At 39.8% G+C, this 987,580-nt stretch overlaps 8 protein-coding genes, 2 long non-coding RNA genes, 1 other non-coding gene and 2 pseudogenes across 24 annotated transcripts; 6 read left to right on the top strand and 7 right to left on the bottom strand.

The window, feature by feature from the left end:
- Nucleotides 1-67,592: 67,592 nt before the first annotated feature.
- Nucleotides 67,593-489,751, bottom strand: DOCK4 (dedicator of cytokinesis 4). Of its 7 annotated transcripts, none has more exons than XM_064575038.1 (53): nt 489,377-489,751; nt 304,529-304,612; nt 302,020-302,060; nt 299,962-300,017; nt 295,904-296,000; nt 290,858-291,006; nt 285,858-285,942; nt 278,613-278,764; nt 260,115-260,196; nt 258,784-258,844; nt 254,501-254,633; nt 250,193-250,281; nt 242,045-242,119; nt 234,194-234,319; nt 225,064-225,188; nt 224,068-224,230; nt 218,327-218,433; nt 207,087-207,243; nt 202,392-202,489; nt 202,200-202,283; nt 201,925-202,025; nt 199,568-199,649; nt 198,346-198,516; nt 193,839-194,031; nt 182,445-182,572; nt 180,143-180,277; nt 167,462-167,560; nt 157,026-157,120; nt 146,105-146,180; nt 144,035-144,135; nt 143,534-143,592; nt 135,159-135,307; nt 133,365-133,450; nt 128,426-128,521; nt 127,498-127,558; nt 123,231-123,324; nt 114,472-114,620; nt 112,692-112,778; nt 110,799-110,903; nt 105,308-105,449; nt 103,690-103,856; nt 100,881-100,967; nt 86,676-86,852; nt 85,655-85,738; nt 82,562-82,681; nt 82,109-82,230; nt 81,663-81,783; nt 80,535-80,616; nt 80,297-80,406; nt 77,923-77,995; nt 76,044-76,157; nt 72,835-72,896; nt 67,593-69,493 (listed from the first exon to the last, which is right to left on the bottom strand). In XM_064575038.1, the coding sequence occupies exons 1-53, from the start codon at nt 489,411-489,413 to the stop codon at nt 69,053-69,055; spliced, it is 5,970 nt and encodes a 1,989-aa protein (XP_064431108.1). In that variant the 5' UTR covers nt 489,414-489,751; the 3' UTR covers nt 67,593-69,052. The 7 variants fall into 7 exon arrangements, with proteins under 7 accessions (XP_064431108.1, XP_064431109.1, XP_064431110.1 ...); XM_064575039.1 differs by having other exon boundaries at nt 67,593-69,490; XM_064575040.1 differs by having other exon boundaries at nt 81,717-81,783.
- On the bottom strand, nt 421,730-438,144 carry LOC129045472 (uncharacterized). The gene is made up of 2 exons (XR_008505240.2): nt 427,505-438,144; nt 421,730-422,690 (listed from the first exon to the last, which is right to left on the bottom strand). It is a non-coding gene; the product is annotated as an uncharacterized LOC129045472 (long non-coding RNA).
- Nucleotides 489,752-489,935: 184 nt separating the features above from the next.
- ZNF277 (zinc finger protein 277) lies at nt 489,936-611,711 on the top strand. 2 transcript variants are annotated; one of them, XM_045864388.3, is made up of 12 exons: nt 489,936-490,095; nt 547,467-547,668; nt 552,884-552,972; nt 553,245-553,327; nt 573,925-574,016; nt 577,230-577,340; nt 579,531-579,663; nt 586,514-586,581; nt 588,182-588,278; nt 590,475-590,517; nt 592,113-592,287; nt 594,193-611,711. In XM_045864388.3, the coding sequence occupies exons 1-12, from the start codon at nt 490,005-490,007 to the stop codon at nt 594,377-594,379; spliced, it is 1,371 nt and encodes a 456-aa protein (XP_045720344.1). In that variant the 5' UTR covers nt 489,936-490,004; the 3' UTR covers nt 594,380-611,711. The 2 variants fall into 2 exon arrangements, with proteins under 2 accessions (XP_045720344.1, XP_064431112.1); XM_064575042.1 differs by having other exon boundaries at nt 489,941-490,095; nt 547,471-547,668.
- LOC123835385 (ferritin light chain-like) lies at nt 611,006-611,711 on the top strand. Its single transcript, XM_045864390.3, has one exon. It carries the CDS (start codon nt 611,006-611,008, stop codon nt 611,531-611,533), a length of 528 nt encoding a protein of 175 aa, XP_045720346.3. The 3' UTR covers nt 611,534-611,711.
- A 72,810-nt stretch (nt 611,712-684,521) lies between these two features.
- On the top strand, nt 684,522-690,337 carry LOC135362083 (uncharacterized). Its single transcript, XM_064575037.1, has 3 exons — nt 684,522-684,814; nt 688,986-689,090; nt 690,229-690,337. The coding sequence occupies exon 1, from the start codon at nt 684,522-684,524 to the stop codon at nt 684,678-684,680; it is 159 nt and encodes a 52-aa protein (XP_064431107.1). The 3' UTR covers nt 684,681-684,814; nt 688,986-689,090; nt 690,229-690,337.
- IFRD1 (interferon related developmental regulator 1) lies at nt 684,675-706,822 on the top strand. Of its 2 annotated transcripts, none has more exons than XM_045864386.3 (12): nt 684,675-684,814; nt 688,986-689,090; nt 689,236-689,320; nt 690,229-690,353; nt 692,097-692,254; nt 694,923-694,973; nt 695,062-695,240; nt 695,326-695,434; nt 698,459-698,593; nt 703,149-703,277; nt 703,694-703,789; nt 706,067-706,822. In XM_045864386.3, the coding sequence occupies exons 1-12, from the start codon at nt 684,724-684,726 to the stop codon at nt 706,154-706,156; spliced, it is 1,353 nt and encodes a 450-aa protein (XP_045720342.1). In that variant the 5' UTR covers nt 684,675-684,723; the 3' UTR covers nt 706,157-706,822. The 2 variants fall into 2 exon arrangements, with proteins under 2 accessions (XP_045720342.1, XP_064431102.1); XM_064575032.1 differs by lacking the exon at nt 684,675-684,814 and adding an exon at nt 685,040-685,685.
- A 181-nt stretch (nt 706,823-707,003) lies between these two features.
- On the top strand, nt 707,004-722,383 carry LSMEM1 (leucine rich single-pass membrane protein 1). Of its 5 annotated transcripts, none has more exons than XM_064575035.1 (5): nt 707,004-708,072; nt 714,617-714,775; nt 715,477-715,636; nt 717,374-717,502; nt 721,065-722,383. In XM_064575035.1, the coding sequence occupies exons 3-5, from the start codon at nt 715,513-715,515 to the stop codon at nt 721,193-721,195; spliced, it is 384 nt and encodes a 127-aa protein (XP_064431105.1). In that variant the 5' UTR covers nt 707,004-708,072; nt 714,617-714,775; nt 715,477-715,512; the 3' UTR covers nt 721,196-722,383. The 5 variants fall into 5 exon arrangements, with proteins under 5 accessions (XP_064431105.1, XP_064431104.1, XP_064431103.1 ...); XM_064575034.1 differs by having other exon boundaries at nt 715,508-715,636; nt 721,065-722,382; XM_064575033.1 differs by lacking the exon at nt 714,617-714,775 and having other exon boundaries at nt 715,508-715,636; nt 721,065-722,382.
- On the bottom strand, nt 707,143-711,978 carry LOC135362084 (uncharacterized). The gene is made up of 2 exons (XR_010406422.1): nt 711,792-711,978; nt 707,143-707,331 (listed from the first exon to the last, which is right to left on the bottom strand). It is a non-coding gene; the product is annotated as an uncharacterized LOC135362084 (long non-coding RNA).
- A 141,885-nt stretch (nt 722,384-864,268) lies between the features above and the next one.
- On the bottom strand, nt 864,269-865,156 carry LOC135362214 (melanoma-associated antigen B16-like; annotated as a pseudogene).
- A 4,000-nt stretch (nt 865,157-869,156) lies between these two features.
- LOC123835942 (small ribosomal subunit protein eS12-like) lies at nt 869,157-869,532 on the bottom strand (annotated as a pseudogene).
- Nucleotides 869,533-928,717: 59,185 nt separating this feature from the next.
- Nucleotides 928,718-929,185, bottom strand: LOC123835941 (serine/threonine/tyrosine-interacting protein-like). Its single transcript, XM_045865114.3, has one exon. It carries the CDS (start codon nt 929,183-929,185, stop codon nt 928,718-928,720), a length of 468 nt encoding a protein of 155 aa, XP_045721070.1.
- A 2,375-nt stretch (nt 929,186-931,560) lies between these two features.
- Nucleotides 931,561-931,667, top strand: LOC123836238 (U6 spliceosomal RNA). The gene has a single exon (XR_006788915.1). It is a non-coding gene; the product is annotated as a U6 spliceosomal RNA (small nuclear RNA).
- A 13,336-nt stretch (nt 931,668-945,003) lies between these two features.
- TMEM168 (transmembrane protein 168) lies at nt 945,004-977,108 on the bottom strand. Of its 2 annotated transcripts, none has more exons than XM_064575031.1 (5): nt 976,846-977,108; nt 970,611-971,867; nt 956,774-956,916; nt 954,444-954,481; nt 945,004-950,518 (listed from the first exon to the last, which is right to left on the bottom strand). In XM_064575031.1, exons 2-5 carry the CDS (start codon nt 971,736-971,738, stop codon nt 949,971-949,973), a joined length of 1,857 nt encoding a protein of 618 aa, XP_064431101.1. In that variant the 5' UTR covers nt 971,739-971,867; nt 976,846-977,108; the 3' UTR covers nt 945,004-949,970. The 2 variants fall into 2 exon arrangements, with proteins under 2 accessions (XP_064431101.1, XP_045720340.1); XM_045864384.3 differs by having other exon boundaries at nt 954,444-954,718; nt 976,846-977,107.
- Between the last annotated feature and the right edge of the window lie 10,472 nt (nt 977,109-987,580).

Here is a 987,580-nt window from a genome sequence, read left to right as displayed (position 1 = left end):
AACAAGTTGCCAGGTTCAAAAGACAGTTGAGTTCAGCTCAAGTTTGCTGGTAAGAAGCCAGTAGATTGTTCTCTTTTGAGAGGGTATGATCTTTTTCCAGGACAATTTAGTAGGGTATATTAAATTACCTTATTAAAAAGAGTAGAACTCCTCAGCAAAATTTCCTTTGAGTAACTTTTTTTTTATTATGTTATGTTAATCACCATGCATTACATCATTAGTTTTTGATGACTAACATTTTAACAGAATGCTTTGTATCAGATAGTATTCTTAGTAAAAAGAGTATATAAATATAATATCCCAAAGTTTCAAGGTTATTGGGATTGGGGTGAAGGGTAAGCCCAGGACATGCCAATAGTTTCCATTTACAGTAACCAGGCTGGGCCTGGTGAGTCAGCTGAAGAACTGCCTTTTATATATTTTCAGGGGCCAGAGATTAGAAGAGAAGACAGAGAAATATCAGTGGACACGCCCAGCCACCTAGCTCAACACACAGACTAATTAGAGTAGTGAAATGTTGCTAACCTCTTCAATTCATGTGCTCTTTGAAAATCATTAAAGACTTCCACCCACCCTGATGAAAACTATTTGTCATCGCGGGAGGCTTCCACCTCCCTCAATGAGAATCTTAAATGAAGAACATGAAGTTTTTTCTTTGAATCCTTTCTGAGAGGAGGACTTTATTTTCTATAGTTTACATTTTTAAAAAAAGACGGAGTTTTTTGTTTTTTAAATATAAAATTATAATGTTAAAGATAAAATATGTTTTTTTCAAAGTCCCAGCACCACATAAAACAAAAGACAAGCATTTCTCTGCTCACTGAATTTAGAGCCCCAAATTTCCACATTAGTTCAATCTTTGGATTTAGGTAGCACAGGGATCCTGTTACCATATAATCTGTCTATGGCTACTTTTATAGATATAGTTTACCAGATTGGTTCAAATCCTTAGTAGGGTTAACATTTGATGAGGAAGCCAAGATATGTCCCAGGTAAAGCGCTTGTGGAGGGCAGCTTCAGATAAAACTGCCACTAACTGGGATCCCAGGTGGCCATGGAAAGATCCCTGAAATGGGGAGCCCTGAAAAAGGCTATGGCTGGACCCCTTTTTCCTGTAAAGGAAAGATCCCATGTGCAATGTCTTGAAGGATTAAATGAGTTATATGTGACAGACTTCTCTGCTTGTCCCTGGAACTTCAAAAGATGTCATCAGAGACAGAGTAAGTGGAGCTAGTTGATCGAGATTTACAACTGGCTACAAATCCACTGGCTCGTTTTTGTGGTCTTGGCTGTGTTTCACTGTCCATTTTCTGGTGGATACGTAGCATGAGAGGTTGACTACGATGTTTGCCAGGATATTTGCTATCTTTCTTTTGACCACAGGACTTACAAACAAATACCCTTTAGCCCAGGATAGAGGAGGAAACATTTTTCCTCTATCTTTCTAGATTCTTTTGGCTGGTCTACTAACTAAATGGACCTAAGATAGATTTACAGGAGAAAAACAAATTTAATCACATATGTTCAGGAGCCCCATTAAAAATATGAGACCCAAGGATGAGTCGGGCAGTTGAGGCTTATATGCCATCTTGAGCTAAGGAATAGGTTAGGGACCTGGGACTTCAAAGGGGAAGAGGGTGATTCACAAGATGATAAGAAGAGCAGATGTTTGATAATTAGATGTTTGTCCTGCCATGCAGAGACAATTGGTTACTGAGAGGAATCTGAACAAACCTGCCCCAACAAACTCCACTTTCACCACCACTACCCCTAGCCCATATTCTTTATAGTATCCCTGGTGATAGCTCTCTTCCTAGACCAGGCTCTCTATCTAAATTCTTTTAGTTAGTTAAGGAGGATACAAAAAGCTCTTCCTGAGTCTTTGGGGCTTGATTGTCTTCAGCTCAAAATAATTCATAAGCCAAAGGGAGGGGTGGCTCGTTCTGAACCTCTTCACCAGAGAAATGGCAAATAGAGTATGAATCATAATGCATAGAATCAATTGCAGGTCTCCCTATATTTTTGTGTCTCTCAGCTTATAATAATAATACATTTTGAAAAGTTTGAAGAAGACCACACTCTTGTAAATCAAATAATATTCTGCCACTGACCTTTTTTTGACGTTTTGTTTTTTAAGATATATATCTCCACACAAGATAAATCTTGACTCTGAAGCATCATGAAAATTCATATATGTGATGGAAAAATAAAACTTTACAATAAAATAATAGCATCAAATAGTTAAATATGATTTTATATGTAACTGCCTTTCCAAATGAAAAAGTGCCTATTTTCAGTGAAGAATAGGAAAGAACACTAAATATTTTTTTAAAGGTTCTCAAAGAACAATTTTTCTCAATGTAAAATTTCTTGTCTCAGTTTATTTAATAATTGGTATCCTTTCAGGGACCTTTAAACTAGAAGTAGAAATGGCCAACATCAATGACAAAAATACCAAACTAAACCAAACAACAGAGAGCCCCCACTCCCCCAGTAGCATTTGCTCTGCACAAAGCACTGTGCTAAGTGATCTACATGGGTTATCTAATTTTATTCTCACAACAACTTACTATTATTATTATTGCTGGTGAAAGTGTCCTAAACATACAGAAGTATGAATTAGAAGTATCAGTTAGTTGCTCTGCAGTATTTCTCAAGGCATATTGCTCATATCACCTGTGCCAGAATGACCTGAGATCCTTGTTAAATTCATCTTCTTAGGCCCCTAACACAGAGATTCTAACACAGAGGTTTGAGGTAGGAATCTGGAATTTGCTTTTTAAAAAGCACTTCAGGTAATTCTGGCACACAATAAAGTTTGAGAATCACTTGTGAATATTCATTTTTAATATAAATTTTATATATTTTTTTAATACAGGAAAGTATAAGAAAGTTAAATGGTCCGTAATTCTACTCTTGTCATAAAAATAAAAATGTGTACTCAAGTAAAACAGAAAGTTAGTGGTAAAACCTCCCTCACCATACTCATCACCAACACACACAAATACATGCACACAAACTTCCTCTCCCCTAAATAACCACTATAAATTTCTTGTTATCCCTCAGAAAAATGTTAGCATGTATAAGCATAAACTTTGTATTATGCACAGAAAGTGAATTATACTATGTTTACTGTTCTTCATCTTTTTAACTTAATGTAACCCAGCATCTCTATAGAACTTATAGAGCTCTACCTCTTCTTTTAAACTGCTGCAAAGTACTTCATTAAGTATATTCAATTAATTCATTTCTTCTCTATCCAGTTGTTTACTATGATAAACAATATTGCCACAAATGTTATATATGTAATATATATATATTATATATTGACTGTGCTGTCTTTTTCAAATTGTAAATCTGGTATTAAAATTACCCAGGTAGAGATTTCTATTTTCTAAAAGCCTGAGACCCTCTTTTAAACTTATTTCTGCTAAAATGGAAGGAAAGATTTTTAGCATGGGTGGTTCATATAAAAGCAGGTTTTAGTGTTTTATATGAGTTAAACTTTTTATCATTTTTTTAATTAACATATAATGTATTATTTGCTTCAGAGGTACAGGTCTGTGATTCATCAGTCTTACACAATTCACACCGCTCACCAGAGCACATACCCTCCCCAATGTCCATCAACTTAACTGTAGAAACATAAAACCCAGTCATTTATTAACTTAACAAGACCACACATGCAAAAGGGAAAATAACATAAATGGGAAGATGGCAAAATGGAAGAAAACAGGACAAACTTAGTGAAACTGTAAGAAGAGCAGGATTAGAAAAAACCCAGAAGGTTAAGATCTAACTGGGTAGCAGGGTTACTAGAATAAAGATTATTCAGAAAACAGTGATTATTTCAAACATACATAATAAGATATGCCAGTGAAAGTAAAAATGTGTTCATTTGTTCATTTGTTCAATAAACATTTATGGTTAGGCATTGTGCTAAATTTGAGGTCACATGGAAGGCAAGATACTCCTACCCTTAATGAGCTTCCTGTCTATGGAAGTACAGGTACAAAAAAGTCTATTGCATTTAAAAAAAAACAAAGATATAAAGAAGAGTGTTCCTTAGGAAGTCAGGGATGTTTTTAGAGGAGAGTTTTCCAGGTGACATCTAAAATAGAGGAAGTAGCATGTGCAAAGTCATTGAGGGTTATAAGAGCAAGGTAGGTTAGAAATTAAAGTGTAGTTTATGTTGCTGGAGTGGAAAGTGCAAAGTGAGAACTGTTAAGAGTGAGAGGATGTTAGACTAGACAGGAGGTGACGCTAGATAGGCATGTGGGGCCAGATCATAAAAGGTCTTATTTGTCATGTTAAGAAGCTATTTATTCTGTATGCAATAGGGAGTAGACAACAATTTTGAATGCAAATAATAGCATGACTAGATTTACATGTTTTCTACCCAGACAACTGGGTGGAGTTGAAATAATTGAAATAATGAAATAATAAAGTAGATTATAAGACTCTGATGAGCCATAGCAGTTGTGGTTGTAGGCCTGGAAATGACAGGACTCTTCATAGGTAGAACCAACAAGTCTTAGTAATTATTTAGATGAGGGAGGAGGTGGAAGGAAGAATTTATGATGTTGCTAAAATTTCTGGCTTTGGCAAATGGTTCTTTGGTAGTATCCTTCTCTGAAATAGAAATTAATGAAAGAGGAACAGATCTTTCCATAATCTCTTTCAAATATTCTCAACCCTATCAAATATAACACGTTCTTTTTACATAAAAAATTTGTAACGTCCTCTGACTATACTGAAAATTCACGGACAATTTAACCTACATATATACATATTTTTTAAACTTTAACACAATGGCCCAACAGTAAGATAAAGAATAAAGAAAAGAAAAGTAATTGAGGAGAAAATATCTACATCAATTTGTCATTGTTCAGACATGATTACATAAAAGCATAATGAAGTAGTCAGATTTTTGGGACCTATATGTGAAGTCCCTGTCAGTGACTCAGCCACACAAGTAGTCCAACGTACCAACGTACCACATACTGTCATGTCCCAGAATGTCGGAAGAGAGTTCATCTTGGTTGCAGTATTGGAGAAGTCTTCACAGTGCTAGTGATGTTTCAGTTTGGCTTTTAAAGGAGGAATCGGATTTTGAGAGCTAGAACTAGAGGAAGAAGACAAGGGCATTCCCAAGAGAGGACAGTGCGTGTAGGGCATAAAAAAGAGAAAACACAGGGTGATCTTCACCTTTGGCTATGTCAGTAGCTACATGGAGTTGGGGCATGAAGCTGGAGAAGTATGTTCTGGCTAGTTCAGAGAGGGCCTTGAGAGCCTACTGACGAGTATAGACTTTAATAATCTCAGTTGAACTTCTAGCTTGCTTTGGTAGGTTATTTGCATTAATCATCAGCATGAATAATTTTATTTTCCCATAAATATTGAACAGATCATCTTCAGGCTAGCCCTGCCCAAATTATCTCAAATTCCAAAGTGATGGAGTATAAATTAATGAGATTTTATTGTCCAAATTGATAAAGCTGCATTAAAAGAGTTTGAGGGTAATGAGTAGATATAAAAATAGATTTCTTGTCTTTTCACATGATTTGAAAGGATCAAATGAAGTATTTTGTGCTTTTTCTTCTGGATAATGATCTGAGAAGAGGACATTTATGATCTCTGCTGGAAGCAGTGGCAGGAGAAGAATAAAATGCACATAGATGCTAAGCGCCAGCCTGAGAGAAGAGAATGAGTTCCATTAAACAACTTGCTAAGAGAGGGCCCATGTTAACATCCTATCATTTAAATCATAGAAGTTTTCTTTTTAAAATATAAAGGTATATTATGTAATAATATTTGACAGGTCTAAGAGGTTTGTTAACTATCCTTGTTAAAAGACAGTAAGAGACATTTCATTCAAGCAATACTCTTCTGAGAAAAATTAGTCTCTCTCATTTTATTTTATTTTTATATTTATTTATTTATTTATTTATTTTTTAAAGATCTTATTTATTTGACAGAGAAAAGTAGCAGAGGAAGAGGGAGAATCAGACTCCCTGCTGAGCAGGGAGCCCAACGAGGGACTCAGTCCCAGGACCGCAGGATCATGACCTGAGCTGAAGGCAGATGTTTAAACAACTGAGCTACCCAGACACCCATATTTTATTTTATTTTTTGCCTAAAATGCCCCTTTAGGTTTTCAAAGCTCTATCTATCTACCTTCACTTCAGTGGTCCATTTGGCTAAAGAGCCCACAAGAATCAGGAATAGGATAGTTTAATCTACTCCTGTGCATTTTAAATCTCATAAATAATTGAGATAAATTTGTGGTTGCTAGGTTGCTGTTGAATTCCATTAAAATGTAATTTAGATTTCTTTGGTTGTTATTTTGCTTCTTTTTAATCCAATGGGGTTGGGGGGGGACTTTTGGTGATCAAAGTGCTATACATAATAGTACCCATTCTAAGGCAATAACGGAGGTATTTCATGTCAATTTTTTTTTGCATGTTTTGAAAATGAATGTATAGAATTTCCATGCTAGCCCAACCACTGACAAAGTCGAAGAGAATGAAAATGGGTGTGGTTGAAACTTGTTTTCCTTGGTCCCAGAGTGACTTTTCCCTTCAAGACACCCAGAGCAGAGGGTCCAAAACTCAGTTACATCAGTTCCTTGGGTGGAAGTCACCAGGTTAACAGAGTCAACACTGAAGCCTTGTAGCATCTGGTATTTCAGCCCAAGAAGGTTCCAACTTCAGATGGCAACTTTGGTTGGTGGTAGAGCAAAGACCTGCAAACTATAGCTGGCAAACTATAGACAACAGTCCATGGGCTAAAGCAAGCTAGCCCCCTCCTTTGGTAAATAACATTTTGTTGAAACACAGCCATGCTCATTCATTCTGAAGCAGGAGAGCTAGGTTCTTGTCTCACGGAATCAAAGAATCAATCTCGCGGACAAAAGAGAGTGAGTAAAGCCATAGAAGTTTATTAAGCAAGGATAAAGAAAAAGCTCTCAGGAGTGAGAGGGGTCCCAACAGAGTTGCCACTGAGGACTTTTAAGGTTGGTCTTTTATAGAAAGCTAACCAGGGAACTTAATCTCTTTTACTTTTCTACTGGCAGCACCATTGAGAACATCTTTAATGGCTTACTTCTTTTTAGGGTCTGGTTATTTTCTGTTAACCAAAGGAGACTGTCATCAATAAGACTCTCCCCTCAGACACCTAGTGCAGGGTGGTCTGGAGTGTTCCCTTATTTCTAGTTTCCTTACACCTCCACATTTTTTGGGATTTCTGGGAGCCTGATCACAGAACCCCCTATCTATCTCTCCCTACCTAGCCCTGCCTGTCCCTTTCTCAATTCCATATTATCTGTGTCTGTTTTCACCCTACAATGGCAGAGTTGAGTGGTTGCAACAAAGACTGTATGGCCCACAAAACCTAAACTATTTATTGTCTGGTCTTTTTCAGAAATGTTTGCTGATCCCTGGTCTAGGGTATTATGTTGGGAAGACTCCTGAGCTAGTCTCAGGAAGAAAGAATGCCGTGACTGATTTTTTTTTTAATGTCTGCTATATTCATGGAGGAGGAGCACAATATATTTATCAGCCATGCTCTATCCCCTTCCCAGAAGTAAGAACAGCATGATGAGAAATATGAGCTATGAAAGGATAGGTTCAGTATCAAACCCAAAGCCTAATCATCTCCACCAGGAATGGGAGGACATTGATTAGTGCACGTCTGATTATCAAAAGAGTTGGTGGCAAGGACGTGGGAAGTGATGTCAGGGAAAAGAGGTGATTTGTCACTGGGAATAACAGGAAACTATAAAACTAAATCTATCATTCAAAATGTAAGTACATTAAGTTTAGTTTTCTATTCTATGGATTGAAATGCACTCATTAGCAATGTAGAAAATTTGGAGGAAAATTCTCTATGAGTTTATTTAAGGGAAGGAAAGAAGGCAGAGTAGTAGGAAAGAATTCACTTTTCCTTGAAAGAGCCTGGCTCCTTCTCCCTCTGCATCATCCTTCACAGGCATTCACATACACTTGCACCTCCCTCCTCCCCATCTCATAGAGTTGGCTGATTGCTGGCAAAAAATAACACCTCTTTATTGCAGTCAGAACTGGGATATAAAGACAACCCTATCCAGTGGCTAGTAGTTATTTGTTTGAAGTGAGCTTAAATAGAGCACCTGTGAATGGACAAAGGGAATATTTTCACCATTCCCTGGATCCTAAAAAGCTTATTCCTATGCCTTACAGAGTCAGAATAGAATCTAAGGAAAGACAGTCTAAAAGTATCTGAAGGTTTTTAGAATGTGGTGTTAAGAATGCTTGTTCTTTGAAATGCAAAAACCTCAACTTGGGCAAGACACAAAGAATCCATTGATGGGCAAATTTGCAAAATAAGAGTGGTCAGGTAGTCACCAACATATCTTTAGAAAGAAACCAGCAAGTAAGTTTAATTTCTTTGACACACCGACAAAGGAGAAGTGATAGATGATATATATCCAGACTTCAGTCAGGCTTTGATACCATTTCACATGACATTTTTTTTTCCAACAAGTTGGTAATACATAGCTTGGATCACAGTGCTGTCAAGTGGCTGAAAAGTCGCAATCAAAGAATAGCTATCAATGCCTTCTTCTCATCCTGAGGACATTTGTCAAGTGGTGTCCATCCGTAAGGGCTAGTTTGTGGGCCAGAGTTATCCACAGAGTGATGGAAGTGAGCCTAAGTTCAATAAATTTGCTGATAACATCAATATGGAGCAGCTTCTTATACTGGCAAGACAGGAACAGTTTTCAATGACCTTGATTAAGTCGGGCTAGTAGAGGGGGACTATCTCAAAGCCAGGATGCCAGGCCAAGACACAGTGGGCAGATTTTCTATGCAAGAGAGCTTATGGCATATTGCAGCAAAATTCAGCAGTATTGTATTTCCAAAATGTTCTGAGGCACTATAATTAAGTAAAAACTCTCTACGATGCCAAGTGGTTTGGAGCTACTTTTATTATACTCGTTTCCTAATTTGCAAAATGGAGACTCAGAGATCTGCTTTGTGATATTCTTTTAAAATTTAAATAACCCCTGGAAAGTACAGGGCAGATAGTGAATGCTGAGTGTTAGTTTTCTTCTTCCTCCCTCTTTTCTCACTCTTGTTGTAGTAGGGCTAGCACTGAGAAGGAAAAGCCCTGAATTCAATACAGAAATTCAAAAGGAAAAAAGAATCTTCTAAGAAACAAAAATAGTAGCCTTGAACCTTAAAGCATCCTCTGTCAGATCAAAACATTATCCCTTAACAATATTTTAATCATCAAGTGGAATATTTTTGCAAGGATGTTTTAAAATTAATTAGCTAATGGAAGGTTATAAAAATTTTAAGAAAATGACCTTCAGCCATTGTGAGAGTCAGAGAATTACTGCTTCTTTTACTTCATGAATCTTAGAAAAGATTAGTCCCATGCTGAACCCTCGTGCACTGTTGGTGGGAATGTAAATTGGCACAAGCATTGTATGTTGGAAAACAGTATGGAAGATACCTCAAAATATTAAAAATAGAAATACCATATGATCCATTAATTCCACTACTGGGAACTTAGCCAAAGAAAACAAAAGCCCTAATTCAAATAGATATTTGATGCACCCCCATGTTTATCACAGCATTATGTACATTAGCCAAGATATGGAAACAACACAAGAGTCCACCCAGAGATGAGTGGATAAAGATGTGGTATATATACATAATGGAATATTACTCCATCATAAAAAAGAATGAGATCTTGCCATTTTCGACAGCATGGATGGACCTCGAAGGTATTATGCCAAGCAAAATAAGTGAGAAAGACAAATACCATATGATTTCACTTATGTGTGGAATCTAAAAAACAAAACAAATGAACAAACAAAGAAACAAGCAGCCTCAAATACAAAGAACAAACTGGTGGTTGCCAGAGGACAGGGAGTGGGAGGGGGATGGATGAAATAGGTGAAAGGGATTAAGGTATACAAAGTTGCAGTTATAAAATAAATAAATCACAGAGATGACAAGTACAGTATATTGTCAATATTATTGTCAATAATACTGTAATAACATTATATGGTGACAGATGGTGACTACACTTATTGTGGTGAGCACTGCATAATGTATAGAATAGCTGAATCACTATGTTGTACATCTGAAACTAATGTAACATTGTACGTCAACTATAATTAAAAAAAAAAGGATTAGTCCCAGGCACATGGTGGGTACTTAGTAGAAGCTTGTTGTATTTGCCTTGTAAGTTGTCAGAAGAAATGAATTTTTTATTGTAGTGTAATTGATATACAATGTTCTATTATTTTCATATGTACAACATAGTGATTTGACATTTGTATCCATTGCAAACTGATCACCACAGTAAGTCCAGTTATCATCTGCCACAATACACAATTAATACAATATGATTGACTGCATTTCCCCTTCTGTACATTACAGCCCCCATGACTTATTTATTTTATAACTGGAAGTTTGTATTTCTTGGTCCCCTTTCCCCATTTCACCCACCCCCATTCCCAGGAATGAGTGTTTTTTTTTTTTTTTTAAGATTTTATTTATTTATTTGACAGAGAGACACAGCGAGAGAGGGAACACAAGCAGGGAGAGTGGGGGAGGGAGAAGCAGGCCTCCCGTCGAGCAGGGAGCCCGATGTGGGGCTCGATCCCAGGACCCCGGGATCATGACCTGAGCCGAAGGCAGACCTTAACCAACTGATCCACCTAGGTGTCCCCCAGGAATGAGTTTTTAATAATAATTCTGAAGCAGGTGTTCTTAACTCCCTTAGGATTAGATCCTCCTCTGAGAACAAGGAAGGAGTAATAAGAGCCAGTACAATATCTAAAACACAGTTTTATTTATAAGTTCTTATCTAAGCCTATGTAGAAGAAGTCAAGATCAGTTTTAAGTGTTATTCCCATTAGTAGCATCACTGAACGGTCCCTGGCACCTGGAGCAGTGGAGTTGCAGGTTGAGCAATGAGGTACCTGGCAGGTGTTCTTGGTCAATCGCTTTCAAAAACGCGAAGATGTCCTCAGTTTTAAATATCCTCTGCTCGCAGAAGATAAGATCGAAAGTCTCCCACTTGTAATTCCTTAAACTCAACTGAGGAAAATAGAGAACCACTGTCAGGAAAGAAAGTTTCTGGCATTTAACATCTCTTTCCCTATCTTCACTCCTGGCTTTTATTTCATAGTAATAAATTGGCCAGTCAAAAGAGAGCTTCTCCACATTCCCATCACTAAATCTACAAACCTATTTGCATCCTATATCCCAGACTTTGCCCTTTTTCCTATGGCATCCAACTCTGTGCACTGATTCTGTTCCCTCCCACCCTGCCTTATCAATTAACATCTCTCCTCCCCCTTCCAAGGGTCCTTCCCATTAGGGTATGTGCATGTCAGGAAATCTCTAACCTAATGCAAATTAAAAACCCCCCAAATATTTTTAAAACCCCTCCCTCTGTCCCTTTCTAGCAAGCACTGCCAGAACTTCATTCTTGTCCCCTTTTGCCTCAAACTATGAAAAGAATTGCCAATATTTTTGTCTACACTTCCTCTCCTATAAGTCATTCTTGAATAGACTCTAATTAGGCTTTCATTTCCTCTATTGTACTCAAATTCCTATTAGCAAGATCATAATAAACCTCCACATCGGATAGATCCAATGATTAATGCCCAGTCTTCATTTTACTTGACCTGTCTTGACCGCTCCTCCTTATCTAAAACACTTCCTTTAAGACCCCACTTTCTCTGGGTTTTTCTTCTACCTCTCTGGCTCCTCCTCAGTCTCCTTGACTCCATGCAACTCCTTTCCTGACCTCTAAACACTGGAGTGTCCCAAGACTACGTCCTCAGACTTCTTTTCAATTTTTGTTGGGGGTCTATACAGTCAAGTCTTGGAAACTTCTCTGGCTTCATCTCCTACTCTTCTCTAGACATACTGCCCTCCTGTGTTTCTCTAGTACCCTGAACTCATTTCTGCCCCACAGCTTTTGCCCTTGTTGTTCTCAGTGCCTGGAACCCTTCCTACTCATAAATCTGCATGACTCTCTCTTTCATTACATTTTGGTCTTTGCTGAAATGTCACTTACTCCAAACACCCTATATGAAATCACAGGAACACAATGACCTCATCACTCTCCACCTTAAAGCAAGGTTACTATTTTAGTTTCTTTGCACTCATCACCATCTGACTAATATAAATTTATTTGTTTTCTATCCCCTTCCACTAGGATACAAACTCTATGAAAACAGGGATGTTTGTTTCTATAATTCACTGCTTTATCCTCAGCACTTAGAATAGTGTTTTGCATAAAATAGCTACCCCCTCTCCCCCCAGTATTTGTTGCATAAGTATTGCCTGGTGCAATTGCTCAAAACTGCAACCTTTGCTTCAGGAGATTGAGCTGAAACTAGGATTACCAGGAATACTGTAAAAATCAATCTACAACATCACATTTTTCTCTAGAATAATCCTGCAAGTGTGAATACTTGGCCAAGACTTTTTGTTGTGGGTGTTACTTCTACTAAATTATAAAAAATGGCTTTGGTTGTATATTAGTTAGGGTTCTCTGAAGAACCAGAACCAACAGGATATATATATAGAGAGAGAGACAGACAGACAGACAGAGAGAGACAGAGACAGAGACAGAGAGATAATTTATTTTAAAGAATTGGCTCATGTGATTGTAAGGGCTTGGCAAGACCAAAATCTGCTCTGTAAAGTATGTAGGCTGAAGAATCAGGGAAAAGTTGTAGTTTGAGTCCAAAGGCAGAATTCCTTCTTGCTAGGGTGAGAGGTCAGTCTTTGTTCTATTAAGGTTTTCATCTGATTGCATGAGGCTCTCCCACAGCATGGAGGGTAATGTGCTTTACTCAAAGTCTACAAGTTTAAATGTTAGTATCATCCAAAAGACACCTTCACAGAAACATGCAGAATAATGTTTAACCAAAATGTAGGGACTGTGGCCTAGTAAAGCTGACACATAAAATTAGACATCACTAGTAGGTTATTCCAAATATATATTTTTTTAATTTGCTTGCTTTTTCTCTGTACTTGTCTATAAACTCCCTGGGCCTGCTGGTTTCCAAGAAAGTAGGTGATTGATAAATATTTTGTTGCTGTTGTTATGTTGTTATTTGTTTGTTTGTTTTTAAGTAGGCTCCATGCCCAGTGTGGAGCCCAATGCGGGGCCTGAGCTCACGACCCTGAGATCAAGACCCGAGCCAAGATCGAGAGTGAGATGCTTAACCCACTGAGCCACCCAGGTGCCATGTGATCGATCAATATGAGGTGACTATCATATAGTGAAGTGAGGGAACATAGTGAATGAAAATCAAGAATTCACTTTCACCATTAAAGGTTTCCATTATTTGGAGGACTGTCCTGTTAAATTGCTCAGTCCCTTACTTTTCTGAAAAAGGTCATATTCGGTTTTTTATGTCCTTTACACAAGCTAAGAGATAAGTATGGAAAGTCTTCCAAACAGCCACTTCCACTGGAGGTGGCCTAACAGAATCTGGGTTCTTTGATGGACAATTACCTAGAATATCAATGTTACATAATGCTTTTCTTGGCTTGGAGAAACGTGGGAAGCCATAAGCCCTGGGCAAAAGTCTTAAGCCCCCCAAGAAGTCTGCAAAGAGACTATAATCATTACAAATTGTAAAAGTTTAGCAACCGTTGTGGTCAGTGCAAACTACGTGGGTTTAGAGATCATTCTAAAACCTGTAGATTCCCAAAATAAGAGGGTATGTGTGGGTCTGTGTGTGTGTATGGTGGGCACACGCCTTTCTATTTTTTTGAAAACAGTGCTCTTGAGTAGTGATATCATCTATTATTTTGTAGTTAACCCCTAAATGGTGAGATAGCACAGGATAAGAATGGTTTGTAGTCATTTAATGTGCCAGCATAGATTTGGAACTCAATAAATGCTTGACCGTAAATGACTAACTAACCAAATAAGACATTTTAAAGTCTTTGTGTGGTTTTAAGTCCAAGGCCGTGAACCGCATTTTCTTAGCAGTTGATACAGTGTTTTAGCAATGACTGTCTTTTATCAAGGAAAAAAATTTGACTAACCTTTTAATGGACTTGAAGCTCTTATTCTGTTTTTTGTACAGATTCAGCAAGAACTACTGATATATGGGGTCAAGAAAATACTAGCAGTAAAAATATAGCTATCCTAACAGATTGACACCAGTAGCTCTAATTTCATATTTCTATTCTTTTCACTCGGATCCCTGACAAATTGTAATTCAGATATCGGCTGAGGTCATCCTGCCTTTTCAGATTTAAATAAAGTGGGTTTAAATTCTTCGTTCTCTGTCCTATGGTAAGTCTAATGCTCTTCCTGATACTCTCACAAAGGTCTTAGCGCTCACGTTTCTATAGATATATCTGCTCTGAGTTCCTACTTCTGCGGACATTGTAGTGTCTTTGTCTGACCTCCCCACCCCCACTCCTATTTTCTCTGACGTGTACTGACCCAGATGTGGACTAGAGCCCCATTTCCTTCTTGAGAAAATCACACAGATGAGGCATTTGTGTGTGTAGTGGGCTCCACCAAAGATATTGGGAAACAGAGTAGTTAAGTCACAGCAAGGCAAACAACTTAAATTTTATATACCTCTAGTCCCCCATTGTGGATTTTCCTCTTGTATCTCCCACCCACACCTTTGCTCCCTTCTATTCTCTTGCTTTCTCTCACCACCAAATTTCTGTTACTTTTTATTCAGAGCAGTTCATATAGATCATACCTTCAGGGCCTCATTTTCCCTCTGTAAGTGACCTTTCTGAAGATCTAGTCTGAAACCAACAACAGCAACACTGCCTAAAGAGTCCAATGCCAGGGGTGCCTGGGGGGCTCAGTCAGTGAAGCGTCTGCCTTCAGCTCAGGTCATGCTCCTGGAGTCTGCTTCTCCTTCTCGTGCTCTCTTTCTCTCACTGTCTCTCAAATAAATAAAATCTTAAAAAGAAAAAAAGAGCCTGATGCTACCTGTTAAAAGTTTTTTCATCCATATCTGGAAAGGTGACATGGGAAGTTCCAATTCTAGATCTCTCTCTGTCTCTTTCAACTTGGATCTGCATGTACCAAAATACTGAAAGACTTCTTGTAGTTTTTTGCTGTTTCATCCTTTTCCTGATTCCATGATAAGCATCACCTTTTAAAAGTTGAAAGTCCTCTTAAAAATTCTATATTTATATTCTTATAGCTCTAAGTAGATTATGGTGTAAACTTTTTGTAAGACGAGAAGCAGTGAGTCTGAACTGATTTATAGACAGACTTTTATTTCCTAAATATTATCTATTCTACTATAACAGTTCTCTGCTTACATTATTTAAATTGTTCCATATCCAGAAAACTAGAAAGCAGAGACTTGGTGTCTGGAAAATTCCAGAAACATCAAATTATAAAATAAATATACTTGAATTTGTACATCCGTCAGTACGTGAGGACTGTTTGAGTGATACGTTGAGCAGCATCATTAACAGTTAGTTATTGGTAAATCCAAAGACCTTAGTTTAATAGTTGCTCAAAATAATACTTTTTCATTGGAGCCGAAAGTACATTTTAAGAAATGATGTGGTGGAACATTTGGATCCAGATGGAGCTTTCAGTTCCTCAGAGAATTCATTTCCTTTATTTTGACAAAAATACACTTAAATGTTCACTGTGTGCCAAACACTGTGTTAAGTTAAGCTGCACATGAATTAAATAATTTAGTTGTCGCCACCATCACAGGGGTAGCTATTTTTATCTCCATCTTACATAGGAGAATAACGAGGTTCGAGAAGGTTGAGTAACTTGGCCAAGATCACAAGATGCTGACACATCCAGGTGTATCAGACAGGGCATTGGCAAGAGATGGTTGGCACATAAACAAGATAATTGAGGAGAGTTTAATAAAGGAAGTGTTTGTTACGGTGTGGGGAAGAATAAGCAGGATCAGCAAGGAATGGTGAAGCACACACGGGCCAGCAACAGTGGGTCCATTACAACCTCTGGACCTTCAGGACAAAGGGGAAGGAGGGCTCCCAGAAACCCAGAAAGACCTGTAGCCAAGGGAGAGGTGATACGCAATAGAAGCTCTAATCTCAGGTACAGGAAAACAGGTACTGCCAAACTGGGGCCTAAAGGGATGGGGGTTGGCAACAAATTCCTCAAGTTCTCATCATACCCCTCTGATCTGCTGGGGCAGACCTTTGACCAAAGTCAACTTTTAGGCAGAGGGCAAAGGCACCTGTGTAATGCCATTCATAAAGATGAGTCTTCTTGAAGAGTAGAAACTTAATAAATGTCAGCTCTTGTTCCCCTCAGATGGTACGTCATGAGCTTCTCATCACATGATCTAAAACTTCCCAGGTTGTAATGAGAGAACAGCCACAGCCTTGTCATCAAAGCAACAGGGCTGTGCATGATTTGAAATATAAATCTCTGAGTAGTAACAGCTGATGAGAGTCGACTTCAGTAACCTCCTAAGCTCTCCATTATCTGTGTTTTGGTAAAACAGGAGCACCAGGAGATGGTACTATGGTGATATGGACTGGATGTTTGTGTCCCCCCAAATTCATACATTGAAATCCTAACCCCCAGTGTGATGGTATTAAGAGGTGGGCCTTTGGGAGGAATTAGGTCATGAGAGTGGAGGCTTCAGGAATGGGTTGGGTGCCCTTATTAAAAAAACATGAGAGGGCGCCTGGGTGGCTCAGTTGGTTAAGCGACTGCCTTCGGCTCAGGTCATGATCCCGGAGTCCCAGGATCGAGTCCCGCATCGGGCTCCCTGCTCGGCAGGGAGTCTGCTTCTCCCTCTGACCCTCCTCCCTCTCATGCTCTCTGTATCTCATTCTCTCTGTCTCAAATAAATAAATAAAATCTTTAAAAAAAAAACAAAACATGAGAGCACTTGCTTCCTCTCATTCTGCTCTTCATCAGGTGAGGGTTCAGTAAGAAATTGACAGTCTGAACAAAAAAAAAAAAAGAAAGAAAAAGAAAGAAATTGACAGCCTACACCTTGGAAGAAGGCCTTCACTAGAACCTGATCAGGCTGCCAACGTTCTCTTAGACTTCCAGCTTCCAGAACTGTGAGAAATCAATTTCTGCTATTTGTAAGCCGCTCAGTCTCTGGTACTCTGTTACAGTAGCCCAAACCAACTGAGACATACTGTGTACACCATGAGCCTGGCACACTTCTGTGTAGAGGCCTGTGGTGGCAAAATAACAGCCCATATGCTAATCCCCAGAACTTGTGAATGTATATTGCATGGCAGTAGGGACTTTGCAGATGTGATTCAAAGTCAGGACCTTGAGATGGGGAGATTGGTCTGGATTATCTGGGTGAATCCAATCTATTCACAGGAGTGCTTGAAAGCAGAGAAGCATCCTCGGCTGCAGAAAAGCAGCGACATGGTGGCATTAAAGGAACTAGAATTCCTCTTGCTGGCTTTGAAAATGGAGGAAGGAGGCCACAAGCTGAGGGACATGAACAATCTCTAAGAACCGGAAAAGGTAAAGAAACAGATTCTACCCTGGAGCCTCCAAAAAGAAATGCAGCCCTGCCAACACCTTGACTCCAGCCCAGTAACTCTATCGGATTTCTGACCAGCAGAACTGTAAGAGAGTAAGTTTGGATTGTTTTAAGTTGCTGACTTACTTGTTAGATCAGAAAGGCCATGATCTTTTTAGTTCAGGATAGAAAGAGTACCTCTCAGTATATGCGTTTTTGGATGTTTGATGACTGATATCAAGTGTTCAAAGGCTGCAAACATCCCTCCGTAAAGCACCGCATCTCTTCCGGTTCTGGGCTCAAAGCCGTTTTCAGTTGCATGGTAGTGTTACTTGAGAGGAGGCTGATGCTTCACACTGTTGTTGTTTTTTCACACTGTTATTTTATTTTTGGGGGGTAGAGGGAGAGGGGGAGACAGAATCTTAAGCAGTTTCTGGGCATGGGGCTCAATCCCACAACTCCGAGATCATGACCTGAGCCGAAATCAAGAGTCGGAAGCTTAACCGACTGAACTACACGGGCGCCCCTTCACATTGTTGTTTTAAAGGATCTCTCTGCCTCATCATTAGAAAAAGCTTTGTTTTGGATAGTTGTGAAACAGGGCAGTGTAGCCTTTGAAAAATGGTCCTAGAGCTAGTAGCCTAACTCTCGGCCATGTGTACGTGGAAGAAGGAAAACTTTTTAAAAATCCACCAAATCCACCCCAGGGCCTTCAGTACACCAGACACCATTTCTGCAGCCAAGTCCTTGCTTTTGTTGCATGCACAGATGTTTGTGAAGTTCGCGATTTGTATTCACCAGGGAAGTAATAAACCGCTCATGCTCCTCGAGTACCAGATGACTCGAATGACTTTATGTAGCCTTCCCTGAGTGCAAACTGAGTTGTGTGAATCCAAGCCACCTGTCCCCAACGGGTCACAATAACAAGAGAGGGGGTTTAGGGAAGACCTGAGCTGTCCAGGTATTCACCTGAATTCTCTGTGAATGTAGCCCTCGGGCCCTCAAGTGTGCTGAGCGGTAACAGCCACAAGAAAGACATTCTGGTGCTTTGGCAACTGCAGAACCTTCAAAGCCTGATTCGCTTCACAGAACAAAGCTGATTTTCCAGATCCTTCCATGATTTTGTAAGTGGCACCACCTAAGGAGCATGAGAATCTGCCTTTATACGAAGTTTCCTTTGTTATTTTTGCTTCAGACATGATTTCTGAGTTTGAAGTCCCAGGATTTTTAGATGAAAAGAATTTTAGAGTTAGTTAAGAGAGGTCACTATGTGAGAATGTCTGTTTGGAATCTCACCGAGGGCCCACATGCCAAGTGGCTGATTAGACAAAGGCCACGGAAAGAAAACAAGAAAATGAGCTGCACCAGGATGGGGGATTTGAGTTTCACCACCATTGACATCTATTTATTTTTTGTGATGACTTTCCCAAGAGAGAGGAAATGTGTCTCTCCCCTCGCCCCCAGCACTGTAGCACCCCGAGCAGGTCAAAGTGGGGGAGTAGCCCACAGACGAGCCTAGCAGGGAAACCTAGCAGCTACTGCTGATTTTCTCTGTGAACGAGGCTATGCTGATATTTCATCTCTTCATCCTTTCAAAAAGTTTTGGCCATAAGTATCCTTTTTTTACAATTTGGGCAGGTAAACTGGAGACCAGCTAGTGCTTATGGCAAATATTTCTGTTCTAGCTCTAAAGAATGGATTTTGTTAACATCTCTGAGAAAGTTTATTTACACAGGTTCACACCTGTGTAAATCACATATGTCATGTCTCTGGTCTTAAAAATAATCAGTGTTTCTGGAAGTGTACTTTAAAAAAAAAAACTACTTCGAAATAGTTTCAGAAGACTCAAAGGAAGTTATAAAAATGGTAGAATCTTGTAGATCCTTTCACCAGTGATGACTTCTTACATAGCTGTACTGTAATACCAAAACTGGGAACGAACATTGGTGGAATACTGTTAACTAGACTATAACTGTTACTCAGTTTCATTCTGTGAACTAAGAAAAAAACGTGTCGGTCTCTGTCCCCAGATCTCCTAAAACCCTTGTCATTTCCTGATAACAAGAAAGTAAAAGAGGTGCTAGCAACATCCTTTGTTCCAATATTTGGTGTTTGATCCTATTTCCTGGCACAGAGCTCCTAAATCCTTGGCATGCCCTGGGTAATAGGAGCATCTTTTGTTTTAATGAGGTGACTCCCAGTGGGCTCCTGGATGAGGGCTGGCCAACAGAAAGACCAAGCCATGCTTTGAAGCTTGGAACTTTCAACCCCACTCCTCATCCTCTGGAGAAAGGAGGGGAACCAGAGATTGAGATGAGAAACAGGACTACATTACGAAGTCTCCATATACTTGGGAGTAGGAGAGTTTCTGGATTGGTGAACATAACCACGAGCTGGGAAGGTAGCACAGAATACCCTAGGCACAGAAGCTTCTGAACCCCAGACCCTTCTTTGTTCTACTCTGTGTACCTCTTCATCTGGCTATTCAACTGTGTCTGTTGTCATATCTTTTGGAATAAACCAGCGAATGTAAGTATTTCCTGGAGTTCTGTGAGTCATTACAGCAAATTATTGAACCTGAGGAGGGGGTCATGGGAACCACCAATGAGTAGCCAAGTTGGACAGACGTATAGGAATCTGGGGACTGACTACTGGCTTTTGGCACCTGAAGTGGGAGGCAGTTTTGGGGAACTGAGCCTTTAACCTGTGGGTTCTGTGCTAACTCCAGGTAGTTAGTGTCAGAATTGAATTGTAGGACACCTACTTGGTATCCAGAGAGTTGGAATCGGTTGGGGTGGGGAAAACCCCCATATATGTTGTTGCAAATGACAGAATTTCCTTCTTTTTACAGCTGAATAATATATATATATATAATTAATACATGTATATTGGAGAATATATATGCCACATTCTCTTTAACCATTTGTTCATGGACACCCAGGTGGTTTTCATACCTTGGCGATAGTGGATGATAACGCTGCTATGCACACAGAGGTACAGATAGCTTTCCAAGATAATGATTTAATTTCCTTTGGATATATAACCAGAAGTGGAATTGCTGGATCATATGGTAGTTCTATATATAAGTTCTTGAGGAAACGCCATACTGGTTTCCATACTGGCTGTACCAGTTTACATTCCCACCCACAGCGAACAGGTTCCCTTTTCTCCACATCCTTACCTTATTACTTCTTGTCATTTTTGATAATTGAAAACCTAACAGTGTGAGGCGATATCTTGTGGTTTTAATCTGCATTTCTCTGATGATGAGTGATGTTAAGCACCTTCTCATGTACCTGTTGGCCATTTGTATGTCTTTTTTGGACAAATGTCTATTTAGATTCTCTGCCCATTTTAAAATTGAGTTGGCTTTTATTTTGCTACTGAGTTATATAAATTCTTTATTTTGAATGTTAATTCATTATCAGATACATGGTTTGCAAATATTTTCTCCCATTCCTTGGTTGCCTTTTCATTTTGTTGATGGTTTCCTTTGCTGTATAGAAGCTTTTTAGTTTGATGTGGTCCCACTTGGTTATTTTACTTTTATTTCCTTTGCTTTTGATGTCAGTCCCCCAAAAAATCATTGCCAAGGCCAATGTCAAGGAGTTTACTCTTTGTTTTTTTTCTAGGAGTTTTAGGGTTTCAAGCCTTATCTTCAAGTGTTTAATCCATTTGAGTTGATTTTTTTTTAAGATTTTATTTATTTATTTATTTATTTTTAAGATTTCATTTATTTATTAATTTATTTGAGAGAGAGGAGAGAGAGAGAGTACAAGAGGGGAGGAAGAGTACAGAGGGAGAAGCCAACTCGCTGCTGAGCAGGGAGCCCGATGCAGGACTTGATCCCATGACTCCAGGGTCATGACCTGAGCCGAAGGCAGTCGCTTAACCAAATGAGCCACCCAGGCACCCTGAGTTGACTTTTTTTTCTTTTTTTGTATTGTCCATTTTTATTCTTTGGCATGTGGCTGTCCAGTTTTCCCAACTCAATTTATATGTATATTGTATGTATATTTTCGCCTCCTTTATTGTAAATTAGTTGACCATATAGGTGTGGATTTATCTCTGGGCTTTCTATTCTGTTCCACTTGTTTATGTGTCTGTTTTTATGGCAGTACCATACTGTTTTGATTACTATAACTTTGTAATGTAGTTTGAAATCAGGAAGTGTGTTTCCTCAGCTTTGTTTTCCTTCTCAGGATTGCTTTGGCTATTCAGGGTCTTTTGTGGTTCCATAGAAATGTTAGGATTGTTTTATTTCTGTGACAAATTACGTCGGAATTTTGGCAGGGGTTGTATCGACTCTGTAGATGGCTTTGAGTCTATGGATATTTTAGCAATATTCTTCTAATCCATCAACACAGAATATCTTTTCATTTATGTGTGTCTTCAGTTTCTTTCATCAATATTTTAGTTTTCAGTGCGCAGATATTTTACCTCGTTGGTTAAATTTATTCCTATGTTTTTTCTTGTTTTTGATGCCATTGTAAATGGTATTATTTTAATTTCTCTTTCTGCTAGTTGGCAAATAGAAATGCAAATGATTGTTTATATTAATTTTGTATCCTGCATCTTTACTGAATTCATTAATTCTAGCAGTTTTTTGTTATTGTCTCCAGGGTTTCCGATATTAAATATCATGTCATCTACATTTAGAGACAACTTTACTTCTTCCTTTCTGATTTGGGTACCTTTCATTTCCTCACCTAATTGCTCTGGCTAGGATGTCCAGTAAGGACTATGTTGAATAAAAGTAGTGAGAGTGGTCACCCTTGTCTTGTTACTGATCTTAGAGGAAAAGCTTTCAGTGTTTCACAGTTGAGTATATTAGCCGGGGGTCTGTCATATAGAGCCTTTACTGTGTTGTGGTACATTTCCTCTATACCCAGTGTGTTGAGTTTTTTATCATGAGCATGAATGGGTGTTGAATTTTGTCAAAGGTTTTCTGCATCTGTTGAGAAGATCAAAAAACTTCTATCCTTAATTTTGTTAATGAGGTACATCTCATTTATTTGTGGATGTTGAATCATTCTTGTATTGCTGGAATAAATACCTCCTGATCATGGTGTATGAACCTTTTAATATATTGTTGAATTTGGTTTGCCAACATTCTGGTGAGGATTTTTGCATCTGTGTTCATCATTGAACTGAATAGCTGTTTACCTTTAGAAAACATATTTTGAGGCTTTCAAAAGCAGTTCCAGTGTGGGTACTAAAAACAAGTTGAAATTATGGATAATAACCCAAGTGGTTAAATATGACACTATTAAGGGCTTCCCCTTGAAAACTAAGTTAGGGATAGTTGTGCATGATCTATCTGAGGTGCATTTAAATTTAAAGTATTAATTACTTCATTTAAAAAAATGAGGCATTGTTTTGCCTTCTGAGCAAGTTGGCAATGAGATTGGTTTTAAAAACACATTCACCTCCGGGGCGCCTGGGTGGCTCAGTCAGTTAAGCGGCTGCCTTCGGCTCAGGTCATGATCCTGGGGTCCTGGGATTGAGCCCCACATCTGGCTCCCCGCTCAGCAGAGAGCCTGCTTCTCCCTCTCCCTCTGCCTGCCACTCTGCCTATTTGTGCTCTCTCTCTCTCTGTCAAATAAATAAAATCTTTAAAAACAAAACAAAACAAAACACGTTCACCTCCAAGAAAGGGGTGGTAGAATAATTTTCAAGTAAACTAATGGATCCCCTTCACAATTTTTGCTATGTATGTGCACCACCTGGTTATTATCTCTTTAAATCAACTCCTATTTCTTTAATTGTGATTTATAAAGAAGCTCTAAATCACTATCCCAAACTGAAAAACATTATTGCTTGTAATGAATAAAAGGTAACCCATAAATACAAATGAAAACTGTTCTAAATTCCAGCTGGTTACCATTTTTCCCTAAATTCTTTGTGAAAAAGATATTATCAGTACCAGAAAGATGTTAAAAACTTACGCCAAACTGAGACTATTACCTTGGTATAATCAGAAGGTAGAATTTAAAAATAATTTTACATCTTTCTTAAACTTTGAATAGAACAAAAATCGTTTTCTCACTGTGATGCAACATATACATACCTGATGAAGTTTCTGAGGCACCACCTAAAACCATGAGAAGTATCAAACACTGCTGTGATGCATAACTTCCCCCTCTTTCCCAAATAATTAATACTGCAGATCTTCCTCCATTAAGATCCATGTAGAAAATGTCTTACCACAGATTTAACTAGACGATAATGTCTGACTTGATTAAATGATAACCTAGGTAATGTCTTTGGTATCATTCCAGCTGATCTGTTTTGCAATACTTCCTCTGCAAACTTTCTAGCATGTATTCCTTGATGCTTTGGCCTATATGTTGCCATGGTACCTGCCGTCTGTTCTTTAAAGCTATCCCCCTCTGTAATACTTTGGCACCCAAGCCTAGAACTGTCATCATGGGAGTAGCCAGAAAAGCCCAAGATGGACAGTAGGCAATATACCAAGGATAACACCCCAGCAGACACCCACTGACCTTGTTAACCTTAAGCATAAAACCATCAGTTATTGGGGTGCCTGGGTGGCTCAGATGGTTAAGCATCTGCCTTTGGCTTGGGTCATGATTCCAGGGTCCTAGGATCGAGCCTCACATCTGGCTCCTGGCTCAGTGGGGAGCCTGCTTCTCCCTCTGCCTCTCCCCCTGCTCGTGCTCTCTCTCTCTCTCTCTCTGTATCTCTGTGTCTCGAATGAATAAATAAAATCTTAAAAAAAAAGTTATTTTACCAGCAAAAATGGGTTTATTTGGGAATAGCAGAGAATTGCAATTCGGTACACACAAGCTATTGCAAAACCACAGGCAAGTGTGGTTGAGAGAGAACAAAGAGAGAACAAAGTGGAGGAATGCTCTTTTACAGAGAAAAGGGCAGGGGAAGGGTGGTCGGGAGAGGTTCTTACAAACAAAAAGTCCATTGGAATAAACTGGGAGTTCAAAGGGCAGTGGTTTTTCATTGACGGAATTGTGATGGTCTCTCATTGGCTGGGCTTTTTCCAGACAAAGAGAAAACCTTTCTTCCTCCTGTTGGGGTAAAAGTAGTATCAATTTACAAAGTACCACTCCTCTCGTTGGTTTTACAATTGACTGAAGTGATAGGGCATGAGAGCTTCCCTTTGTGGCCTCTGGACTACATTAGTAAGATTTCCCTTTATTAATTTTCACAACCTCATGGGCGAGAACAGATTCAGCACAGGCAGTCCCTCTCTATTGCTGGACAATGTTTCAAGCCAGCAACCAGGTACTTAGGAGAAAACTGGAAATCATAAAAAGCCATGTGACAAGTTCAAAAAACTTAGAAGATTTTTGTAAAGGACATTTCTTAGAACTGGAGGTCACACAGCCTGCAGGAAAGGCTTAGGCGCTTCACCTGACTCCCCAAAGCTCTGCAGCTGCTCCTCAAGAGGTATTAACCAGGGCTGCTGGTGTAGCAATAACTGGGGGAAATGCCTGGGTTATTGCTACACCAGAAATCCTAGAAAATGCCTCACCCAGCCTCTTCCCCAGAGACTGTTTTAATTGCTGTGAGGTAGCTTCAGAAGTATTTTTAAATAGCTCCCCACATGGTTATGAGGTGCAGTCAGGACTGAGAGCCAAGGAGGCATCATACTCCTCAGACCGTGTCTCCCACCATGACAGCACTTAGGGCAGTCGAGGAGCTGAGGTTCCATATGCAGGTTTAGCAGGTGGGATGAGATCCACGTGTGTCTAGAAGTGGACTCTTCTCCAGCTAGGTTCTGTGTGCTCGTTTCCCACCTTCCAGTGGTTTGCTATATCAAGTTTAAAGCTATGCTAGTAAATCGAGGGTTATAAATAGAACAGGATAGCTAGAACATTGACTTTAAGCCGATTTCAAAACATTAAAAAATTGGATCAGTTATTCAGAAGGATGGATAAAAATAAGTATCTTCACATACTGGATGAGTGCAGTTACTTGATAGGAGAAGTCACCCCATCTTTCTTTGTTAGAGCAAGCAGAGCGTCATGGTGTCACTTGTGATTCTGGCATAATCAGCACATCTCCTCCCACAGGTTAGAACTCCACATGCTGATTGTGAGTGATAGGAACAAATGTCATTCCAACCACTGTCTCAGCACGGGGAGGACTCCCGGGTAGAATGCTGGTCTTGGCTCTTGCTGGGGTATCACAAAGCTTAATTAATGTTGGTAAAACACTTGGAGGACCTTAGATAGAAATTGGTGTGCACCTGCAGAAGGTGACTGTGAGGGGAAATGCTAGTAGAATTTACTGGGAGAGAAGGATTTAATTGGTAAACCTTATGCTTTACTTTGAAAATTGTATCAGGCAGAAGCAAATGGACTTGATAAGTACACAAGAATAAAGGGAGCTATCTTAAGAATAGTGATCTATAGGGGCGCCTGGGTGGCTCAGTTGGTTAAGCGTCTGCCTTTGGCTAAGGTCATGATCCCAGGGTCCAGCCCTGCACTGGGCTCCCTGTGGGGAGCCTGCTTCTCCTGCTCCCCCTGCTTATGTGCTCTCTCTGTCAAATAAACAAAACCTTTAAAAAATATTTAAAAAACAGTGATCTATATATCAAAGTTATTAAGTTCCATGGCTCAATTTAATTTTGCTTAAATTCATAATAGCACAAACTTAACCACTTATATTAAAACCATTTGTTATAGAAATATAAATCTGTTTATATGATAGCTATCTTCAAAAAAAAAAGAAGAAGAAGAAGAAACCTTAGTGAATAAGCATTCTTTGTTTTCTGTGAAGTTCAACCAGGAAACATACTCCAGCCACCAAGGTGGTAATTGGGTTTACTTAGAGGTCTTTCCATTTCTAGAAAGCTTTTGGGATGCCTGTCAAAGCTGTGTATTATATTTGTTGGATTACATCTTGTGAAACTTGAGTAAACATCAATAATGTCTTGCAGTTTATTAGTTTTCATTTTTTGTTTGTCCTGAAGCAGAACATTGGAGCTGGACTTATCAGATGACACAATTTACACCCATGTGACTTGTAGTGTTCCTCCTCCCCCCCCCCCACCCTTTTCCCCAGTTCATCTTGTGGTACAATGTTAATCTTATCTGTGGTGTTCACTTATGGGCTAACAGATTAAGTAGAATCATTATTCTAGGGAATTCATAGGAGCCCAGGTTTGCAAACCAATTATTGCTTGGCTCAGGGCTTGAATGGCTGGGAGTTGAGCAGCTCAACTCAGGACTGAGCTTGCTCACGCATCCAAAGCCGCAGCTGCCTATACCCCCAAGCTGTAGGAAGTGGAGTCTAGATCACCAGGGCCAGCCCTTGTCCAGCTTGTGGAACAACAGCCTGACTACAGTAGGGAGAATAGCTAGGTTGGTGCAGCAATCCAGGATTTGCCAATAATTTTCTTTACCCAGGAAGTGCTATTTAACCAAGATATTCCCAGGCTGGTTTAGGAACTGTGGGCTGGTGTGATCAAAGGAGTCAGTTGGAGGGGAGGAAAGAGATAAGGTTCTCTAAGAAAATGAGTTAAAATCTGGTGTAAGCCTTGTGAGGAATTGTGATCTTGGGTATGTGCAAGCTTTAGGGCAAGAGGTAGGAACTAGAGACCCCTGGTCATGATGTTTGAACTGAGATCCGGGGAGCCTGGGGTTGGTGTCAAAAACAAAAGTAAGGAACAGGACAGGGGCATATGAGAGGCAGGCCAGAGGCATGTGAAAGGGGAAATGAAAACGGGGTTACTTATGTCAAGGAGTTTTTAAATGGAGCTGGGAAGCCATTAAGGAGATGGGTCTTACACATGTCCTCACTGGTAGAACCATGAAATTTTGAACATACCACAAGTAATGCAAGGACTCAGCCCCAAAACCTACAACTTGCTACATACAACAACAGGCTTTCTAGACACAGCCTTAGCAGCCAATTATATTCAGTCTAGATTAGATTTCCTACTGCCAACACCAGTAAAAAAAATTCTTTGTAAATAATGTGTACCAGCCTTCCCTTTCTGCTCAAAAAAACCCCCCTGACTTTTGCTCCTTCGTGGGGCACTATTTGCATTGCTACCGAATCTTGTACCCTGAATTGCAATTCTTGGATCCCCAATTTTAGGTTGGCAGGCAAGGGGTGGCTGCTGGGGGGGGGGGGGGGCTGTGCTGGGGGGGGGGCTCTAGAGCACTCATCGGATCAGGTTTCACTCCTGCTTCCAAACCTTGAGTGCCTTGACTATCTTTGGGACGACCAGGACGAAGTCTGTAAACTTTGAACTGAATCTGGGTCTTGTACTACAGGAGGCAGCAGCGGCGGAGAAACCACCCCAGCCCCCTTGTGATCCCTCTGTGTTCTGAGCAAATGAGTGCACAGAAGGATCAGCCTGCCCTTGCATGTTCCAGATAAAACCCACTGACTTGCTTGTTTTATAAAATCTCCAATCTCCTCCCTCTCTGCAACTCTCCTCACTGACCAAAGCTCTCCCTATTACAACAGCCCGAATAAAATCTTCTCCTTAATTGTCTGATGCATTTTGTCTTTCACAAATCCAGACTCATTAGCATTTCACAGAAGGCCCTTCAGGGGTCTGACTCCTTCGTGGTCTAACTCCACACTCCCTTCCCTCTTGCCACTCAAACAAATCTTGCACTCCAGCCTCACAGGCTACTTGAATGTTGCCATTAGCACCACATTTCCCTGGGTCTCTCTGTCTCTGCACATGCTATCCCGACTGGACAGAACGTCTTGCCCACTTTCTCTTGCCACCTAGTCCCGACTCATCCTTTAAGATGAAACTGAGCTTTCCCCTTTCTGTGGAAGCCGTTCTCAACCCCCTCCATAATGCATGGTATTTTATTGACCTGTGTCAGGGTGTTCACCATGCTAGTTTGGGCATACTGTATCCTAACTCTCCCATTTACTTGCCCTGAACAGATAAAACCCTATTAGACTCTGAGCTACACAGGGCCTGGGGAGAAGTCACTTAAATGCTGGAAAAAAATTTGTTTGATGAATGCTCATTGGTTCAGAGTGGACCGTCTAGGATGATAACCACCTCTGTGCTGTTGATGTGCAAACAAGCGTTACTGCTCTTCTGATTTGATTGACAGCACTCCTCCTTGCAGACTGGAAGCCCTAATTAAACGTCGAAAGGGACTAAATTGCCAAGCATGAATTGTTTCTTAATTAAAGAGAGAGCAATTGAATTAAATGATCTGGTAATTTTTTTAAATGACCATGCTGAATCCTTAGAATTATCCTCAGGTTCTTTCTTATCTAGGTTACAAATGAGAGCTGAGGGGTGGGCATTATACTGGCAAAAGCAGAGCCTGGAGAAGGAAACATTGGCACTGCCTAAATGAGCGAATCCCTCTCTGCATTTTTGGCCCTTACAGCCTTTCTCTTTCACACTTCAGTTTACTCCTTCCAACTTTGAGTTATTACTACACAAGATATTCTTCTTTTTAATAATTCCTGCCATATCGATGTCCCATAATATCTTCATGTGGTTCATGTTTTGTTAATGCACAATAATGGCAAAGCGGATAGGACTTCCTTAACCAGTAATCAGTCTAAATTGTCATGAGCCAAGGATCACCTTGAAAATATATAACAAATTCTAGGGGCATCTGGCAGGCTGAGTTGGAGGAGCGTGATATTCTTGATCGCGGCATCGTGAGTCCGAGCCCCACATTGGGTGTAGAGATTACTTAAATAAACAGAAACTTAAAATATTCTAGCCTGCCGAGAAACCAGATCCACGCTGAAGGAGCAGAAGAACTCAGAAAGGGCTCTTCTTTTGGATGCTAAAAATGGTCTTCCCCCTTGATTATCTGCTATGTCTGAGCTGAAAAGCTTTATTTGAAATGACAGTTCAGGTCCTATCTAAAGCCAAGCAACTAGTCAGTTGCCAGTGGTGAACAGCGTGCCCGGTACTGGACTTCGGTGACGTTGCGGGAGTTTCCAGTCTCAAGAGATGAAGAGCTTGTGACTATCCTGATCGTTTCTGTGTTGAGTAGGAATTCCTGATTTTTCCCCCATATGTGCCTTAAACACTTCTGATTACTTGAATATCTTCCCTATTTTACTCTCCAACCATGTTACCTACTTCAGATGCACTGCTCTCGGGTCCTCCTTACGTCCCTTTACAAATAATGCAGCTAGAATTTGGAACTGATGTTTAGCAAGCACCTATTTTAAGGTAATTTATATGGCCTATCTCCATTAATCTTCATATCAACCTTGAGAGTGGGTATCATGATCTCTATTTCACAGACGTGAAAACTTTGCTGAACGTTATAGAGCTAGAGATTTCAACAGCCTGTTTGTTCACCCCTGCCCCATGGGGTCTCCGTAAATGTGCTGGAGTTTTTTTTAGCAGTCCCATCACGGCTGAGTATCATGGCAGCTTTGTCTCGAGATCCCTATTGCTATATTCCTAGGGATAAAATCAGCTCAGCTATGCCCATGACTTCTTTTCAGTTTGGAATCACTATGACCATTGCATCCAGAGATGGCAAATTGGGTTCATCTGAATGTCAGTGCCAGACACAAGACAGAAGCTGCCCGAAACTCTGCATTGGGAGACAGTGGGAGGGCTTGGCAGGAAAGGATGGTTAATTAGAAAGGTCTCCCCTGGGCTCTGGAGCAGGGAGTAGCGTGATGAGTGCCATAAGTTTGCCATGCTTGTTGTAATCTTTTCCGGAAGTACTTAGGTGCTCATCATTTCCCAGTGAGCATTTACATGCTCTCTATTTTTTCCTTTTATTCATAACATAGCAGCATTGGGTTTGATATTACTACTTTGGTGACCCAAGTTTTAAATTTAAGTCCAATGTTGTGAAGGTGGTGGGGAAACTTTGTTATTTCTCTTCTTTACATAACCCAATCTTATCTACCTACTTAAGGTGATAGCAGATAAACCAATACAGGTACTTCACAGAAACAGCCCCTAGGACTAGTGCCTCCCTGACATTTTATAATCTGTTAAAAAATAAATAAAATTCACAAAATATACAATAAGGCTTTGCCAATTTTTATACTTGTGATTGCTAAATCCAAAATTGTTTGTCTCTATCTCAACAAATCTGATGTTAGATGGATCACATAATCCATTTGCAGTTTTAGAGATAAAATTTTTCTGAGTTTGAAGACCAGCTTAAGGGTTTAAAAACAATCTGGTTTGTCTTAAGAATTTCACTGTTTAACTTGTTGTCTAGATCTCAGTAAAAGTGATTTTAAAAATTTACCTATGTTTTTTAAAGCACCAAATAATCCTTTTTCTTCCTTCTCAAACTTATGTAGGTCCCAGATACCAGTTTGCATATAGACTTCTAACCAATATTTAGGGTCATATTTTCTAATATCCATAAAAAGAAAATGAAATCCTTTGCCCTGAAATGATTTTGTGTGTGTGTGTGTGAGTATGTGTGTAAGTATAGAATATGTTTGGCAGGAAGGAAGTGAAAACATATGTATGAGGTTACAATTAAAATTCTTGTGTTTCTAGAGTGGAAAGCAAAGTAATTTCTTTCCTACAAAAACTCTTACACGTAAGAGGATGAACTTCTATTTCATTTTCAGTGGTCATTCATAATTACAATATGCTCTGCTTAGTATTTGCATACTGATTCTTGGTTTAAAAAAAAAGGTGGTTCTAAAAACTAAAATTATCTGCTCCAAATTATGGTATTTTCTTTGAAAGTTTTGTCTTTTCTCAAGTACCCCAAGCAAAGGCAAATGAAATGAGAGCACAAGTCCTATGGCTGCCTCAAGAGAAAATTCATTTTAATTGCATTGATCTTCCTTCCTAAGGTTAAATACAATTGTTCCCCAAGTTATATATCATTTTTATTGAGGTTAATGTTGAGTCAAGATCTAATTTCAGCAGCTTCTTAAAGTTATTTGAACTGTTTCTGCCAGCTACATGATGATACTTATTGTTCATTTGAAATTTCAATTCACAATGTCTTATTCTACTCATAAATAGTTCAATGTGCTTTTAATAAATTATGGTTCAAAATAGGAGTATGTGCTAGTTATGTAAAGAAACATCAAAAGACTTCCATTTCTGAACTTGGCAAAATTGATAGCATTACAACAAAACAAAACAAAAACTTGTAGCCCTGTAAGTTTTGAAAACATGGCCTCACATTCTTTAACCCGTTGAGAGGTGAAGTCAGTACCCCTCCCATTGGATTTGGGCAGGTTTGGAAAGCTGCAACCATAGAGCTCAGCAGAAATGACATGAGATGATCTATGATGCTGGAACACAAAAGACCATGAAGATTTTTTGCAGGAAAACTTGACCTGGGTGCCCTAAGCCACACGTAAGGAGCTCAGCTACTTGGAGGGCACCGTGTTGGAGAGGCCCCATGTAAGTTTTCTAGCTGATAGCTCCAGTTGAGTCCAGCCTTGCTGCCCTCCTCATAGAGGTGTCAGATCTGAGTAAAGAAGCCTCCAGATGATTCTGGCTCCCAGTCCTTTAAGTTACCTCCAGCTATTCAAGCCTCCTCAACTGAGGACCCTGACCTCCTGGAACAGACACTCCATCCTCCCCGTGTCCTGACGTCCTCACTATCAGAACCCATCAGCACAATAAAACTGTGGCTATTTTATGCCCCTAAGTTTTGGAGTGTTTATTCAGCAATAGGTAAGTGAAGCATAACTTGGTACCCGAAAAAGGGATGCAATCATAATAAAATCAAAAACGTGGTATTTGGGGGCCAGGTAGCAGATGGAAGCCTCATGGACTTGGAGGACATGGGGTGAAATATGGAGGGAGATTGAGATGCTTTAGGGGAAGTTGGAGGAAAAGAGGGTCCTTATTAGTGGGAAGTTGGGTAACATTGTCACCTGTGATAACAGGGAAATGGAAGATACACTTAATGAACTCAGTGATCTAGCTGAAGCGGTTTCTGTGCAGAATATCAAAGGTCTCTCCTGGCTTCATTTCTGCCCATAATGAAATGTGAGAGAAGAAACATGCATTAAAGAGTTTGGAAAAAGTGAAAAAGGCACAAGTGAGTTTTCCCAGCTAGTAAGGGGTTCTCAAACTAAGAAAAAAATCTCAGAGAATGGACCACATGCTAATTGGTGTCAGGATAATGTGGTCTCAAGGAAAAGATGAAGCTTGGAGGTAGGACTTTTAAACTTGTGTTTAGGCCTCACAGACCTTTTTCAAACAAACAAAAATTTTCTAGGGTTCTTAAGTGTGTGACTGACAGACACTCCCATTAAATGGAGACTTTCTGAGAGAGACAGATGAACGTAACTTGGTGTAACAGACAAAGAACCTCAAGGTCATTGTTCCTTTGCAGCCTCAGAGGAGGCCCATAATAAAGACTTCCCAGGAGAGATTTCTGTGTATGTCTAATGAAATATATTATGAATGAATCAACAAGAAACATACTTTTTAAAGAAATTGTATCAACTTCGAACAAAAGGGAGAGAAATAGTATAAAATGAAATGAGGTCTTTGGACCCCTGGACTTCTAGGGGCAAGAAGCAAACTGCGAATACTTTTCAGATGCAGAAATGAGTTACCTATTTTGGGAAAGGAAGGATGATGCATAGGGTAAACCCAAGAACCCAGCGTGCGGAGTCTAGAGTCATGGTGAGCCATTTCCAGGAAGGCCCTGATCCAGAACGCAAAACCTCGGGCTGACTCATTTTAGAATTCCTAAGGACTGGTGACTGCTGTGTGCCTTCATGTTACCCCAACCCCTTTTTAAAAGATTTTTTATTTATTTAGAGGTGTGCATGTGTGCTTGGGGAGAGAGAGGGGCGGGGAGGGGGGAGGGACAAGCCAGCTCCAGGTTGAGCACAGAGCCTGACACAGGGCAGCTCATCTCACGACCCTGAGATCATGATCTGAGCAGAAATCAAGAGTTGGCCAACTGAGCCACCCAGGCGCCCTATTCTCTTTTTGATCTTGAGTATCTATTGCAGTAATTCTATGCCTGTCCTGGCCCTGAACGTTGATATAGAGGGGTACATTACTGGTCTCTTTAGTTCACTGGTCTTTCAATCCACTGAAATCCTATCTGAGCAACTTTACCCCAGGAGTGTCATCCACATCTGGACCTGATTTGGTTAACAAGATCCCAGTCCTCAAACCTGAACTTGATATTGTAGAAGGATGGGACTTTTGTTGATTTTTTTTTTTTCCCCACAAAGTGAGTATATTTTTTGTGTGTGAGAAACGTAAATACTTGGGACCATTGAACCAATTGTGGTAGTTTTAAAACTGGACCATAAATTCTTTGACACTCCTAATCAAGAGGTGAGGTTCTATAGATTTCTATTCCATGAACATAGATACTACCCACTTATTTGTGTCTTCTTCAGTTTCTTTCATCTATATCCTCTAGTTTCCAGTGCACAGATCTTTTACCTTATTGGTTAAAAAATTTATTCTAAGTATTTTATTGTTTTTGATGCTATTATAAATGGGATGGTTTTCTTTTTTCTTTTTCTGTTAATCTGTCAAGGTAAAAAAGACTGATTTTTGTATATGGATTTTGTATCATGTAACTTTTAAAAAACATTTTCATTTAAATTCAATTAATTAACATATAATGTATTATTAGTTTCAGAAGTAGAGTTCAATGATTCATCAGTCTTATATAATACCCAGTGCTTATTACAATATATACCCTCCCCAATGTCCATCACCCAGCCACCCCATTCCCCCACCCCCACCCCCTCCAGCAACTCTCAGTCTGTTTCCTATGATTAAGAGTCTCTTATGGTTTATCTCCCTCTCTGGTTTCATCTTGTTTGATTTTTTTTCCTCTCTTCCCCTATGATCCTCTGCCTTGTTTCTTAAGTTCCACATATCAGTGAGATCAAATGATAATTGTCTTTCTCTGACTGACATTTCACTTAGCATAATACCCTCTAGTTCCAACCACATCACTGCAAATGGCAAGATTTCATTTTTGATCGTTGTGTAATATTCCATTGTGTATATATACCACGTCGTCTTTGTCCATATTTATTGTGAGAGCGTGTGCATGCAAGCATAAGCATGTGCACAGGAAGGAGGTGCAGAGGGAGAGGGAGATAGAGAATCTTAAGAAGACCCCATGCTGAGCAAGCAGACCCTGTGCTGAGTGAGAAGCCCGAAATGGGGCTTGATCTCACAACCCCAAGATCACAACCCTGAGATCACAAACTGAGCCAAATGGAAGAATTGGATGCTTTAACTGACTGGGCAACTAGGTGCTCCATGGATCATGTAACTCTACTGAATTTGTTTATTCTAAGAGTTTTTTTGGTGGTCTTTAGGATTTTTTATTTATAAAATTATGTCATATGCAAATACAGATAATTTTAGTTCTTCCTTTCTGATTTGGATGCCTGTTATTTTTTCTTGCTTGATTGGTCTAGCTAGGGCTTCCACTACTATGTTGAATGTGAGTGGTAGGAGTGAGCATCCTTTGTCTTGTTCTGATCTTAGAGGAAAAGCTTTTAACCTTTCACTGTTGCTATGTATGCTACTATGATGCTAGCTGTGAGCTGGTCATGTATGGATGGAATCTCACTTAGGTTCACAGCTAGCATGGAATGAACCATGCAAGGTTCATTCCTTGCATACCCAATATGTTGAGAATTTTTATCATGAGTAGATGTTCAATATTGTCAAATGATTTTTCTGTATCTATTGAGATGATTGTGATTTTTATCTTTAATTCTATTAATGTGATGTATCACATTTATTGATTTGTGCATGTTGAACCATCTTTGTATCCCAGGGATGAATCCCACCTGATCATGGGGTATGATCCTTAATGTGCTATTAAATTTCATTTGCTAGTCTTCAGTTGAGACTTTCTACAGCAATATTCATCAGATATACCTGTAATGTTTTCTTCTTGTAGTGTCCTTATCTCGTTTTGGCAGGAAAATGCAGGCCTCAGAGGAGTGCTCCCTTTCTTTGATTTTTTGGTAAGACTTTGGGAAATACTGGAGTTAATTCTATAAATATTTGGTAGAGTTCACCAGTGAAACAATCCGCTCCTGGGTATCCTTCAATGATTGGCTTATTTCACTTAACGTCCTCGAGGTCACCTATATGATATGACAGGACTTCCTTCTTTTTTTATAGCTGAGTAATATCCCATTGTGTGTAGATACCACACGATTCCACTTAGGAGTCTTCTAAAATAGTCAAACTCAGAGAGACAAAGTAGAATGGTGGTTGCCAGGGGCCAGGAGGAGGAAGAAATGCGGATTTGCTGTTCAGTGGGTGTGGAGTTGGAGCCCACATAAGATTAAAAGTTCTAGAGCTCTGCTATACAACATTAGGTTTATACATTGTCCTGTACACTTAAAAATTTGTTAAGAGGGTAGATCTCCTGTTACGTGTATTTTACCACAATAAAAATAAACATGTAACTAAATAAAATCACTACCTTAAAAAAAAAAAATACAGGGCATCTGGGTGGTGCAGTCAGGTAAGCATCCGACTCTTGGTTTTGGCTCAGGTCCTGATCTCAGGGTCGGTGATCTCAGGGTCTTGAGATTGAGCCCCACGTTGGGCTTTGTGCTCAGTGCCCAGTCTGCTTAAGATGGTCTCTCCTTCTGCGCCTCCACTCTGTGTGTGCACTCTCTCTAATAAATAAATAAATAAATCTTTAAAACAAAGCATGGTTAAGGCACTCTAAGCTGCATATATGTCTGGAATTGAGATCATTGTAAGTAGTAGTATCTCCTTTAAAATGTGCTTAATTGTCGAGGATACTCTGATCTGCTCAGAGCACACTGGAATCTCGCTTAGGTTCTGAGCACACTGCAGAGGAGAACGCTATGGCTAGCCTCGGAGTAGTAAGGGATCCTGAAGGCATGAGTCACAGAAGGTTGGGAGGAATGTGTAGTCTGGTACAAAACAGATTAAGCTGTATTCAAACACACGAAACGTCCTTGAGCAGGGAGACTTGTTTTCCAAGGACTTAGGCTTCAGAGGGCTAATGTTGCAGTAAGAAAGTATTTGGCTTTGCCAAGGGGCCCCAGAGCTCCTCAGCAAGACCATACAGTGTCTCCTAAGGGGTGAGGCAAGTCAGGTAGCTGTTGGGCGGCCATCTGCTTGGGGAAGTCAGAGGACAGCCCCTTCCAGCTCTGAAACTCATTGACTCAATGACAGTACTTATCAGTTAAATTAACAAATGCTTCTGGTAGGCACTGAAGTTTCAACAAGGACTCCCTCTATTTATTTTCTGCTACATGATAAATATTAGCTATGACTCAGAACTTGGGAGAAACGTTTAAACCTTCTTCAGAGACCTCTGTGTGAGCACTGACATGGTGTCCTAACCCTCTGGCTTTCTGGCCTCGGCGGCAGGGGCCATGTCACCTCCTGCTTGGAGAACCAGGTTCTTGTGTCTGTGAATCACAGAAATCCTCTTCAAACCAGCATAAGAAAAATGTGCAATTTATCTTAAGTTTCAACAGAGCTATTCCATAACATCCAAGGGCAAGAAGTACAGTCGAGTGTGAAGGAATTCATCCTGGGAAAGCCATCAGGCAGCCACTGTTTCTCCCTATGTCTTTGTCTCTCTCAGTCTCCATGGCCATGTGGTCTTTTTACGCTCTTAGTCCATTAGCTTCATTTTCCTCTCTGTAGATGAGCGTTCTCAGCTTTTCCCCCATGCAAAGCTGTCTCACAGGTCTACCTGCAGGCTTAGAGGCCTTTTCAAATTCCTGGCACAGTCTTGGTCTTGATTGGCTGGTTTGGATCAGGTGGTTGTCGGTCAGCGACAGGTGCTAGAAATGGGAGGTTTCTCTCTCTTTAGAGAGGGCAAATCCCAGAGAGAGGGAGCAATTACCTCAAGGCATTACTGAGGTGACCAAGTGATAGAAAGTTTTATCACAGTACTTGGTACAGAGGAATTTATAAATAAATATTGGATTTAGCTGAACTATAAATACAGAGAACAAAAAAGTTGAGATAGAATTTTGCATGGGAGTGAATTATAGGTTCATATACTTGCTCACAGTGTTCAAATTTGTCTCAACAGAGTTGCAATTCATAATATCACAAACCTCCAAGATCACTATTAATAAGCCAAGATAGTTATTTCTAAACTCAGTAGTGTCAGAGATCTATTATAATTATATGTCTCTTTGAAACATCCCACTACTAAAAACTGCAAAGAAAAACAAAAAGGCCAAGAGTTCAGTATTTAATTCCTAAGATATAATATTGCTCGTGGCCAAATAAAGACAGACTATGCCACTTGGACATTTCAAATTTGTTTCCACATAATGACCAAACTAATAATTTAAAAGCGGCAGGAAGAATTGTTGAATACATTACATCTTTGAAGTGCTTTTTGGAAAGTATTAGGTAAACTTTGATATTTTACTTAAAATCATCCATCACTTCTAGTGAAACTTTCATTGGGAATATCAAAACTATCCCAATGGGGTTAAAATAGGCTCAAAGACTGAGAAAATTGCTTTACGAGAAAATATAATCTATGGAGCTGTAAGCTCTGAGTTGGTGTGATTTTATATGATAAAGCCAATTATAGGCATATCCACTCTCTACTTACTGAGAGCTAATTTAAGCTAACATTATTTCATATAATATTCCTTGGGAACTAAATCCTTCGCTTCTTAGATACGTAAAACTCTTTCTGACTTCAAAGGTAGTTTTGCCTACCTTAGAAACTAGATCATGTTTCTAGACATATTACCCTTATATGATCTCCCTTTTGTCTTGACTTCTTTTTAGTACCTTGATGCCTGGAAATTTTGATGGACTATATATTCATGGATGGGTGCAGCTCCCATGTTAGTCTGCATTAATGTCTCTCCCATTTGCCTCAATGGCCTAAATAGCATTTAAGAAAAGTTCTGTTGGCATACTCCTGAGAAATGGCACATTTTTAATAGACATAATTTAAAAAATATATCCACATGTACTTAAAACACTAAAGGATGTGCTGTATAAGAAAATAAATAGTCCACAGCAGTGGCAGGATGAACAGACATGTGTTCTGTTTTCGCTCTATTGCACCAGTAAAGCTCTTTGAAATGCATGTATGGGTCAGGTAAGGGGGCAGAGATACTATAGTAAGGGATTGAATCTCATCAATTATTTGATACTTTAAAAAAATGAATGAAATACAGCCCATTGGCTCTTGAAATTCTTTTCAAATGGAAATGTATCATTAGTCTTCCCTACTTCCATGAAGTAAAAAAAAAAAACTGGCTATGTCAAGTCAAGGCTTTCATTCATTCAACAGATATATTCAAATTGATATTTTAGATGAAGATGTCTCAACTAAAGGTCAAGACAATGTCCCAAACTAAAATTTGTTTCAAAGGGCAAAGAGGAACTCCAGACTCATTTGTTTTTATCAATATTTTGCTGCCCCCGCAGTGCACACGTCCTAATCAGATTCAGTCCGAGCAGAGAAGCCTGACAACAGCTCCCTGATGTGTAATGGTCCCCAGCTCTAGAGTCAAGATAGATTCATGTGACAAACATGGTCTGTTTCCCTCCTCGCTGTCAGTCATCATTTTATTCCAGTTTGGGAAAGTAATGCCAAGCTCAGTTATTTGTTTCCTTAATTAATTGAGATTATGTGATCATAACTAAGATTTTGGCAGCAGTGGCTAGAACAGACTTAATTAATGATGATCAATTATGACCAGGTGGACTTTTTGACAGCTGATTTTTACCTGACAATATGTGTAAAGCCTTTAATTAGATAAATATAGCTAACAAGCTGACCTCACCATCTGCTGTCATTTCTCTTCCTGGGTAGAACATTTCATTCATTGCATATGAAATATTCACCCTGCACAGAACCACAGCCCGCCCTGCACAGAACCTACAGTCCATCCATCAGTATAGGCAGTGGTTGAGTGCCTCTCAACCTATTTGTAGCCTCATGACCAGGAAACAATTTTCCAAAGCTTGTTGGTGAGGATGTAAACGATTCTATTCTTGCTCCAAACCCAAGTAGGTAAGTTAGGCTCCTTTCCCTTTTGTGCAGTTAATAGACAGCTTCACATCCAAGAGTCCTCAGGCTGGAAGGCTGGCTTTGCTGGGACGGCTGGTGGCAGGCAGCAGTGGTGACATGGTCTAATAATGGCAGAAGTACGAGTGCACACAGCAGAGCTGCCATACCCGACTCCGGTCCTCTTCTGGCCTGAGGTGTTCCTTTCCCCAGCAGTGGGGTGTATGGGTGGGAATGGCTCACAGGTGAGCTCTTCTCCCCTCTGCCCCAGAGTCGCCTACTCTCCCGTACGTGAGCTTGCTCAGAGCTCCTGCAGGATCAGCTGAGGCTCTTTGGCAAGACATGGAAGTTCCCCTTCTCCCTCTGCCTCATCTTGCTTCCCTCCCTCCTCACGGTGTTGTTCCTGTGCTCCCCGAGAAAAGCCCTGCACCCAGATCTCTTTCCCACAGTGTGCTCCCAGACACCAGGCTGTACCATACAGTTATGTCACAAGAGCTTGCTTGCAGACAAATATCGGACTTGGTCCAGGCTGAATTTTTGCCTTAAAACTTCACATATCTTTGTGTCTTCCCCAGACATGTGGCTTTATCATGCACTTTATTATGGAAGACCATATACTGCTGGCTGTACCTTATCTGGGTTATTCGCCTATATTCTCTCAACGCATACTGTCATATCAGATACAATTAAAACACTCATGCATTCAGTCAAGGATTCTATAAGCTTAAATTGACCTTGGAATGCCTTCTGTCCACATCTTGTCCATTCCTATGGAGTATCCCACTGTTTTCCCTCTCCTATGATCACCTACTCTAACTCCTAGAAATGCCACTAAGCTATAGTTTTGTTCCTAATATAGTTTGTGTACATATAGTTTGTACAAATAGTGTGCTTTAAGAATTTGGTTTTGGACAAGCTAAATCTGAGATATTTAATAAATAATCAGAGATAATAAGTAGTCTATTTGACAGAGCAATCTTGGGATGCCTGGGTGGCTCAGTTGGTTAAGTGTCCTACTCTTGATTTCAGCTCAAGTCATGATCTCAGGGTTGTGAGATTGAGCCCTGCGTCGGGCTCCATACTGGGTGTGGAGCTGCCTTAAGATTTTCTCTCTCCCTCTCTCTCTGCCCCTTGCCCCCCCAGCCCCCACCACAGCTCGTGCTCTCTCTCTCCCCCCCCTTAAAAAAAATGATAGAACAATCTTGAACTCAGGAGAAATGTAGGGGTTAGCATAAAACTCCCATATAAAACCATGGGAAAGGAGTGAGGTTGTGAGGACTGAGGGAGAATGGGAAGAGAGAGAAGAGGGTTTAGGATGAGCTTGGAAATTCATTCTAGAGGCGTGGCAGAGGATGCAAGGTCTGCAAAGGAGACTAAGAAAGAGCGGCCAGCATGAGAACAAACAAGGAGAGTGTTATATTCTGGGTGCCAAAGTGCATCAAGAGGGGCAGAGTGGTCAATTATGGCTTTTTTAAAAATAATAGCTTTTTTGAGATATAAGTCACATACCATAAACTTTGCCCTTTTAAAATAAACAGTTCAGAGACTTGAGCATCCATTACTACTATCTCATTCCAGAATATTTTTATCTTCCCAAAATAGAAACCCCATGTCCACTATCAGTCACTCTTTATTTTTCCTTCCCCCAGCCTCTGACAACCACTGATCTCACTTTATCTCTATGAATTTGTGTATTCTGGATATTTCACATAAATAGAATCCTATAATATGTGGTCCTTTGTGAATGACTTCTTTCATTTATGCTTTCAAAATTTATCATATTGTAGCATTATAATTACTTTATTCCTAAATAATAATCTATCACATAGATATACTACATTGTTTCTGTTACTCATCAGTTGATGAACACTTGGGCTGCTTTGCTTTTTGGATATTATGAATAATGCTGCTATGAACGTTGATATATAAGTTTCTGTGTGGATGTATGTTTTCAGTTCTCTTGGGTATATACCTGGGAGTAGAATTGTTGGGTCATCATGTAATTGTATTAACTGTTTGAGGAGCTATCAGACTATTTTCAAGGTGGTTTCACTATTTCACATTCCCACTAGCAGCAATGAGTGAGGGTTCCAGTTTCTCCACATCTTCACCAACATTTGATATTATCCATCTTTTTTGATTATGGTTATCCTAGGTGGTATCCAGTGGTATTCCATTGTGGTTTGATTTGCATTTCTCTGAAAACTAATGATATTGGGTATCTTTTCCTGTGCTTATTGGCCATTTTTAAATTTTCTTTGGAGAACTGTCTGTTGAAATCCTTTGCCAGTTCAACTGGATTATTTGTCTTTTATTATTGAGTTGTAGGAGTTCTTTATATGTTCTGGTTATAGGTCTCTTACCAGATGATTTGCAAATATTTTCTCTCATTCTGTGTCTTTCTGCTTTCTTAGTTGTGCCCTTGGAAGCACAAAAGTGTTAAATTTTAGTGAAGGCCATGTAACCTATGTTTAGTTTTGTTGCTTGTTCTTTTGTTATCACGGTCAACTGTGCTTTGAGTGCTGGGAGAGATGGGGTAAAGTGAAGACAGAGAAATACCCACAGGCTTGGCAACAAGGAAGTCATCTGTGACCTTGGAAGAAGGTTTATAAAACGTTGGGGTTGGACTCCTGCTGCTGGAGTAAATTGTGAGGGACTAAGAAGACCACCTAAGCCACCTCCTGGTCCTGAGGCACATGGGGTATATGAGAAAGAAAACATCCTCTAGTTGAGAGGGCAGCAACATGTAGGGGAGGGGTCCTCAGAGGTGTCAGATTTTAGTTAAGGGAGTCAAGGGGCTGTTCAGGAAAGAGGTTAAAGTCATAGAATTGTTGTTGATCAGTATTTGAAAGTTAGAGAACGCACAGAGGAGGGTTAGGAGGCTGACGTATGATTAGTATATTGGACCACTTTGGGGGGAATTCCGGAGTGAATTCTAATTGATCCTTTCTCTTCACACCACTAGAACAAGACTCAAAATCCTGAGGTGATGTATCCAGCTAGAGACCTCTGGCTGCCAGGCAGCAGAGAAAGATGCTAGTGCTCTTGGCCTCTACAGTGGGAGACGGAGTCCTGCCTCCCACCAAAACTACCCACAGTGGAGGCTTCCCCTAACTGAAAATGGGGATTAAATTCTTGGTTTTTATTCCTCTCAAAAGACAAAAGTCTGCTACATAGACTATTTGTTAAATTTTTGTGTCTTTTTAAAAGAATGTTTTAGATAAAATCCTCTGGGCTAGGTGACAGAGATTCAATATCAAGTCAAATTCACATATAAATATCTGATTTGCTGTCACTTTTAACTGTATGTTTGGTCTAGATGGTTTGAGGTATGAATTCTATCAGCCTAGATTTTTTTTTTTTAAAGTATAATCTTCAGAACTATTTTTAAGGCATCCTATATTCCTAGAGCTAAAGTATTCTCAACACATGCACATCCACACACACAAAGAAGACTCATTGAAAATAATCTTTCCGGTATATGTAAAAATATGCTAAGTGTCTGCTTTGATTTATCCTATTCACTTATGGCTGCTTAGTGCAGTACAAATATCCAACAAGGAGCCCCTGGCAAACATGGCTTAATTTTACTTGCATCAATCTCTAAATTCCACATGTGTTGGTTGGGGTTCAGTTTAAGTTGCTTAAGTACCATGGATGAAATTTAATAGAAGTTTTATTTATTCTCCCCACATAATAATCCACGTTCCAGGATGGGTCAATGGCTCGGATCCATAGTAATCTTTGCTCGGAATGTGTGGATTCCATTCCTAGACCCAAGGCCACTGCTATGGTGCTTCCCGTCTCCAACTGGCAGTGAAGGGAAAAGGCTGTGGTCCAGGGTAAGCAGCTTGTCTTTTTATTAGAGCTGCCTCAGATTTTGCATACGTCACTTAGGATCACATCCCATTGGCCTGACTATAGTCACATGGCCACTCTTAGCTACAAGGGGAGTCAAGGAAATGTCTTTGCTCTGAGCCCAGCTAAAATAAATGAGTTCTAGTACTAAAGGAAGGAAATAATGGATCCTAGGTGTGAAGCACTGTCCACCAAATCAGGGAACAGCTAATGTGTGAAAGTCTTAGAATTTTTCCATGATGACTTCTGTTCTTGTTGCAATGCAGTTTGAAGAGGGATGTCCTATTTAACAAGGACTCTCTTCCTGTTATGCAGCACATGGGAGGAAAGAGTGTGGGAACTATGTGAGCTGGTAACTCAAGCCTAGCCATGCCCCGGTCTGTGACTTTGAGTAAATGACTTGACTTTTCTGTGCTTTCATTTCTCCATAAAGATGAGAGGGATGAAAAGTGTCTGTGTTACAGCAAGCACTCACTTATGTTAGTTTGTATTCTAGCAGCCATGGAGGGTAATTAACAGCTTTTGGCCAGTATTTTTTTTTTAAGATTTTATTTATTCATCTTTCAGAGAGAGAGCACAAGCAGGGGGAGCGGCAGGCAGAGGGAGAAGCAGGCTCCCTGCTGAGCAGGGAGCCTGATGTGGGACTCGATCCCAGGACCCTGGGATCATGACCCAAGCTGAAGGCAGAAGCTTAATTGACTGAGCCACCCAGGTGTCCCTTGACCAATATTTTTAATAGTGAAAATATCCTGAAATTGTTTGTATTGTTCTAATATGGATTGTACTTTTTTTTTCAAAGAGCAACCATGACCCAGCTTGATTGGCTTCATCTTCTGTCATGTTTCCAACGTCATCCCTTACTCCTCCCCAAAGTTCCCTTCTGTTCCCAACTCTTTGCTGTTTCCTGTTTTGGCTCATTCTGCTTCTTCCTTCCAAAGCCCTAACACACAATTCATGTTCAGAATTTCCTTAAACATTTATCCCAAATCCTGCACCCCCCCCCGCCCCCAGGCAACTCTTGTCCACTCCTACTGCTCCCATGCTTTGAGCCTCCTGTATTTCTGGATGCTCGTTCTGTCAGCCAGTTGAGGGGACACTCTAGTCTCTCTGGCAGACACTTAATTGCCTCTTGACCAACCATTGCCCTTTTTGCTTGCTGTTAGAAATCCAGTTGTATTCAAGGCAGCAATATGCTTAGCCCCAGGTAAATATGTTTCCTTTTCCTGCCTACATTGCAGCTAGGAAGAGCTATGTGATATGGCTCTGGCTAGTAGAGATGTACTGGTGTCTCTGTAGGACTTCAGGAAAGCTTTTTCTTGTACTAATAAAAGAGGAAGAAATGTTCATGCCCCCCCTTTTTTTTTCTTCCTTTTTTACCATGTCTGTATGTGATGTTTGAAGCTATAGCAGTCATCTTGTGCCCATGAGGCAACACTCAGGAAAAAGAAACCAACTCTACTAAGGAGGATGGTATAATAGAAATATAGAAAGAGCCCAAGTCCCAATCAGTATCATCAGAAAGCTGAACCCTTATCCCCAATCACCTTACTCTACTTTTCTTATTTTTGCTTTCTCCCCCTACATTTGATAAATCCACCAATGCTACATATATTTCCCATGCTCCCTTCCTATCTCGGGTAAAACTCTGTCCTCTTCAGTTCCACAGTTAATAATATTGGAAGCAGAAAATTATTATTATAATTTACATCTGCTCTACCTCTCCCCTCCAGACATCAGACTTTACCAATTAACCTGGCCTGGTCTGGGGCAGCCCAGAACTCTGCATGGGGCTCTGGAATTGTGTCCTCAATGTACCAGCTTCTTGCTCATCTGAGATGTGGTATCCCATAGATGACATGGGCTTCGGAATTGCTCTCCGACACAGATCACTTCTCCTCTTACCTGTTCTAGTCTATTAAAGGGCTCCTGAGTCTTTGGTTAAGCCCAAGTCCTCCATGTAAATGTCAGTTGACAGAATTAAGCTTCTCTCTGCTCGCTACCTTAACTCAACGGTCGGATTCTGCTGGGCATTTGGTGCCCCGACCTTAGTCTAGAGGCTGGCATTCTGCTCTTCTTGAGAAGACTTCGGAGACACCAGCGGAACTGCCTGCTAGGCTCCTGGGCCTTCCTTACCCTCTGGTTGCCCCTTAGAGTTCCCTTGCCCTCCTGTGATGACCCTTTTCTGCTCACCCTGAGCTTGCTGCATGGATATATCATGCCTAAGCCATGACTGGAGATGCCTAGAAGATTTGGGCCTGGTGTTCTTCTTGGTCCAGATTATGCTCAGCTGTTAGTCCCTACTGGCAATCAGCAACTCCAGCTGCAGGTCTGACCTGGTAGGTGGGTCCAGCACCATGCCAGTCCTGCTTGCCTGGTCTCCTTACCAGAAAGCTGTCACATCTCAGCCATAAACCCTTCGGTAACTTGATAACAGTTCTAGTTACTTGGGGTTTGGAATTTGTCCTTTTCACAATACAATTGAAGCCCTGAGGGTTAGCGAGTTCTCCTTTTAAAATTAAAAAAAAAAAAAAAACAACAACTCTGAAAGGGTATTTATGAACATATAATAGGTGCATAATAATGGTGAATGAATGGATAATGAGTCACTGAGGCCAGGGAAACCCATAGGTCAGAGTAACAATAGTGCTTTCTTTTCATAGTCTGTCTTCTGAGCAGCTTCAGGGAGTTTGGCCTGGTTGTAATTGATAAGGAAAATAGGAGTCTTTAATTCTTTCCAGTGCTGTCTTTTCTAATTAACACTACAATTTATAGCCAGTGGTTACATGAAAAAAAAAAAGTTATCTTGGCATTTATGCTAGTAATTCCAAATGTGACACAAATGACCCAGACACTGCTCATGGTAGAAAGTACGAAAAAGGCTTAATGTAAAACCCAACCTTTCAGGTCTTTGGTGACTACCTCTGCCCCTCAGGATCCACTCACACCTGACCGGCACCACAACCTACTTTTAACCCATGGGTCTGGTTCACCAGCTGTTGCTTGGATCATTATATTTGATGGGGTTCCCAAGGCCATGGAACTAAGCTTCTCTGGACTTTTTTTTTTTTTAAACTAGGGAGAGGCAACATTTCCATCTTCTCATTGATGTTTTTAATGGGATGCCAACATTTTGGGGGGTCATATTTGAAGTGATGACTAGTCAATGAAAAAATGCTATAGCATGAAGAAAAGCATTAGAAAAGGTACAAAAAAATGACAAACGGCCATGTTTATAGTGTGGGTCAGTGAGTGAGCCATAGTAATTACATATATGTTAGTCTACAAATAATGTAACAGCTTAAATAATAAAATGTATGTGTGTGTGTGTGTGTATACGTACATGTGCATTTCTGTCTCTCTCCCTCTCTCTCACACACACACACACACACACACATTCCAGGGAAGACTGCGTCGAGGGTCAGTACAACTATCTACCTGACAATGAACATATGATTATATACAGCCCTCTGTTTTGATTTCTGACTTTCACTTCCCCTCGACACAAACCACCCACTTCCACTGCAGCCTCTAAACTGCTTATCCCTTAAAACTCCTCAGAAATGATAATCACTAATACCCAACTCTTGGCCCACCATCCTCTCTTTCCAGTTCTCATGCTTCCCACATCCCCTTTGGCTTTGTCCAAACCTCCAGTCACCTTCTAAGTCTATCAGAAACCCACAAGTTTTGACTTGCCTTCCTGCCTGACCTAGCCCAGTGGCCTGTCACTTTCCATGTGTCTTTGGGCCCTGGTCCTTCATGCCCTGCTAGTCCTCAACTCGAATGAACCAGGATGAAGGCAACTTTCCCCTGCCTTCCTGGGAGCTCACGCTTGGCCCCTGAATGCTCTTGGAGAAAGTCATAAAGCTGCACCAATTGATGTCATCACAAATTTGTGATCTCCACACTGCCCACTAATACTTAAATGTGTTGAGACATCACCAGCTCCAACAAATTTGGCCAAAACTTGAGAACTATCCTCAGGCCTACTTTACCAGCTCACTGTTCTTACTCTCAGAAAATAATTCTTCCATTACATGAGTAAAACGGCACTGGGAGTGAACTCCTTAAAATCCCACTACATCCCTAAAAATGCTGGTTTATATTCAACCCCAGGAACCCTGGAGGCATAGGCATCCTTCTTCCTGTTCAAGGAAAAATCCCTTTTCTGTCCACTGGATCCTGTTCCCATGCTCAGGAACATCTTCCTCTACCCCATAGACCAACTCTTTTTCTCACAGATGCATTCTATTATTTCTAGTGCAGATAGATCTCTTATATTTGTCCTTCCTCTTTCTCTGTATCTCTGCCTTTCTTCAGGTTGCCTTTAGTGCAAACCCATAGGAACGCCTGGCTGATTCCTCTAGTCCATCCTCCTCACCACTGTCAGTAATCTTATAGCAATCTTTCTAAAATGTAAGTCTTGAACATGCCTTCCTTCCACTTTAAATCTTTTAGAGGCTTCTTACCACGACTAGGAAAAAAGTTCCAACTCCCTGGCATGGTAAATTGTGCACTTCATAACCTGCCTGCCTCCTCAGCAATGTGTCTCTACTCTCTGCCATCTAATGCTCCTGCAGTCAGAACCCTCTTACCACCCCCTAAACATCCCTGGCTCCTGGGTCCTGCCTGTGCAGGTCTCTCTGCCTGGAATGTCTTGTCCCTGTCATTCTTGGTTCTTCCTCAAGTCTTTGATCAAGGGCTACCACTTCTGTGGACCTTCTCTACCCACTTCACCCCATTACCCCTCATCCGAGGTTAAATGCCTTAGCACCACCATAGTATGCTCCTCATGATTCTTTTATACTCCTTATCATGCCTTATTATTTATTTGGCTATTTATCTCTTTATTTACAGAAATAAATTAATCATAAGAAAAATTGAAAATAACACATAAGCAACCCCCCCCAAACCAAACCTATAATCCCCCAGATTCAATCAATACGAACCTTCTGGCATATATTCTAGAATATCTTTCTAAGTATATATATATATGAGTATATAATTATTTGATAATGAGTTTATACTATACATGCTATTTTATATCATAAAATGTTTTAGCACTGTTGTAAATATCTTTCCATGTCAATAAATAGGCACATACATCAAACCTTTTAAAAGCCATTGAGGGTTACAATGTATGGATATTTTATTCCATTCCCTGCTCGTGGCCATTCAGAATATTTTAAACTTTGCATTATTAGAAACAATGTTAAAATGATTATGCATAAATGTACATATTTCTATTAGGGATAGTTTTTGGAATACGTTTTTATTTTTCTTAAGATTTTATTATTTGAGAGTGCATGAGTTGGGGAAGGGGCAGAGGGAGAAGCAGACTCCCTGCTGAGCAGGGAGCCCAACAAAGGGCTTGATCCCTGGACCCTGAGATCTTGACCTGAGCCAAAGATAGACACTTAACCAACTGAGCCACCCACGTGCCCCTTTATTTTTATTTTTTAAAGATTTATTTATTTGAGAGAGAGAGAGCTGGGGAAGTGGCAGAGGGAGAGAACCTTTCAAGCAGACTCCCCACTGAGCAAGGAGCCCAACACAGGGCTTGATCCCACAACCCATGAGATGATGACCTGAGAAGAAACCAAGTCAGACGCTTAACTGACTAAGCCACCCAGGTACCCCTGGAATAAGTTTTTAGAAGTACAACTTCTAGGTCAAGAGGATTGTTGACACATACTTTGCCCAATAGCAGAATCACCTGTTTAAATGCTTGTCTATTTCTCTTCCTTCCCATATTAGTCTGGAGCCTCTTTCAAGGTAGAAACATTGTCCTGTTAGTTTCTATGTCCCCAGGACCACATTTGGAGTATTATCCCCTCATATCATAGTCAAGCATGTCATAGATTTCATGCCATTTACCTGATTGCTATTTTCCAAAAATAAGGAAACCCAAAACAGGGCTCCAGGATCATCAGTCCCAGACAAACTTAGTTCCAGTGTTTTCAGGAAAATCAACCTAACAGCATGATAAGCACAGTGTTTGAACCTATGTGTTGAATGGGATATATACCATAGGAAGTCAGCATTTATGGGCTATGCCACTAATTTCGTGATGAATCACTTATTCATAATGATTTGGCATTTCTTGTGATGTTATTCACCAGCTAATATACATATCTTCATTTTTCTCAATTAAGAACAAATTCCTGGAACATAGAGACAATTATGTTTCTTTACCTATAAATTTGTGTTCTAAGTAGGCCCTAAATAAATGTTTTTTAATGACCCAAATAAATGTAGTCTTGATAAACTACGAAAGGGAGGGACAGGGATTTGTTCTGCTAATGTTATCAGCCCCTGATAAAGGGCCAGATAAGAGAATTAGCCACCTCCGCACACTGCTTACAGACAGTTGAAGGTGATGGCTCCATGTCCTGTGTCACTCACGGGTGACGGACAGGGGATAGTCTTGGCTGAGGCAGCCAGTGGGCGTAGCTAACCGGTAAGAGGCCAACTAGTCAGCACCTCAACTAAATGCACTTTTGCTGTTGCCACCCAGCCCCCACCCTTCACCCGCACATTCCTTTCCTCACTGTGTTTCTAATATTTTATGTATCTAACTTGAACAAAATGTCTGAATAACATGCAGCCTTCTACCTGGTTAAAGAATGTAGGAATATTCTTTAAAAGCCAGTAACAGGAATATGGAAGAAAAGAAAATGAGTCTCTGGGAGCCATTACCCACTCCTCAGCTTGTTCAGGTTCTGTCGACTTGAATTCTACAGCAATCAAACACTCAAGGCTCAAGGTTCAAAATGAACTCCAGGGCTTTAGCCTTAAAAAGTTTGTGAAATCACAGCTAAGCATGGTGGAGGTAGAGAAGGAGGAGTAAAACAGGTTGAAATGTACTAAATTACAAAAAATGATTAAGTAATTGCATCCTACTAAATACTGGAGGCCAAGGTGGTAACTGCTCCACTCATTCCTCTAAAATGGTTTGACTCTTGCATCGAAGAGTATCATTCTAGTTTCTGTAATTGTCCCATCTCATTTCCTCAAGTACTGGACGGCCCTGGGCCCCAGTCCCCCACCCACACCATGCACCAGCCAGAGGTGGGTCTGCTGCCTCTACTTCTTTTCTTCTGCTTCTCAGACTTGGGGGTTTCATGAAACAGGACAAGGGTGGGGGGGGGGAAGGGGAGGCGGGAGAGAGGTGTAAGGTTGTTTTACTTGTGCAAGTAAAGATCCTAGAGATGGGGATGCTTGGGTGGCTCAGCTGTTAAACGTCTGCCTTTAGCTCAGGTCATGATCCCAGGTTCCTGGGATCGAGTCCCGCTTCAGGCTTCCTACTCTGTGGGGAGTCTGCTTCTCTTTCTCCCTGCTCATGTTCTCTCTCTCTCTAATAAATAAATAAAATATTTTTAAAAAATTTTTAAAAAAAGATACTTGGGATGACTTTGGCATTCACTATCCCTAACTGTACAAAAACACAGAACATGGCAACACTCTCAAAGAGAGTAAATTTCTCCCCAAGTTCGGACAGTGGGAAATCTAAGCCAACGTAGATAACTATATCTTCTTGTTCTTGTTTCTCTTTTCGCAAAAAATGTGCAAGAAAACTTTCTAACAGAGCAATGTTGGCATTCAGGAAAAGCCCTCCGTCTATGCCTGCACATTTTCCACTTTTCCCAAGCACACACCTCGAAGCATTGTCCTTCTGTTTCTAGTCTGTTTTTCTGGGTCTCCGGCTCCTCTCCCCAAGCATTTGGCCTCCTCTGCTTACACTCATCCTTCTCTTTCTCTGATTCTTCCTCCTGTTATCCTTTTTCTTTGACCCCATGGAGCTGTGTCATTCCATTGTGAACCAACCCCCTTTTCTTACCTCTTAGCTCTATTTCTCCCCACTCCATCATATCCCATCCGCACCAGTCCTAGTTATAGTCCATTCCCAGGGACCCCAGAGCTACTAAGGGGAGGAAGCCTCTACTCCTTGGGGTGGGAGGATCAGTCCACCCCATTCAGTTCTGAGAAGATTAGCAAAGTTTACCAGGTCCATGCCTTCTTGCCCAGGATTTTCCCACTTTTAGAAAATACTCTGAGTTGGCTGTTCCTTGGCTTTCTTATCTCTCTCTCTTTTTTTAAAATTATGAATAATAATGTTATAAATTGAAAAACTAAAAATAAAGACAAATTGTCATCCATAACTTCACTACTTAAAACAACTTTTATCAGTTTGATATATTGCTAAAAAGTATGCACTTAAAAAAATGTTCCGTTGGTGGGAATGTGAATTGGTGCAGCCACTGTGGAAAACAGTACAGAGGTTCCTCAAAAAACTTAAAAATAGGAATGCCGTACAATCTGGTAACTCCGCTACTGGGTATTTACCCAAAGAAAGCAAAAACAATAATTTGAAAAGATACATGCACCCCTATGTTCATTGCAGCATTATTTATAATAGCCAAGATATGGAAGCAGCCTAGGTGTCAATCCAAAGATGAATGGTTAAAGCTGATGTGTTATCTATACACAATGTAGTATTATTCAGCCATAAAAAAAAGAGAGATCTTACCATTTACGACAATATGGATGGACCCAGAGGGTGTATTGCTAAGTGAAATAAGTCAGACAGAGATAAATACCATCTGATTTCACTTATATGTGGAAACTAAAAAACAAAGCAAAAAAAGAAACAGACCCTTAAATACATAGAACAAACTAATGGTTGCCAGAGGGGAGGGGCATGGGGCAGATGGGCACAAAGGAGTGAAGAGAAGAGGGAGACATAGGCATCCAGTTATGGAATGAATAAGTTATGGGAATAAAAGGTACAGCATAGGAGATACAGTCCGCCGTATTGCAATAGGTTGTATTGTACCAGATGGTGGCTATTCTTCTGAACACAGCATAACAGAGAGAGAGAGTGAATCACTGGGTTGCACACCTGAAACTAATGTAACATTGTCAACTATATTCCAATTTATTTGTAACTATATTTCAATTTTAAAAAATTAAAAAAGTGAGCTCCTGTAATCAGAGTGTGCCTATATTTTAAATTTTTTTTTCCCATTTCGTGCACTCTTAGGGTTTTTTCTTTGTCACCAGTCTTCAAAAATATTTTAAAAAGTAGTGCGTACCGGGGGCGGAGCAAGATGGCGGAGGAGTAGGAGACCTGGATTTCGTCTCCTCTCAGGAATTCAGCTGGATAGGGATCAAACCATTCTGAACACCTACAAACTCAACAGGAGATCGAAGAAAAGAAGAGCAACAACTCTCTGAACAGAAAAGCGACCACTTTCTGGAAGGTAGGACGCGCGGAGAAGTGAATCCGAGGCGATATTCGGGAGGATAGACGGCGGGGGAGGGGCCTCCGTCGGCCGCTTCTGGCAACTGATAGAGCCGCGGAGCACAAAATCGGAACTTTTAAAAGTCTGCTCCCTGAGGGACGTCACTCTGGTGGCTGAGCGGGGGGTGGAACCCTCCGGGACAGTGTGGTCTCAGGACCCTCGGGGTCACAGAAGGACCGGGGGTGCCTGAGTGTGGCAGAGCTCCCAGGTATCGGAGCAGGGAAGCCGGCTGCAGAGGCGGAGCCCAGGCGCGGGCTCTCAGCTCGGGGTGGCCATAAACCGTGATCCGCGGCACAGCCGGGCCACTGCTCCTCCAGCAGGGACCCAACAAGCGGCAGATCCGGGGAGACTCACCTTCCTCCCCCGGGAGGAGCCGCGCGGGAGTGCACCGCAGGGATCTGCTGGGTTTGGAGACTCCACCCGGGGTCGGGTGCCAGAGATAGAAAAGCCGGGCGAGCACGGAGTGCGGCTGCAGACCGGGGAGACGGGAGTGACTGACGGCTTTTCTCCAGGGGCTCACTGAGGAGCGGGGCCCCGAGTTCTCGGCTCCCCCGGGGCGGAGATTGGGAGGCCGCCATTTTCACTCTCTTCCTCCAAAGCTGTACGGAAAGCTCGCAGGGAACAAAAGCCCCGGAGAGCAAACCCGAGCAGATTACTTAGCCGGGAGGGGGCAAGGGCGGGGCAAGTCCGCCTCCGGCAGAGACATTTGGAAACCACGGCAACAGGCCCCTCCCCAGAAGATCAGCGAGAACAGCCAGCCAAGACCAAGGTTACCGATCAATGAGAACGGCAGAACTCCAGAGCTAGGGGACTACTGCACATAGAATTCACGGCTTTTTTACCATGATTCTTTAGTCTTTTAAAGTTAATTTTTTTTAACTGTCTTTTTGTCTTTTTATTTCTTTTTGAATTTTTCTTTTTCCCTTTTTCAACCAACATCTTATCAATCCCTTTTTTAAAAAAAAACATTTTTATTTTTCATTTTTAGACTCATATTCTATCCCTTCATAGTAGTTACCCGTATTTTTGGCTTATATATATAAGTTGTTCTCTCTTTAAAATTTTGAGATAGTTTCTTCTAACAGATTAAAATATGCCCTAAATCTCTAGTATATGGTGTTTTCTATTCCCCTGCCTGATCACATCCTCTCCCTTTTTTTTCTTTTTCTTTTTTCTTTTTTTAAATCCTCTTCTTTCTTTTTTCAAAAAACTTCTTATCAATTCCTTTCATAAAATTTTTTATAATTTCCATTTTTACAGTCATATTCCATCCCTTCATCATATCAACCCTTATTTTTGTACATATATAAGTTTTTCTTTCTTTAAAATTTTGGGAGGCACTTTCTTCTAAAAGACCAAAATACACCCCAAATCTAGTGTGTGGCACTGATCTATATACCAGCCTGATCATATTTGATCACATTCTGTTTTTTTTTGTTGTTGTTGTTTTGTTTTGTTTGTTTTTGTTTTTATCTTTATCTTTTTCTTTTTCTTTTTTCTCTCTTTCCCTTTCTTATCCCACTGCTTCAGGTCTTTTCTGATTTGTTTAGAGTATATTTTCTGGGGACGTAGTTACTCTGCTAGCATTTTGTTCTCTCATTAATCTATTCTCCTCTGGGCAAAATGACAAGACGGAAAAAATCACCTCAACAAAAAGAACAAGAGGTAGTACCGACTGCCAGGGACCTACTCAATACGGACATTAGTATGATGTCAGATCTAGAGTTCAGAATCATCACTTTAAAGATACTAGCTGGGCTTGAAAAAAATATGGAAGTTATTAGAGAAACCCTTTCTGGAGAAGTAAAAGAGCTAAAATCCAACCAAGTAGAAATCAAAAAGGCTATTAATAAGGTGCAATCAAAAATGGGGGCGCTAAGTGCTAGAATGAGGCAGAAGAGAGAATCAGTAATATAGAAGATGAAATGATGGAAAATAAAGAAGCTGAGAAAAAGAGAGATAAACAACTACTGGATCACGAGGGCAGAATTCGAGAGATAAGCGATACCATAAGACGAAACAACATTAGAATAATTGGGATCCCAGAAGAAGAAGAAAGAGAGAGAGGGGCAGAAGGTATAATGGAGCAAATTATAGCAGAGAACTTCCCTAATTTGGGGAAAGAAACAGGCATGAAAATCCAGGAAGCACAGAGAACCCCTCTCAAAATCAATAAAAATAGGTCAACACCCCGACATCTAATAGTAAAACTTACGAGTCTCAGAGACAAAGAGAAAATCCTGAAAGCAGCTCGGGAGAAGAGATCTGTAACCTACAAGGGTAGAAACATTAGATTGGCAACAGACCTATCCACAGAGACCTGGCAGGCCAGAAAGGACTGGCATGATATATTCAGAGCACTAAATGAGAAAAATATGCAGCCAAGAATACTCTATCCAGCTAGGCTGTCATTGAAAATTGAAGGAGAGATAAAAAGTCCAGGACAAACAAAAACTAAAGGAATTTGCAAACACAAAACCAGCCCTACAGGAAATCTTGAAAGGGGTCCTCTAAGCAAAGAGACAGCCTAAAAGCAACATAGACCAGAAAGGAACACAGACAATATACGGTAACAGTCACCTTACAGGCAATACAATGGCACTAAATTCCTATCTTTCAATAGTTACCCTGAATGTAAATGGGCTAAATGCCCCAATCAAAAGACACAGGCTAACAGACTGGATTAAAAAACAAGACCCATCGATATGCTGTCTGCAAGAGACTCATTTTAGAACCAAAGACACCCCCAGATTGAAAGTGAGGGGGTGGAAAACCATTTACCATGCTAATGGACACCAAAAGAAAGCTGGGGTGGCAATCCTTATATCAGACAAATTAGATTTTAAACCAAAGACTGTAATAAGAGATGAGGAAGGACACTATATCATACTTAAAGGATCTATCCAACAAGAAGATCTAACAATTGTAAATATCTACGCCCCTAACATGGGAGCAGCCAATTATATAAGGCAATTAATAACAAAAGCAAAGAAACACATCGACAACAATACAATAATAGCGGGGGACTTTAACATCCCCCTCACTGAAATGGACAGATTGTCTAAGCAAAAGATCAACAAGGAAATAAAGACTTTAAATGACACACTGGACCAAATGGACTTCACAGACATATTCAGAACATTCCACCCCAAAGCAACAGAATACACATTCTTCTCTAGTGCCCATGGAACATTCTCCAGAATAGATCACATCCTAGGTCATAAATCAGGTCTCAACCGGTACCAAAGGACTGGGATCATTCCCTGCCTATTTTCAGACCACAATGCTTTGAAACTAGAACTCAATCACAAGAGGAAAGTCGGAAAGAACTCAAACACATGGAGGCTAAAGAGCATCCTACTGAAGAATGAATGGGTCAACCAGGAAATTAAAGAAGAATTAAAAAAATACATGGAAACCAATGAAAATGAAAACACAACTGTTCAAAATCTTTGGGATGCAGCAAAGGCAGTCCTAAGAGGAAAGTATATAGCAATACAAGCCTTTCTGAAGAAACAAGAAAGGTCTCAAGTACACAACCTAACCCTACACCTAAAGGAGCTGGAGAAAGAACAGCAAATAAAGCCTAAACCCAGCAGGAGAAGAGAAATCATAAAGATCAGAGCAGAAATCAATGAAATAGAAACTAAAAGAACAGTAGAACAGATCAACGAAACTAGGAGCTGGTTCTTTGAAAGAATTAACAAGATTGATAAACCCCTGGCCAGACTTATCAAAAAGAAAAGAGAAATGACCCAAATCAACAAAATCATGAATGAAAGAGGAGAGATCACAACCAACACCAAAGAAATACAAACAATTATAAGAACATATTATGAGCAACTCTATGCCAGCAAATTAGATAACCTGGAAGAGATGGATGCATTCCTAGAGATGTATCAACTACCAAAACTGAACCAGGATGACATAGAAAACCTGAACAGACCTATAACCACTAAGGAAATTGAAGCAGTCATCAAAAATCTCCCAAAAAACAAAAGCCCAGGGCCAGATGGCTTCCCAGGGGAATTCTATCAAACATTTCAAGAAGAATTAATACCTATTCTTCTGAAACTGTTCCAAAGAATAGAAATGGAAGGAAAACTTCCAAACTCATTTTATGAGGCCAGCATTACCTTGATCCCAAAACCAGACAAAGATCCCATCAAAAAGGAGAATTACAGACCAATATCCCTGATGAACATGGATGCAAAAATTCTCACCAAAATACTAGCCAATAGGATCCAACAGTACATTAAAAGGATTATTCACCATGACCAAGTGGGATTTATCCCTGGGCTGCAAGGTTGGTTCAACATCCGCAAATCAATCAATGTGATACAATACATTAACAAAAGAAAGAACAAGAATCATATGATCCTCTCAATAGATGCAGAAAAAGCTTTTGACAAAGTACAGCATCCTTTCTTGATCAAAACTCTTCAGAGTATAGGCATAGAGGGTACATACCTCAATATCATAAAAGCCATCTATGAAAAACCTATAGCGAATATCATTCTCCATGGGGAAAAACTGAGAGCTTTCCCCCTAAGGTCAGGAACGCGGCAGGGATGTCCACTATCACCACTGCTATTCAACATAGTATTGGAAGTCCTAGCCACAGCAGTCAGACAACAAAAAGAAATCAAAGGCATCCAAATTGGCAAAGAAGAAGTCAAACTCTCACTCTTTGCAGATGATATGATACGTTATGTGGAAAACCAAGACTCCACCCCAAAACTGCTAGAACTCATACAGGAATTCAGTAAAGTGGCAGGATATAAAATCAATGCACAGAAGTCAGTGGCATTCCTATACACCAACAACAAGACAGAAGAAAGAGAAATTAAGGACTTGATCCCATTTACAATTGCACCCAAAACCATAAGATGCCTAGGAATAAATCTAACCAAAGAGACAAAAGATCTGTACTCAGAAAACTATAAAATACTCATGAAAGAAACTGAGGAAGACACAAAGAAATGGAAAAACGTTCCATGCTCATGGATTGGAAGAACAAATATTGTGAAGATGTCAATGCTACCTAGAGCAATATACACATTCAATGCAATCCCCATCAAAATACCATCCACTTTTTTCAAAGAAATGGAACAAATCATCCTAAAATTTGTATGGAACCAGAAAAGACCCCGCATAGCCAGAGGAATGTTGAAAAAGAAAAGCAAAGCCGGCGGCATCACAATTCCGGATTTCAAGCTCTATTACAAAGCTGTCATCATCAAGACAGCATGGTACTGGCACAAAAACAGACACATAGATCAATGGAACAGAATAGAGAGCCCAGAAATGGACCCTCAACTCTATGGTCAACTAATCTTTGACAAAGCAGGAAAAATGTCCAATGGAACAAAGACAGTCTCTTCAACAAATGGTGTTGGGAAAATTGGATAGCCACATACAGAAGAATGAAACTGGACCATTTCCTTACACCACACACAAAAATAGACTCCAAATGGTTGAAAGACCTCAATGTGAGACAGGAGTCCATCAACATCCTAAAGGAGAACACAGGCAGCAACCTCTTTGACCTAAGCCGAAGCAACTTCTTCCTAGAAACATCGCCAAAGGCAAGGGAAGCAAGGGCAAAAATGAACTATTGGGACTTCATCAAGATAAAAAGCTTTTGCAAAGCAAAGGAAACAGTCAACAAAACCAAAAGACAACCAACAGAATGGGAGAAGATATTTGCAAATGGCATATCAGATAAAGGGCTAGTATCCAAAATCTATAAAGAACTCATCAAACTCAACACCAAAGAACAAAGAATCCAATCAAGAAATGGGCAGAAGACATGAACAGACATTTTTCCAAAGAAGACATCCAAATGGCCAACAGACTCATGAAAAAGTGCTCAACATCGCTCGGCATCAGGGAAATCCAAATCAAAACCTCAATGAGATACCACCTCACACCAGTCAGAATGGCTAAAATTAACAAGTCAGGAAACGACAGATGTTGGCGGGGATGCGGAGAAAGGGGAACCCTCCTACACTGTTGGTGGGAATGCAAGCTGGTGCAGCCACTCTGGAAAACTGTATGGAGGTTCCTCAAAAAGTTGAAAATAGAGCTACCATATGATCCAGCAATTGCACTACTGGGTATTTACCCCAAAGATAGAAAAGTAGGGATCCGAAGGGGTACGTGCACCCCGATGTTTATAGCAGCAATGTCCACAATAGCCAAACTGTGGAAAGAGCCAAGATGTCCATCGACAGATGAATGGATAAAGAAGAGGTGGTATATATATACAATGGAATATTATGCAGCCATCAAAAGGAATGAGATCTTGCCATTTGCAATGACATGGATGGAACTGGAGGGTATTATGTTGAGTGAAATAAGTCAAACAGAGAAAGACATGTATCATATGATCTCACTGATATGAGGAAGTCTTAATCGCAGGAAACAAACTGAGTGTTGTTGGAGTGGGGGGTGGGGTGGGAGGGATGGGGTGACTGGATGATAGACACTGGGGAGGGTATGTGCTCTGGTAAGCGCTGTGAATTGTGCAAGACTGTTGAATCTCGGATCTGTACCTCTGAAACAAATAATGCAATATATGTTAAGAAAAAAAAAAAAGAAGAAGAAGGTAGCGGGAGGGGAAGAATGAAGCAGGGGAAATCGGAGGGGTAGACGAACCATGAGAGACGATGGACTCTGAAAAACAAACAGGGTTCTAGAGGGGAGGGGGGTGGGAGGATGGGTTAGCCTGGTGTTGGGTATTGAGGAGGGCACATTCTGCATGGAGCACTGGGTGTTATGCACAAACAATGAATCATGGAACACTTCATCTAAATCTCATGATGTAATGTATGGGGATTAACATAAGAATAAAAAAAAACTTAAAAAAAAAAAAGTAGTGCGTACCATTGCATTGATTGGATGTGTTCTATTTTATGTAACCGTCTCTGTACTAGTATTTCTATGACTTGATATTTTTGCCTGCTGTTTCTCCATATTTGCATGTCCCATTTTGAAATATTTTTTTAGCATAGATTTCCAGTAATGAAGTTATGGCTCAAAGGACATGACCATTTTTTAGACTCTGGATCCATATTAACAAATTGTATTTGAAAAGTTTATCCTAATTTAGTGCCCCCAGCTGTATTAATGGACACAACTTTGACCATATCCTTCCCAGAATTGAGTGCTATCATTTTATACACGTAGCTAATTCCATAAGGAGCAAATGTTACTTTATTGTTTTATTTTTCTTCGATTAGTTGTTTTGATAATTTCCCATGCTCGTTTACCCCTCAACTTTTATAAATTACCTATTTATTTGCCTGTTAATATATTTTCTCCTTTCCTTTCCGATACTTGTGCTTCTTAACAGTGTGTTTATTATTTTTTTTAAAATCAGTATGTATGAATTCTTTATCATAACATTGTCAGACTTAGTGCAGATTTTTTTTTTAAGATTTTATCTTTTTTTATTTGACAGAGAGAGAGACACAGCGAGAGAGGGAACACAAGCAGGGGAAGTGGGAGAGGGAGAAGCAGGCTTCATGCTGAGCAGGGAGCCCGATGCGAGGCTCGATCCCAGGACCCTGGGATCATGACCTGAGCCGAAGGCAGACGTTTAATGACTGAGTCACCCAGGCGCCCCTTTTAAAAAGATTTTATTTATTTATTTGACAGAGAGAGAGCACAAGCAGGCAGAAAGGCAGGCAGAGGGAGAGGGAGAAGCAGGCTCCCTGCTGAGCAGGGAGCCCAATGCGGGGCTCGATCCCAAGACCCTGGGATCATGACCTGAGCCGAAGGCAGACGCTTAACAACTGAGCCACCCAGGTGCCCCCGCAAATGTTTTTTCATCTGTTCTTCTGTCTTGACTATATTTTTCTTTGACTTACTTACCTAAGTTTTGAAATTTACTACTGTGAAGTCAGTCCACTTTTTGTATATTCTTGGGCTTAGAAAGTTGCCTTACCAAAAGGAATAAAAAGGTGAGAAAGACAGAAAAGGAAAGTTCTCCAGCTGTCTGGGGTTAGTGTTTAGTTCTATTTGTTTTTGCTTTCAGGCCCAGGCATCAGATCACTGTGATAAATGGGGTCAAAGGTCACCACCAGATTCCCTCTCACTTCCTCATGGGTAAGGAAGGGTTTGGAGGAGGAGGATAAGTCGGGATCAGCTCTTGGGTGGGGAGCTTGATCCTGATGAGAACTTCTCTTCCCCTGGGCTGGGAATAAGGATTCAGGTAGGTTGTGGGTGGTCAGGCAAGACTTTGAACTACCATGAGGGGAAGGACAAAGGGTGTAACAGGAGATCCCCCCACCCAAACTTCTTCGCTATCCACCTGAAGCCCACTTAACACTGTGTATTTACTGGTTTCTTTCCCCTCTTGGAGGGAAATAACCTGGGACTGTTGACTGTTGTTCTCAAGTAAGTTACACCCAGACCTATGTGTGCTTTTAACAGAATGAACAAACCCACATAACAGACACAACAGGAACCTGTAAAGTGGTAAGAGTTGCAGAGACTTTTCAGGATCCTGTCTAAAAATTGTTGCCGTTGGCTGCTTGGTGTTGCCCCGGAAGAACAAAGAGGAGCTGGGGCTCGAAACCTATTGCAAATGACTTAATGAACGTGCTTAAAATGCGTTTGTGTTCCTGCCAATCACTTCTGCTCCAGGAAGAGTTTCAGATGGGTCCAGAAACTCTTCCCCTTCACTTCCTGCTACCTGCCGCCGTATCCCTTTAAGTAAACGTCTACCTGGTTGCAAACTCCATATGGACTTCTCAAAGAGTTCTAGATCCTCATCAGCAATGTCCTAGAAAGGAGAGGAAAAAATCAGCCAGGGAACATGAAACCAGTGTGGTGGTATCTGAATGTTTTAGATTACGTTTTTTTCAGTCTCTTAAAAATGTATCACAGTCATATATGTATATAATTCTACAAAGCCACTGTGAAAGGAGATGGTATTTCTGTTTCCAGCCATAGTCACTCCCCAGAGACAATTGTTTCAATTTTAAAAGTTATTTCTTAATGTTTGCCCTGACACCTCTAAATAAGAAAGTATCTTAAATTGCTATCTTTTGACGGTCTTTTTTATTTTTTTTGCCTTTCTTCAAAATTTTTCTTATATATATATAATTTTTTAAATTATGTTATGTTAATCACCATACATTACATCATTAGTTTTTGATGTAGTGTTCCATGATTCATTGTTTGTGCATAACACCCAGTGCTCCATGCAGAACATGCCCTCTTTAATACCCATCACCAGGCTAACCCATCCCCCCACCCCCTCCCCTCTAGAACCCTCAGTTTGTTTCTCAGAGTCCATAGTCTCTCATGGTTCGTCTCCCCCTCCAATTTCCCCCCCTTCATTTTTCCCTTCCTGCTATCTTCTTTTTTTTTTTTTTTTTTTTTTTAACATATAATGTATTCTTTGTTTCAGGGGTACAGGTCTGTGATTCAACAGTCTTGCACAATTCACAGCACTCACCATAGCACACACCCTCCCCAACGTCTACCACCCAGCCAACCCATCCCTCCTATTTTTTTGACTGTCTTTAAAATTTAAGCATATTCTATTACAGGGATCAAGGGCAGGCTGCCCAAAATGTGCTACTTTGGCATATTGAGTTCCTTAAATAAAATTTATTTAAGAGACAGTGAGAAGGACATTCAGACCCTCCTCTGTTCCCCTGAAAGCCGCAAATAAATCTCCCATGTGAAAGGTACCCTTCCTGTACCAGGAGTTAAAGAGACATCCTTATCACCAAAGATAGGAAATTTAGAGCCAAGAAGGCTGTATAAACCACCCTTGTTCCTTTTTACTAATTTACTACCGCAGCCCAAATTCCATTTAGAATTCCTTACTAATTGAAGGTTCCAAAGTTAAGTTTTCTTTGTCCTGTCAATTCCTTATGGATTTATGGTCTCTGTCTAAAACGTATAAAGGCTGCCTGCATTGGACATTCTTTAGGTCTCAATTGCATAATTGGGCTTCCATGCTCATGTAATAAAACTGGTTTATTTTCTCCTGTTAATCTATCTCATGTAAATTTAATTCTTAGCCCAGCTAGAAGAACTCTGGAGCAGGAAAAATTTCTTCCTCCCCTTCACCTGACACAGCAGAATAAACTTCTACTGGACATTGGCTCTGAAGATTCAGCAGCTTTGAGATCTTGGGACCTATGACATAAAACCAGAAGGTAAGACTTCTGATGTCAGCCTCCTGAAATCTCTGTCTGTGGGGTCAGATGGAGTGAGAAGGGTGAGATTTTTATTCTCTCTAAACTTATCAGATAAAGTATTGGAACTAGTTCCTAGGGCTTAGGGACTCTTGGTAAAAATTTGGTAGAGTACCCTTGGGTTACTGATCCATTTCCTCCCAGAGATGGTCTTTGTTTTTCTTTGCTTATCTTTTATGCCATTTGTCATTAAAACAAAAACAAAACCAAACCCACCATAGGGCAGAATGCAGGCATGGACCCTATAAGCCAACTGTTGAGACTGGCTTCACAGACAAGTGGATTCAATGATTCTCATCAGACCAGTGTCTATTTAGACAAACTTTGTTGTGGGCTAATGTGCATATGAGGTAAAGGCTATTGCTATGGAATGTGTTGGAAGCTAAAGCTACAGAGTTGGTGGGCATGAGTGGAGCACTTAAAAGCTGTTAGAGCATTCACCACCTGACCCAAAGGCTCCCGTGTTAGGATAAGTTGGTCACGGAATGGATTAGATTGACACTAGGTCACCCGGAAACCTCAAAAAAAAAGTCCTGTGCGATGAAATACACTATAAAACACACAATCTCTAACCCTGTGGCACATCCCTCCTAGGTATTAGCATGGCTCCAGAAGATCCAAGGCTGAGCTAAAGTTGTTAATGTGTACATAAGAGAAATAGGATGAGGTTTTTCCTTTTTGTCTTGTTCTGTGTCAAAGAGCTTGACTTTGTGATTAGTGAGAGTATTCCCTGTGGTCTTCACCATTGGGGAGGGTGCCCTTACCGGGATGCACCTTGGTGGCCAGTCAACTAGAATGGGGATCTGAGACATATATTATTAAGCAGCACTCTCTTTGTCCAGCCCTGCCAGCGCTCAGGAATCTGTTATAAGAGGTCCCAGCCCACAAGGGACCTTTGTTGTCTCAACCTTTGTTGCTTATTAGTGCTGCAAGTCCCATTCCAGTACTGCCTGCCTAGTGTCACAGATTAGCTAGTCTGTGCCTGGAGGGGTCTCCCATTTGTGGGAGACTGGAGATTCCATATATTCTCACCACTTGTGCACGGTGGTCTTTGCTCTCTTACACTATTTTTGGGAGTAAACTTTTGGATCATAGAGGAAATGACATTTCACGTCTCATGTAGACGTAATTCTTAGCCCAGCTAGAACAGAACAGAACCTTGGACTAAGGAAAATTTCTTCCTCCCCTTCACTATTCACATTCCGTTATAGAAGATGAATATTTATTTTATTCTCTGTGCATACAAATTCCTTCCTCACCCTTGTCCTTCCAGTCTAATTATATTATAATTTGGAATTAGATCAATATATGTTTTACGTTTCCATGACTATGTAAATATTATAGGTAGTTGACCAACACAGTGTACTATATAATTACATTTACTTTTACAAAATTTTTTTGTACTCTGGAATTAACTTCATGTTTTTTTTTTTTTTTCACTTGCATAGCTTTCTAGAAACCCATGTCGTCCATCTCTCAACACTAAGGACTTATTCTTCATTAAAGTTCAAACACACCAGACTTTTTATTAGCCTCATCTTCTTGGGAACAGTTCACTCAGGAGACTATGGTGTTGACTACAGTTCTTCAGGTCATTGTCCTCACTTCTAGGTTTTGGATTCCTTCACTGTGAATGACAGGGGTAAACTCTGGATAAGTGAGGTTGTACTTGTGTAGAGAATGCTAAGGTTTTCTAACGTTTGATACAGAGGATATTCCTAGCAATCTCTTCTCTGGGATGAAGAATTTTCAGTAGGTGCCGTGTTGAGTATCAGCATTAGCTTGTTAACTTTTCTGTCTTCTCATCTCTCTTTTTCATTTCCTTTGTAAGGATATCAATTTCCTTAGCACAAGATTCTGTAAAAGACTTATTAACATTTTCTCAAATTTTGGGTAAGGCAGCAATATTTTCTTCCCACATAGCACAAAATACTGCATCAATAGCCAGTTTTGGAAAGATATTGCTGGTGGCATTAAGATTGGCACAACACTTTTGGGAATAGATTTGCCAATATACAAAAGAATGATAAAAATCATCATTCCTCTGCCTTTGCAATTTCAGTGTAGGAATACACTGTAAGGCAATAATCCGAACATGGGCAAAGTTGCATGTAAGAAGAGTCAAAGTGGTGTTATTTGTAGGAGCAAGACCTTGGAAACAATATAATGTCAATTAACAGGGGAATGGCTCAATGAATTAGGGAATATATACTTTGCCTTTATATATATGTTATATGCAAATACATACTACAAATAAAGATAAAATAAGGATAATTTGTCCAGGTTTACTGTGATTATAACTATATAAAATATACACATTGAGAACTGAAACTACCCCATACAGCTGTTGTTTGCATGAATAGGACTCCATATTCCAGTGTTCATAAGCGTAAGTTTACTCTACAACCCATCTCTTGGAGAGGCAAATAACTTTATTGTTCATAATAGGAACTTCTCAACAGATCTTATCAAATTATCAGAAAGCATCAACTGACAGTTATAGCCTAAGACTTTTTGAAACCCTCAACCCAAAATTCTTGCCTTGCTATTTCCATCAAATCCGAACAATTATATCATGACGTTTACCCAGTCTTAATGCCTGCTCATTGAAAGTAAGTCCCACCTTAAACAAAACTCCAAAATTTCCATAAAATCGGATCTTGCCCTTCCCTCCCTGAGACATGACCAAAGCTCTATAGAGGTGTGGCACTCTCACTAATGGCAATGAGTCAGCCCTGTATTATACTTAGGGAACCACACTCAGCAATGTAGAAAAACTGTGCAATAAATATATGTAGAAACAAACTGAAAGGGATGTGTAAAAATAATAGCTATGTTAGGGGGTTGGAATTTGGTCAATTTTTCAAGTCTTTTTTATGATATTCTTATGTAATGAGGGCAAGGCTTATTTCAATCAATAAGAATTCATTCTGGTACGGCCACATTTTAATATGTAAAGATCAAATAAAGGCAAAGCTGTGCAACTTGTTATTCTCTTCGTTGTGTTTTGTAGAACAATCAATAACAATTTAGAGAGAAGACTACTTAGGTAGGAAGCAGAGCTATTCATATTGTAATTACGCTTGTAGAATCGAAATACTTACGGGCTCTGTTGTAATGAAAATGATCCAAATGCTCTAAAATCACTTAGTTAATGTTGAGAAACAATCAGGAGGACATTGACTATGGCCTTTAAATGGGTTTTGGTAGTTAATGGGATGGAGGCTTCAGACAATGGCTTGCTTAGCATTGAGTTACATAAAATGTTGTAAATCTAACACAGCATAGACACATCTCACAAAATTAAACGCCAGCTTCTGTTAACAGAAATCTTGTAGTCGATGGGTTTTCCAGTGTTTGTTTCCCATCTTTTTATGAAAATCAGGGAGAAAAGCTGGCCTGCGTGCGGGTAGAGTTTGTCAGAGCTGACAAAGGCAGTTTCCTTTGTATGCCTGGCAGTTATCTGTCTTGTGTCAAGTTTTCCAATGTAAACAAACCTGGATGGTTTTAGTATTTTTTTGAGAGAGCGTGCGCACACGCACACCAACATGTGGTGGGGGGGGGAGGGGCAGAGAGTAAGGGAGAGAGAGAATCTCAAGCAGGTTCCATGCCCAGCACGGAGCCCAACGGGGATGGGGGGGTGGGGAGGGCTGGATCTCAGGATGCCAAGACCAAGACCTGAGCCGAAACCAACAGTTGGACGCTCAACTGACTGAGCCACCCAGGCGCCCCAATGGCTTGACTTTTTAAAACAGCTCTGGTTAGGTTAATTAACAATCCACCGCCCAAGTAAATCTTACTTCTCTACTGGTAGTAACCAACAGCATTACCTTTTCAACTTTTTTTCTCTAAGGCATAGATAAGCTTTGTCGGGAGAAGTGCCATCAACCAAGGCAAGACAACACCAAAACAGGATCTATCAACAAAGGAGTCTAACAACTTCACTAAGATATGACCAAGAGATTTATGCAGCTTCTGTTCCAGGTAAAGACACACTGATAACAGGAATAAAGACAGTTATATTAAGATTAATCAGGTAATTTTATTAAATATTTACCATTCAGCAGCAACCAACATGAACATCTGAGCTAAAACAGAATCTTTTGAAATGTTCTATATAGCTGCTTCAGAAATACACACACATGATAAATTGAACTCTTCATTGCCAAAAAACTTTTTAAAAAAAATGGCGTCAAGAGCAAATAACACTGATTTATACAGTGCCCAAGCACTAGTCAACAATCTATTAAATTACAAAGGAAAAGGAAATCAAAGAAGCTTTGTTACCTTATGCATGTCAACTTATTTAAATGGAAGGCTTTACTTCTTTAAAGCAACAGGAATATGGAGCTTCCTATGTGTGTGTGTGTATATTTTTAAGAATGTGATTACAAACACAAAGTGTTATCATCAAAAGCAGAAGCTAGTTCCAGAAATTTCCGGCTGCAAAACTTGTAAGATACAAAGCTAAAATTCATATGTTCCTTTTCTCAATAATGAATACTTCCACTAAACATAAATATTTTAACATATATTAATTTTTCTGACATTCAAAATTGTAAAGTCAATATGGCAGAATTATTGTTAAAAGCACATATGTACAAATATTCTTTTTCCATACATAAAGTATTTGGCATAATTATAACAATCATACTGCATCCACAACTGTTTGCTTTTATTCTTACTTTTTTTTTTTTTACACATAATGGTATCTCTTATTAAAATTAACCAGTTATGTACAAAAATACTTGAACATTTATTATAGAAAACCTCTGTAACCAGCCTCAACAGCGTATACCTGCTGAATGGTTTCATTAAGAGAATATAAAAAGTGGTCACTGCCTTCCAGGTAAGCTATCAACAAAAACAAACACTTAAGGTTAAACTAAAATGAGCTTCCCAACAAAAGAGGGAAAATATTTAACAGTATGATTTAAAATACAGTTCATAGTTATTGTCAATTGAGTGTTATAAACAGTCAGTAAAAGAAAAAAACAAAGATACAAAATACATTACTACATACAAGGTGCTTTTTTCCCCCTCTTCCGCAACTGGGGCATTAGCATCCCTCTCTAGATCTGAGATGCTGCGTAGCAATACTCAAGCCAGAGGGGTCTACGGCCATCTTACCCTTCAAAAAACAGGATCAGCTAAGAAGCCAAGCTCCGGTAGGAGCTTGGAGAGTTGTGACGAATTTTCTATTTGGTGCAGGATTGAAAGTTAATGCCCTTACCTTTTGAAAGTCCTTTTGCCATTTAATCATGCTAATATATTTTCTCTAAGGTTTTTTTTTCTTCATTTACGCTATTGATTTAATACTGTCCTGTATTGATTCCTGAATTCTTGTTAATGGGACACATTAATTTGTGCCTATTTAACACGTGAACATCTGCTCTTCTTCAATGACAAATGCTGCAGAGGAAACTATCAAGTACGGAAGCACAAGATTCAAGTAAACATTTCTCCCCGGGGTCTTTTGCTTAGTCTAGCCGACTGGAACTCTGAAAGTAAATTGCACCTTGAAAAGAAATACAGTAGATACCATGACGTCAGGGTACTAAAGGATTTACCAACCGATTCACAAAGTAGAGTTTTAAGAAAGTAGACAGTGGTCAAATGTCAAAAGCAACCTTAAAGAATTATTTTGTTTCAAGAACAAAATAACTTGCAGTCCTACTCCTTGCAACCCCTTAAGTATATTGTCTAAGTAGCCTGCTTTAACCTGTAATTCTGCTGATGTGCACTGATCAGTCTGTTCACGGAAAGAGCCAGAAATCTCCCCTTATTTACAGAAGTCTTCTAAAGTAAGGACCATTGTGTTAGGCTGTGCATTGACTTAGTAAGCTTTCTCGGAGTATCAAGTATTCAGTAAAAAGTATACAACAACATCACGCGCCATATTGTTCGACAATATCCTATTGGTTTTAAGAGGAAACTATATAAAAAAGGTGAACGTAAAAAGATACAAAAGAAGTCTTTAACACTATTTACCACTTTCAAACGAAGAGACATTGTAAGGAAAGTCAGCCATACTTCATGTGACGTCTGGCGCTTGCGATCAGTAACTTAATATTGTGCAACATATTAATAAGCAAGTTTTAATTCCATTCATTGAAAGACAAATCTGAGTAAGTTATTAAAGTGCCTACACTAAACGTCTCCTCGTCGTACTGCCTGCCTATCCTCTTGTAAACGGCCGGGACTCGTCGTCGCCGGGGACCTGCAAAGGGCTCATAACTGCGAGACCTTGCGGGGCAGGGGCCTGGGCCGCGGGCCGGGCTCGGTCCTCCGGGTCCCGTTCTCCAGGTGGCCGGGCCGCGCCGCCAGCGGCTTGGGGGGCAGCGCGGGCGGCTCGGCCGCGACCGGGATGGAGAGGCTGTGAGGTAGCGGGACGGGCCGCCGCAGAGTCCGCTCGTACACGCTGTAGGGCGGCGGCGTTTTGCTCTCCTTGCGCCCCGGCTCGTCCGGCCCGCCGTAGCTCGGCCCCGGCCCCGGCCCCGGCGCCGACTGTTCGTTCACCTGATTTTCGAAGCCTGAGGTTTCCGAGGTGCTACACCGGCTGAGAGAAGAAATCCCACTGCTGTAGCTGCCTGACAGGACGGGCGAGTTGGAGGTCAGTCCTGGGGAGTGGTACTCCACCGGAGAGGGGGTGAAAGACTGCACGGAGCCCTGCTGGAAGGGAAGGGGGCGGGGGGAGAAAAGCCGGAGGGGAAGGAGACACGGCGGAGTCATCAACGCTGCCCCGGGCTGCACGTGAGCCTCCCAGATCCATGAACTCAAGCCCTCAGCCCTGCTGCCTGGAATGGGACTGTAACTGCACGGAGCCCTGCTGGAAGGGAAGGGGGCGTGCTGGAAGGGAAGGGGGCGGGGGGAGAAAAGCCGGAGGGGAAGGAGACACGGCGGAGTCATCAACGCTGCCCCGGGCTGCACGTGAGCCTCCCAGATCCATGAACTCAAGCCCGCATCCCTGCTGCCTGGAATGGGACTGTATCTGGAGCCAGGGCCTTGAAAGAGGGGGGTACCTTAAAGGGAGGCTTTTCGGGTGGGCCCTCATCTGATCTGACCTTATAGGAAGAAATTTGGGTACAGAGGCACCAAAGGTGGGCAAAGACCCTGTTAAGGCAGAGGGAGAAGGCGGCCATCTGCAAGGCAAGGAGAGGGGCCGCGGGAGAAACCCAGTCTCCCGACACCTTGTTTTTGGATCCTGTAGCCTCCAGAACTGTGCGAAAATCCATTTCTGTTGTGGAAGCCACCCAAACTGTGGTGCTGGCTGGGCTAATGCAAACACCCAGCGTCAGACTGGAGGCCGTGTCATTCTCTGCAGCAAGACGGACCTCAGGCATTCACCTGCCTTTCACTCCGTTTACCTCGCTGCCCATTTTACTTATTTTCAGGACAAAACGAGGCTAGCAGTAATCAGGGAGAAAATTCAGAGGTATATAATTAGTCCCATCATTTGAGAGGGAACCGGCAGAAACAACAACAGACAGCCTTGGGAGTGCCATTTCCCCCTTCTAGTTCAGCAGGGATGGGCTCAGAACTGGAGGACAGGAGCCAGGGCAGTCTAACAGGGGTGTGTGTGGGGGGGTGTCTCCTACCAAAGACCTCAGGAGGAGGAGTGAGGCACCCTAGGCTTGCACGAAAGTTCTCTCCCATTCCAGACCAGTGAGCAGAAGAAGCGGCACATGGGCAGCTCTCAGGCTCTAGATTGAAATGGGACCTGTTTCATCTGGCATGTTTTTTAAAAACCTGACTTGGTTACTAAGTTTTTAAAATAGGAAGATTTCTCATAAAGCCCCAGATTTTTGGCATTTGATAAAAAAACAAGAAGTTCTATCAACAAGGGCTTGCTTTCTCTTAATGGAGATAATCTTTTGAAACTGAGCAGGGCCTTTCCCCTGGAGATGGGGCATGGATTCTCCAGCTTCCTTCGCTCATGCACATTAGCTGTCTATTCAGTTGGCATCTGAGTTTGCTACTTCCCTGACTGGCATCCTATGGAAAAGGAGCCCTAAGTGATGCTCCATGTGAGGAGGGTTCTACTGGGAAATGTCGCATCCTATGTACTCCTTGAGTGCATTCAAAGCAGAGTAGCATGTTACAGTCTTAATGATCAAGAAAATGAAAGGACGTTGCAGCCCAGGGTTTTCTAAACTTACCTGAGTACAGACCATTTTTTCATTTATCATGATGACCTATAAAACTACGTTCTATGGCACACATTTTGTGAAAGGTTATCCTAGACTAACTCTACCTTGGTCTCTCTTTTTAAACAAAATAATGCTGGGAAACACAAATAAATTCATTTAGCAGGAGCCTAAAATTCAGCGTCGCCAATTAAGAGAGCCAAATTCACTGCTGTTCACTGTGAACAGTTAGACCGCAAGCTTAAAATAAGGCAGGTAAGCTCAGTCTTCTCCACAGGATTAACTCCATCATTTAACTGCTGAAAAAACAAAGTTAAGGCAATAAACTTCATCCTAGGCCTAGCAAAGCTCGTAACTTGGTAGCAGTGTGCCCTCTAATGTAATGCAGGAGTCATAACAGAAATATTCCATTCATTTTCTCTCCAAGCCCCATTTGTATAGATATGCCTACAGGGCTACACCTGGCCAGTTAGAACATCACCAGCTCTGCAGAGAGAGAAAGTATATACCACCTTGCTAAATGGGACTGTTTGGTAGCTACTTGAATATTTTTATCCCTTCAGTTCTTTTTACAGAATCAATCTCTAAGACTTACTACTCTGCAAAATCAAGCTGAAAAATGCAGATGGTAATTGCATAGCAATATGTGGGAGCTCCTTGCGAGTAAGGCTAAATGTAAGATGTGGAAACATCATGTTGCTTCCTTTCCCATCACATCAACGTGACAGTCTATGGCTTCTAGAACGAATGCAGTCACGTGTACGTTATGATTAACAGCTGCATTGCAGAATGACAGAAAAACTAGCAAATAATTTGCACTCTCCAGCAAATTTCTGCATCAGAAATGTTGGCAATGCATATGAAATCACACTTCTTTGCAATTTTCTCCATTTTGGGGCTTTTGTTTTCCAGATTCTCAGTTTCTATCAGCAACTATCCTTAGCAACACAGATGCATCGGATCACGACCTGCCCCTATGTGTTTTTAGAAGCTAATTTGTCTTTTTCACATTAGCTAGAAATACCTCCTCAACAAAAAGGACACGGAGCATGTAAATCCTCACTCAGATACAAAATCATTCTTTTAACACTCACTTGAACCCCATATTTGCCTCTGGTACAGCAGCTCTGAACACCAATGCCTATAGGTACTGACAATCCTTGCAGCCAGTCTGATTCAATTTGGATAGAGACTAAATATTATTCTTTACCTTCATGAGGGATTTTGTATGTTTAGAGATGTTAAATAGCTTATGTCTACCTATCAATTTAAACGTCTCACCTTTAAAGCTTTTCAATTTGTTTCCTAGAAAATTTTTAATTCATTTTACTGTCGTATTTTTCATGATCAAGTATATATCTCTAATGTAAATGAAAATGTTGGTATAAAACATTAAAGGAGGAAAAAGTTGGGTTTGACTTTATCAAATGGTTGGGGCTGACAGAAGCAAAAAGGCACAGGAGACCATTTACTAGGCTTGTTGATGGAGTTTTTCAATTTGTTTTTTTCTTTTTCTTTTTTTGATGTCCCTGAAACCAAAAGACCAGACTGAAAACATCCTAGGAAATACAGTGAGACCATATTTCTTTCCTAATTCAGTGTATATGCAGATTCTAGTCCGGACATTTTCACTGCCACTATTTGGGGAATGAAGCTAATAATCTGAACACAAATGGCTCCGATGGAGGACGCTCCCTGAAAGGAAAGCCTAGTGTTTTCTTACTAATCTTCCTTCACCCCTTCTTTAGATGTTCTTTGCCTGGTATGTACCTATGAAAGCAGCTCAGTGATGTACCAGGGATGAATCGTAAGGAAAGAACGAATGTGGGGACAGTCTCTCGCCTGAGTCTAAATATGAGTCAGTACCTTCAACGGAGATCTCCCAGCAGGTGAGGGGGACACGGACGTTGTATGTCTGGCTGGTGAAGCTGTGAACAGAGAGAGGAATGCTTTGAATTGAGAAAAACCAGAAGGTTCACTATCTGCACATGCCCTCTGTGTACAACCCCATACAGATGGTCCAGTGCCTAAAGACCTCCTAGACAAGGGGGGTAGAGGAGAAACTAAATGATGCCTGTCCAAAACAGACTCCTCATCAAGACATGGGAGAATTAGTGAAAAGTCACCAGCGCATACATGATGCTATACAGAAGTGACAGGAGCTCGAACTGGTCCAATATCCCATTTCCTAGAAGTCCAGATGCTCTTCCACTGCCTGATCTGTTTCAAAAGGTGCTTTTAGGTGTGAGGTGCCAGGGAGAAGGCTTTGGAAAATAGCTGCTGACTTTGGTCTGAGCAACAAGGAGACCCACACCATCTAGGCTGGTTAGAAGGGGTCCATGAGCATAAATTGACACCAGCCTCCCCTTTCACTTCCCAGCACTCCCGAAATAGAAAACCCTTGGCCACATCCAAACAAGAAGTGAGAAGTTTTCCATTTCCCTCCCTCATGCTTGTACTCAGGTCTTCCTTTTGTCCCTGGGGGATGAGGGGGGGTTGGTGGTGGTGGTAGTGCTCTATGGATTTCATCGTTATGGCAAAGAAGTGCTGTCTCTCTGTTTCTCCCCCTGGGTTTTCAAGCCCGACAGCTGGGAGGCGGCATGTGATGGCACTGCTCCGTGTGCTCGGGGGTCAGGGGTCCAGCCCCCTGAAACACAACCATGCACACAGAAAGTTGCTGTGACACAGTCAACACGGTGAGGATAAGCCAGATTTCCCAATTCCACCTACAGAGGTTTCACTGAGTTCAGGGTTTGTTGCTCTGTGATCAGCTGCCCTTCTCCCAGCTGCCAAAGTGAGGTTTGCAACTCTTAAGAAAACCAGAGAGAGGCTGAAGGAAATACAGACAGACAGTTACGGATCTCCCGACAGTGACCATGGATGATGATGTGAGGACAGACCAGGAGAGCAATCAGTGCAGAAGGGAGGGCAGACCTGCCAGGTGAAAGTGGGAGAGGAGAGGTCACCTGCGTGCTCTGGGTGCTAGCTAGCGCACCAGGGGGAGTGGCCCTCTGCGGCCACGTGGGGGTGTGCAGCCCCTGCCACTTTCAAACACCAGGGTTCCTTCTAGCCTGTCCGTTGCGGGGGCGGATGACAGAAGAAAGTCCTATGTGAGTGGAGAGACAGACGCTGACTGGGAACCGTATTCCTGCCACGGCTGTGTGTGGCGGAAGCCGAAGTTTACTGCCGCTTAGGCTCCTCGTCCTCCGGACGAAGGCATTCCATGACCCCACCACCGTGGACTCCACAGCAGCCCTTGCAGCCACAGCCTGTCCACAGAGATGTTTCTCTAGAAAGGCATTCTCCCCCATAGACCTAAAAGAGTGCCATCAGTATCCTTGCCTCCAAGTTTGACTGGGCCTAGGATCTTAACTACCATCGATATTACTGTTCCTCTGAAAATGCCATTCAACCAGTTTAAGCTGGAGACTCCTTGAATATCTGCACAGCCTGAATAGATACAAACTACTTGGCTGATCGGGCCACAGTAGTATTCTGATGTGGGTTATCGAGGAAGCCTGGTTATTTCTTGTTCTGTTGAAAAATCTCACACGCTTTTCAAAACCTATTGGTGACTTTTAGCTTTGACCAGTATAGAACAAACTGGGTAGCACACTGTCTTTTTTTGTTTTTTAAAAGAGAAAGTCAGTAAAAATAGAAAACAAAGAGGAGATGCTAAAATACAACAAATGAAACCTGAATAAGCAACCCAGAAAAATCCGTGAAGAAATGATGTCATGTTTTCTCTTGCTTTTAGGGCAGCTGTACTGGTAAAGCTCCAAAACCACTCTAGATGTGTGCCGATGTTGAAAAGACTCTCCCCATCACCAAGATAGGCAGAGTCAGCAGGGTAGGTTGTAAAGACTATACCATATCAAAGTTACCAAGGTCACCAAGCAAATGGCTTATTCAGTTGGAAAGGGGGTCTGTTATTGCTATAAACTCATAAAGTTTCTTAAGTATTTTCAGTGGTTCTCAAAATCTAGAAAGGTTTGGTAAAATATCAACTCTAGGGCCTTATCCGGGAAATGGTGATCTTCTGATTCAGTAGGTCTAAGATTAGGCCTGAGAATTTGCTTCTTATGGGCTCCTGGGTGGCTCAGTTATTAGGCACCTGCCTTCGGCTCAGGTCATGATCCCAGGGTCCTAGGATCGAGCCCCACATCGGGCCCCCTGCTCAGTGGGAAGCCTGCTTCTCCCTCTCCCACTCCCCCTGTTTGGGTTCTTGCTCTCCCTATCTCTCTGTCAAATAAATAAATAAAATCTTAAAAAAAAAAAAAAAAAAAAAAGAATTTGCTTCTTAAACCACCACCTGAGGGGATGCAGTCCCCTGAATCAACCCCTTGGGAAATCTCACTTTTTTTTTTTTTTATGATTTATTTATTTATTTAGAGAGTGCCCGTGTGCAAATCAGAGGGCGTGTGGTGGGGGAGGGGCATAGGGATAGGGAAACAATCTCAAGCAGACTCCTCACTGAGCGCAGAGCCATATGCAACGTGATGTGGGGCTCGATCCCACAACCCTGAGATCATGACCTGAGCTGCAATCAATAGTCGAACCCTTAACTGACTGAGCCACCAGGCGCCCTGAGAAACTTCACTCACTCTTGAATGCAGACCTCTCTATGCAAGGAATAACAATGGACGTCCCCACAAGCCTATCAAAAGTTAGTCAGTCAATTCCTATGTCGGGGCCATGTGAAACCCTGACATCAGTCCTGAGTAAGAGTGAAGTGGCTGAGTTAGCAGAGGTTGAAGAATGAGGTGGTTCAAGCAAAGGACAGAGAAAATATTAATGGCTTGGCAAAGGTTAGGGTACCTCCCCAAAGGTATGGTGCCTAGCAGGAGAACAGTCTACAGAATCTGTCTATGGAGTTTATAAGGAACAGAGTACTGTCTGACTTACAGTAGCTAGAAAGTTCAGGAAAGAGGGAAAACACTGTAAATGAATTAAGCTACTAAGGTTTTTACCTCAGACCCCAAATGCCTACCTTTCTCTGAGGAATTCACGACAAGCTGGAGTAGTCATAAAAGTTATTTTATAAAAGTGATTGTTCAAATGCTTCAAATACCCACCAGTTTGTGTGGGTCTTGGAGGGACAGGGGGAGAGATAATTTTCCCACTATCCGACATGTTCTTGGCTTCTTTCCCACTGTCCAGGCTCCAGCTGCTAGGGGTGGGATTCACAGCTGGAAGGGAATAACACAGCTAAAAACACATGGTCCACTTTGCCCTTCGAACGCTTGAGATCTTAGAAGAAAGTCAAAATTATCCAGAATGAAAAAATCACTGGATTTAAAACATAACAAAACAAAAAACCCCCCCAAGAGACCTCCTATATACTAAACCTTTATTTAATTTTCTACCTCACAGTTATAGTTGACATTTAATTGGGTGCTAGCATGTCTCTTTATTTCCCCTCAAGCAGTCAAACAGAACTACAGATCTCTACCCTAGAACCGTAGAATCCTGTTGAGAATTACAAATGTGTTTTAGATGCTGGATAACAGATGGAGGATGTAGTCACTAAAATATTTTCAAACTTGGTTTTTAGTGGAAACTTCTGGACAAGTGGCACCCCAAAAGGGGGAAGGCAGTGACAGGCTAATATTTCAACTACCTCGCACGATGACCATGCCCCACCATCCTGTTGACCAACTCTTTGGGAAAAGGACCCTTGTTCCTGAAATCAATGGATTATACTGAAGTATGTCCTAAAAAAAAAAAGTAATTTGGAATACCGACAGTATCATTCCTTTTTTTGTAATTTGTCTGTTCCATGCTTCAGTAAGATGCAGAAATATGGAACAACCCTGTTAGGAGCAAGGGCAAGAGACGGACGATTATAAATAGCTGCTAGGAAATCAGGTTTCCAAAAGCAAGTCTTAGAATTTCTAGTGGTTTGCTCCCTGTACAGACACTGCCATCTGATGGACACGGCTAGGATTTCAACATTTTACTCGAAATTACCACATTACTTTCAGGGGATGTAATCACCACGCTTAAAATAATTTTTCTCAGTTCGTTTTAAATTGGCTTTGTGGTTTTCTTTAGTAGAAGGGCTGAGAAAAATACTAAGTTCTCCAGGCAAAGATTAAGATTCGACGTGTAACATTCAAGCAAGATTTGGGCTTTAAAATCATTTCGGCTACCGTCTTACTAATTTCAATCTCCCAAGGAAAGTTTTAATGTTAATCTATCCATGTAGTCCAATGACAATACAGTTTAGTTCTTAATGAGGGCAATTAAAGTGCACTTTATGGGAACATTTCATTAGTGGCTTGATTCATTGGCTTATGCGACCGCTTGGATTTTTGAGGCTTGACCCTGAGCGAGGCATATAGGTGACTTGCTGCAGGCCCCCACCCGCACGGTGGAGAGAGTCACATTGAATCTGCTCTTCATCGCCTGCCATGTTGCACAGACCGATGCTAATTGGCTATTAACTGCCTTGCGTGCGTTTCTCATTTTTTGTGTGACCTTGAGGCAGGGCACACTCCATTATGCACTGGATTGCAATTCTTAAATAGTATCTGAGTCACCACAAACAAGAGATGAACTGGCAGAATGAGCTTTGTAAGGGAAACAAAGAGTGGGACCAGGGAATCCATCTGGGAAGGTGCTATTTTTCACTGTGCTGAATAAGTAGCCTCTTCAGCAGCTTTGTTTCAGGGAGCACAGGCACTGCCTTGGTGCCCGGACCCCAAAAGCCATGTAACTGAGGAGTTCCTAATTTGCTCAGATTCTGCTGTTCAATCCTACAAGAAAACAGTTTTGAAAGAATGCATCATGAAGGACTGTCTCTCATGAATCCCCTAAAGGGCAAATTAGTCCCGATTATTAAAGATCCGGAGATCTGCCTTCCACATAGACACACGATAGACTGGAGAAAATGAGGACAAAACAAACCCTGACGCCTGCCGGGACCGATGAGGGGGCTGGCTTCATACCCACCTTTCTCAGGTGCAGAAAGATTTGGGTCGCTGCGTGGCAAGGCTCCTTCTCCAATATGATTAAACAGCAGCCTCTGCAAAGGTACGAGAGTCCATTTTTATGGTGCAATATGCTGTCATGTGAGACCTTCTAGAAAATGAGATGATTGTCTCATAACTAAAACTTTTGGTTCAAAATAATTTTTATATGGTACATGATGAGCCTGGGAACCAAGAATTCAATTATATTTAAGGAAAAAAGGGGAGAAGAGTCTTAAGTTTAATAAGTTTGTATTAGATTTTAAATGTAAATGGTAAATGAGTTTTCATAATAAAATGGAGGGAAAAACAGTAAGCAGCAGTTAAGCTATGGTGCTCTTTATAAATAAGAATGCTTAGACTGGCAATATGAAACGCAGATAAGAATTAAGAAATATTAGCTCAAAAAATCTCTAGTGAATGGACATGTTTTCGATCGTAGGTTAAAAACATGAAATGGACAATATTCTACGATTTTTAACCCATGAGAATGCCAGTTTTACATGGTTCTACCTAATACATTAGGAGAAAAAGTGCAAGTCCTTAAAAGTAGATGCACCATATCAATGTGTATTATTGAGGTTTTGGCAACTACACACTGCTTCACGTTTTACCAAAAGCGGAAAAGTCGGAGGAGGCTAATCAAGGAAGGCTTTCAGAGTCCCCCATGGGGGCAACATGAGCTCCTGGAGCGGATGGGACCAAGTGTGAAACTCCCTTGCAACATCAAGTGGCAAAGGGAAGGAAAACTGGTGAGCTGGTTCAGCCAAACGCACTCAGAGAGAGTTTCTGCGAGACATCAGTGTTGTGCAGAGGAGGTATCCTGGGGCTTTCGGGAAGATTACACAATCAGCAAAGATAAACCAATCAAGCCACATCCCACTCGCTCTCATCCATTTCCAGATGCAGCTACAGACTTCTGCCAGGGTGGTGTAGAAAAACAGAAAAATTAGCTGGAACATAAGTAAGTATTGTTCTCTGCTCCTAAATTATTCCCAAATCATTGGTAAAACGCAGGGCTACCCAAGAATCTTCACGTTGGAAACCACCCTTCACAGCCCCTGAAGTGCCCAGAGAGCCAAGCCCTTGGCCCTGCCCTCACCTGGACTAAGAGAATGCATGTGGGAAACAAAGGCAGAAGAAAAATTATTCAATTTCCTTACTACCTACAGCCCATTGACCAAGTCCTTGAAACAGGCAGAGGGATATTACTCTAGGGACTCACCTGCCTTGATGTTGATACTTCGCTAAGGATCAAAAGGCAATCCTAGGCTGACCATACCCCCCCCCCCCCAAAGGATCCTGTAAGCCTACTTTAACATATAAAAATTCTTTTGGAAACTTCCTTTATCTCTAAACCCCCTCACCCCCCAGATACATGTTGGCAATCATCCCCCAAGCATATGGCCCATCGATACACATCTGAAGGGTCTCATGAGTCAGGTTTTATTAGACAGTAATATATGACACTTTTCCAGCAACAGCTAGCCCCTCAAGGTCCTGGGAACCTTGCTTCCAAATTCCTTAGAGACTTACGCTATCCCTAACCCCCTCCCAACTTGAAAGTATATACGGGTCACTCTTCATAACCCCGGTGCAGCTGTTTCTATCCACTGGTCCTATCCCTGTGCTTTAATAAAATCACCTTTTTGCACCAAAGACGTCTCAAGAATTCTTTCTTGGCCATCGGCTTCGAACCCTAACATCTTTCCTACATCAGGATCACTTCAAAATCAAGTCCAGGCAGGAGCTGAGGACCATGGTCCTTTACACCCGGGGGTGGAGGGACCGTGAAAGCCTGGGCACTCAACTGCTCCTCCCCCAGTGCATTAAAGAATGGCAAAGGTGAACAGAAATTGTCCTTGCGCTCCTGGGTCCCTCAGAAAGGAATCAACTGAAGCTCTCTCAAACTAGGTACAGGCCAAAAGAAAGGCTGCTGGACAGATCATGTTTCTCCTCAAGGGTCTCTTGCTAATGGAGAAAGTTGCTTGAAATTCCTGCTACACACACATGCAAACACACACAGACACTCCAACTCATTCACCTAATTACCCTTGTACTGTTTAAATAGCAGCAATGAACTAGAGAGTCAGGTCAAGGAGGGAAAAATCATTTCCCACTTTCCACTCCACTTTACTGCTCAGGCAGCAACCCATGTATCAGTATCAGAAATATGGATCCAACAGAAACTTCAAACAACAGGCATGGAGCAGAGGTTCACTCTTCACTCAGATCGACTTGTCTAACACAGCCCATCTGGTTGCCTCTGGCAGGTACAGGCTTTTTCTGCAGAGATATGTAAGCAATTTCAGACACTGGCTTGTTTTCTAGTATCTCCATGCCCCCCAAGGGACTACCTGAGAAGGTTCCACAGGTGTTGGGTAGATGGCACTGCATGGTCTCTCTCTCGGGGACAGGCAAGAGTTTTCTCTGGAATGTTTGTGTTTGTCAGACAACAAAGGGGAAGCTGAGAAGAGAAGGAAAGGAAGGATCGTCAGGGCGTGTGCTGGACCTGCCTGGAGGACATGTTGGGCTGGGGTGCCAGGGCCACAGCTCCTGGGGCACCCTCAGTCAGCCCCATACCCTGGCACTGACCTCTGGCACTTGATGGGGCAGAACTTGTCACATTAGGTGAAGCAGAGTGAGTCGAACTCAAGCTTGAGGTAGATGGACTTGGCTGCAAATACAAGGGAGCTGTTATCATCCACTGCTGAGAGGCTCCAGACAACAGTGACATATTGAAAACAAGATCCCTGCCCTTTTCTTTCAAAGTAGCCAAAAAACAAACAAGAACAAAACAAAAACGAAAAGAAAAAGGCCATATAGAAATAGAGAAAAATCTCAGGCTGATAAGGAAGCCTGTCTGAATTCATCAAGAATCCAAGATTTAAAATCAAAATACTCTAAAAAAACAAAAACAAAAACTGAGGCTTTGACTCCAGCCAAAGGAACGCATTTGAATTAGTTATTAGTTTCCCGGATCTACTGGGATGGAGGAGCAGGTAGCCCTCACTGACTAATGGACAAGCAGAAGGACCCCCAGCCTCGGGCACAGAGACAGGGGAGTGCTTCTAAAAAGCAGAAAATGCACCTTCTTGTTTTCTCCAAAAATGTGCTCAAGGCATGAATTTGGCAATATGTACTATGCCCCTTTTCTAAAGACAGTGGTGAGGAAAATTTTAACTTCTTCTTACTAAATTATTATAAATGCTGTATAAGCAGGGTCTAAATAAAATTCTGTGTTGCAGAGTTACACTGACTAATGTCCTTTAAAACTATTTTGTTTCTTCAGTAAAAATCTTTTTATTATGAACATTTTCTGACATGAGCAGAAGTAGAGAAATTGTATAATGGCCCTCTCAACTGTGTATTGTGAAGCAACGAGGCCACTTAGCAATGCTAAGAGGCAGCCAGGATGTGGTGACAGGCTCCAAGGGTCCCGAATGGAAGAAGCAAATCAGAGGCAGGTTTCAAAGCTAACCCTGCGCAGTTTGCCAGGCTTTCCCATTCTCGCTTCTGAGAGTGGAGGGGGCAGTTTTGGGGGAAACCTCTTTGTAGACTCCAGAGACCAAGAGAGCAGTGAGAGTGTTTAACGGTTTGTCCTTAACTCAACGTTCTTGCTCGCAGATCTGTTCAATAGCCCAGCAGAGTGGACAGAAACTCTCATGATTGAGACAGAAAAGGAATACACACGACCAGACGATTAAAAAGCCAATCAAGTACCTGCATGTTAAAGACTTCATCAGAGCTTTCTGATTGCCCTGTAATATTGCTTACTTCAGCAGAAGCTTGTGAGGACAGTGAGGAGGAAGAATATCGGTTGACAGCTGGGTAACTTAATGGGCTGTTTTGGGGGGAAAAAAATGGTCATTAACTCAGTCTCTGAATTGCACTTTATCACATGCTGGTGTCGTATAAAACCAAATGAAAAAAAATATATACATCCCATTTTGTTGTCTCCTGTTTGCCTCAATATAATCAAATGTTTGAGTTTATTTATTTCTCATGCTGTTGCTATTTTACCAGTGGCAGATGTCTGCAGCTGCCTCGCGGGTTAATTATTTCATTAAGAAATAGCGTATTTGACAAATCGTGCCATAAAGAATGAGAGAATCATTCCAGATCTTGGGTGGATGCCAAATTGTCAGATAATTCAGAATATGACTTACCTGCGTCTAGGAATTACCCTGGTACCATCTGGGCTCATAGAAGCAGGTGCTGAGTTTCTACACACGCGGGGGCTTCCATTAGGAAAATGGACTGGACTGGCTTGTATACAAGCAGAGAACTCCTAGAGAGGGAGTCAAGGAAATATTTTAGACGAGTAAGTATAGGGGCAAAAGAACTCGTGAGGTATTTTAGCATATTGTTATGAAATCTTTACGTAAGGTTATAAAGGTAAGTTTCGGTATTAAGCTTTCTTGCCCTTTTTTGTTTTCATAAAAGTTGAACAAGGCAAATAGAAGATGATGCAAAATTTTAATACTGGAGGACTCCCTGGTAAGATGGTGCAGTTTGGTAGGAAAACCAAAAGATGTCACTATTGGATACTTCATCGTCCCGCTAACAAAAAGCAACCGGCAGTGGTCAGACTGCCCCCTATGGACACTTTGGGTACGTACCTGTATCCCTAAACTTGACTTCATCACAAAGAACTGGTCGACCAGCTTTTTGTGTAGGGGTCTCATATCTTGAGGCACAAACTTCTCGTGCACAGCCAAACCAAATTCCAAAATCTGTGCCTTGATAACAAGAAAAGGAAAAAAAAAAACACATCAGTGAATAACTCCACCAAGTGCCTGCTAGAGGGTCAAGCACTGTACCATGCATTCTGCATGTGTTATGGCTAATCCTCTCAACCTCACAAGATAGGAACAATCCTTCATTTACAGGTGAGGACACTGAGGATCAGAACGATCCTGCATGGGGATTCAAACTTAGGTCTTTCTGATTTACCTCCTACCCGAAGTTTCTTTCCCATGTATTTTAGATCTGTAATAACAACCCTTTTAAGCAGTTATGTGTTGCTTGGCTCCCCTCTGTACTTCAGAGGATTGGGCAGGAGCTTCTCCCCAAGGGATCTCTTCTCTGGATGGTATGCCCTTTTTCACGATACTCTTTCTCTTCCACCAGGTTCTGCTGTGCCCATCTCTCCTCCCCCCACCTCCCTTTTCAGAATTTGGTTGAGGAAGACATGGAGGTAGGATAGGAACAGGAGTTCTATAATAGTTGCCATTCTTTTTGTTTTTGTTAAAAATGATTATTCTGGTTCACTTATTATAATGCAATAAGGAGCAGCTCGTACTTAAAAAAAAAAAGAGGTTTTCTGTGGTGAGGACCCAAAAGAGATGTACACAAACAATTCAAGTTTCTTTTGTTCTTCAACTATGAATAGTGCTTAATTCCTCTGAGTATCAGCTATCTTTTACATTTAAAAAAAATGCCCCCATGCTAACGTGGTCAAAAGAACAAATTTCACCGACTGTGAGGAAAGTGAATCACACCGTCACCACAGTGGTTTTTATCTTGACATCTTGTGAAGATTCAAGATTGAAAGCTCAAGTCAAACAGGACTGAGCCTGGTGGGTTAGAGTGTCCAGCACCTTCTGTATGTGGGCAGGACTGTGGCAGCCCCTACCCACCGCCAGCATATCTGCATAAGAATAAAAATACGTTAAACCTCAAGGACACCTTTAAAGGGAGTAGTGAGAGTGGAGTGGATGTCTGAGGTGTAAAGGAAGAGTCTGATGAAGGGAGAAGGGCATGGAAGAGTTGACCTCAAGGGCAGGAATCCAGTTTCCATTTTAAACACTCGCTGTAAGACTCTGTTTTGTCAAAATCACGTTGCAGGTTGGGTTCTCCCAGAAGTAGACTCTGGCATGGAGATGAGGATGTTTACTGGGGAGTCACCTGGCATCACTGTCTGTGTGAGGGAGCGGCAGAAGCAGGACTAACTAAAAAGAAGCCGAGACACACAGCAGTCATGTCAGCCTCTGCCGACACCAGGGGAGCTCTGGGCCTCAAACAGGCTGTCAGAGTTGTGCTGTGTTGGGCCCAGATGGCCGGGCCTTATATCTCCTCCTCAGTCACTGGATGCGGGCCACCCAGGAAGGTGGTGATCGTGGGCCAGGCAGCATTCTGCAGCTGAGGCAATAGCTGAAGGACCTTAGCACCAACAGTGTCTGTCGACGGCCACCACTCCCCTCAGCTGGGCCAAGTCCTTTCTGGAAGAGCCACCGGGGTAGGGCATCTCCGAGGCCCCCAGGTAGTTTATCTGAACCACCTCACAGAGGTCCAGCTGAGGGTAGTGCCCTTGCCAGCCCAATCCCCTACTACTATGGTCTCACAAAGATGGTGTGACCTGCCCAAGGTCACATGGCAGTCACTTGTACTGCTTATCCTATGACAGAGATATAAAGTCTCCTATGTCACAGCACTTTCCACAAGGCCCTGTGAACACAGGCAGGATGTGGAGGAAACAAAGGTTCCCGATTTTATTTTTCTTGAGAGTCTTCTTGGTCCTTTTAATTTTAACTCTGGGGAAAAAATTCAGTCAGACTGAATACACCAAGTAAGAGTCCTGCAGTGAGGCAAACCACTCACAAGAGACTGTGCTCAGGTTAAATACTGATCATTGAATATCAACAAAGGCCACAGTCATTCCAAAATCCTAAGAACTGGATAACCTAACTTGCTCACTTCTAATATCTACATCACCCCTAGGGCCACATCGAGAACTTAACTTATTCTCGATTTCCTTGCAGGTCACCTTAAAGTAACTCCTTTTTCTTTTCTAGAAGCTGCATAACTGACCCTCTTCCAGCCATGGTACCTGTCCATGGCCACTTCTGTCTCCCCAGTATTAAGGTCTGTGGATTAAGCCTGCAGAGCATAAAATATGGATGAAAATCAGATACAACCTCATCATTTTCTTACCCAAAAGGGCTTGCCTTATTTGTTGATTAATTTGGTATTATCAAGTAGAAGGAGATGCTTTGGTCACATTTTTTCATACGTATTCCATTTTTTATGGCTATTAAATGTCCTTATTTCCTATTTAACTCAGCCTCTTGACCATCATGTCTCCTACCTCAGAGGTTTTCAAACCATTTTCAGGCCAAGAGCTAGCTCCAGGAACATAGCAGGCAAAGAGATTACTCTAGTTCTTTGTACTTGCTGGAACTAAATAAATAAACTATGCTTCTTTGGAGTAGAAAATGATGAGCCTGTATCTCATTTTGTCCATATCCTATCATCTATAGGCTTAGTCTTTGTTTTAAAGCAAAGTCTATTGATTGCCCCTTACTATAACATTTAAGTAAGAATCTCATTCCTTCCCTCATTCATTTATCTATTCCTTTATTTTGAGTTGGTCTGAACTTACGTGAGCCCCAAATTTTGAGTGAAAAGTTGGCATCAAGCCTACAGCAAGTCTTTAGGGAGAGACATTCAAACACTAGTCCAAGAGACTACATGAAGTTGTCCATTTTAAGGGGCTGTCATAGTTTACTCATTGTTAAATTTATTTTTGCATCGAAGTGGGAAGTAAAAGTAAAAATTAGCAAGTTGGAATACATTATAGATGAATCTATAATGCTTAGCTGACCTCTTCTGTTAGAACACTGACATAGAAAACCAAGGAGATGGGTCTCTGGGTAACTATGCAAATCTAGGCAGGAAAGAGAGCAGGTGATTGGCTTCTGCCCCCACCTTACCTGCTCAAGCATTAGCTCTCTTAACCGTGCAATTTTCTCTCCATCTTCAGGGTGACTTAAGATATATTCTTTGACAAAAAATGCCTAGAAAGAGAATGGAGAGTCAGTTTACTTCAGGAAAGTTAAAAAGAAAGTGAAAGACACAGCTGCTTCTAAAGACTTGGCATCTTTAAAGAAACACCACTGAAAACCACATTTGTGGGGCAGAAGGAATGACTCCTACTGTGGGCAGCTGGTCAGAAAGGGAATATAAGGAAAGGATTGGTTAAAGAGCCGCGATTGTGTAAATAAGTGTCTCTGGTAAAGCAAGCAAATAGCAAATCCAAATCAATAAGCTTTGTATCCTAAAATAAAGTGCTTTAATATTCAGTATGACTAAAATGGTAGCCTCCTCACCTTTCAAGCTGTTTTGCCTTTCTGTTTAAAACCACAAGGGCAGATGAAAAGTCCATTTAAAGTATCTTCTAAACAAGATCAGATGTTTCTATGCCCGTGAGCCTCCTTGGTCAAGGAAGCGGTTTTAGGTAGACATTTATTTATTTATTTATTTATTTATTTATTTATTTATTTATTTAAGAATTTATTTATTTATTCATGAGAGACAGAGAGAGAGAGAGAGAGGAGAGGGAGAAGCAGGCTCCCAAGGAGCAGAGAGCCCGATGCGGGACTCGATCCCAGGACTCTGGGATCATGACCTGAGCCGAAGGCAGACGCTTAACCATCTGAGCCACCCAGGCGCCCTTAGGTAGACATTTATTAAACAATCTTGATAACTTCACTTTATTCATCCAAGCACACACACACACATGCACACACTTTTATCCCCAAAATACCACATAATGGCAAATGGAATAAGTGTGCATCACAAATGACTATCTGTTTGCTCTATTTAACAAAGAACTCTGTGTCAATTGTAACCCGATATTAGCATGCAGATGTGTGTGCATATTTTGAAAAAAGACTTCTGAAGCCCTAAGAAATCAAATTTAAAAACTTTCAGACAACAATACCTAATCCTCACCTCTTGATACCTGGAAACTCCACCATTAACCGCAGCATCTATAACTCCATTCAGGCACATAGTCAAGGGATTAATATTCTGCATCTGTCTTGTCTGACACTGACTTATCAGAGTCTTCAGCTGCTGATTCTTATTTTCCAACACTTCAATTGCATTTTCCAGAGGACTCATTTCTACCTGAGAAGCAAATGCACATAAACATATTTTGGATTTTGTGACATTCAAGAAGAAAGTAGATTATCCATGTTCTGAATTATCTGTACTCCCCCTTGGCTCCCATCAATATCTCTAACAGGGGCTATACAGTAGAATAGACAAGGATGTGGATGACAAATTAGCTGTTCATTGAAAGGTCTGGAAAGTGAAGGTGATTATACTGATTGGTCGAAATGTGGTTGGGATAATCAGCAATCATCAATCATATATTAGAACTGCAACAAGCCATGTAATCCTTAAAAGAAAATCTGAGGATCTCACGTCTGTTAAAACTCATTTTTCTTTTCTTTTGAAGGGCTAAATAAATATTCAGGGGCCCTGCATATTATTATCACCTTTCTAGTTGCTTACTTAATGCAGAGCACCACGGGAGATACAAAGATGCATTTACAAATCCTCTGATGTCAAGGAGATTTCAGCCCAGTTGGAAAGATGGGACATATGCCCATATGGACCCCCATATCCATATATAACAGCACCATAAGGTGGCACAGGATGGTACTCGGTTAGGAGTTATAGAAAATAAGATAATCATATATGCTGCAGGATCTATTTGTTGAAAGAGAGCCAAACAGAATTATAATGATTTAAAAATTCTAGGTTATATGGGGAACCTAAATGTGAAAATGATGAAAGTGTTCTTCAAATGTTTAACATTGTGGCCATTATTGTCATTGACATTCTCTTTGAGGAGAAGGTCTGCCAAGCTCTTAGCTGTAAAGAATTCAAGCTTACAATAAGCACATTTAAATATTGGTTTTTTTAGTTAAGGAAACAAATTAGATTTTTAAAGGTCACTTACATCATCTTAAAACAACACTGAAAAGTACTAGAATAATTTGGCTATGTCAAAATTAAGATGATACATTCATCAAGAGACACTATGAAGAGAAGGAAAGATAAGCCAGAAAGGAGAAGATGTTTATAAAATATAAAACCATCAAAGAGCCTATGTCCAGAATATATAAAGAACTGCTAAAAACAAATAAGAAAAAGGCAAACGACCCAGTAAAAAATGGGCAAAACACTTATACAGGCACTTTACAAAGGAAGAAATCCAAATGGCCAATAAATATATGAAAAGGTGTTGAACCTCACTTGTGATCAACAACATGAAAAACAACACCACAGTAATATACTACTAAGCACTCACTATATGGCAAAAATAAATAGGACAACAGCAAATGATGGTGAGAATGTGTGTACTAGACTTTCTCAATTTCGGCTGTTGGAAGTTCAAATGGTTTCAATCACTTTGGAAAACAGTCTGGCACTATCTACTAAAGGTAAAGATCTCTCTATTATATTTTATGGTCCTGCATGCAGTTCTATGTAGGCATACACCTGAAAAAAAAGTGGAGTAGGAGATATGTATAGATGTGTGTGAGGAAACGTATAAAAATGGTCATAAATGTCTTGAAAATCCCTGTCCATTGATAAAAGAATGCATAAACATATTGTGGCATGTCCACACAATGGAATAGTATGTAGCAATGCAAATAAACTTCAAAGGTAATAACATGGACTAATACTACAAATAATACCGAGTGACAGAACCAAATTATAATAGAATATACACACTATGATACTGTTACATAAAGTTCAAAATCAGGCAAAACTAAATTGACTTGTTTTAGAGAAACAAACTTTGGTCATCAACCAAGCAAGGGAATGGATACCATATAAAGTGAGGATAGTGGTGACCTTTAAGAGAAAGGGAGCGAGTTGCCACTAGAAAGGGGTACATGAAAAGCTTCTGGGGTGCTGCTGGCAATGTTCTGTTTCCTGAGTGCTGGCAAGTGGGTATTTACTGTCTATTTAGGACAATAAACATTTGTTTTATAATCACAAAAGCTAAACCATAAAGTAAAAGTCTGAGGACTCTAAAGGACTGAAAGTTAAAAAGACATCTTAGAAAGTAGGACAGCAGTTGCCAGCATTTTGGGGGGGGGGGAAGGGGAAATGTCCAATGGATACAGAGTTTTAGTTTTGTGAGATGAATCTGTTGCATAACAGGGCACACATAGTTAACAATGTACTGTACACTTAAAAATAGTTAAGATGGAAAATTTTATACATGTTTTGGCCAATGGTAAAAAAAATCATGCTCATCTTTATAAATTCAAATGCTATTAATATGAAAAAAAATTTAAAAAGCAAACAAAATGCGAGAATAGTCCAAGATGGGGGAGGGGTAGGAGACCTTAGTTTCATCTGGTCCCAGGCATTCAGCTAGTTATCTATCAAATCATTCTGAACACCTGCAAACTCAACCGGAGATCTAAGAAAAGAATTGCTGCAATTCTACAAATAGAAAAGCGACCACTTTCTGCAAGGTAGGAGGTGTGGAGAAGCAAATCCGAGGGGATATATGGGAAGATAAACCGTGAGGGGAGGGAGCCTCTGTAAACCCGCTACCAGAAAGTGATATAGCAGCAGAGCACAAAATCGGAACTTTAAGAAGTCTGCTTGGGTGAAGGACGTCCCTGCCTGAAAACAGGGCACAATCCTAGGAGGAATAGTGTGGCCTCAGGGTCCTCAGGGTCACAGGAATACCGGGGTGCCGAGTGCGGCAGAGTTTCCAGGCACTGGAGCGGGTTGCAATAAGTGAGCCCAGGAGTGGACTTTCAGCCCAGAGTTGCCATATACCACAAACAGCAGTATAGTCGGGAGACTGCTCTCTGAGCAGGGGCCCAGCGAGGGGCAGAACCCCGGTGAGACCCCCATTTCCTCTGCCAGGAGGAGCGGTGCAAGTACGTGTCACAGGAGTCTGCAGGGTTTGGAGACTCAGGACAGGGTTGTGTGCCTGACACAGAAATGCTCAGTCACAGGCTGGGTGAGCATGGAGTGTGGATGGAGACCAGGGAGACAGGAGTGACTGCTTTTCCCTGAAGGTGCCCTGAGGAGTGGGGCCCTGAGCTCTTGGCTCCTCTGGGGCGAGAGATTGGGAGGCTGCCATTTTCATTCTCCTCCTCTAAAGCTGTGTGGAAAACCTTCAGGGAACAAAAGCCACATAGAGCAATCCAGAGCCACTTACTTCGTCTGGCCCCCTGGCAAGGGCTGTACAATTACGCCCAGGGAAAAAGACACCTGAGAATCAGCACAACAGGCCCCTCCCCCAGAAGGTCAGTAAGAACAACTGGCCAAGACGAAGTTTATCAATCACAGAAAACTGCAAAACTCCAGTGCTAGGGGAAAATAGTATATAGAATTCATGTATTTTTTTCCTCCATGATTCTTTAGTCTTTCAATTTTAATTTTTTTTCTCTTTCCTTTTTCAATCAATTTCTTACTTTATCAACTCTTTTTTAAAAATCATTTTAAATTTTCATTTTTAGAGTTAACATTCTATACTTTCATTGTATTTAATTTTATTTTTGTATATATATAAGTTTTTCTTTCTTTACAATTTTGGGATGCAGTTTCTTCTAACAAACAGACCAAAATACTCTCAGGATATAGTGTATTGCTCTGTTCTGTTCACTTGTCTGATTATATTCTCTCTCTCTCTCTTTTTAAAATTTTTATTATTTTATTCTTTTTTGGTTTCAGCTCTCTTATGATTTGTTTAGTGTATATTTCTCTATATATTTTGTTGTTGCCATTTTAGTATTTTGTTCTTTCATCTATACTTCTCTGGATAGAATGACAAGATGGAAAAACTCACCTCAAAAAAGAGAACAAGAGGCAGTGCTGACTGCCAGGGACCTAATCAGTACGGATATAAGTAAGATGTCAGAACTAGAGTTCAGAATAATGATTATAAAGATACTAGCTGGGCTTGAAAAAAGCACAGAAGACACTGGAGAATCCCTTTCTAGAGAAATAAAATAGCTAAAATCTAACCAAGTCAAAATCAAAAAGGCTATTAATGAATGGCAATCAAAAATGGAGACACTAATTACTAGGATAAATGAGGCAGAAGAGAGAATTAGTGATATAGAAGACAAAATGATGGAGAATAAAGAAGCTGAGAAAAAGATAACTACTGGATCATGAGGGGAGAGTTCAAGACGTAAGTGATACAATACAGTGAAACAATATTAGAATAATTGGGATCCCAGAAGAAAAGGAAAGGGGGGGGGGGGCAGAAGGTATACTGGAGCAAATTATAGTGGAGGACTTCCCTAATCTGGGGAAGGAAACAGGCATTCAAGTGCAGAAGGCACAGAGAACCCCCTTCAAAATCAATAAAAATAGGTCAACACCCCAACATATAATAGTGAAACTTGCAAATCTTAGACACAAAAGAAAAATTCTGAAAGCAGCTCGGGGCGGGGGGCGGGGGGGGAGAGGTCTGTAACCTACAAGGGTAGAAACATTAGACTGGCAGCAGACCTGTCCACAGAGACCTGGAGGCCAGAAAGGACTGGCATGATATATTCAGGGTGCTATATGAGGAAAATATGCAGCCAAGAATACTTTATTAAGCTAGGCTGTCATTCAAAAGAGGAGAGATAAAAAGCTTCCAGGACAAATAGAAACTAAAAGAATTTGTAATCACCAAACCAGCCCTGCAAGAAACATTAAAAGGGATCCTTTAAGTGAAGAGACAGCCCTAAAGTAACATAGACCAGAAAGCAACACAGACAATATACAGTAACAGTCACCTTACAGGCAATACAATGGCACTAAATTCATATCTTTCAATAGTTACCCTGAATGTGAATGAGCTAAATGCCCCAATCAAAAGACACAGGGTATCAGATTGGATAAAAAAACAAGACCAATCAATATGCTGTCTGCAAGAGACTCATTTTAGACCCAAAGACACCTCCAGATTGAAAGTGAGGGAGTGGAAAACCATTTACCATGCTAATGGACACCAAAAGAAAGCTGGGGTGGCAATCCTTATATCAGACAAATTAGATTTTAAACCAAAGACTGTAATAAGAGATGAAGAAGGACACTACATCATACTTAAAGGGTCTATCCAACAAGAAGATCTAACACTTGTAAATATTTATGTTCCTAACAGGGGAGCAGCCAATTATATAAATCAATTAACAACAAAATTAAAGAAACACATTGATAATAATACAATAATAGTAGGGGACTTTAACATCCCCCTCACTGCAATGGACAGATCATCTAAGCAGAAAATCAACAGGGCAATAAGAGCTTTGAATGACACACTGGACCAGATGGACTTCACGGATATATTCAGAGCATTCCATTCTAAAACAACAGAATATACATTCTTCTCAAGTGCACCTGGAATACTCTCCAGAAGAGATCACATATTGGGTCAGAAATCAGGTCCCAAATGGTACCAAAAGATTGGGATCATTCCCTGAATATTTTCAAACCACAGTGCTTTGAAACTTGAACTCAATCACAAGAGGAAATTTGGAAAGAACTCAAATACATAGAGGCTAAAGAGCATCCTACTAAAGAAAATGAAATTGAAATTGAAAATGAAAATGTAAACACAACTGTTTCAGGTGGTCCAGGAGGGAAGTATATAGCAATAAAAGCTTTCTCAAGAAACAAGAAAGGTCTCAAAAACACAACCTAACCTTGTACCTAAAGGAGTTGGGGAAAGAACAGCAAATACAACCTAAAACCAGGAGGAGAAAAGAAATAATAAAGATTGAGCAGAAATCAATGAAATAGAAACCAAAAGAAGGGTAGAACAGATCAATGAAACTAGGAGCTGGTCCTCTGAAAGAATTAATATTGATAAACCCCTGGCCAGACTAATCAAAAAGAAAAGAGAAATGACCCAAATAAATAAAATCATGATTGAAAGAGGAGAGATCACAACCACCACCGAAGAAATAGACAATTATAAAAACATATTATGAGCAACTACATGCCAACAAATTAGGCAATCTGGAAGAAATGGATGCATTCCTTGAGACATATAAACTACGAAAACTGAAACAGGAAGAAAGAAAACCTGAACAGACCCATAACCAGCAAGGAAATTGAAGTAGTAATAAAAAATCTCCCAACAAACAAGAGTCCAGGGCTGGATGGCTTCCCAGGGTAATTCTACCAAACATTTAAAGAATTAATACTGATTCTTCTGAAGCTGTTTCAAAAAATAGAAATGGAAGGAAAACTTCCAAACTCTTTTTATGAGCCAGTATTACCCTGATCCCAAAACCAGGCCAAAGACCCCACCAAAAAGGAGAATTACAGACCAATATCCCTGATGAACATGAATGCAAGGTTCTCACCAAGATACAAGCCAATAGGATCCAATAGTACATTAATAGGATTATCCACCATAACCAAGTGGGATTTATTCCTGGACTGCAAGGTTGGTTCAACATCCACAAATCAATCAATGTGATACACTACACTAATAAAAGTAAGGACAAGAACCATATGATCCTCTCAACAGATGCAGAAAAAGCATTTCATTTGACAAAGTACAGCATTCTTTCTTGATTAAAGCTCTCCAGTGTAGGGATAGAGGGAACATACCTCAATATCATAAAAGCCATATATGAAAAGCTCACAGTGAATATCATTCTCAATGGGGAAAAACTGAGAGCTTTTCCCCTAAGGTCAGGAACATGGCAGGGATGTCCACTATCACCACTGCTATTCAACATAGTATTAGAAGTCCTAGCCTCAGCAATCAGACAACAAAAAGAAATAAAAGGCATCTGAATCGACATAGAAGAAGTCAAACTCACTCTTCTCAGGTGACATGATACTCTATGTGGAAAATCCAAAAGACTCCACCCCCAAATTGCTAGAACTCATACAGGAATTCACTAAAGTGGCAGGATATAAAATCAATGCACAGAAATCAGTTGCATTTCTATACATTAACAATGAGACAGAAGAAAGAGAAATTAAGGAATTGATCCCATATACAACTGCACCAAAACCCATAAGATACCTAGGAATATACCTAACCAAAGAGGCAAAGGATCTGTACTCAGAATAACTATAGAACACTCATGAAAGAAATCGAGGAAGACACAAAGAAGTGGCAAAACGTTCCATGCTCATGGATTGGAAGAAGAGATATTGTTAAAATGTCTATGCTACCTAGAGCAATCTACACATTCAATGCAATCCTTATCAAAATACCATCAACGTTTTTCACAGAGCTGGAATAATCCTAAAATTTTTATGGAAACAGAAAAGACCCCAAATAGCCAAAGAAATGTTGAAAAAGAAAACCAAAGCTGGTGGCATCACAATTCTGGACTTCAAGCTCTATTACAAAGCTGTAATCATCAAGACAGTATGGTACTGGCACAAAAACAGACACATAGATCAATGGAACACAATAGAGAGCCCAGAAATGGACCCTCAACTCTATGGTCAACTAATCTTTGACAAAGCAGGAAAGAATATCCAATGGAAAAAAGACAGTCTCTTCAACAAATGATGTTGGGAAAATTGGACAGCCACATGCAGAATGAAACTGGACCACTTTCTTACACCATCCACAAAAATATACTCCAAATGGATGATAGACCTAAATGTGAGACAGGAATCCATCAAAATCCTAGAGGAAAACACAGCAGCAACCTCCGTGACCTCAGCCACAGCAACTACTTGCTAGACACGTCCCAAAGGCAAGGGAACTAAAGGCAAAAAATGAACTACTGGGACTTCAAGATAAAAAGCTTTTGCATAGCAAAGAAACAACTGACAAAACCAAAAGACAATTGACAGAATGGGAGAAGATATTTGCAAATGTCTAAGCAGGTAAAGGGCTAGTATCCAAAATCTATAAAGAACTTACCAAAGGCAACACCCAAAGAACAAATAACCCATTCAAGAAATGGGCAGAAGACATGAACAGACATTTTTCCAAAGAAGACATCCAAATGGCCAACAGACACATGAAAAAGTGTTCAACATCACTCGGCATCAGGGAAATCCAAATCAAAACCTCAATGAGATACCACCTCACACCAGTCAGAATGGCTAAAATAAACCAGGAAACGACAGATGTTAGCGAGGATGCGGAGAAAGGGGAACCCTCCTCCACTGTTGGTGGGAATGCAAGCTGGTGCAGCCACTCTGGAAAACAGCATGGAGGTTCTTCAAAAAGTTGAAAATAGAACTACTGTATGACCCAACAATTGCACTACTAGGTATCTACTCCAAAGAATCAAAGGTAGTGATCCAAAAAATACAAATATAGCGATCCGAAGGGGCACCGGCAACCCAATGTTTAAAGCCGTAATGTCCACAGTAGCCAAACTATGGAAAGAGCCCGGATGTCCATCGACAGATGAATGGATAAAGAAGATGTGGTGTATATATACATTGGAATACTACTCAGCCATGAAAAAATGAAATCTTGCCATTTGCAACAATGTAGATGGAACTAAAGGATATTATGCTAAGTGAAATAAGTCAATCAGGGAAAGACAATTATCATGTGATCTCATTCATATGTGGAATTTAAGAAACAAAACAGAGGATCATAGGGGAAGAGAGGAAAAAATAAAGGAAGAGGAGATCAGAGAGGAAGACAAACCAGAGACTCTTAATCATAGGAAACAAACTGAGGGTTGCTGGAGGGGAGTGGGGTGGGGATGGGAGATGGGGTAACTGGGTGGTGGGCAGTAAGGAGCGCACATGATGTAATGAGCACTGGGTGTTATATAAGGCTGATGAATCACTGACCTCTACCTCTGAAACCAGTAATGTATCATATGTTACTTTTTAAAAAAAGTAAACAAAATGCAGTAAACACAGGCCAGAGACAAATAATAACTTGGGGAAATACTTCCACATATATTCCTGACTAATTATCGATATTTCTCAAATACTGAAGAAAACCAGAGGGAATAATCAGTACATTCACAAAATAAATACAAACTGTAAATAAATATATGAAAATATATCTTTTTTTAAAAGATTTTACTTATTTATTTGAGAGAGAGAGAGGCAGAGGGAGAGGGAGAAGCAGATTCCCCCCCATCAATCCTGATGTGGTGCTCGATCCCAGGACCTGGGGATCATGACCTGAGCCAAAGGCAGATGCCTAACCAACTAAGCTACCCAGATGCACCGAAAATATATCTTCTTATCTAGCATTCAACAAATGCCAAAAAGAAAAAAATCAACCCTAGTATGATCATTTTCGTCTGTTATTTGGAAAGATTAAAATAACACCCAGCGTTGGAGAGGTTGTTGGGAAAATGGGTATCCCCAAGAATAGTTATCCCTGCCAGACAGGAAATAAATTGGTACATGCCATTGTTGGCCCATGAAGCAAAGGTTAAATTGTCAACTCTTTGATAGATCAATTCACTTTTAGGGAAATTATTCTAAGGAGATGGTCAAAGATTGCAACATTGTGTAAAAAATGTTCATCAAGGAATTATTTTCATCTAGCCCCCAGATTGTGATCTGTAAATCCTCTTACCACTAAAAAGAAGGAGTCATTGGAGAAATGGTTGCTTTAAGGTCTGGGGCAAGGGGTGTGTAAGTGAGCATGGGGTACCTAGTCATCCCGGTAAGCCAGGAAGGCAGCTGGGAGGAAGACATTAAAGCAGTTGGCCTGTGATCCATGCACTCCCTTTAATGGAGGAATAAATATGCTTGGGGAATAGAAAAGAAGGCAGGTGATTGGGTCTTATCCCCTCGTCAATTGCACCTTCAAGGAAACAGACAAATTGCCAGGAAGAAGAGATGGTATCTGTGTCCTCAGCTAAAGAGTTGCTTATACTAGTAACACCCAGAAGCCAGGAGACATGATTTCCTACAGAATGTCCCAGAAACGTTTTCTAACTCTCTGCAATATAAAATGGAATATTTCATAATGTGAATTTACTCCCTGGGTGAGGAATCCTGTGAATCTTACTTAGAGACTCCCATCTATTCCACATTATTATTAATGTGGGAAAGAAAGACCTGGAGGACAAGGCTTGAGGTCTCAGGTGTCTCTCTGCTTCATCTGAGGCTCTTGATTGCCTTAAGTTATTAGGAAAGCTTGCTGCTGATTTGACCATCCAGTCCTTTGTTTTAGCTCTGTAGCAACTATTGAGATGCTATCAGAAAGACTCAGAAGTCAATTTGAAGAGGCTCCCAATGGGCAAAATGGAACAACTTGAAAAATTAATAAGAATAATAACTGCAATGGATTAAAAAAAACAAGTGTGCTTAAGTCCATGAATTACTAATGATACTAAAACCAAAACCAAACAAAAACTTCTCTGGTCACTTTTGTAGGGTATTATTCTTCCTTTGCTATACCTCAGGGTAATCATATAGTGGATGAGGAAACGTTTCTCATTATAGAAGTGTTCCGATGAATAAACAAAGAAGGAGTGATAAAATATCACCATTTTGTGATACCTAATAGATTATAGAAGTGTTCCGATGAATAAACAAAGAAGGAGTGATAAAATATCACCATTTTGTGATACCTAATAGATTAGGGCCGTCATCATCACGGCTGCCAACACAGCTACAAGAAAGACACAACCAGAAGTTTGTAACACCACCTATGAAGTACTCTTGCAAAAAAAAAAAAAAAAATCCCAAATAACAACATCGTATCAAGCCTCTAAATCTAACTGCCAATTACAAAAAAATAGAGGGACCAAGAAACACGTTAAACTACCCCAATGGTTCAGTCTGCAAATTGTAAGGCAAAAAAGCAATTCAGGGAGAACCTATAGATCAACAGAGACTTTAGGAGACCTCTCAACCCGCTGCGGTGTATGGCCCTCATTTGGATCTGAAATCAAACAACAAATGACAAAAAAACAAAACTCATAAAATAAACAGACCCTTGGTGAAGTGTGAATGCTGCCTTGATTTTTATGTCAAGGAGTTACTGTTAATTTTTTAGATGGGATAATATATGATATCGTGGTTGTTTTTTAGTTAATATACATATTTATAGATGAAATGAGATGATGTCTGAGATTTACTTTAAAATAATCCAGTATAAAACAGGAAGATGCTGGTAAAACAAAATTGGCCTTTTTGATAGTTGTTTAAGTAAAATGATGGGTAAATCAGGTTCATTATATATATATATATTTTTTAAAATATATTTTTAAATTACTATGACTATACTGTTTTCCTTTTTTTTTTTTTTTAAGATTTATTTATTTATTTATTTGAGAGAGAGAATGAGATAGAGAGAGAGAGCATGAGAGGGGGCAGGGTCAGAGGGAGAAGCAGACCCCCCGCTGAGCAGGGAGCCCGATGCGGGACTCGATCCCGGGACTCCAGGATCACGACCCGAGCCGAAGGCAGTCGCTTAACCAACTGAGCCACCCAGTTTATATTTTCTTTACTTTTGTATGATACAACTTAAATTTAAAAGGGACACTGGATGTTGTGCACAGAGGTGACTGCAGGGGGTTAGGGTAGAAACACATGACCACTTAGGAGACTACTGCAGAAATCAGACACTAGATGGCGCTATTAGTGGGGGCTGGTGAAGAGTGGTTGGATTCTGCCTGTATTCTGAAAGTAGAGCCACATGATTTTCTGATGGATATTATGTGACATGTGAAACTATTCTCATTATCTATAGTTGGAGCTTAAAAAGTCGTCATACATTTCTTTTGTAGTTTTATCTTGTTTAAAATTTTTTAAATGAGCTTACTTATTAACCAGAAGAAGTACAGATTTTTTTGTTTGTTCTCAAGACAATAAAAACAATTACTGAGAAAACAGTAGTTCAAAGGCATTGTCATCTTCGAAAGAATGGGATAATATATTCTGGGGCCATGTTTAGAGAATAAAGGTCCACAATCTCATCTAAAACCTTTGGTGCCAGAAGTTTCACAATTCAGGAAATTTCAGATTTTAGAAACATAATATACAGCACATGGAGTCTATTATGTAATCCTCAAACAGGGTCCGGGGAAATACTCTCTAACCAAATGCATTAATATTTCTGCAGTAACACATAAGAATATTCATACTAAATGACATAAAGATCATAAATGGTCTTACATCAGATCAGGTTAGGCTTATTACCAATTGAGTTTGGAGCTGAACTTAGGAAAACATCTTTTGGTTTACAGAATCTTTTAGATTTTGGCATTGTACATAAGGAATTTCAATTCAGGTTGGCATACATTTATTTAGTACCTACTATGTGTCCCTGATCTTGAGGACCTTATATGCCATGCATCGAAGCAGTAAACCAGCAACTTTAATAGAAGGTGGGGACATTCCAGGCAGTGGGAACAAGAGAAAGACATAAGGCTGTTATGAGTGGGCTGTGTTCAGAGAACAAAGTAGCCCAATTTAATTTGTTCTGTTTGAAAGAACGTAAGATTATATATTCTAATAAAGTAGGCAGCTGATGTTTGAAAGGTTATGTTTTGTCATGTTTTTTTAATCATTATCAGCATGGTACTTTTTGTGAGTATTGTGTGTGTGTGTGTGTGTGTGTGTGTGAGACAAGGGTGTGGGGGGTAATATTTCAAAGGTTAGGATCATTGGTGAGGCCTCAGAGAATTTAATGCTCTGGGTAGTAAGTAGCTGAAAAGGCTCTCTGAATCATTAATGCAGGGATAGATGACTAAGAACATTTCTGTGGGTTGGGCCCATTCAGCATGAAGCTTAAGACTTTCTGAGACTGTTTAGCAGCCTCTACTCTTCCATGGAAGGCACCAGGGTATACCATGTAAGCAACCAGCTTTGGGGACCCTTGACTCAGACCCTACAAGAATAGGACTACACTGAGGCAGTCTACTGAACTGAGTTCCATTTCTTTATTTTATATTTTTTAAAGATTTTATTTATTTATTTGAGAGAGAGAATGAGAGACAGAGAGCATGAGAGGGAGGAGGGTCAGAGGGAGAAGCAAACCCCCCGCTGAGTGGGGAGCCCGCTACGGGACTCGATCCCGGGACTCCAGGATCATAACCTGAGCTGAAGGCAGTCGCTTAAACAACTGAGCCACCCAGGCGCCCAGTTCCATTTCTTTAGGAAGCGATGTGAATTTTTTAGCACTGTAAAAGGAAAACACCATTAAATCCTTATCATAATCAAACATGATAAGCTGAGTGATTTCAACGCTTAGTGAGATTTCAGGTAGGACAGGCCATTCTTGGAAGACCATTTGGGCAGGAGCTGCTCTTATGTATTCAGTGAGAGTGGCTTATTACCTAAATAGGAAAGGAGTTAAATGATATTTTCACAATCGTCACTTTTTCGATCAGCTAGAGGACTAGGGCAATCAAAGGGCTGGCTTCAGTCCTGATGGATGTAGCAAGGGAGGGAGAAGGATGCTGCTTGGATGCAGGGCTGCCATCAAGGTGCTGCCAGCCCGAGGAGTGACACAGGCAGCAGGCCAGGTCTCTCCCCGATACAACTGCTGTCAGCACCCAGACCTCGGGCCTGGAGCTGGGGCCTGTTTTACAACCTGAAGGGTTCTTTCGTGCTGTGGTTTCCATAGAATGACACCCAACGGTCTCCAGCTGGTGTTCATCCAGGACGGCTCAGTGAGACTCACACAGCCGCCTCCCTTCTACTGCCACCAGGATCAGCACGGAGCTACTGGAGCTCTGCGCTAGCCTCAGGCTACGTTTAAGGAAACTGAGCTCGAAGAGCTGGCTGGGACTGGCTGTTGAGGCAGGAAAATCTGGGTTTGAGTCTAGCCTTTTTCAACGTCTTGATGTGAGACCTCTGGCAAAGGCTTTTAACTTCTGGTTAAAACTTGTAAAAAGAGGGAGAGGGATACATACCTCATAGTTTTGGTATGATGATTAAATAAGACAAGGTAGAGAACCTCTTCCCACTGGCCTACAGTCATTCGAATTCCAGCTCTTTTACTCAAGGGCCTGCAGGGTTTCCATGCTGTAGTCATAGTTCTTTTTGAGGAATGCCTCTTGCTGGCCGGACTAGGAGAACAGTCACGTTCCCCTCCAAGCCTTGGTCACAGGGGTCAATACAATAAACATTTACTACCTTACTCTGTGTGCTTCCGGACACTTGGAGTCAACAGCAGAAGCAATTAATATATGGCATGACTCCCAGTGAGCAACTGTGATGAGAAAGTACTTGAGAATAAGCTCTGATGCTTACCACTTCACGCTTTTCCACTTCAAACCAGCGGGAAATTCCAGGTAAACTCTGCACCAAGTATAATGATGTTCTCTCCACCCAGAGACTCTACGGAATACAAAACAAATTAAGTCCCCAAGTGTCCCTTCTTCCTAGTTACTGAGCTATGACTAACGTTAGCCATGCGATTTGGTCAGGTTTGCTTATTTCTGTAGGCTTTTCTTTAGTATCCCTTCTAGCATGTGGGTAATCCCTTCACACTCGTGAAGCCTTCACGGTAAGATACCACTGATGCCGTGTTAATCATTCCCATTCTGTGTTGTCGGACACTTTTTCCTGTGTGGAATACATCATCTACTGCAGACAGCAAGCTTAAAATAGAGTAACACCACAGTTATTTCCTTTGCTAGTTCTTTCACATTCCAATTTAAACCCCCTCACTCCTTAAGGTCTTGCCATTTTTATCTGGAAGGGGTAACAGTATCAGCTAGTCAACACAGGTTTAGAATAATAACATCCTCACAGAGGAAAGGTCCATGAAGAATCACGTAGCTCCACCTTTCTATTTTAAAAAGGGAGATGCTAAGCATCCAGGAGGCAATGTGACCTGCCCGGGGGTACATTCTAGTTCCCAGACTCTACCTACTAGAACTTCTGACTTCCTCACTGCGCCACATTTTCTCACACCCATTTGAACTGCCATCATCCAGGAGGATCCGTATTTCAAGAGCTGAGGCTTCCCCTGGCCAGGAGAGCACCCCCGTGACACGGGAAGCCACAGCTGCCTTGATAAGAGCCGCTGTGGGCGACAGATTTCTCTTGTGTCAACCATGTCTCTCTGTCTATGCCTCATTTTTCTCAAGAGGATAACAAACTTCACAAAATCCCTGAAATAGTGCCACTTATTCCAGAACAACAGAAACTGGGAGGATTTCTTCGTGTCAGCCAAGATATACTGAAATGAATATGGCAGAGTCCCTGTGCCGGCGGCTGGAAGCATCGCGGCGGTGACAGGGAGGTGAGCGCATGGTAGGGGTGACAGGGAGGTGAGCACGGAGGGAAGGGCTCAGGGCAAAGAGAAAGGAACGCTGGGCTCGCGGTGCTGGGGGAGAGCAGAAGGAAGCAGGCAGGCAGAGCAGCCTGTGGGAGGAGGACGGCACTTCTCAGAGGAGGTGACACGTGAGCTGAATGCTGAAGAGTGAGTAGGAGTTTGCCAGGCGGAGGGAGGGGGAGCGCTGCAGGCAGCAGGAAGCAGCCCACGCAGAGACCCTAGCGAGCGAACCAGCGAGTGAGCCAGGGGCTGGAGAAAGGGAAAGGGCACGCGGAGATGGGGAAGAGAAGTTCGGTCTCGCTGGAGCCCCAGAGGGAGGGTGGGCGAGTGGGATGCGGTGCAGATGAGGCTTCTGAGGGGCAGTTTGGTGCCAGATGCTGAGGGCTGGAAGCACAGGAATGAGGAGCCAGACTTATCGTATTTTCTAGGGGGACTGCTATAGCACTGATAAATATGCTGGAAATGAGCTGGAAATGCGCTGCAGCAGGAAGTGCAAAGGAGTAGGTACTGGAAGGTGTGGGTTGTAGTGTAGGGTTTCCGGGTAGTTAGAATGTGACTTTGAGCAAGTCACCTGCCTGACTCCAGCAGATCTCAGACTTTGTATTCAGTGTCCCCAACCGCAACGAAAGCTGTATTATAAACTAATGATCATTAATTGGTTTTGTGGGACACAAAGAAAAATGTAAGTATCCAAAAGGACTAGAAATGATCATGGATCTTTTCAATGACGTCCCCGTACTGTCTTCCAATAGTTTCTTTGCCTTGATAGGTAACCCATCGGATCTCCTTGCACAGAGGACTGCCCTATGTGGAGGCCCATCGTGACACTGCAGAGCGACCCCAGCTTCCCCTTCTGATTGCCCGGCTGTGCCCCATTCCTGGAGCTACTGCTGTGGGCGCTGGGAACTGACACTTAGGCAGAGGAGACAAGGACAGTTAACATCAGAGATCACTGCTAATAGTGTTAGGAGGACGTTTCCCAGCTTAAGTAGAGACTCTGTGATAAAAGAAGCTAAACCAATTAACCCACAGTAATAGGTCAGTTTTGTAGGGGGGGGAATACTGACTAACCAGGGATCTATCTGGTCCCACTTTGTCACTGTTATCAAGGAAAGAAGAGATTATAACGTATCTGTGGCACAATCCCCCAGTAGGGCTGTTAGACAGTCCAAGAGAGCTCGGGATGGCAAGGCTTATTACAACTACTGAGAATGGACGACTCAGCACATGCAAGGAGTCTATGGTTGGCTTTTACTCGGTGTCTTCTCAGAAGTCCTAATGACACACCATTCTAACAAGAAAGAGCAGAAGATCACACAGAAATCTTTCACTGTACCAGCAGTCTACCTAACTGTTCCCTGTCTCAGATTCTTCATTTCCCCTGTCGGTTAAGCATTCTTTACTCACTGCACACTATCTGAGAACAAATATCCTGTGGTCCCCACCGTTGGTTCAATATGAGTGAATAAGAAGGCTGAGCTCAACCGTGACATCTCAAAGACTGGTCTAAGGACCACCAGCACTGTCACAAAGAAGCTGATTATTCCAGGCCTTCCTCTCAGACCTACTGAGTCAGGATTCCTGAGCTAAGAAGTCTGCTTGGTTAGAAAAGCACCCCCACGGCACTCTGATATACAGTTGAGTTTGAGATCAACAAGACTCAATGGTTTCTAGTCCCTTCTGCTTCTATCACTTGACTCTATTCTAAATAAATACTTATCGAGGGGCTTGTTCCAAAGAGCTCATGGGAAATCGTATGTAATAAGAACTGCACGGTACCTTGAATTCATTTTCTTTATCTTTAGTGCCTTTGTGAAATGGTCTGTCATAGCGGAATTTCCAGATATGATTCACTTTATAGAAACTTTTGATGTTGTCCGGAACACCCTCTCTCTGCAGGACCTCCTGGCTCTCCGGGATGGGAGTCACGGCATAGATCTGCAAATCTAGGATTAAAAAGTCAAGGAGGAAACCTGACTTGGCAAACGCCATGGAAATCTGGCTTGAGCTGAGCTGTGGCAGAGAGCAGAGAATGGGTAAACAATCTGGTGTTTCCACTGGGTCGAAGTCATTTAAAAAATGTCAAGAAGGGGCCAAGAACTCAGTTCATGACAAATCATTTCTCAAACTACAGGCCTTGAACTAGTTTTAGGGAGGTGATTCTGACAAAGTATCTGTTTAAAATGTCTATAACGTGTGAATTTATCACTGATTTTTTTTTTCTTCTTTCTTTTCTTGGTAGGGGGTGGGTGGGAATGGCTTGGATCTTAGGTACTCAGAATTGTATTATTCTAATCCTTAAGAGACATTCCAAGCATGGCCCCTCTTAACTAATGTTTGTTTGTAAAATAATGTATAAATACCCATGCAACCATGACCAAAGACAATAACCAGTTCTGACAGTGATTTATATTTACTTGTGTGATGCTCTGTGTCTCCAGCCCTCCCACACTTGTGGTATCACTCTCCCAAATCTTATACTGATAAGCAGAGTGTTGTTGTAGTTGATATTTAAAAAATTACATTAAAGGGGTATCATATGAATCACTGAACACTACATCTAAAACTAATGATGTACTATATGTTGGCTAATTGAATTTAAATTTAAAAAAATAAAGGGGTATCATATTTACTTGTATATTTACCTTCTTCTCTTCTCATTCAAAGAAGGATAGCAAAATCTTTTCCCTTATGTAATTTCTTGCTTCTGTTGCATTTTATTTTCTACTTTGAAATGGGATCCATGATTATCAATGGGAGTTTCTTGTCTTCTTCAAGATCTTAAGTTTTGGGAGGAGACAGAAGCATTCACAAAGGAGTGCTGGGGTGAATTCCTTTTGTTTCTAATGCCTGGATAATTTCAGTTGAGTTGTTTGTATTTAGATAATGAAAGTGTCAATTACATAGCAATCATCAAAGGCTGTCCAAAATGCCATGGCTAAGAATCCTCCAGAGATACTAAGGTACCTCCTTCTCTGCACTTCCTTCCAGAATAAAAATATCAAGGGAAAAGGGGGTGAATGATATGTGCCAGGAAATATAATGCTATTATTTCCTCCAACTGAAGCAGTTTCCACAGGGTATGTTGGAGGAAAATTATTCTAAGGGAAATCACTAAAAGGAGCTTTAAAAACAGGGTGGAGATATAGAAAAGTTTTAATTAAAAGGAAAAAAAAATTCTTTACCAGAATTTAAGGGATTTCCTTTCAACTGACATTGTGATAGTAACTAGAACATTTCTGTTCAGAAGGAGCTAAGCTAAAATCAAGATGAGTGAGAAAGAGGGAGAGTAAGAACATGGCAAAGAGGCCAGAGGCTGAACAACCTTGCAGGAAAACACTCTGCAGCAAACGGCCAATGGCCCTAACTGCAATGCAGCCCGTCTAGGTGTGGATACACTGAGCTTCCGCCTGGAAGATGGTCTCGTCGGGCTGGTTGGCGTGCTGCATAGCGATGGCTTGGGGGAACTCATTCAGCATTCTCTGTTGGAAGGCCTCCAGCCTTTCATAGTCATGCCCTCGACACACAAACTCCTTATTCTGGAGGTGAAATAAACAAAGAAAAGAGAGCCATGTAATTGAGTGCGTTCCTTACAGAAAGAAGCCAAAAAAGAGGACCGTGGCAGGAAGTGAGCACATGCCTCACATCCATACACTGTAACAAAACCCCCCCAAAAACAGTCTGAAAAATTTGCCCAGATGTGAAAAATGCGAGGCAAGGATCCCGAGCTTCCCTCCCTATTGCTTTTGGTCAGAGGCCCCAGCACGTGCCCCTCCTCCCGGATCGTGTGCTAAGGTGCAAAGAGGCATCGGATTCTCAGAGCACCAAAACATGAAACAAAGCAATCATGTTCCCTCTAAATGCTGATGAGCACATGTGTTAAAGATTTTTTTTTTTAATATAAGCTGGGTATCAGAGTTTAGTGGATAAAGTCTCAATAGGGAGGAAAAGAAAGTAAATTCGATCTCCAAAAATGCATTTTATTGCATTCTTTATCAAGGCCACAGAGATGGGCCTCCACACTGGATCCCGGCATGGAATAAAGGAAGACTGAGCCTGTTCGTATTCCTGCTCTCAGCAAGGCTGGCCCAGGAAACTTCTCTACCATCACCATTACTGGCCTAATCTGAGATTTAGGGTTTGTAGGGACTTGCCGAATGTTGGATACATTTTTTTCCTGTTTTTTTTTTTTTTTGTTGTTGTTGTTCGTTTGTTTTGTTTTATAAGATGTATAAGTACTCTGTGGGCCAGGACTGTATCTCGTTCAGGTAAAAATGGTGAAGGTTATCCTTGAGGTAGGCTAGAGAGCTGGAAAGGTGGGCAGGTTTCTTTAAAGCACCTTACTGGGGACGCCTGGGTGGCTCAGTCGGTTAAGCGGCTGCCTTCGGCCTAGGTCATGATCCCAGGGCCCTGGGATCGAGTCCCACATTGGGCTCCTTGCTCAGCAGGGAGCCTGCTTCTCCCGCTCTCTCCCTCTGCTTGTGCTCTCTCTGTCAAATACATAAAATCTTAAAAAAATAAAATAAAATAAAGCAGCTTACTGGTCAGGTTAGGTAAGAGGGAACTCTGCCAGCTTAATGGTTATGAAGTTCCAACTGCTTAAAACAGCCAATGACAAGGCACTCTGTACATATCTTACTTAACCCACTAAACTTGAGAGGTAGTCACTCCCACATCCCACCCCATTTTAGAACTGGGAACTGAGGATCAAGATCCTTCTGTACTTTGTTCATGTGTACTGTATTTAAGCTCAGGTGTGGGACCAAGGCCTGAACTCTGTACAGCCAGAAAAAACTCCTAGTTGCTACTGGGACCATAAAAGGTTGTGGGTGACATGCCCTGAAGATCTTTAAGAGAAAGAGGGAGTGGTTCGTGGTCTGGGGGAGCTAGCTAAGGCCCAAGGTTCTCAGCATTTCTCAGCCTGATGAGGTTCCTATGCTTGCACAAAATGCCCTAAGGAAGAAATCTGAGCCAGGGGCAGGGGGCTGAGGGTTGCAGCCGAGAAAAAGCAGCTGCAGAGGAAACAGCAGAGAGTGGGCTCTGAAAGCCTGTCACAATTCCTCATAAACCCCCAAATCATGATCCTTTGGTAACACAGGCTAAGACAGACTACCTAGAAATCAGGACCCCCACACAATCCCATGTTTAAAACTGTCTAGATAAAAGAAGGTATGCCTTCTGATGCTATGTATTTTTTATTCTACTCAAAAGATAATAAATTTGCTTGATAAAGTAAGACTACATATGTATATATATGTATGTATATAAATATACATACATATATGGTGCATATTATAGAAGTCCCCAAATAAATATCCGAATACTCTAATAACTGCAGCCTTTTTAAGGCACTGCTTACATATTACAGCAGTTTATAAAATCAGGGGTTACTCTAAGCATATAATCATTCAACGGTGTTAAGAAGTCATTCTGAAATAAAAATAAATTTGGGGACTGATATTGGAGTTGTCAAGAAATTAAAAGGAATTAAAAGCATTTCCCCCATCAATACATTTTTTAAAAAATCACAGCTTTGAAATATAGTTCACATACCATAAAAGACACCCTTTTGAAGGTTTTTAGTATATTCACAGACCAACTATCACCACTGTTGAATGTGAGAACATTTTCATTACCTCAAAGAGAAACTCGTACCCATCAGCAATCACTCCGTTTCCTCCAACATCCCCCCAGCCTCTGAAACCACTAATCTACTTTGTTTCTATGGATTGCCGATTCTGGACATTTCAAATAAATGGAATCATACAACATGTAGTCTTTTGTTACTGACTTCTTTCACTTAACATGATATGCTTAAGGTTCATATATCAGTACTTCATTCCTTTCTTACTGCTAAATATTCCATTGCATGGATATACCATATGTTGTTTATCCATTCATCGGTTGATTGTTATTTGGGCTGCTTCCACTTTTTGGCAATAGTGATTAGTGCTACTATGAACATTTGTGTACAGGTCTTCGTGGGAACATATGTTTTCAATTCTCTTGAGTATATACCTAGGAGTGGAATTACTGGGTCACATTTGTTAATGCTTAAATTTTTTTTATTGTCTTTTCCTTTTGAAAAGGAAATACAGATATATGGTAAAAAAAAAAAAAAAATCCCAAACAGTACAGAGCATACAATGAAAAGTAAATCTCTCTCATCTTTGACCTTGGTCATTCTCCTCAGACAAACCTCTATTCAGAGATATTCTGTGCATAAAGAGATTGTCAGTTTTTCATGAGGGTAAAAAAACTACTCAGATCATATACTTGCGTAAATGTATTAATTTACTGCAGCTTGAAAAATTATCTTGGAATTGATCAACAAGTAAATTTTTAATGTTGATATTTGCTTTTTTTTTTAATTGAAGGACAGACTAGAATATGATTTCCTAAAAAGAGGCCCAGCCTCATGATTCCGAAGGGTGTGGTGCCCTTTAGAAACCAATAGAGGGTGACCCTTCTCTTCATTTTGAAGAAAATGCCATTTATATCTAGAAAAGCTGTTTTGAAAAGACTAATAACATAGGTTGATTTTTTTCTAATTGACTTTCTAACAAAATTTATTTTATTAGCCAATATAGTTTTCTAATTTGCTAAATTCCCTTTAAAATTGTGGCTCCTAAACTTCTTCTTTTTTTTTTTTTAAAGATTTTATTTATTTATTTGACAGAGAGATAGAAGAGCACAAGCAGAGGGAGTGGCAGAGGGAGAGAGAGAAGCAGGCTCTGCACTGAGCAGGGAACCCGATGCGGGACTCGATCCCAGGACCCTGAGATCATGACCTGAGCTGAAGGCAGACGCTTAACCATCTGAGCCACCCAGGCGCCCCAGCTTCTTCTGATTTTTAAAAAACTTTACACTTTTAATTATCACAGTTTCATTTACAAGATGAACATCTAGGACACTTTACAGTGCACTTGCTAGCTGAACTCAGAATTTGATCAGGGCTACAGTATGACTTTTGTGGGCCCCTTCCTCTATAAAAACTTATTAAAAATCATACTGAGAGGGGCGCCTGGGTGGCTCAGTCAGTTAAGAGGTTGCCTTCGGCTCGGGTCATGATCTCAGGGTCCTGGGATCGAGCCCCATGTTGGGCTCCCTGCTCGGTGGAGAGTCTGCTTCTCCCTCTCCCTCTGCCTGCCTCTCTGCCTACTTGTGCTCTCTCTCTATATCTCTGTCAAATAAATAAATAAAATCTTAAAACAAAATCATACTGACTGATTTGGTATAGGGACAAATAAATACATAATAATGTAAGGTCTAATATACAACTTAATAGACATTATAACAATTTCTTCAACCAAAAAAATTCATTTTTCTTCTGATCTTTAAAAGAAATTAAAATACTTTTGTAGGCAATATTAGGACTCGTAAACACTGTACCCACTGTATGTAACAGATCGATCAGCCCTGAGTATGATGTGGGAAAAAAAAAGTAATCTTTTACTTTGCCTGATTTTGAGCCGAGAAAGGAAGGGGGTCTGCTGCACCAGAGTCACGTCTGGACCCTCCTGTGGAGTCTCCAGCCCTCTGCGCCAGACTGTCCCCCTTCTACTCACCACCTGGATCCTGGCCATGTACACTGGGCAGGGGGTTGCTGATGACAGCCCGGGCCTAGAATGTCCACTTTCAAAACTCAGTCTTTCAGAGAGTGTTCTAAACCTGTCTCTGTTTTTGATCCAGAATCAAGCTTTCCTTTGTCCTTAGATCCATCTGCAGAGTCAGCCTTGTGACCACGTACACCACCATGCAGATTCCCTTTTAACCCAACAAGGAGATTTTTACTTATTTTTTTACTTATGTCTGCATGGCAGAAATACATGGTCATTTTAATCAACCTGTCATTTGAGTGTGTGCTCGATGTAATACTAAAATGAATTTTTGCCTACGGTGTTTGGATATTTTGGACTCCAGATCTATATTTAGTGTATATGTATATATATACATATATATATAAACTTTATATGTAAATATATGAATAAACAAATACATATAAAACTTTCATTCTAAAAGGGAGATAAGTTAATGATTATTAAACAAATAATGCAGTCCAATCTTTCTCCTCTCTCTCCTCCTCCAAGTACCCCAATCCTATATTTATTTATATGTGCTGGCAGTTAAAGCAGGATGCAGGGCAACACAAATACGAAAGTATTTGTATGCTGAGATCTAAAGTTTGTAATGAATTCACTCAATTATTCCAGATACTTCTCCTTAATTACTTGGGGAGGTACATTTCCTCTCCCAACCAGTGTTTTCATATAAGTAAGTGTAAGTAAGATGTTATACCCTAAAGGGTTAAGGTAAGTCTTCAAGCGTGTAACATATGACTTGGCACAATGTAAAAAATGGTAAGAACAGAGTCAAATGTTTTATGATCCACTAGGTACTTTCGAATGTCTGGAAGATTTTCCTTGGCAGAAATAGTTTATACTAGCAATAAATGGGATCTCTTAGCTGGGTGACATTTACCTTTTCACAAAACCACTAACTGGGCTCTTCATGTGATTCTGGAGGGAGTTGCTACGTGACATCACCTGCCATTTTTCTCTAGTGCTAACTCTATGGAAATCACAGACTGAACAGAAGAGTAAATATCAATCACACAGGGGAGCAGCTATAATTACCAAAGACAGCTCATAAGATAGTGAATTTAGAAATTTAGCAAGAAAAATCAAATCATTATTTGATAGCTTGGGAAATTATTCAAAACAAGGTATTCTAGATTTAGTATGGTGTCTGCACACTAAAAAGTTAAAGGAAAAATCTCATGATGTTATTGTACTAAAAGGACAAAATGCCATTAAGCATCTTAGTTTCCTTGACTGGGATATCTATTTTGGAAGTATAACAGCAAATTAAATAGTGTTTTAACTTACTCTTAAGAAAAATGGAAATTTTTTCCCATAAAAGCCAACTCTGAAGAACTCTGGTTCAAGACGTTGCTGGTCCATAATTTTGTCATACAAAGAGGCTTCCATCATCTAGGAAAGCAAAGGAGAAGTTCTAAGAATTTCATCTCATCCTTCAGCTCTCCCTATTTATAGAAGAGTATGTTTCTTCTATACAAAGGAGAACTTCACTGTAGTTTTCAGTTTGCAGAAAAGAAGGTTTCACTCCCTTTCTGTGCCTTAAGGGAGGGAACAGCAAACTTATTCTGTAAATGGCCGGAGAATAAAGAGTTCAGGCTTTTCAGGCCATATGGTCCCTGTCACAACTACTCAGTCCTGCCAGGTCCACAGGATACAGGTTGCTGACCCTGCTTTTAAAGGATCAAATATTATTCCATGTTCTCACCAGAGAAAATAATTTCTACACACAAAGCCTATCAAGAAAGTATTTTCTTCACAATGAATATGAACATGAATTTAAAAAAATGAACGAACTATTAGAGGCCAAATCTTTCTGGAGAATTCTAGTGCCAGATGTACTCACCTGTGGATTTGGTTCTCCTTGGTCATGGTAATTCAGGACATGTGGAAGGTGCAAGCTTGCACAGGTTGGACAGGGATAAACCAAACCCAAGGAGACCCATCGCGCAAAGTGCTGTCTGGGCTGAAAGCTCTTAAGTGTGTCCCTCACAATGTTGGCACTATGAAGCACATAAAGCTTATGGTTTTCCATTCATGGTATTATCATCCCCAGGGTTTATGCAGAAAGACTAATACTGCTCTTGAAAACTTCTCCCCCCACCCGCCCCCAGTAACAGCACCCCAAAGAGCAGTTGGCATGAAATGTAATGCTTTGGGTTTATAAAAATCGGAGTGACTATGGTACCCAAGGGCTCTCCCAGGTAAACACTGTAACCTCGCTTCTGTTACAGGGGGTGTATGCCAAGAGAAGCACAGAAACGTTGTCATATAAAACTGCAGTGCCTGCCAGAGCCAGCATGATGGACTGAAGTTAAAACAAGGTGTTTTTTTTTTCTCTTTGGTTTTCATGCTGGGAGAAACATTGTTGAACCACTGGCATGAAATACTACACCGGCAGCACAGGACCAGTTCCTACAGGCTGAATGAATTACGTGTGGGGTAAGGGATTTTATGAGCTGTTAAGGGTTGACAATATCATCTCATAAACCACTACCTCAGAATTAAAAGGCAACATCATAATCTTCTTCCTATTTTAGAAACCCTGCAGAGCTTAAGTATGATAAGAGGACACAAAATGCTCATGGCTCTTAAGAGTAAGGGCTCAGAGTGCAAGAGCAACCCATTTGAACCTGAAAAGAAAAGAAGGGACAAAACGTTTGGCTCAGGGACACGGAATATTGAACTCCCGGAGCTCCTGGGTACTAAGACCTTGGTTCACGTTCAACGTAAAACACATTGCTGAAGCTAAGGAGAGATGACACCTATAGAATTTAGCCCTGAAACAGAAATGGGTCAGCTAGCCATGCCTACTGTTTTGCTGTGCAGATTATGGGACTAAGAATAGTCTTTTGTGGTACAGATCTGCATACAAGTGAGAAGCTCTTTGAACAGTGTGGAGATTTCTCCTCAATAAACTAAAAGAATTAATCATGGATTAGATTTTACATTTCAGATGTGATGTTTAGAAGAGATCAAAGGCTCACTTCTGTTTACTAATCAGAAGCACTTGCTATTTCTCTGTATAAATAGCTGAGTATGCTGCAGAGGAAAGACTTCTCTTAAAAAAGCTTTCTGCAAGACAGGTCGAGATGATCACAGAGTTAATTTTATAGAACGATACTGGAAAGTTAATGAAAAAAGGATGCCATTGCCTGATTAGCATGCATCCAGGTTCCTTACCCTCATCTTGCTCAGGTTTCTGTAGTCATAATAACTCTCATACTGCTCTGCAATCTTCCGGCACAAGATGATGCCGTTCTCCCAACACTGTGGACAAACGAATGATATAAATGCTGATGCCCACGACATTTACTTATTTTCACCCAGAGGTCAGGGTGGGACTGCTTTCAGATCATCAAGCCTTACTTCTTAATCTTTATAATCTACCTTTAATAGTATCACTACCACTTTAAGCTTGACAACAGCATGCAATGAACATGTAAATTATTAAAAATCCTTAGGAAGTGAGAAAATATAATCCACCACAACAGGCATTAACATATGGTGTGGAAACATTTTCCGGTGTCATTTCAGAATCATCATCTTGAAATAACTACAGTTCCACCATGGCCAAGTAGATGAATAAATGGGCCCTCGGTGCTAAGGAGGGAATTACCACTGACCCCTAAGGCCCAATTATCCACAGCTGGATTCCTTGCTTGGCTCAATTGCACTTGTAAATTGTGAGGATCTAACCCAGCTGGTTACTCTCAGCAGAAATGCAAAAATTCTTTCGTCTAGCCCAAGTGTCAGCAAACTTTTCTGCACAAGGCCACACAGTAAATAATTCAGGCTTTGTCACAACTACCCAACTCCACCATTAAAGCACAAAAGCAGCCAAAATGGATAAGCTTGTCTGTGTTGCAATAAAACTATCATCTAGGGACACTGAAATGTGAATTTCATGTAATTTTCATCTGTCAGATATTCTTTTCCTTGTGGTATCATTCAAACACTTAAAAATGTAAAAGCAATTCTTAGAATGTGGGCAGTACAAAAATGGTGGGTGGTGAGCCATTTGACCCAGGGGCCATAGTTTGTAACTCCCGATCTAAGCAAAAACCCCTTAGAAGGGCCAAGATAAGCAGAACCGGGATTTTATAACAACTTATCCTATAGATGGAAACTTCACCGGAGGAGGATGCAAAGGCATTTCCTTGCTATTAATGTAACAAATGATATGTCAGGGTATTTAGGGACATAATAAAGGAGGATAGGAAAGAGGCAATTTCCTTGCATCAAATTATGCAATTATATTTTGTAAAAGAATGACAGCAACTGTTTGTATTTTAGTCTCCTGTTTAACCTTGGCATTTTGAGAGATATATTTAAATCGAAGACACCAAAAGCATCCAAATGTTCAAATCAAATAAACAACTGTTGTCAGATTCTTAAGTCTTCCTAAAGGGTATTGCAAGACCTTGAAGAGGGAGATGGGGTGGAGTGAGGTAATGGGCTGAATGGCATCATCAAGTCAGTGAGGTTTTTTGATACCCCGTGGCATCTCTTAAAACTATGACGGGATGCCATAACATTCTTTAAACAAAGTTAGTTTCATTTATTTTGCCTTACCAAAAAAGTGGAATGGGGTGGAATGGGGCAGAATACATGCTAACCTGGGGAGGTAGGTGAGGGGTGATAATGGTTTTTCAGAGAATAGGATACCTGGGTGTCAAAACCTACGGACCAGTGTTTTTCAGAGTATAGCCCCCAATTTGTACACATTGCAATCTCAAGTCCTTGTTCAAGTCACAAAATCCCCTGCCCCATGCCAGACATGCCCAATGAGAATGTCCAGAGGTGGGACCTGGGAATTTCAGCAAACTCCTGGGTGTTTTTAATGCACATTAAAATCTGAGGGTGCCTGGCTTGAGGTGGGCATGAAAAAACTATAAATGAAAGGTAACATGACACCAGCAGACCACCTTGAGAGAGGCCGTGGGTGGGTAGGGCTACTTACTTTGCCTCGGTCAAAATTTTGGATGATAGCCAGGTGCAGGTGCTCCTTGCGCTGCCATTCTGTCTGCATAGGGTAGGTCAGGAACTCCCGGAGGGGCCGATCGGACCATTCCAACAGCTCATCGTATAACAGGAGAGTATATGCAGCCTCTGAAAGTTGAGTGGGAAGGCAATGATCAAGACAGGACCCCTGAACAGCCTCCCCTCCAATGTGGCTGGTTTGGGGCAAATTGGAAAAAATATTTTTTGAATTTCATGATAATGAAGAAAAATGTTCAGGATATATGCAAGAGCCAGTTAGTGAGTGATGACTTCCCCCTGGAAGATGGAATTATCAGAGATTTGTATTTCATCTTTTGGCTCCCTATGTTCATTCTTCCCCTCACTTCTCTCTTTCTCTTTCTTGCCTTCTCTTCCCATCCCTCTTCCTTGTTTCTACAATGCCTGTACGCTGCTGGCATAATAAAAATGTTTAAGGATATATTGTTGGAGCTTGTTCAAAGAAATAGGGAGACATGCCTTTGACTGTTGGGGAAGTTCACTGGTAAATCCCTTGGGGTGAGACTATGGGCATCTTCCAAAGGATGTGATTAGGAAACAAAAAATGGTAATTAAATTCTTTTTGATAATAAAAGCCTGAAAAATTTGAAAATAGTGTTTGGTGGCAGGGCTAGGGTATAGGCAGAATTTGGGAGGGACAAAGAAGCCAGAGAGGAGCTAAATACAGAGAAGAAAAAGAAAAAAAAAATCTAGTAACAGAGGAGGGATTAGAAAGGGCAGAAGTGTTGGTAAGAAGTGTGTGTGTGTGTGTGTGTGTGTGTGTGAGAGAGAGAGACAGACAGACAGAGACACAGAGAGAGACGACTATTGTGTGTTGTGTGGTATGACCCTCAATTGGCCCCACAAATCTTCAGTAAAAGTTACTTAAGTCATTACATGTTTGGTGCAGTTGGGATTTCTTGGGAGAACATGTAAAGAGGTAATATTCTAAAATATTTTTTTAAAAGATTTTTTATTTTTTTGACGGAGAGATAGAGAGAGAGCACAAGTAGGCAGAGTGGCAGGCAGAGAGAGAGGGAGAAGCAGGCTTCCCATAGAGCAGGGAGCCCGATTTGGGGCTCTATCCCAGGACTCCGGGCTCATGACCTGAGCCGAAGGCAGATGCTTAACTGACTGAGCCACCCAGGCACCCAAGAGGTGATATTCTGTATACACACATGGAAATAGTAATCCATAGGCTTAAGCACAGTTGACAGGTAGTGCATTTCATAGAGTACTTGCCATTCTGCAGGTCTCTTCCTGAATCTTAAATATGGCCAAACAAATCAATAGGAACCACGGTTCCATTGTCACTGATGAAGGACTCCAATAATTATTTTTTCCTTTAATATTAGAATAGCCAACTCATTTATTAAATGGAATAAAGTAGACAAACCCTTATGTTATTAATCCATTTAATTACCATCCCTGTATGTCTCTTAAAAGATGTAATAGTTGGCACCTGGGTAGCGCAGTCAGTTGGGTGTCCAACTACTGATTTCAGCTTGGGTCATGATCTCAGGGTCATGAGCTCCAGCCCCACGTGGGGCTCCATACTCAGCGCAGAGTCTGCTTGAAATTCTCTCTCCTTCTCCCTCTGCCCCTCCCGCTCGTGCTCTCTCCCTCTAAAATAAATAAATAAATCTTAAAAAAAAAAAAGATGTAATAGTAGCTTTTCACAAAATATCAATAAATAGTCATTCTTAATCTTCATTTATTTGCCTTAAGAGTAACTACACGTAAAGCTCTAAAGTGGCAGGTTAAGTCCTATTACTATGATTTGGCCATCTCAGTGTGTAAAATGTAGTTGTAGGAAGAAAGGCCTGGGTCCCTATCACTTTTCTCTTGCCTCTAACTTGTGGAAGTCCTGTGAGGCACAGGCTCTGGCCTTTTTTCTTCTTAATTACCCCTGGTGAGCTTAGTCTCCTGGCTTCAATAACTGCAAAAGCTTTCATACCCCACCAGCAGTCTCTTATTCCCCTCTGTTCAGTTTGCACATGGTTACCAGTATGATCTTTCAACTGCAAAGGATCATATTGCTCCCCTGATTCAAAGTAGCCGGTGACTCGCAGTAGCTAACAGTAAACGTAGGCTTCCTAAAGGGACAGAGAAGGCTGGCCATGATCTGGTCCCTACCAACCTCTGCTCACATTCCCCATTGTCCCTCCTCATAGTACACGTAAGAAGGAGCTCACCGATGTTTCTCCTAAGAAGCCTCCAGCCTCCCTGGTTGGAGCCCCTTGACCCCATCATCAGCTTTTGCTGAATGAAACAAGATGCATCCTGATCCGGAGGCAGCTGTACCAGAAAGCTGCCCAAACGGGGACAGAGGTACCTTCTGTTTTCATGGGCACTAATCAAATTCTATCTTGTCGCAGTTGTATGTGACACGGACAGAGGAGAGTATCGGCTAAAGGGTATTGGTTAATTGGCGGATGCAGAAACAGAGCTGAATTGCCACAATGCAGGTTGCCAAGGAAGACGGCTTTTGACGGGACAAGAATGATAATAATGACGGTCAAATCTGTGCTGTATCTGAACAGCTTTCTAGTTTTCTGAGACCTCCTGAGATGACTTCCTGATCTTTAACTCCCCACATATCCTTACAATAAATGCCAAGCATCTAAGAAAGCCCTCTGTGTGTCCTTGTTCCTCTGTCTGTGTGAATAATCCATGGTTCCCTTCATTTACCACATGGGTGACTCCTGCAGCATCTTACCGACCGCTCCTTCAAGCTTTGGCCCTGCACTGCTGAATAACTCCCTCTTCTCTTAATACACAGCTCTAGAATGATCACTTTTGTCTCTCAGATTTCTTTTGTGTCTCCCCCAGTACCCGACAACTCAAAAAATACCCTTGCGAGTAATCATCTCCTAGTGAAAAGGATGAAAAGGACCAAGCGAACCCCTTCCCCCGGCTGAAGCCTTCAGCTGCCCACAGGGAGTGACTGAAAGGGCCATGAAGGTCAAATTCACGGAGCCAGAAAGTAGAATGGTGGATACCAGGGACTGGGGGGAGGAGAAAATGGGAGGTTACTGTTTCATGGGTACACAGTTTCTGGAGATGAAAAAGTTCTGGAGACCGAGAGCGGGGATGGTTGCTCAACCATGGGAATCGTACTTCGGGCCACTGGGCTGTACACGTAAAAACGGTTAAGACGGTAAATTCTATGTTGTGTATATTTCACCATAATAAAAGAAACTACAAGGGTTGGGGGCAGTGAAGGGTTTTTAGTCCATCTCAACTGCTTTCCAAATCATGCTTGCCCTGGGGTGGTTCAGGGGTGAGACAGAAGATGAGGGGTGGGTGTGCCCCTGTGGAGTCTGGAAGGACAAGCAGGGATTGGCAAGCCATCAGAAGAAGCTGACCAATGACTGAATGGTGACATGGAAAGGTGTGGAATAAATGACAGCTGTCTCAGAATCTGATTCCGGAAAAGGATGATGTCTCTCAGGGGTCAATGGTGTGTGTGAAGGAAGCTGTAGAAACTTTACGTGAAAGCACATAGATATACCTTGGAGGCGTGACCGACACAGGAGACTACTGAGGCTGATTTTAAACACATTAGCAAACTGTAGATGTTTTATTGCAATACATCGGGTATTTATTCTTCTGCATCTTAAGAAGACAATAGTATGTATTGAAGAGGGAAGAATGAATCACATCCCAAATTTCCAGCCATCTTTTTAAAAAGTATTTAGAATTTTGGACAAAAGGCATCGCCGCATAATTAAACATGGGCCATCTCGCTCCATCATCTTGACAAGTGTACAGGGAGGACATCCACATGAGACAAGAAAAAACCATAGGAGAAGACTAGAGATGAATTAGGAATGGAGAGTACTGTCACAAAAGGCTGCAAAGGGTTAAAGCCATTTAAACAGAATCCTATAAAGATAGAAAAGTTTCCCCGTTAATTTCACTTTCTTCAAGGACACATAAAAATGAGGACAGAGGAGTGATGAGTAAAATGTTGCAGGGGAGGAGGACTTATTTCTTATGACTTTGGGGAACATAAATACCGCAAGTTCAGTAAACAAATTAAAGAAAAACTATTTGCCCATTTCTAAAATATAATCAGACAGATTTGGACTCTGTTTCAGAGAACAGTTATGTAGCTGGAAGAGCTTGTCCTTAGTTCCCTCCCTCATTTCTTCTTTAATGGACTTTAAAATAAGTCCACTAGGTAGTTTTCATAGCTATAAAAACTAGGCTCACCATTTCTCTCAAAATTTGGCTACTAACTACTATAAAAATAGTCATTTAAACTCTCAGACAACATACCTCCAAAATTTTAGTCTAACCAAAACCATCAACACATCTGTGTGAAGAGATACTGGGACTTCCTTAGTGACTCAGGAATATCAATATTGAAGGAGAAAAATCTCTGCAGGTCTTAAAATTTAACTGAGTAAACTTATTGGTGATGCATTTATTTAAATCTCATGTTGCAGGGGCACCTGGGTGGCTCAGTCAGTTAAGCATCAGACTCTAGGTTTCGGTGCAGGTCATGATCTCAGGGTCGTGAGATCCAGCCCAGTGTCAGGCTCTGCGCTGGGTGTCAGGCCTTGAGATTCTCTCTCTCCCTCTCCCTCTGCCCTATCCCCACTTGCGCACGTGTGCTCGCTCTCTCTCTCTAAAGAAAAAAAACTCACATTGCTGGGCACTGAAATGAGAAAACTAAGAAGAAAACATCATCTCTGTCTTCAAGGAATTCACCTTTTAGCTATCTACCTACATATACATACAAACACACACACACACACAAACACACCTCTTATATAACTGTTAAAAACAACGTGGTATTTTTTTTTTTTAAGATTTTATTTATTTGCGAGAGAGAGAATGAGAGACAGAGAGCATGAGAGGGAGGAGGGTCAGAGGGAGAAGCAGACTCCCTGCTGAGCAGGGAGCCTGATGTGGGACTCGATCCCGGGACTCCAGGATCATGACCTGAGCCGAAGGCAGTCGCTTAACCAACTGAGCCACCCAGGTGCCCCAATGTGGTAGGTACTTTAATGAAGCCTGAAAAAGGTGCAATGGAAAAAGAGTTGGAATCATGAACTCAGCCCATGGGAGAGGGGTGATGGGGGGGCATGGAGTTGCCGTGGGAAAGAAGAGGAAAAGAATTCCGGGAAAAGATGGTAAAAGCACACTCCCTGAAGGATGGAGACAAGGAATGTAGTCCAAGTGGTAAGATGAGGCTGCAGAGATAGGTGTTGGTTTTATTATGATGGACCTTGAATAAAGAGTTTGAACTTTTTTTTTTTTTTTTTGTAGAAGATACCAACTGAAAACAGTTATATCTAGAGAACGGGCTGGTGAAATTGTCTTAAAGGGCCAGACAGTAAAAACTTTATAATTATAATAACTTATAACGATTTATAATCTAGCTTGCAGGCCACATGGTCACTGCAACTACTCAGTTCTGCCTTTTGTAGGTACAGAAGAAGCCACAGACCATGGCCGCTTAAGTGGGTGTGGCTGAGTTCTAATAAAACTTTCTTCACAAAATCAGGTGGTTGGTCTGCAGGCTATAGTTTCTGTCCCCTGCTCTGGTGCTAATTAAGAAACAGCCCAGGTGTGAGATGATGAGGGCCTAATGGAGGCAGCTTGAGTGGGAACAATGAAAAGGACGTGGTTTTGAGAGATTGTTAGGAAGGGAAATCAACAGAACATGGTGACTGATTATTTGAGGGAGGCTCAGAAATACCAAAGAGAACATCAAGATCTCCACACTGAGAAAAGAGTGATGCTGTTAATCGATACAGTGAAACTAGCTGGAAGCATTATTTAAAATCTGGCCACACAAGGACCATCTCAGAAAGGATTGCTTTCTTTTAAAGCTGGAGGAAGGACCACAATTCAGGAGTTCCTGGGAAGAACGGTGAGGCAAAAGACTCAGATTTATAGTTCCTACATCCAGTTAAAGGGTTCTTTTCTGGTTACGATGTAGTGAGCACCTTGTATCGTATCTTCCCCAACTAAAAACCCTAGGCATGATATACAAGGTAACTCTTGGAGGATTCTGAAGAGTAAATAAGAGAAGGTGGGCAGAGTAAGAAAATCAATACTCAAAGAATGATCATAAAATAGTGAGTTCGCAGTTTTTATTTTTTTGCCTTTCATATCTCCTGGCTTTGCCGTCCTGGTCTCCTGGAACCACAAAGGGAAACGGAAAGAAAAGCTCCCAGGAAATTTCCTCTGGTCAGAGGGTTGAGAAGAGGACCCTTCTGCGGGATGGAGTCCTTTTGACCTTCTAGCCTCCCCCCAAGTCCTGGGAACATGGCACAAAGCTGCAGTGCACACAGGGAAGGCTTCACAGTGGAAGCAGAGGCATCTCCGGCTTTTTTATGTTCAGTGCTTGGCCCCCAGGAAGACCAGCTATAGGGAATGCATCACGGTGTGGGGAGGATCAAGTCTTGGATTTGACTAATTTGGCTCCGATTAAGTGAGAGTGCTAGGAAAAGGAGCCCTTGGGAGATAGGAAAAGTGAGGAAGATCATAGAGAGGAGGCACATAGAGAAAGGGATTTTTAAATGTTGTGTATGATGTCCTGGGCTCACTTGCAAGTTGCACGTACATTGAACAGACCAGAATCAACATAACAAAGCTTTTGAGAAATGAACTATGGTACAGACTCCTGGTTAGGTCCCAGGCTCTCCCTGGGTGACATATATGCGGGACAGACCAGAACAGTACGGCGAAGGCTTTGAAAATTAAGTGGACATTGGAATCACAACCTTCAGAAGGTGGTTTAGGACTTGAGGTTTGAATCTAACCGGACTGTCTGCTGAAATTAAAACAAAACAAAACAAAACCAAACCCCTCAACATTCTCCAGAAGGTTTTAACAGAACCCAGAGTCTCATAATATTCAAAATGTTCATGAAACAACCCCAAATGACTTCAAAGAAACAGGATAACTGAAAAGTTTCAAAGGGAAAAGTCAATTAACAGATGCCAATCCCAAGATTCAGTTGTTGGATTTACAGATAAATACTATGAAGCAGCTATTATAACCATGCTCCTTAAAGTAAAAGGGAACACTCTTGAACAGAAAGATACAATTTCCCTCCAAAGAAATGGAAGCTAAAAAAAAGAAAAGAAAAAAAGCAAAAATGGGAAAGGAAATTTTAGAAACAGGTGATACAGTAACAAAAATTAAAATTTCACTGGAAGGGCTCAGTAGCTGAATGGAAATGGCACAGAAGAATCTGGACTTGCAAATGGACCAGTAGAAATTACCTAATTTGAACAAGAAAGAAGAAAAATTGGGACAAAAAATGAACAGATCCCCAAGAACTTACAGAACAATACCAAAAGGCCTAACATTCATGTCCCTTCTAGTTCCAAAAGAGAAGGACCAGTGCAGAAAATACATTTGAGGAAATAATGCCTGAAAATTCCCAAATCTGGTGAAGGAAATAAGTCTGTAAATTCAAGAAACACCATGGACCCAAACAGGATAATCTTAAAGAAAGCCATGCCCATATACATCATAATCAAACTGCTGGAAACCAAAGATAAAGTCTTGAAAGCAAGCAGAGAAACTTATACATTACACACAGGGACACAATTTAGATGACTGTGGAGGCCAGAAGACAGCACAGCAACATTTTTCAAATACTGAAACAAAAGAACTATCGAACTAGAATTCAATATCCAGCAAACGTATCCTTCAGGGATGAAGGCAAAATGAAGACACTCTCCGATGAAGGAACACAATGAGAAATTCTTCACTGCTAGATCTACTTTTTTGTTGTTGTTTTGTTTTTAAAGATTTTATTTATTTATTTAAGAAAGAGAAAGAGAGACAAGGAGAGGGAGAGAGAATCCGCAGCAGACTCCACACTGAGCACAGAGCCCAGAGCCCTACTTGGGGCTTAATCCCACAACTGTGAGATCATGACCTGAGCAGAAATCAAGAATCAGCCGCCCAACTGGCTGAGCCACGCTGGTGCCCCTCACCACTGGATCTTTTTTTTTTTTTTTTAAAGATTTTTATTTATTTGACAGAGAGAGACAGCGAGAGAGGGAACACAAGCAGGGGAAGTGGGAGAGGGAGAAGCAGGCTCTCCGCGGAGCAGGGAGCCCGATGCGGGGCTCGATCCCAGGACCCTGGGATCATGACCTGAGCTGAAGGCAGACGCTTAACAACTGAGCCACCCAGGCGCCCCACCACTGGATCTACTTTAAAAGAAATATGAAGACAAGTTCTTTAGGTTGAATAAATACAGTAACAAAGAGGAACTGAGAACTTCCATGAAGGAAGAAAGAGCAACACAAACAGTAAATATATGAACAAATTTGACAGACTATTTAATCCTCTTAAATTCTTTAAAATAGGTATAACTGTTAAAGTAAAAATTACTTTATCCGGTGGGGTTTTCAATGTATGCACACATAATACGTAGGACAACTACAACATAATGTTATTTAACTTGAAGTGGTAAAATACCAACTGTAAGTATGATGAGCAGTGAGATATGTATTTTGTACTCCCAAAAGCAACCTCTAAAAAACAATGCCAAGAGATATAGTAAAAAAGCCAATAAATTAAAATGAAGTACCTAGAAACATAGATCCAACTAAAAATTTCAATTTCAAAGTACAAATGCTTGAGTCCTCAGCTCTAATTATCCAAAGCAAAGGAGTGACCATGTATAATACACCAGTGTCCAGCCCACTCTCCTCAGCCTGAGCCAAAAGACAGAATTACCTGTGAAGTTTTGCGCTTTGAGATGCAGATCATAGAGTTTGTGGATGTAGCGTATATACATCTCTTCCTTGTTTAGTTCAGTCTTATAGAAGTTCTGTAAAGAAGAATACAAGTACGGATCATTCCTCAACAGTTAGACCTGCAAACAGCTGCTTTTTACTCTGTGAAGTTCCGTGTCTGGAACTATAAGAATGGATGTATTTTTCCATATAAATGTCTTTTTAAAAATTAAGGAAGGAGGCCCAGTGATATACTTTTAATGCAACACTGTGTTAAACATTACTTAGCAATTATTGGATAAGCTCGTAATACTTGGGGAGTGTTACTGCCAGTGACTCACATTTCTTTGGTACTCTATTATTTTTTTGTTAGTGTTACTGCCTATTCAACTAAAAAAATACTAAAAATAACATAACAGATGAATCTGCTTACTAAACCTGAGCACCGATATTCAAAGGATAGCTTAATTTCAAATTGTAAACATATTTGCTCTGAAGAAAAAAAAAGTTTCTAAGATCTATAGGTAAGGATGAATAAAAATAATGTAAAAGCATTTTTTCTTCCCCTGAAGAATCACATAAAAGAGGGTAAATGAAAATGCTCTTTATTGGTAAGGTATTATTCTGAGTTTCTTACTTGTGTTGGAGTTTCAAAATCTCCAGTAAAGGGATTATTAACAAGAGATTTCAAACTATTATTAGAGGGGCATGCTTATCGAAGATATTTTATTTTTAAAAAAGTATCTGGATCTTACTAACCTTCTCTAAAATGTTTTAACATTAGTTATGAAAGATTCAACTTTGACATACCTGGACACATTATGTTGGCTCTTTAAAGCTGTAAGCTATAAACACCCACACGTACTCCTTCACCACATCCTACAAAGTACCTTAGCCCTCACTGAACTTAGTAAACATAGGAACAAAAACGTACATGACATTAAGTTCCAGCAAAAGCAGGATGTCGTGAGGTTCTAAATGGGGCACTTATTGTTAGCAGATCATTGTGCATTATGAAATCGCTGCACAAGCCCTCTGAACTGTTGTCACTGTTGTTGACTGATCCTCGCTGGTATGGGGAAGAAGGGAAAATGAGCAGTGATAGGGGGATAAATCCAGTTGACCTGAAGGAGTGACAGGTTTTCCTTAAGGGGGAAAGACCAGGAATTCTAAAAATCTTTGAAACTGATTAGCTAGACAGGGCTCTGGTGATGAACCAAAGAGCCAATGTGGTTGCTTAACTTGCACTTGGCTTCAAGCCTGCGGACCTTCTGTCAAATGTACCTTCTGTCCACTACCTAATAGTGTCTGTTCTTCAATATGAGAACTCTTATAACCTTGAGACACTGACATTTAGTTGAATGCCTCATAGATTTTTTTCTTCCAATTTATACCATTATCCTCCCCCTTTTCCTCTTGTCTCCTATAGATCTTGGCATTCCTTAAAAATCTAAGTAAATAATGTTATTCACATCTCTCTTACTATGAACAAAATCATTTTAATTAGCAAGATTTGTTGTACTATAAACACAAGTCTAACAACCCCACAGCAGACTTTTTACTTTGCTTTAATAGCTTTCTGGTAAGAAGCAGCATTTTTGGGGAACAAAATAAGCGATCACTCTGTAAGTGAATAATTCTCCTTAAAAAAAAAAGAAGAAACATCTCTCCAGTCAGCAGATGAGAATTTTTCACATATGTCTGGCAAAACTTGTGACACAAAGAACAAAACAATAATTGCATTTCCTAGTATGAGTCATGTCAAACATTATGCATTTTGACCAATTTAACACTACAGTTTAACTTCAATCTTGTGAAGGAAGCCAGAGCTCTCCTGAAGACAACCTTGAATTAATCTTTCCAAAGAGTTAAGGAAAATCTCTAAGAGGAAGTGAGTAGCTGAAGACAACCATATTACTACTGGAAAACATCAAGAACTTTCCATATGGACTAGAAGCTAAAAAGATTAGCTTCAAAGTTACATATTTGGCACTTTGATAATAAGCATTCTTGTGCTAGTTTGAAATTAGAACAGCTTTCAAAATGTTAACATTTTCGGGGCACAGGGGTGGCTCAGTCCGTTAAGCACCTGCCTTTGCTCTGGTCATGATCCCAGCGTCTTGGGATCGAGCCCCGTGTCGGGCTCTCTGCTCACTGGGGAGCCCGCTTCTCCCTCTCTACCTGCCTCTCCCCCAGGTCATGCTCTGTCTCACTCTCTCTCAAATAAATAAATAAATAAATAAATAAATAAATAAATAAATAAAATCTTCTAAAACAATGTTAACATTTTCTATAAAGACTGTTCTTGGTCAATGCAAAGCCAAAAGGATAAATTCTTTGTGTCAAGTGAATCCTGCTGGGGCCACTGATTTTATTAGGTCTCTGGCTGATTCCTATGGGGGACTACACATATTTCGGGCAGAGCATTCATTCTGTCATCCAGGGAAATGATCTCTTCTGTTACGCCAACTGAGGAAATGAACCCAGAGTCTGCATGTACCTGTTTACCTCCACACAGAAGGCACTGTGGCAGAAGATGGAGACAAGGGAAGAAGGTTCTTCTGGAAAAAGGTCAAGGTTATCCTTTGAGGTTATTTATGCAACTCTGTGGCCAGCGTTGGGGAAAAGCTGGGGTTAAGCAGATGGACTAAGAAGACTGAAAGCTCACAGAGCACTTGGTTCTTCTGCCCAAACACTGATGCACAGGTAGGGACACAGAGGCAGCTCAGGCTGAGGATCTCGAACGTGGTAAAGGGCTGGCAGTAGCAGACAAGACAGTGGGGAAGACTTAATAATGACGACGTTTGAGGTTAGAAATGAGGGCTCAGAGGGGAGGTGAGTGGGCTGACCTTGTGAGTCTGGCCTGGGGGCCTGAGGTCACTGCTGGGTCTGATGACAAAAATTATGTCAGAAAGCGCACCACAAGATGGGGCTGGATAGAGGACTCTCGAGTCTCACTATTTTTAGTGACCGAGTTTGGAGGTGGGGATGTGGGACAAGAGTTCAAAATGTGGAACAAAAAAATTTAAAAAAATAAAGAAAAGAAAAGAAAAAAAAATGTGGAACAATCAGTGGGTGTGGTAAAGAAGGACACAGGCATCTACTCGGAGGTGAAGCAGAGTGCAGTGAGGACACAAATTAGGGAAACTGATAACAAGAGAGAAGAAGTCCTGAGCTTTGACAAGGGGCTGTGAGGGGAAGAGACAGAACAGACTGGAAAGACTGCAGCCGGTGAGCTAGGACAAGACAGATGAGGGTGGGGGCAAAAGACACTTCCACGGTGACAGCAAAGAGAGACCAGCAGGGCATGTGAGCGATTCCAACAATTAGAGTCAGGAGAAGAACGTCTGTACCAGTACTTAGAATAGCTGATGAAGTTTCATCTATTCTGCAATATGAGAAAAAGAAACCATGGCACTCACAAATTTAGACCTGGAAGCAGTCACATATTCCTGTATTTCATATCTGACTAAGGGAAACTTTCAAAGGCATCAATATACCCTATATATTTACATATATAGGGTATATATATATATATATATATATATATATATATATATATATATATGAATGTCTCTATGTATGGTCATTCTTTAGTTCTGTGGTGAGAATACCATCCTTTTTATCAGTTAGTGATGAGACATTTTCATACAATTTACTTTTCCAGGACAATTGTGGTTTAGCCTGTCTTCCTTATGTAATATTTAATTTTACTCCTAAAAAATGTCCTCTTTGGGTGATCAATTATATGGTCATCGCAGTTATAATGCAAAACTTCACAATAATGGTATTAGACAATTTGCAAACAAGCTAGAGAGTGAAAATTAGTATGTTAAACAGAAACTGTCATTTGTTCACAGAAGAAGAGATGACTAATATTCATTAAAATGTAGAATGAATATAAGAAGGACAGAAAGAAACTGTCTATACAGAAGTAAAAAGACCTCTATCTGGGGACATGGTGCCTTCTTCTAGGAAAGCCACAGAAGACTCCCCGATGGTAAAGCTCCACAGGAGAGGAGGGGGCATTGCTCTCTGATCTCACAAAGCCTCAGGGGATGCAGTGCGTGCATTCTGCAATGTTCGCAGCTGAGAATTTTCTGGGACTTAATTCAACCTGAAGCTTGCTATGCTTCTTTTGAAAACACTTCCAAGCTCTTCTAAGAAACAGCCAGATAAAAAACACATTGTAAACTAAAAACAAACAGTATTTCTGTGAAAAATCAAACGTTAGGATAGAAGGAGGAAAAGGGGAATAGTTTACTAACCAGAAGGCTAACTGTGCAGCCAATCTTTTTGCCATCTACCTCTCCCATTTTCATGCAGTCCCTAAAAACAAAAAGCAAGAGTCAGAACTCAGAACTTCCTTATTAGGGACAAACACAGTTTCGTCTGGGGGAGGGGGGGTGGGGAGTACTGTCAGAGACCCGAGGCAAATCGCAAGTTGCTGTTGAGAAGGAGGCTCTGGGGACTAGGGGAGTGGCCCTAGGCTGTAGGATCTCAGGTGAGACCCTCCTGAGCACCAGTTTCTGCGGCGCATTTCCCTTGCCTGTGGGCTCTGCTCCCTCTCAGTAGCGTGGGGCGGGGGTGGGGGGGGGAGGTGGGGGGGTGTGGGTGGGAGAAGGTGGAGTGAAGATGTGTTCTTATACACCTTCTTCCAGAGAGGTGGGAAATAGCTGGAAGCCTGGCCATCAACAACAAGAATGAGGGTTTCATTCTTAAAAGAAAAACACCATGCATTTAAGTGGGATGAACTGCTTTAACAGTTGAGCTAATTTAAAAAATCAAAAAATTAGGTCTATGAAAGGTAACAGTGTGCGCTTCGCACCCCACCCCCCCTTTCATAAGAAAGCAGCCTGACCGTACAATTCTCCGTAACACCGTCTTCACCCTAAAACGGAAGGATCTACTGGTTCTAATGGCTGAGTCTAAACACCAAAAAAGATCCCTTTACTCATGGGACTCTGAGAACCTTCTCAATTCACTCAGACTTTGAAAGAATGGTCCACCGAACAAAAGAGAGAAAAAGGGGCAAAAATCAACTAAAAACTCAGAGCCAGCAAGTTAGAAGTCCATTATCTTACTGCATAAGGTTCTGTGGGCTGATGATTAACTCCAGCGGGAAGTTGACTGGATCCTAACTCTGATTTCCCAGCTGGAGCGCAGCACTCCTGGGAAGCAGGGGACTCCGCTTACCTGTAATCTAACAACCTCTCCATCAGACGAGTTACAGTGGCAATTAATGAAACGCCACTTTCCCTCCATGTTTCCCGCTCAATTTTCTTTAGTAGACTGGAAAAGAAAGAACCCAGGGCATTTTCAACATTTATTTTTATCAGTCACCATGACAACCATCTTACTTTCATCAGTACCTTAAATGCCTTAGCAACCACTGCAACATCTCACAAGTAGCACGATTTACACACAATGTCTTACCTAGGATAGGGACCAAATAGTGGAATTCTAATCCAGGAAGCATTGACAAAGCAAATTGATTTCAGATTATCCAAGTCATAAAACACGAACACATGCATATGATCATATTTTCAAAATATACAAGCACCCCACAGCTCAAAGGCATTCTCCCCTAGCTTCTCTCTTACACTAACAGAGGCTTGAACCTTACCACAGCAAATAACACCGCGAAAAGCGAAAACAGGAGTACCTCTAAGTTTACTTTGAAATAAGATCTTCCTGTTATTCACATAAAAATGTTTTCCTACCTCTCGGTAGAATGCATCTTCATCCAGGCAATTTTACTGCAATGCAACTGCTAGAGGAAAATCCTTGTACAGACGGTATGACGTTTTGCGTTTTTTCCTTTCCCTTCACATTTGCCCACTCAATACATATTGTACTATCTGTGCACTCACTCAACAGTTTCATTCATTTTGTCATTAATCACAGGGGATTGTCTATGTGGTTGTTAGAGCAGATTGATGACAAGTACCGAACCACATCTCTCCTCCTATATTTTCCCTAATCTTAAGCACCTTGGAGCAGAAGAACTATGTAAACACAAAATCACAACAATCAGAATAATTAGGATCTGTTTGACTTTCACTCCTGCCTCTTGGCAAATTAAGCATACACTTGGCAAAGCCTTTATCACTGAACTTTCCCCAAAAGATAAAAGTAAGAACACAGGCATGGCAATGTGAGGATCCTTCCCCACCCCTCTGCATTTAATGATCTTTTCTGTCTAAAATCTTGTTTCCCTTTCATCTTGGTTTCGGGAATAACAGAGAAAACATTTCTCACAAGTACAATCTAAGCCAATCATATATTGTGCTTAAAGGAAAAATAAATATTAAAGGAAAAAGCTGTTCTGCCAAAGCTAGCTAGCTTGCTTCCTTCCTTCCTTGCTTCCTTCCTTTCTTCCTTTCTGTGGCTAGGTTCTCTCCCAATTTCCCTCCCCATTTCTTCTCGGTGTTGCCATTCCAGCACCCAGCCTTCTGTCTTGTCTCCTCATCTGTTGCCTATGCATCCCTGAGCATTTGTTTCCTGGTTTATTCTGAACTGCTTCCTAGATTAAGTGGGGGGAGGGAGGGAGAGAAGCTGTACACCATGGGATGGAGCCCACCCTGACTAATCTCCTGGGGAAGGTCCCCTAGTTTGTTTAAAATGTGTTTTCTTTTAAGAACCCTCTGAACAGCACCTGTTTTGAGCTTAAATGCCAAACTGGTATTGAACCAAGTACTCAAATGCAAATCTGCCTGCCAAAGCAATGCAGGATGATGTAGAAATTTCCCCAAGTGACAGCCCACACCTCATATACTTTACAGGCTGAAAAACAAAGAACTCAAGTTAAGTAATAATTCTAAAAATATATGGAGACTTCTTTTGTGGGCATGAATTTCATTAATTTGCACAGCCTCCTGATGCAGTAAGAAATCAGAGCTACATAAACCCTCTTGTAAGAAGAGGCACAATTCTGCAGAGTCCGCTTAACCTTGACTAATCCCAGACCCAAATGTTAGGACCAAGTCTAGAACCCAATTCATCCGCTTTCACAGCCAGGCTTGTTCTTTCAGTCGGGAAGCTTGTTCTCCCAGTTTAACTGAGAAGGGGAGCCTGTCAGAAAGAAGAGAAGAGTCTAGATAACTTCGGTGAGACTGGGTGTTTTTATTTGGTCTATAATCATGCCCACGTGCCCATGCTGAGTACACAGTGAACTCATCCAGTAACAGTAAAGGGTGATTTCTTATTGCTAGTTGATAGGCAATGGGCCTCCATAACACTGGAGAGCAGGATAAACCAGAATCCTATAGGATGGCATAATGCTCAGCAGGCTCTTACTCTGTGAAAAAATATTAACAGGGGGAGGTAGGATCTGACCCTAAATCTGCTTCTGTCTACATCCTCATGCAATGTTGTTGAGGCCATCACTCCTACACGAAACACCTGTGTCTGCCCATGCTCTTCTTAATCCAAAGAGTCGGACACCTGAGATCTGTGTCGCATATCCACTCTAAAATTAAATGTGTGATCGTCAAATAAAGACCTTTGAAATGACTTGGAGTCTTATTTAATTATTTAGAGCAACACATGAGAAAGAAGTGCGAGGGATGGTGGCTCTTCTGGAAAGTGCCCTACTGTGTGCTCCCACCGCACAGTCACTGCAGGGTCCCCAGCCCTAGGAGAGTACCTGACCCAGGGAGGTGCTCGGTAAATAAAACCAAACGAGTGAACCCGAGCAGAGCCAGGGGAAGCAGAATTTAGTTCTGACACTCTATGCTGGAGATTTCACACTGGTGTCTATGATCTACAATTGCAGCATTATCAAAAATAATAAATCCTGACTCGTACTTATTCAAAAAGATGGAGTATGGGTCCGTGAAGATAATGTTGGGGGTGGGGGTGGGGAAAGGTGAGCAAGCTCTTAGGAAGGAAACCATTGCAACTCCTACATGTTCAGGAAGCAGGAAGCTACTTTCAGCTTCTGGACAATTTGAAGAAGTTTTCGATATGAACGACAGAGAACAAATGAGAATCTGTACCATAACGGCATGTGTTCCTAATTCATAACGTGTGCAGTGACTCACTGTGCTTATACTAATTCACGGTGACTTCTATAGCCAAAGAAACATTTCATTGTTTCCTGAAATATAGTTAGCTTTTCACTTTCTTTTCTGAGCCCAGGTAGTAATGGTATTTAATTATCACTTTAGGTTTTATTTAATCCCAGTATGCTGATGAGAAAAGCATGAAAGAAAAATATTTATAGTAACCTTTCTAATAATATGCTAAAAATCACAAAAGAAAAATAATCTCCATTGAACGAATCAGGCACCTTAAAACAGTCTTAACTACAGAGGCTTAATATATTAATTACTGGTTTGATTCTAATGTCAAGGTACATCTTCTGTTTCAAAGCCCCATTTATACACAAGCAATCCAAATTGCAAGCTATAGGCCTTTATTAAAGTAGATAAGAGGCACTATAAAATGATATATTTATTAATCTTGTGAATTTATTATAAATAATTAATCACAAATCTCAAGAGATTCATTTCACTGAGTGCTTTCTCATTTTAGTTCTTTGTTCAAACCAAGGACTAATAACTGAAATGAGAGGAGTTTTCAAAGGCAATTTATTACACTAGATGAGGTTTTAATCAGAGTTCTTGCTAAACTCTAGCTGTCATGAAACACAGACGCTTTGTATACTAGACTGAACGAGGGCTTGGTGAATAATTACTAAAAGTTCCAGTTTAATTACAGTATCAGAAGAAAATGGTTTTGTTCAGGAGTCAGTACAAAGAATGTATTTTATCATCACCCACCATCATTCCAAGAAATCTGTATACCCCTTCTTGGCTTTTCCTTTGAATGTAATTTTCTTAAAAGGTTCAGGGATGATTTTGAATCAGGCAATTTGAAACCTGTCAGTCACTAATAATACTTTCTAAACCTGGATACTAATATATCTACTTTTCTAATTTAATGATCATAAAACCAAGTATACAACTTGGCATTTGGCTATCAGTTCTGAAGCATTCATAGTTTGAAGTGACGCTTGGGCACACATACGAGGCAGAGCATACTCTGTGACAGAAAAATGTATCGCTGAATGATTCCTATACTTCCGAAAGAATTGCAAACATTTTCCAGGCACAATGAGCTAGTCCTGCCTTCAAAAAGAAGCACTTTATCAATATACTAGGACTGAAAGTGGCTAAGATCCATAGAAAACTGTAGAGAAAACAAGTGTTGGAATTCAAACCCTAACGTTCTAGAACACTCTTACATGAACTCTCTGACCATCTCACACCGTGATGAAAACTTGGGATAAGCCATTCACCCTGGACTGCGATCACATTCTATTAGGAAGGACAACCTCAAACTCCCCTTAAGTCTGTTGTTGTTCTAGCTTCCATCCAAATCCAAATCACAGAATTTACTAAAAACAACTTGCTTCTGTGATATTCTAATAAGAACATTTAGAAAGCAATTACTAACGCTGAGTGAGCAATCAATATCCATGAATCAAATCAAGTGCTGAAAAACAGATGCCAGGTAGGTTAATTTCCCCATCAACAAATCAGCCAAGGATATCCTGCTTTGGAAAGCATTGCACACGAACACCATAATCACACCATTGTACCCCCCCACACCCCGCCCCCTTTTCCCACTCTTAACCCCTACTTAAAATCATTATCTTGCAGGGCGCCTGGGTGGCTCAGTTGGTTAAGCGACTGCCTTCGGCTCAGGTCATGATCCTGGAGTCCCTGCATCGGGCTCCCTGCTCGGCAGGGAGCCTGCTTCTGCCTCTGACCCTGCCCCCTCTCATGTGCTCTCTCTCTCTCATTCTCTCTGTCTCAAATAAATAAAATCTTAAAAAAAAAAAAATCATTATCTTGCAGCCCCAGCTTTAATACTTAGGCTTGAAAAGAGTGAGATTTGTTACAGAACACAAGTGACCTGAGCTAATCAGAGATTAAAATAAGGAGACGGGTCTAATCATCAACATAATAAGATCCATTCACCAGAGTTAGGCAATTATCCTTTATTTCACACTCCACAAAGACAAAGCACTCCTGTGAGACCCAAGCTATCTTTGCAGCTCTCAGCTGCCCAGGACTGACACCAAATCCTCTGAATGGAATCGACTGGAGATACACGTATTACTCACATACTGTTGAAGAGCTCGCGGTATGTTTCATCACCTTTGCCTTCGGACATCAGGCTATCCAGCTTGTCAATTAGCTTGGCTTCCACCTGAAACATACCCAAATATTACTCCCTTTCCTCCCCTTCACAAGTGGGATCTCTAGGCAAACCGAAACGTATTTATATCTGCAAGGGAAAAAAACCACAGTAAATTTTGTGAAAGCAACATTATCATAAGCTGTGGTTAATAGCAGACACCCCCTTGGAATTCTAGGGGGCTAACTGAGATGGAGCAACGTGACTTCAAACTCCCAGAGGGGTATCATTTGCCGCCACCAAAGACATCTATTTGTTGACTCAAACACAAATGCTTGCAGCCCAGCTTAAACATTTGAATTTTTTTAAGAGCTATAAAAACTGGCAAGTCTACTTATTTATTTATTTTTTTAAAAATCACTAGATGTGTAAGAACAGTAGCAAAGTAACATACCCACTGACATTAATTTAAATCTTTGATGTGTTTTGTATCTATTTTCTTTCTCAAAACAGTTCGAGGTTGCACTAAATCTTTGCTCAAGTTGAGAACTTGCCTTATCCATGTACAGATGGTAGATCCATAGAAATAGTCTAAGTCAGCAATAAGCTACATGAGAGAGAAGGGACATATTTCCCAAAAAACTGCAGTCAAAACATTTGTATCTTCAAGAATGTAAACTCCTTGGGCCTTGACTATCAGGCAAGCAGAAATATCCCTTCATCTATCTGAGGCAGAAAGACAAAAAATCAAACACCCCTGCATGGTCAGAGAGAGGTAAGCTACTACAGATTGGGAGGGATATTTGACTTTGTCAAAGGACTAAGCTCAGTTATTCCTTTGAACCAAATTCTAATAAGGCTATGAAGACCAAAGGGAAGGAGAGCGGGTCCCCCCCATGCACGTACAATTTTAAAATAGCCTTCCATTCAGTTATTAGCTTTCTTGAAATGAGATATCAATACAGGTAAAATGCCATGCTTCTGCAGGAGGAGGGTTCTGTGTATGCACTCAGCTCGCTCATAGAGTTGATAATCATTCCTAAAATTTGAGAAAGCCCTTCATTTGGAGAAGCATGAAGTGGGGGGGGAAGCAGATCCTTCACACAGATGACTGAGTACAGGTCAGTGAGGTGACAATGCGAACAGAAAGAAAGCGACTATCTCCAACTTGAGTGACCTGGCGTGGCAAAAGCAGCTGATTTCTTATGTAATCTGGTTTTGCAATAAAAACATCTATTCTTTCCAAAACTGGAGCAGAGCAATCAGAACCTATGTCAATGAGAAATAATAGGCTCATCCAGGAATCTAGATGCAAGAATTTCCACTGCTCTCTGGTTTAAATTAATTATCAACACTTCAAGCAAAAAGCAATAAAACATACTGTGCATCAAACGCTCAAAACCTAGCCATTCGCCAGGAGCAATGTGCAGACCACAGAGAGGTCAATGATTTTAAGAATCATTAAGCTTCTGATTCCTCCGTGTTGTGTCTGACTGGGAACAGAACAAGTCCCTGCCAGCTCTTCAGCAGAGACCCCGGAAATCACAGAATTTTTCAGCAGAAAGGGATTTTAGAGCTCCCCCAGAGGCTCAGGGGAACATAGGACTGGAGAGGTGACCAAGGCCACGGGAATGGGAGAAGGCAGGCGAGGCTAGAATCTAAGTCCCTTGACAGCTGGCTCGGTGCTCATTTCCCAACTCGGAGTTGAATCTGGTAGCTCAGAGATGCTCAAGGAGAAATGAAATTCTCCCCAACTGCTCTGAGAAGCTCATCCGCCTACCTGTTTAAAATTGCCACTCCGCCTCTGCTCCCAGTCCATCATATCATGAAAAATAGGAATCATGACATTCCGGAGATCTGGCTGGGGTATCAAGGTCACTTCTAGGAAAGGGCCAATCAAGGCAGGAATAAAATGAAGCTTGTGCTCTCCTAAATTGAATAAAACATTTGAGTTTCAGTATATTTAATCTTAGTAGGATTTCAGAAAATTAATATTATTAAATTTATTATAAATGATTGCCACAAGTATATTCAATTATAGTTGTCTCTCCAGGCAAGAAAGTATTTCCCTAAGCAGATACATAAACAATGAATTTCCATATGTTAATATTTCTCCATCATTTTTTATGAAAAAACTGTGGATTTACTTTTTCACAATTTAACAAAAAGCTCTAAGATACCATGAAAAATTACACCACAAATTAAAAATGACAAATTAAAATTATACCAAAAGTTAAATCATCGGGAATTGGTTATGTATACTCTTATACAGTCACAAATCAAAATTTTTCTGCAGTCACTAAAACTGAGGCTTAGGAAGGATAATAGGCAAAGCTTTTCGATAGAATTGAAAAAGCAAGGTACAATACAGTATGGACAGGTACCTCTTATGTTAAAAAAAAAAAAAATCTATATATAATAGTCAAGAAGCTTATATCCCCTAACGTTAACCACGAAGGTTATCTCTGGGTGGTAAGAGTCGAGTCGATTTTTTTTTTTTAAAGATTTATTTATTTATTTGAGAGAGCGAGAATGAGAGAGAGAGAGAGAGAGAGAGAGAGCACATGAGAGGGGGGAGGGTTAGAGGGAGAAGCAGGCTCCCCGCCGAGCAGGGAGCCCGACGCGGGACTCGATCCAGGGACTCCAGGATCATGACCTGAGCCGAAGGCAGTCGCTTAACCAACTGAGCCACCCAGGCACCCCGAGTCGATTTTTATATATGAAAAAAAGTGGTCCCTGCATTGTACAAATTTTCTTATGTTTTTAAACATAATAAACACACAGCCTAAATAAAAAACTAAATGGTAATCCAAAAAAAGGGAATGTGACAATTTTCTAAAAAGATTACACTTTAACAACAGTGAACTCGAAATGGTGTATTACCAAAGTACACAAAGTATGGTGCTGATGCTTCATTGAAAAGGAAGGTAGAAGGTAGGATGGGCACTGATGATTTCATCTAGTAGATGAGTGTCGCGTTCCATCCATTACACTAATGGTCTATGTTAAATATCAGAGTTTTACTTTGATAATAAGAATACTGCATGCAATGGAAAACACATTACTTTTCAAGTGCTAACCTTGAGCATTGTGGCTGAAAGCATACGACACTTAAAGCATCCATTTAAAACCCATAGAACAGGTTGGGAAGCTGGGCAGAAGAGAGCTGGCTTCATGATTAAGATAGTTTCCCCCCTTATTATTCTTTTCTACCTCTGATCTTTTAGTAGGAAGGGTCAAATACACACAAAATCATATCGTTCAGAGTTACTGGCACATTTTGGAGTTACATACCTTCACATTAATTATCAATTTCTCTACTTTGTTTTCTGTACTAGGAGGCATTAGGGTGGCCAAAGAGCTCAGACGTATACAAATCCAGGGTACAAATATACTGTTTATGTTTATATTGACTTTAGAGGGGATTTAATTTTTTTATTTAATTTTTTATTTTATTTTATTTTTTAAGATTTCATTTATTTATTTGAGACAGAGAGAGAGAGAGAGCACGCACAAGGAGGGGCAGAGGGAGAAGCAGACTCTCCGCTGAGCCAAGAGCCCAAGACCCTGAGATCATGACCTGAGCCGAAGGCAGACGCTTAACTGACTGAGCCACCCAGGCGCCCCTTATTTTTTATTTTTTGACACAGCAAGTGGTGGGGGGCAGAGAGCAGAGGGAGAGGGAGAGCATCTTAAGCAGACTCCATGCTGAGTGCCCAGTTACAGGGCTTAATCTCATGACCCTGAGATCGTGACCTGAGTGGAAATCAAGAGTCAGATGCTTAACCGACTGAGCCACCCAGGCGCCCCTAGAGGGGCTTTTAAAAGAAAGAATAGGAAAGGAAAAATTTGGAAATTGGAAAAAAATGATGAGTGAGATTAGAGACAGACAAACCCAAGTGGATGTTTGTGAAGTCACTGTGTTTTGTGACTGAAAGTGCCTAGAGACAGTTCAGCCATGTTCAGGATGTGGCCCCCATCCCTTTTCCTCAGTGCTATGGGACCTAAGCAGGACACAAGTCATAGGCCCTGGCCTATCAGAAAGTCCCTTTCCTTCCTAACACTGAGGCCACATCCTTTTTTCCTTTCTCTTTGAGGGTTTTCATTAAAAGTAACTTGTTTGCTCACCATCTTACTTACCCATACCCATTATGTGTGAGGAATAAATTTGGCTTGGAATTCTTTTTGCTTTCCTACCTTTCTCTGTGACCCAGGTACAATCGTATCTCTCCCAAGGGACTCCTTAGTTTTCCTCATCTGACCAAGAACACCTCCTTCTTACTCATCAGAAGAAACTTCCTTATTAATCTAACTTGGTGTATTTTCCTCCAAAAGAATGAATCCTTTCAAGATGGACAAACTCACTGTGGCAGAATATAGAGAACTTCACCCCACAGTTCTCCCTGTATCTCCTCCATCTTCCCAACATACACGTTTCAAGCAGGGAGCGAGCAGCCACCTTTTGCGACTGCTTTCCTCGGTTACGTCTGTCAGGGCAGAAAGGAGCAGCAACCTGAGCTCCATCACTCTTACTGTCATTTGCAAAAGCCTAACCCACTCAGTGCTTACTCAAGACATCCTGACAAGAGAGGGGAAGAGAGAGAAATGGGAGATAGAGACTTCTGGCCCAGCCTGAGATGGGCAGGCCTTACATCCGGTCCCTGAGCCTGCCCCGAGGGGATGGCTGCCGGGGTTCCAGGTCCACCACAGACATTGTGCCCGGCAGAGCCACACGCTGAGGGGACCAGGAACGCAGGACCAAGGTCACCTTGACATACGACCAATAACCAGGACGGCCTCCCCACAGGTTTGAGACTATGTAAGACACCAAATCTGGGCATAGCTTTTGGGTGTGTGTGGGGGGAGGGGAGATAGAAGTGGCAAGAAAGACAAAATAAAATGGAATTTCCTGCCAGCCCAAATAGTCCTCCCTTGCCTGTTGAAATGAGACTCAGAGCTGCTACATTATGATCTTCATTTTTAATCTTTCCTGAGCCTGGCATCCTTTGGCCTCTCTAAAGAACATCATTAGCATGCACTTATTTATCACTGTTTCCCTGAGTATTTTTGAATTACTTTGTAAAAAAAAAAATCTCTATTTATAGACATTTTACAACCTGATTTTCTTCCTTTCAAAAAGGTTTTTACTATGTATTGTTCGGTGACGGATAAGGACTACATTTATCCTGGTGAGCACTGAGTAATGTACAGAATTATTGAATTATTATGTTGTACACTTGAAGCTAATATAACATTGCATGTTAATTATATGTCAACAAAACATTTTTTTACTATGAAAAATCTTACAGGTACACAAAATTATAAAGAATACTAAAACAAATCCCCACATACCCATCATCTAGCTTCAAGAATTATCAACATTTTTGCCAATCTTGTTTCACCTATCACCCCAATGATTTTTCTCCCCTCTTGGGTACTTTAATGCAAGTCTGAGACATCATATCATCTTTAACAGGTGGGAATATATATATATATATATATATATATAATCACAATGCCTTTATTACCTCTAACAAAGGCACACAATAATTCCTTAATCTAAAACTCAGCCTAACGTACACCCCAATGGTTATAGCAGAAATGTCCACAATAGCCAAACTATGGAAAGAGCCTCGATGTCCATCAACAGATGAATGGATAAAGAAGATGTGGTATATATATATACAATGGAATATTATGCAGCCATTAAAAAACCCGAAATCTTGCTATTTGCAATGACGTGGATGGAACTAGAGGGTATTATGCTAAGTGAAATAAGTCAGTCAGAGAAAGACAAGTATATGATCTCACTGATATGAGGAATTTGAGAAACAAGACAGAGGATCATAGGGGAAGGGAGGGAAAAAGGAAACAAGACGAAACCAGAGGGGGAGATAAACCATGAGACACTCTTAATCTCAGGAAACAAACTGAGGGTTGCTGGAGTGGAGGGGGGTGGGAGGGATGAGGTGGCTGGGTGAGGGACATTGGGGAGGGTATGTGCTATGGTGAGCACTGTGAACTGTGTAAGACTGATAAATCACACACCTGTACCCCTGAAACAAATAATACATTGTTAATTAAAAAATAAAATAAAATAATAAAACTCAGCCTGTATTAAAATTTTCCTGATTGTCCTAAAACATGTCATTTACAAGTGGTTTCCTTCAATCATAATCCAAACAAAGTCCTTACACTACATTTTATGCCTTATTTGTTATTGACAGCAGACAGGCCACACCTATTTTTAAATCACTATACAGGAAAGCACGAAGATAGCCTTATTCACTGAAAACACAGTTTGGGAACACAGAACCTGCATAAACCTGAGCAGACTCTCACCAGAGAAAACTTAATTCCTCCCCGATTAGCAAAGCAAAATTTTGAGCTATGTATGACAACAGCAAAATAAACTTTACTTAAATGGTTTCTTTTCAAACTGAAGATTTAGTATACTTTCCCCATCTCTAATTGTCAGCCACATGGTATTGTTTTGAAGTATTTAGGGCATCTGCTACTTGGGCTGCTGAAGTTTTATATTTATGGGCACAAAACAGCCTGTTAGGGAAGTATTGATTTTTCTATGGCAGTTACAAGACGCTATGTTTGCAAATGTGGAAAAAAAAAGCCCACTTTATATTTAGTAAGAATGTTAGTTCAACCAAAAATAGCAAGAAAAAACTTAATCTTGAAGTACAATGGATGCCAAAGGTGGGACACAGTAGTCAAGCCTAGCCTCTTTCTTTGCAGCCTATTCCTCTAAGCATAGTACTAATGTGTAAAATTTGGGGGGAAATTTATGCCTTCCCCCTTCTCTTGACAGGGCATTTCTAGTCCTTCCACTTGGAAATGAAAATACTGTAGAAAAACACATTTAAGAGAAGGTATTCACTTTTCACTACTTGGTCTCTACTCTTCAAAAGTACATTATTTTATCAAAACCACAAGGAAATGTCACCTCACACCTGTTAGGATGGCTATTATCAAAAAATAAAAAAATGCAAAAAAGAGGGGTGCCTGGGTGGCTCAGTCAGTTAAGCATCTGACCCTTGATTTCAGTTCAGGTCATGATCTCAGGGTTGTGGGATCCCACAGCAGGGTCCATGCTGGGTGTGGAGCCTGCTTAAGATTCTCTCTCTCTCCCTCTCCTTCTGTTCCATGCCCTGCCCACAAACCCCACCCCCACCCCGAGCTCACACCCACATGCGCATGCTCTCTCTCTCTCTCTTTTTAGAGAGAGAGAGAAAAGAACAAGTGTAGGCAAGGATGTGGAGACACTGGAACCCTTGTGTACCGTTAATGGGAATGTAAAATGGTGTAGTTACTGTGGAATACAGTATGGCAGTTCCTCAAAAAATTAAACCTATAATTACTATATGATCCATTGCTCAAAGGTAAATCTAGGGGATATAATGATCAGATTTGAAAATCATACAGCTCTGTGAAGCAGACTCAATTACATGCACCCTTTATTCCTTGTTCTCCACAGAATGGAAAAACCAACCTGTTTCTAGCATATGCAAGAGTTTCCACACTTTTAGGTAAGTACTGATGACCAAAATCTGATTTAAAAATACTGTTCAGTAAAATTTGTGTTTGTGTATTAGACTAACTGGGTAGTTTCAAGTGGCAAAAAATGTATTCAGTACTCTGAGTATTATTTCCTCCGTATTCAGTACTCTGAGTATTATTTCCTCTGTATTCAGTACTCTGAGTATTATTTCCTCCGTATTCAGTACTCTGAGTATTATTTCCTCTTTGCAATTTGTTTTCTAAAAGTTAGTGTTTTTTATATCTACTAAAAACTATTGAAGTCTTGATTTCTGAAGTCATAAAGTTTACTAAAACATGATGATTCGTTTTTATCAAGATTTTTTTGTTCTACAGAAATCAGACAAAAAATATGAGATTTAAAAACTAAGCTCTGGGGGCGCCTGGGTGGCTCAGTCGTTAAGCGTCTGCCATCGGCTCAGGTCATGATCCCAGGGTGCTGGGATCAAGTCCTGCATCGGGCTCCCTGCTCCGCAGGAAGCCTGTTTCTCCCTCTCCCACTCCCCCTGCTTGTGTTCCCTCTCTTGCTCGCTCTCTCTCTGTCAAATAAATAAATAAATAAAATCTTTAAAAAATAAAAAAAACTAAGGTCTGTACAAAAAAAAAAACTAAGCTCTGTACAGGTATGGACCATTTTTTCTTATGTCTCCAAATAACATGCACAGAGCCAGTGCCTCATGAACTATGTTAAATTGAATTTTACTGGTCTGTTCCATTAAGAAATGCGCTCTGTAATTATCTGAATAAATTCTTCTTTAGCATTCAAAATACTCTACGTGACATACTTATAGGTAAACCAAATTATAACAAATATATTTTCATATTCCTAAGTAACAAGCTGACTTAAGGTCAATAAGGGGTGTTAAAACAGTACTCTGAACACTTAATTTTTCTTATAATTTTGTAAAAATATATGTTGGAAGAGAGGTTTCAACAGTTCTGAACACTTTCCCATTCTAGTTGTACAATAGCAGTGACCTTTAGCATTCACCTTCTGTTTTGGAAGTCTCAGAAAAGTCATGACACAACTCTAGGGAAATAATGCAAAAACCAAGGAATGAAGTAAAAATTCACACTCACCCTGCATTTGAACTATGTCATGCTGGGAATTGGTCGTTGAGTATAAGGAGCCTTTTCTAACAGACTGCCAGAACTGAGCTAGAGCTAGCCTCTAGGGCTGGGAAAACAGAGAAAGGGGAGAGTATCTAAAGCAGTGCTTTTCAATCTTTAGTCAAGAACCACCTGGAGAACCTGTGAAAACTCAGCTGTGTCCCACTCTCTCTTGGTGATTCCATTTCAGTAGGTCTGGGGTGCAGCCAGATAATTTACATTTCTCACAAGCTCCCAGGTGCTACCACTGGCCTATTTGAGAACCAATGTTCTAAAGAGTACTGACATAACAACATCTTGTTAAAGTAATGCCAAATGTAATATGGACACTACAGGGCTTTGAAAAACAAAGAATGAACAAAACATAAAGACTGAAAGGAGTACTCTTCAAATAAGACAAACTAATGTTATTTTCGAGCTGAATCTAAAGACACGTCATGGACTTCTTCTGGCTGGCCTGACAGCTGGAGGTTGCTTTCAAGATGTTAACTCACTTTTGTTTTTTTCCTGAAATTACCAGCAAGCACTGAACACTGGGCTTAATTATATATAACAAGGCTCTTCCTCAAATTGCTATGAATATTGCTATGTATATATACAGATCCTGGCCAAAAATCACTCTGTAAATAAACTGAAGTAAAATGATAATGGTTCGATTTTCATTTACAGAAAACAAATCCTGCCATTTACAAGTTGTGCTTGGATGAAGCCCATGAGAAAAGATACTTTTAAGTCATTACATATTCAATTCAAATAGGCCCATCACTTTAATGAATCACAAGAAGTTTACAATGCAGTAATAGTAAATGAATACTATAAACTTGCGTAGTTAGCATACAAAATTAAATAAGTTGGAATCTCTAGAAAGAAACCCTATGCCAGCGAGATTGTAAAACAATTTATTTTCCAAATATTATTCTTTTCCATGCAACCAGGTCTAGGTCATCAATTTGCTGGAGTAGTATTCTCTATGTGCTGTGTCAGATTAACAAAATTGAATCTAATAGTTTCTTAGCAACTGCAGACATTTTAAAATCCTTTGTGTATACTCTTTATGATATAGGTCCATGGTGTTAAGTTTTTAAGAGTACTGGTGCACAGGTCAATGTTTCATGAAGGTAATTCTAAATCTGTTATGATTCATAGACTCAATTCAGAGTTCTAGAAATTTTGAGTTGTTACAATCCCAAATTCTGAAAGGTTAGCTCATTGCTAACAACGTGTGTATTATTGGAGCAATGCTAGATTATAAAACTCATTATTCATTAATAATGAAATACACAAAGGTAAGGTGATTTTTCAGACAGATACCAATTTAAAAATTAGTTATAACTATATTCAGTGCCAAAATATCAATTACTTTCTATGGATGACTTTACCGGTTTAAACATTTGGTTTCAGACACTGTCACTGGTAAGTTGCCTGCCTTCATTTATACACTTAAAAGTACAGTGATAAACTACAATGGGGGTGGCTTCTCTTTCCATTACTTACCTAGGTTTTGCCACATGCTGAAAATTTCACAACCCATTGTGACGCGCATGTCACCATACCTGAAATAAAACAAAAAGCAAACCTGATACAAAACCTTCAAAACAAAGAAGTATTTGTGTCTTTTTGGAATAGAAAAGTATTTATGTCTCTTCTGAATTAAAAGACACTGTTTGTAATTAAAGATGTTTAATGTAGATGTCTTGATGCTTCTAATGCAAATCCTTGTATAAATCCTTTAATAAAACAGACTTGTCCTCTATTTTATTTGCTTCTAAAATATATTGATTCCTGAAAGATGGAGTTCCGCCCCCCCCAAATAAAAGTATAAGTAAGTTCAAAATTTCCAGAAAAGAGTGCTTCTTGTCCTCTTGCTCATTGCTTCTCCATTGTCATTTCCAGTTATGGACATCTGATTTATGAATCATTTGAACTAAACACCCTCTTAAAAGCACAACATTTGATCTGCCTCATATCCCCACCGAATTATATACCGATACTTACTTTTCTAACACCTTTTTCTTTTTGGAAGGTGTGAACATCTCTAACTGCAGACACAACTGGTTTATAAAAATGACCGCAAGGTAAAAGTAGGAATCCCAGATCTAAAACAAGATTATAGTGTTACAAAAATATTTACAGATTAAGTGACATGATATCTTGGATTTGTTTCAAAAGTGATAAGTGGGCGGGGGTACAGGTGAAATAAGATTGGCCCTGTGTGAATAATAGTCGAATCTGGATATGGGTACATGGGGGTTCATCACACTATTCTCTCTGCTTTTATATATGCTTGAAATTTGCTGTAACAAAGTAAAGCAAAGAAATATTATCTATTTCTATACTGTTTCAGTGCCTTATCACAGGTTTCTTAAGCTCCCTGGTATATGTTAAATGTTTTGTTTCTCTTATAATATGTCTGAGTATCTCCATGGAAGCTGAGGTATAAGCTGGGTTATTTTATTCCTGTGAGAATTCATTTTTGGAACTCCTTTTAATGGAGAATTAAAAAAAAAAAAAAAGGCATACACTTCTCTGGATATGCTAATTGCTTTAAATTCAGACAGCATAAAAAAATTCCCTGCCCAGACATATCTTTTGAGTTTAAGGTTTCTTATATCAAAAACAGCACCAGAAAGAGATCAGAATAAAATTCCCAGAAATAAACTTAACCAAAAATATATGACATAATGGAAGGAAACTACTTCTTCACGGACACCAAGTAAAATTAGAAATAATAAGGAGAAACGTTGTAAAGAATTAATATCTTTTATATATAAAGAGCTCTTACAAACAAAAAATGTAAGACCAAGCAAAATAATGAACAAAAGTCAAGAGCAGATATTTCACAAAATATGAATTTTAGTCAGTAATTTCAGGTTGGGTGTATATATAGGAAATCAAATATAATTGGTATAACCCTTAACTCAATAATTCTACTTACAAATATTTATCCAAAAAATAATTAAGGATATGTGCCAAGTTTTATTTTGTAAGAAGGCACATAGAGTGATTTATAAGAATACAATAGCAGAAACAACTTAATATTAAAAAGTAAAGTTGATTATGAAATTTTCATATATTTATTATTATATGGTATGATATACAGACATAGTGTGCAACCTTTAAATTCCATTGGTTTTTACTGATTTGTGCTTTTTTATGTTTTCTAGTTATCCAATAGGGACAATTTACTCAATGTTGAATATGAAAAATGTTATTTAAAAAGAATAGGAAACACAGATGCCAAAACCCAAAAACATCGTTAAGAAGGGAAGCCAAGATAAGCGTTGCCCATCTTTGTTTACCAATTATCATTTTCTGTTTAAAAAATAGTATATCAAGGGGTGCCTGGGTGGCTTAGTCATTAAGCGTCTGCCTTCAGCTCATGTCATGATCCCAGGGTCCTGGGATCGAGCCCCACATCGGGCTCCCTGCTCAGCGGGAAGCCTGCTTTTCCCTCTCCCACTCCCTCTGCTTGTGTTCCCTCTCTCGCTGTCTCCCTCTGTCAAATAAATAAATAAAATCTTAAAAAAAAATAGTATATCAAGAATTCTTAGGCATATCAAATTATATTATAGATGTAGAGAAAGTTCTGCCTTAAAGAATTTTACCAATCTTTCATTTTGTTTCTTTTCATTAATTCATTCTAAAAAAAATGTGATGATGGAGAAGTAAAGGAACTGAAGTGTTTACTTTGTAAACATTTTCTTCATATAAACTCTATTTTAAAAAATGTCTTAAAAACCTATGTTCTAAGTTCCCTTTGTCACACATGAGGACCATACAAGAAAGAAGAATGAAAATTTAGAGTAACAACAAGGAACTACCTCCTCTTACGCACCATGATTTCCACTAGGTTGATAAGCATGATTGTAGCCCTAACTTGTTCAGAAATGACAACTTCTAATATTATTCATCATGAAAGCTGATATAGCCCAAGATTAATTTAGGGTAGGTGGAGTAAATATGTTTTCCTATTATTAAAAGAAAGAAAATATGGTAGGTAATTTCCTCAAGTATAAGGTAAAAGATTTCAGCTCAGGTAGGAGAGTCATCTGGATGGATACTTACCTTATAATCAAAGTTTTCATTTAAGAAGTTCTTACGAAGTGCATCAGACAGGTATAGAACTGTTGTAATAATAACGCTAGTGAAAAAAAAAAAGAACATTTTAAGTTGGAAACTTTGCATTAGTGAAAATCATTTATTACATAAGAATAAAAAACAATTAAGGTAAAAGAAAACCTACAGGGGGCACCTGGATAGCTCAGTTGGTTAAGTGTCCAACTCTCGGTTTCAGCCCTGAGATCAAGCCCCATGTCAGGCTCTGTGCTCAGCTTGGAGTCAGCTTGGGATGCTTTTTTTCTCCTTCTTCCTCCCCTTCCGCTCACCCCCCCCCACCCCACTGTCCCCAAATAAATACATAAATAAATAAATTTTTTAAAAAGGAAAAGAAAACCTTCAGGAAGCGTGTGGAATAATATTATTTGAATACCATGTGCTAACTTTCTGAAAATTTTCTTTAATCTCTACACCCCCCAAAAAAAAATCAATCACTGAAGTTGGGTTCTTTGTAAAATGATACCCAGATCTATGAATTCATATGACTCAGGCAGAAATATATTAATCTCTAGCAGAAATTAATGCTTTTATTAATTTCTGAACAAAGCAAAATGATTAATCCAAATATAATATTCCATATTTGATTAACATGGAAGAAAGCCACACTTCAAAAAAAAAACAGAAAAAGAAATGGAGCCCAAAGATGAAATCAATAAAATGACAGAATATATTGAGTATTTATTAGAAGTCTTCTCTCTGTTCTCCCCCTTTTAAGGTATTAAGGGTCAGGCAAGAGCTACGGAAGGCAGACTCCCTCTCTCCTGGTGACAGAATGCCACTAAAGAAACAATTACAGACTGTGAAATTGTCTATAACCCAGCACTAAGCTGAGGGAAACTGCCAGTGGGTGTTAAGGCAATTCAGAAAATGGGGCATCTCAGGGCTGGAGAAATTAGGGGAAGCCTGACAAGGGGACATATTACAGCCACGTGTCGCTTGCTAGGGAGATTAAAAGAGGATTTGGTGAGCATTCTTGGTTAATTCTAGAGTTAGGCAATTCGTTCAAAACCTGCTCCTTTTTGTAGCTCTGTGAATTGACATTCAAAACTGAATGCATATCCAGTTGGTTCATTTAATATTACATACAGCATTACACTGAAACAACACAGGCCATTCCCCAAAATACTATAAACTAATGGTATACATATATATATATATGGCTGATACTCAAAACCTCCTCGACCTTTGCTGAGATGCATGCCCAATGGAGTGTCTGATGTGATGAGACTCCAGTTCTCACCACAGGATTTGCAATCAAGGGGTAGAGTTCTATGACCGCAAATAAAACAAAAGGAAACAAAACACCCCACCAACTTCACACCTTGATTATCCTACTGGTAAAACGTAGACTAGAGGGATATTTACTAATTAGAAGAATATTTAGAGCCTTTGAAGGACATAAAGGTTCATTATTGTCATCTGCTGGAAAACTCACTATGATAGCCTTCTCCTGGGATAAGAAAATATTAATAAGACTAAGGGGTCAGATGGTTGAATGAGAATAGCCCAAGGTAAAGAAAGGGAAAGAGAAGAAAACCACCATTTCTCGGGCACCTGCTCCACCGTGAGTAGGCATGTACATTTTATATATGTCAATTACATCTTTCAACAACTCTTACTGTGAACGTTAGGTATAAGCAGAGCCTATGAAAATGAAAAGTCCCGTGGTGTCTCCAGCTCCCCAAACAGCAGATACCATCAGTGAATTTCCTACTAAAGAGATAAATCACCTGCAAATAACAGTATGAAGTGGCAATTTTCCATAGCCACTAGCAGAATTGGTGATAACTGAAGAAATCATTAAAATTCCCTAAGTAGTTTATCTAAAACTTACATTATGAAACTAATGCTTAATTATCAGAAAATGGAATGCTATCAAGCAAGGAAGCAGTTCATTCTTAACATGTGGTTCTAAGCACAAACGTTCTGCTATGGTATTCAATGGAGAAATACACACAGTCCCACTACACCTGAGTTTCACATAAAAAAACCACCTTCTGGCCCACGACTGTAGCATGAATTGTTGTTCAGAAACAAGAGCATCCAGTGCTAGTGAAACATGACATATCTGGGATTTAGACTATTGGGCCTAAGGTCCTGGCAAGCAGCCAAAACATTCAACTTTCCAAAGTAAGAAGGTATTCCACAGCAAAGATGACCCATTTATTATTTATATGCTGGGTCCCAAACACAAACAAAATCCACAGTTCCCTGAACTGTGCTCGCTGGTAAACAACATGGAGCCTCTGTGACCTTATTGTCAACCAGTGAGTCTTAACCTGGTTGCTCCCTGGAATCACCCAGGAGCCTTTAAAATACAGATAGATACCCCCAGAGATTCTAATGAATGGACTTGGGTACAACCTGGACATCAGGAGTGTTAGGACTCCCAAGTGATTCTCCTGTGCACCCAGAACTGAGAACCACTGCTCCAGACAAAGCAGTGCTTCTCAAACTTTAGTGGGTACCTGGTGATCTAGTTAAAAATGCAGATTATGACTCAGTAGGCCTGGGGTGGGGCCTGAGATTCTGCCATTTCTCACAAGCTCCAGGGGATGCTCACGCTGTTCATCCTTGGTCCACCCTTTGAAGAGCAAAGCTCTCCAGAGGCCTAAGCCAGATAAACATTCCAACAAACTCTATTTCACATTCTCTTGGCTTCTAGCATTTTAGGCCAGTCATTATACCTGGTCATTCTTTAAGGGAGCATGTAGTCCTTGTTCTAGATTCAATACCTCGTCCTGTCACCAAGGCCGGTTTATTATTAGGCACAAGAGGCAGAGGACATAGGACCTACGATCTTTTTAGGAGCTTTGGAAAATATTGAGACCTGAAAAGATGTTATGGGACCAAAATTAAAACTGCAAAATAGGGAACCTGGGTGGCTCAGTCGTTAAGCGTCTGCCTTCGGCTCAGGTCATGATCCCAGGGTCCTGGGATCGAGTCCCACATCGGGCTCCTTGCTCGCCGGGGAGCCTGCTTCTCCCTCTACTGCTCTGCCTGCCGCTCCCCCTCCTTGTGCTCTCTCTCTCTGACAAATAAATAAACAAAATCTTTAAAAAAAAAACAAAACTGCAAAATAAAAACTAAAAAAAGGTTTAATTATATGTCTGTAGAATGCAACATTACTTATATCATTTATTGTCCAATTTCATATTTAGGCAACTTCTATTGTATTAAAAAAAAGTATAGGTTACTTTTTACAACTTTACAAGAATTCCTAAATATACAGAAATGCTGAGAAATCCCAAGCAGTTGGAGTTAAATGACTCACTCATAGGCCAATAATTTAAAAAGCAAAATGTAAAAATTGCTTTTTACTTCTTTTCTTCAGTAAAATGTGGCATGTGGGTCTATTTAATATGTTTGATAGGCTGAGAGGTAAGACCTCCAAAAACAAGACTTCCCAAAACTAGAAGGACCTAAAGTGAGTCTACTTCAAATGCTTTGCATTTATGCTTAAAACATTCAGCTCAAGTCACAGAGGCAGCTCCCAGAGCTTTTCATGGTAACTCAGCACTGAGTGAGGATCCTGGCACACAGGTCTCCAAGCCATAAAGGCAGTTATACATTATTGCTCCTTCATTGTAGTCGATATCTGTGGTGTTTAGAGATCTTGCTCTACTTGTTCCAATTTTTCCAAAACAATGTGGCTCCTTTGGTTTTATTCTTTTACTCATGACTCAGTTTTTGAATATAAGGACATTTCAAATCTCAGCACACCACTTCAATAGCCAAGAAAGGTTTGCAATCTGTTACTACAAATGGTCAAATGACTGATATTTGCCAAAGAAGTACAGGCACAAGGATGACTTCAGACAACCTTCATCTATGGGCACAGCACGGTATAATTTACATAGAAAAGAGGAACTAGTGCACAGGAAATCAAAGTTATTGCTTCAAGATTTTCAGTTGCCACCTCATTCTGGCATTTAGAAAGTATTTTTGAAGAAATACTACCTCCCTGCTCTAGAAATCTCATCTATTCTAATTTGTTGTAAACTACTCCAACTTGTTAACGTGCTGAAGCAAAAGCCCATCTCCACAAATTATACCTGGACTGGGAGAAGCAACTTTGTGGATAAACTGGGTATCAGAAGACTAATGTTTACACAATGAAAATCTAGAGAACTCTAATCATGGAGAAAAACAACTTCCCTACAACCTGGTGGGTTAATAGGGGCAGAAGAAATCAGCACAAAGACTCTTGGGGCAGATGAAAATCCTGGAAGGCCATCGAAGGGAACTGATCTAAGCTAGTGGTCCTCAAACTTTAGAGCCATGACAAAATCACCTGGAGGATTCATCAGACTTCAGGGCCTTACCACCACCGATGGCCTGGTGAGTTCCAGATGGGGCCCAACCAGACGATTCTAACGCACGTGATCGTCCTGTCTCGTTTTGGGGACTGTGTTACAGATGGAGGAGAAGACAGCCAAGGGTTGGAACTTGGACAGCAGTGATGCTGGGGGATCTGGCCTTGTTAATCACTGCTTCACCAAGGGCCTAGCCCACAGTAAGTTTTATTGAATGACTGTAGCCTCACAACTATATGTAAACCTATGCTTTGTTATACTTATTTGCTGTACTAGGTAATTCTAAAATGAGAAGCTTGTAAAACATTTTATGCCTTTTTAAAAGCTATTTTGAAGAACAGACTGAAGGCACTCCAAGTGGAGGGCACAGCATAAGCCAAAATGGAAGCAGGAAATGGAGTGATTGGGCTTTTAGTCAAGTGTGCTGTATGGGTGAGGAAGAACAAACCAAGATTGAAATGGAGGGATTTAGGGATTTTAAAAACTCCCTTGACCTTCTCCACTGAGTGGTACTGGCAGAAAGTCACTCATGTGTCAACAGGCTCAGGTTTAGCCTATCAGGCTCAGATCGTAAGGAAGCCTTTAGTTCATGGATCCATTCTTCCTACCAGCTCCTCACAACTCACCAGAACATGGAGTATGCGGGAGGTTCTTGCATAAATATTTGCTGTCACTATTTAAGTTTGGCACATTCATCTGAGTAATAGATAGTTTTGGTAAAAATCAGTATCTTATCTCTCCCTTGGACTGTAAAATTGTTCAAGGATTATTACCCTAATAGAAAAACACCACCACCACCAACAAAATACAGTAGTAGCCGTGTTGGTGGGTGCTCAACAGATTAGCTGCTCGACCACCCAACTTTTCATCGTCTCTATCACATACTCTGTCTTCCCTCCTGTTACAGTGCCAAGGCTCCTAGCTAAGGCCAAGCTTTTTGTGTGTGCACAATTTCAGAGCTACTCTAAGTGTGGCAAGCTTCTTTCACTGAGAAAGTCTTATCACAAAAAGCATTGTCAGCTAACCTAAACTGCATGCCTACGTGGTTAGTTTAATTTCCAGTGCAAGCTGATTGTGCACAGGTAACAGGCAGTTCTCAAAGGGCACACCGCAATTCTGCACTTAGCCCAACCCCACTTCCCAACCCCCAGCTTGTTCCTTCACTTATTCCTGTTTTCTTTAGTAGCACCAGTATTTCTGTCTTTGCTAACCCATTCCTATTTGTAAACTAAAATACTGTATTATTCCATATTTTAAAAAGAGTCCTCGTCCCTTAACTCCTTCCAGATGTAGCCCCATTCCTCTGCTTCCTTTCACAGCAAAACTTCTAATGAACTGTTTTCACTTTCTCAATTCCTAGCTGTTCTTGAATTCACTCTAATAAGGCTTTCTCCTCCATCGCTGCGCTGAAAGAGCACATGCCATGGTCATCAATATCTACACAACACTGCCAAATCTGGGGGCAACTGTCAGTCTTCATCATCTCCAATCTCCCAACAGCTCTTGATACTTCTACCTTCATGGAATAACCTCTTCACAGGACAGTATACTCTGCTGATTCTCATCTTAAATCATGGGCTGCTCCTTTTCAGTCTCTTTTGCTGGATGCTTCTCCATGTTCTGGGCTTTAAAATGGCAGCATGCTCTATAGCCCGGTGCTGAGTACTTTTTTCTTTTTAATCTACTCTCTTCCAGGTGCTCTCATTCAGTGCTTCAAATATCATCCATATCATCCAATGACCCTCAAATGCACACCTCCAGCCCTAACCTCTTCCCTCAGCTCCACAGAAGCAGGGGTAGCTTCCTCTTCTGTGTTTCCACTAAGATATCGAAGAGTATTTCAAATTTCTGTTTCACATAAGATTCTTCACCTTCCCCACCCCCAAAGCTGCTCCTCTCAGTATTTCCCCACCAAAGTGAATGGCACCACCATTCATCCTTCTGTTCAGGCCAAAATTCTAAAGGCCATCTTCCATTTTTTCTCTGCCACCCACATCCAGTCATCTGCAAGTTATGTTATCTCAATCTTCAAAATCGATCTTCTTACTACCTTCACTGCCATCTACTTGTTCGAGCCATTAGCTGGATTGCTGTATTAAGCTTCTAACTGGTCCTTCTTGGTTTCTCTCTTTTTTTAAAAAATATTTATTTATTTGAGAGAGAGAGAGAGAGCGTGTGCACAAGTGGAGGGGGAGAAGGGGCAGAGGGAGAAGCAGACTCCCAACTGAGCAGGGAGCCCACGTGATGCTCGATACCAGGACCCTGAGATCATGACCTGAGCTGAAGGCAGACACTTAACCAACTGAGCCACACAGGTGCCCCCTTCTTGGTTTCTCTTAATGTTTCTCTACGCCCTAATATTTGGGCCCTGTCTTCCTCTTCTAACCTCATTGTTACTGGCTCCTTCTCTCCTCATGTTCCAGCCACACTAATAGTCTTTCAGTTTCTTGAATGTGCCATATTCACTCTGACCACAGGGCCTTTGTATAAGCTATTTCTGCTGATAAGAACATTCTTCTTCCTTTGCTGTCTGCCTGTTAACTCCTGCTTTGGCTTTCAGCTCAAGTTTCACCTCCTAATGAAAGAGCCTTCCAATCCCAGTTCAGAACAAAGTTCCTTTCATAAACATTTTCAAAGAACTATCTTTGCTCTATCTTTATGGCATTTATTTTATACTTTAGGTATTGAAAAAGATTTGCTGAGTGGATGGGTCAGTAAATGAATGAATGACCTTCCCTAAGAATCTTTGGTTCCATAAATCACCTATTTGCTACACTGATCTCATTTGAAAACTAAATTACTTGAAGGTACTAGTCAACTAAATAATTCAGTGTTTGGTGAGAAAAAGCACACATAAAAAAATGTATGCTATGTTTGAAGCCAACATGCACACAAGATAAACAAAATAAGGGCCTGAAATGTCAACTGTAAGGCCAGAAGGTTTTACTTCCCTCAGTAAGCAAGTCTGTTACAAGATTTATCTCTTTGAAAATGTATAAAGCTGTGACTTTATTTTTGTACTATATTTTGCAATGTGTATGGGAAGGGGGTGGAGAGAAGCTTGTCTCAAAGTGTCCTGTATTTTTGGTACTTAATTTTCATCTCCCTTATGTTCCTTCTTTCTCAAATTGAGCAGTTGTTCTCATCAGAAACATCTACCAAGAACTTAACAGTGGGGACAATACAACTTTGCACACAAGCAAGAGACACATGTCTCATCCTTGCGCAAGTTAAGCTGGATGCCCTTACCGTGTCACCCGATATTAGACATTCAGGTGGAAATAAACACAAGACCATACTAATCACCAAGTGTCTGGTCACAGCTTTTAGTAGGACTTCATATAAAGCAAGGAAGCTACAGGATTTGGGACAACATAATTTATAGATGAAAGTTAAAGGCATTTAACTCACTTGAAAACACAGGAAGAAAGGACCAACACATCAAAGAATACATATTTTGAGGGATGAGCTGAATACAGCTGAGCTCAAAGGTAGGGCAGTGGTGACTTCTCAGCTAGTTACTATCAAGTTGACATGTATTAGGCACATAGTAGGTAGTAAAAGTGGGAGTCTGGGTAAAAATGCCTCTTTGAGGGGCCCTGATCAAATATTTGTCTAAGAAAGCTGGCAACATGGAAGAAAGGTGGTCAACTTCAGAGACGTGGATCTAGCTCCTGCAACTTGCATCTACATAGTTTAGCAAAGTGGTCATGTTTTCTTCCCAATGTATGCTAACATTTTTTAAAAAGATTTTATTTATTTATTTATTTGAGAGAGAGCACGCGAGAGCACACACAAGTACGAGCAGGGGGAGGGGCAAAGGGGGAGGGAGAGAGGGAAGCAGACTCCCTGCTGAGCACGGAGCGGAGCGAGGCAGGGCTTGAACCCACGAACCCAAGACCACAACCTAAGCCAAAGTCAAGACTTGAATGCTCAACCGACGGAGCTACCTGGGCGCCCCTGCCCTTTAACATATTTCAAATGTGTTTAACATCTTTCAGAAATGGACTTTTCTACCAATATTATAGTGGCTAATCTTTTTTATGGATAGAGAAGAAATAGTTGAAGGCTTATTTCTGGAATATATTGCATTCATAAGGCAAGAAAAATCTCATTTGGTTTCATAATTTGAATGGGAAATGGCTACGGTGGTTGCATGGGGAGAAGAGCGGGAAGCAGAAGAGCAGAGGGCAGTGTCTGTTCCAACTTGGGGTGTTCTCTACCAGACCCTGGAGTCCTCTCTCCAAATTGGGACGGACTTGCAATTGCCAGTGGAAAAACAGTGCCCATTTCTTATCAGCACTGACTTGAGTGGCAAGAGCGTGATGGTACTGCATTTAGCAAAGGCTGATGGCCTTTTTCTTGGATTTGCTTTGGGAGTATCTTCTGTTTAAATGTATTACACAGAACTCATCTTAAACTAACCCATGCTCCTGTTTGGTTAACACTGTAGATGAAAATCTTGAACATCATGTGTTTACTCAAAAGCAGAATCTATACTTCTAAGTCTGTTACCCATTTGTGTGACCATGAGTCTTCATAAATGGAGTGGAGATTTTTACGTAGAGAGATGGTGTTTAATTTTAAAAAGCCACATTGTGGTCACGGTTTTCAAGAAGCTCAAGCAGAGCCTGTGTGCATAAGGAACAAAATGTCAAACTTATTTTTGGTTTGAATTTTTGCCATTGAATATTCTAATTCAAGTCAAAATATCCCTCCGCACACAGGGCAGGCATAATGACCACATGATGACGTTGTGTGATGCAGATGTCAGCAGCCTGGACCTCTTCCCGGCTGGCTCCCTGGACCACTTCATAGTCCTCTGCAGAATGTTAGATCTTTGGTAATAACGCCAGATTCATGACCAATTGCTCCCTTTAAATCTATAGCATCCGGACATCCAGATGAAAAGATATTTGATTCTACTCACAGATATCAAACTAAATATGCTAAATTCTAAAGAGAGCTATTTCAGGAGTTTCAATTAGTCTTGAACATGGAAAAGCTGCTTCTGTACTTATGTAAAATATAATATGCCATATTATACTATTTGTTACTTCACAAGTTTTAACACATCGTTTTAACACCTCCACATCTATAAATGTATACTGCAGCAGAAGCCATATTAGGCATATCTTATCAAAATCCAACCCTATATTCCTGGGGCTCTTACCACCACCATACCTGGCATCTGGGGAGGACATATGGTGTCTTTGGTCTATGGATAGATACCTGGAGAATTCAACCTTTATCCTGAATATGAGGGTGTTTGGGGCTGGACAAAAGGAGGAAGGAGAAGCAGGCAAATGTAGACTTGAAGGAAAGAATGTTTATGAGACAGGGTAAATTATGAGTGTGGAAGTAAACATCAGCCAGTTTCCTCAAGAACTTCACCTGCATTCTGTATCCTGAGATGACAGAGACAGGAAGCATGAGAGCAGACACTGCCATGATACTTACTCTCTGGGACGGCTCCTGCCATTCTGGCAGCTGCCTAATCTCCTTTCCTGGCTCCTACTCCTTCAAGTACTGGCTAAGATCTTTTATTTTTTTTTCCTGGATATGCCTAATACAAGCTAGTTTTGCCAACTTCCAGAGATTCAACTTTATGTCAATATCTCTCCAAATGTCTTCTCTAGTTCCAAATTTTGCTGAGAGCATTATTTTCAGCTCTCTACTGGCCATATCCCTTGGCTGTATAAAAGGAACTTCAATCTTCATGTATCCAACTCAGGGGTCATATCTTATCCCCAGTGCTGAGCACATGGTAGATGCTTAATGTATCCTGCTGAGTTAAAATGAATTAAGAAAGATTAGAAATGACTTAAGTGTCTAGCAACAGGGCTGGTTAAATAAATGATGGTACACCAATTCAATAGAACATTATATGCCCATAAAAGAGCAAAAGAAACATAAATGAATGAGGGGCTTTCTATGTATTAATGTGGAAAGACTGCCAGGATTTTTTTTTTTTTTTTTTTGAGACAGAGAGAATGAGAGACAGAGAGCATGAGAGAGAGGAGGGTCAGAGGGAGAAGCAGACTCCCTGCCGAGCAGGGAGCCCGATGCGGGACTCGATCCCGGGACTCCAGGATCATGACCTGAGCCGAAGGCAGTCGCTTAACCAACTGAGCCACCCAGGCGCCCAAGACTGCCAGGATTTTTAACTGAAAGAGCAAAGTGCAAAATAGTGTATATATTATGCTACCTGCCAGGCTCTGTGTAAAAGAACACTGGAAGGTCACGCAAGATGCTAATAAAAGTGGTAACTACAGGCTGGGGGGTAAGGGATAAATACAGTAGATGGGAAGGGGTTTTTTCAATGTACACTCTTCTTATATTATTTGATTTTTGAACTATGTTAAATGTATCACCTGTTTAAAACAAATAGTAATATGTATTTTTTTTTAAATGAGAGAAGTTAATTCAGAGACAAAGAAAAAGAATCCCAGGATTTGAAGATTTCAAACTTGAGATCAAACTAGAAAAATCATTTTTGTATCTCCTCTCATCCATATACTAAGCTGCAATCATTGTCAACTTAAATGTCTTACTTGTTAGCCACCAAGCGCATAACAGTCCAGTCCTTCGGAAACATCTCTGGGCGTATCAATATTCGGAACACAGTAAATATCTGTAGCAGGAAATCCTTGGATAGGGAGGAAACAGATCATTTTACTGAGTTATTTTAACTGTCAATACACACACACACAGAGCACGGTTGTTGCCATTTCCAAAGCAACTACAGAAAAGGAAGCCATGCTTCCATAGTTCACCAGGAGAAGGAATCATCACTGTTCTATTCTCAGCCCCCACTGGCTTGCTACCCTTCCCAAATGTTCTCTTTTCCTTTTCTTTCTCATACACAGTGGAGATGACCTTTCATTCCTCTTCACAAACTCTAAACATTTAGATTTTATAAATAAAGGGGAAGACTGACAGTTGAAGATTAGCAGGCAAATATATTCTTTCTTTTATTATAGTGTCCTCAACATCAGAACTTTCCATAGCGAGAGAACGATCAACAGATCTTCCTTCTATGTAGGTGTCAAAATTTAGAAAGTTATGTTCATTAAAAAGCATTTTAAGCAAACACCCAGGTTTCTTCGAGGGCATTCTGAGGATGCAGCATTAATGGTATGCATGCAGGTTTACAGAATCTGAATGGGCTATGTAGAATACACTCAAATAAGGATGTGTGCTAAGCTGAGCCCAGTGGTGAGTGCTTAGTAGCTATGAGAGTGTCAAGGAATTATTCACAGAGTTGCCATGCCAGAGGGCAGCAGTGCTTACCGAGATGTTAACTTTAAACTGATCACCTAGAAACATTTTTGACAAAAAGCTACTGCCAGACACAGAAATACCTCTTCTTTTTTTTTTTTTTTAAAGATTTTATTTATTTATTTGACAGAGAGAGACACAGCGAGAGAGGGAACACAAGCAGGGGAAGTGGGAGAGGAGAAGCAGGCTTCCCGCTGAGCAGGGAGCCCGATGCGGGGCTCGATCCCAGGACCCTGGAATCATGACCCGAGCTGAAGGCAGTCGCTTAACCAACTGAGCCACCCAGGTGCCCCCAGAAATACCTCTTCTTAAAACATTTCAAGTGTTAGAGCCCCAATCGCTGCAGCATATTACACTTAAAGGGGACTCAAGGAGACAATATACATGTACTGAATGACATAAAGCATGCCCGATCAGAAAGAGATTGGCTCAGTCTAGTTTAGATTTGTTAACTAGCAAACTTACAGATTGGTTGATAACCTCAAGCAATGCTAGGAAGATATAGCTACCAATCTGACTGAAAGCAACAGTATGGTGTCGCTTAATTAAAAAAAAAAACCACACATGAATTTTATTTATGAAACCCAGCAACACATTATGTGAAACATGTAAACTGCTTGAATAGAAGATGATGGTTGTCATTCATATCATCAGAAGATAGATAGAATCTGAAAATATAAGAAACATGTGGTAGCTGTGTGTGTGTGTGGTTTTTTAACATACTCTAACAGCTTTGATCAAGCCCATAAATATTTTGACACGAAATTATTTTAGCTTCTTTGGCATCAACACACATACGTTGATATGTGTAGTATGTGCCATGTGGAAATAAATCCGCTAGGTCATTTGCCTTTAAATGGCCAGACAGACCCTTCTCATGTAGGCAGAATCACCAGACACAGTTTCCCAAATGAATTCTACTGCAGGTCAGACAATTTGGGGAAACCCCTCACATTCCAGACCTCTCTTGGGAAAGTAGGTCATTAGCATACTAATATGGTGAGAAACCCTTCTTAATGCATTTCTAAAACTTCAAAAAAGTTTTTCAGTTCATTCTTTTGGGTTTTCCAGACATGAATATATATAATCCCTGCAAAAATGGATGTCTGCATTTACCTTTCAAAGAATTATATCCTACTTCAGTTTCCTATCTGGTGGCACTTGCTTAGATGGATGTTTAAAAAAAAAAATCATGAAGGTGGGGAATCACTTCTCATAGTCTACAATGACTTAGGAATAGTTTCATTTCTAAAATATTGAAATTTCATCTTTTCCCCTCTCGACTTTTAGGGAATCGGAAATTGGAGGTAGCACCCTTAGCAATGGGTGTGTGTATGGGGGTAGGGGGGTAGGAGAGATTGATGGAAGCTGCACAGGGAAAGAATTGTCTGAAAAACTGGTTATAGCAGGCAGGACGTCTACCTTCCGGGCTGGCAACTTTGGTTGCTCTTCTTTTGTAGGGCTGGGGTCAAAGGGAAAGTTATTCCAGGTGTAGGAGCTGGGGACAGACCATCTGTTTCTGTGCCATCTTATTTTCTTATTCCCACTTATCTCACAAAATAAAAGGTGTGGCAGCATGCAACACTGAGCCAATGCCCGCATAGTGACATAGATCTTTGCTTCCCCTAAGAAAACTTTTTAGTGTCTCAAATAGCTTTCTACAGTACCCATGCAAGCTTCATCTACCTTTATAGAATCCAACGCATTGTGGCAATCTTACAATGACAATGAAAAGCCATTTCAGTGAAAATCAGAAAATCGAGATTTTAATCCTGACTCAGCAATGAACAAGCCCAACGACCTTGGCAGTTTATTTAACCTCTCTGGAACTGAGCTCTCATATTTGGAAAATGTGGAGGCTTTAAGGTCCCTTGTAGTGAGCCGTGATTTTGAAAAGTCAGTATGATCACTTATCTGTTATTATACTAGACAAATGTTTTTTTCTTATTTCTCAGCTGTAGGCTAATGTTTCATCAGAGGGTAACATAAACACCTTCTACTGTGGCACTCCCATCATATGACTGAGCTCTGCAAGGATTTACTATCAGCTGCCATGCAACTGGTTTCATTCAAACTCCGTTCCAGTATTTTAAAGCACTAATACCTGAATTCTGGATTCTTCAACAGCCCCCTGCCTGTCCTCCCCAAATCCACCGCTGTTCCCCGTCTGCCCTAAGTACTTTTCAGCTCTCATCGTTTCACTGAATGTGTGCTTCTGCATATATATACGAAATTATTTTGCACACATAACAATAACTAACACATCTTCCCCATAATTTAAAAAAAGAACATTGCTATAATAATATTCCTGTTTGGATAGCAAGAAATAAGTGTTTCATATGCCACTATTTTAAAATTGGTAGCCTGGGAGCAGTTTCTTCTTTGTTTGTTTACTTCAAATAGCACAACATGGTAACTTAACTGCATTACTGGTTTTATTCAAATCAGGGTTCAAAATAGAAAAAGGAACAGTGAGGTGGTACTTTACAGAAGCACTTTTTTTCTGCAGTGCAAGAGGTTCAAGTAAGGAAGTTCATGTGAAAACCACAACAGTAAAAAGGGCCATACTCAAATAGAAAAGAAAGCAAGAGCCATTTTTTATGATTTTAGAAATCATCACTAACATTTACTCATTCATAAATATTGAGTGCTTTATTACGTACCAGGCACTGTGTTAGATGCTGGGGACACCTAGTGGGGTAAGATACGTTCTTTTTATTTATTCATGCAAGAGTATTTATGGAGTGTCTGTGACATGTCATTCCACAGTAAGTTGAATGTAATGCTTGCCCTAAACGGAGTGTACAGTTTGGCAGGAGAGCTGAAGGCTAACCTAAAAACCACACGGATCTATGCATGCACTGCAAGTGAGGATAAGTCTGAGGACCAGGTATTCCACGGAGAGGGAAGAGCACCGGCATGCCTTAAAGGCAAGAGACAACACGGGGCTGCCTGGACTGCAATGGGGAGTGGCAAGAAATGGGGAAATTTATCCTGAGGGCAATGTAAGGCAGTGAGGGGCTTTAGGCAGATGGGTGAGAGGATTAAATTTGTTTTTCACTCATTTCCTGACTATACTGTACAAAAAATCGCTTTGTGTTTACACAGGATACCGTGGTATCAGCATAGCACGAGACAGAATGAAGTTTATGCAACAGAATTAGTGAGACACGGGAGGAGGTATTCCAAGATCATGAAACATGAGTTAAGAACTCAAGAAAAGAAAGCATCATGGCGTAAGCAGATAGACCAAGACACAGTCTCCTTATGTCAAAAGCAATGCCAGGGACAGAGCCTTCTAGGAACACATTTCCTTCACTTATGATTTAAAGTATAGTCAAATATTATCTTAAAAATTTTCTACAAATTTCAAATGTGTAACATCCTTGGTATGGGGTTTGAATTCAATTAAAGGGTGTTAATAATTATTATCACATTGAAATTCATAACCTTAAAGTTGAATATCGAAGCACATTATGCAAAAATAACTCCCAAGTGGTCTTCAGTCTTTGAGAGCTAGAGAACTATTTTTTATGATAAAATAAAGGCTATAAGTTGAAATAACTGTACAGAAAAAGATGGTTTGTGAGGTATGCAGACATTTATTAAGAGGGTTGTTTCATTCAACTGAGATATATTATTCTAGGCTCTGTGCTTGAGACACAAAGACATGGTCCCTACTCTCAAAGAGCACAGTTATCAAGGATCCAAGGAAACAACATTTAGAAGGCATTGTTGGGTGCTATCACAGAAGGTGGGGAAGAGTGGGGGTGGGGGGGCACCATATTCTGTGAACACTTTGTAAAGAAAGTGATTCCTGAGCTGGATTTTATAGCACGAGCTGAAATCAGGGAAGGATTAATAGGGGGTAAAATTAAGCAATTCAAGTGAGTGAGTAATGGTAGAATAGACATTTCAGGGAGACACAAAAAAATGATTCAGAGGAATTAAAAACTGTATGGTTGGTTTGGAATACGCAAGTAATTTTAACTGGCTGTCATGAAAGGGGTTTGGAAGAGGATGGAGGACAATGAGGATGGAAGGTCGACGGAGGATAGGGATTACTTGGCAGAGACTGGAACTTGTCCTGCAGGTAACGTGAAGTCCTCAGGGTTTTAAAGTTGGATTGTGACTTGATCAGATATGATTTTTCAAGGCTAGGGGGCCAGTACATGGGAGACAATGAAAGGCTGTAATAGTGCCGTACTTAACTTCCAGAACAGGTATAACCTCCTGCTTAAAGCAGGGTTCTCACAGTTCTATATGAAAAGTCATAATCCAAAGAACAGGAGACTCAGTGCTTTCCATGTACAAGAAATACCATGGATGTGGACAAAACTTTAGCCCTCAGCAGAAGGTGGGTGTATAATAAAACATTATTGACTACAGAAGGAGAAAAAAGAAAAGAAACAACTCGAATCACTTCCTGGTCTTTGCTTTTGTTCATTTCTAAAATACTGCCACGTTCCAAGGAAGGAAAGGGCTACACAATGCAGAGTACCAGCCCTCGGGTCCTTGCTCGTACACAGTCCTGTTGACTTTGTGACTCACACCACTCACACAGAGCACCTGAGGACCTAGGAGAAGAAATGGCATACTGTTCAAAATGCCAGGAGCCACTCCAACAGTAACCCTGGAGACGTCCTGATTCTGCAAGCAAGAACGGAGTTAAAACACCAATAATCTGGGAACTCCGTACTTTCAAAATCTGTTTTCATTTTCATTTCATTTAGAGAACCACTGTGAAATGCTTGGCCATATCTTTCTTTGAACTGATAAGAAGAAAGAAAAAAGCAGTGCTTTTTTAGCAGTGCCAGGGATAAAGAACAACAAAAATATTAATTGGAACATCTCAACATATAATTCATCAGTATCAAGGAAGATTTAAAATCCATATATCCCATGATCTAATAGTTCGACTTCCAGGAATTCATTCTACAGCAATAAGGGCACAAGTCCATAGAGACATGTGTGTCATGATGTTCCCTGAAGTATCCTTTCTCTTGGCAAAAGTCAGAAACATCCTGAATGCCCAGCAAAAGGGGAATGATTAAATTATTAGCATCCATATAGTGCAATTTGGAGGAAGAAATGATACAGTGATCTCTACAATATTCATGACATATTGTTGTGTGAAAAAGTGCAACTAATAAGAATAGTAGGATTCCATTAAAAATGTGTATGTATATATCATAAAAAATAGTCTGTGAGGACAACCTTATGTGTCACCAGTAGCTACCTCTGGGGATAGAATACATGTGTGTGGAGGGGAGGGGGACATACTTTATGACTTTTAACCAGTAGGTAAAATGGGAGTTTTAAGGTCTAATCCCAGTATCAGTTATAATTTTCCATTAAATACCACTTTACTCAGCTATACCTTTCCTTGTATGCAGTTCCCTTATATATTCCATTTCTAACCTAAAGGTAGATACAAAAAAAAAACAAACAAACCCAAATAACTCTCCTTCCATTAATTTGGCCTTTTATCCCCACTTCATGACTGGAACCGCCTTATTACTTTTTAAAGAGTTGACAAATGAAATTTTACGCGATTTGATGGCAAAGATTTTGGTTGAACAAACTTCATTAAAGTGTAAGAAAAAGCTGAGTTTAGCTGCCTGAGCAAAGAGCTCAGATGTTAATAGAATTCCAGGCCCTCTCAATTACTTCCTTGTGGGGGTGGAAAGAGTTTGGGGGAGGTTAGCGGGGAGTAAAATGAGGCACTGCAGGAAAACTGTTGAGCACTGCATGGCCCATGACAGTGGGGGTGGGGGTGAGGAGGTAATCTATAACTGTCAGCCGCCATCACTGTTGTTTATATACGTCACACTCATTTATAACAATGATTTAGATGCTCTTAATAACATTAAAGCATTAAGAGAGATTGTTTTATTAGTCTTGATATCCCCAATGCCTAGCCAAGGTGCTCAATAGATGTCTGTTGAATCAAATAATTGACATTTGTAATAAAATCATAATAGTGCCTACCTCAGGGGGTTGAGGATTAAATGAGTTATATGAATCAGTCTTTTAGAACAGTACCTTGCATGTACGAAGTTTTATATAAGTGTTTGCTGTTAGAGGTCCTCAGTTTCTTGTTACTAAAGTAGAATCTCAAAGTAGTCTAAAAATTCTGGTTTTATAATCCATTTGGCAGCAAAACCTGACCTGAGCTATTCAGTTTTTATTTAATCCCACTTAGAGTGAATATTTTTTTGACTGCAGAAATATTAAGATATTTAATTAGAGTGGCTATCCCAAATCCTACTGGAGGCCCTATATCATACACAGTATGTGCACCACATTATCTTCCTGAAATGTCAAAAGCTTCTAATTTCTAAAATACACGTGCTAGTAAGGACTTTGCATAAGGGACTGTGGACCAGTGTTACTACCTTTGAAAGATCTTGTAATGTAGGTTTCAGTAGCATAAACAGGGGTATTTGGCTTTGAAGAAAAATGAGAACAAGAAAAATGGATCTGTTAAAAGGTGACCTCTGAACTTTCAAAATACAGATTAAAACCAGCTGACTAATTAGCTTTTAATAAAATAAGTGACCTTTAGCTTGCCTTCCCCCAGTTACTCCCCTTCCATTCTTACACTGGGAAAATGATCTTCCTCCAGTCAAGGCTACTTCTGTCCCCTCCTGCTGCCACCTCAGGGAACCTTACTACCCTCTGCACTTCTTCCTTACACCTTCAGCTTCTCCTCTACCAGCTCGAATCGTTACCATTTGAACATGCTTAAGTCTCCTCCATTATAAATATTCCCATGATGTCCAAAGTTCTCCGTCAGTAGACACCTTATCCTCCTTTTCTTGGAACATGTTATACATCTATTGTATCTTTTTCTTTGTTTCATTCCTCAATTCATGACAGCGTGGCTTCTGCTCTCACCACTGCACTGAAATTGCTCATCGAGTTCATCAACAATATTAAAGGACCCTTTGAGGATCTTACTTCACCTCCTTGCAGTAGCAAGCAGTGTTCAACACTCCTTGATGCTTCATCTATCCTTTAAGCAATATCGATTGCTCCTTGATGCTTGGCTTCTATTCAGATCCCTTCAATTACATACTCTACACTCTCCTTGGATGTTCCCATTTACTCCCATTGATGTAAATGACAATTTCCAAATCTACATCTGCAGCCCAGCTTTCTCTCCTCAACTTCAGACACTGTCTATAAGACATCTCCATTTTGATGTCCCTCGGGTGACCAAACTCTAGCTGAAACTGGATTTATGTTTACTCCCAAACCTGTACACCCACACCTCCTGGGTTCCCCATGCAGTGAATGGCACCAACATCTGGCCAGTTGTCAAAGAGCCTGGGAGTCAACTTCAACTCTTCTTTCTACTTCACCTCTTTTATAAATTCAGTCACCAGGACCTGCCAATTCAACTTCCTTAAATGTCCCTAGAATCTACCATCATGATCATCTCACTTTCAGGCCATAGTCATTTCTAGCACAGACTACTGCGTCAGATCCTTTATAGGGTTCTGCCTCCTGTTTGACCTCGGCTAATTCATTTTCAGTAGTGCAACCAGACAGGTTTTTCTTAACTCAAATGGGATCATGGCTCTCCCCTCTTTCCTAAAACCCTCCACAGAATCCAAGTGTCATCAAAATAAAATCCATACACATTCGGAGAGCCTTGTGTCTTACAACTCTCTTCCTCATATTCTATCAAACAATCAACAAATGTTTCTTGAGTGCCTACAATGTGGTGAGCATGTTCTGGGATCTGAGGATACAGCAGTGAACCAGCCAAAGCTTCACACACCAAGGAGCTTATAATCTAGTAGTTAGGGGTTGGGGACTCACAAAAACAAATAAAGTAAAACATTCCAGGTTTGAATAACTGTTATAAAGGTGGTGTAGAGAGTGCTTTGTCAGTTAGCATATTCTGGTATCATTTTAGCTGAGAGATCTGAATGTCCTAGCCAAAGGTAAGCCCAGCACACTCCTACTCATCTTAGTTCTCAGCTGAGACCCCTTTGGGGACTTTCTCTCATGTCATGAGTTTGGGTTGGCAGCAATTCCCAGATGCTCCAAAGCACCATGTGCTTACCCTGGGAGTTCACTACCTGTGGGGTCAATGCCTATTACTTGACTGACTTCTCCCCCTACAGGGACTGGACAATTTGTACCTGGCCACATAACAAAAACCAGTAGTTGCCTGAATTTCTCAATCGATACTGCTTAAAGGATAGATGAAGTAATTAATAGCATTCAATAATTTTCCTGGCCCAAAGGCCCAGTTAATTTTGAAGTGGGAAATTGTGAAAAGGTGTGTGGCTGACTGAAATGAGGAAAGGCCACATAAAACACTTTATTCATGACTTCCACTTGCTTTATTATTATTAATGTGAATAATAAGGCATAAAACTCAATACCTAGATTAAATTAATCATGATTTTCAATGTGTGCTTCTCTGCTATTTTTTATTCCCAGGCTCTGTAAAAATAAGTAGCCTTTCCTATGGGGAAATTTTGAAACATGAAGTCAAAGACCTCTTATATAAAACCTAGTTCCTTAACTGTTTTACATATTCAACTTCTGAAGAAAGTTAATGACTGCACAATTATCTTCCTTTTTAGCCACATGGATTTCTGTGTGTAGAGTGGGCATTTTCCAAGGCCTTTTATCTGTTTTTAATTCTAAACTCAGGATTGAAAGTAAACATGAAAAACATATTTTTAGGCATGGATATATGCCAACTAATTTTCTGCTAGAGAGATTATATCTGCCCAAACTATTCTTTGTTTCATGATTCAGCTTGTCAGCCACTCCAAAGTAACTGAAAGATGCTTCTGAGGTCATGCAACATCTTCCAGATCAAAGATAAGTGATCCCTGTCCATGATCTGTATTAAAAAAAATCTACAAGTCTTCCCCTGAGGTGCTGTGAAGGCTTCTGGTCACACAAACGTTGCAGCGTGACCATGCCTACTGTCCTGTAATTCTCCACCACTGGCATGTAAGTCCCCTTCCATTATGATGGTTTACATATGAATGTGTCTGGAAAACTCAAGAGATGAAAGAGAAGTAAAAGTAAATAAGAAGAGATGACAGGTCATTCCTCCAACTGAGGACAATCAACTTCTAAGGTTTTAGTGAACACCATGAAGGAAGCACTGAAGCTTCCTAAATCTCAGCAAAGATTGAATTTTTATAAACCTGGCATCAATATTTTCTATTTAATGTCAGCCTGTCACACTAGCACAGCATATTGATTAGACTGTAGCTGATAGAGAATATCAAATTCAACTCTGCTTCTCTGGGGTCAGAACGTTGTAGCCAGAACTCCTCATTTTGGTTTTAGAGGGATGAAGTCAGCTAATATATTTATATATTCACCCTTACCTTCTATAAAGGCAATATTTCTAAGTCCACCTAACTAGAGTTAGTCTATTTGCTTTTGTCTCATTAGGTCTGTGATTCTATTTTAGTTTATTGGATTTTGCTGACAGGTATTTCAAATCCTATGTCTTTGTACAAAATAAAAGTTAATTGCTTTGCTTGAGTAGTTGAAATCTTAATGAGCCAAGACAGAGAGTCAGACATGTGGATGAAGGTGAGAAAAAACAGCTTAGAATTTAACATAGACAGGTAAAACAACTGTCAAGGAACTATCTTAACAATGATGATGAGAACAAGGAAAGCTAGAAAGACGTAGGAAATTTAAAAAAAAAGTCACTTACCCTTAATTCTTCCTTTGTATTGAAACTATCAAGAAGTTGTTGATAATGTCTATCTGTCATTTGTCGTAATAAGGACAGGAGACAAGCAACAAACTCCCCCTAATTTAAAAAAAAAAAAAGGCATATTTTTTTAATTAAGAGTAAAAATGAACATCAGTAACTTACTTTGAACTGCCCTCAAATAGAACACTTAAAAAAACCCACTAGGATCTAAAGTCACTCTGTGAAGTCTTTTAAATCTAAAGTAACAATATTATAGTCCAAATTTCTCCCTGTGATGGCCATTTACTTGGTATATATGCATTTCCAAATTAGGAGATTTTTTCGTTTGTCTGTTTGACTTGTGTGGAAGCTTTTCACTAGGAAACTAACTTCACACACTTAAAGGAGGTAAGGCAATTTACTGAGCATTTACTCTACCTTAATTCATTATGTCATTTGAACCTCATTATCAGTGCTATGAGGTAGGGGGTATAATATTTACTTAAAGACGATAAATTGTACGTTCAGTGGGCTAAAAAACTTGCCCGAAGTTACATCACTAAAAAGTAGAAGAGCTGAAGTTATCTATATGTCTGACTCCAAAGCTCTTCCTGTACCTCTTGCTCCATTTGAATTTACACAATCTCCTCCAACTCATCTGAGTTCTGGTCTGCTGATGGGCAGGGTATAGAGAAAGCCATATATTACAATGTTGGTTTCAAACTCCTTTTAAAAATAGCTTAATTGTGATCCTTTTCTGTTTGGGTGCCAAGTGATTGACTCCTAAAAAATCCATTCTTAAAAATTAATAATGAAAAAAAAGAGCATCCATAGATTTGAAGACCTATGAAATCACTGTCACTTGCTTGCATTTCCCAAAGTACATCTAATTTAAAATAGTTATGCTCTAATGCAACATTTTTTGCTCAGCAAAAATATTTATCTACTTTTAATGGGAACAATAACATTTAAAACAATATGAACACAACAGGAGAAGCAATCAGTGGTAACTGATGGTAAATTTACAAAAATGTACTTTAATTGGGAATTGGTGTGGGTTGTTTTTTTTTGTTTGTTTTGTTTTGTTTTTTTTGCACTTATGTGTAAAGAGGCTACAGACTCACGTGTAAAATCAGGAATTGAAAGCTTTCATAATTGGGATTTTCTAACAGAGGCAGCTAAGTCAGGAAAGTCAAATGTATCCCTTCCAGCTGCCCAGGAAGGTCTGGAGATGCTACCTAATCACCAGATCAGGGTAACCAAAGATGCAGGTTGGCTTCTTGCATAAGGATAAACATTTGAAACACACAAGTATGGCAAATAATTATTTCCGCACACTTAATGGGACAAATATTTAAGAAACTAACAAGTAAGGGCTAGCAGAAATCTATCTTCTAAGCTCAACATAATACTTTGTTAACGAACAAAGAAACTCTTGGTACTTAACACTAGCTATGGAAAATTTAAGGGCACAATGATTCATATTTTAGTGCATGTGTGTGAGGAAACAATCCAAGGCTAGGAAAATAATAAGCCAAAAGGAATGAGAGAATACCACCTGGTGCTCACACAAGACTGGGTATAATATCTTTTTTCCACCAGCAAGACTGGAAAAACCTTGCCATATCAGGGGATCAGAATACTAAAAAAGACCTTTTCTCAGTAACAGGGAAAAATTACACCTAGAATAAATGCTGCTCTGATCCTACCTAAGGAAGTTCATAAGCAAGATATGAAACAATTAAGTAGTTCCTAAGAAATTTAACCTCATTCCAAAGCAAAGTTCAAAAATATTTCTAGGAATTTAAAAAATTTATTTTCAACAGCATAATATCCACGATGTCTGGCATTCAATAAAAAATTACCAGGCATACGAAGAAGCTGGAAAAAATAATGATGCAAATGAGGAGAAAAAAAATCAATAAAAACAGACCCAGAAATGACATAAATAAACAGAATTAGCAGTAAAAGACATTAAAATAGCTATTATTACCATAGTCTATATATTCAGGAAGCTGTAAGAAAGTTTGAACATGTTAATTTCAGACATGAAAGAAAGCAAAAGACCTAAATTGAGATGAAGACTATTATGTGTGAGATGAAAATTTACTTAATAGAACTAATGGCAGATTAGACATCTGCGGAAGACAAGATTACTGAACTTGGAGACAGTAGAAACTCTCCAAAATTAAATTAAAAAAAAAAGGAAATAAAAGAAAAAGCATCAGTGAACTATAGAACAACTACAAGTAGCAGAATATATATGTAATTGGAGATCTCAAAGAGGAGGAGGGCATAGAAAAAGTAATTGAAAAAATAAGGGGAAAAATTTCAGATTCTCTGAAAACTATAAACTTAGGTATTAAAAAATTTCAACAATTCCTAAGCACAAGAAACATGAAAAAAATACACAAAGGTGCATTATAATAACATAGCCAGAGATAAAGAGAAAATATTAACAACAGTCAGTGAAAAAAAGACACATTACATACAGAGGAACAAAGGTAAGGATGAGATATATCTCATTAGAAATAATATAAGCTAGGGGCACCTGGGTGGCTCAGTCATTAAGCGTCTGCCTTCAGCTCAGGTCATGATCCCAGGGTCCTGGGATCGAGCCCCGCATCAGGCTCCCTGCTCCACGGGAAGCCTACTTCTTGCTCTCCCACCCCCCCTGCTTGTTTTCCCTCTCTCACTGTGTCTCTCTCTGTCAAATAAATAAATAAAATCTTTAAAAAAAAAAAAAAAGAAATATTATAGGCTAGAAAACCATGGAGCAACACCTTTAGACTACTGAAAGAGCAAAAACAACTATCAATCAAGACTGTGTTACCCAGCAAAAATCTTTCAAAAAGAAAGACAAAATACTTTTCAGACATTCCAAAGCTTAAACAGTACACCACTTCTATTCAACATTATACTGAAGGTTCTTGCCAGTGCAATAAAACAAGAAAAAATAATAAAGGAATATACATTGGAAAGGAATAAAAAAACTCTTTATTCACAGACAATATATTTGTGTATATAGAAAATGCTATCAAATCTATGAGCTACTAGAACTACTTAAGTGAATTAATCAATGTCTCAGAATATAAGATCAATGTACCAAAATCAATTTTACTTCTACAGATGAGAAATAGTCATCGGAAACTGAAATTTACAATAACATAATTTATAATACCACTGAAACATGGAAGTACTTAGTGATATATAGGACAAAAGATCTGCACACTGAAAATCATAAAACACTGATGAGAATAATTAAAGAAGACCTAAATAAACAGAATACTATGTTCACAGATTAGGAGATTTAATATTGTTAAGATGTCAATTCTCCTCAAATTGATATACAGATTCAGGGTAATCCCAATCAATATCACATCAGGCCTTTTGTGGGGTAGAAAGTGACAAGCTGATTTTAAAAATTCATATGGAAATGTAAAGGACTTAAAATAGTGAAAACAGGGGCGCCTGGGTGGCTCAGTCGTTAAGCATCTGCCTTCGTTCAGGTCATGATCCCGGGGTCCTGGGATCGAGCCCCGCATCGGGCTCCCTGTTCAGTGGAAAGCCTGCTTCTCCCTCTCCCACTCCTCCTGCTTCTTTTCCCTCTCTCGCTGTGTCTCTCTCTGTCAAATAAATAAAATCTTTAAAAAAAAAAAAAAAAGAAATAGTCAAAACACTGTTCAAAAAGAATAAAGTTGAAGGACTTATACTATGGGACTTCAAGACTTATTATAAAGTTCTGGTAGTCAAGATATTGTGTTATTGGTGTCAAAACAGAAAAAAATAGATAAATAGAACAGAAAAGCCCAAACCAAAAACAACCCAAATGTCCACCAAAGGGTGAACGAATAAAGAAACCATAGTATATCCATATAATGTAACACTATTCAGCATTAAGAAAGAATGAACTATTGATACACACAACAACAATGAAGAAACTCAAATAATTATACTGAGGGAAAGAAGTCAAAATGTCACCACCCCCCATCAAAAAAAAAACCTAATAGTAACTATGTACTGTATGATTCCATTCCTATAAAATTCTAGAAATGCAAACTTACCTGTAGTAACAGAAAGCAGGTCAGTGGTTGCCTGGGGATGAGGTAGTATGGGGGGGCAGGAGGGAGAAAAGAGAGTGGGGCACAAGCAAACTTTTGAGAGTGATGGACATGTTATTTATCTTGATTGCGATGATGGTTCACAGATACACACAGATGTCAAAACTTACCAGCTGTATACTTTAAATATGCACAATTTTTTGAATGTCAACTACATCTTAATAAAGCTTAAAAAAGGCATTATGACAACATTTATGGAATGGAACTATGTGTAAGTTATAGTATTTTTGATTATACTATCAAATTCATTCCTTGTTGGGTGGACACTATTAACTTCATTTTACAGTAAGATCTGTTAAGGTTGTTATTTATCCCAGGTTTCACAGTTAGAAAATGGTGAAGCTGGGATGTGAAGCCAGGTATCTCTGGTTCTTCTACCTACTGCTCAGACTGATTTGATTTTATAGAGGAAATATACCTGAGTTTGAGGTCATAATTCAAATATAAATAGGCATATAAAAATCTATGAGTTGATAACCAATGTCTGACTTTTTAACCTCTCTATTAAGTCTCAACTTAAAAACGCAAATCTACTTAGTAGAAACCCATTTCATTTCTCATCTCTTAGTTCTTCTACATCCTAGCTACACTATCTCTAATATAGCTACTATCTTAGTATTCTTAAAATGTTTATTCCTAAAACATACCATCCTGTGAATAGTGACATACCTTGAAGTAAGAAGAATTACATATTATTGCAATAATTTTAGTAATGAGAAGAAAAGTTATTAAAAAATAGACTTTCGTTACATATTTATAGTCAGTGTACATAGGAACACTTCTTTGAATCCAGGTTACTATCTATATTTGTCACATCTGGTGTAGACTGCAAACAACTTATCCTGCTATCTAATCTTTGGCACATTTATGATGTGTTGTTAATCCGAACATCTACTCTGCAATGTCATTTTATGTATTCACTTAATCTATTTAGGAACTCTAAGCACATTTAACCTGTTAAGAAGCCTAGATATCCACTGGCCATAGCAACATTTTTCTAGGTATATCTCCTAAGGCAAGGGAAACAAAAGCAAAAATAAACCAGTAGGACTATATCAAAATAAAAAGCTTTTGCACAGCAAAGGAAACCATTAACAAAACAAAAAGACGACCTACTGAATGGAAGAAAATATTTGCAAATGATATATCCAATAAAGCATTAATATCCAAAATATATAAATAACAACACAACTCAACACCAAAAAACCCAAACAATATGATTTAAAAACAGGCAGAGAACACGAATAAACATTTTTCCAAAGAAGACATATAGATGGCCAACAGGCACACAAAAAGAGGCTCAATATTACTCATCCTTAGGAAAATGTAAATCAAAACCACAATGAAGTATCACCTCACACTTGTCTGAAAGGCTAAAATAAAAAAGAGAAGAAACAACAAGTGTTGGAGAGGATGTGGGAAAAAAAAGGAATCCTCAATGCATTGTTGGTGGAAATGTAAATTGGTACAGCCACTGTGGAAAAGAGTATGGAGGTTCCTCAAAAAAACTAAAAATAGAAATACCATATGATCCAATAATTCCACTATTGGGTATTTACCCAAAGAAAACAAAAATACTAACTCAAAAGGATATATATACCCCTGTGTTTATTGCAGCATTATCTACAATTTAAAATAGTTAAGACACAGAAGCAACCTGCATGTCTATCAATTGACAAATGGATAAGGAAAATGTGGTATATATACATAATGGAATATTATGCAGTCATAAGAAAGGATGGGATCGTGCTATTTGAGACAACATGGATGGACCTCGAGGGTATTATGCTAAGTGAAAAAAGTCAGACTAAGAAAGAGAAGTATCATATAATTCCAATCACAAATAGAATCTTAAAAAAAATGAATAAACACACAAAAAGCAGAATCAGACCTATAAGTACGGAACTGATGGTTGCCAGAGGGGAGGGGAGTGAAATGTTGGGCAAAATGGGTGAAGGAGAGAGGGAAATACAGGCCTCTGCTTATGGTACGAGTAAATCACAGGAATAAAAGCAGAGCATAAGGAGTAGAGTCAGTGATACTTTAATAGCAATGCAATAAGGTAAGTACACCTGGGGTGAACACAGCATAAGGTATAAACTTGTCTAATCACTAAGTTGTACACCTCAAACTAATATAACATTGTGTGTCAACCATATTCCAAAAAAAAAAGAGGCTTAGATGTCCAATATTTTACTAAAATATTTTTCATCTATAATGTAATTTTTGTTTGTTTTTAAAATATTTTAAGTGTCCAAGGGTGCCTGGGTGGCTCAGCTGGTCAGGCGCCTATCTTTTGGCTCAGGTCATGATCTCAGGGTCCTGGGATTGAGCCCCACCTCTGGCTCCCTGCTCAGCGGGCAGTCAGCTTCTTCCTCTCCCTCTGCCCTTCCCCAGCTTGTGCTAAACACAATCTTAAAAAAAACTTTAAGAAACCCCAAGACTCAACAATTTGTTGAAAAGAATAAATGAAAACCATTATTGGCCAAGATTAGCTTTGTTTCAGTGTGGGAGTTATCTACATATACATTGCCTTTAAAACATTATGTGTTTCGGGTGCCTGGGTGGCTCAGTTGGTTAAGCGACTGCCTTCGGCTCAGGTCATGATCCTGGAGTCCCGGGATCGAGTCCCGCATGGGGCTCCCCGCTCGGCGGGGAGTATGCTTCTCCCTCTGACCCTCTTCCCTCTCATGCTCTGTTTCTCATTCTCTCTGTCTCAAATAAATAAATAAAATCTTTAAAAAAAACACAACAAAACAAAACAAAAAAAACATTATGTGTTTCCGTGGCTTGCATCCATTTTATGTATACATTGAGTACAGTGGGCATTTCTAACAATAATTGTGAATAAGAAGAGTATTACATGGCTACAACAACGGCCCTCACGAAACCTTCTGTTATACACATGCACTATTTTTTCCAGAAATTTCTTACAGAATTCTGTATCCCTTCTCCCCCTCAACCAGAAGCCCCCAGTGCATGAAAAGTTTAGACAAGTGTATCTTTCTTAGACATGGCCTATGTTGAGTTGAGTCACCTGCACCATAAATGGTGCTAAACCAAATTATGGTCAAAGAAAGAAGCATTTATAAATTGTAAGGAACTCTGTAGTCCGATTAGTTGAGGGTGTGAGCAAACAGCCATATATGCTGCTGTATTAACTCTGCTTCTGCATACAATTAGGTTTTTGAAAGGAACCGATAACAATGGTGTTTTTTCTTCTTTCTAGTAAGAGAGAGCATTTTAAAGTTTAAAGAACAGTTGGTAAAGGAACAAAAAGTACAATCCCTTTAAATAGTAAAAATAAGGCTACTGTTATTTAGAATTATGATGCAGCGGCAGCCAGTCCTCCTGTTAGCATTATGGGGAGGCACGGTGACAGCCATGGGACCCGCAAGAGAACTGAACACTTCGCCATGACGCACTGTGGGAACCGCTTTCACCCACAGGACGTCCACTTATTGTGGGCACTTTTTCTGCAAAGACTGCAAAGTGTTCGGGCGCCTGGGTGGCTCAGTTGGCTAAGCGACTGCCTTCGACTCAGGTCATGATCCTGGAGTCCCGGGATCGAGTCCCGCATCGGGCTCCCTGCTCAGCAGGGAGTCTGCTTCTCCCTCTGACCCTCCACCCTCTCATGCTCTCGCTCACTCTCTCTCTCTCAAATAAATAAAAATCTTTAAAAAAAAAAAAAAGACTGCAAAGTGTTCAATGTTGTAATGTTCAATGCAAAGTAAAGACCTCCTATTATTCAGAGAGCCTGTTCTCCATGAGAAAATGGTAAAGAAATTAAGTCTTCAGTGCCCACAGAGGACGGACTCTGTGAATGACCAGCTCATGCTCCTCACCATAGAATTAGTTATAACAACAGTATAAGTATTCAGCAATCATGTGACCATTACACTACTACTGTGTAATAAACACCACTGTGACTATTGCTGCTACTATAATAATTACTAAAGTAAACTGATACTGTTTAAACCCTTACAGATGTGATGAAATCCTCACAGTAACTTTGAGAGAGGTCCAATTATTTTCTGTCTTATTTTTTTATTTTTATTTTTTAAAGATTTTATTTATTTATTTGAGAGATCGAGAGAGCGCACAGAGGGAGAGGAAGAGGGAGAAGCAGGTTCCCTGCTCAGCAGAGAGCCCGCTGCCTGGATCCCAGGACTCTGGGATCATGACCTGAGCCGAAGGCAGATGCTCAACCAACTGAGCCACCCAGGTGCCCCTATTTTCTGTTTTAAAGACAAAGGAACAGAAGCTTAGAGATATTCGTAAATTGCCCAAGAGCATGCAGATAATGAAGTGGCAAAGTAGGATTCAAAGCAGATCTGCTTGAGTACCCTGAAAAAAATGTCTTACAGCATAAAACCAAAGGAGCCAAGTAATTCAAGTGCATGTGTGCCAGCAAATTTCAATCCAAATACCTTGTGAGAGTTTGGTTTTTCGCAAAACGGGGGGAGGTACAACACGGCTATGCTGGGGAAAGTTCCTCTTTACGTGATTTTCCTAAAATTTAGAACAACGGATGAACACCCTGCCTGCCTTACCCCCAACTTCATCTGCAAACCCGATTCAATGCCTTCGAGTCTCTTCCTTTGCACTGATTATTGTATTGTGAAGGCCTAAAGGCCGTGCAGACCCCAGAGAGATTTGTCATTGACTCTGCCTCTGGATACAAAGCAGTCTGAAAAAGTGTTTTAGCTTCTGACCTCAAGCAGTCTTTATCCAGAGTCAGCATTTGTTCTGAGGTTTGCTGGGCTATTATAATTTTAAAACTGTGTTAGAACTCTTTTGCCAGGAAACAGTTAAAATGTCACCATCAAAACCATAATGAAGGAGAACTTTCTTCTGCCTTGGAGAAGATGGAGTAGATACACTTTTACGTATTCCTCCTGAGAAGTACTACTTTACAAACCTCGCTGTTACATAGAGAACAAACAGAAGAAGAGTCTGAAGGTGGAGAAAAGAGAGCAGTCTGACCAGGGACCTTGGGACCTGAGGAAGGACATGGTACTGCGTGCTCTGGGTTTTCTTTCTGCTTCGGGTATCTCACACCTGGAGCTGAAGAAGCTGGCCAATTACACCAACAATTACAAACAACAAAAGTTTACTCTCTTTGGCCAAAGGATCAGATAAAGCAGTTTAGCAAGACAAAACTTTTAGTAATAACTGCTCTACTCCAGTTGAAGATCACAAAAAACTTTGGCCTCACCCACACCAAGTGGGGAGCTTAGACTTCCATGCTCACAAAGCTGTGCGGAGATGCCCTAATAACTTCCTTAGAGAAAGCCAAATCGGGAGCTGGTGATTTCATTGCCAAAGGTCAGTGTTAGTGAAGATAATATGGGGAACACGAACTTCGACCTCTGGCCATCATGAGTTAGCACCCTCCCTGCTTCCCCTGCCAAGTAGTATCACATAAAGCCAGCTAAAACAGAAGGTTTAAGTAAGATCCAGAGTCTTATAATAGAAAAATGTCCAGATTTCAATTACAAATCACTCATCATACCAAGAACCAGGAAGATCTCAAATTGAAAGAAAAAAGACAATTAATATATGTCAACATTGAGATAATAAAATGTTAGAATTCTCTGGCACAGCTTATGCAAAAATTAACTCAAAATGGTTCATGGACTTAAATGTTAAATATAAAACTCTAAAACTTTTAGGAAAAAAAACCTAGGAGATAAACTTTAGGATACAAGGCTAGACAAAAGAGTTCTTAGATTTGACATCAAAAGCATGATCCATAAAAGGAAAAACTGATAGAGTGGACTTCATCAATATTAAAAACTTTTGCAAAAGACCTTGTTAAGAGGATGAGGAAACAAGCTATGGAAAGGGAGAAAGTATTTATAAACCACATACTTATAAAGGACTACTATCTAGAATATATAAAGAACCATGAAAATTCAACAGTAAATAGCAATTCAGGTAGAAAATCAGAAAAACATGAAGAGACATTCCACCGAAGAGGATATATTGGTGACAAACAAGTATATGAAAAGATGTTCAGCATCATTAGCCATTAGGAAAATGCCAACTAAAATCACAATAAGATATCACTACCTATGTAACAGAATAGACCCCCCCCAACAACAAAAAAATGACAACACCAAATGCTGAAGAGGGTAGTGAGAAATTGGATCATTCATACATTGTGTACATGAGAATGTAAAGTTATATACCCACTATGGAAAACAGTTTGCCAGTTTCTTTAAAAATTAAACATGCAGTGACTCCTGGGTGGCTCAGTCAGGTAAGCATCTGCCTTTGGCTCAGGTCATGATCTCAGGGTCCTGGGATCGAGCATCATGGGGCTCCCTGCTCAGCGGGGAGTCTGCTTCTCCCTCTGCGCCTCTCCCCGCTGACGTGTGCTCTCTCTCTCTCTCTCTCAAATAAATAAAATCTTAAAAAAAAAAAACATGCAACTACCATACAATCCAACAACCACACTCCTAGGAATTTATCCTAGAGAAGTGAAGACTTAGGCTTACATAAAAACTGGCACAGAAACATTTATAGCAGCTTTGTTCATAATAGCCAAAATCTGGATACAACCGAGGTGGCCTTCAATGGATGATGGTTAAACACATTGTGGTACATCCACAACATGGAAACTACTGAGCAATAAAAAAGAATAAGATCTATAAATATATGTAATAACTTGGATGAATCTCCAGAGAATTATTCTGAGTTAAAGAAGAAAAGCTTATTACAAAAGGTTATCTACTGTATGATTTCATTTCTATAACATGCTTGAAATGACAAAATTATAAAAATGGAGAAGAGATTTGTGATTATCAGGGTTAAGGAGGAGGTGGAGATGGAAAGGAAATGGGTTTGACTATAAACACAGCATGGGGGATCCTTGGGGCGATGGAAATATTCTGTCTTGACTGTATTAATGTCAGTATCCTAGCTGTGATATTGTCCTATAGTTCTTAAGATCTTACCATTGTGGAAACTGGGTAAAAGCTGTTCTTACAACTCTGTAATAATTCTTACAACTGCATGTGACTCTATAATTATCACAAAATAAAAAGTTTAATTAAAAAAACATGAGAAAAAACAAAATAAAAAAAATTCAACATAAAAAACCCCAAACCTTCAAATCCATAATGAACCCCAACAATGTTGTTGCATTAAGCAACAACATGTTTTGAGCATTTACTTTGGACCAAGTAGTGCACTAAATACAAGAAGCCAACCCCAAGATGGAGGTACCACTTTTCACATGAAATTGAGAAATCTATCGTTTGCTCCTCTTTTCTTTAAATGAGGCAGTATGGCTATTCCATGTATTAGGAAGTTTTTTATACTATCTTTAACTTAGTTTGTTAAAAGAAAGAGTTTAACTTTATTTCCTCAGGTGAATCTCAGCTCTGAAAGCAGAGAAAATAAAATTCAACACAATTGTTTCTCCTGGAACAGTCAGGAGAACTTGGTAGGAGAGTCAGGGCAGACTCTTTATTTTTTTTAAGTAAAAGTAAAAATTATTTTCCTCAGGGGCTAGGCAAACATTCTTCTTTTTTTTTTTTTTTAAGATTTTATTTATTTATTTGAGAGAGAGAGACACAACGAGAGGGAACACAAGCAGGGGGAGTGGGAGAGGGAGAAGCAGACTCCCCACTGAGCAGGAAGCCTGATGTGGGGCTCAATCCCAGGACCCCGGGATCATGACCTGAGCTGAAGACAGACGCTTAACAACTGAGCACCCAGGCGCCCCATAGGCAAACATTCTTAAGACAAAGGTTCTATTGTGGATTATTTATAATGAGAATGGCAGAAGCTGACATTTTTGTAAATATATGAAAAGTACAGCATCTACTGCCATTTCTGATATTTGGAAGAATATGCTTAATCAGATCTAAAAAAACAAATTCTCGGTCAACTGAATGTGAGTTTTAAATAGAATCCATCCATCCATCCATCCATCCATCCATCCATCCATCTCTCTCTATAGACAAATACACACACATAAAAATATATACACATACATAAACTATCAGATACATTATTTCTTAATTTTTTATAAATCATGTTATATTACGCTCATAAAATAGTGGAGCTTGAAGGTTACTTAGAAACCACCATGTCAAACTTTCTCATTTCATAGCTAAGGAAACTGAAGCCTCCCCAGATTAAGATCCTTGCCATTCACAGTGAGAAATCCAGAATTAGAACTCAGAACACCTGACTCCTGTTTCTCTATTTCATTATCCTTATTTCCTCAAGCAATCTGATGGATAAAAAGAGAATGAAAAGTTATCATGAGGACTAGGGACACAGAATCATGGGCTAATTTAAACTGGGCAAAGTGAGAGCTAATAACAAATTTGGCTTTCTGAAATTAAACGTATCTTAAACCAAGATCTTTTAACAAACAGTGTTTTTTATCTTCATTCCCTAGTAAAATGTAAGTAACTCCATGTGTATTTGAAATACATATGGGTCACTCTCCCAAGGCCAGATTTCCCAGCTTCCTACAGCAACCCACTCTCAAAGTGACCGAAGCTTTCACAAGCACAACTATGCTCTGTTCCATGTGCCATTTGCTTTATGATCTTACAGTGACATCCTGGAATTGGAGCCTCATGGCAGAGCCGGACGGCTGAGGTCGACTGGTGATCTCCAATATGGTTCTCAGCAGGATGTCCAGCAGGCTGGCCACTATCACATCTATTTCCTCCAACACAGATTTCTCCTTAAGAGAAAAAAAATAAGGAGTTCAGGAAATGGTGGCTTAATATAGGTATTAATCTCTCTTTAATGGAAAAGGGGGAAAAAAACCTCACATTTCCAAATACAGAATCAAAAAGTCAGAGGATTCAAGAACTTGACAGAACTGGACCTCACCTACGTCACCTAAGTAAATGACCTTCTTTTACAGAAAACAAAGGCACAGAGAAGTTCACAGCTTACCCAAGAGTACCCAGCGAGGCTGTGCTGTGGCTACTGGACATACAAATGAAAAGGTGGGGTGACATCCTGGAAAGCACAGCAGATGAATTCAGAGCATCAGCTATGCACAGACCCGGTGTGTGATGGGGCCCAGGCAGTTGGCCTCTCTGAGTCGGATTCCTCACTGAAAGCCCTTCCTGGTTCCCAAAGTCCTTAGTTCTTCTGATTTCAGCTTGTGCTTACATATACTCTTCCCATCACTTGAGTTGCAAAGGTCATTTTCCAAAACTCTCTTTTAAGTGCAAACGACTATTCCTATAAAAATGATTTTTAGGAAATCCTCCATGTAAGATGAGCAAACAGCATTCAGTGTAGATGAACACCATGAGCTCCAGACTGGATCTAAGGTCAGTGGCCGTGGTGCTTCCCTAAAGCAAAATTAATACTTGTAGCCAAGTCCCCAGGACTTGAGAGAGAAACCCAAATTGCTCTGCACAGACTGAATGTAGTAGAGTTGGATTCTTATTATGCCTGCACAAGACAAAACTCTGTGTCCAAAGGCTCCTTACCAAGGAGATGGTCATTCCAAAAAAGAACCAGCCAAACAAACAAAAACTTTTACAAAGTGTGAGTTTGAAACTGCTTTTTGGCCAGGGTTTCATGATAAACTTTCTTACACTTGCAAGAAAACTACCATGGTTTCCCCCGCAGAGCAGAGTTTCTGTTTTGAGTTCATTATCAGGTAAGTCCAAAAGCTGACTGTAACTTCCAAACTGAAATAGACAGGAGAAATTTTTAAAAAGTCTTTTTCACTACTGTTGACAGTCGTTTTAAGTTTTCTGCAGTGAACCATCTCACTTAGCAGAATTACACAGGAAAGTTTTAAAGCAAAACTAACATTTCCCCCCTGTCATCACTCTTCTCCCCAGTCCCAGCCCAACTCTGAGGCCTGGCATCCTCGGGATGTGTTAAAATCAGTCGTCCTTCCCTGGGCAGGTCTCTCTTATTACATTTCTACACACAGAGCTTCTGACCTTTTCCTCTCAAGTACCAACTCTGTTTCCAGTGCTGGGGCCCTCTCTCCATTCCTTCCACTGGGGTTCACGCCAGCTCAACGCTGAGCCCTTCAGAAGGCGATCATAAGTAAGAGTGACAAACATGGGGAAACTGTAGCCGAGTAGTAGCAGGGAGGCAGAGAAACAAGAGTCCCAGCACTGCACTGGACCAGCTGTCAAAGACGAGTATAATGCCAACTCACAGCTGCAAACTGACAGAACGAGAACAGGATGTCCTTTACGTGTGAATTTCACATGAGTCCCGAGAGCCGTGGACATGAATACTCAAAGAGTTGTCCCCATTTCTAAGTAAGCATGTGATTTTTCTCTATTTGCCCTGCATCCTCTAATGCAACTGCGCTGTAGCAAGAGTCAGGTATACCCACAGGAATTCCCGAATCCTTAACAATTTAGTGATTACTGTTGTGGCTGAGTAATGACTATAGTGCAAGATACGCTCCTTGTCTCCTGGGGCTTTCCTCTGCTTCCACAACTTCTGCAGGGCAGGGCCCAAGGGCCATGGCCAAGTTCTGAGCATCACCACGCAGTCTTCCACAGAATGGGTCCAAAAAGACTTCACTTTGCAGGCAGTAATTTATTCTTGCCACAGAGTATTCATCATATCAAGATTAAAGACACATGTGGGAGGCTTTGAGATTTCTAATTTTTCTCACTGGGTATTCAGTTCTTTCTCGAAATACAAGTTTAGGAAACCCAGGTTATTTGGGGTTATAGCAGTCTTACAAGGTTAAAAAAAGGGATTTCAGAGGAAAAGCAAAATGTCCAACCCAGCTGGAAGTAAAAAGGAGAGTCTCAGAGGGTTACTCTTCAGTGTGGTTTCTCTGAAGACTTTAACATTTTTATTTCCAGAAGCCATTTGATGGGAACTACATACTATGACCTGTATTTACTTACTGAGCTATTTTTCTTGATGAGACAAAATACGTTGCTAAGGATACGTGCGCACATGATCAGGTCCTTCTGTTCTTGCAGGTGCATGTGGAGGTGATGTAACACGACAGGCAAGAGAATGTACCTGGAATCTGGAGAGAGAAGAAGCGTTAGTGTCACATCTGGGCAGTTCAAGCCAACCTCGTCCAAATCCTTACCTATTCTTTAATTGTAATTGTTAAATGACTAACACAGAGAGATAAAAGGTACATGACTGATGTTGAAAAACAGTGGTTCCTTTCCTCAATCCATGATTCCTGCACTCAAGAGGCCTTTGATTCTTGTGCTGAAATAGGTTATTTTTTTAATTGTTGTTTTACCTCCAAATATCTACATGGCATGCTTATCTGACCATTTTCTGATTTTTCATTGAGATTGACCATCTACTGACTTCTTATTATAGTAGATGAGAATTTAGTTTTTTTACCCTCTTTTCTTCTCCCCAGTCTCAAAAAAAAAAAAAATCTATCCATCTATCCTCTCACAAATTCAGGCTAAATTAACATTTTCTATTTGCTACGATTCTGATTTCCACTGCTTTGCACATGACCCCCCCCCCCACACACACACCGTTTTTGCTTCACTTTGGTTTATCTGTCTTTGAAAGCTTTCAGGAAATTATTCCTGGTAATTCAAAATTGCCTGATTGTGTACCTTGCCTTGGCCCTTGAAACCTATAAAATCATGTCCTTCAGCTCTGGGAACTTGCCTTGAAATACCTGTAGGATTATTTCCTTGTCTCTAGTTTTTCTGTCCTCTGTCTGGAACTCTGACTATATTTACATCATGAATGTCTTAAGCTATCTTCTTTTCTTGAGTGTTTTTTCATCCTTTTGTCCAACCTCCTTATCTTCCAGCTCTTCAACTTTCTTATTTCTGCTATTGCATGTTTAAGCTCCAAGAGTTCTTTCCTATTTCCAAGGCTGGTGTCACAGGTCTGTGCCCCCTGCGCCATCACACAAGTGCCTGTGCTCAGAAGGGCTCTACCCCTGGTTTCATGCTCTGTGCTCCCAGATGAAATCCCCAAAACTTTTCAAAGAAGAGGTATTGTATTTTCATTATGCAGCCACTCCTGTTTATTTCTTGAGTGATATTCTTTTATACCACGCTTCATGGATTTTTTTCTCTCTGGGTTAGTCAGAGACAGTTTTGTGATTTTTTTTTTCTCCTTGAATTACCTTTTTCTTTTTTAAAAGATTTTATTTATTTATTTGACAGAGAGAAAGAGAGAGAGAACAAGCAGGGGAAGTGGTAGGCAGACACAGAGGGAGAAGCAGGCTCCCTGCTGAGCAGGGAGCCTGATGTGGGGCTCGATCCCAGGACCCTGGGATCATGACCTGAGCTGAAGGCAGACGCTTAACTGACTGAGCCACCCAGGCACCCCTTGAATTATCTTTTTCTTTCAAGTTCTTCTTTCAAGTGTTTCTTCATTTTGGCCTCTGCTTTCACATTAAAGGTATTTCTACAAGTATCTGGTGATTGTTGGTTGTCTGTCTTTACAAGCAAGGTACTAAAATGCTAACTGGGGAAAAAAACCACAACTGTGCTCCTCAGAAAGCTTATGTACTAGTGAAGCTTCACAGCAGGGAGGGAAGGCATCCAGATGATCCAGATGTTTCATCAGGGGACCCCAAAAATTCAGAATCTGAGATCTTTTTTTTTTTTTTTTTTAATGTTATGACCCAGATGTCTTTTTTTTGGACTGGTCACTTTCTCTACAGATTGGAATGTGGCAATCTCCTCTCTGGAAACCATCATCTTTTAGTCATTTGAAATCAAGAAAGGAAGGGGCAGGTAGGGGTCTCTCTGTTTAACTGTGAGGCCCCATTTATGGTGTGGATCCCGTTCTCAAATTTAGCAGTGTCTGATCTCCTGAATCTATTCATATCTCATTTACTTTCTTTAGAGAGTGAACTTCCCATTTTTGGATTAATTAGAGAAGGAGGCAGGGGCAGGGTACTAACTATTCCTTCTAAGGACTTTTTTTTATCCAATTTTCATATTTCCAGCACCTTTAATCTTCAGATATCTGGTATTTTCTTTTTATTTTCATAATTTTTCTAAAGCTTATCTATCTTTTTTAGTAATCTCTATACCCAACGTGGGGCTTGAACTCATGACCCTAAGATCAAGAGTTGCATGCTCTTCCAACTGAGCCAGCCGTGCCCCTGGATAACTGGCATCTTCCATTCCTGATCCTTTCTGAAACCACCCTGAGCCGTCTGCAGTTCCGTGGAGTAAACGAGTTTGTTCCTTGGCTCTACTCTAACTCCACACACCTGTGTGTGTCAGCCTTCTCTTGTCTGCTGTCACCTGCCACTCAACTTGGTAAAAACTGTTGGTATTTATGTGTTATCTCCTCTCCCATGCTCCTAAACTTGTGAGATTACACATTTCTTTTTTTTTTAAAAAATTCCTTTACCAACCATAGATACAAAAATGCTTTTTACAACTTCAGCAAATCAATTCTAGCAACATGTAAAATACATAGTACTTTATGATCAGAGACGCTTATCTTAAAAGCAAGGTTTGTTAAACATCTGCAAATCATACTTGCATACTTTCATCAGGTAAGAAAGCTAAATATAGTCCATTCTTGTTATTCATGCTAGGTAAGGTCTAACAAGACACTGGGAACAATGAAACAGCAAATAATGTATCATTTCTCCTAGAAGCAATATACATATAGATACAATACACATTCCACATTGATGACAGTATTAAATCCTAAGAACAACTCATCCGGTCAGATTCTACTTTCTTTATATTACAGAAGAGAAAGAGATGTTCAGAAGCGTTAAGTGACTTGCCTGAGGCCACCCCACTAAGAGGGGCCACAGGTGGGATTCAAACTATGCAGTGGCCCCAGAGCTTGAGCTTCTTGCACTGAGCTGCACTGCCCCCTGCTGCTCCATCCTGTAGTTAACCCTGCGTGAGGGTGGGAAGGAAGGCAGAGCGTTGCCTTGTCTGATCTCAGGTGGGAGTGTGTGCACTGGGCTGCTCAAAGTTTTCACTGCTCTGTGCATGGCTGCAAATGAACGTGAGAGCGTCACAAGTATGATTCTGAGGTTACAAATACATTTTAGTACCTGAATCCATAAATAGTGAATTTTGACTGTACAAGTATCATTCCTCCATTACTGGAAGTCTTATATTGATCCCTACTTTGTCATTAAATAGGTATTTGAAATAGAAAGGTAACTGACTCATGCAGTATTTATTTCAATCGTTTGGAAAAGTAACAAGTAATTATGATTATCGTCCTGAGTGTTTGCTTTTCAACAGGATATCATAAGCACAAAATTACTGTCTATTGTGTGCCCATAATGGTCATGTTATTTGTGGATGTGCCCACTTGCAAATGCCCTAGCCCCTTTCCCTGATCTGCTTGGTTTTTTAAAAGATGTCAATTTAGATGGATTATTCTTGATTTATTAAAACCCATGTGTCTTATAAATAGTTGCATAAATTATAATTCAACTAGACTCACTCAAGAAAAAATGTACAGCTTAAATAACACTATACCTAATAAAGAAACCGAACTTGTAGTTAAGAACCTTTCCACAAGAAAAATGCCAGGCACAGATGACGTCTATGAATTCTACAAAGTATTTATGGAAGAAATCACATCAAGTCTACAAAAATTCTCCCAGAAAATAGAACAGAGAACACAACTAACTCTTTTTATGAGGCCAGCATTATTGATGCCAAAATTAGTCAGAGGTATTACAAGACAAGAAAACTATAGATTGCCATCTCTCATGAACACAGATGCAAAAATCCTTATAAAATTTTAGCAAAATAAATCTAGTTTTATATATATATATATAAACATATATATATATAAACATAATAAACAGGGTTAATCATGAAGGCAGGTTTGGTATAACATTTTAAAGTCAATCAATCAATATTAATTCACCATATTAACAGATGTAGGAAAAAAAAAACATGCAAAATTCAGCATCCATCCCTGATAAAAACTGTCAGAAAGCTAATAATAGAAGGTGATTTTCCCAAATTGATAACAAGCCTTAATGAAATGCCTACTTTTATTTTATTTTTATTTATTTATTATTTTTTTAAAGATTTTATTTATTTGAGAGAGGAAGAGCATGAGTGGGGGGTGGGATGGGGAGGGCAGAGGGAGAGGGAGAAACAGACTCCCTGCTGAGCAATGCCAAGGAAAGGCTCAATCCCGGGACCCTGGGATCATGACCTGAGCCGAAGGCAGACGCTTCACTGACTGAGCCACCCAGGTGCCCCTGAAATGCCTACCGTTAGCTAACATAATACTTAATAGTGGAAGATTGAATGCTTTCTCTTTAAGATCAAAATGAAGGCAAGGATGGCCAACCTCACCAACTCAATTCAACACTGTAGTAGATTCCTAGCCAGTATAAGATACTTCCATAGGTAAAAGAATATATGATTCTGTATCCTAATAAAAATCATAGGGAATGCAAAATATTTGCAATTGGAAAAGTGCCATTATCAGTGTTCACATGACTTCTCTTATTGGTTTATCAACACGAGGGGGTTTGGCCTTAGGTTTAGCATTAAAACAAATCACAAAAGGCACTGCCTTCTTCACTTCCGCCAACATAGATCATTAAAATCCGAACTTGTGAAATAATTCACGGCAGGCTTCCTTTAAACAGGAAGCCTGACCGGAAAACTTAAATACTCATTTATAAATCAATTACTTGACAAAAAGAACCAAGGAAAAGAATCTAAAAAATTACATGACAGGAGTCACTGCCTGGTGATGATTCATTAGGAAAGAAGATAAAGCTTATCTGATATGTTCCTGCAGCCAACTGATTTTGATTTCTAAAAATTCAATTTGCAACCAACTGTTAAGAGAATATCTCCTGCACAAAATGTAAGGTAGACAAATAATTCGTGTGTGGTGTGCATAAAAAGAAATGTATGACTACCTAAACAGATTTGCTTTTTCTCCATTATTAGGGCAATGTCAGCCAATGCAAATGATACAATCGGTGGGTAAATGCCAAACAAGCTGACTGGTTAAAATGCTAATTCTTACCTTTAAAAGGAAACACCTGGACTCATCAAGCAAGACCAAAGAAAAAAAAGAAAACCCACAGTTGGACAGGCACTAACTTTCCATACATTTAACAACAGAATCTGTTACACAGTTTGTCCTTGAAAGGGTCAACACGCTCATATTCCACATCTCAGAGGAAGCTCACTGTATTATGTATCTCATTGAGTGTATAAAGGAGTGACTCTCATTTCCTTTTTATTTTGTCCATACACACTTGAGTAGGTAAAGCCTGCTCCCATCAGTAATTCTCAGTGGGTGTGGGGCGAGGAAGGAGGAGAAGCAGCTGTGAAAAGCTGGCCGATTTCCTGCTTGAGGTTCATTGAAGGAAGTCACAGACTGGTCTTTACCTCCTCTACCAACAAAGACTTAGACAAGGATCCTGGAAGTCAGCATTGCTCCACAGAGGAGCAGGGTCAAGGAGTCCTGCGGTGCCATGCATGGGTGCCGGTCGCTGTCCACACCGCGGCGCAGCATGGGCTGGACACTAGCAGGCCAACCACTGCCCCTGCTCCCAGACAGCCCAGGAGGGGGACATTATAAAGGCGGTGGGCAGCGACCAGCCGGAGGCAGAGCTGCTGGCTGCGAGAAGTAGCGACATGACAGAACACCTGAATTCAGAGCTAGGTTGGGTCCTGGTGATCAAAGCCACAAGTAACCGAAACGCCAATGTCACAGACAGCAACAAAATGAGTCTTTCACACACTGGAGGACAGACAACCCTCAGAATGGAAAGGACAGCACACAGTGCAGGGGCTACGTTCTCCTGCAGACAATGTCAGGACCACAGAGTTATGACAGGAGAGGCCGAAGGATATCTCTCACCCGGATTTCATCCCACCCTGGATGCCTCCACCATGGGGAGCCCTTCCTAAAGCAAACTAGATGCTATGAACACTTGTTACCTTTATCCATTGCGCTCAGCTTCTGGTCTGGGCCTCCCACTGCCCAAGCTGTTCTGTTGTCATATTCATGCTCATCCTTTTCCAGTAAGATTTTTTTTTATACACATTTATTTAATACCTGTTGCTGCTCAATCCTGATCCCGAATGCATGACCCACCAGGTAGTATTCAGTCATGAAACTTCTACTGAACACCTACCATGCACCAGGCACAGTTCTGGAAGCTGGAGAGATCCCTGTGATCAGAACAGATAAAGTCCCTGGCCTTGGAAGTCTTCCTTCTGGAGCAAGGGATGAAGACAGACTTTAAATGACTAAAACCCAATTCTTTATTCAGTTCCAGCCATGTTAGGTGTTCCAAGAAGCAAAAAACAAAACAAGCATGAGAGAGAGAGCTGAGTAATCAGGACAGAGAGGAGATGCCTGAGAAAATGAGAGTTAAACTGAGCCCAGCAGGGTGAAGGGGGATCACCTGGGATTGGAGAGGAGCAGGAGAGCGTGGGTTCAAGCAGAGAGTGAAGCATTAAGAGACGGGATCAGGGAGATGGGCAGGGTGAGGTCACGGGGCCTGAAAGATCAATTCTCTTCTGTGTCCTCAAAACAGAGCACAACCAGGGGATGTGAGCAAGGGAGCTGGGAGGGACATCATCTGGTGTGAGTTTCCAGAAGGGAACTCTGGCTGCACAGATGGATGGGAGAAGGGAAAGGGAAGCAAGGATGGACAAGCCTGAGGGAGTGCGGGCAAGGCGGCAGTGTGGAATGGACCTGTGGCAGGCTGGGGGATAAGCGGGTCTGCCAGATATGAGACGCTGTGGAGGCCCAAGAGTAGTCTCAGGAGAAGAGATGAAGGGCAGAAGGGAGAAGAGGGTTTCCAGGACAGCTCTGAGCTTTCTCAGGCTTGGTGCTGCCATAGACTGAGACAGGAGGAGCTTGCTTGGAGGGATCAGAGGTTTGAGGGGCCAAGGACAGACGGCTACTCAGGTTTGGAGCCTTAGAGGAGAGATCTGGCCTAGAAATACAAATGTGAAAGTCGTGTCAGCACATGGGACACAAACCCAGGTGAAGGAGGTGGGATGAACCCCAATTCTCATTCAGGCCTCCCTGCTACGCAGCACCTCCTTCCCTTCCCAAATCACAACTGCTGCACCTTATGCATCCTAATTCCTTTCTCGAAGTCAGCTTTCATGGTAGACCATCAGCAGACTGAGGGCAAGAACTAGATGTTTCCCTTGCTACAAACATCTCTAACATCATACCTGGCGTGGGTTCTGCCCACAGTACACATTTGCTGAATGAGTGAACAACACCACGAGTCTACTGGATATGAGGGGCAGCTGAAACAGAGATCCCTGTGTCTTCATGCTTCCACACGGCTAAAACGGGAGGAGAGTAGGATGCACATTCTCAGGGTCTGGCTTACAATGACTCCCTCTGCTGGTCCTTGCCCTGAGCCGCCAGGGGAATGCAGCTACTCCCAATCCTTCACCATAAAGAGTGCAACTGTTCATGGAAATGAAACCAAGACACACATCCCGGCCCTGATTTCCCCTGAAAATCAGTGTCGGTGTGGATGAGTGACATGTAAGGAATGAGAAGATATAGCTTTCAACCGTTCCCCAGTAATGTGCTTGCTCATGCCAATCAGTATTGAAAAGTTCAGAAAAAAAGATAAGAAAACAGTTTAAATTGGGCCTTGACGTTTACATTTATTTTCACACAGATAAAACTTAGGGTCGACTATGATTTTGGTGATGCTTCCTCCCCAAACTCTATACTTCAGAACGACTCTTTCTGCCATTGCCAAAGCGGTCTTCTCCAAAATTTAGACCCTTTCCTGGCCCTCAGGAAACAGAAAGAATAGAATTGTGAGGAGAAAGTGAAAATGAGTTGTTCAATTTTTACACTTTAAATATGTCTGCCTGGACCCCAGACGACTTAGACATCAAATATCAATCTACATAGATTCTAAATCTTAGCACTGGCCTTCAGGTTTGACCAGATGTCCTAAACTCTGACCCTGGGGCGTGACTAGGTTGGGGGTGGGGGGGCGCATGATTCTGCCTGGCTGTGGAATGGCTCCAGCCCTGAAGTTGCCCACGGACCCTCAACTCAACCTGGCTTCAATCTTCTTATGACTTTTGTCATTCCCTTCTTGTGGTGTTGACTATGTGTCTCTCTGTCTTTTCTCTATATTAATTTCTAATCTAAGCTCAACCAGGAGTATTCTATAGTCATGCTGGTGCCTAAGCATGCTTCCTCTGCCTTTTTTTTTCTCCTTGGAATTTTTGCCGATTTTTATGCATCAACCTGACTGTGCCACGGGGTACCCGGATATTTGGTTAAACATTATCCTGGGTGTGTCTGTGAGAGCATTTCTGGATGAGATTAATATTGGAACTGGCAGCCTGAGTAAAGCAGATTGCCCCCCTCAAAGTGGGTGGATCTCATCCAATGCACTCAAGGCCTGAATAGAACCAAAGGAGATAAAATGGAGAATTTGCTCTCTCTGCCTCTCTTTGAGCAGACATCAGTCTTCTGCCTTCTCAGACCTGGACTAGAACTTTCACCACTGACTCTCTCAGGTCTCCAGCTGACCAACTGCAGATGTTAGGAATTCTCAGCCTCCATCATCACTTGAGCTCATTCCTCATAAGAAATCTTGTACATACACACACACACACACACACACACACACACACCCATCGGGTCTGTTTCTCTGGAGAACTCTAACACAGGATTCGAGCACAAAGACAACTGTTAGAACTATTTGTCTTTCCTAGGGAGCTTATAACATCAAGTCTTTTTTTCTAAAATGTTCTAAAATTTGTTTTCTTAAAAGTGTGGGTCAACTGTACTCTGTACTCCTCTCCCTGGATAATATCAACTCTCAGAAAATAAGGTCACTTTCTCAGATTCTTCTCACTTCTATCTCACTAACCATTTCCTTGCTGATCAGAATTAAGCTCAAAGTAGCAACTGTCTTCACCATAGTCTATGTTCTGAGAAATAGGAACTGTCAAAAACTATGTATTTGATCTTTGATGATGTATCCAGTTGATACCCTGTAATGTCCTTATCTCTACTTTATCTTGTCCTAGTTTAGATTTATAATTTTAAGTCAGGAAAGTGTCATTTGTAACATCCTTCTAGCTAAGATGTATACGCTCACAAGCGCAGTGCTCTGAGTCTCATTTTTAAAACTTTTAATCCATAGATAAAACTCATAGATTTCTAAGTGTCTTTTTTTCCCTTCATATATGCAGGTGAGCTATCACAAGCTTTAGACCCTGTCTGTTTCACCCATATGGGACAGACAGAATAATGATCTCCCGAAGATGTCCATGCCTTAATTCCCAGAACATGGGAATACGTAAGGGCAATACAGACTCTGCAGAAGTACTTAAATTAAGGGTCTTGAGATGATGAGATTATCCTGGATTATATGGATGGGCCCAATAGAATCACAGGGGTCCCTGAAGATGGAAGAGTCAGAGTCAGAGAGAGATCTGGCGATGCTCCACTACAGGGTTTAAAGATGAAGGAAGGGGCCACGAGCCAAGGAGTGCAGGTGGCCCCTACAAACTGTAAAAGGCAAGAAAAGAGATCCTCTCCTAGACCACAAAGGAATGCAGCCCTGAGGACACCTTAATCACCTTAATTTTAGCCCAGGGAAAAGCATTTTGGACTTCTGCCCTCCGGAATTGTAAGATACAAAGTTTATGTTGTTTTAAACCATTACATTTGTAGTAATTCTTACAGTACCAATAGAAAACTAACACCAGGTACCTGGTCTGGACCTCTACCCCCTACACTTCGCACCTCTGTTCCTAACCCTGGGGGAGGCCCTGACCACTGCAGAAGAACCTCTACGCCTCTGAGGAGCAGAGTTCGCAAACCACTGCAAGAAACATCCTTTCTTCAGGATGAGATGTTTTCCTGGGGAGAAATTAGAAGGTTTGAAATTTCTTTTATTTCCTGAAGTATCACTTCAGGGGGAAAAAAAAAAAACAAAAACAGAAACAAATGATCCATCAACAGGAGAAAAAATAAATTAACCAAGATAAATTCATTCAGAGTGGAATACCATCCAATAAAAAATAAACTAAAAAAATGAACTAGAGGTGTACCTAGTAGCTTGGATAAATATAAAAGTATATTAGTCAAAAAGAAGCACTCTATGGAATGACGTACAACATAATGTCATCATACAAAGACTAAAAGATGAAAGATATCTGAAAAGATGAAAAAAAGTTGTATTTTTATAGATACGTAATAAAGGCAGAGAAAATAGAAACAGGAATCTCTGATAGTGGGAATTTCTCTGAAGTAAGTAAATACACGCAAGAGGGCTTAAATATATCTGTAGTGACCAATTTCTTAATAAAAGACCCAAAGCAAATACCTGATACTGTTGAGATTTATTAATGATTTACTATCTTACACTCTGTTCTTGTATGTTTTAAAATGTTTTACAATAAAATAATGTAAAAAAAGCTTTTTTTACTATATTTGAAACCCTATTTCAAAAGTATTAATACGCACATATTGATTCATGTGGAAAGAGAATTCTCAGTAGAGTCCATTTTTAAAAGCTTATTTAGTGATAGTGATAGAAACTTCTTAAACTTTAAAATGAGACTGGTATTTTATTTCAGGAAAAACTAGAAGAAAACAAAGGCAGTGGAATTTAATAACAGATACTATGACAAAATGAATTTAGTAACTGGTCACTTGCTATTAGGATAAAATAAAAAATGACAATACATCAAAACTTTCACTCAGTTTCAGAACACAAATTGATGGAAACATTTTAAGAACAAAAGAGACAAACACGTAAGGATCATATCAGGTCCCTATAAGCATCTCTGAAAGAAAATGTTAAATTTTGTTGAACAAAAAAAATAAAATCTAGGGCACCTGGGTGGCTCAGTCAGTTAAGTGTCTGCCTTTGGCTCATCATGATCCTGGGGTCCTGGGATCGAGCCATGCATCAGACTCCCTGCTCAGAGGTTAGCCTGTTTCTCCCTCTCCCTCTGCCTCTCTTCCTGGCTCGTGCTCTCTCTCTCTCAAATAAATAAATAAAATCTTAAAAAAAATAAAACCTATAACAAAAAAGTAAGCATGCCTGACATCAAAACTAGTTTGTGATTACAATCAATAATTTAATCATTAGGATTTTCATTCTTTCTAGAAATAAAGCTTTGATAGTCATGCTGCTGTATTTGGCTACTTAATAAATTTATTCTACTATCCAAACATACGAGGCTTTCTCAAAGAAAGGCATTTTCTGCTTCCTCTTCCTAACTGCTTCTGCTGACCTAGGACTACCCGGGGTAAGTAATGGCTTTCTGGAAACAATGTTTCATTCACAAGACTCACCACCCTACCTGGATTGGTATAAAGCTGGCTTTCCACGGTTTTGCCGATGCACTGCAGCTTCACGGCCTGCAGGGAGTCATCCACATGCACGATGGTCGGCAGACTGCCCAGGGTGTCCTGCACCAAGTTGGCCACTTCCCTGATATCAAAGAGCTTCAGGAGCTCTGAGTACACAGCTGGGAAGGAGCTCAGAAACACAGCCTTAAAAGGAAGAGATTTAAATCAACTCCCAAGATATAACCCGAGAAATTTGCTCTAAAATGTCAATGAGTTTAAGACTGTGATAAATAATTCTGAATGATAACAAAAATGAATGTAAAATCGTTCCCATACCTAAAGCTAAAAGGCTGCAGTTAAAAAAAAAAAAAAAAAAGTGTAGCAAAATAGAACCATGTTTTAAAATGTGCAATATAATAAAACTGAGAAATTCTGGAAAATCATTGACATTAGCAAAATGATTGGCAAAAAATTGCACAGAATCAGCAAAATGCAGCATGATCAAATGGAAAGAATGCTCAACCAAGACCTGGAATGCAGTCACTTATATTTCCTTTCTTTTTGGAGAAGGTTTCTGAAGTGCTCATCTAAATCTCATTTACCTTGAAGAAACCGAACCCATTGATTCCCGAAAGCACTGAAGTTGTGGTTAAAGAAAAAAACAAGACAAGGAACAAGAAGATCTAGATTATATGAACTACTAGCTTGGCCTCTAATCAACTCTGTGACCTTGGACAAGTCACTTTAGCCCCCTGGGTTTCAGTTTTATCACCTGTAAAATCAAAAGATCATTATAACAAACCTTTAGGTTGCTTTGAGGTTTATTGTAACCCAGAACTGCGTGTACTAAGAACAACATTCTTTATGTAAGTGAAGAAGCCTGATAACCATTTTTTAAGGGAAAAAAAAGATGTAGTATCAAATCCTAAGGGGCACACACTGGACTAGGACTGTACATCAAAACAAACCCGGTCTTCTAAATTCCACCAAAAGGAGGGCAACGGAAGGAAGCGTCGACCAGCCTCAAGTCTACCAAGTGGGGGAAGGAGGCACATGTTTCTGATATGCTAATATTCAAGTGCTAGCTGGCTTACCAATGAGATCTGACACCAGCAGAAAGTAGGTCGAGTCTACACGTGCTGATGATTCAAACACAGACTCAAATTCAAATTCATGGGTTTTGGCATTTATCTGTACAGCAGCAGCAGAAGTATCTAGAAGAGCCAAGACTCGTTTTTGATGCCAGAACCACCAAAATGCTTCAGGGGCTAAAGTCAACAGCTATGTTCTCCTTGACTCTTAAACATTATAGATTTACTTGGATGCATTTAAAATTAATAACTTGGTATTCCCTGTTAAAGACTATATTTATATAACCTTCATTTCACTCTGCAAAGAGCTGAGTCATACAGATGAAGTTAAAAAAATAAAATACAGTAAGATGAGCCCAGCTTTCTGATTACTGGAAAGTCAACTACGTTGATATTCCTCGGGAATCTTTTCATTAATCTGTCAATTCTTTAGTTATAGCTCTTTACTTCAAAAACGTATTTGAATGTGCCTGCAGTGAAGATACATGTATTAAAAAGGATAAAGCACCTTGTGATAAGAGCAGAATGATAGCTGGACCAAGATATCTAAACTAAGATTTTTATCGCAAATAACAAGAAAAGCCTATGTTTACTTTGACCTTCCTGATAGCCAAGACAAATAGAGAAAGAATTATTAGGAATTTGGGACAAGGTTTTGGACCTCAACTCCTTCCGACATCTCTCTTCTGCTCTTGGGGATGCAGGGTGGGGATCTGTCTATGGAGGGGGAAACCGAAAGGCACAGCTCCAACGGCTGAGTGAGCAGTCCTGTTGGGGCTGGGCTCCCAAAGACAGAGTCATTAGTGAGCTGGGGTTAGGGCAGGAGGACTAAATGAGCATCCCGATAGAACGAGGATGGCCTGATCTGTGGGGCACTATAAACTGATCCAACATGAAGGTTTTCTGGGATGGCTGCTCTGCCTCCAGAAGATAGAATTTGCCTTGAGTTGTAGCCCACAGTGAAAAAATGCAAAAGAGAGCAAGGAAATTGGGTTTTTGAATTTAAGGCAACCCCCACAGTAAGACTTGGACCAGTGGATATTCTTGGCTCTGGATGTGATTGGCAGAATTCTAAGATGACCCCCTAGACCTTTTTTCCCCAGTGTTGTTCCTGTGCCTAAGTTATGTTACATGGCAAAAGGGATTTTGCAGGTATAATGAAGGTTACTAATGAGCTGACCTTAAAATACGGAGATTATCCATATGGGCCTGACCTAATGACATGACCCTTTAAAGCAGAAGTTTTCTCTAGCTCATGGTGGGAGAACTCAGAGAGATTTGAAGCATGAGAAGGATCTGACATACCGTTGCTGGCTTTGAGGATGGAGAGACCACATACCAAGGAATGTGAATGGGCTCTAGGAGCTGAGAACACCCCTCTTCTCCTCCAATCCCTTGCTGATAACCAGCAAGGGAATGAGAATCTCAGTCTTATGAACACTTGGGAGATTCTGAAAGTGAATTCTTCCCCAGAACCTCCAAATAAGCCATCAAGGCCAACACCTTGATTTTGGCTGTAGGAGACCTTAAGCAAAAAATCCAGTCAACCTTTCTTATCTACAGAACTGTGAACTAATAAATGGATGTTACTGAAAGCCATTAAGCACATGGTTATTTGTTACACAGCAACAGAAAGGTCATATGCAGGGTCAATCAGATTAGTAACGCCTTCCTTCTTAGAAAAGAGAACTATGAGGGTGTGGGGTCAAAAGGGAACTTGGAATAAAAAAAGGTCTAGAGTATTCCCTTTTCTCCCAAAACACAGAGGGACAAAGTCCTCTTTGCTTAGTAAAGAAAACTAACCACTTCGTCATCTTCTATGAATTCTCATAGCACCAACCTAAAAGAAAATGATCACATCACGTGGGCCCATGTCATCTCAGGGCAACTACTAAGATGCAGTGGAAACATAACTAAGGAAAAAGAATATTTCTCTAACTTTATAGAAGGGAAAAAAATCTCTTGAGTCCCTAGGAAGGCATGTCATTGAGAAACCATGACTTAAATTTACCCTTAAAAGTAAGAGAATATTTTTCAGATGTGATAGGTAAGTTTTGTCCCTATAACCGGTAAAGGTTTATGATAAAAAAAAAATCTCAATTAAATAGCTTTTATAAAAGTAGTGAGTTTCTGAGAACTTTGATCTAAAGGAATACATGATTAGCTTGTTGGATTATCCTTTTCAAGTATCAACTGCTGAAAGTAGGGTTTGGCTAGTGGGCAATTTGACTTTGAGGTATCTGGCAAGTTCCTCAAGCACAGGGATTGTGCCATTAGCAATAGAGGACAAAATGCCGTTAAAAGAGCCTGAATTGTATCCTTGCCCACATGTAAAATTGGCCCACTTATGTAAAGAAGAGATTAATAAGCCTGGTGATGGGTATTAAAGAGGGCACGTTCTGCATGGAGCACTGGGTGTTATATGCAAACAATGAATCATGGAACACTACATCAAAAACTAATGATGTAATGTATGGTGATTAACATAACATAATAAAATTAAATTTAAAAAAAAAAGAAAGAATAGCCCCCAAAAGTCAGAAAAAGCACAGTACTATTATTGGAGGGTTGGTACATTTCTGGTGTTTTACCATTATATGTAATACCTTCCAAATGTCAAATGGCACCAAATTATAATGTTACTCTAAAGGGATCTAGTTAGTTTTGTCTTCTAATCTCCCATTTTTCTCCCTCTAATTCTCAGTGATTATAAATCTCTAGTCTCCAGGGGATGGCAGCAAAGAGGCTGCTTCTCCATCTGATAGGTTTTTAACCAAGTCATTCGAACTAAAAGTGTATCAGAAGGATTAAGAAAATGTAAAGTAAGGTATTGAGAATGACTGCTCAGAACACATTCAAGGCCGTGCTACTTGGAAAGGGGATAAACCCCGCTCTTAAACAGAACCCGTGGAGCCACTCCAGGTAATAGCATTTGGCAACAGCTGCTCAGCATTGGTCATGTAAGATCAGTCCCAGGACTATTAGGGTCAAGTTAAATAAAACAAAACAACATGCAGTTTAGCCAAATCCAATACAATGAGTCTCAAGCTGACAGATTAAAATGCAGTGCAAGGCTTGGGGTAAACAACAGAAACAAGTCAGCTCCAGTGAACTTCCTTCCCCGAGGCTGATGCTGACGGCGTGTCTACTCATCAGCGTGTGTTTTGGGAACCGAAATCCAGGCTGCTGCAGACCAACAGCCTCCGCACGAAGAGTGAGAACAGTCGGAGGAAAGGCAACCAAACTTCTGCTCTGCTGGTGCTCAGAAGCTAGGGGACCTTTTAAAAGTCTGCCAAGTTGCTTACGCTCCATGTATCAACTGGAGCAATGGATTTCTCGTGGAGAAAACATTCGGTTCCGCTGCTATGTAAACACAAATAAACTGGACTCATTTTTGCTCTACCGAGCAGAGATGAGAAAACATTACCTGTGATTGAGATAACGCTCCTGACCCTTTGCTCTCTTGAGAAAGGAAGAAACGGACCGACATAAGGAGCTCCTGAATGCAGCAGCGAAATTCCTCTTCATTTTGCCCCCCAGTGGCGAGGGAAAAGAGCCTTCGAGATTGCACTATATACTTAAAAATATATTCTTGTGCCTTAAAACGAAATGTTTTAAAAGTTAGTCTCAAAGGAAACCGAGAGTATTTAACAATGACATGGCATAAAAACCACGGGACAACATTAGAATTTTAAATTATTGATTAAACGCTAAGACCCCCAATGAGATTTTCGAACAGTATTTACTTGTGGGGGAAGAGCCATTTTTCTCTGATGCTAATGAGAGAAAATGTATAGCTAATTTGAAAATTCTTTGTAATTCTCAAGAAGTATGAACCTGAAATGCTTTTGATCCTCAGGTGGTTTTTAAAATTTAGTTAACAGAGAGATACTGGTCTGTTTCTCAAAAATTATTGTGCTTTGCTGGCAGGTACTCTTTCCACTTAGCATTTTACCTTCCATCAGACCAACGTGATAAATTTATAATTAGGAAACCACTTGCTTTTAAAAGTGCATACCTGTCTACTTTTACCTACTGACATCAAATAGAGTGGCACTCAATGAGAGGACATGAGAGGACTCTCAGAGCAACTACTGGACAATTCCTTTAAGGACCTGTGTTCTTCATGAACATGTTTGCAAGTAAAGCGTTAGCATCTCCACCGAGCACCGAGGGTCCAGACACGTGGGCAGCTTTAAACCACAAGGCCCAGTAAAACCTCAGGTCTCCTCACTGTGACCCCTGCCGAGCCACCCTATACTCTCTCAAAATTTCAGACAAGTTGTTCTCAAACGGCCTCTGTCAGGGTGTTGGAAGCAAGAGCCAGGAACTTCCAGGCTTAACTGCTTCTCTGTGGTCTTCTGTCCTAAGACCTCCCTCCTGCCAACCCTAGACTTCACTCCAAGGGTTCTGGAGCTCAGAGGTATAAGGATTCAATCCCAAGCAGTTCCAGTGGGTGAGCCTGGCAAAGTTTCTTTCACATTTCATCAGCTCTGGAGGAGCATAAACTGATTAAGATCCTTGAATTGGAATGCCAGTAATATATCATCACCAATTATTGTCCATGTAGAGGAAAGCAGTTAGTTTAGGCATCATCACACAACAGTTCTGTTAGACGACGTTATCTGCTATCGCCAGTGTGTCATTACCTTCAACACCTCCTGGATGTGTTCTTGCCGTTCCGCTTCCGTTATCCTGTCCACATACCACTTGAGAACTTTGATGAGATCTCTGAAACACAGGGGAAAATATACAGAAGGTGGACTTGGTCGAGTTCTCAGTTAAAAGCCAACAAATCCAACATTTTTATCACGAGGAGCCTTCTTTCCCCATCAGTCCTCACCGTTTTCTGTCAGACGGCTTAATCTGATGATATTAGGAATGTGCACAGCAACATCACTACCTCTCTTTGACGCTTCCTCCCATTGAGATTCTCCTCAATACGGACACATCCCATTGACCCTGCTGTTTCTGGCAAAGCTTCCCAATGGGCAAACACAAATACCAGAGAAAAGGACTCTGGCCAAGAAAGGGCCTGGAAGTCTGACCGCATGGTCCATCTTGGACAACTGATAATTGGGATTTCTTCCCCAGTGACCATGTAAACAAGCTGGATGAAATATTCAGTTGGAGGCCATAGGAGGGTGTGGGGAAGGATAAGGCAACAACACCCTACTTCAAATCACACGCCCATGGATTGATCTAGCCAATTCTCTGACCTATGAGAAGAACAAGGCTTATCATCAGAGTGCCTTAGTGAGGGAATTTCCAAAACAGCCAAGTTTGTTTTTTTTCTTTTTTAAGGAACAAAATTTGAATTAAAAAAAAACAACAATAATTCTCAAGATTGCAGTCTTGCTACCTTTACCTTTGTTTTGTTCTTGGTTTCTGGGAAACAGAGCAATTTTTAAAAAATGCTCCTCTTTTCTCTCAGTCAGGGAAGAACACATGGATGTGGTACAAGGCAGGTGCTGCCTGGAGTGTTATTTTGAAGATAAAGGTCAGTGAGTTTCTGACCACCCATAGCCCAATAAGATTCCATAGGCCTTATCTGTCTTGTTAGGAATGATTATCCTGCTCTCCTGGCCAACATAAACTGTTAGAAATTACACCCTTCCTCTCCAGCTTCCACTGATAATTTCAGTCACAAGCGGTGATATGTTACCAGGGCCCCAAATGTTAGGCCGAGTGGCAGAGTCGGGCCAATGTTTCATACTATCCCCGATATTACATTTCACCCTCTGTAAAAATCATGTTGACACACCATTCATTGAAATGTTGGAGTATTAAATCTTCACATGCCTTGAGAAGGAATACCCAAGGTAATAGGATCAAATGCTTATTTGATTACTTATCTTTTATATATCACATGATGGGGAAAAAGGGGCAAAAACACAATTCCATCTTTTTTTTTTTTTAAAGACCAATATTCTTTTTTTTTTTTTTTAAGATTTTATTTATTTATTTGAGACAGAGAGAATGAGAGAGAGAGAGAGCACATGAGAGGGGGGAGAGTCAGAGGGAGAAGCAGACTCCCTGCTGAGCAGGGAGCCCAATGTGGGACTCGATTCCGGGACTCCAGGATCATGACCTGAGCCAAAGGCAGTCGCTTAACCAACTGAGCCACCCAGGTGCCCCAATTCCATCTCTTTTTAACACTCTTCTGGGAATGATTGTGCGTGTACATGGCCTTCGTGCTTAAGGTATCAGGTAAAAACATGGTCAGAATAGCAACGGCAGTGTTAGAATGGGGAGAAAGAACTTTGGGGAACATTCCAGGGCTGTATTTAAGTCAGGGCCAAAGACCGGGAAGATGTTATACATAGCACAGAAAGAGAGAAGCTGTTGCCTTCTGGGAAGTATCAACTAGGCCGCAGGGAGGCAGGTAAGAGCTACAGCTTGTCATTATTCATTCACTTTAGCCTTGCCTGCAGAATCTGAGCTAATAGGAAGGGATGAGCAGTGAAAATGGCAGCTCCTATCAAAGGGTCGAGTCCATGGCTGACCTGCTTAATGTCTTCACATGAATCAGCATGCATTAGGCAGGCAGTAGGGACTCAGTAAATATTAACAGATAAATGAATGAAGGAATTTAAAAAGATAGGATGACAAAGGCTGTTTTCCCTTCACATCTCTTTCTTAAAGACTTCTAGAATCAGCGAGGAATGTGGTGGTTAAATGGGGTTTTTGGCAGGCAGACTGAAATAACCAGGCATTTCAGACGAAAGAATATCACATGAAGTAGAGACAAGAAGAAAACACTTTATATTTTAGGTTTTAGGAATAGAATTCAGAAAGGTTTTTTTTTTTGGTCCTTTTAATCACAGTAAGTTGCAGCCATTAAAAAAAGATGTGTGAGAAAGGAAGAGACTGACTCAAGAGACACTTCAGATGTTGTGGTTCATTTCTTCCTACACTCCCTTTTAAATTTTCCTATATTGCTGGTTCTGCGTGGAAAAGCTCAAAAGGAATTGCTTCTAAACCAATTATAAGATAAAGGCCTTACCTGTATGCAAGTGCCCCAGCAAAGTGACTCTCAATATAAGTGTCCATTACAGGTTTAAAATGATGGAATTTGCTATCTTGCAGCAAATTTATTATGTGAACCTAAAACGAAAATTGAGCTTTATAAAAACCGAATGCAAATTAAGATTTTTTTTTTTTTTGGTTCTTTTTAAGTGATTCTTATGCTATTAAGTGCACATCTCAGAAAGGGCCTTATGAAAGTCATGACCAAGAGACAAAATTGTTAGGATACAATTAAAGTGAATTTAAACTCACCAAAGAATCAAATACTTTAGATCCATATTTTTGGGAATTTTCATCTAAAATTCCAAATAAAGTATCCAGCGTATCTTGCAGAAACTGTTAGATAAAGAAGTAAATTAATAAAAACAGTATCATCTGTCCTTCCTCTCCAAATACTCTTTATTCCATGAATTTCCAAGAGAGGGATAACAAAATAGCATATACCTTTACTATCTCTGAGCCATCGATTTCTTTTATTTTAGAAAGACAGCCTGTGATCTTGTCTGGGTGGGTTCTCCATTTCAAGAGATCAAGCATATCACCTTTCCAAACAGAAAAGGAAGATTAATTGCCTTAGCAGAGAATAATCCCTCACATGAAAGTGTTCCACCGATAAAAGCTAGATTCTTACACATGTTGCCTACCCTCCTGGTCATCCAAGTTTCAGGCTCCCCCAGACTATGACTAGCTCTCTAAGATGGCATTTATTACCATGTATTCTAATTATTTCTCCCTTCCCAATGCTCTTGATTTACAAACTCCTACTTATCCTTCAGTTCCCAGATTAGCTGTTGCTTTATCCAGGAAGTCTTTCCCGAAATGTCCATACTGAGCTCACTGTCTCTGCTTTGTGCTCTCACCTCACAGTGGCGTTGACCTCACGATTTCAGTTGTTTATTTGTCTTTGCCCTTACTAGGTTGTAAACTCCAAGAAAAAAAAAGCCACCATGCCGAATTTGGCCCTATGGTATCCCAGCAAGGGTACAGAGCATGCACACAGCAGGCAGCTGATAAATAGTTGTTGAATCCTCTTCTGCCAAAGTGGGAGTTTCTTGAGGGTCAGAAACCTGCTTTATTCACATCTGTGCCCCCAACACACAGCACTCTGCCTAGCAACCAATTCTATCTGGCAATGAAGGTCTTCTTGACAACGTGACCCAAAGCTGGCAGGACTAGAAGGTCCCTGCACAAGGATGACAAGTCTGGTCAACTGCTGGATCATCTAGTGAGCCCGTGGACCTGAGAGGGCCAGTTCCTGGACGCCATGGTCATCATCCATCATAACAGATTCTGGGCAGGTGCAGGGCCCAGGTCTTCAATTTCCTCCCCTTCCAAAATTGACAAGACATGGGCCTGAGTCTAACAGGGTCCTCTGAGAACCTCTTCACCTGGCGAGGGAGAAAATCCTTCCCTCAGCTTTCCTGGGCAGAAGTTAGAAAGGCTCCTGAACATGGTGGCCAGCTTCACTAGGCGCCAGAGGGAGCAGGAGGACAAGCGTGTCTGGAAGGCAATGAAAGCAGGTAAGAACTGACAAGGCTTGTGTATTCAGGAAGCACACAGGGCAAGGGAACCTGGCAGGGCTGGCTTCCCAGGGCTCGGTGGGGTTGAAAGACTAGAACAGCCAAGAAAGAAGCCAGGAAGGATTTTTCAGGCTTAACAGTGTGAAGTCCACTTGAAGGCACTCGTTTCAGGAGAAACCCAAACAGGACTTGCTGAGAGACAGAAAGACCAGCATGGAATCAAAACCCAGGAGAAAACAAAAACAAGAAATCAAGGAAGAAGTAGTTGTGATGAAAAAGAAAGATGATGCAGTGAAGAGAGATGAGAAAAAGTGTATCTTCAGAGGAAAGAGAAGCAACCTTCACCAAAGCCAGATTCAAGAGAAAAGCATCACAAAGGACTTAAAAGTGAGAAATTTAGTATTAAATAGAAATACTTATCTACATCAAACAGGGATAAGAGGACGGTTTAGAATTAGAAAAATGAAGGAATTTTAAAAATAATGACTGTGAAAAAGAAATTTATGGTATTTTCATAGAGGAAAAACCTGAAAATGTTTAATATTCATGTCTAACTCAGACATCCTAGATGTACGATTGGGACCTTTTTAAAAAGTATTGATTCTATTTAGAATAGGAGGTATTTCCAGAGGGAGACGTCGCCAGAGGGAGCACCGCATTCTTCTCCCGTCTGTTTGCTGCCTCCCTCCCACCGACTTCCTAACTTCCTGCATCCAACTGCAGGATGCCTTTCTGCCCAGGCATCTTCTCTTACAGTTCCGCAACGCATGACCCCTGTCACTCACTCTTCACTGCCCACTCCACCTCCGTTCCAGCTCCCCCTCCATCTCCCTCCTCTCTTGCCTGCCCCTCAGAACAAGGCGGTTGCAGGGGCACCCAGGGCACAGCCCAGCGTGAGGAGTGTGTGCGGAGGAAGGAGGGGGCTATGACCTATTGCTGAAAATGCGAATATACTGTATGTTTGAACATACCAAGAGCTAGGAAATAGGTGGATGACATAATCCCTACTCCTTTTTTTTTTCATTTTAAATCACACTCTCAGGAAGAGACTGAATGAACGAACCACTCATTATTTTGGGGGGGAAGGGGATGCGGGGAAGTCGGCAACTTTACAATTAACTGTTAGGCTAAATTTAAGCACTGTTTTTATTTTTAAACTTTTTAAAAAGTTGTGTTTAACAGCCCAAGGAAGAAAACAAATAAGTAAAATAATTTCCTCCCTGACCCCTACTTTTAAGAAGCTTAAAATATCTCCTTGGTCTGGCAGTCACAGATGTCAGCAGGATGCTCTGGCCTTGGTACGCTAGCCCTGAACAACACTGGAGTACAGAATATGTGCAGAGAGACACACTTTAGGGATCGTGAAATGCAAATCTGCTATAAGAAACTATTCCTAGAGACCGTATCACTTGCTAAATGCCCAATTGTAATGGAAATGGGATCTGCATATTTTCCAATTTGAGTAAAATGAATACAAAGCAATTTAATTCCAATTTGGAACTGGATTACTTCTACACAGAAATGTGTGTCTAGCATGTAAATTTCAGAAAGATCAACTAACTTCCTTCCTCCTTCCCATCTCTTTGAAACACAGGATTTCCTGGTTCATTTTGAGCTGTGTTACACTGACAAGGTTAATCAAAGTCAAATGATAATTAAGAACTTATCAGTGTCCAAAAATGAGCCAAGCATTGCCCTCCATATAGTGAGATGTTTAATATAATGATTTCTGAATAGGTTTATTTACCCATATCTACCTGAAAATGTCCTCTGCTTTTACAAAGTAGCAACTTTTAATTTTTAGGATTTGGTTCTGTTTTACATTCACAATTCTGTTTAATGTCCTAAACCTGAGAACAAGAACAAGTTAAGTCTGCAGGGCCCAATACTTTGATGGCAGATAAGCTATTGCTAGGATTATCTGTGTGGTTGGCAGAATAGTGGCCCCACAGAGGTCGATGTCCTAATCTCTGGTACCTGTGAATATGTTTACCTTTTATGACAAGAGATTTCACAGATGTGATTAAGTGAAAGGTCTTAAAATAGGGGCGACTATCATGGCATATCTAGTGGACCCAATGTAATCACAAGGATCCTTAAGAGATAGAAGATGGTCAGAGTCATGACCATGTCCAGATGCTATGCTGCAGGCTCTGAAGACGGAGAAGGGGCCATGAGAAATGCAGGTGGCCCCTGGAAGCTAAAAAAGGTAAGCAAAAGGATTCTTCCCTAGAGGTTCCAGGAGAAATGCAGTTCTGCTGACACCTTGATTTTAGTCCAATGAAAAGGATCTCAGGTTTCTGACCTCCCGAATTGTTCAATGATAAATGTTTGCTGTTTTAAGCCAGTAAGTTTACAGTAATTATTCCTACAGTGAGAGGTAACTAATACAACCTGAAATTATTCTACCAGAGGCTATTAGTTAAATGTGAACCCTAGGCTCTATGACATACATACAACTAATCCACATAGGATAAATACAATTTCTGTCTAAGGGAGTCAACAGCAGGTTGATTTTCTTATCTTCATAATCTCTATAGGGTAGACTGGCACCATAAAAAACACCAGAGGTTTGGTAAAAGCTTTATGAACCTTATAGAGTTCTGTCATTGAAGTTTTTATCTAAGTAAAATCATTCATCACTGAATACGGATAAACTCTTGATGTTTCTTAACTTGGTGATGGCTACCTTCAAACAAATTTACTAAAAATATGCAGTTGATTTTGAAAAATATTTCTCCAAAAATACTTTTGGAAGGGAAAAACAAACCTAATACAAATGTGAAAGGATCATTTGCCAAAGTCCTACATAGATACGGCAGCACGGCAAGAGGAACTGAAAGGTATCTTAAAAGAGGTCAATACTGTAGTGTGACATTTTACATCTTTTCTGAGGCCATGTTCTAAGAGAAGAAATACTTTTCCTACTACAAATGCTGTTCTGTGACAGAGAAGAAAGAACTAATAGCGCTTACCGATGTTCAGGCACAGGAACACTTTATGAGATTCAATACCTTAGATTCTCCTCAACATAATGAATCTGACTTATTAATATGGCATTCAGAATACTAGCCAGAAGCCTTATATGGCAACCATGAAGAACTCAAAAATGTTTCATTTCCTTCCTTCATTACAGATCATGTTTTCATGACAATTTTCCAAGGAGAAGAACTTGTTTTATTAATCATAACTTGCTAAACAATCACTGACATAAAAAGTATGGTAGAATAGAAAAGGAATATCCATCTAATTAAACAAAAAAACAGCCTTTATTCCAAAGCCTGCAATTAGCACTGTTTATGGGCTATAAAACAAGAGAGATTAAGGTGGTGGTGTTCTTTGTCTCTTCCTCTCTTCTTTTTAAAAAGCAGCTGGTTTTGCAGCATTGTGTACTGGGTTTCAATACTGGGATAATTCTGAAGTCTTTAAATTACATGCATTAATAGGCCATTGGGTCGCAAAGGTTTCCATTTTACTGGAGATCACAGATGGAAGCATCAGCAGTTTTTCTAGTGCAAAGTTCTTAAATAGAACACTGGTGTTTATTAAACATGTCTACCAAAATTCACAGGAGTGCGTAAATACAAGAGCTTTCAAATAAAACAGCATTATACATTACCATTCTGTGTGAGTTTTGTGGAACAGAGAAAAGATGTTATCCAAAAAGACTCCTTTGTGGCCTTGATAGCTTGATGATTATTTCCAAGGAGAATGCCCTTGGAAAAAGGAAGTTTGAGGTAGCGGGTAGTATCCTGAAGATTTGTGTTTTCTTCACACTGTTAAAAATATTAAAAACAACATAAAAAAGGGAGGGATAAGAGACCTCATGGAAATTATTAAGCACAATTTCCATTTCTACTGTTTATGAACTGGGAAACATTCCACACGGAATTACAAATAGAATTGGCTTTTAAATAAGATACAGCAAAAAGAGAGAGAAGGAATTAAGCACGGATTTTGGGCTCAGACCAATTTGGGTTCAAATCCCAGTTCTGCTCCTTCTCCCAGGAGTAACTCTATCACGTTATCTCGCCACTCCAGATCACCATTTCTATCTTTAAAACCTTGGTGTGTTGTCATAAGAATTAGGTTCCATAAAGCCTTTTGCACAGTGCATGATACACAGGAAGTACTCAGAAAAATCATATTTGTAGTGACCACAGCATTTAAAAAAAATGCTTCAATTCTTCCAACATCTCATCTGAGGCTGCTATTGAACAGCTCCTTGCTTTGAAAATTGGTAATTAAAGGAAACTGTTTTTCAGGGTCCTCTAAGAGTCCTACCATGTGAGAAAAATCCTACTTCACATAAGACACCAGGTAAGAAATGTAAAAGGAATTACGGATTTAGAAAATATAGTTTCATATCCCTAAAGTAATTCTTTAGTCAAAGGTTGTCACTTAATGCTAAAATCGGCAGGAAAACTGTTGGATAAAGAATTGGACATTTGGGGTGGCTGGCTGGCTTAGTTGGTAGAGCATGTGACACTTGATCTCAGGGTCATGAGTTCAAGCTCCACGTTGGGCGTAAAGCTTACTTGGAAAAAAAAAAAAGAATTGGACATTCCTACAACGCCAATGTACCAACACACAGATTACTTCCCAGTGGCAGGAGGACAAATATAACCACACGCATGGTGGGGGTGGGGGGATCAGGTTGTCACTACATTGATACAGGACCATGCAAAGATACATATTATCATCTATAGTGCATTCTTACTACAGATGTTGAACCTGAATCTACCACAACTACAGCTTTCACTTCCACTTCATAGTCAATACAATGAACAGAACAACATGCTGAACAATACTATAGGGAAGTGACCAGAAAAACTCCGAAGGCAGCACTTTCTGCAGGATGCCTGGCTTTGTCTCTTCAAGTCCAATGTTGTAAGAAAAAAGGATTGTTCTAGATTAACCAACACTTAAGCCAAACGCGACATGTGGTCCCAGATTCGGATCAACCTGATGAAAAGGATTTTTTTTTAATTTATATATTGACTTTAGTTCTAGATGAAATTAAAAAAAAATAGTGATTAGAAAATCATTAACTGAAAAGGTAGGTTACAAAACATAAATATTATGAAGCAACTAAGATGTCCTTCAGTAGGTAATGTAATACACCCAGACAATGGAATACTATTCAGCACTAAAAAGAAATGAGCTATGGAGTCATGAAAAGACATACAGAAACCTTAAATGCATACTACTAAGTGAAAGAAGTCAATCTGAGAAGGCTGCATGCTGTATGATTCCAACTATATGACATTCTGGAAAAGGCAAAACTATGGAGACAGTAAAAAGATGAATGGTTGCTAGAGGCCAGTGGGGCAGGGATGAATAGGCAGAGCACAGAGGATTTTTAGGGCAGTATGATATTATAATGGCTATATGTCATTATTCATTTGTCCGAACCCACAGGATGTACTATACCAAGAGTGATTCTTAACGTAAAAACTACGGACTGTGGGTGATTATGGTATGTCAATGTAGGTTCATCCTTGGTTTAAAAAAAAAAAAAAGTACCATTCTGGTGAGTGAGGTTGATAATGGGAGAGGCTATTCATGTGAGCAGGGGGGCAAATGAGAAATCTATATCCTCCTCTCAATTTATTAGGTTTATTATAAACCTAAAACTGCTCTATAATATCATTTGGGTAAAAAACCCACGCAAAAAAATATCTAGAAGGATATACGTTAGAGGATTAATAGTTAAAATCACCCAGGTAATGAGAGTATTATGTTTTTATTATGAATTATCTCTATACTTCTTTGTAATGATAAAAGTGATTTTAAATTACAATTCTGAAAAAAAATATTTTAACAGATACAGAACTGGTATAACTTAGGTTATTTTGAGTGTAAGTTTTAAAACTCACATGAACTTTATTTCCTTAAACATCTTCAAGGCTAGTGTCTTGGTAACAGGCAGGAGTTTAAGCACAGAATCCCTTTGGCATTCTAGAGTACTATGTGTGATTCATAAAATACTTTTTAATTTTAAATAATAAATCTTTAGGAAAGACCTAACAAGTTTAAAGAAACAGAATCAGACTACGGCAAGATGTTCTTACTAGCACACCTGCCCAGTAACAGGAGTACCTATAAACACAATAAACAGCCTCTATAATTCTCTTCTAGCGTTACAACTCCAAATGCTTTCTTTTATTATTGGGAGATATTTCATGGAGACAGCAGAGTGCATGAAACACACATATAGGGTTTAGAGAATCATTACAAAGTGAACACTTCAAATGCCTTCTTCAGAAAAAGTGCTTAGGCAAAGTAATATTCAGGAACCCTTGACTGCCATCCCCTCCCGTCTTGTTCTTGGTGTCAGGGCTAGGACCACAACGAGTCACAGCACCCCGCGCTGCCCCCATTTCCTACCTGGATCTGGTCTGTGGGGTCAGGAACACGCTCTGGTCCGCCGGCCCTTGCCTGTCTTGTGCTCCATCTGTCTAACCACCACTTACTGTGACTGAGGTCTTGTGCAAACACAATGGACATGCCGTCCAGCTATTTCTAAGCCTTCTCCTCAGGAGCTGGAGCTGGCCCTAGCATGCTGTGCTCCATCTGTTCACAGAAATTCTGCTCCTATAGATAGAGCTCTTATTCCCTCACCCATCAAATAATGGCCTAGTTCATGAGCCCTTTTGGCACCTTCCTTAGCATTTCTGCTTGCTATGCTCATGTAGCTCCCCTGGTAGTCAGGGACTGACCACTTCTGTGATTGAAGATATGGTGGCCGTGTCACGTCCTTAGGGAGCGCTGTGATTAGAAGACCTGGCTGCCTTCTCCTGGGCCGATCACTGTGGCCAGATGAGCACCACCAGCCCTGGTTCACCTCACCTCTCCTCCAGCCTGGGAGCGTCAACACCTCAGCATCTGAGTGTGTGAGAGGTGTGACACCTTGACAATTCTTTTTTTTTTTTTTTTACATTTTAAAAAATTTTATTATGTTATGTTAATCACCATACATCATTAGTTTTTGACATAGTGTTCCATGATTCATTGGACACCTTGACAATTCTTACAGCTCTAGTCTATCCCTCTCAGTCAAGTATAAATATAACCATTAACATAAATATTAGGACACAAAAGTTATTTCAAGATCTTCTGCCAAGAATACTGGGTGTGTATGCGTGTGTGGGTGTGTGCGTGTGTTTGCGTGTATTCGTAGAGGAAGAGCAGGTGAAGAGAATTCTCCCCATCAATTCAGAAAAGAAAAGCACATAATGACTCTTGGGTCTCTATGAAACTTTTGATGATATAACATTTGCCAGGAGTTCAACACTGATTTTTTTTTTGTCCAGTAGCAGTCAAAGGAGATAATGCTAGGTATGGGGTCAGAGTTGGAGGTTTTAATCTATTTCTGAAGAGCTGAAGTGGCCTCCAGAAATTGTACAGAGCAATCTCACAGCATATCTTTTGTTGTCCCCTGAGGTTGTTAGCGTGCATCCTTTGACACATCATACAAACACTGGAGACTTGAAAAGCAATCCAAGCAATTACCATTTATGATGGTTTACTACATGCCAGGCACTGCAAACCACTTTATGTGCATTTTCTTATTCTCATAACAACCCCATGAAGCAGGACACTGTAAGCTGAGGAGCCATGTGACATGTTCGACGTCACATTATCGGTAAGTGTCAGAGTCGGGATTTGAACCCAAGTTTGTGTTCAAAACTACTAGGGAACAGTGCCTCCTTCAAATGTTGTTTTCACCAAGTTTTGAGTTTTGCTATAATGAAGTAAACATTTATTGCTTTACAGGTAACATACTGAATGGTGGGTAAGGCTAAGAAAGACCAAAAAGTTCAGTTTTCAAAAAAAGGGTGTGTTTGTGGGAGACACCCTGGGAGGCAGCTCAGAGTGGTCTGTGGAGCTGAAATGGCTATGTCAAATACACCTATGAGCCCTACAGCGAGATGGGTAGGTTCTATTCTGAAACCACACACGGAGCGAGGAGGATCATGTGACATGGAGGCAATGGGGAGCAAGACCAGGTAGGAACAGATAAGGCATGACACAGGAGCTTGGGGACACAACAGGTGAGTTAGGGATCATCTGCCAATTCATCTGATGAAAGAGAATCAACTGTAGAGAAACTGGGTTGGGGAGCAGTGAAGAAGAGAAATGGCGTTCCAGAAGGGAGCCCTCTAGGGCAGGGGCAGGTATCAGCAAGAGCTGAAGCCAAGAAGGTTCTCCAGCCTTTTATGAGGAAATGCACGGTTGATTAGCAAACGCCAGGCAGTGAGGAAGAAAGAGTCACCAGTAAATTCCTCAAGCGTTCTTCAGCCAGGTGGGAGAAGGGACTGTGCTGGGAGTACAATTCCGAGCCAGGGTATGGAGTGGAGAAACCAAACAGAAGGGAACAAACCCGCTCCCCCACTCTGAGGCTAAGAGTCCATTAAGTCCTTTCACAGAAAGGAAGCTGGAAAAGGATGGTGCGGCACTGCCCATGCGTTAACCAGAAATCCTGGTACAAAAGAGCCGTGGCTGAGTGTCTGCAAGCCTGGAAGTCTGAGACTGACCACCGTGACCCTACAGCCTTCCATGAAGCTCTAGTGCATACAGGTGAGAAGGCGTCTTGTCACCACAGTCAGATCCAGTTACACCCCTCAACGAGAGGAGTGGTTAAATACGAATCACTTGCTTTCCGGGGATACTCGCACAACTGTTTTGGTTTGGGTATAAGGACAACTTTTTTCATCACATCCGGTGCAGACATGGAACAAGGCAGTGAGGACATGAGAATAATAAGACACTGTCCTCCCCGTTCCCTCGTGACAGACACTGCTAATGTATTACGGGGTGATGGATATATGATGAGAGACAGATGATGGAACAATGAACTGAGCCACTCCTTCTGGGAGAAACAAGGCAACATGACCACCACCTCTTGAGGCTGCTACCGGATTAGAGGAACAAAACAATGTCATTGTCACAGTAAAGGACAATTCTCTGTGTTTCGTCTGATAGGCTGGGATCTGTGCAAGTCATCTCAAAATGGCGTGAAGTTAATTTATTACAAATTAGAGAGGAAGAATTGAGAACCAGCCCTCTGCTTTACTACACTGGAGACTGAAATCAGACCTGACAGGAGAAATGTGCTCAGACTCTCACAGAAGAACTAAATGCAGGCTTTGGGAAACAGTGGTGGTCTCAATGAGCTTTTAAGATGACACTGCTTGACTCACAGTCTATTCCTCTGCCCAGGGTTAAAACCAGTTGGCAAAGCAATGGATGGTGCGTCATTCCCCAGGCCATTTTTTTTTCCCACCATTTTAGACATGTGAAAGAGAGCTGCAATGGTCAGTCATGAGCAGTGTTCCAGAAACATCATATCTGCAGTAATACAAACTATGTGACCGAGCAATGAGCATCTATATTTTATGCAGAAATAAACTGGTATGGAAATTCATAGTACATTAATCAATTTAAGGGGTCTATAATTTCTGTACTGCAGAAAGTACTGAATTAAATTTTAAAAATACAGTAAGTTAGACAATCCACTTGGAACTGTATTTTACCAGTTAATCACAACCAGATTTAAACAGTTGTGGTGGCAAAATACCTTCTTTTAGGGACTCTTTCAGTATGATTAGCCATGCTGGATGATATTATTAAAAGTTTATTAAATTCCTATTTGTCGGTCCTTTAACTTGGTATTAAGAATGTACCAAGGAGGGGTGCCTGGGTGGCTCAGTCGTTAAGCGTCTGTCTGCCTTCAGCTCAGGTCATGATCCCAGGGTCCTGAGATCGAGCTCCGCATCGGGCTCCCTGCTCCGCGGGAAGCCTGCTTCTCCCTCTCCCACTCTCCCTGCTTGTGTTCCCTCTCTCACTTTGTCTCTGTCAAATAAATAAATAAAATCTTAAAAAAAAAAATAAACACAGTCCCTGTCCCCGAGGGCATGATACCTCTGACCTCTGCACTTAGTACCCATGACAAAGTTGTGATAAGGGCCACTGGATTCCAGCCCTGCTGGGGAAGGGGCTGCCTGCCTTCAGTCACAGAGAAGAAGAGGCTCACCAAGCAGGCAAGAGAGGAAAAGGCCTTTTATGTGGAAGAAATGGTAGCTATCAAGGCACTGGGAGAAGAAAAGCACATAAAGGAGACTCCAGGGCCATGGCAATTAAGTGCAATGTGGGATGCTGGATTGGACTCCCAAACAGAAAAATGACATTAGTGGAAAACCTCGTGAAATTCAAGTACCGCATAAAGGTTAGTTTCAATAAATATGCTAAGGTTATGTAAGATGTTAACATAAGGAGAAGCTAGGTGAAGGGTATATGGGAATTTTCTGTACTATTTTTTGCAACTCTTCTGTAAGTCTAAAATATCTTAAAAACACCTTTTTGTTGTTGTTGTTGTTAAAGTTCAGGTATATTCAGACAATATGTACCTTAGTAAAGGCTGGAGCATGGGATTTTTCAACATAAAAAAGCCTTGGAACTGCCTGAGACCTCTCAATTAGGAAAAACCCAAGAGAAAAGCTCCGTTTGGGACCTGCTAAGTTTGAGGTGTCCCTGGCAAAGCCAGCTGTGGATGGTCAGTAGGCTGGTAAAAGCTCTGGGCTGGAAAGCCAGTGTGGCCATCAGCAACAGAGATGTGATGGTGAGCAAACCCATGGAAGTAGCTGAGATGGTTTTAGACCGGAGGAGTCACAGACGATGGCCAAGGATGAAATCCATAGCAACACCCACGTGTACGGTGTGGATAAAGACAGCAGGGTCCTCAAAGGAGAAGAAGGATATAACTCAGGAGAACACTGTTGGAACAGACCAAAGAATGTGGGATTTTCAGGAAGGGTCACCAATGGTGTTACATGCTGAAAGGAAGTAAGAAAAGATTCTGAAAAGTGGCCAGTGGCTTTAGCCATTTTGGGAAGACTGACGATGTCCTGGTATAATTTGTAAGAAAGAAGGGGCTTTTGGATGTCCCATTAATAGCCTCAGTGCTAAGACCAAGTCCACCTATTAAGTTATCTTAGCCTTTTTTTCTTTTTTCTGTTCAGCATGGCACATTTCTATGCTAAGTATATCAGCTTACTTCTAATTTTTAAAAGGTTATAGGCGTTTCATTTTTAATTTCTCTCACGCTGAGTAATGTAACAGGGGTTACGGGACCCAGGTTGGGCACTAGTGACTACGAGGGAGAAAGTTCATTTGAGCTGTGGGGATAGAAGCAGCCTGAAGAGCAAATGGAATGCAAGGAAGTAGAGACGGTGAGGGAAGACCAGCTTTTCATGGAGACTGACGGTGATGGCAGGGGAAGGAGTGTATGGTCATTTAAAAAGGTTTTTGTTGTTTTTGTTTTTAAGACAAAGGCTTGAGCAGGTTTATGATCTGAGAGAATCCTGCCAGAAGAAAGGAAACAGATATAGTCACAGGAGGAAGAGTGGGGTCTCTTGGGAGTCAGGAAGGAGGGGGATCCTGAAGGAAGCAGGTGGAAGAATTAGGCTTGGAGAGGAGTCTTATCCCATCATCTGAGATAGGAAGCAGGAAGGAAGGGAAGGATGCCTATAAGTTTGCAGGTGGCAAAGGAGAGAACACAGGAAGTTAAGAAAGTTCCTGTCTGATGGCTTCTGTTTTCTCTGCTAAGTAGAGGGGAAGTGGTTGGGTAGGTAGAATGGTAAAATCTTGTAAACAGCTCTCTTCAGGGCTAATCTGTAATAACTCATGGCCAACCTGGAACAGACACCCTTTGTAAGCTGCATTGCAACTGTTTGAGTTGGTCATGTGTCTCTCTCAGCCTTGATTATGATAGTTTTGTCGATAAGAGGTTTGAAATTTTATGTAGTCAAACTTACAAGGTTTTTTTTTTTTGTACCTGATTTCTAACATTGAGCCATTCTTAGAAAGGCCCTCCTTATCTCAATGTTATAAAAATGTTCAGTCATATTTTTAAGGCTCATACAAGTTTGTTTTTTTTTTTAAACCTTTAATCTGGAACTTGTTTTGGTCTAAGGAGCAAGGTAGGAAATCCAGTTCTTTCTTTTCCCCCAACACCTATCATGGTCATCTCAACACTACTTATTACATGGGCTATTTTTTTTACTCAATGATTTGAAACCAGTCCTCCTCCTTTTTTTTTTTTTTTTCTCTTTTCTACTTTTTTTTTTTTATAGTAAATTCAAGGCTGCAACTATCAGCAGGCTGCATGCCTTCTCCCATGACAGAAGAAGGATAAGCATTATGCTCATAATATGGTTTTATAATCATTACACTACAAGAGGCCTTAGGCTGAAACTGAACTTGCTGGCTCAGTACTATGAAAAAGAAAATCATGGCATCAACTAGACTAAAAACAAAAGTTGTTATACTTGGCGAGAATCCCACACCTCTTTAAATAAGCAACATTGAATAACCCTAATCATAAGACGACACAGCTACTTACGGTTCTTCTGTGGAGCTAATGCTTCCTGACGGGCCCCCTCAAAGTAGGTCTGCCCAAAATTAGACAATCTACAGACATCATCCTGAGCCTCCTTTGTGGTTCAGAAAGATCATCGGGAACACTTGCCTTTTAAATTGCTCAAGCTCAAATAAATAAATTTTCCTATGCATTATGGATCAGAATTCTGAATACTCCATGAAAATTTGTACAAGGGCATGAGCAGATTCAAAGCTCTGCTTCTGAGAAAAGTTTGCCCTTGCCAACCGGCACCCGACAGGACTCCGATATCAGAGTAGAATGGTTCTCTGTCTGGGAATCGATACCAGTTGAACTCCTAAATACTTCGGTAGAGAAGCAAGGCCTGCTACCTGTCCTCCTGGCATCTTAAGAATATGGATGTCTTTAAAAACCAACTGTGAATCTTGGCATTATTTGTATTCATTTAGAGGAGTCAATCTGGACTTGACTGGACACTTAGCACCTGCCCCAAAACACTGTCTAACCCAGAGGTGAGAAAGTCCACACTTGATGTGCCATATAAGAGTGATTCATTCTTCTATATATTAGTGGGAAAACTGGAGCTCACTTTTAATTAACTTAACCCTGCCTTTTCTGAGTCAAGATTTAATGTTACACAGAGGCAAAATCACAAACACTCATACAAAGCACCATATGTCTTTTGGAAAACTGTAGCTGAAGACATTGCCTGTCATGTATCTCACAAAAGGCACCTCCCACCTAACAGAGAGATAAACTGATCATCTCAGGTACCTAGTACATTGAGATCCTCTGTTTGCTTTACTGATTAAGATACTTTTCCTTTGTATTTTAACATTGTAAGCATCTTGAAGTCCATTTTTGAAGTAGAGAGAACGTAAATGCCAGAAACAGGAGGGACTTGAACTGTTTTGTTCACCACTACATTTCCAGAACCTAGGATAGTGCCTGACTTGTCATTTGTGGTTGATAAATGTGTTGAACAAATAACTAGAAAATAAATGATTCAAGAAACATGCACATACATAACCATGTGCATACCAGCAGAAGTGACCAGGTGTGTCATGCATTGACACTCATTTTATTAGCAATAATCCAAAGGTAAGGGAAGTTTTTGTTTGTATCTCCTTCATTCATTCAGTAAATCTTTGCTGCACACCTACGGTGTGCCAGAACCCCTGACAAAGTTCTCACTCTTAAGGGACTCCTAAATCTATTGGAGTAAGCTGAGGGAGCATCAGATAGTTAGGGGACAGTGTTATGAGTACAATGGTAAGAGATGTGTGCAGGTATCTACAGAACTCAGGGGAGGGCAGTTGGCCAGCTAGGAACACAGGGAGTGGGGGCCGGGGAGTGAGGACCATTCTTCTGATGAAGGTTGTGGACAAGGTGAGCCTCCAAGGATGAGCAGAGTTAGCCACGAAGAGAGGCAGGGGAAGCATGACTCTAGGGGTGCCAAGGGCAAAGTCATAGCAGGGAGAACCAGCAGCCAGTGGGGGAAGGAACTAGAAAGAGCTGGATGTGGCCATGGTATCAAGAACAGAAGCACTCAGAGGTGAGGCAGTTGGGAGTCAGAAGCCTTGAACATCCTGAGAAGTCTGAGATTTATTTTCTCAGCAATTGGGAGTTTTTTTACGGGGTTTAAATTGAGAAGAGGCCCCGTTAGACCTGTACCTTAGATGGGTCACCCCAACGGCTGCTGAAATCTGGACCAGAGGGAGACAAGAGCCAGGTGGGCAGGACCACTTAGCTCAGGGGCAAGCTGGTAAGAGCCTGGAATGTCATGTGATTACAGAAACAGAGAAATGCAACAGAGAAGTATTTTGGAGAAAATTGTGTATTTTAATTCTGTATTTTACAGTGACTAGTATACTTCATTATTACTAGTATTCCCTGATAACTTCTAAGGAGCTCTGGTTTTGTGAACTTTCTTTTTATTGCGTACTACAGTATACTTCGTTCCCAATGTTTTTACGACGATTCCTGATGCACAAAATAGAAAGTAACAACTGCTGATGTTGTCCAGACAGAGGACCACCATATCTCTGCCTGCTTAGTGAGAGCAGCAAACCAGAAACATGCAATGATGACCCTGCTAAATTTATTCCTGGGGCGGTACCAAAAGCACGTATGTACTGGAAATATTTAAAAACCTATTTGTAAGGTTATTTAACCCTCTCACAGCAATGGAAAGAACTTTAAGGTCAACATAGAGACTTTCCCAAACATCTACACCTAAGTTAAGATAAAGATATTAATCATCTTTAAAACACGTTTCAGAATGACACAGAACACAGAGACCATCCTTTCAAAAAGACACACTCCTTGCCAACAATCTTCCAAAAGAGTATTTTTTTCAGTCATTTTTTTCTCTTTTCCAGAGTGATAACAAGATAATGAGTTAATAATTCAGCCCTGTTTATCACAGCCCGTCGCCAACATCTGACTGATGTTACCTTATGCACGATGAGCTCATGAGTGCCATCTGGAAGAGTCCTACCATCTTCCTGCATCAGAGGGACGAAGGAGAAACCAAACAGTTTCTTCTCTCCTTTCTCCTTTGCTGTGAGAAAAGAGAGAAAGAATTATTTCCTTTTTAAAATGCCTGCTTACACACTTGTGTTCTGACTCACAGATTGCCAACAAGCCTGATCATCAAGAAATACAACCCACACTCACCAGTTCCCTCTACACAATTGAGAGCAGCTTTGCGATGAGACCTCTATCTATAGGAGCCACCCTCCAACCCATATTCCTGCCCTGTAGCCTGCAAAGGACACTGCCTGATGAATTTTCATCATGGGACTCACTATCTGAAATTATGTTTTTTAAAAAAATTTCTGGATTGCCTGTTTTTTCTCTTCATGTCCTACCCTCCACTCCCAGCCGTAAGCATCACTGAGGGCAGGATTCTACGTTATTTTATTCAAGCTTGGTCCTCAAAGAGTGCCAAGAACATAGCAGGTTCTCACTAAGTATATGTTAAATCCACGAACAAGTGAATGAATGGACGTGAAATTCAAAGTTTTGTTTACGACTCGTGCAAAGGTAGTTTCTAAGCTCTGCCTTGGCCTATAATAGAACTTTCCCTATGTCCACATGTGTGAAGACAGAGAGCCCTGTGGAAGCTACTTCCCTGGGATCTTAGACATGTGGATAAAAAACATGAACTGCTATCTATAGCTTAAGAAGAGCTTATTACAGTAGTATTCTGGAAGCTGGAAATGGGGCAATGAGGTTTTCAGATGCCTAATGAAGAATTACAATGGCTAGAAAGGTCAGAGATCATTGGCAATTATTCACAGAGAAGGAAACTGAGATCGCATGATATCAGGTAATTTGCTCTAGATCTCGAGTACCATTCCAGTTCTTTCCACCAACTTTCCTTTTCTCCAAAAATGGAGAAAGCTTTAAAAGAAACTGGTTGGTTCTACTGGACTGTCTCCTTGTATTGAGATGGGCAGGGAGGAATTCCAGGGTCTGCAGCCTATCCTGGGCTGGATGGTTATTCTTTCCCACACAGGTGTGGAAGTGGAGCATTATACTTGATAGAAGAGTTCAGCTCTGGGATGCAGTAAGGCCTGAGCTAGCAGGAGTTAGATATGGTGACCTTGAAGATCAAACAGGAGACTTTAGCAACACATCATTCCCTCATGATTGCTTCTGGCATTTAACCACAGGAAAGTGGGACACCACATAGAGAACAGTAATTTTGGCTTGCTGGTTTTGGCCCCTAGCATTAGGACATCCCTGAAAATGTGCTTCTAGGAAACGATTTTCTTCTAAAGTCATTAATTTCAACCCCAGAGAGAAACTGGGAAAATATCACTGTTAAGTGAAAATCACAGTGAAGATCTCTAGGATGAGATTTCTACATCAGTGAGAGTGCTGGCTATGGAACTTATGATTTAGGGGAGGAGACTTACTTAGAAATACTTTCCTAAGTTTATGTGACCACATTTTTGGTGTCATTTTTGGTATTTAATTTGGGAGGGTAACAAGATTTCGTGAATGAATAAATTAGCAAAGGTAAGAAACAAAGCAATAGTTTCCCCAAATTTGTCTTTTGTTATAAAAGAAAAATAAATACCAAAGTTTAAAGTACATGGCCTTTTGTCCTGAGCCACTAGATCAGCCAATAAGTTGAATGGACTATGACGCCTTCTTTTACTAATGAAGACCCTACATTTATGGATTCCACCTCCTAACTTTCCAATCCATTCTTTCTAATACCCTAACTCCAACAACTGTGTCCTGGGACCTCCAATTTACTGACCCCCTCTCCATGCCCCTCTGCTCTCACTTCCCATTTCTACGCTTCATCCTCCTAATCACTTCGAACCCTCTCTACCCGCTACCCCTCCATGTTTCTCATTATTGTAATGTTAACATTGTACTGGGCTGATACCCAACTTGCACCTTAGTCTACACCTGCACCATATACTAACCTCACTTTAATGAATGCACATTAACCAGAGATGGGCCCTGAGCTGGGCAAATCTGCCACATTTTTCTAAGCTCACCTTTTCACTTTTCCAGATAGGGATTTCATCCATCCTCTTCCCTTCTCAAGCTGCCAATACCTCAGCATGTCCCTCACTCTCAGCAGATGCACAGAGGGCTCCCACACGCTCTGCCCATTACCCCACCTGCGTGGGCCCTCCTGCACTATGCCTGAACTGTCCGCTTAACCCAGAGCACTGGACCCCATGCTTCCCATCCTCAAGGGCACTGCTCCTACACTTGACCCCTCTTTCTTCTACATCATCAGCTTGTCCTCTCTACCAAATCATTTGCACCAAACATGTTTTAGAACTCCATCTTAAAAAAGAAAAAAAACCCTCCCATGACCCACCGTTCCATTAGAGTTACTATCCCATTTCTCTGCTCTCTTGTATTCTTTAGAGCAAAGTTTCTGGAAAGATCTGTCTGTACTTACTGCCTGCCCTTCCTTTCCTCCACCTCACTCCTGGACTCACTCGCGCCAGGCTTCCATCACCACAAATCCACTAAGACCACTTGTTAGGTTCAATGACTTCCATGATGCCAAACTAGGTGATAATCCCTCTGTCTTCCACTTATTTGATTTATCACTGGCACCTGGCAGAGCAGATCAATCCTCTCTTGAAAATCTTTCTTCTATTAACTTCCTGGGTTCTATTCCTGGATTCTCCTTCTACCTCACGGGCTATTCCTTCTTAATTTCCTTAGTGGCTTCTTCTCATTCTCCCATGATCTCAATGTGAAAGTACACCAGAGAGCCGTTCTTGGACATCCCTTTCCTATCTAAACTTACTGTTTAGAAATCGCGTCCAGTGTCATGGCTCTGAAAATCATGGGCATCGGTGATATGCTGGAGCTGGCTGGTAGTGGCCTGCAAGAGTTGACACTGTGCATCTTTTCCCAACTCCAAGTTCAGTGATGGTCATGTTAGTAGCTTGAATTTGGCCATGGTGGGAATATTTACTTGATGGAAATCAGCAAATCCTATAATTCAGGGGTCCCTTCTCCCCCAGCTCAAGTTGTGGTTATTATATATTTACGGCACAGCACTGAACCGTATGTCCTCCTTCTCAAGCTTAAGTCTCCAGCTTGGATTGCTTTCAATTGTCTATTTGACATCTTGAATATCTAAGAGACTTCTCAGATTTCACACGCAATGTTTGGTTTTTGCTCTCCAAAAGTTTGATTTTTCATGTTGCCCTCTCTCAGGCCAAAATCTTGGGGGTCATCCTTGACTTTTCTCCTTCCTTCATATCTAGTCTATCAATAAATCTGTGAAAAAGAATTGACCTACTACCATTCTAATGCAAACCTTTTTAACCTCTTACTTGGAGGACTGCTAAAGCCTCTTGAATGGTCTTTCTGTTCCCACCTACAACCTATCATACAAAAGCAGCTAGGCTCTTCTTTAAATCTAAATCCTCTAAGGGTGCTCCTTGCTCCAAACAAAGTCTGAAGTCTTCCCCATGACTTACAAGACAATATGGGATATCTGGTTCCCTTGCTACATCTCTGGCCTCATCTCCAAACTCTCTCAGCTGCTCATTCTGGCCTCCTGGATATCCCTCAAAACTGCCAAGCATGTTTCAAGCTTAAGTGTTTTATATTTACTGTTTTCTCTGCCTGTAATAGTCTTTCCCCAGATACCCAAAGGCTCATGCCTTTCTTTCAGCTTGTTGCTGATACATCTCATTAACAGAGAGCTTCTTTGTAAAATAGCAACACAGCACCATCACTTTCCAGCACCTAATCCCAATTTAATCTTCTTTACAGCACTTATCACGGCCTGATATAGTATGTATTTATTTGCTCAGATATTGTCTGTCTTCCCTTTCTAGCACGAAAGCTCTATGAGAGGAGATACTCAGTTGTGTTCACTCCTGTATCTCCAATGCCCAGTAAAGTGCTTGACACATAGTAAGTGTTCAGTAAACATGTGTTTCATGAATAAAAGATACTTCTTGAATAAACATATGTACACAGGGGAGCCTGGGTGGCTCAGTCGGTTAAGCATCTGCCTTTGGCTCACATCATGATCTCAGAGTCCTGGGATTGAGCCCTGTGTCATTGGGCTCCCTGCTCAGTGGGGAGTCTGCTTCTCCTTCTCCCACTGCACCACCCACCCCCACCACCGCTTATGCTCAGTCTCTCGCTTTCTCGCTCTCAAATAAATAAAATCTTTAAATATATATAATATATATACATATACACAGAGAAATACTTGGGAGCTCATGTGATAAAGTAACTGCTCTGATTATTCAGTTTATGGGATTATGGGGATTTCTTTTCTTCATGCTTGTGCTGTTTCTTCTGAAGTTTAACAACGAAATTCAAAAAACAAACTAACACTGTGAACAATGTTTGAAATACAAGGACAAGAGGACAGAGATCTAATAGGTTTTACTGAAAATAGCCTTTTTTCCATTTTCCAAGTTCTGAGTTAAAATAAATTTCTCCAAATGTTCTTTCTCCCTTTTCTCTCATTTCATCTTTACTTTTCTCTTTTTTGTACCTTAAAGTTCAAAGCTCGTGTGAGCTCGACTGAGAATTCATAACAAAGATTGGGGAAGGAATGCAATAGCACCATTCCAAGTGCTTTATGTTTTGTCACTCTCAGTCTTTTCCATGACACTCCTCTGGGAATTTGGAAGAACGGTAAGACCTTGCTAGTCATCTCCCTACATTCTGAAACATCCACCAAAGCATCATTACTGGAGCTCCCTGAGCCAATTCCAAAACATGCCATCATCCCTGCAACAGACAGTCCTCTCTCTGAATCCTGGGTGAATTACACAGCACTCGGGCGAGGGCACCTCCTGTCTATTGGCAATGCCCCCATTCTTTCCAGACTAGAGAGAAGTCTGCTGTTTCTCCAGTAATGTGATTCCTCTGTGCCTCTTGTTTGTTCCCGAAGCAAGCACTTCTGGTAGTGTCTAAGATACGCGTCAGGGACACAGGGATACCAGAAGATGGGAGTGGGGGCTTGAGAAGGTGGTCAAGAGTGCAAAAGAATTAAAATAGAGATGTCAAGAAGTGACAATTTTAGGGACAGTGATGTTTATATGGGCAAATCCTTTATCATCTCTACATCTTGGGATTTTTTTAGTTCTGTAAAATGAAGCAATTATTTCACATCATCTCTAAGGCCTATTCGACTGACATTACTTGTCATCTGAATATCAAGACGGCATGGTGATGCAGACATATGCAAATCAGATATAAATCTGAGCCAATCAGAGGCTTTCCTAGGGACTTCACAGGCCCAGGAAAGTCCTCGTGGTTTCCCCTGAGCTGTCTGAGAGCTGGGTGAGCTCTTGGCTGGAGAGCAGCAGATGGGTCAGGACTGCCTAAGCCCGCTGAGCCAGACGAGTTTTTAATGCTGTGTCTCCCCTTTCTGTCTAATCTTTCTGGACTACGAAAGTGATAAACTCATTTTTTATGAAAATGATCAATTTAAGGAGAACCCTGTAGACTTCCATATGTATTGTTTCCCTCCTTCTCCTTCCTGTATGTTTCCACAGAGATTATTGGTTCTTTGAGAAGAAGTGAGCCCACTCACCTCTCAGGACCCCACTGACCCTCATTCCTCCCTCTTGAAGGTCTCTGCTTTGTCACCCTTTCTGCCCATACTGTCACCACAGCTCAGCAAGCACCTTACCCCAGCACAACAAAGCCAACCCCAAGAAACACTTACTGGAACAATGCCGAAATTCAAAGCGGATGTGTGCGCCCCTGAATTTATCCACAGGAATAGGAAGTTTGAGCAGTTCGGACCACCTGGGACTGTTGTTATGATAAAGCACAAAGGAGTGGTACTCACTAGCTGGCGGCTCTCCAGAGCCGAAGGAGATAAAATCCTAAACAAAGGAAACATGCAGATTAAAGAAAGCTTCATTTAGAGATTATCTGAAAAACAGCAGAGCAATTGCTTTGTTCTATCTGCCTGCTCTCCAAACGGCACTTCATGGAGAACGGCCTCCCCTGTCCTTCGCAGTGCTGTTTTGTACCTGCTTCTGCCAGTGACCGCGTCTGTTTAATGCCCACGCACATCTCCCAGGGCCTCCTGTGCCGAGGGAGGACCTTGGGGACAAGCACGAGATGGGCAACTGCATGCCCAATTTGGAGTTCACCTACGCGGCGAAGTCCTCAGCCTGCCCCTGTCACAAGCCTGTTCTGTGCCTCCCTGGGAAATGCAGGAAGCTGTGAGGCTCGCACGAACAACTTCTCGCATAAAGGAACCTGAAAGGAACCTGCTATTACCGTCCCAATCAGTAATAGCCCACTCCGCATGCCCTATTTTGATCAAAATGAAAATACATGGGACTAAATGTGGCAGTTTTTATTTTATTTTTTTTAACCAGTCGCCAAAGTGTTCACCTCCAAAACTACGACAGATGAAAGTGGGAGAATGGAATGACAATAAAAATGCTACATTTAAGGAAGAGCTGCCAGGAGGAAATTCCTGCCACAATTCATGAGACAAGCCAACTGTATAACCTTCTTGTTTCTCTACTTTCTTTTCTGGAAGGTATATCAATGATTAAAAAAAGGAAAGAAAACTATACAGGGGTGGAGGAGAAAAATAAGATCGAAAAGACTGCAAGTACAGAAATTAACTGATCACATTAAAGGTGAACCCAAAATGATGACACGGGATCATTTTACCAGAAAGTACCCAGTATTCACATACCTTTAAGATCTGGCCACTATTCTCCACAATGAACATGGTCACTTCCACGTTTCTGGCCACGCTCTTCCCTCCTTTCTCAAATTCGCCCCTTTCTATAGTGATGTATAAATCATTTCTCATTTCACCTAGTAGGAAAATTAAAACCATGTTTATATATGTGTGTGTGTGTATAAAACTAGGAAGTGTAATACAGTACACTACCAAGAAAAACCTTAGTTCATAAAATGTACTATTATAGCATACATATAAAAGTAAAAATACTCTATTTACACTTTTATATAAGGGTTCCCACCCTCAACTGCCAATATCCAAGAGAAGTGAAGACCAGCCTCTGCTGGTCTGAATTTGCAATACTGAAAATGTGCAGTTAGGAGGTGAATACGGGGATTGAGTAGGAAGGTGTTTTCACGTTTCACCATTTTTCAGTATTTCCCTCATCTCATTTATGAGGTGTGATTACAAAATGACAGCCTAGCAGGGTGGCTCAAAGAAGCCAGTCTTAATACTCTATAAACACAACACTTAGAGTAGAAGAAATACCCAAATGGAATAAAATGACAGGACTGCAAAGAGTAGAGTTACAATTTAAATCTTTTTCCAAAATTCATGGACAAAATGATCTCACTGCTGGAAGAATCCAGGTTAGTGCTTTATGAACACAGATGTAGAATAATTCAGTTATGCAGACAAGCTTGGCTGCAAATTCCTTACCATCAAGCTATAAAACAAGATTCAAACTGACATATTCTATGAACACATATGCCATTTATTTTTTTCTCCATTGGTGATTTATAAAACTTACTGCCCCAAGAAAAAAGAGGAATTTGATGCCAATGAGCAAACTTAGGCAAACAGGCTGAAAGCATGCTTTTACCTCTCCTATAAGAATTAAGGGTAAGTGGTGAGTGAATAGGGAAGTGAGAAAGAAGTAAACAAACTGTTACCAGAAAGTTTTTGAAGATAAATACTGGTAACGTTGGCAGAGTTGAATTCACTTTTACTTAACAGAGCTTTCAAACATTAGAAGAATCACCATCAGTACTCTTTTTTTTTTCTCTAATAAAAAAACCTCTCCACAAAAAAAGCGCAGATCACTAGAAGGAACAATAACCATACAAATAAGACCACAACTGGGAGATTTAGAAAACTTCCTGACCAAAGTGTGTGCAAGAAAGTACCCCAGGTTTCAAAACCATGGGGGAATACCAGTGTGACTGGTCACCTTCCTCCACGAAGACCAACTTTTGATGATGGCATCATTTACGAATGACCTGAGCTGACCAGGAAACAGATGGGCCATAAAAGAGAGAAAATGAGTAAGTTCCAAAAAGGATGAAATTGAAACCACCCTTTACAAAGAGTATATAAAAAAAATACATTGGAATTAACAGATACAGTGGTCTCTGGTGTACGCATTTCTAATGCTCTCATCCAAATCGATTTGGAGAGGCAACGATCTTGGAGTTCTGGGAGAAAACCAATGTATTTCATCATATTTAAAATTAGATCTGTATGCTTTATAAGTGTTTTGTTTGAATCATCTCTTTTGCTTTAAATTTATAGAGAATGGCCCAGTAAATTTTTGATTTTGTTACTATATGTATTCATTACTATACACATACACATCTTTAATATAAGTGCATTTTAACAATTTAACAATCCCATTACAGAATGAATAGTACATTCACAGACTCTGTCCTCTGAAACAACCAATTTCAACCAAATCAAAATAGGTCTGGTATTGCTAATGGTCCGCACACATGCTATTTCAACAATATGTCTGGGAGGAAATTCTTGACAATAGTTTCCCCACTAACAGATTTGGCAGATAAAAAAGCAACACTCAAATCAAGGTAGTTGAGAGCAAAAGAGGTCTGTTAACAATAGTAAAATTCCTTTGCTTCTTGGGAGTAGATGACACATAATGAGTAGTTCTGCTTACAAATAGACCACAACATACACTGATTAATGGGAAGTGTAGCTACAGGGGTTTCTACCTTAGGAAGTTCTCATAATGAGTCATTAGCTAGTCCAAACCACATGGGGATTAATTGTCCTGCAGAATGAGGAGTGTTTCTTGGGGAGGGGCTTTCCACTCTCATCTGCCGGAAGGAATGGCAACTCTGACTTTAGCAAAGGCAAGAGGGGATGAGGGAGGCTTGCAAGCTGACCAGTTTTGCCCAGGCTGTAGGCCAGGCCTGAAGGAGGAAGAGGGGCAGTGGGGAGAAATGTGCTGGGAAATTCTGTCTCCATGTGGTCATGCCACAAATATATTTTGAGCACCCACTATGTGCCAGATACTATTCTAGGCCAGGTAGACCATGTAGACCCCGCTGTGAACAAAGCAAAGCAAAAATCCTTTTCCCACAGAGCTGAGATTCTAGGAACGGGGAGGTCTTTAATAAAAAAGTCAAATATATAGCATGTTGAATAATAATAGGAAGTGCTGGGATAAAAGTAAGACTGAGAACGGGCAGAGAGATTGCCGGATGGGGGCCGAGGGGGTGTTATATGAGAAAAGACCTCACGGAGGAGATGAGAGATCTGAGGAAGGTAGAATATATTTTGATCAAGGAGCAAGGCTGAAAATGGCATTAGCTTCCCGAATCAATCCACAAAGCCTGTTTCGCTCACACCATAGCTGGACTCTCCTATCTCTTCTGAATTCAGAAGAGATTGTGAGTTCAAATAAGCCTAAAGGATATAGAGTTACAGCACGACTGGAATAAAAGATCTGGATTCAAGTCTCTCTCTCTCTCTACTGTCTGCACTGTGTGATAAGAGTCTAGACAGGGTAATATAAACCTCCAGGCCTCACGTTTCTGTGTTATTAAAATGGAGGTGGGGTAAAGACAGAGGCAGGGGTAAGAGAGATGGTAGGAGGGACAAGACTACTTTGTCATGTTACGCTGTGTCTGTGACTTAGAGAAGAACTTCTGAAATATACATATTCATAATAAGAGTCCCTTATGCACACGCTTTCCTTTTCTGGTCTTTAACGGACACTATCCCTGCAACCCCTTTCTCTCTTGCAAACCTTTTAGACTCAAGTAAGATTTCTCTGAAAAGAGAATACACGACAAGGAGAACATTTCTCCTGGGTGATATTCTACATATGTCTCCCTAGGAATTTTGCAGCTTGCTATGTTCCAATACCACAAGGTATCGCATCTTGCCAAAATATGCAGCAGGATAAAGTTGAAATATGTGCTAATTAAAATCAATACACTTGAGGTCAGCTCTGGAGAAAACTAATAAGCCCAAATGGTGTTAAGAAAGCATCTTGGGTAATTAAGAGAGAAACCATAAAGTGGGTATGAAATGGAGTCATAGCGCTAGTGTGAAAAGCTATTTTCCTGACAAGGTTTATTAACACCTTGCACCTCTCAGATTTAATACTCTGTAAATTTGATGTGCATAACACTTTCTTCTGTTCAGCAGGCCCACTGGCTTTGCACATGTGAAGGCTTCTGAAAATATCACTGTAGACAGAAAAAAACGTAAGTCACAACAATGGGAACAAATTCAAAAGAGTTCAGCGACTGCAGTCAAATGGGGTCAATTTATGGCTTGACCTCAGTAGCCAAGAGGTTTCCATCAGTAGCTGAAAACCATGATCTTTGATTCTGTGCTATGAACTCCTTGGATAAAGCCATAGAGAGCAAGCTCAGCACATCAAGCAAACCACTGCACTCAGCCATGGGCTAATCAAGTGTCTTAATCTGTGCTGGGTATTTGTTAATATTTATGGAATTGGAAAAAAAAAGAGTTTCTGTCCCTTAGTCAAAAACAAATCAACATATGTCTAAGACTAAGAACTTAAATTATGCTAATGATGATGACAGTAGTAGCAGATAGATGGTAGTTAGGGACTTTGCCTGGCACTATAAAGACAACAGCTCATTAAATTCTCACGTCGAAGTTTGAAGAAGGCCCTAGTATTTTCACTTTATTGATAATAAAACAGATTTGTAGAGATTAAGAAATGTGTCCAACATATTATCAGCTTATATTAAAATAAAATCACATTTTTTTAGTATGAAAAAATGTAATTCAACAGGGTGAGAATGGCCATCAAATAAGCTAGTGCAATTCGGCTTTCTTCACATCAGTGCCTTGAGCAAGGAAGGTATGAGTCCTTCTCTCTTCTGTACTGGTTGGCCCAGGCTTGAAGTACTGATTTTAGTTCTAGAGACCATCTTTACTGGACCAGGACACACATGAGCAGTATCATCCAGATCGTAAATAATACGGGGAAAGGACTCAGAACTCATCAGAGGAGGAATGAGAGTGGCAAGAGAGTTAACTGAATTTAAAAACGCTGAGCTTTCAAGCAGAAAAGCTCAACCCAATGGATAGAAGGTGGAGAGAAACTTGGCAGAGGTCATTCTGAGATGTGATGTGTTCTTGGTCATTACCAATATTCAAGTAGGTGCCAGAAAACCATCACCAGGAGCCTGAGGAAGAAATTCATGCACTGGCCAGAGAGGCTGGGCTGCATGGCCCTTCATGTGCGCGGCAGGCAGAAGAAGGACACCCCCTGTACTCCCAAAAGATGTCCAGGTCCGAATCCTGGGAACCTGTGAACATGTTACCTTACACAGCAAAAGGGACTTTGTGGCTATGATTAATTAAGTAAGGATCTTGAGATGGGGAGATTTTCTTGGATTATCAGGATCGGTTCAATATAATTACAAGGCGGGAGAGGGAGGCAGGAGGGCCAGAATCAGAGAAAAGGATGTGATGAGGAAAGCAGACATTGGAATGATGTGGGGCCGTGAGCCAATGAGTGCGGGCAGTCTCTAGAAGCTGGATAAGGCAAGGAACTGAATTTTCTCTTAGAGTCATCAGAAAAAATGCAGCCCCGTTGATAGGGCTTGCTTTTAGCCCAGTAAGACCTGTATACGTTTTTGATCTCCAGAACTGGAAGATAGTATTCTTGTGGTGTTTTCAGCCATCCCATCTGTAGTGATCTGTAACAGCAGCTTTAAGAAGCTAATACAATATGCCATCCATACCCAAGATTCTATCACTTCATGATACGTTCATGAGTGGGGGGAGGGACAGGGACAGACCACAGGTAACTGGAAATCAAAGCAGACCACAGAAAGGAAACATTTATGGGTGGGCTGAAACTGAACTTTGGAGTTCTCACATAGAGTGCACTTCTGTGAAATGTTTTCTCTGCTTTTTTTTCTGTTATTCTCATTTTTGTTTTGCTTTATTTTAGGAGAGTATTATGAGATATTGAACTTTTTGGGGGCATAGCTTTTTAATTTTTGCTTATGCTTCTTAAGCAAACAATGGCAAACGCTACAATGGCACCCATGATAGGCTGGCCAGAACAGTGTTGTGTCAAGACAGGAGTAGGGATGGGCATTGGCTCTCTGATGTCCATCACACTCCAGGATGAGGCACAGACTTCTGGGGAAAGTCCTACACCCTTGAGTAATGGGGCCTGTAACTTCAACATTTTGGAGGCACGAGCCCCTCCCCCATTCTGATTTTGGGCTGAAATCCCACCTCATCATAACATGGAAGATCTTTAGCCTCCACCTCTCTCGGATCACTGCGGTATTCATTGGTTGAAAGACCATGACCCCCTCCCCTAGCATGACCGTGGGGTTCAGGTCTCAGCCAAGTGGTTGCACGTATATGACGTGGAGGCCCAGTGACTTGGACTTGAGGGGTGGTGAGATTTGATTTAGGATGTATTTTTAAGGAAGATCAAATCATATCATACTGGCTCCCACCTGCTTTCACCCACAGGCGGCTTATCTCAGGCAATTCCATCTGCTGATATGCATGTCTCTGTCAGTGACTGATAAAGAATAATAATATACTTAAAAGAAAAAAACTGCATATCTTCTTAAACATGAGACAAACATATGTACATTTCTCTTACCCTAGCCTGTAAATCATTATCTAGTCAACTTTGACCACAGAGAAATTTGACTTATGTGAACCATCACCTAACAACCAAAGAAAAAAGAGGCTTGCTCTGAATGACGCTTGAAGAATAAACTTAAGTAAATCTTGAGAACACTGTCAAAGCTACTTCCACGGGCAGCCACATGAAACATGGGCTCTGCTGACTGTTTTCAGCGTGAGCCTCTAGACTCCAAATCTCAACCCCTCCCTCCTCCAACACTCCACAACTTTTACTTCATTCCTTTCAGGGTTAGGAGCTTCACAGGCCTCCTAGGAAAGACTGACTGAATGTACCGGAAGGAATTAATTAGGGGTTTCCTAAGAAAGAATGACAGTTTGACCAGTTGATACATGGGAACAAGCCTCCAAGGGAACAGGGGACAAATGGAGAAGATAAAGTAGGGAGGCAATGATTAAAGCAAAGAGCATTTTGCCTAGAAAGAACCCTAAAGTCAGAATAAGAATGGACCTTCAAGGTGGGAGAGGGCTCAGCCTGACCTCCCATGACATTCCGGACATATCAGCCAGCTTTGCTCCAAAATGTCTGGTGGATGGAAACTTCGTGCTTCCCGATATTTAGTACGGTCTGTTAAGACATTTAGAGGCAGGCTGTCCAATACCGTAACCACATGTGGCAAGGGAGTACCTGAAATGGGACTTGGCTGAAAAGAGACGTGCTGTAAATGGACAACACTCCCCATCCTTCAAGGATGGAGGTGAAAAAAGAGCGTGTACAATAACTCATTAAGAATTTTTTACATGAATTATCTACTGAAATGATACCATTTTGGATGTAGTGGGTTAAATAAAATACATTATTAAAATTAATCTCAACTCTTTCTTCTCACTCTTTTGAAAGTGGCCACTAGAAAAGTTAAAATTACATTTGTGCTCTCATTACATTTCTACCGGAGAGTATGGATTGAAATATTTTTGTTGCCCTCCCCATCATGGGTTCAGAGAGCAGACGATGGAACTTTTGGCAGAGTTATGTGGTTTGTAGGTAGCAGTGATGGAGCTTCACACAAAGTGACTTATCCTCTTTGAAAATTAGGCACTCTAAGAAACAAAGTGCTGGATGACTGACCCTTAACAACAGGGAAGGGTCATGGTAGCTGGAAAGCATGTGGCCAGATCACCTCCTCACACTAGGTGACATCTCAGACACGTGCCCCTACAGCTGCCAGACCAAGGGGAGAGTTTCTGTTTCTGTGTTTTTCCCATTCCAAAAAGAGTCTGGCACAGATTACATGCTATGATGCTCAACAGGAGTTTTGTGTGTGGTCCTGTCAGTGTCAAGACCACCGATAACTCCTTCTACAGGGACGTGGCAGCTGTGTTGATGAACCTGTCCCCTTGGTCCAAGCACGACCCTCACCTGTCCCGACCCCTATCAGAACACAAATCAACTCTGAAGGATGAGTCTAGAAAGTGAAAAGAAAATAAAAAACCATGCCAGCAGACGGTCAGGGCAACACTGGCCTCAGAAATGTTGTGCCCATACATTTTCTCATTGAAGAATTCCGCTCAAGTTTTCATTAGAGCCACCAGTGAGAATTAACTGACAAGTCAACATTCTGAAAATAAAGGGAAACAGAACAATGAAAGTATGTTTGCCAACGGAAAAAAATTCCACTGAGTTTTAAAGTTGCTTTCAGCTGTTTATGTAAATACACATGTCTTTCCCTTCTTCCTCTAATTTGGAAGATTAAGAAGCCACACAAGAAAAAGGAGAAGAGAAAAAGAAGCAAGAGCTTTAAAATAATCTCTTGGCATCCCCGGCACTGCGGACTTGTGTCCGGGAGGACTGATTTCCTGGGCAGGGCGAACCTCGCCACTATAATGTGGTGCAGCGGGGTGGGGAGGGGGGGGATGACAGATGCAAGCCTTCTTCCACACAAAGTTCATTTCCATCATTAAAGCCAGACAGAAGTGGCATGAGAACAGCACATCCCAGACAATTATTCAGCTGGTGAAGTGTCATGTGGCTTTATGTTTTTCCACTTCTCAATGATACTGCCCTGAGACCAAGCTGAGGAATTCTTCCAGCAGCTGTCTGCATTCTGTTTGGAAATATGTTTTTTATATTAGATTTGCCCATCAGTTTGCTTCCCAGTGGCATGAAATTTTTTCTTTTTTTGTTACAAAGGAAATACCAGTTATTTATAGCAACTGAAGGAAATAATGAAGGGGTGCGAGAGTCGCTGAGTAACAGGCCACCAAGTAAACAGTTCTATAAACAGTCATTTTCAACAACAGTAGCATTAGATGCTCAGGCAGAGCGGGCACCCAAGTCAGGTCAGGTCATCTCAGGAAATTTCTAGGCTCTCCCTGAGCCCTCCCTGCACAAACAGATTTGCATAAAAAGATCCCGAGATGCTGCAACAGGGCAATGCTGGTCACTTTCTGCATCCCATTAGGTCTTTATCCGCAGCGGTCTTACCATCCCTCCCACACCTGTGCGGGGAGCCTTGTCAGATGCAACTTCCCGCGCTTGCTTTCACACACGGGATTTAAACAGAGATTTACATGATCTCGTTTCTAAAAATACTGTTCACAATTTCAGAGTATTTCAGTTGGTCTACTTTTCTCTTGGTTGTAGAGGGAGGGATGTGGGGCACTGAGAAATGCTACTACCTGGCATTTACTTGAACAGTGTGATTCTCATGAACTGCCACCTTCCCCACTTAGAAACAGTCACTTTTTTTGAGTCCTTTTAGGTTGCGAAAAGAGATGTGAATAGATCTCAAACAGAACTAGGAAGGGTGTAGAAATACATATGGTATTTGCATATGGCTGCTTATTTACATATACATATCTTGGATAGAAAAATCCTCCAAGAAGGGTGAACTGCTGCTCAATAATTATTCTTATCAAAACCTGTAAGGATTTCCCCTAAGTGACTTCACCAACATTTTCCATCAAAGGGTAAAATATTTTCTGGATCCTACCCCAGTTTCCCTTCTTATCATGGTCATAAAGAAAGCAGCATGGCCCTCCAAGTTACCCACCTATTATAATCAAAATGTAAAGATATTTTTAAGACACTTTTGCTTATTTATTATCATATACTCATTTCCTTCTTTAGCATGGTCCATTTGAACTCTTCAAACCTGACAATTTGGAAAATTTCTCAAGTGTCAAAAATAGACATAATACCCATATGTCATCAACCTTTGGTTCATCCCAAGTCACTTACCAGGCATAATAATATTAGAAAAACCCAACTTCCTCGTTATAGACACTCCGTGAGAAAATACTGATGAGTATTCTCTTCTGATTTGTTCAATATCTCCATGTAATAGCTGTAGGGAAACTGCTAAACCTAAAATAAATGAGAGATACCAGAGTAAAAAATAGAAGGACAGAAATAGCATGAATGGAAATCTGAACTTGCTTCAACAAGCCAACAACTATAATAGCATTGTTTTAAATGAAAGGTTACTATGCAGACAAAAATCCAAACAATCTATAGGAATAGTTTCTAGAAAACATTTTTCCAACTTGACTGAGTGTTCCCGTGTTTAAGGAGGTTCATAGCAAGTGAACAAAACTTGAGCAGAACACTAAAAAGAGGAAGTCTGGTTTCTAGCCCCTACACCCTCTTCTCCAGCCCCTCCCCCGCCAGACGGAGATGTCCCTGCACAGACATTCATGCCAGCAACGGTCGATGGCTACCTGGCCCTAGAGTTCCTTGAACTCTATTAGACCTATGAATACTTACTAAACACCATAAAGGTAGACAGAAATATAAAGTCATATAATAATTCAAGGATTTTAGGGATATTCTTAGACATTTTCTTAAGACTTATGCAAAAGGGGCACCTGGCTGGGTTAAGTGTCCATTCTTGGTTTTGGCTCAGGTCGTGATCTCAGGGTTGTGGCATTGAGCCCTGTGTAGGGCTCCATGCTCGGCTTGGGATTTTCTCGCTCTCTCTCTCTCTCTCTCTCTCTCTGCCCTTCCTCCTGCTCATGCACGCCCTCTCTTGTCTCTCAGATAAATAAATAAATAAATCAAAACTTAAGTAACAAAGGTGATTATAACAAAACCAAGATTCTATTAATACTATGTGCATTAGAAACTCCTAATGGCATTATTTTCTACTGAGAAGAATTTAGCAGGATACAGGCCATTTTGACAAATAGGAGGGTATTTAGTAAAATTATCTTTTTTTTAACCCCAATTATAGTGACATTACTAGAGTGTACATTTTTCCTATCTTTCCCCCCCAAATCTCAGGCAAGAACTGCAGAAAGGAAATTAATGCCATCTTGTGACTATGCTTGTATATTTCTGAGATGCTACTTCTCTTTCTGCTTTTTAATTCCCTCTTGTTTTTCTTCTATTATTTAAACAAGAAAGAACAACAACAACAAAAAGGAACGGAAAAAAGTCCATTACTTACATTAGCGATAGAAAATGAAGCCGATCAAAGCGGACTTATTTTTAAAACTTCCAGTCATCATTAAACTGAACTCAATTTTTTTTCTTATTTATTTTATTTGTTTTTAATTTAAATTTTAGGTGGTTAACATACAGTGCAATATTGGTTTCTGGAGTAGAATTCAGGGGTTCATCACTTACATATAACACCCAGGGCTCATCACAACTGCCCTACTTAATCCCCATCACTCATCTAGCCCATCCCCCACCCCCCCACCCCCCCCACCTCCATCAACCTTCAGTTTGTTCTCTATCATTAAGAGTCTTTTCTGGCTTGTTTCCCTCTCTCCTTTTTTTCTTTTTCCCCTTCCCATATGTTCATCTGTTTTCTTTCTTAAACTCCACACATGAGCAAGATCACGGTATTTGTCTTTCTCTGACTTATTTCACTCAGCATAATACGCTCTAGCTCCATCCATGTCATTGCAAATGGCAAGATTTCATTCTCTTTGATGGCTGAGGAATATTCATTGTGTATCAATATACAACATCTTCTTTACCCATTTATCAGTCAATGGACATTTGGGGTCTTTCCATAGTTTGGGTATTATTGATAATGCTGCTATAAACATCGGGTGCATGCATTCCTTCGAATCTGTATTTCTGTACCCTTTGAGTAAATACCTAGTATGAACTCAATTTTAAAATGTATTTGGATGGTGGACTCAAGAGGATGATAAATCTTTGCTCCAAAGATTCTCAATCTATATCATTACTTACCATATGAAAGTTATCATTCCCCATTCATAATTTATTGTACTACAATGCTATCTCAAACATGAACCATAAGAATGACAACAATCATGCTTGAATAAAAAAGAAATGCAAAGATTATTTAACACACATCTACATAAGGATCTTCCTTTCATTCTCCCTCAACAGTATGAACAAACAACAACAAAAACAGTGTCTTGTTTGTTTGCTTGGTTTTCAATGAAGTGGTTAAAACATCAGGAAAATTTGTTTGAAAAAAAAAAAAAGAAGCAATAGGCTCAGAGAGAAGGTGGAGCCTTTCCTGGGGCTCAAATCTGACCTAGATGGGGCATACCCAAAGGTCAAAGACTAAAGAAGTGAAGGACAGGACAGGACTGCATCATTATGTCCTCATACTTTTTGGTGTGTGGGTCCAAGAGAATTTAGGTTAGGTTAAATCTGGCAAGTACTCAGGAACTTTAATTAAATGTTCAGTCCATTTTTACCTACCTATCCTTCATCCCCCTCCCTGCCGCCACTCCATTTGAGTTGGGTGACTGAAGGCAACAGAATGGAGGTGCATCTGTCCCCCGATACCCACAAGGAATGACAGAGGGGAGTATGGGTGGTCTGGATGGTTTGACGGTGAAACAGTCAATGCAGCTTTGGGATACTTTTATGCGGTGCTATTGGTTCCTTTTAAAACCCAGAAGCAGGAGGATGAAGACAAACTAACATGTGTTATAATCCATCTGTCCCAGCAGCTATTTCTTCCTGACTCACGCTCTCCCACTACCCCCACCTCATTACTGGTGTTTCTGTTCTCTTCCCACTTCTGTCCTTTTGCCTTCAAAATACTCACCCACACCATCACCATCACCATTAACATCATCAGGAGCTGATATTTGTAGAATAGCTTCGTGTGCCAGACACGCTACATAAGAACAGTCCCTCCTGCTGGGAAGAACACTGTTCAAATCTGGGGTACCAGAAACAATGCTTTCAAATAGAGAATCAGATGGATTTAACAAAATTCATGAGGTCCTGTAAATTCTTTTGCAAGTGAAGATCAATTTACTAGGACTTCTCGTCAAAGGATCTGATCAGAGACACTGGCAACATTATGTAGCATGTGTAAAGGAAGAAAAGAACTGAAAAGTAAATGAAAAGCAAAGACATCATGCTATTAGGGGTAGGAGCTGGAAGAAGGTAAAGTGACTAGTATTCTGGTTTTGCCCTATCGGAGCCAGAATTCATTTACCCATTAGTGATTTTTTTTTTTTTTTAAACGTAAGCTGAATACCTAACGAAGGATAAGATAATGAAAAAAGAAAAGCATTCAGTCAGAGACAGTGCTTAAGAAAATCCAAGATAGAAAAATAATATGTTAGGGAAGGATATATGTAAACACGAAAAGAGAAATACATCAATGTACTCTAAACAGTAAGTGCCATAGAGATTAGAGAATGCAAAACGATAGAGAGGACCCAATTAGGGGAAAACAGGGAGGAGCCAGCTAGTAGATAAGTGAAGGAAATGAGGAAATGACAGGGGGATATCAGACAACATACTATTGAGGGGGGGAACATTGCATTTAAGAGTTGAATGTATCCTAAAATTTGGTTAGCAGGTTCGGCAGTTTTCATTCTGGAGGTTTTGAAGATATAGATTAAAGCCCTAGGTGTAATGATTTCATTTGTCTTGCTGAGTGATACCAATTTGGAGGAGAGGAAAAGGTACTGCCATTTTGAGGTAACTCAATTTCTTCAAACTAAAGAGCTCACAGATAGTCAAGAATTGGAAAGGCCAACTGAACTGAGGGCTTCACCACAGTTTACTTGGCTCTTCCTAAATTATCAACTCAGTTTCCATTTAAAAAAAAATAGAAAAAGAAAGAAAGAAAAAGAAAAACCTCCCACAACTCTCAACATGCAACATTCAAGAGTGGTGTACTTTTTCTTTTCTTTTTTTTTTGAAGATTTTATTTATTTATTTGACAGAGAGAGACAAAGCGAGAGAGGGAACATAAGCAGGGGAGTGGGAGAGGGAGAAGCAGGCTTCCCGCAGAGCAGGGAGCCCGATGCGGGACTCGATCCCAGGACCCTGGGATCATGACCTGAGCCGAAGGCAGATGCTTAAAGACTGAGCCACCCAGGCGCCCCAAGAGTGGTGTACTTTCAAATAAAACAAAGAAAAAACATGATATAGTGTGAGTCCACAGGCACTAACCCACAAAGAGCCATTGTAATACTACTTATTTTTCAATCAAGGAAACTCCTGATCCTATTTTTATTGTGGCCCTTAATTACCATGACAAAAACCAACACGTTGAGTAAAACAGTCACCAGAACAAGAAATAATGCATTAAGATGGGGAAACTACTCATCACTACAAAGGAGAGACTCATCAAACACTTACCCATTCCAATTAACTGAGGATTAGCCCTATCCTTTCAGGAATGGTCATTTATGACACAGGGTATGTTCACAGAGCAGTATTTTTGTTTCTATTCCTTTCCTTGTCAGCCGACTTCTCTGTCCTCACCTTACCTGCTATCTCTGGGGCTGGGACTTCTAACTAAAATTTTATGTGTTGTACACCTGAAACTAATATAATGTGGTATATCAACTATACTCAAAAAGTGTTTAATTTAAAAAAATAAAATTTTATTTTTACACTGAGGGAATTTGAAAGTTCAGGGAAGATTTTTTTTGGAAAAAAACAGGAATTTATGACAACCAATAAGCTGAAGAATTAGGTTAGATTTTTAATTTCACAAAATATATCAATCATGTTTTACAATCACTTTTTCTCAGTCCTTAATCTAAGGACCAAAAATGAAACTGCTAAGGGAGAACTGTTCCTCTTTTTAAAAGAAGCAATCATTAAACTGAACATTTTTATCTGCCTAGATGTTTAAGAGCCAATTACAATGATTTCATATCTAGCTTTAAACAAAGCATAGACATTAATTAATCTAGAGACTGTCACAAAGTAATGTATTTTTCACGATGAAGCTCCACCTACAGAGCAATAGTATAGGAAAGAAAGGCTTCGTATCTGTTAAATCAAATATGGTTGATTATTTGGTAGTTTCAATTTCATAGGAACTGAAGTTAACTCACTCCATAAGATGGCTCCTCTTAAATTCATGAAATTCTGCACTTTTATATAAAAAATACCAAGCACAGCATGATTTATAAGTAGCAGGAAAAATTAATTTTAGACTAGATCAGCCATTTTGCCACCAATGAACCAAATAAGATGTAGCTGTGAATGTACAGCAATGCAGAAATAAAAAATAACAAAAATATTTGATAAATACATGTTGTGATGAAGTGTGCACGTTAAGTGCACGTTAAGAAGTATAACATACAGCTTCACGACCCTATCAAATGTTAACTTCTCTGTGTGCCCTGGTTTCCACATCTGTAAAATCAAGATAATAATGATACCAACTCCATAAAACACTTTGGGTGGGTGACATCTAGCACAAAGGAAGGGTTCAACGGTGTTGACTGCTATTACTACAACTACCACTGCCCCTACTATTATTATATAATATCATTGTTCCTGTTCTTATTCCTCCCTACCATGAATATCAACAAATTACCTTCCATCAAAAAAATGTTCAACAATATTCCTTTCAATAGGCACGCCCACTTACCACCAGATTAAGCCAAGTATTGCAAATCTCCTGGATATTTGAACGATAAAGTTCTAGGAGGCTGTGGAGGCAAATCTGTCTATCATGAGCAATACTCAATTACTGGAGATTTGACAAAGATATAAGTGATAAATATAAGTAGGCAATGTGCACAAACAGACATATGTGAAGATGGGAAAATTCCTAATTGCACAGGGGAAGCCAGAAAAATAAACAGGACTCATGGAGGCCATAATTAATTACTCTTATTCTAAACAAAACAATAAGTCACTGGAGAATTTTAAATAAAGGAAACACAATCCAATTTGTGTTTTATGAAAGTTTTCTTAGTGTTACCTGGCAAATGGGACTGGCTAGATAAAGAGTGGAACTGATGAGCACAATTAAAGGATACGAGAGATATGAAGGCAGGAAATAATGGAGGCCATGTTGATACGGTTACAACAGAGATGGGAAAAAGTGGTAAAAAAGCTACATATAGGCATACAAGAAGTCATGTCTTTACGGAATATTAGATGTGGGGGAATGAAGGAAAACAAGGAATCATGGAAGTCTCGTGAGTGTCTGACCTGAGAAACTGCAGAAAATGTGGCTGTGTACTGAGTTTAGTTAAGAAAACAAAGAAGAAACAGCCATCTATACTGCCTTTTATAGATGCATAATTGACCTTTAGTGGTGTTATTTTAGTTTTTTGTAAGATTTTATTTATTCATCAGAGGGAGGGAGAGAGAGAGCATAAGAAGGGGGAGTGACAGGCAGAGGGAGAAGCAGGCTCCCTGCTGAGCAGACAGCCCGCTGTGGGACTCAATCTCAGGACCCTGGGATCATGACCTGAACCGAAGGCAGACGCTTAACCAACTGAGCAACCCAGGCGTCCCTAGTTGTGTTATTTTTCATAAGGATTTAAATTATGGTCTGGGTCACCTGCTTTCAGCCTAAAGAACTTTAGTACTTCTTGCAAAGCAGATTTGTTAGCAAAAAATTCTTTGTTTTTTGCTTGTCTTTATTTTGCCTAGAATTTTGAAAGATAGTTTTTTTTTTTTTTTTTTTTTTTTTGCTGGATAGAAGATTCTTGATTGACACTTTGGTGGGGTTTTTTTTTGTTTTTTGTTTTTTAAAACGTTCAGCACCTTGATTATGTCATCACAGCCTTCTGACCTCCACTCTATTTTATGAGAAGTCAGGTAGTTATTTCCTGGGGGTTCCCCTGTGTATGATGAGTAATTTTTCTCTTGCTGCTTTAAAAATTCTTTGACTTTCAGCATTTTTACTATGATGTGTTTGGGTATGGATCTCTTCCTGCTTACCATACTTGAAGTCACTGGGCTCCTTGGATGTACAGATTAATGTTTTCCATCAAATTTGGGAAGTTTTCTGCCAGTATGTCTCCAAATATTTTTCCTACTCTTTTCTTTCTCTCCTCTCCTTCTGGTACTCCCGTTTTGTATATGTTGGTTCACTTGATGGTACATTTTTCTGAGGTTCTGTTCATTTTTCCTCATTCTTTAAAAAAAAAAAAAAAAAAAAACAGGGGCGCCTGGGTGGTGCAGTCGTTAAGCGTCTGCCTTCGGCTCAGGTCATGATCCCAGGGTCCTGGGATCGAGCCCCGCATCGGTCTCCCTGCTCGGCGGGAAGCCTGCTTCTCCCTCTCCCACTCCCCCTGCTTGTGTTCTCTCCTCGCTATGTCTCTCTTTGTCAAATAAATAAATAAAATCTTTAAAAAACAAAACAAAACAAACAAACAAACAAACAAAACCACTTTTCCAAAGTCTCCACTTTCAACAATTCCCACAGGCTTAAATTTCCCCATACTCTGTTTTGAATAAAGTCATTTCCTTTCAGGACAGCTTTTGAATTTTCTCTCCTTATGAACTGCCTCTCCTCCCCCCCACCCCCACCCCCGGGACATATCTTTGATCCACTGCTCCAGAGCTGGAGGTGGATACAGTGGTCCATTCTTTAGAGTGACACATCTGCCTCATGGGCAAGGTACTAGGCTGGGGCAGTAATCTCTGGTTTTTTCAATTGCCTCTCTTTGTGTGGCACCTCCATCCAATGAGCAAGCTGGGGCAAGGGCAATCGATGCTCCAATATTCCTGGCCTGCTGCATCTCAGGGAGAGCCACTGTCCTATGAGTGTGGGTAGGGTAGAAGAAGGGAGACCCCCTACCTCTCAGCCACTATTGCCAGAAATGTAGCCTCTGCAACTCAGAGCTAAGGGAGATGAAAAATGCTGGGAGTCTTTACCTCTTAAATCAGACATGGTATCCCATGACTGAGAGCTCAGGGAAGAAGGAGTCCCACCTTCTTGGTCACATGTGCCTGCAAAAGAATATCCATCATACGGAGCAGGGGCAGGTGGGAAGGAGCAAGTGGGCTGCGGCACAGGAGTCACCAGCTCTCTCTACTCTTATCAAGATTTAGTCTGACTCTTGAATAAGTATCTCTTTATATGCTGTATGCTCTTAGAAAAATGTTCAGATCTTATTTAAGTATACGATCTTTACCAGTTATAGCTCTTTCAGTTTGGAGTGTATCTATGCAGCTTCTCAGGCTGCTCTTCTGCAGTAAAACTCTAAAAACACTATTTCCTTCTCTTTTTTTTAAAGATTTATTTATTTTAGAGAGAGAGCAGGTGGGGGAAGGGCAGAGGGACAGAATCTTCAAGCAGAATCTCTGCTGAGTACGGAGACTGACGTGGGGCTCAATCTCATGAGCCATGAGATCATGACCTGAGCCAAAACCAAGAGTTGGACACTTAACTGACCGAGCCACCCAGGTACCCCTAAAAACACTATTTCCTGAGAGTATTTGCATACTTTGTGTTTGGGAGGTAGGGGCTAAGCGTAAAACATAATTGCTAGGACTTCTAAACTTGAAGTACAAAATCACTAACATCATGAGGTAGCAGCAAAACTTGCAAAAGATGGTATTATTAGATTCTTTCATAAAATCATCTTCAGTAAAATGTGCTTTTAAAATAAATACACTAGAAGCATTTATCTAATATGGGTCCAACTCAAAGCCAGAGAGAACTTTCAGGAGTAGATCCTGGCTGCATCAAGTAGTAAAACCCTGGTGGGATTAAGGGAGGTATATATGAAGAGATGTCAGAGACAGGATCTCATAGAGGAGGAAAGAAAGGAAGCCAAATGTCTAGCAGGAGCACTGTCAAGTGAGATAGCACTGTTGGAAAATGAGTCAATGAAGCAAAAGTCAGAAGTACTAGGAAGACACTAGAGCGTCAAAATGAGCCAGATTAGATAAAGAACTAAAATGGAAGCTGTGACACCACTAGAAACCTACTGAATGGTTAATTACATGATGGAGAGGCCTAGTTGCTTAAATCCTCTGTCCAACAGGACCAGATGACCCAAACGACAACTGTCCTTTAACACTGTCTCCATCTTGAAAGAAAATCTAGACACTATATTATTAATGTTGCCAATGCTCAAATTTGGGGATGTATCTCTTCTTTCAGATGTACTTTCAAAGCCAACTTATAGAAAGAAAAAAAGAAAAGAAAAAGAAAAAAAGATAAAGTAAAAGAAAGTCACTCTCCTTTCTTAATAGTCACACCTCTATTTCTGACTTTCAAACAGTATTATTCACTTTGTGAATGTGCCTATTGCTGACTGTTTCTTTAAATCACCTTAACTAGTAGGGGAAATGTGATTTTGACACCACTGAGGATAATCAAAGGGTCTGACTCTAGGTTTACCTTCTGAAGATCATTTTCCTGAGATTTCTGAATAGGTAACCCTATCGACTGGGATGCCTATGGCCTATCATGTAGAAGGTATGATAAGTATGTGCAAATACTCTTGTAATTATAACTTCTAGTCCACAGATCTGCTATTTCAAAGTTCTGGGAAGACTTTAATGCTTTCTTTAAAGAAGTGGTTAGCCGATGGCTAAGAGTTACAGCAAAAATAAGATTGAAGGAATACATAAGTTATGGAACATCAAGCTAAAAGAAGAGACATCTGAAACTGTTTACTTTCAGTGAGTCGTAACCAGAAAAGAAATTTACTGACCAGAAATGAGGGATGGAGTGGGGCCCACTGGCATCTAGCGGAAGCTGTAATTGTAGGAGTAGATGAGACCATTCAGAGGAAATTCACATTTCCTCCTTAACAGAGGAGAATTTTCACCTTAAAATGTCCCTATTATGATTTTGGATATCAGCATTCCAATGGTTTACATAAGGATTCTGTCAAGGTTAGAAAGGTGTTTGTTTTTTACTGGTATATAATAATAGTCATTATTATTGATTTGTAATTTTTTCAAAACACAAAGCACATAGTAAGCCACTGGCTGAAAACTATTTTTTAAAAATGTACAGAGAACATACCGTATGTGAGTATAACTTAACATCTAATTATTTTAATTAATTCAAATACTTGCTTTTATAACCTGCAAATTTTTTCTATATGCCAAATCTTCCAAACAGTACTGCTAATAATTAGCTAAATTAGCAAAATATAAGTAATTTGGAGGAAAAAATCAAGCTCTAATCACTACTTCCATTAGTTTATAATTTGTTTTTTTTAAATACTGCATGAAGCTTTAAAAATACCTTAAAGCATAGTTTAATACTATATTTGAAACTCTTTTTTCCTCACTGTCATTAAAAGAGAATGGTTTAGATTAAAGGAAAATTAAAAGATATTACAACTGCATGTGATAGAGCCTGGGTTTCTTTTGTTATAAAGCACATTGAGAAACCTGTCGAAATATGAGTAAGATCTATAGATATGAGCATTTCATCAATGTTAATGTCCTGATTTTGATCATTGTACTTTGGTTATGTTGCCATGTTCTGAAATAAGCAGAGGTAGAGAGGAATCATGCCTGCAATTTGTTCTCAAACAGTTCAGGGGGAAAAATGTATGTGCTGTGTGTGTGATATATGTATATATATTTGTGTGTGTGTGTGTGTATTGTATGTATATTGTATATATATACATACACATATATATAAACATTAGAAGCACTGAAGCAACCTTAAGAATTACACCAATTCAGTAATGCTATAAATGATTATAGAGAGAGAAAGAGCACAAGTGAGTATGGAGAGAAGGATAAAGCAAACGTAGTAAAATGTTAACCTTTGAGAAATTAGGAATTCTGTGTACTACCCATGCAACTGTTCTGGACGTAAATTTAGTTGAAAACAAAAAGCTTTAAAAGAATAAAAAAGATAGCATGGTTTAATAGTTAGGGAATTTCAAAAGTAAGCAAAAAGGTCACATCCCACCTTTCTAGCCAAGAGATGGTGCCAGTAAGTACCAGCTTCTTTTAACAATATTAGAAAGCAAAGTTTCTAAATGCAATGTTTAAAAATCAGGAGCATTGATACAATCCTCAAGAATTCTAGCAGTCCAATAGTACGGAATTAAATGACTGCACTGCACTGTAAGGGCAGGATGTTCAACCCCAAAATGCAATCTAACCATCAAAAGCCTCCTTTCACCTCAGCCAAAGAAAGAACACTGTTCACTTCCTGTATGGAGTTAAACTGTTCTCCCTGCATCCATGGGCTCCTCATCTAGGTAATTCCTTTGAATTTTCTGCGGGGGTTAAAACGTACGGTTGGTAGGAATGCAACCGTGTATGCTCATCTTGCGAAGGCAAGGAAAGATTGCAGAAATTGACCTGATTAGTCAATATGATTTCTTCTAGCTGTAAACTACATGTGCAAACTGCAAGAAATAGGATTTCATAAATACACAGATAATATGAAAAGATTTTGATGCTTCTCTCAGGACATACTGAACCAGAGCCAATGATTTTTACACAATTTACTTTAAGTCATAGAAGTGAATTTGCTTCAGTAAATCACACTGGCTCAGTCTTAGTTCACATTCCTAGCATTCAACTGTTAATGTCTATTGGAGGTGACGTTTATAATAACCATTTGCTCAACAAACCTAAGCCAGGCTCATGTCATGAATATTTTTAGAATTTCAAATTCTTACAATATTACTTTTAGATTTTAAAATTCCCACAGAGCACAACTGTGGAAATCTCGAATTACTCAACCTAGCTAAATCTAACCGGAGAGATATGTTAATTCAATTATTATTTTTTTAATCTTTAAAAGTTAAATGGATCACTTGCAATTTTCTCCCAGTTTCTAAACTCAAAGGTAGTGGTTAATGTACCTTTGCAACATAAGTTTTAGGTTAGAGGCGGGAAAAAATCCAGTTAACTAGACAAATCCCTCATCTATTAAACAGACAAAATTACAACTCCAAGAGATAGGAAGACATCAATGAAGCATAAAGGACCTGGAAATTAGCTGGTAGAATTTGTTCCCAAAACTAATTCAAATTTATTCTTTTTTTTTTCATTTTTTAAGTATCAGTGACCAAGGAATAGTGGGAGGAAAGCAGGAAAAAACAGTACTTTGTTGAATGAACTCAATTCTCTTGAAAACATCCAACTGCACTGCTTCCATTTAATCAACAATCCCATGGTTCAAGGAGAAAACAATGGAAGTCAACAGATCTAACTACTGTGATAGTTTGAACATTAGGCACCCCAATTTCCAACTTCCATTTTGTGTACCCTTGCTTTCCCCACTGTTTTGTTTTTAAGGATTTTAAGTAACCTCTATACCCAAAGTGGGGCTCCACCTCATGAGCCCGAGATCAAGAGTTACACGCTCTTCTAAGCCAGCTAGGCACCCCACTTCCCCCACTATTTTTAAGTAAGGCATTAGAGGGCCTCCCTCCCAATAATAAAGCCAAATAGCTCCTGACTATCTCTCTTCTGTTCTTACAAGTGCCTTTCTACAAGAAGGAGAATAGATCAAGGTGACATAGAACAATGATCCACCAAGACTGACGGGTAGAAACGTCAGTGGAAAAACCAGAATGGAAAGCAGACAGATGCTGGCAGCGGGCAGCTGGCTGAGGCTCAGGCTGAAACGGAGAAGTATGGAGAGGGGTGGTCATAAGAACAGGAAAACAGGCAGGGCTCTGCAGCAGAAGCCAAATATAAAGAACATATAAGCTGGCTGCCTAGGAATCAAAGTATCGCAGTAGGCAGCAAAATGGAGGATGGATTCTGCCAAAAGTGAAATCTTTCATGCAGGGCTCTACAGTACGATGGCTCCTTTCACTCTTTCCAAAGAGGCAGCAAGTAGTTTTTCATTTCAGTATGATGGCGGTAAACAGACCAGGGAGCACTCAGGGAATAAGGTGGTTTAGATGTCACTTACTGGTAGTCTCACTCAGAGTTCTAGCAAGGATAAGCAGTCCATAGGTCAATAAAACTGACAAAGCACATGGAATATGGGGAGCATGTCTATAAGCACCGAGAACTTCCTAAGGAAATAGAATGTGCTGCCCTTCCTTCCTGGAGTTAATCTATGTAATCACAATGACAACAATTAAATCAAAAAGATCTAGGAAGGGATATTAGCAATCAAATCAGGAAAGACAAGATGGAAGACACGAAGTAGGAAGGCCCGGTTCAATGATCTAACCTATCAATAATCCAACGGTGTCATTCTCAAAGTCTTCATTAAGGATGTCAAGTCAGGATCCACTATCAGAAAATGAAACTGACTTAAGAAAGGGGTAGAATATTCTAGATGATGGCTCCAAAGAGAGTAAACAATAATAGCTAACAGTGAATAGATACTTATATGTATCAAGTGCTGTACTACACACTTTGCATATGCTCCACTCCCCCCGCCCCGATAACACTTAGAAGATTGTATTACTATTATCCCAGTAAAACTGATTCAAACCTAGGACATCCTATTTCCACAGGCAAAGCTCTTAGAGGCTATAATCTCTATAAGATGACTCTCATCTATAAGCAGAAAGAAATGTGTACTTTGGCTTTACTGGAACCTTGACCTCATAGGATATAGAATCTGTTATGTTAGGAATCTGTCTGGAGGTATACATCACAGCCTATCACTGAGACCTTCACTGTGATTCAAGAGGCAACTGGGAATCACATCAGAGTCTGGACAATGATACATTCAAACAATCCAAGAACAGAGGAATTTTGTTCTGCAAGAGGAATAATGGAAAGAGGACTTCGGAGGCAATAAGGAGTTGGGGAAAAAAATCGATTGGAGCAGGCAAACACATGCTGCTTAGTCAAGACTGCATCTGTGATGATAAGGAGAGAAGGCAATGCATGAGAAAAATCACAAGGTCAGGGTTAGTTTTACATTTGTTTATTCACATAGGAGCCAAATTAGGAATAGTGGGACTCCTGGGGAGAGGCATGAAAAAAACTTTTTTTTTTTTCTTAAAGATTATTTATGAGAGAGAGAGAGCACTCGTGCATGAGTGAGCACGTGAGGGAGGGAGGTGCAGGGGGAGAGAGAATCTCAAGCAGACTCTCCGCACTGAGCAAGGAGCCCAACATGCGGTTTGATCTCATGATCCTACGATCATGACCTAAGATGAAATCAAGAGTTGGATGCTTAACTGACTGAGCCACCTAGGCGCCCTTGAAAAAAACCTTTAAATCAAGTCGAGGGCAGCACTATCTAATAGAAATACAATTGGAGCTACCAAGGAAATTAAAAATTTTCTAGTAGCCATGCTAAAAAAGTAAAAAGAAACAAAATTAATTTTAGTAACATATTTTATTTGACCCATTATCTCCACAATGTTGTCTTTCAACATGTAATCAATACAAAATTAATGGGATATTTTACATTTTCTTTAAAGTACCAAGTTTTTGAAATCCAGTATACATTTTATAATTATAGCACACCTCGATTCCAGTGCTGTAAGCCTCCTAGCTGGTGCTCAAGTGGCTAGTGCCCGACGAACTGGACAGCAAGAGTTAGAGGGTAATTAATGATAAAAAATAGTCCATGATATCATGAATTCCTGAAAGGTTTTGAACAAAACTAACCAGGATTTAGCTAGAAGTCTACCAACGAATATGGCAAGATTAGTGTTAAAAAAGTGGTATCTCTGCCATCTTACCGAGGGCACATTTAAATTAAATCCTTTGGTCCATACACTAGTGCTATTTTCATTCTTCCACAGAAAAAGTGAAGACAAGTCTACATCCCAGTTTCTAAAGTATCTTATCACTTCTGGGACGCCTGGGTGGCTCAGCGGGGAGTCTGCTTCTCTCTCTGCCTCTGCCTGATGCTCCCCCTGCTTGCGCTCTCTCTCAAATAAATAAAATCTTTTTAAGAAAATAAAGTATTTTATCCCTTCACGTTGTATTCTACTACTACCATCTCTTCCCGATCCTTTAGGGATTCTGCCCTCAACTGCTCCAAGTCTCTTGTTTATTTAGTGGCAGCTGGAGGACTTCGTGTGGATTATTTAAAACCCAAGTTCCCTCCCCAACTCTTGGGAAAGGGAGGAGAAACTGACCTCACCACTCATTACAACCTGAATGCTGCCACATGTGTGACTTGTGGATGCTTAGGGCTCTCAGTGAACCACAAAAGTTTCTGTCTGCAGTTACTTTTTCTTTGTGGGTCAGTTTGGCCTAGTAAGATGGGCACAGGTCTGAAAAGAAGGTGGTTTGAGTTTACACTCTTGTTCTGCTGGATTACCAGGCAGGTTGGACTAGAACATAAATATCTACACTCAGGTGACTTTAAAAATTACTCTTAAAAAACAACGCATTCAGTTCAAATAGATTAAAATTTGAAGTTTTTTTTTGTGTGTGTGTGTCAATGAAACCACACAGCTACATAGTTTATTTTGCTTCAATATGGGTTTGGAGGGGGGACGGGGAGCAAAGAATAGTCACCCAGTTTCGTCCGCTGATCAAACTCAAAGATGTCACTATACATGCTATATAATGCAATATCTATGAAGTTACCAGGTTAAGAATATGTACCACATATCATATGATGCTATATATTTCAGTTCCCTTAACAAGTGTGCCTACATTTTTCTGTATGCGACTCTGCAGTCAACATCATTCATCTTCCTAGTCAGTTTCAACACATGAACCTCTATGTATGTTCCCAGTATATAGCACTGCTCCCAGCTACAGGCAGTGAAGCATGTTTTTCTTGGACCTCACTGATGGATTTCTGTCCATCAAACCTACTCCACACAACAGTCAGGAACCCAAACATATTTGTCATTTGGGTTTTAGTAACTGGAAACAATTTAGAGGCCTCACAACTTGGTATTATTGAACAAATTCAGATACTCTGCCTTGTTTCAAACTGGAACAGAAGACATTTTTTAAAAAGAGTTATAGCTACAAGCCTGTCGTAACACAGGGAGACGTACCAGATTGTTCGCTGCACATACTTAAAGTTACGAAGCAAATGCAGAGAAAAACAAAGGGCAGTTCATCTCCTTCTTACACAGATATGTAAAATAAAAGGACTGAAATGAAAAGTAGAGGGAGAGTCAGCCAGCCCCACACACTCACCTGCGTTGGAGCCCGTCAAATTGTAACGTGCATTCAGTTTCTTGATGATGTTCTCATGGATTTGGTACCACTCACTCTCTGTGTTACACCTATGAAAACATCAACACTCTGTTAAGCTTTGATAATGGATGAGATCAAACAATGACCTTAATAGCACACCTGCCCTTTCTGGAATAACCACCATACTGTACTTCCTTAAATCTCCTTGGGAACTCCCCCAAACTGGTCAGTTTGGGCATAACTGCCCCCATGATGAGTAGGATGCCCATATCTCGTAAATGCATGACCACCTACGTCATGCCAGAAGTGGCTATGATGAACCCACAATTTCTGAGAGTTCCCCTCACCTCCAAATCTCAGAGAACAATGCACACAGCAGAAGGCAGTGCAGACGAAAACCCTATTAACTGAGTTACGTTCTTTGGGCAAGTTATTCACGCTCCCTGTGCCTTGATTTATTCATCTGTGAAAAGGGGAGTAATATACTACAATTAAATAATAAGCTTGGGCCTAGGATAATGCCTGGCATATACTCAATGCTCCGTGAATTTAGTTCTCATTCATGGGTCTCTACCTACTATAACATGACTGAGTTTGGTTACCATCGAAATGCAGCAAAACAAGCAAAATGTAACTGAGGTTAACACAACTTGCAAGGGGGGTCATTAAAAATTACCCTTGCACTGAAGGGTAATCGAAGTTCCCCAGCTTTTCCTCTTCTGGTCTAAGAGGTATCTTTCCATTTTCTTACTCTCATAGTCATCTGTACCTTGCTTCTTTAGCTCTTGTCACTTGCTAGCTCATGTCATCTTTGTTCACATGCTGTAGTTCACTTAGGAAACTTTTAAGGTTCTTGAGGAATGGATCTAGGACCTAGTGATATGTGTCCCCCTTGGGATTTTGAACACTGTGGGTGCTTAAAAGCATGCAATGCATAATGAATGGATGGATGTCTCTTTGTCTGGCAACTCCTGATGGCTCCTAAATACTGAGGTTGGTCATCCTTCCTTACTGCCATGACTGCCCTGGTTAGGCAGGGGGGGTGGGGTGGGGAGGGTGGAGGGGGCTGCCTCCCTCATCTGAGTATATTTGTAAATCACTACTAACTTTTATTAGCCCCAAATGCTCCCTCCCAAGGATCCTGAATATCAAGATTCTATACACTATCAATCAAAATGTTCCACAGTAGATTCCTTTTCCTTGTGATCTCATCTGTAGCTGATGGTTCACAATTTGATTACATGTTTATTTCATCACCATATGCTTTTCCAGGATGAACATGATGGAGGACATTTTCGAGCCACTTAACAGTAGGGTACCAGACAGAGCACTGAATCTTAGAAGGCGGGGAAATTAAGATGAAATGAAACCATCCCACCTGTCCAGCTGCAGGACATTAAATTGCAATTTAGTATATTCTGCCTCTAGTTTTCTTATTTCAGCTCAGTGGGGAAGGAAGAGAGATGGCTTGCTTCCTATTAGTGAAGTGACTCCAGAATTCATGCTTTCAACCTACAAAACTCCACGTAAAATCAAAGCTTCAAGTATGTGACTGAAATAGCTTCCAGGCTCAGATGAGGTATTTGTTACTGTTCCATATTTGAGTTCCAGATGGGTTAGGGATTCGGTCACGCTAACAAATAGAAATTTCTTCCAAATTGTTTCTAACAGGCACTTCCTTAAAATGTTCTACTAAAATCGCACTTTCTTCTTAATCTACAGTGACTGTTTTGATTGGCTAGCATGTTTCCTGAAACAGATTCATAATTTGCTGAACTGGCATTTTTAAGGGCATCTCTTTTCCAGCAAGAATAATCTGAAACCCTATTTGATGCTTATAAAAACCAGACAATAACAACCACAAAGAGCAATATGATTTATTTTTATGAGAGCGAGCATCTCCCATAGGCAGAGCTAGAATTCCTAGGTCTTCTTCAGTAGGCCACCTAATCAAGGGTGACGCATACGACCATTGGTCCTGTTTTCCCAATGGCGAGATAAATACAGGGCTTGTTACCCACACCTGGAAAGACTACTCTAAGAAACGATGAGACTGTTTATAAGGAATTCTAGCTTTCTTAAAAAGCAAGGCTACACAACAGCATCGTTATCACATTACTACACAGCAGGTGTCAAAATAACACCCGAAAGCATAGGACCCGAGACAGCTCAAGTTCAGGAGTCAGGGAGTCCTGACTTCAAATCTGGTTCCCATTCCAATTAGTCAGGCAAATGGGGGCATCATCTAGCCTCTCTGTCCCCTTACGTGGAAATCAGAGCCAACAGCATCTGCTTCATGGGTATGTCATGAGGATAAAGTCACAAGATACATGGAAAATGCTTAACACAGTTCCGCGCACGTAGGAAGCACAGTGCAAATGGTGGCCATTCTCCCCAGAATTACTTCAAATACATTATATTTTATGATCACCAGTAGAGTTTGGAAAGAGGATTATCATGGAAACTGAGGGCTGCCACATGATAAAAAGAGTAGTGAGTTGTACCACCCACTAGTTTCACCCCAAGTTTTCAAGTTTAAAATCAAGGTCACTGATCATATCCCTCTTAAAAGAGAATAGACAGGATTGCTGGTCCTAAACCACAGGCTATAGACAAATCTTTGTCAACTAATTAGCAAATGTGGGGCACAGGTCCCGGGGGCACTGGGTGGAGGATGGATAAATCCATGAAACCCTCCAGGAGTGGTCAAAAAACAATTTGAAGTCTATGTCCTACAGGCAGTGGGCCATTTGTATTAGCCTAACATATGAAAACTATTGGCATACGGTGGGTATATCAACTCCACAGATAGAAATGAAACGAAAGCAAGCTCACTCATGGAGGTGGCCAGCAGTATGGTCCTCAAACCAGGAATGAGGAAACCCCACCCTATCCCCCTACCCACTCCTCCTCTCCCCAGGGTGAGGATATCACTGTGTGTCAACTCTCCATTTCCAAATCTGTGGGGAGATGCTCAGGGTGGGGTGATCTGAAACCATGTGCATTTATTTTTTTTTTTAAAGATTTTATTTATTTATTTGAGAGAGAGAGCATATGAGAGGGGGGAGGGTCGGGAGGGTCAGAGGGAGAAGCAGACTCCCTGCCGAGCAGGGAGTCCGATGCGGGACTCGATCCTAGGACTCCAGGATCATGACCTGAGCCGAAGGCAGTCGCTTAACCAACTGAGCCACCCAGGCGCCCAACCATGTGCATTTAAATAGTCAACTAACTTGGGATTTTTCTTTTTTAAGATTTTATTTATTTATACAGAGAGCACAATTGGAGTGGGGGGGCGGGAGGCAGAGGGAGAGAGAGAAGCAGGCTCCCTGCTTAGCAGGGAGCCCAGTGTGGGGCTTGATCCCCAGACCCTGGGATCATGACCTGAGCCAAAGGCAGATGCTTAACCACCTGAGCCACTCACAGGTGTCCCCTAACTTAGGATCTGGAATACATTAAGTGATTTTCTTAGAAGAATGCTATGAGCTGAACTGTTTCTCCCCCTAAAAAGAGAATATTGAAATCCTAAGACCTAGTACCTCAGAATGTAACCTTATTTGGACACGGGGCCTTTACAGAGGTAAACAAGTTAAATTTAGGTCACTGGGGTGGGGCCCCAACCCAATCTAACTATGCCCTTATAACAGGGGGAAATGTGGACACAGAGATGAAGGCAGTGACTGGGCAATGCATCTCTGGGTCACAGAGCACCAAAATTTGCCAGCAACCACCAGAAACTAGGAGAGAAAGGCATGGGACAGACTGTCCCTCCCAGCCCTCAGAAGCTATCAGCTGAGCCACCACCCTGACCTAGGACTTGCAGCCTCCAGAACTGAGACCATCCCAACTCCTGAGGCTTAAGCCTCTCTCCTCTTCCTGGTACTCTGTTGGGCAGAGCTAGCCAACTCCTAATACAGGAAATGGAAGGGAAATCACCTACCTGCGCTTTCTCTTCCTAATTCTAATCAGTTTATGTTAAAAACTATGTCCGTTTTCCAAGAACAAATTAACTCTCTGAGGGTAAGGACAGGTTCAGTTTTTAAATTCAGAGGAGGTACTCTGTGAAGGAGACGGCCCACCCCACGCTAATCTGTTTGTATCCTTGGGTTCTTGATTTCGCAGTTCCTCTAACTGCTGAATGGTGACTTGTGGGCTTGCTTGCTGTGAGTTTTCAGATTGAGCTTCTTAGGGTGGCTCATAAACTCAACCCTCCCCCTGCTTTCCCATGACCCCCCTGGAGCTGCCTTCACCACGTGGGATCCACGTGTGCCTCGGCACCCACCCCAGCCCTTCCGTGGGCGTGCTTCTTACATGTACACCTTCAGGATGAGGTCATCTTTTGTCTCTCCTGTCAGCAGGTCGGCAATGCTAAGAACTGCACAGCCAAAGGGGCGCCGGTACTGGACGCTACAGGCATTCTTCTTCTCTCCTGCTCCCATTCGACCTGTTCAAGTGAAAAGCAAACATGGTCCATGCAGCCATTTGACCGGTGCACCTTAAACAGATACAGAGGCCCTATCAAATGTAACTGGGCAATTAAAAGGGCCCAATTAAAAGACACTGCTTCAGTTCTTGACTCTCCTTTCCAAGCACCTCACTGTGTGACCTCGGGCTCATCGATGAAACTCTGGGCACCAGCTGTCACCAACGAAACATGGAGACTGGAGCAGATCCCATGTTTGGGAACCCTCCCCCAAGGACTCATGAAGGTAACCCAGGAGGTTCAGGTCAATAAATTCAATAATGGTGCCCGTTTCATTTTTCTATTTTTAAAAAATTTCCAAACGTAAAGAACTATTTCAAATATTTCACCTTTGAAAGGAAGCAGTGTGAGATCCCCTGAAGGTAAAACAAGTAAGCAAAGATGAACAAATGAGCAGGCAGGCCCTTTTCCTGACCCAGGGCTCAGGCTGATTACAATTCAGCCAATGGCTGAAATCTCCTGGGATGGTTTTCACTCTGACACAGTTTTAACTTGTTTCAATTGTTATATATTTTTAAGTATGTTATTGAGGTACTGTTTTAACTTATTATTATATTTGCCAATGGATTATTTGGAGACAGAAAGCAAAAATTATACTGAACCTGAAATATAATAAGTTAATGTGAGGAAAAATAACGAAAAAAATATGCAAATCTGTTTCCAGGTGCTTGGCAACAGATATAGAAGTTGTTTTCCGTCTGAGCAAAATTCTCCCATAGCACATCTAGAGGACTCCAGCACTTCCCAAATCCAATGTTAAAGAGGTTAAAAAAAGGGGGGGGGGGATGGCAATATTCAGTTTGGCTTTCATTCATCAGTAATAAAGTAAAACTATCACGACCATGCATCATTTTTAGGGAAATGCTTACAAATAGCCTGAAAACTTCTTATTTTATCAGACTCAAAACTAAAAAAACATGCCAGTTGCCTTTTAGATGTGCAAAATTCAAAAAATCATGTTTTCATGACATGATGCTGTAATATGTGGCTAAATTTCAACCCATGTTTTAATATAAATTACACTGGCAAATCAAACACTTTATCATGTCATACTTGAATTTATCAACCAATTATACTTTTACTCACAAAACTGACAAATTTAAAACTCTGACCAATTGTGAAATGGGAAAAAAAAAAAAGTCTAGGTTATCTCTATTTTGAATATTATTACAGATTGGATTAGGATGAAATATATCCTCCAATCCTTACCAATATCACGATTTATGTTTCTTGCTTAATCATTCCCTTGTAAATGCAAGACGACAAAGTGACTAGAAGATCTCTGAGTTAAGTATTTCAAAGTCATTTGACATCAAGCAAGAAGTTTAGTAGTTAAAAACCACCACAAAAACCCTGAAACTAATCACCATTATTTCCACGGACTCCTCTAGCTCTAAATTCCTAGAAGTTTAGGCAGGGTAGGACTAGCACCCTGATTTTTTGACCCCCTTCAGCTAGAACTGCAGGAAAGGAAAAACTGTAGGTGACTGGGGAGGACAGCCCCGTACGGGGGATGCAGGAAGTGCTCCCTCACAACTTGAAGACGGCAGGGAGGTTTCGGTCCCTCTCTGACCACTGGGCACCATCGCTCCTGGGCCTCCACACCGCTCATGTCCTCAGACCCTCATTTCTACTTTTCTTTCCCGGCTCTGCAGGCACCACAACTTAGACCAAAACTTTGGTCTAAGCCCTGTGCTGAAAAGACTACTTGATGCCAACCCTGGCGTTCCCAACTCTAGAATTAATAAAAGTTCACAGTTCTGGTCAGATTTCTAGGAAATTTCTCTAAGCAGAAAGGAAGGTAGGCATAGGGAAGTAGAAACAGAGAGGTGGGAAAACCTTTAGCAGGGTGGCCAGGAGGATACAGAACTATTTATTTCTCTTTTTTTCCCCTCCTTTTCTAACCAAAGATCCGGGCTCAGATTCTGAGCCAAGATGCCATCGCTCTCGTTCTCTGCAGCCGGTGAGGGTCAGCGTGCCCTTTTCTTACTAAAGCAGGTACAAGGGACATTCTAGAAAAAGTAAGAAGTATCTGTCCCTGATAGACAAGAATCCTCTGCTCCTTAATTTCATTGCAGCAGATGAAGCCTTGCCCTTTCTTAGAGTTTCTTACCTTCAATCTAATTTCTTCTCAGTCTCAAAATGTCAAACCAGTAAATGGGACCGGACTATCAGGCAGCTTTTGCAGTAATCTCAGTGAAGGATTAATTTGACCAAAGCTCAGGGGGGGAAGGGGGTAACAGATAATTTCTGATTCAACATTCATTCTGATGGCTTAACGATCATAATAATCTTAGGGAAAAAAATGCAATCACTAATGCAACACCACTTATTCAAAAGATAGCCACGTGACCGGTAACACACACGCGGCTTCCTCAGCATTAGGGCCCCCCAGGCCGCAGGCGTACAGGGCCTGGAGCCCCCTTGCCGCATGTGTTTCTACCACCCAAAGCCTGCAGATACCTTCTAAAAATCTCTGAAAGCAAAAGGAGTTTTTCTCTAGATATTGTAGAAGATTATATTCAAATGCAATGTTTACATGAAGGTATCCAAAACCACATTTTACATGAACAAATGGTGAAATTATGAATTTGAATGAAAAGAACACACAAAGAATTATCTAACAAACTGCACCCCTGCCAGCTTTCTCTCGTAAATACTCAGCAGCATGCATTCCAACTTTTCCAACATTTTTAAAGATTCTTTTCAATTTTTTCCCATATATACTCACTTATAAAAAGAAAATTAAAATGAAAAAGTTGACTTTTTTTTATTCCAACTGCCCCTCAAATCAAAAAATAGCATACAGTGAAAATGGGTTTTCAGAACTGATTTTTACGAGAAAAAATAGAAAATCTATGTTAGAATGGCAACATGTTTTATAGTCTCTCCCGATGCACAATGTGGTTATCAGATGCATAAAAGACTATAAAAATAAAGATCATGATGCAGCATTGCATGGCAATATATGACTATCCTGCAGAAGTATTCCCAAGCAAATAATGGAGCACAGTCAGTGAAGAAGTGAAGAATCAGTTCCCAGTATCAGCTGGTTAGCTTTAATAGAAAAACTGTGTAGGCTATGCCATTCCTCATTATACCTAGCTCCTCTGCCATAAAATACCTGCTTTTAGAGGCATTTTATGAGTAAAAACAAGTGCACCTATTCTTTTTATTTATTTATTTATTTATTTATTTATTTATTTATTTATTTATTTATTTATTTTTTAAAGATTTTATTTATTTGACAGAGAGAGACACAGTGAGAGAGGGAACACAAGCAGGGGGAGTGGGAGAGGGAGAAGCAGGCTTCCCTGAGGAGCAGGGAGCCTGATGCGGGGCTCGATCCCAGGACCCTGGGATTGTGACCTGAGCCGGAGGCAGACGCTTAACGACTGAGCCACCCAGGCACCCCCAAGTGCACCTATTCTGGCTCTGTGGTGCCAGTTTGGTGTAGAACACCCAAAGCATGCTCTGCAAGATATTAATAAATGTTACATTATATAAATGTTTCCATGGTCAAATCAAATTTGGAGAAAGCTAGGGCCAACAAAGTTAGAGGCATTTTAATATTTCCCTGGAGGACTCCTGAGACCCTTTAATGAGCTGATGATATTATAAAAGTGGAAAAAGTATATAGCATTCAGGGTTTCATAACACTTTACTTGTAGCACTTTTTGCAGTAATGCTCTGTAGCATTCTGCACTTTGGAAAATGCCAATTAGTACAAAATTTTCATAAACTTGTAGGAAATCCAGATCCTAGAAGAAGTTTAATTAATGCTGTTAACAGAAATTAGAATTCATAAAGACAAATACCAAATTTTGAATCAAATATGCTATGGGAGTCCAATAAAACAAAACAAAGCACAACAAACTACCTAATGACCTAAATGGAAAGAAAACAAGGTCTATTTATGATGCATGAGGAGGCTCTCTGTGAGTTTGGGGAGGCAAGGGAATAATTCCCCAATGCGGTGATTCTTAAACTCCAAACTGGCTTTCCCTTCCTTCCGATCCAGACAGCAAAGAAATCACGCCAACACAGTGACCTTTCAGCACCTCTTCCCCCTGCTGTGCACCTATATCACACTGCCAAGTGTTGGACTTACCAATTCGGATAATGTGCACAGTGATATAGATGTCCCTTCTTAGCTCACTGCTACCCAAATCCTACCAAAAGAAAAAAAAAAGGATTATTTAAAACTCATAATTTATATAGAAGTATGAAAGGTCACAGCACATCATTCCCACAAATAACATTAGAAAGGCAAAGATAATGTAGACATTCTTAATGGAATTTTGTAGCAGAAGCACATAATTCAAATCCTGTTCTAAAAATACCACCACAATCAACTTAATACTTAGTCTATGGATATCAAATGATGCTTAAAAAAAACAAAACAGCCCATTCTACAATAGCCAAATTATAGAAACAGCCCAAGTGTCCATCAACTGATGAGTGGATAAAGAAGATGTGATACACACACATGCATGTGCGTGCACACAATGGAATATTACTCAGCCATAAAAAAAATGAAATCTTGCCATTTGCAACAACAGGGATGGCGCTACAGAGTATTATGCTAAGCAAAATAAGTCAGTCCGAGAAAGACAAATGCCACATATTTCACTCATATGTGGAATTTAAGAAACAAAACAAATGAGCAAAGGGAAAAAGAGAGAGGGAGAGACCAAGAAACAGACTCTTAACTACAGAGAACAAACAGGGTTACCAGAGGGGAGGGGGGGGGGGGATGAGTTAAAACAGGTGATGAGGATTAAGGAGGCACTTGCAGTGATGAGCACCAGGTGTTGTATGGAAGTGCTGAATCACTATATTGTACACCTGAAACTAATCTTACACTGTGTTAACTAACTGGAATTTAAATAAAAACATAAAAGAAAAATACCACTACAAGTTTACAGTGTAAGTCTACTGATGTCAAACAATACTTAAAATAAAAACCCATTCTTATTTTAATCTCTCACTCACTCATTCTTTAAACATTTATTAAGTACATTCTAATTGCCATATGTCATGCGGACTATAACAGGCTCTAACATACACCAAAGGAACAGAGGTGTGTCTAGGATTCTGGGCACTACTGTACTTTGGTGTTTTTGTTTTGTTTTGTTTTGTTTTTGTCAAGCACTTTTACTTTATTTTATGCTTTTTATTATGTTCAATTAGCCAACAGATAGTACATCATTAGTTTCTGATGTGTTCAACGATTCATTAGTTGCGTATAACACCCAGTGCTCATCACAACATGTGTCCTCCTCAATACCCAGGCCCACAGCCCCGCCCTACTGTACTTTGTGTATTATTTACAAAGTTTAAGCAAAGTCACTATGTTCTCTCACAATAATTTATTTCCCTTAAGTAACATAAAGTACGATTAGAAGAATCCGCCTCCTAGAGGAAACAAGATCCACTTACCACAAAGAGAGAGCAATGTCGTTCTGGTTTATCTGGGGCTTTGGGAAGTCCGTTTCTATTCAGCCTCAAAAAAAATCTTTCACTACAAGAGAAAAAAAGTTTAATATTCTAAAAATTATTTAATATCTAAGGACTTCTCAGTCTTCTAGTTACTCTTCATCTTAAGAGGTAAACTCAGAACATATTAGGTCCTTCATTTGATGTTAAAATTGCTGATGTAAATTAGGAGCACGCCCAAGACAATAAACATTTGCTTCACTTTTGACAATACTGGCAAATCAGCAACTGCAAAAGCAGAAAACATAAATATATATGCAAAAAAAATTAACTTTTAAAAGAATAGGCTTCCATATCAGTGATATCATTCTTAGTACTCCAAAAAGTAGAAACAAATGCACTATGGGAAAAAAGAACATGACCTAACATGTTTTGTGTGTTTGTACCTAAGAGTATTGTTTTTCATGTTGTGTCGTAGTATTTAATTAACATCATATAAGGACATCATCCTGCGTGGTAACCATCTAGTAGAAGGCTTAATTTTTTGTGCTCTTATAAATCTATCATCCAAAACACCAAAAGAAGACCCAAGAAATGAAACTTGAATTTGCACTGGTCCACAAAGGAAAAGGAGACCTCAAACTCCCCACAGAACTTTCATTTATAAATACAGGGTCCCCAAATTCAATACAAACACAAATGCTATTGATCAGCCACTAATTCAAATCAATATATACTTGTGGACATCATTTAGATCCAAGGTAATGTTACCCCATTTATATTCAAATAAATAAAAAAATAAATAAGTAAAACAGAGGGGCGCCTGGGTGGCTCAGTCATTGAGCGTCCGCCTTCAGCTCAGGTCATGGTCCCAGGGTCCTGTGATCAAGCCCTGCATCGGGCTCCCTGCTCAGCAAGGAGTCTGCTTCTCCCTCTCCCACTCCCCCTGCTTGTGTTCCCTCTCTCACTGTGTCTCTCTCTGTCAAATAAATAAATAAAATCTAAAAAAAAAAAAAAAAAAGTAAAATAGAAAGAATATCAGCCCGAGAAAAATTAATGTACCAGCAACCATGAGCTTCTGAATTTCAATATCCTGGTGCCTATGACAGAATCAAATGGCTGCCTGCCTCAGGCAAAGAACACACAGCCAACATCCACAGAATGCAATACTAGGGGTATTAGCACACGGTGTAGCCTTGGTCAGAGTAGCTTCAGCCTGGGGACCAAGCAGGGAAGAGAGTGTAGGGCATTAGTGAGGCTCAGAACTACCAACTCTCTCTCCATGCTTATTCACCACTCGATCCTTGCCTTAAATAATGGCTCTGTCGACCCAAATCTCCCTTCTCTCATACAGGGGAAGAAATGAGAGCCATAACCACATCTCTAAGGAAGCATATGGATATGAATTTATGACTGTTTTGCAACATTTTTATTCTCTTTTTGATTTAAATCTAGATAGATACATGTAACAGATTCAACTACCTGGCTTACCTTGTTTTTTTTTTTTTTTTTTTTTTATTCTTACGTTATACCCATTCCTGCCCTCGCATATGAGAAAGGGCAACCAATGCACATTTCTGTGGGGTCATTTCCACACCTATTATCTGTGGGTTTTTTGGGTATTTTTCCAGAGTGGTGACTGATGAGGTCTGAACGAAGAGAATATAAATCGCTGCAAGGATTCTCAAATGAAGCTGAAGTTCCCACATGATATAATTCTGAAGGCGGGGCTGGGAATGACAGATCCAACCGAGGATGCAGAGTTAAATTAATATTACCCAATTGTCATCTACTATAATTCAAGGAGAAGGGCTGTAAGCTTTCTTCACAATGGAAGAAAATTCACTATTATTTCAAATTTAAGATATGCTTAAAGGAAATGTGTAAAAATTCACCTTCAGATAAATGAATTATACTTTTATCATACCAGGTAATACTATTTTTGCAAGAATTCACCATTCGATGGCCACTTTGCTAAGGACTTTACAGGAATTGATCCTCACTATACCCTTATAAAGACAGAACTACTATTATGCCCATTTTATAGATGGGAAAACTGAGAAATAGTAAATAGTTTCGTCCAAGATCACAGACTTGGGGCATGGCTGAGTACTGATTCTATCCCATGTGTTAATTCAAAACCTTTGCACTTCATATGAATACTATAAGGTAAATCTTTTCTCTGTTTTATAGAAATGAAGAGCAAATATTTCCAGAATGTTGAGATAAGAGAGGTCATTCATCTGCTCGGGACACCCACTGATTCAGTCAAGCCTGGTCCTAAGAATACAGGGTCACTCTCTCTCCACACCCTTCCTGGCCTCATGGGAATGAAAGAAGTGGAAATCTGGTGTAGCAAGTTTCACAGCAGTCCCTGGCTTAAAATAGTTCCTTGGTAGTTTGCTCAAGGAAACATACCTAGAGAAATAAATTGGGAAATAAATTATTTTATTAAACAAATGCAGAGCTCCAAAATGATTTAAGAACTTGGCTTTAGTTAATCAAAACTCCTGAGATTTAAGATTGGTATTTGGTTTTGCTTCTTACGCATCAAAAACGTTTATTGATGATATTTTAGCCCCAAACACAAGCAGTGTGACCATTTTCCTGTCTTCTGTATCACGGACAGTATGCGCTACTTTATATTTTTACATTTTTTTGAGAAGCGCTTATGTTTGAGGCTCCTTTTTATCCCTACTGGAATGTTTAAAACAAATTTCACTTTATCTTCTGACAGGCCAGTCTAAAATAATGAATACCAATAAGATGAATATCCAAAAGTCAACAAAGCGTTCCAGATATTAAAACCTTAACTTTAATACGGATATAAAATACCCCTCCATATTTGCAAGTTTCATCAATATTCTGGTAAAGCAATGTTTCCTATTCTATTTCAGAAAGAGATTCTTTTTGCTCTGTCACTATTTTAATTTCACCAGTCTAGACAGAATCCTGTTATCCAAGTATTATACTATATCATATCCTGTTTCAGAAAGAATATCAATATGTACTAAGCCAATGACATATCCCTTCGCTTAAGCATGCCTTAAGGGGGAGATAAAAATAGACTGACGATGGGTACTATGGAAAAATAACTCATGGGCAATTTTTTTAAAAACCAGACTTCTATTAAAAGGAAAAAGAAAACCTTTGTGGCCAACGAAAAAAGAAATCTTTTTTATTCACTTAGTGACAAGTTATTATACAAACTCAAATCAGGTTCTCTCCAGCTTTGGTGACGCAGCAACTCTAAGCAGAAGGCTAACCTACAGCAACACATTTCAGACTCTTCGAATTACAAATAAATATCCCCCCACCCCAAGTTTGGAGAATACCAAAATGTATGCCTTCAAAGCTGGGGGAGAAAAACCAAACAAATCACTGATATTTCACTCTGGTATATCTTCTACAATTCTCTCACAAACTTTCGTGGCCATGCACAAAGGCATTTTCGAGACTCTACTGTAAGGAAAAGGGTGATGTCTATGACTAGAAAACAAAAATAGTTTTTGTGAGCTTTTTAAAAAGCGTCTTATGATAAGATGTGAAAACCTCAATTATGTCGTTTACATTTTTTTCCTAATCATAACATGTGTGTGTGTTTCTTGCTAATACATTGTGAGTAACTAGAGTACAGGGTGATCATCATTAACCTTTACATCCCCAGCGGCTAGCCAATGACGTGGTACTGCCTCAGTGTTTAATTAAAGACTGAACAAATAACAATCTTTTAGGAAAAAAAATACAACACAATCCAAGTAACTGGGGAGCTTTATTTGCCTCCCTAAGTTCCCCTCTCTTCCCCATAATGTCCTTTACTTTATGGTGAGAAATGCATGAAATTCTCCAAAGAGACATTTCAATCAATGGTGCCTCCCCACCAGATGTGAGAGTCACCTAATTAACTTCATGGCACCCCCAGATTCTAGATCATGCTTTTAACCTTGTCCCCATGCACATTTTGTATCTTTATTATATTAAACATATAGTAATGGAAAAACCTACAGTGACATCATATATTTCCAAATGAGAATACGGCGTCCTTCTTTATCATCAAAGAATGAATAAGCAAATAGAAACAATTCCAGAAACACTGAGAAATGTGAGTTGATATTACCAGCAAAGGGGGGGGGAAAAGTCCTCATTTGACTTTTCCATATACTGCCATGTTCTCCCAGAGGAAATTTCTCCCAGAGAAATTTAGTGTCCACCTGAATTCCGTGTGTGAGCCATTATAAATCATTCTATATCATAAATCAACAAAGACAGATTCTTTCTTTGGAAAGAAAGAATAAAAAACCATAATTATTTATTATCTATGACTTGCCTTCCTCTAACAAGGATTTAAGGAAACCAAGATGATGAAATAAGAGTGTAAATAAGCATCCCCAGGATGGCACCAGGGGAAAATTAGTATAGGTAAATATTACCCTGTTCTAGGCACCACGATTTACACTTCACATGGATTTTCTCACTTACTTCTCACAACCGCCCTACATGGTAGGAACCACCTCTATCCCTACTTTGCATATGAGAAATCTGGGGCTTGGAGACATTAGGTAAATTGGCCAAACTTACATGATCAGCAAGGGTGGAGCCAGGAAATCAATTATTCAGGGCCTGACTCCAGAGTCTCAGCTCTTAACCACCATGCTAAGCTGTACTTAAAAGAACAGATTACCTTGAACTAAGGAGAGCAAGACTAACTATGTCATGTGAATGGAGGGTTTTTATTATGAATATTTTCAATAAAATAACAAATAATAATGAAAACGCATGAAATTGAAACTGAATGAATGAATGAATGAATGAAGCAAGCCACAAACACATCTGTGTTTAGGGAGTTTACGTCTGTGCACCTGCTCAGCTGTGCTACCGCATTCCAATATACTCAAAAAGATCTCTGATAATAAAGAGTGTATTTCCATAGCAGAGTCTGATAGAAAAGTTCTTACCAGTGATCAGATAATGTGGGGTGTACAATAGGGATGTGAAGCCCTCTGATGTCTTCTGTTCCCATTCTCGGCAGGACAGGATGCTCTGGTCTTCTTGCCCCCTGCCTGTCATAGCCACTGAGAAGCAGTCACCCTTCCGTAGGAAAGGCCTTGCCTTGGGTCTTGGAGGCCTGCAGGCCAGATGTGGGAGGGTGCTCCCAGCCTTCTGAGTCATCCTATCAAATGGCTCTCCCATAGGGTGTTCCTAGGATAAGCAGTTGGCTTCAAAGAGCAATGCACCTAAAATTAGGAATGGCCAACGCCAAGGAGACTTTTCTATTTCTCTGTATGGATTCATGTTTACCTCTCTGTAGTTCCCATCTTGTAAGAAGCAAAACTGCCTGGTGATTTCAGGCTACGTGAAAATTACACAACCTGTACTTCATCCAAAAATATATGAGTGGGGCGTATCTTGGGTTGAAACACGTGATGTGAAAGATTAGTAGCCTAGACTGATCCATCTACAAAAAATTACAAAGAATATTTCCAAAATCATTTGAACAGTTAAATCACTGAAACAAATGTAGGATCCCCAGAGTAACAGTAACAGAAGAGAGAAAACACTTAGATGCTTATGTTCTGGTAAACTAATCAGAACTGTCTGGTTCTTTTACACTCATACTTTATGAAACCATTTGACCAAAAACTACTCCATGTAGTAGTGCCTTTGAAAATGCAAAGTCACTTGTTTTAAAGTTAACTTTGCTGTGTGTAAGAATAACAATTGATATCTACTCGATGACGAGCAGAAGCGAAGGGAGATGCGCCAGGAGCCAAGGCAGAAACAGTGGGAGTGAGAGGACAAAGGCAAGAGTGAGAAGACGTAAGGGCATGGCTTAGCTGTGCTCATTCCAGAGCCTCTATCCACAAGGCAAGAGAATGCAAACATATGGTGATTTCATGCTTCTATTTCACTACTTCTTCATTTTCTCAAATGCTTTCTGACTGATGAACAGTGTAAGATATTGCCAACAGTCTGAGGGGGACCGTTACCATGTTCTTTCCTAGAACAAGTGGCAAAGGACAACTCAAAACAGGAAGGCTCAAGCAACTTTCTAAACGTGGACTAACACCCCCCGTGAGCTGGTGCTATCGCCATTCAGGCAAGACTCTGGGGAGGTGGGTGGAGGCTGGGCTGGCCACTGGACCAAGGGCTTCAGTGCTCACTGTGGCACAGAGGAAAGATGAAAGGAATGCTCAGTGGGAAACAGAGATACTTGCCCGCCTTCTCATCCAGGGGCTCCTAAGCCAGGTGTGCGTAACATGCTCTTGGGAGCTGTATAAAACCCAGGCCCTACCCTGGACATCCTGACTTACTAGGTCAGGATGGACCTAAAAGCTCCCTGCATGTATAAAAGCCCAGTCATGTTTAAGGACCACTGTTTTGACCCAAATACCCGACAAGTTAGAATTGCTGGCTGTCTTTTACAAGAGTCATATATACCAGAAAACAGGCAATGTATGCCTGGTACCTTCAGGCCAAAGACTTTTTGCTTTTCTTCTCCCAACCACATGACCAGACAAGGGACAGTTTCTCCTTGGCAATAAATGAAAGCAACTCCTCAAGCAAGACTTCCTAAATAAAGCTATTAATGTGCTTTCTAATTTTAAAACTGAAGCAACATTAGGGTCATGAGCTTTTTACTGATTATAGGGAAATGGAAAGAGAGTGATTGTTGCTACCAAGGTTTCTGGAGTTCACCTAAAGAGTAGACAGATTCTGAGTTTTCTGTTTTTAATATTAATATCCATGCCCAGATTTACCCTAAAAATATTTGAGGGTGAGGGACTAAGCAACCAACTAATGTGATGGCTTTGTCAGGACAGCAAAGGATTTTTCAGTTGAATGATACAAGGGGAGATAATTTTTTAAACTATAGTCAACTCTATTGCCAATTCTGAACATCATGCTGATTCTTTCTTACTACTTAAGATGACTGAAAAGCACTTCATGCTATTTTTCTTTTCAGAGAATAAAGCTATCTAAATCAAAACTCTTTCTAGAAAAGTGTAACTCAATGAAAAAATGAATTCCATGCTTTTTAAAGTTATAAATAAGTGATATACATATCACCTGCCATTTCACATTGCCTGTGCCATCCATCATTGACTGATGAATTTTAAAAAATTATCGACGTTGACTTGATGTTGACGTTGATCTGAGAAAAACAGTAATGCTATAAGTTCAAAAGAATTGAGACCCCAGAAATCCCAATGTGGAATTCAAGTAATATCCTTAGAAATAGCTATACCATTTGGGAAACTCAGGGAAATACTTGCTTGTACCATCTCTAGAGAACTCATTAAAAATTTCACTAGAAACAAGTTTCTCAGAGAAATAACAAAAAGTAGGCAATGATAGGACCTGGTCAATAGAAACAGGAACCATGAAATAAGAAGGCCTATATAGGCAGAATATCTTATGCTTATTCTTCTGGGAATTTACATAATTTGATCATTATAAATACTGTATCTTTGACACACCGTGAGGGAGGAAACACTCTGGTCTATGCACGGTAATTATTCTGACCTTTCTAACAATGCCTCTTTGTTAGGGAAAGCACCTGTAATAAGAAATCTTGAAAATAGTGCAGCCTGGAGCTTAAATATACTCTGGATTGAAGCATGCAGTTCCTTGCAAGGAAATCTTAAATAAAAACAGAATAAATAATAAAACTGGAAGTAAGTCAAGCCCTATAAAACCACTAAGTGCAACACATCTTTCATGCATTTATTATCTCAAAAAGATGTTCTATTTTTTAAGAGAAAATAACAAAAAATCAAATTTCCTTTCAACAATTTACTGACAGATTCTTTGTATTCATTACAAGTTTAAAAACTGAAAACTATCTAAATCATTATGAAATAGTATTTATTAGCTAGATGACACTTGCAATTGGGTGTTTTAAAGGTGAAATGATTTAAAAAAAAAAAAAAACAAGACAGCTACAAAGTGTCTAACCTGATATACAAATGTTAATGTGTATAAGAACAGGTACATTACCTTCCATAGAGGTTATAGTTTCCATAAGTTTGAAAAGGAGCCAAAGGCACCAAAAAAGTTAAAATGCATTGCTTTAGACACTGCAAATATTTTTGTGAAATGGAAACACTATATTGGTTAAAATACAAAGAGATGGTATAGAAACTGTCTTTAAAAATACTTGACTTAAAGCTTAAGAGTATTTTCAGTAGCATTAGAATCCAAGTTCTGGAAGGACAGGGATTTTTTTTTTCCTGTATTATTCATTGACGTGTCCCCACTTGCCCAGATCAGTGCCTGGCTCTGAGGAGGACAGCAGTAATTGTTTGCTCAATGAATGAACATCAATGACTCAACAGCAACAGTGTGAAGTCATGCTCAATGGAAATAAAAAGAAGACCTAGTCTCTGTTTAAGTTGCAGTCAAAAATCTCTAAATAGAAATACTGAGGAAAAGGCACTGCATATGTGTCTGCCAATTTTTATTCACATTTTTTAGCATGACAGATTTTGCAAATGATGCTCCCATAGGGACAGGTCCGACAGTGTGCTTCTGATGCACATAGAGTCCCACGAAATAACTCTATCAACACTCCGGAAGCCCTCAACACCTCGAGTTCTCCCTCTCCCTGATAAGCACATCCCTACCAGAGTAGAAGGATGACAACAAAAATGAAGACAATAATGGCATGATCTTACAATGTGTTGCCTCAACAACAACAAAAGACTTATAAGCTTCTTTTAACCGCATCAATGCCCACCCAGTGGACACAAAAAGATGATGAGGGGATAAAGTCTTATCTTCAGAATAGGAGCCAACGAGGGCCCTATCATTCATTATTCCTCTGTCAGTGCTCAACCGTCTTACAACAGAAATGGCACCGAATACCAAAGAAGTCCTTGGGAGATGGGTTGCTCAGTGTGACTGTAACTTCTTCAGTGGGGAACTTAGGAAAATGAAATCAGAATTCCCTACAAGCAGCAAACACAGCGCAGAGCAAGAAAGAGATGACCAGCTTCTTGGTAAAAAGAACACCAACCCAGTCGTCTTTCAAAACACAGGAAGAGGGCGCCTGGGTGGCTCAGTTGGTTAAGCGACTGCCTTCGGCTCAGGTCATGATCCTCGAGTCCCGGAATCGAGTCCCGCATCGGGCTCCCTGCTCGGCAGGGAGTCTGCTTCTCCCTCTGACCCTCCTCCCTCTCATGCTCTCTGTCTCTCATTCTCTCTGTCTCAAATAAATAAATAAAATCTTTAAAAAAAAAAAAGGCTACTCAAAAACACAGGAAGAGGGGTAAAAGGACCTTCTGGTCACATTCTCCAAGACTACACTGTCTAAGTAAGAGGAGGCAAGGAGCCAGAATGAGTGGGGAGAGCTAAGAATGAGAAAGCCAGTTCTGAATCCACGGACTCTGAGTTTTCAGTTTTCTGCCACCTTGAATTTCCAGCCACTTATCGTTACAATCACGTTTTAATTTGCAATTTGAAAAATAAATGGAATTGTAAGGCTCTTAAAATGCTACGGATAAAAAGAGTGGATGGCTTCTGCCCTGTGTGTTCTCAGCACGGATGAAGTTATTTCTCTGCTTCTTTTGTTTTAACTTAGATCTGCCTCCTGGTCCATTTCTTAAAATGTCCCCGATGAAAGACATCACCACATCTCCAAAGCGATTATTTGTTGTTATTTTTTTTAATACGTGACACAGAAGTGTGACCAAAGGGGAAGCAAACCATAAAATCCGATTAACTCCAAAGTGACGACGGTCACAATTTTCAAGCACCTGCTGGAAGAATTAAGTGATGGAAAAGAAGAGAGAGAGTGGGAAGCGGTAGCACCTTTAAACAGGAGGCCCCAGGGGAAGGTCACTGTGGGTCACTAGTGGACAGACGCCCACAGTTAAGATGTGTGCCAGCACGTCTAGACACAGCAGGAAACGCTCCGGGCCGTACGACATAGCCCATGTTGCCACAATCCAAGGAGGAGTTCTGAACGCCTTCTTCATCTATTTTTGTTCTCCAGCAGAGTTGTGCTCCCTGCATGTATGGCCAGACTTTGTCTCTACACTGTTGCCGTGCTTTGGAGAGGTCACAATTTTGAGTTAGCTTCGTAACCCAAAACTCTAAGAAGAGTTCTGCCAGCTACCTTTCAGCATTCACAAACCGTAAATGCTCTTCATTTATGATAAAAATATCAATGCTGAACTCATGTGATCACACTCTAATCAGTTGCAAATGATGTATGAAATGAGAAATTCTAGCACAGTGCTCAGAGAATTAAAATTTCTGATCCGCTCTCTTAACTGTGTTATGTACAATACGTACAATGTACTATGATGCATACAACACAGACACATTTTTCCTAGGCTAGGCTGAGCAACCATTCTCTCTGACAGCTGCCTCCTATAAGCTCTTGAAAAATGTTCCCAGTACCTGCAAAAACAAAACAAAATGCCACTTCTTTAATTTCCTTTAAAAAATGAAAAGACTATTATTAGATCACATCTGCCTTGGAAGAGACCTATCAGAAGCTACGGCTGTCATTTCTTTGCTTCTCCTCATCATGATGCTAGATTCCCAATCTTCTTGCTCTTTTCCAACTCTGATGCTTCAATCTCCATCTCGCCAGCACCTGCTTCGGACCCTGACTTCCTGAGCACCCCTGGAATTAGCTGTGTAACTTGGGAGCCAGGATTCACTACCCCTTTCAGACGTCTCTCTTCCGAGGGGCCTCACCACACACAGCAACTCTATTACTCCTCACTAACTCACTTCCTACCACACTTCTGCTCAGCGTCCGCTCACCATGTTCCTGTAAATCACTTTCAGCCCCCACTTCACTCTCTCTTTTGCTCTCCAGTGACAGCAGATCTTGCTTCCCAGCCTTACCTATACAAGATCAAGGTCACAAACCCAGTCTCTCCATCTCAACATTTTCTGTACATTTCACTGCCCTCACCTCCCTTCCTCCCACGTTAGAAGCGGCGCCCTTCCTCTCAAAGTAGATTCCTTCCCCTGCATCCTGGATCCCTTCTGCCATTTGCTCCAGGATTCGCCTTTGAATCTCCAGTAAGGTCTCATTCTGCTAGCACACAACAGATGCTCCCATGTAGCCTGTGTCATGAGGGAATGAATGAACAACTGAATGGGTAGAGGTAATCTGTCATTCACAGAACTGTTGCAATTCTTCACTTTTGAGAGGACACACCTGTACCAATTCAGAGTTTCTGGGAAGCTGGTGCTAATGAAGACACAGGATTTTGCTTGAGCATGTAAGGTATTTCCTCTCACAGAATCTTTATTCACCTGCTAACAGCTGCTCCTTTGCTTTATATATAAGTCAGAGCTTATGCTTTAAAGGTAGTGTTATAACGCACATATTATAAAATACTGAATGTCCTAGACCTTTGGAAAACATTCCTCTCAAGCTGTGCCAAATTCATTATCAGGGATATTATTGTCAGTTTATATAAACCCAGGAATATTACTGTAGGCAGAATGGAACCAAGACCATCCATGCAACTAGTGACTAGACCCCAGATTAATAAACCAGTCTTCTTCTTCATTGCTTGTTTGCCTACGTGCAGAAATCATTTCAAGCAGGTAACTCATTAACCATACACACTATATATATATATATATTTTTTAAGATTTTATTTATTTATTTGACAGAGACAGAGACAGCGAGAGCAGGAACACAAGCAGGGGGAGTGGGAGAGGGAGAAGCAGGCCCCCCGCCAAGCAGGGAGCCCAATGCAGGACTCGATCCCAGGACCCTGGGATCATGACCTGAGCCGAAGGCAGTAGCTTAACCAACTGAGCCACCCAGGCGCCCACCATACACACTATATTGATAAAAGTTAAACCAAGAACCCATATACCTACCACAGGGAACCCATAATCAATAAATTAGCTCCACTATATGGCTCCACCTATCCTTTTCTTCTGACTTTGTTTCTCATTTTTTTCCTTCTTCTTCTCCTTGTTGAAGTATTTTAAAACAAATCATAACCCTGATGCCATTCTGTTTACTAGTAAGTCTCTCTGAATCTTACCTAAACTAAAATAACTTGTACCTAAAAAAATCAACAATAATTCCTTATAAAATATAAGAATTCAAGACCAAATACTATTTATCATTTCTGGTTATGTTAAAGTATATTTCCTATTTGGGTTTTTGAAAATCGTAATCTTTAGAGCTACCATTTACTGACCAATTACCAGGTGTCAAGCATTACACTATGAAGTGTATCTGTTCTCCCATTTAATCCTCAAATAATCCTGAGAGGAAAGTGCTATTATCATCTTCATTTAGCAGATAATTAACAGCCATAAGAAAAATGAATTAACTCACCCAGGCTGATTCAGCTACTGAATTAAAAAAAACCAAAAAACAAAAAAACCCCAGGCTCTCTGACACCAGAGCTGGGCCATTTATAAACTATACAGTGGTGCCTCTACCAGATATGGGAAGATACGTGTCTTGAGGACGGAGATACATTCAGACGTACTTCATAGTTTTGTATAAATTCACATTTTAAAAAACCTGTGCCCCACCAATAATATTCACTACTTATTTTTTTCATAAATGACAGAATTACAATGATATACTAAAAAAGAATGTGATTGTGGGCAACATAAAATTTACATGGAAATGGGGCATTTCAAAGAAAATGAAGACTTTGTATGTATTTCCTACCATGTATGATGGTAGGAAAAATACATAACTTCAGGAAAGAATGCAAATAAGGTACCGACAGAAAATAAATTTTATCTGAATTTAACTACTATGAAAAGACTTTTGGAATTGAATCACCAGAATAAGACTTTCCAGGAGTACTACCCTGCTGCTATTTTCTCAAATAAAAGCCCAAGCCAGCAGCATGCATGCATGAGCAGCCCTGTACTAAGCTAAGTACCCATTTGTGGCACTTAGGTCCTATTAAATAAATTCTCTGATGAGAATGAAATACAGTAATAGATTAGTCGTGAAACAAATTTACAGCTTTAATTAATGAAGCCTTAGGATACATCAGTAAACAAAGTAATGAAAGTTATAAGGGAAGTAGTCAGCCAGTGAACGATGTCATTTTCATTGGCCCATATAATTTATAGTCTGTTGTAGATTAATTGACACATACCCACACAGGGAAGATATGAATGAGTACACACATGCAGAGCTATACAGCCTGTGGAAAACGGAAACACTGGGAGTACTCCTGTCACCAAACTGTTCAACAACCAATTTTAAAGGCAAGCCAAAGGAGACACTGTAGCATATAATGTTAACTAGTTTGATTTCTTTATATATATATAGACATATATATAAATATATATATATATTTTAAAAAAAACCTCCTGATATTCCCAATCCTATAGCTCAGTTTATGCACATCCACATCCTTCCGCAACCCTGTCCCTTTCTCTGGCCCCTGGCTCATCTCCCCGCCTGCAGTCTCAAGCCCATTTCCTCATGCCTCCGAAGGGACACTGATCCACCAAAGACTTCCCCTGTCCTCGGAGTGCAGCCTCTCCTTTGTTACTAGATCCTTCCTGTCAACAAGCTCATTTTCTCTCCCATTCCGGTTTCTTAAAAAAACAAATCCTCAACAAACCCCTTACCACACACTGGTGAATAAAACTTGGTTGAGGAAGAAAACAGGATATGATAAGTACGAAAGATGAAGAGAATGGGTGTAGAAAAGTGATTCAGAGTACTGACACCTGATGAGGCTGCAAGTTAAAATACCACACGACATACCAGCTGTGTCACCTATTAAATCACTCTGTGCCTCTGTTTCCCCATCTATAAAAAGTGGGGAGAGTAATAGTACCTACCTCATAGGGTTGTTACAAGGGATAAATAAGTAAATATTTTTAAAAGAGCTTAGAACAGTGCCTGGCACATCATATGCATTATATAAGTGCTTTGTTAAATAAATAGAATAGAAAAGAAGAAAATAAAACAAAATAAAATTACGGATGGTATCTAGGGAAATGACTGCCTGACTTTTCCAGCTATACCCTTGTAGACTGAGGAAATTACAAACTTTCAACCAGACAGATGTTCTCGAAAACCACTTTACCCACATAAAACTTAATTTATCAAACTCATTTTTCTACTGATTATGTAAATGTCAAGACCGTACAAAACTCAGATAAACTAAAGTATGTTGTATTTCCTGACAGTTGAGTCCAATGTAGCTTTATCTGCAGGGGACTCTGGGCTGGTGCTGTTACACAAACAACTGAGGAAGGTGCTGGAAAAGAAGGACAGGGTAGGTGTATGTGAGCAAGATGGTGTCAGAGGTTGACTAAGTCTTTGCGATTATTTAGAGCAAAAGTTGTCTTGCATCAGAGGCCTAACATTCAGGGGCACCTTCGGATAGAAATTGTTTTGAGATAAAATTAATGGGCTTTCTAAGTACGGCCCAGCTTCAGTGACAATTTAAGTTTGTTGTTGGAAAACATACCCTTCCTGGTATTGAGGAGACACATGCGGGTCATGGTTCCATTGAGTGAACCAGGAGGTGACAATTTTCATATGTTATCTCCTTTTGCATTTGCTATCTCCAAGTACTGCTAAGCTACTTATCACTGGTGCAAAGTAAGAGTCAATGATACTTTGCTTTCCTTAAAGTACTTGAGAAGGACTCAATTCAGAAAACCAATTTCTGTAGCACAGAGTACTTCTGTGGCCCTGTGTTAGGTTTAGTATTATCATTACCAATAATTTATAACAGCTTATTATTAAGACTACCAGTCTCTGAAGGTCTAACTCTGGCCAGTAAAATCCTGCTTGACTATGCAAACTTTCTGTGCCTTGGTTTTCTCACCAATAATATTAGTGCTGATGATATTTTTAAAGCACTTAGAATGAAGTCTGGAAAATGGTTAGTGCTCAGTAAATATTGGCTGTTTGGGGGCACCTGGGTGGCTTAGTCGTTAAGCGTCTGCCTTCGGCTCAGGTCATGATCCCAGGGTCCTGGGATCGAGCCCCGCATAGGGCTCCCTGCTCCACGGGGGCCTGCTTCTCCCTCTCCCACTCCCCCTGCTTGTGTTCCCTCTCTCACGGTGTCTCTCTCTGTCAAATAAATAAATAAAATCTTAAAAACAAAAAATACTGGCTGTTTGCTTCTTAGAAGAGGAAAGTTAAAAAAAAAAAAAAATGTCCCAACCAGTTGTCTGCCTTGTGGGAGGAACAAACATCTACCTCTCCTCATCGTACCTCCACCCACTGTGCACATGTTGGCCCTTCTACCTATACCCGGACAAGGTAACTTCTTGTGATTAATGGTCAGGATCAATGCTATAAATATTACACTTAGAATGTGTTTTATTTTTTGTATATTACAGCACTCATGATCTTTAACAACAAAAGCATTCACTTAAATATACCATCTTTTGTCTACAGATTTACATTGTTTGGACTGGACTTGGAACTCAGGAAAAAAAAATCAAATGATCAGATTCCTCAACAAAGTAATTACGAGAAAATTTAAGAGGGAGAGAGGGAGGGAAACTAGCTGAAAAGTGACTTGCAAAACTTATCAACCAGCTGTAATACATCTTATAATTCACAAATTCCTTATCTGGGACTCCAGATAAGGAATTTGTAAGGATTGCAAATAAGGAATTTGGGATTCCAGATAAGGGTTCCAGATAAGTGCTAACTCCAGATAAGGATTCCAGATAAGGAATTTGTAAAGTTATATGAGTCAATATGGGAAAACTGAAGACTGGCAGGAGATGGATATTTGATCAGAAGGGAATATTAATTTCTTAGGCAGTAATTTCTTTGGAATTCCCCTTTTTAGGGATATACCCCAAAATATTTACATTTGAAAATAGGATGTCTGGTATTTGCCTCCAAATAACTTGGGGGCAAGGAGGAGGACCGGAAAGGGGTATGGTTAAAACAAGACCAGGTCTGAGCTGATCACTGTTGAAGCTGGAGGCTGGTACAGTGAGCTTTATGATACTATTCTACCTTTTCACACATCTGAAATTTTCTAAAAAAAAAAAAAAAGTTTAAAAGAGAAATGCAAGTTGATTTTAAAATACCCATACATCCCACACTGTTGGGCCTAAGAAGAAACACAATTTCTCAAAATCATATTTTACCTTTATAATACCTTTTTCTGAAAAGATGCAAATACTTTACACTCATGTGGTAAGCTGGGAGCAATGAGGGAAGCCAGATTTGTCACCAGTTTCAGGATGAATGAAAAGACAGAGGCAAGTGAAGGGGTCAGGGACGGCAAAGGTCAACTGCAAAGACCAGAATCAAGCCTGGTCTCCAGATCTGCACATCCTAAGGCCTCTTTAAAAGGTAATGGTGATATTGCCCTGTGCCCTCAATGGAACCAAAGCTACTCACAGCAAGGTTTTGAAAACTCCCTAAAAGAATCATCACTGTGTTGCCCAAGGTCTCAGAAAATCAAGAAAATAAATCTGACACGGTTCCATCACCTCGTAAGCATATATATTCATTCTTAGTTATTCTTTTGCTGATCATCTTTACGGTGATTACGGGTGCAGAAGTAGTGAAGAGGGATTTAGGCTTAATTTCTTCTAGGGTCACTACTTATCAGGTGGATTATCAGAGGAGTGCGTGTGACAGAGGCAAGCGGGAGGGGAAGACAAAGAAAACGGGGAGGGAGAAGAGAGAGGCAGGAACCTATAGGAGCCCAACCACGTCACAGAGCAGGAAAAAGGTCCAGCTCCCGGTCTGAACTTGGGGACCACAAAAACATATTTTGGGGATCATGCACCCAGGTTATTTTCCTACTTTCATCAAGTACATAGGAATAAAAGAAAGGGAACTCTGTTGCTTAAAACCTAAAAGGATGTTTCAGGAAATTTCAAAATGTTTATAACAAGACAAAACTAAGAGAGCGGCTAATATTAATCCTAAATTAACACACTCCTGTGGTGATACAATGTGAACATTAGTGGCAAAGGGGAATTTATATAGTCTTCAAAACCTTAGCTTAACAGGAATGAGTAGAAGAGTGACCTCATTTCTCCCTTTTACTTTTCCTATAGTTTGTTAAATATTTTAGAGACAACATATTATATAGACAATGGTATGAGGAATTTTTGTTAAACTACCTGGAAACCAAGCTCTCTAAGACACATTTCAATATGTTAGCAAGTGTTATCTCTAAATAATCTTTCACATTTCTAAAGCAAGTGCTAAGCTGCAATTTGGATCTATTTTTCAAGCCTTTATTTTCTTCCCTTTTTAGCACTGCTGGTTTGTGTTTCTAACTTACTGATTCATTTCCTTTAAAAGTGTATAAAGCAGATTTTGAAACTATTATCATTGTTATTTACACATCTTATAAATTCTGTCCTTGCTATCCAAAAATACTATCTTTAAATTCTATGGATTCAGTCCACTTGTCAAGAATAGAAGGTACCCTTACTAGTAGGTTATGATTAACATAGAAATTAATTCACCAAAGATTTTATGGCTATAAATGCTTTAAAAATAAATTTCACACATATTTCTTAGAGAAAACAAGTATTTTTATTTTTTAACCAGGAGAGAAATACTCCAGAATTATTTTGTGTTTATTTTTAAAAATTTTTTTAAATTAACATAATAATGTATTATTTGCTTCAGGGATACAGGTCTGTGATTCATCAGTCTTACACAATTCACAGCACTCACCATAGCACATACCCTCCCCACTGTCCATCACCCAGCCAGAACTTTTTGTGTTTATGAAACAATATATGTGGCTCAGAGTTGCTTAAAATTGTCAGCATTTTAATAAGCATCATTTTGTAAAACACAGTGAAGTTGGGTCATGTGAGAGTTGTGTGATACAATTTTAAATCTAAATTTAAATCTTTTAATGTAAAAGGTGGTATGCATTGTGTTCAACCTTAAAACAAATACAAAAAAAAATTTGAAACATAAAGAGTGGAGGCTTTTGAATAACAACCAAAACATTCACTACAGGTTTTTCCTAAATATTAAAAACCTGCCCTAAGAGAAGACTCTGAGAACTGAGAAAGAAAAAAAAATATGTGAAACAGTTTACCATTTCACAGCTCTGAAACTCTAATGGGAAGGTTTCCAAGTACTTACCCCTCTCTTGATATTATCTGATGCATAGAGGACAAAAATAATGTAATTGTTTACCACAAATGTGAAAAACACAACATGTTGACCTTGATAAGCAAACCAACTTGGGGCTTTAGAAATAATGTCTTCCTTGCATTATCAATACAAAGTAACTCAAATAACAGACCTGATATCAATTCCATACTTTCATTTAGTAATCATTATCATGGTTCTACACCCCTTTTGAGTTTTTCAAAGAACTTCTGTATGCATCACCCCATTTAACTTTCATGGGAACCTCCAGAGGGTAGGCAGTTTAGAAATTCACATAGTTCTACAAATGAGCTCATAAAGGAAAAGTATACAAGGTCATATATCCTAAAGCTTGTCAATTACAAATGCTCACCATTCCAACATTAAGAAATTCCAGTCATGTTTCCATATGCAGTTACCTGATTGGTCGATTCTCTTTACTGTCAAAGAGTGAGAAGATGACCTCAAGCTCCTCCCCCAGGTTGGAACACATGAGGCTCTTCATCTGCACAAAGAGGTGGTGATTGCTGGCCTGAACTGGGGTATCTTTCTTCCGATGTCGGTGCTCCATCTGAATAACAACCCCCAACAAAAACATGATCAGCATGGACTGAAGAAAACAATGGGATCCAACAAACTAGTTAGCTATGGTATGATTATGATGTCCTGTGGTATCTTCTTTTTTTTTTTCCTGTGGATTTGGCATCTGGTTGGATGTTACATTCCAAATTTTCTTCCAACTTCTAAAATAAGAAACCATGAAGTTTGCAGATTATCAAGGAATCTTGCTTTAAGAATTTGGTTTGTTTTATCTATCTATCTATCTATCTAATCTATTTATTGGGGGAGAGGTGGGGGAGGGGGAGAGAGAGAGAATCTTAAGCAGGCTCCACGCCCAGCGTGGAGCCCAATGTGGGGCTCTATCTCACAACCCTGAGATCATGACCTGAGCTGAAATCAAGAGTCAGATGCTTAACTGACTGAGCCACCCAGGCGCCCCAAGATTTTGGTTTTAAATCATTAATGTTAAAATGATACCACTTGCTGAGTAGATTCAGGCAGCATGATGTTCAAAAGATTCTACTGTTCCCTTATCAACTTCCAGGGTGAGAATAAATTATTAGTTACCTTTAAAAAACCCGACTAAATTGTATCTGGTCATTTCACTGATGGTAGCTTAACAATGCAGCAATGATTTCACATTTTTCATAATTAAACATCCTGTTAAAGCATATTAAATTGCAGAACTGTGGTAGTTTTCTGAGACACACTATGGCAAATGATATTCAATCATGAGAGCAATAAAATGTTTCTAACTTGCCGTGGAGCTACAGGGCAGCAGACTGGGGAAGCCAGTGAGATGGCTACGCTGAGGAACAGCATCCATGTCCATCTTACTTCTGCCTAGCGCAGGCTACACTTGGGAGGCAGGATCAGAAGTGAGCACTAACACAAGCTGAAGGAGGAAAGGAACCACCGATAGTTCCAGGGTTAAGAGAACATGGGGGTGATCAGTCAGGCAACACACACTTGTTAAGTGTCTCTTATGTGCCAAGCAGTGGAAATGCACTGATGAGCAAAAAGAGAAATAGCCCCTACCTTCACGGATCTTATCTACCAGGGGGAGCAGACATCAACAAAATCATTCTACATACAGACGGGAAACTGCAACTGTGACAAATGGAGGGGAAGAACCAGATTATCACGAGGATCTGGAAGGATGTGATCTGACTTGTGTCTGGACAGTCAGAGCAGGTGTCCTGAGAAAGGGACACTTTGGCCAAGAGCCAAAGAGGGAGCAGGACCAATGAACCATCTAGAACAGTGCTTTTTCAACTAGGTGCAGGAAAAAACCAAGTTGTTCTTCCCCCTAATCTACTATAGGCAGATATTTCCATAACAGACAATAAAAATGTCATGGTAATGTTAGAATGTTATGAAGGTTTCTAAACCTTTACTCACCACTTTTGTACTTGGACCAGTTACAAACAGTGCACGGTCCAGCTAGTTCTTGGACCACTTTCAAGAAGTGATTCAGGGTAAGAGCACCAGGAAAACATACACAAGGACTGTGTATTCACAGAACAGGTGCTAAGAATGAGGAGTATTTTTGCTTTCCTAATACAGATTACTAATGGCCACCTCTTTTGGTTCACTAGACAATTAAAAAAAAAATAGCTCAGGAATTAATCCCACAGTAATGGGGTAATATCCTTGGCTTAGGGGTAAGGCACATAACCCTGTTTCTACATTAACCATCTTTTTTATGTTTCTTAGTTCAACAATTCCTGACTGACCAAGATTTGAAAGGAAAAAAACACCATCTAAATTTACGGTTTTAATGCAGCAGGATGAGATTACCAGAACTTTTCATGCTTTTATCTTTTAATTTAAACTACTCAAAAGGTAAACAGTTAAAAATGCAATTAAGCAAATGCATCTGTAATCACTGTAAACTCAACAGGTACAATGGACATCTCTCTCCGAAAGTGAAGAGTACACTTTCTTGTAAAGTGCACCTCAGCATTGTGTTATGTGTTAGTGATAATTGCTAGAAAAGCTTCCTGCAGAGAAATATTCTAACTATAGGGGGCAAAAAAAGAGTGTAATTCTGCCTTGTTTTCTGAGAAGGTCGCTCTATTTTGTGCTTTTAAAATTTCTTTTTTACCAAAGCAAAAGAAGCAGCATACGTTCATAAAACTACATCTCTTTAACTCACAAAGAAGCTTTTTATTTTCTGAAAATGCTAACTTATTTACGGATATACTTAAAAGTTTAGGGTAACACAGCATAAAGTACTATGAAGAAATGAATGACTACTAAGGACTAGAGTGGGAAAAACAGGTATAAAAATCTTATTTAAATAAAGGACCTCAAAGAGGCATCTGGTCTTTATTTCAAACAGTGCAAAGTTCCTAGTATCAGTCATGACATCTACTAAAAATGGAGCAAAAAAAAAAAAGTCCTTTACTCATGCAAGGAATTCAATATATCTAGATCAGTGGTTCTCAACCTTGACTGCACTTTAGAATCACCAGGAGAGCTTTTAAAAAATACTTATGCCCAGGACCTATCCCAGAACAATTAAATTAGAATTTCTAGGGGATGGGGGTCCAGAGAGTGATAGTTTTAAAAGCTCCCCAGGTGATTCTAATGTGCAATGAGGGTTGAGAACTATTGATTGAGATCCTATGCAGGGACATGCAAATCAAAGCCGACTGAAAAATGCATTGTTGCATATTCTGTACAATTACTGCCTTGGAACCTTGAATCTTTGCATGCATGCCTGTCCTAAGCCTGTCTGCTTCTACACTGATTATGCACATGGGACATGAGTCATCACAAATGGCACCAAAATCTCCCCTTCCCTCACCCACCATTCTTCCAGGTCTGGAAAAGATGTGGACGTAAGTAGGTTATGATGACTTGTTTATCTCTTGTTAACTCACTACGATGGAGAACTGCTAAAAATATCTCTGTGAGGGATGCCTGGGTGGCTCAGTCGGTTCAGCGTCTGCCTTCGGCCCAGGTCATGATGCCAGGGTCCTGGGATCGAGTCCCGCATCGGGCTCCCTGCTCTGCGGGGAGCCTGCTTCTCCCTCTGCCTCTGTCTCTCTCTCTCATGAATAAATAAATAAAATCTTTAAAATAAATAAATAAATAAATAAATAAATAAATAAATAAATAAATAAATAAATAAAAATATCTCTGTGAAAATATTATTACAAAAACAAAATCAAAAAGGCATGTTCACACTTCAAGGGCTATAATTTGGTAGTTATAATAAACAGACAAAAATCCATCTGTGAAATAAATTATGGTTACAAAGGCACCTACCAGCCACTCTAAATGCGCTTATAATCTAACTAGACCTTTGATGAGGAAAAGAAACAGATTCATTCTACAGATTTATTGAAGGGATGCAAATTTTTAATCCTCATATAATGTATAAATTACTGTGTGGATTGCCTATACCACAGCTTTTCCACTTCAGCACTACTGATCATTTGGGCTAGATACTTCTTTGTTGTGGGGGCTTTCCTGGGTTTTGTAGGATGTTCAGCAGCTTTCTCTGGCTTCTATACACCAGACCCAGTAGCACCTCTCTCCACCCCCATCCACCCCACCCCCAAGTGTGACAACCAAAAATGTCTCCAGACATTGCCAAATGTCCCCTGCTCTCTGTTTGAGAACCCCTGGTCCACCCACTGCGGATCACAAAGCAAGAAGTTAACATGATCTTATAAAACCAAGAAAGGCTTATAAAAAGATATTCTGTATGCACAGATAACCAGAGAATCTAGCTAAGTCTCTCTTTATTTATAGGAGGATTGGGATCTGGCCTTTGGCAGAAAACCAAACGTTCCAAGTGGACATATGTTAACACTGCGAGGTTTAGCACGTTTTACTGCTTAGATGAACATAATTAGGTGAGAAAGATCTGCTAACAGGGCTATCCAAAATCTAAAGCAAGACTTTTTTTCTTCTTCTAATGATGCAGTATGGATTTAGCAATGTACAAACATCTGTTTCAAATAGGACATGGAGAAGACACAATAAAAACAAACAAACAAACAAGTGGTAACAATCAATCAAACATCCTCTATTGGGGCATGCATGCCATGGCCCTTGATCCGTAAGTGATGATAAACACCAAAACAACAACAACAACGACGACAGCAAGGGATTGAAGGTGGTGCCTACAAACTCTCCCTGGTGAAGTCAATATAGTCAGTCACTTTTATTTGCCCAGAGAAAAGGACCAGAGCAATGGACAATCTGATTATTGCTAGGCCAGGGTATAAACAGAAACCTGCCTTGAAGATAGCAGGTCCTTTTGAAGCTTATAATAATTTGGGTTTTTCTTGGGCTACTGTCTTTGCTTTACAAACAGTAAAATACAACCACTACAGGGAGAAATTAAATTTTCATGGAAAATCAGAAATGAAGACTCTGGGCTAGGATTTGAGCTACAAAAATGGAAAACACCCTGGCCTGGCAGTCACTACTCATCAGTGGTAGTCCCCTGCACCAGTGACAGCCACTGCTCATCAATCATAGCCCAGATGAGACCCCAGAATTGTATCAACATGGCGCTCCAGGAGGCCATCACAAACAAATCAGAATGTTGAAAAAGATGAAATCAATTTGGCATCCCATATAGGACATTAGGTGAAAAGAACAAAGATAAAATTGCACACATACAAAATCAAACTAGAAAAACTAAAATATATTTGTGTCAGACACTGTTAGTTGCTTATCAAGTATATGCCATCCCTAGCTAAATACAGGGATGTGACTATGTTCTGGCCAATGAAATATAACTGCAAATGTTGTGTGGAATTTCTAGCAAAGCTCTTAAAGTCTTTGAACTAAGAACCTTTCTTCTTCCTACTGCTGGAGAGCAGATGTAATGGCTAGAGCCCTTGCAGCTGTATCAAACTTGGAAGTATCCTCGATGATGGAAACCATGTACCACTGGGCAGAAAAATAAGAGCCTTATCACTTTCGACACCATGAAACCACACACAAGCCCAGAACTTCCTGCCTCCTGGCTTGCATATTGTGAGAAAGAAATAACTTTCTATCATGTCTAAGCTTCTACTATTTATTTCATTGAACACAGCCAGATCTAATCTTAAGATTGAGCATATAAGGTATCAATCACTCTTGCCGCTTGCCTCTCTGATAACGATGAAGCAAAGGGGAGCAAGGAATGAAAATCAACTGAATGCTTAAGTGCTCTGCAAACACTAACTGCCAAGGAAAGGTCATTTACATGCATTTCTTATTTAATCTTCCTAACAAACATGGTAAGAATTATTTCCTTACTTAACAGAGGAAGAATGTGAAGCTCTGAAAGACTAAGTGATAAGCTCAAGACTACAGACCTGAGAAAAGGGAATTCAAATCTAGTTTTTTGGATCTATAACCATGGTCTTTCCATAATAACATGATGGGACCTCAAAAACACTGAGTGATTGCTTATTAAGTATAAAGCACTGTACAAGATTACCTTGGGCATGATAGAGGAAGCGTAAGACAGTGCCTACCCTGAAGAAACTTCCAACCAAGTGAGATTAAAGAAGTGAGAGACACATTTGATGCTCAATGAGTTAAATAAAGTAACTGCAATAAAGATGCTCCACTAGAGGATGTGACTCGCAAATAAGTTATACAGATTTTACTTGTTATGCGAGCGAAGAATTAGGGATAACTTGAACTTGAAATACTCTTTATTTTGTTTCCTTCCTCCTTCTCTGCCTCCATCCAACTGACATTTAACTGTGGTTTTGCTATGTGCCAAATATCTACTTAGCAATGATGCCACAAAGGTGTGCCACATGAAACATCACTCTCAAGAAGCTCAATGTGAAGGAAATTCTCTACAAAAAGCAGAATTAATTCCAACTGACAAAATAAGGTGTAGAGAGATAATCTGAACAGATCAGCGACTAAGGAAAAAAACCCAAAGTGGTAGAACTGCTTTCTAAAAATCAGACATAAGCTCTGATGGGCCTAGTGATGATTTTTTTCCCCCACATTTCTCAGATCCAGATCATCTCAGGTCAAGAATTTCCCACTATTCTATGAAGACTATTGTACGCTTTGGAAGAAGCAGCATCTTCCAAAAAGGAGTCTTCTCTTTACCAAAGGAGCTGTTCCTTTGAACATTATAGTAAGACACATGGGAAACCATATCAAAGTAAAATTACACTGGCGTAATGGCCTTTGAAAGCCCTTCCCGGCCACAGTCTTCTTTAATTTGGGGTTTTAAAAGAGCTTAGTTAATATCAAGAAATTAGGTAATTTTTATACAAGTATTAAGATAAAGGCTAGGAGCACCTGGGTGGCTCAGTTGGTTAAGCATCTGCTTTTGGCTCAAGTCATAATCCCAGGGTCCTGGGATCGAGCCCCATGTTGGGCTCCATGCTCAGCGGGGAGTCTGCTTCTCCCTCTCCCTCTCCCTCTGCCTGACGCTCTGCTTACTTGTGCTCGCTCTCTGTCAAATAAATAAATAAAATCTTAAAAAAAAAAAAAGAATACAAGGCTAAATACAAGGCAGATTGGACCAGATTTAACTTACCATGTAACTTGGAAAAAACTCAAGTCGTAGGTGATGGGCAATACGATCAAATATCTTAGAATTATTAACAGACTTCAGCACTGAGGATGGATTAGGGTCTAGAAGGGGTGGGGTAAGATCAGCAGTTGGAAACAGTGGAGGAGACACTTTCAATGGATTCTGCGGATAGTGGTAATGGGGGCAGGGAGTGGGGGTAAAACATGTTGGGGAAGAATGACTGGATATCATTAGCTCCAACACTGTCCTGGAACACAACAGATAAATATGTATGATTTGTAGGCATTTCACTAAACTAACAAAATGTGCAAAGATGTGCAAAAGAACTTAAAACTTCTTTGGATTTACTTCCTAGTATCTAAGACTTAAGAGCACAGTAGAGCACATCATATAATTCTGGAACAGGTAAAGTACCTCAGTTTTTTACTTGGGGCATGGTCACCTCAGCTCTCAATTCTCTTTACTTGCTCCAAATTAAACTTGGAACATCCTGTTCTTACAAAATCAATCAAGTATGAAGAGCACCATAGAAACCACAAAATTAGCAGTGAGGCTGTGAACCAAGATTTCTTGTACCTACCAGTCGGTAGAGCTCCGTAATGCTGATGTCCTCTGGATCTACCATTGCATACTCTTTCCTAGGCACCAGGTCCAGTCCCAGTTGTCTAGAAAACACATGGCAAAAGTTTGGGGAACAAGCCATCTCTATAGAATATATTAAAGATCACTATTTTTACTGTGTCACCTCGAAACTAGATATGTCGCCCACCATCCTTCTATTTTCTGCCTATAGTAACTGGTTACCACATTTGGAGTAGCCAACATAACTAGGCTGGACACCGGGCCTAACTTGAGAAAAGTGACAAAGGCAGGTAAATCGAGGGGATAGGGAGGCACTGGGGGTGGCATGCCCCTGCCACAGGAGGCCCCAAGAACTATCACCACAGAAACCCTTCCATCGTGGACTCGGGTAGAAACAAGAGCGAGACATACTTTTGTTCTAGAAATCAGAGTTGAGAAGAGGGAGGTTTGGCCTGCAGGCTTTGACGTAGCACTAAAATGCCTAGTTATATCCAGAGCGACCACATTTCTAATGTGAATCTCTGGCAACGTGTGTGTAATCCTCAGTCTTAGAGAGTTCTGGGGTCAGTCATTAGGAGAAACTCAGGAGAGGCAGGGGACAGAAATTAAGGTAGCACAGTTTTAGGCCTGGCGGGCGAAACGGTTTAAACTCTTATGTCGGATTGACACGACATGTGGCTTACTGTGCTGAGAAGTGTTCTAAGGTTATACATCCAGCCTCAGTGGGAGCAAGTATGGTGACTGATTTGTGATGTCCTACCACAGACGGAGGAAAATCAGTGTAACTACCATGTCGTCTCTAGTGACCTTGGTGACATCCTCCTCTCCAGGGTGTCCACTTGACTACAATGATAGCAACGTTGTATCATTCTCTTCATCTCCTGAACCTTCCATGGCCATCCCAAAGGTGTCATGATGTCTTTGTGACACCCTGTAGATCAATGCCAAGATACTGTTTCTCGCCCAGACTCCCCTCAGTTACCCCATTCCAGGTCTCACTGTAATTCTCTGATGATAATTTTTCTGTGTCCCTTTCACATCCTTTTCTAATATGGAAGCCTTCTGCCATGGCATTTCCAGTTATAAAACCACAGCTTTCTCACTTGTGTATTAAAAAAAAATCCTGAAATTCTGTACCCTCCCCCAAACTTCATTAGAGGTTTCATAAGTAGAACTTATTGATTCAGCACTGACTTCAAGCCAGGCACTGACCAAGCCAGGCTGAGGGACAGCTGTTCTTAAGAAGATTACATGTCTGTGACGTTCTTAATGGCAGTAGTTGTCCTTGACATGAGAAAAGCTTAATTTTCTTCAATTATGTTTCGCTTTGAGAAACTTAAAAATCACACTTCCATTCTCTAATTTTTGTTGAACTTTCAAATCACAAAGAGTGCTGTGATTTGTTCCCCTCCGAATGTGCCCTCCGAATGTGCCCTCCGAAAACCCAATATGGCCAACCCCATCATGACTATATTTGAGGATAGGGACTATAATAAGGTAATACAGGTTACATGAGGTCAAAAGGGTGGAGCCCTAATCCAATAGAACTGGTGTTCTTATAAGAAGAAGAAGAGACCCCAGAGATTTCTCTATCTCCATGCAAGCACAGAGGAAAGGTCATGTGAGGACACAGCAAGAAGGCAGCTGTCTGCAAGCCGGCAAGAGAGCCCTCGGCTGGTACCTTGATCATGGACTTCCAGCCTCCAGAACTGTGAGAAAATAAATGTGTTGTTTAAGCCACCCACTCTATGGTATTTTGTTATGGCAGCCCTAGCAGACTTTTACATCCCCTTGGTCCACCTCACCAGGGATTCCAATAGGGTCTGTTCCCCATTCTTCGCCCCCTCCCCCAAGAGAGAACCACTGCCCTACATTATAAGACATTTGACACCAGGTCAGTATTGCTGAGGAAATATTATCAAGCAAAGTAAAGAGGATATATAACCACACATGAATCATGGCATCAACCTTACCCACAGCTCCTTCTATGAGAAGCTGTCCTACCCTGGGAGGCATGAGGAATTACTGAGGCAGTCTAGTCATCTGACCATCTCCCCTTCCCGAGCCACACTTGACTGGCCCACAGATAGACACACCTGACCTAAGGACATATAATCCATGGACTGGCCAATAGCTTATGAGTGGCTGATAGAAAATGCTCAGTCTTAACAGGATTAGTAGATTTTGGCTTTCAATGGGATTCCTTCTTTGAGAACTTGGACACAGAAAGTCAGAGCATCAGCCATATGCCATGAGGAAGAAAAGATACATGAAGGGCAACTGGTCTCTATCTGTAGAATGAGTAAAGACCAACTCTAGCTGCACAGGTTCTGGGGCAGATGTGAAGTCCAGAAACCTCCCGGGCTTGGGGCCCCAGGAGCCTTTAACTTGCAGGTCTCTCTCTCTCTCTCCTAAAGCTTTAATTGTTCAACTTCTGCTGGCTTCCTGGGTCCTAGGTGTATGAAGAGAGTTTCCTCCGTTTCGATTTTGTTTTGTTAACTCCTAGGTATATCCTTAGGATAACTCTCCCAGTGTTTGAGATTTTCCTAGCTCACAGAACAGGATCGGGGCTGTGCTTTAATATCAGGAAGAAGAAATGAGGTAAAATGAGAAAGGAGAAAATGCTCAGGATACAGGAAACCAGAGCAGGGAGGGGAGGGGCACGTTCTTTATCATTTCAGTCACTGCACTGCTCTGGGACATCAGGAAAGAAGGATGAACAGATTCTCCCTTCTGTATGATCTTAGCAGGAAAAGTCAAAGGACAGCACAGGACTCCATGGGGAACAGAAACAGGTACCATTATTTTAACTCTGTGTGACACCTCCAGGTGAGAATACTTCTTTTCACGGCTCTGTTAAGGAACAAAAAGAATAGCTCCTCCTCCTCTTCCTCCCAAAGCTTCCCACACGCAGACAGCTTCTCTTTACTACTCTTTAGCAGTGTGATACACAACTTGAAAGTGAACGTTCTTAATTCATGGCCATCCAGAGATCTACATGCTGACAGATAATTTTGCAGGACAATCTGATCTAGTTTAATACGCAAGAGAATTATCTGAATTTGCTTTCCATTTAGCACTATTCAATAAGAAAACTGATTTATACTTACAAGAATCCAGTAAATGCACAATCTGTGTGCTGTAAGTTGTTTTTAAGTTAAGGGGTCAAAGAAAACCAAATGAGACCTCAGAAAATTCATGAATTTGAGGATGAGCTATATAAATTATATTGTTCATTTTCACGCATCAGTGTTTTACCAATTTACCATAAATTAGCCACAGAACTGCCCAAAGTACAAGCTAGAACTTACATGAGTCATGATTCAGTCATAATTAATGTTTTTCTCTCTGTCATCATCTTCCTTCCTAAAACTGAAAAAGTATCTTTCTGCCTGCTCTATATTTCTAAGCTATTTTTGATAAGCTACTTCATCCAACTTTCTTCCTATTTACAAACTAGTCTTTAAACAAGGACCAGCATAATGACTAAGAGCCAATATAAATCAGTGAAAACTCAAAGTTTTTATCAAAATGAAAAAGAAACACATGATAGATAGCATGGGTCCCTTTCAAACAGCCTTGAGATCCACCCTGCCTGGCCTGCCTCATCTCACACAGCAAGACTGGAGGCTCAGTGCAAATGGCTGCCACGTTTTCTTCCTCAGGAAATGCTACTGGACTCATACTGCCCTGGAGCCCAAAGGGCCCGTGGACCTCCTCTAGTTCAATGTACTCCTTCCACAGGTGAAGAAAGTGAAGTCAAGAAGGGCTCAGGAATTCGCCTCATGTCTTAAAAAAGCAGCATTCCTAGTCCAATGTCCTGTTGCCATTCCACACCTATGGTTGTTTTTTTTTTCCCCCCCACAGGAATCAGTCTCGTAGAGGTAAACAATTTAGGGCTACCATACTGCTCATCTGTAAAAGGATGAATGGCGCATCTTACTCAACAAAATAGCAGAAGTACTCAGGGTGAGCATGAGGCTTCAGATGTGTCAGTAGGTCCATGTGCTCCTATCTGAAGATGTTATGTCTCAGCAGAATCAAAAGTGGCTTCTGAGAGAGCAACTTCCTGCGGTCAGAGGAAGCAGCGCTCTAGCTTCAAATTGGTTTTTCCAGATTCAATAAGAGGCGAATTTATCTGTGGTGTACGTCCTGCCACTTTCTCCTTTTCTGCCAGCTTTTCTTTTATTCTGTAGCCCTAAGATCCTCTGAAGGTCCAAATAGCCAATGGGGATTTGGAAGAGGAAAGGAAGGGAGGACATGACCGTGACACTGAGGGACCTTTTAACTTCCTGCAACAAGCCTAGGATCATAGTCAAAGCGTATTCTAATTTCTCACCCACATATTAACATTCCTACTTAGCACAATATCAGCCTTGATCAGAGCTATAAGTGATGAGATTTACTAAAGTGCTTGGCGGTTATTTTAGATTAGTCAGTTTTATTTAAGAGTAAATCTTGGTCTGCTTTTTACGAGTTCTCCCAAGCAGCTCCTCAAAGGGGCCAATACATACACACAGGTGGAATCGGGGCAATAATGAATGCCCCACCGGTGCACCTGTTTTAAGACTTTTAATAGGCAGTGTTAGCATCAGTGTCTCCCTCCAGATTACTCTGGTGACATACTACCATGATACGGAAGGGATATATATCAAAAGCAAATACACATGCCAAACCTAAAGCTTATTTTTAAATAAGACCTATTGAGCAAAAGCCATATCCGGTTGATCCCTGTAAACATTTCATATTCTGTGAGCATGTGCACGCTACCTGACCTCACAGGGCACTAGAGAACAAACAACATCCTGGTGCCCTCACCAACCCTAGAGGATACGGTTCTCAGCTCCATCAATGATAGTCTTCCCCTAAGCCGCCACAAGGATAAAACTGAAAAAGCCCCATCTGGTGTGTTCTGGAGATATTACCGTGCACTGGCTCACACCTATGCGGCATCTGTCACCAGGGACCCCCCCCACGACTGCGGAGGACGGTACTCACTCATTGCCCCAGTCCAGGCGGGCAGTAATGTGACGCTTCACATCCTTCATCCGGTCGTGGGTCAGATGGCCCACCAGCACCTGCCGCCGCAGATCCAGGATTTCATTCATGATGTGCCACAGTCGGTGGAAGAGATCGCCTTCATTTCTCTGGGAAGTACACAAATGTGGAAGCGGTGGTCAGTCCCCAGAGTGAGTGGTGAGGGAACCACACAGGAGAGGGAAGGACAAGTCCAGCTTCCCTCCATGCGCTTGCCACTCTGTGGGCAGAATCTCTGTTAACGGCTCCCTCTCCCCTCGCGCTCTCACATACACCCTCTGCTCTATATGCTTTCATCCAGGCTCACAACACTGCTCTCCAAGGATCTAACTTCACTTCTCAGACTCCCCAGCAGAGAGTCCTCACCACGCCTCCACACCTGCAGCTTACATACTCGGCCTCCTCTTGCACCTCAAATCCTCCTCTCTTTAGCTCCGTCCCAATTCTGTCTTCAAGGCTCCACCTGAATCCACCTCTGTCAGGAATCTTCCCTGACAACTCTCACCCACATTCTTTTTTCTCTTCTCTCAACAGTGGCTGCACATAATTCAGGCCAATTCAACGATAATACTGTTTTCTCATTATTTCTTGCACGTTAGTCTTAATGCTTTACTGTATTTCCCATCATAAGCTGGGTACACAGAGGGCTCTCAAACTCATTCACTATTGCTATTATCTGGTCACTATTCAGACTTCTATGAACAAACACTGTTTTCTTTCTTACTTGTTAAATATGTGTGTAGATTCAATACTCTCCTGTGAAATTCATCAAGCAAGGCGACTTAATGTAAGGAAGATGTGTTAAACTCCCAGCTTCAAATCCTGCTTTTGCTACTGACTCGTTTTACAGGCTTGGCAAGTGAGTTCTGTCATCTGTGAAACAGACAGTACCTTCTGAAAGGTTGTTTTGTGGATTGGAGATAATGTTTGTGAAGAGAGCAGGACAGCGCAGTGATGAAGAACACAGACTTGGGAGCCTGACCAAGCGATCTGCATTCCAAGTTTGCCATTTACTGGCTAAAAAACCTTCAGCAATTTATTAACCTCTTGGTGCGTATTTTCTTATCTGTAGCATGGATATTATAATAACTACCTGATAGGGTCACTGTCAAGATTGATGAGTTAATATACCAAAACTGTGAAAGTAATGCCTGACCTAGAATAAATATCACCTAAGTGTAGGCTGTTACTAATACTGTTACTGCTATGTGCTTGGCCCAGAACAAGCCTTCTACTAATGTTGTGTCTTTACCAAAAGCTAGCCTGTATCTCTTACCCAGAGACACTGAGGGCAAAACCATTTCTAAGTATCTACCCTTCATCTTTCTTAACCAGAAGCTATGTTTTTACTTTCTACTAAAGTATTAGTAGAGGACATGAACAGTGATATGCAAGGATTGAGATTATCATACATCTGGAGCCCTCTGCTGTGATAAACTGCCAGAAATAGCAAAAGTTCTGTGTGATGGGGAAAGATGCTCGGTCAGAACACTTTTTTTTTTTTTTTAATTTAAAAAGTCATGATATGTCTTCTACTTTATCAAGACTTGGTGACTTGGGAGTGTTTTAATGTTCTGTGTAGATGAGACAAACGTGCTGGCTGAACAGCAAAGCATTCTCCCTGGTCCTCTGAGATATAAATAATTGTGCTCGTGACATTTAAAGCACTTTACTGAGCTTGTTCTTCTATCACCTCTCACTCTTTACTCATGTTATACGCTCCCATACAAGTCACTACAGACACACTGTAATGCAATACTCTGGTAATTCACTGCTCAGTGTCTGTGTTCTCCACTGGGTGTAAGCCCCTGACCACAGATGCTGTGTCTCCCTTGGGTAGCCCCAGCACCTGGAGAAGGAGTGGAAACCCTGATTTATAGGAGGTCATTTTGTGGATCTTGAGAGGTAGATTCTATTTAAGTCATAGGAAACAATAAGGAAAGATCAAGAAAAACTTGAGGTCAGTGGTCAGTGGAAAGGTCCACAAGAGTTAAAGAAATTACATAAGGAAGATATAAAGTAAGTCAAATCTTATGCAGCAAAATGGAAAGTCAGCTCTGTTTAACTGACTATCCTAGTGTGAAAGTCATCTGCCCTGCTCTTGGGCAGTTGTGTTTTTCTCATGATGTCACCTCTAGTACTTAAGTTGAAGAGAATGCTAAGATGAGAAGGAAGCTGGATGCTTCACAAAAATGAAAATCAGCTGGTCAGCTTTCCTTTTAGGGAAGGGGACGCAGGAACCCTGACATACGGTAGCCCTAACCAGCAAACCTGCCCTCCTGATGGGAAAGTAATACATATCGGGTCTGGGCTGAGAGCTGGTCATAAAATGATGAGTCTTGAAAAAGCGGACTGTAAACACTGGACAGTTATGAAGACTATTTAGAAATATGAAAAATGCTTTTGGTTTAACATTAAATGAAAAGGGTAGGGGTTTGATATTCAACCCCTGGAATAAAACAGCAATATATGGGAAACATAGCAAAAAACTAATTGTATTAGTGTTTTGGAGGATGGGTAAGTTTTCATTTGCCTCAAAACAAAAACAGCATAGGTTCTGAAGCAGCAGATCTACCTTTAGACTCAGGCTTTACCATTTAGTGTGAGACCCTGAATAGGTTATCTCTGCTAAAGATTTGAGAATAAAAACAATTTGGCAGAGCCCCAGGGAAGAAAGTTATAAAGTAGCCAGCCAAAGGCCTGCAGAGAAGTACTTAGTAAAAGATGGCTGCTGTATTTCTCCTAAGCTTTTTGTGGTTATATTACTGGTATTTTATTAAGTGATACTTTAAAGAACATTATTTAGGCTCTTACCAATGATATGAAAAAGAGCAACTAGCATTTCTCAAGTATTTACCATGAGCTTCTAAGCTAAATGTTCTACTTATACTAAGTATATCTCATAAACTGCTTACAATTTACAAGATAGTACTATCCTTATCAAACATCTGCCAGTGGAGAAGCCAGGCACCTTAAAACCACTGGAAAAGAACAAGGATGAACGTGAATCAAAACACCGGGCTCGAAACACCTGTATGAGGAAAAGAGAACCCAGAAGGCCCAATACAGCCAAGGCAGCCTCATTCTCAAGGTCGAAAATCTGTTATCTCCAGGTTCAACTTCATATTTGTCCCTAACATAACTGACTACCATGTCAGTATCCAGGGGAACTTTTAAATAATTCTCTCTCTGTGTCCATTATTCAGGACATCAGGAGGTGGAAAAGTTACTCCTAGAGCTTACAACACATAGATTTTCAAGCCAATCAAGTATGTCCCCAGAAGAGATGTTCACAACCTGAAAAGCAGGTAAAAATAGCTAGGTAAGGCAGAATCAAGAGGAAATTCAACTTTGTTCCCCACAAGCTGCCACATAAAAGGCAAAGTGCTGGTGCTCTAGCTCAACTAATGGATGACACTTACACTGCCATTATTTTCATAACTCTTCTGTTGGGTATTTAAGATGCAATGATGTGAACATTTCCAATAGTTTCATTTCCACGTCAATATTATGCACAATGTTATTTTAAGTGAAATAAGACTCGGATTTTATATTCTTCCTAATTTTTTTTTTTCAAAAATCTGAAAAGGAGATCTGCATTTGCTTTGTAGCCTCTCAGCACAGACCCCTTGAGTTCAGTTATCTTGACTTTGCATTTATCTCATTCCAGCAAAGCTCAGCCTGGCATTTCATCTAAGACTGTCTTGTGGATTTTAGTAGTGAGTCCTAAAGCCACCAGCTCCAGGAGGGCATGGTCAGAGAAATCCAACATCAAAAGGGTTTTATTTTTAAGATTTTTCTTGCCTCAGTGAAATATCCTATTGCATTTCATATGTAACAGACAACGAAAACTGTCATTCTGTGCCAATGTCCTTCACTAGTTTGGATTTTCTCTTTGACAAGCTGTTTCAAATCGTTTTGTCAGGCTAAGTACACCTTTGTATCTTGAACGCATCCTTTCAAATGATTAAGCTGTTCTACAAATGTCTTCGAAAATAAAAGGAGAAATACCATTCATCTTCCTCCAAACTTCCCCACCCCCAGATTTGTGCATATTCAGAGATCCAAAGTGAGGCCACTAGATTCACACCAGAATCCCAGCCCAGCCATTTTCCAACTGCGTGGGCGACAGCAAGTCCCTCACTCTGCCCCGTGTTCCTCATTTGTAAGCTGGGGATGTTCGTGGTCATCATTTCCTTGAGTGGTTGTATGGAGTCGATGAAACACTGCATATGGAGTACTTCCCCCGGGTTTGCGACATAGTAAGCTCTCAATAAGTATAATTTGTTATAATAGGTAAATAAGTACATAAAAACATACTCCCCAAACATTAACCTGACCCCCCCCTTTTTTTTTTTTAAGAAACATTCCTTTCTCTTGTATATTTAAAATATTCTTGTTCATTTGGTCTAAGGAGTCTATCATTTTCAGTATATTTGAATCATTTACAGAAAATTAGAATAAAATACCACCAATACTCCAATTGCACTGAAAATAAATTTCTTTCTCCTTGAAAATTAAAAATACTCAGAAAGGGGCGCCTGGGTGGCTCAGATGGTTAAGTGTCTGCCTTCGGCTCAGGTCATGATCCCAGGGTCCTGGGATCGAGTCCCGCATCAGGCTCCCTGCTCCTTGGGAGCCTGCTTCTCCCTCTGCTTCTCTCTCTCTCTCTGTCTCTCATGAATAAATAAATAAAATCTTAAAAAAAAAAAATACTCAGAAAGCCTGACACTAACTAGTTCCATGTAAATCATTCTAACTGATGAGATGCCAGAAAAATCATCTTTTACATTCCTGCAGCTCAAAAAAGAACTCACAAACCCCATGCTTAGTGGACATACCGATTACAACGAGACTATGTCTTATTAGGCTCTGTATCTCTGAATTCTGGAGGACTGCTAGTGCCTTAAAGCAGGTGCTCAATTATTAGTCGATGCTGACTCCTGTTCAAGTATTTCTTAAAACAATTCTCTATCCAAAAAATTACGCCATTAAAAAGTTACTTACCACATAGAGCTGTTTCCACATGGTTCCCCAGTCTCTTAATGTTGATGTCATTTCTGTTATAACAGAGTCTTCAGTGGGAATAACCATTTCAAATTGTCTGTGAAATTAAAAGAGAAAAACAAAGTCCACATGCAATTATCATAGATAACATTTTTCTCTGAAAGACAAAACTGGGAAAGGAAACTGCCTGTTATTTTGGGTTCTGCAGACAGTAACGAGGATCTGATTAAAGACCCGTGTGAGGAATGTAATGTGGGCCATGGCAGTACAATACCAAGAGGACCAGACACTTCATCCACATCAAGTTTGAGAAGTGTGATGAGAAGCAGCAATATCAGAAGACTTCTGCTCCAGCCACAATGTGACCACTAAAGAACAACTCATTTAACCTCCCAAGCCCAAAAGCCTTTATGCAACATGAGGTCACCGAGCCTGCCTAAACTATGAGATAGCTTTTGCTTTTCAAGCACTACGACCATAGGACTCAAAGGGAGTAACAGACTTGATCCATGATCAGGATATTATGGCTGCAAACATCCAAACTAACTTCGTGTTAGAAGTATCTAGACACCAAGGTACAGATTAAACACTCACTTGATCTTATTAACACTTCATTTTTATTATTTGTAAATGGCAACAAGAAAAACAATTAGTCTATTAGTAATGTTAGCATGCATCATTGAACTTAAAAGCTTTTGCGATCACAGATGTTCGAATATCCATTGTGCAATATTCCTCTCTCCGATTCGGCTCATATATCCTTCCTGTTTCTTCTCTAAAAATGAAACATTATACTTGGAGAACATTCATACCAACACCTCCTAGGGTATGTAAGTGGTCCTGATATTGAGGAGATACATGAAGCTATGGACAAAAAGAAAACCCAGATTTCCTTTATCCTCCATGTCTATCTTTGACATACAACAACCTTTTTCCTCATCTCGGATTTCTTTTTTCAAATTCTTTTCAGTTAGTGTGCAGGTTAAAATGCTTAAGTGGCTATTATTACTACAACTTCTCAAAAGAATGCTACCAGCTATTTAATGGGAATTATTTTCTTAACATTTGAGTATGTATTTTTCAAGGACAATATCTAATATGTACAAGGTAATAGCATTTTAGACACTGAACCAGGTTGTCTAGATGATCAAGGGAAAATTACTTCTAAGCATGAGGCTAATAACTGCTCTGTAGTTCTTCTGTGATGCTATATCCAAAGGGTGTATAATTGTCTTTTGTAAAGTCTTCTTGACAGCAAGTAAGAGAACTAAAATCTTCACCAAGAGAGCATGATTTCCTCATTTCATAGTGCTAAAATACTTGCTCTGTGAATATTTCCCTTCTTTCTAGAGCTTAAACACAGCTGAAAATGTGTAAGTAGGATTTAAAACTAGAAATAAGAGTAAACAGTAGTATATGAACTGCGACACACACAGAACCTTTTATTAAGTCTACGTGTGACATTTTCAAATGGTAGTGCCTTTATTTTGCTTTTGAAGAAGCTGTTGCAATTTAAATGATGAATATTTGGAGACAGACATTATAAAATGATCAGATGTAAGGTCAAGAAGGGAACAATGAATTTCCAGGACAACTCAACAACCTACTTAACATTTAAAAAGTGGCATGACCTCAAGCAGCAATTAAACACTATAGAAGTGGCCTCGTTGTTCATAAACCATAATTCAATTTAAGGACCCCCATTAGCGCGACAATGCTCTGAAGACCAAGGAACGAACAAAAAGGCAATCCAATCTGTGAGAAGTTGATTTGGGGTTTGTTCAGCCAAAATGTAAATTTTCAAGAAGCTTTATAAAATCGCCGATTTTGGCGAGGCAGTTGTTTCCTCTTAATTATATCAAAAGCAAAGTCAACGTTCAAACAGTTGTAAGTAGTGGCCCCTGAAATTACATTTTGTTCAGTTATTCTTAGATATACTTTATTAGAGTATAAGTATATAAGATATACTTATTCTGAGCTATACTTCATCCTGGTGGGCCATCAGGCTGCTGATCTTAAAATAAGAGAGGTTAACATCAAAATCCCAAAGAAGTTTCTCTTTGGGAAAGCAATCATCTGGTAATATGTGTTCTCAAATGTTCTCAGGGTCAAGTTTTTCTTCCAGTTAATGGTCCTAGAATCTAGAGTCTCAATCAATTCCAATAAATTTTTTTTCTTTTTAAGAAAATAAATTTGGGTTCTACCCTCAACGTTCTCCTGTTACTTAATGTTCATGATGCCCTGTGTCACATGGGGAACCACCAACCAAGTCTTAAACTTACACAACCTAATTTTGAGACATCTTTAGCCTTATTTAAACTTCCTCAGGCTCAAGGAGGGGACCAGATATGCACCAGTTACTGCCTAGGACAAAAATAAATAAATAAAAGAAGGTACTTATTTTGATAATGACCCACCCCAATCTGCTGTGAGAGGGAGGACTTCCACTGGGTGGAATGACGCTTGACCTCATCTTTGCTAGCATCCTCTATTTCCCTTGCTCGGGGTGTACGGTGGGGGCTGAGTGGCCCTTTGCTCTGCAGAGTTAATGGGGTAGGGCTGGGCTTGGGACAACGGCAGCAAAGAGAACTGGTTGCACAGGTCTACCCAGGTGGACACTGTAAGGGTTAGGGTAGAGGCCCTGGGGTTTCCACACTGTCCAGCCCAGATCACTAGAGCAGAAAGGTCAGAACAAAGAGTGAGCCTATGGCCTAAGTATTTTCTAGAGTTTCCTCCGGTTTACTTGAGGGGAGTTGGACAGTGTCAGAGTAAGCCTGGTAGGAGAAACACCAAAAGGACTGATAACTCTACTTAATTAATTTTGGTGGGGTGCAGCTGCACGACCTTCCCAAAGGACACACATTTACTAATAACAGTAGTAGCAGTGGTAATTATTCATATCAGTATGTTTTTAATCTACTATTTTAAATAATTAGTACTGTACTGCTAGTGATAGTAATATTGCTTAAAGTAGCACGTGTGTGTGTGTGTGTGTGTGTATACAGTATAAGGATCTCCTACAGTTTTATCTATATAGGTAACTCTCAGGGTATTTATTCCATAGACTCTCACCCACCTGCAGAAGTTATTTCAATGAACTAAAATTAATACTTTGCCTTTATAGACAAGGGATATAAAAATCATCCATTTAAATAGCATCCTTGGAACTTTTTTGGTAAAACTCAAGTTTGATGATCTCATTTACTATGATTTAAAATGTGCTTTAGTCATTCAAATAAACTGCTATTTTTTTTCTGTTTGAAGTAAAATGTAATTTTTATGGCTGAATCTGCATTGTTTCTTCGGTCATAAAATGACAATCGTTCAATGGTCCAGAGCGTATTCCTTGTGACACTGGCAGCGAACGTTTGGGTCCAAATCCATGACCCACTTATAATGAATGATCTGCTCATGATAACCACTTAAATAAGCAAGTTCTACTGTTTTATACTATGATATTTTATTTGAATGATCTGTTATCCTGACAGCTACTTCAAGTCCTTTTGGAAATAGACTGGAAAAACTTCTAAAATGTATGAGAAATCTTAGGTGATCAATGAGCTCAATCAAAGAACAGAAAAGCCATTCCCTAAAATAGAAGAGTGGCTTTGTGAAGTGGTCACACAAGGATACGGTACGATCCCCAATTAGGAAAAAACAGTCCGATTTGGCTGCTTATAATCAGTGGTAAATCTCGGAAATTCCTGGGGTTTGAGACATGACTCAGCACTCCATGGCTTGGCTGCCATGCTTCTCTATATAGCAGGAAACCAAAAAGAACCAACTCCCTCCTGCTTAAGATTAGCCTGATTCCATGATCTGTGGACCATGAGAGACCTCTGATGCCCTAGGTTCTCCTCTAGTCCAGCACATGCAGACGTAGGGTATTACATTTTCTCCACCAACTGTCTTAGTGAAATCCACCTTTATCAAACCACACAGACAATGGCAGGATCTCCTGTAGTTCATTTGTCAAGACGATTACTAAGCCTTTCAAATTCTCAAAAAAGCAATGGTTCTGTGAAAATCCTCTCACATTAATAAAACTCATTTCTTACCCTTTGTTCTTCACACAGGCATTTTTCAAGTGAACGTAGCTGGAAGGAAAGATACCCTGCGGGAGAAAACAGGAGGTTTTGGTGCCAGATGACTGGTAAGGCAGGGGTGCTTTCACAAGTCATACATGTAACATACAGTCATACAACCATGACAGTTCCAGGAACAGGGAAAAACAACATCTCTACCGCACTGGATCCATTCCTTTTATTTCCTACCATTCACTAGTTTACAAATTCAGGGATTCTCGAAAATAAATATAATCAAAAAAACTAAATCTCACCCAAAAGCATATTCTTTATAAAACAGAAAAATTTTAAATTTTCAGGAATTCTGCATAGAATAGAAAGCATGTTACACTGAAGAAGAATTTTTTAAAATATTGCATAGTTTTTTAATATTGCATTAATTTTTGTTTGTTTTGGTAGTTGTTCCTTTCCTTCTCCCTAAAACACTCGTGTCTATTTTAAAATATACACTAAAAAAAAAAAATACCACTATGAATTGGGAGACAATACATATATTATGTGTTATGGAAAATCTTTGATGAAAACACAGCAGCAATTAATCACCAGGCTGCATTCTGATGGAACAAAAATTAAACAAAAGACAGCATGCTAGCTTGAAGCTTTTTATTGTAGAGAAAAGATAGGACAAGGAAATTGTTCCTTTGTTCTAAATGGGAAGTTGAAAGAAACAATATAAAAAAAAATTAGCATCAATTTTATTGTCCATTAAATGACAATATCCTCTGAATGATTTTTGATGTATCATCAAATGACAAATTCAATTAAATATTTAGGAAAGCAAATGTCATTTGGATACATTATTACCATTGTGGATCCAAGGATAACATAAAATTTAATAAGCAAATTCTGTACATACAACAACAGTAAATAGACACACGTTTAAAAATATACTTTTTCTTCAAAATTTAACTCAATATGGTAGGATTAACAAACAGGGTAATTATAATTCATAAGAAAAAGTCAGAACTTGAGGTTAGAAGAGTGGCAGAAATAAGCCATAATATATTTTTTCAAAATTATTCCAAATGAATAATTAAGTACTGAAGCTACATTTGCATGTGCCTTGCAGATGTCCAAAAATAACTTTAAGCAAGGGCTAAAGTATTTTAAAAAATTAAATTTCTACATTCTTTTGTTCCTCAGGCTCTCTTTAGAATGACCAAAAATAAATGAAATACAGGTATTAAACATAGCTGGATGATCCAGAAAAAGGTATATTTAAGCAGAAAGGCAGGCAGAAGAATTTAGACTACTTACATTACATTCTGAGAATAAGCAATGATACAGTTTCTTATCTATAATCCTAATAAAGCCAGAATTAAACCAAGTAATGAACATGACATGCAAGAGAATATTACAGAATGTGGGAGGTATGGATGAAAGTTGGAGAGATTAGAATACAGTAGACAAACACAGATAATAAATAGTAAGGATGAGTGTCAAAGTCATAAAATATACAAATGAAAGGTAAAACAAAAATCATACTACTTCCTACTGTAATTCCTGAGGATGTATATGAACATTTAAAGGATAATGAGTCTTAATTTCTGTCCGGAATAGTAAGAACAGGGAGATCTTTATAATATGGCTTCCCCATGTTTCACCTGCCCAAACCCCAAAGGGAATCTTACTAAGCTGCTGAAATCCACGTGTTTCTCTACACCACTCTTTTACAAATGACACCACAGAAAACTCCAAGATTAAATACCTCTATTCAATTTTTCTTTTGGAATATCTATTTCCCCTGCTTGAATTTTAATTTCACTCTCTGCTAAACTAACACTTCAAAAAGATTTTGTTTATATATAATGAGCTTATTAAGGTCTTCTCAGTACAAACTGCAAGAGCTACGTAAGATTATCATTTGAGTAGCATGTCTTAACGATAATCCAAGTTCAAAGGAATTTCCAAAATTATGAAAATCTGTATTGCCATTTGGCATTTCAACTAAGAGTCCCAACTGTAATTTCAATTATAAAATAACTTTAAAAATATCCTATAATTATGATTATGAGTAATATTTTTTATTACCTTGACATTCGGGTTTTTTAAGGCAAATCCTCTGTACCAGCCTGTGGAGAAAAAAATCATGGTCATTATTTTGATAAACCACTGTAGTATTTTAAAGAAAAATGATTATAAATAAATCTGTCCTTTACTGATGGAATTTTACCCTATAAATAAATATTCTGTGTATGAACAAGATGGAAGTTGGATTGGGCTAGACTATAGCTCAAGTGACTACTAGTTTGTGTTCTATTAATAAACTGTTTAAAAAATTGTAATGGAAATTTATATGAAAAATAGAAACACGCATAATGGAAGTACAGGGCTTGGAATCAGAGTATTGGGCTTAAATTCTGGCTTTTCTACTTATCAGATTATTTTATTTTGGGCAAGTTAATTTATGTGAGCATAGTTTCTCCACATTTTATAAAAGGCTACATTATGTCTTAGGGAAATTCAAGAATCTACACAAGATTTAATATGTTTCCAATTTCTCTTTGCCTGACTACAAGGCCCAGACCCTATCACCAAAGCATAGGTAGGGCTCAGCCAACAGTCACAGAGTAAATTTGCACATCCTTAAGCCCATCATCTAGGGTTAGGATCAGTCTGATAGCATAAGAGGGAAATCAGGTATCATCCATCAAGAAAAGTGATGGGTACTCTTATCAGCAAAATGTCCTACCACCTGAGCTCACCCTAACTTTCATTCTGTAGAATGCCTATGAATCAACCTCCAAGCAACTCTGAATCAAAATTTTACAACACTATCCTGAAAGAAGACTGTATCTTTTTATAGTTTAAAACAAGTATAAGGTATATATATGAAAATGTATAGCAAATAAATACCCCCTATAAATGTATTATTTTCAACTTACAGTTTCTTCAAGCATAGAACCATTTTGTTTATTGGTAAGAAATTACCATGTAACAAATATTTTGTTGAATTGGACTTTTTTGATTAATTGAATTTTTAAAAAGAAATATTTGAACATTGTATTTAAATATTAAATATTTATATAAAATATTATATTTATACAAAAATCTATATAAATATTAAATATATTTAAATTTTTTTGTTCCTTATAAGATATATTGTAAAATGCCATACCTACCAGCTTTAAAATCAGTCTGAAGAAAGCAAAATGAATTGAGCAGAAACTATCTCAGGATTAATAAGATCCCTTAAAGACATATCCAAGAAATATATCCATTCTTAAATAATTATTTTAACAGAAACCAAAACTTTTTGAGAACTGCAAAAGTCTCATAGAGAGGTCTCTATCAAAGGTTTTTAGGTTACAGAACAGCTTCCATTAGTTATGGAGCCCATTTTCATGCACCAATTCAAAACAGATTTTATATTTATCTGTATACAAAGTAAAAATAGACAAAATGCATCTGACAATAATATGGAAGACCTCATTATATCTTTAAAGATATCATTTACAGTACACAGAATAAATGTCCATGTATCACCACCATTTAATGCGAGGTTCTAAGTAAATATAACAGTTCTGTTTGGAGGAACACAGTTTAATGAATCTTGACACGACAGAATGTTATCATATTATAAGTTCTTATTAAGAACAACATTTCAGGAGGAAAATGGGTGGTTTTGGGGCTTTAAAATATGGTCACCTTGTCAACGAGGAAAAAAATAGTCATTTCAACTGGGATCTTTTTTTTTTTTTTTTAAAGATTTTATTTATTTACTTGAGACAGAGAGAATCAGAGACAGAGAGCATGAGAGGGAGGAGGGTCAGAGGGAGAAGCAGACTCCCTGCCGAGCAGGGAGCCCAATGCGGGATTCGATCCAGGGACTCCAGGATCATGACCTGAGCCGAAGGCAGTCGCTTAACCAACTGAGCCACCCAGGCGCCCTCAACTGGGATCTTTTTAAATACGAGAGCTTAAGGGTGTTTCGTGGAACAGGAATGGAAACGTTTGACAACATATTAAGTATTTGATTTAATGAGTTACATGCTGCATAAATTAATAAAGTTCTTACAATATATTCCACTAACATTTTACATGCATTGAATAACTTTAGTTCAAGTCTGGGGGTGGCAGGGAAGAAGACTGCCGACTAGAGCAGAGTTGGCCTTGGCAGGAGTCCTCCCCAAGGCATCTGGTTACCTAACTTTGGAGAAGCCATTTCTGCCCTGGACCTCTGTTTCTTCCTGTCCTGGGGGACCTACTAGACCCTTGAGATTCTGAGAAAGACCTTCTAGTTTGGCACGGAGTTATGAATTCCCACAAATACAGTAGCCTCAACTGCTTTCTATGGTGGCATCCAGTGAATATAAGGAAATAATATTAGGAAAAATATATCAGCTTAAAAACAGCAAATGATGCCTTTCCATAAGCCGAACACTGAATACGCAAGAAGCGAGCTTTGTCAAAAATGGTTCACTGTGAACACTGGAAAAATCCCAGAAATCAACAGGACAGAAGGTGTAAACATCATGAACCATCCAGTGGTGAGGAGGTTGGTTACACAACCTCAAACAATCATCATCAGCCCACTTACCATCACACTTTTCCAGGATCTGAACTGTATCTCCAATTTCCAATGACAGGCCATACGGGACAGTTCCTCGAAAACTGGCAATAACTGTAAGACATGTTACAGAATATATGAAGATAATTGTATCAGTTACAGCCAGTTATACTGCTTACTATTATATGTTACTGACCAGGAAAAACAAATGTGAAGAAGAAGTACACTTTGAGAGCTAAAACCTGCTGTCATATTTAAATTTTACAGATTTTTGAAGAGAGTCAATCTTTAAGTTTATATACTTTGCCAACTTCTAGGTCAAATAAGTGTTATAAATATGAATTCTAAAGATATGGAATTTGCTAAAATAATACAAAATATCAAGAGTATTACTCAATAACCTATGTGACAAGGTTACTTCCTGATGAGCCTTTGTCACTTACTGCTATATTCACTCTTCATCCAGATTCCTTGCCCACAGTGGTTACTCAATAAATATGTGTTCACTAACAAATGATGAATACATAGCCTACTTGCTGTTCAGCTTGGTATACTTTTCTATTATGTTGCTTGAAGGAGATTTCTTTTTCCTAGACTGTAAGCTCCTCAAGAGAAGAGACTGCATCTATTTACTTGCTAATATGTCCCCAGGGCTTAGCCAAGTATGTGGCATAAAAGCAGTCTTCTTGAGTAGTAATCAATAGTAACATTTTATTTAGTCATGACTAGACTCCTCCCCTAGGATTAAACACACAGCCACCATGACAATTCCCATATGCCTTAACTCTCGGAATAGGGTGTGTATGTCCAGGGGTGTGGGTAGGGTGTCACCATTTAGCCTTACCTAGTGGTTATAGACTGACTGGTTTCTGAAACATTTCACAGGGCTGGGCAGGACTAGGATGTTAATACCAGGGAAAGTGTGTATAGGTTAGTCATCTCTGGGTACCTCAAGGAGTTACAGAGAGAATGAAGCACAATGATTCTCCCCAGGAGAGTAATGCCTGAGGCAAAAAGGAGACAAGGATGGAGAAATAACAAAAATGCACCTCAATACATGAAAAAAGAAGAGACATCTCCGGCTCAATACAGTGCACTGTAATCAACTTGCAATTCACATTAAAAGAAAAATGATAGTAAACGCTTCGAGCGATTTTTAAAAGACCAAAACTTTGGAAGTGAATTTTATAATCCTGTCTCAGATCGTGAGGTTTAGATACAACCCCAATCCCCAAAATAAATTATTGCTACTGTTGTGAATGTATTTTAAAAGCTTGAAGAAACACATGAATCTGTCAAAAATCAGGACATGCCAATAAATAATGGGCTTTTAGAGAGGTCTAAAGCCCTTTGATAATCTCAAAACAAAATTAACAGTAAGGATCAAAACACAGGACAGAAAACATAACCCACAGTACATGAGATGGATGAAAATAACTGTACAGTAACCAAGTTAGAACATTTTAGACAAGCACTAATTCATGATGTCATTCTCTAACTATAACCATAAATACCAAATGACCTCATATTGATGTGCTAGAAGATGTTCGCCCAAAAAATAATCCAAGGTCTGTGTATCTTGACAGATTATCTCAAATAACTTTCAGAGACCTCTTCTTCTAAGAGATCACAACTGAACAGACACTAGACTGATTACAGAGCAAGCTTGCACCCAGAATTGCCTTTCTACATTCATGAAGTTACCTTGACCGCTCACAAGCCTAGTGGTTCCACACTGCTCCTCTTCGAGATCTAAGTGCATGGACTCCCCAACACAGCTCTCTATATAGCTCTGACCACTCATAAATGCCCTGGTAACTCCCAAGGCTGCATGTTCTCTCCTAGCCCTCATCACCTCCTTGAATACAGTAGTACCATTCATCGACTTCATTTCCTCTTCCTCCCTTCATTCTTCAGCCCACCCAATCCAGCCTTCATTGTGCTCTGAAATCACTCTCGTGAAGTCACCATCCCCCTCACTGTGACCACATGCATATCACTTTCAGGAGTCTATCTTCTCTTGAACCGTGTCTCTCATACTCCCCAGCCTTCTTCTGCAGACCTTCTTTTCTTAGCCCTGTTCTTAAATGTTGGTGTCATCCAGCATTCTATGCCCAAGATGCTGAAGGGTCAAGGCTGGGGAGCAGGACAATAGCATCAAACTTGGCATCATGAGACATGAGTTTGAGCCAAGGTCTTACCAGTTATTAGCTGTGTGACTTTAGTCAGGATACCTCTCAAAATCTGCATCACCTCATCAGGCAAATGGGGGTAACAATAAAAGAACCGCAAAAAGGTACTAGAGGATTAAATAAGGTGCCTTTTGGAAATAACTCTCTACACTCTCTGGGACATTCTAGTCATTTAATAAATACCTCAGTTATTTAAAGTGTACTTTTTCCTTTCTATCCATATACATTCCTCCTCTTTGGAGAGAGTTCCAAGACTTCTAGAATCACCTGTTGACAAGTGGTTTGCCAAGTCTCTCTCCAGTTCTGATCTGTGCCCTAAGAATCTGACACAAACTTGCAACTTGTGTATCTCTGTTCAGATGTCTAAGCACCTAAAACTTAGCATAACTCCAGCTGAACCTGTTATCTCAACTCATGCTCTAACCAAATCAAGCTATTTTCTCTCTCCCAATCACGTATTCTGAAATGTTAGTCTAAAGTATTATTCTATTGACAGTCCTGCTTTATCCTGCTATTACTAAGTGGATTTCTCTGTATCCCTCCACAGGGCCACTGTGAGGCCTTCTAGGTGTCTCCCTGGTCGTCCTTCCTCAACACAATGTCCATGATGCCCCTAGTTACCTTTGATTCTGTCATCTTTAGGCTTAAGGTTTTGTGGGGTTTTTTTGTTGTTTTTGTACGTGTTTTTCTGTTTCTGTATGTAGCATCAGGATAATTTTTATATTTCTTCCATTAGATTTCTATTTCTTTTGTACTAAAAGGTGATTAAATATATTGTGCAGTATTGGACAAGAGCTTGATCAGGCTAATTGTTTTCCTCTTATTTCATGCTGCCATTTGGCTCATACAATCCTTAGGTGTCTCCAAACCAGATCCTCCTCCACTGTTCCCAATTCTATCGAATGCTAGCACTGTCTATTAACTGGAAAGGCCAGGAACCCAGGGGTCATCAGATCCTCCTCCACTGTTCCCAATCTATCGAATGCTAGCACTGTCCATCGACTGGAAAGGCCAGGAACTCAGGGGTCATGCATTGGCCCCCTCATCCACATATCCAATCCCTCACCACATCACAATCTTAACTCAGAAGTATCCCCCGAAGGCACCTTTTCTCAACAATTCTGCTCCCACCACTCTCCAAGCCTTGCTTGGCCTTCTCCCATGGTCTCCTAAGAGGTCCATGTTCAGATACTCAGTATCCTCCCCAATCCCTTTCTCACATGACAGTTAAAAAGGCCATTTCAAAATGCACATGTGATGATGTCATCCTCCTTCTAAATATCTCAGAGCTCTGAGAATGATATCGAAATCAGTACCACAGCCTAGAAGGTCCTGCCCTTCTTAACCCTGACTTTCTGTACTCCAGCTACAAAGACCTTCTGTCAATACTTTGGTTACCATACTCCATCATACACTGGACTCTGCCCATGGCTGACTTCCTGCAAAGACTCTTCCTTTCACTCCTCACCAAGTGAGGCCATATTCCTCCTACAGATATGAGCTGAGTGGTCAGTCACTTCTAGGGCAGCCTTCCTTGATGCACATCCCCTCATCACAACTACATGCACTCGTAACAACATGGACTACCCAACCACACTCATTTGTGCACATTTTTGAATGATGTCTCCTGCAATAAACCGTTAAGTTCCACAAATTTAAGGACTGTGTTGGTTTTAGCTCCTCATTGTATACCCAATTCAGTACAGAGCTTGGTACTCAATATGAGCTCAGTAAATCATCACTGAGGGAATGAATGAGGGGTGTGGTCATTATTGCTAAATACTCTAATCTTAAAGAGGCAGGTTCCTTATTATTGCCAATACTGTTTTTAGAGGGTACTCAAAATTTTAAGATCCAAACTGTATTACCTATGAAAACTCATGCTTTCATAGGAGTTGCTGAAACTGGAATGACAGTTTGTCTGGGTTATAACTGTGTATCATCTCATTTCTTATCCTAGCAGTCTATATGGGTGAATGCTGATTTTACTCATCAGCTATATAATATTTGAAAACAAATAAAAGCATGCTAGTAAGTTCTCAATCTCACTGGGCTTCAGATGCCTCCTCTATAAAACGAGGTAGACAAGATAGCCTCTGCTCAGTCATACCCCAAATAACAGCAAGCTCTCTCTTGCAGCCCTCAGTGCCTTTATACATATTATTCCCTTTCGGGGAGTTGCCTACCCACCACTTATACACTGGGAACTACAAGTAGTCTTAGTTTGAGTTCTAGCTCCAAGGTTAACTCTTTTGATTTCCTGATGCTATCCTTTTCCTTTCCTCATCCTTGCTTCAAGTGGAATCAATTATTCTTTCATCTGTGCTCCCAGGGTACTCTGACCACATCTTAAATAGGGTAAGGCACCACATAATATTATACCACTTTATTCATCTGTGTCTACTTGAGAATATGAACTATTTCTAATTCACCTTCAAGACCCAGTATATGAGTGTCTGAGTACAGGAATGGACAATGAACACACACATGGAATAAATAAAGCCACTTAAAAATGGCATCCAGGTTTTAGAGATTCACAGAACGTTAGGGTCACCTCTTATAGCCGAGGACACCTAAAAGTTAGGTATTAAACTGCAGATCACATTAGAGAGTTGCACTTTTTCAAGATATGGTTCAGACATGACTTTGAACTTTACCCTCTAAAATGGCAAGCCATTTTCAATCTTTGAGTTACACAAGTAACTCCACCTTGCAGGGTACTAAACTTGTCAGTGGATGGATGAATGCTATATTATTTATGCTTCGGGTTATGAAAGAGAAAGTTGAAAGGGAAAGGCAGTTCCAGGCAAAAGAGCAAAAGATTTGAAAAAAGGAATGGCTCATGTTTATTAGTGGGAGCATGCGATGTATCATAAACTAAGCAAACTGGTTTAGCAAAGCCAAGATTCACAAGATAACATAGGCTTTCACAAAACCTCAATTTGCATTTCCATCAAATATACTTGAAAAAAGGAATGGCTCATGTTTATTAGTGGGAGCGTGTAATGTATCAAAAACTAAGCAAACTGGTTTAGCAAAGCCAAGATTCACAAGATAACATAGGCTTTCACAAAACCTCAATTTGCATTTCCATCAAATATACTTTATGCTATTTTTAGATTCCATTGTGGATACAACTTTCCAACTAAATCTCTTTAAGTTCCTTCTGGCATTTTTGCATGAAACAAGTCTTTTTAACAAATAGTTGAAAATCCACTTTGTCCCCAGTTATTCTAAAGAAGCTATGGCTTTATACAAAAGTCTTCAGTGTATACTTTCCAGGGGCATTTTTTCCCCCAGTAATGCTGGGGTCTCCTGAACATGACCACACACTGTCTTGATCCCTTGATTCCCTTTTGTTTTCTTATAAACAACTTTAGTAGCTACAGAAAAGATCACAGAGAATGAACTCTTCACAGAACTGAAAATGTAAAGGTCCAATACTATTGTTTCAGTCACAAGCCTTGAGAGTATAATTTTAAACAGCACATATAAACTCCTGTACGGTATTGTGTTCATCTCTGCCCACTTGTTATTACATAAAGAAAATTATTTGGATTAAAAAACATGCATATAAACTGAAGTTATATTCAGGTCTTTTAAAAATACACACGTAAGATCAAAGTGTTAAATGTAAAGCATAATCATCTTGAAAATCATACCATAAATAGCTGCCTGTTATCACTCCTCTTATTCCTTTATATAATAATAATCAGTTTAGTACCTATTGACAATTTATTTGAAATTAAATGGCTGTGAGAAACATCCTCATACAGACTTGGAAGTATTTTCTATGAAGAAGATAAAAAGAAAGCAAAATCTTTCTGTGAAGTAGGGACTCATACTTTAGTTTCAGTGATACTGTTTGTTCATGCAAGCAACAAATTCACATTTTAAAACTTTTAAGCACTACAGAGAAATTCAATCACAGAGTTCTATGACTTTTAAAAGCAAAAATAGAAAAAAATGATTTAAAAAACCACTCTAAGTCAATCACGTAGCTCTACATCACAGACAATAACAAGTTCATCATCATTGTCAAAGTAATATTTACGTGATTCTGCTCACCACAATTCAAGCCTGGCAAAGGCTGCCCCTTGCCCTTTATGGGCTGACAATCGAAGATGAATGGAACATAATGTAAAAAAAAATAATGAAAATGCTTTGTCCCTTGTGACACAAAGGAAGGAAAATCATCTCTCAAAGTCAGAGTTTGGGCTTCATCTTTCTAATAATAGGATCTCCGACTCATGAACAGGTTGTGGTCTGAAAGGTCACTTGTGAGCTGACTATTTACAACACAGAACATGGTGCTATTGTCCTCAAATCCTGAGACTAGTCCACAGAATCCTATTTAATACAAAAATGAAACTGCTGTTTTTCGCCATAAAAAATATGCTATGACTGCACCAGAAACCAAATAAACATGTTGATGTGAGCAGTTGTAAAATCTTGACGCACAGCAGTGACAGAAGACAATGATGAAGCAGGTGTTGACCATGGAGGCATGCTAAAGAAACGCTTCCTCAGAGCACATTTAAAAGTGGTTCTTGCCTGTGTCTACATTCATTTCACATTGTACGTTCAGCTCTGGCTTATCACGGATGTATCTACATTGAGGTTTATCAGTTTTGAGTGTCATTGGTGGTAGGGGGAGCACAGATGGAAAAGGGGAGTAAGTAGGATTTCTGAAGGACCTGGATAAGAGCTGGAGGAGACATAAAACGGGAAAGGAGATTAATGAGAAATTCTTTCCAGGGACTTTATTTCATGAAATGGTCAACTGTGGAAAGAGACAAGGGGTCACCTCTCCTGCACATGTACAAAATCCTCCTGCAGGCACAGATACAATATGGTGGGGAAAACCAAGATACTAGTCTAATCAAAGACTCTTCTTTCTTTATAGCTGTCTAGAATAGGGCTTGAGGGCAGACAGAAGTCACTTGGAGATTTCTATTGGTACCATCACTAGGACAGGACAGAACTGTCTTTCCCCAGGTCCTCTCTCTTTCCCTTCCACAGGTTAGGAGCAAAGCTGTCATTCCTAACCTCAAGGGACTCCAGACTGGCTATCCGTATGACAGCAGGACTGTGGAAGCAGATGGCCCAGAAAGACTGAAGGAAAAAATCAGATGAAATCAGCATCTGCCTTCGGCTCAGGTCATGATCCCAGAGTCCTGGGATGGAGCCTGGAGTCAGGCTCCCTGCTTGGCGGGGAGTCGGCTTCTCCCTCTCTCTCTGTGCCTTCCCCCCGACCCACTCCGCTCGTGCTCTCTCTCTCTCTCCTCTCTCTCAAATAAGTAAATAAAAAGAAAAGGGGAGGGGGGAGAAGGGAGAGGAAAGAGAGAGAAAAGAAAAGAGAAATGTGAAGGCAGAGATGGAATGGGAGCTCCTGAATATTGCTTTGATGCTGAAAATGAACTAAGGAAATGAAAGAACTGCTGTGCTCCTTCTTCTCATCCTCAGACTTGCCATGAGCTTGGGATGTGGCTCCGTTCTGGAATAGCCCGTGCTCGCAGGCCTCGTACACCTTGCAGGCACACCTGAGAGGCGCAAGTGTAGACACGTTGCAAGCAGGATTCCATTCCTACACCACAGTTACTACAGTCAGGCTTGAGACATGTCCCATGACTCCTTCTGGCCTGAGTGACTAGGAATCAGAAGCACACTGAATAAAATATATTCGTTTCTGACATTTCACACGGATCACCTGAAAATGTATTGCTGTCCTTGACTGGTAAGAGGACAGTGCTCAGGCGCCTGGGTGGCTCAGTCATTAAGCCTCTGCCTTTGGCTCAGGTCAAGATCCCAGGGTCCTGGGATCGAGCCCCGCATCGGGCTCCCTGCTCCGCGGGAAGCCTGCTTCTCCCTCTCCTTCTACTGCTTCCCTTGCTTATGCTCTCTCACTCTGTCAAATAAATCAATAAAATCTTAAAAAAAAAAAAAAAAAAAAAAAAGGAGGACAGTTCTCTCAGGGCCTGCAGACCTGCAGACCTGCATTGTGCTTGAACCACTGCCATTTGGACCCAAGGTAAACATCACGTCTGGGGGAGGTTGCTGCAACACCAAGGCCCCTCTTCAGAAACACATGCCCTATTCTCCCAGCTGCAGGGAGCGTTAGGGCAGGCGGCCCTTGGCTGCCAGCCCCCTTCTGGAATGGTCTCCGCTGAAGACAGCTGCTTGGCCCAAGGTCATGCCCTCCTCCCAGGGTAGCCTGCATCTGGTGACAGACCGCATGGGAGTAAGAGGGCCACATCCTCCTGCTACCGCTCGGTACAACTCTGAAGGGTCACTCTAGCTCAAGGGACCAACGCTGTCACTGGGCCTGCCTCACAGGTCAACTTCTCCCTCTGCCCTGTCCTGCTTCTTTCCCCTCCCCTCCATAGGTGTGAACCCCAAGAGCACTCCCTGATAAACACCCCACAAGCTAATCTCCAGCTCAGAGTCGGCTTTCTAGAGAGCCCAACCTGCTACCAGCTTTACAGCTTTACCCATTCAGAATTTCTTCCTTGCAAAAGTTATTTTCAAGGGAGAAGGAGAGTAACCTTATTGCATTACTACGTCGTGTTAAGGGTTTTGCTAAATTCTTTAGGTATTATTTCTAATCTCCTTGATGTAGGTGTTTCCATTCCCATTTTAGAGATAGAGAAAATGAAGAGGAGAGAGGCAAACAAAGAAACAAGCGAATGGTATCAGGAGGGAATTATTCCACCTTAAGATTCATTCAAAGACACTGTTGCTGTGGCAATAAACGAACTGGTTTTATTCTCCAGAGTTACAAACATATTCTTCACCTTCGTTTTAATGCTACAAATGCAAAGGCATTTGCCTAAGTGGCTACAAGAATAACTGAAGGTCAAACAATAAAACTCTGAACTAATTACTGCATCAGCCTATCAGTACTTTTAAAAACAACTTAAGATGATAGAAAAGGTTATGGTTTTGGCCAAGTGCCAGCCAAGAGGAGGGAAGAGACAGAGTTTAAACAATTATTTCAAAAGCATCCCAGCACTTAGGAAAAGGAGACAAAGTTAAAGAGAGAGCTGGAGGCCTGGGGCTTAGCTCCCCTGCTTATGAGCCACATGGTCTTGGGTCCTTCCATTTGCTATCCTGGGATGACATCACCTACCTGGCCTTGCTACGGAGATGTTACGAGGATCACACAAATGTATGAAAATGGGATTTGTAAGCCTACAAAATGTAAGGAAATATGGGATATTATATTTTCATCATCATTGCTAACCAGAAACTTGGAGGCTGGACCTGAGTCTGTCCTAGGCAAAAATACATCTACAACAGTAAGTCAAAAACTCATTGTTATTACAGCTTCTTGGAAATCATTATTAACAAGTTAAACTTAGAAAGATTCAGGCTTAGCCACCTGAGGGGGATAAAAAAGCTGATAAAACAGGAAATCTTTAGCAAATGAGACCGATAAGGAAAGTAATGGAGCAAAGCGGGATTTTCCTAAAATGCAGAGATAGGACAGGAAGGAGATTCCACTCCAAACATCGCTTTGCCTCAACAGTACTTGTCTGAGGGGTAACAGCATCAGGAGGGAAAAATGGGCTTCGTGTCACAAAGTGGAATGAAGTAACAAGAAACAATCAATGTTTTCTTTCCCCATGATCCAAATGAAGAATTTTCACTACGAAGCAAAGTACCATTTTCCAAGGAAACATATTAAACCTACCACCAAATATTTGGTGTATATGTATATATATATAAATAGATGATATATATAGGATGTATATATACATATATATGCATATATATGTGTGTATATATATCACATATTACATATACATATATATAGTGTGCTCTTTTCCCAGTGTGAGGTGGTTAGTATGAAAATTATGCTATTTAGGAGAATTTCTGAAACACAGGATTAAATTTCCTGACATTTAGGGGCGGCTGGGTGGCTCAGTCGTTAAGCGTCTGCCTTCGACTCAGGTCATGGTCCCAGGGTCCTGGGATCGAGCCCCGCATCGGGCTCCCTGCTCCGCGGGAAGCCTGCTTCTCCCTCTCCCACTCCCCCTGCTTCTCCCTCTCCCACCCCCCCTGCTTGTGTTCCCTCTCTCACTGTGTCTCTCTGTCAAATAAATAAATAAAATCTTAAAAAAAAAGTTTCCTGACATTTTTTTAAAGTTTTTTTTGCTATAAGGGAAGGGAAAAAAATAATCTGTTGTCTTCCTGTGCCTTTTCTTCCCTCTCATTTCTCTCTCCAAGAACTAAATACTCAGAGTCACAAAACAGGGCGGGAGAACTGAAGGGTACACCTGGGCCTCAGCATCTATGCTGTCTGTACCACAGCGGAATGACCCCTAGGCCACCCCAAATTGGGGAGAGCCCAGCTTCTTGTCGCAGCCTCTTCTAACATTCTGTCCAAACTAATACTCAGTCCTGTCTTATCTCTGGTCATTCATCTCCCCACACACAGTGAAGCATGCATATTTCTAATTTTTCCTCCACAGGCTTTTCTTTTTTCAATTTGAAGTTTGACTTCCATCCCCAATGCTGACTTCTCAAAAAGTCTGCTCGTCTGTCACATGCAACTTGCATAACTCCCATCTGAAGAGAATCAAACCTTACATTCCTATTTATTACCCCCTTCTGCTCTGATAATTAAGCCAGTTTCCAATTTTGAACAAACACTAGCTCTGACTGGTTTGGGCCATTGAAAACCAGTCACAAACAATTTCTTTAGAAAATGGGGAGCCAGGGAACAGTTCAACGGAGAAATAAAACAAAGTCCAAAGTCTTTTCAAAAACCAGCTCTTATACACTTATCCAGCCTTGTCCTTTATGAACTGTATTTAACAGTCACAATGAACCTCTTATCTGCCTGAGCAAATGCTTTTCCCTCTACCCGGGATTCTGGCTTCCTGTTGCCTTTCCCCACCAGGTGTTCTTCAAAAAAACTCAAGCATCTTCTTCAAGAAAGGATTACTCCATGTACCCCTCCCATGTACATCTCTCTGGTACACTCATCACCTCTAGTTTTGCAGCTCCTTTATGTTTTCAATGCCTAGCACAATGTATGACACCCAGTGAGGATTCAAAAAATATTTATTGAATATACAGCGTAATGAAATCACCAAGGTGTGCAATTTCCTCATTTATTCAGCCAGCGGCCACCTTCTTCTGTGTGCCAGCTCCATGGTAGGCACTGGAAATACAATGGTGAAGACAACACTTGGCACCTGCTTCACTGAGTTCATAAATCATGAGAAAGAATGCTTCTTACATCTTTTGGTTCCTACAAAATGCATTTATTTTGCAGTCCCAGTAACTTATATTTTTTTTAAGATTTTTATCTTTAAGTAATCTCCACTCCTAATGTGGGGCCCAAGCTCACAACACCAAGAGTCACATGCTCCACCAACTAGTCAGCCAGGCACCCTTCCCCAGTGACTTTTAAATGTACACAAAACTGACACACTTATAGTTCTATTTATTCTTATGTGAAAAAAAAATTGAATCCATGCCTAATTTGTTAATGTTTAATTTTGAAATAATTTCAGATTTATAAGAAACTTATAAATTGATACATCCTTAACTTCCCTTCATCAAATATTAAGATCTTAAATAAATAGAGCACACTTACCAAAACCAGGACGTTAATGTTGATAGAGTACTATCAACGATCTGACAGATCATATGCAAATTTCACCAACTGTCCAAATGATGTCCTTTTTTCTGGTTAAGGATCCAATCCAGGATTCCACATTACATTTCATTGTTATATTCCATTAGTCTCCTCCAATATGATGGTATCTCAGTCTTTGTATTTCATGACCTTGATGCTTTTAAGAATACTGCCCAGTTATTTTGCACAATGTCTCTAAATTTAGGTTTGTCTGATATTTCCTCATGATTAAATGTAGGATAGGCAAATTTGGCAAGAATACCAGGAAGTGATGATGAGCCCTACTCAGTATACCTTATCAGGAGAACTACATTGGCAATGTGTATCATTACTGGTAATGCTAATCTTGATCACTTGGTTAAGGCGGTTTTCCCACTATAGAGTTACTAGCTTTTCTTCTGTAATTAACAAGTATCTTTGAGACTGTGCAAATGTACTGTTTTTCATCATACTTTATAGCATCCATTGAGGATTCTTGCCTGCAACCTTAGCCATTTAACTCTGATGTTTTTTCATAGGGTTATTCAGACACAGATGAATTATCTTAATTGCAGTCAAAACCTACAATGGATCCTTTTTGAAGTGGGCACAATATCCTGAGTTTAGTCTTGATTTTTTTAAGCATAAGGCATAAAATTAACACTACTGCTACAGAGGCATCCTTGAGATGACCTACTCATATCAAACAAAATAAAACCTTAACCTTCACTTGTTTTAGAAAGTGAAAAAAATTAATATTTTTGCTCAATTTTCAGTACACCACATGACTTCTTCAGGTACTATTTCCTTAACCAATGAAAATGTGTGTGTGTGTGTGTATTTGGTCAAAGACAGCTTTTGAACTGTTTCAACCCAACATTTTTAAGGAAAATTGGATGGATGCTGTCATTAACTAAAGCCATCTGCAGGTCTGAATTAAACTTTTGGGTCTTTACTGTACTTATTAGTGCCTAATAAGGGAATCATGGTAAAATTTGCTACTTCTTTTATTTCATGGGAGGAATCTAGCCTTCTATGATGGCTAATTGGTCAACTTGACTGGGACTCCGGGCATCCAGATTAAACATTATTTCTGGGTGTGTCTGTGAGGATATTTCTGGAAGAAATTGGCATTTGAATTGGTGGGTTCAGTAAAACATATTGCCCTCCTCAATGTGGAGGGGGCATCATCCAACCCACTGAGGGTCTGAAAAGAACAAAGGTAGAAGGAAGAATTCTATCTCTCTGCCTGACTGCCAAGCTGGAACACCAGTCTTCTCCTGCCCTCAGCTAGGACCTCCAGTTCTCAGAACTTTATCACCAGCTTGCATTGTGGGACTTCTCTGCCTCCATAATCACATGGAACACTACAACAAAAACTAATGATGTAATGTATGGTGATTAACATAATAAAATAAAATTTTTAAAAAAATCAATAAGTAGATTCTCAAGTGACCACATAATAGCCCACTTAATCGATTAAGCAGCTTAAATAATAATTTCACATGCAATGAAAACTAGGGGATGGGAGAGATTTTTATAGAAGAGGTACACTTTGGGGAGGTGGTAAGGTACTGGCCAATGTGGAGAGACAATGGGCATAAGCTAACTCCTTCCTAATAGCATGTTTCTCATCCTGGTCTCCTAGAAAACCTCCATCCCAGAGAGGACCACTAAACCTCACCTTGCCACGACCTGGTGATCCAGCCACACTGCTCAGTGCCCCCAATACAAACTGCCTAATTATGAATACAACTTGCTCTTCTTCCTTTCTTCACTTCCCTTTTCCCCAGAGGAACATACATTACAAACACATCTCTCTTTCAACTCCACTCCCACCCCAATATCCAGTGCAGACCCAACAGCTACCTGACCCATGGGAGCTGAGAGAATGCATGCGGGAGTTGGTTAGGATCTGATAGGTGCCCAGCCCAGCCACTCTTTAGATTTGCAAAGTGGTATGACCAGAAGAGCCTTATAGAAATAATCACAGCGTTATATTATAGGCTACTTGTAAACCTGGTATTTGTGTGGCTCATTTTATCCAAGAAATTCATCTAACCCTATTATTTCCACTTTATAAATTCTCTATGAAGCCTTTCTGTTCCCCCTCAATTACTATTTTTAAAATTAAAAGATATTAAAAAGAAATGCTGCCAGTTTATCTTTGAGATTTTAATGACAAGTTAAGGCAAAACTCATGAAACTATAATGGCCAAATCAGGGAACCAGGATAAAAATGAACATTACCAATTCAGCACTTATCAATTATAAATGAACTTTTAAATCCTTCCTCGGGGTTTTTAGAGGGCACCAAGTTTCTCTGGGGATAGTGCCTCTTCCAATTTTATCAACTAATGCAGGAACTGCTTCCCAAGCCTTTCTTCTCACTATGAATGTCAGCTACTGACCCCAGATGTTATCTATAATAATTGAAATCTGGATTCTTTGTTAGCAAATTGCTGCACTATTCAAAAGAAACTTTTTAAAACTAAAACATTCCCTCCCCCATCCACATTCCTCCCACAAAAATACATCTCATTTTTTTAAAATAAAGATTAGAAATCACTGTGCATGGCTGGGGTTAAAAATCTTTGTAAATATTTATTCTTTCCCCTTATACAATGAAACCCGCCAAATAAACTAGCTAAGTTTTCCAAAATATGTTCAAAAACAGACAACAGGTCTGGTGTTAGAGCCAAAACCAGTCATTTATTTCACAATATGTTAATTAGGAACAATCCATCTATTGCAATTCCTTGGTCTGAATGATAATTTTGCATTTGTTTTTGTTTTTCTGAGTATCACTGGAGGTGACTCAGTCTGGTCATGAACTAAATCTGACAATGTGAATGCCCTTGGGGCTTACGTACAAAGTGACTGCCTTTAATATTCTAGCCAGTGCAGAGTGAAATAACAAGTCCCCAAATACAATAAGATTAGAGAAAAAAATTTCAAGCAACACAGAAAATTTATTTTTTGGAAGATAATCTCAAACTGCCCAAAATAACCTCAACATATAAAATTAAAATGTCCATGGAATGTGTTCTTCCCTTGGTGTGTGGGAATTTAAAGAGAATTCTATTTAACAAAATCAGAAGAATTAGGACCTCATATTCCTAAGCAGCACTAGAATCAGTTACACGTCCATGAAAAGTACATGCCAGAAGGTATGACTGTTTCTTCTTTTATTAGTGACTATAATTAAAAGTAGCTTGTTTTAGCCTCTGGTGACAGTCGTATGTTAGTTATTCCTTATAAAGCACTGACAATTTACTAAAAGTTAGTAAACATAGGTAAATAGAGTGAATTCTTAAAGTTAAAAAGCAACCCGTACAAATGAGTAATGTAGTTATTTCTAAATATAAATGAATGGATCAAAAAGTAACTGTAGGCTATCAAGACTCCAAAATAATAAGCTCAAAAACTCTGAACTTATCAACTTGTAAAATTCAAATACAAAAATGTAAACAAGTAAATATAAATAAACATCCCTGTCATCTCCCCTAACTCTAGCTCTTACAGCTGAATGAAGTTTCAGTAAAAGATTAAGATACTTCTTGAAAGTTTTTTTCAGTTACTAAGTTTCAAGGTCTTTTTGTGTACTACATATTTGTGTCTTTTTTAACCCTCGCAATGAATCTGGAGTAGCAGATCTGTCTACTAGAAAATGCAGTTTAAAAAAAATTCTGCATTTTTCCTCTGAGTTCTTAAAGACATGGGTGTCCAAGAAGGTCATTTGTTTGTTTACCTAATAAATGTAGAACTAATCTATACTATGCCAGGAAATTCCAATTTACAATTGGAGCTATAGTTAAAAATACCAAACATTACAGGGAAAAACTAGGAGACACTGGGTCTAAAGCTGGGTGACAGAAAAAAGTCCTAAGTGCTTCTCAATCATCTCCTCCCCACCAGCTGCCCCAGTTCTGACAAACACAACAGGCAAAGAGGACATATTAACCAAGATTTCACCAAAACAGAGAAGTTAAAATGTACCCACCCTTCTCTCCATCAAGCTATTATTTCCCTTTGCCTTAAGACTGAACCTTTTTCAGTTCATGATACATACGTAGAAATAATAGATCATTCTGTCAGTTTCCCAAAGACTAGTGGGGTCCTGCTAGATGTAAGATACGTCAAGTGACTTAATGTGCATCAATCTCAAACCTCCAAGATGAAAAAGTTCAGCTTCATACAATTCGCTAGCCATGATAGTCCTTCTGTTTGTTTTTAACAACAACAAAAAAAACAAAGACCTTCTCAGTTTGAATCCCTGATGCCCTTCATTCAGTCTGCAGCTTGCTCCTGGTGGCCTTGAGAAAACAAATTTCTGAATTTACATTTGTTTATGAAAAGGAGTTGTCAATCATTTATTGAAGTCTTTGGCTTAAATGATCAAACTTTTAGTATCCCAAACCCAAGGGCTGTCCATGTAAGATCATAGGGTTCAGAAAATAGGCTGAAATGGATTTTGCCTTCTATGCCAAAGAGCCACTTACACCCCACAAGTAAAATTTTTAAATGAAATGTAATAAATGAACAAAAGCTGGGTAACAGAGCCAGGGAGCTAGCGCATAAGGAAAAGGGGCGGTAGCTGCTAATCACAAGGGCCTGGCTTTAGACAAGTATTATCTCCAGATTTAGGTCCTAAAGACTTGAGGGTCTATAAAATAGTGTAGTTTTAAGGAATTAGATTCGGCTCCTATAATCAAAAAGCATACTGCTCTCTCTATAGCCCCACTTTCTTCTTCCACACATTCGAATACTGTCATGAGTAAGTTTTAACATCAGGAAATTTGGGGCAGGGGAAGTGGAGGTCTCTCGGATTTACAGATTCACATTTGATTCTATGCTGAACAGTATGTTTACATATTATCATCTGTATTTCTCATTCCCAGTAATTTCCTATGCTCCTAAGCCTTCCTCCCACTGGGGCAGCTACATGACTTCCAAGGGACAACAAAACAAAGGAGACATGCTCAGTCTTCTATTTCCCAAACAGGCTTGCTCATTTGCCAGGCAAGAGCTGTGAAAATCAAGGCTTTCATTAGCCAGAGCCTGGCTTTGCTGGGTGGGATAAGTGTCTTCCAAACTCCTAAAGCTGTCCTTTAAATATCAAGAATTAGAACCTGGAGGACTCAGAGTCACTGCTCTTAAGATACAGTACATGAAGATGCAGAAGGGGAAGAGCTCTTCCAGGAGCAAGAAAGAGGCAAGCCAGAGGGTGCATACACACCTCGGGCCTGTCTGGGATCCTACTGGGGTCAAGACCCATGAATGGAGAGAGAGGCTGAACAGAGAGTCCCTGATGGGAGTTTGGAAATTTCAAAGCAAAGAGGTCTGTGCTCACCGCTCCATGGAACTCTGGGAGGGTAGCAACAATAACAAAGTAGAGTAGAAATGGCAGGCTGGTATAGTTAATAAGTTGGGTCTGAATTAGCTAGCCTTCACACCTTCCCTCAGGCAGCCCCCCCCCCCTTGAAAGGGCAGTAGAAGGCAGTTGAGAATACAGAATCACACTCCTACCGGGTCTGCAGAGGGTGTGGAGTGGACAGCCCAGAGCCGGGGCTGGATGGACTATGAGCTGAATCTCAAAGGCTCAACACCACCAACTAGATCTAAGGTGGAGGCCAAGTGAGGCAGGGAGATGGGCCCATTACCATGTCCTGCCCATATCGGGAGACAAACACCAGTGTGTACGTGGAAGACAAAAGGTGATGCCCAAAGCCTTCATGCTATTTCTCAGTTGTTTTGGTCCAGAAATCAGCCCTTTAGATTTGGGCATAAAAAAGAATCAATAAACTGCTAGAATGAGTATCATGAGCTTTAAAGCATGGACTTCAGCAAATCCATGTTGCTTGTTCAGAAAATTTCTTGTTCATTATTGGCCATGTTGTATATAGGTGGGGTGAGTCCCGGCAATATAAAATGTCATAAATATATCTGCTCTCAAAGGGCCTATACCTACATGAAGAAAAGGGCAGATACAAATGAAAAAATAAGTGAGAACATCCATCCTTTTTATCCTTTGAGTATCCCGGAGTAGCTCAAAAAAAAGAAATAGTGCATGAATTCCATACACAGTTCTCGCATGTAAGCTTAATAAAAACTCCCTTGTAGTACAGGAGGAAGTCTAATATCTTCCAACAGGCAAGTTAAGCTAATCCACTCTGTGAGTCTGTCAGCTTAAGCATTTCGTATCATCCACAAAGGATCCCATCATTTCCATAAATGCACCCAAATCTACTCAGTCAGCTAATTTTCCCCCATCTGTTATCAGTTTCCTTAAAATCTATGCCTTTTCATTTACTTCTGCACAGGGAGTAAGACTCTCAAACCATTCCTATTTGTCAGATAGGACTATACAAAAAAACGGACCAAGACTTTTTCTTTTTTTCATTTTTTTTAGATCTTTAGAATATCAACTAATGCGTGTTTGCTAAAAATATATATTAAAACAACACTAAACCATCTAAAGTAAAAAAGGAATGTCTACTCCGTCTCCAGCTGCCTTCTTTCAATCCCACTCCCTGCAATTAACAGTTCGTTCTCTTTCTCTTTCCCGTCCTCTCTCTCCTTCCCCCTCTCACATAGTGTTTTTATTCATTACTGTTAAACTTTGATTTGTTTTGTTTCCGCAAATTCGGGCTCACCTTATACATATTCCTCCCTGACTTGCTTTTTCATTCAACAACACAAAACTAGGGAAATTCCTTAGAACAATGTAATGCCTGAGATTCACAGTGGAAGTACCGTAATTCATGGAAGCAACCTGTTATCAATGGGCATTCAGGCTGTCTCTAATTTTTTTTTTTTTTTTTTTTTTGCAAATTCGGACCAAAGCTCTTTCTTACAGGTGTCCTGCAGAGCACCTTCTCCCCGCTTCCCTGGCTGATACAGGCCAGGTAGGTTACTGACCCAACGGAACGTCCAACAGACCACAGAGCCGGCTAATGCAAGCCCAGAAAGCCCAACGGCATGTTAAGGGCACACCAAATGCTATGTCTATAAAGTATGCATCTGATTATTTATGCTCCTAAGTAATGTCAAAATTGTAAGCTGAGAAAGCCCTGCAGCCATCAGCAGGGACACGCTTTACTTATTAGCACTATTCTGTATCACGACAGCATGAGGAACACTTAGAATTCAAAATGTTACCTTTCCCTCCTCACATGCATCTCTGCTCTGTCCCCACCCAGGTTTCTCCCAGGGGAGGCTACAGTATGTGCTTAGCAAATTATAATCACCCACTCAGTACAAGTTTATTAAGCATCTACCACAGACTGGGTACCACTCTCCGGACTGAGCCACGAATGTGTGACAGTGATTCCTCTCAGCATCTCCCCACAGGTCGTCCTATTATCTGTACTCTCTAGAGGAGGAAGGCTGGGCCCAGACAAGTGACGAAGCTTGAGAGCCGTTCCTGGGAGGGTTCAAACCCCTGTCGGCTGATGGGTGTCCCCGCGGTCATTAGCGCTCCTCAAGAGGGGAACAGCAACAGAGCTGTGGCGAAGAGAATCACGCGCACTCTGCGCAGGTGGGCTCCAATCCCATGTCCGCTACCTATGAACCGCGGGCCCTCAAGCAAGCTATGACCCTTGCTTCGGCAAGTTTCCTCCAACTGTAAAATCAGGATAAGGACAGTATGTGCTCCGGCGGGTTAGGTGAGGACAGAATCGCTGACCCCCACAGCGACGGGCATGGCTGGTGGCCCGTATGCGTGCGGCCACCACTGCCACGCTCACGGGCAGGTAGGTCACGTCACAGAATGGGCCCTGACCAAATGCTTATTTCCTCAATTTCTAGCCTCTGTGATCTGTTGGATGCAAATTCCCTAAGCACTGGAAACCGAAAGTCTGCCCAATGCTTCTATCCAACAGAAGGCTTCTCTAAGCAGCCTTCATGACAGGATGTCCAGAGTTGCTACGGAAAGCCGAGGCAAGCGTGTGTGAGTGGCAGCACTTAGGCTGTGAGACGCACTTGGAGCAGAGTCCATGCAGAGAGCTTCGGCAAGGGCCTCTGGATTCCCCTCCGTTAAGATGCGGCATTTACTCCCATTCAAGTTCTAAAGAGCATCCGATAAAACCAGGCCAAGCAATGGGGCCAAGTTACACTCCCGCTCATAGAGATACGGCATCTACATATCTACGTACATAAGAAAGTACAGTAAAGTACTGTACTGTACTGAAAGTACAATATCAGACAGCATCATGCCTTCTGAATCAGAAAGGAGACGTTTTACGGTATTGTGCTTTCTACAATGTTTAACATCGGTAATGGTGAGGGATTTTTTTTTTCCTTCCCTAAACTTCGTTCTTGGAATCCACCCACTAGATACACCATCTACGGTGTATGTGGAATGGTGGTAGTGCAGAACTTAGACCACATCATCTCTGCAACTCCAACATCTGCAAAGAAAATCCTCAACTTAACAATTCATACTATGTCTCTGAGGAACTAACAAAAATAATTCTGAAAGACTTCCCCTTTAATCTACAGTCGAGCTCTCTTCGTGTCATTAAAAAATAAAACTTTGGGGCACCTGGGTGGCTCAGTTGGTTGGGCGACTGCCTTCGGCTCAGGTCATGATCCTAGAGTCCCAGGATCGAGTCCTGCATTGGGCTCCCTGCTCGGCAGGGAGTCTGCTTCTCCCTCTGACCTCCCCTCTCTCATGCTCTCTCTCTCTCTCAAATAAATAAATAAAATCTTTAAAAAATAAATAAATAAAAATAAAACTTTGATATTTAATGTTGCTAATTGCTAGCCAGGAGACCAAGTGATACCAGTACCACAAAGGGTCTCTTTCTCTTGCTTTGTCAGTCATTTGCTGGCCAACAGCTTTTCTTCCCAAACTGCTTTGTTTATGCTCTTCAGAGGCAAGACAATATTTATTATGGACATGCTGGTTAACCTTGACTTGGTTTTCAAGAAAGACTATGTACCTTTGAAAAGACATGATCAAGGATACAACACTCAATTTTCTAATAAAATGACTTCATAAAGATAATCAATTTGCCCTAAAATTTAATGAGTATATAATTCAGGTGTCACAAGAGGCCTCTCTCAGCCTGCTGGCCTTCAATATCATCTAAATGCTGACGATTCCCAAATGGATCTATCTAGTTGAGACTCCTCCCATGAACTGCAGATTAGTACACTCAACTTTCTGCTTGTTACTGCCATTAAACTGAACTCCTAATCTCCTTTTCCCACCCAACCCTAGTCACCAGTCTCAACCCCATTCTACTCCCAGACCTGTGTCTCAGGAAAGTGCACTTCCCCTTCTCGATATTCAGGTCTAAAACCCAGGAGACACCCTTGCTTCTTTTCTCTTACATCCTTGAACCAACCAACCCAACAAATCCTGCCGCCTCCTTGTATGTCTCGAGTCCGGTTACCTCTTCCCTCTCCACTAATAGCAGCCCAGTCAAACCACTCTTGTTGCTAACCTGGGATATTGCAACTGCCTCCCAAAGCTCATCCTGCTTCCAAAACCTTGGCTTTCCAATCAATCCTCCACCAAGCAGCCAGAGTGATTCTTCTAAAACTTAGACCAAATCATGTCGCTGCTTAAAATAACACAATTTCTCCTCGACTGTTCCTTGACAGACATTGGTTTTTTTCATAGGCTGGGCTCTCACGAAGCGTGTTGCTATCAAGACCTGTTACTTAGCCACGTATAATGTAAAATGAGCAAAGTGATACAAAATCTTTCACAAAATTAGCCAAGTGATACAACTCCTTCCTCGTTATTTCATGCTACTAAATACATTTACAAAATAACCAAATCTCCAAGTTTAGTAACTTGGGTCTGCATAACACAGCTGGTCATTGCGAAAGCAGTAATCAAGAGAAATGTTCAAGACCCACCTAAAGTACTTAGTGACAGTAATGATAGTACAGATGTCTTCCAAGTGCTGATATAAGCCAAATCCTCAACGTTCACTCAGCACCTCCCATTCGCTGGCACCATGCTGGGTGCTAGGGATCAGGTGATGGATAAAAAACGCCATTTCTACCTTCTCTTCACTGAGTTCCCTTAACTCTCACTGAGCTTCCCGGTCCGCTCTATTCTATGCATGTGAAATCACTGACAACTCAGAGACCCCCTGGATGAGGACAGGCAATAAACACAGACCCAGCTTCCGACCGATCTACATGGTGGATGGTAGCAACACACTGTTTATTTGAGCTATCTGGGGTATTTCCTGGTGTTTTCGTCTTAGTTCAAAGTGCTTAGTTATTGGAGCAGCCAAGGGGACGATAACCTACTCCACCACTATGACAAACTCCTCTCTCAGCCACCCTCATGCTCCTTCGGGTCTCAGCCCCTCTGATCCTCCCTCCAAGCAGGTGCCAGCAGAGCTGGGTCTCTTCCAGGTAAAACCCTTCGGTGCCCACGCCCGCGACTGCTGAGACAGAGTTCACATCCTCTGTGGTGTAGCCCATACCTGCCTTATTTGGGGACCTCCTCCCTCATCATCTTTTAATTGTATTAGCAACACCAGATCCTGTAGTTCCTCCCACTCATGAGGCTGTTTCTTAATTCCTACTGTCTCATTGTGAGTCCTTCTGATGGGAGCAGCCTGCACAGCTTCATTCCCTGCTTGGTTTATTCTAAGTCATTTTAAATTCAAATAGAGGGTATCACCTCCACCAGGCAGCCTTTCCTGCCTAGTCCTATGCACACAGCTGTCTCCCCACCCATAAGGCTCAGTTAAGTGCCCTGACTTGGTATCCCCAGTATACCCAGAGCAAACCCCTCTCACTATACCCTAACCCCTGATGTGTACAAGCATCAGTCTTCCCCACAAAAACTTTAAGTTCCCAGAACTTTGTCTAACACAGAGTACATTATCTAACACACGGAGGGTGTTTCCTAAAGGCCCCATTAGCACCTTCACAACTGTCCCCTCGAACAAGGGTCAGCAAATGATGCACCACCAGCCACATACAGCCTGCCACTTGTTTCTGTAAGGCCTATGAGTTAAGGATGGTTTTTACATTTGTCAACGCTTAGAATAAAACCTAAAAAAGAGCATTAATTTGTGACATGTGAAAATGTTACGAAGTTCAAATTTCAGCATCTGTCAACTTTGACTGGATCACAACCACGCTCACTGATGCTCACATTGTCTACGTCTGCTTGGCACTGCATGCTACAGCAGAGCTGACTTCCAGCAGCCGAGACTATAGGGCACCCAGAGCCTCCAGTATTTACCATCTGGCCACTTACACAACAGGCTTCCCCACTCTGCTCTAGAACCCAACTCCTTTGCCGATAACTCTCCTAGTCATCACAATTCAAGAGCACTTTGAATTGATACGAGGAATGCAACAAAAGTTCAAATTAAAGAGAGTCCAAAAGATCCCAAGTGGCTGAAGAAGGGAGATGGGCTCAAGTTGGAAAACAGTGTTGCTCAGGAGAGAGTTTTATGGCAGAAGCAGCTCAGCTGCACCAGCTGAGGACAGGATGAGTTCGGATGAACTCACGTGCTACTCACCAGCACTTTATAATTTGGGGGCAACTGTAGAAAATAATGAGATAATTCAACCCACAAATATGCTGGAAAAACCTGATGCTTTCACAGAGTTCAGAGGGACCGATCTTTAAATACAAAGTAACTTTGTACACAGGCAGGCTACCTTTTCTTACTCATGTCTTTATGGATTCTGTTAACTAAAGAGAAAATAATTTGTACAAAATTGATAGGCAAATAATAAACTAAGTCAGCTCGTTTGGCTTTTGCTATTTTGGTCAAAGCAGAAAACTAAATGCACTTTAAAAAACAGGACACTCGTGTTGGGAACCTGTGCTGGACCAAAGAGCCTTGAGTTTAGGGGGCCACAGACACATAAGCTCAGGAAGGGAGGGAAAAGGAAAATAAATAAATAAATAAACAAATAAATAAAATAAAAATAACCTCCATTTTTTTTTAAAGGTTAATTTGACTTCCTTCACCAAACCCAAATGCCCTTCAACAGTCATTTCTTAAACGACTGGGTGTCAGGCAGAGAGGCTGAGACACAGGTGAGTAAATCACAGTACTTTCTCCAAACTCAGAGTCTAGGGAAGACTGCCGCCCAACAGTGACGAGGCAGTCTGAGGAGGATGCCATTAAAGGTGTATACCGAGCGGTACAGAGAAGAGGCTTATTGACAAATCCGGGAGATGGAGGATAAAGCCACTAAAGAAACACAACACCTGACTTGAGTTTTAACTGATGAAAAGGATTATAGAGAGAAAGGGGAAGAAAGGGCAAGCCACTTAGGAACCCACAAGTAGGTAAGTCTCCCTAGAGCATAACGTACAGTTCCGAGAGGGGAAAAAAAGGCAGTGGAATTACTGAATCCACTTTTTTAAAGATTAACTTGAAGAAGGCCCCAACATAGGAGTATGTTCCAAGGCCAAGCTCTGCAAGGGCTGAGACTCCTAGGCTAAGAAGTTGGCAGCAAAAATAAGAAATGGGCTCCAACATCTTCACAGACCTCTATGGAAACATACAACTTCCCCAAGAGCAAAGCATTTTGTTGGCAGAGCGGAGGCTGAGTGCTTGCCTCAAAAGAACCCATCTGTACTTGCTTGAAAACTCCCACCCCTCAGCTCCCAGCACACAACTACCTCCCCTCACTGGTCTGATCTCAGCAGAAGTCACTGGCTGGATTGTAATTGCCCAATAATACCTTAAAAAGATTGACTTAACCTTCATTTAAAGAATCATCACATGGCTGAAATCAGTGGGAGCAATTTCGACCCAGAAGGAAAGCTTTCTGAAAGAACCTAGATGAAGTGAAATGGAAACTCCGGAAAGAATGAACGTCTCCGATCATCGTCTGCTCACGTCCCAGCAGTGCTCCGCTGTCTGGCACAAAAAGGCTCTAACCGCCTCACTACCTCCCCTTAGTCCCTTCCTCTCTCAGCACAGAGGACACACCTCCCACACCGAATCATACCTCAATTCTGTCCTGTGTGCTTGTGATTTTTTTTTTCAAACTTCTAATTGTTTAAAAATAATAATGCTGGAGCTAAGATGTTTCAACCGAACACCTAAAATGTACATCAGATAGCCAGCAGGGCTGATCCTTCACTGTTACGATACAAGCAAGGTACATTCTGAGCTTCCCCTCCTTTGTCTTTTGGCATCTAGAGCTCCTTCCAACTGCCCTTGAAGACTCTGTCGCTGAACTTGTGGCACCCAGCTGGGAAATGTGCCTGCTCATTCCCTAGTTCTGTCTCCCATCACCGGGGCCCATGAGAACTGAAGCAAATCTGATAAGCTAATCGTTATGAATGTGCCGGCACAGAAAGGCTAAATGGCCAGTCTCAGGGAGCATAATCATTTCAGCTACAGGCTTTTGCGGGAAGCTTATACATCTACCCTCCCAACTTCCCATCCCAGCACATCTGATTCACCAGGTGACCACAGGAGGATGAACAGCATTTCAGACCCCTCAGATTATGCAACACAAAACCACTTCTTTCACAGGTAGGTCCTGGATATGAATCTGTTTTGTAAAAATGAAAATCCTAAGCAGCCTCCAGGGGTAAAAATAAATAGGGAAAAATAATTCATAAAATGTCATCATTCATTTTCAGCACAGGACCAGCACTTGGTGTCTGCAACATCTTGTGCGAAGTCAAATCGACATTGGAGGAGAACTGTTATTAACCCTTGAACTTCCGTGCTAACATGAAGGACAGGACTTGTCACTTACATTTGGATAATCTCAATTGTCAGCCAGCAGTCACTCTTGAACTTAAAGTGGAAATTTATTAATTCCAACAGACAGCAGTGCTAATGAATACAGTAACTGCACTCACTGGGTGGTTTGTTTGCTTGTGTTGACAGGAGACACTATTATGAACCAATCTGATCCCATTTAATCCTTGGAAGTACAAGGGTAAACTACTGATGCATCACAGAAATTATTTTTTTAAGAAATATGGCCAAAATTAAAGTGTCATGATTCACTGTTTTTCTAAACATTCATGATAATTAAATAGCTATAATCTTTCAAATAAGATCTGAATGTCTAAAATTTAACGTTCTAGTTCAAAATGACTTGAAGAATTTGCTTTCATAACATAAGCAAAGCAGTTAAGGGGGAGACCACTGCCTCTGCAGGAAAAACTTTACTGGTGTCAAGAACTTTTGCTACTGTCATGTGTCTACTTCAAGTGCTGGCTTCAGATTCATACAGACCAACAGAGAGGACTAAGACTTTGGTTTTGCAGAAAGCAGAAGAGATGAACTTTTAAGCCCAAATTAGCATTTGGTCATGAAACAGCAAGCTCCAGGTATCTCTTTCCTAAAGAGAACACACAACACCAACATTAAGCGGGAGCAATGGGATGCGAGCTCAGAATAGGTCTGAACAGTGAATGATCAAATCTGAGACACATGAAATCAACTCTACAAATACAATTCCTGCCCAAAGGCAACCATACAGAATCCACTAGGCTGTGTTAATGCTGCCTCAATTAATGCAGCTAAAGAATGGATTCATAGTTTCCAAGTGTTTCTAAAATCACACCGAAACCACAAAAATCATCAAACACTAACAAGGTGAACTGACATTGTGCAGTTCTTTTCTGTGCAATCTTTTCTAACCATTTCACTCAGTCCCTGTACCTTGGAGGGGAAAGGCCCCTCACATTTTACAACCCCTCTAGCCAGGCACTGAGCAAGGTCTAGCAGATTCTTCCCTCCAACTTCAGCCAGAGAGGATGAGAAAGAAGAGCTTTCATCTTTTGGGACTTTGAGCTCTAAGAGATGCAAAAGGCTGGAGCCACACAGACAGAACTTGCTAGAAAAGAAACCTTGCCAGAGGGATGACGAGAGCTCTGTGAATACAATCAACTCCTGGAACCAGCAGTTGCTCCAGCAACAGTCGGCACCTCAGGTTTCCCAAGTTAATGAATATTTTTAGCTAGTTTGAATTTGGGGGAACTGCCACCTGTCACTAAGAATAGCGGCCACATACTATGCAAATACTCAGAAAGGGATGCAATGTAAGGAAAGGGTTGGAGCACTTTAAGGGAGAGGTTACTGGCTCCTATTCTCTTGTGACTTGCAGTTCATCATGGTGAACCCATGCCTGTCTGTCCCCTTCAGTTAGTGTAACCAAACCAGAGTAGAGCAGAGAGAGAAAGGGCAGGAACATTGTACAAACAGCACAGCCATTACACAACCATGGCCATGACCTACCAACAATCATGCCATAAAATAAGAGATGCCAACAGCGATGAAAGCCAAGCAAGGATGACCCTGGATCCAAGGCTGCTGAAAAGAGGGGCTGGTCCAGCTCCAGTCGCAGTTCAGGCTGCTAGAGACTGAGTGGCTTGAGACAACAACATTTTACTTCTCAGAGTTCTGGAGGCTGGAAGTCTGAGATCAGGGTGCCAGCACGGCTAGGTTCTGGTGAGAGCTCTCTTCCAGGCTGCACACGGACTTCTCACTGTACCGTCCTCACATGGCGGAAAGAGCACGCTGGCTCTCTGGTCTCTTCTGATGAGGGCTCCAGCCTCGTGACCTCATTACCTCCAAAGTCCCCACCACCAAACACCATCCCAATGGGGTTAGATTTCAATATACGAATTTGGGGAGAACACAAATATTCTGTCCATAACAGATCCCTAGCAAGCCAGTGTGGCCTTCACCTAATTCCCTGCTGACCCAACTAAGGGGTCATCCTGCAATGCAGTCAATTGACTCCCTTTCTTGTCTGCTGATCTTCAGCAGAGCTGCAGTATCACTCTCTCACCTATTTAAAGTAGGATGGGGGCTCCTGGGCAGCTCAGTCGGTTAAATGTCTGCCTTCAGCTCAGGTCATGATCTCAGGGTCCCGGGATTGGGCCCTGCATCAGGCTCCCTGCTCAGAGGCGAGTCTGCTTCTCCCTCTCCCTCTGTGATCTCTCTTGCTCTCACTCCCTCTCAAATAAATAAATAAAATCTTAAAAGAAAAAAAAAAGTAGGATGCCAAAGGGTTTCTCTTTAGGAAACCTTAATTCCACTCTCACTCTTCATGGTTTCCTCCCTCCCTCCATCCCTCCTTTCCTCCCTACCATCTTCCATCCCACCTTTCCTCTCTCTCTCTCTGTCCTTTGGCCTTCTCATGTAAGCTTTATATTGTTAAAGATGGATGACATCTTCCTACAAACTTTTCAAAAAGCACACCCAACCCAGTATACATAACCTCCCATTGTGTGCACTGCTTGCTAACCCATCATCAAGTCAGAACCTCTTCCTCACACCCCATCCTCCCCCTCTCCTTGTCTTGAGCTGTAACTCATGGGTGGACTCAAGGAGGAGAATTTGTTTTGTTTAGTTCATCATTTCAAGCTTCTTCAAATTAATCTCGTTGCTACAGGGCAATTTCTTACTTGCCATTTGTGAAACTATTAGATTAACCCTTGAAAAATACAGACTTAGAAGGGAGATACTGACAAATCAGAATTAAGGTGAAGCAAACATCTCATTAAAATGTCTCCTGCCGAAATGCCAAGAGATACATACAGTGTCCATTAGAAACTCAAGTCAACCAAATCAAATGGCATTCCTTCCTGAGATTCACAACAAAAAGCATGTCTACCAAAAAAAGAAGGCAGTGGATTTGCATGACAAGGCTGGCCATTATCTCCATAGGAACAAGACTAGAAAACACAAGCGTAAATGCTGAATTCACTGCAGTCTGCAGCACGGAATTCACCAGAATTTTTAATGTTGTCATAAGACCCTTAAGTAGGTCATAGCAAGCTTAAAAAAAAATTGACAGCAAGACAAGTGTGATGGGTGACAATGTGTACATCATCTCAGGAGGAAAAATCAGTATTTTGCTATTCTGACCAAATCTTGACTGCATTGAAATTATGAAATATTTAGGAAGACAGTGTACAAAATATCTTCTCCAACAGAGAAACTAGAAGTACTATACCATCTTCAGCCAAAATATTTGATAACTGATTAGGCTTAAAGTGCTGCTTGCCTTAAATTGGAAAATGGCTATAAACACCAAATAAAAGTAAGATGTTATTTATGCACCTAAGCTAATTTCTGAAAATAAATCTTTCACATATTATTAAAGTGAGGTCTCACATGAAGGCTGTTCTTGGCTTCCATTTGGGGGGCTGCTTCCTTTACTTTAAAAAGAGTCTTTTGGTATTTTGGCATTCATTGCAAGGCATCAAAGTACTCTGGAAGGATCTGTCTTATTCTGAATTCCTCACTACACGATACTGTGTTGCAGTCAGATTCCTGTGTATTATGTGAACACCATATAAGACAGCAAGTCCGGAAGTGGCTGGAAGGTAGACTAGATTGTATTTCCAGCCATACCTTTGTGAGCCTACATTAGTTACTTTTATTGTCTCATTCCCACCCCCAATGCCCCACTCTCACCTAAAAAGGGGGAGGTGATAGAGAGGGGGTGAAAATAAATGTAAAATAAATGTAGTGCCTTTTATTCACAGTTTCAAATGAACACTTAAGTATCAACTGAATAATTTTCCCCAGTATACTTTGCTTTCTATGAGGAGAAAACATTCTAATCTCCAAGAGAAAAAAATCTTTTCTTGTAATATCCCCCAAAGGAAAGGAGAAGGGAAGTGTTATAGCACTCATTTATTCAGCTAACCAATGTAAATAAAATAAAACTCATTGGAATTGTTTCTTTCTTTTTTTTTTTAAAGATTTTATTTATCTGACAGAGAGATAGAGAGATATCACAAGTAGGCAGAGCAGCAGGCAGAGGGAGAAGCAGGCTGAGCAAGGAGCGTGACGTGGGACTCGATCCCAGGACCCCAGGATCTTGACCTGAGCCGAAGGCAGCCGCTTAACCGACTGAGCCACCCAGGTGCCCCAAAACTCATCAGAATTGTTTCTAACTTCAGTTACTAAATGCATCTGTTTATTTCAGCAGTCATAAATCTGAGCAAACATCCAGTAAGACATAGAGGTATATTTTAAATTTTTTTTCCCAATTTTTATATTGCATGTATTCCTGGAAAGCTCAATAAAAGGCAAATAATTCCAGAAGAAAAACAATACACAGACAAATACAACAGATTCCAAAAATAGGCCAAACCTCTTTATCTTTCTAGACTAGAAAAAATGGGCTAACAGAAGCAAATATAAAAACTATCATTTCTCTTGTTATCTATGGTTTGAGGCTTAAAGAAAACGAAAAAGCACAAAACTTCGAGTTTATAAATGGATTTCTGAATAACCTCAATCCCATTCCTTACAACAAAAGAAAGCCAAACAAACAAAAAAACACCTATGGGAGGGTAGAGATAAATGCCCTTTATTCTGATAGCACATGCTGCATCCTGGTATTGAATTCAGCAGTACTTCTCAAGGTGTGCCTTAAATTGCTTTTTGAAATTTACATGAAATGCTTTCTCAACTTCATTCAAAACTTCAAAACTGCTCTTCTTGTAAGATGTATCAATCACAGTGTAGCACTGTTTTTCTGACGATATCGGTTAAGACGGGGTTTCCTTTTTCTTGACTTTATGGGTTATGACTGCTTGATCAGCTTGTGTAGACACAGGATTATTAAAGCAGCTCTGGGGAGGACAGGGACAGATAGCTGCCACTGTTCCCAACGTTCACTGCCTCAAATAACACAGTCCTGGGAAATCTGAGCAACTACTGCACTGTTGGGGGATCATAATCTTCTTTATACTTTAAAAAAAAAATTAAATCTTTTTTTTTTTTTTAATTATTATTTATTTATTTATTTGAGAGAGACACAGCGCGAGAGAGAACACAGTCAGGGGGAGTGGGAGAGGGAGAAGCAGGCTTCCCGCGGAGCAGGGAGCCCGATGCGGGGCTCGATCCCAGGACCCTGAGATCATGACCTGAGCCAAAGGCAGACGCGTAACGACTGAGCCACCCAGGCGCCCAAAAAAATTAAATCTTTAAAGAGAATGAGTAAGCTCAACATAAAACCCACATCAGCATTAATGTTTCAGTGTTAAATAAAGTGCTCAGTGTGAAGCAATCCCTAGAAATAGAAGTTTCAATGATAGCATCTAAATTTATAAATCCTGCAATAAAGGAGCACATTTTCAATTCATGGGCTAATCTATTGTGCTTTTGATTGGGTTTGGGTTCTGAGCTCCCTCTTGAACTTTTATTTTTTATTTAAAAGGCCTAATATTTTCCCTTGCATATATGTCAGGGGGTAGGGGAAAGAGAGAGGGAGGGAGAGAAGTTGATTCATATGTGTATCTGGGGGCAGGAAGGGGAAGGAGAAAGAAGATATGAGGATAAATCATGCGGCCAACTGAGAGAACCAAAGTTTTACAATGGACTGGGTAACAATAATCAAACAAGATTACTAAAAGTACTTCCTCAAATGGCTAATGGGAAATTTTAAATATCTTTTTAAAATGAATAAACAAGGGAAGGAAACTGGTGTGTGCCATCTTTTGATACGTGGCCACTGCAAGAAACAAGACTGCAGCATACCTCTGAGTCCTACCCTGTGTTATCCTGCCAAGAAGTGGTAATGAGGAAAAACAATGAGCTGACGAAACCCCAAGCAGCTCACTTAAATGCTCTCAAGCGGAGAGAAGCTGAATTGGAAGTCTTTAAGAAAAAACAACAACAACAACAAAAAAAACCACTTGACACGAGAATCCTGCACTTCCCCAGGTGCCCCAGGTTGGCCACATTCCAGGGTACAAAGCCGAGTGAGGGTTGATCTAAACCAGCCGTGGCTACCCAGAGCAGGCACAGGCCTGTGTCCTTTAAAAATACATAGAAAAGAGAATATCCCAATAGGGTGACCAACCATCCCAGCATGCCTGGAACTAGGGAGCGTTTCCTGGGATGTGGGATTTTGAATGCTAACTCTAGGAAAGTCCCAGACACACCAGGATGGTTATTCACTCCAGGTCCAGATCCTCCAACAAAGACCGTACTCTGCTCCAGCTGACTTCTCCCCACTCTCACACCCTTGGATTAGGAGTACTACAGTGACGTTGCCAGCCAGCCCTCAAAGTGTACGTAGGGATTTGATAGACAACTTAGTCCTAGATAAAGGAGAAACAGGATCAGGTGAATTCACATCTACTTGATCTGAACAAACAGATGCTGTGGAGAGTGACCTCAATTATGCATGAGTGAGATGAAACAAGGACACTTTAAAAACTATACTAAAACAAAAAATACAAGAAAAGGATCTCACGTGCAAACGTCAGATGTGGAACTAAGATTGTAAGGAACATCACCTTAGAAACAGGACTTTCAGTGAGGGTTTCACATTCTATGAAAACTTCATACAACTATGAAGTCTATAAAACAAGGACTCAAAGACTAGATGATAGAACAAAAGGCCAAGATGAAAGGAAGACGGTAGAAATAAGGAGATTCATAGAAAATAAAACAACATTAGGTAGCTAGTAAACAAGTTAGAAATAGCAACGGGTAGAAGAGACGAAAATCTAATGGCACAGAGTAAAGGTTAGAGGTAATCATGCTGAATGTGGCAGGAAAAGATAAAAAAAAATTAAAGGAAGTAGAGAGAAGGTGACACATGGAGAATCAAGATAATCAAATGTAAGGATGACTGTTGTTCCTGAAGTAACACGTACATACACACACACACACACACACACAGGAAAGAGAAAAGCAGCATTCATATTTAAAAAACTGGACTACAGGGGCACCCGTGTGGCTCAGATGGTTCCGCGTCAGCTCAGGTCATGATCTCCAGGTCCTGGGATCGAGCCCCACGTCCAGCTCTCTGATCAGCGGGCAGTATCCTTCTCCCTCTTCCTCTCCCTCTGCCTCTCCCCCCGTCTTGTGCCTGTCTCTGTCTCTCTCTCAAATGAACAAATTAAAACAACAAAAAAACTGGACTACAAAGAAAAAGGAACCATCATGCATTGTTGGTGGGAATGCAAACTGGTGCAGCCACTGTAAAAAAACAATAAGGAGTTTCCTCAAAAAATTAAAAATAGAATTATCATATAATCTAGTAATTCCACTACTGGGTATTTACCCAAAGAATATGAAAACACCAATTTAAAAAGATATATGGGGCGCCTGGGTGGCTCAGTTGGTTAAGCGACTGCCTTTGGCTCAGGTCATGATCCTGGAGTCCCGTGATCGAGTCCCGCATCGGGCTCCCTGCTCGGCAGGGAGTCTGCTTCTCCCTCTGACCCTCCTCCCTCTCATGCTCTCTGTCTCTCATTCTCTCTCTCACAAATAAATAAAATCTCAAAAAAAAAAAATTTAGAAAGATATATGAACCCCTATGTTTACTGCAGCATTGCTTATAAACAGCCAAATTTTGGAAGCAACCCAAGGGTCCATCTATAGATGAACAGATAAAGAAGATGGGATATATATATATATATATATATATATATATATATATATATACACACACACACACATATATACATATAGATACATATATACACACACACACAATGGAATATTACTCAGTTCTAAAAAAAATGAAATCTTGCCATGTGCAAGAGCATGGATGGAACTAGAGGGTATTATGCTACGTAAAATAAAGTCTGAGAAAGACAAATACCATATGATTTCACTCACATATGGAATTTAAGAAACAAAACAAAGAGAAAAAGAGACAAAAAAAAAAAAAAAACAGACTCTTAGATACAGAGAACAAACCAATGGTTACCAGAGGGAAGGGGGGTGGGGAATGGGTGAAATAGGTGATGGGGATTAAAGAGTGCACTTATTGTGATGAGCACTGAGTGATGTAGAGAATTGCTGAATCACTATATTGTACACCTGAAATTAATACAATACTGTATTTATACTGGCATTAAAAATTTTAAAACAAAACAAAACAAAACTGGAGTACAAAGAATTATAACACACTCACCAAAAACTCTCCAAATAAAGGAAGAACCAAAACTGCAGATCAAAAGGGCATTCTCATGCCAGGAACAATTTATATATAATACAAAAGAATTGAAGCAATGGCTTAAGTTGTTGAACAGAAGAATAAAAAACCTTCCAGACATCAAGTGTAAAAAGCAAGCCATCTACTAGAGGGAGAAAGACCACAAAACTAGGGTGACTATAGACATCTTCATAATAATGTTCAATGGCAGGAGATAGTGGGGCCATGTGTTTAAAAAAAAGGAACATAGGACCTAAGAATATTATATTATTAAATACAGTTAATTTGTGGTTCAAGTATAAAAGCAAAACACAGGCATTTGCAAACATTTAAAAACTCAGGAAATAGATAATCCACGAGTATTCCTTTAGAATAAACAAACCAAAAAAACTACTTGACCATGAAATCTGGATAAACAAGAGATACATCAAAATAAAAAATTCAGAAATGGAAAAATTGTGGCAAAGGACCGGGGTGAGCACAGAATCTATTTAAATATAGAACTAAGACTAAACAACTAGGGGATTATGACTGCAGATCGGAGTATGAATGCTGTAAAACCTGAAAAAAGAAAAATGAATTCAAGCAACATAAGGGGCGGTGGGAGGAAGCACCAGTTTGTTCATTCTTCTTTTTTTTTTTTTCTCCACAGGAAGACAATCCATATATGTAAGATGCTTAAATTTAGTTTGTTTAAACAATTTTCAAGTTGAGGTATACTTATACATAATAAAGTACACAGATCTTAAGTGTACAGTTTGATGGGTTTTGACAAATACATACATTCGTTTAACCAATACCCCAATGAAAATACGGAACACAGACATCATTGTAGAAAGTTCCCTTTCCAGCCTATCCTCCAATCATCTCATAGGCAACCACTGTTCTGATTTCCATCACCAAGGACAAATTTTACCTGCTCTTAAACGTAGTATAAATGGACTCATAAAATATATGTGCTTTTGAGTCTGCCTTCTTTGCTCCTACCATGTTGTGTATCTTTACAGTCCTTTCCTTTCTTATTGATGGATACAATTCTATTGTATGTATGTACCACATTTTGTTTGTGGGCATTGTTTCTAAGTACTTATGAAATAAACTTTTTTTTTTTTTTTAAGATTTTTTACTTATTTATTCATGAGACACAGAGAGAGAGGCAGAGGGAGAAGCAGGCTCCCTCAACGTGGGACTCGATCCCAGGACCCCAGGATCATGACCTGAGTTGAAGGCAGACACTTAATCGACTGAGCCACTCAGGCGCCCTAAAATGAACATTCCTGCACAATCTTTTTGTAGACACAAGGTTTCAATCCTAGGGAGTAAAAATCAGTGGATTACTGGGTCCTAAGATCTTATTTTTATATGAAACAATTTCCTGTAGGGCCTCTATCACTTTACATTCCCACCCAGAGTGTATGAGACTTCCAGTTGTTCCATATCTTCATACAAACTTTCATTCCAGCCATTCTGATGGTTGCACAGTGGTAGTACCATGATGACCCCAACCTCCTAATGGTCCTTAAGTCTTTTCCTTACCTTGGAGGCATTATTCTAGATATTAATGTTTTTATGATGAAGAAACTTAGAAATTCAAAAATCCCTCCAGTTTCATTCCATTAAATATGCTTTAAATTCTAAAACAGCATGTACAACATGAACACACTATTATAAAATTATTCATACCAACCTACCTATCCACTCATTCATTCTTCGAGTCATAAATTTGCATAATACTCCATAAATGATGATATTTTATTTCTGGCATGTATGATGATTTGGAAATGATCTGTAACTGTCTTTTTGTGTTTTTCTACATTCTTTGAATTTTATAAAATGAGTATGTCTCATAGTTTAGAAATGCTGTGAAGTCATTCTTTGTTGCTTAGTGAAGATCACAAACCATGTAAATGCAAATAGAGAAAAATATGGAGGTGAGATCAAAGTCCTCTTGAAAAATAGCCATCTCTATTTTGCGGACTTTCAACTCCTCATAAACTTTGCAGGGAGGAGCAACAGAAGAGGCTTAGTGGTGATAAACACTAATGTCATCATGCCACACAACTGGATGAGGACTGCAGATCATTATGTCAAGCGAGGCCAAGAACAAACAGCTTGAAGGTGGCGGTATTGTCACTCCAGTGCCACCATTGCCTGTGGAACTTCAAGGGCACTCTGGACAGGCTACATACACCCTATACTGTCCTGAAAACCAACACCAGTGGGACCATGGATCTCTTCCAGGTGACAAAGTAACAATAATGCGAAATCCAAGTTGAATCTGGATAATCCTCAATCATGAAAGTAAGTCAAACCTGTTTGGTTCTATGGAAAGGACAAAACTTTTGTACCAGCTAGAGCCAACTTCAAACCCTGCTCCTTAGTTACCATCTCCAATGTTGTGTTACAATAAAAAGGATCATGTCTACTTCCGTCAGTGGGAACTTTTTAAAAAAGCCACATATTAGACCAACTGGACCAATTAGACTACCTTCTGGGCTTAAGAAATGGTGCCTACCAACAAGTTCACCCACAAAGAGGTGTTCATGTCCACTTTAGGCTGGTACTTCTCCTCTGAGAGGTGATTTAGTCTCTGCACAACAAAGACTAAATAACAGGAAAGGGATTTAAACAGGGAAGCAGACAGAGAAGCCTGGAGTATTAACATTCATATACTGTGACATATTATATTGCTTCGGGCTCAGTGAATCTCCAAGATCCCCCAGAATCATCAGCCATATTGAAACAAGCACTTCAAATGCATTCCACACTTAAGTATAAGTGATATCAGAACTGTCTCCAACTCTTACATTATTATGTCAGTGGAAAGATATTTACTTATTACGTACAGTATGAGGAACCCTGCCACAATTCCTGCTGATAAGGTTGAATTATCAAGCACTTACTGTGCTATGTAGAAAATTGAAGATTTTAAAGAGAATTTCATTTGGGGGCCTCAGAAATGTATAAATCTAGTTTTAAACTGTTACTCATTCTTCTTCTTAAGTAATTTCCTACTTGAAATCTTCTGGTTTTTATATATCATACCTACCCTTAGAGTAACCCTGGAAAAATGAGCATAGAAAGCAAAACATTCTCTTTCCAAAGGATGTCCAGATTCCCAAAGAGCTGAAGACTTGCCCCGCAGGCTACCTCTATATCTAGACCTGTGGACTTCATTAGATCCACAGATGTCTCCTGTTTCCTTAGCACTGTGTTTTAAAACAATTATAATTACCACCAACATTCATGAATGAGGAGTCTTTCATAAATAAATTTAATGTCCAGCTTTTCTTGAAAAATCAGAAAAATCCTGTTACTCTGGATCCTTATTTCCCATGTTAACAACACAAACAGTGTGATTTACATAACAAATGACCCCTCTGGATGAAAAACATAACCAACTACACCTATTACTTTTTATTATTTATTACCTGGTCCTGCCCACTCATGCCTGGCACCAATCAGCATTTGAATTTTCAGCCCCCACCACACAGGAGATGTCTTCTACTATAACTACCTTATTCATACTGCTGCATCCATTAATAAAGTAAGAGTGAATTAGGCAAGGTTTTAAACCATCTTACACCGAGCCCAGTAGCTGAGAAAATCCTCTCCCTATATGTATGCGAAACCAATTTAAAGTGAGGTCAGAATGTTTTACAGAGAAAATTGAATGAGATCAATATGAAATAACAATGAGTGATTAGATGGAAATCCTTCAACAGGATTCTCAAGTGATAGCAACTAAATCTCCAGTTTCTGTGCTATCAAATCTTATGATTAGAATTCTAGGTAAAAGGTCGTCATATTTAAGTGACGCAAATAAAGGAAGTTACGCACAGGTAAACTCTGTGCTTTTGTTTTAGAATGTTCAATAATAAGGGTCTGATTAAATAAATCATGGTGCTCCATACAAAGGAATACTAGCATTAAGAATGATGTTATACAAGGAAATACAACCACATGAGAAACTGATCAAGAAGTAACATTCAGTGAAAGGAGCATGATGTAAAACAGAAGGTCCAGTTATTACACACATATGCATTAAATATGTATAATTATATAGATGAGATTCTATAAACACACATTTTAAAAGACAAAGTATATACAATGCTTAAAGCAGTTCTCTCCGGGTAGTGGATTTATAATCATTATTTTCTTTCTTTTCTTTTTTTTTTTTTTTACATTTTAACAATAACCAAGTATTTTTTAGTAAGACAGTGATAACAACCAGTTCAGCCTGAGATGCAGCCTAAAGTTGAAACCAGTAGTCGAGACATCTTATGAACTATTTTCCTTAGGTTTATCAGGGAAACACTGACGAACACTGCCGATAAAAATCCTTCCAGAGTCTCCAGTACCCATCTATTGTGACAGGAAGGTCACAGAATGCCCAATTATTATAATTCTTTTCAGGAGAGGTGAGATCCTGAGGTGTAGCTGTCAAAGCAGATAAGAATATACAATTATAGGAGTTAAAAAATGTATTTCCTCTGACCTCAAGGAAATGGGAGAAGAGAAGAAAATGGGGTCATAGTATATTTCCATATTAGTCAATAGTTTTCATCAAATTACAACCTTGAACAAATTTTAAGTACCAAATATGGCACAACTCAATGTATATGAACAGAAAAACAAATTTTAGGTAAAAGGAGGGTCACTGACAAATCAACTGTTCAACGCATAATGAATAATTTCAAGAACAATAAAAATTAATTACTCCAAATCACAACTACTATGATGTAACAATAGATCTGGACATAAAAATCTGGTCTTCAAATTGCAAACCCAATACTGTTTCTACTCTATCACTCTGCTTCTTGTTCCATTTCACCATGGATGTAATACAAGACTCAAAAGACATTTTAGTTATGGCTCCTGTATTCCTATGAGCTTTCCTGTTAGCAAAGACATTTCCCATTTATGAGTTTCCTTTCCTTATCAATAAAATGAAGATCTAGACCTCCATGATTTCAATGACCCTCTCAGCCCTAAAATTCTATGACTTGATGGCAAAGAAAAGACATTCATTCGGGCCCTAGACTTCCCCTCTTTGCACCACGTAACCTACTTCTAGCCTATTGGGTCAAGAGTGCCCGCCCTCATAGGGCAGCACACTGCCAATGTAAAGATTCTCCAGTCCCTAATGGAATACAAGCAACCAGTTGAAAGGTGATAAAGAGTAATATTCTCTGAGGATCTTTATCTATCATTTTAGTGCAACTCTACTCACTGGAACAGACATCACTGTAGTCCAGAGAAATCAGTGACCAGGAAATGAACACACCAGGCCCCAAACTCAGTTCTTACTTGCCTTAGGACAGGGGGATCATGTCAAAAAGTGTGAAAGAGAGGGGTGAAAGAGAAAGCTCAGTTAAGTATCTGACTCTTGATTTCAGATCAGGTCATGATCTCAAGGTCCTGAGATTAAGCCCTCTCAAATAAATAAATAAATATTTTTTAAAACAAAAATGTGAAAGATACTGGACCACAGACAATGAGACAGGATCAAGAAGTCATCAAACACTATTGGTAAAACTCACATCTAAGACAGCAAAGATTAATAAAACTTGTTACATGGGGAAAGGGTAGAAGATGAATATGTGCTAAGTAAAAAGTCCATAAACACCACATGACAAAAATTAGAGCAAACACACCAGGGGAAAAAAGGTATTCAGTTGATAATGCACAATCTATACAAAATAAAATTGTTGCAGTTCTGCTTGCAACACTGCTTGCTATGTGAATGATCAATCATCTATGGACAATAACAGATCTGTTAACTTACTTTAATTGACACTTACCATGTCAGGCACCAGAAGGAAATAAGCAGACATTATAATCTACCCAATGAAGTAGAGTGTGACCTTGTACAGGTCTTGACCAAAACTAGGTCATCAAATCTTCTTTATAATCAAAAAATCCTAATCAATAATCTCATTATCTCTCTGAAAAATTTAACAGTTTTACTAATAAATCATATTAAATTCTTCTACCCTCAAGAAACTGCCACAAATCAACTCTTAACCACAAAGGACAGGGTCTTAAAAACAGGAGCTTACTTGTTTGGATCTGCACACAATGATGCAATGATAATGTAACAACACACCAATGAGAGGTTACAGTGTAGATAATCAAGACATTGCCTAAAATGTTAAAGGCAAGATGAAGATGTCTATTAAAAAGGCATTCATAAAAGCCATCAATGGAGAAAATGAGGTGTCACAAAATCACGAATGAGTAGTAAAAAGGCAGATAAGCCATTCTGATAGAACATAATCAATTTAAAGAACAAAATAATGTTCCGGATTTTTATGTCCAGATCTATTGTTACATATTAGTTGTGATTCGGAATATCATATGAGAGTTTGTTACCAACCAAACACAAGCACCAGTAGATCCAAATGTCAGGGAGAGAAGAGACAACTCTGGATTGAAGGGATATGAGAATATTTGACTTCACCAGGGCTTATACATAATATTTGAATACCCCCCGGTATCAAGCTAATTCTGGGTCCCCCAGAGGTTCTAAGAAAAGTTCTTAGCTTCCATTATGAATTAAGAATCTTAGACAACATTTAGCAGGGTACACTATTTTGCATCTGAGCCAGGACACTCAGGTTAAAACACAGACTTTGTGAAGATCTTGCAACTAGTAAATTAGAAAAATAATAAAAATAAATATTATTATTAATACTATTATTAGAGCTGCAGCTTCATTTGGATTGCACTATTTAACAGGTTTTGTTTGAAGTGCGTGACATACAACCTGTCTATTAATCTTCTCACTCACTCTATGGGGTAATTATTTTTATCTACCCCCATTTACAGATAAGGAAACTGAAGCCCAGAGAAACTAGGTTATTTATCCAAGGTCACAAGGTGATTAGAACCTAGAAGGTGTGTTCCAGAATTTATGCTCTTTAACAGTGCCCACCACCACTGTTTATTATCTCTGGTTTGTATGTTAGTGGGACTTCCCCATTCTATTACTGTAACTTCATGGATTGTAGACTGCGTGCTGGTTTAGAAATAACAGATGAAGAGCTGAGTGATATGGGTTTCACCAACAACCTATATGCTCCTGGGTACTTCATTCTACTCTCCTAGGCTTCAGATTCATCATTTGCATAAAGTATGTTCTGTTTTAGATGATCTTAAATATTATTTTTGTCTAATGCTCAAAGTACATGAGTTTGTTCCTCCTACTTTCATCATGATATGCCATAACAACAATTTTGTTCTCTAGCCCAATCTTCTCCTCTCACTCCACACTCATGCATCCAAGACATCTCTACCTGTGTCTAATATGTACCTCAAACATACCAGATCCAAAAGCAAATTCTTTCATCCCATGCATGCCCTCCAAGTCCCCTGATCCCCATTCCTAATCACCCTATTAAAAATAACTTTCTCCTACCAGTTCAAGACCAAACACATTACAGTCATCCGTGATCCTGATTCTCCTCTTTTTTCACACTGTACATCCAATCCTTCAGCAAACCCAAGGATGGGTGCTTCAAAATACAACCTGAACTGACCACTTTTACCACACAAGTACCCCCATCCCAGCTCGAGCTCTTCAGATTCTCACGTGGACTACTTCAACAGCTTCTAACTAACCCCACATCACCCCCAAAGTTTCTTCCTCTGCTTCACAGGGCAGCAACCAGAAGGATACTTCCAACACCAGAGTTACTCAAGTCTCACCTCTTCCGCAGAATCCTCCTGGGCCCTTCCCCTCTGGCTCACATAGAAAGCTCACAGCCTTCACACCATGCTAATAAAGGCCAAGTGGTTCCTCACCCCACCCCAATCTCCTCCCCACCTTGGGGAACTTACCTCCTGCCATTCTCCCCTTGCTCATTCCAAAGGCCACTTTAGCCTCTTTGCGGTTCTTCAGATACACCCAAGCACCCCTCCTTTGCTAGTTTTTATACCTGCCTCTGCAGAACACTCTTTCCTCAGACAGCTGCATGATCTGTCTTACTTCTTTAAGGTCTCTGCTCAAACGTCACCTTACAAATAAAGGTGTTTCTGACTACAAGAGAAAAGTAGTCCCTACCCACTATCAAGGTCTATACCATTACACTAATTTACCTTTATCGTATTTCCTATACCCCCACCTCCTCATCGCCTCATTAAAATATTACCTCCGTAAGAGTAGGTAACTATTCACTGCAATGAATACACAGACGTATAGTATCTGATGTACCGCAGATTCTCAGTAAACACTTACTAAACAAAGAAACCAGCAAATAATTATCACAATGTGTTATAATATCAATTGATACTGAATGCTTGTCAATGGAGAACAGGGATCAAGTCATCTTTTCATCCATACACACTCAAAACTTAGCCCTTACCTAAAAGATAATAATTGATCAATAATATTTACCAAGCAAGAGCATTTTTTTTTTAGTCTTGAAACACTACTTTGATAACAGGATAAGAACTAGTAGATTCAAAAGTCATGTCTCTAAATCTGATAGGCTGGTGAAAGCATGCCATTTTGTTCAAGAGAGCACAGTTAACCAAAAAAGCCCTAACAGACTTCAGAAGCACTGCCCTAGCAAATGTTACCATTTAAAAGATGAGGGAATATGGGTCAACTGCCATTTGCCAGAAGTTAAAAAAAACAAAAACAAAAACGTATATTAAAATTCATGCCTTATAATGTGAAGTTAACAAAGCAACAGCACTTTTTCCATAGAGTAAAAAGCAAGTTCCCTTTAAGCTACCATTTTTAAGTTTACATTCATGACATATGGAACAACTGTTTAAGGAAATCAATGTTCAACACCCTGTCCCTTGAATAACAACTGTACTTAAAATAAACAGAAGAACTTGCCAACTGAAAACCTACATCTCATTTGAGCATGTTTTTTGTGCTGGATATACTTGTTATTTGCTAGATTCTGGGACGTTTAACGAGCAGTTGTTTAAAAAAAAAAAAAAGGCAATCCTAGGCCATTATACTTTAAAATGTATACAAGACAACATAAAAGGTAATCATCACCCACATCCATGCAAATAATCATCATTCATACAACTTTGGAATCAACAAAACAGCATCCATCAGGGATCTTTGGAGACCAGTTAGCTTGTGTCCAAGTCTGGGGCTAGTATCCAGAACCAAAGGTCTCATTCATCATGCTTCAAACATTTAAGAAAATTCAGAGAGTTGAGAAAAAGATTTAGGGAAATTATATTCCTTCATAAAAAAATAAAAGCCAGTAATGAAAAAGCAAACACCAAGATAAAGGGAAATAGTCTCCCATCAAACTGCCAAACTGAAAAAGAAGAAAAAAAATCCTTCAGTGTAAATTTACACCTAACATTTCTGCTTCCAACCAAGATGGAGTAATAGGAACAAGATTTAATCTGCTGCCTGAAGCAACCAAAACACTGGATAAAATCTATGTAACAGTGGTTTTCAAGACACTGGACATGGGGCATTGATTGACAGTGATACTTGAGAGAGGGATACACATGAGGTGAGCTCTGTGATTGCCCCAGCTTAATGACAGGCCAAGGAGTACTGAGGAAGAGCCCAAATGGAGCCCAGCAGACTCTTTGAGTTGAGAAAATAAGAGTTGGGAGTCTGGGGGAACCAAGGAAGCTTAGAGTAGAAAAGAGGCTAGAGTTACCCAGAGAAATAATTGCAAAGATCTGCAGAAGTTCTGCCTTGAGTATTCAGAATACTGATTAGTGCATGCATATGAGGAAGCTACATGAGTCTGGGGAAAGAATCACCCTGAAGATTTAGAAGGAACAATGTCTGGAACTCACAGAAGGACTGTTCCCAGAAGCCAAACTGGAAAACCACATAATTCATGGGGCATTTGGTAGAGAAGGGTTTTGCCCCAGTAGTGGGGTGAAAGTACCCCTAGACTAACCATTAGTCTGTCCTAAAAAAATCTTAAAAGACCCAAAAGGATTAAATTAACTGTATCCCAGAATAAAGGTTAAGAATATTTACAGGAATTTATTTATTTTTATTTTTTAAAAAAGATTTTATTTATTTATTTGACAGAGCAAGATACAGTGGGAGAGAGAGCACAAGCAGGGGGAGCAGGAGAGGGAGGAGAAGCAGACTCCCCGCTGAGCAGGGAGCCCGATGCGGGGCTCGATCCCAGGACCCTGGGATCATGACCTGAGCCGAAGGCAGACGCTTAACGACTGAGCCACCCAGGTGCCCTATTTATCGGAATTTAAAATATCCACCCAAAATGGTAAAAGCTATTAGAATACGCAATTAAAAAAAAAAAAACTCAGAAATGCAAATATTCAGGAAAAATGGTCCTTTGTGTGAACAAAAATCAGCCAATGAAAACGGACTCAGAACTAATACAGATGTTACTATTATAAGCAAAGACACTGGAATAGTAGTATAACTGCATTCTATACATTCAAAAGTTAAGTAGAGACATTGAAAAGATATTAGAAAGACCTAAATAAAATTTTTAGAGATGAAAACTACCATGCGTAAGGTGGGGGGCGGGGGGGGGGGGGGAAGGAACCACTAATGGGATTAACAGAAAAAAGGACTAGTCAATTTGAAGACAAAAATAGTAACTACCCAAATGAAATAAACAGAAAAAAATTTTAATTAACACAATATCAGTGATCTATGCAACATCAAGTGGCCCATTACATGTGTAACTGGAGTCTCCAAAGGAGGGGCAGGGACAAAACATGCATTAAATAAATAATGACAGAAATTTTTCCAAATATGATGAGAACACAAATCACAGATCCAATAAACTTAACAAGGCCAAGCCTAAGAAACATGGAGAAAACTACACCACACCCAGCAGAGATTGCTTAAAACTGGTGATAGGACAAATTAAGAGCATAACGAGAAAAATACACATTATGCATAGAGGAACAAAGATAAGAATGATAGCAGACTTTGTGTCAGAAACAGTACAAGTAAGAGGAAGGTAGAGAAATATCTTTAAGGCACGTAAAGAAAAAAATATCTATCAACCTTAAATTCTACAAAATATAAAAATATTTCTCAAAGACAGAAGTTAAATACAGACTTTCAGACACTCAAAAGCTGAAAGAATTTATCACCAGCACACCAGCACTCCAAGAAATGTTAAAGGAAATCCTTCGGCATATGAAATATATGGAGGAAGAAAAGGAATAAAGAACACCAGAAATGCTAATTACATGGGTGGGGTTTTTTTAATTTGCTATTATTTAAGTCACTTTACCAGTAAGTTGACTGTTTCAACAAAAACAATAGTAATCTACTCCACAGCTTAAAATGTATTTACGAATAAAATGTATGACAACAGCACAAACGTCTGAAGGAAAGAAACAGAAGTACACTATTTTCAGTTTTATTTTCCATGTGAAATGGTATTATCACTTGAAGGTGAACTGTAAGTTAAAGATGTGTGCTAAAAACTCAAAGTAACCATTAAATAACCAATAGAAGCCAACAGAGATTTACTTATTTATTTATTTGTTAGAGAGAGAGAGAGAGTGAGAGCATGAGCAGGGGGAGCAGCAGAGGGAGAGGGAGAAGCAGGCTCCCTGCTAAGCAAGGGAGCCTGATGCGGGACTCGATCCCAGGACCCTGAGATCATGACCTGAGCTGAAGGCAGACACTTAACCAACTGAGCCACCCAGGCATCCCAAGAGAAACTAATAGAAGTTGATAAGCCTATAGAAGAGATAAAATACAATCATAAAAAAATAATCCAAAAGAAGGCAGGAAAAGAGGAAACAAGTAAATAACAAATGGGACAAATAGAACATATACACCAAGATGGTAGATAAAAATCTAAACATGTCAATAATTACATTAAATGAAAATGGTCTAAATACCACAATTAAAAGGTAGGGGTTGTCAGGTAAAAAAAAATCAAGACCCAGTTATATACTGCTACAAGAAAAGCAATTCACATATAAAGGCACCAGTTAACTTTAACATGGCAACAATAACCAAAAGAAAGCTGGAGTAGCTATATTAATATCAGACAAAGTAGATTTCAGAGCACAAAATATTAGCATGGATAAAGTCATTTCATAAAGGTAAAACAGTCAATTCAGTAAGAGGATATAACAATCCTAAACATTTACATACCTAAAAACAGAGCTTCAAAATTAATTACAGTGAGATCAAGCCAGATGTGCTGGAAAGAATGTGATATTTAGAGGCCTACAGACCTAAAACTCAATATTAGCCTAACCACTACTAATTTTGTAATACAGGGCCTTCATATCTTGATCTATGTTATGAGTAGTCTCAAACCTATCTATTTGAAGGATGTAAGAGAACTTGTCTCGGGGAGCCTGGCTGGCTCAGCTGGTGACATGACTCTTCTTAACCTTGGGGTTGTGAGCTCAAGCCCAATATTGGGCATAGCTTACTTAAAAAAGGACTTGCCTCAACAATTAGCATAATGTCCGATACACAGGAAAAACTCAAAATTGATTATTATCCTCTCCTTTTACTTGTCACCGTGCCTGTTTCAGCATTCCTTCTAAAATGAGAGATCTGCCATCATAAATAAAATCTGGCATTTTCCCGCACAATTTAAAGAGGCTTCTCCTAAAAGTCTTCAGAATATTGGTCATCTTTGGACCAGCCTTGTTTTTGTTTAAATTTTTAAGGGAGGCCTCCAACTGAGATAAAAGGAAAGTGCACTATGGTGGTAGTTCTGTTACCATCCAATGGTAAGGTCAATGGGTCTATTCCCTGACTTTAAATTAACTGTACACAAGTCAGAACAATTCCAAACATGGTGTTTACTTTCCCAAAAGCCTTTATTGTATTCTGCTTAATCCACACGTTATACAGTTGACCCTTGAATAACAGTTTGAACTGCGTGAGTCCATTTACACGTGGATTTTTTGCATAAATACAGTAAAGCATAGTAAATGTATTTTCTCTTCTTTATGATATTCTTAACATCTTTCCTCTAGCTTACTTTATTGTAAGAGGAAAGTATATAATACACATATAAAATATGTATTTATTGGCTATTTATGTTATCGGTGAGGCCAAAAGTAGGCTCTTAGTTAAGTTTTGGGGGATTCAAAAATGTTATATGCAGATTTTAATGGCACCTGATTAAAAGAAGCCTTGAAGTTTCTGCATACACATTACACTTTTAAGATGGAAAAATATCAATGACACTGAATTAGACTCTTTTTAATGACATCTTTTATTGAGGAGAAGAGGAGCCAGGAACTTTGAAGGAGGAGTTAGGAGAAGAATATGTAGGCTTGATACTTTTTGATGTTAATTTCTGAAACAAGATATCTGAAGATGACTGCAATCATTTTTTAGAGAAGCCATTAATAGGTCAGAAAAAGATCAGACAAAAGCATGGCATTTTCTAATAATAAAAAAAAACTTAATTTGCACCTGGCTGCAAATATTTATTTCAATAAAAACTTGAGAGCATGAAGGAAAGGAACCTCAGGGGCTGTTCAAATGGTACATTATTATATGAGATGATTTGATATCACTATGAAAAATATTCAAGCATTTTTTTAAAAGGCCAAAAACAATACTCTTATACCTTCCCAAGACTATTCTATTTCTCAGAAGACTTACTTTTAATTAAAACCTAAAAAAAGGGGCGCCTGGGTGGCTCAGTTGGTTAAGCGACTGCCTTCGGCTCAGGTCATGATCCTGGAGTCCCGGGATCGAGTCCCACATCGGGCTCCCTGCTCGGCGGGGAGTCTGCTTCCCCCTCTGACTCTCCTCCCTCTCATGCTCTCTGTCTCTCATTCTCTCTCTTGCAAAAAAAAAAAAAAAGACTTCTTAAAAAAAAAAAACAACCTAAAAAAAGGTCTAGCTAGGGAGATCTCTATATATCTAATGTATATTTATAGATCTATATTCATAAGTATTTTCTTATGAAATATAGACATATTTAATACAAAAGTATATATATATACATATATATATATATACATTTTAAGCTATACTTTAATATCCAAAACCTAATTTTCCTCTTAAAGCAAGTTCTATAAATACAAGTTGTGTTCAGAAGAATTTTGAAGTTTCATACAACGTTCTTCATTATTTTCTATCCCTTCCCCCTTCTGGGGCATAGAATATATTACAGATTCCCATGCTAGATTTCTTTGAAATCCATTGTAAGGCTATCTTATTTCAGTGATGGATCACCAGACCTGTTTCCAACATACCAATTTACCATCTGTATCTCCACATTCTGTCTTGATGCCCTAGACCCAGCCCCGGACTGTTACACAAAAAGCTTCACTGCTTCCCACTCACCCACTAGCAGTAATGGTTGCTGCTTCCTCATAGAAGCAGCTGGGCTCCTACACCCACCCCTTCCCACCGTTCTCCTTTGATATGTCCCTGCATTGATTTCATACTCCTCTCCAATATTATTATTAAGCTCTTAATTCTTCCCCTCGACAGTCTCATTTTATAGTTTTACAAACTAAGGCCCACTATAATTTGCATAATTTATACAACATATACAGTCTGTCCATTTTAGAATCAATTGACAGAACACACCCATGATTCCAATTTCTTGTTCTGCTTCCTATATTGCCAAACTTAAAGGAGTTAAAAAACCAAGTGAAAGCCCAGTTAAATGCTACAGTTCCCCCTACCTTGTGTTTATTTATTTCAATTATTGTTATTTCAAAGGACTCATATATAATGAGACTCAATGCTCTTACCCATTCAAAGCCTAGAGCTAATAAAATCACTGATTCTTACTGACCAGCCATCATTCTGGAGAGGCGATGGCAGGCCACAAACCTTACTAATTATAGTACAATATTTGGCCACATGCAAGACCCCAGGGTGCTATTTATATCCTATTTCTCAGATCAAGTTCAAGGGTTTGAAGTTCAAGGGAAGGCAAGGTGCCACAGTCAGACTTCACTGCTGCAGACCATACCACAAGATGAAACACAGGCAAGTAAAAACACCCTCGCTCATCTCATTTTTATAAGTTACTCCATGTGTTTATCTTTTTTTTTTTTTAAAGATTTTTTATTTATTTATTTGAGAGAGAGAGAATGAGAGACAGAGAGCACAAGAGGGAAGAGGGCAGAGGGAGAAGCAGACCCCCCGCCGAGCAGGGAGCCCGATGTGGGACTCGATCCCGGGACTCCAGGATCATGACCTGAGCTGAAGGCAGTCACTTAACCAACTGAACCACCCAGGCACCCTCCATGTGTTTATCTTTAAACAGATTTTTCTTTAAGAAAAGTGGAGAAATCATTCTACTCATTTCATCCCCACTCCAATCCCGTTTCTCAAAAATTCAAGAATGTAACCCTGACCCTTCTCAGGGAAGAAAGCACCATTAACTAGTACAACCCAAGGCATCATCCAGCTTAATTACAGTGTCACCAACATGATAATAATAAAGTGGTCTTTGCAAACACTCGCCTATACTCAACTTAGGCTACACAATATGAACATCTGTTTTGACATTTTTTTAGAATTTCCCTTGCTTTCCCACTCAATGGTATGCATGCAATTACTAAATCTTGCAAAACCAGAAATGTCTATCAGAACCTGTGGGAGAAAGGTCCAATGTAAAGGCACTGTCAGCCATACTGTAATCCTCACAAGGAGAGTCAATCATTCGGGCTGGAACCTGACCCAGGCACCTAGGGGGAGGGGTAGAGAAGTACAAGTTGCAAATGAAAATGGGAGCTGGCCCAGCCTGCTGGACAGGCAAACAACAAAAGTTCAGGAGGTCACCCTCTGAGCTTCTCTAGCATCCTCGGTGTGAAGTGTCAAGGCTCTTCGCAGAAAGCACTCCTCTGAAGAAATTGGGGACTAATGAACAAATAAACATATTCAGAAGAGTGAGGTTCAGAAAATGAGTACCCTGATTTCTGAACTGGGTCACAAAATAATGACTCCCTCAGCATTTAGGTCTGGGACTGCAAAACCTTAAATTCCTTGGATAGAAGTTAATTAATACTACTTTCCAATTCCAAAATGATGAGATCTATCATTATATACCTTGATAATGTGTCCCCATGACAACTGACTCCAATTTCCAGAGAAAAGAACCCCTGTTCTCTGATAATCCTAGCATTAAAATACTGACCTTATTGTCAGAAACAACACAGAAGTCATAAATTTATTAACTTCCAAGTTAAAACCAGAGAGCCCAGGTGTTCCTCTTTTGTAAACTAGCCTCTGAACTGGGAATCACTGGCCAAAAAAATTTTACAAAGTAATAAGATACACTATGTATTTTTCAGTTCCTGTGGATAGAAAAAAGATTTTCATACAACATTGGATTTACCTGCCTCTGCTCCCAAAACCTTTTAAATAAGCCATTCACTACATTTTTGAATTCACTTATTTTAAATTTATTTAGAACTTTTCTTCTGAAAATATTACAGTTAATTTTTGAACCATAATAAGATAGGTGATATTTTCAAAGTCCTTGCACTTATTCCAAAAGAGACTAAAGTAATTTAAGCTATATATATATATTATGGGAAGTTAAAAGAAATTTAACTTGCTTAATATAAAAAGAAAATATGAATCAAAGAAATGTGAAGCAAAAGAGTATAAAAGGACAAAAGTACGAGAAAGCCAGGAGTGGGCCTGATGCCCCAAATGTATTCCCTGCATTTCCATATATTGCAAAAGATGGAACAGATGGAACTCAACACCGTATGTTTAGTACAGAACATGGAAGTGGCCCTAAGTTCTTCCTAAAGAAAGGCAAAGAGGGATATGATCACTGACAAGAACGTCAAGGTCCGTAAGCTAAAGACCAAGAGACAGCAAAGGAGAAGCACAGTGAGATCCGACAGTAAGATCTGAGGAAATGTTTTCCTTCCTGTCTTGAATCCAAGCATCCTCTGCTAGCTTGGGCTGGGGAGGCAGGAGGGCAGCAGGTGGGAAAGGGGTAAGGCAAAGGCGATCCCAGCTCTTCCATACCGCTTCAACAACAGCAGCGCTGCTTATTTTTTACATAATTGGCCCTCTGTAATAGGTTGTTTTTAAAAAGGGTTATGTGGCTTTACAACAACCATTGATAGAGTTAGGTCTACAAGATGAGCCACTGAGGCACAGAAGAACAGAGAATTTGTGTGTGTGTGTACAAAATACATATATGTAAATTTTCTACCTTAAAAATAAATTAAGGGGCCCCTGGGTGGCTCAGTCGTTAAGAGTCTGCCTTCGGCTCGGGTCATAATCCCAGGGTCCTGGGATCGAGTCCCGCATCGGGCTCCCTGCTCCGCGGGAAGCCTGCTTCTCCCTCTCCCACTCCCCCTGATTGTGTTCCCTCTCTTGCCGTCTCTCTCTCAAATAAATAAATAAATAATCTAAAAAAAAATGTTTTTAATTAAATAAATAAAATTAAGCTCTCCTAATGGGTACTGTCTGAACTCTCCCTGGTGCATTCTCTAAGTCACATGGTACCGGAACTGTAGGGCATCCAGAGAGCAGAGGGGAAACTCCACCCCCACCCCTGCCAGGGGGAAGGGCACATGCAGTTCTTTACTTTTAGCATGTTGTGAAAGACAGCAATGCACCTGGGCCAGGCTAAGTGGATTTACAAACAAGATTATATCAGTGTAAGTGAATTTGCTTACAAAATGGGCAAATGCTTAAAAAGATTCCTGAAATCAAAACACAAATTAAGGATAACTCTGATAACAAACACATGCACACACACAAAAAATGGTAAAAGTAACACTTTCATGGATTTACCTTAATCAACCATATGTTACAGATAAAAATCAAAGATCTAATCAGATCTGGAAATAAAAGGGCTAAACAAATCATGCAACTCAAGGCTGATATAATCAAGAAAACTATTTGAAATATTTTATACCCATTATTTCCTTTTAAAGATTTTATTTATTTATTTGAGAGAGAGAGAGCATGAGCAAGGGTGGGAGGGCCAGAGGGAGAGGGAGAAGCAGACTCCCTGCTGAGCAGGGAACCAGATACAGGGCTCAATCCCTGAGATCATGACCTGAGCCAAAGGCAGACACTTAACCGACTGAGCCACCCAGGCACCCCTTATACCCATTATTTTTAATAACAAATTATGACCAAACTCTATTTTGTACATTAGATATCAGCTATTAAAATCAAATATCCAAAAAAAAAACTTAGTCCAAAATTTATCAAAGTACATACTTTAAAAATGGGTGCAATATTGTATATAAATTATAATAAAAACAATGAGGCCAAAGATAATAAAGTATCTAGAAACCAACCTTCAAATGGCTATACCACAATGAAGCTAAGATTAAAAATAATGAACCATTACTTAAACATACTGCTCTCATGAAAATGATATCATTATGTTCTCTGACTAAAAGGGTTTTATAGTATTAATAAATATTAAATGATAAAGTTTATTTTGCTTTCATCTCTTCCTATAAGAATGTTTTTGTAAGTGCTTTATATTATGCTTAAAAAGTATGTACTACGTGTACACAACTTGCAGGTAAAAATACGTATTTTGGGAGTGCAGACTCATTCTTTTACCAGTGGAGTTTTACCAACAGAGAAGATCCTGTATGAACTATATAAAGTAGAAATGTCTGGATTGGATAGGTACTTGCAGTGAAAGAATCCCAGTAGCAGTAACAGTATCTTATCTTTTTTTTTTTTTTTTAAAGATTTCACTTATTTTTTTACAGAGAGAGACACAGCGAGAGAGGGAACACAAGCAGGGGGAGTGGGAGAGGGAGAAGCAGGCTTCCCGCAGAGCACAGAGCCCGATGCGGGGCTTGATCCCAGGACCCCGGGATCATGACCCGAGCCGAAGGCAGACTCTTAACGACTGAGCCACCCAGGCGCCCCAACAGCATCTTATCTTTGCCCCCACACCTCTGTCTATATTTCTCTATCTTCATCCCTACCATGGTAAATGTATTTTTATAATATGCAGTCTAGGTAATTCTTTTTAAAAAAAAAAAAAACCTCTGTTATAAGGAATAGCTAGTACTGTCTCCTCTATCCCATGAAGGCTCCAAAGCAATAAGAAGTGATGACACAATATAATATGCCTGAATTATTTTCGTAATACAAATTACCCTAGCATAATTCACATTACATTTCATTGGTGACCTTTCATCTAAGCCACCCTACTTGATTAGAATCTCTGCTATGTCTTTTCCGCCCTTTCAAATGCCTACTATCACGCACAGGGCTTCCATAAACTAAATTTGTCACCTGCTCCCTGTTTCATTAACCCAATCATGAACACATTAAATACTGAGTCCCTTGAGTCAAGGCTTCATGTAACCAATTCTCAGAGCTTCAGTCAGGCAAGAGCCTTGATTACAGTTTTGTTTGCTGTCTTACAGAGAACATGGCCAGATGATAAGCAAGAAGACAATGAAATAAGCTGGACAGAAGAAAGGGAGAGAAAAGGAAAGAAAATGAAGCCAAATCTAGGAGCAGGTGGTATGGGTGTACATTGACAAAGGTCGAAGCCGACTTCCGCCTCATCTTACCGCATCTACGAGGGTCACATTGTCCTCTGGAAAAGTAAAGACAGGGAGCTACCGTTCAGAGAGGAGAAAAACAGCTCTTCTTAAGTCACAGATCAAAACTGAGGGAAACGCTGAGCTGGGTGAAAGGTTAAGCTCCACTGTAAGGAGATCAGGGCTTTCTGAATCTGATTTGGCCTATGTTTCAGAAGACTCAGGAGGATGACCTTGCTTCAACCACTCAGGACATTCAGAGGCAGAAGTCACAATAGTGTTCTTACACACATGTAGCACATGTAGTAATTTCTCATTCATAACCTTACGCTGCAGCATTTCAGAATTTTTTCAATTCAGTGAATATAAAATCATCATGGCAGAACTTAGGAACCTACTCCCTTTCACTTATGAAACCAAACTATGGTGATGATCCTCTATTTTTCTTCATTTTCATTTAACAGCAAAAGCGACACATGATTATTCTCCCAACTCAGGAGGGAATATAATCAAAGAGAATTCTAGATATACAACCCTGACTAACCAACCCCGTCTCCTCAAAGAAGTCTCTCCTCTAGGTTTAATAGGGATGGTTGACGAAAGCAGTAATTTTTTGATTAATATAAAAATTAACATAAACATGGACACATCAAAAGAAAAACAAGATGAAAGCCATGGGACAGGGAGATTGATAAGGAGCTCTAGAAATGGGGCTATGGACACTTTCCAATGGCTGCGTCTAAAACTTTGAGAAATCTTTCTTTTCAGATACTGGCATCTACGGACCTTCCTCGCAGTGCTCCATACAGATACAACCACTCACTACTACTGCTGTCAGTGTCTACACCAGCTCCAAGTTAGAAGAGAATACATTTAAAAACCAACAAAAGGGCGCCTGGGTGGCTCAGTTGGTTAAGTGACTGCCTTCGGCTCAGGTCATGATCCTGGAGTCCCGGGATCGAGTCCCGCATCAGGCTCCCTGCTCGGCGGGGGGTCTGCTTCTCCCTCTGACCCTCCTCCCTCTCATGCTCTCTGTCTCTCATTCCCTCTCTCTCAAATAAATAAATAAAATCTTTAAAAAAATTAAAAAATTAAAAAAAAAAACCAACAAAAAAGTTTTAAGGAAATTCTTCAGAGAAACCTTAGAAAATTTCCTCGGCATAATGGAAAGGATTAAGCTCATATCCAAGGTGGTGGCTAAAAGGGTTGCCAGCTCCAACAGGGAGCTGCTTTTATTTCTAACTCCTTCCAGGAGGAACTACAGAGAAGACAAATGGATGAGTGTTCATCCTTGATTTTTTTTTATTGTATTATATTAATCACCATACATTACATCATTGTTTTTGATGTAGTGTTCCATGGTTCATTGTTTGTGCATAACACCCAGTGCTCCATTCAGTATGTGCCCTCTTTAATACCCATCACCAGGCTAACCCATCCCCCCACCCCCTCCCCTCTAGAACCCTCAGTTTGTTTCTCAGAGTCCATAGTCTCTCATGGTTCGTCTCCCCCTCTGATTTCCCCCCCTTCATTCTTCCCTTCCTGCTATCTTCTTCTTCTTCTTCTTTTTTTTAACATATAATGTATTATTTGCTTCAGAGGTACAGATCTGTGATACAGCAGTCTTGCACAATTCACAGCGCTCTCCATAGCACATACCCTCCCCAACCCAGCCACCCCATTCCTCCCACCCCCCTTGATTTTTTTTTTTAAGATTTTATTTATTTATTTGAGAGAGAGAATGAGAGAGAGAGCATGAGAGGGGTGAGGGTCAGAGGGAGAAGGAGACCCCCCACTGAGCAGGGAGCCCGATGCGGGACTCGATCCCGGGACTCCAGGATCATGACCTGAGCCGAAGGCAGTCGCTTAACCAACTGAGCCACCCAGACGCTCCCCCCCTCCTTGATTTTTAAGCCATCTAAAGATCAAAAGCAAAATCTAACAGGAAAACAACGGCCTGAGTTCATCAGGTTAAGATGTATAGAGGTAACTGTGAATAATCCCTCATGTCCTACTTTACCACACTCTCTCCTTCTGCATTCCTTTATTTCACACAAATGAACACTTTCCAATATAAAAGGGAAAGGACAGAGTTGAAAACTACTCACCTTTCCCTCCCTGTAACTCCCCGCTTCACATTAGGGTGTCTTTCCCACAAAGGGATGATGATCACACATGTGTAAATGAGCATTTCCAGTAATGACCCCTTGGGATGGATTCGAGGCCACAGCCTTGCAGACAAGGACTGCTGCGCACCCTTTGGAGAACAACAGCATCCTGTCCGGGCTAGCTTGCTCAATACCCTCGAGGACTGCGGAGGTGGTCACACGACCAGGCAGTTGCAGAATTAAACCACAGACGTTGATAGTGATGAAGAGGCGAGCCACACTGGGAAAGACTGTCATGGAGTGCCAGGCTTTGGGGTTCATGAGGTAACTCAAGGCAGATGCCCAGGAGTAAAAATCCAACAAGGCCTTGCTTCAGGGGAGCTGAGCCCTGGGCCTGCTACACACCAGCCTTCCCGTCACCTGCTAGCTACTACCCTATCTTTCCATCTGATAGCAAACAAGGATCAGCGCCCAGCAAATTGTTGATAAGCGCTCTGTGGCCACTTGCCACAGTCTTAAAAATAAATACACCAAAGTTTTCCTTTAAGAAAGAATTAGGAATGTAACTTTGATTCGTAGTAGTAGCCTTTCCCAAATTTTATTATGTGGAATAATACTCTAGGAACATGTTAATAATGTTCCACCCACACAAAAAATGGTGTACATAATTTTCAAAATGTCAACAGGTTCTTCTGTTGGAGAACTTCCCAGTGTCTTTGTTATGTTAATCTTCACTGGGAATCTCCCAGAGAGGAATAAAGTCATGAGAGAAATGTTGACTGAGGCCAGACCGGCATCATCTCATATTTTTTACATAGATTATTTTACTTAATCCTTAAAACAGGCATATGCAGTAACTAAAATTATACAGTATAAAAATGAGGAAATTGAGGATTAGAGAGATCATGATAAGACAGCTAGTGACTAGCAGAGCGGGAACTTGAACCCAGATCTGGCTCCGAGGTCTGTTTGTTCTTTTTATTCAATCACTCACGCACTCACTCACTGGCCTAATAAATATTTACTGTAAGACCCTCCTAATATGTATTTTGCCCTAATAATATTGGTAATTATGACCACCATCTCTCCTCCCACTAACTTTATATTTTTTAAAATTTCAAAACTACCCAAGTTGAAAGGAAAGCACAATGAATATCCTCCCGCCCTTGAAATTCACTTTGGGTAAAGGAAAGTTTCAAAAGAAGAGAAGCACATAAAGGAAGTCATGCAAGTGGGAAAAAGCACTATAAACATTCATAAGACATTCTTTTTTTTTTTTAAGATTTTATTTATTTATTTGAGAGAGAGAGAATGAGAGAGAGCACATGAGAGAGGGGAGGGTCAGAGGGAGAAGCAGACTCCCTGCCGAGCAGGAAGCCTGATGCGGGACTCGATCCAGGGACTCCAGGATCATGACCTGAGCCAAAGGCAGTCGCTTAACCAACTGAGCCACCCAGGCGCCCCTCATAAGACATTCTGAAGGAACTCTCTTGCCTCCAGTAAAAACAAGGCTAATTCTTAAATCTTGTATTTTATTCCAAAGCGAGGACAGGTGTCAACATGTGTATATTTAGATAGTGCTTCATACAGCACTTCTGAAGGAAAATAGTGTAATGACCACCAAGATGCGCTAATACATCCTTACCTCTTCTGTATCTTCAGCGCCAAAAACAATGATACCGTGAGTGATGCCTGAGGGTCAGCTTTACACAATTCTATTCGTAAATGCATGCATATAGGGAAGTGTACATTCTCTGATTTTAGCTGTGTCCTTCCTGATAGTACAACAGCTCTCCTGCCTTTCCGTCATGTGTTACACGCAGGCGAGGCTGTGCCCTCTGCACACGGCTGACCTCCCACCCCCACCCAAAGATGGGGCAGTCACGTGTGGGAAAACTATCAGAGTCCACCTAAGGAGAAAGAGCACATGGAATTCCCCACTTTAAAATAAACCACATGCGTGAGACATCTAGAATACCTTCCACTGTGACCAAACCAGAAAGGACCATCCTGAAGATCACAGCTATGGCTCAAGACGAGCCCCAAGTCAGAAGCCCAGGGGATCCCGAATGCTGGGTCTTCTTTGGCTATGTGCCAGCCTCTCTTTCGCAGCCTTCTGCCATCCCTCTACCTCACATAATGCAATTGTGAAAAGGAAGGGCGGTTACTGATGGGACTCCTAAGATTCCTCCATGCTTCATCTCCTACTTTATGTTCTGTGTATCTCACTCGCACCCTCTCCAAGATGTAACAGACAGTGAGCACAGTCCCGGCTCATGTGTTATAATTCTGCCAGGGTACGACTGGGAGATGTCAAGGGTGAGCATACCTTGGAAAAGTGGATTGTAGAGAACACGTGTCATAATTTCATTTGTGAGCTCCCAAATTTCGTTCGTTCTTGTCTTTTTTTAAGAGGAAGGGGCCATCTTCGACAGCTCCCCATTCTGTGAAACCTCCCCTGCAGTTTCGGTGCAGCCATGAGACCAGGTCCCACCACCCAGATGTGAGCTTTGATTTGGGAATGAACTATGTGAGGAAACAAGACAGGCCCAGGACATCCATCTTGCTGGCCCAGGTGATGCAGAGGAGTGGCAGACAGCAGAGGCAGTCTGGCTCTGGAGGTGGTGCCTGCAGCATTCTCTCGTCAGACTAGTCCCGTGGGGCAGTTCTAGAAAATGGTCATGGAAATGTCACCTACAGCACGTTTCTACATCCTTTCAAGGAGTATATACAACAGCTAATATCCCATTATAAATCTCACTTAAACCAGCTAGGGTAGATTCTCTATCATCTGCATCAAAACACCCTGGCAGATACAGAATTCTCTGGAAAGGAAAGGTTCTGAAACTGCAAAAAGTCCCAGCCAATGGAGCAAAAATTTCATAAGCCAGTTCCCACTTCCTACCCCTCCAACTGTAACAGAGATTGTAGGGACACTAAGCCAGTCTCTCTTTTGTTCAGGGTATATCAATTTAAAAAACTGAACTCATTATTTTATTTACTGTAATGGCACAGACTCCGTCTTGGCCCTAATAGCAGGTGACGAACAGGTGCTCTGCTTTGTTAGACTGACTCCTATGACAAATGGGAGCATCTGTCAGCTACGTGATGGCAGCTCCTACCGGCTGAACTATGGCCTGCCCCAAACTTCTATGCCGAATCCCTCATCTCTAGGACCTCAGGGTGTGACTGCATTTCAAGACGGTGCTTTTAAAGAGGGGATTAGGTTAAAATGAGATAATTAGGGTATCCTAAGAAAAGGAAATCTGGATATATACAGAGACACCAAGGATGTCCAAGTACATTTAAGACTGTGTGAGGACACAGCAAGAACGTGGCCATTTGCAAGGAGAAACCTCAGGCCCCAGGAGAAACCAACCCTGCTGAAACTTTGACCTTGGACTTTCAGCCTTCAGAAATGTGAGACAATACATTTGTTAAAGCCCCCTGGTCTATAGTACTGTGCTATGGCAACCTAAGCAGACTAAGCCAGAGGCAATGAAGACACTGATTGATGGGACATGAAATCCACAGAGTAGTTTCCAGCCTTCATTCCACCAGTTACTAGCAGGGGTACTTGGGTAACTAGTTAAAACAACCTTGAACCCATCTCTGCACTCTTTCTTCTCTCACTGCATTGCAGACATACTGTTCTTCAATTCCGGAAACATCCCAGCATTTGCTCACCTCAGGGTCTGTGTGTGGCATGCCTCCGCCTAGGGACTCTTTCCCACACTCTTTGTGCAAGTGGTTCTTTCTTAGTCTGCAACCCCTGAGACTTTGTGCCTTTCTCTGAGAGGATACCCCTGACCATTGCATCTAAAATTATTATCTCTCCGTGCCTTACTTTTAAACTACTTACCATAATATAATGATTATGTTTGCTTGCTTGGTATTTCATTGTCTTCCCTAGTCAAACACACACCATAAGGGAGGATATCATGTCTACCCATGTATTCCCAAAACCTAGCAGGGTGGGTGCGGAGCTCCCAGGAAGCCCTCAACAGATAGTTGATGAATAAATCAGTGAATTGGCTCCCAAATTCTAGTCCACTGAATGGTGCTGGGCTGCCTGTAGAAACTTCCTAGGGAACTTACAAATCCCAGGCTCTAGCCCTAAGACTATTTCAACTGGCACAGGATGGTAGCAGTTTAACAAGTTCCCCAGATATTCTCATGCACAGTTAGGTTTGGAGTCCCTGGACGAGATAATCTCCAAGGTGCACTGCAAAACTAATTTTGTCTCCAGACCTTCGGGTCATGATACTGTTTTCCCTTCAGGTTATCATGTAAGCTGTTCCAAGTAAAAACAAACCCTGTTTGCTGTCACCATGTGATAGGACACCAGGCATCCAAAATGGGGCTTCTGACCAAGAACAAAAATAATTTAAGGGAGTGCCGTGGCACTACCAGAAGATAAAACATCAGACGTCCACAATGACAAAACATCAGATGCCCAAGGACAGAACACACACACACTGCCTCTCACACCTGAGAGTTGAAAGCAAATGGCCCAAGCAGGGGGCCAAGCTATGAACTCTGGTGATCTACAGCGGGGAATTCATGGGTGAGTTTACATATTTTGTTTTTATCTCTTTTAAAAATGTTACAAATGAACATCATTAAATTTATAACCAGGAAAAAATAAACATGCAATTACAAAAAAAAAAAAAAAAAAAGAAGAACAAGAAGATTCCTATTCCTGGAATCAAACCGGATACTGCCATGATACCAAACAAAACACACCAACATCCTACTGTGGAGAACCTGGCACCAAAAGGCCACGGAGGGGGGGGGGGGCTCTTCCTGTGTGGTTGGCCAGAGTAACAGAGCCATTCCGAATAGGCAGGAGAGAGGGTATGGGAATGAGTCAGCCACGGAGGTATTCCCACAGGAGGTACTTCAGCTAAGTCTTAAAGAATGGAAAATAGACTGAGAGAGAAAATTCGGTGATAACCAGAGGTCTGCAAAGGAAAAAAAAAAAAAAGTGTAAATGACATGGTAAAGTCCTGGGGCCCTTCCCTGCTTCGAAGCAGTATTACTTTCAGGAAGCAGGCAGGGACAGGTTTCCTGACAGCTCTTCTAGAACAGACAGCTCTCACTCGCCTCCAGGACCTCTGGGGAAGAGCAAAGCTCCCCAGAGAAGGACAGATGTACAAAACATGCCTTCAAAGGCCACCACTTGAAATCCTTGGAAATTCTTAAACCCATGCCACCTGAATGCCGTGGGAAACTACAGCAGACACCTATCACAACTCTGGCTTCTTTGTCGCCACAGCAGTTTAATTATTAGCATTTTTGGTGAAAGATATGGAAGGACTTAGGCGACAGCACAAAGGTACCCAGGCTCAGCCCATGAATCACTGCACTTAGATTTCATCTCAAAGCAGATATGCAAGTACGTATATACAGAGCCAAGAAAATCATCCCTATCCCACACAATAAGGGGGAAAAAATGAAGGAAAATACAATAAACTCTAGATCTCAGTTCCAGCATGATATGTTGTTCTTGTTTAACTGCTACTGGGGAGTCGGACAAGGAGATCTGGACTGTCTTACTCACAACGCAGTACTACTGCCAGTTAGTAAGAAGAGTATGACTTTAGTCTTGCAACCCCTCACGGTCAGTTTCTTCAACAGTAAAATGGGAAGGGTGTCTTGTATCCCTCCCTGGATCCTTGAAATGATCAAATGATGTTAGATGACCTTGTAATGACCCTGGCAGTTCTATTTTCCCAGGTTGCTTGGGTTAGATAGAAAGGCAGGATAGCAGAGTAGTTAATTAAGTGCACTGGCTTTGGGTATGAATTCCAGCTGCATCCCTTGCAGGTATATGAATGTGGGCAAGTTATTAACCTCTCTAGGCCTCAGTTTCCTCATCTATATGATAAAGGCAATAATATCTATCCTGTGAGTTTAACATGAAACATTTCAAAAATAATTCACATGAAGTGCCTGGCACCGTTCCAGACGCGTTACAAATACATACAAATTATTATTTAATTATTACCTCCATCTTAGGCAAGGAGAAGCCTATAAGGGAACCTAAAGAAAACCACACCTTCCCTGACAGAAACTTTCAGGCAACCCCACAATGGCGAGAGGGAGACTCATGTTCCTAGAGAGTCCTTTTCATCCCTGCATCCCCAAGCACCTCCCATAGTACCCTGCGCCCTGTGGGTAATCACACTCTGGTTAAATTAATGGTCCCAAGATGCTTCTTGGGATTCAGAGAGCCCTCTGACAGATGCAGGATCTCTATCTCTGGGTTACCCTCCAAGTGGTACACCAGAGAATCCCTTCTTTAATGACCTAACATGAGAGTACCCAAGTGAAGCAGTTAAAAACAAAAAAGAGGACTGTTAATAAATGATAACATCAGGATGGTTTCTCAACTTCTATCTCTGATTCCGCACTTAACACAAAATGTTTCTCCTTTAGAGCAGTGATTGTGCCTGCCATTTAAAATGCATTCTCGAGGGGCGCCTGGGTGGCTCAGTCGTTAAGCGTCTGCCTTCGGCTCGGGTCATGGTCCCAGGGTCCTGGGATCGAGCCCCACATCGGGCTCCCTGCTCAGCGGGAAGCCTGCTTCTCCCTCTCCCACTCCCCCTGCTTGTGTTCCCTCTCTCGCTGTGTCTCTCTGTCACATAAATAAATAAAAAAAATCTTAAAAAAAAAAAATGCATTCTCGAAAAAAATAAAATAAAATGCACTCTCAAGTACCTAGCTCCTAATGATCATCTGTTGCCTGACAGGAGTACTGTCAGCCAATGAATAAAACAATAAGCTTTTGTCATCAGGTGCATGATGGCTCAATGCTTTTCTTCTGACAAGAACGTGTTATCTTTGGCTATGTAGGCTAAACACTTTTATAATGTTCACACCTTTGCTCATCTTCTCCTTCAAGCATTCACTTGACCAATTATTAACGAAAGACACAATTCCTGCTTTCAAGGGATTCTCGGTCTAATGAGGAAAGCAACACGGTGTCATTGGTAAAAGGTAGGGCTCCGCAGTAAAAAGAACTTATTTAAATATCAATTCTATCTCTTGTTGGAAGACTTGGAGAAAACAGCTCAACTTCTCCAATCCCCTTATCTATAAAATGGGGAACAGAGTACCTAGCAGTCTCCAGACTAGGATTAGTGCCCTTGTACGCAGAAGCCAGAGAGCCAGCTAGCTCTCTTTCCACCATATGCAGACAGCCCCCTGCAAACCAGGAAGAGGGCTCTCCCCAGACCATGCTGGCACCCTGATCTCAGATCTCCAGCCTCTGGAAATAAATGTTTGTTGAGAATTCAATGTTGTTTGAGCCATCCGGTCTATGGTAATTGGCTACAGCAGCCTGGACTGAGACATTATTATTAGTGGTGCCAGATGTGTAATAACAGAATCATGTGTGGGCTCATGTCAGAGCACAGGGTAAGGGTAGCCCACTTAGTGGGAGGAAACAGAAACTCCCAGGGGAAGAAACTACTTACTAGAAACAGACAGACAAAAGAACGAACAGGAAAGATAGCAAAGCCAAAATGGCATTTGCCTGCAGGCTTTTTTTTTTTTTTTAACTATGAAGGTACAAAGAGGATGTAGCTAGATGGCCCACAGTTCTTTGAATTTTTCTTTGAGTAAATATTACTGTTTACTTCATGTAGACAAATATTTAAAGTAAAGCACTGGGCAGAAGATGGTTCACTACACTGGATTTCTTTCAACCAAACCAACAGCGCTTTGGGTTATATGACAAAAGGAAAAAACAGTTTGTTCTACAAAGCCATTTTGTTTTTGAAATGGTAACATTGGTTACGATGCGACTTTACCACAGTCCACAATGGGACCCTCCTCTTTAAATATCTGGGAATTTTGTTGATATCTGATACTGGCAATAAATGTGATTGCTCTTACAAAATTTTTTCTACTGTCCTCAGCCAGTATTATTTACTTCATCAGTATTACTTAGTTCCCACTCATTTTTATTTTCTTCCCCCGAAAGCAGTTCTTAGTATCTTCAGGTCAGGAACCTCTCATATCTCTATCTTTGGCAGCCCCTGCCTGGTGGAGCATACTTAAATATGTCAGAAAAATCAATACATGTTGAGTGAAGGGAAAAAAATTTTTTTAAATAATTCCTTAGCCATTATTATTAAGGATAGTTTGAAATTTAACCGACCCTACAAGATTTAAATTGTAAATCTTTATTATTCTAGCACCTGAAAACAAAAACATTTTTTAAAAAATGGTTATAGTTCTATTTTTTCTTTTTTAAAGATTTATTTATTTGAGACAGTGAGTGAGTGAGTGCATGTGTACGAGTGGGAGGAGGGGCAGAGGGAGAGAATCCCAAGCAGACTCCCCACTGAGTGCAGAGCCCATGACCCATTAGATCATGACCTGATCATGACCAAGAGTCGGCTGCTTAACCCACTGAGCCACCCAGGAGCCCCAGTTCTATTATTTCTTTAACCGGAATCAACTCAGGAATGATTCTATCTCCAAAGGAATGTTATACAAATTGTAAAAGTATTACATTCTCAGAGCAGGTTCAGTCTTCTCAAAGGAATTCAAGTAATTCAAGTTCTCTTAAATATTTTCTACACTTTGAATGTATTTTTATTCACAATTACCTGCCAAGTTCTTATATTCATATTGGCGTGTCCCTGCCCACAGCATAGAAAACTAAAAGTATACCAACTTGAGGAAAATGCTCCAGGAACAGTATGTAATACTGACAGAAATAAAGCTGGCAGGGAGTTACCATCTGAATCCTGTCAAAGGAAGTGTAGAGCCTTACCTCCCAGTTTTTAGTTAGAAGGATTAGACTAGTGAAACCCCAAATTACTCCTCTTTCTACGTTTCAGTAGAAAGCCCAAATTATTCCTTTTTCTATAGCTTTAGTGGAATTTGTCTCTCAGAAGTTGAATGAAATACATACCCTTCATCCTGATCAACTCCCTTTACTATAAACCAACATGAAAATTAATTCCTGAGTCATAACCTGCTACATCGCCATAGCTACTGGGAATTGGAAATATCTTCTGTTTTCTTTTTCAAAGGCTCTAACAAAAGGGCTTCCATTTTCATTTGCAAAACTCTAATAAACCAGAATATCTCTATGCACTCAGGAACTACAAAGAGCTCCTAAATTTATTACCTCTTTAGAAATTCTCACATGTAAAAAAAAAACTAGCCGTGACCAGATTATCAGCTTGAAAAATAATATAACAATAGCAAGTCAGTCAACGATCTGCTTTGATTTCATTGAATTTTTACTAACACCTACAAAAGACATTATATACAATATATAGGCCATTATATATGCCCTTGTGATCCAGATCCCTTATCTGAAACTGTGGGGCCAGATGCCTTGTGTAATAAAGCATTTTTCCAGGTTTTAAAAAGGCAGTTGGGGGGCGCCTGGGTGGCTCAGTCGTTGAGCATCTGCCGTCGGCTCAGGTCATGATCCCAGAGTCCAGGATCGAGCTCTGCATCGGGCTCCCTGCTCTGCAGGAAGCCTGCTTCTCCCTCTCCCACTCCTCCTGCTTGTGTTCCCTCTCTCACTGTGTTTCTCTGTCAAATAAATAAATGAAATCTTAAAAAAAAAAAGGCACTTTCCCAGACAGATGCCTATTCAGGATCAATATTTGTGCAGCAACATGGATGAATATTATAACAAGAGGTTAGATTAGGTATCACTATCAAATGAGATATGAAAATATTTAGATTTAGACACTTGGGGATTTGGGGGTAGCAGATAAACAAGATACAATTCCAACATCAAAAAGCTCATAGTAAACTCAAGGAAGATAATTCGCTATCCGACTCAGCCAGTTAATAAGCCATTATCATCTCAGTACCAGCTGGCTGGCCGCTGGGTCCTAGGCGCACGGGGACCCTGTTCTGAACTCAGCAAGAGCAGCACCCTCTCCTCAGTCCGTTTCAGTTCTGTCGTTTCTAAGTTTTAATAACCTAAACTCTTCCTTACAGCTGCAACCTTCCTGACACGGCATGGTTCTCTTCTCGCCTTGTCGGTTTCCTTGGTAACACCTTTATACCTAGTTAACAATTCTTTATATTAAAGTATCACTGTTCAAATAACTAGTGTAGTTACTGTCCCTGGTCGGATTCTGGCTGATAAACTATCTACAACATGCTATAATAAGTATGGAATCATGGAATAAAATACTCTAACAGTGGGGCCAAGGAAAGACACTGAAGAGTTAATAGCTGAATCAGAACCCTACATGACAAGAAGGAATTCCCCGTTAGAAAAAGGGGGAAGGAACATTCTGGTAGAAAATACAACAGCAGCAACCACACAGAAAATGCAGAGCCTCCTCATGAAAAGAATTTTTACAGGGGAAAGAAAGGAGGCCAGGCTGGAAGACAGGCTTTTTGCTGTTACTAAGTAATGTTTTTTGTCAACAAAAGAGAGCTACTGAAGACTCCCATGCAGTTCCCTGCATTGGATGGAACCGCACTGATGGTGGCACAGTGGACAGCTTCTAGGGGAAGTACAGCATAGAGGAGAACTTGGAGATCAGGAAGAAAGCTTAATGCTAAGACAAAGTCTTTCCTCTAAAGATTTATATAATTTAACAGGAAATTCAGACACAACTCACTAAATACTGTATAATTAAATTTAACTAGTTCCCAAATTTGGCAGCAAACAGTGGAATTTTAGACCAGTCCAAAAAGTGGGATGACAACTTTAATTTCTGACCTAAGATTTTTATTACAAAGTACTTCTACATGGATTCAACCACCCTCCCACATACACACATAGAACAACAATGAAACTTGTGAGCATGTAAATGTCAGTGGGGCTACACTTTGCCTTTATGGGGGGGGGGGGGGCGCGGAGAAGGAAAGTTCCCTGGAGAAATGAAGAGTATATCAGGAATAAACTCTTCCAGTACAAAGGAAATACCCAAATAAATGCAGTGACTACTGATTTCTTAACTTGATTTTCTTTGAACTCCAGGATAATACAATTATCACTTACTCATATCCTTGCATTATCTGTTATTTTATCTTCTCTTAAGCTAGATCATAAAATTACTTTAACAAAGGGAAGTATCACATGTGACACCTTTCCTATACTCTTCTAGAGTCTGTCACAGTGAATAAAAATTCCTAAAATATTTCTTGATTTATATGCTAGAAATACAGTATTCTCAGATATTCATCTAGAAAACTCTGTAACACATACCACATGAAACCATTTTGTTAGAACAGTTCCCAGTAATTTGAGGTGAATAGTGTGATTTCTGTACTTTTATATCCCTTGGAAACAAGCGTAACACCTTGTTCACAGTAGGTACATAATACATATTTGCCGAGTTGAGCTGACCAGGGAAGAGAACTGAGGGTCTTTAAAATATTTTGAAATCAGGGGCGCCTGGGTGGCTCAGTTGGTTAAGCGTCTGCCTTCGGCTCAGGTCATGATCGCAGGGTCCTGGGATCGAGCCCCGCATCGGGCTCCCTGCTCAGAGGGAAGCCTGCTTCTCCCTCTCCCACTCCCCCTGCTTGTGTTCCCTCTCTCACTGTCTCTCTCTCTCTCTGTTAAATGAATAAATAAAATCTTAAAATAAAATATTCTGAAATCAAATTCTTCATTATTTTAGGATCTGGACAATCAGAGTTAATAAAGACAAACTGGATTTGGCAAAAATAGTTTAAATTTTTGGAACTCATTTTCATATTAAATAGGTTATTTAAAAAAAAAAAACAGATGAGGAAAGCTTAGGACACCTTGGCACACTTCCACAGATTATTTCAATGATCAAAGACATCTGGCTTTTCTGACTATTTACGGAATTCCACCCTAAGGCCCACTTGATATTTTCAAAATATGTTTTGCAATATTTGGACATTCTCCAGGTGGCTGGTTTAATTCACATTTCCTCAAACACTCATCTTATTGGAAAGTTTGATTATTATTCCTTTATGGTTATAAATAGGCCCTAAATTCTAGGTAAAGTGTGTTCAGGGTTTTATGAAACAATATGAGTTTCTTTTAAAAATTCATTTTTCATTCAAAATTGAAATGAAGCTTAGAACCAACTGCTCGAGTGGTCATAAGTCTCATTTTTCTGCATAATAATATAAGTAAAAACTAAGCATTATACAGGGTTTATTTTTCAGGAAAAAATACTATATTTCATTGTGAGATAACTAAATATACTATTTCTTTTTTTTTTTTTTAAGATTTTATTTATTTATTTGACAGAGAGAGACACAGCGAGAGAGGGAACACAAGCAGGGGGAGTGGGGGAGGGAGAAGCAGGCTTCCCGCGGAGCAGGGAGCCCGATGCGGGGCTCGATCCCAGGACCCTGGGATCACGACCTGAGCCGAAGGCAGACGCTTAACGACTGAGCCACCCAGGTGCCCCTAAATATACTATTTCCTAAAGGCTGACAGGCACAAGTGTTGTTTTCATAGCCTCCAACAAAGACAGTCTTATTTAGAGATTCTTTTCTCGAAGAGATCTGTTAAACATAAATGTCAAGGTGTGTATGGTAAGTAAAACAGTCAGACATGTTTGATTTTATTCACTGTGAAGCCAAAATGGGAAAAAAGGGAGAGACAAGTCAATGAGACAGGGGAAGAGCAACTGAATGCCAACCAATATCCAACAAATAAGATTAATGTCGGTCAGTAGTCAGAAGTTCAAAACCCAAAAGCAATATGCTTTTCTGATTTAAATAACTTGAGATAAATCTTTCCTCCATCCCCAACAAGGCCAATTACATGGTCAATTAAGTTATCCAAAAAGGAAAAATGGTACAGAAGTTGCTAAATATCGGAGCGCCTGGGTGACTCAGATGGTTTAGCATCTGCCTTCAGCTCAGGTCATGATACCAGGGTCCTGGGATCAAGCATCAGGCTCCTTGCTGGGCAGGGAGCCTGCTTCTCCCTCTCCCTGCTGCTCCCCGGCCCCCGGCTTGTGCTCTCTCTCACGATCTCTCTCTCCCTGTCAAAATCAATAAATAAAATCTTAAAAAAAAAAAAAAAAAGTTGCTAAATATCTTACTAGCAAAAAAAAAAAAAGCAATGTATTTGGGATACTTCAAAACATTAAAAATAAAAATGGAGTAGTATTCACATTGGCATGATGGGAAAAACAACTCCTATGAAAGGAAACCACATTAGAACTGTTTTCATCTTGTACTTCTGATACTATGACAATATTTTAAATATTTCTAGAAACTAACATGACTTTTAAAAATATATGTTGTTTGTAAAACAGAATTATGAGCCAGTTCTGCTCTGTGCTGAAGAATAATGAAGTTTTTGGAAAAAATCTTTCACCAATAAATCACTTATAAGTGCTCCATAATGAATTGTGGGTATCACATATCATACTATCATGTTTTAAACCATGGTGTGTAACAGACTGCCTTCAAAGAGCACCTACAATTTATTTATTTATGTGTGTATATGTGTATGTTCTAACATGCCAGTTCTGTCTGCCGTATCACAGCAATATTTAGGCTGAATGTTGATACTAGAAAGCAGTGAGTAATACTTATAATTTTCTCCATAATGCTCTCAAATTTTTATCCAATATGATTCATTGTAATACCTTTGGGAAATGAGAACTATAATCAGTAAACTTAATGGATTAAAGAAAGGTAGCTAAAAAATGTCAAAGCAGTCTCAGAAAGAGAATAATCATAAACGTTAATCACTTTGTGGTAGTTATGCATTAAAAGTACAAGCCAAAGTGAGTGAAATTATGACTACTGAACACACCTGCACAGATATGATGCTAATTACATGATATGATCATGTTGACAAATATAGAAAATTGTTCTCTACTAAATGGTATACTGATAGATGATCAACTCCAGATACATAAATGCAACTCCAGATACATAAATGTATTGGATTCTTCTTGAAATTTTAGGGCTAACAGGTATATAAATATAATTTTACCTTTCATCTGGTTTTAGAGATGGTAGAAGATTCTTTCTTTGTTGGTATATCTAAATCTGGGCTTTCCTTAAACCAACAAGAAGTGCCTTTTGTCTCACATTCTGCCCCCAGGTATATTTACTACCATTAGACTTGTGTATTTTCTAACATGAAATAAAAATGGTCTACAATTCCCCAGGTAAATGTTTCTTTCTCTTATTAACTCTCTGCTACTTTCATTACTAAGAGCAAATATTAGGAGTCTCACTATTTTGGGAGGAACTTTACAGATGCAAGCAGGGCACAGAATGACATGGTGATTTAGGGATAATGTATCTGACTAGGCAGGATCATTGTGGATCATCAAAGGAAGGTGATTTAAGAGTCTGTCAGGTTCCAACAAAGAATGCTGTAATGTAGCTCCAACCTTCTTCCTTAAGACGAGATGGTCAAAGAGTACATAACACATTGATAACAGCCCATCGTCCCCTTAAGCCAAATAAAAAGACAGGCAGAGGCTAGGAATGTCCAAGTAAAGACACACAGAGGAGAAACTCACGTACCCATGCATGCATGCAGTCTGGATCTCTGTTCTAAATACGTATCATTACTACCATTATGATTTATTAGATGCCATGATACCAGCCAGGAAGAGTGAGGTAAAATGAAATAATTTATAAAAATCAAATACAAGTGAATTCCTATGCATTTGTTTAAAAAAAAAATTTGCACAGAAACTGGAAAAGACTTGGCTTGCTTGCATTTTGTGTAGATAAGGAACCTAGAAGTCTTACTTGAAGAAAAACTCAGTCTGAGTTAACTGTGTTATATGAAAATACGTTCACCACCAAAAAATAAAATTACTAAAATAAAAATTCATATAATCCTTGGACCACCATTAGAACCACAGCATCCAGTAAAAAGGCCATTAAAACATCCCAAGGTACTCTGCTTTTAAATTATATTACACATAAAATGTACTTTTAAATTTTGACCGTAATACATCCAAGGGCACTGACAAACCATAGCTAACCCAGAGGTAAATGAGGATAGAAAGGAGTCTAGACACTTTGTCTTACAAGGAATCAAAGAGGTGGAAATTCCTCTCTACAAAAGAGAAAAATGCTTCAAGGGTTGACGAAGAGATGTGTCCTTGGTTAAGCTAATTAGCTTCTCTGTGCTTTAGTTTCCTAATTGATAACAAGCAGAAATCATAAAAGTACCTGTCTCAAAAGGTTACTGTGATGATTAAATAAACTAAAACAAACCCTGCAAGAGTGCCTGGCACAGAACTGATCTCAAGAGGGGCTGGCTCTCATTAGCAACACCATTATTTTCTAGAGCCTCCAGGAGGCACAATTAGGAGCAATGGGGACATGAAGGTAAAGAAAAACAGATACTGACTGAATATGAGCTATAAATCCTACTTTCCTGTTTCTAGGATTCTTTACCTTCATTTTTAATCAAATCTAGTTGCATTGACTTCAGACAGGTCAGTTTTTAAACTCCTATGCTTCCTTAGCTAATTAAAATTGTATCAAAAGAGCTAAAGTTAGACCAACTGGCTTTTATACACATTATTTACACTTAAAAAAAACCAACATTCTTAACTGACCTAAATGGGGATCAATACACTTTCTTAAAAGCAGGATTTCCAGATAAAATACAGAATGCCCAGGGAAATGGAGATTTCAGAAAAAATAACAGAGAAGTTTCAAGTGTAAGTACGTCTCCAATATTGTACGGAGCGGACTTGCATATAAGCTTTTTTTCATTGTTTACCTGAAATTAAAACTTAACAGGGTGTCCTATACTTTCATTTGCCAAATCTGGCAACTCTACTTAAAAGGGTAAATGTTAACAAACCTCAAAGGAACCGAGAATATTTTGTGTTGTTTTTTTTTTTAAACAAATTTTTTGAGGATCCCTTTTCACTTAGGATGTTTTCTAACATCGATAGGGAAATGTTGCCTCTCCGCCACTTTGTTGTTTAATCGACATTTCAGGAAACTTCTCTTCCGGACGCACCCTTAGTCACAGCATCTCAGAAGATTTCTGGTGCCAGTTTTTTTCTTTTTTTTTTTTTTTAAAGATTTTTTTATTTATTTTATTTTATTTTTTTATTTATTTGAGACAGAGAGAATGAGAGACAGAGAGCATGAGAGGGAGGAGGGTCAGAGGGAGAAGCAGACTCCCCGCTGAGCAGGGAGCCTGACGTGGGACTCGATCCCGGGACTCCAGGATCATGACCTGAGCCGAAGGCAGTCGCTTAACCAACTGAGCCACCCAGGCGCCCTCTGGTGCCAGTTTCAATTGCTCAAGAAGAGGTTACGATCAGCCACGCACTTGAGGTGACCTGCAAGAACATCACTTCCCATTTGGCGAAAAGGAAGACAGACCTGATGGCAGACTTTGGTTTTCACCTCTGTCAGGCACAGATAACACGGTTCCTCGGTGCCAGGAATATTCACACAACTAACCTATCCAACAGTTTGAGATGACCACTGTCCGAAAACACACCTTCTATCATTTTCCTCAGGCCCCACAAGTACACGATCACCTGAATACTATAAACCAGCCGCTGAACGCAGATCGCAAGGTATTGTGAGGCTTCAGCATTCATATTTATGTCATTAAAACCTAACACTGTATGATGTATGGGGTGTAAGAGATGAGAAGGCAAACTTAAGTAACTGTCCTAGCTGGTGTTCAACAACGTGAAAGAATTTTTAAAAGGGCACAAGTGACCGCTGAGGGGTGTTTCTGGAGGGTCTCCTGCTAACAAAAATGCCGAGACGTGAAGAGGCATGGCGGTGCCAGAACTGCCCCTTCGAGAACTGAAACAGGAAGAACTGCACAGAAGAGGGGAATGAAGTCCAGGGGAAAAATTCAAGGGAGCAGTGAGGTTTGGAGGAGCTTCACAGAATGTGGGCAAGCTGTACTACGTGACTCAGTTTCCACATGACCACTACTTGTCAGGGTTGTCAGGAACAAACAAGACAACCCATGTGAAAATATTCTGCACACTACGCAATCTTTAGGAGATGCTGGTCATTGTGGTCATGAATCAGGATGGCCCGCATCCAGGGCTCAGGGTGAGGGCAGAGTCCTCTGGGGGAGTCTGAGATGGAAAGTGGCCACAGGAGTATTCACTATGTCCTACAGAACAGACCAGGTAGACAAAGAAAGGACATGGAAGCAGGACCCTCAAGTGGGACTCTTCCAGACAGCCCCTGTGAGGGAGGTCGTTTTATCCTGATGTTCTCTTTGAGATTTATTTTTAACCTTCTCTTATTGTATGCATTTCATCAGCTATGTCAAATGCTCTGTAGACTGTAATAGCAACAAACCAGTGTTTAGAGCTCCGTTTCCTAACATAGTAGGCACTCCTCGCACAGCTGATGTTTAGTATATGTGTATTAAATAAGCAACGAATGGCTGCTTTCTTTAAGGGACCAAAAAGAAACGGTAATTGGACTTGGGATGTGAGGATGAAAGGAGGGAAAGCTATCTAAGGTACCTTAGTCCAAAATGTCAAGGCCGAAGGAGGTGGATTACGGAGGAGTACAGGCTCTACGGGGAGCATACTTGGCTTGGAGCCCCGCGCCCTCTCTCACCAGCCATGTGACAAACTGGGTAAACTGTTGATCCTCTCTGGGCTTCAGAATCCTCATGTGTCAAATGGGTATCAAAGCCACACTTACTGCAGAGAGAGTCATGCTAACTACATGAGATTATATATGGAGAGTTTGCCACAGGTCTCCGGCATGAAATAAACAATAAATGGTAGCAGGAATAGCAATAATAGCAGTAGTAATGAAATACTGAAACATGAAAAAGTTCTTTGAAAAAACGTATTTCATGACCGGAGTGAGAGGACATCCGGGCTAAGGACACCATGCTTTGTAAGATCTCCAATACATAATGTTTGGGGCACCTGGGTGACTCAGTTGGTTAAATGTCCAACTCTTTTTTTTTTTTTTAAGATTTTATTTATTTATTTGAGACAGAGAGAATGAGAGACAGAGAGCATGAGAGGGAGGAGGGTCAGAGGGAGAAGCAGACTCCCCGCCGAGCAGGGAGCCCGATGCGGGACTCGATCCCGGGACTCCAGGATCATGACCTGAGCCGAAGGCAGTCGCTTAACCAACTGAGCCACCCAGGCGCCCTAAATGTCCAACTCTTAATTTCAGCTGAGGTCTCAATCTCAGGATCTCAGAGTCATGAGTTCAAGCCCCACACTGGGACCCACACTGGGTGTGGAGCCTACTTAAGGAAAAAATACATAATGTTTGACCCTGAAATTCTCATAAATTACAGTAGTATCAGTAGTAGAAATAAGAGTCACCACTACACCCTCATCTGTGGTCTGGAAGATCAAAGAACACTCCAGGTAGGGAGTTGATAATTCCACAGGAAAGTCAAAGGGAATGGAAGAATGGGTAGAAAGAAATAGCGGTGGTGGGCTCTCTGGTATGAAATCTACTTTTTTCTCCCCCTAGACTGGGAAATGATAGAACTGGAAATCCCTCAATGGGCTGGCATTTCTCATCAAATCAAACATCGTGATTATAGTTTATTGCAAAATTTGTTCCTCTTCCTGTAAGAAACTGGAAAATCCTACATCGAATGTATGGTTAAATGAAACACTTAACTAATGGAGATGGAGGGGCACTTAGGGATAGTGGCAACTCCACTTCTCTCTCCTACTTAGATTACATTTTTACTACATTTAAGGTTCTATATTAAAAAAAAAAGAAGGGAGAGAAAAATACTAACCACCATATCACTTGCTGAGACACTTCATATTAAAAGCTACTATCTGAGATCAGCAGTGCCTTTCATGCATCTGGAAAATATGTAATTTTGTAAACATGGTAAAAATCCTACTCATGTGATTTAGTAAGAAATAAATTTGAATTAAGGAAATATCATTTATTGTAAAACATACTTAAACAAAAACCACTTTATTACTTTCAGTTCATTATGGAAATTGTCAATTCAAAGTCCACTGGGTGTACTTTGTGAATAGAGTAAGCACACTTCATATTAGCTCTAATTATAATTAGCATTGATTATATCCCCCAAAATAAATGTTCTAATTTTTATAGTGTACTATTTTTTAGTAGGTTCATAACACTGATCTTTTTAATAAACCCTTTCTCCATCAACTGCACTAAGGTAAATTTCAGTGCAGCTTAGGTAGAATGATTATGGATTAGGAATTAGAATTTTATATTAATAAAATTTTAAAGTATTTGAAAATAATTTTATTTGGTTTGTGAATACCACCACAATTGCCTCAGGCTTTCACATCTATCATCTCCACTGGCTTCATTTACAAGCACCCAGAGTTTAGGCAACTTGACACTCGAAGTTCTGTGAGTTTGTTGAAGATAAAAGATTAGAATCTGAAAATTCTAGAGTTACTAGTGTAGTACATGACCCAGTTGCTATAACAAATTGAATCAACCTCTGTTTCCTAGAGTTTTACCTTTACATGCTGAGTTAACCCCTTACTCCCAGAAGTCAAATGCCTAGTAATACTGGGGATCCTTTCTGAGACAAACTGTGCAGAGAAAAGTAAAGAAAAAAGGTTACCAAGTATCCAAAATAGCCATAAAAATGCCTCACTTCCCAGAAGAAGGCCTTAAATCCTCATGTAAAATTTATTTCTCCTTACCTAAACATGATTCTTAAAAAACTTGGTTATCTGTGTACAGAACAAGCAGGATGAAAGGCAGGGTTAATGGCAGGGTTTTCAAAGGTAAAACAATATCTGTATGTAACATCAAACCATGTTAGATAATCATACCAATGACCCTGGTTATTAGGATAAATTAGATTACTATTGGGCAAACTTTTTCCCTCTCCACCTTCATGAAAGAGGTATACTTCCCAGATCCACAGATGTCAGGCTCAGTCACTGACTTATTTTAACCAATGGAATCAAGTCAGATGTGATACAAGTACCCTTGGGCTAGCCCTCCTGTATCTCAGCAGTCAGTAAAGCTTCCCTTGGTTTGCTGCCCCTTCAGACTGGGCTCCAGAAGAAATATTTGTGGAACAGACCTAAATCTACTCCACAGTGAGGACCCAAGCCCAGACCAGACAGGCAGGCAACATTGCCTAGGACACTCACTCCCAGCCTATCAGCATCCCGGAGAATGAAAATGAATAAAAATTATTTTAAGCCATTGAGTTATGGGATTGTTTGTTATATAGCAATAGCTGACTGATGCAGTCATGAAGAAAAAGTTAGAGATGTTTAAATTGTCTCTGCTTAAGGCTCTTATACTTTTAGTAAAATTTGTATCAGAAGCTATGAAAATATTTTAAAGTTTAGCATTTGGAGAGATTAACTTTCAACTGGCTGGAAAATTCATTTAAATGGAAAACATCCCAAAGCCACTACTTAACAGTGTGATGCACGGTTCTCAGGAGTTGTATGTCCAGAAAAAGAGAACAAGCACTTTCTTTAAATAAAGTCTGCTTAGCTTTGCTGAACAGTTGTACTAGACCCTGAGTTAACACACTTTCCTCAGGTTTCACACTGCTGACAAGCAATAAGAAACAGTCACATGATGCTGTGGGCTAAGAAAATGTTTTCTTCATGTCCCACAAATAAACCAGTGCAGGAAATTTTAAGACCTGAATAATGAAAATGAAAGAAAACCCTCGCTTTCTTAGAGAACCCCCCCTTTCTATCTGCACAGAGTGAAGTAACAGATTCAGATTGAATGCCAAATTCCAGGGACATGATTTGCTACCATATTATTCTATCACTTACTCAAAATTTCCCATGTGTGGCAGGCTTTGCGCTGGGCATTTCACCACTATCACTTCAAGTGATAACCTAAGAAATATGTATTATTACCATCTGCACTTTAGAAAATGAAAAAGCTAAACTGTAAAGGGCATGAGTAACTTGATAAAGCTGTAGAACTAGGAAGTGGTCAGACAGCGATCTAAAGCCAGGCTGCCTTACTCCAAACCAGTGCTCTTACTCATATCCTATACCATGAAAAAAATACTTCTCAATCTCCATTTTGAAATTTCCATTCAGAAATGACCATGTAGATATTACCACAAAGCTTTCTTCCAATCTTTTCTCCACAAATGGAAGAGATCTAATATGGTAACATTTAAAGAAATACTTCATGGCTCCCTCTTAACCCCCAAATGCTTACATGTAATCAAGCCATCAGGATGCTCACAGAGCAATTTCAAAAACCCTTCAGAAATCAATAAACAAGCTTAGAGATTAAAATTCCATACCTGATCAAAGACTGATGGGGTGTGCGAAAAAGACACAGGGATCAAAGTGGCTGAGAGTGTTCTGGGTACTGTTGCCTGTCTGGTCTGGGCTTGGGTCCTCACTGTGGAGTAGATTTAGGTCTGTTCCACAGATTATTTCTTCTGGGGCCCAATCTGAAGGGGCAGCAAAACAAGGGAAGCTTTTCTGATGGTGACTGCAGAGATACAAGAGGGCTAGCCCAAGGGTACTTGTATCACATCTGATTTGATTCCATTGGTCAGTGACTGAGCCTAATATCAGTGCAGCAGGAAACCTCCTGACCTACGTATCTTGAGTAGATCTGCTGAAAGAGCGACCTCCAGACATCAGGTCCTTGTCGAAGGAAGGTAAAAGTCAACAGTGCCACCAATGAGTTATTTTTGCCAAAGGAGTAAAGAAACAAAACAAGCCTGAATCTAATCACATCTCTGGATGGAAGATCCAATTTACAGGTTCTAGAGGAGCAAGTAATAGTGTCCACCAAGCGAAAACCAAGCAGTATGGCACATCTGAGCATACAAATGAGCTCATCATGTCAACAAGTCAATGGCATGAGTGGGGGGAAAAAACAGCAGCAGGGGAGGGAAGGACAATAATAAGTAAAAAACTTAAGAGACCCAATAATCACTGCAAAATGTGAACTCTGTTTAGATCTTAAACTGGAACAGAAGCACATCCTTGAGATTGCCAGAAATATGGACTGGCTGTTAATATTAACTTTTGAAAATACTGTCCATTATGTTAGGTGTAATGATTAAATGATAATTACTTTTTAAAAACTAGTCCTTCTCAGTTAGAAATGCATACTGAAGAATTTTGAGGCAATATAACATCCTATCTAGGATTTAACTTACAATTCTTCAGAAAGAGGGGGGAAAAAGGATAATTAAGATTGACAAAATGTGTAGAATTCCTCAAGTTCAGAAAATACATGCAGGTATTTTATACTACCTTCGTATATATAGATGTTCAAGTTTCTATAATAAATTTGGGCAGAAAGTGAACTCAAGAAAAACTAACACACCATAGCTAATGCCCTTTTAGATATGGGGACTATTAGTAATGCTTCAGTTAATGTTTCTCTTGCCTATCTCTCTCTTTCCTTTTTCTTTATTTTGAAAATTACAGTTTTGTGTTGGAAGTTTGAGAGAAGTTGTGTTCTCTACAACATGAGAGTCAATAAAACAGAACTAAAAAAAAAAAAATAGAACTTAAAGCACCAAAATTCATTCATTCAATAGTTGTTGAATCGTTACTTCTCCTCACCAGGCAAAAACTCAAGGCTGTGGGGACAGAGCAGTTTCAAAGACAGAGGTGCCTCTTGTTAAAACAGTGGTTGCTAAAACTCTGGCAAATGTCAGCTTCCCCATTAGAATCAGAAATAAGGATGTGGTTAACAGATGCAATTTCCCAAATCAACTTTGGCATGTAAAATGTCAATAAAACCCAGATCCAAAGTCACATCTAACTGATCTTGACACGGTTTATGCTGAGCCCAGGCCATCCTGCCCAAGCTCATTAAATGTTAACTGTGAAGCACATGCAGGGGAATTAAATAGTATTCAAAGATTATAATGGGGTTTTGTCACAGTTTACATGGTCAATAGCACCAGGAAAAGAAAAGCAAAAGCACTCAGGAGGATTGGAATACTCCACCCCGACCCCCACCACCCCTGGAGGAAAAAAAAAAAAAAAAATCAGGAAAGGACACAATTTCAGTGAGTTAACAATGCATGCTAAACCCTTTGCAAGAAGGAAGAAAAGTCAGAAAAGTAAAGAGGAAACCCTCAGGATTCTCAGTTCTACATTTTGTGAAGGCAGTTCACCACACCAGGACTGTGATAAGCTATTTCGTCTTTTGGGTTCCAAGATGCCAATTTAGATGATGTCAGTTTCCAGTGCTGATCCCTCTTTTCAATGGCAAATTTCCACCCATTCATTTTCCTACCTCAAGGGATGATGTGTTTTTTTTTTTCTTTTTTTTTTTTAAAAGATTTTGTTTATTTATTTGACAGAGAGAACACAAGCAGGGGGAGTGGGAGAGGGAGAAGCAGGCTTTCCGCAGAGCAGGGAGCCCGATGCGGGGCTCGATCCCAGGACCCCAGGATCATGACCTGAGCCGAAGGCAGACGCTTAACGACTGAGCCACCCAGGCGCCACCTCAAGGGATGATGTTAATACAGGCAGGATACCCTAATGGTTAACATCACCCATTCTGGAGCTGGATGGCCTGAGACTCCCCTAGCTCTGCCAGTGAGTTGCTCTGTCATCTTAGGAAGATTCCTTAACCTCTCTGTCCCAGTTTCCTCATCTATAAAATGGGAATAATAGTAGTATCTACCACTTAGGGTAACTGAATGGATTAAACAAAGTAATCCATTTAAAGAGCTTAACATAAGAGGCTCTTAACTACAGAGAAGGGCTGCTGGAGGGGAGGTGGATGGGGGGATGGGCTAGATGGGTGATGGGGATTAAGGAGGGCACTTGCTGGGATGAGCACTGGGTGTTATATGGAAGTGATGAATCACTAAATTCTACTCCTGAAACCAATACTACACTATATGTTAACTTGAATTTAAATAAAATAAAATAATAATAAAGACCTTACAGTGATACTTGGTAAGTACTCAATAGTGCTTGTTATATATGTTGTCAATGTAAAAGACACATTGGATTCTGAATTTTCTTCTAAAAACAAGAATATATAACATCTCAATTTTTATGCTGTTACATATTCAAAGGATCTATTTTGAGGAAATATTGAGTTAAATAAAATATTACCAGAATTAATTTCACCTTTTTTACTTTTATTACTTTTGTAAGTTTTTAGTGTGCCTACTGGTAAATTTAAAATAATATGTGGGACTGACATATTGGACAGGGCTACTCTAGAAGGTTGATCTTTGGACTACAGACCCATCACTTTTCTTCCTTTCCAGAGCCACAGATTAGATTTGTTGAATTTAAGAACACCTGTGCTACAGATGATCAATAAGACAATCAATCTCCACTCCCGCCAACCCTCCAGCCCTGAAGAAAGCAGAAGAGATTCACAAGGGTATTTCTCAGGTCTTTCTTTACCTGGAGAAGAAGACTGTACCCATTTAAGCCCCCCCAGTTAACAACGCACGTGCTACTGAGGTCTGAAATGAATGGTATAGTCCATACATGACACCCAGAATCTTCCCTGTGCCTTCTGAAGGCATCAAGAACTGAAAAGCAACAAACTTGTGTAGCCCATTTTATAAACTCGTTTTCTCTTCTGGAGTATCATTGGAGCAATCGAATCAGTCTGTCTCCCCTTTTGACCACATCAGCAAGCCACACTGCATTCTGTCCTAGGTGTGATGTTCTCACTGACTCACAAAACCACCACACATTCAGGTGAGCACTCCACAAGCAAACTATTAAAGGTTTTCCTGTGTCATGAATAGAGTCAAGGCCCACTCTCAGCTCTGCTAACACCACACCCTCACCAAGGCTGGTTGTGCAGGAACAGTGATAAATGAAGATGCTAGGGACTGCATGAACTATTTCTTGCCTAACACACTATAAATATTCACTCTGTGCCTCACCTTCATCCACCAACGGAGTATACATACCACACTGGTCTGTCTTCTGTGAGGAAATAAATGAACATTTATTGCCTACCATGTATGAAGCATTATTTTAGGGGGTTCACATTTTATTTCTTCATCCCTACAACAACCCTCTGAGGTATTTTACACTTTCCAACAGATAAAGATGTTGAAATCCAATTACGTGCCTACAAAACAGCCCTCTGCAGATCTGACATGTGCGCTCTTTTGATGTCAAAGTTCAGAGAACTCAAGCCAAAGAAGTGACGGCCTCTGTCTACCTCAACGGGAAGAACTGCACTCCCACGTGTCCTTGCACCTGCCTAAGGACTTTGGGCCCCAAGCATCAAGTCTCTTCAAAACAACATCTGCAAGCACTCCAAGTGAAAAAAAAAAAAAAAAAACAGTTTCTCCAAAGGTTATTGCACTGTGAAACAGCTCAAGATGACCCTGCCTCAAAGAGACCATGATTTGCATTAAACTTCCCTGCCTTTCTTTTTTAACATGTCCGACAGGCAACGCTGGATCCGAAAGCCATAATCACTATTCCAGTTTTGAAATTGCACTGGCCTCCTTCGGAATAAAATGCACAGACAGCAGGCTCTGGGTACCAATAAATTACACACACACACACACACCCTGCAAACCTCAGGATGTCAGAGAGGTGCTGTGCTCTCCTCAATGGGCATTTGGGAGAAGGTGGAACAGAATGCTGAAATCCCTACCAGCCTAGAAACTCAAGGTGTCCTGAGGAATCAAACTCCAGGTTAATGACAAAGGATTTACCGTTCCTATCTTTCCCATATAGGCATTATTATGGAAGATTTGGGCACTTGTGGAGATAATTACAACGGGAAGACAGAAAAGAAAGTAACCTGAATGTGGTGAAAGTATGTTCCTGCATTCTTAAATAGGCAGATAGTTACACTGTTGCTTCAAAGGACATAAGTGGGTACAGTATTATCCAGGAGTTGCTTACTGGTCACAGATCTTAATAAACATTAAGTGGTTCTTATCATCTGTGCTTTCTCCCAATGCCCCCTCCACCTCCTACTCCCCACAAACCACTGTTCTTACTAACACCGTAATGAATTCTCTCAGGGCAACTAACTTGTTAAAAGTATCACTTAAGCTGGTCTACAACTGTCATTAATCTTCAGAGAAATAACCTACTACTTAATATTGCTGGTTAAATTAAAAGTCATCGTACATTTCAAAAGAGGAGAAAAACATATTAATATTACCACTCTGGACTGTGGTGGTGACTGCCCTCCTGGCTGATTCATGTGCACCAATAATTCTAAGAAGCAAATCTGTTTAACCTGTTTTAAACATCACTGCAGTAGAGCTGATAGTCTGCAAAGATGTTGTTTCTTTTAAATGAGAAACATGGTATAAGCAAAACTACCATTCTGTAAGGAAACTCTTATTACTGTAATACATCACCTCAAAGACTAGTGCAAAAAAAACAGTGATTTTGATCCTAATTTTTAAAGAACAGAATGTCCAATGGCCACCTAGTATGAAATTAGCTTTATAAAGCTTGCCTTAACAAAAAAAAATTAACAGCTTCCAGAAATATAAGGGAAAATCAAAGAAAAAACACAAAACTGTCTAAAATGGTTATTGTTTAAAAATTTTTAAAGATTTTATTTCTATTCATTAGAGAGAGAATATGTGCAGGGGAGGGGCAGGGGGAAGAGCAGAGGGGAGCGAGAGAAGGAGACTCCCTGCTGAGCATCCCAGGACCCTGAGATCATGACCTGAGCCGAAGGCAGATGGCAGATGCTTAACCAAATGAACCACCCAGGCGCCCTGGTTATTGCTGAAATTTAAAAATTGTAAATTTAGTTTCTATCTCAGAAAAACATACTGAGCCTAGATATTATAAGACTATTTCATTTACGTGAAGTAAGTAGAAAAACATACTGAAATACTGGCAACTGACTGGAAAATATTTATATAAAAATACACATCAACAGTTTCTTTCAAAAGCATATTCATGCCATCTTTCTATTTTAAAAAACTATAATTCATTTACTTCCACTAAAATAATCTGCTCCTTACTTCAGTAACACTGGTCTGTTGTAGGTTAAATTAATGGTCATCACAAGGAGAAAAAAAAAAAGCAATATTATCAGGTCAAAGCTCAGGAATGAGCCACAGGGAATTTTCTTTTGTGACACAGTGACAAGCTATATAGATGAAGGGAAATATGAGAAAACTGCATTTCAGCAAGGCCCATTCCTCCTCACCTGAAAACCTTATCAAATGCAGATAATTTTAAGTCAAAACAACTTCCAAAGATTTTGAGTTTACACCTGGAGAATCTCTAATCTTTATCAGTACTACAACTTAGAAAAGGACACTTTGCAAATTACACCAGCTTAGTTGTAGCTAACTTGAAAGACAGAAACATGACAATTGTCTATTAAAATAAAACATATATAGGGATTTAAAAATGTATATGATACTCTGAAATGAATAATACATTATGTGTTAATTAACTGAATTAAAATTAAAATAAAAAATGTATATGATAGAAAATGGTAGAATCAGCAACAAAGAAAGTTCTATAACTGAAAAAGAACCAACTCTTAACAGTGTATTTCAGTGATCTTAACAGGAACTGTATTATGAACTTTTCACAGCAAAAGAATGATTTGCAGTCCTGAAAAAAAAAAAAATCCCTCTACTTACTATTGATCAGCCTTCCGATCGTATATGGCAGAAGTTAGGCTTATTTTATACAGAACAAGGACAAGTTGGAGTCAAAGAAGGCAATACAATAAGGTAAGAAAATAATGCTGAATTACTAGAAATGGACAAAGACTTTGCAGTTCCTAAAGGAATATAAAAGGTTTACAAGGAAAGAAATGTGGGAAGGTAAGGGATTTCAACTGCTTTAAGAAATATTTAGTTTAGATTCACTTTAAAATCAAAGGAGATACAGTGAATAGGAGACAAAAGGGAGTCAAACCCCAACATTCATTAATTAATTAATTCATTTACTTATTTTAGAGAGGGAGGCGGGGAGGGACACGGGGAGAGGGAGAGAGAGAATCTTAGGCAGGCTCCACACCCAGTGGATCAACTCCCAACCCTGAGATCATGACCTGAGTCAAAATCAAAGAGTCAGATGCTTAACCAACTGAACCACCCAGGTGTCCCAAAACCCAACATTTTAATCTCTTAAGAGACAGAATATATTATTAAGCGACCCAAGACATTTCTTGAAATTATTTGGCTCCATGAATCCTATGAATAAAGAATTCAGCAAATATTTCACAGAAGTCTTTTTTCTCCTAATTGTTCCGGTGATAACCCCACCAACAAACAGCTTCATTCTTTCTAAAACATGCATAATAACTTGAAATACTTTTATTAAGTTCACTGAAGGAGAGAGGGACAAAATAAATGCAAGAAATTTTAAGAAACAAACCATGAAACAAAAATATTTCACCAAATTCCCTGAAGAAGACTGAATAATCAAGTTTCACGAATTTAGGTGTATCCAGAAGTGAAAAGGCATGGGTATAATTAGGTCTCTCTGAGCAAGTTCTACAATTAAATAAAATTATGTCTGTGTGTGTGTAACTGGGGGAGGGGGGCATCCTTTAACACATTATGTATCGTGTACTAATTTTGTTCTCTCAACTGATTACGTGGCTCTAGAAATTGAGATCAGGTCTCACTTGCCTCTTTGTCACAACACAAAGCATTGCCTTTATACAGTTGGTGCTCAATAAATGTTTATTCAGACACAAGGAGTTCTAATGCTTTTGAATTCTACTTAGTAGCCAAGACAATATTAAATGTCAATGAGGTACTCCAGAGTGAGTGAGATTTGGTGTTGGCCAAACCCAAAGACTAAGATGTAGCTGATTAGTAAAGTTCCCAGTGAGAAGATCAAGAAAGACATAAGCCAAGACAGCACAGAGGCGAGCAACTGGGCATTCCAGCAATGGATCACAGGGCACAGCACTGGGAATGTAAGAACAGAAAGTCAACTGGTGTCACAACAGATAAGCAAGTAGTCTGTGTAAAGGAGGCAGAGTAGCAGGGTCTCAAGGGCAGGATTCAGTCCTGGGGTGTGGGGGTGAGTGTCTATAGAAAGCAGGGCACCAATACAGAATAAATGAAATACCGATCAGATGGAGTGCACCGAGGCAGGGCATGGGAATGGAACCCAGGACCTGGTGACCACAACTGGAGCAAATTCTTGTCCAAAGGAAAAGAGAAAAGGCTGAGTGAATAGAACCTGAGTAATCAATCACAAAAGAACATGTAGTAGAAGACTTCTGGTATTAAGTCATCAAACCATCAAATTAAGGATTCTTAAACTTCCTTGGCTGGGAAAAGGATTGGTTCTACAAACTGGGAAAGGTCTAAACATACTAGAAGGTTTGAAAAGCTCTAGGTAAAGGGATGAGGATTCAGGTTGTTCTGTGAGCCTTCTGTAGACTGTATGTTTTGAACATTATTTTTATAGCGAAAGCTTAGTCACACATACCTTTGCAATTCTCAGTTGGTAGTACTGTTTGTAGTCATCACACAAGCAAAAGCACAGACAGAACTTTTTCAAAACTTCTGGTCCTATTAATTCAAGGCCAGTTGGTACCACCTAAGCTGAGAACAGCTTATTCACAACTTCCTGCATCGGGCTGAGATGCAGGAGGCAACACAGAATGTCAGAATGCCAGCCAGAGTAAGCCCCAGTCCGAACACAGAGTTTAGGACACCAGAAGGCTGCCCACAGCAAAGCAGAAATGCCTCAGTGAAGTTCAAGGGATTCCACTGCAGCCTTCAGCACTGAAATTTTGTTATGTAACAGGGCTTTAAATACTCCATACAAATAGTATGCTCTCTCAGGAAATATTTTCTCTTCTTCCACCCTGCATCTCAAATGTTTCCATACTGCACAATTATTAGAAATGACTTGAATGTGAGGAAATGCCAAAATTAAAAGGCATAAGCACTAAAAAACAGAAAGATAACCTACATCCCTCTGCTCAAATTCTCTGAAAATATTCAACTGTTAAAGGAAATTGTACATTTTTATTCTATAAATTACATATATATTATAATTAAATTATATATATAATCCTATGTAATTTCCTTTAGTGATGAATGAGTTTAATATACACATATGTATGCATATATCACACAATTTGAAATAAGAAAAATACTAGATCCAAATTAACACAGACTGAACTTTAAATAGACCAAGAAACACTTCATAACACCTAAAAAAAAAAAAAAAGTGCATATTTAAATTTCTAAAACTTACTATCACCATTTACAGCCTAGAAGGGCAAATAAATAACAGTCCACAGAAATAGCAGACACTGGCCCTGATAACCAGATCTATAGTAGGACCCACCACACACATGCCTCTCGTCCACAGTAGCCCCTTATTCTCTTTAACGAGAAAAAAATAGTTTATTGTATTCCTAAACACAATTGATAACTATGTACTGACTTGTTTGTTGACTCATTCAATGCCTGCCTGCAATACTTCACTCTAAGTTCCATGAGGTCAAGAAAGGGGATAGTTCTGTTCACCACTAAGCAACTATCATAGCTCATGGTGGGCATTCATTAAAACTGATAGATGGATTGACTGAATTCATGAACAAACACTACTTTCTTTTAGGTTCATAGACCTTACATCAATCAGAAAAACTTGCCTTTCAAATCAACCAAGTATGAATTGGCCCAGAAACCCCATAACATGTGGGTCAAAGGAAAGTCATAGATACAACTGAACAGACAACTGGCTAGATAGACACAGCAGAAGACAAAACCACCCCTTCACTCAAACTTAGAAATATAGTTGGTGGTATTGAAGCCGATTAATACATTACCACTGACATGACTATAGGCAAGATATAAAATCAAGAATCAATGAAAAAATAATAAACAGGTTTTATTTTTGTGGAATTACTGCACAAATTAAACACTGATAAATATTTGCAAAACAAGGACTCACAAATAGTACTTTATCCTTTTAATTCTAGGCTATTATAATTTTACAACCATATCTTTATTTTTAGACTCCACGAAATAGTTTAACAAAAATAAATTCTGGCAATGAAAATGAGCTGTGTTTCAAGCCTACATATGCCAAATATCATACCTCCTTCCAACTGTGAATAAGGAACATTATGCATGAAGCATTTCAAATGTTTTCGTATAGTTACAATTCAGGTATTAGTAACTATGTAAAGCAATTGTTAAAATTACATATCTCCAAGGAAAAAATTACACATAATTCTACCCAAAGATAAGTTAGTTATCTAACTAGAGAGTGCTCTTTGCTCTACCTATCTACAGCAAGCTCTTTTAAGATCTTGGGCACTCCTGGGCGCCTGGGTGGCTCAGTTGGTTAAGCGACTGCCTTCGGCTCAGGTCATGATCCTGGAGTCCCGGGATCGAGTCCCGCATCGGGCTCCCTGCTCCGCAGGGAGCCTGTGCTCTCTGTCTCTCTCATTCTCTCTGTCTCAGACAAATAAATAAAATCTTAAAAAAAAAAAAAAAAAAAAGATTTAAAAAAAAAAAAAAAGATCTTGGGCACTCCTGTAAGATTCAATGTAGGATTGAAATGCATATGGACCCTGGGTTAACACAGTATACCAGGCTATCCATTCCCTTTGGGGTTTTTTTGTTTAAGATTTATTTATTTTAGAGAGAGAGAGAGAGAGAGAGCATGAACTGGGGGAGGAGCAGAGGTGGAGGGAGAGGGACAAGCAGACTCCCTGCTGAGCCGGGAGCCCAGATGGGGCTCAATCTCAGGACCCTGAGATCATGACCTGAGCTAAAACCAAGAGTCAGACTCTCAACTAACTGAACCACCCAAACACCCCTACCCATTCCTTTTGAGAAGAAGATACACAGCAACTATTCAAAGTCAATTTGTCATCCAACAGAGGCAAGTGGGCATGAATGCTCCAATATTTTACATAAGCCTCAGAACACCTCCATCTTCCCCTACCAAGCCCGCCTGAAGAACTGCTTCTTTCTTAGGATTCAGACCAAGGGCCCCATCTTTGCCCCCATCCACTGGGAAAGCCTTGCCACAAAAAAGAGATAGCTATTCCCTCCTCTGGACTCCCACTCTACATCCAGGATTGCATATATAAAAGTGCAATGGAATTACTTGTTCACATCTCTCTCTCCTCATTACAATCAGAGCTCAGTAAATTCAAGAACCCCACCACCTTCACTCCCATATCACCAGGCCCAGCACATAGTAGACATTCAAATGTTTACCCAAGGCAAAGAGGAGGTCAGAAATTGTGATTAGTGAAAGCTAGTGATTTCTTCCTCCCTCCCTCCTTCTCTCTTCCTCTCTCTGTCTCTGTCTCTCTCTTCCACATGTGATCAGGGCTAAGGGAAGCATTTAAAATAAATTCCACCCTTAAAGAATGGTTTATATACCGAACTCTGATGTTTGAATTCAGACTTAAATAACCAAGTGAACAAAGCAATACTAACGGGTTTCTATGGAACAGCCATTCATCTATTTGTAAGAGTCTCCTGGGAACCAGTCTGGGTGTGTTACGAAAGGACAGGGCGGGTGACCCACACAGTGAGATCTCCAGTTTTGGCACCACTTCTAAAGATGAGAATTATAGTCAACAACCCACCAGAAAATGTCATCTACTCAGAATTAACAAGCAATTCTATCACAGGCAGACGGTCCTTCAGTATAAATTCAACTCCACTCTCCCAGTTGAAGGTTTACTATATATTTCACATGCTAGTTAAGAAATTCATCCGTAATATCACCCTCAAAATGTCTTCTGAATCAAGATGATGGTGACCCTGCCTACGCCACAGCTCTGGTCCCCAGAGGGGTGAAATATCTGCTATAAAGAAGAGAGGCTTGATTTTTACACACGGTTGCTTAGCATCAAGTACTTTTATGTCAAAAGACAAATGGCACCAATAAAATAGCTTATTACAAAGGCTACCAATCAGCCCTAGAAAAGTCATGACCCAGTGCCAACTTTCCAAAGCAATTCTCTCAGTTGAATTTGATATTTATTGTTGTTATGATTTTCCACACAATGAAATCCCTCAGAACCCCTCTCCCTTGGTATTTTTTTAACTCAAATACCTCACTATCCAACCATAACTTTTTTGCCTTTCCCACACTGGCAGCTATAATCATTTTTCCTTTTGCCCTCAAATAGATCTGTAGTTCATTCCCTACCCTTCTACCCTGCTTATCCTTCATCCTTCCTTTAAATGCTGATGTTCTGAGGCCTTTCCTGAGATTCACACACACCCACATCCACATCCACACCCACACCCCCCACACACACACACACAGAGTGGATCTGTCCCTTCTACTCCCAAACTCCTTACTCTGTGGTTTATATATCTATCTCCCGCCAGGCTGAGGTTTTTAAGGACAGGAAATATCCTTGACAACAACACCTAATTGATAGCAGGTCTCACTAAATGTGAGACTAGTGACCAAGCAAATGAGAAACTGTTATGTGGGTGAGGAAGAAAAAGAAAACTAGAAACACTGTGATTTCACAGCATAGTGGTTAAGAGAAAAGACTCCAGGGGCTCCTGGGTGGCTCAGTCGTTAAGCGCCTGCCTTCGGCTCAAGTCATGATCCCAGGGTCCTGGGATCCAGCCCCGCATCGGGCTCCCTGCTCTGCGGGAAGCCTGCTTCTCCCTCTCCCACTCCCCCTGCTTGTGTTCCCTCTCTCACTGTGTCTCTCTCTATCAAATAAATAAATAAAATCCTTAAAAAAAGAGAGAGAGAGAAAAGACTCCAGAGCAAACTGCCAGGGTTCAAATCCCAGCCCTGCCATTCTGCAGTTGTGCGGCCTTCAGGAAGGGACCTACCTTATGAAATGTTCTGAGGAACAATGGAGTTAATGTACGTCAAACACTTGGAAAAGTGCCTTTAAACATTCCAGACACTTTGAGTATTGGAAATTAACGTTTACACAGTGAACTGGCCTCTGAGAATTCTGGTTACTCTAATAAAAACTTTTAAGTTAATAAAATAATTTTTTTTTTGAGTTTTCTTACTGAAAGGAAGCAAACTCATAGATGCCTTGACCTCCCCATATCAAGTAATGCTGACTTGTATACATGTCTGCCTTTACTTGATATAACAAAGAATTCATTTCAAGTATCTACAAATTCAAATCAACTTAAATGGAACACTTCCATTTATAAAACTTATAAATTATACCCATTTTTCCCCACACAGTGTTTTAGGAAAATAAACGATTAGTTTTTTAAACTGTCAGATCAAAATCTCCAAACTTGGAGAACAGATGGGAAAAATAAAGCATAATTTTTCTAACAAGACTGTAGGTGCAGAGGTACTGAAAGATGAATGGGAACTTGAGGCTAGAGAAGTCATACCCACAAATTCACAGCCCCAGGCTCCTGGGAGCCATGTGGGAAAGCCCAAAGGACCACCCCCTGGCCTCAGCAGGAAGCCTACTTACCCAGGGGAATCAGACCTACAGAATATTTGGTCATGGCCCTTAAAACCAAAGGTTGAGTCTTAGGGTAGGATAGACTGGTAAAAGATGACCTATATGGGACTTAAAAAATGAAAAACCCATGACTGCTCTGGCCCTAAGAAAAGTTCCCAACAATCTTTCCCTTTTTCTGAGACCCAGGACCCAGTCCTACCTATCCACAGTGCCAACTCTCCAAGGACCGCCTGACCAGCCTGAGCTTTATGCTCAGTCTACTGCAGCCCATGCTCTATTCTCCCCTCCCTACTGAGGCCAGTGTTGCAGGGAAGGCTCTCCAGGAAAATTCAATCTGAATTTTTTCCTAGAATTGCGGTCATTAGAGAACAGGGGTTAGGTAGGTTAATGCTCTCTCCATCTTATAATGATACTTCCACAACAGATGTGTTATTGCTACTGTGTGCTCTGGAATATGAATCATACCATGCAGCAATTATTACTGAATTACTTTTAAGTACACCATTGAAACAGAATGCCTCATTAACCAAGCCATGCTCTCTCCATTTGTGAACTAATCATTAGAGTAGGGCACTCTAAGAAGAAGTGGGGGAAAAATTCCCACCTCAGAACCTTTACAGCTTTTTTTGCACATAATTGCGGGCTGTGGCTGGTGAAGTGTGGCTCACTGATTGTAAGGGAAGCACCCAAACTCAATATTAACCTTGACTTTTTACCAAACTCTGAGAATCAGTCATCAGAAGAAATCTGCTTCCTCCCCCTATACTGGACAGTGTAATTTAGAATGGACAAGTGTAAAATACCACTTCTTAGGAGAAAAATATCCAAATGACCTCCTATGTTTTAAATTTCTGCTAAGGAATGTATAAAGAATAAAAAAACTAGAAGGCAGAAGTTTCAAAATGCTTATAATGTGGTGGGGAGAACAGAGTAAAAGGTAAGTTTGGAACAAAATAAGGTAGCAGATAATTAACTCAAGGTATGATATCAATAATCAGCCGTAAATGGGCTTATTTACTAAACAAGGGTGAGATCAGTAATGTTGGAGGTGTTAGGTGCAAGACTAACCATTAGGAATCAAGAAAGGGATTAAAGCATCATTTAAATTATCCCTTAGAGGTGAGCTTAATAATCTTCTGGGATCATTAAAAAATGGGAGAACACTTGCCATTATCAGAAACATGTCGGAGATCATATGGGGGACATTATTCTGATTTTATATCCAAGGAGAAAAACTCCTAGTCCCTATCACCTTGGATGGTGATCTGAAACATGTTTAGGTTAACTCAAAGGTGACAGAATCCTGTTATTTTTCCTTAATTACTAGCTTTGATTTATTTTCAATCTTTCTCTAAATAAGTTATAGGAAATCCCAATAAAGAACATAGCATTAAGTTTAGAAAAACAAATTGAAAACTTAATGTGAAAATCTAAAACTCTGCTAATATAAAACAGATATTAAAAAAAAAGTAGACACCAACCATAATGGTATATAGGGCCTCTTTGTATTATTTTTACAACTTCTTATTAATGTATAATTATCTAAAAATATTTTTTAAAGTCATCATGAGAGCAAAATCAAAATGCAAACATTATAACTGCATGAGTTAACTTGAATAACTATGGCAAAGTTTAAAATTTGGTAGTAAGCTTCCTTGAAGCAAAGGCATAAAGCCACCAAATTCTAAAAGAAATTTCTTCTAAGCTTTATGGTTATATGAAGGATAGGAAAACCTGTAACGAACACTGGACTCCACAGCAGATTCTGTTTGGCAGTTCCCAGACGCTATGGTCTGAATGTTTGTGTCTCTGCAGAATTCAAATATTGAATCCTAATCCCCAAGATGATGGTATTAGGAGGTTATTAAGTCGAGAGCAGAGCCCTAATGAATGAGATCAGCGCCCTTATAAGAGAGACCACAGAAAATCCTCTTGCTCCTTCTACCATGTGAGGGAACAGCGAGAAGATAATTGTCTATGAATCAGAAAGTGGGCATCACCAGACATGGATTCTGCTAGCACCTTGGTCTTGGACTTCCCAGCCTCCAGAACTGTGAGCAATTAATGTCTGTTGTTTATAAACCACCCAGTTTCTGGTATTACTTTACAGCAGTCTGGTCAGCTAAGACATGTATGCAGTCTTTGGCAAGAGGAGATCCTAACATTCAGGTACAGCACTGGGGGGTGGCCATGAAACCCAAAAAGAACCTGGTACCTCGAGGTGCAAATGGATACAAGTCCTTCAGGCACAGTGAATGCCCCTTTCTTTTAGGCAGGTTTCTGATCAAAGCTGTTTGCCAGAAAGGCTGAGGATACACTCTAATCTGCTCCCCGGGACTGATGTTCCCAACTGCTGATGAGGACACTCTAAACACAAAAGATCAGACCAGCAGACAGCAGAGCAGGACCTGGAGAGTCAACCTGAGATATTTAACCAGATCTTTCCAAGCCAAGCACAGACACAGAGGGGGTTGCCGAGGAGGCTGTGGGCCAAACAAGACATCCTCCTGGACATCAGCAAAGATTTTCCCCTGACATTAAGATGTGTGTTTGACAGAGTTTCTACATATCAGCACATTGGAGGATGGCAGAAATGCTCTGAATCTCTTAAGTTTTCAAAATGGGAATAACCAGTTTCTCAGTCTAACCAGTGATAATTTTTAAAGTATTTCCAAGGAATATCTAATTCCCAGGAGCATGGCTTCCTGATAAGGCCTTTGATGTCACTAACCCCAGAAAACTGAATGAACTGGTGAGTTACACCCAAGCATTATTCAACATTCGCCAACTGAATGCAGAGAATGACTGCCCAAGGTAGTTAAGATTCATGTGTGGATTTAAAAGGTAGATATATTAAGTTCTATCTTGACTCCTGTTTTCACCTTGAGTTTATAAGAATGAGAAAGGATGTATGCAAAATGAGCATTACTTAAGTCTGAAGGAAAAAGAAGAGTAACATATTATTCTGGCAATGTTTTGTTTTTTTAAATTACTTGGCAGCATTTCACCAAATCCATAAAGAAATCTTAAGTATCGTATTTTGGCCATAGATCATTTCCATAAGAGCCTAATAACTACACTAAATTTTTGAACAGTTGATTTAATTAAAATTAAATTCAACAGATATTTACTGACCATTTATTATGTATGAGACATTAAACTAAGACCTGATAAGCCCACTGATACAAGGCTCTATCTTCAAATACCTCACAATCAAATCAGGGAAAGGAAAAAGAAGGCACATAATATGTATAACTAGCCACCGTTTTGGACTGAATTGGTTCCCTCCTCTCCCCCGCAAAAAATTAATATATTTAAGTCCTAACCCCCAGTACCTTAGAATATAACTGTATTTGGAGACAGCCTTCAAAGAGTTTACTACAGTTAAATGAGGCCATATGGATGGGCCCTTATCCAGTCTGGCTGGTGACGTTCTAAGAAGAGGAAGAGATACCAGGGAGGTATGTGAGGCCATATGAGGACATGAAGAGAAGTCACTAGTCAAAGAGAGAGGCCTCAGGAGAAACCAAACCCGGTGACATCTTGATCGTGGACTTACAGCCTCCAGAACTGTGAAAAAAACAAATTTCTGTTGTTTAAGTGACTTCGGTCTATGGTATTTTGTTATAGTAGCCCTAGCAGACTAACACAGCTACTCTCTGGGGGAAGTAATGATACATACCATAAAAGGAAAGTTGTATTTTATTTAATCAAAGGAATCAAGAACGACTTCATGGAAGTAGCCTAGGATGGATGCATGGAGTTCTGAAAAAATGAAGGTAAAGGAAGAGTGGGGAAAGAAATCATTGCAGGAATGAGCCAAGATCACAGGGTGGGCAAGGAGTAGAATACTTGGCAAGCAGCCAGTTGCCCAGTTGGGTGACGTCCTCATTTCCCGTAACCAAGGAAGTAAGACCCTATTAAAGTCATATAGCAAGGGCTTTGAATGTCAGCATGAGGAATTTATCCTGAATTTGGTAGAGGCAGGATTGCAAATAAAAGAGAAATCATCAATTATACGGCCTTTAAGTGCAAGAGGGAGGGCTATTTCAGAATATGGAGAAGTGTCTTATATAGGGCAATAAAGTTAATAAAGTTTCTTAGCTTTTCTTTAAAAAAAAAAAAAACAACAAATGTGGGGCGCCTGGGTGCCTCAGTCAGTTAAGCGTCTGCCTTGGGCTCAGGTCATGATCCCAGGGTCCTGGTATTGAGCCCCACGTCAGGCTCCCTGCTCAGCGGAGAGCCTGCTTCTCCCTCTGCCTTTGCCCCATTCCCCTGCTTGTGCGTGCACGTTCACTCTCTCTCCATCAGATAAATAAAATCTTAAACAAAACAAAATACATGTACACCAAAGGTCTAAGTACAATTTATTGTAAAATTCTAAGATTATTATAATACAAACATTTCTGAGATTACATGCTCAGATATACAGTGATATTATTTCACTGCAAGCGAGTCCAAATTCTGAAGAGCTTGCCAAAATAAATGCCACTCTTTAAAAAAAGAAACTACCCCGAATTCTAAATTCATATCCATTCCATAATATGTTAGGTGTCACACCCAACACTGAAGTGATGCATATCCTTCCAGGAAACTGAACAGAAAGTGACGGAAATAAACAAATCCCTCATTAGAAGCCTCCTATGCCTCTAAATTTGATAGTACAAGTCAGGGAGACCCGTACTCTCCATCTGAATTGAAATTTCTACCTTAGTTCATAAATGAGAATATTTTACACCATTAATTGCACTACTTATTATTAGACCATTGAGGACACTGTTAGATCACTCTCTTGCAACAAGGCATTTATTTATACTCCCTTAATTTGCAGACCCCAGTGAAACTTGGATAATTAAAAGGGCATTTAAAACTTAAGTCAGTAAAAGAACACTGGCCAAACCCATAAGTTTCCACAGATATCAAAATAAACTAAAAACCCATTTCAGGAGCTGACCTTTAATTACATTCTTTCTATTTATTGCAGACAAATGTCAAAATGCCCACATGAATGCATTTCAATGCCAACAGAAATCCAACAATTGCTGAAGAAACCATAAAAATGGATGCTGTAATCCTGCCTCTTAGGGATGGAATCTAGTAGAATGTAGGGGATTTTAATTTGCAGTAAATAAAGCCAGACTCCTTATTTCTAAATGTTGCTAAGGACCAGGGAGGTAAAAGTGACCAATCACTTTCAGTGTTTGGCCCCATTTTATTTATTGAAAGAGGAGAAAAGGAAAGAAAAAATATTCCAGTTCGAATCCCATTTCAAAAGATGGATATGAGAAGAAAGCGCTTTGCCTCTCTTGAAGGATTTCTCTCCATAGGAGACGTTTCTTTCCTTTAGGCCACATGGCGACATCCCAGTGGCATGGCTGGGAGGCCAAGGATTCCCCTGGGCAGCAGAATGGGCAGGCTGGTGCCCATGAGCACCCAGCGGGGTCTCCAAACAGCCTTCCCCCCACTACCATTTCCCCAAGGAAATGAAACAAAGTAACACAAAAACAGGAGTGGGCAACAGGGAACCCTTTCTCAATTGCTGTACAGACAAGATGAAAGATCTCTGCTCATCAGATGTCTTCCCCCCAGTTAGGATTACAGAGGAGGCAGCACTGAGGGTTAGACCCCTGGCCAACTGAATTTCTCTGCAGGCCCAAATGAGACACAGAGAAGGAAAAAAATATCTGGTAAACTTAAAATATAAAAAACAAGACTTCTTTCGAAGAAAATGCTATATAAAGTCAAGCAATCCAACTCTCACATAAATGGTACCAGTTCTCATGATAAAAACTCCTGGGCCACCTACTCTCTCAAGGTAAAACTAGTGAATTAAAAATATGAATGTATTGATCTTTAGGGATATTGTGTCTCAGCCGAAAAGCAAGGTCCTCAGGTTTTAAGAAAGTTTAGGGAGGCTGGTTATTGAACACATGCTACAATATTTGTGAGCAACTAGGGTGTGCTTCTATATATAGCATTATTTTTTCTGTTAAGCTGCAGTAAAATCATCTTTAAACACAGCATTGTATCCAAAAGCAAAGTCATTTGTGGATGCCCTCCCAGAGAAGCCAAAGGACTGCCAAACATGAATACGAGCCTCCAAGTCTCCTGATGCTGGTTTGTTTCATTAAAATGTGTATTTAAAAAAAAAAAAGTAATATATTCACAGATAATTCCAATAAAGGTAAAAAAGACTTCAAATACTAAAGAATCTTGTCTTAAAACATTGTTAACACCTGCAGAACTCAATTATGATTAGCATAGAAGTCCAAGGAAATGAGTATCCCGTACGACTACGTGCAGTGGCCTGCATCTCATACGTTTATCTACGCACATTCCTCATTCTATGCAAAGTTTTACCCATCCATCTCAGAGCCTTAGTCTCCAAAGACATGACTCAATTATTATATGCCAAGATATTAAATTAAATAGGACAGGGAACATTTCTGTGTTATTACCCCTGTACTGGGGCTCTGACATTGGGCCTGTCCAGAAAAGAGCATGTGGCAAACAGGATCTTTGGGCCACCCTTGTCAGCAGATGAGGCAGGGAAAAGGTCAAATCTCACAACCATTACACACGGGGAGGGGACGGGGGGGGTCATCCAGAAATCTCTCAGCCAAGAAGGTGGAGGCCCTGCTTTCCAGGGCTGACTTCATCTGTGCCTGGAGTGACACCCGATTGCAGCCTTTCAGATCAGGTACTCCCCACTGCCATTTCTCAGTGTCCACCCAGTGGGACACTACGGACTCCCAATACGGACCCAGTGTCCACCCCTCAGGGAAATCAGACAGGTGGTCAGCTGGAGGCTGCGAATAGCTCACATCCCACAGGGTCAGTGCAACCTACCTCCCCATGGCGACGCATCTGTCAGCATCTTCGCCATTCAGAATGCACCCAAACCTAAACAGAGAATTCCTGCCTATGTTCCATCTATTCACCTTCTGCAAGCCCCCCTCACCCTTTTGACATCCCCCCTCGGGTCTTTACATAGCAGAGTACAGAATGTTCAGGGGAGCCGCATCGGAAAAGGCGGTGTGGTCATTTTTGAGAAGCACCTACTGCGGGTGATGTCATCAAGGTACAGGAAGAGTTGGCCCTTTCAGCGCATCATTTCTGGGGCACCTGGTCCTGCTACAGCTCAACAGAGGATTCTTGACAGCATCGAAGCAGAAAAGATGACACTAAGGAGGGGTTGTGAGAACACTGGGGAAGGATGGAGCCACCTCAGCCCAGGCAGTAACGGCTTGAGGTGTGAGCAATGGACAGGAAGACACTGCCTTCTGTGTGGAGGGGATAAAGGACTGCCTCAGTTCTGGTTACTTCGGTCTGCATGTCTTTAGGACATCTCTGAGAGTTCTGGTCTCAGTGGTGTCTGTATCAGGCTGAGAAAAACACTTTAATTTTACAAATTGGTTGAAAATCACCAGTTTACATTTAGATCATTTACCATATATTAAATTTGCATCTATGTGGGGCATTTATGCTCATCATTTGTTATCACTTTATCTTAATTCCAGTCAGTAATTTCCATTTTTACATATCTAGCCATCTTTTGCAATTTTTCATTGAATACTTTTAGTGTTTATAAAGCCTTTACTCAGAAAACTTATCACTGCACAACACTTGAGTTTTTGTGCTCAGAACTCGTGATAGTGTCCTGAACTGGACAGGCCCTGGTTCCACATATGAAGAGTCAGGGAGGGGTAAGGATTCTGTTCCAGACAGACTATGACCTGCCTGTCTCACCTGGGATCACTAGATATTTTCATTAAGTCCAATAGTTTCCCCTCCCCCACGGTTTTGCTTTCTACAGTTTCAGTTTCCCATGGTCAACCACTGCCCAGAGGCAGATGACCCTCCTTCTGACGTATGGTCACGAGGTCAACAGTCACCTAACACTACATCACAGTGCCTACATCACTCACCTCACTTCACTCATCTCCTCGGGTAGCCATTTTCTCATCTCATAAGGGTAAGTACAGAACAACAACATATTTAGAGAGAGAAAGACCACAGTCACATACTTTGATTGCAGTGTATTTTTATCACTGTCCCCTTTTATTATCAGTTACTGTTGTTAATCTCTTACTGTGCATAGTTTATAAATTAAACTTTACCATAGGTACGTATAGGAAAAAACATAGTATGAGGGTTCAGTACTACCCACTGTTTCAATCATCCACTGGGGGGGTCTTGGAAGTACCCCCAAAGGACAATGGGAAACTGATGTACAGGCATCTTCATTCATGGAAAGGAGAGATGAAGAGTCTACGTAACACTCATAATACTTTCCCAAGGCCATTGTATTTCTCCTCAGCTCCAACCTGGGTGAAGACTTTTTTCCACATTCATCAAGAAGATTCCTCTCAGAGTAAACTGTGAGTGAGCAATATGGATTTCACTAGGGTTCATGGGAAGAACCACCGGGGCATTCCCACCCACAGGATTGCACCAAGACCTATAGGCCTATCTCTTTTCTCAAATCTTTCTCTTCAGCTCCAGCTACCAGCCCACCTTTCCTTCACCTTTGCATGACAATTCTCTGAACCTCATTGGCTTTTGTGTCCCCTCACCTGGCACTTACCATGGTCTTAAGGACCCAATGGGCTATCTGTGAGAGAGCTGATTCTAAATTCAGCAAACCATAGATTTCTCACAAGGAAGATCCCTGGGAGGCAGTAGGGGATTACTAATGGGGGGGGGGGAATTATACGATTGCATATTCAATAAAAACGAGCTTGCAAATAAACAACAACAACAAATTAGGTCAGAGGCTACCGTGAAAGGAGCCATTATTAGCGAATTCCCCAGGCAAAAGTGGGGTGTTGGCCAGTTCTAGCAGTTTCAAAACCAAAGCGATTTGTTCCTGAGTTCTCAAATACAAAGCCCAGTATCTGAGACCGGGAAGGGAAGTCTTGAGTGACCCCAGTAAGCGCCGGGCTGAGGAGGAGAGGGCGGCTGTGAGAAGTCCAGGGCTTCTGACAATGAGGTCAGCAGCCCGGAGGGGGCTAATTTCTGGCGCCATAAATGATTTTAAAAAGGAGACAAAAAAGGAAATCCTGACTATTAAGGTAAGTAAGAAAGGGGAAAAAAACCTTTGAAAATTGATTTCTCTATATCTAACTCAATAAAAGTCTTCCCCAAACAGAAAAGCTACAATAAGCTTAGCTTATTTTGGATACATTTAAAGGAGTAAGAAAACTGCCTATCAGGACTCAGCCAAAAGCAAAACATCATTTTTTTTTTTTACCCTCCCCACAACCAGTACCCTTACTTGACTTCCCTATATCATTAAAAGTACTATTGCTGGGGAGGTGAGAGGGGGTGAGGGAAATAGGTGAAGGGGATCAAGAGCACACTTATCACGATGAGCGCTGAGCAATGATCACTCTATTGAACACCTGAAACTAACACAACACTGTATGTTAACCACACAGGAATTAAAATTTAAAAATCCTGGGTGACTGGGTGGCTCAGTTGGTTAAGTGACTGCCTTCGGCTCAGGTCATGATCCTAGAGTCCCTGGATCGAGTCCCGCATCGGGCTCTCTGCTCAGCCGGGAGCCTGCTTCTCCCTCTGACCCTCCCCCCTCTCATGTGCTCTCTCTCTCATTCTCTCTGTCTCAAATAAATAAAATCTTTAAAAGAATAAATAAATAAATAAATAAATAAAATTTAAAAATCCTTTGCAGACATACATACACTTCTGCACACTTGCTAGAAAAAAACGTGGTATAATCTATACAATGGAATATTATTCGGCCATAGAAAGGAAAGATGCACTGATTCATGCTGCAACATGGATGAACCTTGAATGTATCATATCACCTAAATTAAGTGGTACACAAAAGACAACACAGTGTAACTTTGAACACATTATACTAAGTAAATGAAGCCAAACACAAAACACAACATAGTGTATTCCACTTATATGAAATGCCCAGAATAGGCAAATCTAGAGAAAAAGAAAATAAATTACTAGTTGTCCAGAGCTGGGGGTTTGGGAGGAAATGGGAATGACTGCTAATGGATATGAAGTTGCCTTTTGGGGGGGGGGAGGCAGTGATGAAAATGTTCTGAAATTGCGTTGATGGTTGCACAACTCTGTCAATATACTAAAACAACCAAAATGTACATTTTAATCGTATGGCATATGAATTTTATCTTAATAAAGCTGTTCATTTAAAATAACATAAAGAGGGGCACCTGGGTGGCTCAGTCGTTAAGCGTCTGCCTTCGGCTCAGGTCATGATCCCAGGGTCCTGGGATTGAGCCCCGCATTGGGCTCCCTGCTCCACGGGAAGCCTGCTTCTCCCTCTCCCACTCCCCCTGCTTGTGTTCCTGCTCTTGCTCTCTCTCCCTCTGTCAAATAAATAAAATCTTTAAAAAAAATAATAAATAAAATAAAATAACATAAAGAAAAATAAAAGTTTTACTGCTTTCTAAGTTCACTGGGCTCAAAACATCTGTGTGTTTTGGGAGTTTTCATCTGACCATCCCCCAAACAGGTGCCAAATGCTGAAAATCTGACCTACCGCACTGTGTTCCCTAAATGAGGGCGTGAACACACCAGCCATCCTGGTCAAATGCTCATGGCACAGTCACTCCCCATGACTAATATTGGAAAATACTGGCTCACTTAGTAATGCTGATCTTCCACATGTTGATGCACTTCATTACACCCTATCAAAATATCACAAAATCACATCAGAAAAGTTTTAAAGTATCGGTACACTAGTAAGTTCACGGTGACAGACACAAATTTTTCAAAATTCTCATTTTTCCTTGAAAGGACAAATTTTATCATTGGCAATAACTGCTGTCAAATGCCTTGAAGTGACAGGCTCATGTTGTTCATTTCCAAGAAAATGTCTGCCAAATATCCAAGTCTGAATGATGATAATATGTCAGTTAGTCTCCCATGAAAACATGGTGCTCCCTGAAAAACGAAGCCAGTTCATTGTGCAACCCAAACATTTGTGGAAGGGCTTTCCCTCCAGACAATCAACATTCTCTCGTATGCAGAAGTGCTTTATGAGTGCTTTCCATTTTGCCACGGAGAATATTAAAGAGATGTGAACCCGAGGGTTGAGATTTTTACTGCTTCATCAAGGGCATTCTTAAGTGAAACTGGTATTTTTTCCTGCAAGTCCAACAAGGTGAAAAATAGGACTGCAGCTTGTGCCATGGCCTTGATTTCTGCTAAGGCACCAAAAGTTTTCCAAGCATTGGTTTTGCACCATTAATACAAACACCAAACCCAGTGAAAAAAACGCTAGTAGTAACATCTTAGTATTATTATGAAAATAGCTTCGTCTTTGCAGACCTTCCCCCAAAAGAATCTAGGGAGACACCTAGGAGCCTGCAGACTCCACTCTGTGAACCTGTTTTAGATCATTAAAATTCCTTCCTAATAGCCCTCCCTATCTCCAGCAATCTACACAGCAGATCATTTTTATCTCAAAATGCTGCCAGATGCACTTATCTAAAGAACAAGTACAGATATCTATCCCTCCTGCCCCCATCAAAATCCTGTGAGTGCTCCCCACTGAAGACAAAATGAACTGCAGATTCTCACAGTGACATTAAAGATACTCTGTGAGATTACCTAAACTGCTTATTCTGCTGGGTTCCTCCATCTCCTGCACTCAAACCCTCTGTCTAGTCAAAAAGAACGTAGGGGGGCCGCCTGGGCGGCTCAGTTGGTTAAGCGACTGCCTTCGGCTCAGGTCATGATCCTGGAGTCCCGAGATCGAGTCCCGCATCGGGCTCCCTGCTCAGCAGGGAGTCTGCTTCTCCCTCTCCCGCTCCCCCCTCTTGTGCTCTCTCTCTCTCACAAATAAATAAAATCTTTAAAAAAAAAAAAAAAAAAAGAACGTAGGGTCTCCCAGCTTGACATGTGCTTCTATAATTTCCTCTGCCCAGAACACACCTGTCAATATTCAATGGTTCCTTAAACCTGTGGTTTTCACCCCTGGCTGCTAGTGAGAATCATCTGGGGACTTTTCTTTTTTTTTTTTAAATACTTATTTTTAAGCCCCTCCTTCCAAAGATTTTGATTTAATGTGAACAGGGTCAGGCCTGAGAACAGGTATTTTTAGAGCTCCCTAGGTGACACTTTGTTCTGCCCCAGTGAGACCATCTTATGTGCTACTGCCTGGAGGAAAGCCTCTTGGATTTTTCCAGAAGGGCACACTTCCTCTCTGGACACTTGGAGCCTCCTGTTCTCACCTCCTCCACAGCACATTTCAGTTCTGCCTTATAACCTAACTATTGTTCCATTTACCTCATCTCCCAACTGAGCTGCAATCTTATTTAAAGATTTTATTTATTTATTTGAGAGAGACAGAGCATGAGAGAAAAAGAGAGAGTGAGCACAAGAAAGAGCACAAGCAGGGGGAGGAGCAGAGGGAGAAGGACAAGTAGACTCCATGCCGAGCAGGGAATCTGATGGGGGGGCTCAATCCCAAGACCCTGGGATCATGACCTGAGCTGAAGGCAGACGCTTCACTGACTAAGCCACCCAGGCGCCCCCATTTTAACTATTTAATTTAATTTTTTTTTTTAAGATTTTATTTATTTATTTGACAGAGACAGAGACAGCGAGAGCAGGAACACAGCAGGGAGAGTGGGAGGGCGAGAAGCAGGCTTCCTGCTGAGCAGAGAGCCCGATGCGGGGCTCGATCCCAAGACCCTGGGATCATGACCTGAGCTGAAGGCAGACGCTTCACTGACTAAGCCACCCAGGCGTCCCCATTTTAACTATTTTAAAGTGTACAATTCGGTAGCACAAAGTAGATTCACAATGTTCCTGCAACTGTCACCACTATCCAGTTCCAGAACTTTCTCGGCACCCCAAGTGGGACCCCATCCCTGTTAGCAGTCATTCCCTATACCCTGCTTCCCCCTAGACCCTGCCAACTCCTAACCTGCTGTCTCTATGGATTATAGGACATATAAGCTTATCAAAAGAGACAGGTAAGCCCCACGTGTTGCTGGCTTCCCTCTGATGGGCTTCCCACCACCCACCATTCACAGGAACTCACAAGTTGCAGCGCCTCTGAAACCCACCTTCACAAGCAACTTCAGACCGTTTTCAAGCAAAAGTGCCCTATTTATTGTACTATTTATGTATTTCTTAACCATTTAACATGTGTAGAACCAAAGCTACCATTTTTACTTGGTTCCTATCTTTTTCATTAATGTGTCCCTGAATACATTTTTGAATGCTGGGTCCCTAACCCTATTTTCTCTCTCAGTGCTGTGGTTTTCATTGTGCAATTTTGGGCAGCATGGTGATTTTTAGGAACACAGAAGTTGCATGATTGCAGAACTGACTATATATATGGCTTTTACTTCAAAATAGAAGCTTAGGTCCAAGACCAGGCTTTCATGACCTGCTTCTTCTTTTGCTCTGACTCAATCCTGGACATCCAAACAAAGACATCACTGCACTTGTGAAAAGCCTCTCTCCATCTAACTACTGTTAGAATTTATTCTCACACCGTATTAAGTAGGTAGAGCCTCCTCCTCCGCAGTCAGAAAAATCCATGTAAGATTTCCTGCACAAGATACAGAGCTATTATATAAAGAAACTCTCGTTGCCCTCATCAAATCACCCATTTTCCACACAAATCTCTGATCTGCTTGCAGATCTCTTGTTTACAAAAGAATGACAACAGAACCACAGAACCAAGATTGAAGGAATCGTTTCTCTCAAAATCCCTGGAGCTTACTTACACCATACTCAATTTTCCCCTTCTTAAATTTATGGGAATTATCGAGCAGTTTATTGCCACACTTAACCAGACTTAATCGGACTGTTTCAAGTGAAAATCATTCGGAGAGAGAGGGGCAGGGGCAAGATGTTGGTTAGAATAAACAAGCGAGCTCTCAGAGTAATTTGAGAAGAACATCTTGGCCCCTCAGTGTTCCCAAATATACCATCAAAATAAAATCGCACTTCATGTAAAAATAGAGTAACAATTATTCAATGGCTCTACATTATATAGAGAAATAATTGCAAAAAAAAAGCCTACCTCTTAAGTCTCACAGTTGGGTAGCCAGTAGGACTTCTCTGCTTGCTTATAATACCCCTTTCCCACCTTCCTCCCCTCTGTAATGCAGACTGAGACGCAAGACCATCTCCTCTTCTAATTCCTAGAATCCCCGGCCAGGGCCTGTCCTCAACCCATGAACCAAACAGGCCTGTGTGGCCCAAGAGGCAGTGACAAGAAGGGACCACCACTGGGGTAGCTGTTAGGTCACTCCACCTCTATCGCTGCTTCCCAAACGTCACATTTCGGCTGTGCGCACGGATTTGCAGCCCGACTTCTTCAACGACTAACCCAGAAGGTGCACCAAACCTTCACTTCCCCTAAATGCAGATGTATCTTTCCCTGGAAGTCTAAATGCTCGGTGTCCACCAACAGCCCTTCTGCATCTCCGCCTTTTCCTAATGAGACTGTATGTGAAAAAGAAACAGCGATGGGGCCAGAGTTAGTCACCCCAGCTAGGTCCCTGTCTCCAACAACTGTTGGCAGTAAAAAGGTCCGGGGAGGGACGCCTGGGTAGCTCAGTCGGTTAAGCGGCTGCCTTCGGCCCAGGTCATGATGCCAGGGTCCTGGGATTGAGTCCCACATCAGGTTCCTTGCTCAGCAGGGAGCCTGCTTCTCCCTCTCTCTCCCTCTGCTTGTGCTCTCTCTGTCAAATAAATAAAATCTTAAAAAAAAAAAAAAAAAGTCCAGGGAGTTATGTCATTCCATCAAGGACCCCGGGCAGGAGAGGAGATGGGAATTCCACCCCATGACAAGAAACAGAAACAGAAACAGCCTGAGTGGCTCAGTCAGTTAAGCGACTGCCTTCGGCTCAGGTTATGATCCCAGGGTCCCAGGATCGAGTCCCGCATCGGGCTCCCTGCTCCACGGGGAGCCTGCTTCTCCCTCTCTCTCTGCCTGCCACTCCCCCTGCTTGTGCTCTCTCTCTCTCTCTGACAAATAAATAAATAAAGTCTTTAAAAAGAAAAAACAGAAACCAGAGCAGAAAAAAACAAAGGGGGAAAAATGGCAGAGGAAGATAGGAATTGAATGAACTGCAGAATCCCAGAGGCTTTGCTAGAATCCTCTACCTGCCCCCTACTGAAGCCCAGAGCCTTAGCCTCTGTCCCCCTCCCTATGCTGCAGGAGATTACTACCAGCTCAAGCACTAGGTGCAGGGGTGCAGGGGAGGGGACGAATGCCTGAGGATGGGACAAAATTGAGGACAGAGTAATTCCCAACCTTCCCAAGTTAAAAAACCAACATTGTCTCAAGATCTCAGAATGGCTTTATGATCTACAGTGCTGTTGGCACTGAGACACCTCAGACACGTTAAGGCTGGCATCAGAATCTACTACTTATTGGAACAGCATCTATGGCAACACGCATGCCAAATCCAAGCAATTGCATCCTACGCAAGAAACACAGCCCTTTGATGAAGACGCAGTGCAGGGCAGTGACAAAGCATAGGTTCTGAAGTCAGATAACCTGGCTTCAGATTCCAGCACCATTCGGCTCTGGCCTTGGTTTCAGGCAATCACCTTAGAGAGGATGCATTTATGAACTAGCAGCTCTCACTTATTAAGCACCTACTATATGCTAGACACCTTGCTATATACCTCGTATATGTTATATCCTCATAAGCAAACTGCAAGATTAAATAACTTGTCCATCACAGAATGCAGAAATGCTGGGATTTGAATCGAGGTCTGCCTGACTCCCAATCTCATGCCTCCTTCCTGTCTCAAACAGTATTTCTCTACATTAAATATGCTATCTTCTGGATCTCTCAATAAAGAATCTCTGAATTCCAAGCAGTCTTCTCCCTGCTTCATGGAGAGCAGGACTTCACGCTGTGACTAGATTCGATGAATTCTCTCGTGTGTTCTGCAGAGCACAGGTTCCTAGTGCTTCTTAAGAAGGCCCATACCCATTTTCCATCAACAAAGTGTTGAGTGTAGTCTCCTACAAATCCACAGAGAGAAAGTTTTGTCTCCTTTTTGTCCACAGTCACTAACCTCTTGGCATGAGGTTCTTTCTATCCCTTGAATTTTCAGAAGCTTCCCTTCCAAGCTTCCCACCTCTATAATTTCATCATCCTTGTCTAGGAACTCTTCATCCACTTGAACATGAGAGAACAGAAAATATTGTTTGAAGACTTTTGTCTTTCACAAGTTAGATTCCATTTGCAAACACTCAGCAGAGAAAATAACTCAAGGCAGAAAGACTCACAGACCAACATATAGATATTGTAGGGTCTGTAGGCCTCCTTCTTCTGGTTCCCCATTATTCTTCTACATGAGGAATGTGGTTCTGACCATACGCATCCACAGAAACTGCTCCCACAAAAGTCACTGATGACATTCCAGATGCCAAATGATAATTGATTTCTTATTTAATATAGATGAAGTTCCCTTCCTTTTGAATATAGAGTAGGAAAGTTTTCCACCACAATACTTTGTCAATTTCTCCATCCAGTTCTATTAGTATTTGATTTGCATTTATTCCTGAGTGCAAAAAAAATTCTTAATTGAATTGCTTTATCTGATATTAATAATGCCATACTTGATTCTCACTTGCCATTGTTAACAGATCTTAGCCTGTCTTTTTATTTTTAGTTTTGGTGGGTCATTATGTTTTTTAATTGTGGCAAAAACCAAAACATAAAATGTGCCATCTTAACCATTTTTAAGTTTCCAGTCAGTAGTGTGAAATATATTCACGCTGTTGTGAAATAGATTTCTGGGACTTTTACATCTTGCAATTCTGAAACTCAATACCCATTAAACAGCGGCTCTCCCTCCCCTCTTCCCCCCCAACTCCTGGAAACCACCATTCTACCTTCTGTTTCTATGAATTTATCTACTTTAGGGGTGGGTCATTATGTTGCAAGACCATCCCTTATAAACAGCCTTTAGTTGGATTTTTTAAAACCCAATCTCAGTTTGAACCCTGCAGCGTTTAGCCCAAATGCATTTATTGAGATGACAGAGATTTGTGCATTTATTTTTTACATTTTGTTTAATCATTTTTGTTATTTGCTATGTACTTTATCTTCCATTTCATTATAAAGAATAGAATATGTCTTGAAGTTATCTTTGTTTTTATCAAAAACAAAGTAAACCCTATATTTCTCTAATGATAAAGTCCAAAGCAAGGTCACTTGCAATTCTGTCATATGCAGCAATAAAAAATTCAGCATCACAAAAGAATGATCCAAAGGGATGGTTGTCTTTTTAAAAAGTACCATGAACAAACCTTTGACTTACAGTCAAAATAAAGGCCTAGTTAACTAAACCCAGTCTCCATCAATCATTTCTTTAATTCAAGCAAGTCACATCTGGATTTTAACTGCTATCAAGGTAGGTAATCTTTTACCCCTGGAATACTCATGGTAAATTTTACATTCTGGATCCAGTACAAACTTGAACTAACTTCTTACTACGTCTATCTGTTAGAATTCAAGACAGGCAAACTAAACTTCCATTCACTCCTAAATCAGCTGTAATGAGGAAGGAAATCTGCTTTAAAAACAAAAAATATGTTCCAAACCATAATAAGGAATGTATCTAGATAGAAGGAATCTTTCTAGAATAATAGAAGGGCTATCCACAGGGAGGTGGCACCCTCACTACTCTGTCCTTATACTAATTATAATCAGGACTTTATCATAAAAATAAGGTATTAGTTTTCCAGATCATGGAGAAAACACTTTAAGTGACATCATAAACCAACAATTCCTATGGCTTATTCTTACACGTAACACATCAGGTGAGTGGGAAATGGTTAACATGGACAAACTCTGTCATTTACACTTAAATAAGAAATCAACTGACAAGTATTCTACCTAGACCTCACAGCCACACTAAAGGATACTTGACCAGCAATAATCCCTTTTCCAGCCAAGGAACAAATCCAGCCCTATTTTTCCTGCCCCCAGTATCAGAGGGAAGATCAGGGCCTGGAAACAGAACAATAACTGAAGAGAGGTCTAGCCACTCACTGGCCATGTGACTCGGGAAATCTCATTTTCTTATTTATAAGATGGGGATAATATCATCAACTACTTCATAAGACCATTTTAAGGATAAAATAATGGATTATCAACTACCTAGCACAATGCCTGGCCCATAGGAGCTACTCATTAAATACTGTTAAAAACAACAACAACAAGAAAATATTTGTTCCATTACCTTGTTTTTAATTCAAGGAACAAACCCACATTCATTAAAGTGATACATTTACTGATACGTCTCACGTATAATTTAGTTTCCCTTTTTTCATCATTTTCCTAACTATAACCTGCTTAAGCTTCTAAAACGTAGGCTGTATTTGAATCTATTCCTGTGCTGAAAAGTGATAAGAAAGAAACAGACTGAAATGAGATATTCATACCAAAAATGAGGCTGGTTCCCAAACATCACAACATCTTTTCACAGGGAAGCTTCATGTGTAAGCATGGCCCTAAAGCACGGAGTTAAACCGGGGCCCCACTGGGAAAACAACAAATCTGAAAATCCATAGATGCACCAAATTTGAAATTATAAACAATACTAATTCTACGTTGTACAAGTTATGTCCCTGATAAAGAGATGGGTGAGTTCACTCTCAGGTAATTGTAATATCTATTACTTTCTATAATATCTTTTTGATTTAAATTACAGTGTGTGAGGAAAATCATATGTTCCAGAGACAATGCTTTCCCCCACCCCCACAGGGTCACCCCAAGGCTTCTCTCTGATGTCATTTAGAGTAATCATCTTGCCTCTCAAAAATCCAAGCCAGCTATTTAAAACATACTAAGGTTAGTCAGATTCTTTCTTTCTGAAACAGGAGGTGATTTTGTATGTGTGGTTACTTACACTGACTTCTAGACAAAGCTCAAAAGTTCTTCTCAGTAGGTTGGCTCCCGATGAAGGCAACAACCAAAGCGCTCCAGGTACCATCTGTACCTTGTAGGGAGCTGCACTTAAAAAAAGTAACTGATACTAAAGAACAGGTATAGAACAATGACTAGAGCACTAGAGGCAAGCCAGTTCCGATAAAATTCCATCTTCCCAAGATATATTGATCTTCAAGTTAATTAGCCTAAGACTTGGTTTCCCTCATCTAAAAAAATGGGTATTATAAGTGTACCTAGTCATGGATCTGCTACAAAGTTCAAATGAGACATGCTTATCAAGTATGGCATTACACTTATGTTATCAATAAATGGGACGTTCATCATCACTACTCTTCTTATTAAAGAACCAGCAATGGATTTTTCTCTCTTTCATAAAACTAGAGCTAATGAAAACATTAGCAATTTTAATCAACATAAAAATTCATCAAAAAGGCATAATATTGAGGGGTGCCTGGGTGGCTCAGTCGTTAAGCGCCTGCCTTCGGCTCCGGTCACGATCCCAGGGTCCTGGGATCGAGCCCCGCATCGGGCTCCCTGCTCGGCGGGAAGCCTGCTTCTCCCTCTGCCACTCTCCCTGCTTGTGTTCCCTCTCTCTGTCTCTCTCTCTGTCAAATAAATAAAAAATCTTAAAAAAATAAAAGGCATAATATTGAAATCCTCAAAGACCGGATCTCCGAGTATCTACCATAATCCAAGAAGTCATGCTATTATCCTACTCAGTGCCCTTGACAGCCCAGCAAATTAGGTATTATCATCTCCAAATTAAAGATGAAGCGAAAGCTCGGATAAATACCCACAGCTAAAATGGGGAAGAGCTGTATGTTCAACACCAGCTTCATCATCCCCAAGTCTCTATCTGCACATTAGATCAGGGTGTCCCCTGGGGTGACTGATACTAGCAGGGTCCCACTAAATGTTTGCCAGTGAAAACACTGAAAAGCAACAACAAAATAAACCAATATTACATAACCAAAAGCATGTGCGAAAGTGCCTTTGCAAAGAACATCTACTATGGTTATGACTTGCTTACTTACTTAAAAACATTCAGTTAAACAAATAGCACCATGAACACATAATTTAGACAGCCCCTTAATATCTACTGGCAAGGAAAGGCCATCCAATGCTCGAAGATTCTGAATCTTGTACCTCACATGATTTTGCGAGGGTTAAATTACTATCACCTTAAAAACTGAGCCCTCTCATACACTGCTGGTGAAAATGTAAAATGTATAGTCACTCTGGAAAGCAGTTTGGCAGTTTCTTGTAAAACTAAACTTGCACTTACCATACGACCGAATAACTGTATTCTTAGGCATTTATCCCAGAGAAACGAAAATAGCCCCAAACTGGAAATAACCCAAATGTTCTTCAATGGAATGAATGGTTAAACAAACTGGTTTATATACTATGGAACAGGACTCGGCAATAAAAGCAATCAACTACTGATATAAGCAACAACTTGAACACATCTCAAGGCATTATGCTTAGGAAAAAAAAGCTCATCTCAAATGATTATATACAATATGATTCCACTTATATGATATTCTCAAAATGACAGGATTATAGACATGGAGAACAGACAAGTAGTTAGTAGGAGCCAGAGAGAGTGCAGAGATGGGTGCACTTACAAAGGAATAGTTAAGGGGGGTCCTTCGTGGTGACTCAACCGTCTGTATTCTGATTATGGTGGTGGTTACACAAACCCATACATGGGATTAAACTGCATCAAACTATACACACACACACTAGGACACCTGTAAACTGAGCAGAGCATGTAGTCAAGGTAACAGTAATGTAGCAATATCAGTGTTGTGGTTTGATGCTGTATCACTGCTAAATAAGGTATTGTCTTTGGGGGAGCTAGGTGAAGGGTACATGGAACTCTTCATGTGTAAGTAACCTTCTGTGAGTCTATAATTTTAATTATTTCAAGATTAAAATAAAAGTTTAAAAAACAAAAGGCGCCTGGGTGGCTCAGTCGGTTAAACGTCTGCCTTCGGCTCAGGTCATGATCCCAGAGTCCTGGGATCAAGCCCCACATCGGGCTCCCTGCTCCGCGGGAAGCCTGCTTCTCCCTCTCCCGCTCCCCCTCTTGTGTTCCCTCTCTCACTGTCTCTCTCTCTCTGTCAAATAAATAAATAAAATCTTAAAAAAAAAAAAGTCCCTAGCAGCTTTTTAGCCCATCTGTATGTAGATACCTGTAAACAGCCTGGGCAACATTCCTCTTTTCTGAGGTTGTGATTTCCCCAAAGCTCCTCAAACTAGCAGCAGACTGGAGACTCCTGTCACTTAACTCATAGAACAGTTCTCTATCACACCTTTTCTAATGGAAGAAAATGCAAATGCAAATGTATGAATATATCCACAGTTTTGGCTTTCAGTGAAGCCATTCCCTCAGTGTTTTGAGTCCTTGGGGATCCTAATCCAATGCATAGGGCCTTCATTACATCTAGACTTGGAAGCACCTTACTCTGCCTGGAAAGGTCATGGGAGGCTTCCTCCAAGAAGTGAAATCTGAGCAGAGTCTGAAGGTTGAGGAGGACGTCACCTGGCAGAACTAGAAGGAAAGAGCATTCCAGGAAGCTGCAGGCCTGGGACAGCACCCCAGGTTTAGAGAGCTGCCAGGAAGGGGGAAGGGGCTGTGATGACAATACAACAACCCGTGGGAAAGAAGCGGTCTTAAAGGTCCACAGTGCCACATCCTAAAGCTCAGGGACACACACCTGCCACACTCCACCACAGACAGGCAGTCTCAACACCTCTCTCTACATTTTAAGAGACCTACATTAGATTTTGCCTCCTCACATGCACACCTTTTGCTAGTTAATATAAATAAGGTATCACGGTTCTAACAATTTCCCCAATAATTATGATAATACAATGCTTTGTTGGTTTTCTAAGCAAGGCAAGTGGATTTCTCTGGGGCAGTAAAATTAAGCCAATGAGGAATGGTATCAAAATCACTAGCCCAAATTATACACAAAAGCTAAAGGAATCTCATGTAACATACTCCGAGTCTGTTCTTATTCAATCTTGCCCTTTCTCAAAGCTGGTCTATACTCTCAAAATAAACTTAAGCCATGTTTTATGTTAGTAATTGTGGGGAAAAGTAAAATGGACAGGAGGTAAGTAAAAATACAGAGGTGTCCTACCAAAAGGAGCCAGTAATTCTTGATTTAAATTTAACAGTTTTTTTCACTGTGGCAGTAAAATATTAATGGCCCTGCAAAGTTGAATTCACATGGGTAGTAATTCACAATCTCTGGAACAGAGTCTTTATTTTATGTCAAGTCATTACCTCAGTAAAAGTTACCAAAAATAAATCCATTTGACTTCCAGTATTTTAGACAATAAATAGAGCCATTTCTCCCAATGTCAAGTTAGCTTTGAAATACACAGGCTTATAATAGTGAAAACCCCCATGTTATCAAAGAAATGGCATGCCATAACCCATAAATATGTCTTAAAACTAACAAATGTGAGGGGCGCCTGGGTGGTTCAGTCGTTAAGCATCTGCCTTCGGCTCAGGTCATGATCCCAGGGTCCTGGGATCGAGCCCCACATTAGGCTCCTTGCTCAGTGGGGAGTCTGCTTCTTCCTTTCCCTCTGCCTGCCGCTCTGCCTACCTGTGCTCTCTCTCTCTGTCAAATAAATAAATAAAATCTTAAAAAAAAAAAAAAAAACCTAACAAATGTGATTCTGCTTCTTGTAGTTTTGAGCTGTCTTCTGTTCTCTGAATTAATCTAAAACTCTGAGTATGAATTATATGCTGTGTACTGGATGGGATCAGCTCTCCCTACGGCTCCTGAGATTGTTTTCAAATGTGCTGGACCCATGATTGATCGATGAGTCTACAATGACCAGAGCATCAAGTATATGCAGTAATGCGATCTCCTGTCTACCTGGGGAAGCAAACAACTCTTGTAGGATACAGGGATGCCAATTTAATGGACAAACATCAGGGTGAGTCATTCACCTCATGAGGTACTTAATTGTCCACAGTTTTCACAAGACAAAGAAGAATCCAAGAACCTTTACATCTGATAAACCTTGGGCTTTTTGACGGTAATAACTGTCTTTACCTCTCTATAGTCCCAGTCCCTGATACAGTGCCTCTCAATAAATGTTTTTTGACTGAATGAATAAATGACAGAATGAATGCATGCCTGGTGTAATTCAAGAAACAGTTAAAATATGATATATGCATTATTTATTCATTCACTTATTTTTTGTTACGAACATTTATCAGGTGCTCATAATGAACCAAGTACCATGCTAGCTAATGAGGAAGACAAAAAAAATCGTATGTCACAGGGGACGCAATCAGAGATGTGATAGGAGAGAAAGACATGACCCAAGTGACCCAAGAGAAGAGAAAGGGAAAAAAACCTAAGTACGGTCATAACAAACTGCATGGTTTCGAACTGATACCCTGGTATGGGGGATGGAGGAGATGCTTTTAAATTCCATCCCTGGAAAGAAAGCCAATGTTCTGCTGCGAGGCAGAAGACTAACTCAGACACAAGGGGCCTTCATATGCTTATCATCTGTGGGTCTGAAAGCTGTAAAACTCTCATTTCAGAAGCACTTAATAATATCTGGATCGAAGGCAAAGATGAAAGGGTTGTGGGACCACAGGTTGGCAATTCCTCAGACTATTAGGAAAACAGTGGACTGTCATGGTGTTTAGTTTAGGAGTTTCACTTTGATAGGATCCCTTAACCCCATGTAAATTGGCCCCCTACTTCAGAACCCGAGGTCATTTTCTCTGTGGTTGTTTTGTCTTAACTACAGGGATTCCTGAGGAGGTTTAAGCCACACAGTTTCAAAGGCACAGTGTTACTTGAAATTTGGTTCAACACAGTTAAAGAACAGATTGCCATCCCAAAAGGATTTCTAGCTATCACGAACAAAAGAATGGAACTTAACCAGGAAAAAACTGGGGGGAAAACAGGACATGTGGTCATCCCAGCCTGGTGGCAGCTCCTACAAAGGATGCAATGTTAAAAATAGAATCAACAAACATTCACACGGAGATGGTATCTAGAAACAGCACAAAGATTGATGGCATCCCTCCCCTAAAAGGACCTTAAAGGGGGAAGCTACAGACCACAGGCATGCATACACACAGCAAGGCATGCGGATTAATGCTTTAAAGGAAAAAAAAATTTTTTAAAGGACTTCAGTCTTGCTATTTCACCTACATTCAATGTCCTTGGTTAACAAGTAGGAGGTAGCATGGAATACACAAAGAACAGAGAATGGTTAGTGAAAGATGAGCAGAATATTCTCTGGCCTTAGGGAAACTGACTCCTGGTTTAGGCTTCCCCTGAGGCACTTGGCCCCTGGCTTTACAGACCCACTGTCCTTGCAGAATTCAATAAGCAGGAGGCCCACATTAACCAGTCCTGACGGTCAGAGGTCCCGGGTTTCACTCCCACTGACAACGTTAAGTGAAATGGATGAATCCATTTAGGATTCAGGTACCTTAGAATTTAGAATCCCAAATTCCAGAATCACCACACACCCCTAAACTCCAGAATTATCTACTTTCTGAGACTTCCAGCTCTTCATCCAACCTAATTCCCAGAATGGGGCTACAGGTCCTAACTCCCCTTTCAGGAGCTGGAGGGAGGGGAGGTGCCAGGCGAGGGTGAGGTGATCATGTGTGTACCTGCCGGGGTCACTGAGTCTCTGAAAGGCAGAGGTATGTCCAGGTAGAGTTCTTTTTAGCTAGACCAAAACAAAAAGGGAATCCAGGGCTGGCTGAGGCAGAATTTATCTTGTTCTTGGCATGAGCCTTCTTAAACTTCCTCAAGTACATAAACCATGCTTTCTTATTTAATTTTATAATTAGATCTTTCAATTCTGCACCTCCTTGCCTCAATGAAAAAGAATATGGTTTAAAAGGCTGCTTGGGGGCACCTGGGCGGCACAGTCAGTTAGGCGGCCAACTCTTGGATTCGGGTCTGGTCGTGATCTCAGGGTCGTGAGATCAAGCCCTGAGTCAGGCTCCATGCTCAGTGTGGAGTCTGCTTGAGATTCTCTCTCTCTCACCTCCCCCCTAGGCCCCATGCTTGTGCATGCTCTCTCTCTCTCTCAAAAAAGTAAATCTTTAAAAAAAATAAATGGATGTGTGCTTATAAAGGACAAAGACTGCTTTCTTTGGTGAATCATCATATACAGTCAGGTGTTTATCACTTTGGATTGGAGTTTCTCAAACTGTGAGTTAGGTCTCATTAATGGTTCCTAAAATGGCTTAAGAAATCAATTTTTTTAATGGAATGGAGTGGAGTGCAATGGAATGGAACAGAATGGAAAAGAAAATATCAGAATATATCACATGTTGTCAGGTTTTTATTTGTTGAAACTTGTACCATAGGGGAGGCTAGGATTTGGCTTTCAAAGGTAAAAAACAAAAAACAAACAAAAACACCCTATTCTGAATAATGTCAACTTGACATTTAGAAAAATATGAATGCATTATTCATACAACTCATATTACTTGGAATTCTTCACTCCATTACAATGATTCAGAACCATTTTAATTTTAATTAGACAAAATCCCATACCCTTTACAATTTAGTCTCAAGAAAAAGGATATTAATAGAATGGGTTGAGCCCTTACTACAATAACAACATTCCTCCTCCCTCAGGCACAGAAAGCTTGCAGTGACACCAACAGCTTGAGAGAGGGGTAAATCCACCATGGAAAACCACAGAATTCCTAAATGCCTAAAGAAATCTCTTCTGAAGACAAGGCAGACTGAACCAATAAATCGCAGAAACTGACCCGATAAACTGTACGAGTGTTTGTACTAATATTTCAAAATAACTTTTAAAAGTTACAGTAGAAAATATATCTATGACCAAAAAACCCAGATTTTAAAATAATAAGTATATCAAGGTAGGTTTCAAAAAACCTTCACGTGTGCTATCATATTTAATAAGAAAATGCCTGGCCTTTGATTCAATGAGGCAAACTCCATTTCTCAGAGTGGCAGTAATATGTCATGATAAAAAAACAAAACAAAACAAAAAACCCTTTACTTCAGTAATTTTCTTTATCAGTATTCATCCTCGATTGCTGTAAAATTTATTTCACCCTTAAAAAATATCATGCAAATAAATTTTAAATACAAATCCAATCTTTACTTAATCAATAAAGTCCTTTCTGTATAATTTACTCTTTCTAAATCCTTGGTCAATCAATTTTGCTTTAAGACATAATTTGCTTTTGACTAAGACATAACTATTCTGAGGGGGCCCTTTAAATTGATTCTGTTACTCTGCTAAATTAAAAGTCAGTATATTTTTCAAGTAAATATGATCCAAGCTTATTGATAAAGATGGAGTAAACTTTAATCGTTTAAAAATAGCTAAAACCATGAAAGTAAATGGCTTTTTAGTATCTATTTAAGCTTTACCTTTCTCTCCTTCTTTATGCTTTTGTCAAAACTACGGCATTAAAATCTTAATATCTCTCTCTCCCTCTCCTTCCCTGAACAGTACCATATATATAATACGTACCTGAGAAAAAAATTATTTTCTGAATGGAAAAATTACACAGGACACATTAAACTTATTCTAATAGCCAATTACAGCCAAACTTATTTATTAAATTTTATTCCCTAATGTAAGCTCTTATTAGCTATATAATTTATCTCCTTCAATCAACAGAAAGCCATCAATCCAAACCTTCAGTACTACATCCACTCAACTGGCAGCTTGCTGTCTTGGTTAAGCTGCATGTGGACTATTACACAAGGAATAACAGAACATTTAAAACTAGAAATTCAACCATTAAAATCTTAAAAATAAATAAAATAGACCCAACAGCTTTTTCTAACTCTTTTCCAAGGGTTACATACGATTCTAAACATTCCTCCCACCAAAAAATTAAACCACTCCCAATTACCCCCAAAATATAATGATGAAAAATTTAATTTTGTTGCTTTCCCAGGAATATCTGACAAGGCTAACGGGTATAGAAAATAATAAGAAACACCCACCATCCCACCATCCTCATCAATTCCCCTCCACATTCATCCTAATCCCAGGCCACTTGCTCCCAAATAATTATCTAAATCTTCAGCCAAAAGGAGAAGACCAAGTGTTAAGCAACAAACAAGAATTAATCAGATTTCTCTCTCCTGTAATAGACCACTGCCACAGGTTGAAAGGAGAATTCTCTGGCCAATTTACAAAGATGTCACTATAAATTAAACATACTCTCATAACTTTTTACCTCACTGTGGTTTAGAACCCAAATCAATAGCTCGCAAAATTTCAAAGACACTGAGAGGGGGGGAAAAAAAAAACTTGTTTCATTTTAGGTCCACTCTAAGTGTTGGTTTTTTTTTTTTTTTTTTTTAAGATTTTATTTATTTATTTGACATAGAGAGACACAGTGAGAGAAGGAACACAAGCAGGGAGAGTGGGAGAAGGAGAAGCCGGCTTCCCGCCGAGCAGGGAGCCCGATGCGGGGCTTGATCCCAGGACCCTGGGATCATGACCTGAGCCGAAGGCAGGCGCTTAACGACTGAGCCACCCAGGCGCCCCCACTCAGAGTGTTTAAAAATTTCTTAAAGTATAGAGACTACTGAAGAACTAGCAACACACAAAAAGCCATTATCTGCTTGTAGATTTTTCTTTCTGTGGTTCATTTCTCATCTGCAGTCCTAGGGATGGCTTGTAAATCACTCGGTCTAAAATCATGCCAAAATTCCCACACCCACATACGAGTACAATGCACTCAGGGAACAGAGAATAATTTTTATTAGCTTAATCCAGACATATATGAAAAGATAAGCCTGCTACAAAATTCAGTAATTCATTCACTTACTCGCATATGTATGTATGTAGCACCTGCTGTATGTCAAACCCTCTGTGGGAGGATTATGTGGCAAAGATTTGTCTCTGCCCTCAGAGCTTGTAATCAGGTGGAGGACAAAAGAGCAGATAGAAATAATTAGAGTTCAAGGTCAAATGTTGTCAATGCCATCAGAATGACATAAACAAAATACTCTAGGATTCAAGAAGAGGCAAATTATCACTAGTTTATGTGGTCATGCAAGGCTTTTTGGAGATCCAATTTAAATGGGGTCTTGAAGGAAGAATAGCATTTTGAAAAGCAGAGATGAATGGGTAATTTGAGAAATGAGAAGACAGAGAGCACCGACATTTCCCAGAAGGCTAGTGTGTATGTGGACACTGTGCTGAGTTTTCATTTATAATAGCTTGTAATTCCTTTTCAAAGGGGAAACACAATGGGATTCAGCTGTAAGATCTGGAGGGGAAACAAAACAGTAGGGAAGATGGGGTGGGAGCAAATGTAGCATGCCTCCAATTCTGAGCCAGAAAATCTGGACTCTACCAGAGAGAAAAAGTAAAATAGAATATTACCAGCTATGCTTCTGAAGGACCAAAAAAAAGAAAGAAAGAAAGAAAAGGAGGAAAGAAGGGTGGGTCACATACTGCTATGGATGACTGGCACAGAGAATTGCTAAGCACATTTTCTATTTTTTGTGACTGTTATGTGGTACCCCTTATATTTATATTACATAAAAAATGTCAGGATTTGGGGATGCCTGGGTGGCTCAGTCGGTTAGGTGGCTGCCTTCGGCCCGGAACATGATCCCAGGGTGCTGGGATCGAGTCCCACATCCGGCTTCTTGCTCAGCAGGGAGCCTGCTTCTCCCTCTCTCTCCCTCTGCTTGTGCTCTGTCAAATACAAAAAAAAAAAGTCAGGATTTGAAAGGGTCCTACAAGATCATTTATTTCACCTTCTACCCAACTGCATAAATCCCTTTACATCATCCAGGGAAAATCCTCTGGCCAGTCTCAGTGCTTACATGATGGGCAACTTTACACTGAGCTGCTGCTATGTGTCAAGCTCTCTGACATAGGAGGTTACATTTCTCAGCGGCTTTGAGAGGGTAGGAACCATTTCCTTAAACTAAAGTCTTCCTACAGCTTGGTCCTTCCGTCCCCAATCTAGAAGAACACAGGACATTTTTCCATCTAAGACACGCTTTCTTCACGTTGTAACAACTATAAAATCAGAAGGAGCCTTGCCATTAATTGTGTCATCATATTAATTGGCAGCAATTTTTCTTAGTGGTGAACAAAATAATGATGTATCTTATAATCTCTGGTCTCTGCAATGCAATAAAACAAATCAGATAATGTCTTATACAGGTTTGGCCTAACCCCTCTTCATGGGCTAATCTCTTCTGTGACAAATGTCCTCAAAAGCAGAGGTGACAAGTATAGGCCCTGGACACTGGGGGTCCCACAGCAGTCCCCCATGTACTAGGTGGTTGACCTTGACCCAAGTGACCCTCCTTTGTACTTCAGTTCTTTCATTTGCAAAATGGGACTAAGAAAAAGACCTGCCTCCCAGACTTTTTAGGTGTGCATTATATGGAATCACACATGTAAAAATACTCTGCATGGGGTCTGGCACACAATCAACATTCAGTAAATTGTTAGCCATTATCATCAACTACCTCTAGACTAAATCATTCCCTCCCTACAATCACCCTCCATAAGACATGGTTTCTAAAACTTGCCCACTTCTGGATCTGCTCCAGTTTGTCAACATCCTCCTAAAAAATCTTTGGTCCAGAAAGGAACATGTTATGTTCTCACTGGTTCAGAAACACAGGAGGACAATTATTGCCCTTACTCTTGACATTGAATATAGAGCAAGGGCTACTGCCTGTTTAGTAGAGCTGAAGTAGAATGACCAAGAAAGCATTTGTCGAAGAGTTTTACAATTTACATATTCGGGGAACACATGTGGAAACCGAGTCAGAACACCAGAATGGCAGAATATGGGAACACCTGGGGTGGCTCAGCCGTTGAGCAAGTGACTCCTGGTTTCGGCTCAGGTCATGATCTCAGGGTCCTGGGACTGAACCCTGTGGCAGGCTCCGTGCTCAGCACGAAGTCTGCTTGAGATTCTCTCCCTCTCTCTCTCTCCCCCTGCTCTCACTCTTTCACTCACTCGCTCTCAAATAAATCAATAAATAAAATCTTTAAAGAGAGAGAGCAAATGGCAGAATACTGTACCAGAAGAGGACCTGACTGGTTCCTGACTTCAAACAGATTAGAAAAGCTCATCACATGCCCGGATTCTGAGAGGAGACACCACAGCACCCGTGTCCCTACCCAACTCCACCACAGCTGCCTGCTCTGGTGGTGCCAGCAGCAGCTCCTGCAAGGGCCACTCTGCACATCCCAAACCAGGGCCTCTGGGATTTGGGAAACAATCAGTCATGGCACACACTCTGGTGACCTCTCAAATGGCAAAAGAAGCTACCTCCTACCTGTTAAGTAGGAAGCACAAAATTACACCCCAAAAGGAGTGATCCCTTTGAACAAAAACATTATTAATCCCCAAAGCAAGGCAGGCTGCCACAAAAAAAAAAAAAAAAAAAAAAAGGTTTCTGGTTCCAAGAACCAGTAATCCCAATGGCAGGCACTCCCACTGGTTCTTTGCAGAGAGGTTTCATCAAGACTACCATTTTTGAAATATAAAGAACAATCTGTGGAAAAGAAAGAGCATAGGAAAAGAGCAATATCTAAGTCTACCCTTAGAATGTTTGAGAATGGAATTTCTCTTATTTAACCAAAACTGAGAGGGAGCTGGGAAAAGTATCACATTAAGGAATTCAGCAGTAGGCCAGTACTTTTGGTAGCCAGGTGTGACAAAATAGTGTTTTACGTACTAACAGTGATAATTCAAAGTTTCCCTGAAAAATATATTAATAAAATCAAGGCCACACAACTAAGAGGACCAATAAAGATGTAGTGAAAGGACAGTGAGGTCCCTGACTGAGGAACAAAGAGATGGCGGAGCCTGGGGAGCGAAGAGAGCAAGACAGCCGAGATACTGACAAGAGTGACTGATGTGATAGGCCATGGGCAGCACTGAATCGAGAGAGGATGTTAGCTGGGGAAAGAGCAGAGGCATAAAGGGACCATGAGAGGCCCCAACCAAGCTACAAGTTTTGCTAAGACACAGTTTAGAGACAAAGTAAAATATTGTATCCCTACAATTTTAGTTACCATCCTACTCAAGCACCTTGTGGTTAAGATGGGGGAAAACAGGCCCAAGTGACTTGCCTTCAGGCTCTGAAGCTAAAGCACCAACTAAGCCAAGATTGGACACCACAGCCCCCAAGTCCAAATTCACTGCTCTTCCCTCTCAAAAGCTGTGATGGAATCCAAGAATAAACACTAACATAGCTGGAATTCTCTAAAGAAAAATCAAGGGCTAACACGCATGGTTCCAATGAAGGATAAAAGGAGAAGGTCAGTTAGAATAACCAACCAATACAAGGCTCTGTACTCTCCTCTAGTACAAGAAACTCTGAAATGTAGACACATTGGTGCCACCCCCCCCCACCTCCCTCACTGGACACTGTCGCCCACTCTGATGCAGCAATGTGCAGACCACGCCAGAGCCCATGGACCCGGCTCCTACATGTTTGCTCTACAGTGTTGCAGTATGTTCCATAGAGAACATACCTTTTGAGATGAAATTCTGAGGGTGCATTTCTGGGGTTTTGTGTCCTTCCTTAAGATTAATTTCAGATTGGGGCACCTGGGTGGCTCAGTCAGTTAAGTGTCTGGCTTTAGCTCAGGTCATGATCCCAGGGTCCTGGGATGGAGCCTGGGGTTGGGCTCCCTGCTCAGCGGGGAGCCTGCTTCTCCCTCTCCCTCTGCCTCTGCCCCTCCCCACTGCTGGTGCACTTTCTCAAATAAATAAATAAAGATTAATTTCGGATTTTCTAGTCAGTTTATTTTTTCATAGAAATAAAACACAAATATTAAGTATTTTAAGTTGTGAGTTCTGAAAAAACATGTAGAAATGGAATACTGAGGTTTTATTCAATGTCCCTACTCCCCCACCAACAAAAATAAAAAACTAAGCTCAAAATCATCTTACCTGATGCATTATAAAACAAAACAAAACAAGGCAGAGACAAACACACATGGAAGGATTGTTTTTGTCTTGCCTTTCAGTCTCTCTACAGCAGCTCTGCACAAATCTCGGAGAAACAAAGAAGGTTTTGGGAGAATTCCTTTTAAGTCCTGTTGGCATCCTCCCAAGGCACAAAGCCACGTGAGGCAAATGGTAGGGATATGTATTCAGAACCTGTATTAATACCTGACCTTGAGCAGGAAGAGCACATGCTTATATGCCTGGTTTGCAGGAGGCTCTACAGCTGGTGAAGAAATCTAGTCCTTCCTAAATGCCCTGTCTTCCTCCAAACTCCCCTAAGAGTCTCCTCATGACTACTCCCAACCCTGAATGGCCTCGCCAGAACGAATAAACCAGCTTCCCTGGCACCCCCCACCCCGCGTGGAAGCACCTGCATCATCAATCACCAAGGTACGGCATCACAGATCCCAGCTCAGATACAGCAGCTTTATTTGCAAAGCTCAGAGGTTCTCCGAGTTTTCTATATTCACCTCCTTCAAAAATCCTAAATGCCACCACAATCCTCTACTATTAAGGACAGAAAAAAGTCTATAGACTCTACAAGATACAATCTGTGATGGTCAGTTTCCTCTGTCAGCATGGCTAGGATCTAGTACCCAGTTATTCCACCAAACACTACCCTAGATACTGCTATGAAGGAGTATTGTAGGTGTGGTTAGCATCTAACAAGCGGGTGACTTTAGGTTAAGACAAATCATTCTTGCTAATGTGGGGAGGGCCTCATCCAATCAGTTGAAAGGCCTTCAAAGCAAACACAGAGGTTTCCCTGAAGAAGAAATTCTGCCTCCAGATTGTGCCATCAACTGCTGCCCAAAGGTTTCCTTTATATATATATATATATATATGGGATATAATATGAATAGAATATATATATATAAAATCTCCTACCAGTTCTGTTTCTCTGGAGAGCCCCAATTACTGATACATAATCCAGTTCCCTATGTGCATCACTACAGACCTTTTAAAATGAAGGTGGCAAATGCAAATGCCAATGGGGGCTGGGCAGGTGACATCACTGGGCAGAGTGGCTGTGAGACAACAGAGGGCCCTGACCGGGTTGCCTCAGTGTCCAGGAGACATAAGGGGGTGCTAGGAACTACATTCCAGTGGGTACATTTCTACCGAGAGGGGACAGCAGTGTTGCCAATGGAGGACCAGGGTCACTGTATTTTCTGCTTCTTCAAGAGAAGCCAGTAATACATGCTTTTAAATGTAACCCTCACCCAATTCTTAAGTACAGGTAACTAATTCAAATTTAAGACTTCTAGTCATCTGAGCCTATGGAAATCAAATAAAAGGGGTCTGTGAGCCAGAATGTAGAGAAGAGAACAGGCTCTGCATGCATAACTCACTTAGTCCTGCAAACAACCCCACAGGCAGGTACTATTCTTACGCCCCTCGTGCAGATGACCGAACTGCAGCACAGGAGATTAAATAAGTCCCACAAGGCCACATGGCTAGTAAATGGGCTGCCAGGACCCCGGCCCTGGCAGAGGACAGAACTGCAGCCAACCCTGCTTACCTGTGTCTAGTGTCCTCATACTGAAAAGCTTGAGGCTCTTTGTTTTCCTTTCTGTACGTTGTATGAAGCTTGTAAAGGCAATCATGGAAACTAAGTAGAGAAAATGTGACACAGAAAACGAGGCATGGGGAAGGTCTCACCCACGGAGAAGAGCCAACTAGTCAACTGCTGCCTCCCTCCTTTACCTTTCAACTCTGAAGGTGCACTACCTGGCCAGGAAAACGAATCACTAGTGTATCTCCAGTGAAGGGCCTGGCAGGGCTTTGGCATGATCCTTCTTTTCTTTTTTTTTTTTTTAAGATTTTTTTTTTTTTAAAGATTTTATTTATTTATTTGAGAGAGAGAATGAGATAGAGCATGAGAGGGGGAGGGTCAGAGGGAGAAGCAGACCCCCTGCCGAGCAGGGAGCCCAATGCGGGACTCGATCCCGGGACTCCAGGATCATGACCTGAGCCGAAGGCAGTCGCTTAACCAACTGAGCCACCCAGGCGCCCGGCATGATCCTTATTTTCTAAGTGTTAAGTTCAACACTTTAGTCATTGAAGAAGTTTAGAAAATGATACAGTGAGCCACTGAGTGCCTACCATTCAGTTTAAAAAATTAAATGTCCCAAGTACAACAGACAGCTCACACACAGTCCTGACCACTCAGAGAAGCAGCCAGGAGCCTGAATTTTCTGAGTGATCGTTCGCACGTACGTGCCAGTGTTTACACTGTTATTGCACATGCACATACAGCATCTAGTACTGCGCTGAATGCTCTCACCCCGAGTGTATACACCCTTCCTCAACTTCGTTTTACTTCCTCAACATGGTGCATTTGACGTTTATTTCTACTATTACATAACATTCCCTCACATAAAAATTACACAGGGTATTTATCTATTTGCTTGTTATTATTTACTTTGCATTATGCACCACACAACCAAGCAAATTCTTACACAGCTCTTCCTGTGGACAAAGGTAAGGCTTTCTCTGAGGGCAGATAAGCAGGGGTTCTATAAGATGTTAACATTTGGGAAAGTGGAATGAATGAGAGATGGGGGGAGATTCTGTACAATTTTTGAAAACTTTCTGTAATTCTAAAATTAGTTCAAAATAAAGTTTTAAAGAAAGAAAAAGGACACCTCCTTGGGGCCACTCAAAGCAATTCCCAGGGCGCCCAGGTGGCTCAGTTGGTTAAGCATCTGACTCTTGATTTCGGCTCAGGTCATGATCTCATGGGTTGTGAGATCGAACCCAGCATCAGGCTTCATGCTAGGCATGGAGCCTGCTTGGGATTCTCTCTCTCCCTCTGCCCCTCCTCCCTCCCTCCCTTTAAAAAAAAAAAAAAAAAAAAGTACTTCCCCCTGGGACTGCAAAGCTTTGGGCTAAATCCCAGGCACAGAAGAAGCATCCACAGCCAGTGGCAACAGAAAGAGGCTTACTCCTGAGCACCCAATCCCAGAAATGTCACAACACTGCCAGGAGAACACGGCTGTTTAGAGCGATTCAAATAGCGGAGCTTACATATGGTCAAGTATGGATAAGTAAAATCAAAGCAATTTTTTTGAAAATTTATAAATCAAGACAGGAAGGAGTTTTTTGGGTTTTTTTTTTAAGATTTTATTTATTTGTCAGAGAGAAAGTGCGCGCACAAACAGGGGGAGAGGCAGGCAGTGGGTGAAGCAGGCTACCAGCTGAGATAGGAGCCAGACTCAGGACTCACTCATAGGACCCTGGGATCATGATCCGAGTCGAAGGCAGATGCTTAACAGACTGAGCCACCCAGGCATCCCAGGAAGGAGTTATTCAAATTGAAGAGACAGTAAAGATTCATTAGAGTCAAAAAGTCTATAGCACCTCTATCCAGTACATGAAATGACTTGTCTTTTTCATTAGGTCTAAACTGAATGTGATATATTGTTCCATTCTGTGCATCTGGCGACACATCTAAAAGATTGAGACCCCGTAAACTATCAGGGGCAAAAACTCTCTGAGTACAAACATCTCTTCTTTCCAACCAGTCAGATATCCTGTGCTATGAGAAAATCGTGTTTCCGTAAAGGCCCAGCGACTGGGACTGAGGAGAGCTACACGGGCCAAACCCAAGCCCAGCCATCTCTTGGAAGCCTGCCAGGACTAACCTCACCTGAACCACATCACTCATCTCCTCCTCTCTCCCTCTGGACTTCCACATTCCCTTTGGCCTCAATCACTTAGCACCTGTACATGTTTTGATTGGGATCATCTGTAAGTCCCTATTGTGTTTTCTCTTCCTACACCGATTGTAAACATCTCAAGGCATTATGTCAATCCATCAACAAGGGCAATTGCCAGAATACAGCACCAAGAAGCTGCAGTGGAAAAGGGGATAAGGCATAGTTTCTAGTAAGATCTCTGCAAACACAACCTAAGGATGTTACAATCTTTGGGGGGACTTAGTTTCTTCATCTTTCCTCAGTTTCTAAGATAGTTTCCTCCCATTAAATTCTATGTGTAAATCACTCATACATTTCACCTCCCTCTACTGACAGTTTATTAAGTGCAATTTACATGAACCATGGGAGATACAACCTTTGCCAGTAAGAAACATCTGATTATTTTATTGCATATTTTGGTATCTCCCACAACGTAAGTAGCCCACTATCAACCAAACACTACCTAATAAATGTTGGTTAAAGTAAGAAAAAGCCAGTAGCTGGGGACTAAAAGCCTCAGTGGATCCATTATCTAAAGTGTGTTTTCTCTATCTAGCTCTTCAATCATGGCCCACTCAGGAACAGTTTGACATTTTAGCACCATATGGCTCAGCGAGGATCGAAAGGCCAGAGTAGAACTTGCCAGGCCATTTGGCATTTCCTACATTTGCCCATGAGGATGGTACCAGGCCCCCAGCTCAAAGCTGCAGCCTGAGTCAGGTCTAGGAGGACCAGGGTCTCTCCAGGATGCCAGGTCAGCAAGTAGCCAGGGCAGCATCCCGTCACCAAAACTAATCATCTAATGCTCATTTTACGCAGATTTCTGACATGGCTGAGAAAATACACTGGTGGTTTTGTTTACCTTCTATCAGAGGTATCCCGTAATCACATCCTACACCAACACGCCATACCTCTGAAGCATGTTGCAATAGGCTCGCTCTCCTTGGGATGCCTGAAAACATGAAGGAACCTAGCAGGACAGGGAGAGCACAAAGGTGTGACAATAAGGTTCCCATCCCTTTTCCATAGGCCTGGATTTCATCGTTAGAGATCTTTTTCCTACTGGGTTATGAAACACCTCTTGCTTGTTAAAACTTTTTAAAGTGGTACGCTTTATAAGCTATAAACTCAGAACTTCTCTTGCGCCTCTGTAAGGGCAGCTCCCTATATGATGGAACAAGATTTACATGGAGAAAAGGAGGGAAGCAGAAGGTACCAGGGTCGGGACTGCGCACCATGAGAAGGGATAAAGGTAGCAGCACCAGAGAGAGGAGGGAACACGCAGCAGTAAAGCCCTGCAGAAAGGCACGGCAAGGGTGCATCGAAGACATTGGACTACTCAAGGTCTGTAATGAGGGCATTTGATAAACTTAAGTATTTGGAGTTAGGCTGTGATCACTGAACCACATCCTTAAGCAACACATGGCTTTAACTGGCCATGTCTCATTACTCCAGGCCCTAAAATCTCTCTTAAACAACACACACACACACGCACTAATAAACTCCCATACGAGACCTAAGATTGGTTTGGCTCACATAAAACAGAGCCACACACAAGCATATGTTGTTCAGGAAAAGGGCCTTGGGGCTTGCAATAACGCAATGCTATCTATGCGGAGACACAATAGAAGTCTTCCCAGTTTATAGTGCCAAAACTGACTATTCAGGGGATGAGATATTCCAGACGGGCTTACCATTCCTCATTTAATAAAATTCATCTATATAAAAACCTAAGAGGGTCATTAAACAGGATTTTTATACTTCCTTCAGGCTCACCTAATTCCATCCTTTCTCTAGTAAGCTTTGCATTCCACTAGGCATACACACACTCTAGGGATGATTTTAGAAACATGATTTGCATGGAAATGCTTATACTTATCTGACTTCTCCTCTAAAATCAGAAGTCCAGATCACAACTTAAACAAGTCACAGAACTTGTTAACTGGAAGAAAAAAAAAAAAATGGTGCAGGGAGGCTACGAGATCAAATATGTAAAAATTAATTTATGATAATTATTCCATGCCATCTAACTTCTCTTAAACTGCATACTTTGTTAGAATGTGCACGAATGTTTATTTCCAATATAGAAAATGAGAGAAATAGACTAGAAGTTATAACATTCTAATAGGATAAAATGTGCCTCCCACAGCCAGAAGCCCACAGAGCAAACCCAAAGATCTAACATACAAAATCACAATGGGGCACAGCTTATCAAATACCTATAACATAGACCAGTCTTGGTAGCAGAAACCCAAGGTGACTTTATACATGGATTCAGCTTTGGGAAGTGGCTGGACTTTAAATGCTTTGCCAGACTTTGTGAAATAAGGCTTTTTTTTAAGGCTAGCATGGGAAGGAGTATCAAAATCTCCAGCTCAAGGCTACAGAGGTCCCGAGAGCTCATCCTATAAAGGGTTAGCCCGGGCTTTCCTTAATAAACTGGTAAAACCTGATCACCCCTGCTTCTTGGTCACCCTGACTTCGGGAGTCCCAAATAAAAGGGAGGAATTACAGCACCTCCTAAGTTGTTTTATTGTCCGTGTGACAAAAAACTTTGATACAGAAAGAATATTTGACAAAACAATGTTCTCAACAGGCTTACGTATTCCTTCATCCCATCTGATTTTTGTTATGGATTTATGGTTAAGGCTTTGTGATAATTTAGCTAAGTTTAACATTATCCAAAATTTTAACATATTCTCTAAAGAAAGGATACAATAGGGAAACCAATAATGCAAATAAAAATGATTTTCCAAATATTTAAGAGACTTTCTTAAAAGCCCCAAAGCGTTTTATAAACACATCTACCTACAATGGCATGTGACTAAGATATACTATTTATTTATTAAAGCAGAATCCTTAGTAACATACAAGAGTTTGTTATATTAGATCTAGTTATTAAAAGTATTTGAAGGTTATATATATATATATACACACACACACTATCTTGTCCCTAATTCAGATTACCCTCAATCTGAATTGTGTTTTCATTAGAAACATACACATGTAAGCAGTAAGTTGTTGGTTTTTTAGAGACTATAATCCACATAAATCCAGCCATTCATTAAAACTGTCTTTCCTAAGTGGTAAGTAAAACATGTTTTGGGGGTCTCAAGGCAATCCAAACCCAGGTTCTCCTATTACCAGAATAAATAATTTTTTAAATTCCCTAGACCTAGTATTTCAGCATAGCTATATACAGATATAGCAGTGTATGCTTATCACTTTAAATTCTTTTCTGCATCCACTTTCCCTGTAATATTTCCCTTGTGGCTTAACAAAGACGAAACATTCTGTTACTGGATATTTTACCTAAAAATATTTTCTCTTGCACTGGTTTTTACCCTTTGCCTAACACCTCCAAATCCTCAAAGATAGGCAATATTTCCTACAAGCCCAGAGTCTGCCTACTTCCCTCTATTCAATATAAAATGTGGACACACCACATCATAACATTCTGGCAACAACCTGAACTAAAATAAGGGAGTTATCTGGGAGGTAAGGGAGCCTTCACAGAAAGCCCTGAGTCATGAAAGCTCCATAGTGAATTCAAGTAATTGAAGACACGGGTAAAGAATCCATCCTTAACTACATAGGAACAGTTCTCAGGAGCAAAAGTAGATTTTGATAAGGAGAAGCTTCCATCAGAAGGAGACTGGAAAGCCTCAATTTAATTACTTCTCCATCTCCTTATTATTCCACCCGATGTACTATTTCCCCAACTCATTTCACAGCCTCTACCGGCTCTCCCCTCAGGACCTCATATTACCATTTTGCATAAGCACACCCTCTCCCCCATCTCCTCCCCACTCCCAGGGCTACAAGTCCTCTGCTCTCTGTGTCTTGCTTTCACAGCAGCCAACTCTCCAATAAACAATCACTGGATCAACACCTTTCACTGGAAGTCTATGTAGACAGCATTGTACTGGAGAGGCAGAAAAGCTAAAGAGAGTCTCCTCCTCTAAGATGTATAAATCACAGATAATACAGCCGAAAAATTTCCGTTGCCAGAGTCAAAAATATAGAAAAGATGCCAGCGACGCAATAGATACGGAACCTTTCGAAGTCCACGTCTCAGCTGTGCAGAGCACAGGCAAAGGGACATGGCGGGGAAGAAACAGAAGAATGGCTGAGAACTGGAACGACCATAGAGGCAAAGGACCAGAAAACAGGGTTCTTAACTTTTAGTACTCTGGACCCCAGCTGGCAATCTGGGGAAGCCTACTGACTTCATCTCAGAATAATGTTTTTGTTTTTTTTTTTAATTTTTTTTTTTGAAGATTTTATTTATTTATTTGACAGAGACAGAGACAGCGAGAGCAGGAACACAAGCAGGGGGAGTGGGAGAGGGAGAAGCAGGCTTCCTGCTGAGCCGGGAGCCCGATGTGGGACTTGATCCCAGGACCCTGGGATCATGACCTGAGCCGAAGGCAGTCGCTTAACCAACTGAGCCACCCAGGCGCCCTCAGAATAATGTTTTTAAAAGCATAAAAGACATAGGATTACAAAGGAACAAAGTATATTGAAATACAGTTATCGAAATGTTAAAAAACAAATTATTTTTTTTAAAGATTTTATTTATTTATTTGACAGAGACACAGTGAGAGAGGGAGAGGGAACACAAGCAGGGAGAGTGGGAGTGGGAGAAACAGGCTCTCTGCTGAGCAGGGAGCCCGATGTGGGGCTCGATCCCAGAATCCTGGGATCATGACCCGAGCTGAAGGCAGACGCTTAATGACTGAGCCACCCAGGCGCCCCCAAAAAACAAATTCTGATCTAGTTGTATTTGTGCTTATTAACACACTGAATAACAGGATCTAGTGGCATATTTCATGGGTGTTACAATTTCAAATGTTAAATACTAACCTGATTTGGTGTCTATATTCATAACCAAAGGAAATGCCAAATTTCAGCTAGGGATTCGTGAAAATGAGGGCCCCCCCCCCCATTCAAGTGCAGAGACCTTGGATTCTGTTCATAGGCTCCCTGGTTACAAATCCTTGCCACAGTTATTTTTCCTGGATTCTAAAACGGTTGAGGCTTCTTACAGGAATTACCTCTAAGTTCATGTCAATGCAAATCCAATGCCAAATTCAATTCAGTGATGATGGGACACACAGCTACTGGACCCAAAGGGTAACTAATTCCTGTGTTTTGGGGATGCAAGGAAGCCCCTGTGGCCCTGAAGTCCAATTCCCTGGGGTCAAGGGGAAGGCTCTGGACACCGCACATGGGGCTCTCGCTTTCAATGGATAGGTGAAGCATCACCTCATTCCCGGACACTGATTTTATACTTCTCAGAGTACAGATTCAGCACACTTCTGTGGACCCATGAATCATGCTTCCTTTTTCAAAGACAACCAAGTTTTTTTTTTTTCATTGCAACATTAGTCAAATAAAGCCTTATTGGGGGAGGGATGACAACATTCAACAGATCCACTGATTTTAAGACATGTATAATCTTCAGACATTAAAGTGTGTACAGAGAGGTAGAATGCCTCATAATTGGATAAAAAAAATATAAGTGACTTCATGTTATTATAAGGGTCTGAAGTATCATGCTTAGTTTGAAATGAAGACATTCATTTCATCAATGAAATATATCCAGTTTCAAAATATTTGCCCTCAGATTTCATGCATTCATGGAATCTATCAGATAATTGATTTAACCAATGTTGGCTTGTATTCGGTCTTCTGCAGAAACATACCAATCAGCTCAGCAGATACCCATGACTAATCAATTTTCAGTATTTAATTATTTAACAAACATTTATATAATGCCAGGCATTATTCTGCATACTTTATAAATGTGAACTCGGTTAATTTTGAAGACAAGCCTAGGAGGTAGTAGCTAATATTCTCATTTTACAATGAGTCAACTGAGGCACACAAAGGTGGAATGGCTAGCTTGAGATTGCACAACCACTAGGTTGCAGAGCATGCTTCCACCCAAACAGTTTGGCTGCTGGGGCCAGGTTCTCGACTGAGCTCTACTGCTTTGTCTTGCTCTGTTCCCGATTATTGGAACACCACTTATTTAATCAATTTTTTTCAAAGTCTTAGTAAGTGCTAATTGCTAACACATCTCTTTTTGGCATGTGGATACAGAGACTCTCCATGGAAATTTTTCATGCCAATCAGCAGGGACTTAGGACTCCTTAACATATATGGAATAAGATATGATGCGGATGTAAGACCATTACCAGGCTCTGCAAGAGAGTGTCAATGCCATCCCTTTGTCACGATAGATTCTTAGCTTCCCACTTGAATACACTACTATCTCTATGTTCAAGCATTAAGCCCATTGGCTCTTTTTGGCAATTGGAGCTTTCAGAGTACAAATTCAAAGCATGTATGATAACTTTTCTGTTACCATTCCAATGTGGGTCCTAATAACCCCTCTGTATGTGAGAATCTAGGTCTTCTTAAAGACTCTGTAGAAGAAAAAAAAAAGAAATTTAGAAGAAAGAGAGAGAACATTATAAAAAAATATACAATGTGGGGCGCCTGCGTGGCTCAGATGGTTAAGCGTCTGCCTTCGGCTCAGGTCATGATCTCAGGGTCTGGGATTGAGCCCTGCATCGGGCTCCCTGCTTGGCAGGGAGCCTGCTTCTCCCTCTGCCTCTGCTGTTCCCCCGCTCGTGCTCTCTCACTCACTCTGTCAAATAAATAAATAAAATCTTTAAAAAACTAAAAATATACAATGTATCCTCATTTTACAGAAGATAAAAGAAGCCTATCTAAGAGAAAATCAACTATTCTATCCTGGACAGAACAGAAGTTCACATAAGCTGTGAGAAGAAACCTAGCCCTCGTTAGGAGATATTATTTTTGATATGTCTACTTTCTGGCCTCGGTACTTCTGGAAGAAGGATGAAAGCTATTGGTAAAGAAAACAGAATGAGCTTCCAGGCCAAGCCACCCGATCTTCTGCACTCATCAATAGGCAAGTACTCAAAGGCTTCTGAAACACGCCCTAAGGGCAGCCCCCAGGCTAGGCTTCTGCGCCAGGTTCAACTGCCGCATGCTCAGCTGATGGGGAGGTTGGAGGACAGAGGACAGCTGCTGACATTTACTCAACATTTACCCTGGACCAAAACAAGGTGTGAAGTGCTTCACAGGCACATCTCTCATGCTCACAAAAGCACTTTGTGTGTTATTATTGTCCAACATTTTAGAAAAGAAAATGTGGACTTAGAGAAGTTGAGTAATTTCCCTAAAATAACAAAACGAGTAGGAGTCTAAGTCTGGATTTGAACATAGGTCATACTCCAAAGCTTTGAAACACTTCCCTGCCTGAGGAATTCCTCCTCCTAAGACCCTAACATTACCTTTATAACCAAGCATTTTCCCCAAATGTCTATCACATGTTACAATTGCAGTGGTAAATGCATATTGTTTTATTATAGTTGGCAGAAATATCAGGGGACAAATTACCCAGTGACTTCAGGGTAATTTATGGGTAAAGAGTCTCAACTGATTCAATTATTTTTACTTCACGAATGAGTCCTTCTCCACGGGCACCCAGTTCCAGACTCTTTGAGTCAGGTGGCTCTCAGCCTGCACCCCTCACTTGAGAGCGAGAACCTTGCCTCATCTTGCTTTACCCCCCTTATGTAGCACTGTGAATTATTTCCTTCAACGACAGAAACAAAGCCCACCATTTCAACAGCAAGCCATCCCTGCTCCCCGTGCAAACCAACCTCCAGATGTTGGACTGTGAAGCAGCTTAGTTGTCACTCCCTGCTCTTCCCTGAGGTGCTTTTCCAACATCTGCTCAGCTCACCTCTCTCAGCGCTTGCTCCCAGTTTCTGATACAGCTCCAAGTCCTCTGCTCTCAGCCCCAGTGCGACTTACCCAGGAAGTCCCCAAGTGTGACTACAGCCCCTCCTCTGGGCTTCCAAACATTCAGACACCATCTCCTAGCCACTTCCTTCTAAAACATTAGCAAGACCGGTGGCCATCTCCACGACTTAATTACAGGCGGGCTGGGAATGCTGACAGACTCAGCAAGGTTCATTTGTTTCAGTCGCACATACCCCCTCAAGATTGATCGTTCAGAGCTAGTGGTGGGGGGAGGGTGGGAGCACTGCTTCCTTACCTCCACGAAGCACAGCACATCTCAAGGAAGTGGCATTCAACTCTGCAGAGAGTAACTTCATTCTGCATACTTTTATTTACACCTGGGGCCAGTTCCTAGGACAGGTGACGCAACACCCTTCTTTGGAGCAGTTTTACAACAGGAAAGATGTGTACCCACTGCTAGGACAGTACAGTGGCTAAAGCCGGGGGCTGCAGCACCTGACCCTGAGTTGGCAGCCGAGACGCAGTAGCTACATTAGCCTCTCGCCACCGCAGCTTCCTCATGTGTATGACCATCACGATATCTACCTTAGAAGACTGTAGGGGGCGAATAAAATAATGTAAGGCACTTACTCGAAATCCAGCAGCTGTTATTTAGCAGTAAAAAGGGGAATGACTCAACAGCGTACCTACTATACTGCAACTGTCACCCAGCTCCGGTGGGAAAGACAGCTGCATAAGGATCCACTTGATTTTCAGTTCCACGGGAAGGCAGGCACATTCGAGATTCAGATGGACACCCCTCTGTCTGGAGCTCATCATCAGTATGCATCTCTGAGTCATACACTGTACTGGAGCATCCTTTCCCGAATCCCATATTCATGCTGAGGTTAAATCCAGCTAACATGAAGTTGTGTTACTGAGTCACTGAATGCTTTTCTTACAAAGAGCTTGGCTGCTTTTGTTTTTATCCGATGAATGTCTTTTTCCAATAATGAGGGAAGTTCAGCAAGAAGTAGAGAGATAGAGGACAAAAAGGTATAATTTAACATAAAGGTTTCTGTGACCCAACAACCTACACAAATCTATTATTGAAAAGGTACCTGTGTCTGGCTAGAGATTCAGCATGATGGGCAGAAACAGCAATCACACACAAATAGAGAATGAAGAACCACCTATCTTTAACTAGAACACCAAACTGCTGCTAATTTTTTAGAAAATGAACTCCAGCTGATTCAAGCTAAAATGCAATTACTAGATGCCTAGTTGCATCTGAGACAGAAAAACTAAAATCCATAAAAGGCATACAAAGGAATAATAAATGCTATTTTCTCAAATGCTCTATTTATATAAAGGCACATGTTCAACTTTAATTTAAAAAAAAAGCTCAAGAAAAAATAACTCTTCCATTTACTATGTAAGTAACAAGCTCAGAAAATGGACAATAAGACCATTCCATGACAGAGGATTAGCATTTAACAAACTTGTATAAATATAAGCAACAAACAGTTTCGGCACAGCTGGCTTCTAAAGACTTCAATATTAACAAACAGACTTAATATTCTTGATTTACTACAGATTTTCCCATCAAATGAAATAGTCATGGTGATGATAATTGGTCCCACATGCCACACAGCATGTCTCCTAAAGACACAGCTCAGTAGTGTGATGGGGGTACAAATCACAGATTCCAAAAGGAAGGCAACATGTGCAGCATTCCTTAGCTTGCAGTAACGAGAAGGTTCTGTTTCCTCCATTCAACGAAAAATAAAGAAAAGGGATATATGCCCTCCTAATGACCCTGTCACAGATTTTAAATTACACAAAAAATCCTCCTCCCTCACTCAAAACATACCAAAGACTAGACTCTTAGGGACTACTTTCACAGTTTACAGCCACCAAGCTAAAGGACATGTCTCAAGTCCTTGAGTAAAATAGGAAAACATCCACATTTATTCAAATGAAGACCCTGTGAGGGTAAATGTCTATGATGTAATAAGATTTTAAACATATTTTTGTGTTTAACCATTTCAAAAACGTGACACAACTAGGATCAGTGATCACACAAGATACCAGCATCAGTTTCAATAGTAATTTAAAGACTACAGAGTTTGGACTGACAGATGGGAAATATTTATCTTATAGTCTTTATATTCCAACAGTATTTTACAATGAACTGTATTTACCTTTGCACGATGTAGCACAATAAATTCTTAGACTTAGGCCTTTGTTACCACAACCATGTACTAACTTACTGAGTTTTTAAATAATTCTCCTTACAACAAAGGAAAACCAGTGTGAATCAATAAAATGAGACCATTTTAAAACTGCATTTAATCAAAACAAAAGAAATCTAAAAGCCACAGTGCTTTTAGCAAAACTTTGGCAAATAAAGCAGACATTAAATTTAGCTCAGCTTCCACCAGTTGCTAAATTTTGATTTGTTTTAGCTTTCAGGTTAAAGTTTCTATGAAGGGAGGACGTTCCTACACTGAGAAGTCAGAAATAAAGTTTAGCAGATATGTTATTTGGAATTTATATTTAAAAAACGAGTAAGCAGTTCCCAGCTTACCAACTTAAGTTATTAGCTGTGTAAAATTTAGCTCTAGGTCAGTTTTTGAGAGCATCTTCAGATCCTAGCACATATGTTTCTCTATCAGCCGAGCCATTTTATGGGTTAATTTAGTCTGGTGGACCATTCCGGGAACCAACCCATTATTTATACATTATTCCGACTGCAAAGTCAATTGCCAGTTCCAAGATAGCATGTGGGATGTGTGTGAAGGACACATTGTCCTAGCAAAACAAAGAGATCACCCTCCAATTTCTACCAACCCCAGTTATTGCACCACCAAGCAATGTGTACAAGGCAGCAGACTAGGTCCTTCACAGGACTGAAAGCAAGAGCATGCATTTCAGTGCTATCAGCATCTAGGCTAAAAACCAGCAATGATAAAAATGAACCACTGTCACGTTCTGCATGGAGCACTGGGTGTTATGCACAAACAATTAATCATGGAACACTACATCTAAAACTAATGATATAATGTATGGGGATTAACATAACAATAAAAAAATTTTTAAAAAAATTTTAAAAAAATGAACCACTGTGATACAGATGACAAATCTAATTACGTGGCATATTTTTAATATACATGTATATTTTTCTTTAGGCAAAAAGAATAAGGAACCTCCTTTACTTAGGTCAGGTAAGTGACAGCACACCTGAAGAAAGTACACGTTTGAGAATGACAGTAACCACCAATCAAGAGTCTGCTGCTTCCCCAGCTAAGGGCGACATCTCCATACTGCTTGGGTATTGTTTGAACGACTCTTTTGTCTTCGCACTTGCTTTCTGAAATGCAGATTAACATGAAATCCTACAATAATGGTCTACATTTGTCACAACGTCCTTCTAGACCCAACTAGTAAAAGTGTTAGATAACTTCCCCTTTCATGAATAAAGATAGCAGCTGATACATAGAGTATTGTCTACTACATATCAAGACAACTGTTCTCTGCTAAAGAAGTGCTAAGACGGAGACTGGTATTTATTCCTCCATGAGATAAAGACTCTCTCATCTCCCAGGAATATTGGCTCAGGGTGAACGAGTTCATAAAAGAAAGACAGCTCATGGCACCAGGATTCCTCCTCCTCAAACAAAGTATTTTTCATCATGTCAATCATATCACTACTGACCGTTTATTAAGAACAAGATCCTTCACTGTCAGCCCAAGTCAGAGATGCAGAACAGCAGACAGCACGCTGGGAGAGCTAGGCCTCGGGCAATACCTTTCTGTTGCTCCGATTTCAAAAAAGGTTCAGACAAGAGGGGACCCAGGAAAGGATGCCATGCTAACATGTGCACAGAACTGGTGGTCTCCCAGGCACTACCATATCCGTGAGTTCACTCAAGTCGCCAATGTCGCTGACAAGCAAGGCAGATGGCATTATTCCAATTTATTGACGGAGAAATGGATAAGGAGATTGACAAAGCTCAGAAAGGTCACACAGCTTTTTTAGAGATCCACAGGAAAGTACTTTTTCCTTTTACAACGCTGCCTCACTGTGCAAAATGACCTCTTTTGTCCTACTACTTCTAAATGCCATGATAATAAAATATGCAGACAGTAAGTTACAACTCCTTTTATGTATCCCCCCAAAAAGTCCTTTAAAAAGTCTATTCCCTGTGTCAAAAAAATTTTCCTGAAGACAGCTTACTGAGGATTTTAATGTTAATATGTTCAAAATTCACCAAAGTACATCCTGAATTTCAATTTTCACTAATTTCTCCCCATTTTGGTCCCTTCCCAAACTAATTTAAGACTCTCTGCTGAGTAAATATTAATTGAATTTAAAATAATAATTTGTACCTGGCAGATCAACAGTTTGGAACTTATCATGCAAACAAACAGAAATCATTACCCTTCTCATGGTCTAACCTATTTTTAAAAAAATGTTTTTGAGGTAATATTCCATATCAACTAGTATGGTTAAGATGCAATCCCCAACCAGTGGATTATGCAAGCCTTCTTTGTCTTTCAGTCAGGAGGCCCCAGACTGACAGTGTAGATTCCAGAGTTCAGAAAGATATGAGGGTGTGAGTCGCTAAGAGTGAGTGTTAAGTCAAAGTCCCAACGAAGTATTTATACGTTTATTAGTGATTCTGTTAAGACAGCGGAGAGGAGCCTGTAAGGACTTTCCCAGAGGCGGCCTCCAGACCAGTACGGTCCAACAGAACTTTACGTGATGGAAATGCTCTATCTGTACTATCACAACGTGATACAACGTTACACGTGTAACTATCAAGTGCTTGAAATGTGGTAGTGTGGCCAAGAAACTGAATCCTAACTTTTATTTAAATTTATTTAGATTTAAATGTAAAAAGCCACAGGTGGACAGCCCAGCTCTAGAGTAATGACATCACTCCACACAAAAATCATAGCCTAGTTTTTTGTTCACAGGGTTCATGGACCCTGAGGCACCTAGATGTAACAAAAAGAACACAGGCTTTGGAGGCTAACAGACCAAGGTCTCTTACAAACTGCACAACCTTGAAACAAGGTAACTTCATTGAGCCTCAGCATCTTCATCTCTATAATGGGGATCTCGACGCCATCTTCTTGGGATGGCTGGGAAGAAAGGGGTTCCCTCTCACACTGTCTAGCACATAAGCTAGAAAACATTAGTCTATCTCCCTTCCATCCTCCCCCATCCTCTCAATCCAAAAGAACTGTACCAGGCAATTACGAGATACTTCATCAACAACCCATAAAAATGTCTGAGTTTCTTCAAAGTGAGGTAATGAAGAAAAAAGAAAATTACATCTGAGCTTACATTTTAACTTGGCAAAAATTTCATGCAAAGAATTGTAAGTACTCATTTTTTAATATTTGGTTAATTACAACCACACTTTATTAATGAGCCAGAAAGCTAAAGCATGTTCTTCTCTTATCTCACAAAGCATGACATTCTATAATAGAGACTATAAAAACCATATAAAATTGTTTAAATGTTACTTTATATGATGTCGTTTGCACAAATAGCAGATATGGAGACTATATTACTGTGTAGGGGGAGAACCATTCAGCATTGTTCTACTTCTTAATAAATGTTTGACAGTAAAATAGAGCTCATTAATTATAGAGAACAAACTGATGGTTAGCAGAGAGGAGGTGGGAGGAGGGGTTTGTTCAATAGGTGATGAGGATTAAGGAGTACACTTGTCGGGATGAGCACCAAGTAATATAAAAAGTGTGAACCACTGTATTATACACCTGAAACTAATATTATATTGTATGTTAAGTAATTGTAATTAAAATAAAAAGTCAGGGCCCCTGGGTGGCTCAGTCAGTTAAGCATCTGACTCCTAGGGCTCAAGTTATGATCTCAGGGTCGTGAAATCGAGGCCCACAATGGGCTCGCACTCAGCACAGAGTCTGCCTGAGATTCTCTCCTTTTCCCTTTCCCTCTCCCTTCCCCTCTGCCCCTCTCCTTGCTTACGTTCTTTCAAAAATAAATCTTTAAGATAAAACTTAAAAAAATAAAGAGTTCAAGAATAATTACTGACATCCTTAATTATATATTTGACTAGAGAGATTATTTAAAGACTATTCACACACACACGCAATTCAAGAGAGTCAATGCAGTTTTATTTATAAAGAAAGAAAATGGACAACAATCTTACCATTCCATTACAGTGGAGTTATGTAAGCAAAGACACATTCATTCAATGGAATTTCACATTACCATTAAAACATGTATTAAGAACTTATAGTGAGGGGGGCCTGGGTGGCTCAGTCGGTTGAGCGTCTGACTCCTGATTTTGGCTCACGTTGTGAACTCAGGGTCCTGAGATCCAGCGCTCTGTCAGGCTCCAAGCTCAGTGGGAGTCTGCTTGAGATTTTCTCTCTCCCTCTCCCTCTCCCCTGCCCCTCCCCCCACTCACATGCTCGTGCACTCCCTCTCTCAAATAAATCTTAAAAAAAAAAAATTGGGGGCGCCTGGGTGGCTCAGTCATTAAGCGTCTGCCTTCGGCTCAGGTCATGATCCCAGGGTCCTGGGATCGAGCCCCACATCGGGCTCCCTGCTCAGTGGGGAGCCTGCTTCTCCCTCTCCCACTCCCCCTGCTTGTGTTCCCTCTCTCGCTGTCTCTCTGTCAAATAAATAAATAAAATCTTTTAAAAAAAAATTTATAGTGAGCCATTTTCACTAGGAGATAGAGCAACATATACATTCTTTCTCCTCACACTTTTCTCCTATCTCCCTAGATTTCAATAGTGGCTGTGTTTGACTTTTATATTGGGAGGTTGGGCACAAATGTTTTTAAAGTTATTCACTGTGGTTGAGCCCCAGTCATCTTTATTTCCCATCATTTGAGACAAGAGCTCAAACCACAATACCTCAAATGTGTTTTGTCCCCCAGCAGCCTGGCAACCAGACAATGAGAGTAACTACAGACTGCCCATCCACCCCCTCCTTGTGGCAGCCACTGGAGACATCATCTTCTCTTCCCTGCCCCGAATGATGGCATACGAGGTTCTGGACCAGTGGCCGGCTTACTCTCCAGAGGTAAGAACATTTTAAGGCTGAACAAGCACCCTCTGGCAGCAACTACACACCTAAGTAACCTGCTTGATTTTTAAACTATGAAGTCTGCGGTCAAATAATTTTCGGAATGCTTATTTGAAGGAAAAACACTACAACAGCGCAGAGAACAGAGCCACTAACACAGCCTGGGTTGCTAAGGAACACCTGGCTATAGAACTTAAGTGTGAATGGAAGTTCTCTAGGGAAGGAAGGGAGGGAGGGATATTCCAGGTGGAGGAACAGTCAGCACGAAGATGAAGATGTCATGGTACAAAGAACTGTGGGATAATTTCTGCTCGGGTTCAAGTACAGTGAGGAGATCTTGAAAATGCAGACAAGGTCTAGACCATGAAAATGTCTTACAAGCCATTCTAAAGAAGTTGGACTTGATCCCATGTGACCAATGACAACATGATTCATAACCAAGAATGATTCCTTTGGCTACAGTGGGGAGGATGAGCTGGGGGGCTGGTAAGCCTGTTGAGGCAGGACACTTAGGTTGTGATTTCAATAGCTGAAGAAGGAAATGAGTCTTAAGCTAAATTAATAACATTGGCGATACAGAAGAAAGGGAAGATTTGAGAGGTACCTCAACAAGAGCATCCACAGCATTTGATGAACTGATGGATTACAGAGAAAAGGAAGGGGGAGAAAGAGAGGCATGCAGGCCAACAGGATTCCTAACTAATCTTTTCTGTGTCATAGACCATTTTTGCAGCTGTTGATGCCCAGAAATGTGTCTCAAAATGTTAAGTGCATAAAATAAAATGCATAGTTAAAAGGGAACTATTAACACTGACACACAGTTCTCCCGATGGAAGCCCTAAGAGCCTATGGCTCTCAGCCGTTAGTCTTTATCAGAATCACTAGGGAGGGCTTGTTAAAACTGATTGCTGGGTCCCACCTCCACGTTCCCAGATGATGCTGATGATGCTGGTCTCAGGAACGCACTTAGAACTGGACCAGGGTCATGCCCAAGTTTCTAGCTAGAAACCTGTGTGGACTTGGTTCTACTGACAGGTTTGCTTACCTCTGTACCCCAGTGCCTATAGCTTAAGACATAGTATGAATTCAATAAATACTTTGTGGACAAATGAAGTAGGAATACAGACACAATGGTGAATTTAGTACTTAATATGCTTGGGTAAGTTATACCTTTGTTTTTGTTATGTTTTGGTAATCTTTGGGACTCCCAAAGACAATGGATTACACTCTTTTGATCTAATTTACAAGTTTCTGTAAGATCTTCAGGTGACCAGTTATATTCCTCTATATGAATAAATATGTACAGCATGCATTTACGTTTCAAAATAACACCTGGCCAATCTCTTAAAATACTGAATCCTATTTATTCATATATAAAAAATCTCTCTATTAAGGCTAATAGTGTCAAATCCTGAAAATTTCTAAGAAACTATCACTTTTCATAAAGTCGGTGAAGTCCAAAGGTTTGCCCAATAAAAGTCTGTAAGGAATCTTTTGTAATAAATGGCTGAAAATGATCTTTAATTAGCATCTCAATAGTTTAGTTATAAAAGGATGTTTCTCTAACTCTTGACAGTGCTTTAAAAATCGTATGTTTCCATAACTATTTTATTTATTATTTTTTTAAAGATTTTATTGATTTATTTGACACAAAGAGAGAGACAGCTAGAGAGGGAACACAAGCAGGGGGAGTGGGAGAGGGAGAAGCAGACTCCCCGCTGAGCAGAGGCCTGACATGGGGCTCAATCCCAGGACCCTGGGATCATGACCTGAGCCGAAGGCAGACGCTTAAAGACTGAGCCACCCAGGCGCCCCTCCATAACTATTTTAAATAGTCCTGGTTTGTTCTCCTTCACTATAACCCTGGTGCAAGGTTTGACTTAAGGTAAGATTCAGCCCAGCTTCATTTAAGTTACTATAAACCCACTAAAAGAATCTCATTACTGATTTCAATACGTACTGGTAAAGTAACCTGATCTGTGCTAGATGCTATGGAGGATGTTGCAGAAGCCAAAGACACAGTCAGCCACAATTTAACTCTGTGAGTATAACCAAGGCCCTTTGATATTCTACCTATCAGTATATCACTACAAACGTGCCCTTCTCAGAAGCATGTTATCTTCTCTTGGAATGAAGCTCCAGTATCCTTCCAAGTTTATACCATTCTACAGATTATATAACCCACCATGACTGGAGCTATCCTTTTTTCCTTCCCTCTCTCTTTCATATTAACATTTCTTCCCATCACCCCTGTCCAAGGACTTACCAGGTAGACCTCTGCAATAGCCTCTTAACCCTTTTCCCCATCCCCAGTAGCTCCCAGCTGTATGCCCACCACCCAGCCTCTATCACTTTGGTCCCTCCCTCCAACATGTTCTTGGCCCAACCAAGATCCTTGGTCTAGTACCAAGGTCCTCCATCATTTGATCCCAACCAGAGTTTCTGACCTATTTCCTTGCTGCTTCTCTAAACAAACTTCTCACTCCAGTCAAATTATCCTACTTTCTCTTCTTAAAACACGGCTTGTACTTCCTTATTTCTTTTGCTCTGTTATCTCCCTGACAATGATGTCCTGTATCTGTCAAAGTCCCACCCATATGTTGAAATCCAGCATGTGTATGACACCCTTCTCCCCTAGAAGCCTTCCTTATCCCACTAAACAATCCTCCCTTCCCACTTACCACAAAATAAACGGTCACGTATTTTATTTAACAGTGCCCAACTTCTCTTCTTGGCCTGACTGAAAGCTTCTACATAACAAGAGCTGCTCCTCACCTTTGCTAGCATCCATCTGTCCATCACAGGGCACTGGCACTCAGAGCAAATGCTCCATAAATAGGTGAGTCCAGGAGCCACATCCCCTGAGCCTCAGTTCATCTGCAAATGTAGGCTCCTGCTGCACCTCTCCCAAAGGGCTTTCATGAATATCAAACGAGATAATAAAATATTTCCTTTGAAGACACTCCACAGATTGAATTGGTGGGATAATATTGAATTGGGGAGGCAAATGTATATCCACACAGTATCAGAGAAGGAAACAAGAGAGAGTGATCTCTAGCCCTAACACTGTTAGAACGTCACGGGAATTCGGACAGCAGACAGCCCTGCAGGCTCCTCGAGAAGGCTGGGAAAAGTTTTCTCTGGGGAAAAGAATTCGCGGCAAGCCTGGAGGGAGGTGTAGGATCTCTACCAGTCAACTGAAAAGAAGCAGCAAACACAAAGGAGGCCTACCAGCCTGTCCGATTTCTCCAAAAACTACCTTTATCTCCTAGTAAACCATCAAGAATCCGAACATGGTAGTCAGAGGTTACTGAGAAATCTTCTAACCAGCACTGGGTGGTCTCCCTCAACAGGCACGGTCATGGCTCCAGCCCCAGGTCAGTGGCCAAGGCAGAAAAGAAAACAGAATGCTTCTTTAGTGAGGAACAACAATAAACTTGTTAAACTTTAGCTTTCTGTATATTTATCTTTCTAAACAAATTGCTTGTACTTGGCTATAGCCTCTCTTAAAGAACCTATCACTGCACTCATCAGCTTATATGTCACCACTTTTTCCTGAGAATGCAGGCTTGGCAAGTATTTTCACGCACTACCACGGACTCTGCATCCTGTAAGGCCAGACCCAAGGCCCCCCATCAGGGTCACGACGGGGACCCTCCACTTCCTGTACTCTGATACACACACGTCACTCATCTGTGCACGTACACAGAAAGAATTAACAACGAAAGGGAGTCTTACCATTTTAATAATTAAAAACTGGCCCTGAAAGCCGACACATACAGAAAAGGCCGATCAGTGGCACATTTCCCATTGTTTCCTTTCCTGTTATGGTATCTACCCTGGCGACGGACAGTTACTCTTCAAATATACCCCATACACACATATCTCTAGAATACTGAATGCATTTATTACGACCCATATAAATCCAATATATGAGAAAAAGCTGAGAAGAGACTTCTGTGAACTAGTGAATTTGCTGGGCTTGTTTAGAAAACTGAATGGGACATGAGCCTGCTGTAGAATCCAATTCTTCCACCATGCCATCTAATCTGATACGTAACAGCACAGAACAATGTGGCTAGGCATGCAGGAACGGAAAAGAAAGCTAAATAAATATAAATTCTAATTAGACTAGAAAGGGTTATCAGAGGATTGTGCCTTGATCCCAGGACCTGTCTTTATCATAGTATCAACCTGTGAAGCACAAAAGAGCTTATTAATTCTACATTCGAATTTCACGCAGCAAAGCCTTTTAGGGTAAAACAAAATGCAGTCCATGCTGACTGTCTAGAGAGATTGGGCTAATTTACGTGATACAAGCGATGATTTATTTATGGAAGAAAGTAGGTTTAGCTGTCCTGGGCATAACAACTTCAGCTCTGGAACAATCTCTCTGGACCACTTAAGCAATATCAATAGTTCACTTACGACATTTACACATCTTGGTTAATGTGGCATAACAAAACTAGAGGGCCTTTATGCCAAGAATTTCTTTCCACTGTGACTGTAGGTAAACAATGACAAAAAGCCTTCATCCTGAGCATCCTAACTAAAGAGTATTCTGAACTCACAGTTGCTATCCCCCATCCAGACTGGTTTCAACTTTCCTCTTAAGATTTGGAGGACAGAAATGGAGTACATCATTACTATTATGGTGGCTAAAAAGCTAGTGAAAAAAAGGTCCCATTTCCATTACAGAATAGGTAATAAAAATTTTGATTAAAAAAATGATAGTGTAAGTAGTTTGTTTTTTTTTTTTTAATGCACAATTTTTATTCTGCATGTTTCCAAAGAGAGCAAGTAACTCCAAAGAGTGTGAAACCTCATTTATCTGGCATGGAGAGAGCAGAGCTCTGGAGGAGTGGTTTCCTGAATAACAAACACTCTGCCATTCATTTCCCTGGAGTGGAAGTCTCTCTCCTGCCAACATTCCTCCCCTAGAAAACTCCCCCTCCTCCCCTCTGCGTACTCTGGTGGGACTGTCACTCAGGAGAACACAGCCCCCTTGCCTCAGAGGAAGCATGTGACCCAGACTGGACCAATCACAGCCAACATCCTCCCAGATACAGTGGTGAGGCTATAAGCAAGCATGGGACCCAAGCAAGACCTGCAGCCTTTCACTTCAGGTTGTGGACAGTCGCTGGGAGGCAGAGGGTCTCTTCTCTTCTTTGTCCAAAAGACCCAACCACACAGACATGGAGCAAAAGCAACAGAGTCCTAAGAAATTCCATTTAACCTCCTGAGTACTGCTTGGCCCCAAGCCAGCCATACCTTTGAACTAGTGGTTGCATGAGTCAACATTTTCCACATGAGTTTTTATCACTTGCAACGAAAAGAATTCTGATTCAGACAATGCCCAAATTTCATCTGATTTAAAATTTACCCAATGTTACAGGAAACCTTCCCAAAACAAACTGAATGCTTCTCTACCTTAGTTTAGTTTAGTTTTTTTTTAAGCCATAGTAAACACAATTTAACCTTTTCTTATTGATCTAGTCACTTACATGGTAACAGATGATGTTCTCAAGCACTACTAAATTATCCCGGGATACTTAACTCTTCACTAAAGAGGTCAACACTGCTTTGTAACAGATTTCTGTGTCTATTACACTGTAAACAACTGAACACTGTCTGAGTGTGTTGGGGCCACATGTGAATCTGTCCTCCCTTGTGGCTGGGGCTACCTCTACTGCCACAGCCTAGAACAGGTGGGGTTTTTTCTAAACAAAAAACCCATTACCAAAGGGAAACAAATTAAGACATGCCAAGCAAGTTGATGTGCATAGCTCATCACCCCAGCTCCTTTGTCTCACAAGAAACAGCTTCACTCAAGTTACAATAGGAACAAAAAGATGAGGGGTGGGGGAAACAGGAAGCACATGCTACATCTATGCAGCCCCCCTAACATGGCCTCCCCCCAACCTCTCCACTTCCTCCATTTCTCTGTACAACATGCTCCACTCTCATGGCTGCCCTGGCCCATGCCACCCCCTATGGCATGCATCCTCTAAGGGCCACCCTCCCCTCTGGATTGTAAACCGCCTTTCTCACAACTACGTGGCTTAATTTCTCAACTTCCCAAGCATACCTTCCTGGAAGAGGGATCTGACCTAGCTCTTCTTCTTGGACTGGCCAACATCATGTCAATGTCAGCCAAGGTCAGTCTCTGGGTTGGATGTCCACTCCTGGCACAATTAGTGGTAGTGAAAGAGAAGTCCCTTTTATTTACTTATTCAGTATTTAATCATTTAATATTTAATCATTTAATCATTTAACATTTACATAGAGCTTAACAGAGGCAAGGCACTCCTCTAAGTGTTTTACAAATATTCATTAATACTAATAAACAAATGAGGTAGTACAATTACACCCCATTATACAAATGAGGAAACTGAGGCATACATAAGTAAGTAATTGCCCCAAGGTCCTAAGCCAGTAAGTGGATATGAGCTGAAGTTGTCTAGGCCCAGAATTTATACTCTCAACCACTATGCTATGGAAAAATTCATAATCAGTTAGGACTGCAAGGGACTGGGCAAGCCACCTTCTGAAATGAGTTTAGTACACATTTATCCATTCATTCCAATTTTTTGAGCATCTGTTATATGTCAGACACTTTCTACTCTCTGAGGAGACAGCAACAAACACACAAAGATCCAACCTTGAAGAAATCTATATTATTTTTTTTTAAGATTTATTTATTGGAGAAAGAGAGAGCTCAGGCAGCAGGGAGAGGGAGAGAGAGTCTTAAGCAGACTCCACACAGAGTGTGGAGCCCAATAAGGGGCTCAGTCTCATGACCCTTGAGATCACAACCTGAGCTGAAACCAAGAGTCAGAGGCTTAACCGACTGTGCCACCCGGGCGCCCCAGAAGCAGTTTATATTCTGATCACAGTAATATTACCCTGCATATTTTCACTTAGTGTTTTTGTAAATATATACGTTTTTTCTTTTTATAGTCTAAATATGGCCATATTAATAATACTTTTATTATTGTTTTACAGTCTATATATAGCCATATTAATAAGGTATGCATTTGGTAGACTTCTTGAAAATGGAATAAATAACAATAATCACAGTTGTTCTCTAACCTGTCTGGATTACTAATTCACCCTGTGCCAGGAACTCTACTAAATGTGCATTACTTCATTCACACAAATATACTCCAAGTCTATGCGCTCTATCTAAAATCAAACAGACGAATATCCATCTCACCTAACCAGACTTAGAATTGTCCAGAGAGCCTGACTCATGCTCAGTATTTACAATTAATTTAAAAAACCTTTCCAGAGCATCAAGTATGCCAGGCATTGCACTAAATGCATTACATGTTTTATTTCATTTAATTCTCGTAGCCATCCTGAGGGGGGTACTATTAGTCCTTCATACAGATAAGGGAGCTAAGGCTCAAACACCCACTAAGTGGCAAAGCCAGAATATAAACTAGGTTCTGCCTGAGCTCCACTATAGACTATTGGGGAAAGTGTCACTTACTGATGATAGACGTGTTCTTAAAACCTCATGAGACACAGAACTATCCATTAAGGAGTACAAAATCTTTAAAGTACTAACATCAGGAGAAACTCTAATTAATACTAATATTAAGCAGAGTATCAACTTGGCTTTCCATCTACAACTACAAACAAAAACTGCCCACTACATGTCTCTAAAGTGGATTTCTTTCCCAGGGTTACAATAAACTCCAATATGAGAACTATTACCCTATTCTCTTATCTGGATATTTAAATATCAAGTGCATTTCTTAACATGACATGAGGAAAAATCAAAAAGTTTGTATCTTTCTCTGAGAAACTGAATTAAGCATAAGATAAAATTCTTTTTTTTTAAAGATTTTATTTATTTATTCATGAGAGACAGACAGAGAGAGAGGCAGAGACAGAAGGTGAAGCAGGCTCCCCGCTGAGCAGGGAGCCCGATGCAGGACTCGATCCCAGGACGCTGGGATCATGACCCGAGCTGAAGGCAGACGCTTAATCGGCTGAGCCACTCAAGTGCCCCAAGGTTAAATTCTGTTAGAAGTATACCAAGGTAAATGAGAGCATCTGGAAATCATTCAAAAACACAAAGATGACCAAACAAACCTAATCCTTAAACATCCTCTTCACCTTCTTCACCCTATTCTAAGCACTGGAATGCCTTGTGACCCCTCCCCTTGAAGTAACTGCCACCTTCACTCTGTGGCAGAGTCACAACCCACGGTATCACCGCTGCTATTGGGGAGTAAGTCATCAGGCCACCCTTCCCTACCATTTCTGTCCTATCTTTTCTCTCCTTCCAAGAGGAAAATCACATGCTAGGCGGCTGCTGCTTGTTAGTATCATGTCTATAAGTAGCAAAGAAAGGGAGAGCCCTTTAAACACCACTGTCCACTACCCAACGTGAACCAGGTATCTTGGGAAATGAAAAGGCATATGAAAAGCATAAGATGATCTGGCCTATAGAACTATGCCATTAGGGGCTCCTGGGTGGCTCAGTCGTTAAGCGTCTGCCTTCGGCTCATGTCATGATCCCAGGGTCCTGGGATCGAGTCCCACATCGGGCTCCCTGCTCAGCGGGAAGCCTGCTTCTCCCTCTCCCACTCCCCCCGCTTGTGTTCTTTCTCTTCTCTAGATGTCTCTCTCTCTGTGTCAAATAAATAAATAAAATCTTAAAAAAAAAAAAAAAAGAACTATGCCATTAAAGAGACAAAACAAACACTGCCAAGAATAAGTGTTTCGTTCTCCTAAGCAACCGCTCTGGAAGACTTTCATAATTTACTTTGGCCATACCTTGTCACTGAGATGCCTTCAGAGCCTACAGTTTATTTCAAATCAAAACCCTTAAGAGTGGATTTGACTTTAAGTTCAAATCACAATCCCCTCAAGATAATGGGGTATAGCAACCCAGCTGCAACCCTTAAAGTTAAAAAAAAAAAGTGTGACCTCATAAGGCTGTAATAAATTCCTGTTTTCAGTAACGGCAGTATTACTGAAAAACAGATTAAATATTTAAAGTAACTTCTCTTAGGTCCTAAGAGTTACTTGGAAGAATAAATTCTGATAATTATATCTGTTATAAAATCTAATAGGTGAAATGGTTTAAATTTTTGAAGGTTCCCATCATACACACCTCCAATAGTTCTCCACTACAGAAGAACTCATTCGTGGACAAAATTTCAGTCAGCCTAATAGCCTAGAGCTGGACCAAAGTCCCAGGATCGCAGTTAAGAGCTGTTATTTTTCAGGGAAATAAACCAGGAACCCCAATCATTCATCAGCCTCCCCTTTCCAAGGTCTTCCAAGGAATTTTTTTGAAGCTGATATTGATGCCAGAAGAACCACCTCCATTTGCAAGTGAAACAGAGAAACAGATGCAGGTGGTCAAGGAGCTAAATTGGCCAAGCTTCCGGCCAGTGGCCACATGGCCTGAATTCAGTCTCAGGCAAGGTTGCCAGTAACTTCCCAGTGCACAGCTGTCCAGTGGCCAGTCCCACCTTTACAAGAAAAGTACAGTCTTGTGAAAGACAACAAAAGGCATGGCCAAATAAATACTCACTTGATTATAGAATCTGCTAATGCTGTAACAAACATTAGAAAACCAGCCTATTCATTTAAAACGCTCATGGCCACATAAAGAACAGCAAAGACAGCTAGCTAACTCCGGGGAGATGGGGCATATATACTCAAGGAATTTACTTTAAGATACCAATCATCAAAACTGTCCTACGTCACTCTTATGGTGCATTTTAATGCCTCTGGGTGTTTTTACTATTTCCTCAATTGCTGGTTCAAATGCAACTTGAGTCAACTTAAATTCAATTAACTATGCTGGGCCTTGATTGTTTCTTCAGGGAAAAAAAAAGAAGTATTATACTAAATAATCTCTAAGATCTTTTTAAGCTTCTTAATTTCATCACTATAAAATTAAAACTTCTTGTAGGACAGTAAGTATCTCACCAGGCTTTCCTCACCCTCCATACCTCACAACTGTCCTGCACCTTAAAACCTATTGACTTGGATGCATAATACAGTCATGATCATGATTCACCTAAATCAAAAGTAGAAAACTGTATGACTTTTGAATCATTGACTCCACCACACATCACATTTTCTGGCAGAAAAATACTATTATTCATGAGTACTTAAAAATACTCTCTCAGTTTGGAAATAAAAGTTATCTGGTATTTATTAGTAAAATATCAGGCACTGATCAAGTTTAAAATGTCTTTATACATCAGATCCATCATACTCCTGGTATCTGTGCTTTCACCTGGATATACTGTTTGGAGCTGTATAAGTCAAAGTCTCTGCAGAAAGTGACTCTTGATTTGGGGCAAAATGCCAGCATACATACAAAAACTTCCTTTATAAACATAGTTAAGCAATACAAGGAATTAGGCAAGGTAAGTGCTGACCATAGCTGATGTTGTAAATCACCGAGGGGGAAAATCAGGTACATCTGTTGTCCCAGGTTAAGTCAGGAGTCCATGAAAAATTGCAAGCTAAGTATGGCAATCCTAAGGAAAAAAAAATCAGCACCCTGGGTGGTCCTTTCAAGAAGATACACATCCATCTGTTTTATCACTATTGCTCCAGCGCTATAGTTTTCCAAGCAAAATCAGTAGTTAACAAAGCTAAAAGGATGAAATTCTATAAATCAAAAATAAAATGCCACTTAGAACAAGATCATTGAAGACTGAAGGATTAAGTGGAGAATTCTACAAACCAGGTATTTTCTCTTTTAATGAAGCACTTTTGCAGGGCGAGGGGGGTGAGGGGGTTATAAATTATTCTGTGGTTGACTCCATGACGAAATTTTTGAAATACATCGTGCTGATAGCTAATGTATGTAGAATTAGTCACAGGAGCCTCAATTATGCATTTGTGGACTAGCCACGCCTTTCTCTTGTGGCCTTTGATAAGAATTATGGCCTCTATTGGAAGGTACAAATCAAGACTGAGAGAAACAAAAACTTTTATTTTTCAGCTGCAGAAATGGTCAGAGCTGACAAGAGAGGAGGGAGACAAATCACTTCTGTGATTCGCCAGCCAGAATTCAGGGCACTGACCAGTGCCAGCACTGGGTAGAACTCACCTACAACAGGCACCCCGTAGAAGTATATTAATCTTTTTTTTTTTTTTAAGATTTTATGTATTTATTTGACAGAGAGAGACACAGAGAGAGAGAGAACACAAGCAGGGGGAGTGGGAGAGGGAGAAGCAGGCTCTCCACGGAGCAGGAAGCCCGATGCGGGGCTCGATCCCAGGACCCCGGGATCATGACCTGAGCCTAAGGCAGACGCTTAACGACTGAGCCACCCAGGCACCCCGAAGTATATTAATCTTAATAGGTAAACAACTCAAGAAGGTTTCACAGACTCCATTTGTACTTTTTTCTGAAGCAGAGCTTCTTAGAGTTTTCAAGCAGCTGATTTATACACAACCACTGTAAGTTCAATTATTATAATCTCCATTCCCACAAGCAAAGCAGACGTAGCAAATTACAAGGAGACAAAGGGGCTACAAAGCAGCAAAGAAAATTATAAGTGACGATGTGACAACAAAATAGAGGAAGAAAGTATAAAAGGCAAGTAAAACATTCAAAAATCATATATATTTAGGGTTTATTGTAGGAGTAAACTATACTTAACTCAATAGCTCCAAAGACATCATTACATTCCAGAACAAGAACTGCTTTCATAATGATGACCTTGATTATTTACACAAAAGGTCAAGCTATATTCAGAATACTCTAAGAGGGAAAGGATATTTAACACCTTTTACAAATATTTTCTTAAGGAATATTCTTAACTAGGTACTAAAAGGGAAATCTCAGGCATCCAGAAAACCTAATAAAGTGCTTAAGAAATCTAAGAAATTTTAAAACCAGATTTTTAAAGCCAAGTGCTCCCTATGAATAATTACCAAGATACTGAGATACACAGAAATATTGTCAGCTACGACCTCAGAGGATAGTATACACTCAGAAGCAGGACCATATGCGCTTAAAGGAGTGTTTTTCTAGCACAATGATCTAATCAGACACTACCTTGCAACTACTGCCATGCATTTAAAATGTGATTCATCAATATGAAAAAGCCCTACAGTCAAAGCACACAGATGCACACACACAGATAAAGGTTAAAGGGACATGAACAACCACTTGCACTAAACACCCACAACTTACTCTCCAGAGCACGGTAAATACCCTCAATTCTAAATATTAGAAAAACTTTCACAAGCAGTGCCCGACCCTCCTCTCCAGCACAGATATTTCAGGATGATCGCACCTTTCAGGATGATCGCGCCTCAACAGCGTAGCCTCTGCATTTTCTTATCACATTGGCAAGGCCGAATAGCTCACTTCTGATATTAATTTTCCCCTTAAATGGAAAAATAATTAACCTATTTCCCATGAAGAAATAACTAATGAATACAATTACAATCTGCTTCCCAGAACAAACTAGCTTTTGAAAAGAAAAACTATCTAAATGATAGTAATAAGAAAAAAATTCTGACAATGTCTTCTTTTATTTCACTAAATACCATCCATGTAAATAAGGTGGGCTTTTTCCTTTTTTTACATCTAATGCTTTTTCCTTTATCTTTAACATAATATTTGATCCATGGAAAATCACATAATGTTAAATAACGTAAGGTAGAAAGCATAATGATGTAAGGGAACACAATGAATCAACCACACGACCCAGTAGCCCGAGCTTTCCCAAAAATCTGCATCCAACTAGGTACTCCCCTCCCTTTATCCTACGCCCCGATCCTCCAAAGGTGATTTCTTCACACCCCCATGGAAATGTTCTCCATATTATTATAGCTGGAGAACATATCCCCAAATATGTCAAATGACTCTTCTGCTACCTTATTCGTTTGCTGGGGCTGCCAAAACAAAATACCACAGAGTGGGTGGTTCAAACAAAAGAAATTGATTTTCTCACAGTTCTGAAGGCTAGAAGCCCAAGCTCAAGGTGTTTGAGCATTATTTCTTCTGAGGTCTCTCCTTAGCTTGCAGACAGCTGCCTTCTTGCTGTGTCTTACACATGGTTGTCCCTCTTTGCACTCATACCCCTGGTGTCTCTTTGTGTGTCTGAATTTCTTCTTGTTATGAGGACACCAGTCAGATAGGATTAGGGCCTACCTTTAAGGCCTCATTTTTTTTTTTTAATTTAAATTTTAGTTAGTTTACATACAGTGCAATATTGGTTTCGGGAGTAGAAGTCAGTGATTCATCACTTACATCCAACACCCAGGGCTCATCACAAGTGCCCTCCTTAGGGGCGCCTGGGTGGCTCAGTTGTTAAGCGTCTGCCTTCAGCTCAGGTCATGGTCCCAGGGTCCTGGGATCGAGCCCCACATCGGGCTCCCTGCTCGGCAGGAAGCCTGCTTCTCCCTCTCCCACTCCCCCTGCTTGTGTTCCCTTTCTCTCTGTGTCTCTCTGTCAAATAAATAAAATCTTTGGGGGGGAAAAAAAAAAGTGCTCCTTAATCCCCATCACTCATCTAGCCCATCCCCCACCCACCTCCCTCTATCAACCTTCAGTTTGTTCTCTATCATTAAGAATCTCTTATAGCTTGTTTCCCTCCCTCCTCAAGGCCTCATTTTAACTTAACCACCTCTTTAAAGGCTGTGTCCAAATACAGTCCCATTCTATGGAACTGAGGATTAGGACTTCAACATCTAAATTTCGAGGGAACACAATTCAACCCGTAACATTGTCCAAATGAAATTTAAAGTAAATATTCCAGTAAGTTTCCAGTGATGTGAATTTTGGGATTCTTTACAGCAACTTAAAGAAAATGTCCTCCATCTAGAAGGCTAATATTCACTTGGCCAAACAGGAAATGTCCACAAAAAAAGAGAGAAACACTCCAAGAAAAAGAAAAGCCAGAGGCTTTATCTCTTTGTGGGCTCACATTAATGTGCCAGACTCTCTCTTAGGTCCTGCACTGTCTTTGGAAGAAGTTTTCCCAAATTTCTGGGATGGCCTGTCCTCTATCTCTAGTGAAAAGTGAACCATTAGAAGCACCTGATCTCAGATGAAGGTCAGGTATTCTTCATTTCCATTGTATGAAAAAAACAAGTGACTTTTAGATACTCACTGCCAGCATTAGAAACCGAGGTAGAAATCAGGGCAATTGCTCCTCTAAAGCCTAGACTACACTAATTGCCTAAAATTACAGTAATTCACATTTTCAAGTGTTTATCTTGTGTAACAGAGATAAATTCATTAGCTTGCAATCTATCATTAAGTGGAAAACCATAATACCAAATGGTAAATATTATATGATCCTGTTATTAAAAAGAATGCATCAAATACATTTTAAAAATGTAAAGACACAAAGGAAACACCATGAAGAATAATAGTAGGTTACTTCTGGTAATGGCATTAAAGATGGATTTTGGTCCTTTTCCTTTATATCTTTTCCCACATTTTCAACCATGAAGAGTTAAATCTTATTTTCCGCTATACAGATGCGTAGGTAAAAATGATGTCCTGTTGTCCCAAAGGACCCCTATAGGTAGACCTTAGCCCAAAAGACATAGTCTCAGATATGAACAAAACCTGGGAACCAGAAAGAAGCTTAATTACCTCCTGTGAGCCCTTCATGTCAACCAGTCTGATCCAATGGACATTTATCTTTCCCTGAAACCAAAGACATCTGGCATGTCAACTGCTCAAAGGCCAACCGATGATTACCCAGAATCCAAGGTAATCCCTCCGACATTCTGTACATTTGCCTGATTAATTTAGTGTCAGGTTTTACAGGCATTCTGTCCAAACAACGGGGAGGGAACAAACCACTAAAATGCATGATCTCCCTTGTGCATTGTGTGAGAAAGAAACTGCACAAGGGATGGTGCCTCCCCAGCCCCCAATTCATAATTACTTTTCCATGTTTCAGCACAACTGTTTCAACTCAAGGGAAGGAGGGAAATGTCACTTCCGGACAATAGACCTTGTTGGATTAGATTATCTTCCATTGTCTCTTTCTAAAGACTTAGAGGCCAGGCAGCTGTTTTGTAGGCAGCAGGTCCTCTTATCCCAGTTCCCAAAGGAATCATTTCCTAAAGAGATTAATAAAGGAGCAAAACAGAAGTGGCTTTGAAGCCTGCACCGCTCTTTTCAAGGCAGTCGGCACTTAGTTCCAAAGGGTTCCACTGGGATCTCGTGTGGCTTTCCAAATAGTTATTAGCTGGGCAATATTTAGGAATCACCTGCTCCCGAAGGCTCCCGCACACTCTGAACACACTACAAAGACCTGCTGGACACCCCAGTCATGGCTGTGCCGGCTGAGGCAAAGCTTGGAAATGCCCAAGGGCCGGCGCTGGCCCAGCAAAACCCCACGGCAAGACATTTCTAGTGGCAATTCCAAGTGGAAAATGGTCCCCAAGAAAGCCTACATGAGCCATAGTATGTTGGACAATGCAGTGACCAAAATAAGTCAAGAGAGCAAATAGGGTATCTGTGCAGACTGACCACAAGGGGACTGGGCCCCAGCAGGTGTCCCACGTGCATGCCTCCCAAAAGGGCCACTCTGGCCCTTCTAGTGCAGGCTTTTCTCCTTCCTCCTTACCTTTCCTCACCCTCCCCACCACACACGGATTCCCTCTTGATTCTCCACCTGCGATCTGCCCAGCCTGGGCTTGCCAGGTGTGGTCTGAACCATGGCCAGGACCATGCCATCTGCCAACTCCCACCCTGACCAGCTGAAGACCTTCAACTTTTCGGTTGGCTCTGAGAATCTGTGGTGTCCCATCAGACATTAGTACACAATCGGACCTGGCTCCTACTATCTAAACAAATTGTTCACACAAGCACACATAATCTGGAAAAGACTGCTGTGATCCTTGAAACACAACGTCTTCTGGCTTGATCTTTTCTCTCCCAATGGCTTTAACGAGTCAGAAGCTTATCCAACTCACTGCTCAATTTAATGATGAGCTGCCGACCTTCCATCACAGAAATGCACATGAGTGCCACCTTGCACAGAAGCCCAGGCTCACTGATGTTCACCTTTGTGTAGCAAAAGGACGCAAAACCTTCTCTTCACTATCATATCAGATCACTCACACACACACACACACACACACACACACCCCACATATACATACCTCCATATATTTGAAAGAAATCATGATTATAGGGAATAAAGGCAGACATTTAAATAATAAATTTTTATTACTATAATTGAAAATTCTCACCACCACCTTAGGATAGAAGATGCTTCTCCAAACACCTTTCTTCATGTGGCCCCCAAAGGCTCCAGAGCCCTCCTGATTTTAGGGCTCTCTGTCCCTTCCATATTGTATTCCCACATTAGTGGTACCTGGTTCTCACTAGATGATCCTTTTTCTCCATGTTTTCCCCACTGTTTTTGCTTGCATGCCTACTAAAAGAATTACAACAATGCTTCCCTTCACACACGTTTAAGTTGACATCTAAAGTTTTTCATCTCAAATTTAAATAGTTACAGAGGATCTAATTGCCAAGGTATCATATAATGACATTTGAAAACTGAATTGTAACATGATTCTCTGAAGTGAATTCAACTAAATCAAAACACCAGAACTATTTGCTATCATTATTCATTAAAAAAAAAAAAACTGAAACAGCTCTTGAGAAACAGAAATTTCTGTTTGATTTTATAGTTCCATTCCAGTTCCCCCAGAGAATTTGGTCTTAGCTTTTATGTTTGAACTTTTTTTTTGTTTGAAAGATTTTTATGGTTTTTTTTTATTTTTATGTTTGAATATTTTTTTGTTTGAATTTTTTGAAATTTTTATTGTTTGAAAGTTTTATTAACCATTCTAATGTATATCTCTGCAAATTAAGTATAAATACATATACATAATTCACAGAAAAATGTTATATGTGTGTAAATATCTTATGGTCACAGGAAACTTGAAAAATTTACATATATTTCATGGTCAAAGGGTCTTTGTAGATTTACACATATTAAAACAAAAATGTGAATTTTTTAGTTTTCTTTGACCATAGGACTTTCATAATTTTTTTCATCTGGGTTTATATTATTAGCTGTATACAAATGATAAAACACAAATAGTACGTATCTTATAAATGATTATTAAAAATAAAAATTAGCTGCTTCAGAAATGCACCACTTAAGGATTGACAAACGAAATACTTTTTCTAGTTAAATCATGCATCTGTGGAAGAATATTGCTAAAATGAGACAGAATTCATCAATTTTATTTGTATCTGCCCCTCCCTTTATTAATCTAAGGGCTGAGAAAACTTGTTCACATAAATAACTACATGGAAATTTAAATGTGTTGTAATAATGTTCCTCAATAGTTTGAATTCCTTCTGGAACATATGCCAGAAACAATCTCAGGGTGATCTATCATCAACATTATTTTTAATGATCAACTGACAACTCAATTAAGTCCTCTTTCAATTTGTGGAAAATAAAGAATTGGATGCCACCTGAATTGCAAAAGTATTTGTTATCCTGTCATCAGAGTCATTAATTTTCATCAACACTAACACCACTATTTCAATCATCCCTTTGTTTGCGGTCCAGGAGTTTTTCTAACTCAGGGTCTGAAGCGCACCCTAGTATGATTAGGGATGCATGGGGACTGGCCTTCCTATCAGTGGGAGAAGACCTACCCAGGAAAGCAAAGGTGGGAAAGGAGACTATAGGTAGTAAAGAAAAAATACATATGGAAGTCGAGATCTGGAAATTGATTCCCTGAAATCCACCCAGACCCCTCACCTGCTCATTAGTAGTCCATGGGTCTGTGAACCCCTGTCTAAAGATCTCCTTTTGACCCCACGGTGTTCTACTTGGCCCTGACTCCAAAGATAGCATGAGGCTGGCTTTGTTCTTCCCTCCTGCAGTCGTAATGCTGATCTATTTGTGTAACCTCTCTTTTTACCTTTCCATTACGAATAATGATACAAAATTCTTTTTAAAGATTTATTTATTTTTATTTTAGAGAAAGCACAAGCACAAGAGGTGGGGAGGGGGGAGGGAGAGAGAGAATCCTCAAGCAGACTCCCCTCTAAGCAGGGAGCCCAATGTGGGGCTCGATCCCAGGACCCTGAGATAATGACCTGAGCTGAACTCAAGAGTCTTAACCAACCACACCACCCAGGCGCCCCCAATACAAAATTCTTAATGACTCAATTTGTTGGCACTGAAAAAATATATTGGAAAAAAATTTTTCATACATAGAACACCCTTATTTGGCTTTTCCAGAATCAAAACAGAAAAACCTGTATTTTGCGCAAACATGCCAATTACTGTATTTTACTTACAGCAATTTTTATCCCCCAGAGTCTTCTAACCACGAAGTCCTGCTCAGTAACAATGTGGAAACTGACTCATTATAGTAAGCTGTCTCCTGAGCACCTACTTCTTTTAACCAAGTGCATTTGCTCTGAGAGTACTGTATGCAGCAATGAGTTTGCACATAAAATAAAAACAAGTTCACTGGTTATTGTTTGTATTTGTCTTCAATGAAAGCACTGCACAGATATTGATCATCCAGGTGTGAGCAGCCTTATAATAAGACCTTCTGTAAGGTTGTCCTTTTGCAACCTAAGTTGCCCTAGGTTACAGGGATAGTGAAGGAGGATGAGGGTAGAAGGAAAAATAATTCTCCTGCCAACCAACTTCCAATTCCAGTCATCCCTGTCCGACAATTCAGCTCCAGGGCATGCAGTTACAGCCAGACCAAGTCGTTAGGCAGAGACACTGGGAAGCTATGTTACCCCTGCAAAGTGGTGCCTGTTCTGTTGTTATAGACATCGGGACACAGTCAGCATTGCCTGAGGAATTTCAGAGTTGATGTTCAGGAATCAAGACAGCCCTGGGCACAAAGTCTGATATCACCCCTTACTAGAGCTGTGTGACCTTGGGCAGGTAATCTTGCCAAACCTCACACAGTTCTTCTAAAATATAGGGATGATAATAACAGCATCTACCTCACAAGGTTATTGTGAGAAGCAGACAAGCTAATAATGCATTTAAAAGCACTTACCCTGGTGCCTGACAAATAGAACTATTCATTTAATAGTAGCTATGGTTGTTAAATAAAATATCCTCTCATACATTTGTAAACCAATTTCTTTGGAAGTCAATTCATAGATGATATGTCAACACAATAGGGGAATATTGATTTTTTTTTCACAGAAATTTGAAATAAGCCCTTTTATAAGGTGGGGAAAAAAAGTCACCTTTTGGGGGGAACCTCAATCTTTATCACCATGGCGTTTGGCTTGCTTTACAGAAATGCTGTGCTTCCTGCTATCCAGATACCACGGCCACCAGTGGTCACCTGCTTAGCATAAGCTGTGTGTGTGCATATGCATGCATGCACACAACACACCCTATGACACTCGTCCCCTGGGACTTTCCTGGATACAGCAGAATGGCTGCAGAGCCAGGGTCAATCCAATAAACAAACTGTGTTAAATATCCAGCATCAAGATTAGAAAAATCCCCAAACGCGTAATGACATGAGAAGCACGCTCTCATTCCCCAAGACCTTTCTGAAGGCTGCTTCTGGCCTCATTTCCCTTCATCACAGGTGTGGATGCCATGCACCGATGTGTTATAGCGGCGCACGCACTGAAAGGTGTCGCGTTCCCGCTGCAGGACGTAGGGAGTCTGGCCCTCTCACTCACCTATGCACTTACAAAGGGAGGCCTTTTGTCCTGTTTAATTTTTAATGGTCCTAAGTCATTCCATAATTTAAATGAGTCAAGAGCTTTCTTAGAAGAGAATCAAGGAGGGAAGATGAGTGCCAGCCAGGGGAGGCAAGGGGAGGAGGGAGTGGAGAGAGAAAATGAGCAGCAGTAGCACCTCTATGTCCCTTTGTATTCAAAAGACTCACTTTGTGTGCACCTGGGTGGCTCAGGTCATGGTCCCAGCGTCCTGGGATCGAGCCCCGCATCGGGCTCCCTGCTCTGCGGGAAGCCTGCTTCTCCCTCTCCCACTCCCCCTGCTTGTGTTCCCTCTCTCGCTATGTCTCTCTCTGTCAAATAAATACATAAAATCTTAAAAAAAAAAAAAAAAGACTCACTTTGTAAAACTCTACAACTTCCAGCTGAGCCAGGAACAGAAACACCCAGCAGAAGGAAGCCACAGAGAGACATGACAAGAGGTGAACTGAGAATATATGGTTTCCTCACATCCCTCCTCAAGGGCCACCTGACCCTTCCCATACACCGAGTCCCAGCCTTACAAAGAAGCTGCCATAACTCCAATGACAAGGACATCACTTGGTTGCTGGTAGCAGCTAATCACGCGGAAAGGATTGGTTTTGTGTGCTTTTAAGAAAAGTGATCCGAAAAATACAAATAATTTTTCTATCCGTCATCCATCACACTTCCCTTGAATCGACCTTTTCATCCTCAGCTGAGAGCCACAGCAGAAAAGCTGAACACACTGAACATAAGTGCACATGCTGCAGGCTGCCAGATCAGCTTTTGTGAAGATCTCACTACACTAACCAACCCTCAGGAAATCAGGACAGTATCCATTATAAAGGCTACCTGAAAGATGCAGCAACTTCAGACATCAAATGAACCAATGATGATAAAAAGAATCAACATTTTTAAAAACTGTGTTTGAGTTTAGCCAAGTCCTCAAGAGTTATAAGAAATGCTCAAAAAGTTAGGACCCTTACTTAGGAAGAGAAATAGACATCAAAGTGACTACAGGAGAAACACTTCTAAGTGAAGTCCCTGGGAACCCTCTTATAGGTGTCAAGTAACACAGTGGTAATGCAACATTACCTGTTAGGGAGCTGCAGGAAAATGCTGCACACAAGGAGCCGGTTTTTTTAAACCAAGATACATACACAAACCCAGAGGTGAATTAAAGATACTTGGCGCGCAAAATACCCCTTCAAGGAACATGCGACTGCCTCAAAAGGAAGTTTTTCCAGAATCACAACATGATTTTTAACTGACACGCAAAATCACCTCAAAACCCTTTCTTCAACACTCTACAAAAACCTAACTTAATTAGAAATATGGAGATAAAACTGGCAGTTCTACTGTCAAGATTTAGGAGATTAGAATAGCTTTGTAGAAAGCCTTCACAATTAGACATGTGCCAGGGAAAAGGTATCTGAACTGTGTGATGAATACTGAATGGACACTTGCATCACTTTAGTATAAGCATCAACACTTTCCATTTAGACTCTCCCTATTGTACGAACTTCTGGCTTGTTGTCAGTAAGCTGACAAGTTGTCAATTCAGTTTGAAAAGGGGTGGGAGGGGGGACAACATCAGCTCCTTGTTCTGTAGTAACAGTTAAGTCCAAAAGGCTAAAATAGAACGTGGCTAGAAAACAAAATTCCAAAGTAAAAACTCAAAACGTGGTAGCTTCAGAGTCAACCACTGAGCAGTTGTAAGTAACGTGCACCCAGATTTCATCATGCGTACAACTAACGGTATAGAAGAAAGGGAGTCCCCTGAGCCCAAGGTGCAGCAGCAGACAGCCAGGACCTCAGCCCGGACCTCCAGGAGGCTGCAAAACCTCCGGGGGAACCTTGCCCTGCGAAAACCGCCCAACAAGCATTCAAAGGCCCAGGGGCGTCAGGGAAATGGAGGCATAGCACTACCCCCCCGCCCCGCCCTGGCAGATACACCAAATCCTCCCTTCCTTTTGCAAACAGCCTTTTAGTCCACACAACACTATCTGAGATCTGCCAGGCAGATCAGACAGAAATTCTGCTCTTTCAGGCTTGAAAGTAAGCATAAGTTGATCCTGTGGAGCCCAAGCACTCTGAAATGCAATCCGTGTGCATGGAGTTCAAAGCACTGGCTAGCACTGGCTTTTCCTCCGAAAACCCTCAAAGCACAGCACCGTCGATAAAAGCACAAGCTCGTGGAGCGGTCTCAATTCCACGATGACAGCGTGAGCTGACTGTCAGCTTCTAAGAGGCACTGTCCCAATGACGGCACCCTTCTCTGGAGCAGCTGGGGTCCCCACAGGGCCCCCCAGGACTTTGTGGCTATGCACCGCTAACACCTGGGGAGGAGGGACCAGCACAGGGGGCTGGTTTGCGTATTAGAGGACACTAAGTCCAGACTCCCAAACCAGTCACTGCTTGCCCCTTGAGGAAGCTTCCCGGGGTTGATGACAGGATGCAGGTGGTTTTCCTGAAGTTGATAAAAAAAAAAAAAAAAATGCTTCATAGTAAATGCATTATTAAAGGAAAAGAATGGCAGACATTTCTTAGGAAAACGGGGAGTATCTGCCTAACTTACACATCACTCTTCTTCTTGAGCAAATGAATCCTATCGAGACTGGATAAGCTGATGATAAATAACTTTAAATGCTGTCGATTTCCCTCATTTGGTGTACTGACATCACTTAACAAACTAATACAATATTCGAGATAATATCCAATGCTGGCAAGGGACTGAGGAAACAAAGACACTGGGAGGAGCACACAATGGTACAGACTTGTGGGAAGATCGTTTGTCAAGATCTATAAAAAGCTTACACGTGCACCCCTTCTGACCCAGCAATTGTACTTCAAGGAATATACTGTACAGAGATATTCCCATGTGTCATTACATGATTGCACATATTTGCATATAATAAACAGAAACATCTTTGAGGTGGCACTGTTTAGAATAGCATGATACTGGAAACCACAAAGAGAGGTGTTTAATAAATTATGATACATTCCTACAGTATAATAACATGCAACTATTAAAAAGAAAAAAGTAATTATTCACAGCAGCCAAGATACGGAAACAACCCGAACACCCATCAAGGGATGAATGGATAGTGAAAATGTGGTATGGAATATTATCCAGCCTTAATAAAGAAGCACATCCTGCCATTTGTGACAACATGAATGGACTTAGATGATACAATGCTGAGTAAAATAAGCCAGACACAGAAACACAAATACTGCAAGATTTTACTTACATGTAAAATCTAAAACGGTCAAACACATAGAGCAAAGAGTAGAATTGTGATTGCCAGGGGCTAAATAAAGGGCGATTGGAAGCAGAATCACAGGGCTGACATGGATGGACAACAGATGTATTTATATCTCACTGGTATAAAGAAAAAAACTTGGGACGCCTGGGTGGCTCAGTTGGTTAAGCGTCTGCCTTCAGCTCAGGTCATGATCCCAGGGTCCTGGGATGGAGTCCCGCATCGGGCTCCCTGCTCCGTGGGGAGCCTGCTTCTCCCTCTGCCTCTGCCTCTCTCTCTCTCTCTCTCTCTCTCTCATGAATAAATAAATAAAATCTAAAAAAAAAAAAAAAAGGAAGAAAATAAAGAAAAAAACTTTTTCTGTCCATGCACTGCCTTCTGTGTTAACAGGTCTACAGTGGAGCATGGGCATGTGTACCCAACTGGCTCACAATGAGCTGACAGAGGGCTGCCCCAGGGATGAGAATTTCAGGATAAGGGCCAGGAACCTCAGTCATCATCAGATCACTGCCTTTTTGCATCTTTTGAATTTTATACCATATGCTATCAAGTAGATGTAAGAATATCCATTCTGAAGCCATGACACCTAGCTTCAAATACCAAAGTTACATCCTTGCCCTGCATGGAAAAATATAATGTTAAAAGTTGCAAAACTTAAATAATGTGATCACATTTTTATTTTTTTAATATTTATTTATTTTAGAGAAAGAGAGAGTGTGGATGCACAAGCATGAGCAGGGGAGGGGCAGAGGGAGAGGGAGAGAAGCTGACTCCCCGCTGACTGCAGAGCCCGATGGCGGGACTCAATCCCACAACCCTGACATCACGACCTGAGCCAAAATCAAGAGTCAGATGCTTAACCAACTGAGCCAACCAGGCACCCCAATGATCACATTTTTAAAAAGACACACAGCAACAGAATGTTAAAAAATCTAAAAGGCTCTACCCCATCAGTAATGATAACATAAAAAGGAAAGTGGGGGAAGGTGAAGAGAAATTTCAGCTTCATACTTTCTACTCTTCTATGTTGTGAAGTTTTAATCATAATCCCTCCTGGGGCTTGTAGCAGGTCTTGATCGAAGGAGTTATGGATGGTATCACGGCCAATTATTCCAACTAGAGCTGATTTCCATCTTGAACTTAAGGTCATCCATAGTAATTCCTTATGCTTGTAAAGCCCTTTATAATTTCCATGGCTTCACAAGAATGATCTCACCTAATCATGATAATTACATTGTGAATAAGCGAGGTAGGTATTATGATCCCTGTTTACAGAGCAAGAAACTAAAGCTTAGCATCCTTCCCATACTTGGAACGTTTTTAAATAAAACTGACATGGGCTATAAAAATGATAATCCACAGAAAACTAGTAATACTGAACTACAGAGTAACCAGGACACACAACACTGACAATGTGGAGGCTGAGTGCGGTCTGGGGAACACAGCAACAAAGTACAGGCTGGCACACTGATATTCTCGTCTACACATGGTGGCCACCCATTGGGACCTCGTTCAGTCCACTACTCAGACATGTCCATGTACAAAGCATGTGGTAAATGGTGGAAGCCCTGCAGACAGGGAAAATACGTATACAAAAGAACAAACTGAGATAGTCCTTCAAACAAACAGCAGAGCTGGGCTGTTTTCACCTGTCACATTTTATTTGTGCTCTGCTGGTGACTTCATTCCCTGGACCTTAACTGTGTCATCATGAAAATGGGAAACTATCTCCTCCTATCTACTTCTAAGACACTAAAAGAAATCAAACAGGACAAGAGTGAGAAAGCACTGCAATTTTTAAAAATCCCCATATTAATGGAACAGGGTATTATTATTCTACACACAGGAAAGGTGTAATTTAAACATTCAAGTCATTTTCTATCAGACCTCATGACTTCACAAGGGAGTGGGAACATGGGTCATCCTCAGTGAGCTATCTGGGGCAAAAGTCACTTGAAATAAAAGACACCCTCAGTCTGACCACAATAGTTAACTTACAAGATGGTGTTATCATTACGTCTCCCTGGTACTGCCACAGAGCCCTCCCTCTGCCCTATCCAAAGACCTGGCAGGTCTCTACCATTGTGCATTCTGTTTTCATTACCTGCCTTTCCCACATTATGAGTGCACTGTCCTACGCTGCCTTTCCTAAGTGGAATCCAGCCTTTTCTACATGACCTGACAGATGATGATGACCACAAGGTGGGAAGGTACCTGCCATCACTGGCTGCAGCTGAGGGAAGGGGTAGATGTGTCCATCCCAGCTGCACTTGGGGCTGTTGCAACACCAGGCTCCTAGAAGCCGCCCCTGTTCAGCTGAGTCTCAGCCCAAACTCCCTTCTGATGAGCCCTGGGGCAGTGATGGGCTGGCCTAGAGAACCTCACTGGGACATCATGCACACTCTCAATAAGGAACAGATGATCAAGGGCCCAGCCCAATGTAAAGGTCTCAAAATCACAGGCTGTCTAACCATTAACTTTGGCTCTGGGTCAGTAAACACCTTACACTCATTCATCCTAGTGGAGTTGCTGGTTTCAAAAGAAGTAACATGTGCTGCAATTATAACTATGGATTTTGTCAACAGCTTATCTTTAGGGTAACTGATACCCCCCAGGTCCCATACTACCACCAACAACCCAGACCGAAACAAATGGGCAACAAAGACCTGACTGGGGAGACACCATAACATAGTGGTGAAGGCACTGGTCTTTGGAATGTGACAGAAAATCAGAGCTCCACAATTCATTAGCCTTGAAATCTTTTGCAGGTTCTATAACACTTTTGTGCCTCAGTTTCTCATTTGTAAAACTGGGATGAAATAATATCATGCAGTTGTCATGAGCAGAGAACGAAATGTCTACACAACTCTGGCATGGTGCCTGACACATAAATGAGTTTCAGTACACGTTTACTATTATTCTATAAATGAGTGCTGCCTGGAATAGTCTGTATCATCACAAAATATGGTTGCATTAACAATTTGACATCAAATTAACATTAGTACTGAGGTAGAAATATAAATGTAAGAATTTTCCCATTGTGCTTAATGAGACACCCACAGAAAAACTGCAGAATTTGGACCTAATGTTCACCAATTATGTCATAACAGTTTTTCCCTTTGGAAATACTAAAAACACAAAAAAAAGTCACTACCCCCTTTAGAGTACTGCAAGAACTCTGGAGGGTGATAGAATTTCAGAGGCCTACAGAAGATATGGCTTATTAGAAAAACAAAGGTCCCCCAGCAAAAATGCCATGGCTATCAAAAAAAAAAAAAAAAAAAAGAATCAGAAGGGGGTCCCTAATTATATATTTTTGTACACATTCATGTATTTCTTTTTTATTTTTATTTGAGAGAAAGAGAGAAAGAGAGAGAGAGAGCAAGCATGCAGACACGCACAAGCAGGGGGGAGGGGAGAGGGGGAGAGAGAATCCTAAGCAGACTCTGTGGAACCCAACACAGGGTTTGATCCCATGACCCCGAGATCACGACCTGAGCCGAAACCAAGAGTCAGACCCCTAACTGACAGAGCCACCCAGGAGCCTCTGTTTCTCTTTAAAAAAAAAAAAAAAAAAAAAAAAGGTAGTTAATAATGATGACTAGAGGGAGAAAAAAAAACCCAAATGTTTTTAAAAGCTAACCATGAGATAGACTAGCATTTGTCAGTTAGTTGCCTTTTTCTTTTAAATCCTGCTTAAAATGTATAATTGCCCAAGTAAGTTTAAGTATGCCAAAATACTAAGAAATTACAAAACTCAATACCAAAATAATTCATGTGTTACAACCATAATTACTTCTATAGTTAGAAAATTATTATCCTCCTGAGAAAATCCTGGCAAACTGCTTAAACCATTTCCCTCTGAGTGAATCTAGGAGGAACAAAATGAAAATTCAGAGTTTAAATACTTTGATGTCCCTATGCCTGAAAAGACTTTATCTCCATCAATTACCTACATGCAAATAATTTCAAATGCCTATGCAACGATATAATTCCCTAGCTTATGAGGTCTTCCTTCTACCTCCACCCCATTTTCATTGTCACACTTGTTTCTGTGGAATAAAAACGAAGGAAAGCTTTCTTCCTGTTTCTGAGCCCTCCGCTTTTTGCAACTCTTTATCTGATCTACTCCAGACAACCACAGCCAGAAAGGAAATGGGAAGGAGAGTAAGGTTTGGTTTTGCTCTCAAAAGCCACCATTTCTCAGGTGGAAAATAAGGATGTCAATGCCATGATGACATTTTGCCTTGTGCCACAATGATTAATAGTCCTAATTTTTTCCAATTAGGGAAGTAATCTCAACCAGTCAGTGGAATCTGACCAGTCTTACACAGTGTGGCCTCTGAGTGGTGTAATTTGGATGTGAAATGAGATCTAGGATGATTCTTTTTTTTTTGACAGTTAAATGTACTATATTTCCATCCCTGAGCTCTTTTTTCACAACTAAAAAAGAAAAAAATTCTTTTCAGAAATAAATTATTTCCAAATCTGACCCCTTCAACCAATTTGTTTTCTTTGAATTGGTACAATGTGACTCGAAAATAGGCAACGGGATTTAGTTTATTCATTTGAATAAGTTAATAACCCTGGCAAATGCCTATTAGGGACAGAAAGACAGGGGAATAGAGTGGCTTAATGTGATATTTATCAAACACTTACCAAAATTCACAGAATCAAATTCCATAGGGAATTGCCCAAAAGGTTTGAGATAACACATAAAGCTGCAAATGCAGTAAATGGTCTGGCACAAGTGACCACCACAAAGAGTAAGGGTCTCATACACTTCACCTTCGGCTACCTAAACACAAACTGAAACATTTCAGATGCAGACTATTTCAAACAGTTCCACTGACATCTAGTCAGAGTGCCCAAGGAAATCTCTAACTTACAATGGAATTCTAGAATTTCAAAGAATATTGGAAATCCCTTCATCCAACTCTCATTTTACAGAGAGGCTTTAAGAAGTTCCTAAGAGATACACGCCTTCATATAGTTCATACAGTTATTATGGAAGAACCAAAATTAGAACCCTAGGCTCTTGCTCTCATAAACTCCCATTAGCCCTTTGAATTAGGTTCTTTATACTATGATGGTATCAAACAAATGGTTTTTTCAGACACGAAAGCTTTACTGCATCAATATAAATGGGGCAAACTGTCTCCCATGGCAAATGCAATAACTCCATGACAATCCGTACCCCCCAAACCAGAAGACTTCTCCACCACCAATGAAAGCAGGAAGATGTCAGCTCATCCAACAGAATTCGGACAGTAATTTCAAAGCCTGCTGTAAGACAAATTTAGCTGCAATACTCTAGTCTCGTTCCAATGCATTCTGCCACATCAGTGATTTTCAAACTTGGGTTTTCAGTCAAGTTTTCTTTTTTTTTTTTTTTAATGAATTCTTGGATAGAACCCCAACATATAAAGCCAATAAACACAGCATTTTATCCTAATAAATTTGTTTAATATTTTCAAAATTTTATCTGCTCAATATCAATTAAGAACAATGATCAGAGTCCCTGTTAGCTCTTATCACCCTACTATGCAAATTAGAAAGAGAGTATCCCTTCTTGTCAGAGGCAACATTCCCAAACCCAGCCACCTTGTGCAGAGCACAACCTGCAGTCCCACACACAGGCCACGACAGATGGCTTCTAATAAAATGTTCTCATGAATAAGGCTGTTCTCATGAAAACAACAACAACAACAACAAAAATGAGAAGCTGGGGCGCCTAGGTGACCAACTCTTGATTTTAGCTCAGGTCCTGATCTCAGGGTTGTGAGATCAAACCAAACCCTGCATAGGCTCTGAGTTCAGTGGGGAGTCTGCTTCTCTCCTCCTTCTCCCTCTGCCCCTCCCACTGTGTGTGCTGTCTCTCTCTCTAAAAATAAATAAATTTTTAGGGACCCCTGGGTGGCTCAGTTGGTTAAGCGCCTGCCTTCGGCCCAGGTCATGATCCCAGGGTCCTGGGATTGAGTCCCACATCGGGCTCCTTGCTCAGCAGGGAGCCTGCTTCTCCCTCTCTCTCCCTCTGCTTGTGCTCTCTCTCTCAAATAAATAAAATCTTTAAAAAAATAAATAAAATAAAAATAAAAATAAATAAATTTTTAAAAAATGAGAAACTACGAATGATAAGTGTAGTGTATCTCTTCAGCAGGTCATAGATGTCTGTATTTTTTGGTGACAGTGCTGTTTCTCACCAAAGGCTAAGTGCATACTTGGTAGCAGTTTTGGGTTTTTTTTTGTCTGTTGATAACAGCCTTGCAATCTTAGGATACTCTTATTCTGAAAAAGCAGCAGTATGAAACTTCTGTTGCAAAGCTGAATCACTGACAAGTTGGAAAAGAACCCCAAATGAGCAGGAAGCACTAAAAATGTCTAAGATACAAACAGACCCTTACCTATAGAAAACAAACTGGTCCATGCCAGAGGGGAGGTGGGTGGGGGATGGGGGAAACAGGTGATGGGGATTAAGGAGTGCCCTTGCCTTGATGACCACAGGGTGATGCATAGAAGTGTTGAATCACTATATGGCACACCTAAACTCATATTACGCTGTATGTTAACTAACTGGGATTAAAATAAAAACTTGAAAAAAAATGTCTGAGATACAAGGTTAGCTAGAAGACTTTCTACAATTACTTACTACATGGTGGCCAGACCATGTGACAAACAGATGTGCCTGAGCATCTTCCGGCATGTGAATGGAGTCCAGCAGCCGCATGCCGTCGTGGAGACTTCACTTGTGAACAGTCCATTAAAAATTTAGACCTACCCACACTGACTCAAATAAAATTTATTTTATTTTTCATAGTATAAATCATATTATAAAGTATGTAGTAAACATACTAAGTGCAGAAAAAACACAGTCCTGTCTTCACAGAGTTTAGTGGTTAGCAGATCTCGTCATGAAATAGCACTCACACCTTTTTCGATTTTTATTCTCTATGTGGATTTTTTAATGCCAATTTTATATGGTCACAAAACAAACAAAAACCCTGATGTATGTTTCAGAATTTATGTAGGTAGTTTCATAGACTCTCGACAAATTCTGTCACTTCTCTGACAAATATTTGTCTTCCTCTGGACTAACACGTTAGGATGTTGGGGACATTCCCCAGCTGGTCTAGTTGCTTCATCTTCTCAGAGGCTGATTTATGCATTCTGGAGAACCTGGTACAGAAACCTAACAAATAACGACAACACACTAAGCTTAGAGATTTCCCCTTCTTCCAAGGAACCCATTCACTCTGATCTGAATGTTCATGCCTCCTCCCCAATTTGTATATTGAAATCCTAATGCCCAATGTGATGGTATTAGGAAGTGGGGCATTTGGGAGATGCTTAGGTCATAGGGGTAAAGCCTCATGAATGGGTTTACTGCTCTTATAAAAGAGACCCCAAAGAGCTCCACAGGTCCTTGTGCCATGTGAGGACAGAGCCAGAAGTCCGCAATCCAGAAGAGTGTCTCACCAGAACCTAACCATGCTGGCACCCTGTTCTTGAGCTCCCAGTGTCCACAACTATAAGACATAAATCTCTGTTGATTATAAAGCTACCTAATCTGTGGTATTTTGTTATAGCAGCCTGAATGGACTGACTCCATTCATTCACTGACTCACCACTTACTGGGCCTACTAAAAGTTAGCTCTGTATTTATCATCCAGGGAAATCAAAGCTGAAGAGCACAGCATCTCTGGCTTCAAAGACTTCAGAAGCCTGTAGCAATGGTAGACAGGTTCAAACGGCAGTAGGAAGGGTCCTGAAAGAGGCAGCTACAGGCACAGATGTGGAATGGGGGACAAGAGTTTTCATTTCCGTGAGGAGTCAGAAATGGAAGCTCTTAGAGACAAGACACCACAGGTTTTCCAAGTAAAGAAGGGGAAGGAGGGTGGCCAAGCAAGGCAGAGTTCCAGCAAGCAAAGAGACCTAGAGTCTGAGAAACTGTAAGGGGTTCCCTAGGATGGAGCCCAGGGTATGGGACAAAGAACCACCTGGCACTGGACTGGATTGCAGAAAGGAGCCAATTTAAAAAGGGCCTCGTGAGCCACAAAATGACTGTGGACTCTACCCTAAATGCAAAGGAAACACTACAGGTATTGTTTCTCCAGACGAACCACACCAAACAAAAATTAGCTTTACAAAACACAGCACTTGCAGTTTAATGCAGAGCATGTTCTAGAGAAAGAAGAGACTAGGTAGGAGACAAATGAAGAGGCTACTGCAGTAATTTAAAGAAGGGGCACCTATCCAGCACACCAAGGTTGCTCAAGGCACCAGCTCATTGGCTCTGCACAATGAGGCTTCCCCGAGCACAGATGGGGCAGAGTGAGATGCCCGGGCCCATGCAAACCTAGAGTTTCCAGCATCAGAACCACAGGCCTCACAGATTAGGGTTTCAGTGGTTCTTATCATCAACCACCATCTCCCTTCTAGTCTCCCAGACACACACCCCCGGTCACTGAGAACTTGGGGTTTTACTCCAGGGTTCCTCCTTGTTCCTGGCCAGGCTTGGCTAGGGTCCATCCTCATTCATGGACGCACACTTGTATTCCCTTCTGGTCACACAGCCCGGTCTCGTCCTTGCCTCTCAACCCCCTCTTCCCCACACCCTCTGGCACCATCAACTCCTGACCCATACGGTGGCCCCTCCAGCACCACTGTGCTCTATCACATCCCCCACCTACAGGCAGGCAACAAACGCTGTGGGGCCGACCACCACCACCAGAGACTAATGCTGAAACAAAAAGACGATGTGGGTACAAGGTTTCCCCTGCTATCCGAAAGTAGAGCATTCCTCTGAAAACTTTCATAAGAAAGTTCATAAGAAAAGGTGTAAGACAAAGAGGCAATTACCATTAATTTACATGGAAAAATTTATGAGCATTCCCAGACTCAAAAAATAACTTCTCTTAGGCCTTTTCTGATAGGCGGCTTGATGCTGAGAGGCTGAATATGGTTCCCGGGGAAGTGCTTGGTGGTGCCACTCTCTAACAGCTCTCTGCAAAACAGATGCTGAACGCTATTTTCACTTTTTGCCTTTTTTTGTAAAAGCAACAATCCTCTTTGGATTTCTTTCAGTCTGCAACAACAGGTACTACTAGAAGTCTGTCATAAAAGGGAAGTGGTATAGGGCGAACTTTTGCAAAGCAGGGGATACCCGTACTTACTGCACATACTTATGGTATTAATAACAGCATCTCATTTAAAAAGTAAAGAATGGTGACCAATGTCTTCATCACTGTCCATGGAACCCCAAAGCCTGGGGCCAGGCCTCCAGACTCTGGCTGTAGGCCTGCCTGTGTGCACAGAGGAAGGTGGTACCACAACAGGGCTACAGGCTTTGGACTTGGACAGTGTGTCCAAATCTCAGCTTTGCGACTTACCAGCTGGGTCATCTTGAACACGTCACTCGCCCTCTCCAGATTTGCACTAAGGCTTCAGTGCGTTTGCATGGGACCAATCACACAGGCATAGACACATAAGCATTCATCTTTAAGTTTCTTCCCTGCTCACCCACTCTTAGTTTTCTGTAACTTAAACATTTACTATGGTTTTCATTTATCGCTCCAAAACTCTCTTGAAAAATAAGAAATACTGAATCTATCTTTCTTCCTCTGCCCAATCTTAGAAGGAAACTACAAGAAAAGGCAAACCATTTTCTAAGGTCCTTAACATGGTGAGGTGATAGGAATGTGCTGGGGGGACGGGGCAAGGGGACATGGGGGGTGGGACATGGAAAATGCCCAGTAGGAAGAGGAAAAAGGTTTTCCAGCTATTTAAAGTACAACACGGCTCAAGTGTTTATATTGGACAATCCTGACAGCTGTTGACTCACTTCTATGCAGAGTATCTTAAAATGAAACTTCTATTCCTTTGTTGTACAAGTTCTGAGTTTTCCAGGATATGAGACACTCCCTCCGCAGGGCTGTTTCCTTAGGCTTACAAGTGAATAATACCACCATCCCAAGTCCTTATCTTCATTTTAAAGCTTGAGGGGAAATAACTGTCTTAACCTTCACACTGATTTCTCTGTTTATGCACTGCCTTACTGAATTTTTTAAAAATAGGTAACACCAACCTTGAATAAATGTATAAATTAAATGAGATAAAAATATGATACATGTCTCGCTTTATCACTTGTTCAAGGATCCAGATCTATGTCTCCTTATATGCCCCATCAAGCTAGCATACTGCCTTATACATTGTAGGCATACTCAATAAATAATCATCCAGTGTAAGTTTTTCCATCAGTGTGTCACAGGATATGCCTTTATAGTTACCACTAAGGGAAACAAAAGTAGATAGCAAGTAAATTCTTAGAGGGATGTACTACCAGCTATCAGGAAAAACATAATTAAGGACAGAAAATGGGAAAATTTCCCCAAATGTTGCCTTATTCTCCTCAGGGACCTGGCATTCAACACCCAGGCCTTTCAAAAACAAAGGATACTAAAGTGATGTCTCCAACCAAATTTCCATATAATAAAACTGCATCTCCCTGCTTAAATGCTAGCCTTAATGGTCAAACCTATCACCTTGGGTTCTTTATAAATAATTATGGCAGGAAGACATGAAGCATCTCAAGACCCTACTTCTCTGGATGCCTTCTAGTTGGATGCTTTGAAGGCATCCAAAGTGATTTGATGCCTTACGACAATGTAAGTATCTTTGCAAACAAGCCGTTATTCAAATAAACATATGCCTGCAGCAGATAATCATCATCAAACAGTCCGACTCGGCTAAGTCTGTGCGTCCGAGGGTGGGCCAGGGGAGTCCGACCTCAGCCATGGCAAGGATCTACGCTGATTACATCTATTACACTGAGGTCCAGGATTCAGCTTCTATTTACTTTGTCCCTCTTCCTAGTACCCAAAACTATTCAAATCCATTGTGTTAGCTTGGGCTACCATAACAAAACACTATAGACTAGGTGGTTTAAATGACAGGAATTTATTCTCACACTGTTCTGGAGGCTGTGAGTCCAAGAACAAGGGCCGGCAGGATCGGTTTCTAGCCAGAGACCTCTTCCTGGCTTGTGGATGGCTAGGTCTCACTGTGTCCTCACATGGCCCTTCTTGGGTACCCATGTGTACAGAAAGCAAGCAAACTCTCTAGGGCTTCTTCTTAAGAGAACACTAATCCTATCCAATCAGGGCCCACCCTTGTGACCTCGTTTAGTCTTCCTTACCTCCTTACTCCAAATACAGCCCTGCTGGGGGTAGGAGCTTCAATATATGAATTTGGGGGGGTGGGGGACACACAGAAACATTCAGTCTATAACACCCATAAATAGGAAATTATTCCCCTGATTGCTAACTAAAACCTCTTAGACTCGTTGACTCTCTCTGTTGATGAATTTCTCTTGCATAAATGATCCCAGGGCCTACCTCTCCTGCATAAAAGATCCCAGGGCCCACTGAGTTCACAGAACAAGGGAAAGTGAGCAGTGACACCCACATCCGTTCCCTAAATGAATACGTCATGGAGAGAATAGCATTTTTATCTTAAGTGAGTTTGTCTGAAGCTCTTTTTCAAAGAAGGATTAGGGCTTTTTTTCAAAGACTTCTACCTCGAGGTCATCTGAAAGCACAGATTCACTGTGGCTGAGGAAGCATTAACAGGGCAGAGACATCACAAGTAATCAGACGGTACACCAAGGAAAGCCACTTTGAAACTGTGGAACAGAGTACTTCCTGGACATAAATGACAAAGTAAATTCAGGTATTCCAGACTCAAGTTCCACCAGTCTAACCTCTAATCCTGAGAGGAAACTCTCTACAGGAAATAATGGTCAGCTTATAAAAGAGCATAGATCATTATTTCTGATTATAAAAGAAATTCATATTAATTTTGGAAATTATTAAAAGTACAAAGTTAAAAAAACAATGCCACTTCTCAACTGAAACAATTGGTTATAACAACACAGCAACATGGGATTTTGTATCCCAATTCTTCACTTCTCTTAAGTACTTTCCCATTTCAACATTCATCAGTGTATTTTTTTTTTTTTTTTTTTAGATTTTTATTTATTCATTCGACAGAGAGACACAGCGAGAGAGGGAACACAAGCGGGTAAGCGGGAGAGGGAGAAGCAGGCTTCCCGCAGAGCGGGGAGCCCGATGCGGGGCTCGATCCCAGGACCCTGAGATCATGACCTGAGCCGAAGGCAGCTGCTCAACCGACTGAGCCACCCAGGCACCCCACTCATCAGTGTATTTTTAACATAACTTATATCTAGTGTTCTAACATGGGACCAAGAATGCAAGTATCTGGTTGTCTGAATCATTTTCTATAAATTACAGCTGGGAATATTTAGTGAAATGTAGAGTACAATTAATATACATATAATTGTCCTTAAAAAAAAGCAAATTGAAGAAACAGCAAATTTTACTATCTATGTAATTTTGTAGGAATGCTCCTATCTTTTTTTACTGTTTATTATCCAGATTTCTGGAGAAAAATCTCAGCAATGTCTCCTATCTTTATTCTTTCTGCAACTACCTATTTATGTTTGAATTTTCATGTTTCTTTGAGAGCCCAGGTAACCTCGTAGGCTTGCTATCAAGGAAGCCCTACCACCAACAGACTCTTCAACCAACTTTGGACGCCTCAGGAGAATTACCAACAGGCTCTCGCCTCTCCCCAGGACCAGGTGAGGGCTATTTTGCCTCCCATACATGCATGCCCGTGTTACCGAACATGTTCACCTAGGGTCACCAGTGACAGGCAAGATACTTTATTTTGGAGAAAAGAAAAAGACATAGAACACAATCTCTACATTTCTGCTTAGAGATTTCAGGGAGACATTTTTAGGTTAATGTCCAACTAATACTCTTATAAACAAATTGCTTGGTTTATGAAAATGATTTACAACTTGGGGGAGGAATGGTTATCTAATTCACCAAGGGGAAGACTTGCTAATTTCATATTCAGAAGAATTCCCATACTCACCCGGGACATGAATAGGGGTGGATAATACACATATGTATTGGCAATTTCCAACAGCCTCCCCATATGAATGTCATGCTTTCCTTTCTTCCTCCCCAGCTAAGAAACAGTCATGTTTTAGTTTATTACTAAGTGACAGATGCCTGTTTCTAGATATAGTTGCTTTCCTTCTTCTGTAGGGATGCAAATGTGATCACTGGTTCTTGAACCTCCCTGCAGTGCGCTTTGAACGTGGCTGAAAATGAAAGCGTGTGTTTGAGTCCCCCTTACAGGCCTTCCTTCAAAATGTGGTTGATGTGTACAGCTCTGTCAAGTTCCCAGCTATAAGCCATCATGCTCCATGTGCCATGGTTTTTGGCAATTCAGGTGAGATCATCTTTTATCCCTCTGCTTCTTTGTCACCAAGAGACTGCAGACAAAACTACAATACCCATCATGCTTTGTTACTGCAGCACTTCAAGGGCAACCATGAAATCACTTTTCTTATGGAGGCCAGAGTACACTTCTCAAAGACAAAGTAGCATCTTCCATAGACTCCTTTCTACCCATCTACCAACCCCCTTCCCGTCCCAGTTGTTTCTGGAAGTGGTTATCCCTCAATGGAAATACAAAGACGGGGTGGAAAGAGAAGGACCATAGGTGCTTGAGGCAGTAAAGGAAACACTCCAAGTTGAAAGTATTAACCTGACCTCTAAGCTGGTGACATGGGGACAGACAATGGTCTTCCTGCCCAGGTCACTGAAGCTGGGCCACCAATTGGTTTTCTTAATCCAATTCCACCTGCCTTAGGGAAATTACTCCCAAATTTTGGCAACAGGCTTTATGTCAGACTTGATTTTTAATATTATCAATGTTTGCCTCTTTATGTGCATTTATTGATACTTCAGTGGGGAGTTATTTTAGGGGAAGGGAGCCCAATGCCTTCTTAAGCTGGAATCCCTTACTTCAAATGACATGATTTTCAGCAGTGCAGTAGTATAACTTTAAGAATTCTAAATTTGAGGGGCGCCTGAGTGGCTCAGTCATTAAGCATCTGCCTTCGGCTCAGGTCATGATCCCGGGGTCCTGGGATCGAGCCCCGCATCGGGCTCCCTGCTCAGCGAGGAGCCTGCTTCTCTCTCTCCCAGTCCCCCTGCTTGTGTTCCCTCTCTTGCTGTGTCTCTCTGTCAAATAAATAAAATCTTAAAAAAAAAAAAAAAAAAGAATTCTAAATTTGACCTTGTGGTTCCTAAGAGATATTATATATCTACCACACACACACACACACACACACACACACACACACACAAAATCTGTATATACTAATATATTGCTTTGGAATATCTGAGCATTTTCCCATTTTTGGATATGTGTATACACTTATATGCTGTTTGAGGAATGTATAAATCTTGCTTATTGAAATATTTGTTCATTCTGTTTTTCAACATCCTGTTGGTGAAATCTCACAAACATGCACAATCTGGCATGAGACTTTTGCTTGGGAGAGAACTGTCACAGAAATAGAGGTAACTAATGTCTTAGCCAGGCAAGGCATTAATGGGAAGCAAGAAAAGACCATAAAATTTAGTTTACTACCAACTCTACCTGGACAGATAATATTTCTTCCTTTAGAGTATTCTGTACCCATATTAATAAAGTGCTCCAAGATGACTGCTCTTTGGAAATTTAGGACCTGTCACTTTAAAATTTAGAATGAGCAAGCAGACTACATAATCAAAGTCAATACAATGAATAAAGTCTTTCTGGGTCAACCACTTCAATCGTCACACATAAACCAAAAAAACTCTGTAACCACACTCTTTACTCCAAAGCCTCCCTCCTTTGCTCCAGGCTGACTACCTACCAGCTACTGCCACTTGAATATTTGACAGGTATGGTAAACTCAAGGTGGCCAAAGGAAACTCAATCTTACATCATAAACCTGCCCTGCCTACAAAAATGTCTCATATGTTTACCCACTGTTGCAGCCAGAAACTAGGGAGACACCCTAAACTTCTTCCTTTCCCTAACTCCTCACATCCAATTACCAAGCCCTGTTGCTTCCCATCTTCTAACCATCTCAGATCCGTCCGGATTTCACCATCCAATGATTGCTAAACTGGTTCCAGTACTCTCTCGAGTCATCTACTGCAATAATCTCTTTTCTCATTTTTAAGCCACCCCCCTCCTCCACCAACAACAATGTGTGTGCTTTAAAGTTTCATACTGCTCATATTTCCAACAAAGGGAGTTCTTTTAAAAAAGAATTTGCTGATAATCTCCATGTTGCAACAAAAAGAATTACTCTGATCTGTGAATTAACTGCATTTTCTCTATATGCTGCATCTTCTACAGTTTCAATCATAGTCGAGGGGTGCCTGGGTGGCTCAGGTGGTTAAAAGGCCAACTCATGATTTCAGCTCAGGTTAGGATCTCAGGGTAGCAGGATCGAGCCCCATGTTGGGCTCTGTGCTGGGCATGGAGCCTGCTTAAGATTCTCTCTCTCTTCCTTTCCCTCTACACTCCACCCCCGCTGTACACACACTCTCTCTTTAAAAAAAAAAAAGACAAATTAAGGCATCAAGGTGCCTTTAAAAAAAAAAAAAAGTTATACAACCTGCCTTGTTTCTTCTAATAATAATCAGCAAGCAACCTGAGAAAAGGCAGAAAACAATGATAGGTGGTAATCCCACAACCGACAATACAGCTCAGTAGATTTACTGCATTTATTCTTGTTATGGGGGCCAGAGATCATTCTCAAAGTAAATTATGCAGAAAACACCCCAAATTGGTCACTAAGTAGTGTATACTGGTCTTGTCAAAAAGATCCTAGTTGGAAGACACATGTGAACTTGAAGAGACAACTTACACAATGCATGTGATGGCTTTGGATATTTGTTTTATCTTTAATAAGAAATAATACATAAAAAGGCAGATTTTTGACAACACTGAAGGAAAAAAGTATGGTTACTAAATTCTAAGTCAAAAATATACACAAACATCTGTTAAAAAAAAACAAAACACCACAATGTCATGAATGAACTTGACTAGAAACCCAACAAGGTTTGAGTTCCAGTCCTTCCTGTATTACAAATGTAGTATCTAGAGAAGTGCTTTTCAAACTGTGGGTCACGATGCATTAAGGAGTCATTAAGTCAAGTTGGTGATGAACTTTTTTTTAATGATAAAGAACAGAACATCACACAAAATACGAGCACATATTGTTGTACTCTATGTATGTGGGCTGGTGCTGATGGTATTTGTGTATACACATCAAATGAGGAAAGTAAATGTATTTCCTATTATGAATGATATTATGGATTAATAGGATAAATTTATTCATATTCAATGTATTTCCTAAACACGATTAAAAGTCACTGACATAGAGTAAGTCACTTAATCTCAATGAAGTTGCTTCCTCATCCCTTACGTGGAACTTACCATTCTATTTCAGGGAGTATACCCAAATAAAATAACTTCACAATATTTTTTCAACTATAAAACATTGTATTAATATGTTATGGTTACAGCATTTTGGTTGGGTTTCCTCAGAGTATAGTGTTTCCCTGCCATATATGCTCACAGCATAAAGTCACTATGCTAGAAATTGGGACATCCTGAATCAAAGATAACTCTGAAAATATAGTCTCCTAAAGAGTAAAGCTGGAGACAGGAAAGCCTGAAGTTTCTCAAAATTTGTATAATCTCCTTCATAGTACCTACCATACTGCCTCCAGGAAAAAATGAAAAAAAAACAAAAACAAAACAAAAAAAAACTAAAGAGGAAAGACAGCATCTCTGTGTTTCTAGGGCCTCGTGAAAGAATCCTCACTTAGTAGAATGGCCAAAAGAGGGAAACATGTTTATAGGCTATTCCCACAGGAGACCAGCTCAAGAACATCAGCTGCCATCCTGCTGTCTGCAGAGCCCTTCAATGGTACTTTGCCTGGAGATAAAAATCCCTCCTTTTTGCTTCCCATTTAAAGTGTAGAATCCCGTGCCAGGCTCTAAATGCCACAAATAATTTCAGGCAGCGCATTATTATCTAGCTATACATGTTATCTAGACACATCATGGTACCACAAATAGGAAACATTTTAAGACACTAGTAGCTAAGAAACTGAAAACAGCTAAGACTAAGGCACACTTGCTCTTAACTCTCCCACACAAGCTACCATTAAAGCACCCTTTTTCAAGGAAAAGATATCCTAAAGATCCTGTATAATAAGAGAAGGTACCTCTTCCCCTAAAATAGAGGAAGCTTTAAAAAGGAATGGCATTCCGGGGCGCCTGGGTGGCTCAGCGCTTAAGCTTCTGACTTTTAGCTCAGGTCGTGATCCCAGGGTCCTGGGATTGAGCCCCACATCCGACTCCCTGCTCGGCGGGGAGCCTGCTTCTCCCTCTCCTTCTGCAGCTCCCTCTGCTTGTGCTCTCTCTCTCTGTCAAATAAATCAATAAAATCTTAAAAAAAAAAAAAAAAAGGAATGGGATTCCTACTTGAAATGGAGGACAGGAATAGTTTTGAGGAGTCAGTGATACAAGTACTAAATACGTCATTTTTTAATTTATTTTATTTTTATTTATTTTTAAAGATTTTATTTATTTGACAGAGAGAGTGAGAAAGCACAAGCAGGGGGAACAGGAGAGGGAGAGGAAGAAGCAGGCTCCACCGCTGAGCAAGGAGCCAGACATGGGGCTCAATCCCAGGACCCTGGGATCATGACGTGAGCTGAAGGCAGATGCCTAACCATCTGAGCCACCCAGGCACCCCTAAATACTTCATTTTTAAAATGACACTCATAACCTTCAGATCAGCTCCTTCTGAGTTTTGTTTCTTGTCAGGCTCAGGAATTTTTTGTACTGATCAATCCAGCACATAATCTCCTTCTAAGCTTAACCAGGCTCACACATGTTAAACATCTGGCTGGGGTTGAGAGGTGCAGTTTGCAGCTCAGTAAGACATGCTGGCTCACCTGGGAAACCTGTGCATACATGGATACTTAACAAATGAATACAGAAATGTACCTGCAATGGTCGTAATGTAATTTTCTCTGTGACTAATTCCCATCCCTTTAAGGGAGAGGAGGTATGACTGATGAGGGCACGCAGGAAGCAGATAGTGATCATAAGGAAATTTGTGAGGGGGCTATCGAGAATGCTTTTGTCACTGCCCATGGAGCTCCTCCTAGAGAGAGAGAATCAAACAGATTGAAAAATGAGTAACTATCACCTGGGTTCTGGCAGCCTGCCAGGTAGCTTTTGCTTACCTTTGATCTTCGTTAAAAAACTATGTGGGCTGTGTCACAACAAAAGTGTCTTTCTTATAACAATCTCTACACCATGGAGATATTTTTCTTTTTTTTTTTTTTTAAAGATTTTATTTATTTATTTGACAGAGAGAGACACAGCGAGAGAGGGAACACAAGCAGGGGGAGTGGGAGAGGGAGAAGCAGGCTCCCCGCAGAGCAGGGAGCCCAATGCGGGACTCGATCCCAGGACCCTGGGATCATGACCTGAGCCGAAGGCAGTCGCTTAACCAACTGAGCCACCCAGGCGCCCATGGAGATATTTTTCTAACCAAAGGACACATTTGTTTGGAAGAGGTCTCAAGAACTAATACTGGGAAGGAGCTCGGATACCATTTGTCCAAAAGGCTGGCACTCAGAAAGGTTAAGTGACTTACCTAAGGTCACACAGCTGGCAACAGCGTCTAGCCTAGGACCGAGAGCTAACCAGAATTTCCCAAGAAAAATATGTCTATCATTGTGGCTATTAATACAGGTTTTTTTTTAAGTTTTTTTTTTAAGATTTTATTTATTTGACAGAGAGAGACACAGCGAGAGAGGGAACACAACCAGGGGGAGTGGGAGAGGGAGAAGCAGGCTTACCGCCTGAGCAGAGAGCCCAGAACCCTGGGACCATGACCTGAGCCAAAGGCAGACACTTAACGACCAGGCGCCCCGCTACTAATACAGTTTTAAAAAGACAAGGTCCCCTATCCTTCAGAACTATAGCTTTATCACTATGCCTTCTAACTCCCTAGAATCAGTACACTTAGGTATATAAGTATACATTGTTTTAAGACCACCCATCAATTGAAGAGTGCCCACATGTCAGGTTTGAAAAGGAATTTCTATCTCTGATACATCATTTTTTTTGTTTAAGATTTTATTTATTTATTCATGAGAGACAGAGAAAGAGAGAGAGTCAGAGGGAGAAGCAGGCTCCCAAGGAGCAGGGAGTCTGACGCGGGACTCGATCCCAGGACCCTGGGATCATGACCTGAGCCGAAGGCAGACGCCCAACCATCTGAGCCACCCAGGCGCCCCTATCTCTGATACACCTTACCACAGCTATGAAATTTAAGTAAGTTTATCCATATTAACAATATGTTGTTTGAAACAGAAACATAAATATATAAAGTCACAAAATTATCTCATATATAATTGATGGTGACTAAGAAGTATCATTGGAAAAATATACAACTTGCACTAAAACTTCAGTTATTCCAAGTTAAAGACTAATTTATTTCAAAGAATGAGGAACTGAATTACTACTACACCTGATAACAACCAAACATTTTTGCCCATAAATTATCTTTTCCTTAGTATTTATAAGAACTAGATGAGAAAAGCACATGTACTAATGAAGGTTAAAAAAAAAAAAAAAAAACTTGCAGCATAAACAAAATAGTGCTCTCCATGGTAAGAAATAAAGTCCACACTTAAGTATCATAGCAAAATTTTCACCAGACACACACACACACAAATGCACACGCCTAACGGATGGATTCTAAAAAACAGCTAAGCATTCCATAAGCCAAATGCTCAAAAATTAACAAAAGATGATTAACATTCCTGTATGTGTGATATTGTATAAATGAGCAGACCCCTCTCTGCCCTCACTTCTCATCTCAACCTCCTTTTCCCAACGCTGTGCTCACCCTTCTACCTCCCCCTACTCTGCAACCAAATCACAACCACCCAAAAGCAAGGTGTCTGCTGTAACCCAAAACACTTGACCGATAATATCCGGTTTGCCATTCCAGGAAATCCCAGAGTGTGTTTTAAGCCTCTGCCCAAGGCTTATAAAGAAAGGCAAGAGAAAAACTAATCAATACCAGCACCCAGCTGTGACCTGGCATGTAAAGAAATCAAGAAAAAAAATCCCATCCATAATCTGTATAATTTAACACTTGGAAGAAAGCAACATCCGGGATCGCCTCCAAGCGGGACAGTGTTGCTGGATGGATCCATGCTTCTTGCACGGAGTGTTAAACCCAGTGAGTGACAAGGGGGACGCTCCAGTTCCTCACCATTTCAGCAAAGGCAGTATCTTTTCCTAGCAAGGGTTAATCTACCCAAAAAGGGGGTGGGAGGAGGGGGTCAGAAGGAAAATAATAACCACCATCTACACTTTGCCAGTACAGTGTCTTGCAAAGGTTCCCCCCCCACACTTGAAAGAGAGGGAAGGCTGGAACCCCTTCCCAAAGGTGGGTCTAGGACAAACTATTGTCTTACCGAACGGTCACAATCAGAATGAAAGCTAATGAAAATATCGGAATGACTTTGTTTAATCATACAGTCCTTTCAGTGGACTCCAAAGTCCTATCCCCATGGGAAGTTAAAAAAAAAAAAAAATCCCCTATGACTACGATTCCCTGGAAAGGCTTTCCAGATTTTTTAAATTACAGAAAAATTAATTTAGAACGTAAGCAGATACCTACACATTGTCTAAATCACTAGCTCTGTACCCAATTAACAAAAAAAAAGTACACCAATCAGCAGGACGAGGCATTATAGGAAATAAAGATTGTTAGTAAAATCCAAAATGCTTTCACCCTGTTAAACCTTCTGAGAGGTTATAATTGCATTTGGCTGCTGCAGGCTTGTCGGAGAGCCTGGCTTCTTAATAGCCACAACCCTAAAAGGAGTAACTGTCAAGGGGAGACCCAGCTGAAATCAAACAACAAAAACGGGAACTGTAGTCAGCCTGAAATGGGAGGAGGGAAAGGAAGGGAGACTCCTGTATTCATCAGTCAACATTAATGTCCTTTGTTGTTCACCTTTGCACGGAACAGCGAGCGCTACCCTGTTCCTTTTCCTCCGAACGCCAGTGTCAGAGTAGTCTTTTCCTAAAAGCTGTCCCCTCGCCTCGAAGACCCAGGTTTTCCGATTTCCCCCTCCCCATTATCACTCCACAGCTGTCCTCCACCAACCCCCAACGCGCTTACCCCGGGCCGAGAGGGTGGCCAGAAGTAAAAACATTGCTGAGATACCCGTTCCCCTCCAAAGACCAAAGAGGCGCAGATGTTGAAATTTACCAATCCCCCAGCCCCTCAACACTCACACCCCAGGAACCCGGGATAGGAAGGAGGAAGGAAGCTGGGGTCGGGCTCGGTCTGTCAGCACGGCTCTTTTGAGGACGGTGCCACATTCCGCACTCCGGGAATGCCAAAGGGACCCGGAGAAAAGGTTTTGCGCCTCCCTTCTGTTTTGGGGGTCTTCTCTCTGCGCAGTAGTTGTTGTCTCCCTCTCTACCCCGGGGAATCGTTCAGCCCATTTCCCTCTTTGGGGAAGGAGGGAGAGGAACGCCGTTCGCCCTCCTCTTCCAACTTGACTCGCACACGCCCCGTCGCCACTCCAACTCCGCAGGCAGAGCCCGCAGGGGGAGGGCTGGCCGAGCGCTCCCCCAGCCGTCCCGGCGCTCCGGGAGCCGGTGCGGGAAGCGCCGAAGGGGCGGCGAGGGGCGAGACCCCGGCGCACACCCCTCTGCCGGGAGCAGGCTCGGCAAAGCCCCAAACCCGCAGCGCGATGCCAGGACTAGGCATTTCCAGCCCGGCAGAGCGAGAGGGGCGCAGGGGCAAGGACGCGAAATGCGCACCCGCTCGGGCCAGAGAGGAATAAAAGTTCGCCCCGCGGAGACTCACCCACGCCGTATTTCTCGTGCTCCGTAGGTATCCACATGGCTAAAGGGGGATCCGGGGTCTTCGGGCTTTGTAATCCCCGCACCTTCTCCGGCTCACAACAATGCACAGCTCCCGAGTAGCGGCTGCAACGCTGGAGCCCGGCGGCTCCGCGCGAGCTGTGGGCGCTAGGCAAGGTCTGCGCTGGAAGCTCCCGAGCCCGGCGTTGACACCGCGCGGCTGAGGCTGCGCCGCCCGCCGCTCTCCCGGCTGCGGCTGCTCACAGTCCTCCGACGCGCTCCCGGGGACCCGGCGGCGCAGTCATTGTTCTGATTCACTGAACTAAGCTACACGCCAGGATACTCTCCGGCGCACCCCCGCCCGCCAGCGCCTCTTCCAGCCCTCCCTGTCCCAGGGTCCCTGCAGCACGCTGGGAATTGTAGTTCTGGGCCTCGCCATCCCGAAAGGGGGCGTGGCATTAGCGGCTAGGGGCGGGGATTAGGCTCCGCTCTCCACGTCCTATTGGCCCAGAACGTGATGGGGAGGCGTGGACGTGGAGGAAACCCCGCGTTGATGGGGAGTTTGCCTCCAGTCGCGTTTCCATTGGTTCCGGACCCGCCTGCCTGCCCTCCCTTTTCTCCTCCGCCGCGTAATGGCTGCTCCCGAGACCCAGGCGGCTGCGGCCGGAGGGGAGGAAGACTGTGAGGGCAACCACAGCGAAGCCGGGGGTGTCAGTTATGAGGGTGAGTACGGTGCCATGAAGTGTAAATGGTTTGTCTCCCTTTCTCTCCGACGAGGAATGCAGCTGACCGCCAGGCAAGCCCCAGGAGCCTGCCAGCTCTAAAGCCACCTGGGCGCGAGGGGGCCACGGGCGGGCCCAGCCTGGCGGGGTGAGGTCGGAGGCGTCTACTTGGTGGAGGCTCCTGGGGAGGAAAGAGAAAATGGGATAGAATGGCCTTCCCCGCAGCCAGGGAAGCTCCCTGAGCGTTTGTCTTCCGTTTGGAGCTCCCAGCTTTGCGCTCGCTGCGGGGTGGGTGTGTGTCAAGTCATGTTCGCTCATGTGTGATTGTAGCTCCGGGATGAGCAGCTCTCTCCTCTCCAGTACCCTGCCTCCGCCTCGGTTGGCCTCGGGAGATATGTTTTATTTGTGTTCGGGAGGATTTCCAGTTGAAGACTGGTCACTTCCCTCCACTCCACGGAGTTGCTCAATTGCTGGCTGGAGCGGCCTCTGAAGGGAAAATGTGCCTCTCACAGCCTCTCTGATCGCCCGAGGCGATCTCCAGGATTGTACGTAGACCCTGGCTGAGTTCTTAAAGAGGAAAAGAAGTGATGTTCTGCATTCTTGGCTTCAGAGAAAATTTGAAGGTGGTTATGAAAATCATCGGAACTACTTTGGCTCTACTTGTCTTTTAAGTTGCTCTGTGATCCACTGTAGAGATCAAAAAAACTAAACTTTGGGAGGCTGTCAGGGGGATTGTCTTGAGGATTTCTCGCCCTATTCTTTTACCTTTAGGGCATCTATCCCCGTCGGCTCCCTTCTTTTTTGTCTTGATGTGTAATTTAGCACAAGTTGTCTTTTTCTATTGGACATGGTTTGGGACTCAAAGGTTTTCGGTCCTTGTTTGATATTTTTTGGGGTTACTTTGTTTTTGTTTTCACGATTAAATTGACATTTAGTCTTGAGTTTTTATTCAGCAGCACAGAGATAAAGTGCAATTTCTTCCCAGTGCCCATCTGAAATTAATTATTTTAATACCTCTACCAAAGAAATCTTTGATAGGCTCCTGACTTTAGATAGTTATACCCACACCCCAAGCAGTTCATTTGGGGGCTCTTACCTGATGGTAAGATACTAGTAAGGTTTTCCAGATTCTCAAAGTTCCAGAGGGCTGGCTACCTGTGTAACATTTAAAGATGAAATCTTTGATGAATTTATCTCACAGATTAACTCATAAAAAAGAAAATTGGGAATTCCTTTCAAAAACATTGTAGAACTTTTAAATATCTTTAGTTATTATAAAAAGTTTTCATAATAAATATTTGAAGCCAGTGCATTTAAGTTAAATGAAAGTTCCTCCACCACACAGTTCATTCCCAAAGTAACAACTCTTAAAAGTTCGTTGTGTGTTCTTTCTCACATATTCCTACGTGACACACACCCGTATTGTTTCGAATTTGAAAAATAAAAAGGGATCATTCTGTGTAAGCTCAAAGATCTACAACCTCCTTTCTCCCAATCATCTATTATAGACACCCTTCCATGTCAGTATATTTGTTGCTTCATTCTTTTTAAGGACTGTGCCAGTTGTATTCCATAATATGAATGTGCCATAACTTTAACCATTCCTCTGTTAATGAACAGGTAGCGGGCTTAGTGAACAACTTTATATACATGTCCTTCCCCCTCTTAGTGTGGATTTCTTGAGGAATTGATGGGTCAAAGGTAACACAGGTTTAAAATTTTGATAGATGTCAGATTTTCCCTTTGAAAGGTGTCAGCATACACACCTATCAGTAATATATAAGTCTTCTTTTCCCATGTGCTTACCTGTGTGAGGAAATCGTTAATCAAGGACCAATGTTTAAATGACTTATTGGATTGAATTGAGTAAGTGCTATAAAGCATAATTTTATGTTCCAGTTTGTTTTCAATGGAAGTATTGAGCAGCAGTGAATTTGAAGCATCTGTAACAAAAAAATTACTCACCTTGGCTCATAGCTGACGAGTATTCTTATTAATCTGTAGCAGTCAATGGGAGAACTAATGGTTGATTTTTATATCATTCTTATAAGGTAAGGTTGTCATTAAAAATCCCCTTAATAATTTATGTATGATTCTGTAACTTTATCCGAATTCTTTTCAAAGCCTGCAAAGTGTGATACAAATTTTGGGTGGAAATAGTGATACTAAAAGTATATTCTATTTTTTTGTTAAACAGTTACTTAGGTTCTCAAGAATGTCTTTCCCTGTAAAATCATTAATTTCTTGAAAACTTTTTTTAAGAGGTTTCACTCTTGGTCTAATTAAAATATCAGTCTGTGTGCTTAATGTCCTGGGAGTGAACATTTCTACTCCAATGTCACTGAGTGGTGTGCAAGCAGGTACAGTACCTTACCTGAGATCTGCGCTGCCAGACTTCCTGAGGCTCCATCCCTCTCCAGAAAAGTCCCTGATCTTGCACGACACTGCTTTGCATACATTTGAACTGTAACTGGGATATCATACTATCTTCTAAAATTAAGAACAGATAGTAAATACAAGATAGTATGTTAAGTAACAGTAAATTAAGAACAGATAGTAAATCACACTTGGCGATGTATTATTGGTATTTTTTGTTCTGCTGTTTTTAGTCAGAGGCAGTAAGATAACACATATAGTTTATTAACTGACAGTATTTACAGGAAATTTTTGTCATGGAGGTGGTTTTTTTCTGACAGTATTAACCTATGTGTCCATATTGTAATACTCGGACAGTTAACTTTTTTCTCTGCAAATGCATGCTCACTAGATGATAATCATAGGAATGCTACTTTGGATTTATAATGTACTTCCTATGGAGACCTTATTAACTAATTTGTGATGTCTCTAGAAGGAGTGGGGTAGCAGGTGGTCTCAACTCCTCATTCTTATATTTGCTCTTTCAGTAAATAACGTCAAGCCTTAGCTAGAAACCTAGGAAGCATCCTTGATTCCTATCTTGCCCTCACATCCTGAATCTGATGAGATACTAAGCCTTATTTTTCTGTGCCTGAAATCATCTTTTGAATTTGTTCTTCATCTCTTTAGCCTCTATTCTATTTCTAACCCTCACCATTACTGCTGAATTAATTACTTGTGTCCCCCATCCTCCAAACTGTGTTCTTGGGGACCAAAAGTCTGACATGTTTGGTTTTGTCTGCCTCACCCTGTCTTGGCACTTTGTCAATATTTAATCATTGTTTAACCAGAAATGAATTCCAGCCTGCATGATTGCAAAACCTTCCTAGTGATCGCACTGACTCTTGATTTTTCCCTCCTTTAGTCCATATTCCAAAACACAAATGGGTTCGTGCGTCCTCACGTCAAATCTTCAGTGTCACTCTCATGCTTATATAATGAGATCTAAATTCTCCACATGGCATTTAAGATTCAAATCTACTTTTCCAGCCTCATCTTCAGTCATCCTGCTTTCCTTCCCACATCTCCATTATCACACTTACTGTATCAAACTGTAGTTATTTATTGGCAGCTTTGTCTACCCCAGTAGACTATAAACTTCTTGAGGGCAAGAGTTGTCTTATTTTACTTTTATTACATCCAGTGCTTATCTGAGCTGCATGAAGTAAACACTCTAACAGTTAATGGTTAGAATCTATTTGAAATTTATTCAAAGTACTTAGAATGGCTGCTATTTTACACAGAGGAATTGAAATCAAATAAAAAACTGAGTATATGTTTTATTTTTTTAATTTTATTTTATTATGTTATGTTAGTTACCATACATTATATCATTAGTTTTTGATGTATTGTTCCATGATTCATTGTTTGCGTATAACACCCAGTGCTCCATGTAGAACGTGCCCTCTTTAATACCCATCACCGGACTAACCCATACCCCCACCCGTCTCCCCTCTAAAACCCTCAGTTTGTTTCTCAGAGTCCATAGTCTCTCATGGTTCATCTCCCCATCCGATTTGCCCCCCTTCATTTTTCCCTTCCTACTATTTTTTTTTAACATATAATGTATTATTTGTTTCAGAGGTACAGGTCTGTGATTCATCAGTCTTACACAATTCACAGTGCTCACCATAGCACATACCCTCCCCAGTGTCCATCACCCAGCTCCCCCCCATCTCTCCCACTCCCACCACTCCAGCAACCCTCAGTTTGCTTCCTGAGATTAAGAGTCTCTTATGGTTTGTCTCCCTCTCTGGTTTCATCTTGTTTCATTTTTCCCTCCCTTCTCCTGTGATCCTGTCTTGTTTCTCAAATTCCTCATATCAGTGAGATCATATGATACTTGTCTTTCTCTGATTGACTTATTTCGCTTAGCATAATACCCTCTAGTTCCATCCATGTCGTTGCAAATGGCAAGATTTCGGGTTTTTTGATGGCTGCATAATATTCCATTGTGTGTGGGGGTGCCTGGGTGGCTCAGTTGGTTGAGCGACTGCCTTCGGCTCAGGTCATGATCCTGGAGTCCCTGGATCAAGTCCCACATTGGGCTCCCTGCTCGGCAGGGAGTCTGCTTCTCCCTGTGATCCTCCCCCTTCTCATGTGCTCTCTCTCTCATTCCCTCTCTCTCTCTCTCTCAAATAAATAAAAAATCTTTAAAAATAAATTAATTAATTTAAAAAAATATTCCATTGTGTGTATATATAGATACATATGTATATATGTATCACATCTTGTTTATCCATTCATCTGTTGATGGATATCTTGGCTCTTTCCATAGTTTGGGTATTGTGGACATTGCTGCTATAAACATTGGGGTACATTTACCCCTTTAGATCACTGCATTTATATCTTTGGGGTAAATACACAGTAGTGCAATTGCTGGGTCATAGGGTAGTTCTATTTTCCACTTTTTGAGGAACCTCCATACTGTTTTCCAGAGTGGCTGCACCAGCTTGCATTCCCGCCAACAGTATAGGAGGGTTCCCCTTTCTCCACATCCTCGCCAACATCTGTCGTTTCCTGACTTGTTAATTTTAGCCATTCTGACTGGTGTGAGGTGATATCTCATTGAGGTTTTGATTTGTATTTCCCTGATGCCGAGCGATGTTGAGCACTTTTTCATGTGTCTGTTGGTCATTTGGATGTCTTCTTTGCAGAAATGTCTGTTCATGTCTTCTGCCCATTTCTTGACTGGGTTATTTGTTCTTCGGGTGTTGAGTTTGGTAAGTTCTTTATAGATTTTGGATACTAGCCCTTTATCTGATATGTCATTTGTAAATATCTTCTCCCATTCTGTCGGTTGTCTTTTGGTTTTGTTGACCAAAGCTTTTTGCTGTGCAAAAGCTTTTTATCTTGATGAAGTCCCAATAGTTCATTTTTGCCCTTGCTTCTCTTGCCTTTAGCAATGTGTCTAGGAAGAAATTGCTGTGGCTGAGGTGGAAGAGGTTGCTGCCTGTGTTCTTTAGGATTGTGATGGATTCCTGTCTCACATTTAGGTCTTTCATCCATTTTGAGTCTATTTTTGTGTGTGGTGTAAGGAAGTGGTCCAGTTTAATTCTTCTGCATGTGGCTGTCCAATTTTCCCAACACCATTTGTTGAAGACACTGTCTTTTTTCCACTGGACATTCTTTCCTGCTTTGTTGAAGATTAGTTGACCATACAGTTGAGGGTCCATTTCTGGGCTCTCTATTCTGTTCCACTGATCTATGTGTCTGTTTTTGTGCCAGTACCATGCTGTCTTGATGATTACAGCTTTGTAATAGAGCTGGAAGTCTGGAATTGTGATGCCACCAGCTTTGCTTTGCTTTTTCAACATTCCTCTGGCTATGCGGGGTCTTTTCTGGTTCCATACAAATTTTAGGATTATTTCTTCCATTTCTTTGAAAAAAGTTGATGGTATTTTGATAGGGATTGCATTGAATGTGTAGATTGCTCTAGGTAGCATAGACATTGTCACAATATTTGTTCTTCTGATCCATGACCATGGAACGTTTTTCCATTTCTTTGTGTCTTCCTCAATTTCTTTCATGAGTATTTTATAGTTTTCTGAGTACAGATTCTTTGCCTCTTTGGTTAGATTTATTTGGTTAGATTTATTCCTAGGTATCTTATGGTTTTGGGTGCAATTGTAAATGGGATTGACTCCTTAATTTCTCTTTCTTCTGTCTTGTTGGTGGTGTATAGAAATGCCACTGATTTCGGTGCATTTATTTTATGTCCTGCCACTTGACTGAATTCCTCTATGAGTTCTAGCAGTTTTGGGGTGAAGTCTTTTGGGTTTTCCACATGAAGTATCATATCATCTGCAGTGAGTGAGCGTTTGACTTCTTCTTTGCCAATTCGGATGCCTTTGATTTCTTTTTATTGTCTGATTGCTGAGGCTAGGATTTCTAGTACTATGTTGAATAGCAGTGGTGATAGTGGACATCCCTGCCGTGTTCCTGACCTTAGGGGAAAAGCTCTCAGTTTTTCCCCATTAAGAATGATATTCACTGTGGGTTTTTCATAGATGGCTTTTATGATATTGAGGTATGTACCCTCTATCCCTACACTCTGAAGAGTTTTAATCAAGAAAGGATGCTGTACTTTGTCAATGCTCTTCTGCATCTATTGAGAGGATCATATGGTTCTTGTTCTTTCTTTTAGTAATGTATTGTATCACATTGATTGATTTGTGGATGTTGAACCAACCTTGCAGCCCAGGAATAAATCCCACTTGGTCATGGTGAATAATCCTTTTAATGTACTGTTGGATCCTATTGGCTAGTATTTTGGTGAGAATTTTTGCATCCATGTTCATCAGGGGTATTGGTCTGTAATTCTCCTTTTTGATGGGGTCTTTGTCTGGTTTTGGGATCAAGGTAATGCTGGCCTCATAAAACAAGTTTGGAAGTTTTCCTTCCATTTCTATTTTTTGGAACATTTTCAGAAGAATGGGTATTAATTCTTCTTTAAATGTTTGGTAGAATTCCTCTGGGAAGCCATCTGGCCCTGGGCTTTTGTTGGGAGATTTTTGATGACTGCTTCAATTTCCTTAGTGGTTATAGGTCTGTTCAAGTTTTCTGTTTCTTCCTGGTTCAGTTTTGGTAGTTGATACATCTCTAGGAATGCATCCATTTCTTCCAGATTGTCTAATTTGTTGGCATATAGTTGCTCATAATATGTTCTTATAATTGTTTGTATCTCTTTAGTGTTGGTTGTGATCTCTCCTCTTTCATTCATGATGTTATTTATTTGGGTCCTTTCTCTTTTCTTTCTGGTAAGTCTGGCCAGGGGTTTATCAATCTTATTAATTCTTTTAAAGAAGCAGCTCCTAGTCTCGTTGATCTGTTCTACTGTTCTTTTGGTTTCTATTTCATTGATTTCTGCTCTGATCTTTATTATTTCTCTTCTCCTGCTGGGTTTACACTTTATTTGCTGTTCTTTCAACAGCTCCTTTAGGTGTAGGGTTAGGTTGTGTATTTGAGACCTTTCTTGTTTCTTGAGAAAGGCTTGTATTGCTATATACTCTCCTCTTAGGACTGCCTTTGCTACATCCCAAAGATTTTGAACAGTTGTGTTTTCATTTTCATTTGTCTCCATGAATTTTTTTAATTCTTCTTTAATTTCCTGGTTGACCCATTTATTCTTTAGTAGGATGCTCTTTAGCCTCCATTTATTTGAGTTCTTTCCAGCTTTCCTCTTGTGAGTGAATTCTAGTTTCAAAGCATTGTGGGGTCCAAAAATATGCAGGGAATGATCCCCATCTTTTGGTACCGGTTGAGACCTGATTTGTGACCTAGGATGTGATCTGTTCTGGAGAACGTTCCATGGGCACTAGAGAAGAATGTGTATTCTGTTGCTTTCTGATGGAATGTTCTGAATATATCTGTGAAGTCCATTTGGTCCAGTGTGTCATTTAAAGCCTTTATTTCCTTGTTGATCTTTTGAGTATATGTTTTATGCTTGTGGAAGTTAATGCACACCAACTAGGAAATGCAGAATATATCATCATGAAGATGATATTCTGTAACAGGTAATCACAGTTAGCATTCTCACATAGTTTTCAGTCTTTTTTTTAAGTATTAGTGTTGTTTAGATGATTAGATTTTTTTAAAAAAGTACTTCACAGCTATCCTTTATAACCTTGAACCCATAACTGAATGAGCTGTGCTGCATAGAAATTGAAGTCAGTGTTCCCTCATCTGGCAGTTATCTGGTTTTCCACAGGTTGTCATATTTCCAGCTTAAGTCCAGTCTCATACATTTGAAGTGACAGTGGAAAGAGAGCTAGACCCCATCTTGGAAAACTGTATTTGAATTTCAGTTCTGATGTTTAGTAGTTGTGTATAGCTTTATTGAATATGCTGCTGCGTTTATGAAAATATGAATATAATACCTACTTTGCAGAGTTGTGATTATTTCATTCAGTTATATATCTATGACAGCCTGGCATTATTCCTTTTACCGTCTTGGAATTCAATAAATATTAGTTGTTTTCAGTGTAAAGGTATGCCTAAATGAACTATAAAACTGCCTACCCTCTGATTCTGTATTTACTTAGGAAGCAATCTACATTGTGTCATAACCAAGGAGAAGCTTAGGAATGTGTTGGTGATACCTGCTTAGGCTGCCCGTGCATTCCTGGGGGTCGTCAGAGTGTCTGTTGGTGCTCTGTACTAGCATTGCATCTATGTGCTCTGAAAGCCTTTTATAATATCTTCATACCTCTTCTCACCCCTACGCAGTGCTGCCCCCTCATCCCCAGCTCCCCACACACATACCCAGATTCAGAGTCAGCAAGTTCAGATAATCTTGCACACTGGGATGACCTTGCAAGATACAAGGCTAGAGGATGTCATGGAAGAAAAAGAATTATAGAAACCTCATCTTGTGGGTTTGGTGTAAGATTCTGAAGAGGCCTCCTTCAAAACATCCTTTGTTTTCCTATGAAAAATATGTGGAAATTAACTTGTAGGATATTAAGAGGAAATTTTATAAAAGAGGATATTATAATAATGGTGGTGCTGATTCAAGTAGCTAACATATGTTGAGCAGCAACTGTGTGCCAAGTACTGTTTCAAATGCTGTCATAGGTCTTACGTCATTTCATCCTCACAATATCCCTGAAGTAGATACTCATATTACCCCCTTTTCATTTATAAGTGAGGAAACTGGTGCAGGAGTGGCTTGCACAAGGTCACACAGTAACCAAAACAGACCTTTATCCTATTTACTATTATAATGACATCTCATAGAAACTAAATTCCAGTGGATAAGGTCTGAAACAGACTTTCCTTGAGCATAAATATGTTCCAAAGCTAACGTTACTTTAGAAAGGCAGTGTGGTATAGGAAAAAGAGTATGTGTGTACATTTTGAGGTCAGGCCAATGTAAGATCAAATCCTGGTTACTTAACACCCATAGGCAAGTTAATCAACCTCAGAATCTCAGTTTCTCCTCTGTAAAATGGGTAATAATCAAATCTCTCTGTTGAAATGATGACCGAGATGATAAACGTAGTAGCCTGGTCTTCAATAAATGGTGACCTACTTCAGACACAGGTATAGGCTCATCTTTAGCATGTGTGCCAGAGGTAATACAGGTAATGATTTTGAGTACTACAACCTTAATGTGTCTTTTCTGTTTCATGATGAGGCTCCTGTTGTGGGATTACTTGGAGTATCACAGAATTTACGTACACTTCTCATTGCGTTGACAAAGACCTTCCATTCATGCAAAAGAACAGTGCCATTCTCCACAACACATGCGCTTCCCATCTTGAAAAATTGGAGATAATGTTGACCAGATTCATGTAATAAAAATTATACTTTCTTCTAAACATAAATCCATGAGTAAATAGAAACAAAGCAGTATACTGCCATTTCCAGTGATTGAATCTTTACGTGTTTCTGTTGGCTGTTTTTGGAGACCTTTGATACAGAATTAGAGTTCAGTTTTGCTACGATTTATTTAACAAACTCACCACACTTTGAATGGATTGGCTTTCACTGACAGCATCTTAAAGAATTGCCATCTCTTGCTAAAACAAGTGTGTTCTGACCTCATTGACCCAAACATGCGCAGAGCAGCTTTTTCCAAAAGTGGTAATGGATTTGACTGATGAGTCTTCTGCCTCTGTTTTCATCTCAGCTAATACTCTTTGTGACCAGTGTCGTTTCTTTGCAAGATAGCCAACTGGGGTTGGGTGCTATCTTTAGCTGTAGGGACCAAGTGAAGTTTCTAGAAATAAACAGAACTTAAACCTTTGCTTCATTTGGGGAGGGGGTATCAACAATTGAGAAGTCATAGAATATTTTAAGTGATATAAGTCAATGTGGGATACATTGAGTAAAAATGTGTGGAAAGAAAAAATGTATTCAAAGTCTGAAATACCAGACTCTGATCATGAATTTGCTGCTTTGTAGCGGTGTGAGTTTGGGGAAAATTATTTAACCTCTGAGTCTCCATTTTATCATGAAAATGCTGCAGTTAACTATCTTTTTGGGAGGTTGAGTGAAGCAGTGAATGAATATAGGGATGAATGATGCTGCTGATGAAGGTCTATCACAAGAGGCTGTGACAGGTCTTTGGAATAGGAAAAAATGGATTCAAAAGTAACTGTCAGTTACAACCTGGGTGAGCTCAAGCAAGTCGTTTGACCCTCGTTATTATTATGACTACCACTACTAGAAAAGTCTGGATATGACTTAACTGATTGCAGACTAATCAACATTAGAGTTTGAGTCATACCCTTGATTTTGTAATACATAAACCCTTTAGGGGCAAAGACAGTCACATATACCTTAAGATTACTTCATCTTCTACAGTGCCATGCTGTGATGGCATTTGGTGTTGGTTGAGTGGTGACTATGGATGGGCTCCATGCTGGGTCCTATATTTGAGGCACAAATGAAGAAGAACCCCCAGCTTTATCTATGGGAACATTTCACTGTGATTGGCGGGGCTCTGCAGTCATATTTTATCAGAGCTAATTGGAGAGTCCTTTCTGTTTCCATATTACAGTGTGGGAAGAAGTGGATACATCTGAATCTGCAATTTGTATGCATTGACTAAGGAGCTGAAAGCTTTTAAATGTGTTTATTTTTAAAAGAAAGGAAATGCATGTTCTGGCTCCTGGTTTCTCTAACACTGTCCTCATTTTGTGCTTTCTCTTAACTGAAAGATGCATCCTCCCCCAAGTAATTACAGAGGCCCTGTCTTATAAGAAAAAATAAAATAAAATTTTAGTGTTTTTTTCAAAGACTTACACAGATTTGTTTTTTAAGAGAAGGACCTCAGAATTGTAATTGTGGTTATTTAACACAATTTTCTGTTATGTAACAAGCTGCTATTCACCAGTAATAGCCAATTAGAAGAGAAAATATCTTGTACTACTAATTGTAGTTATCATTATAAAGCAATTAATAGCAGGAACTGTTGTTGAGCAGTAATATAACAGCAATCAAGCTGTCTTTGTTAAAGCACCATACACCTAATTTCCACACCTGGAGGAGGGGAGGGGTAGGAAAAGAAGGTGAAAAAGTGTCTGGAAGCTTATTGGAATTTTTGATATTTGAAAGCTTTATAAATATGCACCCGCATGAATAAAAGTAATGCTAATACCTACTAGGACTTTGAGGGTTTTTTTCTAGCAGCAATGATCATAGATAGTACTGTTTCATAGAAAGCTCGCTGGAAAAGGAGCCAGAGACCTGAGTTTTAATTTGACTTCTGCTTCTAACGGACTCTCTGATTTTAGAGAAGTTATTTGCCCTCATGGTTAAGATTTCCTGGTTTGTAAACAAGATAATTCATTTATATTAGCATCCTTTCAACTGCATCTTTCAAATATCAATAAAATAAAGAGAAGGCAGGTTTACAGCTAGGGAGCCAATTATACATGTACTAGAGTCTGTGTAGAAAGAAAACAAGTATATCTGTGTATTCCCTTAAGAATTCGTTGCACATGTGAGTGTAATTGACCAGGTGTATCAAGGTAGAAAATTTGTGGAGAACCACTGCAATAGGTAACTTCTAGGGTCTCTTATTCCAAGAGAGTATGGCTAGATCAGTAGGACACATATCTGGCATGGATATTTGCCAAAGCAAGAGATAATGAAGACCCACACTAGAATTTAATAATATGCCTTTGTTAACGAAGTCAGGTGATTGCTCAGTCCTGTAAAGAAATTCCTGAGATTAGAAAAACAATGCTGGGACACAGCAGGTGGCATATGAAGATTCTCTCTTTGATAGGCTGAGCATCTCCTTGGGCCCTGTCATGAGGAAGGCCCAGAGACAGCAGGCAGAGAATGCCACAAAGATGATAAAACAGATGTCAATTAAGTATAAACAGGTCTAGAACCGTGCTCAATTCCAAATACAAGGAAAGACGGGGACTTTTAGCCAAGGAGCAGGTTAAGGGCAGGGGGATGGAAAATACTAAGAGGAAATATGGCTAAACAGACTTGACAAGATTCTTGCTAAAGGCAAGCCAGGGTGAGATATCAGATAATGAGATACCACCTGGAGGATGGTAAGAGGATGAGGAACCACATCAGATACTGAGGATGGGAGATTGAACTGACTTAGCAGGATTCTTGCAAAAACTGGGCTGGTGAGGCCTAATCAAGAAAAGGATTCAGAGGAGCCTTCAGGAAACCAAAGTTTGGTCAAGGAGAGAATCTTTGTCAGTAGCAGGAACACAATCACAAATAAACTGGGCTTTAGGGACAGGTCTCAAGCCATTAAAAAACCTAAGAGAAACAAGAGGAATATAGATTCTGGGTGAGGCATCAAATCAGACAGCTTACGGAATCAGGGCAACGGGTTGAGGACTCAGTTACTGGAAAAGGTATACAAGTTGAGGCTTGGTTCCAAGCTATTAGTCACATGCCCAATGACTAGCATCCCAGACCCAGATGGAGATGAGGCCAAGACTGGGTTGATGTGGAGCCACTGGGCTGATGTAGAGCCACTGGGTTGAGGTGGTCCCCTGCTGGAGCAGAGCCAAATTGCTGGTGGGTTTAGGGACCCCTACCATGCTGATTGGCAGTATTGGCAGAGGCCTAGCTCCAGGCAACTCATTACAGTTGCCCATATGGCCGCTGAACTCCTAACCCTGAGCTCATTAATCCTGAATAATCAGCCAGTTGTAATATAATTCTCAAGTATAAGGTAATAACACCCTTTCTTTCTCATGACCCTTAGACTACATGGAATTTGATGCCTCAGAGAAAGATTCCTGTTCTTGATCTTTTTCCTTGTGAAACATCTGAACAGATTATGATGTTAATAATTCCCCCCGTTAACGTGATATTTTTAGGTATCAGAAGTTATAGTTGTTTCTATATAGAGCACAATCTTGTTTTCCTTTTATTACATGAAACTCTGAGTACATCCAACCATATGAATTTATACATTCTTAGAGCCTAAATGAATTAAACTTTTAGGTAATGGACCAAAAAAAAATTCACTTTTTGCTGTCATGCTTTTGAGAGATATTCATAGAAAATTGTGTTCTCATTGTTTTCATTTGTCTATGTGACCAAAGTAGATAGGGCTAATGTAAATTTAGTATGCTGTTTATGTTTTTAGGGATGATATTTCAGGACTCCATAGAATCATAAGACAGAAGTATTATATATAATGCCTTTTTACACAAGGAATTTCATGATCAAATAATTTGCAGTTACTGACTTCAACTTATAGCTTCCTTACTTCAGGACTTTAGTATGCTAATTTTTGTGACCAGGAGATAAATACTATACTGTAGTTTCCCAAATAGTTGACCACTATCTTTTTCTCAGCTAGCACACATTAACATTTCATGGGATTCTAGTGTTCCATGGAATTTGATTTGGGAAATGCTAGTCAGGGTCATTTTCCTCTTAAGCAGATCATATTTATTAGGAGCTTAGACATCCCAAAAGTTCATCTGTAAACATGTTCAAGAAGAGATCGTTCACCCTGTGTCTATAGTAATAACCATTGTCATTCATTTTTATGGCTTTCCTATTTTACTTCAAGTCCTTAGTGGGGGTGGGGGGGGGGAATAAGCACAGAGTAGTAGGCACAGGGTAGAAACAAAAAGCATAACTATTTGTTGTGCCTCAGGGAGATGTAACATCCTCTAAGGAGCATTTCCCCCCCATTATATCCAGAACACCAGAGTTCTTTTGAAAATGTCCATGGTAGTAATGAAATACTTAAACAAAACCCAGCCCTCGAGCACAATACGAGAACTCTTCAAATCAATGTCTTTTGTTTATTTAGTACCCCTTTCTTAGAACATTTGAATTATCTGAATATTGAACAATAAAAAAGGAAAGTGTTCCTAAGTTACCAATTTCTGACCTACTGTTCCAGGGCACTCAAGCCTGTGCTTCTTATTAAGTCAGGTAACCACAGCTATTTAATGCATTATTTAAGGTTATAAAAATTTAATTCACGTTCCTCTATCAACTTTCATTTACTTGAAGAATGTAGGTTGGTTGCAATTTTTTTTTTAATTGCCTGTATATGGCATCATTGTCAGAAATGTCAGTTTCTGAATTACTGTTTATTAATGAAATGATGAATCCAGGCAGCTCTTTGATGTAAAATCCACAACTAGTGTGATGTAGAGGAATTTTTTAGTGAAAGGTTTTTTTAAAACAGCTTAGAAATGATTCATTGGACCATTGTTACTCACTTCTAGTTAGCAGTATTCAGAGCAAACTGGCAAATCTCCATTTCTTCAGGATTCTCACTTAAAATGTGATTTCAGAGTAAACCAATTAAGGCAAGCAGTGCATATGTGAAAGAATTGGATTGTTCTCTTTATATTGTCACCTTCTTCTAAAGTTTCATGTTTGTTGATATCCCTTGTGATAGTACATTAATCAGATTCTGAATTCATCTTATATATGGATAATTATCAAAAGTTATTGTCCTATTATTAATATTAGCTGATCTTTGGACCCTGCTGTGAAAGTCACACATACTTGTAGAAACTCAAACACATTTTCAAATACTTACGGACTTTTTTTTTTAAGTTATATCCTGCATAAGTTACACTTATCAATGTAAACCTCCTCCCTTTCTCTTTCTCTCATACTTATATTTAAAATCTTAGCTTAAATGTCACTTTTTGTATGAAGCCATTCTTGAATAGAGACTGAATTAGCTACACACTTCTTTGAAGCCTTAATCATATAGTTATCTAGGAGAATCGCATTACCTGCTTGTAGAGAGAGAAATTTTAATTCAAATAGTTTCAACTGATATAAACTGTATGAGTTTCCAAAGGCCACCTGTAACAAATTACCACAAACTGGTGGCCTAGAAAAACAAATTTATTCTGTCACAGTTCTGAAGGCCAGAAGGCTGAAATCAAGATGTCAGCAGGGCCACATTGCCTCTGAAGCCTCTAAAGGAGAATCTGGGAGCATCAGTCATCCTTGGCTTTTGGCAGCTTAATGCCGATTTCTGCTTCTGTCTTCATATAGCCTTCTTCCCTATGTCTCTTTGTCTCCTCCTTTTCTGTCTCTTGTAAAGACTTCAGTCATTGCATTTAGAGCCCACCCTTTTTTTTTTTTTTTTTTTTTTTTTTTTAAGATTTTATTTATTTACTTGAGAGAGAGAATGAGAGACAGAGAGCACGAGAGGGAAGAGGGTCAGAGGGAGAAGCAGACCCCAGCTGAGCAGGGAGCCCGATGTGGGACTCGATCCCGGGACTCCAGGATCATGACCTGAGCCGAAGGCAGTCGCTCAACCAACTGAGCCACCCAGGCGCCCCTAGAGCCCACCCTAATCCAGGATGATCTCAAGATATTTACCTTAATTATTCTACAGAGACCCTTATTCCACATAAGGACACATCTGAGGTTCCAGGTGAATATCTCTCTTGAGTCACCATTCAATCCATTATACATATTGAAGATACTCCCTTTTTTCAGGTTGCCTTCTTCCTGACCTAGCCAAGGAGTGTGTGCACAGGCGAGTGCTTGTTTTCATGTAAATTGGGGAGAGAAAAGGTCCCCCCCTCTCTTTTTAAAGTACTCTGCAGCACATGGTACCTGCTGTGTGACTTTATGGACATTGGAATTTATACATTGACCTTATTCTCGTGAATATTAAGCTCCTTATAGAAAGTCACCACCAAGGATTCAGATAGAGTTTATGAAATATCAGTAGTCTTATGCTGGGGCTTTTCCATCACTGTTATTTTTTACTTTCCTCATTTTTTATTGTTTTAGGTACTCAGATTGTACATAGTACCTGCTAAGTCCTTTTGCTTATTGACTGATAGCTATTGTCCTTTGGACTTACAGCCCCTGAAATTTGGTCTCTTCCTGAGGTTGAGAGCATAGTATAGTGAAAAGAACACTAAACTTATAGACAAGAATCCAGTTCCTGTTTTAGTTGTGTGACTTTAAATACATTATACTCTCTGAACTTCTATTTTCTCATAATTACAGTAGAAATAATAATCTTTCTTATCTGGCAGTTTAATACCGAGATGTTTAGGAGATGATTTATAAAATGTAATGGGTTATATAAATAAAGCAGAGGTATATTAATATCATGCTGAAATGTACATCTTTGGACTTACTGACTAGTGCCTTTCTACTTTGACCATCCTTTCTATCCTGACTATGACTGGGCTCTTTCCCCTTTAAATTGTCAGTCACGTATCAGTTAATCTAAATATTTATAGAGTATTTGAGCTGGGAGTGACATTGGGATAAGTCACTTTGGAAAATATTTTAAAAGGACACGACATAGTTTCTGTCTTGCTTATAGTCTAGAGAAGAGACACACATACCAGTAACTAGGTTAAGCTCCCACCAGTGGATAGAGGAATGGATAGAGAAAAAATTTGCTTGAAAGGGATGATCATAATTGGCTTCATGGAAGAAGTGAGAGAGACTAGAGGACTAGGAAAGACTCTAGGAGGCAGGAAGTTGGATAGAGTACCTGAACCTCAGGGAGAAAAAAAAGAGGCAGGTGTCATCCAGGGACATTTCAGAAACTGCTTAAAGCTTCAGAGTAAAGAGAGAAGTAGTGGGAGATAAAATGCAATAAAAGACTACATCTCATAACCATCTTAGAAGAACCAAGAAGCTGTCTAGTGCTCAGGCCCTTATTTATGAGGATGTGTATATTTCAGGATTTGGATCTTTGTTCTCTCAGGCCAAATGGTCTCCAGAAGTAGTTAGTAGAATCTCCCTAATTAGAAACAAGAGAGCACACAGACATTTTGCCTTATGGTTCAAAAAGGACACTTTTGATTTTCTTAGGCTCTGAGTTTTACCGAGCATTTATTGAGCACTAATTACATGCTAAATCCTGAAGGCACAAAAAAATAATAAGACAAAATTCCTGCCCCGAAGGAGACACTTGTCTAGTAGAGGATAATAATGCAGAAGTACAATAAAAGATCACACTGAAGCAAAGAGGTAACTGTCACATATGCTTCTTACCTATCAGAGAGGTTTGGGTAGGCTTCTCTAGGAGTAATACATAGGCCAAGGTCTTTGCCAGGTGAGATAGGCCTTTTTGATAGAGGAAGCTGCATGAGGAAAGGCTTGAAGATGCCCTACAAGTATGTATTATCATAGCCTAAAATGATGTGGTGGAGACAAGGCTGAGAGACAAGCCTGAAAAGGGAGCAAGGGTTGTATTAAAAAGGAGTTTGTGGACCTAGCAAAAGAACTTGGATTATGTCCTACATGATGGGGAGTGTTTTAGGTGAGTGAATAACATGAATCAGATTTTCTGACTAAAAACCACCTCGTGGCAGTCCTAATGTGAAGATGCATGTACAGAGGCAGGACAAGTAGGTCAGAGGCTCTTGTTAATGGAGCACGTTCCTTAAGCGGTTCAAACTGGATGTGAAGGTCAGTAAGTCTTTCTAAAATGTGTAAACTATCATGTCTCCTTCCAGCTCAAAAACCAGCTATGATTTCTCCATGCCTATAGGAAAAAGCCCAAAATGAAAGTATATCCTCATTCAAGATTCCTCATTGCCTGTCACCACTAATTTAATCTGCTACTTTACCACAGGTAGCTGAGGGTTTTCTTTTTCTCGCTTACAGGTAGCCCCCTCCTCAGTTGGGAGATCAGCATTAGGAGAATAATCTAAGAAGACAGAGCACTCCATTGAGTGCTCACCTGACTTTGTCAAGTGGAAATTTGCACTTTGAATTTTTATTTTCTAGATGAAAGTAATTTTTGAGTTATGTTTTTCTTAGTTATTTCTTTTTTTTTAAACTTTATTTATTTTTTTATTTATTTTTTTATTTATTTATTTTAAAGATTTTATTTATTTATTTGACAGAGAGAGAGATAGCGAGAGCAGGAACACAAGCAGGGGGAGTGGGAGAGCGAGAAGCAGACCTCCTGCCAAGCAGGGAGCCCGATGTGGGACTCAATCCCAGGACCCTGGGATCATGACCTGAGCCGAAGGCAGACGCTCAACGACTGAGCCACCCAGGCACCCTTTCTTAGTTATTTCTAAGAAATCTTTTTTTTTTCTAAGAAAAGTTGCTACCTTTTCTATCATTAACAATGCCCGTAAAACCCTGCACTTCTATATTTTTGTTTTGATCCATGGCAACTTTTACCAGATACTCATAATTAAGCTCCAGATTTTGTGCAAATCTGATAAGAATTTTCAAACAAGACCGCACATCATTTGGGAGGGTGATTGTGTATATTTAAAATTATGTGTGTATATGTATGTGTGATAAAAATTTTGATTTGTTGTAAACGTTTTTAAATGTTGATGTGTTAATTTGGCCTGATTAACCAGAAAGGTGAAATGCTGGTTTGTTGCTATATTTTTTCTCTTAATGAAAACTTAGATATATATCTACTGCAGATCCTTCATCTGGTCTAACACAACTGATATAAGTCCAAGGTCATCCTGATCCAGTATTCAGAGGTATTGAATTTTCCAGTAGGGTACTTCTTTTTTAGTGATAAACTGCATTTTTTTTGTGAGTAGCTCAGTTAACGCTGAGGTCTCTGATGAATGCCATCTGGTTCTAATGATGGATCACAGTTTTTCAGATTGTTTTTGGCTCCTTTCATCTCCCCATTCTCCTTTTTTTTTCTATTTTGTTAATTTATTATTATAACATTACTTCCTTGCCTATGAATGTTTTTACTGTTTTTTCTTTAAATTTTCTTTAACATGAATGACATCTCAATTTCTGAAAGTAAGCAAACATACCATCATGGCAGTATTTTTATCATGTACTAGGATCAGGCAACCATAGAACTTTCTTCGTTCAAAGAATCTTTCATTTGATCAGTATACAGGTTATTTTATATATTCCTCCCTAATACCTAGTATATTTGCTTGAAATAGGTATGGGGAAAATCTTGTCTATTATGATGGTAGTTTCCACTTCATTAGGAAAGAAAATTGGTATCAATTTAAAGTATTCTGCTGTTTTCTCCTCTTAGCTCCCTTGGTGAAAACAACAGCAGTATCCAGGGACTGCCACCCATCCCCCTCCAAAAAGGGTTTCTGCCCCTTAACTACAGTGATTTCAAAGCCTTTGTCCCATAAAGGTCATATATTAAAAACTGAACAGATGATTTTTATTTATTTTTATTTATTTATTTGAGAAAGAGAATGAGCGAGAGCACCTGAGAGGGGGGAGGATCAGAGGGAGAAGCAGACTCCCTGCTGAGCAGGGAGCCCCATGCGGGACTCGATCCTGGGACTCCAGGATCATCACCTGAGCCGAAGGCAGTCGCCCAACAAACTGAGCCACCCAGGCGCCCTGAACAGATGATTTTTAAAGTAAATAATGAGATCTGGGGAATTAAGATACCATTGGGAGTCAGTATAATTGGGATTAAAGTCTCAAGGGATAGACAGACAACATGAATTGCAAGAAAAAGGAACAAGGTATCAACTAGATAAAAGAAGAAACCTTGTGAAATTAAATAAGGTGTGTCCATTTGGAGATTAGAACAAAGTAGTCTGTTTGAAATAGTTTGTGGATTAACACTTAATTCATGAAGGATAATGCTCTGAATTTGTAAGTGTGCCTCTTCCTATTTTTGAGTTGATTTTCCTACTTGCAATTAATTTGAAAACCAGATTGCAAATAAAGTACTGAGAATCGGGGCCACTTCTCTGAGATTACTGGTAGTGCAGGCATGCATATGTGCACAAACAATAGCACACAGCAGTGTTTGATGACAATCTAGGCATTATAGTTGAAGTTGCCCTCTGGGATGATATTCCCTCAAGATCCCCTGAGTCCTGACTCTGAATAGCAATTGTGTATCAAATGTTATATTCAGTGTCCATGTCAAGAATCTAGTGATGCAGTTCTTATCAACCTTATCACACTGGTTTTACATTGTACAAATCTGTACAAATATTTAATCACTATACGGTACACCTGAAACTAATACAATTAGCAGTAAGTTTTAGAATGAAAAGCTGAGATGGTTTTGAGTACTGCGATAAATACCTTAAGTTTTGTTGACCCTAGAAATTCTACATATCCTCTTTCACCAACAGTCATCCACATTTCATGTTAGAAATTAAGCGCAATCTAGTATTTTTAAATAGAACCCAAAAGGCAATTTTAGAAACACTTAAACTGTCAAAGAGTCTCTCTGTGCAAATGAATGAGGTATTACACCTGATCGAAATGTATGGATTTTTATATTTCTGTTTCACCCATACTTCTTTTAACAAGCATTCTTCCTTCTAGGTTCTCAGTTTATGCGACCTATTGAGGTTTGAAGTGGATTTTTTCTGTTGTTGTAATTTAGATCATAATATACCTCTTTTCATCATAATGGACCCATTGACATTCTGAGTACCAGTGACTTCAACTTCTTTAGAATTAAAACAGAAAAACTCAAGAAATGAATTTATATATACAGAGATAAAGTAGAAAAAGAATAGAAGCATAGTCCCTAAACAGATGTTTTGGAGTTTGTTTTAATACCATGTATATATATCGTTTTCTTTATTACCTTTTTCTGCTAAAGATACCCAATAATCTCTAAGTTTATGATGTCATTTAGTTGCCCAATTTTATTAAAGTATCTAGATTAGGGGTGCCTGGCTGCTCAGGTGGTAGAGCATGCATGAGACTCTTGATCTTGGTCAGGGTCATAAGTTCAAGCCCCATGTTGGCAGTAGAGATTACTTTAAAAAAATAAAGTCTTTGAAAAATAAAAAAAATAAAGTATCTAGATTAGAATTTATGGTCATGTGATTAGTTGATATGTTTTCTAAAACAATCAACGTTTTCTATTTATAATCTTGATACATACATTAAACATAATGTTTATAATTTATAATTTAATATTTTAAAGCCTCCCTCATTATATGCAATTATTTATATGATCAGAAAAAAATTTCAAAGGGCAATTACAGTTTTCACAAATGAAATATAATGTGCTTTATCTGTTGTTACGTAGGAAAAGTAGCACAAATCCTGTTATTGTATTTCTACTTTGAACGCCTAGTTAGTTACCAGTACAGAAGAGCTCAAATTATATGTCTTTTGAATAAATGCTTCTATTTACAGTGTCCAAAACAATTTTTTTCCACACTCTTCTTTTTTAGCCTTCTCTTCAAAAAATTATTCCTCTTTCTGGTTTTCTGATGTACTAGTGACTGACTACTCTTTTCCCAGTCATTTTGGCTCCTGATTCTTCAAATCCTCATTTCTCTTTTCATTGCCCCTTCACCCCTACCCCAAGACACTGACAACAGTAGGCCTGTACATTGTTTTGGGATCCAATAGGTTCTGAGGGCCAGTGTAGCTGCTGAAAGGTGATAAAATGCTAGCTAATGCTCCAACTACCATCTCTCTTATTAGGGTTCTCACATAGGTTGAAAGCAGGAGAAAGAAGAGAAATAGAAGGAAGAGCAGACAGGGAAGAAAGTGAGGAAGATTCTGGGTTTGCTATTCTATCCTGACAGACTTCAGGAATCAGGCAAAGTTGTTTTTCTCCTAGAGAAACTGTATATATGTATAATGTACCTTTTTGCAAGAAAAGAGTTTTGGGTTTGTTTTGTTTTTTTCCCCCTCAGTGACTAAAGAAAACACAGGTCCATTTCTCTAGTGGACACAAGAACAATATTACCATGCTATTCTACTCTATTCACTCACCCTATTAAGGAAATGCGTAAAGAACAGCAGGGTCTTACGGTGACAAAGGCACTTTGTTCTCAGTTCAGTATTCTACTTGGTGGCCTTCTCTTTAATTGCAATAACCTAGCCTCTTGCATCTCAAATGCAGTTGTAATTCCAAGGAAGTAACCATATCAATGAATGTTTCATTAGCTGTATATTTCTTAAATAATGAGATAAGAAAAACATAAATAATGGGTCTTTGCAGTGCATGTAGTTCAGCAAAATGAACCAGTTCATGTATACATGCATCAGTATACAAAAAAGTTATGTAAACCCAAAAGGCATGAATGGAATTGAGAAATTAGCAATAACCTCACAAAACTGGGTCAATCTCACAAATTAACTGCAAATTTAGATGGCCTGATTTGAGTGGCATTGGAAAGGCCTCTGTTCTTCAAAAATCTATCCTGTGGGTTATCTGCTGATTTTTTAAAAATCATATCTTTATCAATCCATTCTTTTGCATTACACACTAACTTACATCAAGAGCTGTTTTTTTTTTTTTAATGTGAGATATTACTCACAGGCAGTACATTGTGTCAGTCACCTCAGAATTTGTCACCTCAGTATGAATTTTACCAGATCATTTGCAAAATGAATTTTAAAATGAATCAACAGAATGCACTGCTTTACCTAGGCACTGAGCTGAGCACAATGGGAAAGACAGATAAGCTACTTTTAAGGAGCTCCCAGTATAATTTATGAGACAAAACATACACATGTAAAACAAAAGTACCAATAACAGTATTTTGTTGAGTGGCAAATGATTTAGTATATTAGCAGTATTTCTCCAAGTTTTTTTTAAGTGATGGAACTGTTTTCCAAATTATCTTACACAAAATCCCAACATATAAAACCTATAAAAGCTAGGCCTCTTTGGTTAGAGGGTGGGGGGAGGCCAAGGAGCCATCTGTTCTGGTTGTCCCGTCATCCCCAGTGGGGCTCCTTGGGATCTGAGGCATCTGGGATTACAGTTAAAAATCATTAAAGTTAGGACATAAATGTGGGGTCTGGCAAGGAGAGGAAAGCTCCGAGTAGGAATTCCTTCCAAGTTGGTGTTAAAAAGTACATAGACAATATGAGGGAAAGTGAGAAATAAAATTGGATAAGAAAAGTGGATAGACAGGGTGTCTGAGTGGCTCAGCTGGTTGAGTGTCCGACTCTTGGTTTCTGCTCAGGTTGTGATCTCTTGAGTTGTGGGATTGAGCCCCGTGACCAGCTCCACACTGGGCAGGGAGTCTGCTTGAAGATTCTCTCCCTCTGCACTTACCCCACTCATGCCTGCATATATGCATTCTCTTCCTCTCAAAAAAAATTTTTCTAAGCCTCATGAAAAAAAGTGGATGAACAAAGTATAAGCTAGAAAAGCAGGCAGAAAAGTTGAGATATGTTGAGAAAGAAAATAGGGAGATACGAGGGTTTTAATTTTAGGAACAGATGTGATAAAAGATTTGAAGAAGGGAGACTGGGAGCAGGTGCAAGATGGTTTAGATGAAGAATTGATGTTTATTTCAGGTTCTTCCTTCCTCTCTGGCTCTTGTTAGTTTCATTCTCTAAGAGACTAAGAGCAGGCCATCCACCTACCTTCTCCCTTTTTCAGTCCCCAGAGCTGTGTGTCATACTTGCCTGAGCCTTCCATCTCCGTATTGTGCAGAACTGGATCCAAGTGGGCAAAATGCTCCTTTCTGCATAGCCACTAATCTCGGGGTCATCATGCCGAACTGTACTTGATAAAAACCCCTTAGTGCCATTTCCTTCTCCTTTTTAAAAGATTTTGTTTTTAAAAAATAGTAATAATAATAATAAGAGATTCTGTTTTTGCTTCTCTCCCTGAATTGCAGAGGAATTGTGCATCCACTAACGATGGCACAATCTATATGTGGCTACATCTCATTGTTAAAGGAGAATTTATACCTTAATTTATGTAAATGCCAGAAAATGGGCAATGTGACTTGGCTTTATTTTCTCAGAAATGTTGTTGTTGTTTTGCTTCATCAGTTCCTCTCTTTTCATTTTCTTGTGTACTAATGATTCCTTTCCAGTTGGTCCCCATAGCAACACTGGATCATGCTAATGAAACTGCAACATCTTAAGCTCTCCCACAGAGTATCTCTGTTAAAACAGCCATGAAACACAGTTGCATTTATTATTTTCTTTCCTTAAAAGGAATCGATAATTTGGAGTCCTTCCCATGATCAAGACTTAGCCTCCTAAACTGTCTGACCAGAATTGCAATCTAATTTAGAGAAGCTTTTTTTTGAAGGGTGATAAACTATAATTGGGATACCACCTTCTTCCTTGCATTCATACCCTTTTGGTGTACAGCAGTGGTTCTTAAACCATGGGTGCCCAGCTGCATCAGCATCACCTGGGAAGTTGTTAGAAATACAAATCCATGTGCCACACCCCAGACCTACTGAATCAGCAGCTTGGGATGGAGCTCAGTATTCCATTTTAACAAGTCCTCCAGGTGATTTGGATGGACCCACTGGTGTACGGGGTGAACAGTACTGTGGTAGGCAACAATATCACATCCAGTTTGTGATGGATTCTGCCAACATGATTAGAAATATTAGCTGAATACCAGTTTGTGTTAAGATAAAATATGGCAGTGGAGAGTGTCTGACTGATTTCAGCCGATGAAAAGAAATACTTCCTAGTCCTTATTTATCCATTATTAACAAGCATAAGAAAAAGCTAAGTAATTGCCATTAAGTATGATAACAGGTAATGACTCAGACTATAAAAGCATGTGGTTTTTTCCTGGGTTTTTGTTGTTGCTGTTATTGTTTCTTATGTTTTGATGTGTGGATGATGACAGGTATCCCCCTTTTTGAAAGGAGTATTTTAAAGAGTGCTTTTTCTGCTTGTAGTAATCCATCCTTTATATCCCATAATGCATCAAACGCAGGCAGTAAAAGCAAGAATCTGAACAAAAAATAGGAAGTAGATGTAATAGAGAATTGCACAAAGGGTAAGTTTACTTTGCATTGTAAAGTTGTAAGAGATAGGTAGGCCCCAGAACTCAGAGATCCAGGCTGCAATTTGAGCTGGAGAGTCAGGGTGAAAGTGAAGGTATTTAAAATTGCTAGTTACTGCAAAAACTGAACTATCTATATGCCTGGATGTTGGAACAGAACCTAAGGAGTTGCACTTGTTGATAGGTCCGATTTGAAAGCCAGGCTATCAGACATAGTAAAAAAACAAAAACAGCCAACCAGGATTCAGAAATCAAGAAAGATTCATCTGGTCAGGAATCCAGAGATCTCTCAGTCCAAGGAAATAATAGCAGCAGAGTGATTCTTATCACTCACCTGATAAGCACCTGGAATTTGCTCCTGTTGATCACCGCTGTCCTGATTCAGACCCTCCTGTATTCCATCAGAACCATTGCTATTGCTTCCTTATTGCTGTCAGATCTCTGAATACAAGTAATATTCGTATTTCCCTGAATATGCTGTCTTTACCCTTCTGCCATATTTCTCCTTGAAGTATTCATGGTCTCCCTGCTGTCCCCAACTAGGTTTCCTTTTCCCATATAATATTCGTATTTGCCCTTAAAGTCTTAATTCAAATAACTTCAACTAGACTTTGATTGGCAGACTTAAATGCCCTCCATATCCTGGATTTTCCTTATACCTTGCACATATCATTATTTATAACAAATGCTGTAATTGCTTGTGTTTCTACCTATGCTTTGGGAACAGGATCCAAGTCTTCCTCTCTTTAGTCTTTTCTCCTAGCTTGGTGCCTAGTATACTGTAGATTTTCAATAAATATTTTGTAATGAAGAGAGATGCTTACATATTATAGGCATGATGAACAAATTTTGCATTTTCTGAAACCTGATTTGAAATTTTTTTGTTCCATTCTCTCAGCAGTGGTAACTTAAGCTATTGCTGTAACCCAAAATTATCTCCTTACTGTCTCATAAGCAGAAATAAGAAAAGTCCTTTAAATGAAGTTACCATATACCAGGGATCTGGAAAGAGGAAGAATATATCTCTGCCCTTGAGGAAGGATGTGTTAGGCATTTTAGGAAATCTCCAGGGAACTCCATTAATGAAATATTAAGCTAGGGGATAGGATAGAGTGTTTTTGTGCTTGTTTGAGATGTTTAATTACCATAATTCTTGGACCAAATTGTCCAGACCTTATTAAAAAAAATCTTCTTTCTTTGTGTTTCCAAACACATTCAAAATTCAAAGTATTAGGGAAATGTGATTAGAATTGGGAAATTTTTTTAAATTCTGCATTCTTTCCATGGGGTAATGGATTATAATGTGCTTTAATTTATCTGGCAACATCTCAGAAAACAATACAGTATTTTGTATAAGGAGTTTACCAAGTTTCTGAAGATTATTATGTTGAGCAGTTATTTTTCAAAGGGGTTACATAAGTCACTGGCTACAAACATCATGTCTTGATGACTATCAACGTAGTCAACACATATTTTTACCTACTGATTTTGTATCAAATATTCCTAAATTGCTTTACTTTGTTTTTTGTTTCCATAGTATTCCTTTGCTTCAAATAGTATTCCCTCTGATGCCCATGTCACTTTGCAATTGTTTTCGTACTTTTTGAGATTCTTTTATTCTTCTGATATTCCTGATATTAATCATCTGTATTAATGAGATAATAAACTAGGCTTATTGTTAATGAATTGATTCATTCAACTGCTAGATTTAATTAGAAAGACATTTAACATGCCAGCAGATGTTCTGATTTTGTTTCATTATCCCCAAATATAATAAGAAAAAATGAATTTTTATATTTTCACATGAATTAAACTAAAGCAAGTTTTGTTACTCTACCATGTATTATAAAAGGCTAAGTGATGGAGTTTTATCTTCATTCTATTCCAAATTTCAGAAGGAAAATCAGTTTTCTTCTTGAAACACTCACCTAACTCTAATTGTCACAAGAATAAAGTCTAGGAATAAAGAGTATTATACTGACCCTCAAATCTATAGAAAGGAAACTAAGCCACAGATGCATCCCCAAAGAATTTTTTTTAGTACTTTTATAGGGGATGCATTTTCTGAATTAAGCAACCACTTAAAAAGTTACCTAAGAACTGTAATTCCAGAGACACTATTCAGTGAGTTTATTTCTTTGTTTGCTTCTCATGTTTCTGCTTATCGTGTCCAAAGGGACTTTTATTTAGAAGAGGAGAGAGAGAAAAAGGTAAGGTTTTAGGAGAGATTTGAATGTTCAGAGCTTTTTTTAGAGAACTTGGCAGGGAAAGACTTAAATGTGCTGGCACATGCACAGAAGTAGCAGCTCAAACTAAGCAGGTCTCACTTGGGGCCTTCGACCTCTAGTATGCCCCTCCTAGAAAAGGAGTAACTTTCTGGAGAGTTCCAGATACCAAGTCAGTAGATAATGTGAATTCAGCAATACACATATACAAAGCAATTACAGATCCATTAGGAAAAAACTTTCTTTTAAAAAATTACCAAGTGGGTAAATGCATCTATCCTGGGCAAATTTCCTGAGATATGGGCATAAAGGCTTCTAGCATAAACATGACAAAAGGAATTCCTTTCCCTCATCCAGCTTAGCTTTTTTTGTTTTCCTTGTTTGGTAGTTCCTTTTGTTTAAAAATATGTTACATATTTTTTAAAGATAAGGATCGTAGTATAAATATGCTTTTGTATAATTTTTCCTGAGTGCTTTCTCATGCCACTAAATCTCTTAAAACACATTTTTAATGACTTACTTAATTTTTGTGTTCATTTAATCATTCTTTTATTGTTGGAGATCAGGTCATTTCTGTTTTTTTCTATCATTAACAGAAAGATAATAAACCCCTCAGTCTTGCTTTTATATGGCAATTATTATGGGGAAGGGCTCACCTTTAGTTACCAGATAAATTTTAATTTTCTTATTACATTTCAGAGTATAAGGAATGCATCAGTTTTCTAAAACTAGGGCAAGAAGAGAATGAAATCAGGAGGTTAGGTAGGGAGCAAAGATGATAGAACCAGAAAGTTGTGCCTACTCTGGTGTCTGTTTCATCTTTTCTGATTTCTGCAATGAATGGTTATAGCATAGAATGATGGCGTTTTTCTCATCTGAGGTTCACTTCTTAAAAATTTGGAACATTTTTTTTTCTTTTCATCTTAACGATTCTTTCAGGATTTGGTGGAATTGTTAATGTCAGTCATATCTAATCACAGGATTGTGTGTGAGAAGGAGATTAGAGTCTGTGATGATAGGCCACCGTAAACCCTAACAGTGGTCTTTAAGTCAAACTTGCCTCAGTGGTTCTCCTGCTTATAGGTTTGCTCTGGCAGCTTGGGAAGATTCCAACCACCAAAAAATTATATGCCATTAAGTAGCTTCAAAAAATTTAAAGGTGTTTTTTGCGGGGGGGGGGAGGGTACTGCATTAGTCTTTGAATTCCCTACTGGGCTTCCCCTTGTGCTAAAGGCTGTCTGTCTCAACCAGGTGCTTGGGTGATTGGAATGAAGCTTCAGCTCTGACATTTTCCTTTAAAACTAGCAATAAATGTACCTGGAGACCAACTGTGTCTCATTTCACCATTTGTAAAGTCTGTTTTACCTAACAGGCAACAGTTTGGTGTTTTGCCTATAAAAAATGAGAGGATGCAAAATAAATTTGCTAAATCCCAAGAAGAGCTAATGAATGACATTTGATAGGCCTAGCTATGTCTACTTTCTGGTTGTTTTTATTTTCAGATTAAGAAAAGTGATTGCTTCATTGGGTCCTTACTGATAACCATTTCTTTCTTTTTCTGGGAGAAAAGAATGATAACTTGTGTTGAAGATGGAAACAAAAATTTCATTATTTAGTGTTAATCTCTCCCCCATTTGTTTTACTGCTTCTTTTCTGAGTATTACCACATGTAACGGTTACACCCGGCCCTTATATTCTTTAACCTTTGTGGTCCCTTTAAAATTGTGTCTGTTTTCATGAGTTTCTTCATAATCTTCTCTGCATTAAAAGACACCAGTGCTCATTTGTATAATCCTTTTGAACATCAAAGCCTCTACTCAAAGATCTTGTGTCATTCTGCTTGCTTTTACTTGAATATTCTGTAGTAGAAAACTGTTTTAAAGCGAGGTGACCTGAACTACCCTTTGTTCAAAATAAAGTTCTTTATTTCTTTCTTAAATAACATCCTTTGACTTATACCAAGGCAATAAACACCTTAGAATTCTATTTAGTTTTTTAAACACTGTGCTAAAAGTTTAGTCTTGTCCTCTATGAAACATTTATTCTTCTGTTCATTGTCTTGTAGCATATGAGTACCAAGGGTGTACTCATTTTCTTCAGAATTTGATGTTGCCTAACTCATTACCTTATATTTCTCTACAATGAGTTCTGTACACTGCTCTCAGCCTGCTTGCATTTAATAGTTTTCCTCCTTCCTACAATCTGCCCTTCTAGTTTTGCAGGCTCAATAGAGTTCATCTCCCTTTATTTTCTGTTTTCCAAATTACTGAGACATTTTAAAAAGCAATAAAATAAAAAAAAGGTTATTATTGAGCCATGTGTATAGACTGCTTGCCCAGATTTGTGGATCTTAAAATGGCCAAGATTCTGGCCAAGAATTTTTAGCTTTAAATTAAAGCTCAGAAAGAAAGCCAAAGGGAGAGCATCAAAGGGGAGATAGTCGTTACCAAGAGTACTTGGACTTTCAGTTCCCATGGCAAACAATATTTTTAGTTTCAGGGTTTTTTTAGAGATTATCTGTTTGTCTTAATTTTTTTATGAAAAATATACTGCAATGATTTATTTATTAATTTAATTGTATCAGTAAAGGTAGTTGAATGACAAAAAATTTTTTCCATGGGATTATCTCTGAGAATGTTTTGTAAACAATATAGAAGGTATATTTTCTAAGATATATTTTGTCTTAGTACAAAAATATATTGTTATTTATATTTAGAAACTCTTTGCAGCTTAGCATTTAAGAGATTATTATGTTTTAAACTTTGGGTTGTAAAAGTTGGTGGATAATACTGCCTAACTTTATAGGGACTTAACATGTTCACAGTGTCCATAGGAGAATAAAATTAGGTACAATAATAAATTACCATATGCTGTCTTTTTTTTTAAGATTTTATTTATAAAGAGAGCACGATTGGAGTGGAGGGGCAGAGGGAGAGGGAGAAGCAGACTCCCCACTGAGCAGGAAGCCCAACATAGGGCTCAATCCCAGGACCCCAGGATCATGACCTGAGCCAAAGGCATGCACTTAACCGATTGAGCCACCAAGGCATCCCCCATATACTGTCTTTAAATAACATTTCTTTGGTCAAGAAAAGGAGGGGGAAATCAGGGTCTCCATATAAGCCATCATAATCCAAATATTAAGATATTTGCTTAGGGTGACTATAATGACTTAAAAAGCTTAGGGTCTGGAGTCAGACTGCCTGGATTCCAATCCTCTTGACTCTAACTGGATGTATAACCCTATGTAACCTTCCTCTGGTCAAGGAAGAAGTCACTCACTAATCAATATGTGAAAACAAGCTGGATTTACTGTTGCTGGACAGAGGAGACCTGTACTTGTGAAAACGTAGGCCTTCTGAACAAAGCAGGCTGCTCATTATTTTGGGTTTGGGGACTTACAGAAGTCAGGGGAGTGGCAGGGTCTCAGAAGCAGGAGTGTGTGGGGATTGGTAGACCTTTAGCTATGGCAGCATTGTCACTGAATGAAGCTATTGCCACAGTTGGTTGTCATTGACCTATTGAGATGAGTTTAAAACTGTTTATCTTTCTTGGGGCTCCTGTGTTGCTCAGGTGGTTAACGTCCAACTCTTGATATCGTCTTAGGTCATGATCTTGGGGTCATGAGATCAAGCCTTGTGTCGGGCTTGGCACTCAATGCTTGAGATTCTCTCTCCCTCTCCCTCTGCCCCTCCCTCTGTGCGTGCTCTCCTCTCTTTCTCTAAAATAAATAAATAAATAGTTTTTTAAAAAATTGTTTATTATTCTCTCATTACCTAATAACAAAACTGCCTTCCTTATAGGATGTTTCTGATAATTAAAACAGATACTATATAAATTTCCTAGCATAATTCTAGGAAACAAACTATCATCTTCATCAATTTGGCCTTGAAGAGAGTAAAACCCCTCCCATGAAAGCCCCAGCTTTTACAGCATTAGATCATCACATCAGGGCAGTGTATAGCATCTCAGATTTGTCTCACTGTTCAGTATTATTTAGTACAAGCCATTAGTTTTCATTTGTGTGTGTGCCTAACACACAGCTTCACAAGGTCAGCATTTTATGCAGTGTTCATCTCACTTTTAAATAGACACCATTTGCTTCCTAGATGGGTGGGCTTTTTGTGGGTTTGGTTAGGTTTTTAAGCTTTTATGAGCATCACAGATACCTTTAGGAACCTAGTAAAAGCTGTGAACTCTTCCCCCTGAGGAATATATGTGCATATACACATTTTTGTATTCAGCCTCTTGTGTTCTCAGACTCCATGAAGGTTCAGGCCCTGCTCTTCAGAACTACTGTTCAGAAAGGTAGTGCTCGGGGTGCCTGGCTGGCTCAGTTGGCAGAGCATGCAACTCTTAATCTCAGGGTCATGAGTTCAAGCCCCATGTGGGATTGAAAAAAAAGTAATTCTCTGTCAGATTCCTACCTCCAGGTTTCAGTTGCAGGACATTGGGTAATACCAATAAAAATAGCCCTTTATGATAGAAAACATAAAGCATATCTTGGAGTTTGAGGGTAACTGGATTAGGTAGGAAGGTGTCACATCCTAGAAGCTACTGTGACCCTTTCAAGGCAACAGTGTAGGCTGGGGCAGTAAGTTCTGAAGATCCGTGTATGTCAGCACCACCCGGGGATCCTGCTCTGGGCAGCAGAGTTTGATTAATTAGGTCTGGCACTTGGTGATTGTGGTCCTAATCCCTCCAGGAAGAAACCTGAATTACTTTACTAAATCCCAACATTGTTATGACACAGCAAGTTCTCCCTGACCAGTTACCTGCCTTCCTCCAGTCCTATTTTTGCATCTGTCCCCCTTGCACGCTACGGAAAAACTTAACAATTTTTCTAGAAGATCTTAAGTTGTTAGATCTCTAGGCCAGTGTTTCTTAACCTGGAGGGCTTATTAAAATGCAAGACTTCTGGACTCCACCCTCGGAGTTTCCCATTTAGTTGGTCCTGAACTGGGGCCCAGTAATTTGCATTTCTAAGGAGTTTCCAGGTGATAATGATGTTGCTGGTCTGAGGGTCACACTTTGAGGACCACACAACTCTAGTCATGGATGCGTCATTGGTCCCCCTGACTCACTTACCACCGGTTACAAACTCTAGATTGTTTATACGAGTTACTCAAACTCAGTAATTTAATTTGTGTTAGGTAATTATTTATAGTAACTCTAGGTCAGTTGAAAGGGGTAATTCCTCTTGGTTAGTGTCTAATAATGAAAGTATTAGAGAAATATCTGGGACAAGGGCAGAAAGTTTAAATAAATTAATTAAATAAATTATTCAGTAAATAAACCCTGACCATAGTAAAATGCTGATTGTTTCCTCTGGGCTGTACCCTACCTCTGGTTAAAAGAAACTTAAACAGAGGCTGCGTCCCTACTCAAGAATCGGTCACACTTATAATAGGGCCCTATTCAGGTTATGCTTCCCTAGAAAGGAAATAAAGAGCTCCTACAGCTGGAGAGACAGTGGCATAGTAAGTGGGAAAAAAGCATGTATCAAGAAAGTATTTTTTTGGATTTTTAATAAAAACATATGTTGAGATAAGATGAAGAAAACCGTAAATTGTGGTTATTTATGAATGGTGTTATTATTGGTGTTTTTCCCTTTCATTTCGCTCAAAAGTTCTATAGTGAACTGTATATTCAAGTTTTTGTAGTCTGAAAATTTTGTTTTAGAAAACTGTATGGCTTAGTCAAACTAGTGAGACTTTGAATCAGAATATTACATCAGTCAGCCAGGAAGTACAGGTGACAGTTGAGAGCTCTTCCTTGTATCTTGAATCGGAGGAAAAGGTGGAAGTCCCAAAACAGTACTAGGTACCTCTCTGTAGAAAAGAAGAATCAGCACTGGAGAAGGAAGGGTGCAGAAGGAAACTACTGGAGGCAGATATGTTGCTGACTGTGCTCTGCTAGCCTTTAAATAATAGGGACAAGTAGAAGCTGTGAGTAGTATTATCATTGCCTTACAGAGAGAGGCAACTCCGCCTCCTATTATTAACATTTCTACATTTATTTTTTTAATTCCTAAGATAACTGTATAGTTACTGTCTGGCCAGTGAATCACTAACAGTGGTTCAGTGTTATCACTGGCTATAAAATCACAAATCAAAAACGAAAACTTTTTGAACACAATGGGTTAAGAGTTGCCACAACTTCTGAAATTTCCAATACTTGAAAAACCTCACCAGTATATCACAACAAACTGACTTCTGAAAATAATTATAAAATTTAGGTGTGTGAAACATTGAAAACCTTATTCAAAGCCCTAAGGTCTATTGCAGTTCTATAACAATTGCTTCACCAAAATCTAGCAATGCCAAAAGTGTTGTGTTTTCCTTGTTTCCTAAAATATCCCATGGCTCTTTATAGTTCTGGTTCTTCTCTTATGGAGTTATTAGAAATCACACAGACTCATCCTTGAAGTTTCTTAATAATCCCTTAATGCACCAAAAAAGTATATTTATCTTTTTATAAATGTAGGAATGATGTCTTTGATATTCATAAGCTTTCTATTCTTTATTCCTATGAGTACAAGTTTGTTCACCCCAGTGACTTTCACCAGGAGGAGTGGTTTATGAAGCTTCTCAAATTACAACAATATCCTCCTCTTCCATTATAAATTACTGCTTTAGGACACAGCAGAAATGATAGCTCTTGGTGAGATTCGGAGTGAAGCACCTTTCTACTCTGCGATAGGTTCCTTTGACCACTACTATTCCTCTTAATACATTCTTAAGTATATTGGATATGTTGAATAGAATTACTCTCCCATTAGCTTATTTTATATAACCCAAATAACTTAATTTGCGTTTTTATATTTCATTTAGTGGCTGTCATACATTATCAGTGAATATTGTTCAGTGGATTCCTGGGGTTTGGAAAACCTAGTGTCTTGATTCTGATCTCATTTTTTGTCAATTTCATCAATTAGACTTCTCCCTGTTATGTTTTAACTGTAGAATCCTTTGAAAATAATTACATTCTGTTCAAGAAGTCTTATTTCTCAAATGCTTTAAAACTTTATAGAGTCAAAGCTGAGAATGAGCAGAAGTTGGAGAATAAAGAAGGAAGAGAAGAAGGGCAATGAACAGCCCTTGAATAATTGCTAACATTTGATTAGTTTTGCTGGCTGCTTTTCTATTTGTTTTTTGTTTTACTTGTGCCTTCTCTAAAAGTCCTCTTCATTTTTCCCCTTCCCTGTTTTTTCATTCTTTTTTGTTAATGTACCTCTCTTTGCCAGCTGACCAGAAGAGGACTAGGAGTTTTGAGGCATATCTAAGAGGCAGAGAGGAAAACAGTTTTCTCAACTGTTGACATTTCCTCATTCCACAGAGGGGACCTGAGCCCATTGCACTTTCAAAAATAGCAGTGGTGGCAGCTTCACCCTCCCCAACAGAAATCCTCCCCAAGATTTCTCTAGATGTTCCCACAGATGATTGAAATTCTCAAGCAACAGGAATTCAGTCTCTCCTTTCATAGGCAAAAGCTAAACATTTTTATTAACTCTGGCCCAGTGTAAGACCCAAGTCTGAGTGGTTTTGAGTGCCATTTCTGGAAAGTCGAAGGTACTGCATGAGAATTTGACATGGAGGTAAATTTATATGTTCCTTAAGGATTTACAGTGTGTTGCATTTTTGCCTTTCTGTTGTGTGTGTGGTTTTGTTGTTGTTATTTTTTGTTGTTGTTTTTTTTAAGTAATCTCTACATCCTGCCTGGGGCTTGAACTCAGTGTCCCAAAATCAAGAGTTGCATGTGCAGGGCACTGTGTGGCTCAGTCAGTTAAGTGACTGACTCTTGATTTTGGCTCAGGTCCTGATCTCAGGGTCCTGACATCCAGCCCCGCATTGAGATTCTCTCTCCCTCTACCCCTCTTCGCCCCCCCATTCACACTCATGCTCTCTCTCTCTCATAAATAAATACATAAATAAAATCTTAAAAAAAAGAAAGTTGCATGCTCTACTGACTGAGCCAGCCAAGAGCCTCTTCTCTGTTCTTTATACAGAACTTTATCCCACATAAGATCACGAACACTAGAAATTTGGAATGATTTTATAATGGGAGAAGTACAAAGAATAGTTTACAGATCATTGTTTCCAAATGACTTTTTGTGTACCCAAAATTCAAATCCAAAGTCAGAGATTTTCTGGAACCATGTATTCTTGTATCAAAGTAAAACATACTAAAGCTTTGGATGGGTTGCTGTTATTTTGTCAGTACATATAATCTTTCCTTGGCTTGCTTATTTTGAATTACTCTCAATTTTTTTAAGATAATTACTGTATATCTGTTTTACATGGTTTATATAAACATCTGATTAGGTTTCATTAAGTGCCACTTAATAACTTCAAATACATAGTCATTTAGGCATTTTGTTTTAATCTAAATTTCTTGAGTTTCTTCACTTTGAAGACTACATTTCTTTGATACCAGTGTTTTATTCCATGAGTCAGTACCCCAGATCTTATAGACTGGGACTGTTGAGTAATACTTTATTTAATCTTTCTCCGTTTAATACTTTTATCTCTCTGTATGGCAATTTTATATCTGGATATTTTTGGAATAGATCCATTCCAGTAAAATTGGCTATGAAGCAGTTTGGGCTTAAAAAAAAAAAAAAGGCACTATTTCCTCATTGTTTTACAGAATAAAACTGGAACTGCATTGGAGAAGGACAAAGCCTCCTTGTTGACTTGGTTATAACGTGATGCCAAAACAGTTAAAATAGCCAGTCATTTGGCATAATGAGCATTGGCCTATATAAGAAGGCTTGTAAAGCTTTACTAGGGATGCAAGTGAAGTAGAAAAAAGCTTTTAGGTCATAGTTTTCTTATCTTTAAAGTGGAGTTTTGATTCTAGGTCCTCATTAGCTGGTAACCTATGATACGTTATACTGGAAGCACTTTTTCAGTATTTAGAGTACCCTGATTCCCCAGCCCCACCTTCTTTTATTAAGGTCCTGTAAAAGTCTAAAAGCTGAGCTGTATTATCAGACTTAGGCAGTAGATGCCCTCGTCTGTCCCAATGTATTGTGCCCTAAAAATACTTTGCTGTATACAAATAAGAGAGGTGTTTCTGCCCTAGTAACCTTAAATTCATTCCTGAAAAACTTGGCATTCCACAAAATCACACAATAAAAACAGATCTCATGTGGGGAATAGGGTTGGGGACAGATCACTCAAAACCAGTAGAACTTTGTAACCAGAGCAGTCCTAATAAAAAGAGTAGCCAAGTTAAATCTCCACTGGATACATTTAGAATCACAGTCCAGTTGATTCTTTGCATCCTTGAGCTCAGGAATTCATGTTGCCTCTTTCAGTATCTGACATTTGCTCCAAATGAAGACCAGTTTAATCAAAATTAAACAACTGATTCAGTGTGTAGACCTTTATTAATCAGGTATTTTGTTATTAAGACTTTATTTTTTAGAGCAGTTTCAAGTTTACAACAAAATTGAGATGGAGATACAAAAATTTCCCATATTCCCCCCAACCCCACACATGAATAGTCTCTCCCATTATCAACATCACTCACCAAAATGGTACATTTTTTTAACCAAGGATGAACCTACATTGACATGTCAAAATCACCTAAAGTCCATAGTTTAATTTAGGGTTTACTCTTGGTGTTGTGCACTCTAAGGGTTTCGGCAAATGTATAATGACATATATCCATCATTATCATACAGAGTCTTGTCAGTGCCCTAAAAATCCTCTGTGCTCTGCCTAATCATCTGTCCTCACCCCTAGTAATCGTTGATCTTTGTATGGTCTTTTTTTTTTTTTTTTTTTTTTTGCCCTTTCCAGAACATCATATAGTTGGAATCATACTATATATAGCCTTTTCAAATTGACTTCTTTCACTTAGTAATATGCATTTAAGATTCTTCCATGTCTTATTATGGCTTGATAGGTCTTTTTAGCACTGAATAGTATTCCATTATGTGGATTGTACCAAAGTTTATCCATTTACCTACCGAAGGACATCTTTAGTTGCTTTCAAGTTTTGGCAGTTAGGAATAAATTTGCTATAAACATCTGTTTACAGGTTTTTGTGTAGACATAAGCTTTAAACTCCTTTGGATAGATACCAGGGAGCATGGTTGCTGGATTGAATGGTAACAACATGTTTAGTTTTATAAGAAACCACCAAACTGTCTTCCAAAGTGGCTCCCAGAAGAAATGAATGAGAGTTCCTGTTGCTCCACATCCTCACCAACATTTGGTGTTGTCAGTGTTTGGGATTTTGACCATTATTACAGGTGTGTAAGTAGTATCTTGGTTTAATTTGCATTTCCCTGTTAACATACACGGAGCATTTTTTTTTTTTTAAGATTTTATTTATTTATTTGACAGACACAGCAAGAGAGGGAACACAAGCGGGGGGAGTAGGAGAAGGAGAAGCAGGCTTCCCGCCAAGCAAGGAGCCTGATGCAGGGCTTGATCCCAGGACCCTGGGATCATGACCTGAGCAGAAGGCAGACACTTAATGACTGAGCCACCCAGGCACCCCAGAGCATTTTTTTTTAATATGCTCATTTGCCATCTATATATCTTCTTTGGGGATGTCTGTTAAGATTATTGGCCCACTTTTTAATCAGGTTTGTTTTCCTACTGTTGAATTTTTAAGAGTTCTTTGTATATTTTAGGTAACAGTCCTTGATTATCAAGTGTGTCTTAGCAAATCTTTTCTCCCAGTCTGTGACTTATCTTCTGATTTTCTTGATATTGTCTTGCAGAGCAAAAGTATTTAATTTTAACAAAGTTCAGCTTGTCATTCATTTCTTTCATGGTGCATGTCTTTAATGTTGTACCTAAAAAGGCATCACCATTCTCAAGGTAATCAAGGTTTTCTCCTTTGTTATCTTCGAAGAGTTTTACAGTTTCATGTTTTACAACTAGCTCTATACTACATTTTGAGTTAATCTGTGAAGGATGTAAGGTCTGTGTTTAGATTCACTTTTCTGCGTGTGGATGTTCACTTGTTCCAGCATCATTTGTTGAAGAGGCTCTTTGTTAATCAGGTGTTTTTTAAACACAGGAAGAAATGCCTTTGCAGCTTCCTCATCTGCATCTTTAGCGTCCTCAATTAGCTAACAAAGTGGAAAGGGTAGCAGTTTTTTTGTTTTTGGTTTTTAAAGATTTTATTTTTTAAGTAATCTCTACACCCAACGTGGGGCTTGAACTCACAACCCCAAGATCAAGATCATGCTTCACCGACTAAGCCAACCAGGCACCTCAAAGGTAGCAGTTTTTGAAGCCCCTCCTTCCTAAAATTTTCAGTTTTGTTAAAGAATTTTCTATATTGCTTAGACTTTCTTCAAATATGCCCTGATTGATTCAAACTTTATTTTACTGGGGAAAAAACACAATACAATTTCTATGTTATGCTGACATTATTCTTTAGTTTATCAAATGTGTATGAGTCAACTCACATTAAAGAAACATTGTATCAATAAAGGCTTTAATTTGATTACAGTTCATAAAGTCCTTCCTTTTTTAGTCATCAGCTTACTATCTACAAAATATATTTTTTGTCTATCACAAAATATCCCTTCTGTAACCTATAAGAAAGATGTTTTTCCCAAAACCAGAAATGATTTTTTACTCTTCCTCCCTAAAATGTCTAGATTTTTATACTTACACTAAATTATAAAGTCATAGAATTGATATATCAGGTTTTCCTTAGAACAGTAGTTTGTGGCTTCATATAAAACATGTCTCAGTTACTGTAGAGTAATTACATTAGAATCTCTGTGTAAAAAAATCAGTATATTTCAAAAGCTCCTTAGTTGATTCATAATGTACTATCAGGTTTGAGAATCACTGCCTGAAAATAAAAAAAACTAAAGGTATTCCAGTTGTATTTGGACATTCCAATGAAGCCTATGCTAGTCAGATTAACCGCCAGCAGAATTCAAAGTTTACTGTTGGGTGAGTAATTTGCAACATGTACCATTTATGTTAACTGACTTCCATCTTGTTTTAGAGATATGAGATTTATTATATCACTTTTTGCATTAATATTTGTAATTGTGACATAAAACATAGGAATTTAATTCTATATCTGAAATGCTAGGACTAAAATCTGTTGTGTTTTATTGTCCAGCATCATTTTATTCCCACATGGTTTGTGTTGGAAGTCAGGTGATTTTTGTGATGTGATCACATATTTGTAGATTATGTTGTATCATGGAGATGGGATTTATACTAAATTTCACTGAAGATACAAGAGAGGTTGTCATTAGACAAATGACACTTATATTTTTTTAAATGTCCTGAAAACATGACTGAATCTCAGGTGTTTTGCAGTTTTAAATACTACTCATAACTATGTCTTTATAAAAGAAACCCAAATCCTGGAAGGTCCAAGTAACTTCCAGAAAAAGGATTTGTAAAATGCTTCAAAGTTAAGGCCAAACAACTACTCAAGTGGCTGGCAGGTGATTGGAACTGAGTCAGTGAATTCAGTGCTTTGGAATCTTAATTTGCTGGATAAAGGCTACCTTACCATTATGCTTTTTTTTCTTTTCTCTCCTCTGGTGCTTGTGACTTTCTCGGTTGTATGAGATGTTGACCAGCCTCCCTAGTAGAAAAGATGTGGGTTCCTTGAGGGCAGGGTCACTCTTACTTTTCTTCATTTGGTCCTCAGTATCTAGCACAGTCTTTTAAGCCTAGAAGTGGCCTGGAATGAAGAATTACTTTCTAGGTAAACATGTTTGTAAAATGGAGTGATAGTATGAATTTTTCATATTCAAATCCTTTAGAGCCTTGCGATTTCAGAGCTGCTTCATTGCTGAGGAGACTGTTATAAAGAGGTCTTTTACTAGTTAACAATTAAAATCCATCAGATAGAATCTTAGCTGATTTAACCAATGCTGAATAGTATAGTAAATACTATCACTGCCAAGTATTAATAATAGGTTTTCTTCTAAAGAAGTTAGACTGAATTAGTAATTGATAATTCTAACATCTCACCCAAAGATCACAAAACAATTAGCATGTTACCTTAATTTCAGAATCTATTGTGGTATTTACTGTTTAAGATAGCAGAATTGCTTGTCCAGAGAGCAGAAAATATATTCAGTGACTTTTCTCCACATGAAAAATTCATTCAACATAGATACTGATTTGACTACCACTTGACTTTATTCTAAATTATGAATATGTTTGGGACATAAACCAAAGAGTGAATTGCATTTGTAGAGTTGTCAAAGAAACAGAACACTCTCCAGTCAGTGGAAGGACAAAAACCAATTTTTATCAAGTAACTAATTGATATCTGATACATACATACCTCAAATCTATACATATAAAAAAATATATTTATAGTATATCTCATATATATGTCTTATGTCTAACACTTCTCAATATATCTAATATATCTCAAATATATAGGAATTCAAATGTTCTAAAATAAGAGTTTAGGGCGCCTGGGTGGCTCAGTCGTGAAGCGTCTGCCTTCGGGTCAGGTCATGATCCCAGGGTCCTGGGATCGAGCCCCGCATCGGGCTCCCTGCTTCGCAGGAAGCCTGATTCTCCCTCTCCCACTCCCCCTGCTTGTGTTCCCTCTCTCGCTTTGTCTCTCTCTGTCAAATAAATAAATAAAATCTTTAAAAAAATAATAAAAATAATAAATAAGAGTTTAAATCAGTGGTTATATGATACTCTTGAAAAGTCTATATTTATTGTCTTTTTCTGTGCCTAAAAAACTATTCTTAACCTGTTTCATGAAAACAAACTATTTATTATATTTAAAAATGTTTATATTGATGAATTAAGTTACCGAATACTAAAATAAAAAGATGGCATAGCTCTTTAGTTTTCTAAAGAGAGTCTCACAACTCAGAAGTTTGTGGTTCTATCAAAAACACTAATTATACTTAATAGGAAATACCAGATTTAGAGTTTTCAAGTTGCCAACCCATTTCATTAAAATATTTACTAGAATACTAATTCCAAAGTAATTGCCTGTCAAATCAAATCAATTAAAGCGGGTTAAAGCCAACCTCTGTGGATACACTTTGTAATTTCTACTGGGTACCACTTATTTAGAGACAGTTTGTTATTGTTATTGGCATAAGTCAGGCCAATAACCATTCAGATCTTTCTGAGTTAGAATCTACCCTTCCTTCCTTCCTTCCATCTTTCCCGTCATAGATTTCATTATATAAAAGCATTCACCAGTTCACTTTGTTTCCTCATTCCTGCCAAAAAGTCTTTTATTTGACAATGTCTTTGTTACATGGGCCCTCCTGTCAGGATCACCAGCATTGTTTGCAATAGGTTATTCTGGTTAATTAAATTTACCATTAAATGGGGTTAGAATTTTAATGCCTCTTTTGTTTATTTCCAGATTTATATTCCCAAATCCCTAATGTCTGACCCCTGACTATTGTCTTCTGCTGGTGGAAGGGGATAAAATTGAGGACTTAATTCCTGTTTCCATTATTTCTTAGAATGAAATATATATGTATCCAGCCTTGAATTCCCCTTAGAGCCCCAGCATCCCTGGTCCTGTCCCTATCAAAGAAGAACTTTTAGTAGCTTTACACTTAAGTACTCTGAAATATCTTTGACAATGTACACTAGAAGTAGTAGGGTGTGAAAAAATATTTAAAGTAATCATATAACGCAGTATAGTCATTTATCCTCCATTCCAACTCCTTTTGGATTTTATTTATTTATTTATTTATTTTTTTTTTAAAGATTTTATTTATTTATTTGAGAGAGAGAGCATGAAAGGGGGGAGGGTCAGAGGGAGAAGCAGACTCCCTGCCGAGCAGGGAGCCCGATGCGGGACTCGATCCAGGGACTCCAGGATCATGACCTGAGCCGAAGGCAGTCGCTTAACCAACTGAGCCACCCAGGCGCCCCTCCTTTTGGATTTTAAATCTCTCATTGGCAATAAACATTAGAGTTAAAATATTTCCAGAGAACTGAATATATTTAACCATGTATGTTTTAAAGCGTATATTTAACAGTAGTAATCTTGTCTGATTTAAACAACAAATTAATCATTTATCATATTAATAAGGCTTTGTTTCTATCCATTTACATTATCTTCCTAGGATTTATTTCCCCCTAAAATATCATGAATTTATAATATTTCTAACAGCTGCTGCTGTTCGGAAACATTTCAAGTAATAAGTAACATTTTATTACTACTGCATTATTAAAGTAGACACTGCTAACTCCTCTTAACAGAATAGATAAGAAGGTATGTATAATCCAGAAACATGTAATCTATAGCCAGGAAATGAAACCAGTATACCATTTAGTTTCCCAGTTTTGCACCAAAGTTGCCTGAGAGGAAACTTTGTTATGATTTTTGGTTAAAGTTTTTATTTTTTTAGAGATTTATTTATTTATTTGACAGTGAGAGACACAGCAAGAGAGGGAACACAAGCAGCAGGCGTGGGAGAGGGAGAAGCAGGCTTCCTGCTGAGCAGGGAGCTGGATGCGCAGCTCAAGCCCAGGACCCTGGGATCATGACCTGAGCCAAAGGCAGATGCTTCACGACTGAGCCACCCAGGCACCCCTAGTTTTTATTTAAATTCCAGTTAGTTAACATCCTGAGAGGAAATTTAATCACATTTTCACTCTTAGGTAGTTTTGAAAGTAAGAAATGCAGCATGGAGGGGCGGCAGCAGCCAAAATTTCTCTGCAGTGTTTTCATAGTCTAATAAGAAAAAGGAGCTTAATCAGTATTATCTCATTAGCCATAGTATGGGTGGAAACCAAACTATTTCTACAACCTCTAGTCTATTATATGGCTTGCTCCTAAGCTCCATTTTTTAGTAGCTCCTAAGCTAATTGAGAATTTTCTAGACAAAAAACTGTAAATCTGCAAATAACCAATTTCCGAGCCCATCCTTGGGGAATTTAATAGGATGGACAGTGCTTTGGGGATGTATAAGAAAGCAGTTTCTGAGTATTTCTAGAAAAATTGGACATGGTAATAGCTCCAGCATTACAGTAGTGTGGTTGTCATCCAGTCTTTTTCTGACTCATCTTTGGTATTGATTATGCTTGCATACAAACTGAACAGACCCGCTTGACTAGAAATAATTAGGTGATAGGAGTTGGGCTCTCTGCTCATCAGGGAGTCTGCTTCTCCTTCTCCCTCTGCCCCTCCCCCCCCATGCACACACACTCTCAAATAAATAAATAAAATCTTAAAAAAAAAAAATCAGGTGATAGAATGTGCTATAGAGCTTAACACCTAAAACAGTTTTTCTTTACAGAATGGGAATGTAAAAAAAAAATCTTTGGGGAGCAAGAGAGTTGTTAATCCTGATTCTATGTGAAAAACATGTTGCCTTTTCTCAAATCTTTACTGTAGACAGGATGCAGTAATCTGGTCCTATTAGAGACTTTCTGGAATATATATCCTCATAGATAAAGAATCCCATTATGACTGTTGTCAGATAGTAAATTCCTGTATTTATATAAAAGATAACATTTTACTTCCAGGAACAGTAGTCCGCAGGGTTAACTTTAATGGTAGAGATTTTAGGCACTGTGATAACCAGTTTAAAAAAAATAGTTTTGCCGGGGGATTTGTCTGTAGTTTCTACATTATATCCTATATAATTATGCCTGTTCTGTCTTCAGGCTCTCTCCTTCTACTCTGGCTGCAAAGTGAGATAATTTAAGGGCGCCTGGGTGGCTCAGTTGGTTAAGCGACTGCCTTCGGCTCAGGTCATGATCCTGGAGTCCCAGGATCGAGTCCCGCGTCGGGCTTCCTGCTCGGCGGGGAGTCTGCTTCGTCCTCTGACCCTATCCCCTCTCATGTGTTCTCTCTCTCTCCTTCTCTCTCTCAAATAAATAAAATCTTAAAAAAAAAAAAAAAACAAAACAAAAAAAGTGAGATAATTTAAATCCTACTGCAGAATGGTGATTAATTTAGTTAGTTATTTGATTGCTTGAAATCCCAACATGAGGACACTTCACATACACATCATAAATAAAAATGTTAGACTAAATGATAGAAATATATTGACAAGATATGTGGTTTTTAAACTTTTTGGAGTCCCCAGAATTCTTTAAGAATCTATTAAATCAAAAGACCTTCTTCCCAGAAAAATTCACATACGTATCATTTTGAATATAGTTTCACAATGAACTCCGTAGACCTGAGTCTGTGAATCAGCTAGGTGCTTATGGACCCAACATTAAGAACTTTAGCACTAATTAGATCTGCCCTGTCTAATATGACAGCCAATAATCACTTATAGCTATTTAAATTAAAATTAAACACAATTAAAGTTCCCTATTCTCACTATCCACATTTTCAGTGCTCAATAGCAACATGCGGCTACCATATTGGGCAGAGCAGATATAGAATATTTCCTTCATCTCAGATGGTTCTATTGGACAACACTGGGTTAGATGTTTCTAAAATAGCCTACTTAAGAATCTTATCATTATGTATATGTGTTTGTGTAGAGCTGCATGATTTGACAACCTAGAACATAGATGTTGTAAGAAAAATCAGCTGCTTTTAGGCACAGAATACAAATCTTTTCTTGAAACATAAATATGTCTCAAAGTAAGGCTTCTAGCTAACCTCAGCTGGGCCTTCAGGACTTTTCTACTGTGATTTCTTTTTTATCTTTTTGTATCTAAATTGCATTTTCCATAGTAGTAGTTCTGAGTCTCTTCCACTTTTCCTTAAGCTCTTGCCTTTCAGTATGGTTGGAGACCTCATGTGTTCAGAAAACTGTGGCTATCAATATAAATTTCTTCAACTGCCCTTATCTCGATATTAAAAATCTCATTGAGTTTTCTTTTATTTTAATGTGCTACAGAAATAGCAAGGTGATCAAGAGAATACAGAAGCCTCTGAATTTCAAAAATATAATCAGAACCTAACAGTAAATAGTTACAAAGTGACCTTATGCTTTAGAAGCATGGACTCCATTCTCATACGATTTGATCTTTTAGGTCCAAGTTAGGGCTGTAGAACGTGTATTTTGAATTAATCCACAGGAACTTCTAATACACATCAATGTAGATAATGCCCATCCTCAAACTTACAGCCATATTCATAATTATCAGTAGTAACACTAGGACGTTTGCTGAGCTTACGTGTCAGTCATCCATGTGCTTTACATTAATTTCCTCAATTAATCCTCATAACTACTCTATCAGTGATCATTATGATTAATCCATTTTATGGTGTGGAAACAGGCTACGAGAGGTTAAGTAACTTGCCCAGGACTGGTTAATAGGAGTTGATGGGACCAAATTTTTTTTTAAGATTTTATTTATTTGTTTGAGAAAGTGAGAGAGCATGAGCAGGGGGAGAGAGGCAGAAGCAGACTCCCTGCCGAGCAGGGAACCCGATGTGGGTCTCGATCCCAGGACCCCAGGACCATGACCTGAGCCGAAGGCAGACGCCCAACCAACTTGAGCCACCCAGGTGCCCCTACAGTATTTTTGAATATGTGTACATTGTTGTACAGCAGATCTCTAGAATTTTTTTACCTTGCATGATTGAAACTCTATACTCAATTGCACAACTACTCCCCATTTTCTCCTCCCCCATCTCTTGACAACCATCATTGTACCTTCTGCTTGTCTGTGTTTGACTACTTTAGGTACTTCATATAAGTAGAATCATACAGAATTTGTCCTTTTGTGACTGGCTTACATTTAAGTCTTCAGTCCATTTTGAGTTGATTTTTGTGTGTGCTATAAAGTAGGGTAAATGATTTTATTCTTTTGCATGTGACTATCCAGTTTACACAACAATGGTGTTCTTCAACAAATGATTGTTAAACTGTTAAACTTTCCCAAGTGTAGTCTTGGCATCTTTGTCAAAGATCATCTGACAGTATATGTGGGGGTTTATTTCTGGGCTCTCTGTTCTGTTCTCTGATCTCTGTATATCTGTCTTTGTGCCGGTACCGTCTGTTTTGATTACTGTAGCTTTGTACTATGTTATGTAGTCAGGAAGTGTGATGCCTCCAGTTTTGTTCCTCTTCGTTCCTCAAGATTATTTTGGCTATTCAGAGTCCTTTGTGGTTCCATATGAATTTTAGGATTGTTTTTCTATTTCTATTTCTAAATCCCATTGGGGTTTTGATAGATTGCTTTGAATTTGTAGATTGCTTTGGGTAATGTGGACATTTTAACATTGTAAGTCTTCCAATTCATGAACACAGGCTGTCTTCCCAACTATTTGTATCTCAATTTCTTTCCTCACTATTTTGTAGTTTTCAGTGTACAAGTCTTTTTGCCTTTTTGGTTAAGCTTATTCCTAAGTATTTTACTCTTTTTTTTTTCTTTTTAAGATTTTGTTTTTAAGTAATCTCTACACCTAACGTGGAGCTTGAACTCACCACCCGGAGATCAAGAGTCACATGCTCTACCTACTGAGCCAGCTGCGTGCACCCTGTATTTTACTCTTTCTGATGCTATTATAAATGGAATCATTTCCTTTTCAGAAGGTTCACTGTTAGTGTATAGGAACACAACTGATTTTTGAATGTTGATTTTGTAGACTGCAACTTGCCTGAATTTATTCGTTATAAGTGTGTGTGTGTGTGTGTGTGTGTGGAATCTACAGTATTCTACATATAAAATCATGTCATCTGCAAACAGATAGTTTTACTTTTTCTCTGATTTGGATGCCTTTTATTTCTTTTTTCTTGCTTAATTTCTCTTGTTAGAACTTCCAGTATTCCATTGAATAGAAGTGGCAAGAGTGAACATCCTTGCTTGTTCCTGATTTTAGAGGGAAAGCTTTCAGTTTTTAACAGTTGAATATAATGTTAACTGTGAGCTTTTCATATATGGTCTTCATTATGTTGGGGAAATGTTCTTCTTTTCCTAGTTTGTTGAGTGTTTTTATCATGAAAGGATGTTGAATTTTGTCAAATGCTTTTTCTGCATCATGTGATTTTTATCTTTGATTCTGCTAATGTGATTTATCAGAGTGATTGATTTTCATATGCTGAGCCATCCTTGCATCCCAGGGATAAATCCCGCTTGATTATGGCATATAATTCTTTTAATGTGCCATTGAATTTGGCTAGTATTTTGTTGAGGATCTGTACATGTGTATTCATTGGAGATACTGGCTGGTAGTTTTCTTGTAATGTCTGTCTGGTTTTAGTATCAGGTTAATGCTGGCCTCATAAAATGTTGGGAGTATTCACTCCACTGATGTTTTGGAGGAGTTTGAGAAGGCTTAGCACTAAGTCTTCTTTAAATGTATGGTAGAATTCTTCTGTGAGGTCATCTGTTGCCAGGCTTTTCTTTGGAGGTTTTTCATTACTGATTCAAGCTCTCTATAGGTCTATTCGGATTTTCTGTTTCTTCATGATTCAGTTTGGCAGGTTGTATGTTTCTAGGAATTTCATCCATTTCATCTAAGTTATACAATTTGCTGGCATGTTTCTTATGATCCTTCTATTTCTGTGGTATCAGTTATAATTTCCCCTTCTTTCATATCTGATTTTGAGTCTTTTTTCTTAGTCTAACTAAAGGTTTGTCAATTTTATCTCTTCAAAACAACTCTTGATTTTATTGATTTTTTTTTGCATTCTTTATTTCATTCTGTCCTACTCTTTATTATTTCCTTCCTTATGCTAACTTTGAGCTTAGTTTTTTCTTCTTTGACTAGTTCCTTGAGTTGGTTAGTTTATGAGATCGTTCTTCTTTTTAAACATAGGCATTTACCACTGTAAGCTTCCCTATTAGTCCTGTTTTTTGCTGCATCCCGTACATTTGTTGTATTTTCATTTTATTAGGACTTGTTTTGTGACTTAATATGTTATGTTACTTCCTTAATTGAAGACCTTCTGAATCTACTCACAACTTCCAGATTAAATATAAATCCTTGGGCTGGCATTAAGGCCCACCAGCATGTGATCCATCTACCCTTGCAGCTTTTTTTACTTAGACTCTAGCACTAATTGGCTATTTTGACTTTTAACTACCTATATATACTTGCTGGAATTCTTTGCCATTTCAAGAATCCTCTATGAAGGGGCTCCTGGGTGGCTCAGTCGTTAAGCATCTGCCTTCAGCTCACGTCATGATCCCAGGGTCCTGGACTCGAGCCCAGCATTGGGCTCCCTGCTCAGCAGGAAGCCTGCTTCTTCTCCCTCTCCCACTCCCCTTGCTTGTGTTCTCTCTCTCCGTCAAAAAATGAATAAAATCTTAAAAGAAAAAAAAAAAGAATCCTCTATGAAGAATTTGCTTCATTTCTCCTGATTTGTGTGCTTTTTTCCCTCCCTATCCCTTAACCCTTGATTTATATGGTCAACTTTGCATATGTTGACTAGTATTATAATTATTTGTATAGTTGTCTCATTTTCCTCTAGCAACTTCTTCAGGATAGGGATTTTATGTTAATAATCTTTGTAGTTTTGATAGTGTCTAGCATATACTTTCTGCATAGTAGGCACTCAATTTTAAAATGGTAAATTTAATCAGAATTTTTCATCTTAAATGTCAAGACTTAGAAAGTGGCCAAATAAAATTATGCTTGCTTTATTTCTTTCTCTTAATTTTATCTGTCACAGTCAAATTGAGGAACTCATCAGATAACTTGCTTTTTATTTAAAAATTTTCCTGTGTTAGGGGTGTATGGGTGACTCGGTTGAACATCCAAGTCTTGATTTTGGCTCAGGTCATGAGATCAAGCTACGTGTTGGGCTTCATGCTGAGTGTGCAGCCTGCTTGGAATTCTCTCCCTCTGCCTCCCCCTCCCCCACCCCTGCACAAAGCTCATATGCTTTTATGTTCTCTCTCTCTCTTAAAAAAAAAAAAAGATTTCAATGTTAAAGAAAATTGGGGGTAAATGAATGCATTCATAATCTTTCATTGTTTTTCTTTTTGGATGTTTTCTTTCAAACCTTGTACTTGTATGTGGGTATATGTAACGTGTGTTTGTGTGTGTGAGGAATTGTATGCAATTCATTGTGGGTTAGGCTCTTTTCAACAAATAACAAACATGATTTACATTATTTCTCCATTGTCTTCATAATTGTCATTTAGCAAATGCATAATATACAGCACAGATATGCTTTTTTTTAAGATTTTATTTTTTATTTTTTTATTTTAATTTTTATTGTTATGTTAATCACCATACATCATTAGTTTTTGATGTAGTGTTCCATGATCCATTGTTTGCGCATAACACCCAGTGCTCCATGCAGAACATGCCCTCTTTAATACCCATCACCAGGCTAACCCATCCTCCCACCCTCCTCCCCTCTAGAACCCTCAGTTTGTTTTTCAGAGTCCATCATCTCTCATGGTTCGTCTCCCCCTCCAATTTTCCCCCCTTCATTCTTCCCCTCCTGCTATCTTCTTCTTTTTTTTTCTTAACATATATTGCATTATTTGTTTCAGAGGTACAGATTTGTGATTCAACAGTCTTGCACAATTCACAGCGCTCACCATAGCACATACCCTTCCTTTTATTTATTTTGAGAGAGAGAGAGAGACAGAAAGAGAGCACAAGTGGGGGGAGGGGCAGGAGAGGGAGAGAGACAAGCAGACTCCCACTGAGCTGGGATCCCGATGAGGAGCTCACTCCCAGGACCCTGAGATCATGACCTGAGCCAAAGTCAGATGCTTAACCAACTGAGCCACCCAGGCACCCCTGCCATATTTTAAAGAACTGATTTTCATTTCCATGACACTTAGGTGTTTCTATTACTTTGCTTTATAGGTGATGTTGTTAAAAAGTTTTTATAGCTTTTTGCTTGTGTTAAATTAGCTCCTTAAATTTCTAAGCACATGTTTATTAGGTTTAAGGGTTGAATGTGTTTATAACCCTGTTTCCATACCAAAGGCTGTGGCAAACCCGCCAGCTGTAGCTGAGTGTACTAATTCAGCACAGCCTCATCAGCAGTCTCAGTGTGGTGGCAAGAATGTATAACAACACTCACTTAAGTCCATCCCCCCTTGCCCATATTCCCCTGCTCTTAGTAGTTGTATAGTAAATTAATCTTTTTTTTCTTTTTTTAAAGGTTTTATTTATTTATTTGTCAGAGCGAGCACAAGCAGAGGGAGCCGCAGGCAGAGGGAGAAGCAGGCTCCCCGCTGAGCAGGGAGCCCGATGCAGGACTCAACCCTAGGACCCCGGGATCATGACCTGAGCTGAAGGCAGACACTTAACCGACTGAGCCAGAAAATCAATCTTTTTAATATTAGGTCTCAGTAATTTACAAAATGAACTATTAGCCCAAGGGTAGTTAAATAAGGGTCTTACATTCTTACTCTGAGCTTTAGAGATATGTTGTGGTTAAAAAGACCAGACCCTGTCTTCTCCATTTTCCAAATGCATCTGTATGGGGCACACACTTAGAAATTAAGGAACTGACAAAAAAAAAAAAAGAGAGAGAGAGAGAGAAATTAAGGAACTAATTTGTTCAGAAAGTAGAAGGTTTTTTTTTGTTGTTGTTAAGAGAGAAGTGAGAGAAGTACTTTAAAGAACTTAGAAATAAAGTTACCTTCTTGACGTTTAACTTTCGGAATAAAACTAAGACATAATAAATGAGATTGAGTTGGCATCGGAGTCCTATGGAAAGGGATGGTGTTTGTCAAATCAAAAGCTTAGAGATCAGGCCTGAAAATATTATCCAGACTTGATAAAATACTAAAGAAAGCAATCATCAAATAAATTACACTAATATAAATAAAGAACAAATGTAAAGGAAATGTTTACTTTGGAAATTGGGTGTTTGTTTATAGCATTTCTAAGTTAAAACTACAAAAACAGAAATATCCTGCCCGTCTTCATATTCCAAATTTTATGATTATCAGTTAGATTATCTGAATGTGATAAGAGTAGCAACTAAACTTATTTGATCTGGGTTGAGTATATCGCCACATTATGAGTATATCACCAAATTACTGCTTTTTTTTTTTCAGAGTTTTAGCAGTGTGATGGTAGTGTGCAAAGCAAAGTGTAGGTACTTCCTTAAAGGGGATGTGTGAGATGTTGTGCAGTTCCCCATGAAGGAATGTTGAAAAACTTCTTATCAATTATTTGTTGATACGGGCTTTTCTTTTCTCATTTGACTTAAGGGGGACAGAAACCTCAGAAGCTTCTTATTTTTCCTTCAAAGCACCAGCAGCTTTTATCTACTTAGCAGAAATGGTAGACTGTAAAGTTTAGGGATACATTTTAGCACATAGATGTATTATGAATTCATGACTGGTTTTGTTCCCTAGATAGAACCTTACTACTCAAAGTATGGTTGTGGATGAGCAAACTGACATCACCTGGGAACTTAGACATGCAGAATTTCAAGCCTTTTTACCTCCTAGACCTACTTTGTTAGTTCATGTCCTCCAAGAAGCACACACTAAGGTGGGATTTGACGTGTAAGAGATTTTGGGGGGAAGATACCAAAGGAAGGAAAAAGGAGAAAGTGCTGGAGGAGGTAGCAATGTAGGTCTGACCCCTGTGAAGGAAAGAGGGAAGGAAGGGCAGTGGAGTCGAATGTCAGACTGCGGCACAGTTGTAAGCAAGTTTCTGACAACTTGATGGGAGTCCTCCAGCCAATGTCACATGTCAGTGAAATTCCATGTCTCATAGGAACGAGTCTGCCTTACTATTTCTGCTGCCTCTAGTCATGTACTGAGAGCAGCCTGTGGAAGCTTAGCTTCGGTGCAAGTAGGATTTCAGAGCACAGCACCTGAGACTATCTTTGTTTCAATTATGCTCATAGCAGCAGGAGATTGGACTGGCATGTTTCCCTGGCCACCACACCTCCTGAATCAGGATCTGCATTTTAACAAAGTCTCCAGGTGAATTATAAGCACATTAAAACTTTGAGAAGCAGGATCCTAGAATAATAATTTGGCACTTTGGGGATTTTACCCAGAGTCAGTAAAATTGTTTATAATTAGCATAGGATCTCCTCAAAAATTCAGCTCTCTTGGGATGATATTTTTTACAGTTCATTTGAACAGAGTTGCTGTTCAAAGTGAGAACTAGAGCAGATAATTTGTTGTTGTTAATTTATAAGAAATGTGTGAAGCAGATTTGGGGCCAAAGCAGAGTTTCCAAGATGCTTTGCCTCTTTGCTGAAAGGAGCTAGATACAGTTTATTTCCTTTTGCCTTTTCAAATTCAAGGTCCCTGTAGCAAAGAATTCTGTATTTCTGTATTTATTGTTTTTTTACCATGTGGTAAGGTGTAGCTATGATTCTTATGGAATCTAGAAATAAACAATCTATTGGACAGCTAGAAATAATCTATTGGACAAATCTTACTGAGTTATCTCTGCTGACCCTGTGCTTAGTATTTGAGAAGCTCTCTTTAGGACAGAATACAGTATCAGGTAAGCTTTGCCACAAGGCCTGTTCCCTATTTACAGACTTTTCCATGAGTTCACCGTATTCTCATGTATAATCAAGATGTCTACAATCCCCATGGAATCATCCTTTGAACCATTGATCCTCAGACTTCAGTTTAGGGACTACTGCTTGGTAAAAGTTACATTTCCTCAGTCCACAATAAAGTCTTAAAATCATTACTTTTTAAAAGCCCTCCAGGTGATGAAATGCAAACAGACTTGGAAACCACTACTCTAAAGTAAAATATATATTGGAGATTCAGACCTTTCACACAGAAACATTCTCTGATGGAGTGGTATAATTTACTCTGCCATCCAATGCCCCTTGTCTCTGTCTACTGGCCAGTATGAATGAAAATTTTAAAAAGAACTTAGAAATTCCTCATTAAACATACTTTAATTATACTCAATACTTAGAATTTAGTGTAGTTTTTACATCATTCTTCATTATCAGTGGGCTCATTACACCAAGGCCCACAGCACTAAAGATTTGGATGTCATTATTCTGTACTGCTCTCATTCCCCTAAAGACAGACAGCCACAGGTGTTTCCTGAAATGGGGCTTACCTAGAAGCTGAGTTAAAGGTACAACTCTACTTTTAAGTAATTCTAATCTTACTCATTCTTTCAGACACTTATCAAATACCATCTATGGTTCATGCACTCTATAGTCTACACTAGAGATATGAAAATAAGATTTAGTCCTGACCTTGAGGAGTTCTCATACTGCCCTAGAGACACATATTACAACAGAGATATTTGCTCTTGTTGGGCATGGAGAGATGGAGTCAAACCCTCAAAAGGAGTTGGGGGGTTGGGGTGCTGGCAAACAAAACAACACAAATGCATCACATGAGACTCCAGTCACTGCTCTCCTTGTCCAGCAGCCATGCCAGGAATATCTAACATTGGAGCAGGTCACCTGGGCTCATCTAAAGCTTAACTCATTATCCATCCCTCTCACAGAACAAAAAAAACCCTGCTTTTCTGCCTACATTTCTAGATTGGTGACTGGCACCCCTCATTTATACTGCCTCGCCAGCCAGAAACTCAGAAGGCATCCTGGTCATCTTCACTCCTTATAGCCAACCAGTAATCAGGAACTGTCAGTTTTAGCTCTGCAGCCTCTCCTCTGTCCATCCCGTCAAAGCACTGCCAACATTGCTGCCTCCATTCTGGACACTGCAGTAGTCTCCCAGCTGGCCAGTCTCCTCATCTTGAGACTTGTCTCTTTCTCATCCGCTCTCCCCAAAGCAGTTTTAAACGTAGGAGTGACTCTGCTTCCTATAGGAAAAGGTCTGACTTCCTCTGTCTTCTGTATAGGGTAAGAGTGCTAGTGCTTTAGCCAGACTGCTTGGAGTCAAATCCTGGCTCCACCGCTTACTGGCTGTCTAGGGCAAGGCACTTAGCCTCTCAGTGTCTCAGTTTCCTCAACTATGAAATAGGGAAGGAAATGGAATCTCTGTCCTTGGGTTTTTGTAAGGGTTGATTGGGTTAATACTATACATATAAAGTTAACACTGTACATATAAAGTGCTTGACAATGCCTGGCACAAAATGAACCCACAGTGCTGGTGGCGGTCCTGGTGCAGTAACACAGTGTACATGCCCCGTGAGTAAAGACAACCAGGATTCACCTGGCCTTGCAGGGATTAACAGTCCGAAGTGGGGAAAGAAAGACAAGTAGGTAAACAAATTACTTCTTTTGAATGATGCTGTTGTAAATTTGAGCATGATGCTAAATGATTAAGGAGTCAGAATGCTAAAATCTTACTGTCCAAAATGTTCTATTAAAATTTTTATTTTCTGAGACTGCCTGGGTGGCTCGGTTGGATGAGTGTCTGACTCTTGATTTTGGCTTAGGTCATGATACCAGGGTTGTGATATCAAGCCCCCACCTTGGGCTCTGGACTCATCGCAGAGTCTGCTTAAAGTTTTTCTCTCCTCCTCCCCGTGCACACGCTCACTCTCTCTTCTGTCAAATAAATAAATAAATCTTTAAAAAAAATTTTTTTTCTCTTCTGGATTATGTAGTAACTTGAGTTCCCAAAGCAGCTTAGTACCTCCTAAACCACAAGTTCCTCATACATGAAATTTGCATATATATGGTTTTGTTCCTGTATGCCTTTACAGTAACCACAAGCAGTTTGGTTCTGGGATGTGTCAACATATAGTTTCATTCTCTTAGGAATAATTTGGAGAAAGAGAAACTGGGCATTGAACATCCAAAAGGGAGGGGAATGAACCACAGAAGAATATTGGAGAATTTGTAGTGAAACCCTGGGAAAGCAAATGGACAATGACGGAGATAAACTGTACCCAGTGGTTTTTGGAGGAGGTGGGCTACTGAGATTTGTTGGTGGAAGTAGTATTGAGGAGACTGCAGGACACTGGCAGAATACGCAGAAATTCAGTGTGGCTTGTAAATACATATGAATTCAAAATAGCACTGAGTGTGTACATTAAAGAGAAACAGAGATTTGGGGAAATGCCTTTTGGAACTGGGGGCAGAATAGTGTAGTGTTTGAATTTAGTCTTAAATTACTATGTTTATGCCCCTTGATTTAACAGAAAAGTTAAAAAACTCTCAGTAGTCTCATCTGTAAGATGGGGATTATAATAGTACTAACTGGAAAAGGTAGCTATGATTGAGAAAGTGACCTGAAGCCCTTTGCTGGTAATTTACAAATATCAAACACTTAGGAATGTTAGCTCTTGCTATTGGTGATGATTAATACATTGTTTTCTGTAGTCAGGCAAAATGAATTTACACATACATCATGCAAATTTGGGGAGAAGGGTGTAGGATGGTACCTGTTATTTTCTAGATGGCCAGTAATGTTTACTAATGGTACCTTTATTTAGAATATATGTTGTCTTTTGTTGCCCCATTCTAATGAATGTAAAATATAGTTTCATAAGTATATTACCTCTCTTCCCCCATCCTATTTTTAACATGAGGGTTTAAGTTCCTACAGAATTTAACTACAACTGAAGAACTATAGAACTCCAAAACTCCTTGCTTCCATTGTATAATTTAATAAATGTAATGGTAACACATCACTTTTGTTAATAGTGCTTCTTGAAGTGCTTGTATATTTTAAATACTCTCTACTTTGTTATGTGTACCCTATTTTCACCTTTTCTGGTATTAAATAATTTTATGGAACTAAGATAGAAGTTTAATATAGCATACTTTAATATGAGCAGAGTATTATGAGTCATGTATTAGAGGACATGTCCTTTGGGACACCTTCCCACCCCAGCTCAGTTAAGTGACTCTCCTACCCATGCTCCCGCAAACCCTATACATTCTGTCTCTCTCTATCCTTTCAACTTACTTGTACCGTCAAACAAGTTGCAAGCACATTAGCCTTGATAATAAGGATCCTATCATGCAACGTTAAGCAGAAAAGAACAGCACTCAGTAGCTACTCAGCTGATTTTTGTGGAGTGAATCAATGCTTACCCAGTGCTAAGGCCATGATCCTTAGTGCACCAGTGACTGTATCCACGAATTAGGCAATTAAGAAGCCCTTTAGAAATAAAGTAAGATAAAAACAAGAAAATAAAATTAGTACTAAGCTAATTCCAAAGACTTTTCTGTGGAATAACTGTCTTTTTTTTTTTTTCTTTAAGATTTATTTATTTTAGAGAGGGAGAAAGAAAGAGAGAGAGAATGGAGGGGAGGGGCAGAGGGATAGGGAAAGAATCTTAAGCAGACTCTGCACTGAGCGCGGAGCCAGACATGGGACTTGATCTCACGACCCTGAGATCAGGACCTGAGCTGCAACTAAGAGTTGGATGCTTAACCGACTGTGCTACCCAGGCTTCCGGAATAGCTGTCTTTATGAAGAAGATTCTCTGCCCTTCCTCAGATACTAAATGTCTTACCCTAGTTGCCTACTTACTACTCAGTAGCTTGCATAAGGTGACAGGTCCAGCCTTCCTCCTTGGAAGACTGAAGAGGGCTCCTGACACAACTGGCTGTGGTTTGAGGCCTGAATTCAGAACTATAGACCTTACACAGCTCAACTCTTAAAGATACCATAGATGATGTTAGGAAAATGAATAGTATCGGCAGGAAAAATGTTTACCATGTATGTCTAGTAATTGAGCATTCATCTCTTTGTTCACAAGAACTTGAATTATGGTATGTAATTGTGTAACAAGCAAATGGTAGACATAAATCAACATCAAAAATTGCCACCTGGGCCACCCAGCACATGCTGTGTCAACCCAATGTGAGAGCTGTCTTCTTTGCACATGACAAATAATCAGAAACAGGAAAGAGTTTGCAGGTGCAACAGGAAGCAGCTTAAAAGACTGGCCTGGTATCATCTGGAGCCTCAATATATACCATTTATTTCCCATAGTGTGATGACTATCAGCCATAGGTCACAATTGCACCATAGAACCTTAACCCAGCATGTTGCAGCCGTCCCCCGGCAAGTAGTCCCGGAATTGCTGCCATTGGCCAGTGTCCAAGAATGCTTGAACAGCTGCTCTGACAAATGGGTTTCCCCCATTCAAGCCGGCAATGGGAAGTTTGAGCTGCTTTGCAACACTCCCTGCCTCTAGGTTGCAGAATCTATTTAAAATGATAATAAAGTATCCTGCTCTCTGGCACTGTGTATTTTTCATTTTGGAAAGACGTAAATATCTTTAGGATGCAGGAGGTGAGAAATGATCCTAAAGAGTTGATTTCAGCTTTTTCTTTTTCTTTTTTTTTTTTTTTCCACTTTTGCTTTTGCTTTTTCTCTCTCCCAGACAGTAAGGATTGTATCCTGGAGCCGCTTTCCCTGCCAGAAAGTCCAGGTGGCACCACCGCTTTAGAAGGTTCTCCATCTGTCCCTTGTATTTTCTGTGAAGAACATTTTCCTATGGATGAACAAGACAAACTTCTGAAGCACATGATTATTGAACATAAGATGGTCATAGCTGATGTCAAGTTGGTTGCTGATTTCCAAAGGTAAATTTTGTTTTTGTCCATAAAAGAATTAAATTCAATATTCCATAAAGGAAAGGCATAACTTATAGGTAAGCTTATATATAAAATTATTCCTATGCAAATATAAACATTCATATTCTTTTTCAAGCATTGTTGGGAATGGGGATCTTTGGTTGGAACCTGTCAGGCCAAAAGGGTATTGTGCAAAGAACTCTCCATTTAAGTGCTGTGATGAGGTTGAGAACCAGAAAGAAAAAAAAAGTCATTCAACAAGCCAAAGGGGTATAAGTAGACAGCTGTTGAGGTCAGTGCATGAGGTACTGAGAGGAAGAAGATGAAGAGGATGAAGAGCAGATAGATAGAGGTGAGTGGTTGAGGAAATGCCAACCATGGGCATGTGTGAAATGTAGGAACTTCCCTTATATAGCCAGGACCCAAAGTGAGCTGAACTACAATTTAAGAGCACCTGACTTAGAATATCCATACCAACAGACAGGTAATATATATTCATTGTTTTCTAATTCCTAATTCCTAGAACTGATTGTCCAAGAGAAATGCCTTTTCTTAAGCAGATGGAGTGAAGCACTTATGTTCATGTTGTTATTAGTTGACACTTGGAAGCATTTTCCATATACACAATAGCATGGTAATTAACTGGCTTTGTACAGTTACTGAAAGCATATATCTTGGTATATCTGGCCAGGACCCATTTTGAGATACTCTGCCCTGATTTCCCTACAAAACACTGCAGTAGCCCAGGTGTTGTAGTATCTCTGCATCTAAACTCTATGTCTGCCAGGCCACATCATTCCTAGCAAGCAACTTCTTTCTTATGATGGGTCTTGCAAGCTGTATCACTAAGAGTAGACTATGAAACCAGGCAGGCCTAGGGGTGAATGCAGACTTGGTGAATTCCTGACCATGTAACTTCAAACAAACTACTTAAACCACTCTAAGCAGCAGTTTCCTCATCAGTAAAAGGGGATAACACCATCTTGCATAAGATGGTTGAGTGTTATGTAAAACAGGACATGTATAGCACCAGCTAGTGTCTGGGACATTTTTTCTATCCACCACATGGTAGCCAAAAATTTCATTATATTTGGATTACAAAAGATATATATTTGAAATCTTAGTTTTCCACAACTATAGCTTGAGTTCTCTATAGGTATTTATGCTGTCTGAATGCCTAATTATTATTTGTCAAGTATAACTTTTGAGAAAATTGAATTTAGGATCCTGAATACACTAAACTTCGAGAATGAGTTTGTTTTTAAGTTGCCTACAGGAGTAATATTAGCTATTCTCTAACCCTTCTCTCAACTGCCTAGCACTAATACAGAACGTCTGTTGAGTGCTTTCTGTATTATTATGGCCCCTTATATCCACTCACTCAGCATTGCGATTTTTTAGTAAATTTTGGTGTTGCCTGGTCAGTAAGCAGAGATACAACAGTGAAGGAGAATTATATGAATGATATATGCTACCAGCTGGTAGAATAAACCAATTACTACATAATTTCAGAGGAAGCACTTCATACTTCCCCTTCTCATTCCTTAATCTTTATTTTCCGTTAAAATATTTGTGTTTTTATATATATGTATGTGTGTGTATGTGTGTATTTTGGGAGTATTCTCATACATGATTTCTAGTTGTATGTAGTCATGTCTGTTGGATTTGTTTTAGATACTTTTTAGGCTAGAGATATTTTAATTCTTATCAAGTAACCATTAATGGGACTATCAAATGAGCTATTTGATAAGTTGTATCACTCAGCTTTTCTTTGATGTAAATCTATTCTTTTACTTCGCTTTATCATGTAAATGCAAATTCTCCCTCAGGAATTGGAAAAAAATAAGATGATCTGCCAGTGATAATTGAGATTTTTCTTTCTCCTCAAGTCTGTGAGGAATATCTAAATTTGAGTTTGTATTTTCCTTTTGCGCTTACGTATGATAGCTAAGCAGCTATATTTATACTAACCTCTCTTTTGTATCCTTGATATTAATCTCATCTGTATGTGGGCAGGAAAATCAAATTATTTACTAGGTCTCAGACTCAGGAGTCAATAATTAAATGTTGGAATCAGTCACCCTCTAAATGCAGTTATGCTATAAAATGGGTGCTTTAATTAAAAAGCAAAAGCTATATAGCTGATATATATAAGTGCTTTCTATATAATAAAGTGTGTGGTTAACATGTACTTTAAATTTGGAAACCCAAATTTTCCTTGTCAGCCGTCATCTCAGTAAGCTTCACTCTGGTGGTTAGTTCAAATTGACCAAGAATGTATGTGATAAACTCTTGCTTTTAAGTGCTTTTTAATACATCCAGTCTCCTGTAGATAATACCCTCCTACTATTTAGGAAAACTAAAAATTCCTCTCCAAAAGAATACAAACATTGACTCTGAGAGTTAAGTTGGAATCTTCTCAATGTTACAGGACTTTTTCCTAACGTCAGAAAAGTCACAGGGGTGGGTATATGTGTTTGTGTATGTATAGATTTACGTGTGTGTGTGTGTGTGTGTATAACTTCTCAGAGAGGAATTGTTTCTTCTGAGTACAATAAGTAATAAAGATGATAAATAATAGATGAGATAGACTGACTTTGTGCTTTACTGGAAAGAAGCTATAAATTTTCATGTTAAATATATTTAACATTTTCTTTATTGGAAAAAAGTTAACAGTAAAACTTTCTCAGAATAAAACAAAAATAAAAATCTTTCCTTTGAGCCACTTAACGTCATTATTTATACTGAACCATTTGCTAGCTTTATTCAGTAAATAAAATTTTTCCAGAAGATAAATGCTAACTCCTTAATTCTTACCCCTTTCTATATTAAATTCCACTCATTCAGTGCTACTTAATTAACAACCATATCTCAAATCTTTAGGCCGTTGTCAGTAAATACACCAATTACAGTGAGGGGATGGGCGGGCAAGATTACTAGAAGAATTTTTTTGGGAAACAATTCAGTGAAACATGATTGAAATTCTTCCAAAAGAAAAAAGTATTTGCTAATGACCTAATAATTACTCTTATGGCTTTTTAACTAAGTACGAAATGCTTTGATAACTGTCCTCCCAATAAAGAATTCACATCACATATCATTTCTTGGCTGCCTTTAAATATTGAGTGATTACAACTGTAGCTTTAAATACACTAGAGTAGTAAGAAAACATGAAGAGACATACTAAGTGATCCCTTAACATCGACTATCCCCCAGATGGTCTTCAATGGAACGGTAATCAGGGTGAGGAACCTCTCCATGGTTTATTGTAGCAGTATTCATGATGAAACTCCTTATCGAATTTGACTGTCCTGGTGTTTGTTTAAGTCTGTTATTTCAGCACCCAGTTCTGCTGTATGAATTTGATTAGTCATGAAAATAGATGGCTATGTAGTATGGTTTGGAAGAACAATCCATCTTCTATTCCTGGCATCTCTAATAGAGGTTCTCCTGTGTTCCTTCATCCCTGGCACCACTGTGCAATAGAAAATATGCTGAGGGGAGAATAAGGAAAATGGCTGGGAGTGTCATTTTTTTTTTCTTACGTCTTCTCATGCCTTTTATTTCTCCCTTTTTCTCTCTGGGGTTAAGTAGTGGGGAATGGAAAAGAGGAGAATGAGAGTAGCTGTGTAAGATACTGAGGAGTAAACAGTGCTGTCACTGCCCTCTGTGACCAAAGAATAATGTTTCTGCCTTTTGTAGGTACTTTTCTTCTTTTTGTTCCTGTTGTTGGATCCGATATGCACTTGCCTTCTGCATCTGACACTTCTAATATGGAAGCCAACAAGCTAGCCATGGTGTCAGTGGTTATGGTTTGAGGGTGAGCTGGAGCCTCAGATACATCGTTTTTAGATCTCTTAAGATAAGGTCTAGCACTATTCTATAAGGAAAGAGTTCTCCCCTTATTTATCCATCCGGGTCAACAGTGTGGTTGTATATGAGAAGAAAGAACTAAAGCATGGTTTTATTTTCATACGTTATTCTTTTACTTCTTTTCCTTGTCTAAACTCAGTCTTGTCATCTGTTTATATTTTTCTCTGTCACAGTTCTCTCTTTCTCTCAGACCTCTCTCCCAGCACATTTTTTTTTTTCAAATACATGAATGCCCTTTTTGTAGAGCACCATGGGGTTGGGACATTAATGTTAAGAAAAAGGGAAAGAAGAATTAAAAGGAGACAAAATAGTGAGAGTTGAAGGCTACTTAGAGAAACTTACAGGAATCTTTAAATGCTCTTCTACTCTTAAAAACATTTCTTGCTAACCTACTATGTACAAAACATTGCTAGTTGCTATATCAAGCCATTTAAAATGTCCAAATTTTTACTGTCTCTTACTAAATCTATTTCAGTAAGTCCCATCCCTTTCAGGGGTTTTTCTTTTTCTGCTATAAGTTTTTTGGGGTTTTTTGGTTGTTCTGTGTATCAGCCATATAGCCTAATAAATGTCAACCTTTCCATGTCCCTTCTCCCCATGAAGGAGGCTACCTTCTTTTCTTGGTACCATTTATAAATGAGATTGCAATTGCCAATATAAATCTTGTTACATAAACGGGAAAATGAACAGGTTGTTGAATCCTGTCATCTTACTCCTTTCATCAGACAGTGCAGGTCTGGGTGTTATGCTATGCTTTAAAATTTACCCAGGGTGCTGCTTCTAACCCCACTCATTAGATACAAGAATTGTAAGCTTGGCTGTTTTTCCAAAAATCTGCCTCCTTTCAGACACAGTGTGCACATACAAAATTTTTCTGTCTTGTCATGTAGGTATTGAATTTAGACTGATGTCTCATTGCATATTTTTTTGCATTCAGTTCTTTTTATGTGTAAGATAATCACCCAGCTTTCAATTTATTGGAAAATGTGTGATAAAGCCTATTTAATCATTGTTGCATTTTAAATTCATATAAACTTAGATGTGATTTCAGAAAAACTTCATTATCACATAAAAATAATTCATTTTAACTTCCTCATGTGTCTGTTTATTGAATTTAGGGATAGTAAAGTTTAATCATGTCCATGCCTTTGCAGAGTAATTTCATTTCATTAAATATTTATTTCATATTTCTACAATGCTCTACTGCCTTTCCATTTACAAATTTTCTAGCAGTTCTCAGTCAACATTTGATTTATTGTTTTGGGATAATTAAATGGTCTTATAAAACCTTATCACTCTACAGTAAGCAGTATATTGAGTCTTACTGTCCTTTCTTTTTGATTATTCTAAGGTACATTTTATATTGGAGGAAAAGGTTCACTGAACAGCCCATTACAGATTTTTGTAGTGTGATAAGAATCAATTCCACAGCTCCACTTGGTAAGTATACATCTTAGCTACCATATTTTCCCTACAATCCCAAAATTCAAATGAATAATCTTACTTTCTTAAATTAGAATTCTCTCACTTTCATGATAGCTAAAATTAAATTACTCTGTTTATGTTGCCTAACTTCAATAAAGCTAAACAGAACTATATACCAGAGGAGAGATCCTAATGGACATACATATATGTGTTTTTTAAAGGAATAAATCCTTCTGGAAAAAAATGATAAATATCATTTCTTATTTATTTTCCTAATCTCTCAACAGAAGAACAAGACAATTACTTTTTGTTATGTGACGTTTTACCAGAAGATAGACTACTTAGAGAAGAACTTCAGAAACAGAGACTGGTAAGAATGGTTTTAGAGGATGAATAATGTCTTGGAAATATGTGTAAAATCACTTTTGTTATTATTTTTTGTTTGTTCTCAGTTGTTACTCTGTAAACTTTCAAACATACACAAAAGAGACAATATATAAAGATCTTAGAAGATAAGGATACACTTGATTGAAGATTAAAGCGTTTCACGTTAAAAATGTGGTGAGAATTTTTGGCTTTGTTTTACTTCCTGGATTATCTCTAAAATAACAACAGAGCTTACACATTTTAGTATAATTTTAGCTGCCTGGCACATGCTAGGGTTCAGCAGTCGTGGAAAAATGCCCTCAGCTAAAATTGAGTTGAATTGATTAACTTTTTTTCTCTCCTCTTCACTGGAATGTGCTATGCACTAGCACTTCTTTTATTCCCCTTTATGAATTCAGCATATGGTTTGATCATAGTAGCCTTTCTCATTTTCAGCTTTAATCATAAGCAAGCTAATTTGAAAATCTCAGCATTTTTGGTCTTTAAAAAAGGTAACAACATACACAATTGTGAAAATTTCTGTTTTCATGAGTGGAACAGAAACTGGCTCATTTTTTGAAGTTAATAGTTTTGTTTATAAGTATGCAGTTTTCCATTATTTGTGATTTAATCTCAACTATTACTTGAAAATGACTTGCTCCTCTTTTAGTGGTACCTTTAAGTGTTCCTTGTGTCTTTGGATTTGGCTAGATAATGTTATGACAGAGAGCTGTGATTTCATTGTTTTCTGCTAAATTCTCAAGACATCGAAGAAGAAAATAAATTCTATCATAGTCATAGCATTTAAGGAAGTCTCCTGAAGCATATTATATTTTGTAAACACCCCAAATGGTTATTTCTCACATAGGGAGAAAGGATATTGTTGGATGTTGCCTTATATGTCAGAGAAGTTATGCTTTTACTGTGGCAGCAAACCCAGTAAAGAAACAGGACTTCTTAAATCTTTCCTCTTTTCCTATTGTAGTGTCTTAAGTAATCTACAAAACAAGGATGAATTTGCAGTCATTTTATGTGTTTTGTTTTTGTTTGCTTGTACTTACTCATAATTTTTTACTGCTTTGAGTTTTTTCACTGTTGCTCACAGTGGCCTTAATCAAGAATGATCAAACTGACATAATCCTAGCGTCCCCAAGGATTTCTTTATATCAAACGCTACTGCTTCAGCCATTGCTATTACTCTATACATAGAATCTTTACTGTATGTCTGCAGATAGATGCAGTCCCAGAAATACTACATCTCTAAAATTTAGGTGATCTTTTAAGATTCTGACACCACTTGCAGCATGTGTTTTTTTCCCCAAACCACTAAGCGATTCTCCGACACCAGCTGGGTGTCCTACAGTTCAACTCAATTCTGACACTATCTCCCCAGAGATAGTATCAGATTCCACAGATTGAGGGCTCAGTCCCACAGAACTGTCCTCCGCTTCAGATGACAATTGCAAGTCCAAGTTGTTACCTGTGCTTCTGACCCACTGACTATAAATCAGAGGTTTCCATGACCCCCCACCCCCCGCCCACCTTGGATTTCATTAATTTGCCAGAGTAGCTCCCTCTAGGAAACCAGTTTACTCACTACATTACCAGTTTACTACAAAGGCTATCAAAGAATATAAATCAATAGCAGATGAAGAGATACATGCAGGGGATGAGACTCCAAGCAAAGGAGCTTCTGTCCCTGTAGAGTTTGGGGCCCAGCAAGACAGCACATGGACGCATTCTGGTTCATCAGCCTGGAAGCTCTCCAGACCTTGTCCTTTTGGGATTTTTGTGGAGGCTTCATTACTTAGACATGACATTGACCTTTGGTGACTGAACTCAGTCTCCATCCTCTCTCTCCTCCTAGGTGGGGGGGCGGGGGTGGGGGGCTGCTGAAAATTCTAACCCTCTAATCACATGGTTGGCTCCACTGGCAACCATCCCTCACATCCTTAGGTCACTTAGGTGCTTTCCACAAGCCACCTCATTAACATGTCAAAAAACACTTTTTATAGCTCTGAACACTTAGGACTTTAGGAGCTAGTGCAAGGACAAAGACCAAATATGTGTTTCTTATTAAATCACATCACACTTTCTTACTAACTTTATAGTCTGAGGGGGTGATAGATTTGATGAAAGTGAGTATTATGGCAGCGAAACAAAATGTGAAATTGCAGTCAGTTCATATATATGTATATATTCGTTGAATTCCTGCTTAACTAGATAATCATACAAAGGAAAAAATGCAAGGCATGGCTCATGTCATAAAAGAGCATAGAGTCTAGAGAAAAAAGGCAAATATATGTTCTTATCTCAGATATTCATCTTGTGGGGCTTGTGAAGAGATATTGTGAAGTAGATATTGTACGTAATACACTTAGTATCTGCCACATAGAAAGCACTCAATAAAGGTTGCAAATAACAATAATAATATTGTGTATTAACAGTGAAATGGATTTGGGCAATTGGAGAGTTGTGGAAATGGGAGGAAAAATGCATATGGATCTAAGTATTCAAGTTGTCAGGAAAGTTAATTAAATCCAATCTGGCTAAGGTAGAAAGATTTTTGGAAGAGGAGTATGAGATGGATTTAAAGAGGTGAGGTGGAGCTAAGTTGTGGGGAACATTAACCTTGTAGTGATAAAGATCTATTGATGTCTCCTCATTGTCTATGGGACTGAAGTGGAGAAAAGATGATAAATATAGCTGTGTAAAAATCCACTTAAAGTTGACAAACTCTGGCAAAGAGCAGACCGATGTGGAATTACGGAAAGAAGCTAGCAGTTACTGAGTGCCAGCCATATGCCATGCCTTGCCTTAGGTCCTTGCTTTATGTCAACCCTGTGAAGTAGCTATTAAATGCTGTTCTGTTCATGAGGAAACTGTGTCATAGAAAGACTCATTTGTGCAGGACCACATAGTGAACAAGAAGCAAGATGGGGTTTTAAACCAAATGTGCCTGATGTGTGCCTTTTTAAGGAGTGCCATGCCAGTCTAGTAGTAAGTTACTCAGCTTCTCATATGCCTTACTCTTATTCTAGACTCTGGGAATTGCTCTGTTGTGGATGCTCAGGGTCTGACAGGTCTGTATAGGGAAGAGATTCAGGCTAGGATTGGAGTTTAGGGAAAACAGAGGAGATTTACAATAGGCTGCTGCTGAGAATCATGGCTAGAGGATCAACAAGAAAAGATTTGCCAGATAGCAGGAAGACAGGTTGAATTTGCAGTCAGCCATTTCATCACAATTTTATGCTCTAATAGTATGGAAGCATGAAGTTGGTGTGGGTGATGTTCCTTTGCAGTGGTGACAAGTTCTCTCTTTTATATATAATGAACTCTACATTATCAGTAACAGGCATTTCTAGAAAGAAGTCCAAATGATCAAATGGAACAACTTTGAGCAAAAGTAATAGTACACCTTTCATCTTCCATCAAGGACAAGAACTTTTTCAGATACTTTTAAGAATATGAATTGGTGTCCATTCCTGAAAGGTGCTTTGTCATTGTGTATTGGAACTCTTGAAGAGATTTATGCCCTTGGTCCTTATTCTCCCTCCAAGAATTCCTCCTGGGAGAATCATACACCCAAAAGGTTAAGTCACCCACTCTGCCACAGCTTGGTAGTTTTTTCCTTATTTGTTATTGGTTGTATTTTATCAAAGAATTTCTCTTCATTCATCAGAGTTTCAATCTAGCTTCTGGAAAATGTAATTTAAACCAATTAAGTTGCATTATGGTACTGGATATATAATGTAATCTATGTTTAAGTGAACTCAGCTTAAAGTCAATAGGATCTCAACTCAAGTCCATGAGGGAAGGACCCTCAAACTGGAGAACTAGTATGGCATATGCTCTCCTGATGTGCATTCATGGTAACTCATATATGGATTATATTCTTTGGTATTTACTCTTTCATTTGACACTCAGTAAAGCATTTAGTTAAATACTTTTGTATGATTTGAGTTCAGATTGACTTTGTCACTTCTTTGAGGGCAGGAATTATGTCTTATATTTAAATATTCTTCAGTAGTATTCAATATATTGATAAGTTCATGTTGGTATTTTCCCCCAAACTCCCATTTTTTTAAAATTCCTATTTCTGTGTGAGTAACTGGACATATATAAAGTCTAAATGATTCACTTCAGGTTACCATAGTAGATTTAAGTCTAGAACCATATTTCTTCTTCCATTTTCTTCTAGACCTCACTGTTTCCTTGTGACATTTATGAGATTTGTATGTGTTCCCAGTTTTCTTTTTGAAAAGCTTGATTCCTATTTAACACTTCTTTGATTTTTTTTATTTGTACTCGGAAGGGAACTACAGATTAGGAAAGATTCTTGAGAGTTTAATAGCTTGTATACCTTCCTTTCTTTAGCTTTCTTCTTTAAAAAATGTTGCCTTGGGTGCCTGGGTAGATCAGTCAGTTAAGGACCCGACCAGTTTTGGCTTGGGTCATGATCTCAGGGCCTGCATCAGGCTCCACGCTCAGGGATTCTCCCTCTCTCCATCTGTCCCTGCCGCCCCCCCCCCCCCCCGATTTGAAGGAAAGAAAGAAAACCTTTTAAAAAATAAATAAAAATGGGAGTGCCTGGGTGACTCAGTCGGTTAAGCGACTGCCTTTGGCTCAGGTCATGATCCTGGGGTCCTGGGATAGAGCCCTACATTGGGCTCCCTGCTCAGCAGGGTGTCTGCTTCTCCTTCTCCCTCCGCCGCTCCCCCTGCTTGTGTTCTCTCGCTCTCGCGCACTCTCTCTTTCTCAAATAAATAAATAAAATCTTCTAAAAAATAATAATAAATTAAATAAATAAATAAAAATGTTTCCTTGATCTCATCATTCTACCTTAATTTCATCCAGTGGCCCTTTACCCTCTTCTCTTTTCAGTGGGTATATATAAGTTTCTCAAGGTCATTCCCTCATCTAGGCTGTGCACTCTCAGAACTACTGCCGCTACAGATAGCTCAAATATTGGTACTGGTGCAGAGCAGGCAGTCAGAATAAATACCTGTTGATTGAGTTCAGCTATAGCTTTCATCCTGGCTTACCTCTGAATCCCAGTTCTACTCTCCTTATGTTAAACTTCTCCATATGGATTTCCAGTCAACACCTTAAGTTGAATGTGCCTAAAACTGAACTTAAATTTCTTTCTCTCCTAAAATTTGTGATTTGCTTGTTTTCTTATGTAATAGCACCACCATTCTTCTGGTCACTCAATCTGGAAATTCCTAGGATCTTCTTTAACTCCTGTCAGTTCCACTTCTGAGCCCCATTTTCATACCTTTCTTTGTAATCCTCATGCCCTTTATCTTACCTTGCCTGTGGACTTACCTCTCCAATCAATTGACATTGCCTCCAGAATTTTAATATTAATATAATTTGATATTTTAATGTTAAAACATATAGCAGATTATTTTATTCTGCTAACCCCTGCTGTGGTCTTTATCATCTACATATTCTTTTTTGTTGTTGTTGTTCCTTTGTTTTTGATTGAAGTCCAAGTGACACACAATATTATAGTAGTTTTAGGTATACATTGTAGTGATTCAACAATTATATACATTACAAAATGCTCAGTACTGTAAGTGTAGTCACCATCTCTCACCATACAAAGTTATTACAATATTATTGACTATATTACCTATGCCACACTTTTCATCCCCATGACTTATTTATTTTATTTTTTATTTTTTCATTTTATTGTTTTCTTTCTTTTTCTTTTTTTTTTTTTTTTTTTTTAAAGATTTTATTTATTTATTTGACAGAGAGACAAAGCGAGAGAGGGAACACAAGCAGGGGGGAGTGGGAGAGGGAGAAGCGGGCTTCCCGCCGAGCAGGGAGCCCGATGTGGGGCTCGATCCCAGGACCCCGGGATCATGACCTGAGCCGAAGGCAGATGCCCAAGGCCTGAGCCACCCAGGCACCCCTCTTTATTTTTCTATATGTTTGAAATACTACAAGATAAAAAATTTTTTTAATTTTATTTTATTATGTTATGTTAATCACCATACCTTACATCATTAGTTTTTGATGTAGTGTTCCATATCATCTACATATTCTTAAGATTTTCTGAGCTAAGCCTGCATTTCCAGTGTCGTTTATCTTTCAGTTACCCAGTGTCCAGTTCATTCATTTATTGAATAAATACTTATCTTGCACCAGACCGTGTTCTTTTTTTTTTTTTTTTAAAGATTTTATTTATTTATTTGACAGAGAGAGTGAGAGAGCACAAGCAGGGGGAGCAGGAGGAGAGGGAGAAGCAGGCTCCCCACCGAGCAGGGAGCCCGATGTGGGGCTCGATCCCAGGACCCTGGGATCATGACCTGAGCCGAAGGCAGACGCTTAACCATCTGAGCCACCCAGGTGCCCCCCAGACCGTGTTCTAAATGCTGTTGTTCTAGCAGTGGATGAAATAGGCCACAGTCCCTGCCCTTGTAGAGGATGCACTCTGGTGAAAACACTACTTGCCTCACATTTACTCAAATGTATTAGGTAATTTCAGGACTCTGCTTCATCAACCAGGAATGCCAGCCCCACCGGTCTACCTGTATAAATAACATACCCCTCAAGATATTGCTTAAATGGCACATTTTCCACAAAAGCTTCCCAGATGCCACCTATCAGAATTAATAACCTCTTCAGAGCTCTCTTAATATACTATTTTATTTGGCTTTTCAATTACAGTTGTTCAGAAATCTGTCTTCCTTGCTGGAATAAATGCTGCTTAAGGGTTGGGATTGTCCTGTTTACTTTGTATCTTCTCTGAACCTTGTTCATAAAGGTTTAACTTAAATTTAATCCTCAAGTATTGGTGAGATATGTCTATAAAACTATATAGTCAGATCTCCCTGATTTTTAAAAGAGATATAAAATAGCAAGACAAACATCTTTAATCACTGGGTTATACCTTAGTATTAAAAAGCACTAGTTTTTCAATTGGCCTATAGGAGAAGATGTGGCATTCATAAGCTCTCAGTAGCAAGATGTAACTTTTAATTAAATTGGGATAAGGGGAGCCATCCATTTAACTGCATGGAAGTTTCTCTCTTTTTTCTTTTTTAATCACTATTATATCACCTTGAGCAGTCATTCATGACAACTATAAGTATTTTATGACAATTTAAAAAAATTTTTTTAATTTTTTTTTGAAGATGTTATTTATTTATTTGTCACAGAGAGAGGGAGCACAAGCAGGGAGAGCGGCAGGCAGAGGGAGAAGCAGGCTCCCCGCTGAGCAAGGAACCCAATGAGGGACTCGATCCCAGGACTCTGGGATCATGACCTAAGCCAAAGGCAGACGCTTAACCGACCAAGCCACCCAGGCGTCCCAAAATTTTTTTTAATTTAAAAATGCTTGATTTTAATGCTTCTTCATGTATTCCACCTCTCCCCCCATAATAAAACAACAATGAAATGAATTTGTTTCTCCTACTAAGAATTTTTTTTCCCTCATGCCACTTTTCTTTATAGATTTTAGAGATTTTTAGTAAAGGGTTAAATTATTTTCTATTACTGTCTTTTTTTTTTAAGATTTTATTTATTTAATTGACAGAGACAGCGAGAGAGGGAACACAAGCAGGAGGAGTGGGGAGGGAGAAACAGGCTTCCCGCGGAGCAGGGAGCCCCATGCGGGGCTTGATCCCGGGGCTCGATCCCGGGACTCCATCCCCGGACTCCGGGATCATGAACCGAGCCGAAGGGAGACGCACAATCAACTGAGCCACCCAGGCGCCCTCTATTAGTGTCTTTAAAGTAAAAAGTCAGTTTACATTTACACCTTTCTGGCGTAATTCCTACCCTTGTAGCATATGCCCTCTAATTACATCTAGAATAACTTCCCCAAGCATGATGTGATATTTTCCATTGAACTGTAACATTATTAACAATCAACAGAGATCAAGTTAGCTAAAATGACCACTGAGCAATTTTAGCCTTCAGATTAGTTAATGTTTCTATTTAGGAAATAAATATAAACCCAGTCTGAAACTATACTAAACTCAATCCTAAAGTTTACCACTTTGAACTCCTTTAACGGAACTTAAAATTTACATGGCATTTTTTATACACATTGCCTCTAAGAGACCAGTAAGACAATATCATTATATCTGTTTAGATGGAAAAAACAAGGTCAAAATTGTTAGGAGAAATGTTCGAGGCCACAGTTATACACTGTATAAAATAAGAAGGGAAGCATCTCTAACTCCTGCTATTTCCCAAACCCCATGTACCATTCTTTTTCCAATTGTACCAGGATCCTTTATTCAATTTGATCTTACTTCTATAAGCAAAAGTGACATTTTCTAAATTGACATTTGTTACAATGAATAAAAATGGATGAGTAGGACATAGATACATATGTAAATAAATAATAGTGTTTTGTTTCTATTGCTAAGATTTTTTTTAAGAAAATCTAATTATTATCTTAAGTCAGTGGTAGGTAGTAAATTCTTATTCCTTTGGGCCTAAACTACTTACATTTTCTTTTAAAAGTTCAAGTTAATATGTTTTCAGAGTTTTCCCTATCTTTAGAGAAACATAAGGGTATATCTGACCTTGAGTTTATCTAAGAAAATACTTCCTCAGGCAGGTTATACTGTACTGATCCATGCCCTATCATAGCTCTCTCTTCTTCTAGTGCAAGAGGGGGGCATTTTGCAGTCTCCTGTAGCCACCTTTCCATTATTAAAATCCTCCTCTTCTTGCCTAGGCTAGATTCTCTCATATCTTCAGTACAAATAGAAATTAGACTTTTCTATTTCTCATGTGTTTAACTCTTGCAGTTTTTTTTCTTCTGTCCTCCTTTTTTTTCAGTATAATGGTCTGTTCCATATTAATGATTACCTTTATGTAATTTTTTTCTCTACTAGTTAATTCTGTCTCTTCCTTTCTTTTCAAAAAGCCACCTCAGTGCGACTCCAAGTAGAAGAAAAATGTCTTTCTGTCCTATGTAGCAGGCAGATGGTTGTTGCTGTTATCATTGCTGTTTCAGAAGGGGTAGGAAGTGCTGATGTCTTTCAAGAAGGTGGAATATTAGTGGATTTGTGGGAGTATATCATAAACCAGTTAAGATATTTCTCTCTGGCTTTTTTGTTTTACAGTCTTGCTTTAGTCATTGACGTGTCTTTTCTCATTTATTTATTAAGATCCTTGATATTATTGTCAAAGTTAACTTTCTGTCAGCTCTCATAAAATGCTGATTTATTTTAAGAAATGGTAGTGTTGGGTGCCTGGGTGGCTCAGTTGGTTAAGCAACTGCCTTCAGCTCAGGTCGTGATCCTGGAGTCCCAGGATCGAGTCCCACATTGGGCTCCCCGCTCAGTGGGGAGTCTGCTTCTCCCTCTGACCCTCTCTCCTCTCATGCTCCCTCTCACTCTCTCTCTCAAATAAATAAATAAAATCTTTTAAAAAAAAAGAAAGAAAGAAGTGGTAGTGTCATTGATAACCCTTGCTTTAATTCCTGCCTCTACATTTATCCCTGCCTCTACATGCAGAGGTGTGTTTTTGTTTAAGTATAAGTATATTGTATGGGTATATTACTAACATGAATTCAGAATGCTCAAGTCATCAGATTCTGGCAGACACGTTAGTCTCTTCTGGGGCTACCTAGCATTTTTTGACACTTAAAAAGGATTTCTTTGGAGAAATTTTTACTTTTTACTTGACCCCTACTCAGAGGGCTTCTAAAATATCTAAGTTAAGTTGCAGGCAAATTCTGTTGTGAATGTGGTTGAAACTATATGTCAGTATCTTTACACAAAATTTATTTCCATTTTACTTTGTTAATCAGACTTGCCCTCCATTCCTTAAATTGGTGGAAGTTTACTGAGCTTTTTATACTTTAATTTCCTCATACTGAGTTTTTACGTTAGAGAAAGGATGTGATAGAAAAATAAGCCTTCACCGTAACTCTGAGTGAGATCAAAATGAAAATACCATGCTTACTATAAGAAGATATGAGAAATGGCAGAAAGAACGAGAGGATTGTGTTATTTTTTATCCTTCTTGAGTTTGAAACAATTTTAAGACCATTTCGATAGTTTATATAATGTTCACTCATTCAGTTTCATATAACTCTAGTAAATGAAATTTTCCAATACTTCCAAAAATTTATTTGGAATAAAAATCCAGACCCCTTACCAAGATCCCAAAGGGGCTGGTACCTGTTTCTCTCCCCCACTTTGGTCACCATATCCAGCCACATGGCCACGTCTCTGTCTCCATTCCTTAGACACAAGCTCTTTCCATTCACTTGCTGTTTGCACTTGCACTTGCTATTGACTGTACTTGGAATGCTATTCTCCAAAATCTCATGGCTTTTCTGAAGGGGAAGGGAAGAGTTTTGGAAAAGCTGATAATCTGAGGTAAGCGTCTAGAATGGAGCTACAGGCAAATGAATGCTTTGGAAATGCTTTTGGAAGATAAAGACTTTTTAAAGAATAATTCAAATGACTGAATTGACTTAGGAAGAATTGGTTTCTGTAGAGAATTAACTTTAGCTATCAGCTACAAGGTAGATACTCAAAACTTAATACTGACTAATTTACTGAGAGCTTTTTTCTCAGTGAGGAGGAAAGATTTAAACCTATTCTGAATTCCAGATTATGACCAAAAAGAAGGCATAGGTCGCAGTGCCCAGTATAATACCAAACCTTCAGTTAAATTTTGGGAAATTTTTGCTTAGTAAATGGCATTTGTTTTAGCCCGCTGGAGTGTCCCAAGTCACCTGTTTTCACGAAAAAAACAATATGAAACCGTCTCTGTGTTAATTTCAATTCATTTACTCCTTTGGGGGGAGTGGGGGTGTGGAGAACAGGAAGTAGATCGCAAACAAACTTCCGTAGTCTCTTTTTTATCACCAAAGATAGCTGAGGTACCATTCTCCATGCCTTGATGTCAGTTTCTCAAAGGAGTGCCAGCCCAGAATCTCCAGTGCTGTACTTAGAAGCTGCAGATGTTCATACTCTTAAAGAGAAAAGGCTGATCAGTGTTCCATATGTATTAGGGGGCTTTGCCATTTGGTATGCAGTCTGGGTTCTGGTACTATAACCAAGTCACTTCAAAAGAAAGCTAGTACTTTGTGACTCATTTATATCAACAGTACAGACCTTTTTCTGCATCTGACTAATGTACTTTTTAATATTTATTACTTTTCTTTTAAACTTCCATTTTGTTGATGGTCTACTGTTTTATTTTTTACCCTAACTTGTACTGATGGCTGAAAACTTAAGAAAATCCAATTCTAAACTGTTCCAGGATTGATTCTTCTTCAAGGTTTTAACTCCTCTAAGATTCCTAAATGTTCATGCCATCATCTCTTTTCTTGGGGGATGATCTTTTGTGATTCCATCATGGAAGTAAAAAATAAATGCACTCTGGACCTTTGCTGGTCCCCGGACATATAGGGGAAAAGAATGACCAAGGGGTGGTGTGGCAGGTCTCCTTGTCTGCCTTCTTTCCCTGCTGTCATCCCATCAGGTTGTGGCCAGACCTACTCTGTCTTTTTTTTTTTTTTTTTTTTTTAAGATTTTATTTATTTATTTGACAGCGAGAGCAGGAACACAAGCAGGGGGAGTGGGAGAGGGAGAAGCAGGCTTCCCGTGGAGCAGGGAGCCCGATGTGGGGCTCCATCCCAGGACTCCGGGATCATGACCTGAGCGGAAGGCAGATGCTTAACGACTGAGCCACCCAGGTGTCCCCACTCTGTCTTTTAGAAAGATAAACCTTCATTTCCATAAATTTCAAATATCTTAAATATTTTTTAGTATTTAAATCCTTTAACACCAAAATACATGCCTATAACTTGCTTGAATGTTCTAAGAAAAAATGCATTATAGAACTTGCTTGGCAAACTCCCATTTAGAGTCTCCTGGGCCTATCTTCATATGCAGCTCTTATATCACTGAATACTGTTGTACATTCACAAGGAACTCAGGAATGATACTTTATTTCTCAGCATTCTTGCCCTCTCCCCTAGCAGTGGCAAACCAATGCTTTGTAGCAATACAGCCTTTGGGTCCTTCCCCCAGCAGCTTCTGGCTTTTGCTTTGAATGCTAAAGAATGGTCCCAGAAAGCAAGTGGGTTTTGTGCCTGCTCACCACTGATGGGCTCTTGTTCATATTTCTTTCCCCTACTCCCGATCTTTCTCCTGAGAACTTGAAGGAAACACGTGGAAAAGAGCTAGACCATTTTGTTCCCAGTGACTTAGCCTTTAAAAATTCTGTAAAATTTCAGCTATTTTCTTGTTCTTGCCTTTTCCTCCCGTGTTCTGTCAAAGGGGAAATAATTTGTGTCTGCCTCTCCTGAGAGTGGTTTATCGCCTTCTGGAATTCAGTTTGTCTCGTGCCTTGTGACTTCAGATTTTTTATTTTCTTTTAAAAAATAACAGCTTTATTGAGATATAATTCACAGAAATACATTTCACCCTTTTAAAGTGTACAATTCAGGGGTGCCTGCCTGGCCCAGTCAGTAGAGCATGTGACTCTTGGTCTCCGGGTCACTGAGTTCGAGCCCCATATTGGGTATAGAGATTACAAATAAACTTTAAAAAAATTAAATGAGGTGGCTGGGTGCCTCAGTCTGTTAAGCGTTGGACTCTTGATTTGGGCTCAGGTCTTATCACAGCGTTGCAGGATCCAGCCAGCCTCGGACTTGGTGCTCAGCAGGGAGTCTACTTGAGATTCTCTCCTTCTCCATCTCCCTCTGCCCTGTAGCCCTTTTCCCCTGCACTCATGCATGTGCACTCTCTCTCTTTCTCGCTAAAATAATAAATAAATCTAAAAAAGAAGTCAAAAATAATGAATTAAAAATAAATAAATAAAATGTACAGTCCTATGGTTGCAAGTATATAGATTTTTACATTCAAAGTAAGGAATGATTTTCTTTTTCTTTTTTGATTTTTCCAGCTTTTTCTCACTGTGAGGATATTCTCTGACTTTTTTTTTTTTTTTTAGATTTTTTTTTTTTTTTCAAAGATTTTATTTGTTTATTTGACAGAGAGAGACACAGCAAGAGAAGGAACACAAGCAGAGGGAGTGGGAGAGGGAGAAGCACGCTTCCCGCCGAGCAGGAAGCCCGCTGCAGGGCTGGATCCCAGGACCCTGGGATCATGACCTGAGCCAAAGGCAGAGGCTTAACAAATGATTCACCCAGGCGCCCCTTTTAAGATTTTATTTTTAAGTAATCTCCACACCCAACATGGGACTCGAACTCACAACCCTAAGATCAAGAGTCGCACGCTCTGCCTACTGAGCCAACCAGGCACCCTTCTGTGGCTTTCTTAATCCTAAGCAGGGTAGCAGAGCAGAACTCCTCCTCCTCCATCTCCTTTATTTTAATTAATATCTTAGTGATTAAGTGCCACTTTTGGTTAAAGTAGATGCTTTTCCTTTCACAGGGTTCAAAAAGATTCGTATTTGTCTATTAAAAGGCATGGCTTGAAGAGACAATTGAATCAACTAACTAGTTGTCATAAATAAATTCTAAAACCTATTCTTGTTTGGTACTTAATCTTGATCTTTTAACCAAGTTGTTAGTGATATGTATATCAATAAATTGCTGTATTTAGTTACCTTGATATATATTTGGCCAGAAGTTTGTCTTTGCAGGAGATGCTAGCAAATTATGTCACTCATTGCCAGATGTTATTTGGATAATTTTCTGACAATCCCCCACCCACCCATCCAGTCAGGGCTAGGCAACTGGTGACACCTTACTTAAAATGTAATCCATGCTGAAAATTGTGACCATGATTAACAAAATACAACTTTAGAGACCAGTAGTTGGTGTTGGGAGGATGAAATGCAAATTAAGAATGCTTTTAGGGATTTTTTTGTGTAGTTTGTGACTATTCTCGAGTCGTTTTGACAAAGAATTAAATGACTTGCTATGCACGATCCAGTCCATGTTTAGGACTACGCAATTTCTATGAGAGTATCAACCCACATTGTCTCCTCATTACCTTTTAAGTCCTGTGACTCTACATCCAAGTGAGAGCTAGAAAAACAACATTCCGGGTGCTTTACTGAAAAGACAAAATCTAGATTATTATCGACCAATAAAACTACATTCGGGGAACACTGTTTGAGTTCAGTAGTTTTCCTAGATAGTCTTAAACTTTCAACCTCCAATCAGGAGGAAGCAGGCATCTATATTGTATCCTAGCAACCCTCACCCAACCCCTCTGCATGTCACCAAGTTTAGAATGTGCTTTGGCATGAGAGCAAGCTTATTTTGAGGATCATTATGAGAAACATCCATGTTGTTTGGTCTATTTATTCTAAATATATTGTCCATTATATCATATTGTATACTTGTTGTCAATAACTTCTAGCTCCCCAGAGCTAAGCCAGACTTCACAAAGCACAGTCCCCCACAAGACTGTCCTTATGTTAACACCAGCCACAAGTGGGGGATCTCCAGGCCACCTTCACTTCTGACCAGCTGGCTACAAATTCAGGGGTTCCTACTACCCCACAACTCTCAGAACTCAGGAAAGCACTGTACTTACGATCACAGTTTTGTTATAGAAATAGATACAAATGAGAACCAACAAGAGAGATATATAGGGGGAAATCTGGCAAAGTCCTAAGCACAGTTTCCATCGTTTCCAGGGGCCTGTTGCCCTCCCAGCACATCAATGTGTGGCAGTACAGAGTACTGCCAACTAGGAGAGCTTACCTGAGCTTTGGTGTCCGGGGTTTTTACCGAAACTTCATTAAGCCTGACTGATTGAGCCATTGACCACAGAGTTGAACTCAACCACCAGTTCTCCCCCTCTTTCTGAGGTAAGGCTGATAGCATGTAGCTCAAAGCCCTGAGCCGCTAAGCACGCAGTTGGACTTTCTGGCATGGCTGCCTCCATCCTGAGTTACCTCATTAGCATTAGCTGTCAGGTGCTTTCAGAGGGCTCACCCTGAGGAAGAAAGACACTCCAGCTGCTCAAGAAATACCAGGGGTATAGGGGCGCCTGGGTGGCTCAGTCGTTAAGCATCTGCCTTCGGCTCAGGTCATGTTCCCAGGGTCCTGGGATCGAGCCCTGCATCGGGCTCCCTGCTCGGCGGGAAGCCTGCTTCTCCCTCTGCCTCTGCCCCTGCTTGTGTTTCCTCTCTCGCTGTGTCTCTCTCTGTCAAATAAATAAAATCTTAAAAAAAAAAAAAAATACCAGGGGTATAGAGGTTACTTCTGAGGAATAAGGGACAAAACCAGCACAAACCCCTGTCTGATCGGTTTCCCTTTTCTAAGAAAGCTGATAGCCAAATTTGGGGTCCACCTTTAGGTTTGAGTTGTGTGTGTGTGTTATTTTTATTTTTTAATCTTCAATTTATGTGCCCATCCTACCTAATTTTTTTCTTTCTTTTACTTTCATTTTTATGCCACATTGTTTTATAGCAGCCTGAGGCCAAGGTGGAGGTGTAAATGAAATAATCCCAAAGACCTCAGAAATAATCCATGATTCTGAAAGTAGAAAGCAGGAGGCCTGGGAGATCCTGCTGCCTTCCTTTGGAGGCTCTGGGCCATCGCTCTGACTTTAGTAGGGACATTTTTTGTGTTCTCTGTTGAAGGAGCTCAGCCGGGCTTCTAACCTGAGAATGCCTACCTGGGTTCTACTGTGCTGCCTGTGGGCTAGATCGGGCAGGAACCTTTGGGGTGTGCTGTTTGCTCTCATAGTCACTCATACAGCCATTCAGCTGGAAAGTCTGTTGTGAATCTGAAATGTCAGTATCTAGAGAATGTTTTTCGTATCTATAATTAATAACATCAGCTTTAGTTTTCCTTCATGACATTACACAAGCTATCTCCATTGGATAAGCATCAGTTTCTGCTTTCCTGTATACAAATACTTAACTAAATTGAGATTTTTCTAAATTGCTTTTTCCTAAGTTGCTGATTTTTATAACTTTCAGCCTAACTCACATTTTCACTTTCTACCTATATATGTCAATCCCCTATGACTGTTGAATGCCGTCTGCTCTATCTGCTGTTTCATTAATGTTTCCTCTGCCTTCGGCTTATGAATAAAGATGAAAGACTGCACTGACCCCTTTGCTGCCATTCTTGACATTTTAAACCAATTAGACAAAAATACAGCTTGTTATTATGACTCTTTGCCTAATACAGAAGCTGATCTTGTATTCTTACAACTGTGGTTTTTATCCAAGCCTATTTTGTAATGAAAATTTTATCTGACTTCATCAGATAAGTTTGAGAAGTTCAAACATATAACATCTGTGACTTTCTCTTCATCCCTCTATTCTATAAATCCATGAATAAAATCTAGTATGTCTACCCAGCATGAGATTTTTTTTTTTTTTTAGAAAAATAAAACCACAAAGCTGGTAGGCTTTGATTTACACATCTTTGTGATGCTTTCTGTGGATTATCTGTTAATATTATACTTCTTTGTTTGAAAGTGAGGTAAAATATATGCTAGAACTAATCAGATACCAAGCTTTACAAAAGAAAAAGGAAAGCTGTTTTTTCTTGATTGACCTCTGCTTTCTGCTAATTTCATTTACATAAGACTTCTCTTATTTTAAAATTATCAAGTCTAGGAAGAGGAGAGAATCCAAATAAAGCTAGTCCTTGTGTTCATTTTTCCCAATTATGAAGTTCTTCCTAGACTTGTTAATATGAAAATGAGAAAAGTCTTATGCAAATGAAATAAACAGAGAGCAGAGGTGGAGCAACAAATGGTTTAAGTAGCTCCCCTTCAAGGAAGGTCTGGAAAGGAGTTTAAAAAGAGTTTGTGCCATGGACAAAAGGCAGATCTTCGTGGAATGAACTTGGGTAAAAATTAAAGGAGTTGTGTGGGGCCTGTAAGATCAGGGATGACAAGGGCACTCCAGAGTCTTTGTCTCTCTTATTGTGGTTGTCGGTTGTGCAGGTAAACTAACAGAGTCCTCAGTACCCGCCATCACCGTGTGAGAGAGGCTCCAGAACAGAACAGCCTGGTTTTAGTTACTTGCCATTAAAGTGATTTTTCTTATTTTCCTGTCTATCCCATGCCACCTCAAATATACCAGAGTGTAAATTAGGCTCTCCTAAGAAGAATCAATTTCTATCACTTCTAATGTTTACATTCGGGTTTTACAATTCAGGGTCAGTTGATAAAACTTTAATTTGGCCAAAGAAAACCTTAAATGGCTTAGTATCCCTCTGGTTTAGACTCACAAATCTTTCGTGTTTGTGCTGAGCCCAAACCAAGGAGATACTAAGTTGAGTAAGATTTTTCTTTAGCCAAATTAGGTTATATCATCACAAGCTTGAGAAATATGAGCCAGAATGGTGACTTTTAATGAGCACTGAGTCTTGTGGACTGAAAACAGGAAAAGGCAGGGAAAGTATGGGCTCGGCCGCGGCCTTACTGTACCAGTAGTGATAGGGTTTTTTATCAAGAGCTTTATTTGCTGGGTTTTTGTTTTTGCTGCTAACAAAGTTATTGATATAGAGCTCTGAAATGTGTTTTCTTTTCTTTTTTCTTTTTTCTTTTTTTAGTCAAGCCAGGCGTGTTTATAAAAGTTCAGTTTCCTTTAACAATACTTCTTTTATTTGACTTCTCCTATCCATTTCAGTTTTGATATAAGGTTCACTTAAACTAAAAAAGCAGTAATTAAAATGGTCTGGTACATCTACCTTAGCTCCTTTATTTCTCTTTTATCTATCCACTTGCTACCAGCATGTAAATTTAAAGAGTTTCTTTTATATTTGCTGTATGCCTGAAGTGTTGAGCAAGGTCTTTTCTTTCTGCATGTCGGAACTCCCAACATATTCCAGTGCTGTAACCTCTGGGATCTCCATTAAGCCTCACAGCCCCTGGAAATTCCTCCATCAGAACTCATGAGTCCTTTGTACATGTATAGCTCAGTATTTAGACAAAGATCAAAAGAATCCCAGTACAGGTTTCTTGAACTCCCTCTTTTCAGCTTTCTTCTCTCTAGTACCTTGTCCTACAAAGTGCACTCGCTTTAGTATCCTGAACTCGTCTTTTTTTTTTCCTTTCCTCCAACCAATGAGGTAGCTACACCTCATTTGGGTTTCACTTCCCTATGTTGCAATTTGGAAAATACCACCCAGCAGAAAACTGGCAGTGTATTATTTTATTCTTTCATGGATCACAACCTTGCACTATTACCCAATGTCTGAAAACAAATAAAATAGATGAAGCAAGTTATTTTATAGTAGTTTACAGGGGGAGGGTAAGTGTGATATCCATTATTCCATTGTGGCTGAAGCCAGTTCATTGAATTGATTTTTATCATGGTAACTTCTTAATTTTTTTTCTTCAAGTGGATTAGTATTTCTAGATGTTTGATGATACATTTCCAGAAATGCCACAAGGAATTTATTAAGCTTCTAGATAATTAGCTCATTTTTATGCTATTCTATAAGTATTCACAGAATCATCAGTAAACTTTTTATTTTTATTTTTTTTAAAGATTTTACTTATTTGACCGAGAGAGAAAGACAGCACAAGCAGGGGAAGCAGCAGGCAGAGGGAGAGGGAGAAGCAGGCTCCCCACTGAAGAGAAAGCCCGATGCGGGGCTTGATCCCAGGACCCTGGGATCATGACCTGAGCCAAAGGCAGCCACTTAACCGACTGAGCCACCCAGGAACCCCAGCAATAAACTTTTTAAAGTTCCTATTTTGAGCTCCATGTTGTAAGAGAAGCTGGAGAGTAGTATGCCATTCTAAGAACAGCATAAAGACTTAATTTTAACTCCAAAGAGTTTTCATATCCCTTCAGAAGACCAGGCAGGCAAACAGTTAACAAAGAGATGATGGTAATAAACAGTGGAGATTGACATTGGCAGGATAACAATAATATCCAACGTTTAATGACCCATGCACAATTTGGGCTCTTTACATAAATTATCTGATTTAATCCTATAAACGATTCTGCGAGATAGTATTTCCATTTTCATCTTAAAAATGAGAAAACTGAAAAAGTTAAATAAAAGTTAAATAAAATATTGAGTACCACTGAGGCCAGAGTTCAAATCCAAGTCTACTCAGTGTTTCAGAGCCGGAGCTCGTAACTCTTATACAGTAGTCTGGAAATGGAAATCTTGATAGAAGTGGTCTTAAGTTACAGATTAAGATTTGTTAACAGGCAGAAAGCAAAGAGAAATAAAATGACCTCAAGGAATGATGGTGTGTAGAACCACATTTGATTGGAGCAAATGTTACCAAAGCGTATTTAAAATTACTTGAGTTGGGGGCGCCCGGGTGGCTCAGTCAGTTAAGCTTCTGCCTTCAGCTCAGGTTGTGATCCCGGGGTCCTGGGATTGAGTTCCTTGTCGGGCTCCCTGCTCCATGGGGAGGCTCCTTCTCCCTCTGCCTCTCTCTCTCTCTGTCTCTCATGAATAAATAAAATCTTTTAAAAAAATTATTTGAGGGGCGCCTGGGTGGCTCAGTTGGTTAAGCGACTGCCTTCGGCTCAGGTCATGATCCTGGAGTCCCGGGATCGAGTCCCGCATCGGGCTCCCTGCTCGGCAGGGAGTCTGCTTCTCCCTCTGACCCTCCCCCCTCTCATGTGCTCTCATTCTCTCTGTCTCAAATAAATAAATAAAATCTTTAAAAAAAAAAAATTATTTGAGATGAAGAATAACTAGATAATAGTGTAGGAGGAAAACAATGTTTAAGAAAGTTTGCCTTGGAGCAAAAAGAAGGATGGATATGATGAAAAAAGGACTGAGATCCTGGAGACCCTCTAGGAGACTTGACTGATTAAAAACTGGACTCAAGGTGATGGCATTGGGAATGGTGGAGAAAAGTAATATAAAAGGTAGTTCAAGTGAAATATTTGTCAGAACTTGATTGCAGACTAAACTGAGGAGTATCAAAAGGAGCAAATCAAAAAGCCCACCACATTTTTGTTTGGAAAAGAGGGAGAGAATGGGAGTTGACTAATAAAAACAGGAGTAGGGAAGGATGATGAGACCCAGTTGACTCTGAGTTTCCTGCATAGCTATCCAAATGGAGTGTTCTGTCAGCATTTAACAGTATAGACTTGGGGCACCTGGGTGGTTCAGTCGTTAAGCATCTGCCTTTGGCTCAGGTCATGATCCCAGGGTCCTGGGATCGAGCCCCGCATAGGGCTCCCTGCTCCACGGGAAGCCTGCTTCTCCCTCTCCTACTCCCCCTGCTTGTGTTCCCTCTCTTGCTGTGTCTCTCTCTGTCAAATAAATAAAATATTTTTTTAAAAAACAGTATAGACTTGTAGTTTTGATACAAGGACAGAAATGGAGAAATTTGAAATAATGTCAGGATTCATATATTCCCTTTGTGCTTCTTCCCAGATTCCTCCCATTCAGACTATAACATATTTCATTAGCTAACTGTGGATTTATTAAAGATAATATCAGGGGTGATTGGGTGGCTCAGTCGGTTAAGCGTCTGCCTTCGGCTCAGGTCATGATCCCAGGGTCCTGGGTTCAAGCCCCCTGTCGGGCTTCCTGCTCAGCATAGAGCCTGCTTCTCTCTCTCCCTCTGCCTTCCATTCCCCCTGCTTGTGCGCTTTCTCTCCTCTTCTTTGTCTCTGTCAAATAAATAAATAAAATCTTTAAAAAAAAAATAATCTCAAATATCTGTTTCTACTTTACAGAAAGAAATTCTGGAACAACAGCAGCAAGAAAGAAATGATAACAATTTTCATGGTATTTGTATGTTTTGCAGTGAGGAATTTTTCGGGAACAGGTTTGCCTTTATGCATGTCTTTGAATATTACTGTTTTTCATCTGCAAACATATCAAAACATTCATAATGGTTATATAAATTAAGTTCTGTGGATTAGCTCAGGACCCTTTCATATATCAGCAATAATTTTTTTAATATGCCTAACATCAAAGATGGACTATAGTTGCTCTAAGCAGAATAGGGGAATAATTTTTTCATTTTTTTTCTTTTATTTTTTTCCAAGTTTTTATTTAACTTCCAGTTGTTAACTTACAGTGTAATATTAGTTTCAGGTGTAGAACTTAGTGATTCATCACTTACATACAACACTAACTCCAATACCCGGGGCTCATCACTACAAGTGCCCTCTTTAATCCCTGTCACCTATTTAACCCATCCCCCCACCTCCTCTCCAGTAACCATCAATGTGTTCTATGTAGTTCAGAGTTGGTTTCTTGGTTTGCCTCTCTTTTTTCTTAAATGCCAAAAATAAATTTGTGTTTAATGTCCTAGGACTTTTTCAGTTGGCTGACAGGCAAGACCATGTACAACAAACTACTACAGACACACCCTTCTATATTGTTAACTCTAAACCTTTAGCAGTTTTTGATGTTTCATTTTTGAATATAAAAACTAATAAAGATTAGGGATGCCTGGGTGGCTCAGTCCGCTAAGCGTCTGCCTTCCGTTCGTTCAGGTCATGATCTCAAGGACCTGGGATCAAGTCCCACATCGGGCTCCTGCTTAGCTGGGAGCCTGCTTCTACCTCTGCCTACCTCTCTCTCTCTCTCTCTCTCTCTGACAAATAAAAATAAAAATCTTTTAAAAATAAATAAAATCAACAAAGATTAAAAAAAAAAAAAACCCAAAACAAAAACTGGGGTATTGATAATTCTTTACCACTCCCATCTGGGTCGAAAACCAACTGGCATACTGTAATTCGGTTCTAAAACTAATCGCCCAGAGTTAACATCAGGCTCTGCAGGTTAAAGGGCATCATCCCCAACAAGACTGCTTGCATTTTAGATACCAGCCACAAGTTCAGTTGACCAACTGACTAAAAATTCAAGGATTCTCACCAGTAATTTGCATCCTTCAGTAGTTTACAGAATGACTCACAAAACTCCAGAAAGTAGTATGCTTAGGACTGCAGTTTTGTTATAAAGGAACAGCCAAGTGAAGAGATCAGGAACAACCAAATGAAGAGATATATAGGGCAAGTTTTAGGAGGTTCCTGAACTCAGAGCTTCTGTGCCCTTTCCCCCAAAGAATCAGGACATATCACCCACCCAGCACATCAAGGTATTCACCAACCTGGAATCTTCACTGAGCTTTGATTTCCAGAATTTTTAATAAGGCTTCATCACATTAGCATGATTGATTCAACCATTGAACTTAATCTCCAGATCCCTCCCCTCTCTGAAGGTCAGGCTGGCTCAAAATCTCTACCTTCTAATCCTGTGGTTAGTCTTTTCCTTGACCAACCCCCATACTGAAACTAGCTAAGGGCTAGTCGCCTTGTCAGCGTAACAAAGATAATCCTATCATGGAGAAATTCCAAGGATTTTAGAAGCTCTCTGCCAGGAATCAAGGACAAAGACCAGACAGATTTCTCATTATACAGCATTTGATATTTACAAATGAACATGACTTAAATACAAGTCATGAAGTTGTAACCTCTAGTAACTGGGAATAGTTCAGTGGCAACATAAGAGTGGACAGTCAGAGGGGTGCCTGGGTGGCTCAGTCATTGGGCGTCTGCCTTCGGCTCAGGTCATGGTCCCAGGGTCCTGGGATCGAGCCCCAGCCCTGCATCGGGCACCCTGCTCCGCATCGGGCTCCCTGCTCCGCGGGAAGCCTGCTTCTCCCTCTCCCACTCCCCCTGCTTGTGTTCCCTCTCCTGCTGTGTCTCTCTCTGTCAAATAAATAAATAAAATCTTTAAAAAAAAAAAATGGACAGTCAGAAAAATACCTTTTTCTACCCACTTCAAAGAAGGCGGTCTACAGTATTAAAAAACAAAAAAGCCTGGCACAGTAACTGACATTATTACCTGAAAAACATTGAGGAGAGGGTAGCTACAGATACAGTACTAATTTGAATTTAGAAAATGGTTTGGTTGCAGCACTGATGTTCAAAACACCACTAATGAAGATTTGATTCTTCTGTAGGGCAGTTGGCATAGAGAAAAATCTGTGCCAAAAGGCACTGTGAAATACTCTATGAAATACTAGTTTTATTCAAAGTTATCAGTAATAGTTAAGTGGTTAGCCAAAAGAGTGTATTAACTATGAGATTAATGAATGGGACTCCTACATACTTAAAAAAATCAACAAACATTTTCATAGGGTTGGTTGCTTTATTTTCTAAAGGAAAAAAATAATAACCCTAAAAAACAGTGATTTGGAGCCAGCTTAGTGTCCTAAATAAGCTAGATAAATTGTATAATGTGTCACTGTGTATAGTGGTTTGTGTACTAATGAGTTCCCCAAAACTGTCACCTTCATTTTATGAACTAAAGTTGTGATAAAGAGGGCGCCTGGCTGGCTCAGTCTGAGGATCATGCGACTCTTGATCTCAGGGTCCTGAGTTCAAGCCCCATGTTAGGTGTAGAGATTACTTAAATAAATAAATAAACTTAAAAAAAATTAAAATAAAGTTGTGATAAAGACCCAGTAGAATAATATATTTTACACATAGGCATTTTTGCTATGTAAAACTTAGATAAATTAAAATTTTCCTTTTTAGCATAAACTAATCAACAGACTGTTGATTCAGTTTATGGTATTCAGTTTATGGTAACCCTTACGTATACTTAGATTTGTTAATTGTGGGTTCCAGGTCGGTGTCTGATCGTGAGCTGACTAAATGTCTGTGATCCCAGGACATATATAGAAGGACATATTTCCCTTTGGGAGTTGTCTCTTCCTTCTCCCCACAATGAATTGGAAAAGTAAGCAAAGCACAGTTTAATAGTTTAAAGGACAGAAACCCAATTCATCTATAGAGTATATTCCTGTGCACTGGCAGATAATGGAACAAACTTAACTCACTTTAAAGAACTATTGTGATTATATGTGTACTTAAATACTATATAACATACCACTCTTTCATAGCCCAAATGTGTGTTTTAGTGTTTAACCTTTGCATGTACTTCTGATTAGTGTAATCATTATAAAAGTGCCATCCCTGACTTGATTTGTTACTAGATGATTTGTATTCAAATTTCTTCATAGATCTATTCTTTTGAACCACATGGCCAGAGAACATGCTTTCAACATTGGATTGCCAGACAACATTGTAAACTGCAATGAATTTCTATGCACATTACAGAAAAAACTGGACAAGTAAGTATTTTTTTCATGAAACACAACCTGAAGCTATTTTAATTTTGGACTCTTGGGAATTTTTTTTATTGTCTGTTGTGAATTTTTTAAGATTAATCTAATAGAACTAATTAATAAAATGGAATTTTCTTCTTTTTGTCTAGATCATATTGCCTTTTACTGCTTTTTAAAAGAAGTATCATATTACCAAACAGTGTACATACCATGTAACATATGCTATATAGGGTATGAAGAGTATACTCTACATCTGGCCTAAGAAATAGAACAGGGATGCCTAGGTGGCTTAGTCAGTTAAGCGTCCAGCTCTTGATTTCAGCTGAGGTCATGATCTCAGGGTCAAGTCTACTTGAGATTCTCTATCTCTTTAAAATAAATAAATCTTTTTTTAAATAAAGAAATAGAACATTATTAATTCCCTTGATTTTCATGTGTGCCCTTCCTCATTCATATCTCCCCATTTCTTAATTTTGTCATGGTAATTCGTTTTTCAGTATAATTTTTCACATATTTGGTAAATATATTGTCAAAATGTTATATGTTATTCAGCTTTATGTGAGACATAACATACTCTGTGCATTCTTTTACCTTTTAGTATTTATTCACACTTATATATCATGACACTCCACTGTTCCTAAGACCATATTCTGGTGACTGTATCTAGTGGGTATCTAGAGCTTAGCTTGTAAAATAAGGAAGGAAATTCTCTAGGTCACTAAAATGGCTTTCAAAAATCTATCCACATTTTTCTCGAGGAGAGGGCCCAGTATTTTTTCTCTCAAAACCTAGGTTTTTTTGGGTTTTTTGTTTTTAAAGATTTTACTTATTTATTTTTAGAGAGAGAAAGAGAGCTTGAGTGGGGGGAGGAGCAGAAGGAGAGGGAGAGAGAGAATATCAAGCAGACTCCGCAGTAAGTGCGGAGCCCAACAACATAGGGCTCGATCCCGCAACCCCAAGATCATGACCTGAGCCAAAATCAAGATTCAGACACCCAACCAACTAAGCCACCCAGGTGCCCCTGTATTTTTTTTTTTTTTCCCAAATGAAATCTCAGCCCACAATATTCAGAGCAATAACATTAAGAAAGAAATATTAAAAGTTCTGAGTTCAAATTCTGGTATCAACACTACATTAATGTCCTTTTACTCTTACTAAATGATCCTTCATTTATAAAATAATAACAGATGTGCTTTCTAGCAAGATTAGCATAATTTTTTTTTTAAGATTATTTATTTACTTATTTGACAGAGAGAGAGATAGCAAGAGAGGGAACACAAGCAGGGGGAGTGGGAGAGGGAGAAGCAGGCTTCCCGTGGAGCAGGGAGCCCAATGCGGGGCTTGATCCCAGGGCCCTGAGATCATGACCTGAGCCGAAGGCAGACGCTTAACGACTGAGCCACCCAGGCGCCCCAAGATTAGCATAATTTTTTAATGCCATAATTATTTGCTATAAAAGAATATAGTTATTTCTGTGGCACAAGAAATGGTTCAAAGGATGCTTAGTAGTGATGACAAAAGAATTCAAAATTGAAACAACTGATTTCACCCATTTGAGAGTTTTCATGTAAAAGGGAACTTAGATATAATCTGTGTGACTCCAAAAAGTGGAACTCTAATGACTGGTAGGGAGAAGTAACAGGCAGTATCCACTGTCAGACTTAGGTTAAGAAAGATGTTTTGTTAGCAATCTGTTCATTTTCATTAGAAAATGAATGTCAGTAGAGAAGGCAAGTAACTTGACCAAGTTTCACAGCTAGTATGTACTGAAACTAGGCATTAAACCCTGCAAATCAGCTCACAAAATATGCCAAGCCATGGACTAATTTGTTGTACTCAGTGGAGGCAGCCAATGCTAGTTATCATTGTAATTATTTGAAGAACATAACTACGTTTTCATTTTTAGAAGAGATAATTTGATTAGAAAACACCACAATAATTTTTGGGTATTAACTATCTTTGTCACAGTTTGACTACATAGCCCAGTTGGCCAATGTAGCCAACTACAAAATAAACCAAGCATGCGTCCCACAAAGCTGAATGAATGAAGTAAGAGAGGTTCTGACAGGGATGTCGTATCCTACTTGAAGATTCTGTAACCTAAAATGAATAATCGTAAGACTTAAAAATAAAGGACTTTTGCAGCAGCTTTCCAGGAGACTTGTGTAATCTGTCAGTGTTTGTGTATTTTTTTAGCCTGCAGTGCTTGTATTGTGAGAAGACCTTCAGGGACAAAAATACACTGAAAGACCATATGAGGAAAAAACAGCATCGGAGGATTAATCCTAAGAACAGAGAATATGACCGATTTTATGTCATCAATTATTTGGTAAGGCTTTCTCTTCATAATTTAAAATTTGATTGCATTTCCACAAACAAAAATCTTTCTAAGGGCTGTCTAATATTTAAACAAGCAATCAGTATAAAAGTCAAAATGTAATCGAGGGACACTTCCAAGCAGTGATTAGCTTCGTAATGGCTAGTTTACAAAGCATAACTTGATTTGGTTTGTCTTCGATTTGCCAGATGTTTACACAGTAAAAATGTCATGTCTCTAGAATTCACAGTGATCTGGACCGGAAAAAAAAAGAAGTAATAATAAACATAAAACATTTGAGTATCTACATACTCTTGCTCATTTGTTATATTATCTATTACCTTGAGTCCAGAGACTTCTATATTCTATTCAAAAACCATCTTTTGACATCTGGATGTACTAGGTGTCTTATGCTAGATAACTTTTTAAAAACAATCTCTTCATGGGGCACCTCGGTGGCTCAGTGGGTTGGGCGTTCAACTCTTGATTTCCACTCGGGTCATGATCTCAGGGTTGTGAATTTGAGCCCCTAGTCGGGCTCATGCACTGGGCATGGAGCCTCATTAAGATTCTCTCTCTCCCTCTGTCTTCCCACACACCCCCCTCAAAAAAAAAAAAAAAAAAAACTCTTCTCTCTTCCCTCTCTCCCCATTAAAAAAACCCTCCTTTTCCCACAAAAAAAATTTACCATCCTCCTTGGCCAGCTTATCTTTGTTGGAAATTTTAGAGAAACCAATCATTTCACTACACAAGAGGACTTTGATTTGTATGGCTAATAGAATGTAATAATGGTGTTATCACGTCAAGGATTTTAAATACATTGAAAGTTTTCCTTGCCTAGAAACCTCAGTATCATTTCCTGAGCTTTTTGGTTAAGAGAAGGTATTCAGTTGGAGGCAAGTGTCACTAGGGGGGCATTTAGAAATGGAAGAGGGGATTTCAACTGACACAATGACTGGGAGTTCTACTGGCCCTGCCCTACTCTGCTGAATTTAGGGGTGTACATAACAAAGGAAATAATCCACTCGTGTAAAGAAAAGGGTTACATAACTCTCCACTTGAATTAGGAGAAAGGGAGTTGTTTCAGACACTTTTCTTAAGCAAATGGAAATTACTTTTTTCCTCTCAATAGGAATGAATTAGAATCCAAACTCATGGCCACAGAGGGCATAATTGATTATAATCAACCATTTTATCAATTGGACAGAAACAAACATATCCTGAAATATGTTGGAAATCTCTTGGTGGGGTGGAATTTTTGTCTGTTCTAACTAATCCTTGTAGAGTTAAAATAAAATTCCCCTTGAGAAGCAAGTTTGACATGTGTTTGAAGATTGACTCTGAGAAGTTGCCATGATCTGCTACAAATGTTTTACAACTAGCTAAAGGCAAAGGCACCCTTTGAGTCCTTCAATCTTCTCTTGAAATCACTGTCATTAATTCCTAGAACAAATGCTGCTTCAGGACCCAGCCCAATCCAATGGGGAGTGGACTTCAGTGTTAGCTCTAAGAAATATCAGCTATTGCAGAAAGCTGTGGAAGCAATTTAATAGTACTTCCTTCTGGGGATCTTTTAAAATAATATTCGAGAGCTTGGGACTAGCGGAACATTATATATATAGCTGGAGGTATTTACCTTTTAGAGGAGACTTCAAAGGGACTGTTCACTCAAATTCTGCTGGCACTTTTAGAAAAGTATGATGCTTTATTCTCTGGGCATCAAGTAGTATGTCTTTCAAAACTGAAATTGTCTGCAAGGACCAGCTGTCTCTAGATGGGCATGCTAGATTATACTGCCCACTGAGTGCCCAGATATGATGTGGCATGAATCATAGCTTAGGAGCAGTGTTTCAAGAAAACATGAAGACTGTGATAGTATATAAAATGAAAATTAAATCATTTTAGGAGAATATTGATAGAAGTAATTTTTTCTTTTAACTAGCAGCATTTGACTACTTGCTATATGCCAAGCACTGTCTTGTATAGTATTAAGTCATTTACTCTTAACCATATCCATATGTCACAGATTTTATTATCCCCATTTTATAGATTTGGAGAGTAGGCACAGATCTTTTCCCAGAGTCACATAGTTAGAACAGGATACTTAACCTCTCTGTGTATCAGTTTCCTTCGCTTTTTCCTCAGTTGAAATAAGGTACCTACCTCTTACTTTTTTGGTTGGGTTTTTGGTCAAGTAATGATGATGAATTCGTAATGATCTATTCACCACCTTCTTGCCTGTTCTCTTTTGTACTAAACTAGAAAGTGAGTCAAGGTCAAAGTAAAGCTGACTTTTTAATAAGCTCGTTAAGGGCTCTGACCCACAACCTTAGCCTTCTTAGCCCTGTATGCTTTCCCACTGAGGTAAATAGCTCACAACAAGAAGAATGATTTTAAAAACAAAACCTAAAATATGTTACGATTAGCCTTAGCATTTTGGAAATTATACAAAATTACCTTAGAAAAGAATTGAATTAGCTAATAAGGTCTCTAAAGATGTAGAAATGTCCTAACGTAGAGAAGTGCTTACCAGAAGTATCAACCTTAATACCATCCTGAGTAGTGTTGTAGATAAAAGGTATAATATATAGAAGGGGTATATAAAAGACTGTTCCAAATACTAATACTGTGTAGTTAGAGAAAAATGAGGGTCAGAGATTGCTCAGCATCATTTTAGTTTCCTTTCAGACACCATGAATGAAAATACTTAATATTTCACAGAAATATTTAACATGAAGAATAAATTCTTCTAAAAGTTTACTTAAGCAATGAATAATGACTTTGCTTTAGTTTTAAAAAGGAGAAAAAAATGCTGACAGACACTCACTGTGTATTCCTCTGAGGAACAAGGCTGACATGAGTGATGAATGTGGGGCCAAAGAGAGAACTGTTGTATTAGTCGTCAGGGTCTGCACATCCATTTCTCACATCCTCTTCCCTGCAAGAAGCACTTCCATTGGCTTTTCATACATTCTACATACATTGGAGTGCCTTCCAGTACCAGACACTGGTGGAGCAGGAAGAAAAATATTACAGACAAGGTGGCTGATTTAAGTCACTACTCAGAGAGTTTAGAGGTCGTATGAGAGACAGACATGTAAGCACATAATTTCAGCACTTGGGGGTGGGGTGTACAAAGTTAATGCGTGGGCCTTTCCTGTAGCAGCTATGTGCCCACGGGGTTCCTCAACTCCATCGGAGCAGAATCTCCAGGCAGCAAGTGATGGCAGCACCCAGGGTATCCCTGGCAAGATGCACTCTATAATCATCATCAAGGGTGGGAGCGCTAAGACACGGAGGGTGTTTTTGACTCTCTTCTGAGCTCAGCAAATTGATAGATTCCTTTTTCTTCCTTAGGTGAGATAATTTCCGTACTTAATAATTCATATCAGTTTTTGAATAATAACAGACTTGCAAATACATAAAAAGTCACTATGCATAGTCTAGATTACCTACTACACGTTCTCTGTTTTCTCACAAACAAAAGTGTTCGATGAAGAGTGGACCAGGATGGTCAAGGGGACAATTTCCCAGGCAGTTTCACGTTCAGATGCCCCTGCCATCATCACTGAGCCTTCAGCTACCTATTCCTAAGGCATTTATGTTTCAAGCCCTGAGTTTTCCTAAAGGAAATTATTTTTGCAGTGGTTTTATCATTTTTTATTTTTTTTATTCTTAAAGATATACAAAGCCATTTGTAACAAAAGTCTGCTCTTAACCTGTTTTTCACAGTTTTAGTATAGTTCTTTCTAATGAAATTATTTACATTTAGAACACTTTTTTTTTTTTAAGATTTTATTAATTTGAGAGAGTACAGGTGGGGGAGGGTGTGGCAAGGGGGAGGAGCAGAGGGAGAGAAAGAAGCAGGGTCCCTGCTGAGCAGGGAGCCAGACACAGGGCTCCATCCCAGGACCCTGGGATCATGACCTGAGCTGAAGGCAGACACTTAACTGACTGAACCACCCAAGTGCCCCCATTTAAAACACTTCTCAACTAGAATTTAAATTAAAACTTGAAAAAAATAAAACATTTCTCTTTCTCTGTTTATAATGGGTTTTTCGTGTAAGTACATATATAAGTGTCTGTGTTGGAGCGGTGGGGATGCTAGATGAAGGGGATTTATATTTTATGTTTTTCTTGTCCACCCTCTCATTGATCATAAACCATCTGATGTAGGGGGTTGAGGGGGTGTGCTGAACATCTTTACTGACGTGCCTTCCAAACTTTGTTTTTCTTGAAATCTTTGCTTTCCTAACGTGATTCATTACCAGGCACAGCATCTTAATTAGAGAGTTCTGTCTTTTTTTGGGGGGCGGGGGGGAGGTCTTATTCCTATAATAAATCATATATATTTGACTATGCAAGGCAGAGCATTCCAGGAAAGCCTGGGCCAGTGTCACATGCAAACCACTTGTTTCTTAATACACTAATGAACACCAAGTTCCATTTTCCTCTCAAGTGGTAAATGGTTAGTGCTGTTGCCTAGGAAAATCCCTACATGTTATACTGAATACTTGCCAAATAGTGTACTGAAAGTTGCAAAATAATGCTTTGGGTTTGGAAGTTTGACACTGAAAGCTATTCTATGTCTCTTTGGCCAAAACATTTATTGATAAGCAACATTTGTCCATATCATTGAAAATGGTAATACCACAGATGGCCCTTCTTTGAATAATGTCCTGCAACAATGACCTTAAAGTACAGGTCCAGAGAGATCAAGTAATCCATGAAAGATGTAATTCATCACCAAAAATTCCAACTAACAAGGATCCTGTTGGCAGTGTTGAAGCCATTCCTCGTGTCCATAATGAGGTTCAGACATTTCATGATAACTCTGGGAAGTACATTATAGAGTCCAAATTAACTGTCTCTAATGACATTATGGTAAATCTCTGTGTGTCTGAGTTTATGCATCATTTAGCTGATAGAGAATGACAGCTTCAAAACCTCTCATTAAGTTGATGAATGATAGATTTTCTTTTTTCCCTAAATCATAATGGACCTTGTAGTTCTTTGTTTTTGCTTAAGTGAATACCTTTTTTGAGAAAAGAAGTTCAAAATTGAGAATAAATTTTAGTTATTTTTTTCCAAAAGAGGAATATCAAACAAGAATGTCTATATTTATAGCAGGTCAGGTTGGACTTGACTGTAACCATAGTTTAGCTGCTTGGAAAGGTGTCCATTATTGTTCCTACATCCTTCTTTAGTGCACTGTCTGCTTTTGCATGGCACAGTGGTAAAATTGGATGGAGAAAGAAGAAAAGATAAGAAAGAGGAACAAATGACTCAAGAATAGAAAAGATAAATGGTTAGGCCAAAAGAAATCATTCCTGCTCATTACTCCATAAAGTTTTGCTGGAACTATGACTAAATTTGCCAGACATAGCCCTAAGTGGGTGCAACTTCCCGTGAACTGTAAGAGATAAAAGGGATTGAAGTAGATATTTGAGCACTTAACTGTTGCCTGCAACCGTGTACTTTATATACAGGGATACCTTGTTTTATTGCACTTTGCTTATTGTGCCTCGCACGTTTTTACAAACTGAAGGATTGTGGCAATGCTGTGTTGAGCAAGTCTGCGCCATTTTTTCAACAGCATTTGCTCACATCATGTCTCTGAGTCACATTTGGTAATTCTCGCAATAATTAAGGTATACACACTGTTTTTTTAGACATAATGCTTGCACACATAATAGAGTGCAGTGTAGTGTAAAAATAATGTTTATATGCACTGGGAAACCAAAACATTCATTTGACTTGCCTTACAGTGGTAGTCTGGAACCAAACCTGCAGTATCTCTGGGGTATGCCTGTACATGAACTAATTTATTTAATCACCTTACAAAAACCTTTTGAAGTAGGATCCAAATTGGCCTTAAATCTTTAGACTTTTTCTGTTACAATTCACTTTAAAAATACTTTCTAGTACTTACTGTATGCCTGGCTCTGGAAATGGACATTCTGGTGGAAAAAACGAATAGCGAATGAGAAAACAAATAGATACACAGAACTGATTTCAGGCAGTGATTGATGTTTAAAAAAAATAATAAAACATCATAGGGGAATAAAAAGTAACTGGGAGCAGGGGTGTTGCTTTAGACAGAGGAGTCAGAAGAAGAGGTGGTAACATTTAAGCAGATGCCCCCACACCTGAGCCACACAGTTAGTTATGTGAGAGAGCAGTGTTCAGGCAGACGTTCCAGCAAGTCCGGAAGTAGCCGGTGGAAGTGAGTTTGCTGCTTTCAAGGGACAGCAGAGACACTGATCTGTCTGGAGCAAACTGAGCCAGAGAAAAAGTGGTGGTACATAAGGGATGGAGAAGGAGCCGGAGCAGATCTTCCAAGCCATGATAAGGCCTCTGGATTTTGTTCTAATTGCGGAAGAAGCCATGGGAGGGTTTATACAGACAGGGAAGTGTCCTTTAGAAAGATCACTGTGGTTGCTGTTTGAAAAATAGACTGTAGGGGCCTTGGGGAGAAACAGTCCGGCTAGCTCCATGTTCCAGAGGCCCCAGCAAGAGATCGTTTCGGGTTTTTAAAAAGGTCCCCAAGAGATTCTACTGTGCGTCCAGGGTTGAGAAACTGGTTTACATTTAAGAGAAAGGAATTTGATTGAAAGAATATCACTCCTTCTCCAAGAAAAAAAAACATATTAAGAGCATTTTAGGATACATCCTTCCTTGTCACTGAAATAACTCTTTTAATAAATCCTACTTGAATTGATTTAAAACCAGTGAGTATGTGGTCTTGAGTGGGTTTTTTATGGGGTGTTTTTTTTGTGTGTGTGTGTCTATTTTCTCTCTCCTTTCCTCTCTTCCCCCTGCTCCCTCCATTTCCCTAATCTCTCTGTTCTTCCCACAAAAGGAACTTGGAAAATCGTGGGAGGAAGTTCAATTGGAAGATGATCGGGAGCTGCTAGACCATCAGGAAGAGTAAGACTTGTTATAGCTGCTAATTAATTGCTGTGTTTTAAGAGTAGGAAAACATTTCTTTAGTTTGGTTTAAAGTTATTATTCTGAAGAGAATAGAAATGAAGAAAATTTTCTCTCTGAGTCATGCATCCGTCCATATAATAATGCAAAAACTTGAATTCAAAGTAACTTTGACATAAAAATCACTAAAGCAACTGTTATTCCAGCCAAATAGTGTTTTGCCATTAAAATTGTTAATTGAGGGGTGCCTGGGTGGCTCCGTCGGTTGAGCATCTGACTCTTGGTCTTGGCTCAGGTCTTGATCTCAGGGTTATGAGATCGAGCCCTGCATCAGGTGCTGTGCTCAGTGTGGAGTCGGCTTGTCCCTCTCCCTCTGCTCCTCCTCCTCTGTCTCTCTCAAATAAATAAAATCTTTAAAAGTAAATAAATAATAAAAAAACTTTAGGGGCGCCTGAGTGGCTTAGTTGGTTAAGCATCTGCCTTCGGCTCAGGTCATGATCCTGGGGTCCTAGGATGGGAGCACTGTGTCTCCCTGCTCAGCAGGGAGTCTGCTTCTCCCTCTCCCTTGGCCTTCCCCCCTCCCCCGCTTGTGCTGTCACTCTCTCTCTCTAATAAATAAATAAAATCTTTAAAAATAAATATGTAAATAAATTAATAAAAATAAAATTTTTAAAGTTTTTTAAAAACTGTTAATTGAACACACAAGTAAAATATAATGCAAAGAAAAATACATTCCATTGGTGTTTTGCTCACTTGGTTGGTGCCCAGACCTTGAAGTTACACAACCTTTGAACTCTCCATGCTGCTTATCATTGGAGTAGAGAATGTAACAGAATTAAAGTTAGCCTTGTTCCATGTTCATCCCATTGACCTAGGTAAAACATTCACAGCTTCTTTCCTTAGAATTACAAGCTTGGGAAGTGTTCTTTTCAACCTAAAATGATTACCTGTTATTCATCCGCTTTTCCTTCAAAGCTGCTTGGCCTTTTTTCTCTCCTGGGATTTCAGTTTTCCAGGCTTAGGAATGACAAGAAGTTGGCAGTGTCTTAAAAATAAATGCAGGACTGGTAACCTGGGTCCTGTATGGTTTTTGACTTCTCTGTTTACTGCCAGATTTAACACTTGCCCCATTTAAAATGATCAGTATTTCTCACATGAAAGATACATGGTTTGCCTTTTTAAAACACACCATTTGTCATGCAGAGACACACTCCCAGCATCGCACCTCACAGCGTGTGTACTTAGTGGTTGTGACTAATGAGAAAGCATCTACTGATATGCCTCTTTTGCAAAGTAAACCTAGTTGTGTCAGAAAGACATTATACTGATTCTGTAGTAAAATAGCTGCTAAGAAGAGAAGCAAATAGAAGAAAATAGAGCAGCACCTGTTCGCTATTTATATTAATTTCATGGTGCTGCTTTGAATTTCAAAAGCTGTATCAAAAAGTCATAATATGATGTGACAATCTTTACAAAGATGTCAGAGTTGAAAGAGATTGGCAGGGTTTCCCAGCGAGGAGGAAGTAATACCAAGTGACTGCGTAGTACACCCTCTTAATGAGGAGAATCTCTTTATTTGCTGTTTGCTTTTTTAACACAGTGACTGGTCTGATTGGGAAGAACGCCCTGACTCTGCTGTCTGCCTATTTTGTGAAAAGCAAGCAGAAACAGTTGAGAAATTATGTGTCCACATGGAGGTGAGATATTTTAATTCATTTGAATTTTGTTTTGTTCTGACAAGGGGAAGCTGATCATGATTGCAATCTTAAAAGCTTATAAATTTAATTTGTCATTATCCTATTCCTAAAAGTGCTGTAAGCAGGGCACTTGGGTGGCTCAGTTGGTTAAGTATCCAACTCTTGGTTTCAGCTCATGTCATGAACTCAGAGTTGTGAGATCGAGCCCCACGTTGGGCTCCACACTCAGCGTGGAGTCTGCTTGAAAGATTCTCTCCCTCTTCCCCTCCTCCTGTGCTCACTCATGCCCTCTCTCTCTCTCAAATAAATAATTTTTTTATTAAAAAGAACGTGCTTTAGGCAAAAAAAGAAGAGACAGGCAGATCCATCAAGGAGAACCAGAACTCAGGGCAATTTAGTACAATGCACAGGATCTGTGCAAACTGTTAGGGTGGGATTTCACAGACCACTGATGCCATCCTACCTCTGAGGTGTTTATGAGATAGTTCTAGTTTAGAATGTGGGGCCTGTAACCATGATTAACAGTACTCAAGACATGGACAGGTTCTGAGTCTTTTTTCACTGCTTGCTGTGCTAGTGAATAAGGAAAGCGGGAAGGGGAAAGTTCCCTTCACCAAGCCTTGAGGGAAATGGGGCAGGGGGACATGGGGGATGTAGAGGCAGAGAGGGTACAGGGTGTGCTTGTGCAGCTCCTACCGTTTGGATTTGGAGGGAAGAAATTTGAGGGTATTTCCAGTTCATGTGTTCCCTTCTGGATGCCATTTTTATGTTATAATGAAGCTTGAAGCTAGTAGTTCTAAACCTTTTTTTCACCCCAGTATATCTGAGAGATGACACACTCCCAACATCTCTGATCCTCGGCTGGACGGTGGGGGTGAGGAGGGGAACATCTAATGAGTCATGACAGTATCGCAGCTTAGGGGTAGAGGGGTGATTATAATAAAAAAAATATTACTGGATGATTCTGATGTGCTCTCCCTACCCTCCCCCAGCCATCTCTGCCAACAGTGACACAGACTATCCTGTTTCACCCACCTTCTCCCCACTCGCATTCAGAAACACTGTTCTTAGTTCCATTAAAAAAAGAAACTAGGGGCACCTGGGTGGCTCAGTCGTTAAGCGTCTGCCTTCGACTCACGTCATGACCCCAGGATCCTGGGATTGAGCCCCACATCGGACTCCCTGCTCGGAGGGAAGCCTGCTTCTCCCTCTCCCGCTCCCCCTGCTTGTGCTCCCTCTCTCGCTGTGTCTCTCACTGTCAAATAAATAAAGTCTTTTAAAAAAATAAATAATAAATAATTTTTTAAAAAAAGGAAACTAGAAGGTGTGTGAAAGGCCATGAGCATTTACCCTTATGAAAGCAGAGAGTCGTTTTGTCTGAAACAGGTTGCTAATAGTTTATGTGTATAGTTTCCAGTGTTTAACTTTAATTCATAATATCTTAATATCTTTGAATTGAAAGGAGTCTTAATACCCCAACCCTGTGTAGGAATTTCCTTTGCAACATCCTTGACCTGTGTCCTCAGCCTCTGCTCAGTCACTTTCAGTCATAAAGTACCATGGAATTCCTAATTATCGTGCCTCTGATATTACACTGAATGCCTTCATAGGGAGTTAGATGGTCTTCATTCCCTGTAAGCTTTTAAGTTCAAACATTTACCCAGATGGACGATTACACGAGTGAAACAGAATAAGGCTGCATTGTAAAAATCAAAAGAAATGTAATTTACGGGAAGATGTCAGTGAAGAGAAATTTGCATTAAACAGCGTATTTAACGGCATAAAATGAAAAGCAGATTTGTAAAATTACCTATCTGCTTGTGTAGCAAAGGACCTATATCCATAATGATCTCAGGCACACAATATAGTAAGTAGGGCCACATCTTACTAGAGACTGAGGACACTTTTGTCAGACTGCAGAATGCATACATAGTAAATTGTGAAAACTGTAGATACAAACTGTGAATAATTAAGATGTTTGAACTGATTGGCATGACTTGTTTGGACTGTGCTTTAAAAAGTAGTTGGATGTGGTGGGGGGAAGCAGTTATATTTCGAATACTTCAAAAGCAGAACATGATGAACAGACTGAGTTTCAACAGTGTTCAAACTCCTATGAATAAGCCGTCTGTTTATAACTTCAGCCTAAAAGATTAAACAATTTATATGCTCACAGATATTCATTCCTTTTTTTAGGATGCTCACGAGTTTGATCTCCTTAAAATAAAGTCAGAACTTGGTGAGTTTGATTCAGAAGTTGTTTTCCATGATGCTGCGTTTTTATACACCATCCTGTAAATGATGCCTGTGTTCAGTAGTCGTGATGAGAGAGTGCACAGCCAAAATGTGTCTCTCCACAGATGGTCTCACGGGATTGCCTGAAGCAATGATTCACAACCATTTTGAACTGTAATATTCAAATATGGTTTTTATTTCATATGGTCTTTCTTCTTTCCTACATATATGAATGCTTCAAATAAAATACAAGTTAAGGGTTAGTATCTATTATAAATAAAGTGGAGGGAGCTAACGGAAAGACCATGGATTTTGAAGTCAGACTAGAGTTCATATTCCAGCTCCAGCACTTACTGGCTGTGTGACATAAGGCCTCGGGTCAACAGAATGTGAAGGGAGTAGATAATGTATATAAAATACCTACTGGGGGGCGCCTGGGTGGCTCAGTTGGTTAAGCGACTGCCTTCGGCTCGGGTCATGATCCTGGAGTCCCAGGATCGAGTCCCACATCGGGCTCCCTGCTCAGCGGGGCGTCTGCTTCTCCCTCTGCCCTCTTCCCTCTCGTGCTCTCTCTCTCTCATTCTGTCTCAAATAAATAAATAAAATCTTTAAAAATAATAATAATAATAAAAAAATAAAATACCTACTGTACTGCTTGGCAATGTAGCTAGATTATTTATCACAGATGGACCCAATTGCATCATTCTCAGTATCAGTATGATGGAAAGATTAGGGTCATGAAGATGTAAATTACTGACTTGCTAATGGATCAAAGACAGTAGAAAGCTCACTTCCCACACCTCAGCTTACTACTTTCCTAGACTCTGGAATGTGTTGCTTTACTTTGCTATTCTTACAGACATGTATATATGTCAAATGTTGGCTCTACCACCCACTAGCTGTGCAACCTTGGACAGTTTCCTAATAGATAATGTGGGTATGATAATACTACCTATGTGGTAGAGTTTTGCAAGAATTAAACATATTAATGCATGGAAACTGATTAGAACAGTGCCTAGCACATAAGCCCTATATAAGTATTGGCTGTTATTGTTTGGTATCTATTATTCTTTTTTTTTTTTTAAAGATTTTATTTATTTATTCATAAGAGACAGAGAGAGAGAGAGAGACAGGCTCCCCGCTGAGCGAGGAGCCCGATGCGGGACTCGATCCCAGAACCCTGGGATCATGACCTGAGCCGAAGGCAGACACTTAACCATCTGAGTCACCCAGGCACCCCTTGTATCTATTATTCTTTATAATTGTACTGCCTCTTCAGGTTGGTTAATAAAGAGAAGTGGCTCGGGCACTTGGGTGGTTCAGCATTTGACTTCGGTTGACATCGGTTAAGCATTTGACTTCGGCTCAGGTCATGATCTCAGGGTCCTGGGATCGAGCCCCACCTCGGGCTCCATGCTCAGTGAAGACTCTGCTTGTCCGTGTGCCCCTCCCCCTGCTCGTACTCACTCTCTCTCCCTCTTTCAAAGAAAAATAAAATCTTTTTTTAAAAAAGGAGACATGGCCCTTTTAAAAAATTATAATAGTACAAAAATGGGTCTGACCAGTTGTCTAATGATTGTATAAACTATCATTTTTTAGGATTAAATTTCTACCAACAAGTGAAACTGGTCAATTTCATTCGGAGGCAAATTCACCAATGTAGATGTTATGGCTGCCATGTGAAATTCAAATCCAAAGCAGAGTTAAGGACTCATATGGAAGAAGCTAAACATACATCACTGCTTCCTGAAAGAAAGACATGGGATCAACCAGAGTGAGTACTACTCAACCAAACATATACTTCTTAGCTCCATATCCCTTACTTGTTTTTATTCATTTCTCCAAACCTAAATAAAAGAGAAACATACATGTATAGAAAAAAGTAAAAATCTTCAAAAACCTTATTTTTAAAGGAATCCCGTTTTTGTAAGTGTAACCAGATTTTGTGGTATGGAGATAAAGATGTAGATATAGAATTATAGATTTTTCCATTATATTTTGTTAACAGAATATTGTAAGCATGTTTCTATATCTAATACATATCGATTGTATCATTTTTAATGGTTGTCAAATATCCCATTCAATAGATATACCGTAATTTGCTAGATATTGAGGTTGTTTCTTGCATTTTGCTCTTTTATTTTTTTTTTATTTTTTTTTTTTTAAGATTTTATTTATTTATTTGAGAGAGAGAGAATGAGAGAGAGCACATGAGAGGGGGAGGGCCAGAGGGAGAAGCAGACTCCCTGCCGAGCAGGGAGCCTGATGCGGGACTCGATCCAGGGACTCCAGGATCATGACCTGAGCCGAAGGCAGTTGCTTAACCAACTGAGCCACCCAGGCGCCCCATTTTGCTCTTTTAAATAGTAATACAATGAGTATCCATCCATATGCCTGCATTGTTGCACACTTACCCAATTTTTCTTTTAGATAAACTCCTAGAAATAAAATTACTCTGTCAAAGAGTACACAACTATTAGGGTTTTTGGTATATATTTTTCATCTCAGCACTTTATAAATGTTAAGCAGTTGGTCCACTGATCTGTACTATGGAGGTGGCATCAGACTTCTTTGCCAGTTCAGCCATCTGGGCTGGTTCTCATAGTCTGGACAACCTCAGCTGAGAGAACCTCTGAGAGGTTGTAGAGTTCTAGCTGCCTGGAGGTTCCTCTCTTCTTAGGAAATGTTAAATAAGCCTCCTCCCTCCCTCGCCCCCAACTCTTCCCCAACACTAGCCCCAAAGCTCTAGATTTTCCTCTAGAAAATCCCAGATTTCAGGGCACCTGGGTGGTTCAGTCAGTTAAGTGTCCAACTCTTGGTTTCGACTCAGGTCATGATCATAGTAGGGTCATGAGATCGAGCCCCACATCAGGTTCCACACTCAGCATGAAATCTACTTGAGATTCTCCCTCTACTCCTCCTCCTGCTCACACTCACTTGCTGTCTCTGTCTCCCTCTCTCTCTCTAAAATAAATAAATAAAATCTTTTAAAAAAAGAAAGAAAGAAAATCCCAGGTTTGTGAGAGGCAAAGTCGGTCCTGGATTGCCTGAGACCCTGTTCCTATAATTCTTAAATAAAGTGAAATCTTTAGAGATACTCCAGAACTAACTCCTAAGTGTGTCCAGAAAAGGAACCTGAATAATAGACTTAAAATTCTATAGATGTTTTAATTTTTGATCACCTAGAATGAAGGAACCAGTAGTGATTAAGTTGGGAAGAACACACACACATTCAAGGGAAACAATGTTTTCATCAGATATTTAAAGGATTCATGTATGAAAAAGTAGCCATATTTGAGTTTTGGTAATCTGTAGGGAAGAACTGGGGCCTTTGAGTAGAAATGAAGGGGATGTCATTTTTAGCTTCATCCATGGCACTCTATCTAACAGCTAGAGCTGTCCAGTACTGTAAGCTGCCTTTCGAGATAGTTTTTGTGGGACTGTCAAGCACAGGCTGAATGGGCAGCTAGCAAGGATACTGGTAAGACTGATACCAGCCAGTAAAGGTCAAAGTAAAAGTAATTCAGAAGTTGTCTCCCATACCACCTTTGCAAAATGCTGTCGAAATTGTTGGCAAGGAAACCTAGCAGACTTATAGTAATGTGTATGTTCAGCTGCCTAGAAACTTTACTGGATAATTTATAGTTTGGTTGTTCAGTATATCTGTGGTCGTTTTCAGGTATTATTTTCCAACCTACGAAAATGACACTCTACTGTGTACACTGTCTGACAGTGAAGGTGACCTGACAGCTCAGGAACAAAATGGAAATATTACCATCCTCAGTGAAGATACATCTAAACTGCATGCTTTGAAACAAAGCAGTATTTTGAACCAGTTGCTACTGCAAGAGGGCTTGAAAAACTAGAAGAAAATGCCACAGAAGCAACTTTTCATGTTTTTCTCTTATGAAACAAACTCAGAAAAATAGTTTAAATTTGAACATTAGCAAAGGATTAGTCCTTGGTGAAATAAAAGTTTTAAAAAGTACTTTGCAAAAAATAAAATGAGGACTTTTTGTATTTTTGGCTATAAGTTTTACTATGTAATCATTATAAATGATCTCATTTCATTAGACTCAATTATCTACAATAAGGAGGACATGCGGGGATTGGATTCTGGACCAAGAAAAAATTTTCTTTTGCTATAAAAGATCTAGTGGGACAAATGGCACACTTTTAATAAGGTTGTAGCTAATGTTAATTGGTGTTAATTTCCAGATTTTGATAATTGTACTGTGATTATGTAGGAGAACGTCCATGTCTTTAGATAATACACAGTGAAACTTACAGGTAAAGGAGCATTTTTGGTTGCAACTTACTCTCAAAAAACAAATGTGAATATGTAGACAGAAAAATGCTGAAGTGAATGTGATAGGTTGTTAACATTTGGGGAATCTAGGTGAAGGTTATATAGCAATTCTTTGTACTACGGCAACTTTTCTGTAAGTCTAAAATGCCTTTACAGTTGGTTTGTTTAAATCAGGTCCCATGGGGCACCTGGGTGGCTCAGTCGGTTGGGCGGCTACCTTCAGTTCAGGTCATGATCCCAGGATACTGGGATCGAGCCCGGGGTCAGGCTCCCTGCTCAGTGGGGAGTCTGCTTCTCCCTCTCCCTCTGCCCCACCCCCTCATGCTCACACACTCTCTCTCTCTCAAATCAATAAAATCTTTAAAAAAAAAAAAAAAAATCAGGTCCCAGGTGAGATTCATGCATTGCCTTTGGTTGGTATGGTTCTTAAGGATCTTAAAATCTATACAGTTCATGCTCCCTCTTAAAATGCCACTTTTTTGTTAAACTGAGCCCTTTGTCTCACTTTCTGAGTTTGGATGATCATATGCTCTTTGTGTCATTTAACATGTTCCTCTATCACCCCTTTTTCCTGCCAACTGATAGATTTAAGAAGTTCCAATAAATTTGTGTTCAAATTTGTTTGCACAAATAATTTATAAGAAATACTATTGCTGTTGCATCACATCAGGCACATAATATCCCTTGTACCAGTTTTAGAGATTTTAGAGCTGACAGTCCACTCAGGTATTGTCAGTCAATGCATCATTATAAAGTTCCCCATCAGTCTTTTATCTAACTCATTTGGTACTCACTGGTAATTGCTACCTATTATTTTTTCTAGTGACTTGCAAAATGATGGTTTTCTAATGCTATCGTTTACAGTGCATTCTTTATACAGCATGGGTGCTATGGAGTACTGGAGTTTGAAGTTCTAGTTTTCAACTGTTAATACCAGCCTATGTAGGCAGTGCCCAAAGACTAATCTTGAAGTCATGTGGCCTGTCAAGAGTCTCAAGAGTCATCCCCCACCGTGTGATCCAAAAGTGACTAGATTTATAAATTTTAGAGGCTCTGACCATGGCTTTAGATTTCCAAGCCTCCAACTTTGCAGACACCTACACAAGTCTTTTATTAAAAACAAAGCAGAGAGGCGCCTGGGTGGCTTAGTCAGTTAAGTGTCTACTCAGGTCATGATCTCAGGGTCCTGGGATCTTGCCCCGCATTGGGCTCTCTGCCCAGCAGTGAGTCTGCTGCTCCCTCTCACTCTCCCTCTGTGCTCTCTCTCCTTCTCAAATAAATAAATAAAATCTTAAAAAAAAAAAAGGAAAGGGGCTCCTGGGTAGCTCAGCTGGTTGAGTGTCCGACTCGGTTTTGACTCAGGTCATGATCTCAGGGTCGTGAGCTAGAGCCCCACTTCAGGCTCTGTGCTCAGTGGGGAGTCTGGGGTGTCTGCTTGGGACTCTCTCTCCCTCTACCCCCTCTCCCCCAAAATAAATAAATAAATCTTAAAAAAAAAAAAAAGGCAAAGAAATAGAAGCCCTTATTATAATGGAAAATGCCTAAGTTAAAGACACAATTGAGTTAAATTGTTTTAAACCCGAAGACCTAAAGAAGGCAGTTAGTCCTGTGCCTAGAACCTTGTGTGTCTAGGCAGATTTGTTCAGGAAATCAGGTAATGTGTAGAGTGTTTCTAGAATGTGCTTCAGTTTTAGAACAGGAGCAATGAAAGAATGAGAACAAAATTAAGAATAATTAAGCTTGTGAAGGAGAAAGTTTTTTTTGGAGAAAGTTTTTGGAGATAAAGTTGAGATCTTAGAGAACAGATCAGATGGATATAAAAGGAAAAATGAAATTGAAGGACAGATAAAAGGGAAAAGATGATGTACTTAGGTTTAATTCATATAAGAGGTTATTTTTAAAATGAGTAGATGTTTTGGAGGTTTGGGGTTTTTTTTTTTTAGCTCAGAAATAATAACTTGGTCCCAAAAAAATCAAACAAGAATAGAAGCAAAATCATAGCCGACTGTGCTGACTGACTCTCAGAGGGAGCAAGAATATAGACCACTACTGGCAAAGTACTCTCTTAGAGCTACACAGAGAATAGAGACTACTTGCCAAGAACTATTGGGAATTCCTCCTTAAAGTTTGGGACACTGATGCCAGGTGTACCCTGAAAGGTTGGACAGTTCAAAAGGGGAGGATCAGCCAGATGGAAGTACACTATTCAAGGGATTATTGAATGGGTTCCCAGATGTCACTAAAATTGTAAATAGGAATACAAGTGCCGTCTATACCCAGAGGGAACAGGCTGAGAAATTTTGAAATTTTAGACTGTAAATGAAGGCAACCAGAAAGATGAAACATAACAGAGAGCCAATCAGGACAGTGATAAATGGAATCCAAGCCTGGATTGGCTGTTAGCCTAATCACAAAATGCATGTTGATTATCTAATTCAGAAAGGTGAGAGTGGCCAAGGTTTTTTTTTGAACAATGGTTGCTTTTGGCCTAGCAGACCTAGTGATTTAGCTCTCAAAACAGAAGACCCCATTAGACAAAATCTAGAACAGAATGTCAGTAAGTACATGTGGCCAGAAAGAAGAGAAAGATAAAAAAAGGAAGAAAGAAAAAAAAAGGAGGCATCAGATTCTACAAATACTAGGCCTTTATTAGGGAAATTTAACTTATTAGGAGGTAAGTTAAACTGTGACAAATCCAGCTGTTCACCTTGAAAAGTATAGAGGGGAAGTCAAGCCCTAGGACATATCCAATATTGCTGACAAAGGCGGAGTGGAGGGAAATACTCCTGGAGGCCTGGACCAATCAAAAGCAAGGGAAGGTGGAGTGCTGAGCAGGGCTTCACAGAGGTATCTGTCCTCACCAGTGCAATTAATCTGGTAGTCCAGTTGCCCCCAGTATTCGTTCTCCCTCTCTTGAATAGGTTTAGTTGGGTATATGGCAGACTAGAATGAAGACTACACTTCCTAGCTTCTCTTACAGCTCAGGATACTTGTGTGTCTACATTGTGGTAAATGAGATGTAAACAGAAGAGTCAAGTGTGACAGCTTCTAAGAGTCTTCCTTGAGATACTAGATGCAGCACTCTCTGCTTTCCTTTCATCCCTTCCTGCTCCTGTTGCTGAAGATACCTGCATATGGGACAGGGAAGTCAAACCAAGCATGATAGGGCAACAGTGCCAAAGGAATCTGGATGAACCAGCCCTCAAACGGTGACCTAGATGTTTATGTGAGTGGAATAAACATCTACCTTTCCACTGTTACTTTGGGGGTTTTGTCATTCATAGCTGAACCTAGAGATTCAGCTGCAGAAATGTCCATAGCAGCTTTAGTTCAGGAATCTGCGAGGATGTTTTCTGGTTGAAAAAAAATGAGGCACTGGGGAGCCTGGGTGGCTTCGTCGTTAAGCGTCTGCCTTCGGCTCAGGTCATGATCCCAGGATCCTGGGATCGAGCCCCACATCGGGCTCCCTGCTCGGCGGGAAGCCTGCTTCTCCCTCTCCCGCTCCCCCTGCTTGTGTTCTCTCTCTCGCTATGTCTCTCTGTGTCAAATAAATAAAATCTTTTTAAAAAAAGAAAAAAACAAGGGAGTGAAAGAGAGGCTACCCTTACAAGACAGGCTTTACAGGCATGTCATTCCACAACAAAGACCAACAGCAGGAGCCAGTGTGGAAACCGTGTGGTTATTTAGAGCCTAGATCCCACAGATCAGGCAGGGGATATTGTAGACAGAAGGCTCAAAGGGGAAAGGAAAAGTAAAACGGTCTTTAAGATTCGAGATGGAAAAGAAAGACCTCTCAAAAGCAGACTCATGATTGGGCTTGCCATCACTGGAGATTTCTAAACTTCGCAAGAATGCAAATATCTTACAAGGGAGAAAGATTCACCTCTGCCCTCTAAGGTTCTTCAGCTGGTTCTGCAAAATAAACTGACAACAGAGAGATTAATATGAGAAAAAATATACGAAGTTATTTGATATTGGGGCACATGGGTGGCTCAGGCAAGCGGCTGCCTTCAGCTCGGGTCATGATCCTGGGGTCCTGGAATCAAGTCCCACATCAGGTTCCTTGCTCAGCAGGGAGTCTGCTTCTCTCCCTCTGCCTGCTGTTCCCCCTGCTTGTGCCCTCTCTCTCTCTGTGTCAAATAAACAAATCTTTTAAACAAAATTTTTAATTAAAAAATTATTTGATACTAAAAGTTTTACACAGGGGTGCCTGGGTGGCTCAGTGGGTTAAGTATCTGGGAGATTCCTCCCAATCGAGTTTGGTGTTAAGTGTTTTGATGATACTCTTTAAAAAGTGAGGTATACCAGGGGCACCTAGGTGGCACAGTCGGTTAAGCATCCAACTCTTAGTTTTCACTCAGGTCGTGATCTCAGGGTTATGAGATCAAGCCCCAAGTCAGGGTCCATGCTCAGCACAGAGTCTGCTTGAGATTCTCTCTCTCCCTCACCCCTCGACCCCCTCCCCCAGCTTGCACTCTCTCTCTCTCTCTCAAATAAATAAATAAATCTTTTTAAAAAGTCCTTAAAAACTGAGGTATATCAGAAACTTGATGTATAATTAAACTTTTAAGATTCTGAAAAAAGCCACACCAGTGGTTCTAGTGAGACCCTGTCCAGGTTGCTGAAAGAACTACAGTGCTATCCAAGGCATGAAGAACCCACCTGGTTCAGAATGAACAGCATCAGAAGGATGAGTTTTAGATTCGAATGTCTTTAACTCAAGCATATAAGAGAATCTAATCTTTCAACTTTTTCTCCCTGGGAAATTCACAGTGGTAGAGGGGTTATATTTAAATTGGAGGACATCAATATTTTACTGAAATTTTTTTATTGAAGTATCTTTACATTGTCATATAATGTCTTTTCAGAGCCTCTGATAGACTGTCCAAACAATATGGTTAGACATAATTAGGACTGCAAAGTGAACTGGGGAACTTCCAGCTGGGGTTCAGCTTGGCCTTGGAATTAGTTCAGTCACTGAATTGCCTTCTGAGGGCAATAGCTATGCTCATCAGCCATTCGATGGGAAAAGTAGGGGGATGTGCTTGTGGTGGGAGCAGTACTTTCAGGATAGATTGCTGGTCTCCTGCCAAGGAGATGGTCACACCCTTGTTGGCCCTGAATTTAATGGTTAAGCCCAATGAGCTAAGAGAACAAAAAACCCTGGGAGTGTTGGGCACCTAGCACCTTGTTTCCACAAGAAAAGGAATCCATTACAACAACTTTCTTGGTTTCTTTCTGCCCCCTGTCACTGCTGTGAGTGAGGAGAATGAATCTTCTGACTGGAACAGGAACTAGGCATCTATGACTCAGCCCCTTCCTCCTCCTTTTTCTCTTTCGGGTATGTCTGTCTGCCGAGAGAGCACATCCTGTTCTTCTCCTCCATTCTGCAAACTTTAGAGTGGCAGGCTCTGCCTGTGAAGTTGAAGGCCTGAAGTTACCCAACACTGTCTGTGACTGTGTGGATAAATCTGCCTAACTTTGCGGTTCATTGTTAGTGCCCACAACTATATGCCATGCTCTCCAAGCATCTTTATTAGTAGTAAAGGTGATATTTCATCTCTGTCTGCGTGACTCATGTATCACCTGGCCCCTCTGGAAGGTACACAGTCTCTCGGGATGGTCAGGATTACTAGGAAACCATGTCTTGGAGAGTTACTGGTAAATACTCTTGAGTCCTGGCAGTCAGGAGGCAAAATAGACTTAGTTCCAGTCCAGGACTAAGGCTGGGCGATAAAGCCAGAGAATTCTAGATTATCAATGGTGAGCTAGCTGCATGTATACTTTTTGAAAGATCTTTAGAACTAGGTTCTTAGGTTGAGTTCCACAAAAAACAGACCTTAAGAGAACAACTTGTGTGCAGATCATTTACTCGACAGGTAGACTCAGGAAATGTCAGTATAGGAAGTAAAAAATGAAACGGAAGGAGCACAAAAGTGTGCATTAATGAAGTTACTGCTATGGGAACTGGAGTTCAACCTTACTGAGGACTTCTGAGGGATTGCATAGGACACTTAGAGTGCCCTCCACCCACCACTACCACTACCAGCAAAAGAGCTGGGCTGTTGATCCACCAGCCCCCACTGGTCGAAGATCTAGGACTGCTCCCCTGGCATCAATTGCCTGGCCCTCCCAGCCTGCCTTGCACGTTGGTCTAGTGCCTTACACAAAGACTGAGGAAGCAGTAGTGCAAAAGGACACTAACAGTAACTGCTACGAATATAGATGTTGCATGACCACAAAAGAAACATTTTATGTAGAATTTAGCTGTCCTCACAACCTTTCCATATATCACTGACCTGACCCTCAAAACAATGTTATGAGCTCTCTAGTCAGGAATGTTTATCCTCATCAAGGGTAAAGACATGATGAGATAACTGAGGAACAGAGAGATGGGGACTTGTCCAAAAGATAAAAGCCCCACCAAGTATTTTGTATTGTAATAACAAAATAATATATGGGAATTTAAAATGAAACAAAGCTGAGTCCTGAACTTCTTTACTGAATGGAGGAATAGCAATTCTTTTTGAAAGGACGGACTCAAACTTGAATCAGAACCAAGAATGGATTCTTTAAAATGTTAAGTGCTTTGCTGACTTTATATGCAGAATTAACTCACCAGTCCACTTTCATCAAGGGCATCAAACTGCAGCTATTGTTTGCCCATTCTGCAAAAATAGCCATCCTACATCCTTGAAGTTTAATTCAACTCTTTCAATAAGCTTTAGATGATGGATAAGCTAGAGGATTAAACCAGGAGCTGCAGTTGAACTCTTATGCCTCATAATTGATACTTTGAAAAGCTAAAACATGTTCACTTCCTGATGATAGCAATTTGCAAGATTGAATGACATTGCAAGCATATTAATTCAAACTGAAAACATTCAGCTAAGTTAATATTAATTTCACAGTGTTCTGAGATTCAAGTGAAGCTGAGTTCTGTTGGGCTTATAAAATTAGGCTACAGAAAACAGGCTTTTTTTGAAGATAATTTCAGTCAGTTGACTTGGATACAGGGTGAGCAGTGAATCAGTCTAATGAAATAGATTTTCATTTTGGTGTTTTCATCATTTGGAAAACATTAAAAAAGCAAAAGAATATGCTGTGGTAAATTATAAAAACTAAAAAAAAAAAAAAAAAATTGAAGGAGGAAGAGAAAGTGAAGGACACCAAAACCCCAAAATTCTTAATCTCTTACTCTCACAAAAGGCAACCCACTCCAACACCTCCATCATTGCCTACAAAGATAATGTCCAAACCCTGGCACTCGAGACCTCTCAGAATCTGGTCACAACTACCTCCTCCATCATCCAATCCATCATTAAGTCCAGTCAGTTCTATCCCCCAAATGCATCTCCTCAGGCTGTACCACCCCTGGACTAAACCACTACAACATTCTACTAGTAAGACTCCCTCCTTCCATGATGGCCTCTTCAGTCTGTCCTCATACAGCTAGAGTGATCTTTAACAATCCTTCCATGGTATAATGAATTTTGGGGTTACTTACCCAGCACTCACTTCCCTTTTCTTTCTTTCCTAAATGTTTCCAAATTATCTTGGGAGGACCACTCCACCCTCACTAAGTAGCAACATGCCATTTGGGATTGACCCCAGCCCTAGTGACAGGAGGCAGGGAGTCCTGCCTGGAGTTTGAGCTTCACTGCCAAGATTGGGTGATGTAGAGAGGTGACTGGCCCAGGCTGTTCCAGTCAGAGTGAAGGTGAGGGATTCTGTTCATTGGCTTATAGAAGCTGGACTCTCCCTCTCCTTGTGAAAAAAAGAAACAGGTACCATGGTTGATGCCAAAACCATCTTGTCATCTTGAGAGGACTCTCAGAGAAGAGGAAAGGCAAGATGAAATGAAACCTCACCTCAAGACTTTGCAGTTACTCAGGCCAATAAATTCCCTTTATTGCCTGAACCCTTTAAGTGGGGTTTTCTATTACATACGTGAGAGTGTCTGAGCTTATATACATGGCTTCCCGTTGAACATGGAATCAAGTGTAAACTTCTTACATGACCCCCAAAGCCCTCCTGATTTGGACCTAGCCACATCTCCAACCTCGTCCCTTGCCACTCTCCTGCATGCCCACTACTCTTCAGGCCTCCTTGAACGGACAACACTTCTTCCCACCTCAGTGTTTTCGCACATGTTCTCTTTGTCTGGATATTCTTGTGCGGACTCTTTATATCACCGTCTTCTTATCATCCAGGCCTCAATGTCACCATCACAGGCTGGTCCATTCCAGTTTCGAGTCCTACACTATCTTGGTTGCTGCCACTGTGGTTTCAATTTCAGCAACCCCATGAGAAAAGAACTGGGAGAAGGCCAGGCTGTGAGTTGGAAATATTCTCGGTGCCACAAGTCCAATATGCATCTGGTCCCTCCCCACTCTCACTTCTGAGGAAAAAAATGAATGTGTGGGGACATCACATTTTTCTGGGGTTAGGATGGAGAATTTTATTCCCAAGAATGCCGAGAGGCTGCTCGCCATGAGACAAAAGCTGGACTGGGCTTTGCTGCCGGCTCTGGGATCTAGAAGGCCTTGTGCTGGAAGCTGGTGCAACAGTGCCCGAGGAGAAGGTGGGAGTTCCAGAGGGCAGCAAGTCAGGAGAAGACTGGCAAGAGACTGCAGGGCTGAGAGAGCAAGCAGTCTCTTCAGCACTGAAGGGAGGGTGAAGAGGACTTTAATGATATTTTTATGGACAGCAACACATGGTGTGCTGGTGTCTTCCCTAAAAACATTCCTGGGGAAACAGAAAATCGGGTTCCCAGGGAGAAAGGGGAAATGGAGAGTTACTGTGTGATGGTTACAGAGTTTCTGTTTAAATAATGACAGAGTTCCAGAAATAGATAGTGGTGATAGTTGTACAACATTGTGAATTTTTTTTGAGAGAGAAAGTGGCGGTGGGGGGGGGGAGGGCAGGGGAGGGGCAGAGGGAGAGGGAGAATCCTAAGCAGGCTCCACACCCAGTGCAGAGCCCCACGTGGGGCCACCATCCCGAGATCATGACTGAGCCGAAATCAAGAGTCAGATGCTTAACAGACTGAGCCACCCAGGCACCCCCAACATTGTGAAGTTATTTATTTATTTGTTTATTTATTTTAGAGAGAGCACGAGCACAAGCAGGGGGAGAGGGAGAGGGAGAAGCAGGCTCCCCGCTGAGCAGGGAGCCCAATGTGGGGCTCCATCCCAGGACCCAGGATCATGACCTGAGCTGACGGCAGATGCTTAACCAACTGAGCCAGCCAGGTGCCCAACACTGTGAATTTAATTAACAACACTGAATTTTTTATTTTAAAATGTTTGAAATGATCAATTTTATGTTATTTTACCACAATAAGAAAAAGATTAAAAATAAGCTGAAAATGAGCAAAGGACCTGAACATTTTTCCAAAGAAGGTCAATAGGCACATGAAAGATGCTCAACATCACCAGTTATTAGGGAAATGCAAATTAAAACCACAGTGAGATATCACCTCATAATGCTGACATATCACCTCTTAGAATGGCCATCATCAAAAAGAGCTAATAAATGTTGGTATGGATGTGGAGAAAAGGGAAGCCTTGTGAACTGTTGGGATTGTAAATTGGTACAACTGCTATGGAAAACAGTAAAAAGAGAGGGGCACCTGGCTGACTCAGTCAGTGGAACATGCAGCTCTTGATCTCAGGGTTGTAAGTTCAAGCCCTATGTTGGGTATAGAGATAACTTAAAAATAAAATCTTTAAGCAGTGCCTGGGTGGCTCAGTCAGTTAGGCATCCAACTCTTGATTTCGGCTCAGGTCATCATCTTGAGGTCATGGGATCGAGCCCTGTGTTGGGCTCCACGCTCAGTGGGGAGTGTGCTTGAGATTCTCTCTCTCCCTCTGCCCCTCCCCCTGCTCACGCTCTCTCTCTTTCTCTCTCAAAGAGATATTTATTTCTCAAAGAAATAAATAAATCTAAAATAAAATAAAATCTTTAAAAAATAGAAAGAGACCTACCATATGATCCAGCAATTCCACTTCTGGAAATACATCCAAAGGAAATGAAAACACTAACTTGAAGATATATCTGCACTCTCCATGTTCATAGCAGCATTATTTACAATACCCAAGACATGGAAACAACCTAAGTGTCCATCAATGGATGAATGAATAAAGAAGTCTGGGTATATATAAATACATACATACAATGGAATATCATTAAGCCATAAATGCACTAGAGGAAAATTTACTATTTGCAACAACATGGATGGACCTTGATGGCATTATGCTAAGTGGAATAAGTCAGACAGAGAAAAGCAAACACTGTATGATCTCATTTACAGGTGGAATCTAAAACAAACTCATTAAGAGATTAGACTTGTGGTTATGAGAGGTACAGTGTTAAATTGGAGGCAGGTGGTCAAAAGGTACAAACTTGCAGTTATAAAATAAGTAAGTACTAGAGATGTAATGTACAACATGACGACTATAGTTAGCATTGCTGTTTGATATATAGGAAGTTCAAAGAGTAAATCCTAAGAGTTCTCGTCATAAGGAGAATTTTCTTTTTTCTTTTCTTTTAATATATTTATATGAAATGATGGATGCTAGTTGAACTTACTGTGGGAATCATTTCACAATATATATAAATCAAACCATCATGCTGTATGCCTTAAACTAATACAGTGATGTATGTCAACTGTTTCTCAATAAACTGAGAAAAACATTTAAAAAATAAACTGGCTGTATAACGGAGGAACTAGAGTAGGCCAAGCAGACCAAGAAAGAGGTTGGAACATCCATCTGATCAGGAGCTGATGAGAACTTCAACTAGGACAATGAAAATCAGGAAAAATTTGTAAGTAAAATGATCAGGACCAAATGCCTATTATTTCGGACCTGCTGAATTTAAGGCATGTGGTGACACTCCATCTCCTTCTTGCACACACTCCCCACAAGGGGGTCACTGCTGGGGTCCCGCTCATTTTCCCTCAGCAGTCCCCTGCCAATTATGACATCACAAATTCAGACCCAGGGGGTCAAATCTACTGTTTTCAAAAGAAGTCAGAAATCTGTGTTTTTATGTGAAATTTCCTGATTTATAATTCCCGTCTCAGGGCTAGTTCCTGTTTATGACTCTTGATATGGATGGCATGATAAAATAGGACAACAAATTCATATTGCACTGACTATAGACCAGATATGAACTTGGAATATTTTAAAATTTTTATTTGTGTGTATTTATGGTATACATAATACACTAGAACAATGGTATCTATGTATTAAATCATAAAGAGTAATTTATAAAGAATGTGTATAGGGCCACCTGGGTGGCTCAGTTGGTTAAACATCTGCCTTTGGCTCAGGTCATGATCCCGGGGTCCTGGGATCAAGCCCCGAATCTGGCTCCCTGCTCAGCAGGGAGCCTGCTTCTCTCACTCCTCCCTGCTCGCTTGTGCTTGCTGTTGATCTCTGTCACTCTCTTTCTCTCAAATAAATAAATAAAATCATTTTTAAAAGAATGTATATAATTTGGAAAAAGAATGAGAATATCCTGAGAAAACATCTTTTAATACATCTTTAAATTTTTTTTTTTTTAAGATGTTATTTATTTATTTGAGAGAGAGAGAGAATGAGAGACAGAGAGCATGAGAGGAGGAGGGTCAGAGGGAGAAGCAGACTCCCTGCCGAGCAGGGAGCCCGATGCGGGACTCGATCCCGGGACTCCAGGATCATGACCTGAGCCGAAGGCAGTCGCTTAACCAACTGAGCCACCCAGGTGCCCCATCTTTTAATACATCTTAAGATAAAGGTATAGAATCAAAAAAGCTCAGAGAACCTCTGATGGAGACTATTCCTCAACAGTATGTCATTAAGCCACAGTTCTCAAGCTTGGATGGACTGAAAAATCTGGTTTCAGATGCCTATCCCTAGATCTCACACACCATAGTTTCTGACGCACTAGGTCTAGGGTGGGAATAAGAAATCTGCCTTTCTAACAAGTGCCCTAAGTGATGTTGGGTCAAAAACCCATGAACCACACTTAAACACAGACATATTGTTAGGAGTAGAGGCTCTTGAGTCAAAAGGTCCTGGTTTCAAATCTTGGCTCTGACATTTATCAGCCATGGGACTTTGAGAAAGTTAACTTTAACTTCTGAAAGTCACAAATTTCTCATTTGTAATCTGGAAATAATACTAATGGCTACCTAATAAGTTTGTAAAACAATATTCAGCACATAGGGAAGGTAAAGTAAATATTAACTATTTTGTTATGATTGATTAATTCTTAAGCTCTGTGGAAGGGAGCTGAAGTGTTTTTAGGGCAAGGTGAGCTACCCTGTTTCTTTTGTCATCCATCTTATAAAGAGCCTTTGTCTGAGCAGGACTCCTCCCTTTTATCATGACCTCCTTTGTCTGTTCTCAAATTCTTTTCCTCTTCAAAGCTGCCCTTGATGTTCTTTTTAACTTGACTTCATCTACATAAAAACATTCACAGACATGGGTGCTCATCATACTAATCTCTCTACTATGAATATGTTTGAAATTTTCCTTAAAAAAAAAAGCCTTTTAAAGTCTTTGTTCACATGAACTGCTCTAAACTTTACCCTCCGTACGGAGAGCTCTAATACCACCTGAAATTTACACCTGGGCAGTGAAATTTAGGCACCATCTCTTGAACTCTCCTCATACATACAAGGTACATACAAGGTCTGAGACTTACTCATGACCCTCGCAGGGCATTCTCTGTGAAGAACATCAACCGTCCTAGCACATATAACGTCCGTCTGTCAGGGCTGTCAGAGTCTGCAGGCAGACTGCCATCTTATTGCTGGGATGATCCAGTTGGCTAGCGCTGTCCTGGGTTCTGGGGCCCCATCCCCAACTCCAACCAAGGCACCCCAGAGATAAAAGCAGATGATCCTGGAACAAAGTAAAAATAATTTAGCTAGATAAACATTCATTATTACTATTAGAAAATAAATTCAAAGCACATGCCCTAATTTCCATAACTCAGTGTCAACATCTTTGTAAAAAGGTACTAGATGGGCAAGGGTAACTTAAAAGTTACCAAAAAAGTTAAAAAAAAAAAAAAAATACCAGCAAGCGATTTTCTAGTCTCAAATGTTTGAAAACCTCATTCTCCAAAATATAAAAATTCCAAGTGAAACATCGCCAAAGCTAATACTATTAGGGTTTAGGCTATGCTGCCATAACAAAAAAACTCAAGGATACACTGGTTTACCTCAGGGTCTATTTGTCTCTCTTATCACAGTCTTGAGGTGCTCCAGGGTGGTAGGGCTACATGGCCATCCCTGCACAGGGCTTCTAACCCAGTCAGGAGGAGGAAGGGGAAGAGCCACAGAGTACATGAGTGTTTCTTTCTGGGTGCACATCTGAGAAGGGCAAAAATCCCTTCCACTGACTCTCCACACACTGTCCACTCCACTGGACAGAACTGATACATATAAGCCACACTTAACTGCAAGGTCTACTGGGAAATGCAGTCACCAGCTGGGTGGCCATATGGCCAACCTAGACTCCAAGTCCTAGTATTAAAGAAAGGGAGAATAGAGGCTGGTGAACAACTAGCTGGTTCCTTCTAGATCTTCCTCACTTCTTGTACAGTGGAAGTGCAGAAACTTTTTAGGTTATACAAATCCTCAGTGGGAAGGCTGTTCCGGATGATTGTAAAGTATGTAGTATTTGGAGTCTATCTGGGTACAAAACCTGGTTCTCTCACTAGCTGTGTACCCATAGGCAAGTTATATAACATCTATGTGCCTCCATTTTATTATGTGTATTTGGGAAATAATAACAGTACCTATCTCACAGGGTACCATAAGAAATAAATGGGAATATATTTTTAAAGCATCTAACATAGTTTCCACAATGCAACCCCTATCAAAATCCTAATGGTATTTTTTTGGCAGAAATAGAAAATAAGTCTTTCCTAAAATTCAGATGGAATTTCAAGGCATCCAAATAGCCAAAACAATCTTGGAAAAGAAGAACAAAGTTGGAGATCTCACATTTCTCATTCTCAAAACATATCACAAAGCTACAGTAATCAAAGCAGCATGGTACTGGAATAAAGACCAACTTCCAGACCAGCGGTATAGAATAGAAAGCTCAGAAATAACAGTTTCTAGCATGTGCGAGGCACTTAATAAGTGTGCCATCATCATCATCATCATCACCACCACTAAGCTGGATTATTTTTTCCTCCTCCACATATTACATACTGATGCCAGTCATTTAGTTCAAGTGCATTTATTTACTTCTTTATGGACTTTGAGTTTGGCAAGTGTTGACTGAGTACAATGAGAAACGTGATTTAGGCAGAGATTAATTGAGGAAGGGCAGGTTCCAACTTAGCCCAAGGACTCAATCTGACAGAATCTTTCCTACTTTCCAAGGTTTTAAATAGATATGAAGGGACTTGGGGAGCCTAGGTGGCTCAGTTGGTTAAGTGTCTGCCTTCAGCTCAGGTCATGATCCCAGGGTCCTGGGTTCGAGTCCTGCATCAGACTCCTTGCTCAGTGGGGAGACTGCTTCTCCCTCTTCCTGCCTCTCTCCCTACTTGTGCTCTCTCTCTCTCTAAAAATAAATAAATAAAATCTTTAAAAAAAAAAGAAGGGACTTATCTTTGTCTCATCATTGAGAGTTGTTGGACGGGCAGTGGTCCTCAAGTCTATAGGCAAAGGCACAGCTGACACAAGGCCAGTTCTGGGTCTCTATGGGCTGTTGTTAATAACTAGTACAGAGTCTTCAGAGCATGGGAGGCCAGATGGGGCTTGCGGTCTTGAATGCCACACTGCTGGGTAAATCTTCCATATCTCACTGCACAGACAATGAAACAGGTCAACAGTCTAAAGGGGGAACTTTATTGTGCAGGTGATTTCAGAGCAAACTTGAGGTCAAGGAATAAAATGTTGGGCAGGCAGCTCAGAGGTCAAGGCCTGAGCATGCATTTTTCCACACCAGCTTCTGGAGTTTCAGAGGGGCTTAATGAGAGCCAACAAAATTTCTGAGCATTTGTTGGCAACTATGCCAGAGAGCTAGGTTGACATTCTCTCAGAGCAACATCACTTGATGTTCCAGGTGGAAGCTGTTTGTGTCTTTTCTCCTCTTAAATAATAACTACAATTCAAATATAATAAATGGTGATGACCAATTTGTTTTCCATTTCATATTGTAAAAGCGTTCGTTCCCGGTTTACCACACTCACACCACTGCAAAAGTCTACTGCTGATTTTTATTTAAAGGTCCATGTCTGGAAAATAGTCTGCTTTCCGTCTTCCTTTTTACCAGGAGATAATTATAACTTCATCGACCTGCAAAGCGGTATAACTCTTATAGACACAGTTAAGAAGGGTGTACCGGCCATTCCTCTCCAGGATATGTGCTCTTCCTGCCGTATCTAGTGGAAAGATTCTATTGGAGTCCCCTTCTCTTCTCCCTTAACCACACCCAGAGCAGCTGGGGATGCCTTCCAGACTTCCAAACTGTAACAGGGAGCTGTGAGGCCATGAGTGTCTGAATCCTTGGTCTGTGGACCTCAGGGCAACCTGAACTTTGCAGAGAATTAACACAATAGGGAGACTTTTCCATTTTCCCAGGAATTGGGCCATGATTTGGGCCATGATGAAAACCAGAACACTTGTGTGCCCCAACATGATCACCCTCCAGAGTCATGGAATGATCTATATTTAGGTAAACAGGCATTAAATATTGGTGTGCACAATTCCGGACTTCAGTGAATACCAGTCCTGGTTGTCTTCAAGAACAACATGACGGACCACGGGCTGGGTCTGCCTTGCAGTCTCAGCTATGGGTTTGAAACCTGGGGTCCCTGGACCCTCCCCCAGTGGATCCATAGCTAGAATTCAAAGAATCTCTGAACATGAATGGGGAAAAATGACATCTTGATTTTCACCAACCTTAAACCAAAACATAACATTTTGTTCCACTACGAATGTAGGCAATACATCATTGTAGAATTAGCAGTGCGCCCCGCGGTCCTGCGGATCTGTCTCTTGCTTCAACAGTGTTTGGACGGAACAGACCCAGGGACGCCCCTCCAACCAGCCAACGACCACCCTCCAACCTCTTTTCCATCGCAACCTTGGGAGCCATCTTCTTGGCCATCCACTGCCTCTGGGACCAGCCACCAGCCAATTTCAAGCTTACCTTACCACCAATCAACCATGGGCTCCCAGATGCGTCAGAATTATTCCACCGAGGTGGAGGCCGCCATCAACCGCCTGGTCAACATGCTTCTGCGGGCCTCCTACACCTACCTCTCTCTGGGCTTCTATTTCGACCGTGACAATGTGGCTCTGGAAGGTGTGGGCCACTTCTTCCACGAGGTGGCTGAGGAGAAGCGCGAGGGCGCCGAGTGTCTCTTGAAGATGCAAAACCAGCGTGGCGGCCGCGCCCTCTTCCAGGATGTCCAGAAGCCGTCCCAAGATGAGTGGGGGAAAACCCTGGACGCCATGGAAGCTGCCCTGGTTCTGGAGAAGAGCCTGAACCAGGCCCTTTTGGATCTGCATGCCCTGGGTTCTGCCCGCGCAGACCCCCATCTCTGTGACTTCCTAGAGAACCACTTCCTAGATGAGGAGGTGAAACTCATCAAGAAGATGGGCGACCACCCGACTAACCTCCCCAGGCTGGCCGGCCCCCAGGCTGGACTGGGCGAATATCTCTTGGAGAGGCTCACTCTCAAGCACGACTAGGAGCCTCTGGAGACCAGCAGCCTTTGAGGGGGCCCCTCTGACAGCCCCCTGCTGCCAGAGCTTGTGCCTCAGCCTCTCGCTGCAGCCACGAGGCAGCTTTTTAACCACCCTGGAGCCCTCTCCCAAGCCGTGGACCATGGAAACAATAAAGCTTTTTGCAGCAAAAAAAAAAAAAAAAGCAGTGCTTTTGATGATAAAAACCACAGATATATTCATGTCGCGTTCAGCAGTTGTAGACATCTCGAAATATCATCTATACTCATTAATACTTCAAAATTCAACAGTTACTGGGCTCACTACTGGATCTTGTTGAATGCAATGATAAGATGCACGTATATTACTGTATCTTAAATACTTTCTAGTGTTTCTAGTTAACCGTATTTAACATATTTGATTTCGTTTGTATTTAATTTTCTTTTTGAAAGGTATTACTCTGAAAAGGTGTCCATAGACTTTACTAGGTAGCAAAGGGCAGCCATGACACACACAAAAAGCTGGGGGTGGGGGTGGGGGAGGGAAGCCCTGATCTAAAAGATGTCACCATTACACTATTGATGGGACTTTTTCTCTCTAAGACTGGGTATAACTTTAGAATCCCACTCAACACAGTGCATCAGGTAGCCACCAGCAGTCAACTGAGATGATACCTATTTACCATCTCTGGTCAATAAGAAGGAATTGATACAATGAAAGGCATCTCCTGACCCCCACAAGGTTCAGGTTCACTTAGAGATTAAGACATAGCCCTGGATTACATCTGCCCTAGATATTTCTGCCCATAGGGAAGGTTTTAGCGGAGTGTTTGCAGCCAGTCCCTGGGCATCCTTGGAGCTCCTGAACAAGGCTACTACCAGAAATGATCAGTAGCTCAAGGATTTTTCTCATCATAACACCAGTGTTGTTCAGGAAGCCACCATGTGTCATCCATATGTCACCTCCAGAGCTGCTACCAGTATAGCAATGTGCATTAGTACAATACTAAAAGCTCCTGGGGCACCTGGTGGCTCAGTTGGTTAAGTGTCTGCCTTTGGCTTGGGTCATGATCCCAGGGTCCTAGGATTGAACCCTTTGTCGGGCTCCCTGCTCAGTGGGGAGTTTGCTTCTCCCTCTCCTTCTGCTCCTCCCTGCCCTGCTCATTCTCTCTCTTTCTCTCAAATAAATAAATAAATAAATAAATAAAATCTTAAAAAAAAAAGCTCCTTACCAGTTGGTAAATAGATACTGGCTCAAGCTCCCTGAATGCCCTTTTACCACGCCAGCCACTTCAGCCCTAGGGAGCCCTGGTCAGCACTGGAGGGAAACAGCCCTGTAACTGGCCAAGGCTCCAGCATGCCTGAGGCTGTCCTATATGTCCCCATCCTCCCTCTCCCTTTCACCATCAATGATGATATGAGTAGGCTCAGACACCAGTCCCTCTGGGATAAATATAGGGATATTCCCTCTAGAAATAGAGGGAAATACGCCTGGTGCATACCTGGCCACCCCAAGGCTGGAGTGTCCTGATGCCTACCGCCAGGAATCACTTTTACTTGGCCTCTTTGGGTCCACAGTGTACAATACTGGTTGAAATATTTTGACTATTCCATGATCACCTGCTCCCAAATCTCTGCCACTTTCACCAAGGAGATACCAGGGGTTTGTACTTACTGAAACGGTTGTGTGAGGGATCCCAGTATCACTTCTCCAATTTTCCTTGCTCACCACTGGATGAACTGGAATTCACAAAGAAAGGCAGTGTTGCACTGGAGGGGAGGTGGCTTCTAGGCACTTGGGCTGTGTCACATCAGCTGTCATTCATTGAACCGAACCCGTTCACTGGGGCTCAAGCACTGTGGTCCTTGCAGGGCTGAGGCCATGGCATCTTTGTTCCATCTGAGCGCACCTCTAAAACAACTGACCGTCACTAATATCTATATTTGGATCTCTGAGTGAAATTGGCTAAGTAGCAGTGCTCCACCCCAAAAAGGTGGGGGGATGGGGCTTTTTTCTAACTCACAGCACTCATACATATAGATGGCTTCATTATTGCTTTAAAGCTTGGTATGAAAATTTACAGAAAATTTTGGAAATCTGATCCAAGAATGTCCCACCCAAGCACTTCCTTCACAGTCTGGTATATTATTTCAGAGCCTAAATGGCGAAAAACGCCTCGTGGACATCATTCAACAACAAAGCGTGTGCTGATCTCTGTGGTGCGCTGCTGAGCGATTGCTGATGGCCCCGCACTCGCATGCCCGTTGGGGGCGGCTTTCCTTCTCCTCCCCTGGGCTGGGCGCTTGCAGTCAAAATAGCTGAGCGGATTTTTTTCTCTAGCACTTCCAAGCTGCATGCCTTGGGGAGCCACTCAGGCTTCCCAAGCCTCAGCTATTTATCTAAAACAAAGTTGGTGTGGGGTTTAAAGGAATGTAAAAGGCCCAGCCCGATGGCTAACATGTAATAAGAACGCAGTCATTTGTTATTTTTGTTGTTTTAATGCTCTTTGGTATTTCAGTGAGCCAAGGCGCTGCATGCAAGCAAAGTAATGGCGCATTTGGCAGGATATAGGGAAGGCTCAACCTTATTATTACATAATTGTTGCCGGAAATTCTCCATTAGAGAAGCATTCTTTGGATAATCACTTTTGAAAAACGCAAATACCTCTCTGGGTGCACTTCATTAAACTATTCGCACTAATTTACACTGCTAGGATATGTGTGGCCCAAAAATATAACATGTGAGTGTCTAGAGCTTTCCCTCCCCCGGGGATTGACAGTTAATGTGGAAGAAGAAAAAGAAGAAATACACTTAGAGAGAGAGAGAGAGAGAGAGAGATGGAGAGGTGGGGGAGGGCTCTGTTGCTGCGGAGCCCAGTGGTTCTCCGCCAGGTGGGCCCGAAGTCTGGGACCCACTTGGGGCTGTTTGGCCTGAGCATTGAGAGAGAGTGCTTTGGGTAAGCCCTAAAAAGAAAACCGAAGCAGCAATATTTAGGAAGAAAGCTGATGGGAGAAGGCAAAAAAGGGGACTCTCAAGAATTACTGCTGTGCTTGACATAATCCTTGTTTCAGGCAGGTTCTGCAGGAGCAAGCGCCAAGATGGAGCTTGGCTTGCCAAAGTCTTACTAGGGACCCACAGCTGGGGAGGGAAGCGGGAGGAAGCAGCTGGCGGGCCTGCCCAGCCGCAGCCAATCACGTGAGCAGCTCTGGACTGACACCGCCTCTTCCGGCCTGCGGGGGCAATGCCGTGCCTTCAGCCGCCTGCCCGGCTCGGCCTCCGTGGGCGGCGTGAAGCCGGGGCGCGGGAGGTTGTCTGCTGACTGGACTCCAGCTGCTGAAGCGGAGGTGAGTGACACGGCTCTGCGTCTGGCATCTTCTCCCAGCTCAGGAGCCTCATTTCCTAACCCATTGGCTGCGCAGTTCTTCTATGGCTCCGTGGGCCTCTCTTCCTGAGGGAAACTTGGAAGAGGGCAGTGAGCGGATGAACGACTCTTCATCGTCTTCCTACTTTACTGTCCGTTCTGATTTCCCCTTACCCTCAGCCACCACCTCTGCTGGCCTCAGTGGCCTACCTGGTGCTGCGACCGACCTACACTTTTATCCCCAAGAAGCCCAAGGTTCTGGTCACCATGCCCTTCTTAGGCCGGAGCAGCTACACATGCCCGATTACCATCACAGCCGGGCAAGGGAATGCCAAGAAGTGCCCAAGTGGGCTGCACCCATATTCCTGCCCGTCCCCCTTGTGTGACAACAGGCGATCACCCATGCCATGGGGGTAAGTTCTCTTCCTGCTGGTTCCTGGACACAGGGAGCTAAAGATGACTGGGTGACTCTTGCTATGTCTCCTGGCAAAAGTGTGGCTGCTTGGAGGGCCAGGTCTTCTAACCCTGCAGAGCCCAGAACTGAGGAATCACAGTCTCTGTGGCTGGGTCGTTGAGATGAGTGACGTGTGAGTCCACTCCTGCTTCTACTCTTATTTCTTGGTCCATCTGTTCTTTCTCTTGGAGACAGCGCATAAAGGTCTCCCATCCTATGAATATACTCTATTCTAGAGACTGGCACCCCATCCTTTCAGAGTCCTGCTTTTGACCTGGTATCTCCAGCAGGCAGTTTCAGCACGCTGTATCAGGCTGGCTGCTTCTGAGGAATGTGGCATGTGTTGCAATCCGATGATCATGGGCTGACTCCTGTTCTTCCTTTGCTGTGAAATGTTTCCCTGGTCTGACCCGATGTTATGTGGGATCTCGTACCAGTGGATGGAATACTCTCTAAGCCCTTGAGGGCTTACAGGTGGGAAAGGCAAATCTATACCCAGAATATGCATGTATTCCTTAACTGTGGCTTTTCCAGGATTGAAGGGGCCCAATGTGGTTAGTTTGTTGCCAGGTTAGCTAGTTAGTCTCTTTGGGGTATGGTGCCATATCAGAGTCTCAATTGTGGTCTCTGTTGCTGGACATTCAGCAATGCCAGTAGTTAGCCTTACACCTTTTCTCTTTACATTCAAAGGGAATGACCAGTAGTAAGATTGGTCTTGGTAAGTGAAAGCCCATGGTACTGGCCCAGGTATTTACCTCCATCTTTGCCACTGTGGCCAAATGCCGGCACTGGGATAGCTGATGACAGGGGCTGGCAGGCATCAACTGGCCTGGCTATTTTATCCACTTGATTGCTTATTGCCTTTTCTGTGATAGACACTGTCTGGTGGATGCCAACATATGATACATAGACCTTCATACTTTGTGCCCTGGTCCGTATCATATGTCTGACTACATGCTCTCTCCTAGACCTCTTTGTCCCCCATCTTCCGATATTTTTCCTTCCATGCCCCTGACCAAAGGCTGACCCTTTTGATACCACCTGTGAATCCATAAATATTCTAACCTTGAGCCATTTCTCTTACTACACAAAATGAATAACCAGGTGTACCTAGTTGTTGAAGAGACTTTTTCCCATGGCATATTCTTGCATCCTTTGTTTAAGATTAATTGCCTATATAATCGTGGGTTTGTTTCTGGGCTCTCTGTTATGTTACATTGATCTATGTGTCTGTTTTTGTGCCATCAAATCAAAACCATATGGTTTGGATTACTACAGCTTGGTAGTATAACTTGAAATCTGGAATTTTGATACCTCCAGGTTTTTTCTTTTTCAAGATTGCTTTGGCTATTCGAGGTCTTTTGTGGTTCCATACAAACTTTAAGATTGTTTGTTCTAGTTCTGTGAAAAATGCTGTTGAATACTTTGATGATAGGGATCGTATTAAATCTAGATTGCTTTTGGGGTAGTATGGATATTTTAAAACTATTTGTTCCTCCATTCTATGTGCAAGGGATATCTTTCCATTTGTTTGTGTTGTCTTCAAATTCTTTCATCAATTTTTTGTCATTTTCAGAGTACAGGTTTTTCGCCTCCTTGGTTAAGTTTATCCCTAGGTATTTTTTCTTTGGTTCAATTGTAAATGGGATTGTTTTCTTAGTTTCTCTTTCTGCTGGTTCCTTATTAGTGTATACAAATGCAATGGATTTCTGTACATTGATTTTGTATCCTGCGACCTTACTGAATTCATTATCAGTTCTAGTAGTTTTTTGGTGGAGTCTTTAGGGTTTTCTATATACAGTATTATCATCTGGAAATAGTGCGCGTTTTACTTCCTCTTTACCAATTTGGATACCTTTTATTTCTTTTTCTTGTCTGATTGCTGTTGGTAGGATTTCCAGTACAATGTTGAATAGAAGTGGTGAGTTTGAAGATCCTTGTCTTGTTCCTGATCTTAGGGGAAATGCTCTCATTTTTCCTCGTTGAGTATGATGTTAGCTGGGGGTTTTTATTTTATTTTATTTTTTATTTGTTTAAAATATTTATTTATTTGAGAGAGAGAGAAAGAGAGTATGCATGCAATGGGGGGCAGGGCAGAGGGAGAGAATCTCCAGGCAGATTCCGAGCTGAGTGTGAAGCCTGACCACAGGGCTCGATCCCACAACCCATGAGATCATGACCTGAGCCGAAACCAAGAGTTGGTTGCTCAACCAACTGAGCCACCCAGGCACCCCAGCTGTGGGTTTTTAATGCATGGACTTATTTTGAGGTATGTTCCCTCTAAACCTACTTAGCTGAGGGTTTTTACCATGAATGGATGTTGTACTTTGTCAAATGCTTTTTCTGCATCTATTGAAATGATTGTATGGTTTTTATCCTTTTTCTTATTGATGTGGTATATCATGTTGATAGATTTGTGAATATTGAGCTACCCAGGCATCCCAGCAGTAAATCCCTGACCAGAGCTATCTCTGAAAGGTATTGCCAATTAAGAGAAGGAGGTACATTTTCTAACCGTTTTTAGGTTTGGATTTCTAAGATTTCTATTTCAATATTTGGAATTTCTTTTAGGTAAATTTGAGCAAACTGTTGTGGAGAGGTTAATGGTATCTGAGAGATGTTTATGGCTGTGGCATTGGCAGTCCAACCTCCCATGGATACGAAGAAACTTACCTATCTGCTGTAGCCAAGGAATGTGCAGTTCCTTAACACCACTGATGCGTGAGCTAATCCACCCACCTGCCTACCTACCTATTTATCCATCCATCCACCTAACCAGTTAACATTTACCAGTACCTACTGTCTGTTAGACCCTGTGTAATTGGTGGAGAAAACAATGGAAAACACAATAGTCACCATCCTTATCTGTAAGCTTATATTATAATGGTGAGGCAATCAAATAAAAAGGCCTTTGCAACACAATGTGATTCTTGTGCTATGAGAAGTGAGCATAGGGGTTATGAATGAATATAGGTCTACCCTGATAATCAGTCCAAACAGTGCTCACCTCATCCAAACCTCTTTTTATATAGATGGCCTCCCTCAGTTTTCTTTCTTCCTCTTGCTCCCAAATAACCATTTTCTCTTACCCAGTTAACTTTAAGATGAGTAATAAGTAAGGGAGTAATAGGAATATAAAATTCTTACTCTATATAAAGCATTTTAATAAAGTACTCTTGGAATATTATAATTTTATATCAGATCCTTGCTTCTGTATTATAAATAAATGACCATACTGTCAAGATCACAGTCACATGACTGTTCTAGAAACATTGTAGCAAGAAGCTCAAATTCATTGAAATAATTGGATTAATTACCTTCTCTTCTGAGACGTGATTTTTTTCTTTCCCTAGTAACTCTCTTTAGACGAGTTTTATTGCCTAGCCCTATGCATCTGTCTCCATCTCTGATAGATGGTTGGCTTGGGTTTTCCTATGTGGTGGTAGCAGTTCTGGAAACTTGTTTGCCATTATTTCTTCAGTTCTGTTATGATTTGAGGTACTTTGGAAGAAGAATGGTTTGTTGCTGCCCGCATTATAGTGACCACATCCTCACCCGTGTCAATGCACTTCAGAGTTCCTTTTTCACCGCATCATCAATCTCTGTAATAATGATTGAGTTTTTAAGGATTACAGGTGCATTTTTATAATTTTTTTTTTTACTTATGTAGTCTCCCAATTTGATAGAAACCTGGTATTCATACTTCAAGAAGACCTGGGCAATTTCTGAGATTTTGAGCCCTTTGAAGTAGGATATTGCAGGAAGTATGCTGTTTCTAGTTTTCTTTATAATATCTTAGCATTTAAAAATTAGAAATGAGGAGAATTTAAGAAATACTATATAGATCTAGATACTGCATTGAGAGATGAAGAAAAGGGCAATTGAATGCTATTGATTTGTAGGAGAAATTTAGATACTATGTAATCAGTTCTGCAATAAAGACCCCATTATAATGTTTGAACATGAGATCAGATGTCATAGTTTGTTTGCAGTATAAGTATTGCTTTAAAGTTTTTGAAAATTCCAGTTGTTTCTGCCTTAGCAGAGTGGTTTCTTCCAATTCAAACTAATTAAGGGAAAAAAACCTAAAAACTTTAATTACTCAAGAAAGATTTCTAATTTGCTATTACTGTTAGTACCACTCAAATTATGTAAAAATCTTGACTATAACTACATAATGTGTTTATATTGAAATGATGTGCAAGAAAAAGATGAGTAGAATAAATACAAAATACATTGTGGGGGTGCCTGGGTGGCTCAGTAGGTTAAGTAAGTGTCTAACTCTTGGTTTCAGCTCAGGCCATGATCTCAGGGTCCTGAGATGGAGCCCCATGTTGGGCTCTTTGCTCAGCAGGGAGTCAGCTTGAGATTCTCTACCTCTCCCGCTGCCCCACCCCCCTGTTTTCTCTCTCTCTCAAATAAATAAATCTTAAAAAAAATACTTTGTGAATTATGCATATCTTTATTTTATTACTCTTCCAAACATCACCAAACCATCAGTCGGCTAAGTGGATATGCACAATAATAGTTTTTAATTCTATGTGTTTTATATTTTGTCAACTTTCAAATTTTGCCCTTATTTATCTTTTTTGTCTTTAAGAAAGTTTATTTGTCAAGGTAGGTGAAGAGATCATATTTTATTTAACAGTTTGTTAGCTTGATTTATAGCTTTTACATTTGTAGACCTGCATTTGTACTTTTGTCCCCGGTTCCACAAATGCTTGAGGAAAGCTTACCTCATTCCTTAGTTTAAAAAGAAAAAAAAAAAAAAAAGACATGATATTTATGGATTCTAAATTTTTTTTAAAAAATTAGAAAAAGGCACATATGAAAAATTCTGATTGCCACCCTAATCCCATCCACCACATTCCCACCTCTGCCTGTAAACCCTTTCCCAGGTAGCCCCATTTATTTCTTATATAGTGTACACAAATAAAACCATATGTAAATGTGGCTTCTTAGTTACCACCCTCCTTTTTACAGAAATGTTAGAATACCTTGTATATCACTCTAATCTTTTCTTTTTCCACTTAATATATATTGGAAATCTTTTCTTATTAGTACATGGGCAGTTTCTCAATCTTTTAAAACCACTGCATAGCATGCCATTTTGTGAATGTACTTTATTGTTTAGTCCCATGTCGAGAAGCACATTTGGATTATTTCCCATCAGTTACTATTACAAACAAAACTACATTGAATAGACTTCTACATTTATCATTTTGTTTGTGTGCAAGTAAATCTGTGGGGGGAAAAAATGCAGGAAGCAGGAATGCAGTGTGAAATGGTAAGGTGGGGTTTCTGTGCTGAGGTGGGGGGATTCTTCCTTGTTTAGAACTGCCCTGCTTATTTTAGCATGTTCACCTTCCCCACTCCTCTCCGGTGTGTGTCGAGAGCACCCTCTGTCACAGAACTCAGCTAATGTGGCTCTCTCACCTTTCCAGCTGCCTCTGAGGAGCTGTCCACCAAAATATACTAACTGGCCATTTGTAGGGAACTGGTTAGATAAATTGGATATATACTTATAATTAATCTGTCCTATAAAACCTTCTCAAATGCTAGGCCCTTTTCTGAGTACTTTAAGTATTAATATGCATTTGATCTTCACAACACTCCTATGAGATAGATGGTGCTATTACTCCCATTTTACAGATGTAGAAACTGTTGCATTGCTCCAGGCCACACAGCTGATTGGCATGGGAACCAGGAGTTGAACCCAGGCAGAGTGACTTTAAAGCCCACATTTGACCATTGTGCTGTCCTGTCTCTTAAGCATGAGGCACAAAACAATGTAGGTGTATTTAACATGATTGAACTGTACACTTAAAACAGGTTCACGTGCTAAACTCTATGTTAATGTATATTTTACCACATTAAAAAAATCTATTAAAACAAGAGTGAGGCAGATCTATACAACCTAATCTGGAGAGAAAAGGCAATGAAGAGGTAAGGGGAAAAGGGTAGAACAATATGTAAAGAATACCTACTGTTTGGTTATTGAAATAACTTTGTGTGTAATCTGAAAATGTATGAAATATATATATATATATATATATATATATATATGGAATTGCATGCACAGGAAAAAGTCTAGAAGAGAAACATCCAGTTGTTAACTGTGATTTCATGTAGTTAGAGGGTTTAGAGAAGAAGGATGTTTTACTTCATCCTTCTTGTCATTTTAGAAAAGAAAAATCACAATGAGTGAATATTCCTCTGGGAATCAAATAAGCAGAGAGGATGTAAGCCCCCCCTGAAAGACACCCATCACAATATCCACCCCCCCCCACCTCTCCCAGGGGCTTTATGTCCTTCCTTGATCCTCTACTTTACCTCAAGGACAGGGGCCAGTGCCTATTGGTCAGTTGGTCTGACATTGCTCAACAGAAATCTCTCACTCTCTGTGTTTACCCAGCACTGGACCTTGGAATTTCGTTGTCTTCTTCCTTTATATATTTGTCTGTTTAGGGAATTTCCAAGGGCTGATTATAAAATGGATGCTTAATATTTAACCAATATACTTATATGTAAAGCAGCTTACAGTTTTAATTAAAAGCAGCACGAGTGTGGGACACAAGTAGTACAAGTGGTGGGACACATCACAGTGTTTTCCCAAAGATCATGTAACCTCATGAGTGAAAACAGCTCTTCTCTTTTGGTTATATTTTAACTTTTTGTTTATGAGCCCAAATTGTAATTTTTCTGGGCTCTAGAACCCTCTGGGTTATTAAGATGGGTATACCCTCCATCTCAGTGATGGCTATCATTCCTTCACTGGCAGCAAATGTGGACCCCATGTTCTTTCCTGTGCTCCTTATCACAACATCCCTCACCACCTGTGCCCACTAGCACTCTTCAGACTACTTGATTTCTCTTCTTTCTCTCTCCCCCAATACTCACCTATTTGGGTGCCATCAAGCCAACTATGAGAGAGCTGTGTGTGACCAGTCACAGACAGAGGGCTCTTAACAGGGTCCTTTATCTGCTTGAAATGCTTCAATGAGTCCCCATTCCACCCAGGTCCTTCCATGGCCCTAGGAAACCCTATATAAACTGCACCCCTCTTACTTCATTCTCTGTGCCTCTCTTTTGCTTGCTTACTCTGATGCCGGCATATGGGCCTCCCTGCTTTTCCTTGCACATGCCAGGCGTGGTCCCAACCCGGGGACTTTGCACTTGCTGCCCTTCTGCCTGGAACACTTCTTCTGGGTGCCACCTGACTCACTCATCTCTTTCCAGTTTTTGCTCAAATGTAGCATTTCCACAGTGAAATCTTCCCTGACCACTGCAATCCACTCGATGCCCCAATTTTATTCTTCTTTTCTACTTTATTTTCCCCCCTAGTAGGGCTTTTATCTCTTTTAAACACTGATGAATTCCTGGCATCTTCATCAGTATTGAGCAATTAGTACATGTACATTGAATATTTCAGGAATGATTTTATACCTTTTAGGATCATGGGTCTTCAGGCTGACTAAGCTATTTTCATTGCAACTTGGTCTTTGAGGTCTTTTTATTATCTCTGTTAATATTTAGTATATATATTACAGATAGCTATTACAGATGGTTAAAATAACTGATTATTCAAAGATTACTCCTGGGCCAGGAAGCTGAAAAGGGGAATCCTCAAAGAGAAGGATTATGAGGATCAGTCACACTAAGTGTGCACCTGGAGAAGGTAAAAACAAAGCAGGCCGCATCCCAAGAGACTTTGGTCCATCTCCATGAGAACTTCACAAGTCTCTGTGTCTCACATGCCCAAATCTAACCTCAGGCTAGAACCAAGTCACTTACGTTAATAACTGGTATCTCTGATAGATACACTCCAGGTTATACCAGCAGGAGCAGCTTACCCCAATTTCCCTAATTTTAACAGGTTTTAATTCAGGCAGTCATCAAAATTGAGCCCTCTTAGCACCTAATCTCTTAAAAGAGAGCTCTACTTTTAGGGGTGCAGTGAGTCAAACTGAAAGACCTTAAATAGCCACCCACTCTTTTATGCCCACATCTGAGGGTAGGGTATTTTTCCTAGATGACTCTGCTATAGCCAGGGGAGGCTGAGGGGGGTTCTTCTGTGCAGAAACAGCAGGTGGTGTGGCAGATGCTCTTCCTCCCACTTGCCTTCGAGGCCAGGCAGAGCAGTCCCTTATCATAGTTGCAGGGAAGGCATGAAGAGCTGATCAGGTTTGACATGGCCTTTCCCAAGTAGTCTAGAGGCCCCTCCAGTGACTCATCAGCTTCCTGTATGATGCAGTATGTATGGCATTGTTAGTATGAGGTCTATTTCTCTACTTCAGAAGAGGAACATGTTCTGAGATTGGTTAAATCCTGTATCTGGTTGACTCTAAAAGGGAGTCAAAAAGGATAGCCCTTTTATGTCTCTTTTCATTTAAAAAAAAAACCAACACATGATACCTGGAAAATCTTTGATTTCTGTGTATGTGCTTAGCAAATTCTCCAGTCTTTCTCCCTCTTTATTGATTGAGGGCCTGGGGTACACAACAGGTTATACTGTTGGTCACAGGACCTTTGGAACACTTTTGTCCTTCTTAAACATAGTCATTTGATACAAGCTCTGTGGACATATGTTTGTCAGAAATGGGCCATTTCCATGATACATAACATTCCAAGATTGGATTTGCTAACATATCACATTTGCTAAGCACTAAGAAAAGAAGTTTAATAATTCCAATTATCAATGAAAATGAATAAAAATATAGCAACACAGGTTACTGTACATTAATATAAATATGAGCTATGAGGCATAGCTGGAGAAGAGAACATTTTTAAGATTATTAGAACTTGATACCTGAAACTTTATCTTTTAGATTCCCTCTCTTCTCTCTTATTCTCTCCCTCTCCCTCTTCCTGTGTGTGTTGCAAAGTTTTTTGCTGACATTGTATTGCTCTTTTCATCAAGTAGGGGAATGTTTGGTTTGTTTGCTAGTTTATTTGCATAGTATTACAAGTCCATTCAAATATATATTGATGTGATATTTTCTAAAGCGTTCTTAGACTATGATATATGTAAATTTTCTTTATGGATTCACACTTAAGGATACATTGTTACTTAACATTATTCTACCTGTTGTTATAATCCACTAGTGACGTGTGATATTTTTCTTTTATTACTATAGGAAACATAACCAAAATTATAATTAAAGCAGTTGATTGAACAGTGCATAAAATATGTAATAGTCTCATACTTAGCTATTGCTAATTATAATTCAGCATGACGAACTGTTTTAAAATTATTCATTGTTATTTATTTGCCCTAAAAGAAAGCTTATTTTGAGGTTTTTGGCTCACTGCCTAGACATTTTAGTGTCGGTAATAAAACAATGCTAAATTCTATAGTAGTACATATATGTGAATGTATATACATGTACACATTACATTTCTTTTCATAGATTTCCTCCCTGGATGAGACAAAAGTTCTACCTTACCAGTTAAAACTTGTTAGTGAAACTACTCATTTGGGTAGGGAAATCATGAAGTACATATAATGCCCTGAGGTTTAATAAGCTGTTTCTGGAAAGTTGCAAGGCTGTTGTTGGGTAGCTATTACTTTGAGGTTGTTATTATTTGATTAGCTCACTACAAGGGAATCTTTTCCTGAGATTTAGCCCTGGATCGCTGTCTGCATTTGACAGTTTTCTCTCCTTAGTTGTAGGGGTAGCCCAACCATTCATTCTGGAAGATCAACTCAGGGATGTTGCCATGTTATGCTTTCAGGAAAAATCACAAGTTTGCTTAATCCCTTTTAGGCTGGTTAAAAGTGAATTTCCACAGCCTAATTGGGGGAAAGAAAAAAATTTTCTTGTTGATAATCTCAGAAACAACTCTTGAATATCCAGAAGTATAATCTGTTTCTTGAACAGTTAGAAACCTGGTTAAAAAGTCACTTTTGGTGACATATCTCTGTCGTTACGAGAAACCCTTCTCTTAGTGTCTTTTGCCTCAGACCCAGCCCTACATGCACCTGGAGTGCCAAAGGAGGAGGAACCACTGGAAGATTGAAGAAGGCCTAAAGAAAGATGCAGCCTTGAACTGGATCCTGAAGGCTGAGTAGCGATTTTAAAATGGCATTTTTCTGAATTGTTTTAATTACATAAAGGAGCCATAGATGGTTTGAAAAATAGAGACAAGAACAAAGAAGACGATTTAAAATTTAAGAATTTAAAGCCTTCAGTAATTGTCTTTATAAATAATACTGTGATGAAAATCTTTGTGCATAAATTTTGTGTGTGTCTCTGATTATTTTCTCAGGATAAATTCTGAGAGCTGAAATTGTTCAGTTTAAGGCTTCTGAAACTTAGCAACTAAATTGCCCTCCAAAGAAGTCAGACTAATTTATCCTCATACCTGCAGTGTATAAATCTCAAAGCCCCTGCATCATCAGACAGATGTAGGGAGACGTCAGTGTTGTCCTTCTCAAGAGTCACATGAAAGCCGCGTCCAGGTAACAGTGGTACTGCTACTCCACAGTCTATGAAGCAACTGTTTGGGAACTGTTGACAATCAAATTGTGTGCCGCACAAAAGTCCCTTCTTTATTTTGCTATCAGTCTCTAGGATTCTTTTTTGTTCCTATTGGTGGGATTAGTTTAACTCTATTTTCCAAAACTTAATATCAATACCCACTAGGATGGCTATTAAAAAAATACAGATGGGGTGCTTGGGTGGCTCAGTTGGTTAAACATCTGACTCTTGATTTCAGCTCAGCTCATGATCTCAGAGTTGTGAGATCAAGCCCTGTGTCGAGTTCACACACTGGGCATGGAGCCTGCTTAGAATTATCTGTCTCCCTCTCCCTCTCCACCCCCCTTTAAAAAATATAGATAATAACAAGATGTTATTGTGGCAAGCTTGTGGAAAAATTGGAACCCTCATACATTGCTGATTGGAATGTAAAATTGTACAGCCACTTTGAAAAACAGTTTAGCAGTTCCTCAAAAAGTTGAGAGTTCCCATATGACCCAGCAAGTCCACTCCTAGATATATACCCCAGAGAACTGAGAATTGAAAACACATGTCCATGCAAAAACTTGTGCACAAGTGTTCATAGCAGCATTATTCATAATAGCCAAAAAGTGGAAATAACCCAGATGTGTACATCAACTTATATATGAATAAAGTGCGGTGTGTCCATAGAATCTGGCATTTTTTGCCACTAAGAAAGACTGAAACACTGACACATGCTATGATGTGGGTAAATCTTGAAAACATTATGCTAAGTGAAAGAAGTCAGTCACAAAAAGCTCCACATGGTATGATTCCTTTATCTAAAATGCCCAGAACAGGTAAATTCACTGTTAGAAAGTGGATTAGTGGTTTCTAGGGGATGGAAGGAAGGGGCAATTAGGAGTGACTGCTAATGGGTACAGGGTTTCTTTTTGGGATGATGAAAATATTCTGCAATTAGATAGTGACAGTGGTTGCACAATTCTGGTGACTGTACTAAAAACCATTGAATTGTACACTTGAAAGCCCTTATTCAACAGAAATAAAACATCTACACAGAGACATGCATGTGAATGTTTATAGCATTCATAATAGCCCCAAACTAAAAACTCAAATGTATATCATCTAGTGAATGGATAAACAAAATGTGATATACCCATAGAATGAAATACTATTCAATGATATATTGAAACAAAGTACTGATAGATGCTACAACATGGATGAATTTCAAAAACATAATGCTAAGTGAAAGAAGGAACAAGAATAACATACTGTATGATCCTATTTAAAGAAAATATCCAGAAAAGGAAAATTTACAGGCATAGAAATAAGATCAGTGGTTGCCCAGGGCAGTGGGGATTAAATGTAAATGGGCACTGGGGAGCTTTATGGGATGATGGAAACATCCTAACATCCTAAAGCTGGGTTTTGGTGATGATTCCACAACTATAGATTTATCAAAAATCATTGACATAACTGCATAAGGGGTGAATTTTACGGTATATAAGTTAGATCTCAATAAAGCTATTAAAAATAAAAACCTGACCAATAGAATTGGATATAAATTCCTTTAGACATTCCCCAAATTCCTTGCTGTAAGAATGAACATTTTCTACATGCCACAGGGTATGAGTGGAAGAGAAGTTGCCAGATGTTTCGAGCAATAGTAGCATCAGATTTCTCCTCAAGAAACTGATGTGAAAAGAACAAACCTCACTTAGTTGTCGCAGTGCCAGTGTGTCCCTCAGCAGTCGGATCCCTGTGTTTGTTGTGTCTGATATGTGACTCTTCCCTGTCTATGCTCTGCAGGCTCTGGGAAGCTTCTGAGTGAGGGAGGACAGTGAAGACTAGAGGAACCTCAAGACAGTTCCCAAGTCACAGAAATAAACACGTCCCTCCCTTCCATGATAATGGAAATTTCCCCTAATTGAATAAGATTACACAAAATTAACACAGACTTCATTTATAGAGGCCCTTTGACCATCTTAATAGAGATAGTGGTGTGATTCAGGGATATCAGGAAACAGCATCTTTCCCCACCTTGACCTACCCCTGTGTATAAATACCACACGTATACAAATGCATTTCATTATAGCTCAATAACAGTATGGTTTGGTGGGGATGACTATGTGCTCATATGGCAAAGTATGTGAGTTTGAATTTAGGTTCTGCCACTTACTAGCTGTGGAGACTTGGGCAAGGTTTAACTTAGTGGCTCAGTCACCTCATCTGTAAAATGGGGATGACAGGATTTTTGTAAGGATTAAATAGGTTAACGCATGGAAAGTGCTTAAAATATAGTCAGGCACATAGTAAGTGCTCACTATGTGTCAGTAATATTCAGGCCCTGGTTCTGGTAAGTACCAGTCTTAAGACTTCAGAGAGTGCTAGAGACTGAATGTTTTGTCCCCTGAAGAATTCATGTGTTGACACCTAATCCTCACTGTGATGGTATTTGATGTGATTAGGTCATAAGGGTGTGATTAGGTCATAAGGGTGCAGCCTTCATGAATGGGATTAGTACCCTTATAAAAGAGACCCCAGAGAGGGGCGCCTGGGTGGCTCAGTCATCAAGCGTCTGCCTGAGGCTCAGGTCATGGTCCCAGGGTCCTGGGATCGAGCCCCGCATCGGGCTCCCTGCCCAGCGGGAAGCCTGCTTCTCCCTCTCCCACTCCCCCTGCTTGTGTTCCCTCTCACTGTGTCTCTCCGTCAAATAAATAAAATCTTTAAAAAAAAAAAAAAGAGAGAGAGACCCCAGAGAGATCCCTGGCCCCTTCCACCATGTGAGTACACAGTGAAAAGGTGACTATTTATGAACCACCAGACACCAAACCTGTCAGAGCCTTGATCTTGGATTTCCCAGCCTCCAGTGAGAAATAAGTTTGTGTTGTTTATAAGCTACCAGTTTATGATATTTTGTTATAACAGCCCAAAGAGACTAAGACAGGGAGTTATTTAATCTCTGTGCCTCAACTTAGTCACATGTAATATAGTGATAATAACACAGCAGTGATTACATCTCCAGATTTTTGTAAAAGTCACATAATGTGTGGATAGTGCCTTGGAAAGCAGCAACCCTTATGTAAATACCTGGGCTTTTTAATCATGGGTCTATGTAAATTACTTGGAAGCACAGCGGCTGTCGCACTTGCTGAGAGGTCAGAACACTATTTCCTCCTATGTCTAGCTAATTTCTTCTTCAAGTCTCAGCTTCGGTGTTACTTCTATAGGAAAACTTCCCTGACCTCTCTCACAGTATTTGTATTAGGTACCCCTTCTACACCCTTCTGAACATACTGTACCTACCTCTACCATTGCAGTTTTTATATGTATTGTAAATACTTGCTTACTAGTCTGATTTTCAGATCCTTGAAGACAAGGATAACTATGTCTGTGTTGCTCACCATTTGTGTCCTTAGCCCTTGTCACAATGTCTAGCACATAGTAGAGGCTCAATAGATACCATTTAATGAGTAATTGGGTGAATGCCTGGAAGTCATGATGCTCTTGTAGAACAACACAAATATGGATATATTCAACACCATCATACCAAAAGGAACAAGTTTATTATCAGACCATGTGCACCATGCTCAACACAAAAATGTCAAAAACGTACACACAAGCACTTGTGCCCATGGAGGAAACCTGAGTTGAGGAATAACGTATGAATGATTGTTTGGAGGTTTTCTATTAGTTTAAATGTGTCAGTGACCAAACATTTTTTATGCTTATTTTCCTATCATTCTTCTTCTTCTACTCAGACACATTGCTCCTGCAATTTTCTTCTCTTGTTCCTATATTACCAACTTTTCTCTCTCTTTTAGATCATACCCATTAGTATACACACAGGCTGTGCTATCCCTATTAAAAAACAACAACAACCTTTAAATTTTAAAAACTCTCTTGACCTCACATCTCCCTCTGGCTGCTGTCCCATTTCTCTGCCTCTTTTTTTTTTGCAAAACTCTCAAAAGACTTGTCTATGCTTTCCAGTTCCAGTTCTGCTCTCCTTCTGAACTCCTAAGTAAGAGGGTTTGGCTCTCCCCCACCCCCACCCCCCATATACCAAAACTTGTCTTGTAAGATCAACAAGCACTTATACACTGCTCATTCGATGGCCAACTCCTAGTATTCCTTTTATTTGACCCATTAGCAGCATTTGATCCATTTGACATAGTTGATCACTCCTTCCTTCTTGAAACTATTCTTCACTGGGCTTCAAGACATTGTGCTCTCCTGGCTTCCCTTTTTCCCTTCTCACTGTTTCTTTTTTGTTTCTTGTCATGATTTCCAAACACTGGAGGGCTCCTGGCTTAGTCCACAGACCTGTGTTCGCCATCTACATTCACTCCTTTGGTGGTCTCATGCAGGCTCATGACTTTAAATACCATACGTGGACCATTTATGCCCAACTCAGACCTCTCACCTCAACTCCAGATTCAAAGAGCCCAATGGCCCCTGGACATACCCACCTGGATGAGGTTTCTAAAGGATCTCACTCTTAAAATGTTCAAACCTGATCTGGCTCTCTGTTAACTCTCTGACCTATTCTCTGTGGCTCCCTGGTGCCCACTCACTCTGCCCAATGCTTTTCCAAACATGCCAGGCATGCTTCCACTTCAGAATCTTTGCATTTGCTGTTCTCTCTTCTTGGAACGCTGTTCCTCTAAATCTACATGGCTTGCTTCCTCTCCTCCTTCAGGAATTTGCTCAAAGATCCTGTTTTTACTAAGGCTTCCCCTGACTACTCTTGTAAAAATAACAGCTCACACTACCTTAAGCCCTTTCCATCCTCCCTTCCTATCATATTTTCCCTGATAGCACTTAATCACCATCTCACATACTATTTATTTATTTGCTGATTTGTTACTTGTCTTCCCTCACTAGCTTGTGAATTCCATAAGAGCAGGGATTTTTTAAATCACTCTTACTTGCTGTTTATCCCTAGTGTCTAGAATAGTGCCAGGCACATAATAGGCATTCAGTAAATATTGTTTGAATGAATAAATCTTAGAATGTTTGGAAATGTAAAATTTCCTTTATGACTTAGGGTCATCTATATTTGGGTAGTCTTTCCTTACTACCGCCCTTTTTTTCTTCCGTTCTCATCAGAGTGGAGTTTTATGCTTTCTCCTCTCTCCTACTGCTGTTTCTTGCACGTACTTTTATAATTGGACCTTTCACACTGAATTCTAATTTATTAATAAACATGTCTGCCTTCCTTTCCACACTGTAGGCTCTTTAGGGCAGCAACTGTATCTCATCCATTTCTAAATCCCCACTACCTTGAATAGTGTCTGGAACTGGTTAGACACCAGTTAAATGTCAGTTGGAATGAATTGCCCACACGCAAAAGAGTAGGTGCAGACACAGAGCGTGGGACATTTGATTCAAAGTGTGATTGAGTTTGTTGTTCTACTCTGTGCAGTTAATGTCACCCTCCTTTTCCCTCAGCTTACTGAATCATAGGATCAGAGTACTTCCACTTGGCATGTGAAGTACAAGTAACTGGCTGTCTCCTCCACCTTCTGTTCCCTCTACACAGTAAAATCTCCCTGCATCCCACTTCCAAGAGTTAAGAACAGAGGCACAGCTCCTTGCCATTCCTCTTTGCCTGCCTCTTTTTCCACTTGCAGCACCCCCACCTCCATCTGAGGCAGGACTGCCCCATCCTGGTCCCACCTCCCTTCTTCATCCCTTCAGTGTAGGATCCTCCAGGAGAGCCCCTTTCTCATTTCACATACTCTTTCTTGATGATCTTATCTAGTCCTTCACTTCCACCTATGAAAATACCATCAAACCTGTGATTTTAGACAGAATTTAGGACTATTTACTGTTAGGCACCTTCTAGACAACCTAAAATTTGGCTTCCCAAACTTAGCATTTGCAAATTATCTTCACAATTTCCACCTTATCAGACTATTGCCTATATATTGTAATATTCCTTAAAAACCAACATGCCTTTTTTCTTCATTTAGCCAAAGAAATAATGTCAATGAAATCAAAGTTTTCTTGAGCAATAATTTTTTTTGGAAAACACGTGAAAATAAATACAAAACATTAAAATGAGGTTTCTCTCTGGACCACCTAAAATCTTGCAGTGTACCATGCTTTGGGGACCTTGGATTTAACACAGCATTTTCACTTTGTAGAGGAGGAAGCTGAAGATCAAAGAGGCTTAACAACACAACTTGGGCCACAGTTTGAGTTGACAGTGAGCCTTGACTCCATCCTTGACCCCGTGACATTCAGCCCTGTACCCTGTCCAGAGCCAGAGACTAGTTTTCCCAACTCCCTGCTCTCATGTCTCCTTAGATATCACAGCAACATATTAGACTCGGTCCTAAACAGAACTCACTTTCCCCCCTCTCAAAAGCTGTTCCTCTTTTTGGCTTCCATTATTGCTACCCAGACTCCAAGCATCTGCTTGATTCTTCCACTCCTATATCCAACTGCTGAGACTGTCAGTTTTACTCCCTCATTATCTGACCTGTCAGTGGCAAAGCTGTCCTGTGAAACCCAGTGGCAGCCAGCTTTCTCACCTCTGAGCTGTCTTAGGACTTGGTATGTTTCAGTTTGTGGCATTTATTATATACTACCTCTCATGTTCATTTTATCTGTAAACTTATCTGCAAACTTTTTTTTTTGAGGGAAGGATTTAATTATCATTAACTCTCCAGTTTCTTAGACATGTATACAGTGTTCTATGTAAATGAATGTTTGAATGAATGAATTTATCAGTCAATCAACAGATGAGTGGATGAATGAGTTAAGTACAATTAAGGCAAGGTAAAAGTAGCATGGGGAGTTATGATTTTAAAGTAATCATGTTGTTAATATTTCAGTTGCACATTTTTAGAAAACAACATACATGTAAGTTTTCTTGATGTTCTATGAACTCAAAGGCAGTGTTAGTAGAGAGTCCGTGGAACTTGGCTCCAGCTATGAAATATGAGACATTTCTAACTTGAAGATCGCTGTAAAAATCCAGCTTACTGTTGGTCGCCTGTGACTTGTAATGAAGGTACAGTCTGTTCATCAAACAATTAGCCTGTTTGAAGTATACACAGGAGGATAATTAATAAATATGTTAATTACTTTTTCAGGCCATGGACAGTGCCAGCATTCAGCTTTTAACTCAAGCATGTGTACTTTCTTGGTAGCAGAAATATAAGTCTGTAATACTGTTATTATGACACATTATTTACAAGTTACTAAATTGGGAAGCTCTAGAATTACGTTCTTAAACATTTAAAGTCAGGCTTAAATCTCATCTTCACTGTGTCATCGTCTCTGGTTCCTGGGGAAGAACCTGGGCATTTTCACTGAACCACTGCCACAGGTGACTCTGATGCAAGGGGTTCCAGGCCACGCTTTACTCCACACAAGACTAGAAGTGTTTTAAGAAGAAAAGTCTTCTTTCATTTGTATCAGTAAGACCTGTATAGACTATGTGCTGTACATAGACACATAATGAAGGTACAGTCTGTTAGTCAAACAATTAACCTGTTTGAAGTATAAGCAGACACTCAGTATATGCATGCACAGCAAATGAATGACCCCAGCCACTGTGTATGTGTCACTAAAACACCCACCTGAAACCCAAACCTTAGTTTTGTTTTTTTTAATACAATTCTGTAATAGCTGCTTTCTTGCTATTTGCCTTGGTATGCAGTATTAAAGCATTTTTACTATTATTCCAGCATCAATACACTATACTTTATTTAGTTTATTTATTTATTTTTATTCTTATATAGTTTATTTTTTAAGATAATGTTTACTTACTTTGTAAAACTCAATTACAAAGGTAGTAAGTACTTATGGTAGAAAACATGGAGACCAAAGACCCAAAGAGGAAAATACATATCACCTCTAATCCCTCCTCTGAGAGATGCCCATTGCTAACATATGGGCCCATGCTATGATTGAATTATACACAGCTATACTTTACATTTTTTAATTAACGAAATTATCTTTTAATGCCTCTCTTTGGAGAAGATAGGTAAAGATAGAGAACAGTTTCATTTTGTAAGTTGTAAAATGTGAGGACATGTTTGAGGAGAAAGTACTTTCTCAGCTTCCCAGTTAAACATTTTACTTTATTCATTAAGACTGTTGTTCAAGCAGCAGAAACTAATTCTCACTAAATTGACCAAAAAGAAGCTTTATGGGAAGAATATAGGGGTCTCATGAGATTGAAGAGAGGCTGAAGAACAGGGTTTATAATAGACAGGCATCTAGCGGTCTTGGCCTGGCCTGCCTTCCTTGCTTCCACATTCGTTCTCAAGAATCAAAGTACTAGGGGCACCTGGGTGGCTCAGATGGCTAAGCATCTGCCTTCAGCTCAGGTCATGATCTCAGGGTCCTGGGATCGAGCCCCGTATTCGTCTCCCTGCTCGGCGGGGAGCCTGCTTCTCCCTCTCCCTCTATTGTTCCCCCTGCTTGTGCTCTCTCACTCTCTCTGTCAAATAAATAAATAAAAGTAATCTTAAAAAAAAAAAAAAAGAAAGTACTAGGAGAGAATAGTTTTGTTTTGTTTTGCTGAATTTAGGTTACATAAAATTAGCTGGACTTAGTGATAGACTGAGTACGGATGGACAGGGAAAGAGAGGGACCAGGAATGATTTCCAGGTTTCTGGCTTGCATAAATACATTGGTAATGGTGCCATTTCCTAAGCTTGGGAACAATGAAAGACGACCAGGTTGGCTAAATCTTGCATGAATGGTTTCATCTGAGGTATGCTGAATTTCGGGTGTCTTGAGACATCAAAAGATGTTAAGTAGATAACCAGATATATGAGTTGTGAGGCACATTTTCTGTCTGTGCCTCCAGATCTCCTCTCTACCCTGCTTGCAGCCCTGGGAGGCTGACCTGCATCAACAAACTCCCTTTGCCTCTGGCTTCAGATCAGGTTAGTTCAATGGGGTACACTAGCAGGAGATCAAAGGAGGAAAAGGAATGACTTAGGTCTTTGTTTTCCTGGTTCTTCCCTGCCAGGTTGCTGTGGAAAGGCTGCATCCCTGAACCAAAGGTCACAGCTCTTGTCAGACACCTTCCCCTCCAAGCTTTGTCTCCAGGTTCTGGCTGCATTCTTGCTTGTTCCAGAACACTGTGCTCCCTCTTTTAATTTCCCTATATCCTGTCTACCCACTCAAGTTGTGCCAGTCTGAGTGTATCACTCATTTCTGCCAGGGTCCTGACTGATACATGCATACAGAATTCAATGGACAGGTTCAGGCTAGAGATGCATTTTGTGGACCCTCTGTTTATAGATGTAGCACACGCTGATGCAGATGATAAATTCCTTTGTGGGAGAGCACAGTCAAGAAATGGAGAGGACTTAGGCCTGAGCTTTAAAACATTCTGCCTTGTCGCTCACTGAAACAGGGCAGTGAGAAGAAGGGCCTGATCAAAGGAGACTCTAGAGACCCCCTTGGATCCATTAAAGAGAGAATCTATTCATGACCATCCACCATGGCCTCACACAGCAATAGAGAGGCAGTTCAATAAAAGGAAATCAGAATGATATTAAAAATGGGGCGCCTGGGTGGCTCAGATGGTTAAGCATCTGCCTTTGGCTCGGGTCATGATCCCAGGGTCCTGGGATAGAGCCCCACATAGGGCTCCCTGCTTAGCGGGAAGCCTGCTTCTCCTCCCTCTGCCTGCCACTCCCCCTGCTTGTGCTCTCTCTCTCTCTGTCAAAAATAAAAAATCTTAAAAAAAAAATGGGAGAATGCTGGGTGGCTGGACCTAACACACATGCCCACATGCATGTATGCAACACACCTACATAACTTTATTAAAATGGGATACAAATATTCCTGCTTTGTCACCAATATTAATTCTGCTGTGGGTGACAGAAAATCCAAAATGGTAGTGATATAAACAAGATAGCCATTTATTTCTCTGTGATGTAAATGAAGTTTGGAGATAGTTCAGGGCTGATAGAGACAGCACTCATGGTGTCAGGGATCAAGGTCCCCCCTATATTGTTGCTCCGCCATCCTTGGCATGCAAGTTCCAACTCATGATTCACGATGGATACTTGTGCTCCGGTCATCTTGTCTGCATTTAAGCCAGCAGGACTCTTCCAAGATATTGCACATAAGGCTACTGAGCTTATATCTCACTAGCCAGAACTTAGACAAATGACCATATCTACCAGGGAACTACCGAGAAATATCTTTGTTTCAGATGGCTATTTAAAATCAGAAGTTCTGGGGCTCCTGGGTGGCTCAGTCATTAAGCGTCTGCCTTCAGCTCAGGTCATGATTCCGGGGTCCTGGGACCCAGTCCCGCATCGGGCTCCCTGCTCCGCGAGAAGCCTGCTTCTCCCTCTCCCACTCCCTCTGCTTGTGTTCCCTCTCTCGCTGTGTCTCTCTCTGTCAAATAAATAAATAAAATCTTTAAAAAAATAAAATAAAATAAAATCAGAAGTTCTATTATAAAGGAAATAGAGGGAGAATGGAAATTGTGATACCACTTTGGTTTTTGCTAAACATGGTATTTAATGTTTTCTTTTCATTCAACTATTTCCTTTTTTTCAACTAGTTTTGATGACTCCTTGCCAGCCATAGCTATATTGTAATAGCGTGTACACTGTGTATTGTTATCCAAACACCCATGAAAAATATCGTATGCCATCAAGGATTCAGCACATGGCTAGCACAACTTAGAAAGATTCCTTAAATGAACTCCGCTGGTCCACAAATATAACATTAGAGTCAAAAGAACTTCTAGAGAACTTCCAATCCAGGAAATGGAGCAGCAAAAGATCAAGGTGCATATTTTGGGAAAGTGCAGCCTAACTCCCAAAGCCTGCCTCTTGCAGCTAGTTCTGACTTTCTGTGATTTAAAAATACTAGAGAATCTTTGATTCATGGGCACATTTTACACCCTGCTTTAGGCAGATGTGAATGTGCACATGTTACCCCTGGCTACACATCAATTTCTAGACAGGAATAAACTACCCATTGCTTCTTTTTCTAGGAGGCATATGATGCTGTGGTGAATGAGGCCATAAATTTCTGCAGGAGATGAAAATTCCAAAGTAGGCAGTCATTACCATGTCATTGGACTGCCTTTTCCTATAACAAATATGGTCAATTTTGTTTATGGGCTTGTAAGGAAGGTAGTTGTTGGCTCAAAGAATTCGGCTCATTAAACTAGAGTAAACCTCCCCTCCAAAAAAAAAAAAAAAAAAAGTCTTGAACAATGTGGAATAGAAAAAGCAAAGTCCAACCAATGGTGGGTTGGGAAGGCAGTAGGGTAGTAGGATTTTTCTCATTATGATGGACTTATTTACTTTTTTTTTTTTTAAGATTTTTTTTTTTTTTTTTTTTTTTATTCATGAGAGACAGAGGGAGAAGCAGGCTCCCAAGGAGCAGGGAGCCCAATGCGGGACTCGATCCCAGGACCCTGAGATCATGACCTGAGCCGAAGGCAGACGCTTAACCATCTGAGCCACCCAGGCACCCGGACTTATTTACCTTTTAATGCAGGCATTTCATGGCTTAAGGAACCAACAATTACTCCGTTTGTGTCAAATTGTCTTTGAATTCTAGAGTTATCAAACCCTGTCCTAGATACATAGCAAAGAATAAGCATGGTGAAAAGTGCTTATGATAAAAATATCTAGTACACAAGATTTTTGGTAGAAACAAATGAAACTGTAAATGACAAATAATATTATAAGCTTTAAACTTTAATGTTATTTTAATCATCATTTTTTTTAATCTTATGTCTCCAGCATGGATATTATTTAGCCGGTAAGAGCTATATATATTAGTCTGACATAATTATTAGGTCCCAGAGAGCCTTAGGTTATTAGTCCCGAAGGTACTATCTTAGCCAGATGGCCAAAAGGTTTTATGGAGCTCTGTTCAGTGGGAGAATTAGTGAGTCATATAATTTTACCCATTTGTGTGGGTAGAAAGTTGTTTAACTTGAACATAGCACCAGCAATTAAAGATATCTCTCTGGAACACTTTTAAAAAGAACCTAATAATTCTCTTAGATTATAAAATGAACCAAGTGTTACTTTGGTTCCTGGTAAACTCTAATCTCTATATCATACTGCTCATTGGTGGCAATAGTTGAACATATTATGTTGCCAAATTATTACAGATTTTGAATCTTCATGTAATAGCCTGCTACACGTTGACTTGTTTACTGATCCATGAAAATGCTATGGTACACAGAGTAGCAAGAAGGGTTATTTTCCCCTGTATTATCTAAAAAGGATCTTCACAATTTCTTCAGGAAAGGATTAAACTGCTGAATAATTAAACTGTATTCTACTGCTGTTTAACAAATTTTCCCAACCCATAGAGGCTTGAAAGAATTCCTGTGTGTCAGGAATCTGAGTGCAGCTTAACTGGGGCCTCTGGCTCCAGGTCTCTTAGGAGGTTGTGATCAAGCTATCAGCTGGGGTTGTAGTCTCATCCAACAGCTCGACTGGTGGTAATGCTAGCATCCATTCCAAAGGCCACATATGTGGTTGTTGACAGGCTTCAATCACTAGCCAACTGGGTTTTTCCACAGAGTTGTCTCAAAACATGGCAACTGGCTTTCCATTGGGCTAGTGATGAGAGAGAGAGAAAGAGAGAGAACCCAAAACAGAAGACAGTCTTCTTATAATTTAATCTCAAAAGTAACTTGTTCTCACTCCTGCCATATTCTATTCATTAGAAGTGAGCTAATAATTCCATTCCAGAGCACTGGGAGGGAGTACCCAAGGGCATGACTATCAGGTAGTGGAGATCATTAGGTATTATTGTAGAGACTTCCTACAACGATGGCATTGAGTTTTATATTTTTGAAATGATTGTTTGGCAGATGGTCTTGATTTTATTAATAAATTATTTTGATTTTTACCTAGCAGCTAATTTGGATATTTATTAATGAAATAAGGCTCTGTGAGGTCAGAAATATGCTGATAATTTCCTAGAAAATGCTTGATGTCAGGTCAAGTTTTATGATCAACTTTTAGGCATTGAGCCTATAAAATCTACATACTGTTTTTTAATAAGTTCAATACACTTCATCTAGTAACTTCTCTTTCAGTAAATAGTAAACTAATTTCTACAACTCCCAGTTTTTTTGAAGTATTGAATAAAAGTAAATTTTACATGGTGAGAATGTCATTTATTATATATTGGGCATAACTGGGCTAAATGTTATACACACTTTGGCCATTATATCTTTAACTATGCCCTTCCCCTTTCTTCTAGGACTCCAATTACACATATATTAGAATCCTTGATATTGCTCACAATCATTGATACTGTGTGTGTTTGTTAGTCTTTTTTCTCTCTGCTTCATGGATAATTTTCTTTTTTTTAAAGATTTATTTATTTTGAAAGAGAGAGCACATGGGGGGAGGGGCAGAGGGAGAGAGAGTCTTAAGCAGACTCTACGCTGAGTGGGGAGCCTAATGTGGGGTTCAGTCATGACCCCGAGATCATGACCTGAGCCAAAATCATGAGTTGGATGCTTAACTGACTGTGCCACACAGCTGCCCCATTCATGGATAATTTTCTACTGCTATATAACAAATTACCACAGACTTTGAATCTTGAAATAACATCCATTTATTAACTCACAGTTTTATAAGTCAGAAGTCTGACACAACATATCTGGATTCTCTCTTCAAGAACTCACAAGGCTGAAATCAAGGTATTGACTGGGAATGAGGTTCTCATGTGAGGCTTAGCATCCATTTCCAAGCTTACTGGTTGTTGACAAAATTCATTTTCTTGGACTTACAGAATTGAAGTCCCTTCCCTGCTGCCTCTCAGCTCATAGTTGGTCTTATGAAATAGAGAATGTCCACATTTCTTACCATATGGTCTCCTCCATTGTGAAGCCAATAACAGTCATTTCAATACTTTTCTTGCTGTGATCTGTAACTTCCCCTCTGTGATCAGCCAGAGAAACTTTCTGCTTTCAAAAAGCCCATGTGCTTAAGTCAGGCCTGCATGGATAATCTCTCTTAAGATCATCTGTGTCATGTAATATAACATAATCACCAGGTGAAATTTCTCATATTCACAGTCATGTGGATTATGTGGGGTTTGTACACCAGGGACATGAAATCTTGGGAGTACATCTTAGAATTCTGTCCACCTCAGATAGTTTTACTGCTCTTTCTTCAAGTTCAGCTATCTTTTCCTCTGCAGCATCATGCCTGTTATTAATACCATCTAGAATATTTCTCATCTAGACACTGTATTTTTTATCTCTAAAAGTCTCATTTAGGTCTTTTTAATATCTTCCATTTCTCTCCTCGTAATGGTCATTTTTTTTTCTACCATCTTGAATAGTTATAAATAACTGTTTTAGTATCTTTGCTAACTCATCATGTTTTTCATTTCTCATTTTTTTAAATCAAAATATCTCCTGGTTATAGGTAATATTTCCTGCTTTTTTTGCCTGTATGGTGATTTATGATCAGATGTTAGATATCGTGAACTTCATATTTTTGAGTGTTTGGTTTTGTTGTATTCCTTCAAATTGTGTTGGATTTTGTCCCAGCACACAGTTAAGTTACTTGGAACCAGTTGGATCCTTTTAACTTTTGTCTTTAAGCTTTCTCTGTCAGGGCAAGTCCAGAGCTGCCTTCTGTCAGGAGATAATTTAGCTCTACTACTAAAGTGGCACACTTTTGAGGATTCTACACAATGCCCCATGTATTATGAAATCTTTCCCCTCAGGATTATTTAAAACAAACCATTCCCAGCCCTATGTGACCTCTGGGAATTGTCAGGCCTTCTCATTTCCAGTGGTTCTTTTCCTGGCCTTGGTTAGTTTCCTTTTAGGCACTCAAAGAGTAACACTCAGCCAAATACTTGAAGGTATGCCTCTGAAGATCTCCAGAGCTCTTTCCTTCTCTCTCAGCAGCTCCCTCTCTTCTGGTAATTTGTCTTGAAAATTTTTCTTGCCTTGTCCAGTATTTCTTTTTTGTTTCTTTAATTCCACATATAAATGGAATCATATGGTTTTTGTCTTTCTCTGACTTATGTCATTTAGCATTATACTCTCTAGCTCCATCCATGTCATTGTAAATGGCAATATTTCATTCCTTTTTATGGCTGAATAATATTCTATTATACACACACACACACATACCACCTCTTCTTTTTTTTTTTTTTTTAAAGATTTTATTTATTTGACAGAGCCACAGCGAGAGAGGGAACACAAGCAGGGGGAGCAGAAGAGGGAGAAGCAGGCCTCCCGCTGAGCAGGGAGCCTGATGTGGGGCTCGATCCCAGGACCCTGGGATCATGACCTGAGCCGAAGGCAGACGCTTAATGACTGAACCACCCAGGTGCCCCCCTATTATTTGTTTTATGGTTGTTTTTGTAGTTCTTCTGTGTTCCTTTCTTCCCTTGGTCTCTTCTTACCATAAATTAGCTTTCTTTAGTGATATACTTGGATTCTTTTCTCTCTCTCTCTTTTTTGTATATCCATTACTGATTTTTGATGTGTGGTTACCATTAGGTTTATATATAACATCTTTGCATATAGCAGCTATATTAAGTTGATGGTTGCTTAAGTTTGAACCCATTCTTTACTCCCTGCTCCCCCCATTTTAAGTATATGGAGTCATACTTTACATCCTTTTATTTTGTGAGTCCCTTGACTGATTATTACAGATATACTTTTTTTTTTTAAGATTGTATTTATTTATTTGACAGAGACACAGCGAGAGAGGGAACACAAGCAGGGGGAGTGGGAGAGGGAGAAGCAGGCTTCCGCTGAGCAGGGAGCCCGATGTGGGGCTCGATCCCAGGACCCTGGGATCATGACCTGAGCCAAAGGCAGATGCTTAACAACTGAGCCTCCCAGGCGCCCCCAGATATACTTATTTTTACTGCTTTTGTGCTTTGTACTTTTCTTACTCTTACTTATGGTCTTTCCTTTCCACTCAGAGTCCCCTTTAACATTTCTTGTAGGGGCAGGAGTCAATTTGGGGTAATGCTGACCCCTGTTGGAGCTGCTTGCACACTGCCATGTTTATTGGAGGGGGTGGGTGCAGGAGAGCCCTGGGGTGGGGTGTGTGGTGTTAGCTAGATTTGTGCAGGTTTGCTATGGGAGGGCGCCAGGTTGGAGAGGGAAGATCTATAGGAGTGTGCAGGGATGGGGCTGCAGTTAGCAAGCTAGGTGGGGAGTGTTTGTGCTGTGCTGATTTGTGTATCTAGGCTGGGGAGGAGGGTGAGGGATGGAAATGGCGCCTGCCAGCCCCTTTGTTCTAATAGAAGTCTCCCAAAGATCCCTTTTCCTCCAGCACAGGCCCTGAGATTGGCAAACAAATCTCTCTCCTATACACTCCAGGTATCTTTCAAATTGCTGCTTCTGTGCTGTATCACAGCAGGGCTGTTTGTTGTGCTGTCTCCTTGAGGGCAGTTACTCAGTTTTGCATCACCTTCCAGCTTTCCTAGAGCCAAGCCCACTGACTTTTAAAGTTCCAGGTGTTAAGCCCCGCTAATTGTAAGAACTCAAGAAGTTAAGCCCCTTTGGTTTACAAAGTCAAATGTTATGGGGAATCGTCCACCTAGTGCAGTGCCTGGGATGTCTGGGGTGGGGTCTGATCCTCCACTCTCTGAACGTGCAGCGTCCCTTTCTCCTGTGGCCATGCCTTTGGGTCAGTTTGGCTCCCAACTGCATCTCTTACACTGATGTCGGTGTTCTCTAGGTGCATCTGTGGGACAAGGTGAGCTTAGGATCCTCTTACTCTGTCATCTTCCCCAGAAGTCTGGATGCCCATTTTAAAATGTCAGCACCATCTTTAGATCCAGGCAGCATGGGTTTCCTTTCCTGAACCCTGTGCTTTAGACACCAGTATTGGCTCAAAGGTACAGAAAACACGTAAGGTTCTCTGTCACTGGGATCCAGAGCTTGGCTCTCATCTAGTACAACCTATGACATTATGCATCTATCTTCAGGGCTAATACTGTTCAGGACCCAGTGAAATATGTATCCACATCTTTTGCCCCAAGTACTTTTAAGCAATAGGCATTGGCATCTGAATGCCCTGAAGGTCTTTGTGCTTTACCACTACAGACGTTGGAGATGGACACTGCTTTAGTGTGAGAATTTGAGTAGCAGAAATGTTTAGTAAAGAAAAGACAAATTAATTAACTTTTGAATGCCTCCTCTCAGGTAACTTGAATGTAGTAGATTTTTGCACAACAAAATATCATTTTTCAGTAGTGCCCAAGTGTCCATGTTCTTGCTTCTCCTCATGTTCCAATCTGTGTTTCCAGACCATGGTGTTCACAAAAACTGCAAATGGTGGCCAAGGGACAGTTTGCAATATTAATTCATATGATTTTAAATATTGTATATATGTGGGCCTAGATGTAACCAGAATAAAATGCAATACCAATTCTATATGCTGTCAACTAAATGGATACTAAATGCTAGAAAATTATACCAATTTGGGTTTTTCAGGAGACAGATGCCAAGATAAAGTCAGAAGTACAAGGGATTTATTTGGGAAAATGTCTGTTAAAGATAAAGGGAAAAGGGAGCAGGAATGGGTCAGGAAAGGCTTCAGACCACAATGTAGGTATGACACCTATGAAGAGAGAGAGGAAAGGAAGTAAGTTTGGGTAGGAGGAGCCTCTGACTGCAATATAGTTCTGAGAAAGTCTTGACCAGCACAGTGGGGATCTCTGGTACAAAGATTGCCAGTAAGGGAGTCCTAGATTAAGCAGAAATGGCTAACCCCTCGCTTCCCTGTCTTGCAGCCTCTAACTGAGAGGTCCCTTGAGATGGCATAGCCTCAGACTGTACCCTGAGGGGGGATCCTGAAGGTGTGGCTAGAGGCCATTGATAACTATATACTTCATGGCCATTTTTCTCTTGGAAAGTGAGATCTGAGTGGCTCACTTCCATGGCTGGCAAAAATTGTAAATTATTTTTGTAAAAAACATAGTGAGATTTAATATTTCCAAAAAAACCTTAAAATATCACTAATCATGCTACAACATGGATGAAATTTGAGAACATTATGCTAAGTGGAATAAACCAGTCACAAGAAGACAAATACTGCATGATTTCACTTATATGAAGATCTAAAGTAGTCAAACTCTTAGAAACAGAAAGTAGAATGGTAGTTGCTAGGGGCAGGGGGGAGGGCAAAAGGGAAGTTATTCAGTGGGTATAGAACAATATATTTGTTTCAGTTTTGCATGATGAGAAAGTTCTAGAGATCTGTTGCACAAGGTGCATGTAGTTAACATATTGTCCAGTATGCTTAAAAATGGTTAAGATGGTCAATTTTATGTTATGGGTTTTTCACCACAAAAAAATAGCTTTTATTTTAATTTAATTTAATTTTAATTTAATTTTAAAAAGTAGTTTCCACACCCAATGTGGGGCTTGAACTCACAACCCTAAGATCAAGACCTAAGATCAAGAGTCAGACATTGCAACCACTGAGCCACCCAGGCGCCCCAATAAATAGTTTGGTTTTTTTTTTAAGATTTTACTTATTTATTTGACAGAGAGAGACACAGCGAGAGAGGGAACACAAGCAGGAGGAGTGGGAGAGGGAGAAGCAGGTTTCCCGCCAAGCAGGAGCCCAGTGCGGGGCTCGATCCCAGGACTCTGGGATCATGACCCGAGCTGAAGGCAGACACTTAACGACTGAGCCACCCAGGCGCCCCCCCAATAAATAGTTTTTAAGAGTCATTCATTATAATTATGATTTTGCCTTTTCATTTTAATATAACATTTTGAAACAAGAATTAAAAATAAGTTTTTTCTTTTTTTTATTGAGGTATAATTGATATATAACATTATATGAGTGTCAGGTGTACAACATAATGATTCTATATTTGTGTATATTGTGAATTGATTACCACAATAAGTCTAGTTAATATCCATCACCACATGTAGTTACAAAAATTTTTTTCTTGTGATGAGAACTTTTAAGATCAACCCTCTTGGCAACTTTCAAATATACAATACAGCATTGTTAATGTAATCACCATGCTGTACATTACACATTACATTCCATGACTTCCTATAACTGGAAGTTTGTGCCTTTTTTTCACCTTACCCATTTCTCCCACCTACCCCCCACTCCATGCCTCTAGTAACCACCACTCTGTTCTCTGTATCTATGAATTCAGTTTTGCTAGTTTTGTTTTAGATTCCACATTAATGAGATCATATGGTATTTGTCTTTCTGTGACTTACTTCAGTTAGCACATAATACCCTCTAGTTCCAGCCATGTTGTCACGAATGGCAAGTTTTCTTTTTTTCTATGGCTGAAGATAACATTTTCTTTATCTACTCATCCATTGGTGGATACTTAGGTTGCTCCCATGTCTTGGCTATTGTAAATAATGCTACAGTGAAAATAGGGGTGCATATGTCTTTTTGAGTCAGTGTTTTCATTTTCTTCAGATAAATACCCAGAAGTGGAAATGCTGGATCATATGGTAGTTCTATTTTAATTTTTGAGGAACCTCCATACTGTTTTCCAGAGTGACTGCACCAATTTACATTCCCACCAACAGTGCACAAGAGTTCCCTTTTCTCCACATCCTCGCCAACATTTTTACTCTAGCCCTAGGCTCCACAAACATTGAGATCTGCTGAGCTTCCATTTCTTTCGGACATAAACCCCTCTGTCCTAAGTATAGCAATCTGATCCTAACAGCCTGTGTCTTTTATGTCCAGTTTGTTGTTTTAGAAATCTGAGTCTTAACTGCAACTTGTCCCAAATGATTTAAAACAGTGCAAGAGGGCGCCTGGGTGGCTCAGTTGGTTAAGCGACTGCCTTCGGCTCAGGTCATGATCCTGGAGTCCCTGGATCGAGTCCCGCATCGGACTCCCTGCTCGGCAGGGAGTCTGCTTCTCCCTCTGACCCTCCTCCCTCTCATGCTCTCTGTATCTCATTCTCTCTGTCTCAAATAAATAAATAAAATCTTTAAAAAAAAAAAAAACAGTGCAAGAACCCTTGCCCCGGCACATGCTGTGTCACGTGGACAGAGGGAGGGGTCAAGTGGGAGGAATGAAGTCTCAGAGGCGCAGAGTGAGGAGACCTGTACTATATTTTCTGTAAGTGTTGCCAAGATTGAAACCAGCAGTGAGGAGTGGGTGTTACAAGGCAGGAAAAATCTATCATCTTTAGAGGAAACTGAAGAGTGAAATTAATTACAGCCCATAACTAACATATCTGGAATTTTCATTTGTCTTAAAGAGAAAAATCATATCACTGACCCATTTTTCAGACAAAGTTTCAGCTGTTTTAAGATGTCAAACACAACAGTGTACATTCAGAAATATTAACTAGAAACTTTGAATTCATTCTCAATATTTTCATTAAATCAGACCCACCTAGTATTAAGCTGTTTTCAAAAGGCTAAAGACTGGACAGAAAGTGTAGATATGTGGAGAAATTTTGGAATTGCATATATCTGAGCAAACTGGTTGTGTCCTATTATTGGGAGCATTGACTTACTATGGTATTGTGTGAATGAATACAAAAGAACAGGCCCGGCTGGGTAGTATCCGGGGCGCAGTACTTCCAAGCTGTTTGGCTTTGGAATAGTCACTTAACCTCACTGTGCCTTCGGTTCCTCACTGATAACAAGGAGAGATAATGATCTAGTAGTCTGCCCGTATTGGCAGTTTTGCTTTCTGTGGTTTCGGTGACTTGTGGTCAGTTATGGTCCAGAAGCAGATGATTGTCTTTCTGATGAATCGTCAGAAGGTCATTAATAGCCTCACTATGTCACAATACCTATGTTATTCATGTCACTTCATCTTATCAGGTAGGCATTTCATCATCTCATATTATCACAAGAAGAAGGGGAGGGTAGAGTACAATAAGATGTTGGGTGGGGGGAGACCACATTCATATAACTTTTATTGAGTATATTGGTATGACTATTCTACTTTATTTTTTGCTATTGTTGTTAAACTGTTACTGTGACTGATAAATTCAACTTCATCACAGTTGTATGTATAGGAAAAACATTGTATATCTAGGGTTCAGTACTATCTCTGGTTTTAGGCATCCACTGAGCAGTCTTGGAATATGTTTCCTGTGGATAAGAGGGAACTTCTAGTATTTCTTATCTTATTAGGCTACTGTGATGATTAAATGAGATTATGCATGTGAATAAAATACTAGAGCAGGGCTTGGCACATACCAAGCATTCAATAAATATTATTCATAAGTATTGTTTCCTTATCCATGTGTATTTGCTCCCCTCCATGAACTGATTATACATCTAAGCTAATTGCTGCCTTGCAAAATGTGTTCATTAGGAGAGTGTTGAGTGGACCAGTTTAAACTCCTCACCACTACAAATAAAAATAAAACTACTCAGAGATCCTATGATAACGGTAGTGTGTCCATTGTCATCCTTGTACCAAAAGACTAGCATTAGATTAGGGTGGATGGTCCATTTTAAATCCCTACCATAAATCTACCATTCAGGTTTCAAAATGATTCTTTGAAAGGGCATAAAAGCAGTTTATTTTTCATGTCTGTTCTTGAAATATACTACAGACACTATGAAAAAGGAGGAGAGGAAGTAGGAGGCAAGAGTTCTTAGATGAATGTGAGATTTTAAGATGTTACTTGCCAAAGAGTTCTGGTCTCATTTTTATATATTTCAAAATTGTGTCCCACAGGTTTCAATGATGACACCCAAAGTTGGTTGTGTGGCTAATGAGAAAAGCAAATGGTTCTGTCTGGCACTTCAGGACCTCTGCTCTACTACTAACCACCATTCACCCCCAACTCTTCACTGCTGTTCACTATTCACCCAGAGAGCCGTGGGACCAGAAACCCCCATATCCCTTTGCAATTCCAAATTGGTGATATCAACAGGGAATATGGAAATTTGAGGGCCTTGAAAATAACTTGAAATTATTATATGGAATTCTATTTGAATTCTATTATATGGGATTCTGTTGATTTTTTTTTCTTCCATTCTGACCAAACTCACTATGCATTAGAAGCCAGAATCCCTCTCATTGCCCCCAACTCCCAGGAGCCAACTCTGAACATTTTTCTTCCTTGAGAGACAGACCTAGGAAAACAAAGCCTCCAATATCCGATTCCATTCCTCACCTGCTTCTTAGCCGGGAGTTCCAATTCCACATGTGAAGAATAATTCTCTCTTGGACACTGGGTATTTTAAGAGAGAGGGATCTCCCCAGCCCAGAATGGCCTTGCTTGTTAGTCTTGATCCTCTCCCCATTTTGACAAAAAGGTTCTGAAGACAAAACCAGCCCCCCTCTAACTGCTCACAAAGTGGCAGGTGTGCCATCTTGAGGCACACGTAATGACTGCCGCCACAACCCAGCCACTACTCTTGAAATGGACTCCTTGAGTCTCTTTAGACTCAACATCCCAGGTTCCTTCCACTCACTTGTTTTCCAGGGCTTTGAATCCCCTTCCTCTCCAATTTAAAATTCTTATATTACTTTAGGGCCACTTCCCTCTGAAAGTGAGGTCCCTGGAATGAAATATTTGACTCCAGGTGTGGTGTGACAGGGCCAGGTATGTAAGTGATAACCAGGGAAGGAGATTATTTCTCCTAGCTTCTGGAGAAAACCTAGACTACATTCAATAAATACTTCTGTCTACTCTTAGGATGGTTAAGGCATCCAAGCTGTCATTTTAATCTTTTCTGCTTTGAAGTTCCAGGGAGAATCTTATGCCACCTTGCTCTTACTTTCTGACTTTAATTAAAAGGCTTCTTTATCTCACCCGAAACCCTGCCTCAGAATCCAAAGCCTCCAGGCTGCATACAACCTTATGAGAGCCAGTAGACTTTTTTCATCTCTTGGCTATGGATGGTCATACTTACGTAGCCTGTTTATGGATGAACTGTCCTCAGACATAGCATGTTGGATTTTCTTTTCTGGCTCTGGGCAAATGACATCTATTTCTGTTCTCTTTCAGTTATCTAAAGAGGCCTGTTTTCAGGTATTAAAAACTCCTATCTTGACTAAGTCAAAATTTTACCTCCTATCCCCACCTCCACCCTCTGTACTCAGCTCTGGGCTGACCTGCAGTCCCACAGACCAGCAGTGGGGTCCGTCCTTCTGCTTCCCTGCTCTGTACCTCAGCCTCCTCCAGGGTTTGGTTGTGGAAGAGGATGACAGAAAAAGAACAGCCTGTCTTTTAACTTACCTGGAGCTACGTGTAGTCTTCTCCTTGATAGCAAATACCCCTTGTTATGGGGAAGGTCCAAATACTGGCCTTTCTCTGCTGAGGAATTTCTAGGCACACCTCTCCCCTTTCATCCCCCCATGGGCCTTGTAATTACACCATTTTCTGGCTCAAGTACAGTACTTTCTAAATTCTTATGAATCCCCCTCAGGTCCTATTCCAGAGACCTTACCTGGATTCTCTTCATCCCAACAGGCATCCTTCTGGGGCCCTATGAAGATGATGACATTGTGATGACCTTCTGTGTTGTCAGTCTGGGAAACAGGTGCCCCTTGTCCACAGCTGGTATGAGTGCTGTGGGCTTCCACCACCCTGCTCTTTTCTTGTGCTGGCAGCTCTAGCCAGTCCCTTACCTTACACCTTTTAGATGAGAATAGGTACTAGTTTCTGTGTTCTTCAAACTCTGGGGGACATGTGTCAAGCTTTCTTACTTTGGTTTCACAGTCGTCTCTTCATTGGCCACTCCTTTCCCCTAAAACATTTAATTGTAGGCTGACTGCTCCTTCAGTAAATTCCCTGTGATCCGTCTCCTTGCTAGGAATTCTCCATTGAGCTGTACTCCTAATATTTTTGTAATTTTCTGCGTGTATGATAAACTTCAAAAAAGTTTATGTAAACAACAATTATGGGACTTCATCAAGATAAAAAGTTTTGGGGAGCGCCTGAGTGGCTCAGTTGGTTAAGCGACTGCCTTCGGCTCAGGTCATGATCTTGGAGTCCCTGGATCGAGTCCCGCATCAGGCTCCCTGCTGGGCAGGGAGTCTGCTTCTCCCTCTGACCCTAACCCCTCTCATGTGCTCTCTCTCATTCTCTCTCTCTCAAATAAATAAATAAAATCTTAAAAAAAAAAAGATAAAAAGTTTTTGCACAGCAAAGGAAACAACTGACAAAACCAAAAGACAACCGACAGAATGGGAGAAGATATTTGCAAATGACATATCAGATAAAGGGCTAGTATCTAAAATCTATAAAGAACTTATCAAACTCAGCACCCAAAGAACAAATAATCCAGCCAAGAAATGGGCAGAAAATAGGAACAGACATTTCTCCAAAGAAGACATCCAAATGGCCAACAGACACATGAAAAAATGCTCCACATCACTCAGCATCAGGGAAATACAAATCAAAACCTCAATGAGATACCACCTCACACCAGACAGAATGGCTAAAATTAACAAGTCAGGAAATGACAGATGTTGGCGGGGATGCGGAGAAAGGGGAACCTTCCTACACTGTTGGTGGGAATGCAAGCTAGTGCAGCCACTCTGGAAAACAGTATGGAGGTTCCTCAAAAAGTTGAAAATAGAGCTACCATATGATCCAGCAATTGCACTACTGGGTATTTAACCCAAAGATACAAATGTAGGGATCCGAAGGAGTACGTGCACCCCGATGTTTATAGCAGCAATGTCCACAATAGCCAAACTGTGGAAAGAGCCAAGATGTCCATCGACAGATGAATGGATAAAGAAGATGTGGTATATATAAAATGGAATACTACTCAGTCATCAAAAAAATGAAATCTTGCCATTTGCAATGACATGGATGGAACTAGAGGGTATTATGCTAAGCGAAATAAGTTAATCAGAGAAAGACAATTCTATGATCTCACTCATATGTGGAATTTAAGAAACAAAACAGGATCATAGGGGAAGAGAGGAAAAAAATAAGACAAAATCAGAGAGGGAGACAAACCATAAGAGAATCTTAATCATAGGAAACAGACTGAGAATTTGCTGGATGGGAGGGGGGTGGAGGGATGGGGTAACTGGGTGATGGACATTAAGGAGGGCACATGATGTAATGAGCACTGGGTATTATATAAGGCTGATGAATCACTGACGTCTGTCTCTGAAATCAATAATACATTATATGTTAATTGAATTTAAATAAAAATTTAAAAAAATTACACAAGATGGAAAAAAACCATTTCACAGTGAATCTTGCATTGACAGTTACACGTCATCTTTGCTTCAAGCTGCTTAGCTGTAACCTCTGACAAGTTTAGGAATACACGCATGCACATAGGGAGCTGCTTTACCTCCACCAGGACCTAACACAGGGTCTCTTTAAAGCAGTGGTGAGCATCCTTATGTGACCTGGGGGTTCATTTGCAATCACCATTAGTCAAAATAAGGAGGAGCCTAAAGGATCTAACAGAGGAATTAGACATTTTCCCAGGCTGCAAGCTGCCTGTGGAAAGCACTCCAGCAGCTAAGAGACTTGTAATTTGATCATGAGAATAGTGGGGTATTTGTTCCTCTGTTTTGTAACTTCAGACTTGTTGAGCAGGTTTTTATAAGCTGAGATATATATATGAACTGTTTTGTTGACACCAAGAACAACCAGTTGGACTGTGGAGTAAGCTAGGTGCCCTAAGGGCACTTCATCCCCTCAAATAGAAATATATATATACATTTTTTTTTTTTTTGTAGTTTAAATACTATACTTAGGATAGTGACAAGTGTCTTAGACCTTTGGCATCTTGCCTCTCATTAATCACCCTCTCAGAGAATGTGTCTTACCCCCTGGAAACAAAAACTTCCCCTTTGAGAGATGATTCTGTATTTCTAGGTAATTCTAGCAATTGTTCTGTAAACTCCAGAGCCCACCCTGGCTATCTGGGTACCAATGGTGAGACCTTGCTTTGGTTGAAAAGCTCTGCCTTAACCTAGAGTAACTCTTTGTCTCTCATTGAAAATCAAGCCACTTCCTTGTTGTCTTTGGGTGTTTCTTTTTAAAGTGAGAAAGACTGTTAGAGAAGGTGACCTTCTGATTCAGCTCTTCATGCTTTAACATGAGGCATAACAGCTGTGTTGTGTGGAATAAGCAACTTTCCCAAACAGTGGCCCTTATTCATCATTAAGATTTTCACGGGGAGGTAAAAATTACCACCTAAAGTTAAAAATAGGTTAACCAAATTCACAGCACTCATTTTAGTGTACTGTGTTACTGTGTAGTCCAGAAAGTAGAAAGACACGGTCTAATGGCTTATGGAAGAGAATATGAGAATTTGCTCATAGGCTGAAGATTTTCTGATGAGTTACAAAATGGATTTCACTCACAAGGGGAAATCTATCTTGTAATCCTGGAGGCATCTTTTTCTTAAAAAAAAAAAAAAATGCACAGCTCTCTTAATGCACACTAGTTTTGACATTTTATCAGCATGCAATTAAAATCCCTTTGTGTAAGGTTCTGGCTCTAAATTCTTGACCAGGCAGAAGCCCAGAATGAACTGTGTTATGCATTTCAGAAAGAAGAAATTAATTTGACAACTGGTACAGTTCAGTCCCTGGGAGGGCGTGAGCAGTGCAGTGCTGCACTCTGTTGGGCTGTTGCAGAAACACAGTATGCATTTTGTTTGTCTGCCAAGAGAGTCTTCCCAAGGAAATGTCTCCAATCACTTCCCTGGGAATAACCTGGCAGTTGATTCAACACAGAGACTCTTTTAACAGAAGAGCAAGAGAAACACAATAAGCTAAGCAATAGAATAGAAAATGAAATGGTAACCCTAAATATTTTATGTTGAAGCCCTAAGCCCCAATGTGATGGTATTTGGAGTGGGGTCTTTGGGAAGTAATTAGGGCATGAGAGTGTAGCCCTTGTGAGTGGGATTAGTGGCCTTATACAAGAAATGCTTTTTTCTGCATCTATTGAGATGATCATATGATTTTTATTCTTAATTTGTTAATGTGGTGTATGATTATTGATTTGTGTATGTTCAGCCATCATTGCCTCCCAGGGATAAATCCCACTTCATCATGGTGTGTGATCCTTTTACCAGGCTGTTGAATTTGGTTTGCTAGTATTTTGTTGAGGATTTTTGCATTTGGCTGGCACCTTGATCTTGGGCTTCCTGGCATCCATAACTGTTAAGAAATAAATGTAATCTAGTTCTGGCCAGTGCAATATAAGAGCAGGTAGGCTGGGGAAAGATTTTCCTCTCTAATAAGAGCAAAAGCTGCAGGAGAAGAAAGTTGCATGTGTCTACTCATCCCTCCCTGCTTATGGAGCTGTTATAAGAGGCTGTGCTGCCTAGAATGTGGCAGACACCTTGTAACCAGCAGGTGTTAATTCTGTGGATGAAACTACTAACCTGCTGACCACCCATGGAAGAGCCGAGCTTGGAGCTTCTTGTTCCTTATGGTTTAAGCTTCTGTGGTTGACTACTCTGTTACTTAGAGCCGGATGCTTTTCAGCCGCTACAGATGGTTTAAAGTTTGGGTAGGAGGTAATGCTTCTTCACACCACTGCCTGGAGGAGTGCAGTTAAAACTGGCCATCCTGCCTTCTCTTAAGTCCCTTAGTTAGTGCTTTGATTGCTCAGTGACCTGGGAGCCCTAATGATTACAGTTCAGTAAGGCTTGAAATGCGTAAAAGCAGAATTCCGACCTGAAGCTGGCCTCTAAAAGTATGGTTTGGGGACGCCTAACTGGCTCAGTCAGTAGAGCATGCCACTCTTGATCTTGGGGTTGTGAGTTTGAGCCCCATGTTGGGATTACTTAAAAGAGATTACTTAAAAAGAAAATCTTTACAAAAATAAAAATTAAAAAAAGAAAATCTTTAAAAAAAAAAAGAAAGAAGTGTGCTTTGAGTGGCATCAAAATCTTCCACTCAGCAGATAAAATATCAGAAGATACTAAAATATCCTGCTTTCAGATCTGAAATTCTACTGGTAGGGATTATTTTTCTCAGAGTCTTTAAGTGTTCTTTCTTAAATTGCATATTTTCTTGAGCAAAGACTAGCATCCTATAGTCTTACCAGCTCACTTATCAACTGAGATGGAGAAGTATAAGATGGGGACGAAATAAACAGAATCTTAGGATCTGTGAATTGGTAGGGATCTTTGAGATCACCTCGCCTCACACCTTTATTTTGTAGATGAAAAATACTGTGGATTGGAGACATTGAGTGGTTTACCCAGATGATGTCCACTTTAGAGCCAGAATCCTGGTTCTCAGACTTCCAGCTCAGTGAATTTGATACTCCGTTGCCACCCCCAAAGTAAGTGTTTTAACAGTATGCCTGTTAAACAAGAAAGCTTGTTGCAATTTCTCTCTCTGGGTCTGGAATCTGTAGGCTTGAAGCTTCCTTTGAATAGTAAATATACTTTTTGCAATTGCAGGGGTGAACAGCAGGAAAGGAGGAGCAGATGGAGATTGGAGGGAAAAGATACAAGGCCACTGGCCTCAGAATTTTTTGAGGTCTAAGCCTGCTTTTGCCCTCTGTCTGTTGGAAAGGGCAGTTCCTTCTCTCCCTCTTCCCACCTCCATTCTTACTGACCTCAAAGGCTAAATGCATAATTGTCTTTAATAAATAACCCATTTAACATTTTTGACACTTGTTAGCTCATTTAACAAATGTCACTGCACTCTATATTTACAATTGCATCACATTCTTTAAAGAAAGCCATTTCTGAGATTTGTCAAATTAATCATGCTATACATGTTTAAGTTTCAGAAACTTTATTTCTGTGGGATTTTAAACTATAAGTATTTCTTAAAATTTGTGTTAAATTATTTAGACATATTCCCATATTTTTGTCAGGCATTTAAGGATCTATAAAGAAATGCATAATTTAAATAAATTCTGACTTTTTATAAAAAAGCAAGAACTGTCAGTAGTAATCCATCACTGCCTTAGGCATGCTGTTTTTGTTTATTTTTTATTAATTTATTTTTTAAAGATTTTATTTATTTATTTGATAGAGAGAGAGACAGCGAGAGAAGGAACACAAGCAGGGGGAGTGGGAGAGGGAGAAGCGGGCTTCCCGCGGAGCAGGGAGCCCAACGTGGGGCTCAATCCCAGGACCCTGGGATCATGACCTGAGCTGAAGGCAGACACTTAACGACTGAGCCACCCAGGCGCCCTTGGCATGCTGTTTTTAAATATGATCTTTCAAAAGAACCACACTTGTGGTGTTTTTGTTGTTTATTTTTGCAAAGACACCTATACAGTCCTTCTATTCCAAACATTCCTTGGATCATAAATCTTGGAATGGTTTCTGTGTTCTTTTGCCCTCTGCTGGCTAAATTGAGACCTTCCTAAAAATCATGTCAATCAGATAATCTTATGGCCATCAGTGTACATCCTCTGTCCTGCTCATTTTTAGGTCTATGTGGCAAAAGCCTTCTTAACAATCTTTATGCCAGAGATAAAAATCTAGCTTTAGACTACTGCTGTTTATCAAGTTATCTGTGACCTGAAGGCTCCAGCTATGAGATCTGTCCATTCTCAAGCATCTTTCGTATTTATCCCTGGCATCCTATGATCAGTACCTCATTATATACTATTCTATTTCTGAATTGTCTCTACTGCATAATTTAGTAGACATATCAGTGGGTAAATATAAGTCAGCTCTATCATTCTGTCTTGCTTATTAGTTGCTTGGTGTTTATCTTGTTTTCTCAGTGTGACTATCCGTTTCCTAGGCCTTCATCCCCATTCACTGGATTCAAAAGAGGCCTCAGCCATGGCAGCTAAGCCCTCACACATCCTCTAGCCTTTAATAGGAATGATGAGGGGGCCTTCATTCTTGCTGTGAACCTGGCATTCCCAGGCATCCTCCAGCCCACCTGCAGCGCTCAGGATGGAGCACACACATTTGGGTAAGGCCGGCCCTTCCCTGGGGGGCCCAGTGGAGGAGAGTGAACCAGCTCATGGTCTTAGACGTGTATTCTGCTACTCTTTTGCTGGTGGGGAACCCAGCCTGATGTTATTTAGGTTCTGCTCTCACCAAGACCCAGCTGCTCTTTCTCCTCTTCCATATAATTCGCACAAGCCTGGGCTTCTGGGGTAGGCTACGGAGCGACTCCTGCCCTTGGATTGCTACTTTCCATTTACATCTAAACGGAAATCTGCTTCCCGCCTCCCCCCCCCCCCCACCCGCCCCGCTTTATTAATCCGTTGGGTTTTTTGTGTTCTTTTTTTTTCCCCTAGAGGGAGAGTGTGTGAAAGATTGGAATTTGGGTGGCTGGCATTTTTGTCCTAAGGGAAAACTGCAGAAGTTCTCTTCTGGTTTTTTGTTCTGTTTTGATTTGTTTTCTCAATGAGGTAGAAAACAAGACCATCAGCTCAGAGGGTGGGGGAGGGGAGGGGAGGGGAGAGGCTCTGATTGGCTGTCAGGGGAGCTGGTGGCTGAAAGGCAGGGCAGTGTGACCCGCTAGGGAGCAAGAAGGCACCGCTTGAGGTCTGTGGTAATAAATTTAAAGTAAGACCAGTCAGCATGACCATGGGCTTTTCTCCAGCCACAGTCAGCTGCATCCTGTTGTGGTTTTACTAAATAGATGCAAAGAAATGTACAAAACAGATAGGAGGGCAACGTGAAAGCACTCTGTGAAACACAAATAGAGACGAACAAATAAGAAGACATCCCACCTTCTTGGGTTAGACAATGTAGCCTCAGGGAGATACCAGTCCTCACCAAGTTGGTATATACATTTATTGTGACCACATTAAAATTGGCCTTTGTTTTTTTTTTTCCTGGAGTCAGAAAAGTTTCCAAAGTACTTTCCTGAAAAAGAGGCATAGTGGACAAAAGATATGAACAGGTGGTTAAAATGTTTTTAAAAAATTTAAAAGGAAACGGCCTGTAACTATCTGAAAAGCTACTCCATCTTGCTTATACTAAGAGGAAGATGAATTTAAAAAGTATTTAAAAATATTACTACTCACTGATGGTAGCTACTACAGTTGTGGTGAGCTTAGCATAATGTGTAAACTTGTGGAATCACTACCTTGTACACTTGAAACTAACGTAACACTGTCAATTATACAAAAAAAAAAAAAGTCACTGCTCACCTACCTGATTAGCAAAACTCAAAATGTTTGCTAATACAGTCTGTTGGTGAGGCTGTGGAGAAACAGTTGCTGCCTTAATTGTTGGGAGTGCAAAATGGTACAGCCTCTATAGAGAATAATCTGGAATTAACAAATAAAGCTACATTTCATTTACCTGTTGACTTAGCAATTCTACTTTTAAGACTCTCTAGAAATTTGAAACACTATGTTCAGGGAGTTATTCATTGTGACTTTATTTATAATAGCAAAAGATGAAAAACAATCCAAACAGCCATCAATAGAGGACTTGTTAAATAAAGCAAAAGAGAAAACAGAGTAGCTGTTAAAAAAAAAAAAAAAGCAACAGTTCTCTAAAAACAAGATTCAGAACAAAAGATTGGTAAAAGATATATATAGAATACTCTCTTTTGTGTAATAAAGAGGGAGGAATAAGAATGTTTGCTTCTTGGGCGCCTGGGTGACTCAGTTGGTTAAGCGACTGCCTTCGGCTCAGGTCATGATCCTGGAGTCCCTGGGTCGAGTCCCACATCAGGCTCCCTGCTCGGCAGGGAGTCTGCTTCTCCCTCTGACCCTCCCCCCTCTCATGTGCTCTCTCTCATTCTCTCTCTCACAAATAAATAAATAAAATCTTTAAAAAAAAAAAAAGAATGTTTGCTTATTTCTGCCACAAACAAAGGCCTTGGAAGGATAAGTAAAAATATTAGTAAAAATGGCTTTCTAGACGGCGCAGGAAAAAGGGCTGAGAAGATGGAGGTGGAGGTGACACTTTGTTAAGTACAGTGAAGAGTGTAAACATTTTACAAATTAAAAAAATAATAATAATAAAATGAAATGTAAAAGGAAGATAAAAGCAAACCCTCAGACTGGACACAAGTGAATCTAACATGAATAACAGATGGAGGTACGCCATGCCTCTTGTTAACCCTTCACTTAGGAGCTTCCCCAGGAAAGCCTGCACTTCACACCCAAATCCTGGGACTCTGGAATTTGCACAACTCGTCTCAGTTATGTTTATTGTCTCTTGTCTGTTTTTTCCCACTCAGCAACCAGTTCTTCAGGGCAGAGATCTTTGTTTTGTTTACTGACGTACCTGGTCTATACAGTGTCTGGCACATAGTAGGTGCTCAATAAATATTTGTTGACTGGATGAAACTCTTTGTGGGCAGGGAAGCCATTTACTATATGTACTTATTTTAATGCCCCAAATCTTGTACTGGGAGAGCTAGCATAGGGATTGCTTCATATATACTTTTATCTGAGTCCAAAGGTTTTAGCAGAACTACAACTCCATTTCTCTGCCACTGTCGTTTATTCACGTCTGGCCAATAGCCCTAGATGGTGCTGCCATGACTTTGTCTGCAGCTGGAAGTCCCTGGAAGCTAAGATATTGCCCAGGCTCATGCTGTGTTGAAAGTGGCCCAGACCGTGTTTTTTGGTAGAGCTGAGCTGCTAAGCTGCTTTGGAGATGATTCAGAGTGATTTCTCCATTTCTTTCTACTTAGCTTATAATGACAGTGATATTTTGGATTCGTGGAGAAATCAATTTCTCTTTGAAAATGGCTATATACAGATGAAGAGATTTCTTCCAGTAGGTCTGATTTAATAATAAACTGGATAGATTCAACTCTCACTAAGAACAGCATCAACCTTCTGACATCCTTCTCTGGACATCTCGTTTCTCTCCATAAGATCCACGAAAAGGCTTTAGTTGGGAATCCACTTCATAAAAAGTTTTGCCCTGGGAATGAGACATATGGATTTGAATCCTCACTCAGGCAAGTTGTTAACTCACCTTTCTAGCCTCAGTTTCTACAATTTCATCAACACCTGTCTTTTGGAGTTGTTGCAAATATATATGTCACCCCCCTAGCACAGCCCCAGTTCTTAACTGAAGGGTGCTAGTAATAAAAATAGGCTTCCTATTCTTAGTAAAAATTGTAGGAAAAAGAGATTGGAAGGAAATATACCAAAATGTGGACAGTTATTGCCATGGGGTGGTGAGATTTTTTGTCCTTTTTATCTTGGTGATTTAAACTTTCCTGGATTTTCCGTATCTTGTAGAACATTATACAATAGTTTTATAATCAGAAAACATTAATAAAAATAATTCATGTAGGGCGCCTGGGTGGCTCAGTTGGTTAAGCGACTGCCTTCGGCTCAGGTCATGATCCTGGAGTCCCGGGATCGAGTCCCACATTGGGCTCCCTGCTCGGCAGGGAGTCTGCTTCTCCCTCTGACCCTCCTCCCTCTCATACTCTCTGTCTCTCATTCTCTCTCTCTCAAATAAATAAATAAAATCTTTAAAAAAAAAAATAATAATAATTCATGTAACCCTTAATAGTTAAAAAAAACTATCAGCTCTCCTTCCATGATTTTATCCTGTTTCTCAATAATAACTCACAACAAAAACCAAATTACATAAAACAAGTTGTGTCAGACCATTTCATTAACAACCAGGAGAATTAATACAAGCACACAGACCTAGAGCCTGAAAATAAATTAGTCTGCAAACAAATATGAATAAGAATGAAAACTGAGGACTTGATCTTTAGCACAGATGTTGAAGTCAAAACTTTTAGGACCTGGTGAGCAGATGGCAAGTCTTTTAAGGTGTTGGCCAAGAAGAACAATCTCAAGATAGGGAATGGCTCAACAGAGTGCCCTGTGTGAAGCAGAGAGAGCAGAGGTGGGGTGCATATTTCCTATCAAGCAAGGCACCCTTTCTCTGCTGGAAGGCATCTCAGGCATGGAGCAGCGAGGCAGCAAGCAGTCCCCCCGGCCACAGCCACCCTTGGTGATCAGTATGGATAGGAGTAAGATGTCACAGCCAGGTTGTACGTGTCCCCACAGGGGGATGGCTACATTTGCATCACCTGGGTGGGGGGGAAGGGGACAGGGGACAGTTACCAGAGATTGAAACCCAAGAGGGAAGGAAGTGGTAGAGTTGGTTAGTGCCCTTCAGACCTGCCAGCCACTCCCACCTCCTGCCAGTTACAGGGACCATGGTCAGGGTTGCCAGAGAAGTGGGGACAGAGGAGGCTTTTGTGACCACTCAGTCCTTGTGCATCAGACTTCTAACCACTTGGCGTTTCACAACTGAGGAAACAGGAAGTGGGGACGTAGAAGGGAACATGGGGGCTGGGAGCAGTATACTCAAGACTTCACAGGGCAAGTATTTTTGCCAGTACAGTAAGCAAAGATGCTGAAATGCATTTCCCGTGTGGCTTTTTCTTTAATATAGTGTTGTTGACCAGCTCTATAACTTAAGACATCTGCAGTCTGTTGCAGGGCTCTGAAGCCTGAAAATCAGAACAAACCGTTCATCTCACACGGGCCTACAGCACAGAGCAAGGGTCAATTAGTTACCAAAATTGACACTTATAATGGGGAGAATGTGTAACAGAGAAGAGATGGCAAGCCGCTTTTATAACTCTTGCAGCACCCTTAGATCACCCAGATAAGAGTAGGAAATTAATAAAGCATTCCATCCATCTGTCTTCTGGAAAACATAGCTAGTTTTTTTTCTTTGACTTTTCTTTCATCCATGTCCACTTGGAGCAGGTTTTTTATTTGCTTCCTCCTACCTCTCATTTAACTCTTTGAGAAAAAAAAACCTTGAGCGGGCTTTTCAGGAAGAAAGCACCTTTTTCTGCTCAGGGCATCCCCCTGATTCCCAGGTGGAAATTCCCAGGTATCAGTAGGAGCGCCTGCTCATTTGGCTCTGGTTCGAGAACTGGGGTCAGGAGGCTTGTGCCCAGAGAAGGAAAATAACCAGTTGGATCAGTGGGCGAGAGGTGAGAGCATAAATCGGGCTGAGACAAAGAAAAGGTCAGCTGCAAGTGGGTCAGGAGATCAGAGTGGGCCGAGTAGGCCCTGGAATGCTGGGCTGGGAGGCCTGCCAGAGAGGATTTCAGTCCCCAACACCCCCACCCCCACCGCCCACCAGATCCCCGCAGGGTAGGATGACTCAGCATTTCCTATTAGTACTAATAAGGCCAACCCCAGAGGCCCTAGCAAGGCTGACTAGTGTTAAAACCAGACTGGTCTCCTCCTGGCTTCTGGTTCCTTCTAGGTCTATATAGCAATAGGGTGTTCCAGAAGGGATGTGTAAGTCATCCCAGTATTTATTGCTCTTTCATTACTTTTTTTAACTTGGGCCAACAGCCTGAACCGGTCAGGCTTTGGGCTGATGCCAGCTACTTTATCTGGGTGCATTGTCACATAATAACAAGTAACCTTTTTTGGTGATTGCTAGGTGCTGACAGTGTGCGAACTTTACACAGACATCCCTTTTAATTCTCAGAAGCAAGCCACAAGGTAGGTGTTATGTCCATCTGCAGATGAGAAAACTGAGGCTCAGAGATGTCATTGAAATTGCTCAGGACTGAGAATCTAACTCAAGCCTTTCACTTACGAGTCCATGTATCCTCTTAACCAGTACCCTCTACTGCCCAGCAGTGATAATTAATGGCCTATTGAGTTTAAACGAAAGTCGGAAGGTGATCATATGCAGGAGAACATGGAGAAAATTAAAAGCAAACAGAGGGCCAAGAATGTGATGAGAAAGGAGACCAGAAGGAGAGAAGCATGTGCTCCTGGTGGAAAATCAAGGTGGTAGAACCACTGGCTCTTTATGGTCACTCAAGGTCCTACCTGGAGTCCTGTTTACCTATTAACATCTCTTCAAGATGGACATGGCTTGTTATCTTCATTTTCTATGTATGAGTTCTGTGGATTTATTATCTAGCTTTGTATTCTTCCAGCCACCAGAAGATAGGTGTATATTCAGTGTGACTGTGTGTCCCATGTGTCATGCTGTTTCCCCATCTCCTACCCTCCTGGAAGATTTCACTACTAAAATAACTGGGTAACACGGCAGACGCTGGGCATTGTCTTCAGAAGGTTGAAACGTACATGCTGTCCTCCAAGTCCGATTCCATGAAGGCAAGGATTTTGTCTTGTCCATCTCTAGCTGTGGGAATGTAGAGAGTAATCTTTATGTACTAAATGAGGAGTGTATAACTAAATGGATTAAAAAGGAGGCAGAGTGTCTTTCAGAGCCTTTGTTGAAACTCTTGTCTAGGTGATTCATTGACTTTGCAAAGTAGAAAATGGGACTGGATAATAGGTGATATTTTGGGGGATGTGTTTGGGTGGGATTAGGGGCAGGAAAGTTTGGGGCTTGGGACTCTGTGGTGGGAGAGCTGGAGAACTGGTGGGTAGGGTAAACTTCCCCATACCTTCCTTCCACTTCCAGTGTCTTTAGACTGGCCTCTCATCCCTCCCTCAGCTTCAGGAGAAGAGTCCTTTGGACTCAGCAAGGCTGCCATCTCTAGGCTTAGGTCTTCTGCAGCATCTTTGATCCTTAGCTCCACTGACTCCTTCAAACAAGCACGGGTATTCCTCCTCCAAGAAAAACAAAAGAAAAACAAAACAAAACAAAATCGGGTTCAAGTCTGTAGTTTTTTCTAGTCACCACCCTATTTGTCTTCTTCAGTTTACTGTTGATCTTGAATAAATGATCTGTACTTTTTAATCTTCATTTGTCCAGTACCCAGTAACTCTAAGTTCCTTGAAATCTGGCTTTTGCTTCTCCTGCTTTACTAAAATATTCTCTTTTCTTCTCTCTCTCGTAGAAAACCAACAGAACAGAACACTTTCCATCTGACCACTGGTCAACCCTGGTATTCCTTTCTTTTTTTTCCTTTTATGAATAAAACTCTCCTGAGTTTTAGATGGGCCTGTCGATGCCCAACTAGAGACTACATTTCCCAATATCCCTTGCAGCTGGGTATGGCTGTTTGGCCAGGAGCTGGGGGCAACTTGTTGCTTCTGCCTGTCCTTCCACTTTTGTTCTCACTGTTGACTAGAAGCAGCCTTGGAAAGTGGCGGTCACGAGACAGGGGTGGCACATTGAGGACAGCCCTGCTGCTCCACTAGCCCTGGACTAATCACCTTTGGGTCTTTACATGAGAGAGAAATAAACTTATACTGTATTTTAATAGTTTTATTTTGGGGTCTGTTTGTTTTAAGCAGCTTAGCATGTACCCTAATAAACATTTCTTATTTAAAAAGTAGTATGCATTCATTGTAGAAACTGTGTAATTTAATGATAAATAGAAGATGACACAATTCCTGTTAATCCTTCTACTTTTCTGACTAATTATTCTCAGTAGCCTATGCTTAATTGCCTTCTTTTCTTTCTGTCACCCACAATAATGGGCATAGCCCAGAACTAAGTTCTCTACTCTCTTGTCTCTCTGTATTTTGTCACAGAGAATGACTCATACAGTGATTGATTCAGTCATTAATTTGTTCATTCAAAAATAATCTAGTGAGGACCTACATTCTGCTAAGTGCTAGGGATACAAACGTGAGTCAGACATGGCCCCTACCTGTGAGTTAATGACAGGCTGGAGAGGAGAGGAAAAGGGAGACAGAAATAAGTCCTCTTTATATAGTGTGCAGAGTACCTTAAGGGAGGTGGAAAGGAGGAAGATGAGGAGAAAGGGAGACTCCAAGCTAAGAGGTCGGCCAGGAACTGAAAGCCTGGATGTGAAAACTTTCAAGGTGTTTGCAAAGAAATACAGGCTGTATGTTGTTGATACTGTGAAGAGTTGAATGCTGAGTTTCCTGAGGTACAAAGGACAAGGTCATGGAGGCCTTGCTTATCATGCTAAGGAGGCTTAGAACTTTCTCCTAACTGGGGCTTTAATGAAGGGTAGTCAATAGATGTGTGAAATTGTAGATTTACCTTTTAGATAGAGTGTTCTGAGTGTTAGGGTCAAGGATTTCTGGGACATAAACAGGAGTGGGAACAGGGAACCTGTTAGGAAGCTATTTGCAGTAGAGTAGGTAAGAGGTGCTGATGGCTAGATGTATTGGTATTAAGAATGAAGCTAGAGGGGCGCCTGGGTGGCTCAGTAGGTTAAGTGTAGGACTCTTGATTTTGGCTCAGGTCGTGATCTCAGGGTCATGAGATTGAGCCCCACCTTAGGCTCTGTGCTGGACATGGAGCTTGCTTAAGATTCTCTCTCTCCCTCTGCCCTTCTCCCCCTCTCCCTTCCTGTTTGCATGCTCTCTTTCTCTCTCTTTCTCTTTCAAAAAAAAAAAAAAGAATGAAGAAAGAAATGAATTTGAGAAATAATTAGGAAATAAAATGGGCATGACTTGGTGACTGAAGAGGGAGTAAGAGGAAGAATCAAAGATGACTCCTGGGTTTCTAGCTTGGGTGGTCGGATGGGTGGCGCAGTAGCGTTAGTGGCTTTAAGCTATCACTTACCCATAAGGTAGCTTATTGTGAAGGTACAGAAGCTTAACCTTCAGGCCTCCTTCCTTATATGGGTCCATTCAAAGGCTCTGGGAGTGGCACCAGCAGTTTTGTATTCTTAAATATATATTCTTTTTCTTAAAAATGACCCACACCCTCTTTAAGCTGGTAATAGCTTCAGACACACAGAACCTGAACCTAACCCTGCCCATCCTCTTTCTTTCTTTTTTTTTTTTTTTGAGAGAATGAGACAGAGAGAGCATGAGAGGGGGGAGGGTCAGAGGGAGAAGCAGACTCCCTGCCGAGCAGGGAGCCCGATGCGGGACTCGATCCTGGGACTCCAGGATCATGACCTGAGCCGAAGGCAGTCGCTTAACCAACTGAGCCACCCAGGCGCCCATCCTCTTTCAATTCATTCTTCTGATTACTAGATTGATCTTCCTATAAGAGTCATCAACATCATGTCAGTCCTCTCCTAAGAAGCTATTGTTTTCATGTCAGTGGACTTTTACCAGCCTGACGATTTTACTTTGGGACTGCCTTTTACCTCTTCTTTCTAAAATTGTCTCCCAACAAATGTTTATAGTTTCAGAAAAATAACTTTGACCTGTCTGCCAAAGAGCAGGGACATCATTTACAAATGTCCTTGAAGACCTATCTACTAAAAGTTGCAATTACTCTGTTGAACTTTCTTGTTTATTACCACTCTTTTTTTTTTCTTTTCTTTTTTCTTGTTTCTTTTTCTTGTTTTTATACCAGTTGTGGCTTTTCTACCTTACACACTTGTTTAATCTCAGACGTGGCCGTTCAGTAGTAGCTAATGTCTGGAATGTTTATACCTACAGAAAGCTTCCTTGCATAAGCCAACATCACTTTGCATTTTACCATGGCGTACATCTACCATGTGATTATGCTTTAATATTCTGTTTTTGATAATGTTGAATCAAAGGTGGTTTGCACTCTAGAATGTTCATTCTGGGCTATAAACCTTTGAACATTAGTTATGCAATAGTTCCAATATCTGGAATATAATGTGCTGTCATCTGCAGTCACAGCTATCCCGGACCATTCTCTCACCTGGAAGAAGAGTTGTGTTCATTGTTGACGGCTGCATCACCACTTGATAAATTATTTCTGAGGGTTTTTCTGCTCTCCAAGCAGCCACTACTGCATGTATGAAATATCTAATTTCACTTCCTAAGCATTTTTCCCATAATGCCCCTTCTGCTTCAACAAATTCTCACTCAGACATACAAAAATGGGACTCATAATAATCGATTTATTATTTTAGCAGTCTCAATAAACAAGGCAGTCTCTCCATGTTCTTTCTCACCGTGTTCTTTTTTCTTAGGGATAAGGCAGGCCTAGCATTTTTCTATAAAAGAACATACTGTATGGCCTCATGTTACAAAATTTCAGCTTGGTTAAATTGTAACAGACAGTCCTTCCGTTTTTCTTGTAAGAAGATCACTTATTATGGATAAAAATTGTTACATAAAAAAATAAAGATAGAATGTTCCTATTAGGAGACAACTGTGAGCCATAGAGCACAGTGCTGATGTTTCATACCAGATCTTTCTCCTCTCCTTTCTTCTCAGGGTCTTCCTTCTGCTCCAGTTTCTCCCTCTGCCACATGTCGACAGATCCAGATTAGAGGGATAGTGGGCTTGACAGCACCTGCAGAGGCCCAAGGGCTTCTCTTGGGTAAATGGATTTAGGTCTGCTTGCCATAATCCCACAGGAGTCATGAACCAAGGAAAACAAAAAATGGTAGTACTAGGAAATGTGGAACAGATGCAACGTGGGGCAGGATGAGGACTTGGGAGCCCAATTCGTTTTTGGGAAAATACCGTTTTCTTTTTTTTTTAAGATTTTATTTATTTATTTGACAGAGAGAGACACAGTGAGAGAGGGAACACAAGCAAGGAGAGTGGGAGAGGGAGAAGCAGGCTTCCCGCGGAGCAGGGAGCCCGATGCGGGGCTCGATCCCAGGAATCCAGGATCATGACCTGAGCTGAAGGCAGATGCTTAATGACTGAGCCACCCAGGTGCCCCAAAATATCGTTTTCTATAGTGGAAGTTCTTTTCTGTTGGCACAAACCTTCTGATCTTCGTGGTGCTTTGAGGGATTCGGGCAGAGGCATGTGTCCATGGTGGCGGTAAAGCAGAAGAGGAAGGCTGGCAGCAGCCCAGGGAGCCTGCTTATGACACAGGGAGCCGTAACCTGCTGAGAGCTGAGTGGTGGCCTGGCTCCGGGCTCTGGGCTCTGGGCTGCTAGCTGGGCAGTACTTCTCACAAGTACCTGGAAGGAGAACCTGGTACAAGAAAAATTTCCTTTTTGTCACACATGACAGGACCTTCAGCTTTGATCCTTGTTGCCCTTGGAAGACTGGAGAAGTTTTTAACGAACACTGATGAGCGCGTGTCCAGAATGGGGCTAACTCCCCACCTCCCTTCCACATACACACTCCCTCCCAGCTGCCATTCATGCCACTTCTGTCTCTTCCATTTGGAGTGGCCCAAGTGGAAGGGGAAGACTAGAAGATATTTTATATAAACAGAGCAAGGAGGATGTCAGACGCTGACCACCTGTTTGTAGCTTGGTACCCCCAAAAGTGGCCCTGGGCACTCATGTAGTCTGGTGTCTGAAATAGAGGGTTCTCCCAGCATCTTGTTTCATGTAGGTCAGCATCATATTCCTTTTCTTTTTTTAATTATTTGTTTACTTTTTAAAGATTTTATTTATTCATTTGACAGCACAAACAGGGGGAGGGGCAGGCAGAGGGAGAGGGAGAAGCAGGCTTCCAACTGAGCAGGGAATGGCATGCGGCGCTCGATCCCAGGACCTTGGGATCATGACCTGAGCCAAAGGCACACGATTAACCAACTGAGCCACCCAGGTGCCCACAGCATCATATTCCTCAGCCAACAAATGCAATGCCCCCCAAAGATCAGTGGGGGGTGAAAGGGCCATTCCTCAGAGCTCCTTCAGCTCAGTGTTTTACATAATTAATCCTTGATATGGCTGGACTTTGTTAGGTTAATTTATTATTTCTTGCCTTTCTTCTCCCTCCCCTTCCCCCTTGTGTCTGCCCTCCCTTCTTCCCTTCTTGCATTTTTGGTCTTAGAAAATTTTCTGTTCATTCTTTTTCAGGCAATGTTGCTGCTGCTTCCTGTGTCTTGTGTTCCTTGTTGTGGCCAGAAATCTGCATCCATCATTAAAGGCTTAGAGAGGACACAGGAGGCTGAGGAAGCTTAAGAATAGGCCTTGAGTTTACTGCTTAGACCTTTCTGCCAGGAAAGGCTTGTATGAAGACCTATCACATTGTTTTAACTCTGTGTCCTCTTATATTTTGCAATTAAGGATCTCAATATAAGGATGTATGACTTCAAAATTTAAATTGGTAATTCAGCATGACAGCCCTGGGCTTTTTCCTCCTCTTTGGTCAATAGTTACTCCAGTAAGGTTTATGGACTCTACTTTCCTATCTGTCTTGGAGAACAAGAATGACACGGATCAGCACGGAATATTTTAGGTGAGATCACCAAGAAGCCAGGTTACAGACGAGGTGTAATCATTTATCTTTAGACTCACCATTACAATTTACCCTCCCTCCACCCATTCTTCATTTCTACACAGCCCTCCTTCCCATGGTGCTGTAATAATGGGAGGGTAGTATCCAGGGCAGTAGGAACCTTCCTTGTCCTGACCTCCAGAGTCACGGCTCCTACACTTTCTGTATTTGTGACAAAGGTCATAGGTGCCACCTCCTTCTGTCTAAGTGGGTGGGAGCAGAAAGGTCACAGTTAGGAAAGTAGTATTTGAAATAAAGAGGAAAGTGGCTACTAAGTGTCCTGTATGTTCACTGTGATCTTTTTGAGTCTACTTATTGGATGGAACGTATTAGTCATCAGACCAGCTATTTAGCCGTGTCCTCTCTTGCCTAGTCCAGTAATTACATGATAAAAACAAGGGCGTGAATGTGCATAGCATTCTTTGCATCCTATTTTTTTTTTTTTTTTGTATCTATTGGTTTTGAAAATCAAAAATCAGTTATTGGTTCTACTATGTACCGGGCACTGTAACTGTGACTGGCAGTTTATATACATTTTTTGTAATTCTTACAATAGTGCTGTAAGGGATTATTTTAATTTTTTATTCATTCACTGGCCCATTCAACACCATCCAGGCTCTGTGTTAGATGCTAAGGACATACAGTGAATGAGACAGACAGCATCCTACCTTCATGGTGCTTAGAAGCCGAGGCATCCAGGAGTAACTGGTAGTTAGGGGACACAATAAGTGGCCAAGCCTGAATGTGAATCTTTTTGTTTCCAGAACTCTGAAAAATAGTGACAGTCCATTACAAAGAACATGCTAAGTGCCAGTCATTTATAACTCAACTCAGTTTTAAACCTTCAGACCAAGGGCACCTGGGTGGCTCAGTCGTTAAGCGTCTGCCTTCAGCTCAGGTCATGATCCCAGGATCCTGGGGTCGAGCCCCGCATCGGGCTCCCTGCTCCGCGGGAAGCCTGCTCCTCCCTCTCCCACTCCCCCTGCTTGTGTTCCCTCTCTCGCTGTGTCTCTCTCTGTCAAATAAATAAATAGAATCTTAAAAAAAAAAAATTAAAAAAGAAACAAACTTGAGACCAATCCCATGTTACCTCCATTTTCCAAGTGAAGAAATGGGACTCTGGGAGGTTAAATAACTTGCTCACAATCATAGAGCCACTAGACAGCAGGGCCAAGACCTGGGTGCAGGTTGGCCTGTCTCCAGAGCCCATTTTGCTTCCACTTGACTGTGCTGTTGCCCTACATAGCAGAGAAGACAAAGGTCCACGAGCCCTGCCCTGTAGGAGCTTACAGGCAAGAGAAGCAAAATATAATTATAGTGAAAAGCAGAATAGTGTAAGGCCACAAGAAGAGTGTAAACAAAGTGCTTTGAGGTTGAAGAGGAATTATGTTAGTCCAAGGAGTCCTTGAAAACAGAGGATAAGAGAAAGTACTCTATTTGATAGGTCTACAGGGTGTCATCTTTCAAGTAGAAAATGACCTATTATTCTGACTGAAATATAAAAATAGAATTTATAATTATTTCACTTCCTTAATTTTTTTTGCTTAGCAAATATATTCATTATATAAAATTTGTTGAGTGGCTGACTGGGTATAGCACTGTAAGAAACATTAATTTCAGAGACATTGAATTGTTAAAAAATGTGGATCTTAGAATCAAATACAATTTTTTTTTTTGAGTAAGAGTGTATACTGTATTTGTTCAAAGTGTTTCCCTGTAGAAAAAGTATGAAAGAATCCTAGTATATTTTCACTTCCATTGGCACCCTAGTGGGGCGCTGTTTACAGTTGTACCCTTTGTGTGATACACAAAGGTACCCAGCTGAGGGGGTGCGAGGGGGTTGAAATCCAATCACATCTCCCATGCCAAACAGTGCTCGCCATTGGAGGACTGCCTCCCTCTCACCAAGAGAAGGGCATCTTGGTGACTTTTTAAATTCTGTAGAAGTTAGAAGAGATTCTCTAGAGGCTAGCAATGACCCTGGGTCCTACAGCAAGAATGCTGATAACAACACTGCAGCAGGCAGGGTTGAAGTGTACTTGTTATTTTGAAGTTGACGGATAATTGACATATGGTATTATATTAGTGTCAGGTGTACAGCATAGTGTGATTTGATATTTTCATACATTATAAAATGATCACCTCGATAGGTCTAGTTACCCTCTGTGACCATACAAAGTTGTTGCGATATTATTGACTGTATTCCTTATGCTTTACATTATCATCCCTGAGACTTACTTATTTTATACCTGGAAGTTTGTACCTCTTAATCCCCTTCACCTATTTCACCCCACATACCCCTCCCCTCTGGCAACCACCACTTTGTTCCCTGTATCTATAAGTCTGTTTCTCTTCTGTTTGTTCATTTGTTTCTTAGATTCCACATATAACTGCAATCGTATGGTATTGGTCTTTCTCTGTCTGAATTACTTTATTAGCACAATATCTTCTAGATCCATCCATCTTGGTGCAAATGACAAGGTTTCATTATTTTTTATGGTGGCGTGATATTGGAATATTATGTATATATGTACACACACATAACACATCTTCTTTAATAATTTATCAGTGGACACTTGGGTTACTTCTGTATCTTGGCTGTTGTAAATAATGCTGTAAAGAACATAGCAGTATATGTTTCTTTTTGAATTAGTGTTTTCATTTTCTTCAGATAAATACCCAGAAGTGGAATTGCTAGTTGTATGGTAGTTCTATTTTTAATGTTTTTAGGAACCTCTATACTGTTTTCCATATTAGCCTCACCAATTTACATTCCCACCAACAGTGCATTAGAGTTCCCTTTTCTCAACATCCTTGCCAATACTTGTCTTTTTCATAATAGCCATTCTGACTGTGTGAGGTGTATTTCATTGTGGTTTTGATTTGCATGTCCCTGATGATTAGTGATGCTGAACATCTTTTCATGTGCCTCTTGCCCATCTGTACGCCTTCTCTGCCCATTTTTTAACCAGGTTGGTTTTTTGTTGTTATTATTGAATTGTATGAGTTCTTAATGTATTTTGGGTATCAACCCCTTATCAGATATATCATTTGCAGGTGTCTTCTCCCATTCAGTAGGTTGACTTTCCTTTTTGTTAATGGTTTCCTTTGCTGTGCAAAAGCCTTTTAGTTTGTTGTAGTTCTAATTGTTTATTTTTTATTTTATTGCTCTTGCCTGAGGAGATATATCCAAAAGAATATAGGTAAGATCGGGCGCCTGGGTGGCTCAGTTGGTTGAGCGACTGCCTTCGGCTCAGGTCATGATCCTGGAGTCCCAGGATCGAGTCCTGCATCGGGCTCCCTGCTCAGCAGGGAGTCTGCTTCTCCCTCTGACCTTTCTCCCTCTCATGCTCTCTGTCTCTCATTCTCTCTCTCTCAAATAAATAAATAAAATCTTAAAAAAATATATATATAGGTAAGATCAATATCAAAGGGCTTACTGCCTATATTTTCTTGTAGGAATTTTATGGTTTCAGGTCTTAAATTAAGTCTTTAATCCATTTTGAGTTGATTTTTGTGCATGGTGTAGGAGAGTGGTCCAGTTACATTCTTTTGCATGTTGCTGTCCAGTTTTCCCAACACCATTTGTTGAAGAGACTGTCTTTTCCCCATTGTGCGTTTGTTTTTTTAAAAAGATTTTATTTATTTATTTGAGAGAGAGAGAGACAGAGATAGCGACAGAGACAACAAGAGAGAGCACTAGTGGGGAGGAGAGGGAGAAGCGGCGCCCCGCTGATCATGACCTGAGCTGAAGACAGAAGCTTAACCAACTGAGCCACCCGCCCCCCACCCCATTGTACATTCTTGCCTCCTTTGTCATAGATTAATTGGCCATATAAATGTGGGTTTATTTCTGGGCTGTCAATTCTATGCTATTATCTATGGGTCTGTTTTTGTGCCAGTACCGTTCTGTTTTGATTACTATACCTTTGTTGTATACTTTGAAAACAGAGAGCATAATATCTCCAGCTATGTTTTCTTAAGATTGCTTTGCCTCTTTTTTTTTTTTTTAAAGACTTTATTTATTTATTTGACAGAGAGAGACACAGCGAGAGAGGGAACACAAGCAGGGGGAGTGGGAGAGGGAGAAACAGGCTTCCCGCTGAGCAGGGAGCCCAATGCGGGGTTCGATCCCAGGACCCTGGGGTCATGACCTGAGCCAAAGGCAGATGCTTAATGACTGAGCCACCCAGGCGCCCCAAGATTGCTTTGCTTCTTGAGGGTCTTTTGTGGTTCCATATAAATTTTAGGATTATTTGTTCTAGTTCTGTGAAAAATACCATAGGTATTATCTTAGGGATTGCATTGAATGAAGTGTACTTAATATGACAACATGTTATTTTTATATGTCTACTAATAGACCTAAAGTAATGTAGGACCTTATTAAATCCTAAGTTAAATTTAAGATTAAATAATTAATATCACTGAAAAATCTGTTAATGAAAAGTTTTATTGATTCCATGTTATTACATAAAGACAAATTGTAATATGAGATAAAATATCATTTCAGGGATTCTACAGCCCATCTAAATCACATTTTCGGACCTCAGATTAGAATACCCATAGTATTGTATGGAATGATTCAAAAAGAATTGAACACTTAACAAATATAAACATGTGGTAAAAGCCTAATACTTTCCCTATGGCTAGACACTTAAAAGGTCACCCACAGTTTAATACATATGTGATTGCATATTACCTGGTTACTGAGTAGTCCACTTTGGAAGTGTTCAGTACTTTTTGAATCACCCTGTATCATTTTATCAACTTCCTGTGAGAGGTTTTAAGTCCAGCTTGGCAGTCCTAGTTTTGGGTGCTCCTGTGCCATGAAGACATATTTATTATGGCTCATTATATTTATTATGGCAAGTTGACTTTTATAGGTTGGATTAATGATGAACAGAGTAATTCTTTATCGGATGACAGTAATTTTACTTGAGATTTCAATGAGTGATGATGGCAATACCTCCCTACTGCAATACTCAAAATCAGGTTGTAAATATAACTTCCTCCAGATCTGGAGCATCTCTTAAAGGTTAAGAATGGTCATAGTGACAATGAAATGATAAGCTACTCTACTGTGGGAGAAAGTGAAGTTTCCCAGGACAGTAAGTCATTATTAAAGCAGAGAGAGCCTCTAAATGGTTGCCTCTTTAGACCAGCCAGTGTGCAACTGTGAAACATGCATCTGACAGTGTGGTTTCCATCACTCGCCGGAGGCTGTCTTCCACCTCACAGACTGTCTCATGAAACTGTCATGTTAAGTGTTTATTTTTCTGGCCAAATGTCATCTTTAAGAAATACCATTTCATTAGAGAGTTAGCTGAGAGGAGACTGGCTTGGGATTTTTTTTTTTTTAAGATTTACTTATTTGAGAGAGAGAGGGAGAGGGAGAGCACATGTGAGCAGGAGGAAGGGCAGCGGGAGAGGGAGAGAGAGAGAATACCAAGCAGACTCTTTGCTGAGTATGGAGTTCAATGTGTGGCTTGATCTCACGACCCCGAGATCATGACCTGAGCCGAAACCAAGAGTCTGAGGCTTATCTGACTGAGCCACCAGGTGCCCCTCACTTAGAATTTTTACCATAATCTAGAGGAAATCTGCTGCAGGTAGAGGGGGTGGGGGACCACTAGTTCACTAGTTGAAATGCCACATGATCTGACTGCAACTATATACATGAGCTCTATCAGCCAGTATAAATTAAAGTTTTGGGGTTTTTTTTAAGATTTTTTTATTTATTTGATAGAGGGAGACACAGTGAGAGAGGAAACACAAGCAAGAGGAGTGGAAGAGGGAGAAGCAGGCTTCCCACGGAGCAGGGAGCCTGATGCAGGGCTCGATCCCAGGACCCTGAGATCATGACCTGAGCTGAAGGCAGACGCTTAACGACTGAGCCACCCAGGCGCCCCTGTATAAATTAAAGTTGACCTTAATGGCAATGCATTTATCTGGTCAGTTTAGATAATAGCTCTTTGTAAAATTTTAATTTTCTCTTATTAATAAGAACATTCATACGTTAGCGTATCATTAATTTTGAAATGTTTTATTCATTTTACTCTATTGATATTTTTCTTCTTGAAGGCATCAAGTAACATTGATTATAAGCCACATTTCCTTAATGTTTTCCTTTTTAAAACATGCAAATATTTGTTCAAAGAAGACATGTCTTAACCATGAGTGAAAGCTGAATATAAGCAATGCAATATGAAATCACCAGGGCACATGGCAAGCAATTTTGCTTTACTATCCAGAGCAACAAGGATGAAAGTGATTGCAGGCAGGATTTGTATGCTAAGGATATTCACTATCAATGATTCAGTGGGTGGCAGTTTTCCTTGCCTAACACATAGATGATCCAGAATATTTGTTGACGTTTTGTTTATTTGCAAATATTTGCTGAGTGCTTCACCTGTGTCAATCACGGAGTTGGGTGGTTGGGATACACAGATCAATAAGGCAGGGCCTCTGTGTGTTGCATCCTGGGTAATCAGTACTTTATGAAAGAGGCAAAAGATACTGTGGGAGTACAAAGGAGGGAAGGATCAGGTCTAGCTACAGAGTGGCCATGAAGTCTGGGAATGCAGATATATTATTTCATCCTATAATGTAACAGAATACCAGCAAAACTATTATGTATTTGCCTGTGTTTCTGGACTTGGTGGCCAGCTCTAAGATGGTCAGGAAAGACTTTATAGGAAAAGATACTTGATTTGGGTCTCAAATGTCAAAAGAAATTCACCAGGTTAGGAGAAAGAGCCTGGGAAGACATTCCCAGTTGAAGGCAGTGTTTGGGGAGCTACAAGTGATCTGCTTAACTGGAATGTAGAAGATGAGGTGAGACATGTGTATAGGAGCCAAGTAGCAGAAGTTTTGTAAACGATGTTAGAGTGTATGGATTTTATACTACAGGCAATCAGGAGCCAATGGAGGGTTATGAGCCAGGCAGTAACACGGTCATTCATTCAAAAAGTGTTCGTGTAGTGCCTACTAGTTTTCAGGCCAGTGCTAGATGCTGAGCTACAAAAATGAATTAGATGCAAGTAAGTCAAATCCTGGTAAAGAAAAATATAGAGAAGTTGGTGCAATGGAAGCCATAGATTTTCTGTAATCGTAACCATAGCATTATTACATTTATTTTTTTTAAAGATTTTATTTATTTATTTGACAGAGAGAGACACAGCAAGAGAGGGAACACAAACAGGGGAGTTGGAGAGGGAGAAGCAGGCTTCCCGCAGAGCAGGGAGCCCGATGCAGGGCTCGATCCCAGGATCCTGGGACCATGACCTGAGCTGAAGGCAGACGCTTAACGACTGAGCCACCCAGGCGCCCTGCTTTATTACATTTATTGAGTATTTACTATGTGCCTGGCATGTGCTAAGTGCTAACATGCATTGTCTTATTTAATTCTCCCAATAATTCTAAAAGCACTATTGATTGGTGCCACTTTACAGAAGAGGAAACTGAAGCACAGAGATTCAGTAACTTGCATCTGGTAAAGGGTGGAGCCAGGGTTCAACTCCTAACAGTCTGACTCCAGAAAATGCACTTTTTACCACATCAGAGGGCACAGTCCATTCTGCAGGGACAGAGTTGGAATTTGCGAAGTCTACATGGAGATAGTGATGGGATTTACCTTAAGGAAGATCACTTTTTTTTTTTTTAAGATTTTATTTATTTATTTGACAGCAAGAGACACAGCGAGAGAGGGAACAGAAATGGGAGTGGGAGAGGGAGAAGCAGGCTTCCCATGGAGAGGGGAGTCTGATGGAGGGCTCGATCCCGGGACCCTGGGATCATTACCTGAGCCGAAGGCAGACACTTAACTGACTGGGCCTCCCAGGTGCCCCAAGGAAGATCACTCTTAATTAGGAATGGCAAAAAGGGAGAAAGAAAAGAATACTAGGGAAAAAAGCCCAGAAAACACTCTCATACAATAATAGTGAGAATGAAGGAAAGGAAATTCTCCAAATAAAGAGTTTTAACAGGGTGTCCTTGGACAGACTTCTGTGGAGGCGGCATGAAGTGGGCAGTGGCACTCTGTTGGTACATTCTATGTACAAAACAGCAGATGACAGGAGCGAGGATTTCAAAGACATTTTCTTTCTTGGAACATATGGAACTTTGAAGGGTTGTAAGGGAATAGTTGAGGAATTATTTTTATTCGACTCACTTTTAAACACATATAAGAATGTTAGAAATTGCCAAATGCTACCATCATTTTAAAGAGATTGTTAGATATAACTATATCACTTGGGATCCTTTCAGCCCCAAGTCACAGAAATCTCCAGTTAAAATTGACTTAAATATTAAGTACTTTTATTATCTCACATAATGAATGGTCTAGAGGTAGTAGGTGATGCTACTTGGTAACTGAGTGTCTCAGAAATCTCACCCAGTTTTTTAATCCTTCTGTCTTGAAGTTCCTGGTATGTTAGCTTTGTTTGCTGTCATTGGTCTCAAATGACAATATCCAGAGAAAGAGAAGACCACCTTTTCGTTTGTATTTCTCTTGGGAAAGAGAAGTCTTCCTGCCAAACCCCTCAACTCTTACACCTCATTGGTTAGAATTATGTTGTGTATCCAAGACTAAACCAACCATTCATAGTAGAAATCAATCACGGGATCATTTATGACCCAATGCTGAGGCTAGGTCCATCCTTCCCTGAAGCACATGGCCACTCAAAGGGGATTGGAAATCTGCACAAAATTGGGGTTTTGTGAATGAGAAGGGAAGGTTCGATAAATTTGGGGTAGGCAATTGATGGGTGTCTGTTTCAAATTAACTACAAAAGCCTTTCTTAAATGGAATGACAAAATAATTATTAAATGCATCTTATTAATAAAATTTTCAGTCTTAGCAGTGTGTTCAATAGCCAATTTTCTCTTATTTTTAATAAAATAATTATAATTTTAGAACTACCTAATATAAATATTTCAGTGCAATAAACCTGGTAAGGTCAGTTCAGTTTGGTTTAGGTTTTTAAACTAGCTCTTCAGGATTCTTTTGGCTGGGATGGTTCATGGTAAATATCACTGATGATGAATGAAGTTTGGCAGTTCGCTCATTCTCCATAATTTAGAAAAATGCTAAAATGCTAACATGCCTCCAAAGTGTTGGAGAATCTGTTCCTACTTCCTACTGCCTTTCATCTGAGAGTAGAGGATAGGCTCTGGAAGTCCCATTTGCAACTGCCTGAACAGTTTCCTGGGTCTCCAAGAAACAACAACTCAAGGAAACAGGGGAGTGCCAAGAAGAAACTATCAGTTATTCCGGCTTGCAAGAAATAGAAACTGACTAAGCCTAAACCTAGACCTAACTTAAGCCTAAAGAAACGGTTTATTTTAAAAGTTCAGGGATGATCCTGGAACCCAAATTCCGCTGAGTCTTAGGAAGTTCTGTTCTCTGAAAGTAGAAGCGCATCAGGAGCTGGGCAGTTTCATCACCTGTCCCTACTTCTCTCTGAAGTGCTGTTTGGCTCTTTTCTCTCTGCACACTGACTTTGTTGTTTTTTCAAGCCTGTGGTGGGCAGATGATAGCTAATTTATATTCCTTGATATCACATCCCCTCTACTCAAAAGACTAGTCCAGACTCTGAATGTTTCTACATTCTAACTCCGAATTTCCCAGGAAAGAGAATATAATTGACAAATGAGGAAATTGTGGCTTAGATTGAGTGTCTTGCACAAGATCACCCAGCTAGTAAGTGGTAGATAAGGCCTTTTGAGTCTATGTCTGTCTGGATCTAAAACCTGGTGACCTTCCAACAAAATATATGCCCACCAATTAGATTTTCAGGAGCAGTGCTGGATGCTTTGTTGATTCAGTCTAGTCTTGTCCTTGCTGATAAGTAAGGGGGCTTTGGGGGCTTGGTACAGTTCTTCCTCTTACCCCCTCTATCAGCTTCTAGCCAAAAGATCTAAGATGGTCCCTTGCTGACTGATATCTACAATTCCATCATGACGAGAGTCATTTTTTTTCTTTGGCTTAACATATGGAATATCTCATCATTACTGAGTACCTGACAGGTTACAAAGACTATATAATGATCTCATTTTATTTTTACTACAATCCAGTGACATAATAGGCAGGGTTATTTACTCCTATTTAGACATAAGGAAATGGAGGTTCACAAGAGCAAAGTGATTTGCTCCAGAAGAGAGGACTGACCTCCCTGGGGAGCCTGTGGCTAGTTGCTTAGGGATAGATGGAGGATCTCATTGGTCACATCCCTGGGGAATATAAAAGTATCACTTCCAAGGAGGGCAGGACAGCCATAGGCCACTTGGTGCTAAACTCTCGATAGATTGGGAACTTCGTGAGGACAGATACTATTCTCACTCATCACTTCATTCTCAGGTTCTAGCATCGTATTTTGTACATAGCAGACACTTGATGAATGTTTGTTGAAGGAATATGGGACTTCTTAAAATGATAACTATCCAATATTGGGATGATCTGCCTTGAAAGTTGTGTGATTCTTAGCACTGGCAGAGGTTAAGAAAAGATGGATAAATATCTGCTTCCTAATATTAAGACTAACATTTATTGAGTGTTTACTATGTGTTGGGCACTGGGCTAAGTGCTCTACATAGTGATATTTCATGTATTCCTCATTACAAGTCGATGCAATAAGTTCTCTTATTATTCTAATTGAAACCAAGGCACAGAGAGGTGAAGTGATTTGCTCAAGAAACCATTGCAAGTGGCCAAGATTTGAATCCTGGTAGACTGAGTTAGAGATCAGGATCTCAGTCGTGTTGTCAAAGAATTTCCTAGATGAGACAGGAGTTTGAAGTAGATGACCTCAAGTCTTTTTTTGACTGAGATTCTCTGTTTGCTTGGCCAGAAGATTGGTGCTACCAGAGAAAGTGGGGAAGGAGAACTGGCTGCAGGTTTTAGGATAGAGGGGTCAGCAGAGAACAAATTGATTTTGATTAGGTTTGGTATGTAGTATCAGAAGATATCCAAATGAAAGAGTCCAATGATATCTCTCTCTTCAAGGAAAAGAAAATCCATATGTATGCTGTTTTCATGAAAAGCCCTTTCAATACAACATGTGATAAACATTATTGTCTGGCCATGTATATTATAGTATTTATGGCTCACAGGCTTCTTCTAACATAGCCTTATACTGTATTATTGATAAAACCACAACTTTGTGAGATGAGCAACATTCTCTTTTTAGAAGATAATTGACAACCTTGTTTTTTTTTTTTTTTAAGATTTTATTTATTTATTTGAGACAGAGAGAATGAGAGAGAGAGAGCACATGAGAGGGGGGAGGGTCAGAGGGAGAAGCAGGCTCCCTGCCGAGCAGGGAGCCCGATGCGGGACTCGATCCAGGGACTCCAGGATCATGACCTGAGCTGAAAGCAGTCGCTTAACCAACTGAGCCACCCAGGGGCCCAACCTTGTTGTTTTTTATTTTTCGGGAATTTCATTAGAGAAGGTGTATGCAATTTCAAAACCGATAACCACAAAGAAATGTCTCCTATATAACAAAAAGAAAAAAGGCAAACAAAATATATTTGAAGGCTTAGGAGTTTTAACTAACTTTGCCACTATGTCCCTTTTTAAAAGAAATAAACAGGGACTTCATATTTAGCATGTTGCATTATCACCTTCCCTGGCAATAAAACAAAACTTGCAGACAGGTAAAGAAAGCAACACACCTAAAACATAATAAGTGATAATCCCTTTAAACCTTATTTGATTGAATAACATTGCTATTTGATAATTCAATTCTGCTATAGCCTTTGACTTATCAGAAAACTCTAAATCTGCCAAACAATCAAACAAACAAGCAATCAACAACACTAGGGGTCAAGGGACACTAAAAAAGGGGTGGGGAGCAAGGCAAGATTCTGCCCACATGGGCCTGTCCTAGCAGGACTACATTCATAACCCATGACTCCTGGGAAGAAGCATTCAGGGTCCCATGTGGCCGAGGTCAGCCAAGGACAACCTTGGAATCAGATGGGCCTGGGCTTTAATCACAGACAAAGTATATACTAATGGTACAACCGTGGGAAAGTGGCAAAACCTCCCTGAACCCAGTTCTTCATCCACAAAATGTTAAAACTAATCTGTCCTGCATACGGTCATTGTAAGAAGTGTATGAGATGCGTGAGATGAACCTACAATGAAGTGTTCTTATCGCACACACACACACACGCACACACACACACAGGTTAGGAGGAAACTTTTGGAAGTGATGGATATGTTTATTGCATTGATTGTGGTGATGGTTCCACTGATGTATACTTATTTCTAAACTCATCAGGTGGTATCCATCAAACAAGTACAGCTTTTTGTATGTCAATCATACTGCAATACAGTGGTAAAAAAGAGAAAAAAACCCTACAACAGCACAGCAGCGGAGGGAACTTCCAATAATTGTTAGTGTCATCCTTTTCCTCCACCTTAGTTTCTGTCCTTAAGAAAACTGCTCTGATATAGAGGAAATCCACCCCCTCACTGAATTAAACAATTATTGTCTACCAGGGCCACTGTGTATGGATGGACAGGTTGTTCCCTGATGAAGGGAGAGAGGGGGCTGAATTCCAGCTCATTATCACCCATCAAGCCAGGTGTCCTGGCCTTGCTTTGTAATTTGCACAAAGGTGCTACATGTAAAGTTCGGGTGCTTCTAAAGCTCTGGTGTCTGATTCAGTAATGATGATCTTGGGCTTTGCCCACTTTGTCTGACGGGGAAACAGTAATCAAGAATTATAATACATATAATTAATGCTATTCTAGGGAAGGCGCTATAGGAACATAGAAGAGAGACATTTAAACCTGATGGGGTTGGGGCGGGATCTGTGACATAAAAGATGAGGGGAGAAGGATATTCCAGGCGTAGGAGTGACACTGAGTTATTTATCCATTTATCCATTCAGTAAACATGAATATCTACTAAGAGCCAATACTGAAGATACAGCAGTGAATAAAATGAAATCTCTTTTTCTCGTCATTCTGACATTGTAGTAGGGCCAAGAGGAAATAATGACTGAACCTGAGAAACATTAGGTGGCGAGATGTGCTTTAGGAGAATAATGTGCATGGGGTGGTGGTAAGTGGGGTGAGGGGACCACGTCTGAATGGAGAGTAGGGGAGGCCTCCTCAGGGAGTTGTCACTTGAGGTGAGATCTGAATGGCAATTGTGGAAGCTCAGGGATGAAGGAGGGCTGTTACAAAAGTCTTAAGGGGGGGAATGAACTTTGTATTCTGAGGTGGCAAAGGAGACACTTAGGCAAAGTGTATGGGTGAGAAGAGGAGCAGGAGAAGTAACCAGGCATTGAGCATGGTAAGTTCCGAGACCTGCCAGGAGTTCCATATGGCAGAAGGGAGATCTTTTGACTAGGAGCTGATAGAGGGGGTAAGAGGAAGAACTTCTAACAACACAGTCCCTTCCCTTCTGCCATATGACTGTGTTGTTAGATGATGAGAGGTGAGTTGGGAGAGATAGGCAGGAACTACGTTATGATAAGTCTCAGCTGGATCTGGGAGACATTTAATTTTGCTTAATGCTATGCAAAGAATCTCAAGGAAGCCATGACTAAAGTCATTCAAAGACAACCTTTATGTTTATGCCTTAAAGGAGGTTTGAATACCAAGTCTTATTTGTGTTAATTGTTCTTGAACCATATTTCTCAATATACAGACCTGTTGGGAGCTTAGAACTCTTCTCAGGTGTGCCCACAAATTCAGATTAATGTACAATTTATTTTTGCAACAACGAGGATATTTACTTGATAGTGATATCTGTTAGATAGAATGTTAAACTGAGTAGGTTGTATTTTACAGGAGGAGGAAACATCTTTCTACTACTAAGAGGTGGGAGGCAGCACATAATATCAAGTTGGTAACAAATATGTGATATTTTATTAGAGCATGGGAAAACTTTGCCTCATAGTACATGAAGGAGACACTGCTAGCTGCCTGCCCGACATCCATGATCTCCCCCTTATTCTTATTGACAGAACCTCAGATTTGATTGTCAGTAAGCCCAGCTGAAAATACTTGTCTTCTAGATTCCCTTTTGGCCAGGGATCATTGTGTGACAAAAGTCTGGCCAGTGAGATCTAGGCGGAAGTCCCTAGAGAAGGTATTCTTTCCTGAATAAAAAGGCAAATCCTGACTAGGAAAAAGCCCTTGTGTCCTGTTCCCCTTTCCTCCTGCTATTTGTAGTCATTTGGTGACTCAATGTTGTTGGGAGTCTTGTAATTTCTTTAAATATGTTGTAAAGCCAACATGTTGAGTTAAGGACAACTCTCTTATGAGGTCTATGACTAAATCTTTCTGGCACTTGTACTGATCTGAGGTAACTACAGACATAAAAAATATATTAAGATGATGGGGGGTGGGAGGATGGGTTAGCCTGGTGATGGGTATTAAAGAGGGCACATTCTGCATGGAGCACTGGGTGTTATACACAAACAGTGAATCATGGAACACTACATCAAAAACTAATGATGTAATGTATGGTGGTTAACATAACAAAAATTTTTAAAAATATATTAAGATGATTCTATCAAAAGTACCTCTCAGAGTTCATAATTTGAGGTATCTTCCATGTATGTCATGTTTCTCCCTGTTTTTGAATTAGAGAAATATAGTCAACAATTATTTCTTAAACATTCATTTAACATATACTATCTATAATCACAAAGATAACACTTTCTTATGTGCCATGAGGAACAGAGATGATGAGACCAAGGTTCTTGTTCTTGGGGAGCCAACAATTTTATTAGATGACAGATGTGTTCGTAAATAAATGTAAAACACGTATGCATATCATGTGGTAGGCCATCCCAGAAAAGCCTCTAAGTGGACATGAACATGGATGCCGAAAAAAGGAACATGCCCCCAAATGCAGGCAAAGCACACATTTAAAGCCTGGAACCTGGACATCCAGCTTGTATGGATGGCAATGGGCTCACGCTGTAGCAAAATTATTGCCTTATGTGTAGTATTAGTTATTTCTGGATGATGGAGAGCCTGATGTTATAAAAGGTATGGATTTCTGTGCTCCTCCAACCTGGGGTCATCTCACTCAATGTGGGCCAAGGTCGCTACACTTCTGATATGTAGTCATTTGGAGGGATGATGGAAGGAAATCATGGGAGCTGTGTCCCCCAACCTGCATCCTTATCTGGTTTACATGCTCTGTGTGGCTTACTTGCTGTTTCAGGATTAAACAAAGGAAAAGCCACCCTAAAATATGGCCCCTTGGAGAGCATCTTTGAATGGGCTATGTGACCTGTAGGGATATAATAAATGGCAACAGAGCATTACAAAGAGTGCTAAGAGTTGTGAGGAGGAAGAAACAATTCTGGTTAAGGCTTCCCTAAAGCTTCACATGGCTGAAGAATGGGATGTGTATGTGGAAGCAGTGAGAGATGGAGTTGGAAAGGGAGTCCAGGCCAAAGCTAAGAGGATTGGTGTTGAACATATTGGTGATGGAACAAAGGAATGTTTTTGAGCAACTATTAAATTAGTGAATTAGTAAAATAGGGTATCATAAATAAACCTGGCAGCATTATCATTTATGAAACCTTGGTGAAAGGACTGGAAGATCCCTTTAGGTGCCCAGGTTTGAACTGAGGCCATGTGTGACTGGAGAATAGGACATGAATTTTGAGTTTTATTGTAAAACTGTTTTGGGGGGCACTAAATAAAGCGGGGAACCATGTATGAAGTTGAGTTTTTGAATTTGGACATATGGGAGGATAGTAGTACTGTGAACACACAAAGGGCACAGGAAGAGGGAAACAGTTCTTGTTTTAGCGATATTGTATTGAGGTGCTGGTGGCGCATTCAGGTGGAAATGTGCTACAGGCAGCTGAAAATAAGAGAAGGAGCGCAGGAGAGAGGTGGAGTGGGGGATGAGTCACCTACACTGAGGTGAGTCAGTGAGTTTGGGCTATCATAAGCATAATACATGAACCTAATGACAGGTCCCAAATACAGGTCCCAAATGTAACAAGGAAGACGTATCTAAGAGCGCCTTGGAAAATAAAAAACACTGTGATATTGGTATTTATAGTTTATGTTTGTTTTACCAGCTGTTAAATTCTCAGAAACCAACTCTTATCCCAGAATGACCTCCTAACTGGCAGGTAGAATTGTTAAAGGACTCATTCTTGTGTAGAAATGTGACTCCTGTGACACAGAATCGCCAGATCTTTCTAGTCTGTAGTAGGAGAATTACACGAACTACACGACTAAGTAGATTAAAGCACACTTTTTTTTGGAGGTAGGGGAGCACACAGCCCCTCAGTTATAGATATTGGTGATCGCTAAACTAATTCAACAACTAAAACCTTGGAGGTGTTCCCGAGGAGGGGTATGTCTGTGCCCGGGCGGAGGCTGCACGGAAGCAGGGGAAAGATTAAACAGAAGAACGCAAGCCGCGAGACAAAGATGAGCTAAGCTGATTGCGTAGCTCCCAGTTGGAAGCTGGCCTTCGTCATCAGGCATACTCGCTCCATTGCTCATCGCCCGGGAACAACTCGGTCTATTCCGAGGCGGGGCCGCTGAGAAGCAGGGGAGGGGTCACGAGTAGGGAGGCAAGTGCTCAGAAAAGCCCGTTGGGAGGAGATACGAGGCGAACTTCCCCCCAAGCCTTACTACATTTCCCAGAATTCAGTGCGGCAGTGAAGATTTGCTCCCTGGGCGCCGCTGGCAGATTTGCGACATGGGATTGGTAGTCAGCATCCATCGGCCACCGGAGGTAGGACTCTGGTGGGGAGAGCTATTGGGATTGGCTGGTGAGAGTTCGAGTCCCGCCCACAGATGGTGACGACAGGCGGCGGTCTTGCTACTTAAGGCGTCGTGGCCCAGCCCGCCCCGCCTTAGCTCCCGCGCTAGAGAGAAACATGTATCGTTTCCGATCACAGCTCTTCACGGGGATTTCTGCTGCTGCCACCGCCCACTCGTACCCCCGCCGCTTCTCGCCTCTGTTGTTAGCCGAAGACTCGCCTCTTAGCCGCCCGCCGCACAGACGCACGAGTAAAAAGTGCAGCTCCATCGGCTGATCCTCGCTAAGCTCCGAGTTTAGGCGGCACCGGGCGTCCCACGATGCCGAAGAATAAGAAGCGGAACACTCCCCACCGCGGTGGCAGTGGTGGCAGCGGCTCAGGGGCAGCTGCAGCGACGGCGGCGACAACAGGTAAGGGGGTATCCCAGCCGCCGGCATCCCAATTGCCAGCCGGGCTAGCGAGTCTCTTAACCTCGGGCACTGTGGGATTTGTAGTTCCATCCTTCTGGACATATGTATCGGCGGGGCGCTTTGCTTGGCTGGCGAACTACAATTCCCAGCGTGCCTTGGGGGCAGTACCTCGCGCGATTTGGATCTGGCTGGCGAACCGAACTCTTAGGCACCGGCCTTGGGGGCGGGGAGGGGGGGGCGCGAATAGGTTCTAGGGCCTGAGAGTGGATCGGGGTCCGGGGTGACGGATTGATGGGCGGGAGAGGCACTGTTCTCAGAAGCTGGTGCTTGCTCTTCAGAGCTCTCACCCTGACGGAGGGTGGGGCCGAGATAGGATTTGCGTCTTGCTGTCAGTGGTTGCCTTTGACCCACCGACTCCAGCATGGAGTTCTCGGGAATGCCAAAGGTCCGGCGGGTTTGGCCGGGCTCTTGCGTCACGAGGCCTGGCCCTTGCGCTGTGGGGCCGGCGTGACGCAGAGGCGCCCGTGTGGCATCCCATTCCGTTGCCTTCTTGGGCATCCCGCGTGTCTACCTGGCTGGGCGGAGGCGTAGGAGACTCGGGGCCACTGTCCCAGCCTAGGCTCTATTCCTACTACTAACTGGCACCTGCAGAAATCCCGCGCCCCCGCTTACTCTGCGGCCGGACGGTCCAGGCGACCTCCTTCTCCCCGGGGCAGAAACCGCGTTCTCCTTTGTGCTGCATTCTATAGGTTCTGTGCCCTGAGACAGGGATGGACGAGGTGGTGGGGAACTCAGGTTGCATCGGGCCAAAAGTTGAGATTTGTGTGTGTGTGTGTGTTCTCACTGCAAAGTTGAAGCTTTTCCTGGATGGGTAGGTGTTTCGATGAACTCATGATTCTCTACTACTAACTATATAGGGTTAAGAAAAAAGAACTTCAAAGCGGGAAGTCCTATGAGACATCACTAAACTTAAATCGAGTATTAAGTTAAACTGGGTGAAATCATCTCATTTAGTAATTTTTTGGTCGAGATTTTGAAGTTAAACATTGGAATTCTCAGACTTTATCCCATCGAAACTACTACTAGCCATTATGTATTTGTCAACACAATTGCTAATCCGATCCTCGGAATGATACGCCTTTGTTAGTGAGTAGGCCGGCTTTCTTCTTAAAGATAATTGGAAACTGGCATTTAAAACGCTTTCCTGTGGGATTTATAGCAGCATGAAAACTTGTGTTCCTGTATTAAACATTTAATAATTGACAATAGGAATGAATTATTATAGTTGCAGGTTTTTTTCCTTTTCTTTATATCGCTCTTTATTTTGATTGTATGCCCTCGATATTCATGAAATTCATTCTTGATCAAGATTAAAATACAAAATTAGTTTGTTGTAGCATCTGATTGCTCTGTGTGAATAGGGGATACCTCTATTCTTCTCTGTATTTCAGCTTTTCCTCCTCTGAAGTCCATTTGAATTGTCTGGGAGGTCCTTATTCATTTTATTCTCTTAAGTTTTACCCTTTGTTGGAACAAATGATGGTGAAGCAGCAAGCCAAAGTCTTTTTAAAAGTTGTAACGATGTTACTAATGGCTTCCTCGAATCACAAACAAATCTTTATTCCCTCAGAGGCTCTCAAGTTTCCTTTCTTCCTGGTGCTGACCGAATAACCTCAGGTGGTACTGGGGGATTGCCTTTCAAATTTTACCTCGAGGCTCTTTCCTCATCTCTCATCAGCCTTATTGCTGTTGCTTTTTTTTTTTTTTTCCCGGTAGAAAAGGTAAATTTAAACAGTGAATTTTAGCTTATTTAAACAAATGGAAAAGAATTCTTCGATGAGTTTATAAAACTGTACAGGCTTTGAATATCTTTGGAAATTTACACTAGTACTTGTTATCTGTGCTTACCTCCGGTAAGTGGGGTATGCAGTGGGATTTACTTTTTTAAGACCTTAATTTGGTTCCATGTGAATGTATTATTTTTTAAATGAATAAATAATAACTCAGTAGAAGAGACAAAGTTGTCGCAAATTTGTACTTACAAGCCATTTACTTTATTGGTATTTTTAAATGACATCTATAAGAGATGGGATTCAAATGAGATCTTAACATGTACAATCAAAAGATAACCAACTTTCCTATCACTTTGATTTTCCATTTAAATTCTCTTTTAAGTTAGTGGAAGGTTCTAGAAAGCTGATAAAATTGACAAGTATGCATACTTTTCATTGCACTTAAGGAGAGCTTTTTTTTATGAAAGAACAGAACCTTGTTAGTAAGTAAACCCCCTAAAATATAAGGACTTTATGTGTCTAGAGTGTCATCTAACTAATATTACTTGGGATCACATGGTGGGTGAATTTGATCTAGATATCAGATATTCATACAGGGTTCTTTTTCTTGATTTGTTGTTTTTGTTTGTTTGTTTAACTTCTCTTTCCTGTAGTCTTGGAAACTGATTGAAACTTAGAGAAAGCTGAGTAAGAGCTGTATAGGAATACTCTTCTTGGCAGTTTAGAAGTAGACTGAATATGAAAAGTAAAAAATATGAATTGCTTGTGAACATGTATTAATAGAAATCAGATGACTCTCGACTATTCCCATGACTTCAGATCACGAAGACAATGAAGATAGATCCAGAAATAGAATATGATGTCATAGATCTTGGTTTATTTGTTTGTTTACTCCTGCCATAAGCACTCTGATTAATATGTTATGGTATCCTGGCTTCAAAGCTTATTGTTTATGCTTTTCCTACCTTGATTGGCGAAGTTATTCCTTTGAGATAGCAAGCAAATTTGAAGGCTGCTTGCCACCTTGTGTTGATTTAAAAATCAGCCAAATTCTATTTTGATTAAAAAAAAACTATAAAAATATCCCCAAAAAACTGAACTTAGCAAGTTTCAACATAGAAGATTAAAAACAAAACAAAACAAAAACTCTTCTTAAAGTAGTAAGTGCCATGAATTTCTTGAACATAGGCACCTGGTGATGTTTGGTGCAATCTTTGATTTTACTGATAAGGGAACTTGGGCTCAAAGGTGAATCAGGTGACTCAAAGTCACTTTTGGGGCAGATTTTGGGAATGACTTTAACTCATTGCTCAATGTAATTCGTGACTAGCATACTTTTATTATTAAATCCCTGCAAAACAAAACATAACTATGGATTTATTTTTTTAAGTTAATTTGAGGAAAGATTCTAGTTTTAAAAAAAATTTTTTTATTTTGGGGCGCTTGGGTGTCTTGGTGGAGCATACAATTCTTGATCTTGGGGTTGTGAGTTAAGCTCCAAGTTGAGTGTAGAGATTACTAAAAAAATAAAATCTTAAAAAGAAAAAGATTTTATTCAGTAACAGCCCTGATGTTTTTAAAACTGTTGGATGTGTTAACCTTTCTTTTAAAGGTGAATCATCTAACAGACTTTTATACCATATCAAAAGCCACAATTTCTATTTTACCCCCCCTTTTAAGTAAAGATTTTATTGGTTTGAGAGTGTGCATGTGCATGCGTGCACGTGCAGGGGAAGGGGCAGAAGGAGAGAGAATCTCAAGCATATTGCACTGAGCCCAGAACTCAGAGCCCAGAGCCCAACATGGGGCTTGATCCCATGACCCTGAGATCATGACCTGAGCTGAAATCAAGAGTTGTATGCTTAATTGACTGAGCCACCCAGGCACCCCCTTTCCCCCCCATAATTCAAGTTATCTTTAAAACTACTATCTCTTAATGTCTTAATTCTTCACATATGGTGTATAACTTAAAAATTAACTCATTTACCATGTTTATGTTTATTAAGCTCAGTCATTCTCCTTGAAAAATACGCTTTTCTCATTCTTATGGCCTATTATTTCATACTCTTTCTGGATCTATTTTCATTGTCTTCATGATTGGAAGTCATGTTTTGGAAGTACTTTCTTCAACCACAATACCAGTTTTTGATATATTTCTGAAGTTGATGTATATTGTAAACAGTTGGTGGTGTGAAAAACAGGTGAGTTGACTTATTTTAGAATATTTTAGTATGTTCTTTTGTAGCGTAATCATCCCTTTTAAATAAGGTTGGGTTTTTATTACTGGATTTCTCCTAAATAAGTTTAAAAATTCCCAAGTTAAATTTTTGAGCATGTGGCAACATAGTCATCTACTTCCATCCTCTTTTACCTAATAGGTGGCCAGCATCGAAATGTTCAACCTTTTAGTGATGAGGATGCATCAATTGAAACAATGAGCCATTGCAGTGGTTACAGCGATCCTTCCAGTTTTGCTGAAGATGGTATGAGTTTTAAATTTAAATTTGCAACTTTAGATAAAAGGGTGTTTTAGGTAGAAGAATTCTTATAGCTAAGGTACACTATCACTGTTTCCTATCTGCTTTTTTTGTACTTAAATTACAATGGTTAGTTTATATTATTCCTTAGGACCGGAAGTCCTTGATGAGGAAGGAACTCAAGAAGACTTAGAGTACAAATTGAAGGGATTCATTGATTTGACCCTGGATAAGAGGTAGGAGATACTGGAAACTTTGTTCTTCTGTGTGATTTTGATCAGTCACTTATGTGTATTATATACAGTTCTCTGATTTAACAGTATGTTTTTCTAAAGCCTGATTTGTTTCTTTGGATCTTTTTTATTTTTATTTTTTTTTTATTTTTATAGATTTTATTTGTTTATTTGAGAGAGAATGAGAGAGAACACATGAGAGGGGATAGGGTCAGAGGGCAAAGCAGACTCCCTGCCGAGCAGGGAGCCCGATGCGGGACTCGATCCAGGGACTCCAGGATCATGACCTGAGCCGAAGGCAGTCGCTTAACCAACTGAGCCACCCAGGAGCCCTACTTTGGATCTTTTAATGTTTCTTGTTCCTTTGGACTTTTAACATAGACAGGAACATGCCACTAGAATTTAAATGGACTCAGATTAGTCATTATTCTAGCATAATAGCATATAACTGTATTTGATTACACCTGAAATGGATTTGTTGGATTAAAAGTTAATCTTCAGCTGGAAAGAACAGCTAAACTTTGCTTTAAGCCTCTTGTCCACTTTTTATTGCAGATGTGAAAAATAGCAAAGCTAAATTTTATTTCACAGTAGTTCTAGACCTGACTTACAACAAACAGAAGTAAAAAGCCCCGAAGATGCAAACATGAAGTCTAGACTTTCGTAGTGTCAAAAAAATGTGAGTTTGCTTAAATACGTAATACAGGAGAACATGTCTTCTGTATAATAAGGTGAATTGTGGATAAAAATTAAATTACTGAAAAATAGTTAGAGCTTGATGACAATTACATAGAAAGAAAGAATCTACAAATCTATAAAAAGAAATTGAGAGGGAAATAGTGTAGTTTTTATAAGTCATTGACCTATGGTACCCTCCAAATTGATCTTCTGATTTTTTTTTTTTTAAATAGTGCGAAGACAAGACAGGCAGCTCTTGAAAGTATTAAAAATGCACTGGCTTCAAAAATGCTTTATGAATTTATTCTGGAAAGAAGAATGACTTTGACTGACAGCATTGAACGCTGCCTGAAAAAAGGTAATGTCCTTATTTTTGAGTCAGGCATAGAATTAAAAGGGAATTTGCCACCTTTTTTGGAGTAATATTTATTAATGGAAATGGAAGACTGGCTCAGTCTTTTAACTTTACAATTGTCAAGGAATACACCATGCTTATTCAAATTCAGAATGAGACTTGTTAGAAGCTTTGTTTTTATTTATGTAATAAACAGCTTGAAACTAGGATTGTGGTGGATTGTCATCCTTGTTTATATTGGAAGAGGTGATTGCCATTCTCATGCATAAGAAAGTCTTGAAAGCTTGTGTCAGATTTTAACAAAAGCTATTATTAAAAAAGCCACCCTACTTCATTTTCCTGAAATTTAAAAAAGTATTATAATCACATAGCTCATTTTCCCTTGCAATTACTTAAAACCTCAGTCATACCTGTGGATGACATCATTTTCAGGATATCCCTTGGAATATTTGAATTCTAGAACTTCGTAATAGAGATTCTGGAAGTCATATTATAATCATAGAACTTTTAAGAATGAGGAGAGACCTTGAAGATTAAGTCTAGTATCACCAGACTTCAGTTTTAGGAACCACCAAAGTTAAAAAGATCTGGGGCTGCCAGCTTAATTATTTTGCCAAGGAAGAACATTGTGAGAATAGTGATCTTCTATTGTTAGGTCTTTATTAACAAATTATTTCTAGCACCAGAAATGTGGGAAGCACACATGCTCTTTTAAATTGAATGAGCTTATTACCTTTATGTCCTTGTTTTTCTCATTTTACCTCAGGTGAAAGCTTTGTCATAGAAGGGGTATTTGGAAACCTTTCATCCATTCCATCTCTCTCATTGTACAGAATACAGGCCTAGGAAACGTGCGATTGGTCTAAGGTTATATAACTTCTTAGTGGTATAATTGATAGCACAGCCAACTGTTTTGAAACTATTTCCTGTAATGGTCGTTGGATTAGATGACCTTTAAAAATTCCATTCCAATCTGCTTATTTTATAGATTTTTAATTTGTTGGGTAATAATTGGGTGTCTGCAGTTTTTGTATGGTTTTAAAGGATCCTTTATTTATTTATTTTTAAAGATTTTATTTGAAAGAGAGAGAGAGCATGCACGTGTAAGCGGGGTGGGGAGGGACAAGTAGACTCCACTCTGAGCGTGGAGCTGGACACAGGGCTGGATCTCATGACCCCGAGATCATGACTGAGCCGCAATCAAGGGTCAGATGCTTAACCAGCAGAGCCACTCAGGTGCCCCAGGAATCCTTTATTTTTAATCCCTTATTTATTGTAAAAAAAGATTGGGGGAGGGGAAACCTTGAAGGTTTAGTTTACTTCATGGGCTGCATACATCTGAAATGCTTGAGAGACGAATTCAAAGGCTACCTGAGCACTGTTCTATGAGTACATGAAAGATCTGGAAGGTCAGGTCAGCTTGAAACATGTTATTTTGCTGACTTGTTAATAGTGCTCCCTTAAGACAGATGTTAATCTCCATTTCACTGCTGAGGAAATATGTTTTGAGAATAAGAGTTGTAAGTCATTTGGCTAATAAGTGGTGAATCTAGGATTTGAGTCAGGTTGGTTTCCAGAGTTTGAGCTCACTCGGTTTGCAGCTCATGTCAAAGCTTAGAAAGTATTATGGGGTTTTGTAAACGGTAGATAATATTTTGGAATTGTACAAATTTGGGAAATTGCTGTCTTAATAAATTAGTCTTCTCAAAACAATTTTTCATGGTTTTACCTTTGCTGTTTTCATAGGTAAGAGTGATGAGCAGCGTGCGGCTGCAGCATTAGCTTCAGTTCTTTGTATTCAGTTGGGCCCTGGAATTGAAAGTGAAGAGGTTTTAAAAACTCTTGGACCAATCCTAAAGAAAATAATTTGTGATGGAACAGCTAGTATCCAGGCTAGGCAAACTGTAAGTAAATGATTTTTTAATTTATAAATCTGTCTAGGCATGATACCCAGATACTCTGATGAATGATCTAGGAAGGTTACATTTCTAAAATAGTAGATTTTTAACGTTTTCTTTGCATTTGTCTTTTAGTTTGAGTGAGCAGACTTAATAGGACAATTGTTTTCTTAAATTTTCTGAGATACCATAGAACATCCCAGCTAGAGCAAATCTTTATGCTATCTTGAGTTATTTAGGATGATTGAAGAATAATTTTGGTTGGAACTTAAATGATCTAGACAGTGTTTATTGGGTGGTTATTTTTTATTCAAAGAAACGTAATAGGTATTTTTAAAAAACTTTGGCTGCTGTGGCCTACAAGTCCTTGTGAAAAAACTGAATGCTTTATTTCCATGGGTGGATTTGAGTAGATGTGGGAAACTGTAACTTGTGAGATACTCATCTGGTCATGTCATGAGTTTTGAAAAACCTTTCATTCTCTAATTGTTTGATATTTATCACTCATCACAGTTGACTTTAGATTGTGGGGGGTTTTTTTGTTTGTTCTTTTTGGTGTGCTTAAGTGATTATCACAAACATCTTTCTGGGTTTGGAAAGTGGATTTGAATCTTAATGGATCTTAAGAATCTTATTGGATCTTAAGAATTTAATCTTAGTAGACTTGAGTCTTACGCTGTTTTCTTAACAAGAAACCAGTTCAAGTTTGAAACTTTTTAATACTTTTAATACTGACTTTTCACATTAGCTTTCTCTTTAGTATTACTTAAAGTAGATGACATTGATCTTTGTATCAGATAAACCCTGAAATCTTAGTGGTTTAATAAAAGTTTATTTCGTGCTCATACCACTGTGTAAGTTGGCAGAGTCCCTGGGTGTCCATCCTGCAGCTCTGTCCTACCTTTAGGTCCTCCATATGGCAGCTATGGTGGCTAGATGGGGAAAGAAAGAAGACAGATGCTTAGGCCAGAACACATCACTTTAGTGACCGGTTCCTTGGTTTACCAACTATATGGAGGCTGGAATAGTTAAGCTGTTTCCCCAGAGGCAAAGAAATAGAATTTTGGTGACTTCATAGGAATCTCTTGCCCTCTAGCAGTTCGTAATCCCAAAATAGCTAATTAAGCTTTTGCTGTTTACATTTTTATCCCCTTTTTTTGGGTTTTCATGCAACTTTTAAATCATGAAGGACTATAGAGGTATTTTTGAAATGTTTGACAGAAAACACTGTTGGGTGGATACTGGTAGTGAGCCCTTAATTTTCGTTGCGTGTGGGTGTGTTGTCATTTTTTTTAATATGTTTGATGCTTGCTGTGAATTAAAAAAAAGTACTTGACAGTCTCATATTAGCAGAAGGAATGTAGGCAGTTCTAATTGTGAAGCTACCTTTTTTGTCTTAGAAGCCTCAAAAGGAGAGCTGTGGCTTTGCCTCTGCTGCTTGTTTAGGACGAGCGATTATAGATCGAAGTTTCCTTTATCGAGAATAATGCCTAGACTACTTTTTAATTTTAGCAGTGTCCAGTTTTTACTAGGACGAAATAATGAAAATAAAATAGTGACACTGAACATAGGAATGCCACAAATGTCCTCAGGATACCGGGAAGTTGGGTGTGTGAATGATGACTTAAAGACTTCACGCTTTAGTGGCACTTGGAACAAGATGAGAGGATTTTAGTGAAAACATGGAGAAAAGAGAAATGGAGAGAATAAAAAAAATCTCACAAATTAGAAATTGTTTTCATAGGATTTATTTGTTTAGAGCAGTGTTCTGAAAACTAATGGCTCCCGTTTATGTTGCAAGCAGATTGTATATAAATTTTGTATTCTGAGCTCTGTTTTCTTAGGTAACTTATACCGTGGTAATCCTGTAGTGTCATCACTTGTTTCAAAGCCTCTTTTTTCCCCTAACAAAAGGCAGTTATAGGATTCCTGACCAGTTTTCAGCATATGTGGAAAAAAGTGAAATCCGAATTAATGAGACCCTTCTTTAGGTGGCAAGTTTGAGGACAGTTATTTAAATTTTAGATTTCTGCTCCTGGTGTGCTTATTTCTTGGCAACTGATTGCTTTTAGAAGTTTTCATAGTAGAGTCTTCCGTGAAAAGAGATGAATATAAATGGTTTTAAATGCTTAAAAGCCTAAAACAAACTTAATGTGTTTTAAAGGTTTTTAATAGAGTAGGCTTCTTTATCTCCAACGTGCAGACTTCATCTCAGTCTTTGAGTTGGAGTTGGAAGTTTAAAAAGGATCTGCTGGATTAAAGAAGGAAGACCTGGGAGAAGTTGAGTAACTTTCCTAAAGTTGTATTGTCAGTTTGGTAGCAGAGATTGGGCTGAAACTCACTTCCCTTAATTCTTGATCCTATATTCTTTCTCTCTTTGTATTCTTTTTTTTTTAAGATTTTTATTTATTTGGGAGCGAGAGAGAGAGCATGAGTGGGGAGGGGGGCTGTACAGATGGAGAGGCAGAAGCAGACTCTCTATTTCAGGACCCTGGCAGACACTTAACCCATTGAGCCACCCAGGCACCCCTCTCTCTTTTTATTCTATGCTTGGGACCAATGTAGTCATGTAGTTGAGAAAAATTTCACATTGAATTATAAAAGCAGGAAGATATGGAAATAATAAGAAAATTATAAACATTAATGTCTGTATTTTTTTTTCTTTTTTTTTTAGTGTGCAACTTGCTTTGGTGTTTGCTGTTTTATTGCTACAGATGACATTACTGTAAGTAGAAAACCCTTGACTCCACTTATTTGCACATTTCAAATGTGGTTTGAAGGTGGTTACCTTATTTCATGTTCTTATGCATTAGGAGCTGTATTCAACTCTGGAATGTTTGGAAAGTATCTTCACCAAGTCCTATCTCAAAGAGAAAGACACTAATGTTATATGCAGCACCCCTAATACAGTGCTTCATATCAGCTCTCTTCTTGCATGGACATTATTACTGACCATATGCCCAATCAATGAAGTGAAGAAAAAGCTTGAGATGTATGTACTCTTAGCTTCATATTTTATAAAAACAACATTTATTGACATAACTGATTGTGTTCACACAGTAATGACTGTTTTTTAGGCATTTCCATAAACTTCCAAGCCTCCTCTCTTCTGATGATGTCAACATGAGAATAGCTGCTGGTGAATCTTTGGCACTTATGTTTGAATTGGCCAGAGGGATGGAGAGTGTAAGTATCTGATGAATAGAGGAAAAAGATTGTGTCGCAAGGACCATTATTCTGCCATTCTCTTCATAATTAAGAATTGGATGATAACTTTGGAGTATGGCTACCTTGAGAATAAAGTGACTGATTGCCCTGCTTCTTGGCAGTGGTGATACAAAAATTTTAAGAGCGTAAACGGGTAGGGGTTGATAGAGCAACATTTGAGTGTAGTTTATTACACTTAACTCTTGCTGTCTGTAGAACTCAAGTTTAGGGACACTGTTACTCATGGAGAGAGTTGTCTACTACAGTCTGTGTGGATCTGCTTGGATTTTTCAGACACAGGGCACATTAAGGTGACTTAGTCATGGATGCTTTATAATAAATGTCAGACAAATGGATGAAATACTGAGTCGAGATAGGTTTGAGATCAGATGAGTTTAGTCACGGTTGGTTAACTTCTCTAAGCCAAAGCTGAAAGCAAACATGGCCCTTTAGACTGGATTATGTGCTTTGCAGTTCCCCACCCACTGTCCATGGATGTTTATTACCTCATTTTGGCTCTCAAAGGTATTTGAGTTTGTGATAGGTGACCAACGTTACCAGTTTACCTGGTTCTGTTGCAGGGTTAGCACTGAAAATTCTGTCTTCCAGGAAACCTTTCATCTCAGGCTAACTGGGACATTTGGTCACCCTGGTTTGTATCCTCTGTTGTGAACCTTGGCTTACTTACTAGCTGCTTTTTAATGTAAGAACAAAGACTATATTTCTGGAATGAAACCTTTTCTGGAATTAAATATGTTATTTAACAGTGAATAATTCCATTCTAGTCCTGTGTTTAAAAATATCTGGGAAGTGTCTTTTTTAGGCTTCCCCCAGCCTCTCCCCTTTTCTTTGAAGGATAGCAGGGTAGGAATGGAAAGAAGTTATTAATACTTTCAGTAGTGAATGAATCTACTTACATGAGAAATTGACTCAAGTTTAGCAATCAACTTAATTTTATTGAACTAGTTAATGGCTCCTTAACCTCAAGGCACAGAAGCCAGATGTCCCAGTTTTTTAATCTTCTGTTCTTCGGTGGGCGAGAAATGGTAATTTCTTTTCTTTTTCCTCTGAAGTGTATCTTAAAAGTAAAGTAATAATACAGTTTAAATTATACATGTTGAATTTTTAAAAAAATTTGTAAATATATATTTATTGTTGCTCACATAGCTTATGTTCTCTGCATTTAATAAATCATATGAGATAGCTAGGAGAACTCAGATCAGATTAAACATGTTTGGATAAGTCCTTGTTTAAGGACAAAAATGACCTGGGTTACAAAACAGAGCCTAGTGTTTTGTTTGCTATTTTTGTTAAGTAAGCTTTTTGAAAGGAGCGAGCGTGTGGTTGCTGTGGGGGTAGTTACAGGGTGTTCAAAAAATTAAACCGTGTGTTGATGAATACATAGGCTGATTTAAATTAGGGTTTTGGTAGCAAATTCATTGCATTGAAATATACAGAGCTTTTTGCTAAGATGATTATAAGCTGACATGAAGAATTAGGAATTATTTGTGAGAGCTCTCTGTTTGCTCTATAACCAAACAGGTAAGAGTGCACTCCGTGCCATACTCCCAGGTTCATATCTCTTTTCCACCCTTACTAGTTGGATGATGTTGGGCAACTTCTCTATGCCTCAGTATCAGTATCTTTAAAATGGAGAATAAAATAGTAACTACCTTATAGGGTTGTTGAGAACATAGATACAGTGTAAGTGGTGGTTATTACCGTAACTGTTCATTAAAGTGAGGATTAACTCCCCCTTCTGGCAGTGATCTTTTAGTAGTAGCCTTTTAGGGGCTCTCTGGCATAACCTATAGTAAGACAAAGACTATTTACTGGGCAGAGTTAAAGATCTTGGGAGCCACATAATGTGCCGACTCAGGAAAATATACTGAAATATAGTATAGACAGACCTTCCCCAGTTCTTCCTTTCTTATCCCCCACCTAACCTGATGTGGGAAGTGCTGCAAGAAAGAAACAGACAGACAGACAGACACACACCTTTGTGTGATAATGATTATGCTGTTTTCTTTATATTATTGATAGGAGTTAAAGTGTTTATTTGCACCTCCAAGAGCCCATTTGTCCCTGGGCATATAGTTTTACTGTAGAGTTATCCTGAACTCCAGTAAATTGGCTTTTGGAAGCTAGTTATGGACTGTTTTTTATGTTTTACATTTTCTTTCTTTTTAATGCCCAAACATGTTAGGGAGACATTTCCGTACAATATTTAATATTTATTTTTCCAAGTTAGTACTATATCGAACTCAATGATTCAGACTGTAAACTAGATTGAGTTTTACTGATTGCAGAGGTCAATTACAGCGGGATTTCTCAACCTCTGCACTGTTGATATATTACTGGGCTGGATAATTTTTTGTTGGAGGGGGGTCAAATCAAAGTAATAGCAAATAGTAATACATTTCGTGGCTTTTCTTCAAAAGGGATTAAAATATCTTCTTAGCTTGAGTAATTAATGACTCAAGCTGATTTAAATGCTTTATTGCTTATTTGAAATATGGCCAGTATATTAGAAATTAGGTGCTTTAGGCATTACTGATAGCTTGTACTTTTGGAATAAGAATATTTGGAATTCTGGGGTTGTGTGCTTTGGGGACTGAAGAGCCAAAGAATAGAAGCTGTGTTGGTATTTGTGGTATCTCAGTTTCACTGAACTTCTTTGAAATCCCAGGAATGTCTTGAAACAGTAGAAGCACAATAAGTATTTGTTGAATGTATCTGGATATACTTGGAAGGGGAATGTTAACTTTTTAGTGGTAGTATATCATCTTATAGTCAGCATTTCTGGATTAAACTTTTGCATGATGTTATAAATGCATTAATGTGTGCCTGTGACCAAGATCTTTAAAGAGTTCAGAGATTTGTGGTGCTGTTTTTACCCCTGCTGGGTATTTTCCAGAGTGGAGTGTTCTTTGTTAGCACTAGGAAAGATTGAGGGTGGGGGAACCCAATAACGAACTAAACAAAATTGTTTTTCCTGACCAGGACTTTTTTTACGAAGACATGGAATCTTTGACGCGGATGCTTAGGGCCTTGGCTACAGATGGAAACAAGCACCGTGCCAAAGTGGACAAGAGAAAGCAGCGATCGGTGTTCAGAGACATCCTGAGGGCAGTGGAGGTAGGTCTCTTAATGCTATAATGGCTACTCCTTTGTTTTTTGTTTTTTTTTTTAAAGGTTTTTTGTTTTTTTTTTTAAGATTTTATTTATTTATTTGAGAGAGAGAGAATGAGAGACAGAGAGCACGAGACGGAAGAGGGTCAGAGGGAGAAGCAGACCCCCCGCTGAGCAGGGAGCCCGATGTGGGACTCGATCCAGGGACTCCAGGATCACGACCTGAGCCGAAGGCAGTCGCTTAACCAACTGAGCCACCCAGGCGCCCCTCCTTTGTTTTTTTAAAGTAGACTGCATGCGCCCACCGTGGTGCTTGCACTCATGACCCCAAGATCAAGGGTTGTATGCTCCACTGACTGAGCCAGCCAGGCACCTGCTACTCATTTTGAAATGAGATTATTTTAGGCTACACTGGACGATTGGGTCTTTTTTTTTTTTTTATTGAACTTCACTTTTGATCAAAACAGTTTCCTCCTTTTAAGCCTGGTTTTTAACAATATACATAAAGACGACTTTTTTTTTTTTAAACAAAGGAAAATTTAATTCTGATGCAAAAAGGTACTTTTTTTTTTAGGTTAAAAAATACGACAATTTCGGGGCCCCTGGGTGGCTCAGTCATTAAGCGTCTGCCTTCGGCTCAGGTCATGATCCCAGGGTCCTGGGATCGAGCCCCGCATCGGGCCCACTGCTCGACTGGGAGCCTGCTCCTTCCTTTCCCACTCCCCCTGCTTGTGTTCCCTCTCTCGCTGTGTCTCTCTCTGTCAGATAAATAAATAAAATCTTTAAAAATAAAAATACGACAATTTCATAGTTACAAAAGCGTATTTCACTTTGTTGTACTTGCCATCATTTAAGCAGTGGTGCTTAGCACATAGGTATTTAGTACAGTGTTTTTTCTGAGTGGAGATTATTGCCTACCCCTCAGTACTTTAAACAAAGACCTTTATATTCTCTCTGGGAAGCCTACGTGCTAAAAACTGAAATAACAAAACCCAGCCTTTAAATAAGGGTTTAAAATCATCTGATGCCTGAGTACGTTCTACAGTCTTCTAACCTGTTTCAATCTACCTGGCAAATAAATTGATTTAGAAACTTTCAGGGGGGACGCCTGCATGGCTCAGTTGGTTAAGCGACTGCCTTCAGCTCAGGTCGTGGTCCCAGGGTCCTGGGATCGAGTCCCACGTCGGGCTCTCTGCTCTTCGGGAAGCCTGCTTCTCCCTGTACCCCTCCGCCTGCTTGTGTTCCCTCTCTCGCTGTGTCTCTCTCTGTCATATAAATAAAATATTAAAAAAAAAAAAAGAAACTTTCAGGGATTTGAATAGAATGCACAGTTAAAAGGAACTGCAGGATATGGACAGTTTTACTGTGGAGAATACCTAAGTCTTTTTTTTTTTTTGCCAGGTAAGAAGTATTTCTTGAATATAAAGAATAAATATCTCAGGTTCTTGCTATATGATAGGGCAGTTCATTTAGGAATAAGTATGTCACCAGAGTCATCAACCTGACATGTATATGAAAATTTAGAGTGGGAATTAAAAAAAATAAAGATGCTAAGACCCCATTCAGGTCCAGTTTTGAAATGTTCCAGTGATTCTCATACACAGCCTGCTTAAGAACTACTTTCTTCATTTTAATCTAAGTAAAACCTAGGGTATAAGTATTGAGATCTTCTAGGATCTGAACATTTTGGTTAATGCTAACTCTAATTGCATTATAATAATATTTTATATTTACTCTGGTTTTTATAATCTAAAAGACAAAATAAAATCCCCAAACTTGAGCAGACATCTCTGTTAACAATTGATCCTTTTGATCTTAAAATTTTAGTTTGGTGGTATCCCCAGATTAAGCCATTTTCTTGAATAACTACAAACTGCTCTGGGGCACCTGGGTGGCTCAGATGGTTAAGTGTCTGCCTTCGGTTCAGGTCGTGATCCCAGGGTGCTGGGATCGAGTCCCGCATGGGGATCCCTGCTCAGCAGGGAGTCTGCTTCTCCCTCTGCCCCTCTCCCTGCTCGTGCTCGCTCTCTCTCTCAAATAAATAAGTAAAATCTTTACAAACTACTCCTCTATTTGGATAATGTTGCCTCCAAAGATAAGATAACAGCATGTTGTGGGTTTTCTGGTTTAGACCTAACATCACATTTTCTGTCTGGATGCATTCTCTCTGGATAATAGATTTTAAGAGTCAAAAGGATCTGAGCAGACCCTATTGACAAATCCATCAGTGTAAGCCAGCCACAGCACACAGTATTGATTCTCCTGAGAAAGACACAAGCCAAATCTCAGTGTACACCAGCCTTAACAGGTCTCTCGTGTGCCCATCGCTCTTGCCCAGCACTACAAAAAGTAAAAGCCCTTTCTTTGCCTCACAGTTCTGACCTGTGGTGTTCTCCCTCCCAGGCCTTAAACACCCTCTCCTCTCCGTCTCAGGATTTCTGTTCCTCCCCTGCCCTTTGACTGGCTTTCCTGTGCTCCAGCTCTGCTTCAATGTACCTGCCAGAGAAAGGGCTGGCCCTACAGCCTCGCTAGGTGTTTGTTTCTTTGCTTTGACTGGAACCCAGTTTTCTCTGAAGGATGCTGCTTCCTTGATGGATGGAGGTTATTAAACTGCTACAGAGGAGAATTCTCCATTTTAGATGTAGTTGTTGCTGCCTGTCATTTCTTTTCACCAAGGAATCATTCTTTAAGACCATGTATTTCTTAAATCAGCAAGCATTTAATATGTTGGGTGCCTTGACATACAGTTTTCTTATTTCAGTTCCTTTATAACACTTAAGCAACAGAATTATCTTTTTAAGGAAAAACAGAGACTAAAGGCATAGTTAAAGAGCAGTAAGTAGCAAAGCTGGAATGTGAACCCACTGTACTGTGCTGTCTTTCATCAGGGCCAAGTGCTGCAGACGGGCAAGTGAGAGAGAGTCAGAGTGTCCATTGGATTTTTCGGTTAGGCCATTGGTGGATGACCTTTACAGGTGCCGCTTCAGTAGAGGGATGGCAGAAACGCTTGACTGGGTTGGATTGAAAAGTGGATGGGAAGTGAAGAAGTGGAGATGGTGTGTCTTAACTGTTCTTTTTTAAAACGTGGCTATAATTGGAAGGGGAAGAGAGTTGACCACTGGACTGGGGGAGGGTGTGTTATTGTGTCTTGCTTAAGATGCTGGATGGGGTTTATGGGAGAAGGAACCTGTGGAGAAGGGAGCATTTGAAAATATAAATGAAAGATCGAGAGTATGATGTAAACGGTATGATTTGCCTTGAACTGGAGAGATTTAGGAGAGGAGTTGGTGAGGATGCAGTTGAGTTTAGAGGGAGTTCCTTCCTGGTGTCTCAGTATTTTTTGAAATAAGGAAGGCTGAAATAATAGAACCCTGGTGGGTTTTTTTGAGCTATTGTAACAGACCAGGCACTCTGTGTGCTTCACAGACTTTGTCTTACACTTGTAATAACTGTGGTAGAGGGATGGAAAGCCCCACTTGACGAGCGGAGGAACAGACCCAGAGGGGTTAAATTACTTGCTAAAATGACAAGCCAATGAGTGACGCACTTGGGTAAGTCTAGAGTTCACGTTATTTTCTTCCATGTTAGATGCTGTGTCTGCTGAGAAAGAAGGGGGCTGGTAGTGGGGAAGATGATTGGAGTGATCAGGTTCCGTCTCCTTTCTCCTGTCCCTGGTGATCTCTTTCTGTTCTCTTCCTGTTACTCTTTCATAGTCATGATTCATCAAACAATGGAGTGGCCAGTGTTTTTCATCCCAAGTTCTGCCCCCTATTCTGGGTGACTCCTCTGTGCATTTGGAAAACCCTATCCTGTATTTGTTCCAGTGATCTTTACTTCCATTTATTTCCATTCACTTGATTCTCTCTCAGGGTTATACTTTAGAAATTGTCTTCTGGCAAAATTGTTCCATCTTTGAAGTCTTAAAGTCAGGTATTCCCTCTCATTTTTTTTTTTAAGTTCCCCTAAGCAGGGAGCCATGTGGGGCTCGATCCCATGACCCCAGGATCATGACCTGAGCTGAAGACAGACGCTTAACCGACTGAGCCACCCAGTCGCACCCGCTCTCATTTTCTTAATAAGCCTGTTCTTAGACCCTTGGAGCCCTGCAGTTGCTGGTCCTCTACTTTTTGGTTGGTCTGTTGACCCCATTTATGTTCCCTCGACCCTGCTTCCCCTCAGCTCCACCACTGGCATCTTATCATTGACACCTCTTCCTCCTCCCTCCCCACCTCACCCCCCATTTGTAGACCGGTACAGAAAATGGTTTTTTTTCTGCAGGTTTCTTGTGTGCTACTGAAATTTAAAGACATTCACAACAATGTGGTTTGGCCAGTAATATTTATCCGAACTCAGTTGTGCCAAGTCTGTGACAACTAGACAAGCTCTACACCCTTATTAGGATAGTACTTTCTAGTCTATTCACATCTCAGGGATGGAAATACCAGTTTAAACTGTTTTCTTACCTCAGCACGTAAATGTGTCTGTTTAGAAATTGTATTTTTGTAGGATCTCTTTAAGTCATCTTAATTCCTCTTAAAATTTTGGTTCTTCTGTTGTCTAGGAACGGGATTTTCCAACAGAAACTGTTAAATTTGGCCCTGAACGAATGTATATTGATTGCTGGGTCAAAAAACATACCTATGACACCTTTAAGGAAGTTCTTGGATCAGGGATGCAGTATCATTTGCAGGTGAGTGAGTGACCTCTTTTCTGTGTGTTTGCTTTTAAATTAGGGAGCAGTTTTGAATGTAGTTCACTGAATGGGCAGAATGCTTTCAGCATAATACAAAACTACATTTTATTTATTTATTTATTTTACATTTATTTTTTAAAGTAGAATTGAGTAAGTATGAAACTGTTCTTTTTGTATTGTATAAATCCGGTGGAGCATCTATAAATTCGGTAGAGCGCTGTTGCTTTCCTCATAACTTTACTGGATTCAAGGCATTAGAAACAATTTAGTCTTACAAAGAGAAACAGAAAATAAGTGACCTAAGTTCTTATTTATAAGCTCCACATAACTTCTATTAATCAGATTTCACTTTATGTAGTAAAAAAGAGCTGATATTTAATAATGAGCCTTATTACCTTTCTATTTTACCGAAGTCAAATGAATTCCTTCGTAATGTATTTGAACTTGGACCCCCGGTGATGCTTGATGCTGCAACACTTAAAACGATGAAGATTTCTCGTTTTGAAAGGGTAGGTTTTGTTTTTGTTCTCATCAGAACTAAGTGCCCTGAAGAAAAGTGGAGCTGACGCTTTGATTCTACCAGGTGATAGGCGTTTAGTGGAGTCTGGGGGCCTTTGGTGCCCCATGCTGTTTCAGACACAACAGCTGTATTAAAACTGTAGAAACTTCACTGCATTTAGAGTACGGAGGGTTTGTAATGAATAAATTTTATCCACGATCCTATTAACATAGAAAGTATTTTCCTTTTTTGTTTTCTTTCATTCTGTTAACTCCTTTATTAAAGAATAAATATTTACTACATAGTGCTTCTTTTGTATCAGATAACTAAACCTACTTAGTAAGTACCAGATTCATTCTGCAAGTTGAGGAAACATGTGCTTAGAGAGTTTGTGACGTTACTTACCATGTCACTTAACCTTTCAAAAATCCTTAATTATATTTTTATGTTTTTACTGAGGTGAAATTCACGTAACATAAGCTATTTTAGTGTACAATTCAGGGCATTTAGTACACTCACAATGTTGTACAACTGTCTGTCTAGTTTCAAAATGTTTTCATCGCCTCAAAAGGAAACTTATACCTTTAAGCATCCACTTCCCATTCTCCCCTCTCCCCTCCCCGCCACCTGCTGGCAACCACTTGTGTCCTTTCCGTCTCTGCATTTACCTTTTCTGGATATTTCATATAAATAGGCTCTAATAACGTGTGACCTATTGTGTGGCTTTTTTCATTCAGCATTATGTTGCCTAAGGTCATCCATGTTCTAGCACATACCAGTACTTCAGTCCTTTTTGTGGCTGAATAATACTCCGTTGTGTTGGATGGATACACCACATGATTATGCAGCCATCCATTGATGGACATTTAGCTTGTTTCCACTTTTTGGCCATTGTGAATTGTGCTGCTGTGAACATTTGTGTACAAGTTTTTGTTAGAGCACCTGTTCTCAATTCTTTTAGGTATATGCCTAGGAACGGAGTTGATGGGTCATATGGTAGTTATATGTTTAATTTGTTAAGGAACTGCCAAACTATTTTCTATAGGGACTGAACCATTTTGCGTTCCCACCAGCAGTGTATGAGAGTTTCAATTTCTATATCCTTATCAACACTTGTTATTCTGGCTTTTTTGTTTTTGTTTTGTTTTAAATTGTAGCCATACTAGTGGGAGTGATGTGCTTAATCATATATGTTTTTTTTTTTTTTAAAGCTTTTATTTGGGAGAGTGCGTGTAAGTGTGCGATTTGGGGGAGGGGCAGAGGCAGAAAATCTCAAGCAGATTCCGTGCTGAGCGCAGAACCCAGTGTGGGGCTTGATCTCAGGATCCTGAGATCATGACCTGAGCCGAAACCAAGAGTCGGAGCTTAACCGACTGTGCCACCCAGGCACCCCTGAAGTGCTTAATTATATTTTTATAGACTCTTTATAGTTAATCATTTTTATGGTCATATAATTGTTTGTTGGATTAGTATTAGTATCTTTACATTATTTCTCTTTTGAATTTTTTCTCCAAAGAAATCTTTACATGGGAATATAGGGCCAGATTATGACTTTTTTGATATGTACTGCCAAATTACCTTCTAAAGTTATTCTGTCATTTTTAATTATTTCTAGTAATGAATGAAGGCATGTAGCTCTTACATATTTGACAGCATTGAGTTTTATGATTTAAAATATTCATTAGTTTAATTGGCATTAAGATGGAACCTTATTTTTTTCCTTGCTATTTTAATTAACTGGATATTTTGGGTATTTTCACTTTAGTTCATGATGTGTTTTTTCTTTGAACAGATTAAATGTTGATGCATTTTTTAAAACTTTTTGTTGGCATTTTCTTGGTATTTTACATATTTGATTAATATTTTTTTCTTTAATACAGAATATCTATCATCTATTATGTGTTAATTTTCCCTCTGGTTCTTTGTGTGTGTTTTATAAACATTTAAAATATTGATAAGGTTGAGGGGCGCCTGGGTGGCTCAGGCTCAGTTGGTTAAGCGACTGCCTTCGGCTCAGGTCATGATCCCGGAGTCCCGGGATCGAGTCCCACATCGGGCTCCCTGCTCGGCGGGGAGTCTGCTTCTCCCTCTAACCCTACCCCCTCTTGCGCTCTCTCTCTCACTCTCTCTCTCTAATAAATAAATTAAAAAATAAATAAATAAAATAAAATATTGATAAGGTTGAGTTAGCTCATTTCTTTCCTTTGTGATTTTTATTCATCCTTGTCTTTATCAGATTATCTTAAGCTTTAGTGATCCGCATGTGTTTTCGTTTCCTTCATTTCAGCACCTGTATAACTCCGCAGCCTTCAAAGCGCGAACGAAAGCTCGAAGCAAATGTCGCGATAAGAGAGCAGATGTTGGAGAATTCTTCTAGATTTTCAGCACTTGGAAGACCACTTTTCTAATTTTGTTTTTTTTTTTTTTTGGTAATTTCTAATGTATTTAAATTAGAGACAGTTTTTCTCTAGGGTCAGCTTAGATAGCTTTTGTAGCAGGGGTTATATTATAATTTAATGTGTACAGTATTGCAAATGGTGAGTTCTGATTATTGAATATTCTCTGTAAATCATTAAACATAAATAAAGTGTAATGTTTGGTCATTTTCTATTTATGAAGAGAGCAAAAATACAGTATTTCACTTGATTTCATAATGAGGAAAACTATTACCCAAGGTTAAATTTCTTATACTGTGGTTGTCCAAAAATATTGATTATAATGATGTAAATATACAAGGTATTTAACTTTAAGATGTTAGATAGGTGAGTTCTGGATACCGTTTTGGGAGCTAATTCTTCTGGAAAAGCTGCTATATTTTAACTTTTAAATGGAACCTTATTTAATTTTGTCACTGGGATCAACATAGAGAATTATACCATGAGACCTTAACAGCTGCACTTAAAGGTCATTCATTCCAGCTTTTGGGAGTTCATGAAGAATTAGCGTATGCCAGAAAGGCTGCTAACGTTGACCTCTGAGGGAACTAACACATTTTATCTGCTATATTCTTGTATTTTGAAATAAAGATCTTTTCACATAAAAAGTGCTTCTTTTCTAGTAGAAGAAACATTTATGGGTCTGAAGTAGAGTTCAAAATGACCAACCTAGGTAGGGAGTGAGACAAAACTTACTTTGTATATTTGGACACATGAAAATAAATGAAAAAAATGTAGCAATGTCATTGGGAATATTACTGTAGAATAATATTGTAGCATATCATTGGGATTCTAGTTACTGATTTCTTTGGTATTGGTACGGAAAACAGTAATAAGAGGCATGAGGGGTGGGGAAGCATGTACACTGTAGAGAAGAACCAAAATCATTGAAGGTACTTCACAAACTAGCGTTCTTCCTCTCCTGCATTTTCCACATCTCCGGGAGGTCTGATGGGGCCCCTCCTTGCACACGGGCTGGCCTGAGGGGGCGCTCTTGCTGCTGCGAGTGTCCGAGTGTCCGGCCCACCCCTCAGATCGGTGCAGAGGAAGACCGCCTTCGAATCCAGAACTTGAGTGTGCATGCTGTCACCTCCTTGTACTCCCAAGTAGGTTAGAACTGTGGAAAAGAGATTGCAAGTAGTGTTTTTGCCCCCTAAATTGTCAATTTCCTGTATGTATACATACTTTTAAATAATGAATTTTTATTAAATGATCTATATACATAGCTTAATGGTACTGCAAGGACTATAAGGAAAAATGTTAGCTCCTGGCTCCTCCTTTTCCATTCCCTTCCTAGGGGGGCATTTCAGCCTTGAGGTTTTTCCTAGTGCCTTGGTTTCAGATTTCTGAGTAATAGGCTTATACTGCTTATTTATAATTTACTATGTTTAGAAACCTCTGACAGCTTCCTATTTGATAGATGAAGGTTTCTGCCTTTTTACTTTTTTCTCATTCTCCCAGTATTTTTTCATTAAACTGGCATCATTGCATTATAGCGACCACATTTCTGTGTTCATTCCTGAACTAGTTTACTGTGCTTGTATTTCCATTCTCAACATTTTGTCTTGGTTTTACATCCACATCACTAATTCTTCCAAAACAGTCCCAAATAGGTAAAACTTTCTTTAAATCTGTTTTCGACATGGTCAAAGCTCTACTATATACTTGTTTTAGTCTAAACTAATTTCTTTCTTACCCATGTATACAGCTGTTTCCTGAGACTTCATCGTCCTGGGATTTGTTTTCCTCTCTTGGGCTGGAGTCTGCATTTCCTGGGCCCTATGTCTTGGTTATTAGATTACTTACTTGTTAAAGTGGAACACTTCCTTCAGTAACTCCGGAAATGGGTGCATGGGAGGTCAGTTACTTTTTTTTTTTTAAGATTTTATTTATTTATTTGACACTGAGAGAGAGATAGCGAGAGCAGGAACACAAGCAGGGGGAGTGGGAGAGGGAGAAGCAGGCTCCCCGCGGAGCAGGGAGCCCGATGCAGGGCTCGATCCCAGGACCCTGGGATCATGACCTGAGCCAAAGGCAGATGCTTAACGACTGAGCCACCCAGGCGCCCGAGGTCAGTTACTTTGAGAGTACTACATGTCTGAAAGGTAGTATGGATTGGCATATAAAACTTCAGGTAAATAAGAATTTCAAAGGCGTTGCTCTATTCTAATTAAAGTGTGATGCAGTTTTTATTTCTGATTTCTTTGTTTTTTTGTTAGAGGCTCTTTAGTGTTCTAAAATTGATACTGTGCTTTGATGGTCCCTGGCAATCTGGAAAATATTTGTAAGTTCTTGACCCTGCCCTGCACGGCACCCCACCCCCAAACCAAAAAACCCAACTGAACACACACACATTTTCTTTGTGCCCAAACCCCATGACAACTAGAGCAGCTGGATTGAGCCTCTGACCTTATTTTTCATTCATAGATTTTTCTTTCTGGGAGATGTCTGTAATGCAGTTTTCCAATGTTCATGAAATGACCTGCCTGTGTTTTGCTCCATACTTCATGTTGCCTCCAATTCCTGAGCCTGCCTGGATTCTGCAGGTCCCCTCACTCATTAGTGATTGTCCTCTGGAGTCCTGCGAAGGCAGGCTAACAACCACGGTCTCTTCCATATTCAATACATTTGTTGAAATCTTGGTCAGTATTGTTTCTTCCAATTTTCATTCTTGTGGTTTTGTAATTTTTATACCTATTCTGCCTTTTTACTGGGGTTTTAGGAGGAAGAAGAGAGAAATGAGTGTTAATCTGCATATTAAGTTTATAGATGGGTACATTTTCATGAGATTAAAGGCGGTTGCTCAACAAGGATTACTGGGGACTCAGTAATCAAATGTTTGAGTTTTCTGGAAAGTAGTAAAATGGTGTATGATAGGCCAGTTCATTCCTTGATTCTTTGTTAATCTTGCTGGTTTAAAGGAATTTAAAATGGTCCTTGCCTTCTAAGTTCTTTATTTTGAGGCTCAAGCATTCCATGATTCAAGTCTTTGATGACATTACTGAATTTCCTGGGAGTTGAATCTAGATAGAATAAAGGTATTTGAAATAAAAATCAAATACTTAAAGATGCCCCCGGGTAATTCAGGTGGCAATACCTATTTTCTTGTGGCTCTAAACTGTTCTTGATGTGCTCTTTCAGGTATGTAATAGATAAAATGAGGTATGTCCTCTTGCTTTGCTCTTAATGTGGTTCTCCAGAAAAGTGGAGACAATTGGTCATAAGCCATAAAAACTTTCATCCCCTTCACTGGTTTAAAAATTCAGGGGCACCTGGGTGGCTCAGTTGGTTAAGCATCTGCCTTCAGCTCAGGTCATGGTCCCAGGGTCCTGGGATCGAGCCCCGCATCGGGCTCCCTGCTCAGCGGGGAGCCTTTCTCCCTCTCCTCCCCGCTTGTGATCTCTCTCTCAAATACATAGATAAAATCCTTTAAAAAACATGGTTTTATTCAGATTTTGGTATAAGGAATTGCTTAGGCTTCATATTCCTCATCCCTGAAGGGGGACTGATACTTCACAGGGTTGTAAGGCTATAGGAGAGAGAAAAACAGTAAATGCTCAAAATGAGGCCATTCTATTATTTTTTCAAAAGTCTGATGGTTTGAATCTCAGATCTGTACCTCTGAAACAAATAATGCAATATATGTTAAAAAAAAAGTTAGCAGGAGGGGAAGAATGAAGCGGGGGAAATTGGAGGGGTAGATGAACCATGAGAGACGATGGACTCTGAAAAACAAACTGAGGGTTCTAGAGGGGAGGGGGGTGGGAGGATGGGTTAGCCTGGAGATGGGTATTGAGGAGGGCACGTTCTGCATGGAGCACTGGGTGTTATGCACAAACAATGAATCATGGAACACTACATCTGAAACTAATGATGTATGGGGATTAACATAAGAATAAAAAAATGTAAAAAAAAAGTCTGATGGTTTAAGACAGGTAGTTGGGAGATTATTTCAAAAACAGGATGATAATTAGCAGCAAACAAACATTTTCATTTTTCACGGAATTTGGCATAGCTTTTTAATGTACAATATACCTCTGAGAAGACAGTTACTAGTTATATCGTCTTCCTCCATGAATTGGTCCGCTGGTACAGATGAAGCCTAAGAAAAAGGCATTCCTTTCCCCTAAAAGTAGGGTGAGGTCCATACTGAATATAAATGTAAACGAAGTTCTGTGAAGCAAACATTTTCTCAATGAGGTACAAAATGTTTCAAGGACGAATCATGTCCATCTAGAAGTGGCAGTGGAAGGTGGGATTCGGAAGGACTGCGTATCAGTTTACTACCTAGCCCTCAGCATCCTGCGGGGATAGCCTGTCCCTGTGGCCAGCAAATGGGACTCACAGGAGCTCCTTTTATGTACAGCAGAGGGCAGAAGCTCCTTGGCATGTGTGTGAGGGAACCACACAAGAGAGAGCCTGACATTCCTGAGAAAAGAAGATGCCTCAAAACCCACAGAGTAAATAAAGCCTTCAAGTAGAGAAGGAAGTGGATGAGACCAAGTGCTTCCCTTGCCTGCAGTGGGTCTGAAGCCTGTATACAATCTCCCGCTCACAATCCTGTTTCGTAGCTACTGGAAGCCCTAGGAGCTCTCCGAGGCGCCATCCCCCTAGTCAGTACCACACCCTTACTCTGTCCTTGCTGATTGCCGTCGTCTGGTTGGCCCGGAGTCCTGTGCAAGTTAGTCGTCAGAATGGCAGCTCCAGTCCGCTACTGCATATTCATATATGGGAGCATAGCGGGGCCGGAGCGCTAGAAATGTGTCCGCTTACACAGACACAGGAGCCAAATAAGGACATTAACTTGGGTCCAATAAGAACCTCATCAGTTACCAGTTGAATCAAGGCAGGGTGGCTTTTTCTTTTTAAAGCATAGTTTCAGGAATATATTCACGAAAAACCTCAGACATTTTGAAAAAAGTTAGTATTTGGGATCTTATGTTGCTTGGCTAAATTAACACTAAATATAGACCGACGTCATGCTGGCGTTTCTGGGCCCTGTAGGAGCACCTGTGCGCCGAAGGAAGGCAAAGAAAGAACCACAGAATTTGTAGAAAGTTTTATTGCCGTTGCTTCTGAATAGTTGGTTCTTTTTTTTTTTCCTGGCAACCTAGCAGTCAAAGCTCACATTTTTGTAAGTAATTTGCATGCTATTACTCTGCCGACCCTAAATTATGATTCTTGAGGTTGGGATGTTTTTTGTGGCTTGTGCTCTGTGCTTTTAACTTTTGATAGAAATGATTTAGACTTGACTTAAAAAATTAATTCCTGAATGTGAAGAGGCACTGACTCTGAAATGGAATTAAAGAACAAATTACCATGACTCACTCAATAAAGCTTCCTATTAGCTTTGAATTAAGCCCTATTATAACAATAATGATTCTGTGGCAAGCAATACAGGTGTGTAATTTCTGAGCTTTGATACTGAGCACTTATGGGAAAAAAATAAAGAGCAAAGCCATTTTTCATAGACAGCTATTTCGTCAGAATATTTATTTGTACGTAGTGAGTCCTTAAATGATGAAAAGAATCAGCTGTGAACATTGATCTAAGCTGGAGGAAAATGATATTACTTACATGTTTCAGTGCAAGGTTTCAGAAAGGGCTCCGTTAAAAGGATACTGCTTTGGTCAATCTCAATGAGCAGATTTGCACACCAGTGTCAGGGAGGAGGGCTGAGCTAGTGTGATGCAGAATTTAGTAACCAGCCCTGCTGATTGTTGCCCTTCTATGGAGGTGCCAAAGATAGCAACAACTGGATGCCAACAGCCGTGGGTCCTGGTTTTAGGGCCAGGTGATCCTGTATCCATTTACTCATGGAGTCATTGATAAGCCCTTGGTGGCCATGAACCACAGACACCCAACTCTGTTTTCTTTGCCAGTTCTTTATTTTCCATTCGCAGTTGTAGTTAATCTAAAAATACATGAAAATGGCATCTATTTATATTGTGACTTTACCCTGAAGAAGAAATGTACTTTCAGGGCACTTCATAGCTTATTCGAAGTTGCTGCCTTTGTGCTTTTGGATTTGATGTTGCACTAGTCATCTTTGTCAGTAGCAAGGCTAATAATTTGGAGATTTAATTAGCTGCACGGCTCTTAGGTTAGCTTTTGTGGCTATGATTTTCCAGTTGGCCCTCCACTTTGTAAATGTCGATTAAGCTTCAGTATGAGATTTGAGCACTAGGAATTCCATTCCTAACGGGGAAGCTAAGGCTCAAGGACATTAAGTCAGAGACCCAAAAATGAACCAGGCGTCAGTCACCAAGCCTAAAATAGAAGCTGTGGCCGGAATGATGATCTTATGATGTGACGCATACAACTTTTATGCCTCATCAGATATTAGTATTGGGGATAGTAAAGTGTAAGAGATGATAAAATGCGAAGCATTTCTGGAAGAACGGAACTGTGACCATGCTTCAGTCCCTACGGTTTTGTCTGTGAGAGGATAAGATTTGATTGATCTCTAAGGCTCCTTTATTTTATATGCAGTTGCTGCTTTTTAAAAAATGATCACTTCATGTCATTCCCTTAGGAATGTTCCACGGGGGGCGCCTGGGTGGCTCAGTTGGTTAAGCGACTGCCTTCGGCTCAGGTCATGATCCTGGAGTCCCAGGATCGAGTCCCGCATCGGGCTCCCTGCTCGGCAGGGAGTCTGCTTCTCCCTCTGACCCTCCCCCCTCTCATGTGCTCTCTCATTCTGTCTCAAATAAATAAATAAAATCTTAAAAAAAAAAAAAAAGGAATGTTCCATGGGTGTATTTGGGATTCAGTAATATCAGTATCTAAGGTGCTTTAGTAGTAGCTAATCTAAAGTACCCAGAGAATCATGTGTTTTTGTTAATTAAAATTTCAGGATAACTGAAACACCTTGTTCAGTTTTTAGCTTTGATTGAGAAAAAGTTTAATTAGTCCATGACATTTTTTTAAAAGATTTATTTATTCGTTTTAGAGAGAGAGAGAGAGAGCCCATGTGGTGGGCGGGGCAGAGGGAGAGAACCTCAAGTAGGCTCCGCGCTGAGCGCGGATCATGAGCCAAAATCAAGAGGCAGCCGCTCAACTGACTGAGCCACCCAGGCGCCCCAGTCCATTTTGAACTCACTGTTTTTTTAGGGCTTCAGGAGCATTTTTTTTTTCCCCCACAAGTACTAGTGGGTTTCCAGTATCACTGGGAAATTCCTGGTTTTTAATATTTTCGAATGCAGTTTAATCTACTTAGGAAATGGCTGGTTCTTTTTTCAGATCTCCTATAGATGTTCACATCTTTCTTTCCCCTGAATTTGGTTTCTCCCCTTTTTTTTCATTCTGTAACTGCTATTGAAAGAAAAATTTAAAATGTTCACAGGAATTAGTGTGTTGCTTATCAGCAGGCACAAGGTTTATCGACTTTACCAGAGACCAGGTAGATATCACATGAGGATTTTTATACTCAGTTTTATTTCTGTTAGTGTATTTATGATTAACTGCCTCAAATTCTTTTGAAAATAGTGAGCTTCAACTCTTGAATAAAATATTTTAGTTGCTCCCACTTACCGTAAGTCAGTGGCTTATACGTTTGATGCTGGATATTTGGAGAATAGGATTGGTGCCCACCCTCAGGAGTTCTCAGTCAGTTTGGAAAGTCAAAGATGTGAGCAATAAATGCTATAAAATAGTGTAAGTGTCGGGGCGCCCGGGTGGCTCAGTTGGTTGAGCGACTGCCTTCGGCTCAGGTCATGATCCTGGAGTCCCGGGATCGAGTCCCGCATCGGGCTCCCTGCTCGGCGGGGAGTCTGCTTCTCCCTCTGACCTTCCTCCCTCTCATGCTCTCTGTCTCTCATTCTCTCTCGCTCAAATAAATACATAAAATCTTAAAAAAAAAAAATAGTGTAAGTGTCCTGGTGGAAGAATGTACTGCATTCGGCAAAAGCACAAAGGAAAGGCAGGTTGATTCTTAGAGGAGGTGAGGTTTGAGCTGAGGCTTGAAAGAGGGTTAGGGAGGGATGTGAAGAAGAAAGGGACGACACATGAACTCTGAAGCAAGAGGCCCGCTTCCAGCTCTGCAGCTAACTAAATGTATGATCCTGGGCATTCACCAGCTCAGCTTCGATTTCCTCACTTGGAGGAAGGATGGGGACCAGACTAGAACATGTCTACAATCCCTTTCAGATCAAAAAGCCATGTATCACTATTAGACTCATTTTATGAAAAGAGATAACTGTGAAAGAGACGGCTTTGATAGTAATTTGAATTTGTCTTCCTAGAGCCCTGTATTTCATGTAATTAAAGGGCTGCAAGTTCTCTGTTGTGCTGGACAGACATCTTAAAATAGACCTTTTAAATCCATTCAGGCTTTTCAGGGTTGAAGTTGTGCTGTCGTTAGAAAATGTAAGCCTCACTTTTAAAATTCTGTATTATGTAAGTGACCTCGATCTAAGGAAACTCAGGGGGAAGAGACCTCAGATGTCCCAGAGTCGAGCCTCCAGCTTGCCATAGAGTTCCTGTCTGTAGCACCTAAGCTTGTGAAGATTTTGTCTTGAGGACTCCCAGCCAGCATCTCATGGCTAAAGGATACATTTAAGGTAGAAACTCATATGCCATATTGAGTGAGAATATAAAAATTGCAGTTTTGTGCAGTTGGTTGAGCGTCTGACTCTTGATTTCAGCTCAGGTCATGATCTCAGGGTTGTGGGATCGAGCCCTGCATCAGGCTCCATGCTCAGTGTGGCATCTGCTTGAGATTCTCTCTCTCCCTCTGCCTCTGCCCCACCCCCACCCCCCCAAAAAACAAATAAAATCTTTAAAAGAAAATTGCAGCTTTGTTTTAAAGCCTCATGCAATTAGGATGGTTCACCGTAATACTCTCTTCCCCCTTCAGAATCTTTGGGCCACAGGCTGACTAGTTTAGTTTTATCTTTCTTGGGCAAAGGATTTGAGGTATCTCACCAGAATATAAATAGTGTAATAAAAGAAAAAATATTTTAAAATAACTTACAAAATAAAAAACAGGCCCAGGAAAAACAGTGAGAAATGAGAAATCAGAGGAGGAGGATATTCAGAGAAGCAAGGTATAAAGGGCTCACACTGGGCCACACACTTGAGTCTGGGCTTCCTGGCAAGCCAAGCAAATAAAAAAAAAAAGGTACAAAGTTGTCCCCACATGGAAAAATTTCCTTCTGGACAAGCACAGCTTTTCTAGACCTTCAGCTGGAAGTAATGCATGTGGGGGGTTCTTTATGTGCCTGTGGCCTGTGATTCTTGTGACTCCGGGCTCTGGGCCCAGCCTTCTGCTTCCTGTCACTGTTTTCTTCCAGGAACAATGAATCATTCCCAGGACACCGGCCCTCGAGGCATGCCTGAAGAAAGAAAACTTTATATTGTGGATTCCATAAATGACTTAAACAAACTAAACCTCTGTCCTGCCGGATCACAGCACCTTTTCCGTATGTGTGCCCTCCCAGGCTTGGTGGCCCTTCCTGGCTTCTAGGCCACCTAAAAATACCAAATGCTAATCTGGCCCTGTGGGGGGGTGTGGGGGGGTGTGGGGGGGGCGGAGGGGAGGGGAGGCATTAGGAACACCTCAGCTCTGGAAGGGCTATTTATTATCAGGCAATTTTTGTTTTTGTTTTCTTAATACTTGGCAGGCTTAGGGGCTTGACTCTTAAGCAAGATGTGGAATCTGTCTTCAAGAGTTCTGAGACGTTCTGTGGAGTGTCTCTCCCTGGAAAGGGGTAGAGGCTGCAGGTCTTCCGAGAGGTTTGCTTCTCCCTCTTGGCGGCTGTTGCACCTTCTGGGGACCCCAGCCAGGTCACCGGTGGGGCCCACTTTCCTAGAGAGCTCTGACTTCGTAGTGGGTTCCTGGAATATGCTCCACGCATTCCTCCAGCTTTTAAAAAGTCATTAGAATTTTTCTGGGCAAAGAAGTCAACTTCATTTTCTGCTTACAAATTACAAATGGCCCCAATTAAAGGGTTAAAAAAAAGGAGGGGAAAAACAAAACAAAAATCTGCTAAATACTAAATGTGTACTTTGTTCCCTAAATATTGTAAATGAGCTCGATCAGCTCATTCTGAGCCCCATTTTTCCAGCTTAAACTCTGACAGTCAAACACAAGCATTAATTTTTCCCCTGGCCCCTTGTTCCATTCCCATTCTAAACTCGGACTGTCCCACATTTGTATCTATCATTCCCCTTCTCAATCCTTCCTGAGGTCTCGCTTTTTTCTTCATTTTAATGCATTCGGGTTTTCACCTGCCTTTATTGCAGTCAGTCTCAATAGAAACAGGTGTTTGGGTGCCGGCTTAGGCCATCGCTTTGATTAGGAAGCAAAAGTTGTTTCAGGGTGACGGAGCCCAGGACACAAGCCACCCACCGAGCTACAGTCGAGCAGCACAGTGTGGGGGACGGATGCCAAGTAGGAGAGAAAACAGAAGGGAGCTCGTTCGTCTCTGTGACCCCAAGTTTCTCTATTTCTTACTGAATTTAATTTGGGTGTTACCAGGCACGCAGGCCTTACAAAATGATGGCCACATGCAGACACTTCATGCTCGGGCTGACCCAAGCTGCTCTAGGAGCATGGTTACAGTCTCAGTTTAACTGCAGGACATTTAAAAGAACCTTGTTTCCAGAGCAGGTCCGTCCCAGAGACAGCTCTAAGAAACCAAAATACGTCGGCCCCATTTTTCTGTTTAAATGGGTGTGGGCTAAACTGATCACTCCTATGTTGCAAGGAGTTTCCTGGGAGACATTCCAGAGTATCCAGCCTTCTACTCAGAAGAGGTGTCCCAGCCAGCTGTGTTTTACTCGGGGGTCACGTTGGGGGAAAGGGTGATAGAGCCTCCATCGCTCTGAACTCTTAACGCATGTAGCCTCCCCCACTCACCCAGAGAAAAGCCCAGGTCCTGCTCCTTCAGTGTTAACACCATCTTCAAAGAACTTTCCAAGGAGATTGCTTAACCCTGCTTGTTTTTTGAATAGCAATGTTGAAGAAGGTAAAAAATTCACAAAGAGCACCAGCCCAAAGACATTCCTAAAACATAAGTTACTCTCCAGGGTGATGACAGGGGAAAATGGGCATATCCCCTACTCACACCTCTAATCATGGGGGACCGGTCAGGTCTGCGGACAAGCTGCCTGCTGAGGAGTTTTTGTCATTGTTGTTTTTGTTTGTTTCCTATCAGCGCTCCAGGAGAAAATCCCAGACGTTGGCACTAACTCAGGAAATGGAAGTCATAGTCTATTTTTTATGGGGCTGATAATGGTGCTGATTGTCAGCCTGGCCCTGGTTTCCTTTGTGATTTTTCTAATAGGTAAGTACCACCGACATGTTCTCATTACTTAAACACTCTTACTTTGTGGCTGGTTGTTTAACTTTATTCCGGCAAGGGGTCCCTGCTTTTTGGCACTCACCTACGCTCCCTGAAAGACAGAGGGAGGGCGGGTGCCCTGACTGAGCCCTGCAGCTCTGGGAGGGTCACGGGGACACGAGCCCACAGTGCCCAAAGTTCACAAATGCCTACTATGACTTTACTATCTTACTTGGAGTCCCTCGCTGTCAAACGGTCGGCGGCTTATCCTTGCTGATTCTCGGTTTGCTTGATCCGGGGCATAACCCCTCCATTAATTCCACTCTGCACCAGAGTCACATTCAGGCTTCGAAACCCTTTCCAGGTTTTCTCACTTCTCAGGAATCAGCTGGAAGCACTGAGGGTTGGGGCAGGGTCCCGGAGGCAGCGTTAGGGAGGTGTTAGGCCCTTCTCTCCTGTTTGACACTGCTTGGGCTGTGTGAGCTGCCATCCCCCCCCCCCCCCAGTGACCCGGGCTGTCCCACATAGCTCCTCAGCCAAGAGACCCCCCCAGACCTCAGTGCCCTGGTAGCGGCAGGGCTGCTGCCCCCTCCCCTCGAGCCCCCCAGTTTTCTCTCTCAGCTGACCCCTGCGGGCCATCATCCGGGATTTTTCAGCTCCTTCCCAGATCCGAGAGGAGGGAGTCATCTTTGATACCTTTCCCCCCCCCGGATCCACCACACTGCCATTTCTTCTGCCCTTTCTTACTCTGCAGGCCGTGTAGCCTTCAAAGATCTTCAAGGAGAAGTAGAGCCCATGTCTTTGGAATGCCTTTAATTTAAATTCATTCAGGATTAGAGGTAGAGGTGGTGGTGATGCGGGGGGAGACAGGTGGGCAGAGGGCGAGACTCTTTCAGAGCTTCCGACGCCTTTTCCTCCCCAAACTCCCGCCTTCCAGCTAACAGGTCTCTATCCAGCCTCGGGGGTGGGGCAGGTAGGGAGGTATGATGTTTAATCGCTTCTCTCTCGCCCAGCCGTTGCCTTCTTGCACTTGAAGCTGCAAGGGCAATTCTCCGTACAGTAATGGTGCCCTTCTGTCTGACCGCCTGTTGGATGTGGGTTGTTCCTGAACCTTCAGGGCCAGAAGGAGCCCATGGGTTACTCTTCTGAAATGTTACACCAACCAAAATGAATGCTCCCATTATCATTCTGCCACACGCATCTGGGACAATGGCTGAGTTAAACTACGAGGAAATTTTAGGTATGCCCACAGACAGGAGAGCCACCCAAAGGACCTCCTCTCTTCTGTGGGATGATAGGTGGTAAGATTAGGGGTAATGCTGATAACATATACTATCTATTGGGCACTCACTGTCGCAGGCACTGGGCGAAGCACTTGATGTCTGTTTGCTCACAACCTCATAACAGCTCTGTGGTGTAGGATCTACTATTATTCTGGTTTTATGGATGCTGAGGCTTTGATTATTTACCGTGCCTGAGGTCCACAGCTGATAAGTGCCCAAAGACACTCCCGCCTGACCTCAAAGAGCATGCACTTTGTCACCGTCATTATAAATATGGTTTATTTTAAATTTGCCGCTGGTGTTTTATATTGAGGGCAAAGTCATACGAAGAAATGGAAAGAAGACATGAATAAAGAATGTCTTTATTGGGCAGTTGCTCTGTGCCAGACACAAATCCATTATCTTCAGTTTTTACCTCTTCAGATAGTATTTAATATTTCTATTTCATCAATGCGAGACTAAGGCCCAGAGAGTTTACCTCTCCATGTTTACCCTGCTAATCAGAGGCAGAACTGGGATCCACACCCTCATCTGCCTGGCTCCAGAGCTCCCCTGCCCTCCATTGCCTACGCTGAAGTAATGAAGTAAGGACTTCCTGTGGCTTTCGGACAAAGCTTAACCTAAGACCAGAGTTGGTTCAGGCATCTGAACTTGGCCTGTGCTCATCTTTAACAAGGAAATCTTTTTGCTCTCAGTGGGATTTAGTGCAAATTTGTAGCCTTTTCACGGATGAGAAAGAACCCGTATTCTTTATAACTCTGGTCTTTTTACATAAGAGAGAGAAGACTTATTTTATACTGATTACTTTCTTATTAAACCATGGGGTCTTGAGGCGCCTGGGTGGCTCAGTCGGTTAAGCGTCTGCCTTCAGCTCAGGTCATGATCCCCGAGTCCCGGTATCGAGCCCAGCAATGGGCTCCCTGCTCAGCAGGGCGTCTGCTTCTCCCTCTCCTCCCCGCTTGTGCTCTCTCGCTGTCTCTCTCTCTCAAGTAAATAAATAAAAATCTTAGAAAAATAAAAAATAAAAACCCTATGGGGACTTTGTTTTTGTCATAATCTCTGTCCAAAAAAGGAATAATAGACAGCAAGGGTAGATTACTATGGATGCCTCTGGTAGCAGTTTCTAGTGGCCAAGCAGTGGATTCCAGAGAATACTGGGTGCATGGGATATTATTAAGTGTGGCCTGGAGAAAAAAAGGATTCTATGGTCAAATGCGTTTGAGAATTGCTGAGTGAGCTAATGCTCAAAGTGTTTTTTTACTTCCTGTGAGTTTCCAAGAGGCAAGTTAGTATATAATTTTTCGGTAAACTTTTTTGCCCATGCAACTCTTTTTCTTTTTTGGAATTTAATTTGGAATCAGTGTATCATGGGACATGCTTAAGCCAACACGACTGCTGCTTCCTTCTCTGACTAATGTTCTAGGAGGTTCCCAAGAGGGGAAAGGATCTCATGTGTTTCACATTCTCCCCCAGGAGCAAGTGGGATTCCTGCCTTGCTCTGCAGGAAATCTCAATTAAGATCCTTCCTTCATGTCTTGGACCCTAATTCATCCATCCTAATTTTTTAAACTTGGGGAAGAAGCAGCTTCTGGGCAACAATTTGTCCCAAGCCTGGAGGGGAGGCGCTAATGTCTAGTTGCCCTTCCCACATTAGTTGATCCACGAAAGCCTCGTGGCATGTTACCAACATCATTAGTTCCTGAAAGATGCCTTGGAAAATTTAACTCTGTGATCAGCAGACCTCGTGTTCCGTTCCATAGCTGACTTCATTGCCAGTTCTGTTTATTTTGAAAGTATTGTCTCTGTTCTTAGGAGGGTCTGAGGGGAATTCTTACATATTTGTTTATGGGCTGGTAATCCAGAACCAGCAGAGCTATGTCAAAAGAGGCTGAAACCCAGAAAACCTCATTTCCTGATGAGGAGCCGAAAACCTTTTGAGAAGAGGTCTCTGAAAAAGACAATGTAACAATCCCTGCTCATAATGAGACATGCTGGGGGTTTCCCTCCGTTGCTCACAGTGATGTTTCTCAGCCAAAATCAGCGCAGAGCTTCCAAAGGTAGTCGAGGCTGGCCCCAATAAATTATAAAAATAATCCACTTGGTAGATAACTTGAGTCTTCAGCAATTTCTCTCCCGGGTTTCTGGGCTGCCTGGGATATGGGAGCAGGGGACCTGCCAAGGGGACCTTTCAGCACTCAGCTAAGCTCCGACACAAGGCACTAACGAGCCCCTATGGAACAGCCTGGAAACCAATGTAACACAGTCTGTTTTCTATTTTGAAGTTCAAACTGGAAACAAGATGGATGATGTGTCAAGAAGACTAACAGCTGAGGGAAAGGACATAGACGATCTTAAGAAAATCAACAGCCTGATTGTAAAGCGACTCAATCAACTGGATGCTGAACAAAACTAAAGAAATGAGCATCCAAAAGCAGCTGCTAATGCTGGAGCTTCACACTTTACTGGGCGTGCACAGGGTTATGAAGTGAGCATGCGCATTTCTGCAGGCAACAGAATATCTGGTTCGTGATCCCAACCCTGGGGCCAACTTTCTGCTACAGGGATGGGAGCAACTCCAAGGCAAAGGGGCATGGGATAGCAGCCAGAAAAGGGCTCTTTTTATGGTAGGGTCCTTCTGCTTCATTGGGGTTTAGGGTGGCTGGCATGAAGGAGAACCAACAGTTAGCAAGAGAATTCGGCTCCGTACCTACACCTTCTCTTACAAAAGGAGTGTTGTCACCAGAATAAGTTCACTGTACCAGTGAGGTTCATGGCACCTCATGCGCCTTTATGAATTCCTGTGACAGCCTAATGAATCCAGTGAGTTATTTGTATTCAAGGGAACCAGGTGATGACTCTTCTCAATAAAAAATTCTGCTCAGGTGATTAAACTCTGACTCTTCCCCAAGGACAGGGGATGGGTGGGTTTCAGAGCCAATTGCCTTCTGGTATTTGCTAGTAGTATTGATATGATATATGGTAGGGTGGGGGTCAATAGAGAGAGCCTAAGTTATTCAACCAATGTTTATTGAGCTCTTTGTGCAAACCATCTGTCTACTTTAGAAGAGTTTACATTCAATTGGGGAACAAAGGAAATGTATGGTTATATATATATATATTATATAAGCTTTGTTGGCATTCTTTCTCATGAAAAAAAATCCTTCAGTGTTCTGCTGCTTAATTTTGAAGCAATCTGATAGGTTTGTGGTCTTTACTAAGCTACAGTAGGAAATTGTGTATTTGGAATATTTGAAATCTGCCCTGTTTTAGCCCAAAAGGTAAGGTACACAGTTTGTGATATAAGATATGGTGTGATATAAATGAGCTTAAAAAGCATATGAGTCTTAGAAAATCTTTTATTTAATACAAATATATTGTGCAAGTTTATTGAAGAATGCATTGCGATGGGGCGCCTGGGCGGCTCAGTTGTTAAGCGTCTGCCTTCGGCTCAGGTCATGATCCCAGGGTCCTGGGATCGAGCCCCGCATCGGGCTCCCTGCTCAGCGGGAAGCCTGCTTCTCCCTCTCCCACTCCCCCTGCTTGTGTTCCCTCTCTCGCTATGTCTCTCTGTCAAATAAATAAAATCTTTAAAAAAAAAAAAATGAATTGCGATTCTGTCATTTTGGGCTGATCAAAAACCTGTCATTAACTATTAAACACATACACACACATTTACATTTTACAACACTAGTTGATGAAATAAACACAAGACATTTTACTTACCCATTTTTGCCCTCAAAAACATTTGTCCTGCATACTTACTCTCTTCATATGGATAGATATCATATAGAATATTTTAATAATCTAAAATTTGTGTTTACTGGAAAATTCTTATTGCACTTTGATGGGTTGTGGCAAAATAATTTATCAGGAGGGAGAGAGATGCAGGGCTCAATCCCAGGACCCTGAGATCATGACCTGAGCCAAAATCAACAGTTGATGCCCAACTGATTGAGCCACCCAGGCGCCACTTTTCTTTCTTTTTAAACAGCTTTCCTGAGCTATCATTGACATATAAAAATTGTATATATTTAAGGTATAACAACTTGATGTTTTGGTATACATATATTGTTGAATGAGTACCACAATTAAATTAACATGCATCACCTCTATACTTACCATTTGTGTTTGGGGGGACTTGGGGGTGAGAATATTTAAGATCTGTCCTCTTAACACATTTCAGGTAAACAGTATTGTTAAAGACGTGATGAAAAAGTAAGTCAGAACGAACTTAATTCTATGTAACGAGTGGGAATTGCGCGTATGTGCCTTACCCAGTGGTGTGGGTTGTGCTGGGCTTCCCTGAGCCAACACTGCAGATGATCCAAGAGGAGGCTGAGTGAGGTGTGGTCCTCTCTCCAAATGGGCTTCTGATCTATGTCATATGTATGTTAGTAACAAATTATTTTCCAACCTGGGGAAGATAGGTGGGACATTACCTTTGGTTGGGGATGGAGGGCATTTTGATAAGCATATAGATTTTATGAGAAGAACTGATCAAATACATCCATGTCAATTGCTTATAATGGTAATACTTCCAGCACCTGATAATAATATGCTGTCTTAATGTCTTACTCAGAGAGGCCTTGATATTTAAGATTTTTAAAAGAAATTTTGGTCCTTGAACCAAAAGATTTGGTTAACACCCCCATATTTCTTGGTTTTTAAATTATGAATAGCTAGAGAAAACAGACGGAAGCATTTAACTTGTGTTGCTAAACGCTTGGCTCTGCGCTGGTTTCTTTATATAATTTTTTTAATCACAAGAACGTGTGCGGTTTCTTAAAAATGGATTAGATGATTACTTCAGCCTGAAAAAAATTTTTTCTTATTGTTTTCAATTTGGTTCTACAGAACAAGTGAATTGTAATCACTGGAAATGGGGTGGGAGGGGGGAGAATGTTTGTGTAAATAAGACATGAGAAACCAGTATCGACCTGTAGCCACAAACAGGAGACCGCAGTGGCTAGCGTGCTCATTGAGGAATCACCTGGGAGGCTTAAAAATCCCCCAGAGTCCCGAACTTACTCTCAGAGATTCTGAGCTAGCAGGCAGGGGGTGGGGCTGGGAGCTCATGTTTTTAAAAAGTTGCTGTGATGATTCTGGTGCTCCGTTTGGATGGGTGGCTGAGCAGATCATGGATTTGGAGTAAACTTGGGTTTGGATTCTGGTATTATGCATGAGTAGTGTTGCCTTGACCTCTCCTCACTTCCTCAACTTCCCTGACTTTCAGGTTGTTCCTTGGTAACACGGGAGGGTATTGCTTCTGGTGAAAATGGGGAATTTGATAGAAAGTTCTTCAGGCTCTGTAGTGTTTATAAGTCATTAATAAGTTGTACATTAAAAAGGGGGACTATCGGGGCACCTGGGTGGCTCAGTTGTTAAGCGACTGCCTTCGGCTCAGGTCATGATCCTGGAGTCCCGGGATGGAATTCCACATCGGGCTCCCTGCTCGTCGGGGAGTCTGCTTCTCCTTCGGACCCACCCCCCTCTCATGCTCTCTCTCTCTCTTTCTCTTATTGTCTCTCTCTCTTTCAAATACATAAAATCTTTGAAAAAAGTGGGAGACCATCTGGTCATTCGTGGATATTATTTTTAATCTCCAGGGAACATTCATGATCTCTTGTCAAAGACCTATGAATGTCTTCAGAAGAACACTCCACTTTCTACTTTTCATTTCCTTCCCTTCCCCCATATCCAGACCTTCTCAACTGCACTTGGCGTAAGCTCCAGTTGAAGGAGCTATTTCACTTTTCTGAAGAGCCTTTGAGAGCCATTCTGATAGCAGATGTGAGTGAGATGCCGGGAACCCTGAGAGATAAGGGTTCTGAAGAAAAGCCAGACAGGGACTCCTGCCCCAGGAGAGCAGAGAAGGATGATTCCTGAAATAGTAGCTTTGGGATACCATGACCTGTGGGCTTCCTGGCAATGTGAGACACACAAATCTGACCAGGCAGGTAGACTGTCCAGCAGTTTGTCTTTTCACATACATTGGAATGTGGTGTCTTTGACCTTGATCTAAAGACACAAAGGATTCAGATTTTAGATTTTTGATTGAGCGAGGTAGTGCTGCTCTGGGCGCTGCCTAAGGGAGAGGCCTGTTTGCACGTGAGAATGACCCTCCCTTGCCCCAACCCCGCTCGTTCTATCAGATTCCACCTTGTCTTCATTTCGAATGAGAACCTCCTGTCTTCGACATCTTCAGCTGAAGACATTTTATAGGTCTTTTGACAGACTACTGACGTTCCCTAGGGACTAAAAATACTGTTGAATGGTCAGATGTCCCTCCTTTGATGTAACAGTTACAAGTGACTTAGAAATAACTCTACAGAGGTGGTGAGATAACAAAATAGAATCAATACCAAAATACTCAACAATCAACTGAAACCAGTGACAATCATGTACATGAAGTGAGGCAAATGATGAATTCAGTCCTCAGCACGGCGGAGCAGAACCAAGCAGTGGAAATGAGCTGGGATTCCGTTTACACTGAGTGGTGCAGCTCTTCAACCTGCCAAGAGATGAAAACTGGGCTTACGTGTCGTTGAATTTTCCGTGTTTGCATGAGTTAATTGGGGCAAAGCTTGTGTTGCCCCTGAATTTCCCTCACCATCTAAAAGAGACCAAGCTGGACCTATAGGAAGTCACATAATTGGTCAGAAGGAAATTCGAGGAAGCTTTTACCTTTGTTTTACTTCTTTCTTTTTTTTCCCTTCTAAGTTGGTCCTGCCAATAAAATAGTAAAGATTTTTCTGTAGACCTTTGCTTTCAGGCCGGGAATGTGGGGAGTAGGACGTGAAGGGGATGAGGGCAGAGAAAGCAGCCGTGGTGTGAAACAGAGAGCCCACGGGCAAGGCTGCTGTGTTTGCAATCTTCCCAGATGGAGGGAGACATGGGCTAGCTGCTCTGTGTCTTCCCACAGAGATGAAGAAGGCATGGGCTGTGGGAAAGGAAGTCATGATCCTAGCTTTTCCTTGTTTTTTTGGCTTCCTCTGACTCTCCTGTCTTTCTAAATTTCAAAACATGATGCATTATTCATGGACGAGTCCTCAAAGACACAGGAACAACCTTGTTCCATCGCGAATATTCTTCCTGATTGTGGAGCGCTACTCCACAGAGCATTTATTGTCTGATGAACAAAGGGAGTAGGCCAAACAATTGAAAGACCAGTTAATAATTTAATTATGCCTTCTTAAATACCAAAAATGTCCAATTCTCCATGCCCTAAAGTCATTTTAAATATTGCCACAGACTAAATTATAATTCTCTTCCACATCCTCACTCCCCCAGACTTCTTTAATATTGATGAGTTGGGGGTCAACTTCTGAATCACACTTAAGGGCTCAGAAAGAGTTTCTTACAGACTCAGAAAATAAACAAGGAAAAGACATTAGGATCTATTTTCAAACCTTCATTCGGTACAGGTGATAGAAAACCTGGGTTCTTTCCATATTACTTGTAGAAGTCACAAAGGAATCTTCCATAATCATTACCCCCATCAATTTGATGCCATCTCTTTCTCCTTTGAACTAGAACTTGATTTGAACCTCCCTGATTTTGCCTTGTCATTGTGTGCTTGCATCGTACCCTTTGCATGGCTCTCCTCTGGGCTTCCTCAGGGCATAGTACGTTGCTCAATAATGTGAATGTGTGCAATTGAATCAAGCTAGGAAGTCTTTCCAGTTTGCCTGCATTGCCTCTGATTTGCAATTAGAACAAAGTGGTGCTCACTAATAGGAGAGGAGGGACACCTGGTGGCAGTTGGTTATTTCAGAGGAAGGAGGTCACTTTGAAAGGAAGAAAGGAGGTGAGTGTTAAAATATAGTTTGATATCCATGGGAGGGTGAATGGTTGTTTCAGACATAGGACATCTGTGGGCTTATGTCTGGGGAAAAGGCTATTAGACTAGAAGATCACATAGATAGTGGTGAAGACTGTGTGCTTTGGGGTTGAAGGACCTTCCTTTGAATCTGGTTCTGCTGCTTGCCAGCTATGTGACCTTGGCTAAGCTATTTACCTTTTCTGAGTGTTGGTTATCTTACTATAAAATGGGAATGATCCCACCTAATAAGGTTGCTATAATAATTGAACAAAATGATGCCTAGTACCTGGTAAGCACTTAATTAAGGAGAGTGGCTGTTATTTTTCTCATTCACAGCCAAGTGCTGAGAGCAGAGTTTGATGCCAAGGAGTGGGTTTTCTGCTGGCTCTGGTGAGAGGTTCATAGTTTTCTTGAATTTTGGGAAAGTCCATAGAGGGGGCCTCTTTGATCCCACTTTTAAGAAGGTCTGCACAAGGTAATCTTGTTTCAGGTCTGTCAGGAAGTATCTCCCTATGAACCAGAGGAATTTATCAAGCTCCTTGTGTCTTTTCACCGCACAGACATTCCACCCTCATAGAACTTACCCCTAAGTGGGAAGATAAGATCACTACACAATGGAAAAACAAGAAATAAGGCATAACCATTTGGGGCATAACCCCAATTTTGTGACCCAGAGAGTAAGAGCTGGAAAGGTTCAGGGAGGGAAGGCATGTCCCTGAGCCGACAATACGCTGACCAGCTGTCCTGCTAAAGCCTTCTGTCCCCAGCAAACTGGGATTGTTTGTCACCCTACCTTCAGAGAGACTACTGAAGCCATCAGGAGGGTTTCTCTGAATGGCCATCTTCTCTCTCAACAGACCTACCTACAGCCTCATTTCAACTATGGCTTTTCCTCAAGACTTTCGTCAATGTGCAGCGCCTTCTGTCCTTGATCTCAGTCTCTTTTTCTAACCTGGGACCATGATCTTTCTAGTCTGTCTATCCTTTCACACTAGCTCCTTCTTGATACCCACGTATGTCTCTCTTACCCTAATAAATCCTTCTCCTGCTATCTCCTTTAGCCAGTCTTTTTTTCTTCTCCTTCGTATCTGAAGTTCTCGAAATGGTGGGCTACACCTGTTGTCTCTTATAGGTGGACCTCCCATCCATTTCTCACTGCCTGCTGCAATTGAGCATTCACCCCTACCTGTCTGTGGAAACTGTCCTTGCTGAGGTAATAGAACTTACGATGTCATTGCTAGGTCCAATGGCCATTTCCCAAACTTTTTCTTAGTGGACTTCTTTTTGTTGTATTTGACCTTATTAAACATTCCTTTCATGAAACTCTTCACTCTCTTGGCCTCTGGGTCAGCACTCTCCTGGTTTCCCTTCTGTACTCCTGGTGTTTCCATTCCCTTCCCTGCCGGGGCCCCTCTGGCTCTGCCTCCCTTCTCCAAGTTGCCATTCCCTGGGGTTTTGCCCACTGTTCTGTCTCTCCACACTATTTCTGGGTTAGTTTATCTTACGGTTTTAAATGCCACTTATATATAGATGATTTCCATATCTGTTTCTTCAATCCACATCTTTCTACTGCGCTTCAAATATAGAATGAATTGCCTGTTCAATATTTGGACTTAGGTAAATGGAACGTGTTTAAAAGACTGGACCGTAACCGCCATGAGGGTAGAAACTATGCTCTGTTCATCCTTGAATCCTCAGTACCTGGCAGTGCCTGGCCAGAGGGGGGCTTTTTGCACGTATGAATAAAAGGTTGTAGCTATTGGAATATATTACAACCATGTGTATTTCCTACAACTTCTTAGTTATTAATACTATTTGGGGATAAGAAATCTCTAACTCTCTTAGGCCTTGTAAGCCTGCTGTCCTTTCTGCTAATGTAGCTTCTTACTCACTGAAGACAGATTGTGGATTCTGCAAGAAGAAGGGTGATTTAATCTGGAAAGGTTAGAGATGTTGCTTGATCAGAGAAAGATTTTATTAACATGGAGTGATCTCTGTGGAGGAACCCATTGTTCTGTGGACTCTTATGATGCAGCTCAGGCTGTCAAAGCACGATCTCATTAATCTTGTGCTTATTGTCCTGGGGAAGGAAGACTGGGGAAAGTCAGTTGGCAGGTATGACACAGGGGGCTGGGGGGTCTTGCAGAGAAAGGGGGTGAATGGATGGTCCTTGTTCTTGCTTTAATATCTCTCTAGATTTATCCATTATCTTAGATATGGGGGGAAAAAGACATTTTGTGAGAAGTGGTAAAATTCTTTATAGTCTTGGGTTTATTACAGGATCAGCTATCTATGTGGTCCAGTGTAAAATGAAATTGCAAGCCCTTTGTAAATTATTAATTCCAAGATGATGATAGGAGATTATTAGACTAAACAAAGGGTCCTGTGCGACTGCATGGGTTGATTGCCCATGAAATTGCCCTGGTTTGGAGACTCTAACTTGTGTTGGAGACAAGAAAATCTTTGTGTTGCTGGCTTTTAGTCAGTGTTGAGCTCAATTTCTGACTCATGAAGTTTAGAAAAAGAAATACCTGGCCAGCAAGTCATCTCTCCTTCATAAGGCTGGCTTGTGCTTCCTGTAATTCACACCAGTTGTTCATTTGTCCCAAACCCCAAAACTCTTTGCATTATAAGTCTTTCCAGGTTTAATTCTTTTGTCCTGTTCTCATCCTGCTCTCTTCCTGTTAGGATTTTTGCACTGTTTTTATGACGAAATTTCATCCATGCATCCTTCTTTGCTTTTACTGTCTTTCAACCAGATTTTCCATCTTTAATTAACTTAGGTTGTCCTAAAAAAAAAAATCTGCTCTTCTATGATCACTTTTAGGTTTCTTTGGATTCTTTCCAATTTTCATTTGTTCCTCAGCAAATAAAGTGCTTAAAATGGAGTGTGGTGTTCGAGGAGCCATGGATGTGTAGGCAGCACTTGGCTGCCTTATCTTAGGAAACCTAGCTTACCCGTGGATGGCTCACCAGCCCCCATCCATTGTTATGGTCCAAATTATATCCACACTCTTTTCTCATAATTGGCTCCTGTTATACAATATATTTGGCATTTCCTCTTTTTAATCTTTTCAAACATCTGTTAAGTATCGGTTTCTTAGGTAGAGTTTCACTTCCAAATTCTTTTAGTTAGCACTCACCTTTAGTTGAATATCAATTGATTTTGTGTCTATTTCTCAGCATTCTTTGGCTCCATATCAACTTACTCTTTCGCCTTAATGGTTGTGTTAAGGTAAGGAGGGCCACCCATATTAGGTCAGATCAGAGATTTATTTGGTTTAGGATTCTGCCTGTGGCACTCAAGGATATTTTATGGGTGAATATGGTGGTTCTCCATAGCTCCTCTGAATGATTCGAAATTAAAAACACATTATAGAGCTGTATAGCCTATGATATTACTTAAGTTCTTTGTAGCTACTTATTTATATATTCTATTTTCATTTTTTACTTCCCACCTTCCCTGCCAATCTATCATCTATTTCAGAGATGTAAGATGTCCTCTGCCATTAGCTTTCTTGGTCCCTTTTTAGGAAGTGATGTATACATGGGACAGTACTAATATTGAATACCCCCACTTAGACTGCCTTGAGTTGTTTTTCCAAGATCAAGAGAAGAATGGTTACCTCCCCCGACCCAGTGAAGAGATTTAAAGATACAGGAGATGAAAATATAGTTTTGGGTTTTGTTGTTGTTGTTGTTGTCGTCAGGAAACCCCATGAGTTCTACTTGTTCAATGTATCAGATACTGTTGCTTAGGCAAAGAAGAGAATTTTTTGGAAAGACATTGGCTAATATGCTGAAATCCAAGGAAAAGTCAAACATTACACCTTAGGAAATGGGAGAAGGGATTTCTGCTTCTGATCAAGACAGAGTAACTAGGACTGGATTTACCATTCCCCTGCCCCCCCAAGATACATGCAACTATGGTTTCAAGATAATGGGCATCAGGCATTGGAGGACCATTATCTGTAGAGCTTGGAAACAAACAAGGTAAGCCCTACTATTGCCCCAGTTTACTGCCTTGAATTGTATTCCATATGTTTAAAAAGCTAGAGAAAAGGAAAGTATAAAAAAGACCCAAATTAAAGCATGTAGAATGAAACTACAAGGCATGAAATGAAAAATGCACTAGATGTATTAATAGCAGATTAGACATTGCAGAAGAATTTTTCAGTGAATTCAGTGGCAAGGTAATAAAAATTGAAGCAAAGAGAGAAGGCAGCAGAAGTAAACAGAACTGTTTTACAGAACAGAATTCCTCAATCAGCTGTAGGACAACTCCACACAGTCTGAGATTTGTGTGGTTGGAGAACTCAAAGGACAGAAGGAAAAATATTTGAATAAATAAAGGCCCCCAATTTTCCAAATATGATGGAAACTGAATATCTCCAGGTCCAAGAAGCTCCATGAAACCATAGCACAAGAAACATGAAGAAAGCATATTGTAATCAAATTGCTCAAAACCAGTAATAAAGAGAAAATCTTAAAAGCAGCCAGAGAAAAACACATTAAATACAGAGGTACAGTGATAAGGATGACAGATTTTTCATGGGAAACAATATCTTTAATGTACCAAAATTAAAATAACAACTGTCAGCCCAGAGTTCTGTACCCATCAGAAATAACTTTTAAAAACAAGAGAGAAATAGACTTTTATTCAGACATACAGAAGCTGAAAGAATTCACCACCAACAGATCCACACACTACATGCAGTGCTAAAGTTCCTTTTCCAGAAGGAAGTGAGAGGATTTAGGAATGAGGAAGAACAGATGGAATGAGAGCATTTCCTTGGTCTGTTTCCTTTGGAACTATGTGGTTCCTTTGTCTCTGCTTCATTCTTCTTTCTCTGCAGATCAGTCTTTGCTTTACTGTGCAAAAACTTCATCATAGCCTGTAAATTCATATGTCCTCAGTTCCAGAAACAATCTGGCTCTCTTTGAACCCCATTTCAAGTTTCCAGGAGAATCTGTGGCTCAGTTTTTACTAGGTGACTATTTCTGGTCCATTCACATATGGCTGAATTGGAGTGTGGGACAATATTGTATGAAAAGGGTAGTTCTCAGTGAAAAAAAGGTTTATTATGAGCTGGACATACACTCTGAAAGTGACTAATCAAGCCTCCAAACTGCCTTATTTTCCATCCCTCCATTGAACTCATCCTCAAAACATCTCGATCTGGATTAATACTAATGTTTACTGAGAAATGGGGATGCCAGGGAATTATCAATATGGAAATTCAATGACCAAATCTGATGGAATAAAGTGAGAAGGAGGAGGTAACATTAGTTTGGGTTCAGACTTTTCAGAACAGAAATTCTGAACGTGGGGGTAAATTGGTGTTGGTGAATAAGAGTGTGGTATGAAAATGGGAGCTGAAGAGAGAAGAGGATATCTGGGACCTCACCTCCTCATTAAGACAGGATAATCCAGAAAATATTAAGGCTCCCTTTGAAAACACAGGAAGGGCATTTGTTGACAGGAGACAGCCAGCATTTTCCTTGACTGAGGAGATAGGAGGAAAAGGAATGACATACATTCAGATGCAGGGCACTCATACAGGGTAGGAAGTTGAGGCAGATGAAATAGGAAGGTTGAAGATGGTCTGGGGGAGTGGGACACTCTATTTCATGGTGTAGGAACCCCAAAATGATGAATCAAATACCAAAAGAGATGTGTAGGCACCTGGATATTCAAACAGAGGAGCAGATAAGGCATCACCCATGTAAGGTAGGACCTTGGACTTCTGGAAGTATTATTTCTGTGTCCCTATTGGCAGGTGTTTCCCCCCCCCCCCCCCCGCTTCTTTGTTGTCTGAGGCCAGTGATGGAATGACCTAAAACCAAGATTCCATCTGGAAGAAGGAAGAAAATGTGGAAAAGGGCAAAGATATTATTTTTCTTTTGGTGTCAACTGAGGCAGATTTAATGCTAGAATGGACTGAAGTCTCTCAGGAAAATGAACCATTTTCATTCCCTCTCTTCTCTGTTGCCTCAGTCGGATCCTCAGTCCTTAACCTCTGCATCAAGTTTTGTGCCTTCAAAACTACTGCCTGTGATGGGGTAGTCAAACGAAATAATCATTGGAAAATCCTTATCTATGAATACACATAGAATTGTTGTCCAGTCATTGTGAACTGCAACCTCACAATCTACTGAAAGTGTGGGGTCCTGCTTCACAGTCTTGAGGGAAAAGACCTTCTTTCTTGATTTGAGTGACTCCCATAGATTGATATGGCTGTGAATTTATCATGCTTAGCACGTCCAAGAGATTAAAACTGTGCCTGATGTCACCCACTTGTGCCTATATCTTGAGGTTATCAATACTAAATGAATACAAAAATGGAAAAAATCCTAACAATGAAAGTAGATCTCTGCAAGTCCCAGTAGCTATTGCTTGTCTGAGAAATGGAAACATTGCTGAAGCCTCTGAGGCCAAAGTTTACAGCATCTTTCATTGATTAAAGCATTTGAACAGTTCATTCCCTTAAAGCAAAGTTCTCAAAGTGACCACATAGGTAGCTCATGGCTAACAGCTAATGTATCCTAAATTCTAAAAAGGATTCAGAGTGAAAGATGGAGAGTTTTTCCACTAGGTGGTAGGATTTTGCCATGGTCCTAAGTCTCAAAATATGGTGAGGAGGGAAAGTAACTTAATTAAGAAGAGTTGAATTAAGATAGAAAGTGACTGTAATAATAACACTACACATCGATCGAATAGATTTATTTTCTTGGTACAAAAACAGAAAATTACTCCTAATGCTATCCTTGCTGTAGGTCCAAAATAAAGCATCAGAGATTCTAAATTTCCAGAATAAAGCTGGGCATTTAAAAACCACTCTTAGAGGGAAACTTAGTTGTAGCTTATACCCTTTTATACCTGTGGAATTTTATACCATGTGCATGCTTTACATATTCAAAAAAATTCATAAACTTTTGACTCCTTCAGGCTTGAGGGAAGAGAAAAGACATGGCTCTCAGCTTGAGTGACTCCCATAGACAAACGTGGATGTGAATTTTTAAAGAACCATCTTGGACCTCTGTGAAACCCCAGTCCTTTCTGATTATACTACCTTTCAGCAAGTCTGCTATTCTGGATTTGTAAGAATTGTTATTTAATTAACACCTTCCAGAGAATTGAAGAGAGGAAAATGTCAAAAGGTAGAATTATTTACTATCAAAATAGTTTTTTAAATTGAATTTCTCATTTTCTTTCTAAGGAAATCTTCCTTCTAGTACCTAAGCTCCCTTGACTGCTTTATTTACATGCTGTTGTGTTGGCAGGTCATTATTTCACATACCACCAAACACGCTTGCAATCCATGATTCCTACATCTAATTAGGAAATAAGATTAGATAATATTCCTTGTTTTAGCAGGTTTTTACTTGGCCAAGGAATTCCCATGTTTTCATTTCCATCGAGTTTTCCTGAATAAAATCCTGGCTTTTTAGCCAAACTTTAATTTTTCTTTATCCAGGAAGTGAGTCTTCCTGATCCCTTCATCATTCCCCAGTGTGACACCCTGGCCCTTTTCCCTAGATCTTTTGAGCACCATAAATGCCTCTGTTGAAGTAAGATTCAGCTCAATAGATGTGGGTCAGGATCTATGATTAATAATTAATTTCAGGCCTTAGATAAAGGTCAGCTAGACATTGTTTCTCTCTCTCTCAGTCCCTTTGTGGTCTAAACTCACAGTATAATTTGCCATCTGGAATCATAGTCCTGACCTTTTAGCCTTTCTGCAATCTGGGTCTTTCTTCCAGTGCAGAGCTTGCCTTCCATTCATGAAAAATTCACACCCTGAAAGCTGGTTTTGTAGAAGATTTGGGCTGGAGCTCTTGTCAACCCTCAGTGATCTGGGGTGCTTCCCTTCATACAAGAAGATGATACATCCGATTCACTGGGTGTGTGTTCCAGACTGTTTTTCTCCTGTTGTCTGATGCTTTTGGCCAGTTGGTTCCCTATTTTTTTGCTAGGCATTGTGCAGAGTGCTGAGGAGATACAGATCCATAGAGGTAAATGTGGTCTCTGACTTCACAGACTTAATGCCTAGTGTGGGTTAGAGATGAGCAGGCTGGCAATGACAATTCAGTGTGGAAAGGTAGAATGAAAAAAGTACAAGATGCCATGGGAGTCCAGAGAATGGAAGCCGACCCCAGACCTGTGTGCTGGGAAAGTGTATCAGTTAGTAATGCTGGGCAACAAATCAGCCCAAAACTTAGTGGCATAATACCACCATTTTATTACACTCACAGAATTTTTTTGTGGATCACGCATTTGGGAAGGACACAGCGGAATCAGTTCTCCTGCTTCACAATGTCTGGGACCTCAGCCAAGAAGACTTGAGTGGCTGGGGATAACTTGATGGCTGGAATCATTGGTGGTGTCTTCACTCACATGTCTGCACCTGGCAGAGGCTATGAACTGGACCACCAACACATGGCTTCTCATTGTGATCCAGGCTTCCTCACAACATGACAGCCTTGGAATAGTCGGATCACTTACATGGTCAGCTCAGGGATCCAAAGAGCATGGGGGGGAGGGGCGGGTAAAAGATACTGTCGTGGCCATCTTTGGAAAATTCCTTCCTAACCCAGTTCCTACCTAGTGCCACATAAATCACACTATTAGATGATCTGTTGAGGCTGAGGGTCCCCAGGTAAACAAAGACATTCTTATCAGGAAGGCCAGTTAAAGGGCCTAAGATCACTTTTCAGGAGCCAAGGCAAAGGCCAGACCTCTCTTTGCATGAGGTTAGTTCTTTGCTACCCAGTGGGGTTGGTGGTAGGGTTAATGGAGGGAAAGTAAAAAGTAACCTGATGGCTTTGCTGCAGGTGATTGAGACAACAGAGGTGCTATTATCAGAAACAAAGCCAAGAAGTAGAGCTGGTTGGGAGACAAGGAGGACAGGAAGAAAGGAGCATGTTCATGAATTGAACTCTTGAGTTTGAAATGATGGTTCAATATCCAAGAATCTTAACTCACTTCAGCATGGCAGGGGCAATGCTGCATCAGTAAGATGGCAGGGAGAGGCCATGGGCAAATGGGGGGAGACCCTGAAGAGGGAGAGAGAGAGAGTGAATGGGGTGTCCAGGGCACCGGGAACCACCACTTTCTCTGCCAGGCAAGTCTCAGATTACAAAAATGACCTGTGAACAGCCCCCTTGCCAGGCACTTGGGGGAATCACTCTTTTTATAAATGCCTCCAATCACAAACCTGTCACTTTGGGCCATTCTGTCACACTGTAAAGTTTTAGCTACCATATAGATGTGAATTATTACTATTTTTTAAAGATTTATTTGAGAGAGAGAGAGAGTACAAGCAGGGGGAGCGGCAGGCAGAGGGAGAAGCAGGTTCCCCACTGAGCAGGAAGCCCCATGCGGGACTCAATCCCAGGACCCTGGGATCATGACCTGAGCCGAAGGCAGACGCTTAACTGACTGAGCCACCCAGGCATCCCAGATGTGAATTATTTTTTAACGAAATAAAAAAAAGTCTTTGAAGTTTATTTCCATTAAGGTATTTTGCCCCCATTTCAATTTTAATTTCTAAGGTCCCAGTGCTACCTGCCAGATAATTCAGAGCACACGATATACAGACCTCAGACTGGCTTCTTTTGGTAACTTCCAAATGTCCATTGTCCTAGCACACCGATAAAGCTTTCTGTTTGTAATATCCCTTACTTAACTCTGGTCTAAATTTGCCTTTAATTTTTCTTTGTAAAGATGCTTTGGGGATTAGCAGAGCACAAATGCCTCCCCTGGGTATGCTTCTGCTTTCTGTGTTTTCTCCACTAAGTGAACTTTCCCTGGGCTATCTCATCTACATAGTCAGTGAATTGCTATTGCCTTTGCCCAGAGCCTTCCTGATGATGGCAGCCAAACCGCAAGCTACCTAAGAGCGAAGCCAGGGATGTAAACGGGACTCGGCAAAGTTCTAAGCAGATGCTCCTGGAGGCTGGAAAACAAACATGGCCAAGCTCTCAGGGAGGTAACAGGATGGGCTGCGGCATGAGACCGGGGTTTCTGCTCCCCTTACCTCAGAGCTGGAGGAGGCAATACATCGCATTTTTCATTCTCCTGAAAGATGGCAAATCCCCCCTATTGTTGACTCCCTTCCCTGCACGGATGGGCTGGCTAATGCCTCTTGGCATCTAGAAAGGAGACGAGGCTCCTAAATGTCCTGTTTCTCAGAACTCCCCATTCCCTTGGCAGAGTCTTCAGTGGGGGAGAAGCCTATTGAAGAGGGGTCCTCAAAAGTCAGTCTCTCTCACACACTCTTCAGGTAACTGGCCACCTTTAACATCCTCACTGTGCTCTGCCAGGGGCCACTACCTTCACACCGCCCCTCAGCTCTTCTCCCAGAATTACCTGAATGGAAATTTCATTAATGGGCTTCAAAATAGCAGAGACCAGATGGGCAACTGTGTATCTGTGTCACAAGGCCTGGACTAGAACAGAGATACAGCTGTGTCTGGCATATGGAGTGACAGCCTTCCTCTTCATGTGTCTATTTGCCTCAACGTGTATAACAAGGTACCCCATAGAGTGCTTTCTCTGAGCCTCTTTTCTCTTCCCTTTTCTCTTCTCTCTATTCTTTTCTCTTCCTCCTTCCTTCTTTCTTTCTCTTTTTTTTCCTTCCTTCATTTTTTAAAGATTTTATTTATTTATTTGAGAGAGAGAGAGATGGAGAGAGAGAGAGGATGAGTGGGGGAGGGCCAGAGGGAGAAGCAGGCTCCCCACCCAACAGGGAGCCTGATGTGGGACTTGATCCTGGGACTCCAGGATCATGACCTGAGCCCAAGGCAGTCGCTTAACCGACTGAGCCACCCAGGTGCCCCTCCTTCCTTCCTTCCTTCCTTCCTTCCTTTCCTTCCTTTCTTCCTTCCTTCCTTTCCTTCCTTCCTTCCTTCCTTCCTTCCAGCTGTATTCTTAATGGAATCACATGGGACCAGATCTTTAATGGAAGATTCAGTGCAGTGGGTCCTCTTATTCGTTAGTGTAAGATCAGCTGGCCCCTGCTCTGGGCAAAGGGTGTGAGGCCAGTTTCTGTCTAACTTAGAAGAGTTGCCCTCTCCCTTGGTGTGGAAAATCTGGGGAAAAGATGGATCCGTTTGCATAAGAAGCCATGAAGATTGAGGACTTTGTTTTAGGAAAAATGCAGGCTTTTGAGTGAGTCTAAGCGGTCCTAATCAAGGCCCAAGCCCTGTAACACTGGGGCTTGTGAGGCTCAGCAACTGAGTGTTTCCCAGATAGAGGCCACCCTTATATCCTGTACCTTGACAGAGATAGCCTCTGAGCGGCCTACACGGGGGGAGGGGGGGAATGAGGTCAGCAGGATGATGGCAAGGCCATGCAGGGACCATGGGGAAGGTGGCATGGCAGAGGCTGGTGTCTAGGGATAGCTCCAACTGATCTGTGAGAATGTGTGAGGCAGTTTTTGTGGACTCTTCCTGAGGAGTTTATTCCAGCCTTCATGGGGCTGGAATAGAGAGGATGCTATAGAGTCAACAAACATTGGCTTTATTTTTATTTATTTATTTTTTTAAAAATAGGCAGAGTGGCAGGCAGAGGGAGAGGGAGAAGCAGGCTCTCCACTGAGCAGGGAGCTGGATGTGGGACTCGATCCCAGGACCCTGGGAACATGACCTGAGCCGAAGGCAGCCACTTAACCAACTGACCCACCCAGGCACTCCAAACATTGGCTTTAAATATCCACAGAATATCTGCATGGCTGAAGGGGTAACCCACCTTCTCAGCTTGCCTTCTCAACACTGAGTTGCCTCATCCCTTTCAGAATCCCCATGTACTCAGCCAGGTTTCGTGGTGTCTTAATCTGCTTGGATCATCATTACAAAATACCATACGCTAGGTGGCTAAGCAACAGAAATTTATTTTCTCACAATTTAGGAGGCTAGCAGATCTAGATCAAGGTGCCAGCATGGTTGGGTTCTAGTGAGGACTCTCTTCCTGACTTATGCATGGCCACATTTTTGCTGTGTCCTCATATGGCAGAGAGAGGAAGCAAGCTCCCAATCTCTACTTAAAAGGGCAGTCTCTACTAATCCCATCATGAATGTCCCACCCTCATGACCTCATCTAATCCTAATTACCTCTCAAAGACCCCATCTCCAAATACCATCACACTGGGGATTAGGGCTTCAAAATACAAACTTTGGGGGGACGGAGTTAGTCCATAACACATGGGTTGCTCTGAACTCTTCCAGTCATATTCCCAGCCTTCCTAGAAAGGGGAAACTGTACTTGTTCTTCTTTTTTAATTTATGACCATAAGTATGTATTTGTGCTTATTGTTCAATAGTGAAATGAAAGGATAAACAACTCTAAGTCATCATTTTTACCAGTATCTGAACTTGGATTAGATTTTGTGATCTGACCCATTTCTTTGATGTAGTCTATAAGTTAGTCAAGAATACCATACTTTAAATGGATGTTAAGTGAAGAAAAATGACAAGCATGAAATCTGAAAATAATGGATTTTACCTTTTTGTTCACATTCATTGCTGGGGAAGAGGACCTATAGTATTCCCACTTGAGCAGCAAACTCTTTGTGAAGGCTTTTATGTATGTATGTATGTATGTATGTATGTAGTTTTAAGTTTTTATTTAAATTCCAGTTAACATATCACGTGATATTAGTTTTAGGAGTAGAATTTAGTGATTTGTCACTTATATACAACACCTGGTGCTCATCACAACAAGTGCCCTCCTTAGTACTCATCACCCATCTAGCCCATCCCCCACCCATCACCCCTCCAGCAACCCTTGGTTTGTTCTCTATAGTTAAGAGTCTGTTTTATGGTTTGCCTCTCTCTTTTTTTCCCCCCATGTTCACCTGTTTTATTTCTTAAATTCCACACATGAGTGAAATCATATACGGTATTTGTTTTTCTCTGACTGACTGACTTTGCCTTGGATAATACACTCTGGCTTCAACTATGTTATTGCAAATGGCAAGATTTCATTCTTTTTTTTTTATGGCTGAGTAATAAATACCACATCTTCCTTATCCATTCATCGGTGGATGGATGTTTGGGTTCTTTCCATAATTTGGCTGTTGTTGATAATGCTGCTATAAATATTGGGGTGCATGTATCCCTTTGAGTCAGTATGTTTGTATCCTTTGGGTAAATACCTAGTAGTGCAATTGTTGGGTCATAGGGTAGTTCTATTTTTAACTTTTTGAGGAACCTCCATACTGCTTTCCAGAGTGGCCACACCAGTTTGCATTCCCACCAATAGTGTAAGAGTGTGCCCATTTCTCCACTTCTTCACCACACCTGTTTTTTCTTGTTAATTTTAGTCATCTGACAGGTGTGAGGTGATATCTTATTATAGTTTTGATTTGTATTTCCCTGATGATCAGTGATGTTGAGCATCTTTTCTTGCAGTGCCATCTTCTTAGGGAGAGAGTCTGATTTTTCTCTGGGACTCATTCTTCTGAACATTCATTTACATCTTCCTTGACTTGACTCTTCCAAGTCAGTCCTTCAGTCTCCTCCTTATGGCACATACCCACAGCCTTGCTTCCTCCCTTGACACAGAGGCTGTGTCACAATTATGAAGAATAAAGAGCTTAACTCTGCCCTGCTGCTCTCCTCTTCACACCTCAGGGATGAGAAGATTGTCTTCAGGCCTTGTCTCATTCTCCTGTTGAGGTGGGATTTCGGGAGGCAGCCCCAGCCTACAGGGTTTGGAGGCTGCCTCCCCACAGCCTAGAAAACACTGCTAACCCCCCACTCTGTTGGGTCAGAACTTTTACACTAGAAACAGTGGTGATAATCAAAATATTAAGCAACCAGTAACACAGTCAGAACAGATGCTGACTCTAATAAGACATAGATACAGACATATAGTTGAAAATTACCTCAATGTCATTTCTAGTTGTAAGAGCTAGGACTCCAACTCCAAGTGAATTAAATAAAAAAGGGCTCCCACAGTCTTTGGTAGGGTTGGATAGGGGGGCAGTGTGTGGATATGGCTTGAAGCTTGACTGGATCCAGGGGCTCAAATGGTGTTGCTTGGTCTCTGTGCATGTCTCCATCTGTCTCTCACCTCTACCTTCCCTCTGTGGGTTGGCCTCCTCCTGCAGACTAGCTCTCAATGTGGTGAAGAAGATAGCTAATGGAAGTCCCATGGAAACATCCTTTCTGTTTAGCAACTCTAATGGGAAAAGGCACTTCTCTGTCCCCATGTCTATATGTCATCATAGGGAAGGACTCTGATTGGTCCACTTGGATCATCAGCCATTAGATTGACTAATCACTGTTGCCAGGGAGATAAGGTCAATTTTGTTACTCTGTGTGTGTGGTTTTGCTTGATTGTGTCATGAGACTCCTATGGAACAGAAAAAGAATAGTTCCTCAAAAGAAATAGAGAGGTGGGGCGCCTGGGTGGCTCAGTCGGTTAAATGTCTGCCTTCGGCTCAGGTCATGGTCCCAGGGTCCTGGGATCGAGCCCTGCATCGGGCTCCCTGCTCAGCGGAAAGCCTGCTTCTCTCTCTCCCTCTGCTGCTCCCCCTTGCTTGTGTGCTCACTCTCGCTCTCTCTCTCTGTCAAATAAATAAAAAATAAAAAAAGTCTTTAAAATGCTTGGGAAAAAAAAGAAAGAGAGAGGTACTGGCAGGGAAAAAATGAGATTCATCCACTATCTACTTGTTAATCAATAGCAAGATACTAGGTAAAGAGTAGAAGAACTCTCAGCACAGACTTGAGCGCTGCTGCTCTTGACATCGTCTACAGTTGGGACGATGCTTCTGTAACAGGTGGGTGGAAATCCCAAAAGGCTGACCCCTGGTGAGTAGCATGGTGGAGGGTAGAGGGGATTACCTGTGTGACTTGGCTTTCCTTTTGTGCATTTGCAGATGAATTATTGGGTGCTGTGCCTCTGTCTTTTTTCTGAGAGCATCTAGCAGACCCTCGTGCAGGGCAGGGAAGGTGAGGGGGCCCAGGGCGCCTCCTAGCAACTTTCTCTCATGAACTGTTGCCCACGCACACCTCCCTGTCTTGCACATGCTGTGTTTCTGTGCAGGGTGTGGAGACAAAGCTCTTCATGGTCCAATGAAGAGAGGTTGGATTAAACTGACTCATTCTATTTTTTAAAGGTTTATTTTTATCAGTAGTGGGTGGGATGGGGTTAAAAAGGTAGTTGATGATGTTTAGGTGTGAGTGGGAACCTGCCTCTTATTTCCATTCACTATAATTGGACGTGGATGGGTTTTTAAGGACAAGGTGGAATGAGAGGGGGCTTAAAGAAAGGAGGGGAGGGCTCATAATAGGAGGTCGCTCCAGGCAGAGCAGCTAGAGAACAGGAAAGGTTTATAGCTAAAGGTGGGTAAAGCCAATAGAAAGGGCAAGGAGGAAAGGCATCTTCCTGGGAGGGAAGGCAGGCTGTGGGGGAGATGGATGGAGATGCAGGGAGGGAGCGAGGGAGGGAGGGAGATGCAGAGAGAGGGGCTGACGGAGGATTTGCCAGCTAGGAGTAATCTAGTGAAGCCGTGATAGGGAAAGGAGCTGAGGAGAGTTGTGATGTTTGTGGATCAGCCACGTAGATAAATAATTTTAGCTCTCATGGTAGAAAATGCATATCACAATTCATGCAGTGTGCAAAGTAAACCCTAGGAGCAAAAAGATTACAGATGGAGGTCCAGTGTCACCCACACTTTGCTAATTTGATTCCGTAGCCCTTTAACAGGTGCTAACACACATTCATTGGATGCTTAATGTGTGCCAGGCACAGGGCTAACCATGTGACCAGCATTATCTCACTGAATCCTCCTAACAGCCCCACAGACAGGCACTGTCTAAGCAACCTGATTCTATAGATGGAGGAATAGGTTCAAAGAGCTACAAGTTGTCTAAGATCACAGAACTGGGCTCTGGACTATGACAGCTGGATTCTAGTGCCAGGGGACTGATCTCTCTCCTACCCGCTCAAAAACCTTCTTCCTTGGCCCCGTGAACTAGTTGCCTAGGGCTGCTGTAATAAAGTCCCACAGACTGGGTGGCTTAGAACCACAGAAAGTTGTTTCATGGTTTTAAGGCCAGAGTGTGAAATCAAGGTGTCAGCAGGGCCATGCTCCCTTTGCAGGGCCTCGGGAGAGATCTGTTCCAGGTCTCTCCCACAGCTTCTGGTGGCTATTTGGCTTGTAGCAGTACAATTCCATCTCCACATGGCATTCTTCGGGCCTCGGTCTGTCTCTTCGCATGGCGTTCTTTTTATAAAGACACCAGTCATACTGGATTAGGGGCCCACTCAACTCCTGTGTGACCTTGTCTTAACTGATGACACCTGCAACATCCTATTTCCAAATAAGGTCACATCCGGAGGCACTGGGCATTAGAACCTCAATGTATGAATTTGGGGTAGTGGATAGTTCAACCCACCACCCAGGATCCCATGGACAGGGGTCCTGCAGGTTGGCGTCCTCTCGGCCCCTTCTCATCTCCAGCTGGGCCTCTGGCAAGCTCCCCCTGGCCCCGCTGCTGGCTCTGGGGCTCAGCTGGAGGGCGCACACTGCAGTGATGGCCTTGGCCCAATGGGCTGGAGTCGCTGCCAGGGGCAGGTGTGTATCTGCTGCCGCCACGGCCAGCCGCAACTTTGTCATCATCACCATGTCCTGTGGACCCGCTGAAGAACCTCCTGCTGTGCTTTGTTCGCCATCCTTGTTTGTCCTCTGCAGCCTAGACTCCCAGCCTCCCTCTGTGTGCTTCTCTATGGTGCTGGTGTTTAGTAAATGCTCTTGGAGAATGACTTTGTCCTGACCATAGATGCAGCACGATTCATTTCCCCCTTCCTTCCTGTGGTCTTAACATGAGTCTCCACCTCTGCCTGCTAAGACCCCAGAAAGGCAAATGGAAATAATATACCTGCTTGGGGGTGTCCCCCTATCTTTGAGAGTGGAATCATCAGCATCCTTGCTCTTTCTTACAGTGACTTTGAGAGCTGAGGCTTGTTGGACTAATTTCATGGCTGGTTTCTAGGCGGCAGCGCAATTGGTAGGAAACTGTGATTTGAATGATCGTGTTAACTCCCCAGAAAAGCAAGACCCGCTGTCTCTCCTCTTGCTGCTTTGGAAGTCTGTAGAGGACACACACAGTCACATTCCCCTTTACTGTATAATGTTCCAATCAGCAGCGAGCATAATGAAATCCAATTAATGTGTTAGGCTGTTGTGATTCCAAAAATATTTTACATTCCCTGGAGGGGCTGAGGAAATTGGAGGAATCAAGGTATTATAGCAAACCCTTAATTTGCAGGAAGGTTCTTCAATCATTTTGGAGGTGGTAGATTTGTTCTTGAGAAAACAAAAATAGATCACCTCTCCAAAATGAGGCTGTCCCTGAGATCATTCTGAGGAGTCTTTATTCAGATGCTAGGCCTTTTGCGCAAGTCTAATGATCCTTTGGTTTGGATACATATGAATTATTAAGGTCAGTTAATTAACACATTTTTCTTCTGCTGAAGTAATTAGATGAATAGAGCTCTTGCCCTCTTTTTTGGCTTTCCTGGCAGTTGCTCAGGGCTGAATAGAGGCAGTAAACATATTGCCACACAGATGCTAACCAGAGAAGTAGTTTTTCGGTTTCCATTTGATTTCTGAAGTGTCATCCTGCCACCGTAGGCAGCTTTCACTTGGGGACGGGAGTGGGAGGGCTGCGGGAGCTAAAGGAGACTGACGGAGGGCAAGAACCAATAACGAGCTTTCGTCTGAAGCTGCCTAGACCATCTTCTGGATCACCAATATTCATTTGTCACTCTGCCTAATTTAGGCTTTACATCTTACAATTTTGTGTTCCCTTTGCGAAGCCTCTATGTCATTTATATAAAGGTTATCTGAAGTGAATGGTTATTATGGCTGTTTGTATTAATATTCCAAGGCCATTTCCTTTCTGCCCCCAGTGTGAACACAGATTTTATTGTTGCCAGAAATTAGAAGTTGGTATGTTTAAAGTGACTTTTCTGTAATTTGTGTTTCCTGATTTTCTAGGTCAGTGGTTCCCAAGATTGCCTTTGTATCAGAATCATCTGGGGAGCATAATAAAGTACAGATTCTCAGCCTTCCCCTCACATCTGTGGTCTCGGAATCTCTCGGGATGGGGCCTGGAAATCTGGATTTAAAAAATGTCCCAGGGGGAGTCTGATGCTCATTCAAGTTTTGGGGACTGTTATTCTTGGTAACGACAATGGAAATGCCAATATGCAGCATCTCTCCTTTTCTTTGCTGAGGGGCAGTCTGTTAACACTGTGCGCGTGGGGCTTGATCTCCGGCCCATGGAGGCCTTCCAGATCAGCCCAGGCAGACCCACAAAATGGCACTGGTGGCTTGGGTTGTGTGTGGGGTAGGTCTTCATCCGCGTGGGTTGATGGTTTTGTCTCCGGGGCTCTATGGACCAGAATAACTAGCATTTTATAGAAATGACCTGCTGCGAGAAGGCTGGCCAGCTGGGGACGCAGTGCCTCGTAGAAGAGAACGATAAAGACGTAGGTCCCAACTGTATGGTGATATATTCAGAGTCCCAAGTCAGTTTTAGAGCACTGTGTCATAGAAGGATGATGGTGGTGGTGGTGATGATGATGATTCAGCAAAACTCTGATTGGAGGCAAGGGAGTGGAATGGGGGGTTGGAGAAGAGGAGGTAGAAACTGTGTTGTCTCTAAGGTGGGGAAGGTGGCCCAGCAGTGCCCCCCCTGGTCCCTGGTGTGCAGACCATAAAGGTTTCCTGGCTCACCATTGCCTTGCTGAGGTTTAATGTGTTCTCTTGGTACTTTGCCCCCATCTTCTACACTTCATGATTACATTTGCTGATTTTAATAATATTGGCCCTAAAATTGGATACAGGGGAAGGTCTTCCATGGTGTGATTTACCCCAGCCTCACACCTTCCAGGGTGGCCCTGCAGACAGGTCTTGGCATGGGAGTAGGAGGGCAGGGCTGCTCTCTAGCACCCATTTTGGGAATGTGGGGAATTTTCGTGAAGACTTGCGAGGATTCCCAAGAAAAATGGTAAAATGGGCATTATGATTGGTGGTAGGGCTGATAGATTGTAAAGATGAGAATTCATGATCAAAAGCAGGAGTGAAGATACTGCTAGCTTTGAGTGCTCTTTGAGATGGCAGAGTTGAGGCACTTGGGCTGAGTAATGGGGATACTGGGTCACATTTGTTGTCATTTGGGATGAATAGCAGATTCTAAGTGCTTTATATACCTCCCTTATTTAATTCTTACAGAAACTCTGAAGCAAATATTATTATGAGGGGCACAACCCCTTATCTGCAATTCTGAAATCCCAAAAGCTTTGAAAACCTCGTTTTTCATAACTCGTTTGGAGGTTCTAGCAGGGGAGCGCAGCTACTCGTATACCCTTGACTGAAGAACGGTCCTCCTCTATCGGGGAAGGTCGTCCTCTTCGACCGAGCGCGCAGCTTCGGGAGGGACGCACATGGAGCGGTGAGGGAGGAAGGGGACACCCACCTCGCCAGCCAGATCAGCCGAATCAACCCTGGCGATCAATGGGGTGACAGATGTCGCAGCCAGATCGCCCTCACATCCCATAACTCATTTGAATATAAAACTGATGTGACCTGAAATCTTTTGATAGGAAAACAGAACTTGAACTTATGTGAGACTATTTATAGTTTTGCTTTATCCCACTTAGTGTGAATATTCATATGTTTTGCTGCAGAAATATATTTTTCTGTAGAAATAATAATGGACTTGATTATAGGAGACTGTGTCAGGGCTCGCTGGGTATGTTACATAATATGTGGAATGGACAATGCTTTACTCTTCGGCAGTCCAGACAGTCTGGATTCTGGGGACCCATCTGACCCCAATCTGAATTTTGTGATAGGGATTTTCATTTTGTCTCTCCACTTCAGTAGAAAAACTGAAGCTTAAGGAGGTTAAGTAATCTGTCTGGGGTCACAAACCTGCGAAGTTGGGAGCTATCATTCTAATACAGGTCCATTTTGAGCTTTTCTGCTAAAAGTTGCTATTTCTTCCTTGGTTTTGAATCATGTCCCCCAAAGCTCCACTTTTTGTTATCTTGTTTGTATGGCGGGCCCCAGGAGGAGAGATGTGTGTGTGTGTGTGTGTGTGTATATGTATGTATGGGGGATGGGTGTGAGTGTAGGGATGGAGTCAGGTCTTCCTGCCTAGCTGCCCTCCCTCTTTCTGCCCTCCACTCTGTAAACACTTGGCATTTGTCCTAAAACACAAGTCTGATCATTCCACTGATCTGCTTAAAATCCTCCAGTGCTGCCAAAGTCAAGACCAACCTCCTTAGGATGGGATATAAAGTCCTCTCTGAACTGGCTCCGCCGTCACTTGAGCATCATGGAGGGCTGACATGTGTGGACTCCGGAGCTGGGCCAGAGGGTAACACTCCCTCTCTGCTGCTCCCGTGCTCGAGCATGTCCCTTACCTCTGTGCCTCAGGTTTTTTTTCTTCTATAAAATAAGGGTGATCGTCATCTCCTTCCTGGGTTGTAGTGAGGAGTGAATGAGTTAACGCCATGTAAGCTATTTAGAGAAGTGCACACAGAAAGCACTCAGGTGAGGTTAGCTGTTATTATTAGGGTTTCTCTAGTGTTTTTGCTGGTTGCTGAGACTCCTTCCTTTCCCCACCTAACCCCACACTTTGACCATCTTCCCAGAATAGGGAATATGATCCTAGCCTTCTTGACCTTGATCATGCTTTTGCCTTTGCCTTCGTCCTATTGCCTGCCTGCCTGTCAGCAACCTGTTTATCTTTTGCAATTCAAGGGTCATCTTCTCCTTGAAGACTTTGCCAAATTGCCCTCTTCCTCCCTGTCCTTCAGGCCTCCATGATGCTACATTTGTACTTCTGTTTTGGCCACCTTCTTCTTGGTTTGCTGATCATTCTCTTTCCCTGAATCGGAAGGCCCTGAGAATGAGTCCTGCAAGTGTTTGTATCTCCTCTCTGGAAGAGAATCTAAGTCATACAATCAATGTGTGTGAGTAAATGTTTTGGGGAGAATTCTTTCCAACTTGGGTAGAAATGTCTGCTACAGACACTATTTATAAGCAACAGAATTCACTCTTGATAATTGGAGCTCAAAAGGAATTTACTAAAGGATTATTAAGTAACTCACAGGATTTCCAAGAAACCGGAGAACGGGACTTGCATGTTTTATAGCCAGGAACAGGATAGAAGTTATTGTCTGTGGGTTGTTCCAGTGGAGGCCCTCTTGCCATGCTGAGCCACGACCAGGATCTCCCTTGCTGACACTGAGCCTGGGGCACTGCCCCTCCCCCCATCATTGCCACCGCTGCCTCTGAAACCTGACCTTCTCTCTTGCCACCCTCCCCCATCCTTGCCAGCGTGTTGCACGTAGTGCCTGGGTATTGCCTTCTAATTGAATTTCTTTCTTTCAAATTGAATTGCTGTCTTGCAAATGGAAATCTCCCCCGAGTGCACCTGATTGGTAGATCTTGGTCACATGACGGTGTGTAGCCTGCAAGGGAGTCTGGGAAGCGGATGGGAAAGCGTGAGTTCAGGATGTGAGGGGTGCCCCAGCATGGAAGGGGCTTTCCAAGGTGCCGGGTGGCTGGGATGTCTTGTGTGGTGAGGTTGGCGGTGGTGGCAAGGACACATCAGTAGCGGTGGAGTGGAGAGGGTTTCCTGGGCAGCAGGCGGAGAACTTGTATACGCTAAGATTGGGAGACCCCTAAGACTCTGTGCAGAAAAATGAGGGGGACTTTTCAAAAAGAGAAAGACATGTATCATATGATCTCACTGATATGAGGAATTCTTAATCGCAGGAAACAAACTGAGGGTTGCTGGAGTGGGGGGTGGGGTGGGAGGGATGGGGTGGCTGGGTGATGGACACTGGGGAGGGTGTGTGCTCTGGTAAGCGCTGTGAATTGTGCAAGACTGTTGAATCTCAGATCTGTACCTCTGAAACAAATAATGCAATATATGTTAAGAAAAAAAAAAGAAGAAAGAGGTAGCAGGAGGGGAAGAATGAAGGGAGGGAAATCGGAGGGTAGACGAACCATGAGAGACGATGGACTCTGAAAAACAAACTGAGGGTTCTAGAGGGGAGGGGGGTGGGAGGATGGGTTAGCCTGGTGATGGGTATTGAGGAGGGCACGTTCTGCATGGAGCACTGGGTGTTGTGCACAAACAATGAATCATGGAACACTTCATCTAAAACTAATGATGTAATGTATGGGGATTAACATAAGAATAAAAAAAAAGAGAAGAAAAAAAAAATGAGGGGGACTTTTCGAGCTTGGAGTTCCAGAGCACTGACTTTTTTACGTGTGCTCATCATTATCCGCGCTCATTCTTCCCTGTGAAGACGGATGTTGTATGGGAAACAAGGATCACACACATCTCAGTGGCTCTCCTTTCTACACTGTTGACTGCAAGGTGTTCATGGATAATGGAGGAAGGACTTATTCATTGTGTAAATCAGGGCTGTTCAACAGATGTTCTTTACATGCACTGCCCACTAGCCACATGTGGATAGCACTTGATATGTGGCTAATGTGACTCAGGCGTTGCATTTTTAATTTATTTAATGTTACTCAATTTAACTGTAAGTCGCCGCATGCAGGTAGTGGCTGTATGTGCAGGTCTAGATAATGTGACCAGTTGAAGAAGGCAAAAAAGGTCACATTTTATGTGTGAAAAAATGCATATAATATACATAATATAAAACCACGCATTGCTTCTTGCCAAATAAAGCCTTTAGTTTATTGATAGAAATATTGGGGCACCTGGGTGGCTCAGTGGGTTAAGCATGCAACTCTTGATTTCGGCTCAGGTCATGATCTCAGGGTGGTGACGTGGAGCCCCATGTCTGGCTCCCTGCTAGGCATAGAGGCTGCCTAAGATATTCTCTTGCCATCTGGTCCTCTCCTTCTCTCTCTGTCTCTCTTTCTCTCTCTCTTAAAGAAAAAAAATTTGGTGGCATGCTGATTTAGCAACAAGTAAGTAATGGTAAAATACTGGATTTAATCTTCAATAGTAATCCCTCACTTTAAGGTTTGTTAAACTAAGAATCTAAAAACTAGAGTTTGCAATATTTTCCAAGTAAAACACTTTGAAAAGCACTATTATCTGCCAAAAATAGAAGAAGGGTCAGTGTTGAGGACATTGGTCCTCAAACCACACATCAGAGTCCCATTGGCAGGCGTGTCATGACATAGATTGCAGGGTCCCGTTTTCAGAGCTTCCGATTGTCTAGGTCTGAGTGGGACTGAGAATTTGCATTTCTAACGGGTTCTCAGGTGATGGTCATGCTGCTCATCTGGGGACTATATTTGAGAACCCCTGACTTAAGAGATGCTCTGTTAAATACAATGAAACCAAGCTTTTCATTGTAGGACAGCTCCATATCTTTCATCTGCAAATAGTAGTCTGGTATTCTGAAGTTTCCCCGGGGGAGCTACGTGTGTGGCATTATCCCACATTGATCTGATCATAAAACCCTTTTCCACAGGGTATCCCAAGGACTAAAGTTGGAGAAAACACAATTCTATGAAATTCTATTGAATTAAACATAAAGCTCAGTTTCTCATTCTTCCACTTCCTTTATCCAGCCAACAAAATTGGATTTCCCCTGGGCTCTGTTCTTTTTTTTTTTTTTTTTTAAAGATTTTATTTATTTGTCAGAGAGAGAGCAAGCACAAGCAGGGGGAGCGGCAGGCAGAGGGAGAAGCAGGCTCTCCGCTGAGCTTGAGACTCCATCCCAGGACCCCGGAATCATGACCTGAGCCGAAGGCAGACACTTATCCGACCGTGTCACCAGGCATCCCTGTCCCCCCCACCCCCACCCCTGTGCCCCCGGGCTCCGTTCTGAGATGCTTTTTCTTTTATATCTCTCCTCATAGGAGAGCTCATCTAAGACCAGGACTTTAATGCGGAGGACACCCAATCTCTTCTCTGAACACATAGTGTATCCATCCACTGCCTACCTAGCATTTTTATCTCAAATAGAACATGCCCTGAACTGAACTTTTGTTTAGACTCCCACTGGCCCAATCTGACTCCTCTCCTGGTTTCTCCTTTTTTTTTCCCCCTGGTTTCTCCTTCTTAGTAAAGGGCATCACCATTTGCTGCCTGGATTGTCTTCAAATCCATCAGCAAGGTCTATGATTTCTGGCCAAAGAAGTTATGTATGAGAGTATATGTGTATATACTTCATACACATGAGTTCAGCCACAAGACATGTGTGTATATATGAACAGCACCAACATGGTTTTCAAACACACCTTCATAAATAGATAATGTCTCCTTTTACTCATTGATAATGCCACATGCTAGTTCAAGATAGGCATTATTTTTGATCATATCATCGCATTCTTTTAAAATGGGATGACTCATTTCCCTAGGTTACACCATCCTGGAGGTTACAGTGGTGTTGTAATGTAAGAGAAAAAAAACGTATTTTTCTAGCTCTGCTCCCATCTGTAATTGTGGAAACTCATATAGTTCTCAGATCTTTGCAGCTAGTTCAGGAAGACTCTGAGATGCTTTGCCTGTGCTTGGGAGCTAGTCCTCCGTGGCAACTTGCCCACTCTTCCTTCCCCCACTGTGCAATGTTACCCATCACCCAGGGAGGGACACAGATGCATATCATTCTCTCCTACCTCTCCTCTCTTCCGGAAAGAGGTGGGTCGCACTTCAGGCCTGGGCTGCTCTCTCTCTCTGCTCTAATGAGCTCCATATTTCTCTGAAGTGGGATATGAAGAGATACTGAGCTCTTCTAGATTCTGTTAGGCTGTCAGAGTTCCTTTTTAACTTTTTGCAGAGGACTGTTTTTCTGTTCTGTTCCTAACTGAAAATTCAGTGAAATAGATCTTTTATTTTTCATTTTTTTTTAATTTCAGACTCTTTTCCTGGAACTCAGGCAAGTAAGTGTCCCTGTATCTCCTTTCCCTTCATACATGGATCTTGTGTTCTTGGATCAAGTTTGTATAACTTTATTCTCCTTTTTTTTAGGAAGACTTGTAGGAAGTGGCTTCTTGTTCCTCATACAAATAGAACTGTGGGAGAACTGTGGGAAGGCCCAGTGGTCTTCCTTGTTTTCCTCCTGTGATATATCCAACCTCTCACTAACTATGTATCCTACCCCCCCCCCCACATTGCCATAAATGTTCCTGACTGCGTGTGTGTCTATTAAGTAAATGATAGGTCTACCCCTCTCCATTTTATTTGAACCATACTATAACATCCAGGGGTGGATATTCTGTAGGCTTCTCTTCCTGTCGTCTTCCTTTTGGAGTGTCCTGAATTGTTCTTACTTACCTTCAGAAACCATGTATGAGGGTCAGAGATAGAGATTTTATCCTTTGAACCATGTTGGAAATCTAAAGATCATTAAGCCCCTGAGCATACTTCTTCAGACTTCATTGACTTTGCTGACATGAAGAGAAAGATCCAAATTGCAGTCTGAGCTTCAGAGGAGAGCCTTACGGAAGAGCAGAATGCTCTCCTTGTCTTTCTCTGTCCACCCCTCAGTTCCGCTCTTTGCTCTTTCCACCAGAGCCAGACCTCTTGCAGCTCGCAGGGCACGTGGGGACTGCAGAGGCTGCCGGGAGTCGTGTAGGTGGAGGGGGGCTTTAAGCACAGCTTAGCATGAGTACTGCCTTGATTGCTCACCAGAAAATCATGTGGACAGATGGTGGGTCTTTTTAGTTTTTCACTTATTAGCAGTTTGTCATGTAGCATAATCCTACTTAGGCAACTGGGTACAGTTAGGGCTTATGTAATTTAAAAGATCAGTAAACAAAGAATGAAGGAGTCATGAATTCAGTGTGTGGTGTGTATTTTTTCAAACTCAGAACAGCACCAACATGGTTTTAAAACACACATTGAAAGGGAAACCATGTCTGTGGTTGTATCATAGTCCCGAATAAATAATTTAGAGATTCACTTGTCCAGGCCCTCTGCCAGTTTAATCCCAAATCATTCATGTCACTGGATGGATCCAATTTTCAACTGACAGTTTTTCAACAATTAAAACAAAATCTTATAGTAGAAAGATAGAAACATCTTCTCCTGCCTGTCTGATGAAAGAGAGATTCTAGGGAGAGTCTTCTCTTAAACCTTAGGCAGGAGGGGGAAAGAGTGGGATTTGTGAAACCCAAAAGGCGACTCCTGATGGTTTCCTGAGGATCCTGAAGGCCTGCTGTAGACAGAGGACCAAATGTGTCAACAATAGCTTTAATTTTCCCTCCAGAACAGGGGTTTCCAAACCTGATTGCACAACAGAATCACTGAGGGAGCCTATTAAAAATAGAGATTCTTGGTCGAGTTTGGGCTATTAGATTCAGCAGGTCTAGGGGTGAGGAACTAACCCACCCTCAGAGCAGGTAGCAGCCACTTGACTTTCTTGGCTTCTGGAATTTTTGCCAAGGAAAAAACATAAGCTAAAGACAAGGTGGTTCCAGGTTTTCATTAAAACCTAACCTCCCCGAAGAACTGCTTCTACTGGGTGACTCCAGTCCCAGTATGATTTCTTGTAAAGTATTTGGAACAGCTTTTTATTTCTTCTCAGTTTTCTTGCAACTCTTCAAATTTTTATTGCCTGCCTGGCAAATATCTGGTGGGATACCATGTACCTCCCAAATGCCCTCATTATCACTAGTGACTGTTACTAATTAATTGCTCCCAATAGAATCATTCAAAAAGCATTGTTTTTTGGCACATGTCTTGCATTGCTTTCAGAGTTATATCATTTATTCAAAGATCTATTCATCCAGTTTGCTGGTGATTTATTATCTAGTGTTATTTATACAATTTAAATATCAGCACATAGTTTAATAATCATAGTATTCAAACTGTATGTATATATGGATGTTTGCTTGTACTTATATAAGTAGGTAAAATAATCAGGCATTTCTTCACTAGAAATGACATATAAAGGAAAAATGTAATCAGCTATTAAAAATTAGATGCAAATGAAACTTCGTGCATTATTATAAACATTTCTCTGTTTGAACGTTCGGAATCTAAAAATTCTCATTATATCTCCTCAAAAAGTGATGAAAGGAAACAAAATCCTTTGTTTAAGGCAAAAAAACAACTTAGTGCCTTATTAATTTATTTTCTTCCTACCATGAAGCTAATTTGAATAATCAATTTTTTTTATAGTGTGATAACTCTGATCTAAAATTCATCATTCAAGTAAAGGACCAACATTACTTGTGTATTCACTAAATTTGAAATGGTTGTGACTGTCTCAACTTCATCTTTCTCCCCTGGTCCCTTTCCTTAAGAGACAACCCTCCATCTTTTGCCAGGCTCAGATCCATGCCTCATGGCCATTGGCATGGAGTGGCTGGTAGCAGCCGATGCTTGGATTCACAGAAGTGAATTTCACAGTGTTGAAATGAGTTGCTATCCCTTCCATTTCACACTTGATTTTCTTGTGAACCATTGATCAAATTCCACCCAAATCCTGTGATTAATGGCATTTAAACATCTCTACTTGCTCTCTATCTTTCCCTTTTAAGGAACATTGCTGTTTTCCTTTTTCTTCAAAGTTTCTTCTGAAATTCAGAACTTTCTTGCAGGAGACAATTGTTCTCACAGGAAACAGTTTTTACCTTCAGGCAGTTCTTGCTGTAGGGAGCACTTTACATAAAATAGAAGTAGACTCCTTTTGGGTGTCTGCTCAGCCCACAATAACCACCCTACCCCCCACTTTCATCTGAGAACTGTCTCCTGATCCACAGGCATGACCCTTAGCCTCCAGGTTTATCCTAATAGCCTTGACTACCTCCTCTAACCATGGGGAGGGGGGACCACTTGACCCAAAGTGAATCTATTATAGTCTCTCTCCTCAGAAAACAAAGTGGGGATTCAGACACAGATAGGTTTTGTGAGTGACTATAATTAGGACGTGTCATTTTTAGAAGGGAAACAATAATGCTGCAAAACAATCACAAATCCCATGGTCCTAGGCCCTTCAGCGTTGGTTTACGCTTACATTTGGCTGATTTAATCTGGGCCCAACTGAGCAGCTCTGCTATGTGGGCCTTTTCTCCTCATCTCAGAACCAGTGCCCTAGGCTGGGCATGGATTCATGGTGCTCTAATCTGAATGTTTGTGTTCCTGACTGCGTTCGTCTGTGGACCTTCTAACCTCCAAGGAGATGGTATTAGGAGGTAGGGCCTATGAAAGGTAAGGAGTTCATGAGGGTGAAGAACAAAGTAAACACAAAGAATCAAAAGGAGGGATGGAAAGTCCTGATGATTTTCCTGTTCCTGGTTCCAGGTCTTTTTTTAGTCTTGGCGACATTTCTGCCCTAGGTTTCTGTGCAAGATCTCTGCCTACTTTTAATAAATCTGTCTTTGTGTGGACACTAAGTGGAGAGTGGCAAGGAGGTCAAATGGAGCTAGCTCAGTCACAGCACCAATGCACGCTCATCTGAGCTGTAGCTGCAAGGGGCTAGGTAAACAGATGAGCAGAGGACACTTCTCCCAAGGACATTTCTAAAATTATGACGAGATCAGGGGCATAGGCAGCTTCCCACTTTTCAAGAAGTAGGGTCCGTTGGAGCAAGCCCTAGATGGTCCCTTAAAGACAGCTTTTGGAGGATCTTCAAACACTGGGAAGTTTCCACTCTTTGCAGAAAGCCTTTGACCTTCCTTCAGGTACCTTTCCTCAGTAGGGATGTAAACAGAATGCAAAGCTCTGTTGGTCAAGTAGGTAGAGTAGAAAACTTTAATGTTGACATGTTACACATGATGGATGATCTCCAAATGTGTATCTGCAGTCATTTCCAGCTTCTACTTTAAGCTCCAGATCTGGATACCATCTGCCTTTTGACAAGTCTATTTAGAAGTCTAATGGGCATCTCAAACTTAAGTTGTCTTAGGTGAAATTGCCAACCACCCTCTCTCCTCAAAACACTTGTTGCTCCTCCCCTCTTCCCCAGTACAGTATCTGGTACTTCCTTCGATCTAGTTGTTGAGCTCAGACACTTAAAGACATCCTTGTTTCCTCATTTTTCTGCATCTAATCCATCAGCCTTACACTTGATTTTCTTTTTTTTTTTTTTTTTAAGATTTTATTTATTTATTTGACAGAGACACAGCAAGAGAGGGAACACAAACAGGGGGTGGGAGAGGGAGAAGCAGGCTTCCCACTGAGCAGGGAGCTTGATGTGGGGCTCGATCCCAGGACTCTGGGATCATCACCTGAGCCAAAGGCAGATGCTTAATGACTGAGCCACCCAGGAGCCCCTAAATTGATTTTCAAAATAAATCCTGACTCTGACCACGTATCACCTTCACACTGTCACATTTTCCCTGAGTCATTGTCCTTTTCACTGGTCCCCCTGTATCCTCTCCTACCACTCTGAATTCCCTCCTTAGAGTAGCCATAGTGACCTTTAAAAAATACTGTCAGTCATTTCGTTCTTGCTCAAAGCTCTGCAGTGACTTTCCATTCAACTTTATTTTTAATTTTTATTTTTTAAGTAGGCTCCACGCCCAACGTGGGGCTTGAACTCACAACCCCAAGATCAAGAGTTGCATGCTCTACTGACTGAGTGAGTTAGGCACCCCTCCATCCAGCTTCTAATACAATTCACATTCCTTTTGGCTTGCTCTTTCATGTCATTCAGGTTTTTGCTTCGTGATTACCACTCAGAGAGGTCTTACCTGCTCATTGTCTGTAAAACAGCTGACCTGCTTCACCCACCCACAGTCCCTGCCAGTTTCCTTCACTTTTGTTTTTCCTCATAGCCCTTACTATTTTAAGTTACATATTTACTATTTCTTATAGCTTCTGTGTCCCATGAGAATGTAAAATCCGTGAATACAGTGATTCTGCCATTTATGTTGTTATAGTCTCAGTTTCTAGAACAGAGCCTGGCATGTAGTAGGTGCTCAATAAACATATTTTCTGAATGAAGGATTACATGAATCCTGAAGCACGAGGTACTCAGGGCCGCTGTGTGCACGACTTCCTGGGACTGCATTCATTCCCGAGACGCAGGTGGCAGTTCGGAAATTGGTGAAAGACACACCTATATGGTGGATATTTCACAGACATTTTGTTTCCTAAAATTATTTCCACCCATTCCTTCTGGAAGTTTGAGGGATCAGAATGGGAACTTCAAGTGACTAGGTAGCAAGAAGCTGTGTAGGTGAGCATCTTTTCTGGTTTTTTTTTTTTGTTTTTTGTTTTTTTTTTAATAAGATGGAATAGGAGGCATCCTTATAGGTTTCCCTTCCATTATAACCTCTGTTTTCACTCAGATGATGTTGGGTTAATTTGCTAAGAGCTTTTGGTCATTCTGTGAACACAGAGCATAGAAGCAAGACTTTACATATCAGAGAATTGTTCTATTCAATTAACCCTAAGTATTTCGTCTCAGAGTAGAAGAATCTACTCTGTATGGGAATCCATAGCAGCCTTTTGAGAGGGAAAGAAAAGCCTGAGCGGTGGCATCAGGACAGGATGATGATGAATTTCTGGGTCCCTTTGGGGACCCACTTGGTTGTAAAAGGTTTACACATGTTAGGTTAATATACCAGAGCCTGCTGCTTGCCTTTATTTTTTTCTTTAATAAGAGAGCTTAATGAGGTCACTAAGTGGATTACTTTTACCTTAATTCCCAGATCAATTGCTCTTACTCCTTTAGCCTCCTTACCTGACCCAGAGGCCAACCATCACGGATACCCAGGGGGAGCTGTTCTCCTTGGAAGCTCCTGGCCACCCACGGTCAAGTTCCCCTGCACAGCCCAGCAAAAGTGAATGACATCGTCATGTGCCAAGTGTTTCTTCTTTCCTCATCTCTCCATCCCAGACTTCTGATGGCAGCTCAGTGTCCTTGTGTAGGCTCACTCTAGAACCTTCATTTCTCCAAAGCAATTTCCTCTTTATATCCATTTTTGCCTTTCTGATCTAGAAGCTTCCCTTTTCTTTTTTTTTTTAAAAGATTTTATTCATTTATTCAACAGAGAGAGACACAGCGAGAGAGGGGACACAAGCAGGGGGAGTGGGAGAGGGAGAAGCAGGCTTCCCGCTGAGCAAGGAGCCTGATGTGGGACTCGATCCCAGGACCCCGGGACCATGACCTGAGCTGAAGGCAGACGCTTAATGACTGAGCCAGCTAGGCACTCAGAAGCTTCCCTTTTCTTGTGTGGAATATTCGGCCTAATTGAACAGAGTAGAAGTTTGCAGAGTTTCCCGTATCATCTCCTCCCAGTTGAGTTCGATGTTCAATGTCCCTGCCAGGCTGTCATGGAGTTGCCTGTTAAGCAATTCTTGTTGATACAAGATCCCAAACCCAAATGTTCTAGCTAGAGTGCTGATTTGGCTGGCCACAGTGCTCTTAATTTAATCTTCACCTGGGATTTAGGTGGGAATTTTTGTTTTTAAGATTAAGCAGAGGCAACAGCAGTTCTGTTGGAGAGGTCTTAAATGCAAATTTACTCCCTCAAATGTTCAAGCCCAGTTGAAACAGATTGTTTCTTTCTTTTTTTTTTTTAAACAACCTCTGTACTCTTTGTTTTATATCTTTTTCCTCTTCTGTTCTTTCTCAAAAATGTCCTGGCAACTCATGTGTGGATGGATATCTTGACAAGGGAGTGTCCACTCTCTTTCATTCCTGAAGAGAAACTAAATTTTTATCTAAAACAGTAATGAACGTTGTAAGAGCCAGTTGAATTAACAAATTGTCAAATACACTGAAGCTTCACCATGAGACATAAGTAGGGAACTGTGTTATGGAATTATGTATTCATTAAAATATGGTGCAGTGATTTTTTTTTTTTTTGAGAATTAAAATCTGTGGTACAGGATCCAAGACTGATTTTTGTCTTAAAATTCTCAAGCTTTATGGGACTAGGTTATGGTGGCAACTCTCTGGCACCCTTATCGGGCTTTAGGAAGTCACTTAAATTGATGATAGCCTAGTTTGTGTAACAGTGACTTGTCTATAGCTTTCTAAGAAGACCAGAGATGAACTAAAGATTATAGCATTTTAACAGTTTATGTTTTATTGAAGAGATTTAGCACTGGCTTTTTCAGACAAGATTTCATTTTTTTAAAGATTTTATTTATTTGAGAGAAAGGAGGAGAGCGAGCACAAGAGAGTGAGAGAGCGAGAGAGCAAGAGAGAGCGTGCACCAGCAGAGGGAGAGGCAGAGGGAGAGGGAGAAGCAGGCTCCCTGCCCACCGGGGAGCCCTGTGTGGGGCTCGATCCCAGGACCCCGGGACCATGACTGGAGCTGAAGGCAGACGCCCAACCACCTGAGCCACCCAGGTGCCGCAAGATTTCATTTTTATAAAGCATTTTTCTTTGCAATTTTACTATATTTCCACCATAGGGCTATTTACATTGCTAGACATATTCTCTTGGGAGTTTTTGCTATTATTTTTATTTAGATTTGGCTGCCTAGCCTGTCCCAAATTTGTGAGATAATTGAATTTTCCAATATTTTCCTCTGGCTATAGGCCTTGACAAAAATTAATATAGGGGAGGACAAAAGATTCATGGCATTTTGAGGCGGCCTAATTGGCATATCTCTAAGCATCGGTCTTAAAATCAAGTGATGGGGATATCGTAGATATTCCCAACTTCTTTGGTTCAGGGGTGGCGTGAGGTTTAGGGAAGCCTATTGTATACCTTTCTAACTTTTACTTAAAAAACAGAGAATGCTTATATTTGATAAAGCTGCATCCACATGACTACATCGGAATGTTCCTCTAAATCAAAACCACAGTTGCAAAGTGGCCCTGCTCTGATATCCTGCTTTTGAAATCACTTCAGTTGAGACAACCACATTGAAAAAAATGCAGAACACACAACAGATACAGAACAGAATATAAACGGTATCAACTTCAGGAACAGAAAAGCGAAAAGGTAGCTGTCAATAGATGGGAGGGGGAGGGGAAAATGAGGTGGAAGTTAAGGTAGAGGTGTTAATATTTTCATTTTGCAGACTGTGGAGTCAAGAGATGGCAATTTAATTATTTCAGATTACAAAGGTAAGCCATAGATGAGCTAACGGTAGTTATCTAAACATCAAAGGTGAGGAGACAGGAGCAGGAGAAGGTGGGCAACGGTGTCAGCTGAATCCTTATTGCTTGTGGCCGAAAGCCCACAGATTCACAGTGCCCAAAGTTGATAAATCAAGAAATAGCAGGATGTGAACATTCTTTAAAGATATTGAGGTATTAAGCAAAATAAAAGGGAAATGGTCTCATGTGGTGGTCTCTGTGGAACAGGACTGGAAATCAGAAGGGGTTGGGTGAGAGATGCTTGCTTTTCATGAGAAGTTTGGGGCCCATTATTTGTACCATGTATATAAATTAATTTTAATTTTTAAATCAAAAAGTATTTCAGTGGAGGTCTAAAGATCTAAAAGTTATTTTTTCAGGTAAGGGAAAAGGGCCAGAGTCTGCTGTAGTGTGCTCTCTCAGAGCTGCTGTGGAAGCTCTGTGAAGGTGACAGCTAATTAGGGAGTGGGGAAGGCCTGGGCAGCAGGACTGTCATTTTGTCCATATATAGACAGAGAAAGGTGTGGCGTGGTTGAGGATCACTCTCCTGTCCACCCAGGACCGCCTGTACAGAGGGCCTGTTCCAGAGCCACCTTTCCCTTTCGCCTCACACCGAATGATACCCTCTCACCCAGCTCCCTCAGGGCCCATGTGCTCTCTGCAGTTTGAGCTATCATCAGCTAAAGTAATCTCCTGAGTATGATCGTGGTGGCTCAATTCTTCATTTTTTTTTTTTTAAAGATTTTTTATTTATTTATCTGAGAGAGAGAATGGGAGACAGAGAGCATGAGAGGGGGAGGATCAGAGGGAGAAGCAGACTCCCCGCCGAGCAGGGAGCCCGATGCGGGACTCGATCCCAGGACTCCAGGATCATGACCTGAGCCGAAGGCAGTTGCTTAACCAACTGAGCCACCCAGGCGCCCCATGTGGTGGCTCAATTCTTAATGGGAAAGAGCGAGTTCCAAGGCCTTCTCCCATATTGCTGCTGCCCTTGAAACGGCTGTCCGTATCTTGCTTCATGGAGCTCGGGCTTTCTGGCTCTCTGGCCATCATTTACCCTCTCCCTAAGGTCCTACCCCGCACAGTCAGCTTTGCTGGAGGGTGCCTCAGGCCTCAGTCCAAGGGCATCCTCGCCTTCAGTCCATAGCCTCTCATTCATGCCTATGGCTCTAAACACTGCAACAAGATTTCCTGATTCATGTGTGCGTGTCCAGGCTCTATACTTAATTGCCGACTTCATCTCACCATTCACCTCAAATTTAACTTCTCTCCAACTGGACCCCACATCTGTTCCCTTAAAACTGCGCCTTTAAATGAGTAAATGAATGAATTGTGGTCTTCTGCAGATGATGCTGTAATCAAGAGAACTGGATCTAAGAGTGAAAGTTTTAGGCAAAATGCAGGCCGTTAAGTGATGTGGGGTGGTCCGTATCTTATATAAAACTGTAGTTTATGAAAACAAATCTCTCTCTCTGTCTCATAGACGTGCCAGAGAAAAAGTATAATTCCTTTGTGGCCCCCTCCCCTACTTCGCCAAGAAGGAGAGATCCTTGGGGCATGAAGGAATGAGGGAGTGAGGGAGAGAGGGAGTAAACTGTCTTTGTAGGTGTGTCTTAGAAAGTGGGGGGGCTTTGCATGGGGGGTTGGTGAAGAAGGAGAACCCACCCTGGAGATAAATTGAGACAGACTTGTGTGTGGGGGAGGTAGAAGAGTTGAAGTAGGCGGTGGTATCCCATCGACCTGCCGTTCGTATGGAGAAGGGAAATGGAAGGTTTCCAGATCTGTCCAAAGAAAACAGCTGGGCCCCTGTGGAAGGACAGTTGCCATCTTGTGAGGTGGCAGGGCCTTAGAAAGATCATGGAGAGGGCTGACGTTGAAGTACGTGGCTCTGTGGGTAGTGGTGAAGGTTTTCTTGGCCAAGCTTGGCCTGGAGGATGTAGAGATCCTGTTGAAACTAGTTGCCTTCCCGTGGCTGGGGGCACTGCCCACATGGACTGAGAATCTGATCTCCCTCCTCAGTTTTCTAGGTCTTGGAAGGCCTAGGATTCGGTATGATCCAAAGGGAGAAGATGGCATTCTTGGAAGTCCACAAGTACTTAATGTCTTTTCAGTCTTGTGGAGAGCAGAGGAGGGGCGGGCTCAAATGAGATCTATTTTGAAATACATCTTTTAGAGAATTGGGAGGGAATTCATATCTGTAGTATTTGTGATGACAATAAGTCACCCCCAATGACTGTATCCTCTGTGTTTCCAGATTGACCCAGGGTTTATTTCTAATCCCTGGAAAGAACCAAGGACTCATTTATGCAAATACAAATTGGCCATGAAAAAAAAACACTTTCAAAACCAATGTGGTGGCACTCTAAAAAGAGTTTTATTTACTTATTTATTTTTTAATGAGACACAGAGAGCATGAGAGGGAGGAGGGTCAGAGGGAGAAGCAGACCCCCCGCCGAACAGGGAGCCCAATGTGGGACTCGATCCTGGGACTCCAGGATCATGACCCGAGCCGAAGGCAGTCGTTTAACCAACTGAGCCACCCAGGCGCCCCTAAAAAGAGTTTTAAATCATGTTTATTAAAAGCAAATATTGTCCTTTAATATTTGTCCCTTAACAAATTTGTGGGTTTTGTCTGGGAAGCCAGCACAATAAAAAAAAAAAAAAAGTTTTGTTTGTTTGAAACTGGGAAAATGTGTTACAAAGCATTTCAGGCATTTTATCTATAATCTATGGATGGTCTCTCCTGCCAAGTCACCGTGGCATCTGTCTGAGAACCATGGCACATACATCAGGGGCGGGGTGAGGGAGAGAGAGTGGGGGATGACAAAATTTTGAAGAACTCTGCACTAACACTACTGGACCATAGTGACAGGAGATCTAGAGTGGATTTTTAACTCTGTTTGCAAGAAGTACTTGAAATACTCTGGAGGAATTATAATTCCCATGTTATTGAACCTAGAAGTCTAGCAAAGCAAATTCTCAGTCTAACAGCTTTTATTATTATTATTTTTTATTTTTTAAAAGATTTTATTTATTCATTTTGAGAGAGAGCAAGATAGCAAGAGAGAGCACAAGCAGGGAGGAGAGGGAGAAGCAGATTCCTCACTGAGCAGGGAGCCAAACTAGGGCTCGATGCCAGGACCCTGGGATCATGACCTGAGCCAAAGGCAGATGCTTAACCAACTGAGCTACCTAGGTGCCCCCGTCTAACAGCTTTTAGATCTAGATCCATGCTGGTACCCACAGTTGGTGTTTGTGGCTCAGCATGAACCCAGAGGACCTAGTGGAATACCTGAAGACTGAGACTAAGCCCATATCCCAGGTCGTTTGTGGGAGAAAATTGTCGGAATCTGGACTAGATGAAAATAATATGAAAATCACTCCATTGGTTAGACATTTGTTAGGTTATATTACAACTGTTTTTCATCAAAGCTCTTTAGTAAAGTAGGGTAGAGACTGCAAAGAGTGTGGAAGAGAGACTAAGAAGATCAAAAGATGTAAAGTATAGCAAGTCCTCATTAACCACAGACCCAGGTCCTTATTTCTGTTTAAAATCTACAAAGTAGAGCTACCTCATAGACTCCCTGTTTCTCTTTAGAGAAACTTTGGCAGTATTGACTTAGCAATTAGAATAACTGCTTCTTTAGTAAGTTGGCTCTTACTAAAGCCAACAAAAAGGATTTATTAAAAATTTTAAAGAAAACCACCAGGCTTTTTACATAATTATTCTGCTTTTGCTTTAATATTTCATACAGTATTACAGGTGTGGTTAAAGCCCCCTTTGCAATTTTACTCACTTCTTTTTTATCTTTCCCAAAGCTAACCCATTATCTTGAAATGTGTATCTTTCTGTTTAAATCATTATTATTTTGAAAATTTTTATTGTAAAGTACGGTTGACCTACAATGTTATATTAGTTTTGGGTGTATGGCGTAGTGATTTGACAGTTCTGTACATTATGCCGCACTTACTGCAGTAAATGTAGTTATCATACAATGTTATTTCCACATTATTGACTAGATTCCCTGCACCATACTTCTCATCCTCGTGACTTATTTATTTTATAACTGGAAGTTTGTACCTCTTAATCCCCTTCACCTATTTTTCCCATTCCAACCCCCCCAACTCCCTGCCCTCTGGCAAAGGCCAGTTTGTTCTCTATGTTTATGGATCTGTTTCTGTTTTATGTTCATTTGTTTTTTAGATTCCACATATAAGTGAAATCATATGGTATTTGTCTTTCTATGTCTGACTCATTTCATTTAGCATAGTACTTTCTAGGTACTATGTTGTTGCAAATGGCATGATTTCTTTTTCATGGCTGAGTAATATTCCATTGTATATTTTTACCACGTCTTCTTTATTCATCTATCAGTGGACACTTAGGTTGCTTTCATATCTTGACTATTGTAAATAATGCTGCAATAACATAGGGGTGGATATATTCTTTTGAATTAGTGTTTTTGTTTTCTTTGGGTAAATATCCAGTAGTGAAATTACTGATCATATGGTATTTCTATTTTAAGTTTTTTGAGGAACTTCCATACTGTTTTCCATAGTGGTTGTACCAATTTACATTCCTGCCAACAGTGCATGAGGGTTCCCTTTTTCTCCACATCCTTTTTAACACTTGTTATTTCTTATCTTTTTGATACTAGACGTTCTGACTGGTGTGAGGTGGTATGTCATTGTGGTTTTGATTTTGCATTTCCCTGGTAATTAGTGATGTTGAGCATCTTTTTCTTCTGCCTTTTGGCCATCTGTATATCTTCTTTGAAAAAATGTTCAGATCCTCTGCTCATTTTTAAATCAGATTATTTGTTTTGTTGTTGAGTTGTAAAAATTCTTTATACATTTTGGATATTAACCCCTTATTGGGTATATTATTTGCATATATCTTCTCCCACTCAGTAGGTTACCTTTTTGTTTTGTTGATGGTTTCCTTTGCTGTGCAAAAGCTTTTTATTTTGATGAGTCCTACCAGTTTAATTTTGCTTTTATTTCCCTTGCATGAGGAGACTTATCAAGAAAAGTGTTGCTAAGGTCAATGTCCAAGAGATTACTGCCTACATTTTCTTTAAGGAGTTTTATGGTTTCAGGTCTCACATTTAGATCTTTAATCCATTTTGAGTTTATTTTTGGGTATGGTGTAAGAAAGTGGTCCAGTTTCATTCCTTTGCATGTAACTGTCCAGCTTTCTCAGCACCATTTATTGAAGAGATTGTCTTTTCCCCATTGTATATTCTTGCCTCTGTTGTCATAGATTAATTGACCTTATAATCATAGGTTTACTTCTGGGCCTTTTATCCTGTTTCATTGATCTGTGTCTATTTTTTTGTACCAATACCATACTGTTTTGATTACCATAGCTTTGTACCAATACCATACTGTTTTGATTACCATAGTAATCAGGGAGTGTGATACCCCCAGCTTTGTTCTTCTTTTTCAAGATTGCTTTAGCTGTTCAAGGTCTTTTGTGGTTCCATACACATTTTAGGATTGTTCTGTTCTAGTTCTGTGAAAAAAGCTACTTGTATTTTGATAGAGATTATAGAAATTTTAATGATATTACTTCTTCCAATCCATGACCATGGAATATATTTCCATATGTTTGTGTTGTCTTCCAATTTTTTTGCATTGGTGTTTTATAGTTTTCAGAGTACAGGTCCTTCACCTCCTTGGTTAAATTTATTCCTAGGTATTTTATTTGTCTTTTGTGCAATCATAAGTGGGATTTTTTTCTTAATTTCTCTTTCTCTTTTTTTTTTTTAAGATTTTATTTATTCATTTGAGACACAGAGATACAGAGAGAGAGAGAGCATGAGCAGTGGGAGAGGCAGAGGGAGAGGGAGAAGCAGACTCCTGGCTGAGCCAGGAGCCCGATGTGGGGCTTGATCCCAGGACCCTGGGATCATGACCTGAGCTGAAGGCAGACGCTTAACCATCTGAGCCACCCAGGCGCCCCTTAATTTCTCTTTCTGCTACTTTAATTAGCGTATAGAAACAACAGATTTCCAGATATTAATTTTGTATTCTGTAACTTTACTGGATTCATTTATTAGTTCTAACACTTCTTTGGTGGAATCGTTAATGTTTTCTATATATAGTATCATGTCATCTGCAAATAGTGACAATTTTACTTTTTTCTTCCAATTTGAATGCCTTTTATTGCCTTTTCTTGTCTGATTGCTGTGGCTAGGACTTCCAGGACTATGTTGAATAAAAGTGTTCCTGCTTAAATTATTTCTAAGATGTATGTTGTATTAATGAACATTAAAATTTTTATTTTCTGTATTTGTAAACTTTATATTATAGCATAAATATGTCCTACATATTAACTCAATAAAGCTCCTTATTAGGATATATATAGGTATATATTCATATACCATACAATTCATCTAATGGAAGTGTACGATGTAATTTTTTTTGTAAAATCACATGTAAAATCACATTGTGATGTTAGCCATCACAATGATTTTTAGAACATTTGCATCATCTAAAAAAGAAAACCTGTGCCCATTAGCTATCACCACCCTGTCTTTCCCTTTTTGTCTCACCCCCAATCCTAAGCAATATACCTTGTTTCTTAGGTTTCCCTATTTTGCACATTTTATAGGAATGGAATCATATAATAAATGGTCTTTTGTGACTGATTTATTTTACTTAGTATAATGCTTTCAAGGGTCCTCAATTTTGTAGCATGTGTCAGTACTTAATTCCTTCTTATGGCCTTAAATTAAATTGTATGATATAATTCCTTTTTATGGCCATAATTGAATTGTATGGATATACTACAGTTTGTTTATCCTTTCACTCATTGATGGACATTTGGGTTGTTTCCACATCTTGACTATTAAAAATAATGCTGCCATAAACATTCATGAACAAATTTTTGTGTGGATATGTGTTTTCATTTCTCATAGGTATATACCTAGTAATAGAATGCTGGGTCATACGGCAACTCTGCATTTAAACTTTTAAGAGTGCCAGACTGTTTCCAAAGTGGCTGTACCATTTCACATTTCCATCAGTAATGTATAAGAGTTCTCATTTCTCCACATCCCCACCAACATTTCTTATTATCTGACTCTTTTATGTTAGCCATCCTAGTGGGTGTCTCATTGTGGTTTTGATATGCATTTCCCTGAAGACCAGTGATGTTGAGAATCTTTTTATGTGTTTATTGGCTATTTTTATGTCTTCCTTGGAGAAATGTCTGTTCAGATCCTTTGCCTATTTTTAAGTTGGGCTATTTGCCTTTTTATTATTAAGCTATAAGTGTTATTTATATATTCTAGATACTAGTCTCTTGTGAAATATGTGAATTGCAAATATTTTCTCTAATTCTATGGTTTTTTCACTTTCTTCATGGTATCCTTTAAAGGATATTTTAAATTTTGATGAAGTCCAGTTTGTTTATTCTTTCCCCCCTGCCCTCATGTCTTTGAGGTCATTTCTAAGTATCTATTGCATAATTCAAGGTCATGATTTATCTCTGCTTTTTCCTAAGAATCTATGATCTCATATTTATGTCTTTGATCCATTTTGAATTAATTTTTATATTTGGTGTGAGGTAGGCGTTGATTTCATTCTTATGCATGTGGCTATCCAGTTGTCTCAGCACGATTTGTTGAGAAGACCATTCTTTTCCCATTGAATGGTCTTGGCATCCATGCCAAAAATCATTTGACCATAGGTATATGGATTTTTTGTGGACTCTCAATTCTATGCCATTGATCTATATGTCTATCCTTGTGCCAGTACCAAACTGTCTTGATTGCCATTGCTTTGCAGTAAGTTTTGAAGTTGAGAAGTGTGATTCTACTTTGTTCTTCTTTTTAATATTGTTTTGGCTAGTCTGAGTCCTTTGCAATTCCATATGCATTTAAAAATCAGCATGTCAATTTCTGTAAAGAAGTCAGTTGGGATTCTGGTAAGTATTGAATCCATATATCAACTTGGGGAGTATTGCCATTTTAACCATGTTAAGTCTTCTAATTCATGAACTTGGGATGTTTTCTGTTTATTGAGATCTTCTTTGATTTTTTTCAACAATATTTTATAGTTTTACATTATATATAATATATTATAAGTTTTACATTCCTTTTGTTAAATTTGTTCCTTGGCATTTTATTCTTTTTGATGCTACTGTAAATGAAATTTTGTTAATTTAATTTTTAGATTGTTCATTGTAGGTGTATATAAAAACAATTGATATTTGCATATTCCTGCAATCCTGCTGAATTTGTTTATTGGTTCTACTTGATTTTAGTGGATTCTTGAAGATTTGCAGTACACAAGATCATGCCATTTATGAATAGAGATAGTTTTACTTCTTTATTTTCAACTGGACATGTCTCCCTCTCTTCCTCCTTCCTTCCCTCCCTCCCTCCCTCCCTGCCTCCCTGCCTCCCTCCCTCCCTCCCTCCCTCCCTCCCACCCTTATTTCCTTCCTGCCTGCCTGCCTGCCTGCCTAATTTCCTTGGGTGGCACCTGCAGTACAATGTTGAATGGAAGTAGCAAGAGTGCATATCTTGTCTTGTTCCTGATTTTAAAGGGAAAGCATCAAGTCAGTCATGATTAAGTATAATATTAGCTGTGGATTTTTCATGGGTTGAAAAAGTTCCCTTTTATTTTTAGTTAGTTGACTGTTTTATTATGAAGAGTCAATAGTATGCTACTAAGTTTTATCTATACATCAGTTCATTAGTTCTAGTTCACTCATTTAACTGTTATAAAATATCCAGTATAAATATACCATAATTTATAAATTTAAATTTCTCTCTCTCTCTCTCTCCCTTTTTTTCTTATTACAAATTATGCTGCAGTGAACATGCTTGCACACATCTCCTGATCCATGTGGGCTATAGTATCTCAAGCATATATTCCTAATGGACTCGTGGGTTTTAGGACAAATTCAAATTATTATAAAAGGTTTTGGCAATTTATACTCCCACTTGCTTATGAGAGTTTCTTATTCCCATATCCTTCCCCAAATTTGTGATTGTCATTTTATTAAATGTATGTTAATTTCATGTGTTTAAAATATATCTCATTTTAAATTTCTATTTTTCATAAGTTTATTTGTTGATGGGGTTTCATATGTGATTTGCCCATTCCCACTAATCTTTGCGTGTTTTTCTTTTCTTTTTTAAAGTTTTTGTTTAAATTCCAGTTAGCTGACATACAGTGTAATATTAGTTTTAGGCATATAATTTAGTGATTCAACATTTACATACAACACCCAATGTTCATTACACTCCTTAATCCCCATCACCTATTTAACCCATCCCCCCACCCACCTCCTTTCTGGTAACTATCAGTTTGTCCTCCATAGTTAAGAGTCTGTTTCTTGGTTTGCCTCTTTCTTTCTTTTTCCCCTCTGCTCATTTGTTTTGTTTCTTAAATTCCACAGGTGAGTGAAATTGTATGGTATTTGTCTTTCTCTGACTGACTTACTTTGCTTAGCATAATACTCTCTAGCTCCATCCATATTGTTGCAAATGTCAAGATTTCATTCTTTTTTATGCCTGAGTAATAGTCCATTGTGTGTGTGTATGTGTGTGTGTGTATGTCACATCTTCTTTTTTTTTTTTCTAAAGATTTTATTTATTTATTCATGAGAGACAGAGAGAGAGAGAGAGGCAGAGGGAGAAGCAGGCTCCCAAGGAGCAGGGAGCCCAATGCGGGACTTGATCCCAGGACCCTGAGATCATGACCTGAGCTGAAGGCAGACGCTTAACCATCTGAGCCACCCAGGCGCCCAATGTCACGTCTTCTTTATCCATTCATCTGTCAATGGACATCTGGGTTCTTTCTATAATTTGGCTACTGTAGATAATGTTGCTATAAACATTGGGGTGCATGTATCCCTTTGAATTAGTATGTTTGTATTCTTTGGGTAAATACCTAGTAGTGTAATTGCTGGATCAGAGGGTAGTTCTATTTTTAACTTTTTGAGGAAGCTTCATACTGTTTTCCAGAGTGGGCTGCACCAGTTTGCATTCTCACCAACAATCCAGGAGAGTTGCCCTTTCTCCACATCCTTGCCAACACCTGTTTTTCCTTGTGTTGTTGATTTTAGCCATTCTGACAGGTGTGAAGTAATATCTCATTATAGTTTTGATTTGTATTTCCCTGATGATCAGTGATGTTGGGCATCTTTTCATGTGTTTGTTGGCCATCTGCATGTCTTCTTTGGAAAAATGTCTGTTCATGTCTTCTGCCCATAATAATCCATTCATGACAAAAACCCTCAACAAGGTAGGCTTAGAAGAGCATACCTCAACATGATAAAGGCTATATATGAAAAACCCACAGCTAAAATCATCCTCAATGGGGAAATACTGAGAGCTTTTCCCCTACAGTCAGGAACCAGACAGGTATGTCCACCTTCACCATTGTTATTTAACATAGTACTGAAAGTCCTAGCCACAGCAATCAGACAACAAACAGAAATAAAAGGCATCCTCTGCCTGTTTTTCACTTGGGTTTCTTCTTGATTTGTAGGAGCTCTTTAGATAGCCTGGATACTAATCTTTTGTTGACTTTCCACAGTACAGATATCTTCTCTCAGTTTGTGGTTTATCTCTCTTTTGTGTGTTGTGTTGTATAAAAGTTTTAGATTTAAATGATGCCACTTTTACCAGTTCGTTTCTTTGTAGTTTGTAGTTTTAAGCCTGTTTAAGAAATCCTTCCCTATCCTAAGACCACAAACACACTTTCCATTTGTTGTTCTAAAATTTAAAATTTTTGCTGTTATATTAAGTGCTTTAATCCTTCTGAAATTTATCTTTTGTGTATTGTGGGAGTAGGGATCTATTTTTCCCCATATAAAGTACCATTTATTGACTAGTCCATTTTTCCCCCTTACTGATTTGTAATTCTACCTCTTTGATCTATCATGTTTTTGGATATGTGTTCTCCTGTTTCTAGCCTTTCTATTGTTTTGTAATTTGTTATTTACTGTATCAGTGATTCCTTTAATCTCTGGAGCATGAGTAGATTATACATGATATAAGTGTGTGTGTGTGTGTGCATGCGTGTGTGTAAAATATAATTTAAAAGAGAAAGTGAGAAAATTTATGTCCGGTAGGGCAAGTCTTCCACTTGTTACTTTCTAAAATTATTTTGGCTTTTCTTGATCTTTTATTTGTTTAAGTGACTATTAGTGTGATCTGGTCAAATTCTGTGAGAAGTCCTGTGGGATTTGCACTGATCATACATATTCATTTGGAGAGAACTGACCTCTCCTACATGTGTTGATTTTGTATCCAGCCACCTTTCTAATTCTAATTCCAATAGTTTGTCTATAGGGTCTCTTGGATTTCTATGTGGAAATCCTATTTTCTCCAAAAGGTGACAGCTGTGTCTCTCCACGTTCTATTTTTAAACTTCATACAACATTTTTTAGTATTCTTGCAAAAATTATGACTTTCAGTATACCTTAAACAGTACAGGGAATAATGGCAATTGTTCTTTTGGTTTTTACTTCAATGAAAATGTTTCCAAAGCTTCATCCTTTGCTGTTGGTTTTTGATAGACTACATAGAATCAAAGATATTCCAGAGCAGTGATTCTTAACCTGGATCCACTTTGGATTGCCCTAGGGAGCTGTATAAAAATATTAATGCCTGGTTCCTATGCCCAGAAATTCTGATCTAATTGGTTTTGGATTCAGCTTGGGCACTGGGACTTTAAAAACTCTCCTGATGCTTCTAATGTGCAAATTTGGCTAAGTTAGGAACTGCTATTCTTGATTAATGCCTACATATATTGGTCAAGAGTCTCTTAGGGATGGGTGACAGAAACACATGGATAAATAGCTTGAGACAAATAAAGAGGAGGAAGTTTATAAGCTTATAAGATCATGGCAGTTGCAGAGCTAGGAATAACTGGATCCAGAGACGAGGCTGTCTGGACCCTTTTTCTCTCCATTGCCTGTCTCTGCTCTCTTTGCGAGGGGCAATTATTCTCTACTACAGCAGTGGGCTGTCTCCAGAGAGTAGTAGAGAGCCCTGAATCCATCTTGTAATAGATCCAGTGACAAGAGCATCTCTTTTCTGCTAACTGTAGCCAGAGAGATCCCCAAGAAAGGCTCTGATTGCTTGACTTGTGTACCTGCCCTTTTCCGAACCAATCCCTACGGCCCACATATGGGCAAGTGATTGCAGGGAAGTCTTGTTGGGGAAACTGAGACAGTAATTTATTTAACATTTAGATTTTGGTTAACTTTAACTTTCTTGAATACAGCCATAAATCTGACAGTAAAGAAAAGTCTCTAAGAAGGATGAAAACAGAATTCACAGGAGAGTTGTGAAGCCATTCTTAAGTGTTGTGTTAAATTATGTTACTCATTTAATAAAATTGGTAATTTGGTTTTCCCTGGCAAGTTGCCTAGGTTTTAGAAAAAAAGACACTAGGATCAAGGAGGGATTACTGCTGAAGCTGATATACTGAAAGTGGTCATTTGTAACAAAGGAGAAGAGAGGTAAATCATCCGATAAAAGCTCAACAACCTACCTGGCTTGTTTAGTTACAGGGGTAAACAGTACTTGAGGGAACTCCCAGCAAGAAATAGCTATAAGAGACAATTATCAAAAGTATTAAGGAGGGCACGTATTGGAAGGAGCACTGGGTGTTATATGCAAACAATGAATCATGGATCACTACATCAAAAACTAATGATGTACTGTATGGTGACTAACATAACATAATAAAAAAAATGTTGAAAGGGAAAGCATAGGAAGGGGAATAGGAAAGTTTTGGAATCAGACAAAACTAGTTATAAATTTTAGCTAAAATAGATACTTGATTTTGGACAAGTTAATCTTCCTAAATCTTAGTGTCTTTATCTGTAGAATGGAGATAACAATACCTAGTGTATAGGATCATTGAGGAAGTTAAGTATTATACATAGGGCACATAAAGCAATAAATGCACAGTAATGCCCAATAAGTATATGATAAATATTAGTTCTCATCCTTTCCATCTTTTACCATAATAAATAATGATCATAACAATGACCTTGACTTTACAAGCAAGATTGTATTTTGTACAGTATACTGTGTATTAGGACGGTAGGAAAATTTTAGTGAGATTTATATAACAAATGGCTAAAATTAAAGGCTTAGTTCCTACAGTAGTAAACTTTATCTAGAAAATTGATTTATTCAAAAAAGGCATTGCACTATTACTATGATGTAGAAGAATTTGAGAGTGCCAACTTTCTACTTCCAACATGTAACTATAATCTTGAATTTATTTGTTAATAGGCATGTTGTTTTGTCAACCTTGCCTGATTCCATGATTTCTAAAACTTTTCCCACTGACATGAAGCTGTCTTGGGCCAGCTGCTGAAGAGTGGGATGAACTGTTTTCTGCTTTGTAGAAGCCATGGAACTCCTGGCTGACCTGAGCTAGGAGTGCAGATGAGGACTTTTCTGTCCTGGACCATCGCCATCAGGGAGGCTTCCAGGAAGGCTGGTGGGTGGTTTCAGGTGTACCCAGAGGTTGATCTTGGATACTTGGGCCTGAGGTCCTAGAGAAGACCTCAAATCTGTGCATTTCCAGACAGAACTTCTGTTGGATTTATCAGATGGGGAAGGAACATCTGATCAGGCCCGTCTCCCTCAAAGGCTCCCCTCTCTTTACTTTGTGTCACTCTCCCCTCCTGTTTTCCCTACAAGTTCTCTGGTCTTCGTTCTCACCCTTTTCTACATTCTACATGTTTCTCTTGGTTCTTTCATTGTCACCTACTCTGATGATGTCACCCACCATTTAAGTGTGGCCACTCTTAAATTTATATTTCTAGACCTCAACCCCTCTCCTGACCAGTTTTTTTTTTTTTTAAGATTTATTTATTTATTTTAGAGAGAGAGAGCACAAGTGTGAGCCGGTGGGACAGAGGGAGAGGGAGAGAGAATCTCAAGCAGACTCCAGGCTGAGTGTGGAGCCCTACGTGGGGCTCAAATACACAACCATGAGATCATGACCTGAGCTGAAACCAAGAGCCGGTCACTCAAATAACTGCACCCTCCAGGCACACTGACCAGTTTTCACATATGCCACACATGCATTTTTCTAGCTGGCTGCTTCCCCAGGCCCTTCTAACTCAGCATATTTTTCATCTTTCTCTCCTCTCCTTTACACCTGTTTTTCCTTTTGTATTTTCAGCCCAGTGAAAGACATGTCTCTTTACCAGGCATGCAATTCACAAACCTGGGGGCCATCCCTATCTCACTGTTCCCATCCAATATTACTATTACTACTACTACTACTACTAGCTGCTATTAATAACAACAACAACAACAACAACAACAATAATAACAGAAGCTGTGATTTCTGTGAGTCTTACTAAGCCAGAATTATTAGTAATAAAGAGACAGCATTCACTGGTCTCTGAGTCCTGCTTTTAATCTCTCTATTTTAACTGTCAGTCAGTTCTCAGGCCTCACTGATTTTACCTGGTTGTTATATTTTAGATCTTTCTTCTTGATGTGTAACATATTTGGCCTGTTCTTTCTATCCCACTCTGCATGTCTTAATCCAATCTTCCAAATGGCCTCTCTGCTCCATCTTGCCTTCTTTCAATCCTCAACGCACTGCAGTGAGATCTGAACCCCTTTCTGAGACTGACCACAAACCGAATAAGCCATTGGCATTTACCCCTCTGTGTTACACTACCCCTTTATACCACCCTCAGAACAAATGTCTCCTCTTTTCTCTTAGAGCCTGAGTGTGATAAACATTTTAAGCAACTGAAACAGTAGCTAATCAGGTGTTCTTTCAGTGCTTAGTCTCAACATATTTAGTATTCACAGAAGATTCATTTCAGCTTTCCTCATCACCTTGCTGCGTGCCTCCCAGCTACAGCTCTCATTGATGGAGATGAGTGCTGCAGGGCAAGGGAATTAGATGAAAAATGTTCTCATAATCTCTATCAACACAGGGGGTGAGATACTCTGTGAACATGGGAGGTAGGACTTGCTGGAGAGCCACAGGAGAGCTTTGGGAGAACTGGTGCCAATATCGGTAGGCTGATTTTCAAGTAGAGAAGAATGCTACACACTAAAATCTTCCCTTGGAGCTATTGTGGTTAATTAAGAACAGGTTAAGGGTCATAAGATCCTCCGTAACCAATAATAAACTATGCTGGTTGGCAAATCAAGGTACACAATAGGCTCCTTTCTTTGAAAAAATTAAGATGAATAAACAGGAAAGTTTGTTAGAATTTGTAAACTTGCTACAATGTGAAACGAGATAAAACCCATTGTAGGTTACAAATTATTTTCTAGAGGATTTATGGAATACATAGGATTTTAGAAACCAAACTTTTTGAGTAATACACAAATATAGGATACAAAATTCAAAAAGTGAAAAAAGGACAGACTTTAAAAATAAAATTCCCTCCTCAGAGGTAAAGCTGTTAACAGTTTTTTTTTTTGTGTGTGTGTGTTTCCAGAGATATTTTATCATAGAACACATTTTGAGTAAAAATTTTATCAAAATAAGCATCTCCGTCTCCCCAGTACCAAATGTATTGCCCTGCTATATAGTAGGCGTTCTTTAAATACTGATTAAAGGAATCTGTTTCTGAAGAATGTTTCAGCAGATTTTATGAAAATATTTTCTAAGTTAAAATTACCTTTGGCTTGCCACATAAAAACAGAAACAACATGAAATTAAGCAATGATGTAAAAAATGGGGATGAGAGGTGTATCTCATCTGAATTGCTTTGTTGCAAGACCACAGCTAACATCATAGTCAATAGTGAAAGGTTGAAAGCTTTCCTGCTAAGGTCAGGAACAGAACAAGGATGTCTAATGTCACTATTTCCATTCAACATAGTACTGGAAGTTCTAGCCAGAGCAGTTAGGCAAGAAAAAAAAGAAAGCATCCAAATCAGATAGGAAAAAGTAGATTGTCTTGTTCTGCCGATGATAGGACTTTATATAGAGAAAATCCTAAAGACTCCACCAAAACACTGTTAGAACTAATAAATGAATTCGGTAAAGTTGCAGGATACAAAATCAACATATAAAAATCAGTTGTGTTTCTATATATTAACAATTATCTCAAAAAGAAATAAAACAATCCAATTTATAATAGCAACAAAAATAATAAAATATGTAGGAATACATTTAGCCAAAGAGGTGAAAGATCTGTATATTGAGGGGTGCCTGGGTGGCTCAGTCATTAGGCCTCTGCCTTCGGCTCAGGTCATTATCTCAGGGTCCTGGGATCAAGGCCCACATCGGGCTCTTTGCTCTGCAGGAGGCTTGTTTCTCCCTCTCCCACTCCCCCTGTTTGTGTTCCTGCTCTCGGTATCTCTCTCTCTCTGTCAAATAAATAAATAAAATCTTAAAAAAAATCTGTATATTGAAAATTATAAGACACTGATGAAAGAAATTGAAGAAAACAAGTAAATGGAAAGATAGCCTATGTTCTTGATTTGGAAGAATTAATATCGTTAAAATGTCCATACTACCTAAAGCCATCTATAGATGCAATGCAATCTCTATCAAAATTCCAGTGACATTTTTCACAGAAATAGAAAAGGCAATCCTTAAATTTGTATGGAACCACAAAAGACTCCAAATAGCCAAAGCAATCCTGAGAAAGAACAAAGTGGGAGGCATCACACTTCTTGATTTCAGACATTATTACAGTCATAGGAATCAAAACAGCATGGTATTGTCATCTGTCATAAAAACAAACACATAGACCCAGAAATAAACTCTACATATATGGTCAACTAATATTTGACAAGGAAGCCAAGAATACTCAGTGGGGAAAGGAATCTCTTTAATAGTGCTGGGAAAACTTGATATTCACATGCCAAAGAATGAAACTGGACCCCCATCTTTTACCACTCTCCCAAATTCACTCAAAATGGATTAAAATCCTAAATGTAAGATTCAAAACAGTAAAACTACTGGAAGAAAAGCATAAGGAAAAACTTCCTTGTCATTGGTTTTGGCAATGATTATTGGGTGTGAACAAAGTATAAGCAGCAAAGGCAAAAATAAATAAGTACTATATCAAACTAAAAGCTTTTTCATAGCAAAGGAAATACTCAGATAAATGAAAAGGCAACCCATAGAATGGGAGAAAACATTTGCACACCATCTATCTGATCAGGGGTTAATATCCAAAATATGTAAACAACCACTACAACTCAATAGCAACAGTACAAAAACAATCTGTTTAAAAAATGAACAGAAGAACTGAAAAGACATTATTCCAAAGAAGACATACAGATGGCCAACAGGTACATGAAAAGATGCCCAATCTCACTAATCATTAGGAAAATGCAAATCTAAACCCCCAGGAGATATCAACTCCCACCTGTTAGAATGGCTATCATCAAAAAGACAAGAGATGTCAAGTTTTGGTGAGGGTGTAGAGAAAAGTTTACTCTCATGCACTGTTGGTGGGAATGTAAACTGATACAGCCACTGTGGAAAACAGCATGAAGGTTCTGCAAAAAAATAAAAATAGAACTACCCTATGATCCAGCAATTCCACTTCTGAGTGTATATCTGAAGGAAATAAAATCAATATCCTGAAGAGATAAATGCATCCTCATGTTCACTGCAACATTATTTACAATAGCCAAGACATGGAACTGTCCTAAGTGTCCACTGATGGATGAAAAGATAAAGAAAATGCTACACACACACACACACTAACATTATTCAGCCATGAGAGGAAGGGAATCCTTCCTTGTCAGTCAAAGAAAGACAACTACTATATGGTATCACTTACGTGTGGAATTTAAAAAAGCCAAACTCATAGAAATAGTAGAATGGTGGTTGGGAGAGGTTTAGGCAGGTGGGAGGAAGGGGGAGATGCTGGTCAAACGGTATAAACTTCCAGCTATAAGATGAATAGGTTTTGAGGATCTAATATACAGCATGGTGACTATAATTAGATACCATATTATATACTTGAAAGTTAGGAGAGTACATCTTAAATGTTATCACTATAAAAAAAGGATCATTATGTGAGATGATGGATGTGTTAACTAACCTTATTGTGGTAATTATTTAGCAACATGTATGTGTATCAGATCATTATATTGTACACCTTAAATTTACATATATGTCAGTAATATCTCAATAAAGCTGGAAAAATACCTTTCAGATGAATCAGACTTTAATGTAAAAGATAAAACCATGAAAGTCACAGAAGAAAATATGAAAGGAAACTTCCTGGGGGGTAGGGAGTGTGTCACTGTGTATTCACAGTGTAGTCACTGTAGACTCTTGTACTTTATGAATGTTGTACTAGGTACATATATTACCTAGTCAAATATTTTTTAATAAAATGAAATAATTAAGATATTGTCTCTGCCTGAATATTTGAGTCTAATTTGTACCCCAAAAGCTGAGTATTAACTCATTTCTTTCAAGCTTCACTTCTGCTGTGACAACACAAACCTGAAGGCAGTTTGTTCTTTGATCTCGCTGCTGCTCTCTGAATGGGGAAATGGGAGAGAGATTGTAGGGCAAGACAAAATACTGGAAGTGAGAAATAAAACATCAGACAATATTTCAAAATATTTGGACTCCCCTCTCTCCTCACTATCTCATCTCTCAGTGAGGATAATTTCTATGCTTTAAAATCTAGTATTTCAAGAGAATGACTACAATTTTGGGGTTTCCTGATCAGTGAGTAATTTATAAATTACTGATCTGGGTAATTTACAAATATAAGAACCTTGGTAGAAACTCGTTTGTTTTGTTTATTTCGTTCTTCCCATTTCAGACTGTAGCTGACTAAAACTGTTATCACAGTGCATGCATCATTAACACAAGTAGATAATACTCAACAGTTTAAACTCTGAAAAAGTTGATAGAACTTAGAGCAGAAGGGATCTCCAGTTTTTATTCTAGATTGGTTAATTATTATCTTACATTTTTAAGGAGTTTGCTCTTGTTAATAACACAGAGGTGAAGTGGTCCCACAAATTCCAAGCAGATAATTACAGGTTATGGAAAATGTCCAAAGCAGAGGAAAGCCAGAAGAGAGTTTAATTACTGATGAACCAGGAGTAAGAATTACAAGTTTTTCTAATGCCCAGAAGAGCAACAGAGAAAAACTGCCAAACACTGCTGAGAGAAATTTTAGAATTTAGGATTTAAATAAATGGAGAGAGATGGCGTGTTCATGGATTGGAAAATGCAGCATAATTAAGATGTCAATGAACCCCAAGCTGATTTATAGATTTAGTAAAATCCCAGTAAAATATCTGAGTGGGCAATTTAAAAATTAGAAATTGACAAGCCGATCCTAAAATTTATATGGACATGTAACAACTTAAAAGAGCCAAAACAATTTTGAGGAAGCAAAACTGGATAGCTTTTGAGTGAGAAAAAGAACAGAGTTAGAGAACTCATTATAACTGATTTCAAAATTTATTATAAAATATTTATAAAATAAATAATAATTTATTATAATTAAGATAGTGTAATGGATATAAGGATAGACTTATAAACCAGAGTCCAGAAATGGCTCTATTCATATATGGTCAAGTGATTTTTGACAAATGTGCTAATATAATTCAATGGAGGGAATAAAAGATGTTTTTTCAACAAATGCTGAAGCTTTTGGATATCCATATGCAAAAATAGTAACTTCCATCCTTACCTCACACCATATAAAATTTTAACAAAAGTTAGATGATAGGCCTAAGTGTAAGAACAAAAACTATAAAACTTCGATAACATAGGAAATACGTATAATCTTTCCCCATTAGTCAAAGATTGCTAAGGCAAGATGCAAAAAGCATGAAGAAAAAAATTGATAAATTGGAATTCATTACAATTAAACATACACCTATTAGATAAGTTATTTTCTCTCCTATTCCTGGCTATGGTAACAGTGGAGCTGCAAACTGTATTTCTTTGCCAGTTAATGTAATGCTAGGCTTTGTCAGTAGAGGGCACTAGAGCAACATTGCAAGATGATAGTGATAGGCATTTTGTGGTGATGCACTAATATGGTAGCCACATGTAGTTATTTAAATTAAGATTAATTAATTACTTGCCACATGTAGTTATTTAAGATTAATTAAAATTAAATAAAGTTACTAATTCTGTTAACTCAGTCTCTAAGCCACATTTTAATGGCTTCCATATTGGTCAGGACAGATACAGAACATTTCTATCGTGGCCAAAAGTTCTACTGGACAGCACTGCTCTATAGTCCTGATTCTGTTGAAGGGTACAGAAGCTGTATACATTTGTCAAAAGTCATCAAATTGTATACCCAAAGTTAGTGGATTTTGTTACATGTAAATTACACTTCAATAAAAATTTAGCAAAGTGCTATTACTTTTTGATTAAAAAGGTGTTAATGAACTAGTCTAGGGTTTTCGTGATTTTTATCACTGAAATTGCACCATTAAATAAAAGAAAAATATTGTGAACATCAATATTGCCCTGCCCCCCTCATTTTTTTTTTTCTTTTTGAGCCAGGGGCAAGCCATGCTGTAGTGTTTATAGTCTTGTGTGTAACATTAATATGAATTTCCATTTTTTTAAACCAGGTTTTTTACCACCTATTTAGCTTTAGAAAATTAAAAATGCATCCTTTGAAGATTTAAACGATTTTGTGGCCATTTTTAAAATGCTATTCATGAAGCTTAATATCCTAAGAGAACTGCCAAGCATTTAAAAGCATTTTCTAAGGTGGTTTAAACAGTTATTAAAAATTATCTTGAATCATTCTGTTGTGCGCCTGAAACTAATATAATGCTATATGTCAATGACGCCTAAATAATATGTATATTTAAAAAATTATTAGATGCATGAAATAAAATCTTCCTATCTAGTTCAACTCTCAGATGTTAGATGATTGCCTTTCCTAGAAAAATGAATAGCTTTTGAGTGAGAAAAACCTTGGAAATTACACCATGGTGGGAGAGTAGGGGGGCATGTAGAGACCATGCCTATTTTGTTCAAGAGTTGCCTTCTTGAGCCCCTGAATAGTACTTCATACTCAGTAAATTTCGGTTGAATAACTGAGTGAATGAATGGATTCAGGTATCGGAGGAAGTCTGTAATTGGTTTTGGGTTTTGAAACATGGTATAAATCACCAGTAAAGAACGGAAGAGAACTGGAGAAATACATAGCTGTAATTTATTTTTTACTGAGACATCTCTCCAAATTTTTTTTTTTTGACTGAGCACCCGGGCCAATTTCTTAATTTCAAACTGAATTTACTTACATATTCTAGGCATTTTAAATTAGCAAATATTGAGCTTTTGTGTGCCATTTGGTTTAAGCATTTGAAACAGATGATTTGAACCACAACCCTGGGGACTTCTATCCAGCTACCTCCAAACTGCTCCCCCTTGATGTCCTCCAGACACTGCAACATCAATGTGCTTAAATCCAAATGCTTCATCTGTCCCTAACTCTCCTCTCATGGTCTGCTTTTTGCATCTTAGTAACAAGAACAATCTTAGCCACTTACCCCAGCCAGAAACCAGGGAATTGCTAGATTCTTCTCTTTCTTTCCCACCTTCTACAGGCAATCAGTTGCCTAACCTTTGGGAATTGCGAAAGCATTTTACACTGAACTACCTCTAGTCGTGTTCAGAAGTATCACAGGGTTGGGGGGTGGGTGGGTATGAAGGCTGGAAGAACAGACTGGAAACTTGGTAGGTAGGGAAGTATTGGTTCCTTTGGGGCATATTCTCAGAAAGTGACCCCAATTTTTTCACAATAATTGTTATGATTAGGATAAAGATTCTTAAAGGAAACAACATGAAGTTGAGACTCTGATATTATAGAGAAAGTAGTTGGAGCAATGGTACCGTTTTTATTTATTTTTCCTAAGCAGCTAAGTGTCGACAGAGACACAGATGCATTCTCTGTTAGAATTCTTTGTCTCTACTCCTACTTTTTATTTCATTTCTTTTCCCATATTGATGACACAGTCATCAACTAAAATGTTTATTCTCTACTTAAAAACTTTTACCACTTGACATCCAGTAGAATGGCTAGAATCTCCCCAAAATACTGATAATAAAAGGTGCTGATGAAGATGTGAAAAAGTTGAAACCTTCATACACTCTCAGTTATAAAATGATGTGTCCACTTTGGAAAATATTCTAGCAGCTCCTTGAATGATTAAAAATAGAGTTACCATATGATCCAGCAATTCCATGCCTAGGTGTATGCTCAAGAGAAATGAAAACGTATGTCCACAAAGACACTTGTACGGAAATGTTTACGGCGGCATTATTCAGAATAGCCAAATGGTGGAAACAACCCAAATGCCCATGAATGGATGAATAAATAAACAGAATGTGGTATATCCACACAGTAGAATATTATTTGGGCATAAAAATTAATGAGATACTGATATGTGCTACAACATGGATGAACCTTGAAAACATACTAAATCAAAGAAACCAGTCCCAAATGACCACATATGATATGATTCCATTTCCTGTAAAGTTTCCAGAATAGGCAAATGTATAGAGAAAGAAAGTAGACTAACAATTGCTTAGGGCTTTTGGAGGACATAGGGTTATGGGGGTTGATGGCTACAGAGTATAGAATTTCTGAGGTGATGAAAATGTTCTAAAATTGGGATGATAGTTGCAAATACCTATAATATACTAAAACCAATGAACTGTACACTTCAAATGGGTGAATCATACTGAATTTGAATTATATATCAATAAAGCTGTTAAAACAAAAATTAAAAAAAAAACCAAAACCCTTTACTGTTCTACACAATAAAGCCCAAGCAAATTTCACCCCATTCTGCACTTTCTACAGTTCTGGCTTCATCACTGGCTCCACAAACTATGTAATTATTCCTGACTCGATGTTTCATCCACATACTGTCCTTGGATATTCCAGACTGCTCTAGGGGTCCAGGTAACTCTTGCTCATGCTGCTTCCTTTGCTTGGAATGTCTTTCCCCATGGTGACTTCCTTTCAAGATCTGTCAGGCAAACAATTCCAAGTCTATTCATTGGTCACCTCCATTTTGAAACCCTTACTCAAACTCCCCAGGCTGAATTGGCCACTCCCTCTTTTGTACTCTGGTTCTACACCTTGTATGGACTTTTCATCATAGCATCTCTGGTGCTTGTATGCTGGCATGTTTCTTCCTCCCTTTTTAGGCTGTGAGCTTTTCAGTGGCAAGGATGTCACTGTTCTTTTTCTCCTCCCTCCTTGACTTAGTGGAGTTGCACACGCCGGCTAGCCCTTACCTACCACATACTGAAATCAGGGCTTAGGACAGAGAACAGACAATCCTATCTTGGTTTTACTCACATCCTGCCCCTACTGCTTTGTGGTCCTATGCCCTGTGATGGCTGGAGAGCCTCTTTCCAGATTATCTGTCCAAATACTGAACCTGAATCTTGAACTCTGACCCACACCACCAAACTTTTGACTATGCTGTGCATACTGCCTGGCCCCTGGTGGGCTTGTATCTCTGGACATTGCAGCCTCTGTACTGGACTGTGAACCTTGCCAAGTCTCTCCAGTTTACCTAGATAGCTTACATTCTCAACTCTGCTTCATTCTGAGATTGATGGAATCAAGAACTCTAAACCTGTGCCATGCCCGATCTGTCCCAACCCAGCTCCTGGTTCTGCTTTTCCTGATAAGCCTTATCCCATGTTAGCTATGTCTTGGCATGTTTTCCTCCAATCCTAACACCACCCTCTCCTATCAGCAGTTTTCTCTGACCCTTTCTCTTTCTCTGCATGCCCAAAACTTCCCATGCATACGTCAGTTGTATATGGTTGCACCTAACAGACTACCCTGCAATCATTTCTCTCTGAATGTCTTCTTTTCCACTAGACCTCCAGGCTAGAGCTGGTCTACACTTTTTTTCTATTTTGACCTATGAAGACGAATTTTGTTTGCTAACACATTCCCATGGATTTATCCACATGAGGGGCCACAGCAAAGACAAGGTAGGATGTGGATTATCTGCAGTTTGTGAATCATAACTCTACCCCTTTTATTCCTACTCAGGAATGCACATTATGATGCCAGTAAATGAGTACTAATTTATTATAAGGACAACTGAATCCATTCTAATTTTTTGAAGTAACTATTTCACCAACTTCAGCACTTTGTTATTCAGAACACATTACTTGTGCTAGCCCTCCAAGGGGGTTGCACTACACCAGTGTGTTCCAAGGGCCTCTATTTAGGATCTTGAATCCTTGAGAGCAGGAACTTTGTAACATCTGTGTCTGTAAATCCAGCATCTAGCACACTTTCTGACAATAGCAAGTGCTCGGTGTATGTTTAATTGGTGACTGATGAACTATAAGATGAAATTAATTTAATTTATATTTATTATTTTTAAGATAAAGTTAATTTAAAAAATTCCCTGTGTTTTCATAAAAACAAACAGGAGACTGAAGCGGACCATCTCCAGATATTTCCAACTGTCTAAAGGCAGCTCCTAAGGCCACAGTTCTTTAGAATTGGGTATTCTTTCACAGTCTGGCCATGATAGAGATTGCTGTTCAGAAAAAATAATACACAAAGTTGGTCCACTCTCCTGGATTGTTACTTTTACACACTGTTGAGTTGTTTCTAGTCTGTTATTGTGGATATCTTTTGAGTATTCACATGAAACCCATTAGGTGAATCCATAAATCTATACCATAGTCTTTTAGTCAAATGCTCACAAAACAGTACTTTTAGGGCATTATTACTCCATGGATCCCACAGTTGTAAGTAGCACAGTGGAAATAGTTTCTTTCTTAGAGAACATGATTCTGATACAGTGCTCACTATCTAATGTGTGACTTTAGCCTAGTCAACTCTACTTTGCTGAGCCTTTAAAATGGGAATGAATGAATAATTTCTAATCTCCTCATTGGCTCTACGATTCTTTTTTAAAAAAATTCTTGATTCTAACAAATACCAGAAAAATTTAGAAAGGATGTGGACAGATTGTCTTCTTATAAAATGAAAATAGGGTATTGTAAAGGTTGGTCAAAATCTTTATGTGCCCTTCCAAGGAGGAAAGCTTGGTGCCTCAGTCCCCATGTCATAGGAGATACTGAGCTTCTTTTTCAATTCCTATACAAAATGGGTACCTAGCCTGAGGAGGAGAAACAAGGATTCCAGGTTTGCTGAATGGCTGGTACATACGGATTGTGTCTTGGGGTAGTTCTATCACTAGATCCAGACAGGGTACTGCAGGGCAGTACAGTAGGGTTTGGATTAGATGATAGTTTAGACAGAGCAGTCCTTCTTTTAGCATTTGGAATCCATGAGCCTGCAGGTATCCTCACCAGTCTGTGTGATCTGTAAGAGGCAAACTGCCTAACTTGCAAGAATGATATGATGGGATCCAGAGCCCAATGGAAAGATTAGCCTCTGCAGAGCAGAATGATACATTTTCCATTGTAATGGGAGGAAAGATGGAGAAACAGGTATTGACACAGGTAGGGTTTATATATGGAAGGGAGGATGTGCGGGAGTTCCTACCTAATGATGTCTATTTTTAGAAAGTAGAAGTCAGGATCATCAGCAGAGAGTGAAAAGGAAATGGGTATATAGAAGGTTTTGGTGAGAGGAGGAAGTTTGAAGTAATTGTCTTAGAGAGTGGGAAAGTGAGCTTCCCAGGAAAACATAGTAGCATTCCAGGAAGTGTTATATACCCATTTAAGATTTGTATTTGATGATTTTCTCTAACATCATTCAAGGCACAGGAAAAGTGGATATTCATGTTCAACTGGGGTTTTGTTAGGATAGTACACTTGAAGGAGAGTGTGTCAAGGGATTGATAGTGCTAATGGACCATAGCATCTAAGGTTGGATAAAAGGTAATTGAAGATAGGAGATGGGTATTTCAGCAAAAGATAAAAGGTCACAATTAAAAATTGTAGCAGTGGAAGAGCTTGTTAATAGAATAAGTAAGCTCAACGAGAAAAAGGTAGTGGCCAGAAATAGGATGTTTGAAACTGAGATTATGGAAGAGATAATTCCCACAATATGGTTATGGGAACGGTGGTATGGAAGAAAAAGTCCCTGTAGTAGAGGCAGTTAAGAAATTAATTGAGACACAGAGTTGTATGATGGGTCACCCTGGTGGATGTTATCATCACTAAGAATGATGACAAAAGTAGGGGTGATAAAAAAAGACTCTCACGGGGCGCCTGGGTGGCTCAGTTGGTTAAACGACTGCCTTCGGCTCAGGTCATGATCCTGGAGTTCCGGGATCGAGTCCCACATCGGGCTCCCCGCTCAGCAGGGGGTCTGCTTCTCCCTCTGACCCTCCTCCCTCTCATGCTCTCTGTCTCTCATTCTCTCTCTCTCAAATAAATAAATAAAATCTTAAAAAAAAAAAAAAAGACTCTCATCTAGGATCCAGGATTGAATCTTGTCAAAAACAGAGGGGAACAACTTGGAGTTAAGATGATAGCATTGAGCAGGTAGAGTGGTGAGTATAGCTGGCTGGCATGAGCTTCAAAGCAATAGGAGGAAGGGGGAAATGATTTGAGGTTGCGGTGGAAAGCATGGAGGACAATCTACCTTCTAACTCTTTAATGTGGACCCGTGAGAGAAGAACAGCCTCTACTTGAGAAGATTTCCAGGGAAGCAATGCCCTTAGATGACAGCCTGGTTTCATTTAAGGCAAAGAGTAGATGGGTATGTTCAGAGAAGATATTGAAGGTACAGTGTTCACTGCTTAGGAATTTTAGAAAATTCAAGAGGAGGATGTGGAAGGGAAGGTGGGAGGAGTGCTGGGTCACATCTAAGGATGTGCCCCTGGAGTGGGGAGAAGCAATGACCATGGAAGAGCTTCAGACTTCTGAAAGGGGAGGGATAGAATCACTAATATGAGGTCTCCACCCTGAGAGGGCCAAGAGGGTCTAAAAACACTTATCTTTGTGATGAGATAACTCGGGCGCTTTGCTATTCTAAGCATTAAAATTGTGAAGGCTTTTAGGTAAGAATAGGAGTAAAGCAAGCCTCTGGGGCATGCACTTAATTTCAAGTTATAATTAGGAACTTGTGGGTCAGGTAAAACTTGTTTAATAAATATGCTGGTAGAAACATTTAGAGCTCAGAAAAGAAGGCCTTGGCATTTAGAGACTATCTAATGATGCACATCGACTGGTTGAAAAGTGAAAAATCATGTTTCTGCCCCCATCATAAGTTCTTCCCTGGCCCAGTTTTTGTGGAGAGAGAATCCATAACTTTCATTAAATTCTCAAAGTGGTCTTTGACCCCAAAGGATTTCCAATCACTAGTCTACATGATCAATCAAATATTGGGCAAGTTTCTTTTTTTCATTAAATGAAATTAGACTGGATTTATGAAGTTTTTTTTTTGTCATCACTTGGACACAACCTTAATCTTTAGCTTACATAATTGACTTCTCTGTGAACTCTTGTTAAAATGTAGTGAGAAATACTATACAGAGGAGTAATTTCCCATCATTACTAAGAGAGTTTTTACAGTGGATTGCACGTCATAAATCTGTGAGTAAATAAACAAAGAGAAATGGTAGACAAGGGCATGTTGTCCCTGTGAATATACTTGACTGTGTAATAAAAAAGTCCCTATAAACTACTTGGGATGTACAGTCATGGTTTGAATAGTACTCTACACAAAAACAAACACCTCATTAACAGACTTCATTGGATGGTGATAATTCTGACCTGCAGAATGGAGTAGGGGGATAACTCTGCATTTAAGAAAATGTGTTTGATATGAATATTAATCATGTAAACAAAGAAAATGGGTAGCTTATTTCAATGAAGTCCCTTAGTCCAATAAGCTATTTTCAAAAGCCTATTTATAAACCATGTTTATAGTATTTGAATAGTACCAATGAATATGTAAATGACAAACAATTAATTATTTACTAAAGAACTCATGAACATTTCTTCAGTCCCACAGCCCTGTTTCACTCCCCTGCCAATCAGCAGTGAAATTATAGGTCTGTGTGCTCTGAACCCCAGACTTGCTCTCCTTCCGGGTAGTGTGAATTTATTACATGTAATCCAATTTTAAGTTTTTCCTTCCTTTAAGATCCATAAATATAAAAATAGTTTGGAGTCCTATTGTAAGAGACTGTTTTTTTTTGTTTTGTTTTGTTTTAAAGATTTTATTTATTTATTTGAGAGAGAGAATGAGAGACAGAGAGCATGAGAGGGAGGAGGGTCAGAGGGAGAAGCAGATTCCCCGCTGAGCAGGGAGCCCGATGCGGGACTTGATCCCGGGACTCCAGGATCATGACCTGAGCCGAAGGCAGTCGCTTAACCAACTGAGCCACTCAGGCGCCCAAGAGACTGTTTTGACATAGATATTCAGGCTTATGAGTTGTGGAAACCAATAGTTTCTTTTGACTTGTGGTAATTTCAGATGATTGAAATGATTAAATGATAGTTGGAGAAGTTGAAGTTTTTAATTCAGGTTTCATTTTCCTATTCTTACAACAGTAGAAAGTAAATCAAATTAATGCTAGGAGTTAAAATAACAAAATTTAAAATCCAAATGTGAAACTACCATCTATAAATTGAGCTAGATTGTGAATCTCAGGATGGCAGGGACCGTATCTGTGTTTTATCCCCAACACCTAGCAGAGGGCCTGGCTCATTGTGAGTGTTCAACAAATATTTTCTTTAATGAGTGGATAAAATATGAGAAATAATTGACATTTTTTTAAAGATTTTATTTATTTATTTGACAGAGATAGTGAGAGCAGGAACACAAGCAGGGGGAGTGGGAGAGGGAGAAGCAGCTTCCCACTGAGCAGGGAGCCCGATGCGGGGCTCGATCCCATGATCCCGGGATCATGACCTGAGCCGAAGGCAGATGCTTAATGACTTAGCCACCCAGGCGCCCCTGACATATTTTTGATGAATAGAAAACATTGACACTTTGGAGAGAGGTTGTATTACGAGTCATTTTCTGTGGCTCAAGTTGATTAAAGATGCATATTTAAATTAACTTGATATATAGAATTAAGAGCTTTTCTATTGGTATACATTTTCTGGCTCAACTGTATATGATCAGCAAACATTTACTTACTTACATATGAATGTAGAACTACCAAACAGTCAAGCAAATCACGGTGTACCAACTAGATTTTATATCCAAAAAATCTTGTAAGATGGAAATAATCTATTACAAGTTTATTTCAAGGAAGACTAGGGGGAAATGTATTTAGGTTATACTTACTAGGAATGAAAATCTTAAATATATGTTTTCTTATTCGGGCTAATTAAGTCTGCAACTTGGAACCACAGGTAATTGCTTAAAGACCAAGTTTTCTTATAGAATTAATAGATGCAGGCAGAATTTACAGCTTGCCGTCTTATCCAACGTTGGTAGAGTCTACATTCCCATTACTTTCTGTCTTTGTATGGGTTACATTAACAAAAATGTATTTGGAAAATGTCCATGATAGGTGTTTAATAAATATTAAGTAAACAGATGAAAAAATAATAAAAAATGATTTTTTAAAAAGATTTTATTTTTAAGTCATCTCTACACCCAACCTGGGACTTGCACTCACAAGTCCTGAGATAAAGGGCCGCATGCTCTATAGACCGAGTCAGCCAGGCACCCCGATAAAAATTACTTTTGCTGTTTTTGTACTTGAATGTTCTGGTTCATTCATTTAGTAAATATTTATTGAGCATGTATTCCATGCTGGGCACTGTCTGAGGACTGAGATCAAGTTCCTACCCTTGTGGTACTGATATCCTAGAGTTCCAGGCTAGCCCTGATAGAGTGCTTAGTTGCTGCTAGGCAGAGTTCTAGTACATCACACACATATTCACTGTTGGATCTTCACGAGAGCTCTATTCACTAAGTGCTTTTATTATCCATCCTTATTTTACTGATAAGGAATCTGAGGCTCAAAGAGGTTAAGAAACTTACCCGTAGTCACACAGTTAATGATAGTTGAGGATTTTAAACCTAGGCAGTACAGCTCCAGAGCTGTCTCTGTGATGTGTTCATGATTATGGGAGAAAATGAAATAGGAGTGAGGTTTGGCAATGAGGCTCTAAATGTGCAGCTATTTTGCTAAGGGGTAAATGTTTTATAGTAACTTAATGTTCATTGTCAGTCAAAGATCATTTCACAGGTATTGCTTGAATAATTGAGTGACTCCTCCTAGAATATTGGGTAAAAGATTTGGTACTAGAAGGCAAGATTCTTGGACAAAGTTTTCTCTTTATAGACCACTGTGACAATTCTCACTGTCGTGATTATAAATTTTTTAAACAAGAAATGTGATAATATATTCCGTTGATACATTTTTTTCACATTTTAATTCTAAAGATTTGAAAGAGAGGAGGTCCCAATAAAGAGTCAATAGAATGATCTAATGCCACCTTAGGCATTCCTAAGGAGTAATAGTGGGAGAAGAAATTTTCAGATATCATGTTTTCAAAGGAGTTCCATTAAATCCATTTACTGTAATACAGAGAAGGCTGCTTTTGGTGATTTGTTTCACACTCTGACCTGAACCAGAGATTGCTTATTCCTATGGTCTATAAATACATACAGTTTCAGAGCTGTAGTAAGATGCTGACTCTGACCAGAGAAAGGCAGGGCAGAGCTGGATTATGTGGCTGATGTCTAGGCAGCCAGTCTGAACAGATTAGGCGACAAGAGGGGACTGATACTAGTTTGAAAACGTAGACTGAAGCCTCAAAAGACTTGAAAAGAGTTGTGCGAAAGAGAATAAAGAAAGGCTCTGAAGAATACGTATGAATTAGAAGGTGGTGAGCTAATGTTATTAGGTTGAAAGGAGGGACAGCATCCTCAGATAGGCTTTTCTAGCTCTGAGACTCCAGAGCACTCCCTGGGGAGCAATCTGCTCCTGACGCAGGAAGCTTGGTGTCCCATTTGCATCCTCAGTCATCAGCAGAAGGGAAGGACTGGTGGGCCTCTCTCACTCGACAAGCAGCTGGGACCGAGCTGGCAACCAGGGGCAGGAGGGCTCAAAAATGACTTGCCCAAGCCCAGACCAAACTGTATTTTTCTTTAGTGTTAGGAATAGAACTCAAAGTCCTTACGCGTATGCATTATGTAGCCTTCAGTAGATTTTCAAATGCGTGCCTTTAAAGTATGGGTCCTTCCCCCTGCGTGCTTTTCCATGATCGAGCCTATTTAAGAGAACAACTGAAACTTTAAATCTCCTTCTTCCATTGTCAGTAAAAGCAGCAGAAATGACGATAAAAAAGTCTTGGCTTCTGTGACTGAATCCATGAACAGTCCTTTCACATTCAAGGAAGCTCACGTGACCGTAAGCGGTGGTCTGCAAGTACCATTATCACTAAAAGCCAGCCAGCAATTTTGTTACAGAATCTTCTGAGGCACCTTGTAATTTGGCTGTTTAATTAAACCTCACCAGCCCAGATTGCAGAGGGAAAGCACTGGGAATTTTCCACTGAACTGTCACTCTAAAACTGTGTTCTACTATGGATTTGATGTCAGAAATCATAACAATATTTAATGCCAGATCATTGGCCTAACAATGATCTTGAGTGACAGCTTGCATACTTGGGAAGTTAAATTAAAATTGATGTGCTTATTTGTCTCTCAAACTGTCAATTCTGTACGTGCACCTTTTGCTTTTCCAGCACTGCTATGTCGTGGGGCAGTTGGCTGCAATCACTAGTTAAGTCTGTGCCTTGAATTAGCAACAGAGTGGATTTGATTCCATTCCTTTCTTTCCTCCTCCTCCTTCTTTTTTTTAACCTTAAATGAGCATAATGAGAATAATGCTAATGGTAAGTTTAACAAACTGAGGCTGTAAAAAGTTAAATGTTTAGATGAATATCTTCTTGGTTTAATTCATCTGTCCAGGGAGTTTAGGACGCATCAAGTAGCTCATAATGGCAGTGGCTACCGTTATTGGGTGTTTACTCTGTGCTGGGTACTAGGTTCAAATTCTACCATTCCCTCATTTAAAACTTCAAGCCTCTCCACAGCGGAAGGTAATAGCACCACCTCATAGATGAGGAAACATGCCAAGTCCCACAGCCAGTAAACGGGGGCTCTGTGATTGCAGCGCAGGTCTGCCTACCTCTGGAGCCCATGTTGCCAACTATGATTATATCATAATGCTTTCTGCCACAAACGACACCCTTCTCTGCCAAAAACCAAATTCTTTTCTTAAAAAATTTAATTCAGCTGCTTTTACCTTAAGGACTTAATATAATTTTACGACAGTTAACATTATTATTTTTATTTCACTTCTATACTGTGGCTAGATGAGAGAGAGAAGTTGAGGTGAGGGAAAGGGGAAATGTGAAGGAGAAATGAAAAGGAAGCCCTGGGAAGTTGAGGGGAAAGGAAGATCAATGGGAATGAGGAGAGGGAGGCATGGAAACAATTCCTAGAAACAGTGGGGAGAGGTTCTACGAAGGCTCTTATACCCTTTTTGGCCATTGCCCCTGGGAACTTTCTCCTATGTCTTTTTATCCAGGTCTTTCTTTTAACGTAGTGAATTTCTTCCATCTATTGGCTTTATCCTTTTTGCTCTCAAAAATACACAGCTCTCTTTTAACATGAAAAACCTTCCGTCGGTCTTAAGCCCTTTTGATCACTGGTTGAACTAGTGATTAACTTGAGGCACGAGGTCTGGACCTCCATTTGCCAGGCATTAGCTTCTAGATTCTAGGGGTGCAGAGTAGCACAAGATAGAGGTCCTTCCTTTTCATAAGTAAACAAACTTTCTGAATGACTGGAAATTCATCATGAGCTAATCAGGAGTAAGTAGATGTCAAAGACCATATTTTATTATGATAATTGAATCAATTAAGAATAAAATTCTGCCAAATCAGCTTATAGTGTCCTGTAGATAAATCAGTCACCACAGTGATTGTTTTTCTTCTTTTCACCCACTTACTTCTTCTTTCTGTGGGCTTGATCACTATCTTCATTTCCTTTCTGTCCACTCACTGTGATAGTTTGGTAAACACATGTCCCCCTGCCAAGTTGCACTTGAATGTCACTAAGTACTTCCTTATTGAAAAATAATGTTTCTTTTACTCTCATGCTTTCTCTTCTTTCTATTGTACGCATTGTATTTATATATTGGACGGTCTCCTTCATCTCTTCACTCTACCCTCAAATTATTTCTTTCTCAAACTATAGCTTAAATATTCATTCCATTCTAGAGAAGCTTTATCTCAAACTTGGTTAGAAAAATCTTATTGGGGCACCTGGGTGGTTCAGTTGGTTGAGCAACTGCCATGGTCAGTGACAGCTCAGGTCATGATCCCAGAGTCCCAGGATGGAGTCCCACATCAGGCACCCAGCTCAGGGGGGCATCTGCTTCTCCCTCTGACCCTCTCCCCTCTCATGCTCTCTCTCACTCTCTCTCTCAAATAAATAAATAAAATCTTTTTTTTTAAAAAAAGCCTTATCTTGAACTTGTGAGGTTGGCTTGCTAAATCTAGGGTAAGCTACTCAATGGGAAATTGAGATTCTATTTATGCTAAGCGGTATCTTCAGGTCACAAATTTCATTCTTTAACATCTGGAATATATACCTTCCGGTGATGAAAGGAGATAGTGTCTTTATTGTGTGCAACTTGGGGGGAGGCAATTATTTTATTTTTGATGCACATAGATCAGAAGGAGATACTGATTTTGCAAATCTAATTTTTTGATATTCAGTGATTTAAGCCTTTTGGCTCTCTGGGTATAAAATGAATGTGTGTGTGTGTGTGTGTGTGTAGAGGGGACCCAACTTTGATAGAAGTAATCTAAGTTGAATTCTAACTGTCCAGTCTACCTTCTCTTACGTTAGAGGGAAGACCACCACACTCCCTGGATCTTACTATAAGAATCTTTCTTCAACTACAGTGTCCTCACCATAATGGCACAAAGTATCTGCTTAAATATTATTCATGTATTTCTGAACTCTATTTTGTATATAGTCATCATGGAGTTACTTATTTTGGGAACTGAGTATCCTATGAAATTGGTTATCAACTTTATTATAGAGATACTTTCTCTTTGCTCTCCTCTGTTTAGAATGACAAAATTTAACTGTTTAAAAAAAAGTATTATTCTGCATGTTTTGTTTACTGACATAGTAAAGAGATTTGGGTTGTGTCCATATAAAGAAGAACTGAGTGGTTGAGAAGAAGGAAAACAGTTACTATCATCATGAATCTAATCTATATGACACCAAAAAGCTGGTTTGGCAGACTTCTATTCTTAATTGATTTGATTATTATTATAAAATATGGTCTTAGATATCTACCAGCTCATGATTAATTTCTGATTCATAATCCTGCCTTTCTGATTAAAAATTTTCTAATAGGATTGAAACCTTGAAAAATGAGTCTTGGCTAATTTGAAGAACCTGGAGCCCAAATGAAGGAAACAGAGCCAACTTATATAATGAGACTAATTCATTCAACTTTAAAAGACTATATAACACTTGGGTTCTTGAATTTTTTAAAAATTTTATTTATTTAATTTTATTTTTTAAATTTTTTAAAAAAAGATTTTATTTATTTATTTGACAGAGGGACACAACGAGAGAGGGAACACAAGCAGGGGGAGTGGGAGAGGGAGAAGCAGGCTTCCCGCAGAGGAGGGAGCCTGATGCGGGGCTCGATCCCAGGACCCTGGGATCATGACCTGAGCCAAAGACAGACACCTAATGACTGAGCCACCCAGGTATCCCTTATTTATTTATTTTAAAGTAATCTCTACACCCAACATGGGGCTTGAACTTGTGACCTCAAAATCAAGAGCCTCTTGCTCTTTCAACTGAGCCAGCCCAGGTGTCCCTGGGCTCTTGAATTCTTAAGAATATTAGACTTGGTAGAAAATATCCACATGTACATTCATTTTATATATTATTATTCCATTAGAGTGGGTGAGGTCTTAGTTTTAATAGTCATGGATAAAGAATGAGAAAAGAACACATGTGAACTATAATTTCTATGTAACTGTTAATAACAGTAGTTATTATTTTAATCACCTCCGAAAGTCAGGCTCTCTATTGTCAACATAAGAAGCATGGAGTCTATGGCGGGTTGTATCAGGCAGGATTCAGACAGGAAATAAATGGCTCACTTAAAAGAGTAATGGAGAAGAGATGAATGAAAGGACTATTTACAAAGTTGTAGGCAAGGTCAAAGGAATGAAGGACTTCAGCAAGGAATGAACCAGCAGGAAGGAAGCACTACTGGGCTAGCAATAGTAGGGAACCACTATCAGCCTAGGCCTAAAACAGCAAGACAAGAGAGCAATTACCAGAACCCCAGAGAGAGAAAGTAGCTATAGGAGAGTCTGTCTGACAGCTGTTGAGGCCTTTAGCAGAGGGAAAGAGTTAAACCATGGCCAAACAAATAAATACCTCATCTCACTCTCCTCTCCCTCACTTGGATGTTCTACTAGTGCCTTCCATTGGCTGAAACCAACTGGAAGCCAGAAGAAGATAATACAGCCCATTGATGCAATTCATGTAAGCCAGTTACCAGAATAGAGAGCAAGGAAGAGAAGTTTGGAAAGTAAATTTGTTCTGGAAAAGCAAGTGACATATTTCCAGCTTAAGGGCTAAGCTTGATTTCTTGCCTACCTCAGTTCACTTGGGGTCTTCTCTTTTATTGGTCTAGATATTAACATCACTCCCTCTCTTGAATGACACCAATTACTTCCTTCTTGCCATATCAAATGTTTCATTTACTCTCACACTTTTTCTTCTATTTATACACATTGGATGATCTCCCCTACATTTTTCCCATTCCAAATTATGTATTTCTAGAACTATAGCCCAAGTCTCCATTCCAGTCCAGAAGAGCATTATTTTGAACTAGATGAGATGGCTTCCTAAATTTGGAACAAGCCACGTGAGGGAAATTGAGGTTCCATTTGGTGCTCCCCCAACCCCACCCAAGAATATGTAAAACTTAGAAGGGATTGTTTCCTTGGGTGGACAGTTGGGCTGTGACTTCTGAAGCCCATGAATACTGTGAATTAGAAGCATGACAATATTGGCAGTATGCTAAGCACACAATAGTTGTCTTTATAGATGAATTATCTTCTGCAACAATGTCTCCTGAAAACTGTCAGGCAAATGGGAAAAGGAAAAAATGTCCTATATCTTTCTGAATTTACACAGGAACTACTCTATCAGGAAGTCTTGAGCTGTTAGAAGACTTGAGTGTCTTTAAAACACCCCTTGTAATACTATCCAGTCTTAGTATCTTTAGTCTTAATGTGAATAGATCTGTTGGATAATGACTCAGCAAGTTTACCAACACGTTTTACCAAGATGAGATTACTTATAAGGAGGCATAATTTGGCCCCCACTTTCTCTCCAATCTCATCTTTCACTATTCCCTCTAACACCCATTGTGCATGTCCACATGCCCAGACATCTACCCACAGACAGATAGGCTCTATTCCACCATACTAAACTTCCTTTTAAACTCTAGGTTTTGCGTGTGATGTTCACCCTGCCAACGACACTTTCTTTGCTTCTTTTATTTTTCCTATCCTGCCATTCATCATATTGCATTCTATTTGATTATTAATGACATTAGGCTCTCATTAGGCTGAGAGCAGGGGCTATTTCTTACTTATTTGTCATGGAATCTCCAGGACAGTGCCTGGCATATAATAACTTCTCATTATCTGTTGAAGTAAATGAATGAAGGAAATAGCAATGGGAAACTTTTGTTCACCAATGTTTATCCTAAAGTTAGTTCTGCTTAGGATGGATCTCATTTGTAACTGGGAAAGAAGACTGGAAAGTGTCTGAGTAATTCACAAATACAAGTTCACTTCCTGAATAAGCAGCAGAGTAACAAACAGACAGCATGCTGCCCTGGGAGGGCCCCAGACTTGTTAGACCATTGTGAGGACACTGGCAACTACTAGAGTGCTTCTCAGATTAGATGCCCACCAGAATCCCTTCAGATTACTTGTCACATTTACCCAAGCTGGACCATCTGCATCCCAGACTTTCTGAGTCACCACCTCTGGGGGTGGGTACTGAGAGTCTGTGTTTTATTAACTGCCCCCATCATCCTCTGTGTGGTGGTTCTGGTGTGTACTTACGCAGGAGAAGCTTTGCTTGACCCCAAAAGGTTTTCAAGCTCCCTGAGGGCCTGTGATCTTGCCATGGGCATGAGTCACCAACAACCTTAAGTTTGTAAATGATATTTGTAAATATTCACAGTTTTATGTTTTAATTTTTTATGACTTGTAGGCTTTCCCCTGGGGAGATTTTTAATTTTCTTGTGCTGTTTTGTATTGCAGGGTCTTATTCACTTGATTAATTTTTAATTGGAGAATCATGCTGAGCTATTTCCAAACTGTGAGTGGAAGCAGCTCTGTACTGCTTTTCCAGGGGAATTCTGATTAATGTACTTTCATGTGGTCCCTGGAGACCACCAATTTCCTTGTCCCCCAATTATATGTATTCTGTTGAGAGAAAGGCAGAAAGTTGGGGAAAGGTAAACACGGTTGAGCAATGTTGAAATGTGCTGGGTGACAGTGTTAAAACCTACTTTTACATGCCTCTAGGTATGAATTTACTTGCATGTGTCCATGGAATCATCCAAAGGAGTTCTGCCTCTTTGTTTTTACAATCACTTGTTTTTATTAGAAAATTGTTTGCTCTAAAATTAAGCATTTAATCTCATCAGACACCTCTGCTAAAACTTCCTAATATGCATCCCAGTCTAGAAAATGATTGTTAGAGTCGTTTTGGTTAGCTGGTTCTGCTGATTCTTCTACTTAGGCTTGTTATTGAAGCCAAGTGAGTCATTTTCCTATAACAGCTCATTGTAACTCGACCAATGATCTTTAGAATGGCCAACAGACCTCTCCTGATGGTCACCCGGTGGCCTTGCCTTTCTCCTCGTGAGTCAGATTTTGAGTCTTTCTACAAAGCTGCATGAAAATATTAGATACAGAAGAAGCATGGCATGTAAGTTCCCAGAAGGATAGTATATTAGTTGTCTCCTGCAGTGTAACAAATTACCACAAAGTTAGTGGCTTAAATGACACCCATTTATTAGCAGAGTTGGGTACCAGAAATATGGCAGGGGATCCTGTGGGTTCTCTGCTTGATATCTCATAAAGCAGAAATTAAGGCATTGGTCTATGGGAGAGGAGGAACTCTAATCTAGAGGCTCTGGGGAAGAATCTACTTCCAAACTCATTTAGGATGTTGGCAGAATTCAATTCCTTTCAGCTATGAGACTCAGGTTGCCATTTCTTTGCTGGCTGTTGGCTGGGGGATCTCTCTTCACTCTTAGAAGATGCTCTCTGGTCCTTGCAGGCAACCCCTCCATCTGCAAAGCTGGCGGTAATGCATCAAATTCTTTTTCATGCTCACATCTCTGGGACTTCACCCTCTACTACCAGCCAGAGAAAATGCTGCTTTTACAGGGCTTGTGTGATTAGGTCAGATATACATATATATCGTCTGCCTCTAAAGGTAAATTGATTTGGGACTTTACATCTTAAAAATCCCTTTAGAACAGTATTGAGATTAGCATTTGATTGAATAACTAGGGGACAGGAATCTTGGGAGTCTGAGAATTCTGCTTAAAACATCCAGGGACATTATTTAAAATAATAAGAAAATGGTTAAATTTATAAATATATGTAATCTATATTATATATCAATTAGATTATTCAACCTTAATTGGCTAATGATATGGCTGCTATCTTTGGGAAAGATACTAGGTGTGGCAGTGTATAATATCATTTATGCATTATATGAAAACCAGAAATCAGACTACGAGGATATATAATCTTTTACTGAATTTAAAGGTAAACTTCCTCTTGAGTTTTACACAAAATAGTTCATCTCTACAGGTAGGACTTCTAGGTCATCTGAATGCTCACTCTACTGCTATAATCTACTAGGCATTTCCCAATAGTTACCTGTTAGACCTGAGGGCCCACTGTTTCTTATCTGTTGCCTGGTTTCAAGCATTTATTTATGGACCATGATAGCTAATACAAACCCCTGTCATGACTGGTTTGTGTTGTATTTAAACCACCAACATTTAGTGAAAAGTCCTTTTCCTGACTAATTCAACAGGCCAGCTAGCATAGTGTATCAAAATACTTAAAATTCTTATTAAATGTGTATCTTTAAAAAAAATCTTCAATAGGATTGAGTGGTGAGTGAATGAAATCTGTTTAGGATAATGTACTTAAAATCAGTGAGAGAAAAGTGTTTACAATGAGTAGGATCATAAGAACTGGGTCAAAGATTAGTGTGTATGGTTGAACCATGAATTTGCATATCGACGTGGGGACCAAGAACAAAAGCTATAGCAAGAAGAGAGAAGATTCAGGAGGATGAGACCAGGAAAGTGCCCAGGGGATGATGGATAACCATAGCCAAGGGCTGTCCAAATTGGTCAGAGCAAGCTTGCACTTCTATGGGCACACCCTGAAGCCTGAGTTTGAAGCAAGGCAGTGAGTCAAACTAGAAGGAAGGCAAGAATCAGAAGAGCACAGATAATGGAGATCACTGGTTCTTAATTTCTAATACAACCTATTGTCCTTCCTAAAACACACACACATACACATACATACACACAAAACTACACATACAATTTTGAATTTAATTCTGGACCACATACAGATTAACTCTGTATAGATGTTTAGATCAACAGACACCCAAGACAGGCTCTGGAATTTGGAGACCCAGAATTGAGACATTGTCTGAAACCTCTTGCAAAATCACAATAGGGCCGCAATCAGCAGGCACCAAGGTCCTTGATTCTGAAGTTACCCACTCTTTCACCAAGAACCTCCTTATACACTCTGGTCACTCAGTAACCAGTGTTATGGTGTGACCCCTGCAGGGTCTAGAAGGAGTGAGGCTAAAGAGAATGAACTTGGGTGTGTAAGATAGAAGGAAGTGTGAGTCCTAATATCTAGATTATATTCTCAGGTGTTCTGATGGATACTTAAACTGCAACTACCTTTTATTTTTCCTTTAAAAAATTTTTGTTCTCTTTACACATTTCTGGCACCTTTATGGTGCAGTTCTTAAATCTATGCATCTGAGAAAATTAGTAAAAGGCTTTTTAAGCTGGACATTCACACAAGCTTATTTAGTTTACATTCCTGAGTATTTAAATAATTAAGAAGGAGCCTCAAGAAATTGTCAGATGAAATAGGTGCCTAATAATTGATGAAATACAAATGACTTTTAACTGGAAAGACAGAGCAACGGCAGATTTAGCCTCCAAGGTAAGATAGTCAAGAGAAAGCATTTACAAATATATCGTTAAGTTTTGTCTAGGATTACTTGACAAAAAGTCACTAAAGTTAGAATTTTAAGATGGTACTTTCTTCTCTCCCCTTTATCAAATCTGTAACTGGAAAAACTATGCGGGTTGAGAATTTCATTGATTATGAACATCTACACGGCATCCAAATGGGCCTAAGAATTCTCTACATAGACTGTTCCATCAGAGGGGACTACCCTGGCCTATCTGCGTGTTGCATCCATAGCAGGGATTCAGTGTGTCACTTTTTCTCCCTGACTGGTATCACCCTCAGTGGTTTACACCTGGTTTCAGAAAGAAATAGTTTGGGGGAATTTTAGGCTACTAAAGCATGTCACTGCAGTCATAACTGGAGGTTAGTCTGTGTTCTGAGTTTAGTTTCTCTTGAGGTAGGAGACATTGCTAGTAACTACGGACATCCCAAATGCTGGGGACTCCTTCTTAGGAAGGGGCTTCATGTACAGGGACAGATCCAAGGAAGGGACCCTGGAAATGAGGATGTGTTGGGGAAATCTATTGTAAACAAATGTGTTTGGAAAAATCCAACCACTCTCACTTTTAGTGACTAATCGTTTGTATTGAACACGAGTTAATTGAGTGTAGGTTGTAAATGCAATTCGTAAATCATTTACTGTTCCATTGTTAGCCTTTCTCTGTCAGCATGCACATGTTTATAATCTTAAACCACATACGTCTTTAGAATGCAGTGTTCTTAGCTGCAGTATTTCTTTGATGGTTATAACTCTATGAAATAGGCAGGGAAGTTGATAATATTCTTAGCTTTAAAAGATGTCTAACTGAGGCACAGAGGGGTGAGGTAACTTGCCCAAAGTTACATGCATTGTAAATGGCAGACCTAGGACTTAACCTTGTCTTCTTACTCTTGCGTATCTGTAGATGCACTTCTACTCCACCATCCTGAGGAAAGGTATTCTGTGATTTGTTTTTCCAGAGGCAATGATAAACTTGTGCTTTTTAGTGGTGCCCTTGGGAGACCCAGTAGCAACACTCATGTCAGGAGTGAGTGTCACCGCTTGTGCTCCTCAGGTGGGGCTTTTCTTCAAGGGGCAATTAACCGGGATATTATGATGATCAAAACATGTTTTATTCAACTTGAGTAGATAGATGCAAACCAACTCCAACAAAACGCCCAGAACAGCGTCTGGCACTTGGTAGACACATAAAAATATTTGTTGAATTAACTGTTCTTAGCATTACATATTTGACTGAAACTTTTATAGGGTGAGTTTAGTCAGAAGAGTTTATTCATTTATTCATTAATTCAACAAATATATAGCAAGTACCATTCTGCCCTTGGCACTGCTCTGGGCCCTAAGGACTAGGAGGTGAGAGAACAAGGTCCCTGCTTTCATGAAGCTTATAGTCTAGTATGGAGAGATGGATATTTAATAAATAAGAAAGTGTCATGTATGATGAGTGATACAGAGAAAATTTAAACAAATAAGGTGGTAAAATGGCTGAGCTGTGGTGTGGCAGGCATTTTAGAAAATCCTTCTCTGAGGAGGTACTATGTATGCAAATAATACACAGGTACCTGCTGGGCAAAGATTCAGGTGATGAGCTTTCTGGGCGAGGACTCTTGGAAGTTAATAAGCTAGGCATATTTGAGGAACCAAACAGAGGGCCAGCGAAGTTGGAGTGTCTGCATCAAGAGCACAAGGAGAACATGATGAGGATAAAGAGACAGCCTTAGGGACCATGAGAGAATTTGAAATTTATTGTAATTATACTCAGAAATTACAGGAGGATTTGAAGCAGGGTAGTCATAAAATCTGATTTATATTTTAGATGAATCAGACTCTTGTGTAATGAGTGGGCTGTAGGGAACAAGGGAAGAAACAGGGTCCAGGTGAGAGATATTGGTGGGGGAGGTAGAGAGGGTGTCAATGGAGGTGTTGAGAAGTGGTTGGGTTTGACATGTATATATTGGAGGTAGGACTTGACTGATCTGATGGGCAGAGGAAGGGGCAGGGAAAGACACCCATCCAGGATGATTCTAGGATTTAGCCTTGAGTAACAGGTGGATGGTAGTGCCAGCTTCTGGGGAACAAGACTGGAGTTGTGTGGGTGAGGATGGAGAATCAAAAATTGCTTCCCAAGAGCACCTTTGCTACCAAGAAAACTCTGCTTGTAAAGGGAAAAGATAAGAGGAATGGATGAAACTAGGATGCAAGAAGTTTGGGCTTTCTTCGATTACTCCCTACTGTGGTATTAGGTCCGGGAGAGTATATTCATAGCTCTTTTTTTCTATTTCCTCACTTAATGAGTAGCAAGATTAAATACTTAAAAATGCATGTGCACAGTAACCTCCCCCAAGTGTTTTGAGCTCCTTGGATTTCAGTGTTATACAAGTGTAAATGGTTCCCCAAAAGGTCAGGCAGTTTATCTCCTTGAGAGTGATTTATGTTAGCAGCTCTGGTTGTTTATCTCTTCCGCAGGTCTGCTGCCAAGAATAGAAAGAAAATCCTGAGACATCTTATTCTTCATTAGGTGGCAGGGAAAGTGGTTTAAAGCTGCCATCCAAGTTATTAATTAACCACTTAACTCAGTTCTATAATAAAATATAAGGAATTCTTTCTTCCCATCTTAAAGGAATATTGAAGAAAACAAGCAAAATATGTAAACTAAACAGTGTGAGTAGTATAGGTTACTGAAAAATAGCACTTGTCTCCTCCTCGTGCTTTAGTCTCCACAAAAATAATTCAGGGCTTTGAGCATCCATTATTATTTGGTTATAATTTAATCAACTTTTTCATTCACTGGGTAAAATAAGCTGTCACCAGGAGATGCTACTTGGGTACCAGCAAATGACTTCTCTGATTTCACCAAGGACTCTAGATGGTCTTTAGACTGGCACTAATAATAGGAGTAATGAGTGAAGTTAGCCAGAATGGTTATCTACCATATGCTGATGTGATTTTTTTTTTCTCTTCACATATTTAACTCAGAGATTGCCGAGCATTTTTAAAACCCTAAACTTGTGAGACTTTTAACAGCTGAGAATTTGAGGTACTGAAAGAGTGGAGGGCTTATCTAATGGTATGCCAGAATTAGACTCCGAAGAATCTAAGTCTATAGCAAATGAAAGGGTGGAAATGTATTTCCAATGACTAGTGCCCCCACCTTCCTTGTCTGTCTTATTTCCTACCCAGAGAGACCAGGGCCTTATTGTGTACACTTCCTAGAGCTCTGGTTTCAGAAGAAAAGGTTGTTAGTAATGAATTCATGGTTGAATCAGATTGGTGACAATTTAAAATGTATTCCTCCAGAGGGGATTTGAATTTTTAAGACTATTCAGAGAAATGCTTCACTGAACGGGGAAGAAGTTAATCTTTGATAGTGGACTCTTAGTCACGTGGCCTCTGGTTGGACAGGCGTTTGAGGCCAGGAGCATCTTCCTGTTTTTCTCAAGTCATAACAAATCAAAGATTGCCTGCTTTATCACTGTGAAGACTGTCCAGATGGGGCTTCCATTGATTCTCTGAAGCCCAAGAGGCAACAGAGACCAAAATATCCATCCCACCACTTGTAGGGTGGTTTTCTTTAAAATAAAAAGAGTATTCTCAACCATTTTGAGTCTGTTTTTGTGTGTGGTGTAAGGAAATGGTCCAGTTTCATTCTTCTGCATGTGGCTGTCCAATTTTCCCAATACCATTTGTTGAAGACACTGTCTTTTTAACGTTGGACATTCTTTCCTGCTTTGTCGAAGATGAGTTGACCATAGCGTTGAGGGTCCATTTCTGGACTCTCTATTCTGTTCCACTGATTGATGTGTCTGTTTTTGTGCCAGTACCATACTGTCTTAATGATGACAGCTTTGTAATAGAGCTTGAAGTCCAGAATTGTGATGTCACCAGCTTTGCTTTTCTTTTTCAACATTCCTCTGGCTATTCAGCGTCTTTTCTGCTTCCATACAAATATTAGGATTATTTGTTCCATTTCTTTGAAAAAAGTGGATGGTATTTTGATGGGGATTGCATTGAATGTGTAGATTGCTCTAGGTAGAATTGACATCTTCACAATATTTTTTCTTCCAATCCATGAGCATTGAATGTTTTTCCATTTTTTTGTGTCTTCCTCAATTTCTTTCATGAGTATTTTATAGTTTTCTGAGTACAGATTCTTTACCTCTTTGGTTAGATTTATTCCTAGGTATCTTATGATTTTGGGTGCATTTGTAAATGGGATCGACTCCTTAATTTCTCTTTCTTCTGTCTTGTTGTTGGTGTATAGGAATGCCACTGATTTCTGTGCATTGATTTTATATCCTGCCACTTTACTGAATTCCTGTATGAGTTCTAGCAGTTTTGGAGTGGAGTCTTTTGGGTTTTCCACATAAAGTATCATATCGTCTGCAAAGAGTGAGAGTTTGACCTCTTCCTTGCCGATTTGGATGCCTCTTATTTCTTTTTGTTGTCTGATTGCTGTGGCTAGGACTTTTAATACTATGTTGAATAGCAGTGGTGATAGTGGACATCCCTGCCGTGTTCCTGACCTTAGGGGGAAGGCTCTCAGTTTTTCCCCATTGAGAATGATATTCACTGTGGGTTTTTCATAGATGGCTTTTATGACATTGAGGTATGTACCCTCTATCCCTATACTCTGAAGAGTTTTGATAAAGAAAGGATGCCGTACTTTGTCAAATGCTTTTTCTGCATCTATTGAGAGGATCATATGGTTCTTTTTCTTTCTTTTATTAATGTATTGTATCACATTGATTGATTCACTACACACAAAAATAGACTCAAAATGGTTGAAAGACCTAAATGTGAGACAGGAGTCCATCAAAATCCTAAAGGAGAACACAGGCAGCCACCTCTTCGACCTCAGCCACAGCAACTTCTTCCTAGACACATCGCCAAAGGCAAGGGAAGCAAGGGCAAAAATGAACTATTGGGACTTCATCAAGATAAAAAGCTTTTGCACAGCAAAAGAAACAGTCAACAAAACCAAAAGACAACCGACAGCATGGGAGAAGGTATTTGCAAATGACATATCAGATAAAGGGCTAGTATCCAAAATGTATAAAGAACTTCTTAAACTCAACACCCAAAGAACAAAGAATCCAATCAAGAAATGGGCAGAAGACATGAATAGACATTTTTCCAAAGAAGACATCCAAATGGCCAATAGACACATGAAAAAGTGCTCAGCGTCACTTGGCATCAGGGAAATCCAAATCAAAACCACAATGAGATATCACCTCACACCAGTCAGAATGGCTAAAATTAACAAGACAGGAAACGACAGATGTTGGCAGGGATGTGGAGAAAGGGGAACCCTCCTACACTGTTGGTGGGAATGCAAGCTGGTGCAGCCACTCTGGAAAACAGTATGGAGGTTCTTCAAAAAGTTGAAAATAGAGCTACCATAGGATCCAGCAATTGCACTGCTGGGTATTTACCCCAAAGATACAAATGTAGGGATCTGAAGGGGTACATGCACCCCAATGTTTATAGCAGCAATGTCCACAATAGCCAAACTGTGGAAAGAGCCAAGATGTTCATCGACAGATGAATGGATAAAGAAGATGTGGTATATATATACAATGGAATATTATGCAGCCATCAAAAGGAACGAAATCTTGCCATTTGCAATGACGTGGATGGAACTGGAGAATGTTATGCTGTGTGAATTAAGTCAATCAGAGAAAGACATGTATCATATGACCTCACTAATGTGAGGAATTCTTAATCTCAGGAAACAAACTGATGGTTACTGGAGTGTTGGAGGGTGGGAGGGATGGGCGGCTGGATGATAGACATTGGGGAGGGTATGTGCTATGGTGAGTGCTGTGAATTGTGCAAGACTGTTGAATCACAGACCTGTACCTCTGAAACAAATAATACATTATATGTTAAAAAAAAAGAAGAAGAAGAAGAAGATAGCAGGAGGGGAAGAATGAAGGGGGGGAAATCGGAGGGGTAGACGAACCATGAGAGACGATGGACTCTGAAAAACAAACTGAGGGTTCTAGAGGGGAGGGGGGTGGGAGGATGGGTTAGCCTGGTGATGGGTATTAAAGAGGGCACGTTCTGCATGGAGCACTGGGTGTTATACGCAAATAATGAATCATGGAACACTACATCAAAAACTAATGATGTAATGTATGGTGATTAACATAACATAATAAAATAAAAAAATAAAATAAAAAGAGTATTCTCACTCATGCACTCTTTATTAAATATTATTTACATACATATATTTGAGAAAAATAGCAAAATGTTTCTTAAATTCTCCTTTCTGCCACGCTTCCTCCTTTCTACTGGTATATAAACAAGAGATAGCTGGTTAAATTAAAACCATTAACTGGTTGTATGTAAATGAATGAGAGCTTACCTTAGTATAGTGGTTCTCAAAGTTGATTATGCAGTGGGCATCAGAATCACATGAAAGGCTTGTTAAAACACAGATTGCTTGACCCCTCCATGGAGTTTCTGATTCAGTAGGTCTAGAGTGGGGACTGAGAATTTGCATTGCTAACAAGTTCCTAGGTGATATTGATGCTGCCAATCTGAGGACCACATTTTGAGCTCTTCTGAGCTAACCTTTACTCTCATCTGACTCCCCTCAAGTCTATATTGGAATAATGAAGAGTGGACATAACAGTGACCAGTACTTTTCACTTCGAACCATAGGAACTTAAGCCTTAAACCTTAATTGCTATATTACTCTCCCCCTGAATTTTATCAAGAACATCTATTTCACATGCCTTACTTTTTAAGTTGTCTACACTTAGACAACTCCTCCAACTTTTAATAACAGTTCTGGAGACCTCACTCAGTTCAACCAGATGCATCTCTGTCTTCTCATGGACTCAGTGTCCCTATATGTTGGAAAATAGTGTTATCTACCATTTGGTTTAAAAACCAAGCCACAAACAGAGGGGGTCTTTACTGGGCTGATAAAGATCAAATTACCTAGTGGTCTGATTTCCTTCAGCTGTGCTGCGGTAGAATGGAGTTCTTCAGGCACTACTTCAAATGTCACCTTTTCATGAAACACTTCCCCTCTCAAGCAAGAGTGAGCTGCCCTTGCATGGTCTACACCACACTTAGTTCACATGCTGTTGTTTATTACAGGGAATTACAATATATTCTAGCACAAGTCTTTTACCCTCAGTAGACTATGAGCTGTTCAAGAAGGACCAACTTTTTTTATAGCCTCAGTGCCAATTATAATGCCAAGCATGTAATAGACACTAAATAAATGTTGCTAAATGAATGAAAAAAATTTTAAAAGCTTTTATTTATTTGAGAAAGAGAGAGCACAATCAGGGAGGGGGCAGGGGGAGGAAGGAACGGGAAGGGGGAGGGGCAGAGGGAGAGGGAGAAGCAGACTCCCAGCTGATCAGGGAGCCTAATGCAGGCTGGATCCCAGGACCCTGAGATCATGACCTGAGCTGAAGGCAGACATTTACCTGACAAAAGAGCCACCCAGGTGCCCCAGTGAATGAAATTTTAAAATGTTATTGTGGAACAAACATTGATAAATAGCAGAAGAGGATAATCTCATTTTATCAATAATGGTTCACCATTTTCCTTTTGGAATAAATGATAAATTCAATGATAACAGATATAATTTATTAATCTTGTGGCTGTTGTGAAGTATAAAGAACATTTGTTGAATGAACTGGTTTTGACTATTAAAAAGGTGACTTTTGGGGCGCCTGGGTGGCTCAGATGGTTAAGCGTCTGCCTTCGGCTCAGGTCATGATCCCAGGGTTCTGGGATCGAGTCCCTCATCGGGCTCCCTGCTAGGCGGGGAGCCTGTTTCTCCCTCTGCCTCTGCCTCTCTCTCTCTGACTTTCATGAATAAATAAATAAAACATTAAAAAAAAGGTGACTTTTATTATAAAACTAACGTATCTATTGTAAGAAATCTGGAAAACACAGAAGAGAAAGTATTTTCAAAGCCGTCCCTCGGTTTACATTGAAATTCAATAACAAAAGTGTATACAGTTAAAACAAAGGTCCCTTTTTTACTATCATGTCCATTCTCCTTTCCTAAGAGATAACCATGTTAACAAATTCATTTACCAATTTCACATAGATGAGATACTATTTAATATATTGTCCTTTTCATTTAATATTCTATATTCTGATTACTCTGGGTACACTTATCATAAATTTACTTTGTATTCATCTGCTTCTTGTCATGTTTTTGGATAGTTTGGCTTTATAAGGGAAGGAAACCAACAGGCTAGGGAATGTTTCCATTTTCCCAGATCGACTTCCTCCTCGCATCCAGGGTGTTAGACCTGGAGCCACCTGCTCCCATCCCAAAAGTAATAAATTTACCTCCTCCAAATAGGGAAACATTCCAGGCTTGTAAGCTCAGACATGGTTGTCCTATCCTTCTCCTGGAGACATTTATTTATATTCCAAAGGGTAAGAGCCTAGCATCCTTTCCCTTTTGTTCCCAGGAAGAATTTGTTTATATTTGGGAACAGAGGTTTCTCTACCTCTCAGGGGAGAAGCCAGGAAGGATTTCTTCCTCTTCTGCATAAACCCCCAGGTTCATGTTTATGGGGTTCCCCACCTGTAGTACAGACCCTTCTCGAGGTGGGGTGATACCTACCCAGCTCTCATTCTCTCATCCCAGAAAGGGGAAGACTTGGGACAAAGGGGAAATACTAGTTATTGTGAGTAATAATCTGTACCTGCCCAGAAATTTTGTGACTATTTTTAAAGATACTATGAATAAATATAGATGTTAAAAACATCATTTATTTCATAGAATAGCTATACCTGAGTTATTTAACATTTTTTCCTTTTGAAAGCATTCAGGTTGTCTACATTTCCTGCAGTCATAAATGATGCTTCATTAACCAGGTTTCTGTAAGTCTGATTCCTAGGAGTGAAAACGTTCAGTTAAATGGCATGTGCATTTAAAATTTTGTCAGTACTAAATGGCCCTCCAAAAAGGCAACACTGATTACACTTCCATCAGCTGTGTATATTACCACTTAAAATACTTTTTTTTGCTAATCTGATAAAAATCATACTACTTTGTTTTTATATACATTTCACTCTTTACTGGTTGGGTTAAGAATCTTTTCATACATTTATTGTTCATATATATTTCTTTTTCTGTTCATTGCTTGCTTTGATATTTTGTTCATATTTCTACTGTGTTGCTTTTCTTAGTGATTCAGAGATCATATATTATGAGCACTAATGTTCATCTGTTCTGTATATTGCAAATATTCTGGCCCCCCCAGCATGTTTCTTTTTGTTGATGTTGTTGTTGATTTTACTTTGTTTATGGCTCCTTTGTCATATCAAAATTATAAATTTTATGTAGTGCATCTATCAATCTTTTCCTATCTTTCTTACTGTGAGTTTTCTGTTTTTCTTCTTGTGAAAGGAATCACAAATTGATCCCCTTCGTGAAATTTCAGCTCCCCTGTAGCATGATTAACTTCATCCTGAAGGCTGGAGAGTAGAAAGACTAGAATGTAGAAAGATTACATCTCACAAAATCCATCTGAACTTGAGTTCTACATGTGAACTAACTCCTAGTGGAAAAGCCCCTTCTCCCTAAGATTTAGAAGATGGGAGGGAGATGGGTCCATGCCTTTGCTAGTCTAGCTGCTTCCACAGGTGAGCATGATGAAAGGGACATTTGGTTTTCAGACAGCAGAAGAAGCCTCAGTTCTTGCTCTTTACTTTCATGGATGTCAAGAAACAGGGTAGATGGGGGCTCCATTTAGCTGGGATATAAGGGCTGAGGTGGAGAGGTCTTAAAGTTAGTTGATTCCCCCATTTTCTGATCATGGAATTTTCTGATCAGAGCAGAGCTATTGATTATTCAGGTGGTCCAGATCTACAGTGATGTTCTGGAAATTCTTTTTTAAAGTTCTACTTAGATCATGTTCTTCCAATCCCTTCTGATCATTTTCTAAGCATTAATTTCTGTGTATTTAATTGTTTTCTGCTTAAGCCAGGTAAATAATTTCTGTTATGCTCAGGTAAATCCTGATTAGTATACTTTGCAGTGCTTCCTTAAAGTTATATATTCATTCTCTTATATTTTCTCTCTTTTTAAAAAATATGTTATTTTTTTAAGTAATCTCTCCACCCAACGTGGGGCTTGGACTCACAAACCTGAGATCAAGAGTGGCATGCTCTACTGAATGAGCCAGCCAGGCACCCTTCTTATATTTTCTTGTAATACTTTTATAGTTGTGGTTTTTCATTTAACTTGGAACCACATCAGGAATTTATTTTTGGTTTTGGTATTGGATAAAGATACAACAGATAGTTATTAGTTCCAACAAAATTCTTTGAATAGTCCATTCTTTCCCATGAATCTCGACTGTTACATTTTTCTTAGATCAAATCCCATATTTACAGATTCAGGAAAGTGTTTAGGCTCTTTATTCAATTCTCTATTATTTGAAATATTTGTCTGTTATTTTAATGAATATTACATTGTTTTTAATACTGAAGTTCTCCAAAGTATGCTTTGAGATGATCAAGCTGGATCAAGTTCCCCATCATAATCTTAAGTTTTCATCATTTCCGTAGGTGGTTTTTTAACATTTACATTTGTATTTGAATTTAAGAATTATCCTTTTCATGCTCCATAAAAATTTGGGGGGATTTTATTTAGAACTGCATCAAAATTATTGATTAATTTGAAAAGAACTGACATATTTTTATTTTTTGTTTATTTTTTTAAAAGATTTTATTTATTTATCTGACAGACAGAGAGCACAAGTAGGCAGAGCAGCAGGCAGAGGTAGAGAGAGAAGCAGACTCCCTGCTGAGCAAGGAGCTTGACGCGGGGGTCGATCCCAGGACCCTGGGATCATGACCGCAGCCGAAAGCAGCCGTTTAACCGACTGAGCCACCCAGGCGCCCTGACATATTTTTATTAATAACAATTATACTTTACATAAACTAACTCATTTAATTCTCAAAAAACCTAATTGAGTAGATAGTATTTCCATTTCCATCTTACAAATAAGAGAAATAAGATGCAGAGAGGTTAAATATTTACCCTGCTTATAAAACTAGAAAAATAGTATATCCAGAAACATAGTATGTCATTCCCTTAATCAAGTGCTCAATATCTCCTTCAAAAAGTTTCATAATTTTTTTCTCATAGGTTTGACACATTTTTTATGATGTTTATTCCATCATGTATAATAGGCTTATTTTGCAGAGTGGCTAACGCCAGCACTCAGGAAAGCAAGTCTCTTTCATATGCTGATCTTATATCTAGCCAGCTGATAAAGTTCTCTTATTAGTTCTCATAGTCTTAAAAATATTTCACAAAAATTATGTGTGCACTGTGATAACCAATAAGCCAAATCCAGAACATCACCCAAGAATCGGTATGCACACACAGACACAGGAATATTACTCAACCATCAAAAATGAAATCCTGCCATTTGCAAAGATGTGGATGAGTATTATGCTACGTGAAATAAGTCAATCAGAGAAAGACAATTATCATATGATTTCACTCATATGTGGAATTGAAGAAATAAAACAGAGGATCATAGGAGAAGGGAGGGAAAAATAAGACGAAACCAGAGAGGGAGACAAACCATAAGAGACTCTTTTTTTTTTTTTTTAAAGATTTTATTTATTTATTTGAGACAGAGAGAATGAGAGACAGAGAGCATGAGAGGGAGGAGGGTCAGAGGGAGAAGTAGACTCCCTGCCGAGCAGGGAGCCCGATGCGGGACTCGATCCTGGGACTCCAGGATCATGACCTGAGCTGAAGGCAGTCGCTTAACCAACTGAGCCACCCAGGCGCCCCCATAAGAGACTTAATCATAGGAAACAAACTGAGGGTTGCTGGAGGGGAGGCAGGGTGGGAGGATGGGGTAACTGGGTGATGGGCATTAAGGAGGGCACACATGATGTAATGAACACTGGGTGTTATATATAACTGATGAATCACTGAACTCTACCTCTGAAACTAATAATACACTATATGTTAATTAATTGAATTTAAATTTTAAAAAAGAATGAAATAACTAATAAAATGGTAAAATAATTAGGGGAAAAAAAAAAAGCTCCATCCCAGTTCCAGGTAAGGAAAACCGAGGCCATGGCTTGGCTGTCCTCTTGAAAAGGGGTAAAACTATCTTTTATTCTTAACTAATGTGTTTAAAGGAGTGGGAATGATACATTAATTTCTTACAGAATACCCTATTCTCATGTTATTCCTAGATTACTGAATTTATTTTAGAAACAAGTTTGAGATTTTTTTCAACCTCTATTACAAGAATTATATAGATTTTCTGTTTTTCTAAGGAATTAATAAATTTCCCATTGTTGAACAATTTAGCCACTTTTTTATTCTTATAAGAAGTCCTACTTAGTTGTGATATATCATTCTTATAGTTTTGATTTGTAATGTTTGAAAAATATTTTTACTTTCATAATCTTATATGAGATTTAGAAAAGGCTATTTGGGGCAGTCTTTACTCAATTTGGTGTTATGCTAGGCTTATAGAACAAGTAAAGGAATTTTATATCTATTCTGTGGCCTGAAACAATTTAAATAAAAGGTGGGGGGAAAATATCTGCCCTTTAAAGGTTATGTAGAACTCACTCATAAAATGGTTTGGGACTGATGCCTTTTTTAAAGAGTAGATTTTTAAAAATTATGTTTTCAGTTTTTTTCTGTGGCTGTTTATTCAGTTTTACATCTCTGATATTAGCTGATAATCTATATGTGCCAAACAATTCTTTTTTCTAAAATTTTAAATTTATTGGTGTGTTAGATATAATTCTTTGGATTTTGCAAGTATTATCTGTGTCTTTGGCTGTGTTTTAATTCTTATTTCTGGTGTTATTTCTCTCTCTCCCTCCCTATCATCAGAATTACCAGAGGCTTGTGTATTTTATTGGGCTTTTCAAAGAACTAATTTTATTTTAATTAATCTAGCCTGCCTTTTGAGGTTATTTTCTATTTAATCTAGTTCTGTTTTTATCTTTTTAAATTTCTCCCTAATTTTTTTGTTTGGTTTTGTTGTTTTTCTCTCATCGTGAGGTGAAAGTTTAATGCATTTATTTTCTATCTTTTTTGTTTTATAATAAATGCACTTAGAATGTACATTTCTGCTGAGTATTGCTTTGGCTGCATGCCATAGATGGGAAGTGTAGGACTCTGCTCTTCATTTTATCAGTAATTTTGGATTTTTGCTTTAACACAAGAATTACTTAGAAAAATGGTTTCAAATGCCTTAAAATGCCTTTATTTTACCCTCACATCTTTTTTTTTCTTTTAAATAGATGAATTCAATTGTGCTCCTAATGTTACAGATAGGTCTTAAGTATCGGTTTCCATAGCTTGGCAGCTCCCAGATGTTATTAATCTGCCAGCTGAACTGTTCCTTTATCAGAGACAGATAACATCCAAAACATTTCTGATATCCTTGTTTTTAACTATCGTGGCTTTTTGAATTGAAGCAGCTGAATTCAACACAAGTTTAGAATTTTTTCTCTCAAGAATTACCTCATCTTTCTCAGCTTGAAATGCTGAACAAGCAATGGCCTGGTCTTCTCCAAACATTGTGGATATGGTTTTCACCCAGCACTTTCTGATTTCAAGAAGAGACCCATTCTCCTAAATCACCATGTTGTTGGAGAAGTAAGCATACACAGACCTCATCCTGTAATGAAAGATCAGGGGGGGTGGGATTCTTTCTCTTTCCAAGGAGACTGAGTTCCACACTGATGTGACAGAAGTCTCTCTGTGGCCCTTTGTAATAAATGCGCATCCCTCCAGGTTAACTAAGCTCTATGCTGTTGGAGTTAAAAATAAATAAAATACAACGCTTAAAAAGAAAACAAAACAAAATACTAGCAAAGGGTGTCATTCTCCCATCTTTTAAGACAGTGAAGACTTGGCCACCTGCCTGACTCTTCTGTAGCTTCCCCATCGGCAGAAAGAATAGGGGGCCAAGGATCTCCACAAGCCGAGCTTTCTCTAGAATCCTCAGGTACTGGTCTGCCTTCTTCCTGCTGGTCCCCAGGTGTACCTCATCTCTCCATTTCACGACTGACCTGAAGAGCCACACACCCTCCAAGCCCAGGGACCGTTTGGCTGGAAAGTAATACGGCAGTTGGATTGGAGGTGAGGGCTGGTGAACATGAGAGCAGAGACCAGTTTAAACTACCCCCTTTCTCTCCCAGACTTTTGTGTTTTTGTCAGTCCTACAAGCGCGAAATGGTATTTCATTGTGTTAATTCAACCTCTAATAACTAAGAAGGTTAAGCATCTTTTTATATGGTCATTCAAAGTCTCTCTTTTGTAAATTGCTACTTTTATATTCCTTCCCATTTTCCTGTTATTTTTTCTAATAATTTGTACAAATATATATATTTACATATTATATATTTTATAATGTACTATTTTATATTATATATAAAATCTTATATAATGTATAATACTTATACATTATATAATATAAATTTATATATATTCTGGACACTAACCCTGTGTTGTTAAATGCATCACAAGACTCAGTGGTATGTTCTCTTCATTTTGTAGTGTCTTTTGTACAGAAGATTTTAATGTTAATCTAAGAAGCTTATTTTTTTCTTTTTAAAGAAGGAAATAAAATTGACTGAGGATGCCCCATCTTCCCCACTGCCTCCAGTTCCTAAGAAAATGTTGAAAGGAGAAAATTGATGATTCATTTCTCTAACTATGATAATAAATAATAGGCAATGTTAATAGGAAAAAACCCGGGCTGTTTTAACATTTTTATACTAGAGTTTTAGAAAGCTGCTTAAATGTCCATTTGTGCTAAATGACAGGCTTTAAAGAAGGCCCACAAAATGAACTGTCAGGGTTATAAATCCTCAGAAAAAACCCAAACCTTAGGTCACATGAATGTCTGCCAGGACCGTGTAATTCTCACTTGAACCACGTTTTAGTTGACAGGAGTAATCTGTAAATGCCGAAACCTTCTTATTTACAGGACAGGGTGGCTGAGTCATCTTGATATTCAAAGCAAAGGGTTTAAGTGTGTTGTGGATCATCTTAATGCTGTAATATTAATGGAGAAGACACATATAGAAGGAAGAGATTTGAAAACATTGGGTCTAAACATTACTACTCACTTTTATCTGTTATGAAAGGAAGGTCTCTGGCTACCATGGTAACTGCTTTTACTTGTGAACTCCTATCACATACAGATACAGAATAGACTAGAAATAATAAAGATGGCAATTTTTGCATTTCAAAACCAAAAGTGAATCATCTCATACAAAAAGTGTTTTTTGGGGGGTTTTTTTTTGTGATTATATATCTAATGGCCCCAAATCCTCACCCAAACTGCATATTTAACTCTTGGTAAGAGCATACATTTATTTATAGTTGACTTATTAATTCTGAGAACTGGCTTATGACATTTTTAACAATTTAGTGGCTTTTGGCTATAAATGGCATTTTTTATATCAATGAATGACATAGGAAAAAAACCTCAAAATAATCAACTTCTAAACTAATAATTGAAGTAATTTATTTCTCTGGTCTATAAAAGGTGACCTCCTACAAGCTTCTGCCCTCTTCCCAAGCCTCTAGGGCAAGCTGAGTCCCACATCTTGAGATGGACCCCATCATAGGGACAGTCTTTTATTGGCTATTGGTGGGGGAGCCTATGACCAGATGCACCTGGGGGTGCAGCTATTTCCCGTGTTGTTTCTGGTTGCTGATCTGGCAGCCAGTTCTATATGACCTTGATCCTGCTTCCATCTTCTAACTTAATCCAGGCCTTCTTCATCCATGACATCCTTGACCTGTGACTTGGACCCTGGGCAGTGCCAAGCAGCCTCAGTGGTTGTCCAGATGGTTTTGGTTTCCAACCCTGTCTTCACCTCCCAGCCAGTTCTTCAGCCTTTTTTGTATGGTGATAGACAACAACTTGAAATCTTTATAAAGATGTTCTTCTCTCCTAATAGTTTGTCCTTTTTAATTAGAAAAGTTAATGTGTTGATGGGAATGGGGAACAAGTGCCCCTTTCTGCTCCTTCCTTGTTCCCTATCTCCCTCAGGTGGGCTGCTCCCACATCCTTCAGTGCTGGGAGCTCTTTTCCCTCAGACAATCCAACTCTGGGGGCCTCAGCCTTTAAATCAAAAGTTTCACGTTCTCCCCCCAGAGTGAGAGAAGTCCCCAAATTTTCCAACCCCCAGCTACCGTCTTGGAGGGGAAAAGAAAAATGCCTTCCTTTAAGGAGGAACAAGACCTTTAAGGAGGTAGAGTGGGGGTGGGGCACCCTGAGGAGGGTCCCTAAATGATACAGAATATATAGTGACGGTTATTGCTGTTACTATTGGTAGGTTTTCAGTTTATGCCCAACCAACTGGTGTTTCCCATTCCAAATATACTTGGGCTTCCAGGATAACAACAGTTAGTATGTGTTAAATTCTCTCTAAAGGCTTTACAGTGCAATCCCTCCATTTTTCCTCATAGCCATCCGATGATAATGGCCTGTGATGATTCGCATCCCCATTTTAAAGATAAAGACACCGAAGTCTAGAAACGCTAAGTAATTGCTAAGGTCACAAAGGAGGTGATGCCAGGGGCAGTTCAGAAGCTCCCGTTGGAAGGGTCCAGAGGCCATGTTCTTACTCCCAGAACAAAGCCTTGTGGCTGTATGCTGACCTGGCCCCATGCCAGACTCTTCCTTCTCTGATGGGGTATTCTCTCTCGAGGGTCCACCTGGATTCTCTCAGCTCCCCTCATTCCTATGTGGTTCATCAGATGAGTCTTTGAAATCTATACATCTGAATTTGATTTTTGGTTCAAGATTTTTTTCCCTAAAAGGTTTTCTAGCACCTGTGTAAGTCACAGGATAGGAGCAAGTATTTAGTTGCTAAGAAATTCCAAGTTCTGGCTATAGTCTAATCAGTCTGCTACATGTAGGAATCATGATCCTGAAATACAGATGCTCCTCCCTCCCTCCCTCCCTTCCTTCCTTCCTTTCTTTCTTCCTTCCTTCCCAGAAGCTATATATTTCCTCCTGCTCTCTAGGTCTACAATGCAGGAAAGTTGCTACCAGGTGAACAGTTACACATGGATTGCCTTTTTAGGGTGTGAATATAGATTTGGTTTATTGAAAGTATGAGCAAGCCACCTTTCCTCTCAAATCAATGTAACTATGCTTTCATCTTTTTCCTTGCAGAGTTGATATTCAGGAGGCATGAACTGGTATGACCATATTGGTTATTTGCAGCCAGCCTCTGTTACAATTAGTTGATGCTGAACTGGTTGTGAAATATTTTGAATATCATTTTTGTGTGTGTGTTTGTGTGTGTGTATGTGTGTATGTGTGCATACACACGTGTATATTCACAGAATCTCTCTCTATGAAAAGAAGAAATCCATAAACTCAGAGGCATACAATTTTAGATTTTAGATTTGTATACTCTGAATCATACATAAAGAAACAACTCATTAATGGCTACATTGGAAACCAGAGAGCTTTCGTGGCTTACCTGAGAAGACAGAACCAATAAGAAAACGAATCAAGCCTATAACCCAGATCTGCCAAGTCCCTGGTTTAAGAGCACTCTGCTGTCTGTTGGCTACTTCCATGAGAGATCAAAGATTAAAGAAAGATAAACTTCTAAGTATATTTAGGAAAATCGTCCTCTACCTTTTGACAGAGCCAATCATTTTTATTCTAAGCTTTGGTTCTTCTCACTGGCCTTAGTGTCTTAACTATTGCTAAACACAGTGAATGTAAATACATTAAGATTTTTCCTTTTTGATACCGCTTTCCTCATCTTCCAGCTCCTTCTCCCTGGCTTCCTCCTCCTTAATATTCCTAGAATTCCCATTCTGTGGAAGGTGTCTGGCTAGTGAAAGGTTCTCCCAGACCTGCCTGACTCCTCTTTCTCTACCTGAATTCCTATGCCTAATTTGTTCCCGCCGGAAGACAGTAATACTCTCTTCTTTTTCACATTGCCTTCCATCTTAGTTTCATTTGCTTCTTTCCATTATATATTTGCTTAAAATTAGCATATAATGGTTAAATTTGCTTATTTAGGGCGCCTGGGTGGCTCAGTTGGTTAAGCGACTGCCTTCGGCTCAGGTCATGATCCTGGAGTCCCAGGATCGAGTCCCACATCGGGCTCCCTGCTTGGTGGGAAGCCTGCTTCTCCCTCTGACCCTCCCCCCTCTCATGCTCTCTCTCTCTCTCATTCTCTCTCTCAAATAAATAAATAAAATCTTTAAAAAAAAAATTTGCTTATTTAACATATCCTTCATCATTGTACCTTTCCTAAATTTTTACAGTCTGTCTTTTGCCATTTATTGGTTTTGAAAAAATTTCAGATATAAAGTTGCAGTTTGTCCCAGATATAACTTTAAAAAGCACATTTAAGGAAATATAAAATGATTTTGACATGAAGGGGTTTCCTCACGTATATTTCCTAGCCTGGTCATTGAACAGATTTTGTACTTAACAACAGATTCCAGGATGCCTAAAGCCATTTAATTCTAAATGGGAGATTTTCATCTTGATAAATCTTATGATTTAATTCAGTTTTGGCACTTCTCCTATTGATTTTTTATATTTTAAAATCACTATCAAAATGTTTACAAAGAAAGGCATTTTCCCCTTTTCATTTTAAGAAATGGAAAATGAGCAATGCTAACTGTATTGCAACATGGGGAAGGGTAGCTAATGGAAGAACCTGTCAGGAGTATAAAAAAAATACTTATTAATTCCCTGTTAGAAGGATTGCCACTAAAAAAGGGGAAGAAGCCTCTCCTTACCTCAAGGAAGGTGGGTTGTCAGATTTTTCTTTTTTTAAAGATCTTTATTTATTTATTTGACAGAGAGAGACACAGTAGAGAGGGAACACAAGCAGGGGGAGTGAGAGAGGGAAAAGCAGGCTTCCCGCCGAACAGTGAGCCCGATGCAGGGCTCGATCCCAGCACCCTGGGATCATGACCTGAGCCAAAGGCAGACGTTTAATGACTGAGCCACCCAGGCGCCCCAGATTTTTTTAATTGTAAACATAAACAAGTGTAATAACATTGCACATGCTTTCAAAATGGCAGAACTGTGGTTATCAAGTATGTTTATTCCCTGGTATTTAAACTCTTATAAAATATCTTTGTAAACCCTGGACTGTACAAGAGAAGTAGAGGATGTACTTCCTGTATTTAGGATATTTTTTCTAGTTTGGCAGAGAGCTATATTGAGTTTATTTAAATTACTAAAATAAAAATATAAACACATAAAAAACCATCACATCAACAACCTTTACGAAGGGCCTGTCAAGTGCAAGATAATATAATGTCAACCTGTATCAAAACTTCTGCCTTCAAGATAGTAGCAAATATTGGTTATTTGTTGAGTGCAAAGGGATTTTCAAATACCATTTCATTTGGGTTGAATTGTGCCTCCACAAAAATATGTTGAAATCCTAATCCCTAGTGCCTTAAAATGTGGCTTTATTTGGAAGTAGGGTAGTTGCAAACATAATTAGTTAAGATGAAGTCATACTGGAGTAGGGTGGGCCCTTAATCTAGCATTAGGGTTTCTCCAGGAAGAGCTGAGGAACACAGGGAAAAGGTGGTCATGTGATGATACAGGCAGAGATTGGAGTGATGCATCTACAAATTAAGGAACACCAAGGATTACCAGCAAACACCAGAAGCTTGAAGAGTCAAGGAAGGATTCTTCCCTACAGATTTTAAAGAGGATAAGGTCTGACTAACATCTTAATTTTGGAGTTCTAGCCTCCAGAACTGTGAGATGATAAATTTCTTTTGTTTTAAGCCATCCAGTTTGTGGTCTTTTGTAATGGTAGCCCCTAGAAACTAAGATACCGTCTCATCTAACCCTCTCAATAAACATATGACTTAGGTAATATTATTACCCCCATTATAGAGACTAGAAAATGGAGCAACTTGCTGAAAATTACATAGTTAGTAAAAGAACAAAAGTAGAGCCAGAGTTTGAAGCAAGACTGTTAAGTAACTATTGTCCTTAACTACCACCCTCAGTGCCTCCCCCAGATGCAAGAGTGCACATTCTTTCCCACTGCCAGTTACCAAAAGGTCATCAACTAGCCTGCACCTGCTAATTAGATGGAGCTGTTTTTCATGCAATCCTATCCAAGTGCAGCACTGCAATATATAAGCCTAACCTCCCAGCTCAAGCAGTGGACTTTCTGGGCAACTGGTTTTTCTCCAATATTTCATGGAAATTCATTTTTCCCATTAGTAACTAAAATATTTTAGAGTAATTTATAGAAATAAAAATTTCAAAGAAAAAGCCCTCATACGGAGATTTTGTTTTTTTTCTAGAAATAAATAACTTTAATGTATTATACATAATATATCTAGTATTATACATAATGTATTATACATAATATATCTAGTCAGTTCTGTGTTTTAGAAAATGTTTCTGGCTTCCTGATAGTACCTAAACATAATTTGACACATTCTTAGTAAGCTAGTGGAGTCTCCAACAATCTCCCTGAGGAATATTGCTTCCTGACGCTGCCCTTCCCTCAGACCCACCATTTCTAACATTTTCCTGCTTCTGTAAAATCCTATGTTCTCATCTTGAGCTCTCCAATTCTTGGACATAATTGAAGGCCCAGGTGCTACTTCCATTCAGCCTTCTCCAGTCTTCTTAGCCCTGGGGCCTCTCCTGCCTTGATGCCTCTAGTGGGTTAATTTATGTATCCTCAGAAGACATGTCTAAGTCCTAAACCTGATACCTGTGAATGTGACATTGTTTGAAAATAGGGTCTTATAGATGTAATTAAGGATCTTGAGATGAGATCATCTTAAACTTAGGGGACACCCTAAACCCAATGGCATATGTTCTTATAAAAGACAGAAAAAGAGATGACTCAGAGACACGCAGATACAGAGGAGAGACAAGGATGAAAAGGCCATGTGAAGGCAATGACAGAGATTGGAATGTAGTCACAAGCCAAAGAATACCAAGGATTTCCAGTAGCCATCAGAAGCTAGAAGAGAGTCATGGAACAGATTATCCTTCAGAACCTCCAGAACAAACCAAACTGCCATGAATTTGATTTCAGATTCTGTCCTCCAGAACTGTGGGAGAATAGATTTCTTTTGTTTCGAGACACAAAGTTTGTGTGAATTTGTTACCAAGATTGTCGCTGTGGTAGTTAAACAGTCATGTTAATAAGAGACAAGGCCACTACTTTATTACTGGTTCCTAAGTTATTTTGATGATATAGCACTGCTGCTTATAAACCATTTATTAGCATTTGTGAATTATAATTTCATAATATTAAAGCAAATACATTTAATATTAAATATTACATTGATCTGGACTGGAAGTAATGGCAATGTCATTTTCCTTGGTTAATGCTGCAACAGGGAACAGATATAGATATTACACAGTTTCCTCATTCTAAGTAAGATTATTTTAAACTTAAATAACTGAGTAGATGGAATAATGTATTCTTTATAGACCTTGAAGTCTTGATATTGAGATCTTTTAAAATAGAAAAGCTGAGATGGACAGTCTTGGTGAAGAGTGACATACTTCCTACATCAAAATTTTTTTTAGCTTTTTATGAAGCAGCATATGAGAAAATTCTTGTTGAATATGGAAACAGTATAGAAGTACATGGAGTAATAAGTGAAAAAGTGGAAGGTTCCTTTTATGAATATGTGTTCTTTATGTATTATGGATACACGTCCTCATCTGTTCTAGATTATTAAATATTTTCTGCTAGTTTGTCCTTGATTCCCCCTTCTTAAAACTTTCTTCATGGTAACTTTTACCCTATAGAGGTTTTAAGTTTCAATGTAGTCCAGTTTTTCAACCTTTTTCGTTAGAGTTTTTGAGTTTTGTGTCTTGCTTAGCAAGACCCTTCCCCTCCCAAGATTTTAAAAATTTTCTCTTTTTTTCCCAAAGGCTTTTTTGCTTAGATATTTACTTTTATGTTAGGTAGGGAAAGAGATTTAATTCTCCCCCACTTTAAAGTATAGCCAGTTATCACATTATATTTAGAAGAGTTCATCATTTCCACAGATATTAAGCATCAGTTTCATTGAGTATTCCATTTCCATATATCTGAAGAGCAATTTCTAGACTCTTTAGTCTGTTTCATTGATTTGCTTTTCTATATCTCAGTGCAAATTCAACTCTATTTTTATTATCAAGACTCCACAGTATGTTTGAATAAGAGGGCAATTCCTCTCTTTCTCTTTTTCTTTTTCAAACATTTTCAATGTTATTGGGTATTTTTTATTCCACATGAATTTTCGAATCGGCTTGTTCAGTTATATACACAACAAAAGTCCTGTTGGGATTTTGAATGAAATTATATTAAATTAATAGACTAATTTGAAGAAACAATCCAAGACCAAGGTGGGCCTCTGTATTTATTTGAATATAATTTTATATCCTTTAGGTAAGTTTTGTAGTTTTCCTCATGTACATTTTAAACATTTTGGATGGGTATGTTCCTATATATCTTACACTTCTTTTGCTATTATAAATGACAATTTTTCTACTATATTAAAAAAATGATTATCACTAGTATATCACAATGTTGCAGAATTTTTTATATACCCATCTTATATCTGCCTATGTTACTAAACCCGCTAAAAAAATCTAACAGTTTTTCAGTGGGTTTCTCTTGACTTTCTAGGTAAACAATCATATTCCCTTGCAAAGAATGACAGTTTGATTACTTTTCTATTATTTATCTCACATATTTAGTTGTCTAATTGTATTGGGTAGGATCTCATGTTCATGACTGAATGGTCCTGGTGAATGTGGACATCTTTATTCTGTTTGTGACATCAGTGGATGTGTTCACATTGAGTATGATGTTTGCTCTTTGTTTCTGGTAGGTATTCTTCATGAATGAAGAAAATTTCCTACTATTTCTAGCTTGATAAGATTTTGTGTTGTGTTCTTTTTAATCAATAAGACGTGACCTTCATCAAATGGTGTTAGTTTATATAATGTATAGATCTTCTTTTTTAATCTGTTTATGTAGTGAATCACATCAATCGATTTATTAGCATTAGGTTATCTTTGCATTACTGGAATAAATTCTACTTTGTCAACATATTAGTATGTGGTTTTAGTTACAAGCAACAAAACCAACTCATGCTAAGTTTAGTAGAAAAACAAGATATTAAAAGCTATCAAGGAACTCCTGGAATCTCTGGGAAGTCAAAAGAATCAGGCTTGTAGACTATGTGGTCCAGAACAAAGTCTCATATTATTTTGTAGAACTGGTCCAGCAAAGATGCACGGTAGAAACTAGTGAGAACTGACACCCTAAATTTATCACCTAAGCTGGACAGCAGACACGCCCTTTGGCCCCACCATCTTTGTACTTGAATGTAGACTCCACTGCCCAAAAAATGGATTCTGAGCAGTTCCTGCTTCTTCTTGTCAGTCACTTTCAACCCAAAGTCTGCAGTGGTGGTATCTGATGGGCAAAGCTTAGGTCACGTACCTCTTATTTTAACTTCGGAGGGAACTGGGAAAGAAAATATGTGGTATGGGTAGCCTCTTTGATGGGAGATTGAGAAATCCCTAAACAACAGAAAGGTTTTCAGATACTCAGTAGCCCAGGAGGATGACTAGTGTCCCTGATAGTTCTGATGTTTTATTTAAAAAATAAGCTGCTGGATTCCATTAGATAGTATTTCATTTAAAATTTTATAGTAATATATTAAAATGAGATTATAATATTCTATTTTTGAGCTATGCTTATTTATTTTTGATATAAAGTTAAGCCATAAAATGATATGGGAAGATTTGCACACTTTCTATGCTCTGAAAGAATTTACATTATATAGTAATTACCTGCCCTTTATAGTTTTAGTAAAACTTATAAAACCATCTGGGACTGGAGCCTATCTTTAGGTTAGAACTTTGACAACTTTTACAATTACTTTTACAATTATTGTTATATTCATGCTTTTTTCTTCTATTTGATTCAATTTGATAATATACATTAAATATATAATATATAATTGATATAATTTCATCTATATTTTCAAATTAGTTGGTATTAGAAAGTTTAATATTCTTTTATAGTTTAAACAGTGTTGGGGCACCTAGGTGGCTCAGTCAGTTAAGTATCCAACTCTTGATTTCGGCTCAGGTTATGATCGCAGGATCATGACATTGAGCCCTGTGTTGGGCTCCATGCACAGCGGGGAAACTGCTTGACATTCTCTCCCTCTCCCCCTACCCTTTCATGCTCTCACACTCACTCTCTCTCTAAAATAAATAAATCCTAAAAAACACAGTGTTTTCTGTAGATGTATCTCTTTCCTCATTATTTTTCCTCTTTTATTCTTAGTAAAAGATTCAAAGGTGTTATCTGTTTTACAGGACTTTTCAAAGGGCAATCATTTGATTTTATTGACCAATTTTATTCCTTTATGGTTTCTATTTTATTCTTTTAAACTTAATCTTTATAAATCCTTTCTTTTCTTTTTCTAAAGGTATTTTATTATTGTTTTTCTACCTGCTTGATCTGAGCAATTAACTTATTTTTTTTCCCCTTAAAATTATAAATTATATCAAGCAAACAGGAAAATGTAGAGAAGGATATGTTTATATTCTCCATACAACTTAGACTAAATTCTAATATTTTGCCAAGTTTGCATCAGATAATTTAAAAATAAAATATTTCAGGTATTAAGTCCCTCATGTATTCCTCACCAGAAATAGCTACTGCCTTCAATTGTAGTAGAAATGCTTTTCCATTTATTACATTTATATGTGCCCACAAGCAACACAGAGTTTATCTAGTTTTTAAACCTCATATAATTGGATCATCCTGTATATGTCCTTTTGCACATTGCTTTTGTTGAACACATTATGCTTAAGATTTATTTGTGAAAATACATACAGCCTCAGTTTATAAATTTTAGCTACCCTATAACTTCTTTTGATGAATGAGTCACAATTTATTTATACAGTATCATGCTGATGAGCCTGAGGGAACAAAAGCTTTATCCAGGATAATACTAAAAGGAACAGAAGACTGACGGTGGGAAGAGATTTATATTAGACTTCAGACGTTGCTACAAGAGTACAACCAGAACTTCACCTGGCATCATGTTTGAAAATTATCACCTTTCCTACTTCTTTGTCAAAAGTTTTTGACGATATTTATTCAGAATTCTTTTTGTGGGACCCAAATAGAAACCACTTGGATAATGTGTTAAAATTTATTTTTCATTCAGTGGTCACAAATTTTTGTGAAACCTGTGTTGGGCTTATATTATAAGCCCCTTAATTTAAAATTAGGAAAAGAGAAATAATTGCAAAAAAAGCTGGATTTTCTCAGGTTAGAAATAACTTAAAGTAATACTGGTATATCTGCTCAACTTTTATCCTTTCAGAATATGATGAATACTGGATTTTCATCTACCTACTTTCCTAGATTCCACTCCCCTGCCCCCCACTATCTGTTACACTCTATCTTAACTCCTTAACTGAATATGGTACAGAACTAAAATATTGAATGGCTAGATATTCCCTGTTCTAAATTTTAATGTAGAATATCTCTGTTTCCTCTTTAATACAAAAATTGCTTTTTGATGGATATTCGTTCAGGTCAGAAGCCTCAATTTAAAAATGCATGGGGTGGGGGGAGGTGGTCCTCATCTGATTTAAGGCATTTGAAACTACAATAAAGCCCTTGAAATTGGTACTTTACATATCATTTCACAGAAACCTCATTCTATAGGATGGACCTAAGCTAGATGGTTTGTCTACATCATGGCATCAAATCTTTCATTAAAAACATCTGCTATATCTCCAGGTCAAAATGTTACATATATACATATAATTATATATATTATATATATAATACATAATATATAATTTATATGAATTTATATATATAACTTATATGAATATATGTATTCATTAATTCATTCACTTATTTATTTTAAGATCTTAAAACACCCTCCATCCCAGGGTATTATGTTGAGTGAAATAAGTCAAACAGAGAAAGACATGTATCATATGATCTCACTGATATGAGGAATTCTTAATCGCAGGAAACAAACTGAGTGTTGTTGGAGTGGGGGGTGGGGTGGGAGGGATGGGGTGACTGGGTGATAGACACTGGGGAGGGTATGTGCTCTGGTAAGCGCTGTGAATTGTGCAAGACTGTTGAATCTCAGATCTGTACCTCTGAAACAAATAATGCAATATATGTTAAGAAAAAAAAAAGAAGAAGAAGGTAGCGGGAGGGGAAGAATGAAGTGGGGGAAATCGGAGGGGTGGACGAACCATGGGAGACGATGGACTCTGAAAAACAAACTGAGGGTTCTAGAGGGGAGGGGGGTGGGAGGATGGGTTAGCCTGGTGGTGGGTATTGAGGAGGGCACGTTCTGCATGGAGCACTGGGTGTTATGCACAAACAATGAATCATGGAACACTTCATCTAGAAGTAATGATGTAATGTATGGGGATTAACATAAGAATAAAAAAAATATATAAATATAAAAAAAAAAATAAAACACCCTCCATCCCTAGGCATTTTGAACTCAAGAAATATATATGTGATTATTAAGAATGGATTATCTTTTTTTGACTTTAAGCATGTTATTACAGAGGTTAAAAAAAAAAAGTGCCAAATACATGTTGCTAAAGCTGTGTAAGACTAAGAAGAATTGGTTGATGCATAGAGAATAAGAATGAGCTATAACATTTTGAGAGATATTATCAAAATATATTTTAAATTTGAAAACAAAACTTAAAAAAGCTCAAAAGAAGAGTATCAAAGAATTTGAAGAGAATCTCTGCTATTCATAAATATTCCTTAGTAGAGATGGCAGTCGTAAGGAGTGTAGAGAAGGTGGGTTTCTCTTTACTGTCTACCTTTTTTTTTTTTTTAAGATTTTATTTATTTATTTGACAGAGAGAGACACAGCGAGAGAGGGAACACAAGCAGGTGGAGTGGGAGAGGGAGAAGCAGTCTTCTCGCGGAGCAGGGATCCCGATGCGGGGCTCGATTCCAGGACCCTGGGACCATGACCTGAGCCGAAGGCAGATGCTTAACGACTGAGCCACCCAGGCGCCCCTACTGTCTACCATTTTGGCTGCAGGGCTAGACCTGAGAAAACTCATGAAAACAGCCTGAAGTTCCTACTTACTTCTTTGTCACTTAAATCATAGTATTGAAGTAAACTTCTGAAACATCTTTAAGCATTCACCATTTATTTAGTCAAGAAAAATGTATTAAGTATTTACTCTATGTTAAGCACTGTGCCACTTTCTGGATACACTGGTGAATTGAATAGATACAGTTCCTGCCCACAAAGGGACTTCTTGTGTAAGGCATTAATTTGTTTGGGTATACTAGAAGTTTTATTTTTTTAACCTGTTCTTTCTATATTGGAGTCTTTTTACTGTTTTACCTATATATTAAAGATCTGAAACATGTCATTTGTCTTCTTAAAGGGCAAAAATGTTCTCTGTCATTAGTGTCCTTTCAGAGAGGGACCCAGTGAGCATGACCTCATTAATAGCAGTATGATAGAGCCAGCTGGAAAGGCCCAGCCTGTGGGTTATTCTTGCCCCGTGCTACCAGAAAGACACTGGAGGACAGATGCATGTTAGGGTGCTGAGACTCTCATCTAGTGGGTAAAATATAGCCCCTAATAACAATAGCAAACACTTACATAGCATTCAAAATGTTCCATGTTGTGTATCACCGTTCTTGTATTAGCTTGTTTACTCCACTCCATACCCCCGTGAGGTAGATACTGGAGTCTGCCTTCCCATCTTAATTCAGGAACCAAACAGATTCAAATAACATGGGATGTCTCTTATTTTTTTATTGTTATGTTAATCACCATACATTACATAATTAGTTTTTGATATAGTGTTCCATGATTCATTGTTTGTGCATAACACCCAGTGCTCCATGCAGAACGTGCCCTCCTTAATACCCATCACCAGGCTAACCCATCCTCCCACCCCCCTCCCCTCTAGAACCCTCAGTTTGTTTTTCAGAGTCCATCATCTCTCATGGTTCGCCTCCCCCTCTGATTCCCCCCCTTCATTCTTCCCCTCCTACTACCTTCTTCTTCTTCTTTTTTTTTTTTCTTAACATATATTGCATTATTTGTTTCAGAGGTGCAGATCTGTGATTCAACAGTCTTGCACAATTCACAGGGCCCACCATAGCACATACCCTCCCCAATGTCTATCACCCAGCTGCCCCATCCCTCCCACCCCCCACCACTCCAGCAACCCTCAGTTTGTTTCCTGAGATTAAGAATTCCTCATACCAGTGAGGTCATATGATACATGTCTTTCTCTGATTGACTTATTTCGCTCAGCATAACACCCTCCAGTTCCACCCACGTCGTGGCAAATGGCAAGATCTCATTCCTTTTGATGGCTGCATAATATTCCATTGTATACATATACCACATCTTCTTTAATGGGATGTCTCTTATTAACCCCATTTTAGAGAGAAGGAAACACTGAAGCATGCTGAGGTTAATGATTTGCTCAAGGTCACATGGTTGGAGAACTCATCATTCAAATTCACACAGTCTGGCTCTAGAATCTGTGCTTTTAACCACTGCACTGTACAGCCTCTCCTTCTCCAAATACATATATCATAATAAAACTTCAAATACTAATGTAGATCTGAACATTTTTACTAGATAGTGTCTAGATCCAAGACAGTCTTCCATGGGTTAAAGGAGGGCCTAATTATAGTGCCAGCTGCAGAGAGAGCATCTGTGCAGGGATGGCAATCAGGCAGGGCTGACATTCGCTCTTTTTTTTTTCTCATTAAACTTTTGTTTTAATGGGTCTCAAAATTCTGTGACAGATTTTTGGTGACGGCCCTTCTGTCAGACCACACTCTGTATATTTCTGTCAATACATTTAGCTATATTCAGCTTCTTCCTTCCCATTGACCAGAATGCAGAAAGATAGTTGAAGCGTGAGTAGCCATCTTGGATCTGTGCCTTGAGTATGATAAATCAATAGGACAGGAGGATACTGGTGATCATGAAACCACCATTCAGCCCTGAATATCTGTCTGTCTATCTATCTATCTATCTATCTATCTATCTATCTATCTATCTATCTATCTATCTATCCATCTATCTATCTATCTATCTGTCATCTATCTATCATCTATCTATTATCTATCTATCTATTATCTACCTACCTATCTACCTACCTACTTACCTACCTCTGGGCTTTATGGAAGAATAAAATAAAATTCTAACAAGTTTAAGTCATTATTATTTTAAATTTATATTTGTCATAGCTAAACCTAATCCACACTAATACAGATATAAGTACATGTAGTCACTCCCCTTATCCTGGGGGCAGTACCTGCCCCTATATCTGCTCTCATTCCCCTTTCCCACCAACCACCATTATATCTTCTTATGGAACTTCCAGTAGACCTCTCACCCCAGTCCTTTATCCTGCCTCCAGGGGCTCAGAATGGTCAGGCCTTGGAATTGGCTGATGTCTTAGAAAGTACAAGGGGATTTTGAATAGGATAGTAAGGTTTTCTAATTATTAAGGATTTGTTATTGTCCTGTGACTGTTGGATAGTCTATTTAGAGACAGTAGGGGTAAAGAGGTGGGGGGACTTTGTGACTTCTTTACCTTTTGGGTTACATTTCCTTTGTGATAATAGGTTATGTGAACTGGTATCTTGAGAGTAAAATGATGGCCATGCTTTATCCTTTAGTCACATTAAGTGTTCTGGTTCATGATCCCTAGCTCCCTAGCTAGGTGGCCTGGGTTCTGTCTCCCCAGTATTGTCTAGCTTTTTGATCCTAGATTTTTTTAAAAAAGATTTTATATTTATTTGAGAGAGAAAGACAGAGAGAAAGAGAGCATGAGCAGAGTTGCGGGGGCAGAAGGAAAAGCAGACTCCTCACCAAGCAGGGAGCCCGACATGGGGCTTGATCACAGGATCCTGGGATCATGACCTGAGCTGAAGGCAGCCGCTTAACTGACTGAGTCACCCAGGCAGCCCTCATCCTAGGTTTCTTATTTCTTCCTTTATCTGGTTTCTTTTACAGCAGAGGTCCTCAACCTGGGATTCATATATCCTTAAGGCATTGACTGGAGGTGAGGGGAGGCTATGAAACCTCTTGCATATACTTTTATGGGTATGTACATGGGTGCATTTCTTTTTTTTTCTAAGTGGACAACCTGCATTTCATCAAATTCTCAAAGGGATTTCTAACTATGAAAGGCTAAAGATTTTCCATTTGTTAAAGCTTGATTGAATCAAATCTTAGGTGAAAACATGGGACTTATTATTTGGCATCATAAAACCTTTTTTTTTTTTTTTACTAAATTGCTTTTTAAAATTAAAAAATATTGAAATATAATTGACATATAACATGTTGGTTTCAGGTGTACAACATAATGATTTGATATTTGTATATATTGCAAAATGATCACTGTAATGAGTCTACTTAATATCTATTACCATACATAGTTTTAATTATTTTTCTTGTGATGAGAACTTTTAAGATCTATTCTCTTAGAAACTTTCAAATATGTAATACAGTATCATTAATTGTAGTCTCCATGGTTTACATTACATCTTCAGGACTTATTTATTGTATAAATGGAAGTTTGTACATTTTGACCATCTTCACGAGCCCCTCCCCCTGCCTCTGGTCTTTATCTACATGAGTTCAGTTTTTTGGTTTTGTTTTGTTTTGTATTGTTTTAGATTCCACATATAAGTGCGATCATATGATATTTGTTTTGCTCATTAGAGCAATGCCCTCACATCCCATTCTTTTTTTTCACAAATGGCAAGATTTTCTTTTTTTAATGTGTGAATAATATTCCATTTTATGTATATACCACATCTTCTTTACCCACTCATCCATTGTGGGACGCTATTGTAAATAGAAATACTTGGACACTTGGCTATTATAAATAATGCTACAACAAACATGGAATTACATAAACTTTTCAAGTTAGTGTTTTTATTTCTTTTGGAATTCCAGAATGGAATTGATGGATCATGTGGTAGTTCAATTTTTAATTTTTTGTGGACACTCCAAGCTGTTTTTTATAGTGGTCATGCCAATTTACATTCCCACAAATAGTACATGAAGATTTCCTTTTCTCCACACCTTGCCAACACTTGTTATCTCTTGTCTTTTTGATAAGAGCCCTTCTAACAGGTGTGAGGTCATCTCTCTTTATCATTTTGATTGGCATTTCCCTGATGGTTTGTGTTGCTGAGCACTTTTTCTTGGACCCATTGGCCATCTGTATGTCTTCTTTGGAAAAATGTCTTTTTAGATCCTCTGCCCATTTTTAAATTGGATTGTTTATTTTTTTCTATTGAGTTATATGAGTTCTCTATATTTTGAATATTAACCCCTTATCAGACATATGGTTTGCAAATTTTCTCTCCCCTTTGATGGGTTGTCTTTTCACTTTGTTGATGGTATTCTTTGCTGTGAAGAAACTTTTTAGTCTGATGTAGTACTGCTTGTTTATTTTCACTTTTGTTGCCTTTGCTTTTGGTTCAAAATCCAGAAAATTAGCACCAAGACCGATGTCAAGGAGACTTCCACCTATGTTTTCTTTTAGGAGTTCTGTGGTTTCAGGTCTTACATGCAAATCTTTAATCCATTTTGAATTAATTTTTGTGTATGGTGAAAGAAAGTGGTCCAATTTTATTCTTTTGTATGCATCTGTCCAGTTTTCCCAGTACTGTTTATAGAAGACACTATCCTTTCCCCATGGTATATTCTTGGCTCCTTTATCATAAATTGACCAAATATGGATGGGTTTATTTCTGGGTTTTCTATTCTGTTTCATTGATCTATGTGTCTGTTTTTAATACCAATATTATACTGTATTGATTACTATAGCTTTGTAATATAGTTTGAAATCAGAAAATGTAATGCCTCCAGCTTTGTTCTTCTGTCTTGAGATCACTTTAACCTGGTGACTTCTGTAACTATTGTTTCTCTTACTTTTACTGCACAAAACTCAACCACAATTTGTGGCCCATCTCTAGTTTACCTATAATTGTATCTTATTTTTCACAACCCAGTTTTATGATCTGCTCACTTTTAATCTCTTGTGTGTATATTAAGTAACTTGCCTTAAATCCTTTTTTGAAAAATCTATGATAAAAATACACAATTATAACTGATTTGAAGAATTATCGTTAGTTTCTTATGACAGACTCTTACGTTGTGCTGGCCCTAGCCATCTATGCCCAACATTAAACATAGTTCCCCATCCATCTTCAGAAATGCTTAAGGCAGTTGTGACCCAGGGTAGTATCAATCTCTTTGTATCTGTGGTCTACCTAAAGGGTGCAGAATTGTGAAGTTCAGGACTGAGGGAAATGGCAGAAAAAAATCGGAGAGAAAACCTGGGAAGGTGACATAGATTTTGAAGGAGAAAGTGACTATTTCTTCTGCAACAAAAGGTAGAAAAGGATAGAAGTGAAGATAAGCACATTTTTTTTATTCTTTTTTTTTTTTAAAGATTTTATTCATTTATTTGAGAGAGAGAATGAGATAGAGAGAGCATGAGAGTGGGGAGGGTCAGAGGGAGAAGCAGACTCCCTGCCAAGCAGGGAGCCCGATGTGGGACTCGATCCCGGGACTCCAGGATCATGACCTGAGCCAAAGGCAGTCGCTTAACCAACTGAGCCACCCAGGCGCCCGAAGATAAGCACATTTTAATGTGGATAGAAGGTGAGAAGGAATATACAAGTGATGGCTCAGTATGTTCAGTAAAGAAAGCAGTTAGGGAGAGATTTTAAGTTATCTGCATGGAAAAGGGAGGGATGGGGGACTGGGTTAGTTCTGATATGAACAGCCCCACTGGGGTAAGAAGAGTCAATAAAAGAGTAACAAAAAAAAGTAGGGAAAGAATGTCACTTCACCAGTTCAACAAACTCCTATGAGCATTACTCTATTCTCCAATACTGTGTAGGTACAGGGTCAGAGAACATATAATCCCTTTCCTTGTGGTTGTCACACTAAATGGGAAAGCCACCACCAGGGCCCAGTTGAAAGGAGATGAAAGTGAAACATTAGCATAATCGCATGATGATCTTCAGGGATGTTAGCCGGATGCAGCAGGAGAGGAAGTGGAGTTGCGGGCTGTGAAGATTCACGTTTACTAACAACCTCATAAAAGTATTCCAGGCAACATTGGTCTTGGTGAACATGATGTCCGGATGAGGAAAGGAGATACGTAGAGTAAGGGGAAGCACAGCTCCTGTGGGGAGAGGTGGCATGAACACCAGGAAAGGAGTTAAAGGAACCATCAAGTTAGAGATCATTCACGTGGTAAGAGGCCTCACAGTTAAGCCCTGATGGTGGGTCACAGAGATAGTGTAGAGGGATGAGCAAAAAGTGTTGTAAAGATGTAATAAGGGCCTATACATGTCATAATATGGTTAAACAAATAGGAAGTATACAGGAGTTGTGGGGAGTTGGATCCCCACAAATCTGAGAGAGACCAAGACACATTAGGTCCAGCTCACCCAGGGAAGTCTCTACAGGAAATTCTAAAATCACCTTCATTTATATTGGTTTATCTTTTTGAGACACTTAGTTGCTTCTGAGTGGCCTTGCTATGAAGATTCATTACCTTTTCTTAGCTCTTCTTTTCTTTGGCCTGTTACCTGCCTCAGGTAAGACTTTAGCATAATAAGGGAAGAGTGATACAAATAAGAAGGCTATATGAAATGACACAACAATTGTCCATTGGTAATGGTATGTTGTAGGTGCTCAAGAATGTTTTGAATGAATGAATCATTGTTTCTTTATGAATGACCCCTGGCGAATAGAATAGAATTTGGAGAATTCCAGGATTCTCTTTCTATTTCATACTAAATTTCTCATTTCAGTTATGAAGTAAGAATCTCAGATTATTTCCAAGAAAAGGAATTTAGAGATTATCTGCTTTGTCCCCTCATTTTACAAAATGATTTTGAGTCCTTGAACCCAGGTCCTCTGACTCCCAGTACACCATGCAAATTTTATTTCCACTGTCTTATTTCCCTACCTATTATAATGAAGGTACAAATAGTGCCTATTTCATAGAGTTTTATTGTGAGCCTTAAATGTGTTAATCCATGTAAAGAGTTTTTAAGGAGTACTTGACAAATAGAAAATGTTCAAGAAGCGTTAACTTATTGCCACCATTACAATTTTTACCTCTTCTTTCGTTTATTAATTTTTCCTTTCAGTTCAGAATATCCTGAACAGGATGAGCCCAGAAAAAAAAAAACCCTGTAAAGTTGTTTATCTTTAGAACTCCAGGTACCCATGCAGTGATAACAGTCTGATAGGATTAAGAATGGAAAGGAAGAGGGGTGCCTGGGTAGCTCAGTTGGTTAAGCTTTGACTCTTGATTTCGGCTCAGGTCATGATCTCAGGGTTGTGAAATCAAGCCCCTGTGAGTTGGGCTCTGCATTTGGTGGGGAGTCTGCTTGAGGTTTTCTCTGTCTCCCTCTGCCTCTGTCCCTCCCCTCCAGCCGCGCCCCCCCTCCCCGCCCCGCCACGCCTATGCTCTCTCTCTAAAAAAATTTTTAAAAAAGAAATGGGAAGGAAGGGATGGAGGAGAGAGAGAGAACATCAGGAAGATGAAAACATTGATGGTATGAAGGTGAGAAGAGGGAGGAAGAGTCATTGATGGCGCAGGGGGTTTAGGCTGAATCATTTAGAAAGTTTTGGTACCATTAATAGAAATGTGAATGCAGGAAAAGGAAGCTAGTTTGGGAATGAAGCCTGTTAAAATGATTTGAGAAATGGTTACTTTGAAGTGACAGTAAGACATCCAAGTAGAAATAATCTAGTAGACAGATAAGCAGGGTTAGGAAACCAGGAGAAAGCTTGTGGCCGAAGATAAACATTGTGGGATCTTCCACAAAACTATGGCAGCTGCAGTTCTGTGGATAGAGCACTACTCTGAGGATAACTCTTTCTCTTTCCTTCTTCTGTGTCATAGACATGGTGACAATAAGCACTGTGTGTTAGTGAAGGACAAAGGCAATGTGGAAAACTGTCATTCTCTTTTCTTTGCTAATCCTTCTCTCTCTTTTCACTCTTCTCCCCACCTTGCTCTCACTCCACATATATTTTTCCTGTTCCTGAACATATAAGGAAGGTCACGAGTTGAATGCAATGCATTTTTTAAGCTAGATAATTAGTAAAAAGATTCAGAAAGAGGAAAATCAGCTTAGAGAAAAGTAATTTGAAATAGTGAAGGTATTGCGTTCCAAAATGATCACTGGGTGAGGTACCTAACAGTGGAGAATAGAGGAAGTCATTGATGTGGATTCCAGTTTGGAACATCCTGAGAAACTACACCTTTATGTACCTGCTTGTTCTCACATGCCTGGAATGGCAGGACATCCAGCATGGCATCATCTTCTAGAAAGTTCAGTTCTGGCCTTTCTCCTAGGATCATCCAATAATGCTGGGCATGTTTAATCCAAAGGAAGTCAATCAGTTTTTTACACTGAGTCAAGAGCACCTGCAGTCCCTGTCAGTTCCTTCCTTCTAAAATGTATTTTTTTAACCTGATTAAAAACTATTTTGTTCTGGGATGCCTGGGTGGCACAGTTGGTTAAAGCACCCAACGCTTTGTTTCAGTTCGAGTCATGATGTCAGGGTTGTGAGATCAAGCTCCATGGTGGGCTCTGTGGGCTCGTGCTCAGCATGGAGTCTGCTTGAGATTCTTCCCCCTCCCTTTCCCTATGCCCCTCCCCCCTTTGCTCACCCACACACTCTCTGTCTAAAAATAAATAAATAAATCTTTTTAAAAAACCTATTTTATTCCCATGGACCATTGCCAATGACTCCACAAGTTTTCATATTTGCAATCTCTACTAGAACTTTGTGAATATATCCACAAATGTAGTCCCCTGTCTTTGCTTATTTATTTATCTATCTGCTTAATTTTAGGAACTGAAGATGATTATGTGGTCACTAGCTTCCTGGACTGTAAAAATCAAACATCGTGTAGTTCTCCAAGTGAAAATGGAAGCTGTTCTCACGTTAACAAGGAGGTTGGAATATGTGTCTTGCGTTTTAGAAAAAGTGCACAGCAACCAACTATAAAGAAATAGAAAATTAGGAAGACAGAACAATCAACACCCTTGTCTTACTAAAAAATAAATTCTGTTCTCTCTCCTCTCTCTTTTCTTTTATAGTGGCACATTTATTTCTTGACAGTTTGGACAGAAGTTTACCAAGGAATGACAGTGAGAGCCAACATTCTTTTCATCCAGACAGATCAGACAATACAGATGAAGAAAACAAAAGAAGACCTGTTCTTTCAGGGTTTGGGTGGAAATTTGGAGGAGTATGAAGTGTGAGAGGAAAAGATCTGAAGAGGTGTCCATAGTGTGTGTGTGTGTGTGCATGTGTGAGGTGTGGAAAGGGCAGATGGAGTAGAAGTTACTGTGTTTTACTGCATATTGTGAATGGAGTCTTCCCTCTTGTTTTGCAGATTTTGGTGAAGTCTTAATTTGCTTTTCAATGATTATTTTTGGCTCAAAATGTTTGATTGTAACAGGTTAGTGTTTGTATCATAACCTGTGATTTCTTTCCCTGACTATAGAAGCCAAATACACATACAGTATCTGGGCCTGGTAAAAAAGGCAAGTGAGTCTTTGAGCCTGGGACTCCTTCCCATTGCTCTGGGAGCCTCGGATGCCCATGCTCTAGGCAGCACCCCTAATTCCCTGCTCAGCAGGGCTGCAGGAGGGCGGGGCTGTCCTCTGCAAGTACCTTAGCCACCAGGATTCACTGATTCTACTCTACAGCTTCCCCCGGAAACTGCTCTCTTGGCTTTTTAGGAAAAACCCACATGATCGAACAATTCTAATTTGGGTAGAATAGACTGCCTACCCATGCAGAAGTATTTGCATTTTAAATAGAAAGCTTAGTACTAGTAGGTGAGTTTCAGACTGTGCAACTAAAGTGAAGAATTTTAGGCAAATATGGGTCTACCACTCAGGGCTCTGGCCAGAAACAAATGAGACATTCCAAGAGGTTCCCAAAGGTCTGAGCAGGGGCAAGGTCATCAGACAGTGGGACAGCCACCAGGGAAAGCAACGTAGGGAAGAAGTCTTTCATTGACAAGCCTCGCAAGCCTCGCCTGAAGGGGTGGAGGATGTTAGCAAGGAAAAAAATTAGCATGTGAACAACACAGCTTTGTCTTTTAGTATTAATAGAATGGGGGCAGCAGTAAGGCTTGTAACGGGAAATATTGGTATGGATTTGCTTCAAGGAAAGAATTTTTGTTTGCCTGCTTCTTTTAGAATTCAGGTCACAACTGCAGGGCACACCTTTGGGTCTAGGTGGCCTCCCAGAGGGGTGCTATCCCCCACCCTGGGTCCTGTCCCTCCCCAGGTGAGCTGGTCCCTTTGTCATGCTGATGTAAGTGCCCAAGAGGGGCTGTGACAACCACTCCCTCTCATCCCCCACTCTCAGTCTAGTCTCCACCTGCCACCTGCCCTGGGCAGATGTCCCTGTCAGATGTGGGTGAGATGTCCCTGTCCAGCAGGTCATTGGGCTTGGAGCAGTGGGTAAGGCAGTCCACATGCCACCAAGAGCCAGACATGGTCTCCTTGTTGCTCCTGGCTGAGGTCATTCACTCAGACCTCCCCGCCCTCCTATTGATGTAAGGGAAGCAGGCTCGGCCAGCTAGGTGGTGTCTGTTCCCACAGAGCCCTTGCTGCTCTGTGGATCATGGAGATTATAGCCCTAGACACTGTTCCCAATGTCTTGTGTGCTTTAGAGAAGGTACATTAAAAACATGTAAAATGTACTGTTCATTCCTCTCACTGCTGTAAATGTATCATTTTCTGTTTCTCTACTCGTCTCCCATCCCCACCCCACCCCTCAAATGTCCAGGGATGGTTGCACTAGTTTTCCAAATGGCCTCCCAGCCTCAGGCTTGTTCTCAAATTCATTCTTCATTGTCCCACCAGAAAGGGTGTGTGTGTGTGTGTGTTTGAGAGAGAAAGAAGAGAAGAGAGGGATGGGGGAGGGGATTCTATGGCTTAACTATTCCTTTGCGGGCAGGATCCGAATTTTATACGCCAAGATTCATGTATTGACTGGTATATATACTCAGAGAGGACTTTTGAGTATATGGTGGACTTATAGTCTCTGGGAAATGAGCGCCAGAGAGTCACATGAGCCTTGCTTTTACTTTGGCCAGCCAGGGTGCACCAAGATCCTAGCCTCTGAGTCAGCAGGGCTGATAAGTTAGAAAGAATGAGTCACTATTTCTGTGGCCATGTTGTAAACTGGATGGAGTTGCAGGTGGTACACAGCTCAAGCCCATCCTTCCCCACCCAAAAAACCAAACAGTAGCAACAAGCAATGGCAAAAACAGCCAGGCAAAAAGACAATAATTAACACTTGCGGTGCTTATTCAGTGTGACATAGGTAGTATTTATCACTTGTGTGCATGAAGAAATTGAGTCATCTGAGGGCTAAAGAAACTTCCTGGGATCCTGGGGGTTGTAGGAGGTGGTGTCAGGATTCAAATCCAAGCAGAAATCTTTACCCACTCTCTGAAGAAAGCAACCAGAAGCAAATGTATATATTGAAGGAATAAACTTGAAGCAACATACAGTGACTGGACCAAGTTCAAAATAGGCCAAGGCAACCACCTTGATTGAGTAAAGGTTGGAGATCCCTTAATTTCTACACAAAGAGTCATGTTAACTTGTTAAGTGGAGTATTTGGGAGCTGGAGAGAGTGATGGGATCCACAGGTAATATACAGAGCAAGAACCAATTTTAAAACATGGTCCATGTAAAAAAAAAAAAAAGTCCTTTTAGTCTGTAATATCCCAAAAGGAGTCAGTTAAAAATATAAATACAAGAGACTTCAATCTCCTTTAAGAAAAATAATTATAGGTACTAATACCAGAAAGATGTCAGTTGGAAAAACCCTGATCTAGTCACGTTAATATTAGACAGTGAAGCCAGAAGGCTTTAACTCAATCACAATATATTCAGGAGTGTGATGCATTACTCTTGGGGTAACCAGAAAATAGAGTACGTATCAGTAAATTTACATCTGAATTTATACTGATTGATTGACAAAAATATGTTAGGCTTTGCTTGCACATTTCCCAAGCAGTATTATAAACATTTAACGAGATGATTGTGAAGTTCCAAGCTAAATTTGGAAACAGCGCTACTGACTTTCTGTCTCCCTGAGCAGCATCCTAGTTGTGCCTGCTGGAGGAAAGATGTCTGCAGGGGGCTCAGCCTAAACTAAGCAGCTGAGCAGCCTTGGGACCTTCACACAGCCGAGGAAGCAGACATCAGAACTTGTGCTTATTAGAAACAGACTGTGAAAACAGATGATCATATTTTGATTTCCATTTAATTCAGCAAGTTGATTGGGTATTTATGATGTTTGCTACATAGTCCCAGTTTAAATACAATTCTGCATTTGAGAGTCTCTCGGGCTCATTTGTGTAGGAACACCATGCATGCTTCATAATGTAAATGATTTCAAACAGTTGCCTGAGATAATGGGATGATGTTTTTAACAACCAAGTTGACAAAGATCATAGCGTTGGTGAGGGGGTAGAAAGTTGGTATGATCTTTCTGGAAAGCTGTCAGTCTGCATCAAGAGGCTTTAAATGCTCTTTAAAAAATTCCACTTCTGGGGGCACCTGGGTGGCTCAGTCGGTTAAGCGTCTGCCTTCTGCTCAGGTCATGATCCAGAGTCCCAGATCCAGCCCCTCATCGGGCTCCCTGCTTGGCGGGAAGTCTGCTTCTCCTTCTGTCCCTCACCTGGCTCATGCTTGCTCTCTCTTACTCTCTCTGTCTCTCTCTCTCTCAAATAAACAAAAGTTAAAAAAAAAAAAGGTAAAAAAAATTCCACTTCTGGTTTTATACAGGAAATAAATAGAGGTATGCCTAGAGATTGGGTTAGAAGTATATTTATTACAGTTTTCCCTGCCTTCTGTTGCTCTCCTGTCATAGCTGACCACAATGTTGAAGTTCCTTACTCTTCCCATTCTTCTCTTTCCCAAGTCCCCTTCATCTTGCCCATAATTTCAGTTATCTTCTCTTTATAGAAACCTACAAATTTCCTTCTCCTCTCACAGAGCAACCAACTGACTAATTGACACATCTACTTGGATGCATGAAGACATTTCAAATTCAGGATCCCCAAATGGAACTCATGTTTTTCTACCTCATCCTCTTCTAGTTTTCCTATGGGGAAATCATGTTATTCCTGTACTAAAGAGACTTCGGTGACTTTTCATTGCTCTTAAAATAGGGCTGTGCCATGTGATTATAAGGGTGGAAATAAAATTCCAAAAATTAATACGACCAAGCCATTAAACTCCCTTTTCCCTTCCAATTTTAGGTTGTTGAAAATTACAGTGAAGGACTGGACTTTCTAAAGCAACCAGAAATATACCAGCTATCTGACCCTCACATTCCTTTAGCTCAACTGGTAATTTCTGACTTTCTTGCCAAAGAGTCTTCTTATGGGTAATAATAAGATGATCTTTGAAAATAGAAATGAATTTCTGGAATGAAAAGTGCAAAGTATATATTATGATTTTCATTATTGAGGTTTTTTTTTTTTTTTAATATTATTACCCTAACAGGTATTCTGTTATGGATACAATGTAGTGGGTTTTTTTAATTTGCAGTTCAGAAAAACCAGTGAGCCTGGATCAGAAGCAGTTATTTGTAAGCCCTTCTTAAATTATTTATGTAACATCCTTCTGTTGGATTCACCTTTGCAAAGAATAGAACAAAACAGAAATCAAAGTAGTAGACAGAAAAACCAAATCTATCCACTCGGCACCAAGAGAGTACAAGCCAATGAGGCTGATAAACATATAAACTTTGTAGTGTGCAGTTCTCCAGAGCAGTACTTCTCACCAGGGGTTGCACATGAGACTGTCCTGGGGAGCTTCGAAAATTTGGATACGCTGGCTGTACATCAGAACCTCTGGGGCTGATGAGTCCTTTCTAAAGCTCCCAGGCAATTTCATTGAGCAGTCAGTTTGGAGAATTAAGTATGAATGTATCACCTTCTTAATCTCATTCTTTTAAACTTTGAGAGAAGCCTTTTAAATATGAGTCTGAATTTAAAACACATGCAAATTTTAACGTGGGGATCACAGAAGCAGATTTGGAGTTCTTTTCGTACTGTTTCACTGACGGAGAAGGGGAAGAACTAGGAACCAAGATGGTGTGACTTTTGGGCAAGAAAGCAGTGTGTGAAAACATTCTTAATTCATTGTGATAGTTCAAAACTCGGTTTCTTAGATTGGGGGAAAGAAACATCTGAGCAGACAAACTTGTTTCATGGCAGGCTGTGGAAACGTGCTCATCAGCATGCCTTGTAACCCAAGTGTGAAAGAAGTCTCATCAAGGCCTGTTGTATTTTCTATGTTGGCACCAGCCATGTTGATTTCAGAAGCGTTCACCTTTTTTTTTGGTTCCAGATGATTTTCATTCATTTGCATGTTCAGATTAGAATTACTGTTCTGATTAACTTATTTTCTTCCTCTTGAAGATATTGAAGAGGTAGAACTAAAGCTACGCCAAGTGCTTGAATGTGCACTTGCAGGACCGTTTCTCTGTATCTTCTGTGATGAAACCTTCATTTTGCCAACCAGCACTTGGCTTTGCATCTTACTGGCACTTCTCCTCCTCAGAAAGCCACCCCACTCATTCAGAGCTCAATAGCAGGGTTGGGGTTTTCATGCTTCTGAGATATGATTGGCATTCAGAAGCTCACTGGAACAAGCCACAACAAAACAGAAATCAGTGCCAAGGCATTTTCCAGTGAAGGCTCTCCCGGTCCTCCTCACCATCATAATGTCACCTAAGCATTTTAACACATCATCTTCTAAACCATTACTTACTAAAAATTATTAAGTGGAGATTTTGAATTCCTCATTTTTATTAATTACCATAAATTTTTTGATCTCATTGTTTTTTAGGGAAGAATAACAAACCCATCTAAATTTATTAGGCAGCACATATTTAGAGGATTTTTTTTAACTGTGCTGAAATTGTAGTTTCAATCAGTGAGATTATGCTTTGCAAATAATTGGTTTCCATAAATATTGTTCCAAGTATGTTGGTGGCAATGATATCTGATGGAGAGATTATAGAACAATAAAAATGACAAGAGTCATGCTTAAATAGAAAAGATGATTTGCCAAGATTATTTTGGGCAGTATTACCAAAATCATCTTGGGCGTGACCACCACTGGAATAAATACCCACACTTGTAGAAACCCTGCTTGTTGGACTGCAGGTCAGATTTCGAGTTGGCCTTCTGTTCCTAACAATGATGAGGGATATTTTTTGGAGCTCATGGTTGCTTTCCATGATACCTAAAAAGGCTAAGCTGTAGGGATGCCTGGGTGGCTCAGTTGGTTAAGCATCTATCTTCGGCTTGATCTGTCCTGGGATCAAGCCCCGCATTGGGCTCCTTGCTCAGCAGGGAGCCTCCTTCTCCCTCTGCCTGCCGCTCCCCCTGCTTGTACTCTCGCTCACTCTCTCTTGCATGTGTGCACTCTCTCTAGCAAATAAAAATAAATAAAATCTTAAAAAAAAAAAAGGCTAAGCTGTCATTCAGACATTCCTACTTTTTTTTATGTCTTGTCTATAAATTTATCATGAATTTTTCTTTTCTTTTTTTTTTTTAAAAGATTTTATTTATTTATTTGACAGAGAGAGACACAGTGAGAGAGGGAACACAAGCAGGGGGAATAGAAGAGGGAGAAGCAGGTTTCCTGCAGAGCAGGGAGCCTGATGCGGGGCTCGATCCCAGGACCCTGGATCATGACCTGAGCCGAAGGCAGACGCTTAACGACTGAGCCACCCAGGCGCCCCTATCATGAATTTTTCTAACCATTTTCTGAATCAGTTTATATTTTCAGTTTAGGCTACAGGTTCAATGGGGAAATTAAAATGTACAAATGATACCTTCTTCAAATATCCGCATTTTCTCAGGATTTATATGACTTCTAAACACATAATTCATGATTTAATGAATTACTGTAATATGTTTTATTTTTATCAAAGTGATATTTGGATAGAGTGTTTAAGTCAAATACTGCTATAAGGTTTTTAAGGAACAAAGAGTAGCCCTCAGATATTACCTCATCCCAACCCGGATTCCTGCTCCAAGTCTTTCAATTCAATGGTTTTCTCCTATAATTTACATCTGTATTTCTCAATAACATGCATATAGTGCTATTTTTTGATGTTTCTGTTCTAATCATTTCATATTGGCTTTCCACGCTGAAGGATGATGACTTAGCTCTCTTAAATCATCTCTCTCAGACAGAGACTATCTCTGGACACACACACACACACACACACACACACACACTGCTAGCTGCACGCACTCCACACGGACTCGCCCTCTCTCCATCCTCCCAATGTTAACTATTGCACAGTGTTTGGTTAAGTCCATATTTAGTATTTACATCATTAGGACAGTTATTATTCACAGATGTCCCACACATAGTGTATGATGGTTACATTTCCTTTCTTGTACAGCTTGTTGTTTTTCCTGGCATTAATATACTTCAGTTATTTTGTTTGCTTGGTTAGTTATTTTTTTACTGAACAGTTAGCCTATGGCAGATGTTGTGCTAAACACTTTATAATAGAACAACACTTTATCTCTTGCACTTCTCCTGTGAGGTAGGTATTCTTATCATCCCCATTTTACAAATGAGGAAACTGAGTCACAGAGAGGTTGAATAACTTGCCCAGGTCAGAAAGCCAGTAAGTGGCCACCTGGAGATGTGAACGCAGGCAGTCTGACTCCCCCTTAAACACAGCAGAATACAAAAAGATGTCTGAAGCTTTTGAGGCTAGAGGCTTGAGATAAGAGTGGTGTTATTAGTGAAAATGAAAGGTCTGGAGAAATGATCTAGTCTGGATTTTTCTTGGCAAATGGAGAAGAAGGAAATGAAATTTTGGACATATTAGAATGATGTATGTCAGGATATAAAAAGATCTGCTCTCTGGACAGTTAGACATACGAGATTAGGGTAGAAGCTTGCACTGTGGATACAGAGTGGAGAATCTTTAACATAAAAAAGGTAGGCTAAGAAAGTATGCAAGTGCATATACAGAAAGAAGAGTAGAGAAAATGGAGTTGAACTTTATGGTAAATACATAGTTAAAGATGGGAGAAAAGAAGATAAAGCTAAAATGAGAAACAGTCATAAAGGTGGGAGGAGAATCAGAGTAAGGCTAAGACCTTGGCTAGGAGACACTTTCCCAAAAGATGAGCGCAAAATAAAGACAGTTAAGCCTTTCAAAGAAATAAAGGAGAGAGATGAATGAGAAAAAAACAGATTTGGGAAGTAGGTGGTGATTGGTGACCTTCAGAAACTATTATAAATATTAAATGTAAACAGAGGTAGATATTACTACACTTTGTATTATTTGCTTTTAAATCTTATTTTGTTTCTGCGATGTTATCATTTGTTTTGGGTAGACAGAAAGAGTGAATTGTTTCTTTTCTTAAGTGCTTCCAGGTCAAGCCCCCAAAATCTTGCCCAGAGCTTAGGTACCAGCGAAGTCAGAGAATCACAGAATGTCAGCAAAGAGAAGGACCTCAAGAGTTCATCCTGATTCATTTCATCTTATTTGGGCGCGGGGGGGAATTGAAGCATAGAGTGTTTGAGTGACTCCCATCAGAGAAAGCTCCCTGAGTTGGGCCTGGAGGTCTGAGCTGAATCTGGGTCCCTGGCTCTTTCTGATGTGTCTCAGTGTGGCTTTGCAACAACAGATGGAGTCAGCTAGAAGACTCACACTCTCTTCCAACTTCCATATATCCAGCTTGCTCCAATGCCATATCATGGAGGGAGACCCTAGACCCAGTGAAGAATATTTTGTTTTTTGTTTTTAATCCCCCATTGTTGAATCAGAGCATTGAGCTGTGCCTGGTTGGTTTGGTTCAGCGCTTTGGGTACCTCAGAGTCCCGTTTAGATATAATAAGAACATATTTAGAATCAGTAGTGTCAGAAAGAAATACATATTCTTTCTGGAAAGGGATATCTATTTAAAGACTTTAAAATTGTGATACATAACTTGTAGCATTGAAAAATATTGAAAATTACGGTGGTTGAGATTTTAAGAATGAATTTTTGGATAATCGCGTGTGGTTATCACATCACCATAGTGACCAGCTGCTGGAGCCAGCCCTGGGACTGTTCTACCTTTGCTGCTCCCACAGGAAGCGTGTGTCACTGTTTCAGGAAGAGAGCTACTTCTCTAAGCTAGTTTGTAACATAAAAGAACGTGACTGCAATTTCAAACAGCGGCCATGCTCCCAGACCAGTGAAGGCTTGGGGCTGCGCTGTGCAGAGATCCGTGAAAGTGTGATCATAGCATTGTGAGCTTGCTTCAGCTCTGTGTGTCTTCGACTGGTCTGTTCTTGGCGGCATTGAAGAGATTAAGGCAACTGAAACCTGACTTCATGGACATTAGATAAGGGGCGGAAAGAATAATCTGTTCTATACTTTGAACTTAGCCTTAAGGTTGCTACTTAAAAAAATAAAATGAAATGAAACAAAACCGAACCTAAAATACCTTAAGTACTTTTGACACCATTTTTATCTTTCTGCTCTCTGTGAGACATTTTCATTTGGCTGTAGCTCTCTAAAACCTGAATCTCCACAAGGAAGCCATGCAGCAATTAAATGCTGTAAAAATTGCCTCCGTCGCAAAGGTAAACCTGGGGAGCTATTGCTTAGAATTCTCAAGGAGCAAATTGTAGGACTGTAATGTGCTGGTTTTATCACGGTGCGTTTATTTGAAGGTGACTGACAGCCAATGTGTTTACAGCAGCAACACGTGACATCATGTAAAATACATGAAATTCTCCAGCCCAGAAACACAACACGTTGCTCGATTCGCCTCGGGCAGGACTATAAACCATTTTTCTGAATATTTTATGCTGTCTCATGTTTTTTTTTCTTTTAAGTAAATATTTTTCAGCTTGTAGAGGGCATATGTACTCTGTGTCGAGAATTTGGAACATGGAGAAAGGTACAATCCTACCAACCGTAGTATCTTCTGTGTTTCCTAAAGTGATGATATCACTCTCAAATATGTAAATGAGAGACTTTTGTGAAGAACAGAATTTTTCTTTTGTTTTACATTAAATATGTGTCTAATATCACAAGCTTAAGGAGAGAGATTAGCCCTTCCGACTGTTTCCATTAGCTGTTTCTTCTGTCCAAAATCTTTTTTTTTCTCGTCATTCAAACCTGTAATAGAAACTAATACTCAGAAGTGGAGTAGATAGTAGAAGCCTAAAATATCCTATTGATTTAGCAGTGTGATGGCAAGAATAAAGGACACTGATATTCTTATTACTACTGCTACTAAACCCTCTCCCTGAGCACTTAGCGTCGGCCGGCAAAGCGCTAAGCACTGCCCATGAATTTTCTCCCTGGGTCTTCACAAGAAACCTACTGGCTCTATCCTCAGTGACATCATATGGATGGATTAGTGGAAGCACAGAGTGATCTATAACATGCCCCAGGTCACAGAGCTGGTAGTGAGGGAACTCGGATTCAAACTCCCTCCTCTGAAGTCCTTATACTACCTCCCAGTGAAAGGAGCGGAGGAGAGAAGTTAATTTACTGAGTTTCTCCATCGCATAAGACACTATGCTGCTTACTTCCCTTACGGACCCCATTCAAGCCTCACAACCTCCATATATCCAGCTTGCTCTAAAGCCGTATCATGGAGGGAGACCCTAGACCCAGTGAAGAATTTTTTGTTTTTTGTTTTTAATGTATTATGGGCATTTACGAATGTGGAAACTCAGGCTTAGGAGATTCAATACTTCATTAGAAGTCACACAGCCGAGAAGTGGTGGAGCTAGGAAGTGACTTAGCTTTCTGTTTCCAAAGCCGTCATTTCTAATCAGCCACACGAGAAAATTATTTTTATGGTTCTTTTCCCACATGGATTTATAAGATGAAAATTGTTGCCTCGTTTAATAGATTTGTACAGAATAATATGCAAACTGGATTTGAAGACTCTTCAGCTCCATCGATTCACACCAACTCAGACGTTGATATCCAGCTTGGAGAATTCCACCAGATTCACCATCAGGCCCAAAGATTCTATTGTATGCACAATCTCATGTCTTGAAATTTTAACGTGTAATCTCAATTTCAAATAAATGGGAAGAATAGATTGGACACCCCAGCCTAAAACAACATTTTTAAACTGTACAGGAGGATTTCAAGCATATTGCTGAAGTTTTCGCAGTCAACAGCGTTCTCTCATTTACTGACTCACTAACAAATGAAAAATCAATGGGCTTGTCATATTATGTAGAATGTACTTTTGTCTATTAAATAATTTTTATTTTTAATTAATTTATTTTAAAGATTATATATTTGGTGGGGTTTTTTTTTTTTTTTTTTTTTTTGACAGAGTGAGAGAGCATAAGCAGAGGGAGCAGCAGAGGGAGAGGGAGAAGCAGGCTCCCCGCCGAGCAAGGAGCCTGATGTGGGGCTTGATCAGAGGACCCTGGGATCATGACCTGAGCCGAAGGCAGTTGCTTAACCGACTGAGCCACCCAGGTGTTCCTGTTAAATAATTTTTAAAAGAAATTATATATAGTAGAGGGAAGAGATAGGAGACACCTGGGGTAAGAGTGGTATCCCAGTTTGTTCATTCAACAGATAACTAGGTGCTGAAGATAGAGCAGTAAGAAAAGCAAAATCCCTGCTCTGGGGATTACTTTCTAGTGGCAAAATACAGACCATAAGCATAAGACAAGTTGATAAGTAGTAAGATGCTGTGTTGTGCGATGGAGAACAATGAAGGAGGATAATGGGAAAGGGAGGTGTGGAGTGTAGGGGAGATTATTGTTTAAATAGAGAAGTCAGGAAAACAATAGAGAAGTCAGAGATCTCCCGGTGAAATGGAATCTATATTTCCTGCCTTATAGTGATGTTATAAGAATGTGGGATCAAGCATTCCAAGCTCCCTGTGCGGAGCATAGAGGAAACTATTGTTATATTTGGTAGATGAGAAACAGATGTGGATTAACGAGGTCAGTTTCACTCAATTACTTCTAATTGGCAAAACTAGGATTTGAACTCAGATTTTCTGACTCTAAAATCTGTGATCTTCCCTTTCACCTTGCAGTTGTGCTGTGTCCCAGGGGTGTTGATCACTCTTGGACAGACACTGAAGATAGTATTTGCTTGCAAACTAAAATAAATGCTTATTTTTCATTTTCAAAAAATTTTCTGTGTGATGCATTTGTTTTGAAAGTATATTTATTGTAATTTTGTATGTGTCTGTTTAGATGTATTTTAAAAGTTATAATCTCCAAGGATGTGGATTGATTTATATTAATGTGTAACTAATGTTATAGCTCCCTTTACAGCCTCTCAGATTTTCACCTTGTTTTTAAAAACTGAGTGCAGCGTGCCTGGATGGCTCCGTTGGTTAAGCGTCTGCCTTCAGCTCAGGTCATGATCCCAGGGTCCTGGGATCAAGCCCCACATCAGGCTCCTTGCTCTGCAGGAAGCCTGCTTCTCCCTCTCCCTCTGCCTGCTGCTCTCCCTGCTTGTGCACTCTCTCTCTATCAAGTAAATAAATAAAATCTTTAAAAAACAAAACAAAACTGAGTGCAGTTACAGGAAACGCATTTGAAATGATGGCCATAAGTCAGCCCTAAAGGAATAGCAAAAGTCCTGGGAGTAGTCTTGTAGGGTCCTGTCAAGATAAGTAAGAGCGGTGATTTAAAATAAAGAACTAATAAAGAACTAATTGTGCTAATGCCATTATGGTATAAAAATATTGTTAGATTTGTCCCAGCTAATTTTTATATTTGGCAATTCATTAAATCGCTCTGAAAAATTGCAGCACCAAAGAAGTGACAGAGAAAAGTGTTTTATTGTATATAATCAGAGTTCAAGATGACATATAAAGAGTACATTCAGTTATAAGGGAAAAAGCAGGACGCCAATATAATTGGCAAACATATAAACAAAATGTCATCAGAGAAGTAGGCCTATTTAGGAAACAGTAAAAATGTTTGTGGTTGCTAGTAATCATAAAATGTAAATTAAAAGGCAAAATAAGTTGTTTTCACTCAGATGAGTTAAAAGAAATGATTGAGAAGGTATAATGAAAATGGTATTTTTATACTATGCAAGTGGGAAGATGAATAATGCAACCCTCTTGAAGAACAGTGAGGTGGTATAAATCAAGAGCCATAAAAACAGCCATAGTATTTTTTTTTAAATTAACGTATAAGGTATTATTTGTTTCAGGGGTACAGGTCTGTGATTCATCAGTCTTACACAATTCACAGCATTCACCATAGTACATACCTTCCCCAGTGTCCATCACCCAGCAACCCCCCATCCCTCCCACCCCCCTCCACTCCAGCAACCCTCAGTTTGTTTCCTGAGATTAAGAGTCTCTTATGGTTTGTCTCCCTATCAGGTTTTGTCTTGTTTCACTTTCCCCCCCTTTCCCTATGATCCTCTGTCTTGTTTCTCAAATTCCTCATATCAGTGAGATCATAGGATACTTGTCTTTCTCTGATTGACTTATTTCGCTTAGCATAATACTCTCTAGTTCCATCCATGTTGTTGCAAATGGCAAGATTTCATTTTTTTGATGGCTGCCTAATATTCCATCGCCACATGCTCTTTATCCATTCCTCTGTTGATGGACATCTAGGCTCTTTCCATAGTTTGGCTACTGGGGACATTAAAAGAGCCATAGTATTTTAACTAGCAAGCCAATTTATTGAATTTATCTCGCAAAACTAAACTAAGGGGAAAACCTTGTTGAGGAAGATGTTCATTGCAGTATTATCTTTAATGGCAAAAATATTGGAAGAAAAAATAGCCTATAATAATATCATACTAGGTAAATTAGGGAAGATCTACTCATTAGAAGATTGTGTGACTAGTAGAAATGATAATGAACCTCACATGGCAACACAGAAATGCCTTAGATAGAATGTTGAGTGAAAATATGAAATAGAATGTAGGCTGTTATAACTCTATACAATTATGTACAGAATACCAAAGAGAACATATAAAATAGGTTGTAACTTCTTTAAGGATAGTGAGATTATGTAGTTCCCTCTCTATTTTTCAAATGTTCTGCAATGTTGTTATAATGCTTTAATAATAAAATTTCAAATTCATAGTGTATAAATGGTGTACAGGGTGACTCTAGCATTGGCTGTAAATATGAAACTTTCTTCCACACCAGTATTTTCAAGAATGGCATATTCTCATGCAGTATGTGGTAAGATGCATCATTTCCCTCTGAGTTGGGCTATATTTTCAACCTGTTTCCTCTATGAAATTAAGTTTCCATGAGAGACCTCATGGTCACTGTACATAAGCAGAAATTAACAAAAAGCCATTATTTTGAAGTGTCAAGTGCTTTATATACCAGGATGTTTTTATACATTTATAACTCACAAAGAATCAGCTTGATTACAGCTCTGGGATTTTAAAAATGCATGGGACAACATCTTCATATGCCCAGGAGACACTTAAACATAGAGGTTCAAACACAGAACTGTTTATGAGGGAGGTCGTGGATTTTTTTTTTTTTTTTTACCAGTTAGGAAAACCATACTGTGGGTGCCAGAAGAGCAAAGCTTTCATCCCTTGGAACATGAATGAATATCACTTTGTTTCTGTCCTTTACCTCCTAGATCTCCTAAAACCGAACTTGGAGAGAAATCCGCTTTGTGGGTTAAGCCGAGAATGGTGTAAATAGCTTGAGCGCAGACACTGATGCTGTATCCAATTTCACACAAGATTCCACATCCTGACCCTTTCTCCTCAAGTCTGTGTCTCTTCCTCTGTTCCCTATCTTGATTCATAGTTCCATCTTTCAGGAATTTACCTAAGAGAAACAGCTCAGAGTTATTTCAGACTCCCGTCTCCTTCATCCAGAGACCATCACTTGTCAGCTAAACTTCTAAAATGCTCCTTGAGTTGATTCCTTCTGTATTTCTACATCTGGACTACTGTATTAGCTTTTGATGGTCTTTTACCAGAGTTATCTTCCCCAGATGGTATTAAAAATTGTTTTAGGGTCACTTGGGTGGCTCAGTTGGTTAAGCGTCCGACTCTTGATCTCAGCTCAGGTCTTGATCTCAGGGTCGTGAGTTCAAGTCCCACGTTGGGCTCCATGCTGGGCATGGAGCCTACTTAAAAAAAAATGTTTTTTTACTTTCATATAAAATATTCTTTGGTGGCTCTTTACTGCCTGCAGGAGAAGACCCAGATTTCTTTTAACTTGAAAAATTAAAAGCTGGTAACTGTTCACCCACCTTTAATTCTCCTAGCTTTATTTTTTAACTTTCCTTCCCTTTATGCACTTCACATCTGATTCAGACACAGCAAACTATTTTAATTTCCTCAGTCCAGAAGGCCTTTGCTTGAATATCTTTCCTATAGCACATTATAGACATTTGGCCATTATCTGCTTATATCTGTCTCCCTCACTAGATTGTCAGTCACTCAGGACAGAGACCATGTTTTCTTCATCACTGTATACCAAGCAGAAAACAAAATGTAATAAAAGGAACATAGATTCTGTGTTATCTTTCCTATAGCCTCTCATAGATAGCTTTCTTAAAGCAGATGGGCCAAAGTTATATTTTCTGCTAAGATCCCAAGATAGAAAGAATCTGTGTAGGTAGAGTTGAACCCAATATTTGGACAGTCACCTGAGTTGAGGGCAGAGCTGACTTCCACTCTGGAGTATTAAGGAGCTTAACCAACACAGGCATGCACCAACAGTTAGAACTGGACCAAAACATTTCAGTTAGAAGAAACAGAATATAGAAGAAATAGGCTCAGAGATGAGGGATTTCTAATGCTCTCATTTCGTGGAAAAATAGGATTTGAGGGAGCAGTAGAGAAAAGGATCACTGACTTATGGAAAAGAGTGGAAGATCTGAGGTGTCTGATCCCTGTCTCCTGGTGTTCACAGGTAATCCCTTCCCCTTAAATGTGGGTAGAAACTGTGATTTGATTTTAACCAATAGAACATGGCACAGGTGATTGCATGTCAGTCTCATGATTGCATTACATCCTGTAATACTCCATCTTGCTAGTAGACTCACTCTCTCTCTTACCTGGCTGGTTCTGAAGAAATAAGGGCCATAAATTTTATAGCCGTACAGAACAGAATGCTGCCAACAACCTCTTAAGCACAGAAGAAAATTCCCCCTAGCTGAGCCTTCAAATAAGAATGTCACCCAGTTAGTGGTGGGGATTAAGGAGTGCACTTGTCACTTGTTGTGATGAGCACTGGGTGATTAAAGTAAAAACTAAGAAAAAAAAAAAAAAGCAGGTCACCCTAGTCAGCACCTTGATAATAGCCTTGTGAGATTCTAAGCAGAAGACCCAAGTCATGTCCACACCTTTGGCCCACAGAAACTACAAGATAATAAGTGTGTGTTGTTTTAAATCACTAAGTTTGTGGTGATTTGGTATGCAACAATAACAAACAAACACAGATTTTAGCATCTGGAACTGGGATGCTGTTGTAGCAAATACCTAAAAATGTAGGAGGGTTTTGGAAACCAGACAGTATGTGAAGTCTATAGAAATTTTAAGTGTCATGCTAGAGAAGGCCTAATTTGCTTCAAACAGGTTGTTAGTAGAAACCTGGGCTTTAAGGACCCTGTCAGAGGGTCAGAGGATCCAGAAGGCAGTGAGGAGCATGTTACTGAAAAATGGAAGACAAGGGATTCTCATTATGTAATAGCACAAAGTTAGAAAAATTGTTTCTGGCAGTTATGTGGAAAGCAGAAACATAGCTGAAGGTATTTCCAAGCCAAGTGTTAAAGGCACTTACAGGAAAATGTGTGAGAAGAGAGAGAGAGATTGTGGAAAGAACTATTAAATATCAGGGAACCAGGACTTGATGATTTTGAAAATTCTCTGTCTCTGCAGATGATGAAAGATGCTAGAATTAAGGCAATGTGATCTCGAGACAAAGCTGAGGACGTGACTGTACAACCATTTGTTTAATCTTCAGATCAAAAGGTCAGAGTATTCCGTCACACAAAGTTCTTTTCAAGAGATTAAGGGTTTCCTGACAGATCCTCTCAATCAAACCCTAGGGACTCTAGGAAGCTTTAGTTTGTTGTTCTTCAAGCATCTCAATGGGAGCCAAAGATAGAAAAAAGATTATCTTGGAAAGATCTGTGGGTATAGCTTTCATCTCATGGAATGAGCCCATTGAAATCCATGGGAGACACACAAAATTTTTGAGAAAATTATTTCAGCAGAAACACTTCCATTTTTCGTGGAAAGTGAGTACAAATTGAAAGGAGGCTGTTGGACTCCCAACATTTTCCTGTCAGCAAGGAGGCTGATAAAACTTGCTATCATTTATGAAAAAGAAAAGATGATTCAAAGGGCAGAACCAAGATCCCAGATGACTGGGCTGAGAGCCATGGAGAATTACTGAAACTTAATAAAGGAACTCCCAACTTCTGTCTGGCTAAACTGATTTTTGAACTGCTATGGGTTGGTAACACTTTTTTACCTTCCATTTCCCCCCTTAATGAACTGGAATGTCCATAGCTGTTTTCCTTCACCTATCCCACCATTGCATGCTGGGTACGTTGGGACAGATAACTTTAGTTTCACATATCTGCATATGGAGAAGAATTGTTTCTCAGGAGCTACGCTTAATAGATCATAACCAGGAGCCTAATCTGCACCTGGATCTTTTTTAGATGTTGAGAGTTTGAATTTTGTGCTCGGGCTTTAATGCATCGAGACTCTTGGGAATCTTACAAAGAGAAAATGTTGCATGTGGAAGAGATGTGAATCATTGATGGCCAGAGGGTAGACTGTGGCAAACAGACTCTAAGGTGCTCCCCAGGATCCCCATTTCCTGATGTTACTACGTTTTCCTGCAGGACCTATGACTTGATTCTAACGAATAGAATATGGTAAAGATAATGGGATGTCACTATAGAGATTTTGTTACATTGTACTAGATCCTGTCTTCCCAGTAGACTTTTATCTCTCTCCTCACTTGCTGTTTTTAGTCTCTGTAGCTGCAAGGAAGTGAATGCTTCCAAAAACCACATGAGTGAGGAAATCAATCGTTCCCTAGTTGAACCTCCAGATGAGAGCCCAGCCCTGGCCTGAGTCTTTGTGTTGCAGTAATTAGTTACTTAGCAATAGAAACTTAGTACCTTAGCATAGGATGCAAAAGCTCCTGATAATCTCCACTTTCATCCCCAGGTATTTGAACAGTTCAATTATTAAGTTTTGAGGGGGAAACAATTGCATTTTATCTTACTAAGCTTTGTCAAAGCCTTCTCGAGCATTTTATTAGTTTTCTATTCAAAGAAGTAAAGAATTATTAAAGCCAGTTTTCCACTCAGATTAATGTTCTACTTTCTTCTCTAGCCTTCTATATCTACCGATCTTCGCTTCCAATCCGAGCTATGTCCAAAGCACCTCTGCTAGTCTAGGTTCATGTGGGAAGCCCTCTACTGACATCAAATGCTTTTAGATTATCCAGTGACCCATTTTTATTTTAACCTTTTTCTCACTTTATAAATGTGTGAGAATTTCAGCATGTCTTGTGGTGACGTTCAGTGAATTGTAACTATTTATGAATGTATTATGTAAATAAATATTAATCAGAATATTGTATGCGTTTATTGTCCATTTTGTCCTTGACAATAAAATGTAAAGAGAGACTATGGAAAAATATACTGACTCTTGATGTTCTCTACATTGACGTAGGGTAGGTGAGAGAAGCAAAGCTATTTCTTTGGACATACTGAACCTAATAGTTTGACAAATTTTAAAAGTAAAATAAATGCCTAATAATGGTGTACTCTTCCTATGATTCTTTTCCTTATCATCTCTGCTTGCTATTTTTTTAGATATTATAATTACTTCTTCCTGTTTTTATGTCTGTCTGTGCCACCATATATCCCCTTGACTAGTTTTTAAGTCAGTGGAAATTGTGCACCTTGGGATATAAGAATGAAATTGAGGAAGACTTAAGTAAGTTATAAATTACTGTGATCAGTAACATTATATTATAGCTTATTTACTACTATACAAGGACTTCATAAACTGTGCTTTTAAAAACTTCACTTTCAGTGAAATAGATTGATAGTGTCACATTAACATTATTAATAATTTATCACTAAATGATATATACAGTTTTCTAAAAAGATAAGCGGAGCTAATGACTGTAATGAAAGTACATGCATGGAGAGGGTGACTATTAGGTCTATACCTTGAGAACCCTGAAAGATACCTGTTTCAGTTCTCTCATTTTGCAGATGAGGAAACTTGAGATCCAGGGAGCTGATTGATTGAAGTAACATGGGCTCAAGGGCTAGTAGGTTGTAAAGGACACTGACACTGAGAAGCATCATTCCCATGGTCTAAGTTTAGACCATATGAATGGTGCCCCTGAGTTTCCAGTGCATTGTCTGCATGACTGCAAGTTAGTACAACCCTGTGAGTTCATGCAACTCATGGGACCAAAATGCAGATTTCTGAGATCCTGGGCTGGGGCTCTTTCAGCTCTGCTAGCCTGCCTTATATCTTTTGTGCTTGTTTTGATTCTGCTTTTTAAAAAACCTTACGATTAACTACCTTTTTCATGACTTTTAGGTTTTCCAGGATGTGCACTGTGTTCGGGCTCTCATGTGGAATTCATGCAAAGAAATCAAAAGAGCCCTTTATGACTTGAGCTATGGCCTCAGGCTAAATCCTTCCCACATTTGTACCTTCGTATTCAGAGGGACACCACCAAGTCTATTATAGATGAAAATGAAGGGTTTGAGGAGAATGAAGATCATGAAAAGGTAAATGTAATTTTCAAAAAGCTTTTGACATTATAGATTTTAAATTAATACACATTCCTTCTGTTAGCTAAATTTTTTAAAAACTTTATTTTATTATGTTAGTCCCCATACATTACATCATTAGTTTTTGATGTAGTGTTCCATGATTCATTGTTTGTGTATAACACCCAGTGCTCCATTCAATACGTGCCCTCTTTAATACCCACCACCAGGCTAACCCATCCCCCCCCGCCAGAACCCTCAGTTTGTTTCTCAGAGTTCATAGTCTCTCATGGTTCATCTCCCCCTCCAGTTTCCCCCCCCCGCTTCATTTTTCCCTTCCTACTATCTTCTTCTTCTTCTTCTTCTTTAACATATAATGTATTATTTGTTTCAGGGGTACAGGTCTGTGATTCATCAGTCTTACACAATTCACAGCACTCACCATAGGACATACCCTCCCCAGTGTCCATCACCCAGCCCCTCCCATCCCTCCCACTCTCCTCCACTCCAGCAACCCTCAGTTTGTTTCCTGAGATTAAGAGTCTCTTATGGTTTGTCTCCCTCTCTGGTTTCATCTCATTTCATTTTTTCCTCCCTTCTCCTATGCTCCTCTGTCTTGTTTCTCAAATTCCTCATATCAGTGAGATCATATGATAATTGTCTTTCTCTGATTGACTTATTTCCTGTTAGCTAATTTTTTAACCTTAATATGAAACGTGGGGTGAAAACACTAACTTAGTAATTATAAATTTGGGGGGAGAAATTTAGAAATCATTGCCTCATGATAGCATAAAAAGCCTAGACAAAAATGGTAAAACAGAAGACCTTGAGTACATGACTGATGTAAAGGTGTATCACATACACTCTCAAGGTATAATACACTAACACGCTTTTTCAATTTTAAGTATCTCTGAAAGATCTTTAAATCTTTGCAAATTGTAAATATCTTTGGAAAATGTCTAAATGAAACATTTATTTTTATAGCTGGTACATCAGTGTCACCTTGATGGCACCTGACCATTAATTAAGCATGAGATGAATTGCAAATCGTCCTTCTGTTTTTGCCAGGAACCCACTTTGCAGGATATAAAGCTGCTTTTTGGTATTGTGATACATGCAATTTCTGGCCAATCTGATGCAATCTTGTGGGATTCTTTTGAATTCCATTAGAAAAAAAAAAAACTTAGAAAGCTTAGACTTCTCAATCTTTAGTTGCAGTCCAATCTATTGCCACATAGCTCTTGTACCTGTGTTACTGGGCAGGAAGGCAAACCTCATCTGACCTTTGCCACACATCTTTTTACAGGATTTGTCTATCTGAGCACTACTGGCATTTTGAACTAGTTCAGTCTCTTTTTTCCAGATTTGTTGAGATATAATTGACCAAGATTGTGTAAGTCTAAGGTATACAATGTAATGATTTGATATATGTATATTTGCAAAATGATTACCACACTAAAGTTAGTTAACACGTCTATCACCTTGCAGAGTTTGTCTTGGCTAATATAACTAATGCTGCAGTGAACATGGGGGTGCATATATCTCTTCAAGGTAGTGATTGGATTTTGTTTGAATATATACCTAGAAGTGGGTTTGCTGGATCATATGGCAGTTCAATTTTTAATTTTTTTGAGGAACCTCCATACTCTTTTCTATACTGGCTGTACTAGTTTACATTCCTACCTGCAGTGACAGGGTTTCCTTTCCTTCACATCCTCACCAGTCCTTGATAGCTCCTGTCTTTTTTATTTCAGCCATTCTAACAGGTGTGTGTAACCACCTCCCTGTGGTTTCGATTTGCATTTCTCTGATGATTAGTGGTGTTGAGCACCTTTTCATGTACTTGTTGGCCATTAGGAGATCCTTTTCTTTTTTTAAAGATTTTATTTATTTATTTGAGAGAGAGAGCACAGAGGAAGAGGAAGAGAGCACAAAGGGAGAGGGAGAAGCAGACTCCCTGCTGAGCAGAGAGCCCAACTTGGGGCTCGAGCCCAGGACCCCAGGATCATTACCTGAACCGAAGGCAGATGCTCAACCAACTGAGCCACCCAGGCCCTCTCTTCGCCCATTTTTGATTAGATGAAGATGATGATAATGATAATGGCGGTGATTTTGCTTTTGAGTTGTGTGAGTTACTTTTGGATGTTAACCTCTTACAGATAGTGGTTTACAAATATTTTCTCGCATTCTTTAGGTTGCCTTTTCATTTTATTGATTGTTTTGCTATGCAGAAGCTTTTTAGTTTGATGTAGTCCCCCTTGTTTATTTTTGCTTTGTTGCCTGTGCTTTGTGTGTCATATCCATAAAATCATTGCCAAGACCAATGTCAAGGAACTTTTTTCATTATTACGTTTTTTTGTAAGAGTTTCATGGTTTCAGGTCTTGGTTAGGTCTGTACCATGTGGGGCTGTCCTGTCCATTGAAGGATGTTTAGCAGTATCCCCAGACTCTACTCACTAGATGCTGGTAGTTCCCTCTCTCTCAGGTGCAAGAACCAAAAGTGTCTCTCAGCATTGTCAACTATTCCCTGGGGGGCTAAACTGTGCCCAGTTGAGAATCATTGCTTTATCCCTTTGGATTCATGTAAGGTTTTTGAAAAAGGGTATGAGCAAAAACAATTTTACCTTCTGTTGTTTAGGATTTGCAGACACTATTAAAGTTTTCCAACCTTGTCAAGCCCCAGACTTGTAGATATTCTATCCTTTTACCTCTTGCAAACCGGCCAGTCCTTGCCTGATCTCATCTCTCTTGTAATAACTTGCCAAAAAGTGGTAAGGAGTTGCAAATGCATAGTGATGTTCTGGCCTTTTTTTTTTTTTTTTCCTGCTTCCCTTAGAGTTGTTAGCATGATAAGCATATGATTTGTCTTCTAAATTATCACAGGAGACACTGTTACCAAAAGTTTTGCTGTGGCATAGCAAGAGTCACCAGATTTTTAGTGTCCTTTATTCTTGCCACCACATGGCTAAATCAATAGGACATTTTAGGCTTTTGTTATGGCAACACTCTACTTCTGATTATTAGTCTCTGTTACAGGTTTGAATGACAAGAAAAAAGAAGATTTTCTACAGAAGAAACAGCTAATGGAAAGATGCAAGAGTAGGAACGTGCTTGGTCTATTTGAGGAAACAAAAGAAAGCCAGTGTGAATGGAATTGAGTGGAAAAGGGATGGAACAGTCTAAGATGAGATCATAGAGCTAAGCAGAGCCCAGGTGTGTAGGACTTTCCAGCCAGTGTAAGAAGTAAGGATTTGTTCCAGGAGCAAGGGGAAGCCATTGGAGTGTGTTAAGTGGAGAAAGAGAGAAAGTTGGGCCATTGTGGGTAGCATGGGAGAAATGGACTGTAGGGAAATGAACAGGAGCAAGGAGTCTTATAAGAGGTTCACATGAGATATGGTAGTTGCTTAGATAGAACTATAGTCAAAGAGATGGAAGAAAATGGGTGGGGATAGGAAGTTTTAAAGATAAAACTGGAAGCTCTCCTTGATAAATTGAATATTGGGTGTAATTAAAAAAGAGAGATCAAGGATAATTCCTGGATTTTGGCTTCAGTAATTGGGGGAATAGTGGTTTAATTTGTTCAGCTGGAAAGGACTCAATGGTAAAAACAAGAGTTCTATTTTTTTTGTTTTTTGGTCAAATTAAGTTTGAAATGCCATTAGTCAGTCATGTGGTTACATTAAGTGGCCTACTTGCTATACAATTCAAAATTTCCTGGAAGATATAAGGAATAGAAATTTTGACTTGAGAGTCATAAGCATTTGAGGGTATTGAAAGCCATGGTCCTGAAAGAGGTCATTAATGGAGAGTGGAGAAGAGAAGAGAACTTCGCATAGGCTCTGGGGCTTACCAACATTTAGCATTTGAGGATAGGAAGTAGAAAAGTAAAGGAAACTGACAAGGGTAAGAGAGAGGGGTAGAAAGGCCCAGAGAGACTGGGTATCAGGGATGAGAGGTGAATCATATTTATGCTGCTGATTTCCAGTCCTTTCGCCAGTAGGAGTTTTGGATATATCCTTCCAGGAGGTATAAGCAGGTAGTTAGTACAAGAGGATTCATATACTTTAAAAATACTCAAATCCAAACAGGAAGATATAATACATTTTGCAACTTGCTTTCTTAACAGTATGTCTTAAAGATCTTTCCATATTGGGGTGCCTGGGTGGCTCAGTCATTGGGCGTCTGCCTTCGGCTCGGGTCGTGATCCCAGGGTCCTGGGATCAAGCCCCGCATCGGGCTCCCTGCTCCGCAGGAAGCCTGCTTCTCCCCCTCCCACTCTCCCTACTTGTGTTCCCTTTCTTGCTGTGTCTCTCTCTGTCAAATAAATAAATAAAATAAAATAAAATAAAGATCTTTCCATATTAACACCCACACACTGACCTTTTCCATGACTTCATTGAATTTAAAATTTATCTTCAAAGTCTAAGCAACTCTCCAGTTTTCAGATGTGTTATAAAAGGATACTCTTTCCTCTCTCTCTCATACACACACACACACACTAATAGTAATATAAAGAATAAGAAGCCACCTCAACCTGAAACATTCCAACTTGAATTAATGAATACTTGGAGCATCAGATTTGACCTTAATTTTGAGATTTAATAATTGGCAGAATGGAGAGTTATGGAATACCAGCAACAATGTTCTCAATCACTAGAAGAGAGAAATGTGGAAAAGCAAGAGAAAATGTTCCCTTGTGTAGGTTTCATGCACTCAAAAGTAATAGAATTAAATGAATACCCTTTGACAATGCAGACGAATGGAGAGTTATTAAAACTATCCAATCATAACCCCTGGCTGCTGGAATTCTTGCTTCAATTAATAAAGCAGCTTACTTTGCTTTTATTGAGTTATAAGTAGAAAAATTCAACCTGTTGCCATCTGAAAAAGTTAGTAACCGTGGGTGTAAAAAATTTCTTCTCTACATTTCTGAACAATTATGTTTCTTACTGCAATGAAGCAATGAGCCTGATTAAAAGACTAATCACTAGATGCTTACATTACCATCAAATTATTCATATTCATTTGTTAGATTGCTTGTAATTGTAAAACAGCTTTTTGTATCACAGAAATAGACTTTGTATGATAATAAGTATACAATTAGTCACCATAAACAAACTTATAACTTAAAACAGTAATGACTTTTGAGAGAAAAATTTCTCACACTTTTGTTCAGTAAATGATCATTGCATTTAGGCATCATTAATGAAGTGTTACCAATTCCCATTAATACAGTTGAGATTTCTTTTTTCTTTAATAGGTTTGTAAAATATGCCCAACTAATAAGCATTTTGTGGATGTTACAGACTTCAACAGTCCCGAAATGGCTGATTTCTATGACAAGTAAATGCTCTAATAGATGAGGAGAATTTAAGCTACCTAAAAAAAATTCACTGTTTTGGTGAAATAGGCTTCATTAATTTTTTTCAAGCTGTTAGCATCCACACCGAGGTCTGAGGGCCTGGGGAGGGAAGGAGCCTCAGGCCTGGGCAGCTGTATCCTGTCTGTTCTTTTAACCTAAAGTTATGTTCCAAACCCACACGGAGGTCACTCTACAACTTGGAGGCTATATTTTTTCCTGGGAGGGCTCTCTTTCTGATCTGATGCACAGGCTCCATGGCCTCAGGCTCTCCCTTACTCTCATTTTTCTCCCATCTGGTCAAGTTTGTATGTGTTGTCAAGATCATTATCCTTAAAACATTTTTCCTTACACCCTCTTTGCCTTTCTTCTGCTGGTAGACATTTTTAAAGAGCAGATTCTTTATGATTCTTTCAGCGTGGGCTCAGTCTCTATTCACTGATGGTAGGCAAGAAGGATTCGTCTTAGGGTGTTTTTATTTTTCTCACGGATTGCCACACTGACCACCTGGTCCCTCAACGTCGGGTTAATAGTTTGTTTTATTTGTTTCTCAGAATTTTGTCTGCTTTCTTCAGCAGTTTCTTTCTGAGCGTGTTGATTCCCGGCATTTTTTCACTTCGTTACAAATGGCTCTGGTTTAAGATAATATTTCTCAAAATGTAGGGTCTGAGTTTGGGACCCTTTCCTATTGGCAGTGCTGAGTGCTCATTGCTGTTTTTGTTGTTTTTTTCATCTGGTTTGGGGGATGGGCTTCTTAAATTCTGTCCCAAACTACCAATTATCTAGGACATAAACCCCCAAGGGCAGGATCTTGTTTTATAATCCACTGTCTGCCTAGTTCCAGATTATTTTAGAATAACAAATGACTCTTTCACAAGGTACACTGAATGACAGGTTATATCAGGTATCCTCCGTCTATGGAAACTATATTCAGTTGAGTGGTGTGGACCTACTAGACTTAAAGCAGCGGGGTATGTATGTATGTTTCCATCACAACCATCAGCTCCTCCTCCAGGTGGACAGTCCTCCTTTCAGGTCCATGGTCTCTCCTCCCTCTCCCACTTCCCACAGAAGGCTACTTCTAGACATCTGCACATCTCAGTAAGCACTGAGAATTGCAGGGGATGAAGTGCCTTTTAGGCACTTGGTCTGATTCAAATGAATGCTCTATGCTAGATATTAAATACTCACATACAGCTCTAGAAGATATGGAAGAGATTTTAGAATATAAATATATTTTATGCAATATAAAATAATTATATAATATATAAGAATATATATATATTTTATATAAATATAATTTTTCTCAACATGAACAGCTGTGTATGCATTGATGAAACCAGCAAGTATGTTGCCCACCTTCTGTATGCCCGGCCTTGAGTGCCCAATACAGTCATGACTGGGATAATCCCCGCCCTCAGAGGGCTCATGATCTAGTGAGAGAAGAAAGTAAATACAGATTATATACATTTGCAACATCGTTTCAAGGTATGGATGAAAACAATTCAAATCCTGCAGGATCCAGTCACTATTGATAATAGAGATGAAAGTTAAGAAAAGTCTTTTTTTAAAAGATAGATTTATTTATTTATTTATTTATTTATTTGAGAGAGAAAGACCGAGGTAGCGAGAGAGAGCACAAGCGGGGAGGAGAAGGAGAAGCAGACTCTCCGCCAAGCAGGGAGCCTGATGTGGGGCTCGATCCCAGGACCCTGGGATCCTGACCTGAGCCTGAGCCGAAGGCAGACGCTTAACCGACTGAGCCACCCAGGCGCCCTGAAAGCTCAGAGAAGTCTTTACATTTTATTCCCCTGCAGATTGGAGGAATAGGTTGGTGATTGTTTTTTAAAGCTTTTGAAATTTTGCCTGAAATTCAAATGAAAATTTTGCATAACATTTCTGGGCTTTAAAGAGGAAAAAAAATATATTTGGCAACCTAAGGTATCTTTACTTAAGATAGGAATCTTTTCATGTTCCCTGAGTACACACTTAAAGTCAAAGATTCACACCAACTATTCAAATGCAAAACTCTCATTGAATCCAACAGCTTTCTCTTCTGCTTTTAGCTACTAGTTTATTTTCCCTTTGCTCTTTGAAAATGAATGCTGTATGAAAATTGCTAGGTATACTTGCTAAGGTGTAGGCATAAATGGTACCATCTGGTATTGTTAAATGCATTCTACCAAAATAGCCATACCATAGAAGAAAGTTAACTGCTATTTGATTTACTAAACCAGGAAAACTTGCTGTGTTTATTTTAACCCGATATCTTTTCATGGCTGTATTTCCAATGTTTTGTTAAGATTTTTACAAGAGAAAATTAAAATTCTGTGTTGCTTTTTTTCTAGTAAGTGTGAGTTCTAGTTTATTAAGATCTATTTCTCATACATTCTTGAAAGAGCTAAGCAAATCCATGTATGTATCTTTTAACTTTATGGAATACGAAATAAGGATAGGAATGCCAAGATTTCAGCATCTTTTAGATTTTCTTCTCTCTTTTTCTATTGATCCCTACTGTTCCAAAGCAGATTTCTTTTCCATTTCCAAGGAAATGCCTAGAGCAATGCCATGTTCTCATTCTGGATGACAAAATAAGGTGGATGGTTTCACAATTTCTTTTACAAAACAAAACTCTTGCTATTAAGCCTCCTTATAGCAATAAATGTGTGACCGACATCATTCATAAGCTTGGAGAATTTGAAACTAATTGAATCTACATGAAAGAAACAATATTTGAGTAATACATCAAAAAATAAAAAGTATACATTTTCCAAAAAAAAATATTTTTTTTTCAACTTACACATTTAAAGTAGGAGATAGAGGAACATGCATTGTTTTCCTTTCTGCCCTACCTCAGACCTAAATTCTATGATCACTAACTGGCCTTTTCAAACAAAATGAAGAATCAGCCTCCGGCTTCCCTAGGGGCAAGAACGATGAGTACACTTGGCACTAGCTTGTGCAGTGGCCTCGGAAGTAGACACAGCCCCGGCTGAAATTGTGGCTCGGACTTTCTCTTCATCTTGCAGAGTCTCCTCAGACTGATGTGTGAAAGAACTTGGCTTAGTCCCATGAATCCTGGCCAGAAACTCTAGGATTTTCATCTTGTTGGTTTCAGTGTGGGCTCTTGGGCCTCAAAGAAATTCCAGTTGTGTAGGATCATTGTGGAACCACTTACTGTTACTCCAGGTACTTTTTTCCTTCATGAAATCTTTGGTGATGAGCACCCTGGGCTCCCCAAAGACAAAGTGCTTCCTCTCAGAATACATCCCCATCAATTTCAGAACTTCCTAGACTTCCCTTCAGTGACACAGCTGTCCTTCATGAAGATCATACCCAGGATAAGTATCAGGATGCTGGTCTCAGGCCCACCATTTTCAACATGCAGCACCCTACCATATGTGAGGCCCAATTTGATGAGGAGGTCATAGCAGAGGTTGGTGGGATCTACTTCCTTCACATCAAGGCCAAAGATCACCTCCATGTACTCAGAGGCTCTCAGGATGATCTCAATAAGGTGGTCTTCATACTCGTTGATGACAATCTTCAACATATCTGCCTTTGTCATTGGTTCGTTCATTCGATACCTGAGCAGCATGAAGTTGACCAATGAATCTACTACTCTCTTATCTGTGGGCACGTTCTTGGGGTCTAGCCCAGACTGTGAAGTGCTATTTTAGTTCTTCTTCTTGGCTATTGGACCCCACACCTGATGTGCTTGATGAGGTGGCTGTGGTGGCATTGGAAGACGAATGGAAACTCTGAGGATTCTCTGGAGTACCAGTTACACCAACATCAGGAGCCTCCTTGAGATTGCCAGGCTTTAGAAGGTGGGAGGAAAGACAGGTCTCCTCCAGAGCCTTGGAGACCCGTATATCCCCTAGGTCTTACTGGGTCTCACTTCAGGTCTAAAGAGGTAGATCATGTAAGCACTGTGGACGCTTCTGAGGTAGAGGCGTGATGTCTCTGGTGGATGGCAGTGAGCAGGAGTATGGACGGGAAGGTGGGCAATGAAGAATCATGGCCAAATGTTAGTAACAATGCAGAGAAATGATCCACCCATACTTTGCTGGTGGTAATATAAAATGGAACAGCAACTCTGCTTTTTTACTATCACTCATATCCCAGAAGAAGATGTCTTCTTGAGACTGAGTCAGTGTAGCTTGAATTTTTGAAATCTGATGAATGTAGATTTTCTTGGGGATATCAAAATATCCTAGAAGGCTCAGTTCTGTTGCGTATAAAATAAACTAAGTCTTCTTCAATTGCGAGGCATTCAAGAGCATAAAAGATAGATCATTAGTTTATTATAAAACGATATAACTCAAGAACAGCTAGGTGGAAGAGAGGGGGCGGGGGGGAGGGTTGTGGAAGGGAGTGGGGAGTGCATGGAGCTTCCATGCCCTCCCCAGGTGTGCCACTCTCCCAAATCCCCACATGTTCACCAACCTGGAAGCTCTGCATTATTGTTTTTAAAACAAGTATTTTTTCATTCCATTGTCCATTCCTTTCCATTTGCTCATCCCACTTTCTATGAGAAACAAGGTACTTCTTCCTCCTTAAATTGTTCTTTGTTCTTGGTAGCCTGCTTGGAACCAGGCTCTGCACCCATATTTTTAGATGTATGATCTGGAACCTAATGGAATTAGAAACAGAAACATGTCAAAACAGTACTTTATCATTACCTGCCTTCTTCCAGTATCACTAGGGAGAAATGCAAAGATACAGATGTCCTATTTGTACATGGCAGCCCCTCAATGCTTTCTCTGAGAGTGGAGGAACAGTAATTCGAGGTCATCTACATGTTACCAGGGCAGACATTCTGGGTCTGTCTAAATCCTGTGAGGAAAGAGAGCTGCGTGCAATGCTACCTACACCTGTATCAGGTCCTGTAGGTCTTTGCAGAACTGCAAACCTGTAGAAGGCTGCCCTGCACAGATTTCTTTCAGCTCCATATCTGGGTATCAGGAGAAATACGCAGGTAAGATAAACTCACAGCTCTGGTCACCAGCCCAGGGTTCTAGCTCTGATATTGGTATGAAGGGAATTCTTTCCTTCCTCCTTAATTTGTCAAGTAATTATTGCATAGCAAGCTTTAGTTGCAGGGGATGAAAGGGCAAGTTAGACCAGATGCAGTCCCTGCTCTCACGGAGGTTACAGTCTCGTAGAAAAGAACTAACATCAAATAATGACACAGATAAATGTGCACTTACAGCCTGAGTGAGTACAGTTCTGTGAGAGTGAGGAACTAAAGAATCCAACCTGGTTACTGGGGCAGGCAAGTCTTCCCTGAGCAGCAGTGTCTATACTGAAGTAATTTGGGGGAGGGGGCGGAGAGAAAGGATGGTCCTTGGGTGGGAGGAGAGCATGTACAAAGGCACTGTGCTTAGAGGGAGCAGGATGATTGAGGAACTGAAAGAAAGCAGCATGGTTGGGGTGTAGAGGGTCAGACAGAGTGTGGTGTGATGTGATCCTGGACAGACAGGGGCCAGACCATATCGAGGTCTCATGGAAATAAGGATATCATTACAAGAGCAGTGGGAGGTCCCTGGAAAGATTTAAGCAAGGGGCTGGTGTGGAGAGAGGAAGTTGGGGTAAGGTGACATGCCCCCAAGTCCCTGGATTCCTTGTGGGTTTAGCCTCTGTAAATATTCTAACCTATTTTTTTCTTTTTCACATTATCCACATTAAAGAACAAAAACCAACCTAGCAAAGTTTAAGACCTATTTGGCTTTATTCAACAATTCCTGACTCAGGCAACATCCCATCTAACAAATAGAAGTATGCTTCCAGGAGTCTACAAAATGGAAGGTGTTTATGGGCAGAAATGAGGTGGGACAAGGAAGTTATTAGCAAAAGAAAAGAAAAGATTGTTTCAGACAAGTTCACCTTCCCTTAGGGGAAAGGGCAGGAGGTCTAATCATGCAGATGTCTCCCAAGTGCTGATCAGGAAATTCCACACTGGTTGGTTTCAGATTCCGCCCCTGGGACAGGGCTGAAACTGTAGTTAGGTTAGGGATTAAATCGATGGCACTTAGCAAGGGATTCCATTTTGAGCCTGTTGTTTTCTGTTTAACAATAGTCAAGCCTACTTTTATTTTCAAATAAATGGTAATGACTCTGAGGATATAAAGATAAATAATTCCTAAGTAGAGACCAAAAAGTCACTACTATTGAGAAAACAGAAAAATTTATTGAATTATTTTTCTAATGAAAATTTCTACTATACTATTTGCCTTGATCAGTCTGAAATTTTGCTCCTTTTAAGATGACAGATTGTATTCTTTTAGTACCTACTCTATAAAACACTACTTTATTTTTTCATCTTTATACTACCTTTATTCTCAATGAGTGCCCCAATCTCTTTCATGTTCAGACAATCCAAACCCTTAGTAATTTTTATTTTTATTTTTAAATTTTACCTCCTTTCAGCCTTTATATGTCTGGATGAGAGAGGCCAGTTTTGCCGGAGTCCAGCTCCAGCCGGGGTGGGTCTCTCGTAGGAAAGGACGGCGTTGGCGAATGAGGAGACACAGACATAGGATCAGGTTGCAAGCATCTCCTCCTGACAGCCTCGGAGGAACTTTATTTATATGTTAGAATATTTTTGTTTTTCCATACTTTCGTAACATGTGATTATTTTTATTTTTTACAATTTATCGAGATAATCTTAGATCATTCTCTGGATTACAGACATAGCCTTCTTTCATTTTTCCTTTGTAATGATTAACATGACCTTTATTGATTTCTGCTTATTGACTTTCACTAAAACTAAAAAACAGTATGCAAAGAGAAAGGTGCTAGACAGAGTGTGACCATCTTGTTATTTTGTTCTATAGAAACTAATTCTTCGGGGTGCCTGGGTGGTTCAGATGGTTAAGCGTCTGCCTTCGGCTCAGGTCGTGATCCCAGGGTCCTGGGATCAAGTCCTGCATTGGGCTCCCGGCTCGGCGGAGAGCCTGCTTCTCCCTCTGACCCTCTCCCCTCTCATGCTGTTTCTCTCTCACTCACTCCCTAAAAAATAAATAAATAAAATCTTTAAAAAAAAAAAGAAACTAATTCTTCGTGGAATTAGTTTCATTATGATTGCTTAGATAGGCGTAACTAAGATGAGTAGTCACTTTATCATGAAACCCCAGAAATATTCCCACAATTATAAAGATTGCCATAAACAAAATGAAAGAGAATAGCAGGAGCCAGCTGTGGAGTCTCCTGTTTTTCAGGATCGTCCCCCATACTTGGACCTTGTCAAACAGCATGAGTAGCTTGGCTTGCGCCACAGTTTCTTTGAGGATATTACTCTGCAAGTCCATTCATCTCTACTTAAGTCAAGTCTTCAAAGAAATGGAACCCCATTGCCAAATATTTACTTGCTCACCCTTCTCTGTCTTGGGTCTGTCTTAATTCACCTTTACTGTTTTGTGGCTTAAGGTCCAGATAGAAAGGTAGGTAAATTATCTGCAAGTGTTCTACACGTGGGGAGATGTATCAGGTAGAAGTTGTTGATTGCAAGCAACAGACTAATAAAACATGTATGTGTTAGAAGACTTTGCTCACCAGGTTTCAGAAGGCACAGAATCAGGGCTGTTTCCGGATCTCTGTAGCTGTCTTAGGAGGGTGCTGTGGAGATATTTTGCTTCATGTATTTGAGAGATGAATATGTTAACGTATTGTGGGAATGGCTTCATCTTAACATTTAAGTGTAAGTTAAAAGACCAAAAGGAGCCAAAAATCCAAATAAAAAAAGAACTTAACACACAGAAAAGAACCTACCACTCATATTTTTGGAAGGTAACTTGACTGTATATTTATAGCTAGGAAAATGATCATGTCCTCTGATCAGTAATCTTAATCTTATAAAATTAAAAAAAATGTTTGTTAGTTATTAAGCTTATTATACTTTTGGCAAATTTTCAGAATGCATTTAACTTTGACTTTCATTTGGAGAATACTTTCAGAAATTATGATTCTGTAGAATTGCGATTTTTTTGGGGGGGGGTAATAAGAACCAAGTTTATTTGTTCATTTCTTGAGGTTGAAGTATTCCTCGATGACATCCTTCACCTGAGACTCTTTGCCATAGTTCGTAACCACCACACAACTGCAACCAACCACTTTACGGGGTTTTCCCTCCCTGTCAATTTTACAGAGGCCTACCCATTCCCCTAGTTGTCATCAACCTTGATTAGGTTGATTTGGTGTTCAGCACAAGGGCCTCCACCAACTTGACATACATAGGCTCATCACAGTTGGATGCAAGCACACAAAGACGGGCTTTGTCTAAGGCTTTGGCAGCTTCGTGAATTCCACGTGCTAGGCCATCGTGGACAAGGGCCATCTTCAGCACCTCTTGTAAAGCAGTATTAACGTCCATTACACCTCTGGCAGCAATGCCTTCCTCCGCCTGGCAGTGGATTGCAAGTGTAGCCAAAGTCTTGACTGCGCGCGACCTTCTGCCTGCACGCGACCTTCTGCCTCCGCGCAACTCGTTGGCGGCAGGGAAAGAGCTGGAATTGCAAATTTAATCAGTATTTCAGAATATTTCTTGGATAGCTTTGTGCCTGCCCATGAGATTTAACACTCTCAATCAAATCTGTGACTTAGAGTTGCAGCAATACCTAAAGATGTACAGTCCGAGTCAGTGTTTAGGCAGAAAACCTTAATTCACAAAGGGCTGCGTTAAAGCCAGTTCCCTGAATCTGAGACTCACAGACATACCTCTGCCTTCAGCTAAGTGCACTTTAAACTTGGAATTGGAATCAGACTTAGCACCAAGTCTTGTGAAGTGAAAGGTCAGCTATTTAATGGTATAGTTTTAATTAAATGATAATGGCTCTTTGTGTTATATAAAAAGAAAGTAAGCAAGTTCCAAAATGGAAGACTGAATAACTAATTCTAATGGGGAGATCAGACTTAGGAACACAGACAGCAAAGTTCTTATTAATTACTTTTTTTAATGAAAATTTATTTTGTTCCATTGGCCTCTGCATTAACTTTTATAATGGAGTGTATTTCCTATATTTATATTTGGATTTTAATTACAGCAAATGTTGCTGAGTCATCTTACCCAGAATGTGGAAAACAGAACAGGAATACTGAAGACATATTGCTATTGGAAGTTAAGATAAACTGTAGTGATCACGAAAACTTGCTTTTCAGTATTCACTATTTTAGAAACAAATTTTTAAGTTAGATATCATATTAATTCAGAGTCAAAGTTATTTTTCCTTCAATATTGGCCATTTCCATCTCAAAACTGACAATGCTTCTCATTTCTGTAGATAAGGTTATAAATGTTCATTATTCAGTTTATGGTTACTATGGTTAATTTAAATCATAGGGACCAGAGCGACTTTGTGAAGATTCTCATCAAAGCAAAAGTAAAGACTGAGTCATCAGCAAAGCTAATGTGCACGGGAACAGGCGGATGCACTGTGTGAGTCTGAGTGAGCCAGTGCTGGCTGCTTCCCTCTTTTCAACGTTGATCTACCGACTGCCTCCCTTTACTTCTCAATTTCACCTTATATAAAAACTTGAAATCTGCCTTTTAGCCAAATTACTCTCTTGAAAATGTTCTGAGAAATCCAATGACTTTCTAATTGCTAGTGCCATGGATTTTTAATACATTTTTAACTGCAGTTTAACATAACATGTTGAAAAATGCACAGATCATTGAATGAACATCTCAATGAATCCCCTCCTCTAAAGGCAACCACTGTCCTTCCCTTTATGGTTTAGTTTTGCCTGAGTTTTGAACTTTATGTAAACACAATCACACAGTTCTCTCTTTCTGGCTTCTTTGTTCCACACTATATTTTTAAAGTTCTTCTAAATTGTTAGATGGAGGTATTTATTTTCATTTCTGTACAGTGTTCTATTACAGAATATATCATAATTTATCCATTTTATTGGCAATTTGAGTTATAGCCAAGTTTTGGTCATTTTGCATGCTTCCGTGGACACTTTGGCACGCATATTTCTTTTGAGTTATATATTTAGGGGTGGACTGCTATTCCATAGGATGAGTATTCCAACTTTCGTAGATGATACCAAGAATTTTCTCAAAATGGTGATAATAATTTAATTCCTCCACCAATAACGTATGAGGCTTTTCATTACACAAACATGTTATTTTGAGTCTTGAATTTAACTGTTTTGGTAGGTGATTAGTGCTATCTCATTGCATTTTTTATTTGTGTTTCCTGGATTACTGATAAAATTTGTCACTTTTCACAAGTCTGTTGTTTGGATTTCTTCTTTTGTGCAGTACTGGTTCAGGGCTCCTGCTCATTTTTTTTTTGTTTTTAATGCATTGTTTTTTCTTACTGATTTGTAGTTTTATGTATACACATATCTCCTCTCGGTCTGTGGCTTGACTTTTTACTGTTTTAACTGTGTCTTTTGATGAACATACATTTTTAATTTCAATCAAATCAAATTTGTCAGTTTTTTCTTTTACTGTTACTGTTAAGTGTGCAGGTCTGCCTTGTGTGAATAGAGGTCTCAGTTCTTGGATTCCCCACGAAAAGATTTAAGTGAGGATCTGCAATCAGATAAAGACAGCCAGAAGGAAAGTAGCAAGCACAAAGCAGTTTATTAAAGCAAATGTACACTCTCCAGGTGGGAGAACAAGCAGATTTGCCAGGTGGAACCAGCCTCTAGGTTGTTTTGGGATTGGATGTTATTGCATCTTTCTGAGCTGGGAGGAGCTGGGAGGTACAGTGGGGTGGTCTCTTATGGAGGCTGCTTCCACCATTGTCAGCCATTGACAAAGTTTGTATTGCAATTGTCATGGCCGCTGTACATCTCAATGAAGCCCCCTTTCTCAAATATATTGAGAGATGTAAAGCCCCCCTAATGCAAATGTATTATAATGAGTCTAAGGGTTACCTGGGCAGAGGTAGAAGGGGAGAGCACATGCTCTGCTCCTATGGCTCTTGGTCTGTCAGCCCTAAGGTCTTGGAAGCCACAGGGTGGGGATGTTGTGCCCCTGGGGTTCTATTTATCACCAGCCTTGCCTCCAGCTCAGATCTCTATCATTCCTCTTGGAGAACTTGGGACTCTGCCTTCCGTGTTCCTTCCACTGCTCACAGCTAGCTTCTACCTAACATCAGTACTTTTTACATTTTCTCATCCTGAAGGCATGAGAGTATTTCCTATATCGTCTCCTAAATGTTTTACTGATTTATCTTTTAGAAATCACTTTTGGACATTGTAGAATTAGAGATCAAGTCAAACAAGGCTTGTAGGGGTGTTATCTGGGAAAAGTGGAGATCTTCAGTTTGATATAAATGGTTCCAAATCAAGGGCTCAAACAGTTTTTACTGGGAAAAAAAATTATATGGTCTCAGGTTCAGAAGAAGGGAGATATAAATAGCATTTTTCGGGACAATGATGATTGTTCATCCTGGCATCGGTGGGCTTTGTGATTTGCCACTAATTGGATTGCAGTTTCCTGAGTGTGCTAAGCAATGAATTGCTTTGGGATGTGAGGAATGAAAGCCCAGCTTCCCTGAAGACCATCAGGTGGAGCAGCATACCTCATTTTGAGGAAGGGCTTTGAAATCCTTCCTTGTAGGGACAGCAGTACATTTCAGCTAAAAGAAATAGATGTTTGGAGAAATCATAGTGCTGTTTTTTTCATAGTTGGATTTTTATCTGAATTCTGGTGTGTTTGTTACTGAATAGAAAATGAAATATGAGCCATTTAACTGAAAGAAAAAAGTATCAAGGAAATCAGCTTCATAATTACTTAAAATGGTATCTATTCCACAACTGTTCCTTTTAAAAAAAAAAATAACTCCTATCTTACACTTTCCAATTAGCAGTATTTTCATGGAGTAGCTAACAAATGAAATAAAACTATAGATATGGAGACAAATATACTGGTTCCTCTTGCCTTGTTAAATTGGTTTCCAAACAAAATGGTTTCAGTACTCTTAGTTGAAGAAATTATTAATGATGAGAGTAGTCGGGATTTCTGGAAAGGGGCAAGACTTGAATTGAGTCATGAATACGTATGATTTTAGTCATTTGAAAGGACTTGAGTGAAGGAATCACAGCAATGTGAATGGCATGGGTTGGGCTAGATCCTTGTTGGGTGGGAGATAGCAGGAGAATTTTTGAATTTAAGTGAGGCCTGATTTGGAAGGCGTTGAAAAGGAGGCAGAGGTGTGTGCGTTTGAAGTGTCCGGAAATGTGGGAAACTGTTGGAGAAATTGAAGAGTGATGAAAACCACGTTCCAGAAGGGCTAACTGTATGGTGGTGATTCTGTGGAGGGCCGGCCAGCTGAGGGTCTACATGGTCAGGTAGAATGGGCAGGTGCTTTCGAATCAGAAAAGCCTAGCTGTGCTCCGTGCTGTACCAGCTAGCCTCTCTGAGCCTCCATCTTCTTGTGTTAGTCAGTAATCATTTGCTGGCAAGTGACTGAATCTCAATTCAGTCTAGGCTTAAAAACAAAATCTATTGGACAATTACTGGATTGACTGCCAAAGCAGAGGGATTGCGGAACAGCCAAGCCTGGGGAAAACATAAACTGAGGCAGCCGGGGGGCACTCAGGAAACGGAGCTAGAGATTTCTCTTTTCCTCTGTGGGGAAGGGCAGGGTACAGGGTAGCTTTCACTTTTTGCACAACCACAGTACTGTAGGGGGCTACTGGTCACTGCGTGCTCACTCTCTCTTCCCAGTTTCTCTCACAGAGAGAAAGGACTCTTTTCTTGGCTAGAGTGATTAAATTCTGAGAGAAGAATTTATGACCTAGCTTAGGATCTTAGGCAGGTTCCTCAACCTCTCTGTGCCTCCGTCGCCTCATCTGATAAATGAGAAAAGTACTGGGACCTGTCATAGGGTTGTTGTGAGGATGAAATGCCTTCAAATGTTTACAACATTGGGAATGATTACCAGCACGAAACTGCTGTGGTGGTGGTGTCACTGCTGTTGGGGACGCCCTGGACCATCCCTGTGCCAGGAGTGTGTGGTTTCATGGTTGACCCCAACGTGCCTGGGAGGAGGGGGAAGGGCACTGTCATCCATACCATGAAATTGGGTGGGGAAGGGGCAATGCCCCACAGAATGGTGAGGGGAAGCCAAGGGCTGCCAGGCAGACAAAAATAATAGCTTTCCTCCATTTCTCATTTGTAAAAGCTTTGCAACTGAGTTGCAGTGCTACTGTTGAGAATTAATAAAAATGTATGTGAAGTGCCTGTCACACGGCAAGTCTGTAAGATACGTTTGCACATGAATAAAACCAGGGCCTGGGCTGGATACCAGTAAGGGGAAGTAATGGAATGAATATTGGAAGGAAAATCTGATGGACTTGGATTGGTGTGTGGATTGTGTTGATGGTGGACGGGGGCAATCACTTCAGCTGTTTTGCCTTTTGGCTGCGCCTTATGACAAAGAGCAGTTGTATACACAGACGTTCCCATTAAACATATGGGTTTTGGGGGCGCCTGGGTGGCTCAGTCAGTTAAGCGTCTGCCTTTGGCTCAGGTCATGATCCTGGAGTGCTGGGATGGAGTCCCAGTCAGGTTCCCTGCTCAGTGGGGAGTCTGCTTGTCCCTCTCCCTCTGCCTCTCCCCTCACTTGTTCTCTCTCTTAAATAAGTAAATAAAATCTTAATACAAACAAACAAACAAACTCTGAGTTTTGTTAGTTCCTCCCATGGGTGGGAGGGTTGCTCAGAGGGTGGGAGGTGTATCTTGCAGTCTCTGCAGCTTGGTGCTATTCAGTCCATGCTAATAGAGATTAAGGTCTCAGCATCCTGCAGGTCCTCTAGCACCCTGGGTTATGCTTCCTTCAAACAGAAAGAGTGACGTCTTCAGTCATCAGTCCCAGCAGAGAAAGCAGTGTGCATGGCTGGCCAGAGAGATATTGCTAATTTGTGGCAGAGGAGTCTCCCTTTCTATGAGGCTAAGAGGGTATTGTGGCTCTTACCAGTGCTACCGGATGATCCGGTCATTTACTCCTTTCTTCATACTAACGTTCACATTATTCAAAATCCAAACCAACATTTATAGCATCATATTCCATTGTTCATAATTTTGGGCTATAGGCTTCCGCTGATTAAATTACTACTGTAGTGGTCGTTTTTTTTTTTTTTTTAAATCCATTATATGGTGAATTGAAAAGGAGAATCAGATGTAAAAGAGATCATCTCAGACCTTCCCCAGGCTCAGAAATGAGAGAGAGGCATGAGTCAGGGATAATTCCAGGTTTTTAAAGCTTCAGCTAAGAGGTGGGAAAATACGTTTTCATTTCAAACTCTTTGGAATGTTCAAGTAAACACACCCTCAAAGATCTTTTTGTGTATGATGTCCTCAAAATGAGGACGAAAAACTACAAATTCCAGCAAAACAGCATTGTGACATTGCTCTGAAAAGATTTTGTGAAAGGAGTTGTGTAAAGATTTGATCGACATAGATTATCCCTGCAGGAAAGAAAAAGCCTGGGAAGAGAAAGAGGCAGAGAAAATGGAACTTCTGATTTGTCCTACAAGTGCATAGCAGACCAGAGGGGTTCAAAGAGAGGAGATTGGGAACAAAACGCGGAAGGTAAAATGCAGGGGGTAGAAAGAGAGTCTGCAGAGGGCTCTGTAAAACAGGAGGTTCTGAGATCTCTTTGCCTCCAGATGATACTCTCCAATGCGTAGAAAAGTGTGAGAGGGGTTCTTATTTCAAAGTGGTTTATTTGACCTCCTGTTTGGTGCTTATGACATTCTTGACCAGAGCTTTACCTAACTTTTATTATTTCTTATGATCTTCATCATTCCTGGGGCTTCATCATTCCTGCACCCGCCCCTGCAACACACACACCTGTGTCTGTGTGTATAAATGTTATAATTGTGTTAGAGAAGAAACAAAGCAGTGCTGGTCACACGCATTTGTGGTGTGTGCTTATGGAACATATACCTCATTCACTCCTATATCAGTTTCATGTTCACTTTATTATTAATACATCAGTTCACTTTGCACTCTGAGTCTTCTAAATTAGCTAATTGTATTGATCAAATGAATTCATAATCACCAGTCACCGTCCTAATTAATTAATAGCAGCAGGAGCAGTAACAATTTTCTGCCTCTCTAGTGTTTTACAGTTTACAGAGTGCTCTCGCAGATTTATCTTATTTGATAAATGAGCTTGCAGTGCGTGTTGCATCCATTCAACCAGCCCGTTAGGCAGAAAAAAATGCCCTCTTTAAGTGAGGGTATCTCTTTTCTCACAACTACAGAGAATGACCTCTGTTCCAAGGCCTATTTCAATAAATGACATGGAGATTTTAGTTATAAATACAGACTAGCTGAAACCAGGAATCTCAGATAAAGATTTATTTCTAGAAATACATATACATTTCCCTAGAATCAGGAAGTAACCAAATTTGACACAGAGAATGTACATAGAATTGAATATAAATTTATAGATATCTGTACCCAGCCCTCCTCTCCTACTTTATAGGGCTTTCTTCCTTTAACATGAATGGCATGGGGCAGTCATTTTTGCTTTCACATGGTAATGGCCAGTATCCCTATTCCACACATGGACCAGCAGCCCCATCCCTTCCCACTTTCCTAGAGATTTGGGGCCCTCCTCCTCATCTCTTGCTTTGAGTTCCTGCTTGCACCAAGCTCTTGATCTCTGTGTCTTGCCTTCTGCAGCTGGTCTCTTCTTTCTGCCCCACTTCAACACAAATATGGAACAGTCTGCTTCTCTGCAATCCCACAAAGTTATGCGAACACAAGTCTCTTGCAGTTAGTAGGGTAGTATTGCAGGTTTGGGGACATGGAGGATCTAAGAAGCAAAGGGCAAGGCATCATATCACGGCACAGCAAACAAGACACAAGAGTAATCCTTCTCAAACCTGGTTTATAAGTGGATCACTTGGAGATCTTGTTAAAATACGGATTTGGATCCCGTGCGACCGGGGTGAGGCTTGAGATTTTGCATTTTTTTTTTTTAAGTAGGCTCTGTGCCCAGCTTGGAGCCCAGTATGGGACTTGAACTCATGACCCTTAGGTCAAGACCTGAGCTGAGATCAAGAGTCAGACACGTAACGGACGGAGCCACCCAGGCATCCCAAGATTTTGCATCTCTGATAAGCTCCAGGTGCTGCTGCGGCTGCTAGGATAAGAACTCTGCATTTAGAAACTTTGGCGTGCAGCAATCTAACTCTGCTTATCTTATTTTCATTCTCTGCTACGTTGGCATTAAGAACATACTGGAGACCTCAGGCATCCTGCTAGCATTAAGAAAAAAATTGTTTTATAAGTGTATGAGGAAAGGAACTATTTTACTCCATAGAGTTCTGATTTAGGTAAAAAAAAAAGATAGTCTCTATTTTCCTCACCTGTAACTGCTGACCTACCCATCATAGCTCTAGCTACTTGAAGGTTCTATTTAACTAGAGTATAAAACCAATATGCATGATAACGAGTCGTCCCCAAACAATATAAAAGAACTGACCTTGATCGAATCAGGAACTCACCAATAGTGAGTGGTTGGTATTGCCAACTCTAAGCATAACCCTGTAGGGGCAGGAATTACATGAAAGGAAAAAGCTCTAGATTAGTGTCATGGTTAAGGGTAGGGGCTGGAGCCAGAGTGCGAGGGTTAGAATCTTAGCTGCCCTGATTAGTAGCTCTGTGGCCTTGGCAGAGCCACTCCATACAGCAGTGGAGGGTGTATAATGGTGCCCACTGGAGTTGGTGGTATACAACTTGCAAGTATATGTATAGCCCTGGACCTTGGGCACCTCTTGAAATTATTCTCTGTCTCTTTTTCCTTATTTGTAAATGGAGGCAATAAATACCAACTTCCTAGAATTGGGGAAAGTTTTACATGACTTCATACTTACTAAATGTTGAGGACAGAGGCTGGCCTATGGTAAACATTCAGTAAATTCCATGTTGCCATTAATTTTCTTTACGATGTAGGCAAAAGGGCAGTAGGGATTTCCATGAAACAGAAATTTTTTTGTGGCTTTTGAAAGACGTAGGAAATCAAGATTAGAGAGAAAAGAATATTTGATGTATGTCCTTATTATTAATACAACTCTACTGAGAATTAATAAAACAAAATACTTAGACAATTAATAATTTTGACCCCAAATATCCAGCTTCAAGCCTCTTATGTCAGAATGAGGGACAGTCTGTTTGCCTAGGAAGAAATCAGGTCAGGATCAAGAACAGTAGAAGTAGCTAAAGGAGAGAGATGTGGGAAGGCTTTCATTCAACATTATTTGACAAGTATTTATTGAACACAAATGATAGGTGCCAGAGATACAGTGAGGAATGAGATTACAAGGTCTTGCCCTCCAAAACTGATTTATCATTCAGCCAGAAAGGCAGACAGGAAAATAAGCAATTACAGTATGATGAGTGCTGTAACAGGAAGGACAGGGTGATTGAGGGCAAGCATTTTCTGTTTCAGCCTAGGATTTGCTGTGTTTTTCTGAAAAATTTGAAGGGATATGTTTAAAAACATTTTAATGGTAACAATTGAAAGGGAGGTAAATTGTGACTATAGAATACCCTCATCCTAAGGTTTCCCATGGGTCATGCTCCCCGGGAGCATGTGACTGCCCAGGCCTGCCCTCCATGCTCATACCCTTGGCGTTCCTTCACCTCCCACATGTTAAGGATCAGGTTGGGAAGAGGGTACGTGTGATAATTTCCTGTTGCAGTGAAAGGTAGTTTGGGTTAACTTGGTGAGGGTCCTGTCAAAGTAATAGACTATTTGTTCTCTATCAGTGAGATCCCAGAGAAGACAGGGAAATGACCAGAGGTTCCTGAAGAAACTCAGCCAACTAGCTTCATTCTTAGACTTTGTCCTCTTGTTCCTTCACTCTTGGACCAGGTCTTTGCATTTTCCTTTTTCTCCAGAACTCAGGTTGACTATCTCTGGTGCAGGAAGGGATACCCTATGACTTCCCTCTCCACCTCAGCCAGGCTTCCTGTCCCATTCTTGAGTAGACTGTTACCCCTACTTGACTCATATCAGCCTCATTTCAGTTAGAAAAGCTTTCATAGCACTATGACTTAAGACCCCGCCCACAGATTCTCTTAAGTGTTGATCTGTGCATCAGTCATACAAAGAACATTTTCTGTAGCTTTTAAGGAACCAGTACTGAGACTGCATCTATTACAGGCATATCCCAGAGATGTTGCAGGTTTAGTTCCAGACCACTGCAATAAAGTGAATATCACAATAAAGTGGGTTGAATGAAATTTTTGGTTTCCCACTGCATAAAAAAGTAAAAAATGTGCAATAACATCATGTCTAAGAAAATGTATTAGCCTTAATGTAAAATACTTTATTGCTAAAAAATACTAACCATTTGAGCTTTCAGTAGGTCATAAACTTTTTACCAGTGGGGGGGTCTTCCCTCAGGTTGATGGCTGCTGACTCATCAGGGTGGCGGTTGCTGAAGGTTGGGATGGCTGTGGCAGTTCCTTAAAATAAGACAATATGAAGTTTGCTTCATTGACTGACTCTTACACGAGTAATTTCTCTATAGCCTGCAATGCTGTTTGATAGCATTTTACCCACAGAAGAACTTCTTTCAAAATTGGGATCTCCTCACAGCCTACTGCTGCTTTGTCAATCAAGTTCATGTAGTATTCTAAATCCTTTGTTGTCATTTCAACAATCTTCACAGCATCTTCACCAGGAGTAGATTCCATCTCAAGAGACCACTTTCCTTGCTCATCCATAAGAAGCCACTCCTCATCCGTTAAAGTGTTATCGTGAGATTGCGGCAAGTTAGTCGTATGTTCAGGCTCCACTTCTTGTTCTGGTTCTCTTGCTATTTCTACCACATCTGCAGTCAGAACACACAGAACATTTATCGATTGAGTTTGCCATTTTATAGGAACATGGTTCATGGTACCCCAAAACAATTACAAGAGTAACATCAAAGATCACTGATCACAGATCACCATAACAAATACAATAATAATGAAAAAGTTTGAAATACTGGGAGAATTACCAAAATGTGACCCAGAGACATGAAGTGACCAAATGCTGTTGGAAAAATGGCGTCGATAGACTTGCATGATGGAGGGTTGCCACAAACCTTCAAATGCAATATCTGTAAGAAAACACAGTATCTGAGAAGTGCAGTAAAGTGGAATGCAATAGAACGAGTCACGCCTGGACATTACTCAGTAAAGATCAGTGTGATTTCTTCCAGAATGTACTGCCAGGCAGGTGATGGTTCTGGAAGGAGTGATAGAGAATCACAGCTGTGAAGCCACCTGCCTCAGCTGCAAGGAAGCTCAGAGCTAAATGTAGTACTCAGGCAGAGGAATATATCACCCTCACTTTCCTTTTTTCCTATTAATTTAAATCTCTGTCTTAATTTAACCTCCCTGTGTATATATGTATGTGCCTTTTCTATAAGAAGACTGGATTCCATGATGGTAATAGGAAAGTTGTAAATTATACATGTATTTTAAAAATAGTAATATATTTGATAATGTCTCTACCATTTTTCAAGTCACTCAGGCCCAAATCTTGCAATCCTCTCCCCTCCCTTCATTCCCTAAAACTATGTCGCATCAATTTTTTTCTCTCGCAAATCCTGAGAGCCGATTTTTCCTCTATCACCACCACCCCCACTGAAGTTCAGGCTCTCAGTATGTTATGCTTAGATTATTCTGCCATCCTCCTGTCACACTCTGAAGTATGTCACCTTAAGTCAAGCCTCAGTATCCACATTCCGTAAGTGCTGCCTTCATCAGGCCACTCCTATGCTCACAAACTTAAACTGATTCTCAGTTTCTTTGCTAAGTTTTATTTTCATTGCCAGGTCCTTGGGCCATCGTTGTGTGCCTGTCTGACCTTTCTTCCTTTAACCTCTATTATCCAAACTCCATTCTTGTCTAGCTTGTTTCTTCACTGCCGGATGCCCGTCTCCCAACCTTTGCTCATGCATCTCTAACCAAGGATGCTTTCCTTCTCTCCCCTCCTCAGCTGAGATGCCTTTTTCCTTTTTAAGTATTATTTAACAAGTGCCATCAGAGTTTGTCTGAGGGAGAGAATCATCTTTGTTTAGGGAACATGTAAGAACAAAACTTTGATAAGCTGGTTGGGTGAAAAATGGGACCTTAAGGGCATGGGTCAGTAGTGGCTAAGGCAGAAAAATGCCTGCTGGCTCTGCATGAGAGACAGAATGGGAAGGGGAGAGAGCAGTTGTTGGGGGGTGGGGGTGGCGGCAAGCAACAGGTGGAATGCTTTAAGAACAGGGAAGTTTGATTTTCACTTTGAAATTACTTTCTTTGCTCTAATGGAAGCCCCCTCTTCCATTTTCCCCAACCTTCACTTTCATTTGCTCTCTGCGCACAAGCCTAGTATGAGGGTTTCCTGATAGAAACCACAGAAACGGGTTGTTTCATGTGTGATTCAATGTAGCATAGAACAACTGTTTTCTCTTGAGCTAGATTTCAAGCTCATGGAAGGCAGGAGTTACAATGTATTTCCCTTCAGAATTCTCCACAGGGCCAAGCACAAAGCTGGGCAGTCACATAGCCAGTTTACCAATGATGAAAGTAGGAAAGTTGTACTACTTGAGGTAGATAGGATGAGCAATTCTCAGGTACATTTACAACTGGCACAGTGGTTAACATACCCACTTGTAAGAGGAAAGTCAAATGTTGTAAAACCTGTTTTTTTAGGAAGTGAGTGTAAATATTCTCATTTATAGCAGAGGTTGGCAAACTTTTTCTGTAAAGGGCCAGATAAAAAATATTTTGGGGGGCACCCGGGTGGCTCAGTCATTAAGCGTCTGCCTTCAGATCGGGTCATGATCCTGGGATCGAGCCACACATCGGCTCCCAGCTTTTGCCTCTCCCACTCCCCCTGCTTGTGTTCCCTCTCTCGCTATCTCTCTTTCTGTCAAATAAATAAATAAAATCTTTAAAAAATATATTTTCGGCTTTCTTGGCAATAATGTCTTTGTCATAGCTACTCAACTTCACCCTTGTAATGTGAAAGCAGTCACACACAACAGGTAAAGAAATGACCATGGATGTGTTTCAATAAAACTTTATGGACACTGAAATCTGAATTTCACATACCTTTCACGTCTGATGAAATATTGTTCCTCTTTTGATACTTTACAACAACTTAAAAAATGTAAAAACCATTCTTCATTGGTGGGCTGTATAAAAACTGGTAGTGGGCAGGGCCTTGGTGGGTAAACCCTAATTTAGGGAATCTATCTTGCTTACTTAGGTACTTAACGAAGTAAGCTTTTATTTTTAAAAATCTACATTCCGGGAATTCCATGCATAATTTTGTTTGAAAATAAAGTTTCCCTGCTTTATACAAAGTTTGAGAGCTCTTGGTAATGATTTTAGACCACCATCAAATGCTTTTATTTCTCTTGGGCCATTATCAAAACTATGAAGTGTGCATCAGCACTAGCAACTGTAAATGACTCAGACACATGGGTCGAGAGAGAACACATACAGGGTATGAATACCCAGGCATTTGTATATCAGAGGGCTAAATCACAGAGACTGGGTTTTTTTTTTCCCAAATCTGTAGAACAGTTGGAGACTGTTTCAATTAACTACTTAAATGTATGCCCATTTGCATCTTAGCCAGTGCTGGAGGACTAAAAATCTGTCTACATTAAATTTGTGCAACATCCCTGAGCTTGGTGTCTGGTAGCTTTAGGAATATTATGTAAGTTTTTAAGCCAAAATTCAAAAGAATATTTTGGCTTCAGACTGAAAATAATGCAAGGTTGTTGTTTTCTTATAGAAATTCCTAAAGTTAGGGCTTGACTTGCCTAGGGAAGAAATTCATAATTCAGTAGACCCTGTTAGTTTTCCTGAAGCCCAGAAAAGCTTGAGTTTAACTCATATACTTACACCCATCAAACTTTTATTTTTCTTTTCTCCTACTGGGGTCATTTAGCTCTAAAATCTCATTAACCATTTTCATAATGATATCACAATATACTGCAGGGATTATTGTAAACATTAAAAAAACTCATTCTGATAATTCATTTTACATTGATTATACTCCTGACTCACCATGGTTACAACACATTCTGTTCTAAATTTGTCCACAAGGCCTAGAGAAAAACTGAAGATAGAAAAAGATAATGATACCAGGAAAGTGAAAATGCACTTCAGTAAACCCCTGGAAAAGAGGCATAGATATTATCACACCAAATTAATGCAAATGTACTAGGTCCCTCAAGAGAACTAAAGATGACATGATTCATAACCTGATTGCCTCCTGGTATATATCAATATGATTTCCCTTCTTATTGCTATAGTGAATTGTATTTGGAAAAGATAACAATTTCATCTAGTTTAATGGTTTTTCCTTCTATTATGAGTAACATTTAATCTTTTTGTGTTAAATAAAAATGAGTGCAGTTCATAGCACATTTAAGTTAACCAAAACAGTAAAGAAAATTTGAGGAAAGAAAGGAAACAGTTATATTTCTCTTATTAAAACTGTCATTCTTCTAGATTCTTATGGTCCCTAGATGTTCCTCACACTATCACAGTGGTAAAACTATCAGAAAAATGTACTTTATCTTCTAGCAGTATGCATTCAGATCTAGGTGTGTATGTATAAAGTTGAGAATAAATGTTAATTAGAAAAGTTGTGTTTGATTTTCAAGCCATTAGAACCAATACTGACAAAAGAAGGAAATGTAGTTTTTCAACTAGAAGCAAAGTTACCAGAAGGACAGGCAGAAACCAGACAAGTTTGGGCCCCCACTGTGTGTATGGGTGATGGATAATTAGTGTCAGTTCGGTTGTGAAAATCCAAACTGCTTTGTTAATAAGTAAAATTATAATGTGATGGTTGACTTTTTCATCTTTTTCAAGCAGTTAATTTTACTTAGCTACAACCTGTGTAACACAGTGATTGGAAGTGTAAGGTTATGAATGATCATAAATCAAAGAGAGGGAGAAAGACAAGAGAAAAGAAAGTGTCTGATGTTGGCCCCTGGGAATGGTTGGATAATCTTTTCCCCCCAGTGTCGAGTTTTGAAGCTTCCAGTGACTATAAAATTCCCTCAGTTGAAGAGGATGAAAATCAATTTTCATTTTACAAGCTTGTCAGGCAGATTACCAAGCAGCTTGGGGGATTGTTTGTTTGTTTGTATTTATGTTTTCGGTCAACACTAGAATTAATTTTAATTGTACATAATTATATTTAAGAGGTTTTATTTTTTAAAGAGGTTTTAAATATTAAAGCCACAGTGCAATGCTTCTGATTACTTTCTTCCCAGTCCCTACCCAGAGCCCTAAGTGGGACATGTGGGGAAAATAAATGTTTTAAATGTTAAAAATTATTTTAGAAATTCTTTTTTAGTTATTTCTCTATTCAGTCATAGTTGAGACAGGGATCAACAAATTGTGACTCATGGGTCAGATTAGGTCAGCCACCTGTTTTTGTAAGGCCCATGAGCTAAGTATGCTTTTATATTTTTAAATGGTTGAAAGTAATAAAAAGAAGAATAAGATTATCCCAACATTTTTCACTTGAAAATAATATGAAATTCAAATGTCTGTGTTCATACTAAAGTTTATTAGAACATGGTCATGCTAATTCATTAACAAATTGTCTTTTGCTGCTTTTCACTATAACAGTGAGTTAAGTGGTTGAAACAGAGACCTGAGATCCACAAAGCTTAAAATATTTATTATCTGGCTCTGTAGAGAAGGTTTGCCAACCTCTACTCTAGGGTAGTCTTGTCCACAAACTGTGCATATAATTTAAAGAAAGGACAAAGGAAAGAAAAAACCCAGCTATTGACTGACAACAACGAACATACATTGGCAATAGGCAAGTCTGTCTTACTGGTCTGTGAATGCCTGGCCGAGATGTTGGAATATGGTGAAGGGAATTAGAAGGAAAGAGAGGAGGCTTTATAGTGTTTAGGCCATATCTATTTTTTCTTGTATATAATGAGATTGGAACTGGTTTCAACTTGATCTGTGAAGTTTCACCCTTCTTTACTAGAACACCCACTGGCTCATAAACAACTACAATTGTAAGTGAGGCTACTTTATAACTTGTAAAGAATGATACAACTGTCAAGAATTAGAATATATTTTTAATATACCCATCCATAAAGATCATCTAATAAATGGCTTCAATCTTTTTTGATTGTGTGCCATCAGCAGCAAAATTTATGGTATGTAATTTCCACTCTTTTGTTAAAAACAGTTTTATTGAGATGTGATTCATATACCATCTAATTTATCCATTTGAAATATATAGTTCAAAAGTTTTTAGTATATTCACAGATATTTGTAATCCCTATCACAGTCAATTTTAAAACATTTTTATCACCTCACAAAGAAACCCCATAATCCTTTACTTATCCCATTTTCCCATTTCTCCCAGCCCAATGCAACCACTAATATACATTTTGTTGGTATAGATTTGCCTCTTCTGGGCATTTCTAATAAATGGAATCATATAATATGTTGTCTTTTGTGACTAACTTCTTTCACCTAGCATATTGTCTGCAAGATTAATCCATGTTTTAGTATGTATCAGTACGTGTATCAGTTCCTTTTGTGGCTGAATAATAGTCCAATATATGAATATACCACATTTTGTTTATCCACTCGAGCTGATGGACATTTGCATTGTTTCCACCTTTTGGCTTTTGTGAATAGTGCTGCCATAAACATTTGTGTATGAAGTTTTGTGTGGACATATGTTGTCATTTCTTTTGGGTATACTTTGTAGTAGAATTGCTGGGTTAAATGGTAACTTCATGTATAATTGTTTAAGGAACTACAGAAATGTTTTCCAAACTGGCTGCACCATCTTAGATTCCCATTAGTGGTGTATTTGAGTTCAGCTTCTCCACATTCTCACCAGCACTTGCTTTTATCTGACTTTTAAATTCTAACCATTCTAGTGGGTGTGAAGTGGTATCTTATGTGGTTTTGTGTTTATCATATGACTAATGATACTGAACATCTTTTCATGTGCCTATCCGACATTTATACAGTTTCTTTGGAGAAATCTATGTTCAGATCCTTTGTCCATAAACCCCTTTAAATTGGTTAAAATGGGTATTAACCCATTTTATAAACATATTACATAAATATATAAATTATGACTATATAAATGAAGTCCAGCTTATCAATTATTTCTTTCATGGATCGTGTCCTTGGTACTGTATCTAAAAGGCATCACCATATTTCAAAGTCATCTAAGTTTTCTTCTATGTTATCTTCTAGGAATTTTACAGTTTTGCATTTTACATTTGGGTCTATAATCCATTTTGAGTTAATTTTTGTGAAGGATGTAATGGTGGTGTGTGTCCAATTCACTTTTGGGCCTGTGGTTGTCACTTGTTCTAGCACTGTTTATTGAAAATACCAGCTTGGCTACATTGTATTGCCATTGCTCCTTTGCCAAAGAAGAGTGGAGTACATTTAAGGCAGGTAGGTCTGTTTATAGGCTCTGTATTTTATTCCATTGATCTATCTGTCTATTCTTTGTCAGTACCACACTGTCTTGATTACTGTAGCTTTGTAATAAGTCTTGAAGTTGGATAACATCAGTCCTTCAGCTTTGCTCTTCTTCAATATTTTGTTGGCTTTTCTAGATCTTTTGCCTTTCTGTATGAGCTTTAGATCCACTTTGTTGATATCTGTTAAAAGAAACTTGCTAGGATTTTAATTGGGATTGCACTGAATGTATAGATCAAGTTCAGAAGAACTGACAACTTGACAATATTGAGTATTCCTGTCCACGAACATGGAATATCTCTCCAGTTATATAGTTCTTCTTTGCTTTCATTCATTAGAGTCAAAGTTTTCATCTTATAGATCTTATATATATTTTGTTAGATTTATACCTAAGTATTTCATTTTTGGGGGGTGCTAATGTAAGTCATAATTTGTTTTTAATTTCACATTCTACTTCTTTGGTTTTGGTATAGGGGAAAGCAATTGACTTTTGTATATTCATCTTATATCCTGCAACCTTGCTATGATTGCTTATTGATTCTGGGAGGTTTTTGGTCATTTCTTTAGGATTTTCTATGTAGATGATTATGTCATCTGTGAAAAAAAGCATTTTCATGTCTTCTTCCTAAATCTGTATACTTTTTATTTCCTTTTCTTGTCTTATTGCATTAACAAGGACTTCCAGTATGATGTTGAAGAGGTATGCCTTTCAACCAGATCTTGCCTTGAACTTGATTTTAGTGGGAAAGCTTCCAGTTTCTCACCATCAAATATGATGTTAGCTGTAGGTATTTTGTAGATAGTCTCTATGAAGTTGAGGTGATGGATTACATTAATTGATTTTCAATTATTAAATCAACCTTGCATACCTGGGATAAATCTTACTTGGTAATGATGTATAATTCTTCTCATATCTTTTTAGCTTCAATTTTGCTAATATTTTGTTGAGGAATTTTGTCTGTGTTTTTGAGAGATATTGGTCTGTAGATTTCTTTTTTTATATATAGTGAATTCTTCATTTCAGTTATTGTACTTCTCAACTACAGTATATCCATTTGGTGTTTTTCTTTTTAATAATTTTTAAACTTTCTATTGGTATTCTCTTTTTGATCATACCTTCAAAGGTTGTCATACCTTCCTTTACTTTTTTTTTATTATTATTATTGAAGTATAGGTGACATACAATGTTCTGTTTGTTTCAGGTATACAACATAGTGATTTGACAATTCTTTACATTATTCAGTGTTCACCACATTCCTTCACCACATTCCTTCACTTTGTTAATCATGATTTCCTTTAGTTTTGGAACATATTTACAATGATTACTTTGAAGCTTTTGTTAATTTCAGCATCTGGTTGGTCTCACAGGCAGTTTTTGTCACATGCATTTTTTTAAGATAATGATATATCTTTTTTTGTTAGAAACTAGACATTTTAGAAAATATATTATAGCAACTCTGGGTTCTAGTCCCCCTCACCAGCACTAGCACCTGTTACTGTTATTTGCTTATTTGTTTAGTGGCTGGCTGGATTTTTTTTTTAGTGAAGTCCATTTCCTCCCTCAGTATGAAGTCTCTGATATTGCTCCAGGGTGGGGGTGAGAAGGGGTAGAAGGGGTCGAGGGGTATGTGCAGCCTTGAGTAGGCCATAATTAACCCTGGGTTTTGGCAGGGCTCTCTTAGATTGTCTTCTTCCTGACCACACCCATCTCTTAATTGCCAGTACTCTTGGCTGGTTGTTCTAAGTTTTCAACATGCCCTGGGGCATAAATTGCTTCATCATCTGATCCAATCAAATTCAGTCTCCTTTGAAGGGATATGCCAGATGTCAGTGCTGAGACTTTTACAGAGCCTAGGAGGACTTCTCCCAGATGTCTCATCGCAGCTGTCTTTTTCCTCTGACAAACTAGATGATGTATAGTTTAGCTTTTATCTCCAATGAATCTATCAACCTCTTCCCAGTTGCCTCTCCCCACAACCTTCCCTGTTTTCGAGAGGATGCTTAGGCTTTAACTTCCCTACAATCTGTTAGAAGTGAAATCAGTTACTTTAGGAAGAGATCTGGAGCTCTTTTACATCCTGATTCCCATTCTGAGCAAAATCTCTGAGTCAGAGCTTGAGGTAGGGGTGGGGTCATTGTTGCTCTTCACTCAGAGTGATACCTTCACTGTAGGAGTTCACTGCTAGTGGAGGGGATGGCAATAGCTTCAGGTCATCTCATCTTGCCTCTCCAGGCTTGGAACCCCTGATTTACAAACTACAAATGAGTCATGGCAAAGATGATCTGGGCCCTACTATTCCTAGCACGCCGCACCTAGGATAGAGCCTGTATCCCACCAGGGGGCAATTGACACACATTCACTTCTTTGTGGTACTCATCCAGAACTTAGCTTCAGTAATAGATAACTGGGGGCAGGATGAGGAATGCTGACATCCTCCTTCTCCTGGGATGATAGCCCTCTAGCCAGGATGTGGTAGAGAGGGAACCATGTACGAGTCTGGAGAATAGTTTTTGTCTCATTGAACTGTGAAGGGATAGGAAAGAAGCAGGTATTACTTCAAATTCCATAAACTGTGTTGTTATAGCATTGTAGTGGATCCTGAATAAATGTTTATTTGCCGTATGCTCTTAAGACCATTCCCATTTTGTTTTAAAATAATTTTCACTGGGGCACCTGGGTGGTATAGTCCATTGAATGACCTACTCTTGGTTTTGGCTCAGGTTGTGATCTCAGGGTCCTGAGATAGAGCCCCACCTCCAGCTCTGTACTCAGAGTGGAGTCTGCTTGAAATTCTCCCTTTGCCCCTCCCACCTGTGCTCTCTCTCAAATAAATCTTAAAAAAAATAATAATAATTTTCACCTATTTCACTAGGGAGTGAGTCTGTGGAGCTTCTCACAGTGTCTTGCCAGAAGTGGAATTTGATTTTAATTAATTAGATATCTCACACACACATATATATGTATATATACACACACGTGCTTTACTAGGACAACATGCACATCATAAATAATTTACTAAAATACAAATTTTTAAATGAAGTAATTTAAATAAACTTTTAAAGAGATACTTTATATATATTCATGGTACAAAATATCTTACTGCTTTTATCAAAATATTATTTTATCATTATATTTTAAGTGATTGCAATTATACTAATATTTTTAGTGAGAGTAATGTGATTGAAATGCTTCCTTATTTTTATTTTTTAAATTTTATTTATTTATTTATTTATTTATTTATTTATTTATTTATTTATTTATTTGACAGAGAGAGACACAGCGAGAGAGGGAACACAAGCAGGGGGAGTGGGAGAGGGAGAAGCAGGCTTCCCGCAGAGCAGGGAGCCCGATGCGGGGCTTGATCCCAGGACCCCGGGATCATGACCAGAGCCGAAGGCAGACGCTTAACGACTGAGCCACCCAGGCGCCCTGAAATGCTTCCTTATTTTTAAAGCCTTCGATCTATTTCAGTTTATTTGATAGTTGGTTTTAATAGTGCTTTAGCTGGAAAAACACCTAGGTCTAAATGGAAGAAGCACATCATTGGATGTACTTACTAAATCACTTCCAATTCTATTCAACAAGGAGCCAAAGGCTTTTGTTGAAAGTTGACTAGTAAATTTCCATCTTCTATTATGCCCATCACTTGCTTTTGTAAACTAAATTAGATAGTTTTGCATTTTTATACATTTTTAAAAGGGGGTTCAAAAGCCAATGAAATTCTTTATTTTGAAAGATTTTAAAACAAATTCTAAAGTTCTGTTTCTAATTTTTTAAAGTGTTCAGATATAAAAATTTGTCAGTGACAAATCACATTGTTTTGCCCCAAAGAATGCATAGCATGGGAAATATTTTCAAAATACTGTTTGTATAACACAATTTATTTTGAAAGAGTTTTCTTCAAAAAATTCAGGTGTTCTCTGTTTTGTTTTTTAACCTTTAAAGAACAGGGAGATTAGGTGTGTTTATGTGTTTGAAAATATTTGATGGCTAGCATACTACTTAACAGCCACCTGTCATCACAGAGGTAGTCAGCACATTTGTCTCTGTAAAAGAGAAATGTCTGCCGTATATAAATCTGGCCGCTTTCTTAAGTGTGAGGTAATCAGTGAAACTCTAATTAAAATTTTAAAATTCACTATCAGCTACTCATCTCTTTACAAAATATTAGTAAGATACTATATTTCAATGTCTTGTTTTTATATAAGTAATTACATTGCTACATGTTTTAGTACTATGTTCATTAGTGACTTTACTACTTTGTTTGTAATATTGACCTAGAATCATTTAAAAAAAATTATTCCAGTTAAAGTAGCAGTTCTAACTAACATAGTTTTCCTGCAAAACATTTTTTTCATTTTCATTCAAAACATACATTTTTCTAGGAAGCAATTTACTGTTAAGACTGTATCTTCTGTGATGCATCTTTTCTTTATTGACTCACAAAAAGGGAGCTCTGTATGTTGTAGAATTTAGAGACTTATCTTTAACAATTGTAGGTGTATATACTAATATTTCAAGTAGTATTCTTGGTTTTGTTTCTTTTCTTTCTTTCTTTCTTTCTTTCTTTCTTTCTTTCTTTCTTTCTTTCTTTCTTTCTTCTTTCTTTCTTTCTTCTTTCTTGACTTCTTGACTTCTTAACTGACTTCTTGACTTCTTGACTTCTTGTCAAATCTAATTTCATCATCATTTTTACCTTGCAGTATGGCTACCAAGGGCTTATACTAGGAATAGAAATACCAGGTCTGCCATTTTCTTACTGTTTGCCTGTATTTACATTATTAGGTCTGTCTTTATTCCCTCTTTTCTTTGCAGACATCTTTTTAAGCTGTTTATTTATTTCATTAAAATTATAGAATATAATCTGTAAACTCCCTTTCCCAGTGCACAAAGCTATAATACATTGCATCACACTGAAAGCTAATGAGGATGAACATCACAGTTACCACCCCATTACCCTCCATTGCTTACCCCTCCTTTAAGACTTCTCCTGTCATATGGACAGACTCACATGTGGAAGGAATAAGGGCTCCACTGTCTCTCTCTGAATATTGAATAAAGCCTAATTTATTATTTTTAGGATAAAAATATAAGGTGGGGTCTTGATTTTCTTCTGTTTCCCGTAAGATTTTCTTATGTATCTCTTGGGCATTCACCTATCTTTGGAGAGCTAGGAAAAAACCTCACAACCCAGGGATTATTTTTAAAATGTGAATGTTAAAATGTGAACCCAGGGGTTATTTTTAAAATTCTAAAAACCGATGACATGTAGCAGTTCCAATTAACAGAAGGATTTGCTAATGTATCAAAGAGTTATATTTTACTGACTTTATATGGCACTTATTATGCACCAGGCACTATTTTAAGCAGTTTATACATATTATCTCATTTAATCCTTAGAATGATCCTGTGGAGTAAGCACAATTATTTATGTAGGGAACCGAGGCCCTGGAGCTGGGAGGCTGTTTGGTTCTTAACCAGTACACTCAGCTATCTCTGCCTATTGAACAGTTATTAGAAAAGTATAACCCAAGTTTGGAAGGCAAATGGCAAATCAAGTTCCAAACTTCCTCCTCACTCCCCACCAATTCCAAGGTCAGAAGTCCTTTTTTGCTTCATTCTAGGTTGCAAGTCCCCCATAGATTGTTCTGTTTTCTCAAAATAAGTCTGTAGGTCATGGTCTGGGAAGACAAGTGGAATTAGAATATTATTTTCTTCTGTTTAGAATAAACTCTGTTCTTAGGAAAACCAGGATTCAGGAGACAAAAGTTATTATAGGTTATTTTTTAAATTTTATTTATTTATTTTTAAATATTTATTTATGTATTTAACAGAGATAGAGAGAGAGCACAAGTAGGCAGAGCGGCAGACAGAGGTAGAGGGAGAAGCAGGCTCTCCACCAAGCAGGGAGTCCGATGCGGGGCTCGATCCCAGGACCCTGGGATCAAGACCTGAGCCGAAGGCAGCCGCTTAACCGACTGAGCCACCCAGGCGCCCCTATAGGTTATTATAGAAAAAAAAAGAGGCCCTCTGAACCCAGGTGGTGATTAGGAAAAACAAGAGAAGGAAGAAAACAAGTATGCTTTGGAGGGAAAGCAGAGTGGGCTGAATACAGTTCCTATATGTTTGGGGGTGGGAGAATAAGGTGAAGGATAGAAAATTGACAAAGACAAAAGAGAAAAGATTTGCCAACAAAATTAGGGGACTGAGAAGGAGATGTAGTTTTTTTAACTTAATTTCATTTTTAAAACTCTTCTTGATTTCTAAAGCCCCTTTATTATGAGAAACAAATACCAAAGTAAAGATAATTATATGCATGACCCCCTGTGTGGCCATGACCAACTTCCACTCATGGTTAGTCTCATTTCATCTATATAACCATACTCCCTTTCCTGGCAGAGGTTTTAAAAGATAAAGCTCATACATCACATAATTTCATCCATAAATATTTTAGTATGTATCTTAAAAAGATAAGCTGTTTTAAAACATAATTTCAATACCATCATCACACCTAAGCAAATCTAGCAATAATTCCATAATATTATCAAATAGTCAGTGTTCAAGTTTCCTTGATTGTACCATCAATTTTTCCAATTTGTTTGCGTCAGATTCAACATAAGATCCAGAAGGTTGATATGTGTCTTAAGTCTCTTTAATCTGTGAGTTTGTTACATTTCTCTCTTGCTTTTTTAAAAATTGCAATTTATTTGTTAAAAAAAGGGGGTGGGTATTGGGGAAATGAATAATTTGGTGCTGCTCACATTGCATTGGAGGTGCTAGTCAAACATCCAGAGGGAGCTGCATAGGCAACAGCCAGCAATGTGCGTTGGGAGTTTAGGTCAAAGCAAATTATATTGATTTGGTAAATATTTAAGCAAAGGTTTATATTGGAGCCATGGGAGCAGATGAGATCTCATACTGAGAGGCCACAGTGCAAGAGGGCTGGATGAAGAACTGAGCTTTTGGGGGGAGAGTGAGAACACGCAGGGCCAGAACAAACCAAGGGAGCAAAGTGCTTCAGGAAACTGTCAACAGCGGCAGTCTCTGAACCAGGACTAAGGAGGATGACTGACATATGAATTCTAGTATACAGTTATCCTGGGAGCTCTGGCAGTGAAGAGGAGGGATAGTGCACAGTTTGGGAAATTGTGTTCTGTTTTACTTTAACAATATTGGAAGTCTGAGCTTGGTTTTGTAAGCCCTGGAGAAATACCCAGTGGAGAAGGAAGGACTTGTGGTCTCTCCCTGGTGAGGGAGAGTCAGTGGAGACAGGAAAGAATCATTGACGGAAAATATTTTGGAGGTTGTGACTGATGGTGGAAGCAAGGACACATGAAGAGGAGTTGGCACTGGGAAGGCAGAAGAGAGATAGGATGGATAAAGGTCCAAAGAAACTTAAAGTGCAGAGGAAAGGAAGTTGAGGGAGCCAACATGGAGAGGGTTTCGTCTCCTGAGACTGAGAGTCTAGGTAAGTGAAGGTAAAATTTGGGACATGAAGAAAAGTAACCAGTCTTTACTTCTGCTAACATAGTTCTCTTCTCCTAACCTTATAATACCAACCTGAAAGATGAAGAAGTGGGGAGTTAGGACTGCCAAATTAATGTCATGTCGGCTTTAGAGTTAATCCTGAAAGTTGTGCACGCTTCCTAGCTCTTGTAAAATTTCTCCCCTGCAATAAATTATCTTTTTGACTGGTAAATTTTGAAACATGGAGCAGATTTCACTGTTTGAACACCCTCTACCAACAAGGGAAATACTACTATTACAGGCTAAATTGTGTCCTCCCCAAATTCCTGACACCCAGTACCCCAGAATGTGATTGTATTTGGAGATAGGGCCTTTAAAGAGGAAAGTAAGGTAAAATGAGATCATATAATGGGGCCCTAATCCAAAATGACTGACATCCTAATAGGAAGAGAGGATTGGGACATGGAGAAACAGAGGGAAGACCAGATGAAGGCACATAGAGATCATCTGCAAGCCAAGGAGAGAGGACTTCTGAAGAAACCAATCCTGCCAACACCTTGGTTTTGGATTTCTAGTTTCTAGATTGTGAGAAAGTAAATTTGTGTTGTTTAAGCCACCCATTCTGTAGTACTTTGTTATGGTAGCCTTGGCTGCCATACATGTACCCTCTTGTGAAAGTCATTTGCATCCTTCAGACTTCAGAATATGGCTCCCTAGAGCAGTGGCCACAACTGCAGGAGTAGACAGTCATTGCCTCAGGTACCACTTTAGGGGAGAGCACAGTCCTGTCCCGTCAGGCTGAGTAAGTGCACTCTCTGAAGTCATCACAGCTCTTTCTGGAGAAATCATGGGAGCACAGCATCCTCCTGGGCAGCGTGCATTTAATAAAGGCTGATGCAATGTAGAAGAAAAAAATTAAAGGAAACTGATGTGCTGTTAAAAAGTAAAAATGGAATTTGGAGAGCGAATACATAAAAAGCCATTTAACAGTGGTTTTTTTTAAATTACACTTACCAAATTTTCATTAGATTCTTTTAAATTTACCAAATGATTATCATCCATCACAGAGCATTGTTTATCTTTAACGTGCAAAATCTAGCCATACTACTTTTTTTTTTAAGATTTTTTTTATTCATTTGAGAGAGAGAGAGAGAGAGCATGGGGGGGTTGGCGGGGAGGGTCAGAGAGAGAGGGAGGAGCAGACTCCCCACTGAGCAGGGAAGCCTGATGTGGGGCTTGATCCCAGGACACAGGACCCCTGGATCATGACCTGAACCGAAGGCAGCTACATCCTACTGAGCCACGCAGGCACCCCTAGGCATATGTTTTCCTACATCATACTGCTAATTCTTAGGTTTCACAGTCTACCCGCCTCCCCCAACCCAGTCTCCTTACTCTCCTCAGACTACATTTTCTTTTTAAAAGATCATTTGATAAGGAATTGAAACAAGATAAGGGAAAGCATCTAGAGAATTACACTGGACAAATATGTGATATAGTGGAGATGGGGGATTATGTACATTTATCATCTTTGTGGTTATCTTAGAAGGAGCTCTTTAGTCAGAAAAAGGAATTTGCCAAACTGCATGGGCAGGAATTGGGATTAGTCAAACTGAAAATCTTGATTCTGTTATCTTTTGTTGTTTATCTTAAATAATATTTGTCTTCTGGGCAGTAGACACATTCCAGGGGGACTGATAACAAGATTGCAGTAGGGCTCGCATACGGCATAAAGTCAAACGTTTATGTGCATGACTAATTGATTTTGGTGGCTGCCCATTACCCTAGGAGAGAACAAAGACCTCTTGGTCAGATAAAGCTTTGATGAAGATCTGTGCCCCAAGCATTTCTTGACTGCTGCAATGCCTCACCCAGATGAGTTCTTAACATTCTTAACATCTTTAGGCTGTACCAATGTCAGATTACACTAATATTGATATCCCTTTGTTCTATTTCACAAGATTCATAGGGATACTATTAACAAGAAACAAATAGGAATTCCTAATCCTTGGGCAGACATGAAATGAATAGGCTAAGCCATGGGAAAAGCGAAAAAGGTACAGTTGGTATAAAGGAGGCCAGGCATGTTAGTCTAGCGAGAGTAACCTCATATAGAAACATTAGAAATATGAATAAGTGCCACCCCCTCATATCCTTCAATCTGACAGTCTGGCTATTCTATTTCTGGTAGCCTGCTTCTGGTAGCTGTGGGAGACAGCAAGGCCTCATGCTAAAATGGGTGTGTCATGATTTATCTTCTGGGTGTGGGACTCATTTCCTGGAGGGGTGTTACGCAGTAAAATTAGTAGTAAAACAGTAAAGCTAACTGGGGTACTGCTTTGCCTTGCTGATACTAGAGGGATAGTTCCTATTTTAGCCTGTGGGACGATATCACTTTATCAGCTAGATCCCATTCCGCCCACCATCAAAAAAACAAAACAGAGTCCCACAGCCAGAAGACACACTTCGCTCAGCAACAGTAAGCAGGGGAGAGGGCAGTGTTCTAGCTGCAGCTGCCCACTTGGCCACCCTAAAGTTTACCAAGTCACTCCCTTTCATTCCTTGGGTCTTTTGACTCTGACTTAAAAGTAACCCTGTAGCCACAGCAATCTTTTCTTTGGGGCTTGTTTTGGGTTATCGTTTCCTATTTTTTTCTCCAGAAATCTGAACCTGTCTACTTTTTATTTTTCAGGTGTTTCTCAAAAGTTTTGATCCTCCATATTGTTTTCTAGTGTTGTTAATAATTCATTATTTTTAGAAATACATTTTTTTTCTTTCTTGAAAGTTGGAAGGAATAGGGAAACTTGCTATCTTGATCCAACTAAAGATGAAAAGTTACTTTTAAAAGGAAATTATAGTTTGTAGGAAGAAAATTCAACTATTTACACTGGTGTTAAGCTATCATCTTACCTATGAGTGCTAGATATTTAAATAAATACATAGATATTTTTAAAAGTTATTTTCTAAAAATCCATATACCAAGGTCATAAGACCACAGCTACTAAAACCTGGAGATTCATTTTCAAATTGTATTATTCTAAAAAGGCTACCTTATTTATATAGACTTAAAATTATTTTATGTTAAAGAAGAGGCAAAATTTATAAGACAGATTAAGATAATATCACATTTACTAAATAGATGCTTACATAAACACTCTTACATTTTCCTATTTTCTAATTAGAAGATGTTCCATGTTATTTTGCAACCTGTTCCCCTATTCTTGCTCCATGTTGAAGATTTTTAGCTAATAACCATTCTAGTATGCCAGAAGTAGCAAATTATTTATTGTTAAACATACACATACATATATCCATTGGACTCTATTTATTCCACTTCAAAACTTAGAATTAAACCAGTCTAAATAATTTGGGTACAACAATAATACTGTTGGGATATAGGAAAGGGAATTAGTATAGAGTTTTCTTCCTCTTGGTCAGGAAAGCACCTTGAAAACAGCATAGACTCCCAGGTAAGAACCAAAAAGCACAGGACCCTGGGAAGAGCATGACCTCAGAAAGCTGGGCCCTCTGTAGAAAGAGAAACATTAATCCTACATGAACATACCATGTTTTCCTGACTCTATTCTGAGGTTAAGCAGTTGCTGAATGGGTGAGCCAAACCTATCCTTCCCTTGATAAGTTTGGGTATAGGAAGACCAAATTGCAGAGAAGTTATCACCAGTATCTTAGTAGAGAACTGGCTCCTTGCCTGCTCCATCATGATCAGCAGCCCACAGAGGGAAAGGTCACTTTGCCTGTCGTCATTCACTTAGTGTACCCTCAAATCAGACCTGAGCTCTGTCAGTCAATAAAGAAAAATAACATCTAAGGGAACCTAGTATCCAGAAATGAAAATTAGGCCAAAAAAACAAACACTTAGTGAAATAGGCTGTTAGAGAAAACAAATTAAAAACCTGAGTTATAAAATACCAGTATGACTTAAGGAGATTCAAGCAGAGATCATAAAATGGTGTTATAAATGGTAACAAAACAATTCTTCAATTAAGCGATTCAATAAATAAAACGAAGGTGACTTGAATTAGTGACCTGGAACATCTAGTAGAAGAATTATCTTGCAATTGTTTCCTAGGGCTGCTATAACAAATTACAACAGATATGCATTCTCTTACAGTTTTGGAGGCTAGAAGTCCGAAAAGTCAAGCGGGCCATCCTTCCACTGAAGGGTCTGGGGGAGAATCCTTTCTTGCCTCTTCTTAGCTTCTGATGGTTGCTGCCAGTCTTTGACATTCCTTAACTTGGCCACTGCATCACTCCAGCCTCTGTCTCCATCATTCCATGGCTTTCTTCTCCTTTGTGTCTCTGAGTCTCCAAATTTTTTTTTCCCAATAACAATACCAGTCATTGGATTTAGGTCCCACCTCCTCTTCCCTTATTTATATCTACAAAGACCCCATTCCCAAATAAGTTCACATTTCAGAGGTCCTCGGGATTAAGACCTCAACATATCTTTTGGGGGACACAATTTGACCCATAATATATCTCAAAGCACAAACAAAAATATAATGAGATATAAATCATTACAGAAAAGGCAAGAGAATTATATAGTATCTCTAGGAAAGTAAACCTGGAAATAATAGCAGCTTCAGCTGAAAGGTAAATCCATGAATGAAGATAAGGCTCTAATGGAAGCTAAAGAGGAAGACAGTGTCCCTGAGCTAAAGATCTGAATATTTAGATTGAAATGCTCATCATATTCCTGGCCAGATTGATGAAGAGACATATAATTAGATGTATCATAGGAAGTTTCTGAGTTCTAAGGATAAATAGAAAATATCCAAAACTTTCTGTCAAAAAGAACTAGCTAACCATAAAGGGAAAAAATTATACTGGCTGTGAACTTCTCACTTGCAACACTAGAAGCTAAAAAATCAGTGGAATAGTATCTGAGGACTATTGAGAGGAAAGAATTTCAATCTGAAAATCCTGTATACAACCAAGAAATTATTCACCTGTCAAGACAAAATAAAGGTATTTGAGGATATGCATGTGTTCAGAGAGGAAAATTATCAAGAAAAGACTAATAAAAATGCCATAGAATACATCAGAATTCTAAATATGGGAAATCAAAGACATGAGAAAGCAGTGATGAGCAACAATTGTTTATATATTAAATAAATATTACCTATTCAATTGAAATTCAAATGGATAAGATGATTATAAGGTGAATGGTAAGTAAAAACCATAGACACAGAAGGGATGTACAATAAGGGATATTCTAATAATACTTTAAGCATATTAAATTATATCAGCAAAACTCAAGAGTTAGTAAGGAATAGGAAGAGATAGGGATAGGGAAACCAAAATGTTCATCTACTGGATGAGGAGAAGTAATAAGGAAAATGACATTTTCCTTATGAAATGAAGAGTAGAAAAAAATAGGATGTCTTTGTGGCATCTTATTTTCAAATAGTAGTAGAAAAGTATATGCCTTTTATAAGAGGAGGGGAGATGAAAATAATATTAATAAAATTTTAAAAAATAGAATAACTTTCAAATAAATAAGAGAAAAAAATGAATGAAGCACAACTTGATCATTCTGATAAAAAAATAAAGAGAAAATAGAAAACAAAAATGTAAAATAAGTAATAAGTAGAATATATGATAGAAAACTAAAATAAATGTCATTACACTAAATATAAATGAACTTTTCCCACTGAAGGGCAGAGAAGATCAGATTGAGTTAAAAAGTAAACCTAGTTGTAAACTCCTTACAGGAAATACATTTAAAATACTAAAGAAATGTTGAAAATATAGGAGTGGAAAAAGAGATAAGAGATTTAAAAATGTAGACAATATGAGATGATGTAGAATTTAGAGTATAAACACGAAAAGCATAGAGGTAATTTTGTAATGAAAAAGACACAATCTATGAAAAATATAGTCATAATTCTGTATGAATCAAATAACATAGATAAATACATAAAGCAGAAACCTATCAGATATGCAGAGACCTCTTAAAAAATAAAGTTATAGTGTGAGACTTTAATATATGATTGGAAATATATAATTTTAAAATGTGATCTAATGGATAGAGAGTGTGTCTGTGTACATATTTTCTAGCTCCTTAATAGAAAATAAACTTTATCTTATATATTTCTTTGTCTTATATATTTCTGAGAGATTTATAAAAATTTAGAGGTAAATATAGTTCACATTCTTTACTCATTATCCAATAAAGCCAAAAATATGTTAAAAAGAGTGACCAAAAATATCATAATTCTTGGAAATTAAATAATCTATTCTTAGATAAGCCTTACACCAAAGAGGAAATTAAAAAAAAATGTATAAACTTTTAGAAAGCAATGAAAAGAACACTTAAGTACACTTCAAAACTTGAGACTCAGTGAAAACTTAGAGGAAAATTTAAAGCCTTAAATTTTTTCATTATTGAAGAAAAAAATTAATTCACTAAGCAGTTATTACTGTAGTGTTTAAGTTGGCCCAATATTAATGGCACTCCTTCATGACCAATAAGAAAAAGTAGTAAGACAAATGAAAACCATAATATCGCAAAATATGACCTTGATCACTTCCAGTCTTACTTGCTTGGCCAAAGCAAGTCATCTGTCACAACTGAATTCAAGAGGAAGTGCATTCTTACCATTTACCCAGAAGTAGAGAGAACAGGAATATTTGTGAAGAGCCCTAAAAACATTGTAGTTCTTATTCCCAAATGTCACTTGCCTAGAATTTAGATGGCTGTGATGTAAGCTCTGACAGTTGTTTTGTTTTATAATACAAGTGCCTGACTTAAGCTTTGATTGTGGACACATTCATTTCAAAGAGGCATCCACTTCAAAGATGGCTATCTCAGATAAACGCATTGACAACCACAGGACTAGATGAAGAGCCAGACACCTCCTTCTACTGAGGCTCCTTTATTATAGAGATCTTAGTTGATTTTTATAACTGACCATCTGGGCTACTTCTCTTTTCCTCACACTTTAAGTTCCTGCTCTCATGTTTTAAATTCACTCATAAAGAGTGAGCCCACAAAATTCTAGACTGCCATCCTCAACCCCAATAAAACCAGAGCCCTTGGCCAGTGTGCATATAAGCACCACAAGGGTTGGTCCAGTTGTAACATTGATTTGGAAAGGGGAGATGTCTGTGGGAAGCTCATTCAGGCCCAGGTGAGTGCCCCCAGGCATTTCTAGCCAATAACATTACTATTAATAGACTGAGTCCAGCACAAAACAATGGCATATTCATATTCACCTTCCCAATCCCAATGCCTGTTTAATACAAAATGTAGGTGAAATAGGATTTACATGTGCCTTTAGCCACTGAAAATCTCAGTCCATCAATCCTGAGCTTCCTTTAAATATACTTGAAACTCTCTGGGGCTGATAGGGGTGAGCTGGAGAAATCTAGAACTACACAGATTTCTAGGCATTAGTGGGTGATGTATCTGGTGAGAGAGTAACAGCAATTCAATCTCTGTATATATGTCATTATTAGATTAAGTGTTAGTAATGGAGTGCATGTACACCTCATAGTTAATGGATCCTGTAAATAATCTCCGTGGTTAGAAAGTACTGGTCTGAATATAAGTTATTTTATAATGTAGGTATTTTTATATTTATTGATAGTTCAATGATGTAAGTATAATATTTCTGTTAAAAGGGACAGTTCTGTATCTTACTGAATTAATGAGCAGGTCTATTCTGAAATATAACAGTCCTATCATTAACAATAGTATTTGTGTATTTGCATTTACATTTACTACCCAATTAGTTAAAAGATTATGCTTATGCTGGGGTGTTAAATTTTTACAAAAATATTATTAGGCTCTGATTCATTGTTTAAAATACCAACAAAATGGGGCACCTGGGTGGCTCAGTCATTAGGCGTCTGCCTTTGGCTCAGGTCACAATATCAGGGTCCTGGGATCAAGCCCTGCATCGGGCTCCCTGCTCCACGGGAAGCCTGCTTCTCCCTCTCCCACTCCCCCTGCTTGTGTTCCCTCTCTCGCTTTGTCTCTCTCTGTCAAATAAATAAATAAAATCTTTAAAAAAAAAATACCAACAAAACACGTACTGAATATTTTAGTTACTAAAGGAAAAAATTCACAATTTGAAATTGTACATTGCTAAACAAACTTTGGAATATAAAGAGGATATGATATAGAAAATTTGTGTTGGTTCTCTGGAGAGCACTTTAAAAAAAAAAGATTTATTTATTTATTTGAGAGAGAGAGCACGCATGTGTAGGTGCACAGGAGTGGGGGGAGGGGCAGAGGGAAAGAGTCTTCAAGTGGACTCCAGGCTGAGTGCAGAGCCCAATGTGGGGCTCCACTTGGGGCTCAATCCCACAACCGTGACATCACAACCTGAGCTAAAACCAAGAGTCCATCACTCAACCAAATGAGCCACTTAGGCACATCTGTCTTTTCAAAGACAACACAAAGAACTCGAGGACTATCCTCTTTATTTATAGAAAGACTATCTTCTTTATTTTAATAGTAAGACTTCCATGACTCACCAGTAAAAAAGTCATCCACTATCTCTTTCAGGTAAAAAATAAAAATTAAAAAAATGTCCTTGATTAAAAATAGAATAAACAGGGGCTCAGTCAATTAAGCTGAGCCCTGGGTGGCTCACTCAGTTAAGCATCTGCCTTTGGCTCAGGTCATGATCCCAGGGTCCTGGGATTGAGCCCTGCATGGGGCTCCCTGCTCAGCGGGGAGCCTGCTTCTCCTTCTCCCTCTGCCACCCCCCTGCTTGTGCTGTCAAATAAATAAATAAAATCTTAAAAAAAGATTAGAATAATCATACAATCCCCTCTCTATGTAATATGTATACCAAGAACTATGATCTCCACTCTCTGTTTCCCCTCCTTACTGATTACTTTATTCTTTATTAAATAAGACCTGAAAATTTTAAGTCATTTCAACTTAGCATTTTCCTCCACCTTGTATAAATATATTATGATATAATTGATTTTCTTAATTCCTTGGATGCTAAACATCTTATGTAAAGTCTTACAAAACCATTGATAAGCCTTAATCACCTCAACTCTACTCAGAACTTTTCTTAACTCAGTTTTCTCTCTCCTTTTCACCATTAACATTATTTCTGGAATTCTTAAAATGTTTGGAATATTTTTACAAGTATCCTTCTGTGGCATAAAACTTTTCCCTCATTGCTCCCTCCTCCCCCAAACCTGGGACAGACTGTTGTGTTTGATCCTGTGTTTGACAAAAGTGCTCAGATTATAATGAATATTTAAAACAAGCAATTTATTTAGAATGCTCCAAATAATTTTAAAACTGGTATTAGATTTTTGTAAGGGTGTGATGATCTAATATCAAAGGGACAATGGAACCATAAAAGTGCCTAACTGGAATGAAATAGACCCATGAGTTCCTTTAATTTGTTTGCTTTTGATTACATTGGTACTATATAAGATCATTGTAAAAGGTGTGGAAATTTAAGAAAGAATAAAAAGATAACAGAAATCATTATAACTTCTCTACCCAGATGTAAGAATATTTTGATTAAATTTTGTTTTAAAATAGACTCCAAACCTCCATACACTTCCCTAAGACAATCAAAAGAAATGTCTTTGTCTTTCTTTTTTTTCCTTTTGGAGACTCCAAAGAGCAGTACTAATCAAAGGAGAGAAGAATAAGCAGGAAGAGGAGAAATTAAGGTTTAAAGGCCACCATGTACTAGCATGTCAAAAGAGAGCCATTCATGTGCTTTTTCTGCAACACTTAAAAAAAACACAGTTAAATTTGACTGTTACTTCCATTTGGCAAATTATGTTACAGCAACCATCTATTGTAAATACTGTGTTCTATTATTGGTGTTTGACATTTTTGGTTACAAAATTAAGCTGTGGTGGTTTAAATATGTCTGACACATAGACTCTGCTTGTAATCTTCATTCTTCTTTATTTTGTCTATGCATTATTTCAGTGCTTTAATCAAACATCTTGTGCTTTTGCAATGTAATTAAGCAAGACAGTGAGTGTCAAGATCAGTTATTTTCCCTATGCTAGGAGTTTTATGAAACATCTCGTCTCTGGGTCAGGCTTTTCTCATCTATTTTCTCTGTCTTGGTGCAATTAGAATCTATCTTTGGAGCTTTTCTAACACATATACAATCCTTTGAAGGATATTGTACATTCCTGTTCCACTTTCTGTTCTTCAGGCTATTCTTCTTCATATACTCTTTCCTTGAAATCCAATTTTTATAAATGAATAATTCTTACTTCCTCCTGGAATACCCAAAGTTACCTTTTCCTGTCTCCTTCAGTCTACTTGAAAATAAAATATTATTCAAGACAAAAAAAGTTTTTGACAAATTTTCCCACTACTGGAGCCCCAAGATTTTATAATAGGTAAGTATTTGAAGACTTTTATTTATTTATTCTTTTTATTTTTATTTATTTTTATTTTTTTAAGATTTTTATTTATTTATTTCACAGAGAGAGACAGTGGGAGAGGGAACACAAGCAGGGGGAATGGGAGAGGGAGAAGCAGGCTTCCCGCTAAGCAGGGAGCCGGACGTGGGGCTCGATCCCAGGACCCTGGGATCATGACCTGAGCTGAAGGCAGACACTTAACAACTGAGCCACCCAGGCACCCCCAAGATCACATTTTCAATGTAAAAGACAAATCAAAGCTTGCTAATTGAGAAATAAATTAGATCCATAAAAAATGAAATGGCTTTTATTTAATTAACTTTTTTTTTGAAATGGCTTTTATTTAAATTAACTGTAGCACCTAGAAATCTCACTTGAAAATGGAGAACCATTTGATATTACATAAATACATAGCTTGGAGAAAAATGATTTTAAACAGAAAACTTATGGTTTTATACATGTCTCAGCTAAGTATAGTTTTAAAAATAAATGGACAAATATAAGACTGGTTAAATGAGTCTTCTAAAATATATTTCTAAAAAATAAATTGATTGTTTTATCATGTAGTAATAATAAATATATTTTAATGACATAATTAATTGGTTGATTGATTTAAATGCCCAGAAACATATATCTGAAATAGGAAGCAGTTTTTTTTTTTTTTTTAAGATTTTATTTATTTATATGACAGAGAGAGACACAGCAAGAGCGGGAACACAAGCAGGGGGAGTGGGAGAGGGAGAGGCAGGCTTCCCGCGGAGCAGGGAGCCCGACGCGGGGCTCGATCCCAGGAATCTGGGATCGTGACCTGAGCCGAAGGCAGACGCTTAACGACTTGAGCCACCCAGGTGCCCCGCAGTTTTTAAAAATCTCTAAAAAGAAGTGTGCCTGGGTGGCTTAGTCAGTTAAGCATCTGCCTTCAGCTCAGGTCATGATCTCAGGGTCCTGGGATCAAGTCCCGCATTGGGCTCCTTGCTCAGCGGGGAGCCTGCTTCTCCCTCTACCTCTGCTTACTCCCCCTGATTGTGCTCTCTCTCTGTCTCTCTGTCAAATAAATAAATAAAATCTTTTAAAAAAAATTCCTAAAAAGGATTTCCTCAAAACTTAAAAGATTTCAAAATGTGGCACTAGCCTATTAGTCTCTAACATTAAAAAATACGCATCGGTAGAACATCGAAATCTAACAATTCTCTTAAATCTGAATACTATAAAATCCATATATGCCTTGATTTACCTTGGAACTCATTTATTGATTACCACAATAGGTAAGATGAATTTCAAACCAGAAATCTTGGCTCAGGCTTTTCAACACGTATTATATTGACAAATGGAGAATCAGCCATTATTGAATAACTTGTTTCCCAAAAGATATTAGAGCCTAACTCTTGGATCCTCTGAGTTTAAGAGTTTAAGAGTCAGATTCCATTAAAACTTTTAATTTGCTTGAGTACATCGCTATCTAGTTAATGCTTCCCAAACACTCTCAAATTAATTTCCCCCTTCCCTCCTCTTTTCTTCCTTCCCTGAATTCATTGATGGACACATTAATTCCTGTATTGGTTTCTTGTTGATTGCCTCTAAAGGCCAGGATCTGTGCTAGATATTGGGAATTGAAGATTGGATAAGGAACATTTCTGCTTCTAACTATTACAGAGTAATTGGCACTAGATTAGTTTTCACGCTGTAAGAAATCATATAACTGTACAAAGTATATGAGGCCATTGTTTTCAATTATTGGACAATGAACAGCATAAGACTGTGATCCCTAAAAAGAAAATTCATCAGATAATACCCCATAATCACCCTGGCTCTCTGCCTGGCAAAGATGAATCAACTATGGCACAGTGAGGTAAAGTCCAAGCAGAGCATGGAAGTCCTGCTTGGAAGAAATTTGAAGTGGGGAAGATAAAGTCACTGCAATGTGTGGGGTAGGCATTGAGGAGAGAGCAGTGTCGGGGAGGGCGTAGTTTATGTGTCCTAAACATGATGAGGTGAGACTACACAGAGAGTGTTTGCAGTGAGGTAGAGATTGAAACAAAGATTCTCAAGGTTGAACACTGTGGGGGGACATTATAGTTCCAGCCCAGAAAGAATGTTAACACCCCAGGCATCCATTTGAACAGCAGAAAGGCCATGCCTCAAGAGGAAGACCTATGCTTTTAGTCTATTCTAGAGTTCTCCGAAAAAAACTAAAAACCACCAACCTTAAAGTCTATATCTAGTGAAATCCTCTTTCCAATGTGAAAGAGGAAGAAAGATTTTCTTGGACAAACACAAATGGAGGGAATCTGTTGCCTGTGGCCTTACGTTGCAAATGGTAAAAGTAGTTTCTCAGAAAGAAGGAAAATAATATAGGACAAAAAATTAGACCTACATAAAGAAAAGAAGAATGCTAGGGAAGGAATAAATAAAGGTAAAATAAGATTTTTTTCTTCTTCTTTTTCTTAACTGACCTAACAGAGAACAGTTTGTTCAAAATAATAATAGCAATGTATTTGATGATTATAGCATATGAAAAAGTGAAGTAAATGGCAGTAATATTATAGTGGACAGGAGGGATTAGGAATACTCTATTAATAAAGCACCCACACCAGGGGTGCCTGGGTGGCTCCGTCGGTTAAGCGTCTGTCTTCAGCTCAGGTCATGGTCTCAGGGTCCTGGGATCGAGCCCCGCCCTGCTCCCCACTCAGCGGAGAGCCTGCTTCTCCTTCTCCTCTGCCCCCCCATTTGTGCTCGCTCTTTCTCTCTCAAATAAATAAAATCTTAAAAAAATAAAAAATAAAGTACCCACACTAACCATGAAGCAATATACTATTATATGAAAGTGGACTTGGGTTAGTTGAAAATGTATATTGTAAACTCTAGGGTAACCACTAAAAAATATTAAGAAGTATCATTGGTAGGCTAAAAGAGAAGAGGAAAGGGAATCATATAACATGCTCAATTAAAAGCCAGAAACCAAATCACAAAACTCTACCTCTGAAACTAATAATATACTATATGTTAATTAAATTGAATTTTAAATAAAAAATTTAAAAAAGCAGAAACCAGAGAAAGCAGAAAAGAAAGACACGAGGAAGAGGAAGGTGCAGGAAGAGGAGGAAGAGAAGAAACAAAGAAGAGAAAGAACAACAACAGCAGCAACAATAAGTGCAATGAATAGAAAACAGTTACAAAAATGAGCAATATTAATCTATCACTAATCCCTTTATATGTGAATGGTCTGAATACACCAATTAAAAGACAGAAATGTTCAGAGTAGATACAAGAAGGCCAACTATATATTGTGTACAAGAAACCACTTTAAATGAAAAGATAATTTAAAGTAAAGCAATGGAGAAAGATATGCCACAGTTAACACCAATCAAAAGAGAGCTGAAGTAGCTGTATTAATGTCAGACAAAGCAGATTTCAGCACAAAGGCAATTATCAGGGATAAAGAGCATCATTACATAATGAGCAAAAGGGGTCAATTCTTCAAGAACACGGAACAATCCGTACTGTCTACTTGCCTACTAATAGAACATCAAAATATGAGGCAAAAATTGATAGAACTGCAAGGAGACATAGATAAATCTATCATAGTTGGAGACTTCCACACCCCTCTCTCAGTAGTTGACAGTTCCTGCAGGCAGAAAATCGGTAAGATGTAGTTAAACTACACAGTACCATCAATCAGTATGTCTAGGGGACACACATAGAATGCTTCATCCAACAACAGTAGAACAAACGTTCTTCTCAAGGTCACATGGAACGTTCACCCAGATAGATGATATTCTGGTAAGCCAAATAAAACACCTCAACAAATTTGAAAGAAGAAAATCAAACAAAGTATGCTCTTAGACTACAATGAAATTAAACTGGAAATCAATTTCAGAAAGAGCTGGAAAATCCCAAAATATTTGGAGATTAAACAACAGACTTCTTTTTTTTTTTTTAAAGATTTTATTTATTTATTTGCGAGAGAGAGAATGAGAGAGAGCATGAGAGGGGGGAGGGTCAGAGGGAGAAGCAGGCTCCCCACCGAGCAGGGAGCCCGACGCGGGACTCCATCCCGGGACTCCAGGATCATGACCTGAGCCGAAGGCAGTCGCTTAACCGACTGAGCCACCCAGGCGCCCTAAACAACAGACTTCTAACCATGGCTTCAAGAGGGTTCAAGAGAAAGTTTAAAAATACTTTGAATAAAAATGAAAATACAACTTATCAAAATTTGTGGGACGTCATGAAAGCCGTGCTTAGGGGGAATTGTATAACATGGAATGAATAGTAGACAAGAAAGATCTATAATCAATAATTTAAGCTTCCACCTCAGGAAACTAGAGGAAGAAGAGTAATATAAACCTAAAACAACCAGAAGAAACAATAAACATTGCAGCACAAATCAATGAAATTGGAAACAGAAAATTAATAGAGAAAATCAATAAAACCAAAGTTGGTTCTTGGGAAAGATCAATAAAATTGATAAAACTCTATTCAGCTGACAAAGAAAAAAAGCGAAGACACAAATTACTAATATCAAAAATGAAAGAGAGGCTATCATTGCTTATCCCATGGACATTAAAAGGTTGGGTTTCTCTGGCGGAACCTTGAATGACACAGGTCCATAGATATAAATTCATACATGAATGCCAAATACAAGGTGTGAAAAAATACTCATCAAAACCAATAAAATACTTGAGTATGGGGAGGGACCTGGGAGAGAGTTTGAACTTGGAAGTGAGTTTTAGTCTTATCAACTTTTTTTTTTTTAAGATTTTATTTATTTATTTGACAGAGAGAGCGCGAGAGGGAACACAAGCAGGGGGAGTGGGAGAGGGAGAAGAAGGCTTCCCGCCGAGCAGGGAGCCTGACGCGGGGCTCGATCCCAGGACCCTGGGATCATGACCTGAGCCAAAGGCAGATGCTTAATGACTGAGCCACCCAGGCGCCCCTCAACTTGTTTTTTTTTTAACCAAGAGAAGATAGTCATATATTCCTTGTGCACTTAAACACTTTTCAAAGTAAAGAACAGTTGAGCGTCTGGCTAACCACCTAGTCAATACTACACAAAGCAAGGGGAAGTGTTAACACAAGAGTGCACAAAGCAAAGATGAAAAGAAAAGCGTTCTATCGTTTCTGATCACAGTATACACTTTGAGTAAGTGCTTGCAATATGCCAACGAAGTAGCAGGGATAAAGAAAAGAGAGGCAAAATGGTGTCTACTCTTCTGTGAGGAAGGTGTCATCATCAATACCATGTTTTGTGCATCTACTCTTATCCCTCAGAGTCAACATTTATTGAGTACTAACCAAATGCCAGGCACCGTTCTACCTGTTTGCTGTGTTTTACATGTATTTTCCGGTCAACTTTCAGAACAACCACATGCATGTAGGCATTGTTTTTATTACCCCAGTTTTAAATATAAGAAACTAAGCACAGACCGGTTCATAACTTGTTTAAGGTCGTCCAGCTAAAGGCTGGGAATCAAACCGAGCAGTCTGATCACAAAGCCCGGCTTCTTAACCACTAGGCTTTGCTACCAACACTAATTTGTTTCTTCTGTTTTGTTTAATCCTCACCAAAACCTGGCTAAGTGTTACGCACTATTATTTACAGATAGGGAGACTGAAACCCGAAGAGGTCATGGAATTGGCATAGGTCACACTGATAGATGGCAGAACCTGGTTTAAAACCAGCTCTTTCTCCAGTAGAAATCACTGTGATAAAGTGTCATGGAGGCTTGGATAACAAACACCTGCTGGGTGGCTCTTTGGCCTCTTTGCTACTCTATGTCTTCTGTTGCTTCATTCCCCTGCCTCCTTCCCCTTGCTCCTGGTTTTCTTATTTCTCAGCATGGATTTCCTCTTCCAACTCTTGATGGCTGCTTTCTCTGTCAGCCTTTCTCTCCTCTGTCTGCCTGCCTTTCTTACTCCACCCCTTCTGAATGCTCCCAAACTCCCAAGTTAAAAAACAAAACTCTTTAGTTCTCAGTTGAGTGAGGAGAAGGCGAGGAAGTGTTGATGCTCTTGTTTAAATTCAGGTCTTTGGGGCGCCTGGGTGGCTCAGTCGGTTAAGTGGCTGTTTTCGCTCAGGTCATGACCCCAGGGTCCTGGGATCAAGTCCCGCGTCGGGCTCCTTGCTGGGCGCCGAGCCTGCTTCTCCCTCTGCCTGGTGCCCTGCCTACTTGAGCTCTCTCTCTCTGTCAAATAAATAAATAAAATCTTAAAAAAAAAAAAAAAATTCAGGTCTTTGACTACCGATCAATTATTGCCCGAAAAGTTAACAGTTGCTGCTCACGTCTCACAGGGAATGTGGCTGCAGCGGGGTGACGTTCGCATCTGCGTACCCTCCTACACAACACACAGGTGCTGGTGGAGTAGTCCCTGCGTCGCTAGGAGTTGCCTGCTGCTGCCTGGGGGCTTACACAGCCTGTGGCTCTTGAATCACATGCTGAAACTTCGTAATGAAACCCGAAAGCCGCAGAAACATAAACACAGCTGCTTATGCCTGTAACGTAAGTGGTTTACAAGGGAGACTATAATCAGGAGAATCTAGTGTTTAGGCAATTACATTAACAGCAGACAAAGAGAAATCACATGTATTTGACGGGAGGCCGTTTTAAGAAACCGTGTATTTGTGTGTTGCAGGCGTAATGAGCCATCTTAAATGTCATCCATTATTCATGAATTTGAATAAAATACAAAGGGCTTTCCCCTAAAAACAGAATATTAAAATTCTGTTAAAAATGTGAGCGTTTTGCTTTTAGTAGCTCATTTTATTTCTTAAATGGGTTCAGAAGTGTTTAATTTTAAAGTGATTACAACCAAAGAGATTTAATATCTCTTAAGTGTGCCAAAGATACTGTCTCAGAAAACCTGTATGTTTGGGGATATCCAAGAGTGTGAAAAATACAATCTCTGGCGGAACTTGAACTGGGTTGCGGGAGGGCCGTAGAGAATAGTCAGACCCAGCAGAAGGTGGCAGGTGATTTGGAACGTAACCTTGATGGATGATAGAAGGTAATCAGTCAAGATGGGGGAAACTTGCAGCAGTAAAGGTCAGAGGTCAAGCCAGAAAGCTCAAAAGACCCACTGCTGGCTCACTGGTAGAGTTTCAGCCCTTGGGATCAGAATACACACAGGAAAGATCACTGATGAAATGAAAAGGGAGGGGCGCCTGGGTGGCTCGGTCTGTTAAGCGGCTGCTTTCGGCTCAGGTCATGATCCTGGAGTCCCGGGATCGAGTCCCGCATCGGGCTCCCTGCTCAGCGGAGAGCCTGTTTCTCCCTCTCCATCTGCCTGTCACTCTGCCTACTTGTGCTCTCTCTCTGTCTCTCTCTCTGTGTCAAATAAATAAATAAAATCTTAAAAAAAAAAAAAAAAGAAATGAAAAAGGAACCAGAAAGACCCCTGGGTCAGGACAAGAATGCATGGCTTCTGCTATTGGATTTGGGACTCAAGGCATGGGACTGGTACAAGGACCATTTTCAGGACGTCTAGATATAAGGTAGTGTAGTCATTTATTTCTTAAATTCTGATTAAGGACTGTTTTGAGAGCCTGGAGTGGGGCTGAGTCTTCCAGTTCCAGGAACTCTGTCCTCATTATAAGGTCTGTGCAGAATGGGGGAATACAAGTTGCAAATGACATTTTACTAATCTGGTATAACGAGAGTGGTGATATATCAATAAAGTTCCAGTGAGAACGGTAGTCACAAACTTCACAAAGCATTTCCGAAAGCGTTTCTAAAATTCAATTATTATGGGACTGGAAGTGAATCAATAATAGATAATAAATGGATAAGGCTTATGGTTGTGTCCTTAGCAGAGATCCCTAAATGACTGTGCATGAATCAGTTGCTTGAGAATCACTTGGTGATGCTTTAAGAACTAGCTTCCCAGGCCCACAGGCTGTCTATGAAGTCAGGATCTGAGAGTAAAGCCTAGGAATCTCATTTTCGAAAAACTCCCCTTTAGAGCCCTGTCAAATTGATTCCACAGAGAGCATTTCGAGTGCTGCAAAGAATTTAAGAATTTTTAGGGCACCTGGGTGGCTCAGTCATTGGGCGTTTGCCTTCGGCTCGGGCCCTGATCCCAGGGTCCTGGAATCGAGCCCTGCATGGGGCTCCCGGCTCAGCGGGAAGCCTGCTCCTCCCTCTCCCACTCCCCCTGCTGGTGTTAACTCTCTCATTGTCTCTCTCTCTCTCTCTTTCTCTCTCTGTCAAATAAATAAATAAAATCTAAAAAAAAAAAAAGAATTTAAGAATTTTTAGTCTTTGTTATCTCAAATAGTTGAAGTGCTCCCTTTTAATAGTATCCTGTAAATACATGGACAAATACAGTTCCTTTTTATACCGTGATATATAGCTTTAGCTCAGTGCCCCCCAGAATTACCATGAATTCCAATTTTATAAGTCTACAGTCGGTGAACTTTTAATTCCAGAAAACCATCCCTCTTTCCTCTGCAGTTGTAGGGTACCCCTGGGGGGCACATCATCTCATGGAGTCCATGTGCTTGGGACAATCCCAACTATATCTTGTGTACTTCATTCCTTACTATCTTTCCTGTCATGCTGACATGAGTATTAGAGATGAGAAGACTTGATCCAGGTCACCAGTTAGATTATTGTCCCCAGGGTTTGGATGAAGACACAGAGGTGCAGAACACTTTGCCACCTAAGGAGGCTTCTTGCCACCAAACCTCTCAGCAGTTCTCTCTGCCTCGCTGGCAGCTGAAGATGGTTTGTAAGTCTGTTCATGGTCCCTAGCAGTTACCCCAGACTCCTGGAGGGGAATTGGGACTGGAGTCCTAGTTTTGCCTCCAGTACTAGCCTACTGTGTGGCCTTACCTAAATAGCATCATTTCTCTGGTTTGTTGCAGTGGTAAGAGCTAGGGTTTGAATGCTAACTCCACTTCGTATATATGTAATTTGGGGCAAGTTATTTAGCATCTAGGGCCTCAGTTTCCTCCTCGATAAATCAGAGGTAGTAAAAGGACCCATCTCAGAGAGCTGTGGCAATTTACTCAGTTATTGCCTGTTTAGTACTTAATACAGTGCCTGGCACAAAGTTAAGTTTTCTATAAATGTTAGCTATTGTATTTAAGAAGAAGTGGGATAATAGATGTGAAAACCACTTTGAAATGGTTCAAAGTCCAGATGTATAAAAGGTAGAGAAAGATAATAGTATTGGCTGTCTAATGCTGTGTTAACAAATTAGTAGCTTAAAAACTGACATACTCAAAATCCTATCATCTCCCAGTTTCTGAAAGTAAGTTGTTTTGGCTCAGGATCTCGACTCTCAGGAGCTTGGCTAACCTGGAGAGGGAGCTGAGCTGTTAGGTTTTGGCATAGCCAGTGAAAGCAGCAGGCCAAAATGGAAGTAACAGTGAAGCCTTTAATCACTATGGCGATAGTGTAAGAGGCTGAAACCAGAGAAGGTGAAGCCTGTCCCCAGGTCCATTTTGCCCCATGGAACAATGTGCCTGTTAAGGGGGAAGAAAGAGTGGAAATGAAAGCTAGGAGTGGAGTACAGGGTACTTGGTCTGAGAGGGGAAAAAAAGAGTCTTCAGGGTCCTGCCCCAGTAAGGAGGCCTCCACAGAGTCACCTTGGCTGAAGGGTGTCTGAGCTAGAACTGCGAATATACATAAGAGCCTGGCTGGCCAGAGGGGCTTGAGTCCTTGACCGAAGCTCCCTTTAGAGACGTTAATGCATTGACTGTGCACCAAGCCTAGTATGGAGAGGGCAGCATTTCCCATGAGGCCTGCCCGGTAAAGACTTTGTAATTGTCCTTGGTCAGGCCTGAAAAACCACACACAGGTTTTGGGTCAGGAGCTGGACGCCTCAGCCGGCATAGATGGGATCCGCTGTGGGGGCATTTCCGGGTGCATGTGTCAGAAGCGGGGCAGCTGAAGCAAGGACCTAGAGCCCAGTTAGATAAAAGCTGGAGGGGAAATGGAGGGCAGGGTCAAATAGATCAGTTCAAACAGACATACACAGGAGGTCAGGCAAACAAGGTGAGCAAATGTCAAGAGGGCCAAGAGTAATTCCAGCATCCAGAACCCGGGCCCAAGGGTTGCTCAATGTATGATGCTGGGACCAGCTATGTGGTCAGCTCAGAAACTCACTAAACATTCCCGACCCCACGGCAGTTTCTCACTAGTCTTCAAGTGGAACAGGACCTTCAAAAAAAAAAAACATTTTTAGCAAGTTGCCCTGTGATCTTAATGCATATAACAATTTGAGTACCACTAGATGAAGAGATCAACCATGAAGAGGAGAGGCTGGGCCACAGCAGGGTCAGGCCATAGGCACCGACTGAGCACAGTACCCTCTCTCCTTGGCTTTGTTCCACTCTTTTTCAGATGGGAATATTCTGTCACTGGTTAGATCTAGCCTGGAAAACACACACACACACACACACACACACACACACGGAAAGGTAGTTGGGAATGGCTTAAAAGTCAAGACTTCAGGGGCACCTGTGTGGCTCAGTTTGTTAAGCACCTGACTTCAGCTCAGGTCATGATCTCAGGGTCCTGGGATCGAGTTCCGCCTTGAGCCCCGAGCTCAGCAGGGAGTCTGCTGCTGTTTTTCCCTCTCCCTTTGCCCCTCTCCCAGCTCGTGCTCTTTCTCTCTCTCTCAAATAATAAAATCTTTTTTAAAAAATTCAAGACTTTGTAACTAAGAACAGGTGTGGCTCTTAGTAGTGGCTCTTAATAATTGCACCATGCCAAGCAAGGCTTGGATTTTCCACCATAGGTGGAAAATGAAAACTTGGATTGATCTGTGAACTAGGAGGATTGCTTCTCACACGTGATCTGCACACCTTGTGGCAGGTTGATGAGAACTACTTAGCTTGACTTGATTTATCCAGTTCAACCTCTTAGGAATATTTCAGATCTCAATGAACTCACAATGATGCTAAAGCAAAGAATATGTTTTACTGTGAGAAAGCCACCTGGACTTGAGTGGTCCTCTGAGATAGAGTTCATTGTTTCAGTGGTGTAGAGATTATGGTCACTGGTCACAATGCAGTGAATGAGTAGTTAATAAAGTGTGCAAATCCTAATGACCGGTACCTAACTGAGCAAGAGGGGAGAATCAGAATTGAGACAGTCACAACTTTCATTCTTGGTAACATACTAGAGTACCATCAGCATTTGATATTCGTGCTTTCCATCCCCACTGGTCACAATCAGCTGTCCAGAAAATTCTGGAAAGAGTAATCACCAAAATCTAAAGGTCTTGAGGATCTTGAAAAGGCCAATGGCATAGCCTTAAGAAATGTGGATGAGACTTGTAGTCATCTCCTGATTGTTTTCTGACCAGATTAAATGTTACACAGAGGTCCACTTGAGTGAAGAGAAAGGTTTCACACCAAAGAAAGAGTGGGGATCCACTTTTAGCATTATTATGGGTCAAATATTCTGACAAGCCATTTTGCTGAAATACACATAGGTCCTAAACAACAAATGTACTTTTAAATATGGCTGAGTTTGCAAGAAAGTAAGGAAAATTCCCAAGAACGAAAAGAAACAGCTGTGAATTGACATCTGGGTGGCAAGTGAATGTAGAGGCCTGATTCCTCTGCAAAAAAACACTGATGCCAGGAATCCAGAGCGCTGGGATTTATAATTGCTAAGGAAAATGAAGGGTCAGACTTGTGGCCATGAAAACGAAGGAAACAGAATTTGAAATGCATGTATAAAGTCATAACCTGTTGAAGGGGCTATATGACCTCAACGGAATGGTGTGTAAGAGAACTATCCAAAAGTCAGCAAAGAGCAGCTAAGAGGAAATCTGCTTGGGTTGCAGCACTGGGCTAAAAACAACCGTATCATCTCTTCTGAGAATTTTTAACCTTATCCACTTGTGATTTGGGAGTTTTAATTTATACTCTGCATTGAATTTATACTACCCACAAGCAGGAAAATCCCCAACTGAAAAATAAGCTAGTCCTGGATTGGAAGTATAACCTGGTGCCTGGCATAAGCAAATACTAATCCTAGAGAAAGCATCTCCTACTTGAGGCTTCGGGATTCTTATATATTTGATGAAAACAAATAAAAATTCCCAGTGAAAAATTACCAGACATAAGAAAACAAGCTCTAATGAGTGAAAGCCAGCAAACATGACAAACAGTAGGTCTAGATCATAAGGAATTGAGAAAATGGAATTATCTAATATTGAGTATAAAACAGCTATTTAAAGAAACGACAGATACAAAAGGCAAAAATGAAATATTAGCAAACAATTGAATACCACATTAAAAAACTAGTATTTGTGACCACATGAGATTTATTTTAGGAATGTTGGTTTAATATTAGGAAATTTAATAATATCATATGCCATATTAATAGTTGGTGATGGATGTACACTTTTTAAATAGCTTTATGGAGCTAAAATTAACCTACAATAAATAGCACATACTTAAACTGGGTAATTTGGTAAGTTTTGACACATGCACCCCTATGAAACCAGCATCAAGGTCAAAATAATAAGCATATTCATCACCTCCAAAAGTTTCCTTGTGCTACTTTGTGATCCTTTCTTCCTTTTCCTTCTTGTGGGCCCTCCACAACTTCATGTGACAACTTTCTGTACCATAGATTAGTTTGCATGTTCTAGAATTTTATCTAAGTGGAATCATACAGTATATACTCTTATTTTGTCTGGCTTCCACTCAGCATAATTATATCAAGATTCATCAATGTTGGTGCATGTATCAGTAATTCATTTCTTTTTATTGCTGAGTGATCCATTGGTTGGCTCACTTGAGAAAATCAGTGGCAGGTTCTCTCCAGCTGAGTGGACTCTAGCAATTTTGCAGCTAAAGAGCAATGGAAGAGAGGAAAAGACCTCTACTTGCTTCTTGAGATTTGGCTCGACAGCCTTGCCTGTGTGGATTCAGAAGCATCAATAATCCTTAGGTTTGGATCATCCCATGGGAGTGAGTAAAGCTCTTACTGGAAGTGAGACTGGATCTAACTTGTAACTGTGGAGACTGGGGATCTAACTGCAGTGAGGCAGAAAACCCGGCCAGTGGGCTGCGCTCCCTGGTGTTGGCACTGCTGTGCATGTTGGGGAATTGAGCCACATTGAGGGGGTTTTCTTCTTGATTTGTTCTGAAAAACTTGGTCCTTTCATTCCGGCCAGGGTTGGGTCCCTCTTTATCATGGGAGCCCAGAAAGAAAATAACTGAGCTCTTCACTAAAGATCATATTACATGGTGAGAGACGGGGAAGAAAACAGCTTTGAAATAGATAACAGTAATTCATAACTACCCACAAGCATGCTCGTCATCCCTTGGATTTTTTTATATAAACTGCTCAGGTGGGGGAAGAAGTTCCAGGACAGGAAGCAAGAGTTCAGGAGGACTTCTAACTCATTAAAGCTACAGAAATCTGTGGGTCCACAGCAATTTCCTCAACTATCTTTCATGCTAAGATGCAGCCAGCAACAAACAGAACTGTAGAGACTGGAGGGCAGGACCAGAGCAACTGCTACAGGTTCTGAATAAAGAATATGGAATCAAAGGAGAGGGCAGAACGGTTCGGAGAGGTCATCCTGACCTGATAGTCCAGGAAGCATTGGGGGTGGGGTTGTGGGCAGGACAAACTCTGGCTGAGTGTCAGGAGGACAAACCCTGAGTGGGCACAGGGAATAACCATAAGGAGTGGGAAAGGAGACCGAGACCTAGCATATGACCATGTTAGGAAAGGTAAGAATGACTGATAATGGAAAAAGTAAATAAGCAATTTTCGGACTTGAAAGATGTATTAGCCAAAGGCGTTTGCCGTCTCTGGTCTTGCAACATACTCCCTTCTAACCCGCACTCAGACTGTCCTCAAGCAACTGTCACGGAGGCAAAGGGAAAGGGCTGGTAGAGGAATGTAGTGACAGGAGAGAAATTTACTTTCTTAAGGGCATCTTCAGCATTCCTGACAAAGCAGGTCTTTGCTTAAAGAAGTTTTTTGAATAGGGGCTCTTCTAGTCCCTTAAAAATAGTTTGATTTATATACAGAATTTCTGCTTCTAATCAATGTAATCTATCCTAAAATAATAATTGTAATTGCCACGTAACTGTCATCCCCACCCTGAGATCTCAAATGCAGATAAACACGACCTATGTTTGTAAGTGGTTACAGCATCCGTAGCAGCCAATGCTACTTTGGCTTGCTTTGTGTCAGAGGCTGTTCTGAGTGCTTTCCAAACATTAATTTATTTAATTCTCACAGCAGTCTTAGGAGGCAAGCATTATTATTCCCATTTTGTAGAATAACCTGTTTGCATTTCACTGGGCTAACAATGTATTCATTAGACCAACAGCATTTTTTTTAAGATCATGTAATGAGTATGCTAATAGTATTTGGGAAAATTTAAAAATCTGCTCAACTAATATAAAATCAGTTATGCTGGTAGTCACATTCATTCAATGAACTTTATATACTAGAGATTTTTAGGTGGTCATATACTGACAAGAAGTTCTTAATGTGTCTGTAATCTCTTTCTTGATTATGAAAGAAATGTTCAATTATTGTAGACAGAGCAGAAGGTTCTATGGGTTGTTTTTTTTAAATGTAACTTTCAATGACTTCTGGTTGCTCCATTTTGGTGACCATTTATATTGATTACTTAGGACAGTTTACATTCAAACAAGCACATTGTCCTAGAAAATTACATTGAGACACGTATAGAATAAACAAATTACATTTTTAAATTAATTGTTATAGAAGATAAGTAATTCTTGGGGCATCTGACTCTTGATTTTGGCTCAGGTCATGATCTCAGATCATGAGATCAAGCCCTGCATCAGGGTCTGTGCTAGGCATGGAGCCTGCTTAAGATTCCCTCTCTCTCTCTCCCTCTGCCCCTCCTCATGTGCTCTCTTTCTCTCTCTCTCTTTTAAAAAAAAGTAATTCTAAAAATGAAACTGGTTCTAAACTGGTTTTGACCAGTTTGGTTTTGAGAAGTTTTGCATCTTTAACAATGGTCATGATATGAAAAGATGTAATTTTATTAGATATTTTATTAAGGAGAAATTAAATGTAAAATGTATACATTCAAACACATTTGATCAGTAATATATCAAGGATGCTGATGACACCCATGTTCATGTAAAAAGAAGAACACAAAATGTCTAAAGGCAGTGTTTTCTTCCCCCACACTAAATTTAGTTAACTGATATGTCAAGTGTATGTAGGAGATTGCTAAACTTCTTTCTGCTCTGGATGCATAAGAAGAGGGAGAAATAGGAGAGAGGACTTCTTTCGAAGAACTGGAAGAAGGAAAGACTTTGTCATGCAGACAAGTAGAGAAAACAGTTAAGTTAATAAAGGACATACAAATGCCTTTCTGGCTAAAAGTATATCCTATTGGCCTAACTTGGAACCTGATAGTTGGAAAGGTTAAAGCATGAAATCTCTTATCTTCCATGACAGTTCAGCCATACAATCCTGTTGCATTTTAGACTATAACACTTTTTGTAATTTCTTCCCACCCACTTCTCCTGAAAGAAGGAGGGGGGAGAGAGGAATAATAACACAGGACAAAGGGCTTAGTATTCCTGTAGGACATGTCCAAGCTAAATGCACATGGGACACACTGGAACTTAAACACCGTCAGGACCCCTTCTGAGCATGGACTACGTGGGGTCTCACTCATCTCACATGATGAGAATGATCACTAGATACTTTGTTTGGCAAGCACACGGTGTTGCAGAGAGCTGTAAGCAAGTCAGCTGGACACCAATCCTTGATCTTGCCTTTTCCATTCTTCAGCCTTCCCCACTGGAGCTTGGCATTCTCCTGGCTCTTGAGACCATCTATATTCTGCTGACTCCCACATTTTAAAGTCCAACCCTTGCTTCTGAGCTACAAATCCATATAATTAATCTGACTATTTGACATCTCCACTTGAATGTCTCCCGAGGCACTGGGATGCAGCAGTGAACAAAATAGGCAAAAAAACAAAAACAAAAACAAAAAAAACCCCTGTCTTTGTGGAATTCACATTCTAGCCTATACTCAATATGTCCCAAACTGAAGCCATATACCCTAAATCTATCCACACCACTCAGTTGCTCTGGCTAAAAGCCACAAGTTACTGGCTTTACCTCCAAGGTGTTTTTCTTCTTTGGTGCCAACACATTGATCCAAGAAATCCGGCACTTCTTTCCTGAGCATCTGTAAAAGGCTCCTAACTGGCTTCCTTTCATCTGCTTTTATTCTCCTCCCTTCTAAGCTAGAATGGTTACTTTGTTTTCTAAGAGTGATCTTTTTAAATGGAACATCTGGTGGCGACAATCCCCTGCTTAAATTTTTTTCAAATGCAAATTGAATAAAACATAGAGCCCAACAAACCCAGCAGGATCTGTCTCCCATTCTCCGTCCCAACTTTTTCCTCTTGGCTCTTGAGTTCCAGGCACAGTGACTTTCAGTGTGTTCTTACCTATGCCAGTCTTTGTCACTTGAGTGATATTCTTCCTCTTCCATTTGACTCAATTCATGCTCAACTCTCAGGATGAACATCTTTTTTCTGGTCTACAATTCCTGCCACATCACCAGGAATGCCTTCATGTATACATTCCTAGTATTTTTTTCCTTATGCTTGCTAACAATGTAATTAATTACCTGTGTGAGGATCTGCTTACTGTCTGTACCCGCCACTACCCCGTAAGCTCCATCAGGGCAGGAACCGGATCCAGCTTTCTCACCACAGACTTTGCAGAGAGATGAGAGTGGAAATGGTAGCCACTCAGTGAGTATGTGTTACGTTGGTTAAATACAAGGAAAAGCTATAACTCCTTCAATTAAGCCACTATTATAACACATTAAAGAGAAATAAAAATTTGCCATGAAGGATGTAATTATGGAAAAGTAAGGAGTACTAGTGGGCTAACTAGAAAAAAAAAATGTAAAGAAAACTTTTATTGTCTAGGTGACAATAGTGAATTAATACAAATGTTACAGGGGAAAACTAATGTTGATAATGAATGAGAGTGATAGGAACAGAGAAAAACACCGTAGCAGCTCCAATCTGGAAAGACTGATGGTGGAAATGTCATTAAGGATGGGAAGTGATCTTTCTATAAGAGGATCCAGCAAACCTCCCAGTGATTGTTAATAGGATTTCTAGGGACATGTCCTGCACCAAATGTCTCTGAAGCTGTGATCTCCCTACACTCAGATATTCAGATGTAGTTGAATAGAGCTGTATAGAGAATAGCACAAAATGCTAAACTGGAATGGATGGGAAGCTAAGCAGCTGGTAAATAGAGAAAGAAGAAAATACTGAATAGTGTGCATGCAGGTTGATTCCCATGATGACTTTTAAATATGGTTTAGAAGGAATAAATACTTAATGAACTGAAAAGCTTCAAGGTTGGGAGTGGCCTTGTGCAGGTAGAACATGAACATCTTCTGCACATAACTCCTTTTGATTTCAGATTTCAAAAGAATAGACTGGGCCAAAATTACTTGCTGTGCAGTAATGGTTTCATAATGGGAATGTTATGTCTCAAGATTTAGAACTTTCTAAATTATTCAGAAATCTTCTGAAATTTTTATTTTGCAACCTCAAATGATACAGTTTATCTTGTTTTGGGAAGAGAAAATGCATCTATATTTCTGAGAGCTTGTTTTTTAATAAAAGTAAACCAAGATGAACAGGTTTAGATATTGGGAATATATGGGATATGTTTCCCATATTATGATTTAAAAATGTTAGGTTAAACATTCAGAATCTGCTCCATGCCAAATATTACATCAATATATCATGTAAGTACTACTGATCCTGAGCTCCTAGGTCGATGTTAAAAATACTTAAGAAATCTTGATTTGCATTATTAATAAATTGCTTTCTTTCAGAGATACCTCATAATATTGCACTGTCACCTTTTCTCATTAATTAAGCTATGATAAGAGGGTCTGAATAGAATTCTAGTTTCCTATCCTGTAAAAGACCTAATCTTGAATAAAAATGTATTTTCCTTTTCTTTCTGTTGTATGGTCATTGTTAACAATAAACAGAACTACTTTTTGAAAGATAAAAATTCTCAGCCACTCTGGAAAACAGTTTGGTAGTTTCTTTAAAAACTAAATATGCATTTACCATACAATCCAGCAGTTACACTATTGTGCATTTATCTTAGAGAAATAAAAACTTCTCATATAAAAACTTATAAATGAATATCTATAACAAACAGCCTTATTCCTAATAGCCAAAAACTGGGAAATAACCAAATATTCTTCATTGTGTGAGTGGCTAAACAAACTGTGGTACATTTGCCACTCAGAAATAAAAAGAATGGTTTATTAAGATACAGAACAACTTGGATGAATCACCAGGGAATTACACTGAGTGAAAAAAAGCCAATCCCAAGAGGTTACATACTATGTATATGATTCCATTATATAACATTTTTGAAATCACCAAATAATAAAAATGGAGGACACATTAGTGTGGTTGGGGGGCAGACAGGGAATGGAGGAAGGGAGTGGGGGAGGAAGTACAGTAGCAAAGGGAGTGGAGTGTGGTTATAAAAAGGCAACATAGGGATCCTTGTCTTGATGAAAATATGCCATATCTTTCTTTATCCATTCACTAGCCAGTGGACATTTGGATTATTTCCAGTCTTTGGCTACTATGAATAATATTGCTATGTATATTCAGGTACAAGTCTTTATATGGATATAAGGTTTCATTTTCTTGAGTGGATACCTTGGGGCAAAATTGCTAGATGATTGTAAGTTAACTATCATAATAGTTAGTGTTTAACTTTTGAAGTAATTGCCAAAATGTTTCCGAAATTGCTTGTGTCATTTTACATTCCCACCAGCAATCTAAGATTGCTAATTCCAGATTTTTCTCATACTTGCTAACACTTGGTATTCACAGTCTCTCTCCTCCCACCCGCCCTCCCTTCCTCCCTCCCTTCCTTCCTTCCTTCCTTCCTTCCTTCCTTCCTTCCTTCCTTCCTTCCTTCCTTCCTTCCTTCCTTCCTTGATTTTATTTATTTGACAGAGAGAGACACAGCGAGAGAGGGAACACAAGCAGGGGGAGTGGGAGAGGGAGAAGCAGGCTTCCCGCTGAGCAGGGAGCCTGATGCCGGGCTTGATCCCAGGACCCCTGGATCATGACCTGAGCCAAAGGCAGCCATTTAATGACTGAGCCACCCATGCACCCCAGTCTTTTTCTTTTTAGTCATTCTGATGGGTGCAGAGTGGTATCTCACTGTGGCTTTACTTTGCATTTCTTTAATGACTACAGATGTTGAGTATCCTCTCATGGACTTATTAGCCATTCATATATCAATGAAATATCTGTTCAAACCTTTTGCCCACTTTTAAATTGGGTTATTTTTATTCTTATGATTGAGTTTTAAGAGTTCTTTATATATACTGAATATAAACCCTTTATCAGATCCGATTTGCAAATGTTTTCTACTGATCTGTGGCTTATCTCATTGTTAATGATAATTTTTGAAGAGCAAAACCTTTAAATTTAAATGTAAAAATTTAAAGTCCAACTTGCCAACTTTTTCTTTTATGGATCATGCTTTTAGTGTTATGTCTAAGAAATCTTTTCTAACCCAATATCACAAAGATTTTCTCCTATATTTTCTTTTAGAAGTTTTATATTTGTAGCTCATCTATTTAGGTCTATGATCCATTTTGAGTTTATTTTTCTGTATGGTGTCAGCTAAGGGTCTAAGTTTTTGCCTATGAATACCCCATTGTTTTAGCATCATTTGCTGAGAAGACTTTTCCTATTGAATTGCTTAGCACTTTGTCAAAAGTCAGTTGACTATAAGTGCAAAAGTTTATTTTTAAACTTTCTCTTCTGCTGTATTGATCTGTATGTCTGTTCTCATGTCAATATTACACTGTTTTGATCACTGTGGTTTTACAGTAAGCTCTGAAATAGGGTGTAAGGCCTCCAACTTTTGTTCTTCAGAATTGTTTTGGCTATTCTTGGTTCTTTGCATTTCCATATAAGTTAGTATTGACTTGTCCATTCCTATGAAACAAAACAAAACAAAAAACCTTGCTGAGTTTTTAAAAAATATTTTCTTTTTTTTTTAAGATTTATTTATTTGACAGAGAAAGATAGTGAGTGAGAGAGAGCACAAGCAGGGGGAGGGGCAGAGGGAGAGGGAGAAACAGACTCCCTGCTGAGAAGGGAGCCTGATGCGGGGCTTGATCCCAAGACCCTGAGATCATGACCTGAGCTGAAGACAGATGCTTAACCAACTGAGCCACCTGGGCGCCTCCCCTTGCTGAGTTTTTGATAGGGTTGACATTGATTTACTCGACTCTGTAGATCAATTTGGGAAAAATTTCTATTTTAATAATTTTGAGTCTTCCAATCTATAGACATGTTATGTGTCTCCATTTATTTAGGTCTTTAATTTCTTTTAGCAAAGTTCATGGGGTACAGGTATATGTCCCTTTTTGCTAAATTTGTTCCTAAGTATTTTATTCTTTTTAATGATACTATGAATGAAATTGTTCATTTTGTTTTGAGATTGTTCATTGCTAGCACATAGAAATATAATTTATTTTTTGTGTGTTTGGTATCCTGAAAACCTGCTAAACTAATTTATTAATTTTAGTAGTTTTTTTTGCGTGTATAGATTCTTCAGGATTTTCTACATATAACACCATGTCATCTGCAAGTAAAAATTTTACATCTGCCTTTCTAATCTGAATGACTTTAATTTGTCTTCTTGCCTTGTTATGATGGCTAAAACTCTGGTACAATGTTGAATAGAAGCGATATGAGTGGATATCCTTCCTTTTTGCCTGATCTCAGGAAGAAAACATTCATTCTTCCACTGTGAAGTCTTATGTTAGCTATATGATTGTGCTTTTTTTGGGAGGGTGGGCTTGTGGGGGTTTTTTGTGGGTTTCCTTTTTTTTTTTTTTTTGGTGATGTAAAGATGAACATTTTCAGCATTATGTGCTATCTTATCTTGTAAAATTAGGAGGACCTCAAATGGCCTAACCACAAGTTCTCTTTCTCATTCTCTTGCCATGAATAAGGTCCTATAGCTAAACAATCCTCCCTATCAAACAGACCAAGTGAAGTTCATGCTTCTCTCTCAGTATAGGGTTTCACTTCCCTGCCAGCCCACGATTCATTCAAATAAGCCAATCACATTCTCTTGCAGGCACCATGGGGCACCTCATCCTTTTGATACTACAAAGCCTGCCTCCTTCAGCCCCTGGTTGTTAACTCTCTTCCCCACTGCAACCACTGTGTGGCCCTTAATGGCATGTAGTGTCCTCCTCCCCTGGGCTGTGAGCGTATGTGATGAATACGGCCATTGATCTCATCTGTCAAGCTCAGGTTTGTGTGTTCAGTCACCCCCTGAATCCTAGGGTGATAATCCCTCCTCACCAGTGGGGCAAATAGGAGGGAATTGATATATTTTGTAGATTCCCTCTATCAGGCTGAGGAAGCATTCTTCTATTTCTAGTTTAAGAGTTTTTGTCATGAATTGATGCTGGATTTTGTTGAATGGCTTTTCTCAGTTTATTGAGATAATCATGTGTTTTTGCATTTATTCTATTAATATGCTATATATTACATTAGTTGGTTTTCATTTGTTAACCAAGTTTGCATTCCTGGGATAAATCCCACTTGGTCATGGTATGTGATCTTTTTTATATGTTGCTAGATTTAATCTCCAGTATTTTGTTAGGAATTTTTTGTGTCTGTTTATGCCACTCTGTTTTTCTCCTTTCTTATGAAACCTTTGCTATTGGTATCAAAGTACAACTAGCCTCTTTGAGTTTGGAAATTTTCCCTCCTCATTATTTTCCTGCTCATTATTGCTTTTCTTCTATTGTTTTGGGTGTAATTTGCTCATTGTCTATTCTTATTATGCAAGAAATTTACATTATTGATTTGACACTTCTTTTCAAATATTGGTATTTAGAGCTATATACTTATTTTTAAGTATTGTCTTAACTTCGTCTTACACATTTTGAAGTGTGCTTTTTTCATAAGGGGTTAAAAAATTTTCTAATTTGCCTTGTGATTTCTTTCTTCTTAGTCTCATAGATTAATTATAAACATGTTATTTAATTTCCAAGTATTTGGAAATTTCTCATTTGTGCTATTGATTTGTAATTGAATTTAGGTCAAAGGACATACTCTGATTGTTTTATGGTTTACCATATATGGTCTGTCCTGGAGAATGTTCCACATGTACTTGAAATGACTCTATTTCTCTGTTGGGTGGAAGGTACGTGGTTTTATGCATCTTATTATAATCTATATTAGATTAAATGAATTGATAGTGTTCAATTTTTCTATATCCATTTTTATTTTTATATCTATTCATTCTATCCACTATTGAAAGTGGGGCATTGAAATCTCTAATTATAGTTATCTATCTGGTCCTTTGAATTTTGTCAGTTTTTATTTCTTCTGATTTGAGGCTCTTTTGTTAGGTGAGTATAAATTAAAAATTGCTTTCATGATATGTAGATGCCTATTACTATAAAATATATCTGTCTTTAGTAAGAATTCTTAAAGTTCATTTTGTCTTAATGTAGCCATTCCAACTATATTAATATCCTTTTATTTTCAACTATTTGTGTCTTGCAATATGTATTATTTCTCTTATAGATGGCATATAACAGGGTAGTGCTTTTTATTTATTTTTATTTATTTTTGTTTTATTTACTTTTTATTTTCATTTAATTTTTAAAAATTTTTAAAACTTAAATTCAGTTAACATATAATGTATTACTGGTTTAAGAGGTAGAGGTTAGTGATTCATCAGTCTTATATAAAATACCCAGTGCTAATTATATCACATGCCCTCCTTAATGTCCATTGCCCAGTTACCCCATTCCCTCCACCCCACCCCAGCAAACCTCAGTTTGTTTCCTATGATTAAGAGTCTCTTATGGTTTATCTCCCTCTCTGATTTCATCTTGTTTTATTTTTCCCTCTCTTCCCCTATGATCCGATTTGTTTCTTAAATTCCACATATCAGTGAGATCATGATTACTGTCTTTCTCTGATGGACTTATTTTGCTTAGCATAATACCCTCTAGTTCCAGCCACATTGTTGCAAATGGAAAGATTTCAATTTTTGATGGCTGTGTAATATTCCATTGTATATATAATACACACCACATCTTTATCCATTCATCTGTCGATGGACATCTTGGCTCTTTCCATAGTTTGGCTATTGTGGACATTGCTGCTATAAACATCGGGGTGCATGTACCCCTTCGGATCCCTACATTTGTATCTTTGGGGTAAATACCCAGTAGTGCAATTGCTGGGTCCCAGGGTAGCTCTATTTTCAACTTTTTGAGGAACCTCCATACAGTTTTCCAGAGTGGCTGCACCAGCTTGCATTCCCACCAACAGTGCAGGAGGGTTCCCCTTTCTCTGCATCCTCACCAACATCTGTCATTTCCTGACTTGTTGATTTTAGCCATTCTGACTGGTGTGAGGTGGTATCTCATTGTGGTTTTGATCTGTATTTCTCTGATGCTGAGTGATATTGAGCATTTTTTGTATGTCTGTTGGCCATTTGGATGTCTTTGCAGAAATGTCTGTTCATGTCTTCTGCCCATTTCTTGATTGGATTATTTGTTCTTTTGAGTGTTGAGTTTGTTAAGTTCTTCATAGATTTTGGATACTAGCCCTTTATTTGATAAGTCATTTGCAAATACCTTCTCCCATTCTGTCAGTTGTCTTTGGTTTTGTCAACTGTTTCCTCTGCTGTGCAAAAGCTTTTTATCTTGATGAAGTCCCAATAGTTCATTTTTGCTTTTGTTTCCCTTGCCTTTGGAGATGTATCTAGCAAGAAGTTGCTGTGGCCGAGGTCAGAGGTTGCTGCCTGTGTTCTCCTCTAGGATTTGGATGAATTCCTGCCTCACACTGAGGTCTTTCATCCACTTTGGGTCTATTTTTGTGTATGGTGTAAGGAAATGGTCCAGTTTCATTCTTCTGCATGTGGCTGTCCAATTTCCCCGACACCAATTGTTGAACAGACTGTCTTTTTTCCATTGGATATTCTTTCCTGCTTTAAGATCAGTTGACCATAGAGTTGAGGGTCCATTTCTGGGTTCTCTAGTCTGTTCCATTCATCTATTTGTCTGTTTTTGTGCCAGTACCATACTGTCATGATGACTACAGCTTTGTAATAGAGCTTCCAGTCTAGAATTGTGACGCCACCAGCTTTGGTTTTTTCCAACATTCTTTTGGCTATTTGGGGCCTTTTCTGGTTCCATACAAATTTTAGGATTATTTGTTCCAGCTCTGAAGTTGATGAACAAATCCAGCATTAGGATTAATACAAAATCTTCTTTCTTGAACATAAGCAAATGCATCTCTCCTGGAGATTCCTGCATTTCCATGGACAAGAACTTTTCCTCCAGTTTGTAAGCTTCCATCAATAAATTCTTTAGTCATGGGAAAATAACGTATTATATTTTCAACTGGATTATCTGCAATATCCAAGACTAAATATCTAAATAATTGTTGAAAGTTTGGTTTAACAAAGTTTGCTTCAATATTTTGTCTTATGCATATTATATGGGTTATTCCATATTTCTGCAGTATAGGTAGCTTGCTTTTCATAGCAGAAGAATATGGACCTAAAAACAATCCAGGTAAAATTTCCTGCATCTCTCGCCTCATAGGGTATGTCCATTTCTCGGCGTTGTCTCTGCACTGCGGGAGCGAGGGGAACTCCAGCTTCCCGTCCTCCATGGTCCCGGCCCCGGGGCTTGTCGGGTAGTGCTTTTTAAATCCAGCCTGACAACTCCTTTTGATCAGAGTGTAATCACAGTAATGTAATTATTGATTTTGTTGGAAATATGTCTGTATTTTGCTATCTGCCTTCTAGATGTTTCATGTATTTCTTGTTTATATGTTCCTCCTTTGTGGCCTTCTGTGTCAAATATCATATATCATTTAAATTCCTTTGCCAATTTTTTTAAAGTACATTTGTGGAGTTATTTTCTTAGTGGTAGTGTTAGAGATTACATATGTCATAATTTATCACAATCTGTGTCAGGTTAATATAGACTTAATTCTGGTAAAATAAAGTAATTCTGCTCCAATAGAGCTTCTTTTCCTTCTTCCTCCTTTGTACAATTATCGTCATATAGATCACTTCATTTTAGTTTACAAACTCAGCAATAAGAGTTATAACTACTGCTTTATATAATCTCATGTTTCTTTGAGTAATTAAAAGAAGGAAAGAAAAAATATTTATACTCTTTATTTTTGGTACTTACCCATATATTTACCATTTCTGGTGCTCCTGGTTTCTTATTGTCAATTCGAGTTACCATCCTGAGTCACTCCGATTAGTATGAAGGATTTTCTTTAGTATTCCTTTTTAAGCAGATCTAAGATCTATCACACTTTTGTGGGTACAGAATTCTTGGCTGGTGTTGTTTTTTTTTTTTTTCCCAGTACTTTGAATATATTCCTCTACTGTCTTCTTCCCTCCACTGTTAAGGCAATCCTAAGCAAATTTGGCTCCTACTTTCTTTTTGAACTCAAAATCCAGGTCCTTTCTAGCCTACAATTCTGGCCTTTATATCATCCTATTTTGGACTCTCTTGGTCTGTGTTTCCTATTAGTCCTGAAAATTCTTGAGACTAGGCAATTGTGCCTCCCCATTATACACAGACTGATCTCTGGAAGAAAATAACTTTGTTACTTGTTCATAAAAGCAATGCTATTGCCATGACTGGTCAGAAAACCGTCATGAGAAAATATAATCGTTGAGTCTTGGCATAATTACCTCTTTCTTTGTAGAACTAGCCAGCTTTCTACCATCCTTTATAATGTTTGGTTTGTAAATACTCTGATAGCAAATTATTAAAGAAACCAGACTTCTGGTTAGATTTAGTTCTTAAGCTGCTAGGACCACTGTCTTCATTTTATTTACCAAGCTATCAAATATAAAAATTAGCCCTGGGGTATGGGGCTTTTCTGACCCCTACATGATTCATGCAGTCATGGGTTTAACACAGCTCATTTGTGCATTCAAAGAATGCAAATTACAATCTTTACAATAAGCATTTTACCAAAAATTAAAAAGGGAGTAAACCTATTTTATGTGCTTCCTTGTTAAAAGAAATATTATGTTTAACAAAAATTGGATATCATGGCCACCTCTTTTTAATGGCTCAGGAAGAGTATATGACTGTCTTAGAAGGCATACTGTTTCATGTAAGTGAACATAATGAGAGACATGGCTGGAATCCATTCTATCCATTAAGATCCAATCAGGAGACAGTCACACTAGCCATTTAACAGAGAGAATATAACACAAAAATTACCAATTAAGTATGAAGTTAATTATGTGACCAAAAAGACAAACAGAAAAAATAAGGAAGCAACTACAAGAAGCAGCCGCCACCCCTAGGACTGGGTAAACAAAGGGAAAGGTGACTGTATGAAAACTTAAAAGCTTGATGAAGAAGCCACGTGGAACTGAAACTCAGATTTCTAAAGAGGGGTCTCCATGCCACTGGTCCCGGGTATCTCTGAGGAAGTGTGCTTATAAGAAGTGTTGTTAGGGTTGTGCAAGTGTATGTTATGGGAAGGAACTGCCATCTTGGGGTGCAGAAGCGTTGCTGGGTTGATGCTCCCAGGAACAGAAAGCACACTGAGAGCAAGTAGTTTCTTCTTTCTCCTTCCGCCTGACACTCTCCTTCTATCACCTCCCCATGCAAACACACCCCCCACACACACACATTACTGCCACCACCACATACCACCCCACATACATACCACATACACATATACACATACCACATACACATATTACCAAACATAAAAACACACGACCATGTACACACACACCACACACATCACCATATACAGACATCGCCACATATACACACCACATATACACAAACACCACATACACAACTACTACAAACACTGACACACCCACACACTGCAGTTGGTAGAGCTTAATAGGGAGCCAACTAGCAAAGCAGAAATGTGGCTTGCAAAGTCCACATTCTGACATCAGGTAACCCAGCAGAAGGGTAGATTTGGTGCTAAGAAACAAAAACTTAGGAATTGATATAGTCATTTAATTCTCAATAAAACCTTTCCCCGTGCTCGCTTCGGCAGCACATATACTAAAATTGGAATGATACAGAGAAGATTAGCATGGCCCCTGCGCAAGGATGACACGCAAATTCGTGAAGCGTTCCATATTTTTTCTCTTGTAAAAAAAAAAAATAAATAAAACCTTTCCCCTGTCTATCCAGTATCTTTGTTTCCTATGGACTTGAGATCACCGGGATATTCCAGTATGAATTAATCAAATGTTATTGTGGTTTATGGTTTCCTATAATATTAACAAAGGTTGAATCAAACTCGACTCGACTTCCTATTATTTGGAGGGATTAGTAGGAAAAAAGGGAAGGCGTTACTCTTCGTTTCCATAATGGACCTAATTTTATTGTTAACCACCTCAAGTATGTTGGAGGTGTATGGAGTGTAAATTGTAAATACATAAAACTAAGCTGTGCCAACTAATAAGATTCCCAACAATTCCCTAAATGTCTAACCTTGGGAGGGGAGTGCAATTTTAATGATGGATATTTCAAGTTAGGCAGCAGGAGATGATGGAAGAAAGAAAAGACTGTGTGAGCTAACAGACACAACATTTCTTCAATCTCACCTGCATTTCTCAATCACCCAGAGGCCACCAGCCTAAATGTGTGGTGCCTTCCAATTTCTGGATGGAAAAGCCACTTTGGAGATACAGAAAATGACCAAGGACATATGTATCTAAAGTAATAGAGCTAAGATTTCTTTGAATTAAGAGAAAGGTGGAAATAATTTTATTCTAAAAACCTGGAATCCGTCACAGGGAATGTTAGATTGCACAAAGAACAATCTTTGGTGCATTAGAAGGAGTCTTTAATTACTTCCCCCCCCCCTTTTTTTTAAAGGTTTTTTTTTTTTTTAAGATTTTATGTATTTATTTGAGAGAGAGAATGAGATAGAGAGAGCATGAGAGTGGGGAGGGTCAGGGGGAGAAGCAGACTCCCTGCTGAGCAGGGAGCCTGATGTGGGACTCGATCCCAGGACTCCAGGATCATGACCTGAGCCGAAGGCAGTCACAACCAACTGAGCCACCCAGGCGCCCTACTTTTTCCCCTTTAACCAAGATTTTAAAAACTAACAGCATCTTTGTTAATTTAGGTGTGAAAGAATCTTTAAAATGGCTGTAAAGATATATACTGATAGATCTTGTTACGTGATGGTACTTAACATAAAACACATGTTTTTACTTTATGCTAAGGAAAGCTTGCTACATACGTGCTTTTAAAAAAGCATAGAGCCTTCCTCCCAGTCATAAAAAAGTGTGGTCTATAAATTCCAAAGGATCTTGAAACTCTTGTTACATTTAAGAGTTTTGAAGAATTCATGAAGCCTGGGTGGCTCAGTTGGTTGGGTGACTGCCTTCTGCTCAGGTCATGATCGCAGGGTCCTGGGATCGAGTCCCACATCGGGCTCCCTGCTCAGCGGGGAGCCTGCTTCTCCCTCTGCTTGCCGCTTCCCCTGCTTGTGCTCTGTCTCTCTCTCTGACAAATCAATAAATAAAACCTTAAAAAAAGTAAGAGCTTTGAAGAATTAGGGAAATATAGGCTATACTCCATATTTTATAAGAATGGTGGGGTTTGTGGGTTTTTTTGGGTTTTAGGTTTTTTTGGGGGTTTTTTTGTTTTTTTTTTTAGGAATGGTGGTTTTCAACATAACATAATCTTGCAGAAGGGAAGGGTAGACTGGTATGGGCTATTTAAAACTTTTCCTAGGTGACTTTGATATCTGCCCTCCCCTCACACACCAGGTTTACAACCAGTGGAAGAAGGAACCATGGTGGTGGAGAATTGGAATTTCAGAAAAGATGTTACCCCTCTACAAAAAGATTTTCCATCTGATATTTGTGATTTTTTTATTATTTTGCATTACAAACTGTCTTAAATAACAATAGGCAGAGCACTAACAAGCACCACCAAAAAAAAATTTTTTTTCATTGATAACAGGGGATTAAAATGGCCCATCAAGGGGCACCTGGGTGGCTCAGATGGTTAAGCGTCTGCCTTCGGCTCAGGTCATGCTTCCAGGGTCCTGGGATTGAGCCCCGCATCGGGCTCCCTGCTCAGCGGGGGGCCTGCTTCTCCCCCTCCCTCTTCTTCTCCCCCGGCTCATATTCTCTCTCTTTCTATCTCTGTGTCTCGAATGAATAAATAAATTTTAAAAACCTTTAAAAAATAAATAAATAAATAAATAAATAAATGGCCCATCAAGGCAGGCAGCTCAGTGTGACTGGAATCTGTCACAGGGAATGTTAGATTGAACAAAACAGTAGAATAGGAATGAAGACACAATGTAATTAGGCAAGGACTAGTCATGCTGAGACAGGGCCAAGGGACATGGAGATCAGAGCCTCTGGGGCTGCCCAAAGAGTGGGGTACAGGAGACAGAGGACCTGCCAAGAGCAGACAGCTGCTCTGGGAAAGGGCACTTCTCTGGGGGACAGGACCCTGGATACAGGCTCTTGTTCCTAACTTTTCTATAATATAGCTAAAAAATTTCATCCTGACAGGTCAGCAGCCCAGCTAGCTGAGGGCTTTTCCTTTTCCTGATGAGATTTGTATTCTACTCCTGCAGTTCAGACTCCCTTAACTTTGAAAAACAGGTCTTGAACCAACCCAATATCCACATTATCTGAACATTATTATCCCATATTTCTCCTGTATTATCTATGTTAGAAAAACTTAGAATAACTTTGTTGCTGCTATCTCAAGTTTTGCTTTTTGTTTTGTTTTGTTGTTATTATTATTTTTTTATTTCTAAGTAAACTCTGCTCCCAACACGGGGCTCGGGCTCATGAGCCTGAGCTCAAGAGTCACATGCTCCACTGACAACCAGCCAGGCGCCCATGTGGTCTCAAGTTCTTAAGGTAAAACTTTTCATGAGAAAATTTATAAAAGGGATATAGAAATACATTAAACCCTTGGCATTTTTAGAATATCTGTGGTGTCTTCTGCCCTCATTTGCAAAATGTCCGTGTCATGTGTCTATTTATTTATTTTAAATATTTTGTTTATTTAGTTATTTGGGGGGGTAGAGAGAACATGAGCGGAGGGGCAGAGGCAGAGGGAGAAGCAGGCTTCCTGTGGAGCAGGGAGCCCGATGCGGGGCTCGATCCCAGGACCCTGGGATAATGACCCAAGCCGAAGGCAGACGCTTAACCAACTGCACCACCCAGGTGCCCCTCATGTGTCAGTTTAAATGAAGATAATCCACTGTAGTCTATAGGGTTGTTGTGAGAATTAAATGAGATGATCGAGTCCTGAGCAAGAACTTAAATGTCAGAGGCTGAAAGTCTACAGGTATTTTTTTAGGAAAGAATCCAGTGAAAGTCCACTAATCCAGTTAATGATTGACTCCATTTTGAACATTCTTCAAGGCTTCCTGTATATACTAGAATTTCACCACATATTCTTCTGCCTTTAATGAAAGAAAACATTTTACACTCAATATGAACACTTCAGTTGAAGAGAGACCGCTTCAGACAGTGGTTAGAATCAGGCTTCAGAGAGAAAGACCACCCAGGTTAGATCCCACCTTTTCCTCCTGAGTGAAGTAGGCAGGTTAGGCTATCTCCCTGCCTCATTTTCTCATCCCTAAAATATCAATAATGATTGTTGAAAAGATTAAATGGGTTAGCATATGCCAGGGCTTTCAACAGAGGTTGGCTGTTAGTCAATGTTAGCTATTCTGTAGTGGGAAATTAAAAAATATCTCCTAAATCAATCTGGCTTCTGGAAATTTATTTTTAACTTAGTTCCAGTAACAGCAAAGCTAGCCCTAAGTTTTGCCTCACATTGAGAGCAAACATACAAAACCATGTTTAAAACCTTATTTTCTACTTATTTTTTAAAAAATGACTTAAAAAAAACTATTCCAAGGAACTCTACAAAGCTCATTGAATTGTTTACTAAGTCTGTGGAATTGGCATCTCCAGAATCCACTTTGAAAATTAATATATTTGGCTCATTTTAATCTGCTTTGTTCTGATGTGCAACAATTTCCAAGTCTGTTATCTTTCTATCAACAACAAATACCTAGTGATGCAGACGGCCTGACTGTGGGATTGTCAGAAAGCTTAGCTGAAAGATGCCATGGAAACACACTCAAAGAAAGCAATGGTATCTTCATTTTTCAAAAGTATCTTCATGATATGTTGCCAATTTTTAAGGTCATTTCAAGTCAAGTAGCAATTATAGCTGCCACATTTGACATTTCATAATTAGTAATTTGTATCACAAAACAACTCTGGCTCATCAGCTTTTTGTTTCTTTGTGAATTATTCTTTGGGATGCTTTATATAGATAATACAGTGAGCATCACAATGCAACTAGTTCATCTTAGAAAGCTTAATTTAAAATGTATATAAAGAATGGTAGAAGCTCATAAATGATGAACATAGGCATTAAAAATCAATTGCTGATAGAACTTGGGCATAAAATTAATGAGGCAGTTCATGTTTTCTGGTAATTTTTCATCTATTGCATGGGATTTTCTATTAGAAACAAAGTTTAATGGCCAATGTGTCATCCATTTTTTTTTTTTTTTTCCTAGTAACAGTTTTTCTTTCTCCAACTTGTTCTCTTGTAATAGTCTTGGGACAAGCTACAGTCACTTCAACATTATATTGTATATTAAAATATAATGAATAAACCAGAATAGAAGGCATTAGAAATTAAACAGTAAAAAAAAAAAAAGGAAAGAAAATAAAAGCTAATGGACCTGAAAATAAGTGACCTGCGGGAAAACCATCAAAGTCTTCCTGTTTTATCATTTGGGCAACAAAGTTCTCATTTTGTGGTAGATAATGCATTCCTCATTTCTGAAAGAGTATAAAAATAGGTTGAATACTTTTAAAAAGCAATATGGTTGGACTATAACTGTGCTGTGTAAAGAATCATAGCCAACATCAGTTTCTTCCTGCGAAGTCATTAAAAGAGAATTGATTAGCAGGTTTGATATTCTTTGGCATAAATTAGATTTTATTTTGGACAAATCTTGGCTGGAAATGAATTTGCAAATTAAAATGTCTTCTAATGTAATTACATTGTCTTCTAGTATAAATCATTTCAGAAATGAAAACTCTAGTTTTAACAAGAAATGAATGCATATTCTTAGCAGAATTAGATGGAGATCCAAATAGAAACTGAAATGCATATGCATTGTAGACCACAAATGGAAAAATATAGGATGCATAGCACCTCCAAAATGCTTTGAATATGAGTAGCTGCACACAGGACTATAGGCTAAGTTTGGTACATTTGTTTTAAGGATCTATTTGTTTGTAACTTGAGAAATCTCAGGAATCTGAATTTTTGAAAAGTGGGGTTTGTTGCAAAACTTCTGTCCATCTGTTTCTTGTAGGCATTTAAGAACTTAGGATATATTTAAATAACATGACTAATGTGTGTTTACTAAATGGTGGAAACTGTGTCATAGTGGGATGTGTGTCGAGGTTGGGATGAATTTGAACTGGTTTGAATCCTGTTTTGTCATTTACTATCTGGGCAACCTTAGGTATTAGGCAAGCCTCATCTCACCTTACAGGTTCATGGTGATGATAAAAAGACAGGATAGATGAGAGTGACTTGCTGGTGCTCTGGGTTCCTGAAATATTCAAGAAGTAGTGATTTCTAAACTTTATGGGATCTTATTAAAAAGGATGTCTTAGGACAAGGCAAACAGTTTGACTAAATCAGTTACTCTCTTTTCTGTCATACTCCCATGTACTCTCCTCAAAATCTTAGAATACTAAATGTGGGTTTAAATCTACCTTCTGTCTACATATCATGCCTTTTTTATGTTCTGTTTTCTCCCTTTCTTGCTTTCTTTTGGAATCACTGTTTTTGTTTTTTTTTTAATTCCATTTTTTTCTTCTGTCAGCCTGAAAATGTTCCCTTATTTTATGGGAATAAATTTATGCCATTTTTTACACTAGAAATTACAAGTTAATTAATATTTTAACCCTACCACAGGAAAATACAACTAATATGCTATTATTTGCATATGTTCTTTATTTTCATTTTCTCTGTATTTTACACTCCCCAAGACTTATTATTATTACTTAACATAGTCTGTGTTCATTTAAATTCACCCACTTGTATATGACTGTCTTTGGAATTCTTCCCTGCTATAGTCAGTCTTCTAACTGGTGTCCTTTTCCTTCTGCCCAAAGAATACACTTCCTTCCTTCCTGAAGATCTGCTGGCAGCAAATTCTCTCAGTTTTTGCTTATAATGTCCTTACTACATCTTCATTCCTGAAGGATATTTTTGCTGGGTATAGATGTTGGTCATTATTTTCTCTCAGCATATTGATTATATAATTTTTTTGTACTTTGGTTTTTCTTGTTGCTGTTACTAAAACAAAGCTATTAGTATACATTCTGCCTCTTTGAAGATAATTTTTTTTTTTTAAATCTAACTGCTTTAGATTTCTCTTTGTTTTTTTCCTGCAATTTCATTATGAAAGTCTGGATGTAGACTTTTAAAAAAAATTTCAACTTGATCTGAATCCATCACTAAAATAATTCCTTTTCATATCATAGCTAAAGTTATAAGATCATTCCTAGTTAGAAACCCCCATCTGCAAAAACCTAGTTTTAACCACCATTTTCTACAATCTTAACACCAACTACACTCAAAGAAAACAATTTCTTGACTTATAAAGGGACATTGAAATTTTAAACTTTATTTTCCACCTCTCTTCTGAATGACAAAATGTGAATAGAACACATTATTTTTTTTAGCTTTCTACTCCTACAGGCGGGAGGTTAAAAATGAAGGGTAACTGACTGTCCAAGGATGCAAGAAAAGCAATTGAATGGTTTTATTGATCTCTTTTTGACTATGGAAAGCCTGTTGGGCCTGAAAAACATTGTTTTAATCTACTGTAGCAAGTGTGACCAACCAAAGGGTTGGCAAGTATGACTTGGTGTTAAATGGTTGAATTCATGCATTATCCAGAAGGGCCAGATGGAAAGACCTGAGGCAGGGTACTTCACGTGCTTTAGGGACACTCCCAAGCAATCATGGATTTTGTTGAAATTCTTACCTAGGAGCCTTCTGTCTCAGCCAGGACAAAGCTGTCATCCCTAGCCTATGGTAGGAATGTCTAATTTTAAGTGCTAGAAGAAATTCGGTTGTATCTCTTGGTAAATGGTTCTATTCATAAGGGGCTTCAGTAACTGTATGCAAGCAGAAGAATCATTTCCTAAAGCCGGCCCAGGCATTCTGTTGAAACATTGTCTTCTTCCAAGAGATAGGGAGAATGGTTCCATATGAGGAGGGTCTGCGTTCATTGGTGTGTTGGAAGTTTTAGGCTCTGTAATCCTCCACAAGGGGGACCCCAGGGACCCTGGATTGAAAAATGGTTTCAAGTTTCTCATATATCTTATATATCCTTGAAGAAATCTCTCTGATTTGGTTGTTATCTAAAATATGCCTTTACCATATGTATTAATTGAGAAACTCTTTCCAGATATCATTCGACCTGTAAGTATAGTTAAAAGTGAATTTCTATATTCATTGTATTGACAGTGTAAATAATCTTGCCTCAATGCTGGCTTTACTCTAGCATTTGCTAAAGTACCAGCAAAGCAGGGGTATAAAAACAAAGTATTTTGAAGAAGTTTGATATTTAATAAAAATATTTTTAAATTTGCCTTGTGACTTTGACCCAGGATTTACTGAGAAGTTTGTTACTTTACAGTATTTGGGGATTTTTCTAGATGGCTTTTATGATTGATTTTTAATTTATTTCTGTTATGGTCATAGAAAATATTTTGAGTCATTATATTTTAATGAGTCTTGTTTTTTGGCCCTGCATATGTTCTATCTTGGTGAATATTCTGGGTGCACGTATAAGCCCTTTGGATAGGTAGGTCTTTTTATCAATTTGAAATATCTCTATTTCTGGAAATGCTCTTTGTCTTTAAATTTGCATTGTCTGATACTAACATAGTCACACCAGCTTTCTTATGATTAATATTTGCATCTTTTCCCCATCCTTTTCCTTTAGAACTATTGGTGTCTATATTTAACATATATTTCTTGTGAACAGCATATTATTGGATCTTGTTTTTCGTCTACTCAGGTGGTTCTCAACCAGGAGTGATTTTGTTCCCCAGGGCACATTTAGAACTATTTGGAGAAAATTTTGGTTGTTATAACTGAAGGGAAAGGGGTTATGCTTCTGGTACCTAGTGGTAGAAGCCAGGGATGCTAACATCCTTGTAATGGACAGGACAGTTTTCTACAACAAAGAATTATGTGGTCTAAAATGTCAGTAGTGCTGGGGCGCCTAGCGTCTGCCTTTGGCTCAGGTCATGATCCCAGGGTCCTGGGATCGAGCCCCGCATCGGGCTTCCTGCTCTGCGGGAAGCCTTCTTCTCCCTCTCCCACTCCCCCTGCTTGTGTTCCTTCTCTCGCTGTGTCTCTCTGTCAAATAAATAAAATCTTAAAAAAAAAAAAAAATGTCAGTAGTGCTGAGGTTGAGAATCTCTGATTTAGTTTGACAATCTCTGATTTTAATTGAAGCAATTAGTCCACTTACATTTAATGTAATTATCAATAAGGTTAACTTTAAATCTGGTATCTTGGTACTTGTTTTCTATTGTCCTATTGGTTCTTGCTCTGTTCTCCTTTGTTACCTTCTTTTGAATTAATCAAGTGGTTTTCTTTTTAGCACTCTATTAATTTTATTATGCCTCTTTATTTTAATATATCTTGTTCTTCAAAGTTTTTATGTATGCATGTATTTATATCAGTATGGGCACATAGTTTCCTATTTTACTCAATGGGCTATAGTCTGCTACTATCACTGTTTATTGTTCAAATTATCTCAGCTCTGGCCATTGGGAGTTGCTTCAAGCTGACATTTGTGCCTTTTTAACTGTTACCTCATATTCTTTGAGCATTGATTGCTTTCTGGAACTAATAGATATTCCAGGCTTATCTTGTTCTTTTGCTGCTCCAGCAAAAGTTACAAGAAGTAATCAGTTTTTTCTCCAAAGAACCCTGGTTTCTTTTAGTGGAGAATAATTAAGAAGTCACAATATGGGATCTAGGTGTATTCATTGCTTTTGGGGGCACTAGTAATCTCAAGGTCTCTTACAGGCAAAGTTAAGGATTATAGGTACAAAAATACACACACATAAATGTTTAAACATATTTACATCTCTATTAATTTATCTATCAACTACTTCTTCCAACCCAACATCTTAGAGGTCTTTCTAGGTCTATTTTCATATTTGCAATTCTCTTTTGGACAGAAAAATATGTTCCTATCATCCTTAATATATTTTTATATTTGATAAATCTCTCCTGTGTAACCAATCTCCCATTATCCTCTCTCCCCTAGCCCTAGTGTGCCCTTCTTAGCACATGCCAGATCACCCCTTTCTGTGGTTCTAACATGTTACGACATCCCATGCCATGGACTACCCACCCTGCCATGAGTGCCATCCAAGGATTTTTTTATTTCTAATATATTTATCAGTCTTAGAATATCTATTTGGTTCTGAAATTTCCTCTTTGCCCATTGTATCCATCCTTTCCTGTAAATTCCTCAACACAACTTAGTTTTTTAAAACATTCTTGTCTGCTAGTAACCTGTGTCTGTTGACTGCTTACTCTTTTTTTTAATGTTTACCTTCTTTTTATTGTTTATTATTTTAATTCTAGTAAAGTTAACATACAGTGTTGTATTAGTCTCAGGTGTACAATATAGTGGTTCAACAATTCAATATATCACTCGTTGCTCATCATGATGAGTGTGCTCTTAATCCCCTTTACCTATTTCACCCATCCCCCCACCTGCCTACTCTGGTAACCATCTGTTTGTTCTCTGTAGTTATGAGTGCTTTGTATTTATCTTTTTTCTTTGTTCATTTGTTCTGTTTCTTAATTTTATGTGAGTGAAATCATATGGCATTTTGTCCTTCTCTGACTTATTTCACTTAGCATTATACCTTCTAGACCCATCCATGTTGTTGCAAATGACAAGATTTTATTCCTTTTATAGCTGAGTAGTATTCCATTGTGTGTGCGCATACACACACCCACACGCACACATATATACCACATCTTTATCCATTTACCTATTGATGGGCACTTGGCTTGCTTCCATAATTTGGCTATTGTAAATAATGCTGCAATAAACATAGGGTTGCATATATCTTTTCAAAGTAGTGTTTTTGTATTCTTTGGGTAAATAACCAGTAGTGGAATGATCATATAGTAGTTCTTTTTTAATTTTCTGAGGAACCTCCATACTGTTTTTCACAGTAGCTGCACCAGTTTGCATTCCTACCAACAGTGCCTGAGGGTTCCTTTTTTCTCCACATCCTCTCCAATGTTTAGTGTTTCTTGTGTTTTTGATTTTAGCCATTCTGACAGGTATGAGGTGATATCTCATTGTGGTTTTGATTTGCATTTCCTTGATGATGAGTGATGTTGAGCATCTTTTCATGTGTCTGTTGGCCAACTGCATGTCTTTTTTGGAGGAATGTCTGTTCATGCCTTCTGCCTATTTTCTAATTAAGTTATTTGTGGTTTTGGTGTTAAGTTCTTTATATATTTTGGATACTAACCCTTTAAATGATATGTCAGTTGCAAATATCTTCTCCCATTCAGTAGGTTGTGTTTTTTGTTTTGTTGATAATTTCTTTTGCTGTGCAGAAACTTACTTGATGTAATTCCAATAGTCTATTTTTGCTTTTGTTTCCCTTGCCTCAGGAGACATACCTAGAAAAATGTCGTTACGGCCCATGTCAGAGAAATAACTGCCTGTGTTCTTTTCTAGGATTTTTATAGTTTCAGGTCTCACATTGAGGTTTTTAATCCATTTTGAGTTTATTTTTCTGTATGGTGAGAAAGTGGTCCAGTTTCATTCTTTTGCATGTAGCTGTCCAGTTTTCCCATCATTTGTTGAAGAGATTGTCTTTTTCCTATTGCATATTCTTTCCTGCTTTGTTGAAGATTAATTGACCATATAATTATGGGTTTATTTCTGGGCACTCTATTCTGCTCCATTGATCTATGTGTCTGTTTTTGTGCCACTACCATACTGTTTTGATTACTACAGCTTTATAGTATATCTTGATACCTGTGATTGTGATACTTCCAGTTTTGTACTTTTTAAAGATTGTTTTGACTATTTGAGGTCTTTTGTGGTTCCATACAAATTTTAGGATTATTTGTTCTAGTTCTGTGAAAAATGCTATTGGTATTTTGATAGGGATTACATTAAATCTGTGGATTGCTTTGGGTAGTATGCACATGTAAACAGTATTTGTTCTCCCAATTCATGAGCATGGAATATCTTTCCATTTGTTCATGTCATCTTCAATTTCTTTCACCAGTGTTTTATAGTTGTCAGACAGGTCTTTCACCTCTTTGGTTAAGTGTATTCCTAGGTGTTCTTTTTGGTGCAATTATAAATGAGACTTTTTTCTTAATTTCTCTTTCTGCTACTTCATTATTAGTGTATAGAAATGCGATGGGTTTTTGTATATTGATTTTGTATCCTGTGGCCTTACTGAATTCATTTATCAGTTCTAGTAGTTTTTTGGTGGAGTCTACATAGTATCATGCCATCTGCAAATAGTAAAAGTTTTACTTCTTCCTTACCAATTTGGATGCCCTTCATTCCTTTTTCTTGTCTGATTGCTGTGGCTAGGACTTCCTGTTGACTGCTTACTCTTGATAATAGGTCTGATTCCTCCCCTCTTGATGCCTTACAATTTTAAAAAATGTATTCTGTATTGTATATAAAAGAACAGTGGAGAGTAAAGTGTAAGTTTGTGTTTGTTGAGGGAGTGCATGCCTTTCACTCTATGGTGATTAGGGAGAGGAGTTTATCCTTCAGAATTCTCCACAAGTTGAATTGAGCTACAGCTGGGCTGCAGCTTTAATTAGATTAAGTTCACCTTCAGTTAACCCAGTCCCTAATCTCCCATGCTGCATCTGTCAAGAGACTGAACAATTTGATTATTTTAGTGTTTGAACTGGAGTAAGAATTGTGTTTCACTTTTAGTTTGGATTCAAATGTGGTTCCAACTCTGGCAATTGTGATGCACAAAGCTACATAAATTCTCTTTGCCTCTAAGTCCGCCTCTACGGCCAGTTTCTTGGCAAAATTCCAGGGCAAGGGAGCATGCTTTTTAGGCTTTTTAGATGGGACCTTTCAGACCCATCTCACCAGCCCACAATATCCTAGAAAGTTCAGCCAGTTTCTTTTTTTCTGCAAAATCTCGTCTATGGCAGCTCCATTTCTAAGTCACCAGCACCCAGACAGGCATGTGTCCCGGGTATAGAAGCTGCTTCAGTCTCTGCTTACTTATGAAGAACTCATCTCTCTTTGGGATTTATTTCACCTAGACTTGCTTGTATATACTACTCTGCAATAGCTCCAATAAATTGTATGTTTATTTTATCTGGAATTTTTCTCATGTTTCCACTGAATCAAAGTTCTTTTGTATTTTATTTTATTTTTTTTTCAAAGATTTTATTTATTTATTTGAGAGAGAGACTGAGAGAGAGAGAGCATGAGAGGGGGGAGGGTCAGAGGGAGAAGCAGACTCCCTGCCGAGCAGGGAGCCCGATGCGGGACTCGATCCCGGGACTCCAGGATCATGACCTGAGTCGAAGACAGTCACCCAACCAACTGAGCCACCCAGGCGCCCAAACATTTTTTTTTTTCTTTAAAGATTTTATTTATTTATTTGAGAGAGAGACTGAGAGAGAGAGAGAGCATGAGAGGGGGGAGGGTCGGGAGGGTCAGAGGGAGAAGCAGACTCCCTGCCGAGCAGGGAGCCGGATGCGGGACTTGATCCCGGGACTCCAGGATCATGACCTGAGCCGAAGGCAGCCGCTTAACCGACTGAGCCACCCAGGCGCCCGCTTTCTTTTGTATTTTATATCCTAACCAGAAGTGGAAGTCAATTTCACGTTTTCATAAAAATGAAATTTATATTCACTTCAAGATAGTGAACACATGCCTTTGTATCTTCTCCTCCAGTTCCCATTAAATTACTAGTAAAGGAACAAGTACATGGTACCATCAAGATGTAGAGAAAGGAAGGATCCTTCTCACCAGACCAGTGATTTCAGTACACATCCAGAAGACAAAATAGAAGAGTGTTGAACTGGGGAGCCAGAGAGAAGCAAGCTGTAGCCTAGTAGCCTCAAAGAAGATGCTTCTGGGGAGGAACCTCTGACCAGTCCAGGACAACCCCCAGAAAGGCTCTAGCACCAAACATTACCGGGAAATTAAGGGAGGGTCTAAAAATTGAGGGTGATATTAGTGCAATTAATAATTGAAGATCTTTGTATTGACCAGTTGCTCCTCTTGGGTATGTTTATGTGCTTGTTGCCAGGTGTTTGGCCCCTTGACAAAATACTCAAAAAACAAAATAGGTCAGTCAGAGAAAGACAAATACCATATGATTCATTCAAAGAAGTATATCCATCATAAGAGGTGGTTGTGAGGATTTAATGAAATCATGTATACAGAAGTACTTTGCACAGTGCCTAGAACATAAAAAAACATTCAGTAGATGATAGCCATTGTCATTTTTATTGTTATTGATGAATTAGTTGCTTTATGTAGAAAGGAATCCAAAGGTTAGGTGTTGGAGAAGAGATATAGTGGATATGGATTACAAATTAAAATCCTCACCCCATTTTCCTTACCAGTACCTACTTGTGTAGAAGAAGAAATCAATGTATGTAAGGACTCCAAAGAACTTAGAAATGTCTATTATAAAATTGTATTAAAATGGCATCCATCTGAAATTTCATATATATAGAAACAAAATTATTTGTTTTGAGAAAATTCATTGTGCTATTTGCATTTCTAAGCCAGAAGACAAAGGATTTCTTTAAAAAAAAAAAAAAAATTCTCTATAGAGTGTCATTAACATCCACTATTAGGGTTTTCTTCAATGTCCTGGGGTTGGAAGGATAGAACAAATGACCTGCTACAAAAATAAAATTGCTTTAAAATCTTCTGACTTACGCTAAAAATTAATGTAAATCCTGCTTATCAGTACATTGGTATATCTTGATATAAAAATACTTTTACTTTACATGGAGTAAACATTGCTGGCCTAGGAAGATACACCATTTTCCTCTCTAATCCTTGGCATACTACTAAAAATCTTCAGTTTGGGGGATGCCTGGGTGGCTCAGCCGGTTAAGCGTCTGCCTTCAGCCCAGTTCATGATCCCAGAGTCCTGGGATCGAGTCCCTCATCCAGCTCCTTGCTCAACAGGGAGCTTGCTTCTCCCCTTGCTTGTGTGCTCTCTCTCTCTGACAGATAAATCTTTAAAAAAAGAAATCTTCAGTTTGGGATAGATCAGTTTTTATAGGTACAGACCAAACAGTAACAACAAAAATTTACTAAAACTGTCTACTTATTCTAATATTTTTAAGTTAATACCTATAAAATGCTGTGAGGTCATCACACAAGATGACTGGTCAATTTTATTTTTTAATCAAAATGGTTTTTATGTATTAATATTTAAAAACCTAGTGATGAACCTACAGATTTCAATTTCAAATCAGCTTTGGTCTAAGTAAGAATAATAATAGCAACAGTACTTCCTAATACACATAAATGTAAATTGCTGTCAACAAAAGTTGCTCAAAGCAATTACTACTTAAATGTCATTGTTTCATACTTGATGTATTATAACTAGTAAATAGGGAAGATCCCCCCAAAGTGAGATACTTGTAGTTTCCCTAGCTTGTTCTCAATCTTTTTATGTTTATAGGCCAATTTTTTCTGACTTTATAGTCTAGTTGTCACTGATGAGCATAGCCAACTTTCTTCTTTGTTCATCACTGTCTTTTAATAATTTCCATTTGTGATAAGTCTCCAATTTGTCTATGTTTCTAATGGGAAATCAATGAAAGATTCAATATCATCGGAGTCTGATGAAAATGAACTCAACCAACAAAAAGCTATCTTTTTTGTGACATGAGCTATATTTTCATTGAAACCTGAGTTTTTCCTTCTTTAATCCTGGCACTACTTTTTAAAAATGTGAAATGTTTGGGGCACCTGGCTGGCTCAGTCAGTAAAGAGTATGGGACTCTGGATCTTGGGGTTGTGAGTTTGAGCCCCATGTTGGGCATGGTGTTTACTTAATAAAAATGTTTTAAAAAATGTGAGATGTTTTCCTTTTACTGATTCTGTAATAGTCTTTAGTAATTAATTTAATGAGGATCTTGAAATAATATCCATTTAAAATTATAAAGAAAATGAAGTAATTTACAATCGAGTTATTCCAATTTCTCCTTAGGATTCTAAATTCACTCAGTCAAAAATATTCTTTTACTACCTCCTATTATGGGGCAAGGCACTCTTCTGGGTAATTGTACACCAGAAATACCAACATGTGTGTTTCTGCCTGAAAAGGGAGGAAGATCTAGTGTGTTTCCAATAGTGGAGATGGTCAAAAGTAATGACAGATCTAACTCCTTTGAGCATTCACTATGAAATATACCTAACAACTTTCTTAAAATCAAACCATTTTCTTCTGGCATACATAATGTTAGCTATCCTCTGTGGAAAGATAATGTGGAAAGTTACTTTAAAGGAGACAACTCTAAATGGCAAAGAATACATATAAAAAGGCAGTACCCACAATAGCAAATATATTTAGGCCAAACTTACAAACAAAATGTAGAGTTACAAATAGATTCTAATTTAAGTTACAAATAGATTCTAATGAAGATTTTAGTTAAAAAAGATCTACCCACTAATGCATTCAATATAAATGCATTTTAATTAGCAATGCAACTTTTAATAAACTTATGAAAACACTGGTCATAAAAATGGTCTTCTGTACAATTCTGTATTAAGAAGAGCAAGATAGAAAGCTACGCAAAGACAAATCCAAATATCCCAGGGAAGAAGAATTTAGTCAGAGCAAACTAAAACAAAAATTCTTAATGAAATAATAGCCTAACTGAAAAATTATAGGAAGAGAAAGAACTTGGCTCGTTAATTCATCATGGAACAGTATATAGTTTTTTAAAAGATGTTTTTAGGGGGTGGGGTTTTTCTGGTTTCAGCAAGATATATAAGAAAACAAATTAAATCAACATTATGTTGAAAAACATCTCCATGTTAACTATTTTTTAGTGGGGTGATAAAGTTTTGCCCTAAAGTATTCCTATCACTCCCAGTAACTCCTTTGTAAACATATGGTATATAAAATGAAAGCCATAAGAAAATTATCCTTACTGTCAGATCTAGTTTTTAATCTTTAAGTTAGAGTAACCAATCAATTTATCTCTCCTATAATGTTCTTTCTCCATATTATATTCTGTCAGTTACTTTACTGTTTTAAAATGGCTGCTTTAATTTAGGATGCCACCTCTTGTCATTTCATAGTTTTTTGTTTGGGAGGAGAATTCATCGAAGTGGATATTCTGTAACTTTGTGGTTATTAATTGGCTTGAATCACATTTTTAGCTCAGAACTTTTCTGGTCATAGAAAATGAATTATCAGAACATTAGCTTTGTGGCTGTAAAGTCTGCTACCTTTGAATCTGATTGTTAGTACCATCTTAATACTACTTTATAAAAAATGCAGAATATACCTTTATATTTGGCTTTCTCAGAGTAAAGATATATCCTTTAATTAAAGCTAATTTGCTCAATATTGGCTTGGAAACTTAAAAGATTTTACTTAATACTAATATTTTTGTAGCTATAAGCTCATAATTTTAACACTTGACTTTTCTGCTATACTAATTCTGAATAGTAATGAAACATTAAACTATTTCATTTGGATAATGTTGATATGAATATGTAACCAAATATTGGAAAATTTCAAATCAACCTGCTACCAACCATGAACTCTAATAACACATGGGCATTTTTTATGACTATCACTTTTAATATATTAAAATTATTCAGTAACTTTTTTTGCACATTACATGAAAAATTAATTTTTAAAATTTTATTCAAAGCATTAGGAAAATCATATTCAAAACACAGAAATCATCAGACTGTAACAAGGCTGCATAGATAGTAGTATACGAGGTCCCTGACACTAAGTGACTTCTACCTAACAAAAACTTCAATGTTCAAGTCACCAGGTAGAAAATGGTAGAGGCATTAGGTCCTCTCTCTGAGGCTAGAAAAATGGCTTCAGTGGTGAGAAGTCACACTTTAAACAACAAAGATTAGATTATCCCCTAATTTACTTCTACTCCCCTCTTGTTATTTCTCAGATATGAAAATTTAGAATGTAAGGATTACTAGAAGGGAACAGGGGGTAAATTACCTCTTAGGGGATACCCTGATCAGTGCCTGCTTTAATCAGACAAAACACTGAATTAAGTTTTAAAAATTACAACCACACCATCATGCCTAACTAAAATTGCCAACACGAATACTTTTTTTACATAATACATTACATGTATACAAGAAAAAAAATGACCTGTTTTCAATCCTTTGACCTTCAGTAGAAAAAAATGTCATCACTAATGAGAGATCTGAAAGGTAATTTTCATGGCAGAGCATTAATTCCATAGAGATCAAAATCATTTCTGAATAGCGAAAATAGCCTAAATCAATGAGAAATTGCTAAATTTTTAAAAAGTTTACTTTTTGAAAGGGAAGACAATTTATTTGGAAGGAATTTGTAGCGGGAAACATTGTTCATTAAAACATTACCCTGAGAAAGACTCTTAAAATTGCCAGTGCTTTCAGAGCCCCTCCCTCCACCCCAACAATGCAGGAAGGAGCGATTTGTAGGCTTCTAGCCTCTTACAGTTACCTACAGGAAGAATGTTTTGATCTCAACAGTCTTTTGGGCTTTACTACTACACTGGTAATAGGCCACAACCAAGACATCTGAATGGTAGACTATAAGCAAATTTTTGCACTCATTTCAGGCTTCTCCCTTTATCCTTTTTTAAGAAAGAGTTTGTAATTCTTCAAATAGTCTTGGACTCAAACCTGTTGACAAAAAAAAAATCTTTTTGTAAGCAAATTGGAAATTTTCTTATAGTAGTAAACAGTCTGGTCTACAGTCTCTAATCTATGCCTAGAAAATAAGGCATTATTAATTCTTCATTGGCCACTGCAGAGCATAGACAAGTGTTTTCTTTCTAATCAGAGGCATATGCAAACATTCCTCAAAGTGCAGTTATTTTTAACCTCTGTGATGCATTTACACGGCATCAGCATTTACGACTCCTTACATACTTGTAGGATAAAATGCTTACTCCCAACATCTTACATACACCATAATTACTTGAGAAAAGACAAAGTGAGAGCAGCTACAGAAGTAGCAAGGTGTTTTTCACAAATAAAAAAACCATATACAAAAAATGGCAAGTTGGTGGTAACTGGTAGTATGAACTCTCAATAATATTCCACTTTGGGTTCCAAATTAAGATTTGACAAGTTTGAAACCTTGTCCTGTGTCCAGCACAGTAGGAAGAAACCAACTCATTTTTAATCTTTTCAAACACCTAAAACAACTTTTGCAGATCCAAAAAAGGTTCAGACCGCACAACCAATTTGCCAAATGCACCAGTGGATATGTAATACGAGGGAAGTGTAACATCCAGTGCTTGGCCACATCGCTGCCTGTTGGCAGATGCAGAGTGTAGTCACTCCACCGCTTTGACACACCGTAGACTGCTTTCACAGTGCGTCCCTTTTCAGTCCAGCAGATGTTATTACTGGGGTTGCAGTTATATTCTACCCAGTCCTTTGTAAAGTCACCCAGCTGTGGTGGGTCAGCTTCTTCAATATCTATGGTCTTTGTCATCTCTGCTCCTTGCACCGCAATGTACTGATCATTGATTTTTCTCACTTCTTTCACCCACGGAGTTGAATTCTCACTGTCTAATACGATAATAAGGCGAGAACAGAAGGAGGCATTCTTTTCTCTCCACCATTCTAAAAGTGTGTCAAGGCGCAGTATGTCTCCACCTGTGAACAAAAGAAAATTCAATAGAGTAATAATTTCTGAAGCCCTCTTCTTAAGTATAGTTTAAGTTCCTGGAATTAAAGATGTAGGCCAAAAAAATAGATGGAATCTTCCTTTCAAAAGTCTCTTGTCAGATGAGTTTTTTAAAAACAGACTTTCAACTTCAGGTAAAAAAAAAAAAAAAAAAAAAATCCTCGTTATATTAAAAAAGGAATAGGTTATAATAAATTAAGAAAATTGTTTTTATGAAACATAAATTACATATTAAGATCTTCTTCCCACTGCTGTCTCTGATAGTGTAAAATCTGAAATGACCAGGAGGAATGGAAATAAATTGTGAGGGAGAATTATAATAAAATGGTATTTATAAAGAAATTTTAATGACAAGAAAATGTCTATGATACTAGGAGAAAAAGCATAACATGGAAGTCTATCTTCTTTATGAACAATTAATATTCTTTTATTCATCAGCCTACTATATCTTAGACTCTTGACAATGAAAAAGCTGTTTCATGAATTGTTCTTATACTCGTGCTTATCATTTCAGAGCCACTATTTCAATACATGGTCTCCACGTATTACTAATGTGTTGCTTCACAGAGAGCTCCAGAAGATACCTTTTATTATATGGTAAAATGTTAACTTTTCATTATTGCCAGTTCTCTTCAATTTCGCTAGAGATCAGAGAATGACACAGATTACAAGAGCTATTATACAAAATCCATCTGCCACAAAACATCATTGTCTAACTTGCCTTCTACAACTATTTCAATAAATATTCTAAAAGCATGTTCTACACTAATTCTCTTATATACATGCTCTTTAGATATCAATAAAAGATTTAAAGGGGCATTAAAGCCTTTTCATATGACTATTTCTCTTCTCTGTTTGGTTTGCTCTGCTTTCTCCTATGAATAGGTTCTATGTTGCATTTGGCTTTTGGCCCAGATGGAAAGTACTTAAATTTATCTCAGCTAACAGCCATCTGATGCAGTTAAAGTAGTTGAGACTGCTTTTTAAAGGCTTTGTTTATCTGTGATAAACTGCTTTATAGATTGTCTACATTTTTTTCATTTATTTCTCTGTCTTTATCATAATTTTTACTCTGAAACAAAGAGGCAAAAATAGCCGATTCCATATTATGAAACTCCATAAATGTAAGGAGACTACTACCTCTTCTAAGAAGTATTGTGAGTAAAGTTAGGTGATATAAGGGCAAATACAGATTTTCTTTCTCATAGTGGTATTTAGTTCTGGACCTGCTCTTAACTTGCTAACTCATGTAAAATCCAGTCATGATGTTTTCTATTTTATAGGTTTTTAGAAAGATATAATTCTCAGAGCTCAAAGCTGTCACGTGGGCTGGAATAGATTAAAGCATTTTCCTCTGAGCAGGAGGGTTCAGTAGTATTTTTGAGTACTATCTGCCTTTGAGGCTATGTCTCTAGCAGCCCAGGGCAGGAACTGACTGAAAGGAAGGCTCAGCCTCTATGCCTGGTTCAACCTGGATACCTCAAAGTGGGCTTGGCGCCTCAAGCTGAGAGAGTATATAGAGTTGCTGAATTAGGATGGATGAACCTACCCATCCTGAAGGCAGGGCTACGTGCTTTTTCCATTGTGTTCTTCTACTTTTTAAAATAAAGTCTTCAACAAAGAAAGTTACACCTACAAGAACAAATCTTCTTGGCTAAGAGAGGAATTCTATAATGGTCAACTCATTGGTGACATAGTCAAAAAATATTATAAAGATACCATTCCAGAATGTAATTGCTAGATATTTACCTAAAATATAGTCACACTTTAGAGTTTTTAAGTCTTCATAAATTATTGCTAACTCATAGTGAGTGAAAATTTAAGAACACTGATGTATATGTTATTTATCTTGGTGTCTATTATTTTTCCTAGGAAAAGAAAAAGTTGATGTAAATAGTAGTAAACTGTACATCTAGAATTTTTTCCCAAAGCCATTGTTTAAAAGATACTTGAAATAAATTTTTAAAAGATTTAAGAGGAAAAATATAAACTTACTGAAAAATGCTTATATTAATAAATCCTTCATGTAAACATAGAACAAGCTTACTTTTAAAATTACTTTCTTAAAATACTTAAAATAACCAAGGATATATGCATGACCACCAAAATTATAACTTTTCCCCCCATTTGATTTGGGGAGAGTTCATTATTATAAACATTACAGTAAGTTTTCAATAATCAATCCTGGGTTGTAGGTCTGAAATTCTATTTCTGTAAAGATTTCTGAATTGACCAGAACTTTTTCTTCTGTGCTCTAAGGTCAAGTACACAGAATGCTATACTTTACCTAGAATTAAAATAGCCATAAGGGCTTAAAAAGTTTTCTACATTGACTTATTAAAAAGTTACAGGTCAAGTAAAAGATTTCACAAACTATATTCAAGTAATTTTGATGTGGACTACCTTCTTCGACAGTATTTAGAAAATGGGTGAACAGTGCTAACAAAAATATCTACTAAACCAGAACGTGATTTTCTCTACCTTAATGGTTTTAGCCTTGGCAGCACATGGTACAATGGGGGAAAAATACACTTTAAGGGGTTAGGCAGAAAAAAAAATTATTTCTGGATTTGAATCATGGTTCCATCACTTACCAGTTGTATGACCACAGATATGTAACAACTTTAGATTTTCATTTTATTCTTTGAAAAATGAAGATGATAGAGGTGATAGTACTTACCTCAAAGTTTTTTAAGTGAAGATTAAATTTAATGTATATAAAGTACCAAGCATAGTAACTGCTTCAAATGTGCCCAATAAATGTTTGCCTTCACTCCTAGACAGCCATTAAGTTATTCAATATTTATTTGCAAAACCAAAAATTACAACAGTATTTTTATGATGAAACCCTCATTACAAATCTAGCATGAAATTAGTGAGACCATGATGGTTTAAAATCATCTCTATTTTAACCTTTAATCATCTCTACTTGGAGTTCTTATGTTGGGAGCTCTACCTCTGTCCTTCCAGAACACTTCTGTTTATATTTGTCCTTGATCTGAGTATCTATTTCTACTTATGTCTATTTTATTATTTGTAGGTGTTCTTAGTATAAAACATCTGTAATATTTAAGGAAAAAGCAGGATAGAATTAAGTTCTAAAAGAACTATTTCTAACATAAAATAAGAAAATTACCCCCCTTCCCCCCCCTTGCCCCATGATTCATTCAATGTTCTGTTACTTGACGATCCCTACTAGGGATCTGCTAGGCTCTGTTCTAGGTGCTAGGCAAATAATTCAAAAAACAAAGCCCATGACTTACATGGTCTCTCTTCTAGTTGGGAAGCCCAAAGAACAAATTTACATATAATATAGATCTCATTTAACCATTGGCAAGAAGATTTAATATTACCCCCTCATTTTACAGAGGAGAGAACTGAAACTGAGAGAAGTGAGTGACAAAAATAACACTGTTGTGACAAAATCAGGACCAGAACCAAGGTCTCCTGACCTAAGAGCTACTCCCACCATATTATCTCACTTGCTATTTAAACTCCTGGTGAGCTAACTTAAATAAAACTGCACATGCACAGAACTATTGAAATCAGCATCCATAACATTTAAAGACTTAGAAGTATTAGTCAAGTTAATCAGCTTCTGAAAAATGTAACTATATTTAATAATTCTGAAAATACATTAAAGGGAAACTGATAATGTCTCAGAGTAAGCAGATTTTTTTCTTCCAACTAAGACATAATTCTCAAAACCTTTAGAGATTACTAATACTATGCTAAACAGGTATGCTAGAGAAAAACAAAACAGTCATCTGTATACTTAGTAAACTGTGAAGTAGAAAATTGAGAATTTTGGAAATTTAATGTTTCAGTGTGAAGGGTAGACTTCCATAAAGAGGTTTATCTTCATAACAGTTAAATTGCCGGAGGTGCATTTACCTGCAAGAGCCCACTCTCCTGTGCCATGGGTGTGCCCACTGTAATACAAAACATACGTATCATGTCTAGGTCCATCCACAGTCCGAAGTTCAAGGAAAGATTTCAGTTTGGAATGTAGCGTATCAAAAGACAGTCCACTTGTGGAATAGTCACATCCATAGGTCTCAATCATATGATATGCAAAAAATCTCTGGATAGCATTGAGCATGCCAGTAGACCTCAAATTTAACTCCTGTACATGTTCTGGGGGAAGAAGTGTTGGCTGACCATCAGGACTGAAGAAAAAAAAAATTATTTTGGTGTTTAAAGAGTGTCATTCTATGTCACATTCTTATTCTTCATTTATAATTATCTCAGCATCGTAACAGTTGCTGACAACTAAATGGCAGAATTTTTTTTTAATCCTCTTTTCTAAAGTGCTAAGAATTAAGCTTGAACATCAAAGCTTAGTTTCTAAAAGTTGTATTTCTATATAACTTTTATATAGCCAATAAAATAATCACCAAACTGAAAGCTGGGAAAAGATCTCCAAAAGTAGATAATACTATTCTTTGTTCTATATTCATACTCTTTTACCAAATGACAGATATTGAATAAGACTTTCTAAAAGCAAGATCATACTGATTTTACCCCGTGTTTCAAGAACACTACAGGTGAGAATTATAATGAAAGAACTTTTTTCCTTGACAAAAAAATTTTAACAAAACATGGAAGCAATGTTTTATATTTCTATATTGAAAAAGACAGTCTTTATAAAGTTGCATTCAAGTTCTACTAACTTAAGGAACATAAATGACAAAAGAAACTGTTAGTAAATGACATTTTGAAAAGGTTATTAAAATTTAGGCCCACTGCCTTATACTACTGAACACTAAGTGAAGACAGATCTGATCCTAGAACAAATGTAAAATGCTACTGTAGTAAAGATGAAAAACCATGTCTTAAAGCTAGCAGAATCAAAATATCAATATTGAGCAAGAAAAAAAATCATCACTCCTATCCAGAAAAGGAATTTCTTGCAGTAGTTTTGAAAACCTCATATTTTCCTTCATATATTCAGTACTATTCTAATGACACTAGTTTTCATCAAAATAAGAAGACACTTTGTTCTCTATTTGTAACATTTAGCAGTCGCAAACAGTAAAAGAATAAGCAATGTATTAACAAAAATCAGAATAAAAATCTGTGCAAATTACTATTTCCACGTATTCTCCCTGCTAAACTGTCACATCTTACTTTATGGGAGCCTCTTAAATCTATTTCTTTTGCTCCTCATAAGAATTTGCAGCCCTTTATAAAGCCTTCAACATGAAGGAAAATATTTACTACAAATAGTCTGTTTTGGTTTTTATGTCAAAGATTTGAAATAAAAAATTTATTTCAAGTCTTCCCCCTCCCCCACCCCAAAACCCACCAAGGATAATCAAAATTTATTAACAGCAAAGATTGATTTTTTTCTATTGCAAAGGTACTTACTATAAAAAAATTTTTTAATGTGGCAATATTTACAGATTCAAAAAGATTTGCCACACATTTAGGGACAAAAATTATTTTGGAATAAAACTACAATGAAGCAAATACATGTTTAACTTCATTCCCAATTTTTTGTATGACATTTTCCAGTAAGCAGAGTATTTTTACATACATATTCTCATTAGCTCTTCATAATGTTCCTCTGAGATGGGAAGACTAGGTATTGTCGTTTGCATTTTTTTGAGGGAGGGAGGGGCAGAGGGAGAGGGAAAGAGAGAATCTTAAGCAGGCTCCATGCCCAGCGCAGAGCCCAACGTGGGGCTCAATCTCACCACCCTAAGATGACGACCTGAGCTGAAAACCAGAGTTGGACACTTAACCAACTGAGCCCCTGTCGTTGGCATTTTAGGTAAAAACACTGAAGTTCAGAGAAGTTATAATTTGCTTAGGGTAACACAGAACTAGCATTTAGGACTCTCAGGTCCAGTATACATTCTATTAAATTTCACCATGTTGTTTCACAGGACATTTTCTTAAACAAGATAACCTTTTCTAAAGAAAGGGTAGGACCATTCCTTAGAACCATTACTTGTATTTTCTGATTTTTAGCTAAGTATAAGCTAATCACATTCATCAAAAAAATATTTAAATTGAATCCTGAAGATTATATCATTATGCAGAATAAATAAAAGTTTTTAAACATTTGGCATAAATGAAAAAAACTGCAAGAGCATTATATTTTGAAAATACTATACTTTTGAAAAAAATGAGCTATCACATTTTATATTCAAATTCATACAAATATTAGGAAAATGTTGAGTAAAATAGACACTACTAATTATACTAGATTACTGTACCTGCAGAAGTTGGTGGGAATCACAATAGCATATCCAACAGATGTTCCTCCTAAACAGTTACCCAATTCATGGAAGAGTCCATGAGCCATGGATTCCAATGGTAAAACTATCAGAAACATGCTCAAGAAGATTCCATTTGTTGGCTAAAAGAAATTTAAAACAGCATATTTATACAGTGTGTGTGACTGCATTTACGTGTGTGCATATGTACATATACATACATTTGCCCCTACTTCCAAAAAAGATAAAAAGAACAATTAATAACCTAAAAACAATTACAAGCTGGAGCAGAGAAGTATATATGGATGAGCAATGAAACCTAAATTAATCTGGAAGCTTCTTGGAAGTTGTGGCAAAACAAATACAGCACATATTTTTTTAATTTGCCAGGTAACATCCTACCCAAACTAAAAAACAAAACCCTCTTGCTATGACAGAAAAATCCAGAAAACAAATCCTTTCCTGTTAAAACATACTCTGAATCATTTTTCAAATAACATACTCATTTATCAGAAAAGTTACTTTAGAAAGGGCTCATTTTTTTTCCTGTGAAAAGTCCAAAATTAAATAAAATCTTACAGAAATCTTAAGATTCTAAAGCTATCAAAATGAATCCCATTCTTATATTTAAACTTTTAATAAACTTTTCCTTTGAAAAGCTCTAGACTCCGTAAATTCAAAGTTGTAAAAAAAAAAAAAAATGAGTGTGTGTATATATATGTTCTATATACATAAAGAGCATCTAAGCATCCTAAAAGCAGAAGAGAAAAAGGGAAGCAGAAAAACCCAGAAAAAATAAAGGATCCATTTAAGTGAAAAGAAAAGAAAATGGAATGATGATAGTCACTCAGTACTGATCTATAGCTTCACAATACTAATATTATTCCATATTCTTTGTTTTGCTACTGCACATAGTATATGGTTATGTGCTTCTGTGCATGAACATTCATTTTTCTAACGCTAAGAGATGGCTGATTCCTTCAGAATTTTAATAAAAAATAGGTGATTCCCATAATGGAAAAATGGGTATAATGCCCTATTTTGGCTATCAATTGCATAAAATAGGGTACATGCTCAATTTAGAAACATTAGAAAATACAATTAAAAGAGATAAGTGATTAAAATCATTGCAAGTATTGTCCTCCACACATTTTAAAATATTCTGACTTCAGATAATATATATTGTTTATCAAAGGATAATGTTCTGTATACTAATACATTGTAAGCCTATTAATATAATGCTAATCATTTGTAAAGAATGGCATTCTTATATGTATAAAATTTTAACTAGCTGATCCCTTATTATTGCTATTTAGATTCCATTTAATTTTCTATTTTAATAAAACCAGAATAAGTATTGAGTTCTCTTATTATTTCAAATCCCTTTGATAATTTGAGTTTCATCTTTGGTGAAGTGTTAAATATTTTACTCATTTTTCCATGGGGCTGCCTTTTTATTGATTTATAGCTTTGTTTTGCTCTCAGTATATTTAAGACTTTTCTGGGTTGTATGACAAATGATTCCCCCCGCGCCTTTTTTTTTTTTTAGCATGGTTTTTTAAAAAAGATTTTATTCAGTTCTTTGAGAGAGAGTGTACATGCACAGGTGGAAAGGCGGAGGGGGAGGGGGAGGGAGAAGCAGACTCCAAGCTAAGCGCAGAGCACAACTAGAGGCTTGATCTCACGACCCTGAGGTCACGACCTGAGCCGAATCCAAGTCTGACATTTAACGGAGACACCCAGCTGCCCCTTGTTTAACATGTTTTTAATTGTAATGTCACTCTGTGTAAGTTAAAGAAATCTTCCTCTACCCAAAGGTCAAAAAGATTATTTTACATTACCCTTGAAAGGCTTTATCGTTTTGCCCTTCACATTTTTAGGCCTACAATCCAAATGTAATTGATTTTTGTTTATGGTCCAACTCCATTTTTTCTATTTGTATACTCAATTACCAATCACTGAAAATCTCAACCATTCCACACTGCTCTACAGTGCCGTCTCTGCCATAAATCAAGTATTATGGGATTTGTTTTTATACTCTATACTGTTCCATTGGTCTGTTTGTTCTTTCAAATACTTCCTTTGGCCTTTATTTCCTCCTTTCTTTTGGGACTCCAATAAAATAGAGATCTTCTCACTGTATCCTCTTTGAGTCTTAGTCTTCTGTATTATCCCCATTTTTCTTTTGTGCTCCTTCTTGTATAGCTTCTTCTGAAATTTATCTTCCAATTCCCTAATGTTCACTTCAGCTTTATCTGTTAGTCTTACACACTGAATTAATTTCAGGTATTTTATTTTCTGATTCTAAAACTTGTTCTTTTTCAAATCTGCCTTGTCACTATTTTATAGTTTCCAACTTCCTACCATTATATACTATCTTTGCTTTTATTATTTTCAATCCTCTCTTTGATAATTCCAGTATCTCAAGATTTTCTGGTCATCTCGTCTGTTGGTCCTGCTGCTTATTGCTCTTGATGCCGTGTGTGTATATGTACCTGGTTATATTTATGAGCTGAACATTGTATGCAAAAATACACACGTGTGCATATATGTGTGTGCACATATATGTATATACATATGTATATATCATTATCCTAGGCCTGAAATTAGTCCTGTAACTACATCACACAGACACACACACACACACGACTAATTTCAGGCCTAGGATAATGATACCTTTCCCCAAGAGGAGTTTTGTTTGGTTCTTGCAGGGAGCTGGGGGCATTACAACTCAGTATCTTAATACAGGTTTGACCACTTAATCCAGGTCAGATCACTCACAGGACACAAGGTCAGGATGCAAATTCATGACAGCGCTGTCTTGGACACGGTTCCACCCTTTTCTTTCAGTGTGTCATCTTAAAATGGGAGGTAATTTACCAGAGACCCCACCTCTGAAGTCCTGGGCTTTGGTTTTTGCTCCTCTTGACGGCACTAGAAGTACCGCTCGGCTTTAACCCTTCCTTCCTCTGTTTTAAACATGTCCACAGGGCACAGTGTTTGCTACTATCCCAGAAAGTCTGATATGTATTTTCATTTATTCAAGTCTTCTTTCAAAACCTTAAGTGGAGTTTATATATCTTTGTAAAAATGTCTTAAGTTTCTTTTAAACCTTTTTCATTTTATGCTTGTTGTATGAATGGAATGATTTCCATTACATTTTCTGATTATGGACTTACAGGATATTGACTTTTGTATATTTACATGTTGTTATTTGCCACCTAAATGCATTAAAAATATATATTCCCACTATACACCATTTATTTCTTCTTATACTACCTACATCCTACAATTCCAAGAAAATTTACATAGTTTTTATCATGGCTAGGTTTTAATGATAACTATCCACAAAATCAACCTTTTATGACAGAGTTTAGAATGTTAAAGATGCAGCATAATTCTCACAACTGTTACTATAGCATTTTCAGTTGATTTTCCAGTTAACTCTTAGGTTTGCCAGGTAATCATCTTACCTACAAATACTAATAATTTCAATACTTTCTTTTTCTATACCTTCTATTGCATATGTTCCTCCAGGATAACAAAAAATCTTTTGTTTTTAGGGGTTTAATTGGTCAAAGGATTACTTCTACATTATGCCAGCCATTCATATGAAAGAATTACTTAATAACATAACCAATATGGCAACTTTATTATTTCTACCTTTAACTTTACATAAACAGTACTTTTCTGATCAAGATAGCAATGTAAGAAACTAAATAACTCACTATAATTTATAGCAAGGGTCACAAAAGCCTTCAGGGGCCAGAAAAGTGGTATGTGAAGCAGCTGTGATAAACAGTGGTAAGGATTCTAAAGGAAAGTGCACTGCTGCCTAAAGGCACACATTTTTTTTAAAAGGCATTTGTAAAAACTTATTGAAGTATAATTGACATACAATGTTGTACTGGTTTCAGGTGTACAACATAGTGATTCAACAATTCCATACACTACTCAGTGCTCACCACGGTTAAGTGTAGTCACTATACAACGTTATTACAATATTATTCATATTTCCTATGCTGTATTTTCATCTCTGGAAGTTTGTACCTCGTAATCCCTCTCATCTCTTTTGCCCATCATCCCACCCACCTCCCCTGTGGCAACTACCAGTTTGTTCTCTATATTTAAGAGTTTGTTAGTTTTGTTTAGATTCCACATATAAGTGAAATCACATGGTATTTGCATTAAAGGCACATATTTTTTAAAAAATGTTCTGGCTAGATAAGCTGGTCTACTCAATCTTACAGGCATGTTTATTTTTTATTTATTTATTTTGCTATACAGACATAATTACAGGATTTAAAAAATAGAATTATAAAAAAAAAAGCACCTTCTTAAAAAAAAAAAAAAAGTCCCTGCACGTTATTCCAAAAATTAGGATAGTTTCTAGCAGCAAAACTGAGAAGTTCAGGTTTGTACACAGACTTTCTATACTAGGAGTTACTAGGAAATTTCATGACATAGATATATAAAGATAATTCATAAGCAAGGAATTTGATATTCTAGAGTGGGGAACTAAATTTTGACATGTAAATTGCAATAGAATGTTGTACCATGAAAAAATGTTAACTTTTCATTTTGTTTAATCAAACCATTTTCCTTTAAGACTATTTATTAACTTGAGGTCTCCTCATCTTTCCTATTTCTTAAAGACAATGGAAATTTCCATTTCTGAAAATGCCCCAGAAATATTTAAATTTGGCCCTACTTATCAAATTATGTCAAGGGTACAGACTAGCCTTTCTTTAAATATTCATATGGACCCTATACCAATGGTTATTACTGACTTCTGTATTACCTTAAAGAATTTTATAAACCGGGGCGCCTGGGTGGCTCAGATGGTTAAGCATCTGCCTTCGGCTCAGGTCATGATCCTAGGGTCGTGGGATTGAGCCCCACATCGGGCTCTGGCTCAGCAGGGAGCCTGCTTTTCCCTCTCCCTCTGCCCCTCCCCCTGCTCATGCTTTCTCTAACTCTGTGTCTCAAATGAATAAATAAAATCTTAAAAAAACAAACAACTATTTAAAAAAAAAAATTTTATAAACCTACTAAGATTTTTTGTGAAATTAAAATATCCTAATTTTACCATTAGAAAAAAGCATTGCATTAATGTAGTTCACTGCTAAATTATAAACTATTTAATGATAAACTTCAATTGCAGATTAGTCTGTACATGACTCAAGTTGGAAGCCTTATTAAATAATTTAAAATTCCAATTAAAATGTTAACGGATAGTGGTGTTATTCAATACTCTCATGTCAGTTATACAACACTGATGGTAATATTTAATAGGACTAAATAAGCAGATATTCAGAGTTACTGATAATTCATATATAATAGATGATCTGTTATTTTTATAATCTTAGAAAATTGATAATTTTATGTTAATTTTTAAAAGTCAAATTTAACAGAGAAAATGTTAAATATTTGTATTAGGTTATCAAGATAACATACACAAACAACAGTGAGCAGTTTGGCAACACAAAAAAATTAGCAATCTTAACTGAACAGATGGTAAATATGTCCAGGGGGAGAAAAAATAAATTTAGGATGTTTTATCCACTTGCCACTTTCAGAAAGCTTCAATTTTACTGGCATGCAAACATTTACAGCTTTCATTTGACTTTGGTGTACTCCTTATATTTTAAACAATTCCCTGTAATAAATATGATCAACTTACCTAATCAAAACAATTAAGTGTAGGTACTTTTTCTTCCTCCATTTCTCCAAATCACTGTAAGCTCACTATCAAACTATAGGACATGATGCAAATTTCAAAGTAGACAGAATCTGAACATACTAGCAGACCAATAAACAACTCTAAGTAATATCCTTTGTAGAAAAGTAGTTACTAGCTATTCTCTGTTCAGCTGGGCTTTCAAGTCATGGTCAAAACATTCAACACTTTCATATCATAAAATTTCTCAGATAATAGGAACAAAATCTCTATGCAATATACAAAATCAAAGTTGGAATTTCATATTTAAAAATCTGGCATTTACCTAAGAGATAAAATTATTGTTTAGAAGTATTTTTGTATGAGTCATCTTAAGTAAGCCAGTTTGGGAAAGAGTATACATGGAAGTCTAAAGAAAATGAAGTCCAACTAAGAAACAGAATATATAAATGTATATTACACAGCAATATATAAATGAAGGTATTATGCTCTTTAATGTGAGAAACCCATATTTAAGAAACAATGGGCAGCCTCCAAAAATTTGCTCAGTAGAGGAAATTGTAAGAACATTAGGAAAATCGGAGGGGGAGACGAACCATGCAAGACTATGGACTCTGAGAAACAAACTGAGGGTTCTAGAGGGGAGGGGCGTGAGGAGAGGGGTTAGCCTGGTGATGGGTATTAAAGAGGGCACATACTGAATGGAGCACTGGGTGTTATGCACAAACAATGAACCATGGAACACTACATCAAAAACTAATGATGTGGGCGCCTGGGTGGCTCAGTTGGTTAAGCGACTGCCTTCGGCTCAGGTCATGATCCTGGAGTCCCGGGATCGAGTCTCACATCAGGCTCCCTGCTCAGCAGGGAGTCTGCTTCTCCCTCTGACCCTCCTCCCTCTCCTGCTCTCTCTCATTCTCTCTCTCTCAAATAAATAAAATCTTTAAAAAAAAAAAAAAACAAACTAATGATGTAATGTATGGTGATTAACATAAAAAAAAAAACATTAGGAAAGCTACCTCACAGTTTTAAAGTCAAGTGATTTCTTTATACAGAGGCAATAGGGTCTAGTGCCAAGGACTTAAGCTTTGGAGTCAGACTTTGGTTCAGTCCTAGCTCAGCCATTTACCATCTGTGAGTACATGAGCAAATTAATTAACCTTTTGAGTCACAATCTATAAAAGAGGACTACTATTTATTTTGTGAGCCTGTAGTATAGATTAGAAATATGTGAATATGGCCAGCACCATAAATGGTAGCTGTAATTTGCAGTGAAGCATTTTTAAATCGAAATGGAAGTCATGAGCGAGACAATAAAAAGCTAAATGACTATTATTGCATAGGAGATACTGATGCAGAGTTAAAGCTCTAGTAAATGTATTAGAAATCTGTTTTTCTTCTTTTGAGTAATCTCAAACTACAGATAGCAAAACCAGACATTTTTTAGATGACAATCCTGGTAAAGGCGAAACAACAGTGGTATGGAAATCAAACTCAGGAAGTCTACTGAATTTTACTTTTCCCGTGGGCAGAATAAAGAGGTTACATCAAATAATCTCTATCCTCGTTTCCAACTCTAAAAATATATGGAACTAAGTAAAGTGGTTAAGAGCTGTGAAGGCAGATTGCCTGGATTCATACCAGCTCTGCAGCCTTGAGCAAGTTTCCTAATCTCTCACGCATGTTTCTTATTTATGAAATGGGAATAATAATGGTACCTATCTCAGAGTGTCAGGAGGATTAAGTAAACACAGAAAGTACACAGAATGGTGTAGAGCACACAGACAACAGTTAATAAATGGTAAATCTTATTAAATGGAAAAAATTCTCTACAGTCATTAAAATTTTTAAAAGTTGGGAAATCATCTGGGGAAAAAAGAAAAACCTTGTTTTTACTTCAAGAAAAACAAATTAGGACCACTGTTGGTCTTTTAGAAAAAAAAGTACTCCTGTTTCATAGTGTTCTGGCAGAAATGATAAAACATCAAAATTAAAAGAATGCCTTCAAGCTAAAAAGAATTAGTGTCCCCCCTCTCTCATCTAGACTAAAATAGCTCAAAACTTTAGAAAATGAAACAAAACAAAAAATTATGAAACATGTGCACTTCTAGTTTTGGCAGATTTGAAAACTCCCTGCTCCCCATGCCAAGTGAAGTAATATGGCTGATCCTGCCATCTTGTTAGAAATGAAAATGCTACATCTGTGGATTTCATCCCTTCATTGGATGTGAGGCTGATCTTGTTCCATCTGTCACACTCAGTGATTGCCATTGCTTGCCCTATAGAGAAATCAACGGATTATGGTTTTTCTGGTTTGGGTCAAAAGGCTTCTACAAAAAGTTACATCATACTCCCATGGAATCTGCAAATTGACAAGGTTGGCAAGGAAAGGCATATAAATCTCATGTGAATGATATCGGAAAGAATCTCTAAACCTAAGAGTGAGCCATGGGGTATACTTCCTTGGGTATGTGGATGCTTTCCTCCTCTTTTATCTTTATATGAATTATCAATTATCACAATTTCTGAAAAGCCTATAGCTGAGCAATAATACTAGCACCAAATGCTGTGGTACTAAGTCTGTCTTATTGACTTAAAAAAAAAAAAAAAAAAAAACAAGGATAAAAGAGGAAAGCAAATAGTACATTAAATGAACATAACACAAATTGCAGGAAACAACAGCTGTAATGTTCCATTTGAAAGTTAGAATGAGATTATGAATAGAACACAACAGAAGTTAATGGTAAATTCCAGATTTTTAATGTAAATGACTTAGAATGATACTACTGACTCATTCTGAGAATGCTATTAAATTCAGTAAAACTAAGGAAAAACAAAGAACAAAGCTATCCATGTGGGATAAGCTAAGATTCTATTCAAGTGAAGTCAAAGATTTCTTAGATAGGACATCAAAAGATTCATAAAAGAAAAAAAATTGAAAGGGACTGTGGCAAAATTTAGAACTTTTGCTCTTCAGAAAACACGGTAAGAGAAAAGATAAGCCACACACTGGAGAAAATATTTCCAAGTCCTATATCTGATAAAGGACTTCTATCTAGAATATATAAAGAATTCTCAGAACTGACTATAAAGAAAACATGCAATTCACGTTTTTAAAAATTGCCAAGAAATCTGAACAGGTACTTCACCAGAGAAGACCTACTGTAGCAAGTAAGCACAAGAAAAGATACTTAACATTAGTAGTTACTGGGGTAATAGAAAATAAAACCACAATGAATTACTACCAGACACCTATTAGAATGCTTAAAAAACAAAAACAAATAGATAATACCAAGCACTGGTTATTATTATGTGGGGCAAATGGAACTCCTATACACTGCTGGTCGGAATGCAAAATGGTACAGCCACTTTGAAAGCAGTTTGGTAGTTTCTTAGAAGTTAAAAATGATTCATGTTTATCACATGACCCAGCAATCCCACACCAAGTAAAATAAAAATTTACCTTAACAAAAAACCCTATGAATGTTTCTAGCAACTTTTATAATCACCAAAAACTAATTTCAATATCCGTCAATTGAGAAATGAATAAACTGTGAGATACCCATACAACAGAATACTGCTCTGCAATACAGAGGAATAAACATATACACAACATAGATGAATCTACATGAATTATGGTAAGTGAAAGAAGCCAGATTCCAACAGCCATATAATGTACGATTTCATGTATATGACATTCTGCAAAAGAAAAGTGTCTACGGACAGAAAACAAATCAGTGGTTGCCAACTACTGGGGGTTGACTACAAAGGAGCAGGAGGGAACTCTGGAGGGTAATGGAACTGCTCTATATTTTGACTGGTAGTGGTAGTCACACAACTATATGTATTTGTTAATACTGCAAAATTACACACAAAAAATGGGTGAATATTACTATATGCAAATTTTTCCTTAATAAAAAAAATGTATATATTAAGCTAAGTAAAACTAACAAAATCCAAAATTAACATGCAAGTAAGCTTAATTTAAAAAAAAAATGTTAAAAGCTTAAAATAAAAAGTGGCTAAGCCCATTTTTGGAAATTAAAGTCCAAGCTACAGTTGTGCTTCACGAGGCAGGTTAATCTCATGCTTTTGCTTGGTTTTACTCCTCTGGTAGTAAAATAATAGGACATTGGACTCTTTAAAAATATACTTAAAAAAAAAATCTATAAAATGTTGTTCATTCCAAATGCCTGCTAGGTCATTAACTCAATGAAATCCATCATCCTACATTCCCAAGTGCTCTCTTTATTCTTTCAACATTTTTTTTTTTTTTTACATTTTAAGACTCTCCACCACGTCAGAACATTATTCAACTTTACATTTCATCAACTTATTGCAAGTTCTCTTTATATTATACTTCTCAACAAGACCTTAGGGAAAAATTGCTGTGCTAAGGGTAAGACTATCACCTTAGCCCAGGTCCTTATCTTTGCTCCTAGCTACACTTGATTCCAGGCTATCTCCATTTTCACTGATCCTATCTTTGGCTGACTGATCTGCTCAAAAGGTTTAATTCTTTTTTTTTTTTTTTTCCTGCCACACTGGGTCTGCCCCCACCAATCAGTGGAACTATTTTTCCAGTGGAAATCCATTAAAGCAAATTTTAATGAGACAATGGAAAATATCAGTTTACACTTGACTATTACTCTCACAGAAATGTGAAGAAATGGGTTTAGAATATATTGTTAAAAAGCTAATCAGTATCTGTATCATTTAGGAATGTTAAACACTGTTCAATTTCTACAAAACAAAATCTAATTTAAAGAATTTGAGACAGGGCTTACAATTTACTTGGATTAACAATGATGTTATGCCAAAAATAGTCCTGGCCTTACAAAACTCTTAATTTTTTGCCTTTCACTATATAATTTTCTGATGCTTTCATCAGCCAAAAGGGTTGGGACTTTATATAAATCCAGTGGAGTGTTTCCTAAATTATGTTTCATAGGGAGGTTAATAGGTGTGGTGGGAGGAGGTGGTTAATGAGAAGTATAGGCAAGAATTTCATGGTAAGTTTGGGAACATTTCTCTTTCTTTGACACTTTTTCTCTGAGTATACTCATTAACATCTCACCCAAAACCGGGCAGAACACAGTTCGAGATATCTTTAAACAGAAGATTAATTCAATTAAAATTAAGTTGAAAAAATTTCATTGCATCAAAGACCATGCCTGCACCATAGGCAGCAATTACCAAATAGCAACTAACTGGGGAATGCAGACACAACTCAGGTAGATGCATGTTAATCTTAAATAGCTAAAGTAATACCTTGTTACTCAATGGGTATACTTTTGACCAGTAGTTTCTGCATCACCTTTCACTGTTCAAGCTGTCTCCCAAAATCAATTTCAATCTTCAAAAATTTAACAACATCCCCACATGATTTCAATGCATGTTAAAGGTTGAGAAGCACTGGCCTACAACAGGAGTTCGCAAACTTTCTGTAAAGAGCCAGAGAGTTAATATTTTAGGTTTTGTGAGCCTGAGGTCTCTGTCATAACTACTCAACTAGGCTGTCTATTATAATGATAAAAAGGTCTATATATTAAGAAGATATAGTAATTAAAGATGTATATATGTACTTGGAACAGAATACCAAAATACACTGAACAAGAAAGTAACAGAATCGAAAGGACAAAACCACAATTTAGCAACTTATAATGAAGGTTTTAATATCCCTCTCTCAGTCCTAATGGAAATAGAAAATCTGCAAGGATATAGATTTAGGAAGAAAACCCACCAGCTTGACCTAGCTGGTATTTATAGAACACTCTACCCAACAACAGCAGAATGCTCATTCTTTTCAAGTGAACACGGTGTTTTCTCTAGAATAAAACACATGGCAGGCCACAGAATAAGTCTTCATAAAAGACTAAAGTCATATAAAGTATGTTCTCCAATCACATGTAATTAGAAATCAATAACAAGGAAATGTGGGAAATCCCTCAAATATCACGTTATCAGACAACCAATTTTTAAGTAACCCAAAGGTCAAAGAAGAAATTTCAAGGGTAATTAGAAAATATCTTGTGAGACAGCATAGTACTAGTATAAGGTCAGACATATAGCTCAACGGAACAAAAAAGAGAGCTCAGCAATAAACCCTTATATTTATATTTCACTGACTTTGGACAAAGGTATCAAGGCAATTCAACAGGGGAAAGGAAAGTCCTTTCCTGGAACAATTAGAAAGCCATATTTTGCAATAGTTAGATCCTTACATCATACTACAGACAAAAATTTTTTCAAAATAGATCATATATACCTAAATGTAAAAGTTGCAATAAAACCACTAGAAGAAAACTAGTATAGAAGAAAATCTTTGTGACCTAGGGTGAAGCAAAGACTTCTTAGATATACTAAAAACACAGTACATAAAGAGTAAGTTGATAAACTGGTCTTCATGAAATTAAAAACCTGTACTCTTCAAAATGTGTCATGAGGAAAAAAAGATAATTCACAGACTGGGAGAAAACATTTCCAAATCATCTAATAAAGGGCTTGTATCCAGAATATAAAAAGAACCCTTAAAACTCAATCATAAGAAGAGAAGTAACTCAATTTAACAACGGGCAAAAGATGTGAATAGATATTTCAAAAACAAAGATAAGTGAATGACTAATACACACATTAAATGATGCTCAACATCATTAGTCATTAGAGACATACAAATTAAAACCACAATGAGATAGCACTCCACACCTAAATTGAGAGGCATTCTCAAGTAGATCAACTTTAAAAAAAAAGTTGAATGGAAGGACAGAATCTGGAAATTGGTATTCTTAAAATTATTTTTGCTGACCTATTCTTTGGAAAGCTTTTGTGTACCGCCAGTGGTACACATACCGTATTTGAAGACCACTGGTAGAAGAATACAAGAAAGATACGGTGGCTTAGACAATAACGCTTAACAGGATTTGATGATCTGGAAAGGTGTCAAGCATGAATGAGGCTCATGTTAGGGGGGCGGGGGAGTAGTTAGGGCTGGAAAAGGAGCTAATAGGAAAAAGGTGAGGGAAAGAAGAACTCTTTTAAGAGTTTCTGACAAATCCTCCATCATCATCATCATCATCATGATTCTGATAGTCCCCAGCACTAGCAAGTAAAGTGAGGAAGATAGCCTCAGGCAACACCCACAATGTTTTTATCATTTACTTGACTCCCCCACAGGCTCCCTGCCCTAGCCCACACTGACAAAAAGGCACCATGCCCAGGCAAGTCTCTACATTTCCCTTCAAACACTCACATCTAGAAATCACTCTGTAGCAAGTAACTGGACCAAAGCAGAAAACTGTACCAAGCACAGGTGATCTTCCCTTTTCCCCTGCATCCTAATCTGATGTACTCAAATTACAATATTTCTCACACTGTAATAATTGTTTACATGCTTGCCTCTTCCCTAGCCCATTAGAGACTGTGACTTAAGACAGACACTTCTTACTCATCTTGCAATCTTCAGCAGCCAGTACAGTATCTGACCTATCCTGCATCAATAAATATTCAAAGAATGGAAGACTAGGCTTGTTAATACTATAAACTCCAACCACGCAATTTAAATATCTTTGTCTACAAAAGAACTTTTTAATTTTTTTAATATATCATAGGCAGCAAATGTATTTTAAAACCCAATTTTTCTTTCTCAGGAGAGCCACTAATCTATAATTAAGAACCTGATATGTTATATATCTAATCACCTTTTACATATATGGGAAGTGGCTATATAAAAGAAATGTGTTGTAGTGAAAAGACCGGCGGACTAGATAGAAGCTAGGTAACCTGGTTAGGGCTAGTACCAGACACTCTGTGTCTTCTCAGGCATTCAGTTTCCACCTGTGTGAAATGAAAGGATTAATGTGCAATCTCTAAGCACTCTTCAAATGTTAATACTTAAGAATCTTTAATCTGAGTGTTTAATGAAGGCAGGAGGCATGTCAGTCGCTGAGTATTCCTAACATTTTGGTACCTCTTTGCTAGAGATCAAACTAAATGATACTGTCAATATTCATTCAGTACTTCAACTCCATGAACAAAAGTAAAAAGAATCTCCTTTTGAAATCAGGAACGTGACTTTTTGATTCTAATAATTTAACTCTTAAAGCAAGCATTAAATCACACATCATAGGCACTGACATAATAAACAAACTAGACGCTTACCTGCCAGGAAACTGCTCCTAAAATCGCTGTTGCAAGAAGACTAAAAAAAACTAACTGCTCTGAAATTAAGCAAAAGTGACGCATCCCTTTGGATGCCATGATTCTATCAAGGCTATTGTTATCTACCCTGTGGGTGAAATATACTTTATGGCAGTCATTTAATTTGGTCTGGAATCCCCAAAGAGTTAAGAGAAAAATAATATGGCAAATCATCCAGAAAATTCCAAAAATGGAAAAGCCTGGTATTACAAAATACCAGAGGTGAGTATCTCTAAGTTTAAATGCTGAAAGAATAAAAAAGGTAAGCTCAATCATTCCTGTGAAAACGACTGAAAGTCTTCTGCATATTCTTCCACGGTACAAAAAGGGTTTCCACCTTTCAGTCACTGAAAGTCCACTAAAATAAATGTCAAGGAAAGGGTCAGTTATCAGGCAGATAAAAAAACATGCAAAAGCAACTGGATTTTTGGGAGTTTCCAATGAGGAGAAAAACAGCAAGACTGCAAAAATAACTAAGTTTGGAATAGCTAAGAAAGACTTCATTCTCAGGTCAATAATCAGCATGGCCAAAGCTACAACAAGTAAAATGACACTCAGAGACTTCTCCACCAACATAGTTGTGCTGGCAACAGCAAATCCAACAAGTTCCAGAAATTCAACTGTGGTTAGTAAAGTGGGTCGATGACGGACATACCCAGAAATTCTCTCCACCAAAGCGCATAATATCCTTAGTACTATGGAAGTTAGAAGCAAATATTTGGTTGACTCTTCTTTCACATCATTTTTAAAGGATGAATTGTCAAGAAAACATAGGAGGCCAAGCAAGAATCCAAACCAAAGATTGGAGAGACTTAAACTTGCTGCTTGCATTGAAAAATAATAATAGAGTATGCTGGCAATTCCAAGAACGAAAAGACCAAGAATAAAAATTACCAAAATTAAGGAATTTGCTGTTTTTTCCCATCTTACATAAAGACCTAAGCATATAGCAACCAATAAATTGATTCTGGCTAAATAGCCAAGATAACGCACTGAAGAATGCATATTCACTTCTCTGTTGACTTCTTCCAGCCTTGTCATTGCTAAATACAGACAATGACTAAAGCAGTAACGCAGTGATTTACACATGTAATCTGGCAATTTGGGCTTTCTCCCTGTGGTACAAAAATTAACTGCTTGTTTTTCATCCAGCAAATCCAACGTATCCGTAACTCCTATTTCAGCATTTCCTCTGGTGGAATTTTTGTTTATCGTGATCTAAAAAGCAGAAAAAATAAGTCAGTGTTAATTTTATATAATTTATATTTTAGCTCTCTTCTTTGTAGAAATAATGAATAAATGAGAAATAAAGTTTCTTTTGAAACTCAGTTTTAAATTTTACTTGCATGTATCTTAATGGCCATTGTTTCTGGTTTAAAAACTCAGTTTATCCATATAAAAATGACAGTGCTTTCTACTTAACATATGCTAAGAAGTATGACTAAATCACCACCAGTGAAACTGTTTTTCCAAAGACTAAGCCATTCTTACTTCAATGGTTAGTTTTTCAACTACAATGTGTAAATGTGAGATATTCAACCTAGCTTAGATTGTAGAAGATGGATCTGGCACAATCAAAAACTACTCAGCAGCTAAACCGAATGATGGGCTTCATCATTACATCTAATTTGAAAAGCACTTGTATCCAGTAATAGCAACCGTTCCTACCTAAAATCCTCTCCATCTTTTTATAAGGCAGCTCTAACAGGCTATAAAATCTTAGTCTTTACATTGTTTAACTAATAAACTTACCAGAAGTAAAGTTTAACTGCATTAAAGTTAGTCCCTAAAGTTAACTCATAATTTTCCCTATACTTTGATCTCTACTAAATTACTTGGATTATCAAACCTCCTTTCTAGATCTAAATACTATCTCTGTAGCAAACCAATTCCTGAACTTTCTAGTCAAAATTCTGAAGTTAGAATGCCAACCAATATTTACATTAAATAACCAATATTTAAACTTTATATATGTATTTTTAAAGATTTTATTTGACAGAGAGAGAGACAGCAAGAGAGGGAACACAAGCAGGGGGAGTAGGAGAGGGAGAAGAGGCTTCCTGCCGAGCAGGGAGCCCGATGTGAGGCTCGATCCCAGGACCCTGGGACCATGACCCGAGCCGAAGGCAGACACTTTATGACTGACCCACCCAGGTGCCCCTAAACTTTATACTTTTACTTTTAAAAAGTTAACAATTATTCATTAAAGAACTCAGATAATTATTTTAGTCTTTGAGTGCCCCCACAAATTGCACTTAAAACATGACAATGGGGGCGCCTGGGTGGCTCAGTCGTTAAGCATCTGCCTTCAGCTCCGGTCATGATCCCAGGGTCCTGGGATGGAGCCCCGCGTCAGGCTCCCTGCTCTGCGGGGAGCCTGCTTCTCCGTCTCCCACTCCCCCTGCTTGTGTTTCCTCTCTCGCTGTGTCTCTCTCTGTCAAATAAATAAAATCTTTAAAAAAAAACATGACAATGGCCAAAAAATGCTTTAACTATCTACCAGATAATTCTTCAAAGTTTATGTTATACTGTTTCAGAACTGATCCATTCAACAGCTCATGGTCACAATAAATATCCATGGAGAACTCAACCAGACAAAAATTTAAAAAAATGACTTGTTTGCGATGAGCTTATTTATACTTTCTGAACAGCAGGACACATGAGAGGCACCTGGGTGGCTCAGTCGGTTAAGCGTCTGCCTGCCTTCGGCTCAGGTCATGATCCCAGAGCACTGGGATCGAGTCCTGCATTGGGCTTCTTGCTCAGCGGGGAGCCTGCTTCTCCCTCTGCCTGCTGCTCCCCCTGCTTGTGCACACTCTCTCTCTGACAAATAAAATCTTTAAAGAAAAAAAAAAAATAGTAGGACACTAAAAGAAAGACCCGACAGAAACATGATAACCTGGAATTAACCCTTAATTACTCATTTGGCTGGAGAAGAATTTTACTGAGCAACAATCTTACAGTCTCTGCGATGTTCCAAGTACTATTACTAATTCTACTTCGCACTAATTCTACTTCAGCAAGTGTATTTTTTACAGATAAACCTATTTAAGTATTCTGATTTTCCTCAATTACATTTTCATCCCATCATTTCTTAAGATACCATACACCGCTAAAAAAATGTCTTCCTTTGTTATATTTTGCCTTTACCTTTTTGCTTATATGTAAGACATTGATAAAATCTAGAGTTCTTTGCATTTTTTTTTAACATCACTCCTGTAATATAATCGTTCAACAAATAGGTTGGAATACAGATCCTCAAAGGGTTGATGGTACAGTCTGGGCTTAGACAACTGAACACTGCTGAAGAAAAAAAACAATCACACACCAGGCTCAATGGTTGCCACGCAATTCACGAGACATCCTTTTGTTTCTTTGGTCAACACTCTCCCATTTTGTGACTACCCAACCTCTCTTCCTTAGCCTCAAATCTCTGACACCCACTTCCCACTCACTGCACTCTCACTAGATGACTGCCTCCAACAGAGTTGTCAGAAGAGAGCTTACATGAGTTTCTGACACCACAAACCCACCTCTACCAACATCTCCTGATACGGGGGAAGAAGGATGTCCCTTCCCTATCTAAGGCTAAATCTTTCAGACATACTGGCTATCTTTTCCCCTCTACCTCTTCCAGAACTTCACAATCTCTTCGCTCTTCAAACTCCCACTCTTCTCTTATCCATTAGCACTTAAACATTTGCAAAGCTCTTTTTAAAAACAATACCAAAAAAACCCAGAAACAAAAACAATCTTCACGCATCCCCATCTTCTCTTCCAAGTTCAATCTTCCGTCCTCTTTTGACAGCTATTCTACGATTGCTTCACTTCTCACACCACTCAACAATGGTTCCTACCATACAACAAACTGCTCTGCCAAATTCTAAAGTGACCTATAAGCTCCTAAAACCAATGCGTACTTTTCATTTATTATCCTGCACTTTCTTCAAACAACCTTTGACATTGTTGACTCCTCTCAATTTCTGAAACCTGCCCTTCCTTTAGCTTTCAAAGACCAACCTCCAGATTTTCTTCTAACTCAGTGACCTCTCCTTCTCCATCTTCTTGCAGACTCTTGATTCTTAATCCATCCTTTGGATGTTCAATCCCAGGCCTAGGCTCTTCTCTCACTGTACACTTTCTATGAGCAATCTCAACTATTTCCATGTCTTCAATTATTCTCTCTCCCTAATTATATACATATATTAATCTGTCTGATATAAATAAAAGCACCAACTCTCTTAGAGGTAAAACCCTAGAAAAAAGGTAAACAAGGGCACCTGGGTGGCTCAGTCAGTTAAGTGACTGCTTTAGCTCAGGTCATGATTTTGGGGTTCTGCAATCAAGCCCCACGTCCAGCTCCTTGATCAGCGGGGAGTCTGCTTCTCCCTCTCCCTCTACTCCCACTGTGCTCGCTCTCTCTCAAATAAATACTTAAAAAAAAAAGAAAAAAGGTAAACATGTAAATTATACCCGTAACATCCATATCATAGAATATATGCAACCACACTGTCAAAATCAACATGCAGAATATTTTTAAATGGCTAATTTACAAGTCTTTCCACATTCTGAACTTCTTCAAAGGACAAACTGGCTGCATCAGAATAAGACAACAAAGCAACAGCATCTTTTCAACTGGTCTGCCATTACTTGATTCAATGAGAAATTACTTGTGAGACAGATAAAAATGGAGCACAGAAGAGTCAATCTGCATAGGGGAACTCCCAGAGTCTGTTTTATAAAATCCCACATACTACTCTAACCCTCCTCTCCTTCACCACCTATATTTAGTCCTCACCAAGTCCTGTCCACTCTTCTTCCTAGACACATCTTAAATGTTTCTATTTTCCATCCCCAAAGTCAAAATCCCAGTTTTGGCCATCATCGTCTCATGCTTCAATGTCTCCCTATATCTACCTGTGCCCTCTCCAAGAAGTGTCCCTTTTAAAATAAAAAATTTGTTAGTTCACTCTGTTCTGTAAAAACCGTCAAACGGCTTCCGAGCATCTTAAGCAATAAAGTCTAAACTCCTTAAAACGCCTCATAAGGCTCTCCATACCATATGTGAATAACTTCCCTGCCGCATCTATTTTCTTCTTTTCCGCTTGAACTTCGTATTCCAGCCATACTGACCTTTTCAATTCTGAAGTGCACCACTGCTATTCCCTCTCCAGGTACACTTCTTCCCTCTTCCTAGACCCATCCCAGTCCTCACACCTGGCTCACTCCTACTCTTCAGGTCTCACCTAAATCATTTTCTTGGTGAGATTACCCCTGACTCATTTATATGATCCCTCCACTTCTTCTATAATAGCAAAATGCTGATTGTCATTTGCTTAAGGTCTGCATTCCCTACTAGATCACAAGGTCTCTCAAAGTTTGTCTTTAATACTGTGTACCCGTGTCTTAGCAGAAAATTTGGCACCAAGTAGATATTCAACAAATACCTGTGAAAGAAATAGGGACTAATACAGAAATAATTATATTTAATAACAATGCCAGTTATTGGACACTTAGTAATACATGAAGAGACTAAAGTTGTATACTATCCCACAGCGCATAAGTAATAGAACTAAGGGGGAGTCCATGAATGTTTGGTTTGTTTCTCTTTTCGCCTTACTTCAGCCTTCACTTAATTCATCCAAATTCCTCCAAACCAGTGCGTTCTCTTCCATGTCCTACCTCTAGGGCTCAACAGAGCCACTACATACACACTCTATCACTTCCATCAGCTTTGGACTCAGACACTACTTCCGTCCCATCTGGAAGCGTCAAAAGCTGAAAGAACCACACTGAGCACCTAAGGTCGGGGAATTCCCGTGCTTTGATTCAATGAATTCATGTGAACTCTTTGGGCCCACTACATACGAGGAGAATGGCAACTTAAATATCCAATCTCTTAGTACTGGGGCAACAACAGCAATTCTTCCAGAAAAAGCCTGCCTGTTCCCTACCACCCCTCCACTTTGGGAGACGGCAACGACAACCGGGGGCCCAACTGCCTGGGGAACCGCGGGGGAGGTGGAGCGCCCCCCTTCCAGCCTCCAACCCCCACCGTCACTACTCTCGGGGCAGGTATCGCAATCTCGGCCCCGGATGACCGGGGGCGCGGAGCTAGGGGCTCGAACGACGCAGAGACCCGGGCGGTGTCTGTGCTCAGGTCTTGCCACCCCGCTGTTCGCCCCGACCTCCCTACCTGACTCGGCCGCCGCCACCAACGCTCTCAACCCCGGAGTCGGCTCTGGGGCCAACACAGTAAAGGGAGGGCCCTTGGGGCTGAGCTGGCGACTCGGATCTGGGAGGTGGCACGCCGGAGGAGGGGGGGTGTCGAGGGCCCGAGGCCACCGGCACTAACACAGGCCAGTCTCGTTGGAAACTTTCTCCGTTACCGGCCCGACCGCGGCCGCCATGTTCCTGCCGCCGGGTCCGCGACGGTACGGAACGCCGCCGGGGTCAAACCGCGCGGCGCGCGTCCTCCCTGAGGCCCGGCCCCCTCCCCGCCCAAACTCCCCGTGCGGCCGCCGCCCCAGGTGTGCCCGGCGCTGCGACAGCACACGGAGCACCCCCCACCCCCAACCTAGGGTGCCGGCCGAGTCCGGCCTGCGTCGCCTTCTGGGACCTCGGCTCGGCGGCGAACAGGGAGCGGGAAGACCACGAAGGAGCACGTAGACCGGGCCCAGGAAGCCTTTAGGCCGCCGCCTCGGGCTGGACGGAAAGTGGGACAGGACGGGCGGGAAGGTCCACACGTGGGCTGCAAATGCCGCAGGAGGCGTTGCTGTTCTTTAGTATCTACGGCATAATGCATGGCTTTGTGTCCGCTGACCCGCAGAAGCCCAAGTTCCCTAGGCTCGCCTTCAAAGCCCTTCTCGCCTCTTTTCTAATTAAGACTCCTTTTAAGTCACGGCCTGGGTCTTTACCCCACCGACAGCGCTGAGCTCCCCAGGCCTGGCCTGTTCCATTCGCCTTCTTCCACCTATCCCTTACACGTTCACCAGCCTTTCTTTCTTTCTTTTTTTTAATTAACATATAAAGTAGTATTTGCTTCAGAGGTACAGGTCTGTGATTCATCAGTCGCCCAGGCCTGATTCTCATTTGTGCTCTGAACTCCTTGAATAAACGTAGGGGGAGGCAGCACTTCACAGCAGCTGCGTCCGGTGGTTTTGGAGTTTGGAACCTGGTTGCTCCTCTTTTCTATGTGCAACCTGTTTCTCTGAAAAACAAAAACAAAAACTTTTTTGCAAAGATACTGTGTAAACTATTTTTTTTCTGGCAGAAGGTAGGCCTTCGAAAAGTATGAATTCCTTTCCCCTCTCTAAGAGGCCCTCCCTTTCTGCCTGCTTTCTATCCCTCCCATCATTTTCTGCTCCTTGTAGCTCTTAGGTCAGTTAATCTCTCTGAACCCCAGTTTCCTCATGTGTTAATTGGATACTAATAACACCCACCTTACAGGGTTGTTGTAGGGATTAAGTGAGATCATGTACGTAAACAAATACCTTAAAAACTAGATGTTTTATCCCCTTTAAAGCCCCAAATCCTTCAAGAGGTATGGACAAGTTCTGTAGCCTGGCGCTTTTTTACCTCCAGCGTGATCTGCCACAACACTCCCCCAATTGTCTGCACCCCAGTCTGCTTTCATTTCCTCAAATGCCAGGACATGTCCAGTTTTGCTCACCATTAAATCAGCCTGGTGTAGTACCATAGTCGGTACTTAAATATTTGTTAAATAAAGTAATAGTACACAATAGGCCTTCAACAATCACTAGTTCTCTCCCATTTTCTGTTAGTATCATCTATACTATTCCTATCTTTGCTGATAGAATGTGAATTCATTTTCATTTAATAGGTGTTGGGGGTTTGGGGTGTGCCGCAGATCAAAGTGATAAAGCACTCTCAGACTCAGATTCCTCCTACGTAAATAAAAAGTGTGAGATTCTGTCCAGACTCCTGTCTTAACTCTAAGAGCAGTCACTAGCCAACTCCCAAATCCGTAACTCTGGCTCTTTGGGGGAACATGTGTCACATTTCCAACTACCTGCTAGATGTTTCTACTTGAATTGCCATCACTTCTAATTCGACTTACCTTTAATGGACATTTATTTATACATATATATTTTGTTGGTTGGTTGGTTTTGTATTCCCACCATCTGAACCATCATTCTGTGTTTGGAGAATTCCCCACCTTAGGAGTCTAGTGGCTGAATCTGAAATGCCACATACTTGTTCTACCAATCATGTTCACCAGCTGGGAGCTGTCGACTCAAAAAAGCAAACACAAGCAAACACAGAAAGCCATGCTTCCTGGGTAACTGCAGGAGTATAGCAAGGTAGGCTCCTGGAGCAATAGTAAGAGTGGTTCTAGTGGTTTGCATCCAGCATCCAGAATTCGTAGTGTCTGTGACTCAGTATGCTTGCGCATGCCTACGGCAACCCTAGAGCCCTCTCCCATCAGTTCAGTGTGTGTTGTTACTGGTTGTACTCTCTGACCACACAAGTCCAAGCTCCGTTTCCAGCTGTCCTCTGAGCTACCCACTAGCCTCCAATAAATTTTTCTGCTTAAATCAGCCACAGCTGTTTCCTGTTCCTTAGCATGAAGGTCCCTCATTAAAACAGTGCTTTTTCATCTTCCTCAAACATGATCCACAGCCTTGTGACCTTGAAACTATCTTTGATGCTTGCTATCTTGTCAGTATACTTTAAAATACTGCAGTGAGATGTGTATGTGTTTGAGAGTTAACTTTCATCTGCACACTCCAGGGTGGATAATTAGCATTTGAAAGACTAATCAGGAATCTTCACTATAAAGTTGGGTGCACAAGTGTTTCCACTATCACTGTTAATCTGCACTAGAGGTATGTTAATTAACAAATGATAAATAATTTTTCATTGTGGAAATAACAGGTGTTCAAGATACATGGCTCACTAGGATATTGTACAGGCACTTCTGTTCTTGCCTAAATGGAGTATGTGGAAGAAGCTTCAGATTATGGCATACTGACAGCCTTCAGAATGGCTCCCTGAATCTAGAACGCTGTTCAGTGCTTTGGCACCAAATACTTTTTGTGTAGTGTTTTTTTGTGCCTGCTTGTTGATAAATATTTATCTGTGTAGTTGCATGAAGTCTGAGACTTGCTTTCACTGTAGGGCACTACCTAATAGTAAAGGGAGAGGGTAGCTCTCATCGATCTTTAGTTGTTGAAGACTGTCAGTATTTACTAAAAGAACTGGACAGTTGTGAAGTCCAAGTGTTCGTCTTCATTTACTCCATTTCTTGCATTTATCATTTTTCAAATCCCATTGCTACTACCCAGGTTGAGGTCCTAACCCATGAATTACTTCAGTAACTTCTGTGGTTTGTCATTTTGATGTCAGCCTCACCCCCATCTAATCCATCACACTGACTGATATTCTCAGAACACCATTCTGTGTCACTTATTAAATTAAAACCAATGACTTCTACAGGCTACAGAATAAAGTGCAAACCCCTTAGCCTGGTACCTGAGGCCCTCCAGAGATGAACCAAACCTCCCTCTGCCCAGTAACATTAATCCTGAAATTAGAAGTATTAGGGTCAGTTCCTGACATCTGACACATCCTCAGCCAAACACCTGCATATAAAACAGCCACTTGGGAACCGCCTCAGTGACAGGAGATTTCAAGCTGCATTACCGATGGTAGTGTAATGATCCTAATAGCAGGAACATCCATTCTTCAACACTTGCTTCCAATGCAGGCAAGGTCTGTGTGCTCCAGACCAAATAGTTCACCCAGAGGAATTATTTCAGTCTAGGAACACCTGTGGAAATACCATTTTTTTTAAATCAAGGGAAGGAGGGAAGGCAGCACTTGTGGTAGGAGAAATGGAGGATCCTATCTATTTCAGTCCTCTGTAGCAGGGAGTCACAGAGGAGTCCTACATTATTTCTCCCATCTTCTCTCTTGTTCTTCCTCCTACTTCTTTCAATTCTTCAATCCTGTTCCAGAGCTGAATGGACTCAGGATCTCCATAGATGATCTGCTGGGTCTACTCCCTTGTTATTTCTGTGTAATACTTTGAGATTACAAAGTGCTTTCACCTATGTCCTATCATTCAATCTCTACAAAACCTGATGATGTAAATATTATCATCATCATTTTATAGGTAAAATAACCAAGGTCCAGAGAAACTGCACTGTACTGAGCAGTGGCTTAAACCTCAGTCTTTTGGCTTCAAGTCCTAGGTCCTCAAGTGCAGCTTTCTAAATATCATTCCCCTCTGTGGGGGAACACAGGTATTTCTGTCTCATTGCTGTAAACAGTAAGCAGGAAAGGGTTACCATATCCTGTCCTGGCGTACTCCTTATAATCATCTTGAAGATTTTTAACCTACATCCATACCCAGCCCAGCACAGATCAATTAAATCAGTCTCCTCTGGAGTGAGTCCCAGGTAGATGGTGTGTTTTATTAAAGACTCTCCCTGAGCCCCTCCTAGCCTCCTCCCTCCCCCAGTGATTCTAATGTAAAGCAAGTGTTGACAACAACTGGGTTATTATCTCCATCAGTGCAGCGGTTCTACAGGTGTGGTCCCTAGACCAGAGGTATCAGCATCATCTGGGAACTAGTTAGAAATGCAAATTAGATTTCAAGAATCTGTGCAATGAAAATGCATTATTTTTAAAATGTTAAATATTAGCAAAAAATAAAAAAAAATTAAAGACAAAGCTTTCTGCTGCCAAAAATGTAGTTAATTGACAGCAGGACCACAGAATGGGTTCTTTCTGGTAAGAAAATCAGCAGTATTTTCCCCCAGCCCCACCCCCAGATCTACTGAATCAGAAACTCTAAGGGTAGAGCCCAGATTTTAGGATTAAGTGCAGGTGTGTATATCAAAAAGCTCAACAACCGAGGCTTAATACCAGTTTATTTCTCACATAAAAAGTCTAGAGGTAGGTATTCTAGAGCAGATGTGGTGCTTCTTAGTGTTAAAGATCCTGATTCCTTCCTCTTTTTCCCCTTCCACTCAGAACATGGCTTCCTCTTCATGGTGCAAGGTGTCTGCTTAATTTCCAGCCATCACTTCTGAATTCCAATCAAGAGAAAGGAGGAAGTACTAGAGGCAAATGTACTCTCCTCATCCCTACTTTAATGACACTTCTTGGAAGTTACATGAAACACTTTAGCTTGTATCAATTTGACTGGTATCTAGTATTTATAGAATCTGGGGAAAGTGGTAAGTTTGGGGGTAGCTATATGCCCATCTAAAAATCATGCCCATCTAAAAATCAAAGTTCTTGGAGTGCCTGGGTGGCTCAGTCAGTTAAGCATCTGACTTCAGCTCAGGTCATGATCCCAGGGTTCTAGGATGGCACTCCACTAAGTGCTCAGCGGGGAGTCTGCTTGTCCCTCTCCTTTCACCCCTCCCCCCCCACTCATGCTCTCTCTCTCTCTCTCAAATCAATAAATAAAATCTTTAAAAAATCAGAGTTCTCTTTCTGAGAAAGAAGAAGAAATAAGGATGGCAGCAAGCCATGTTTGCCAGAGCTTAACTACACTTTTTCCTTACATCCCAAATTCTTAAGTCAGATAATAGATGTTATTGTTTCAACCACTTTTGACTTGCCCTTTCACCTAATGCATCTTATCTCATTAGCATTTACTCTATTAACAATGGCTAATATTGCATCATATGGCTCAGCCATGATTTAGTTAACCTTTTCCTTAATTTGGAAAATTTAGGATGTTTTTTATTTTTGTTCTCAAATTCTACAATTTTGGCTCATTGCACTTGTGATATGTTACATTTCTGATCATCCTTTTGGAAGAGATTCCTAATAGGTTAGAGAATATGAACATTTTTAAGGCTCTTATTATACTGCTGATTTTCTTACCATAAAGAAACCATTCTGTGGTCCCGCTGTCAATTAACTACATTTTTGGCAGCAGAAAGCTTTGTCTTTAATTTTTTTTTATTTTTTTGCTAATATTTAACATTTTAAAAATAATGCATTTTCATTGCATAGATTCTTGAAATCTAAAGATGCCAATAAAAACTTTGGTGCCAATCTGATTCCCATTCCTTTGTAGGTAATATGTCTTTTTCTCTCTCTTAGCTTTTAGAAAACTGTCTAAATCTTCTGAAATTTCGTATTTGTAAGTTTAGAAACTCTTTTTATTTAGTAATCCTTTTTTATTGAAGGATTTTAATCATTCTTAAACTCTGGGAAAATGTTGGCATTATTTTTTTCAGCATTTCCTTTCTTCTCTTTTCTCTATTCTCTTATCTGGAACTCTGATTTCTAAGATATGTTGGAACTGTGTCTAATCTTCATGTTTCTTTCATATTTTTACCTCTTTGTGCTCTTTTCTGGAGGAATTCTTCAGTTTAATCTTACAGCCAGTAATTTATTTCTTAGGCTAATTAAAAATTTTTTTCCTAGGCTTCTACTTTCTTTTTTCTTTTCCCTCCTTCCTTCCTTCCTTCCTTCCTTCCTTCCTTCTTTCCTTCTTTCCTTCTTTCCTTCCTTCCTTCCTCTTGAAGTATCTGCTATCCTTTAATGATCTTTGTTATTTTATGGCATTTTCCTCCTTTGAGGATACTAAACATACATGTTTTAACTTGTGTTCTGTATGCTCCTTTTATTCCATTTCATCAGCTTCCAAGTGCTTCCATTTGTTGGCTTTGTCACCTTTCATGGTGGTGACTTTCTTCAGGTATTAGGAGCTTCTTGCTTTGCCACTGCGGCTTCCCAGCTGGGGTCCCCGAGTCTTCCTGTTTTAGTCTTTTGGGCTGAAAAAGTGTTGCTTGCTTTCCGTTCTTAAAGAGGGCTCACAGTTCTCTGGAGACTTACCTTCTAATTTTCAGTGCAGCTATATTTATATCAAATGATTTAAAACATGCTATTATTTCTCTGGAGTCAATATAGGAAGGAGCTATTATTGCATATGCTGATTTTGCCTTCTTGAATTTTGTTTTATATTTTCTGAGTATTACTTTATAGAAAATATATTACATTTTAAAACATTTGGCCATCTCACTAAATTTTTTAATATTAAGCACTTTTTTCTAAAAATAATAATCACTTACTTGCTTTCCATTTGTTATGCCTCTTACTTTTTTAATCCAGATTTAAAGCATTGTTTAATAGTTTTTGTTCAAGTAAGCAGTGAAAGCAGGTCCTGGCGTGTTCCTGACATTAATGGAAACACTTCTAGTATTTTCATCATTAAACATGATCTTGATAGTTAATTTAAAGGGAATATTTAAAGAATGTATTTTTTCATTCTTAAGAAATTTTTCATTGCGTGTTTTGTTTCAGATACTGGTTTTGAATTCAAATTCTTTTTAAGGATCTTTTGAGATGTTCATATGGTTTTCCCTCACTGATGCACTGATAGGTTAACCTCTCATACTAACTATTACGATTGATCTATCCTCGAGATTCTGGAATAAATCCTCATAGGTCTTTTAGTGAATTGTTAAATTAAGTATTGAAGATTTTATTTTTGATATCGCTCAGTTTTTAAGTGAGAAGCATACATGGTTTTATTTTCTGGTATTATCTTTTTAGGTTTTGGTATAAGTGGTATATTTGTTCTTTTGAACACATTGGATAGCTTTCCCCTTTTTTCTATTTTGTGCAACAGTTTATTTGGTATGGAAATCATCTTTTCTTTAAGTGTGAAGGAACTAAATCCTGAAGCATGTGGATCTAGAGGTGGTGTCTTTTTGAGAGGTAATTCTTTGTTACTATAACATACGCTATGCTCATTGGTCTTTCAGATTTTATTCCTCCTTGAGTTTATTTTACTAATGGACATGTTTTCAGAATATTGACCATTTAATCAAGATTTCCTAATTTGGTAGTTTAAAAAGTATCCCCTATCGCTTCACATATTTCATTTATAAATTCGATTTTTGAGAACTTATTTGATATCTTTTATTTCTCTGTTCCCCATATACTTCCCCAAAATATCTTGGGGGGGTTTCTTGGCCTCTCAGCCTCACTCCTTGGCTCAGCTGTTTGGTATTTCTTGTGAGAAGCAGTGCAGGGTAGTGGTTAAAAGTGAGCATTCTGGAGCTAGACTGTCTGAATTTGAATCTGTTTGAAACTCTGACTAGCTCCATGTGTAAAATGAAACAAGTATTTATTCATGGGGTTGCTGTGAGGATTAAATGAGTTAATATATGTCAAGTATTTGGAACAATGCCTGACACTGAGTAGGTTCTCAGTTGCTAAGCCATTTGCATTTTTATACAGATCACTATAGCCTCTCAGGGCTTCATTTAGTTTTCCCCTTCTCTAATTTTTCAGAGAAGCTCAGCATGAGGCCACAAACCTTGTTAGGACACAGGGGGAAGGGAGAAGGCTACAAATACTCAAAATATAATATCCTTTCTTTTATCTTTGTCACATCTAATTATAAAAACAGACAAAACAGTAACTTTTGACTTCTTTAAGTGAAGAAATTTAGCTCAGCTTTGTCTTTCTCCTCCAATTATTACTTTCCCACATATCCTAAGAATATAATAGTTTTCTTTGAAATGTGTAACAATTTTTATGGAAGTTATTTATACTTTATTTATTTGGGTTAATTTGGTTTCAGTGTTCACTACCTTTCCTTTCATACTATAACCCAAATTATATCTGGTTTAACGGCCCCCCAAACTGTAAGGGAGCTTTTTAAATACACAGACTTTGAGATGCCGCATAAAACCTACTGAATAATAAGTTGTAGAGTTGCTGCCTCCATCCTAGTGCTCTTTAATTTAATGTCCTCATTCCCAGGTGATTCTCATTAACTGCTGTTTGGGAACCACTTTTCTAGCCAATAGAAAAATGAAACTAAAATTTCCAGACCAGCGGCACCTGGGTGGCTCAGTCGGTTAAGCATCTGCCTTCAGATCGGGTCATGATCCTGGGGTGTTGGGATCGAGCCCCGCATTGGGCTCCCTCCATGAAATGGAAATATTCCCTAATTCAATGTCTTTATTTCCTCTTTTGTGTTCTTATCTCACTCCTCTACCCTCAATTTTACTTGTTCTAATCTTAGCTTTTCCTTCAAAGCTCATTTTAAATGCCACTTCCTCTAGGAACTTTCCTTGATTGCCCAGGTGACGATATTTTCTTCCCTTAATTTCTCATAGATTTTATGTGAGGTGACTAAAGACACCTCACTTTCTTTTTTGTATTTTCCTTGTTTTTGTTTTAATTGCTTTAAAATGTACAAACTGGGGCACCTGGGTAGCACAGTCGGTTGAGCTAGGGTTATTTCATCATTAAGTGGGAAGAAAACCCACTCTTGGTTTTGGCTCTCGAAGTGATCTCAGGGTCGTGAGATCTAGCCTGGCGGTGGGCTCTGTGTTCAGCGTGGAGACTGCTTAAGATTCTCTCTCTCCCTCTGTCCCTCCCACTCATGCTCTTTCTTTCTCTAAAATAAATCTTAAAAAAAAAAAGTGCAAACAACTTAAACTATACAAAGTAGTATAGTTTAGAATTTCCCCTTCAGTCCTTTGCCAAAGCCACTCAGGAGCCTGCAGGTAAATCGTATTACTCCTTGATAAACTCTCTCTCTCTAAGTCGGGATTTCTCAAGATGCTGGCCATAGACTCTCTAACTGAAATCACGTGGGAGCTTGTTAAAGATGGAGGTGTCTGTGCATCAGCCTAGACCTACTGAATCACAATCTCAGGAAGTGTCACCTAGGAAGCTGCCCTCTTAATCATACTAAGTTTTGTGAGTCATTGATCTTATGCTCTTTCTATGTGTCAATAGGAGTTCTTATACAAATGTATAATTTCGTTTTTTGTTTGGTTATGTTTCTTTTGTTATTCAACTTGTTTTTTGTTGTTTTTAGCAATTATCTTGGAGATGTTCTCAAGATAGGACACAGAGATCCTGTGTCCTTTTGTTTTAAACCTTTTGTTTGGTTTAAAACAAAATTTTTTGTTTGGTTTAAACCTTTTGTTTGGTTTAAAACCTTTTGTTTGGTTTAAAACAAAATTTTTTTTAGAAAGATTTTATTTATTTTTTAGAGAGAGAGAGAGGCAGAGAGAGAGAGAGAGTATGAACCAGAGGGAGGAGGGGCAGAGGCAGAAGCAGGCTCCCTGAGGTAGGGTTCCATCCCAGGACCCTGGGATCATGACCTGAGCTGAAGGCAGATGCTTAACCAACTGAGCCACCCAGGTGCCCCTAAAAAAATTTTTAAACAACTGTATGGGATGAATGTATTAAATTTCACGTTAACTGTTTTTTCTTTTGAAGGATTTTTAGACTTCCCAGTTTTTTGTTACTAGATCTATGCTTCAGTGAATATGTAAAGTTTGCAAACATTGTGATATGTTTATGGATTAGAAATTGCTGGATTAAGTGCATACTCAGAATGCTGATATTGCTATATTGTTCACCAAAAAGACTTTTTGAATATAGCAAATTTCTATCAATAGTGAAACAGAATATTCTTATGCCCATACCTGTTATCAGTAGTGCGTATTATCATTTTTTATTTCTCTTAGGCTGATGGATGAAAAATAGTATTTATTGCTTTCATTTGTTCTTTTTACCATTACTAGTAAGTTGAGCCCCTTGTCATTTTATATTTTCTCTTATGTTAACTGTTGCTCTTTTTTGTTCATATTATCATTTATTGAATTGTCTATTACCAGCACAAGTGAATTGCCCTTTTTTCTCTGCTGATTTGAAATGTCACATTTGTCCTGTACTGAATACCTATATGTACACTGGTGAGTTTCTGGACTTTCTATTCTGCTCGGTCAATCCTTTTGCACCTATGCCTTACTGTTTATATTATTATAGGTAGTATGTTTTTATACCAATACCTTCTCAATTCTTTTTCTAAAATTTTCTTCCCCCTTTTTGTTGTATATGAAATAATTTCAGCTTATAAAATCCATAAATTCAGCTTATAAAATCTTATTTGGAAATCGATTGAGATT

This window comes from Mirounga angustirostris, unplaced genomic scaffold, assembly GCF_029215605.1.
Source record: "Mirounga angustirostris isolate CCGP_5_RB_7025 unplaced genomic scaffold, mMirAng1.0.hap1 SCAF_12, whole genome shotgun sequence".
NCBI lineage: Eukaryota > Metazoa > Chordata > Mammalia > Carnivora > Phocidae > Mirounga > Mirounga angustirostris.
Note: the sequence above shows the minus strand (reverse complement) of the source record. Positions and strands in the feature narration are given on the sequence as shown.

Coding starts and splice junctions, on each gene's coding strand:
- DOCK4 (XM_064575038.1), bottom strand. CDS start 489,413: ATGTGGATACCTACGGAGCACGAGAAATACGGCGTGG. Junction 285,943..290,857: donor CGCCTGGACTGGGGCAATGA/GTGAGTACCGTC, acceptor TGTGTTTTCTAG/ACAACTGGGACTGGACCTGG. Junction 81,784..82,108: donor AGGGTAATTCCTAGACGCAG/GTAAGTCATATT, acceptor CCCCCAAAACAG/CCCATTAAGTTACCCAGCTG.
- ZNF277 (XM_045864388.3), top strand. CDS start 490,005: ATGGCTGCTCCCGAGACCCAGGCGGCTGCGGCCGGAGGGGAGGAAGAC. Junction 588,279..590,474: donor AATTATGTGTCCACATGGAG/GTGAGATATTTT, acceptor TCCTTTTTTTAG/GATGCTCACGAGTTTGATCT. Junction 590,518..592,112: donor TAAAATAAAGTCAGAACTTG/GTGAGTTTGATT, acceptor ATCATTTTTTAG/GATTAAATTTCTACCAACAA.
- LOC123835385 (XM_045864390.3), top strand. CDS start 611,006: ATGGGCTCCCAGATGCGTCAGAATTATTCCACCGAGGTGGAGGCCGCC.
- LOC135362083 (XM_064575037.1), top strand. CDS start 684,522: ATGTATCGTTTCCGATCACAGCTCTTCACGGGGATTTCTGCTGCTGCC.
- IFRD1 (XM_045864386.3), top strand. CDS start 684,724: ATGCCGAAGAATAAGAAGCGGAACACTCCCCACCGCGGTGGCAGTGGT. Junction 692,255..694,922: donor GTATCCAGGCTAGGCAAACT/GTAAGTAAATGA, acceptor TTTTTTTTTTAG/TGTGCAACTTGCTTTGGTGT. Junction 698,594..703,148: donor ACATCCTGAGGGCAGTGGAG/GTAGGTCTCTTA, acceptor TCTGTTGTCTAG/GAACGGGATTTTCCAACAGA.
- LSMEM1 (XM_064575033.1), top strand. Junction 715,637..717,373: donor CGGATCACAGCACCTTTTCC/GTATGTGTGCCC, acceptor GTTTCCTATCAG/CGCTCCAGGAGAAAATCCCA. Junction 717,503..721,064: donor CTTTGTGATTTTTCTAATAG/GTAAGTACCACC, acceptor TCTATTTTGAAG/TTCAAACTGGAAACAAGATG.
- LOC123835941 (XM_045865114.3), bottom strand. CDS start 929,185: ATGGAGGACGGGAAGCTGGAGTTCCCCTCGCTCCCGCAGTGCAGAGAC.
- TMEM168 (XM_045864384.3), bottom strand. CDS start 971,738: ATGTGTAAATCACTGCGTTACTGCTTTAGTCATTGTCTGTATTTAGCA. Junction 956,917..970,610: donor TAGGAGCAGTTTCCTGGCAG/GTAAGCGTCTAG, acceptor AATTTCTTTTAG/CCAACAAATGGAATCTTCTT. Junction 954,719..956,773: donor ATTCCCACCAACTTCTGCAG/GTACAGTAATCT, acceptor TTTTTTCTTCAG/TCCTGATGGTCAGCCAACAC.